Source organism: Melopsittacus undulatus, chromosome 3 (genome assembly GCF_012275295.1).
Source record: "Melopsittacus undulatus isolate bMelUnd1 chromosome 3, bMelUnd1.mat.Z, whole genome shotgun sequence".
Lineage (NCBI taxonomy): Eukaryota > Metazoa > Chordata > Aves > Psittaciformes > Psittaculidae > Melopsittacus > Melopsittacus undulatus.
The window spans coordinates 7,428,234-8,581,666 of NC_047529.1; the positions used below are offsets into that span (position 1 = coordinate 7,428,234).

General features: G+C 40.5%; 4 protein-coding genes, 1 long non-coding RNA gene and 1 other non-coding gene across 12 annotated transcripts in view; 4 read left to right on the top strand and 2 right to left on the bottom strand.

The window, feature by feature from the left end:
- The first annotated feature begins 27,084 nt into the window (after positions 1-27,084).
- MACROD2 (mono-ADP ribosylhydrolase 2) lies at positions 27,085-909,590 on the top strand. Of its 4 annotated transcripts, none has more exons than XM_031047552.2 (19): positions 27,085-27,286; positions 31,598-31,714; positions 49,094-49,201; positions 218,115-218,144; positions 297,865-297,981; positions 545,410-545,531; positions 619,656-619,686; positions 647,750-647,823; positions 821,284-821,365; positions 836,001-836,042; positions 843,464-843,544; positions 855,692-855,754; positions 859,139-859,207; positions 868,667-868,744; positions 869,351-869,425; positions 870,030-870,131; positions 898,955-899,038; positions 904,097-904,165; positions 906,094-909,590. In XM_031047552.2, exons 1-18 carry the CDS (start codon positions 27,241-27,243, stop codon positions 904,156-904,158), a joined length of 1,383 nt encoding a protein of 460 aa, XP_030903412.2. In that variant the 5' UTR covers positions 27,085-27,240; the 3' UTR covers positions 904,159-904,165; positions 906,094-909,590. The 4 variants fall into 4 exon arrangements, with proteins under 4 accessions (XP_030903412.2, XP_030903413.2, XP_030903415.2 ...); XM_031047553.2 differs by having other exon boundaries at positions 906,098-909,590; XM_031047555.2 differs by having other exon boundaries at positions 31,598-31,696.
- Positions 128,800-141,301, bottom strand: FLRT3 (fibronectin leucine rich transmembrane protein 3). Its single transcript, XM_034061007.1, has 3 exons — positions 141,151-141,301; positions 133,022-133,765; positions 128,800-131,935 (listed from the first exon to the last, which is right to left on the bottom strand). Exon 3 carries the CDS (start codon positions 131,888-131,890, stop codon positions 129,941-129,943), a length of 1,950 nt encoding a protein of 649 aa, XP_033916898.1. The 5' UTR covers positions 131,891-131,935; positions 133,022-133,765; positions 141,151-141,301; the 3' UTR covers positions 128,800-129,940.
- LOC115946254 (U2 spliceosomal RNA) lies at positions 432,490-432,681 on the top strand. The gene has a single exon (XR_004080340.1). It is a non-coding gene; the product is annotated as a U2 spliceosomal RNA (small nuclear RNA).
- Positions 909,591-981,954: 72,364 nt separating the features above from the next.
- KIF16B (kinesin family member 16B) lies at positions 981,955-1,124,457 on the bottom strand. 4 transcript variants are annotated; one of them, XM_034060516.1, is made up of 27 exons: positions 1,124,344-1,124,437; positions 1,118,326-1,118,533; positions 1,107,950-1,108,019; positions 1,106,840-1,106,953; positions 1,102,611-1,102,727; positions 1,097,938-1,098,035; positions 1,097,243-1,097,352; positions 1,096,475-1,096,617; positions 1,094,951-1,095,119; positions 1,094,632-1,094,763; positions 1,091,171-1,091,346; positions 1,089,246-1,089,311; positions 1,084,943-1,085,002; positions 1,058,004-1,058,123; positions 1,057,107-1,057,158; positions 1,055,711-1,055,848; positions 1,050,322-1,050,404; positions 1,050,038-1,050,126; positions 1,042,193-1,042,246; positions 1,038,939-1,040,294; positions 1,035,362-1,035,532; positions 1,034,442-1,034,547; positions 1,033,780-1,033,830; positions 1,026,497-1,026,619; positions 1,020,181-1,020,270; positions 998,788-998,871; positions 981,955-983,245 (listed from the first exon to the last, which is right to left on the bottom strand). In XM_034060516.1, the coding sequence occupies exons 3-27, from the start codon at positions 1,107,983-1,107,985 to the stop codon at positions 983,087-983,089; spliced, it is 3,897 nt and encodes a 1,298-aa protein (XP_033916407.1). In that variant the 5' UTR covers positions 1,107,986-1,108,019; positions 1,118,326-1,118,533; positions 1,124,344-1,124,437; the 3' UTR covers positions 981,955-983,086. The 4 variants fall into 4 exon arrangements, with proteins under 4 accessions (XP_033916407.1, XP_033916406.1, XP_033916405.1 ...); XM_034060515.1 differs by lacking the exon at positions 1,118,326-1,118,533 and having other exon boundaries at positions 1,035,362-1,035,520; positions 1,124,344-1,124,457; XM_034060514.1 differs by lacking the exon at positions 1,118,326-1,118,533 and having other exon boundaries at positions 1,124,344-1,124,457.
- A 15,210-nt stretch (positions 1,124,458-1,139,667) lies between these two features.
- LOC115946247 (uncharacterized) lies at positions 1,139,668-1,147,730 on the top strand. The gene is made up of 3 exons (XR_004549437.1): positions 1,139,668-1,139,795; positions 1,141,428-1,141,538; positions 1,145,017-1,147,730. It is a non-coding gene; the product is annotated as an uncharacterized lncRNA (long non-coding RNA).
- A 3,987-nt stretch (positions 1,147,731-1,151,717) lies between these two features.
- SNRPB2 (small nuclear ribonucleoprotein polypeptide B2) overlaps positions 1,151,718-1,153,433 on the top strand; it is an 8,384-nt gene continuing 6,668 nt past the window's right edge. Inside the window, exons 1-2 of the mRNA XM_034061109.1 lie at positions 1,151,718-1,151,844; positions 1,152,053-1,152,140. Of these exons, the coding sequence (XP_033917000.1) occupies positions 1,152,077-1,152,140 (64 nt within the window). The 5' untranslated portion in view covers positions 1,151,718-1,151,844; positions 1,152,053-1,152,076. The remainder of the gene's footprint in view (positions 1,151,845-1,152,052; positions 1,152,141-1,153,433) is intronic.

Sequence of the window (1,153,433 nt, forward strand, 5' to 3'; positions counted from 1 at the left end):
AATGGCAGAATTTTGTGTTGATCTGAGTGAGGAGGATTTCAGTTCTTGCCCTCCTGGAAAGGGTAGAATTTTAGTGTAATCTCCCTTCTCTCCCACTCGTGTTCTGTGATTCACATATCCTGACTTATTTTACTATAAATAAGAGCTACAGCATGAACTTCTCTAGTCATCATTTTGGCGTATCCAGCCCCTTTTCACATCAAATGCTTATTTAGTAAAAACCTGGAGCACAATTTGTGATGACTGGGTCAAATTCAGTATGTCCACAGCATGTTTTAAAGGGATTTATTACCATGTACTTGCTTTATCTTTCCACTAATATTTTCCAGAGTTATTTTTGTGCCTCTAAGACAAATTAACTGATGAACCGGGATTGAAAAGTAGGATTTAGACCTAAAGCGCGGAATTCCTAAAAGGTCTTCATGTTCTACAGCTATGGGATTTTTATGAATGGAAGTAAGGAGAAGAGCAGAAGAAGTCTTCAGGTAAGACACTTGCTGTAGGATGTCTAGTAAGTGCAAATAAGTTTTGCTAGTACTTGCAAATACCTCACTTTGTATTTATTCTACTATCCATTATGCATTGTCTTATAGACTGTATTTTCTATGCAGTATTATTGCATGGTTCAGCAAAATATAATGAAAATTGGGAATGAGATTGCATACTTATATTACAACTTGTCTGGTTTGTACAGATGAGGGTCTACATGAAATAATGTTATCAGTTTAATCTCTATTACCATACCTATAGTTCATTAACAGTAATGGTTTTGCTATGTAGGTTTTATACTAGCTAAGTTGCTTAGCAACCTTAACTCCAAGATAATGATGTCTTGCTGCCTGTGATTAAAGGATGTTTTTTCCTGTATTCTGTATTCTGTTGATGATAGATCTACCTTACTTATTTCCTTGTTTGCAAACTCTGTTCCTCATTTTTCATTCTAAATTTAGCAAAGTATATATACATTCCCTGGATAATTTTCTATTCAAAATTCACCACAGTCACCTACTCAAGCGAATGCAAATGGCACAATAGTATTATGAAAAAAACCCCACAGTGTACAGGAATGCAAAGAACATAAAATGGAGAAGCAGTCTTTAGAGCTACCACTGATAGTGCTGAATAAATCCTCAAAACCTTTTCAGCAGAGGTGCATTCCTAATAACCGTGGCTAATGTTCCACTTCTATGCTTTAATTCCCCTCTTAAATAAGTAAATAGAAAGCTCTGGGACTTGCCCATATGTGATGCTATACTTTGGAACTGGTCCAGAAAAGGGAAATACTATATTTTAAGTGGTAGCAAATGTCTCTTGATACCATTAGTAGCTGGATCAATTAGTTTAATAGTATTTACGGAAGTGCATTGGATCTCAACACTAACACTATTCTGAGCTAACATCTAAAGGATGGCACGCATTAAAATGGATATTGGGTGACATTATCTATTTAATATAATTTCAAATGATTCTGTTAATTCCTGCAGAGCTTATCTCCATGGTTACCATGACAGGAAATTAAACAAACAGGAAAAAAATTATATTAATCCATCCTGAATAAGATACCAATAGAGTCAGTAAAGTATTGGGTGACACACTGAAGAGTGACAGCCCTTTAGCTAATAGGATAACCCATACCTGGTGGAAGGAGGGCTTCTGTCCCAGGATTTGGTGTCTCTGTCATAAATTACTATCCAGATTGTAGGAAGTGCTGGATCTGGGATGGAGGCCCAGATAGGAGCTACTGTTGTCAACCATCTGCTTACAATAGACTGGAATTAAATCAATGATACCTCATGGTGTACAGATTTGTAACTGAAGTACTAATATTGGTACGGGTGCAATATAAATGGAAATATGTATATGTGACACCACCAAAAGTTACAGCAAAATAGGTGTTTCAAGGCTGGGACTTGTATTGAACTCTGAAGATATGTACTCTGAGCTACAGTGGAGAAATATGCAGTTTAGATCCAAATGAGAAAGCTTGCGCTCTGATAACAGCACCAATGCTTCTTCAGTGCAAGACTCTATCCTAAACCCAGGGGAATGGCATCAAGTTGCAGCATATCACATATGTCAGTCCCTTCCTGTTTTCCCCAATGGGTAAACAAACAGTTCAAACAAGAGAAAAAGTAAAACTGGGCAATACACAGCAAGCTTAGCTAAGGCTTATGGAGTTACTGAAGTCAAAAGCAAAGCACCAGCTGCCAGAATGGGTAAATGGCTTGTCTTTGTGAAATTTCAACTGTCTTCACCCAGAGCAGGGCACAAAGATCAGAGGGCTGGAGCACTTCTCCTGTGAAGACAGGCTGAGGCAATTGGGGTTGTTCAACCTGGAGAAGAGAAGGCTCTGGGATACCTTAGAGCAGCTCCAGTGCCTAAAGGGGGCCAACAAGAAATCTGGAGAGAGGCTTTGAACAAGGGCCTGTAGAGACACGACAAGGGGGAGTGACTTTAAACTGAGAGAGGGGAGACTGAGATGAGCTCTTAGGCAGAAGTTCTTTCCTGTGAGGGTGGTCAGGAGCTGGCACAGGGTGCCCAGAGAAGCTGTTCAAGGCCAGGTTGGATGGGGCTTGGAGCAACCTGCCCTAGTGGAAGATGAACCCCTTGGCCAGGAGGGTTGGAACCTGATGATTTTTAAGGTCCCTGCTAGCCCAAACCATTTTATGATTCTATGAAAAGATGGGAACAACTCCTGTAATATGGCATTTACCTACTATTTTGAATGTTTTCTAAGGTATCAAGTTGCTTACAGTTCCTAAGGGTTTATTTTTATTTTAACAATTATCATTACTTAGAAATACAGAAATTCTGCTCTAACCAAATACTTGGGATAGGTTTTTAGTTACTGAACTTGACTGACTTTCCCTGCATTGCTGAGTATGTGAGGATGCTATGGAAAACAGGAGGGGAAGGTATGTGTAATATGCAATTATGTTGAACTTCCTATTACAGTGGTTTCTTTAGACTGATAATGTAAAATCTCAGCATTTGTGCAGTGAATTCCTGCTGCACCAGTCTGGTGTTTCTTGAATATTTTTATAAAGAGTACTTTAAAATAACTTATGTTTTCCCTCAATAGAAGTTGGAAGTTGTTCCCTGTAGGATATAGTTCCTCTAAGTGAAGGGTTTGTTTCAAATGTCTGCCTTCCAGATGTATGTTTGAGATTGTGTTTGGTGCATAATTTGAACTGGAAAACCTGCCTGCTCATCCTATTGTTGCCTTGGGATCTGAAGCAAATTAAAAAGTAATCTTCACAAGAAAATTCATACAACCAAAACATAAACCTTGTCAGAGAAATACCAGGCATAACAGGAAGACAATAAGGTCAATTAAAATACCCTCTTGAGTGATAGGGAAATTTGCTACGTGTAGTTCACATTTACTTTACTCTGTATCTTACATCACATAAGCATGCTTATACAAGTAAATCCTTGGCATCTGGAGGTCCCCCTTAACTTGAAATTGGGCATCAATTAAAGCACTTTAGCTTATGCTGGACTAAATATTAGTCTGTACAAAACCATACCATGAGGAACATCCTGGAAGCTGTTGACAGAGGCTGAAGATCTCATCCACTGATAGTTATGAATGAGATTGATTAAATCTGGAGCACCTGATTTCTTCTCCTAATGAGATCCCCATTGGGTAGTTCCCAGTGGTGATGGAGTTGAAGGCACACTAAATGGTACTGAGTTGTAATGGGAAGTGAATCTAATATGAATCATCAGGAAACAGCAGCTGGGAATAACATAGTATTTTGAAGGAAAGCCCTATAATCTGTGTAGTTAATGCATATGTAGCCACAGAGGGGTTATACTCAGCCCAAAATTCTTCTAAACTACATCTGGTATTTAAGAACTGAGCAACGCAAAAAGGTTGCTTGTGATAAGTTAAAATATTTCCTGGGTTTTAAGTATAACTAATGTTTTTCCACAGGGAAGCATTTCAACCTTGATAGCATTTAAAGAAAACCCCATAACTCCAACAGCTGAGTATAGATTTCAGTGGTAGCGTAACATCTGAAGTAAAATAGTCAAAACATCTCTCACGTTTATACACTCCGTCAAAATTCAGGTTTAAAACCTTCATGAGGAATCATATTTAATATTTAGTTAAACATTGCCAATTATCTTTGGAACCACAGACTGAAACAGAACTCTAGTACTTGTCACAGAAAGTGACATGGAACAGCCTATTCCAATATGAATGAAGCTCTGAATATAAGTAATCCCTTTCAAGAGTAAAAAGGAAGTACATTAAAAGTTCAGTGGCTCTCATTAAAAATAGCTATTCCCAACACTGATTGGGAAATGCGATCCTCTTAAAATGATCTCGAAGAGGATAGTGTCATTTTGATAATTACGTGTGACCCCAATTTATGCCAAGATACATGTAAAAGTAAACTCCATCTTGCTGCTACTCAAATATGTATAAGCTTTCCAGCTGAGTAGTGCTAATTAAAGCTTTATACACTTAAAAAGAAAATATAAAATAGTGCTTTTTAGCTTGACTTTTACAAAATCCTTTTTTGCCCTTAAGCTGTCACACAGCAGCACAGCTGCAGTGGCACTATGTGCACAAAGCCATCATAAGTGAGGAGTAAATTAGGAGCTACTGTTTCCACTGCATTCAGATTTCCTATGGCTGTGGGTTTGTTGGCATTGGTAGACTGTAATTGAGAATTGAGGGGTTCAATTTAATTATTTGATTTGAATGTTTCCTAAGGCCTTTAAGAGTAGTTGTAGAGAGCATAGAACACTGCTGTGAACACCAGTAGCTGTTACTGCACTGTCTGCAAGCTGACTACAATGCACTTTTTTTGGCAACAGAGATCTTTCAATTCTGTTTCTCTTCCCACACTCTCAGAGCAGTAGTTTCAACTTGCTATGACTATTACTTGGCAACATCAATATTAGCATCGGGTTAGGGTTAATAGAATCATAACATTAAAGGAATAGAAAAGATGAACTGGAAGCTAACTTTTAGAGATAAAACAATGTCTAGTTCAGGCTTACATAAAGCCTCTGGTGAGGACTCCTAAATCCCTTTGTATTTATTTATTAAAGCCAGAGCTGGGTTTATGCTGAAAGCTCCAGAAACCTAAAGGAAGACATCAGGAGAAGGACCAGTAAAATACTGCCCTGTTACAGGTAAACCCAGATCAGTTTCTTCACCCAGATCAACCCTTGTGCAAGGGAAGGATGGCATGAGGTAACAAAAGACCAAGGTAGAGATGATTCTTCTTTTGGCACCAGTGCACTTCAACCTCCACTTTATGTGTAACTGTAAGATAGTTGTATTTGGTGTAAAGGAAATTGTACTCTGAGGATTAAGCAGAAGAGAAAACCCACATTTTCCTCTGGTAGGAAATATATTGTTTTGAAGTCTGGTTTCTGGGTAGAAAGTGTTTTTGAAGACTTTGTTTCCATAGAGGTTTTTCCTTTAATGAGAAAGAAGGGGGGCAGAGTATATACACACGTGTGCCTGTGCATCTGTGTGTGCTACACAACCACTTTGCATCTTGGCAGTCAGTTGGGCTGTTCTGGGGCACAAATTGGGAAGTGCTCTCTTAAAAACCAAAAATACATGCGCTGAAATGGGTGTTTTCAAACGTTTGTCACTAGCTAAAATAAAACTGCTCAGTGGTGTTTGACTTGGTAAGGGTTACATTAGACAACAGTCCTGCCAAAGTTGAAGTGGAAGAATATTCTCTGGTTTGTAGGGTGCTACAGCCATGAGTGCTATCCTTGTAGAGTGTTGTGCATCAGTCAACAGCCCTTTATAGGAAGGTGCCTTAGGTACTAAAACCTTTCAGTGCACATTTCTTATGTTCTTACTGAGCATGCTGGATGCTTGTTTTCCCATAATAAAACTGAGTAAGAGTATGCTACCACAAATCATTTCTTGAATTGTTTATTAGATGTCTGAGCTGTGAATGGCTGCTAGAGAAGTAAAAATTGCTGCCTTGCTATGAAGAACACGCTTCTCAATCTACCTTCCTTCATCTTCAGCTTCTGAGATTTTCAGCTATTTGTGTGCGTGTTTTTAAGGATTAAAAGTTAACATTATCTGCATATTTCTTCCTTTGGTTTTGTTATGTTAAAACCTACAACTACTTTATATCAAAGATTAGAATCCTAGAATACTGGGTTGGAAGGGACCTTGAGGATCATGCGGTCCAACTCTCCTAGGCAAAGCATGGCCTGTCCTGCAAAATGTTACAAGTGTCTTTATAGTACTTTTAAGGTGTCCTTGTAGTACTTATAAAATTTATTACAGCTAAATGTAATATTTTATTCAGGTATTGCTGTGCGTGGTTTTGGCTAAGCTGCATTTTAATTGAATGTCACCATTTTTTAGAAGCTTTATTTCGACACATAATGTCCTTGACATATGTAATATCTTATTTTTATGGAGCTATTTAACTTGTAATAGTAATGCATTGATATGATACAAATTAATAGCGGTATTTATAATTTAGACAATCACATTCATATAACTGCACCAAATTACATTATCTTATTGCAATAATGTTGTAAAATTATAACCTCTTATTATCACATTTACTCTGCAGTTTATACTATGTTTGACATTTCACAATGGTCAATGGACCTTTGACAATGGTCATACAGATCAGACCACTGCCCACTGTTCACCAGATCATGTGTACTTGAAGACAGTGGTGAGTGCTGTCAGAGGTGGTCTGGATCTCTTCCATTTCCCATGTGTTTACCTTCATCTCCCACCTTTACCTTTATTTTTTAATCTTCCCCTCTACCTCTTCTGTTTTCAGTCATTATTTGTTCCTCCCTGTGTTGCTTGGGAAGGACACTTCCGCCTTGGGAGCAGGCTTCTGTTTGCCCTGAACAGGAGACTCAAAGCCAACAGTGGCCACATAAGAAAGTTTCTGAAAAACAGGGTAAATACATGGGATACTTTCTATCCTCTATCTACCAAGTAGCTTAGAGACTTCTTGACCTAGATATAGTGCCTGAGTATTAAGTAGCCCTCAGTGGTTTTATTTTCTATGAAGTTGTCCAGTCTCCTCTAGTGTTCCTGCAAGCTTTTGGCACTCACCACATATTTTGGCAAGTGGCTCCTTAAATCTAATCTGTGCTACATGAACAAAACTCTTTCATTTGTTTCCAGCATAGCTCCCAATAGCTTAATTTGATCCCCCATGGTTTTTGTTTTGGAAGAGGCAATGAATATTTGGTTGCTGTCCAACTTCTCTGTACCACTCATGATTTTGCAGATCTTTGTCATGCCCTTTTTTAGTCCTCACTTTTCCAGACTAGAGAACAATATGTATTTGACAAGTTTAAAGATAAAAAAAAGCTCATAAAGCTGTTTTAAGACTCTCAGAATACACTACTGTGTATGAAAGACATCATTCATTCTGTACAATGATTGGCAGTATTCAGCTTTGCTTTGTGCTTAATAGATGGTTGAGCTATCTGCTTTTATGTTTGGTGTGCCTTTATCATCACTAGCAGGGGACTGTCCCTTTACTTGAATGGTAGTTATCCTTACTATAATGAGGTCTGCTGGGCTGTTCTGCAGGCAAACAGAACCACTCAAAACACAGCACCAATAATAGATAGAGATTTTCTTCTTCCCTATCTAATATCTTACTGAAACAGCTTCAGTAATAAACATTTAACAGAAACAGACTTTTCAATGTATTTAAAAAGGACTGCCAATGAAAGCAATATAATTCTATCTGCTATCTGTAGTTACCATTCAGAAAATGATATGTTCATTGCATCTTCTTGTAGACACAAAATCAGAGTATTTGCTGACCTTGGAAAGAAGGTCACAATCTCACATGACAGTGTGAGATCTCAGCACATGACAGTAAAGTAGACATGAAAGTAGAAACGAGCAAACAGACAACATCAACTTGATATAATAAAAATTGCCCTAGCAGTGCACAACTTGGAAAAATCCAGCAGTTAATTTAAATAAGAGATTCTTTGGGTGTACTTTGGTATATATTAGATTATATTGAGGGGAAAATACTGTCATCGTGGCTTTTCTCTTTTCTAATAGAGGCATTTGGCTTTCTTTGCTTCATTTTATCATAGAATAACAGAATGAAGGAGGTTGCGTGGCACCTGTGGAGTTCACATAGTCCAACACCCCTGCTCAGCCAGAGCAGGTTGCCCAGGACTCTGTCCCATCAGGTTTTGAATATCTCCAAGGAGGGAGCCTCCACAACCTCTCCAGGCAACCTTTGCTCAAACACTTTCACACAAGTAGAGCATTTTCCTATATTTAGCCAGAGTTTCCTATACTTTAACATGCCTCTTGTCCTGCCTGGATAGCACTGAGAAGAGTGTGGCGTTTTTCTTCACTGAAGGTCCATTGTAACAGGAAAGACTGACAAGAAGGTGGCATTGAGCACTTTAGTCTGTTCTGTGTTGTCAACCAGCTGACATTTTCCCTAGATTTCTTTTGGCTGCTGATCTACTTGTAGAAGCCTCTTGTTTGCACTTGGCATCCCTCAATAGTTTCAATCCCGGATGGGCATCGGTTTAAATGTAACAGATAATTTTAGGTAGATTTATCTAATTCCAAAGCCTCTTAGCAAATTAGTCTGGCTCTAGCAAAGGTTTCCAGACAGAGTTTTATAGATGCTACTTGTTACTTGAAAAACGAGGAATTTAAGTAATTGAAATTCCCAGACCAACACAACTGTTGCTTTGGATCTCAGTTCCCTCAAGTGTAGAAGATCTTACTTTCAAATTACTTTTTGCCAGCAAAGCAAATCAAACTCCTCTGGACCTGGGATAGCTGACAAAGCACTTAGAAATGGAATAACCCCTATGAAAGCTGAAGTAATTTCTTACATTGTGCAAACTGCCCTCCTCTGGGTTTTGCTCTTCTCTGTAATTTGTCCTTAAAATCATGCATAATGCTTCCTGAGGAGACAAAGTGTCATTGTTGCTCAACTTAGCTGGAACTTGCGTTACACAGGTAACTTACTAGAATTAGCTTGTACTTAATAGAAACTTTGCTAACTATAAATGTTTAATTGATTTCTGACTGGCAGTAAAAAAAATCAATATAGATGGTTCATTGCTCTAAAAGCACTAGGTCAGAAAACTCCTTTGCCTCACAAATCCCTCTGACACATACTACAGCAGGGCAAGTTACTGTTGACCACAATACAGATCCAAAGTCTGTGTATTTCACAGTTAAAATACATGGAACACGTAAAAGTTTAAATACTCTTCATGGTTTTTCCTTAAGGGTAAATAACTCTTCTCTTCATTTCAATGTGCTGACTTCACATTTTCCCCCACTGAGTCACTTGTATTGTGAAACAATGTGTAATCTGTGTTTTACAGAAAGGTTAAAACAAATAATAACCTGCTCCCTAATGCCACATTAAGTGATGGATTGGGCCCACATTCAATTAAATGTTTCAGCAAACGCTCAAAGATTTTGCCATATGGAAATACCTCAGAGCATGAAATCAAAATTAACCCTGTGTGGGATTAACATGATGCACCGGGAAAGCACATCACGTTTGTAAGACAAAAATGTGAGCATGCAGAAAGCAAAGTCTGTTTACTGACTGATTGTTCTCTTTAATAGCTGTAGTAAGGAAGATGAGACTGGGGAACACAGTTCTGCCTGATCTGCACGCAAAGAGGTATTCCCACTTACACATGTGCTTCACTAGCAACTTGCAGCTTTTTGATGCATGCATAAGAAATTTTTGTACCATACATGTGAAGTGAGAGGCAGAAGTGACCTTTGACTATGATTTCCATGGTGACAATCCTCATTAAACTGGTCAGTAATATTGAATTATCTATAGGGGACATCTGGAGTGGACATGATGTTACAAGTAAAAGTAGAAGAAAGTGAAACTGTTATAGATTGTTCTTTAGGTTTTTTAGAGACATCTGTTTTAGAAAAGCATTGCAATTTCGTTGTCTTACATTGTCAGTGTGCTTTATACAAGGCAAAGGGCATGTGGGGAAAACAAGCACTTGCAGCCAAGGCTGTTAACTTGTGGAGAGGTTATGTCTTACATTCTTAATCCTTGAATTGCATTCAGTGTGTCCTGGATATGAGAAGAAAATAAATTATGCACCATTTCTTTCAAAACCATTTTTATTTGTAAGGTATACATTTATTTCTATGTATTTCTAGATATCTTGCAGCACTCACATTAGCAATAGCTGAAATAGAATGTCACTTCGTTCTCTACCTTTATTCTTAATATATAGGGTATGAATTAAACAGTCCTGTTATGCTGCTGTGTGAGCTACTGAGCTGTATTTGCAACATTTGTTAAGACTGAAATCCCATAAATAAAACATCTAAGAACTCATCTGCTTTTGAGATGGCACAAACACGTTCACATATTGTATGAGCTGAAGGAATCTGGGCTCCTTAGATTGAAGAAAAATAGGTTATAATTGGTACCGGCAAATAATGTGATCAGCAAGAAAAATGTGCACTGTATGTATTGACTTTTAATAAACAGGAGTAATGGCCCATTCTCTGTTTAGCAGAAGACACTTCAATAAGACTTTAAAGATTCTGCTTTATTAGCACTAGGAATTTGGTAATAACAGGTATGAGGACTCCAGTGTTACATTCGAAATCTCATACTTACTGATATTTAATATTTGTTAGATTCTGCAGGAAACAAAAAGCAAAAGGAACGATTCTGTAGTAAGCATTTACATCTTCCATTTGTTACTGTTAATAATTTTGCATCTCTGGGGTTTTTTGCCTCTTTTTTTCCCTTGAATTGCTCTCATTCCGGAAGCCTGCTCTTTTCCAGACTGATGCATTTGCTTACATTTATGCATCACAATTATTTCACCCAAATTAACATGTTTCTTGCATTTGCAAACCTAGAACCAAAGCATGTGTCTCGATAATAAATCTGACAGACTCTTTCCAAGTATAATGTCTGTCAAATGTAATGCAGATACAAATGGGTGTGTGTTTCTCTGAGGGGGTGGGCTACTCAGAGTTTACTTAGTGATGTGTTGTGAAATGTTACCATCTCTCCACTTCAGTTCTAAACCCCAAGGTGAAGCTGTTCCCCTTCTCTTGGCCACCGTCAACATTCATAGCCCAGCCCACAGGCAGCAAACCAGGCTTCTAGCCCAGGCAGTTGTGGTTAATGTTTGCAGATCTTGAGGACTTTGCTGTTGACCACTCAGCTAAACATATGATGTGAAACACCCTCACTTCAGAGCAAGAGTTTGTTTTGGAATAGTGTCCAGGATTTTTTTGGCAATTATTAATATTGCTAAATATGGTATCAAAATAGTTAAAAGATGACTTTTGTTATGAAATATTTTCTTCTTAAAAACACCATGTACCTTCTCTTCAGTGTTGTTGGGAGTCTCTGAGTTAAAGCTGAAGAGATCTTATTTTGAGCCACCATATGGCTGTGAATTAAAATTTCTTAGGTTGGTGATTTTTAACAACAGAATAACTGAGGTCTGGTCTACTGTCATTGACTTGTATCAGTCCTTGCAAGCATGACAGGCATAGCGTGAAAGCTGGCTTTTCTTAGGGATGATTGTTCCATCTTAAGCTAACGTTGCCCACATTTTGGTGTCATCCTTCACTCTATACTTTGAAGAAACACTCCTGATTAAAGCACATAGAAGTTGACTGAAATTCTCTCCAGCCATTGTTTCATTCAGTGTAAGTGCCATAGGCATCACAATCACTTAAAAGATTTTATTGTCAGTGTCTGCCTGATTGTATTTCACATTAGCCTGACCAAACTTAGCCACATCTGAAAGGTCATGTCAGGTTTCATTCACTGCACTTCAGTATAGCCTCTACTGACAGCCCAGGGATAAATACAGACCTAGTGAAAGTAGCTATGTGCCTTGTTCTATCATCGCTGGAATTTGTCCTATAAAAAGAAAAACCTTGCTTCAGCTTTTATCCTGCAGAAGCTGTTTCTTAAGCCAGGGAACCCAAATTCTGGTTTCCCCTATAGTTATTTTCTTATATATGAGCCAACTACTGAAATATTTGTGTGGTTTCTGAAAAGCATACTGATGTTTCCTTATTTAAGAACAAAACAGACATATCATTTCTCACCTCCAACCCCCTCCACCCACTGAAATACTGTCCGTGACTGCTGATACAAATCTTGTTAATGCCCCTCATTGTTTGGAGCTATTCTTGATCGACTTTTGCTTCCAGAAGGAAACTCTTACAAAGATATTTTCTATAAAGGGAAAATCCAGTAATTCTTTGAAGAGATACAGTTTCAGCATCCTCATTATCATTCAATCAGAATTTGGAGTGCAAGGTGTTAGGTTCAGGTAGTTCTTTATCCCATTTTAGCCTTCATTTTCAAAGTGTTACCTTTTCAATTGGAACTTGACATTACTTTAGAAATGGCATCTGTGACCATGGATGATACTCAACCATTATTAAAGGGAGCAAGCACTTCTGTCTGCAGCCACTACCCTTTGGGACTAGAAACCTATTCAGACTCCTCTCTAATCCTGCTCAGATGCAGGAACACGCCATGAGAATCCAACAAGACTCTAACATCAGACCAATTTTGACAGTTCTATACAGCTTATTTATATTAGGCAAGCCAATATATTATATATATTTATATTAGGCTATACCAAAGAACTCGAGTTAATACAAATGTTATAAACCTGTAGATATCACTGCTCAATCACTGCAGTATTTCACTTGAATAGCATAATGTGAAACTACAAATAGAAGCTGGTGGCAAATTAAGCATAGAAAGAAAGGTAGAGACAGATCTTGCAGGAGGCTGGATATTACACGTGAAAAAGTCTGCTGGCAGAGTTATATTGCTAAAAACATTTTGGCAAGAATTGCTGTTCTTGGTTCATCAGGCAAAGTCAGTTGTACTAACAAAAGCACTTCGATATCAGCCTTATTTTGTCTATCCTGAATGGATAGTGGAGAATTAGTAAAAAACCAATAAAATGAAAACTCAGATGTGTTTCCAAAATTGGATCTTTTTCTTTTTTAGAGTAGGTTTTAATTGATTTTTTTTTCCCTAAATAACTACTGCAATGATTTCTATTTTCTGGGTTTTAATTTCCTTCTCTTAGTCCTGATTTGCATTCTGCAGGCGTCCTTAATCTAGGTTTTAAATTATTTCTATCAAACTAAGATCAAAATACCACATCTTGGTATGATAATATTAATATGCTTTGTTGTTTTCAGCTTGGCAGACTTGTTCAAGAATATACATCATTTATATTCAGGTAAGACTTTATTTGCATGAAGAAATTCAAGCACAGCAGCTTTTCTATTTTCCCTGGAACGTTTTAAACATGTAATCATTCTAGATCACCTTTACCATAGCTTCTGTAAGTCTATTAAAATCAAATTTGCTCTAGGCAATAAACCAGCCTAAAGCTGAATTACTGACTGTGACCCTTTGGAAAGACGTAAAGAATTTATCAGGAGAAGTGTTGTGTCCCTTTGGCAATGTCACAATTAATTATTCTTGTGACATTGTATCTCCAGCATGTATATTGCCATCAAATGGCTAGGGTGAGCTAAAATGCACTCTGGTATTTTGTATTTCACACAGAAATGGTTTTAAAGTTAAGGTCTTACTGTTATTATAGCAATGGGAAAATTGTGAAAACTCACTGTGAAACTCTACTAAGGGAGATGTAGTCATACATTTCAAAGTCCACTCTTAATCCAGCATTTCAAATTCTTGTAAGTGTTATGGTGCATACCTTCTGGTGCTATCTTCAGCTGTGTGTTTAACTAGAAAAACAAAAGGAGAGAGCACAGTTTATCTGTAGCTGAATTGTAGCTGTTCTTATGATAATTTTAATCTCGAATTTTACCTGCTGAATCTCGATATATGGCTTAGTGTTGGGGGACTGATAGAGAGTTGTTCTGTCAGCTCTACTTGAACTAACCTCATTACTCTTGGATTCTTCCCTAAGGCTGTTTCTACCCCATTTTGTACAACTAGAGCAACACGAAGAGACTGAAGTTTTGCAGAGACTTGCCTCTATGACATGCACTGCTAATTTATCTTTGTGTGTGTGTGTGTTTAAGTAACTGCTATCCTTGTACAAGAAACTCACTGAGTTGTCCAATTAGATTGTCAGAAGGAGCATTTTATTATTAAGAAGGCATGTTTGAGGTGTTTCTTTGGTGTGTATAAGTCTGTTTTGATTAATAACATTTTTGGTAACATTTAATGTTACTGAATTTTTAGGGTGAAGTTAAATGTGGGAAATGATGAACGAATGATTGCCATAAACAGAAAAGTGATTTGCTTCCTTTGTGGAAGCAGTCTATAATGATAACCATGGATTAAAACTCTAACAGTATTTCATACAGAGAAAGCTGTTACTATTCCAGGAACTACAGAAGTCCTTCATTATGAACCCAGCTATTTACCTATTCAGAAGAGTTAATACTATTTTCAAGTCCAACTTAAGCAACCTCCAAGGAACTAACTGAATTATTTAATAAGTACACACTGGTTTCAGGTGGATTGTGTATTGATAAGCCTGTTTATTACTTCACATGCAAAGCATCAGCAAAAAAAAGGTTCAGTCTAACATACACAGAAGTCTCCAGCAGCAAAAGATTAGCAATAAAAAGCTTATGGAGAGCAGCCTATGATAATGCTGTTCATTGATAAGAACCTTCTTTGATAATAGCTTCTTATTTCAAATAAAAACATTGAAATGCAACTGGGTTTAGGCATAAAATGGGATAAAATTTCCAAAATTTACTACTGAAATAATTACATCTGGAAGCAAATGTCTGGTAAGTATTTCTTACCTACATCATAGCTACAGTTTAACACCTTAACTCATTTGATAAGTAGTGTCTTCACAAATCACATCTATGGGATATTGATTTGGATACTAAAAATGAACAGCTCCAATATTAATGACCTCTTTGCAAAATGTAGTTGTACTCAAACACTGTGGGGCAGCTCTTGCTGTATTGGTGAATTTCCATTTCCATCCCTAATTCCTAGCTTAAGAACTTGGAGTGATTTATCAGTCTTGAAGGTACTTTTCAGTTTCTTCTCCTGTCAGCAGCAAGGTAGAAGACACTGATACCATATGCTATTATATATAATAGCTAATTGCTATTTAATTTCTCCAATAATAATGATGCATTTCACCACAGTAATGATATTATATCTTTATATTAAGAATTTTACTGAAACCCCACAATTTTTACCTATTGCATGAAAGAACAGTTACTGTAAGAAACATTTTTTAAGACTCAGGACTTAATAATCAGCTCTCATTTGTTCTACCCATTTCAGATGCTCTGTGTTCAAATGTATTTCACTGACTGCTTTATGTACTGGTGACCAGCTACCAGAAAGATGGGTAGAAGATGAGAGGCATTTGTGGCTCACCTAATTACTGGTAAGTCCATCTGTAGTAAGATGTATGGTGCTTGGAGGGAACATAATTTCCATGAGGTAGTGGCTATCTGCTGAATTTATTGCTGGGGTCCTGGGGATGAATCATAGAATGTTTAAGGTTGGAAAGGACCTAAAGATCACCTAGTTCCAGGCAGCGTGTGTCGGTCCTGTTTCCCCCTAGCATACATGACACATTGGCTGGACTTTGCTGCTGTGTGAAGTGCAGACCTGATACCTCCTGATTATACTGGTGACAAGTCAATTGGAAACACATGGTCCTCAACATCTGTGGTGGTCAGGGTTGGACAGACAATCTGTGAACACAGGTGGCTGCACTCTTAAGTGCATTGGCTTATTTCTTCAGCATCTTCTGCACATGTAAAGTTCTCTGTGGAAGCTGCCCTCAGGAGACTTGTTTAAATTGCCTCCCACTACTCTAATCATTTGTAACAGCTGTGTGTGTTTCCAAGGCTATCATCCAATCTCTCTCTTGTTCCTGTCTGCTGTATCCCCAAGTTTCATCTCCATGTCCAGATGGAATGATAGCCCTCCAAGTTGGGGCTCAACAAGAAACGCAAGTCCCTGCAGCGTGCTCTGTAGAATTATTGTCATAACAATCTTCTAGCCCTGGAAATTTCTGCATGTTGTTCGTACAATCAAATACCACTCACACTATTTGAATGACGTATACATATATATATATATATATATATATATATATATATACATCCAGGAAACTTGGGATGCACACAACGACTGACCCTCGCTTCCTGTTACTGCTCAGTGATGTGAATGGTGTACGCTGCTTTTTGCCAAGCTTGGCCAACCTCATTACCATGGCACCCAGCGGACAATTAAACCAGGTTCTCAGCTCCTGCTGGCCTCCACACATTGCTTTAGGTTGCTCCAGATACCACCACAGCCTGCTTTGAGCCCCCTGGAGGCTACTTCCCAGGTAGGCACTTAATGCTTCAGCTCTGAAGGTTCCCTAAACAGCAAATGCATGGGACTGCTGTGTATTATAGAATCACAGAATGGTTTGTGTCAGAAGGGACCTTAAAGCTCATCCAGTTCCAGCCCCCCTGCCATGGGCAGGGATGCCTCACACTAGACCATGTTGCCAAAGGCTCTGTCCAGCCTGGCCTTGAACACTGCCAGAGATGGAGCATTCCAAACTTTAACTGGGTGGATGCAGTCTGGGTGTTAATAAAAAATAATGGTATTTAAGACAAATTTTTCACATTTATTGAGAGATAATGGTCCCATGTATGATGAGTATGCACCACAGTTTGGTGGTGCATAGTTTGTGCACAATTTGTGACTGTTGAAGGGACCAGACCTTCATCTTGATAAATTACGCTTTGAAAAGCATTTACTTGTTTTGAAACACTGTTTCTGTGAGGTTTTAAAAAAAAAAAAAGCTTTCTGCTGCTGAAAATAAACAAGTTATCAGGAAGAGGGTACATTTTGTTATCAAACTGGTTTGTTTCTGTTCGAACAGAATGCATTTGGGAGATGAATTTTCTTAATTTGCAAACTAATAATGTCTTTTTTTTAGAGTGATAATTCTAACAACTTAATAACCCTGTAGGATACTTATTAAAATATAAGAGATTAAATTGTAATGAGCACACTACAGACCTCTTCTTGAAAGGGCTTCATTTCCAGCCTATAACAAAAAGCAGTGTGTAGTACATAGCTATAATCACCTACATGAAGAAACATAAACTAAGTGGTGTTTCACTGGTTATCCAGCCATTTATTTCTTGGGTTGCTATGCAAGAGCAGGCAAAAGGTCTTCATTTCCACCCCGATGGATGATTTGGAGACTTTGCTATGCATCAGCCTTAATTGTACTGCTTGTACCTAAGCACTGATGGATTTACTATAAAGAGGATATCAGGACCTTTGTCAAACTTGAGATAAACCATGGAAGTGGATATACAATGCAAATGCCTTCTGCATGACTATACAGCCCGGAGATGGCCTGTGAGGAAGACAGCATTGTGGAGCCGTGGTGACAAGGCTGCCAGATCACTGGGATCCTCATTATAATCCTACCCAGCTCACAGCAGGAGTGTTTTTCTCCTGCTTTTCTTTAATACTGTTAGTACAAAAGGCTTCGGATTCACTGTAGTAAATGAAATTCTGTTTCTACAGTAAATAGCTCTTTCTCAGTCAAAATAAGAAGAGTGTTTCCTAGTAAGTTCAGTATGAGCAGAACAGAGCTCATGAAACCAGCTGTTGACCAGCTTGAGAAGAGGGAATAAAACCAAACCTGATTTCTGCAGATTAAGAAATACTTATGGGTTTAATAAAAAGATTTGCACTGATTAGGGCACAGTAGGAAAAGCCATTAATATACCAGCAACAAAAAATACTGTAACAAGGTAAACATATATTAAAGCTAAAAGCAATGAGTTCTACAAAAAATGAAAGAGTTAAAACATCTTCTAACAATTAAGATGTAACTATCCTACGTTGCTAATATATCATAAGCTATAATGTCAACGATACAGTAACATACTATTTAGTAACACAAAGCAATAAAATACAATTGATGGGAGGACATTTTAATTACCAGTGTTGCGGCTGAGTATTAGTGCGAATCTCCTATAAAACCTGTACTCACAAATTATGGACTAATTTCTGCCAAGTGATATAACATCATTAAAGTGTTATGATACCCAGCTGATCAAAGGTAAAGCAGTTATTTATATTGCATTACTGTTCTCCTCTCGCACCAAACAAATCATTTAGAACAGTTTAGTTGAGAGGGAAGTAGCAAAGTGGGTATAGTGTATATTGCATTAAGATGAAAGAAAAAGGAAAATGTAGATATGCTTTTGGAGTGCTAGAAGCATTATAAGGAGCAGGAGCATGTGTTGTATTTAAAGGGGATAAAAATAGTGTACAACTAATGCAAAAGTGAGCAATAAACAACGTGAAATGTTAAGCAAAGCAAATAAAATGCAAGAGAAGACAAGAGAGTGAGGTAAGATTAGAAAGCAAAATAACCTTGTCATTGTTTTGGTCAAGTTGAAAGACACCTTCCACACTGCCCCTTTTTTTCCCTTCTGTACTCCATACAAGGAGAAAGATTTTTTCACCTAAACAAACAGTTATTTGCCTAAACACTGCGTAATTCAGTGTGAAGTCCAAGACAATGGTCAAAATGAACATAGTGCAAGAAGGACATAGAATAACGGTGATTTGCTCCTACACTTTAATGTATTGTGGTGCATCAGTTGATTGATCTGAAACTCTTTAAGCTATTTTTTAAACGTTAGAGGAAAATGTGCACTGGTATCTGCTAGAGCCTTATACTCCTGTGGGACTGATGGGCCAGGTCATCTGATCCACACAGTCTGGTAAACCTGATTGTCCCTCTCCTCCACCTGGCTGCAGGCAGGGCCCTTCTAATAGCGCTTATAAGAGTCTCCACTTACAGCTTGTAGAAAGGGATTTCAGGCTAAAGTAAAAAACACAGCACTGCTACAGCTACTAAGAAGGAGAAAAATTACTGCTATTGCTGAACCCAGGACAAAGGATGATGATAAACTTCAGCAGATCAGCAGAGGCTGGGACAGGTTGCCCAGAGAGGCTGCAGCTCTGCTATCACTGGAGGTTTTCAGCACCCCACTTGTAAAAGCCCTGAGCGCCCTGATGTGAATTCAGTGCAGCTTTGGACTGGATTTGCAGTGAGCCCTCCAGCCATGGTGAGTGTGTGATTCCTTAGTTTTGTACAAGCTATGGTTCTGTATGTACCACAAGCACTATCTCACTAACGCTGACAAGCAGATGTGCTTTGTAACTTGAAATGGGCCTTGATAAAAGATTTGCCTCCAGTCCACAAAAGGTGCATAGGAATTGATGTATTTAAACTGACAGAATCAATCAGAAATGGTGACAATAAACAGCCATGAATAGATGGCATCATTTGGAGGGGAAAACAGCCAAAACAAACAAAATAGTCAAAGTAGAGATGGAAAAGCAGAGTTGAAAAATGAATTCAGTTTTCTTGTTGTGTGTGAACTAAACATACATTTATAGTGGTATAATTCCAGTGATTTTGATCTCTGTTAGAATGAAAACCGTAAGATGTAGAACATTCACATCCAAAATAGCCTGGTTTTTAATCAGTATCAATATTTTGTACTAGCTTTGCACAATATATAATTGTGAAATTTTGACTTATCTTTCCAGACATTCCATCCTTTACTCTCTGAGCTCATTCTTTCACCTCTCAACCATGTCTCTTAGGGTTTGGGGTTTTTTTATGGTTTTTCTTTTTTTTTCGCCTGTCTGGCTACAAAGTTGTTGTAAAAGACAAAGGAGATAAAATAGCAGAATAATGAAAGTGGATGTCCCCTCTGGTGAGATCTAGCTTTCCTCAGTGGAGAATATATGACCTTCTTTCATTTCTGACACTTGAAAGCTTTCTTTAATAATGCCATTTCAGCCTAATTTTATGCAGTCAGCATGTTAGATGTCTTTTAAAAGTACTTCCATCTTTTATTGTTTTTAGTAACCAATTAGTTCCCAGCTCTACCAGTCCCAGTTGCTCAGTTGTATTCTGGGGATTTGGCATAGCACATTGGAATAATCACGTGCATTCTGCCCCTTGCAGCCTTAAAGTACAAATCAAAACATGGACGTAGATGTGTGAAGTGACAATGGAAGAACCAAACCAACAATATGCGCATGTTTACCTCTTCTTATAGTCACCTCACATCAGCTTTTCTAAGGCCAGAATGTTGTTTTTCTGGAAAGAAAATAGGCAATTGTTTCAGGAATTTTATAATTAGGAAGTATTTCTACTGCTACTACTGTAAATTATCTTTGTGCTTTCCTCTGATAGATGTGATCACATTTAATTACCTTCTGTGCTTCCAAAGCCACTTGATGCTGTGACTCTTGATTATAAGAAGGTTGTACACAGCCAGCAAAGGTCAAGTTCCCAATGGTCATATAGTATATCAGCAGTGCCAGCTGAAGTCAATAGAATTACTTTCATGTACTTTGAGTATGTGGTTTAAGCCCTGCTTTTTTTCTTTTTATTCTGTTCTTCTGTATTGATGTCACGTTGACTGTTTCATTCTATTTGTTCTTTCAATCTCCATTTCTTCACTGAGGACATTGTAGACTGAGGAGGAATTCCATATTTTCAGGTGGCATACTGGAAAGTGATGTCGTGCTTAAATGTTTTCCTCTTTATGAAGTACTTTCTTGTGGAGACAGTGTTCTCACAGGAGAATGAATATTTGGTACAAGAGCTCTGATAACTCTGAAAGATACAGCAAGGCCGTGAGAGGCCCAAGGAAGCTTAAGCAAGCAAGATAAGAAGCTGGAATTCACTGAGTTATGAGAACTGTGGACTGCCGGCAAACTTTCGAGGTCAAGTTCTCACACCTGTGCTTAACCAATTATATGTTAGTCACTAAGGGTCTTTAAGACAAGTATCCAATCATGATATGCCAAAATGCTGTATGTGTGTAACCAATAGTATATAAGGAGTTAATGCTTTGCAATAAATGGCTTTTTGTCTGATCATATTGATCTCTGACTTGAGTCCATTCCGTGGCACTTTCTGAACTACATCTTAGTTTGTTCTGATACAGAGTGTCTGTAACTAAAAGGTAGTTCTTTTTCCAGTAGCTGTGGGCAAAGGCCTGAAAAGGCTTGTATGAGCATATCACAACTACAAACATCCGACCTGTGGCAAACTCCTTGCTAGCTGCAACCAGGGTGCCGGTTTGGCATTCCAGTCCCTGCTCTGCTGTGTCAGTTCCAAGGTGGGAGGGACACTTCCCTTTTCTTCCTCTTTTCCTCTCCAAGTCAGTAATAGTTCCAGGAGCAGAGGACAGTTTCAGCCTGGATCAACTGCTGGGGTTTTTTTACCTTGTATTTTATTTTCCTTCAGGTGATGCTGAACCCAGACACAAGTCCAAGTTAAACATTTCTGTCTTTTTTTTTTTCTGCTTCACATAAAGGATTCAGGTCTGTGAGGTTCTTCTGGAAACTGTAAAGTTCCTTCTCCTTTTGGCTTTGCAAACATGGATTTTGATCATAAGATATGGCTGGTGTGAACAGTAGCATCCACCCTACTGCAGATTTCAGGTACAAAACAACAGCAGTGGCAATAATTAAAATACATGTTGGTCTTGCATGGTAGACAAAATCACACCTGATACTTCTGATCTGTTACTCAATTTTGGGACTTCTGTAAAGGTAGAAATGTGCTCTGCTCATTTAAATGACAAGACTGAACTACATTAGGATACTATTATGATGGAACAATGTTTTTCAGAACAGTTGATTTAAAATAGGTCTGTCTCCGAAGGATTTCCAAATTTATTTTCTAAGTTACTGATGCTCTAACAAATCAAGTAAAGACAAGTGTGTATCTAAATACTAGAAAATAAGTCTTTATTGTTGTACTTAATAATGTGCATATATTAGATTATTTGAACAGTTATCTCAAATTGTTTTATGTGCTTATTATTTCTTTACTATTAAAAATAACCATTTCTAGATACAAGTATAACCTTAGTGGTTAAACTGAAATACTATGCATCTGACTGCTCATGAAATAATACCCCTAGTAAATCATATTAATGAACATATCAACAGTACAGAAACATTCTTTTTCTCTCTATTTGAATAGTTTAGTCACCAAATTATTTGATGGACCAAAATGTATTTCTGTGACAAAATGGATTAAGCTCATAAAGCTGTAAGAAACGTATGAGTATCTTGCCTTTCATCTCTCTTCGGTCACCCAGTTGGACAAATGGGGCTCACAGTTACTTCCCTCCTTTCTAGCTCATTTGCCCAAGGGAGCAAACCAGACAAACTACAGGCAATAGTTTATACAATGCTTACCTCCCTGTCTACCTGTCATGAGGTGTCATTTATAACAGAACCTTGACCCAGGTGTCCTAATAGCTTGAAAGTTCAAAAGGTAGGATGCAGCTGTCTAATAAAAGATGCATGATGTGCATTTTATGTTTTAAATGCACAGTAATGTATCTGAGAGTGAATGTGCTAATGAAAAGTGACATTTTACCATTGATGTTGTGGAAGCTGTAACAGAAGACCTCAGAACAGTTTTAGCATGTGATGAGAATGGACAAGAGGAGAGACTTCATAGTTAATGGGCAGGGGCTCCATTGTCCAGCAATGGAAGTGTGCATCAGCATAGGATTTAATCAAAGTCAACATGCCCATGGGTAAACACAGCAAGCTTTGGTAAGAATAATGACTGTTGAAATAAATTTTTACTAAATCATTTAAAAACTCATTTTAGATTTTTATATTGCTTTGTTATTGGGATAATAAATCAGTTTTATTTAATGGCTATGGAAATTACACATTAAAAATGTACCTTCATATACCATTCATATGAATGCTGGAGAGGGGCTCTTCATCTGGGACTGTAGTGACAGGACAAGGGGTAATGGGTTTAAACTGAAACAGGATAAGTTCAGGTTAGATATAATGAAGAAGTTCTTTACTGTAAGGGTGATGAGGCACTGCAACAGGTTGACCAAGGAAGTTGTGAATGCTCCATCCCTGGCAGTGTTCAAGGCCAGGCTGGACAGAGCCTTGGGTGATATGGTTTAGTGTGAGGTGTCTCTGCCCATGGCAGGGAGTTGGAACTGGATGATCTTAAGGTCCTTTGCGAAGCTGAACTATTTCTATGATTCTATACATGAGGAAAGAATTTTCTCTTAGCATGAGAAGCTATCTAAAATGTTCTGTTGCTTGTTTTCAGTGAGGTAGAAATTGAGGCAATAATCTTAATTTAAATCTGGCTTTTTTTAATTAATTAAAATAACATCTTACAAAAATTCAAAAACATTTAAGATTTTTTTTCATCTTTCTTCTTTACCTTTTTTCTTTATATTCAGTGAAAAACTGAATAAACAGTATAAATACTGATGAAATAAAGGTTTGATTCTCATTGTAAACAATGATAAGGGCTGATAACTGTCATTTTCATTTCTCTTTCTGTAATTTTTTCTTTTTTCATGCCCCAGCATTTAACTTTGTAGCAGTACAAGAAGCTCTTGAAATCAATGGATAACCAAGACAGTTTCTAGTTAAAAAAAGAAAGAAGGGAGAAGAAAACCTCAAATCTTTTGATAAAAACATACCTTAAAATGATTGAAAACTGAGTTTAGTTCTAGATTCTGTTTGCAGTTTGTGTACTATTGATTCAGATCTTTATATAATAATAAAAGTATAAAATCTGAAAAATGAGGTAAACATGGCTGTACAATCATTGCTGCGCGTTATTAAAACCCAACCAGCCAACCAAAAATCCTCCCAAAATCAATCAAAGAAGCAATCATACTTTTCTTTTTTTTAACAGCATTGACTGCAACTGGAAGAGTTTTATTATGGGTATAAATGTGCTTTCTGAAACAAAGTATAAGGAAGTAAAGATTGATTCCATTTAACTTATGTTACATGACCTTTGCAATGAGCATACCTACTTCACAGGTTAAGTGCAGTTCACAGGCATATTTTAAACTGGTTTATGGGGCAGTAGCTTCTGAAGGTTGCTTCTGTGATGAAGAAGATAGAAAATTCCTTGTTAAACACTGAGGCTTTTCTCACATAACTGCTCAATTTTGCTGCCCTCAGTTCAAAGTCTGCAAATACAGGCCCTGCTGTGTTCATGAAGGGGGCATCAGTCTGCCACATCCAAGTGTCTTTCCCTCTGTTGCACATAACTTTTCAGATGTCTTTAAAACTGTCAAGGTCTGGAACAGCCAAACTGACCTTCCCATCCTCTCCATTGACTGATATTTTTATCCTTCCTTTAAGATCTGCATCTCAGATCAACTCTCTCCCTCTGTTGTGCTGTGTATCCCACACACCACAGCTGACCCATGTGGAGCCACTGCTCATCCAGCAGCTACAACTTGCCTCCTCCGGGGACCTAAAACTGCTCAAATCATCTTTGCTATAGGCTCAGTAGTTTGGGATCTGCCATGACACTGCCTTTATTTGGATGAAGATGGTTGGTGGCAATTGTAATGCTGAGTGTAGGTACCTTAATGCTTGGGTAGATGATCGAGCAGCTTAAATTGAAGCTCTAGCTCTCCTTTGGTACATTTATTCATGTATTTATTGTAGTATTCACACTCATATTAATTTACATTTCCTATTATATCTCTAATAGGAACTATCCCTGCAGTCATTTCTTTATCCATATGTTAAATGCTCATTTTACAGCTATTAGTATCCTGCTCAGGCTATGTAGCTCTTAAATGGTATTTTATGACATTTTTCAGTTTTCCTGTCCTCCTCTTTAGAACATCACCATTGTGTTCACTAGGCTTTGAATGTACTAAACACACCCAAATCATTAGACAAATACCAGTTTCCTACCAGTCTTATTTTCATGCTCATTGTTTCAACAGAACATTTCTAAACCTTCAGAGCATTGCTTTGGCCTACCATGTGTGCAGCTCACTGCAGCTTTCTCAGGAAAAAATAATCTACTATTTTGCAGCATGATTGGTTTTCATCCAGGTACTGAAATGCTGCTTTTTAGATCAATTTTCCTGCCATGTGTGATGCTGCCGATCATTTGTCTGGTTAAGGCCTCCAGAATCAACAAGTGAAAGAAGCAGACTCACACTGAAGTCAGGGACATAATTTCTTACTGCTTCAGTGGAATCAATTGTACCACCAGCAACTGAGGGGGAGAAAAAAGGGAGGAGAAAACTGATGTAATAGTAATTTTCTTGCTAGAAATGGCACATTTGAACATTTCTATTTTTAAGTTGAAAAGTTTTATTCCCATCTTTTATCTGGTCTTCCATATGGGTGCTGGTGCAAGCATCAGGCTTCACAATTTTGTTGGCTTTTTATATTATGCACATACTTTCTTACATCCCAAAATTATGGCTACTGTAGCTGCTTTTACAAATGTAAGCTGAAGAATGCGTGCAGATGCCCTTTATAGGAAGAGAGTTTTCCGTTTCTCCCCTTCTGGTCCAATAAACATTGATTTAAAAAATGTGGAACAGATCCCAGAGGACACTAGAATATTCAGTAGCTTGGTAAATATGCAGTGATCTGGGATATGGGTTCAATTATTTGCTCCACACCACAGAAGCAAGTGGAATTTAAACTAAGATCTCTCTCTTTTTTTCTTTTAAATGCCTGTTTACCTGTTTGCTTCTCTCTCACTTTTAGTATCAAGATGGGAAAACTGGGCTTGGGCTACCAAAGCACATCCATCACCTGAGCAAAGTGAAGAAATCCAAGTACAGATAGAAGGTAACATACCTTTGGGAGGTGATAAAGAAGAATCTTAGTCTGATTTTTAAGTGGTTAAATGATATACTGAGTGCTCCCTCCCATCAGTGTGAGAAGAGGAAGGATTTTACTGTACCGTGACCTAAGATGAATGATAACAGTGGAGATGCTAATGTGTTTATCAGAAACTACTAGAAAAGAAGTTGAAATGACATTGTGCTTCACCTTTCTTTGTTGCAGGTTAACCGAAAGAGCATATCACCAAAGAAAAGCCTGTTCTTGACCAGAAGGTGTATATAAGACACTCAGCTGAAAGAGTACATTTTGCACTTGAACACGTGGACACCTTCATATGCCGCTTCAATCACACAGCTACGTCCCATCATGAACTACTGTTTCTCAGCAGAGCTGTGTTGGTTTGTGAGCAATATGATGCAGGTGAGGGCCATGAGGATGCCCTATGTCAGGCCAACCCCTCATTGCTCCAGGTCCAAATCCCTTTCCCTGGCATTTACCTCCGCAGGGCCATGAGTGAAGCCGAGAGGATCTGCACAGCTGCAGGGGAACTTTGTAATTATTTAGTCTCCAGGAGCCTGCGTGTTTGTTTAGACAAGGAGAAAACGAACCTCAGTAAGAGCACGGATGGAGGAGGAGGCGGAGGCACCCCCTTGACCTCCGATCCCCCGGTAGACTCCGCGCTCCCTCACCGTGCGGCTCCACGCCGAGAGGAGAGATCTCAACGTGTGCCCACAGCAGAGCCCCGCTCCCGGCACCTCACCGCGCAGCTCCCGTGTGTAACCCACCGCAGGCGCCGCTTCCCCGTGTACCGGAGCCGCCGGCTGCACCGGACGCGTTGTGCCAGGCCCGTTCCGCAGGCCGCGGCCCCGCCGGCCCACGACGCCGTCGCTTAGCAACGGCTCTCCCCCTCCCGGCCAATCGGCGGCGCGCTCGGTACCGGCCGGCAACCCGGAAGCAAAGGGCGCTGTGCCCGCCCGCACGGAGGAGGCGGGGCGGGGGGCGGTGGTGGCGGCGGGCGGCACCGGTCCGTGAGGCGCCCGCCCGCTCCCGGCCCGCGGGGGTACCGAGAGCACCGCCGCGCACAGCGGCCGCTGTCGCACCCAAGCACCCACCGGACCCTCCGGTCCCCCCCTCACAACACCCTCCGTGTTACACATATACACACACACAACCCAGCGCCGCCGGCCGCTCCGCCGCCGCTCTCAGGCTCCTCCTGTCCGGTGCGTCCGCCGGGCCCGGTGCGGCGGCGGGCGGAGGAGGGGGCTGCTGAGCGGCGTGTGGCGGAGCCAACGGGCGGCGGGGAGGGGGGCGGGCGCTGCGGGGGTGTCGGGTTAGAGCGAGGCGTGACCCAGCTGACGGGCGCCGTGCGGAGCCGGGCGGCGGGCGCGGAGCTCGGGCGGGAGCAGCAGCGGGAGCAGGCAACGACGCGCGGCGTCGGTAGCGCTCGGCTCTGGCGCGGCGTCTCCTCCACCCCCTCGTGAGCCTGGGGAACCTGCAGCTTAAAGCCGCTGCCAGCCACACCACCATGTACCCCGGCAACAAGCGGAAAAAGCTTTGGCGAGAGGAGAAAGGTATTACCGACCTTCACACCGCGTCCGGGGCCCGTTCCCACCTCTCGTCCAGCCGTGGGGGAGGCACGGGGGGGTCCCGTCCCCTCAGAGCCGCCGCCTCGCTGGGGGTGTCCGGCGGCGCTTCCCGCCGCCCGGCGCTGAGGTGACGGGGTGGGGGAGGGGGTGCTCCGTGCTGTTGTCCCTGGGGTCTGCCACTTAACCCCCCCCAAATCCCGTGTGTTTGAGGTGCCCCCCCCCGAAGCTCTGAGGGGATTTTGGGGCATTTTCCGTCACCTCGGTTATTTCGGACTGAACTTTGCTGTGAGGAGAGGGGCAGGCTGGAAACGTGCCCCTTTCCTCAGGGCTTCCCGCCCCCAAGTCACCTTGTGGAAGTGTTTCGGGTCGAAAAGTTAAGCACATGCCGCCGAAACGTGTTTTTCCTCCTTTAAACCCGTATGTTCTCCACGGAAAAGACGGTTTATTGTTACCGCGGGTGTAATGCGCTTGAGTTTAGCTTCTGGTGTTGGTGTGCCGCGGTGGAACGTTTGGGGTATGGGGCTCCCAGAGCTCCCCTCCACCATTGATCCTGTCTGTTAAGCCCCCCCACACTCACACACTCTGCATTACCTCAGTTTGTCAGACTCCGGAGCATGAAAACCATGGGACAAGCATTTATGCAGATCTTGCCATTTTGATACTTTTATGTTGATCACGTGGAAAGCAATGTAAGAATTAAGGTAAATTTATACAGTGGAATTAAAATATTTACATGGGGTGGGAGGAGAGCTTCTTGCCTGGTGGGTTCATGAAAAAGAACCCTAGAATTACACAAGGAGTAGGGGTATTAAAACAACCACACCATCAGGTTATAGTTTAAGCTTTCTTTTCTTCCATCATCCCTATGACTCTATGTTCTCTGCTAAGAAGGCAGGAGACCAGTTTGAAGGATGGGTTTCATCCTTTGTGGCAGAGATCAAGTGCGTGTGTCTAAGGACAAACTGTTAAAACACAGATAAACTGATCTCTCTGTAGATTAGCTGCTCCTGTCACTCTTCAGTGAATAGAGTTTTGTGACATGGTTTTCTCCTTGAAAACTCTTATAAAGCATGTTCTGTAGTTAAGTGGAGGCAACAAATTTCTGTCAGATGCTTTAAGTTTCTGTTACCAACAGTGAAGATAGAGTTAAATCTTCTCAGCCACTGCTTTTCCTTGTGGAAGTCCCTAATGCTGTGTATCGTGATGTTCAGAAATGCAGGTTTTGTGCTGGGGCAGATAGGGAAATGTTTCTGGTATGCTCTGCTGAGTTGTTCCCATTACTCCCACTTGTCTCTTCCAGCTCTGCTGCTGTCTGTGTAAATTCATAGCCTGGCGTGTGAACTTGAACTCTCAGCGAGGAGGGTCAAGTTGAGGGATTGGAGGGTAAGCTGAAAGCCTGAGTTGCAGGCGTGCTTTTGTTGTCTTAGTCAGCTGTGAGGATGGTGATTTCCATCCGTGCAGTGATGTTAGGGAAAGCAAACTGGAGCTCAGGACTGCTGCTGAGGTTTTCTGCCCAGGGAGGCATGTTTGTGGAGTGCTTGCCAGAACTCTGTGTCTCTTTGGCTAGTGAGAACGAACAGTGTTTGCCCATCTTCTGCTCCAGTAACTGCTTTCCAGCTCCGTGGTGGTGATGCTGGGCCTGGGTAGTGAGAAAGAAGAAACTTTTGTTCATTGTTGGCACTGCTCTTCAGATTGGCTGTTCTCTCCAAGTACCTTCTTTACTAGAGAGGAAAACTATAGAAGCTCAACTTCTTTCTTTCCTCCCCAGATTGCACTTCTGAAATCCAATCTTTTGTTAGGTTTACTTTTTTTTTGTTATGTCTACTTTTGCCTTTCCCAGGTACTCCTGAACCCCTTTAAAGCTGGCTGTGATCCCTCATTCTGCTCTTCCCACGAAGCTTGGAGTGCAATTGTTCTCAGCCTGTTACACTCTGAAGGACTTCTTAAAGAGAAAAAGCACTGATTGCTAAATATTGAGTTCAAACCCACTGACAATACGCTTGCTTTTCTTAATTACTTTCTTGGTAATTAAGGGTTGGTCCATGTTCTCCCAGGAGGGATTTTACTTGAGGACAGCTGAAACAGAGTAGAAGCAGGACTGGAGTTGATTTCAGTCCCAGGCACAAGCCTGGTCTGCCCACAACCTTTCAAAGGCACTTCATAAAGGTACAGGCAGAAAACCATGCTTGCAGCTAAGGCTGCTGGAAGCATCTTCAGGGAGGTTTGTGTATAATTAAGACTCAGTTTAAGTTCTTGCTGCTGCCGCCTCTCAAGAGCAAAGTTTTATAAAGCCTTATTGAGAGGAGCTTGTGTTTTGAAGGCACAGAACTGGCTCTTGTAACTTCTTGAGCAAAAGGCAGTTAAACTTCCTCTGCTTTGGTCCTTCAAACCTGACAGCTTTCTCAGGTAGTACTTGTAATGTGCTGTTAAATAGTTGGTGTTTTGTATGCTTGAAGATCAAGTCATGGAGTTAAGTGCATGTCTGTTGCGCATAATGGTGATCCTAATCACATTAGATTTACTTTTGCAATTGTAAATATCCAATTAAGATACCAGGCCTGAATAATGGGAGAGAAATGTTTTTTGTCAACTGAAGAGATGGTAATACTGTCAAAAATACCAAAATAGGTTTATCGTGATGAGGGAGTCTGTGCTTTAAAACCTGCCTCTGGTTGTTAGATTGCTGATTGCAGCCTGCATAATTAGGAAACTTTAATTTGTAAGGAAAAAAAACAACCCAAAAACCAGTGAAAGCGACTTTTTTTTTTCTAAGGTTTGATCTGAGAAGCAGTTTCCATGTTCAGCTTGCTCACTGCTCCTTCAACTTGAGATCAAAATATTCTTTTCATGTCCATCTAGTCCTTTATGCCAGAGGCAAATAATATGGGTCTAGCCCTCCCCTAATAACTCTTGAATCATCAAAGAGCATTTATTACTGATTAATGTGTCAAGAAAAACTATTACTGTGGTAATAGTAGTACAGTGCCACTGGTAAAAATGGACCCAAAAACTTGATTAGTGCATGGGCATCCTGATATGAATCTTATGCTGAGCTAATATTATGTATTCAGGTGAGGAGGGAGCAGAGGATGTGGCTGCAAGAATCAGGTACAGGGTCTTACTGAAGCACTGGGGTTGTTTGCAGTATTGGGTCATTGAGATGTGTTTGTTCTAATCTTAGAACTCACTCCATTTATAGCCAGGTCTGAAGAAGAGTGTGGTTGGCAGTAGCCGTCATAAATGTGTAGTCTTCAAGGCTTCACTTTTCACTAAATGTCTGAAAAAAGATGTGGTGGCTTTCTCAGGAGAAAACAGCCATGCATCTGTATTTGAGTGTGGTAACTAAGTGTGTCATGTTAATGTTCAAATTAAAATCAGTAAAGCTTAACCCACGCTGCTCACTTTAAACCCAGGTTCTGTTTTGGAGCACTTTAAACCCAGCAGGTGCAGCTTATTGCTGGTCCTGGTCTGCTTCTTAGAAGCATGTTTAGCCAGTGGATGGCAATGGTCTGTCCTAACACTTGAGGTTATGTTCAGCCAAGGTTTGTCACACTTGCATACTTAAGTTGCTTACTCATGGGTATTTAACAGATATTACTATTTTCTGCAGCTACTGAATTTTGGCTCAAAATGGGTTTAAATGCCACTGGATGTTTCTAAAGCAAATGACAGCATTTTTCTCATGCTGAGAATTACAATATGTGCAGAACAGAAAAATCCCAGCCAAATGAAACCACCTTTCTTATTACCCCAGCCATCTACAAAGTGAGAGAACATTTGCTCTAGCTCTGATTTCTTTTGTAATGTAGTAGCACTTTAATTTTGTACTTTGCCTTTACTTGCTGGCATTGGTAGGATTTAAGTTAAAAATGTTTCAATTTAGATCTTCCTATCTTTTTTGTTTTGAAGTTCTAGCTTATATCTGCAAAAACTGAAGAAGAGGATTTAGTACCAGAAAATGCTGTGTGAAACAACATAATGAACTTGCTGTTCTCTTATCCTTGAACTAGTCTCAGGAAGAAGAGGTACAAGAGTGATGTGAGGAGGAAGTCTGGACAGCTGAGAGTGTAGTGAAAAGGCTTTTTTGTCTGGACTGGGATATCCAGAAATAGGTGCATGCAGTTGTTCACTTGCATTGTGTTTAGCTTTAGTTGTAACTCATTGAATCACCTGTGCTTGATTCTCTCAAGTGGTATTTTGTTGCATCAGGGATGCTGAGTTGGTCACTACTTGGCTAATGTGCAAGAATATACAAAAGCTTGCAAAACTTCTTTTCTTTCTCTTTTCCCTAAACAGAGCGCCTGCTGAAGATGACCTTGGAAGAAAGACGCAAAGAGTACTTGAGGGAATATGTTGCACTGAAAAGTATTCCAACATGGATGGAAGACTTAAAAAGTAAGAGTGAAGGTGATGGTGAGTAAACCAGGAGAATCTTTTTAAATATAAACTATTCTGTTTTCTCAATCTGAAGTTCATTTTTAGGGGGGGCAAAGCTTAGGGCCTGTCTTGCTGCTGTGTCAGCCTAACACAAGGAAAAGAGCACTTCAGGAATGGGGGGGAAAACCCCAACAAAATTTCTTAAAGCCTCACTGGTATCCACTAGTTCTTCAGGTATCTCAAGAAAGAGTCACAACACATCAATGTTACTCTTATATGTGTAAAATAGCTATGCTGGACATGGATCTTACTTCCCAGATAGTCCAGGAGACAGCCATGCCTGATGAGTTTTGTCTTTGATACTTACAAGTGTAACAATATGGGGAACCAGGCAAAATGGTGGTGTTCTTACAGGTGGCTGAAAAGCAGAGGAGTAGTGTGCAGGTTGTGCTGTTTTCTGAAAATGCAGGTGTGGGAGAAGATTGGATTTGAAGCCTGTCTTACTTATGGTCCTGTTAGCTTTCTTGGGCCTGAGGAACATGAGCCAAGTCTGGATTAACTATCCTTCTCTTAGCATGTGCAGCATTATCATGGTTATGATCACCGGTAGAGTTGTCTAACTGCTTCAGTGAAGGCTGACCCAAAATGGGAATCTGATTCACTTAAAGAATTCTGTAGCAGTGCCTTGTTCTTAGTCTAGTTGCCTTTCGTTGACATAAAGGTGTGAAAGAAGAGGGATGACTTTTCAGGTGGTTAACTCTTTTTTTTTCTTTCCATGTCTTGATATCCTACTTGGCTGAAGCTTGTGTGTTTTGGAGCAGGATCTGACTACCAGAACTGAAGTGTTTCCTGCTTCTGCAGATGCAGGACTAGTTTTCTAACCCTTTTTGATATCATTAAGGACTAATAGTGGCCTGTGTGAACAGGTGTGTAGAGTAATGGGGCTGCAGGTGGAAGTGGTCTTTATGGTAATATTTCAGGTGAAGTGAGGCCTGGAACTAATTGGCTGTTATTCATAAAATGTGAAAACTGTGGCACTTCTTAGCATAATCTGGAGGAGGTGAGAGATTTGCAGATGTCATAAACAGCTAATGTTATTGTGTACTCTTAAAAAGCATCTTGAATGACTTTTGAAGTGAAAATGTCAGAGGTTGATGAACTCTTCAACAGTGATTAGTAGTTGTATTCTAACAGTATCCATAAACCTCTTTCTCCTATTAGAGTAGCTGTTTTATATCTTAGGATACCATGAAGCCTGTCCACCTATTAAAAAAGGCTACATAAAAATAGATTACCTGACTTTTCCGAGTGATAACATGGGGATATGCAGTATATCATATGGTTTAACTGTGAAACTCTTTAGCCATGCTAGCCTAGGCTGCCTGTATTTGAACTACTCTCAGATTCTGTATAATGTGCTGAAATTCACAGATCTTATATTACTTGGGCTGCTGAACATGACAAGGTGTGGATTCACATTGCAATTGCTGTTACACTTCGCATAAGCCAAATGTCAGTGTCTAATATGCAGGTATTGAATCATGGCACTGGTGAATTCATTTTCTCATAGCTGCTCCTGCATTCTCTCTGTTAGTACCAGTACACTGCAAAAAAAATGCTGGAAGGCAAAAGTTGTGCTAAAACACTGCTACTTGAAGCTTTTGTTGCACTGTGTGTTCTAGAGAGAAATATCCACGATCACTTGTTATCTTTGGTGTGTTTGTTGTAAGTAAGCCATGTGGAATAGTGGACTTCTAGAAGGACAGACTGCTGAAATGCTTCTGTATTTCAACTGATCAGTACAATTAAATATGTGTATTAATGTGACTGTTACATGCATTTCACACTCTATTTCCCTTAAATGTTGCCCTCACTTCAGACATGTCAAGAGTAAGAACTGTCTGTCTGAGCTAAAACAGTGAAAAATTTAGAGTTTAAGTCTTCTTGGGGGTTAGAACTTCCCCTCTGTGTACTGGGACATGTGGAGGGCAACTGGTACAATCCTTGTAAATGAGACTAAATGAGACTCTGGAGAGAGCAAGTGAAGGCTCAGGTAGGAGGAAATTGGTCATGACTTGGCAGTGCTATATACAAGTTCTGATATTTTATTCGAGTGAAAAACTACTTGCAGTAACAAACTAGAGAAGTCTGAATGGTGGTGGTGGGGGGAAATCCTCTGTATGTCTGCCAAGCCAAACCAGCAACTGATGGGGAATGTAGATATAGTTCTTTACCATTTACTTCTAACACTGTATACAGTGGCAAAAATGATGGATTGATTAGTAAAGTGTGGAGTGGCTGTTCAGGAAGAGTGATGAGGAGAAATCAAGAAAGCAACCAAGAACAACTAAAGTGAAGCGGATGCAATCAATCAGCTGCTGGAGTAAGAAGCTGTAGGAGAAGGGCTGGCAGTAGTCCCTGTAGATACTCAACTGGAGGTTAAGGGTGTTCAGGACTGCACACTTTTTGGTACTGACTGTTAAGAAAACTGCATGAAAAATACAAAAGCTTTACGGTACCTATTTATAAATGCAAATTTAAATTAACATCTCCCCACACTGGGAGATTCCAGTCTGGAAGTTTAACAGAAGATTGAAGAGTCTGTGAGGAACTGCTGGAACTGGAATGACCTAAAAAGTTTGTATTGGGAAAGAACCAATCTAATTGCTATGATACCTCTGTGTGTTCTTTATTGACATATTTGGAGAACATACCTTAGTTTGTCGATGAAAGCGTTTCTTTCCCATCCCTGCTCCTCCACCCTTTAATATGAAGTCGTGTTTAGAACAAAATTCTGAAGAAAACCAGTAAAGCTTGGAGAAAGTTGATATTAAGGTAAATTTTGGCAAGGCTGGAAGTCTTTATAACAGAGGGATGTAAACAATGCGAAGGCTTTGAGGAGTAAAGTCAGGGAATTCTGAATGTCAGCTGACAGGGACTATGTCTCTTGTAACAGCAAAGTCTTTGCAAACATTTGGCAGTTGAAAGCAGCTGTGTGTAGTTCTTATCTTTGGTTTGCTCTTCTGTGACTAAACCAAGAGCCTACATTTTTTGCAGGTTTACTTGTGTGGCCAGGACTAGCTGTAAGAAATCGGGTTGGTGTGAGTTTTGCTATGGAATTTGGTCAGTATTTCTGATACTTTTTGATATGGGTAGTGTGTGCAATGTGGAATGCAGGGACTAAGCCCAGTGTCCACTGCTTTGAACTGATGGAAGCAAGCTGAGGTGTGTATATGTGGTTGCAGAAGGACTACATTGTCAGCACCCCATGTTTTGTGTACAACTTGCCAGGCTGCACAAGTGAACCTTGTAGATCAAGTGTGTAATGCTGTCCCTTCTTCCATTGCTGTCACTGGCAAGTGGGCCTCTTTAATGTAGAAGATGGTAGGAGGGGAAAAATTCTTGTTCTTGAAGTAGTTCTGTAAATGTAACCTTTGCTTTAACTGCATGTATTAAGGAAATAAGGAGTTGTGTGCTGTGGAAATGAAGAATGAGCTTGTCATGCAGGGCTGGCTATTACCTTTATACCATAACCCATTGTACCTCCTGCTTCTTATCCTTCAGATGCACCAAAGGCAGACACATCTCATCTATTCAGTTATGTTCCTTCCTCACAATATGCTAATAATGGACTTGTATTTTGAAGCTCTGGAGTTTGTATCCCTTTATTTCAATGCTATTTATCATACACTACTTGATGTTAGGCTTTCATGCTGTAGAGCAGTGGTAGCTTATGTTTTGTCATGCTTGCTGAATAAAATGTCACCATATAGATGAATAGAGTGTTTTTTGATATCAAATATATATATATATATATATATATATATGAGCTCTTTCTTAGGTGCATACTTATTCCTTTGCTGTCTTTACTCTTCAGTGGGGAATGTGAGACATGACTTCAGAAAATGTTCTTGAAAGCTTTTTGAAAAACCAGGGTCTTGGGAATTCTGTTGTCAGTGAGTTTTGTGTGTCACTGGTAGAAAAATGTTTCGTTGCATTAATGGGCTAATTCAGAAAATGGAATAAGCTATGTAGTTTAACTCGAGGTAGCTGTCAGTCCTGCCGAGTCTCACAGCCTCTGGGATTCATAGCAGCAGTGCCAAGAAAACAGCAAATTCAGGTGATGGTTTGAAGATCTTTGCTAATGGAAACCAAAGCTTTTGATTGGATGAAGTTAAAATGGAAGGACACAGTCACTATAAAGTTCATATTCATTTAAAATTAAATTACATAAAAGGTCTGCAGGTTTGGTTTAAGTCTTGAAGTATGTTTAGATGTTTTGGCAGCCTCTGGATTTTCTTTATCTTTTTTGAAAATGATATGGTTCAAACTGTATTCAAATTAATCTACTTAAACACTGAGGGTTTTATATATAATAAAAAGGATTGAATGAAAGCATCTTTGTACTCTGAATCTATAGCTTTCTAAATATTCAAAGTGAGTTGACGCAAGATTAGAGAGACAGCATCTAGATGAGCCACTCAAAATGCTTCATGATGAAAAGAAACTATATGGTAACACTGAGCTCTGTTGACCAGCATCTCTTGAGCTAGTTAACTAAACCCAGGCAATGCTGCATTCTTCAGAGCTTCTCCCTATGGCCCTGTTTGATATGAGTATCTATTCTGCTGGAACTAGGAATCAAGGTGATGATTATCAAACAGCCTTTGGTAAGTAATGCTGCTACTAAGCTGCAGAGAAATTCAGCCAGACAAGTGAGAAATAGCATCTCTCTCCACCACTCAGTTTTCAGTGAGTTATACAGGAAGAAGAAATTATGTTCTGCTAGAACATTGATTGTCAAAAGTTGCCTGATGAGCAACAAGTTCTGTCTGTAATGGCTGTGTGAAATGAGTATGCTTCAAGACTGCCCCCCCCCCTCACCAAACCAAGTCCATCAGCTTGCACTGTGTTTTTTTTCATACAGTGACTTTAACAACTGTCTTTTAGAACTGATTTCTAGTTGAGTGACAAGGATGAAAGTAAATCGAGATATGTTAGCTCAGTGTGATGCTTGCTATCTGTCAGTCAAAGAAAATGGTGCTTTTGCTACTGAAACTCTTTGGTTAAGTTCACAGTACAGCAGGTTTTCTGGAGAATTCACATAGAAAACTGCAATAACTTGTGTGCTGCAGTTCAGGATCTCCTGCTATTAGCTGTGGCCTTGAATGTGAATTCCAGCTTTGCTTTAACTCTTGCCGTATTTGGTTTTGTCCTTACTTATATATTAGCATGCCACTTGATTACTCATGCTAAACATTTTATCACGAGGTCTCTTGAGGACTATTGTGTTTAAGGTTGGAAAGCTGTGTCATTTGAATGCATGCGGAGATCACTGCTTATTAATTGTCTGTAATAGCTGGGGAAGCTCAGCTAAGAGACTGCCATCTGTAGCTTCTATGGATTGTGTGAAGATCATGGTAATGAAGTCTTTTGAATACTTAAGCAATGACATGCTTTTTGTGGACGAGGCTATAAACCTGTTTGTGCATATCTGTTACCTGTCTGTGTTATTCCTTTGCTGCTTCTTTGATATGTGCATAAGCATGGTAACATCAACAAACCATGTCTGCAGCTTATTAAGTCTCTTCTAAAGGTGTCCAGGATTCTGTGTGCATGGCATAACGTGCAGTGACTTTAAGGCTGAGGTGGTTTACATTTGGCAGCAGTAGATACCAAAGGCTGCCAGTGCGCTAGGGAGTAACCGGAGCTCTGTGTGCTCTAATTCTCCCAGGCTCTAGGCTGCCCTTTGGGGATCTGTGCTGGACAGATGCAAAGTTGTGGAGCAGTACAAATCTGACCATGTGATATATTGACCTCCCCACTCTTCTCCAGTCCAAATCCTATACCTCAGCTGTTCTTTTCCAAAGATACAGCCTTGCACAACACAGAGATGGGAAAAAAAATCCAGGTGCAAGTTTACTTGAGTGTAAAATAACCTGGGAGGGATGGTAGTTTGTTTTTTGAGGCAAGTATTCCTACCTAGTTAGAGATCCCCTGATACAGGGGGATAATTCAGAGTGTTAGTGTAGTGGAGAAATGCAGTATACCAAAAGAACCAATATGTATTCACTTGACCTTGTAATTCCCTGGTGAGCAGCATGCATATAACCTTTATAGGATGGATTAGCTGTCAAAGAAATGACACTTGCAGTACAGTTCTCTGTAAGGTGCTTTGGGGGAAAACCAAAAAAAGTATCTTGCTTTCAGCAAGTGTGAGAGATGATTATTAAAAAGCAAAAACAAAATCAGCCCTTTTTATATAGATTAAGAACACATAATCCAGTGGGGCTAATCCTTCTTCTAAGAAAATAAATCACTTGTCTTTGATGTCTCTTCTTTTTAAGCTGCTGTTCCATGATTATTTTCTTTTTTTAACAAGTTAAGTTCCACACAGTGTTAAGCTTATACAGGTCCTTGATAGAGCTATTGTTTTTTGACCTTTTGCATGCAGCTGAGCGAACCCTCTTATTTCCAGCTGCAGCCAGCTCCTCCAGGGACAAGAGTTAATACCAGGAAAGGATGCTGCTCTCAAGAGTAAATTGGTATCTTTACTGAAGTTCTACAAACTCTCAATGTGTTTTTGAGAGTAATAGAAGATGGAGATGCAAAGCATGTCTTTGCAAGAAAGAATATTTCTAATGTTTAAGTGCTGGTGACATGAGTCTTGACCAGATTAATAAATCCCAAGCTTCTGTTCCACATGCAGTATGAGGAGCAGTCCTTCTTTTTTATAGCTGTTGAACATCACTGTGCACTGAAGTTTTGCACAGAGATCCCTAAGGCAGTGTTTACCAGTGTTAGAAAGTCTGGATGATGTACTGTGCTGTCAGCTGGTAGGCTCGCTCGGAGTGTGAGGAAGGATGGCTTTAGCAGCAGTGGTGCTGTGTGTAAGTCAGTATGTGCCATTCCTCAGAAAGTGCTGAGAAAAGCACAGGGTTTCTCAAGTTCCAGCCTGGAGTTTTTTGCTGGCTGACTTGTCCCATATTCGAGACTAAAGGAAAGAAGCATAGTAACTTTCTGAGATACTTTAATATGTGCAGGGGGAAAGAATAGATTATACGTCTTGGTTTCTAGTAGTTTGTGTTTATATGCATGTCTGTCTTTTCTCCTTTGATTATTGTTTCTTTCTGTTACCTTTTTTTGTGTATAAAGGATGAGCTTTTGGGTATGGCAGGCTGCAAGATCGAGTCCCAAAATGAATTTCTTGCTCTACAGAGACAGTTTCAGAAAGTCATGTAGTTTTGCTCAGTATGGTAGCTTGGCTAAACTCCTGATATATAATTTATGATGGATTGTGGCATATGTCCTCAGAGTCTCTTGCAGACAGATGTGAGCCAATGTGCCAGCCTCACTGGAAGCCGTGTGTCTACGATGAGGCTGAGGCCAAGATCAAGCTGTTATATTTACCCTTGTCATTGCTTACTAATGTAGACGTTTTGCCCTGCCAACTGGCTATGTGACTTCTGCATACCTTCAGGTATAGGTGGAAAAAGCTGATGTCCCCCTGCAGAAGACTGGGAGCCTCTTTTGATAAGATAGCAAGAGACTGGTGAGGCTTGTCTTAATTGACTGTAGCTTAGATGTGACAGACATTTATGAAGGTGTTGAACTATTTCTTCAAGTAGGATTTGCTGTGTGTGGCTAACAATAATTAGTGATCATACAGGGTTTGTTGACTGCTGCTGTCTGGATCTGGGAAGCTTAACCAAGCCTGAAAATTCACTGCTGTGTATGGACAGTGGTTTAACTCCCTTGATAAGGTGGTGGGATCACTGATGCAGTTGAAGCTCACTGAGCTCTCTGGACCATATTAACCAACTTTCATGCACAGCTGCATTTGCTTCATGCACAATTAAACAGTTGATTACACATGTGTTAAAAACCCAATCACTGGAAAGTAGATAAGCTTGGTTTCCCTTTTCCAGTTCACTAGAGCTGAACTGTACACCACATAGAAATGTCTCCAACAAACCAACAAAGTTGTTGTACTACTAACTGTGTGAAGTGATACATGGCTTTCTCTGTGTGAGGGCACCTAGCTGATGTGTAGTTGGAAATTCCAGTTGACCTGGAATTCCTCATCCATTTAGGAAGTGCTTGTGTACAGATGTGTTACGATGCACACAAAATTCTCTTCTGTGCTGGAGAAAAGGCTCAACAGCCCAATTTAAATACAAACTTCTATTTTGCACAGCTTTGAAAACCACTGAAATGACTATTGTATGTGTGGCTCCATTTCACTAAGAAGTAACTTATTCAAATGGGAAGGCAGGAGGAAGCCTCTGAGACATGCAGCTGTTGCATGTTGACTTGGCATGTTTGCAGAAGTGTGTAAGTGTCTCTACCAAAGTTTCCAGATGTTTTTTATTTTGTGGACAGGATGCTGTAGAATGGATATCTTGCAAAACTAAAACTCTCAGCCTTCTGCTGTAGCAAGTACATTTTTTTCTGAAAGCGGAAGTAGTTTTCTACATGCAGCTTTGCACTAATAGCATCTCTAGAGGTTCATGGTCAAATGCTGGGTTTGAAAAGACTGCTTTGTAGTTAAAGAGGATTCAGTCTGAAGACTTTGGTTGTCTGTAATGCCTATATGAAGAAAGTGTAGAACTGGTTGCACATCTGTATTGCTTTAAAACATTTACCTTCCTTATCCTGCCCTTTGCTTTTTCACATAAGCTTTTTGTGTGCAAATATGGGCCTTTTTGATTGTCTCCTTGGTACTGATGGTTAGTCTAAAGGTGTTGTAGATACATGTTTCTCATTTGCTGCACAAATATGACTGGTAGCTGAAGTTCAGCCTGTAGTGGATTTATTCCTGTATTGTTAATCTTTTCTGTGTGAGTAAGGTAATCTTTAAAAAAGATGCTGCTCTCTACAAACGTACTGTGTGCCACAGTGCTGCCAGTTTGTGGTAATATTTAATGAGTTTATGTTAACTGAAAACAAACCCCAGACTATATGTAAGTGTCACTGAGGGGATGGGTCAGTTATATTTCAAGGAAAATTAGTGTTCCATTTTCTTTTTCTCCCCCTTTGCTCAGTTAGCAGAGTTCTTATGGGGAAGCTTTGTAAGTGTATTGCAAATAACTAAATCCAGACAGAATAGGCGGTGCACACCAACATACACTTATATTGACGTAATGGCTTTGAGGTTAGGCATGAAGAAGAAGAAGATAAAGCTAAATCTTCCTACTAACTGCTAGTGAGCTTGTAACTAACTGCTTGTGAGTTTGCTTTCTATTTTTCAAGTCCTTAAAGCAAGCAAGTATGACTCGCAACACTATTGGGTCTTAATAGAGTCCTCTTCAAATACTGAAGATGTTCCAGTGCACCTTGCTGTTTGGATTAAAGCCCTAGTCTGTCTTAGGCCAGCAAATTACATGTGATAGCTGGGGGAGTAGGGGAAGGGGAATGCTGCAAAGTAAGTGCTACCTAATTTCTTCATGCAGAAAATGTTATCTTCTGTACTTGCATAAAAGCTCACCTACCTGCCCCCGGTACTAGAAAACTGAAGTTTCTACTCCCTGCTGGTAAGCAGTTGTCACTATATCTCGTGCTGAGAGGTTCTTGAGTGACAATGCTGTGAAATGTTTGCTGGCAGTTTTGCAGAACTTTCATAGTTTGCTGGTAGTAACTTTTTACTTCTAAGCTCCAACAGTGTGTACTGTGAAAGGCTGTAATGCTCAGCTGGAGAAGCTGTTGCTTAGCAATGGTGCAGGGAATTCAGAAACCAGAGAACATGGAATAAAAGTTGTCTAACTGCTTAGTAAGCTAATGAATTTGTTTTCCCACTATAATCTTAGTATATATATTTCTACTTGATGCTGTGTGTGCTGCTTGCACCTATTAAAAATTAGTTTTCACTTCTTGGCTAATAATACAGATGCTGGTGAAGTCTGAATGCCTGGTTGGTCATGAAAAGGCTTTTTTGCAGTCATTTTTTAAAGCTGAATGAAGGAGTATGTGTTGCTGGTAGTGGTAGTTTTGGATGGAGGCTCGTATTTATCCCAGGAGGTACTGGATTGACTTGAGCATACCAGGCAGTTGTATGCATGCTGTGATACTACCAAGACATAGCTCTTGTAGTGAAGGTGGTCTGCTTTGTCTTTGAAGGGATCTAGTGAAGCAACATGGTCTGTAGTCTTTTAGCTTGACAGCAAAATATGAAGCCATTTCTGTGACACAATGAACAGTGATCTAAAGGGAATGCAATATGTTTTTCTCTCAATTTTTGAACTTCTACTGTTACTTACAGATTGATTGTAGTACAGGATGGAGGGGTATGAGCTGGATATGATGCAGTGTAGTTCTGCTTTCATGTGACCTAGGTTGACCATTAAAGTATTTCAGTACAACTCATGTTGCTGTTCTGAAGAAGGATCTGTGTATCAAAAGGCTTAGTATCCCTCAGGTTGAGATACTGATATTCAGGCTTAGGCAAGAACTTGGTAAATACACAAACAACATTTTGATTCCAATATGCTGTCACAGGGTCCTGAATCCCTCTGAAGACTCACATTAAAAAAAAAAAACAACTAAAGATGACAGTGATTGAATAAGTTTCCTCAAATACACAAAGCACAGCTCCTGGGTCACAGCTAAACCAGCAGCCTGTGGACCTGAAATCATGAAATCTCAAGCCAGCAGTAGCAAGCATAGCAGCTGGATGCTGACTCTCTAAGCAAACACACAAATACCCGAGGGCCTCAGCCTACTTATGTCGTGTCTTTGCTGTCACTGTATATGCTGCTGAAGTGAGAAGACTCTGATTTAGGAATTGACAATTGCTTGTCCCTGCAGACCAGGTTGCATCACAAATAGGAACTGAGAATGTGTTCCTTTTCTTGTCCTCATTATTTGTTATTACTGATTTCTGAAACTTGGGTCCTCGGTACTTCTGTGCTCTGTACCAAGTCTTCCCTTGTTTTACAGAAACTTCAGGAAAAGGGCAAGCTTCTCCATCCTCTCTCCTCACTCTTCTCCTAGACTTAAAGGGTTTTCTTGTGTCTCAGTTTTGTTTTGTGGGGGACATACAGATCTGTGTAGGATAGACTGATGGAAAGGTTGGAGATCTGTGTAGGATAGACTGATGGAAAGGTTGGAGCATAACACTAAGGGTTTGGGTTGGAAGGGACTTTAAAGCATATCCAGTTCCAACCCCCTGCTATGGAAAGGGACACCTTCCACTACACCAATTTGCTCAAAGCCCTGTCCAGCCTAGCCTTGAATGCCACCAGGGATGGGGCAATACTGTGGCTCACAAGTATAGGCTTGTATTTACAACCCTGTTTGTGGGCTACTGATAGCGATAGCATCATGTTTAACTTAGATCAAGTGAATTAGTCCTGAGCTCTTTGCAGTAGCTTTAGAGGGGTGTGTTACAGCACTGTTGACTGGATGACAGTGTGTGGTACATTGAATGTGGGCTCCAGTGGACATCAAGTGATGCACTTGTCCTCAGGTGGGGATATTTTATACCTCCTGAAACACCTTGAATGAGAGATAGCATGATCTCCTGACCTGGGAGATGTGGCAGAGTGCTACATCAGCAGATTTGTCAGTGTTACAGAAGTGGGAAGTGTAGTTGATGTACAGCATGAGCCGTGAAGATGATTGAAGGACTACAGAATCCCTTCTGTGAGGAGAGGCTGAGGTTTAGCCTGGAGAAAAGATGCCCCAGATGGGATCTGGTCTGTGTTTATAAACACATGTGAAGAAAATGGCTCCATACTCTTCTCAGTGGTACATAGTGACTGAACAAGAGGCAGTGGGCACAAATTAAAACAAGAAATTCTGAGCATAAGAAAACATACTGTGAGGGTGGCTGGACACTGGAACAGTGTGCTCAGAGAGGTTGTGGAGTCTCTTTGGAGATACTCATAATCTAACTGGGGCAGGGTCCTAGGCAACTTGGTTTGGGTGACCCTGCTTTGAGCAAGGAGGTTGGATTTGACCCATCTCTAGAGTCCCACCCAGCCTTGTGGTGCCTGTATGCCTTAGGCTTTGTTCTTGGCTATAGTCTTTGGCTAATCCAATTATGCCATTTGGTAATTAGCTGAAGCAGTGTGTATTGGCGGAGTGTGCAGCAGCCAGGGAGAAGGTGTTGGTGTTCATCAAGTGCCTTTGACTTGAACGTTGTGCTGAATTTTTGGCTAGGTAGGAAGTGATTTGTCTGCAACAGATGTTCCTGCTTGTGCTTGGGTTCTGATCTCGTTTAAGTCCAAGCAGGGATAGAGCAAATCTGTACTACAAATCTGAAGTACTAGAGTGCATCTGTGGATGCCTTCCCCCTGGTGATGGAACATATGGAAGTAATGCTTATCTTGATTTAGATAAGCAATTGCTTTTCCTGTACAATCATCCACGGTTAGTAGGAGTAGAAGCAGGCACGTAATGTAACAGATCTCACAATCTGTCTTTTCTAACGTTCTGTAAGCCAATGCAGAAACAAATGGGATGGAAAGCTGTGTTGTAAGTGGGGTTTGTAATTGCTAATAGTGTGTCATTTTTAATCTGTACAAGACACTTGTAAAAACAAAGGAGGCACTGAGGGGAAGAGCATGCAGGGTGTGCAGCAGAATGGTTGCTGCACGTCTCTGTGTAGTCAGATGCACTCTTAAAGCTCGCTCAGCTCCCTTGTCTTTTCAGCAGCTGAAGGAAAGGGGACGAGTGTCCCAGTCCAGACTTTGCTGAGTGTTCTCCTGGGAGTGGAGGGGCTGGCTCTTGGTTGGGGTTGATGTTGGGGCTCATATCTCTTACTCAGTTTCTTTTCTCATCACTGTTTCCAGATCAAGTTAGAGAGTGCTGTTGGCGAAGCCTTCCTTGTGGGCATACGTGTTTCTACCAGTAGCTGTTGTAGCTGGGTTGAGATAGAGGGCAGGCTTATTATTTAACTTGGAGTTAATTTGCTTCCTTCAACTGTGAATCCTAAAGCTGACTCTGAATAATGAAAATCTCCCATTTCCAGCTTTGTTTCTTGCAATTCAGTTGGTTGCTCCTGTCTTTATGAATTAGATGAAGAAAACCGTGAAGTTGTCTGACTGGTTAAACAGAATTTAATTTTAATACTGTAAGCCTGTGAGCTTAGGTGCCGTAAATCCTCTTCACTTGTTCTTTCTTTGATTCTTTTTTCTCTTATCTGCTCTTACTTACGGAGTGCCAAGAGCCTTTTTCTTTGCCATAGGTGTTGCTTTATACTATGGAGCTTTAGTAATTGGTTTTACTACTTTGTGTGTACTCTACTCTCATTACCAAGTAGTTTTAAAATGGAAAAGGTGGTTTGCTTGTTTTTAAAAAGCTCTTCCAGCTGGAGGCTTTTCTCCACCCTTAGGCTGCAAATACTTTGATATTGCTGTATGGTTTTATGTAACTGGATGTCTGAGGTTTGTTTCAAAAATGAAGATACTTTAAAGTGTACTAGACTTTAAAACCCTAGCTGTTTTGGCAGTGATTTGGGCTGAATTGATGTTATAATGAAGTTAGGTTGGGGCCATCCTTCCTGATCGCACCAATGTAGCAGATTCATGCCCTTTATGGGGGCTCCCTCTAGTGAGCTGTTCTGGAAGACCTTTTTCCTGTCAGTTCTGAAGAACTTGGACATGTTCTTTCCAAGCACAGTTTTTGGTTACTAATTCTAATGTGCTTTTCTGCACATTTGTAAACTGTAAAGGTCATTTTCCTTTGGTGTGAGCTGGAAGGAGTTGTAAGTAAAGCTGAGGGATAGGATTGCCTATTTGGTGTTAAGGCATCAGCTGAACAACTTCGTAGTTAAAGATGTAGCTCTGTGGACTCACAGATGTTGGGAGCATGGTTAAAAGCCTGATGGGTGTGTAATAGGAGGAAAAGCTCAAGGAAGTTGGCTTGTGTAGACACAGATGGAAGATGAAGGCATGGATCTCGGGGGACAAATGGTGATGGGACATAAATTATCAACTGCTTATGGTGAAGATTTTGAGCTCTTAATATATTGTGAATGCTCCATCCCTGGCAGTGTTCAAGGCCAGGTTGGATGAAGCCTTGGGTGATCTGGTTTAGTGTGAGATGTCCCTGACAATGGCAGGGGGGTTGTAACTGGATGATCTTAAGGTTCTTTCCAACTCTAACTATTCTATGATTCTATGATTCCTGAGGCTGGGACAGAGAGGGAAAGAGGAGGCTGTAGAGCACTTGATGTCTCTACTGTTGTCTCTTTAAAAACAGGTTACACACCAGACTTCTGAGGAATGATGTAACAGGATGAGCTCTGTCATATGTGGGTGCAAAGATGATTTAGTGACTACTGACTTTACTTTGATAGGAGCTACAATAACCTTGTTAGCAGTACTAAAGATAATGTTCTTTTTTTGCTTTGGTTCTGTATTGGCTATTTTGCAGTGTATTGCTGCGTTTTCCTGGCAGATGTTTGTTGATATTCTGTCCCTACTACTGGTCAAAATCACCCCAGAGAAGGGGTGGGTAAGACATGGATTAAAGATGATAAGTAGACAGAGGAGAAAAGTTTGAGAATTCTTTAGGTCAGAGAAATGTCAGAAAGGCTGAGAATGCACTTTGGGGAAAAATTCCAAGCCTATAAAACTCACAAATTGCTTTGACGTTGGGTGTTCTGTATCAGTTTTGACTTTGTTAGGAAATGCTGTCTGCCAGCCCCAGAGATCGAACAGATGGTGAAAGAAAAGCAGTTGTCTCTCCCACAACTATTTGTATGATATTGGGATTACTTTTGTAATTATTGGCATATTAGTAGTCTTGTTGAGTGTCTTTATGAGCAAGCCTTGGCTCTCCATGGCTTCCATCAGCATTGAGCATTCTTCTGTAACAACCAGAATGAAATAAAGTGCAAGTGCTATTCCTCTGTTACATCAGGCATTTATTGAAAGAAATTAGGGTAATCTATTAAAGATGTGCAAGGCAGCATGTGTTCTTACTGCTATTTTGTATTAAAGGCAGCAGTCATCAGGGCTCTTCCTAGAACAGGTGAGGGACTTGTTGGAGAGGACATGGTAGATCATATAGGAGTACTGTAGGGTGTCTTTGTGTGGTTTGGTTTTGTTTTCTCATGAGGCAGTGAATTTACTGATGCTTTTCTGTGGGAAAGGAGTCTCAGAAGAACCACACTCAAATATATTCAGTGCTTGCAAAGAGTGAAAAGTAGAGGAAAAACTTTCTGTGATGGCTGTGGAGGATAGAAAATCATGAGGTAGTGTTGATGTGGCTCCCTACAGAAAGAGTTAGATGACCTTAAGTGGCATGTAAGAAATCTAGAGAGGGACTTTTTATAAGGATGTGTAGGGATAGGACAAGCTGGAATGGTTTTCATTTGAAAGAAGGGGGATTTAAATTAGATATTGGGGAGGAATTCTTCCCCGTGAGGGTGCTGAGGTGTTGGCACAGGGTGCCCAGAGAAGCTGTGACTGCCCCATCCCTGGCAGTGTTCAAGGCCAGGTTGGGGCTTGGAGCAACCTGCTCTAGTGGAAGGTGTTGCTGCCTGTGGCGCGGGGGGGGCGGAGCTGGAACTAGATGATATTTAAGATCTCTTCCAACTCAGACCACTCTGTGTTGACCTTGCTGATGAACGGAGTAAGGGACATCTCTGCTTTCCCGCTGAATCTGAAAGTAGTGATAATGAGAATTAGCACAAATGGCACAAATACTGTAGTATCCAAACTGTACTTTCTATTTAAAACTAACTGGTTTTACTCTGGAGAATTTGGTGTTTTGATTTGATGTAACTATTGTTGCAGTAACTTGGGTGGGAAGTGGAGAGGGAGGATGATTGGATGTACTTTAAATTTGGCAGAGTTCCACTGTGATACTCACTGGGGAGGGATGGGGAAAGCAACTGTCCTACTTGCAGGCAGAATGCAGTTAGCGTGAAAGCAGATAATAAATCAGAGTCTGTAAATTGGTCACAGAGGCTGATTTTTATTTTAATACAACTCAGAAACTAAGTACAGTGGTATCTTCTGTTGAAAAACGAATGAACAGTATAACTTTTAGGTTAGAGTGACACAAGGTTCTATGCTAGTGAGAACCTTTCCACAGCGCTGTTCTTTGCTTTGGTTAAGACACCGAGGGCCATCTGGTGGCAATGGGATATTTGCTTTCAGAGCCAAGCAGAGGAATTAAACCCCTCAATACACACACTTGAATACAAAGCGACCTTATCTCACAGTGACAACATCTGTCTTGATGGAGGTGGTATGGGTTTTGCATGAGGCATGTGGTAGCTAATCTACAGTAGAATAGAGCGAGGCTGGTTATTTTGGAGTGACTGAGATAAGTGATGGTTTCTGATAGCAGTCGTTGGTGCTGAAGTCAGAAGAGCAAGATCCAAAATGAATGTTCTTATTTCTGCTTATAGGTGCATATGATGCTAACAGATCTGATCAGGTATACTAAAACAGGTGGAGATTGATTAAAGTGAAGTTTGATATAAAAACTAAAGAGGCACGTTTGTACTGCTTCTACCTTCTCACTCTGTCTGCCCTTGAGGTGTTTTTTTTTTTACTTGGAAAATATATTTTACTTCAAGATTGGAACTGTTTCCCACTTAACCTGTCACTTTAGCAATTTAGTCTTATTTCTGGCCAATATATGAACTTGAACCTCTTGAGTCATTTGGTTTCTGTCAGAAAGAATGAGTTTAAAAACGTAATCTAAAATTCAATGAAGTAATTTTTCCTGCTCTCGTTAGTTCTTTAAGTGGAAATGTCACAATGCATGACTAGATCAAGCTTTTGGCAGGTATGTGTTTGAGGTAATCAAACTGTTACATATATTGAGTATGATGCAAATAAAGTGAATTGGTGATGCAAAAATTAAGAGTTTACTGGAATAAGGGACCTATTGTTCAGTAATCTTTTGACAGCTGATTTATGTTGTGTCTTCTCTCTCACACCCTGTTTTGACCTGGTCTAGTTGATTTGTGTAAGGTGGCAAAGCTCCAAGTTAAACGTGCTGGTGTTTTCATTCAGGCTTTTCTTCTCTGCACTCTAGCTGCTGCCAGGGCTGTTGGCAGGTGGAGTTCCTATGTGGTGTTACACATTTGGAATAATTCTGTGTTGGATGAATTGCTGCTTCAGTAGCAGGTTTATCTTAGAAGAAAAGTATTGGATCTAGCTTCAAAAATGTGTATGCACAATCAGTTTTTTTAATCTAATAGTATGTTGGTAAGGAATTGGTGCTTGATAGTAGCTCTTATTTGGGAACAAATACAAGGCAAGTCGTGTGGTTTTTTTGGGGGAAATGCTAGGATCTTTGTAGGTTACCGGTGCCCTCTCGAGGCGAAACGGGAGGATGCTGCAGTTTGACAGACACAGTGTAACGGGAACTGCTGAGATCTGCTCTGGACTTGTAAATAGCGATCTCTGAGCCACGTTTGTAATCTGCTTTTGATGCTTTCTTGGTTTGTAGGTGAAACTGCCAAAGAAGATCTGCAAGGGAAGAAAAGTCTGAGTGAGAAAGTTTCTCTCTACAGAGGTGACATTACACTGCTTGAGGTCGATGCCATCGTTAATGCTGGTAGGTGGTTAAATGTTTTGGATTATGTCATGAATGTCCTTTATAATGCCATGTTACAAGTTTGAACTTTTCAAAGTTGCATAAAATTGGTATGTTCTGTGGAAATTGGTTGAAAACTCTGGGTTTTAGTCTCATTTCTCTATATTGTGTATCTGCTTATCCTGTGCACCTTTTGTGACAAGGATTGTTGGGAGACTTTAATATCATGGAAAGGAAAAATAATGATCTATGCATCTGTTGACTTGAGTAGCTCGGACTTCACACTTGATATTTTAGAAGGCTGAATTTGATTACTACTGCAGTACATCCTGGTGTGTTTTTATAAATCAAGCCATTTGTGGGCTAGGTGATGTGAAAACCTTAAGGATTAGGTGATAGGAAAACTGAATTTGTTTTATGTGGTTTGAATATTTGCTATCTTGTAGGGAGATCATATTTGTCCTGCAGAGTTCTGAATGTTTTGGTACCTCTTCTTGCTTAGTGGCTGTGTCTCCGTGAATACATCATAAAGAACTGTGTGTAGCATCTTGTGACAAAAAGAGGGGGGTGTGACTTGGCAATTAGCTTGTGTTTGCATGAGGTTATAATAAGCTAATTTGTCTGGTTGGGAAAGACTATGGGAATCTTTACTCTCACACTTAAGTTCAGCTAAATCTTGCATGTACTCCCCATCCCAGAAAGAATACAGCCTGTGTGTCTTGAGAATGGAAGTTTGTTCCTCCCTAGTATTTGGCTGGCATTGTCCTTAGCTCTTAGGAGCATGGATTTGTTTTCAAGAGTTTTTGGTGTTATTAATTTATTGGAAGGAAACATACTGCAGTTATCTTCTCTCTGCTAGAATAAAGTGTAGGTGTGGGCCAAAATCGGTATGCTTGCGTGGAGCTACTTGGCTCATTTCTGTAAAGAGCAGAGAAATGTTGGCTTGTACAGTGTGGAAGTTAGTAAACAGATTCTCTTGGATTGCTTGATGTTGTTCTCTCTGTGTGGCTCCCTAACTTTAGAGTGGAGACAAGCTAGTGGCTTTTGTGAAGTATAGGTAGAATAGTTATCTCAAAATGCATTTGTGCACTCCAGCAAGTAATGAGGGTGATATTCCCATGCAAAGATTTTTAATCTTATAGTTAACTGAGGCACAAAAGCCTTTCTAAATTACAGGCAAAACATGGTAACATGACCCTCTCCTCACTTGGGATGCTGAGGCCTCTGAAGCTTTAATCCCTTAATTTCCCTCCTCCATATTCTGTCAGGGTGACATTCCCAGTAGTGCTTTCACTGACTTCCTTACTTTATCACTGCATAGTAACTCATTATTGGCATACTTCTCTCAATTTATGTTTAGGTTCTTTGTTCATAGGCCTGCCCTGAAATATAGGCCATAACTAGTTGCAGATTAGCTCTAGAACAGGAATACTTTTTTTTTTCTTGATTTAGAGGGGATTTCTCCCATTCTCTTGAAGTGTCCAGAAACGTATATCCTGGACTGCTACTGACATTTATCTACCTTTGGCAAAAAGAAAGAAGTTGTTTCTACTGATGTCTTCCCTAAGTAGGCTAAAGAGAAGTTGGATCTGGGCTGAATGAGAGATTCAGATTAGATGTTGGTAGAACTACTCGTTGGAAGGAGCAGTGATGCTTCACTAAATTGGGCTGATATATAGCAGCAGTCCTAGGTCAGGGCATTGGGTATGGGAGGCTTTTTAAGATTCTTCTATTCCTCTTTTGTAATCTTATATTTCCTAAAGTGCTTAATACATTAACTATATGAGTTGTTTATATCCTTAGATTAAAATGCTAACCTTTAGTTGCCTTTAAAAATGAAATGTTACCTGTATGTCAGTGCAGTAGTTAAATTTAAAGTGTAAGCCTTTGATTTGCTCATAGTTTCAGTGTTTCTCTTTTGAAGTTAAACCTTCTAGACATATTGAGGGATAGCTGGAAAGCTGAATGAGGAGGAGGAGGAAGATATTTTGGTTCAAGTTCCATATTATGCAAAAACCTCAAGTTGCTGCACTGAGACACTGAGTTTTTTTTTGACCAAAGTTTAAGTGAAATTGTAGCATCTCTTGGATGATATTTCAAAACATGTTTGTACACTCTGCTTTTGCAAAGAACTCCTTTGTTTTTCCTTCTGTGACTAAAATTTATCCAAGCCTCAAGGAGAGGAAGCAAAAGCTAGTTGTGGTTTGTGTGTGTAAGTTGAATAAATGCAGCTTATCAAACATGGAATATGAAACAGACTTTTTAGAGGTAAATCTGTGCAAGTTCTTGTCGTGCTTAAAGCCTTTTGGCTACCTTGATTGTTAATGACTGACCCTAACCCAGGGCTTGCAACTGGCAGGAGGAAGGAAGAGACCCTCTTGAGACTTCCTCTCTGAATTTAGGAATTCCATTAATTATCTCCTGTAATAAATAATTTAGCATAGAGCAAGTCATATCCAAGTTAAAGCCCCAGGAAGATACTTAATTTCAATGTTTTAATTTACGTTGACTTCTGTAAACAAAAACATGCTATAATTAAAGGGAAAAGTATAGCAAATTCTGGGGCTGTGGAAGGATTCCAGGTGGTTCAGATTGTCTCCAGATTTGGATACAAATATATTGGCAGTTATATTTTTGAATGCCTGCCTGAGGGGTAAGCAAGACATCAGTAGATTTACTTGATTACACAGGGTGTGAGACTGTGTGGTAACTTGCTTGTGGCACTGACTTTTACTGTCGTGCCCTCCTTTGGGCATCCAGATAAACAGTGTGACTCTTCAGAGTATGGCCCAATTTATTTCTGAGCTGTACTATACAAACACTTCTGCTAAATTTAGTAGCTTGCCTTAGCTCTGAATTCTGTTTCCTATTAAATTTCTCATATGCAAGTGAGACAGTTAGATTGATCACTGAACTAACTTCTTTTGTTGGGTTAACAGAGTTGTTAATGGTGATCTTACACAGCTAAATACCAAGGTATCATTGCTGAGCCCTGATACAAAAGGTTCCCCTTTTTCCCTGGGCTGTAACAGGCAAACTGAATGTTACTTTCCAAAAATGTCTTACAAGTGCTTTATGCTAGAAGAGAACAACTATGGAAACAGTGGTAATAAAAATTTCTTTGTTCACTGTCGAAACCACCATGTCAGAACAGCCACCGTGAAATCATACGTGATCAGAATGCGGATCTATTTTTCTAGTTTCTGAGGAGAGTGAGAGTTAACCTGAGATGCAGTGTGATGGAGCAGGTAGCTGCAGAAAGGGAGCTGATGTGCCATTTTGCTGAAATCTGTGTCAATTATCTGTCCCTGTAAATCTGTTACCCTTACAGAATGCTTCCCTAAAACCTCCTTGCTACTGACTGCATTGCAAACAGTTATTAGTTTAACTTGATGTCTTCCCTAAGGTGTCTTGTTGGGATAATGTTCTTTCCCCCATTTTTTTAAGGATTCAGGTAAAATTTGTATAAAAATCTCCACTTTTAATCCTATTTTCTTTTTCTCTCCTTTGGTGTTACACTCTGAGAATGTGAACAGGTTCTCCTTGAGGCATGTACTTCATAAATCGATGATAACTGGCCTTTTGAACAGATTAAAAATTCCTGGATGTCACTTCATTCTGATGCCAAAAGTGCTTCAAGTACCTGGAAGCCAGATAACCACTATTAGCCTACTTCTATGTAACTCCTAGGAGTTGAGCTTGGGGTTTTTTTTTGAGTTGAGGAGGGGGAGATGGGGTTATTTAATCCCTCTGCTCCTTTCAACTCTTAACACAAGTTGTATTTGTAGTGCAGGCATTTCCGAATAGAAGGCATTTCTGTGCAGCAAATGAGCTATATGAGGAAAAATAGTTTCAGATAATACTGGACATAATATCGGAATGCTAAAGCCACAAGCTGTAATACCCATCCTACTGCTTTGCCTGCTCCCTCTATCTTAATGTTGTTGAATTGCTTTCTCTGAGGTGTGATGTGGTTTAGGGAGTGAGTCTTTCTGCTCGTGGTTAATGTAGCAGCAGTCCAAAGTCAATCATGAATGTTCCAAGTTGTGACTCAAAAACTATTAATTCCCTTTGAGTTTGTTTGTCTGCTGCCTCTGCTGATTTAAATCTGGGCAGTATGACACGATGGTCTCATGGCTTGGTGGGGCCGATGTATTAACACTGGTCCTGACTGAAGGTTTCAGAGCCTATTTGAAGAAAGCATTGTCCATCATTCATGGTATTCATTCTGCTCACTTTTAGGCTTCTTCGGGTATGTTTTCTACATACATTTGCCAATCCCAAGTACAGAAATAAATAGTAAAAGTCACAGCAAGGTTTGAAAAATAAATTGTGCAATACTTAGAGCATCAGCTAAGCCGCACATAGCTAATTGCCTCTGCATTTTTAATAAATATAGGAGGGAAATGTGACATCATATGCAGCAGCTTTTGAACCTGAGATAGATCAAGGAGTTGCATTTTCAGAATGGGTGAGATATAGGTCTGTATATCTGGTGTACCTTAAGCAGCAGTTCATCACTACTGACCTTGGGTATTCATTTGCTTCTCTGTTAGTAAATCTTACTGGCTCAGTTCTAAGTTTAAGAATGTACTAATGTGTTGTGAGTTTTTACTAGGAGCAAGATCTAGGGGAAGTGATTATGTGGGGGGAACAAAAGATTATCCTTATTTGATTGGGGGAGTAGGATGGCTTGCAGAACACAAGAAGAAATGTTATTCTTCTTCACTTTGAAAAATATTGGATATCAGTACAGAAGTATGGTACTGATAGTGGAAACCCTTAATCCACAAGAAAATGGAAGGTGATCAGTTTCATCCAAATAGATATTTCCAGTAGTAACCCATAGTGTTGCTTCTAAATTAGCAATCAGATGATTGCTACAGTTATAGCAACTAGGTGGCTCCCCTAAAACTGCACTGGGGTGCTGGAATCATCTCTAATCCTGCCAGATTTGTGGAGAGACTGTCACTTTCTAAAGGGAATATTTTCTTCTATATGAGAAAACAAGTGAAGTAAGCTCTTACTCTGATCAACAGTAAAAAGAGCTAGTGAAGAAAATAAGTCAAGAATTTATGACCCTTTGTTACTAACTTCTGATGCTGGAATTCAGTGTTTGAACCACCTACTGTTGCAGAAGAGATTTCCTCCATAGGAGCCCATCCACACATCTGCAGTGAGTCACATCAGCTGGTGATGCTGGTTTGGCAAACACCGGCTGCACAGGTTTCTTGCATTCCTTGGCATGTTCCAGCTGAGCAACAGTACAGAGGGGAGGATGTCTTGGTGGTTACCTTCAGAGGCAAGGGTGTTTGCAGGGGGTGAACTACAGCTGAGTCTTTAACACATTTGTAAGAGTTTGCCCTGCTGTACCTCCCTGTCCCAGTGCAAGAACTGTATTGAACTGGGAAATGTTTGGTTTTAAATATGTCCAGTTTGCTTTGCTTACTGCAGGGCTGGTTTTAAATGGAGTCTCTGCATGATTCGACTTGGAGGATGAAATAGCTGTTTTCATATTAAATGTTAACTTTCACTGATGAAATACACCTTTCTTGCCCCAGGCTTTTGACTTCACAACTTGTTTAAGTATTTTAGTGTAACAGCAATCTCATTCTCCTGTTTTCTTAACTGGAGATAGCAACAGATGTTCTTCTGGGCTCTTCTTTTCCTGGCCTTGACCTTGAAGTACAGTCTGTTTAATTTCATGACACATCCGATTTCTCTCAAGTCCAAAATTACACATCAAGGTATAAGTACAATGTATTGAAACTGGGAACTGAATACATTATCAGTGAATTATGCTTAAACGAGTGTGTAAGTATAGATAGTGGCTGAACTATGCCTTTCCACATAAACAGCTTGTTAATGTGCAATCAGTCACTGCAGTTGCCTTGAACTTGGTGCTTAATGAACAGGTGGGGAAAAGGATGGATTCTAATCTGGAACAGATCTGACACCAGGCAATTTCACTGATTGCTAATCCATTTCATTTGGCAACTTAATTTATCACACAAAACTTTCATCTTGTAGCTTCTGAAGTAGAAATTACTTTAGAAGTGGCCTGTCTGAATGTTATGAAGGTGTTTGAGTCAGTTGCTGGGCCTGAACTAGTGTATACATAACTTATCCCTTTTTATTTTACAGTGACCAGTAGGTCTTCCTCTGTAGCTTACTTGAAATTGTTCTTTAGTTCTTTGTTTCACTGTAATGATAAGTACCTTAATTCAAATGTTCCTACTATTGAAAGTGGAATCAACAAAAGGTACAGTCTGCCCTTAAGCTGCTTATAAGTTTTTGTATGGGACGTTTGCATTTATTAACATTGATTTTGTGGGGTTTTGTGTTTATTTTCCCAGCTGAACTAAACATAAATGGTTGCTTGTGCTGGGAGCTTCTTACTGAGTTTGATGTCCAGTAGCATATTTTGTAAGCATATTTTAAGTGTTTTATTTCCTGTGTGCAGATACAACTTTCCAGTTTCTCTATTAATCTCTTGCACAGAGTCATCTGGCATCTGCCTATGTAACTTACACTGTTGTAATTTCCTCTAGGAATAGAACCAATAATGCTAACGAATTGTTGCTAATTTGGTTTTCATCTTTAGTGTGAGCAGACTGTGGTGTTAATCAAAGGTTCCTCAAGTTAATTTACAGTTGGTACAATTACACTTGTGCATAAAGCCCCAGGCTAATTTATATGTAGTCCTTACTTATTCATCAGAAAAGTCAAAGTTAATAGTTGAGGGAATGGGTCATTCGCAATCACAACATCTGTGAGTGAGTTTATTTCTGCTTTCTTTGGAAAATATTTTAAGTGTGGCTGGTGAATATAGGCATGGTTGAACTTCTGCTCTAGTTTTGGCCTGATTTCAATGTAGTTCATGTAGTGTGATAATCATTTGGATGACAAAAAATCTGGGTGAAGTGATAGCAGTTAAGAGGATGAAAACAAAGAGAAGTACAGCTTCTCTGTATTAAATTAAGCAGATGTGCTGTTTAATTTAGGTGGGTTATGTGACAAAAGCTCAAGATTGAGAAGACTAATGCAGAAGTATGCAGCAGCAAGTATAGTCATAGTATACTTTGAAAACATCCCAGATACAATTAGTGTAACTCAGAACTTAAGAACAGAGAAAGGAAGGATTTGCAGTGCTGCGCATGCATGTCAGGAATGGACTTTTTTCATAGGTATGGTGTGCTTTGGGAAAGGGGAATTTGGGGGAAAATGTTTTCACTATGCCAGTATATTCCAGCAGTGTACTCATAGCTGGGTGCTTCAGCTAACAGAGATGAATTCTTGGTGGGTCTGTGCCTCAGACACAATCCTAGGTGTTATCCTGATGAATCATGTGTAGCGCCTGTGAGCAGAGAGTCTCAGGTGATGGGAGGAAGACCTAAACCTTGCATGCCTACAAGGAAGGCTTCGCTGATCAGCCTGCTGTATGGCTAGGTATGCAAACAGATAGGCACTTCATATTACTGATAATCAAGTAATGATTTCAAGCAGTGGGATGTAAGTGTTCAATGACTTACTGAGAAGCCTATTAAAAAAAATGGCAATAGAGAAGAAAATACATTTTCCATTGGAACATTGCACTCAAAAAGTTCCTTAAACCTAACAGATTGTAGACTCAGACACCTGACCTGCAGCAAGCTGAGGTTCAGGGCAATGCTATTTGACTTTTCATGTTATTCCATGCTGGCACAGAATTCTGAGTAGAATGAGGGTGCAGGATACCTAAGTATCTAGTATCTAAAATAGGTTGTCCAGAGTAGCTGTGGCTGCCTTGCTGTTGGCACTGTTCAAGGCCAAGTTGGGCAGTGTTTTGAGCAACCTGGTCTGGTGGAAGGTGTCCCTGCCAATGGTAGGGGATTGGAACTAGATGATCTTAAGGTCCCTTCCAACCTAAACTATTCCGTGATTCTATAAAATACCCTGGCATGAAGTTAGCTATCTCCTCTGACTAGGCTCAGCATAGTCTGTTAATCTTTTGAGAATCTAACATAAAACAGGCAAGGTAGACTTCCCAGTAGCCTAATCTAACCTGATGGTCTATAGAATGTGGATTTATTTAACAATCTGGTATTCAGCATTGGAGCTTTATGAATGCTGAATAAAAAATTTCATGTAACTGACTCTGGTGTAGAGAAAGAATGGGTAGGAGTAGAGGAAGCTACTTGTATAATTTGAGACTTGTCAGGTTTAGAAGTAACTCATGGTAGTGTTTGTGCTTTCACTTGATCACTTTGCTTGTCAGGTTTGTATTTGGCCACTAGAACTTAACACATTCTGTCTCTAAAACCTGGGACTCTTGTGTGTTGCAAGCAGGGCACTTGGAGCTGTGTGGGCTCTGCCGAGGATCTGGGTACTAGCAGTGTTCAGTAATTAAGGGAACGAGTAGCAATGTGAAATGTCATGCCTTTCACTGCATCGTCGTCTTTTTTAGCTTTATTATATCCTTTGTGGTTTGAGGGGGTGGTAACTTAAAATCATTGCCTCTGTTGGTAGAACTTTCCCTGTATTCCAGCACTGTAACGTAGACTTTGCTCACTATCAAACTACTGTGTATATTGATCGTTAATGCCATAGTTACCCTGGACCTTTCTTGTGTGTCCTTTCTACAGAAAAATAGCAACATATGGGCAAAACCCCTGAAAAGCTGTATTTCTGAAGTCTTCCTGCGGTTGGGAAGTGCAAGGTGGTGTGGGATGCCATGAACGCTTTCTGACAGCAGGTGGCAATAGCGTCACTGTTATCGTGAAACCACTTTTTGCTTATATGCCTTAATTTTCTTGGACATAAAATCAGTAATGACTTAAACAGAGGAAAGAAAATGCATGTATTCTAGGGCTGCTTGTTGGATGATAGGCCATCGATACAGCTCGTACTTATTAAATGTCTACTCCATTTCATTATGTATGTCTAGTGTGTGTTTCAAACAGAACAGGAGACAGACATGGTTTGGAAGAACTGTGAGCATCTGTTTTACTTCACAGAGGAAAATATTTAGGAAGGACCTTGCTATCAGCCTGTCTCATCATACATTTGACAATGCAACTGTCATCTTGGGTGCACTGATGGAGCAGTGTGGTGTAAGAAGCTACTCAAGGTCGTCTTGAACAATTATGCTTCGTTTCATAATATTAAATCCACTTTTAATCAGTACTTGTGAGGGATTATTGAAAGGATTGTGGGTTTTTTAAGCCGATAGTTGCAACAGTGTGTGTTCAGTCAAGATGGGCATGTAATATGGTGGGGGGTTTTCAATCTTTTACATATAAAAAAGCCCCAAATCAGTCAAGCTTCTACTAATTGCAGTGTGTTAGGACACAAAAGAGAAGACTTCTTTGAAGTCTCCTCTGTCTCCAAACCTACAAAATCTTGGCAGCAGGTGGTCAGCCGTAGGCTGAGGTTATCAGTGTTGTGTTGAAGTTGCCCCCTTTCAGTTCTGTGTTTGGGTATATGTTTGCTGTTTCCTGTCTTTGTTGTAACTATAAACACATTGGGGTGGATTAGATTGTTCGGAGTTGGTACAGGTATCGGCTCCACATGATCTAAGTCAATGTAAGGACTTTAGTCAGGTTAATGTGGGAATTGGTATTTTAATTATATATAGATAGTATTAGAATTACGTGTAACGTAATCCTGTTAGATATACATAGTTAAGTATTGACTAAGGGAAGGTCTACTTTGATGGGAGCAAGTAAGCTTTAGGTTTATCTACTCTAACTTACAGACACTGAAAGCAGGATACCTACTCACCAGGGTGGTAATGAGAGTTGATGTTCAAAAAAGCTGTTGTGTAGCAGTCTGGCTAACCCTGTCTGTCTCCTCTTCTCCTTTGGCAGGAGGCACTGCTTTGCTTAATTCTCCTGGGTGTTGAGTAGAAGATGAGTGTCTTCCACCCTTTATTATGGTTTCTGATTTGCCTACACTGTTGCCATTTGGTGCAGATTTTGGGGAAGCTTTTCACAAATGTTAGTAATTTGAAAATCTTTCAATTACTTGTTATATAAATAATTATGGTCTGTGAAATGCAGTTCAAATTTTGGTTTGACCTATGGTTGTTAAAACCTGACTTCTCTGACAAAAGGAAAACATTTCTACTGCAAATCCAGAACTTGCTTTCTTTATAAATTTGGAATGTATCTTCCATAAAAATTGATGTTAAGGATGTGGTTTGGATTTAAAAACCTGGGCTTCAAACCTCTTTGTGTGACCTGCTGTCACAGTCGTAAAAACTGGTAATGGCAGCTAACTACACATCAAAGCAGAGTGGAAGCTTGCGAAAGCAGGTTTTGCTTGTTAATCCCATCACAATGGCAAGTGTTGTTTGCATCATGTGCAAGTAATAGACACTTGTATGTTTATATGCTGTTGCTCAGAGTGGTTTCTGAAACATGCTGTGTTGTTTGGATGTATGTGGGAATTGTTTTTAATTATAGCACTGAAGATGCTGCAGAGCCCTGTGCTTTCCTCACACCAGCGGGGTGATGAGCTGCTCACATACGTCTCTCGGATATGACAAGAGCATTCAAGTTTCATCTTAGTATCTCCTTCTTGGATTGTCACTTGCACAATATGCTCATATGGGCAAGAGGGGACATTGATGGTACTGTTCTTTCCTTCTCAGGGGTACCCTATCCCAAACACTGTCCTCCTGGCTGCAAAGGAGTTATTCAGAACTTCGCAACTTCTGCCCTGAGAAGAGATGACTTAGCTCTTGGAGGAGCTATGTTGTAATGGCCTTTGTTCTCAGATGGCTTCAGCAGCAATGCCTTGAAGCCTCAAGGTTTTATTGCCTTTTGTGTTTGAGTAGTTGAAATCTGTGGAAAAACACTGATTCAGAAAACTTTAGGCCTACTGCTGCTTCTCTCTTTTGTCACTTTCACATCTACTGTGCAGTAAATTTCATCTAGTGTACAACATGAATCACTTAAGTAGGTTTCTGCAGCTCTGTAGCACCTTAGTTTTATGCTTTAAAGTTGGTTTCTGTAGAGTAATAAATAGAAATAGTTAATATCAATATGCCTGGTTGTAGGCTGTCTCAAAAAGATTGTTCTGACAGCTATATTTGATTTGTATTTAAAATGTTTTGCATTGCAAATCCATGTTAGAAATGCTTTTAAATTTAAAGTGTGAACCATATTGCTTTTTCGGGAGAAGTGTACTCTTGTGTCATGTGAAATAACTTTTTATTGAAGAAAGAGATGGTATTGCTTTCAACTCCATCAAACCAGGTTATAGAGGAATGTAAGTCTTCTCAGTGACTCGACACGCTAGGTAATATCAACTGGCAACCCATTTTCCCTTACGTTGCTAAGAATTTGTGTTGTATAGCCTATTTCAGAGAAACTGAACGTTTCATCCTGTTGGTTTTAATCCACTCTTAAGTGATTACATTGAGTTGTGTGGTCCAAGTTGTATTTGAGTAGTTCTGAATTTCTGCCCATCTGAATCCTAGTATTATTCCTTCTGAAATTAAAATCCAATCTTATAATGATTTCCAGAATAGTAGGGGAAAAACCCAAACAACCCTGCATTTTACCTGTAGTGTTCACTAATTATATTGGGAAAAGTTACAGAGAATTTATGCTCAACCTCTTATTTCAGAGATTCTGCAGCAGTTTTCACTTAAGCTTGGCCATTACTTTACCAAACATAGAAACAACCGAATCTGCCCTGGAGGAAGGGTGGACTAGGACAAACACAGCAGTTTTGAGTTGTCCTTTGATTCCTTGGATGAAGGCATCTCCAAGTGCTGGAGGGCAGATGATTTTTGCCTTGTGTTATAGCAGAGCTTTGCCTACTAGCAGTTCTAACCTTGGCTATGACCCAGCTAATTACAGTTTCTTTTCATTTGGTTTGGTTTGTTTTTCCACTACTAGATGACAAACCCAGCATTTCAGAGAGCTGAGTGACCAGTGTTAGGTCTGCTTCAAAACAAGGAGTGATGTATCTGCCTTGCATCTCCTTTTAGATGAAAATGAACCTGCTTAAGAGGTCCAAACTTGGTGTTTTGGTATGGTTTAGAGCTGAAGGGCTCCTGAGGTCAGAAGTTGACAGTTTCAGAGGCTGCAGCTCTGGTTCAGACTAGTCCCCAACACCAGTAATAGATCAGATTAAAACAGAACCTGTTCCTTAATTTCCAAGTGAATCCCCTGACAGCACACAGGTGTTCTCAGGTGGGAGTATTTCTCTCTATGATATATTCAGAGACACAGTGGAAGGTTTTGGTTCCCTACTTCTTTCGTAGTGCCCATGTCCTGCGGTTGAGTTACATCTGGCTTTTCTTTGTTCATGCTGGCATCATCAGACTCAAAAAAGGCTTTGAGTTATAAAGTATAGCTGAGCAGTATTTCTGCTCCCATCCCCTAGTGCTAGCACCCAGCAGAGCAGCTAGTGTTGACTGTAGCTTCCCTTTCTACCCTCTCCACCCTTATCCTTCTTGGGGAGTAGGATGTGAGAGAGGGATACAGTGTTGCCCTTTCTCTTTAGGAAGACCCTATAAGCTCTAATCTGATGTAGCCTTATAACTACAATTGGGTGTTTCAAATCACAACCTTGTACCTTTGATTTCAGCAGCCATGAGCACCAGAAGTCAGGGAAGCTGTACTGATGTGTTTAAAACCACTTCTTATTTGGGCCAGTGCTAAATCATCCTGCAAAGCTGAGTTTTGTTGTTGTTTCTTGTCCGCCTCTTTTAGAGATCCGAGGCTGCTGTGCTTTGCCTGGGGGTGAGTGAGATGGATGGCTCCTCTGTGTCTTTGCTATAGACACCATGCCTGGGGAGTCTCCCCTGAGCACTGCTGAAGTCACTTCGTATTTTGTAATCCCCTGCTGACAATTAAGTCAATTTGCTGGTGCAGGCATGATGGAGCTAAGCTAGGACATGTTCCCTTTTCAGCCAAGATGGGGAGCAAAAAGCTTTTTCTTCTGCTTTGATCAAATAGAAAACTGAAGCATATCATTACCTGTTCTTGCCTTGGAATGTGGATCAGATTTATCAATGGTATTGCTACTGTTACTGGACTTCTTACTTAATTTATTTTCCTTTTGTTTAAGGGAGGAGGAATCAAGGCAAACATGCATTGAGTTTGATGCAGAAACTGGTAAAGCATTACAGCAGGGAAGGACCAGCTGTGAGCTGGGGAGCCTGGAGCTCTACCTAAGGACCTGCTTATGGGGAGGGCAACATGGCCTTGAGCTTTAGGCCTTTAGGAAGAGAGTCAGGCACTTTGAATCCATGCAATTTGGGCAGTCTCTTGCCCTGCATGGCCTCTAACTGGATTCTGGGATTATTCTTTATATTTCCGTGGCCAAATGCAATCTTTCTAGGTGATGTTTATGCCCTTTTAGCATAATACTTTCCATTCTCAGTGCCTATACTGCAATATGTAATATATGTGTATATTTGCACTTTCTGTATTTTTATTATTTTTAAATTTAGCTGCACTTTAAGTGTTTCCTCCAGACTAGCAAAGTAAATAGTCTGCACCATGAGCAGGCTGCTTGGCATTGTACAAATACTGAAGATAAATCCTACATAATTAGAGAGACTCGGGAGTTTTAAGTTATGATTCCGAATTCCGTTCCCTTGCAATATACCTCTTGTGAGAGCATGTAATGAATCTGTGAATTAGGTAAGAAAGAAAGTGTACATATAGCTGGAAGCAAAATAGGTTGCTGAACAGCCCCAGGCTTTTAACTTTTATACCAACTGGTCCAGGTATCCCTCAGTGGGCTTAATTCATAGCAAGGTAGAGGTAAAGGTATTAATACAGCTTCAGTGGTGTGCATATGGCAGTACTGATTTTGTATTACAATGGTTTCTTTCAGTGAAATAATCTTTTAATCTTTTAAATGCTTTTTTCTTTTCCTACAGAATATCATAATTGAATTTCTTTCCATGTACATGTATCCATGTGTGAAGAGAGCTGATGGAAGGAGGAATGGAAAGAAAGATGTGCTTTGAAGAGATTGTTTATTTCTATATGGATTTTTTTTTGTATACTGATACATATAGTGGCTGACTTCTGAAATCCTCAGTGGGAGAAGCTAATGGTAATAGCTGTAGGATTTCCATTCTCAAGTTATGTGAACCATTTCATCTGAAGTATCAGAAATCTGAATCTGGTACTTCCAAAGCATCTTTCTTCCCTTTTGTCTGAAACATTTTGTTTTTGGAGAGCGTGGGTGACTCTTCTTGGTACTGACACATTATTCTTCTGAACCTTAATACCTGCATCATATCCAATGGCTTGCAAATTATATGAAAATACTGTTTCTTAAATAAGGCAGTAGGGTCTGGATAGATTTAAGCCTTGAACCTGAAAAAAGCTGTTCAAGTTCTTAAATTCTAGTTTAGGCACAGTCAGGTTCACTTTGGTAGAATTGTTCACACATAATTAAAGGACACACACAAATCTTGAAAAATGATGTGTTAAAGGGCTATTTCTCATAGAAGCTTTCTTTTTTTTCTTCCCCCTGTGGTATTTAATAAAAAGGCACTAAGTTTTGTTCCCTTTAAAAGCTGCTCTCTAATCACTGTAGTTCATTATTTCAACTTCAAAGTGTAGCCTGTACAGAGAGGCAATGAGGTGTATCCACATCTAGAAATTAAGCAATAATCATGTAGTTTAGTGTTTCAACAGGCTTTGTTCATTAGTAAGTACAATGATCCATTGTAAGTACTTGCTGTAGTCATGATGTTCTTAACAGTCTGAAACTTAAACTCTCCAGAATGATTATTAGTTTTTTAAAATACATATTCCTGCCTGCAGCAGTGCTATGAGGTGTACCAAATGCACTTCTATGTGCCCAGGTGCAGTAGTAACTGTTCTGCAGAGTCTTTATATGAGCAGAATATCAGAAACTATGTGTTTGCGTGTAATGTCTATGTGACTTTGAGTTTACCAGTGATTCATGTTTGTGCTAAGACCAGGAACAATTACAGACATGGCAGAATGATTGAAAAGCTTCTTTTGAACACATTTGGAAAAAAATAAAGCAAGAAAATGAGAAACAAAGGCATAGCAAACACAGAGGAAAGCAGAGAAAGGGGAGAGATGAAACCCAAGCGCTGAACATTAGTGGCAGAAGGAAGATGGCACTGAAATGCAGGTGGGCACGTGCAGGAGAAATTGGTAGCGATTTGATGCGTCTGAATTATTGAAGCTTATCTTGCAACTCCATGGACCCAAATATTAATGATGGAGATGGTGCTTAAGGCTTGATCAGTAAGGCTCTAGGATATGCTTTTAATTTAGGAGAAGATGAGAGACTATTTAGATGTGAGTGGGAGAGAGTCACCTGAGCAGGGTGCTGTGGGTTAGGGCTGTAATTATACAGCAGTCCAGAAGTTTCTCAGCCATAAAACCCATTAACACCTTACTCTGAATGAGTGGGGTCTGTCTCTGCCCTTGAGCTCTTCCCCTGGAAACTGTCAACCCAATACTGTCTTGGGCAAGTGCATGAAGATGTCCTAGTCAGCCATTCAGTGGAATGTCTTTCACCTTACAACCTTAGTGAAGCAATTGAGTTTGTGACTGTATGTAAATGGTATTTGTTGATGATGTGTGTAAGGTAATTGTGAAAGTCTTGCATAAGGAGAGGGAGAGAAGTAGCCTGTGGCTTTAGTTATTTTTGGTATTGCAAATGGATTGTTTCTTACAGTAACCGAGCCACCTGTTAAAGCTGCTGATTGCCAGTTATGTTTTATAGTGCAAGACTACTTGTAACTTAGAAACTGTGCAAGAACGTGCCATGGTGTGTGAAGACCTCTTGAATCTGGTGTGTTTGATGGGTTCTGCTTATCTATGCAGATATAATGCTATTTGCTGCACACAAGTTCTCAGCCGGTGAGAGACCACATGCAAAGCCACAGCTCCTAAATTATTAGCTATCAATGTTTAAATCTGAGCTAAAGTGTCAAGCTGGAGAATAACCCCAGTTGCCTTCCCGTTATGTTGAGAGCAAAAGGTTGGTAGTCCCAAACCAACGCTGGTCTGTCCTTTGCCTTCTAGCAAGCAAATGATGCTCTTAATAGTGTGAAAGTTACACTCCAGAATGATTATTAGTTTTTCAAACACGTAGCCCTGACTCGAAGCAGTGCTATGAGGTGTACCAAATGCACTTCTGTGTGTGCAGGCAGAGTTCAAATCACTGCTCTTTGGGTTTTGGGTTGTTTTTTGTGGTCAGCACAGCACTGAATTTATTCAGCTTTTCTTGTGGAGATATCAGGTCACTAGAGTGTGCTGCGGGCCCAGACCTGCGAGGCCTGAGCTGTGCTTTCCCTGCTGCTGGGCGACAGGGAATATTTCATCATGTTGCTTTGCTGTCGCCTGGGCAACTTGAGCGAATTCCCCTGCTATTCCCTTTGTGTTACACCCTGCTTCCCTGCCAGTGAATGACCTGGTGGCTTGTTAGCCTGGTACCTGGGTGCCCCAGGAGGGCATCGTGTTGTTAAGCATTAGTAGAACGTCCCTACGGCTGCCTTTATTTTGCCGAATAAGGAGTCCATGCGAGGTTGCCATGCAGGTGGCTTATGAAGAGTTGGTATCAGCAGTGTTTAATTAAACTGTTTGTAGGTGCTGTGTAGTAATGTTTATAGGGTTGGGCTTTTTAGCTTTGCGGGGATGAAAATGCAGACTTGCTGCAAGGGGCTGTGTATGGCAGAAAGCACATGGTGTTTCCAGTGCTTGGAAATGTATTCATTTTCTTTTATCAGAAAGCCTTAGTTGTGCGTTTTTAGAATAAATGTGGTCTGTTCTCCGTGTTCCTGCAAGTTATTATTTGATAGAGATGTGCAAATTGAAAGTAGTTATTTTTTTTGACATTCAGTGCTCTTATGCTTGGTCAGGAAAACTTTGCCCAGTTGAATTCTTCTCATATTTTTGGTGTAGGCTGAGGCAGGCTGGATGTGTAGCTCAGGGACAAATCCCAAACTGTAGAAATGTAATTAGAGGATTTTTTTATTACTTCTCCTGTCCCATCTTATTTTAATTAATTTCACCCTCTGATGAAAATTGCACTCTGAAATACAGTGGGAAATCCATAATGTCTTCTCTTCTTTTTGGACGAAGATCACTGTTGACAATTCCCCTCTACAGGCATGCTGTGAGTTTCTGCTGTGAGAATGAAAATCTCAGCTGTGTAGGGAGCAGTTTTCATAGGGGTAGGACTAAAGTTGTGAAGCTTCATAGAGAAGCAAAGGACCATCGCCTTCCATCTGAATTAGGAGGATGACCCTGACTTACATGTAAGTAAATGTGTATTTTGGTGTGTTGAAACTAAGAGCCTCCTAAGAAAAAGCACTGTTACATTGATTCTGAAGTTAAGCATTATGCAAAGAATGAAACAAACTGTTTAATGCTCTAGTGGAAGGCACTCTAACACAAGGGTATCCCCATATACACAACACTATTACCAGTAGTTATTAACATCAGGTTGCTGTCAAGGCAGCCTTCCTCATATTTACTCACAGCTGCATGTGCTGTTGAGTGCTCCAGTCTCAATGTGATAACTCATTCTGCAAAAGGCAGGCCATGTTGGACAATTTAATAGAAAACTTCGGGAAATATGAGGGTGGATTAGGACACAGAGTTAAAAATACTCCACTGAAGGGGTCCCCTTTCCTTCCCCCTCTGATAACTTTGATTTTGTGCATAGATAGGTTGTCCAGCTATTTTCTCTCTCTGTTAAGCATGTAGATGAAGTGGCCAAATCAGACAGGCAGAATCTTTAAGTGGTATTAGTGTTTTATGGCAACATGATAACATTATTTAATCTGGAAATAGTTACAGCTTCTAATATGTCTGGAATGTGTGCCAGATGGTCTTTTTCTTGTCTGGAATGATAGAAGCTGAACCTGAAAAAACCCCAACAACCCTACAAACAGGTTTAGCAGCTTCACTGTTCATACAGTGCATGGAGCTATTCTGTCTGGTGTCTTAATGGAATGAGATGAACGCAGGCTTGGCACACTGACTTTGGAAAAGTACAAATTCTCTTGTCAGGCCAGAGAGGGATGAATACTTCTTGTTAAGTTTTTGCTTGGCTCATGTGAGAAATACATTTTTGTAGTATTATTTTTGAACTATATGTTAAAGTTGTAAATTTCCTAGGAAAGTTAGCAAATGGAACATGCCTATGAAGAGATTACAGTAATTATACTGTAATGCTCCACTAACAACAGAGAGCAGTCTGGGAGAAAATTATTTGGAGAGATGCCAAAGCCAAGTTTGGTTCCATTTTAAGCTAAAACTAATTAAAGTTGTCAGGTCTTAGTGGTCAAAGGTTGCTTAGCTGCTACTAGAAATAAATGAAACTTTTCCTCAATCAGTAATGCTAATGGGTATGTGTTTGCAGCTGTCTTCAGAAAAAGAGCTCCAAGAACCTTCTCAGTGTACATTTACCTTTGTGTATGTCTATTTTAGCAGGTTGAGTGATATATTCTGGCTACAGTATGGAGTTACCTGTCTCGCCAGCTCTACCTACTGATCTCTGTCTGTGCCCGCATTCTCCTCTGTTATTTGATTTCATTTGTGGGGAGGAACTCTTCAGAAACTTCATCAAAAGGCTGCTTTAAGACTTTTGATTTCAGAAAACCTGCTTTGGGTCATTTTGTGTGTCTAAAACAGCTGTGCAAGATTTGGGAGAACAAATACAGGTTCCTAGAATGTAAAGGCTGATAGAATATTAAATTTTCTAAAATACTCTTAACTTTTTATATGCCAGATACAATTGATCTTAGAAATTCTGCAGGATGAGCAGAAGAGGTCATGAAGATAATCTGGAGTTTGTCAGTTTTAAGTGTTGTAACCATCATGAAACTCTAGCTTTTATACTTTTATTTATTGTTATAAATTATTCCTCAAGCAAATACTCATACCTATAATCATTCAAAATATTCTTATGGCACTGTTAAGAATGGACATCCTGTACTCTGTGTCAGTAGTTGACTTCTGTGAGTATGTATGGATGATAACTATATATAGTGAGTATACATTAGCCATATGTTCCTAAAGATCTGAAATGGTTAACAAGGATGGTATTTGGATTATTGGGGTTTGTTGCTATCACGTGTGTTGATGTGGAGGTAGGTGTGTATACAGTCAAGGTTTGATTTCAGCATGTTAAAATTGAATTCTTGCAATTTTGTATGTTGTAGTTTGAGGTGGAAAGCTTGAAAAGGTGTTTTCCAGTGTCCAATGTACGGCATTTACTTATGCAGTTCTGACTTTCTGCAGCAAACAACAGCATGGACCTTGGGAAGGAGTTGGTGCTCACATGTGTCTTATGAAAGCATAGCCAGGCAGGTCATTCTTCCATTGACTTCTTAAGTTGACATGTAAAATTCAGGCACTGTTTTTTTGTTTTAATCATTACTAGGGTTTGGAATGGCGCTGGGCCAGTATCTGAGTGAAACTTATGTTTTTTGCCTGAAGAACTATGTAGAAATACATCTGTTTGCATTACTTATTAGTCCAACTGTTTTTCCTCCTTAAAGATAAATCATTTTTAAAAACTGAGTTAAAGTTTTGTTATTAAATTTAGCTGGATCAGTTTCTACATGGAGAGGGAAAAGATCTGGCAAATCATGAAATGAAGACGCTGAAGTCACCCAGAGCTACTTGAAGAAACACTGGATGTATTTCACTTGTAGATACCACTTCTAATAAGTTTTTACCTCTAAAGTTTCACCTAGCTCTGCTGGAGACTTGGCATGAAATTTAGATGTCAGGCTTGACTGGCTAAATTCCAACTGGGGTAATTAATAATATACCCTTGCAAATTCACCTGGGGGTTTTTAGTCCTCTTGCTTGACCTGAGCCACTTTGAAGTGGTATTTCTAGGTATACCCTGTGTGTGTATTTTACTATGTAATATCTATTGTGCATGAATATAATGAGGAACATTGAGGAGACAAGCTTGAAAGCATGATTTGGGGTTCAATGTCAGTTGACTTTCTGTATTTCTAGATGTCTCAACCCCAATACTTCATTAAAGGTATTGGGCTAAATTGACTTAGGGATATCACAGATTGCAGAGAGGCACTTTTATGCCTATTAACTATGTTGCCAAGGTATTTTTCATATATGAAAATTGTAAACATATGAGATCAAACAGGTTGTGTAAGACTTTGCTTTGACTTCATAGCGTCTATGTATAAATTATGTAATAATGTTTAAGCACAATTATGAAATAATACTGTTTCCTTTCCTGTGAGTTTTTGTTGTTGTAGAGCATAGCCTTAAAGCGAGTTCTTACATCTGTAACTGTTCACAACAAGCTTTCAACAGCAACTGCACAGAGGAGACCTACTTAACTGGGCTGGAATGGCAGTCGAAAGTGACACTAATGAACCCCGCGGGATGGGGATAACTCATAGTCATAGCAGGTGTTTGCTAAGCTGGGGTTTAGCAATTTGTTGCCTCAAACTGTGAAGAAGGCAACCAGTTTGACCAGAACGTCAGTTTAGGAAGGCTCCATGGGTAATTCCAGAGAGGTCAATGTGTAATGTTAAAAACTAACATAACCTTTTTATCAAAAGGGGAAAAATATATTTGTGCTGAGTGCATGGAGGAGAGTGAGACAATGCTGTTGCTTTACTTAATAATTTTGATGAACAGAAACATTAACTATTAAAAAAGTTATAAGCATATTAGACTGATACTGTCTTTCTGTGTTACCCTGCTGAGAGAGTTATCCACTACCCAGCTGTGGCAGTTCCTCAGTGTGTGTTTGGGCTCCCCTTGCCTTTGTAGAGAAAGGCACTATGTGCTGTTCCATGTTTATAGATCTGGGGAACTTGGGCTTTAGCATTGAGCAGCAGCCTCTAAATCCCAACTTTTATGCAAAAACGTGTGTTAAATTGTTTACTGCTATTGCTGTAAAATACCCTGGCTGACTTTTTATTGAACTTCTGTTTTGGCCATCTTGCTTCCTTATGGGAGGGACTGCTGGTTGCCTCTGTCCTTTCAGAATAACAGAGGGTAGCTTCAGTGTTAAACTTCTCAGCCTCTAAATCTTCTTATAGTAAAAATGATTAGACAGATTCATAGTTGACAGGTCATAACTGAATAGTAAAAGGACTGGACATAAATGTATGCTCTAACATCCTTAATGGAGCGGTTATGGATGCAGGGGGAATGCAAGAGGAAGGGACCACAGGCAGCTACCAGGCTGACATGTTCTCCTTGAACATCATCATCGTCCCCTGTTGCTTCCATCAGGGAGAAAATCCTGGGTTAGGCCGACCATTAGTCTTACCTGGTAAGGTATTCTTTCCTCTTAATAGTATTACAGAGTAGCTATCTCTTGCTCTTAAAAGCTAAACTGCTCTGGCTCCTCAGGATGGACCCATTTCCCCTCACTGCCCCTGTCATCAGACATAAGTTTCAATTTGCATAAAATATGGAGGAAATGCTTCTGCATTCATTTCCAGTAGCACTGACCTCTGGAACTCTTCTTCCTTTGTAAGAATAAGTGTTGTAAGCCAAGTCCACCTCCTTTCCCTCCTTTCATGTTCACAAGTTGCCTTGTAGTGATTGACAGTTCAGTTATTGCAGCAACATGTACTTATTTGGGATGTCATGGAGTGGCATGTGTGTTTTTTTTATATGTATGGACTCTAGTATTAAAGGCAACCAAGGCAGCACTGTAAGGCTGAACTCCTCTGTACTGTACTCCTAGAAATGGGAATATCCACGTGGCTGTAATTAAGTGATCTGAATGTGGTGTCTATTGGGGATTTGTTGTTGGGTGCATTAATAAGCAATAACTATTCAAATAGAGATGTGCATGCACAAATATTTGGGTTCTTTCTTACCACAGCATTTTGGTCAAGTACAGAGTATATAGGAGAAAGCATTACCTGGTTTCTGAGTACGTGGCATGTTCAAGACTCATTTATTTTGAAGTTCACAGTGTATTGTTGGATTTTCTTTCAAACTCACTTTCAGAACTCTACACCCTGGCAAACTGCACTTGCCAATCTGAGTTGCTAATGGTATCTAGAAACCTTATGTTAATCACTAAAACCCACAAGACCCTGAACAAGCAAACAAATCAAGGAAGTCATGGATTAGCTTGTTACTCTGTCCTGGATGACTTGTTTTTCAGTATGCTGATGGGGATTGGTTTCTGTTGCCCACCAGTTATTCAATCCTGGTTTTGAACACAGAAATTTGGTGGGAAAAGCAACTAAATCTCCTTTTCTAAAACAGATCTTTATTGTTTGTGATGGAACAATTAAAATGGATGTATTGGCTTATGAAGGCACTAAGGCTTGTAATAGCCTTCTTGTTGGATTTGGGGTTTATTTAGGGGGGTTGAGGGGCTACCAATGCCAGGTAGGAAACAAAAGCTTGAAACAGAAACTTCATGCTGAGGGTTGTGGGTTTTGTTTTTTGTTTGCTTTGTTGTAATTTTAGGATTAAATTATGATTATCAAGGAGGCACACCTTCAACCAGTGCCAGAAGAGTAACTGTAGTGTTTAAATGACATGTCATGTTTAATCAGTAAACTCCTGAGCTTTCAATACTTGTATGTCAAAAGATAATTTTTTGGTGATATCATGTATGTACGCATGATGGTTTCTATCACCAAGTACCTCAGTTTAAGTATTAAGGTAACAGTAAATGTGCTCTTCATGTTTCATACCAGCCCTTGAACAAATAAGTATCTACTCTGTTACAGTGAAGCCCCCCAAAGCTTCCAAGTTGCAGTGGTAAGAGAGGTCATGTTTGTGATTTATTTTTTTCCAGGTGCAACTGCAGCTCTGCTATTACCCCTTGGCTCATCAATACCATGTAAATAGGGGAAAAACCCAACAGGTCAAGGCAGAAGTGAAACTCTGCTTTTCCTGGTCAGCCTTAACTGGAGTGGCTGCTGCCTCTTTCAGAAAGAAAAGCTTTTGCTTTCATCTGTGGTCTGCAGTGGAAGGACAAAAGGGAAGACTTTCAAAAGCGGTAATGAGAATCAAGAGCTGAAGTCCCATTGACTTTTAATGAAGGTTAGGGGCAGCTGCTTTTGTTGCGCATTAGAAACTTCCCTCCTCTTTCTCAATTGATCAGGTTGCTGATGGTGGGTGAGATGTGCCTGGGCTACCTTCTGGGCTCCTTTAGGATCAAAAGTTCTCTCATTATTTTCTTTGCGGTCTTGCCTGAGCTGAGACACAGTTCCTTTTACTTGTCTCCATGAAGAGCAGTCTGTAATCACACACACAACTCCATCCCTCTCCCCTATGTGCTGCAGAGCTATGTCTCTCTACAGTCATGCCACTTGAAAGATACCTTACTGCTTGGTTACTTTGTGCTGGAACACTGGGTTCCATGAGAAAATAGTTAAGATTTTTCTGAAGATGTCTTGTTCTGTTGTATGGGAGCAGTTCAGTCTGGTGACCTGCAAAATACGTTGCAGTGGTCTCTTTCAGGCAGTGCTGGAAATACCTTCACATGGCTGTGCTTAGAGGAAAGGTAGTTTCATAACTTTAAAATACGTACTTAGTCCCATGATAATATACAAAGATGCTGTCATAATTTATGCATTTTTAAATAGCCAGGTTGGATGGAGCTTTGAGCAAGTGGTCTGGTGGAAGGTGTCCCTGTTGATGGCAGGGGTTGGAACTAGATGAACTTCAAGGTCCCTTCCAACACAGACCATGCTGTGACTTTATGATTGTACAGTATTGCCAGTCACAACCATGGGGGGAAAAAAGCGTGTTTGTTTTTTTAACATTCGGATCTCCTTTCCAGGAGGGAGCTATTCCCGTGCTGTTGGGAAGCTGCTCCTTTGACAAGCACTGGCTGCTGCATGCACACTTGCATAATTCACCACCAAATGCCCAGGCAGCTTTCTGACTATCTTCCACTGTGAAGGGGTGGGGAGGGAGGAGGAATGTTGATTTGGGCAGAGTATAGGAAATGCAGAGACTGATTACACTGAGACTTTTAGGTATTCCTGGAAATAGCCTGAAATTCAGCATGGTGTTAAATCCTGGTGTTTGTGATCTCCTAATTGTCAGCTGGTTCCTCTGTCTCTGTCAATATAGGATCGCGGAATAGCTGTGTATATACATATGTTGTGTATTGTGTGCTGTGACCTCTGAGAATTTAGGACTTACCTGATTCCTTGATACTGCTGCTAAAATTCTGGACCGCTGCTGTGTCTCAAGATCTTTGTGCTTTGTGTGGTTATTAGAAGTGCAGCATTTGGTTTTAAGACATGAAATTACATGAGACTAATTTAACTGTGGCTAGTCTGCAGCAAGTACCTCTATTTTCTGTGTTACTTTAGGAGCTGAGAAGAAGATTCATCTGCATATAACCCTCACTACTTCTGAAAAAGGTCTTTGGATGCATTATGGATGAAGTTAGAGACAAAGTGCTTTTTAAAAAGTTTATCTTGCATAGTCATGTATGAATGTGCAATCTATGCTACTTATAATGACTGGACTGTTGTCCACTTTTATGCTTGTGGCTTTTTTCCACAAGCCAATAATCATAATCTTTATTATGCATATATGCAATGATGAATAATAGCTTTATAAAAGTCGGCCAATACAGCGTTGGAAAGTATTGGAAGCAATGAGGGTTCGTCATTTGTCTTGAGTTGGGTTTCATGGATACCTATTTCTTCCCTCAGCTGGGATTTGCTGAAGCTGCCTTTCTGTGTGGGATATCTGAAGAAAAATTGTGTTCTTGCTAATGCATCTATCTGCTTGCTTCCATGTGTGTTTTATTTGGATTTAATTTACCATACCATATCACGAAACAGTATCAGAAGAAGCTAACATTCTTTATCTGTAACATTATGAATTAATCACCATTCTTTGTTATTGGTTGTTCTTTAATGTTAGGATATATTTTTACAACCTGAACAGTTACTACTGAAAAACAGATCTCTGATTTTGGCTATTAATACTGTATTCTTCAGCTCTTCTGTCTTCATCTTTGTATTTATGTAACTTTATTTTTGGTTTAATCTCTTCATTGTATAAACTTTTGTCAGTTTTAAGAACAGATTATGAAAGCACAAATCAGAAGAAACTGGTTCTGGGTGCTTCTGGAGAAAACTGAGCATAAGGACAGAAGTATGGTAATAGCTTTATCATTGATTTGAAACAACAAAGAAAGGATTTTAACAGATGAGGCAGGGCAGAGTTTCAACCACCTGAACAATGTTTTCTTGGCTGTAACCAGTAGTGTTCTTATGCTGAAAATGGGAACAGTGATCTTGTGCGTTATCTTGGGTACCTGTGCCTTATGTAATGTTTGCCTAAAAGAGAAGCTATTTGAGTGTTTTGATAACAGAATGTCACAGAAGGTTGTTAAGAAGAAGGCATCTTGAAAGTTTCCGGAACAATTAAAATGCATAAATCAAGAGCAAGTAGCAGATAGCAAGCAAGTGGTTGAATTAAACCCATAACTCTTTAAATGCATAACCTTCACAGCAACTATATTGACATGGCAGGCTGTACTATAATTCCTACCAGCAATATTTTAATGATGGCAAGAGCTAAAATGCAGTTTTAGAGACTATATTAAATAGAAAAATCATTAGCTTAGTGAGCTTTAGGCTTGATTTCATCCTCCTTCCACCCATTTATGTAGATTTTGCTCTTCAGGCTGGTGTTCTGCGAACTTATATGGGCTGAAGACTGGAGAGAGGGGCGATAGCACCTCTTACTTGTTGGTATTTAAAGAAATAAAACCAAAGTAGTTTTGTCACAATTTTCAGTAAATACTGTCAAGGTTTAAATAGTGTTTGTTGCTTTGTGAGGGGAAGAAGAGTTATTTAGGAGGCTTTGTGGTGAGTGTAGCTTAGAAAGTGGTTCTTGCATGTTTTGTGAACTTTGTTTTAACATCATCTTATTTGCTTTCTGTTAACTGGTGAAATTTAGACTTGCAGGATTGGCAGAGTAAGTCCTAAAGTGGCTTAGAGTGAGGCTTTATGTGCTGCTTTTATGCCCACCTAGTTATAGTGCCCGTGTTCTTACATCTTCGTAAATTGTTTCTTTCTTTTGACATGAGAAGGCAATGAAATAACACACCCTAGCAGCTGAAAGTGAATGTTATTTTGGGGTTTATTTTGGTTTTGGAGTTTGCACAGTAGTGTTACCAGCTCAAAGATGTTGTTCCTATTTCTGTTCTTTGTAAGATTGGTCTGAGGATCTGCTTCCAGCAGTGGTATCTGGTGGATTAAGAGACTGCTATGACAGCACAAAGGTGTAATAACTGTTCCCTGCCTCCCCACCAATGACCATGCAGCCTTAGCTATGCTGTACATGCACCTGTGAATAGGGGAAACGAGGTTTGTTGCTAATTCTTCAGTTTAAACTACAGAAGAAACAGTTTAATGGTATTAGTCATTACCAGTGTATGTATATTGTCATGGTAACAAGGACACCTGAGATAAGACTTGTCTAATCTCATTTTTGAAGATAAATCATTTAGTGGAGTATTACCTACTCCTTATTTACTTCCATAGCTTATTTACTTACTGTGTGAGGAAATGTGCTTGCTCAGCCCACCCTCCAAGAACCCTTTCTTTCCAGCCTTGCAGGCTCCTTTGGTTGTCCCTGTCAGGCTGTGCTGTGCTCTTCCTCAGTCCTGTGCCAGGCTTCCGGGCAGATGCTGCACTCATTTTCATGTATGTAACTTCCAGCATGGGGGGGAAAGGGAAAGGAGTAGAGGGTTGTAGCTAGCCATGTGTGAGTTCATTTGTATGTATGCATGGGAGCATGAACTTTCTCATGTTTCCTCCTTTCAATCACTTAATTTAAAAATTAAATAAATAAAGAAGCAGTGTAGGTTTTCCTGAAGCCCCCCTTTTTTTTTCCTTTATTTTGTGGTGGTGGTAAATTTAGCTCAGCAGAATTCCTTGGAATGATTCCTTGGTGGTGTTGAATGTCATAATTAATGGGATTTTTTTGGAAGTGAGACAGGTAGCCAGGGTTTTGGAAGCAGAAATCCTTTGTAGGGGAGAAGTTAATGAGACAGAGACAAGGAGAAATGTAGAAGCGGAAGCATCCGCTGTAGTTCTTGGCAGTTTTCTTTGTGCTAGAGCTGCTCCCTGCTTCCTTGCCAGTGCTGCTCTTAAAGGAAGGAAAAATAAGGTTTAAACCTCAGCTCCTCTCATATTTCTGCCTTTTCTTGGGGAAAGTGGGAAGCTGGGTCTGTTCATTTATTCTGGAGAGGGACAACCTTAAACTTGTTTTCTGTCTAAACCATGCAGTTTCATCAACCCAGAGATAGTTTGGTGGAATGACAATTTTGAAGACTTCTTTTTGTTTTCTTAAAGTTTCATATGACTTAATAAGAAATTTAGTATTTCCAAATGAGAAAAGGATTTGTGAATACACATGCTCGGGCTTCTTTTAGTCAAATCTTGTCTTTTCAAATTCAGACTTCTCAGTGCTTTTGCAAGCAATCAACAGCAGAAATGCTTGAATAATTTAAAGGCATCTTTAAAGCAATACATGTTATGACAATTTCCTTTCAAAATTCCTATAGCAAGGCAAGATCATTCTCTCGGAACCATAATGCATGAGTTCAGTAGTATATCAAGATGCTGTCGATAGCATACGTTAACAGAAAGGTAGCACCAGGTGGTGCTTTCATTATGACACTAATAAATGTTACATACATATTCCCTATTCTCTCCAATGGAAGCTCGTATTTTTCCTTGCCTCACAATAGTAATGCTCCAGTAATCAGCAGAATATCATTGCCAGGTATTTTGAATAAATTGTTTTCCTTGAGAATGAAAAATTTATCAACAGTTTCTAGAGTGTTCGGTTCTGCCAGATGTACAAGTAAGAAATGTGGATATGCACAAATCATTGCCCTTGGATCACTAATGAAGTTGACAGGCAAGCAAAAATATGGCATGCGTTTTTAGTCATGGAAACTCATTATTTAATTGAAGAATTAGTTAAACCTTACTTCTTATACAATGACTCTCGAACCTTAGGTTTGAATCAGGCTCTCCTTAATTCCTCTTAATTCCCTGTAACTCTTTTCCCCACCGCCCCAGCCTTTCCAAGTGTTGTACATGATGTGACTGCAGGCATGTGGGATCTGAGTGATGCTGAATCTGTTCTTCTGGTGTTCTCTATGCTTTTGGCCATATGGGCCTCTTTGTCTGTCTTCTGTGATTCTCCTGAAAAGCCTTACTGCAAACAGGAATACTTCCTTTTGCCTTAATGTATTTATTCGAACATAAAGTTAAAAATATTTAAGATACAAAAATCCAGGCAAAGGGAGGAAAAAAGGTGGTTTTCATGAAGTAGGTTGGGATGAGGTTACATTCCATTGAAAGCCCAGGAGTCCTAGTGCCTGTCTTGGGCAACCCTGGAAATTCCCTCTTGGAATTAGAAAAGAAATTCAATAGTTTATTTTAACTTTTAATGTATTTAAGGACTTATCTGTTGGCATTTCGAATATAAATACCTTGATATAGCAGCATTTTATTGAGCTTGCTTGACAACTGTATACAAACCAGGTTTTCTTCATTTATAGTTTTCATCTTGTTCTCCTCGGTGCAGAAATGATGCATGTATATATGGCACTAGAATAGCATTACAAAGGAAGAAAATCCTTTAAGGATGCATTTAGGTTTGAGGCTGCAGTGTAATGAAGAGGGATGGGAAGGATGGTAGAACTTGGTCTCTTTGTAATGACATGAATTTTTCTTGGAGCTGCTTTCTGCTTAACTGTTTCAGCTTGATGAAAATAAAGCTAAAGGCGCACCTTGATTCTCCTTGAAATCCCCTACTGGGCTCCTCGAAAGCTTTTTGTCAACTAACGTTTGGTTAGCTGATAACAGCAAAACTGTGGCTTTCAGGTGTGTATGATGCTCTTAATTGGATCTTGGAGCTTGGTGATCTGCATCAGTAGTAAGCCTCAGGAGGAGGTTCTCCGTGGCCTTGGCAGTGATAAATTTCCCTCTGTCGGGTTTTACGTTCCTCTTTGTATCTTAACTATTTCATACAAGTAACTAAACTCCTTAGAAACACTTGTGTGTTGAATTCCAAGTGTTTGGAAATCACTGCAGCAGTTTTACTCCTAAAATATGCAGTTGTCTGGGTGACAGCCTGGAGAGGCATCCCCTTGGTGAGGGGAGGAGGGTGAAGGTGTGCTGCAGGTGTAATGGAGCCAGGGTGTACATGCATTCATTTGAGGAGCCTGCCTGCAAGGAGTATCTCCTATTTGGAAACTGGAATACATAGGAGAGCAAAAAAGTCAGCTGGATCATAAGGAAGACTTTGGGGCTTTCTCCTGTGCAAAACAGCTGTAGCAGCTGGGCTCAGTAACACAAAACAAGAATGCAGCATGCTGCCTGCACCAGCTCTGAGCTGAGGCATGGCCCAGCCTTGCACAGCTTCTGCCTCTGGAGCAACCAGGAAGCTGAGGGCGTCTGCAGTTTCTGCCTTGAATAGCAAGTCATTCAACACACAGGTTTATAATTTTGCAGCACTTAATAGTGATGGAGTTGAAATCACTTCATGGAGTGAAATTTGCAATGAAGGGCTGCTGTTCTGAGGAAGGAAATTGAAATGCAAGACTTTGGATTCATTCATCAGTTAACATGTTACAGAATTGAGCTGTTGCTTGATGCAACAGATGAGCTGTTCAGTAGTCAGGTCTTCATAAAGCATGATGGCAAGTGAAGTTTTGTGTATTATAAGCAGGAATAGTATCTCTTTGCAGGTAACTTGCAAGACCTTGTGGGTTGCCAGGGTTTTTACATGAATCTTGAAACAGGGCAGTGCTGAAGGAATTTATGGGCTGGCTTTATAATCAACTGATAATTTAATTAATGCAGCATTTAACTACTTGTCTTCAATTTAATTTTTTTCCAGATGTTTAGTTTTAATGAAAGTCTCTTTAGAGAGTCATGAGGAAGGTAACATCTGGCCAGAGCATTTAGGGGAAGATTGCATGAAACTGAAGCAATGCTCTGTTAGTTGTTACCTTCCACGTCAACTCAGGCAGTCCTAAGATTTGGACAGGTTATATACATTTTGACTTACATATGTTTATGCACACACACATCTATAAAAGAATAAAAAATCCCAACTTTGTTAATCTTTAAAACAGAACAGAAGCCCTTGCAACTGTCACGAGGCAAGGGGTTATCACAGTTTATCTTGGCAAGCCTTTGTGGATGTGGACAAAAGTGTGGTGGTTGTAATAAGTGATGTATGCAGGTCAACCTCTAAGGCAGCCAGCTGGGCCTAAACAGAGCTAAGCTTGCTCCTGCATTACAGTGAGACTTAGCCTGTAAAGCAGGAGAGCTCATCTGTAACACTGGAAATTGGATGCAAATGAAAACAGGAGCTGTTGAGTTTCCTTTTGCTGACAACTTTTATTTAATGTGCTTTTAAGGTTCCTGTGCTAGAGGCATGTGAGCTGTGTGGATGAGAGCAGACAGCAACTGGCGCAGCTGATGTGGTTGTGAGATGCTTGGCCTGCATCCTTATTTTTGCATTTGTTGTCTTGGCTCTATTTACATGAAAGATTGAAAAGCAGAGTCTTTATGTCAATATCTCAGCATGCTTTTCCTTTTATAGTACAGTACAGTATAGAATTATAGGACAAGTGATCTTTGTTTTCTCTCCATATGCAAATACTTGAAAAAAATCATCCCTTGCAATATTGATTGAGTCTCGGATGATATAGCTGCTGTTTCTTCAGTTTGCATGGCTAAGGGAGAGTAGCAATTAGGACTTGTAAATGGTAGTGCCCTAAACTCAGTAATAGGAAATGCTCTCCTGAAGACTTGTCCCATTTGGACAAGCAAAGCACTTTGAGACCCATTTAAAGGGTTAATAAAACAAAAAAAACCTTTCAAAAAGCTTTATGTTGAACAGCATATTTGTCCATATGTTTTAGGTAGGCTATCTATATTTTTGTAGAAAACTGATATTAAATGGAAATTCAAGCCTTGGCAGGTTTCTTAACAAAAGACACTTGTGGTCTGGAGCTCTGAGGTCCCAGGACGGTTCCATTACTGTAATTCCACAGCGTGAGCTTTAAACGTATCTGGAGATTTTAATGGATCACATGGGAAGTAAATCTCTTTGTACCTGCCTTAAGCCATATGTTACTGATACAAGATGTTGAGCTGCCTATCTCTTTCACTCCAACGCAGCTGTGTGCTTCCATAAGGATTGGGGTTTTGAACTGTTAAAGGGGAGTTTCAGATTTCATTCTTTTTCTCCATTATGGGCAATCTCAAGCTTTGTAATTTCAATTGTGTAATTTTATAGATTTTTCCAGAAAGGGATTTTTTTTTCTATTTTTTTTTGCTACCTTTCTACCTCTAATGATGCTTTTAAAAACGCTTCATGACTTCTCATGTAGTCACTTCATTCTTTTGTTTCTGGATGCCTTTCCTGTTGTTGATCAAGTTTCTTTGTTCTTGCTATTTAAATAGCGCACAAAACCTATTTGCTCCCAATTGATATTGCTGAATATCGATGCAAAGCAATATTAAACATTAGGTTTAAATAATGGACTTGGTTTTCATACTCCTTCTTTTATTGTTTTCTAATATAACTGTAATCAGTGAATATTGTAAACAATTCGTGTAACACTGAGACAAATAAAACAGGATTGAAATTTTATGCATGATAGGATACACAGACTGTTAATGTCTAAGATGCAATTTATTTTTAATAAACTAACAATTCCCATTTGCCTCTCTATCCACTCTTCTGAATGCTGCTTGTCTTCTATTTGTTTTTCAGAAGTCATACGCATTACGTACCAGTACTTTCAGGGATACCTTAAATCACTGGTTGAACTCCCCACCCTGGAAACTGGAGACTGGTGTTCTCCCTCAGTAACTAGAACCTTCTCTGCTGCAGTTCCTGGAAAAAATATTTCCAGCCAGTAATTTGTAAATCTTCAATAGCAAAGGGAAGCTTATTCTATACAGAGTGTCTTGGCAGTAGTTGTAAACTCAGTCTTTCTCTCACATACAAGTGGAATGGGACTTACGGCAGTTATCACTCATTTGATGCTGTTTTTTCACTGTCAGAGGAGGAGTGTATTAAAAAATGAAATATGGGGGTGGAGAGGAAGTACTGTGGGAAGTGCTTAGAAACCCGTTCCACACAGAGCTGCAGGTAGGAGGCAGCTCCTTTCTCCAAAGTGTATTTTAAGTTACAGAGAGAAGAAACTTCTATAGCTAAATTTTGAAATGAAGGGAGAATAGTGTGATGGCAGCAACGAGGGATTTATTTTGTTAGTACTTTTTCTCTTGGTAAGGAGAAGATGGTATTGTTGAGAAAATATAAGTGAACAGGGGGGAAAACCACCCTGCAAACAAACTGTGGTGGGGTGGTGGTGGGTATGCTGAGGTGAAACAGTGAAGGTGGAAATTAGCAGAGCCAAAGGGAGCAGATAACTTGTGAATGTTGGTGTGAAGGTTTAGAGGAGAAACAGGGATGATGAACTTTACCTGATTCTTCAGGATGGGGTTACTCCAGCCAAAGATGTAAAAGCCCATTTTTGGTACTGCTTCGGTTTCAAGGAATAATGGCTAGAAACTTTAATTCCTGTAGAAATCTACATTTCTTTTAGCATTAAGCAATATAAAGTTTATCCTTTTAAAAAGAAAACTGCTGCAGTTATTGCTGCTTTCAGCAAGATGCAAATTATATGCAGTATTGCCAATAAAGTTTATACAAGATGCTCTGTTCTCGTTGTCTTAGGTTTAATGAGCACAGCTAATTATACTATGCCATAACTAACCAAGTAATAACAAAATTGATTTTTGTCTCTTCTACAAGATGCTCTGGGCTTGTAGTTCTCAGATTGAATATACCCATGTAATTACACAATGTTGTAGCTCAAGTCATAGAGTATTTGGATTAGAAGTAGTCTTGCAGTGGTGTGCCACTTCTTGTCCACTTTGTTGACACTTACAAGTCTGCACTTCTGAGGAAAAACCTTGTTGATGTAAAATGAAGAATTTTCTGCATGCAGGAAAGGAATGTTTCTCAATTTCATGCAATTTCCATTTCCTCTTTTATATAGATGAGCCAAAAGCATGGTGTTTCTGTAATGTTTCTCCTGTAGATGTAACTGTGTGTATGAGATTTGTTTTGATTTCAGCTTTTCATCCAAGTTGTCTGCTGCTTTTGCGGGCACTGGAGCAAAAGTGCATCTCCAAAAAGCAATCCAGCCTTTCCTAAAATAGATGCCCCACAGCTGAGGTAGATTCTTTTTTGGAGTTATTGTTGTCTCACCATGCCCTGTAGACAGAGGTGGAAAGTGTTAAACTTAAGAAAAATATCTAATGTAGATCTTTGTCTTGGTCTTGAATACAGTTAAAGTATCTTCTTTCACTTCTTTATCACCTTTAATGGAAGTCTGTTTCAGACTGTTTCCATTTGTTGAACTGGGCTTTAGTGGATGTTACTAACTGTTTACATTGAGATAAGTGGCTTCTTTTTCAGGAACATGGGCAGCCTTTGATCTGGGACACCTTAACAAGGTGCTTCCTAGCACATTCTCAGCCTATTGGAGCCTGGGAGACTTGGCTGAGCAGATACAGAAGGGTGACACAGGAGCTCAACCAAAGATATGGAGGTTGGTAACCAGGAAAACTGACATGGCAGGATTTTGGAGAACTTGAGTCCATGGGGTCATGAGGCTTGTGGCTTTTTGATTTTAATCTGGAAGTCATTGTTAGTTGATGTGCCTTGCTCTATAGCATTTGAGACAAACGTGTGCCCCTGAGTCTTGGCAATGTGCTATTTTGGAGTAGTTTTGCTGTTAGTTCTGTGTTAGCCAGCTTAGCTCTTGTGGTTGTGAATGTGAAAGTCTCTTTTCTGTAGTTTAATGATTTTGTTATCTTTTCTGTTACCTTCCTTTAAGCAGGAAGTAAAAAAGCAGTATCCTGTAAAAGAACATCTGTCTTTCCTTTTAAATAAGAGAGCTCATGGAGCAGCCAAGGCTATTTAAATTATATCCTGCAGGAAGAAAAGCCACCAAGTAAGAGGATTTAGAACCATAATTTGACTAGCAGTGGATTCATTTTGAATGTTGACTGGTTAGCATTAGTTTGAAGTGTTAAAACAGAACAAAAATTGCTTCCTTTTTCATATTTTGTGTAAAGTGTTTTAGGTTTAGATTTTTGAACCCACGATATTCCTTCTTCAAGGAGATAAAACTGTTGAACCAAAGGCACGTTGGCTGTTTCATTTGTCTTTTTAATCAGCTGAAGAAGGCTTGATTTTTACCAGCACTATAATTTGTTTGGATTCCCCCCTGCTTTCTTGAAGAGTCAGCAGAATGTAAATGACAGATATTCTGCAAATAGGTATCTGGTATTTCACATAACTAATGCTGCTGTAGCCATAATGTTACAAAAATGCCTTCCACGCATCTCTTTTCCCAGGCCTGAATTCCAGATGTTAATTTACAGTCTGCCATCTGCTTGGCTTTGGTGGTTTTGTCAAGTTGCAGGTCAAAATTACGACTTGTTTTCTGTCAAGAGAATGTCAGCATTTGCAAACCCCATCTCTTATGCTGAATGCTTGTCTGTAATTGCAGTCTGACTTGCGTTTTCGCCTTAACTTGCTAGACGAAATGAATACATAGCATGCATCTGCTAGAATTGTACGTGACCCTTTTGTGTTTGCTCTTTGGTTTCTGGTGTGCAAAACTCACAGGCTGTGCAGCTTTGTATCTTATTTTGGTGCTTGTGGAGTAAGTATGGCAATGCTGGGAAGCAGACTATGACCTTCGCATCTTGCAGAAGTGTTGAATATCCTCCTTGACGCAGCGATCAAAAGCTGAGTGTAATCTCGATTCTATGACTGTAGTAAATGTTGGGTTTATTGCTGAGTGAAAGCATTTTCAGCTATTAACTATGGAATTGTAAACTACACCTCTGTGAAAACAAAAATAAATGTCAGTCTCTCGCTTTGAAACACGGCAGGAAGAGGTGTGTAAACAAATAAACTAGTAGGGTTTTTTCTTGTTTTCCTCAACTCCTGCATTTGAATTAATGTGGAATTAGTGGCATGCAGCCTTACTTGGAAACATGTAGTTCCAGTCCTTATCTAACACTCCAGAATAGAAGTACACTCAATCCCCTTTCTGACCTATGTTAATAGTTGCTTCCCCCTCCTCTTCCCCCCACCCTGGTCACATGAAAAAGTATTGAAGAAAGGGGACAGCTGGAGAACCAGAAACCTCTTTGCTGCCATTTTTGTCCTGAGGACACTGTAGGAGTCTGTGTCGCTCCAAAAGCGATAAGTCCTGAGGTTAACTACAGCAGATGCGTACAAATGAGTAAAGCAGTGTATATGCATAACTAATGGAAGTAGTAACAGCTCCTTTAATTTAGCTTCTGGGCAAGTCTTTGCTGTAATTCATCGTGCTTGTATTGCAGTAATTCCTGTTGCTGAAATTCTTGAGAGCTGTAAAGCAGCAGCTGAGGATGTTCAGTGGTGGGAGGTGAGTACCTGTGTTGTCTGCTGTGTTTTGGTAACGAGCGTTGTGCTGTGCACTCTTTAAGTAACTGACTTGACTTTTGGCAAGATTTGCTTTTAAATGAAGTTTATTTTTGTAATAAAACGTTGCACATCGAATTTCAAGAGTATTGCCTTATAAACTTTACAGGTAGTAAAAAATACTTTAGTTCTTCATTTAGCTTCCAGTAACTTAACTTTATGACAGGTCTTTTATGCATTTTCTTTTTTTCCTGGCCAGAAATCTGTTCTGATATTTTTAAGTTACCAACTTTCATTTAAGAGGGAAACCATTTGGGACTCTCTTCTGAAATGAACAGTGGCCTCACTTAAACCCCGCAAGTAATCAGTTCTGGTAGGCACTTTTAACGCATCTTTCTGCCGTTGAGTTAATTCATAGATACTGGTGCTGTGAATGGTTGTGTACAAATTTTTTCCTTCCATTAAAATGCTTCCTGCTTAGAGTTACCATGCAAATGAAATAATGTGAGAGACAGTTTTATGTGTGTAAAGTTTTAAAAGGGGGGAAAAGTGGTAGAGCAGTAACACGTCTCTAATGTATTAGGGAATGAACGATAGGGATGCAACGACTTCTCAAAAGGCAACAAAAAACTTCGGCATCTCTGCCTTTATAGCCCAAACCCTGGGTAAGTAAATGTTCAGAACAGGAAAACACTAACAGTAATTAATGTTTACCTTTTTTGTTTCTATATAGGAAACTAAAACTTTTCTTGATTGTAGTTAAAGCCCTGAGAAAATAGGACCTTGTTTTCCTTCTACAGGCTTAGCTTCTATCCTTCAACTTCACTTTGCTTGAATTTTGCTGTTCTTACTGTTACTTCTGTTATTAGGAGACTACTTAAAACTGTAGCTCAAAAAAAACCCCAAACTGCCAGCTCAGAATCAAAACTGTCAGCAGTCTGGCTTGAGAGCTGTTGGATCTGCCTCCAGATTTGCTGCTGGTGTTTGTCAGGGGTGGTCCATGCTCCCTCTTGCTGGGCAGCCATGGTTTGATGCTCCAGGTCTTTATCCCTTGGTGGCGATGGTTCCAGCTTGTTGAAGGTTCAGGCTGTGCTTCTGGTGTCTAGTGTTGTGTGATGCTGTCAACACCAGGTGCAACCTTGGTGGTCCTAATTTTCCTCTGTTATATGTGTAACATTCACCATCAGCTTCGCTCTGTTGCATCTTCATGCAGTGTTGTCCTGCTAAAAATGCCTGTAGGTGACTAATGGTTTCATGTTAAAAACCCAGCAATGAGGCAGAAGAGTCTTGATCTGCTGTGGCTTCTTGTGTCCCATGAAACAGGTCAGGATGATTTAAAATTTCATATAAACCATGATTGTATATGGATAGTGACACCAAATTCAGTCTTATTGTGCATATAATGGTTTATCCAGATGAATAATTCAGGACTGCCGATAACAAGCATGTAATGGCCATTTCCAGAGTATTAGGAACTAAAATCCACCTGTAATTCTTATGATAGTTGGGATTAAATATTGGCTGACGGTTATCAGGTATGTGGAGGGGAGTCTTCCGGAAGTTTTTGGTTAAACTGTATGTACTTGCAACCACAAATGAGATAATAACTTCTCCATGTAACTAGCATTTTCTTTCAGTTTTGCAAAAGAATGTGAGGTTTCCAGTGTGGTATTTATTTTTCTCTCCTACCAAGTGCCAGTGTGGTGTTTATTTTTCTCTCCTACCAAGTGCTCACTGTATATTGCATAAAGTGTAAGCAACACTTGTTTAAAGAACTGAAAACCCTCAAATCCTGGTGCTGGAAAAGATTATCCAAAGAAATGAGAAGCTTGCTGCAGGCAGTACTTTTCTCAGCCAGTTTAGTTCTACTCTGGAACATAAGTATTCAGTGCTGGGTGGCAGTGTGCTTTTGTTGCTCAGGGTTTCAGGGTGGGGATGGTGGTGGTGAGAATTCCAAGACAATGGAGAAGACAGTCGGGTTTCTTTGGCTCTTGTTTAAATTTCCCCCCTGGATCCTAATATCTTAATCCTGATGGCTGCTGCCAGTGTACATGCGCATTGGAAGGCCTGGTATTTGTAACCTTTTCCATACATTGTCATGGCCAAATTCTTGTAATATCTGATAAAGGAAGCTTGTATAAGCTTTAATTACATTCATCCAGAAGTAGGCATTTGTTCCAAGAAATCAAAACCCATAGGAATATTTTTCCCCACTCCTTCTCCCGAACTTACTCTTGCTTGTTTTCAACAACTACCAAACATGTTATTCCAAAGCAAACCACAGAACTTGGAGGACACCAGGAATCAGAGCTTCAGGATTATTGTGGAAGCAGTTTGCCACGTGTCTGTACCCACCACTAATTTATATGGGATCTGGTTTTAAAAGTTATACAGGAATTTGTTAGGCTCTTGTTTTGTGTTTTGTTCCCCTTGATGGCATTTTACTTAGTCACGGTGAATTTTACAGATTGAATTTAGCTTTGTTTGGGTATTTTGTTTCCATGAGCTATAATGAAACCAAGTTCTCCTCTTGTGTGTCTTGTTATATTGCCAAGTAAGCATAATAGTAAATGACTTCTGGAGCAGACAGCTTTTCTTTAGGTGAGCATGAGCAGAAGCTGTCATCAGGAGCTGCTGGAGCTTTTCAGTGGTGATTGGGACACTTATAAAACTTCAAAGTTTTACAATGAATTAAACCTCCCTACTTTGCTGAGAACTGTTACTAATGTCCCCAACAGCGCTGCTACCAGCCAGGGAGTTGTGTAATAATCCTCTTTGAACTTCCTTCAGATGGAATTTGCATTAGAAACACTTGTTTGCTGCTTGTAGTGCGTTGTAGTCTGTTAGTTTGTAGGAATTGGATACATGCTCCTGTCAGTGACTGAGCACAGAGGAAGGGAAACATCCCAGATACCTAATATTTAGACTTTAATTAGGGTATATGAGTGTGTTTTCTTTGTCTTAAGAGAAATAACGAGGGATTGAAGAAACTTAAAGTACTGGTGACTAAATCATATTTGTTATGAAAATGTTTGGTATGTATATTAATAGAAATACAAAAGTAGTCATTGTTTCTGAATAAAGGCAGCTGGTACCACTTGATGCCAGAGCTTGGTGCCAAAGAGAAGTTCCAGCAAATCCTACTGAACAAAAGCAGTAGGGGAGAGAGAGGATGATTCGTAGCAATCAAGAGGTTACAATAATAAGGAAAGCAAGTCTCCCAAACTTGGGTGAGGACATTTTCAGGCAGGGATGTTCCTTGTTGTGACTCTGATCACTGTCCTGTACCTTTATGGAGTTCAGCGAGGGAGGGGACCGAGGTTGGAATTCAGTTTTGTCAGAATCCCTGAAGACTCAGCAAAGGATTCATAAGATTTGACAGAGTAATCCCACATAGGGCAAGTGCCAGCAAATCCCTGAAGTGCCTCATCCAGAGTATGTGACAAAACATGGCAGATTCCTAATGGTCTACAAGAATAGAGCCTGAGAGGAGGCATGTGCTGCTGGCTGGATCAGTGCAGTTCTCCTCCCTTCATAACAGTACCCTGAAGGCACCATTCAGCTTAGTTTCAAAATGGTTGTGATCATTAAAAGCAGCAAGCTGCTTCAAAAGTGTATTGAAATTTAGGATGCTCTATTTCAGAAATAGCAAAGAAATTGCAAGGCTGGCGCAAACAAGCCAGGATGCGTTGGAACTTCTCCCTTATGACAGTCCTTTCTGCAGTGTTTCAGGTGCAGCCTAGCAGCACACGGTTTCATGTAAACCATCAGTCAATAAAGAGTTCTTTGACAATAATGAAATTACTGCCTTTCTACAATTGAAAAACACATGAGGAAAAGCTACTTTCTGAAAGAAATTGAGTTAGGAAAAACCAATTTCATGCATTGCACAATAGGTGATGTTACACTTGGAGTACAAGTGCTTAAATACTGAATTTAGCATGAAATGATTGTATAAAACAGATGAGTCGAATGAAATGAAACTGTTGGAGGGAAAGTATGTTAAATCAACTACACAAATGACAGCTTATGGAGCGTTTAGCTTAGACTTAATTATTCATGTATGTGTTTGTGTATAGATAAAATATATAACCCAATAGTTACAATAACCAGAAATGTCATGATGGGTATGAATCTCAGTTAATTGGTATTACCGTGTTTGCAATACAGATTTAGAAAGGTAAAGTGATTTAAACAGTCACTGGAATGCTCATTCTCCACGTACACAAAGTGCACCAGTCCTAATTACAAAGCAAACTTGCAGCAAGTTGTTTCTGTGATGTCAGGATTCTTGTTTAACATAAGACATAAATCTGTAATTGCTATTTTCTTTGTAAGCCAGATTACTACATGGGCTTGCATCATTTAAGGAGCAGTAGCCTTTTCTACCACATCTAACTTCAGTTTCAGTTCTAATTAGCTATAACAATAGATTTGTATCAGCCTTTATTTTTATTTGCATTTCTTTCAGAAGATAGTGTTTCCTTTGATATAGATGTTAGAACTTTCTTAGACTGCATAATGAATTAGAGACAGTGCAGGTTTGGTTTAGTTTATTAATTAGGTAAATAAGGATGATTTGACGAGTCAGTACTGTTGCCTGTTTTATCTGTAGGGTACCAAGATCACACCAGCAGCTTGGTGCAGAGCTTCCCTTCTGTGAGAGCACACGCTGATGATCTCAATTAAGCGAAGCATTTTGATAACACTTAGATAATAAGCGTCAAAGCCATGTGTACAACAGCTCATCTTCACTGTGGTGTCTGTTACTGTTCTACATTAACACATTCTCTGAAGGAAATTTCTTACCTCCAAGTAATATGTGTCAGTCATGTCTGGTAGGACATGAGAACATGGAGCTGTTGGAACAAGTCCAGAGGAGGCCACGAGGACGATTTGGGCACTGGAGCACCTCCCATATGAAGACAGGCTGAGAAAGTTGGGGCTGTTCAGCTTGGAGAAGAGAAGGCTGCCTGGAAACCTCATAGCAGCCTTCCAGTATCTGAAGGGGGCCTACAAGGATGCTGGAAAGGGACTCTTCATCCAGGGACTGTAGTGATAGGACAAGGGGTAACGGGTTCAAACTTAAACAGGGGAAGTTTAGATTGGATATAAGGAAGAAGTTCTTTACTGTGAGGGTGGTGAGGCACTGGAATGGGTTGCCCAGGGAAGTTGTGAATGCTCCATCCCTGGCAGTGTTCAAGGCCAAGTTGGACAGAACCTTGAGTGACATGTTCTAGGGTGAGGTGTTCCTGATTCTATGACACTGCTCCTGCAGCACTGCTATTGCATCTTTACACAGGAATAGTACTCACAGACACTGTTCAAAGAGTGAATAAAAATCAGTTATCTTCTGAAAAATAAGGTTTAAACTCCTAAAACCCATCCTAGAAACCTGTGATGGTTTAACTTTCTCAGCAATTTTGTTGGAGCTACTATTTTATTCGTCTTAAGTGCATCCTTGGTAATAGCACCTTGAATTTATGCTCATTTGATGTATCCTGGACTCTAAACCACAAGAGAGGTGTTGACTGTGTGTATTAGCTTAGTTTTCAAACATTTTAGGGTTTGTATATAGAAAGTCAGCTTGTTCTGTAAACATTTAAAGTTGGTCAGTCAACAGTTTGCAGTATGTAAAAGCATGGTAAAAATCAGGGTATAATGGGTCATGCAAAATGCTGCTTTCCTGAGGGTAAGAAATAGTAGTAGATTGATGGGGTTTTTTTAACTCTTGCTCTTATATTTACTAATCTTGGATTGAGCAGTAGATGGCCAAACGTGAAATGGATCGATTCTCATGGTTCTTTATATGAAAACTTAGTTAAAACTTTGTAAAATCTGGATCTTGATTAGAAGAAAAATTCAATAATTATCTAAATTGTTTGAATCTGTTTAAAGCTTCTGTTTTACTATTCACTTGAGGGGAAGAATCCCTTAAGCATGAACTATAGTCTTTTTTTGAGTTTCATTGTGCCACAAAAGAGGAGGAAACCTGTGCATTTTGTGCTTACGTGGCACAAATGGGACACTAGTTTGGTTTTGTTTTTTTTACTGACTGCTTTTCATCCCCTTCAATGGACACTGACCAAGAGGAGTAAAACAAATGGCTGTCATGAATAAACCCAGCAGAAGTATGGCTTGGCCTTACAAACTCAGTCCTTGCATTGCTGGAATAGTAAACACGGTTTTCTGCTTGCTAATTGCTAAAGGTAGGAGATGTCTAGGAATTTCTCTGGAGGGGCCATGCAAATGTGCATTAAGGTTAATATGTTCTAATGGAAGGGTGCCTGTGGCAGGGGGGTTGGAACTGGATCATTTTAAGGTCCTTTCCAACCCAGACTGTTCTGATTCTGTGTCAGGTCTCAGGTAAAGGGACCTGTAAAGGTCCCCAGATGCCTTCTTTCTTTCTCTTCTCTTTTTGCCTTTTTCCCCTGGCTGGTGGCTAGCCAAGGGGTCTCTGCCCTGGCTGATGCTGTGTGTATATGCTGCTTTGTAAGACGGGCAAGCTGTTACCTAGGTCTCCATAATCTGCACTAACTCACTGGTTTGTTGCCAGACATATAACTAAACACCTTTAATATCTGCCCCTGAAGTTGCTTGACAAGCTTGAAAGTTTAGTACAGGGAGGAATGATCACAGAAGTTCCTTTCTGTAGGAAAAAAGCAAGCACTGGCAACAGAATTTTGCCTGTTCTATGATCTAATACATTCTATCAGTCAGCAGTGTAACTGTTTGCTATTGCTTATAAAATATTATAGCTCACTTGGGCACAGATGTTATTTACCACCTTGATTTTAGTTTCATGGATCACTGTGCTATTCAAATCCTCTTTTTCTGCTCTCTTTGACCCTCATTGCAGCTGAACTTCTGAATGCCACAGCTTGTTTCAGTTCAGACTAATATTGATGGCTACTGCTCTTGTGGGTTGTATTTGCTTCCAAACTGAATAAAATAAAGAAGGTTGTTTCTTAGGTCTGGCTTATATCTCTTCATACAGCCATTTTTGACCATGATGAAAACCAGCTGTTCTGAGCTCCTGAGCTGCCTTGGCCGGTATCTTACCTTGGAGTAACTTTAGAGGATGGGGCTCCCAAAGACTGTCAGGAACTAGAGTTCTAGAAAATGCAAAAATAATATGGATTTCATACTTAAAATAAGGCTGTTACTAATAGCTGTTAGTTCTGCATTTAGGAACACGGTTGTTCTTTGCACTAATGATTTCTGGAGGAAAAACTCATCACAGTTCTAATATGCAATATGTATTATTTAAAATCAAGTGAATACTTGATTGTGTGTGGTTCGCAGGAAGGCGAGACTTTAAAAAGCTTAATGCTGCAAGTTCATGGTCTGTGCTCCTGCTTTCCAGGCTCTTTCACTCATATGTTTTGTCATTCATCAGAATGTCTCATTTCTCTCTAATGTTCTCTAATTCCTGCAGGAATAGGGGACACAGCACTGGCTGTGGCCCTGGGTCTCATTCCTGCTCATGCATAAGAATTTCCATTTCCCTCTCTGAGGGCAAAGTTTATCAGACATTTTCTGTATTCATTTGGGTAAATTTCTGATCCTTCGTACACCAGGTTGTTCTCTCTGATACAATAAAATTTTATGGAATCTTCTCAGATATTCCTGAGGAGGATCTGTGGGGGTGTTCTTAAATCACTCTGTCAATTTGTTTATCTCAGCCTTGTATCCCTTAAGTTCCCTTGGCTTTCATAGTCATGCCAGTGCGTTCCTCGAGGTAGTTAAGGAATGATTTAGTTCTTTTCCCCTCAGAGTTAACTTGTATTCTTCTGGGGGAGAAGCTAGAAGAAACAAAGCAGAGGAGAATTGACAATATTGTACAAACCGCTGAATATAAAACAGCTGCAGCATGTTCATGTGTTACAGGATGTCTTGGCTTTATGAATTAACTCCTTTACTGAACTGTTGAAGCTGATTTATTATCTATGAGAAGTACTGACTGAGTAAGAATCTGAGGTCTCATATCTGTAATGCAGTAAATTAGGTGGTTATGAATAAGATAGGTGGTTATGAATAAGTTTATGAATTTACCCCCTTTTATTTTCTTCCCTGAGGGCATTCAAAGGTAACAGCATGTCTAATTTCTCTGGGTAGCTTTGTCTGTCAGGAACTGAATTACTTAATTTGTAGGCTGTGAGATGTATATAATACCTAGTTTGTAGAAATGGGCATGTCAATTTAGCAGAAATGGATCCAAGTTCATCAGTTTTATTCCCTCCCATCTGTTAACCTGGCTTCTTTGTTTACCGTGCTATGTCTAGGAAATACAAATGTAAGAAGCTGGGAAACTGGTAGAAATCTCAGCCTGAAACAAATCAAAGTAACATAATTCTGTTGCTGCGTAGGAAATGTAAAGCTTAAATCTTTGTAATCCTAATGGGTCAGTGCAGGTACCTTTATCCAGGAGCCTCCACTGTAGCAGCACCAGTGTGTTCTAGTGAAGATGGGTCAGTTCCTCCCTCAAGTCAGGGTTCCTCTGGACATATGGTGGGACATATGGCTCTCGCAGGACTCAGTGCCTGGGTGTGAGCTGGTCATAGGTGGTGAGCTCTAGATGTGCAAGGGGGAGGTGCAAACCACACCTCTGATGGCTTTTTCTGTCCCCACACTGTCACGGGAAAGTCTTTAATTGAATTCTTTGCTTGCTCTGAGTTTTGGCAAGGAAAGAGAGAAGATTGCACAAAGGGAGCTGAGACAGTCTCTGACCCCATGTTGCAGGCTACCGGTGACAGCAAGCTCTGGGGTCCTTTTCCTGCTGGGCAAAACATTATTCGACCTGTTTCAAATGGACTTTTTTCCTAGTTTTAAACCCATTTCAGTTCTGTGATAAATTTTCAGCCTCTCCCCACTGCTTTGTAAACCTGGATTGTGTCCCCCCTCCACCTTTTCCTTCCTGGTCTGGATAATCCCAGCCTTCCCAGTTCCTCCTCCTAATGTGGCTGTGTGAGTGTATGCTTTCAGCTATGTATTTTTTGAAGTATAACTTGCTGTTTAATGTTGAGGGTGGGAAACCCCCAGCAGCCTCAGATTCATCAAAGTGGTTTGGTTTGACATTAAACTATGGGGTGTCTCCTATCATTTTCCCCACTCCGACTTTGCCACACAAGCATTATGTCCCTCAGATCTGAGATGGTGCATTATGAAGTGCACAGGAGAAGCCAGGAGGACCTCACAGCTGTGTTCCCACAGTCTCCTGAAGGCAGACAACTTGTGCAAGCGTGTCTCTGATTCACAGCCAGTTGCACAACTGGGGTTTATGTGGTTAGTTTTGTTTCAGTCTAAAACATGCCTCCCTTTTGGACAGGTTTACATCAGTTCTTCACACTAGCTGTTTTTCTGAGAATTGCGTTTTTTCCCCCCCTTCTCTTGCAAAAATTACTTCAAAGTTTTATTATTCTTTGTTAAATTTCTCTCCCTTATATCCTAATAACCCATTGACCAATGACTGTAACTGGGTAGGCTGCATGAAGAGAGTTGGCAGGTCAATGGGACAAGGGTCTTGGCTATTTTAGTGAGGCTTGTGTGTCATCTGAGTTGGTACTTTCTTAACTTTTGGTAGAGCTGTGACTCTGGGCTTAAGGGTTACCGTTACAGTGCATTAGTTTTTACAATAATCATAGAATCATAGGATGGTTTAGCTTGGAAGGGGTCTTAATCTAATTCCAACCCCTCAGCTATGGGCAGGGACACCTTCCACTAGACCAGGTTGCTCTAAGCTGTGCCCAGCTTGGCCTTGAACACTGCCAGGGATGGGGCAGCCACAGCTTCTCTGGACAGCCTGTGCCAGGGTGTCACTCACTAGAGTGAAGCTGCTTTCTCCTGATACCTAATAGAAATCTCCCCTCTGTCAGTTTAAAGACATTCCCCATTGTCCTTGTAAAAAGTCCTTTTCTACCTTTCCTGTAGGGTCCTTGTACAGATTAAGAGCCATGCTTTGAATTTCTTGTAGCCACTCTTTTTTTCCATCTTGCACCATCTTCTACGTGTCTCTCTTTACTCTCCCTTATCTTGCTGTGTACTTTTCCCTTTTTTCATGGTCTTTTGCCCTGTCAGTGACTTCTTCTATTTTCCTGCCTCCCAAGTTATTTTAATCAGACTTTTTATTCTCTGTTCCTTCATAATCTGGCAATTTATACTTCACAATCTAAACTTTACCAAAATACATGTCCGTTAAACGTTTTTCCATCACCTGTGCTCCTTTCACTGTTCGTCAGGCTTGCACACAGTTACATCCTCTCATGTATATCGATAGTGCTTTCGATTTTCTAGCTCCAAATAATCAGTTTCGCTCTGGTTCTCTGCTGCTCTGCTCTACTTCTCTCTAACCTTATGGAAGAGTGATGTTAGATTGGCTTTCTGTGCAAGCTGCTTCTTCAGATTTCTTCCCAAGAGAGATGGGGAAGAGCAGAAATAGAGTCCAGCTTTTCCAAGAACTTCTGCAACTGTGGAAACACCAGATCAGCTTTGGGACTTTGTTATGAAGATGCTGCTGATTCCCCAGATGGAGAACCTTTCCCTCTGCCTCATTAGGGCTCTCAGGTGAAGCTTTCTCTAAACATGCTTGACATAAGGGAATGCAATATGCTCTTCCATGAACACTTATTTTACATAATAAGGGTATGAAGGTAGATTTTTAGATGATTTGCATAAAAGTAAAAAACTTGGGAAGAAGAAATGTGCTACCTTGTAGCATCCCTTTATTAAGTTGGGGTAGAAATTACCTGCAGATCTAGATAAATTCTGTGTGCTCATTGCCCAGTAATCAAGTTCTCAAGTTTCTTTCCCTTTTCCTGTCATTTTCCTTACGGTGTCCCATCATAAATTTTCACTCATGAAAATCAACCCTTCAAGTTTTGGGAGGCAGTGAGACTGAGGGACAGGCTGGGTTGTACTCAGCAGAAAATGTGTAACTAACGTGCATTTTCTTCCTCTGGAAAGCCTATTAAAGGCGTGTTGATGCATTTAGTGTTTGATTTCTGTTGGTTTTATTGTTGCTTGTGTTTTGGTTTTGGCTAAACAATCTGTAGGCTTGTTGGTTTTAGAAGCAGGTTTTAGGGTCCTGCTGCCAGGCAGAGCTTCCAGGTGGGTCTGCATACACTCCAGTGCCTGTTGGAAGGCTTTGAAATAGGGATGGGGGAAAGGCAGGTTTTGTTATAAATGAGAATAAAAGACTGTTCAAACAGAAGTCAGATAATACAGGAAGGTGTAGAAGAAATTAGGAGGTTCACATACAAATCCTTCCTTGACCATTGTGTTCTGATGAGTGGATTCAGTTCTCCCAGCCTTGATTTCTGTTGCGTACTGACTTCTTGGTGGCAAGACCTTACCTTGGGCTACAGTGTTCACTTGGTTTACTTACCTAGTGTTTCATACGGACTTGAGAAGGGTTGTACTGCTCTGTCTGTGATTGACTGCAGTGGGTTGCTGAGCAGTGAGCATACAGTAACAGATTTTCAGCCTCCTCTGAAAGGTAGCACAAGAGACTGCTTGAGTTTAAGTGGTCTCTCTGATATTAGTATTTGTCATTTTTCTGCTGTAAATTTATCCAGTTACTTCTTAAGCCTGCTCAGACTATACTGTAGATTAACTGTGTACCCAGTGGTTTCTTCTGAGCTTGTTTCTTGCTAGTTTCATTGAATTTTGGCTAATCATTGTGTAGGAAAAGATGGGGGAAAGCAGTCCTTAGCAACCTCCTCCGTGCCAGTCTTGCCTGTAAGACGTTCACCTTTGCAGGTGGAAGACTTGTAGTGCTGTATGCTGAAAACAGTTGGTGAGCTTCATCACCTCCCTGTTTTACCTCCTTCCCAGGTCACCTGTGAATGGTGAAGAACACAAGCCTTAGCTCTCACACCTGTGGGATTTTACTGATGATACTTCTTTGGCCTTGAGAAATGGCCATGTGCTTGGTACTTCTGTCTGTGGTCCATCGTTGTGACTGCTTGAATACACACGTGAGGACCTTGTACATCCCACAGCCACCTCTTTGAAATCAGTTAATAAAACAGGATATATATGTGTTCTATGATTCTATGATTGTGGTATCTAGAAACAGTTCTTTCTTTATACCAGTTTTTGCTGATCAGCTGAGAAAAGATCAACTATTAGTAGACGTATCTAATTGTTTTCCTTTTGGGGCTGCAGTTTACTTTCTTCTGATCTTTATTTGCTTAGCTCTTCAGCTCTTGAAAGGTGCTTGAAGTGTGTGTTTAACATCAGTTGATCAGGAAATGCGGCCATTTTAGGACTGAAAGGGGAGAAAACATAATACATTGAGACAGAAAGGAGGATGAAATTGTTTTTCTCCTTTACTCAGCTTTCTACTTCAGTAGTAAATTGCAAGAACAATGTATAAGTAGGGCAGCAGCACTAGAAAGCAGTAAAACTAATTGGTGAAAATTATTATATTAATTATAAATAATTACATCAAAGTCCAATTCCAAGTGGGAAGGCATCTGGCATCACAGCAGCAATGCAAATGGCATCAATCTAATCAGAAGTTACAAGACTTCTCTGAGGGACTTGAGCCTTGTCAAATCAAGCTTCTGTATGTGTTTGCATTGGAGTATTTTATTCTTATTAAAATAATGGTGTGTTTAGCACTTTTTTTCTTGGTGAAGTGGCAGCCTTAGAGCCAGCTTTGCAATTACAGATCAACAGTGTCCGTATTCAGAAAGAGTTCTGTTTTGTTGCTTTTACTGGAGAAGACAATACTGTAATGTGTCTTTTTGTCCAAAGCACTCTGAGAAGTGCCTAATTATATAATTGGTATATTCAAAGGATAACTGTAGTGCTGAGTAAAGGATTTATTAAATGAACATAATTTTAAACTCTTATCAAAATGGGTTTAGTGAATATTGGAATCCTAAAATGTGAGGGGAAAAAATGCCTTTATCTGGTTAAATTGCTGTTTACTCCTCTTAAATTTTGGAGGGAATAACTCTGCTTTTTACATGGCAAATACATTGTCATCATAAATATAGATGCAGCCTTTCCCACTCTGAAATGGGCTCACTGACTTTGGCACTTTAAATGCATGTTTTATATCTCCCATGCACCTGGAGGGAAAGGTTTGTGTTTTCAAGTAAAATGATATATTTTAAAAGGGCAACAGATAATATGGTGGCCTTCTATGATGGGGCTATGGAACTGATGGTTACGGATAGAGCAGTTGATGTCATCTACCAGGACGTGTGCAAAGTACTTGACACTGTCCCACATGACATCCTTGTCTCTAAATTGCAGAGACATCAGTTTGACAGGTGGACCACTCAGTGAATAAAGAACGGGCTGGATGGCTGCATGCAAAGAGTTGTGGTCAATTGCTCAGTGTCTGGCTGGAGACCAGTAATGAGTGATGTTCCTCAGGGATTGGTGTTGGGACCACTCTTGTTCAACATATTTGTCGCTGACATGGACAGTGGGATTGAGTGCATCCTCAGCAAGTTTGCCGATGACACCAAGCTGTGTGGTTCTGTTGATACGCTAGAGGGAAGGAATGCCATCCAGAGGGACCTTGACACACTTGTGAGGTGGGCTGATGCCAACCTCATGAAGTTTAACCATGCCAAGTGCAAGGTCCTACACCTGGGTTGGAGCAATCCCAGGCACAGCTACAGGTTGGGCAGAGAAGAGATTCAGAGCAGCCCTGAGGAGAAGGACTTGGGGGTGTTGGTCGATGAGAAAATAGATGTGAGCCGGCTTCAGTGTGCGCTCACAGCCCAGAAAGCAACCGTATCCTGGGCTGCATCAAAAGGAGTGTGACCAGCAGGTTGAAGGAGGTGATCCTGCCCCTCTGCTCTGCTCTCGTGAGACCTCACTTGGAGTATTGTGTGCAGTTCTGGTGCCCTCAACATAAAAAGGACATGGAGCTGTTGGAACAAGCCCAGAGGAGGCCACGAGGATGATCAGGGACTGGAGCACCTCCCATATGAAGACAGGCTGAGAAAGTTGGGTCTGTTCAGCCTGGAGAAGAGAAGGCTGCGTGGAGACCTCATAGCAGCCTTCCAGTGTCTGAAGGGGGCCTACAGGGATGCTGGTGAGGGACTCTTCATTAGGGACTGCAGTGATAGAACATGGGGTAACATTAAAATTGAAACAGGGGAAGTTTAGGTTGGATATAAGGAAGAAATTCTTTACTGTGAGGGTGGTGAGGCACTGGAATGGGTTGCCCAGGGAGGTTGTGAATGCTCCTTTGCTGGCAGTGTTCAAGGCCAGGCTGGCCAGAGCCTTAGGTGACATGGTTTAGTGTGAGGTGTCCCTGCCCATGGCAGTGGAGTTGGAACTAGATGATCTTGAGGTTCTTTCCAACCCTAACTATTCTATGATTCTATGTCTTGTTTTTCCTTTAAAAGAAATAACAAAACCTCCCATCTGTAGATGTTGGTTTTTCTCTCTGGTTCGTGTTTGGGAAGGGGAGAAAGAGCCCACTGGTATCATTAGTATATCAGTGTATCTGATCACAACATATCAGATGCATTGAAGCAGAATGAGAGGTCATCAGTGGTTTAGCCAGTTTCTGCCACTCTTTGCTCGTTTAAATATGTTAATGTGACAAAAAAAATTGTGTTGTTGACGTGCTTTAAAAATCTTCATCTGGAGGCCTGTTCTTATTAATTTCCCTTAAATAACAGAGCCTAATTATGAGCTACATTAAGGCTTATATAAAAGAGGAATGATCTGATGCAGATAAAATCACATTTTCTTTTCATTTTGTAGGCTTTCTGGGGCTACTTTTGCACTGGAATAACAGGAATGACAATCAAAATAGATTGCTCTGACTTCAGGGGTCTTTCTGAACCACAGCAACTGGACAAATCGGAGTTGAAAGGGCCTCTCCAATTACCATGTCTTCTGCTCATGTGTTGGGCAACACACTGGATAGCAATTAATTACAGATGTTCCAGCTTGTGTGGTTTTAGGTCAGCTCCTAGACATGGCTGAGGCTTCTTGGTAGTTTTTTCTTCTGTAATAGTCTAATGAGAAAATAAGCACTCCAGTGAGAATGGGAGCAAGTTAGGAAGAGGGCCTGGACTTAGTTGTCACTCTTGCAGCATTGGACTAAACTAGGCCTATTATGTGTGGTAGAGGTTTGCTGTGCAGTGACTTCTTCGCAATGACCTTGTTTCTCATCTGGACAGAGGTTCAAAAAGCGAATTGGGTGGTACTGAGGGAACTGTGATGGGTAAAAAGCTGCATATTTAAGCAGTCTTTAGAAAATACTGCTGAGGGTAATTGCTCTTACTTCTTTTCATTGAGAACATTACAATTTTGAGCTTTTTTTTTTAGTGTAAAAGCCTTAACTTTTGGATGAAAGAGTTGCTGAACAGATGTAGCAGCTATAATGCCCTGCTCCTTTTCAACCTCAAAAATAGCTTAGGATACTTAGGAACTTAGGATAATGTTACCTACAGATTTAGAGAAGAATCCCAATTTCGTTTGCCCTATGGAGTTTACTGTCAACCGTTTTAGCCTGGGTTTGTATATGAAGTAGAAAATAACATGAATAAAAGTGGTAAGAAAGTAGGCTGAATAATCAAAAAGCTTTCTACATCTTACTGGCATCCTTTCAGAAAGTGTTGTCCTCCCAACCCACGTGGGAGCCCAAAATAAAGGCTATTAATCTTTATTTTATGCCCTACGTCACCCCAAGACTGTCTCAGGGGACACACTTGACTCTTTTCTGCAGCAAGGCTGTTTGCAAGGCCAGCAGTTCACTGGGTGCTGACTACAGTTTTCACTTGGCCTATAAACTATATTTTGCACCCACAGAGCCGAAATCTGTGCACCTTCTGCACCTAGATACCGCTTCCAACTTTCAGCAGCAAATACACTGCCTTAAAGAACCATGCAGCCATGAGATAGAAGTTGTGATTTTTCTACCTTTTAGTGCATAATACTCTCTTCTACCCTTCAAACTTAGAGGAAAGTCTCCAGTTGGTGACAGATGGCTAATTAGGTAGAAAATGTGTGCATGAGCCATATTAATAGAAATGTTTGTGGCTGAAGCACATTAGTCCTAACCTCGCTGCTTGTGATCCTGGGAGAGGTTGATAATGCTTGTTATGAAATGCTGAAGTGACAAATTAGCCATTAGGATTTTATAGCTGACTTTTTTATTAAATGCTTGTTGTTGCAGGGTGTTTTGGCCTCAGAAATCAATGTGCTGAAGATATAATGTTCCTCTTGCCTTTGGCCACCTGAGAATGTTACTTTTGGGGGATTGGAGGAAGAAATAGGTGATCATTGAATTAGATGCAAGAGTTTAGAAATGGTGCTCAGGATATTGATGTATACTTCTAATTTTGCTCATTTGGGGGAAAGTTGCTGCCTGTCCCCTGAAGAGGCAGCTGGGTTTGTGTAGGAGACAGAAGTGGAGGACTGCTTGTCTCTTCTTTCGCAGGATCAAACTAAAGGACTGTTAGGCCATGGGATCATGGAGTCATAGAATAGTTTGGGCTGGAAAGGACGTTAAGATCACCCAGTTCCCCCCACAACCACCATGGGCAAGGACACCTTGCACTAGACGATGTTGCCCAAGGCTCTGTCCAACCTGGCCTTGAACACTGCCGGGGATGGAACATTTACCACACCTTTGGGCAGTCTTTTCCAGTGCCTTGCCATCCTCACAACAGAGAACTTCTTCCTAATATCTAACCTGAACTTCCCCTGCTTTAAGGATGAAGATGGTGAGTGCTGAGTTCTGTGACTGAGCCAGGAAAAACATGTGTCAGAGCTTTTTTTCCCTTCTGTTTCATCCCATGGGCTGGAAAGGGACAGCGGTAGATGGCTGCATAATGCTTTGCTAACCACTGAAAGCAAAGCTATGTGGATATTTTAAGCTGCTGTGCTCGATAGTGGTCACAAACACATGGTTTCCATGTAGTGGTGGTGGAGATCTGTGTTAACTTTTGGACTTTCTTAGTTCTTTTAGTGTGTGAGGAGCTAGATCTGACAGTTGTGGATCCTGGAAAAAGCTTGAAGTTCCCAGGTACTAAATAACATCTGTCCCTGTAATGGAAAGGCAGGGTAAAGGGCTCAGGAGTGATTCTGGATCTCTAGAACCGTATTGGAACAAATGAAATACCTCTCAAGTGCAAAATGAGTAGGTACATATTGACATCACCTACTGTTAAGCTAATGTGTCTGCTGCTCAAACCCCGTTTCATTTTCTTAGATTTGTACGTTCTAAATAGGTCTGCCTTCAATTCATTTTGTTGACTAAAAAGGGAAGAAGAGGAATTGTTTATTTGGACATTAAAAATTGAATTGTCAATTCCATTATCCTCCTCCTGCACTTCAATTTCAAGCTTATCTGCATCGATGAAGAAGTGTTCCAGGAAATTCTTGGGTTTTTTTTAATTGGAAAAGATCTATTAGCACTTGCAGAGCCAATGCAGAAAGTTGCACAGTTGCTAATAATCTGGGATTTCCCCAGTGGATGTTTTTTGCTTGCTTAGAGTATTTGCAATTAGAAGTCTCCATCTCGGTGGGATAATTAAGAAATAATTTACCACTTGGAAGGAATGGGTCTCTTTGGGCCATGTGCACTGCTATTGGTTAATTATTACTAATTTTTGGTTCTCTGATACAGTTCTTCTTGACCTGACATCTGTGTAATGTAGAAGCTAATGAGAACACATAGCTGATGTGTCCTCTGCTCAGTTGGAGAGTGTAAGGTGGAAAGAGATTAAAAGTAAAATGGCCAAAATGGGACTTGAGCATTAGTGGAAACATTCTTATGCACAGGATTTCTGTATAGGTGGATGTATAGGTAGAGGGAGAAAGACACTCATGTGATGTGGCAATCCTTCAGCTGGTTTTTGTCATACTAGCTGAAATACTGACTACAAAATATGAGCATTATAGTGTGCTCTGAATAAGCCTAATACCCACTTGCTGTGGGACTTGCTATAAAATCAAAGCTTTCCTTGTTCCTTGCAGTAAGTAAAGTTTTTACTTTCAGAGTTGCAGATATTTCCATTGCATGGCATGCAATGATTTTTTCCTACTGGTATATATCTGAGTAACACCTCAATTTATGAACTATGACAGACTCTCCCCTTTGCTATACTTGAGAACATGAGATCCCACTGCAGGTCCTGTTGGTCACTACTGTTGTACTATGTACGTTCTTGCCTGGTGTTATACATGGTGGGGTCCTACACCTCTCCTGGCTCCAAACTGTTTAGCATTGACAATGTTTATTTTCGTCAAAGTTTAAACTCTTCATGCAGTTTGTATTTGTTCAGCCTGGAAAAGAGCAGGCTCAGGGATCACCTTACAGTAGCCTTCCAGTACCTGAAAGGGGGCTTACAGGAAATCTGGAGAGGGACTTTTTACAAACCTATGCAGGGATAAGACAAGTGGAAATGGCTTTAAATTGACAGAGAGCATAGATTTAGATTAGATCTTAGGCAGCTCTTCCCTGTGAGGGTGCTGAGGCGCTGGCACAGGGTGCCCAGAGAAGCTGTGGCTGCCCCATCCCTGGCAGTGTTCAAGGCCAGGTTGGACAGGGCTTGGAGCAACCTGCTCTAGTGAATGTTGTCCTTGCTTGTGGCAGGGGGCTGGAACTGGATGGGCTTTAAGGTCCCTTCCAACCAAAACCATTATATGATATGGTGGTAAGTGATGGGAAAGATGGAGAAATTGTCTAGGTATTTCTATCATATATCTCCTAGCAAACTCAATGTCCAGGCACCATGTCAGCAAGAGCTACTGGGGAGGAATATCAGTTCCCTGGCATAGCACAGGTTAAGAGGAGAAGCAGAGTTCTGGCTTTCCAAAGTAAATTGCAGTGCACTGTGGTTCTGGCAGCCAAAGGAAGCATCCTGCCTGGTACAGAATGATGTGCAAATGGTGCAGCTTTGCTGAGGGAGCCCACAGAATTGCTGTGGCTCAACAGATGGGTGCAAGGGGAGGAAAGAGGCTTGCAGAATCTTTGTTATGGTTTCTTTACAAGGAACTTATCTGCTTGAAGCTGATAGCAAAACTCTTCCTAGTATTTAGTTTCTGGGTTATTCTTCTATTTAAACTTTTGTTTCTAAGAAGAGTCTTCAATGCCTCATGGGCACATGGAGACCAATGATATAAGTGGAGTGCGTGTGTGCAAAATAAACAGTATGTGATTATTTTAAAGGAACTAATGGTCAGATACATGACAAGACCATTGCAGGAAATACTAATCTGATGTTCAGCTTGGGTCTTGCAGCCCTTATACAATGGTAAAAGGTTGTTCTATTTGGCTGAGACCAGGCTATTCCAATTAGCTGTGGACATGGACAGGTTTATTCAGAAACGAAAGGCCACTGAGCACATTTTAGAGGTAGTTTACCCGTGTAGCTGTGACCTTTATTGATCTAGAGGCATTACTCCATTTTTAAAGAGCGCTCCATTTTGCCTTTGTTGACTGCAGAGCAATAAAATCATGTTACACTTCAAATTTTTCTTAATGAGAAAATAGCTGTATCCCAATTGAGAGGATTATTATGATAAATGGGCAAAATCTACTCCCATCTCGAAACCTAAACATTTTTTTTCCTCTTCAGCAGCCACACTGCTCAAAAAATATGACAACAGATGCAAACAAGCAAGTTAAAATCCCATACAATAAGGTGGCAGCAGAACTTTTTAAACAAGGGGGAGTGCAGCATATGAAATGGAGCCATCTGTCTCTGTTACAAAGCATTCCCACCCTTGGAAAGTATAATTATGGATCTGGCTTTTCTGTTCCTGGGTTTTTATCCAACATTTGTCCTTAAGAAAAATAGAATTGATCCAGAATAATGTAAAATAGAATCATAGAATAGTTAGGGTTGGAAAGGACCTTAAGATCATCTAGTTCCAACCCTCTGCCATGAGCCAGGACACCTCACCCTAGACCATGTAGCCCAAGGCTCTGTCCAACCTGGCCTTGAACACTGCCAGGGATGGAGCATTTATCACTTCTTTGGGCAGCCTGTGCCAGAGCCTCACCACCCTCACAGCAATGAACTTCTTCCTTACATCTAACCTGAGCTTTTCCTGTTTCATGTTTGAATTCATTAGCCCTTGTTCTATCACTGCAGTCCCTGATGAAGAGTCTCTCACCAGCATCCTTGCAGTCCCCCTTCAGATACTGGAATAACTTGTGCTATGGTAAATTCACTTGAGTATGGCCCCAGAGTTGTAAATTCCATTCCTGTTCTCCATCTCTCCAATGGCATTAGGTGCAGTAGTGGTATCTGTGGTAGCAGTTTGCTGACCTTAAGGCTTGTCATTATAAAAGCTCTTTCAGGTGTTATCAAGGAAAGAATTTAGTGTGTTGGAACAATTGTTTTTGGGACAACAGGTAAAAGCTCAGTACTGTTGCTTTAAGTGATAAATTGCTTTTGGGCTTGCTCAGAGGTAATTATAACTTCTACATAAAACTGAAAGAGCAACTGAATTGTGTTTTTACAGGGGGAAATTGAGCAAATGTCAGTATTTAGCTTGGAATGCTGTGTTATAATTTGTAACCTATTTTTAGATAATATATTACTATTTTGAATAATACATTTAAGTTTATGTGAATCATTCAGATCGGTAGTCTCTCGCTCCACTTAGTCATAAATGACATTAAAAAGACAAAAGTAAGTTATAAGACTTAGTAGGACTGAATCAGCGCATTTTTACTTAGACGGTGGCTAAATTGTGGCCCTCCCCTGAAGACAGGGAAGGTGGTGGTCAAGAATTTAGCACTGCTTTGTGTTAAACTATTCTATTGTTTATCTATTCACACATTTAAAAATGAGGCTTCTAAAACAAATGCAGCATATGATGATGTTAAAGGTTTTTTTTTCTCAGGGAGCTTGGGAGTGTTCAGTATGTTATTAAACAATAAAGAAATTGGTTTATATTTTGTATGTGCCTGTTCAATCCCCAGAATAGTTTTCTCATTGGTGTTACAGATGCACATCACTCTCCTGCTGCCGATGTCCAGGCTGCACCCTGTCGTGGGTTTCTATTCCGAAAGTTTAATGGGTATCCCTGAGAATCCTGCTCCTTGAAACAATAATATTTATCTTCTTAAGTTCTTGCCAAGCGGTTTAACAAGGTCAGATTTGCCATCAGTTAGCTTAGCAGCTTTTTGTCAGCTTACGGTCATGCACTCTTTGCACATGTGTTTGCTGCTTTTGCTACTGGGCTGGAGGAGGTGATGGAGGAGGGAGAATGGGAGACCTCTAAAGTATTAGTTATTTCTCATCTGTCTCCAACTCCAGTATCTACTGCTGACTGATGGCCAAGCAGCTTTTGTTTGATGGTAAGGAAGATCTCTCTTTTCTCCCTGTACACTCAGAATCTGCTGTGTAATCAGGAGTTGGCTTCAATCTGTGATTTAAATACTTGCCCACAAGTTTGTCTCCAAAAAGGTTTCCAAGCTGTGTTTAGTCCCAGTCACTTGTGAAAGGCCTTTCCTTTGGTCTTGCTTCATGAGGTTCAGTTTTAATGTCCTTGTTATCTCACGGTGATGGACAGATACTGGTGACCTGGAGCCTTCCGTTTCCTGAACTATCGTCTTACATTGGGTAGCGTCAGCTTTTATGTTCTCTTCCAGTCCTCCTGTAGCAGATGCTTATTTTAAAAACAAATATTAATACATTAGTATGCAAGGCTCAGAGCGGCAATTTGCGAACACAGTTAATGTAATTTTCCTGTTCTGTAACACTTGTTTTCCTTGTATGCAAACTCTGGTGGAGCAACTGTGACAATCTTCTCACTCAAAGTTTGAATATTAATCTTGCACTGGCTATAGGAGCCAGTACCAATGTAGACTTTAATGAGGCTGGCACTCAAAAGCATTGATGCGTAACTGGCGCTGTCTTGAGAAAAGATGAGAACTGTCTCACGTCACCGAGGGGCAGCTGGAGTCGAGGAGAAGCTTGCCAGCTTTTATTATCTCCATGACAGTCTCCTAGTTGGTTTTGTTTGGCTCCATCGATCTTCTTCAAGAATATGCAGGCTTCTTGCAGTCTCTATTCAAGATTTTCTCATTAATTTACCATTTTGCCTTTTTTGAAGAGGCAAAACTCAAACACCCTTTGTGAATCGAGTGGAAAGCAGTCTCCTGGCATCAGAGAATTGTAGATGCTACAGGGAACAGACAGCAATTGTTATGTAGCTTCTGTTTGCTGACAGAATACAAGATCTTCTGTACCTGAGACATGTCAATGAGGATGTTTGGACACCGGACCCCATCCCATGCTGGGAAAGCACTCGTTTGAGATGACAGCTATTATGGCTTTGCACTGGTTTATCCCAATACCTTATTTCTGTGTGGCAAAGCTTATGTTCCAGTTAACTTAGCAGATAAATCAATACTTAACAGTAAGTTTTGTCCTTTGGTATGAATTTCCCTTTTATCTGAAGGTATAAAGTTAAGATTCAAAAGTGTTCTTAAAAAAGCCCCCAAACAAACCCCAAACCATGCACTCCTGTTAGTAAAGGCCTCCCCACAGCAGCCCAGAGTAACAAAACTCAACCCCCCAGTACTGTTCTTTGACGGATCTTTTGCAGTTTGGCTGGGAGGTTTCCACTGCTCCATGCAATAGAAGTATAATTTTCAGTGCAGTGTAGGCATTTTTAAAAGGGGATTAATTGGGCAGATTTCAGTTCAGCCAATGAGGAATTCTTCCTTTTACCCTCAGTAATTCTTGCAGTGACTGGAGCTGGTTCTCTGGAGAAAATGTGAGCAGCTTTTTGTCTATTCCAGATAACCACTAAAAAATAAAATGTCTGAGTCTTAGTAAAGTGTGTGTGCTCTGTGGACAAGTGCAGTGGAAGCTGTTGGGTGGGAAAGGGATGGTATTTACATGATGTGGTCAACATGTTTCCTGTGGGGCATTTGGGGTGAGTTGATTCTTATTTTTCTGAAGCTTTTGCAATGCTCTGATTTGTTACAGCGATGCTTGGGTGAAAACTGAAGACTTGAATTCTTGAGAGATCTCTGAAAGGATTCTCAATGTGAGTTGAATATAGTCAGGCCGAAGGATTTTCTGTACTCTCTGCAGCGGGTATTGGTTTCCAACTCTTCACCTAAAATATAAAATCTTCAACCATTTCTTAGTTACATGGGGCATTTGAATAAATTCAGATGATTGACAATGGAGCAGAGCTTCTAACATGTGCCATGTGGAATTCACTTAAAGGGAAATACTGTTTCCATTAAATCAAAGTTAAACTTTTCTTGGTTCTATAGAATCATAGAATGGTTTAGGTTGGAAGGGACCATAAAGATCATACAATTCCAACCCCCTACCACAGGCAGGGGCACCTTCCACTAGAGCAGGTTGCCGGCCTTGAGCACTGCCAATGGATGGGGCAGCCACAGCTTCTCTGGGCACCCTGTGCCAGTGTCTCAGCACCCTCACAGTAAAGAACTTCTGCCTGATACCTAGTCTAGATCTCACCTCTGTCAGTTTAAAGCCATTCCTCCTTTAGGGAAAGAGTTCCTCAAGCCTTTTTTTTCCAGTTCCTTTGGGCACTGGAAGCTGCTCTAAGGTGTCCTATGAACCTTTTCTTCTCCAGTCTGAACTCTCTCAGCCTATGTTCAATGTCTTTCAATGACACGTGGTTTCATCCTCTGCAGTATTGTTTGTTTTCAGATATGGTACATAGGTGAAAAAAATGATTTAATCGTGAACATCATCACCATTATTATAATGCTACCAGCAAAGAAACAAGCAAATACAATCTACTGTGGCTGCATGTATCAATCCTTTCCTTACACTGATGCTTTCCTTGGTTATTGAACAATTTTGCATTTTCTCATTTACATTTCTTACATCTGTTGTTTTAATGACATTTTATTCACTGGTTACATTTGGAAACATTTGTTTGCTGACAGACTTGCCTCCAGTATTTAGCATGCAACATCATTGAACTTGTGTGGAGCTCATTGGCAAAATAACCCCAAGGAACTACTGAAACACTTTTTTAGGGAATACATGTATTAAATTAAGAGAATGATGTACATAATTGGTCTTAACAGCTATCAGACAAAAGTCCTTATTAATACATTCTAATCTCTGGACAAACATTTACAGCATATATAAAGTTTGGTTATTCCAGCTAAGGCACATCTAGTAAATGGCTGGTGATGAAGAATGGAGGTTTGCTTTAGGTTAATCTTACAGTAGCTTGTATAGACTTAGAAATAAACCCCATCTTTTCCTTCCCTCGTTTCCTCTGAGCCTGCACTGCAGCATATGCAAGTCCAACTGGTCTTTCTCCTGCTGTCACATGTCTGATTCTAGGTTCTAGCTAGATTTTACAGTATGTGAAAAGTGCTTTTTCTTACTCTGAGGTGGAAGATCAGGTAGAGAGGAGAGGCTTGCAGGCAGCAATCTCCAGGTTTTTAGAGTGAATAGATGTGAATCATTACATCGTTTAATACCCCATAGTCTGATAGCTTTTAGTTACTGCTAACTTTGGCCTGATATGAACAAGCCACACAAGTGAACACTTATGTATAGGATTATTCATTATATGCAAAACAGCAGTTGTCATATTCAGAATGAAACAGCCGCATCATTGCTGGCATGCCAGGGAAGAATGCCAGCAGTTTGTATTTCGGCATGATAATACGGTGGGAATCAGTCCATTGCTAATGAAAGAAGCAGGCAGCATTCTAGTTCTATTAAAAGGCTGCTAAGGCAACCTTCTTGCACTTGGTTTTTAAACATTGCTTTAAAACTGCTTTGCTAAGAATATTTCTTTGATCCTACTCTGTCTTTGTTCTTAATGTAATAAAAATAACACTGCCAACACAGTTGTATTATAAGGCAGAATATAATGTTATGTGTTTTGTTGTGAGTATCTTGAAGGAGTGAAATGTCTGTTTACTTCAGAGACTTGAGTATGTGACAAGGAGGAAAAATAGTGGCAGAGAAACTTCTTAGTGGGCAGAAGAGGTCTAAGCCCCAGACCCTTTTTCAACTATGTTTTGTATGGTTAGTTTAAGGCAGCTGCTTTCCTCTAATCATGGCTGTATAGAAAACCAGGAGAAGCTTCAGATGTGTCTGGATAAAAGCAGAGCTGTGAAGTCTGTTGACACCCGCAGCTAGCAACTACTGCAGAACTACAATTTTCTCACTTTCCTTAATGGCTTCACTGGTTGTAAGTCATAGAAAAGAATAAATACATGTTTTAATTTGCTTCTTTGGGTGTTACGTATGTGACTAACAAGCTACACTCTGCTAAAGAGCTTAGTGGGGCCGACTGTTGCAGACACCTCTACCACATGTGGTACAACTTGCATCTGGATTCGGAGGTGAGGTTTCTGTAGAGGTATTTCCTTTCAAAGCGCCTCTTGGGATTAGTATCTCCCATAGAGAACCACGCTGAAAACCTTGTGTGGCTGCTGTAACTCTTAACCTTGGGATAAAGGTTTAATGGATTCTCCCCTCCCTTGGGGTGTTTAATCAGTTTTGCCTTTAACTACATCAACTGGTTATAAAATATGTATGGATTACATCCTTACTAGGCTTAGTGACAAACAGCAGATTAAAAGTAAACCCCACTCATGTAAGGCTTTGCTACATCTTGGTTGTAGAGAAACTAAAAGAAAACCATGAATAAAATTAGCATTTTTTGTCTTTTTTTTCTAATTTAAAGGCTAATCTCTCTGAATTGACAACTTGCTGCCTCACTGACAAGAGCTGAGTCTTTTTCAATCCAAGTCCTTATTCTTGGAGATGTGTATTATATAATTATTTTTCATTTTAAACTATGACTGGAACATTAAATATACTACCTAGAAAACAATGCTGGTGAAAATACTTGGGTTTATAAAGATACCTGATATGACCACATATTGGACTTTGAGTTACTTGATGTGCAGCCTTTAAGATCAAGAGAGCAAACTCTCTCCCTAGTAGACAAAGAGTTATTTTTCATTTTTTATGGGCCCTAATCCAAAAGTCATCAAAGTCTATGGAATCCATCTTATTTTCTTGAATTGAATGAGGAACATGATTCCCGTGGTCCAGTGTTTAGAAAACCAAAACTCAACAAAAGCTTTAGCAGTAAAGTCATAATTGCATCCAGATGAGTTTCCCTAAGTGGTTGTGAAGCAGCTGGTGGAAACACCTTGATCTGACCAAATGCAGCAGGCCACTTGTTTCTGAATGTGGGAAAACCAGACACAATCTGGAAATAATGAGTCTGGAACCAGCAGTCACCCTTGAACAGTCAAATAAAATTGCCAATAAAAAGGCTAGAAAATCCTTAACACAAGGTGTATCGCCCTTGGTGTGCTTTTTTTTGCGTTGCATCATGCTGTATGTACAATGTGTTGTACAATCACAGAATGGCTTGGGCTTGGAAGGGACCTTAAAGACCATCCAATTCCAACCCCCTGCCATGGGCAGGGAAACCTTCCACTAGAGCAGGTTTCTCCAAGCCCCATCCAACCTGGCCTTGAACACTGCCAGGGATGGGGCACAGCCACAGCTTCTCTGAGCACCCTGTGCCAGTGCCTCAGCACCCTCACAGGAAAGAATTTCTTCCTGATGTCTAATCTAAATCTCTCTAATTGTTTTATTCTGTTCCTCTGCACTTAATACACATTAGTCTCTTCTGGTCTGTCTACTGTGCCAAAGCCTCTTTGTTACTATATGGAATCCTAGGCTTGAACTTCTAAGCAAGGTTGGTGATGTGCACATGGGGAGCTTTTGCTCTGGGCACTATTCTGGACCCCAGCATGGTCCTTTTGGGTGTTGCTGCTGAGGAACTAAGAAATAGAAAGCAAACACTCATGAATAAAACAAGGTAAAAAAATCATTTCAGCAGTGAAATGGAGAGAAACGTGTATGTAATGTTCAGCAGCAGGTTTATTCCTTGTGGTGTTTCTCTCCACAATGGACACGCGGTGATTTGTTCCCAAGCACAGCAGTCTCAGGGCAGAGCAGCATACTGCTTCTGACAGTGTTCAGTAGCAACTGTTTAAGGAAGACAATAAAAGACAAAAAGCTGGTAATACTTCACCGAATTATGTCCCCATCTTCAAAAATGGGCCATAAACGTTTCTTACCAATTTAAGTGGAATCATTTGTGCTGTTCCCAGTAAGGGAAATACGAAGGCAGCGGTCCTCTGTCTTTCTTCCATGCAGTCAGTGCTGAACTGCTGAGCTGAACTCCTTGACCAGAGATCCTGGCAAAATAGGTTGGAGCAAAAGAGAATCAGCTACAAAATTGAAAGCTATGGTGTTTTGAGAGGCAGTGCACACAAGAACAGGAGCGTTCCTGGGTGCCCTGTTTAAAATAGCTCTAGTACATAAGACATGTATATCTTAATGTAAAAAGGGAAGAGGGAAGGAAAGAGGGATACCAGGAAACTGCACTGATGGAAAACCAGCAAGATGTGATGTACTCTCCAGCTTCTGAAACAGAGAAACAAAATCAGCCTTTTAAAATTCTCTTCTGACGAGCTGAGCTTTAACATGGTACAGTAAATCTCCCTGTACTATGCAGTAAAATTAGTCAAAAGATGACAAAAGCATAAACAATGCACTAATGAATGAACAAGCCTTGCAGAACTCGTGTTTAAATTGGATTGTGCCTCTTTGATTTATGCTGGTGTGTAAGTACACTCGGTTCAAGTGTTTGTGGAAGCACGGACAGTATCCTCCTGTTCAGTGTCTACTGTTCCTTCTCTGTATTTTGGTTTTCTTAAGGTTTGGAAATACATGACTAAATATTGTAACAGCATTGTCAATTATAGGGTCCTGGGAATAGATGAGTCTGTTGTGCAGTCTGAGAATATAATTAGAAAGAAGCAAAAAGCTGTGTTTTATTGTGAGATGGTGAATGATGGAACTGCTAGATTGTGTTAAGCTCACTTGGCTCAGCTTAGATGCACATAAAACCCATCAGCACAAAACTTCTCACTTGAGCAGAATCAATGCATTTTAAGAGGAAGCATTCCCCTGGTGTTATGTAGATTGCAGGCCAGAGCTCTGCATGAGATGATAGTTCAGAAAACAAAATACATACAAATATTCTTTTTTAAGACATCATTTCTGAAGATACCTCTCTTGTCACCATGGTTCAAATGATGGCAGTGACTGCTTAGTTCATGCATAATGTGCATAAACCTGCACACCATGCAAACCCTGTTAATTGCTTTAAAATTACCCCCAACACCAGTTATATACCTGAATATCTAATTTATACCTGTGAAAAATTAGAGGAAGCAGAAGTGTCTTATCAAATTCTATACCAGTTCTTTTCCTTCTGTCCAAGCCTTATTTCTGCTCACTGTGTCTGCTGATAGGAATAGCCCATGGTGCTTCTGCAGTGTATTGTTTTCAGCTATAACGTGCAAATACTGTCAGTGTTTTAGTATCTCAAGACACTAGAGCCTGGCTCCTTCCTATTTAATGCAACATGACAGATATATTTGAAACCTCTGTTCGGGACAAAAGTGTATGGATGTTGGAAGCTGTTCCCTAATGCAGCTTATAAAGAAAGTAACATAATGCAGTGAGAAAGTTTAAAGAAGAAATATATTAAAATGGAGTCCTTATTTGTAAACTGTTATCAGTTTAAGTGAGGAAATAAAGAGGATTGAATATAAGCAAATGTAACTCTACTTGGTCCAAGATGAAGTAAGATGGAGTGAGGGCTCAGATGTGTTCTTGCTTTCAGAATCCTGTTAGCTTCCATAACTGTTCTTGTATTTCTTTCTGCCTTGCTCTCCAGACAGGCCAGGAAACCGTGGAGCAGCAGCAGAGCAATTAGACCTGAGCCCTTGGTTCTAATGATGTAGTATGTCTGCAGTCCCATGGCTTGCAGCAGTAGACACATCTGTACTGTCTGTTTAGGGCTGTATTTTAAATCATAGGATCACAGAATGGTTTAGGTTGGAAGAGATTTTAAAGCTCATCCAGTTCCAACCCCCTGCCATGGGCAGGGACACTTTCCACTAGAGCAGGTTGCTCCAAACCCTGTCTGACCTGGCCTTGAACATGCCAGGGATGGAGCAGCCACAGCTTCTCTGGGCACCCTGTGCCAGCGCCTCAGCACCCTCATAGTAACGATTCTTTTCTTCATAGCTAATCTCAATCTCCCCTTGTGGCAGTTTAAAGCCATTCCACCTTGTTCTGTCACCGCATGCCCTTGTAGAAAGTCCCTCTCTGAATTTCTTGTCACCCCTTTAAGTACTGGAAGTCTGCTTATGTCTCCCTGGAGCCTTTTTCAGGCTGAACAAGCCCAGCTCTCAGGCTGTCTTCATAGAAGAAGCGCTCCAGCCCACTGGAGCAAGAGCTCTGAGCAATGGAGCAAGTATCAGACTCCATTCGGTGCTAGCCACTCCATGGGAGGTGTGGATCTCGTGCCCCAGCATGCTGAGACCGGTGCTGTGTTGGTGCTGTGCTGACGTGCCCCAACACAGCCCATCCCACCTGAGTGGGAGTAGGTTGGAGGCAGTGTCTGTCTGAAGCTGCCTTCTCGAGTGGTGTAGGGATGAGGTAACTTTGTAGGATTTAATGGGATCCATGTGACTTGAGCTGCTGATACTGATACACTGATTTATGTACCGATGTATGTGCCAAGCGCTCAGTCTCCTTTGAACCCTCTACCCTGGCCTGCGTTACAGAGATGCAGCGAGGTAACACTCATCCCTTCGGGGTCTCAGTCCACCCACATGCACCATATGCATAATTTTCCATAAAGGATGTCTGTCAGGATGTATGTGAGCTGAATTTCAGACAGTTGCATGTACTCTGATTTTTCACATGCAACTTTTCAGCTCTATAACAGATCTATCCAAAGCTACTTGTTGAGCACCCGAATGAGGTTATATGCTGTGTTTTGAAGATGAATTGTGTGATGCTTTTTATAAAGAGGGCCCTAATATCTAGTATCTTACTTTTCTACTGCACAATTTCACTGGGTATCTTATTTCTTTACTATAAAGCTCTTATGGGAATTTTTATGAAGTCTGACAATATTGTTTGCATAACAAGTTACAGCTAAATGGTCAGCTTTTCACAAGTGCTTATTCTTGGGTGAATCTCATCTCGTTTAAATCAGTGGTAAATCCATCATCTGTATGAAAACTAGTACAGTTAAGGCAACACAAGCACTTTTGGAAATGATGGGCTAAGGTGTCTGCTTGCAGGACTGACAGGATAACAAGCTCATTGCTTCTGTTGCAATGCTAGTATTTGACTATTTGCATAATATAGAGCAGTAACACTTTAATTTACAATTCATGAATAAGCCTTTCAGACAGTGGTTTCAGACATGACTGAAATCTGTGAATGCTTCTCAAGGAAATTGCTGGTTTTGAGCACATTTTGTTATTTATCAGGAAGCCAAAATTATCCTCAGATGCCCAAGCCTGAAAACAGAATGTAATTTGGCATTTGTGCATAAATGGTTCCTGAACAAGGATGATGGGGAAGTACTGAAATGATGCAGTTGTGCGTGTAATGGGTAAACCTGGTTATTCTGTGCTCGCATTGTAAACTTCTTGGGTTTGTTAATTAGGTGGCTATAAAGAGAAGAGGCTGCAGTTAAGAAGAGTGAATCGAGATAAACTTTCTTCTAGTATTAGAGAAGAGCTGCTTGCTTTAGAGCTGTAAGCAACTCTGCCAGGTTTAAAAAGGACTCCAGTGCGTGCCCCAAGCAACAAGATACTGCTGAAGCTTTTCCTGTGGTTGTTGTGCTGGCCTTCTTGTTTTAAAGTAAGATAAAGCATGAGGTGGGGCTTGGGAAGTGGCTGGTGGTGCTGTTCATGGGCTGTATGAACCTGTCTCCCAACAGTGGGATCGTGGTGCTCCCCAGTGCCAGGAAAGTTGTAAAGACAAATGTAGGAGTAGTTGCAAGATGTGCTGACTGAAGAGTTGCATCAGGAGATGAAGAGCTGAAATACAGATAGAAGGTAGAGACATGTATGATGCCTGTGATAAACACGATAAAAACTTGCTGAGGAGCAGCTTGGAACGTTTTGTCTCTTTCACATCTCATGATAATTAAATGGACCATTTTTATTCCACTTCTTTCAAATGGGGTTCTAATTAAGCAATAACGAATGAAATATGAGATTAAGCATCAGCAAATCTCTGCTGGTCAGGAATGTATCCAGTACTAAGTCCCAAACAGTTCTGTAAAACTTGTGTTTGAAACGAAGCAAAAACAGTTCCTACAGAAACCAGACAGATTCTGTGAGTGCAAGTAGAGGCTGAATTAATTTTCATGGCATTCTGCTGAACTGAAAGAAATGTGAAATTAAATATACATCCCTTTTAATGTGGTTGCTCTATCACCACCACCAATTTTAAGAACTGCATCTGTAACCAGATAAGAAGATGCTATCAGGCACTTTTAATTTTAATTAAGGCCTAACCTATTGGAATATATATTTAAAGAATTAATTAAAATGCTGTTCACTGTTTAAGAGATTTCAGTCTAGGAAATGAGTTAATTGCAGTATCATAGGGGATCTGTGCTTGCAAGCTGTTTTGTGGTGCTAAAAAAGCATCTTCGTGTGGATGATAGGGACCTCTTGGGAGAACCAGAAGATGATGATGTCCTCCTTTTTGGTTTAGTTCGAATAAAAAGGAATTGCTGGTCTTGCTGCATCTGTGTGTGTCAGTCTTGCTTCAGTTTCTGTTTTTCTTCAGGGTGTCTGGCTGGCTGGCCCAGATGCACAGAATACTTGAGATAAGTGGGCATAATTTGATTGCATCATGGTAATCCCGTATCCTGCAAGAAGAGGTTTTAAGGTGGTAAAAACGCCTTTAAAGACTGAAGTCTATCACCACTGTTGTTCCTGATAACTGTGTGTCACCACAAGTTTATTTTCTCTGTTCTGTTGAATATACCAAGTTACGGCTGGAGTTCCTGAAGGATCAAATCATGCCTGAATATTTTCATTAGCAGCCTTTACAGAAGAATTAGAAGCATGATAAATAAATTTGCCAACTCCAGAGCTGAGAGACATTCGCAAGGCGGGGGAGGACGGGATCATTATGTGAGAGGAACCGCTTTCCTCTGCAGTTAATTGGGTTTGGGAGGATGTCATGTGCTTAAGGATGGAGGATATTAATTTATTCTGTATGCTCGGCCTCATCATTTGGGAGCAGCAAAGAATGAAGGTGTCCTACTTGTATTTAGGAAGATGAGTTTAAACTGCCACAGGTCGAGGAAGGGTAATTAGGGTGATGGTGGAAGGATTGACCGGTCTTTTTATGAGTAGCTTGGAAGAGCTTAGCTTCAGCCTAGAAAAAGAAAACCTGAGAGGAGATAGAATTGCTATCTATATGTATATGGAAGGGGAAGGAAAAAAAGGAGAAAAGCACAGTTATTTAAGCTAAAGGATGGTTTTAGGAGGAGTCATTGGATGTAAATTCAGAATCCACTTAGGCTGGCAGGCAGGTTGTTTCTCACCCTGTTTGGTACTTCCCCATGGGCACAGTGTCTTGAGTGTTGACTAGTCTTGGCAAACCCTAAGGTCAAGCGTTGGAAGTAACTCCCTTCAGAGCACATTGACTGTGGAGCTAGCTTGAAATGAGTCCTCTGGGGAGAAAAAAGGGAAAACAGAAGAAATCCAGCAGAGGAAAAGCAGTCTAAAGGCAAATGTAACACATAGGCAGCCCTGTCTTCCTTAAGGATTTACTGCTGGGCTTGGTGGTTGTGTGGACGCGCCAGACTTCTTCCAACACCTCTGAATAGGTGCCAGTCTGTCAGATTAGCTCAACTAAACTAAACCTTTCCCCCACTCCCTGCCTGCTATCGGCCCTTTGAGAGAGAATTGCCTCTTAAAATGTACTGGCACGTTGGCTGGGCTTTTGTTGTGCCTTTTTAAGCTAGTTTTTAAATGAGCAGAGAGGAGGTGAAAAATGTTGGCCACTTTTAATACTGTCATTTAATAATCTCATCCTTTGAGCCGGTGTTTGTGGAGAGATGGCTTATCTTGAGCTGTTCTCTCCTTTCCTTGCCTGTTTTTCACGAGAGTGTCTCCTATTGTGTTAAGCCAATAACCCTTTTTATATAGGCCAGGGTATAGTATTAACAAGCTTTTATACCGTGGTTATAAATGTCACACACATTTCTTTGAGTAAGAGTGGGGAGTAGAAAATGTTGCCTGGATTTGTTCTGTTCTTTCCCAGGGTAGAAGTGTGAAACAGTTGATCTTCTGATGGGGAAAAAATAATCATTGATTAATCAGAGCCTTTTAGCTTTTGCCATTTCAAATGCACTCCTAAAGGCCAAGTGTTGCGGTGCTTGCCATGAAAAGCATCTGTTTTAGGAAAGCTTAGCAAAATGAAGTTGCTGTGGGATAGGGGTACCTGTAATGAGAGAATTTTACAGTACAACCTGTGAGTAAAAGTCGAGAGCTTTTATTTGCCTTGTGAACCCACAGTGTGTTCAGCAGTGCTCGGCTGCGGTGAACCTCTGCTTGCAGAGAGCAACATGACTTGTCACTGCCACAAAAAAGAGCAGAATTAGTGCTGATAGAAATATAAACGTGGCTAGCTCGATTATAAAACAAGAGTAGCCAGGATGTTTGACTTGGTGGAATGTTTCCAGGTCTCCATATGGATGGCAGGTATAAGAAACCATACTGCATAGCCCAGAAAACAAAGTAGTGGGAAAGGTATAGACAAGTGGCTTACAGAAGGGAGGTGTTAGCGGCTCTCCAGGGGTCTCCCTCCTGCCTTCTGGAGGGTCTGGTTGCAGAGCACCCCAGCAGTGTCATCCATCAGAGTTCCTCCTATTTAGTTTCCTCCATCAGCAGCCACTCCAGCACAGCCTTACTGCTGGTAAGAGTGGGAGGTGTCCCTGCCCATGGCAGGGGTTTGGAACTAGGTGATCTTAAGGTCCTTTCCAACCCAACCCATTCTATGATTCTGTGAGGTAACCCTGGTGCTGTCTCTTCCATTTTGTTTTCAGCCACAGTTACCTGGGTAAACAAAGGGTTGAACATCTGCAGTTTTGCTTTATAAACGGTTCTAGAATGCTGCAAAGAAAGAAAAGGGGAAGCTGAACACATTTGCAAGTAGCTTAATAAATTAGTATTAGTGTTGTAATTTGCTCAGTCTTTACTTTTGGATTTTGGCTAGTTAGCAAAAGCTGCTTGGAAGAGTTATTAATTTTACCATAAGAATGATGATGCTGTACACGGAAAAATATCTGACCATATGTTTGTATCTTTATTTTAAAGGACAATGACTGATGAAATTTAATTTAAAGGGGAAAAGAAATTATTGCTGCACATTATGCTTTTAAAGAAAATGGAAAATAGATGTGTTTAGAAGCCCTCATTCTCCTTCATGACATGGCTGTGCATAATACATGCTTCTAGGAATTCAGGGTGTCATCTGAAGAGCATTCTTGAATGGAAAAGTAAATATCACAGATTTTGTAGTGTTAAACAGATGATTTGCTATGGCAGTTGGATTTCAGTGTTTTATAGCTGTTTTCATGTCTGCTTAGTACATCTTCTATTCCTCTTGTAGACTGTGCTGATTCTTTCTATTGGTGCTACAGTTGAGCTAGGAATTACCGGTCTCTTTCAGGCTGATTACAAGAGCTTTTAAAAATCATTAGTGAATATTATAAAAAGGACTTAAAGCATATTTTAAAGATTTTTCCGGACACAGAATATTTCCAGGTTTTTTAAATGAAGTTGGAATATGGAATTTGGTCCCTATGGTGGGGCAGGAGTGTTTTTTTTCCCCTTTTTTAATTTCCTGCTAGTTTTATTCTAATACAAACCACCTGCAATTATCATCATTGCCTTTCACACATGGGGGTATTTTCCTAGGCAGGTACAATGATTGCTCTTGCAATACGGTTGATATAAGAGCAAACTCCCCCCAGCACTTCACAGCATTCAAGGAACCTGCATCATCAACATATAATCATGTATCACAGGTACTAAGTAGCAAGTGATTCTTGGACCATTAGAGAAATAGTCAAATCTGGGTTAGCTCCCAGGAGAATGAGAGTTGAAGGGTCTTGGATAACTTCCTAGCACCCGGCTCCCTGTTGTGCTTCAGTGGTTCAGGGGAGTGCTGGCACCATCTCATGTGCTGAAGTCACTCACCTGTGGGCTCACGATGCTGCTGTCCTCTTCCAAAATACAGAGATGTTTCAGGTCAGTGTGTGGTGTCTTGGGATTGATGACAGGGCTGCTCTTTGGATGGCTGTCCTGCACCTGAACAGGTGACGCACCATGAATTTATACTATTACTCATATTAAGTCATTGGGATGCATAATGCCCTAAGCTAACCTTGGAGCTCCTCTTTATTTTGTGATAAGACCCAAAAGAAATAAAAATGAAGTCTTGTAGGAGTTGGGTTTTTTATCTTCTCTTTGTGTGAAGATTGTTGGAGAAGCTGAGGACCACTCCTTGCCTTCCTGTTCTCACTGCTACTGAGCCTGCGGTCCTTCTAATGCAGCACTAACCTGCTCAGCCAAATGGTAAATGTCATGGAGATAGCTTCGTGTTTGTTTGGCTTTTTTATGTGAGGTGAAACAAACTTCAGTTATCCCTCATCTGATCATGGAAAATATATTTGATGTTGCTTTCAGGCATACTTATTCCATATCCTCTTCCGTAGTTGTTTTCAGGACATAAGTGACACTAATTTGCACTTGCACAGTTCTTCTCTCTTGATTACAGAGCAGGCTGGGTGATGTGAAGATTAGCGATGACATTTTGAAAGACCAGGCGCTTGCCAGTGTCTTTAAAATTCTCTACTTTTCCTTCCTTGTCTGATCAAGCCCCAGGGTGAGACATCAGAGGCAGCTTCCTACAGATGCAAAAGCAGTAGAAAACACCATCCCTGGCTTGTTCATCAGATGAAGTTCACCCTAATTCTTATTTCTTGCAAAGGAAGCAGTTCTTGTGGCTGCCTATTGACCAGACTCAGGTAACAACATCTGCTGGAGCAGGGGAGAAAACTTTTCTCCCCTTCTATACCACCATTTGAGCGGGTTGTGAACAGACGCCTTAGTTTGATGCCCAGCGTGGGTATTTCCCTATCTTCAGCAATGCCACTTCATTCTGGGAAGGCTCGAGCACACCCTAGATGGGTTCTTCAGCTGATGGTGCTGGATCCGAGTGTACTCAGACACAGGCTGCATCTATTTTTAAGACATTTTCCTATTTATTGTCTTTAAGCACCAGTTCATGGCAGCGCTGTAGAGATTTTCTGTGAATGACTCAGAGACTGCATATTTTATTCACAGATTGACTTAGAAACCTTAGAAAGAGGTCAGTGACGAGGGGATCTGACCTAATAACTCACTAGAACTAGTGAGCAAAACAGAGTAAGAAATATTTCTTAACAGCCAGGTTTATTTAGCTTCTTTTGCAGATATGTTGCCACTGGAAGCCTTGTGTCAGCCAATTGATGCAGAAGTTCTGCATAATCCATACCAGCCTTTTGTTAACACTTCACTTGTATCCTTTCAACCTGCTTGAATGCGTTTTAATTGCTTTGGAGGGATTATACTGAAGGGGGGATAAAGTTAGTCTTTATTAGCAGGAGGAGAACAATAGGTAAGTTTAATTTTTGTTGTTGTTTTGGGGTCTTTTAAAGAAAACAACAGTGTTTGATGTGGCAGCCAGTGCTTTCAGTAGCCTTAGGTATTCTCTGGAGGAAAAATGAAATACCTGTCAAAAATGTGCTGATTACAGCAACTTGCCTGGAGCTAAACTCATTGTAATAAAACCTCCCAGACCAGAACGAGGTGCCGTTCACTCTCATCACCTCCTGAGCTGTTTTTGCAGTGTGTAAACCCAAAGTCAGCAGCTGTCAGGTCCCAAATGCATGGTGAGGCACTGGAAGAGGTGTCAGCTGGGCCCTGGCAACGGTGGCTGGAGCCTGGAGGAGTTGAAAGTGTGGGATTAGAAGTGTTTACATCCTTTGACTTTGTACCGCATCACTGCGTTGAAAACACTTTGATAGGTGCTTTGTGAGGATTTTGCAGGGTTGGTTGTTTTCTGTTTGGCTTTGAGGGTTGTTTCTGAAGTCTGTGGAGCTACACGCTCGGTTGCTCACCCTTGAGTTTTGCAGTATTGAGTTTAAAGTGGACGTTAAGACAAGCCTATACCTACCGTAACAGCAGGGTGCTCCTTCATGGGACACAGGGTATCACCTTCAAATCAGTATCAAAGAAACAGCTTCCTTTCCCAACCTCATGCAGTTGCTTTGTGAACAAGATGCTTTTTGTGTGTGTGAGCAGCTCTAAAGGTCCTTTTGTCACTATAGCTGGGTTTGGGAAAGTTTCTTTCTCTCTTTTTTTCTCCCCATCAGTAAAACAAGGAATCTACCTGCAGAATATTATAGCATACTTTTTGCCTGAATTTGCACCCTGGTGTAATCCATCTCCTTCCTTTCCCTCTCCCATCTTCAATACCCTAAAAACTAAATTGATGAGCCACTTCTTGTGCTTTTAGTAGTTAAAAACCAAAATTATTCAAATGTTAAAAAATAGCAGTTGGTAACACAGGGAAAATGGGAAGACGTTGATGACCTGCACTGCACAAACTTCCATTTACTTCTATGCAGAATATGTATTGAAAAAACTGGGGGGATTAACATCCTTAATCAAAATGTGCTCATGATAGTGAGTATTGGGTATGAATTCACATAGACCAAACCTCTAGGATTTATTTCACAGGTAAAACTGGCCATTGCATCAAATCATCCATGCATGGAAGCTGTGTCATTTGTTTTTTGGTGTTTGTTGGATAAAACCAGTCCTCAGTACTGTTCTTTAGGTGCATCTGGCTCCTCTTAATTCCTCTGCAGCCAAGGAATGCACCAATCGGTGCAGCCCCATCACCTGTTAGGTCCCCAGGCCAGCTGGTAATGAGAAAAACCTGAGCCCTTACACAGATAAGCTATGATAAACCAAGCAGTAATTATTTTCAGTATAATTCACTTTTCAGTATTAGAAATGTTACTTTGTGGTGTTACATCTCTTCCCCCACGTTCTCTTTAATTGACCTTGTTTATTTGGACTGCCTAAGTTCAAGTATGGGCCAGAGGAAAGTAGCAGTGTTAAGAGCAGCTTCTTAGGAATATATGGTAGTTTCTTTCCTCCCCTCCCCACCTTAAGGCCATGTATTTGTAAGCTCAGGTAATGGTGGAGATCTTTAGGGTAAATATTTTGTGATGTGTCTACCTTGGATTTAATTGCAAGCTCTTTAAGGAGGGTTTAGCACTATTCTACTAAGTGTCAACAGAGGCAGTTAACAATGAAGGAGGATTTTGCATACAAATTGTCATGTTTACTGAATAAACTCTCTCAATGAGCTTTATTTACAGAAAGAAAAAGGCTAGAAAGAAGAGCTTAGAGGTAGGTCCTGCTAGTGCTCAACTTTGTTGGCTCTTCATTTTCTTGCAGTCAAAAGCAGCAAGATACATATCTAAGAGAGCTGAGGGGTCCATCTGAGACAGCTGTGGTTGAGCTGCTGATGTCCTCCATCGCTGCCTTTTCTCATTTATCTAAGTAAACCATATAGAGCAATTTAGCTCCCCCAGCCGTGTTCTCCTGTACTTTTCACTTCACTTGGCCGCCAAGTACCCTATTTCAGCGAACAAAATGACTTCCAAGACCTGGGAATACTGTGGGGGTTTTGCTTAATTTTTGTTTTAGTATGTCATTTCCATATCGGAGGAATGAAAAGGTTTTTAGTGGAGGAAGTAGGTAACATGCCATTAAAGAGTTCTTAGAGTAAAATAATTGCTGTAAAGACATTAGGCACAGAAGTTCTGCATTATCAGCTAATGCCCTAAAATCATGTTTACTCACTGGGTTAGCATTTGCCCTGTATATGTTTTGCTTTCTGTTAATGAACTCGTGTTACTTCTGGGCACTGGAGAATTCTGTCAGGCTTCAGAAATAAGGGTCTTCATCATTTCATGGGAAGATTATTGAAGACAGGTAAATGCACATAGAGATTCTGTAGTTGTCCACGTTCTTATGTTGGTGTTCAAAGTGCGTAGAAAATGAAAATAGACTTTCTAGTTTATATCCCTCTAATAGAGGAGTGTAATGCAAATAACTTGGTTTCTGATTAATGTACCTTAAATAGAGGCTGGGCATATAAAAAAGCTGCGTAGGTTTTACACAGGTTGGGTTTTGCATGTACTTCTGGAGTAAGAGCTACAGTGTGACTTCTTAACTCCCTGGCTTCATCAGAACAGCATCATTCCTGGGCAGAAGGGTTTACCTTTTAGGAAAAGTCTATTTAATTTACCATTGAATCCATGAAAAACACCACTCAAGTTTAAGGAAGCCAAATTAACTCTACACATACTAATCAACAGCCTAAGATGTTGTGTAAGGTAAGGATGCTTTTTCTCTTACTCTGAGCTGCTAATGCTTGTTTTGGTCATTTAAGAAATGATGTTACTATAGCAAGCTCAGAGTTGGACAAAGGCTTTGATTTAATGTGGCCTGTTCTGTGTTACCCAGCCTGAAAGATTTCTGCTTCTAGTCCATAAACACATATGTAAGTACCGCTGCTTGTATGCATCTCAAAATCAAGAAGTCCCAACCTGTGACTAGAGTCTTACAGCAGTGACAACTGATCTCATTGTCCTCATGCACTTCTTGAAATAATAGTCAAGGCTTCCAGTTAAAATCCTGGAAAGTGTTATTGTGAGAAGAGATGGGAAAGTTTGTGAGGAGACGGTCTACCCCACCTGCATCTGCCTTAGACGTGTCTTAAGGTGAGATAGCCATTCACTTGAAATCATCAACCAATTCACTTTTGTATCCGATGAAAAGATTTGCAGTAGAACTATTTATCCCTCTTAAAAAAACCAGGACCCCCCCACTAAACTTAATAAAACCAATTCCCACACCCCCAGAAGACATCCGTCTTCCTATGGAAAGCCACTTGTCCAGTAGGCATCTAAGAGGGACTTGAGGCCACAAGAGGACATCAGGACTGCATGACTCAGACATGCATTTCTGTTCTAAATATTGTAAAAAGATTTTGCACAAATTAAAGAAGTTCAGTTATGTAAAACGTGTGCATAATGGCACCCTTTGTAAATGATGTTCCTGCAGTTAATGATTAAAGTACATCGTGCAGTCCCTTGATGTTGACCAATTAAACCTTCCTTGGCTGTGTCTATAAATAAGGTATTCCTGAAGCTCAGTAAGAGGACAGGAGCATGTGCCAGCTCTTGGCTAGGATCTGCTCCCTGGTTTTGATTACTTAAGAGGGCTGTTCAGGACAGGGCATCAGCCTATATGAATGCTATCACCCAGCTTGAACAAGTCAGATTATTTAATTAGCCCTATTAAGATGCTTCTATTTTTATAAGTTATTTATGAGTTTTTTTGCTAAGCTTAGAAGGTCCAGCTTCAGATTTCAAAAAGTGTTTTCAGGTCATGTTGTTAATCTTGAGGGGGTTTATATGGTCACTCCACGATGTTTTCATCCTATGAAAACCCAAAGGGGCTTTGAGCAGCAGCTGAAGTTGGGTCATACACTTCTGAGCTCCTGGCCTGCACGTTTCACGTGTTAGGATATTTACAATAACCATGCATGATGGACATGTGCTCAGCTTCCAGAATGTGTGTTGTGCACCTTTTCCTTAGACCATCAATAATGCAGAGGATGGTTATGTCTTCTAATACCCATTTTCCCGAAGTCTTTTGGTTTCCCTTAGGGCAGCAATGTTCCTCAGCCATCATTCAGAGATGACCTTAAAATGAGTATCTCTGCTATATGATGCTCTGTGATCATTTTAGTGAGATCCACGTTCTTTGTGTGGGTTTTATGTAGACTTTTTTAGAGGAGCAGGAAATGATTTGATGGAATAAGTATTAAAATTAAATCAAACACACATGCTTATGAAAAGAAAAACCTTCTAAAGCAATTGTGTCCTGAATCTGATGCCTGAGTCATGGCTGTATCTTCAGAGTATTTGAAAGGGCTCTCATTTCATCACCAGGGTGGAACTCCCACTCTGTCACCCACAAAATTAAATTCATTTGCAAAGAAAAGGAAGAAATCACAAAATTTCCATGTCTGATTTCACTCAATGGGCTTTTCCTTTCTAGCTAAGCCACTCTGGGCTAGTTTGGAGCAAGAAACTCCAGTTCTGGAGTAACATTATGCTTTGTAAGAAAAACTCCACTGGTGGCAAGGGCTGGCTTGTGGCTTGAAACTTGTGGTTTTGTTCTGGTATAGGTGAAGAAACAGTTAAAGATCAGTACCAGGTTGATGCTGAAAACAAGGTATGGATTTGGAAGCAAGGTTAAGGTGTTTTGAAAGCAGAGGGTATCTGTGCAAATTATGGTTCCATCCAAAACCATCCCAAAGAAATGTGGTTTGGATAAATCCAGGCAGATGGCAGCTGCCAGCTCACGTTTGAAGATCTTATCCAACTTTAGCTGGAGGTGAATATGCAAAATTGCATCCTCTTACAGAGCAGAGAAGTCTCTATACATGCGTTAGTGCATTATGTCATCAGTAAATTATTTTAATAGCAAATAAGGCTTTATTACTTTTGCTCTTGCTTTATTGCATTTGCTGCTCTACATTCAATATGTACAGCATTGGCACAATATAGCTCGCATGCTAGCTAGTGCATTAGCAGAAATGGTAACTGTGTTCCAAGACCATAATACTTTGAATTTGGTACTGTTAAAGCCAGGAGGAAAAAATAAAAATTCCCAACAGTTCTTGTATTTCAGGCTGTTGTACAAAGCTGGTAAAATAATGGCTTATAAAAGAAGGGAATTCAGTTCCGGAAGGTACCGAGATGAGACAGAGTTAATACGGTTTCCAAAGTACCGGGGTGTTTTTGGAGGCAGCTTTCGGGTTCAGACAGAACTGTGAGCCATTCAGGAGAGCAGGATAAATTTAAGAATAAAGAGGGATGATGATGAAGAGTGTAAAAGATACTTGGCAAAGTATTTTAATATAGAGGGATGCTGATTAAATTAACTCCGCACATAAATTTATGCGACACTGAAATGAAAGTCACTCCTTGCTCCACAATTAAATATTGAACAGTACATTGAAAATTATTTGAGATAAATTTAATGTGGATTAATGTTATTTTGGTAAATGTATGCAGTAAACTGCTCAATGTAGTAATCCGATTTGCCTATGTCTCTAACTGTCTAATAGAAGGGATTTATGCATGGTGCTAGAGTGTTGCGTGCTGGAACAGCAGCACTATAAGTAGAAGAGTCTTGAGGAGATGGGAATGACATGGAGCAGAATAGGAATTTGTATGTACATCCAGGGAAAAATATTACAGTTTAATTTGTAATCAATCTCCCACTTGCCAAATTAATCTTAATACTGTGCACATTGCATACAGGTTGCTGTAGAACCTAAGGAAGATCTTGTATGCCTGGATGGGCCATCACCCACTGACAGCACATGTGGTAGGAGGACGCCAGCTCTCCCTGCAGACCTGGCCTGGTTCTTTGCATAGGACAGAATCACTTGTCCAGGTTGTCACTCTGGTGGAGGCAGAGCAGGAACAGCTGGGCCAACTTGTTGAAGCTGTCCTGGATTTGTATACTACTGCCTCACAGTATATATATTGCACATGAAAAGTACTTGTGCTTAAGATTCACATGCAATTATCCCCTCCTCAAATGGCAATTTTCTTCTACCCCATTTGCATGGCATCACTGGGATGTGTAGTACATGCCAAGTACCATTACCAGGCTACTTCTGGCAGAGGTGCTTCAGGAGAGACATGGGAGAGTACCCATTGAGTGTTACCTTACTCTTTTCACAACACAAATTTAGAGTCAACTAGGAGAGAGGTTTTCATGTAAATTGCTTGAAAATGCAGGAAAACCCATTTAATTTTGAGAGCTGATGGCAAAGAACTAGTAATCCACTGCCAGTGACGCATCTGTTAAATTTATCTCTGCTACAGGGGTCCCTGTGTGCTAGCTTAGATGAAAAACAGGTCTGTCTTCTCCATCCATGTTTGGTTTTCTTTTTCACTTACTACTTGGGAAGCCTTTTGCACAGGAACATAATGAGGCTCCGTGTGCTTACTCTTGGCTTTCTCCCCCTTGCCTAGATTTGTACCTGATGGGAAAATAAGGCAAATTACCCTCATTTAGTGCATAACACCAAGCTGAGCTCACTGATGTTCAGAATAACATGCCTCTTTGTTACTTTTGGGATTGTGGATCCACTCAGTGCTCCGCGTGAAGGACAAGACGTGATTTATGTAAGGTCAGCAGGGAAGCACGGTGCTGCTCCTCTGTTGCTCAGGAACCCACAGCAGGCGCTCTTGAAGGTGAGCTTGAGGAACCAGTAACCGTGGCACAGGGAGTTTGGAGAGGAACTTCCCTGGGTACATCTGAGAAATGATGATGAAAAGAGCTGTGTATTACTGGAAGTTCTGGGTCTGTGCAGTAGGATGGGTCCCTTGCAGGAGAATCATTTGCAGGCTGCTGAAACCATCACTCTGTTTGTCACTGTTTTTTCTTGTCACTGTCCATCCTTTACCACTTTTAATGATATAAACAGGCCAAGCACTGCTAAAATTCTCATTTGAATGGCATTTGGTAAACATTCCTTCTCATTTGAGATATTGTCCAAAATACTTTTCTATTTGCTGTTCAGTCAGGAAAAACTTGTATCTCAGAGGGTTGGTAACTCAGTGCTTTCCCTCCCTGTCATTGTTGACACACTTGAAAGTTGTGAAAACCTGTTTTCCAAGCAATCAATACTAAAGAAACCCTGCAAGTGTAATACTGTCAAGCTGAACAAAGCAAAAGGTAAAGCCCATGACCTGAAAAGTTGCTTCTGAGCGAGTTTCCTTCCAGTGTGCTGCAGAGACGCAACATTCTTTTAACCTGCTTTTCCAACTTTATTCATCAATAAGACCAGTATTTTTCATAGTGAAGTTACATATGAAAAAATGGGTATTTTATTTTTTTGTCCTTTTTTTAAAGTTTTTAAAAGCTTGATACATGTAGCGTTGGATCAAGGCACACACAAGACTGGCCAAAGGGCGTACAAAGCACTTTGGTTTTTAGTTGAAGAAACAAATGATTACGGCAACAGAGAGTGGCTTGGGGTTCAAACATGAAATAGCTCATCGTTCAGGAGGAAGGCAGAAAGAAACATGTTACCCTTAAGATTTATCCAGGAATTTCTGGAAAACTGTGACAGTAATGGGCAGTATTCCTGACTGTAATGGCAGTATACTGAACACATATCTGTATACTGTTTGTTCACTGTATTCCCCAATTATCTGCTTACCTTTGTGACTAAAGTTTTTGAGACCTTCTTACATTACCTGTCCTTTTTGTCCCCCTCTTTCCTTACAAAACTGCACTTTCAGCCCTTTCTCTGTTCAAGGCAGTTTCCAAGTGTTGTCTCTGTCCTCCTGCCCTTGCCTCCCAAATGCCTGTGACCATCCATCACTGTTATCTCTGTAATAAGCAGCCCACTGGCTTTGATAACGAGAAACCTATCTGTAAGCCCTGTCTACCCCCTTGGTTTGTAGAACCTAGTACATATTTCTGAATTCCTTGCTAGGAATTTGATTGGGCTTTTTTCCAGGGATCAATTCTTTTTTTTGACACATGTCAAAAGCTTCAGTCTCATGGATGTCATCGATTTGCTTATTTTCTTTTAAATTGGATGTCACCATTGTTGAATGGATATATCCAGACAGCTGATATTGCCCATTACTACACGCATTTTTGTTTATTGAATATTGTTGTGGTTTACAGATTGAATAGACCCAACATTGAAAGTTCTGTGAGTTTTTGCAACCACTTCTTGATGTTCCTGATTTGCCAGGTTCAACATTGTTTTATTGATACCAAAGTGAAAAATGGCCTGTGCTTACACTTACAAGGATCTCAGATGAATGTTCTGACTGCTCAACACGGCAAGAAAATTCACTTTCACAGTCAACAAGTCATCTTACTCAGTAGAACACAAAAGTTAAATGGTCTGTAACTTCAATATTAGCAAGGAAAATACAGTACAAATTACTAAAAAATACTAAAATATAGAATTGTGGTCAGGTATCCCCACTACATTAATCGCAGCAGTAGCCTGAAATTTGAAACTTTTAATAAAAAGTTCTTAAATATAAATTATATGGCAAATGTACAGTACATTGCTTTGTCAGTCTTTTAATCCAGTGTTTTGCAGTAGAACAGCAACTGTTAAGTCAGTCTTTTCTCGTTTTCTTTAAAAAACAAAACCAAAAAAAACCCAACCAAACCCAAACCAGTCTTTCATGTCCTTCAGTATCATGAGTGTGAATGGTCTGAATCTGGAATACCACTGTCTCTGTAGCTCCTGTTACTACTGCTTTCACTGTGGCTGTTCTTGTACAGATTCATGCCGTTAGGTGGGAAAATGGTGTGTATTACAAACTCCTCCTTGGACACTTGGTCATTGGTTATTGGTATCATCTGGAAAGAAGTCTCCCTGATTTCTAGGATGGAGTTATCCTTCTTGGTTCCCGCTTCAGCATAGTCATCCTTTCTCCGCCGTCCCTTGCTGTAGGCGCAGTTCCGGGAGAACAGGGACCCATTTCTGTGGACGTACCAGCAGACCAGGGCCAGCAGCGCGATGGCCACCAGCGCCACCGCCCCACCGATGATGGCAGCCAAGGGCAGGCTGGAGTTTTTGTAAGGTTCTTTCTCCTGCTCCCGGTTGAGGGTGGTGGTGGGGTTGTACATCTTCAGAGGGGCCGTCTCGGTCTCGATGCATTCAGGCGTTTCGTCGGAGAGATAGATGTTGCTGGTTTCCATGGGAACCATGCACACGCGGTACGGCGATTCTGGTTCAAGAGCTGTAAGCAAATAGTCATTTCTGTCGCCTGTAACGATTGTTTCAGTTATAGATCCAAAGGCAGGGCTGTGACCCATCTTGAGCCAGCTCAGTCTTAAAGCAGTCATTGGTAGTGCAACTTTCCAGGAGATGTGGATAGTCTCCGTGCTTACGGATTTCACAAATATTGTAATGATTTTGCGCACTGGGCTTGCTGTGGTTCTGTAGTTTTTGTTTAAGTTGGGGGTCTTGATGTCTGGTTGTTTGGTCACAGAAACCGGCCAGTGGCCCTGGGCCGGGTATAAGGTGTTTGGTACCGCGGTAGTGATTTGGATGGTGCTCATCATGCCATCGTCCTTACAATCAAATAGTTCCACGCTGAGGTCTTTGATAGCCATTCCACGGACTTTCTCTGGTGCCTGACACATCAGTCCACGCACATTAACTTTTAAAGGCAATGACTGTAACCAGTCGCGTACCCATTTCATTTTGCACCCGCAGTTCCAAGGGTTGTTGCGAAGGAAAAGTTGAGTTATGTTGTCCAGATCATCAAAGACACCCTGAGGTAAATTGCTAAGATTGTTGTTGGACATATCTAGTCGATACAACTGCCTTAAGTAAGAGAAAGCATTGGGTGGCACACGGTTGATGTGGTTTTCTTGAAGGTAAAGCTTTCTTAAGTTTGTTCCTGGCAAATTCACTGGTGCAGCTGTGAGCGAATTGCGGACCAGCGACAGTTCTGTAAGATTGACTAGATTCATGAAGACTTTGTCTCCTAATCCATGATTATTTAAGAGATTCCCATCTAAAACGAGGCGTTTTAGATTTGTAAGGTCTTGAAGGGACGGCTCTGAAATCGTGGAAATACGATTATCATCCAAGCGTAGCTCTTCTATGGTTTTAGGCAAACCCCAGGGAATGGTGCTAAGGTGATTTCGAGAGAGAAAAAGAAGTCTGAGATAGATGTTGTCCCGGAAAGCTCCATCCTCAATGCTAACAGCGGAAACAGAATTATCATCCAAATGCAGTTCTTCCAGATAAGGAATTTGTGAAAGTGAATCATAAGTAATGGTCCTTATATTGTTCTCCTGCAAATGCAGTTCCTTAACGTACTTAGGGAGGTTAGTGGGGAATTCATCTAGGCTGTTGTGGTATAAATATATTCTTTCCACCCTAAGCAAGTTCTTCAGTTCTGAAGGAATCCCAGCATTATTTATTTGATTGTTCTGAAGGAAGAGGGTAGTAGCATCCTCTGGGATTCCTGTAGGAATAGACGTCAAATCGCGATCATTACAATATATGAAACCCATATCACAGCGACATACTGAAGGGCATGGTTTGGCACTAACAGAACGTGGTGCCATGTCAAGTAACAGCCCTATTTTAGTCCAAACTAGGAAGATGCTCCAGGTTACACTAATCATGGTCAGGAATGATGAGATTTGTATACAGTTCTGATCTTCAACAATCTAAAAAAACCAAACAAACAAAATTATCCAGATCATCAGCGAAGAAACTGCAGTGAAATTCAACTTCAACATTACAGAAGACATGTGAAACACACATATAAAACCAGAATTCAAGCTCTTAGACACATTTTACTTTCCTTAAGTCAATAATTGTACTACTTCTTGTACTAATTCAATTAAGTTAATAAGTTACTCTGCATAGCAATTGAAAGGAACATAATCAGCTATGTCTGACATGTGAATTGTTTTGCTTAAGCATAAAGGCTCTTTCTAAGAATCCCTTCACACTTCATGTGCAGACAGTATTGTTCACAAATACCAGATAAGTACAGAGCTGAAGTCATACCAGAGTTCAAGTAAATCATTCTATATCTGAAAGTTAAGCAGTAATTCCTTAGCCAGCTAACTAGCCCAGTCACCCTTCAGTGAACTATAAACCCCTCACCAAACCCACAAGGTTGGTGGTAGCTGTTCTAGAGGTCTAGAAAAGTCCTAACAGCAAAGCAGAACATGCAAAAGAGTAAGGGCCAGCTAAAGCTAAAGTGCTCAGTGTCATGTTGAGCATCTCTTGGATACTGCAGCTGGTTTTTGAGCTGGAATGTTTAGCAAGGTGAATGTTACAACTGGTAGGTAGCTAACAACCTGATGTAGTGGGTAGAGCTATGGCTTTCTAGTTGACTGGACAGAATACTTCATTACATGCTTAATTTCATGTTTAAATATTAGTCATTCTCAAAAGTCTTTTACTAAGCAGTACACTAATAAGAGACTATTTGGAAGGTTTAACCACATTTTCCCATCTTATTAGTTCAAACTGTGCACGGTAGGATAATATAAATTAACTCTTGAGACTGAAATTGTACTTTGCATCGGTAGTGTGTTTGTACATTGAGCTCAGGTCATTAGCATTTTTATAGCTTTTAAGACAACATAATTCAATTACCATTGTAATTAGGGTTGTGAGAATGTCTGTAAGATGACCTGTGCATTAAGCAGTGTCATGACCTTTTCTCTTGTGGGTTCATATATTAATTGAACTTTATTCTCTGAGGCACAAAAAGGAAAATAAATTAATATTGATCCTACCGTATTTAAAGGTATGAGTAAAGTTTGTGCTTGAGGGTATCCAGTAAAGGAATGTCTTTCTCACGAGTCACTCTTACGGTTTACTCCATGGAGCTGTGTTTTTCCTCAGTGGTGTTTACTCAGATGCCCCTCCTCGGTGCTCTGTGTTTCCTGGCTCCTGGCACGACACTCAATGAGCATTCCAACCAAGATTTATCATGGTACATAAGCACACCAGGCTGGGGCGTAGAAAAGCTTCAGCTTCCCTCTATTTCTGTCCTCATGTAAAGTCTGTGAATGAAGAGCCTCTTTTGTTTGGTTTAATGCCTTTAGCAGGAATTACTTTCTTTGTAACTCTTACAAACTCTTCTGTGCAGCGTAGTAGTTGGAGGTGGTAACTTCAGCGCCGCATGATGGAAACTATTCATTATGCTGAGGCTTGAAGGATGGTAGCCTCTTGAGGAGGTCAGGAATGGAGCTGCTTTTTCCTGTCCAGAATTATCCAAGTATAAACGTTGTACAGTAGCTACATCCTGATACATCCACGCCTCTCAGAGAACCATTTTTCGACTCTCACTTTTTAACACTTCTTCCCAATTTGTAATGCAGGAAAGAATTCCTCCTGTGCTGCGAGAACACAAGTGACTGTACTGTAGAAATGTCAGGCAACTCAGATGGTTTTCTTCATTTAAAAAAACCCCACAAAAATATGATGTCCTTCAAAGAAAACTCCTCTTTTAAAGCTTTCCTTGAACTCTTAATTTCCTGCAAAAGTAGAAACAAAAGAAACTGGAATTAATAACTGGTGGACACTGAGTTGTGTTGCACCCCCTATGTAAATCATGCTGTGCTTATCGCATCCATGACTTGCATACATCTTGTTTGCCCAAAATAGCTGTATTTCAGCAAAATACAGAGCTCTTTAAGAAAACATTGTTGCTGTTTGGTCTCACCTTACTGCAGCTTTGCTGTAACTACATCTTCCTTTCCTTCAGCACAAAATAAAGTCATCCTGAATTGACAGGCAGTAACAAAGTATTTGTAAGTGATGTTTCCCACCTGATTACAAGTACCAGTCCTAACTCCTTGGAGGAGGCCAAAATGTTTGCTTGCTTTGTGTTCTTGGTACACTGAGATAAATGATGATCCTCTCCTTGGTTTTAAGTGTAAAAGGAGCCAATTACCATTCAGCAGTTACTGGATGAAAGGGGAAATGTTTTTCTCAAATCCTGTATTAATATTTGACATCTGCAACATGCTGAAGCTGAACTGGGGATTTGCCAGGCATCTGTATCAACTCTTTAACAACACAGATACATATGTGGGTTTTGTCCATTAAATGGGCTTGATCTGTTGTATTTGTCACTTTGCATAGTGGAATTGGTGCTTAGATTAGCATATTATCCAATTTTCCTCATCTCAGGAAAAAACACTGATTTCAGTCTTGGCTCTTCCTGTTTCTTGAAGAACTCTAATTATTTGGTTATTTTTTGAATGGTATTATTAACTTGGGCTACTTCATATCACTATGGCAGCAAGTATCCAGTGAGATAGCAAGTTTCTGTCCCCTCAGCATGTAAGCAGTATGAAATAGAAGTGGTGAAATCTGAAATGAGAGAAACCCTTAACGTTTACTTACTTCTCCCTTTCATGGCTGCATGTTGTCCAGAGAACTAAGCACAAGCCTCAGAACTGAAACGCTAGGAAGAAACAGCATGCTGAGTAATGCTTGCTTAGCTACCTTCCTACCAACTTAACTAGAGTAGCTTCTAGTCCTTCATATTAGGCCTAAACAGAAGCAATCTCTGTTTTAAACCTCTTGCGATTTGAAACAATCCATCAAAAATAATCTGTAATATCCTATAGCAACAAGGAATATGAAATGATATAAAATTATTGACAAAGATAACAATTATGCTGCTTTTACTTGTTTCCTTAGGAAAATATTTACCTTAAAAAGGCCCTCGACAAACAACCAAAACTCCCCCAAAACTCCATTTTAGTAGGTGAGACTCTTTAGTGAGGGAATGGTAAAAAGCCTTTTCTCTCCTGATGCTACTTTCATGCTCATCTGAGCTTTGTTTCTGCACCTTGTTTTCAGCAGTATAATGAAAATAGTAACTCAAAATGAGACACCCCCCCACAGTGGCATAAATAAATATTTTATCATATGCTTTATTTAAGGCCAAAACTCAATCTGAGTGGCCACGTTTTAGTATGTAAGGGAATACATGTTTTCTTGGTAACTTATGTAATGTGGGTAAATTATGCAATCGTTATAAAATGGAACAAAAAAAGCTCCACAGTCTTCCAGTGTCCAGTTTTCTTGTGCTGTATTACTGATGTGTTTGGGGATAGAAATCCAGGCTCTATTCCTGAAACTCTGAAATAAAAGAGGTGCTTAACAGCTGTAGAAAAAAGGAATCTCTTAGGAGCTAATGAGAAGTTGTGACAGAGGGTATTTTCTGAACATATACCGTGACACAGGAATATGCATTTCTTAAACAGGCCTTTGAAGGTTACAATAACTTTTAATTACTTAAGGAAACCCCCCACATTTTCCTTAGAGCTGTAAAAAAACAGTTAGTATTAAGCAAACCAGAAGTTCTAGTATGCATATATTAGATATACATACATGAGAAAGTAAGTTCATTTGGTTTACTTTCCTAGCATATAAACTGTTTCCTCTTTGCTCGGGTTGATAGTCATCCCTTCATTTATTGCCGCTATTATAACAGCAGTAATGTGTAGGATTAAAAAGAAAGCACTAAAGCTCATTAAGTTCTTGGAATTTTTGTAGCCCTTCTCTCCAAATTGAAACATGAAAACAAGAGTGAGAAAAATAAAAGCAGGTCTCTTTGGAGAAGAGACACTGTTTCAAAAATGTGGATTAAGACCCTACCCCCCACTCCTTTTTTTGAACTTAGAATAGTTTTCTTAAGGTCTTGATTGTTTGATATCTCGCACTTCCCTTTTATATCTCAAGCCATAGCTGAAAACAATGTTTTTGCATATCAAAGGCTCCAGTGATCTGTCTACAGAGAAGAAGGGAATCCTGCTGCCATGCTCCAACTTTCCCCTTCTTGAGCTGTCTCTAAATATTCCCTGACATCAAGTCATTATAGCTGATCCGGCAGGATGAAAGGAAAAGTGACCCCCACTGGTACAGACACTGTGTCCAGGTTTCTGCAACACCAGACTGGGAGGCTTCATGGCCACATGGGTTTGAAAGAAGCCATTACTTTTGAACGGAGCCGATTTTCACAAAGTATGTGCTAAAATTCATTTTCAGGATGCAAAAATGACTTTTCTTTGGTAACAAAAGTAACGTCGGAACAACCCAACAGCAGCTTTTCTGCTTATCTTTATTCCAAGCTGAATGTTTTCATGAACTTCACTGAACTGCATGCTTCAATTACTTTTTCTGGGACACTGTAAAGCGAGTGAATTACTACAGATAGTGGTAATGCTTGAGCCTCGCGTGTGTACTTATCGCCGGAGCACAGCTAAGCAGGGGGACATCTTATTTTAAATGGTAAAAGTAATTTGCACTATACAAGAAAAATGTATCAAAGAATATTTAAGGGATGAGTCCAGCTGTCCCCCTGTCCCTGTAGGCAACAAGGAGGAGAAAAGAAATAGTTTTGGTATATTTGAAAAGGTGGAGGTTTTACCCTCAAAAATGGTGCCAAAGAGCTCTTTTCTTTCCAAGCTGTGATAAAATGTGAATAAAATCAAGACCTCCTGACTCGAGGTCACACAATGCTGATTTGAATTTCTAATCTACCCCTGTGTTCGCAGGCAGGAACTCTGGTAGATCAGGGGCTTCTTTCTAGCCATCAAAGTAACAGGGAAGGGAAACAACTCGTGATTTTCATATTATAAATGACAAGAGTATCATTTAAAGTTAATATATGTACATGATAAACCTAATTCTGCTTCATCAGTGTAGCTACATTCCAGAATTATCTATTTGTTTAGATTCTGAAATGGATCTGAAGCACAAAATGTGCTCCTTTCTAAAAATACTTGTCAAATCTACTGCATACACACCCATTTCAGCTTCCAGAGGTCATGCTGCCTCTTCAATAGCTTCACCAAGTTGGTTTGTTTTATTGAAAGCAAACAAAAAGAAGTTCCACAGTGCTAATCTACCCTTAAAACAATGCCCATACTTTGTTTTCTTTAAGGGTATTACTCAGGGTTAGTTGATAGTGACAGCAAAATGCTTTCTAAGCACCCTGTCTAGGAGCTGCAATTTCCACGATCATCATATTTCAGGAAGGTGCCCCAGTCTTTTGTTTGGTGCTGGGCGAGCAGAAGGTCCTCTAGCTGTCTTTCCAAGGGGTAAAGAATGTAAAGTGGATCCTTAAAGTGAGAGTAAGCCCTTCAGTCAGGTTTTACCTCTGTGTTTTGGTGAAATTTGGGCTTTTTGGTTTTGCCCTTTTGTTGCACCTTTTACTTGGGGGAAATTTGCTCCCCCCATGTGTAGCAGTTGAATATAAAATACTGCTTTTGTCTTATTAGTTCCAACTCAAGTGCCTTTAAAAAAATGCAAATTTTTATGTGATCTTCCTTCAAATGCAAGCGAATCTGACTTAGAAAGGGATTCTGAGTAAAAGCCTGACTCCACGCCTAAGATCAGCCAAACCAGTATTTGCTGCAGAGGATGGAAATGAACTACGAGTTGTTCCCTTCTGAAGTTTACTTCTAAAAACCTCTCCTCGTTTTGAAGAAGCGAGGTTGAAAAGATCCAGACTATTACGTGATTCCTACTCACTCTCTTGTTTTGACTACTCTGCTTCTGCAGAGGTTGCACGTTGAAAGAGCACTTTGAGGGGGAGTGTTTTGCAATGGCTTTTTGGTTTGTGTTTTAGTGCTCTTTGAGTTTAGCCAATTATGGCTTCTAGGTTTTCTTTTGAGAGCTGCTGCCGAGGTAACTCGCCCCTGCTTGAAAGAATAGAGAACAAACGCTGCCATTGTTTCAAGGCAAAAATCTATTTCCCCCCACCCCACCTCTTGACAAGGTTTTGGTGGAATTATACATGATAGGGAATTCGTGGCACAAAATAATGAGGCATGTAAAAATATTACTTAAACACTTGATAAAGTCCCAGTGGTTTTCTTTCCTTCCCACTTAAAACAGTCATTTGTGCATCTCCAGAGCAGTAAATTTGCTCCTCAAAAAATAAGCCTTAAAGAAGTAAGGCTGTAAGATTGCTTGGATCCTTCCAGCTCACAAAAGGAAGAGTCTGTGATGATGCATTTGCTGAACACTGCTCCAGATGCCTGCCCTGAGTGAAACTTGGTGACTTATGAAAAATAAATGTAAGCAATCCCATATTAATTCTTCTGTGCATTCCTGTGCTTTGAAGTGATTAAGGAAAACACTTGAGAAATAACTAGCCATTAGCATCCATGCTTCCTGCGAGAAGCAGACAAAGATGGCCATCTACCAACCGGGGCCACTTCAAATAATTGCAGTGCAAAGTTTGCAAACTCCAGCAATTGCTTTGATTAGTCACCACCGCCTTCCACAAGCTCCTTCAGCTTCGAGCTACTGGTGACAAAGGGAGAAATGAACAAAAAAGAAGGGAAAATAACCCCCCAACCAACCCAGAAACGCTGTTTTATTTTGTTCTTGTAAAAGGCATCCACTTCATTTCTGCAGATTAAAGCTTGCTCTGAGTTTACTACAGTTTTTTTTGCCCACTGGGGGGTGGTACATGCTACAAAAACTGCTTTAAAGAGCCACAAGTCAGATGGGTTTTGCTGCTGTCCAGTTTTCTCGCTTTAATTACAACAGAGTCTCCTGTTCAGAAAAACAGAGGCAGCCTCCAAAGGAGGGAATGAAAATCAGTTAAAAAAGAACTCTTTTTAGGGAGTTTACAGACTCTTATTTCCCACTTGATTGTATTAACTCCAGTATTTATCTGGTCCTTCTGCAGTTACAATAAAACTGTATGAATATACAGGAAAAAGAGAATTAGCATTTTAAATCTATGCCAAGGGTTGTCACTGTTTCTGGTATACAGGAGCACAGAAGGCAGGAAGAAAATAAATACAGCTTTTAGAAGTGATTAAATGTGGATGGAAAAATAGAGAAGCTTGATAGCAGCATGAATAGGAGGATTAGAATAACCTCAGTATATTTAAAGATAATTGGCTTTCTCTAGACGCAGGTATACCTTTTGTTTATGAAATATTTGAAACCCGATCTTAAACCAGGGCTGTATTGGATGGGTTTGGAATAAATGAAAGGAAACTTGAGGGTGTTTTTTAGGGGGGTGGCGGGGGGGGGGGGGGGAGAGGGAAGGGCACTGAAACCTCTTCAGTATGACCTAACGTGTGGCATCCATTGACAAGGAAAACACACACTGATCTTTCTGTTTTATAGCAAATCATTCTTGTCTTTGCACACTTGAATTGACAAATGCATTTTTCACTCTAATTCAAAGAAATGTTCATTAAGACGCCGTATCCCCAGGCAGTAGATGGTGAGCATAATTGATGCTTCTGTCTTTTTGGGCAGTATATTTTAGGCAGGGAAATTGGGGTCAGGATAATGATTTAATTTTGTTAAAGTCTGAGCATTTTCAGCCTCTTCTTTCCATACTTTTTCTCTGCACAGAGGATTTACATAGAAAAAAAGAAGATTCAGGGTCTGCATTTCCAAGTGGCAGTAAGAAAATGCATCCAGCTGATATGCTCTTTTGCAGGAATACGATTTAATAGTGAAGTAATCCTGCGTTTCGGTGGGGATCTGGTGTACAAAATACTCCGCTGCACTCTTTAAGCAGCCAGAATTGATCCCTTGAAGAAGAGAAGAGACTTGCCTTCAGTCCAAATTAGTAACCCATGGCTAACAGCACTCCACGAATTAATTAATTACATGCACTCGTCGTGGCATTTGCAACACTCCTCACAACTTGGGCTGGCTGCTGCGCCAGGGCTGCACCCAAACCCCTCTGCGGTCAGGGAGAAGAGAATTTAGGCTACCTCAAACAGAAGAACCGAGCCAGAAAGGCAGCTGGCTGGGCAAGAGCTCAGCTTTAATCCACCAAGGGAGAGGGGTGGATCTTGGAAACTAAAGAGGCACCCAAAACCTCCAAACCAACCCCAAAATCAGAGCTGTGCCTAGCGCCGTATGCTGTGGCAGATGCCAGGCTGAGATCTGCAGGGATGCTCAAGCTTTGCCTCCACAACTAAGTTGCAGCTCCCAATGCTGTTGGAGGAAACGGGTGAAACAAAAGGCTCTGGCACATCTGGCAGCCGTGAAACGGGTTTTGGGGCGAGAAGAAGGTAGAGATGAGGTTCGCAGAGGAACAAGTGGATGAAATGTTTATTTGCGAGCCGTTTCTGAATGCTGTTTGCCGTGTCTATGGGAGGGCAGGCAATCGCTTAATAAACTGAAAACACCACCAAAGTTGATTAAAACTAGGCGAGGGCCTTTCGGATGCCGGGGGGATTATCAGCCAGCTCTTCTTCTTCCAGCAAGGGGGGCGGTTTGTAGGGAATTGGGGCCTGTTGCATTCCTCCTCAACGTACGTGCAACCATTTTGTTCCCCAGCTTCTCGCCCGCAGAATTTGCGCGCCCGCGGAGACACCGAGGGGTTGGGGGGGAGGGAGGGGACATGATACAGACGCTCCCGTTCTCCCTATAAATGTATGTACGGAGGGGGCGAACCAAGGCAGAAATGAGGGGTATGGGCAGCAATATCCCCCCGCCCCGCTCCATTAAGGGGCTAGGGTCCCAGCGCAGGAGGGGCGCAGGGAGCCGGCCCGACGCTGCTGCGCGGTGGCTGCGCTCCCGCGGAACCCGGTTTTAACGCTCTTTCTCCAGGGGTACGACGCCGGTACCGCACCGGCAGTTTCGGGAGCTCCCCAAGTATGCGGCGGGTGATGGGGATGGCAAAGGCCGTCTGCAGGCGCCGCGGGGGTGTCCGCCGCCTTCCGCGCCCTGCCGCGCACACAGCGGGGCGCTCCCCGTCGCAGCGCCAATGCCCGCACCCCGGGACTTGGGGGGAAAGAAGAGGGGAAGGTGTGAGCCCAAACTTCCCGCATCCTCCTCCTGTTGTTCTATCGCCGCACTCCGCTCATACCCCAACCCGCGCAACTCCCGCAGAGAAAAGCGCTTATCCCGCACTTACCTGCGGGGCACGGAAAGAAGCGATCCGAGCTACAGCGCATCGGGCGCCGCCGTAATCCCACCCATGGCCGGGCCCCGGTGCGGGGAGCGGAGCGGTGCGGAGCCGTACGCGGAGCGCGGGGCAGCCGCGGAGCTCCGAGCGCGCCCTCAAGTCGCGGCGGCAGCGGCGGAGCCGTGGGGGGCGTGGCCATACGTCACCGTGAAGGGGGCGTGGCCTGAGGGAGGGGCGGGGCCGGGAGCGGCGCGGCACGCGGCGGCGCGCGGACGCTAGGGGGAGCAGCAGGCGGCGCCATGGTGCGGCCGCGCGGGGGAGGGGAGGCCGCGCGTTGGGCCTGGGGAGGAGGTGTGAGGGGTACGGGCGGCGCAGGCGTTTTTGGGGTGATTTTGGGTTTTTTTGGGGTGTTTTTTGGTGTGTTTTTTAGGGTTTTCACCTGTGTTTTGGTAGGAAGAACATCAGCGGTGCCGATGATGGCTGTGAGGGGAGAGGTGGTGAGCCCTTCGTCCACTTAGTGCCACAAGTTAAACCTCACAGTGACCATTTGTGTGGTTGATGCTGGGATCTTAACCCAGGTTGTCAACTTCCCCTTGGTGTTTGGCCTGAGGAGCAGGAATGGTTACGAGTAGCACAAACGCTTCCAAACTAATTGTAAATAGGTGTTATTTTCGTCACTCTGTTAAAACAAGTGGTTATGAGTGGTGTCACCCTCCTGGTGTCATCCATTAACAGCAGTGACCTGGCCATAGCACCTTGCTTAAGGCCTTGCAGGCAGCAGCAGCAGCGCTGGGAGAGGTTTGAGGGTTTTCTCGAGGTATTAATGCTTAATGATGACTGAAATCAGTGAGGGGATAAGAGCTGCCTGGTTTTCCTGCTCCACCCAGGGCAGCCCTGGCTCCGAGATAACACAGGTACCTTATCATGCACAGTGAGACCAAGGTTGAGGATGTGTGGGGCCAGGCTGCCCTGCAGTCTTCAGGGGTTTTCATCAGAAAACAAACTTTCTATTCTTGTAACAGACCCCAGAGTTTACGGTTATCATAGGGCAAGCTAGAAAACGTATTCCGTATATGTTTTTTCATTAAACATGTCTTTACTCCCTTATTCATAGCTTACTGACTCACACAAGTAGTGTTGGATTTGATAGGTGCAGTTGATGTTTGCAATGTCATTGTCTTGTGTTTTCCATCAATCCATCAAGCAAGGGGATCTTTCAAGGCAGACAGCCGCAGCCTTCATGAGTGTCCTCTTCTTTTGTTAGTGGTGTGTAGGTGATCTTGTCCATCTCCTGCAGTGTTCTGACCATGCGAGTTCTCCAGCGCAAGTAGATGATGGCTGGGGGAATGTAGGCACCCGAAAAGCTGCCTCTGCTGTTCCCAGCTCTCCTGCTTTTTGTGGTTGTTCTTTCTGCTGGTGTCAGAAGATGGCAAGGCCAAGCTCTGTTAAAGAGAGCTTGATTTTGTTAAGACCTATGGAAACTGCCAGGTAGTTGCCCTTTCTGTATAAAGTTTGCATACTTAAATTCTCATTGTTTACCTGTTGGCAAAAACAAATACAGAGAAACCAGAAAGCATCAAACCTCATCTTTTCTTGAGAGGGTTTTTAGTAGATTTTTTAAATGCTGCTTGATATATTTGATATTCAGATGTTTGAAATGTTATGTATCTGCTGTATTTATTCAGCTAATTAAAGAAAAAATCCAGATTGATTTTCCTTGACAATGAGGGAAAAGGATTTTTCTCTCTATCACTTCAATTCTCATCTTTCCCTGAGGAGGGTAAAAACTAACAATAAATTGACTGCAAGTTAAGGTACAATTGTGTGTTTTGATAGTCCTGGCAGGGTGAGCTGTGCCCTGAGCAGCTCAGTATATACAACTGTATCATGTATACACATTGATATAACACATTATATTCATGCCTGTGTGGATGTATATGTACATATAATATATACATACAGGTACTCCTGGTGTTAGTGTGCGTCTGCATCTCATCATCTGGGACAGAGCAGTGGGCCATGGTAATGCAAAAGGTGTTTTGAGATGCTGCGAATATCCTGTAGTTATTTTCTTTAAACTGAGATTCTTTTGTTATTACAGTAGCATTTCTCTTTGGTGTTTCTGATGCCTGACTTTGTTGTGTTAGTTAACAGATCCCGGCGTTCTGTTGCTGTGCCATGTTGCTAAACTTTAACATGTATCTGTGGGATACTCATGAAAGATGTATAGGGTACACGTTCAGCTTTCAGTTTTATTCCAAGGTCAGCCCAGTGCTTATGGCACCAGTTAGAAATTACAGTAAATGTTCCTGGAGAATTCCAAAGGGCATGTTAGAAATAATTAGATTTTACCAGGTCACAGCTGCTCTGGAGTACTGAAAGGTCTGTGATGTGCTGTTGCAAGCAGATTTTTGACTGTGTTCTTCGATGTAAACTCTGTAAATATACTTCTTCAAAATGTGAGTAACCTGTAAAATATTCTCCACCAAATAACTGTTGTATGTGGAGAGCTCAACCGTGTTCTCCATTGTCTTAAAATACAGAAATTCAAGGCCTCTTGAATTCCAGGAGAATGGAGGAACACTGCTAATACCAATGGAGTTACTCATATGTAGGGAATAAAAATATGAATATTTAATACAGATATATCAAACCCAAGGAATATAATGAGATATTTTAATTGAATTTCTAAGTTAAAATAGTCTTTATCCTGTATTTTGTTTATAGAATTAATTAATGCTGGGGATATGGAGATTAAAGTTCTTGTCAGGCCTATGGGGAAATCACCTTCGGAAGACCTGGCAATCTTGTTAAACCTTCCTGGGCTCAGAGTTTAAAAGGTGGCAGATGGGAAATTCACAGCACTTGCACTACATAACATGTTTCAAAGGACTTTAATGTAAGTTTATAACACAGGCTTGTAAGGTGCTGTTAGGTCAATGTGATAATGATGATGATTGTTGGTTTTTTTCTGAGCACCCTGATGGTATGATAAGAATCACAGTTCTGGGAACTCCCTCAGCCAAAGGTTGACCTGAATGACTCTTGCTATGACTTGACAGGCATTTGGATCTCCTTTGCCCTGCTGTAGATCAGATTCCAGTCATAAACATTTCTGGGCAGGACATTTATGAAATGTTAAGAAACCAAACACATTGATGGGGAAGTGAAATTGAATCTTGAGATCACTCATCCTCATTGCAGAGGAGAGAACTGTCTCAAGCATTGAAATGGAACTGTTGCTTCTTCAAGCTTTCCAAGGACAGATTTCTTTTAGATAAAGCTAAGAGTAATAGTTTGATATTCAATGAAATACACTGAAATGAATGTTAGTGGTTTTTAGCTCCAGGCTTTTATCAGGTTATATTGATTTTTCAAAGCAGACTGTTCTAAGTCCAAGCTGGGCATTGGTTGATTTGTAGAGACATCTAAGAAAAGAAACCACTGTAATATATGAACTTTTGTATGATACATGTCCTATAAGGTTTTCTGATATTGACTAAGTACAACAAATATCTGTTGCAGTTTGTATTAGAGTTTAATCTTTAAATGATCTCAACCATGTCAAAATTAGAATCCAATTTTGGATACATTCCGTTAAAAAATAAATGCCTGTCAAATCCAGCTTCCAGTATTATGTGCGTACATAAAGTACCTTGGCAAGGTTGGTGCAGCAGCTCTGTATCGGATACAACAAAAATGAGAATGGAATCATGCAAGACAGTCCACAATAAAGCTAAAAAGGTATGAAGAGTCGAAAACTAAATACTGGTTTAAAATTAGGTGGCCTCAGGAGTGCTCCCTTTTCTTTCTTTTCCCAGCCAGAGGAATGTTTGAGAGATAATAGCTGTAATTGTAATTATTCTTTTGTCTGTCTGCAAAGGCCAGGAGATTAGACCACTGCACCTGTGTTTTCTGCCATTCCTCTTCCTTCTCTCCCTGCTTTCTCCCTGTTCTTCTTTCAAGCTGTCCTAAACAGGCCCAGGAAAAAGCCCTGTCAAGTCGGAAACACCCCTGATGCAACTGCATTGCTATTTTACCTAAGGCAAATAAAGAGCTTTGCTTAGAAGATCATGTGCTCTTGATAGCAAAATCAAGTAACTCAATAGGGTACTCGAAATTGCAAAGCCTGTGAGTAAGGTATTTATTTTTTGATTTATACAACATACAGAAATGGATAAAGAAAGCTGACTGGGTAAAGTTCATACCAAGAAAGTTTGCTTCTAATACTTAATAGCCGATTGATTTTGTATTTAGAAGGCAATTTTCTCTGTTATATTGTCAAACCATCAAGTCACCCCAACAACATTTTGGGGAGAAACAAGAGCTAATTCCTTCACAGCTATGAAGAATATGGAGCCTTTGCTTGCAAATGTAACATAAGCAATGCTGTCAGAACTGAATAGGCTTTCCCTGTGCTTGGTGAGGTGTTGAGAATGTGTTGGAAGGAGGAAAAATAGCGTCCTCCCAAAACAACCTGGAAAACTTTAACTGAGATTGTCAGTAAAACTAGTTTGTGCGAGGAAGAATCCTGCAGAGGACAATGCTGTTCTTCCCTGAGGGTATTCCTTACATTTGCAAACTCAGGTTTTTATGGATGCAGCCTAGCCTGAGCTGAGCAAAGCAGTAAATGCGTTCTTACACTGCCTCTATATAAAGAGACCCAGTAGCAGAAATACTTTAAAAAAAAGTAAACCTTCTGAAATGGCAGAAAAAATAATAAAATCTCTCGTGCAGTGTTCATCTTGGGTTCTGTTTCTTGGAGCTTTAGTTGCTGCTTATGTGACAGCTGCCCAAAGCTGACCTTCTAGAGTAGAGAGATCATAGAATCACAGGCTGGTTTGGGTTGGAAAGGACCTCAAAGCTCATCCAGCTCCAACCCCCTGCCAGGGGCAGGGACACCTTCCACTGGAGCAGCTTGCTCCAAGCCCGTGTCCAACCTGGCCTTGAACACTGCCAGGGATGGGGCAGCCACAGCTTCTCTGGGTACCCTGTGCCAGCGCCTCACAGAGAACAGTTTCTAACTAAAATGTCTAATACATGAGATATTCAAGGCAATGGTGATCTGTGGCTTGGTGAGAAGGAGCTGGGAATGGATGACTCCTTTCTTGTTCCTGTTTGGCTTGTTGGTGTTGGAACTCTGCTGCTCCTGCTGTTGGCTATTTAAATACTAAACAGACATCCTTTTGGTGAAAATTCACATTTCTTGTTGCATTTCCATATGCACTCTTCATTAACCTTAGTGCTTCATAGTTACATGCTGAAAACTTGAAAGTCACATTCTTTCTCATGAGTGTATTTTCAGGCCACAAAAATGGTTCTTCTCTGTGTCCTTTCTCTGTGTTTTGTTTCCCTCCCTGCTGGCCCCAGTTTTTGCCACCTTTCTCTTCTCGCCATTGCAATGCTCTCTCTGCCAGGCTTTCTGCATACACCCTGCCTCCTACCCACCTCCTCTCCTCCTCCTGCAATGCCCAATAGCTGTTCTTCTGCACATCAAACCCACACAGGAGCATTTACATTCCAGATCTTTGTGCATTGATCTTCTGCCATGAGAAGCTGCTTCTGCTGAACTTTCTTTTCTCTTTCATTGGCCTTCTTCTCTGGCCTCCTTTTAAAGAGTTTCCTATTTTCTTTCCCTCTCCTATTGGTCCCAGATTGGGTGAGCAGCTTCACATAGGACTAACCTTGTAAAATTACAGTGGCCAAGTTCTGTGCAGATCTATAATGTATTAGTTACCCAAAGTGAATATTTGGTATTCCTTCTAAACTTAAGGCAGTTGTGTGGATATAGTGCTGTGGAAGACTTTCTCTCTCAATAATGTGCACCCCTTGCTTTGCATGCAAACCAAATCAAAGCATTAGTATGCTATTTTGGCCCAGTGCATCACCCTGGTTGTTTGCATCGCTTGTATCTAGTCTGTGTTAACATCTTAACATCCAGCAATGAGCTGGAGTCTGTGCATTTGCTGATTTGCTTGTGTAATACCTGGTTCTGCAATTACAAAAGGCTATGTGCCAGTGTGGAATATATGAATAACTCAAAAGTGTTTATTCTCAGGAAGGCCTGAGTTTACATTGTCTGAACAGATTTGTTTAGTCCTAAGTAGGGGTGATTACGCTGCCTTTGTCTCTTCAGCAGGAGAGGCCATTTCAGAAATGGCTTTGCACAACAGCAGTCAGAAAGCTGCAAGTTGATGTGGTGGTTAAAAATGTGTTACCAGGAATTATGCAATTTCCCTGGCCATGAGGAGTGTACTTATATTTGATGAGATCCTGACTCAGAAAAAGTATATATATGCAGGAACTTTATCTCAGTTGAGAAGACAAGCCGCTCTTGTTCAAGAATCAACTCCACCAGCGCCATCTGTGTGAGTCAGTGTGGAAGCTGGCTTGTCTTCAGCATCTGCTGGCTGAGCGCACTGTGGAAAGCTCCTTGAAGCTAAACAGAAAATAAGAGAAGTAGTTTTAGGGCATATGTATGTTCCTCCACATTTACTTTTCCTCGTTATGCATTATTAATGCAGATTTCACTTTTCACCACTGAAATTTGGACTAGAATTTATCTCGACTGTAAAAGAGATCTCATTTCTAAAGCATTGGCATGCTCAGCAGAGGCATACTGTTTCCTTCAAGCTCATAAGCACATTCATGTTGGCGGCTTTCCTGGGTATTCCTCTAGCAATCCCTCTTCACCTGTGTCCCAGCTGCAACACCTGGAGAGAATGACTTGGAACACTGATGAGTGGACAGGAGCACCCCTCTGGCGGGTGTCTGCTCAGAGCTGGCTGGTAAGCAGGGAAGTGAGGAGAGGGCTTGAGACCTGGGAATTACTTTGAACAGGTGATGGGAATGCATTATTTAGTTGGTATGCCTTGCTGCTGTTGAGGATGAAGTTCCTTGAAGTGGTAAGACACTGAAGTTCCATGGGAAATGGGATCTGAAAGTCATTTCAAGCTTAGCAACTGGAGCGGCATTCTCCTTTTTCTTTTCCTCCTTAATCCATCTTTAATCTCCTTCCTCAAGGTTTTTGTTCTTTGGCCTTTTGTGAATGTTCACTAATTGCTGCTGCCCATCCCAAGGCCTCAGAGGAAATGTCGGGGATCCTGGAGAGAAGCAACCTGTATAAACCCAAAGAGACCTTCAGCTCTATGACTCAGGGAAATGAAGGCATTTTGGCTGAGCTCAGGATTGATGTTGCCCTGCACCATGTGCAGCATCTAAGACAGATGTCTTCTGTGAGAAGGTGACAACAGTGGCTTTGTCACTAAAGAACAGGGTCTGGCTTGCTCTGAATGGTTCAGAGAAGTAGGAGATTGTGGAAGGCAGGATGGGAATTTTGAGGTATGTCAACTATGTGCTAGATGAACACTTTCATCAAGGTCTTGTATTTGAGCTCCTTGTTTTTCTTCTCACCTTGGAAAAACAAACTCCTACATTTTACATGCGTAGTTGAGCATGTGTTTGTCTCCCCTAAGAGTGGTCTGTGCTGTAGGAGCTGTTTATGAAAGTCCTTAATGGGGAAAAAGGTTTTCAAAGCTGCTTCACAGTCACTCTCCCACCTGCTCCTCCACCCTAAACCCCACAGATCTCCACTGAAGGTTTGTTCATCAGTGCCAGAGGCTTCATCTTTGTTCCCTTTGGAAAGGAGGTCAAAGGCAGGTCTAGGTCTGCCAGCCCAGCCAAGTAAGGTGGAAGGCTGGTTATACAGTCACTACAGTGTAAGTGATGCTGTGGAATAGAGAGATCAGTGATACACTCTCATAGGTGATTTGACTTTTGATTTCTTCTCTTGGCAGGCTGGATGGGTTATAAAACTAGACTATAAATCAATTTCCAATTTTCAGGTTTTATAACAAAACTTGTAGGTGTAAAAGTTTTGCATGTTGCTACGGAAGCAAAAACCTACTTGGGGGTGTGACAGGGCTAGTTGAACCTATGATCAGCGTCAAATACAGTATGTCCATGGTCCTCACTAAAGCATTAATCTCTCTGATTTGAGGTAAGCAGGCTTTCAGATACATTAACATGTGTGACAAACAATCTCCACTTATTGATGGAAAAAGTAAGTCTTCATTTGAATGAGGGAAACAGAGCAAGTCCCCTCATTAAAACTGGAGTAGTTCTTGACCTTAGTATTAGTTCTTTAAAGGCATGCCTTGCTAAACTCACCAGCAGTGCTTGAGCTAGCACCTTGTTTATAGTTGCTGTTCACCTGATACATATCTCAGTATGTCTTTGGCTAGATTAAAACCCACGCAAGGTGCCTGTTAGAAGAGCAGTGTAGTTTTATACAGAAAACTTCAAACCTCTTACAAATAAAATGACCATAGGATCCCCTGAGACGGAAAGTATGGTTTTTGGAAGTAACACTCGAAGCAGTTGCTTTTGTAGTTTTAAAGCACTAAAACCAGAAGTTTGCCTTGCAAATGCCAGCAGATGCAACACCCAAACTCCAAGAGAAGCTCAGGAAGAGCTGTTAACAGCTGCACTGGGAAATTACCTTCATATTTAAATATGAACACATCTAAAAATAACCCCAGTGAGAAATGAAAACTCAATTTGTTGTTAGCTTGCCTAGCATTTGTCTTTATTTCTAGTTTATGTTGGTTTACGTTATTGTTCGTGGATATAACAAAGCCTATTTCATTTCTTCTTGATCATTTTTCCCAGGGGATGTAGAGAGGCTCTGATTGCAATTGTAAATTCTTTAGCGAACAAGTCATGATTGCTATGGATTGTTCAACCACAATCATTTCAGGCCTGTGCCGGGTCAGCTCTGTGCTCTGTGCACACAGTGGAGCCTAAAAGCATAAAACAGAAGGGATTCAGGTTATTGAGTTCCCTGATACTCCAGGCAAGAGCATCTGAAAATGGGTTTTAACAATACAGCTGGCTGGCTGCTACCACAGAGGGCAGCCCCATCTCCGCTTTTGTGTTTGGCCAACCCTTTCATTAGCTCAGCTGCCAGAAAATCAGACTTTCTCCCAAAATAAAATAGGTTGTGGCAGTGCTGCTTTTCCATCCAGCTCATGATAGAGCCAGACAAGTGCCATGGCAAAAAGGGAGTGGGGCCATCCTCTTCTGCTGCGGTTTGGTGGTGAGGTCAGGCGTGCCACGCCGAGTAGCTGCAGTTGGCTTTTGTGGTCAGCTCTAACCGTGCTGCAGGTATGCCTTTCAGAAGGACAAAAAGTCAACTTTCAAACCTCATTAGGGGCTCAGTTTAGTATTCACCACTTTAGTGGCACCTCTCTTTGAATGCATGCGTGGAATGGTTTCAAGTAGAATCCATCAGCTGGGAGAGCAGATGATCCAGCTCCGTATGACAGCCAGTGACAGTGCACATCACAAATTGCTGCTGGCTCAGTTTCACTTATTTGTTTATTTACTTCACTGTTCTGTGCTGCCTGCAAAACAACTGCAAAGCCCTCCTGCCTAGTTAGCTGTGGCCTTCCACCCCCCATCACCATGCAAAACTGTCTTCAGTGCTGCATCTGTGCACTTCTGCCTTAGAGGTCTCCTAGAAACTTGTTCCTGGTAAACGTGTTAGTTTGGCATATGCAGCTGTCAAATTTCTTACGGTTTATGTCGCCTGTCATATCACTACAAAAACAGTTTTCTTCTTCGCTTGTTAATTCCCGAAACGAAAAAATACCCAAGTTCTTTCTGTAACCTTTAACGCTACATCCACTGTGTTTTTAAAAGCAATGGAGCCCATAACATGCTGGGGCTGTTACTCTGTTGTTTTCCCCATGGTCTTAAAGATTTTTATATGTTGGCAAAATGCCTCATTGGAGGGATTGTGGCATTGGCATGGAAACTGGCACTTTTGTCACATTGTGTGGCAGCTGGTTGTTTTGTCATGACTTGCAACCCTTTGCTCCCCTGCAGTGTGGTGCTTGCGTTACTTGAGAGCTCAAGTAGAAACAGCCTCTTAAAATTACTGATGAAGTGTGCAGAGATTATTCTGGTAGTCACCTAAGCAGTGGGATTGCTGCTTTATGGCTGCCAAAGACAGTGCAGTTCATTAATCCCGTGTGGCCAGCTCTGAGATCCACTCACCTTCTCATTCAAAGATGATCTGGGTTCTTTTTCCTCCTGTAGACGAAGAGAAATTGTTAATGTTGACCATCAGTTGCTTTTGGAGTGACTGCTGAAAAAATACCACTGGGAATGATGTGGAGAAGTGCAGGGAACTTGGGATGCCCCATCCCTGGAAGTGTTTAAGGCCACGTTTGAGTAACCTGTTCTAGTGGAAGGTGTCCCTGCCATGGCAGGGGGGTTGGAACTAGATCAGCTTTAAGGTCCCTTCCAACCCAAACCATTCTGTAACTCTATGATTCTAGGCACTGAAGGTTTGTCCTTGGCTATGAAATCCCAACTCATCGTAGACTCTATACTAGTAAAACCTATTGCTCCATTTTGGGCCAGAGAGCCAGGAGGTCCTGCATTTTCATCTCAGCCAGCAAACATGTTGCTGTGTTGTGTTTGCGGCAAAAAGCAGAGGTAGATGAGAGCGAAGGCAGCTGCGGCAGCCAAACCATAAGTCATTTTGCAAGAATAATGATGAGGCATTGCTGAAACAGGCACTGACCTGTTGCTGGCCTGCGAAGGATTGTACCTTTCCTCTTTGAAGCTATCCGAGTGTACTGTTTTTACCTGAAAACTTTCTAATTCTGTTGGATCGCCTTAGAATACCATGGGCAGATTTACATTCACATTTCATCTCGTGGTAGGAATCTTTGCCTGGATTATAGGCATCTTCTTGAAATCACAAATTAAGATTCCTTTAATGTTTTTTGATTTACAGGCAGCCAGAGCTAAGGCTTCTCAGGATTGTTTCAAACGTGGGTGTTTCACATTTTGCAGGCATTAGTTTGTTGTTTAGAAAACAGATGTTATATGATATCTCCAAATCATTGACTTCTTCTGGGTTAGGAGGGAGAACGCTGCAGACAAAGAGGACTTTTAAACCCTCTGCTCTCAATTTGTGTGTCCCATTGCCTGCCGGCTCCTTTACCTCTTTCTGGGTGGCTTAGTCATCCACATAGTGGTGCGTCTAGTTTAATGCAAGGACCTGAGGCCTGTGTTTTGGGTCTGTTATTTCAAATGGAGTTAATAGAATATGCCTTTTAAATTTTAAAAACAATTAACTTTGAAATAGTATATTACAGTGGTCTGCAGCACAGAAAACAAATTGGGTAGGAGCAGAGGAGTAAATAATCTGCTAGAATAAGGGGGAAAAAAGCCTATGTAGAAGAATAAAGGAACATTTTATGGCTTTTAGAACTCTTTTTCTAATCAAATGTGACTGCTTTCCTCCCTCTCTGTGCTCTGCATACACGTGCACGTTCATATTTTCCTTACATTCCAACTGTTTCTGATCAGAGCAGCTAGTTTCAGGCAAAAATGTTGTTAGGGAAATATCAGCCCTGGCAATGGCAGCTATTGAAAGATTAGAAGTGACTGAAAACAAAATCTTGTAAAAGAATTTCTAATGTAATTGTAACATAATTTGTTGCTGCTCTTGCTCGGCTACGGCATGATTAAGTACTGAATTTGAATCAGCTTTTAAAAGAAAATGCTTAGTTTCATTCCACAGCACAATTGGCAACTAAATAAAAGTTCAGACTGGATTTCCCCCCCCCCCCCACCCCCCAGCCCTCTTTTCACAGAGAAAGAAAAATGTACATAGAGTCTTTTGTATTTTGCAGAGAGGAAGTGTAGCACAATAGAGCGTTGGAGGAAAGCAATTCCGATAATCAGTTTTCTGTACTACTTATTACAACTGGTCAGGACTGGGATTTAATTAAATTTTAGGGATAAAGGACAATAGTGTGTGCTAAGGATGGCGAGTCAGCTTAAACCTAGAATTTCCTGGCTTTTATCCATTTCTGTGCCAGCTCAGTAGTACTTCAGTGTGTGACTTCAGCTGGGATTCACTTGTATAGAAAGTAATAACTGTTGAGGGTTTAGGGGTTTTTCAAAGAGTCTCTTTTGACTTCCAGAGCAGGTATTTGTTCATGAGTGGGTTATAGGAGCGTGGCACCTGGTAATGCCTCCCTTCAGGGCCGAGCTTTGGCACCCTGTGTTGAACAAGAAGCTGGCAAGTTTCCTAGTTTGTCGTTATTTTACAAATTAACTTAAAATAGAGTGATTTCAAGAGGATAGTTTATTAAGAGCTGATGCTTTTTGACTCTTACATACTCTGTGTCAAGTTCAGAGAGGATGAAAGTAAGCCAGTGTGCCTTTGTGACATTTAGCATGACCTTCTGTATAATGGAGCCCAAATAACCTCTCAACAATATTTTCTTGCTATCAGAGCTGTCACAAGCACAACTTCAAAAAGCATCCGATCTTCCAAGGTGAAATGAAGAATCTACTGCGTATCTTACATATGAACTGTTGCATGATTTCCCTCTGAAGCACCCTCGCTATTAAAACTTGTTGTCTGGTTTGTGATTTGACTTTGGTGGCTTTGGACATTTACTTGATAAGAGTTATCATGCATTCCGGGTTTTAATGGTTGCAGGTAAATCTCTCTTATATATACATATAGTGATTACATTCTTCTGCTTGCTCACATGGAAGCAAATTTTCTATGGTTTTAATTTGTTCTTATAGAGCTTTTCTTGTGCTTTTCTAGAGACATTAACGTTGTTCCCAGGGTGGATACAGCTGCAGCAGTGATAGCTTCAGACTGTGCTCCACAACAGGTCATTTGAATTCTTTGCTTATCAGTAAAGCATCCTCACTTTGGCATAACTTTGGCCATGCTTTCTTGTCAGCCTGGCAGTCTGGAGACTTTTTTAAACCAGTTTTGTGGAATTCTGTTTCTCAGACACAGTTGGAGTATTAAAAAAGTGGGAAGCAAAAAGGGCTGGCTTACAGGCTGCATGGAATTTTGCTTTTGTATTCTTTAATAGTCACAAGAATACCTTAGAAGCTTGAAATGCATCTTCATTAATGAACAAGCCCCACTGATTCAGCATCTACTTTATGGGATATGATATTTATTAGATAATTGAATAAAATATGCTAATTTTGGAGAACCCCAAAGCGCTGTATTGATATTGATATACATTTAATTATGTGCTGTAAAAGTAGACAATGCTTCACAAACGTTCCCTTTATACCTCTATGGGTAATGCTCTCAGCTAAACTTTATACCTCTATGGGTAATGCTCTCAGCTAAACTGGCATGTTATATACATTCTGTGCTGTACATAGGTAGCACTGTAGTTTTTCAGCAATGAGTAAAGAAGAAGACAACAACATGATAAATCAACGCATAGCAACTTAGATCTTTTGTATCCATCTGCTTTTTAACCTGTATTGTAAGTTACATTTGTGGCCCTACACGGTGTGGTTTGGGATATCTGAACTTTGAAAAGCTTTTCATTGTAAATTAGTTACTTTTCATGTAGAATTAATTTTCATTGACTACAGTCTAAACCACTTTGAAGATGAAGGTATCTATGACTTGTGCTGACGCATCTGTAAAGTGAACACTGTTTCATAGGCCAGAATTGTATAAACATTGTTAACAGGCCTAATTTATTAAGGCTGTAAATATTTGGATTGGTATTTGTGAGAGCATGTTGTTAGGGCAGGTTCCTTTACTGGATTTATTCTAAGGCATACACTGCTTTTACACAGATGTTCACAGTCGGTATATTCAGGCTGCTTATTCCCACTTACTTTCATGAATCATTTGAGAAGGGAGGATGGAAAACAGTGACAATTTGATCAAATGCACTCTCAGAAACACATTAATAAACACTCTCCTCACGCCCCCAAAAGCCTGAATTAACAATAAACCTGAGGTGAGAATATGAAATTGATACCTGCTGCCCATTTTTCCCCATGTGTTTGTGCTGTTAATGCAAAAGGGAAGGCTATTGAGTAATTTTGCTCTATGATGGGTTATGTATTGCTTTTACAGAGACCAATTTTCTGCTTTGGACAACAAAAAGCTCTCGTATTTTATTTTTTTATGTATTCCAATAGCTAAAAAATTATTTCTCCGAATCTTGCTTATCATATAACAATAAAGCTTTAGGGCAATTGACCTGCTGACCTTAATTCCCAGGAAACTGTCACATTTCTTCTTTATTCCTTTGTTCGGCCTAACAATGTGACCCAAAATACTATGGAGCTTTCAAGTTTCTCAGCGTTGTAAGGTCAAGCTGTGGTCGCCATAGCTACAGTTCAGCTCCGCGGGTCAGAGGGCAAATAGATTAATGATGTCAGACACATCTTTAAATGGTTCTTACACTGCTTCGCCATGCGGTAAGCAGCTGAGCATATTTGGTATGACAAAGGCCTTCTTAAGTCTTGCTAATAGGAGGATCTATGGGGACATCTGATGGAAAGGTCCTTTCCGCTGTGCGCCGGCATTCCGTATGGAGCAGCGGTGGGCATCGGCGGCGGGCTGCTCCGCTTCACGCCGTCAGAAGAATATTGCAAAGAGTGGATAAATAGCCCCTGCTCCCCTGCGCTTTTCTTCCTGGGCATCCGATTGCTTTGTTCAGGATTCAGTCCAGTGGTTAAAAGCCTCAGAGAGGATGTAAAATAGTAAGCTGGAAGAATATATTAGCATTCTTGATGAAAGACGTGCTCTCTCCTTCGCAGCGGTGAGGTGAGGAGCAAGCCAAGAGTAATGTAGTTTATGTGTCTGCTTTCTGTTAGTTATTCATAAAAGACCTTCTTCATACATGTAGTAGTTACACGTATATTAAAAACATACCCACGTTTATTAAAAACATTCTGAGGCTCTTCCTCTGGATAATGAGACTTTTTAAATTAAAAAAGGAAATATGGCTAGCTTGATGAATTATATGTGTTCCTCGTGGGATAGGCCTTGGTGATTTGGTCTAACGTGATGCATTTGTATCAGAATTCAACAGGACTGAGCATATGATCAGTTTAATTTACAAGCAAAAAGCCTTCTCCCTTATAGGCTCTTGTTACTCGCACACCTGCACCATTGTGCTTTTGCAGAGAATGATGCATGTTGCACAGAAATGAGAAGCTGTGGATGACGTTAAGTGATGGCTAGGTTAGTACTTAAATAACCCATACAGAAAAGAACACCCCAAAACCAAGCAAAGCCCTTTCATGAGCACTGTATCCGGGAATCTTCAGCAACCCCCTGATTGTACAACAGTGTCTCTGTGAACCGTGAGTTTAGAATCATAGAATCACAGAACAGTTAGGGTTGGAAAGGACCTTAAGTATCTATTCTTGAATTGGAAATCCAACTAAAAGCATGTGTAAGTCACCAAAATGAGCGAAAGGAATAAAAAAGTTTTATCATGAAGTATGTAAGCCCAATCAATATTTTTCATTACATATATATTCTGCCCTCATCAAAATGCATTATCGATTCATCGTCGGGATAGCTGACAGCAGGAAAGTAGGAACTGTTGATAGAAAACTAATTTAGCCGAAGAGTGGGGTCAGAGCCTCCCCTCGACTGCGTATGCTGATGTTGGTGGGTGGAAGACTAATGCTGGGCCTGGGAGGGCCTGGGTTACCTGGGGCTGTTTCACAGCCTTCTCCTGTGATTGGCAGGACCATGTACTATTCCTTTTTCAATCCACTGCAATTAAGTATACCAGAGGAATTTGGAAACCTGAAGATCAACAAAGTAAGCGCTGATCTCTCCGGGCTTATTCTATTGTGCCATATTAGGGGAATAACAAGCAAATATGCATTTTCTTTAAAATGAGTCATTAATACATTAGTTCTGCCTTTGGAAGGTGTATTGTTAACTTTTTGGGTAGTTTTTCTAACAGTTTTTTATCTTAATATTTGATGTTTAACAGATTCTGTACCTTTCAGTCTGAAGTTCCATGAGTGCAAACTTGCCTTTATTCTAATACTAGTAAAGAACAGACCACTCTAATCAGGTTTAAATATTTTCTTCTCGTTCCTGTAAGGGGCAAGAAAGTGTAGTACTGTTCAGTAGTACCTTTCCAGCCCTGTAGGATACATTACATATAGACTCTTTCTGTATAGTTCTGTCATTGATTTGGCCCAGGGCAGTTTCCTGTTCTTCCACAGAACACTTGAGAGGTAAGTGCTGTCCCTCATTCTTTGTGTTCACAGTGCCCATCTGCTCAGTCCAAGTTGCTTCACTGATACTCTCCCATCTTTCCCTGTGAAAGCATTCTGGTTTAGCACCTATTTTCTTTCATCTAAAGTTAGCTTTGATGGCTTCAATTCTTGTGTTGTATAAATTCTTGCAATCTATTAGTGTTTTGAAGACTTTCATAACATCGAATACTAGGTTGGAAGGGACCTGAAGGATCATCTGGTCCAACCTTTCTAGGCAAAGCGTGACCTGGACAGATGTCCCAGTGGGAGAAGGTATCTCAGTGCAGTAGACCAGGGACAGCACTGCCAACACAGAAAAGCAGTATCTTAAATTGTAAATAGTTAATAGTAAATAGTTAATAACAAATTGTTGTTCTTCCCTGTGAAGGTGCTGAGGCCCTGCCACAGGGTGCCCAGAGGGGCTGTGGCTGCCCAATCCCTAGCAGTGCTCAAAGGGCTTGGAGCAACCTGGTCTAGTGGAAGGTGCCACTGCCTGTGGCAGGGGTTGGAACTGGATGACCTTAAAGTCCTTTCCAACCCAAACCATTCTGTGATTCTGTGATAGAACCTTAAATACAAAATGACTGAGACACTGTTGGTCCTTGCACCAGTGCCAGCCTGGGACAGGGAGAATTGTTTTCAGTGCCGACCTTTAGTGCAAAGGTATTCTCTTGCAAGACAAAGAAGAAGCAGCAGCTACAACCTCTTGCACTTGTTGCCCTCCAGCTCTGAATCTTTCAGTGCTTTATCCATAGAACAGCTCAACTAAGGTATTTTGTAACATGGCAAGTACTGAGCTCACGGCTCAGTGTCCTCTGAGTGTTGTCAGATACTGTTGCTGGAGTTTGATTCAGCTGTGAGCATTTGATGGTCAGTAATGAGGTTATTTATAATGGTCATTATTTTGAATCAATTTTATGTGATTGACAGAATCACGTAATTAGAAGGAAAAAAACCCAAATCACCCCAGATTTAAGCACTAGTCAGCTACTGTAATGTGCCTGTGATGTGGAAAAATGTAAGTGCTGCATTCTTTTGTATATGGATTGATTTAGACATTGAGAGTGTAACCTGAGATCCCTTGAGTTCTAGATTTCTTAACGTATGTGCTGCACTGGATAGCCCATTAATATTGTTCAGAACTGTGTCTAAAATTGTATTACTGTTCCGTAACACTGGAAAAGAAAAAAGCAAGACATGGTTTCCATGTCCCAGTGATAAAGAGTATTAAAGGGGTTTACATCTCCTCAATTGATCAGCAGTGATTCTCTGCTGGAGGCTGACTGCAAAGAATTGCAAACCTGATAAACGCTGTAAGAGACTGAAAATGTATTGGGGATCTCTGGCTACAACTTTGTGTGCCATGTGCTTCCAAGAAAAAACTCTAAAGTCAATTTGCTAACTTAATAGTGACTTTGTTTGCTAGAATTTAATTCCTGTGTTTTGACACGTGTTGTAGCCACATGTTCTGATGGATTCTTTGTCTTCATTAAATACCCATATCCTTCACTGGCTTCAGCCACCACATGAGAAACGGCAGCGAGGCCCTTTGCAAAACCTCCACGTGAAGCAACCCCCTTTGTGCTGCTCCAGAGATCCCTTGCAATGACTGACAGCACAGTGTGCTTTTCCTTACCAGCTCTCCCCTGCTTCCAGCAAAATCAGTCTTTTCTTTTGCAGCTACTTTTATGACAGCCCCATGAAGCCCCTGGTTTTTTATGCTCTCAGTCCTTGCCCCATCAGTAGTCCCACTGTCTGAGCTCTCATTTACAGTGAAACTCAAGGCACTGTTACTGGCTCATGTCTTCCCCTATCTGAAACTAATTCTTCTTCCTTATGTTCTCTAGGACAGCCTGTGCTAGTCAGTTCAAAGGTCTGGTTTCTTTCAGGGAAAGACTTGATAGGGATGGAAATTTCCACAATCCTTTCCTGAAGTTAATAGAGGAGCTCTGATTTATGGGAGATGAAATTCTTCTAGTTTTAAGTTTTATGATTTGTGAGGTCGTTTGTGTCCAGGGTATTATTAGATTCAGTATCCATTTTCCTAATAAAAACCTTGGGTAGGAGGAAGCTTAATGCAAAGATTCAGAAAGGGAACTGTTAAAAAACCACTGAATAATATAATTATTTTGGGGGGATAATTTGTTTTATATTAATCTTAGTGTGCAAAATGGAATTGCTCAAGCACAACTTCCAGTGAATTTTAGGCTACTTCTGAAGACCAATTTGAACGTGTTGTAATTAAGTAACTTCTGATATCTCCGTGTTATCAGACACTGTGATTTTCTCTCTTCTTGCCACAGTGAAGCCAATTATCCCTAATTCTTATGTAACAAACTGCTGCTGTCCTCATCTCTGCACAAAAATCAGCCCGTTGAACTCAAGTTTCCAGGATTGGTGAGTCTCAAAAAGTTTGTTTGGGAAACTTGAAGACTTTTCAATGTGAACCCCATCGTAGTCACCTTGGACTTTGAGAGTGGCACAAAAATAGATGTTTCCCAGTAATTTCCACCTGGATCAGGCTTGTACCATGTGAGGGGTGGGTACGAGGATGATTTCGTACAGCGGCTTTGAAGTTGTTTAGCAGTTGAAGACTAATGCGGATTAAATGATGGGGAGGAAACTTGCAGTAGCCAAATGTATTGCCATGCTGCTTTTTTATTATGGAGTTTAAAAAAAGCCTGGAGTGTCGTGTCTGATCTGATTGTCTGCCATTATAAATGGTGTCTGGCAGAGTGGATGTAATTTGTGTACAGAAATGAAGCAAGCGCTTAGGGGTAGAGAGTACTGCAGCTTTTGTAATATAAACACCAGGATAATGCAGGCTGCTTGTCGAGACTCTCCTCTTTCTGTATTAAATCTCATCATTTACTGTGCACCACTGCTTAGGTAAAGTTTCATTTTAATTCCATTCCTAACTAACATCTTCAGTTCTTGTCAAGCGCCTGAGATTTCGTTTTGGTGAAGAACTCTTTTGAAGTGCCTGGGAGTGCTACTTGCAGCTGCATAAATGGTTTGGCAGTGTAATTATGATCCCATTCCTCAAAGGTATACATGGGCAGAAAGAAAAGGGGGCTTCCCCTCATCTTGCTTACATCCAAGAATGGCAAAAACAAATCAGAGACTATAAAAATAATAGTAACAGATTCAGAGACAGTCAGGAGCTGGCAGGGAGTTGCGGTAGGTACATTTCTTCGCCGATGTTTAGAGTAGAAACTAAATAGCGTGATATACTTAGCATTAAAAAAACAGTATTTAAAAAGTCAAATTTAGAAGCAGAGTAAAGGGAGAGGGGGGCATTTTTTGCCTTGATAGAACTGGAGATAGGGCAATCATCTTGGAGAAAGCTTGAAAATCAAAATGCATAAACAAAGTTCAATTTAGTTGCACATGTGTATCCTTTCAGCTGTTAGACCAAATTATTCTGATTGTTCCTCATCAGATTTTAGTCCTTCTGTTCTGTGCTGTTTATGTTAACTTCCATTAAGCTACATGTTCTGAGTGAAAGTTTAAAATGGGCTATGAAAATTGCTTTCATCACTTCTCAATTTGAAAATAAGCATCAACACTGGATTATTCTGTTCCTATAAGAGATTAGTTTTAATCAATAGCGTATTGATAACATACAATAACGTAACCCAGAATGACTGCATCCTTTTAAATGGAAGTTTAAAAGTTTAATATTTTATTTTGGTCAGGGATTTCAGTAGATTTGCAGCACACAAAGAAAGAGTTGGGTTTATTGAATGCTAGAAATTAGCTATTTCGGAGTTGTTGCTTTTGCAGTTGAGATACATTGTTGCACTCATTGTAATGCATTTACAACAGTAAATCTATAAATTGAACAGCCTGAACTTGCTGCTTCTTTGTACAGGTTAGCTCCAAGTGGGAGTACATTTTCCCTTCCTTCAAAATCATCTGTGATGAATATAGTCTAAGGATCTGAGAGTGTATATATATTTATATATATATATATGCATATATTGTAAGTGTTGTTGTTCCTGAATAATTCATGTGAGAGCTGCTCATTAAGCTTGGCTAGTAATGTACCTTTGAAAGGTATTACCATCAATATCTGACATGACTCTGATTTGCACTAATGATATGTAACCAGGAAGACTGCTTAATCTGTCACTGTGTATAAATCACTGCATTTGGGTGGTCAAGGAGACCACTGTATTTGGTAGTTTGGGAATGTAAATCCGTAATCTATCACTGGAAAACTGGATTTCTAAGTGCTGCTTTATATGTTCTGTTGTAGGCCTTTGTTTATAACATATTTGATGGGTTTGGAGCTAGTAAGAGGTGAAACTGAGCAGAAAAGCATTTATTTAATGCTAAAATCCCAGCACATAATGCTCATTTGAATAAGGAGAACTAAAATGTAGCGCAACAAAAGGTGAATCAACTATAAATGAGCTATGAGCTACTAACCAGCTGTTACATTCCATTTTAGAAGCAAAACAAATTAATGCAAAGCTAAAAAACAATCCAAGGAGAACAGAGAAGGAGTTTTGAATAATAAATAAATAGGAGTTTTGAATAATAAAAAATAAACACTGAGTACCAGGAAGGGAGCAGGAGGCCATCTCCGGCACAACCACAGGCAGGGATGCCGCTGTTGTTTCCTAATGGTTTGCCCTTATGCAGCTAAGGGTACGTGGTGTATTTATTCTGTCCTCATTTCCCAGCTAAAGAAGCAAAGATGTTGTACCCAGCACACTTGGCATGGAGCTGAGATTAGAATATAATTTGATCAGCTTTAGCAAGAAGGAAACACAGGCAATTAGAAAGTGATGAAGAGCCTCTCAATACATCTATAGAAGGCTTTACTGGGTGGAATTATTCTGTGTAGTAAGTGACATGTTTGGGTGACAAAATAACACCAACTTTGTAAAAAACTAGCTCATTTTATGAAATGATGGCAGTTATCTTCACAACGGCATCCCAGGCTGAGCCCTTTGGGGGGAAGCAAAGGGAACAGAGGGGATTAGGATTTCAAGTTTTATGAACAGTGAAGGAGGAAGCAGCCTTAATGTTTTTATCTAGTAAAAACTCTCTTTACTTTCCAACTAAATCTAACAGCTTTTGGGAAGGAAAAACCAAGAAGCCAGAGGATAACGGAGCTATGAGCAGTAAGTGGGATCAGCTTGACATAATTAAGCATTGCTGGAAAAAATACTTTTGGAGATTATTACAAGAATTTTGCACAAAGGACATGGGACAGTTGAAATAAACCCAGGCCTTATGTGTGTGTCACAGGAAATAAAGCATCCTGAAAAATAAATCACTGGTTAAGTATTGTTTGACAGTTCACAATGTATTGGAAACTGGTTAAAGAACCATGAGCAGACTCGTTCAGAACAGTGCAGGCAGTTGCTGAATCAATTGGCCATTTGCATTAAATGGAGATTTATCAGTATATGTGTTGTTTCATTGCATCAGGCTGAAATGATGGATGATAAGTTAACTTGTGGACTTTGAAAATAGTACTTGGACAAAGTCAAAAAGTGCCAATGTATAAAAAAAAGGAAAGAAAAAGGTAATTATTTTCCTTTGTGGAAAATGTTTTGTTCATCCAGGGAAAAAAAAAAGTGCCATAGTAAATAACAAGTAGGGCAGTGAGTGGTTATGGTGAGAAGGGACTTAGCTAGTAAATAGTAAAAATGATGGAAGTACCTTCACAACTTGGCTGTTCTGTGAAGAGGTAAAAGTTGTGGTTTTCCCCCTAGTAGCAACTAAAAGTCAGTTAGATGCTCATCATACAAGCCAGCAGCCACTTGCCATCCTGAGGTGGGCTGCTGAAACACACATAGGAGTTGACCTCCGTAATCAGCCCAAACCTCTGTAGCATCATCCCATCTCTCAAACTCAGAACACCAGGAAATTCAGCCATAGCCCCAAGATCTGCTGTGCCATCATGTCTTTTCTCCCATCTTCTTGATGAGGAAGGTTATCTGTGAAAGGGAAATTGGTGTTTGAAGCCCTCTTGGGAAAAGAGCTTCAGCTTCTGAATCTTTCCAGCTCTTGAACCTTTGCATCAAGTTGAAAACTGACGTTCTTGTGTCAGGAGCTAAATGCAAGCTAGTATGCATTTTTCTCTAGAAGTAAGGGTGAAGGATGTCAGACACGGGTAAAGAAGCATTGAACAGAAGCTAAACGGCAAACCAACAATGCAGTATCTTAATTGGATCCTATAAAAACATTTCTTCAGTATTGTAGTTACCCTTTTATTGTTGTTTTGCAGTTTGTGAGACATTATAGAGAAATCGTTTAATTTCTGTTTACTTTGAAATGAGCTAATGCAGGGTACTAGGATTTCTGGGTTGTGTCTTGCATTATTGTTTCATTCTATTAACATCCTCTCTAAGTTCTTTAACCAGCACAGATCTGTTGATAATTGAAATCTAGGAATCAGCTCTCTAAGCAACATAAAGGAACAGATAGATATTTGTTTCCCGTATGCTAAGTAGTGCTGAAGTGGGTTGTGTGGCAGCAGAAAAGCTGAAGTGAAAAGTATGTTTCTGATTTTTAGATTCCCTTCTTTTGGTGTGTAGGGATATTTTGGGAGACATGGTTTAGTGTGAGGTGCCCCTGCCCATGGCAGGAGGGTTGGAACAGGATGATCTTATGGTCCTTTCTGACCCTAACTATTCCATGATTCTGTGGTTCTATGATTTAGCAGTGTGCAGCAGCTGAGATCGTGAGGCTCTAGACACAGAAGCAAAGCCTGAACAGGAGTTCCTTGGTTCTCACACCTTTCTGATTTGAAGTGAAATTGTCTGTCCCAGAGAACTGCAAATTCATAGGCCACATTTCTTTGGTATTAATAAAAACAAACTGATTTTTAAATTGACTAATCTATGCTTTTCTCCTATTGTATTCTTGATAAAGTTTAATACTGCCTTTAAGAAGCTTTTAAAAACAGAATAACTTTTTTCATCTCTTCTAGAGCTGTGCTCAGAGCAACCTTCTGTGAGGTCCTTGAAGTCCTTGAAGACTGAGCAGATTGACCCCAGAGAGGAGACTTAGATGAGACATTAGGAAGAAATTCTTCCCTGTGAGGGTGCTGAGGCACTGGCTCAGGGTGCCCAGAGAAGCTGTGGCTGCCCCATTCTGGCAGTGTTCAAAGCCAGGGTTGCAGCAACCTGTTCTAGTGACAGATGTCCCTGCCCATGGCAGGGGGTTGGAACTGGATGAGCTTTAAGGTCCCTTCCAACCCAAAGCATTCTGTGATTCTTTGATTCTGTGAAAGCTCACGTGCTGCTCCGGTTTCCAGCTTTATCTTTGTAATTGCAATCTGAGCTGAGAATCAATTGCAACCAGAGCTGAGAATGCACTTTTACACATTTGGCTGACTTTTCCTCCTATTTAAACAAAACCAAATATTCCTTCTGATTTGGATGACAAGGTGCTATGTATATCATTTAAGTACTAGTTCACAACAGAAATTGCTATGGGTGACAGTTGGTGAAATGAAGCCATGTAATTTGCCTTGTTTGCATGGATTTCCAGCTTCTACCGGATCACCAGACACTACTGACTGATGCTTTCATGAAGACCCACTGCAAAGAGGGGGTTGCTTGTAACAATGAGATCCGATCTGCTTTAGGTTGTATTCGAGGGAGGCACAAGGGGCAACAGGTTAAAACTTAAACAGGGGAGGTTTAGATTGGATATAAGGAAGAAATTCTCTCTTGTTAGGGTGGTGAGGCACTGGAATGGGTTGCCCAGGGAGGTTGTGAATGCTCCATCCCTGGCAGTGTTCAAGGCCAGGTTGGACAGAGCCTTTCATGGCATGCTTTAGTGTGAGGGGGTTGGAACTGGATGATCTTAAGGTCCTTTCCAACCCCAACTCTTCTATGATTCTGTGATTCGATGAGGCTAGTGAAGTGTTCTGAGGAGCTTGCTTCTGGCTATGATGAGCTGCTTAGCTGATTGAATAGGTGGCTCAGTTCTTGACAGCTGTCAGTCTTGATGTTTCTTTCTTCATCAGCTTTAGATCTTCAACTCTGATTTTCTTTTCAGATTTGGGGGTTTTTGCTTTGTCTCCTGTGCTCATTTAAGTTCTGGTCTCTGGGTTGTCTCTCCTTTTGGGTCCCAAACCTTCCATTGCATTTGTGTGGTCCCCTCCCCATGCAAAGATATAAAGTAGGGTCCTGTTTTAAGATTCTAATTATAAAACTAAAATTCAGACTCTGCAGGAAAGATGATACAGTTTAAAATCCAAAAAAGATGAATAATGAAGTTCCCTTTGTCCAGAGTGGGGAATGTAAGATAGATAGAGGTATATATAAAAGATCCGTCAGCTGGGAAACGGCTGCCTGGAAATCAAGATGAAATTGTCAGAATGAATATGTATGTATCTGTCCAACTACATTTTTAAAGGCACATTGACCATCACATAAACTGACTTCTGCTGATTGTTTATCCTAGGAAAACACCACCACCACAGGAAGGGGTGGGATGCATTTGAAAGTTTCCCGGAGATGTAGCTTGAACCAAGTTTTTTGTACACACAGAACCTGTTCTGCAGCTAATCAATAAAGTGCTGCTTGTGTTGCATCCAGTTGTGAATTATGGAGTGCCTAAAAAGTGAGAAGCTGCAATGGTTTCCAGACTATTGACTGAAATTAGAGATGTTTAATACTTCATTTCTTTTAGACTGACGCTCTAAGTATTGTAGTAGATGAATCTTGCAATTTTCCCAAGGAATTAAAATGACATACATCATGCCATTTGTTGAACTGGATGTCAAGTGCATGGTTTGTATAGATAACACTACTTAAATATTAAATATGTGTTAAAAGAGCAATAAATTCACTCCAGTGCTGGAACACTGAAGCCAGGAGGGCTCGAGTCTGTCCCCAGATGTGCCGTCATTTTGTGGCCTGTTGTGTGCAGTTTGTGAGCATCAGTTTCCCTGACTCAGGAACGTGTGGGTAAGCAAGGAATTCAGGTACCTAACTGAGAACTTTTATTGAATGAGCAGCATGCTAGCCATTAAGTGTGCATATAATGATGTAATTTTGAGGGTAATACATTACTCGCTATCCCAGATGAGATTTGAATGTTATTGAGAGGGGAAGTGAGCTTAAAGCCTTAAAGTCTGTCCCGTTATTTGTAATAATTTAAAGAGCAAAGACTGCTGCACACAACAGATGAGGCAGAGCAGAGGCACCCTGCATTTAATTTTGAAGTTCAGCATGATTTTCAGTATGTCTGAAATACCTGGCCTGTTTCTGATTTACAGAAGATGAAATTAGCATCACATAACACCCCCCCAACAACAATCTCGTATTTACTCAAAACTTGACTATGTAATTTAAAAATGATGTATGTTTTTTGTTGTAAGCATGACAATATTTCAAAACTAATGGAAAACTCTGGTGCCTGGTGAATCTTTAAATGGGAAAGGAGATTTCATCTCTCCTCCTGTTCTGGTGCTTATGCACTCCTCTGTGTCACATTTGCAAATGTGTCGGATCTGGTGCTGTGTGTTGCTAGGTGGCACAGATGATGAAAGATGAATTTTCAGTGTTGCTCTAAATGGTTTTGTTTGTGGTTGATCCGTGTGTATGGGTGACTTTTCTCTTGTTCTTCCCCTGGGGGTGGTGTGATGGTGGGCAGGAAGAGAGGTGCTAAATTCAGGTTCAGAAAGCAAATAATAAAAGATGTTCACACCTTCAACATGGTAGCTTGGCCACCAGAGCGGTGGTTTTGCAAATCTATCTAACATATTTATCTGCGACTAAAGTGAGTTTCTTCTCTCTGGGTGTAAATTGTCAGAACCAGGATGATGTATTACTGGGGTTGCTTGTGCGTGACTACAGATTAGAGTTTTACAGTATGTGATGCTCGTTTCTGAAAGAACAGGCACAGGATTCATATGGTTGAAAGGGACTTCTGCAGCCTTCTAGTCCAACTCTGTCTTCAATGCAGGTCTAGTTAGATCAGGTTGCTCAGGCCTGTGTCCAACCCAGCTTTGATATCTCCAAGGATAGAGATTTTACAGCCTTTCCAAGAAAACTTTTCTGCTCCTTAATTGCTCAAATGATGAAAAGTTTTGCCTTATATCTCATTGGAATTTCCAGTTAATGGAAATCTAAGGTAGCAGGTGCCAGGACATCATGCAGAGATGGATAAACAGACACTAGAGCCTTTCTTACTGGTCCAGTTATACTTTATGCGGTGTGTGAGGTTTCTTGTCAGAGCAATGAGGTAAACAGTTTGACATTCCATGTTAGCATCTGCTCTTTTGGCTTCTTTCTTATGGGGAGAAAATTAGTTAGACTCCAGCTAAGTTGACCAGAATGTAATGCCCTTTTTATTCCTGAAGGCATGACCATCAGGACTCAGGAATCCTGCATCAGGTCCTTGACACACACCTACAAGAATACTGGGGTTCAAGCAGTAGGATCATCAATCAGTGCAGGTAATTTTGCTGCCTGTGCTACCTATGACAGTCATCAGTTGTCGGATCAGGTCATGCTACTTCTCCACACTTGTTATTTAAGCCTAGACAATCTCTGTGTATGTGTTTATAGCAAGACGTTGGGTTTTTTCTAGCAACAGGCACTGTGTGTTTTCATGAAACTGAGTCTTCACAGTTCTTGTGTTTGCCACAGAGGATACCTCTAATCCAGACTCGTGCTTTTGGATGAAACATTTTAGTTCAAGGAAAGATCTATCTTACCTTCTTTTATATGTCTAACCTTTGAGCACCTAAATGTGAGCTACACGTCTCTCAGCTTTCTGTACAGTTAATGGAGAGAAATACATCACAGAAAGTGATACAGCTTGATAAAATTAGGAACTGAAGATAACTTAGAGTCCTTGCTGTCTTAAGCCATTTATTCCTCTTCGTTGTCTAGAGGAAACTTTGACAGTTAAATGCGAGCTAGTTACATTAACTCATGGAAACCGTGCCTTAGTTGACTGAAATCCACCTTCCTGTTATTGTACCACACTTCATATATTCTGCTTACTTAATTATGGATGCTGCTTTTAGCAGACAGCAGTTTTGTCTGCTTAATGTCACAAATTCAGTGACAGATACGCTTTGGAAAGAGATTTAGGGGTGAGCGGTGTGTTACAATTTACATGATTGACTGTATTTTGATGTGACAGTTACGTTGTCTAACTGGAAACCAGCATTTTCTGAGTTCTGAGGAGAAATATTCAGAGGCAGGACAAATGATAGCACTGTGTAAAGGTAGCTGACAGACACAAAGACTATGCAAATGTCGACAAGGCATAAAAATAAGTACTTGTATTGTACTTGGTCTGGAGAGTAATAAGGCTGGTTTTAGCCAAGCAGTTTCCACTTTAGGCCAGCACTTGAGTGTCTGGGAAGACAATAAATGACCTGCAAAGAGAAGATGGGGGGGAGGTGTTGTTTGGTGGTTCTTGCTTTATATTTTGAGGCAGCTAACCTTCCCCAAGTGCTGGCACGAGCTGTCAAAACCATACTAGACCAACTAGCATTTTTGAGTTAGGAGTAAAGGCAGAAATAAAGCTTAATGTAGAAGCCTGAATCTATTACAAGTTAGTTGGGATGTTAGGTTTCAGTTTATAATACTGCCAAGTTTATGGATTGATGCCATGGAAGCTCTTTTGCCTAAGGAGTGAAAAGACAACATGACCAGTTGTTCCTCAGAGGCAGAAAGAAGATGCACCTGACACTGACAATTTATGAGAGCATTCCCTGCAAACTCTGGATTCGATCTGAATATGTGTGCTTTGAGATGGGGGTAGAGTTGTGGCAATGCTTGATGGTTCGGGAAGAAAGAGATTCTGACTTGTGGTTGGGATTTGATGTTTATTTTAGAGCTCTTCAAGAGCATGATAGTGTTTGGAAGGTACTTTAATAGCAAGGGAGGCTGTCACATATACATGATAAAATGTACTTTATTATATGCTTTTGCAATTCACCAAATGGATAACCCTACGTTAAGTGTAGAATTTATAGGCAGAAAAGCACTGCAAGAATATAGCTCAATATTCAGCAGTATACCATCTATGAGAGGCAATGAAAACAGGTCTCACTGCTCGGAATTGCATTCTTTCATAGTTCATCACCAGCAATTGCAAAAGTAACTTTCACTAAAATACTCTGATTTTTTTTTCCATATTAGAATATAAGGGCCTCCTAAAGTTTTATGTTGCTTTCATGTTTTTGGAGTTTTCCATTCTGTCTTCAATAACTTGCAAGGAGTTGTTTTATTTTCCTCTTCCTCCTGCATTTGTTCCTTCACCAAAGAGGAGGTGGTGTGCTCTCACTGTGTTAACCTTTCCAACATCCCTGTGTGATATTCATGCATGAATTCAGCCTCAGTCTGGAGGGACATTGTCTGCACAGAGCTCCAGGAAAATCATGTAAGAACTTGGACTAAAGCTCTTGAGTCCCTTATAAAGCTCACACTCAGGGAGGTAGATGATGCTTTTCTATGTGGTGGCAGGCTTTTTGGGGTGAGTCGAGAAGTGCTGGTCACATGAGAAGTGTTTTGACGAGAATCAACTGCAGTCAAACAAATCTCTGAGGGTAGAACTGTTGTGTTTCTGAATGAAGAATGATCAAATAAAAGCTTATTGTGAGGTCTTAATTCAGTTCATGTCAAAGCATCCTCTGACTTCGCTGAGGTCAGATTACATTTCAAGTATTCAAAAGCTGTCTGGAAATCCCTATCCTTTTATATATTTTTAAAAGTAAATTGTGAATAATAAATGCATTTCTATCACCATATCAATATAAATTAGAGATGAAAAAGATGAACAGCTTTTCCATTGTATGTTAATATTTAACTAACTCCAAGGATTTTTCTATATATAAGAAATGAAAGGTGTTGACTGAAAGATTCAACTCAGGATCTTTGTAGTTACTCACTGTAATTTTCTATACTGTATTCAATATTGGAAGATGAGTCCTGAAGTCATTTTAAGCAGCATCTGAATTTTGCCATGTCCTTTAAATATTTGCAGTGATGTAAAGGAGTGACCTTTCACTGCTTCAAAAACCCGAAACAACAAAGGGGAAAAAAACAGTACTTGCCACAGGAGAGCAAATGCCATCTGCTGTATTTAGACCTAAGTGTTAAAAAGTCATCCAGGTAGAACAGCCTTCGTTCTCCTCTTGGTCTGCCACAGTAAATACACATGAAACCTTCTGCACAGCATAGCAGCTGGACCTTCTCAGCTACAAAGATGCTGAAGTGTATTATCTTGTGGCTCTTCCTTCCTGACTTTGAATGATAGGAGGAAATGTATTTATTCAAAATTGAAGTGGTGCTTCTGTTGTTTAGTTTCTCTGTTGGAGTTTGTCCTGTGAAACTGCAGCTTATGACAGTCTCTTAAAGATGCTGTTCATTTACCCATTTGCAGAGAAGTTTGTTGGGCTGATTTATTTTAGAGAAAAGAAGTATTTAGTGCTTTTAAACAGTGGGAATACCAAAGATTGCTTTTTATTGACTGGTTGTGCAAAAAAAAAAGGGGGAGCATATTATGTTTCTATATGCTGCTTGGTGTATTAGCTCACTTTTGTAACCAGCGCTGGATGGGAAAGGCCATGGCAGAAGGGTGGTCAATGACTCTCCCTGGGGGAAAATGGTGAGTTTCGGGGTCACCTAAGCTACCTTTTCTGTACAGTCATTAATATTATTTGGTTGTTTTTTGGCAGTATTTGCCTAATTTCTGGTTTAATGTTTTAATTGTAACTATTGGAAGCTATTTCCTCCTGTTGGTAAGAGGGAAAATGTTAATTTTTAACAGTGTGCCCATTTATCTCTTCAACTCTCGCCCGGGGGGTGTGTGTATGTGGATATCCTTTTTCAGATATGAATTATATTTTCTGTCTGGAGATCATAAGTTTTTTTGAAAGCGAAACAAAATGATTAAACTGAAGTCAACTACATTATTTGAAGCTGCTGTATGTGTTTATCCTCAGAGTGCTTAATCCTTGACTTTGCCTCAGGCTACTAACCCTGGCTGGTTATTAATTCCTTAAAAATGCCCTGAGCCAGTGTTGCTGCTGTTATAACTTGTTTGGGGCTGAAATTAAGTTGACGTTTTTCTTAGCTGCAGCATCTTCTTGCTGTAATGTCACAGGATCAATTGGTTACAGCAGTGCTGCTATTTCACCATGTGCCTCGAAACATTTATTTCTCCTACAGCATCTGTTTAGACTTCTCAAGTTAACGTTTAGTCTACCAGGGACATAACCTATTTTAATGAACGGATGTCAGATCTTTTGGAAAGACTCTCGCTGTACAATCCAAAGTGGCCTGTTATGAAGAAACCTGTGTTTGGACTACACGAAACTAAAAGAACCCATCGGCAAGGTTGGAAATTTAGGTCGTTATGCTATAGGAAGAGGAAAACTGTGAAATTGGGGTGAAATATAATACCATTTGAAATGTTATAAACGTCTTTCTGTATACATTTTGGGGCCGATTTCATAAACTACTTTACAAAGCTTGGCCCGGTATGCTTTTGGCTGAGATATTCCTCTCCTGAATGTGCAGACGAGCTCTGCCCAGGCTAGAGTTTAGACTTCTCTGATTTAATAGAAGCCTTTTTATAAACACCAAATAACAGGCTGTAAAATTACAGATTAGCTTCAGGAGCAGCAAAACAGCTTGGCAAATGATCTCCCAGCGCTAAAGCCATTCCCGTCCTCATCAGCTGGCACGAGCAGCGCGGTAGCCAGTGTAGCGCAGACAATTTGTGCTGCCGGACACCCAGCTTGACTCCGACTGACTCAGCGGTGATGGGGGGACGTGTCAGAGGAAGGATGAGTCTGAAGGATGTGACGGTGCGTGGAGGCTCTTTGCTTCTCTGTGCCCAGCACAGAGCCAAGCTGACGTCCTAGGAAATTCCTGCTGCCGTGGGAAGCCTGCAGACCAGCGTGCGGCTCTGTGAAAGCCCTGCGAAGGAGAAGGAACAGAGTGTGTCTGCCAAAAAGCCTTCATCTCTCTGCCGTGCTTGCATAAAAGTACACTGGTTTTTGGTGTTAAACATGCTGTTTCTGTGGGTTCTTGAAGACCTGCTCTAGTTTTTCAGGATAAGGTAAAACATCTTTAAAAGTGGGGGAATCACTTAAACACCTTTAAACACCCAAACATAATTCCTTTTTTCCTCACCCAAAGATTTTCATTTAAAAAAGCCTGTTTTGTCCTCAGGTTTCTAGTTCGGCAATGAGTGCCTTCAAAGGCCACTGCAGAAATGAAATCCCGAATCACTTCTGCTGTCTTCCAGGAACCCATGCCCAGCATCTTGGAAGAAAAATCTCTCAGTTAAAATACAGCAGCAGAAGGAGCCTGTCCATTACCACCAGCAGTATTCAGCAAGCTACTTCTCCCTTAGTCACAGAATTCCAAGCTGCGTAGTACTTTGAAGTGTCCTGGTGTGTCCAGCCATGAGAGCATCTTCCAGCTCCTGTTACAGACCAGGCAGATAGCTCGGTTTCTAATCCTTATGCAAGGGACAACACAAAATGTTGTTTCAACCCATCTTTCATATCAATCTATGAAGAAGACTTAAATATTTGAATAATGTAATGAAAACTTTGAGTGGATACATTACATTTACTGTGTTTCATTGACCTATTTGTGTCTTGTTCTATTTGTATCGCGTCACCATAAAGCTTCCTCTGTTCTCATAGTGCCAGAAATGTTTCAAATTACCATTTAAATGGTAGAGTTAATCATTGCAGATAATTAAAGCAAGCCTGTGTGAAGAATGCTGAAATTCTGTGAATATGAAGCCAAGAAATTGTTTTATGCAAGATTACTGTAATGAATATAATATGAAATAATTTCATCCGTGCTAAGCAACGTTATTAACTATAACCCAGACTTGGTATCTCACCATTTTCCCTGTGATGACACTTGTGGGAGACAAAGTTAATATGGTCAGTGGTCTGTAATTAAGAGGCAAGTGGCCCTATAGTGTGGGACTTCCCAAGCAACTATTTTTGAGTCAGTGAATATAATTTATACTTCTAAGTTTGTTTTCAACTTATTATTTATAATGCTGTTTAACAGCAGTATAATAGCTACTGGAGTCAAAATGTGAGATGCATAATGCTAGTGGCATGTAAAGCGCTTTGGAAAGTAAATGGAGACATCCAACTGCCTTTTCTGCAGGGGAAGGGAGAAGAGGGTCTCCTTTCCTAGCTGCCTTAGACCTGAGCAAATTAGTACATTACATGGGGAGAGGAAGGGGCTAGACTGGGTCTGTAATACCTCCTGAAACTCCTGTTAGCTCAGCACACAGCGTGGAGCTGCTTCTGCCACTGCTGTTCAGCAGCAAACATCCTCTTTTGGACAATGGTGATCCCAAAGCAAATTACACTGGGGAAGCCTGGATCTGTGCGATACAGACTTTAAAAGCAATGGAGAAGCTAATTCAGATAAGTGTTATTTCTGGTACATTAAAAGCTGCAAATCAAATGCTGGAAATGAAAGATCTTAATCTCAAGAAAGTGGAACAGATTCCGTTTCAGTGTTGAACTTGGTTCTTGTGCCTGCACAGAGAAATCTGTGGCGATTTCCAACCCTCAGCAGAACCGGGCTCAGCGTCGAAGCCGGATGGAGTTTGATTGGAGCTCCTCCGGTCTTCCAGCAGCGTTCCCCCTGCGGATCGAGCTTCGGCTGCGTGCGCTGTGCAGCAGCCTGGGATACAGGAGGGCATCAGCGAAGGGTTAAGAAGGAGGAGCGGCTGATGAGAAGAGCTGGGATTTCCATAGCGCTTCTTGTGTTCTCGGAGCCACGTTCGCAGCCCGTACACCGGGAGAAGGCAGGGAGCTACTGGCAGGGAGACAGCAAATCACAGCTTCCCAGTGTGACCCAGCTCCGCACGGCGGGGGGAGCCGGGGCGAGGGGGGGCAGCAGACGGACGTTGCATGAAAGATCTGCTAGTCAGGGGCAAAAATAGTGAGTCATTTTAGTCCTGTCCCCCCCTCCCCTCTCCTCTCTGCTCCCTTGCTTCATTCACAGCCCCGGAGGCACGATCGCATTGTTTCAAGAGGAATTCTGCTCTGGAAAACGTCTCCTTTCTTACTCACAGGCGCTGGCAAAGATTAGTGCAAGCCTGTATCTGCTGACTCCAGTGACAATTTCTATTAAGTTTTCCATAACCAATTTCTATGGTGATGCATGAACAAAAAAGAACCCAGCTTGACTTGCAGCTCCAGAGCTATTTTTACAAAGCTGGCTGTTTAAAGACAAAAGAAAACATTTTCTTTCTAAACTGAGCATATTTGACACTGAAGGTCAATGAGAGAGAATGCAACCAGGAGTCTTGATGTTTATGCATGCAGTTGCTTATGGAGCAAATTAAATGATTTAATGGCCTGATGTCTTCCTCTTCTCTCTTCCCTATATGAAATAACATCCCTCTTCATCCCTTTGTGTGCCTCACAGCCCATCCCTTCACCCAAAAATCATCCTTAAAGGATTTTGTGTGTGAAATCCGCACCTTCCCTTTCCCTTGCCAGGTGCAGCAATTGAAATCCCTGAAATGAGATTCAGGGGTGTTGTGTGAACGCTGCTCCCATTGTGCAGATGGACATTTCTTCCCTTACTAATCAATATCTAACAACTAAGAGAAAGATTAAAAGGTACCATGTGCCTCAAAGCCTTTTCCCCCCTTATATTCACTGAAAGAAAGAATGAAAGACAATAATCCTGGAAACCAGTTGGTCAGGTAAATGCAGAGGGTTAGTACCTATTGATGCTCAGAGCTTCAGGTGGGCTTAGCCCTCCTCCTCCTGCTTGGAGAGGGAGGGAGGGGAAGGAGAGGTGTGGATGTTTGTATCTGAAGGTGCTTTTCTCACGGTGCCCAAGATAAAGAGACTGACATTCTTGCAGTGCTCTAATGGGGGTGGAAGAGTAACTGGATCCTGAATTAGGTGGTTCACTAATGTGCTATTTTTTCCAGTCCAAGTAGTTCTGCCTAGCGCCTCGGGCTTCTGGAATGGTGTTTTTATGCCACTTAAGGTCTCAGATTTGTACTTTTCAAAGCCAAGAAGATGCCAGCTGTGTAATTCCTTCATCCTCTGTGTTTTGGTAGATCCGAGGTTCAGTCCAAGTGATGGTTTTGATTTTTGGGGGTGCTTTTTATTGGAATCAGCCTAATAGTGATACTCTGTGGTTTATGTTATTTAGATGGAAATAATTTAAAGCAGCACATAAAGTATTGAGATCCTGGCTATATTTTTTCCCTCAAGTTTACAGTCTTTTTTCCAATGTGGGCTGTGGTTTCATTACAGTAAGTTCCTGCTTTGGATGCAGAGACTTACGTCAGATTCACCAGCTGCTGCTCTCTCTACACAGGCAGCGTGCCAGTCCCAAGGATTAGCTGGGTTACTGTTTGTCCCACCAGTTGTTTTTAAAACCTTTAACTGCAGAAACATCCTTGTGTGATGTCCCTGCAGCTCAGTGCCTGATGCCCTCTGTTCCTTCCCCCCATCCTTTGTATTTTCCTTGTGTTTTTGGTGTTCAGTTCCTTTCTTTGGAAAATACTTTTGTAAATATACATGCGTTTTGTTATAAGCCAGCAACCTTCCATGCAACATCTTTCATCTCTTGTTACATGATGGCTTTCTGGGAATGGGTTTCCTTTGCCCATCACAACGGCTGCACTGTTTGGTTACTGTCATTAAAATGCTTATCAGAAGGGGTGAATGACTCCCTTTCTGATAATCCAGGAGGGGAGCAAACAGCAGTGAGCAATGCTTACCTGAACCACAGTTTGCCAATAAAATTACCTCCATCCCACCAGGGCCATGGCTTGGATACAGCGGCTTTGTGCAAGTCCTTCTCAGTCCATCAGCTTCACTAATAAAGCCAGACTGAAACCTTAAACTGGCTCCTGATTTAAGCTCAATAGCCATCATGGTGCTGCTGCTTGGCTGTACTACACCAAAGCAGGCAGTGATTTGCTTTGCAGTGGCTGCCTGGAGTACAGGTGTATATCCCTGGAGGAGCCTGAGGCTGAGCACCCATGGGACAGGGAGCAAGAGCTACACCCCTGTTATTGTTTGTGCACTATTTCTGTGCTCCCACGAGGGCATCTTGGGACATATCATGTGTTTCTCTCTACTAAGATGCTTCTGCAGTCTTCAGCTCTCCCCCTTGCCCAAGCTATTCGTGACAGTTTTGGAGCAGGAATTTCCTTTAGGGCAAACAGCGGGAAAGTTATCGGGAGACCATGAACACTTTGATGCGTTTGCTGCTGTGTTCCCTGCAAAGATGACAGGTTTTAGCCCAAGTTTAAAAGAGAAATCTGAATTGTAACCGCAGCCTGAACCAGAGCAGCCAGCCTGGGCTTACAGAATCTTTGTGCTTGGAGCAGAGGGGATGGTGTGGGGCCAGAACACACACAGGAGCTAAGGGGAGCTGTGAGTCAAGTGAAAAGAGACTTTGGTGCTGTTTCTCTGCTCCAGGGCAGCTGCTTCCCTCCACGCTATGGGATTTAACATCATTAACTACACTAGGTCGATCAGAGCCTGCGTTTAAAGATCTACAGAAGATTTATTCTGGAAAGGAGGAAGAACTTTCTGAGGCCTGTAGGATACATTCTGTGAGCCTCAAGAAAAGTGGCGTCCACTGGAAGCAAAAGAGTAGCTTTGCTATGGTTTCCCTCTTTCCCCCTAAAAACCCTTCAGGCAGAACAGTGTGGATCTTTACTCTCAAACCCTGTTGTTTTATCCCTAGCATTCCAGCTGGGTGCAGTCCTGATGAGGAATGTGTGGAGCTGCACCATCTTCAGTTTCAATCTTTGCCCGCAGCCATACGCAATAGTGGGAAGTGTGTCTACTTAGGCTATTGGGAATGAACAGGAAAAAGCTTTTGTTCAGATCTTCCTTGGATGCTGCAGCTATTGTCAGCACTTCAGAGTTGCAGATGAGTTGGGCTCAGTTCTGGGCCCCTCACTACAAGAAAGACATTGAGGTGCTGGAGCAGGTCCGGAAAAGAGCAACAGAGCTGGTGCAGGGCCTGGAGCACAAGTGAGATGGGGAATGGCTGAGGGACCTGGGGGGTTCAGTCTGGAGAAGGCTCAGGGGGGACCTAATTGCTCTCTACAACTGCCTGACAGGAGGTTGTATATAGTGGGGTCAGTCTCTTCTCCCAAGTAACAAGTGGAGGACAAGAGGAATTGGGCTCAAGCTGTGCCAAGGGAAGGTTAGATTGGATTTTAGGAAAAGGTTCTTCACAGAAGAGCTGCTCAGGCATTGGAATAGGCTGCCCAGGGCAGTGCTGGGATCAGCATCTCTGGAAGTGTTTCAAAACCATGTAGATGAGGCCCTCAATGACATGGGTTAGGGGTGGTGTTGGCAGTGCCAGGGTAATGGGTGGACATGATGATCTGAAAGGTCTTTTTCAGCCTGGTTGATTTTATGATTCTGTGAGAGTGCCCCAGCACTGAGTGGTTGAACCATTCGGTCTGTGCTGTAGCACAGATTTACTGTGAGGGTGCTGAGGCGCTGCCACAGGGTGCCCAGAGAAGCTGTGGCTGCCCCATCCCTGGCAGTGTTCAAGGCCAGGTTGGACACAGGTGCTTGCAGCAACCTGCTCTAGTGGACTGCTCACTTGGGGAATTCAGTGGAGGGGTAGGTCTGATTTGAGTTTTTTTTAATGTTTTCTTAATATTAGTTTCACAAATAAGAAATCTAATGTTGTTGTGATCCCCTGGATGGGTTCTTCTGTAGGTGACAAGCCCGAAGATTCCAGTATCGGGTTACTTTTTTACCTTTCAGTAGTGTCTCTCTTAGTATGGTAACACACAGGTTGTCAGTACTCTGAATGACAGGACAAAAAAGTGATTGCCTTTGACGCCTTGAGAGCTGAGACCTACTTAGCAAGCATCCTACTCAGAAGATATTCTTTCCTTTGTCAAGTGCCATGTTTCATTTTGTAAATGCCATCCAGCTTGATGTCCCCTCTCTCCTTGGCTTTCCCTTGAGATACAAAACCCTACAGTTTTCTGGGAGCATTTTGTTGTCCCATATACTGATACTAAAGACTGTATAAAGAATGCCCATTTAATTGTTGAATGGCACTAAAGGATGCTCTGTGTTGAAGGGAGAGAACACTCTTCTTGACTGTAATGATTTAATGGATTACCTTAAAAATCAACTTAAGGAAGTTCAAAGACTGTTCTAAAAGCTCCTCAGCCCAAGGGATGACATTTGACTCTAGCGGTAGCCTGACCTGTGGTAGCTGCATCATGTTAGTTTATATTTAGGTGCCAGTTAACAGCATGATCTTGACAAAATGATTTTATTGTTCCCCAAGCCCTATTTTTGTTTTAAGCATTGCCTGTGGTTGGTAATCTGCCCTTTTGATGATTCAGTGAATGGTCATAATGGTCCATCTCGGCTCTCTATGTTTTTCCCTTGTTTTCCCACGCCATCTTCTGAGGCCATGGTAGCACACAGATGATCAGCGACAGATTAAGTGCTGCTTATGGGTAACCAAATGTGGACTAGGATCTGATCCAGCAAACTATTAAGCATGGGCCTTGTTTCATTGACGTCAGTCGTGACTATATGTGTTCTTAAAGGTGAACATATGCTTTGGTGCTTTAGTGATTCAGTCTGCAAGGATACTTGTAAGTGAATGTCAGGACAGTCGTGAAGAGAAAAAGGTGGCTTTTCCTTAGAAGTGCTTCTTGGGTGATGTCCAGCAGAACTTTTTGGAGACAACACTTGAATTTAATTCATCTTTTATTATAGGGAAAAAATGTGACATATTTGCATAGTGCCAGTCTGACTTGACTCACAATTTAGGAAGAGGTGTTTGTATCTGGCTTGGACAAATACTGCTTTTTCCTTGGTTGAGGCTTGTCAAATTATTATATTGAAAGTTCAGAGGCCCATGAGAGAGTTCCTTGCTGTCTGTGGTTGGACTCATGCTTCTCTAAAGAGAAGACTCTCTCCAAGGTAGCCCTCCTCTGAAAAAATGCTCTTCATGCTACCACATTTAGAATCATAGAATCACAGAATAGTTAGGGTTGGAAAGGACCTTAAGATCATCCAGTTCCAACCCCTTTGCCATGGGCAGGGACACCTCACACTAAACCATGCCACCCAAGGCTCTGTCCAGCCTGGCCTTGATCACTGCCAGGGATGGAGCATTCACAGCCTCCCTGGGCAACCCATTCTAGTACCTCACCACCCTTACAGTAAAGAACTTCCTCCTTATATCCAATCTAAACTTCCCCTGTTTCAGTTTCAACCCATTACCCCTTGTCCTGTCACTACAGTCCCTAAGGAAGAGTCCCTCCCCAGCATCCTTATTTCATTCTTACATGCTTATAATAAAGTATTTGCTATCTACTTATAGCACATTTGTTAAAAGGAAGCATTCTCCTCTTTAAAGGTTGGTGTTTCTGAACTTGTTTGTGCACTGCATAATTGAGGTAGGCCACTCACCTCTTCTTCTACTGTCAAAATGGGTGTTTCTTCTTTGGACTTGAGAAGGTTGGGGGAAAGCAATCCCTTGTTCTCATTGCCTTCCTGTTGCAGTTCAGCTGCATGCTTAGATACAGCATGGTTCTTGCCGTAAAATACATAGTTTCATTAAACACCAGAGAAAGAAGAATGGTGCTTATTGGTGTCACTTCAGTCTTTAGTTTATTGTGGCTATGGAGTTAAAACTCAAAGAATGTTCTAAAAATATGCGTAAGTTAAATTATTTAATATAATTTTCCTTTATAAGTGTCATACATATCTTATTGGTATTGCCTAAGTTGTCTGATTTTGCTTTATACTTGCAATAAAGCCATAAGTGTGAGCTGATATACAAAGGATTATTCAAAGCATAAGGATTAAAAAGAAATTCCTTCTCAATGTTTTTAAGAACCTGGACCATACATATTTTACACACTAATGTAGTAATATACCCCCTTCTGTAAGAGAATTTGTAAATAAATCAGGATCAGCCTGATTTCTTTTGTTTAAAAACCATATTAACACAACTGTGAGGCATTTAAACATATAAAATTGAAATGTTTGAAATGGAGATAGCTGAAATGTTGCTACACATTACAGATGTCAGTATGCAAGTGCATTAAACCAAGAGAATTACACTTTGTCCCGCTTTTGGCTGTCACGGAGTTAATTTTCTTCCTACTAGCTGGTACTGTGCTGTGGTTGGGATTAGATGAGAATCACGTTGATAACACACCAGTGGTTTTATTTGTTGTTAAGGAGTGTTTATGCTAAGTCAACGACTTTGCAGCTTCTCGTGCCCTCCAGTGAGGAGGCTGAGGGGAGCAGAAGTTGGGAGACAAGAGAGCTGGGACAGCTGACCCCAGCTGGCCAAAAGGGATATTCCAGACCTTATGGCATCATGCTCAGCTTATAGATTGTGAGGAAAGCTGCTTGGGAACTGGCTGGGCATTGGTTAGTGAGTGTTGGGCAATTGTGTTGTGCATCACTTGTTTCCATGATGATGATTACTGTTACTGTTTTCTGTCCCATTGTATTGTCTTTATCTCAACTCACAGGTTTGCTCACTTTTACACTTCCGATTCTCTCCCCTGTCCTGCTGCACTCACCTGTGTGGGGCTTCACTGCCAGCTGGGGTTCAAATATGACACACTTTAAAACTGAGATACATTGGTTTGAATATTATTTGAAGGTAATGCAGAAACAGAACAGTGTGTGTGTTTTGTCCTGCTTTAATCTCGTATGTGAAATGGTTATGCTGATGACTTAACTGGGTTGAAGATTCCCCGGTTGTTCTATTAAAACTAATACTCTTATAGGCCAGATTCCATGAAGAGGTGCATCAGCTTACATGAGGGTTCCTCTATATCGACTAAGACTGTGATGGTTTCTCTAGAACTACTAAGAGAGAAAAGTCAGGTCAGTAACCTGAAAGGGAATTAGAAATGGTATGAAGAGACTACTCTGTAAATAATAACCGACCTTGATATTAAGCTTTTATAGTTTGTATAAAACCCATAGCTTCTTGGGATATTGGTGCTTTTGTGCTTTGGTAAAACAGCATTACAATAGTGAGTTAAACCTATGAAGTGGACTTTTTGAAACGGCTCTTGAAAAAGCCATGTAAAGAGAACCCAGGTGAAGATGTTGAGTTAGATTTGGGGCTTCTTTTCACCCTTCAAGATGGAGATGGCAATTAATGCAGACTTCTTGATCCTTTTGCGCTTAGTCATTCAGCATAAAGCATGAAGCTCTCAATTCAAGGCTCCATACAGCGAGTGATTGCTTCCTACTATGCTGAATAGGACCATTTCTGAACTGCCACTGCATCTAATCAGCAGAGAGTGGGCTGACTTCACACCAGTTATTGAAAACACATTTTCATAAGGCATCTCTGCTGATAAATATCCAACCAGAATTCTCTTATATGTTGCAGCATGCATTGCCATTGAGAAATGTTTAGAAATGCATGTATAATATCAACCGTACAAATACGGGTTTGTAATACTTCTTAGCATATTCATTATGAATTCTTGAAATGTTGAATTATCTCTGCCCTACAGTATATCTGTGCTGAGCAAACCGTGGCTGGGGGCCAAATCCATTTTATAGCCATCCAAAACAGTCTTGTGACCAATCAATCAAGTTTACACTTCTAAAATGCCCGTAGTATAAGCACCTAAGGCACTGTGCATAATCCATACTAAAGTAAATACGATATACTATCTCTGAATGGTGAAGTCAGGTGAAATTAGACATGCACCTCTGAGGCTGTAGTAGATAAAGGAATCTGGTTCTGTAGGAGGAGATGATTAGCACGTGGTACAGATGCACACAACTCATAAGGCAGTCGTATTTCTGAGATGTGAATGGAAAATTGATTGAGTGTCTGAAGGGAATGAAAGGAGAGTGAATAAGAAGGTTTTATAAATGGGACACAATCAGGCCACTGAAACTTCTTGTGCAAATTAATGTTTAACTCTGGAGAGGGCTGTCCTCTCCTCCAGCACAGTCACAGCTCCATGAGCTTCAGTTGCTTCTAAAAGCTACCTGGTGTTTGGTCAGGGGTATTGACTGTAAGAGTGGACAGCCCTCAGGCTTCTTATCAGTCTTGCAGTAAGAGCACTGTGTATCTGTAAGTGTGCAACTTGGCAGCATCTCACATTTAGAGAAAAGGAAACAAACTCCGTGTCATGAATGAGAAGCACTAAAGGAGAAAAAAAGGGGAGGGGAGGAGGGCTACACAGTCTGCAGTAGTTCTGGATGCCGTGGTTTATATAAGAACTGACGAGATGAGAGACTAATCACCCTGTTTGATGATGTCAGAACTTGTATTGCACCCTCGCAGTGTCACCTTCACTTGGTCTCTGCTTCCCTTCCCAGTGGGGAGGATGTTGGTTATGGGTGGTGGGACCGAAAGTCAGGCTGATCTGTGTTGTTACAAGCCTCATAGGCCAAGGTCCCTGGGTGTTTGTGCCTGTAATGAGCCTGAGTTCCAGGATCTGTTCTCCAACCAGTATCTTCACCTCCTTCTGGCTCCCCATTTTCCCAATCTAACTGTTCCCAGGCAGATGCAGTGTGTAATCCATCTGTGGATCTATCTTATGTCCATACCAGCTGCAGCAAGCAAGTAGCAGCTCTGTGTTTAAGCATGCAAAAGTTCCATTTTGCTCCCCCCCAATTACATTCCACCCTTTGGCTTTTACAGTTCAAGTTTCTGGAGTTCTTTCTAACAACACACCAGCTCTCAGCTGTTAGTAGACAGCACAGAATTTACTCTAATAGATGAATCCCATATTTAATATGCAGGTGGAAAAAATTACTCCCTGTTCTGCTAATCCTTGGCTGGATAACTGACAGCCTTCTGCAACTTCATTTCTAGGCTTTTCAGCTTTTGTTCATAAAGATGCAAAAAAGACAGACGTGTACAAAAGGACTGTATATAGCGTATAATTCATTTTGTAGAGCTAGAACATCTAGCTGAATGTGCCATTGATTTACCCTGGCACTAATTCCTGGTGAGTAGCTCATTTTGAAAGTAGCTACAAGTTGGCATATTTGCAGGAGGATTGAATTTTGGCACGCAATCACTGTTATATTAAAAACATGATGTGCAGCGAGTCCAGAGAGCCTTTGGAAGTGAGATATCAATAGAAGCGAGGAGTTGCATTGTTATTCTCAGTACATACAGCGTTAGAAACCCCAACCAGAGTCAGCTGTAGATGGTACCAGGAGCGTGCAGTTTGTGGCATGGATTTGCCTTGCAAAATGTGTTGGTGATGTTGCATTTATTAAAAAATTGTACTCAGAGCCACTTTAAAGTCCATATGGTATCTGTTATGATTGCCTTAATAACAATAGCATAATTATGGGTATTATATCTTTATGGGATTGAATGCGCAATAAACATTGTTTGTGAGCAGCGAGTTTTCATACGAGATGACAGCTGTTTTAGAACCAAAATTACAGCTTATTTATTGTGTGTATACATTGGAGCTGGGCGAAAAATAGTGGAAGAATGAAATCTGCAAAAGAACTATTTCTTGCTAAGTATCATTTTGCAATAAAAAAGCTAGTTGTATACTAATGAACAGTGAGAATGGGCTGGTTGGAAACAACATATTTCTGTAAAATGAAATGCTTCAAAAGGCTGTTGGAGCTGCGGCATCTACCAGATATCAAGGTTTTTTCCCTTTTCTTGGAGGGAAAAGAGGAAGATGGGGAAGGAGAGCTCCTTAGAACTGGAAGACTTTGCTCAGTAGTGGGAAGTTGTGCTGGAAAATGTTGAATTAAAAGAGATGACTAATTGTCACCTCTGTAAAGCAGGGATGGGTACGGCCCTGATGGGAGCAGAGGGGAGAGAAGGAAGGAGCTGCTGAAGGTTCATCATATTTTGTATGGATCTTCTAATGGAAAGTCCCTGCACTCTGGGCTGGCAGGAGCAGCACTGACATGCAAGCGGTGGCCTTGGTAGGGTAGCCCCACGAGTGAGTTGAGTTGAAAGGACTGGTAGCAAGTAAGTTAACTCCATACCAGGCTTCTTTTTCCCCCTTTCCCACGTTTTTTCTATATCTGTGTCTGTCTGAAAGAGTGGTGAGTGCCCCTCAGAAATGAGGGTACCCTAAACCTTTTGCATGCTGTAATCTTGATGTTGGAAGTGATGGACAGGGTTTTAGGGTAGGCTGCAATCAAAATTATTGTAAGGAGTGCTTTAATTGTCAGTTTTATAATGGTATTTACTTGTCTGAGAAATCTGTGTCACTTCCAGGTTGTAGGAACTCACTGAAGGTTATAGCAAATCCAGTGTTTTAGCTTGCACATCGTTACTGCAGAGACTGTCACCTTCTCACAGAGCTGAAGAAATGCGAGGTGGGAACTTGTAAAGCCGTATTGAGGAGGTTGGGGAGAGAGGGATTCAGATGGGTGTCATTGCTGCTGCAGATGAGCTAGGGTGTGCTTTCCAAGAAGAGGGGAAAAAAGTACCTACTACTTCATAGTAAAGCTTTTAATGCATTAAAATTCAGGCACAGCTACCATACAAACACAACCCAGGGCTGTTGCAGATACACAAAGGAGCTTTCACATTATGTGAAGGATCGTGGCACACAGGGAATTTCAGAATATTAGAAGTTTGTTAAAAACTGGTTGCCCAGCATAAATTAATGTGAAATGTTCGATGTGTGCTGTGAGCAAGTGTCCCATTGGTTGTGTCTCAGCGAGATCTGAAACTGGGAGTGAGAGCGACAGCTCAGATTTACCCTGCGGTGATACTCTGACAAGGCTGTTGGACAAATTCCCTGTAACAGAGGAGAAAGGTTGATCAGAGATAAACTCGGCTACAAAAAGCAACTTCAGCAATTCTGAAAACCCTGGATGCTGTGAGGGAAAAATAACTGCAAACAGAAACTGTGTGTAATCCCTGTTTAGAATCATAGAATAGTTTGGGTTGGAAGGGGCCTTCAAAGGTCATCTAGTCTGACCCCCCTGCAATGAGCAGGGACATCTTCAGCTAGATCAGGGTGCCCAGCACCACATTCAGCCTGACCCCAAATCCCTCTAGGCATGGTGCATCCACCATCTCTGTAGGAATCTGTGCCAGTGTTTTACCACCCTCATTGTAAAGAAGTTTTTCCCCACATCCATCCTGAATCTCCCCTCATTTAGTTTAAAACCATCACCCCTCATCCTGTTGCAGCAGGCCCTGCTAAAAAGTCTCCCTATCTTTTTTATAGGTCCCTTTTAAGAGCTAAAAACCACCATAAGGTCTCCCTGGAGCCTTCTGTTCTGCAGGCTGAACAGCCCCAACTCTCTGAGTCTTTCCTCATGGGAGAGATATTCCATCCCTCTGATCATTTTTGTGTCCCTTCTGTGGACTCTCTCTAAAAGGTCTTGGTTGTGTTTTGTGTTCCTGTAGGTGACGCACGAAGGGTCGCTTGGTTGTGTATGATAAATTAAAACAAGGAGGAGTGATAGAGAAAAGGAGGATTCAGGGAGTGGGAAGGTTGTGAGTTGCTTAGAATCATAGAATAGTCTGGGTTGGAAAGGACCTTAAAGCTTACCCAGTCCTAACCCCCTGCCATGGGCAGGGACACCTCCCACTAGACCAGGTTGCTCAAAGCCCTGTCCAATGTGGTCTTGAGGCAGGGAGATATGAAGCCTTGATACTTGGAGGTATTGTTGCTAGTATGGGCTCAGAGGCTGGGCTCAGGCTGCATTCACCTCTTAGGTTTGATCCAGATTTAAACTCAGTGTCTCACCAGCATTTCCTTTCCTTGGATGCAACGGAGTGCATTGGGGGTCTTAGTTGTGAGGAGCTGTTCTGAGGGCTGCAGCCATGCAAAGGGAAGGTGAAGGCCTGTGCAAGGTAACATGCACAGGCAGAGGTATCTTTAAAAGCCCTTCCCATATCTGCTTGCTCCCGTGGCTCTGTGGCTGCTTGGCACCCGATGAGATCCCCTGGGATGTGCATGGAGCAAGCAAATCCTCAGGAGTCTGTGCGCTGCTGGTGCCTTCATGACATGAAAACAAGTGTCTGCTTCGAAATACACCAGTGAGGAGTTCATGTGCCCTGACAGTTGACATGGGCAGCATGGAGATCTCTCTTCTGTAGGAAAGACGATTGGTATGGAACAAAATAGTCAATGATGGTTGGGTTTGAGAATACATAATAAACCCAGAACTCTTCCTGCCTTTGTGAATGAAATCCCCAACAATTTTAGTTGGTTTTTTTCCTTTTCAGGATCATTTTAAACCTAGTGGTATATCAAATCCTTCTGACGACAAACACTGGCAGATTGTATCATACCTCTTCCGTGACAAAAATGGTTGTCAACTGCGTGCAACTGCAATGGTGACTATTTATGCACAGATAGTTGTGTTTAAGTAGCTTTAAATTGTGTAGATCTTGTTAATCTCTCAAAAAAGCGTTATAAAATGCAGTGGGGTTTAATGGTCTTGGGTTTCATTCTGCGGCTGCATAAATTTTTACCTCTTATTTTTAGCAAAGCCATGAAATGGTTGTTGGTCTCATAATTTTATGGAAATGCTTTGTGAAATAATAAGCACGTTAGTGAGGCGAGGCTCTGTAGTCTCGGATGTGATTTACAGCGAAGTTTTAAAGAAACACTTTGCAAATTGCCAGAGCTCATTACCTCCTGCATTGAATTTCAGATGGAAGGGAAATGCTGCAGTGGGTTAATGCCGGTGTAATGGCTGATCCTATTGGGACCAGTATCTTTACAATGCCTACATCGTAGGTATAATACAAGGTGTAATTTCAAGGCCGTATTTGTTTCAATGTTGGCATCTGCGTGGCAATAATTTTACTAAATTCCGGGATGTTTTGCATAGGAATCCAACAAATAAGGCTACATTAGACAGGAAAAGCGATTCTTTTTTCTCCAGCAGTAACATCAACAGGTTTTGCAGTGGTGTGGGAGCCTGTTTGCAATTTAAAAGACTGAAGGGCTGCTTTTCCTGTAGGGAAATGTTGTGTGTTCAAAAACGTGGAGATTTGATGGAAAATAAAAAGGAAAATTGGAGCTGATAGGGAATTTTTTCTTCTAGGGGAAGAAAGTCTCTTTTTGCCTGAAATGTTTGGATCTGGATCCTGGTCCTGATTTTTGCTAACATAAGCTTGTATTAAAAATATATCTGTATATCTAGAACAAAATGTGACACTGAAACTAAAAAAGTTGGAAGTTTTTTTCCCCTCAAATGAGTTGCAGAAGCTTGTGACTGTCTTTTGGCTTTTTTCCACTTCAGAATAGGAAAGGGTTTAGATGTGGAATATTTGGCATAACAGAAAATAGAATTCCAAGTGAAATCTAGTCTTCGCAAAGCAGTCAGGTAAATGATTGTGATTTGATTTTAATGGTTTTGATTTCAGACTTTGTAAGGTGCATCTTATGGAGTGTCACAGAAGCATCTGATTTGGTGTTAGGATTTGAGTTGTTGCTTAAAGTCATCTCAGATTCTAAGCAAAATGATGTATTTTTAAGATGATATGGAACATCTGCAGTGTTCTCCCAACACTTGGTCATCACTATTAATATTCACAAGTACTTCTTCTGTCCTAATTTCCCAAGTTAGGGTTACATTATAACTACTGCTTTTTACTTTATTACTTTATAACTGTTGCTAGCTATTATAACTGGACTCTTCATTAGGGACTGTAGCGATAGGACAAGAAGTAATGGGTTCAAACTTAAAGAGGGAAAGTTCAGGTTGGATATAAGGAGGAAGTTCTTTACTGTAAGGGTGGTGAGGCACTGGAATGGGTTGCCCAAGGAAGTTGTGAATGCTCCATCTCTGGCAGTGTTCAAGTCTGGGTTAGGCATAGCCTTGAGTGGCATGGTTTAATGTGAGGTGTCCCTGCCCATGGCAACCCTAACTATTCTATGATTCTATGATTCTATGATTCTATGATTCTATGATTGTAACTATAACTTTTGCTATGGCATTGTTGCTGTCTTTCCTTTGTATGAAGCTGGTGTTTGCAAGTGGACGAGCCATCTATTGTGATGAAACTTTAGAAGAATAAATTTAGGCAACAGTTAATTTTTCAGAGTTATTTTTAATAGTGGAACTTATTCAATGAGGAATAAAATATCTTGCTGATTGCATCTGTCCAAATTTTGGAGGTGTGTAATGTCATTGATCAGGCTGATACAGGTCTCCGTAGGGTTTCCACTTCAGCTGGAAGACTTCTTTTCACTTTACTGGACATTGAACCTACTCTGAGTAACAACTCGACGGGTTTGTAATTAAATGAGTGTAATGCTGAACTCAATTTTGCCTTCTTGGCACAGTCACCCGCATCTGAGACTCAGCTGCAAACTGTGGTGGTGAAAACGGGCTGAAATGTGCAGCGTGACACAGCAGCCCTTTATGCCAACAGGAAAGGACATGCAATAGGATCAGGCCAGACTGTATTGCGAAAGACAATATTTCATCTGTTATAAGAGACCCTTACACTGAGCTAGGATCATTTCCAAAGTGATTCATTATTTTCTGTATTTGTTTATTAAGTCTCAAACATTATAGAGGACATTGATGATACATACATTTTACTGGTTATCGGAAATCAGTTTTCAGGTGAGTATTCTGGTACCCAGACAAGACAAGATCCAAGACAGGAGCTTGTCTGTTCTTAGAGTCGGGAGTGTGTCATAGAGAGTTTTGGTAGAACATGAAAAATGGCATTGCTGTGGTATAATACACATACCAGCAGTGATTTGCACTGGAATGCTGGTAACCACAAAGAGCTGAGAATTTTCCTCTGCCAGTTTCCATTGTCAGAGTTGGTCTGACATGGATTTTTGGGGCAGAAGTGCCTGCTTGATACGGTACAAGCTGAGTGTGCTTTTTGCTTCTGTGGCTCGAGATTAAATCAACACTTCCCTTGTCCTCAAGAAGCAGATATTACAAGAAAAATGCAGTACAAAATGACCTGTTTTGCTTTTTATACTTTCAGGTGAATACCAAAAGTAAAACGTTATAAAATGGTTGACCATTTAATGATAAGGATTATCAGTTTGGTTGAAATAGCATGCTGGTTTAAAGGCCTGGTTTTAAATCTAACTTAGAAAGGAGCTTGAAAAGAAAGCATCAGAATCTTAATGTATGTGCAGACAAACCCCTGCATATTCCCACTGAGTAGTTATGCTGCTTAAATATTCTTTGCTCTTCTGGTTCTGTATCTGCCTGTGATCTTTGGGACGATTCCTCGGAGATGAAGGAGTCAAGCCAACCAACACAAATGTGAAAGTGTTGACAGCAGAGGAGAAATCTGCCTCTTTGCAATCTTCATCTTGGGTTTGTCTGAGTTTCAGCATTGTGCAAACAACCGAAGGGCTGGGGGTATGACCACTGTTGGTTTTTTGTTCTCTGAATATAATATTACTGTGAAAGTAAAAACCCACATCTTAAACCAGTGTAGTCCTTCTGCAGTTCTTAGTCTCTTCTTTCTGGTTGATTAGACCATATTAGTTTAACTCATAATAGTAATTTTAATGATTAACCTGTTTGTTTCTGTTTCTCATTAATCTGATCAGGGATTGGAATATTTTTGCTTTGGAAAAGAATGTCGGAACCATCAATAGAAACGGATTTTTTTAGTTGTATTCATCACCTTGACTTTGCCAGAGAGGTTGCAAGCCCTGAAACACTGAGCGAAGACAGGTTATCATAGTCGTTCTTCAAAAGGCAAAGCAAAGAATCTTGTTTTCTTACAGATGAATATACAGAATCTTTAATACAATCTAAATAAATTGCATGCTGATAGCAGCAACAATGCCTGAAGAATCATATAGATTAAAAGATATTTATAAAAGGTATTTTCTAATGTAATTGTCTTTATATATGCAAAGTGTCTCGTGCTTAAAATTGGTGTGAATATTCCAGTGAGGCTCTTTAATATGTTAAACTTAGATGTCTGTAAGAGTCTTGCCTCATAATTGTTGGCTGAAATCTGTTTCTGCAATAGGAAAATACATTCTTATTCAAATTCAATTGTTTTTGTTCTGTCATCAGTTAAAGAAGAGCTTGTAGAGACGAGTTACATACGTGCATGCCAAGATGATCAGGTCGAAATGCTGTGACTTGTAAAGTCTTTTTGTTATAAATAACATTCCAGATATTTCCATCTATTCTATTCTCATCAGAATCAAATTATAGCAAATACTTGCTTTACCCAAGCTCCTCTGTTCCCTGGAGCCCTTCAGCATTACTTGTACCATTACCTAAAAATACTAATGAATTTAAAAATACCCAAAGCTGAATTTAAGCTGCTTATTTTTAGTGCCTTTTTCTTCTGTAGGGGGCTTGACTTTCTTTAAGTTGAGCAGTACTGGAGGTTTTGCCATTTACACACTTTGTATATGATACTTTCCAGGATGAGGCCCATGTCACTGGAGGTTTGTCAGTGAAGAAAAAGCAAACTCTGATGTAGCTAAAGCTGGAAAGGATGTAAAAACATTTCTGCTGTAGTTACTATAAATAAGGCACATAGCAAAAAAAGTCTTATTTACAGGAGGTCAGTGACTAGCTCATTCTTGTGTAATTGTGGGTGGGGATATACAGTTCGATGTGAATGCTCCCTGCTGAGTTTCATTTTTCTATTGGCTATGTATTTTATCTTGGTTGGAATTACAAAATACTGTGGAAATCCCTGTTTTACCGTGCCCTCAACCCTTTTAAAGAAGTCTAAACCTGAGCACTTCAAATCAGCATTGAGTTTGCAAACCGTGGGCAAAAATAAGGGATTTGGTCATTCAACTGTGAATAATTTAAAGGTCTTTTTTTTTGGTGGCTTGAGACTTTAAATGAAACTGTACAAAGCACAAAACTGTTTTTCACTGGTTTTGTTTAGAGAAACAAAGAGAGGTGAGGGTCAGAGCTGATTATTCTGTTATCATAGCATCACAGGCTGGTTTGGTTGGAAAGACCTTAGAGCTCACCCAGTTCCAACCCCACTGCCATGGGCAGGGACCCCTTCCACTAGAGCAGGTTGCTCCAAGCCCCTGTGTCCAACCTGGCCTTGAACACTGCCAGGGATGGGGCAGTCACAGCTTCTCTGGGCACCCTGTGCCAGCGCCTCAGCACCCTCACAGTAACAAATTCCTTCCTAATATCTCATCTCAGTTTCCCCTGTGTCAGTTTAAAGCCATTCCCCTTTGTTCTGTTACTGCATGCCCTGGTAAAAAGTTTCTTCCATAGTGTATTCACAGCATCACAGAATGGTTTAGGTTGGCAAGGACCTGAAGATCATCTTGTTCCAACCCCCATCTGGCTTTTCTTTTTTCTGCCCCCTTGGAAAACCCATTTGGTTCTAACTATCACAGATTATAACCTAAGGATTAGGAAAATTGCTTTGCCTGGACTGGTGACTGCTAATGTCTCAGGTGGTTGCCAACTGAAACAACGCACAGCCCAGGAAAGGTGGAGCAGAGCATGTGGAAGCTCCATGAGGGAGCGTAAATGATGACTTAGTATCCCTGGAAGAGACTGGAGAGGTTTGTGCTACAGAAACTTGTCTTTTTGGAGATTTAGAGGCTGTGTCTGAAGATAAAATAAACGTGGAAGAGGTTATGAAGCAAACAGAAACGGGCAGTAGCTGTTTCCAGAATGAGGTGGTGTTTCCGAAACATAAGGGTGCTCGAGAATGAAAAAGGTGACTTGCTAATGGTGTAAATGGTTGGTTACAACGGTTTTGGTGTGTAAGGTGGCAGATGTAACGTCATTATCTCGAATACAGCTTGGAGAAAGCTGAGTGCTGCAAGCCTGCAAGCTTTTTATGTTCTGAGTAAGTTATTAAAAAGAGTAATAAAAAGTAAACCTTATAACACCTGCATAAATACAGCCAGTGCCAGGTTCAGAGCATGCAGGAGCCAGGCTTTCTGTGCTATGGGTACTAGGCATATGAAACTTGCTGCCAACTTGCAGATGCTTATGGTTTAAAGAGGGGTTGGAGGAGTTCATGGAGAAGAAAGCCACTGAGGATTATTTAGAAACTAAAGCCAACCCAGGAATTCCCTGAGCTTGAAAGTGTATGGAGTATCAGCAGGAATAACCGTATTTGGGAATATTGTGCTTGATTATCCTGTTCTACTTTTTCTTGGTCCTCTTTTCATGGCCTCTGTTAGAAGTATGATCTCAGGCTAGGTGGATGTTTGCTTTGAAATAGAAGTGCAGTTCTTACGGTCTTCCAGAACACCATCTATGTGTATGTATGGTGTATGCATCAGCCGTGTGTGAAAGGCTGGATACAAAAATAAACTAGCAAATGGCAGAATTACATAGAAAAATCAGCTAGGTTTTTCTATGCCTGCTAGAAAAATCCCATAGCAGTATGCGGGAAGAGGTCAGTGGAGCAGTCACGTATCCATCATTTCTCACTGTCCTCCTTTCTTTCTCCCTGTAGAACAATGCTGAGTTATCAACAAGAGGGCAAAGAAATGCCCCAAGCAAGATTAGGGCCGGGCCTCTGAGTCTGTGGTCATTGGGAGGGTTGAAAGGAATTACACAGTCTGTTCCTTATCCTGTGCTCTGGCTTACGGTACAAAAGACATGGGTGGGAATGTTGGGAGGGGAGTGGGAGGTCAAATAATAGTATTTGGGTTTGTTTAGTGGCTTGCATTCCTTGCTCCTGATTACCTATCACTGGCCCCTGAATTTGTGCATTGCTGTTCCCTGTGCCCCGTGAGCAGCGTTAGCTCTTTCCTTGGGGTTGGGGTTGCTCTCCGCTCGGTTCCCAGGCTGGTGTATGGAAAGGGGAAGAACAAGTGCTTCTCCTGAGGGCAGGACCTTTCAGATCTTGTTCTGCTGCTTCCCTACGAAGTGGCAGGCTGTCTTTTGTAGCCGAGATTAGCAGGCACAAGCTTGTCAGCAGGAGCGCTCCTTCCTGGTAGAAGCAGGACATGGAAAAGGCAATTGCAGGGGCAGGATAAAACACAATCCAGTAAGAAGTTGTATATAAAAAGCAACATGGACTTCAGACTCTCCATGAGCCTTCCTATTAGTACAGAATAAGCCTCACTAAAATATATGAAGTATGCGTACGGGATCATCCTCTTGGGAATAAAAGGCACGTGTAACCTCATTTTTACTCCAGTCAGTTGCCCTCTGACATGGGGGACCTGAATTTCTACAGTCCTGGTTACTGATTTCCTTTCTTGTCTTCTTGCAAGAACAGGCTGTATTTTGGATCTTTTCATTTTTCAGTTCTCGAGGGTGTGAATCAGAGACGTGTTGTATGGAAGTGTGGAAGCCTTTAACTTCCGTTTGTCCAGTCATTGGACTATCAAAATGTTATGATTAGGAAAAATCCCATCAAACTTTCCACATTCAAGTTCTACTGTGACATGACTTTGCTCATTTTTAGGTTGTATTAAATGAGAACGTTTGTAGAATCCATACTTTATTGTACAGGCACAGTACAGGGTGCTCCAGAGAAAGTGAAATCACGCATCAGAGAAATACGTGTCTGAATAATCAGGTTTGATGTAGGTCAGCACCATGTTGACTTATGAGGACAAGCCTTCTGTTTGGGACCACTGCAGCATGGAGGCATCATGCGGTGGTCCAGTGGCATTGCTGAGGATACAATTGTCTTCTTTTGCCCATGGATGCTGTGACAAGGTTCTCTCTTCTTGGTGGAGGAGCAGGCAATGTGGTCACACTGAGATGAGTGTGAGTCTTAATTCTAAACATTAGTTTTGGGTGGGGTTTTTTCCACATCAGTTTTTGACAGTCTTTTAGGACCATTGGGTTGTTCAGACCTCTAGTTAGTGACAGAGGAAGCAGCAGCTCTCATTCTGACACAGGCAGTGAAGTATTCCATTTTCAGGCTCAGAAAGGCAGAGTTGCTTTAGAAAGAGAAATCATGAGACAAGTATGATTACCAGCAAAGCCAGATAGCCTTGGAATATTTCAGATCTATATCCTTGCACAGTGATTTTTATTGCAATGAGTTATTAATTTATGAGTATTTGTAGAGGCGAGCCATAAGCAGGGTTAAAATACTTTATGTGTTTCATTACAACTGATAGCACTGAAGCCAACAGCAAAAAATAGTGCAGTGGAAAACCAAATAATTAAGGTCTTAAAACCCAACCTCAACCCAACCCTCTCTAGAGGCAATACTGTTAACAATTTTCCCATTGTTCCAGAGCACAGATTCAGTTTTCAGTCCATAATAAAAGATGCTGAAATAGACTTCCTAGAATTGTGTGTGTGAGCAACCGTCCTCAGTGGCTGTGAAGTGTGGGGGGATATCTGTTTATGAAAACTGCTCATTCTCTGGCAATCAGTGTTTGCTTATTTTAATTAGAGGATTTGAGATTGACAGGCATATTTTCCATATCGTATGTTGAAGTGTAGAAGAAAAACCTTAACTCTTTATGCGCAGAAGTAGCACATTGCGTTTCTGCCTGTCTGGTTTCTAAACTTCACTGTGGATAAGCCTAAGATTTCCTCAGCAAAGTTTCCACTGAGTGTGATGGGACTTGGTCAATAACTCATTTAGCGACTCTTCAATACTGAGTCACTTGAAACCGGTTGATTCTTTAGACACCCAGCCTGGATTTCACTGTCTAGTTTAATGCATATACATTATATTAATCAAAACAGAACACTTCTTCGGTAATACTTGAAATCGTTTAAAACAGCTGGCTTTTGACCTGTGTTAGGGGCATAACTTCTGGAATGCATCCAGCCTTTGATCCAGTATCCCAGGTGTGGGTGCAGGGGGGAGTTAGCTGCCTTGGAGCAAGAAGTTTTCTCTCACCACATCAAAGGAGAAAGAAAAGACACAAATTAAAACAAAACCAACATCTTCTGAGGGCTGTTTCATAGGAAGGCTGCTGTGCCTGCTGAGATACAAGATACTTGCCAGGTCTTAGAAATTATCTATCATTTTGAATCACCTGGTTTGTTCAGGGGACCTAAAGAAAATGTCCTTCACTCTGTTTGCATCCAAATCCATCACTGAAGTTATAAACCATTACGATTTTGGCCCATGAATGTTATTTTTCCCCTGCAAAAGTGGGTCTAGCCAGTTTTGCAGCTGAGCATCTCTTCCTCAGCCCTATACAGTCACCGGGCAGGTTTTTCATTGACAGCAAGGATAAGGCACTGTGATAGTACTGAGAGATGGTCCTTCACCTTCTAATCCTGTTGGAGATAGTGGTTTTGAAATTCATAGCCTTTAAAGTCATGCTCTTTGAGAGTCAAGATAGCAGCCAGGAATTCATCCAGCTAATGCTTTCTATTGTTTGTGGTTTTATTTGGGAAGCACCCTGTTTAGTTAGTGCTTTGCTTTTGCTTCCCAGTTGTTTAACCTTTGTTTCAAACGAATGAGGTTGTTTCATTGCTGATGCCAGATGTAAGAGACATCTTTTTGTGTTTGTTAAATGGGCAATGATGAAGTGCTTGAAGTGCTCCAAAGGTTTCCCCTTTTAATTATGTAAAACAACAGAAAAATAGTCACAGCTGAACTTTTTAAGCTTGTTTTCTAGGGGTCTTAGGCTTAGCTGAAAATAACTGAATCTGGTTCTTTGTTCTGTATATGTGACTAAACATTTGCGTGCAATAGAAGGAGCTGAAGGCTGGATGGACCATTTGCTTACATTGTTGTTCACAGCTTATTCCTCATTGTAGCTCTTTTTAGCTTAATATGTTGGGGTTTCAGGGGCAAGGGTGCTTGAGATTGCTGTGTTTTGCTGTGTTACATTAGTGGCATTGAGATGGAAAAAACAGGACAAAGAAGTGAGTTTGCCAGTAATGTTTCTGTTTAGTTTTGAGATAACACTGGTCACCTTTTCCACCTCCTGTTCTCCATTGGGCAGCATGCAAACTGTACTGGGGGAAGCAAATTGCCATTAGAGGGAAGTGCTGAGGAAGGATTAAATTGGTAAAAGCAATTACTCTGGGCTGCAAAATCCTGCATGGAGCAAACATGGCAAACAGTGTGTAAAGGTGAGTTCTGTGTTCTCCATCATGTGTCAGGTAATAGGTGAGAGTTGATAGTGCTGTGCAAAGCAGGACATAGCATGGGCTGTTCTGTGACTGCCTGTCAGTGACTTTAAGGCTGTGCACGTCATCAAATACTGGGGTTTCCCTTGTTTGTGAAAGCTGCTTCTGCTCTGTCTCATTTTTCTCTCAAGTGGCATTTTGAAAGCATCGTGTTCTGTAGAGGCTATCTGAGCAATGTTATTTCTGGATGGTTTGTTTAAGGGAAAAAACCTGTGTTCTACCCATTGGAGAGAAAATAACTGATGTATGTCCATCCACTCAACAGAAAACTCCTTCTGTGGATTTGAACTGGGCCTTCTGATGGTTTCCCAGGTTGACTGCTTCTCCCATAATCACGACCCATAAGCTCCTTTTAGCAAGCACTGCTCATGTTGTCTTTCAGAAGAGCTTCTGATCTTTTGAGCTACCCATGCTCTGGTGACATCCCCAAACCAGAGCTGCTGTGGCGTTTTGGAGGCAGCCTAGAATGCTGACAGCACCATGTTCCTCCCTGGTGCTGAGTTGCATGTGCTGCTTTGTGCAGACTCTGATCCACGTTATGGAGTGCTCAGTATTTTCTTTGCTTTCACATATAAGAACTGTTAGGTAGAATTATTTTTCACGTACGGTTGCCCAGTCTCTGTGTTCCAGATGACGTATTGTGGTGTTAAGTTTCTGGTTTAAACATCGCTTATAATCTTAACCGCACACAGCTCCAGAGCCCAAGTTCACCCCTGAGGAGTTCCTGTAGAGCAGGTGGCAGGATACGGGCAGATTAATTTATGTCGTAAAGGCTCCAATTCAGTTGTTAATTCAGGTTTCCACTGTTTAATTCTGTGGGTAGAAACTAGATGTTGCCATTGGTATTCCTGCAGGAAAATACAGGATAAAACCCAGACAAATGGTCATAAGTGAAAAAAAACCCTGAGGCTTTAATCCAAATGTTAGTTTTCAGTTAACGGTAGGAGAAGGGCTCTTGTTTGAGCTACCACAGCTGAAATGCAATTGCAGTACAGGATTTTGGAGGTTTATTTCTTATTAATTGCATAAACAAGTGGAAGAAAGAATGGGGAGAGTAAAGTTCATTTGAGAAGAGGTAACTCTTCTGATCTTAAATCTTGCTGAACCAGGGAGGTTCAACCAGCACTAAATTCTGCTTGTTCTGTATTTATTTCCTGTAGGCTGATTAAATTGTCCAGCCTCAAGGGAGTGAGGCTTTTGCACATTGTGGTAATGATTGGTATTCAATATCCAATTTAGGTTGTTTGTTTAATAATTCAATATTCCTGAGGAATCTGGGTAAGGGAAACTTCTTTGCATGAACATTTGAGTTGTAGTTGAAAGCGGCTTCATATCTAATCTCAATAGCACATATATACAACTAGACCTTACATACTTGTGTTTTCAAGAGTAGGATTCCACGACATGTTTGTTTACAGTTGTGTAATTATATTGCCAACATTTATGAGACAACAAGGGATAAGCTTTAAATGATCCATATGGGGTCCAGTAAAATGGTCTTAAGGGCTTTGTTTTTGAGAGAAACAAAAGGATTATCATAATGCATATGGAAAGATAATGGCTATTCTTCAATCAAGATACTTCCCGGTCCCATGTGACCTTTTAGCTCCCAAGCTATCAGATGAGGATTTGTAGTTAGCAGCTGCCTTCCCTCCCAAGAGAAAGCCCTGATAAATTCATTTGAATCTGATTTTTTCTCTACTACCCAGGGGTGTTTGGAGGTATCTTTAATGAAGAACTACTCCGAAAGATGGAATGGAATTGGGATGTTGCGGGCAGTATTTATTGGGGCAGTGAAAAAAGGGTTGTTTTCTCCAATGCGAATGTTGCTTGGATGAACCCTGCTTTAGGCATTTACATCTAATAGCTGCTTGTTTACATATTTGCCTTCTTTCTAACTTAAGTCACTTTAATCCGGGTACTGGAAACCATATGTGGTGAAGCTGAAAGGCAAAATGTCATTTCTCAGTGGAAAGCTGATAGCAAACGGTAAGAGGGCAGCTTGACAGAGAAAGCAGATGGAGCAGAGGGGTGTAGAAAAGCAAACTGGATAGGCAGCATAGACCTAGGGAGGGAGCTGAGAGAGGAACTGAAGAAGAAATAAGTACCTGGTTGAGGATGTGGTTGTCCTCATGTTGTGTGTAGAGCATGGGAAAGAAGAGAAATGTAAGGATTGTTGGGGAGGAGAACAGAAGTGCTGAGATGGGATGGCTTTCCTCTGAAAGGACAAGTGGTGCTTGTTGGCCCTGATGAACAGCATCTTGTTTCAGCTCAAGATGGTTTCTTTGCTCAGGAGTAGCAGTTCCCAAAGGGTTGCTTTCAATTAAGTACTACAGATTGTGGTATTTGGGCCGCAACTGTCTATATTTAAACATCTGTGTAGTTGTGGAAGGATGAAATGGTCATATAAGACAGTCCCTTGCAGGAGTCTGAGGCCAGATATAAGTAATGTGATAGTGCAGCTGCTAACTTTAAGTTCATGCAAGCTGACTTAAACTTTGTGTTTGTGGATGAAAACCGGGTCTGAATCAGTCTCTGATGCATTTCCACTTCCTTGTGACAGTATCTGCTGAGTGCTCGAGTTCTCCTGATCTACTTGGTGTGCATTTCTGCTATGGGCTCACTTTGTTTCTAACTGTGGATTTCTGCCTAAGACTGTTACTGTGGGTGAAAACTCAGAATACTCTGTTGTCTGACTGAATTGTACCAAAGTGAAGATGCTGGTGTGCTCCCAAAATGCAGTCACCTCTCACTCTTCAAGGTTTTGAAGATTGATATTGTCTGTCCTTTATCATAGAGTCATAGAATGGTTTAAAACCCATCCAGTTCCAACCCCCTGCTCAGGCAGAGACACCTTCCACTAGAGCAGTTTGCTCCAAGCCCCTGTCCAATCTGGCCTTGAACACTGCCAGGGATGGGGCATCCACAGCTTCTCTGGGCACCCTGTGCCAGTGCCTCAGTACCCTCACAGGGAAGAACTTCTTCCTTATATCTCATCCAGATCTCTGTCAGTTTAAAGCCGTTGCCCCTTGTTCCATCCCTACATGCCTTGTAGGAACTTCATCTCCCAGGTTTCTTGTAGGCCCCCTTAAGATATTGGAAAGCTCTTTCAGAGCCATATTCTCCTCCAGATAAAGATTTCCAGCTCTGAACATGCATAAATGCTGTAAAGCCCATAGGGCAAAATGCTGTTTCTGAATGCAAAGGATATTAACAAAAGCTAACTAGATCTATCATACAATGGGTGGAAAGAGGAAGATTGCTACACAGGATGGGAAGTTCAGTGGCTATACCCACTGTGTGCTCCAGCTTGCTTTGTAGAAGGACTGATGACTACACAGGGAACCAAAGAGAGCATTACCGTATGGTAAAATGATTCTTTGTGAGCACCCTTTGAAATACGATAGTCCAAACACTGTCATTTACAAATTCCCAGTTTGCTTTCAGCTCATGTGCCTTCAGCAGCGTTAGTTGAAGTTGGCTGGTTGAGCAAACACTTTTTGTCATTACGTTTATTTGCTGCTACATTCTTCAAGTGTAAATCATGGAAAAGCAAAAGCATTAAGCGGTTGAATAGTAATAAAAATATCTCAACCTGATGTTCTAGAGGTGATGTATATGCAGCCATTTACACGAGGAGAATAAAATGGGAGAAGGGAGAACGGAATATCAGTTGGGAAAAATCTTACGTGTTCCTGGCAGCTTTTAAAGCTGCTGCAAGTTTCAGTAGTTCTCTTTTCCAACAAAAGAAGTGAATATTATTTCAGTTCAATGAATTTAATAAGTAGGTGATATTGCACAGAGTTTTACTTACTGCAGCTGAGTAAATGCTCAAAGTATTTCTTGTTTAGCAAGATGAAAACTGATAATTTAGCTTTAAATACTATTCCTTTGGATGCAAGGAGTTTTCTTATCATTTATAGACTTTAGGATGTCCCATGAATAAACAACATTGTGCATCCTTTCTCATGGATTTTGTTCCTTCTGGTGAGCTTTTTAAATGATGTGTTAAAGTGGAAGACGTAATCCTTTTTCCACTGTATTTTCTTAGCAGAATGCTTTCGCATGTGAGTACAAAACCACTCATAGATGGTCATCGACCATTATTAATACATGATGTTAATAGAGGATTCTTAATGCATTCACCAAACCTCTTAATTAATATTAGTAAAACTTGGTTTATAACTTGGGAAATAAGGCAAGATTCAGTTCCAGCTTGTTGGCTCTTTCTCAGCCCCTGGCCATCAGGGTCTCATGCCTGCCATGCCTGTACTTAGGGTTTACCTGTTGAATATGATTTTGGTGATAAATTTAATGAAAATTCCTAGATGGAGTAATACTTTTACACCATGGCAACAGTATCAAAACATTGCTGCTCTTCCTGCACTCATTTGCTTTTCTTTGACTGGCCAGAGAAGCAGTTTGTGACTGGGGACTCTGAGAGACTTCTGAAAGCAGAGAACTCTTTGTTGGGGTTGGGGTGTTTTTTTCCCTTTCACTTGATCTGTAGGCTCAGTGTAGTCAAAAGACCCAGAAAGGGACTTCTGTCCCAAAAGACACAAAGTATGCATCTATTAACATTAACTACAACTCCCCCTAAATAAATAAGCAAAATCCCCAAATCACCCAGCTGAGACAGAAAGATAGAACGTTTTTCCCCTCTCCTCAATAGTAGCTCTACAGTTCTCTCTTGCAGCAGGTTAAATTGAGACCACTGGGGTCACTGGAACATTTTTCCCTATAAAGGTTGTAAAAACACCTACTTTCCTCTAATGATAGCTGCCATTTCTGAAAGCACAAACCCTCTCGTGCTGTGGTGCCAAAAGTGTAACTGGAAGCCTGGTTTCTTAAAGCACCATTTGGGGCTAATCTGCAGTTGCTGAATCCCACATGGGCTGCAACAGCAGATCCTCACCAGCATCCTCACAGATCCTCCCTTCCCATCTCCTGTGAGGCAGCCGTGCTGGGCTGCTCCCAGCGAGGGTGCTAGATACATGGACCCATGGAGGTTAGCTGACAGCATGAGTAACTGGCTGGAGGGACAAGGTCAAAGCATCTGATAACTGGGGCTTCTAGTACTTTCCAGCAGTAACTGCAAGAGGTATTAATTTTGTCTGTCAAAACAGACTAAAGCAGTACTTAGGAGCTGAAGATTATTCATTTAAATTATGAAAAGGCTAAAGTTACAGTGATGGATGTTTCAGAGGATGCAAGAGGGGACTAAAGTTATATTTAAATATGAATTCACTGTGGAGCTGTCATAACATCCCTTAACAGTAAGAAGGGAAATTGCTGAGCTGCGAGATTTGTTTGCTGAAACTATACTTAGGACATATCCAGCCTTCTGCTTCTATGGTATTTCTCAGATTAGGCAATTTAATCATTTTAAGGCTGGCTGTTCAGTCAGTACTGACCCTTGTGGTGGTGGTGGCATGAGAGCTTTCCATGCCCCTCTGAGTTCTGTCTGGTTTGTAGGTTGTGTGAAAGAGGCTTGAACCTCCAGATGGACATCCTCTGGAATTATTGATTTTGAAGAACAGGAAATACAGGTTAAGTGCATTTATTCATCTCAAGAGTCCTTTGGGTCCAGCAATGGTTGAATTTATCTTTATGAAAGGATGTTTCATGAGCAGGATGTAATGTATTTCAAATCTCAGCTTCACTGAGATGGCAGTGATAGCATATATATTAATATCCTCTGTGTTATAAAACTAACATGGGCTGTTTTCATTTCTACTTCAGCTTTCTTTTTCTCTTCATTTCAAAGAACTGTCTTAGGTGCTTCAAACAGATACAGGTTTGTTCTTTTAAAGATTAATTTGGATATTGTAATATTGGAACATGTCATCTGATTGCATTAATAACTGTTCAGCCTGCCATATGAGACTCAGTCAGTGTGGGTCTCAGTGGAAGTTGTCTTTGATTTGCTATAGGAAATGTACCCATAATGGGGATGGGGGTATCTCTGTCCCCCACTAACACGTGCATCTGATTTTTGTGTTGCTCCTTTTGCAGCTTTTATATTAATCTTTTTAAAAGTGTTTCATAGATACATTTGAAGAGATGCACTTAAAATTTGTAATGTGAATTGAGAATATGAATACATTGATGTATGAGAAAGTTCCATTGGTGTATGGGAAAAAAGAGAGGGTTTTGGCAAATAATTTGTCACAGTCTTGCCTTTATTTGCTTCCTTGTGATCAATGTTTCTTGTTTAGTTGCTGGGGGGTTTTGTGGGTTTCTTTCCTTTGTTCTTATTCTGTTTTATAATTGTTGATCTTGCAGAAGAAGAAATAAATTTTATCACAAATGGAGCAGACAGAAAAGCCATCAGCTAGTAAGGAGTTAGGTCCATGTCTCTGGAATGTTTAAATATGCTATGATTCTAAATTCTTTTCTCATTTTATTCAGTGGAGGCTTTATTAATGCTTCAAAAGTCAGAACCTTCAGGATTTTCAAGATACATCTCTGCAGCTTTCCCCATCTTCTAAGAGAAGAAAAGTCTAGGAGAAACTGGGGAAAGGACTAGTTAAAGTATCCTTTTAATTGCTGATGATAAAGGCATTGGGGTATGGCAGAGAGGCTGGAATTAGTTATCTTTAGGGTCTCTTTCAACCCACGCCATTCTATGGGAGTGGGTAAGGATACATGAGGGCAACTTATCTAAGCCTAGAACTTTTAAAAGCTTTGATTGAGTCCTATTGTCCTGTTAGATGTTCCTGATCCCATTAACGCTACAGCCTGGTAAATGTTCACTGACAGGTATTTTTGAACAAAGGTGGTGAATAAGTAACTTGAATTTACCATAAGTATGAGGCTTCTTTACCCTGGAGTTCATATCTTGATGTCCTTGATTAGATAGTCCCTTCAGGAGAGTGCTGTAGACTCAGGCACAGGCGTATTTGCTCATCAAGATACTACTGTTTTCTGCAGTTCTTTACAAGCTAAGGGAATTCATAAAGACTTCATGGCTGCAGACATCTGAGCACAGAAGGAGACCTTGTGAGCAGCACGTGAGTTGCATTGCAACAAAGTGGTCTTTCTTTAAAAGACATGACATATTTCTCTAAGAACATGCATAGGCTGCCTTTTGGTAAAGTTTATTTAGTTCACCTTCCTTATGTTTCTGTGCAGATCCCAGGATTCTGGGTGCTGCTGTGGTGCTTCCCCCTCCACCCCCCGATTTCCATTATTAAAAGACTGGTGAACACAGTTTAAAACTTGGATTTCACAAGTTTCCTTTTTAGAGCAGGACGACGTTTTTTGTCTGTGAAGAGCCAGAATTCCTCTTTTCCGCAGTGCACATTGCAAAATACAAAGCTGATTGGTGAATTCAGCAGAAATAAAGCAGTTTGTTCCAATATTTTTAGCCTTTAAGTGCTGGTATCTCTATGACTAGCACCAGTCCTTGCTTTATGGCAGTTGGTTTACCACTTTCTGCAGTAATCACAATGTCTTTCAGTAAGAGTCACCAGCATCCTCCTACTCCTTTCTTGCACAGCTCAGATGGCTTTGCAGTATTATTAGTAGAATGTAAACTAGCAGTTTAAATGGGATTACTGGGATTAGTCATCTGGACAGAAAAGATTTAAAGTGGCCTTGACTGAGGTCCTTAAAATGATGAAGTAGACAGCAAAGCCATTGTGGTCAAAGGGGAAAAATGGTAAAAAGAAACCAAGATGCAACAAAAGAAAGGATTTGGTTTACATTGTGTGTATTTTGGGAGAAATAAAGGCATGATATTACCTTGCAGTTTTGTCTGATTAGCACAGAAGTTTCTTGTGGCAAGAGATAAGAGAAACATACCATGAAATAATTACTTTCTAAAAAGGGAGATCTTGAGGTCCTTTCCAATCCTAACTCTTCTATGATTCTATGACACTAGGAAATAAAGAGAAAACCATGTATACTTACTCATAAAATATTTCTGTATAACTCTGCGTGTGTTTAACAGACTTGTTTAAGAGACCTTTCATCTCAGTATTTTTATACCACATAAAATAGAGCATTTCAGTTAGCAGCTTATACTTTATCTTTCACTCTTTTTCTGGTTTAGGGATTAGTTCCTTTGTGTCTCAATCCTGGACTTCTTTCTTAGGCTCCATTCTCCTCCTGGGGTGTTATTCTTCAGTTTGGATTCCACAGAGTGTTTTTCTATGGTTGAAACGCTTACCTCCATGTTTTCCTTTGGTTTCTCCTTCCTCAGTGTGGACTAGCTAAAACAGTTTTGTTTTAGAGAGATGGTAAGAAAAGAGTGTGTCTCCTAGCCCAGTTTTCTGTCCCTGTGCATGATCAGCTCTCCTATGATTCAGTTACAAGGGAAGAGAAAATGAAGCCATCCTGGGTGGTGCATGTTTTGCTTTTCCACTGCTCTATGCAGGAAGCATTTGGCCAAAAGACTGAGTAGGAAATACAGTTTAAGACTCAGCAGAGCTACACAGGTTCTGTGTAATCAAGGCTTTGCAATACTGAAGTAATAAACTCTTCCCCCAGTTTCACACCTTGGCAGTAGTCTGCACTGAGTTTGATTCTTGTGGCTTGTCATTTCCACCTCCTCAGTCTGATAGCTAAGGAACAGGAGAATTTGTCTTTATTTTTGGTCATTTCCTCTCCCTCACATGCAGTATCCAAGTGTTACCACCCAGTACTCGTGTGTAGCTTTTCTCCTTTGTTCTGGTGTAAGAAGTAAGAGTGTTGGGTTTTTTTTTTCTTCCTTGTAATTTTAAGTAATTAAACTGATTAGAATTAAACTGGTGGGGAAACTGCATTTGATTACACAGGCAATACAGAGGAGGTAAAACTCATCTAACTAGGTTCCTTTCCAGCCTTTAGGCTTTTAATAGCTAAGTTAATTTCCTAGAGGAATATGGGCTGATTGAAGGAAAAACTATAATCATTAATTGCAGTAGATTTAATTTGTCTGAAGTATAAAGTGAGGACTGCCTGAGACTTGAGGGGAAGAAAAGCACCGTGCTCCTGCGTGGTCCCTTACCCAGCCACAGCAGTGTGGGTTTGGCTGTCTGGAACAAATTCTGGTCAAATTTTGGACTCTTTGTGGGTTTTACATGTATTGATAGGAGTGATGTTCTTAGATCACAACATTATTAGAGATAAATTAACAGGACATCTCTTCCTGCAAACCAGGACCATAAGCATAAATTATGTATTTACTAGTGTAGGTTTCTTATTGTAATGTACCTACCTGATGCTTCAGGGACTTAGGATCTTCTCTGGTTTTCCACTGAACCGTTTCTTTGCTAATGTGGTTATAAGAGATGAGATTGCTGTAGTTGCTTTCCAAGAGAAAACACATTTTTCCATGTTCAATAAAGTTGGGGGTTTTTTAATTGTCATTTAATTTCTTTCTCCCTGATGGTTAGAACCTGTGACTGGTGTTTTGGGGCCTCTCTCTATTAATTGCCACTAGAGAAGTAATTTTATAGTGAGCTTTAAAGGACAATTCATCTTTTCCTTTTCAGAGCAGCTATAAAAACATACTTTACCTGCCTTACAGATGTGCCTTTATATATAGCATAATATGCCTGTAATATCCTTTGACATTACTGGTCTCTGTATTCGTATAAGCCACATTTGTACTTTGCCTAATTTCGCTCTTGTTTTCTCAGTGCATTTTTCAGATGTACTCAGCTGACTCGTATATCATGCTAGTAGTATTAGAATAATAAAATCAAGTGTTTGCCGTGCACAAGTTAGATGATGGGATCCCTCTTTGTGTTTCCTTGGTGTGGAATAGATCACTGTGAGTTATATGCAAATCCTGGATTCTAAAGGTCTACATGGAAGCTTGGAGCTTCTTAACATTTATGATTTTCCTGATGCAAAGTATAAGAACTCTCATTATAGGGACTCTTCATTAGGGACTGTAGTGATAGGACAAGGCGTGACAGGTTAAAACTTAAACAGGGGAAGTTTAGATTTGATATAGTGAAAAAACTCTTTACTGTAAGGGTGGTGAGGCACTGGAATGGGTTGCTCAGGGAAGTCGAGAATGCTCCATCCCTTGCAGTGTTCAAGGCCAGGTTGGACAGAGCCTTGGGTGACATGGTTTAGTGTGAGGTGTCCCTGCCCATGGCAGGGGGTTGGAACTGGATGATCTTAAGGTCTTTTCCAACCCTAACTATTGTATGATTCTGTGATTCTAGAGAATGAGAACTCATTAAAATGCCAACTTAGTAAGAATATGTTTTCAGCAGGTTGCTGTAGGTGGGCTGTACACATTGCAACATTTGGGAGAAAAAAGACTAAACATGGGCAGGACACATTCATCTTACTGTGGGTCTTTGTGCTACATGTATTTATATTCCTTTTTGCCATACAGAAAGATGGGTAAACCAAAAACGCAGAAGTGCTTATTTGACCAACACTTTGAAAACACTCAGTAAGAGGAAAAAACCAGCAGCATATTTTGAAGTGGATAATCTGCTTTCCCAAATTTATCTTTGGTCCAATTGTCTGTAGAAATTGTTTGCAAGACTTTTACCTTTTGCCTTGTTTGCTCTGTTGTAAGCTCTGAGTAGTGAGCCACCATCCTTTTTATTGAAGCTTTCTGTGCAAATACCTCCAAAAGTTAGGTGCTGTGTAATACAGAAAAGCTTGTGATTGAGTTGTGGCCCAGGCAAAGGGTCAAACTATTAGTTTCTTCTATTTGTTTTACACAGTGGTACAACTCTTGAATGTATGGGCAAAATGTTACAAGAAACAATGAAAGGAAATGTTAGCAAAAATAGCAAGTAGAAGCAGTTCTTGCGGTTTTGAGTAGTGGTTATAGCTGAAAGGATTTGTGTTGGAAGTGCTTGTGGTGGTGATGGTGAATTAACCACAAGCATCTTTGCCACCAGAGGGTGAATTCACACCCAGAGGGTGGGTTCACAAAATACAGATGGTCCCATGTTGACACCTGACAGTGCCTCCCTCTCCTCTGGGCACTTAGGGAAAGCATTCTTCCACATATGGTGTTCTGATCTCCATCCGGAAGTTGTGTCTGCTCTAGACAGCTAAAATACATTGTCTAATGGGAATAGCCTTGTGTGAGTCCTGCTTAATAAGGGCAACATTTCCACATCTGAATTCAACCAGTGGAATTAGCAGGAAGTGAGGACTGTGTTAGTGCTGATGCTCTGGTGCTTATAGGATGGTGCTTATGAAGTTATGGATGAGATGTGGCAGCTTGACAGTTTCTGGGTGGCATGGTTGGTGTGTGACAGTGCCACCAGCCTGCCCTCCTGTTGTGCTTCAGAGGAAATGAAAGATTCTTGTCCAGCCCAGCCTCAGTAAATTTTTCATCAAAGCCTTAATACTACTTCTGCCAGATATTATCTGCTTGAATGCATAATCTTATAACAACAGTGCCTATTTACTGCATGTATTTTTTATAATAGCTTTAATCTCCTTCATCATTAAGAAGTGCCTGTAATCTTTGTGTTAAAGAGCTATCTTGAGAGTATAATAAACCTGAGTCCTTGGTTTAGTTCTCACGCAGCCATGGAGTAGCCAAGGAGCAGATACACAGCTGATACAGAGGCAAATTAGGTTCAGGGCACTGTTTGGTAGGCAAATAACCCAGCAGTATGGCTCCAACCTGACAATTGTTGAGCTGTATCATGAACTGTGAGCATCTGCAGCTAGGAGAGATGAAAACCCTCAATAACTGTCCCATACCATCTGAAATCCTGTCATTGCCAGGGATTTCATCTGGGCTCTTGGCTCTGTCACGCCATTGAAAATATCTACAGGCCTTCACATCATTCTGATCACTTGTGATCTCCCTTTTCTTTAAGGATGCTCAGTAGAGCTCTTTCAGTTCTCAGGGCATGTGAAAATGGGAAGCTAATAGTTAAAGTGGAGGGTTTTTTCAGTTTTTTTTTTTTTTCAAAATTTAGATTATATTTCTCCATTTTAAAACATTTCATGGGCTGGATGTTCCAGGAACAGTAAAAAGGAGAGGATAATCAATCTTCCTCTGACTAAGCTGACTTTTATTGTAAAAGGGTCAATTTCTGATTTCTCTGATAAAGGAAGTTGATAGCTACTTTTTATTCTTGATATGTTTCATAGTTTTCACATGTTTTTTGGGGTTTATTTTTTAGTTTATAGATGGTAACTTTTTGAAAGAATCCGGATAAAGTATGGGTAATATATTTGACAACACTATACTCATAGAATCATAGAATAGTTAGGGTTGGAGAGGACCTTAAAATCATCCAATTCCTCACCCCCTGCCATGAGCAGGGACACCTCACACCAAACCATATCACCCAAGGCTCTGTCCAACCTGGCCTTGAACACCGCCAGGGATGGAGCATTCTCAACTTCCCTGACAACCCATTCCAGTGCCTCACCACCCTTACAGTAAAGAACTTCTTCCTTATATCCAATCTAAACTTCCCTGTTTAAGTTTTAACCCATTACCCCTTGTCCTGTCACTACAGTTCCTAATGAAGAGTCCCTCTCCAGCGTCCTGCCATGCATTATTCCTGGTTTGACTGAAATACCAAGGTTATTAAGTTCCACTTTCCTTTATGAAGGAATACATGACTGTTATACAAATATTTAGCCCCATAGCAACAGTTTGGGCCTGTGTTTGAAAACAACATAAAGCACGGTAAAATGCATAAGCAGATTCTCTGTTTCTTCTGTAATGTGGCTCACACTGACCACAGTGGGAGCTGCTTCTAATTTCAGGCTATATAAAGAAAAGATCATTAGAGAGCTTATACAATGCGTTCATATGCAGAGCCTGTTACATTCAACCCAGTTGGAGACATTTTAAAGTAGACCTTACTTCAGTGCTCTACTTGCATGCTCTTCAAATCCTACATGTCTGCACTAGTTGCTTGCAGGAGCTTGTAATTCATTGTCAAAATCTTCCTTCCAGGCTGCTCTTGCAAAAACAGTGCAATAACACCTTGCCTTCCTCTAACTTTGCGGCAAAACTTGCAAGTGAAGTCTTGTCTGCCTAGCTGGAAGAAAACGTGAGGGCTTCTTTGGTAGGGCGTGAGGTGTGCCTTTATTTTCTCTTTCTCCTTTCCTTTTTCCTTTGCTTTTTCAAACTCAATATTGTTTCTGAGCGTTGGTACCCTAAGAAGCAGCAGCAGTGTGGACACTTGCTACTTTAGCTTGAAAATGTGCCCGCTGAGGTGAGCCCTGCAGCTGTAGACAAGCTTGATGTTGCTTAGTCTACCTCTGAATAAATCAGAAGCACCCCAGGGTGTGCCTGCACCACTGGGTACCTCTTACTGCTGGGTATCCTGTGGAAAAACACCCTGTGCTGCTATCAGGGCAAGGCCCCAGGTAGCTTCTTTTCAGCATTGGCCTTTGATTTCGTAATGAGTTAAGGTGTTTTTATGGGTTTGAAGCCTGCATGTGAAATATTCATGTTTCAAGACTGAAATCTGTTAGTTTTCATCACCTTTTGATTTCTTTTCTGGATTTTCAGAGCATAATCATTGCTTTATTAAAACTTTTTTTTGCAATCAGACGTTTTCCTTCTGGAAGTGAAATATTAGGCAATTATTTCTCAGTGATGGAATCTGAAATGAAATCTTGTGATGAGCTACAGGAGAAGTACTATACCGGTGTTTTAAAATGAATTAAAAAGAGAAGAAATAGCTCATAGGATGGTATCCTTGTGTACAGGTAGACTTTGGGAGGTTCCGAGCTGGTTGTAATTTTGAAGACTAAAGTGAAAAGCACAAACAACTTCACTCCAGCGTATTCTGGTTTCCAGATAACATGTTCTGGTACCTTTGGGATAGTGGAAAGATGCACAGATTATACAAATTTCACTAATTATTTTGAAATAGTTACTACTAAAACTGCTTTGTAATTGTGCAGGTAGGACCCAGAACTACCTCTTACTCTATTTTGCGTAGGCTTTTAAATATTGATGACGACTCTGCTTAAATGGATTAATTATATACTGCAGCACTTTGATTCCCTTTAATGTTACATTTGCAAACCACACAAATGGCCTGAATTATGAGATGAAGAATTGGCTGTAGTAGACCTGACTATTTTTTTTCCTCCTTATTCTGCCCTGAAATAAGTTCCTGTTGCTTTACAGCTTGGCTATATTCTAAAATACCTTGATGATCTAGAAGGCAGCTTTAAGTGATTGAGGAAACCACAAGTTGACACGCAAAATAGATGAAATCTTAATTCATAGCTTTTCCCTTTAGCATCTGGTAGCGTGTGTGACAATTTATCAGCCTGTGTTTTAGAAGGAAATTATGTCTGCTTTGTGCCTTTCTTTTTCATGTTAGCCAGAAAATAATGAGAGGAATGTGAGAAACGAGCATACCTTCTGCAGCAGGGTTGGTGTAAAACGTGCCGATGGACGGTTCTGTGCTTGCCAGCCTGTTTTAAGTCTTTTCTAGCCCCTTCCCTTCAAACCACAGCTTCTGTATCAACAAGTCTGTCATCTTCGCCCTCCCAAAGATGAGGTCAGCCTCATTAAACAAGTTATTCTAACTGTCCTTCACAGGGCGCTGGCGGGATAGCTTTGCCATTTGCATCACTTTCTTTCCTTTGATTTGGACTAGGTGTTTCTGGTTTGCTCAAACTACCGGTGGATGGGTACGGAGGGTATGAATTCCATTGGTATGAATGTGTAAAATGCTGGTTTTGTAGGAGTTCACCTGAAATGCTTTGCAGAGCTGTGTTTGGGACTGAAGGGTTCCATTCTTAAAAAGAAGTTCATTTAGTTTTTTCGGGGTATTCCTTTAAGTTACACTTTTTGCTGTGGCTGTCTGACATCAAGAAACAATTGTGGTGATGTGGAGTCCTCAGGCTACTGAAAAGTTTAAGCTCCTTTTAAAGTTGAAGCCTAATCTTCAGTCCATATGGAAGTTTATGCAGCAGCATTTAGGAAGTACTCTCTGCCAAACACTTCTCTCACATATTAGCTTCAGTTTCTGTTAATTTTCCCATTTTGCATTATAGCAATTATTATATTTCACTGTAAGAGAAACAACCTGTCATGTTGCACTTTCTGCTATGAAGGTATGCCGCTGATGTACTCCCAGTTTGAAATGATACACTGGTAGCTGTGTGCTTACTTCCATAGAGCATTAACAGTATGCTGCTGCTGACCGCTGCCATGCCTACATTGGGTTTTGTGGGTTTGGTGGGGTTTTTTAAGTCTTTATATCAGATGTCAGAGATGCTTTGCATTTGACTGATGAAGCTTAATGGGTGCCATGTATAACTTTTAGAAATAGCTTTCTTGCATAAATGCATGTTATATATTGAGTTGGTAATGTATTGGAAGAAGAAAAATGGTGGGAAAGTTTGGACAGTTATTGTTTCCTTATTGAATTCAGAATGTTGTAAAGGCAATTTCCTTGACAGGATCAACTCCTCAGCACTTACTATTATGCAGATTTTTTGCCTCTCTTAATATGCCTATGAAATACCCTTTGCAAGCTTGAAATTGGAGATAATGACACTTGATCTGCAGAGATGGCAAAACATTGTTTTAACAATTTGTTCTCTATACAGAATTTGTGAGGGTGGATTAGCACAGGTTGTATGACCACAAAACCATTTTACTAGTTGCAAACGTAAACCCTGTACTTTTAATTGCACAAAGCCCTCCATTAGGTTTGATTTATCTTGAAAGTAGGACAAACTTGCAGTGTGCACTTGCAGTATTTGGGAAAAAAGTAAGGCATGGAAAATTTAGTCCCTCTCTTTTGTCTCCCACGTCATCTGTTTTGCTAATACAGGTGTTGGAAACTTCATAAGCTGAATCGTTTGGACTCATTAGGTCATGCTCCTGATCATGCAGGGCTTTTAGAAAGAGAGCTTGCAGTCTTTACTAACAATAATATAAGGCTAGTTAGATGTTCACATCTATTTACAGAGGGTTTTTTATGGGCAGAATTGGAGGAGATTTCTTAATACATGGAAGCTCAAGTCTTTGAGTGTGTATTGGGAATATGATGTGCTCTTAATCACCCATTAAAAGCAACCACAGCCCAAAACTATTGAGCAAACTCAAAAGCATCTTTAGGAGCTCTCAGGAACAGGCTGGATCCAGGCCAGGTCTTTGGCCAGTGTAGGAATGGGCAATAGATCTTTCCAGGTACAGAGTGAAGCAACTTGTTCATAGAAAACTTGTGCACTGTAGGAAACAGTTAGGTACTGCTGCCTGTATTATGGAGCTGTTTCTGGTGTATGGTTGCGTGCAGATTATTGTCACACCCTCCAGAATTGGGTAAGTATCTGAAGGCTGTATTTACAAAAGCCACATAGGTGTCTGAAGATGCTAATAGTGGTGCTTACCGATATGCCTATACATTTTAAGTCAGTCTTATTTTGTAAGCTGGGTGGTTTTCTAATTTCCAGTAGTCTCTGCTTTGCATAATTAGGCATTTACATAACTTTGCAAATCTGCGGCCCAGTCTGTTCTCTAGTGTTATTTTACCTCCTGATTGCCGTGGCTTTGTGTGCAAGGAAGTATTTTGAGCCAAGTTAATTATACTGGCGACTGTACTATAGCATATTGTGTATGTCTGTATTTTATTTACTCTGTATACTTCAGAATGACTTCATGATCTTGAAGCTTAAAGCTTTTTACTTTAAAGCACCAAAACACATCTCATGTTAAAAATGGTTGAACGTGCAACGTGCAGTTGTTAGCTCTCTCTTCTTTGTGCTCTCTGCTTTCTTGAGAAAAGATCAAACAGAACCCACTGACAGGTAAGGATGTCTCACAAAACACCTGGAAGAATTGTAGCTTCCCATCCCATAAATTACTGGTACTCTGCTCACCAGCTGCCTGTTACGATGTTTTATTGATGAATAAAAATGGTGTCTGAGGCAATAGAATGTCCTGCGTCTTAAAACACTGCCAGTTATAAAGATGTCTCCTTGAATAAATTTCACAATTAGAAAGTATTGACAAAAATATTCAATCTTTTTTACATCAAAATAAGCTCAAACATCTGCTGCCAAAGTCAGACAGTATCAAGTAATCTTTTAAAAGTATATTTTTATTATCCTGACAGATGCATGGCTGTATGACATAGATGTCAATTTAAGTTACTAGTGCCATTAATACTTGACAAAGACATACTCCCAGAAGAATTTACGTTTCTAAAATGTTGTCAGATGAGTATATGCTAACAAAAAGTAAGCAGAGTTATTCAGCTCTGTTGTGAACAAAGCTAAAAGCATGTTATCCCCAGAGAATCGCAGAAATTGGTGTTCGCATCCTTTCTGTTTTCTGAATTCCACAAAACTGACAGCAGAAAAACTAATTCCGTGTCTGCAAATGTCTGTTTAAGCAAGCCATGCATACCTCCCTTTTCATTTTCTCTCACTGTTGGCTTGCAGCACAGAAAGATTTTCAGTTTCATTTGAGGTGAACTTCTTCAGCATTCATTTTCTTTCCACGAAATTTCAAATAATCCTACTTCTTGGCAAGGATGCTGTTGTAAAGAGAATATTGAGGGAAATGTTAAAAGACCTGTGCCAAAGTTTCTGATCTGCTTATTCAGTCAAAGAAGTGTTGGAAGGCTGTATGACTTCACTCATTAAGAAGGCTGAGATTGAAAACATTCATGTCCAGTTCTTATTTGTCAAATATGCTGGTATATTCATTATTCAAGTTTGTACATGTTAGTAACCTGAGATCTCATTGTGGGAATTCTATAATGAGAAACTGAGCTTACTTTAAATTCTTTCCTTCCAGGTCCTCTATTTTTCTTTTCTTTTTTTTTAATCCTTTCCCCCACAGAAGTTTTCTGGAAGGAATTTTGTTTCTTAGGGCAAGAGTGGAGTATTCTGGGTAGACAGGAGCAGCGTTCATGGAGTTTGGTTAGTAGCTCCGTCCTCGTGCTGCTATTCTGTGTTAAAAATGTAAGTCCATTGAGGTGCCAGGTCATTTGAAATACTGAATTTCTGGCTGAATTTGGGGTCATAAACATCACATTAAAGGCTAAATTGTTATACTCAGTGATTAGAGGCTGTGTTTTCTCTTAAATGGATTTTTCCTTTTTTGAAGAGTAAGTTTTTTCTTAGAGATGAGCCTAAACTTTGTAGAAACGCATTTTACTGCTAATGGTTCTAATGTAGCTAAATCTATAACTAAAGGGCTGAAAGCCGTATTAATACTTCTAGATGTATTTCCATTTGCTGTTGTGAGGCAGACTGGAAGTGAGATCTGTCTCTCACAATGCAGAGTTCAAGCCTTTTTAAAGTGGTAGTGATGCACTGCATCTCCTGGTCTCATCCTGAAGCCACTGTTTGAAGTACACCGCAGGAACTGGTGCCCAGATGCGATTGTGTTTTACCTTATTGTTATTACTATTTTTTATTGAACCCTGTGTCACTGGTGCAGGCAGAAATACTTGAAATCAGGTGAGCTCTCTGCCCCTTGCAGGCCATTGCTAACTGAGGTTTTTCAGATGGAGCTCTATCCATGTGGGTTGTGTTTCAGTCTGAGAAGGAAGTACGTATTCTGGCTGCCTGACCACTCTCTGTCATCACTCCTCTTAGTATAAATGGGTCCATATTAAAATAATATTTCGAGGTTTTTATTGTGAGTGGATTTTTAAAATTAATGGCCAGGAATCTATTGTAGAGTGTAGTTTTTAAGGAGGAAATTTTAGAAAGGTTGACTTGAAAGAGTAATGAGGGGAATAAAATCAGCTGCAAGAAGTTTTTACCTCACATTTCTTTGGAGCCCCTTTTATGCTTGTTTTTTTACTGTTCTTTGCCTTGGTAACTTGGTAGCAGTTCAGTCTTCCTCTTTCCTCCCACTCCAAGTGTCCTGTGACTTCTGAATCTTGTCCATCTCTGGAACAGAGAAATAAGAAGCTGGTCAAGATGGATGTACTAGTTGTCTGTTAATGTTGTAGTGTGTGCTACCTAAGGCTGTGCATGCCCTGAGTTGCAAGTGGAGGTGTGCAAGTAAGTGCACAGGGTTGTGGTGCAGGCTTGGGGGGAGTTTGGACTGCATCAGGTCTGGAGATGGAAGCTCCCAGTGTCCCACCGCTGGTCACTCATACCTACCCATAGCTGTACCTCTACAGTGGGAGCCCCTTTCGCAGTGTTTTTTGAGACTTGATCATATAGAAGCACTGATGGACAAAATGCAGCTGTAGGTTAACACTGAGGGACTGAGAAGAGAGGCTGTGCTTGCCCCAGTGTAATGCAATGTGATGACAGCTATGGGGCCGTGCTGACCTGCTCTCTGAGCTCTGGCAGGGGGAAAGGTTTCATTTGGTGCTAAGTGACAAGTTACTCCTTTAATGGTAAGGCTTTCCCAAAGATGGACAGAGAGAGGTGTATTTTATTGAACCTTTCAGGTACAGTCTGAAAAATCTGAAAGTAAAACTCCTCGCTTTTTGAATGTCACATTATCTTTCAGGGAAGGATCCTGTAAATTCAGTCATGATCTTTCCTGGCATCATAGGAAAATGGCTTAATTTTCCTTCTAGTATGCGAGCATAATTCCTTTTACAAAAAAGTGCCTGTGAGTTATTACTGCAATTTCAATAGCTGTAGCATTGCAGCCAAAAATGTATTTGAACTGTTTTTGCTGTTTCTATAGAGAAGTGTGTGATGCTGACTTATAGTACATGTTAGTGACAAGTTTTATAAAGTATTGGAAAGATGAACATTGTCAGGAAAAGTTAATGAGAGAAACATAATTCTCTGAGAAGCCATTGAATGGCAGTTTGCAATAGGGATGTTGGCTGGGTATCAGAAGGAACATTTTTAGCAGTGGAAACTTTGGATACAGTGACATATAACAGGTCTTAGCTGTGTCTCTCAAGTCTCCCAAACATAATAGCTGAAATTCTAGAATTTGACTCATTTAAGAATTAGAACAGTAATTGTAGGTGTAGTCTACTGTACCAAACAAGAGTAAGCTTGAATAGCAGACTCATGGCAAATGACACTTTGTTACTTGCATTTTCTTCTGATATGAAGTACAGTGATTTTTGTCTCGGATAAACTCATCTTACTGCAGGAAAGGTGATTTTGCCTGTTACAGGAAGCCTTTGGAAACTGCTGTAAAAATATGGTTTTAATCAGTGTCTTTAATAGCAAATTTCAGTGAGGGCAAGATCAGGTAAGTATAGAAAGACTGAAGTTCAGTGGCACTCTTTGTATGTCTGCACACATTTAGTATTACTATCATTATATTTTTTTTCAAAGGCAGTTTATATACAGCAATATTTCTTCCCTGCTAGCACTTTATAGAGGACAGCCAAGAGATGTTCATCAAGTATGGATGATTATGTTGCCCTCTTTTTCAAGTTTCCATTTTGTGCCTATGCCTGTTGCTCCAACCTTTTTGCATCTCCAAGTGTTTCTTTGAAAATGGCTAGAAATAAAGATTATTTACCCATTTTCCTCTGTCCAGTCTTACAGAGTATTAAAACTTGTATTGGATCAGAACGATGCATGAGAACATCTCTCTAGGTCCTTATCTCAATGATTTGCTTACTCAGTGAATGTAGGAACAACCAGTTCTGGGATGGATAACTGTCTGTAATTTGCTTTGATTTGATATGGTCAGCTGTGCTGGATATAAAGCTGCGTATTTATTTCTTTAGAGAACATTGAATTTTGAATAATATAAAGCCACTTCTTGAGTCACTGTTAAGGTAATAGTATTCGTGGTACATGTTGCTTTTAAAATCAGAGATCTTGGGTATTCTACTTTGATGGAAAACCTAGCTTGGCAATGAAGACAGTTTTATTGCAGTGTCGGGGAAAGCTGGCTCAAATGGTTGAGCAGAAAGTTGATGTTAAGTCAAAGGTGTTTGTAGAATGTCTGAGAAAGAAATGAGGAAAACAAAGGTAGCTGTCCATTTTTTGTGAGTCTCAAGTAAGTGATAGAAAGAAACAGCAGCAGGGAATTTACAGTCTTCTATTAGGAGGAGAGGGAAATTGTAGAAACAATTATGTATAAGCATAGGAAGCTTGGATACTGGAAAATACCTAATTTATTCTGTGTATTTTGCCATCTACCTTTGTCCTGGAGCAGAAAATGGTTTGAGGTATTGCCTCCCTTTTACTCATCAACAAGCAGTAAGAAGTACCTTGGCTATTTCTGTGTGTTCTTTCCTTATAGTCTTGCTTCTATATTGTGTTCTATTTATGTTATGATATGACAGGGATTTGTTTCCCACACATCTACAGGGCAGGTTTAGAAGCCTAGGCTTTCCTTCTGGCTTTTTTTTTTGCCTAGGCAGTGAAAGGAAAATGTTTGGCATGGCTCCAATTGTGCTAGCTTAATTTGAAGGACTGTCTTGTGTCACCATGCTCTGAAAATTGCTTTCCGTAAGTGATTTATCCATTTCTGGCATGGGTAGCTGGATGATTGTGGTACAGAGGCAATTAAGCATACTGAGTGAAATCCCAATTTAATTGCATACATTTGTAAAACACGCTTTTGTATCGGTGTGGCCAGGGGTTCTTGTTGTCACCCTCAAAGGTCCAATGTCATAGAAAGCAAGGGGAGCTACCCCAAAGTTGCATCAAAGTCTATTTATGTTTCTCTAAAATGAAAGACTTTTACTTCATTTGATAATCACAAAGGAATGTGGTTTATAGAATTATTACTTCAAAATTGTAACTTCATAAGCTACTCAACACATTAGCTTTAATAACTGTATTACTGTCTTACTTATTAGCTTATATGTTCAAAGATATTGCAAAACAGCTCAAAGGGAAAGCCTAATCACAAATTACATAAATGATTGGTTTTGCAATGAATGTTTTTAGATAAGTGAAAAGTATGAAAGTTACTGAAACAATGGAAAATATCTTGTGAAGCATCTTTCTGTTTTGGCTCCATCTATATTTAGGAAGCTGAATGCTAACAATTCTCCTTTTGTTCTTCTTACAGCTAATTCCACCCTTCTCGGAGGTGGAGGAGGTGAGTCTTTGCTTAATGTTCTATTTATTCTTAAGTAAGTGTGAAATATATGCTGAAGTAATGTAGTGTTTACTTGGTTATAAAACAATGTGTGATAAGTTCAAAAGATAGAAATGTAAAATTATAAGGTGGGAGGACTCACTGAAGTCGATAACCTTTCATATCATCAAGAGTCAGGGTTTGTGCCTGCTGCTGGATCTGGTTTCTCCTCTGGATTAGACTAAATCTGACCTTGTAAGGCTGACTAAGGCTAACTGAAACATAAAGGAACTGAGCTGCTTTATGTTATGTTTAAGTATTTAGGATTTTAGTTTACTTCAAGGAAACCTTGAGTCCATGTTAAATAAACGGTTTCAAAAGAAATGTTAAATAATTAAAACATAATAAAAAGTCATTTTAGTGAATGAATGAGGCATTATCTTTATACTTAAAAAGACCCCCACCTTGGTTACTTACCCCATTCACTTTGCTGGAATTCAATACAGACCTTCAGTGCATGTAAGCGATGCTACCAATGTGCCTCCTAGTAGGGCAGATATACACAAGTGCATGTAGTGGGTAGTGTTTCCAAATACATGGATGTTGTTTTATGTTGGTTGATTGACGCTATTTTGCTGTCTGTAATACTGTAGAACCGTGGCCATCAAACCTTTCACAATTGTTAACAATTCAGGGGAAAAAAAGCCCATGAAGAGCTTGATCTCAGTTTTCTGTGACTTCCCCTGCCTCCCAGAGGGAAGTAAAAGAACTTGGTTCTGGAAATTTCACAGTACAGGAGTCGTACAGGCAGCAACTAATCTTCATTCCTGGCTGGAGTTAAAAGGACTTGATGATCAGAGCTTACATATGTAAGGGGAAAGGGCTCTGTGAAAAGACAGAAGATCGCTGTTGCTTGTGAGGCTTGAGGATAAGTCGTCAAAGCTTTTGTTTTAACACCCTAACCAAACAGTCAGCCCTTATTTGTGCCCTATGAAAAGGTGCTTGCCAACTGTGCCCGGCTATCTAAAATAGAACCGTGCACGTTTCTCAGCTGTGTGTCCAGACAGTAAAGTCCAGGGAAGCCTTACCTGGTAATCCCATTGGATTAATCTGTTTCTTTTGATTCGAGTTAGTTGTTTGCAGTGTACCCATTTTTTTTCTTCTCTTTTTATAAAAGATAATCCTTTAAAAGGTAATCCTTGACTCGCCGCTCCTGGGCCTGCGGAGCCATTTGTGTACCTCCTCTGCGGCGCTTGCTCCCAGCTGGTAACGTCAAAGGAAAATCATAAATCAATGCAAATATTCAAATTCCAGCCGGGTTCCCAGAGCTCTGCTGCTGCCGAAAGGATTTGGCTATTGACTTTCCGTGCTATTTATTCAGCTGGACTGTACTTCCAAAGTTGATGTCCGTTCAGCGTGGCACTAGATAACATGGCTCTCCCTCTGCGGCAGATGGGATGAGCTTGGTGCTGCGGGTCAGATTGGGGTTTTTTGCCTGTATTTTATGTGGTGAATGTTGAGGAGTTTCAATCAAGTTAATCTATTGTCAATTAGAAACATCTCCTCCACTCCCAGGCTCCCTGGTCTTCCCCACAACTCCAGGCAGGCTGAGGTGATGGCGGCACGTGAGGCTGAGGGAGGATGCTGCTGTACCTTCTCTTCTGCCTCTTCCCTTATTCCTGCTGGCCTTTTGGGCTTTCACCACCCTGCCAAGGCCGGGTGTTGGAGCGAGATGATCTGAAGATCCTTTCCAACCCAAAACACTCTGTGATTCTATAGAAGCTCCCTTATAATAAGGGTAATATAAGTAGTGTGGGTAAGCTCCTGTGGCAGGTTGGGTTTTGGCACTGTGGGTCCCTTGAGGAACTGGCTGCAACAGGCTGCGGGCGGTCAGGGCAGCCCCATGGCCTCCCACAGAGGAGGTCTCCCTGCATCCCTCCTGGTCTGAACCCCAACCCCAGGTTCTTTAATCTCCAGTGGAAGGATAACAACATTCCTCCCGGCTGGTGACACAGGTAAAATACCAAATTTTACTATTTTATGGCTTAGAGTTTGGCTATGGTTGAGGTTTGTGTTCTGGAGCTGCCCTTGGGTAGGGTTTCTGGTGCGTCCTCACACAGTGCACTCCCTCTGGTTTTCTGAGTGTTCTGAGGAAAAATCCTGGGAAATTTGTTGCCAAAGTACTCCCATATTTGTGCAGTCACCATGGGGTGTCTGTGGCTCCACCCTTGGGTGCATGCATTGGTCTTTAGGAGAAGGGAAGGGTCCAGGGAGCCTGCAGGCTGGAGCTTGCTCAGGGGAGCACAAGATGGAGGCACCCCTGCCTGCCTCAGGTAGATGAAGCCGGGAGTCCCTGCCTCTGGGTAAAGGGACTTGATACTGTACATGTACATCTCTCCCTAGAAGGCATCGTTTCATTTCCAGTTGAATGTGTTTGGATTTTAAGTTCAGGATATATTTTTTCCAGCTGGAAGTGGCGGCAGCACTCCATGTGAAATATTGCTAGTGAATTATTAAAACTTTATTGTATACGTAAACACCAGAGCCTTCTTTTGATTGAAGATACTGAATATTTATGATAATGCATAATACCAGTGTAGTTTCTCCAGTAATGGGATTCAGATCTCTTCAGTAACGCTTGTTAATTTAATCTCTTTGTCACTGCTGGGGGTATGGATGCGCATCTTAGTTTTACAGAAAATGAAAACCAGAGATTTCCACTTGTCCAAGCTTGTGCAACAGGTTTTGTGATTTGAAGCTGCTTTCGGGCTGTTCTGTGTTTGAAATCTTCCAGAATTGAGCTCAAATTAGTTGGAAATAGTTATTTGAACACCCTGCTCTAACATTTGTGCATTACTCAATATGTATGTAAAAACCATCTTCTGCAGGGGAACCGCTGAGGGACCCAGGGGGGCAACGTTGTCAGTAAATGGAGTGCATTGGTTTTATGCTCAGGTGCTGATGGGTTTTGGTGGCTGCTTATCATCCCTGTGTCACCTCAGAGCCACACATCAGGGCATCCGTGTACTTTGATTTCCCAGAGCCAGAAGTACTGATTTGTTCTCGCATTCCCCATTTAAATACTGTCTATTCATTTTCATGACCATTTGGAATGAAGAGATAAAAGCACAAAAGATACCAGAAACAATTTTTCACTGAGCTGTTTAATCATAAAATCGAGAAACCCACAATAGAGTCTTAGGAGAATCTTTAGTTAAATATAGATGTCGAAGGTTTCTTTCTGCTTTTCAAATAACTCTGAAGTTTCCAGGATTTCATTATGACTTTGGTGAGTGAGCCTTTTTTTCTTTCTCATTCTTTACTGTTTTTAATAATTGATTTTTAATTAGGAGGTGTATTTCACTTTCAGGTCTGGATTTATCACACATTCAGCATCTCACTGCTTCTGTTAACTTGCTCAGAGCATTATGACTTATTTGTGCACCATGTATTATTTGCCCCATTATGTTCAACAGTGCAGAGGTGAAAATTATTAAGAAAATTGCCTGCATTTGGAGGGAGTGAAGAAAAAAACCCACTTGGTATTTTGAGAAGAAGTGACCCCTTTTAAAAATGTATCATGAAGTTTTGGCTGCTGAGAAATTGAAATGCCCTATTTTTGTATGGCAGTTTTTGCTTTCATTCTTTTACAGCTCTGTTAAGGAATGAATGTATGTGATTTCTTCTTCCTCTTATGGTTTTGGATAGTCTGCAGGGTTTTGGGGGTTTTATGCCCCACTGTCCCCACTTAATTATCAGTTAATTTCCTTGGGGCTCATTTTTCTTTTACTTCATTTTTCTGACTGTAATCAAGTTCTTGTTACGTGCTGATTTCTGGATTTGCTTGCTTTCTTTGACCTTAAATTGAGTGTATATTTAAATAGCAAACTATGGATTTTTGGTGGTTTTTGCCTCATAAAGTTCTGTTGCCCTATGCTAGAGTTCAGGAAGGAGACATCATCATTTAGCGTGTCCTGTTGTGAACATAATTTTTGTCAGCTCTGTACTTAGAAATGGTAGTTTTGTCTTTAAAAACTCTGAGTTATATTCACAGTCTTTTGGAAGCGTTGTTTGGACCCAGTTGAAGTTTATTGCTGCAAGAGATCTGTCTGCTTTTCTGTTTCTCTCCATCTTTCTTTTTTTGGCTGGTGTAACCATGTCTTTTCTAGGGCTTTAGCTGGCATGGGGAAAATTAATTCCTATATAGCCATAAGTATGTTACCATATCTTAAAAGCAGACCAGACCTACCTCTCCAATCTGCCAAGATACGGTTTGTGGGCATGTCATTTTAAGCAGCTCTTAACGGCATGGGGAGCTTGTATTCATGATCACAGCAGGGATCTGTGTTTCTCTGTGCATTATTGGGTGGACTCCATTTTGAAGTGGGATTTGCTTGCCTTCTTTGTTTGCCTTTATATCTGCGTTAGATAATGATAATGGCAAAAAAACAAAGTGTTTTCTCCTGATAGATTTACCACAGACAGACTTCTGTCCTGGAGAACTGGTTTATCAGGAGGAAAATGAGCTATTCAGTGGCTGGAGCCTTTTGCTGTTCTAAGCACAAAATTGCATGGTGCAGGAGGCAGTCAGTATGCCACTATAGAGGCATCTAGTGCCAAATCAGCCCAGTAGGATCTCAAAGGTAAAGCCTTGGATCTGGCAGATAGGGCAAATGGTTGTGTGGGGCTCTGCATCCTTCCAGAATGACAGCTGAAGGTCACAGATGTCACATTTAGTACTACTGTTCGAACATCTGGATTTGAGCACCAGCCACTTGGGTCCAGATAGATGGTGGAATTGTTCATCTTCAAGCAGGGGTGTAGCAGGTGTGTAGCACAGCCATCCTGGCTGCTGCTAATGCTGCAGAAACAGCAGATCACTGCTGGCAGGGTGCTGCTGCAAAGCCACTGGTGTTTGCCAGCCACCCTGTCAATTTGTCAATTAATTGCAGACTAATGAGTTCCAATAGCCAGCGATTATCCAGACAGTAGTGGCAGGAAGGAAGAGCTGACACAAATACCTTTACTTGACATCCCTTTCATTTGCCAGGGATAAAGATTTTATTCCCACGGTTGGGACCCAGGTACACAACTATTTTCTGGCCACCTTCTGTTAGTTAAACCTCTGCTAAAATAAAAAAGAAGGTTTTGCACTGTCTGAATAGTAACTTCACATCAACTTATATAGCAAATGAATATTCATGATGCTGAGAAGTGAAAGTTTTACAAGAGAAAATTGGAGGCAGGAATGAGACAACTTGCAAAACACCCCCTAGCAGTGTGAGAATACTTTAAATACTAGACTGGCCCTATGCTAGCCCATTCAAAATGTATAACAGGAAGAAGAGAAGCCTCTTTTATCCTGAACCAGGATGAGATGCTCTCTGTTTTGGATTTCACAAGGCTTGGGCTTGATATTTACATAATTTAAATGCAAGTGAAGCAAGGGTTTAAATCCAAAGTTCAAATTTGTGCATGACGTGCGCATAACATGAATGCATCCCTTGAGAGGAGAAAAAAGAGTTTGGAGAGGGAGCACTGACAGGATTCTTTCATCAAGAAAATAAGCATTATTATTTTGTATTTTTTTGTGTCAGTCTGTTGGCATGTTCTTGTATCATGTCAAATGCATTTGTCAGATTGGGGTGTGCTTGCAACAAATGTCTTCATGGAACAAATGTGCTTCATCTGGGATTTCAACTATCTTCAAAAGCATTCAGTTGCTTTGTACACTTCATCATCATATCTTAGGTATTTAGATAATAGCTATGGAGATACAAAGATTTTCCTAGCGAATAGTGATCATGAAGACAAACTGATAATTTAAGGCAAATGGCCATTTGCCTTTGTTGCTAATTAATCTCTTTCTGCTATAAGATTGCTACCACAATTCTGTAGGGTTGTTCAAATGTTTTATCTCTTTTGACTATTTGCATGCTGTTCTTTTTCATCTCTGTAAACAGAGCGGTTTGAGAGGGCTGTATCCACAAGTTCACCCACTGTGACAGTGCATCAGCCAATTAAAATTTCAGTATTTATGCATTTATGTATTTCTTTCTGTATAGCAGTAATACCAGTTCCATTGGTAGCCCATTAGCTCAGGGTAGACAGTAACCTTTTCAAGGTGTTTAGATCAGCCCAAAATCTTGTTATTATTTATGAGGATTTTGTTGGATCAGATTAAAGCAAATAGATTTCTCTGTAATTTAATTGCATTTATAGAATTCGTTCAAACATCCTGTGTAAGCAAAGTGTTTCTTTACAGGTCAGTTATTCTTGAAATGTTTTTTTCTTTGTTTTTCAATCTGTGTATGTATGTTTGCTTTCTGCCTTCTGTTGCTGCAGTGGGTATTTCCATGTGAGTTTTTGTTTAGCTGTAATTAAAATGAGTGGATTTTCTCATTTTGCAGTGCATCTAGAGGTATAATGATGATAGCTCTATAAATAAATAAGTACAGTTTATTTCCAAGGACCCTTAACTCAAACTACCATGCTTATATTTAAAGTGTGTACTCTACTCTAGTTTCTTTTTTGTTGTTGAGGTTGGTTTTGTTTAAATATGAGACATATTTTGCCCTTGGGCTATATAGAGTGATAACTTCCTTTCTGCAGTCATTTTATACATTCTTACAGTTGTGGGTAATAATCATAAACAGGAAGTCTGTGGATTGATTTAAAGTATTTCTTAGTTGTTGCCTAATTGTATCCTGTTAATTACACTTTCCCAGCAGTTACTTAAAAAAACATAAAATGATGTTCTGCTATTTACAGGAACTGGTACAGGTTTGTGATCAGGTGTTCAGTTCAGATGTGTACATGTAGTCGTTGACACACACAAATGATTTTCCCTAATGATGACATCTTAAAAATACATGTTCCACCTGCATTTCTGTGAAGTGATGCTCCTGTCCCAGTCAGTGGTACAGGAACGTGACTGTGTGCTTCAGTCATGCAAATAACGTAACATTTCATGTGTCCAGGCATAATTACTCACTGCTGTCCTCAGCCTTTTAATATTGCTGCTGTGTTCACTTAATTAGGCATTAGAAAGTGATGTTTTATTTTTCAGTCATCAGTTACCGAGTGCTGAGTCCACAACACTCTGAGCTCCCACTTTAATCAAGGCGTTTTTCTTTCTCAGATAGACTGACGTGCTGACTCTCCTCATTGTGTTTCATTTGTTATCAGGTAATTACAGTGTTATGTACCCACAACTGAAAAATGAACAAACACAGCTTCTGCCATATATGTATAAATACATACATACTTATTTATATATGCATGTCACTACCTATGTTTGTGACTGAGTCTTGCAGTCCTTTCAGGAAGTCAGACTTGGTATGTGTGTATTAATAAGTAAATAAAAGTATAGCATAAATTTTCTTAGACTGGGAAAGACCTTAGTTCGTGGTCATTGAAAATATAAGGTGCTCGTGATAAAAATCCAATTGGAAAAGTCAGGCAGTTATGTAAGGAATGTATTTCCTTCCTATTTCCTTTTTGTTTCATGTTATGGGACAGAGCTGCAAATCAGGGTGAGAGATCAAAAGAAACCTTCCCTAATTCACAGATATCATATGATGATATATGGCTATTCACAGTATGTTTGTTACATGAATTGGACATATGCTCTAAAAATGTTAAACACTTTATCCACGTGCAGTCAGATACCTGTATGCCCCACATGTATGTCTTTTATGCAGAAAACACAGTTATTCTTTCATTTATCAAGGTGCTGTTCAAATATCTTGGAATCCTTCTGTTGAGACTCTCCCCTTGTAGTTGAAGAGCACAGCTCCTGGGGTGCGAATAGAATCTGGGAGTGCTAAGTCAGGCACTTGAGTATCTGTATGTGCCAGCCTATGGAAGAGTTTTTAAAATTAAGCATTTGTTAGATTACTTAAAGATAAATCTGTAAATTGGGACACCTGTCAAAGTTGCTCAGTTTCACATTAGCGATCTCCACAGTGTCCCTTTTGCTGAGGTAGGAACAAAGTGAGCACTGCACTGAAGACACGTTTTGTTAGTCTCAGACAAGGGTGGTGGTAATTTTAAGCCTGGTTTTCAGATGTAAGGTCTTCTGTGGAAGGAGCAGGATTCAGTAGGAGGAAAACACAAAATGCAATTTCAATGTTTAAAATTTTAATAATAAAATAAATAGAATAAATGAAATAAAGAAGTGATGGAAGTACTTGACTTGTAGACATAGAGGCATTTTTGAGTATCAGCCCATTCACTGAAGCTTTCATGCTGGTGTGCCTAAACATATATTAAGGACCACCTCCCGTAATGGAGAGAATTTATGGTAGCTAGTTAATTCTGTTTCTGAATAAAGCAATTACTTCTTAGTCACTGTATTTTCAATTTTGAATTGAATTTTTAAATAAAAAACATGATTAAACTATAAAGGCAAGCAAAAATGCAAGTATTGAAATTATTAGTATTGTAGAAAGAGTTTACACTTTGCTTGCTGCATAGAATGAAGGATTATGAAATCAGGTCTGCAATCACCTCTCACCTTCCATTTCAGGTTTTCTGCTCTTTCCACAGAGTTTCACTACTCATAAATGAGTTGCTCTTTGCCGATCACAGTTTTCCAAAGTTCCTTTGTTCTCTGCAGAACGCTTACAGATTATAGCATACTGCTTTTCAAAAGCCAAGAAAACCTTCAGCAGAGTAGCTGGCAGGATGGTTGAGTCTTGGAAAGGTCTGTCCTTAGTTCTGTGTGCCTATCTTCCTTCCAGATTTGAGAAGCCTCTATCAGGCAGACAGTGTAAAGTGGGATGAACTTTTGGCATAATAAGAAAAATTAAATGTGGTGACTGCTAATGAAGGATTAAAAGTATTATATAGGTGGAACTGATTTTTAATGGACATTAGTGGAAAATCTGCATGTACAAGTCTGCCTTTGCAGTTGCTTATCTTTTCTGACAGATAATACTGGATGGTAACACAACTTCCAGTTGCTAATTCTCTTTCTAATGCCATACAGCAAGCTACAAAGTAGACAGCTCCTATGATTTAAGAAACAAAACAGTTCCGCAACCTTTCTTGGGCTTCAAGTTTAGTGTGAATGACTTTGTGCATTCAATTTAAACTTATTTTTTTTAAATCAGTTGCAGTGGGGAAACAGTAAACTGAGGTGTTAAGTAACCAGGAACATGAACTGCTGAAGATGGCTTTGATACAAGGGGATTGGAACTAGATGATCTTAAGGTCCTTTCCAACCCTAACTATTCTATGATTCTATGATTCTATTATATGAAAGAAAACACATGATGAACCTCATCTGTATAAGCATTATTATCACAGAATCCAAATGCTCCACAGACCTTTGGTGTATTTATCCTGATTGCTCTGTAAACAGAGAAGTAATGTTTTCTGCATTTTACAGTTGGGAAAATGAGACAAGGAAACCGTATGTTTTGCAAAAGGTCCAAATAGAAAAGCGCAAGAATCAGTTCTCTGAAGGCAAAGCATAACTCACTGGGGTTTCATAATGCCTGCATCAGTCTTGCAAAAAGGAATTTTGATTCCTGTTTGGAAGGAAGAGGGATTTTAATTTTAGTACCAGTTTCATGGGTCGCAACAGGATGGTGTTTGGAAATAGAGAAAGCATTCTCTACTGAGAGCAACTTCCTGACAATTAGACCTTAATTGGTTACACAGCAAATTCTCTAAAGGAATAGCAGAAGGACCACCAACTGGAAGTAAGATCCTGCTAGATATCCAGTTTTACACTAATGGAGATGAAATCTGTATGTAGGGAAAAATCAGATGTGTTTGAGGCTGCCACCGTTAATAATTCTAAATATACTGTTCTTACTTGGGGCTTTTGTATATTAAGTTAGAGAAGGGCTGTTGTAATTCGAATTTGTATCGTATTAACAACAAAGAACTTTAAAATCTTTGATGACAGAAAGAGGGAATCTTCTGGATTACAAAAGTATCTAATTTTATTATCAACCAAATGTAGCCTTTTCCAACAGCAGAGGAATTTCAGTGATTCTACATTTAAAAGTTCATAGAGTTATGTGCAAAACAGTGGTTGGGGTGTTTTTTTCTTTACAAAGTCCCCTTATTTGCATCTTCTTCCTCGTTCTTAGGTAAATGCCTTGCAATATGTAGCGTTTGCAATTCAAGTTTCTTCTAAAGCTAATTTATCCTTTCAAGCTGCAGAACCCCCCATTTGCCATTTGGGTTGACAGCTCTGCAGTGTTGTAGTTTTGGCTACACATACAGTGGCAAAAAACAAAATATTTTTTGTCACACTTCTCCTGTTACAGTTCAGTCTGTTCCTTTTACATCATCAGCTGTTTCTCCAGGCTTCACAGAGGCATCTGTTTTAATTCTTATTGGGCAGGGTTGCAACTTGGTAAAGTCAAGTAAGCTTCCCAAATCATTCGCAAATGTGGATGATTAAATCAATTATGTCTTGGCTGAGTGATCTATGAGTGTATTATACACACACTACGTTAAAAGAATGTTATTAAGGTGCAAAACCAAGTACTTAAAGTTAGGAAGTGCCAAAATGAAAGTTGCCTGCAGGCTTACAGTCTCTATGCATATATGTATTATGATATTGTCTCTAACTGTACAATTGTGTTGGTTTTCCAGCTGGAACGTCATCCCATCTTTGTTCAAAGCAAACTCATGTTTTACTTTTGTGTAATTAAATTCTGCAAACCAGTATTTGTTATGGTACTTCACAGTTTGGTATATGATTTCATAAGGAAATTAAAGATTTCATGGTAATTTGTTTGTCTGCTCCAAAACAATGGTGTTATCTTCAGCAAAACAAAAAGAAGAAAAAAAAACAACAACCAGAGATTAAGGCTGGAATTCTGATTTGAAGCCCCAAGGGACTGATTCCTGTAAAGAAATGAAAGTCTTTATATTTCAAGAAGCAGGTCTGGTAAATCCCAGGTGATTCTGGAACTTCTGTATCAAGTCAGGATGTAATGCAACATTATAAATCACCAGACCGAAATTCACCTTGAGATTCCCACCTTATTCTCTACTTCTTGTTCCCAGCCCCACTACCTGCATTTTACAGTTTACTGCTCCCTTAATCACATCCATTCACAAATCAGCTGGCCTAAATGCACATACCAGAGACGGACTGGTTTTAGGGAGGGTTTTTACTTAGATAGTTTCAGACTGTGGTCATAAAAAGGTTTGTTTTGAGGTGACTAAGGAGCAGAGAACTGTCTGAGAGAGGAGTGATGGGTGTGGAAATGAGTGTGAAGGGGAAGAGATGAGTGACAACTTCCTCTGCTGCTGGGCAGGTTGTCATGTGAGACCCTATTGTCAAACACCTGGGGCGTGGGGCATGAGTGTTCCCTTTCTAACATCTTACCTTAACATCCACTTCTAAAACCTGTGTCGTCTCACTCACTTCTCTTTGCTCCCAGGTCACTGATTTCTTTACTGGGGAATGCTTTAGTTTTAGTACCAAGCCTCTCCCTTTCTTTCCCAGATTCTCTGTCTTTGAATTTGCATGCCTGTGCCCTTTCATTGCCAGATTCACTCTTAATGCCATATCCTAATCAGAGTTTAGTCACCAGTGCTCATCTTGAGTCATGTTGTCTACCCCTAAATACAGGTAGCACTCCTTCCTTTCACCAGTTTGTACTGGGATGAAGGGAGAAGTGTTCCGAACAGGCAGATGATTTGTTGAAGCAAATGAATTAATTAGTCAAGCAAATGAAAGAGAACTGCTAATTTCAGAGCTGCTGCAAGTGAAGAAAAAGTTTATGAAAGCTACAGTTACAGTTGTCATCCTGGGTTATCTTATAATCACTATTTTGATTTAAAATGCTTAGCCCAACCTCCCTGTACCATGGTGGTCGCCCCTTTCGCTGTTCCCTTGCTCTGAGGAATGAAGGCAGTATTGTTGGTGTAAAAGGATAAACCCCCTGGTGTTACTACCTCCTTTGTATTGCTTCACCTTTGATGACTGGGCAGTAATTTCTCCACGGGGATTATTTGTTCAAGGGTGGGGCCTCTGTTCAATCCAGATATAACCCAGCTGCGGTGGAATTTAGCCTCTTCTCTGGGCTTACAAGCAATTAGTGCTGCAGCCAGGAGCCTGCCCTCCCAGGGAACAAAAGATTCAGCAGAAAGCTGCTCCCATGAAATGACAACAGGACAAAGAAACGGCAGATTTATCAGACAATTATTTCGAGTCAGTTTTTACAGAACAGGAGCATGACCTCACCATGGGCTGGGATGAGACCTCTCCTATGGAGAACTTCAGATGTAGTGGAACGAGTGTCCAAAAAGAAATGAATATTCTTAATAACACCAGGTACAGATAACAGTCGTATGTGGGTTTTGAAGGAAATTTGCTCTGATGACAGGTCGGTTTTTCATCAGGAGCTGGAAAATTGCAAACATATGATTATTCAAATAAGATGATATCTGCAAATAGGATATACTAAGCAAATACTGTAAAGTTCATATGCAGTACTATTATCTTCTTCTCTCTTGAGAGTTGATTCAGCAGGAGCAGGTAATTTTTTTTCAACCTAAAGAATGTGGGTGTTCAGAGGAAATTGTTTCATTATAAAGGAAAAAAAAAAGGGCCAATGCACATCAAATATTCAATAGGATTCTCTCTTTTTCAAAATTAATTCCCAAATCTTATGCTATAAAATCTAAACAGTTATGGGAGAGCTCCCAGAAGACCTTTCATTATGTCTCATTATTACAGCATATGGGAGGCCATAGCACCCTTCGTTGCCATAGTTCCTTATTTAATCAAGAAAAATATGTTTCATGGCTGCATAGCTAGGTAACCTTATGTATCTATACTTCTCTCAAGAAACAATCTCATCTATGCCCCATGCACACTTAACGCGAGTTTCACTTCAAAAATTCATAAAACAGACTTCTTATTTTTATTCCTTGGCTCCATGGTAAAGTTTAAGGTCAGACCACAGTTTTGCCTAGTGCTTCTCTGTAGTTGCTTAATAAAGGGAAGGCTTTTTCCTTCTGCAAGACCAAAAGAGTTGGTGATTGCAGTGTGATTGCATGCTCTAGTATCGCAGCACAAGGAAGGCAGAGTCCACCCTAGTGGTGTGACAGGTTTGCTAACAGATATATGGTCATATGTTTTTAAAAACAATCTGAATTCTTAATCGTGTGTTTTTGTTACATGTATGTCTTTTAAAACATTATACTTCTTATTGAGGAAATTGTATAAGGCCTCCCCTGGAACTGCTGTCAAAAGCAGTTTAAATATTACCTAGCTTTAGGTGCTAGCTTTTAGTTAAGTATCTGTCCTTCCAGGGGAGAGCCAGGGAGGAAGACTTGTTTAGGTTTACAATTTCATTGTTAATGTTTGAACACCTTTGCAGGTATGAGCTATCCAGGAAAGCTGCTGTAGTCTCTGCTTCTTACAGCGCAGTACCCTCATACTCAGGGAATATTTACTGTTTAATAATTGAGGAAAGTTGATTAAATATACAAAGCATTTAAATATCCATTTTAAGCTCACATTAATTCCTGACAAATTAAAGTATCTTGGCATTTGGAGAATTGCAGACTTCTAGCAGTAAGTTTGAGCCTTACAGCAGTGTGCCCATTTCATGTGAGATAGAACATTCGGCGTCACAAGGCTGACATCTGTCATACATAGTCATACTAAGGCTGATCTCTGGTCGTGGTGGGATTTGAAGGTTGGGGAGTAATGTTCCCCCTAATGGAGCTGGTAGAAGACAATTGGGAAAGTTATAGTTTTATTATAACTGTGGGGATCAGTTCTTTCTCTCACGTGACTCTGCACACAGACATCACAGCTTCTGATCTTTGGCAGGTCTGGGTAAGAGTATTCCAACTATCCTAAAAGATTCTGTATATAACCAGAGGAAAGCCAGGGTGGATCAGTTCACTCCTGGTGATAATATGGTGATAATATATTACTCCTGATACTTGTCAAACTCTTCCTTGTGTTCTTGTTTATGACTCTGAAACTTCAGTAGGCAGTCTTTTCCAGTGCAGCACTGTGATTATCATAGAAGCATAGAATCATAGAATAGTTAGGATTGGAAAGGACCTCAAGACCATCTAGTTCCACCCCCCCTGCCATGGGCAGGGACACCTCACACTAAACCATATCACCCATTGAAATATTTTTTTCCCTGGAATCTTAATTTTTTTTTGGTTGCAGCCTGAAATTAAAGGATTCCCGTTGCTTGCGGGCAGGGGAGGGGAGGAAGCTGTCATGTCATTCACAATGGCTCATCTGTGAGAAAGGCATGTGCTTGTGAAGCAGCCCACAAGGCTAATGGTGAAGGATCAGGACACCTAAGAGATTTGTAGACTCATTAGTTTGTGGTAGGCTGCCCAACCTGGTTTTGCTTCTGTAGCACAAAACATCTGTAAACAAAAGTACATCTTCTGAATTTGAGGGAAAGATGACAGCAGTGCTCCTGCCTGCTCCTTTGTGAGTAAATCTCCCCTGGATGCATTTGCTCTGAAATTTCAACAGGGTGCAAATGGCTGTCTTCTCATCTGTGGGAATAAATCAGACATGAGAGTTGTAGGCTTGGCAGTTAAGCATTGCCATTTGTAGAACACTGACATACTAATGATGGTAATTTTGCATTTGTTACTACATGCCTAATCTAATTAAGTTTTTCTTAGGGTACAATTGTTGTTTTCTGTATTTAATTATGTAAGCACCAGGTGCAAATGTTAGCAGTAGCTGAAGTCAAGAAGGAAACCTTTTATCTTTGTTGTGCAAGACCTTTTTTCTGTATCTTTGATTTTGCAGTTAAATAAATGCATAGAGTATTTAGTTGTTCCAAGGTGTTATATTAATATTTCTGATTGATATATGTAGGAAGAACTAATGAGGACTGAAAGTTTATATTACTCAGTTTAAATGTATTTACAACTATTTATGAGTGCTATGGTTTTGGTTTCAGGTGTTGCAATAGTTCAGACTCCTTTTCCCAGCTAGACTGCTGATTTTGAGGGTTGGCAGACTTCCCACGCTCCACGACCGATCTGCCCCTGTCTATTTGAAAAGGTCTGAACTATGCAGGGGTCCTGTTGTCTGAATCTGAATTTCATGGTAAAACTACTTCTGTGACTGCCAGCCTGGCTGTGAACTTTTTGCCACCATTTCATCAATGCTTGTTCAAACATTGAAGGAGAGTTTTCAGTCGAATTCTTTCCCTGGAATAATAAAGTCAAGTATTATTTTTAAAGCTCAAGGACCTGAGCTATGAAATGATGTTAAAGGCTACTCTGAGGCAAGTGACTCTCAAAGTGTTTTGAAATTAGAATGGTCATTTTAAAATAAAGAGAACAGGAATTGCAGTAAACTTTTCTACCTGTACTGGTAACAGATTAAGCGTCTGTTAAGTAAAAATAAGTTAAGCTTGTATATTCTAGTGTCTAGTCATCCCTTAGTAATTTATATTTACATAAACTTGGCATTAAGCATAACAGAAAAATGTGATAAATGATTGATGTGTGTTTGTTCTAAAGCATAAGGTGTCCATTCAACGTTCCCACTACTAATGCATGAAAGTTGTCTACAGAAGCATTTTTCAGCTTTTTGTAGTCTGTGGATGACTATGCATTTTGTAGTAGAAGTGCAGCCATGAGTTTAAGCCTTAGCTACCTTCTGTGGATTCCTTCAAAGCAGGATTTGAAGCTCTCCATGGACCACAAGTCAGTAGCAGTGACCTGAAATAAGCTACCTTTCATATAAGGATCCTGTGTGATCACTTTTCATTGGGCTCTGAAGTATGATTTTACAGTTGACTGTTGAACCATTTTCAGTATAGAAACACAAAGGTTCACTTTTATACTGGTGCAAGATTGACAGCATCCCCTGTTTTCATTCTAGATCCAGGTAAACAAAGAAGATGTATCTGATGGCTGTTTTGAATTCAGCTTTCCAGTGTTGTTAAGGGTAGAGATTTCCCCCATCCCTGCCATTTTTCTTAGAGACCTCAGTTGTTTCAAGTTTGGTTTGTTTCTTCCCCTTCAGGCTTTTAATTCAAACTCCATTCCTTTGATGGTTTATCACCAAATTTGTTCAGAGGCTTCCATTTTTTAAGGTAGTCTTTTAACTAGTACTGATTATGCATTGCATCAAAGAAAAGTGGTTGAAAAGTTTAAAACCACAAATAAAATATACATCAATGGCTTACAGTAATGAATGCTAACACTGTTTCTTCAGAAGGAGCCTTTTAGGGACATAAGACCATGGTTCAGGTGATGTGAAAAATGGTAAGTTTGACTTCTGAGAGCAGCTTGCTGGAGGTAGTGGTCAGGTTTTACGAAAGTTAAATTTTAAAAGATTAAAAAAGCTATGTTTAGTGTGTGTTCATAGAAGTCCTCAAATTAGTACCAGGATTAATTCTTTCCGACAGTGAGGTCTGCACACTGATGGGAATAATAACTTGTCACTTAGTTCCTGCACATTTTTTGCTTTTGGATTAATTTTTCCATTATTCCAGTTCCAGGTGTTGTTTTCCCCCCGCCTCCCAGAAGTACAATGATTTATTTGGGTGATAATACACAGGCTGTGATATTTCAGAAGTTGGTATTTGTTTCCACGTAGGGATGCTTGGAAAAACAAGAAAATAAGATGATCTTGCAAAAAATATGCTGGCCTCATTAGGTGCAAAAGTGTCTCAAATGGCCCTTAAGCAACACTTTGGCTTCTCCAGCTTCTCAGCATGAAAACATGGCTAAGGAAGTTATATTATTTCAGGACAGTGAACAGCTTGCTTCAGATCCAGCAACTGTGTTTATTCTTTGGTTTTGGTTTTTCTCCCAAATGATGAATGTCACTCTGCACTGTTTACATTTACATCTCAAAACAATTAAGTTAAAGCAGCTTCATAAGATTTGGAGCTGGCTTTCTCTCAGGGAAAGCTTTACATTTAGTTTCCAGAGTCATGCAGTAAATAGGCTTGTTTTTGTTTTTTCAAGCTGGTACAATTCCATATGTGTTCATCTTTCTGAAGAGGTTTGAACGCTGTTGATTTTGGATTGTGCATATTGGCAAGGAAACTTACCCATAATTTTTGTAAAGTGCTTTAATTATTTTTATGAGAAGAGCAGCTAACTGATGTATTGTATCTTTGGGGATACTCTTTATTATATCTTTGGGTATCTCACTGAAATACCTTTTCCATAAAGAAGCAGAGTACAAAACAGTAAACAAGAAAAGATACAAAATTCGGAGACTTAACTCCTTGTATTTTTCTATGTCCTTGTACTATATCCATCTATGAAATACATGAAGAGCTTCTCTGTTCTGAACTGAACTTGGTTTATGACATAATTGTGTTGTTCTAGAGCTTAGGCACAGAAATATTACAGTATGTAGGGAGCTTCAAACAGACCTAATGTTATTAAGTGTTTAGGGGACCATCCTGTTCTTCATTCCTTCCCCATTTCCAAGTTTCATCAGCCAGCTCCTGTACAGTCATGATATGTGTTGCTGAGTGTGCAGTCCAATATTTCTTCGCTCCCTGTTACAGTAACTGGCATTTCTTTCTCAGTAGGCAAAGTTTGAAAAGTAATTTTCCTTTATGGAAAGCTATTGGGGTAAAAATTCAGAAAAGGCTGTAAGATCTTCTCAGCTTTCTCATTCCTGGATCCTGATTCTGTTTTCTCCTTGTGGGATGCAAGGGGATGCTCGAGATGGCTGTATGAATGAGCTGCTTTCTGTATGCTGTTACTTCCTCCCACACTATTCCTTAGCAAGGGCAAAGCCTGGTTTCAGAGAAGAACACAAAGTTGTTTGGACTAGATGTGCTATATGGGTCATGCACATATGGGACTGAACAGATCAGAACTGTAGCTGCTTCTGTAGCTGTCTGCTGTAATGACCTGCCATCAGGGCTGTGTGAAGACGTTCTGATGCACAGATAACATAGGACATCAGTTTTGTATCCTACCTGTGTTCTTCCCTATACATACACTGCCTGGGCTTTTTGAAACAGGAACAGTCCTGTAAAAGACAGCATCTGTTCCTCATTCTCTGATCTGAGCAAGTTCCCTGTGAAGAGTCCCAGTGTGTTCCATATCCCTCCTGCTTGCTAGGGGATGGGGCAGGTATGAAGCACGGTAAATGAGGGCTCATGCTCTTGCAGACAGAAGGAGACCCTGATTTTCCTTCAGATGCTTGTCCTGCATCTTCCTGAAGGCTGTCCCTGGGGAGCTTGGAGGCAGCCTCCTCCCCGGAATTGCCAAGTGGGGAGCAGAGGCGGAGTGAGAAAGGTGCTCCTGTTCCCAGGGCCAGTGCTATCACCTCTGTGTTCCCTGTGTCCCTGCTTCCTTCCCCAGAAGCAACACTTGAGATCAGCATCATTCCTCCTCCAGTTTTGCAGGCGGTACAAGCACAGTGAGATCTGCTGTGAGCAGGGGTGTAGAGGGCACCAGGCAGGATTTAGCCGCTGTTGCATATACAGTTCAGAATAATCTTCTGCTCTTTGATAAATCTTGATGTGTCTTACTCAGTTCCAGTCTAATCAAATTGAATGTTTTAGCACATTGTCTTGCTTCAGACATTTTACAGAAGGCAAGTGTAATCTTTCTTAAAAAGAGAAAATAATTCCCCTTTCATCTTTCTAGGGAGATCACTTTATTCATGTGTAGTGACCTGGCTCAACATTTGATAACTAATGTGTCACTGCAAGTTCCTCATTATGGTCCCAGCTTGCAGACCACCTGGAGTGCTTCATTATTGATGTGAACTTCAAGTTAAATTTTTAGGTCTGTGCAGGTGCATTTTCACTATTCATTGCAGGCTGGTGGCACATGCCTCATGAACGGACAAGAGTACGTGAGGCTGAATGTGTCTGAAGGCATATGGAGCACTTATTGTTTTGACACCAGCCATATGAGGAGTGTAAGGACTGAGTCTCAAGCCCTGTGTTTATAATCTTTCCTTGATTTCCTTGGCAGTCGTTCTTTGATATATAGGAATGTAATCTCAGTGCCTGGAGAAGTAGAGAAGTCAAGAGAGGGGAGGATAAAGGGGAAGCCACACTCCAGTTAAAGACAGTAACATGCAAAGAGCTTAGTTTTCATTCCAGACATGAATGTATCTTTGGAGGTAGATGATAGTTACATGGCAACCAGACACAGCCGAGCTCTCCAGATTGGTACTGGTTGTAGTGCAAGATGTAAGTAATCCTGCTGGTGCAGCTAGGATGCTCTTAAGGTGAGTTTTAGGAAGGATCTCGCATCTCCTTGATGGAAGCTTAATTTTGACTGTTTTTTGCAGTCATTGCAAAAGCCACCTAAACTCCTTCTGCCATCCATGTTTGCATCCTGAAAACAAATAAGTGCCCTACTGAATTTAATCTCCGATCTTAACTTGTTTGGTTTGTAGTCTAAATAAATAAAAAGGCAAAGTCTACTGCTGCATACAGATCAACAGACCTCTGTGTGGCTGCAGGGTTATTCAGTGTTTTCCTTGAGTTTTTGTTTGTGAGTTTTCTTTTTTTAAGGGGGATTTTCTTTGAGGACTTCTCTTTGTGTGTGTATGTTTTGTTTTAAAAGAAATATGGAAATAGCAGAAGTGGGAGGAGAGGGGAATTCGTAGGAGCAATGGAGCTGGAAGGACAAAGGGAGATGGGCTGAAAAGGAAAGGGAAAAGAATAGTTATCAGTGTGTGAAAGGGAGTGGAAAGAGCAGGAAAACAGTGTGGGATTGAGAGCACTGGGAAACGTGGGCAGGAATGAATTGGATGGGGGAATAAAATTCCTGAAACATGGTGCTCTTTATTACAGTAAGATAGCCTCCACTTTATTAATTAAGGACCAGATCTTGACATATTGTATCTGCTTAAAACAAGTATATAGCACATTAATGCTTTTTTTTATGATGAGCCAGAGCACCAAAAGGTACTTCCTTGTTAGCTGAGTATTTTAACTGCAGACAGCTCACCCAGATGCAGAAGGATTAAGGGGTTTAAAATCTTACACAATTGTATATCATTTGTGGAACTGAAATCTTCGTAGTCATTTTACTCTAACTGAAATTGAATACATGCTTGTTAGTTTTGCTTTGCACAGGTAAGGAGCAGTAGCCTGGTTTTCTAGCAGGTTATTGTAGCACCTACTTTAGTGGAGCTGAAAATCATAGAATCATACAATCATAGAATAGTTAGGGTTGGAAAGGACCTTAAGATCATCCAGTTCCAACCCCCCCGCCATGGACAGGAATACCTCACACTAAAGCATGCCATGCAAGGCTCTGTCCAACCTGGCCTTGAACACTGTCAGGGATGGAGCATTCACAACTTCCCTGGGCAACCCATTCCAGTGCCTCAGCACCCTCACAGTAAAGAGTTTATTCCTTATATCTAATCTAAACTTCCCCTGTTTAGGTTTTAACCTGTTACACCTTGTCCTGTCACTACCGTCCGTAATGAACAGTCCATCCCCAGCATCCCTGTAGGCCCCCTTCAGATACTGGAAGGCTGCTATGAGGTCTCCATGCAGCCTTCTCCAGGCTGAACAGCCCCAACTTTCTCAGCCTGTCTTCATATGGGAGGTGCTCCAGTCCCCTGATCATCCTCATGGCCTCTGGACTTGTTCCAACAGTTCCATGTCCTTTTTATGTTGAGGACACCAGAACTGCACACAATGCTCCAAGTGAGGTCTCATGAGAGCAGAGTAGAGGGGCAGGATCACCTCCTTTGACCTGCTGGTCACGCTCCTTTTGATGCAGCCCAGGATACGGTTGCTTTCTGGGCTGTAAGCGCACACTGAAGCCGGCTCACGTTCATTTTCTCATTGACCAACACTGCCAGGTCCTTCTTATAGCATATGGGAATAGTTGAATTGAAAATAGAATATGGGAATAGCAATGGGAAATAGCTACAGGAATGTGAATTGCCCCTGGGTAAAATCTGGTTCTAGTGACTAAGGTGGTCATGATAGTCTGCTTTGAATTGAAAAGCTGATAGAAAACCCACAGATCTGATGATGCTGTAACCACCACAGAGTAGAATTTCACAGAATAACCATTTATGAAAATTACAATTTTATTCAGAAACCTAATCCACACAGTAGATCTGTCCAGTCACAGATGAATGCATCGAAGCTGACAAATCAAAGCAAGGGTGGTTTAGATTAATGTTTCTGGTTCAGTAGCACTAGAAGATGAAATCTCTTTCTGATATGACCCAGTTCCTGAAAAGTTTGGTTTTCCTATAAAAAAACAAAGCAAAGCATCCCCCTCTCCCCAGTAAATTGTATCTCTAGGCACAGATACTCTACATTTGCTGTTAATACAGTGATTTTGCCTTTTGAATTTGTTTTCAAATATATGGATATACCCATCCTGTAGCATTTTAAAGTGCTAAATTGCCGTTTAAAAGATGAAAGACATAATTTGAAATGAAATAAATGAACCAATTAAAGTTTTTTAATATCCGTAATAATTTTTCATCTGCACCTCAAATGTTTATCCAAAAATACCCAAGATTTTGTATGGTTTATTTAAAATTTGTCTGGTGAATGTCCCACATGAAATAAATTATTTTTATTGCATTTTGCAAAAGTACATATTTAATAGTGAAATGCTTTGCTTATGTACTTAAATAACTCCAGTGTATAATAACGAGTCCAAAGGTCTTCAATTTATTATAAAGATAGGAATTTAATGGCAAAGTAATGACTCTGATTATCTGCAACTTTGGGATTAGATATTGGAAAGGAATCATCTCTCTCAGCTCTTCCTTATGTGATGTTTTGTGTGCAGTTCTGGTGTCCTCAACATAAAAAGGACATGGAACTGTTGGAACAAGTCCAGAGGAGGCCACGAGGATGATCAGGGGACTGGAGCACCTCCCGTATGAAGACAGGCTGAGAAAGTTGGGGCTGTTCAGCCTGGAGAAGAGAAGGCTGTGTGGAGACCTCATAGCAGCCTTCCAGTATCTGAAGGGGGCCTACAGGGATGCTGGTGAGGGACTGTAGTGATAGGACACTGTGTAGTGCCCTACATAGGATAGTGAGGGACTGTAGGGACTGTAGTGATAGGACAAAGGGTGACGGGTTGAAACTTAAACAGCAGAGGTTTAGATTGGATATAAGGAAGAAATTCTTTACTGTGAGGGTGGTGAGGCACTGGAATGGGTTGCCCAGGGAGGTTGTGAATGCTCCATCCCTGGCAGTGTTCAAGGCCAGGTTGGATGAAGCCTTGGGTGATATGGTTTAGTGTGAGGTGTCCCTGGCCATGGCAGGGGGGTTGGAACTGGATGATCTTAAGGTCCTTTCCAACCCTAACCATTCTATGATTCTGTGATTCCATGTTACATTGCTGCCTCAAACATTCTTTACTGCATGAGCAATCAACATAGATGAAAACGATAAAGCATTCCTGTTAAGTGTTCCTTTGCATAAGGTGACTTCAGCAAACTGCCACAGAGCTGTTTCAGTGGAGACGTTCTGCTTTCACCTCTGCCTCACCATTCCTCCTTTTGTTTTTGACGTTTTAAATAGTATTTGAGTGATGAAACAGAGGAGAAAGGGTTTTTAAAAGCCCTCAAGAAAACTGATAGTTCCTCTTATGATGTAGCTCTTTCTAATTTCCATAGATTTTCCTGCAGGAGAATGGTTCCTTAAGAGCACATTGGCCTTCAACCCTGGCGAGTGTAGAAGTAAGTCTGCAGTATTATGATTGAAATGTTATACCTGCTTATTCTAAAACTGACATGATAGGTGACAAATGACATAGGCATTACTGGGTCAGGTGAAGTCTTTGTCATAATCCCTTTTCCCCGAACTTTTTGCTGGTGCAGCAAAGAGAATCCTGTTTCAAGGATTATTAACACCACCTGCTAAAAAATTCCTTTGGGAAGGACCCGAGTGCTTTGGATTCAAACATCGACTTTGAAACATGCAGGAAAATGGCACAATATCTGCTATTATAGATACTTTAATGACTACTTCGGTTTGGTTATAAGCCAGTCTTCCCGCTGTAAAATGTGTTATTAAGGATATAAATGCTGTTTCTGCCATTGCAAAGTAAAAAATGAACTTTAAATTAATTCCTGAAATACTTGTGTTTCACAGGATTTAGGTGTCACTCTGCTGCAGTGAACTGTGCAGCAAGGTTTAACTGATCTCTGGGTTCAGGGCTTGCCCCTTGGTTTTGGGTAGCACAAATACAAAGCTCTATCTCTATTATATAGGATTTTTTTTTAACTTACCTTTCTTCTTCAGCAGCATTTCATAGAATCATAGTTTCATGTTCCTTTAAGTTTGACCTCATGTCTGGTTCATCTCTAAGTTAGAGTCTTCCCTCAAGACTGCCTGTGGAAAAATTATTTCTCCCTTTGGTAGACTACTTTTGTCCTAGTTCTCTCCTCTAACCCCCTTACAGTTGCTAGGATGGAATGCGGTGCCTGCCTGGCTGGCTGTGGGCTGTGTGGCTCATCCTCTGTAAGGGTCGTATGCTGGAAAGGTACAACACAAGAAGCCCAAGCTCCAAGTTTGATCCCAGTTCATCTCCCATTCCCATGTTGGCTTTTGGGCTCTTTCAAAAGCCAGCTGAGGGGAAGGTGTTCCTCCTTTTAATTAGCAAGCAGCATTGATATGGTCTGTTTCCTGCTGGAACTGCCTGAAGCAGAACAGGCAAAGCAGAGAAGCAGGAACAGTCCTGGGCTCTTTCCATCTCAGTCTCTGATTGCAGATCCCCCTGGAATCAAGGGGTGAATCTGTCCCTTTGTATTTTTGAGTGAAGTGAGTGCTGATTGATTTGTCGAGTGATTACATGCTCAGATGAGGTACTGGAATGTATAGTTTGATTTGTATTCAGTACCACAGCAATGCCTATGAGTACTTTCATATAGTACAATGAAGACTGTAGTCATTGTAGGAGAATGTGTATATAGAAATCACCTCTCTGAATGTCTTTTAGAACCTTATTCAGCATCGTATCTTTTAGTTTGTTTTCCTTTGGGGGAATTTTCTGACCTTGCACTTAGAAAAAAATTGGAATGCTGGCAGTTTAAATGTTGTCCAGAAGGACCTGTTTCTAAATAAACAGTACTGAAGTGCACTAAAGTTAATTGCCTTTTGAGGGTATATCTGCCCCTTCCAATCTCAGATGCTGTAATATGTACCTAAGCCAGGAGGAGGATCTAGCTCATTCAGAAGAGCTTTAAGCAAAAACTTTGGTCGATTAGCACATTCATACTATGGGAGATGTTACTCCTGCACACTACTTAGGCAGTACCTAGGTGCTGTTTACTACTGTTTCCTAAGGCATGTGTGTTTCTTGAAAAGTAGTTTTCTGTACTTGAGGCATAACAGTACAAGTGATTTTTGTTTTCTTCTAATTCAGAAGAGGATTTTCTATAGAGATTCTTAAGAAGCAGTTGTTATGATGTGCAGTTAATACATTAAGATGTGACTTCTGAGCTAATCTGGAGTCTATTTTAGAAATTAAGAAGTTGAGGCTATTTAAAACCATTCTTGCCTAGTAGCTGCATTTACTAAGCAGCGGCTCTTCTCTTTGGTGAGAGCAAGGAGTGGGAAAGAGGTTTTTTTATTGCACATTAACCATACATGTGCAGAAGAAGTGACTCTCTGATTAAGGACATTGGTTTTCCAGAACAGAAATAATAGTTTTGTAAGTTTTACTGCCCTCAAACCACCAGTAAAACCAAGTTATTTTAGGAATACAAGGACTAATAAATCCTTGAGTTCCTTTGAAGTTTTGGCTTTCAGTTGATTGTAAGCTCAGCCAAACTTCTTTCCCTTGCAGTTTGGGCATCTGAAACCTGAGAAAAAATTACTAATGGTTATTTGTTTGGCAAATCGGATATTACCAGATTGAAACTTCTGGCTCTGGAAATGGAGCAAAGAATGCACGGTCTGAAGTTGAGAAAGACACAGGTTGATAAACCAAAGGCAGCCCAAATATTAAATATGAACTTGACTTTGTTCCCTGTATTTGTAGAAACATCAAGGAAGAGGAGGATCGAATTATTATAAATTAAAACCATGGCTGCTAAGCTGTGGTGAATCTGAAACTTGCAATTGTCTTCATGTCACTTGGTGGGAGTGCCTTAGGGCTCAAGTGAGCCCTTGAATACTGTCTTTCTTCATATGTTAGTCTATCTCAATGTGTTTATGTGGATGTGTATATATATAAGTACAGATATAAAGATCTGAATTTCAGTTTTCATGCTCTCACTCTGTTAACAACTGTGTTAGTTGGGAAGGGATGTTGCTGTATTTACAGTCCTGCATGAAAGATGGGTTACCACAAAGATGTTACCCATAATTTAAAAAATATTTGAGAGCTGTTTCTTTAAAGTTTATAAAATAGCAAATTTCTTGGACTTGCAAGAAGCAAAAAAGACAATAAAGAAAAAAAACCTTGAGTGCTGTGAGGTGATGGATGGTCACTAAAATGATTGACAAGCCACTCAGCATGGGCCTGATCTTTTGAAGTCTCAGAACAATATAGCTTTTGGGATGGGATCTTTTTTGTGTGTTTATTCCATTTCTAGAAGCCAAGTTATGTGCTTCTCAGAGGGGTCAAAAGACCACTTCAGACTCCTCTTGGGGCAAAATCCCGTTGATCCTCAGTGGGTTATCTTCTAAGTGCAGGCATGGAGCTCATTCAGAAAGCAAAATCCTGTTCTGTCCTATTTGCATTTTCTAACAGTCTTTCTCAGTACCTCTTGAAGTACCCATGGTAATATAAATCACAGATTCTTTCAATGTGGTGGTGTCCATATGCCTACATATATTATTTATGAAGCAAGGATAGTTTGTAGATGAATACCAGAAAATACTAAGGGATATGTTGTTGCTCTGATTCCTTCAAAGATGCAGTGAAGGAGGATGGTGTGTCTTCCCTCTCATGCTCCATGGATGGAGTAGAGAAGAGGGGAGATGTCTGCATGGTCTCAGAGGAAATAGGATTATCATTAGAAGAAAGGCATGAACAAGATGAAAGGGAATATGTGTGGTATTTGAATGTTACCTTGCTGCTTGATCATGGAGTGAAAGGAAAACCTTTTGTGAGGAAGCTGTGAGACAGTACAGCCTTTCTGGGCACAAGATCCTGTGCTTGAAATGATCTCTGGAAATACACTTAAAGAAGTATTCTTTACACTTCTTTTAAACTTCACTGACATGTTGAAGCAATCACTGTTTTAATTTCATTTTGTTGACAATCAAAAAGTAGGCTGTTGCAGTGAAGGCACAAACCTGCAACTGCCCCAAATGTGGTACATTTTAAGACATCTACAGGTCTCTGATGATATTCACAAACAGTAACAGGCATGATTAAAACCAAACCAAAATTAGTCTCTGTTGGTTAGCTCCTCAGTGTGTAGACTTTCTCTCTGCACTGGCTGTGTGCTAAACAGGTAACTTCCTTAGTATATTGCTGTGGATTTATTTGAACAAAGATAGTACATTAAGAGGATGGCAGACATACCTTCATTGTCAGTCAGGAATGTAAAATGGCAAGAAATAACTCTTCACTTCCAGAAATAAAGATATCCCTTGAAACACTGGTGGGGAGCATAATTTGTTCCTTTACTCCATAGAGATATTTTGATGACCAAATCAGTTGCAGAATTCCTGTGTGTGTTTTGTTTTTCATCAGAGTTATTTCCTTACCTTAGTGTGTAACACTGCATGATACATATGATAATCTGTGTTGGAGTAATTTATTTTAAATCTGGAAGGGTAAAGAGAGTGCTGACACTCACCCAAGTTCCGTTGGCACATACAACTCTCTCTTCCATACATGCTGTAAATAACAAAGAGCAAGTAATTCTCCATTTTATTAACGCACCTCAGCTTTGTTATTTGAAGTTCCTGTCTCATATATGTAATAAGTGAAAAGGAAATGAGACTTCGGAGTAGATAATGTAAACAAAGAACATTTCTGTGGTTTAACTGAAATGAAATGAACACTTTGTTTTGTAAAAGCCTAATTATTGCTCTACCTTCCGTACATTCAGACTCTGACTCTTGCCTGGCCAAACCTGTAGTGCCTTCCTTATTTCAAGCATCAGGCTTTATGAAACATGGTATTTCATACTGTTAACACAAAGGTGCTAAACTGTCTACTGACTTTCGCACATTTTGTTTAAAAGTAAATGGGGACGGGAAGGGGTTTCACCTCAGTCTCTTGATATTTGTTAATGCAGAGATAGTGACAATTCTTGGAACTTAAGATTTCACGGGGAAGGTGTGTTCTCATTATGTGTGCTGTATGTAGGTAAAATAAACTCAGAATCGGGAATAAAAAAACATAACACAAAAAATTGCAAATCAGTGCACAGGCCTCCCCAGTTGTAACCTTGTCTCTAATTCTTAGCTCTTTTGTCCTGGATTATTTTCCCATCCTTCCAACTAGGACTTCTACCAAGTTCTTGCTTCTCTCTAGTTTCCCTCCCCTGCCCCCAAGCTGTGTGATTCAGTCCTTAGATTAAATAGTCCAGACATGTTCTTCAAAGTATGGAGTTTTCTTGGCTGAATCTTATTTCTTTTTAATTTAAAATCTGGTGAAGTTCAGAACTAAACTCTGGACCTTGTCACAGATTTAAATCTTTGTTTCTTTGTATTGACGCATTTCATCCTTCTTTGCATTGCAGGTTCCAGATCAGCAGAGGGATTTGTACCTCTGTATATCTTGTCTTTCAATACTTAATTACTGCAAGTTTTGTCCACTCTGTTCATATTATCAACCAAAACTATGGTTCCAGAATGAGAATCATTTCATGTTTCTATTCCTCTTCCTTTGGGCAGTTCTGTGGGCTGGGGGTTGATAACTGAAGGACCTCTTCACCCAACTAAATACCAATCAGCCTCACTTGTACTTTCAGTTCTTATATTCTATTTTTAACAATAGAAAAAATCCTCTCTTTTATTTCAGATCTAAAAAAATGGCTTAGACATAACCCACATGTAGCATATTTGGATTAGCTCCATCATTTTAACAGAAGGGGATATTTGTAATGTGTTGTGTGTCATCTTTAGATGACAGAGACCACTGGGAAGGAATTGCCTTTGATCACTTGGTGACAACTAAGGAGCTTTCTCCACTCTTGCCAAATGTATAACTGGGGTAAAGTACATGAAATACTTCTAAGTTTAGAAATTTCACTTACTCTGGCAAAGTTTCACGTAGACTTCTTTATGTTTTAAAATACGGGATCAATGCTATTCTATATAGTTTACATATTTGCTTAGGAATAACAAATAGTAGTGATACAGTTTAGTGGTGGTCTTGGCAATCTTGAGGTAGTGGTTGGAATTGATGATCTTAAAAGTATTTACCAATCAAGTTGATTCTATAATTCTGTATGAAGCTTAATTGGCTTTGGAAGATTTTCTGTAGTCTGGAATATCCAAGAACCTCCCCACATCTAGCAGCTACAAAGGAGTTTGTGAAGATCAGGTCTGGGTTTTTAAACGTACAGGAGTCTGAGTGATTAAAGTGAATACTTTCCTCGCACTGGAAAGGAATTAAAGATGCCTTTTTAGCAACGTATTTCTCAGTTTGCTTCTTGTGCACAGCAGTCAGTTTTAGAGAGTCCAGAGAAATGTGTCAAAACCAAATGTGTTTAAAACCTGATCTTGGAGAAAAGGTTGACAGGCTTGGATTTGTTTTGTTTAAAAGAGAATAATGATCAATTGTTTCTATGCCTGATGGCTACATTAGGGGAAATAACAACTTAAAGTTGTTGTAAGGAGATTTAATAGAAGGAAATCTCAGCTAGGTAGCAGTTAAATACTAAATAGGTAGAAAGGCTTTTTAAACCTTGGCTAGATAAAGATTTGGCAGGGATGTCCTGGATATTTGACTAGCATCAGAGGGCAGAGGATGGTGGACTGCTTGACTTTCTGAGGTCTGTTCTTAATTTCCATGAATTCTGTCTGCAGAAGTATCTCCTTATTTACATCAGCATATCAAGAGTGACTTTCTTTTTTGGGTTAGAAAACCCACATTTTCTGAGGAATCCTTCACTTAATTCAATTTCTCTAATTGGGCATCCAAGCATAGGAAGTGTCAGATTATATAATTGAGCTTTATTGCTGCCGGATAAGGAGAGGAATCAAGAGATTGCCAGAATTGCATTAACCATTTAAAGTGTAATCTTCTTGGAATGCTTTGACTGGAACATCCCTGAAGCCATCCCATCTTTAGCTTGATTTTCTGGAGAAATAGAGTGAAATTCCTAGAGGCCTACCAAATCTGTTTCCATGGAATACCAGCTAGCTCATTTTTCTGTACAAAATACATAAAGTTGAGGTAGAAAGCACACTGAATAAACATTTGTGAGACCACAAACCCATCACCTTGTTCTCTTCAGCGATATGTAGGACCAGAAAGGGATTTTGAGACTCTCAAGCTGCCCGCTACATCTGATGGAGGTGCTTAATGTCTCAGTCATCATTCTAAGTATACATATAATGAACAGGTTTAGTTTCTATCTAAGTACATATACATTCCCTGTTGAATTGAAATGGCTTTATTTCAATGGCTATTAGAAACATTTTGCATAGTCCTCTGGTAAGTATGGAGTGCTAATAGGTGCATAATAATAAAAGACATTCTGATATAGACTATAACATTACTAATAACTTCACTGTTATTAGTGATCATCAGTTAACAGATGATTACTTGTATGCAAAATTCTTCTGGGAGGTTCTTTAATATAAATTACTAATAGAAATTACTGTTGCTAGTCAGAATATGTTGCATTTGTTATGGTGTAACAATGTGGAATTTGCATTTGGAAACAGGTTCTTGTTATGGATGGAACAGCCGATGTCAAGCCCATTAAAACACTATCCTGAAACCCCTTTTTCTTGGGTTGTATCAACAACAGGCTGATGTATTCCAAAGCTGATTAACTAGTAGCAGATTTAGGTGCATAAAAATTGATATGCCAAATTATATACTTATGTCAAAGAGACTAAGGCATGCAAATGTTTTGCTTTGTGTCCGCTGTAATATTCTTCATTCCCTCTCTTCCTTTTTACCTTTTGTTTTTGTGTTTTCTTTGCAGTTTTTAGGCTTAAATTTTAGTATTATCTTCAGTGTATTTACTGGAAGTTTCAGGTATCTGTTACGAACTTTCTCAGCCTTTAAATCAAGGCATAAGGGCTCATTAACAGCTGAGCAGCATCTTGCAGCCTTCACCGAAGATTTGAATTACAGGAAAGTTGGTCATAAAATACTGCTAAGGAGCGTTTTAAACAATCTGAATAAATGTTTTTTTCTCAGAATCAAATTTAACTCCACTCTTATCTGGAATATTGCTTCACCACCTTTTATACCGTTACCTCTGAAAAATGGAGTAGGAAAAAATTGAGTTTTCCAATGATAAAAGAGAAAGCAGAGGGTATCTTGAGGACTCAAATGTCCTGGATCTCTCACAGCAACCTGCACACTGCAAAAAAGTCCTTTTTTTTTTTTTTTTTTTGCTGGGAATACAATTTTTAAAGATGAGCAATTTCTAGGATGGCCCAGCTGAAGGGATGAAAAATTATACAGTCTCTAAATATTGATCCTTCGTGTACAAATACGCGTGCTTTTTTATGCTACCTTGTCAGGATGGCTTGAGTGATCATGTGTAATATTAGATCATTGTGTACAAAGAAGAGACATTAGCTTTTTAGTCATCAGGCATTCCAGAAACTCAGTCTGTGTGCTCAGTGTGGAGCGAATCCCAAATAAAAATGCAGAGTTGATATACTCTGACTCTACTGTGCTGCTTCATAAATTGATTTTTGTTTAAAATGTTATAATGCTGTTCTCTGTAATAGTAGTTTTGTTTGGTTTATATGAACTGAACGTGTTTCCACAAGTAAAATTGCCCAAGCAAGTGTTTTTATAGCTCCTATGCAAACTATTACAAACTTTGGTCCTAACTTAGAAGTGTATTTTGTAAAGTATGAAGGTAGTTCAGATGTCCATGAGCTTTGATTCCTATTAATAACAGAGATATATCCATTTTAAAGCTCTGCTGAGACAGCTGCTTTGATTTAACCTTTGTAAGGTGCTTAAGCCTCTCAAAAATTTGAGACCCAAAGAGTTGGAGGATTCAGTGTTTCATTATTTAAGTCCCGAGCCATGCAGATTTCACTCATGCTTTTCAGGTCTGAAAGCTTTATGCCAGAGGCGCATTTAAAAGGTAACTGTAGCAGGCTAGAGAATTTTAATTTCAAATAAAATAGTATGAGAGTTTATGCCGTTATTCACTCAGTGTCAAATGTCATTAATCTTCATGTCAGTTGCAGAGGTTTAAGAAAAGCTGAACACCCAATTACAAAGTACTTACAAGGTTCTTAATGCAAGTGGGTAACGAAGGGTGATGGTGGGTGGGTGGGTGGGTGAGTGAAAGGGATGTTTGCACACATCCTTTCACCAGTGATGGATTATATGGAAGTACAAAATCAGTATTTAAACCAGTGATAAATCTTTTACTATTTCAAGTCTTAATACATAAAAATATCCATAATTTGAGAGGCAAAAAAAAGTCCGGATTACAGATTTTCTTTATGACTAAGCACCCTGGATCTCCTGTATCCTATAGGCCCTTTAATTAAAGTTGATCTGTAAAGTGCAGAATGCCTTACCCTTCCCTGAAATGGAAGAAATGCACAAACCTAAAATACATTAAGAGAGGGTTAGAGATTGATGAACTCAATATCTGAGGAAAGTACTCAAACATCATCATGAGATCAAAATGAAAGGGCAAATAAAAAGAGCTTAGGTCAGCTTTTAAAATGTAATATTCTTTGGCTAAGATCCCACTCCTTCATGCTTCGATTTAATCTGTCAGGGCAAAAGGGCAAAGGTTCCCATGATTGCCGGGGAGGTACAAGATGCATGACAGAGCAATTTGCTGAGTTTCTCTGGATGAGTGTAGACAAAGCTTGCATGTCTTTGCTCTTTGTCTCTCTGACAGTAGCCTTTAACATAGTCCTTATTGTTCACTTTTTGGGTCACTGAAAGGCATTTATAAGGTATTTGTGAGGCAGAAAACACATGAAACTGTTTTCTAATTTGTCTTAATTGCTTGTCTCACTAAATGCTTAATTCACATTTGTATGTGCTCAGCAGTTTAGAAAAAAGGTGTTTGTTCATATATGAAATCTCTGTAATTGCCAAAAGTCATTAGAGGTGTTAGTGGATGATCAGCATTAGACCACCTAAACCCTTTGATTCTCACTTCTCCTACTTTACTTTTAAAAGTGCTAGGTGATTATTTTACAATTTGTAGCACTTCACTGAAGTTGTACTCAGCCCTTTTTCTCCTTGGGGGAAATATTTGGTCATTTGAGATTGTATTTCTCGATTTCCCTGGATAACAGTATGTGTGTTAACCATTTGCTGTGCTGTTCGCATCCTGTGCACTCACATTGGCCAAGCTGCAAACCAGCATATGTCTCTCTTCAAGTCAATCAGCTTGGTAGGAAATAGAGGAAAGTATGTGAGCATAGATGCATGTCTATCTTATTTGGTCAGAACACAGTTATTTGTAACTCATGAGGATTCCAAAGACAATCATCTTTTACAGTTCTGCACATTACAGCCAAAATACATAACTCCTACAGAATATGGAAAACGCTGGCTTTTCAGGTTTGTAGATGGAGGCAGTAATCCTGCAATTGAATATTCCCAAATAAAAAAGCTTCCCAACCAGATGCAATGGTCTGTTTCAGAAATCTGTCATAGTTTTGGAATCAAAGTCCATATGTATCTTCTTGGTTTAGAATTGAAAGCTTTTCTGCAGTTTACAGATCAGAGGCTTCATGTCTCTTGCTTCATTTGATTCTACTTTGTTCTGTTATTACAGAAAGAGAGAATATGTCTTGTAAGTGTAAGTTTACCATTAGCAGAAACAATGTGATGTTTTCTATATGTGTTGTTTACAATAGTAATGTCACCAAGTCACTCACAGTAGCAACAACTGCCTTGGATCAAGGTTAATTTTGTTAAAGAATTACAAGGCTGCTGGTAGCCATGAAAGCAAAGGGAAAGATTTTATGATGGATTTGGGCAGTTACCTAAAAGCAGTCTGCTTCAATCTGTGCAGATTCGTTCTGGTTGCATTTTTAAGCTAAAGAGGAACATGACTAATGAGACTACAGTAGGTCATTTTACAATCCAGGTTTGTGTCATCACATTAAGTGATGAGTGCTAGGTGTTTAAAGGAAATGATTAAATGCATCACGACATCCTAGACCTGATTAGTGATTACTGACAGCAGGGCTGATGTAGTCATGGGTGCAGTACATCAGTTTGTCAATACTTCAGACTTTGGAAAAAAAACATAATTTGTTGATCATGCTTAAATAATCTTCGAATCATCCTTTCTATTTTGATTTGTATTTTTTCTTTGTTTAATTTCTGCCTTTTAGTGTTTCAGTTGCTTTGTTTGGAGAGAAAAAAATAGATTACACAGTCCATAATGCTGTGGGCTACTGAGCTGAGTCTTTGTTGATGTCCAGACATGGAAGGTGACTTTAGCAAAGGTCAGCACCTGAGCAATGGTAACTATATAGTTAATGAGTGGACCCAGCTCTGAGGCTTATCCAAAGAATTCTGACATGAATGTTTGTAGGTGCCAACCAGAGATTTGAGTAGTTGGAGATAAGTAGTGCTTCCCTTATCAGTGGGTTTGTATTTTTGAGACTTACAGTTTTAGCAGTTTGCCAGACATGACTGTGTCTTCATGGCTCTGAGCATTTAAGACAAATAACAATTATTAAAAAATGTTAACTTGCAGGTTTGGGAAGTAGCAGATAGTGGACATAACTTTTGTGAGCATGTTATCTAAATGCAGCTCGCTGTTCCAGATGTGCCTTTCCCAGCAGAAGCAGCTGACCTGTGTCTGTAAAAACCTGCTGCCTTCCTGCCCAAGAGGAGGTGGGAATGAAGAGCCTTTCCTATTGTATCATTTCTCTATTTCACACTGACTGAACACAGTTGTGTTTTCAGAAATGTCTGTGCTTAGCACAGATAGCTCCTTAAAGAAATACAGCAACTTACTTAAAAATGATGTGTTGGCAGGAATCACAGGGACAGTGTTTTATGTTTGGATCCTTTAAACAAATGGAAACTGAGCAAACCCCTTTTTTTTGCCTTCCAGTATTTTGTACTACATCTAAGGATAAAAAAGTACCCAGGATTTTAGCAAGCTTTATTGGTTGTTATGGCTTAACTGTTTTTCTATTAGAAAGATGAGTAGATGAGGCCCTCAGTGACATGGTTTAGTGGTGGTCTTCACAGTCCTGGGGTAATGGTTGGACATGATGATCTTAGAGGTCTTTTCCAACCTAGTTGATTCTGTGATTCTATTCTATGTTTAATTTTGTGATGCCTTCCTCTGCTGATGCCTATGTTGACATTTATTCTGATTAGTTTAAATGAAGGTCTTAGCCCTGGCTCTGTCCTTTTACATGGAATTGCTTATGAAAGAATAGGAATGGCAATTGTATCTAACTAAGCAATGCATTTAGGTAGTTTGTATTTAATATCCGTAAAAATGTATTTCTTTTCTAAAGTAAACGAACCATGTACTTTATGTGAGAAATCCATGTTCCTACATTCAGTTGCTCAGTGAAAAATTTTCTCTTTAGATAGCACTTGTGCTGTACTGAGAAGTCTACAGCTTTAAACTGTTGGTGTGTTCTGACATTGTACAAGGGCTAAGGGAGACAGTTCTTTTGCTTCTGCTTTTATCATCACCATCATAATTGAATGGTTTCGGTTGGAAGGGACCTTAAAGCTCATCCAGTTCTAACCCCCTCCCACGGGCAGGGACACCTTCCACCAGGCCAGGTTGCTCTAAGCCCCATCCAGCCTGGTCTTGAACACTGCCAGGGATGGGGCAGCCACAGCTTCTCTGGGCAACCTGTGCCAGTGCCTCAGCACCCTCACAGGGAAAAATTTCTTCCTAATATCTAATCTAAATCCTCCCTCTGTCAGGTTAAAGACATTTCCACTTGTACTATCCCTACATGCCCTTGTGAAACGTCCATCTCCAGCTTTTTTGTTAGCCCTTTAAGGTACTAAAAGCTGCTGATTTCAGGGTAGTAGTGGCTTTATCTATCTATCTATCTATCTATCTATCTATCTATCTATCTATGTATTGTGAAGAATAAGTGATCCCGTATCTGTTACTGATACCACCTGAGGTGTGGGCATTCAACACCTTGTAGGTCTGATTCCTGGAATACCACGCATGAACCTGTTCTTGCATTGTGCCATTCCCAGTCTTAAGTCATTCCATCTTTCTCTCACTCGTGACTACATGTTGGAGGACTTCTACCTGCAAAGCTAACATTAAACTTCCCTATAAATGTTTTCAGTGGATTGTAGATATGTCCCAACTTTAATTCCTACTCTTCCTGCATTTAAAGCCTATTTTTTTGTTGCTGACAACATGGTGGGGGATTCCTCTCCTCCCATATTATGATTGTGATTAAAGAAAAAAGAAAAACAATCCAAGGTGTTAGTTTCCCTCATTGCTTTTGTGAGGTATACTTCAGGAAGACATTTGTTCCTATACAATGTGTTTCATTGGCTGGAGAATATAATGTGTCACAGGAGAATGGAGAGTATGTATTTGCTGGGGGCACATTACATTGGATATAAACCAAAACAGTTTTAGGGGCTTGATGCTTGGCAGATGTGTTGAATTGCTTGTCATTTGAAGAAAAGCTTGAGAAGAATAATAAAGCCAAAGTAGATTGGTGAAAATACTCATTTTGATAAAAGCAGATCCCTCATATACATAGCCCACATAAATTATGTGTAAATTCTGTAGATTAAATCAGGAAAAGCCAGGGATAGTTTTGTCAGTCTTATGTATCTGCAAGAGTTGGCATTCAGTTACCCAGACAAGGCTGTAAAGCATTTTTGCGGGGGTAAAACCTGGCATTGGAAGGGATTCAAATTAAACATCAAGTTAGCTAATGTAAGGTGCCCTCTGTTTGATTTAAACATACGTTCCTATTTCTGTGCTTGTTAATATTACATCAATTTCTGACTTACATCTGATTTGTTTTCAGGTGAAGATTAAAAAAATCAGCTGACCTTGTTTTGAACAGTTGTTAGTATTGGACTTGTTTTGTTTTGCAGACAGAGTGGCAAGACAGAAGAATAGGGGGGCTGAAGGAGAAGTTATGTTCTTGAGAGTAATACATGATAACTCCTTAATCTTTTTGGTTATATCACTTTGTCTGCAACTGTGGGTTTTGACAGTCTGGTATTGGCTTATTTTATGGTTATGAGCTGAACAGAAGCCTCCCTGTTCTCTCTGAAATAAATCTGCTGGCTCCTAAAGAAAATAAAAATCTATGTACCAAAAACAGAACAACTTAACTTTTGACAGCAAAGGATATCTGCCTGCAGGAAAACACTTACTGTTGGCTGATTTGGTTTACTTAATCATAGAATCAGAGAATGGTTTGGATTGGAAGGGATATTAAAACTCATCTAATTCTAGCCCCCTGCCATAGGCAGGGACACATTGATTTGCCACGCAAAAAATACTGACAAATTACATTAACTAATCTGAAAACTCACTTTCGTTGCACATGGCATTTACTTTGTGACTTGAAATATGTTCTGCATAGTTTTATATTTTATATCAAGAATTGAACTTGTAAAAGAAGTGACAATCGAGGTACCAAACCTAGTAGTGTGACTCAGGTTATTCAATGAGTCAGGCCTCTCTCTGATTCTAGAGAAATGGCCTGGTGTGTCTCAGATGATTAAAACCAATCTACCATTAAAGCTTGAATTTAATGTTGTGCCGTTTGAAAGTATTGCTCAGAACACTGCTTGAAAGTGCAGAGAAAGGGAATGTTCTGAAAGCAAAAGAAACAAAACATACTCACGTAATTAGTATCCCCAAGGAGAAGTACCAATGCAATGTAAGATAATTAAAATGAATTGTGGTAAGTCCAACTCTTAACCTTGTTGGTTGTGGAGGCACCATTTTGATTTCTTGTGACGGCTGTATTCTGGGAATCTCGTTTGAGAGGTCAGACAGAGTCCCAGGAGCTTTTCAGCTCAGACAAATAAAAGCAATGTTACAAAACAGAATTATGCAGGGAGCAGAGAGGAGAAGGACAGAAAAAATACATGTGGAAAGGTCAGAGATACTCGCACAAGTCCTGGTGGCCAGTTCTTACTGATTCGTATGTTTTGTGTTTTAAGGGTGCTTGATTTATTGTGTTGTGGAAATAAGACTGATTTTTTAATAATCTATTCCAAAGATTAATTATTAAAGCCCATTATTAAGGGCGATATATTCTTAACCTTATCTTTAATTTACGAAGGTCATAAATATATCTGAACAAGGGCAAGACCACTATCTAGAAAGCAGATGTGAGAGCCAAGAGCTTTGGATCTCTTCCAAGTGGTTATTCTGGGCTGTGGACCAGCTCTACATCTAATAGTAAGAAGTGGTTTGCTGGGATCTGTTCAGAGTAGAGCACCCACTCTATCCAGAGCTACAGAGAGGAGCTTCACCAGCCTGCCATGGGCAAGCTGCAAGTCTCACAGCCCTTGCTCTGTCCCAAGAGATTTGCTCTGATCTTTGTACAAATGGCTGTATTTTTTTAAAGTGATTATTATTATTGTTATTTTTATTTCTGCCATTGTTGCCTATGAAATATGGCATACCCAAATGGTGTTTAAAACACTTGTGTGACAAAACCTGGTGCCTGTCATTTTCAGAGAGTGTTTTGAACAACGACAAAGCAATTTGGAAAAATCTTTTTAGCATACAAATTAATTTGCAATATTAATATTTTCTCATGTAGGAAACAAAGTCTTTGTTTGCTAGAATAAAGCATTTTATCTCCAGGTAGTCTGCTAAAGCAGGAATTGTAGTGAGTGATACAAGGAAGGCACTGGGAAACTCACAGTTTCCCAGCTGTGAGTTAGAATGAAATACATTTTCATGTGTTCTTTTTATTTTAACTTGATTCCTATCTGTGAGATTGTTCTTGCACTTTTAAACCATTTCCTTCCTGTTATCAGTAGATGCTCTCTAATTAAAAGCTTCTAAAATGTAACATAAATTAAGTATAGAGGAAGGAGGCGAGAGTAAACAAGTGTTTATAACTAGCTTGCTATCAGTCTGGGGTGTAGCTGCTTTGGACGGGTGGATGAATAAAGCTTAGAAAACAACTAAGCTGAGGAAGCTGAGAAAAAAAAATGGAGAAAGCTGGAATACTTCCTGAGACAAAAGCCTCATATGCTTCAGGAACTGGAAATATGAACTGGATCCATAACAATATATTGTTTGTCTTAAGAATATTAGGATGACTGAACCTAGATACAACAAAATATTCTTTGATTTTTTTCTGTCATTTAAGTGGTATAAAGTGGCAGTTTCTGACTGAAAAGGGTAACTAGACTTCTTTTTTTTGGTTATCAAGATGAAGACTTCACTGTGTACTGAGTTATTGCTTTTGACCTCGCCCCTCTTCTGCTCTCTAGCACTGAAAGTATGCTGAAGGAAGGGTGAAACATGATAAAGTACATCTCAGCGACAGTAATTCTGAAGCCATTGACACAAATTATTGCTGTCATACATAGCACTGTGCCAGACTGGAACTGCATTCGGGTGCCTTTTAAGTTTCTCCCCTTTTCTCTGCAGTTGGCCAGAACATCATCTCAAGACCCCAGGGACCATGTTAATTACAGCATCACTTTGCAAATTTATTGCCACTTTATTTTGGTAGTCTTAATGTCAGCAATGTGTTTTAATTTCTTCATTGCAGATAGTGGTGATTCTGCCAAAACCAGTTACGTTGGAACTTCTTGTGGCCAGCTATATGATGATTTTGCATATTTATTTTTGCTGATTTCTTTTTTTCTTAGCAAATATATCAAATGGTTTAGCTAGTACTCTTGAAGAATAAATCTCGCTTCTTGGACAGTGGAAAATACAAACTTCTTCTCACTAATCAATGTATGTGCCAAAGAGAATAACCAGTAATGAGAGAAGTACCTGGCAGGGATGCAAAAAATGTGCTAATTACTTTTGATGGGAAAATTAGATTTTAATTTATTTAATGTCTTCATCTGATACATTTGAGACATTTACTATTAGTAATGACAGGGAAAATCAGGAGCAGCTGCACATTTTGAGGAACCATCTATTGGAAGCTGAGCTGAGATCACTAATATTTAACTCTTCCTTATTATTCCAATGAGCAGCATCAGCATTTCTCTCTGTTTTTCAGGGCTTTTTCCATTCCATTGTTTCAAAAGTTTGGGTGGGATGGGAACTTGGCAAATGCTCCTAACCACACCGTGGCGTTAATGGTACTGACATTTAGCATTGCTAAAGGAATTTGCTTCATCCTATCTGAAAGGACTGTGCACAAACAGTTTGGAGAAGTTAATCCCAGTATATAGATAAGAAAACCTAAGCAAAATACTTTTGGTACTTTTTAAATGGTGAAATGTTTGGGATCTTGCCTTAGATTCATCAGTTCTCCTAGTTCCCATCTGTGCCTCTAGCAGCTGCACGTACAGGGAATTTGCTGTTTCCCCCAGCTGTGACAGGAGAACAGAGATCGGTGAATAGAATGATGGATGAATATGAATTGTGCAGCACTTGAGCATACGTATTCGCTGACACCAGAGTAGGCTGCTGGGTGTGGATGGGGAGTCCTCAGGAAGCTGCATGTGACCAGTCAGAGCAGAGATAACACAGGAGCTGAAGAGGGAGCAGGATGCTTTGCATGCTGCTTTGCTCTGTGTGATGTGGCTTTAGCAAAGAACGTCACAGAGATGAAACAGGCTCAGAGAGAGATTGAGTTGGCAGGAGCCTGTAAAACCAGTTGCATGTGAAGCTCTCAGACGTTCCTGGTCTCCCCATTCCCACTATTTTCTATTCCAACCTATCTCATCTGCAGGTGTGTGTTGAACACACATCTATCCTCTCATACACTTTCTTTTGTCTAATATGAACATTATTGCTATTTTACTTTTTTTCTTTGTTTCCTTCTTTGCTTTTCATTCAGTTTGGCCTTCTGATTATGCCCTTTCTTACATCATCTTCGTTGCTTTACTTTCCTGATAACTTCCTTGCACAACCCCCAACTTCCAGCTGTAGGGAGGGAACATGCTTAGCTCACTCAGTATTTACTGACCATCATATTCCTGCTGCTTGCATGTTGTATTAGCAAATCCATATCTGTTTTGCCAGCTCTTGGGAGCCAGAACTGACTCCTGTGTATCAAACATTTAGTGAAGGGAGCTATCATTTCAAAAAAGGTTTTATCTGCTGGGATGCGTTTACATATTCCTAATTCTCTGTCTCACAAGTGCTTGACAAAACCAATCCTGTGCTGTGCCAAGCTGCTCCTTCAAAGGCTCAAAGCTCTGTCAGCTCTCCCAGACCTGAGGGCAGGCAGCAGGTTAGACTTGCCCACATCAGATCACTGTGACAACTGATTTCAATATGTTCAAAGTCAAATCGGTATAGGAAGTTTGAAATATGTCAACCATACATTTTAAAATATACTTTTAGTGGCTCACATAAATCATCCCAAAGATGATTTTGGTCTCATGTCTACATACTGAGTCTTTAAAAATATTTGTGGGTATAGCTATAGATCTGACTTGAAATTCTTTTGTCTATTCATTGATATATTTTTAAATACTTCTGAGGCATCTGAAGCTATTGTTTGAAGAACTAATAATGAAAAAATATTCCGAGTATAATATTTAATAAAGCACATAGTGGCTTTAAAGTAAGCTTATTTCAGCATGTAATTTAATAATAATGCAATGTCAATATAGGATATTACTAAAGAACGTAGGGGCAGAATTGCATGACCTTGGTTTTTTAACTGTATCACTTGCATGAGTGCATTATTCATTTGCCATGGTCCAAATGAAAAAAGAATCTGGAATTGTTTTCATAGGCAAAGGGAAATATGTGTGCAGCAATAAGGAGAGTGGCCATGTCAAAATCTGGAATCATTCTTCAAATGTGCTTTGAAAATTAAGCTTTTAACACCAAGCAACTGGCTCCCTCAAATATCTTGTTTCAAGGAAAATACAGCAAGCAATAAATTGCTGTATCAAATGGCCACTGTAACTAAATCTTGTTCTTCCTTCAGTGGCCTCAGGACAATTGCTCTAAAGTCTCCTTTAAAGAAAAGGGCTATAATTACTGCTGCAATTGTTTGCTTTGCCTCAGATGTAGAAAATGTGCTTCCTCCTCCTTTGTCCTTCCTACAGCTATTTTAGCTTCATCTTTCAATGCGCAACTGTTTATGTCTAAGCAGATTCCCTGGAAGATTTAGAGATGCAAGTGACTCAGATGTAAATTGACAGCTTATTGATAAATTGAGCATCACTAAAAGGTATTAATACTATAAAATACACATTTGATGTTTTGTTCTCAAGGTACAGAAATCAAAGTTCTTACCTAACAAATCACCTCCTGATTATACTTTCAATTGTATTAAAAAGCACACACTAATTGTTAAAAATCCTTTGAAAACTGGTTTTACTGCAAATTAATACTCAACATTTTGCAGGACTGAGGGTCTTGGCAGGTCTAAGCAAAGCTGTTTCTGCACAGTTGCTGATATTTATAATCTGCAATAGAGAAGAGACTGTTATGAATGTTGAGAAAAGATCAACCCTAACACCTCACAGATGGGTTGCATCAGGAGAACATTTGCTAACAATACTTGATCCTAAAGACCTGCTGATACCTAGTGGAAAAGATTTGAGAAGCTGTTCAAAGCAGATTAAAGGAAAAGGCTTCTAATGACACCGATTTCACAACTGTATACATTGTTTTAATGGACTAATTAAATAGATCTCAGCCTCTGAATTAGTCAGTTTATTTGGTCGTGGGTTCTACAGGATGATAGGTTCTGACTTCATCATTGCAATCATAAGACTTCTGTTGTATATTGCATTTTTTAAAATGCATATTCAAATACTTTTGAGACAAATCATTAGGTTTACATATTTAATTAAGTGAGTTCAAACGGGAAGCATACTGTGAAAAGACCACTTCCTTTCTGCTGAATCTTTCTAGCATTTCAGGGTGGTATAACTGTAAGAGAGGAAACCAGGATTAAAAGAGTTTAGAACTGGAGATGAAAAGGAATTCAGAGACACAGAGGCAGAAGTTCATTGTTTGTAAAATATTTATTTTCCTACAGTGCATGAAAGCAGTGGATTTTGGGGGACATTAAATGATTCATATTCTCTCTAAAGGAAAAAACTTGTTGCTCTGATATGAATTATTTTAAAAACACATTTGCTGAAATTTCCTGGTAGCACAGGGCAGCTCTAACTGGCTCAGGTACTCCTGTGGCTCCCAGGCAAGACAAATGGAAGTATGTTAGTGCCTTGGATGTATTAATCTCCTGTGTGCTGGGAAATGAAGGACAAGACCAATGGTGGTCTAAGATGAGGGGAATTAAACTTGATTCTCTCATTAAAACCAAAGTCCTACCTACTTATGCAATACCAAAGGGAAAATGGTAAAAACATTTGCAGCAGTGTTTATTTTTATAAGTAAAGAAGTCTATTGGGTTTGTGTGGGAAGGTGCTAGATGCTTCTAGGTGGCTTGATCCTTTGCATGCAACCATCCTCTTATAGCGTGTAAATTTATGCACTTATTTGTTCAAAATGAAATATTCATCAGTGGATGTTTGCCAGGCTTATTCATTTTTCATGTTTTTCAGGTAAATTGGCTTTCCAGTTCTCAAAAATATGACTAGAATTGTTCTTTTCCTTAAATAGCTTTAAGACTCATGATTTTCAGAGTACAAATTTGATATTTGGCTACAGGATGAGTATTTCCTTCCCCCACCCCCCCTTCCGAGTATTTTATTACTTGGCCAAGCTTTAAAAATAGTTGAATTTTCAGACTTCTTAATATTTTAACAAATACATTCAGTAAAGAGTGTATCCAAGTGGAACACTGCTTCAGAGGTGAAAGAGGCAACTCGGTTTCCACACAGTTCAGAAATGCAAGTAATAGTGCTGTTTCATTAGTATGAAAATAAGCTGTGTGCGTTACTAGGCACACGGATAATTCCGTGTCAAATGTCATGACTCCTACCAGGATGTTTTTATAAATTGGTTTTCATGGCTGATCTGGAGAAGCATCTGAGCAAAAAGTAAACTGAAAAGTAAACAAGAAGTGGCCTCATGCTGAACAGTAAGAATTACAATTTGGCATAGTTAGAGTATCGCCCATTCTTTGTACTGAGTCAGGCAGATGTTATTTGGGAAGAGCAGCCACCCATGTAGTCTAATGTAAGGGATTGAATTAAGGCTGTACACATGCGATTAAAAGTGGCATTTCCTAACTCTCAAGTGGTTCTCCATACAATCCTTATCCTAAGCCATAATTTTGATGTAAAAGAAACATCTTCTATGCAGCCAGTGATATCTCTGCCAACTGTATGCCTAGGAGATCCATATCTGAAAGTGTGTGGAATAATTTGCTGTTGTTACACATCTGTAGCTCCTCTGCCCCTGTTCATACCCTCAGTTCTTTTTTCTGCTTACACTCTATATGTGTTTGCCCTTATAAAGCATGTCTGTGGATGCCCTGTTACTCTCTCAATGCTTCAAGTCAAGGCTTTGTGAATGTTTTCATAGCGTGGACAACATTTTAGCTGTACTTGAGGTTGCCAATACTGTGCATTCCACTTCTGACTGCATATACAGCCTTTCTGCTTTGTCAATACTTCAGCTGTTGCTCAGAAGGAAAATAAATATTTCAAGAGTATTTTGTGCCTCTTAATGCAGTTCAGCAGTTGAAGAGGACCCATTACTATCAGATAATAGCAAGCTTATCTTGAAATGCCTTTGCTAAGCACTGGTGATGCACAGATGACATTATGAGAATCTGCTATTTTTCCCACAGATACTGTAAATTTCAGGTAATGAACAAAGAGTGAGTTTCCTAATTTTCTAAATTAGTTACATGCATCAATGCTTAACAGGAACTTTTTCATCATCGCAAAAATCTGGCTATGGGAAAGCAATGTACTCATCATTCCCGAAGGTAAGGTGATGTTTGAATGGCAGACTTGGAGCCAAATGTTGCCTCATTGTTGAAAAAGCTTTGTTAAATCAAGCTGAATGCTGCCTCCCATGTAAAACTGGAAAAATTAAAATACCACTGTCTTTGTATCAGTAAATCAGAACTTCTGATAACAGAACCCACAGCAGCATGAAAATGTCCTTTGCTTTTAAGAAGAGAAACTAACCAGAAAACTCTGTTACAGGCTCTTGATACAGCTTCAGGCTATAGGTAGGAGACTGGGATGGAGGAAAAGTTTCCCCTCCAGGTAAATACAACTATTATTTTGAAAACACCTCAGGAAGACTAGAGATGTGGTCAGACTCATCCCTGGCACTTGCTTAACCAGCTCAGTTCTAAATCTTCATATGCACACCAACTAACCTCGGGTGATGTATTACGTAGTCTTTCAGCTTTGTTTTATTTTAAGCTTGTGATGTTTTAAATGTGGTAAGATTTCTGCTTCTTGCTTACTATTGAGGATGGTATTTTACCTTGATGGTGTACATTTTATACATTGACTGTGTACATTTGGGTCTGGAGAATAAGTCTTATGAGGAATGAGGGAGGGAATTGGGGGTGTTTAGTCTGGAAAAGAGAAGGCTCAGGGGGGACTCTATCAGTCTCTGCAACTACCTGAAAGGAAGTTGTAGTGAGGTGGGATTGGTCTCTTCTCCCAAGTAGTAAGTGATAGGACAAGAATGGCCTCAAGCTGCACTATGGGAGGTTTAGATTGCATATTAGGAAAAGTTTCTTCACAGAGAGGCCAGTCAGGCATTGGAATAGGCTGCCCCGGGCAGTGGTGGAATCACCATCTCTGGAAGTGTTCCAGAAACATGTAGATGAGGCCCTTAGCGGCATGGGTTAGGGGTGGCCTTGGCAGTCCTGGGGTAATGGTTGGACTTGATGATCTTGAAGATTTAAAGGTGTTTCCCAACCTACTTGATTTTATGATTCTGTGATTCCACTTCCTGGGAGGTACATTCTCCCTTTATGCTGGATGTCCACTTATGCCATATTGCCGTTAGAAATAAGCTTTACAATTCATTTGAGGTAGGGCTTCCTTCATTGGAAATCAGGAGTTACGGATGTTGTGAATGGAAGCCTGCTCTAGGGTATCTGTGTTTCGTGGATGATCTCCACCATGGGCTGAAACTGGGGACTGCACAGGTTTCTCCTCAGCTGGGAGTCTCTGGGAGCACAAGCCAGTCCTGCTGTGCAGGGCAGTCTCTGACAGCTGTGCTCTCTCCCCTCTTATGATGAGGAGGGTTAACATGAAGAAACCATGATTTCCTGATAAATCTATTCATCACCTTTCTTAGAAGCAGTTACTAACGGGTTTCTCTCACTGGCCTTTTTCTTCTGCAAACAAATACTTCTTTGTACAGTTTTCAAACTGAAAATGTTAAGTTTTTTTTTACTTTTTTTTTTTAATTTTAATCCCTTGAGTCCTCACTTTGAAGATGTAACTTGTTAGGTCATCTCTCCCGTCTGGCACATTCAGTGTTGTCCCACAGAAACATAGATAGCTTTTTGTCCAACTTAGTGCTCCACTTCCCCCTGGAGACCACACTTCAGATGATAGTCTAATGCATCTCAGTGGCAGCTACTTTGTGAGATGTGCCATATAAATGCCTGGATTTTTTTTAATGCAGTGTGTCAGCTAATGATTCATATTTAAAAGAAAGGTATTACTTTACCTCTATGAGTAATAACAACTTAAAAAGTAAACCCCCCTAAATGACACTCTTTAACAACCTATTGTTGTGCATCTTGTTAGAGCTGCTTCCAGGGCATTAGTGGATTGATGGAGTCAGGTTTTGTTCAGATTCCCATAGAGATCCTGCGCTTGACCTGCACAATTTGTTTGCAAAGGCTTTAAGCTTTGTGTGTCTTCAATTCGCATTAGGAAAAAATACCTATCAATCACATGTTTATAAAAATCCCTCTATTCCCTTTTTTGATTGGTGGCTGTTTTGTTTTGTCACTTTTTCAGGTTCAAAACAGCATTTCTATTAAAAAGTTTTAAATTAAATTTTACCCCTCAAAAATCTGTTTTTTATGCCTCGAAGTGATTTACAGCATCATGTGTCAGAAGCTGTTCCAGCTTGTTCATGATATAAGTTAATTATGAACCTTATTTCTGTCTGAGCTTTTCTGGATGCAGATTTTAACCACTGGACCTTTGCTTTGTTATATCAAAGAGTCCTTTAATGTCGGCTATCTGTGCTGGCTGGTGACTGGTGGGAAGACAGTGTGCTCTCTATTTCATTATAGTTTTCTTGTTCACTGGGGAAAAAAGTTTACCAGACTGTTGCCCATTGCTTTTCTGAGTGAGCTTCAGATGTGGTGGTTTCCAGACAGTGGTCTCTTGCTTGACTTGTGCTGAGGCTGATGCATCCTCTGTCTTGTGTGGGGCCAGGAAGCCATGCTCCAAGCTCGTGGTTTGTTACATCCCAAGCAATAACAGCTAATACATACTGGACAGCTGAGCCTATCCTAGAGTCATATCCCTCAGCTGCTGGTTTGTTTGATTTGAATCAGGCATATGTCTCTATATATGTCTCTATATTTGATATTTTTTATTTTAAAATATACTGGAAAACTACCTAGTATTCATGTGAATTATGGTCAGGGAAGAGGGAAGGGGTGGTGATGTTCCTAGATATGCGTTTGTAGCACTTAATTCCATGTTTCTATCACCATGTTGTGATCTGGCCCCTAAGGAATTAGTAAATGGCTGTGGCTTCAGAGTTAAGTGATGTTTGGGTAGTTCTTGACACGCGAGTATCACACAGTGCTGCACCCCTGGCACCTTCCAGATATAGACCTCAGAGCAGTGGCATATGATCTCATCCAAGATTTATAAACTCATGGGAGGGTACAATCCCAAGTGATAAAAACAGACAAAAGATGCCAGAAAAAACCTGAGGAACAGACTGGAAGCTCCTGATACCTTATATCCTACAGGACAGATGAAACAAGACAAAACCACTTTCACAGTCTTCCAGGGGAAGGGAAGAATGACACTTCACACTGGTTTTGTCAGATAACTCTTAGTGGAGATGAATTATAACCTAACTAAACCATACGCCCTGCTGCTGCTTGGACTCTGCTTCAGTGTCCAAGACAAAAGAGATTGTTGTTATGGAAGAAAAAAGTACTTTTAGGGTCTGATTTTCTTACTCTCTCTCTTTTTTAAGACAACAAAGGAGTCCAGCTGCGAACTGATCTGATGTCAACATCTGCAGATGCAAATAGTTTTTGCATGTGTGTTTAATCCCAGCCTTTAATCTCTTGGCATTTTAATAGCACTTATTTAGATTGTTACAGTATTTCTATAAGGATTCTCGCCCTTACAAACCACTGTTGCCATGAATGCTCAGCTTCACCACAGACCATTTTAGATTTGAGAAATCTGTGCTTAGTTTGAATTTCTGTCCTAGTGAACTTGCCCATACCTTTCTGAGAAATATTCTAATTCCTGTACTTCTGACTTCCTTTAATTTGAGTCTATGGAGTTTTTTTTCTCTGTAAAATTACTGTAGATACTAAGGATGTATGAAGTCAGGCTGAGAAAGTTGGGGCTGTTCAGCCTGGAGAAGAGAAGCTGTGTGGAGACCGCATAGCAGCCTTCCAGTATCTGAAGGGGGCTTACAAAGGGGCCAGAATGGGGACTCTTCACTGGGGACTGTAGTGATAGGACAAGGGCTGATGGGCTTAAATTTAAACAGGGGAAATTTAGGTTGAATATAGGGAGGAAGTTCTTTACTCTGAGGGTGGTGAGGCACTAGAACAGTCTGCCCAAATAAGTGGTAAATGCTTGATCCCTGGCAGTGTTCAAGGCCAGGTTGGATGAAGCCTTGGGTGATATGGTTTAGTGTGAGGTGTCCCTGCCCATGGCAGGGGGGTTGGAACTAGATTATCTTGAGGTCCTTTCCAATCCTAACTATTCTATGATTCTGTGATTCTATGATCTTAAGGTCCTTTCCAACCCAAACCATTTTATGATTCTATGACTTTTTAGTTGTACAAAGTCACTGAAGGCAAAATCTTAATGGTAACTTTGAAGGCAAATCACATTTTTCCAACCAACTTCTATAAAAAATAATCCTACAAGTACAGTTTTATAACCAAAAGGCTGGCAGGACTGTATTCATGGCTGCATAAATACCACTGCTGAGACATAGTCACAGAAGTATTGCACTACCTGTTTGTAATTTTAGATGCAGTTATATGAATTTGTTCTGCTTGTGTCACGTAATGAACTGAAGCAATGCTGCAGGCAGTTAATGAGGTTAGCTCCAACTTATCAATATAATATGTGCAGAATTCTACTGTGTGTTTTATGGCATTTAAATATTGTTATGCTGTGCTGCTACTGACATTGTTACTCTTAACAATAAAATCAAAATAGGTACTGATTGCTGTTTATTTGAAGTGGGATTTACATAATCTTATGTGGAGATTAATGTTTTTTGCAGTCTTTTTTCAACCTGAAAAATGTGATTTCTTATTAATGTCTTTACACTGTACAATGCAGAATGTATTTCCTTTCCCACACTACTGATCCTTCACTGCCAATCCATTCTCAGTGTTACCTGGGCTATTTGTTTTCAGGGGCAGGACATCAAGGGGGCTCATAACATGGTGTGCATGGTCCTCCTCCTTAGGTGTCCCTTTCCTCTTCCCCTCACAGGGTGAGGCTCCTTTCCTTTTCCAGTTTCCGAGGTGCACCAGTTCCTTGGACAACAGCATATAGGTGCAGTGAAGGTTTGTTTGGCTTGGAAAGATGCTTTCCTCCTGGCAACTTTCCATTTTTTTGTTAGCCAGAAGTTGCACCCACTGGCCACCATCTAGTATGAAGTTGCTGTTCACAAACCAGACACAGCCCTGTACCTCCTGTACCCAGTAGGAGTTTCCAAACTGATGGCAAATGCTGTGTGCTGGCTCTCATGTTTTGCCCAATAATGCATTAAAGAGACACTGGCTTGCAAGAAATAAGTATTTTCAGGAACAGAATAAATGCTTACAGAAAGAACAGTACATTTAAGGGTGGTGAGATACCCTAAATAATACTTGGATTATCCTGGGGGAAGGGAGAAGCAAAGCTGTTCCAAGACCTTCAATCGACCAGAGCTGGGAAGGGGGGATCTGCCCAGCAGCAGAGTCTGTAAGCTCAAAAAGCCATATTGTATTTGGATGTGAACTATAATATCTCTCATCTCAAACAGAAAAAAACTTGAAGTGATTAGGCAAGACAGAACAAAAATAAAGAGGGTTTTTAGACAATCTCCTCCTTTGTCCTGGCAGGCAGCTTCCTGCTTCGAAACTCTGTTTCTGTCAACTGGTGCCCCCAGATAGCAGCAGGGTGATGGGAAGAAGCTTTCAGAGAGCTGGCTGCTGGCCCCATGCCTGCTATAGCAGCCTGTGGGCTCCCCACATCTTTCTGTGGGTCCCCCTTTCCTGTCTGCTACAGCCGGTATCCCCCTTTCCCCATGCCCCTGTGTCGGGGTGACACACTGGAACTGTACACCAAGAAGTAAAATAAAGGAGATTCCTTTCAAATTGAATAAAACATGAGGAAAATGCCACTTCTTGACATAAAACTGCTTTCAGATTGCAACAGTTTAACAGAATTGTTCTGCAGTAAAATTGCTCTTAAGGTTTGGATTAGATGCTAAAATTTCTGTCAAAATCAGTTTCTTCTCATAACACAATTGTGGTTTCCTTCGTTCTGCATCAAATCTGCTGGTTTTGCCTACTTCTGAGGATGCATGTGGGCTGTGGTCACTGGAGATCTTGTTTGGGTGTTAGCAGTAACTGAGAGCTGCTGGAGCCTGGATTCCAGCACAGCCTGCAAAATCTACTGAAGAATAAACACCAAACTGGTTAACATAGCTCTGTGCTGCCATAGGCATTTTAAGACTAGCACAGCTATCTGTACACTGCACTGCAGCATAGGTGCAGCAACACAAGTTAGCTACTAAATTAAGTCCAAATCTCAGAGACATAGAATGGTTTGGATTTGAAGGGGCCTTAAAGCTTATCCAGTTTCAACCCCCTGCCATGGGCAGGGTCACCTTCCATTAGGTCCTGGCCTGTCTTTGAACACTGCCAGGGATGGGGAGACCACAGCTTCTCTGGGCACCCTGTGCCAGCGCCTCAGTACCCTCACAGGGAGGAGCTTCTGCCTAATGTCTAATTTCAATCTCTCCTCTGTCAGTTTAAATTCATTACCTTTTCTTATCCCTACGCACCCTTGTAAAAAGTCTCTCTCCAGATTCCTCGTAGGCCCCCTTTAGGTACTGGCAGACTGTTACAAGGTCTCCCATGAGCCTTCTTTTTTCCAGGCTGAAAAAGCTCAGCATCTGTTGTACTTGGTTGTCTCAGAAAACAAGCAGCCTTCACTGTATCACATCCCCATTTGCAGCTCCCTCTCATCACAAATGTCCTCCTGCAAGAGCAGCAAACCTCGTGCTGCTTCACTGCCCGCCTGCCCCACTTTCAGTAGTTTCAACCTTCCTGCTTTTGAGGAAATTCAGTAGTCTGAATTCAGGTTTTCCTGTCTAGTGTCTGTTCCTCGTGTACTTGTGCTGTGCCAAGTGACTGTGTAAAACTTCAGAGTTTTCTTGGTCGTGTCCTTGACTTGTGTGTGTTGTGGGGGAGGCAGACACTTCTAAAGTATCTCGACTAATTAGTTTCCTTCTGTTATTTTACTGGTTTTCTGTATGTTGTACAAGGCTGATCCTTCCCAAAACAGGGCTTTACTTTCCTGGAGAGCTAGAAATTCATTATTTCCCTGCTAATTTCTCTGTCTGGCTGCTTTCTTACATCTGTCGTCAGTGGGAGTTTTGCCCCAGAGCATGTAATAGACCGTATATCTTCTGCTACCCCTTACAAATGACATCCAGATGAAACTTCCAGCACTGTGCCTTGTTGAGGGCCATTAGAAAACATCACTGTACTGATACATTCCATAGATGCAGCTCCCCCAAAGTTTTGTTAATGTGACTGGAGGAGTTGTACAACTGAGCTGAAGGTGGAAGGGCCATAAAAAGGTAGAGAAAGGAGTTTTGACGTTTCTACTTATCATACATTCAGAATTTAACTATTGCCATGTATTGGCTTCTGCTTGGCCCCACAGAGCTTTACTGTTACATTATAAGACAGTACTATACAGCTCCTCATAATCTACCCATCACTGATCCCAAGTGTTACGATTTGTTATACGCCGTATGTTTTGACTACTTACAGATTTTCATTATTCCTAAATTGCCTACATTTGGAAACGAGGTGTGGAGTTGTGAAACAGAATATTCAGGCACTTATCTAGACTTTGAATCATAAACTAGATCAATGAGTTTTTTTAGAAAGCAGAAAAGAGAACATTATCTATGGAAAGAATTGCACTCGTGGGCTCTTAGCGCTGTGCGGATCTTTTGCTTTTGTAACTATGAAGCTAAATCCAAACCCATGTATTAGGTTTGTTCAGTGTTGCACCTTGTTTATAGAGCTTTTGGGTGAGAATTATCTACCCAGATGTTTGATCATGGAGTGGAAGCCAGTTTAAGCAAAATTAACACAGTGCTCAGTTATTAAGTATTTAGTTCTCAGCAGTAGGCCATTACAACAGGTTTTGTTTGCCTATCCAATATAGTTAGGTATTGATTAAATAGAGGGTTAACTTACACATTGAAATATAAGAAGTTGGTAAGTCATAGCAAAGAAAAACAGTAGGAAAAAAAGTACTGCAAGTAATAAATAGACATTATAGTAGGTAGCTTTTCTTGTCTCATGTTGAATACGGTTCTTCTATTTTTGCTTCTGGAGGCGTTTATTATGTCTGCAGTTTGCTTCCAGAATGTGCCTATGTCCTACTTTTTCTTGTGAGCAAAGCTGAAGGGTGAAGCCTCAGCCCCGACAGCCCTGGGACACTGACAAGGGTCAGCTCAGACAGGGGTGCAAAACCTTTTCAGTATTTAATCATGGTCATAACTTCAGTGAACGTCACGTTCAAGAGAAAAGAACCTCACAAATCAGTTGCAAATTGAAAGTAGGACTAAAATCTAACCATTTCACTTGAATGCCGCTTATTTCTGACAGCCCCTTCAATCCAAGCTTGCTGTTTTCAACAGCCACAGGACATGCAACAAGGTGTCTTTGGGGCACACGTGCCCTTCCTGTGTGTTTATTGCAAGGCCAGGGAGTGGTATCATGCTCATCTGGTGCATGCCGCTCCACTGTCCCTAAATCAGCAAGGTCCCATGGCTCACTAGATCTTGATGGCATTTTAGATGAGGCTTAGTCAGTGACATTGTTCCCTGGTGGCAGAGGCAGAGTGAGACAGATGGCAAAACCAATTCTTTTGTTGGAAAAGCTGAGGTGGAGACAGGAAAATGGAAGGAGAAAGTGTTAATATAAATGTGTGTGACAAGGGAACCCAGAAAAAAACCCCAGAAAATGATGGCATACTGGGGGGGAAAAAGCAGGAAAAATCAGTGTTCTGTTTCTTGGTTACTGTACCCCACTGATTTCAGAAGATCTATACTGCAAATAGTTTTTCTCTACTCAGTTTTCTGAAGACAGGTGATCTAATGGTAATATTCTCATTGTCTGTATTTCATTTTAGCCTTGAAAGCTAGAATCTCATGCATGTAAAGATACCGTGCTCTGGTGCATAAGAGTTGCTTTACTTTTGAAAAACTAAAGCATCAGCCTTTAGTTTTCTGGGCAGTCTAGTGCATATTCCTCAGAAATGGGAAAAGCAGTCAGAAACTGCACTCATAAATGAGATGCAGCATAAACTCACACAAATTACATTTGCACTGCTTCTTCTGTCATCATGGAAAACTAAGTCACAGGTCATCAGGTTAGCAAGTACCTTTGTCGCTTCCCTGCCCTCAGACTGCAAACCCCTCAGACAGATGGTGCTTCATTGCTCTACAACGTGCCATGGATGAGAAGAATCCCACAGTCAGCACAGCTCCCAGAACCTGCCTTGCTGTTCCCAGCCTCCACCGCCTCATCCACCCCATTACAGTCTTCACCACTACTTTCCACTCCATCACTCCCTGGTGTGATTTCATCTGAGATTCACTTGTTCATAAAATAATCCTGGTGCAGAGCAGTTATATATATGCATATATATAAGAAAAATTCCTCAGCGATTCCCTAATATCTCCATAGCAAGTCTTGTCACAGTCTTTTTAATTTGTTTGTGTGCAAGTAATTTTCTGCAGTGCTATTGGGAAGTCGGAGCTGGGGTTCAGGATGTTCTGACAGTCAGCTTGAATACTGTATTGCATTGTCTCTTTCTTGATATACTTTCGTTTATCAAGAAAGATTTGGCATTTTTGTGTCACTTTGACTCCTTCCCTGCCACCCAGAGACATACCTGAACACGCTGGCAGATGGGTTAGGGCTAATCCTACATAAGTAACATAAACCTAGAAGTTTGTGAGGAAGGAGACAGCAATTTACAGTGTAAAAATTGCACATATTTTTCCTCAGTATGGACATAGATGAGCTATCTGGTTCAAATGATCTTAAAATGTTCCCATCAAGGAACAAACCTGTCTCACTTGAGTCAGAAAAGTAAAACACTGGAGAAGCAGACAGGGATCTGGAAGCAGCACACTGCACTGGATAGTCTGGGGCTGTGTTTTTTGTCTACAGTGTCCATGTACATGATCAGAAAATAACTCAAGTCTTAGGAAGTCTGATTTTATGAGGTCTGGTAGGCCTTCATGAACCTTTTTACTTCTCTCCTGATCTCCTTAAATCTGGATTTGTATGGAAGTTATTTCTATCCTTTTCTTCCACCCTGTCCTTCCAACTGCTTTAAAACAAGTCTTGCTTTTCTAGCACATGTGGCTTTCCGCAGCTCAGCTTTGCTCCCTGAAACAGTGATTGCTTTACCAGATCACTTTTCTTGGAAAGACTTCCAAACAGTGATCTAATAAACCTGATATGTTAAAACACTTAAGCATTCAACAAGTGTTTGGCGAGACAGAAGGATGTTCTTGGAGTTAATATCCAAAGAATATAGAACACGTAGCGTCTTACTGTGCTTACAGTTCTATAACTCATTTTACAGTTTACTGCCTGTAGAGGTCTTGGTTTTACTTCGAGCTTAATTCCTGAGGAGCAAGCACGTACAATGGGCAGGTTGACGTTCAGAAGTGGCTTTCTCCAGCTGTATGCTCTCTGTGCTTGTTTGGCCAGTGAGAATTTGTACTAATGTGTTTACTTTATCTAGACTCTTAGCTGATTGACTCTGTCATCACCAGCAGCCTTCTGCAGGCCAGGGGGATGTGGGGAAGCCAGTTGGAAGGTGGAATGGCTGCTTGGCAAACCTAAGCTTCTTCCTGCTCCCTCCCTGAAATGAACCAGTTGTTTCCACTGTGATTGGTAGGTAGAAAGAAGGTAAAGATCATAATAAGATACTGAGTAGTTTCATTGTGAGAGATTTTTCTAGGAACAGATAGAGGCCTAAGGAAGATGTAGGACCTTGGAAAAGGCTGTTTTTTAATGTCTTTTTTCTTCCTGAATTGTGTGTGTGTGTGTACATAAAGACACACACACACATATATATATATATAAAATCTCTTCCTTGAGAAAAGGGAATTAAGTTTTCCTGTCCCTGCTCTATTAACTGAGGAGTTGGCCTATTGCATTAGAAACCTCCAAATTTTCCTGTCTTTGCCCAGATCTCTTCTTGTTCCATGGAAAAGTGCTCTTGTCCCCAGCATGTAGAAGAGTGAGGTTCAGCAATGGCAAGCCCTATAGGTGGGGGATGCAGCTGATTCTCTTGCTTCTTACGTGTTGCTTTGTTCTGTGAAGGCTGCTCTGCTGCCTCTGACGCCTGATAAGGATTTAAAGTTCTTTTTCGGATTGCTATAGCTCCAGGTTGCTGTAATTAGTGACTGAGTTCTCTGTCCCTGCCAACATGGAACAATGAAAGACCATCCCTGCCCTGAAGAGCTCAGGGGAGGACAAGAGACAACAAGCAGATGCAGAAATGGGGCCTGGAAAGCCCAGCACAATGGAGAGGTGATCAGGAATTTTGGGTGGGGCAATAAGCAAATCATAGCAGTTACCAAGGCACTGTCAAGGAATTCTTCATGGGAGCAGCTGGAAGCAGCTCCCTTGTTGGAATAGTCTGCTGTAGGTTTTTGTATGTATGTGGTCTATAACCCGGGAAGGGATCAGTATCAAACACCCTGTATTAGTAAGACCATATGAATCTTGTATAAATTGCTATATAGCAATTAGTGCTTTGAGAAAGGAGAGGAATATGTTTTCTCTGTGTCTGCCAAGTCCAACAGAGGAGAGGGAACTTCTGTGAGGAGCAGTGTGCTCACACAAGGAGAACTTGTGCTGTGGTACGGGGAGTTACCTGCTCTGAACTGTGGTTAGGAGAGTTATCTTTTCTGAATGTGGGCTTTTGTTACATGTCATGCATCATATCCACTCTTTTTGTAAACTCATCACAGGATCTGCACCAACTCTGCGTAAATACACGCCTTGTACTGCAAGCAGATTTTGGAAGCAGAATGAAACATGGTAGTCTAATAAACCATTTGATTACTTTAATTTCTTATATATAGATCTGCTCCTTAATTGTGTAAGGACCAGAAATGAATCAGAGTTTTTAATGGGCACACAATGCCCTGTTTAAAAAGGTTTAATTTACTCTGTAATCTATAACCTTTTTTTTTTTTTCCAATGTCTTCTGGGATTGTGCAGTGTATTCAATTTTCAGAAATAGATTTATTAGGATATGAGACTGGACTGTCTGTTTTTCTCTTTCCTGGTATCCAGAGGTTTTGGAGCTTGAAAACACTCTTGATTTACATTGCTTAAAGATGTTACCTTCCGTTCTCCAGTATTCATCAGTGTTAACATCCTGCTTTTGTAACACGTATCCAACTTAAAACATCATAACAAGATCAAGTGGGTAACAGAGGTTCAGGCTGCCTTGCTTTTTCCCAGAAGAATATACAAGATGGTGAACTAGAAGCCCAGACAAATAATTAATTGTTGACTTTAAAAATAGCAAGCAAGAGACAAGCTACATAAAAATAATTAAGTCCTGCCTTCAGAGAATACCATTTATCCGCACATAAAAGAGGAGTGACCTGTGCTTCTTGTAAGGAAAAGATGATGACAATTAGTGTTTTTCAATACAGCTTTAGTTCTGAAACACTTTCTGCTGAATTACAAGAAAAGGTGTAAGTGGAATATTACAGAATACAAACCCAAAGTGGATTTAAATTAGCAATAAATTCTCATGATCAAATAGCACTTCCTAGCGTGGTAAAAATGTACTTTAATAAGTGAAGATTTAAAAATATATTTCCCTTCTCTCCCTCCACTCCTGAAGATATTAAATAACATTGACAATTATTCAGACACTTGGTAGAGAAAACAACCTGGGTGATTAATCTGTTTAGTTTTCTGACTGACATTTACACAGCTAATTGTGTAGTGATGATGCTTCTCTAATAGATCTGAATATTAATGGAAGATTCAGCTAAAGCTGCAACTTGTTTGTTTAGAAATATCACTGGAGAACTAAGAATGCTTCATCAACTTCAGCATTTCATCACAGGTTTTATGACATATCATGGAACTTAAGTGCTTTTATGACTTGTAAAAAAATTGCTTTAATATTTGACATTCTGTGCTTCAAGGAATCCTGACTGGCAGTTGATTAGCCTTTTGCTCCAGTCATTATCTTCTTTAGTGAAATTAGTTGGCTAGAAAATTGCATTGTAATTCATCAAGGAGAAAGTAATGTTTCAAAGGCTCTTGAGAGTATGATCCTTTTTATTTAGTATACAATATAAATTATTTTTCCTTGCATGCCCTTCTAAAATGTACTATTCATCATATGACAGCACTTTGTATTAAATTATTGCATTCATTTTCATTTCAGTCTTTCAGTGAAACTTGGTTTTACCTGAGTTTAAATTAGCTTATGTGTAATATTGAGGGATGTGTGTACAAGAAGGAGTTTGGCCTTGAATCGGAAAAGCACTGAAACATGCCTTTAAAACCAAAGCAGATCTGTGGAAAATTCCTCTCTTATTATATTTAATGCAGTGCTCGTAGTCAGAACTTTCTTATTCAAAAGAAAATCTTTCTGCAGAAATGATGTTAATAAATAATGCACTGATGTTATGGTAAGGTGAGGAAAATGTATTTGCAGAAAGAGCATCAGTTTTGCAAAGTCTGGAGCGTACCAGAAAAAAAATCAGACACTGGTTTTGATAAATGTTCCTCATTACCCAAGTGGGAAGTATGGGGCCTGAAACACGTTGCTAATAGGTGTATATGGGGGGAGCACAGTGCAGGTCACCTCCTGGAAGCAGTGGGTGAGATATTCCCTGTCTGGGCTTAAGGGAGCTGACTTGTTTCCTCCAGGATGCTTTCCTGCTCTCACAGGGGGCTGTGAGAGCGCTGTGCAGGTATCTCTGACACAAAAGATGGAGAAGCAGCAATGAGACAACAGGGACCGTGTTCTTCTGAAAGTGAGTTGCTAAGTGGTTCCCTTCCAGACACTGGAATGCCACATGCATACATTGACCAAGTCTGGTCCTGGCCTGGGTGAGGGGATGGATTGGACAACAACCATCCAGAGGTTTCTTCACACCACTATTTCTGATTACTGTACAGCATATTTCAGTTTGCCTCCCTTTTTGCTCTTGGGTTGTGGAATAAAACCAGTTTTCTGTGGTGTTGTGGCATTCAGTGGAGATCATTTGCTCTTCCTTTTAGTAGTTCTCCATCAATCTCCAGCCATGGCTTGAGGTCCTGATAGGCATGAAGACATTCTTTTTGCCATCCTGAGTGTCAGCAGTTTAATTAACTTCAGTTTGTGATATAATTAACAGGGTCCTTTTTTGTGGTGTTTCCCTGCTTTCATTGTGTGCATGTTTTTAGATGTTTTAAAGCAACACCTTGATACTACAATTTCTAGAGGAATCAAATATATATATATATAATGGGAATACAACCACATGTAACATACAAAATTAGCTACTGTGAACTTACTATCCGTGTATAGCATATAAAATTAGCTGCCATGCAGTGATTATTCAATGTAAGTTAATTCCTTGCCTGCTAGTAATCTTTTCCTACACAGAGAGGCAGAAAACATTTTATCATTGCATTTGGTGTTCCTCCTGTAAGATGAATGTCTGGAGGAAAACACGTCAGATGAAATAAGAACATTCTTTGAACATGATTTAATGCCTGTTAACTCACAGACATCCACTAAGACCTTAATTAAAATGATGTTTTTATATGTAGCTTTCTTCCAGTATTGACAGATGTGTCTGCTCAAGATCATTTAATGAATCACCTCACCATTGAAAATAATGGCTATCTCTCATAACTTAAGTGTCTCCTAACTTCTCTGTGTTTCTTGTGTGTAAGAAAAAGACTTATTAGGCTTATTCTCACTTCATACCTTTCCATCTTCGCTGCACCATCATCTATTGCTACTGGATGCTCCTGTTGCCCAGTATCTGATTGATGAGTAACACGAATCACTTGAGCAGAAAGAAGTCAATCTAAATTCTATTTACTGTAAATAGTCTGGGGAAAAAAAAAAAAGAGTTTCACAAAGTTGCCTCCCTGGTTTGGAAATCAGAATCTTATGGATTTTGTGTTGCATATTTTGGATCTTTGCTGCTGTAATTATTGTTATAATAACCAAAGTTTTTGTTTTGTTTTTGTTTTGTTTTTCCTGATATTAAACCAATAAATTCCTGGATTAGGAATAAAACGTTTGTACATTGCATACTGTACAAAATGTTCATCAGGAGGAGTAATTAAAATTAATTAATGCTTCTGGTAAGGGAGTAATTGTCCTCTGAAGGTATTGAGCACTGGACTCGAAGATGCTTTTTAAAAGCTTCCAAAAAGGTAAACTGAACACATTTCTTTAAAAGAAAGGCTGCTTTGAAAGTCAACCCCTATTATTGCAGCTTCCCTCTCAAGCTTATTGATTGCTTTTTGTCTTCAGGAGCTCTGCAGTCTCTCCAGGAAACATTATCAGCTACAAGCTATCCCTCTTGGCGGTCATCCTCTGACCACACCATGAAGTATCACTCCTCATGCATAAAATATAGGACGGAGGAATTGGTCATGTCTGTTCCTCCCTCCCCCAGATGTTATATTCCGATATGCTTCTCAAGAATAATGTCACAGCCTTTAATTATTTACTGAAGTCATGGAGCCATAGTAGCAGCCAGTGTAATGATGATGATAATTTGCATATCTATGGTTCTTCTATCTGAGGAATGTAAAGTACTTTACAAACATTAGTTAAGCAAGTGTTATCTTTCCATCACTACTACTAAGTGGCCCTACTGGAATAATCAGGCTGCTATTAACTGAACTTGCTCTCCTCTCCATTGTATTTAACATGCTAAAATAATTGATGTATTTAGTACATGCTCTTATTTCCCTATTTTCCATGTTTTTTTTTACTTTCTGCCTTTCTCCTTGAAGGCTAATTTTAGAGGAGGGAACTTAATTTTGAAAGAATATTTATTCTCTAAATGTGCAACTGGAAAAATAAAGGAAAAATCATTTCACATGATGGCTGTTTTATAAATAGTTTAAGAATTTGTAAGACTTCAGTCTCCAAAGCCAGGCTCTCCAAGGCCCTGTCTCAAGGCATGTTGCAGAGTAAATGGAGAATATGCTGCGTTCTTGAATGTTTGTGGAGTTGCCAGAGCACTTTTTGTGCAGAGGGGAAAATACAATTTAAGAAAATGATTTGGCAGTAGTGCTAGGCCAGCAAGTGTGGTTCTACAGCTTCTTGGCAATGTTGTGTAACTCTTCTGTCTAGGAAAAATATAAAAGTTGCAGACAGCTTTTATCTAACCTGACAGGGTACAGTAAAATACAGTGCTCACAGCTCAGGAGGTGCTATCTTTCCAAATGCTGCCAAAATATATTGGTGTGCCACGATACACTGCTGCTTTATTAAACTCTCTGAACGAGAAAGTGGGATGGGATTTACACATTTCCTGTCTCATTATCCACAAGTACCTCTGTTCCCTTTCTTAGGGAGAACCATATTCTAACTCTCTGGTAGGATATTCACTTTACGGTCTGAGACCTCATATTGCTCATTTGCATCGAAGGTGTGATGGAGCAAAGCCAACAGAAAAGATTTTCTCTTTGGCTTTGTTGATTTTCTGTTTATGGACATTGTGTAAACTTTGGTGTTGGTAGGTCAAGAAGTCATCTAAAGGACAAGGGATATCTTACAGCTCTGAGGAGAGAGGCTTTTCTGCAAGCAGAAAACCAGCACTCTCACAGCATCTTTCTGATTTGCCCTGGCAGACAGCAAAGTAGTACCACCATAATATACCATGTTTGAAAAGACAGAAGGGCAGGGGCCATCTCCTAGATGGTAACTTCAATTACTTGGCACCATAACCTGTAAGGGAAGGATCTTCAGAATCCATCCCTTCAGTTTCTGCAGTGTTTCTGAATCCTCTGAGTTGATTTAAGGGTACTTGAACATATATAACTTATATATAGCATGTTGTATGTATGTTATGTATATATAACTTCTATATATGAGTATATAACTTCCTCTTAAATCGCCATTCTTTAATGTGGTCATTGTGCTTGACAAAGGATACTTAATATATTCTGGAGCTAAAAAATTGAACAAGGGTAGGTTTATGCTTAAAATTTATAGTATTTCTTGAGCTTGGTAAAATCAACTAGAAGCGTAACAGAAGCTCTGAGGCATAAGGAAAAGAAATCAAACTTTATGTTTTCTAATCTTACACACATTAAATTCCTTTTGCAATGATTTTTAAGCTACACTGTGTTAGGTCAGCTATGTTTCTTGCCTCTTCTGGGGAATCTCTGCATATGTTTCTGAGTATAAAAACATCTACACATCTTATTTTTTTGAGCTTTCCTTTTCAGTATTATAAAAGAATTACATTTATGCTCTTGGGAACTGTTAATGGTTTTGATTCAGTAAAGCACTCTTTGTATGAACAGATAACATTTATCATTTGCTTAATAACTGTCAATTTATGTGCTAATGTTGAGTAATCGAAAGTAAGATAGAGAAAACACATTTGGTTATTTAACAATGCCATTTGAATGTTAGTAGTTTTTGTAAGAAAGGCTGTATAACTGTGTATCTGAGAGACATTGGCAGCACACAGCTATTTAGAAAGAATTTGTTTGTTTGTTGGAGAAAGGATATGTTTGACAAAAGCTTAATTGTTGTTTTCCCATACCTGTGCCAAGAAAAAATCCCTGCTGCAGTGAGCATGGTGCTTTTCTGCACTCACCGAAGTGCCTCAGCACTCAGGAAGGGATGCTCCTAAATCCTCAGCTCTGAAGAGCCCTTTCAGGTACCCACATTTACCCTCTGCAGTACCAGGTGGATTGAATCCTGTTTGGGATCTTTGGAAAAATCGTGCCTTGTTTTGTACGTTATAAATCCGTTTCTGCTTCGCTTTGGAGCAGGTTTGCTCTGATGTGTAGTGAAGCGGTATCCAGACCAGTAGAGCTAAATGGAGCGTAAGAATTAGGGAAACAGTGAAGTACAACAATCGCACCTACTGCAGCAGAAAGGGAGCAGAGCCATGAATACCTAATTGACTGTAGTAATGACTGCCTCATACAGCCTTATTTTTGACTGTGTTTTAGCACTGCTTCAATTTTAACCCTTTCACAAAGCTCAAGCCTAGAACATGTTTATAAAAGGTGACATTAAAGACTATGCTAGACTGATAGCAACATGGGTGAAGGTTTCATGTGAAGCAAGAAGTCTTGTGTATTGCAAGAAGTCGCTCCCATTATTGTCAACTGCATCATTGGAACAGTTTATTTTCTCCTTCAGGCTTAATTTAGGGATGCACTGATGACAATGAGATTAGGGACACTTCCTAGCATTAATACCCTACAAAAAGCGTTACATATGAATGTCTATATTTCTTCTTCTCCCCCCCCACTGCAGTCCCTCTCACTTTTTCTGATGTTTTGTTGTTGGTTTTGAAGTGATCAATCCTTACATAATATAATGTTACTGTTTCTGCATCAGCTTAAGTTTAAGCATATCCCTAAGCCAGTGAGTAGAAAGAGCTTTTAAGAGGAAGGAAGACTACCTCCTGGTCTGTTGGAATGAAAACTTAATTAAGCCAGGTTTCTCTGAGAACCCTAATAATTGTGTTCTACTTTAAAACCTCCAGGTTTATGAATAATAGAAGGGAAAGATTGAACACAGCTATCAAAACTTTCTTTTCACTTTTTATTCTGTGCTCTCCTGGGGTATCTGTTTGAAGCATCAGGAGGACATTACTAGTTTTACAATAGTTAACTCTGTGGCATCTAAAACAAGTGCAAATGCTGTCTCATGGAGCTATTTGCTTGCTTTCAAGTAGTTAGGCTTGCAACACCAACCTGAATCATATTCGATAGGGAATCTGCTGAACATGAGAAAATGTTCAAACTGAATGACTTCTCAGTCAATATTCTATAAATGCTAGAGGTGGAAGTTCAAACCCTGATGTTCACTGAGTCATCTTGTCAGTCTCATCCGTGATCCTTATTGTGTTTCATAAATGTTGTGACCACAGGTGAACACACTTCATTTACTCATTCACAGATGGGCAGATTGTTGTAGTTAAACCCAGAGCTTCTTGAAGGCCAAGACAGTTTTGTCAGGGATTTCTTGTCAGACTGGAAAGGAAATATGTGATAGTATCCATTTGTGCTTTGTTTATGTCCCATCCTATATGAGCAGTCTGCAGGTGTTGAAACACCCTTATTCTGGTTTCCTTGTGCTGTCTGTTGCCTACTATTAATTGCCAACGTGTTATTTAATCTAATGGTTATTTGCAGATGTCCCTGACAAAGGGTTACAGGTTTCAAAACAAGTTGGTTTCTGCACATTCCTGAAAACGGATGTCCAGAGAGAAGCAAAAACTTATCTGGAGGTGAGGAAATCCAGGGAGACTCAACCATTATGTATTTTGTTGGCATCATGTTGCTGGCCTGTGTTTCAGATTCAGTACAGCACGTGCAGCTTGTACCCTACCAGCAAATCAAAAAGGCCCTGGTTGCAGGCATGGAAGAACTGAGTGTAGAGTAAGTGAAGGGAAGCTGGAGTTGTAGAACTTTCTGGAGATACCGGTTGCGTCTAGAAGGTATTGAAAATACCATGTGTCATTTTAACCTGTTTGTGTTTTCTTGTTTGGTGTCCATCTCCTTTGTGAAGTATAAAATCCTCTAATTAAAGAGCTGTGTAAGGCCTTAAGGAGTTTTGATGTGATAAAACCTCTTGCTTTCAAATTATGTCTGCCCTGTAAAACATTGCTCAATGAGATTTCTATTCAAAAGCATTTTTGTAATATCTGTATCTCTGCTGACACACACATAAAGCATTAATGGAGAAGGAACAGTATATTGGTACTTGACTAATCCTATTAGTTTTAAACAAAAAAATCAAGTAGGAATTGTAGTTCAGTAAAGAAAACTGCCTTTTAGAAGGCTATGAATGTCAGTTTCACTCTCACCCATTTACAACAGTCAGGCCATTGGCAGCTGTATCCCCTGGATTTCATACAATAATACTTATAAAAATGCTTCTGTTGGGTCTTTTATGTAGATGTTTTCAATGGGCAACTAGATTTGTTCAGGTGAACCAATACTTGAACTCCAGGCATTGTATGGCAGCGTGAACTCATGAAAATCATTTTGTGCAATAGGTCAACAGATCAGGAGGTTGTCCTTCTTGTTAGAAGAGGTAGTTATAAAAATCTTGGTCTTGTTGAAAAGGAAGAGCAAAATTGGGAGAAAAATAATCTAGACATGAGGAAAAGAAGTGAGAACCCCAGTTCTCTGCTGACAGCTGGGTTAAAGGCAGCCCTTCTTTTGAGTCACACCATGTATTGAGAGAGTTGAGGCTTTAGCTTGTCCCTCATTAGGCTCTGTGTGCTCAGGCCTCTGCCTGCAGTGCCTGCCCAGGTTGTGCATACCTCAGGCCACAGATAACAAATAACAGCCTGGGCTCCACAACGGAGGTCTGATGGGAGCATTCAAATCTGGGCTGTACTTGCTGTCAGCTTAGACCTTTAATCCTCCTTAAATACTTTAGCTACACCTATTTTTTGTGGTTCTTGCTATCACCACGAATAGGTGCCCTTCCAAACCGAATAGGTGTCATCTTGGGACTGTTTTTGAGTGAGCCTTTTGTGCCAGTGATTGTTTAGCTTTCATTCTTCCAACTTAATAATGAAAAATATTTATTTTCAATAACACATAGGTGTTGGGTGTTGTTTTACCCTGAAGCATAAACATAATTAGTAAAAATAATAACAATGGATTTTAGATGGTAGAACACCTCCTCAACTTTTTCTGTAGGTTTTTATCAGTTCAGAAGGATGGAAGGCAGATCTATTTCAACCACACTTTTGTTTTGTAAATGGAAGTGGAGCAGGGGGTGGATCTGAAAAACCCCCAGCATCCAATCCAGCGTAAGTTGTTCTCTGATTCTGTGAAAGGATAGATGTTGAAAATAAAATACATTAATACTATTAAATCTAAGATGTCCACTTATTGGCGTGCAGGATATCGTCTTTCCCTAGGACTGTGATAAGCTTGTCTTTACAGTGTGATGCTGGTAATCTCGAAAAACCTGTGAAGTATTTATGGTGTGGGATTGTAAATTAACCATAGGTCTTGTGGAGACTGTCTTATAAAATGGTTCACCAGCATATTCACATGTTTGCTTATTCAGGTTGAACTGAGATGAGTATTTCACAAGCACTTGGCTGTGTAAAATGTTCTGTATAATATTATGGAGGAAGGTGGCTGGGGGGAGAAGCGAATTACTTTTCTTGATCATCTTCCCATCAGAAGTAACTAGAACTGTGGCATTAGATTATTTGCCTAAGTTGTCTCGATGCTGAAGGAGGTTCTCCATCATTCCCTCAGTCTTGCTGCTTCCCAGCACTTCATCCTTAACATGACCACTGCAAACTATAACTATTAGTTATGCTAAGACAAGGCTTGCTTATGCTTGTACCCAAGGGTGGCTGCTGAATGGGTTTGTTCTGCCGTTGCTCACTGGTGCCTCTTTACAACTAAAACCTTCAGGGATGAATATCCATCCTTATCATGCTGACTTCTGTGTGGGGCTGATGCACAGTTTGCATTTGATGGGAATTGTTCCTTTAGCACAGGGACTTTAGCATAGGCTGTTAGGGATCAGTAACAAAACTGCTGCTCTCCTACAACACCCAAATCTGTTTTACTCGGGTGTGAGAATGGACCTTCCCCATTTACTTGCAGGTACTAGCTCAGGCACTGATAAAAAACACGAAGAATTCAAACCCATTTCAACTAAAACCAGTATTTAAAGAGTGCATTTGCCTTGTTGTTTATGGTTGGGTCCTGAAAATATGCTTTGGAAAGAAATGCCCTGACTCTCCTCACTGCTTTGGTATCTTCAGATATCTTGGAGCACATGAGCTTGGTTTCTTTTTGGTAAAAGCAGACTGGAGGATGTGTCCCTAATGTATTCCACTGGAAAATTGGGATTCAGTCCTAGGACCAGATATAATAAAATAAATACAAATAAATATTTGTGTTTATTAAACAAATACAAAATAAATAACAAAATAAAAACAAATAAAAACCAAACACACAAACCCACACAACCCCCCAAAAATGCATATAGCATTTATAGAACAGGTTCTTAACACCAGCTGGTTTACTCTGCAGGTGTGATCTTGCTGCTTCTCAGTATTTGCTAATGCAGATGTACCCAAAGTGCTAAATTTTAATAGAAAATTGTAGATGGGGCTTAGTGTACCCTTTGTACAGATGGCAATTGACAATGCCTCTCCAAGCTTCCAAGCTCACCCTGGGCTTTTTGCATGATCCTGCATAACACTTCCTATTTGCAAGCCTTTGACTGCTATGAAAGTAAGTAGGCCAAGCTGTCCTTAAAAGTACACCTTCTGACAGTGGGTGGAGTGATGTTAAAATGATGTTGAAATTTATTCTGCATTTGATGGCTCCAACATGAGCTATTAAGATTAGTATTTTTTTCTTTTTTAAAAGTGGATAAAGATCCTGTTCCATAAATGTTTCCAGGAAGGAGGATGATCTGTAAGTGGAATCTATGCCCAGGGTTCATCTCTGATACAGAATTTGGAGCTTTGGTATCTTCAGCCAGTGTTACCTGTCCTCCCACTTTATTCTTCAGCACATTGGAATGATAAGTTCTTTCTAATGATATCAGGTGGCATTTTAGATCTAAACTGCATAGTTAAAAAAAAAACCCTAAATTGAATGAATCTGGCTCGAAGGTTCTGTTTTAACTTCTGAGAAATGCTTTGTTATTTTTATTTCTCTGCAAACTTTTTAGACTGGAACTTTCCATCTTTTTTTGTATAATGCTAGAAACATACATCCCTCCCCTCCCCTTTTAATGAAAGTAGAAAGATAGAACAATACATATCCTGTGATATTTTGTATTATACTTAAGCCTCCAGATTTCCCTTTCCAGCTTTCATACCTCCCTCTCCTCCCCTTTTAATGCAAGCTGGAAAGGGAAATCTGGAGGCTTAAGTATAGTACAAAATATCACAGGATATGTATTGTTCTTTCTACTTTTTCTTGAAGAATCGTATTAATCTGTTTACTACAACTTTTATGGGATAATATTGAGCTGCTTTTTTCCTTTTAAAGTCATGTCTCAGTGCTCTTGTACTATTTTGTTAATATTGCTTGATCTGAGGAGAACTTGAGATGCTTTGGGTGAATTGTTCGGCATCGCCTCTTTACAACTCAGTTACTACATTATGTATCCATGGAACATTGCTATGGTATTGATGCTGTTTACTCATTAATTACTGTAGACTGCAGCTCACAGTGTTGGCACTGTGGCTTGTTTGTTACATGCGATGATCACTTTATAAATGTCAATGAAATCAAGACAAAACCCTCTAGTACAACTGGAAGTAACAACTCAGTATTTTCCTCATTAGTTTTGGCAGCAAAGTAGTCTTACAAAGCAGTATGCAATAAAGCACCAGCCAACTGAGTCCCACACTGTGGCTATAATTACATATTTTTGCTTGCTAATCAGTAGAATTTTTCTGTGTACACTATTATACTTTAATGGTTCTGTTGCAACAGCAAATTTACTACAATGTTCTCTTGAAGAAAATGGCACATAATGATTTTGTATTTACTACAAGAAGATATTAAACTAAATAATACATAATGATGTTGCATGGATCAGCCAGCTCTTTAGTTCTTCTGTTCCTTATCTCTCTTTTAATAGTGTTTTAGGACAAACATAAACTTATTTGGGAGGGAATTACCAGAATTACAGAACTGGTAAATATAGCCATTTGAGTGGGTTGCCTGGTTTCTTACTCGAAAATTATTGGATTGTAATTTTAAGTTGTGCTCAGTACTTTAATTTCACTTCCCACAAGTCATGCAGCAGAAGGAGGGTTGCAGCCAGCTCAGATAAGTTCATTAATTACAGGCTTACCTTTCGTGTAGGTTAAAGCAGCTTGTGTGGCACTTGATTAAACAAGCTGTTGGGTACGGCCCTGTGGAGGGCTGGAGAGCAAACAGCTCAGAGAACTTCCCCAAGTAACTTCTGCATCCAGAGTCTTTCATTGCCTATAAAGGTCACTTGCTATTATCAGGCTCTGTGTCCCTCTCCTTGGTTTAAATTATTTTGATCCAAAGAGACTACACTGCAAACCCCCTCCCCCAAGTACAGTCATTAATTTTGGAAGGTTTTTTTTTAATGTCACACTTTTTCCATGAGCCTGTTTTTATTTCTGACATTAAATAAATAAATTAGCAAACGCTCAGGATTTTTTGCTCCTTTTTATTCACAGTTACACAGTCACTTAAATTTCACTTGAATTACGGATCATTATAGTCGTCATGAATATATCTGACAATCATAGGTTAATATAATGCTTTTCCATTTACCTTGGAAACAGAACTTGACTGTCAGAGACAATCTGTCCAGGAGTGGAAATGGAAGGGAGTGCCTGCTGATGGCAGCTTGCCCCTTTCCTCCATACACAGTTAATTATGTGTGAAGGTTGTGCTGATGTCTCTAATTTTTTTACACACTTGTCAGATTCTGCAATGGGTTCTGACATATTAGTGAGAGGAAATAGTTTTCTTCTGTATTTGATTTGAGGGATAAGTCTCTATCAGGATACGATACTGTTTTCATAGGGGAAATTGTACTTTGTGATATTTTTGCATGTTGCAGGGAAACATTTGCTAGTTCAGAATTGCTGAATGATGATTGTGTCCTGCACCTTTCAAATTACCTTTTGGCAAGATTTTTTAGGTTCTCTTTGTCTTACACATGTTGCACATACAATTTGTCATAGCCTCTGAACAAAAGAAAGGAATGCTTGAGACTTTTCATGGGCAATGAGTTCTCAGGCTTGTGTTAAACTACTGTGTGGAAAAACCTTGTTCATACACCATTTTCCGATTAATCTAGTGATTACCTTTTTCTTCCCTTATATTTATTCCATTTGAATACATTGTGATGTGTTCAATTGGATTTGCCTATTGCAAGGCAATTTTTCTATAATTAATACTGATAATTAATCTGGCTGGAAGAAACATTCCAAATGGAGACGATGTTTCTATCATTGCAGACTGAGAAGTATCTCAGCCACATTTTCTCCCTTCAGTGGTTCACGATAAAAGTAAATTGGCACAAGTGAAAATGGTTCAGGAAATAAGAAAACCAGCTGCTACTCAGTAAATAATCTGTAGTATTCCTATGGCCTGCTAAGCCTTACTACAAGCAAAAGAATACCTCCTTGTTGATACTTAGTCTTACTCCTTTGTACATTCCAGCTGCTGCCCTAATTCAGTCCCTAGAATCCTTGTGGTTTTTTAAGTCCCCTTTGAAGTGTGTCCAGAAATGAACATACTCTGCTTTTGTAACTAACCTTTCTTCTGATACTTTCTTCACCTACTTAGTTGTAGGTAACTCATCACTTAAACCTGCATGAAGATTCACTGCTGTCATAGTCAAGCTGAACACGTGTGGGTTAGAAGAGATGACTTGAAAACAAACAAATTGCTAATAAAAAGTGTTTAGAACATAATATTTGAAGCCATAAGTTTAACAAAGGCTTTTATCTTGGCAGACTTTCCCTTCTTTCTTTTGCAACATTTTTCAGGGAAGAGGAGCTGTTCACCTTGCATCATGTATCTCCTTCATCTGCAGGCTCAGGGTCTTCTCCCATGTTTTCTCAAAAGCTTTAATGTATTCTTTTATTCTAGCAGTGATGTTTAGTGTTTCTAGTGATTGGTGCACTCAATAACTGAAGAGAAATGTCCCATTCTCCTGTGTCTGGTTGAGTTATACTCAGTTAGAAGTCATATTTTGCTACAGAACCTTTCAGGCTTTGTATCCACAAGGACCTATGTGAGAATGCCTTTGTTCCCATGTTCTCTGTAAAGAGGAGGTCTTAGATCACTTTCCATTCCATTTCAGTGAGGAAAATGTGGTTAATTTTTTCCCTATTCCTGTGAAACTCGTAGGAATGACATGCTAACGGCCTGTTGGGCTGTGAGGATGCACCACAGTTACAAGGCTTCATTTTACACAGTCGTTTTACAATTAGTACTTGGCAGCCTTCTCTGTCTAAATCCTTGACCTGTGCCTGTCAGCTGCTAGCTGATCGTACTGAAGAAATGTGTATAATCACTGTGTGGTGACTGCTTAATATCTGCATTCCAAATAGGCTAATACTTATTCTGGCTCAATACAAGTCATCTGCTGTGTCAGGCCCATGCACTTGATAGTTTTGAAATGTTTGCAAGTTATGGAGGTTGTTTTCATGGGGAGCCCTATAATGCTGAAACCTACAGAGAAGGAAAAGATGTATTGCAAAGAAACCAGTTCTTGAACAGAGAGGAAGTGCTTGTCTGTATGTGTTTAAATGGGCAAAAAACCCAAACAGAAATACTTCCTTAAAGACTTTGCAGTGTTTTTTTCTGTTATCTTTTCCTAGGTTAGCAGCATGCTTTTACTCAAAATAATCTGCAGTATTTATTTCCTTGCTAATGCTGCTGTCCACATTACAGAGAGGACTACACAGAATTGTAAGATAGGAATCCAAATACTTGTGTCAGTCTGGAATACTCACAAAACACTCAGAAAAAGAAACAAACCCAAAGAAAAAGGCTTGTCCATAGTGGTGCAGAAACAACATCTTGCTCAGGTCTGGCTTTTGCCAGTACTGAAGGGTTGGAAGATGCACTGGTGGAAGCACTGGTAACTTCTTTCTTTGATCTTGTCCTCTTCTTTTAAGCATTTCCTTTGGCCAGTGTCTGAGATAGTTTGCTGAGACAAATGGACAGTGGGTCTTATCGGTGAGTCTTACCCATTTCTGTGCTCTTTATTTGATTTACACTTACAGCATCAGAACATTAGTAAATCACTTTTTTATAAATAAAATCTGAGTTTCATTGACCTTTGAGGCATATTTTTAAATCTTTTTAGGTACTTGTTTCATTACTATTTGTCAGAATTTAACTTCATGTTTCCAAACAGCACAGGAGGAAAATTAGACTCTGTAGTTCTGTGCACTAGGCCCAGATTGATCTGTAGTAGCCTAACATCATCCATAGCTTAATAGCCATGGTGAGAAAAGAGAGTATCAGTGAGATTTTAAAAGCAAGAATATTGTTATTTACTGTGATTTTCTCCTGTGCTTGAGGGAGGAAGCACAAAGATGCTTGTTTAAGAAAAGAAGCAAGTGAAGGAGCTAAAGGAGGCTGACATCTCACTCCAGGCATAGGTGGGCATTGACTTTTCTGTGTGGAACTAGGAAGAAGTGTTAAGCAGAAGCTACTTTGCAGAGGGCTAGGAAAAGTTCTGGTGTCATCTCCCTAAACATTTACATCATTGAAGTTCAAGGTATAAAACCCTAATGGGTAGGTTAAAACTTAACTAATAGACTTTTATTTCTATCCCTAATACTGGGTGGTGCAATGTGTAACGAACCCTTCCCTATTTCCTGCCTTTTCATAGGAACACAGCTACAACTTTTTTCACATGGTCTTAATCTGTTCCACACTTCACATTTTTAGTGGTCTTAGAAAGAAACTCTGATGCCTGAAGCTGGGCTTCAGAGTTGTTTTCTTGGTGAAGAATGAGAGTCCTGTAATAATAGCAGACTGACACAAACAGAGCTCCAGACCAAAGTAGATACCCCAGCAGTGAAATACAGATAGGCCTTTCTGTCTTTACAGTCTGTCCCTCCAGCTGTGGTATTCAGCCAGAAATGAAGCCCTGTGACTGCCCAGGAGGCTGAGGAAAGGATTTTGGAGTCAAAGACCCATTTCTTCAGGATGATACCACATTAAAAAACCTCACAGCTTCTTAACAGTCAGTTTGGGATCTGGGGGAGCGCTTGGGATGCATGTGAGCTGAGTTTGGTTTAATAGTATAGAATAGCCTGAAATTTCACCAGGCTTCAACTTACCCCTTCACTCCTCAACAAACAATAACATGTAATTTTTGTGCTTGCTGCATTGAGGTATTTATGGCTTTGCTGTCTCATTTCCATCTGTAGAAGAAGAGTGTGGTTGTGTCAGGTGTTTCAACACTAACACAATTAAAAGGAAGTGAATGGTTCCTCCACACATGCCTTAACATCAGCAGTTTGGACTCGGAAAAACGGGGAAAGCACTGTTGGAGCCTCTCCTAGTTCTTTTTCCCTTGCCAAAAGTGTGACATTCAGAGAGGTTTATCAGACCCATGTTTCCCAATCCATTATACTGCTTAAGTGGGCTGACAAAAGTGTGAATCCTGTTGACATTATAATTGTCTATAGTTGGAGTGGAGCACTCGGAGACTGAGAAGGATGATGTCCTGAGCACGAAATAAAGCAAACACTTTCTTTATAGCTTAGTCATTAATGGAAGGTATTTACCAATTACCTTTGCTAATGTGACAGAGCAACTTTTACTTGGCTTTTCCTGTATTTTTAATAGGAGTTTCTGATACCCCGAGATATTTGACTAAAATAAAAAAATCTGCCAAAATGTGTAAGTTTACGATTGTTTTGTGGTTTTTTCAAAGAAAGAATGGTTGGTTGTGAGCAAGTAATGTAGAACACTTAAAATTTAACAGGTCCATGGGTGAGTGAGTTTTATTTTGAATCACTGTTGACTTCTTAATTTCCATATGTCTTTTTGCCAGCATATAGCATGGACATTGATTATATTGGATCTTTCAGCTGTGTTTGTTATGCTTGAATGTGAATTGCATCCAGATTAAGGGCAGCTTTCTCTTAAACAATCAGTAGGTTTTAAAATTTAATTCCCAGCACTTTTCACCATAGAAGGCAATAACTGGTGGGGTTTAATCCTAAATGTCAGCTAAACAGTATTCTAGAATATAAGTTTCTCATGTATGACTTTACAACAAGGCTTACACGTACCATTGTTATGAGTAGTTTTATTCCTTGCAGTTTGTACTGGAATAATAGTTTTATTACATCTTATTATTACTTTTCATTAAACTCTCTCTGCAGCAGGGTTTAGTGGTTGGAGCTGGGGTGAACCCACTGTTTTAATTCTGGGTGCAGTGAGGCTCCTTGTGCAGCCACAGGATGTTGGTTCTTAAATAAAGATAGACACTATCCAGAGAGTGGGAACTGACACATAGGTGATTGGTAGCTTAAGGATCAAGACTTTCAGCTCTCAGTCTTGTCTTGATTTCATGTGGGTGTAGACACTAAGAATTTCTGCAAATAAGAATATTTAAGGAACTATAAACTTAGATTATCTGGGAGGGAAAGTGAACCTAATTCAGTGAAAGAGCCTTCTCCAAGTTCATCTGTGGCTTTTTTTTTTTTCCTAAATGGAGAATTTTAAGGCTAAAGCCGATCATGCTTTTAAACTCTTGGAGATCTTGGCCAGAAAGCACTGTATAAATGCGAAGTATTTAAAATTAATTATGTTGGAGGCCTATAAACCAGTGCATTGATTAAAAATCTTCAGTTCATTAAACTTCCCAATGGCAGAGGCCATCTCTGTAATATAAACTGCTGCTGCCAGCAGTGGCAGCCCACTGGCATCTGTGTTCTAATCTTCTTGAAGATCCCACCTTTGTTCATTAGACCAGCAGCTGTTGTCTCTTGCTGGGCAGGATTTATTTCCCCTTGACATCAGTCTCAGAGGTGCAGTTGCAAGTTTGGCAGTACTTGATTCCAATGAACTTCGTAGAGGTGCTTTACCACTTTTGTAGAATGAGATTGCTTTTGGATGTGAGTTGTTTTTTTGGGTGGGTTTTGGGGTTTTGGTGGGTGCCTTTGGGGAGTGTTTAGGATTTTTTTTGTCATTTTTGTGCTTTCCAACACCCCCTCCCCATGTTTCTGATTTCCACACATGTCCTTCAATTGGTGTTTCTGAAAGGTCCACAAGGACCGAGGGCATGTATAGCAGAAGTGTGCTGCAGTCTAGGCAAAACAGCTTCCTCTTCCGTGTCCTTAGAAATATATGTGATATAATGACATTTTCCTGTTTTCATTCCCTCCTGGCATTTGCCATGTGGAAGAACAGCACTGCTTCATAGATAATTCATGCACAATTTACTTTCTTAAATAAGTAAGTCTCCTGAATTTCCTAGTGAAAACAAGACATTAAAATCTGGAAAAGCACCAGAGAACAGGAATTCCTATGAAAAAAGAATTATGTAGATTCTTGATATAGAATATGTATCATGTTATAGAATATTTATCATGTGATAAATCTGCATATGTTGTTTACATCTTAACTTCCATTTATCCAGACTCATGCACAAGGTCACAAAAGAAGTTTGGGCCTTATTATTCCTGGAGGGATTTGTATTTTTTTGCTGTGGTGTTTGATTACCTTCCCCTCTTTTATTACCATCTGCACCACAAAGCTAGTTTTGCTGAGGTGATTTTTTTCTCGTAAGCAGCATCCCATGATACCTTTAATTCTGTGTTTCCTGCACTTTTGCTTCATTTGCAATTTTAAGAGATTTTCTATAAGAAATAAATTTATTCTATACAGTAGATCACTAAATTAGCTAGTTTTTACTGCATAACCTTAACCCTTTAATTCTAGAGAACAAACACAGTTGCATTACAATACATCAAATAAGAAAGGGCTTAATCTGTTCGCATCCTTTAGTGTGCAGTGAGATAGATATCAAATATCTATATTTTTGTTTAACACACTGGTTTGAGTACACTGACATTTTGTCTATAACTTTTATTTTGATATTTGATTTTGTCCATGTATTTTAAGCAATTCTTTTCAGGTAGCTTCTTTGTGCAACCAATTCTATTGGCTGCAGTAGCTTTCGGAAGAGTTTTTCTTCATTAACGGCTTCTGCTGAATTATTGGAGAGCAAAACTCTGTCCCTAGTGGCTCTTTAAACTTATGGATGCATGGAATGAGATTGCTAATATTATTTTTAGTGAAAAGATCTGGCAGTATTATTTTTAATAGCTTTATGCAAGCATCAACTGCTTGAACTATAGAGCCAAATCTGAAGCTCCATGAGCCATTCTTCAGCCCTCAACATGTAGTTTGTGTAAGTGGGTCTTCAAAACTAGGAAACATCTTCCACGAGCTTGTCCACCCAAGCCACAGTGAAGCAGTAAATGCAGAAGCCCCATTTGTTTGGGCTCTCCATACCTGACAGTGCACTCCAAACAGGTTCACATTTCAAAGATAAGTCGGCCTCCTCAAGTCTTTGTACTCATCTGAAAATGAAAGGGTTGTGTGCTTTTTCAAAGCATTTGTTTTACCTCGGGGTAGGTGGTGGGGAGCCTCAGGCAGCCTGCTTGCTGGCAGATGAATGCAGAAGAGAAGAGGGACCATCCAGGGGGTATTTGCCACCTCACTGATGGCACTGGGCAGGACTCTTTGAGTATTAATGCTATCAAAATTCCTTAGAAATAGCTTGGTTTATAAGCATGAAACTCATATCGAGAAGCACAGTATCTATAGGGGTGCTTAGCAGCCCTGTCTTTAGTACCTTCAAGTGTTACGTGTACTTAGAAGTGCCAAATGATGACCATGCAGACCAGAGATGGGATTTCTTGTCAGTTAAGATTGATAGTTTTGTCTGTGGAATTGTCCCACGTCTTCCTCATAGCTGTGAAATGACAGGTCACTTGTGTGTACAAATGACCCAAAGTATGTATGTCATTTCCATAAACCTAGAAAGGAAGACAACTTGTAGAAAAGAGGCATACTGTGAAACAGAATGATTGCTTCAAAGTAAAGCAACATTCTTCGTTGGTTGTAGAAAACAGTACTAATGCATAATTCCTTATCACTGCCACATGATGCAATCCAGATTTGACCATAAGTGCCTGGCTTTTTCAGTGTGTCTCACAAATTCCAGGGAAGGAACAGTGAGATATGGTTTAACATTTTCCAAATAGGTTTTCAAAAATGCAGATGAGCATCTATCAAACTGATGATACAGATGAAGTATCTGAAACCATTACATCAAAGATTCTTCACTCTCCTATAAAAGTAATTTGGCAGCATGCCACTACTATCAAGTGAATCTCTTCCTCCTTACTACACAATGACAGTATATCTTTGGCCATCATTGTTCCCTCCTGAGGTTGTTGCCGTTATCTGTAATTTCCACAAAGTTTCCATGCTAACAATGCTCATACTTCCATTAGTAGTCAGTGCACACTTCCAGGAAGCAAAATATCTCACACAAGTGTTTTGTGCATGCCCATTCCATGGCTTTTTTTTTAATGAATTAATACAGCTAAGACATGTTTTAGCAGAGGCTGAAGCCTCTCATTTAGATCTGCTAATCTACCATTGCAAATATTCCTCTTTATGTTATGCAGAGTGCTCATCTTTGGCAACACATTTCACTGCTTGGCTTTTTACTTCAAGAATTATCAAACTTGTGTAATAGATAGTATATATTATTTGTTCCTAGCATGATTTATTAAGTTGTATTAAATGGAAAATGCATACAGATGCTAGAGGTCATCTCTGCTCAAGTTTTTAATAATGTATGGTAGAAAAAAGAGGTTATTCAGAAAATTGGAGGTGGTTTGGTGTCTGTTTTTTCAGGGTTTTTTGAGGTTTTCTTTTGGTGGTGGTTTGCCCCCAACTCCTTCATTCTTCTGTGTCATCAGTCACTGAAGTGTATCAAATGCTAATGTCTGCATTTCCATCTATGCCTGTCTGAAGTATTCAATCATTTTCTGTTATGCCACCTTTATAAGGGAAATATGCACGTCTACTTGTTTGGTTTTGGCAGATGTCTTCCATTTTCCTTGTCACATGTCAAAACTGGTTATGATTAAATTGATTTTCCTCCGTTAAGAATTCAATTTTTTTCAATTATGTTTTCATCTTTCTGGAGGCTGCTTCCATTATAAACACTGGACATGGACCTGTGTGGAACCAGCTCCAGGAAACTAGTGATAGGCCGTCTGTATTGCAGCTGTATGTGTATTAAGAGCATGCTTCCGTCATGAGATGGTTTAGCGATGGGGAGCAGTGTTGCCCGTCCCAGCTGTTCTGGCACTTGGTATGATGACATATTAGGGATGTTAATACATTGCAGATTTAGAAGTGGCAAGCCTGGGTTTCCATTTCCCTGCCAGAGGCAGTGGTTTCTTTTTGGAGGTTCTGCTGTTTGGCTGAGCTCTGAGCTGGACTTGTGTTAAAGGGAACTGAAAAAGTGTTTGATTTGTCCAGTTGAGTCGATGGAGAGGGCACCTGAACAAATCATTGCACAGACTCTGCTCAAGGGAGGGTGTCCATTTGTTAGGGACAAGAAGGATCTCAGGAGTTGCAATGATTGATCTGCTACCAACGGAATAATTGCATGGACTTGAGCCCTTGTCCAGTACTCCTGAGGTGAAAGACTTCTTCCTCTGTAAAGAATCCTGCAGAAATTGCCAGACCTAAGCATCAATGCTATTTTTACGTTAATGTCTCAGGAAATATTAATGTTGGTAAAAATCGTGGTGGTGCTGGTGCTCATAAAAATATACTTGAGGTTTCAACGCACTGTGGTTTACTTATCCTGCTTGGTTTGGAAAAGCATTTAGTAATTAAGTGAAAATAATTAAATCGGACATTCTGAGCACAGGATAGATTTCAGGCATTGTTTTTTCCCCTCGAGGTTACAAAGTGTTATCCTTGCATTAGCATCTTGGAGTGTGTTAAGCAGAGATTTTGGGGAAGTTATAAACAAAAGTTCAGCTAAGGTGGAGGAAGAAGACTCAGTGTCTTGGCACAGAGATTGCCTGATGTGCTTGCAGCTAGTGCCATCCACCTTCTTTGCAACAAGAGCATTTATAAAGTGTCATTGAAAGTGAAAATTCACATGATTCTGTAATTCTCTTTCTGTTTAATGGAAAGTATTTCAAAATGTCATTTCGGAAGCTGGTGGCACCGTGTCCAAGATGAATATGGAGCATTACAGTGAACCACTTCACCAGTTTCACTGTGGCATCTGAGTATTAACTCTGGCACAGAACACCTCAGACAAGACAATCAGTTTTATTTCACACATGGAGAAGGTGGCTTCGTTCAGATAAAGATATTATCTGCCCTTCCCCTTGAGGGAGATACTCAACACCTTGCAAAACCAGCCTTGACCTTAACGCAGCAATGCCAGTCATCATTTCCTTTTCAGGTTGTTCTGCTGACAGGCAGGGTACACAAGAAAACGACCACACACTTATTGTATAACATGTGCAGTTTATTAAACAAGAACGCTAAAATGAATAAGCACACTAAAGAAAACAAGCACACTAATGCGAATTGGGTACATATATCTATATAGTAAATAAGTACAATAAAGCAAATCAGATATATATGTTATATATAAGTACAGAGGAAAATGAGCAACACATCAGATCATTACTGCATAAAGAGAGCAGAGACCAAGAAGAAATACATTACAAATTATCACTGAATCAATATCCAGGCCCACACTTCAAGCTGGGAAGCCCTGTTGTAGCCGATGCTGGGAGCCTGAGGTAATTGGGAAAATTCCTGTGTGGTGCATCTACCCATAGGTGAGGCTTCAGATTCAGCTAAAAGAGGGTCCTGCTTTTATACCCTTAGAAAAAACAAGGCTTTATGCCAGATCTCTGGTTGTTTACTTGTGGGGCCATGCAGTTTCTCATGAACTCACTGTTGTCCATGCTGGGAGCATTGGCCAGGCGCCCTGGTGTGGCCAAGTATGAAGGTCATAGAACAGCTGCACACCTCTGTTTTCCTGCCTCTTTCCAACAGAGGGTCACTATGGACATAAATATATATACCAAATCCACTCTGACAAAAACATACTTTGTTATGTCTGTTAGTCATGAGAGGGAATCAGCTCTCAGCTAGGTTGCCATTCACTACACAGGTCCACAAAACAGCTCAGGGTGAGAGGGTTGCCCAGTCTCTCTGCATCCCGGTACCAGGGCAGTGAATGGCTGGTAGGCACACTGTGTGCCCAAGCCTTGTATTACTCAAACCTTGGTATGTTAGCCCATAGAAACCTATGCAGTTTTTGGGCATCTGTTAAAAACCCATCTATGTTTGGCTTTCCAAACCTTTTCTGGTTCATTTGCTTCAAACATATTGTTGGGTAGTGTTGTAACCTTGGACTGGTTAAATCTGAAATAAAATCTGGAATAAAACCTAAACTAAATATTGAACTATATGCATACAGAATCTTCCTTTCTTGTCTCCAGAAATATTTGTTTAGCCTTTCCTTGAGCTTCTTTTACCTTTTTTGAATTGATACTATTTCTCATAGTTGAACTTCATCATTACTGCCGATTTAGGGCCTTACTGCAGTTAACATGTTCATTCACACAGGATTTCCCTTATTTGTTTCCCTTTTCTGAACTCTTTGCCACAATTACAGTAAATGATGTCTTTGATTGCATATTGAGAGGGCAGAAATGCTGTGCCAGCAGCCATTTTTTATTCTTTGCCACTGCTGCTATTCTTTTGCTGACTCTCAAGAGTAATAAGATCTATGCACTCTACTAATTTTCTTGCATACTTAGCTGCAATTGCAACCTTCAGTAATGATTATTTCATTAACTCCAAGGTATTGCATGAATAATGCAGAATTAAAAAATGGAAAAAAGGTCAAAACAAGGTAATTTTTAGATTTCAAGTCCATAAGCATTGGATTGGATTTTTGTATAAGGCATTAATAGGATGGTGACATTAAGTAGTCTGCTTAATTGTAGAAGTATCAGAGGTGTGTAGTAAAAGAGAGGCTTGCACTTAGCTGGGGATCAAACTTTGTTTTGTAGCTTTTCATGAGACTTAAGACCCTTTTCTAACCTTGAAATCTAAATTCTGCTTTGGCTCTTCTAGGTGTTTGCAGTTAGCAGAAGTTGACTAAATATTATTTCTTTGATAAACACATGGACTAATTCTGCCAGAAGTTTGTGTATATCTGTATATCTGCTTATAGATGAGTAGGTCTGCGCTGGGAATGTGGACATAAACAGTAAACGTTTGTGACTGTGTATTAGTGTGGAGTCAGCAGAAAGACTGGCTTTTAATAAATGACAGTTTCTGGGTTTCTTTTGCAGTGGATGGCTGCATACACAGAGCTGCTGGGCCCTGCTTAGTTGCTGAATGCCGCAACCTGAGTGGCTGTGAGACTGGACAAGCCAAAATCACGTGTGGATATGACCTACCTGCAAAATGTAAGTCAAGGCTCTCTCAGTGGTTTTGTCTTGTTCTAAGCATGTGGAGCTGGTATGTAGGCTTTATTTCCCTGTAGTCTAATTCAACAAGGTATTCATTTTACAAAATTAGCAGTGGGACTTAATTAAGGATGTTCTGTAATAATGTCTTCCCCTCAAAGCAATTCAGGCTTTTCTAAATGATTATTTCACCTATGTTATCCAATGAAAACCTACATGTCTCTAAAATATAAAGCATCTTTCATGTTTATTTTTCGCAAGCCAAAACGTATCATTTCATATGCATAATAAAAGATTGGAAATGCTTTATGAAGTATGAACAAAATATACATTACCATATTTAAGTTCCAAGGAGAGAGTTTTGGGAAATGTTGCATATTTCACGTTCTTCATGCAGATTCCTTGATTATGAATACTTTGAGAGCCGAGGAGATCAAAGTGATGTATTGTGTTTTCAGCTGCTACGTAGAGGCTGATTGGCAATTACTGGGAAGGCATCTGTCACACTTTAGCTTTCGACAGCGTGCAGCTCAGTGCCGGAATGTTTTTGCACCTCGAAAGTGGAATTGTCATAATTCCCATCCTTTTTAAAATAGGAAGTCGGCTATTTGACCTTGTTGTGTAGATGTTGAGCTTGTCTTGGAAAAAATTAACACGCTGACAGAACATTGCTTGGCCAATCCGTTATGTATGAAGGAACAGTAGGAAATCTCTGCAAGTTAGGATCTTACAGAATAGTATGTTAAGATGTGATAATACAAATACCAGGAAAGCATTACAAACACATTACAAACAGCATAGAACTGGAATTCAAGCTCACTTTCTTTTTATTTGCAGTCTGCTCTAGGAACATGGCTCATTCAGAAATATTTAGATCTGTTTTCTCAATTTGCTCTACACATTTTTCAGGTAAAGTCAAATGCCTGCTGCAGTAGCAGGTGGCTTTTTAGATTCCTGTGGCCCTTTGTGACTTAGGTAAAGAAGAAGGCTGTGTTCCCAGTCATTTGTTGGCACCTTCTATGATGATGATGGGAGCCACCAATTATTTCCTTGACAGTGCTAATTGCTATGTACGGGAAAACTTTGCTATATTTCATACAGAGCTTCACCACATATTAATGATTATTTATGAAAAGTGATTTGGACTAGAGGCCAGGGAAACTGTTGAGGAACATTCAATGTCACAGTTATGTTGGGTTTGTGTATGGCCAAAAACTTCACCAGAGTCCTGTAAAACGGGTAGGGTTGTTAGATAACACATTGTAATTTACTCTGCTGGGGATTTTTGATGTTTAATTCTTCCCCTTCAACAAAAAAAATATCTTGGGAGGGACAGGAAAGCTGCTCATCCATAGATGCATAATTCCTCCCACGTGTTTTAATGAGAGAAATGAAATACAAGGCATCAAAGCAATGAGCACTGAACTGTGTTAGAAAGAGAAAGGGTCATGTCTGAGGCATGGCCTCCTTTTAAATTTTATAGTAGTTTAATGGGTCTTGCTTAAGTTAGGTGTGTAGAACAGGATCCTGTCTGAAGACTGTAGGGATTGTTTTTTGTTTTGTGCTTTATATAGGAATAATAAAACGATGAGAAAACCCATTATCAGTAGCAGTTGGAAATAAAATCTGTAACCAGACACAGAGAAAAGTCAATATTCTGCTTAATCAATATGCCTAGAAATTGAAACTGCATCAAAGACATGTCTATTTGGATTTGATCATGCATCAGCATGGCGGGGGGGGGAAGGACACATTAACTGACAAACAGGCACGGGGAGGTTAGTGCACAGTTTGCATGTAGAAGATGAGAACTGGATACTCTTGATTTCTTAGATCTTTTCCTTAAGACATACTTGTGTTCACTGACTGTTGTTTTCTTTTGCTTTTCCCTTTAGAAGCTTTTGGTTGTAGGCTCATTAAATTATTTTACCTTTTAGGCCATTCATCTGAAAGTGATCAAACAACCAAGACTCTGTTTTCCTATTTTAAAAGCTATAGAGGCACTGGGTATCTTTGGTCACTCTGTGTCACTTGGTCACAGCAGTATAATTTAACCGTGGAAACTATTTTACATCTGAGTTGTGTGATGAGAGCAGCAACATGATGGGAGGTCTGGACTTCGCCATCCAGTTGTGCTGTGATGCAGTCTTGTGTGTCAGCAGTTTGTTGAAGGTTATAGGTGAATGGATAACTGCCAGCTTTCACAATGAATTTGCTTTTCACTTATCTGTTTGTATTTAGGAGACCAGCTACAATAATCCATTAACAATTTGAGTAATGCAATGATTATTTGGTTGTCTGCCCTTCTCGTGATTGTAGTTGGATGAATAATGATAGTAAATGGGAAATGTATTTCCTAGCATGATGAATTGTTATTTTTTTGTTGTTATTTAACTGAATTGCACAATGTTACAATTGCATTTCCTGCCCTTGGGATTTTCCTATCTCTAGTTCTTCATCCTGAAATGCTTTCCTTGGAAGCAGTTTGCTGAAATCAGCAAAGCTGCTCTGGGATGGAGCCGCCTGCATGTGTACTGTACAAAGCAGGGCTTGGGCTTCAGCTGAGGACTCCATGTTAAAGAAGATTTAGTATTCAAAGATCATGCAGCATATTGCTTTGTTTTCTAGGCTTCTTGGAGGAAGCTGGAATTAAATTTGGCACTTGAAGGGAAGGTGTGCTTTGTCAGGAAGCTGGTAGTTGATAAATAAAAAACACTGGCAATCTCCTTTATGATCTATGTGTTTTTATTGAATACTTTGCTGTGTTTACTTAGGTTAAATAAGAACAGGTCTGAGAAACAATTTCTTTGCACAGTAAGATTGAAAAGTAGCGTCTGACTGAAAAATGCAAAGAATTAGGGTCTAGGCTGGCTTTCCATGATTTGTTCTTGTTGCAGCTGAGTCGGAGCAGTTTGTGAAATACACAAGTAACAGTGTTTAGGGAGAGAATACATAAAGTAGTTAATTTTTTTCATCATTGTTTTATTCTAATAGTGTGAACAGAGCAAGATTACCATGTGTATAGCCTAGAGATGGTGCTATATGAATTTTCCAAGATACACATTTTTGAATGCCAAAAAATAGTGTGTATGAAAATAGAAGGGAAATCAAACTGAGTTTTCTAATTACCAGTTAATGTAACATTCAGTACAGTTTTACAGAAGTCAGTGTAAGCACCATCTGCCTTCTGTGCTTTAAAGGCCTACACAAAGCCCCCCCAAATGCCAACTGAGTTATTTGGTGAATACATAATTTGGTTGATGTCATCTATTGTTGTTTTTCAGCATACACCTAAGCAGGCACCCAAGTTTTCATTGTGCTTTGAAGGGCTGGAAAAGGCAGTGTTTTTTGCTCTGAGATGTTTTCCTTTAATACTCTGTCACAGCCATCATCAATTACTTAACTTCTGTACTTCTTATGGTTGTTCCTTTTAAAGAAAGGTTCATTCTAAATATTGTACAACTGGTCTTCAAACATTGAGCAGTACTCTGATACTGTCATGCTTTAAATAACAGATAAACTGTGTCTGCTTAAATGCTGTACAAATGCTTGTTTTCTTTCCCATTTGATTAATAGTCTCAGTTGGCTCTACTGGCAGAAAATGGTCTGAATGTAAATTGTGTTTATGGCTGGAACCAAGGGTCCATAACAGCCTCATGGCTTGTTATCTGCTTGCAGAGGTTCACTATAAAAAAAGACCCTGTCAGAACACATTAGAAAATACAGTCCCATTCTGCAAGGTATTTAACGGGCTTAAATCCAGTTGAAGGTGTGGTGACAGCATCCAGCGCAGGTGAGTGGTGCCTCAGCCTTGGCAGGAAAGGACCCTCAAACTAACTTTTTCTATTGCTACTATTTCTAGTAATAGTTTATTTCTTGTTCTGAAAAATGTTTGAGAATAAACCCCCTAAACGTAGGAAAATAAAATCTTACAGCCTCTAATATGGGAAAGAGCCAACCATGGGTAAATTAAATCTGAAAGGTGGCCTTTCAGTGGCGGTACCTTGCTGGAAATGCTAGGCAGTTTCTAATACATTGGTTTATGGTGTTAATAAATCTGTAATATATGGAATAAAGTTTTCTGTTTGTTTGATATTTTTAGTGCTTCAAGCAATATCCTTTAGGAAATAGCATATATAACATAGTCTTCTCGTCCACAGTCACTGTGTAGATCAGTCTGGAGTCATAATGTGAATGTGCTCTCAAAGACAGTTCCTGCTGTGAAATAAGTAGTTAGGAGGAGTGCTAGTATTAAGCACAGTAGGAGAAATCAGCCTTTAAATTTGTTTAATCAGATTAAAAAGTGGAGATTAAAAAGTAGAGATTAAAAAGCGTGCTTCCATTATATAGACATAATTTTCTGTATTTAAAAGATGACTATTTGGAGGGTGTTGGTTTAAAGTGAGGCTGTAAGGGTAGTGATTTTCAATCTCTCCTTTATTTTCTTGGAGATTGCTTGCAGAGCTGTAATTAAAAGGTTCATTATGCAGAATTGGAAATCTAAACCTCGACTCCAGTACACCAAAACTGATCAGTTGGAAAACGGGCATAATATTCAAATGTATTATGTGAATTCCCAGGATTCAACAAAGAACTTTCTCTATTTCCTTACTTTTAAAACCGTGGTTGATATAATAATGCATAAACCTTGTTTCAAGCAATTTAAATTTCTGATATGAGAGACTCAAACAAATACTTCCTTCTGCATGGTTCTGATGAGCAGAACGTTAGCTTTGCATGATTGTTCAGTTTGCTACCTCCTCATTTGCTCTGGGAAGAGGTAAGCCTGCAAATTGGAAAGGTAGGCATTAGAAATGAGCAGTATGTGAACAAGAGAGGATTGCTTACAGAAGACACACTTGGCTACTTAGTCCCGTTTGGTCAGGGTCCCTGATCTTCTCCCACAATTGCTTTCAAGTGTTAAAAGTAAAAACTTCAAGTGAGAAGTGGAAAAGATACATAACAAGACAGGACTTTGACTCTATTTCAGTTGAAAAAGGCTGCTGATAAGCATAGGGTGACACAATCTTTAATATAATTAAAACTTCATAAATGCTTTGATAGTTTTCCAGGAGGGATGTCTCTATACTCTTTGTCTTAGCTGGGTAACATCGTGTTATTGTCACTATTGTGCCAAACCGCATGACGCCTACAGGAGAAAGATGGAAAAAGCCAGAAAAAGCTCTAAATGGGGATTTCCTGAATCAGCACTGAGCTGCAGCAGCTCTTTACTATCCCATTTTTTGTATTTCTGAAATCTTTTGCTTTGCTTCAATGTTTAAATTTCAAATGAAGCAAAGCAAGTTAATATTAATCAAAGGTCCGTGACCCCTTGTTCTTCAGTGATACTTTTGTTGTTCAGATTTCTTTGGGAAAAGGATTTTTTTCTGGTTAACAAAACCACTTGCTACATATTTCTGTGTTTTTCCCCTGAGTTGTGTTGAGGTTTCATATGGGTTGATTTTTTTTGTAAGCTCAATTCATATATTTTATGACCATTTTGAAAATAAATGCTGTGATATCTTTAGTGTGTTTTAATTTGGCCTAGTTGTTTCCAGTCATCTTAATGACCTGGTGTATTAACATTAACAATAGCATGCATTGCATATGCTGTAAATGTGTTAGAAGGGAAATATTGCTGATTACCTCTTTGGTCCTAAAACCTGCTTAGATTTTAGAGAGGGTTTTATGGTATACTGTAAACCTTTATGGCTTGTCTCTCCCTTATGCACACCCCACCCCACCCCCCCCTCCATACACACAGAAGGGGAGAAGGTAGGACTCATGGGCAATGGTGGGGAATACATCTATCAACTTCAACTAAACAAGTTCAAGCATCTCCATCTCTTCCAAGTCTGCTCAGGGTCTGTCATCAGTCTGGGTAGAAAAGGACAAGTGCTGTAGCTACCAGTTGAAATGTGGGATTATGAATCAGCAGGACTCTTCTTTCATGACAGTAGATGGTCTTTGTGCTTGGATTCGAGCCTAGCTCATGTACATTTTGTAATGGATAGATTCTTTAAAATTTAATTTGTGAATGGACCAGAGTGTGCATTTGTCAGTGCTCTCTGTAGTGTCATGCTATGGTTAACTTATGGCATATACTGCTGGAAACCATCATTTCATATCAGATTGTTCAGTTAACAAATGTATGCGTTGTGGCTAAAGGAAATGTTTTACTATTGATCCTCACTGCTAAATCTAAATCCTCCTCTTCTGGGCACCACTTGATACAATCTGGTCATTTAACACTGAACTCCATCCAGGTCTGGAGTGGGCATGGACATAGTTAAGTGGAGGACTGAACCATTTGTGCAGTAGTTGGGCCCACCATTGGCTTGCAGTGTGTGTCTTAATACAGTGTAGTGTCAGGCGGTAGAAACTTGATGCCACAAATTTCCCTCTGTGGCCTGTTTCCTGTAATTCTGGATATCTACAGCTTCTGTAAAGGTCTAATTCTCGGTGTTACTGAAAGCAGTTACAGAATGGAGTTTGCAGTGCAGTGTGCTTGTGACCACTGTCCATGCTGTTTGGTACCACTGTTCCCTGGCATCAGCATCCAGTGAGCTGGGGTTCACTCTCTGGATAGCCCCTTGATGAAACAGAGAGTAAATGACAAGGTGTAAACACTTTCCTAGTGCTTAATTTATGTTCAAGGTGCTATTTAAAATGCCTCCTGATTCAGAGAAAAACAATTTCCACTGGAATATTCCTTTCCACACTGGCGGTGTGTAGTCATTCCTCAGGCATGCTGGCACTGGAGCAGGGCGTTGTGCCCTTAAGGCTGGTATATTTTATTTCCTCCATATTTTGAGGTAGTTGGTTCTTTTTACTCAAATAATAATGACAAAAAATACAAAGTCTAAAGCATAGCATGAAAATAAACAGAATTCTGATCACTACAGTCAGCTGAGAAAGAGAAGGGGTTATAATGGGTTATAATGGAGATGTTTATGCTCCTTTAACTGCAGCGGTTGCTGCTGCTCCCACTCTAATACGTTCCCTCAGTAGCCGAAGCCTACGCTGCGTACTTGAAAAATTAATCTTTGATGCATGAGATTTTGTCTGCCTGAATTTTGCTTGTCTCATTTTAAATGGTGATAGAAATTGCTTACTGTAGTAAAACACAACATTAACCTCATAGTGGGTTGGCACTTTGTGATTTATGTGGGTTTAGTCTCTGAAAAATATGCAGCCTGTCTCCCAAACCTGGATTTAGCTTATAAAATATGTTGTCACAGGCTTGGGGCTTGAATTGGAACACTAACTGCTGATCCTCCATCTCCCTAGGGTAGGAAAAAGGTTTAAAATTGTAGCCTCTCAGAGGCCATTAACTTCATATCATTTCTTTAGATTAATAATAATTATGTTATTGTAGCTGGAATGGTTTAAAACCAGTACAGCCTAATTTTCTTTCTTGCAAGCAAAGTATAGGATTCCTTTTTGCGCTGAATCTGCATATTCCTCAGCCAAGAATACAACAAATTATTTGCAAATGGAAATAATCAGATCGTAGGTAATAAATAAGAACACAGCTATTTTCATTCGACTATTCTGAAGTAAGCAAGAGGAATAATACAGATGTGAAAGGAGCTGTTTTGAGTTGCCTTCACTCACCCACAAACCTCGCTCCTTACTTAATGTTTAAAGCTGCTAATTTTGTGTTTATTTATTCTGATTATATTTTTCACAGATGAAAGCTGAGCACTATTTCAAGTTAATTACCTGTAATCTAATTCCTTTAGACCACTCTAAGAAAGGGGTGGGATGGGAAGGCTCTGTAAAATGGTTTTATAAAGATCTTTGTTTCACTGAGCAGAGGTATTTTGAGGCCATTGCACATCAACCGAGTGCACAGACCAAAACATGCTTTTTGGTGAAACACTTCTCTTCAGGGAGAAGACATCAGGTGTGAGACTGCAGGGCCCAAATAATGTTTTAATTGCTGTAAGAAAGAATCTAAATACTGATTAACCAGATTATAATAATAAAAAAAGTATTATTTTACATGCCAAAGATGCTGTTTCAACACTGGTGGAAAAAAAGCCCACGTTTTGCCTTCAAGTATCAAAATCACACAGTTTTTGGTTGTTGTTGTTGTGCAAAACTGGAAATTTATAAGGAATTAGGGTGTTTTTTTCATTTCTTTTTGGATTTCTCAGATTCTTTCCTTCTGGTTCTTTGGTATTTGTGATTTTTCAGTGATGTTTATGAAGATTCTTGAGTTATCATCAGTGCTGTTGTACAAACCCAGATGACAGAGGGGATACATTTGCATTACTACATGTCTGTAGCTATACATCCATTTATCTGTATGTGTGTTTGTACGTTCTCTGTGCCTGCTAGTCATTATTATTTACACCGCTGTGGGACTTGCAAATATTCTACCACTTAATCTCTTCTGGATAGATGTCAGTGTCTTTCAGGTTAATTAGATGATAAGAAAAAATAGTTTCTGGATGAGATGATTTTTGGCCAGTGCTCAGGGAAGAAACATTAGTTTTTAGTGGTTGTAGCATGGGGCTCTTAGCTCGCTGGATTAGGGCTAAAGTTTCCCTGTTGGGAATATAGAGGAACTTGGAAATGCATCATCCACAGCACAGCACTCAGTCTGATCTGGGCTTTGCACCTTTCTGTGTGGTTTTGAATATTAACAAAACAACAGACGATAACAAAAAGCCCCAGCAGTACTCTGACTGATGAGAGCCCTAAGAGCAAGTTTAAGAGGCCAGTGTACTAAAGCAAGATACAGTACTTACAGTGTAAACTTTTTTATAGCTGTTTCTCCCCGCATGCTGGTTTGTAGGTGAGTGTAATTTGTATAATATAATTTACACAGTAAGAAGCCAGAAGAAAGTGTTAATTAAACAACTGTCACCAACTTTAAATTACATCTTCTTGCATACACTTTCTTAGCTATTTGTCATGCCACAAATCTCTCTCCTGGCTTCTTGGGAAAGTGAGTTATACTGAATTCCCTTTAACCTCAGACACAGTGGTCAGAAATCTTCTATTTCTAGTGATGTATCAAAGAGATGCACAGAGAAATGTCTGACCACTGTAATGTTTTAACGTGGCAAAAAAAGAATGTGTTTCCCTGTACCCTTCTAAGTATGCTTCCTATTTAGCTTTCAGTAAAAACAGTTGGTAGCTTTCCAAGGCTTTTCAGGCTTATAAATACATAAATGCATAAATGAGCAATGCTTTGCAACACTAAAAATAACCCCTTTGATATCTAATTATATGTGTGTCTGTCTGGATCACATTTGTTTTTTTGCAACTTTTGTACTACTTTTTGAGTATGATTTTATAACACAGTGTTTGCATGAAACCTGTGGGTCGGTTGTGAGAAAGTAAGAATACAGTAAGGATATTGTTCAATATCTTGTTGCCTCCATTGGGTTATAAACAGCAGGTCATCAAGAGTGTAAACTGTTTCAAGTACTCCTGAAGACAAAGGAGAAAACAGTTTCTTGTTGAAGCTTTTTGTTTTAACAGCCACATGATTCATTTTTAATCCTCCAGTAGAACTGGGGAAACTCCACATCTGTTCTGTGTGAAACAGGGGAGAAAAAAACCTTGAGGCTTTGAGAGGTGTCATGGATAGCAAAAATAACATCATATAATACACTCTGAAAGCCCACAGTTTTGAAAATCACAATTCATTCAAGTACAGGACTGCATTTGTGTCAGGTGTAATCCTGTCAGAGGTGTAATCTTGTTTAAACAACTTCTTTTCCCCCCTCAGAATGGAGCAGAAATGTTTCCAGGGAAGACTGTTCATTTAGAATTAATTTGGTGTAATACAGCCCTATTCATGGGAAGCTGAAAGGGAAGTTAACACAAAATTGACTGGGGAGCCATGAATATTGTTGGATTTCTTTCAGTTTAGAGAGTTGAACATAAACAAAGATGCAAACCAGGTCCTTTCAAATCAGAATCTTGCACTTGGCAATAAACAACAACTTCAGAAAATGAGTTTTGGCTTTGAACAACTGGCCACAAGAATAAAAATGCCTCCCCAGCACTGCCAAGATCCCTCCCTCCTTATTGCATGGGTTTTGAAGGACATAAAAACTCCCTCTTGTTGTGATTTATTGTTAAAGAATATTTATTGCATGTCTGCTTAGGGACCGTGTAAATGGAGACTGCGTTTGACATAAGAGTTAGTTTGGCTGAAACCAGGGCAGCCAAGGCTGATATTTCCCTTCAGATTACAAAAGAAAAACAAACCAAGACCAAAAAAATATCCCAACCCCACAGATAAGAACAAAAAATCTTGTCTGGGGTAAAATGTTTGCAGTGGCTGTAGTTAAAATGCTTCCAGTATTGTTCTGGCCTAACTCATGCTGCTGAGTTAAATTAGCTCTTGTATGACACATCCACCACTTTGGCCTTTCTTGCATTGGCTCCTTTTGGCAAGGGGAAGGATCCATCCAACACTCCCAACAGCAGTGTGAAAGAAAATCTGAATTACATTTGATCACCTGGAATGCTGGGAATAATGAGGGTAGAAGTAAAGTAAATTTGCATGCAGGTGTCCTCGCCATGGGGAATTCAAAGGAGTCAGTGAAGAGGAAGAAGTTCCATGTTGGAGGTCCGTGGATCTTGCAGATACATGGATGTCCTATTGCAGCTACAAATCCACGAGTCCTCTTTCTTTTCGGAACTTTAATTATGCATTTGGGAGATCATTTTTGTTCTCTAAGTTCTCCAGACACTTTTGTCAAGTTACTGTAATTTGTAACACTTCAGTTTGTCTAAAAACCACAGCAAGGTTTCATCTTCTTTCCCCCTTGCCTTTTCTTGTTGATTTTAGACAATGTTTTATTTAGCTTTTCTACCAGATGGTTTTATCAAAAAGAGCAGTTAGTTCATGGGTCAGAGAATCTCTTGTGATCATACACAGAGGGTGAGACTGAGAGAGGACTTTTTTGTCCTTTTTTTTCCCCTTTAGTAACAATATTTTAAGGGCACAATGACTAAGAATAAGAAATCAGGGCAGCACAAATGAATAAATCCCCTGTACAGCAGATAAAGCACACTCTGAAAGGCAGTCCTCTGCGGTGGGACAAGCCCTCACCTCCATACCCCAAGGACCCTGGGAAGCCTCAGCCTTTTACGTATGTTGTGATGCTGTTTGGTGTGTTGTGTGTTCCTGTGGCATATGAAGAAAACGTAGCTGCAGAGCTCCTTCTGCTGCTGTTGTCCTTTCCCAGACAGATCAGGGCTGTGCTCATGTCTGCAGGGTGCAGACTTTTAGCTGCTATGCAACTCACAGTAGACCGAGAGGTCACCATGATAGCAAGTTTCCAAATCTCACTTAGGGTGACTGTCTTTCAATAGGAGAGGAACATAATTTTTTTCAAGTTTTGGAGTGTTCTGTGCTTAAACAGTATTCTTTGAATTAGTTCTAACTGTGGATGTGACTTTTGTATCAGAGTATCTCTTACCCACTGAGAACAACTGAGGGTATCAGTGGATTTCAGGTAACCCATTGAACCAGCATCAGTTGGTAATAACTTTCTGTCACTGCTATTCAGTGTCAGGTTTGAAGCAGAAACGTGTAAGCAAAGGGCTCTGCAACCCATTATCTGATCTAGTTCCTCATAAGAATCCTATTTTATTAGATAAATGGCAATTCCTATTAGACTCAGGTGTGGTGAGCCCCTGTCTTGTGTTTTTCCAGCAGCTGGCAGTGTGAGCAGCCTGAGATTTCGATGTATCACTGTGCAGTGAGAGAACTGTTTCCTCATCTACCCGTTAAGGGGTGAATTCAGTGTCTTTATGTGAAAGCTTTGAGCAGGGCCACCTGCATCGAGCCCTGCTCTGAAACAAGTGCCTCCAAGGTGGTCATCTCTCGGGAGTGCCATTTTTGACCACATGTGCAGTACAGATGTTTGTTCTCCTCCCATATTTCCCCATTATCCAAGCAGCCAATCATATCTCCCAGCCTATGGCAGTGGAATACGCCGTGTTTCTTTCATACTGGGCGTTGTATTTAACTATTAGCTCCAGGCTATCTGTAATGGAAACCAGGGCTAATGCTCATTTGGATTATTGTGTATTTTATTGGAGAAATTGCAACGGAGATGTGGTGTGGATGTTTGGAAGCAATGTGTTTACCTACCAGTGTTTTAAAAACTAAAAAGCACCCCTATTGGCTTACAGTAGCTGGATGTTCAACAGCAGTTGCTGTGATTTGGCTCCAAGCCCAGCATCCATTACATCTTGCACCTTTAGCCTCCAAATTGATAAAATGGCAGGCATACAATTAACAGATTTAACTACAGTGTCTCTTCTCTAAATGCTGTGCCTGGGAATATATTATCCCTCCCCTACCCCTGTGTTTTTCTGCTTCTTCAAAGTTTTCCCCCCCCCCTCCCCCCCCTCTTTCCACTGCTTCCTTGGGTGGTCACTTTTAGTGGTGATCTCTCCATATCGTTTCTGTGTCTCTTCATACACTGGCAGAGCATCCTCGGTCAGGTTAGTGCGTTCCCAGCTGGCTCTCACCCTTGCTCAGATGTCTTTCCTTCTCTGTTCATTGTCCAGCTTGCTTCTGTTTGCTGTGAACTCTTATGATTATTTTATTGTAGTGTTTACCTCTATTTTTTCCATCTACCTAATGAAAGGAACACTTCTTAATATACAATTGGGTCTAAATCTCGTGTTTCATTAAAGTTTGAATGACAGTTTAGGGTTCATTCCTACTAAACGTAAGAGAAGCATCTGAGCTTGGGCTATAAGAAAATGGAAAGGCTATCATCTCAGAAGCAAACCAGTCCTCTTTTATTAGTTATCTGTGTAGCGAAGCTCAGGCATTTCCAGTTAATCTGGCAATGCTATTTTCTCATCTGAACCATTATGTTAATCCAGGCTGTATTTAATTCACGATATGAGTTCAATAACTGAAGGTACTTTATTTTTCATCTTGGTTTTACACTTTGTTTTATTATATGCATTAAAAAGATGATTAACATTTCTTTTTACTGCGTGAGGTGTAATGTGTTCAGTACTCTACATACAGGGAATACCCCTTCATTTTTAGCAGTCACAACTGCTGAAGCATTGCGTGTGTATCATCGATCAAACCATACACATTTTAAAATGCATGCCTTCTGCTTCCTTCCTATCAGATGTTGAGAAAGGGTTGACTGCAATTTCTCAAAGTTGCAAGAACTAGTCTAAGCTTGCCTTCTGATCAAATAAAGTCTTAAGACATAATGGTTTATAGCAGGCCAGACTATGATTAAACACATGGAGTTTTAACTTGTGAATACTTGACCAAATAAATGCCATAATCAACACGAATAGATGGCATGTGATGATTTGCTGGTGTGAAAATCCTCCTTTATGAAGGCATTTGTTACTTTCATGACATGAGTTTCATCTGTGATCAGGCTCGTAATATGCATAGTATTTGTAAAATCAGGTTTTGGTTTTTAAAGAAACAGTGGCTTTTCGGATGGTTGCATTTTGGGTCTTCATGAAGAATTATGTGTTCTGCTGCTGGGCTGAACAGATATTTCTTTACCTTGGCTACAGTAACATCACTCATGACTGGTTACCCTATTAAAAACATCTTGAGACTATGGTAAAAATCATGCTGTTCTCCCTGTTTTAAGTGATCATTGCTTTAGAAAGCTAGAGAGACATCTTTGTCTCTTAGCTTTTACTTTGAACAGCACATATTTCTTGAGTCGTTAAAGTGTGAGGTTTCTGTCTAACTAAGGACTGTGATAGCCTTTCTTTTATACGTTTATGTTTGAAGGTATTCATTTGAGGGTAATTCCAAGTAAAAAGCAAGTCTCTTGTGGCACAGTGGATGTCTGCAGGTGCTGTAATCTGCTGTATCACTGTCTGGGAGATTTCACCTTCATGTTTAGGGATTTTATTCGGGCTAATCAGGATTGGCAACTCTGTGCAAATGAGACTGTAAATGAAGCTTGAAAGTGGAATTTATATGAAAGAAAATATTTGGATTACAGAGCCTGTGATATATTTATCAATCATTCCCTTTTCCTCTTTCAGCTGAACACTCTTCAGCATTTTCATGTTTTGTTAAATTATAACACAAATTAAAAATATGTAAAAGAAATTGAGGTGGATCATTAGTAAATCCTGCTGGGTTTTTTTTTGCCAGTCATCCTTAGTGCATTCAGGATGTAATTGTAATGTATGGAGAATTCAATCATAGCTAACAAGTGGAGAAGGAGACGATTAAATCGGTTTTTCCTTCTTCATTTTGAAGGAAATTGTCTTGAGAATAGTTTTCTGAAGGGAAGAAGCTGAAAATATGGGTCCCATTTATGTATCTTTTTTTTTAAGAAAAGCAAGAGGTGTTATTAAATGCTACTTCCCCCTGAAAACCTTGCTAAACTCAGTGAAGTTGGCTGGAAAACTAACAGCACTTTGCCCTTTGTGAGTAGCTATCTTATCGTTATGTGTCTGAAGACTTGTGGAATTTACTAAATGCTTTAAGGTATGAACGGGATATACTTTATATGTACAAACTTTTATTTCCTTTTATTGACATTACCTCAGCATGCAAGGTCAGTGAACCAGGCATAGAGTCATAGAATGGTTTGGGTTGGAAGGGACCTTAAAGCGCATTTACTTTTCAACCCCTTGCCACAGGCAGGGACACCTTCTGCTAGACCAGGTTGCTCTAAGCCCCGTCCAACCTGGCCTTGTACACTGCCAGGGATGGGGCAGCCACAGCTTCTCTGGGCACCCTGTGCCAGCGCCTCAGCACCCTTTCTTCTGATGGCTAATCTACCTCTCCTTTCCGTCAGTTTAAGCCATTCCCCCTTTTCCTATCCCTACATGCCCTTGTAAAAAGCCCATCTCCAGCTTTCTTGCTGGCACGGGCTCTCTCCCTTACTGCACCATGCTGGCAGAGTTGTGCTGTTCTCATAAGCACTCCCACTTCTCTTTCTTCAAGTTTCTACTTGACTAATGAAACGTTTGCATTGCTCTTTTGCCCAGTTCCTAACAATTCCCTGAGGAGCTGTTTTCACTTTCTGTAGAGCATTTACATTTTATCTTTGTAAGAGAGGAGTTCTGGCGTCTATTCTTTTTTCCACCCTAATGGGATTGATTTTGGAGTTACCTACACAACCATTTTGACACTCCTTTATAAGTATAAACCTTCAAAATACATGGAACAGTGACCTTTACATATCAGAAGATTAGCTAAACTGGAGAACAATAAAACCTAGTGAAGCAGGAATCCTCAAATGATGTGGAATGATTTTTTGAAGCTTATGTCAGTTTTGTTAGAGCTTTAATTTTACATTCCTCTACTTTTCAGATTACTTGACAATAGTGATCAAATAATAGGTAGAACCTTTTCTGATTAGACAAAGGAATGGAAGTAAAAGCAGTGACTCACTTAAGAGGAATAGTGCTTGTTGTTTGACTCCTGAGACCGTGAAATTCCTGCTTGCCCGCTGTTAAAAATGCCATTTCAGCCTGAGCAAAGTGGTGGTGCAAACTTCTTCCTTGGAAAGCCTTTTCAAGAGCATAATGTAGTTTGTAGGGTTTTTTTTGTGACATTTAAAAGCAATTGGTTAGGTTGCAGCAGTGGTGCAGTATCCAGTTGTGCAAGCAGAGATTGGTTGTCTTTCTCTGGCTTGTGCCCTTTGTGCTGTGATGGTTACTGTAGAGTTCAGTATGCCGTCTGGGGAAATCTGTTTCGATATTGTGGATGGCACTGTGATTCTCTATGTTCATATAGCATATGGTCCTGTTCTTCAAATAAGGGAAGTCTTAAGAGAAGGAATTTTACAAGTACATAAATGAGCACAGATCTTCCCGGAGGGTATGATTTCTGCCACTGAAATAATGTTCCAAATTGTTTGGGGTTTTTCCACCCCTCATTTTTTCTGGCCTTACCCCAGACATGGGTGATGTGTGTAATTCCAAAATTATGGAAAGAATAACATTCCGGATTGAAATGCCTTCCGTTTGGACAAAACAAACAGAAAGGTGGAATGCTGGAATTAGGGCTGGAATAGCTGGGAAGAAAGATGCTTTATAAAGAGATGTATAATTTTGAAGGTATTAATTCTTTGCAGCTTGAGCTGTCACGTTTCAGACTTCTTCTTACAGTAGAGCATAGGAAGTTTCCAATTCAGGTTGTCAACACAGAGTAAACAGTCAAAATCGCCCCATGTGAATCATTGTCCTGAGGATTTGAAAGAACGTAGTGTTACTAAGTTGGGTTATTTTCTCAGCAGGAAAAGCAAACTTGGCTTCCCAAGACTTATCTGTCACTTCCTAAACACCTTATTCAAAGACATGCATATATTTTCATTTGTTTGTGATAGGCATAGAAGTGGGAAGTCCCCATTCATCCCTACTGCTCTCAACACAATATCTAACGAGGTTGACAGGTCTTGTAATTTGTTTGCTGCTTCTATTCTTTCCTTTCTTTTTCTACAATTCACAAAAGAGCCGTATTCCCTCTCCTGTCACTTTTTGTGTGTTAAATTCACTTCAAGTGAACCTACATTTAAATCTCAAATCTTCTGCTCTGAATTAGAAGGTGACTGAACTTACATGAATAGATTTTAAGGATGAAAATAATAAGCTTTCAGTAGCTTAAAATTTTATTGCCTAAATCTGTTAATACATACTAATTCTAAGCACTTCAGTGCTGATTTAAGATCCTACCAGACGCCTGTTCAGAGAGATTGCAGAATGAGTACATGGGTACTAGGCACCTGGGAAAATCTGGCCAAGAAATAGTTCTTTAAATGAAACATACATATATATATATATATACACATATATGTGTGTATATATATATACATATATATGTGTATATATATACATCTATACACACACACATATATATATATATACACACACATATATATGGCACTGTGGAACCTGAAGAGTCTTGCTTAAAAGGTGCCTGGGGTTGAATATTCAGTCCAGCAATTCGTGATTGCTACAAGCATCCAAATGCCTTCAAAATAGATTGCAGCTACTTAATGTGCTGCATAGCTTGCTGGAAGATACATTCTGTCAGACCTCCAAGTATACATTTTCATTGCCTGGGAGTGTCCCTGTAGCCATATAAACTTTAATTAAGGGCTTAAAGCGTTATGTTGGGGCGGGAGGAGGGACCAGAGAAGAAGAGGAGTTGAGAACTTCGACCAAATACAGAATTTTGTCCAAAAAGGTGCATCTTAGCTCCGTGCCGTTTTCAATGTTAAAATTCAGTGAGATGGAAAAGGAAGAGGAATAATTGGGTGGTTGGTTGCTGCATGAAAATTTCAAGCAGTTTCTGGTTTGTGGCTCTGTGTCAAGATTTTTCTTACTAAGTGATTATTTCACCAAATGAGTGGAGAAGTGGTTGAAAATGTGGGTACACTGAAGCTCACTGCAGTAAACTGTCATTAAACGATCCTTTGCCCTGTGTAACACTTCTCTGCCTGCGGTGGTTGTCTGAACACAAACCCTGTAAGGCTTTGGGCACCTCTAGAGCAGGGCTAAAAATCTCAGCTTGCTTTACAGGTTCTTGGCACCTTTCAGCACTGGATGGAGGAAGAATGCACCAAACTTGTTGGAACAGAGTGGTCTATGAGCGCATGGAAAAAATTCTTCCACCCATACCATGACTGGAGATAGGGTGTGTCCCACGAAGCTTGGGATGGGAAAGATCATTTCCCTGAGGCAATGATCGTCCCAGAGTGAGCTCAGAGGCGTGCGTAGGAGGACACCATTCGTTATGTCTCAGGTCTGCTGCTCCTGTGAGTGGCTGTAGGGATCTGCCATGGAGCTGTGATCCTTTCTGCTCACACTCTGCCCTGCAGTGGGCATCCTTCTTTGCCTTGTATACTGCTTGGGTACTGCTATGTGTACTGTTGGCCTCTCATGGAGAGGAGTGAGATCATCTTCCAGTCTTTGCTTGCCCTGTTGCAATGAAATAAGCCACTATTTTAAATACAGGAAAGAATTTAGGCCCATTTATGCATTCATTTTGTATTTCGTTACTTGTGATTCTTCATGGCAGAAGGTTAAAAAAAATAAATTGGAAGGTACATCTTTCCCCAGGAGGTCACTGGTAATGTAATAGCAAACTCCATCTTTTAATTTATACTGTTGGTAGATCAGGCTTCCAGACATTTGTCTTAATGCTCGTTTCCATGTTTAATAGCTGGTTAAAAATAATGGCCTGTTTAATCATTCCTCCAGCATTTGGAGAAAGTTAGCCCAGCTTTAAGGTTTCTGTACCAGTGTGCTCCACCTCTATGCTGCATGACTGGCTTCTAATCGAGGGGTTTGTGAAGCATAGAGCACCATGGCATACTGGAGATAACAAAGCATTCCACATTGTAATGTTTCCCTTTCTTTTCCCTTGATGCTTTCACATAGCAGAGGAACTGTTTCCCTAGTGTTTATTGTAGGAATCAGTGATTAACTTCCAGAAAATAAAATCATTTTCCTGAAGGACATAAGTGCTTAAACCTAATACTGAAGCAGCAGGTGAAAAATAATAGGGAAGCTGGTTTTAATGCGGGAAGTGGAGAATGCGTAATTGAAACAGTGTGATGATGAAAAGGCATTATGTGAAGCTGTCAGAAGTCATTATAATACATTAATGAACAGACTTTGCACTCCTAGCTTATGCTGTTGCGTGCTAATATGTCTTCCTATTTTTGCCTTCTGTATTCCCTAATCTTTTCTGCAGGCATTTGAAGGCATACAGCGGTATTTGCCGTATTTTGCTGTTTCAAATGCTTTGTTAGAGGAACCTCTCACCTGCGTAATATGGATTTTCCTCTTGATAGCATTTTAATGCATATGCTTGGGCTTTTGTTTTGTTTTCCTAATGTTTAGAAGAAAACACAGATTGTATTTCAGCCTACGCAGATAATGTCAGATTGTAAAGGAGCAACTTTACTCTGTGTGTGTGACTGATACCTTCCTTGGGGCTTATCTACCTCATGTCGTGAGTGTTTCTGGAGAAAGCCTCCTTTTGAACATAACATATGTAAACAACCCAGCAGATCTTCGTATCTCACAGGACTTCTGGAAATGGTTCAGTGTGAAATCACCCTGCTTAAAATGCCATCAGAGGGTTTCTGCACTACCTGAGGAAATAACAGCTTAAATGATATGTAGGGCAGGAATTGGCTCTGTGTACAAATTTCGTCCATCACACTGAATTTAGCTTTTAATTTTACTGTGATGTTGGCATACTTATGGTTTAATTTTGCAGGTGCCACTCTTCTCCATAGCAGGTCTGCATATTGTGTGGGTTAAGGCCTGTTATAGCTTTTCAGACCATTTCCAGGCTCCAAAATAGAGAAAGCAGGACCTAAGCTATGTCCAGCCTTTCCTAACCGGTCCATTCTTTGCAAGGCTCAGTTGATGAGCCCTCCATCCCTGGATGTGCCATCCCTGGATGAAGCCCTGAGGGGGCTTCCCTCTGCTCAGGTATGTTTAGCCATCAGAGTAAACTTTTCCTTAGTTAATATTTTCTGAACAGAAGAACCAAAATGAAACATTAAAATGGAGAATGTACCATGTGTTGAAGCAAATCTTGGAAGAGAACAAACACAGTGAAATCAGACTCCTGTTTCTCTCTCCACTGATGGATTTGAGATGGGTGCAGTTCTTTCATTCCAAAGTATTTAGAGTAATTCTGCTTTTTTTTTTTTTTCCAAGGCCAATCATGGAAAACTTTAGTACAGCAGGGGAAAAGCAGCAGAAGATTCTGTTTATGGAAACTGTTGTGCAATCCATGACTGTCACGGCTTTTCTTGCTTCAGTGCGCATGCCCACATACACATCCCTGCTGAAAATACCATTTACAGTTAATGCCTTAGGCACATCTCCAGTGTAGTGAACGTGTATGATTTCTAACATAATATTATGTGGTAACTGTTGGCAAACTGTTCACTCCATGATGGAAGTCAGCTTAGATTAATTACTTTTTGATGTTAGGAAACGGCAGCTCTGAGAAGTACAAGCTGTCCCATGTGCTTCAGAGGCAAGTTACCATCACGTCCAGGCTAGTTCCTCCTGCAACTCACCGTGCTGGATGATCCAAGAACATACAAGTGTATCAGAGGATGCTGCTTGGGGCAGGGAGTTGGTACCTGGCAGGGAACAAGGTGTGGGCTGTGAAGGGGTGCCCTTGTGGGGAGGTCCCTTGCACTCAGGGGTACTGCTGGAAGGGTGTTTTTTCCAGGGGTTGCCATAATCTATTCCTGAACTATTTTTGCAAATTGTGAAATTACATTTCTCCTCCTCACGTTTTGTGTAATCAGGTGAGAAATATTAGATACCCATCAGTTCTGGTGCTGCTTCAGGATTTCATCATTTCCCAAGATCTTGGGGATAAGGTGGGACCTTCTGGCAGAGATCCTGTTCTTCACTGAGTTTAGCAAAATATGTTTTACATAGGTGAATTCTTGCACAGGGGAGCAAGTGCTGGCTGTTTGTGAAGAGCCTTTCTGAAACCCAGGCCACTTGTTGAAGGAATCATATGAAGGATGCTTTCAGAAGAGTCTTTTGGCTTTGGTTGTGTCTTCACAGTAACTCTGTCAGTGTGCAGAATTACTTGGGTCGTAAGAGAAGTGCGAAGATTACTTGGATAATCTTGTGCTCGTCTCTTTTTAATGTGACCAGAACAATTTCTGTAAGGGAGGCATTCCTGCAATTTTAATCTGGAAGCTCTTTGGTGCTCTGAATCACACATATAATCTGAGCTATACCTGTAAATTAAAACTCATTTGGAATACTTAGCTATTAAAGTGAAACCAGGAGTGCTTTCTGTGGATGTCATTTTAGATCAATTGATTTGCCTTGCTGCTGTCAAGGCTTCCTGCTCCGTTACTATTGGCATCTCTGGAACATTTTTAAGATCCGCTCAGTAAATTGAGCATTCATTGAGGGTTGTTTTCCATAGCACCTGATGCAGCATCGTATCACTTATTTCCTACTTTGGTGGATATTGGAGTCAGAGAACAGTGGGATTTTCCTGGGCAAACCTGATTCCTTTTCCTCTTGATTATTAAATGTATTGTACCTACCCAACTTAGGATATATTCAAATAAGAAACTGATAAAAAAGGACATTAATATTAAATCTCTGAGATGAACTTGCAGGTCTGTAGTGCACTGCCTGACGATCAGCTACCTTTCAAATGAGCTTTAAGAACAAGAACTATTTTTTCCCTGGTCAGACTGTGCTATCCACTTGTGAAAGATGATTAAATCCTTCTTTTTTTTTCCCTCAGTAGAAAAGAAACTACTTAACACTAACACTAGAAGATTTGCACTTATATAGCAAATCTATTAGGCAGTCAGAAAGAGCTTTCTAAATCTTATTCTCTATTACTTTCAGTAGCCCTGTCAGGTATTTATAGCAAAAGCAATTATGTTTGGTGTAGGGGGGTGGTGGTGATAGGGACAGACAGGATGGAAAGTGGTTATAAAATGCCATTTCTCACAAATGGTAGATGTCAAACAAAATATAAAATCTAAAGGTGCCGTGTAAGCTCTGTTCTCAGAACCTTCATTTGGAAGACACGAGTTCTACTGACAGTGTATGACAGGAAGCTTACATTTTTTGGGGTGGGCTGAAATGTGTCTGAAAGCGATGGCAGTCAATCTTAGCTATTCACATCCCTGGTTTTCACGTTTTGATGCAGCTAGAATTAAATGAAAGAAGCACTAAAGGAGCACAAATGAAGTAATTGGAACCTAATCATGCTTAATTATTAGGCATGTGTTTAATTTTAGGCATATAAATAGGCTTACTGAAGGGAAAAGGACATATTCTTTTCACTGCCTAATATGACTTTTAGAAATGTGTGCTCTTGAAGTAGTTGGATGTTTCTGGTATTGTTACAGAAGAATCCTTACAGTCATGCACTTACATCGGGTATTTCTGTTAAAAGGGCTTTAAGTCTTTGTTATGTTTGCCTGAAAATAAATAATCTGACAAAAGCATTAGTGAAATTGAAAATGTAGCCATATTTCATTGCCTTACTTAAGGTTTGTATCCAGGTATGCAACTGCTTGCTCTCCCCTTTTGATTTGCATATAAACTGCAGTCTGATGTCTTTTCTTTGTCTTTTAGATTCATCTTGCCTTCATTAGGTAAGAATGGTTAAAGTATTTTCAATTGTAATGTGTCCTCCATATCTTTCTTCTAAAACCTTCTAATGTTCCTATTTTCCTGTTTGTTGTTTCTTTTACTCTAAATCCTTGCCAGGGAAAGATCCATGTCTGGGGGGCATGAGTAGCATAGACCCTGATCCTGCAAAGCTACCTGTAGCAAGACAGCAGCCGTGATTATTGCTGGTGCTGTCAACTACTTCAAATAAACATCATTAAAAATGAAGCATGCACAGATTCCGGAGTCAGAGCTGCCAGTGGATGGACACCTCCATCAACCTCTATGTCTTAAAAATAAGAAACATGTTTGGCTTTTGGGTTTCTGCTGAATTGGCTTTGTCAGCTCATCCAGCCCTTCACTTGCATGAGAAGCCAGTTCAGAGCGGCCCACAGAGGGAAGAGGGTTTTACAGATGCTTGCTGGCTGCCTTTTCAGCTAGCACATTCTGATTTGAACAAGGCAGTTCAAGAGCTAATGTCCTGAGTTCCCGCAGTTTAAGCTCAGCAACCAAGGGCCTTGTGACAGCATCTGTAACAGCATCCGTAACAGCATCCCTTCTGCAGAGCTTACGTGTAATCATCCATCACTCTGCACAGGAAGGACTCCGCTGTGCCTGTGGAGATGCTAGGAATGTGCAAGATGCTGATAATACCAGTATGGCTTATTACTTTGACTTGCCATCCCTAGAAGCTGTTTTTCATCTGTGCACTCTTCATGAATGGGCAGTTAGCATTTTGGATAATCTGCTGGTCTCTGTGCACACATTAAATACTCGAGTTTTCATCATTTAAACAAACATAGCATCATTGACAGGTTTGGGTTGGAAAAGACCTTAAAGCTCATCCACTTCCAACCGCCTGTCATGGGCAGGGGCATGTTTCACTAGACCAGGTTGCTCCAAGCCCCATCCAGCCTGGCCTTGAACACTGCCGGGGATGGCTTCTATGGGCAACCTGTGCCAGTGTCTCACCACCCTTATAGCGGAGAGTATTTTCCTGATATCTAAATCTCTAAACATATTGCGCGGTTTTACTTTCTTGAAACACTGTGTGTTGTGTTTGGCCATATTCTGGGTTTGTATCTTTATTAATCTTTAAAAGCATAAATCAGTCTTTCACTTGCCCGGTGCATTGGTCCACACGCAAGTGCTGCGGAAAGAACCCGGCACTAATCCAAGGACCATGCGGGAGAACTGACATCCAGCTCAGCCACACCTCTCTGTGGTTTTGCTTTATTGCTTTATCTGCATGATACCGGTGGCATGAGATGTAACAACTTGTTTCTGCATTTCATGCATTTGTCTCTATCGTACTTTTTTCCCCACACTGCACAAGTAAGCATATGTTCCTCACTGTTCACATTAATGAGCCCTTGATGCCACTGCTAAACGTAGCAGGTGGGGGCAACTTGTCCTTGATTTCATAGAATCATAGAATCATAGACTAGTCAGGGTTGGAAAGGACCTTAAGATCATCCAGTTCCAACCACTCTGCCATCGTCAGGGACACCTCACACTAAACCATGTCACCTAAGGCTTTGTCCAGCCTGGCCTTGAGCACTGCCAGGGATGGAGCATTCACAACCTCCCTGGGAAACCCATTCCAGTACCTCACCACCTTTACAGTAAAGAACTTTGTCCTTAGATCCAATCTAAACTTCCCTTGTTTAAGTTTTAACTCATTACCCCTTGTCCTGTCACTACAGTCCCTAATGAAGAGTCCCTCTCCAGCATCCCTATAGTCTCCCTTCAGATACTGGAAGGCTGCTATGAGGTCTCCATGCAGCCTTCTCTTCTCCAGGCTAAACAGCCCCAACTTTCTCAGCCTGAGAAAGTAGTTATTTCCGATAATGGTTACACAGTATTATTCATTCCTCATTTAAAGAGGACTTATTATGTACATAATTTCTCTTATTAATATGTACATAATTTCTCTTCAGGCTCAATTTTGCCCAGACACAATCACTTTTGTGGCACGAGGTGTTCGAAGCAGATAGAGAAGTTTTTGTTCCTGTCTCACATACTGGCATGGGTTTTACGTGAATGCAGTTTTCTGCTTAGAATGTCCCCATCAAAGTGAGAGTACAGAATTCCATCAGTGTAAATACAGACATTCACACTGTCATAGGAAAAATTCTTAAAGTATAAAGAACTGTATCTTTCATCATAAAGCGTAAGAGTTTTAAATGTCTTTCTATGTGTCTGTCACTATCTGGACGGTATTGACATGGATGCTTTCTGTTTGCAGAATGTACTATTAGAGCAGAAGTGTGTTGCATTTGAGTTTAGACTTAGATCTACTTTTTACCTCTGGAGGTTCATAGCATAAGTTTTCACTTCTGAAGGTTCCTCTGTGCTGACATTCTCATTTTTAACTCATTAGGAGCCCTGGAGCAGGGAGGCTGAGGTATGCTTTGCGGCTGGGAATTTATGTGTCACCGGGGTAACAGTAGAGCCTTGAACGCTCCAGAGGACTGAGTTTCAAAGAGCCAAAAGGTTGCCTAAAATCATGTGTCCCTGCACCTAACCCCATCACCCAAAGTCATTTCCTATTGTTCATACTCAGATGCTTTTCAGTCTTGTTCAGTAACAGGTTTGCAGACCTTTGACATCTCTATTTAAAAATGAACTGACAGCTTTCCAACAACAGCTGGCGAAGGGCACTTTGCACTGTTCGTTATGAAATGGATTAAGAAAAAACACATGCTCTCATATTTCATAGGTTGTCTCTAAGTTCAAACTAATATTTACTATTTTTTTATTTCTGCTTGACAGTGATTTAGCTTATATAGAATCTGTGCTTTTTACTAAACATTTCCTTATGTAGGAAGTGTGTTGGCATGGCATGTTAGTTACATTCATTTCCTTGGATGCTGCATCTCTGATATTTCTATGCAGTTCAAAGAGACCATGCAGTTGATTGCAACTTGAATTGTTCTTGCAATATAAGTGTAGCAAACTGAAATCTAACTTGGAGCATCCCAGTGAAATAGTATAGAAACTGTTGGTAATCCTTCTCTATAAGTTTCTTTATAAATAGCTCAATTTGTTATTAAAATGCCTGGTTAATCGCAATAACTAAAAATAGAGGGAAAATTGGGGGTTTTCTGGAGTGAGCTGGCAAAGGTGGTGCAGTTTTATAAACCAGGAAATAATTTCACAATGTAAAAGCCTATCCACATGCTTACACATCCCTAAATGCAAATTTTAAGGCTAATTTCCATCTCGGTATTCAGAGATTTCCCTAGACTGATGGCTGGCATTTTCCTGATAGTTTGAATTACAAGGCTGTGTGTTTGTGAAGAGTCTGAAGGCTTAAATCGTTTTCAGTAATCATCTTCTAAGCAAGAAACATTCATCTGACTGCTGTGATCTTCAACCACTGCTATCATGCTATTGAAAACTCCCCAAATATGTCAATTTGCTTTCAGACTTTGATCCCTGACTCTTCTCTTGAGTTCCCCCAGGGCAACATTCCACTTCCCTGACCATCTTGTATGTAAATTGTTTTCAAATGAGTGAATTAATCAACATTGCAGAACCTTAATTGAAAATACAACTGATGATGTGTGTCAGTTCATTGAAGTTAGAAATATATTTTAATTTTCATCTTCCCCAGAGAAACCGGCATCTCTTCCTTTAACATTTCAACCCTTCAAAATGACAGTTTAACCTGAAAAATGCCAACACTGCCATTGTTAGATACCAACTTTTAACTTCCCTTGTGTTAAAACCACTGAAAAGCAGCTAAGAAATAGTCATCAAAGAGTTTTCAAGGAAGAAGTTCCTACCAGAAGATAAAACTACTTAATTTTGTTCTAGTTTGCAGTGCAAGATACTGTAGTTTAAAATGCCAGTTTCAAAGACATACTCAAGATGTATTCTCCAAAGAGTTCTCAGGTGTTACAGAGAATCTTTTCAATAGTGATACTATCAGGAAACTAAATGTGGCAAATTTGGAAGTCATGAAAATAAAGGGTGTACTTCTGACTGAGGAAGATTTGGTCTCTAGCAGTAGTGCTCAATCAGTGCTGACCTCCTCAGCTGTGTACTGCAGTTTTCCCTTTGCCAGGGGTGTGCAGTCCTTGGTGCTTCAGTGGCTTCTTCCAATTGGAAGATACCCAACACATTCTTGGGCCTGGCTTCAAATAATGACCTAGCGAGACTGGTGAAAGCAAATGCCAAAGTTAATAAGTCATTTATTTACCCCCCTTCCTTTTAAGAGGGAAAAAAGAGTCATCTGTGTCAGCATGCATCAGTCTCTGCCACTCTGAAAGGCACTTTGAATTCTGTGCTCAGAATATCAGCCTTCGCATTGTACTCACAACAGCTGCTTTTACTATTTATCATGTGTAAGTTGTATATGCATTATTGATCAATCAAACACGCGGGGTAGGTATTATGCATTCCCTATATTTTTCCAGCAAGATCTTCCAGTGCAAATCAGAAGGATCCAGGTGGTAGCTATGTGAAGGGATAGCCTATCACAGACAAACATTTTAGGTCAAGTATTTGACTTTCTTTTCCTGTACGGTTGTGCCTCTAGGTCGTTGCTATTACAATTGTTACTGTCGGCTTCAAGTAATTCCTTCCCCCACCTCTTTCAGTGCATTAAATGAATAAAGTGGTTCATGTGACTCCAACAGCTGTACTAGGAAGGGTGTTTTTTTGAACTATTCTTATTTTTAAATTGAAGAGCTTATTAAAAAAGAAGTACTTCAGTAAGTTAAATTACTTAATGCTGCACATCCTTGGAACCCTAATCACTTCCAGATGGAGCAATTCATACTTCTAAGAGAGCACTAATTTTAAAGTGAATCGGGGTTTTGGGTATATGCATCTTAGAGCACCCTTGTACATTGCAGAGCCAAAGCCCTTAAAAATTAAGCAATCTAGCTTTGATTTTTAAACTTTATTTAAGTAGTTCCCATTAAAAAATATGTTATTTCCTGCTGCTGTTCATGTGGTGCTCGTATGCATTCTTTGAAGCTGCAGTACACACAGAGGCAGGAGAATGGGAAATGTAATGTGGTGCAGTACCTTAACCTTACCTCTGGGAAGGTAATCTCTGTGCAGGGGAAAGTGAGACACTGTTACAGGCATCATTCAAGGCATTTCCAGATATTTGCTATCTTTGCTAGAAATCTTATATTCTCCTCACACATCTTGCTTTCAAATTCCATTTCCAATTTCTCTTTTACAGTTAATGACTCTCACTAACTAACCCATTTCTGGTTTGCCTTCTGGGCCTGAGGATAGGAATATATCACTCTCCACTGCAGTATTTGGACATCCTCCCTATAAAATCAATGCAAAATCGCAGTGTCATGACATGCGTCTTGGCCTCTTGAGGCGCTTTCTTACAACAGTAACAATTCCTTAGTGATCTAAACATGCTGAAACTGCATCTTTTCCCCTGACAGTATTACTCAGGCTGCTATTCCCTGCAAAAAGGGTTAAGTACATAGTGGTGTTTCATAGTAAAATGTTTACTAGGCTATTTTATTTTTGCTCAGAGCTGTAACTGTCACCTGAGAGAGGGGCGAGTCTCTGTCTCTGCAGTTGTAAAGCACACTGAGTAAATGCGAAGCAAATGCTACTTGTATAGGCAATTCTAGTTGAAATTTTAGCTATTTCTAACTGAGAAAGTTTATTTATGGATATTTATTTCAGGAAGTGTGATTTCAAAAGGTAGATGCTTTCATGGTTAACCCTACTGATGCTTTTTTCATTGCTTAGCAGAGGAAAGGAAAAATAGTGTAGAGTATCTAACACGTAAAATAAGTCTAGCAAATGCTAGATCACATGTTCATTCTGCCATACAGATATATATAAGCAATCTTCATGTGGAATTCTGCATAAACTGCTTGATGACTTTTTATGTTGGGGTCAGCGGAGGCCAGGCTGGGAAAGATGGGAGATCATGGGATAGGGTTCCATGATAAACATTTTCCATGATAATTTCCATGATAGGCATCATTTTTGTCTGTGCTCCAAATTAAAGAAAGGGAAGCAGCAAGGAATCAGATTTGTACTGGGGGAAACCAGCTCAGCTTGTCAGAACCAAGTGAATCATGCCATATTCACTGGCACGTTGATACTGAGATCACACCAAATACTTTTCGTCATTTCTTACCTTTTGACTTCTTTGTGTCGTGATCTCTTGGACAACCAAAGGCAGGTTCTAAACGTAATTACAGACCCAAATCACCCCCTTTTTGTCCCTAAAGATGATGCTAAGGGCTGTTAAGAAACCTGTCTTGCACACTGTATCAGCTGAGTGCTTGAGTGATTGTCACTTCTTCTAATAGCAAAGGAAGAAAGCTGCAGCACAGTGTTTGCGTCTTTCAGCCCAAGCGCAGTGCTTTCCAGTGCTTTTTTTAACATACAACATGGTTGCTTTCCCCTGGAGAGAGACGTTTTATTTCATAATGAGTCTTGTTTAGAAAAGAAAAATGGTGCATTTTATCATGTTTTGTGCTTGTCAGAGGTGGGTTTATTTGCTTTGAAGTCACTCACTTGAATTCTGAAACAGGCCTCCATTCTCTCTGTGTTTTCTCCCTACCCTCAGCCTCAGTAATTTATGTAAAGATTTATTGTTAAATATTGAGAGATTTTAATGATCTGTAAATTCACGTTCCACGTTTTCCTCTCACAAATCGTCATATAAAAACCAATTTGACATGTGAATGGTTCAAAATATAGTGTGTACATTGCTCAATAAATTGTAGGAAGTACTGTTTGTTCGGTGCTTGTAGACTGTTTCCTACTTTGACAACCGGTTTTTAAGCTGTAGATATGACATTTTAATGATAATGTATTAGTAAATAATTTCTGAGAGCTACTGTTTCTGTCATTACTATGTACGTATAACATACTCCATGTGCAGTTAGTGCTACATATACATGGAGTCTTTTTCTCATTTTGAATCTGTTAACTGTAACTTCAGCAAAGCAGGAAAGATTTGTGATAATTCTCTTCCTACAGTAATCAGGTGATAACAACTTAATATTGTGAAGAGTAAAGGAAAAGAGCAGTGTTATGAAATATTGCCATTAAACGAATAAGCAGCACATCATGAAAGCAAGTAACCTCATGGTGTTAACATCTGATAATCTCAGGTTATTGGAAATGCCCCTCATTTTTGGATTCTTGTTGAAAGCTGTTTTCTTTCAAAGGTTTATGGCAAAACAGAAGTATGTGCTGTGATAGATATTTACCAAACATGTTCATAAAAGCTGACACTATAAAATGATCCAAAGAGAAACCTTTTTTTCTGGAACAGGCCATACTCCTGGGACACAAGATTTTATAGTTGACTCTGTTGGTTCACTATAGAATTTACAGACTTGCAAATTTGCTACTGCTCATTTTATGAAAGCTAGATTACAAATGAAAGACTACGTATTCATGTGATATGCAAAGTCTAGGCCTGCCTTGCCAACTGGTCAGCTGCCAGTTATAAATTGTGCTGTAGGTATTTTCATGTAGAATATGGATAACATACTGCAATTTCTGTGTTTAATTTATTAAAGTACAGTGCAAAGCAATATGCAGTCAGCATTTGCGTCCTTTAGCTGCACAGCAGCCATATGCTTTTGTTCTAAATGTAATCAAAATTATGGTATCTCAGATACCACTTAGTGAAATCTGTTGGCAAAGGCGACAGTTTTTATTGTGATGACTATATTTTTACATGTCTTAAAACTAAATGACATTACTGTAGCTGCTGATTTCAGAGGCAGCAGTGTTCTTTTCCTTGCAGCGCAGCACACCGGTTCTTTGTGAAACAGGTAATGTGCTCAGGATGATGGTTCTCCCCTCACCTTTCAAGTCCATACTAATAACATAGGGAAAGAAATCAAAATCATTACTCTAATGCTCTTCCGCCTATTTCCAACACCTGCTCCAGGGTTAGCCATGGATCAGTTCACAAGGAGTCCCATGACTCAGATTAAAGTGCCTTGGTGTACATTGGCAGCAGTTTTCTGTGTGTTGAGAGGAACATCCCACAGGCATATACTCTCTTGGAAGATCATTATAGCACAGGGTATGTGGCTTAGTATAGCTTTGAAAAAAAATTCACATGCAAATCTTCCATTTGGATTCAGTACAGGTAAAGGGAGGAAAAGATTATTACGTGATGCCTTGTTCCTTCATAAATTAGCTTAAAAGTTGATGCAAAGTTATCTTTGAAGATTCAAACACCAATTAAAGCAATAGCAACGTAATCAGTCATTGCAGCAGACTGTATTTTAATGACCTGAAGAGCTTAAATCTTCGTTTTCATCTTCGACCACACCTCCACATATTTTATTTCCATCTGAGATGTCAGACATTCAAATGGTTTTCAAAAGCTGGGCGTCTCTTCTTGGGGCTAGAATAATTTCTTTACTTCAGTTATTCCATAAGAAAAGTTCAGTTTGGGGAGAAATATTTGTGCAATAAATGGTTGTAGAGTAGTTACTTAAACCAGTGTTTCTTGGTAACTGTCAGTGTCTGGTCTCAACTTCCTATAAAGAAGGGCTTGTTTCGCTTTTCACCTTCCTTTAGAATTTGCTTAATATTCCATTAGAGAGCATGTAAGCCCTGTCCAGGGAAGAAGTTTTACCCTGTGGTCCTGACACACAATAAAAAAAAAATACATATCTTTTGCAGTCAGGGCAAATTTTAGGTTCTGAGCCAAAATCTTTGGGCTTCTCTGGTCTCTGCATAGTGAATTAAAACCCCGAATGTTTTTATAGCTATAACCTTGAGCAGTTGTTTTGGGATAGATACCAATAAATATAATGGGTCCTCTGGGAAGAGACAGAGCATTTTCAGATTTATGAAGGGGAAAAAAATCAATAATCTCCCTGAGGCTGTATAAGTCATGAGGAGTACCAGTAGTTTTATGCAAAGTTGACAATATCATGAAATATAAACCCTTGGTTTGGAATTTTACCAGAAATTAAAGTGGCATTAAAAAGAAAAGTAAATGTTTTGGCATATGTATTAAGAAGGTGGTTTGTATTTCTTACCATTTTGCACTGCAAATTCCTTTCAACTGGCCAATAAAAGGCAGTTCAGAAAAGATTTAAGAAGAGTTTGATTCTGAATCCACATGTCTCCTCTGAATTATGTCTTTCTCCCCACCCTGATTAAATGCGTCTGTCTCAGAGGAATACTTACTCTGTAAATTACAGGTCACTCAGACTGTTCTTTAGCAAACTGAATGCAATGGAACTAGGAATAGATGCTGGGTTTGGACAAGTTGTACATGCTATTCACTTATAATAGCATTTAATTGCAAATATTCACATCTAAATGTACAATAGTTTTGGGAAGTCGTCTGGTTGCTTCCAGGTCTCCCTGTCTGATTCTCCTCTGCTCTTGCTGGTTTGGTTTTCAACTTGTTGGGGCTTACTTGTTTCAAGAATAGGAAAAGAAAGAGAAACTTCACTCAACTTTACATATATATATATATATATATATATATATTTATATTTATACATATATATATTTAGGGGGAGGGATAGGTTCTTCTTGAGGCAGAAAGAATAGCAGCTCTTTACACAAAGCATATCAACTAAAAGAAGCTCAATATATGAGCAGCATGAATTGATTTGTACGTGCTGGAAATCGTACTTTGGTCTTTGAAGTATAGCTGACCTGGATTTGTGAATGAAGCAAAAGAGAAATAATTCTGTACTGGAAACATTCTGGTTCAGCACTATCCCTTTGAGTGCAAGTCCACTTGCAAAACACCTCATCCTGTTACTACCCCATCAATATCTTCAGAGTGATAATTTTTCATGGTAGTATGTCCAGAGAGCATCATTGTCCATAGGTGTTTCATTACTAGCTGCTTTTAGTGGCATGTTGGTAAGGAATTTGGGATGACTCCAAATTCCTGATGGAACTCAGTCATGTTGTGAATGTGGTGTGTTGTTTGAAGACAGTGCAGACCATTGCATTGTGAAACTTCATATTTATTTTTACCTCACTATATTATAAGATTAGATACCAGAATAAAAATATAGGGGATGTTGAGTTGAGAAGTACTAGTATTATATTTCCCTCCCAAAAAAGTGTGTTCTTGCTACTGGAAAAGTGAGAAGCTTAAGAGCATTTTTTCCACTCTTTATCTATAGCAAAAAACACTTGAAGGAGATACTTTGCATATGGGCTGGAAAAGAATCCTGCTTACTCCTTGCTATTTATGCTAATCGAGGTATAACTAAGAAGACCTATGTAATCTATACTGGCATCTGCAAGAGCTTTCTGGTCAAAGCTTTAGGCTGGGTTGCCTAACCGGCAGCCAGCTGGCTCTGCCTGCTTAGGTCGATTCATGTGGCCGACCTCCTCCTCCTGCCTCCTGCCCCCAGCAACCTTTGAGGTGGGCAAAGATGGCTCAATATGAGATGTGTTGGCTTCCATGGTCCCACAACAGCTGTGTTGTGCACAGAGGAGAATTGCATTTCTTCCCATGTGAACAGTGTGTTAAAAGAAAGGGGCACCTGGTGTCTGAATGCAGTCCTCTTCTCAGCAAGCCAGGCTTTGCAGGGCTAGTTGTTTCCACCACTAGCAATGAAGCTCACATCCATCCCATCCTTTCTGCCTTGGCTTTCCAGACTGGAGTTTTGCACTGTCTTTCTCAGGATTTGGCTATGTCTATGGTCTGGAAGATTGAATTGTACCAGGCTCTGTTTTAAATTTAGTACCTGCTTGTAACTAAAAGAAATAAAGTTTCAGCTGTTTGGGACGTGCACACAGTTTGGATACGCACAAGTAGAAATAAATTCAAACATGCAGCTCCAAAGTAAACAGATATGACTGTGAGTATACACACGGAACAGATCAGTTGAGCTTTACGTAGTCATTTTTCAAGTTAAACGTGCTTTAATGTAAGCCATAAATTTCATCATATGAATATTTTTATGAGCTGCATTTCATCCATTTATTATTCTGGAGTTCCAGATAGTGACAATGGGTAAATACAGTGCCAGTTTGCCGGTACATTGAGTCACCAGGAGCCTTCTCTCTCCTATGCGCTGTTTAAGCAAGAGTAACAAATTACTGGTGTATTCAGACATATTTCCATGAGATTTTTGTTTAACAGGGCAGCTGCCATGATTTCTTGCATAGGTGGATTTCTGACTTTAGGTTCAAGGTGCAAGTTCTAGCTTTGAGGATTGAAATGCGGCAGTGAGGGCCGCTTCTTCACGGTATCTTCACCTATTTTGGGGCAAATTTTACTGTAACTTTGGATCCTGACTCTCAGTTTGCAAATTAAAATAATGATTTCTAACTCTATGAGACTGTGGCGCTCATGAAGCAACGAAATACGCCAAAAGTAATAGACATTAGAATAATTTGCAATAGATTTTAGACAGATTACTGTGCATCTGCCATATTATATGCACCTGTGTTATTACAAGTGCAGTATCTGATTGACTAAGAACCTTTTGAGAAACCGGGTTGCGAAAGGCAGCTCTGCCATAGTCTGCCTCAGGCAAGAAAAATAATATCTTGACTCCCAAAAAATATTCAGGTGAGGACATGGAGTCTGCTGGGGAGATGTGGCCTGGTAAGGCCCAAATCTGTGCTGTCTTTCAGTGCTTAGCTGAAGGATTTGAATTGAGGTATGTACTGGTGTGAATGAAGGTCGGGTTGAACACAGTTGGGAGCAACCTGCTCTAGTGGAAGGTGTCCCTGCCCATGGCAGGGAGTTGGAACAAGATGAGCTTTAAGGTCCCTTCCAACCAAAACCATTCTGTGATTCTATTATGTATTTTCTTGCCTGCCTGAATAGGGAGAGCTAAGTTGATAGTGCAGGCATATTCATTAAGCATCTGATGGTAGGGTGGGATAAATGTGACCCATAAACATGCGCAAAAGATAAGTTATTATTGGAAAAGTCTTTTCAGGGGATGGTGATGCGTGTTGGACATTAGGTATTTAACCAAATCTGTTTCCAGAAATCATTAATGTAGAATAAAACACATTTTCTGACCTTTCCTTTTCTGAACCCACCTTGAAAAGATGTCTTCAATCCATCAAAGCACAAGTAAAATGGACAAAGTAATTAACTTCTTATCCTCTATATTGATGCTTTATATATACAATTAAATGCACTATATATTTAGAGGGTAGTTTAATATTTTTCTTATGTATACCTAAGAAGTAACAATCTCTTTTGAGTTTTGCTGCAGAGAAGTACATCGTGGCTTAGTCCAAGAACCAGTGTAGCTCCCTAAATGTGCTTTTCAGATTTCACTCTTGTTAGTATTTTCATCACTAACTTAAAATTAATCAAGAAAGACAAGTCCTTGCAGCCATGAAATAAAGTGCTGGAAGCAGTCATTGCCTTTGTGAGTGCTCTACCATAGCGACCCTATCTGTGGCATGTACAAAAGCACTGCAATTTGAATTTTGGTAGATGAAGCAACTAGCCTACAGTATTAGCAGGCTTTAATCTGCAAGTGGTAGAGCTTTCACTGTGGAGTGACCTTGTTCGCCAGGCTTAGTACCAAGCCTGGTAGCTTTCTAATTCTTTTGTTTTCCAAGAGTAGTGACATCTCTCAGCTGTGTATTGATGACAAAATTGCCATGTCTAGAGAAGGGATTGTACGCTACCGCATAATCTTTGTCTCCACTCAGAAAGAGTTAATATTGACTTTAAAACCTCATGGTAACAAGAAGCTGATTCTGTAGATTTGAGAATAATACCTTGCCTCTGCCCCAAATAAGAAAACCTTCTTTTTTTTGATTGTTGCTCATTTCTTTGTGCAGCCAAATCCGCTGTTGCCTTTGGTCACTGCAGTTTCTTATATCTTCTCCTAGTGCTACACTGAAAGATTTTGTCATACCAATTGAAATAAAAATTATATGCTGAATTGGAAATGCTTTATGGTCCTTACAGTGGATAAAATATGTTAATTTGTGTAAATGCTCTTCTGAGTGCAGATGCTTGCACTGAAAGCACGCTTATCTTAAAAGCTGCATGTCTTTCATTCCGGCCTTCTTTTATATGCAGAGTTTATTTTTTTTAAATATGTGTCTTAATATTTGAGAAGAGTTTTTGCAGGAGACATTTGAAGCTAAGTGAATAAAACCTGGCTTTTTCATAAATATTCATGGTTTCATAGAAAATCTTATAACTGAATTGCTATTTTCTTTGGAGGTTTTGTATTTTCTTCCCCATTCCCCCTTTTTTTCCCCTTTATGCTTCATTTCATTGCTATAGATTAGCAAATCAAGAATGCTGGGTTGGCTGAGCCATTATATGCTTGACATCAAGTCTGGTATGTGAAGCGTTAGTCTGCTTGCTTTTGTTACAGAAGTTCTATGTGTCTTAATAATGTGATAACACATAAATGAGTGAATTAAGCAGAGTTAATATGATGGACTATGTACTTTCAAGGTATAGAGTATAATCCAAAGTAATTGTGTCGCAGTTATTTAGCTTATAAATGGAACTATACACAAGTTGTATTTGAGGTCAACAGTCACAGTATTACATTATATGTTAATTATATTTTGCAGGAAAACTTAGAAATTATTTTTCTTTTTTTTCTTCTTCAGAAAATGCTTTTTATTGAAAAATACTTATATCAAAGCTCAGCTGATAAATTCATATTCTGAATGGTCGTTTAAGCCACGCAACATCTTGGTTACCAGGCACGGATACAAAACCAGGCTAATTCGGATTCAGAAGTTCTTTTGTTTTATCAGATTCAATAATATCACTCACTGAGGATGTATCATCTTGCTTTTCCTGTCTTTAGTAGATCTTCTTTTAGTAGAAAGAATTGGGTTGAAGTGATGCCAGGTAAACACAAATAAATGTCTGGCACCAACAGCTGGATGATGCCATTGCAAATAGTGACCTGCTTGAAAACATAATGTAATATATGCAGCAAAATACACTGATACATTTTCCTTATAACAAAATACAGGCATATATAATGTTATAATCATTAAATATTCATTTTTCAGGTTTTCAAGTCTACACCTGTGGTAAATCAGTGTACTATATAATACATAAAAGATAGACTGTGTAGTGTGGTAAGAGTAATGAATATCACATTTCCTGCTATGAAACCCACAGAGCTTGGTACCAACTGATCATAAATAAATGCCCAGTCAACAGCAGTGTCATTCCCTGTAAGGAGAGCATCGGGGTAAATAAATCAAATGTTGTTTAGGACACTTTTCTCAGTAGGAAAGAAATACAGAAGTGCTTTCTGGATGTTATTCACTGCTGATTATTCACTGCACACTTTTATTCCATCTCATTCACTGAATTTCAATGTGTTAGACATTTAAAATTCATTCAAATGCTGGAGAGAGAGGGTAAAAATGGCAAAGGCCTGGGATATTCAAACCTCACTGGAGAAGTGAGTCTATAAAGCTGAAAGCTGGCAGCACACTACAATAGCAAAGACCTGTAGTCCTTTTCCTCTGGTCAATAGCTTAGTCAAAAAGACAGCTTTGCATATATTACAAAGATATCTTTTAATAATGTTTTTCCATTTTAGAGAGTTACCCTCCTTTCCCTGTCTGTTTTAGCCTTTTTCGCCATGTGCAGTTTGCATTCACATTACATATTCCTGTTTGAGTAACATATTCAAGCTGTCACTTGTACCGCTTAGACCCAGCAGTTGCTTTCTTTGAGGCAGAGGGGGAATGGCTTTTAAAATCCCAAGCTCACGTGTTACTGCTCACTGTAAGATGCACTGAATTGACAAATTATTATGCAGAAAGCTGTGTTTAGGTTTTTTTGCCATACTTTATGTTTCTAGCATAATTTCTGGGAAAGCTAATTGTAGCAGAAGCTACAGAGGTTTCAGATTCAGGTGGTTTCTTGCCCTTCCAGTTCCTTAATTTGAGTATGGCCTTGGGAATGGAAAATCCAGTGTTTTGTTCATGGTCACATCTAGGACTGCAAAGAAATGGGAATGGGAGGTCTTGAAGAACCGTGTGTATGGATAGGTGAATATACAGATAGAGTGTGTGTGTGGTAAAAACAAAGTGTTTGTATGTTACATAGGTTGACTTGAAATAAAAACTTGTACAAGTCATTCCTAGAAGCAAATCATTTTTCCAAAGGATTAAGCACAAGCTTCGCATCTTCTGGCCTCATGGTACCTGAGTCACACTGGCATAGCATTTAACAACGAAATCAGGAATGAATCTGAGCTTCAGAGTTCATCCTTTGATAGCAGTGAGCCACAGTGGATCACAGGCCTATTGCAGTCAAGTCTGAAGTTTGGCAGTACACGTGTGTATTTTCTTTCTGTTTGTGTTCATCAGGATTCCTGTTTGGCGTCCAGGGGGTTAAAGTTTCTGCCTATTCCCTTTTTTGTTAGCATGGTTGAAGCTAGCAGGGAGCAAAAGAGATGAAGAACTTCCAAGAGGAGTTACATATGTAAAAAGTCGCACCAATGATGGCCCTGTCATCAACTCCTCCTCTCTTTCAACAAATAGACCAAATTACATAATATATGTAGAGGAATTGCCTCCTTCTACTTATTTCAAGTGCTTTTGGGTAGAAAAAGCCCACCAACTTTTATGTTAAGTGCTTATGTAAAATTGCTGTGGCTGTTTGCACTTTGCTGTGATGTTACCAAAAGAGATGGTGTTAAAAAAGCTTCAGAAATTGTACAGGTTGTTTTCCTGGCTGTTTAAATGGTAGTTTCCAACTTGCATGAAAGGGCCATGGCATGGCTCCTCTTTCTTGTTATTTTGGTTGTGTGTAGCGTGCATACATGAAACAAAGGTACCAAACATTATGTGACCTAGCTCACTGTGGTAGCTGGATCGACAAACTTGTATGATGCTGAAAACTGCCATCCTCTGCAAGCTGCCAGTGTAAATTCTTATATTAACTTCACCTCCATCTTCAGTTTGTCTGGATTCCCAGTTTCCTTTTGGTTGGAAGCATATGTTACATCACCTTTACTCGAGTTTAGAGCAGGAAAAAGCATTTCCCTGAAATCAGCAGATCTTTGCCATGGAGTAGATGTAGGTTATGACCTCCCATACCCTATTGTAATCAGTACACATGCTGCTCTGTAGCACGTTTGCTGAATGCCAGAGTAAAATAATAACAACAACAATATCAACTTCCAGTACAAGGCTTGAATACTACAGTTAATGTCTTTCAGCTGTAATGGTGGTATGAGTTAATGTAGTATTAGATAGGTGAGTAAAATTATTAGATGTACTCTGTTTAAATAAGTGTTAATAGCTCAATGTGGATAAGCATAAGCTGGTCATAGACAAACTGGTAGGAGAGGTGAAATGTCTGGAGTAGCAATATTCTGGATGTATGTAAAAGGAATATGTGGAAGCTCAAGAACAGGAGGATCCTTTCATCCTCATAGAAGATACTTAGGGCCTGATTGGGAAATCTAACAATGAAAAGGGTTGAAGAGGTAGCTATTACAAGTTCTGCAATGGGTAAAGAAAGACAAAACTGTTGAAGAACCTATTGGCAGGGCAAAAACTACTGGAAGAAAAAGAAAGTACAAACTTCAGCTGCCAGTGGAAAGTCAATGAAAGCTGGAACCAGAAAAGATTCAACAGGAAAGAGGAACAAGTGACTTTATTCCTGCTCATGTATTTAAGTTACTGGTCACTTATCCAGGGTGTGATTACTGGAAATATATCAAGTGTCAAGGAGATGAAGGGGAAAGGGATAGAAAATGGCCTGAGAAAAAATTAGTTCGAGTTTATTCTGCTTTAGTATGGTGTTTGTAGAATTAATAAGCGAAAAGGGAATCTTTGCTCATAAAAGAGCAAAGGCAGACATAAGTTAACACATTTGAAGGACTTGATCCAGTTAGTTTAATGTGTTTAAGAGCTTAGTGTGTATCCTAATGCCTCAGATGAAACACCCATTGATATGCACTAAAAGAAAATAGATGAAAGACTCTCAAATTTTCAAGGCAGGTATTATTTTTTTAGCTGTGAAATCTGACTGCCAATGCATAAAGATTTCCTGTTAAGTGAAAACAGAACAAGGGAAAGTGGAGATAAAATCTCTTCCATCAAATTCTATTGAATCAAAGCATATAAGGCAAGTCTTCCTTTCACTTTTGTTTAGTGAATGTTAGTGTTTGAGTCTTAGAGGAGTCCTTGGTCCACTAAATGTCGTCACCCTTTATTTCTGCTAATACTATACTGTAGTTTTCATGAGAGAAGTGGAGTGGAAGTAAGAATGGCCATACAAGTAAATGCCTCACACTGTCATGACCAGCTGCAGTAGGAAACATAGGAATGTGTTACACTTCAGCAATAAACTGCCAAGGCTTCAGAGAGCTTTAATGTCTCCCCAGAATCCTGTCATGGCCATCACACACTTTAACCTTTTTATGCCATGACTCAAGGTTTTGTACCATAGGACACGCTGACAATGGAGCAGCTGCCATGTGCTGGCTCTTTGCTACCAGGCTTTGAATCAGAAACCTAACTAGAAACAAGAGCAGATTGAGTGGGTCTGTTTGGAGGAAGCAGTTCTGACTTCTACACCTGGTTTCTTAACATTAACAGAGGAAATGCTGTAAGCATGAAGGAATTCTGTGTGTAATACCATACTGTATGCTTGTCTGCTCTAAACAGGCTACTGAAATTCTTCAATATACTAAAGTCTTGATTTTAGATCCTAAAGAATTATAAACTTTATTGACAGAATATAGGTTGCAATTAATATGGAAATATTTGGCTATATTGCATGCACACTCACTTAAAATGTTGTGAGCAGAGAAGGAGGAATCAAGGTATTTATTTGTCCAAAGTAACCTAAGTTACTAAGACACTAATTTTTTTTAGTCAGTAGTGACTTTTTTACCCAGAGTCTCCATGCAGACGATCTTAGTATCTAGGTTAGATAGGAGGTGACACAACAGAGAATGAGAAAACATTAGGCCTGGGAAAGGGAGAGGACATTTACATAAAGTAAATGAAGCTCTTTGATTGCACTTGGTTACACAAGATAATGGGTTAGTGTGGTCATTTCTTTAGAGAAGGATTTTATTTTTTGTTTATGAATAGGTTTCAAAGCAGAAGACTAATGCTAGGGCTCAAACTGTTCAAACTGAAAGGAAGGATTTGGCCTAATACAGTTTGATAGAGGCATTTACTAAAATGATTCAAAAGGTTTTTTCTGAATTCCTTTGATCATGTAGCTTTCCAAACATAATCAACCTGCTCCGTGGTTCTAAAGTAGGGCATTATCAAAGAGCAAGTGCTGCATAACATCTTGCTTGCATGTAGTCAACCAACCACATCACTTAGTCTTTACTTGGAAAGATGTGACACGAGCCAATATAGTTTGTCTCAGTTTTTCTTGTTTCTTTTTCACACCCTTAACGTGTTGCATTAATAGAAAAAGAGACACCCCATGCACACTTGGGGGGACTTTCATACCACTCCGTCTGCGATGGCATTCCAGTACGGAGAGAAACGCAATGCTGCCTGCATGGAAAAGTAACGTTCATGTTTTCAGTATGCCAAGATCTCAGTTTTAGCTGCCTTTTGCATATCCTTGTGTTTCTTTGTGTTTACAGCTCTGTTCTCTCCAAAGATTCTTTTTCTATATGCCTCTGCACAGCCTACCATTCTATAGACGTAACCATGTTTTTGTGACACAGCTCGCTTTGTCTTGCTTTCCCCTGGGTTTCTTCCAGCCTCTTGAGAAAAGATGTGTTTACGCTCCTTATCGCAGATAGCAGTGAACTTTTACTTAAGCAGTTACGTTGACTGCTGCTTGCATGTTGTGCAGTTGGAAATCATAGCCATCCGCAGTAATGACCTCTGTGTCTTGGGCGTTTAATTCATGCATTAAATAGAAAGCTTTTCTGTGCTCGCTTCAGTTTTGGGAACTTACCACATGAAAGGAATTCTTTGCACTCATGAAATCCCGTGGGCATTGATCCATAGTCTTTATCTGTGCACATAGTTGCTCTAAGAGAATACAAGAGTTGGAAAGCTTGTCCTTTAGTACAATCCAGCCTAGCAGGTATGTTTGTGTTCTTGGAGGATGTGTTTGTCTGATCGCCTGGGTGAGATAGTACGTTTGTAGATAGAGTCCGTATCCAACATTCAAGCATGTTTGCCAGAGATAGTTAGCTGATCCTGCCTGTCTCCACAGTAAATTAATTGCTTTTCATTTCTTTTCAGCGACAAGGAATTTGAGATTTCTGAATCGGTACATTGGGCTCAACTTTGGAAATAATCCAATCCAAGTTTTGTGATTTGTGAGAGCTAGTGTGCAAGACTGATGGCTCAGATATGGGTGATTTAGGAAGTGTAGAAGCTATTTTGGTTAGGAAATTGGGGAACACTGTGATGGGAATGTTCTGGCAAATTTCAGGAACCACAAAGAAAGGTTTATTTACGCTGAACTACTGTGTAGAAATCAGAATTACTATGCCATTTAACAACTAAAAATCAAGCATTAGTCAAATGTATCGGTCAAACCTTAGCTATACAGTACCACACATCTGATGCTATGTTGTTGGCTCTGCTGGCAGCAGACTGTGACGGCTCTTCTTCCCTGAGGTCGAGCTGGGTCAGCATGAGAGCTCTTTGATGAGGAAGGCCAGTGGGTGTCACCTTTCTTCCCAACCTCCACTGTGCATCACTGGGGTTTATAACACCTTTTACACTCATCGGGACCAGTCTCACACAAAGGATTACACCCTCTTTGCATAGGTCAGAACTAGTCTGTTCCAGCATGTCCAGAGGGTTGTTGCCTTCTGAGAGGTGATCCATTCTGGCCTCTTCAGGTGCGTGTTACCTATTTTCAGACTGGCTCATAGTAATCCCATCTTCAGGGTGTTGCATACTATGCATGACTTATGACTGGGTATGATTATCTTAGTCTTACTACTTTTTCTTTCAACTCTGCCAAGCACAGATAGTACAAAATATTCCAGTTCCTACCCTATGACATGCCCTCTTGTGGTATTTTTGGGGTGGAGGGCAAATGAGATGTGTTCCATAAATAGGCCTTATGATGCAGTTGAATGGGGATGGCCCTGAAATTACATGCACCTCATGTCACCTACATCAGATAGCATTACAGAGGAATTTAGCTGCAGCATCAGATCCTTTCTAATTGAACTGATATCACTTGGGACTCTTTTTCCTTGAAGACTACCCACACATTCTCTTTGAGATCCAATCATGAGACCTTTTACTGAGGAGACACCCCCTGAGTAGCTGAGCAAATGCCTCTGTAATCTGTTTGGCTGTCTAAAGTCATCAAAGGCATGAGCTTAAAGCAAAAATGCCCAAACATTTTGCTTGTGTTAATTTTATAATTGCATGTCTTCCTGGATTAAAACATAACAAAGAATCTTCTTGATGGTCATGGCAACAAAACCTCCAGTTACTCAGACTACTGAGCATGTTCAGTACAAGGCATGACTTGGGATTTTCTGCAATGTGTACAAATCAGCTTATGCAAAAACATTTTGGATAAAACAAATTTTAGGAAGGCTCTCTGATGGGAGGTACCCGACATACTTGGTTGGTGAGACTCCTGTTCTGTTGCCTCCAGAATATTGGGTGCAAGTATATGGCATGCTGGACTTACCTCTGAACATGGCTTGTGGGCAAGGAGTGGGGCTCAACAGAATCTCTGAAGGAAAGGGAAACTCTGCATCGCCTATCTTTGACTCAACAAAATACAGCTCAGGTTTTATCTAAGCTGGAGGAATATCTGTCATTTCTGCTTTCTCATTTCACTGAAATGAAAAAAAATCTCTTCAAAAGCTGTATTTTACTTTATTTGACAGATACGGCCGTAATGGGGACTAAACTTCCAAGCTGTAATTTAAGTAATCACAGGGTGCAACTCCTTGTTTAAACACGTAGATGCTACATATGTGTCAACATCATGGCTTGCACGTCTTAAAGTCAAGGAGATCTTGCCTTGTGTGAACTTCTCCTTTCTCTGTGGCTGTAGCATGAGCAGAAGTTGGGAGCATGAGTATCAGGGCTCAGAATGCATTATTGCAATCTTACTGTAAAGCACAGACAAAAGTTTTCTTCATTTCTTGCCTCTAGGGTAACACATGAGAGTATTTTTGGGGCAGTGAAAAAGCATGCCCAGTTATGCTGCCCTGGCTTGTTAGTCACTAAGTCTTATGAAATGTTGCAGGACTTTAGAAGAGATTTCCTATCATCCTCTGCTTAAAGAGCCCTCTATATTAAAACATAAAGCTTCATGGCTATTATTAATGTTTCAAAGTGGAATGATTGAGTGAATCAGAAATTGCTATTTTCCCAGCAGAGCCCTTTGAGAGTTTCTGAAGGAGAGTGTCTCTTCTATGAATGGGAAACTTGGTTGTTCACTAATCAGCTCTGGGTATGAGCATACATTTCATAAAACTTACCCTCTGTAATGGGGTTTTACAGGATCATTGCTTCACTGAGGCTGTGATACCCTAAGACATGAAGGCAGCATGCATTATACATAAATATTTCTTTGGCTTAGTAAAGAAATCCAACATGCTCAGCGTTTGCATGCCATTGCCCCGCTCACAGCTGTTTACGAGCAGGCTGCTGTCTCAGCTCTGGGAACAAACAGGTTTGGGCACGCATGTGAATGACATGGTTTGTTCCCGTCTGTTTTGCAAGCCAGAATTGTGGAAGTATCTCCCATTCTTGGCTTGGCTGTTATGCTCTGTAGCAAGCCTTATTTTCCCAGGCAGATTGTTGAAATGTGCTAATGAGCCTCCAAAGAATATAAAATATGTGCTCCCGAGGTTGAACAGTTTCTAGTTCAAAAGCTACTTCTCGTGGCAGACTCAGGTATAACAATCTGAAGCCATCCGAGATCATTTGCTGTGCTGTTTGCATGTGCACATCCAGAATGCACGTCTGGTTTGCTATTGTCTTGTCACACTAGGGTTGTCTGAGACCTAAGTGTTAAAATGAAGATTTGGGATGAGGTACTTATTTGATACACACTCATTTTCTTCCCATAGTAAACCAATGCTAATAGCTTCTTCTGAAGAAGGACATAATAAACCAGAAAGCAGATGCATATACCTAGCATACTGCTCAGTAATAATGTTCTTTTCAGAATGAGGTTGCTTTACTTTTCAAAGTTAATCTAAGCCATAGCAACTGCAGTTAGAACTCTATGTGCTGTACACACATTCATTCCATTTTTCGTCCTTGTGTAGAGTGAGTTCTCTGTGGCAGTGGTCTTTGGAAGCTCACAAATGTCCTCTATAATTTTTGTTCCAGGGAAAATATGGGTTCCTCAGATAAAACTCTATTTTCTCATGCCACAGACGTGATCTCCAGCTTAAATACACAGCTGCCAAATTCCCTAGTATACTTATGATCAGAACAACCTGTGTATCTAAACTTGATGCCTCAATAACACTTGATTTGTTTGATTGCCTATCAGCTGGCTTGGTGTCCCAGCTTCTTGTCTTTGTTGGGTCTCTGATATATGGGAGAACATGCGGGAGGGGAGAAGGTGTGGCTGTTCCCACCAGGATGCCTTGAGCCCTTTCAAGACACAGCTGGATATTCTGAGTTATTCAAATCCAATTCTGAAAAGTAGGAGGTGACTTTTATTCATATTTCTACGATGCTATCTCCATCACAAAATACTGTACAGGCTTTCCACTTGTATGCTCTTGGATGTACACAACCATGTAAATATTGCATAGACTTGGCTTTGTAGAGCTGGGGGCTTTGTCTTGGAAACATTTTGCTGAATTCCAGAATGGAAACCAGCTAGGTGATGTCAGTGACATCATCCCCTGTCATCTGAGCTTCATTCTGCAGCATTAGTACTTCCAATGGGAAATTCCTGATTTTTTGATTAGGATGTTTTCCAGAAATGCTTTGCCCAGCTCAGTTAAAAACCCAAATGTTCAATAAAGTCAAAGGCATGGTGGGTGTTTGTACTTCTGTGGTTTCACAGGAAAACTTGATGACTTCACATTCTGTTGTTCTTGTAGATCTACAGGGCTTTATTTTTACAACGTGCCTGTGATTTTGGGCCCTTTTTCTGCTTTGGTAGAAAAATGAAATTCACAGCTTCAGTAAATTGGCAGTGTGGTTCTTACTTTACCACCTACTTGAAGGTGTGAAATCATTTTTGGCAGTAAAATAATACTTAAGTATTTCTTACAAAGGTGCATTAAACTCCATATATGAAGTATTACAAGTATTTGTTATTAAGCAAATTAGTACCATGCACTGATATACTGTGATCTTTAAAAACCAAGGCGTGTTATTTTTTGTCACCGATATACCTACATTTTAATACCTCTTTGCTGAGTTGGAATGTTCTACAAACTGTCATTTGTAAATACTGTTTATACAGCCCTCTGCTTAAACAGACAGAAGGCAGTAAGTGCATGATAGTTGCTTGTCCCAAAAAAAGCCTGTCCATGAGAATCCAGTTCATTGGAGCATTCATACACAGGGAGGCAACAGCTCAGTCAGGCAAAACTCAAGAGGTACCAGCTTCTGTTGTTTCTATCAGGAGTTTTATCTTAATCTTTCTATTTCCATGGTGTCTCCACATAATTCCCACACCATGGCTGCATTTGATAGTATTCTTTGAACTGGGTTAGCTACAAAAGAGGTCAGATCACAACCTCATGGGAATTACACTTGCTTCTTGAAATGAATTTGAGCTGGACTTAACCTCTTCACCATCTGCTTCTTCACTTGCTGCACACAGAGGGGTGCTTCTGCTAAACACATTCAGTAGGATCTTGTGTTTGGTTTCATTGAGTCCCTGATATATCATTAAATATTGATCGGGAAAAAAATCTGAAATGCCAGAGGAAAGCGCATTGATTTTAAACGTTGACACAAAACACATTCTTTGCTCTGTTAACAATTTTAAGTGAATAGGAATGATTTTTTTGGGGGGTCTCATTCTACTTCTCCAAATGTTCTTCAGAAATGAAGACAGAGAAAGAAGAATTCCCTTGCAGGAGCTGAGTGCCATCTGTAGTATAAATCTGATGCATTAGTATGTCTTGAATAAAACAGAGTGAGTGTCTAGTGACAAAACTGCTCTAACCAGATGTGAACACACCACATTTCAGTTAAAAGCGTGAACAACTCTATCTGTCAGAGGTCCCATAAAAACTCTGTAGACATGGCATAGTACAGTGCACCAAACAAGATGTAAATGAAAGTAGAATTCTTTTCAGGGATGACTGTCTTCCTGCATTTTAGTTTAAAGCAATTTATTAATATGGCATCTACAGTTAAAAGTATCTTCCGACAATCTGTAACTTTCAGAGATCTTATTTCGTGTGATTTCATCTCTCTATACAATGGCATTATAAAATGTCTCCAACACTTCTAGCTTTAGACTACGTGTAGCCCACAGTCAAAGTGCAGGAGTTTGAAAAAGAAGTGTGATGTTTATTAGGTCTAATTGTGCATAATTTAAAAAGGTGTTTGACATCTAAGAAGAGATAAATGTTTTCACACGTTTAATGTTCAAACACGACACTCTGTCTTCACACCAATTATGCCGCTGTTTCCTATGATGTGACCTTCTCTTTAGTTTTCAAGCTTCTCCTTTTTATTAATTTGCATCCTAGAAATTAAGTAGATACTCTGCTTAAAGAGTTTGCAAAGCATTGGATTTCTCCACATTTGTACTGTTTTACTATGTGTTAAGTAAGGTACAAGAGGTTTAGGAATTAATCCTCCTTGAACCTGAAATTCAAATGATATTCACGTCTATAGAGTAATACTTGTGAAGAAAAAATTCAAATTTCAAAGTGTGTATGCAGTTGAGGTTCACTTATTATTCATTGTACAAATTATACTTATGTGCTGGATCATTAAGCACTGGGGGTTTTGTTGCAGAAAAGTTCAGTTTCCTTCTGTGTTATAAGGTACCAGCATTTATTTGCTTTCTTATGCAAGTAGGATCTTTCTTCATCAGATTTTCATATCTGATCCGATAATTTGTATTTTAATATCTACCTAATAATGTTTCTGGTTAGATTTGTATCAGTTCTAAATAGAATAAAGAATAAGGATGTGTTTGCAACATGTTTTACATATGCCATGAATACTTCAAGGAAGGAAGGAAGGAGAGAAGAAAATAGAGTGTTAAAAAAAAAACAACCCAAAGAAACAAAGTGGTATTACAAAATTTGGTAGTGAAATATAGTTGACATTTGAAGTTGCTGTATTAAGCCTTTGATGTTTGCTAGTCTTAGTTCCTCAAATAAATATTTGAATTCATACTCGTAACTGGTGACTTTCAAGAAACACTCACGTCCTCTTGCATTTGGCACAACTCTCCCAATCCCTTGGGAATAATGACTTCCTGAATGGTGTTTTCTTAATTGTGGTCTTCACCAATTGCTTTCTTTTTTTGAGTGGGCACGTGAAGCTGAGCTAAGGAAGGAGAAGTGACTGAACACTGTTGGTAGCTATGGTTGCAGCGGGGAGGAATTTTTAGGAAACAGATGGCTGCCTGCCAGCAATGGAAGAAAAGCCATTCATTTGAGAGCAGAAAGAGCACCTCCCAGCTTAGCAGCTGAGTGTAAATAAGGGGCAGAGCTCTTCTGTGCAATGGATAGGAAAAGTCAAGCAGCCAGTGAATGAGAACCAGAAATCCAGAAAATGTGTGTTGAGTAGGTAGAGAAACCTAGATGAGATTCTTGGGTTGCGTGTGTTAGAATAAGGAGGCAGTCTGAAGGGAGGGGAAGACAGACTATTAAATGCAGGGACAAAGAGGTGTTCATATTATATATTTAGTTGAAATCCAGCTTCAGCAGTAGAGTTCAGATGGAAAACTAGGAAGTGATGGAGGCAAGGAGCCTCCATGAACATTAAGGACATATCTCTCTGTGTTACTGACTGAAGTATTTGATCAAAAGGCAGGTGAAGAAAGCAGCTAGAAGACGTCCTAGCTGAACATCTTTCTAGATGTTCTTCACTTTCAGTGAAGAACTGAAGACAAAATCATGTAAGAGGATGCAGCAACGGATGCAGAAATACCAAAAGGAAAGGCATCTCTATAGGGTTGATATTGATGAAATGGTAGGTTAGATAGTGGAGATTATAGAAGAATATAGAGTTCTGTTAGTGATCAGAAAACCTTCTGTTTCTGCTTTAAATGTGCTCAGCAATTTTGCTTTTAAACTTTTTCCTCAAAACTGAAAGTAATGAAAGATTGAAAAGGTTACAGCACATTCAGAGAGCAGCAGAAAATAGTTAATTGTTTAGTATATAAAAAGTCGGTCCATTAGGTTGGATATGTAGCGGTGTGGTAGTGGCTGAGAGGAGAAGGGGCGAGCTGAAGGGGACCAAGTGGGGAAGGAAGATGCAGCAAAACTTTTCTGATGGAAGATGCCCCATTTCTTAGGGCTACCATCAGTCTTAGGTTTGTCAGTCATGGCACCGAGTGTCTTCAGCAAACACTAGATGGAAACCTTCACTGGTTTTGAAGAACAAAACCACAGAAGCATGAGTCTATTGAATTGTACCATCTGATACACTAAAGTAAATACCAAATTCCAACAGAGACTGAGGAAACATTTAGTGAAATATAGCCCTACTGAACAAAAAAGCAGACCCACTAGGTGACTGCAGAGGATAACCTGCATGCCCAAACATGATCTCAGAAATACAAGTGGAAACATTACATACTTATAAATTGGAGAAAAACTTGAAATCCTCCATTTCAGTTTGAAGACCTAATGCAGAAATGATGTTCCCTTCTTTGAATGATAGAAATCTCCTGTTCTTCATGATGGAACTGTCAGCTTTGTAATCATAAAACACTAACAAACAAATGGGACTTGCCATGGATTCCAGGAGCCACGAGAAATGCTGTCTGTGTAGTTGTTTGCTGAAGCAGGTATGAAGTGATCCATTTCTACTGCTGGCTTCCAGGTGATGTTTTAATGCTACCCTGTGACAGCTGGTTACTAAAACCCAAGCAAGCCAACAACAAAAAAACCCCAATCTTAGTAATAGGCAAAAAAAATATGGAAGTAATTTACTTAGACCACACAAGTATGAAGAACATCTTGGTTAACAGGAACACTAAATGAAGTGGTACCAATGGGAGTTCATCAAGTAGAAGAAGGATGCTGTTACTGTGTAGCTTGTGGACTAAGACTCAGTATTTAATAATGGCCTCTTCCAAACATAAAAGCTTAATGAGAAAAACTTGGGTGAAAGTCTCAAAGAAGTTGTATTAGGAACATGTGTGTTTTCACCCCCCATTCTCTTGTTGGATGGATGGCTTTCACTTAATTTTGTATCACAGAAATGCTATATCAGGCATAGATATCTACTGTTTTCCCATTAAAGAAGTCTAGTTGCCAAAAGGCAACTAGAGAAGGAATGGGAAAGACATTAAATATCTGTTTGATATTAATTTATGCAGTGCTGAAAAGCCACATAGAAAGTCCAGGAAGAAATTATTTAGAGTCCCATAAAAATAAGTCAGATTTGTTATTACAAGAAAATTGTTCCTATGTAATACTCATTCCACACTCCATTTGGTACAATTTCAGTGCTGTTCTATCTTAGTTTCATTATTTCATGGTTAAGAGGGTTCTCAGGCTAATCCCTGGAATAGTTGGGTGGGTCTGTACTTTTCTGCAGGATCAGTAGACTTGAACTTAACCAAATTCTCAGACCATCCTGGAAAGGGACTGTTACAATTCATTTTTACTGTCTCTGCCAGTTAGAGAAGCACATAACGTCTTGTATCAGATAGCTCTGCTGTAGTAGGAGCATGCTTTATTTAACCACATAGCTTCTGGTGTGGAACAAAGCTGAATAAAGGTAAATGTTATGTAAGTTTTAACTTGATGTTCTGAGAGTGGATAGAGTCTGTCAGTGGGACAGGGCCATCTCCCATCACTGAATGGTTAGCAACATCCTTGCTGGGAGCCATCAGCAGAGTGCAAGGCATCTCTGCCATCCCCCCTGAAGGCCACTGTGGTTTATTGAGGAGTGAAGAGTATGGATCAGGATGGCTCCACCAGAAATCTCTGCTCTGGGGAAAGATGCTGTTGTGAGGGACCTGGCTGGGAAGGATTCTGGTGTAAGCAGATTCAAATGGAAGTCATCCCAGAATTATCCCTTTTGTTACTCAGTTTTGAATTTGGAATTTGTCTGTTTGGGGGGCTATAGTAGATATTTTTCCATTTCTTAGTCATTTCATGTAGCCTTTTCTCTGCCCTTTATTCCAGAATAGCTGTGTGCTCCTGTTATGGCAGCGAGGATGGGATTTTTCCCCCCCTAACACCTCTGTTAGCCCTCTACCCACTGTCCAAAGATTATTTTGATTCTAATCTTTGTAGATTCATTTGTCTATAATGTTTTCTATATTAGGAGTTTTTACTTTCATCTCAAAACTAATTTCAACATTGAAGCCAGTAGATGCTCTATTTCCCAACAGCATAGCAGGAGAGATTAAAAAGAAAACAAATCAGAATGTTGCTGAGGGACCAAGGTGCTCTTGCCTAACTAATCAGTATTCAGCCATTAATTCTGTTCATTTCCAGCAAACAAAATCTCTTTCTTCAAGGTTGCAGTTAAAAGGTATTCACATATCCAGTTGGCTTATGGGCATTATCCTGACTTGGGAATTGAAATAGTCTTTATGTGGAGTTCCATTTTTCTTGTTTCCTGTTTGTATTAGCATAACTTATGGGAAGGGAGCACTGACAATGTGCTTCCCTTGAAGCTCTCCTTCTTTTCCATGTGGCACAGCAGTGACCAGCAGTCCCTGGAAACAACAGTATTTCAGGAGGCTGATAGGTTTCACTGTTTTATGTATTGTATAGACTTTTCCTTCCCAAACAGGTTTTCATCATTGGTGCTTGGCATCACTGATAGGTTCTTAGTGGGGGAAAAAAAGAGTTCAACGTGGATGTGATGAATGAATTTGAAGGTGCATGATGTTGCCATAGAAGGCTTAAAAGCAGCGTTGCCTGGGTAGATTACACTGTGAATACTGGTGTTTTACATGTTATAGTAATAAATGCAGATGCTCCATCTTTATCTCCATTACACACACTGACATCTGCCATAAGTATTATATTTACTCGCTGAAAAAGAGCTTTTTGCAGCATCCTTAATGGTGCACAGCTACATTCTGAAATGAGTCTTTTTCCACATTAGTCACATTTATTAATGGCTCCAGCAGAACTTTTTTCACATCTACCAATTCAGAAATTTGAACATGTTCACCTGCAGCATATTATAATTCAGATCACTGCAGGAAAAGTGAAGCTCAACATTTGCAGATAGACTCTTATTTCACTGAATGTGATGGATGTGGATATAGATTCTGTGTACACTGAATAGGTTGCAGGTAAAAGCAAGTATTCTGTCTTGCTCTGAACGTGATGAATGTGAGACTTGAATGCCTGGATATTGAAAACACACAGTACTTGAATGGACAGGTATACCCTACCCACACTTCTGATCTCTGCTGCATACCTATCCACACTAGTCATTTTCTCTGATGCCTGCTGTGTTCCAGATTGCAAGTCTAGTAAAGGGGGAATTCAGAGTGAATCCAAAACCCAGGATTTCTGGGCCACTAATTGAGACAACACAGGAAATATCAAGGAGCATCTGTTACCTAGGCTCACATATTTTGAAGTAAAATAAGCAGGGGAAGTTTCCTTTCATTAGTTTGCTTGCCTCTGGTGTAAGCAATCATACAGGCTGCTTGTTGGTGTTCAGAGCTCCTTTTCCTGAAGAGAGGGGTTGTTGGGATCCACCTCGCAGTGATGCAGGATATCTGCTCTGCTTTCCTCACTTTCCTGCTGGCCATATTGAAGGTGAATGGACCATTATTGATTGGTCAGTCATGGTCCAGGAGCTGCTTCAAGTTTCTTACAACTCCGCAGTTTGGAGCTGGGCAATTCTCCTTGGAAAACAGCAGTTTAATCTCTCTTGCTGTGAGAGGAGACTTGATAACATGAAGCTGTGTGATTTGGTGGACTGAACAAAGGACTCCTTTTGTCTCTGACGTGGGCTTCTCTTTGTAGCATTTTCAGAGTTGCACAAGCCAGGCCTTTCACACTGCCCAGCCAGAGCCTGGAGAGCTGGGTGCTGGCAATTTCCACTGGAGACAATGGAAGCACAGCAACTCTGGGAAAAGTGTGGCGATTTTAATTTAGGGAAGTAAATAGAGATTATGGGTCTATTTGGGAATAGAAGACTGATCCAGAATCAATATCTGTAGCCTTTGAGAGGAGGCTTTAATTAGTGTTAAGATCCAGGATGGAGCAGAAAGACTAATACTAAAAGGATGTGTGATCAGGGAATGGCAGGCTTCAAAGAGCTATTCAGTTTGTCAAGGATTATACTTTATATTCTTCCTCCCAGCCATCCTGAGGGCTTTCACACTGTCCCTTTGCATGCTTTTGCTGGCCAGGTGTCGTGACCCTTTAAAGGTAAAAGTGGCCCAAATAGAAGGCTAGCGTCAGCATAGAGTTGTAGAAGTAATAGAGAATTGATTCAGAAGAGAAAAGGGAGATGCGGAAACTCAGCTGCTCCAAAAGAGAATCTCAGGTTTATTACATGGAGCAGATTGCAGTTCTCAGTGACACACCGCTGCTCATCTTCTGGCTTGAGTTTCTGCAGTCAATTTTGATAAAATACCAAAAAAAACCTGCTTTTAAGGCCGTCGGGAGGTGATGAGGGGCTGCTGGGATTTACAGTGTTCATTAATAGTGTATGAACTGTCAAATCTGAAAGGCAGCTATCAGCAAATGTCAGGAAGATCCCTCTGACACACACAGCGTGAATACATGTAAGCTGCTTGAAATATTCATTATAATAATAATAATTATTATGTAAGGCTTAAGTGCAGTGCAGTCCTGTGTTGTAATGTGATGGGATTTTTCCAGTTGTTCTTGACAAAGTGTATGATTGTGCATCCCCACAGCACACAGCACTGGATGAACACATTTCATGACATATCAGTTGTCTTAACAAGCCTGCTACCTTGTAATTCCTTCTGCCATTAAAGCAAAGGCCTGGTACATGCATCTTTTTCGGCATCCCACCACTTTTCAGATAGCTTTTTGAAAGAACCGTTTGGGTTTCCAGCGTGTCCCTTCATTCCAGGAACAGAATGTGCTTTCTGAATAGCACAATACCGAATTTCAATGTATACCCCAGTGAAATGGGTTGGAAACATCAGCAGGTGTTTTGCAAAAGAACACAAAAAGACCAAGCAGGGACCATGCCAGGCAAGTGCCCAGGGACAGGAAGTGCCAGGAAATATTTCTTTCTGTATTCTTCAGGTTTATGTAAGCCTGTGTTAGTAGTCCAGGTCGTACTGTGCATGTGCAAAAGGACAAAGTTCTGCTGACCTTTTCCTTAATTATTAATCCCATAATTTTCCAGTGAACAGTAAAGTAACACAGAGTGTTTTCCTATTGATTTCTTCACTGGAAGCCTGATGGTGTAGTAGCTCTCATACTTGTGACAGCATAAACTTCAGAGCTCCAGGCTGAACTAGTCCTGCTAAGCTAAAAAGAGACTTTAGGACCTGAAAAGACCGCAGACTGCACATCCCTTTCCTCGATGGGCTGGAACAGGCATGTAGATATGTTTGACTTCACATAAACATTGGGATGAACCTAAGTGTCTATAACTCCTAGAAAAGCCCAGCAACCCCAAAACTATACTCCCTGCCTTTCTCCTACCATCAGCTTTCTGTAAACACAGAGCAAACATATTCAGGAAAGAGAATTTCTCTTACAAATGTAGCATGGATTCATGCTGTGAGAAATGAAAGGTTTTTTTTCTTATACAAAGAAGAAAGGAATATAAACAGTGAAGTAGTTTTGCTTTTCAGACCGAATCAATAAGAATTGATTTTGCATACAGCATACATTTGTTGTAATAGCTTAGCCTGTGTGTAGAAGTAGCACATGCGATTGGTAATAACTATGAAGCAGAAAGATCTGGGGAACTGTATTTGGTAAAAGGAGTTCAGTAGAACTGTTTAAAGATTATACAGTTACATTTTTGTCAATCTCATTTACATTTACTTTACATTTCCAGTGTAAAGGAGACATTTGAATTACTTGCTTATAATTGTGTTTACCTGGTGCCTCATGGAAATCAGTTTGCTTCAGACTTCACAGAGCAAAATAAGGAACAGGAACTGTCCCTCTTTGCAAGAAAAATTAGGACAATTGCTAATTTGTGCATAGAGATTGCAGCCATAAATAGCTGTCACTGTTCAGTGATATGTAACCAGTCTAAGTTGGTTTTCTTGGTAAAAGTAGAAGTTGTGGTGTGAATTTTAAATAGGAGTTCACTAGGAGGGGAGGCTTCAGGTTTAGTTGTTGAAGTGGTGTTAGCGCTTTATTACTCAGAGATTATGCTTTTGAAGCAAGTAACTGAATATGTAAATATATTGGGAAACACAGTTGTGTCTTAAATGTAATACTATTAACCTGAAGCACATTCTATACCTTTAGTAACTTATGATTGGTTTTTAATTCTATTTTTATTTTGTTTTCAGTTTTTATTTTCAAATTGTGCTTGGAACTATTAAAAATAGGCTCATGGATCAGAAAAGAGAGAAATAGAATCTCTTAAAATCCAAATTGTCAGTAATGCTTGGGCCGTAACAGCTAAATACAGTTCCCTTTCTCTTTGCTTGTGAAACTTTCCAGCTGTTTTCTGACAGCCATTCACAGCCTGTGCTTTATACACATACACAGTTTGATAAGAAGGAAGATTACAAAACTGCAGAAGATGAATTTTGCCTTGATTGACCTTGGGCTCTTAATTGCTGGCTGGTGAAGAAACACTCTTCTGAAGTGCAAAAAGCAGTCACTGTGTTTAAAGACTTGGACAGCATAAGTAGGAAAACAATCTCATGGAGGTTTCTCATTGAAAAAGTTGATCTGTAATGATAATCAAAGAACAAGCTATTCAACAGTTTCTTCTCTTGTTCTTTTAAATACTTTCTATTCTTATTCTGCATTCCTTATGCTGCACTTTGGCATTTGGAGATGAATGGCATTTCATATGGTGACAATAAGGCCAATTCAGTGCCCTTCTGCAGGACATTAGGCTGTATGTCCTGCAACACGTAAGGGATTAATTAAATAGCTGTGAATAGCACATTTGAGACAGAAAGGTCGCTGTCAGCACTTCATATACTTATGCTAACCAGTTATGTTAGGAGAATAAAATGATGCATTAAGCATAATTAAACATGAATTCAAGATGCTTCAAAGTAGAACCAGTTATTGTCAATTAATTGACTTGGTGGTGTTTTGTGTAAATGGTTCACTTCAGACTTGTTAGTGACAAAGTGTTCCCATATTTTTGACAAGGTATTTATTTTCTTAGCAGCCTGATCCAGAGTCTTCTTGTCAGGTTGCCATCCTTTGGTGGCATAATTGCATTTATAACTACTTTATATGTCTATATTACCAACCTGTATCTACTCTAAAAATGAAAATATGTATTCGGAAAAATACCATGTATAAAATCCCTTTGGAAGAAGGTCTTATCTCAATTGCTACCATTTTGTAATGGAACGATGAGCAGAAGAGAGAGGAAAAAAAAAAAGAGAGGTGGGTAAAAAGTGCTATTCCTATGCACTGATGAGGGAGATGATCCCTGCATATACATCTTGGCCATATTGATCACGCTGTGATGTCCTTGTCTCTCTGTATTGTCTTGTGCAGGGGAGCAGAGTTGAGGCACAACCAAAACCTTGCACCATTTATAGAATCATAAAATGACAGAGTGGTTTGGGTTGGAAGGGGCCTTTAAGCTCATCCAGCTCCAATCCCTGCCACAGACGGGGACACCTTCCACTAGAGCAGGTTGCTCCAAGCCCCTGTGTCCAGCCTGGCCTTGAACACTGCGAGGGATGGGGCAGCCACAGCTTCTCTGGGCACCCTGTGCCAGCACCTCAGCACCCTCCTGGTATCTCATCTCAGTCTAACTTCTGTCACCTTAAGTCATTCCCCCTTGTCCTGTCACTACATGCCCTTATAAAAAGTCCATCTCCAGACTTCTTGTTGGCCCCTTTAAGTACTGGAAACCTGCTCTAAGCTCTTCCTGGAGCCTTCTCTTCCCCAGGCTGAACAAACCCAGTTCTCTCAGCCTGTCTCTTTAAGAGAGGTGTTCCAGCCCTCTGAGTATCTTCATGGCCCTCTTCTAGACTTGCTCTAGGAACCCCACGTCCTTCTTGTGTTGGAGAACAATTTCTCTGTTCTGGACTAAGTTTATTGCACATGCCAGTGTGCAGTCTTACTCTTCTGCTTTGCTCCAGTGCTAGGGCCTCTTCTGGGACATGCTACCTGCTTACTGGCCTTAGGTCAAGAGGTTAAATAACAGCAAGTTTCCAGCAAGAAGGGAAAATCCATCTTCATGGCCTTATATGCACCAGGCTTCTTCTATATGTGCCCTTTCATGATGCCTCTTTGAAGCTGCACTTGCCAATGTAGGTTCCTCTACACATCTTTATTGGCAGATTGGCTGCAAATCGCAGCCTCTCTTGGACATGGGCTCTGTGTTGCAAACTGGATGACTATTACTTTGATTATTACTGATATAAATTGTATCCCACTATTCTGGGTGCTGTAAGAATGGATAATAAATGGCAGTCTTTGTCAGAAGGAGTTATGAGTCCAGATTGGGTTGTGGGTAAGTGATGAGGCAATAGGCTGCTAATGCACAAATTGTTCAGGCACATGGGAAATATTTAAGTACTACTGTCATGATGTTTTCTATATTCAATTTACTGGTATTATTATGTCATACTAGTGAGTTCATCAGCAGGCCCTCTCATATTGCCCTGTACTTGTAATAGCTAATACAATTTAGTGTATTTCCTTGAAATTATTTCATATTGATAGTGTATTCTTTTGGTTTTGTTTCTCTAAAACACAAAATCATGAAGAGAGCAGGAATCCTGACTGTTGTTTGAGAAGGTTGTTTGCCTCAGTTTTTAATATGGGCAGATGAAGATATTTATTACGTGTCTTCAGCTGGCTTTTTCTCACGAGAGGCTATCATTTTAGTACTGTAGGGTAAGACTTTAATTGCATTCATCATATTTGGCAGAGGATTGGCTAGGGTAGCCTCTAAGGATTAAAAGTGTTTATCTGGGTATGAAAGAATCATTTGGTAATCTGCCAGAGCACTCTTGTTGTAAGGGGAGGTTTTCCTGTCAAGCTGAAGAACCATTCGGATAAACAGGCTTTCTGTGCAGCTGTCCTCAGCACATGAAGTCATTAGCTCAGGACACCTGTATCTCAAACCCCTTGGGTTACCTGGGCTGCATCCCATACCTGTGCTGATGTATGAAATGTTGTGTTTTAATCCTTGAGGTCACGTTAATATTCTTTCTTATCATATCACAAATACAGCATCAGAGATTGTTTTGGACTTTCCTTTTCAATATTTTCCTCTTCAGCTGATAAATGAGTCTCTTGACAAGAACAGCTCATTCAGTGCATAGTAACTGGTAGCTTTTACTGGCTGTAAAACAGGAGCCACATACGATGAGCTGTTCTTCATCTTCTGGAAGTTCATGGTTTACTCCAAAGGATAATTTCAATCAAACTAAATCGATAATGCATGCAGAAAGTGCCACAGAAGATGCATTCATCTTTTATTTTTTGTGCAAGGAAAAGCAAAGCATTAAAACCAATCTACTGAAGCAAGGACAAAGTAAATGTAATAACTAATTTGTGCATATAATCAAATAATAACTAAATTAATAATTAGGACAATGGCTATTGTTTAATAGTTCATTTGGGTTTTGTGCCTGTTTGTTCTCAGAACAAGTGAGGAGAATGTGTGCTCTAATCACATAATGGGAGGTGATTTTGATTGCTTTAAAATTTTAAATGCCTTTTTAGCAGAGGAAGAGAGTGTTTGATATTAAACAGTGATGAACATCACCTGATGAATCTGAACTTGTTTTATTGAATACTGCTGATAGACAACTTAAACCCTTGTATGTAGAAACTTGCTTTTATAGGGAGGCTCAGCAGCAGTGCAAAGTCAGGCTCCTGCATTGCGAAGCAGAGGCCTTACTGGAAAAATATTTGGTTTATAAGTTGATGCTGTGTCTTTGATGCACTGTGTAAAATTAACTTCTATCTCTAGACAAGATCTAAAACGTTTCCAACAGTTCACTTAAAAGGGTGGGGAAGAAGAACATGTGTTAACTAAGAAGATGACACACTGCCTGAGGCAGTCTGCTTTTCGCTTGGCTCTAGGAGGAATTCGCTGTCTCCTAAAGGTCTAATTCTTTGTAAGTGGTTTGTTGTGGGTTGGTTTTTTTTCTTCTTAAACACTAGGTAGCTGTGGCCTTCTCAGATATTTTATGAGTGCCAGTCACCAAAAAACAAGCAAGAATAAAAATAACCCATATTTCTGGGTGAATCATCTGCTAGCCTGCCTCATCTTCGGATTAAGTACAGTGTTTGATCCGTATAGCTCTGGGGAGCATTCTGATCCTGAAACAACTGGAATCCATAAGAGAAAATTGATTTAGTTTTAAAACATAGGAGGGGATGTGTCTCACAAGTGCTTTTCATTGAGAAAATGATAATTAAATAAAGTTTCAGTAGCAGTCCGGTGGTTAAGCTATCGTGTGTCCCACAGAAGGAGTCCTAACAGCTGCCTGCCCCTAACAAAGGGATCCTTCTCACAATTTGTGTAGGGCCACCTTATACCACAGGTCTCTGCCGTACAAGTGTATTTAGGGACAATGCAATATAGTCTCCTTTATGACAATTAAAGAATAAGGAATGGCAAAAATCCCACATCCTAATCTGTTTGCAAACAAGTTTTTCACTGAAAAAGTGAACTATTTTTGAGTATCGTGTGACTTCACATGCAATATGCCGCTCTCTTTAAAAGCCACTCCTAAGGACTTTAATTTCAGAGGGTGCCACTAATCGGAACCCTGATCCTCTTTTGAAAATCGTCATGGGAATGTCTACAAATAATAACCATTTCTGCACAAATTAAAATATAAATGAACTTGTACATAAACACTGTCATTAACTTTAATGTTGAAAATGCTACTGAGCTTTAATGTGTTTTCTGTCCACTTAGACAGATATTCTGCCCTTATTCTTTCTCAGGCACAACAGTGGGCCTCAGCATCTGCTTTCTCCTCCTGTAGAAACTGAGCCAAAGCCCACAGAAGTGTTGCCGAGTTGTGAAAATTTGATCTGATATTAATCTTATTTTACTGTTGTTTTAATGAGAATTATTGGAGTGAAGTTCATTTCCTCTCATGCCACAGAAAACCATTTTAATTAGGAATTGTGTGTTGTTTTTCTCAACTTTGTCTTCCATGGCACTTTCCCATTCCCATTAGGTAAGTCTGAGGTTGGAACAGTGTGGGAAAAGGTCCATGGGCCACATCCTGGTGTCTCCAAAAGTTACATAGGTGGAGTAGATGTATGAGGTCAGCCAGCAAAGTCAATCCATAGATAGATCATGTATGGGAAAACCAAACTCATTTAGTGATGCTGTGATAAGAGCTGGAAAAGAGTATGAAGATGGGAATGTGTAAGGGAAAAAAGGAATCAGAACAGAAGCATCTATACTTTGTCTTCCCTGTGCTTCTGAAGCCCTTATATCAGACACTTGAGAGGTCTCTTTTCTCTCTCTGGTGGTGGAATGACCCATCCCTACATCTCTGCTACACTTCAACTTGCAGCCCACTCTGGCTGCTTGGCACTCCCATGGCTGTGTGTTTGTCTAATGGGTTTGTGTAACTTTGTTTTAAAATAGGGTATTTTTATTTTTATATTCAATATAGAAGACAAAATGCTTGACTTCCACAGATCTCTTTAAAATTTGGAATATATATGTATTTTTTCTTCTTTTTTAATGCCAAATCCCAAGAATACCAACTTCTGTGGTTATGAAATCCCAAGTGCACCCAGCACTTCATAATTCTTGTGCAAAATGCACAAGGTTACACTTGCAGCCAAGTTCTTATAGTCAGTTATGATCTTAGTGCCACGAGTGAGATTTTGGGGAGGGTGGCAGCAGAAACATTGGCACACCTTAACCTGGGATTCAGCACCAAATGGTGAAAAATATTACTGGCCTTGGGAAATGCCTCCTCCTTCCAGTGATGCTCCATTATGTTATGAGTTGTCCTCACTCTATGAAATGTTTCCCACTCAGTCCATTGCAAAACAGTAATAAGAATACAAGAAATCAGTGAAAATACCTCCTGTATCACCTTAAGAAGATTATTAGTAAAGGTTTAGCTAGAAGTACTTGTTTATCACAACGATGTTGATTTTTACTTTGAAACCTATTCTGTAGCTATTTTACCATGTGATCTTTTTGAGTTAAAAGGGTCTTACCACCATTTTTAACCACTGTTTTGAAGGAGACTTTTCATGGGAAGTTTTCCTGATCTGCTTATTTGTGCTTTTTGTGTACAAAACTAAAATATTTTGGTGCATGCCATGTTTTAGGAATGCTGCATGAAGTGATTAAACCAATGGACCAAATTATGAACCTCTGACTTGGTGCATAATTGTGGTCTATGTTCATCATATAGATCTGGGACATTTTTCAACTGCGGAGCCCCTACTTGCTTGGGTTACCTATAGCTTAGCATCTCAGAGTGAGCTTTGTCTGTTGCATCTCTGTGAACCAAAAGGCCATTAACTGGAAGGGTCAAAGGGTTAATGGAAGAAATAGTCTCAGCTTGCCATTATCTTGCAACGTTCTGCGGGAACCAGGGAAACGTAACACTCGCTCCCCTATTTCTGTAGGTGGTTTCTAAAAAGGTGACCTCAGTGTTCTGTGACTAAATAAAAGATTAAATGCAAATACAGAGGCCAACAGAAATGAACTTGCTCAAACTGCTAGCGGAGAGCCACACTCCATTAAATGACCACTTTGGTAGCATCAGGTCAAATTCTTCTTAGATGAGTAAAGGTCATAGAGATTGTATTGCTTAATTGCCTAACTTTCTCTCTGTATTCACTGTGGTTATCCTTTCATGTAGTCCAGGAGAAGAGCATTTACTCTCTCTGGGACTTGGGTATAGGGAAGATAGAACATGGAGGCAGATGAAAGGAAAACTTCAACTTAGTATTGTATCAGTGATATGAGACTGACTATATCAGTGATGTACTGACCAACTCATTTCCCAGAGCATTTAAAAGTGCTTTCTCCAGGATACACCCATGGTTGTTTAAATAGACAGGAGTATGTGTATCTTGCCTCTATGAAGGATTTTTGTTCAGAAAGCTCATGAAGCTGTTGTACATGCTATAAATTCTTTTCCTAATTATTAATGCTTCTTAGCACCTCAGGTTTGATGCTTGGTTAGTCTTTTGGAAAAGTAGAAACAAAAATTAATCAGAAAGGTACTCCATGGTACGTTGTATGAAAAGGTCTGATTGATAGAGCGGAACATACCTAAGTGAGGTGACATTATGTCAGGAATTTGGAGAGAAAGATCAGATTCACATTTAGACATCTGCATTGCTTTTGGTATCAACTCCAGATATCCACCTAACAGTCCGGAGGTAGAATGACAGAGGTGTCAAAAGCCAAAAAGAGTAAGAGCAAGTTCAGACTGAAGGTTTAAAGAGGTGATATGCTGATGGTTTTTGGCTTTTCTTTCCTTCTTTAGTTTTACTCTTGTGAATCAGATTGGGCTTGTGACAGTCAATGTGAACTGAGTTATGAGCCACATGAGATAGATTTAGTGTGGAAAGATGAATTGATACATGAAGTTTAAGTTTCTTGGTCCAAAGTAGCACTTTTTAATGGAATTTTTAATACTGTGCTAAACATCAAGATAGTCTTGATAGCCTCAGTTCAACTTCCAAATGGCATTTCTTATATTTGTCTCCATATTATTTTAAAGCTGGCTTAGAACTGAATTTGAAGTAAATTAACTGGTTATGACTTCAGATTAGAATGTATCTACAGAAACAGTACATTATAACTACATATATGCACATAGAATCATAGAATAGTTAGGGTTGGAAAGGACCTTAAGATCATCTAGATCCAACCCCCCTGCCATGGGCAGGAACACCTCACACTAAACCATATCACCCAAGGCTCTGTTCAACCTGGCCTTGAACATTGCCAGTGATGGAGCATTCACAGCCTCCCTGGGCAACCCATTCCAGTGCCTCACCACCCTCACAGTAAAGAACTTCTTCCTTATATCCAATCTAAACCTCTGCTGTTTAAGTTTCAACCCGTTACCCCTTGTCCTGTCACTACAGTCTCTAATGAAGAGTCCCTCTCCAGCATCCCTATAGCCCCCTTCAGATACTGGAAGGCTGCTATGAGGTCTCCACGCAGCCTTCTCTTCTCCAGGCTTAACAGCCCCAACTTTCTCAGCCTGTCTTCATACAGGAGGTGCTCCAGTCCCTGATCATCCTCGTGGCCTTCTCTGGACTTGTTCCAACAGTTCCATGTCCTTTTTATGTTGAGGACACCAGAACTGCACACAACACTCCAAGTGAGGTCTCACAAGAGCAGAGTAGAGGGGCAGGATCACCTCCTTCAGCCTGCTGGTCACATTCCTTTTGATGCAGCCCAGGATACGGTTGCTTTCTGGGCTGTGAGCGCACACTGAAGCCGGCTCATGTTAATTTTCTCATCAACCAACACTCCCAAGTCCTTCTCTGCAGGGCTGCTCTGAATCTCTTCTCTGCCCAACCTGTAGCTGTGCCTGGGATTGCTCCGACCCAGGTGTAGGACCTTGCACTTGGCATGGTTAAACTTCATGAGGTTGTCATCAGCCCACCTCACAAGTGTGTTAAGGTCCCTCTGGATGGCATTCCTTCCCTCCAGTGTATCAACCAAACCACACAGCTTGGTGTATGTATACATGATGATTAAAGGAACATGCCACACGTGTTAAAGTTATGCTGAGCACAGAAGTCACTTTGGAGAAAAGCATTAGGCCATTCCCAGTTGTAATCAAAAGAGAAGACTAAGCTTGTAAAATCTAAGCAGTTGTTGAAAACTTTGCCTTCTGTCTGACTTTCATCATGTGGTTTCCTGCTTCATTGCATTAAATCACATTTGTGATGCATTTTTTAATAGTTGCTGAAAATTCTTACAAGAGTTTCTTGTTTTGTTTGCTGCTGTTGTTTTGTTGTTTTATGCATAACTGAATGCTTGCCTGCTGTCAGGATTTTGATTCATAAGGCTTCTTTTCACAGGAAGTTGTGTACAGTTCGGGAATAAATACCTAGCTTCTAACAACTGTTTAGTTGAATTGTAGAAGGAAAAACAGACTTGAGGGTTTTTCTGTCATATTCACATCCATGAATTACCTTTTGCTATGCACGTCCAACAGGAGTTGCATAAAGTAGCTAACAAAATCCTTTTCTGCCTTTTCAGGTGAATAAATAGTGTTAATGAAGATGAACACTTAACTCCTTCATTGAAATGAATTTCATGTTGCTATGTTGGTGATTTCATAAATAAAATTCACACCAAGTCATTCTTGACGCTTTGGAGGATTTGAAACATTTCTGCCATTCCCCTGTAAAAGATCCTTTCTCACTTATTTTGCCTTCTGTGATCTTATGCCAGCAGACTTTGTCTTTTTTTAAGGTTGGAGGTTAATTGGACAAAGCATTTCTTCATTCGCCTTTCAAAGTCTTCTGTCGGATTTTTCACTTTGTGGAAACTCTTTGAACTCGTGTTGGAATGTCAGATCTCTAAAAAGGCATCTTTCAGGGAACCCAGTTGTGTTTTTTCTTTGCTCTACTTCAGGGGCTGGGCAATAACTGATTTCTAGGTTTTGTCTCTAAAAACTGCACAGCTAATTCTTCCTCCTTCAGTTATACCAGCCACGAGTCTCCCATAATTTGCTTTCTGTTTCATAGAGAGCGGGTGACCTTTTTGACTGACGCATAAATGAAGGAACAACACACATGAAGTCTGTTGAAAGCGTTTGTGTGTGGCCACCAAAGAGGTCCTTTCTTGGGCAAATGAGAGTGAGAACTGGGGATTGTAAAAGCAAGTGCAGGGATGGCTGCTGGGAATTTCTGTCAGCAAGGTAGATTGGAGCGTTGTGCTTTTGTAGCCCCATAAAGACTTACTGGGGGGAGTAGTGGCTCCAGGAGGATTAGCTGTAGCCTGCAACATGCACTTGAATGTTGATACCTGTCAACAGCTTGGAAAAGGGGCAAGGGATGTGGTGGAACACCCAGTTGTGGGAGTGGAAGAACACTGTGTACGTTAAAATGCTGTTGAGGTGACTGCAAGATTAGGCATGGGTGGAGTAATTCATTATTTAATGGTAAATGCACTGCTCTTTAAATGCTAAAATGGAATTTTTAAGACCTTAGGAAATTCAGAATTGATCTTTACTATGTTATATATTTTATAAAAGTTTCTCTTATGAGTAAACCCTTTCCAATAAAGTTGTCAGTTGTTCCCGTCAGTTATTCCTATAGGAGAATCCTGTGCTTTAAAAGTAATTTTTTACCACCCTTGCTATTTTAAGTCTCTGTTGCAGGCTAAATCACAAATGTTTTGTAGATGCTGTATTTTGTAGTTATGAAAGCATCTGACAGGATAACTACTAATGGTGATGCACTTCTCTAATCTGTGTTTTCTGACATGGATCTTTCATCTTGTCTCTGAAATGGATTTTTTAGTTATTATCTGCTCCATTTTTTGCTGTACATCTTTGGCACCCAGTAACCCACGGAGAAGTTCGTTTAAGACAAAAGAGTGACTCTAGCAGAAAATAAGTGGAGCCTTCTCCGATGTAAGTTGTAATTGAGGTTATGGCATGGCATATTGCCTTTGGCAGAGTTCTATTACTGAGAAACTGAAACCAGGATTTTGAGGCTGCTGCAGTGTAAGCAAAATGAATTAATTATTAGAGACATAGGAAGAATTAGAGGAAAACAGAACAGCTTCTTGTGTGAAATATGAATGTATTGACTTTAGGAATAAAGAAAGGAGGAAAGCAAACAACTTAGTAACAAATAATCCACTTAGACATAACTGCGCAGATCCGCAAGAGGTTTTCTGTGGATGGGGTTGGTTTGGCTCTCCAAAGGCTGTCAAATGTTTCTTAGAATATTTATTTTTGCTGTGTGACTCTTTGTTTGGATTTAACTGTGTCTCTCTGACAAGGGGATTGTCAGATATCAAGCCACTAATATTACTACTGTAAGTGGGTTTTAAATATATTGTAAATCACTTGCAAGCACTCTCACCTCAACAACAGAAAACAAGTGGAAAACAAAGAAACTAAACTTGGTGTTTTTTTTAATAAATTAGAGGAAAATAATGGCTTGATTAATAAACCATTCTAACTTTATTATTTAGAGGACATGGAATATGCTGTCAAAGTAAATCTGTACAGGTATGTGCCTCTTAATGACTTTCTGAATCAAGTCTTTCTTTCACAGAGGCACACAGTACTTTAGTATTGAGTCTTTTCTTGTTACCTGCTTTGAGGGAGTGTTTGTTTATGATCTCGAATGGTCTCTGGATGAGTTTAGGTCCCTCTAGAAAAAATGACCAATCTGTGTTTGGATCTTCCTGCATCTGCTGATGTAACTTTATTATCTCCGAGCTGTCTACTAGAGATGGCAGAAGGTTGAATAATAGGGACTATTTGACAGATGTGATACTTGGCCTTTTCTTGGGTTTTGCTGGTCTTGCACTCATTTACTTTATTGCTTATGTTTTCTTTGTTTCTACAGTTTTATTTTTACAATTTCTCATTGAATTCCATTATTATGATCAGACACCAGTGAAGATGTTATTTGTTGTATTCTGAGGGTCAAGGAATGCTGTCAGTCTTCCTACACTGACAAAAAGTGATTTTTCTTAAATCTTCTTTGAGTATCCTGACATCTCATCAATCCCACTGTTCCCAAATGTTCAGTTTTGGGAGTAGGAAGATGTGATAGTACCTGTATCTCCTTGCTTTGTTGATTACTGTTAGGGTGGTGAGGCACTGGAATGGGCTGCCCAGGGAGGTTGTGAATGCTCCATCCCTGGCAGTGTTCAAGGCCAGGTTGAACAGAGCCTTGGGTGACATGGTTTAGTGTGAGGTGTCCCTGCCCATGGCAGGGGGGTTGGAACTGGATGATCTTAAGGTCCTTTCCAACCCTAACTATTCTATGATTCTATGATTCTATGATTCAAGTAATTTTTAAAGAAGAGAGGGATGTATCTCTACACTCTTATTAAAGGCAGTGATAGCTTTCACCCTGTAAGAAAATCAGAGTTTGTCAGAAAGTAGGGAAGAACAAGTAATATCTCCTGGAATCATTGATATGTGAAATAGAACTGGCTGTAGTGGTGTGAAATCTAAGTAACTCTGTTAGTGGAATAGTTAAGATCCATGCTAGAGCAGCTATGAGCAGAGGAAAACTTCTCAAGATTCTTGCCCTGAAGTCAAGGCTTAAAAAACCCCCAACACACAACTTCTCTACGAGGTCAGAATATGTATTTTGTTGGAAGTCAGTTGGACTTGTGCATTTGAAAAAGGTACCTTTAAAATTCCATGTGGTGTATAATGAAATAGTGTGGATGTTGGAAACGCCTGTATTAATATGTTTAAGCTGGGTTCAGAATGAAATTGTTAGAATGATTGAAGAGGCAAGGGAACAATGATCTCTCAAGTTCTTCCACCAATTTTTGCTTTAATATGCTTGATATTTTTATAACAGACTCTGGTTTTACCTTTCTTTTCATGGTGCGAACACCCTGAATTGAAAATTACGGCATAGCTCAAGGATGAGATCGATTGAAGTGCTTTTTATTACTGGCTGTTCCCAGGCAAAATGTTTTAAGCAAACTGGGTAATGGAGGAAAATTACATTATATGAGGTGCTGGCCTTAAAGTGATCTTTCTATTATGCCTTCTGATAAAACAGACTTGCATTTGAGTTGTGTAAAACGATAAAATAAATGAATAATTGTAGTGTGTAAACAGGAAGAAAGAGGTGTTTGGCTGGGTAAATAAGTAAAACAGAACTTCCACGAAGCTGAATAGGTTTTTACATTAAGATATTTGATAGAGGACACACTAATTTTAAAGCAGCCTGAAAAACTGACAGATAGAAGGTAACAGTTCACTACAGGCTTATGGCCTTTGTATCAAGGAGCCTGTGGACAGTTTTGGTAGTGGAGTTTAATGGTTGAAACTCTTAGAAGATTTTAGTTTCCTCAGTGTCTCTTGTTGCTTTTGAAGGCACATAATGCTTCATATCTTCAGCATTCTGTCACATTGGTTCCCTGTTTGATTGCATGTTTTATGAAGAATCATATCCCTCTGATTTTCCTCTGAGTTTCCTTTCATCTTTGTTGGTTCCTGTTGTACTCAACTCTGGTTCTTGCATGTGAGGGGGTGATGAACAGTTGCTACTTCCCTTCTCCAGGCCACTCGAGTTACTAGGATCCTTCATCACAACTTTTTCAAGTAATAATTATTATAGTTGATTTATTAAAATGCTTCATGTTAATTAATGAAAGAGAGTGGGGGGGTTGTATACTTACTGCTCTGTGTGTTGGTTAGAGCTGTGCTCTGTTCCCGGAGCCTTTGGAGTGGGAGTTGAAGGAAGACCTACTGGAGTTCTCTGTTCTGAGAAGAGGGTGGTGTCCAGTTTTCATATAAACACAGGTAATTGCTAGATTGCTGAAGGGGTGTGTGGAGCTGCATTTGTTTTGAGCTGCCTTTTTTTACAGCTCCAAGGTAAGACCTTTGATCTGCTCTCGTGTTTTATGTTGCAGCCAGGAAGCACCCAGTGCTCTGTTCTCTGGGGTGAGCTTTACTTGCGCTGCTCTAGAGAGAGGTACATCACCTGCACAGCAAGCAGTCTTTTCTTAATACAGTGCTGCTGCTCATGTGGTCAGATACTCATTTTTCAAAGGGAGGTACACTATAGTTTATTTCCATCTATTTTACATCATGTGTGTTTTGCTTTACATCTGCTTTAATGTAATCTTCTTTACATTTGCCTAAATATGTTGGCTGCAAGAGAAACAGGCATCCCACCTAATGTAATTGTGACATATCTCATGGGGTAGTAAACCCTAACAGCTACTTACATGCTCTGTGGGGTGGTTCTGAGGATTGGTATAGACATACTGAAACCTCCCTTACTGGATAAGCTGTCCTTTCTCGTTGACATCAAATAGCTTCCACAAGAACCTGCCTTAATAAATTGCACATTAGTCAGTGCACATCAGTCATAGCAGAGAGGTCAGTGCCACGTGCGTGCCTCTTTCTCACTTGTCTGCTTTCTCTGTGTCCTGCCTGGCCTGGTTACACAGTGTTGATAAAAACTTCACAACCTGCTCCGAATCCGTCTCTGAAGAGTAAGCTTCAGTCACCTGCAGGTGACTCCATCTGGCTGGTTTTACAAAGAACGGAAATGGGTAAAAGATAGGATAAAGCAGTGGGTTTTCTAAAACCTTCATTACAGTTGATGATTGTGTGTTTGAGAAGGGTGGCGGCAAAACAGGAAACGGGGAAAAGCACTGAGAAAAAGAGAATGCTTGTCTGTGGACCTCGAAAGTTCTCATAGTTGTCTTCCTCATCCTGTGACACTTTAAATAACAGATCTCCCCTGACAAGGATATGGTGTCTTGCTTCATAGGCAAACTTTGTGTCAAATTTTCCACTATATTGGTTTTTTAAAACTTAAAAATACTTTAAGGTATTTTTGTTAAACATGAACATGATTGATAAGGTGACATGGCCCCAGTTCACCCAAGCACTTAAGCTTGGGCTGAAGAGTTCTGGTGAACAAATGTCTGACAAGGGAAATTCTCTGGGGGTCTGATTTAAAAACTCCATTTTCCCTGTTGCTGTTATCCCATTTTCCTCCAAATTGCCATTTTCTAGCATTAATATTCCCTTGCCTTCAATGTAACATTGTAGCATTAGACAAATTGGCGTTTGGGCTGCCTATGCGGGATACAATTTGGAAGAATTTAGTGCCACTAAACTGCAGCACTGTGTACTTCAATTTGCTTGTGCTTGACAATCTGAAAACTGGTCACTTGGCCCCAAGGAGATAGTTATATATATGCATATTTACTCTGTTAATATGGGGGCACCCATGTGTTAGAGCACAGTTGATCTTTACCACCTAGGTAGAACATGCTGTACTCAGCATGGCTTTTCAGCTCTGTCTTACTTTGATTTTAGGATGTCATGCCTTAGTGACCAGATTGAGAGTATCTTCACTTGCCTTTCACAGTGAATTTATGGCCCTTGGCCAAATTAAGTTCACATAATCTCCTGATGCAGTATGTGCATGGGCATGGAAGCATGGATAGAAGTTCTGGCTTCCTTATAATGGGATAATGGAAAGTCTGTAGGGAATGGGACAATAATTCCCCCATTATGAATGGGCTCAGGAAATGAGTTTTCAGATTCACTAATGTAAATCTTCTCTATGCCCACTCAATTTACTATCCATTGTGCCTCTGGGTCTGTACTACGAAGTGCTTCTGCACTTGTCTAGACTGATTATGATTCATATAAATAGATGCTTTTTATATGAAATGTATTTTGGCACTGTATTGACACTAGAATATATTACTCTCTTAACCATTAACAGTTGAACAAATTTAAATAAAATGATGGTTCGTTTTTACAAGATGATAAAATGAACATAATTGGGTTAATATCTTAATCTGGCAGCCTGGAATTAGATTACACATACCTGTATGCACCAAATTTGATTAGAGAAAACAAGATTTTCCATTCCACTTGCTCCTTTCGTGACCTTTGGTTATTCCATCTTGCTGCCCAGAAGGGGCCAGTTCAGACCAGCCAGTCCAAATCTGGTGGTGTCACTCATTCCTCCCCTCAATTGCTTTTTGTCCATACTGGGTTTTTTTTACTGTTGGAGAACATTTGTTTTCCCTTAATATTCCTAAACAAATTTCCTGTAGAAATTGCAGTCACACGAAGAGGGTTTTAGTAGTACTTTGGCAGGTGGCTCTCACAGTTATTTCCTGGCAGAAATAAGTAAAATTGACTGAGATTAATTTTGGGATACTAGCAGGGGTTAGTTTGGCTTCCTACTATTTGCCATGTGGACTTATTTTGATTATCAATTCTTGGTTTTCTTATTATTTCTTTTCCCAAATCCGTGTTCTGTTGCATAGACCACCACAGTGAGGTTGGTTACAAAAGCTTTCCCAGTCACTAAGAGGTCAGAGACTTCCATCACTGAGGCTTCAGGAAGAGAGCATAAACTGCCAGGACCTGCTCCTGGACACACTAAAACCCTTAGCACTTCTTCCTTGCCTGCCTAGGAGCTGCAGTCACATTGCTCTCTGCTTCATATCAAGTAATAGTAATTAACAGGAATAGCAGTAATAGAAAATAGTAAATTTAATACAATATTAATATGTGGAGTTTTGTGTGTGGACACGTAAGCAATGGTCATTAAGTATTTTGTACCACTTCTCATTGCTGATCCACACATTCCTAGTTGTTTTAATCAAGGGTGGGATATGATTTAGAGATGCTAGTTTTGTGCTGAGTATCCGTGTTCCACAATAAATACTAGGCAGTTTCTTGACTAGCAGAAAAGGCATGTAACCTGCCTTCCTGTGCTGTACCAGAGCCTCATCTCTGCTCTGCAACAACTCGTACTGAAGGTAGTGACTAGGACAGGTCCAAGAGCCAATGTTCTTAACGCATCCCTTGGCCTCTGCTGCTGCTATATCAAATGGTGAGCAGCAGTGAGTGGCCAGCTGAGAGCAGCAATTCAGTCCCCGCGTGTCAGTCACAGAGCTACGTTCTCATCTGTTCTTTCAGACAACAGGAAGTGGGAGTACTCCAATAAGATGTATTTGAGTTACATTTCTGGCTGAGGGGACAGTCATTATAAGAGCGAATTATTGTCCTGTAGCTTCATCACAGTGAATTTGAATCATATGCAGTCTGATAGAGAAGTAGGAAGTGTGCTTTCAAAAAAATAGAATCTTATGAAAAGAAGGATGCATAAGGAGGCATTTTAAAAGACTTCCAGACCAACTCCATAAAACCCCAGGAGTCTGGCTCCTCCCAGGAGGAAATGCTTCCTCTTTGTTACAGAAAACTGTCTACACTGCATCCATCTGGATTTCACCACACATTCTCGCACTCTTGACTGTCCACTTCCTCATTGTTCTAATAGTTTATTCTGGTACTGGCAGATCTGGTGTCGCTGTTGAGTTGCACTGCTCTGTGTTGATGTGCACCCACCACATGCTGCTTTGCAGCCACTCCTTTTCTCTCTTCAAATATTAAACCAGTGCCCTGGGACTGCCAGGTTATATTTGTGACGTGTTCATGATAAGGCGTAGTAAATGAATCCTAATTAATTTATTGCCCCTTCAGGTTGAAACACTTATATATGACTAATTTAAATGTTGACAGCAGTTTAAACGCTTAAATGCCAGTTGCTGTTCCAGGAGAAAAGTTGTTTTAAATTAATCACTTAAAATTCAGATTTAATGTAGTCAAGTTTAGCAATTCAGTAGGCTATTTAAATAGAGCATCAGATTAATAGATCTGGAAGCCTCTAATGTTTGAATGAACAAATTAAGGCATCGATGCTCATTATTGAGGCTTTTAAGGATAAAATGATGCCAAAGCTATAGGTTGGCAAGAATTATTTTTTCTAGGACACGTTGATCAGCCTCTTGTTTAATGGTCAGGAGGTGCAGGAGCCTTTCCTCTACATGAGGAATTATGCTGTATTTTATGTGGTGTGTGCTTGGACGTGTTGCAGTGGCACATGTATCATTCAGATGTCCTGGGAAGTTGATCCCTGTGCCCTAGCATGCACACAAGGAAGTTTGTATGAGAAGTTCAGCTTATGTTCTAGCATGGGTGAATTGTTTCCTCCTGTTCCACATAGTTTTCTGCTTTTAAGTGTGTTAGTAGCAATTTTATTCAGTAGAATTAGTGGCAGTAAAATGTCTTGGTGTCATTCCCTTCTGGTTTTACTTTTTAATTTGCTTTTTCTTGCTGTCTGTTGCGGTGCAGACTTTGTGCATGAGTATCTTCTGTCATAAACCAGGTTTGCAATGATCCTTGAAGGTTTATTCCAATTCCTAGTGAATATTTTTATTGTGCTCTTATATATTACCAATATTATAGTATTACATCTGTCATTGTAGCACGCACAAGAGAAGCAGATGAAATTAATCTCCAAATTTCAGACGTCTCTACATTCCTTATGCTGTAGAGTTCTGTATTGCTGATAAAGCTGTAGGGCTTTTTTTGTAGACAGATACTGAATCTTGGACGCCAGCCTTTAAAAAATGTTTGTTATCATGAATGTTGACCAATGTATGATTGCAGCTAAAACAATGAACCAAACATTAGCTTGTCTAAGACACGGACTGAAAGTGTATGCAGAAAATACTGCGATGATGGATTCATTGCATGTGTGCACGTCATTGGCTTCTAGACATGTTTTCTCAGACAGAAACTAATACAGAACTTAAAATGATTCACATTTAGGCAGTGAATGTAATTTAGGGGCATAGAAAGAATCTTTTATGCAGAAAGACCTGAAAGATTGCTTTCCCTGTAAAGGAAGGCATAGAAACATTGAATAGTTGTTACATACAGCACAGAGGTGAGAAGTTGCTTTGTAGTGCATGAGGAAAAATGTGGGAGAAGTTTAATGAAATGGGACAAGCCACAGAAAGCAAAAGCCGATATAAAAAATACATAATGTTTGATTAGTTACAGCTCTGGGATATCAGGCCAAGCCTTCAAAAGAAGTAAGAGCAAAGGGTGGAAGGGGAGGTGCTGGGAGTAGAGCTTTGTAGAGTCAACAGTTACACATAGAGGGACAGGCTTCTCAAGTTACTCAGTGTTCAATCAAATGAATGAAACCAGGTTTCCTTGGAGTGCGTGTCCTTTGTCACCTGAATATCCCCAATGGATTAACAGCAATTCCTTTCTTTCTCCTCTCCTAGACTGTGCAGGAGACCCTTACCTCTCCCGGGTCAACAAGCTTTGGCTGGGGTTAGGCATGATTGGGTTGATGAGCCTGTAAGTGTGATGTGATTGATTGGCTGGGTACTGCCAAACAGGAGGTATTGCTGCAGGCTACAGCCTGTCTTCCCCTCAGCAGATGCATGAGTTTGGGTGTTTCTTTAGGTGTGTCAGCTGACTTTCATGATACTCTGGGAATATGATTGTCTCAGACTTCCATGCCCTTTCATTTCAGTTTTGATAAAGTTGGCTAAAAGGTTCAAAAGTCACGTTTTGGTGGTGGAAGAAGGGAAACTGTCATGACCAGAGCAGTCATATAAGCCTTCTTGCTATGTGAAACTAGACCTAAATGAGAAAACCTGGGATTTGGAAGTAATTTAGATGACCCTGCTTCGGGGCAAAAGACAAACTCGGATTACGTTCACAATGTGGAGAAAACGTTTATCTTTAAGCATAATGTTATCCCTTAACTGTGTCCATCTGGATTTCTTGTGTCTTCCTTAGAAACATCTGGTATTGGCCATAGCTGGTGAAATGATACGGAAGAAGTTGAATCACTTAGATGATCTTGTCTGGCAATTCCTAGACTGCTAAGTCATTCATGTACCACTTTGTCTTAGTCATCCTGATTAATAAAGCTTGCAAATACTCTTTTTCTAAGTAGTTTTGTTGTATGTGTTGGTGATTTATTGTCTGTGTGGTCAAGACGTTTTTATTCCTTCTGAAAGATCTTAAAAGGTAAATATTAACCCTAAATGCTCTTGAATTTGAAAGCAGGAACCTCTTGTGGACAGATGAGAAAGGGCTGGTTTGTTACCTTCCTTCTTAAACATGCTTGAAGAGAGAATTGAAACTGTAGGCATGTTTTGTGTAGATCCAGCTCTCTACCCTTATAAAAGGGGGGGGAAGAAGAGAGGAGGGCTGAAAAAGATGCTGACAGGCCAGCATAGTTTTTGTGGTGTGTGATACGTGCCAAATTTCCAATGATCCAACAAAGCCATCTGCTTTCACATTTATCAAAGGTCAGTACTTATGAATTCGAGCAGCAGAGCTGAATTGATTCACTGACATGAAGGTAATTATGAACTCGGGTCAGAGTCAGGATGAAGGTGCAGCAGTGAAAAATTCTCTGTTTTGATGTCAATTCTTCATACTGCCTAGACCAGACTAAACTGATGAAGTGTTAAACCTTGTGTTTTCTTCAGGCTGTGTGGACTTAGGTGCCCACAAAACCACCAAACTTTTGAGGGGGAATTACTGACCTGTAAGAAACATCCATACAATATCCTTCTTTTTTAACAAAACTCCTAGAAATTAAGACCAAAAAACGAGACAGTGGAAACATTGTTTTGAAAAGGGAAGGATCTGGTAGATGCCTTTCTGTCACAAAAATCAATACAGCAGCTCTCGATTTAGTTCTTAATTTTAATGCTTCCAAGCATATCGATGGTATAATTGCATTTGTCTGTTCAAATTCATTGATACAGTTAATTTTTAGGACCTTCATGGAACAGTATTTTTTCACTTAAATTTTCATTAGCTCCTCATATAAAAGCAGTGGAAGCAGGTTTTGCTCCTCTGGTTTGCACGTTTTTTGCACATTTGTCTCTGGTTAGTCTAGAATTCGAAGCCCTAGAATCTTCTCATGCAGAATTTAAAATATGAGGTTGTACGGTTCAGAAGCATTACAGCCGTGAGACAGTCTCCTCTTATGAAGAGAGCAATTGTAGCTTCAAAGTGAAACACGTTTTAAGACTGAAGGGATGTACTATATCCAGATCTGACATACTGTCCTTGTGTGAGAGGCTGAATCAGAAGTTCCTTGATATTACTTTATTATTATTCACTGATGTTATTCCATGATACTACTCCACTGATATCATTCCCATTTTACAGACGGAGAATGGAAGCAAGTTTGACCTACTGAATATAACATAAAGGTGAAAGGCAGCACTATATGACTTTTCTTGATCTATGCTATTGCCAAGCAAGACTAACTTCTTATATCCTTTCCTCAGAGAATCTCCTGTGCCACTTGTCCATGAAACCTCTGTTAAGTGCTTTGTAGAAGTAATTTTCTTCATAACACAGGGATTTTCTGGGAGTCTTCAAAGGGTAAGGCCCAAAATCCATTCATTTGCTCTTGAGCTTGAGTAAGTGTGACATGTCCCACTTCTTCTGCAGGAGGAAGGGAGAGATTTGCTGACACACTCATCTCTACTGTAATTCTTAAAGCCAGAAAGGAAAGAGTATTTTTCTATATTGTCCTTCATCATCATCATCCTATCAAGAGAAGGCTTATATGGGCCTGAAATTCACAAAGAGCTCTTTCTTCATCCCAGCTTGAACTCTCATAAGAACAATCTTTGCTAAGTCAGCAACATCCAAATTTTTCCCTTTGAACAAGAAAACATTCAGAAGTATTGATTACTTTTCTTCCTTCTTTTTCCTTCTGATTTGCCCTAGGAAGACCGAAGTTAAATCTGTAGCACAGGCTCATGTTTCCTCAGCAGATTCAGATGCTTGCTGTGGAAACAGACCTCATCCTGCAACGTAGCCAAGCCCAAGAAGATTTTGAAAGACAGGCACTTAGTAGCTCACTCATTTTTGTCCTTCGCACTGTAAAAGACTACCCATCCCTCTGATGAGAGGTTTCCTTTTGGCACAGAATTTGCCAGCTGACAATCCTGATTTGGCATACTTTAATTGCTCTTTTAGAAAACCATTTTACAGCTTGGAAGACCTGTCTGTGTGAAACTCCATCAGTCAGAACCCGAGTGGAAGTTTTGCTATTGACTTCAGTGAGGTCAGGATTGCATCCATTATTTTTTTAACACTGCTAAGTGGAAAGACAGAAACTCTTCCTGACAGTAACCATTAGTTGTGGGAGCGTGCTGGAATTATTACTAGAACTGTAATGGCCCAATAAATCAAAGTGGTTCAACTTATGAGGGCAGCCTAAGATACTGACACAGTATCTGACAAACCAGGCTGTCACAATGCCTTTCACTGGTTTTCAGCGTGTATTTCTTCTTTTCCCTGACTTCTGGATGGAGGGAGAAAGGCACAAAGAGGGGAGAAACAAGTCAAACCTGCACTGCTAAGTTAAAATTCTGACATGATAGTTTTTTGCAGATTTAAAGGGTAACCATTAATCCACAGTTGAATACATTGCTGTAAAAAACAGCTATTGAGTGGTTTTGCTTCTTAGCTTTTCCCTTTTCTCCATAAAATTTCTGCTTGATTGGCTAGGATTCAGTGAAACCTGTCATTAGGGCACCATGGTTCATTAGAGCTTAAAGAGGCATCACTGAAAATTGAATTGACTGTGCTGTGATTCTCCGGTTGCTGTGATTAGTGATCGTCTGACACTGTGCTGTGTCCTTTGCATGCCTAAGTCTTTCTAAACTCCATACAATTTGTTAAGGAGTTAATTTGTTTAATAGTTGAACTCCAATTTGCAGGATTGGCAGAGAAATTCTTCATACAATGATGAAGAAGATCAGCAATGATCCTTCATTCCCAAATATTTCCCAGCAATGACTCTGATAATCTGTACAAAACACTGATTTTCACACTTGGGTTTTCTTCATTACTTCTTGATTTGAGAGATGAGACTGACAATTCCTTTGACTTGCTACTGCCATTAGCCAGATTGATAGTCAAAAAGGAACAAATGCCATCATGGAAAATCAATCTTGAAAACGTTTCACCCCATCCCCCAATACATGGAATAATGAAGCATAATTACGGGGGTTTTTAATCAAAATTAGAGTCACGTTTGCCAGAACACCAATGTGATTCTGCTTATGTAATTCATTGACAGTAAAATTGTCCAGATTTGAGTCATGAAGTAAAATACATGGAAAAGGATGGGATCTAATTGAAGAAACTAGTGACTGGATTGGTGCAAAATGCATAACAGGAATGCTTTTGCATGTGCAGGCACAGAGAATCCTATTTGCCTACCTGAGAGGACAACTGTACTTATAAACATTATTCATTGGTGAAACAAGGAAGGGAGACCATGACATGTGAAATGAGGGCACAGATAATTGAGTAAGTGATGATGATGTGACTCTATGTGACCTCAGAACTGGTTCCTTTTTGCCCTCTGGCTGAAAATCTGACATTTTACAAAGTTGTTGCTCCTTGAAATGGCAGTGTCAAGTTTCTTTTTAAACAGGCAGAAAATGCTCTTTCAAGGAACGAGGTCTTCCCTGCCTTGCTTTGGAGGTGCAAAGAACCTCTGCAGAAGAACTTCAGTGGAAGAGAAACACAGTGGGTGGCTCTTCCTAGGAGCAGGGAGGAATCTCCTTGGTCTGTTTGTGTGGCTGAATGTGCCGGGCCAGGGCTTGACTCAGATGCTACCACAATGCAGGTAGTGGAGGGAATCATGCCACACCATGTCCAGCAGGGCTAAGACATCAATAAATAGCTCAATATTACATTTCACACTTCTTTACTAGTCACTAGACTTTGTCCTGCCCTATTTGGAAGCTCTTTGCTGTAATAACTTCTTAGGCAGTAACCAGCTTTTCCCCCTTGACATTAAACGATGTATTCATTAATTTCTTTTATTTTCTTTTTTGAAATGCATATAATAGGCTGTTATTTGCCAATAAATTTAAGGGTGATACATAGCTGTAGTTGAAGTGGGGAATGAGGATTTAAGGTAGATGAACTGGTTCAAGGAGAGCTCGGAAGCCTCTGTTGTGAGCATTAGTATTGCTGAAATTTGTTATTATCAAGCCTCAGAAAGAATATTGGAGCGTTATTGCTGGTATCACATAAACTTGGGTTTATCTCAAACAATAGAGAGCAAGAAGCAATGATAATCTCCATTCTAATCTGTGTACTCTCTGAAATGAAACATCATGCAAAATTACTGGGGTTTGTCTCTGAGGAGCTAGAGCACACTGATACAATGACATATATTTAATCAGGAAGAATATATTTAATAAGAAGGCATTATGTGACAAAAAATGTGACATGGGAACTGCTTAGAGATACCAAGACACAAAATTTACACTTTCTATTCCATTTCTATGAAATGAGCATTTAAAGGTCAGGAAGAAAGGCTAGCATTTGCATTTAAATGGAGATATTTTAGGTTGAAATGGTGATTGCTGACCTCTGTCCTGACTCAAGTGGATTTTTGTTATGTTTTTAGGACACAGAATAAGGCCTAAAAAAAAAAAGAAGGTGAAAATACTATAAATCAGTAAACCCATGAAACTTGCTCTCAGGCTCTGCTTTGTCTCTCCCTGTTTGCACATACTTGGTCATCATCAACCTATTCTGTGTTTTGCGTAATGTTAAATAGATGTTTGACCCCAGCAGCATAGCCACTGCAGTCTCCTGAAGGTGAACACTTCACAGATTCAAGGAACCTGGCTAAGAAAACATGATGGGTGACTCTCAGAGCACACACATTTCTCAGTTTGTGCATGAGACACCTGAGAAGTTAATGCTGTTTGGTAGCCTATGGTTCAGCACAACAGTACCTGAGAGAGCTGTAATGTTTTCGTTGTGGATTGGTGGAACCCAAACTGATGTTCCAAATTGGGAACAACAGGATGGTGTTTCATGGATGCAGGTTTGATTTGAAGCACGTTTTTCTTTCTGCCTACTCAATGCTAGTGGGTGGGATCTTGGTAAACTGTAGCTGGGTGCCTCCAGACTCAGCTATGTGTTCCCTCTGGAGTAAGTAATGCTTATATTGCTCTGTGTGGCTGGAAGCTGAGGTTTGTTTCAAACTCATAGAATAGTTTGGTTTGGAAGGTACCTTAAAGATCATTCAGTTCCAACCCCCTGCCACGGGCAGGGACACCTTCCACTGCACCAGGTTGCTTGAAGCCCCATCCAACCTGACCTTGACCACTTCGGGGATGGGCATCAATAGCTTCTCTGGGCAACCTGTGCCATCGCCTCAGCACTCTCACAGGGAAGAGTTTCTTCCTAATATCTAGTAAAAATCTATCTTCTTTCAATTCAAAACCATTTCCTCTTGTTCTACTACATGCTCTTGTAAAAAGTCCCTCTCCAGATTTCTTGTAGGCTCCATTTCGGCACTGGAAGCTGCTCTAAGGTCTCCCCAGAGCCTTCTCTTCCCCAGCTCTCTCAGGCTCTTTCACAGCCAAGGTGCTCCAGCCCTCTGAGCATCTTTGTGGCCTCCTCTAGACTCACTCCAGCAGGTCCACATCCTTATGTTGAGGACCCCAGACCTGCAAGCAGTACTCCCACATTAATTTGCATTGAGTGTCAATACAAATGCAGGAGACTTTTTCCCATTCTCCTTGTGGTCTGTGATAGGTGTAGGCTACACAAAAGATGATGCTACAGCCCTGTTAATCCAGAAGTCACAACCCTAAGATTCGTATTTGCTGTTGTTATAATGCTGACACCCATTCTGCTGGTAGCACTTCAGGTAAGACGTGAAGAAACTGGTTTGTGTACAAAGTTCCTGAGGGAATTGGTACTTTGTGTCACACTGTCTACAAGTGTGTGTGGAAAAAAATAGCATATTGCCTTCTGAGAACTGCCTTTAAGATGTCACCTGCATCATCTTCTGAGCTGTCAAGTTTGGCAGGAAAATTTTCACCTATTTGTTAAAGAACTTTCTCACTACAGGGGTCTGCTGCATTGGAAATAACACACAGTAGATGGGAAAGATGCATCTAAAACATAACCTGAAAGACACTTAGGAGGTACTAATATTTGAAGAGAAGCCTGCTATACTTAAAACTTTGATAATTAACTGTATTTAGGGTGCGATATAATATGCTGTAGATAATTTCTGTAATTAGATAGCATTTATATTGCCTGTATATTTACTCTCTTTAAATAGGGACTATATATTTCAAGTTTGCTAAAGAGGGAGTTTGAGTCATTTTCGGTATTTCACTGTTGACATCTTTCTGAAATTCTCTAGCCTTAAACACACACGTTTATGGCCTGCTTTTATCATTCTGAACCATGAACTATTCCTATGAGCTATTGGGAGCTACCTGGCCAAACCGAAGGGAAACAAATCCCACAGCGGGAGAAGTTTTTATTACCCCTTGGTCATGATAGTGCCTTAAGACTTACTGGTAATAAAATGTTCAGCTAGAAACATGAGTTTTTAATTGATCCTGCCCTTTCAATAAATCATGTCCAGTCTTACACATTCCCGTTCCCACACACTTGAGCAGGGTGAAGGGTCAGCTCTCTCTGCAACTGCTCTCCTCTCGAAAAAGGAAGAAATCCTTCTTTGCTCCATCTCCAGTGAGGGGCAAACCAACATATTGGATTTCTCATTTCATCTGTGCTGCCTCCTGAGTGACTTCCAGAGCTGCCAGGGTGACTTCTGCTTTTTCTGACAGTACTGCATTGTGGTGTATTGTGGTCTGCTGCTAAGGAGGTGTCAATACATTTGTTCGCTCAGAAACACACTTTCTCTTTTTGAACTTGCCTCTTTGAGTCTCGCTGCTCTGGATGAAGTGTTTCCCACCTCATGTTGTTCCTAAATTATGAGTTGGATTTATTAGTTATAATTAGTATTGATTATCCCTCTTCATTTTCTTAAGACAGTTTTGTAACAGAAACCCCATCTCACCATGAGGGTCTTTCTCTTTCCTCACACATGCTGAGAGATGCTGGTGCTCATGGCTGAGCAGTCAAATAACTGAAAAATCACCGTTTCCTGCAGTTGTTTGCCCTAGTGACAAAATGCTGCCTAAAGAGATGCTGGTTGGGTGCTGATATAATCTATTTTTGCTTTTACAGGAGTGGGTTGAAAACAAGTGAGTTTACTTTGTGTGTATGGACCATTGCATCTGTATGTAAATTAAGTAATTATTTGTACCCCCTGTATGAAGACAGGCTGAGAAAGTTGGGGCTGTTCAGCCTGGAGAAGAGAAGACTGCGTGGAGACCTCATAGCAGCCTTTCAGTGTCTGAAGGTGGACTATAGGGATGCTGGGGAGGGACTATTCATTAGGGACTGTAGTGACAGGACAAGGGGTAATGGGTTAAACAGGAGAAGTTTAGACTGGATATAAGGAAGAAATTCTTTACTGTTAGGGTGGTGAGGTACTGGAATGGGTTGCCCAGAGAGGTTGTGAATGCTCCATCCCTGGCAGTGCTCAAGGCCAGGTTGGTTGAAGCCTTGGGTGATATGGTTTAGTGTGAGGTGTCCCTGCCCATGGCAGGGGGGTTGGAACTGGATGATCTTAAGGTCCTTTCCAACCCTAACTATTCTATGATTCTTTGATTTTTAGCTGTAAAGAGAATCAATTTGCAGAAGAAACTTAGAAGATATTGATAAACATATTGGAGCTCTTCCACCTTTATTTCATCAATTATTATCTTTTTTTTTTGATTATCTGTTCACATGGCTTTGGGGGTAATATAAAGAAGGTGTGGTTTTAGTAGTCATTGTACTAGCAGCTGGAACTGGCATAAGTATTCTTACATGAAGAAGAATGACATCTGAATGAAGAATTTAAATTAGTTCCACTTTTCAGGTTTTGAGCATCAGACTCTTACTTTTGACCTTGTGCTTAACCACTGTGAGGTTTTCTTTCTGGATGTTCCGGGTATCAGACAGCGTGTCTGTACACCAGCATCTTTACCTTGATTGTGTGACAGGAGGTTACGCTGTTATTACTAAACAATATGTTCTTGTGGAACTAACGTCTCTGGAAGTACATATTTCACCATCAGGAAGTAACAAGGTATTCTGTCTTAGCTGAGGAAGATGAGACTATTTAAAAAGCAAGGTTGTTAGTATAGATGCTTCTAAATTCAGGGCTCATTAATCAATTTTACAATCAGAGCAGCAAAAATAAGAAATGTGTCATCTGGAGCTTTGATTATTTCCATCAGTGGCAGTAGTTTAAAATGTGACTTGTGTAACTAAGGCAATAGGTAAGAAGTAAAAGAAAAATACACTAAAACCCCTTAATAACATAACATTTTGAGTTGGAGGTTATATACCAAGTGGGAAACAGCCAGGAAAACTTAATGGCTCTTGCTTTTTTGTAAAGAGCAAAGGGTAAACTTTTGACACACGGACTTAGGCTCTTCATCTAAATCTACCTTGTTTGAGATATGCTAGTTTCATATTTTGTGACTTTCAAATGGGACCCAGTTACTTCTTTACAGTGATGGCCAAATTTATGAGTCAAGAATCTTCCTATTAATTTCAACCAGACTTATTTTTACCAGCCACACTAGCATTTTCACAGTTCTACTGGGGACATCAGCATGGGGAAGAAAACAAATGGAGTAATAGAAGTGAGAAGATGTCAGGAAAATTAAATGGGAAAAGAGAAAAAGTGATTTAAACAAAAGAATGAAGAGCCATCTGTGAATAACCTGTGTTTTCTCTGGTCTGTTTTTATTTATGTGGAAACCAAATTGCTGAAGGAATAAGAAACTCCTATTTTAACCTAAGGAGAGGAGAACTAGCAGGATACATTCATAGTGCTGTGTACCTGGTCTTGCTAGCTTCATTTTGATTTCCCTAGTGCTAACAGCTCAGAAAATAGCAATAAAGATGGACTGTCGGCTACAGCATCTTATTAAACACTCTGCTGTTTAAACATGGATTGAGCAGATCTAATTGATACATCCAGGCACGAAGAGTTTATGCTTGGCGTTCCTGAATCCCATAATGGCCTATAGATTTTCAAAGGCCATCAAGGAGATGGGTGGAACCTGGGGTTTCTAGCAGCTGCTATAGTAGAAAAGAGGCCAAGAGTCTTCCATTTTAATGAAAACAACCTAAAGAAAGAGAGTACTGTAGGAAAAAAAAAGGTTTATTTTCTTGATATTATATGGAAACAGCAAGGATAGGGAAGGAGAATCTCAGTTTTAGCATCAGAAGCAGATTTCTGTCCATCAGCCACAGCCACCCGAGACCTGCCCAAGTCCTAAGATTGCATTTTCTGAATAACAGTTCTCTATCACGTACCACATAAAGACAGAACTTTGTGTATATTTAAACAAGTATCTGAAACTTGTATTCTCCACAGATGGAGATTCTGCTTTTTTATCTAGCTTTAAGTGGTATTTTAGAAAACATGAAGCTCAAATTGCACCATCAAAATTGAGCTGCAATCACCTGCGAATACTGGTCCAGCATCAGTGAAGTCACTGACCTTAAGTTTTGCATGGGTGATTCTGTTGAGGTTTTGCAGTTTCTCTAAATGCTTCTTAAAGTAAATCCTTTTTTTTTATTGTCCAATATTTAAGTATTATTCAGCGTTGGGAATATGTAGGTGCAGTGTTACCTGTGGTTGGATAAACGTGTATGACATTTAGAGTCAGCACCCCAAGCAGCATAAACATGGCAGGCTGTGTGCTTGCCTATGTAATGATGGGCAATTTCATAACTTACTTTTTAGTGATATTTGAAAACTGTAAATATAGCAAAACATGAAGCTGTCACAATACATGATGGTGGCAACCTATCGAGAAGATAATCATGATGTAATTAAGGGTGCTTACAGTGTTTTTTGACCAGTAAATGTTCATAAATTAAAGAATGATGCAACAGCAATAGGGACATAAATTCTGTTGGACATGTGGCAAAGACTCAGTTCTGCAGCTACCTGAAGGTTGTATGACATGCGGTCACTTTTGCAGTCAGGAGCACTGTACAGGTCTCATTTGCTCAGATACATCTATCTTTTTATTACCTTTATAAGGACAGGATTTTCATGGAAAAGTCGTCACGAGTCCTCTGCCCCTTTGCTGATCTGCAGAAGTTCTATCTGGGTATTCACCTCCATAGCCTTGTATTTCCAGTTCCTTTTAAAATGCTCTTTTCGAACATTCTGACAAGGCTCGCGGATAAAAAGATAGATGTGCAGAGATGTATAATGATGGTTCAAGGTGACAATTTCCCGCTATATCATATCTTCATTGTGCGATGTCAAGAACCATTTGTTAACATTTTCTTACTGTGAATGGATGTAGGCCCTGTGAAGTTTGAAGTCTCCTTTTTGCTCCATGTTCAGCTTTCTAAAAAATCTACTTAATAATATGAGGATTCTAACTCGGTCTGACAGATCAGTGGCAACTTAAAGTTGCCCTTTCTGTCTTTTTTATGTTCCTTTTCTGCCAATGAAAATCGTACTGCATGGGGATTGTCAGTCGTCAGAGAGCAATAGGATTGGTTTCCTTAGGAGTTTTGGCTGTCAGCAGTGCGTATGGGTATAGCAACAGAATGGTTTCAAATCCCTCAGTACTCACACATTACTTGATAGAAAAACAGATCTTGATATCTCCCCCATTAGTTTTAATTAATGTTTTTTCCAGTGCTTACTAGATCTTTATAGATTTGCTTTTAGATTTGCTTGCAACACAAGATCCTGATGTGTTCACGTGGGCTGTACAGTATTCTCCTATGCATGGCATACATTCTCATTTAGGAGCTGGTAAGTTGGAATGAGGACTTAAGAATACAGCTAGCCATTAATGTTTAATGTCATCAAAATATCCTATAACCCTTTTTGCATGGACTTGCAAGAAGAATGGCACACGCTAAAGAGTAGATTTAATTAGATGTCAGATTTGCTAAACTAATTTGTTTAGAGATGTATCTGGCAAGAAGTTGCATAGCACACTGTAAGTTCCTGTTTGTATCTGACTATTTTAGTAGGGCTGCCTTCATCTGCTCTCCTTTGTTGATCTGATTTCTGTCTGTGATCAGTCTCATCCCTGTGACAGCCATCAGTCTGTAACTTCTGTTGTCTTCACCTTTCCACTGATGCCTGAGAACCAGACTTCCATGGAAGAGACTCACCCTGGACATCTGGCACTTGCTAATTGATTTAGTTTAAGCAGCAACATCCTGATCTGCCTGGATAGACACTGAGAGTGGTGGTGGTGATGCTGGTGGTGCTGGTAGGGAAAGGAATGTGAATATGCAACAGAGATTCATTCTCGATCTTGACAAGCCCATCAAGCACAGTGAAATTGTATCTTACTGTGAGCCTGTGGCTACAAAAGGGAGTTACAGTTGAAAAACAAATACATATGTGTGCCATATACCTTGTCAGCGAGGACAGATGATGCCCTGCCTTAAGAAGACCTCTTTCAAAACCAGCTAACTTACATAGGACCTGAGGACATAAACCATAAACCCGAAAAGGTCCGTGACCTCTTTCATCCTGCTTGGCCAGTAAGTGCTGCCCTATCTCTGAGGCTTGCACTAATTATACTTTCTCATTTCATCTTTGTATTGTGTTGAATGGTTTTTAAATTAAAAATAAATAGGTAAAATAATTCCTTAGAAGTGATATCCCAGGAACAGATTTCTTCAGGGTAGTTTGCTTAAATTAGACTTGTTTTCATCAATTTTGCCGAGGACCTGGAGGATAGATGTCAATTCTGTGATTTCACTTACGTGTGTTAAAGCTAAAGGAATAGTTAAAAGGTTACAGCTAAAATTGACCTTAAACCCGTTTGATGTTCAGATCTTTCATGTGTTGACAGGTCCTCTATAGAGAAGGTCGCTGCTTCAGCAGCAGTAGTTTTCCACTTTATCACATTCACCCACCTCATGAAGATAATACATTCAGAGGAAATGACGGGGCTTTTGGCTTTCGCTTCTGAATAAGTCAAACTGGGTCCACTAAACAGTCCATTGTTCCATTTCCCAACAAATACATATTTTAAAGCTGAAATGGGTGTTCAGACTATTTATTGAGATGGGAGTTTTGTCCAGTATGGTTTTGTATTGTTTTTTTCTCAAGAGTTACACAAGGAGTAATTCTATCCATAGTTGGTTTGTTACTTCTTCCAGGCCTAAATTTTACAGTTCTTCGTTCAACCCAGTATCATATACTCTCAGATAAACCTAAATAACTTATCTTTTCCTTTCCATTGATAGCCATTGATGGAAGTGGTGAAGCCCCACGAGTACTTAATCATTCCTTAACCAGGGAATGGATTGGATATTTTCAGGAATTACTAGGCTCACTGTTCTGCACAGCTCCTGTGCTACCCCAGCGAGTGTCAGAAACATCCAGCACTTTAAAAAGCATTGACCTGAGCAATGTAACTCATTCCTGTCCCTCTTGTTCATTCCCTTACTCCGTCACCAGAGGCACAAAGCATGCAGGCCATGACTGTTTCTTCTGGGTCTTTTCCTGCTTTTCCTCAGCGTGCATGAGCTGCTGTGTATCTAATTAAGTGCAAGGTTATGAGTTTCTTCACTTTATCGTTGAAAACCTGTGCCAAACCCACTGGTTTTATCTTCAAAATCTCATTTTGTATCTCACTCCTGCCAGCCTGGAGTCTTAGGGGTTTTTTTCTCTCTGAACTCTCTGCAGTTTGTCTACATCGTTCACAGGAGTCAGCGTGGTGCAGAGGTTAGGTAATAAATCTGGGTTCCTGGCTCTGGCTCAGACTTCTTGTGTGATCTTGATAAATCATTTACCCTTATTGCCTCAATTATGAAGCGAAAAGAGGTAATATTTACTTACCTCAGAGGCACTGTAAAGTTAAATGTTTGAAAGCTCCTCCACCTAGTTCCCTGGCTAGTTATGTATCTTTTTTCTGCTTCCACACAGAACCTTGTCTTTGGTGTCTCTTCTTTTTCTCCATATTTTCCCTTTTCTCCCTCAGTGGCCACTCCTCATCTTCTACCACACTCATTTTCTCCATAGTGGAGAGTAAAACCCTCTGGGTCATGATCTGTTGCTCTGGGGGTCATCCTGAAACTCTGCCCTTGGAAAGTCTGCAGCACACTTTGTTATGCAGCAATTTTTTGGTGGTGTTTTGTTCATTCCAAGTTTTGCAAAACAGTAGCTTTAGAATGTGCTCCTGCTTTGTTAGCACCTCCTCAGTGTTTCCAGTTAAGTTTTCATGTGAAGGTTCAAAGACACGGTGCCCTTTCATATATTCTGCTTGTGCTTTTTTCTTTTACTTGACCTTTTGATACTGGTAGAAGAAGCATCACTAGGCAATTACCCTGTGTTCTCACGTAGGGAACAGTAAATTGGTCACTACCTTCCTACACACACCCCTGTACCTTAAACAAAGTAAAGCCTCCAGATTTGGAGGCAGAGCAGAGATGTGCCCAAACTACTTCAAACCGTGCCTGTTTGTGCAGTTGTATCATCAGGGAACACAGATTTTATGTTCCTCTGTGAGTGCCTGTCACAGGGATTATGTAAAAGACAGATGAATAAACAGTTGTGTGAAATGAATACGTTTGAAATCTGAGTACTGTTGTTCTTGCTGTTTGCACATTTATTTTGCATAAGAGATGGTTAAAATAACAAATCCATGAGATTTGTTGCTTGGTTTTGTTCGTTTTACTTGGGATGCAAAGCGCAGTCTTTCAAGGGTATTTAGCAGTAAATCTGAGGCTCTCCTCCCTGTATTTAGTTTTGTAATGATAGAGTAATGTACTCCAAATATTGGTAAGTTTTAAGAAGATTATGCTGCATTTTATATCAGGGTCATGCCTATTTAAAATGTACTAACGATACCTGGAGGTGGGTTAGTCAGAACTGTAGGCAAGAGCTTTGTTCTTGGTCAGTCAGTAAGCAGGGTGCACCGTCAGGCAGTTACTGTGAAAGGGGCTGTATTTGCTTTTTTTCCCCCCATCTCTCCCCACTACAAGACAACTTCAGACTTCCCTTGTTTTTTGTCTGCACTCCATAATGTCCCTGATAGAACGTGGAGAAATGTTTACTTCAAGTCCAGAGCCTCTTATGAGTTGCAGGCCTAACCAGCAGACTCCATGAGGGATTAATGGAAAGATGACTGAAACTCTTCTCCCAAGCTTTAGGCATTCTCTGCAATCCTTCAGCTTCCAGAGCATGAGGAGAAGCCTCTTCTTAACCCAAATTCTCTCCATCTCTCTGTTTCACTGGCTTTGGGATTCAGATTGACATACTTTGCAATATCAAAGGGGTTTGGATCTCCTGGAGCAGATTTAGACCTACAGAGTACAGAATCATAGCAGGTGCTTTTCTTCTTGGGAACAGGTCTGTTCAGAGGTGCTTCATTTAATGATCCTGTCTCTGGCTGGAGTTCCTGTTCTTCTACAACTCTCCCACATTGAGGAAGTCTGATAGTTCAGCGTTTGGAAGCTAAATCAATAGCATACATTCATGAGGATAGAGATCCACAAGCATTAGCAGGAGCAGTTCTTGTTCCCATGCCAATAACTCTTGTGCCTTAAACACTGAGTGAGAGACACGTGCTTCAACTCAAATGTATGTGGGAGTTCAGTGCTCATAGTTACTCCCTCTTCTGTAGAGTTAACTATAAGGTATCAATTAGAATCATGATTAGGCTGTTTAAACAGCACCTGCTTTTTTCTACTTTGAATTGGCACTTTAAAAGCCAGCGATCAAGTTATTGCTCTATTAATGTAGATCTGGTGAATATACTAACTAATGACTTCGGGATTTGATGTGATGTGAATGTTCTATTAATGCAGAGGAAAAATTAGGCTATCATCCCTGTCAAGCAAGAAACAAAGGAATGATAAATGGGGTGAACAGTTACCCTAGCTCCATGCAGTTTCATGCAGGTTTGAGGTACCACCCTGACATTATCATTTTTAGAACAACCAAAGAATAAAGTGAGGCAGCACTTGCTATGTGTTAGATCCCTGAATGACAATATAATGGGACTTTCCTAGGCACATGGGACAGGAAAGTCTTGCTGTTTCAACTTCAGCATCCATCACTAGTGGTTACTGTGTTGCAGTGTTGTGAATGAAAGTTAACACCATGGCTTTCACTAAACTTGAGCAAAGCTCTTTTTGTTTGTCATTTAAAAGGCACCCTGCAATGAAATTGCATCTGGCAAGTGATAGGAAGTTGTTCTGTAGCACCTGCAGCGTTTATGCTAAGGACTGGTTTAAGGTCTTCTCTCATTCAGTAGAGTTTAATACAGTGAATACTGCACCCATTTGTTCAAGGTAGATTCCTTTAAAAGGTGTTTTTATTGACTTCTTTTTTTCCCCAGTGTTCTATTTCTCTAATTTCTGTGGAGTTTAATTATTAGCCCCAGGTATCCCAGTTGCAATCCAGACTATAAGGAATGAGGTTTAAATTGGGACTTGTCTTTTGAAGTGCTGTAGAATAGTTTTAATATTGGTGCTCTAATGTATGTTTTTCTGTTTACACTGTTGGGTAAATGAGACAAAAATGATAGTTTCTGTTTGAATTTATGAAGGCATACGAAAGTATATGAAGGCAGAGTCCCAGAGCAAATGTCTGTGTGATTAAAGGGGTATTGAAGCATTATTAAAAAGCTGCAATTTCAAATACCTTATGCTTTATTTCGCATACAGTCAGTCTACAGTGAAAACCAGTTACTTAACACAGTCGCGGTGCTTGCATTCTGCTGAAGTCAAGGAAACTTTTCCTTGGTCCCTGTTGGCTTTGGATCAAGCCGTTGGTTTAAAGTATTGATTAAAAGGGAAACTCGATATGAATGGGAAGCCAAGAGAATTAAATACAGTGAATGGGGTGAATTAGCAAAAAAAACCCCAAACCTAAAAAAAGGCAGGTCTTCATAGATTGCATCCACAAATGTAATTTGTTCCTTGGATTTGATGAATCTGGTTGCAGGTACTTATTCAAAAGCCACCTAAGCAGTGGCTTTGCCTGTACCCAGATGATTTTTTTCTTCCTCTTTATTCTTTTTCTAATAACTCTGTTTAATAGATGTTGTTTTCCTGCTGTTTATTAGATTGCTGTTCTATTGAAAATATATGACTAGAGGAGACTTAATTAAGGACAGCTACAGCTGTTGAACCTTAGAAGACAAAATACTGTAGGAGTGAGGATGATCAAGCACCCCAATAAAAGATGAAGTGCCCACTGGAAGAAGCAGTGCTCTCACTTAAAATGTGGTAGCCCAAGAGGGAAAATCGGAATGGTTCAAGGTGTCTGCTCTATTCCTGTCTTTCTTAAATCACAGTCCTCAGTAATACAGGTGCATGATTTGAAAAGGAAAGGGGAAACCAGAATTGAGTAGCTTCTCAAACAGCTCCCTGAGGTCTGCCCTATCTAAATACTGTGAATGGAAATTGCTGAATAAAATGAATGCAGCCTGTTTGACAGATCGTATGCTGATCTGCCTGGGGTTTTATATCCTTAGGAGGATTGTGTGGCAGAGGAAAGAACTCAAAAGTAATATAAATCCAGAAAAGGTATCACAGAACTTTGTTGTGTAAGCATGCTGTGTTTCAGGTCATGTTGATTGGACAGACCAGCATTTGTGGTTTAGAAACTAAATTTCAATTGAGTAAATAATGTTTTAGATATCCCTTAAGGTGTTTTGACATTTCAACCATCCAGATCAGTAAAATAAAAGCAAATTTAAAGGACATCTAAAATTGCAGTCCAGGTAGAAAGAAGAGTAATGAGTGTATTATTCACCACAGTATGCTCGCTGGGGAGATGGGTAGTTTTCATCTGCAGCCAGAAATGCAGAGGAGAAGGATGCATTTTAGGGACATACTCTTGATGACGGTTAGCTCTCCCGCTCTTACAAAACATGGCCTATTTTCTGTCTACCTTTTTCCTTTGGCAGACCTACTGTGTCAGGAAAATCTATAACCCTCTTGACCGAGAAGCAGACTGCTGCTGAATCTATCACTTTATTAGATTGCGAGTGAGAGCCTTTCCTAACACACCATGGCCAAATGATCCTTGGCCTGGTCTTCAGGCAGGGAGAAAACGTTGAAGTCCCTCAGTGTGCAAAGAAAGCATTTGTAACAGCAGAAGGCCGTGTATTTTGGCTTTTCATTAGGTCAGCTGTTCCACTGGTGTAATGAAAATGGTGGGGAATTTGAGTTTAAGGACAAACAGAGGAGAAGTTATAAACCTTATGAGTTATGTACCTTATGTACCCTATGGTTTAGTCATTTTCAAATCACTATACTTGTCTTTAAAAAGCATTCTGTAGGCTTAAAGTTCAGCCCTGCTCATGTGAAGGGCCAATGAGAGATGTTATTTTACTAAGTCCTAGTATCGCACAGAAGCATCCGCATTTTGGCTTAGTGATGATGGAGTCTACCAAACAGATAAGATAGAATCAAACACACATTTATTTTCCCATCCCTTAGTTATCCTTATTTCCAAGGAAAGAAGGAAAGTATGTAACTAACAGTAGAAACATGGAAATAAAAGCCCAGTGTGACTGGGTTCATCTCTGCTGCTAAATAGAGTGATGAAACAACCTTGAGCATTCCCCCAGCTCTTCTTTGCATTGCTCCAACTCACTCTCTCAAGCACGAAGTCTGGGGCTGGCTGGGGAGCTAATACACTTCAGGAACTGCTCTGAAAACATGGTATGTGCAAGGTGACAGCAGGTTGGGCTCCTGTGTGCCATGACAATTCCTGCTGTGTCTCCAGAGGCCTTGCATTTTGTGATTTCAGTTAGTCCAACAGTTTCTGGGAGAGCCTGTTCTCATCCTCTGATGTGTCTGTAAAAGGGGTCTTGATTTTCCCATTTCGATACCCAACATTTGGTGGCTTCCATTTCTGACAGGACTTGTGGCAACCTTCGGTCCACAGGTTCTGCTTTCTGAACAAGTGTGAGCGCACACACACACACACACACACACAAAGAAAGATTAATGGGTATTTTTCTATTCAGAAGCTGAGATAAGCTCACTTTTCGTTTCCAAGTAATTGTATCTTAAGAAGCAATAGTGTGTGTTTGCTGTGTTTTACCTATTTTGTCATTCCCTCTGATCAATTAAGTTTCAGAGCCATAGCCAGAGAAGATATATCATATTGATAGACAAGTATCTTTTACAGGTTTCCTTCCTATCGGAATTATCTCTCACTGGTAATTCTCAGGTTACATTATACAGGTGGGGTTTTAGGCAGAGCTGGTCACAAATTATCCAAGATAAAGTTTTTTCTTCAGAGCTCACCAGTTCCTCAAAAGAGAAATGTTTTCAAGAAATCACTTTCATATGCAGCTGATGGAGCCAAATAAGTAACTGAGCTCTACCCATTTGTTGCCTGCTTTTCAAACTTAATAATTCCCTCATTTTCTGCCTGTTTATGATCAGTGAGTCAGGTGTGTTTCCCTAAGACTTTGCAGTTAACTCTCAGTGCTCTGTGACAAGGGAAAAATGTATATTCATGATACTATGAATAAATACTTTATAGATAAACCACCTTAAATCATTTCATTTTTCTCAACTTACCAAATCTCTACAACAGCAAATGAAGTTTTTAATTCAGGTAAGGGGGTGAGGAGTTTTGCTCCATGATCTGATTTTTCATCGCTGTTATTGTGCTTTTACTGCAGAATAGAAGTGTCTCTGTGCATCCTTCACAATGTTGTTGAGTAGAAGACCAATGAGAATATGTCTAATAAATGATAAGTTACATTCCTGTATTCAAAAGGGAGCTTAATGAGTTTTTCACACAGTAAACAGTAGTGAGTTTATGAACAGTCCTACCATGTTTGTGGGGAAGGCTATGTAAATTACATTGATGCATATTTATTCATCTGCTTCTTGTGGGAATATATTTAGGGACCTGTAAGCATATATCAGAATTTGTTTCAGGAAAGGGAACTTAGGAGGAAGGCTTATTATCCCAAGAGTGGAATTAAGGTGAAATTAACAAGTAATTGAAGTTATCTTTGATCATGATTTTTCATTCCTGTTTTTTCCCTGCTCTAAGGAAGTGAATATATTTGATGTTCAGCAGAGCAGCACAATGCTGCACAGAGAGGCAGAATGCTGCATTTTCATAATAATGTTTGTAATGCAAATGAGGGACACTTCAAAAGCAGGTTGATTAGCATTTCTTAATAAAATGACAGTCTCCTCCTTTTTCTTCATTAATTCTATCAGCAGATTACATAGCGAGATTTTAACAGTGGTAAATGTGAAGAGTGTGGTGGCTTCTTGTGATACAATTATTTGGTGGCTCTAAATGGTTTCAGATAGCGCGTTTAAAACAGCTCCTCCAGCACTAAAGCATTACAGTGAATTAATGAGCAGCTTGTCACCTCTGGGACCTTTCCTTTAAATTCCAGTCTGGCTTAAAGTGAACTCCTACCATTGCAGGCCAGCAGCTGGTAAAAGGTTAGAAAATGAATGAGCTCCAGGGACATTGCTGAACTTCCACAGGAGCATATATTTACTTAAGTGCTGTTTCTCAGAGATCAAACCTGGGGAAATAGGGAGCTGCTGTGCTGTTCCTCCCACAGACTCCGGCATCAGCCAGACTTAGTATTCCCCTGTTGCACAGTGCTCAGCAATGTGCTTTGCTCTCCTCTCCTCCCCTTCCCTACCTTCTGCAAGGGGGGCACAGCAGCTGGAGCAAACCAACTGCATTCTCCTTCTGATGTGTCATTTAGGTTTCTTCCTAATTAATTTTTGGCATCTCCTTTTTAACTGCCAGAGCTTCCTCCCATTCCCTCTTGTCCTTTATTTCATTTTGAGAGTAAAGTAATTTATTCTTTTTCTCATCTCCCAAATTTTACTTGCCCTCAGCGTGTGCTTTTTATTCTCCTTTTTTTCCTGTTGGTTTCCCAACGGGAGACCGAACAAGCTATCTTGCACTCCACACCGGGTGCATCTTTCCTCTCCTGCTAGACATCTGTGAGGAGCTTTCCATTACCCTTTTTTGTTCCCATTAGAGAGACTTCAGAGAGTGATATCCTTGTGGTGCTGCTTTGATTTTAGAGGAGAAACAGGAGGGACTTTGTATGAGCATGACTTTGTATGAGCAGTTCAGAGCATCACTAAGAGCACTTGGTGAGCATAAGTCTCTGCCCAGTTTTGATTCCAGTTGATCATTGCTTTGATGGTTAAATTCCTTTTCCTAACTGCATAAGGCAACATCAGACTGAGTTTTCAGGGGCAATATTTAAATAATACGTGCAACTTATGATGAGTATTCAGATTGCACAACTGAACTTGGAGATTTTGAAGCCTTGAAGTAACAGAATCATAGATTCATAGAATAGTTTGGATTGGAAGGGACCTTTAAAGGTCAGTTTGTGCAATGCCCCTGCAATGAGCAGGGAGAACATCAACTAGAGATGGTTGCTCAGAGCCACATCCAGCCTCGGGAGAACTGGAACTCCTCAGTTCCTGGAGAAGCACTGAATTAGGGTTAATTTATTGTCATTTTTGTGTCTTAATGCTGTCTTGCTAGTGGTTTCCAGCATGGTGCTGGACCATTGTGATCAAACTGTGTAAGTACCTAACATAACTCAGGATCTTGTTTCTTCTAAGGTTCTACACAGGAATGTTTTTTCCCCTCCAAATTTGAATGTAGAAATAATGTATAACACTTCCTCTTACTGAGATGATCCTGGAGTCTCATCTTTGTTAGTAAATCATCTTGACAATCTTCTTCCTTTCATATGTGTTGATTTTGATGAGGTATTTCATCAAAAGCCTGTTATTAGCCATTTCTTAGGCCTTCTGTCTCAGACAGCCTCTTGTCATTTTATCGGGTTGTGGATTACCACTCAGCAATCAAGCTGCATGCCGGGCAGCTCCATCCTCTGATTTCCCTCAGAACACTGCAGGGAAGTCATGTGGAATTCTCCTTTTTCAGTACCAGAGTCACTTGTATTTGGGATAAAACAATGCTTTTAAAATTGATGACTGCTTAAGCTCTTTGCCATTGATACTGAGTTGGATCTTAACCATTTAAAACATAAAAGTATCTCCAACGAGCTGCATAGCTTTACAACCCAGCAGTTTGGATTAATTCACACATATCAGGTTACATGGGTGGCTTTCGCTGCCCTCTTTTTTAATTTGATTTTAAGAGCGAGTTAATATTATTCTTAAAAGCTTGTTGCTAAATGAATTGGGTGAAGGAAATCAATCTGTGGAAGTATTTCCTTGTAGAGAAAAATGCTGCTCCCCCCGTCTTTGGTTTTGGTTTTGAATCAGAACCACAGAAAGGTCTGGTTTGGAAGAGGCTTCTGGAGATCATCTGGTCTGACATTCCATAGATTTCAGGCCCTAGATTTCAGGCCTTAAATTAGCTTATCAAGCTGTGCCTTGATTACTTCCAGCAAGGAGATTCCACCACTTCTCCAAGCAATCTGTTCCAACACTCTGTTGCTCTCACAGTGAAGGATATTTTCTTATATCCAGCTGTACTTCCCCTGTAGCAACTTTTGCCCATTACCTCTTGTTATGTCAAAATACATTGTGATGAGTAGAGTACCTCTGCTTTCTCCAGAGCTATTATTCTTTAGTTATTGCAGGATTTTAACTAGATCTTCTGAGCCTTTCCTCTGAAGCCCGTTTCCTTCAACTTTTCTTCATATGAATTGTTCTCTAATCATCCTGGTGGCCCTTCACTGTCCAGTTTTCAGTTTATCTCCTGAAACGTGGGGGGACCAAAACAGGACAGAGTAACAAGCACTGAATGCAGTCCAGGACATGGTTTGTCTTTATTACCTCAAATGTGCTGTGCTGACTCACGTTCACCTTCCTGTCTGTCAGGACCTCTGAGTGCTTTATAGCAGAGTTGTTTTATGGACTTGTGTATATCCAGTCTATACAGCTGATCCCTAACTCAGCTCTCCTCTACACCTGGAGGCATCTCTGGCTTTTTTAGTTTGAGTTGTACTGGTCATTTCTATTGCAGTCAGAGGGGTTGGAATGGAGATACTTTAACTGTGTCTTCTGGAGGGAGGAGAGGATGTGTAGACGCACACACCCCCTTCACCTCAGTGCTCTAATACCAGTGGAAGGAAACATGAGTTTTAATTTCTTTATGCCTATAGGACCAATCAGAATGGTATTATAAGAGCATGAACTGGTTTTGCATTCCATAAAAATGCCCACCTGGCTTCAGTGGCCATTGGAAGAGCTGGAAGTGCTGTTTGCAGAGCACTGAACTTGCCAGGCTCTCATTCTGTCTGCTTTTTCCCTCTTTCTTTTTCAAGCTGACCTGATGCTTTGCCTGTTCTCCAAGCCAGGCACCCAGAACCCAGCTGCACATACAAAGGGCTGTGTTAGCATGACCTTGTCTTCCTCAGCAGGACCCAAGTGCTCATCCTCAGTGCTGGTGGGGTTTCCACGCCCACCTGCACCAGAGCACCAAGCAATCCCTATTCTCCTGGGAAAGACCTGCTGTATTCTCACAGAGCCTTACCTACCAAGGTAAATGAGAGGAGGAAGTGAGAGGATGCACTAGGAAGCCTCCCTAACCACCAGTATTAGGTTGGTTCGTTCTATGCCACTGCCTCCAGCAGCTTTATGACAAAGGGTTTCTTGGGTCACAGACGTCAAACTCAGCCTTTCTGATGCTCTGTCAACAATTATGTTACAGATGAGTACTGCCAAAATTTAGATTATTTACTAAGTTGACAGCTGAAAGGATTTGTTCAGTGAAAATAGGGTTGTGCAGCTTTCCATATTAAGGGGAAGCAGCTGAAAGAGCTGTGGGAAGATAAGCTAGCTCTGAGTATGGGGTTGGGATGAGGCAAGTGCCCAGCCACAACAGGCACTCCATCAGCTGACCAAGAGCAATCAGGGATGTAGCTTCTGCTCTTACCTGTCTGCTGGCTCAAAACCAAATGTCTGGATGTGTTGGTATGTGTCAGGACAGGTTTCCAACCACGGGGAGAAGGTTGGTTTGTTGGGTTTTTTTTTCAAGATAAATAATCCCAGTTGGTATTGATTGTGAAGTGCTTTTATACCTGAACTACTTTCAGAGTCTGTGGCTCTATCGATGCCCTTTACTACTTGACAACAATTGTGCAGGACTCTTGATAGATGGGTGATACAGGGCCAACCTCTCCGTTAAGCCTGTGGGCTCTTTGCATGATTGGATTAGGTCAGTTCCTAATGGGATCTTTTTCCATATCACAAGCCAGACTCAATACAATGTAATCAGAGAAGAGCAGCTAGCATGCTAGCATGGCTGGTTGTAATAAAGTGAAAAATCAACTTTGCTTTTTCTTTGGTTCTTGCAGTAATTTATTTTAACAATTAAATATTAATTCACTCAGGAACCTGCTATGAAGAGATGATAGTGTTGCTGGGAGTCAGAGCTAGGAAGCTTTCCAAGCTCCCCTTCAAGCCGGTGGAGAACCAAGAGATAATCAGCATAGAGTCTGATAAACTGAGAGGTACTCTGTGTATTTCAAATCTGAATTCTTATTAGACATTCAGAACTTGACATTGAATGGGTTTTTATTTGTATGGAGAGGAAACAAGAAAGGAAAACATGTAAATATGGCAAGTTTAAATTTAGATTTGAAAGGACAGCATCTTAGGCAGTTTATTAACATTCACCTTTCAGCAGTGATTTGGTTGTATGACTTTAAATAAATCTTTCACGAATATAGAAAAACAGAGGCCATTCTCTGGTAATGAGGGAAGCCCAACGCCCTTTGTCAGCACCTGAGCAGAAAAGGTTATTTTTTTGCCATAACTTTCAGTTTCCAATTACTTTTTCCTTCTCTTTCCCCCTCATTTTTAAGTTAATACTCATCCAAATTGTGCTCACACTGCTTGGGGAATGTGAAATTCCAGAAAGTGAAATGTTCAGAAACAGGACTAATTTGATTTACGTTCCCTGTCTTCATGGGAGTATTCCTTTGCTTTCAGCTACAGAAGCTGAGGAAAGTTGAACAGTTCCCATATATTCCCAGTATCTGATACTACAACAGAGGTTGGCCCAAGACCCCTGGGGCTGTGTCCTTTGCAGGCTCCTGAATTCTAGCCCAACTTGTGACAGGTGGGAAAGAGAAGACAGATGCCATATTCTGATAATGACACCAGAAAGGATATGAAGTGCCTGCTTTACCCTAACAATGCCCTTACCAGAGCCAGACAGGGATCTGCTAAATGAAGACTGTTGCTAGACCAAAGGGGAAAGCAAGCATGGATGTAGGGCCGTGAGTTTGATCCTTATGCTACAGGAATGCTGGAACATATCGAATACGTAGGTGATGGATAGTTAATTAATGCTAAGAATAGATTTTGGAAAGCAAAACAAACCCCTCCAATTAGTTTCCTCCATGATTCATTTAGATTAAATTTTCAATGGGACTTGTCTGGGCTAATGACAACACTGGAAGATCAGTTTGCGACTGGTGAGTAGGAAATTGTATCTGGAAGGGCATGGTAGGAAGTGGGATCCATTTCATCAGTTTCTTAGGAAATTAAGTTTTCAATTACAATAAAATGAATTTATCTTCCTAAAGATAGGCCTGTAGGGGCTTACATTTGGGAGATTATCAGCAAACATCCACAAACAGATGGCTCCCATGTTTCTTTACTTACAACCTACCCAAGGAGAGGAAAAAAACCCAAAACAATAAATCAGTACTGATGGGATCTTGCTGGGGAGCTGTACTATTGACAAGAATCAGAGGGAAGGGGAGGGTGTACATGGGGGGTTCCTGCTGCTCACAGTTATTGGAGTTATTCATGGAGAGAAAGACCTACGGTCAGCAATGGGAGAAAACACTCAGCTAAAGGTGAGGTGATAAAACCACACAGAAAATCAGAAACTTGTTATTCTGAGTAACAACACCACGCAGCTCAAGTCAGCAAGTTCAGGTTTAACTGGTTTGTCCTGATGACATCTCTCTCACTCTCAAGAAAGCTGGTTTTTCGTATTGGAAAAGTTAGAGGGTTTTTCTCTTTTCCTTTTTCTTCTTAAAAGAAAACATGATGCCCCATCCCCTCCACCCCACCAGCTCCCCTCCAGTTTCTCTAAAATCAGAACAATTGTTGTCAATCTAGGATGTTGATATTGACTTGGATTTACCTCCACTAGGGTGATGGAGGAGAAAATTGAAATAGGGAAGAATATCTCAGTGTTTGGTGTTGGCTATTTTGAAAAGTTAATGTTCTGGGAGGGTATTTGAGAAGCTGAATAAATACTTGTGTACATGTATAGGTGGTCAGTGTTGTGGTTTGATTTGGAAGAAGTGGCTTTATCCCCTGTTGATTTGGGAGCCCTTGGGAAAGGTGGGAAGTTCTCCACTTCAGGAGGGCGCTGTTCTTCCCCAAAATGTTCCTGTCACATTTGTTTCCATGTTCCCCTTAAAACACTCATTCTGCATGTGCAAAATCTCCAAAATGTCCAGTTCTATTGAGAATTATCCTTTCTAAAGCAAGGTTCACTCGTTTCCCACAGACACAGAGCGTGATTTATGTTTGGGGAGGCAGGGGTTTTAGAACTGAAGAGTTTATATTTGCTCTCAGTTGATGCTAGGTAGACATTTGGGAGTGCTCAAACCCTCCCCCTCTCCTCATCCCATGCTTTCACTTCCACAAAGCTAAAACCAGTGCAGATACCCCAGACAAAGGGAAACTGTATTTTTAAGGGGAGAAAGAGTTAAAAGTAAAAGCTAAGATCAAGTAGCATTCAGTGCTGCAATTCAGAGGGAACAGCTGGAGGTGGCGGGCAGAAAATGGAGGAATTAAAATAATCCTACATTTGCATTCACAAAACTACCCCATCCTGAGATGTGTGCAACCAGGGCAGAAAATAAAGATTGAAGGCAAGGCAGAGTGGAGGCAAGCACTGACCAAGAATGTCAGTTTGGTGAGGGAAGAAAAAAGGGAAGACTATTGAAAGGAAACAGGTTGAAGGATAAAAGCTGGCACTGGAGAGCAGTCTAATGCACTGAGGTATTGATCCAAAAAATGCCCTATAAGCCTTGCAAAGAAAGATGTGATGCTTTGGTTTCCCTGGAGCATACAGGTATGATAATTTAAAGAGAAATCAGATCAAGGGAAAAAAGAAGTGTCTTAAATCTAGTAAAAAGATGAAGCTTCTGTCATTTTCTTTCACCATACATCAACCCTAATTTGGGAATCACTAGGATCTGGGACTGCAGGTCTCGCTTGCTGTTGTCATCTCCATTCTGGGAATTGTGCAAATGTAGTTAGGAAATGCCCCAACCTGGCCCATAATCTTGTCTATATGAAAGCCTTGTAGAGGGAAAGACAGATGGAGAAAATTCTCTCCATAAAAACAATGGAAAAATATTCTTTGAGTCTAATCTCAATCCCAAATAGTTGCTGAATATTGATACTGACTTAATGAGAGTAGAATGGAGCCATTTGCAGTGAATAATGTATTAAGTAGCTGGAATGTGAAGTGTTTACCAAAATAACACTAATTATACAAAGCAAGCTAATGGCAATGGAGTTGTTTGGAAGCCTGTGGAACGTGAGACACTGGTTTGCTGCAGTGTGAATGCTGCAGGTAGGGGGTTTGGGGTTCTTTTTTTTTTACCCAGTATCTGATATTCTTTTAATTGCTTTTATATAGGAATATAGGAACACCAAGTAAAGCATGTGTTTCCTGGTTCTAGTGTCTCTCCACACCATGTTTAAATTGGGGCTGTTCAGCCTGGAGAAGAGAAGGCTGTGTGGAGACCTCACAGCAGCCTTCCAGTATCTGAAGGGGGCCTACAAGGATGGTAGTGAGGGACTCTTCATTAGGGTCTGTAGTGATAGCACAAGGGGTAACAGGTTAAAACTTAAACAGGGGAAGTTCCGGTTAGATATAAGGAAGAAATTCTTTACTGTAAGGGTGGTGAGGCACTGGAATGGGTTTCCCAGGGAGGTTGTGAATGCTCCATCCCTGGTGATGTTCAAGGCCAGGTTGGACAGAGCTTTGGGTGCCATGGTTTAGTGCAAGGTGTCCCTACCCATGGCAGGGGTGCTGGAACTAGATAACCTTAAGGTCCTTTCCAACCCTAACTAGTCTATGATTGTATGATTGGATGTTTAATCCCTCCCCCCTTGCTACATGCAACATTTAGAGAGCTGAGATTTCCTTTCTATAAATTTCAGAGTTTTTAAGTACTAAGCTAAGATTGCATTTTATTTTATTTCTTTAAATAAGCTTGCACCACAACATAATGTGATAAAAAGGGGGAAAAAAATGAGAATGGTTCTTCAGCATCTTCTGTCTGGAGCTAATAGCTACCAGTATATTTGATTAGGTCATTAAACAGATTTGCTGTTTATTATCAGGACTGCATCCGTATCATTCAAATACAGCTAGAAGCCTGTTAAAGAACTTTGTGTTCTCAACTGCAAAACTAAACTGATTCTGTGCCCACTGGCAAAGGCTGAAGTTTCCATTGACAAATGTGTACAATATGTAGAGACTTGGATTTTGTATTTTTTTTACAGCCAAAAATTCATGCTTTAATGTTGTAAGAAAATATATTAGAATATTGTCAGAATGCCCTTTTAATAATTCTTTTCATGACTCAATGTGTTTTCAAATATTTAATGGCTTTTGCCTTTTAGTGTGAAAGTTAATCTGTTATCTGTTATTAATATCTCTTCAGATATATAAATGCTCTTTTTTGCAGATGCACACATGTGCAGTGGAACAGAAAGTTATTTAACTCTGAAACTTGGAATCCAACCCCAAGCCATAGATGCCAAATCCAAATGAATTTTATTTTCAATTTAGCATAAAGGCAACAAACCACTGACACACCAGCTTTAGCAAGGTTGTAATGAAAAACGCTTTTACACTTTTAATTATTCCCCATTCCTCATTTTGTTAAACTAGTTAGTGAGAAAACAAAGCTTGTCCAGATGTTGCAGGTAGGATGTGCTGTGAGAAGCAAGGTGGGTTTTCTTCAACCAACGTGCTTTGTTTTGTGTATAATCTATGGGGAAGACATATAAAGTAAGCTAATGTAATAACAAAATGGATTGGAATGTCACATAAAGTAGGGCATACAGCTGCCTTCTCAATGACTGTGAGGGATGGTGGCATGGGTAGGTGAAGTACTTGCTTGTGCTCAGTATGACCTCAAGCTTCAGAAAGCATCCTTAATCATGACAGCTATTTAGAAATAGAGTCTTGTGGCTCACAGGGGAAGAAAAAACCCTGAGTGTTATCAAAATCTCCATTGGTTCCTGAACCCCTTTGGTGTTCTGTAACTAGCTCAAAGCCTGGATCCATCTGGCGCCTACATGGTCTGCCTGGCAGTGCCAGCAGTGGCAGGATTGTCTTGCTTCTGTGTGTGGGTGAATTCAGGGGCCTCCCCTCTGCCCATCTGTTGATTCCCCAAACTGATTGCCTACCGTTTCCCACTGCTCTTCCAGATCTGGTTGGAACTGACTAATGGCTTCCAAATGTGTTAGAAGACAATTGTCACGGAAAAGGATGGAGAAGCAGGTAGATGTGAAGAAATTGCCTAGGTCTTGTTTATTCTAGGGAGCCAGGAAAACAGAGCCTATATGTGTGTTATAGGAATTAAGCTAAGCTCTGGGTCTCATCTGGGGATGGGTCCCTTGTGAGCACTTCCCTTTCCAACAGTATGAGTTGAAACCTTTGTCTCATGACTCCTCATTTTGAACACAGCTGCTGTAGACTCAAGTCTTGGCAGTGTATCAGCATGTCCCGTGTGTGGTAGGAAATACATTCTGAACTGGTTTGCTGTCTATTGAGGGTCGGTTATTGAAACCTGGGACTTTCAGTGAACTTTGGGTCAGATGAATAAACTGTTCTGGTTACAAGGAAGCATCTTGTTATTGAAGAATTGACTTCTGAGTAGTAATAATTGTATAAATTAGCATTAATTAAGAAAAAAACATAGTATCAAGAGATTTTGCAAGGCTGTTTAGCCAGTGTTTTATGCAAGAAGAATGAAACAAAAGGCCTCAGAGTTTAGGGTGGATGAAGAAGCAAGGTAAGCTGTTAGAGTAACTGCTACCAACAGTGGTGGAAGATGTTTCAGCAGCTTGACTTTCTGAACTTAGAAGGTGTGTGTGCATGAAAGGGTCGAGATCTGTCTCTATGGGAAAGTTGCTTTGCCCATTGCTCCTGTATTACAGGTGATAATTAGTCAGTGCATTCAGAAGTTCTGAAACAGAACCAAGGTGAACTCAGCTCATTTGGTTTAAAGCTTATCCAAGAAGTGGTACATACTCAGAAGCCAACCGAGCAAAGCTCTGTCCTTGACAGCAAAGACTAATGACCCACCACCCTTCAGTGCTAGTATCCAAAGCGTGTTCCTCTCCCCCTGCCCGGGGCAGCTACCAGAGGCTGCAACAGGTAGATGCGCTCCACTGGGTTATTTAATTTCTTTTTATTGCTATTAGAAGGAATGTTTAAAACCAAAATCTGCTGTATGTGATACGCTACATATTTTCAGTGGACTCAAGTCTCTTGGTGGCCATTTATATTTTAGGAACTGACATGTTCGGTTTTATGAAACTAGCCTGAAAATGGAGAGCAACTGTTTAAGACCAGAGCTGTTGACCTTATATTTCACGAGTAATAAGATTTTATTTACTGCTCTAAACAGAGGGTTTCTTTCTTTCTTTTTTTTTACTACTTTGCCATTTCTGGTACATATATGTCAGTGCACGCACTGGTCTTGTGCATTGTGCAAATGGCCAACCAAAACATCTGAACACACAAGTGCTGTTTTCAGTTCAGGCCTCGAGTTTTCAAGCAGAAATAATGCACCAGTGTAATGGAATACATATTTTTGATTTTGGCTTAATGCAGGTTCTTCAGGATGCAGATGGATTGTGGCATCAGTATTACCTTTAGAAAAGAACAGGATCCATTTTAGCCAAACAGTGGTTAAACTTGTGTTTTTCTGTTGTGTTAGTTTTCATATCTATGGCCATGATTCCTGCCTGCAGTTTTGCTGCACTACCAAATAGTAGTGCTTTCACACTGTGTTTTAGGCTTTAGCAATCAGAGCTGTTTTGACTATCTGAATTCTTCCACCAAGGGGAAAAAAAAAAGCCATATTAATCATAAACTCAAATGATTTCTGGTTTAGGTGGGCCCCAAAAGATGTTGAAAACCTTGTGTTATTTTGAACAGGACTTGATTGTCTCTGGAGTTGTACTGAATTCCCCCCCCCCCGCCTTCGGAATACATTATGTTTCCTTGCCAAAGTTAACAGCTCTGAGAGATACTGAATTGTGCTTGCAGATGTGAAGCTGCTTGGAAGGACTGGGATTTTCATTTGTTTTGCTGGAGTTCTGTGTTTTGCTTTCTGAGAAACTGCAGAGAATGAGGAAAAACATTCAATTAAGTGATAAAATATTTTGCCATGAAGACTGCTGATAAATCAATGAAAATGAAACCTTTCACTCATCCAGAGGGCCCACAGACAATTGTAAGGAATGACTATTTTTACCAGGATGCTTCAGTTGCAGACTGAAGAGTCTGTATACTGCAGAGGGATTTGGTTAGGGCTTTGGTTATGTCTTACAGGAGGCTACAGGATATGTGGAATCCACTATCTTCCTGTTACCTCTGACACATAGATTTTCCAGAACAAACTAAAGGGAATGTATTTACTTCAGCATCCATAGTAGATCAGATAACTCTTATATCTGTGGTTGATCAAATAACTCTTGCAACTACATACTGTAGTCCTGAATGAAAGAGAGGATTTCAGAAGAGTGCAAAAGCCTCATTGGCAATAGTATAGAAGATGGTTTGGGTGGGGTATCAGGATAGAAGATGGTTTGGGTGAGGTATAAGGAGGCTGAAGCATTAGGTGGAAAGAAGCAAATGGGTCCTTTTTCCCAGCCAGTTGTCATGCTTGAGTGTACCAGCAAAATCATGGAACAGGGAGAGAAAAGTATCCCAAGAGTTAAGGTGAGTTAACAAAGAAAAGAAGAAAAGAAAGGATTTGGTCAAAAAAAACCTGTACTTTTTCTTGGTGATGAAAACTGGCCCAAGAAGATATCTACAGGAATACTTTTTTTGTGTGTTTCTTTCTTTCCTGCTGCTTGCATAAAAAGTATATACAGAATAATTGATTGCAGCTTTCTGAACTGATCATCCACATAAACCTGTCAAGAACACAACAGTAACTGAGAGCAGAGGGAAAATACAGTTTTGTTTTGATCTTTCCATGACCTGGCTGGTCATGGAGATAAAAATATAAACTGTGATTTTAAGATTTACATATTTGACATCCCTTTAAACAGAGAACAGATGTTCCTGTGGCATTACAAAACTCTGAATTCCTAAAATATACCTGTCTGCAGTTCTTTTTTAGATCAGAAAACTCTTATCCTGTGGAACAAAGTGACTGAAGCTTAAAGTTTGATAGAAAAGCAAAGGGAATTGGCTTAAAGGAGTTCTTTTGGGCACTCACTGAAAGCCCATTAAGAAAGTGACTAATTTATACCTCAGTTAAAACATATGCCAATAGTTTAGATATCACCATCTTTTAGAATCGTCAGACGCTTTCTTTAACTTGCGAAGTGGCAGCTGGATTTTCACTCAACTCTATTATTTCCTGAATGGATTAATAATTACTTGCCAAAACAATATTGCTGTTAGATTAGGAACTAATAGTAGGCTCTCTGATGCACGGAGTTTTAGCATAGAGGCAGGAGGTCTGTGTTCGCGTATGAAATATTGTGATAGCTTGCATTCCCTCGTTGGCACATCAGCCTGTGCTCCCTCTCTTGACGATGATCTGGAAGTGACACTTTTCAAAATGACAAAGATAACTTTCAAAGCCATCACTTCCTTACGAGAATGTCGTTATTCCCGATTTCCTCAAAGAAAACTTGAGTCTCTTTGCAGATTCTTGTGCACGTTTTTATCTCCTGCGTTTGGAGTTGGAGCATACTGGTACTGAAAGCTAACAGTGTAAGAAAACCCTAGAGATTGTCGCTTACAAATGTAAGTTTGGGTATTACAAATAATGCAGGGTTTTGTAGCAAAAAGAAACATTAAAATCTGACCAAAATGCTGGTTTTTGCATTGCAGCTGTCAAATAATAATTTAACGATATAAATCCAATATCTGTATTTTAATGAATAGCATATTCATGAATGCTGATAGTAACAGGCTAGATTATGATTTTGTAAGAGTTACAATAGTAACTTCATAAAATGGTGGTTTAAGGGAATAGGTTTTTATTGTATAATAATGTTGATTGCATGGCTGGTTTTGCTTCCTCTGGAAGGTCCAGGAGAGAGCATTTTGAACCATTAAGGGAGAATTTCAATAAAAGTACAGATATGCTTAACATGGCTTAAGTGTTGTGCGTTTAATCAGATTCTTTCTGAGATTTTAGGTTAACTGTGTGTAACAGATCTCCACTTGATAGTAGTGAGACCTGGAGAGGTCTCCTAGGATAGGAGACCATTTCCATGAGGTAGTTCTCTTGGAGCATACTATTTATTTGAACACTTTTTCTCTGCTTCAGTGACAGTATCTATGGCTAAAAGAATATTTATTTTAGACTGTCATCCAACTGTAAGGATGTCATATCATGGGGAGCCTTTCGTGGTCTTTACTGCCCTCCTTGTAGGATGAACTGAAGAGCAGCTTTGGGTTCCAGAGCATGAGCTGCGAGTCATAGCTTCCTCAAGCACCTTTACCATCTGAAGAGTTTTGTTTTTTGGTATTTATTTAGTAATTGGTTGGTTAGATTTAGTGAATTATTTGCTAAATTCCATTCTAATTTCTAGGAAAAGTGCATTATTTTGATGACTTTCTAAGTGTGCGCCTCCATACCTGGGTTTATCTGTGTGTACACAAGCACAAACACCATGTATATTCACATTGCATTCTATATGGAGAGATCTGTACAGCAAAGCAGTGATGGCCCTAAGATATTATTTTTTCTATAATATGGACAGTTTTAATTTACAAAGACAAATATTTGCAAATTGAAAACTAAAAAGAGGTGATTTCAGAAAATGGTAATGTCACAGCAGTACGATCTCCAAATACTATGGAATACTGTCAATAATACATTACAGACATTCCTCTCCAAGGGCAATAGCAATACCTATAGGCATTTGCCTAAAACTCGTGATAGTTAATGTCTAGTGTAGCTAAATATTGTTCCAAAGGCCTTTTTTAAGATTTCCAGTACTGGAGGACTCACTGAAAGCAGCTGTGTGACATGCCCCGAATGGATTCAGGCATCTCTACTGAGTGTAAGGAAGGATCTGAATAGCAGGATTACAGATCCTGCAAATCCCGTGCTCAGTTTTACAGAAGGATCAGGCAGTTTATGTATTCAGTTAATCTATTTTCACTTCAGTGTAATGACTTGCAGCTGTAGCCCACTTCGTAGGCAGATCAGAAGCTACACTGTAATATCTGTCCTCCCCATTTCATTTATCTTGGAAGGCTAATTGTTTAGCTTACGGCATGTTTTATTCTCCCAGGCTATGCTTAAAAATAAACAGAGCCCAGGCATCCCAGGCCCTGCTCCCTGTGATAACTTCATGGTGTCCGTGGCACTCTCTATCAGAGCAGGCACAGGAGCGCGGGCAGCACACATTTATCTCACCGGCCCTGCCTGGGTGGTCTGGTAGGTGGTCAGTCCACGTGTCCCATGAGGACCTTCCCACAGATCCTTTTGAGATGCTTTCTACAGCCCACGCTTGGAAACCCTTTGGCTCACCCCGGTTGGGGATGCAGGAGTGGACTGTTCAGCTGAGGCAGATGTTCTGACTTGGCGTCATCCAAAGCAAAGAGGATAATGCAGCCTCCAAAACCACAGTGCCTCTTAGGGTCTTCAGGCTTTTGTTTATTTGTAAAACAACCCTCTCAAGCTGCGTTACTTCATTTAACAAAGAGCAGTTTTCCTTACTGCTGTCTAGTATTTGCACGCATCGAGGGCCAAGTCTGTCTGGAAGTCTGGCTGTGCATTCCAGCTAAAACAGTATCAGAGCTTGGCTGCTGGTGTGCTGCACCTACAGTAGCTGAGCTGTCATTTGTGAACCGTGTGCTTCAAAGCTTCATAAAGCTGCAGATGCTCAGGCGTTTTGCTGTGCTATGAGAAGTTTGTTGTGGAGCTCAATGAAGTGTTCAAGTCATCAAATGACTTAGAAATGAGAAGATTCTTCTTTTCCAAGAGGAAAAATGTTCAAGTCTTTCAAAATACAGAGTGGCTGGAGCTCACAGCATCTGATGTCCTGTTGGCTCCCAGTGATATGTTGGCATCTGTATCACTTTGGACTATGGCAGCCTGATCTAGATAAGGTTGTCCCTGGCCTTTGCAGGGGCTTGGACTAGATGGCCTTTAAAGGTCCCTTCCAACGCTTACTATTCTATGATTCTATGGTTCTATGACCAGCTTATTGAAGCTCTCATGAAAATTTCACATCAGATCTTCAGCATTCCTGCACTGATCTGCTGGGGGGTGGAGAACGGTGTGGAAAAGCAGGAACTTGGCTGTTTTCTGCCAAGAAGTAGAGTTCCACTTCCATTGAGCCAGAATGCACCTGAAGGCTATGTAAACTTCCTACAACAAAACACTGTGCCTGATGGGCAGGGCTCACCTCTTATTTATTTATTTGGGTAGAGGCTTTCATCAGATCAGTGGTTCAGCATTTGCTTATGCTAACAGGAGACCCGCCTGGTAACAAATGTAAAAATACATGTATGTGACCCAGCGTATGCACTCTGTGTGCAGCCTTGGGATGTGAGATATATAGAGGTTAAAAACTACAAGTGCTTGTAGATAGACGCATTGTCATGTTCATGTTTTCTGCTTTGCTGTGCAGATTTTGGACTTCATTAGCTTCTGTCCACAGGCAATTAGATGTACAGCCCAGAACTACTTAAGAGTGCTCTTTTCCTTCTCCTATCACTTTGAATTCAGATCAGCTTGCTTGGAGCTCAGCATTTAAGGCAAGCTTCTGTAGTTAAACCTTTCCCCATGGCATTTTACCACATGGTGTCATGCTGCAGCGCTGCTTACTTGATCACCTTACTTCACTGGATGGCAAGTGCTTCATTAGGAACTGTTATGAATTTGTTATAACACAACACAACCTAAAGAGGTCTTTTCTCCAGTCACGACAGATTTGCCTTGCTGGCTGATGTGATTATGTAGGTAAAGCCTCAGTAAAAACCAGACTAGGGAATCTTCTGCACACACACTTTAAAATACAATTACGTTGTCACTAAATGACATACCTGCAAGACTTGGGTAAGACGCATTTAGTATCTCTGCTGTGAAATACTACAAAAGACTTTTCATTTTAAAAGTTCAGACAATTAATTTAACATGTAAACAGTAATTGTTTGGAGAGATACCACGGCAGTGTAATATTAGTGTCAGTCTTGTTTTATTGTGGTAAACTTAAATTTAGCACTGCGCTGTAAAGGCAGAAGCATGCTTTTAATTTGAACTATAAAAGTAAGCTGAAACATTGCCTTCCAGGTATTGGAAGCAAGTCCTCATCTTTGATTTTACCAAGAGAAAAGTTAGTGGTGGGAATTGTTTTAGAGCATGTGATTCAAATTAAGTCTTTGGCAAGAACCTTGATTCAGGGTTTAATCTAGAGGTTGGCACTGCTAACAAAGGTGAAGTGTAATTATTTACCAAAAAGCATTGAAATGGCACCTAATTTAAGCACTAAATACATAGTGAATTATTTGTATAAAGATAACCTGTGCTTTCCGTGTTATGCAATAGGAAAATGCTGTGGCTCCTGTTGAGGACCACAGGAATTTTCAGCTTTCATTTCCCTACTGAGTCTCCTTCACCTCCCTTGTGTAAGTCTGCATCGTATTTACTGTATCTTGATAGGAATGAAATGCAGATTTGTAGGAGACTAGAATGTTTGGCAAATGGGTAACTAGATCTTTGGAAATGTTTTTACATCTTTATTAACTATATTCTCAAGGAATGGAATTTTACATATTTTTTTCTCCATTCCTTTTTGTTGAATTCTTATTGTCTCTCTTTCGCCATTTTTAACTTTCCTGCTGTCTGCTTTAAATTTGTTTTCTTGATTGCAGGAGCTTTGTAATTGTAAAACGTTGAGCAGTGAATCCCCTTTTGCACTGTTTTCACCCCATTCTGTGGTTCTGTATTCATACTCCAGTGGGCAACTTCATCTATTTCCACACTCCAACATGCAATAGAAGTGGTTCTACAAGTGTAAAGGCCTTGGGAAGGCACTGACTACCACTTCAGTGAGTCCCCTCCAGCAACTTTCACAAGTAAAGCTCAAACAACCTACTGCTGGTAGAGGAATGGACTTGGCAAATCCATTTCTCTCTCTGAAGCCTGCAAAGATCTGGCAGGGTTGATCTACAGAGAAACCCAAGTGTGACCTGACAGCCAAAGTATTTATCACTGGGGCCAGAGTTTGGCACCACTTTATGGCCTTTAAAAACGAAAATGAAGAATCTCTCCACAAAACCCCAGCCCAAGCCCTCACCTCCCTCTGCCTCAGAGCTGCTGGCTTGTTCTCTAGAAAAATAGCTAAAGAATTTGGTGCTAAACTTCCTTTTAGATGAAAGGTTGAAGGAGCTTTACAAGAAATGTGCAGAAATTAATGTTAGCGACAGCTGTTTAAGCTTCACCTAAATGAGGCATTCCTTAGCCAGATGATACAACTCGCTGTTAGGCTGAAATATTGATCTAGAATTATGAATTCCTAATCCCTTCCTCAGGCTCCCACTGCTGGATACCATATGTGGAAAATAACATGTTAAACCAGCACAGCCTCCTTTCCATCCCTTGAGTTTCATTTAATTCTGTTCTGTACTCCATCTCCTCTTCAATAATATGATTTATTGAATCATGAATATCATCAGGATGTAAACAATGCCCTGTACCAGCACCCTAATTTTGATACAATTGTATTTATACACAAAATTAACAGTTCTTTAGCAATTTGACCCCAACCTTTTTCTCTGCCCCATACATTTCAACAAAGAGGCATCTTTACTACTTCTGTAATAGTAATGCTTTTGAATATCAATTAAAAAACTGCAACACAGGCTGATTTAAGAAGCAACAGAAGCATTAGAAAGCAGGTATTCTGAAGAGTTTGCCAAGATGAAGCTTCTCCCAGACCTGTGGACAAATTGTTCATTGTATGCACTCGATTCCAATCTAACTTGCAGACTGTAAGAAAATTATATTAATCAGTCTGAATTATTACTAAGTATTAATACTGAAACACTATCAACACTGCCACGGGTTGCTCAGGGAAGCTGTGCCTGCTCCATCCCTGGCAGTGTTCAGGGCCAAGTTGGACAGGGCTTGGAGCAGCTTGGTCTAGTGAAAGGTGTTCTTGCCCATGGTAGGGGTTAAAAGTAAATGATCTTTAAGGTCTTTTCCACCCCAAACCATTCTATCATTCCAAGATTCAATTATGAATACTTGCATTTAATAATAAATATATTACATTACTATAAATTAGCATTTATTACTCAGAAGCTTTTCCCCAAAACCATATGTATATACAGCCTGCAAAGCATAATTATAGATATGGACTGCTTCTTGTGATGCTGTTCTAGGGATTGATTAGTAAGAAATTGGGTGCATCTCCAGTTCAAGGACATATTTACACTCATCTGTGCGTACATACACAGGAAAAGTAGGGTTCAAGAGCTCTTTGTATGTGTATAGCCCATTCAGTAGCACACAGCCTAGACTAGAGAAGGACATGATATATATATTTAATGCACAGATTTACAATGCTAGCAACTTTCTGTCCTTTTGTTGCTTCCCAGTTCTTCCTGGGAAAAAAACCCCAACATAACAAACAGGTGAGAGAAATACTCATCTGAGCTTCACACTGCAGTATGGATTGCCTTAAAAGGATTGTATAAATTTATGGCCTCTATCATCTGAAGTTCTGCTCTTTCATAGCATTACAATAGGTTGGCTGCCGAGTTGTGCGTTACTCCGCTCTACTTGAGCTGCTTGGAATATTACTTTGAGAATTGGAAGGGCTCCGGGGTGCTAAAACTGATTATGAGATTTTTCTTTGCTTGACAAGATGAGGAGGTCCATGTGATGTATAAGGCAGTTATGTGGATTGATAGCAGACAGGTTTCAATCACAGAATCATGTTGTGTTTTGCTCATCTTTGAGGTGGGATGCCGGCAAAATTGAGTTTCAAGAGGATAATTACAGTCCAATCAAATCCTCAGGTTAACTTTCATGAATCTTTTATTAATTATTCTTAAAGAGATCCCTTCTAGTCCTCAGTGTTTCCTGAGAGTTCTTCACAAACTTGGTTTATCATTTTTCTTCCTGAAAATCAGGGAAAAGGTAACAAACTGAGCAAAATCTCCATGTGTCCAAAAATCTTCACTTTGAGTTTCAGAAGCTGGATAATGCTCAGGGTCCCTACCTTCTACTCTTCAGCATGCGTTCGACAGCGGTTTTGTGTGTTAATATCTCTGTCAGGTAGGAGTCTCAGCAGGATGGTTAAGTGATCCCAGCTTGTAATTGCCCCCCCGAGATAACCTTGTGTAGTCAAGCACCTGACCCTCTTAGAAATCAGGAGTTAACTCTACTAATGGGGACTGTTTTGAGTGGTAAAATAATCCCTTCAGCTAAGCAGGATAAGCCCTGAGACCAGGCAGAGCCCTTTTAAGAAGCTGTAGTTACACATTCCCCAACAATAATGCACCATTCACAATGCTTGTACCATTATACAGTTATTGGTCTCTGGCCACAGAGGTTGGGTAAGGGCTATGACTTTTCTTAATCTACTTTCTTGAGAACCATTTGCTGCAGTTCCTGGATTTCATTTGTATGCTGGAAAGTCTGTTCAGGCTCCTGTTGCTTGAATTGTCCCTCTTGCCAACTGCTTTGCACTTCCAAGTTGAGTCAACTCAAACCACTTCACTGGGGATCAGGTTGGGTTCCTGCTCAGTCCTAGCACAGCAGATGGGTCCTTCCCAGACCTCCCCAGAAGACCTTCTGGTGTGACAGGAATACTTCCATAATGCCCAAAGACATTCGCCATGGTTTTGGAAAGACTGACATCTTCCACTGAAGTCCCTGGTAGCTGGCTTCCCATCTCTGTTCTCTGGGGCTGGTGTTTATCCCAGCCTCTTCTCCGGTGTTTCACATTAGTACAGATTATTTCATGAGGGGGGGGTTCTGTGTGTGAAGGTTCTTCTCACCTCTGCAAGGTTGCCCTTGAGACTTTAGGTTTTGAGACTGTAATACACAGTTCTGTCATTTAAAACATCCCCATTGTGGGGTTTTTTTTTGGTCATAATCATTCTTTTGCACAATACTGAGCCTTTTCTACTGCTTTTACTTCTCTTATTTCTACTTCTTGAATTATACCATAGCTGATTTGAGCAAGCTGAGTTCTACCTCTGAAACGTGGCTGGTGTTATTCAGTACTGCCCCAGTCATACGAATCGGTAGGGTTTATGATGTTGAAGTTCACTTTTCATGTGGAAACCAAACTTCCAGGGTGCCTTTGAAGAAAATTACTAAATTCCTGGAACAAAGTTTTGTTGCTCAGATGCCATTTTTGTTCCTTTTACACACACAGAAGCACTGTTCATGTGAAGGAGGTGTCATTGGGTCATCTGAACACTTGCCACCTATCTTGAGAAGAAAGCCAGGGATTTGAAACCAGACTAAGACAAAAAAGCTGCTCTTGCTCAATTACACATGCCCTCTGATGGGGCTCCCAGCAGCCCAAGGCAGCCCTGTTCTCATCTGGCACCTTCCTTCCTGGGTTTGTGGCTGTGTCCCATTGGTGGTCCAGGTCTCATGCCCATGGGAGCTGTTTCACAGGGCTACATCAGCAGAGGAGTGTTAAATATTAGATTTCCCAGTATCCTGTCCCAGACTAGTGGGCAGGGAGCCTGGCATAATATCTACAACAGGGAGACGTTTGGTATCTGTGTGCAACGATGGGAACAGAAACAAAAGGCCAGTGGAAAATACTGCAGCTTTTTAACTAATCTAAGATGGTTGACATTAACCCTGGGACAAAATACAACTGAAGTGTAGCGGTCAAGATCCAGTTCAAGCAATTTTGATGTTTTTCTTCCAAATTCATTGTTTGGCACTGTGCAAATCTTTAATACAAAGCAGTTGTTTTCATTTTTAATGTTGGTTACAGGGAAATTTATGATGTATTTGTACTTCTCTGCAAATATTCAAGTGCTCCTCTGGAAGAAGGTAAGCAATAAATAATGTTGCTTCGTACATAGTGTGGACATTAAATCATTTAAGAGTATAATAAGAAAGCCTTGAACTAAAATCCTCATGGACTTTGTGAAGGTATTTTTATTAGATTTTCCAATATTATGTTCTTTAATGGAAAACTTTCCTTCCTCCTTGTATATATTGAGACTTATCTTAAAATATGGCAAAATATTTACTGTAACTACAAAACAGAGATAGACAAAAGAGAGAAAATATATCTATATTGCATCATTATGCTATAATTGAAATATTTACATGCCTTTTAAGAATACTGGCAAGTCTGAGTGGCAGACAGTACATAGCAGTGCTTGCATTAGCTCCAGTCTGCAAATACCAAAATCAAGAAATAGGGTGGTTTTTGTTTCAGTTTCCAGTGATTACTCTGTATTACTTCAAACTCAAAGTTTCTCACAAAACAGGATCTTGAGTTTATATCTCAGTGCTACTCAGTGTTACATTAAAATAAAAGCCCTTTAATACTACAGTTTTGTCCTTAAGTAGGCTTAAAATGGACATGGAAGCTTTAAAGTCTAAACTGCTACAGGCACATATTCAGCAAGGACTGGGATGAGACTGACAGATCTGAAGGAGTGACTTCATTAGCTGGTGTCATCAGCCCCTTTTATGATCCTCAGGACTATCATCCTTGCAGCCCCATTTGAGCTTAGTAACGACTCACTGCATTGGGAAGTCCAGCTCTAAGACTTTTTCTTTTAGGGGCATACTTATGCTCTGAAAAGTGAATGTAGGGGATATAATCATAGGTGTGAAATTGCTGCATTTCGTTTGTCTCAATAACTCAGATTAAATACATCGGAGTCATTTAAAAATAAAAATATATGTCTGTAAGCTGCCTATTCTTCCAGGAGTTACAGAGCCAGGCTTCAGGATTTCTAACCAGCTAACAGTCACCTCCCTATCTAGCTTCAGACTAATTGCTGGAGGCACATGGATGAGATCTAAAGATAGGAGGAGCTATCTTCAACCTGTCCCCCTTAAGAATAAAATAGCACTTGTGAATGTTGAAAAAGCTGAGGCTCAAATTACTGTTTCTGCTTTGATTCAATGTCCTGGGTTCAGCAGTAGCAGTCATTTTTCTGAAGGGGAGAGGTCCTCTGTCCATTGCAGACAACCTGGTTTCAGAAGAGGAGGGGGTAGCAATTCCTTTTCTAAAGGCTCATGGCTGACATTGGGTTGTTCCTGCATCACTGTATAAAAATACCTTGTCAGAAATGATCAAAATTAGATCAGATTCTTGGTCTGTAGGGTTGACATGTCAGAAGATGTGCAATTCCCAGTGAAATATCTCATATATCATGCAATGAGATACACCTGCACACATTCTTGTGTACAGTATGGGCTCCCACAGATTTGCTTTCATTGCCTGCCTTCCTCCAGTGGAGATTCTGTGAAATCCCACTCAGAGGGGGACAGGTTTTATGACTGGATTGTACTTTATTCCTTCTGCTTGTGCATTTGCCGTCTGTATTTTTGAACTTCCTATGTATATCTGCGTGTGGTGTTAGAAATTTGGGAATAAATTTGCAACTAATCTTGAAGAAACTACTGCAGTGCAACATTTTCCTTCAGAAAGGCTTTTTGGTCACGTATTTGCTTGCATGAAAGAGTGGAAACAGGCTGAAATACTTGCAGAACATATTCTAGTGAGAATTTACCGAGCACTTACTGTTGATTTTAAGCTGTGGTTAACAAAACCGTAGTGCCTTACACAGTTGAGCAGCTACATGAGCCGTACACATTCACTCTGCCAAGACATTTCACCAAGAATTATGCTTTGCTGTTGTTGTTATTCTGTTATTTCTATGTCTTTTAGCCCCCTCTTTGTTCTGAAAACGTACAGTATGGTATGTTTCAATTCCTTTGCTCCCTGGAAATGTTAAAGCCATTTGCTGTTCTAACTGATCCCTGCTTGGAGTGCTTCATTACTGACGCAATCTCGAGGTGAGCATTGTGAAGTGAAGTATTATTCTTAATCTCACTGCGAAGCAGTGGGAAGTCAAACTGCAGGCAGGCAATGTCAGAATCGCCTCTTCTAAAGGAATTTGGGTTTTTTTCTAGTGTGAGGGTGAAGCGCATTTAAGGCTGTGTTTGCTGATCTTGAAGCTCAGGATGTAACGACTAAAACGACAGTGGAATATGACCTTGCAAAGAACGAGAGGGATAAAATCTACGTGAGCTTTGGGAATAATGGAAATGAGTCTCAGTCCAAATGAATGAGACCTTTAAAGGTTGCCTTTCCCTTCAAAAAGGTTTTTGATACAATATGAAGCTTCTAACAAACCCTCAAGAAAGGACAATTATGGTACTATCCATAGGGCTCAGAATTCAAGGTGTTCAAACTGGCTGCAGTTTGAAAGCCATAGAAACCATTTCCCATTTAATCTATTTAGCAAGAACGAAAGAGTGTTTTCTTGCTCTTAGTATGTATTTAGTCATTAATTTGGCTTTATACTGTTTTCACTGCTGAGATTTGAGCATATTGTGGAAAATTAATTATCTTAGCGCATACCGTACTTATGAAGTATTGATTTGCCTTTTCCAGCTACAGAAAATTGTACCTTTTTTCCCTCCTAAATTGAACTTATTTCTTCAGAGGAGCTAGACTGGAAAATGCTGCATGAAAAGTGAGGTGGAGTGAGATTCTTTGAAACTAATTTGAAATATTTTGGACAGTTTCTTTCCCAACCGCTTCTCGCAATGTATCGGTCCCCAAAGAAATGACACAATGCATCTTCAGCCCTTGCGGAATGAGGAGTGATTCCGTGTGGATTTGAAAGATGAAGGTATTACACTGAGGGTCTGGTCTAACAGTTTCCCTTGGGTAGCTTAGGCCCTACAAGAGGATGTCCTTCATGACTAAGATAGCAACAAGGTTTTGCTCTGTGTGCAGTGATCTTAGCCCTCATTTTCACCACATTCAAAGCTTCGTTCTGCTGCCCAGCCTTCATTTAACTGAACTGATTATATCTTTCTTTCATCCTAGAATAATGGGGAAAAGGGAAAGACACATGGGGATGAGAAGGCAGTTGGTTGAATTTGTACGTGGCACGTGTTTGGTGTAGGATTTGGTTTGGTTTTGTTTTTCCTCTTTTTTGCTTTTTTCATAATCCCTGTTTTCTTGGAACCAGAGCCTGTAGTTTTAGGAACTCTGCAAAAAGACACATGTTCACTTTAAATCTTCTGTTGTATTTTTGTTTTCTATGCCAAATACCTCTAGACACCTTTCATGACTGGCACCAGCCGCACACTGGTGCTCTTCCTGCACGTCCTTTTGTAGTTACTCTGCTGCCGTGCGTAACGAACCCTCCCTCTCTCCCCATCTCCACGCTGTGCTTTGCCTTTCTCCTTTTCTACCCGATTTCACTTGTGATTTCTGTAGCTGACATACGAATGCTCAGAATTCCAAAACAGCCCACAGCTGCAATTAGCCATTTGTCAAGGTGTGCATGAACCAACCAGCCTCCTCACTGCAGTTAAGTCCTTCGGTCGGTCTGCTGACACACCACAAAATTATCCTCTTAGCTCAATGAATGAGAAGAGTCCCACAGCAATAGAAGCTCGTCTGGGTAATGCATCAAAACCTCATTGTCTGTGTTTGCCTTTTGTTTTTTTTTCCTTCCCCCCCCCCCCATGTAGAGTTGTTTTTTTCCTTTCATCTTAGTATTTCTAAAGGCAATAAAAGCTTTGTCCACCAGCAGTTATAAATTTCTGGTGTGCCACACCCCCAATTCAGTGCTATTATGCTGAGGCTTGTATGGCTGGAACCCCACGAGGCATTTTCAAGTATCTTCTCCATCCAACTCAAGCAGTTCTCATCACTCCAGAAATGTCTTTCTTTAGCTTATAAGACAGAAGAATGAGCTCCCTTCAGAGCTTAATATACCTCTGCTTCACAGAGAAGCTGAAAGGGTGCCTAGGTAGTGTAATGAGAGCACAGACAATCCAAGTTAGAAGTGAAATACATTTTCTGTGTGATGTGCTCAACCTTTTCTGCCCTGGGGCTTAAAAACTGAGTTCTACTCTTTAATTTAGCGTTCTCTGCTTGTACCCTGAAATGCTGCTAATGATTGGAGAGAGTGGAGAGGGTAGCAAAAATGATGTGTCAGATGTGTCTGAAACCATAGAGATTCTACAGGCAAGGCAACTGGACTCACGTCAATGGATTTTGAAAATACAATTTTCTGTCTACTGGAGGCCAGGGAAGAGAACACGTGGAGTTCATTTGTGCTGCAGTATTTCTACAAACTCCTTATTAAATCACACTCGAAGGAAAGGTGCATTTCAACAATAGCTGGTGTGCTACTACCCTCATTGCTCCAGAATGGCAAACTAGAATAATCTTCAAATTTAAAAATAACCTGAAAAATCTACATAGCTTGAAAACAGAAACATCATTTGTTGGGTGTATTTTTCCCCCTTTTTCCTTTTTTTTATACTTCTCCTTTTTTGTCTTTCCTTCTTTTCTGTGGAAGCAGTGCTCTGGGAAAAGGCTGGGATCTGTGATTCACCAGCTCAGTTATTCTCACACCTGTGTCACATGTGTCAGTTCTTCTGATCCCTCTCCCACCTCCCCCCTTATTTTCTTTCCATGAGCTTCTCCTGGCCAAGCTTGCCCTGAGTCATGAGTGCAAGGCCATGTGTTTCAAGGGGATCAATATCAGTTTCCAGAAACATGGCAGTTTCTCATGATTTGTGATTCAGAGAGGTGGCTGTTTACACCAACTAAAAATACTGAATTGGGGCATCTATTATTTAACTTATCTTTGATTCTTATGCTGTGAGGAAGTTCATTTATTCAGTAAGAGTTGCTTTTCATGACACTTGAACATCTGTTTCTGAATGATGTCTTCAGTTCTGTTGTGAAACTTAAATCTGCTTTGGAGTTGGAAGCTGATGCATGTTAGTGGTGGCATACGGTGCAATTTTAAGCTGTTCATGTGTATTTAAAATAAGGTTGATTTGCAGTAGTTTCTTTTCCAGGGATGTACAACTTAAACTAATTCTTAATGATCCACTTGCATTAAAAAGTGGTTCTTAAAGCCCTCAAAACCACAAAACTCAGAAATCTTTCAAAGCTGGTTTACTCTGGAGGTACTGTCATGGCTAGAAAAGCATGCCTCCAGGACAAGTGACTGCTTAGTTGGCTTGGTTTTAATTGGCATTGCCTTTACTTAGCTCAATAAATGAGGGAAAGGTATGTTGTAGGAATATATCATAGAATCATAGAATAGTTAGGGTTGGAAAGGACCTTAAGATCATCAAGTTCCAACCCCCCTCCCATGGGCAGGGACACCTCACACTAAACCATGTCACCTAAGGCTCTGTCCAACCTGGTCTTGAACACTGCCAGGGATGGAGCATTCACAGCCTCCCTGGGCAACCCATTCCAGTGCCTCACCACCCTTACAGTAAAGAATTTCTTCCTTATATCCAGTCTAAACCTCTGCTGTTTAAGTTTCAACCCATCACCCCTTGTCCTATCACTACAGTCCCTAATGAATAGTCCCTCACCAGCATCCTTTTGGTGGAACTCAGCTGCAGATGCACTAGGGCAAATACGTTGTTTCTCAGAGAATACGTGTGTGTCAGAGAGCTGCAACTATGAGCAAACCTCCAAAGTAATGGTGTCCCATGTGTGTATCTGGGGTTTGCAGAGTGCCCTAATGGTATCTGGGTCCTCACTAGTCCCTGGCTGGTTTCTAGCAGGACAGGCTCAGCTCAGGAAACACAGTCCTGAGCTTTGTTCTCATCAGAAGAGGGATTTTTTTATATATAATGTAAGAATATTTTTAAAAGAAGCATACACTTGGAAGCTACTCCCATCTCTTTGTGGGGCTTACATTCTGCTGGTCATCATATCTGCAACTGCTTGAATGGAGAGAGAAGGTGGCTGCTCTCTCCTCTGAAGTAACAAGTGGTAGGACAAGAGGAATTGATCTCAAGCTGTGCCAAGGGAAGGTTAGATTGGATTTTAGGAACAATTTCTTCACCAAAAGGGTGCTCAGGCATTGGAACAGGCTGCCCAGGGCAGTCCTGGGATCACCATCCCTAGAAGTGTTCACAAACTGTGTAGATGAGGCCTTCAGTGACATGGGTTAGTGGTGGCCTTGACAGTGCTGGGGTAATGGGTGGATTTGATGATCATAAAGGTCTTTTCTAACCTGGTTGATTCTATGATACTGTTTATTCCCAGTATTCTTCCATGTAGGCTGATAAGTCCTTTCAGATGCAGCAAAGCCTCTGTGTTTTTTTTGGAGTGGGAAGACGAAAGGAAGAGCATGAAAAGCCAGTTCATCAGGGAAGAGATGATCCCAGACTTTCTCCTTTGCTGGCTGGTGGGTGATTACTACTGCAGGTTCTGGTTTTGAAGGGGGTGTTGCAAAGGTACAAAGGATGCTCAGCACAACAACTTGTGCTTTGCCTGGTTACTCCTCAAGTGCTGAATGAATGGGGGTGAATCTGTGCTGTGACCAGAACTTTATGGACTCACGATGTGATGTAAAAGGGACCAAATGTCATATTAGACCATGTTGTCGAGGCAAAGTGAGGAGTGTATCGGTGCTATCCGATTAGCACCGTTGTAAATTGAATCTGTTAATTCTAAACAAAATTTGCTTTGGTCCCCAATTTGGAGCATACCTTTATTATTTTTAATGGATTGAAGCTGACAGGAGATTTGCGTAAGAAGATTTTACAGAATCCTAATGAGAATCCGAGTCCTTTATCAGCGTGTGCCAAAACCCTAAATCATTCACAGAATTTAAGATGGTGTTAATGGTATCCGAGATTATTTACAGAGTGTTTTTAAATGGCTAAATGTTTCTTCATTCTGTGCTGTAGACGTTCATGGGCTTGTGCATGGTCTTGCCGGTAGAGGTTGTGAATATACCCAAGACCATTATCCTTCGCTGTACAGATGTGCTGGGCACACTGTCACCGCAGTATTAACTATTGAGCACCAAAGCAGAATGGCAGAGTTCAAAACGTGTGTGTAGGTGCTGTCACCGGCTTTGATTCGGGAGAATTTCAATCAGCTCAGGTTATTTTTGCCGATTAAGGACCTTTTAATCACGTTGAGCAGTAACAGCAACCGCAGCACTGCTCCCTGCCGTAGCCTGGCTGTGAGGGAAGCACCGACCGGTCCCCTTAGCCCCACGTCCCACGGGCTCCCCTCCGGGCAGCCCCATCTCCTCGGCCGGCTGCTGCCCGGGGCCCATTGCTGCGGCAGCGGCGGCGGATCGGGCTCTACTCGCGGCTGCCGCTCCGTTTCCCTTCATCCCATTTCCCTTCATCCCGTTTCCCTTCATCCCGTTTCCCTTCATCCCGTTTCCCTTCATCCCATTTCCCTTCATCCCGTTTCCCTTCATCCCGTTTCCCCACAGACCGTTTCCCTCCGTTACGTTCCGTCCGATGCGCAGCGGCGGCCAAGCCCCGCCCCGTGTGTCTGTGGGGATCCGGGTCTGCCCCTCAGACCAGCCGGGCATCCCGGAACGCTGCTTAGGGAGCTGCTCTGGAAGCTCTTAATGCAGCAAATACCGCTTGAATTGTGGAGCGAGTGTGCCGTGTGTCAGCGTCTCGGCTGTGGTGAGCGTGTGTGCTGTGGAGAAATGGCAGAAGGGGCTGGAGTAAACCAGATGAGAGGTGTTTTAAACCCAAAAAGCAAAAGCAGAAGCCCTCGAAGCCCTCGCCCGGTTGCCTCCTCCCGCATGCCTGCTGTCCGTGATGTTAGGCTGCCGGTGGTGGGTACGTGTCCTCGATGGACACCCAAGCGGCAGCACATCAGGTGTTCCTGTCAGTGCAAGGCAGCAGCACCCAGGTGTAGTTGAGGTGTTTGTGTGATGGCGTTTGCTCTTCTGCCAGCAGTCACTGATGTGTGGTAACCTCCCCCAGCGTGGCAACCGTGGGGTAACCGCAATACCTGTGTGTACACATAAGCAAATGTAAACTTCTGCAATGGCAAGAAATAGTATCCAGAGTACTTAATCCTTATGACATGCATGGCCTCTTTTCCATACCTTTCTGAAGGCCTTTTGAGCATACGAGCACTGCTGAAATAATATATTAAGAAGGAATCAGAACTTGCCGCTGCCTCAGTCGTAAGCTTCAGTTTCTGGGGTTTGTAGACATGTATAAAATCGATCTTATCAGTGTCTCGTGATCTGGTGACTATTTAGTAATAACAGTCACCCACACAGTGTGCCAGGGCACCATGCTGTTGGGTAATGAGAACTCCTGGAGTTGTGTGAAGGCCCCAATTAATCATCATAGTGCCAATTAAAAAGGCCATTAGAAATACTGTCTGCAGCCATCAATCCCGCATAGGTATGCTTTCTGGGAGAGGTGTGTGTGTAATGCTCTCAGATTTGCACACATACACATGCTGCTGTTTTTCAGGTCAATATAACATGCCAGAGCAATTGGACAAAATACATTGGCAGTGGGAATAAATTTATATACTGTCTTACATCATGTTATAGTTAGCTTCCAAGTTTATTCCAGTCTGTTAAATCAGGTTTTCTAAGTGCAGCTCAGTTACACTCAGGCTCTCATTGGGGTTGCACTGCAGCATTAACAGGGCATGATTTTAAGGCCAGCATTCATTAAAACCTCTCAGAACAGGGACTTTGTTGTCCCACAGTTCCTGGTGGGGAACTCTGTGCCAGTTTGGATCTTCAAGTACTCAAGTAATAGGGTTGTGGGTGGAGCGAGTGGCATTTTTACTTTACATTGTTTATTACTTTTAATTTTTAGTTCTCTTTGTCAGCTGCTTATAAGTTCTTCGTATTTCATTTGTTTGAATTGAGACATTTTATACCCCTTGTGTGCCCTGGCATGGTTGGTTTTGTTTGTTGTTTTCTTTCCCCTGGAAAGCCCATTTGAATAAAGTTGAAGTGTTTATGAGACCAAGAGTAAAGTAGCATGTTGTTTTGTCCTTATTAAAACAAAAATAGAAGGTTTATTTTCTTTAGGAAGCAGAGCCCCTGCTTGGAGCGAGGGTTTGAAAGTTCTTAAGGGCTTGTTTTGTTTTCACTTGTAAAAGATACTGCCTAAGTTGCTCCAAGGTAGAGTAAGGCACTGAACACCCCTGTTGTGTCATGCTCAGCAGAGGTGTGAATGTTGTCGAGCTGTGTTCTGCAACAGGAGTGGAGCTGGGTGGGATGGATCTGTGGTAGGTGCAGCACCTTTATCAAGGATCTGGAATTGAACTCAGGATTTTTCTCTGCCTTAACAAATACTGTATGAAACACAGTAACAGATATGTATGTTATCGTCCTGTTATCATGGGAGATAATCTGCTACCTCTGTCTTTTACTTTCAATTGCTTAAGAACCAGACTTTTGATAAGTGGATCTTTGGAACTGATGATATGCCTGCTGGCATCAACATCCTGCTCTGTAATGGGATATCAATTTGGCTTTCCCCAGACCTGAAACAACCAGTTTACATGAAAAAATAGTAATCCAAACAAACCATTTTCAGTCTTTTATCCCAGCCTCCATATCCTGGAAATTCTTTGTAGAGAGTATGCATTAAAAGGTCCGTGAGTTACAATCAGTTGAACACTTTTGCTTAAGTCTCCTCCTTTGTATATCATCATCATTTGATCATGATTGATTGTAACTTGATGGTGATTGATCAGCATCAGTCATCATCATTAAAAATTGAATGATGATAGAGCCCAATGATCATAGAGCCCAATGATCATAGAGCCCAAAAGAATTTTTGATTGAAGAAGATAATAAAGCTCTAGGAATCAAGGCTCCAGTCACTCCTGGAGCAAAGAGACTGAGGCCTGGACAACTACAGTTCCTACAGCTGCCACTGAAATCAGGGAAGAGTGAACCTCATGAAAAGCTGGGAAGTGAATACTTGGGTGGACCTGACAGCTTTTCACATGGACATCCAAGACCCTTGGAGCCAATTAACCATCATCTTGCTGTGCCTCTGTAGCCCAGCTTTTAGCCAGGAGAGGATCAGTTGCCTTTGTCAGATGGGAGCAGGAGAGTCTGCAGAGAGTAAATAGCCATACTTTACTTTAAGCAGGCACATGTTAGCGTGCATGGAAGCCAGGATGATGCTCAGATTTTGCATTCAGAGCAAGATCCAGAGGGTGTTACGAGACAGCCAGAAATAACAATAAAGGCAGTTATTAACTAGCTTCCTTTCATTCAGTGGGAACCCATGTTTGTCATTTATACTGGGACAGAGGGAAGATGCAGCTTGTGAACAAATGTTGGGAATTCAAAAGGGTGAAATTTTAAATGAGAGTCTTTGTAATAAAAAAGGAACATAAGGCTTGTATCTGTTAAAAGCAAGTTCAAAATTGAAGCCTCTTTCCTGCCCTTCAACTTAAAATCTTATGATTATCTTAAATCCCAAAATGTAGCTTCATTGTTCATTTCCTTTTTACCAGAATGTAAAATAACAGGAGCTCGAGGTCTTAGTGTATTAAAAAAGAAGTAATCCTTTTTCATTATAACTTCTGGTAGTGTTAATTAAAGGTATTAGGAGAACCATCATGTGTGACACATTTTTAAACTCTTGTACAGTGTGCTAGGAATATCTAGGAAAGGGATTATGAGCGCAGCTTGTTCACGCACAGTGAAGGAGACTGGATTTTGTTCTTGACTTTTTATCACCTGCGACTTGATCACATTTTGTTTTCTTACCTGGCTAAGAGGGAGAATGTGTGTGTGTGTTCTTTGCAGTTCATAGTCTACTTAACAGATTATGACTGTTTTTAGCAAAGTTTAGGGTTATTTCTTCATACTGAACAAACCTCATTAAAGGAAGCTACTCAGAATTTTGACAAACAGTTAGAAGACCAAGAAAATTATCTGGTTTTGTGAGTGGCTTTCATTTCTTCCTGTTTTTGCCCACCACCTTTCCCCACTTCACTCCCAAGTGCGCCCTCATAGCATATTTCAGGCTGTATTTGGATGTGGTACCTTTAATAAGGATTTTGAAGACTCACATTGGTTGGTCATGCTGTTCTGTTGGGATTATATGGTGTTACCTGTCTGGCTTGCTTGGCTCACACTGTGCTGCTTCAGTGGTGAGGTGCTACCCTTCTGCAATGAATTTAAGAGGGCAGTCTGACAGAATTCTTTGCAAGCATCCTTTGATCTGGTGATGGACATTTTATACCAGTATTTTTCCTGTTGTGTTTTTCTCGGAGTTTGCATTATATCACTAACCTTAGTGTGTAAAACCAGGTCTAAGGTCCATTATGCAGTGACAATGAGCAATACAGTGTGATGTGAAAACCACACTGATTGCCGTTCAGAGTGAAATAGTTTGGCTTTTAATTGCTAGCATTTTAGAGGATGGAGGAAGGAGCTGGGGAATTTCCACCCAGGAATTGCAATGTTTGTTTGTATAGATTTTTTTAAATGAAAAGTGTAAGGTTTTAGGGAGCTGTTTTCAAAGCAGAATGGTGTTCCACCCACTCCTCAGCTGCCATGTAAGACAGGAGTAACAGCTGCCAGTGCAGCTGACCTGGGTTTGAATGGAAGGATCTTGTTGATTGACAGTTTGAACAAAATGCTAATTTGTTTAGGTGCCATGTGGTCCCAGTGGACTTGCTTAGATCACCAGATGCCTTGAAAAGCCAAAGTCTTTGTTACAAGGAATTTGTGGGTTTTTTCTCTGTTTATCCTTTACTATTACCTTCCTGCAGCAGATCTAATTCACTTGTAAGGTCTCTTTAAGCAGGTCTTTTTACTTTTATAGTCAGTTAAACAACAACAACAAAGTTCACCAGGTGTCTAAATTCAGCTGAAGTTACTGGATATAAGCACATAAACCCAATTTATTAGGTGAAGCAGAGTTTCTGTTTGGAGAGACAAGCGTCCCTCTGAAATGACAACGTACGCCGGCTTTGCTGCTTGGCCAAGAGGAAGAGTTGTGTGGGTTTGTTGCTGTTGTGCTCTCATTTCACAGTTAGTATATCATGTCAGTTAACTTTTACTTTTTTTGTTTAATTTTGGGAATTGTTTAGCTGACAGCTGACTGACCAGCCATTCTGAAAGCAGATGGGAGAATGGGTTCAGAGAGCCAAATCCGTTCAGATGGCCCTTCTTTCTCTTTTTCTAAATCCTCAGGATCTTGCCTATTTACAAGGTGTAGAGAGTGAATGTGGCCTAATTCTGAACAAACAACGTCCATTTAGGAATCTGTGTGTTCCTTGCATGTTTTCCCCACATGAATGGATGTGAAGTTTAGTTTGCAATATTACAATATATCTGAATTTGTATTGCTATGAACATATGAAAGGGAGCATAAAATAAATTCATACTTCTCATCTGTGCTTGGTACAATCATTAATATATTGAAAATTAGGTCCAAGTGATTCATCAAACCCAAAATTTTGTCATTTCTTATTACACATAGAATCATTAGGGTGGGAAAGACCTTTGAGATCGAGTCAAACTGTAAAAGCAATTGAGATATGGAAGGGAATGGTGACAAATAGGAGGCTTCTGCATGGACACTAAGAACAAAAAAGCCAGTAGGTTCATGGAGGTCTTGATTCAAGCAGTTGTACTGATGTCCAGCATAGGAACTGTGAGGCTGGGTCTAACCTCCCTGTGCAGGGAAGCACTTGGTTTATTCAGACTCACTTTGACAAGTGTCCCTGGGCAGCTTGGCTTGGAGGTGTGTCACTGTACTTCCAGGAGAAGGATTCCCCCTGCAGAAAACAGCACTGTATTCATCCTGCAAGTATTTATAGGGTCTATGTGAAGAAATCTCTGACCATTAATGCACATTGTTAATGAATGCCTTCAGTTCATTTAGGACTTTCATATATAGGAAACATTTTTTATAGACTTGTGTCTGTGAACTTGTAATGTCTGCAGCAATATTTATGTATGTGCAGATGTCCCACAGAAGTTTTGCAATACCAGCACTTCGGCAGAAAGCCCAAGGTGAAAATCCATAGAGTATACTTTGCGTGTCTCAATTGCTTGTAACATTAAATAACTATATAGAACATAATGTAAATAATAGTATTACTTGAGGACTTGCTGTGGATAAACTTGTATTTTTTGAGGTGATAGAAGATGCTAAATCTGAAAGGATTTGAAGTGGTGCAGGATGTGAGCTGACATGTCACTGTGTTGTTCTGCTGCACCATGTGCTTGATCCAAGAACAGGATATAAAACCAGCTTTTCAAAGTACCTTCAGTTATATGGTTTCACTGTAGGAATGGATATGCCTGTGGGTATATACAGAGTCAAACTCTTTCTCAGACATCTTGGAAGACAAAACTACCTTTAAGTTCTGATTACAGGGCTATTTGTAATCTCTGTTATTAGCAGTTTGGCACCCATCGAGAGCAGCCTTTGCAGCACTTGCAGTCATTGAGTGAACTGAAACTCTTGTCTTGATGGAAGATGTAAGAGAAGCCTGGAGAGTCCTGTGGGAACTGGTTTAAAATCCCAGATAACTGGAGAAACACCCCTTAGGTGTCAAGTGTCCATACACTGAATTCAAATGTGTTTTTCCTTTCCTTGTCAAAGGGATGAAAATGGAGCTGTTTCCCTGAGAAAGCAGAAGAAAGCGGCTTCATGGGGTGAGAAGAGAGGTCAGTGAGGGTACCACAGGAAGCAGAAGAGCATGGTGATGTCTGTCACCTTCCTCCCCTCCCCAGCTGCACGTTAAATGTGGACTGCTGTTGATAGAGGGGCAGGCAGCATTTAAAGAAACCTATGTAAGTGGGGAGAGCCAGTAGGTCTCGCTGAGTTTATTCCCATTATTCCTGCTGCAAAACCAAGGGAATCCTCTGATAATTCACTGCTGGTGAAAACATTATATCCAGCTTTTACTGCCTCTTGTGCTTGCTTTTGATACGTTGGGTTAAAACGAACAAGCTTAAAATTGAAGTAGAGACAGAAGAGGGCAGGAGAAAAGGAATGACAAGTCCTAGAGAGCAAGTTACACAATGCTAGCCCTGAAAGCCTAGGGAAAAGCTGTTTAAAATTGCTGAGTATGAAGCAAACATCTCCTGGGGCAGCTTTCCAGCATGACAGCAATAAACACGTGACCAGTAATTCAACCCGACAGCAGAGGTGTTCAGGAATACAAATACCACGAATGCTCTGTTCTGCTTATGCGCCCGAAATGCGATATGTGAGCCTAGGCTTCCCTGACAGCGCGCTCTCTCCCATCCTCTCCTTTGATGAGCATCTTCCCTGTGAAAGCACAGCCTTTCTGATCCCATTAGAGAGGAGAGGCTCAGTCCCTGCAGTCCTTTCTGCAACCTGTGCACTCTATGAACCACGCTGTGCATGGAGGATTTGCTAAGAGATGCATTGGGAGCTAACATGTCACAGGCAGACTGGTTAGGGATGAAACCCCTTTGACAGAAAGGATTAGCTGCACCCAAGAGATAAAAACAAGAATTCATATTTTGAAAGCAGATCATGGTGCACAATTTTGATTATTTATTGGGCAAGAAGATAGTCAGGGCTTTGTGTTGTTAGAGATTCTGTACCCTAGGAAACTGGCAGTGAATTCAGCCTGGTGCTGCCAAACTGTACTCCAGAATCTGAGGTTTCATATGAAAAAAGTGAAAAAAGGCAAAACAAACAGAAAGGCCTCTATACCCTGCAGCTGCAGAGAAAATGCTCAGAAACTCACTGTGACCAGAGTTGTGTTCTTGTCTTGAGTCAGCAATCAGCTTGAAGCAATACCTTTGAGAAGCGTGAACTGTGCTGGTCATTTCAATGCATGTGAGCGATGAAGTCTGACATGTTTACACAGCAGCTAGTTCATTTCTGTGCTGCTTTCAGCAGAAACTTCAGTGCTGTTTGAGAACGGATTTTCTTGGGACACAAGGAGAGAACCAGAAGAAAGGTTTATTATTTTTCATGCAAATTAGACTTAATGTTAAATATCCCTTTCTCTTTTTTCCCTGTTCCCCCACCTCCCCCCCAAAAAAAGCCAATAAAGAAGAAAAAAACAAGGAATTTTTCAAATTGTGGAAGGACACAGAAACTAGGGATATTTTCTTTGCCCACTGGATAAAGGTTTAGTCATATCCGGACTCTTGAAAAAATCAAAACAAAACTCCCTTCTTCCTCCTAACTCCTACATTCTCCTTAGCACCATATGCCCCAACTTACAATTATTCAGCTTTTAATATATTGCACTTCTGCTCCAACAGCTATACAGTGTACAACAGTTGCGCGGAGTCAGAAGGCGAATCTGTGAAGCACAAAGAATAAAGTATTTGGTGACAATTTGAAACAAATGTAGTGAAGATGGAAGTAAATAACATAGCTAAAACTGGAGACGGATGGTATTATTTCATTTCTGTATGTCTGTCTAGACCTCCTGTCTCAAATCTACCTCCCCAGTACTGTGAATTTCCCTTTTGGCGTCAGCTCCACTGAATTTGCATTTAGCAGGCTGCAAAATACAGGGGATCTTGTAGCTAGTGCTTATGAGGATCCTAAGGAACCTATTAATCAGTGGAAGAACTGTATGGTTATATGGCTCACATCATGTTTGAGCATTGGAGCTCAACATTAGCAAAGCCCTGTAATTGCTAATAATTAGTACTGGGTAAGCCTCACAAGGTTTACTTAAGAGTCCCCTCATGTCAGATTCATATCCAACGTGTATCTGAAGTATCTGAACCATTTAAGGACCTGGGAGGTAATACTTTGTCATTGTGTAAGGCAGAAAACCTGTGTATGAAAGGGCAAGGGGACTGTGAAATAATTACTCTCTTTGCATTTAATTTAAGTCAATGAAAATGCCAGAATGATTGAAGTGTTTATGCTGAAGATCAAGGAGGTAGATTGGAACAGGGTAATCAAAACCAGGGACATCTTTCTTAAGTTTTTTAATATTTCTTAGGGAAGAGATAATGGAGGACTGTGAGAGAATAGCCAGGGGAGTACAGGAAGGGAAAATCAGGATCAGAGGTCACACCTGTGTGAAGCGATGGTTTGAAAATGACAAGTAAAAATACAAATATGCTTTGCTTGAGGGTGATGAATGGATTCCTTGACCTAAGGAGGAAGCCTAGAGGAGCTTACACTGTGGAGATGCTAATTTGGTGGTGGCAGTTACAGGTGAAAGAGTTTGCTGTGAAAAATACAGAGGGAAAGAGATGACTTCTCTTAATTTTGTATGGGTTCTTGTGGCCCTAAGCCTCAACTGCCAGGGTAGCTGTGCAGTTCTGCAGCATGGCAGTGACACTTTGAGTTTGCCTTTTTTCCACAGTTTCTATGTGATTCTGCCATCCCTGTTTTCTCCATCTCTTCCCAGCATGCCTTTTACTTTGTCTATGCTTCACTTCAGCAACGAGTACTGGAGTATTCCACACCACCTGCCTGCCTCGTTCCTCTGGCAACACAAAACTCTTCAGCTGGCCTCATAAAATTGTTAAACTGATGAGCAAGGCTCACAGAATCAGTATTGCTGTATCTGGGACTCTACATACAGTTTTCATTAGGTGGGAGGTGGGATCAGTTATATCATGCTTCCTATCCCTTGTATCCCAAGGACAGGGAACATTTGCCAACAGCCTATAACTTCACATCTCTGCAAGCAAAGCAAAAGTCTTGTCAGCTTTATACATACTGAGACAAAAAATGTGTTAAGGGCTGCTGCATGCTTCTGTTCAAACACGAAGCATGGATTTGAGGTCAACAGAAGTCTGTTTGCTTAAAAGAGGTCCTGATCGAGATGAATTATGAAAATGGCAATACATACCACATTTTAAATTATAATAAACTGACTATTAATGTTGAAGTTAGAGCTCCAGGCAAACATTAGCAACAGCCTGAACCACCTACTTTATGTACCTAATTCATCCATAGCGCTTAGCATGAGGAGCCAGAGCAGCCCTGGATGCCAAAATGGTGTTCTTAAAGGCCCAAATAGCCAAAAGTGTTTTGGAACACCATGTTCGTGGGTTTATTCCTCTGTGTGTGGGTTTTGGTCATAACTGGCCATGCAAATCCCTTATGGTGTGTGACATCAATCCATTTCTCAACTAAAAATACTTAGTGCACCGCAGTTCAGTAGTGTGCAATTAAACATATGCTTGAGCACGGTGATGCCAAGTGTTATTTTGTTTTGAAATACCCTGTATGGAAAACTGGGAAAAAATAAACAGTGAAATGCCATGTTTAACATAGTTCCCTTCTTTTGCGGTTCATTTTACAAATGTACCAAAGATTTTTTCTAAAGAGTTGAGTTTAAAATAGGTAATCTTCCATAGGTCGGGTCAGGGTTTAATTGCTTGCCCACCCGGTTGGGAGTTATCTGCTACTTGCCAAGTTCTGATCTGTACATTGTCTAACACCAGTTTTAGAGATTATCAGCTCAAATGACCCATTTGAGGAACAGTTAGAGCCATAGGTCTCTCCCCCTTTCCCTTTGCTGGACTTGAAGTCTGATTAGTGTTTAGACATTGCTTTGAGATAACGATAATGTGCCTTTTAATTAGCATCAATATTTCTAATCTTTTGGGAAATCATAATGTGCTTCTTTTTTTACACCGTGACTGTTGACAGATGGCCACTTATTAAACATCATTAAGTTCTGCTATCAGTCATTTTTGGTGCTTTTTAGAATATGCTTGTCATTTAAATTAAATGATATATAGGATGAAAGGTTTTCACACCGGGTTGTGTAGACTTTGTTGCAGTGCTGCAACATTATTTGTTGGAAGCACTGTTTTTGAGACATAAGTATAATCTCCCATGCCTTGTTAACATGTCATTTCTGTGTATATCTGTGTGTTAAAAGTGGCTCTTGTATGGAAATAGCCGGAATGCTTCTGAGACAAAGCCACTGTTTAAACATTTAGAAACTTGAACTTTTGAGAAGCCTGTGTTTATATGCAGGAAGCATTTAATGCATTTACACAGGAATTCATACTATTAGGTGTTTTTGTGAATACCCTGGAAAAGTGAAGATGAATTCCTGCACTTTATCTGTAGCAGTACTTTATTTGACTTGATGCATTCTTGGCAAGACCCCCTAATTTGTTTTGTGTGAAACTTTGTTTAATCGGTACAATTACAAAGTGCATTGTGTCCTTGCTCCTCTTAATAGCAGTATTAATTTGAGGGAAGGGACAAAAATGATCTTGTGGCGTTATCAAGCGGTGTTTAGGCTCTTTGAATGCTAATTAATTCAGAGCTCAAATGCTGTACCTGCTGTTTAAAAGGCTGGCAGCTTGTATTCATCACCTGAGTGACAGCTGGTCCCAGCCTTTTTTACTCGTAAAGGAGTGGGCAAGATTAACTCCTTCCATGCTAATGACTGCCCTATTGAAGATCGGTATGTTCAAAATCTAAATCAGCAAATGATTGTCTTTATCAGATTTGCTGTTTTGGATAGCATATTAGAGAAAGGCTCAGGGACAGCATATTGTGAAGAGATGCTAAACATTTCTCCAATACACTGTTAGTTTTTCTGGGCAGCAGAAAGAGTCTCTCGGACATTTGTTGCCAGAACCAGATCCTCCCTGTAAGGTAGAAGAGAAAGGATTAAAATCTTGCTGAGTCAGATTTGAACATTTACAGTGAGTGTGGGATCTGGAGAATCTTTCTCTTGAAGTCAAATCTCTTTTTTTAATAGCTACTGGTCTGGTTGTCTTTGGTAGTAAAAAAGGGGGCTGAAAGGCATGCAGGTAATTTAATCTGAGAAAGAGTATCATCTGGTATACTGCAGATGTTCATATGCAGATTTGAGAGGGCAGCACAGTTTGCCTGAATGATTGAGGAAGTGAGGTACTGATAGTGCATCACATTCCTCCTTTTTTCACAGAGCAACTAGTAGTTAAAATATATCTCTTAACTCCAACCCTTCATTCCCTCCTGTCTCCAGTCAAAACATTTTAATTATACTACATTTTCTTTCTGGGGGAAACCTGAGACAAATCAACAGTTGTCTCATGTCAAAGGGTATTGCTGAACTCCTGATACCAAACAAAATTCCACAAAAGCTTCCAGTTAGTAGTTTAGGGTAAATTCAAGGGGTTTTCCTTTTTCCTACTTTAAAGACCAATAAAGTCTGGTATGTGCTTTGCTATCCAAGTATTTCAGCAATAAGGATGTACAGTTAGACATGTCATAAGAATTATAAAGTCTTCATTCGCATTTTGGAGGCCCCATATCTTCAAGGGAGCTCAGGGTGGACTTGGCTAAAGCCTCTGGGCTTTGATTCTGCTCACATTGGGTTTTATGCATTCTGATTCAGTAAATCTCATTAAGCACGTGTTTAATGTCCAGTATTCACTGAAAGTTCTGTTGACTTCAGTAGCAAATTAAGCACATACTGAAATGTTGTTCAGAGCCTTAGGGAAAGGTGATTAAACTGAAGAACAAAGCTGTGCTATTAAAATATTTTAACTCATTAAAATCCAGTAGATTTACTGATAGTAATTCACTGAATACTCTGTATTGAAAGTGAAACAATCACCTTATAGTTGGCTGGCTCTCTTGTGCAGTTTGGAACACCAACATCACTATATTAACTGGGTATTTCTGCTGTGACAATACATTTACTTTTGACCCACTGTTCTATTCTTATAAATAATTAGTGATTCTAATGAATGATTGAGAATATAATGGGAAATAAAAAGCTTTCCAAGCTTGTTTACAAAAGTCTTAAAAATTAAAATAATTTTAGAGAAATTGTTGTCTTGTTCCAAGTTACTCAAATATCTTTTGTTATTACTCATTAACTTCAAAGGATGTTTCTAGTTTCCATGCACAGGGATGATTTTTTTTTATTAAGCCTTAGCAGTATTATCTTTGTGTTCTTTGTGTGTGGATATTTGTGGAATTTGATACAGAGTAATTAAAACTCATGCTTTGGCAAGACTGAGATGTAGTCTTTGAATTAGCGTGTAGGATGCTCTAATGAGTCGAGCAAGCAGACAGAAAATGCACTGCACGGTGTGGTTCTGTATTTAGTGTGCTGTTTATTAAAAGCTCCCTTAAGTTCCAGACTTCTGTGAAATACTTTCTGTAGGGGAGATGTGCTGCTGTCTAGCTCATGGGGAGAAGGTTCTGAAATAACCCCATAATGAGTCAGAAATCAGAAGGTTTCTTAAATGCTTGGGGCAGGGGTAGGGGGGCAAGAGGAAGTTAGAGGGGAGGTTGTTTGGTGTTTTATTCTTTTTATTTGGTTAAACAAAGAGGAAATAACCAGACCAAGAGTGGAATATTTTGGGAGAATGGACATGGCATTGTTACCTTTCCCAAGTTCCTGTTCTGGAACGGTTACTGTGTGTGCAAAATCATGAGCTCATTGAAATCTTGGAGTGAGGTATTTGGGGTCTGCAGCTTCTTGAGATAAATCAGAGTGATAAGGCTACATAATTGTTGTTGCTGCTGCAGTGTTAAGGTCTGACGATGTTTCAGTCTCAGTGTGTGCACCGAGTCAGACCAAGCAACCATCGAGTCTGCTGATTCCTGTTTGCTTCTTGACCTTTTGGCAAAGATCAAGTGGAGCATATGTTTTTATCAGTTTAATATCTGTTATGTCCTCAACTTGAGGATTTTATATTAAATGAGTTTGGGGACTGGGAAATGTACTAGGAGCTTACGCCATCCTCTCCATGCATGAATTTGGCTGTTGCTGTGTTTCTAGACTGGTGTGAAAAGAAAAAGGAAAAAAAGGCAACAAGTCCCCTAATGACTATGAATGAATATGAAGGGAAGAGGAGGAACAGAGCAAGCATATCTTATCCTTCTCTAAAGTACTCGATTAATCTCCACCTATTTTCAGCTCAGGAATTTTATTGAGGCTCAGCAAAAACCCTGTACAAATAAAATCAAAACCACTTGTGATTGCATTGTAGTCTTGTTTTCACTGTCTTCTCAATCCGTATCAATATCCATTTTCTAACATCTGGTATTATAACATCAGGTTATCACCTTCAGGACTGGGCTTTCCTTTGTACTTACCAGTTAAGGTGAGCCTACACTTAACTCTCATCCTTGTTGAAGAGCAAGTTATTGAATCACTGTTGGTGTTTATTTTCACTGACCACTCATACAAGTGCTGGTTTTCTGGAAAATGAGATAAAATAGCAGTTGGAAATAACTGCAAAAACCAAAAGAGAAGAAACACCTCATCGTGGTGAAATGGAACATGTAGGATTTGATTTGGTTTGATTAAAAGCTATTGGAAAGAATTAATGTAATCAAGTTCTTCGAGGACACACTGCAGTCATGACTGTTTAAAATACATCCCAAACTATGGAGATTTTGTCTTCCCTTGAGTGGTTTTGATTAATTAAATACCAGCTTATTCCATTCTGTAAACTGAAGTTCCAGAACTGTTCATACCTGGCACAGGGGGTGGCTAACAAAAGCTGGTTTTATTTGGCCTATGACATAGTTACCTCTGAGGTCTGTGTAGTGCAGCAGGTGATGACATAAACATCTTTTGAAGCAGAATCAAGCCACTAAAGGCCAAGTTGAAGTGACAGGGTGAAGACTGGAACTTGTGTTAGAAGCAAAATGCATACAGTTCAGATAGGGGTGATCAAAATCATTTCTAGATGACACAAGGATTTGACCCTTCAAGGATTTCATACTAAGTATGTGAGGTAATACAGAAATGAGAAACTGTGTCATTGTAAATTAGTGTCTTTGAGTTAAGTCTCATTACCAAACCTTCAGGTTTTTAATTACTTGACCTGCCATGGTTAATAAAAAGCTGGTTAATTTGGTGTGGAGGGTTTTGGTGGTAGCTAGGTGCTCTACCAAAGTAATTGCAATAAAATAGAATGATAGTTCCAAAAAAATCCCCGTATTTCTTGTTTCTTGCATCATGAATTGTTTGATGGTTTCTTAGTCATTATTTCTAGCATCAGTATTTAAATTAGGAGATGTTAAATAAAACTGATGTTGGCAGAGGAGGGATTAGGTGTTTGCTGATTGTAAATATTTTAATGTTGCTATCTAATGGAAAATGCAATGTTTTCATTCTTGAAAGTTTTTGTTTAGTACCAAAACCTAGTGTTTACAAGACAGAAATCCACTGCAGCAAAATACCATCTTATTACTATGCGTGCTACGATGCTTACAGGTTATTGTCAATATACAGTGTCTACTGGCAAGGAAGCTTTTGTTTGTCATGGGAACAAAATGATTGCTCCTCATTTTTCTTGACTGCTGAGTTCTTTAAGCGAAAAGCATTTTCATCCTGGACTAAATATTGATTCTCTCTTTTCTCTCTCTCAGAAAATTAATTTAGTGTGAGTTATATTCGCCCAGGTGAGGTGAGGGCAGCTCCAGACCCCACAGGCTACTTAAACCTGTGATACAGGCCAGCATTCAGAAGTGTCTTCATTATCCCCAGGTCAGCGCATACATGCTAGATCTTTTGAAGAGTGTCTCCCAGGACAGCACAGGGGAGGATGTGTGGGCCACTTGTCTATAGCAGTAGGACTGCAGGCTCTCTTTTTCTTGGCCAGAAAGTAGTAGGATCTGTCTGCCTTCAGTCATGTCCACTTCCCTCCACTTCTGAGTGGTTCTGAACCCAAAAACCAGGTACAAAAGGTCTGCCTTCCAGAGACAGCCTTTGGAGATATGTAAAGATCTGCATTTTGCTGCGCTGATTTTTAGCACACAGAAATCCTTTCCACAGTGCACTAGAGGAAAAGTAGACAGGTTGGCAATAGCCAAATCTTCCCTTTGTAAATGGGTTGAAAACATGGAAGAGAGAATGCCGAGTGTTGAGATTATGCATGGTAATATGTTTACAAAACTGAGCATCCATTGCTATTGCCATGTTTCAGCTGACAGGGGACATGCTTATCCTTGAAGAGGGGCTCAGTGGCATATTCTTGATATACAAATTGAAAGAATAAGCAAGAGCAGTGGGAAGAGTTGGACAGGTTTCTGTAAAGAATTGTGTGCTTCCACTTCCTTTTCCAGCTCTCTTAGGAAGATGTTGTGAGGAACATCTGAACCCTTACAGGTGACAGTGTGGTCCCATTGCTATCACAGTGTTTGATACTGTGTCTGTGTGGATCTGTATTAGATTCAAAGCATAAGCCCATGTTACTGCAGAAATTACGGCATGCAAATGCAAAATATCTGCTGTCCCAACTTCTAAACTAGCTTTCATTATTCAGTTAAAAATCAGGCCAGATTGCTCGGTTCCCCTTAGAGAGGGATACCTATGTGGTCTTGATTTCACCGTTATAAAAGCAACAATTAGCATTCTAAGAAATTGGTTTAATAGAATTTATTGCAACATGCTAAGCTTTGATGTTTGTAAAGTCAGTGAGTCCGACATGCTGAATCCCTGGATATTAATGTGAAACTATTTTTTGATGTCTGTGTGCCATAGTCTGGCCTCTGTATTACAGCATTGGCCATTTCCTTAGTAAAATGATTTGAAATGATGAAGAAAAATGGTAAGGATTGTACATCTGTAGCACAAAGTTAACCGCACATCTCCAGCACAATGTTGTCATGCTTTTGTTCCAGAGTCAGTACTATTGAATTGATGTTGTATTCCCTTTTCATTTCATTTTTTATTTTTAATGATATTATTTTATTAAATGTTCACCCCAATAAAAATCAAACAAAAATGAGCTAACAGAAATGTAACCCACTCACTTCTTCTATGCCTCAGACAGAGCATAATCCTGCCAATGGCTTTCTGAAAACAATTAGGATTGTTTGAAAAGGTTTTAAGCTGAAATGGGGGCTTTCATATGGCCTCTATTATCTCTCCTCAAGGGAATGTATTTTGTTAAAGTGACGATTTATGGGATTCATTACTAATGTCAAACTTTGTTCTGCTGTGTGAAGTAGCATAATTAAAACACCAAAATAGCAGCACATAAGCGGTAGAACATTGTTGAACTTGTAGGTATTTCCACATAGGTGATTAGAAATTTGATGGAACAGTGATATGAGTGGTTGAGGCATGTCCATGTGAGATGGAAGAAAAACAAGCCTCGAGCAACTTAGCTATTTCCCTCAAAAGGATTTTATTCTGAGGAAGATGCAATATATAAGCGCAATAGCAGCTGGGTATTTTTAGAATTAATTTTAATTCCTATATAGTAAGTCTCTGCATGATGAGAGAATAGATACAAATCAGATAAGGTATCAGTTTGTCCCATTTGACTGACGTGGTCTTCCAGGATAAAACTACAATTTCTTTCCTTCTAAATGTGGTATTCAATTGGGAGTAAATTAATTAAGGCTGAGCTGATAAGTATCTGCAGTTCTGAAGCCATGACATGGCAAGACACCAGGTATGTATGTGCAAAACTGTTTCATACATCAAAAAAATAGTTAAAGTTCCTGTGCTTATTGTTTCTAGAGCTGTTACATGATACTTTAAATAAATAAATGACTTAATTCCATGTTCAGAATACCCAAAGGTGTATAATATTTTATTATTGCCTTAGGATGCATTAGTGTAACAGCTCTTCCCTCACTGGAGAGCCTTTTCTCATGAGAAAGGAACGCACTCTGTGCAATCTGCACTACCTGCTTTAGTACTTTATCTGTGTTATGGCGAACAAATAAAGATGAACATAATGTGACTCAAGCATCCTAAACTGACTCTTACTTCAGGGTTTCCTCAGTGAACTTCATTGATGGAGAGGACGTATGTGGAGATGTTATCCGTGGCAGCATGGTATGAATTGCTTAGTTACTCTGTACCTGCTGTAAAACTGTGTAGTTTCCCTGTTCTTCATTGAGGGGAGGTCAGAAATTCATGCAGCAGAAATGTTAAGGCTGTCAGTGTTTGAAACAGTCAGTTAAGACAACAGAAAACTGCACACGAGCTTTCAATTGAGTTGTAGATTATTGACTTCAGTGTTCACATGTGTTTAAACACAAGCGCTTTCTATGCTTATTCCAGTCACCCTGTGTCATTTTGTGTTGAATTATTTTTCTACCTTAAAATTGAGCTAATTGTAAAATGTTTTCATACAACAATATGGAATGTAGAAGGGTGTGTTTTACAGAAATGTTATTTTCCCTGAATTCTCTGTAATACTCTCTTAATGAATGAGACAGAAAATCAAGTACAAAATCTTTAAAAAATACTTTTGAATGCCATCTTCAAGTGGATATTATGAGGAATGAATATAGATGGAGATTAATCATAAACTTTTTCTGACAGTACTGACATTTCTCGTTTCTAAACAAATAGATAAATCATAGCTAAGGAGTTGTTTTGATCATTTTTGGTGTTAAAGCAAAATCTAGGCCCATACATTTTGCACCTATACTTCTGAATTAACTGTAAAACACTCAAAACCCAAAAGCTTTTGTTTTACAACGATCAGTAAACTACTTTAAAAGTTGTTCCATTCAGTGGCCTTTAGCCTGGGGTAGCAAACTACTGGTGAGCCATGGGTGATGGCATGTGGAGGAAGTCTGCAGGGCAGTCCATCATCTAGTGGATATTTCCTGGCACGTGGCACTGGAACCTGAATGCTTTGTAACACTCTTTTCACATGAAGCTTTGCCTATGGCTCCTGCTGCAAGAAGGAAATGTGGCTATGTGAAAGAGGGAAAGGGGATTGAATGGAGATGCTAAATACAGACAGTGAAAAGGGAAACCTTGACCAGATTGGAGTTGGGAATACTTAACCTGAGCCAGATTTAGTATCCCTATATTTTTGTTTGAAGAGTGAGGTGAAGGAGTATGGTGTTTCAGAGTGAAGAGGTTTGCACCTGTGATATGGTGGATACTGGTGCAAGATTTTGGTTCTGAAGTTGTCTTCCAATAGTCAGTTTAGGGAAGCATGATATGAAGTTATTCTCTGAGGAGCAGTGTTAGACTGCATGTAATTCACCTGAAGTGGCAAAAAGAGTCTTTGAACCTTCTTGGTGCTGTGTTTTTAAAAATATTTTGCTCTATGTAGAACAAAAGTGGATATCTAACCCAAAGGCCACGTACAAACCTTCAAATTTAACCTTTTCATTTTGCTTGACACTCAAGAAGAAAGGGGGCATGTTGTCTGAGCATTTACACAGAGGATGGGGAGTGGTGGTGGTGAAGGGGATAATGACTTCAGCTCTGATTTTCTTCTTCCTGCTGCAACAAGGCATCTGTATTCTCTGCTGGGTGCACCCAGCCTGCAGGAAGCTTTCATCCCTGCAAACAAGAAGTCAATCAGCAGATCACTGGGAAATTGGAGAGCCATGAGAGCTGGTCTTGTGATGACCTGTGCTAAGAAACAATAGTGTGGATGGATGGTGAAAGAGGAATAATGGGAAGAACGTGAGGCAGGGCTTAGGTGTACTTCCATCTGCAGTATTGCAAAGACAATGCTGCTATGGCATCAGGTGCCGGGAGCTGCCAGCCAGCCCTAGCAACAGATCTCTCTTCCATTTCACATACAAAGGGGAAAACTCAGTCAAAAATCAACTTGCAGCTGGCTGGCACTTCAGGGGGATCATTGACAGTAGTGAAAGAAGGAAGACTGAATGTTTCTGGGCTGGGATTAGCTGAAGTCTTCTCTTATTATATAATGGCTTATTATACCATAGTATTCAGGCAAATGTGCATAGTGTAACAGTATGTCAATTATTTTGTCTAGTAATCAGACTCTTCATTTTGTGCTGCAAAAACAAATGTCTTTTTCAATTGCTTTAATATGCTACATTCTTTAAATTAGATGGTCTAGAGGCAGTATATAAACAGCACTCTCCAATATTATTCCAGAAAATGAATAGCACGTGTGATGCCTACGCTCATCTACAAGAAAAACTGCAGAGTGACATAGGTTCTTGTTATTTGCTTCCATATGAACAGCTCTGAGTAAGCGTCTATTCTCAAGAAATACACATTTGCTGCATTCCGGCTCAGGGAAGGCTGTGTGTCTATTTGACATGCTCTCAGCGGAGAATTGCTTATCCATGCCTGATCCTGACCGGTTTCACCTTCCAAAAGAAACTAGCATAGGTCAAAAGTTGGCAAGATGGATTGAAAAGTGTTTCCAGCTGATGGAAATGCTTTTGCTAACCAAGTGGGGGAACTTGAAATTTAATCTGTTCTCAATGGAAAAACAGCAAATAGTCCATGTTTCAACACGAATAAGCTATTCCAGTATCTAAAGTGCTGACATACGTGAGTTTTTCAAAGAACAGAGACTCTGAATCAACTACTTTTGCATGAAAGGTACAGATACAAAGTGTCTTCTCTAATGGACTTCCCATGCCAAATGAACTGCTTTGTTTTCTAGTTCACTGCAGAGCTAACAGCTACACCTGGATGCGAATGTCTCCAGACGCTGCATCCTCCTCCAGTTCTTATGTTCAGTGATTTTGGCATTCTTTCCCTTTCTCAGATCTTAATATTTTCCCTTCTGTAGTTGATTCTCTCTGTCCCTTATTTGAATATTCATTAGTTCCATTTCTCCTTTTTTCTCATATGAATTTCTTCTTCCTGTTTACTTTTTTCACTAACGCCTGTTTGCCATGTTTAGGCTCTTCCATATGCCATTTCTTCACAAGTAGTTCCCATATTGCCCAACACTTTGAGGGAAACACACGTTCTCAGTTGTTACCTGTTCCTCTACAGGAGGAGTGCATGCTGTGAGCTTAGGATAAGAAGAGCATGTCTTGTTGGGCAAAGATTATTTTATTCCTCCTTTGATTTTCTTAGCAGCTTTTTTTGCCCTCCATTCCTTCCATCTGTCTCTGACTTAAAGCAGAGTGTAAGGCAAAGGAAGGGCCAAGTATCTGTTAGTTTTCCTGTAAAAATACAAAATGGTGATGAGGATGTGAGTCAGAGCCTGAGTAACACTGGGAACAGCAGAATAAAAGAACATTACATGTATTTCTTCATTACAATATTCCTTTCTTTATTCCATTGTTTGTCCTTTTTTTTCCTCTTTGTACCTCTCCTGCCTCACATATGCAACTGATTGATGTATTAAAGATCTTCAATCAAGCATGGTTACCTTCTCATTTGCCTGGAACAGGGAGCTCCTTACCTATAGGATTTGTATTGGGAGTGCTAAGCTGCCCTTCATGGCTTTGCAGGGTGAATGAAATTTGTTATGCTTTACCCAGCCCTGTCACACTGCCCATTGCATAACATTGATCTCTTGGTCAAACTGATGAGTGCATATTTCTAGTGTAAATTCAGAACTAAACAAGGCAGGAAAAACTTAGAGGTGGTTTGGTAAAATCTTCTAAAACAGTTTCAAAAATTCATTTCTCTTGACAAGGGCAATCAGCAAAGACAGATTTTATACTGCAGGAACAATCTTGTTTGACTGTCTTGGGCAAATTCTCCCACTACCGACTGACTACTGAGATTAACTAGAAAACAAACCCTGTTACAATTGGTCAAGCACTGCCTCTCCAGTTGTACTTAACTTGTCGCAAGCCTCAGAAGATGTTTATTTTAACACAGCCGTTTTATGGTACTCGAAATATCTTCCTACACTGCATTGCTGCTACTATGGATAATGGATGACCACTTGGTTAATGTTTGATGGCAGTTACAATCCACATCTCCCGAAGTTAAGTGTCCTTATGTCTTTATACAAGAACTGACCTTCAAGGACGGTAAACATATTGTTTGGCAACAAGTTAATTACAGACTTTATCTTCCAAAAACATTCATGTCATGGGTGGGATAATTAAGATGTCCTTGCAAGGGAAAAAAGTTGTTGAGTTATAGTAATGTTCCAAAGTAGGTGTAGGAAACCGAGGTCACAACAGTATTACAAGAGCTGTGTACTCATGTTATTTTGACTAAATCATTCTCCTTCTCCGGCTATAAAAATGAAAGATGGACTTAAGTGATATGTATGGCAATATATTCTGTATGTCTGTGAAAAAACAAAGGGATTTGGATTGTGCAGGGGGATGATGGGCAAGCAGAACTGATTGCATTTGATTTACTAGGGGATTGATTGCTAGGGTTTGTTTTGGTTGTCTCCCCTTTCCTCCTTTTAAGGCCTGTATCTTTTGTCAAATGGTTAGGATCATGTTGTCCCTTTCTAATTTTATAATGTGAACTTTATGGTGATAAATAGCTAATTATTTGCAATTGAATTAGGCTATGAATTTAGATATGACAGAAACAGATGTACCAGTGATTACCTTCAGTGCGTGCTCAGGGGATCTAAGTTTAACATAGTATAAATACCTTCCAGAAATGTTATTTCTGAAATGGAACAGTGCAGCGATTACAGAATATGATAGAAATGCTGATGGGTTCTGTGGTACTTGAATATCCTCCAGATGGATGCATCTCAGCTATGACATGTGTTTTGCTTTGTTTCTTTCCTGGAAGAATTCATGAAGGAAGGAGAGGAGTTTCCACCGGTAGAGATCTGAAGTTCCAGTTCTGGAGTGCTGAGTCTCTAAGCTGGAAGCATGTCATTTGGGTGAAGTTATGAAGTATTTTTTCCACAGTGTACACTCAGAAGATGACACTGAGCAGTTTCCAAATATGGAGCCCTTGGTAGGGCACATTGCAGTGTTATTTTGTGGGTGCCTCTTAAATGGGAGTCTTTTTGGCTGACTGAACTATGAATTATGACAAAGCAGCAGGTTAAATACCCCAGCATGCCTTTGTTTTAACATGAACCTAAGGATGAATACTCACAATAATGTAGTTGAAAGATTTGAGTTGTAGTATCTGAAAGAAGTGTGGACTATCCACATGTTCTCTATCTCAAAACTTGATTTAGGAGATCAATAGGTTGTCTAATCTGACAATTCTGAGCTACTGTTTTCAGTTTAGATTTTCTATTTTGAAACTTACATTCCAGCAGAAATAAGTCATTCCTTTTTCAGCTGACAGTACAAGCTTCAACAATAAAATAACTTTAGAATGAGTTTTATTTTCTTCAGTAAAAGAAAAGTTGGTTAGAATTAACACATCCCCAAGTACAGGCACAATACATAGTCTAAATGCGGCAGGAGTGTGAAAGATCGAAACACGCCCTTTGAGACCTCTTTCCATGTATCCATTTGTCATTAGAATGAGAATATTTAAGCATCCCAACATTAGAGAATAAACAGAAAAATGGGGTTTAAGTGCAGAGACTTAGATTGATGGAACTATGTCATTCATGTCTAATGCAGTGCTGTTAACGCACTCATATATAATTGATACAGTAGTACAGAGTGTATCCAGGCTGTGATTATACAAAGTTCAAGGCAATGGAATTATACCTTTATAGTGGTTCATTTTGAGGCTGTCTCAGTGTCTGTCTTGGAAGTTAAATCCCTGTATCTTTGCACTTATGAAAGTGGTGTCTGTAGATATTTTGCCATGATGTGCTCAAGTCAGACAATTTCTTCCAGACTCCTTCATTATTAAATGGCACTGAAATGTGATTTTTATTGTGCAAATCAATTGAGGGGTTCCATAGTTTGAAATTCATCTCCATCCCTAACCTGAAAGCTAGTTCATATTTGTTGTACCTTCCGCACTATGTGAAAGTTGAGTAAACCAGTTGATCTCTCAGGCAGGAGGTGGTATATCTTATATAGTTATCAGTGAACATTGCATACACTTTGTAATGTTTTTGTTTGTGTGTGAACTAGATAGTTTTGGTGATCAAGCTTTCCAGTTGTGGACATTTTAACTTTCTAAATATGACGTTACCTCTGATGTTGTTTCTTGGAAACTTCATGGCATATTTTCTAGTTGTCTCTGTTTATCAGGTTTACTTGTGTATTGTGCTTGATCCAATAGGACTCTGTTGAATTTGTTTGAGGTGATCTTTTCTGCATAACTGTGTGCAAATAAGTGTTCTGATAATCCCTTTCTCTCTGAATAAACCAGTTTAATACTTGCTTCTGTCCCTGTTACACAGAGATGAGAGACTTGACCTATTTTAAAAAATTAGCTGCTTAACTTTGTTAGCTACAGGGACATGGAGCTGTGGAGTTTTTAGAGTTCATTTTTTAATGAGTTGCCATTGGGATTTTTTGGGCACACATGGATGGGCTTTTCCTTTGGATTGTTATCTTTTGCAATGGAAGTTGATGGAATTCTTCTCTTCTTCTCACCTGCTAATGTTCCCTAACCTGGTTAGTGCTCTTCAGTCCTTGACCTGCTGCATAGGCTCCAGCTTTGTGCATGAAATCTGCTTGCATTCTATATAGATTATTCCTCTTCATGTGCATTCAAGCAATAGGCATGGAAGTTGATTCATAGATGATTACAATTATTTCTAATGTGACATTTAGCCCAGAACTGTATTGTTAGCCCTGGAAAGAAAGAAAGAAAAAAAAGAAATACGTTGTTAATGCTATCCTATGTTCAGTGGCTTTGATGGTTCTTGCTGCAGATGTTTCAGATTACTGTCAAAACTTCATTATCAGTGATAATATACTAATGCACTCAGTTGACATAGGGGTTGACTGAATGACTATTGCAATGTATAATTAGGTTGGTGTAATATGATACATTTCCACTGATCCTACCCAGCCTTTAAATGAAATCTGTTTGAGTCTGAATTCCCTTGCTGCATTGTTACCATTCCCAGAGTGACTGCTACCATTTTTGTTAGGATCCTTGCACGGAGGTGTGTGTATGTGAGTGAAACTCCATGTTACACAGCTGCAAATACATTTGCATTCAAGTTTCTTTAAATAGTGATATCACTGGAAATGATAATAATAGTAATGCCATTGTAGAGTTAGAAGAACATGTATTTGTCCTCAGACTAATAAATTGGATCAAAATATATTATGTTGATATTATATATAATCCATACACTGTATATTACACTTATTTGAAAGTATTAAGCCATTTGAGTGCTATTGCACTTTATAACCTGTATACACAAACAAATTGTTTGCAGAGGTGTGTGTCTGCAAAGTGAAAACCTGCAATTTTCCCAGAATGCCTCCAATAGCTGTCAGCTGCTTCCTCAGACTTTGATAATTGAAAGGTTTGTTATTTTTTTTAGGAAAGGAAGATGGTTTCGATTATCCAAAGCTAGTAGAATGTCTAACTAGCCCTCCGCTATCAGCGGACTTGTTTACATTGGGATTTGGACTAAATTGAGATTGCACATATCCAGATGTTATCTGCCCGGGTGACTTTTTCATTTACTTTGGCAAAGGATTTGATGGTATATTGCTACCATCTCCTTGTCAGTTTTCATATTATATATTGAAAGCTACATTTAGACTTTTATAAACTTTTTTTTTTCTCTTAAATTGTTAACTCCTAAACTTTTGCTCTTGGTTTCTATGGGTGTATCCTCATTTTACAGTAGGCTCATCTGAATAAAGATTATAGGATATGGAAAGTTGTATAAGTTTTCATGTCATATATTGTCAGTTTTCATATTATACATTGCAGGCTACATTTAGACTTCTATAAACTTCTTTCTCTAAATTGTTAGCTCCTAAACTTTAGATCTTGGTTTCTAAGGATACATCCCTATTTTACAGTAGGCTCATCTGAATAATGATTATAGGATATGGAAAGTGCTATCCATTGCATGGCTGGACACACAGCTGAGTAAATTCTGATTTATTTTTCAGGTTTTATAGTTCATTTCTTTTGGTGGTAGACACATTGGGAAGGTCACTGCTATAAGTCTAGACTGAAGCCTTGAATTTTGCCTCATGTGGAAAGCATGGGATTATTACAGGAACCATACTGAAACCAAGAGGTGGGATTTTGATCCTTACTTGTATGTTTTCTTATTGCTTAGCATTAAAAAAGCCAAAGTCCCAGAAAAACAAGCCCTAAATCAAAATTAAACTTTACTTATTCTTGATTTTTATCTCTGCTTTGCTGTGCTAAGTGACAAAGATGTGTCCGTGATGCATCTGCTCTGCAACGTCCTTCAGCAAGATAGGAAGGACAAAGCTCTCCACCAAGAACTTGTTTTCTTCCCAGCAATCAGTGACCTATCATGCCAATGGCTCACCAGAGGAGCAAAGGCTCCTTGTACGAGTAGCTTACAGCAGGATAACATTCCACTGAGTATCAGTGGGGAATTGCAGAAAGCATTAGCCAGGACTACTGAGAAGTAGAACTACAGTACTAGAAAAACAGGAACAGCTGAACAAGAGCATCATTTAATTCATTACTGTCCTGTTATTTTTCAGCACTGATGGGGTTGGAAGTGGGTGGGGAGGGAGAAGTATCTTAGCTCAGAAACCTGTTACTTATGGTGTGCTAGGCTGAGAAGCAGCTTGGATAAAGAATTCCATTTTTTATATCTTTTGAGTGCTAAAGATGTATAGTGGGTGAGTGCTCAAAGCTCAGCAGAAATCAGACAGAGCTGCAGCCAACAGAAACAGAGGTTTGCAAGTGTAAGATCCTAATCTATGTCCTGGCAAACCTTTCTGTTAAGTTGTTTCACCTCTTTCAACCTTGAGACCTTCTGGTTGCAAATTAAAGAGGGTTCGTGCTGGTCCTCACATGACTTACAGATGCATACATCCTACATGAGATCTGAAAGGAGCTCCACTTATTAATGTTTATACAGGCTGGGTAGATCTAATCCTATTTGCAGGCCTTTAAAATGCCAACTTTTTATTTTAAGCCTGGTTTACTTTAGCTGCAGTATTTAACCTCAGAAATGTGTTTGTGGGATTTTCCCTCAATGGCATTTTAAAAAGTGAGAGGTTCTCAATCAGGAAAAGTAATGAAAATGTACATGCTCTTTTGCATGTGTGGTTTAAGCAAATCGATGCTGTAACCATACGAAGAGGGTTTTAAATCAGACAGATTGCTGTTTATTCTGGTAGTGCCTAAAGACTGGCTTTCCTTGGTAATGTAGGAACACATGGGGACAGGTTTGTAATCTCCTGTACTAGCCAAGGTGAGTGATACCAGTAGAATTTTGTGGTAAAATCCATGAACAGTTAATGTTAGCAAGTATCAGCCTAATTCCAATTGGAGAATGGGAGAGAGAAGGGAAAGGAAGAAGAAAAACTGATTTTGAAGATGCAAGTAATTGAAAGGAAATGTGACACTGAAAAGACAGAAATTATTAAAGAGCGAAACTGTTTATTTATTTATTGTATTATTTATCCTATGTATTTTTTATATATATATATTATATGCAGTGAAGGGTAGAGGCAGGAAGGGAAGGTAAAAATGGTCTGCTAAGTGAAAGAGCAGTTAGCACAGGAAAATACATCAAAGCTTTAGATGTATGAATCACCAGAAGTACTTCTTGTTGGCAGCTTTTGCAGCTGCTTTCACTAGTTGGAAAGTGGCTTGTTTTCTCTCTGAGAATTTCCCCCCAGGCTGAATGATGGAGAGAGATTGGGCATCTGCAGTTAATAAATTATTACCAACAATCAGACATTTTTACATGTGTGCCTACGTCTATGTGCCCATACTCAGGGCTGTGCAAGAGGTGAATGCAAAACTGGTTCCTGTCCAATGACTTCAGAGCTTACTTGATAGTTAGAGACAACACAGGTTGGGTGTTCCACTTGGTGGTGGTTGTAGCTCCTAGTGTTACCTCTTTTTCTTTCTTTTATATGGATTTTATAAAAGAGCAGTGGTTTGCTCAGTATAGTGAGTGAATCACATTTTCAATAGACAGTTGACTCACTATATAATGATCTGATACTGCTACAAGATTTGTGAGATTTAAGACAATTTTTTTTTAAAAGCTGGATCTGAAAAACATAACAGGAAAATAAGTCTTGCATGGATCTTGCAGCATCTGCTGGGTGGGGAGCCTGCAGTGTTAGCTTTTGTACAAAGCAGCTTTCTAGTATCTAAAGGGGACTAGAAGAAAGCTGGAGAAAGACCTTTTAGAAGTGACAGGACAAGGGGAAATGGCTTTAAACTGAAAGAGGGGAGATTTATATTAGATATTAGGAAGACATTCTTCCCTGTGAGGGTGCTGAGGCGTTGGCACAGGGTGCCCAGAGAAGCTGTGGCTGCCCCATCCCTGGCAGTGTTCAAGGCAGGCTGGACGGGGCTTGGAGCAACTTGGTCTAGTGGAAGGTGTCCCTGCCCATGACAAGGATTTGGAACTGGATGAGCTTTGAGGTCTCTTCCAACCAAAGCCATTCTGTTAATCTGTGATTTTATGAAATTGGAACAAAATCGCTTTTAGGTACAAGAGAAATAGTAGAGTATCAAGAAACTCTGGAAGAATCAATTATCCTACTTTTTTTCCATTGGCCTTCATGAAGGCACATTTGTTTTGCATAAAAATTCTTTTTTTTAGGGAATGGTGTTTAAAATGTTGGACTTTTTGTTTTACAGGACAATTTTAGACAGAGAGTAGGGCTGCTGATTCTGGGCCAGTGATCATGGGGACATATGTTAGAAGCCTTTATCTTCCCATTCCCTTAGGTATTTACACTGACACTGATGAGGTGCTTGGCATTTAATTGCATTGCTATGTTGGCCATTATGGCCTAGTCAGAAGGAAAGGGCAAGGGCAGAGGAAGATTTACCAGTGCTGCTTTTTGGGTCAGCCAAGCATTTTTCAGGAGCATCCAGGAAATCGGTCTTCTCTTTGCTCCTTGCCTTGTATGTAATTAATTTGGGCTAAATGACTGATGTTTAACTGAATTCTGTGTTAGCCACTCGTTCAGAGAGCAGGGCCAAGCTGTCAGCCTCTGATATGTTTACTGTTATCAGATGTCTTCTCAACTGCTGTAATAATTTACATAGAACAAAAGAAAATGTAGGCTCTGCTTAAAACCTGAGATTCCTGTGTTCTCTTCCCCTGCAGAGCTGGGAGTCTTGAGAACAAAGGGAATTGAGACAGGAGCAAAGCAAAGAAACCAGGATTTTTAGTAGAATCAATGTAGTTCAGCAGTATTTGAGAGGTGGAGCTCTTTGGCTGAAGGACAGAGGGGTAGTGTTACATAGAAGGAAAACCGTGTGCCAGAAGACATCAGGAGGTTTCAGCTAGATCCCAAAAGGCATTCAGGAGTGCAGAAATGGGATGGAGGAATGCTTTTTCTGTTTTTTCTAGGTTCTTTTATCTCTTGGCGTATCTAAAGTAGAGGTTCATAGGACCTCTTTCCAAAGCTGCGTGTTACATATGTCATCCAGGCCTCGTCACTGGAGACAGAGAGGCTCTGTAACACAGGGTGCTCAGAAGGAAGGAGCTGTGAGAAATGGGTAGATTTAAGCTATCAGGTTGTTAATTTTTCATTCGAGGTGCTGTGAAGGGCCAGGGAAGCTGGGGATTATCTCTCTCAGCAACACTTGCCAGAAGAAAGAGACTGAGCTGGTACTAACTTACACCAAAGGCAACTTGAGAGTACCTGGGTACATACCATGTCTAGTTATAACATAAGAACTGTGACTGACACTATTTCGCTGACAACTTGACAGGTTGAAATAACAGTGGGAGACTTATGAAAAGAGTGGAAAGAAATATTGTACAAAGAACTGCATGGCTGATTGCATCAGTGCCTTTATGTCAGTAAGTCTTCACCATGAGACACGCACGAAGGCTGTGGAGCATGTATGTGCATATGGTGGCATATACATGTTGTGTGAGGTGTCATTAACAATAACAGCTGTTTCTTCAAAGAGTTCTAGGAATTACATTTAAATAAAAGGATCAGGATCCATCTCTACCTAAAGCATGCTCAGATTTTCAGACTAATATGAAACTTCATTTCATTTTGTTTCATTCCTGTTAATAGGCAGATAGTTGGAAGCAAGCAGACATACATTGGTTTTATTTGAGGAAAGAAGGGAAATAAGCAAAACTCAAAGAGAATTTAAGCCTCAGAATCTCAGTTATTAATTACTTTGCCTCTTGAGTCTTCAAATTGTAGCACACAAAAGCAAAAAAGAAACAAAACTCTGTTACCAAAACTTCAGTTTATCAATTCAAACAGAATGTGCAGAGGTCGAGGGAGTGCCACAAAACAGCAGCCTCCAACCCCTTGCAGGTCAGTGAAGTCTACAGAGATCTACTGTAGTTCACCAAGTCCTGCCCCGTTGACTTGAGTGCTTCCCAATCCCGTTTCACAAAACAAGTTCTCTGGTCCCAGTGTGGTTTTACAGAGCTGTCTGCATGGAGATCTCCAAGCCTTTGATTAGGTGCTGCAAAAAAACAGCCCAATCTCTCTTCTCTCACATTCCTTTGTTTTTCTTATCAAAATGCTGCTAATCCACTTCCTCTAGACTAGATTAATAATTGTTCATTTAATAATTTCACTTACCTGTATTTAATATTATTTCCCAAAATACATTGGAACTCTAACAGTGTACTGCAGATGCAACAAGGACAAAACAACTTCTGTGGGTTTACTGGCTGACGTTTGCCCTTATTTCTAAAATGAGCAGAATTTCTCTACCCTTTAATCCTCGTAATGTGAAGTTTCACTTTTAGCTTTTGTAGAAACTCCAGAATCAGTGCATGCATTGCGAATGCTTTAGAACCAGGATGTGTTTGTATTTTTCTCTTAAGTTCAGGTCTCTTTTCACCTCTTCCTGAAAGTTTTTCCTTGGTTCAAATTTGCTATGCTTGTCTCAAGCGTGTGAACGTTGCCTTGGATCATTTGCAATGAACAGCTGCAAGGAGATCTCAGAAAGAGAGAATATGCTAAGTAAATTAGTAGTTTTAACTGCACAGCAGTCAGCAGCCTTTCATCTGTGATATTGTGTGCTTGTCTATGAATTTGGGAGTAAGTTTCCATAGCTCCATAAAGTCCTGATTTTGATGTATGGAATTCCAATGAGCACGAACTTCTGACAGCAGCTTTTCCCCAGTATTTAACCTTCACAATGTCAGTCAAGGCAAGCTCAGATTCCCCCCACCACCTCCATGGCACCCTTAAGATATGTTTTCCTACACATTTAACAGTCACTATAAAGAAACTCACTGCCTGAAGGTCGGCTTTAGTGATGAACTTGTGCACATCCAGAAGACACCACTATGAAAGCAGCATCCCTTGAACTTTTCAACATCAAGAGGATAGGTGTTACAGAAGCCATATTTTATCCATACAGCTGTTCTCTTGGCTATCATGGTGCTTTAAAACCACTCTTTGATGTTGGAGAGTTTTGGGGTAAAGTGACAGTCATAAATCTTCATATTGGTAAAATTCCTGAAATACAGTCACTACATGGACCTTATTATGTATTCTGTGCTTCAGCTGTTACCTGCTGGTGGAAATGCAGGGGTTTGGAAGGGGGAGTGGGGGATTTGGGAGGGGTTTTAGGTTTTGGAGGTTAAAAGACATTTAATACATCAGTGACATTATAGTATATGCCATCATTTCATGGTAATTTATATAAGGTAGTAAAATATATTTGCTCCCAGCTCCTTCTCTATTGTGAAGTAGCATGAACTGTTAGGATGGCTTTGTGAAATAGGTTTGGGAAAAAGGATTCTGTCAGAAACTGGGTTTAAAATGTATAGAAAGCAGAGACGGTTCTGTGCAAAATTTCATCAATCCCTCTTTAAAACACCGAGTGCAGAGAAGTTCTGAATCCTTTGACAGATGATGAAAAAAGTCTGAATTGAGTCCCACATTGCATGCTGGATGTCAGCACAGAGCGAAATAAGTCCCATATGAATAAGGTGCTGGTAATAAATATTATATAAGATATATTAATTTGTGCCAACTTTCGGAAACTTCTGAAATACGCAGAGATTTTGGGAATACATTGCAGTTGCAAAGCCAGCCTAAGAAATGCCACTTACTTCTGCTAAAAAAAGATGGATAAATCTTCTTGTTTAAGTACATGCTGAGCTATAATTTATCAAATTAATCTGTCATTTTACATAGGAACAGCAGCACACTTCCCTCACTATATTATCTGTAGCCATCAGGAAAACAAGCTGATTTTCATTGTCAGAAGCACTGTTTTCATTGTGTTGGTAACTAAAGGATGCAATAATTTCAATTGTTTCACCAGAGACATACATTGTTCTAAATACACTTTGTACTTACTGAAGTTTTGCCTTGAATAGAGAGATGTGTTTAGGAAACTTCTGTCAGAGTTGTGGACGGGAGGATTCTGCATTAGCACTTCTGGGATTTATGCTGTGTTTTGCACTACAACTGTTAAAAATTACTCACACGAGCACCTGCATCTGCGGAAGAAGAATTATCCTGGGCCAATAATAGTTCCAAAATCTGTCATTTCTTTCCTGCTAGGAACCAGGGTTTGAATGCAGCATTCCAGCTGCTAATGGATATTCAGGACCCTTCCGGATGGAGTCCTGATTAGTAGATGACAGATTAACAGAAGAGCTGTGTTTTATGGTTAGGGAGGTTAAACAAAACTCACGTTGCCTTTTGGATGAAGAGGAAGCGGGATCATTCAGAGACTTTGCAGGAAGTCATGGGAGGGAAATGCCATAGTGATTGATGAAGGTGGTCCATTATCAGACACTTTGTGAAAACTTTTTATTTCCTCTAAGTAAATCACATAGCTTGTACAGGGCACAAGTAGGGAATTAATTTTGTTGCATTTTGCTGGAAATATGTCAAATGGTATTCAAGCCAAAATTGAGGACGGGAAATTGCACAGTGTAGTTAAGCCAATCATGCAGTTGATGTTCCCTTTGAATTTAGCAGCTTTGATTGTTTGGTAAATAATGTTTTGTTGATAATGAACTTTTTATGTCAAGGTCTTCTGGATTTGCATATACAAGCACATGAAATAGAGCCACAAAAGTTGTTTTCTGTAAAGTAACTATGTAAATAAGTTGAATGGATTAAGAGCAGCCTTGAGGAGAAGGACTTGGGTGTGTTGATTGACAAAAAGCTCAACATGACCTGCAGTGTGTGCTCACAGCCCAGAAAGCCAACTGTAGCGTGCATCAAAAGGACCATGACTAGCAGGTTGAGAGAGATGATTCTGACTCTCTACTCTGCTCTCATGAGACCCCACCTATAGTATGGCATTCAGTTCTGGGGCACCCAACACAAGAGGGATGTGAACATTCTTGAGCGAGTCTAGAGAAAGCCATGAAGATACTCGGAGGGCTGGAGTACCTCCAAGCTGGAGATGGGCTGAGAGAGCTGGACTTGTTCAGTCTGGAGAACAAAAGGCTCTGCAGAGACCTTAGCTTCCAGTGCCTAAGAAAGGAAGCTGGAGAGGGGCTCCTCAACAAGGCCATGTAGTGACAGGACAAGGGAGAATGACTTTAAACTGGAAAAGAGGAGATTTAGATTAGATATTAGGAAAAAATTCTTCCCTGTGAGGGTGCTGAGTCCCTGGCACAGGGTGCCCAGAGAAGCTGTGGCTGCCCCATCCCTGGCAGTGTTCAAGGCCAGGTTGGATGGGGCTTGGAGCAACCTTGTCTAGTGGAAGGTGTCCCTGCCCATTGCAGGGGAGTTAGAACTGGATGGTCTCTTAGGTCTCTTCCAACCCAAACCATTCTGATTCTACGATGCTCTAAGATCTTCATCTTGGAGTATCGCATTTGTCTCTTACTCTTACCAAAATAGTATTGAAGTATTATATAAGGAAAACACTTTGCCATTTGGTATTAGCTTCTGAAGCAGTGTCAATTCCCTAGGCAAGGAAACCCAAACTTGGGGAATAACACTTTTGTATGTGCTGTGTATTGTGAAAGTGTTCTTTTGGATAGGAAAGCTGCAAATGTGTTCAGGCTCAAAAACTTCATTTGACAAGTCCTTCTGAACAAGAATGGTACATGCAGTCATCCATGGGCTTCACATGCAGCACAGTCCTCCAGGAGTGCAGCAGCCTGGCATGTGGAAAGGGATGTATTATCCCTGATTGATGCAGGTAGGACTTGCTCTGTTGAATGGCCCTGGAGATCCGAATGGAGGTTTTCAGCTTGAATAGGTGCGGGCTGGAATCTGCAAGGAGCATAAGCTAATATCCATGAAGGACTGCAAAACAAATTAATCCCTTCTAGTTGCAGAAATGCTAATAAATGTTTCTGAGCAGCCACATTTTGCACAAGCTTGAACCCTCATATTACTTCTATCTGTTCTTATGTATGTCAGGAGAATCAATATGGCACATGCCTGAATCAGTATTGAAGGGACCCTTGGCTGTGAGTAAAGGATTGAGTTTTAAGCCATGTGCAGGCTGGAAGATAGCTTTCTATAGGCAATTATATTAATTGATCATCTTAATTAAATAATTATTGAAGTATAATTCTAAGCTTCCTATCACACTGGAAGGACAGGTGGGAAGGTACTAGCTGCAAAGGGAAGACATTCCCTAGGAAGTCCTCTAAAAACATACACACATTGGATTTGTGCAGGAGGTTTTTTTACCAAGGGTTCCTTAGTGCAAGAAACTGATACTTGTGGCAGTCTTGAATAATCAGGATTTACACATCTTCTAGACTCTGGAATAGTTTGTAATCTGTGAGATAAGAGAAAGAGCAGGCTTAGCTCCTATTATCTGATGCTGTGTTTCTGTGACCTACATGTCTCGTGACAGAGAGCTTGAATATCCTAATGTACAGTTAGCCACTGTAAACTGAAGCGTGGTCTCAACTGGAATAAACTAAATGGAATGTTGGTTACTGATAAGGATCTGAAGTAAGCCAGAATCCAGGGCTTAAAGTGTGATATTGCTCCCTTAAAGCATGCCACCCAACCAAAAGGTGCAAAAATTCAGGTGATACTCAGCACTGGTCCATTGTGGCTCTACACACAGGTTCCCTGCATGGCTTCCTGACTCACCTAACACAAATTGTGCTATGCAATCTGAATGTTGTAAAGCTCCTTTGAAATTTCAGTCTAATAAAAGCGAATAAAATGAAAGAATGTGAAGATCAAAGACCTCAGAGGCTAATACAGAAATTTGCCTTGCATATATAAGTACTTGAAGATAATCTTGGAATAGATCTCAGAAATCTACATAGAAAATCTGTGGTGGTTAAAGAATTAAGTGTATCTCATATTTCCATGTAAGAGAGGCTGGAAGGATGGAGGAAGGCAGGCCATTTTCTCCAGTCCTGGTACAAAGTACTTATATTTTGGTTACTTCCTTAAGTAGGAAGGTTTAATGTTTTACTCCAAAATGTTTATGAAAGAGGCTCTCCTGAGCCATTAACAGCCTGTTAACTGACTTGGGTTTTAATAGCTTTGCTTCTGCCTCGGAAAGAGATGTGTGTTAGGAAACTTTCCAGGCTGGAAGATCTGATTTGCCTTCCTGCTTTTAACTGGATGTAAAAGCATTTCCTAACCTCAGTCAGATGCAGCAAGAGTTTCTTAGGGAGAACTCTACCCTCATGTAAATAGACAGCATTGGTCAGGCTGGAGAATTTCACTGCATTCCACATCTGGGTAAAAATGACTGAGTTTCAGCAAACTGGAAGTGCATTTATATGGGATTTTGTTTGTAGCACAGCTTAGCTGTATTTTTCTTTATATGTTATTTTTTCCCAATTCTCTAATACAATTTATCCTATTTCTTACATTTGATTTTTCTTGCCTTAATTTGTTTCTTTTTCTCCTATCTTTCCTAGCTCCATTTTTTCGCTTTGAAAAGTTCATCTCTTGGTGCTATTCTTTTGCTCACTGTTGTCTTTTGCTTTTTGTAGTTTATTTGCTCGGCATTGTCCAGGGCTTTTGCTCTGCCAGCTTTAAACTACATGGTCAAAAGGATTCCTGTGTGAATCAATCAGTTAATCCAGTCTCCACATATTCAGTCGTAGTCTGTCATCTTTCAAAGGCCTATACTTATCTCTAGTAACACCTAAATGGCACTATAATGCATTCATTTTTAAAGCATCATTAAAGATGCTTAAGCAACTACCAGTATTGTTGTCTTCTGGATGGAGAAGCACAAGCAAAGGGAGAGACTGTTCATGACACAGGATTTTTAGGTGGTAATTTCCTGTAATAAATTTTTCCCACTAAGATTCCCTCCTGCATCTTTTGTGCCTTTGATAATCTTGCTTGAAACAATATTCCTAGAGCAAGCAAACTAGTGTAAATAGTGCAGTGAGGAAGGACCGTGTGCTTGCTCAATAAGCTGTTCTGGGGTTCCTTGTCATGGGTGAGCAGCATTTCTGGTCATCTCCTCTGATGGGTTGTTGGGAGAGTTATGAAGATGTAGGAACATCCCTGCTATCAGGCATGGTGCTAACAGGCACGGAATCAGTCTTCACTCACTACAGTGGTAAAGGCCTTCATAAAAATCAAAGTTACAATAAGTAGTTTAAAGAGACTGGTATGGGTTTATGTGGCATAATCAAGGTTCTCACATGTCATTAACTTATATATATATACTTGAAAGGAGAGATGTGAAGGTCTGCAACAGAGATCCCCAAATCAAAATGGGCCAGGTGATTCCCCATCCCTTCCTGCTGATGAGGAATCCCTAGAAGGTCAGCTGTGTTTGCTTATATTCAGTTTCAAGGTCCACACTCAGGCTGCCTTGCACAGATGTAAATGCTTGGAGTAATTCAGAGGTCTCCTTCACGTGAAGACATGGAAGGAGGGAATTGCAAAGCAGCGGTTTTTCAGTGCATTTCTTGATTCCATTCTGTTCTAGCAGTACAAAGTGCAGTAAATGAACTTAAAAGAGACCTCCATTACCAGGTGATTGCTGAGTCCTCTCTACTGCATTTGACCCTCTGGATCTTTTTCAATTGAAGTGACTTTGTCTTTTTAACTTTTAATAGTTTCTCCCAATTAAGATGACCAGGACTTGAACTTAAATGTCTTCTGTCAGTTTATGACAGTTAGTAGTCCTCTGAGGACACTCCTGCCTAGATTTCCACAGGACTTTTTGGAGGGGGATGAAGGAAGTTTTTTACCTTAACATTTTTAGTTCTTTCAACTTCCTTAGGCAGCACAGTGGTTGCTTAAAGTTTCTCCTGTGCCCATATTCCCCATCAGTGCTGGTTTGAACCTGCACTCACTCCAACAGCAACACTCTCTTTTAGGCTCCCACAACTTCTTTGCAATTCTTACAGTTTCTGTGTGGTAGAAAGAGATAGCTGGGGAAAGGCTGTAAACAGATTCCATAGTCTCCTGAGCCTGTTTCCCCACTTGTTCTTCAGAAAAGAAGCTTCCAAGTTGAGTGATTTTTTTTTAGTGGCAAATTCCATTTTCTGTTAGATTCAAATTGGGTTCATCATCTTTCAGATTCTTCATTATAGAAGATTTTGATCATTTTTTACACCCATTGTGCCAGGTGAATAAGCAACTCTCACAAATAGTAATGAAGTGCTAAAAGCTCCTGTACAGAAAATGTTGTTTAGAATAAAAATACAGGGGTTTATGAATCACTGCTTCTAGCAGAAAGCAGCTGATTTGTTTCTGGTGCGAGGAATTTTTGGTGTAACTTGATTGTAGGATGATCACATGCACCTGAAGAAGATCCAAAGGTTAGTGCTTCATGTTGCCAGCTGGTGGTATCGCGCATTGGATGTACTACTCGCGGTAGAGCAAATTCCTTAGTAGATTGGAAATAAAATCTTATGTAGATGACAACTTTGTGACTGACAAAAGATGATCTCGTTGTTCGTGTGAAACAGCATCATCCTGGCTTGTGATTTGAATTCTGTTATGTTCAGAAATGCAAAAACTCACAAGATTTTGCAAATGAGGGACTGTTTAAGTTTATTTGCATGTGCCATATTTGTTTCCTGTGTTGTGACAGCTAGCCCTACACATTTGCTTGTAAATAATCTGAAAAAATCAGATCCATATGACTTCTTTCAGACAACTCCTCTCAAATCTGCTTAACAATAAGCATAAGGCAGGTTCAGATGGTTCGAATATAAGTTCACTTCTGAATAATCATGTATCTAATTGCTTTGCTAAATTGAGCAATGGCTTCCAGTCAGCAGTAGCATGTAAGCGTGTCTCTGCTTAACTTCATCTTGAGATGGCTTTTCAGTAGGGATATATTGTTAACTGTTGACCCCACATAAATGAAGGAGATGACTGATCCCAAAGGTGGAGGTGGGATGGAGAGCTGCTCTTCAGGAAAGACGTGTGGAGTGGTTTTCAACATTACTATTGTAGAATGCAGTACCTGCACTGGGCACCATGGCTTTGTACTCTGTGGGCTGTGTTTTGCAGGTCCACAGGTACAGCCTGGCTCATGTCCAGACCAGCACCCTGGATAAAAGTTCTTTGTGTGTTTTTCACTTTGACTGCTTTAGAGGGATGTTGTTTAACCACTAGCATGTAAAGAGGTTTGATTTCTTCATTGCATGAGTGTTTACTTAGCTCTATCTCTGCCATTCTTATGGGGGAAGAACAGTTGTGAAGAAATTTAACACTTTGACAGTGGAAGTCCCACTTTTTAAGGTGGAACTTCCATGAGCTTCCTGGAAATTGTGGACAGTGTCATGAAGGTGTCCTTGCCCATGACAGGGTGATGGGAACTAAATGCTCTTAAGGTCCTTTCCAAGCCAAACCATTCTAGGATTCTGTGAGTTACAAGAAACAAGCTCAGTATGAGGGGGGACTTGGCAACATCTGTTACAGAGTTCCACAGTAAGACCAGTAAGAAAAGCTAAAGTGTGGAAATGGGCTTTTTTTGTGCAATGAAGGAATAGTAAAAGCTACCGCCATTTTGTAGGCAAGTCTTTCCATACCTTGGAGAGGGTGGTGGGGAGAAAGGACCCAGGTGTGCAGCTTCACAGGAGATGGGCTGAGGAGAGGGTGGTGATCAGCAGCTCATACTGTGCAGCTGTGGAAAAAAGACAAGAGCAGGCTGCAGTGCCTCTGAGAGCAACAGAATGGGATTGGGAAGGTGAGTTCCTGGAATTTGTGATTCTGCTCCTTTACCTTCAAGGGAGATCTCTTTGGAACAGGTAAAAAGCTGTTGGAGGAAAGGTTGTGTTGCCTGCTTGGAGAATTGAGAGCTATCCCTCCCTATAGGATATGCATACATCAGGCTGGGAGGTGGAAGAGAAATGTTGATAGCAGCATGAGCTGGCCTTGTTATTCTGAACCTGAAAAAGATTCCACAGGTTAGGTTCTGCTGTTGATTTGGGATTGCTGGGGAGGGAGTAAAGATGGAACTTGAAAATTGTATGAAAGAGTTTATGTGATATTGTACTGGAATTAGCAGGGGTCTGGACACCTCTCTTCTCTATGTTCCCAGGTACTAACTAGATATTAGTACTTCCTATTACTGCTACCAGTTACTATGCTGTTAAGGGGAAGCTACTTTTCAGGAAAGTCATATGAGAAGCCTTTTGTACCTACAACAGAACACTTCCTCAGCTGTGTTTTTCTGCTCTTACTTTTGCTGAAGAACCTTGAAGTTTGAATTGGTTTGCACCCTGTAGTAAGATGGCTTGAGTTCAGGGAGCAAAAGGTAAGGTGAGAAGTAAATACTGAATATAACAAATGGTGATGCATTTATTTTTGGTGAGCACTGTTTTTTGCTGTCTGATAGAGTGGTGGAAGTGAATTACATATAATCTAGTTCAGTGCAGTTATGCAGATTCATCTGCTTTTTCCTACTGTCCTTAGAGTTCTCAACAAATCATGGAATGTAACAAGTGTTGATTTAAAAACCCCTGAAAAACAGCAACACAAACCACTCCAACAGAGTTAAGTGTGTTGTTATGCCCTTAATTCTGTGTTTTTCTTTCTGCATGCAATCATTTCTCTTATTTGGCAATCATGGGGTGTAATGGAAGTGAGCTGAAACGGTTGTCTCTATAAAGAGATTTTTAGAAAGAAATAGATTGTGGCAGGGGATTATTATCTGAAATACATCAGCATATACAGATAGGATATCTCCTGGATTTAGTGGCACTACAGAAATATTCATAATTAAATGTGTGATGCATGGATTACTTCCCATGGGAGCCATTTCATATAATTAATTTCCAATAGTTGCATTACTGTGTAGTATCATGTCACATGAGAAGATAAATACTCTGAATGGTAGTTGGAAAATATAAATGGCTAAATCTCCAGCTCTTTAAAGAGGAGATCCATGCAGAAATGGCTTCGTACAGGGGGAATAATGCAGATAAAATGCCTCATGCTCTTTGAGGAAAGCAGTGTGGGGCTTCTTCCAGCAGGTCTTTATTAAGAGGGCCAAAGAACTCGTGCTTTGGGTCAAGGTATGCTTTTATTTATGGCTTTGGAGCTTACTGGGTCCAAGCCACAAAAGAATTTGGCTCTTTATTATTTTCACCTCGCTTTGAAATTGCAGTAGATGAGAAATCTTTGAAGTAGGTTTACTTACGTAAGCTGCTGAATATAATATTTTTTCATTAACTCATAAGTCTCTTGGCTTACAGCATATTCAAGCTCCTCATATGTTCTGTAATAGCTAATAGGAGGCCTGATTAAAAATGCAGAGGGCTTGTCAGGCTGCGAGAGGTGATTTACACAGCTTTGGGGTAGCTTTCTCTATGGAAAACCCAAGACCTGCCTTTCATGGTGCTTTTTAAATCTCCCGTTTTTCCTCACCCACATTCCCATTCTCTTGTATAGAGCTAGTAATAACAATGAATATATTGCGAATGTCAGTTAAAAGCCAAGTCTCTGTCTATTATGACTAATGAAAATATATTGAATTTAATATACTTGGTTGGAGATATTAGTTTCTGACAGTAAATGATTGCTCACACTAATTATGGTCATTATCATGCAAGTTGAGTGCATTCTTTAAGTCTGAGGTATTGGTGGTATTTGAAACTCTAAGATCTTTATTTTTCTCTTTTAGTTGAAATAAGATGTTAAGCTAAGAGAACAGAGTCCACCACAGCTCAGTGGGTTGGCAAGGAGGCTCTGATGCAGTTGGAATTACTTGGCTTGCGTAGGAAGGTGGAGGAAAAATGGCACATAGACATGTTGGGGCTTTTCTTTTTCCTAATCTTATTCTTTTTGCTTCTTATTTTCACCATCTCCATTTTATAAGTAGAGGGAGGATCTCAGGACAAAGGGAGTGTCAGTGCAAGCGAATCAGTCAGTTGGGATCACAAAGGTCCTCTTCAGGCGTATGGGAGGAGATGGATAAATAGAGGGGAGCTAAGAAAATACAGCTTTCATGAGCTGTTAGTATCTAAATCAGAACACTTTGGCTTATGTTCCTGGTATGGAGAAAGGCACTCCCATGACAAAATTGCCTTTTCTTTCTTCTGATAAGTGCTGGGAAAAGTCAGGGTAGTCCAAATTTGTGAAAGAAAAGGAAAGCAAAAGTTGTCTTTAGTTGCTCTTTTGAGAAGTTCATGCTAACAGAAATGTGAGATAGGTTCCTTTGGCTGTTGCTTGGCACAGAGGGAAGAGCTGTGCCAGTGCCACCCCTGCTCTGTTGGCTGCGGTGCAGTGGCTGAACTACCGCCTTGTCTTGCTGAAAGGCATTTTCCAGGCTTAGCTTCTTAAGCCTCCCATAGGGAGAAGAAGGAAGCATTTCAAATGCTTCTAGACTGATTAAGTGAATGCTTATTAAAGTTGGACACATTACAGCATGTAATAAGTGTGTTTGCTGTGCCTGATGACACTCAGGGTGCAGTGGCTCTTCATGCATGTGCATGTCTCTTTGCTATCCCATGTCATACAACCAAAGGCTGCTTGGAAATCTGCTCCTCTGGAAAGCTCCTATAGTGAAGCAAGCCATAAAAAAACCATCCCCAAACATTAGAAACCTATTTGTTTTAAATCTGGAGAGAACTAAAGCTTGTATATCCAGTGGGGTGCACAATCTGGACAGTGTTCTCTCTCCTTCCTTCTGCACAGCAGCACATCTGTCAGGGGTTATTCCATCTTTAATTATTCCAGATGACTTTTTATAGTGGCTTTCAAATATACATGATCCAAGTATGCACTCTTTCATTATGCTGCTCATTTCTTTCAGGCAAGTTTGTGTCTCATGTTAGCAGTGTTACTGCTTTGCCATCACACGATACCTTAGGAATGCTATTCTTGGGAAAATGTCTATATATATCTAAATTTCTCAATTACTGAGTTTGAAGCATGTATTTTTGGAACACCGGAGGTATCGCCCATAGAATGTTGCTGCTGTTTGGTGCTCTGCTCTTCACAGTAAGTTATTTCAAAAGCGGAGAGTGAATTCCCAGAGGGTGTATGGAAAACTGTTATCCTGAGCCTGAACGTACACTGGCTTTCTCTTTAAGAAGCCACCTGGCTTCAAAAAACTTAAGGACAGAACGTTTTGCATCGTGTGAGCACTCAGGTTTGTGCATCGCCAATCTAATTACAAACAGAATTACTGTCTTGAAAAGCAGCATTGGCTAAAAATGCAGCTAAATATTCTGAAGCTTATGGTAAGCTAAGTAGGGTTTAGTCTATAAAGAAGATCTGACTTGATAATATGGTTCTTTGGCCTGATGCGAAGTCCATTGGAAGCTGGGGAGCATTTCTAACGCCCCACTCCCCTTCCTCTTGATTTCACAGGGCTTTGGAATATTCCCACTGTCACAGTTAGGTTATAATGGGAATGTGTTTGAAATACTTAATTTGCCATGTCCTGAAATGTATTTAAAAGTCTAAGTATTTCTGAAGACAAGCAGTGGTAGGGACTTGATATATATGCTCCCTGATTGTTTTCCTATGAGGATGTGTCAGAAGAGAAAATTAAGTGCTTTAGTCAGAACATTTTCACTTTATTTTTTGAGCTTGAAATTCTACTTCCAGTATAGTAATAGATGAAATGGTTATCTCTGTGTGTAAACTGAGAAAGTAAGTGCTCCTCCTGTGATAGTATGTTGAGTTTTCAGCTTCACACGTGGCTGTCTTCCTAAAAATACCACAATAGGAAGGAGGACTCAAACCCTTTTAAAGCTTTGACTTTTTATTTATCCTAAAATAATGGAAACAAGAAGTGTGTGTATTGTAAAATAGAGCTGTTTCCTACAAAGCAGTAGGAGAGTAGAAGGGCAAGAGCACAGCTTTAGCTCAATATAGCTTTTTGTTGTTGCTCTTTGTTACCTAAGCAGGAGTAATGCTTTTCCCTGACATCACCTGTGATTTCTGGCATATTAACAAAAGAAGGATATGTGGGATTGTATCGTGAATCCTTGGGATGTGTCTCAGTTACCAAAACCCGTGTTCCAAGTTGTCACATACCTGCTTAAGATGAATACCTGAATATGAATCTTTCTAAATTGCATCTTTTGACTATCATTTCTTCTGGGTTTTTTTCCTCCTTTTTAAATCTGTTTATAATAGCTGTAATTCACACGCAGTAATGTACAACTCATAAACTGTCAAACTAATTACATTCTACATTCTTCTCAAAATTTAAGAGGATGGAAATATTGAACAAGCAGAGAGACTATTTTCAGGATACTGTCATGCCTTTGTTGAGACTCCTCATTTTCACAGACTGCCTATCGGACTAATGGAATAGATCGCTATTAGAATGGGAAAACAAATTCTCATCATTTCAGTGTGTTTCACTTAGAGATGATAAAATGCTGAATTCTGCAGCAAAATGTATCGGATTCAGTGTTCTTGCTTGGGAAAATCTGTTTCTGTCGGCTGCATCCGACTGTTCAATGTAACTGTAATTATGGGATGGTAAATGCATTCTGGAGATGAAGTCATAATAATGTTTTCCTTGCCCCTTCGCTCAAGGCTATGGAAGTTGTGAAGAATTTCAGTTCTGAAGTGCAGTGGGTGCATTGTGTAAGCCTGTGTTAGGCACTTGGACCTCTAAATAAAGGTGGAATGCAAGATGGAACTGCAGGCCATGCATTTTAGGTATGCATCATTGGCTGTGATTTTTCAGTTTTATTGGCCTGAAGGAGTGGTTGCCTTGATTAGACACAAGTCACGAGAGCTGAATGATTCTGGCAAATTAAAAATGTCAAAGCAACATTTGCACTGGTTAAAAAAATGCAGGAGTGGAGCCACTGATAAATTAAGGTAACCGCATGTAAATGCCCAGCGTGTGCTCGTTTAGCATGTTGCTTGGACAAGCTGTTGGATGACTAATGGGTTGCTTTGCATTAGTCAGCAGGTAGAGATGTGAGGAACTGAAAACATCTAGAAGCAGTTAATTCATTTGTTCATCCAGGCTGAGCAGCTCTTAAAACCTCTGCAAGGCTTTAGCTGCCTCTCCTGTTTGCATAATGCGAATAAAATGTAGTATTTACATGAATTAGTATTTTGGTAAGAGGCCAAAAGGAGAAATGCATTTGGTTCTTAATAAGAAAATAATTATTGGATAATTTCCTTTGACAACATCAGCTTTTTGCAGTAGCTTTCGTACTAGTTAATGATAATCTCTTTGAGAAGCATGATCGTCCCTCTTTTGGTGGGGAAAGTTGCATGGAGCGGGGAGGGAAACTACTAGATACCATGTTTGTAATGTCAGCAGCACTGAGTGCCACTCAGAATGTGCATATTCCTTTCTGTTTATTTTCCGTGCTTTTTAGGAATTGTGTTGGTTGTTTACATGAGCAGTTAATGGAGCAGCTTTTTCATTCTTAGTGGGAATGGCCCCTCCTGATGTGTAAAAGGTCATCTTCTCATCAGTAAAGTGCATAATTCGAAGAAAATTAGTACATTTGCCGTATCCAACTTAAAATTTGTATAATTTAAATATATTAAATCCTACCATTTCCCAGCTACTGCTGTTCCTTACATAATGGAAACTGCACTGCCTGAAGGGAGGTAGGGAGCTGGTGATGCAAGGTTTTTAGTTACCTTTTTTCCTATAGGTAATCGCAGTGCTGTCCAAACAGTATTTGATGTTAGATGACTGCTCTTTTTTCCCCATCCACCCATTATTAGTGAACAAATCATTTAGCAAATGAACATCTAAATCTTGTGGCTCTAAAAAAAAATAAGGAAAACTGGTAGCCAGGAAACTCCATATAAATGCAGGGGAATTAAGTGCTTGATAGGATCAATAATGGTCTGGCCATCACAGGACTGTCATTTCTGAGTTGACAAGAAGATGAAAAGCAAAGCATTTAGACCATCTGTATGTCTTTAAAGTGATTTGGGATCCAAGAAGACATCTGATTTCACTAAAGAAGCTAAACATTCCCAAGAAGACAGTAGTAATGCAGGGAGCTAAAAGGTGATCTCGTTTTCTTTTTCTCAAGGATAATGGGAAACAGCTCATCTGAGATTGTGTCTATTCTTAGGGAAAATAGGAACTATTTACTAAACTGGGAGACTCAAGTGCACCATTCTCTGTGCTTAAGGTATTTTAATTTTCTTTAATGAATTTTCCCTTCTGCTTCTCCCCTCTGCACTCATACGCTCTGGCTTGGAATGGATCCCAGGGCAGCGTTGCTTTTTGTATGGTTAGCCTTATTGCACCTACATATTTCTCTCGCATGCTATGAAGATTAAAATGGCATTTGCTGTTTGAAAGAATAACAGGGAAATGATGCTCTAAATAAAGAACAATTACCTGTGCTGAGTAAGGGTAAATATCACTACTAAAAGTACTGCAGTGCTTTCTTCAGGTCAGAATGAGCTCCAAGATGGAATGTATTTTTTCAGGTGTGCCAAAAATAAGTTTGTGCTTGCCTGATGTCATCGTGCAATGATTGCAGTGAGGTGCTTGGACTCTCCCTGTTTGTATTCACATTGTAGATAACTGGTAACTCGGAGTTCACTGTTTTTTGAGGAGTGAAGTTTGCTTTGACTCTATTTCTGCTTGTGACATGGGCATGAGCAGAAAAGTCTTTGTTTTTTTTAGTAGGAGATAACTCGCAGGATTATGCATTGATCCTGCCCTTCAAATCATGTAGCATCCAGACGGTCTTGTTCTACAAGACCCATGTAGTACCTTTTCCAGCTTTATCCAGCAGACAAGAACAATCTCATTGTCATTAGAGTTCATCTCTTCCAGTAGAACAACATAGAAGCTACCAGTGGCTCCTCACCACTGCTCAGTCCAGCTTAAAGGCCTGATGTGTCATCTGACTAGAAATTAAAGATATGTCCCTTCACTCTCTGGCTTCTTTCGGTTGTTTCTAGTTGGTTAACCCATCATTGGAAGCTGTTGGCTTCTGGCAGTGGGTACGTGCCGCCTTTGTGAGGGATATGTCAGCTCAGAGCTACAGATGTATTGAATTGTGTAAAGTATAAATCCTTACCTAGCAATGCTTGCATCAGCTCAGGATGTTTGTAAGCGTCATGTAGGGGGGAATTACTTTGTGGTTGATGAAGAAATAAGCATGTAATTTGTTGCTATTGTCTGTGCTGGCACCTGGAGATGAATGAGGAAAATGCTCTTGGGAGGTCAGCTCTCAAAGGTGATGAGTGCAATTAACTTTTCCCGTTACTCCTGACAATAATCCTATTCTGGAATAAATGTAATAGTTCCTTGCTTAACCCAGTTTTTCCATGAGGCATGTGGCTGGGAAGCTTGTTGGGATGATACTCTGACTTGTTGTCAATGTTGAATTGGAACTGCGTGTTTGGGGTTTGCTTTTCGAAAGACGTACTTTATGTCGCCAGCAAAAGGGTCATGGTCTTCAACTGGATTATGGTTGTCCCTTGGAAAGGAAAACCAATATTAGTCAATTTTTCATTGCAAAGTAGTGATGGAAATGCTGATATGAAGATGAACTAATCTGAAGTAGCATAAAGACATGCTTTTGATGGTGGTGTTCTTGACTCTGAAGTGCCCCTTCATAGGCTGATATTGTAGAAGTTAAGTTGGGTATAAAAATGAGTGTAGGATGACATAACTGTTAAAGAAAAACCTTGGCTGCATAGCAGTCTCAAAAGGTTCAGCCTTTCTAAAGATACCATTTTAAGACACTTCTGTTTGATACACTTTTCTCAGGTTTTGACCCAACATTCAAACTAATGGGCCTGCTTTACTGGCAGCTTGTGAAGGGCTTGTTTCTGCATTGCTGTTTTTTGCCTAGGTGAGATCATCTTGTGTCTGTAGCTGATACTTAAGACAGTTTACTTTGTAGTTAAGAAGAAAGAACAGCCATGACATCATATGATTCTTTAAAACACTTGTAGTTGTGTCCTCATTTGCAAAGGTATAAATACATTGAGAGGGAAGAACTGCATCTTAGCGAGCTTAATGGTATTGATAGAACTTCTCTAGGCTTAATCAGTCCCTGGAGCAACTTAAATCTATATCTAATGGGCATTCTGGAAACATGCATGTCTACCTCTACTGTTAGAAAATCAGAGCTTGCCATCGTTTTGCTTTTGTAATTGGTGTGATGTTCAACTTGAGTAAATTTCATTCACATTAACCTTGAAGTAAGGAGCTTTGAGTTGTTGATTATTGTTTTTTCAAGTCTCAAGTGTTTTGTTCCTCTGCTCTTTGTGCTTTTTATCATAGGTAAATGAAAAGGAGTTAATAAAATTTGTAAGGTCTTTTATATTTTGTTTATAAGGAAGACTTTTATTTCAGTTGCTTGCATAAGGAAACAAAATTAAAACCAGGTGATACCAGCTCTATTGCTTCTAACTGCACTTTTAAACAGCCACTAACAAGGCTGCAGGATTTATAGGCTTATTGACAGACAACAAATTAATTTCATCCCTTTTCTTCTCTTCATTGCTTCTTTCTTTTTTTCCTCTTAGTTGTACTTTTCTGGGCAGGCCTAATAATTGAAGTGTACAGCATATGAATGTTACTGCTTGGCAGTGTGGCAGCATGATATAGTCTGCACGTAGCTCCTGACTTAACCTGCATATGAATTTGAGTCCATTGTTTTACGGTTTCCCTTCAAAAAGATCTTAAGGCAATAATTGAGGAAAGGTAGATTACATTTTACTGTCGTACAGGATCCTGCTTCAGGAGTAAAACACTGAAACTTCAGTTCAGGCTCTGAAAAATACAGTAAATATTGAAAACGGTGACAAAAAGTTACACAACAATTTGTTATATTCCAATGTTATCCAATGAGCTTCATAAATTTTCTTCTATCTCACCCAAGATCAGATTCTCTTCTGAGCTCTTCTTCCTTTTCATGTAGTCTTCTTGTTAACTAGTGCAGATGTAGGGGTTTTGGAAGATAAGAATGTCACTTGTGTGGCAGTAAGTAGTCTGACTGACTTTACCTGATGCCATGTAGGTTTGTTGTCTTATTTAAGAGAATTGTGGTTGGTTGTTCACTGGATTGTTTTCCACTTTCCCTTCTCAGAATTCATTTTCTATACCTTCGTATGTTAGTTTTCCTTTTAGCAGATGATCTTGTTTTCTCCATTGCAACAAGGCATTGTTTTACTATTGTTTTGATATTTTCAAGGACATTGTTGCCCCACTTAAAGTATATGTGTATATACATAAAGAAGATGAGCTGTGTCCAGGTAGCTGTTTCCACACAGTAAAAAGAAGAAGAAGAAGGTGTGGGTCGCCTTGCAGCTGGCTGTGCTGCACCAAGACCCGTGCTATGGAACATGTTGCCGTTACTGAACAGTTTCCCTCAATGATTGTATGTGTATTGCCTTAGTTTGGTATTTTTAGGCCCTTTCATAGGGAGATGGTGGTAAGCTAAGGAAGAAAACAAATAACTAAAAAGGCAGAGAATATGTGGAGTTTTTATGTAATTTGTTAAACAAGATCTCATTCTGTTGCAGACATTCCTGGGCCATTTGAGCAGACACTCATCTAGTATTCTTTGTGTCTTGCATATGTTCCCTTCATATCTATCACTGAGCCAGCATTTTCCTTCCATGCCTCTCTGATTCAAGTGAGGAACCTCTTGCACTGGTCCTGTTGCAAAATATGCATGTACAAATGTTAGCTGTCGCAGTCATCATTTGCACAACAGGAATGATCACACTGGATTGACATATTACCATGTAATACAGGATGTCCTGTGCTCTAGCTTTTGTGTACTGAGAGAAGTATGTGGAAGTAAAATATCATATGTTTAAATGGCAATAGATGTGTAATGTTTTTTCTTGAGTTTCTCTTGGTTTTGTCAGTTTCGATGGATGATCTACCAAATAGATGACCATATTTTAAAGAAAAGTGTTAGGTGGGAAGTGTTCTTTGCCGTGAGTTAAAATATTGCAAATAACATTTCCTTTGAAGATTTCGTTCTGAAACACCCAGATTTTAGTAAATGAACTTATTTCACAGATGAGCAAGTCTTGTAAAATGTACATTTGCTTAATTTTTAATGCTGTATGATGACTTATTAACAAGTCGCTTTCCTTAATGGGTCAAGTCAAATGCTTTTCCTGATTCACACATCTTATGAAACTTTCAGTGATAGTATCATGAGTGGAATTTGCATATTACTTCATAAAACGCTACAGGAATTTAATGATGTTTACAGTAACCTGAAAGAGGCAGATTTTTTTTTCCTGGCAGTTTCATGCCAAACCAGAGAGCATTTGTGCATACAATCACACTATTAAGTTATTAAAGTAGTATGAAATCTAAATGAAATGAATGAAATCGTACTGAAATATGTTTAGTTTTGAAGGCTGAAAATCACAAATAAGTCTCCTAAGTAGCTGTGGGGGTTTTTTTTCAGTCTTAGTCACATTTATTCCCTGTTCAGCCACATTATTTGCTTGTTAAATGCACAGGAGAATATTTTCCTGTAACTTATATACACTTTTAATAGCTTATGCATGCAGATACTACAGAAAATCAGCATTGCCAACAAATGCATTTGAGATCAACTGCTAGTTAAAATGTATAGATGTAGAGGTCAGGCAGTTGTTTGATGTATGCTGTAGAAATGTCCCCTGTAGCAAATCTGTGAACCGTTTACGTCCCCTGATCCAGTGTGTGAACTGTACAAGAGCTTTTCCCCCCATTCTGTTATGGGTGTGTGGCTGCAAAGACAAGTGGAATTGTTTATATTGCGTAAGGTACATAATAATGTGTACATATGCACAAATTATATGTAATGCACATAATAAGGTGTACATTATTATTTTTGTGTATTTCACATGATGTACAAAACCTGTTAATGCTTTGTGTAATGGCAGGTTTGAACAAGAATCCTTTTTGGTCATCTTGCTGGCATTCCTCCTGATTAACTATCTGATTATGGAAAATAAGCAGCTGTTTGACCTTCAGAAAAAATACCTGTGGGTGAGCCTGATGCTGCTCCTAAGCTGAGGATACAGCTGAGGTGGCTAATTGGTTTCCATGCTGTGGGTTGCAGCAACATTAAGCCGCTCCCGCATGAATTTGCAATGGAAAGCAAAAGATAATTTGGATGAATGTAGCCGCAACTCAATATGGAAACAAGAGAAAAATCAAAACACCAAAATGTGTCCTAAAAAAGGCTGTTCTTTCATTTTGGGACTCTTTCTCCTCTCTCAGTTCATAGAAAGCCTGGCTTATTGCTTTGTAGTTCTTTTTAGTTGTTGTGCCTGTGGAACATCTCAGTGACATTTCTGCACGGCTCGTCAACCTTTTTTTTGACTATCAGTCCACAGAATAAGAACATGACTGTGTCTATTTGGAAACTGCCTTTCAAGAAGCAAACTTCAAGTTCCCAGAATATTAAACCCCAATTCTTTAATTATTGCTTTAAACAATTTTGTTTAAAAAATGTAAATTAAAAGAAGTCTAATTGAGTTTTAATGCTCATAAACCACTTTGAGGGTGTAGGGTGCTGCTTCCATTAATAGTCAGTGAATCTGTTGAGGATTTGGTTTTTTGCATAGGAATACAGCTTTGTGTCTTTATTATTCTGAATAAGCAGTTGCAGCCATAGAGGAGATGTGCTGGCCTGTGCGGTAGCTGAGTGCTGATGAGCACACACTTGTGCATACCGAAGGCGCTTGGCTTCACCCAGGCGCCTTGCTGCCCAACTGGGGACGTGCATTATCAGCACCACTCTGTCTTGCTGCTTAATTATCTTTGTGTGCAAAGCTGGAAAGAGAACACAGGAAAGAAAAATGTCTTTGCACAGCAATAATCAATAAGACCAGCAGTATTTTAGGCCTCTGGTGATCACAATTTAGTTGTTTTGAAAACAATCACAAGAAAGACTAATGATGTAGAACTTGTCGTTTGCTGATTGTTCCTGACAACTCAAAAGAAGTTGTGTTAGGAATGGGATTAATTAAATATTCTGTTTATCTTGATTGCATTAGTGAAGGTTTGAAATATTAAGTGTAAATTATACAAAGCCATTTGAAATCGATGGCAAGCTTTCCTTTCCTTCCAATTACTTCTCTTGAAGAGCTTGGTGGTCTCTATGCACCCTGCCAGGGCCAGCTCCATTGTAAACTAATGGTAGCTGAAGCAGCTCTGCAGCACGTGTTTCTGAGACAGAACTGTAGTGTTTGGTTAAAGAGATTAAGTCCTATGTTTTTAAAATTATCTTTTTTTGTTGAAAGTGGGTGAGGCTGCAAGTGCCAGCTTTATTCTTTCATGCTTAATGTGTAAGGTCGGAGAGAAAATGCAATGCCTTTTTCTGTTAGGTTTCTGCTGAACAGGTTGGTTGAACTGTTAGAAAATACTCAGTTTTAAGTGAACTGACTCGTACAGTCTTCTTTTTTTGGAGTTCAAATGCAGATATATTCCTGCTAGGATAGCTTCCCTTTGTTGGCTTTCTAAGGTGAGTGAGGCAGGTAAGTGCTGATGGGTTTTAGTCATCTTGTATGGTAGTGGCAAATTATAAGGTTTACTTTTTGGAATAAAATGTCTGCATTGAGGGAATTACCTATTGGTTAGCAGACACAGAATCATAGAATAGTTAGGGTTGGAAAGGACCTTAAGATCATCCAGTTCCACCCCCCTGCCATGGGCAGGAACACCTCACACTAAACCATGTCACCCAAGGCTTCATCCAACCTGGCCTTGAACACTGCCAGGGATGGAGCATTCACAACTTCCCTGGGCAACCCATTCCAGTGCCTCACCACCCTCACAGTAAAGAATTTCTTCCTTATCTCCAATCTAAACCTCTGCTGTTTAAGTTTCAACCCATTACCCCTTGTTCTATCACTACAGTCCCTAATGAATAGTCCCTCCCCAGCATCCTTACAGGCCCCCTTCAGATACTGGAAGGCTGCAATGAGATCTCCACGCAGCCTTCTCCAGGCTGAACAGCCCCAGCTTTCTCAGTCCATCAAGTCATGTGCTGTGTTTAGATTGTTTTATATGAAGGGCAACACATAAATAAGTGACAACTTAAAAAATATCAGTGCTGCTTCCTTTGAGACCCCAAATAATGTGTGAGGACAGACTTGGGAACAAAATACCATTTCCTTTGTGAATTTATTGTAAATAAAAAGTAAGATTTATTAAGAGGTAAATTTGGCTGAGCTGCTCAGCCTCAGAGTAGCTGCTATGAGGATGAAAGCAACAGGGGTGTGAAGCATGGAAATGTCCAGCTAACTCTTAGCTGGTTACTGTGGCATGAAGTCATCCTGACTGCCCATAGTCAGGATCAAGCATGTAAAGGCTTCTAAAGTGAATAGGGTTTTTGGAATTGCTTTGCTGACCACAGTGTCATGGGTATGGTGAAGAGGCAAAAAGCAGTGCACAAATGAGCATATAACTAGGAATTGCATGCCTAAATTTGGGAAGGGGAGTAGCAGTCTGTTTCGGTCCTCCCGAGGTTACACACTCACGACTTCATTGCCCGTTCTAAGGAAGACATGAGAGTGTGGGGAAGTATGGAAATCGTGACTTGAGGAAAACAATGTAGGCATTGTTTCCTTTTTTCTACAGAAATGTAAGATGGGAACAGGTTTTTCAATTTAAAAGGCTTCTGTTTAAAAATGCAGTTATAATTCACTTTCTGTCTTGGGGGGGCTCAAAAAGCAATTGGATTAATTTGAAGCGAAGATGGTTTCAGTGGATGTCAGAAAACTTTTTCAGTCATAAGCTTAAAATAATTTTTAATGGAATTTCCATTATAGAAGAGAATTCCTATACAGTTATCTATCTATCTGAAGTAGCTTTGTAGATATGCAAATGCATTTCTATAGAAGTTGTATGGAAATGTATTTCCCTAGAAGGTCTGGAACTACATAATCTCTTCCAGCTCTATACTTCTCTGATGTTCCAATTTTTTCTTGCTTTGACCAAGATAGCTACTTGTACTATGCATCAGTAGTTATGACTTGTGGTAGGTGGCTGAAATTAATTCTAAGCTGCAGGTACTGCAATCTGCAGTTTGTCATCTATGGTAATTCTTGCTGTATCCTAATAAAGAACCAGTTAAATGGACTGCTTGGCGTGACAAAATAACAGTGAACCAGACCAATCTTCTTCCAAGGAATTTACTTCTGAACTAACTTTCTGGTCTTCCCAGCGACTGAGATGACCTGATTAAATAGTGAAACTTTAAAAGTGGTTCTTAATGATAGGAAAAAGAAATTGTCAGTGTCCCGGCTGCTGTGTACGCAAGCATTGCTATACGCATTTATGATGTGCACTTACCTTGGCTCCTGTGCACTGTGTTCTAGTCAGGCATCCTTTTCCTGGCTGTTGTCTGCTTTCTCCTCTTAAGCTGTTGTCTTTCAGTTACACAGATCTGCTCTCTTGTAAATCTCAGAGACAGAAGGTGAGTAACATACCTTGAAATGTTTCTTGTGCCTAAAATATTAAGCAGGTCCTGATATTTCATTGAGAACCTTGGTAATCATTAATATAATTAGAACTAAATATATCTTGGTTGGATCATCCTAGGCTGAGCTGTGCTTAGTTATGCTGCACATAGATGTTTTCTGCACATTTTCCAAGTGCTGCCATCAGGACAGAGGGGGGTTTGAGGTCTATATTACCAAAGTCCTTATTACAGTGGTCATTTGCAGGCAGACTTGAACAAGCTCTGCCTATACTCTGAGCTGGTTAGAAGCTCCCCGACAGTGCTTGTTTGCTGCCAGGGCCTGATCTAACATCCTTTTCTTCTTTCCCTGGGAAGTCAGCAAGGAGAGCAATCATCACTCAGCGTGAAGAATGAGCTTGTATACAAAAAAGCTTTTTACTTGAGTTGTTCTACCCAATTGGAAAGAACATTTTTAGAATGTCAATCCTAAAGGCTGCAGGTTTAAGACACTGTTAAATGAGATATTTCTTTTTTCTTGATCAGAAGTTCTTATTCATTGGCTGAAACATGAAAATATAGTAAAGGGGGGGGGATAGGATTTTTAAGCTGTAATTTTTTACTTTTGAGATGTTAAAATTCATGGGACCTGGTAACTTGGAGACTGAAGTGGTGCGTGGGGCTGTGTGTGGAAATTCAAGTCTTAGGCTACATCCTACTGCTCTCCTAGGCTGGTACTTGTAGTGCTCGAACATGAGGGGAAGAATGCTGTTTTCATCGACTGTGTTTACTGAGCTCTCTGAAAAAGAGTCTGCTTTTGTCTGGTTTTCAGACAGTGGCTTTAGATTTTCATTAAAATTGGGCAATATCCACTTGAGCAGGACTTCCCAGGATGTGGCTCAAGCACTCTGCTCGGAGTCTGCATAGCACATCACCCCTTGCAAACCAGTCAGAAGGAGATCAACCCTCTGCTTGCTACAGAGCTACTCATCCTACACAGTGATGCTGTTGTTGCTCCTAAGGAGTTTTACAGGACTAGCAGTCAGTTTTCACACGGTTTATAAATCACACTTTTGGGCTGGTTTTACTCTTCCATTATATAGATTAGAGAGAAACAATACAACGTTTTCCTCACTAAAAACATGTTAATATCCTGACTGAGCTTTGCTCTTCACTAAAAGGTTCAATTTAAATACAGTGCATGGAAACTGTTGTACTGGGGCTTTCTCTGCAATTGTACATAGAATTGAAGGCAAGTCTGTGATCTGTGGCATGCAGGGAACTCAGGGACATGGAATGGTCTGTGCTCATCTAGGTCAGGAAGCCTCAGTTCTAACAAAAACGTTTTCCATTTTCTGCTAACTAGTACTGTTTTAGATAGGAGACAGTGTTCCCTTTTACCAGGGAAGGCTAGGAGCACATTGTATTGCAGAATACTTTAATGGACAGAAAAGAGCAGAGATCTTCATAATTGTTTTCCAGTGATCTGCCTTTAGTGCTTTGAGATTTATTTGGAGAAAAGGGAAGTGAGCTTCTTGTGAGACAGCACAAGCTATTGAGCAATGCTTAGAGATTTAAAATGTTCCGTTTTTAAAGTTCCTTAAGAGTTCATAAGTAAGATTTCTAGAAATTGCCTACTGTGGTGCATGAGAACCTGTAACACAATATCAAATTTGGTTATTAAAGTTGTAAAATAAGGGGAGTCACTGTCAATTCAGTGGAAATACAGACAGGCCTTGTGGCTTATCCTGAACTTTGTGATGGTTTTGAACTCTAAATGCTCTTTAAGCTGCTGGCGGTGTCTTCTGTTGCTTGACTGTGGCTTCAGGAAGGTAGTAATGTATATTGTGACTATCTCTGTAAGGAAGGTAAACACAGAGTGGAAGAAAGGGCTTTAATGTGTAAGCAAAGCCGTGGTTTACAGTTACTATCTATATTTGTTGGTATGTGTGGGAGAGGGAGAGTAAAATTTTAACTTTCCAAATAAGAAGGAAGATGAAAGGCAGGGATGGAATTTCACTGATGGAAAACAACAGGGAGGGAGCCTGCTGTGCTGGAAAACCAAGGGAGGAAGTCTTGGGTAAAAATATTGGGAAGCAATTGAAGCCTTGTACCCATGTTAATGCTCGAGAGTGTCGGTGTCAGTGCTTTGTCTTGATTTTCTGTGATACCTGATCTAAGAGTGAGTTCCCTCTCTGGCATGTTTATCTCACCCGATCCACAGACCTTGAGGACCGAAAGGAGAAACATGACCGTTGTATACCACAGAGATCCCTCCTTGTGTGGGATTTATTCCTGCAGAGATTGGAAACCAGGGAAAGCAGCAGGACAGCATCTGGGCAAGGCTGGTCCATTTTCACCTATTTCATGCCGCAGTGCTGCTTCTGTGCCTTGGGGTATGGTTCCTGAGTCTAGTTGGCTTATAGGAAAACCAGCTGCATTGTTAGGAGTTGTGTAATTTAATAGTGACTTTTCTATATTCTGTTGTACACTTTGGGTTAGAGTTTTAGTGGAAATCTTAGTTAGGAATTGTATAGGGGACTTGGTGAAACTGAAGATGTTCCGAGCACCTCACTTCCAATTTGAATATGAAATATTTTTCCAAGCAATGTGCTGTTGGTTTTGCATGCAAATATTTGCCTTTGCAAACATCTTTAAACTTTAATTATTGGGCAGGTAGGTTTTGGGTTTACTGTTGTGGTTCAGTTAAGGTCAACCTGCTACCAATATGGAAAAAGATGCATTTACATAAGCCTCAAGTGTTTGCTTCTGTGCTTTGCCATCCAGTGTGTGCAATATCATTTATTGAAACAGTTAGTTTATGGCCTGTCAGTTTGGGAAGGCTCATAATGAATATTGAAATGTTTTAGGAAAATTCTTTTCAGCTAAAAATATTTAATCAGTCACATCTTATGATTCTCTTCCTTAATATTTTGTTTTTCCTGGTGCATGGGAAGAAAAATCACCTCGCCTTTATTCCTGGAAGTGTTCTGCTTCTAAACCATGCTTTTTGGAGTATGAAGATAGCCTAGAAACTAACTAGTTTCCTGGAAAGTTGGCATTGATTTTAATTTAGCAATGGGACTAAATCAGGTAAACTTCAAGGGATTTATGGTTATTTGCTTAGAAAAAAAGAGGAGATCCTTGAATCTCAGTGTGCATTTTAAAATCCAGTAATAAGTAATATGGCTGAAAAATGCACATTGGAATTAGCTTTGACACTCTTATTTGCTTTATGTCTGCCTTTATCTTATAATGCATTATTCACTGGTAATATACAGACTACTTTATTAAGTCTTAATCAAATGCATTTTATCATAAATGTCAGTTCAATACTTTGCTATTGTATTTTGGTTTAAAATACTGAGCTTTTTGTAGAGGAATGATAAATGTATAGCTGTTTGGTCAGGAAGGGACAGTTTTATATTGGCATTTTGTAAAATTATCTGTAAACTGTAATTCTACATTCTGTTCTAAAATGCCTGTGGATTCACTCTATTTGATGATATGAAATTGCAGAATTGAGGGTGTGCAGTGGTTGATGCATGTTTATCACATTTAGATGTGTTGGATACCATGTTTGGAAGTGTATTTGGATGTGCATTAAGCCTTTTTGATCACTGCAGATGGTTTACATGCAGCTCCTACTACTTCTAATGCATGTGGCATTTAGGCTGTACCTAATGTATAATTTCTCCATGTGAAAATGGAGACCTGGTAATTGTATATGTTACTGTGTGCAACTAATTGCCTAGCTAGAGATGTACATGGCTTGCATATGTGAGTCTGCTCTTTGGACTTGTTAGCTAGATATTTGGATTTGCATATATTGTACTTGAAATCGTTTTGTTTGCCTTGAGTTGGCTGGATAACATACAGCAGCAATTAGTAGCTGTTTTAAATTAGACTGTTGGCACTCTTTCCTGCTTTCCTATCACAACTTAGCTGCGCTCTAGAAACTTACTTGACTGCTTAGCCTTATGCAGAGCTTTAAGGAGCCTGTAGCGTTGCAGGCAAGTTACAACTAAAGATGATGACTTTCAGTTTTTGGCATCTCAGCTGATGGTCTGCAGTATCTTCCTTACAAAATACAAACAGGGTAAACGGTTGCTAAACTATCTCCCATATGGGAAGCAAGAATTCAGTGGTTTCCATGTCACTAATCAATTTGTTTTGTTACTCCCATAAATTTATGTTTCTCTGCAGCAACAAAGACTTGTCTAACTACAAAGTGTGCTTAAAAGCAACTGCTATTTTTTCATTAAGAGGGACCAAAAGGCAGAGCAATTCATTTACTTAGCCTAATACAAAACCCTATTTTTTCTCTGTAAATCCTTCATTAAACTTCACTAATGCTGATGGGAATTAAGCACATGTATGGTGAAAGAGCAGACCTCAGAGGCTGCAACCAACTCTTTCACAAGCCAAATAGATGATGTTCACTGGTGATACTTTTTTCTCCCTGACTGAACTGTGTGGTAGGAATACACATCATGATGAGCGAAGCGGTATTTATAGTGGCATTAGGAAGTTTATAAGCTCCAAATCAGTGCAGCAGTTGCAGTGTTACAAGTTCTGGCTCTTTCATCTCAATTTTATGGCCCTGAAGATGTGGCATCTAGGAAAAAATTAGGACATCCATTCTCAGAGAAGGGTTAGGAAGTGTTTAAGTATTATTTCTTACTTCATTTGCCTGTAGAGCAGAAGCTAAGGTAGAGAAGTGACATGCCCTAGGGCATGATGCAGTTGTGTCTCAGAACTGTGAAACACAATCATGTATCTGAGTGCTTCTCTTGTGTCTCGGTCAGGTTGTGCTTTGCTGCTGGTGTATGTGGATTTAATGACCAAAAAAAAATAAAGAAGCTTGTATAAAAGTACTACTATCCAATTGTATTCTGTCCTGGCATTCTCAAATACTTGTCTGTTTAAATGAATTGATGCCTATGTACAGAAGTGCCTTTTAAGTTGTAGTGCTTGAATGAATGAAATTAAGCTTGTCTAAAAGAAATACAGGACCGTTGCTTTGAGCTGTGAGTAGCAGATGGAACAGTGTCAGATCTGACATACTGGACTTTTTCAACCTTATACGCAATATTCACTCATTTGATCAGTTTGCAATGTAAATTTAACAGGTTAAGACAATATACACTGTAAGAAACTTGAATGGTTGTAGCTTGAGTGTAATTAAAAGATACTCAGTGCTGAAAGCACTGAAAATGTGCTGAAGTTTGCTTTCAAAATTCTAAAGGGTATTTTTGATTGCAGAATGCAAGGAAATGTTAAAATGTGTGAATTTTATGGGTTTTTTATTTAAAAATACTAAAATATGCACCAAAATATATTCTGATTCAGGTCGTATTGCCTCTGACCCCATCCTTTAGGGGAAAATACACATGTGGTTCAAGAGGAGGCTTTCCTCAATTCCTACTTAAGCTGCTGGGAATTAGTTAGTAGGTATAAAATTTTACCTGCCTGGCAGTGCTATGGTTTGAGTTGTATGGAAATTCTACATATTCCTTCTATTCCTGCATATTTCCACAATCTGCAGAATGTGGAAACAAGCCCAAATCCCCAGGCCTCAGTCTGGCTGGGAAGCTGATGGATTTGTGGCCCAAACACCAGGGATGTACTTGGAGGCAATTAGTCTTTCTCTATTGAACTCTGTGGTGCTGAGTTTGAATATTGGGATATGTTTGTTCTGATTTCGCTTTTATACCAAACCTATGCAGAAGCTTCTTTATAAAACATGTATATAGTTGTACCATTTGTAAGACCACTATCTTTGGTGGGGCTATGCTCATACTTGAGCCTTCTATGAAAACTGTTTTCTGTGAAATCACAAAGCCATTAAAGGGAATGGGAAAAGAGATGGACATAATAAACCATGGAATTATATGGAAAAGTTGCTATGGCTTTTTTAGTTATAGATATTGCTTTTTTTTCTTTCCTGGCAGTCATCAGATCGCTTTGTATTAAAAAACTTGACAGATGCAATATCGTTTTCCTTCCTTCACCTACTTCATTTTTATAGCTTCCAAAAACTCAGTTTCACTGCTCTTTATAAGCTGGCACCACAACACAGTGTTTAAAGTCTCTTAATAGAAGAACATATGAAAGCTACTGCAACCTTTTGTCTGTTCGTGCATTCCTACTAACAAGTAATGTACTTTAGCCTACTCACTGCTTTTAGTGTTATGCCGGTGGGATTTACAGAGGTTTTTCTTTTAGCTTTTCTTCCTTGACTTGTAGAAAAAGATGCTTTCAGATCCGACTATTTTTGGATGTGAAGGTGCCCCTGGCATTGCCACTTTATTTCTTTTCTATATTGAAGTAAAAAGTAGTGTAAAGCTGGAGAAGTGATCAACTGAAAATTTGCTAACATGTTGAACTTCTGATTGTGTTCAGGCAACAGATCTTTGCGGCTTGAGAAAGAGAAAACAGTTTGTAGTTGCATGTGTGATTTATACAGACATTAAGTCTATGGGATTGGTTTTTAAAGCCCCACGTTATTATGTGTTTCTCTTCTTTATTCTGGATTCATTTTGAAGAAATGAGGGCACTGCTTGACCTGTCTTGCAGAGAAATTAATGGTTCTCTTTTAAAAAATGATCCAATTCCCATAAGTAAATATTATGTGTCAGATCTATGCCATGGTTGCACTGGAGGGCTGGGAAGAGAGAGTGAGCTTATCTGCCACCTCTGAAGGAGTGATTTCTAGCAATTTCACCCATTATTCCAGTGTTTTCTGTACCCTTATCTCCGCTTCCTCCCCACTGCCTATTTTCCTGCTTTCCACAGTATGGTTCTGTGGGAACAGTTGTGTGAATTGCACATGTACACATGGGTATTTCTGAACCCCATATTTCAGGTATTATCTGTATAAACACAAGCATGAGAGACTGTAATTACCCAGACCATGGCATTTAAAATAAACCCTGTAGAAAATACCCTTCCTGGGAAGGTCAGTGGCCTTTCACAGCAAAGAATCCCGATCTTCGAAGTATGTCGTGTGCTAGGGTCTATTTCAGGTCTTCAAAACATGAGCCTTTAGATCCTGAAAACAGTCTTTTATGAACTCTGACAATACTGCCCTTTTAAAAAGTGTTTTAAAAGGTATGTAAAAGTCTAGGAGTAATTTGCAAGTGAAGTACATTTTCCCTTTGGGATGTCGTAATTATTTTGGAGGCCTAATTTGTCATGTATTCCCTGCTGAGTCCTTGAAATATTAGTTTGCTTTCTTGAGGCTCCTCTGATGTGTAAGGGCATATTTGGATATTTGATCCTCTGGCTATAGCTGTTATCGATATGACAAATAGGTCAATTTGTGTCTAATCATGCTGATAATGTCATACTCACATCCTTGTGACATACAAATAGATACATATATGGTGGAAGAAAATAAGTCTCTTCAAAAAAACAGCCTGTTTATATGAAGTTTTTCAGTCATTATACTTTGAAATGTAACATTTATCTTGGCATTCATTTTCATTCTGTACTCTTGAAGGCCCCTCTCTCATTTATTACTGTTAGCATACCAGAACAAATGTCTTTCAGATGTGAAAAATCAATCATCTCAAAAATGTCTCCAGTAGTTATTTGGGTGGATTAATGCAAGGTGTTGGGAGAGTAAGGTTGAAATGAAATGTCATAATTGAGCAGCACAAGTCACCAGAGAAATAATACTCAATTGATCATGGCTCCAGCTTGTGGAGCTTTTGAAGAAACAAAACAGGAAAGAAAAACAAACCACCTCTCACCAAAGAAAACATAAGGAAGAAACTCGGATAATGATAAACAAAGCATTAGATGCCGGAATGAGTATACTCTGTGAGTGAAGTCATTGAAGGCAGCATGCAGTTCTTTACTTTTCAGATACTCGGTTGCTGGTCCTGAATCTGTTTCCGTAGCCCTATGGAAAACAGGCAGTGCAGGCTGGTAACAGACTTTGTCTCTCATCTGTAATTCTTGAGTGTCAGTCCTTCATAGCCTTGGCACATGCAAGGAAAAGGTGAGTGGTAATGGTCTTGTTAAATGAGAGTTGCAGACAAATAATATTTGCTAACAGTTTAAATCAGTTGCCTACAAATACTGAGAGTTTTAGCTGATTTGGAGATGAGATAGGCTAAATTCTGCTATGTAGCTGAGGGGAGGCTCTCCAAATAGTAAGCAAATTGTAACAAGTTTACCCCCCCCCATAAAACACTAAATAATAGCTTATAAGACATCACCTACATTTACAGTATTCTCTGCACAACTGAAGTTATGGAAAACACCTTGCTAACTCCTGCCATGTTCTGACTGTTGTCTTCAGTGACTGAAGCTTCCGTGACAGGGAGGAGAGGGAGGTCATTAATCTATTATTAATAGAATAATGTATTATTTATATAGCATATTTTGCAAGCAGAGGAACATTTTATAATACAAACACATAACCTTTTCCCCCTGTATTCTGGTGGTCTAAATTTAGCAGGTAGATGATTTTTCCCTTTGCAGCATGCAAATAAACTCGGAGAAATTAAGGGTGCGTATCTGTGTTAGGGCTTCTGGTATGTTATCAGTAAAGGAATGTCTACATTTTCTGGTATGTATGGATCAAACACTGAAGCCAATTTGGGGAGAAGAATTATTTAAGGATAAAATGGGTTTCCTGGGGGGAGGTTAAGTGCTAGCAGTGGTTAGAAACTGTTAGATTTTAGGCCCAGAAAACACATGATGGTCTTGTACATAAAGCTCCACTGTAATACATCCATTGCAGAGAATCTTGGAGACCCATGAGGAGGATGTTTTGGGTTTTGTTTCGTGTGAGATATTTTATAGTTTATAATAACCCATGACACGGGTTAGTTTAATTTGCATTGTAATGAGACATTCCTTTTCCAGAAAGCATCAGTGAGGGTGAAGTGCCTGTATGCAAACTACCCACAGGTCATATTCTCTGAAATCCAAGTGCTTTTGTGGAAATAGGGAAACTAATTATTAAATGCCAGTTGTCATTGCTGTGAACTCAAAAGAGTACAAGAGAAATAAGATTCTAATATAAACCACAAAGCAGGACATGACAGGTGCTTCAAAGTTAACCCTGAGTTGAAAGAAAATGGGGGGAAGAAGGCATAGCTTGATGGTATTTTGACATTAAATTAATTCATGGAATTAGGTTGTGCTCTCTGATGTTTTTAGTGCAGATGCAAAAGAGGGTATTGAAAAGAAAGATGAATGATGCAAAATGGGGGAAAATAGAAATGTTGGTTTGGGGACTTTATATTACATGCCTTTTTTTCAACCTAAGTTTCACATACCTCTAAAGAACTCTCCTGGGGATGGATGTTTAGGTCAGAATTTGCTGTTTGCCCATGCCAAGTAAGACAGTGTTTGCTAGTGATTGCCAGTATTGTGCTATATTAACTTGAATGGAGAAGAACTTTGGAGATTAGCAGTATATGTGCCGTTTAAGGTCAAGGATATAAACTGAGCTCTTTACAGTCCCAGCCTACTTCCTCATTTTCCCAAATATCTGGGAGGAAAACTCTGGTTCTGTTGAGTTAAATGACAAAATTTGTGTCAATTCTGAGGTCAGAATTTCATCCTCGTTTTTGATGTTGATGTTTCTTCTTGTATCCCTCTACAGCTATATAAAACTGTGCTGCTGAATGCAGTGTGTCTGTCGTGGTTTAAAACCAAGTCCACACAGCTCGTTCACTCACTCCCCCCCCTTGCTCCCCCAGCTCCTGGAGAGTTAGGAAGGAGAATCCAAAGAATGTAGCCCCCATGGATTGAGATAAGAATGGTTTAATAGCTAAGGTATAACACAAATCACTACTGCTACTACTACTACAAATAATAATGATAAAGAAAATAACAAGTTAAGAGAATACAACACCTCACCAGCCACTGACCCATAACTCACCCCACCGTGCTGGACCGAGCACCGACCCATACCTCTTCCATCCCCCCAGAGCTCCAGCCCTTCCAGGTCTCTCCCCGTTACCTCCTGGGTATGACATGCTATGGTATGGAATACCTCTTTGGCTAGCCTGGGTCAGGTGTCCTGTCTCCCCTTCCTCCTGGGCTTCCTCCTCCCTGGCAGAGCATGAGCTCAGAAGAGGCCTTGGACAAACCAAACATTTGAGCAGTAACTCAAAACATACTTGCTATCAGCAGCCGTTCCCAGCCCGAAAGTCAAAACACAGCACTGCACCAGCTACCAAGAAGGAGAAAAATGACTGCTACTGCTGAACCCAGGACAGTGTCTTACAACAAAACCATTACAAAAGATGTTATTATGCATGCTTTCCTTGATGATAAATGATTACATTAGCTGAGAATGATGTGCAAGTTTGCTAAATGGTGATTTTCTCCTTCCTTGCCCTCAATTCATTTGAATGTGGATTGGTCCTTTTAAGTGTGATAGCCAATTTCTGACTTTGAGATCTGCATTCATTTGGGAACCTCCTCAAAAAGAAAGCACCATGTGATTGGTATTTAAATTCCATGTATTAATTTGGATTCAGCTTTGTCCTGCCAGCATGCCAAACCACAACAGGCCTCTGCAGCCATACATCACGCTTGAAAGTATCTCCTTCAAGGTGAGCTGTAGCTTCTGTTTATGAAAAGCATTTATAAATTAGCAAAGATGAAACAATAAAATTCAGAACCACTAGCAAATTAGATAGTTTTGTTTCGATGGTAAGTAATTCAGCATGGATCATTAAAATTAATTAGATCTGTGTGCTTATTTTGAAGCTGCAAGAATTCAAAGCAGATGGGATTTTGAAGGAAGGGATAATCACCCTTTCTGTATCTTTCAGGGGGTTTAAAAATAACTAAGTAACTTTAATAACACCCAGTCCAGTAAGGTTCCTTCAGCTGGTGTGCTAATACTGCAGTGATGCATTTCCCTTCTCTACAGCATCCATTTAGATGCTTCACTGTGTTTTATAACTTGCAGTTAAAAGATGAAAGTTTTGAAAATACTTATCTTCCAATTAATGAATATGGTATTTTTGAAGCTTTATCAGGAGACTCCAGTTAGGGAGTGCTCACTTAAGGAAGAAACCATGGCATGTGAGCTGGAGAAGTGATTTAAGTGGTATAATAAGTGACTGAATGTGAAAATATGCACTGTGATGTGTCTGGTGTGGATTTGGTGCACAATTGTACTTTCAGTATGCCATTGCAAGCCTGGCTCAAGAAGTTGAAGTTGTAAGGTTGGATGAAGGCCAATATACAGGTTGCACAGGTGTTTAGTAAGTGAAGAAGAACAATAAAGAGCATAGTTTAGAATACCCACTTAATTGCTTTACATTTAAACACTTATATTGCTTCCACTTTGGAATGGCCATTCTGTAATTTTCAGGTGTTGTTTGTCCTGGTAACTAATCTGATCGAGGGCACTAAGACTTTCTTCTTGATATGGTAGCTAAGCTTGGTATCTGTTATGAGTCTTTGAGGTAGTGTGTGTGTCTATGAGAGCATGAGGGTCCAGACCAAGAACGCTTGATCATCCCTCAGGTGAAGACTGGGAAGCAATATGATCATACTGGAATATATTCAGTGGAGTGGATGTCTGAGGAAGCCTCTGGTTTGAACCTGATTCAATTTGTACTCCATCCACCAATTGTTCCATTTGGTGGTATTTTAGTTTGAAGGATGTTCTTATACGTCTATTATTTTGAATTTGAAATATTGAGTCAATAGAAGCCATTTCTGTCATTTTCAATATATGCCTGAGCACCAGTCTCTGTCTTTATAGTCTCTGGCCTTTATAATAGCCTGTAGTCAGGGGGGTTTTAGGTGAGCCAAACTCCTTGCTAGAAACCCTGCTATTTGAATTGCATGTATTATTGTTGTGGTTTAAGCCCAGCTGCCACACAGCCTGCTCACTTACTCCCCCTCTTTCTCCCCCCCACCCCTGCTCCCAGAGTGATGAGGAGGAGAATCAAAATAATGTAACTCCCACGGGTTGAGATAAGAGCAGTCCAGTAACTAAGGTGTAACACAAAGCAGTGCTGCTACCACCAATAATAATAATGATAAGGGAAATAACAATGGAAGAGAATACAACCGCTCACCACCTGCTGACCGATACCCAGCCTGACCCCAGCAGTGATCTAGCCCTTGCGGGTAACTGCCCCCAGTTTACATCCTGGGCATGACTTGCTGTGGTATGGAATACCTCTTTGGTTATTTTGGGTCAGGTGTCCTGTCTCTGCTTTCTTCTGGTTTCCCCTCCTCCCTGGCAGAGTATGAGACTCAGAAAGTCCTTGGTCAGACTAAACATTACTGAGCAGTAACTAAAAACATCAGTGTTATCAGCGCTGTTCCCAGGCTGAAAGTCAAAACCACAGCACTGCACCAGCTACTAAGACTGAGAAAAATGACTGCTACTGCTGAACCCAGGGCAAGTATGTTCCCTGTCCTGCTTAGTCTCACCTCAGTGAATGTAAAGGAAGCCTTTGCTGTAGGCAGCTGAAGATGTGAGTGCATCCCTGTGTAGTGACAGTGCACTTCCTAGAGGATCAGAGATCACAAACTAGAACTTTAAAGGTAAATCAATGTCTGTTTTATAACCTATTAATTGATACCATGTAAGTTTAAAGGGAACATTCAGTGAGTCAGCTAGCCAAATGTTAGTGGGGAGCCCTGGGAAGAGCAGTGTTAAAATAAAACAGGTTTGATAAATGAATCAGCAGGCTAGCCCAGACTAGTTCTTTCACAGTGTGCTTAGCTTTTACATATGAATTATCTTTTTTCTTTATTTTTTGGGGGAGAGAAGAAATCTCAGTTCTTCTGGTTTATGTAATATATGTGCTTAGAACTCTTTTAATATGTTGGGAAATAAACCTGCCAAAACAGATCAACTTTAATGTAGCTTTTTCTAAAAGTAGAAGTAAGGTAATTCACTCCAAGTGTAGGCTTCTTCACTTGCAGTACTCAAGCTCAGCTATTGTTCCAACTCTGGAAGTTTACAGGAACTTGGCCCTATTTAGGGTTGGCATTTACCAATTGTGAATAATTTTTAAGATTGGGGAAAAGGGATTTGAATTCCATGTGATTTTTGAGAATCGAATATACAAATATAGTATTTGCCATAGTATAGCATCTTTTAGGTGGATACTAGACAGATCCTGCATTTCCTTACTGTTTTATGGGGCTACGTGACATAGAGATGAAAAGGTATTGGTGATGACACCCCAAATTCTGTTTCTATGAGAAGAATTGAAAGATGTAATACATTGGATTAAACAGACCTTGAGCCAAAGGTTAGGAATGGCCTGTTCTCTATTGATCTTTGTGAATGTGTATCATCATGCTTAAACCTGTTCAGTATTTTCCTTAATGACCTGGGTGATGGAATGGAGTGTGTGCTTATTAAATGTGTAAATGTTTCAGTCCAGACTGTGAGCACACTGAAAGACAGGGATGGAATTCAAAATCATCTTAAATTAGCGAATCAAACACAAAAAGTTGGATGACATTCAGTGTGGATGGATGTTGTGCTACCAGCTTTTACTAGCAGAAATTGGCCACCCAAATAGCATATAGGCAGGGATCTTCATTCAAGCTGATGAGGAGTCAAGGAGATCCTATTGTCACACAAAACCCCATGTGATTTGAAGGTATAAATGGGGTAATAGCTTGCCAGAGGTGCCAAGGAGTTCTCCTGAACTCTCAGCTTAGCATACTGTGGTGGTTTGGAAAGAGAATGGCCATTTGAAGAAAACTGAAGGTGGTGGCTCTGCTAGGTGTGAACAGGAAGAGGAGATGGTTAGCCTGAAATGAGAAGAACAAAGAAGTAAGAACTGTTTGGAATATATAGTATTACAGAGAATGGAATAATTTGGTTTGCCTTTGTGAAGAACAAGATGATCATCACCAACATGGCCAAAGGTAGCAATTTTCAAGCCTGGAAGAGCTGCCTGTTCGTAAAACCAGCAAACTGGTGAAATAAAGCAACATGGGAAGGTAGTGGAGTTTCCATCTTTGGGAATCTTTAAGGACAGTTAAAAAACCTCTTATTGTTTAGTTGATCTTTCAAAGCTGGGAAATAACTTCCCCAAATCCCTGAGAGCCCTGCTCTTGGACTGAGGACTGTGTTCTGCCTCCATTTTGTGTGAATGAGATTTATGCTCTGGCAAATGCCTGGGAGTGTGAGAAAGTGACTGGGTGTAGACTTGCTGACATATTGTGTATTTAGTCACTTCGCAGGTTAGAATCATAGAATCGTGTAGGTTGGGAAAGACCTTTAAGATCTTCAAGTCCACCCATTAAATGTAAGGAAAAAGTGCTTGTATCCCTTGTAAGTGATAACTGTTTCTCTCACAAATAACAGAGGTCTTCAGTAGCTTCCTAGGAGAGCTTTCTGCTGCAGTGGATTACAACTCGCTGTATGTTTGTCATCCTGCAGAACTACAAATTGTCACATGCCCATGCAGATGAAGTTATGAAAAAGTCTTTTGAAATACTTCTTCATTAACAGCAAGAGTGCGTAGTAAGATACAAGACTTATGAAGTGCTGACAGAGAATAAAGTTGATAGACTTGCCCATAGGTGAGCTCCTGATGTGTTCCCTGTAGTCAATCAGCTATTCTAAAGATAGCTTGAAATAGATTGTGGGTTTTTTTTATTTCATTGAAGAATATGATATGAAGTTCAGTACAAATACAGCAAGTCAGAAGGTCAGACACCTTGCTGCTTCATTGAAGAGTCTGATTAATCAACTGTTGCTTTATAGTGAGAGTAACAATGTAATTAGGAAAATGGATTAACTGTAAGCAAGCTTATATCACACGGTTTAAAAAGTGGGTAGAAGGAAATCCTCACAGGCAAATTAAATCAAGAATAAATCTGGTTCTGTGAGCAGGTTATTTCTCCTTTAGAGATCAAGCCTGGTACACAAAGTGTATTGATCGGTTAGCTATTTAAGTGTGGTACTGGAGTCTGGGCCTTTTAGTCCTTTGGACTCCTGCAGTATGGATGTTCCTGTGTTGGCAAGGAGAGTAAGCTGTGTCAGGCTAATGCATCTGTACCGTGCAACCACATCTATTATCCTGGAGGTAAAGTCAAAACTTGAGAGAAAGGGGAGGAATCAAAACAACCAACAAAATATTTTCTATCCCAAACCCTAAACCCAGTAGCAAACAATGCAGTGCTGTCTCCTATCCAGAATAGTTTTGTGCCTGTAAGTACTGTGTAGCTTCAGAGCAGGGATAATGCAGGAATAAAGTGGCTCAGGAGCAGCTTTATGTCTGTTCTCTTGGGCCCAGGGAATGTGCAGTTTGAGGTTTCAGTTTCTTTCTGACTACAAGCAGCTATAAATGTAGAAGAGAATGTAATATATGAATAGTGTGTGAATACAACTAACAAATGAGCCCTTTTCTTAGCTGTTCTCCACCTCACTATAAACCACTACATCCCCCTCTCCAGCAGAGAAAAGAAGTGGCTCTTTCCTCTTCCTTCTCCGTACTTTTTCCCTTTGCCCTGTGCAGCATGAAGCTTGCTGGGTTTAGGACAGCAGATGGGTGTCTCTTACTGAACGAGAGAAAAGCTTTCATTTATTTGCCTCTTCTGAACAGGAACATGTGGACATAAACGCTGCCCTACCTGAATGAGAACCAACATTGTGTTTTCCTTCCTCCCCAACCCCGAGGTGATCTGGCATGTTATGTGCCGAGCCCTCCCTGATGCACAGTGCCATTATGCACCGAGCAGCCCAGCTGTGGCGAATTTAAAGAGTCACAGGTGCAGCAGTTAAAGCAGTCAGCAGGAACTGAAGCACTAATTTCGCTCTGAAAGACCTGAAGGAATAGCTCGCAAGCCATTTAAGCTAAAAGCTGTAGGAGGCTCAATTGGCTGTCTCTTCAGCTCAGGACTTGACTTGTGTTTTGGTAGCGCTCAGTGTTTTTGGAAGTCTAACCCAACTTTGTTTGTGTTGTCGATAAATGTTTAATTTTATCCATTTTGCATTTGATATGCATCATCTCTTCTCAAGCCTAACCTACTTACTCAGCCGGTGATGATGTCCAAACCTTTCAGTGTGTTGCTGTCTCTGTTAGCGGGTAGCTGTGGGCTGGAAAGCCATTCTGGTTACTAATGTGTGACTGAGCTGTCTTTGTGTCTTGTGGACTTTCTTCCTTTGTTTCTGCCAGTTATTTGTTCCAAGCTATCTTCCAGCAGGAGCCTTGTTTTATGTGCTGATGGCAGGACATCTTCCTCACAGCCTGCTTCCTCATATGCTTCACTTACCTCACCGCTTTCCCAGACTCTCTTGCCCTTTTCATTCTTTGCCTTGCATGGACCTTCTCATCTTCCCCCTCTCATCCTTTTCTATTGTTCCTTTCTCTTTTGGGATTTTGTTTTTCTTCTGTTTCGTTGCATCTTCCTTGGCTGTTCCCTCCTCCCCAGCAGCTCCATGTGTTTGTGATTGTTTGCCAAGGGTAGGACATCCAGTGAAGTTGGCCAGTGTGTGTTTTTGCAGCTGCTGTGTGAATCCAGAAGGGACATTTTGGGTATAGAAGCTGCTGTTTGCTTGCCACTCTATATGCACGGGTTACCTTCTCGTGCACAGGCCCCCCACAAGAACCAAGGGAGAAGAATGGGAAGGGGATTTTGAAGCGGTCAGCTCTTTATCCATAGTTTAGGGATTATGCCCACAGTGGGTGGGTTAGATATACAATTTTCCAGCTCTACAACTTTTATCTCCCTTGTATCTAATAGTGCTAAATTCCAGTAGGATTTCAAACAGTGAATACACTTTTGTACTGGATTTTAAGTCAGTTATAGTTTAGATTAAGGCACTTTCTGTAGGGAGGGAAAGTATGCAAGGATCTTAAAGGTCACAGAGTTGGAGGTGATCAGAAGAACAGACCATGCTTGCAGCTGCATGCAAGCACCGGGGGAAGGGATTTGTATGGGCTGAGGCAGGGCAATGGAATTCTGTGATTCCAGGCTTCTGTTTCCTTCTAGCTGTAGTGGATGGTGGATTAATGGTGAGAGCTCAGAGTTTACTTGTTATGGTGTTTTTCTGCAGTTCACTGCCCTGGTGTGTCGAAGCTTGGGAAGTATTGCGTGTTGTTAAGGTGACTGATTTCTGAGAACTTCTAACAGCAGGAGAAGCCATCCAGTGTGATGGATCCAGTATAAGAGGTGGGGAGGGAGTGAAATTCAATGAATGGCTTTCAGCCTGGAGCCAACTGATGATAAGTGGTGTTCTGTTACACCTAGGAGCTGGTATTAAAATCACACAATTGGAAATCCTCAAATGCTCTTAAATTGGGTAGGTTTTTGTACTGGTCTGTCCTTCAGCTGAATAGTCCTTGTTTTGCAAGGGCTTGGTGAGAAACTGTTGTGGTTGCTACTTGGGAAGCAGGTCTGTGTGGTTTCTAAGTCAGTGGATCTGAGCCTATGAAGGTGGTGGCAGTAGCTGGTTGATGTCTACAAGCCAAAAACCATGTTTGTGGCTACCATTGGGCTGCCACGGGGTTCTCTGGAAAACAGAATCAATGAACAGCTGCCCCAGAAGGGAGCTTGGGGGAAAGGGTTCAGATTCCCTTTAGCATTATCTATTGTTCTTCCATTTTCATTCTAAATTGAGGCACCAAAATGTCACAATTGTCTGCTATCTGGAACATGGTGTGTAATTTCTTTCTAGCTCAAATACACTGTGAGCAGAAAACCCAGTGGCTTTCTTGGTGTGAGGTTTTTCTCAAGCATGGAAGGCTTCTAAAATACCTTGCTTAAAGATTTTGTGAATCCATTTTCTATGAAATGACATTTGTTATCTTACTGTTTTCTCTACTTGCAGACACTATTTGTAATGAAATCTTGCTGTAAGTCTCTGGAGCTGTAGATATTCCAATATTCAAGACAGCCCTCTAAAATCAGAATTCAGTGTGATTTGTGATTGGTTAACTGTGCAGTGTGCCTTTATTCAGTCATGGTTTCTATCATGTTTTTCAGCCAAGAATTCTGTTTATGGTAATAGGGATGAAGCAATTGTTCATCCTAAGGGATTTTAGTAGTTCAGAGTTGTTAGCTTCTGGTTCCTCCTTCCTTTTCCGTGTTCTTATTTTCTTTAGCAATTTAAGGTGGATAGGCTGGAACAGCTCTTTGAGTCAGGTTTTTCCTGCAATTACAATTTTTTGTTTAAAAATAGGAAAGGTTTGGTTTCTCATTTTACTAAAAATGCGAATCATTGTACAACTGACTCCTGCTATGTAACAAAGGCACTTTTAGCTTAAATATGTTCACCTTCTCTTATGCTGACCCATTACAGGCATGCTTTAACAACTATCACATTGTTTTGTGGTCTCTCTTCTTTTTTCCCCTCGTTTCCCTACTCTCTCCTGTTTCTTGATCATTATTGAAACAGAATTGCTGGGGAAAGCATGGAAATGTCATGTCTGTGCAGTGTACACCAAGCCTGGTGCATGTCAAGAAAGGTTGACGCTCTGACATTCTGGTGAAGTAAATTGCTCAACAGATCTGCACAATTATTGCTGCTGTGTTGAGGGGGAAGAGGGGAATGTTGGGCTGCTGACCTTGGGACTGCAAGGTTAAATCCCCCTCTGTGCTGACTCAGACATAGGATGGTGGCAGCTGATTAGCCAGTCATGTGTGCCAGTCCACCTGTAGTGTTACAGCTAGCAAATTAAATCACACTGGGTAGGAATGACAAGGGCTTTGTATTTTACGCCAGTGAACATCAGCTTTAATGGAAACTCATGTGAAAGAAGCCAGGGCTGGGGTTTGCTGTGCATGTTTGGACTGTGGGGTTTTTTCCTCACTAATAGAGTCTTCAAAAAAAGCCTCAACCCCCCCCCCCCCCCAAACTTATCCATATCCAAGAATTCCATCTGGTTTTCCTTTACAAAACAAAGTTTGATCAGGAGGTTTTCTAGATATCAGGAAAAATACCAATTTTGAATATGCAGCACTGTCTTCAGTGTATTTCTGCTCACACACAAACATACAAAAGATGAGGGAAGAAGTCAGTGCAAAACCCTTCTGGTAAGTAAATGAATCCCTGTTAGTTTTCACACAATTGGTTTTTAGCAGGCATTTGGATATGTCAGCTGTGCTTTTGCTGTGAGTGAGGTGGTATTTCCAATTAGGATTTTAACTGATTTACCAAGCACGTTATGTTACTATGTCCCACACAAGGAACAGGTGGAACAGAGGAAAAAAGAGTGAGTCTTTTTTTGGTCCAAGTGAAGGCTGAATTTTTCTGTTATGCCATTGTAATATGACTATTCTAATACACTGATTTATTTTTTTCCCAGTGCCCTTGCTTATCATGATTAGGTTTGGGTTTCTTAAGAAGTCTGTACTGTAATCAAACTGGCTTCATGAAAAATCCTGCTGTATCGTTTTAGTGATGCAGAGAGCACACACAATGCCTGGGAGAAGAATGTTTTCAAGTCTTATCTTTGAATTCTACTGTTTTTCAGGTAACAGCGTCAGTCCCGATTAGATTTGGTCAAGGCTACTGTGTTGAGGCTGCGATGCATAATGGGATGCATGAGATAAATCCATTTTCTTACTGTAGGGCACAGCTACTAACTCTGCCCTTTTTAAGACTTCATAATATATCATTAAAAAGAAAATCACACTTTGCATTCCTCTTACCTACTAGGCCATTTGAGTTTCTCCAAATGAAAGTGAATTTGTAAGCCTCTAAAGGTAACTAAAATTGCAGTGGCGGTAGCAGGAAGGCCTTGCATTGCAGTCAACTAAGTCTATTGATCTTGAAATGAAAGTTCAGTGGAAAAGCTGATGGAAAAAGTAGCAGAGCACAAAAAGACAAGCTGCACAACTGATTCAAATGAAGTGGCTGGCTGTGAACATTCATGTGAAAGAAATGCTAATGCAAACAGTGCAGAAGAAACCATAATGGAAAAAAAGACTGCCAGTATTGTGACTTCTCAAGTTATACATAAGTCACTTTATCTTATGGAAAAAGTGTTAGTGCCTAATCAAATAAACTGAAGTGTTCTGTGATACCTGGGAAAGGAGGAATGGAATACCTCAGTTTTCTCTGCAAAACCCACTCCTGAGTATATAATGACTGGCAAGTCCAAAACTTCCGAAGTACTTTTAAGAGAGAACTCTGAACGTGAACATGCCAGTTGATCATAATGTGTATTGAAAGACAAATGCAATCAAAGTCCATTACAGTGTATCACTGGGTACTTTAAAATGATGTCAACTCCAAAGGAATTTGGAAAAGAGCTGATAGGCAGCTGTGGAGAGGATGCAAATTTCTGTTACTCGTTATGCACCCATGAACATGTGGCTTACAGAATGTTAAGAATTTGACTATGGGAAGGATGCCCTTTAGAAGTATATTTGACTTGCCTGGAGTGAGATACAGGAAAAACTGACGTGGCATCTAACAACTTCAGGCAAGTCAGTTCTATTGACAAGTGAATCACATGTGGTTTTCTCAGAGATGTACTTCTGACTTTATAGTCTCACTGTATATGGAAAGGGGTGGAGTAGTCTTCCTATGAACTTGAGTAGTCAATCAGGAACAATCAGAGGATAATTCTGAGAACAGTGACTAAAACAGATCAGGGAAGATATCTGTCATGTAAGAGATGATACATGGGACATCTTATGGCAGCCTTTCAGAGAAAAGGTGGTAAAGTACAAGGAACAGTCAGAGGAGCATTTTTTGTCAGCATAAGAATTCAAGAAAATGATGTATTAATTTACTCTCAAATCTATCATACATCATAGCTGGTCTCCCACAAGACTACTGTATTTTCTGACTTCAGTATCACAGGCAACAAAATGTGGAGATAGAGATAGGGAAGATGATACCCAGAGTTCTCAACAACAGAAAAAGCTTAACCCAAAATAAAGATACCGATGTATCTGTACCCAGTTGCTAAAGGCTAGCATCACACAGACTTGTAAAGGTGCATAAATACACACTGCATGAAAAAAGGATGTGATATAAATCTGTTCCTCTGTGAACTGTTAAGAGAATTTGGATCTTACTTTCAAGTCACATCCAGCCAGGACAGTCAGAGATGCCTACTGTATTTGTGGTTTGGATTTAGACTTTTTCACAGGTTTTAGGTGGCTTTGTGACTCAAGTTTGAATTTTAAGGTGAGAACTTAGTTGCAGTTGGATAGGAAATAAAGTTCTGAAGTGTTTCAGTTCTATCTTCTGACCACCACAAGAAGCCAACATCCCACATTTTTCCAAGTGCTGATCTGCTTCTGTTTTTAATAAGTGCTTTAATAAGATCCTGTGTGTATTCACAATGAACTTCTTTTACACTGTACATAAACTACACAGCCCCAGATAGAGGGGAGATGTGTTGGGATTTATTTTTATATATGCTCTTTCTGTTTTCATATAAACAGTCTGGGATGATCAAAATGAAAGGCAAAGCATAACCCAGATGAAGGGTCAGCATCTGTGTAAACTTGAATGCCAAGCACATGTGGGGCTGCCTTGTATCTTCCACGAGGAGATGTGTTAATGTGGTTTTACAGTATTAAAAGGAAAAAGAAAACACCACCAAATAAACAAAAACTCCAAACCAAAAAGCATTAACCCTGATTCTCTTGCTATAACTGGTATATTTACATTTGCATAATGAATAGTTCAAAGTTGACATCAGATTAAATGTAGTCAGAAGTCCTGAAAGAGCCATCTACATACCAAAGACTGAATCACACAACCAGTTCCTGGTTCAACACAACCAAATCAAGAGCAGTAACATGTCTCCTATCATGTTATAGCTCTGTAGTCTGTATTTAACCTGTGCTATTCTGTAATTTCACTTTTCTGGAGGAATTTAACAGCTGAACATTTAACCTGTGTTTCAGCCTCTGTGTTGTGTATTTATGTAGTCAAGTCAACAGCTTAAAGCAGAGAAAATACATAAAATGTGTTAGGGAAACATTTTGAATAAATTCCTCTCTAATTGGAGAGGATTGTAACATGAAAGCATGACAACAGGAAAGTTCAGTGCTTTAATATCTAAAATTAGCTACCACTGTAAGTGCTAATTGAGTAGAAATGTGTTCTCAAAAAGCTGCTAGAAAGTGTATATTCATATGATGACTCCTTCTCTTAAGCAGCTCTGCTTTTATCCTTGAAGGGGATTGCATCAGCACAGATCAAAGTCATTGGGCATATGTTGCTTTACAAATAATGTATCTATTTTCTTTTTCTCCTAAAAGATATGCCAAATAGAGTTATTAAGCTTTTCAAGACAATTTGAATAAGATGAAACTTGTCGGTGGTGTTGAGCTGCCAAAAACAAATGATATAATGTCAACATTAGAAGAACAAACTATTCCCCAAACAGTCTGTTGGGCTTTTATGCCAATCACACCACACCATATTTCATTCTTGAATATGGGCTGTAATTCTATGATAACTCCCCCAGCTAGTGATAAAAATACTTCAGGTGGATCTCAAGCATTTCAGCAGCTCAGGTTATGGAGGATTAAAGGGTCTGTGTTGCATCAATGTGGCTCAGCCAGCAGCATCATCACTGTCGATGACAAATGCCTTATTTGCTGCTTCTGTGAGGGCGCATGCACTACTGGATACTGTCAGGGCTCAGATAAGTGTCTGTTTAACATCCAGGCCTATGAAGTATGGGTGGAAACAGATCATAATAAGATTAAATTCCAGTGAGCTTGTCTTTTGTGTCTCTTGCTATGTATGTACAAGTAGGAGAAGAAAATCTAAAGCCATCATCCTTCAGGGATTTATCTCCCCCCTGCTTTCCTCTCCTTGCCTTGCATTGAGCTGCAGTGTTCAGAAGATAAAAAAGTACCCAGATTATGTATTATTTACATAGATCAACATAACAGAAAATAAAGCCTTTGCTGCTGCTGCATTTGTTAGACTGTGCAGTCATATTAAGATGTCTTGCCTTGTTTAAAATACAAGACTAGAAGTGAAAAGATGAACTGCTGTCTCGAGCATAACTGCCCCAAGATGGTAAATGTGATGGCTGTCCAGGCAAATCTCACTTAAATTCTTTGCAGATATTATGAAGAAGCATAGGGAATTTATCAACTTTGCTGAAGTAAAACAGCTTGAGTTTATGATGGTACAAATTGGCAATTGATGGTGATGAGAAATATAGCTGGACAGATGAGAAGAAAATGACTAGAGGGATGAGGGGAATGCATGGTAAAGTGTGTGGTTTTTTAGAGGCACACTGGTTTCATTTCCCAGCAACAATCAGTCCAGAGGAGCAAAGTATTTCAGTTACTTTATTACAGATAATTGCTGCAACTGGCTTGAAAAACAAAATCTGATTGGTTTAGTCAAGCTCCCTGGAAGCTTAAACATAAAATCTGGTACTCAACCAAATTTCCCAACCTCTTTCCTGTTTGTTATTGCAGGATTTCTGAGGAGATTTGACTTAGTCGCTTGTCTGGTTTGCAAAGCGAAAGGTGGTGTGAAACATCAGCTTCTCAAAAGAATCTCTAAACAAAATCAGATAGACTTCCAGGGAAGAAAAGAAGGGCAAAATGATAGCATGGGCTTAATAGCCTGAAGGATGTAATGCGTGTTTGGCATTTGGTGTCTGGATTTTCAGGAGACAAGGCAGAATGAGTTCAGAGAGTGCAGAGCTGGCACTTGGAAATCTGATTTCTGTGCTGTGTGGGTTGTCTGATCCTTCTTTAAGATTACAGTTTTTAATCATAATTAGAAGCTTCTGATATCCTAGAATTTTGAGATGTTCCCCAAACATGGATGCTAGGAAGGGATAATAGTTTTAAGTCCGTCTTTTTGACACGTGTGTAGTCCAAGGCACATTCGCTGCAGCTCCCCTGCTGTTCTTTGCTGTTTGTGCAAGTCTGCCCTCTCTCATTCCAGATAATTAGTTCCTATTTTGCAATAATATCAGAAATCATTGGGTTACTTTTATAGGTTTGAAATTTCCAGCTGAGTCAGTTGGCAGATTTATGAAAGATGCAATCCTGAATCTGTAACTGAAGGCCAAAATACGAGAGATGAATTGAGATGAGAGTAAAGTCCAGAACTGTGGCCAGAAGTAATTTGTTTTCAAGGAAATCTTATGCATAGCTCAGGTTTAGTTGCTTCCTGAAATGGTGCAACGTGTTGCAAACAATGATAGAACTCGCACTTCTGCGTAGTTTGCAGTTTGACACATTTGGACACTGATAGTTTCAAAGAGTAAAACATCCCACAAAGCCAGTTGAAAGCAATTACTCAGATTGTAGCTGCAGAGGAATTGCTTGTGCTTGTGTTGTAATGTGCGGGCACATCCACATTTTCATTCCAGGAAAGTGTTTGTGAATACTTCATCTCTCACAGTAAAAATGCTTTCTGGCTCTCCTAGTACGTATAGATGTGATTGTATATGGCCATAGATACCACAGTAAGGATTGCATTTCTGTGCATAGGCAGATGGATAACAAGTTATTCCATATCTTATTTTTTTCCTTTCATCCTGAATGTGGATAGAAAGATTCTTGACGCCTTCTGTTAGAAAAAAAAGAAGGAAAAGTCTGAATCTACAGCTTGTGTTTGGGAAAAGCCATAGGACTAAAGCAAAAAAACAGTTGAAAGTTTCTTTAATGCTGGGCATAGCAGAAGGGGATCTGGATTCCTGATAAAACATATGGACAGTGTATTCCTCTTCCTTGCTCTGTCCTATTGCACACAACCTCTCTGAGGAATAAGATTCCTGTGATGAGTCTTCTCACATAATTTCATTGGAAAACCAAATTAGTTATTATATGGGAAGTGTAAAAATAGAGAAGGGAGTCACCAGCCCTGTGTTCTCGCACGAGTGGATAAGCTAGTTCAGGATGGTCCGTCTGTGAAGTGCATGTAATACTGTGTTTACTTGTTATGCAAAATAGATGTAAATTTATGTAAATATACACACAGAATCTCTTTGACCTTCAGGTTGTTGGCACTATGCCAGTGTGGCCCTGGGTACTACAGCACTTTCAATCTCTATATCCTGGCAATTTCCTGGGATTATATTATCATTTGATTTTCTTTAATGCGAGTTGCAGCCACTTAAGTCTGATCGGTTTCCCTTCCACCACCAGCTTTACTTGCACACAAGTAAACAAACATATTTATCACCCCTGGGATCAGTAAGTGCTTAAGAAGTTGCTGCTGCTCTCATTTTGGGTTTGGTTTCATGACAGACGTGTTGTAAATGAACTGCCAGTGTTGTACTTGTGCCCCAGCTCAGCAGGGAAGGTAAAGATGTGAGCCCAGCAGCAGCACTGGGCTAAGAGCATCCTGATGCCTGGCTTGGCTAAGGCTGCGTGTGATCCCTGTCCTTGGGATAGCCTGGCAAAGGGTTTCCCACTGACCAGAGAAGCTCCTGCAGCTCGTGGAAACCAACCTGATTAGTGGCACTGTGAGACTGACATTTGCTTGGTTTGAGCTCCAGTAACTGTGTTTACAGGAGAGTAGAAATGAGCATCTGTAACACACTCTAACTACTGTGGGGTTCTTGTTTGCTTTTTTAGAGGCTGGCTTCATTTTTGGAAGGAATATGCCTGTGTTGTTACACGTGGAGATCTTGTAATCGCATTTCTGAAAGCGTACTTGGATGCCTGTCTTAGTGTGTTCCTTTGGGATTCCATACTAAGACATTACTTTTGTTAAAATAACCAACCCACCACACTCTGTCATCACAGAGCAGGACACTATCATTCATATTTGAGTTCTTGGGTATTCCAGTTCCTGGTCTCAGCTATACCTTTTAATATTTTATTATTATTAATGATTACTGTTTTCTGTTCCTGGCAGATATTTCCAGTGGAAGTTCTCTGTTAAAACTTTTAGGTTTGGGATCTTTGAGGCAATACTTACAGCTGTAATTAATCAGCAAAGATTAACAGGATGTTCCTTTGTGTAAAAGCAACACTGTGTGGCCCCTGAATTTCTTGCAAGGTGATACTTGTTTTGCTCTACAGATTGTATTAAAATATAAAAGTAGTCTCCACATTAATGTGTGATGCTTGATTTATAGAGCAAAATGTTATTGTCTAATTTGCTCATGGAAACTATTTCTATTATAGGCTCCAACTCATGTAATCAAATACACAAAATAAATAAAAAGAGGACAAATAAAACATCTCTTCTCCCTGTGCTTCAGCCTGGAATTTTAATTCCTTTTAAATTAGCAAGTCCACTTGTATCTTTTGATTTTGTAGCTTCCTTTGACAGTAACATTATAGGGCTAACAACATTTTCTGAGCACTGACTATTAGTTTAGTGTATTGAATCATTCCTCTTGCATTTTCATTTCCCTGTTGTTACTAGTGAACTTGCTGTTCCTCAGCTCTTACAGGCCTTGGAAATCTAACCAAGCCTGTTCTCACATATGTCAGTACGTTGTTATTCAGGAACACATACGCACGGTGGGTCTGTGAAGCAGAAAGATCACGCTGCCTTCACACATGCATTAAAACAATGTACTCAGTGTTTTCTGGGTGATGTGATACTTAGCAAAACTTCCACGAAATAGCTGTGAGAACAAAAAGTAAGAAAACCTATTGCATCTCATCATCGTGTTTTTCACCTGACTGTATTTCACAGATGCCTTTGTTTCACATTGGTCCTTGGCTTCTGACCTCTACCTGTCTGCAGCATGAAGACCTATCCTCTAGTTGAGCACATCTGCTCAAAACGGAAAGAAGTGTAAAATGTGACCATGATGATGATGATGATGTGGGTGTGCCTCTTCCCCAAGGGTTGTCTTGGCTGTAGTCTTCCCCATGTACATGGGGGATCTAGAGTAGGGATAATATAGTATATAGAATATTCCAGACTCATGCGTCAACCTACAGGTTGGCTTCTGCTAAGCCTTATCCAGGCTGTGGTTGGTATTTATAGGGTTGAGATGTCTCTCAGAAGAATTCTTGTGCATACTCTTGTATTTGGCTCATGTTGGTTTTGTGTTTAGTAGTTGCAGGTTTTCTTCTTAGCCTTGAAGGTCGCTTTCTAAGTAAGCAGCAGCTTCCTTGTTTACCAAATGGAAAAATCTATTGATAGAAATGGAGTATGGAAAATGAGAAACCATTCCAGAAAAAAGAGAATGAAAAGTGTAAATTGAACAGCTTTGAGCTGAAGATTTGGAGGTTGTTTGAAAAGGCAGATGACAGGATCTGTTAGCTTACGAGTCTCCTCTTGGGCTCATTATATTTTCCTAAATGTTTTCCAAGTAATAATCCACGATGAAATTGAAAACAGGGTTTGTCAGGCTTTTAGAGCTCCAGTGCTAACAATGACATCATGGTAGCATTACGTTTTGGAGACCAACAGCACACAGAAGCCCATAACAAAGAGTCTTTGCACACAGAGAGAACCCACTTTCATTGGTTTCAAAGGCTGTTTGATGTGTTTTACTACCCTGGACTTTGAATGCAGAGTCCTGTAGCATTCTGTTGGCGCTAAGTCCTCTCTATTGCTAAAATATCCTTTGCAATGAAGAATTTCAGTGATTTTTAGTAAATAGCTTCAGTTTCCAGTCTTGCTGGTTTAAAATAAAATATTCCATCTTCTTACTGTGCTTAAATGTTTAATTTTAGAACAAGTCTTACAGAAAAAGAGGATTATCTTTATGTGGGTTTTTGTTGTTTCTCTGTAAGTGGAAAAGGTTTACAGAGGTACATACATGGTAGCACAACTGCCTTCTTTATCTGTTAATGTTAGATGGTCTAGCTTTGGAGCAATGTTGAGCTGAAACAGTTATTATGACGGGAAAGGATTGACTACTTGAAAAAGATTCAGTTGTGTTGCTTATCAAAGCTGTCATTGGATCTCAGTTATAAAACTATTACAAAGCTGTTGCACTGATGTTTAACTGTAAAGCATCATGTCACACATTTGTAGTAGCATTCATGTAGCTCTGCGGGCATAGATGCCAATGTATCAGCTACTTGGTTGTGTTCTCAGAACAACACAAAGCCCTCATTGCTCCAAACTGCTGATGGATGGGGAATTTTTGCCTTTTGTGTAGCACTTTATTTCATTGAGGCTTCCAGGCAAGTCCAACTTCAGTCATCTTAATGCATGGTCTTAAACGTGAGGCTTTCCAAGAACTTGTTTCCACTAACAATTTTCCCTCTTTCTTCCAGATAGGGCTTTACCATTGCTTCTATTCCTAGTGGGATAGCATGTGCAGTTCTTGACTCTGGACTCTATTATGAAGGAATACATAAGTTGGCAGTGTTTTCTCTTTCTTTTTCCTATTGATTTGCTTTCATGTCACCCTCTCTTTCACTAGTTTGTTTTCTTTTAGACTTCACATCAGGGGAATTGCAGACTAGGAGAAGAGAAAGGATTTATGGTGAAGGCTGTGCTTTGCTCTCATTCGAACATTGTTGGTATCAAAAGTTACAAGGGGGAAAAATAAAGTAAGAAAAAGAATTATTTCTCAGAAATAGTGTCCTTGTGATAACAGCATTTTTGTGGAGTCCTTCAGTTTTAATGACCTCAATCAGCAGATGCATATAGGGGTCAGGGTGTTTGCCCACTCTTGCTTGACAGGTGATTTTTGATAAAGGTCTGCCTTAATTTCTAGCTGCCGGGTTTACTTTTTCACCTGTGCAAGTATGATAATTTTAGAGGTTACAGAGATCATCATTCCTGTTCACCTCTGCTGGGCTGCAATGCTTGGGCAGGAATCTGAGGGTTTTTTTATCCTTGGAGGACAGCAGGTAGGATAGCACAGAACAAGCTCTGGTGAGAGAGAAAGCTGGGGAGTAAAATCAGGTGGTAAACCCTGGTGCTTTTTCCAGAGCTGAATAAGTTGTCCTTGAAGTGAGTGTAACTTGTTTAGTTTCTGCTATTCTTTGTTGTTGATGTATCACAAAATGGGTTGGGTTGGAAAGGACCTCAAAGCTCAGACAATTCCAAGCCCCTGCTATGGGCAGGGACACCTTCCACTAGACCAGGTTGCTCCAAGCCTCTGTGTCCAGCCTGGCCGTGAACACTGCCAGGGATGGGGCAGCCACAGCTTTATCTGGCAAACTGTCTCAGCACCCTCACAGTAAAGAATTTCTTCCTAATGCCTAAGTCTCTTCTCTGTCAGTTGAAAGCCATTCTTTCATATTCTGTCACTACATGTCCTTGTCAAAAGTCTCTCTTCAGATTTCTTATGGGCCCATTTAGGTACCAGCTCTAAGTTTCCTCTGAAACCTCCTCTTTTCCAGGCTGAACAAACACAACTGTCTCAGCCTGTCTTCACAGGAGAAGTTCTCCAGCCCTTGGATAATCTTTGTGGCCCTTCTCTGGACTTGCTTATGTAGATTTCTCTTACCCCCATTAATGTGAGTGATGTGCTATAAAGAAGAAAAAATGTCAACATTTGTTATAAGGCCTCTATTACAGACCCAAGTTAGCCACAATCTGCTTCAGTTTATTAAAGAATAAAAGGAGGTATTCCTTGTGTACTTCTGACAAGCTGCTAATTTGTCTCTCAGATGTACACATCAGACAGCCTTGTGAATGGCAGTGCTAACCTTCTGGATTTGTTCAGTTGTGGTACGGAAATGTATGTTCTGTAATTGTTCACTTCAGGATCACAGAAACAGAAACGCAATCTCATCAATATGCACTCGAGGCTTAAGAGCTCCATGCTGTTACATCTGTGTAATTTAGGAAGTTTAAAATAGGCTTTGCAGATGTTGGGAGTAATGGAGTATGTTGTTTACTTTTTATTCATTTCCATCGTATGTCATACTCTGTACATGAATAGTCAATCAAACTGGGGTATGTCTTCAGTAGGGGTTTCCTGTGCTTCCACTGTGTCTTATTTATAAATATTTAACTTTTGTTAGATTTGGCTTGGGCAATATTTCTCAAGGGACTCTTGTGAGCAAGAAACACAAGTGAATTTGTTTTGTAGGTACCAAATCCATGGGTTATTGATGGTTGTACCAATATGGATGTCTTTCAGTAGTACCATAATGTTTCTAAAATAAGGCAGTGGCTGTTCTGTTGGTTTCTATTGGTTTGTGCTTTGTTTGGGGTTTTTTTGGGGGGGTTTGTTTAGATTTTTTTCCCAGTTACATATTGAAACAGCCAGAAGTCAGTACCATTGCGACTTGGCTCGTGTTGCTGGGATTAATTTAATGTTCAATGTGCTGCAATTTACAGCTATAGTGATACCAACAAAGTAAGGAACCTTACCTGTATGCTGTTAAATTATTGCATTTCTTAAAAAGATGTTCTCAGTAGAAAATTGATGTGGATTCTCTTACAGACATTCAATGTGACATCAGTCTTGCTGGCCGGAGTCTTTTGTAATGCTTTGGATTTTGCTTCACCATGTACCCCAATGTGCAAATTAATTATTATTCATTACACTATGAGAAGATAGTGTATGTTATGCCTGTTACATATGTAATTGGTGCCGCTTTCATTACTGTCTGAATGTGCTTTTACGGCTACAATAACGCATTCTTCTCTTACATGAGTTCCTATTGCGGTAGTTTTCCACCTCTGTGTTTTACATGCCTATATGCTCTACTAAAGAATAAAAATGAGATCAGATTCAGTCACAGACTTGATCTCCAGACTCACAGTCATCTTGGTCCACCAGCTGTTTTTTGAACAGGCAAATTGTCCCTATAACTGAGGGAGGGAAGCTGGAAGGATACTGTTAAGGCTTTTGAAATAGTTTCTTGCATTACTTTAGGAAAGAGAAAAATATATAGCATTTGCTGTAGGTATGATCAAATTTTCTAGCAACTGCAGTTTGGGGAAGAATTGTTTATATCTTAGCCAGCTGGAACTGCATTTGACTGTAACTTAACCATTCATCCTGGAGTTTTGGTGTCCATGTGTTCATAACCACAAATCTTGTTAAATTAGATCCAGCACTTGCAGTTATGTGTGCAGTATATTATCTGTAAAAGATAAGCTGTTCTGCATCTACATATTTTAGTGTACAGTCAGACTTTAGCATATAAATGGTCATCCTGGATGCCAAATTTTACTTATCAGTTGCAGCTTTAAACTCATTCTAAACCATAATTTTTGATTACACAATAACATAGGCATTCAGTATGCAAAAAAAAAAATGTTTGGGTTCAACTTCCCTCTATATGCAGTGCTTTATTCACACAGCCTGAAACTAAAACTGGGGGGCTTCTAAATGTCTAAGCAACACAATGCTAGCACTTAACATTTATAATAGACACAGAATGTAGGCAATTGCTTAATTGCCATCAACATATATCTGTCCATAATTTGGCTTGTGCCCTGGGCGAGTTTAGGAGATGGCAACCATGACTTTAAGTACTCTCATCCCTGTACCCCTTTTTCTTGGTTTTTTTCTTCTTAGTTGCAAAAAACTTGAGCTTTTGAAAACCTTTAGTCTTAAGCTCATACTGGTGCCTCACTGTCTCCCACGGTTGTTGATTGCAATGTGGCTTGGTGAGGGAGGGGAAGCAGTATATATGATTTTTATCTTCAGTGTGGAAAACAGCCCTAGAGAAATTAGTGAGTGACCGACAGTCTTTTTCCTTATGAAACCCAAAGGAAAAACAGCAATGATACTTTTCCAGTCAGGGACCTCAAAGTGGGGACTTACTACTTTGAAGTCAACTGAATGAAGAAATCCTGATTTGAAAAGGGGAGCCCAGTTCCTTGGGCTTGCAAGGAGAGGAAAGGTAATCTGGGTGGTATGGAAAAATGACAAAGAACTCCTATAGAACTTTTGGAAATAGTTACTCCTGAAGTTCACTTTCAACAGTACTGTATTACAGTGTTCTATTCTGCCATTGCTACACTTCCCTGTGGAACTCAAGGAGATGGTCTCAGCTTTTAACAATTGATCCTTCCCTTTTCCTCAGATAATTAATTATTCATGTTATTCAGCAGGAGGGTGTTTGGGTTTTGGCTTGGGCTTCATTCTATGTGCGTGAGGGCTCTGTGAAGACCTTTGGTTGTGGAGCTGGTTCTCCTGAGTGGTCCTTCTGGGTGTGCTTGAATAACCAACTTTATCCAAGGCTGGCAAGGGTTGGTTTGGGAAGGTGAGGTTTTTTTGGAGAGGTGTGGGATATGAATAGGGGAATGGATAGCATCAATTTAAAACTAATGGTGAAATTGTGCTCCAGCTGTGCAGTTTCTGATGTGGTTGTAACCTGAAAGAGTGAAATGTATGGAATTGAAGCTCATGAAAACATTTGTATGAAGCAGGGCTACAGGGATATCAGAGGAGAGGGGCAGAAGGCTTTGGGATACCAGTGCCTGTATCTGCTATAGTACGTCAGGTTGCTTGTGGGGCTGCTGTGGAAGTATCCTCTACCACGGGAGATAGAATGGAATGTCACCCTTGATATTTGTAATTAGAAAGTGCAATAGTGACATCCACAGACAGGAGGCATGGCAACAGTGGATTTGTGATAACTTCCTTGTTGCCTTGCTGTGATTCAACTCTGCCCTAGAAATAGGGAACAACAGAACAATATCAAAGACCATCTTCAGCTTTCTCCTCTTTCAAGATGGATGCCAAAGTAAATGTGTAGTGATGCTACTTTATTTCCTAATTATATATTAAAAAGGGTTAAATGTGGGATAGTAATTTCTGCTTTTAGCCTGAAAGATGCTTCTGAAGAGCAAGTATAAAACAGTTTATTAGTAGCTAAGGAAACAGTGTGAAAGCTCAGCTATGCTTAAAATGTAATAAATGCTGCATTGGTGCTAATCACTCTGTGATATGTGGCATGATTCCTTTAATCACCTATGAGAACTTTCAGGAGTTGTTAACATTTTCTTTCATTTGTACAGCAATGTCATTCTGTGTTTTTTGAGGAAAGAATAACCCTCTGTTGGCTTATGCAAATAAATCATCTCTTAATGCACTTGAAACAGAATGATTCCCAAAGGAAGATGAGTGGCAAATCAAACTGGCTGCAAGTGAAAGTAACCTCTCAGACCAGAGTTACAAATGTTTTATTCAGATGAACAAAGCGTCTTTATTTTAGCACTTTAATCCATTTTTCCTTTCGCTTTTTCCCAAACAGTACTGTCATCCCAAAATGACAAGGATTGATCGTTAAATTACTGCTGCCTAATTTGCCTCATCATTCCTCTAAGACAGTGCTTGATTGAAAGTTCAAGTCATTTGATGGGTATCGCTAATATGGAATTGTTCAAGTTTTGGGCAATAGATAACAATTTTTGACAAAAACGCAGTGTTTTGCTGTTTGGGTGATTAAGAGCAAAAGAATCAAATATGTTGTTTCTAATTAAAGGATTGCATTCTTAGTGCATCCCAACATGAGAAGTTTTTCCTAAGTTGCCTCTGTAGCTACTTACTTAACATTCTGAATGTTACCTTTAATATGGAGAGCTTTTGCAGTGTTGTCCAAGTCACTGAAGTTTTACTCCTCCATTAATCTTCCATGAATTACCAAGGGGTTAATGTTTTGTAGCTATTCCTATAGCATTGTCTTATTTTTATGCTGTAAGAATGCCATTGTTATGGTTAGAAAAAAGGACACTTTTTTGGTGGTAGAGCTCCAGATAAGCCAGTGTGTTTGTGTGAAACAGCGCTTGGCCAGCTCTCATGGGTTGTGTATGTAACCTGCAGCATGTATGGAAGAAGTTAGAATGGAAATATGCAGCAGGTAAATGTTGCACAGCTTTTGCCAGTTTACAAGGCTCGAATGAGAGACGATTGGCTGCTTTTGACTGTATGCATGAGCTTTTTCCCCCCTCCCTTCCCTGAGCCTTGCTTTGCTGAGTGTATTTGATTGCTGTCTCTCTGCCAACACTGTGTGCACTTCCATGTTCAGGAGGATTTTTGATGATCTAGCTCTCGGCTGCCAGAAGCGTCGTCAATGAACTGATGCTCCCAAGGTCATCCATAATGTGTGTGGGTGTATTTCCTCGCTGTAGACTGTGTTCACAGCCATCCCAGGAAATGGAACTGGCTTTGATTTTTGGCTTTGGCCGTAGCTTCAGACAAATCTGCCTCTTCACTTTAAGCTGGAGAAAGAGAAAGCTGACATATACAGAGGGGAAAAAGGAGTAGAAACAATGTGCTTTATAAGGCTGATGGCTTTAATTAAAATCCTGGGGCAAAGTGTACTGAATACACACTGACAGTTTGTGCTGAAGTTCAGTAAAAGCACATTTAAGCACTCTTTTAAGCAGTTTGGGTTTTAGGCAAGGGATAGTTGATGCTGGTAATACAAAAGGTTCATTTGTATCTCTAGATTGCAGTCAGAACTGTTCTTATGCTTTTGATTTTGCTGGTTTTACACTGTTTCAATGCCAAGCAAAAGAAACACTAAATGTAATGAGGAGGGTTTAAAAAAATGTTTGAAAGTGCCTGAAATTCTTGTAAATTAAATTCAGTTCTCTGTAAGGCATAAGATTAAGATTCCCATATATATATATATACACGCGTATATATACGCCTCTGTGTGTGTGAATGTAATGTATGTATATTTATTGAGGACCTGTATTTTTCCTATGGATGCTCATACAGATGGTCTTTAGTTCTTTATTTTTCTTGTAAAAGACAAGGTAGTTTTGTATCTGGACATATTGAGGGCAAGCTTTGTGCTTAGTTTTGCATGAATGGAAGCAGATACCAAAATCGTTGTAGTCATCTGGTCTGACTTTTTATGCCTCTTCTGTGCAACGTAGGAAGTGTTTGGGGTGGATTTCCCTGATGTATAAAATCATGTGGTGCAGGCACCGCTGTTGACATTAGCTGCTTCATAAAAGAGAGCATTATATTTGTCTGTGTGCTCACAGTGGGTTGCATGTAACAGACAAGGAACAACCTCATCGGTGGGGCACCCAGACACTGCAAGTCATGTTTATCGTGGTGGTATCTTGGCTTCAACCCATTTGAGGGTCCAGATAAAGCCTAATGTATCATATACTCTCATATGAAGCTATTCTCCAGAAAGTAAAATTTACTGACAGTCCCCAGTGTGCGCCTGTAAGTAGCTGGGGAGATGTAACCATGCAGCTGCAGGCTTTTCTTATTGATTTCTTTCTTTACATTCAGGACCTCTGACATTGCTATCACCCAGTCAGCAGCACAGAGGGACGATGACCTTGTTCTTGCTGAAGTCAATGGGAGTTCTGCTGTTGACTTCAACAAGAGCAGAGTCCAAGGTGAGAGAACTGGCTGCAGGTCTTTAATAGGAAAGCCTAGCACTTCTTATTTCTTTTGGGTAATATTTAGCTGTTTAGGTTTCTCTCTCTGACATCTATACAGGAGAATTCTTCCCTGCGGGAGTTCATTGCAAGACTAAAGCTGAAGTTATATGCTTTTGTGCAATATTCCTCAGCTGCTCTTGTAAGGAATTTATTAATTTGTGTTATTGTTTTAGGTGTTACAAATGAAAGATGCAGAGAAATGGTGAAATTTATTGGAAGCTTTTTTTCCAACAGCATAGTGTTGTGTTTTTAAAGATGCTGAGCACTAGTGGTTACTTGGTGTTTCTGATGGTCAGGCCCACCTCTATGGCAAATGAGTTAAGTACTGGAGGTAAGACTGCTGTGCCTGTGTGCTGGAGATGCAGTGCATCAAGAACAGAAATCGTTTTCCAAAGGATGGGTTGTTGGGTTGTGAGGCCAGGCTTGCTCCCAGTAATTTGTTCCTGCAATGCTGTGGAAACTTCTTAACCTTTTAACACTGCGATTCTCTTGTATGACCTTTCATAAATCTGTTTAGCAGCAAGAACCATTGAAAGATGATCTGTTCAGAGCTGGTTAGTGTGTATTTCTGTAGCTCTACTGGGTTTAAAGGATTCATTAAGGATCTAACTGTGCCACCTGAGACTTCATAGAATTGAGACCAGGATAATTACAGTGAGATCATGATTCATCCTTGGTCCTTATCCTGATGCTAGAGTATGGGACCATTATGACTAACGCAGGGAGTAAGGTCCAGGCTTGCAAATATTGTTCATATGACAGGATTATTATTTTAGATGAAATTCATGCTTTCTGAGTTCATGGCAATCACAAAAAAGGTTTAATAAGCAGTGTCCTCTGTGTCTTGCTTCATTTGGTTACTTGGCACACCTCTTCTGTTGCCTTCACATCCAACTAGAGCAGCTACAACCATCTTCTGTGATCAAATATGCTCTTGTGTAGTGGGGATGCTGGAGCTTCTGCAGTCTCTGATAACTCTGCTTTTGGAGAAAGGAAAACTAAGGGGAAGCCATCTCTGTTGCCCCATGCTGTCTGCTCATTGGGATTGTATTTTCAAGAAACCTTGTCAGAAGGACTAGAACTTGATTTTTAAATGATAGAAAAATAAAAGGGGAGGTGGAGGGGTTAGGACTGTGCTATACGTAAGTATGTGATGTTAATCTTATTCAAAGTAGTTTGCTTTAATCATGTTTGTTGTGCCTCAGAAAGACTAGAAAGCATCCACAAGTGTCATGTGCTATTGTTGCTGTGATCTCATCAGGACTTGATGCTGTGTAAAGCACTGAAATGGGTTTTTCTTTCCTTACTCTTGTTGATATTTTGAAGGTGAATAGCATTATAGTATTTATTGAAAAATAAGCCAGTGTATGCTGAGTGACTTGCCCAAGACATGCAACGTGTCAGTGCTGAAGACTGGTACAGTAACTTGATTGTCTTGTAGTCTTTATGTGCATATATGTGTGAAAAGTACTTCTTAAGCTGCCCAAAAAAGAAGTGCAGGGGGGGGTCTTACGAATTTGCTTATCCATAATAATCTTCACCTTTTGAGTACTAATTTATCCAGTTTCAGTAATCCAAGAGAAAAGAATGACTAGAGTAATTTTTTATAATGTGTTGTTCCTGTGCTTGGTGCTTGAAAGAAGTGGAAAGCATCCTCTGAAATATCCTGGCTGTTCAGAAACCCAGTTCAGTTTCAGTAGCTGTATCTGATCCACAGCTTTCCAGTTCTGCTTTGTTATTGACAATCCTACGCATCCGTGAAAGGGTAAGTAAATGAATTGTTATTAAGGAGTGTTGAAAGAAGTGATTGTCATTGAAGAGTTAGAAAAATGTTAATGTCAGGATTGACAAGGAGGTAATTATACTTCAGTAGCTTCGTATTCAATTGATGTTTGCTGGCAGGAAATCTGGTGAGTATTATGCAGGCCTATAGCTTGCCTCTTCCTTATTCACATTTTATGCCTGAGTCTCCTCTCTCTCTTGTGGTCTTGTGTGCCCCTTTCATGTATGCACACTTGTATGCATAGTCTCTTGTGGGGGGAGAGTGGGTTTAAAAAGCTGCAACCCTCTTTCTCCTTTCACTGGATGCAAAAGATTGCTTCAGATTAGAACCGATTTTAGTTCATTGGAAGCCATTATCAATTATGGGAACAACATGGGCCCTATTCTGACACTTCATGTGCTTTCTTTGCCTTTGATTATCTGTGGTTTAAATGGCAAGGGCACAAGAGGCTTTCTCAGTTTAAAGTAGGCAATGTTGGTGTCCTCTCTTCTCAACTTCCTGAGTGTTTATTAAGGCACTTGTCAGAAAACAGGATGTGTTGGGCTTATTTCACACAAGGCAGTAAAAATAACAGCAAGAGGAATGACTAGAACTTCAGTTGGATGGTTTGGGGTTGGTTTATTGATTAAAGATTTCCAAGGTTGTGGTTTGCTGAGACTGGAAAGTTGCCTATTCCATCTGGTGCAAAGCTGTAGCTCTGACACCCCAAAAATCTTCCCAGGATGTTTCCCTGTGTGTTCAGGAATTTATGCCACTGCATTGCTTAGTAAGAGTATTCTGTGAATGAAAAGGTTTTCCTCAGAGCCATCCACTTAGTCATCTTCTGGACCTTTTGAGGTCTTCATCTGAAGTAGCTTGCAGCTGCAGGATGTGTATGGGCCAACACTAGCAGCCAAGGAACTGGGGTAATTCCCCTGTGATTAAGAGCCATTTCAGGTAAGGGACACTGCTGCCTTTTGCAGAGCAGCAAAAAGAGAATCTTGGGCAGAAGAGACCCAGAATGTCTGAACAGCTTGAAAGCTGCAGAGCGGTTTGATAGTGTCACCTTCCGTGTGGGGCTGCTGCTGCTCTGATGAGTAGAGGGAAGAGCTGGTGCTACTGTGGTCCTTCAGTAAGCCTGGCACTTGAGTGCCTACAATTCACCCTCAATGGACAGAGCAGAATTCAGTTCTTCCCTTTAGTAATACAAGACCTTCCCTTTTCCTCAAAGTGCCAAAAACTGGCAACAAAGTCCGTTTTGGGTATTTTTTTGGTACCAATAGTACAGAGACCATGGAGATTCATGTCATGGCAGAGGGTGGTTCTTGCTGTATCAAGGCAGGGTTAGCTGACACAGAAGACTGTCCTTGGCCTTTAGGAAGTGCGGTATGAAAAACAAAGGTTGGACCATGCTGACCATGGTGCATGTTGATGGTGCCAGCAGCTCTCCATAACCAGCCCTAACAAAACAATCAAATGGCAATTTACAGACTTGAATAGCTGCAGTGCTAATTTTTAGAGGTGCTCAGCACCATCTGCTCTCGCAGGACTCACCTTACTGAAGAGGTTAAGTGGGTATTTAATCATGGTCTGTAAGTACCCACTGAGGGATAAGATGTCTGGAGCAAAGGACGCTTTAAGCTAGCAGACAAAACCACACGATCCAGCGGCTGTGAGTTGAAGTCAGCAGAGATCAAACAGGAAATGCAAGCCATATTTTTAAGTGAGGGTAATTAGTCCTTGGAACAACTCGCTCATGGACACGGTGAAACTGCCTATCACTGCAAGCGTTTAAATCGCATCTTACGCTCTATTGCAATCACAAGTAGTTGGGCTCGACAGAGAGGCTTGGCAAGGGGAAATGCTGTGCCCTGCATCATGCAGGTCACTCAAGACAGTCATGTAACCCTTCCAGCTGTAAAGCAATACACCTGGAGTCTGGGGTGCTCTGCAAAACCCAGGAATTTCTTACAGCGCCTCTCAACTTTCACAATGGGCTTTCATCCTCTGGTGAGCTACAAAAGTCTCTTTGTGTGCAGAAGATGTGTAAGCCCTGCAGATGGACAGTTACATTACTGAGCTGGGAAATAAAGATTCAACTCCCTGCTCTGTGTCAGGCAGGGCAAGATTTTTCATCACAAGTTGCGAAATTAGACAATGTATAGAATTGAGTCCAGCCCTCCCATCTTCTTGGCTACTGACCTGTCGACTTAAATGCTTTAGGTGTACCCCTTAAAGCTAGTTTGAAAAGCTGTGTCTCTCTGAAATGGTTCAGCTCCAACGAAATGTGGTATTTTCATTAAAATTTCCAATTAGATCATGCGCTCAGGACCTGTGAAAATCAGCTTTGAGCGAACAGGAAATGAAACAATCGGATCATGATTTGGGCTGGAAGAAGTTTTTGCTATTTCACTAAGAGATAATGCGGTACTGCAAGTGAAGGATTAACCATGACAATCTTCTGGGGGGTGGGAGATGTTTTGTTGGGGATTCAAAAGAATGAGGCCAGCTGGGGCAGGCAGTGAAAGGTCTTTCAGTTGCAGGGTGTGCTGTGAATAAAGATGCGGAGGATCACGGGAGACAGCAGGGGAGGGCGAGTGTTGCACACTTCGCCCAAGTGAGCTCACCAGCTGGGATCCCTTGGACATGGCTTATCAGGCTCTGCCACAGATACGGGCTTGGGTCAGCACGTGCAGCTTTTGTTTCCATTGAGGAAACAGAGCCAGAGGACATGAAAAGGAAGATCAAGATTGTGCCCTCTTGCTGCAGTATATGGGGTGCTTTACGCTAATATGTTACTGCTGGACCATCCACATAAGTGCTTAGATCCGTTTGTTGTTCTGTAGAGTGTTTGTAGTGGATATTGCCAAGGCTTTGGTTTTAGTTTAGATGTTTTTCCAGTTGATTTCTTAATGCTGAGAACTTGTGCGATCCAAACTCCCTGAACCTGTAGCAGGAAGGACACTTTCTGCCTGCAGCATGAGAAATTGTTAGCTCTCCCTTTTTCTGTGTTGTGATTGCCCTACAGACACACTTTTCTGATGGTGAACCCCTGTGTTTGTCCTCTGTATCCAAAATGTTTACATGCCTGGCCAGCACTTCAGTTGGATCCAGTTGGTGGGTCAGCATTGGGCTAGTAATACATACAAGGCGCTCCCTTTCTTCCCCCTGTGCTCCACAAAAACGGGTCTGAGGATGAGTAGAGAAGTTTAAATTCAACCCCAAGACAGGCTTGAAGAGAAAAAGAAAAGCTTGTCTTGGGATCCTCAGCACTTTGGGATCTGTCAGTTGCTGCTAATTGCTGCCTAGGGAGAGCTTAGTTCCACAGGCAAAGTGTTTTCCTTATCAGTGTTGCCACAGGGCACAGGGGCTTGCTTTAAAGCTTTTCCGAAAAGGGAAGGGTTTTAGAGATGTAAGCTTTTTCCCCCAAATCAGCTGTCACTTGTATGTTGCATTCTTAATTCTAATAAGTTAATACTGTGTGTGCCTGGAAACAAATGCTTTTTCATTAATACTGAGAAAATCTGGAGGCTATTTGATTCATATGCTTGCTTGATGAAATTACAGCCTATCGATGGTCAAAAGGATGTTACATGGTAATTTACATGACACTTGGGGCAAATCAGAGAGGAGTTTTAGCTGGCATGCATGGTAAAATGTGCGGTGGTTACAATATTTTTGGATCCTTAATTTGTCTCTGAAGTATCACATGGGGTTTGATTTTTGCACAGGCAATTTAGAGCTCAAATAGTTGGATTTAGCCTTTTGAATTGTTCGGTATGCGTCTTCTCCTGTGTATTTCAGTTATGCCTCCAATGGTTGATAAACTTTACAAAACAATTTGGAAACTGTGTGTGCAAGGAAAGACCTAACCCTCAATAGTGGGATCAGTTTGGACCACAGTTCTTGCATATGAGATTCATCCTGTGATAGAGAGGAGTCATAGATGTTCACTCATCACAGGAAAACTTGTGGTTTTGATGTACAGCCTGAGCCAAATTTGGGCAAATCTTGCCCTTTTGAGAGCAACCATATTACTTTTGGCAGCATGCTGCTTTGCCTCCTAGTTGAACACAATCTGACCTTATTAATAAAGACGTGACAAGTATAACAAGATCAAAAATGATATGTTCAAAGCCTGCACTTGAAGCCTCAAAAGAGGTCTCCAGTCTTTTCCTTTCTATCCCCCTTCCACAGATAATTATTAGAGTAAATAGTTGAAATCAAGAGTGCCTAGGGGAAGGGGCATACATGGCTTCACATTGAAGAAGAATATACACAAACTCGATTGCGGTAAGGTAACCACAAGTAATTGGGGCTAACATCTGGCATTTTATATGTATGGGCTTCATCTGCAGCTATTATCATTAGGGAATTGGGGTGGAGAGGGAGGGAGAGTGGGCTCGACTTGATTGGCTTCTGTATTTTGGCTAAGAAGATTTCAACTTTGTGGCAGACATCTGCTTTATTTCACAGAAACAAAAAGCAGATGGAGGAAAGGATATAAGCCAGACAACAGTAAGGTGCAAGGTTAACTGTGATAGTTATGTCTATTCTTGAGATACCTATGTGTTTCTTTGAATAAGATATTATATGATTTAAAAAAGATCTACTGAGATTTATATTCATTACCAATAATGCAGTTGTAATTGCTCTAATATCGCCTATGTACCATATTGACAGGAAAAGATTTATTTTTGATGACGTACATTGGGAAAAAAAAGCTGGATCAGCAGTAATAGGATCAATGGGTCTGTTTTGAGCTATATGAAATATTATAACACTGCCAGTAGCGTCATTTCAGTGGGTGTTTCCAATTTAAAGCTGACTGGGTGAGAGTTGCATCTGCCAACAGATGCTCAAGCAGAATTAACCCATCCCTTGTGAGCCTCAGAGCTGGACTTGTTTGCTCAAGTGCCCTGTGCCTACCACCAGCACTACCAAAGCAGCTCTTCTGTCTCCCAAAGCCGAAAGTCTTGGTGAACTTTAGGGGCTGCTGGTGAAAGCTTTGCTGGGCTGGTTTCAGCAAGGGTTATCTCTGCTTTGGGAGAAAGAAAGAAAGGTATTTCTAACAGTTTGTGTTGCAAGACCCAAGCAGGCTGCCGTTCAGTTGACTCTTTGTGAGTTAAATGAGAAGAAAGCAGCTGCAGGCATGTTCTCTTTGGTTGTCAGACCAAATACAGTATTGGATTGACTCAAAGTAATGATCAGCCAGTGTTTTGATAATTCAGGTTTGGATAATTTGCACTGTAATTTGGGAAAGATCCTTCAAATCTTAGCTGTAAAGGCCTGGATATTCTTGCAGCTTTAGACATAGTTTGAAGGAGTTCAGAATATCAGGAAACAAACAATGGAATAACTGCTGTGAAGTAGTATCTATAAACAACTACATCTTTTGCTGAATAGGTGATGTGTAAAGCTGCATATTTGTCTATATGTTGTGTGGAGGCAGCCTTGGTGTAGCTATTCTCTGTAATTCAGGATGTCTCTGCAGCCAAGCCCAACACAGAGGCACAAATCTGGCATTTCTGGGACTCAGCCTTGCAGGCAGGTTTATACTGTGCCCACAGTCCCATGCAAAACACAGCAGCTGCCTGTGCCTACATGAGAATCCCAGGGAAGGAGAAGCAATCCTATTGTTGGATGTAGCATCTCTGTGTTCTGTGTGGTCCCAGTTTGACTGGTAGCTCCCAGGCAGGCTGAGCCCTCTCCATTATGAAGCTTTTATGTCATTTATCCCATCAAAACCACAGACCCAGGTTTGCATCAGAAGGGGAAACCTAGATGAGACCCAGCTGCCTCTGGCTAGGTGTGATGCTGTCACCTCCCTGCAAAGCCCAGTGCAGATTTTACCTGTAATGTTTAAATCCTTCCAGCACCCTGGGCAGCTGAAGCTTGATGTTTTCTCACTGTTTCGGCAGACCTTGAATGGGGAACATTTAGTGTGAGCTTGTGGTGTTTGCTCAGTCATATGCAACGAGGCTTCTCAGAGTGAGTTTTATGTATCTTCATTGTAAATAAGTATGTTGAAGACTGAAGGCATGTGTTGAGGCAGGCTCCCAGACACATATACTTATGTGTGTATATCCTTTTATGTTCTGATATTATCATCATATAGTTTTGGATGAGACTTGTGGTGTTCTGGAATAAGTATTTCTTCTAATGCAATAAGCATATTCATAAATGTAGTTGCTGAAATATGTTTTAAAATGATATTTAAGTATCTGTTTAATAGACTATTTTAATGATGGTTTTCCAAATGTATGTGCTTGGCTATTCCTTTTCAAGAAAAATGAGGAGTTAAGAAGTAAAAATCTTGATATTGGAACTGTGCTTGGTTTTATTTCCAGTGTTCCCCTTGAGTTCAGTTGACAACTTGTAATGAAATGCAAACTTCCAATCCCCATGTTCAGTGTGATGATTAAATATGAATGTGACATAAAAGCATTCAATTCCGATGCTGTTTAAGCTCGTCTTGTCTTCAATAGCAATAGAATCAGCAGGTTTCCATTGCTTTGCAGTGCTTTATACCCATTTTTCTAAAACAAGGGTAGGTTCTTGGTGTTTGTAATTTTAAAAGATTATTAAATGCATTTGCCACTACCAGAAATTTCTGGCAGCAACAGAAATCTGAAACATTTCAAGGAGAAATGCATTGGAAAAGCAACTAAACTTCTTTTTAAACATTGGAAACTTAACAGTGGTTGAATGTGAGATGTGCTTTGACAGGGTAAGAAACCTGTTTATGTTTCCGTAGTCAAAGACATGCTCAGTGGTGGGTGCCAATTTCATTTATATTGCAACAGCTAAATTATAAACCTATCATGCAATTCACATTAATTATGTCTCAGTTCAAACCCCAGTTCAGGTACACATTGTCAGGATGACAGTAACAAATAGAGTGTATGCCTTCTGTGCTAAATCTGTGTCGGACCCTGGCTGCGCTGGGAACCTGGATATTAATTCCTGAATCACACCTTTGCAGTGAGAAAAAATGGATTCTATGTGTGGCTCTTTTAAACCCAGTAGTAACCTGCTGAATGAAAAGTAAACTGAGAGCCTGCCAGAAAATCCAACAAGTCTGGGGAGGGAGAAGAGGGCGAGATATCAAGAAGTGGAATGATTGGGTTGGGGTGATTTCAGATGAAAATTGTTTTCTCTACTTATTGCATGCACTACGTTATGAGGCCTGGCAAGTCAAAACATGATCTTCCAGTAGAAAGAAGGGCCACAGTTACTGAATGTGGGTGAAAAGACCATCATCAAATTTAATCTAATTCTGCACAACACAGAGTTCAATCCCTTTCAGGAGAATTCTGGAAACTGGCTGGATTTCAAGTTATGCTTTAATGCAGCGTTTTGGCTGCCTGCCTCCTTGGAAAGTCAAGGGTCACTGCTCAATAATTGAGTATAAATACAGTCAGTGCAGTAGGCCTTCATTTCAGTCATGCAGAACCACTTTTGAGCTTGATGGTATCACTCTTGCATACTTTTAATTGAAACCGTTGTGAGAAACACTGACGTAAACCTCATTATTCCAGTTTTTCCTGTGAGCTTATGGTGCTGTCTGACTTGGTTTGGTATTGCTGTGATCACCAGCACTAATATTCAAACAGATGTATCCCCAAGTTTGGGAATTGGGATAAGAATTGCCTTTTGATGATTCAAATCAGAGTACCAGAGAGTACCCATGTATTCATTAGCCTCAATGCTCAAATGCTTCTGCTAATGCCAGTTGTTATAAAGATTTAATAGGTTTAACGTAGGCTGTGGCACAACCCCAGCTTTTACTGAATCTAAATATTCATCCTGGCAAATAGACCTAATGTTTGCTCCCTAGTGATTACTGCCCCTTGCTCCCCAACAAATAGAAGCAAACGTCTAGTATATGCTGAGCATTTCCCTTAAATCAGTGTTTTTAAAGACTTTAAAGAGCCTTCCTTTTGAAAAGACATGGTTTTTACCTTCTTAAAATTCAGTCCTGCTTAGCAAATAATCTCTAGAAGATAAATTGTATCTTTTATAAAGAGATTCTTTTAATTGGTCACTTTTTGTTGTCAATGGCTCATGTACGCTTAGATGCTGAAAAAGATGCTGTCAGCATAGTTGATTTGTAAGTCTCAGAACCTGCAGTAACTTATGCCATGTCCATAAAGTTTGCTGGGCCACGTGTCTGGGAAACTCTTCCATCTAGCCTTAGCTGGTGCCTGGCTCCCAGGAGGAGGGTAAAAGTCCTAAATAGTGAATTTAGAGAATTAATGCAGCCGTAGAGAGAGGAAAATGTCTTTTTTGGTGAGGGTCAGGATTTGAAATTCATCCCCTGCTTTCTCTCGGCTTTGTGATTGAAATGGTTGTATGCACTTTATCTCCGTGACCTCTTCCAGCCCCCTCAATCTTAAAGGTATCTCGGGAAGATTTTCAAATGCAGCTCTGTGATAGCATTGCTATGCAGGGAAATGGGATTTTTTTCCTCTCCTGTTTTTGAAGAGTGGTGCTGAAGCACAGGGGAGACAAAAGGATACACGGTGTTTGCCTGGTGTTCCTGTTTTGAGGAAGTGTTTTCTGCTCTGGGTGTTTTCAGACAGCCCTTGTGGGGCTTGGGGGAATGGGTTTGTTCAGTGACCTGTCCAAGTAAGGAGCTCAGCGTAGTGAAGACTGTATTCTTTGCCTCTTTTTAATTGGAACCTGACCAGATGGGTTAATTTTTCATTGTGTATTTATATATATGAAAAGTCATCTGCTCCTTAACTGATTTATAGTTCTTTTATGGACTGTTGTGATCTGAGCTCATTAATTTGGGAGATAAGGTGATGGGAATTAATAGCAATCGTTAGCTCAAGTGATGGCAGCTGTAATGCTTTAGTATAAAAACTTTTTGCTACTTTTTGTTCCCCATGCATATCCAAGTTTGTTTTATGATTTTCCTGTATGAAAAACTTGGAATTTCAGAGCTGATGCAAGAACATAACTGGTTTTATGTTCACCTTTGGGTCTCCTCCCTTTTTAATATGATCTCACATTGCTCTGGGCAGATCTGGTTATTCCCTTTACTTTTTAATATTTATGTGGTACTTCACATACACTTTCTATTGCTTTCTCTTTACTCTGTAAATATAATTTAAGATAGTAAAATCCACCTGTAGCTCGTCACCATCCTGTTCATTTTAAATGGGTGACAGCCCCTGTTGGAAAAGTAAATTCCCAGGTTTCTTTGTGTGTGCCGAGTGTATTGTTAAATATTTGAATGTCCTCAATATTTAATCACTTAGGTTTTTCAGAGGCCCACAAAAACACTGGCAATCCTTTTGTTTGTTTATAAGTAGTAGGCTCAGGTAGGTGATTATATGTTGTATCAGTAGCAGCACTAAAGGAATGTTTGGGAAGACTCTGAAATGTAAATTTGGTGAACAGCCTACCAGGAGAGAACAAAGATGGGGATTATAGGAAAGAATTTGCAAGCAAAGACAGATTAGAGGGACTTTGTTTTTCTCATTAGTTTCTGTTCCTTCAGGAGATCAGCTACAAATCATTTGAAGAACTCAAAGTCCACTTGCAGGCTCTGTGCTCTTGAAACTGTGTTGGGATTTTCCTCCCCCTGTATCCCTCCATCCAATACCAGACTAATTGGAAAGGAAAAATGTACCTGCTGTGTGCATGCTGACGGGTAGTATAGATCTGCACACTTTATATAGCGCTCAACTTTTTAGTTGAGCCTTCCAGTATTGTTATTGTTCCTCTATGGGGAAAATACAGCCCAGACTGTGCTCTGGCTTCGGTGAGCCCAGACACTCTCTGGGGAAGCATATTTTTCTGAAAGTCATGTAGTAAATGTCTGGGAAAATATGTATTGGTGTGAATTTCATGGATGGACTTGGTTTCTTACTAGGAAAAGCAGTGGCAGGACGTGAATAGCCTACAAGGGCTGGGGTCTTGCTCTCCCTTCTGTTTCTGGCTGCTGGGTACCCACAGGGGGGTACGCATTTACCTTCTGTGGTCTCTGTGGGTATGTAAGCTTATATTGGACTAAGCTTTAGTTGTAAAATCATCACTTTTTCCCCCACTGAAGCCTTTGGCACAGATCCTCAGCATTTCTAGGCAGTACTAGGTCTATTTTCTAGGAAGCATTGTAAGCGGCTTAGCTGATGGTCTGAGGAGGAATTTTGCTTTTAGTCTCAAGGAGCTGCAGAAATCATCTCTTCTTGGTATGGAAAACCCCACCAGGCCTGAAATCTCCTTTCCAGCTCAGTGTGGTGATCAGGCAAAGCCCCATGTCGATTACTGAGGAACAGCCAATTACAGCACATATTTCCTAATTCCGTCAAAAGTAATTTAGCCAATGGCTTGGCCACCAGTGTAATTTCAGCTTGAGATTCACATTAAGTAATCTGAGCAGACAGGTAGAACAAATTAAAGAGCTAACATGGTGGCGTGGGGTAGGTTGGTGGAGCAGAGCTTGCTGCTTCCTTGTTTCCCCTCCAACCGTGAATGCCAGTGTGAGTTTCTCTGGACCTTTCAAGCCTTGTAGTCTGCTTTGCCCTTTCCTTGCTTTCATCAGGTGTCACCTGGCAAGTAGTTGTTGGGAATACTCAAAACCTAATCTGCAGGGAGCCAGGGGCCCCCACTTCATTTCATTTTTCTGGGTGACTGACTCCTTGCCTACTGATGTCTGCTGGTGTGTGACTTCCCCTGCTCTGCCCCTCAGGTTCTGATTCTGCACTATAGTCCTCCATCTTCACAGGAATTTCAAATTCCTCTTGATGAGTTTACTGTAGGGTCTGTCAGAATGCAAAAGTTCTTTTTGAGATCTTATCCTGATAATTTCATGTGGATTGTGTTCTTCAGCAATCCCCGTTCTGATCTTTGTCTTTCTTGTACCCTTATTTTAATTCCAAATGCTGTTTGCATTGAGGAAGAAGGTCTGTTCTGTGCAATACACTTGCAAAACCTCTCATGTCTTATTCTGCTTGGACATATGCAAGATACTCAGGTTTTGTTCGCTGCAAAGCACTTTGAGGAAGCTTTGAAATTTCTGAGACATAATTAGCTTTTGGGTTTCTGTGTTATCAAATTAGTGCAGCTGAATTTACTATAAATGCAAATGAAGTTTCTGTTGTAAGATATGTAGCAATAGGACTTAGTATTTCAATTCTCTGCTTTGCGTTTGGCTATGTAACATAAGAGATAATGAATACATGATAGAATTGGCTGGTTTGGTATACCCAAAGGTGATACAAAGGCCAACTGAAGTATTTGTTAGTGGGAAACCAAGTATTTCAATCTTTCCGTGAATGAAGAACAAAGAACAGCAGGATTTATATCTGAAGGGACTATAGTTTAGCTCACAGTGGTCATCAGACCTTAAGTTTATTGCATGATGTACTGTCTACAGATTACCTTGCTACTTCATTTGCACAAAGTGAATTGAGGTTGGTAAATACACTGTTCATCATGTTAGAGAAACACCGATTAATAAAAAGGAAAGACTTCATACGAATTGACAGATCTGTATTGATAAGAGTTTAACACTCCAGCCCCACATGCTTAACTTCTGCTGGTTTAAATAAAAGCTACTTCTTTTTTTTATTTTCAGCTTATATCAAGATTGGCTTTTTTGGCTCCTTGTGCTTGAAATAAAATCTTTCTTTATTCAAAATATAAAAGGTTGGCTGACCAAAACCAACCAAACAAAAAAGCCATGAAGGTTATTAGCTGGTGAGAAAAAGGAGAATCAACACAGAATCATAGAATAGTAAGGGTTGGAAAGAACCTTAAGCCAAATGTTCCAAACCACCTACCATGGGCAGGAACACCTCACACTAAAGCATGCCACCCAAGGCTTCATCCAACCTGGCCTTGAACACTGCCACCAAATTGGTCAGGCAGGATTTCCACCTAGTAAAGCCATGCTGGCTGTCACCAAGCACCTTGTTGTTTTTCATTTGCCCCAGCATGCCTTCCAGGAGAATCTGCTCCCAGATTTTGCCAGGCACAGAGGTGAGACTGACTGGTCTGTAATTCCCCCGGTCATCCATTTTCCCCTTCTTGGAAATGGGGCTTATATTTCCCTTTTTCCAGTGGTTAGGAACTTCACCTGACTGCCATGATTTTGAAATATGATGGCCAGTGGCTTAGCAACTTCATTTGCCAGCTCCTTCAGGACACGCAGATGGATTTCATCAGGTCCCATGGACTTATGTACGTTCAGGTTCTTAAGATGGTCTCAAACCAGATCCTCTTCTACAGTCATTAGGTATTCAAAAACATTAACAGTAGTTTGCCTTAAGCACTGTAATTGTCTTGCACAATTTCTTCTGTTGAAAAGCTTTTATTGCATTGACTTTATATGTGCAGATTATACTTTTTGCTGATAATATATAGGAATTCAGGATATCTGCAAGGAGGAGACACTGTTGCAGGCAGTAGTCTGATGCAGTGCTTCAATATTCCCTTTAGAAATAAAACCTAAAAGTCAAAGAATTGCAGACCATGAAAGCATAGCTATCGAAATTGAGCAAAAATTTGGTTAGATGCTCTTTCTTTTGACCGTTAAATCCTGATTTTCGGTCTAGATGGTTGATAATGTGATGTTTACCAGCCTGCTGTCATGTGGTTTGTAAGAGAGAAGCCTACAATGGGGTCAGGTCTTAGATCCAGAGCTCATAAATACAGCAGTCTTATTTGTTTTTTAATGGTGTTGGGACTTACTGGAATTTCCACTAAATCTACACCACTGCCAGAATGCTATCGAGATAGAACTTATAAAGGCAGTGGCTTTTACCCTCTGTCTGAATTGGAGTGCATCTCTTTGGCTTTAGTGACCCTTGACATTCTTCTCTCTATGCATGCGTTGTTACAGCTGTATTTGTAGACTCCTCGTGGGATTTCAGTTTGCCCAGTGCTTCGGGACAGAAACTAACTGGCCAGCCTTTTCGAACAGGCTTTTGCCATTTCGAATTACGGAACAGCCCTCTTCACTGCATCTTGGGGTCTTGCAGAGTAAACCAACATTATAATCAAAAATCATGGTCATCCTCTAGCTCCAATTGCAGGGCTATGGGGATCTTAGCATCTGATGTCTAATTCTTCCCAATAATTTTGGCATTGAGGAGGGCTCTGTACTGAGCAGAAGCATCATGCAAGACACAAATAATCTGTAATTGTGAGCCATCCAGATAGCCTTGCATCTAACTCATGGCAGTGCTGTCAGGGGCTTGCTATAGTTGTTTCTTGCTCCACTCATTCACAAAACACATTCTTAGGTTCAGTTCATCTGTGCTGGAAATGTCCACAGAACTTGCTCCAGTGTGTACGGAACAACAAGCTCTGCGTTTATACCAAGGCAACTGCTCCTCTAAAGTTGCCTTTCAGTGCTTCAAGTTTTGAAATGAAAAGACAAAAATCTGCTCCTGACAGCAGCTGGGTTTATCCTCAAGTTCTGGAGTCTATGGACGTGGTGGGATGGGATGTGAGGGTGTTTCTAAATGGTTCTCCTGAAATGGGTGCTGCTGGTGCACACTGGTTCACTTGTTAATACAAGATAAAACTGGTCAGTAACTACCACTGTAAAATCTTGCCTTGAAGGATTATCTTGTTTGGCTTATTTTTGTATCTTTTCCCCAAATACCAGTCGGGTTCTTCCAAAGGGATGGCCAAATGATGGGGAAACAATGGTGTCTTTGAAGACACAGTAGCATAAATACCTGTTTCTGCTGAAAGTCAGCTAGATGTTTGGTTCTTCCCCAGTACCAGATGTTGTTGAAAATGCATAACTGAATTCAGAGAGGGACAAATCCAGCTCGGTTTCCAAGTGGCACATGTTCACAACATGTGAACACGTGAACTCAAGCAGAGAGCCCTCAAAGCCAATGACATCTGGCAAAAGTGCTGCCAGAAGGACAAGGAGTAATTGGTACAGAACTGAGCTGAGGCTCCAGTGCTTCAAGTGATCCCAGCTGGGATATGGGCATGATAATAAAGCAAAGTGTTTTCTGTCGCTGGTCATTCGTTCTGTGATGCAGCAAAATGCTGCCGTCCTTTTTGCAAGCAGTGAAGTTCACAACTGCAAATCTTCCCTAAAAGTAAGGGAAAGAACCTCTTATCTTTTGTCTGTGGGCTCAGAGCATTTTATATGATAGTAGCTTCAACTGCTTTGTGTTTACCATACTGGCAGCCTTTCATGTGTTACATGGTCAGTCCCTGATGTCTGAACCTTATAATTAAGCATCTGTCAGCCCTGTAACCATGTCATCATCTCTAGAACGTCGTTGTTTTTCATGTGCTCGTAATGTTTATCTTTAAGCCTTATTCTCCTAACTGTATCGTTCTGTTTTGCATGATGGAATTGCCATGCAATTATTTATAATAACAGTATTCTACAGTATTGTTTTGAAGCACACATGAATGCACAAGAGTGTTTGAAAAGTTTTTATAAATAGCCTTGGTATATGTAGTGTGATAAATCCAATGCTGGTATCTCATAGATCTCAGTTCATTCAATTGAAAATTGAGAGTCTGATTCTTGGGGAGTGGTGGGAATGTTCAGATACTAGCTAGTGCCTTAGAAGAAGAAAACTAGCATACATGTCTGGGTTGAGTAATGGCAGCTTGTCTTCTACCAGGACAGCTGGTCCAGTACTGTTGATCATGTCAAAATGCTCTAGTCCCTGCTTAGTGTAACAATTTTTGATGTAAGGCTTATTGTCAATTCAAGAACACAATGGTTCAAAAGTGGGTATTGAATCACTGGGTGGGTGTGAATGATTTATTTTGCTACTGTAGACTGTCTCAAAAGCTGGTACAAAACCACTTCTTTCTAGAAACTCAGTTTTATTGATACATAGTCCGCAAAGGTGGGGGTTGTTTTATTTTGGTTTATTTTGGTCTGAAATTGTATGAGACCCAGGTCAAAGTGAAAATTTGACATCAAGTTTAAAATCCAGTTCAATACTGAACAGTGTCATTGACAGATATTCATACCTGATTTACTCTAGCAGAATTTAAATGAAAAGACACGATTATGTGCTCACTGGATATACATGTGTGTTTACATCTATTTCACTATGTGGATGAAATCTGTGGCACTGGCTGGTCTCCATGTTGCTTATAGTGTCTGACTTTATTTTTTCTTATATATATGCAAAAGGAAAAAGTAACAGCTTTTTCCCTTGGGTTATTCTGATGTACAGATGCTGTTTAAACTAATCGGATTTATCTTTTGAATAATAGACCTATGCAAAGAAACAATGTTTTAAAATGCTGGCTTCAGAGCATCAAAGAAAAACAATATCATGCCTGATTCCTTGATACGTAGTTTAGCATAGTTAGCTTTATTTTCTCCACAACAGCCTTTTGGGCTAATGTGGGTGAATCATGGCAGAACATCGGTCCCAGGTCTGAATGCAGTGGCAGCTGCCAGTGAGCTGTTGGTGTCTGGGGTCACTGCTGAGTGCTCATGGCCCGGGCTGTGCCATGCAGTGAGGAGATTGTCTGTTCTTGCGCCAGCCAGGGAATTATTCTGTGGAGGTATTAACTTGGCGAAGAGAATTGACCTCCTGCTCTTTAGCAGGAATATCAAGTCACTGGATAATAGTACTGTGTGCTTCCACTAACAAGAAGCCTGATTTAAAGACTTATCAGTTGATGTTCCCACGTGGACCTACGTCAAGGAGCCTTCGTTGAGAAAGCTACTGAGCTAAAATGGAAATAATAGGCGCTAGGGGGAATAGCAGCTCTATAAAAATATTCATGGTGGTTTGTGTTTAAATAACACACTGCAGCATCTTTCGACAGATGCATATTGTGGGTAATAAAGTAAACACATTAGGTTAACTGTTGTAGATAGAGGTTATATGCCAATGAAGCAAACCTTTCTGTCCTTCGTGTAACTCATTTACATGGCAGAGCCTCACGGATGCAGTCTTACTGTGGTATTTCAAATCACACTACTCAGCTCTCAGGAGCAGGGATTGGTCATTGCAGTTAAAAGGGAAGGAAAGGAACTTCTGTGCACGTGTGGTCCCCCTCACAGGTCACCAGATGATTGCAGCAGAGCTGTAATGATGGAGCAGGGTAGTTTGTTGGATGAATCCTTCAGAGCTGGCCAGTGTGGCAGCTGCTGTGTTTGTCAGGCTTGTGTGGCTGTAATAGCATCCCATCTTGGGGAGTGCATGTGGATCTCGGTTTATAAGTGATGCCTTCAAAGCCTGTGTTGTTTGCTCAGCTGGTATTACTGAGTGCACTGGGACAGGACCCCATGGGGGCAAACCTTCACTGTGATCAGCTTTGAAGGATCAGGTCCCACAGATTAATTGTGGCTGCAGAAGGGTTGTTTAGTTCCTCTTATAGTCACTTCTGACTTGGTCAGAATAGGCCTGTTCTGATGGTCCCATGCTTTTTCAGCATGATGCTTAGTGTCTGAGTTATTTATTTAAAGTATGTAATAGCTGTGCTAGTGTTCAGCTTCAGTTTTTCTACGTGTCCTAAATCTCCCACTCCCCTTGTTCTCTCATTTTCATGTAGCTTTGCTATAGTCACATACCTTTATAACCATCTAGTAATAGACATGTAGTAGATACTATCAGGTTTTTCCTAACAGAGTATATTATTTCCCACTCTTTATTGGTAGGGATAGCAAGGATAGACACTAAAGAATTGCTTGTAGATGGTACTCAGTCCTCTGTGTGCGTGTTTTCAGAGGCATAGAGAGTCTGGATTTCAAAGGGTATTCAAACCCCAGACAAGAGCAACTGCTTTAATTGCTCACTCTCCTTCATTCGTCTTCCTTAAGATAGTCATACTAAATCCTATTCCTCTGCTAATCTCCTTATACACCCTATATTAGATTGTGTAATCACTCCATAACTTTTACAAGAACTAACAGGTCATCAGACACTTGTAATCAAAGTGCTGCTTCTTTCCAGTTGGCTACACAGTGCAGTCATACAGCACAGGTATCATAAAGCTTTTAGCAGGCTAATGGAGGAGAAAAGGGAACAGCAAGAAAACATGCTGAAAATGCACCAAGTGCAGCAGAATTACACCTCAGTCCAGTGTTGTGAGGGGTAAATTACTGCACCTTTCAGCTGATAATCTGGAGCCCCATTACCACTGAGCTGTACACTGAATTATGGGTGACGTATAAGCTGGATTATTCTATATACTTTTTGTACTGTATATCTAAAAGTTGACACTTAATTATCTTGTTCCACAGTAGATCAAGTTTTACAACAGCAACGAAAGATTAAAATGGTTTTCTATTGGGGACATTCGGAGGATAAACAATGCTGTGTTACAGGAGGGAATGGCAGTCAGCTGTGTTGCCATCTGGGAGAGAAGCATTGAAGTGCTATTAATATTTAAGCCTTTTAGATTTTTTTAGAGTTGGTAGCATTCCTAAAAAAACTGATTATAACTGTAGTAAATTTTGATGTCAAAGGATGCTGCAAATAGCATTACAGCAACAATTAACATGGGCAGAGCTATAATCTCATTCGCCTTTAAGGTATCTTCTTCAAACGCTAGTGCAGCGAGAGTAATGGATCAGATTAGGCTGGGTGTATGGCAATAAATCTACTGGGTTGCATAACCACTCTCCATTTGACACAGAAAGAGGACAGTGCAGACTCTCTCTTCCCCATCTCAGAGCTTATCCATATTTATTTCAGCTAATCTTTTGATTCAATGTGGTAATCACTTAATTATCCTAATTGGCTAATTTTATTATTACACTCGCTGCTAATGTGCTAATTGTTTTATTTCTGGGAAACTTGTAAAAAATGCTACTCAATATTGATTTATTTATCTCCTGCTCCATTTATTTGTATTAAAATATGGCTTGATTTAATTCTGTATTTCAGAAAATCATTATCGTATTTAAGAAGGGTAGGGGCAGTGTGAAAGAGGTAGGGGCACCATTATACAGAAAAGATGGGAATACAAGGCAGAAAATTTGGGTTTAAATTAATTTGTTGTGCGGTCAGAACATGTCTGGCTGCATTTCATTCATCTGTTTTCCTTGCGATAAAGGACACAAATAAAAAGCTGATCAGTACAAACTCTCCAGGGTTTTCCTGTCCTGGTTTCTGGTCAACAAGGCCCGATTGCCTCTGTACTCTCTTGAAAGCATCCTCCTTTTGAAAAGGCTCATGTAGCTGTTCCTAATTGCTGAGAGTGGCTTTCTGCGGAGCCCTGAGCCATGGCAGGGAATTAGATCCCTGGAGCAAGGATGCTCTCCTTTGGGGGAAGGCAGGGGAGGAACAGCTTCTCATCAAGATGATACCAGGTGAAGATACAGAAACTTCTAAGTCCCATCTGGGAACAGCTCCCTCCATTGCAGGCAGAAAATTCACACAGTAGCAAACAGATGGAACAGTATTGTGTTTGCTACACTCATTAATGCAGTGGCTGTGTTACTTACTCCATAGGTCACTGCTGACCCCTTCAGGGGTCAAAAGCAAGAAAATACTAAGGGTATGTTGCAGGGTTTTTTTTTGCCTGCTAGCTTACTCCCAGTGAAATCACAGGAATAAGGTGCTAATGGGGTTAGCATGAGCTCAATTTTACACCTATACCATTTCTCACCATTTGCGTTCATTGTGCCAAAACTGGGACGAAGACCCCTGGTTTTGGGTCTCCTTGGTTGTAGCTAATTCTGGACACTACCCAAACATTCAGCTTTACAGCATTTGCAGGAGGTGCTCATGAATCTGATGTCTCTGTAGATGGGTTCCTCTTGGTTCAGAGCTATTAGTAACTTGATGTAGTTAACTGCCTCTTCTCTATCTGATGTGATAGAGATAAAAAAAATGTTCTGACCTCCATAATTTCTCTATGTTTACTTGCAACAGAATCTAGACTTTACACATGCTTAATTTATAAGTAACATAATGTTTGGGTTTTTTTAGTCATGGAAATAAGGAAAGAATTTGAATTCACTGAAACCACAGAAACCATTAAAGAATCAAATAAAGCATTTGGAAGGGTCAGCGGTATAAAAACTGACCCTTTATATATATCTATATCTATCTTATCTATATAGATAGACTGGCCTATCTATATATATATAGACCAGTATGTGTGTCTGTATATATATATATACACACATACTTGAATATCCATATAGCACTGAATACTGTTCTCTCAAACACTTTTTCATTTGGTAACTTCTTGAAGAAAATCTTTAACAGGAAGTTGTATTTAGCAATTTTATTGCTTATTTGTTAAATAAGTTTTTAAATGGTGCTACCTATTGCTGTATTATATAGCATAGTTGATGCATCCTGTTTCCATAACCGTGGAGGTGCCTCATTGACTTCCTTGCAGTCAGTAGACTTTCCATGTCACCTCTGATGAATCTCAATCTTAAGACTTTTTGTGCTCATCTTAAGGAGTTCATTCTGTGAAGGGGACACCCCTTCTCTTTCCTGTTCAACATTAAAATGTAGTGTTCTGTTTTCCTAGAAACTGCGTTTTTTAGGTGAGAATGTTTCATTGCACTCTGTGTCTTCAGAACTGTGTCAGGCACACTTCTATCCATTGGGATTTTTCTTTATCATTGTGCCTTTTAATGAAATTCATAATTTCTAAATTGTAAGATGAAAGGGTTTGGGCAAGGGTGCAAAAAAGTTCATTCCTGAGGCTATCAAGTTGCCTTGTCAGCCTTTCTGTGGCTTTCAGCAAGGCTGGAAGCCTGTGAAAAGGAGGTACTGTTAGTTCAGAGGCTTTCAGATGAGGTTGGGTGCTAATAAGCCTTTTCTGAGTTTTACAGAATTTTCTGCCTCTCAAACCCCTTTCTGTATTACAGCCTAGTGATTCTTTGCTTCTATAGAACAGCCCCCCAAATGTATACCCCTGGGTGGAAATAAACTTTATGAGCATTATCTGTTCCTAATATGAAATTTCAACAGTATGCACAGCTTATATCCACAGTAGTCATCTATCACTTGAAAGAAGGCTTTAATTAACGGAACCCTAATTTTAATGAGGTACTCAGCCATGATCTTGTAAATTCTGCAGCGCAGAGAATTGCTTAGTTCAGGTTCACTTGTAACAATCCTCAAGAGCGCGGTGCTTTTTATGACTGTTTAACAGATTTTGATGTTAATCTGGGAGCCCTTTTTGGAGTAACTCTGTTCTTTACCTTGTAAGCATATTTTGGATTAACTGTGTGATGTTTTTCAAGTGATGATACTGTTGCCTGCCTTCTGAACAAGAATTCCTGGTATGTCTGAACTGTTCACCCTGGGACTCCAAGGGAGTTCACTGCTCTCAGATCCTTTCTAAAGGCATCTTTGCTGCCATACCTAGGCCAGTTAAATTCCATTATTTTCACAGAAAAAGCTTATGTTTAACAACTGCAGCAAAGCTGGCTTTTTGTGAACAAAGATATGCCACTTCCCCAATCTCGTTGTTTTGCAGCTGCAGGAATGAGCTCTGGGTAGGAAGAAGGGGCAGGTTTCAGCAGTGTGTTTAATACCCTGGCTAAGATGTGCTGGTTTCAACATGCTGCACTTGACATTAGACCAGAAGGTGGCAAGTGAGGCAGGGAGGGTTTGGTGCCAGCTTTCTGTATCCCTGTGTCTCAGCCAGCCAGTCGCCGGTGCTTGTCTGATCACAAGTGACAGCAGCACGTTGAACTGCTGTAACCTGTGATGAGCTCTCCCTGATCCCAGGGGGAAATCCCAGCAGTGCTGGAGATGCTGGGGACAAAGATGTATCCATAAAGGCCCTTTGCCTGTAAATTCTGTGAGCAGTGAAGATGGTGGCTGTGCAGCTATAAGTGTTCCCTTCATGGGAGGGATAGCCCTAGGGCAGCAGTCTGCTCCTTTCCCTGCTGTCTCCCAAAGCGCTCGCTATGCAGAGCACATAGGTGGTGAATTTAGGAGCGAATCCCTATGTGACTTACTTTCTTTTTCTGAAGCATCATCGCTTCCAAGAAGCCTTTCAGGTTGTTGTGAATGTTGTTTTAATGGGGCTATTAGGAAGACAGGGCTTCCCTGCAGAACCAGGAACCAGAAATGTTGAAATAGGTCCCTAACAGTGGCAAAGATCATCATTCTGACGGGCTTTAAACACTAATTATCCAATTGCTTCTCCATAGCAAAATGGGAAATTCGGAAGGCTTAGAGCATGAGGCACATCTTTTCAGATCATGCAATAATCCAAATTGTTTCTTATTTGATTGTAAATGATCCCAATGCCCCCCCTGGTATTTACTGCTTTTTATTTTGGACCTCTGGCTGTATTTTTTAAAACCAAGTCCTATGTAACAAACTGATGCAATATTTGACTTGCCATTCATTTCCTTGAGCAGATAGTTTTATACTCATCTCTGTACTGCCAGGATTCACACTTGAAGTATGGATTTTTGTTTGCGTTTCTTAAAAAGCACTTTTCATAGCATTGGAATTCAGTGTAATTGTTCAACTTCCCCATCAACCTCTATTTCATATTATCAAGGAGCTCCACTTTCAGAATTTAACTGGTGCTTTTCTCCCAAGTATTAGTAAATTGTTTTGTACTATGATCAGCAAACAATGAGAAGTAATTTTGCTTGAAACTAAGTAATCTTCCTATTCAAGGGCTGTTACAAGAAAACTTGAATCAGCATTCAAGTTACTACTCAGGCTCTGTTTATTTTAACTGATGATGCATTTTCATTGCCTTGTTGTCCTACTCGTGTTGTGAAGAGAATGTAGAATTAGACCTTTGGGTGTCTGTGGTTTCTACCGCAAATAAATGTAATTCTACCTGACTTGCTCATCACTAGTAATTGAAAACAGCACCAACTGTTTCTATTTTACTCTCAAGCTCCAACTGTTTTGTTTGTGGGCTTGTTTTTTTTTTTGTTGTTCTAGTTTATTTCCAGACTTCATCACAAGTGAACGTGCACTTACTCTGGCAATCTCATTTCAAGGGATGCTATTAGGGACTTCTTTTTTGGAAGCATCAGGGTGTTCTTCCTGGACCTGTATCACTGTTGAAAACTTAAAACTATTCAACTAGTTTTTACAATCTGTTGTCCTGTAAAGTAATAAATGGCCCAAATTTTCTCCACACTAATTAAAATTCCATTTCTCATGAATTCCTTAATCGAGAGCAAGTCATTATGTGCTTTGTTGATTCTTAAGTGCAAAGATAATTGCAATGGGCAGCATGAAAGTGGTTTGATTATTGCCTGTCGACTCTTGTGAATTCTAATAGGTCTAATTGCATAGCATCAATTCATCATCTCAGCATCACTTTTTATTATTAGCTCTCTGAATTGTAATGTGCTCATAAAGAAGTGTAGTAGTATATCAGGGTTGACGTGGTACCTGGCCTATTGTCATTTTCCCTCCTCAGTTAATGTTACTATCACAATAAGAAGTTTATTATACGGTCCCCTTTCCAGAAACTAGTTTAAAAATCTGTTGCCACAAAGAAAAGGGAACCATCTTCCTCTGAATTTGCATTTGTAATTTCTATGCTAAATGATAGGACTATTTTTTACTTTTCCAAATCGTTCCCATAAATCCTGACCGTAATGTGCTGGCTGTGAAACATCTATCAAAAGCTCTATGACAAGGTGCTTTGTTAGTGCTGAACATTATTTAGATGATGAGGAGTCTATAATGAAGTGAAGTTCCCAGCAGAAAACTTTGTTGGTTGAGAAGCAGGAGAAAAGGAGCACTCACATAATGAGAGTTTCATTCTGTGGGAAATGAGGAAAGGGGATGGAATTTGTTGGATATCTTTTTCTTTGGCTTGGCTTTTTTTTTTCCCCTTAAGTTTTTCAAAACTGGTATCTTTGCTTATCTTGAAAGTAACTGAAGGCAGCTACAGAGGAAACAACAGTCTTGTAAGTAAAGGTTACAAGCTTCTATATTGGTAGTTTTTAATAGATTTTACTGCAAATATGCAGAAAAAACAACCTAGCTTCAAAAGATGAAGTATCTACCAAGTCAGAGTATTACACATTTAAATCAGAAGCCAGTAACAGCACTAGCATGGGCTAAATTACTTACTTCTGAAAAGCTTCCATTTGAGTTGTCTGAAGAACGGAAAGATGCTTTTGTGCTTATGCAAAAGCTTTGCCTTGTTCCAAAACTTTGTGAGTGTAGTAAAATCGTCATCCTGAATTCATCATCCTTCACTTCTTCCATCTGCTGTCACAGTGCTGTTAGTATCTACAACCTTCTCACAGCACCAGGAGCCATTGCTGCAAAGTGATCTGAACCATATCCCAGCTCAAGCGTGTTTAAACACTTCACCCTGGAAGTGGCTGTAGTAAAGCGAGTGGATTTAGCATTATCCAGTGCATTATTTTCAGGTATGAGAACTACATTGAAAACATCCATGTGCATTTGTTCAGGATACTTTCCCATGACCAGCATCAAGCATTTGGCCTGCCTTGAAAAAAAAATGCAGTGGTTTCATGAGAACATAGAATCATACAATAGTTAGGGTGGAAAAGGACCTTAAGATCATCCAGTTCCAACCCCCCTGTGAAAGCCCATGTCCACCTTTTGTTTTCCTTACTGCTGTCTTGCCAAACACGTTCTTGCTTGAGTATGTTGCTCAGTGAGCAAGGTCAGACAAACTGTTCGCTGCTTCATGTGCTCTAATTTGGGGTTTTTTTGTGAACAATGAGAGCTGACATTAGTCTTGAACCAACTTCTTTTACTGTGAAAATACCAGTTGGTCTTTCCAACAAGCCACACAAGGGGAGATGGTGCTGTGAAGTACGACTTTACACACAGACTTCTCAACTTCCCACTGAATCCTCAGGCTGGAATGAAAGTGGATAATGTGAGCTTGCAGACATTTCCTCTCTTCGTGGAGAAATGATGCATTGAGCTTGTGGGCACTACAGGTGGCAAAATAACCATTTTGCTTCAATAAAAATGCAATAAAATGTACTAATATTTTTCTCTATATGGTTTTCCAGAAATTGAGCAGGTTCCCTCAGCAAAGGGTAGGCTCATGTTTGGAAATGGCATGTTGTTCTGCTGCTTGTCATCACTGCAAGCTTCACCATTTCCACATTAGGGTGTTTTTTCAAAGGCATTACTGTGTTTACAAATTATTTCCACTGTCTGTGGCTGCCAACACAAGAGGGACATGGATCTGCTCAAGCAAGTTCAGAGGAGGCCATGAAGGTGATCACACAGCTGGAGCACCTCTCCTATGGGGACAGGGTGGGAGATGAGCTTGTTCAGCCAAGGTTGGACAGGGCTTTGAGCAACCAGGTCTAGTGGAAGGCCTGTGGCAGCGGGGGTGGAACAAGATGATCTTTTAAGGTTGCTTCCAACTATAAACATTCTGTGATTTCTAGCCCCATTCTTACTAGGTCCCAGTTCCTAAACCATGATAGCCTATTTAAGAGCCTTTAGTTTGAAACTCCCCACTTGCAATCAGCATGAAATGCTTGTGACAATCTAGTGTGATGCTATGATGTCACTTAGAGAATAAGTTGACTGTGTTTCTTTTACAGCAAAGCTAAGTTCAAGGCTGTCCTTCAGCAGCTCTCTTAGGTCATTACATGACTTTCCAGGAGGTTGTTTCAGTAATTTTCTTGATTGAGCTGAATGAGGTGTGACACCAGTGTTTTTCCAAGGGCTCTTCCTAGCAACATTGAGGTGGAGAACATGAGCAGCGCAATAAGCCTCTGCAAGTCACTAACAGTTCACTTTGTAATACATCTGTTTTTATCTTGACAAATAGAAAAAAAGAAAAATAATTTTCTTGCTTCTTATTTTGGTACATTTGCTCCAAATTGCTGCAAATTCAACTGTTTACAACTTCCACTGATGCAAAAACACTCTCAAGATGTTTGTCAAAGCTTGTTTTTCACTTGAATCTACACAGGCGTTGCATATTGTACAAAATATCATACCACAATTTCTGTTATATATCCTTGTTGGACACATTTCATGTCTCTACTCAGCTTTTTGTATCTCCCAGCACTTTGAGGCTCTTTGCTTCTTTCTACATGCGGTGGTGTTTACCAGTGTCATTGGTGAGGTAAGCTGCAATGTAAGCAGGCAGGTTCGTACCACAGTGGACCAGTAGCCTGATCTGATCACCGCCTATGAGAGAGTGTACATGCCTTAAAATGTGACCAGTTTGGGTGTTGTGACCTGAATGCAGTCCAGACAGTAAATGGAGTAAAGATGGGTAGTATTTTCTTAGTGCTTTGTTTACATTTGCATTCCTCTTCTCTGGTGTGTGGATCTCTAAGCTGGAAGGGAGTAAAGATCATCAGATTTCAATGCAATGTTTCTGTGGTATCTGTGGAAGCTCAGTTCTGCAGAGGTTTCTGAAAGAAAACTGATAAAAGCCATTCCAGCATGAAGGAGAAGGCACCACATTTGGACAGAGCCAGATCAGCCAGAACAATGGTTTCTTTTTCCCCTTGCCTGCCCCAGTGTGCATCCTGCTGCCAGTCTGTGGAGATAACTGGACTGAAGTGCAAGCTGTAAGCCTGAGCTCAGATTTAAGGAGTCCAAAGACTGAGCAAGACATAGCTGGGAAGTTGTGGATTGGACCCTGTTTGCATTGGTCAGGCTCTGGTTGGCTTTTTGTGCAGAACAGACTGCTGTTATGGCAACTGTACCTTGACTGTGCCCTTGCTCACCTGAGCAAAGGATCAGTTCTTGGTCTTGATTCAAGCCTTGGATTCGCTTAGTTCTGCTAAAGTAGTTGTTGGTTTTATTAATAACATAAATTAGCCTATTTGCTCATTTTCTTTGAAGTATTTGGAGAAGTGGTTTATTAATAAAGCATGCAGGTAGCATCGTTGAGGCACTGAAATTCTTCTCTAAAGCTATTGTTTTTATTCTGGTCTGCATCTGTGATATAGTCTAGTCTGTGTAGATCCATGTCTTTCCATTTTTCCTCCTCTCATTACATTCAGGCTTGCTCACATCCCCATCGTCTGCTGGGTTTGCTTTTAAGATGTGTTGCAGAGCAGTGAATTCCAAGTGCTAATTTTGCCTCATTGCCAGCTGATGAAACTATCTGTCAAACTGGAGAACACTTCCAGGGAAAAGTCTGTGAGGAAACAGTCAAAGGAATTTATCACGGATGCTCAGTGTGTTCTGTATTCCCACAAGTTGGCATCTGGAATATGTTGATATCAAGAAGGCACTTCAGCATGGTTTCAGCCACCTAGAATTAAAATAAAATTGATGATAGAAAGCAAGATTCCTCTTCAAGGCATGAAGTCTCATGTTATGGTTCAAAGAACTGTCCAGTTATTTTCCTTATCACAGTTACACAAAGCAACTGAAGCGGCGCTGCCAACTTGAAATCTAGTTGGCTTTTATAAGTGAGCTGAACTTCCCTTTGGGTTCCTGTTTCCTTTGACTGCGTTTGAGTGACTCTAGGAGAGAGGTGGGGATAGCAAGCTTATTTTTTTCCTCTTTTCATTGTTTTATGATGGGCTGAGTGGGAAACCCATCTCTAAAAGAACTGACTAGAGACAGAAGTCTGTGAAATGCAACTCTGTTCAGGAGAGGGGGATACCCTTAAGGTGAAGTAAATTGGAGAGACTACATTGTCCTTGTTAAAATACAAGTAGAAAAACTGTCAATTTCCCTTAAAAGATGAAGGGATGAAGTGTGTCTCTTCATCTTGGAGAAGGTGTGCTGTTATTTCCTTTGCTGCGCTTGGATTCTTGTTATTATTATGCCAAGGTCTCACTGGTTTCAGTGGGACTGCTCCCAGCCTTGAAAGTGGTTTGCAAGTTCAGAGCAAATTTCCTCATCAGTTTATTGCTGATGAGGAAAATACAGCATCCCCTGTTAAAAATGCAGTCCTGTAGCATAGTTCACATGTCTCCTCAGCATTGTCTTTTTAAACTGGGAATCTGTATTCTAAAAAGGAATTTAATGGTCTCAGTTTTGTCATTTCTTTCTCCTTGCTCTGCATCTAATCTGCTGTGAGAGGTGATAAATGGTACCAACAAGGCTCTCCTGTCTTTATTCCAAGAGCAGCGTGTTCAAACTTCGAAGTTCATCAGGCTGATTTAGCTACCATTGTTTTGTTGGTTGTTCATTTAGGAGATCTGTTGGGAGCCTTGTAATTTTATCATCTTTTTTGTCTTTCTTCTTAAAGAGGACATGCAACATTCTCAGTGTATTTTCCACTGCAAAGGCTGAATTAGAGAAGTGCCACATGAACAAGCAGTCTTAGAGTTTTTGGAGGTGGAAGATGCTTATTCTTAAGCATCTTCATCTTAGGGTGAAGGTGCTTATTCTTAAGAAAATACATAGAAAAGGTAAATGGTAAAATGAGTGGTAACTTTCTGTAATGCACGGCCATCAAGGAAGAGTATGTGACGCAGGGAAACTGGGAATATAATACGTTTCCACTTGAAACTTTAAGTCGTACTTTATTACCTCTTTTAAGAAGCCCATCAAACTTCCTATTAAGGAAACAATTCTGTCAGTCTGATTTGTAAAAACCTTTTTACCTGAAGTGATCTGATAAAACAATTTGTGTCCCTTCACTAGGCAGATAAAACCAGCGCTGGCAGTTTCCTCTTGATTCACCTCCAGTTACTCTGCTGCTAATGTATGATTAAGGGTTGTTTAGTTTGGTCTTCTGGAAATGTTTTGCTATAATCACTGGTCCTTTCAAATGAAGATTACTGTTTCATAAACTTCTATGCTGATATTCATAAATCCCATGTGAAGGACAAATAATATGAGTGATTCAGATAATTTCATTAAGGGAAAGAAAGCCTTGAAGTACTGGCACAGTGAGCCCTGGCTCTGACACTTGCAACCAATATGGGGAGCTGCTTGTATTCAAGACTTAGCTCAGGATTTCCCATGGCCGTGGCACACATTACATGTTGGGTTGTATGGGTTTTTGTTAGTCATTTTGCTGTAGATGTCTTGGGATGCCTGCCTTTGTTTCAGCATCCCTGCAGTGACTGCAACCGAATAATACAAGGTGGTATAAGAAATGGTTTTAATATTAGCAAAAGATAATTTGCACAGGAAACAAATACTTAAAATAGGAAATAGCAGGCTTTTGCGATAGCTTGTTGTTAAATCATTGTCCTGGGCTCTCTAGGGCACTCCAGCACTGTTGGGCACTCACGGGAGACTGGAAGAATTTCAGTTCTGAGCGTTGATCTTTTCTGCATGAAATTAGTTTGGTGCCATGTCTTGTAGTGAGGCTGAGTAGGGGTTTATGGTTGGGAGGGATTTTTTGTTCTGTTTCCCAATAGCCCCCCAAGACAGTAAAGGGTATATTTATGCTTTAATTGTGCAATACACCAGCGGAGGTAACCAGCTTCAGGGGAACTGGGCTGGACACTGAAACAGCCCATGTGTGGCCAGGGGTCTGTGCTTTAACAAGCTGAGATTGTTAGCTTATTCCTGACTTGTGTCCCTGTAATTCAGTTCCAAAACTAAAACTGAAGTTAACTTAAGCATATTTTTATGACTTGATTTGTGTTGCTTGTTTTGAGAACGATATTCGCACATTTCCCTTTGGAATCGAGAATCGTGTGGTTAAATATACCTTTTAAATTCATGTAACTAGTGTTCCATCCTTCACTGTGCTATGTATTTTGGTTTGAAATTTTTGTGGAATAGCAGATTGGAACTCGTTCTTACTTAGTGTCTTAAGAGTAGACACTCTCAATTTAAGGGCAAACAAGCTTATTTTTGAGTGCTGAAAAGCCTCCTGACTGAATTATTAGTTGAATTAAAACCAGACTCACTCCCAAACATCATTTGGTGCTCAATAAAGAGAGAAGTAAAGAGATAATCTTCATGGTTCATGCTTTCCTGCATGTAGCAAACATAAACCAAAAGACAGATTAAGGCATCTTTGTCTATAGCCTTGTGCACTTGCAAAGAATAATAGTCAGAGGGAGGTGGAGGGTGTTACTTGGGTTAAGGGGGTCACTTGGTATGTGCTTCCTGAGCCACTCAATGAGGAGGGTGCTTGGCCAAGCTCGTCTGCTGCTGCAGCAAAATGAGGCTTGCTGCAGTGTGATGAGGACAAAGTCTGCTTGGGGCAACATAATTTCATCTGTTATGTTTTCCGAGGTATATTAAGGAATTTAGCTGGATACATGATTTGCAGGGGTAACAGGCTAACTTTTGAGCATTTCTGCTGCAAATTCTTCAGGCCAGATTAAAAGAAAGAAAATAGAAATAGCAAGTCATGGATGTCATAATTTCATGTTAAGTCACTTCGTGTTCGTTTCATGTTCATTTGTATCACATCACATTATGAATATCCCAAATGGAGCCGTTGCCTTTTAGCTTTCCATGTAGGCAATTATTTCCATTGAAGTTGTGGGGCTGTCTGTCTAGTCGCTGCTTTGACATCTGTCATCGTAGTACTAAATTGCTTTGTAAAACCTATTACTTTGGGATATAGTATAGTGTCTCTTAATTGCACCACTTGCTTCTTTTGCCTGAACAGAGCCTACTTCTGTTTCTGACGTTAATGGCAAGGCCCTGATGGCACAGCAATGCTCCGAGTGCACTGATGGGAGGGGAACAGCTCTGGGATTACACGGGCATACTTGGGCCTTGTATTTTATGACAAGCGTGAGTGCCAAAAAGGCTTGGGGTTTGACTTGTGTGACTGTTCTCTGGCCGGCTGTTGAGGCAATGGTATAACCACTGCAAACAAGCTCTCTGTGTTTTTGAACTTCCCACGGATGCTGAGCAATTGCTTTGCTAAATGCTGGCTATTGAGCGCAAACTCCCCGAAGGATCTCTCAGGCTTGGCAAATCCTTCCCCTCTCCCTTTGGGAATATTGTTTTCTGACTGTCTCTGCTGTCTCATACTTAATATATACAGCCAGCCCACAAAGAGGGATGCTGGTTAATCGTTTACAATAAACATATTCTTTACCTTTTGTTGGGCAGACAATGCCATTTAGGTGAATAATGGCCTAAATATTTTACACAGATGACTTTTAGACATCATAGCTTTTGTGGCAAATAAACATTGTGTTGGTTCACTCAAAACAGGTAATTAATCACTGAAAGCAGCTATAAAAGGTATGAACTTCAGATTGAGCAGCGCTTGTTGCTCCCAGCCTGAAAAACTGAGTCTCTTTAACTGCTGATACATGCAATATATATCTATATAAAGCAAATAAATACTTCTTAACTGAGGAGCTGTGTTATATGTAGTCATACGTAGCATTGTGTGATCTATAGAAGGTGTTGTCTGGCATTTAAAATACTCATCTCCACTAATCCAGTTTTAGAGACACATATTGGTAAATAACTTGAATAAAGTTGTGGTCCTGTGGTGTTTATTTAAGCTGAACTTAATTTAACAGTTGCTTGTTACACACTGAAAATGCCCATTTTATGTGCAAGTGTATGTAACAAGAAATAGAGAATTAACAAGTTGAGCTAATTTGTAGAGTTATGTTACATGCATTCCTTAAGATCAGGAATACTCAGTACATACAAATATTCGGAGGTAAATCCATTTCCTATCAATTGAATCTCAGCTACCCCTTTTCAGTACCAATGTGGTGGATGCTTTTATTGTCTAAGTCAACTGATAAGGTTTACAAATGGAGCCATAAATGCTCCCGAGTTGTCGTCAGGTTTTTATTCAGTGGCACACGCAGTGCAGTAGCTTCCTTCTTAAGATTCATCTGGTTCCTGCTGTGATTGACAGGGTACAGCTTCATTATGCAGTCAGCTAGATGGGCCGATTATGGCTATGAATGTGTGAATGGGATGAATGAGAGAAATGCGTAATTGATTCTAGCTGTGGTCGGCTGGTTCATTAACGGTGTGAATGTGCCACACTCCCGTCTGGAAGGGAAGGAATGAGAGAAACTTATTTGTACTTTTTCAGGAGTTGGGGGAAGCTTGTTATGATAATATTTTAGCCATCTAGTGTCACTTTTCTGAAGAACAAGGGAAGAGAGTAAATTACATCAGTCCTCAGAGTTGGTTTTTGAGGTATAATCACTTCTTGTCATACTTTTGCAGCTTGAAGTTGTGTTTTGTCTTTGCCCACGCTGCTCTGCTCTTTCTCCTTAACAGTGTAGAATAAAACTATGAGACCAACAGCAAATTAAGATTTTGGACTGACTTCTTTAATAGGAAAGTCCAGAGAAAACGAGCTTCATTAGCCTTTTTGCACGTGGAGTTTCTTTGCTGCAGCAATGTGGTTTTATTTTTTACTGACCAGTATGGGAGTTTGAGGGGAGAATCACTGTGCTTTCAAAGTGTTGATTCAGTTTAATATCTCCTTGCCTTATAAATATCCCTTTAAAACAAAAGAGCTTTATTAGCATTAAAGCCAGCTTGATCCATTGCTGCGGCCTGACTGCCAAGTGAGAATATACCTTTCCCTGTGGCTCCCTCCACCTTGGTACTGTTAGAATGTAAGCACACACGCTCTGTGTATACAAAGAAAGTGATTTACGAACACATGGATAGAAGCTTTTTAATGAAGTTTCCTATCAATGAACTTGGCTGGAAGACTGACCATACTAAATCTAAAGCTTCAAAGCAGTGCTGGCAGCTTCATTTGACGTGAAAACAGTACAAATGGCAAGTGTGGCATTCTCTGAGAGTCTGACTGCTCCCAGTTTTGTTCTCTTAACCTGGTTTTGAAGAACAAAAAGAACATATTGAGGGACATTTGAGAGAAATGCTCATATCCCCTGCTCCTGTTTGACTCCATTAAGAAATACTCAGTCAGCAAAGGGGTGCGGGATCTCCAAGAAGGAAAAGAACCTGTTTGTTAGTAGGGATTGCTACCAGGCTTTTCCAGCCAAAGTTTCTCTGCATTTCACTTAGTTTAAAAATCTTTGGGTGATGAGGTGTCTTCTGTTCCATGGTGTTGTGCCTCTGCATGCAGTGTATCTTCAGCTTGTCATCATGCTGTGTCTGGTGCTCCTGTCTGCATTGCCCTCTGCAGTTGGTTTGCCTTCTCCTGCAGTGGAACTTATCCTTGCACATATCTCATGATCATAGCAGCCTTCCAGTATCTGAAGGGGGCCTACAGGAATGCTGGGGAGGGATTCTTCATTAGGGACTGTAGTGATAGGACAAGGGGTAACGGGTTGAAACTTAAACAGCAGGGGTTTAGACTGGATATAAGGAAGAAATTCTTTACTGTGAGGGTGGTGAGGCACTGGAATGGGTTGCCCAGGGAGGTTGTGAATGCTCCATCCCTGGCAGTGTTCAAGACCAGGTTGGATGAAGCCTTGAGTGCTATGGTTTAGTGTGAGGTGTCCCTGCCCATGGCAGGGGGGTTGGAACTAGATGATCTTGAGGTCCTTTCCAATCCTAACTACTCTATGATTCTGTGATCATAGAATCATAGAATATTTTGGGTTGGAAGGGACCTCCAAAGCTTATCTAGTCCAACCTCCCTTCCATGGGATATCTTCAGCTACATCAGGTTGCTTAGAGGCTCATCCAGCCTGGCCTTGGATTCCAGGGATGGGGAATCCACCATCTCTCTGTGCCAGTGTTTCACCATCCTCAGCATAAAAAATGTCTTCCCTATAGCTGGTCTAAATCTCCCCTCTTTCTGTTTGTGATGGTCCTTTACTGTTGTGGAAGTTGTGTTTGCTTTAGAAAGGCTGTGTGCTTCTCTAGAATGGACGCTTGTTCCGGCTGCGGGTTGACTGGTGGGGAGGGTGATGAGTAGGGCTTGCACATCTATGTCCTTGCCAACAGTGCTGGAGGCTTGCACCTGGGACTTGCTGCTGTAGTGGGTTACAGGGGGTTACTGCCCCTTCATTTTCTTGTAAGCAAATGCCTGTAAACCTTCCCCCTCCAGCACACCCTGCATCCTCCAGCTCCATAGTGAACAAATGTCTCCATCTCTGTGCAGCTGGGTGAGGGGGGAATGTGTGAGCAGAAAGAAAACTTCATTCTGACAGACAAGCTGCGAGATTGACGTAGGCTTCGTAGATATATTAAAAATAAATGGCTCTGCTTCGGTCTGTGAAGTCTGATCCTCATATATTAACAGCATGGGCTGGGAGGTGGGGGGAGAGCTCTTCCGGGTTTGGGTTTGTTTGCTTTATGCCTGTATAATCTCAAAGGGCTTTGCCTACCAGCAAACCTTAGCGTATTGTGGAATAGCTTGGGCAGAATAAAGTATAGTTCAGGCAATGTGGGGATACAGTGATTTCATTGACAAAGTAAACAATAAATTATTGCTTTCCTGTTCATCTACTGACCATGAAACACAGGTACATTATTAATGCTACTCTGGTAGTTGAATCTTACTCTATCATGTGTTTCAGAATAATAATGTGTGGAAGAAAAGCAATTTTAGGCAGTGATACTCTGTAAACAATTACAATAGATTTTATAAACCAGTTCATAACCACCTTCAGTGTTCTGTCTAAAGAGCCACCTCTGGGATTGTAAAAATTAAAACATAAAAGCTGATAACTGCATTAAAGGTTACCTGTTTCCGTCAAGTGTCTGGTGCAGTGATGGAGGGCTGCTAATGAGGCACCCTGAAAATGCTACATCGGGAAGATCTGAAAAAAAGATGACAAGAAAAACACTTCCCATGTATTGAGCTGAGAGTTTTGAAAATCAGTGTTTAATAATGGAACACTGAAGGAGTGGAGTTCAGCATTTAATGAGTGACATACATCTAGAAATTATACCAAGGGGAGTTTTGTACAGAAAGACCCAAGCAAGAACTTGATGCTTGGGCTGTTCCACATAACTCCTTGTTGTTAAATAATCATTTAATAATTTAAGCCATTAAGGTTCAGCCTTTAAGCAGCTGCCCTTTGAAATGCAAGTTAACTCTGCTTTAGCAGAAAGAGGAAAACCTTTTATGATTCTTTGTTATACATGTTTTACCCTTTCTTTTTAAGTTTTTATAGTCATTTCTTTATTTGCTTGTGGGCTGGTGAGTGCTATGAGTTTGAAATGCATCACGGTACTTCTGATCTTAGTGTCTGTAAATGTAGAATGACCTCAATTGAGATCAGATTCACAAGTATATTCCTTCCCCCAGTTCAGTAATTGCAGCTTGCCTCTTGCAAAAACAAAGAGCAAGAAGGAATAAAAAAGGCAAGAGAAGCTTTTTCTTTCTCGAAAGTTGCCAGCAGCCAAGTGTCAACATTTCCAAATAGAAATCTTACTTGGGAAGTTGCAATCTGAAGGAAACTGCTGTAGTCATAGTCTGAACAGATAGTCTTTGCTAGTGGAAGTACTCACACTCCTGCAAGCAGAAGCTGATTTTTAAACTAGCTTTGCTATTTCTTTTTTCGTTCTATGTCTTAGGTCTCAGTTTATTATAGTGGCTAAAACCCGTGGGGGAAAACACACCTTTCTTCTGAACTCCTGGACTGAAGCCACTGTGGTTGTTTCATTCACCTGCTGTCATCCCTCTCATCAGTGGGTACTCACCACCTTCTTGATGGTCCAGTTGCCTGAAATGCTGTAGGGAGGGTTTGCTGGAGCTGCTGTCTGGCAGCTGTGACATTCAACAGAAATCATCCAATCTGTCCATCTTGTTCCCACAACTGCAGAAAATTACTGTGATTGAGAGGGAAAGATGAGTAGTTAACCTTGAGCTTACTCCTCTGTAGGGAGGTTTTCTGTAGCAGTTGGGAAGTTTGGCACTCAGGGGTTTCAGTTTCCAATCACAGCCGATTCCTCTGTGTTTCCAGGCACTGGGATTTGCCTACATGTGTTTTTTTGCTGAATTATCAATGTTTTCTGACTAAGGAAAAGATGTGGATAGGTTCAAAACATTCTGCCTCAGCACATAAGCCACCTCGTAAGTAGTAGAGAATGCTCCATCCGTGGTGGTGTTCAAGGCCAGGTTGGCCAGAGCCCTGGGTGATATGGTTTAGTGTGAGGTGTCCCTGTCCTGGCAGGGGGGTTGGAAGTGGATGATCTCAAGGTCCTTTCCAACCCTAAGTATTCTATGATTCTATGATCAGGACTTGACAAGTTAAAAAAAGGCAGCATATATTTTAATGTTCATTTGTGCATCATCACTTACGTTTTCGTATAGGTTGGAGGGAAATAATGAAAGGCAGCTTGCATAAAGTATAAAGGTTTGGATTCGACAGGATTTGTGAGTAAATGAAAGTATTTTGGTGTGTAACTGCAGCAGATGTTGCTTGGAAACCTGTCCCACATGGGACAGAAACACAACCTAACTGATGGGACCAGCAATACTGCAGTTGAATGCATTGTCCTAATCCCTGTTTGTGGCAATGCTGCAAGAAAAGTGTAGTGCCACTGTTTATTATTGCTGCTGTACATTGTAGGGGATGACAAAGAAGGGGAAAAATTATGTACCTGTCACAGTAACTCATTCTGTCGTGTTCTCGTGTGCTGTAGAATAATGATGTTTGGAAAGTAAATGTGCTTCCTACTAGTCAAGGGTGGGGGGAGAGGATGGATAAAAGAGACACCTTTTAGTTTGCAATTTTCAGGGTTTTTTTACTCCAGGCTTTTTACTTTATTTTCCTTATAGCACTTTAGAGACTTTGATTGACTGCAGCATCTGATTTTGATGAGTCCAGAGGCTTCATACCTGATCTATTCCTTACCTGTACTTTTCTCCCTTTGGTCCTTATAAGTTTCTTTGAATTGATTATTTTGTTTTATTTTATGGTGTCTCCATCTGGTCTGCTGTGAGAGGAAAGCACGTTCTTTGAATAACGCATTCATAACTCACAGCTTTTCTTTCAGCGGTTGCTGAGGAAAGACTTAGTTTTAGACAAAAACCCCTGACGTGTATCGCTATCAGTGTGCTGAGGTTTTGTGTAGGGACCTTTCCCAGTGGGTGACCTTCAGGGGGTGAGAACTGTTTTGAAGCTGTACAAGATTTACACTTGTACAGGCCTGAAGAATTAGGGTATTTATGAGAACATTTCATCTATCGTGCGTGTGGATTGCAGTACACCCATAACAAGTGTGTAGTGCATCTTTCTCCCTTTCCTTTAGTACAAATACTTAATAATAGAGCCTTGACTATTTTTAACTTTTAATCATCACAGTTGTAGTTTATTCTGTGATTTCCAATTATAAGCACTTTTCTTGCAATAGTGTTCCTACCTTTGTGACTAGGTGCAGTACCAAAACGGATTGACTTGCAGTGTAGTAGCTCTGGAGAGACGTGACATAAGCCAAAAACCTCACCGTAGGATGTCTAACTTGTTTTGTCGTCTTTATTTCTTGCAGATGTGATCCATACTGTTGGGCCAATCGCAAGAGGCTATCTCACTGATGATCATAAAGAAAACTTGGCAAGTTGCTATAAATCCTCTCTGAAACTGGCAAAAGAAAACAACATCAGATCAATTGTAAGTACTGTATGAGAGCACATTGTTTTTTCTAATTTGGATCTTTGTTTCCTCTCTGTAGAATAAGTATAATGGTAGGACTCCAGGAGGATTTCTTGCTTTATGTGATGTGCAAAAAACCAAGAAATTAAATATTGTTTAACCAAAATAGTTCCTACAGGAAAGGGATATGCTTGTCTTAAGAGTTAGGGAAAGTTGGCTTGGTAGCAGGAGTACAACTGCCTCATTAGTACAGCAGAAAGGGAAGGAGCTGGTCCCCTGGCTCATTCTTCTACTGTCTTACTGATTAAAAAAGACCTGACAAGTCACTGACCAGGAGGATAACTGCATGCAGTGTTGCCTCCTAAATAGCTGAGAAGTGATTAATTTGTTACACATTGCGTATTAGTGTTTCTTCCTAAAAAGAAAGGTATTGGTCAAGTGGCACTGCTTATAGCACCACCTGCCCAATCAGTCAGAATAGCTCATTACATGATAGTCTGTTGAATTACGAAGGTTCTTTGGTTGCTTGAAATACAAGTTATGTTTTTGTACTTCAAAAGGACAGACTTTCAGAGTCCAGAGGGAAGAGTAGCTGTTGCCTCTCCAGCTCTGCAGCTTTTATTCTGTAGCTCAAATCATTGCAGCTGAAGTCCTTAGATATCCATAGTTCCTTATATGGTTGATGAAGAAAGAAGTTATCACCTGGGCCCGACTTCATACCTTTCACATCATTTCAGCTGGTTCTGTGATAGCACGCGTGTTTGGCATTTTAGAACACAGGGGTTTAATCTAAAACATGTTAGGTGGACCAGTGGTGTTAAACCAGGGTAAAATATTCAGTAGGGGAAAGCTAGCAATATTAAAACCCTGCAAATGAAAAATGAAGCTTTTTAAGAAGAGGAGCAGGATAGTTGTAGGGCTTTGAGTCTGAGTTAGATGTGTCCTGTGGAGTCAAACCTGATGAATACTGTTCGTTTCTTTCTTGTTGGTGTAAACTGTGTGCATTATGCATTTTTCTGCTAATGAAATCTCTGAACTTCTCAGAATGGTTCCAGTGAGCCCTTTCTTTGCCCTTATCCAGCCATAAAGAGAGCTGGTACCAAAGATTTTTGGTTTTGGGTGGTTTGTTGGTTGGGTTTTTTCCCCTTTAAAGCTAGGTGTGTAAGAGGTAAAAGCAACCTCAGGGTGCAGAGCATGTTTTGAACTCCTTTCTGGCATTTAAACACAAATGTTTCTGTCCTGTTGTGATTCTCACTGGAGCTAGTAAAATATCTGTGCTGTTGCTCTTACATTCATCCTCATTCCTGGCTTTAGGCTCTGTTAAATGCTTCTTCAAGGGCATTCAAGTTAGTGAGAAAGTTCTTGGGGAGGGGGGGAGAAAATAGAGAAAATATGAAATAATGTAAGAAAAATAGTGAAATAACGAAGGGAAATGTTTAATGGGCATTGGTCACTGCTGGCAATTCTTGCACCTGTAGGGATTCTGTAATTTTGGGATTTTCTAGCTGGTAGGTTGGTATTTAACATGGAATAATAAAGAGTGGCCGTGCTCATGGGCCTAATGAAAGCTATCCTGATATTTTAGTTAGAAAAGATGACCATGGGATAAATCATCCATGGATTATTTCCTTGCTGGATAAGAGCTGTTGACTGTGCACCTGTTTGAGATAAAAAATACTCAACACCCTGACTTGCAGGACACAGCTGCACAAGCTGAAAGGGAGCCAAGAGCCATTCATTCATACCAGCATTAAAAAGCTTAGCAAGCAATATGGATTTTAAAGTCCACATGACAGATCGTGGATTGTTCTGAAAAGCCCTAAGTCCAGCAATTTCAGTGATGCTTTGGGAAGTGAAGGCTACTTGAGTGTCTACCTTAATGAACAAATCAAGCCTGGAGCAAAGTAAAATGTGTAATTCATTCAGTTAAGGAGCAGTAGATTACTGTGAGTCTCAAGGCAAGAATGCAAAGTGCAAGTGGGTCTCACAAGATCCAGTACAGTAGACACAGAAGGAAAGTATGTACAGACTTCTGAGGATTCTGAGACCCCATAGAGAGAACTGAGGTACTCATATAGACAACATCCAAGTGTGGGCTGGATTACAACAACAGATTTATTTGTGATAGGGAGAAGACAAACAGAAACTGGGGGATGGAAGAAGGTTACCTGTGTAAAATAGGGAAGTGAAAATCAGCTGTGCTGATTGACAGCATGTTCTGATTGCCCCTGTAACAAAAAGATGAAATAAATATGGAAAAGAGAAAATGAGGAATTGAAAATAGTTACTGCAGAAAGGCAGGAAAAGCAGTATGCTTCTCACCTATAAATAAATAGGTATTGATGATAGAAATTTGTAATATACTGTAAGAATTAACTAAACCCCAAAGCATCAGAGCATTAGTAATTGTAGCAAGTGAGAATAAAGCAGGAAGACATTAAAGAATTGTAACAACATGAATGTGTTACTTATCTTCGGAACAGAAAGGGCAGCAAGTGTAGAAATCAATGCAAAAAGAGGAAAAAGCCCACAGTTCAAATTGTTTTGAACATGAATTGTGTCATAGGAATTAGAATTGCTGGAGGCATTGTGAATGAAGAGCAATGATATATGGCAATGTATCAAGTTGGGCACGAGTGTGCAGGGTGACTCAGGGTGCACCACTAAACTCAGTTTAATTTAACATCTTAATGATTTTTGAAGAATACATAAACAGCCCATTAATTACATTTACAAATGATACTACATTAGGCAGCATGGCAAACACTAGAAAAGGACAGAGATGTATGATGACAATTGATTACAGACACTGCGACTATAACCTCATCCAGCATCCACTTACAGCACCAGAAGGGAGGCTTTGTCTCTACTGCAGTGGAAGAGAGGTCAGAACCAGAGATGACAGCTACAGTGTAATTCGGCATGGGAGAAAATGAAGTAGCATATGGTGGAGAAAAATAACCCAGTCTGCAAAGAGGCAAAGGGAGAAGCATGCTGGAAAGCTAGCATAATGAGGAAATAGTCTCTAATAATAGGCCTCAAATTAGATCTACTTACAGCAGTCACTGTTTTGTTTCAGTGTTGCATATTGTTGAGCTGCCTATAGAGACACAATAGATGCCATGGACGTTGTAACTTCTGTTCAAAAAGGACTGGGAGAACAGCAATAAGATTTGGACTAGATCAAAATTCACACATATGTGTGCGTAGATGGTTTATGTATTGAGGAAAGGGAGCAGTGATCTTGAAATACTGTGAATTGTGAGATGCAGCTTTATGGGGGGGTGGACGGGTGTTGGGTGGGAAAGAAGGATATCATTCTGTGTATGACAACATGATAATTAAATGGCGTAGATGGTAATGGTTTGGGTTGTTTGTGTCCAAGGTGTCCAGGTGTATATGAGAGCAGCTCTGTGCTAACTGTTGTGGAAGCACTGAAATCTTATCTGAAAATGTTATAAACTCAGTATATAAAAAATAGACATGATGGGTAAAGCCAGAATTGAGATGACGGACTATAGTAAAATGCCAGTGTGATTGCCAAGGCTCGTAATTCACCAGCAGCCCAGCCATAGGTGAGGATTGGTTGGACCAGATGATCTTTGAGGTCCCTTCCAACCTGGTATTCCATGATTCTCATAACCATTAAGGCAGAAGTAAGAGCCTCAGAAACAGATTTGATTATCTGCAGGATTGTTCATTGAAATCAAACAGCCCCTGACATTTGTCTCCTGTGCCCATCTTCTCAAATCTGTCATGTTCCATATAAGCCTTCAAATTCTGTATCAGCCATTTGCATACAGGACTTTGTGTGTCTCAGGTCATCTACTCCATCTGCCTTTTAGGTTACCAAAGTAAAGTTACATTTGTGTTTGTCCTTGTTGTCTGGCATCCCTGAAAACACCTTTTGCTTTTTCCTTCACTCTTGTTCATGTAGCTGTACCCACTGTAGGACACTTGAGCATTTCTCTGGCTATTTGTTATGTCATTGGTGTTGGGTAAACCTTTGTGTTGGATGAGTCTTGTCTATACAATCCTCTGTCTGGTTAAGAGGATACTTGAGACGTTGTTTCTGTTTATCTCCACTTAAGTCCATACAGATAAATGGGAGGAAAAATATGTAAGGTAATACAAGGAGTTTATTCTAAGAATAAATAGTCAGCATTTAAGCAAATTAAGTTTCTTAAATGTTCATAATTTCCTAATAATGTAAAAAATTGTATTTTGATGTTGGTCCCTTAACACACTAGTAGCGATTGCTGCCCTGAAGCAATTAAGCCTCATCTGCCTGAAGCACAGGGAATACATTATAGGCACCGATCTTCACTGAAAGAAGAAACAATAAAAATAGCTCAATAGTTGTTTTTTCTGGGTTTTCTGTATTGGTTTTCTAAATAAGAGTCTTGCTAATTAATTGTTAGGTTTCCAGGCAGACTGGGGGAGCTGCAGTCACTGTTTTCAGGGATAAATTGGTCCCCTGTTTATATGTTGTTTGAAAGCATTTACTCTGTGTGCCCTGGCTTTTTTGAAGGACCCCTTGTCCTGCTTTTCTTTGTGCACACCGCTCTGAAGCTATCTGATACCCTGCAACTTGTCTGAACATCAAGCATTTCCCTGTTGTGTACTTCATTCAGACTTGCTCCTGGTTAAAAAAAACCCAAAACTTAATTAACTGATGTCAATCACAGCCTGGATTGCAGCTAAACTGACACTTTGTGAACTGCATGGAAAATAGAAGAGGATGCTGTACATGGTTGTGGGTAGGAGCCAAGTCTAGTGCATTTGCAGAGAAGGAAAGTCAGTGCTGATCCCTTGCACAGAAGGCTTTTAAGCACAGGAAAGGTACCTGCCACTTATCTTTTTATGGCACTTAAAGAACCAAATTGTCTTTTTAGTTGGTGTTTTTCACCTTTAAAAGAAAGTTGTACTTCTGATATGCTGCAGTGTTTCTTTGAGGTTTGTTTGAGTGAAGACATACTACTTAGCCTCTGTGATGCCTTGAATCTTCAGTTGTAACTCAGAGACTTGAATTTTTAATATCAATTTCAAACTCAGAGTGTCCTCAGCTCCTCCCATGCTAAATTATAAAAGTCACAGAAGGGGAATTTTACTTGAATTGTAGAAAGGCTTTTAGAATGGTGTACTAAAAGGTATTGGTCTAACAGATTGATTTTACAGTCTTGCCTTTACCTGCCTTGTTCTCTCATCATGTAAAGTTATGTTTTAGGGAAAAAGTAAAGCATTTTTGCTTATTTTTTATTTTTAAGAAAAGATCTCTTGCTGAGAATGTTGCCATAGCAACGAATTATAAGTCTGAAATTCCTAAAGCTTAACTTTATTCTATCATCTGGTTGTCTGGTATAGATTCATATCCATCAATCAGAAGAGTTACGTTGGAAGGAAACCTCTGCAGCGTCATAAATCTACTTAATTTGTTTCTTTGAAACACTTGTTTAACTTGTAAGCAATGACACAACTGATCTTGCATTCTCAAACTCTCTTTTCTCTCTAGCTTAGAGTTCTTGTTTTTATTTACTTTCATCTTCTCTTAAAGATTTCCCAGATAATATCTCTGATAATTAATCTACTACATCAAGTTTTTAAGTCTGCTTAATTACCATGTAGGCTTTTTACATCTGCATCAGATGAGGAGGTTGTGGTCTTCCCATTTGGTTACTGAAACTGCTATAGCTGACTGTGCTCCCGTTAACCCAAGGGGAACCTGCTGCTTTGTGTTACATGTGCCCCCAGCTCTTTCTTCCAAAATGATCTTGGCAGATTGACTCACAGTCTTGTTTCTTCAATGAGGATTTTGTTAAATGAGATGTATTCAGCAAGATCAAGTGTAAATCGTTGCACCTAAACACAGACGCTCATTCAACCGAGAAAGGTTGAGGAATAATTGTAGCCTTGGGCAGAGATTCTTTAGAGAATAAACTGGAGTTTGTAGTGGATCATGCACTGAAAATGAATTGAAAATATCACCCTGTTGTGGGGAAAACCAAGACGGAAGCAGCTGTAGAGTGACAATTAAACAGGAAAGATCCATGAAGTTACCTCTTGCCCCACTTAAGCAGAACAAACTGGACTACTGTATGGGGAACTGGATGACAGGGTTTCAACTGGGGATGATTATGGAGTTAGAAACAGCACCGAGAGTAGAGTGTAAGAAACAGTTGTTCAAGTCCAGAGAATGGAAGACTAAAGGTGAGGAGAAAAAAAAAGTGTCATGAGTGCATAAAAGGTTATTGAAGAGTGTTGTTTGCTGGGGACAGAACAAGAAGTTTGAGTTTATAGGAATGATGTTTTAGGTTAGAGACGGAGGAATTTCCTAGCTAGAAGGATGATAAAGTGTCGGGAGAAATGTTTAGGGAAGCTATGGCTCCACCAGTATCTCTGCATGGGCCACCATCAGAACTTACTGAAACTCAGGCTCTTAAAGCAGGAAGTGCTGCCACAGGGTTGATCTCCAGCAGCAAGGCTGTTGCAACCTTGGGACTATCAGCAGGTAGCTCAGTCGCTGCGGGAGCTGTCTGTACAATGCAGAGACACATTAGTTTATGTTGCAAACATGGTTTTTATGCTGTTGTGTTTTGATCACAATTGCACAAGGTTTTCTGTTTCTTCTTCCTTGCCAGAATGCCACTGGGGATGGTTTTCCTGATGAGATAAATGCCTTTGATTGCTGTTTTTCCTACTGTCTGGCTGCCCTTCCTTCTCACTGCTGAGGGTTCTGTGCAGACACTGAGAAGATAACTAGCTTAGGGCGCACATATAACGTGTGCGGTAACATTGAGACTTTTGTACACTTCTATGGGTTTTAATAATCAATTTAGTTTTTGTTCCTGCCACTTACGTTATATATTCAGTATGTATTTCCTGGGACAAAGTGGATTTGTTTTATTGGATGCTTGAGCTATATTACAGTGTTTGTTTCAGACAGGGACAGGAACTGAGCAAGTGCTTGAATTTCTACCAGCCAACAGATCTCAGAATGCTGGGGATTAGATGCTGCATCAAGTGGCATTAAGAAAGGACAAAAGCCACTATAGTCCCTCCACTCCCCTAACCACAAATAACTATCTAGATAGTATGAAGAAATAACAGTGGTGCTTTAATAAACAGATGGCATTATTAAGGAGTCAGTTCTCCTTTTTTTTGGTCTGTGATGTTACTGTTGTAGCTGCTCTGCAACACAGTGATTTTTGTGATGGGAAGAGGGAGAGAGGTTAGTTGGGTTTAATGAAACACTGACGATACACTTGGAAAAAGAATGTGAACTGGTGGAATAAAGAAGAAATGTCTTGCTCAGGAATGAATTCCGCAAGTGTGTGTATGTGATGGGTGTAACATGGGATAATTTGCCAATCACCCTGTGGGAATCCTGTCCTTAAAAGGATGAAACTTTTTAGAAACAGTGTCTGTTGGCTCGATAATTGGGGAACTGTCTCATTAGGGAAGGACAAAGTACAAATCTGCCTGACAGTGGACTGCAATACCGGTTATATGAGACAGCTCGTAAAAGCTAGGGATTGCTGGGAAGTGTACACCATAAAGTGCAGGGGAAGAGATTGTTTGATGTTTCTGTACAGAGGAAATTGTATTGGGGGAAAAAAAGTCTTCATTTTGATTGAAATGAAAAAAGAAATAAAAATAGACTGGAGGAATTCTTATTTGCATGCAGATCTCAGCTGTCTGGAGTCAAGTGTGCAAGATGCTTGTCATTATTTGAGTAGCAGGTTCTTGTAATGGAAATTCACAGCATATACAATTTCCTAACAAAGCCCATAGAGCTGGCGGGCTGTGGCCATCATGCTCTGTGCAGTCATTGCTGTCCTCCACTTTACTTCCTTTCATTGACTTGCTCCCTCTCATCTTGCTTGCAGTTTGTAGACCTTTTAGGAGGGCTTGTATTGGCTCTGTAAGGACTGTCTGTGTGCTCAGTAGGTGCAATCCCTGTAAACATTCATGGGAATCACAGCAGCCACAACGAAAAACATTAGTTACAAAAGGGTGAGGTGTGTGTTTTTCTGATGTGGACTCATCAGAGCAACTCTCTCCATCACCAGAAGTAGAGTCAAATTGTGCTGAAATTAGAAGCTGCTTATTTATAGGTTTTCATGCTGGAGGTACCCTCCGTGATGCCTAGAAGTGTATGAAGGGCTGTCTGGCAGATTTTCTTTTCTTTGCAATTTGATGGTGAGGAAAAGAACCCGTGATACTGCATTTTAGCACTCTGTGGTGCTCACAAGGTCCCTGTCGCTTGACATTTTTCATCTGATAATTCTGAGACACTTCTGTACATCCTGCTTGGTTTTTCTAAACATTGCCTTAGTTTAGTATGAAATTTGTATCTGGGTTTTTTTTTCTTCAAATGAGCCCATTTTTCAGATAGCAAATTATGTTGAACAACATTTGTAATATTTACTTAGCTATAGCAACAAAATCAAAAATTAAGAGCATAAATTCTGTGCATCAGACGGGCATCATAATACTTAACTAGGTTACAAAATGAAGTATTTCATTACAGCATAATATCAATTTAGGATCAGAGTAAATATATTGGAAAGTAGTTCTGGAAAATAAACTGAAGGGGCATGCTTTCATGAGCCTTGTTTGCCAGCTTGTTAAATATGCTTTTCCTGAATTGCTAGTAGTCTTTTGGAGCCACACACATTGCACAGGAATGAATATATTATTGCATAGCTACATATGAAGAAATCACAGTGATCAGTAGTCGGCTACAAACTTTATACCCTTAGCTAAGAGGTTTTTAAGTATTATTCCAGTATGATGAGGTCACATTATCTTTTAAGGCCTGTACAGTGTAAAACCCCTGTAATTCAAATCATAGAATCATAGAAATAATGTCATTGAAGTGATATAACTGGTAGTTCAGTACTGTATCCTGATGGAATATTCATTTCTTTCAGCTGAAAAACTGTTCTCACTAAATGTAAACCACATGCAGCCCATATCCAAGTAAACAGTTTAGAAGCCTTATTTTTGCAAAGCCGACTTGCTTATCAGCTCCTGGTGATGTCTGACAATTAGGAATTTTGTTAAATTGGGATAATTACAGGTAAGGGATTTTTCCTAAAAGAGGATTCTCAGTTTCAAGCCAAGAGCACACATTTCTGTAGGCTGCAGCTAGCTGGAACATTTACTTTGCTGTTTGTTCTGTTCACTTTGGAATATAGAATATGTTACACTGCAAATCTACTCTTTCTATAAGGAAATAAATCAGCATATTGTTGGGTTTTGTGCCTTGTCAGATCTCTCTGAACTTCCCTTGATGTATACTGGCTGGATTAAATCCTTATGGATTAAATCTCGACCTGTGTCTGTTCTGCACAACCAAGCGCTTTTCCAGAAGAGGAGCAGACATGAGACAATATTGTTTGGTCATACCAAATGACATAGTTTGGATGGGAAGATTGGATGATTATCTTAGCTGAGAAAACTTAGCATTGGGTCAGAATTATCGACTGAGGTGTCCTTCCCTAAGCATGTACAGTTCCTTTCCCTTGTGCAAAAAACAAGAGGAAACCCAGAAGTGAGTCAGAGCCTGTAACAAAAGGTGCTAGAGCACAAGCCCAGCAACTTTCTTATATTTACTCCCTGTTGCCATTCCTTGCTGTGGAATTTGCCCCTCCCTGAGTCAAGCAGAGACACAGGCTTTGTGCAGGAAGCTTCAAAAGAAAATGTAAAAAAATTGCTAAAAGATGGTAATAATAAAATAAATAAAAGTTTAATGAGACCACCAACCATTTGGTGGTTCAAGAAACATATTGCTAAAAAACTGCGAGATGGCAATGTTGGCACTGGTTCATTTAAATCAGCTGTCATCTGAGAGAATGTATATCCATCATATTTCATTTCAGGACTTCACCTCTAGAAGCTAATGACATTAATGACAGCTAATTCTGCTTAGGCCTGATGATGGTAGTGTCTACAGCTTGTAATCAGGCATTAGAAACAGCCCACTTGATAAATTTAAGGATGCTGAGCCAAATCACCTACTGCACTGTTGACTTTAATTAAAATTGCTAATGATGGATGTTTTTAAAAGCAGGAACTGTTGGTGTTCCTCATCATCATCTATTGTGCATCAATTCAGTGGTGCATCTGTTTGCTTCATTTATAGCTGAGGGGGGAACATTTTGCCTTTGTAATGTGTTTGGCCTAAGTTAGATTTGTTTTTCAGAAGGCTTAATCTAGTGTCATAAACACCATCTGAAGGATTTCTGCAGGTACAAGTGACAGTCAATATAACCTATCTCATTCCAGCCTAAATACTCATGAATCTTGACCAAAAAGAGCTCTGTCATCACTGTACCAGCTGCAGTCTCTGAACTGGGTAGCTTGGATGCATTACTACGATTTATCATCGTACCTTTCCTTTGCAGCGCAGATGTGCTTTAAATAAATGAAACCATTTTTCTTTATTATCTCCTTGTTAAGAAAACTAGCCCTTGCATTTTCCCAAGTGTAGGGCTCCTCTGAATAAATATGCAAAGTATCATTTCACAGAACGACATTCTGCTGAATCCCTTTGTACGTAGTCCTGCCAGAGGAGGGAGAGCTGAGATGGCTTATAAAAGACGCGTGCACCTTACAAGTCTTTGTGAGGTAGTCTGGGGAGACTAATGGAATGCTATCTAAGTGTCAGGGAGATTTTGGTTAAATGACAGGCTCCAGAAAAGGCTTTGGAGAATAAAATACAAAGTTAAATTCTCTATAGTACCTAAATAACAGCCTGAACTTAATAAAAGCATTTCCAGCCAAATAAAATGTTAGATAGTTTGGGCTGAATCATGAAAGATTGTTAAAGATAACAATTCCCTTGTAATTCTGACTTGTGAATTGTACCTTTTTCAGTGGCTAAATCCGAGAGGGAGAATAGCAAATAGGCAGGAATACTCAGGCATGAATGCAACATAAGTATAGGTCAGGAAGAAAAACCCTACCCAAGGCAAACTTTCAAATTGTATGAATGCTTGTGGAGAGGGCTAATTAGAAGCAGATGCTTAGTTCCTTGGAATTACAGTGGGAGTGGTGGCAGGCACTGGAACAGCTGAAGTCAAAGACTTTCTAAAAACACTTAATACATCTGCCATGTAACCATTTGATGTATTGTTATGTGGGTGATACTTAAACTATTAAAGAATCATAGAATGGTTTGGGTTGGAAGGAATCCCAAAGCTCATCCAGTTCCAGCCCCTCTGCCACGAGCAGGGACACCTTTCACTAGAGCAGGTTGCTCCAAGCCCTGTCCAGCCTGGTCTTGAACACTGCCAGGGATGGGGAAGCCACAGCTTCTCTGGGCAAACTGTGCCAATGCCTCAGCACCCTCACAGCAAAAACATTCTTACTAATATTTAATCTAAATCTATTCTGTGTCAGTTTAAATCCATCCCCCCTTGTCCTATCTCTTCATGCCCTTGTAAAAAGTCCCTCTTCAGCTTTCTTGTAGGCCCCTTTTAGGTGGAAGGCTGCTATAAGGTCTCCAGAGAGCCTTCTCTTCCTCAGGCTGAACAAGCCCTGTCTTCGTAGGGGAGATGCTCCAGGCCTCCCTCTGATCGTCTTTGTGGTCTCCTTGGAGCTCACTCCAACAGGTTCAAGTCATCCTCATGTTGGGTGTGCCAGAGCTGGATGCACTACTCCAAGTGGGTGTCTTACGAGAGCACAGTAGAGGGGCAGGATCACCTCCTTTGACCTGCTGCTCACGCTCCTATTGATGCAGCCCAGGGCCATCCAGCAAGATCGTTATCCACTGAGTGGTCCATCTGTCAAACCCATACCTCTCTAGGTTAGAGACAAGGATGCTGTGTAGGACAGGGTCATGTTTTGCACAAGTCCCTGCCTGTAGATTATATCAATTTCTATTCCTAGAAAGAGTTACCAGGTGCTTCCTTCTTGTGCATACGTTTTTTTCAGCCTTAGTGTGTGCTGCAAATATGACAATGCAGAGGTCGGGAGTGTGGTCATCTGTGAGGTGTTTGCATGTCTCATTTTAGTACCCTCTAGTCTCCCAAAGAGGTTGAATTTCATTAGAGAAATGGTAGCTGATCAAGATTAAGTGTCTCCAAAAATTAGCAAGCAAGAGTTGTGCTGTTAGTAGTTCTTGGATCTTTCCTTCAGTAGGAAGAACTGGTTTATATTGACCAAAAGCATTAACTGTTATGAATGCATGTACAGACCTTTCCCTTAAAAAGGTCTTTGGAAGCCTCCTGTGTTTCTAGACTGTAAGTGGTTTTGTTCTCTTTCTTTCTTTGAATGGCTTAGGAGATCTTTTGTAAATCCTGTAGACATAAAGGAGAGCGCTATCCTGAAAGATTTAGTATTAGAAATGAGCTAAGTTCATGTCAAATCATAGCTCACTTAAAATAAGAATGGGATTTTTATCTATACAGTTTCAGAAGGCAGGAAATCATTAAGTAAAGGGTATGTGTCCATTGGGCCCCTTTCCTATTTTCCCAAGGTTTTTCTAGTGTTCCTAGTGTGTTTATTAAGCTCTTCCAGAATATGTTGTTCTCACATTTTATACTCAAGATTAAATAAATCAAACCTCTTTAGAGCAGCAGGCTCTCTTAATGGTGAGTAACAGGCTTGCAGCTACACCACTATTCTCTTCTGAGGTATTACCAGGAGAATTAAGACCCTTCAAGGGCTCTTGAACACCCTGTCGTTGAGCAGTTGCTGGTACACATTAGGAAATGTTTGTTTTTACAAAAACAAAAACGATGCAATTGTTTGATGCTCGGATAGACTGATTGTGAATGGTTGTAAATGTGCTTTTTCCCAGCCGTTGTGGATAAAGAATGTGGACTCAGCTGAAGCTATTGGAGTCAAGCTCCCATGGTGTGCAACCGAACTACATCTCATAAACTCTCAGCACCTAAACAGACTTCAGTTGGCATAACAAATGCAATCAATAAGTAATAATCAAATTGCAGAGTGGAGAAGGGCAGGCTCTGTAAATGTTCTGGTATATCACACATCACTGCATTGATGTCAGAAAACGGCACCAGTGGAAACTATCATAGAGGGGCAATATTCTGCAGAAGAGTGCCAGAAATTTACATAATTTGCTATCAATTTTCATTTCTAATGTGACATGAATCATCACATACTTGGGGTTTCAGTGCAGAAGTGCTCAGCTGTTGCTGCCAGCCATTTAAACATGCTTATTGAAGATCATGGTCCCTGGCTTTCAATCAGTTCAATGTAACAAAAATGATTAAAGGCTTACAAAAAGTAATAATTTATAAGACAAAAATACTGGAATACTTTGATAGCTAATAGGCAGCTTTTGCCATAAGGAGTAGTGATGGACAAAGCCCCAGCAGTGGAAGAGCTGCAAATAATTGGAGATGTACGGAGGTCTAACCACAGGAGTAAGCCCGCCTCATTCAGCATGTAGGGAAATAGTTGATGTAGGTAAGTTTCGGATTCCTAGACCATAGCAGGTAATACAGTGTGCACAGAAAACCAAGGCTGATCTTAAGTTTGCTTTATTTTGCTTTGCTTGGTTTTAACCTCTTTTCCTAGCAAAGTAACAGGGAGGCTTGTTTGTTTAGTTGACAGGTTAGCGTGCGAGAGCTTCGTGGAGGATGCTTTGGTTCCTCTTTTGATTGACTTAGTGTTAAAAACCTTGGCATACTGTTAACTTGGACATATTCCTGTAGTCATGTCTGGTAGGGAAAAAGACACTCCTAAAGGGATAGGAAATTGAGTCTAAAGGTGTTCTGATGATGGGATCACTGACAGAAGCAGAGTGAAAAATAACTTTTTATCTTTTAAATAGCATTATCAGATTAGATAGATTATCTGGTTGCAGAATGTAATTTAAATCCCAATACCTTGGAACTGGGTGGAGGCAGAATAGATATTTGTTTTAATAAATCCTAGGTCAAAGTAAAACAAAAACTTGGATGTTTTGGGAGAAGCCTTGGGAAGTGACCTGAAGATTGCAGCCTTTGTGTAAAAGGCCAGGATGAGAGGCTGCCGAAGGAAGAAGCAAAAGGGAAAATACAATAAGGTTTTATCAAGTAAATTGACTACTTGGAGGTTTAGGTTTTTCTGTGGAAAAGTAGACAGGCAGGTGGGGACAGAGGCAGGTTGAAGGACAGGATGGTTCCATACAAAACAGTGACATGAGTGACTTGGTGACCCTATAGAAGCCACATACAGGAATATTAACATAGCAAGTGAAGTTTACTCCTCTTTGCCTGACACAGCTGTCATGAAACAGGTATCTCTGAATCCTAATTACTCACTTTCCACCTGTTATTTAACTGGTGTGGGCTGGAGGAGTGTGGAAGCACACAGGGATGCGTGTAAAAATAGTAGGGACTGTCAATTGAAATCATCACCTGACTCATTAATGCAGCCCTCACAGCAGCGGGAGGAAAACTGTAACTTCTCCCTGGTACATTCGGAGTCAGTAATTAGTCGCTGACACTGTCAGTGTTGCACTAATGTTTTTATAGTAGCTATGGATGAGCTGTTCTTAGGTGACTTGTCGCTGCATTGTAGAAAGTTGGTCTTTTGTCCACGCTGAGCTTTGAAATGGAGTGGGAGAAAATCCTGGGCTTTTCTCCTGCAGTTGGATAGGAAAAGCCTGAGCTAAGAGGATGGCATATTCTGAGCATCAACTACTGCACATGCTGCTGAGTGATGGGGCTCTTTGAGTAAGAGTGCTGCTCCTACAAGCGACATCATGGTGCTGTGCATCACCATCCTCTCCAGTGCTCTCAGTGTGCAGGCTGCCACACCAAGCTGGTTTCTTAGCCTGCTCTTGAGGCTGCTGGAGTGTTGGCTGCTATTTCACAGGGGAGAAAATGTTTTCTCTTTCCTTGTTCCCTACTCCCTCTTACAGTTGACACAGGAGGTTAAAGGCAAGATTACAAATACATTACAAGTGTGTTATTGTAAGATGCTTTAATGCACCTTGCATGTTTTCCCAACAGATGCACATTTCCACATTGTTATTTTTGTCACTATATAGAAAACCTTTAAAAAAGGATTGTTTCAAAAGGTCTATTTACAGTTATACCAGTTTGTAAAACAAGCACAGTAGCTTAACCTGAAGTATTTTTAATTAAGGGTGTTTTGTTTTGTTTTTTACATTGTTAGCCAGATAAATGGAACAAATGGGGAAAGGCTAATTGACTTACCTTGCTCAATTTATCAGAATGCTTTTGATAACATTTGACATCATTTTCTTACACTGAATGGAGAAGGGAGATTGGTGGAACGTTTTGTTCTTCCTGGTGTGTTATTTTTGGGAAGTGTCTAGGGTGCATTTAGATAAACTACAGTGCTAAGTCTGGGTAAGAAAGACCTAAATATCCAGTGAATTACTCCTATTTGCATTGAGAAATTAACTGTAATTAGCATTCAAGTTTTAATGATATTGTATTTGTGAAGCTGATAAGGCCTTTGGGAGTGTGATTGCAAGAAACTTCTATTGTACTATATGCAAATCTAGCCACTTAGCTTTAATTAGGTTGAAACCTGGAGCAATTATCAGCAGTTGCTTTAGTATTAATGAGCTTGACAGGGCTGTCCATCATGGTGTTTTATATGATTGAGAATTAGAATATTGAATCCCAGTTGGTTCACTGTTCAAAGAACTTGCAGCCTTTGTCAAGCAAAACCATTTCATTTGGTATGCCATACATTTTGTTAGTTCCAGTCATTGGAAATACTGAAGTCCTTATAAATTTGTATAGCTGCTATTTTCTGCATGATGGTTCCAGAATATGAGAGAATTTCTTTTAGGGCATTCATTGGCAACAAATTTTTAAATAAGAAATGGTTCTAAGAGCAGTTGGATGGTTGCAATGTAAAATCTAGTTGCTTGACAGCCAAATACAGTTTATGATAACCGCTGACTGCTGAGTTTCCTCAGAAAATAAGCTGATGTCTTATGTGATGGTGTTGGATACTTCACATCCTGGTTTTAGTAGAGAACAAGAGAGATGTAAGGGCAGGAGAGGAAAAGTGTATGATACCTAGCACCTTTAATGTGTTTTATTTCAATCTCAATCAAAGCACCAACTGTTAGTGACTGCTGTTGCTGTTCTTTAATGTCTATGTATCGTTGCTGGGTTTTTTTTCTGCAAGCCTTTAAACAATTAGAATAGATGGTTCCTGATGGTATATATTAAAAAAAATATCTGAAACAGATGCTTTGTATTTGTAATTTTTTTATTGGGGTTTGATAGACGGGAAAATACAGATGTGAACTTTCATGTGCCCTCTCGGCTGAGGCTGAAATGAAACTGTCAATGGGGTTTTTAGCATCTCTCAGTATTCCTTAGGATGTGGAAACTTCATTGCATTGAATGACAGTGCAGTGCCATCTAAACTACCAACCACTGCGTGCTGGTGAGGGACTATTCATTAGGGACTGTAGTGACAGGACAAGAGGTAGTGGGTTGAAACTTAAACAGCAGATTGGATATGAGGAAGAAATTCTTTACTGTAAGGGTGGTGAGGTACTGGAATGGGTTGCGCAGGGAGGTAGTGAATGCTCCATCCCTGGCAGTGTTCAAGGCCAGGTTGGATGAAGCCTTGGGTGCCATGGTTTAGTGTGAGGTGTCCCTGCCCATGGCAGGGGGGTTGGAACTAGATGATCTTAAGGTCCTTTCCAACCCTAACTATTCTATGGTTCTATGAAATGCTGTTTTAGTCACATAGGTATTAAAATACTAGAGGTTGTGGGTTTTTTCAACAAAGATAAGAGACTGGGAGCATTTATGGTACTTTATTTTATGAGGTGCTGTTGAACAGCACCAAGTTAGAAAGTGCAAGAGGGGGGCAAGGTCTGGGAATGGATTACGGTGAGGGAGGAAGCATCTTCTGGAGGATCCTGCCCTGCCATCAGGGCATGCATTTAGTTCCTAATGGTGATGGGGGCTGCTGCCCTCACTGCAGGGTGCATTTTTCCTTCTGCTGTGGGTTCAGGTTGCCTCCTGTCCGTGTGCTCCTCCAGACCAGCTGCCACTCATGTGCTTAACATTGGAAGGATCATGTTGAGTAACAAAGCATTTTTTGGGTGGAAGGTCAACTATAGAAAGTTTTAAAAGGGTAAATAACAATACATGTTCTAGATCAGTATCTTTGACAGCTAAATACTGTGGGGAAAATAACACCCTGAGTCTCAGTTGTTTGTAATTCAAAGTAAGCCTGCTAGAGCTACATGGAGCAGAATTATGAATCAGATATAGGCATGCTAGTACCAACTTATTCCTCCAGGAAAAAAAGAGCTTCTAAACCACAGGCTTTTTGGTGAAGCTGTGATTTTTATTTTCTAGTTGAGCAGAGTTTAGGTTAAGTAACTAATACTTTGTCATGCAGGCATTGGTTTGTTATGCAGCTGTTGCATAGAAAATGTACTGTATAGTGATATTCTTGATGATTTCATCTCTGGGAAAAGGCTAGTTAAAGTTCATCAAGTAAGTAATCCAGCTGGCTTGTTAGAAGCCCTGAATTACTAACTGGATCTCAGATCATCACCCATTCCCTTCTGCCTGTGAGTCATTGCTCAGACTGTCCATAGTGCAGGGCCAACTTTGCCATAATCATATGTTATAGTAATCTATAATTCACACAGTGTCTGGTAATTTAAGCAGCAAACCACACAGGCTACTAAAGGGTAAAAGACAGCACATAAGTTACTCACCTTAATGAGGCTTGTTTGAGCTGTGCTTTGCCAGTTTATTATTAAACAGTGAAAATGGGTTCTATTTTGCCCCTCAACCCTCTGGCATGAGAGGAAATGCAAAAATTGCTGCATATATCATTTCCTTATTGATACTTTCCCTGCTATTAACTTTCTAATGATGGCATATGCATTTTTCAGTGCCTAAATTACATACAGCATTCATTCTTCAAAGGTTTGGTTTTTCTCATCTTTTTCAGCAAAGAACCTGTGATTTAGTCTGTCCCTAATTCGCTCTGAAGGTTGCATGTAGGTTACAAGAAAAGGACAAACTGTGGAACCTTAAAATGCTGCTGAGCTTTTAAAGTCTTTTTTTTGCATGCAGACCATCTACTATTATTATAGTTGTTTTTTTGTATAGGAAAACTTATGATAATACATATTTAACGTTTGTTATCTGTATTTATGGTTCCTATTAGTTATTATATTTATAAAGACAAAAGACACATAAATTACCAGTGAATCAATCCCATGTTAAGCTATAAGTTACTCATCCAGTCAGACAATGTTTCTGTTGCTGTTTAGGGCTCTTGTTTATGTCCTATTTCTCTTTTATATTTATAGCCATTCATCAGCAACAGCTTTGTTAAAATGCTGCAAATAGGTGACACATTTAAGCATTACTTAAAGCCTTCCAACAGCAGGATTTTTTTGTTGGCTTGTTTCATTTTCATGTTTCACCCACTTTATTTGCACTTTGAAATCCTGGTGACAGGAACCTGGAGGAGGGAGGTTTGGTTATTTTGTATTCTGTTTATTTTGTTTTATTTGAAAGTTGGAAGTGAGCTTAACATTAATGTTTCTCTTAGGAAAGGTTTTTGCTTGCTCTCTGATCAGATGTGAACCATATCAAAGACTCATCACTCTGAACATACTAAAGTTTGGAAGCAGGGTTGTATTTGATAGGGTGCCATAGGCACTTTAGAAGATACAGTGTTATTTGCTCTAGATATAACTCTTTGGGTTTGCTTACATCAAACCTCTTCGCACTCACCTAAGTGGTAGCTCTGATAAGTTCCCAGTAAACAACCCAAGGTCATTGCAATTCGTTCCCACAAGTCGCTTCTTGGGGCAGAGCAATCCCTTCAAGGCACACATTTGTTACTTAGCAAAGAGCAAAAGCGAGATGGGACCGTGTGGCTGCTATAGAGCAGCTTTGATCTTCTCTTTCCTAACAACAGTGCACAATGGTAATTACAGTTCCTTTTAAAACATGTTAGAGAGGTAGGATAATAAGTGAAAAGGGAATTTTCAGTCATTTTCAGTGTCGATGAATGCGTTATTAACTCCCAGTGATTTTGCGGATGCTATTTCTGCCAGATGAGCCTGAATGAGTGGTGCTTGCCAGATCAGCTATTTAAGGAACTCTGTTTTCTGCACTCAGCAAGGGATGGTTCCAGTCAAGTCAAGTTGTAAATGCGAATCTGGGAGACTGGGTGTCTGTTCAGGCTGCCAGGATATTATATTCCCCCAGCTCTGATTCTTCAGAGCAAGACCAAAAGCCCTGCTAAAAAATTCCCATTTTGATTAATGCAGCCTTGGCTGGTTGGCTTATTTCTGCTTCATGGAAGGGCAGTTTGCTTTGCAGATGTGTCCCGGCGAGACATTGAAACTGAGGAAGGCTGCTGAGAGACAGCTCCCTCCAAAACAGAAGGGAACACTGCATGTGGATATCGGAGCACCAACACATGTAAAAAGTGCCACATGTTCTCTTTGTGTGACTGACTGGGGTACCCTCTGGTCTCCTCTGTGATTTACAGCGTGTGAAACCTGAACAAAGAGCTTGTGACTGTGACTCCCTCAACATCAAAATATTGAAACATGGAACCACAGAATCACAGAATGGTTTGGGTTGGAAGGGACATGGCACAATCCTCTAGTTCCAACTCCTCTGCCACACGCAGGGACAACTTCCACTAGACCAGGTTGCTCCAAGCCCTGTTCAACCCAGCCTTGAACACTGCCAAGGATGGGGCAGCCACAGCTTCTCTGGGCACTCTGTGCCAGAGACTCAGCACCCTCACAGGGAAGAATTTGTTTCCTAATGTCTAATCTAAATCCAGCCTCATCTAGTTTAAAGCAATTTTCCCTTCATCCTGTCACTACAGGCCCTTGTAAAAAAACCCTCTCTCCAGATTTCTTCTAGGTCCCCCTTAGGCACTGGAAGCTGCTCTAAGGTCTTCCTGTAGTCTTCTCTCCTCCAGGCTGAACAAGCCCAGCTCTCTCAGCCTGTCTCCATAGCAGAGGTGCTCCAGCCCTCAGAGCATCACTGTGGCTTCCTCTGGACTTGCTCCAACAGGGCAATATACTGATCGCTAGGCAACTGGTTAAGAGCAAACCACAAGAAAGAAAAAAATTAGGGCTTTACAGATTTAAAAAAAGGGAAGTTTTAAAAATTTGTCTTAGTCCTACATTAGGTTGTTGATTTCCTTTTGTTTTGGGGGGTATTTGTTGTTTTTTTGTTTTGTTTTGTTTAAATAGTTTGATTTTGGCTTCTTTTGGACAAATTCCACGTTTAGCAAAGGCTGTAATGCAATTCCTGAGCTCATATATGGTATCACAGCTAAGTGATCAGTTTTGTGAATCCAAGGGCAGTATTGTGTACCAAAAAATGTGTACATTTCAGAATGACTTCAGCACAAAGCTAATCAAGCTTAGTCACGCTCTTTGAATGAGTACCTTCTGCCTGGCAATTTTGCTTGATTTCTTATAGGCAACCAGAAATGCAGTTTTATGGGTTCAGGAAAGATTATCTAAACTAATGGCTTTTCGGAGCTCTGCTGATAATGAATGTGAGAGGGATTTTCTTGATCTTTCTTTATGTTTTTCTTTTCCTGGATGATAGAGCAGGACTAAACCTGCCTTTCTCCATTTCATTCAGTCTCGAACGGTTGTAGCTCCTGATATGCTTTAGTTGTTATTCTCCATGTGTCTGTCTGGATGTGGTGAAGGAAGAAAATGACAGTGAGTCAAAATGTTCATGGGATGCTGCAGAGTCTTTGTTCTTATTACATGAGAAATTTCTTGTATCTCAGATTTGTAATCTGAAATTTGTGTGCTGTAAAATTGGAAGCAAGGAAAGAATTTTTTGAGCAAACAAATGACAGCACCTGCAGCAACACGATGACTGCAAGGTGTTTCCTGTGTTATCTTTAACATGCTGATTCTTAGGTAACAAAACCTCAGTTCCCAAGAGATGTTTTACTCGTGTCAGTTGTATACATGAATGTTTCAAAGAGAAATTTGTCTGTTCCTGAGCATTTTATTGTCTATTTTGATATATAATATATGGCAGACAGGTAAATATAAGGAAAATGCGTTTAATGTTACCATTAAGTAATTGCTCTAGTACTTTTTCAAAGTCAAAATAATACTGAAGGTACTATAAATATAGATGTTTTGTGATGTAGATGTTTTCTACGTCATTGTGTTAAAAAGTAGATGTTTTCTGAAAGGAATGCTTTGATCAGATTTATCTTGCGAAAGTAGTGCTCCTTTTTAGGATTCACAGAATTCTTTCTAATGAAAGGCACCAATCAAACGCATTTCACAGGACTTAGAGTTGGATTTCCTGCTCTTTTCCTGAGCACTATGGAATTTAAATAGAAATTAAATCCTTCCTCCTCCATTTAAAACATTTTCCTGGATATCTTTTACTACATTTAGCATCTCACTCATAATGTTAATATTTCACTTCATTTCTTTTTTTGCACCTCAGCACACAAGTGATCCAAGGGTTTTACAGTAGAGTGGCTTCAGGTGAAACCCCCCCCCCAACAACCTAATCTTAAAGCTGCTGCAATCAAAACTCAGCATATTGGATGTGTAATTAACTTCTGGTTTGAGTTGGTAGCCAGAACAGTTACAAGGAAGCATACATCACTTGAACTTAATGTCGGAGTTGAAGCCATTGAGCTGGTAGGGACAAACTGTTGGCATTTTACACTGTGGATTGAGTTGGTTTACTGCAGTATGTTTTTTGTATGGTGTCAGTTGGTTGTGTTTTCATTGTGGTTTTGTTTTGCAATTCATGAGCTATTCCTCCAGGGTGGCCACAGTGCTGGTGCTCAGAAACAGTGATGCTCTCTGGAACTTGACATTTAGGTGTGAAATTCTGCAATCCATACTCGGATCAGGAGACTGCCACTACAATATTATATGTTTTCCTTGAGATGTTCTTAGGTAACACATTACTGTGTAGTAAAGGATGGATGAATTCTCTGGGGTGGATGACGTTGTCTGTTCCCTCTAGGTCATTGCTGTTAAGTAAAAAGAATGTCAGCATGGGTGTAGAAGCCCATTTCATAAATGGGATTTTGCTGTTCACTATTTCAGTTTTTTATTTCAGTTCATATTTAACTAAAAGTCCTTTTCAAAATATCTGCAACTTTTACCTTCATATATTCATCATTTCAGTCACAATTAAGCACACAGTTTGATAAGGTGTTGAGGCACCTTGAAACTTGACACACTGTATTTTGCTTTCTTTAGACCTGCAATGGCAATATACAATAATAAACCTTTTGTAATTGGTATCAGTTTTTGTTGAGCCATCTGGCTCATCCTGTACATGAAATGTGTAACAATTGGGAAAGCATTTGTACCTACCTAGGGTTGATGCTATTAAATTAAAAGTGTTGTACATTCAATGATGTATCGATTCACAGTCACCTTCTCAAATTGCACTGTTTCATAGCAGGAGCACCAGAAAGGTGTTAAAGAGTCACACCAAAGACCTACCTAACTCTTGTTGTCCGCTCTCAAAGAGTGGCCAAGAGCAAATACTTGGGGAGAAGTATAAGCGAAGGCAAAGCGTGCAGTGATATGAACATTTCTGATCTTTCTTTGACTTTCTTACTCTCTGCTGAGCACTGAGCTGATGTTTTTGCAGCATTACGTAGAACTCCAAGCTCTTGTGTCTGAGTTATAATAGCTAAATTACAGTTTTCATTGTGTAAGTAAAGTCAGGAATGTTTTTTCAATGCATGTTAATTTGCATTTGTCAACATGGCATTTCATCTGCCATTTCATCACCTAAGCAGCCAATTATTGTGGCATCTCTCTGCAGCTGTTTGCAGTAGGGTTTGTTTTTCAGCTTCTTGAATAGCTTCACCCAGGCACAGGTTCCTGCTGAAGTTGGTGGGTGCTTTTTGGTGACTGCTGGTGGTCTGAGCTGAGCCTTGGAGAAATCAGTGAGGAGGTGGTGGTGGTATGACTGTCCCAAGACATTAGTTTTAAGGGTTGTAACTCTTGAGAATCATTCAGTAAGGGCTGAATTGCATCTAGTGCTGTTAGAAATGCTCTCAAGCTTTGATCAAGCTTGCTGCCATTTCTTGGCCAAAGTTCTTATAGTAGTTCTTCATCAGGGCTTTCGTATGATGTTAGAGGGGGCTCACTGGTCTTTCACAGTCCTTGTTTGATGTGCCCATCTAAACTGACTGCTGGCTTAGTCTCATTTCACTTTTATGGGGAAAGGTATTTAGGGTCAGAAACCCTTGCAGATGTTGGGGGTTTATATGGGTTAAAGTTTCTGCTATGAATTGTTCCTTTTGACAGGTCATAGTCCAAACCTTCCAAATCTTATCATTTAACTTTTCTTTTCCATAAAGGTACTTTCACTTGCACTGCTGTTGGCTCTCAATGATCCCCACATGCCTTTTCTGCTCTGATTAGTGTTTGTGCTGTTATTGTTGCCCATGCTTTCTTCATTGAATGATCCCTTTTCACTGGATTGCAAGCAAAAAAGCGTTTCTTGGCACAGCTGCCTTCCACGGCACTGGCTAAAGGCATCTTTGGTGTGAATTTTGGTACTAGGAAACTAAACTAAGCTGCTGTCAGCTTTCTTAGATAGATGCCAGTGAGAGACACTGGGATGCCTGCCTCCCAGCGGGGAGCGCAAGTTAGCAGATGAATGCTGGTGTGAAGATAATAAAGGAGTTTTGCTTAACATTTACTTCTTTGTCTTTCATTAGTGTCTCAAGAACATTACTGTCAAAAGATTATTTGTCTCCTGGCAAGAACTGCCACACGTTTATACTGTATTGTTGGGAAAAAGAGATGGAACTACGCACCATCTGCAGCATCATTAGTTTGGGTTGAGGTTTTGTGGGGTGGGGGGAGAAGTGTTGGGTTTGGGTGCTTGGTAGTTTTTGTTGTTGGCTTTGTTTTGTTTTAATTAATTTTAAATATGAGCCATTAGGTGGTCTAGATTCTTTGTGTCAATGTGCACAGATACAGCTTTGTTTTGATCAATGCGGGTCTGGCGAGAAGCAGCCCTTTTTTTACCTCCTTACAGAAATTCCCTTTAGTCTGCTGCGGCTTGTTTGTATATATAATTATTTCATTATGTGCCTTTGACATAAACTTGCTACTAAAGGAGCGTTTTACAGGGGAGAGTAGGAAAACATGTGGGTGGTGACAGGAATCAAATCCGAATGAAGAAGACAGGATGTGACTGAGAAATGGATCTGTGTCTAATTGATGATGTCTTGCTCTTAAACAACTAACTTCAAATAAAAAATCCAAGCCCTATCCTTCCTCTTCCCAGGCAAAGTGATGCTTCAAAACGCTGTCAAGGTGTTGCATAAGATTTTTTATGTTCATAAGTTGATAAAGAAATAGGTTTAACAGAGGATTTATTTGAAAGAAAATACTTCATGAGTGCTTTAGTCATTTAAATGACTACTGTGGGACAGCTTATTTTCTCCATAATTATGACACTTATTTTTTTTGACGATTTATCTTCTGTAGAGAACACAATTTAAATGTCAGTTTTAAATAATAGTTTTAATAAGTTTCCTGATATTATTCCTGATCCTGGGAACATGCAGTAAAGGATTTTTTTCAATCATTAGCAGTTACATTTCGTGATAATTAAATAGAATTGTTTCTAACCTTACCTCTTGTGTTCTGTCCTCGAATGTTGTGAGAGAATTAGGAGGTTGGTGTAATGCTCCGAGTCAAGGACACCGTGTTTTAAATCTGTCTGTATCTTAGAAATCTTGCAAAACTGGTGATTGGGCAGCTTTCTAAGATGCCATAAATCCTTGCTCACTGTCGGAAAGTGATAGACAGAAGGTTTTGAAGTAGAAACAGGTTGTAACAAAGCAGTTGGCAGGAATATTGGATTTTGGAAGATTCATTAAAATCTCCAAATCTGATCTCACAGGCAGGGAAAAGCTGTTCTTTATTTCTGAATGATTTTTGAAGGACTACAGAAAGATGCAGCAGTTTACCTGCCTTATTAATCACACTGCTGCTGCTTTACCCATTGGTACTAGGATAGTCAGAGGTGGCTTGCTGGTTTTGCTTTACAGGCTCCCATTTTGCAGGACTTGGGTGTTACCAGTTAACATTTTGGTCCAGCTGAAAGCTGTGGAATTTTTAATTGCATCATGATTCCATTGATGGATAGATGTGCGATTCTGTGTTGAAAGATTTGAGAGGGGTTAGGTTTATGCAAATTATTATTATTACTATTCTTATTATTATTATTTCAACTATTTTGAGTTCTGATTCAGTTTTGGGAAGGCAAAAAGTAGTGATTGAAAATGTCATGCTAGCCCGTTGAGGTCTCTTACTGAAAAATATGGATAATGAAAGTGGTTATCAAGCAGAGTAAGAAAGACATAATAAAAATGCTACACAGTGCTCTCTTATGAATAAGTATCACAGAAAAATAATCTCCTATACTAATAACAAAAAGCCCATATGGATGTGCATTTTCAAATGTGAAAGAGAAGCAGTTGACACTCTAACCCTTTTCTGTTCAGGAATGTCATAGGGTTTATTGTTCCTTGCCATTTTGAGACAAACAATGTAAATGCATATTGTCCTTTAGTTAGAATGAAAAAAATCAAGCTTTTTTGAAACCATTAGCAAGAAGGCTCTGAAGTAATGTAAATTTGTTTCTGAACTGTCCTGTGGCAGTGAGTTCTACAGTTCAGTCTTACGTTATTGATAAAAGTGTTTGTGACAATATGGAATAAAAGGAAAATCAAGTCATAATTTGCTTTTTCTGTGTGTTAATCACTCTCTCTGTACTTCAGTCTTCTTCCTTGCTATGCATCTTCCTTCTGACATACAAGTACACTGAATATTTAAATCTATTCAAAACAAGCCAGCTGGAACACCAACCTTACTACAGTGGTGCCGTATGGGCACTGGCACAGGCTGGTTTCCTCAGCTTCATTGCACGTAGCCCTAAGATGCAGCTTAAGGTAAACGATTCCTGTTTTTCAATTGCTTTTGATGAGGGCTTTTCTAGGCAGTCTTTGAACCCTCTCTAATTCTAAAAAATACTTCTGGTGGTGGTTGGTGTGCTCATAGCTTCTCAAATCATCTGTGCTGACACCTGCCTGCATGGCCCAGTGTTCCCAGTATCTTGTGCTTTCCTTATGGCAGTGATCCTAGTTAATATTTTTGCAATATCAAAATACATAGGAACGGTTATGAAATATTTGTTGTCTTTAACTCTAGGTTAACTTGGTTTTATTAATGTCAGTCCATGAACTTTAGTCGAATGCTTAATGTGGTCTAATATCCTCAGTTTATTCCTTTGCTTTTGCACCCTTCCTTAAGGCTAAACATGCTTTCTTTCATATTCTACTCTGTCCAAAGAATTGTTTGGAAAAGCTGATACTCTTCTATGCTTTGGGGTCAGTGTGCACTCACACATGTACAAAATTTTGCAGGGTAGGACTGCAAACAAAGAGAAGATTTAGGGACATTTGAAAGGAAGCCTTTGCCACAATTCACTGTATTTCTAGAATGGGAGCTCCTGATGACCAACAGGTGAAACTATGGTGAGGCACTGGAATGGGTTGCCCAGGGAGGTTGTGAATGCTTCATCCCCGGGGATGTTCAAGGCCAGGCTGGACAGAGCCTTGAGTGCCATGGCTTAGTGTGATGTGTCCCTGGCTGTGGCAGGAGGGTTGGAACTGGATGATCTTAAGGTCCTTTCCAACCCTAACTATTCTATGATTCTAAGTGAAGATAGAGTTGCCAAAGCAAAACTGTCAAGAATACCATTGCTCTTGGTTTGTAGCAAATGTTGTTGAGCTCCTTTGTCCTTTAAAAATCATAGCACACATTAATTTTTTGTATAGACATGTATTTAAATGTACTTAAAATGTAATGGTCATGTTTTGTACTGGAGGAAAAGGTACAGTAGTAGTAACCAAGTCGATGATCTAACAACATCCTCCTTTTGCATGTAGGCATTACAGTGTATTAACTGTTACTCAGAAAATAACATGGTTTAGAGTTATAATACTACAGTTATAATACTAACTTGAATTACCTGTATTTTGTATGGAGAGGTGGAGAATTTGTCTGAGTTGTTCCAATCATTTAGCTACTTTGGAAGCTAGGAAAATGAAGTTATTTAAAATGCTGGAGGGCATATCCCATGACCAAACATATTTTATGGGTTTTTTTCTATTCTCAACCTTTAAAAAAACATAAAGGAACAGTGTAAAATGTTAATACAGGTATTTGAAGGATTATTTGTTTGAAGTTGCAGTGTTCTGTACGAATAGATAGTTTGGAAGAATTACGCTTTTAATTATGATTTGTGGCCACTTAACAATATGAGAAACGTAAGAGTTGCATCGGCATGGTGTTATTGATGATACACGTTAGGTGGAATAGATCTTTCTCTTCATTAGTTATACCAGCACTGCACAGTTTGAGATGACAGATTAGGACAGAATGACTGGTTGCTCTAACATGGGAAGACTTCTGAAGAAGCTGTGATGGTTCATAGGAATTGCAGAGGCGATTCTTTCTGGGAGTGGGCCAACCCACAGAAGCTGAAGCATATATTAACATCTTTTCTCCTTTCTTTCTTCAACATTTTCTAGGCCTCTTTTAGGGTGTTTTTGTCTCCTCTGAAGAGATGATAACTGTTGTTAGATTTACCTATAGACTATAGGAATCTTGAAGCTGGGAGCCAGGAGGAAAACTTGTGTTACCTTTCATTGTGGATATTCACAAAGTGCAAATATCCCAGGCAGTCTGCAGGGAGAAAACAGTGAGAGATGTAAAAAGCCTTCTTTATAAATACTGTATGATTTAGGTCATGGTTTTTGTTCTGATGTCAGACATAAATGGGGCAAGAATAGTGAAAATCTGAGGCTGAGGTACCTGCATGTCTTGTTGTGCCCCAAACCGTCACACAAAATCTTGCTTGAAGCAAATTAAGTGCTTAAAGGGTTGCAGCACTCTTGGGAAATGGATGATGATTTAGACTCTTCGGGAAGAAGCTCCCTGTAACATTTTGTTTTCATTCATTAATTAATAAAATCATAGTGGATTACTGTAGGCATAACTGGTAACTGTTCCACAGTGGCACAGTTGGACATGAGCAAAGTCATGTCACTGTTGTGTGCCTGCTTTTCAACACAGCTGATACATCTGGACATATGGATAAATGCTTACTAGGCAGGTAAATTCATTTCTCCTCTGTCTCTTGGAGGGGATGAAGGAGAGCAAGAGAGGAAGCTCCTTGCTAGGTAATGCATAGAAATACAAACATAGTAAGCAAAATAAAGTGATTTGAGACATAAAATTACATGTTACCACTAATCTAGAAAACATGAATGGAAAAGCACTGTGGAAGTTCCTCCTCTTAAAAGGTAAAAAACGCCCATGTTCCTGGAGACATTATGTTTCCTATTTTCAGTTGGAAACTGCATCACTTCCAGTGAAGTGACTTCTTGCCTTGTGTATAAGGAGTGGAGAAAATGAGGCTGGAGGTACAAGGTAGCAAAAAACCTTCTTGGGTTATCATATTACACCTTCTTGTGCAGTTTACCAGTCTTTCCTTGAGACAAATCACTTGATTTAATTTGTCACTGTTGTTCTTAAGAGTTTTGTACATCCACCATGAATAGTTTCCAAAAGCTTCTTGAAACCAAAACACTGTTCACTGGAAAATGTAATTACTTATCCCAGAAAAATGCCATTTTTCATCTCCTGGCTGTTTCAGCACTGGAGAAGTGGAAGAAAGGGATTATTATTTTTTTTAATTAAATGTTTATGAAAAATGTGTTTTGACTGTTCATGCAAAAATGGTTGCAGCAATTTCTTCAAAGTGCCTAGAAAAATGCAGCTTAGGACACAGCCCGATAGGTGGAAATTTCAGACTGCATTGAAACCAAAATAGTCTAAAATAGAAATGCTGTGAGTTTTAGGCGGTCTTAAAGCTGCTGCTGTGCACACTCCTCCATCTGTTATGAGAAGTCTGAGAGAATTTGGTGTAATATTAATGTGTAAAGATGCATTTAACAAGAGTGTGGGTCTGTGAAGGGATTGTATTAAGGTAAATAACATGCTGAATCAGGTACTAAAACATTAAGTAAAACTAACTCTTTTAACATAAATGTGTTAAAAGAGGCAGTAGATGGTGTAGCATAAACTTGTAAGCTCTCATTTTAAATGCTTTTTACACTTTCCCTTTCTGCCAGTGGCAGCCTGCTATTAAACTGCCATTATCTCTTTGATGTAATATTACTATGGCCCCTACAGCTTCTTCTACTTTAAATTGTCCACATTTTTACATCCATTTTTGCAGGTGATAGTTTCTTCCTGTCACTAATACATTTACATCTCCTGTAATAATTGAGTTTAACAGTATGAAGGGATCCTCCATCTCAAAAGCTGAAACTTCATTGGTGCATGTAGATTTTAAACCCTAAATATCTTTAAGCATTTGAAAAATAAAATATTCGTTTTTTATTTAAACCTGTAGGAGAGGTCCCCACTTCTTTGGTGTTTGTTTAGCAACAGGAACCTACAACATGCATCCTTACCTTTAGAATATACCCACTTCTGTGAGTAATTCAGCCCCAATATACACATGATTGGAAAAGGACTGCCCAAGCAGTAGGTTGTAGTGTTAACCTATGAACATACATGATGTAGGTTCACTCAGAAATATTTTCTTGGCTGATCTGCAGTTACAGACAAGTAATTGCTTTGCAATATTTCTCTGTGGCCTGCAAGAAGCTTTTCTTTAGGTAAAAAAGTGAGGCTGATATTCTTACTTGAAGAAGTAAGAATTGTTCTGCTGCCTGCCGGATTATGGTATCAGGAGGTTTATGAAATGCATCACACAGTTTCAGTGTAGAATCACTACCTCACTGTAGATGTTAGTGTAAAATCCATGTGAAATGAATGGGAGCTTGTTTAGTCAACCTGTGTGTTATTTGTATTTGTAGGCTTGTTCTCACAAAGGCACATTTCCAGAATCTCAACAGAGGATCCCAGCATCAAATATGTATTACAGCTCTTCAGAGCAGCATTACCTGGCTGATACTTCACTAAACCAGCCTCAACAGAACTTGCTGATGTCTTGGGGCTGACATTTATGGCAGTCTTCCAGCCCATACTGTTTAACATTTTGTCATCCTATAACTTCTTCCTAATCTTATTTCTCTTGCCTTAACCGCATCAGGCATGATGTCCTTCCATCCATCCCCAGGGCTAACACTGGTGCATCTGGGTGCCTCAGAGAGATAGTTTTGGTATTCAGATACTGAACAGGTGGAAAAAGCCTTTGCCTGATGATTTGGGAGATCAAGTTGAGGATGTGGAAGAGCCTCATTGATGGGGTAGTCTCCTGAGCTGTGAAAAATGATTGCTTCCCTGGTGCTGCAGCTGATCTCTAAACCTCAGGTGGTTTTGTCAGCCTCTTCCTCAGCTTCTCCTGATGTCCCTGTTTTACTTATTGCAGAAAAAAACCCTAATATTCATTTGGATGAATATTTGATACAGATAGGGAGAGACTGATGCAAAGGACTAGGAGTTTTTTCATCATGTGGGAGACCCAGGTTCCATGTAATGTCCAGTCTCCTCTAAGGAAACAAATATTGAATCATCTCTCTAAGCTGGAGCAGCTAGCTTCAAGGGACCAAGTGAGAGACCCTAGGTCCTCAATCTGCTGGGTAGGGAAGTGCTCTTGAGGTATGTGGAAAAAGGAATTTAACTGCTTAAGTCACCTTGTACCATACATACTCTCCTGTCACACTGAAGGAGCATTTACAAAGAGAATATGCAGGAAAGAGCTATTGCTTCTCACCAGGTTTCAGAAGACCTTTCCTTCACTTTGTTTGATTCCTGTATCTAAAGCTTCTAGTCACTGTAGCAGAAAACTTTATCCAATGTGTGACTGAAGAGGAAGAAACACATATGAGTTGGAAAGAGATGTGAAATGAGCCACCTCTGAAATCTGTCTGCTTCAATAAACCACCTTGTTGATCTGCTGTGTGCTGTCATTACAGCTACAGCTGGAAAAAAGTCTGGTTTTTGGCAAACTTAGTTATAATATTATCGCTCCATGACAGCTTCTCTTTCTTAGTCTGCTGAGTTCAATACAGTGTCAATCAAGTACGCACAAGGTTTTTTGTTAGAAGCTGAGTTGCTTTTTAGTCTGGTCATAATTGAAGATTATTGCATATTAATGACACCAGAAGTTAGTTTTCAGATGCTAAAATGGAATATTCCCTGTCTCTGGTACTTGTTCAGAGTTTTCTTTTGGGGTGAAAACCAAGGTTTGTTAAGAAGAAAGAGTGTGTTTCATACAGTGAATCAAATCAGTCTCTAAGGAATGTTAATGAAGATAATTACTAAAAATGATGTGATGTTTGATTTTTTTTAATAATTGGGGAGGAGCTGGTGTTTTATCTCCACTGCAGTAAATGGGTTTGGTGACATTTAAGAATACCTTTTCTTCAGGGAAAGAATAAATCCAATTTTAGTGGTTTCTTTCATTTGCTTTTGGTTCCAAGCAAACGTTTTCAGATTATTGTCAAACAATTAAGGTAGGATTCTGTTTTGGTTATCACAGAATATTAATTCCCTAAGATATTATTGTACACAAGTGAAGATTAGATAGGTGTGGGTAAAGGGCAGATGTCTTAGTGATATCTGACTCCTTTTTTGTTTTATGATACACCTTAGAACCTTTGTTCTGATCTTTTCAAATCACATGGAGAAAATATTGAATCTAGGTTAGAGATAGGTAAATAGTTATGACCTTCATTTGAGGCATTAAACCTTTGTTTTGGAACAAAGATTTTGTTGGGCTGAAGCATTATAGTTCGAATTTAGAGTGACAGTAGCATTGAGAATAAACTAAAGCAAGTACATTAATTCCCTCTACTTTAGATGTAACTCACCTAATAGACACCCAAAATGGTGATTCACAAACTTTTTGGAGGAAATGGCTCTTTACAGGGTCTTGGTGTTCATTGGAAACATTTTGGAGCTGAGATGTGGTAGTGTTACTGCTTAACGTGATTTGGTGGAGCAGCTGCAAGCTACTGCCTGTGCCTTGCTGACCATCAGTTGGGAACCACTGCTCCAGCACATGGGAAGCTTTGGGGACAGGAAGGTCTTGCATGATGCCCTTTGAAAATGAAGATGTAGCTGATAAAGTGTATATTCAAGGGCTTCTCTCTGCCAATGACTTTGTCTTTTCATATCCTCAATTTCACTGTGGCTTTTTTGACCCATTTTTTTATCTGTGAAAGTACTTACCATAACTTGGAGATGGAATTAGTGATTATACATTTTTTGTAATGTATTTTATGCCAGAAGATATAATGATTCCCATTCCAATAGCTAAGAAATGTGTAACGATTGCATGCCTGCAGTTAGCCTTTGTCAAATGATATGTAACTTTATTTTTACTCTCACCTGATTGTGCTTGGGCGGGCTGTTTCATTTGATGTTATTCTGCTTGCAGAGTCAACTTTGCTGATGCTGCTGCACCTATTTCTAAGGCCAAGCATCTTTTTCTATGTCTTCACTTACTGTATATCTTAGCTCCAACCTTAACACCATGAATCAGATGCATAATTGTATCTCATTACTTAAATCACTGATCTGTGCTAACTACAAAGGCTTTTTTTTGGCATGACAAGACCTTTTATTATTAGCCACTATCTAATAAGACAAATCTTGACCGAATAACCTGAAAAAGAGGTGAGCTAAAATTTGCGTAAGGAGTTCCCATAAATTTAGCTGTATTAATTCCGTGGGTGGACGTGGATTCTATTATAAGCAGAACATTGGAGAAGTAAAATCGGTTCCAAATCTTCCTCATACATATTGAGAATTTCTCTGCCAAGCTTTCTATAACTTGTATTCTGTTCCTTTTTACTCAGTATGAGCTCCAAATTAGCATTTCTCCCTTCCTTTAGTCTTTTCAGGCTGAAAGGATATATATGTGTCTATACACCATTATGTGTGATACATGAATGTTAATATAACTTGAAAGAGAATATGCTTGATAGATAGATTTTTATTTTTTTTAACCACTATTTTACTAATGTGCCATTCTGAGAGGTAACTACTGAAGTATTAAAACACTATTACATAAAAAGGAATATCCTAGTCCTTTTAACAGTGCCACTATAAGGTAAGGAAATCATAGAATAGGGTCAGAAAGGACCTTAAGATATCTAGTTCCAACCCCCATGACATGGGCAGGGACGCTTCATTCTAGACTATGCTGTCCAGGGCTCTGTCCAACCTGGACTTGACCACCACTAGGGATGGAGCATTTACCATTTCTTTGGGCAACCTGTTCTAGTGCCTCATCACCCTCACAGTAAGGAACTTCTTCCTTATATCTAACCTGAACTTCACATGTTCAAGTTTGACCCATTGCCTCTTGTCCTATCACTATAATCTTTGATGATGATGTTCATTGCAGATTTGGAGCAAGCTTCTTACCTATTCCAGGTAAGGACTTTTTCCCTGCTTCAGACAAGGAGTGCACATTGGCATTGTTCAGAAGCAAGCGGAAATGAAATAAACCATTAGGAAGAAGCTTAGCAAGTTTGGTTGAAATGGGTTTTCTTCTGTGAAGCATTCAGGACATCAAATTTAATCTTTTCTGGCTTTGTGTGTATCATTTACCTATATAACCTCATAGCAGCCTTCCAGTATCTGAAGGGGGGCTATAGGGATGCTGGGGAGGAACTCTTCATTAGGGGCTGTAGTGATAGAACAAGGGGGAACAGGTTCAGACTTAAACAGGGAAAGTTTAGATTGGATATAAGGAAGAAATTCTTTACTGTTAGGATGGTGAGGCACTGGAGTGGGTTGCCCAGGGAAGCTGTGAATGCTCCATCCCTAGCAGTGTTCAAGACCAGGTTGGACAGAGCCTTGGGTGACATGGTTTAGTGTGAGGTGTCCCTGCCCATGGCAGGGGGATTGAACTGGATGATCTTAAGGTATTTTCCAACACTCAGTATTCTATGTTTCTGTGTTTCTGTTTCTATAACATATCATGAGCAGATTCATTGTATGTGGCCAAAATATACAAGTGATGGCAATATTGGTTATGTAGAAAGAGAGAGCTTGGCACTGGCCTTTCAAAAAGTAATATTTATGCTCATTCAGCTCAATTAAGTTTTTTATATTTCTTCCATATGGATTTTAAGCTATTTAATTGCTACATATAATGGGATAGGCTGGGTTGGAAAAAGACGTACGTTTGTGTTTCAAAACTATTTTGGAAATAGCCGGTGAAGACACACACACACTTTCACTGTAGTTGTAGCAGTTCCAGCACCATATCATTTTCCATTAGCTGTGACTGTAATAGTGATAATAAATTGCATTTACACGTCATGCTTGGCATGTATCTATCCCCAAGGACTTTAGCCATGTTTGGTGCAGGTGCAGTTAGGTAACTTGTATGTAACTGTTTTAGTCAGACTGTTGTAGGCACTACTAATGTAGAGAAAGAAGTGTAAAAATACAAAGAAAAGTACTTGGAATGGGGAAAACCATGTGTGACCTTTACTGTATGTTACATGTTTTATTCTACTGCTAGTGGATGTTAAATTAGCTTAGATCAGTATTAGAAAATTATTTTAGTGAAGGGTCTGGTTACAGGTTTTTGAGTATGTTAAATCCACTGAAGTCCATTGCAATTCTACCCTGACTTGATAATAAATGGATACAGTAGTGTTCTGAAATTACTGAAGATCCTTCTCAATGTTTTTTGCACAATGGGGAATATGATGTTTTTCAGCAATTCTCTTCTGGCTGTGGAAGTAATGTTCTCTTAGATGCTGCAGCTGGACATCCAGTTCTGTAGTGTTTCTTGCAGGGCTGGGGCCTTCTACATTGTATGCTTAGTGGAGATCTAAAGATGCTAGCCCTTTCCTTATCCTAACCTTAAGCCATGGAGTAACAAAGATGGGAAGACAGCAGGGTGCATAAGGAAGATAAATGGATTTGCTGAAATGTCAAAATGGATTTCAGCAAATCAGAGTTTTAATCTGTTGGAGTGTGAAGGAAATCTATACTTCATTTTTGGCTTGGTTGGTGGTTTGAGTTTTTTATTATCTAAGTGGGTGCTAGTTTCTTCCATTCCTGTTGTCAGGCTCATCTTCATGTACAGGGTAAAGCTGTGGTAAGTGAGCTTCCCCACAGAGACACGAGTATGAGTGGGCTTGTATAGCACCCTGTCACAATGATAAACATGTGATTTGTGCCTTAATGTAATTACCTTGCTACATGAGCTTGAAGTTCACAACTGTGACCTCTGGATAAACTACCTTAAATACTGATGCAGAATTGGTGGGTTTCTGTGTTCAGACTCTGTTGAGACAGACACAAGAAAATAAGCATAGTGAATAGAATGCTTGCATTCTCCTTGTTTCTGCAATACATTATAACCGTAAGATTCATGGTAACATCCAGAAGCAGTTTTGGCATTTGTAGTCAAAGCATATACTGCTGTCCACTTGTGCACTTGGACATGTCCTAGAGTTGAGTGAGTATTCAGGATAAAATTGCTTTCTCTGTGAGGCAGTAGAAAATTGAGGTGATTTTTCATATTAGCACATTTATATGCTCCCCTGATGATAATATGGGGGTTGGGGATTACATAAAAGCCTGATTCCTTAGTGCTGTCTTGTCCTTCTTTTCTAAAATAAGGCTGTTTAAGTTTTACTTTCTAAAGTGGGGGTGAAAAAGAATCGCCTCAGTAAAGCATAGCAGAACTGTGCTGACCTAGCACAGTAGCGTGGTTCATTAACAGAGGCTCAAAGTACTCCCAGTTTGATATCAGTTCTCAGTAATATATTGGAATCTGTAAAAGCAGATAAGATTTATTATTTAATAATATGACCTTATCCTTTCTACTGGCATATGAATGATGTTTGACAAAGCCTTATTCAGTGTTGACATTTTTTTCTCCATGCATAAAAAGCAGATTGAAGTTTTAACTGTGTGGAGTAGCTTCTTGACATAAAGAATTGTTTTGAGGTGAGGGGGGAAGATGTTTCTGTGACCATTGGATTTTTCCTGATGAAATCTGCCTATTTTCTGAATTACAGTTAGTTATTAATGAGTCACATTTAGACTAAAATTAATGTGATCATTCATAGACCACAGTGTAGTGATCTCTTACTCTATAATTCATGAATGTTTCACAGAATAAGAACAGCTGAGGTTGGACTGGTCCTCTGGAGATCATTTTGTCCAGCCTCCCTAGTCAAAGCATGGCTATCTGGATCTGACAGCAAAGGATTATGTCCACTTGGGGTTTGAATATCTTGGAAGATGGAGATCCCACAACCTTGCTGGCAAACCTCTTCTGGTATTTGATCACCCTCACAATAAGTGTTGTTATAGTAGGTAACCAGGGAATTTTTATGCTAAGCTTGCATTTTTTTGGAAATGCTACATTAGGATGGGATGTCAATGTATATTTTATTCAAATTTAGGAAAAAAAAAGTTTATAAATAACTCTTCAGAGCAGTGTAACATCTCCACTGTCGTCGTTTACTCCAAGCTACCTCCAGCTGAAACCTGTGAAAAGCCAGCTGTGGGCTTAGTTGGATGTTTGGGTGAGATCAGAAGTCATGAGCCTGTGGAGATAACGGAGTCACTGTAGTCTTTTGGGGGCATAAATGAGGTTACCTGCCTCAGCAAGATGTCATTTAATTTAGTACGTGGAGTTGTTTTTTTCTCTCCACTGATGAGGCTGATTCATTTTGTTTGTCAAAATTGCATTGAAAGAAGAAATCTTCAAACCAGTTCATGGTTTAGTGCAACGTGTCCTTGCCCATGGCAGGGGGGTTGGAACCAGATGATCTTAAGGTCCTTTCCAACCCTAACTACTCTATGATTCTATCATTCTAAGTCTTGTTTCAGATGAGCCACCCTGTCTGTGTCTTGCTTTTCAAGTCTGTGTCAGTGCTTGCAGATACTGTTTGGGACAGAATGATAAACCACAAGTTTTGTCATAGAATGAGTTAACTGATTTCTGTTGCAAAGAATGAGGGCTCCATTCTGCCAAGAATCATTTCTGTTTATTAGAATGAATCCTCGAGGTCATTCGTAACATATCAAATCAACGATCTTAATTAGGATAAGTTCCAGGTCTTAAAGAAATTGATTGTGATAGTTTAGGAAATGGGAAAAGATCTGAAGTGTGTGCTGTTCTTAGCATTGTCGGTGCTGAGGTTTTTGATTGAATTAGAGGAGTAGTTTTAATGGCTTTTCTTTTGTGAGCAAAAGAGATAATTTTATTATAAGTTGGTTAAAGGCTTTTATTTATTTTTTTAAAAAGTCTGAATCTGTTGAAGACAGAGAAGTGCACATGTGTAAAATAACTCCTGAATCCCTTATTTGCATCAATTCAAGGCTTTCCGGTTACTGTGAAGCAATAAGTCTACAAATACTTGGATTTTTATGTATGGATAGGATTATATTATATATAGGCAGAAGGACATTTGATGTAGAATTCTTGAGACTTGTGCAATACACAGGAATAACCTAATTTAGGTTTCTGCTTTACATTTACAATTATTGTGTATAACAATGTTGTCAGTTTATTCCCATTTTATTTAGCCTAATTTTGATCCTCAGAGAAGGGAAGAGAAGGGATCAAGCTAGCAAAATGCTAGGCAGTTTTGCTGCCAGGTTTTCCAGAAACTAGGTTCATTTTTAGTCTTTCACTGTAAGAAACTGAATCTTCTTTTGAGCAGAAGAGCAAATTAATTCAGTAATGTCAGCCTGAGCCCAAGTTGGCATTTATTGACATGGCAGGAACCACCACCTAGTTTGACACTTTTTGCTTGCCTGATTTGAGAGCAGTTTAGAACTGAAATCACGGGTGTACTTTAGATCAAGATTTATATGTACAAGCAAGGCTCTACAAAGAGTTCACCCGTCGCTGCTGGCACTCTGCCTAGGGCTGTGTAGGAGTTGCCCTTACAGATCAGAGTGGGAGTCCATCTAATTCAAAGTCTGCTCTCTGACAGCTGCTTCAGAAGAGCAAGGAAAAAAGCCTGTGGCACATGGTAAAGGGATATCCTGCCTGTTGCCTGCTGTTCATCCCTTATTAGCAGGGGCTAGCATCAATTCTCAACCAGGAAGACATTGCGTCTCTTTTAGAATGCTTATAATGACAGATATCTTGTATTCAAATTTATTATTCCATGTATCTGTGTACTGTTTACCTGTTCTTTTCAATTTCATTCTTAGTTCTGTGATTAATTCTATATTAGATAAAAACAACCAAACAAGCACTGTTTTCTTTCACATTTTCAACTATTTCTCAATTTAATTCACTGCCACTTTGATCTCCGAGAGGGACTGGAAATTCCTAGTACATATTTCTTACGTAATTTATTCTTATATCATCTTGTGGCTTGCATGCTTTGATTTTTCTCTCTGCCTCCTGTGCTGTCCAGCAGTATAAAGATCAGAGAAGGGTCACACCAGATGGGAGCAGTGAAAGCAATTCCTGCTCTGGCATGCAACTTAGGTCATGTATGCAAGTCAAAAACAACAGCAGGAGTCACTTGTAGGCAGATCTCTAAGACAAGAAGATGCTTGTGCTTGATTCAGTTCAATTAAATGATACCATTCTGCCTATTCCCTGCATCCTGTTTCATGGGTGCTGGTTTTGAGATGGGAACCATGCAAACTCCTCCTGCACAGGACCACTTCCCATAAACAGGCATGGGGCAGCGGTGTCATGTGTGTATTGTGGTATCTTTCTTATCAGTAGTATTACAGATTATTACTATTGGCAATAGCAAATAAAGAAAAAGTTGAGGAGTGTAGATTGTTATTATTATGAAAGTACAGTCAGCTGCTGTAATTATTTTATACTATAAAGCACCTATATTGTCTGGTTGCACTGTTGTTATAGCTCAGTTTGACTTACGGCACTTTTAGAGCCCTGTGGGGACGCTGCTATACATTAGTATGAATGTAAATCTCTTTTGTTTTTCAACTTGACACCCTGCTCACCTCAACTTGCCACTATTAAATTTTGCAATATCCTTTGCGTGTATATTTCAGGAGTCAAGCCCATGGTGGGCAGCTATGTTTTGCTCTCATTAAAGGTGTTGAAACAATGAAAAAGCCTATCCTTGAGCTCTGCTGCTCTGGGTGCATCTCTGGCACATGGTTGTATAATGTTTCACCAGGTCTTTCTCCTCTATTAAAAAACTGAAGGGGAAATGACAGTTTATTGAACAATTTGAGGGGTTCTTAGTATGTGTTTAGGTTATAGGACTGTTTGCCCTGCCCACTCTGTGTCTGAGTGACCATGCACTAAAGGTAAGAAGGTAACTTGGGAAACTCAAGAGCTTTTCCTCTCCAACTGCTTAAAAATAGATGGAGAAAAAGTCTTTCACATCTGAGGCAGAAAAGGACAGACTTAACAGACACATTTCCAGCTTCCTTATCAGCAGTAACAGCATGTTACTGCTAAACCAGCTTGGATCTCTATTATTTATGGTTTACGTGTTATTTTAAAGGACCTTCATAATAATAGTCCCATTTCATTCCTGTCTTTTCTATAACCACTTTTCCTCCATCACTTCATTTTCAGCTCCAGCATTTCAATTGCATGGCACACCAAGAACTGCTGTTAGTTGCTGGTTGATGGTGGAATACATTTATGCTCAGTAGCAGAAGTACATTGCGTTTAGATCTCAGGTGATATATTTTTTTCTCACATTGGTTTTGAATATGTTGGTTTTAAGAATAAGCAGAGAGAGAGCCAAATGTGGCACAAGGAGGGTGTAGCATCTTCACCAAGTCTATCACTGGCTTAACTAAGTGACAGAGGCAACACTGAGGCAATCAGTGCAACTGTCTGCTGTGCCTGCCGAGAACCTGTAGGTTATATTAATGCACCAATAACACTTTCTACAGCTTCCCATGTACTTACTGCAATGACTTGAGTCAAAGGCTGGTGCTGGAGGAAAACATCAAGGAGTAAGAAAACCAGGTGGGCAGTTCAGTGTGAAGCTGCCACATAGAAAGGGATCAAATGATATCGATGGACTCTTTTGTTTATGGACCCCTTTAATAATATTAGAGAGATTCGTGTTTCTCTCTCTTGACTCTTCTTCAGCATGAGCTCCAAGGCTTTCTCACGCTGATCATTTGACACTTCCTTACCATTTTGAGGAATTTTGTTTTTTCCTTTCTTACATGACTTTCTCTCTAAACCTTTACAATTGATTCTGTTTGGCTAAAAAAAGTAATACTGAAAGTACCCTTATCCAGTCCTGGTGTTGGCTTTCCTAATGAAAATGATTGAGGAAGTACTTTTCATTTTCTATTTCTGGGCACCTTCCCCAAAGATTTATTACAGCCTAGGTTTAGTTTTGGCCGTAGCACAGAAACAGCTTTCTTCAGTGTTTTATGATCTCCCTCACCTTTCTGGTTATGACAGTTCCCTGTTTCCTCCCCCTTCTGCTTGCCCTTTGGAAATGTAGACTGTTACTTTCTCCAATATCATTGCCTCAGCGATTTCTGGTAGGTTTGCTTGTTTTCTTCTGCCATGCCAGTGCTAGCCAAGCAATCAAAGTATTTTCCCTTTCCCTAGTAAGCGTCCTTCTATTCCATAACTCTTGGCAAGAAGAAATTCGTCCCAGATGACTGTTTCTGGACCTGTAAACTTCCTTTGCACAGCTCTTTGCCAGAGGGGCCCAACCTGACATCTGTGTAGGGGTGCTGCACTTTACGTGCTTGGCACTAACAGCCCCCAGCCTAAGCCTGCCAGCTCATGAGGAGCCCATGCCTGGGCTCTGGAGAGCCATGCAACATGTGCATGGTGATGGGCTCTCCAGGTTCAGCCTGCTCCACCTCTCCCTGCTCCCAAACAGCTTTGAAGCTGATTTGGTTACAGGAAGAATTAAATACTTAGTAGGAGATTGGGAATAAACTTGCAAGAAGATGTTAATGTGGCATGTTGTTGCTGTCACCTCAGTGACTGGCAAGTCCCTTCCAGGCTCTCAAGGGTGTCCTGCTGCTTTACTGGCTGCGCCTGCATCCTGGCACATCCCCACTGCCAAACCATGGGCTGAAGGACTCGCAGAGTCACGTCGCTTGTGAGGGGCCTCCAGCTGTCATCTAATCAAACTGTCTGCTCAGAGCAGGTCCGGGTAAAGTGGAGGATATAATTTAAGAAGCAAGAGTTATACAAGCAGTTGATTAATATCACGCCCTTTGCACGGCACAGATTAAATGTGACAGTTAATGGGAACAAATGATGTGGCTGGGAGAAGAGATTTTGGCTTCAGTAACGCTTCCTTTGCACTGATCACTCATTCCACGGGACACTGTCAGAGAAGAGAAACAAGATGGTGGGGATGGGAGATCCAAATTGTGGAATGGTTTGGGTTGGAAGGGTCCTTAAAGCTCATTCAGTTCCAACCCCCTGTCATGTGCAGGGACACCTTCCACTAGATCAGGTTGCTCCAAGCCCCTGTGTCCAACCTGGCCTTAAACACTGCTGGGGATAGGGCAGCCACAGCTTCTCTGGCATCCTGTGCCTCACCACCCTCATAGTGAAGAATTCCTTCCTAATATCTAAGCTAAATCTCCTCTAGTTCAGCTTCAAGCCATTCCCCATTGTCTTGTCACTAGATGCCCTTGTAAAAAGCCTTTCTCCAGATTTCTTGTGTACCACCTTAAAATCAGGAGATTGTTGGGAGAACTCACTAAACTGGAAAATTAAAAACAAGCACTTTTTTTTGTGTATTGTATACTATGTGCTAAGGAAATGGATAGGACAATACAAACCAAGTGAAAACCAAAGCGATGTCACTAGTTAACTAGTTCACAGTTAACTCGAAGTCTGTGAGATTTTGCTTTTGGTGCTTGTGGGATTCACTTATCAGCTTGTATTTCATCAGAATGTTATCATAATGGGTGTTAATCTTGACCATTTCACAGAGTCATTAGGGTTGGAAGGGACCTCTGGAGATCATCTAGTCCAACCCCCATGCCAAGGGAGGGTCACCTAGAGCACGTTACACAGGAATATGTCCAGTGCATCACTGCAAACCGCAATATAGACAACAGCCAGGGAAGGGCCATTCACAGTGATGTTTGCAAAGCACCAACTTCCTTTCATTTACTGCTTGAATTTGCAGGATTTCATAAAAATAAAGAAAAAAGACAAATCTCTGTCTGCACATCATAGTCTAATCCATGTCAGAATGTCAGGGGCATATCATAACTGGGGATTGATTTTGCTGCATTCCCAGGCATCTGCAGAGGGCACACAATGCGATACCAGTGCTTTTGTAAATAAAGCTTTGGGATTGAAACCAACCATACCACGCTTTCTAAATAAACCCAGGGAGCTGTGGAAGAAAATTATGTTTGAATCCCTCAATTCATCATGATGTAATCGAGAACCTGTTTGGGTTTGAGCTTCTTGTTTGCTATAGACATACACAGGTAGAGTGTAAGATGTAAACACTGCAAATTCAGTATAAACACAGGCAAGACCTTGTCAAAACTACTGAAAGAGTGATGCGATATTTGGAGATGAGGAAGTTCAGCCCACAAAATAGCAGCTGCGAAGTTTTTTATCGTTAACATCCCCAGTTGTGTTGCAGTGGAATTGAAATCTTTGAGCAATGAAACAATTCTAATGAACTGTGCTCATGTTCTGCAAGGAGTAACTGATGTAAATGAAATACCTGAAAATAACTAATAATCTCCTTCACATCTCGCAGAAGGCAAAGAAATGCTGCTTCTGCAGTGGCAAGGCACCGGTAAGTACAAGATAAGTTACCAAGGAAATACTCTCCAGCAGGGCTTGGGATCCCTTTTCCTGCCGAGCTGTGGGCGAGAGAAGCGATTTAACAGCCAGTTCTTCCATCTGTACTACAGCAGGCTGGCAGCCAGGGGTAGAGCTTGATCAACAGCCTCAGGGGGATGTGGCTTACCAGCCAATGAGTAATCTGTTTGGCTGTTTTGTGTTTTGTAGATTGATTTTTCTCATTTATTTATTTATATATTTTTTCAACTTGAAATTGCCAGTGGAGCTGCCCAACTGCCAGCAGTGCAGTCTGTGCCAAAGAATTTGTGCTGGCATCCAAATTGGACACCAAATTCCGATCCAAAGAGAACCAGAACTGCAGGCAGGAGGAGAGGAGCACTGAAGACAATGTGAAACTGTTTCATTTGACAGGAAAAGGATTATTAATTTCCAAAGGAGCACTATTCTGTTTGATTCCTGCCTCCTAGAAGCATGCAGTAGTTTTCTGCACCACGTATGGCCTGCAGCAGGCCTCAAAGCAGTGATTTAAGTAAGCTGAGCTGAAGGAGGCCTTGATGGAAGTCCTCCAAGGAGAAATCTGTTTTCTTGTAGCACAGAGTGGGTTGGATGGGTTGGTAGGCAGCTCTCCTTCTTCTGGAGCCTGTCTGTCCCCCAGCCGTATGGGCAGGAGGTTTCCGCAGCATGCCGAGCTTGGGTTTGCTGAGATCATGCAGCTTAGAGTTATATTAATTAACAAGAGAGCAGATTGAATTCTAAATGAATTGAGCATTTTTTCCCAGACAGATGAGCTAAAAACCTGGGGCAATAAGAACATGGATGCAGAGAGAGAAATAAGAAACAACGTGTGAGATAGCAGCTGTAGCATCATCCAGCCAGCAAGTTCTGCAGTAGCTGGGTTCTTCTGAAAACAAGAACATCCCAGGAGGCCAAAGGCTGGAAAGCTTTTGCTCCAGTGGTGCAGGGAGTTCAGTCCTGTGTTATCTTTAAACACTAGGAATTTTGTTTTGCTGATGGCATGAGTCCAGAGTGTTTAGAGAAGGTGTCTTCTAGCAAATCCTAGACAGACAGTGCCGTGTAATAAGCAACACTACTGATATCTTGTGTTCATCAAAGCAGTAGCTCAAGGGACATTTCACACCTACAAGGAGGAGCATGATGCCAACCAAGACAAGTGAAATACCCAGACAGAATGGTGAATTTGAATCGAGGTCTCCTAAACTGAACAGTGCTTGGGCAGGAATGTCTCCCTTGGCTAGGCTCTTGTGCCCGTGTGATTTGGTACTAGTAGTCTGCAGGCTATTAACTGTGTTTCAAACATCTCTTCCTGTTTACTTTGGACTGAGCCAAAGGCCTTCTGCAGCTAGCAACACCTAGTCTTTGGTACAGGAAGTTTTCTAAATAAACGTCTAAGGCTCACAATGTAGTAAACCTTCTTTGGCTCATGAACAAAGCTTTACATGCCAGCCTGTCCCTAGTTTGGCAGCATATACAATCTTGTGCAGTTGGGCTTAGCAAAACATTGTGTTCAGACTCAGCAAAGTGTTTAAGTATGCGCTTAACTTCGTCGTGGTTTAGCAAATCACATAAGAACCTTAGTACTTTATTCAGCAGTGGACTGTAATGCAGGAATTAGTTGTTTGTACAATCAGAGCTCATGTTGTTTCTTACCAAAAGAAGAAAAATACCAACAGAAACTTCTGTTAATTCACAGCTATTTGGTTCCTGCAGTAAATACAGCCATTTCAGAAAAGTTCTTACAAGAATAGTGTAGTTGATAAACAATGTATTTTAAATATGGAGAGCAAATAAGGTATATTCTAAAGGGTCATTTACTTCTGCAAGAACAGTTTGGGTTGCAGCGATTACATGATCTTTTCCTCATTGCATTGCTGGCTAACACAGTTACTTGTTGTACCAAAGGACAACTTGTCTGCAAGAAGATGTATTATTGTATGTTGATTTTGGCAAGCAAACTTGGTTTTAATGATTTCCTTTGTTTGCATGAATTTATGGAGTGCACTTTACCAGCATTTCCAGTTGCACTCTGTATTGGGTAGTTTGCTTTCAGTGTGTTTAATTTGTTCACCAGCATTGCCTACAAATAGTGAATCTTGTGCCTTACTATTCATTATAAGGTTGTTTTAAGATTTGGCATTTTCATTACTTTTGTATGTTGTTTTTTTTCTTTTCCATTCGGCGTAATTATATGCTTATGATTATTACCTGCAATAGTCAGCTAAGCATTTCTTTGCTTGAATGTTAATCTTTCTTAATTTTTCACCCACTAAGTGTGAAGTTAATAGTATTGCTAGCTGGTTTCTGTGAGGCTGCATGCTGAAAAACGTTTCACATTAACAGGGTAATTGAAACTGTAGCTAATGTATTGGTCAGAGTTGGTAAGCTTTCTAAAGGCTTCTTGCAGCGATTTTATAAAGAGGTCCTGTGGCAATTATCTTAAAGAATAGACAATGTATGTAGTGAGCTATTCAGACTGGAAATTCAATGCTTTACATGCCGCTTGGGGTACTGATTCCATCACTCTGCCACTTTTGGACATTAGAAGGACTATTGGTGGGTGAAGTCTTACTCAAACAGAATAAAAGGCACAGTAATTTTGTTTTGTCCTGTTATGAATGGTTCTTATGATTCAATGCATGGGTCATGCAGGCATCCTGTGGAGATACTTTGTTTTTCATGGTTTTTTTGCAAATAGACTATTTTTTAGAGTTTGGTAAATATAAAAGTTTTGAACTATGAGTATTGAAACTCCTTGCATTTAAACTGTCAGCCCCTTGTTTTTAGGGGATATGCTTGCTGCTGCATTACTAAGAGTCAATTTGGCTTTCTATATAACATTTGTGTTCCCTCTGTGTTTCTCTTCCAGCTCTCTGCGTAAGCCAGTTGTCTGAAATTTTGCATGGCTTTGAGTTTTTCCCTTTGGGGAAAATGGGAAAATGAGAGCAAGAGGGACAATCTGTCCCTCTCAAAGTTAGTGGCAAAGCTCTCAGAATAGTGCAGTATCATTCCAACCTCTGTGGAGATGCTTTTAGAAGGTAGGGCAAATTGGTTGACATAGAGATTGCAAATTGTTTCACTAGATTTTATAGACTAAATCCTCATTCATTACATGAGCCTGAATCACTGTAGGTAGCAGTGTGTAAAAAAATCAGTGTTGTCCTCAACTTTCCTTTAGGAACAAACCCTAAATCAAGAAAACTTGGGGAATGAAATTGAAGCTAGTTCAGCTGTCCAATTGTGGCTTCATAAACCAGACCTCTGCCACTCAAATGATGAATACCTGGAAGGCACAGGTTGGTGGGTGGGGAAAGGAGCCTGAGATGTGGAGTTAGGGAAATGCAGGGAGAACCAGAATAATGCAAACTTGGATGGTTCCCTCCCAAAGACAAGTTTTGGTCTGGTTTTTAAATTAAGTTTGGGGTTTCTCTAAGCTCAGTCCATTAGTTTTTAAAGCGAGATGCAGTGTCTTTCCAGAACTGTCTTCAGTTACTACTAAGCTACTTAACTACTAGTTACTAAGCTACAGTTACTGAGTACACAGTAAATATTACTCAACCAAGAACTATGGATGTGTTGCAGTATGGTCAGAATACATTATTATAGTGGTTATTTCTGGGTTTGTACTGCTGTAAACTTTATAAAACGTATTTGCCTTGGGGACATGGGAAAAGGAAGGAATTCAAATGTGTGGTTATTTTAGCAACTATGGTTTTCCCCATGAAACTTCATAGTTTAGTCTATGCTGTGGATGCTATATGGATCAGTGCCCAAAGTATCCCAGTGCTTCCTTTTGGCATCCCATGTGCATACAGAACCAAGGAGTGATGGAGCAGGCTCCTGGGAGCTCTGCACAGAGGATCTCTGAGGATTGTTGAGGTGCCTGGTCCTGTTTTGTCAGGGGAGTGTATGGAATCATTACAGCAGTCATGGTACTAATCCAGCTCTTCAGCGTGGCAGCATGTTTTGCTTAAACTTCATAATTATAATAATGATGTCAGGCATGTGAAGACATTCTCAGTGAGCAGTAAAGAAAATAAAACTAGTGCTTGGGTGTTGTCAGGAGGAAGGAGAATCAGCATTATGTACATGTATAAGGAGAAGTAAAGAGCCACAGGCTATCAAGTGAGGATGTGAAGGCTTTCCATTCTCTCTGCAGCCTTTCTCCATAGTCTGAATCAAAAAATGAGACAGTAGCAGTAGGAACAGGCATTGGTAAGAGCACAGACTCCAGAGTGTACTACATTTTGAGTAAGGACCAAACAATTGTATGCCTGAAAACTTCTGCCCCATAGAAATAAATCATTATTTTCGATCAACCAGCAACAGCCTCATTAATCATAGACTTACAGAATGATTTGCATTGGAAGGGGCCTTAAAGCTCATCCAGTTCCAACCCCCTTTCCGCTAGACCACATTGCTCCAAGCCCCGGTGTCCAGCCTGGCCTTGAACACTGCCAGGGATGGGGCAGCCACAGCTTCTCTGGGCACCCTGTGCCAGCGCCTCAGCACCCTCACAGGGAAGAGATTTTTCCTAATGTCTAATCTAAATCTTGCCTTTTTCAGTTTAAAGCCGTTCCTCTTTGTCCTGTCACTAAAATCCCTTGTAAGAATCCCCATAAGCTTTTTCCTAGCCACAAGCCAGCGCCTAACAAGACCAGAGCTCTCCCACTACCTCTGTAAGCATACTGAACACGACTTTGTCATGACCATCACAAATTTAGTTCTAATCCCATTAACTTTCTCCACAGTCTCGATTGATGGCTGGGTGACAAGCAGTCACAGTCATTAGGCTGACCCTGAATAGAGGATTTTGATCAACACTTATGTGCATTGTAATAAGAGTAATGAAAGATTTCTCTGTCATCACTGCAGTTCCTAGTTTAACCTCCAAACACTTGTTTTCAGGATTCTGCCTCCCCCATTGTAAAGATCAGGTTTCATGAAGTCCCTTTGGAAGAGCTCAGAAAATCTGAGCAACAAGTAGTTATTAACTGATTTTCTGGATAGTGAATGCTCATACAAGTTTTGGCACTACAGACACTGTATCTTTTCTCTATCAGTTCCTACAAAGCAGAAGTTTGCCTTTACACCAGGTTTAGCAAAGTTCCTTTGATGTGTGATTTCTAAATTTCATTGAAACAATCCCTCAGATCTGGGTTTGGGATGGGAAAAGTGAGACTGGGGCTTGTTTCCACAGTTCTGGTGAAGTACAGGCTTGACTTTATTGCAGTCACTATCAAGGTCAAGAAAGCTTACTGCTTGCTGGTTGTTAGCATATCAACCTGCAGCAGAGCTGAGAGGTAATCTTACAGCTCAATGGGGATTTTACATGATATTTACAGTATTTTAAGGCAGTTATCAGGAAGAAATATATGCTTGAAAGGGAAAGGTATTCAGAGATAAATATTGGAAAAGGTAAAAAACAATCATGTTCCTTAAATAGATGTTGTTTAATTTTCTTAAACTAGTTGTTTTTATCAAATTCAGTATGGATTTTTATGGAAAGGGGGGGCAGGAACATGAAGTTTAAGACCCCAAAGAATTTCCTTCCACTTTTCACTACTGGTTTCGGCTTCTGTTTTTGTGTCAACTTTTCATTCTTGCAGACATCCTTTTGAAGAGCTAATTTTACTCTTGGAGGTAGCAAAAACAACGATTGGGGTTGTATCTACTGGCAGATCTTGCTATAATAAGGTCATTTTCTGCTGCAGAACATTACTGATGCAGTGAGATACCCAAGAAGCCACAGCCAGCCACATGTTCCTCTGCACATGGAGCAATTATCTAGCAAGAGCTTCTCAGGTTGTGCACCAGTTCTTGCTTTGTGCAGTTATAAAGTATACTAACCAAATACCCACAACAGATACTCCAGGATTTCTTATTAATGAATATGTTGTCTCCAAAGATGAATTAGGGTGGTAGTCTACAAAGATCCCGGTAGAATACTGGAAGTTAAAGTCAATACAGAAAGAACAGATACTTGTGGTATGCATATTCTTGTCTTGCTTGAAAACTTGCCAGCCTGAGTAAACTGTACATTTTAATGATTTATACTACATGTACCTTGTGTTTAACTTCCCTGTTTTATTATCACCCTAAACATTGCTGATATTTAAAGAAAGCCTAATAGCTGGTTGTATCTTTATTTGAGAAGATCTTTGTTGTAAAATTATGTATCTTGCAGATCTCCAGTGTTCTCGAACAAGTACATAAGGTGACAAAATGTGCTGTATTAAAAGTATGGGTTTATACACAGATATATAATATAAAACACCAATTACATATCATTATTAATATACATAATTGTTATATACCGACTTCTGTGATTTCATTAATAATGGGCAGTGGTGTAGTGGTAGATTAAGGCAGAAAAAGATTTACCATAACAGTTTTCTTTCTAACATGATATGTAACATTTCTATAAAATAAAAAATATATATTATTAATAATGATACATAGTCTGAAACTGTAATATAAAAATTATTAAAGTTAAATATAATTTTATTATATACGTCTAGTAACACTTCAGAAGAACAGAACTTTATTTTTGCAAGATGAAGGTTAGAAATGACAAATGTTTGATGCTTCTGCTGGGTTAATTTGAAAGCACCTCGATACAGATGAGGCCTTGTGATCACTAGTAATCTGATTACTTAGTCCTTTTGTTATTGTTGTCCTTCTCTATGCTATTCTTGTGCTTGTCAAACACGCTTCTCACTTTTACTTGAAAACTTTTTTAATCCTCTTGCATTTTAAAGGCAATCCTTTATTTTCTGCTTCCTACTTTCAGCTACTTGCTGGAAGAGCATAGAGAATATGGAGTTAGATTCTTCACTACACAGAGTGCATTGTATCTCCCCCTTTTAAGGGACTTCAGCTGACTTTATTAAAATAACAGAGACAGCCGAGGTCTTCTGCAGGGACACACACTCCCCCTCTTCCCCCAAGTACAAAAAGCTCCCTTTTTCCCTGAAACAAAGATGGAATATTTTGGAAAAGGAACTTGAAAGCCTTAGTCATCATCTCTTAGCTATTAGAGGTATCAGGAATTGTTTGATGTGTTTTCAACAGGCAGAGATTGAGGATGGCAAGCCTGATGTGCTAGCAGATTAGCTGAAAATGCACTAAGAATACAGAACCGAACAGGTTTGTTATTTCCAGATAAAGTCTCAGACATGGTGTTTTCCTCAAAGGGAAAGACTAGTCTTCAGCAATCTGTTACAGCTAAAGACATGTGGGAATCTTGACAGCCAATATCACAATCACTCAAAATGCTACCCTGGTAATTAGAAATTCCTTCCAAAAGATGCCCAGTCTCACTATGGATCTCTTTTGTGAGGTTCCCTTTTCAAACAGTTCGGGCAAATCCCATGCTCAAAACTGCAAATGTATACATTTTTAAGCTTTTCCTGGGCTCCTGTCCTAGTAGTTATTTTGGTAGCTTTTTAGCTGCCTATTTTCTAGCTTTGCAGTTAACTCTGAGCTGCTGCAAACAAGCCACAATAACAACTCTCGCTTGTGAGGCATGACCATCCTGCACCCTTTGCAGACAAAAGGGATGCTCACGTCACTTCCCCATTTTGTATAATGAGGTTTTTCTGTCAGCGTATTCACCACCAGACCCCCTCTGGCTGGTACAGCTGCAATCTGTGCGGGCTGGCACGCCAGGGCTTTGTCATAAGATCTCTGGTGTGCGGGTCCTGCTTCCAGGAAAATGACGTGCAGGGTCTTTTTCTACCCCCTGTAATTAAATCAGCCCCTGATGATGATTGCATTATTGGCTTGAATGAAGCAAATCCATCTTCTGGCAGGTTGGTAAGGTAGCAGGGATAATTTCTGTTGTCCTATGTATAAACCAGGAAAAAGAAATCATGGGTTTTCAGTGGCGGTATGTTGGCAAATTAAATCAAAGCAAGCTTTGGTATAACCATTTCCTTGCTGGCATCCAAATGGTGCTGACACAGTTGGTAGAAGAAAGGTAACTCATGTAACCATCTTCAGAGAAGGGACAACTTCGATTAAACTACTTAAAAATAGCTCCAAGAAGTAACCTACAAAAATAGGTTAATTAAATAGCGAATGGGCATTGGGAGAACAGACAGGGACTAATGTGATCATTAAGTTGACTCTATGCTAAATTTATTCAGTAGCAGAATTCAATTTTTCCCCAAGGTTAAAAAATGATAATTCAGGAGCGCAGGGAGTTGTTGGTCAGCTGGTTTGAATCCCTGTCCTCTTCCTCTCCCCAGCACAAAGACTTCCGGGATGGTAACTGTGTGTGCATATATAGATATTTTAATAATAGTGCATAGCACAATTATAATTGTAGGGATTTCTGATCACTATCATACTTTTATATGGATATATCTGTTGTTATGGGAAGTTATGTCATACAACAGTCATTATAGAGATGGGTCTGGTGAGACCTGCGCTGTCTGCAACTCAAAACAATGGGGAAATATTCTAGGAGGAGCGTCAGCGTTTTGGAGCTATTCCATTTTTCTCTATTCATTGTTGTTTTTTTTTGAGGTATTCTGCTTTTAATGGTTGGAGCTGGAGGATGTTGATGGATATGAAGCCTGTAAACTTCAGCTGCTGATAAGAGATTAGCAATTTTTATTCCTGTTGTTATATTTGAACCCATGAATAGCAGATTGGATGAGGGAAACGTGGTACTGTCAAGTCAAGCTTAGACAGCCCAACCTGGCTGAGCTCAAAGAAAAGAGGAGAACAGCAGGAGATAAACAATCATGTTGCCAATATTTCCTCAGCTTCTTTTTATTTGGATCTTCTGGTTTTCATCATGACCCAGTCAGCAGCACATCAGCTTCAGCTTTCCCATATCAGCTATCTGTGGGGCACCTACCCTGCAACAGAAATGCTTGCCATGATGCAGTTGTATATTGTTCCTGCATCTAAAACTGAAGCACACATCTATTGTAAGACAGATCTCTTGTTGGTCTTTCACTTGGACACAACTCCTGTGAGAAGGAGTAGAAAGAATAACTGGAGCTTAGTGACTCTGGAGCACTGATGATGCTCAGTGCTGTAGTTCAGGATCCAGCAGAGCCTGGGGGAATTGCTCAGTACCTCCAGGGGTAGAGGGGGAAAGCTTTATAGCATGGGGCTTCATAACCAGAGAGGCAGAAGAGATGATGTAGGTGAGATTAATCCTGCAGAGATTATGTTCCCCTGACATCTTGTTTTTCTTTTACTGAATATTGTTAAAAAGGAAGAAGTAATGTTTGCAAATGCAGGTGGTGACTGTACTCTTGGTAGACTTGGTGAGCAGAGCTGGAAAAAGCCCTTTGTGAATGTAACCAAAAGTTGAAATAGGCAGATGGGACTTTCTGGCCATAGGGTTTCCCAGAGTGGCACTGGGGTTATGTGGATGTCGTGGGTTTAACCCCAGCCAGCAGCTAAGCATCACGCAGCCACTCACTTGCTGCTCCCAGGTGGAACTGGGGAGAGAATCAGGAGAGTACAAGTGAGAAAACTCTTGGGTTAAGACAGTTCAATAGGTAAAGCAAAAGCTGTGTGCACAAGCAAAGCAAACCAAGGAATTAATTCACCACTTCCCATGGGCAGACAGGTGTTCAGCCATCTCCAGGACAGCAGGGCTCCATCACACACAATGGTACCTTGGGAAGGCAAACTCCATCACTGCTAGTTTTCTCCCTTTCCCCTCCTTCCCCCAGTTTTGTTTGCTGAGCATGGCATCCTATGGTCTGGAGCATCCCTTGGGTCAGTTGGGGTCAGCTGTTGCACCCATGTAGCCTCTCAGCTCCTTGTGCACTCCCAGACTCCTTGATGGTGGGGTGTGAAGCAGGAAAAGCCTTGGCTCTGTGTATGCACTGCTCAGCAGCCATGGAAACATCCCTGTGTTATCAGTGCTGTTTTCAGCACAGATGCAAAACCTAGCCCTATACTAGCTACTATGAAGAATATCAACTCCATCCCAGCCAAAACCACTGGAGAGCTTCTAATAGGCATCTCTCTGGCAGCTCCATCACTGTGTCACCTTTTAGTCCTTGGCCTATTCCTCTGTGCCTCTGGCTGTTTCTGTAGGACAGGAGCCCCCATCTGCTGTGGGGTAAGAGCCAATCACCAGCTCAACCTTCCAGCTTTGGCTGGCTCTCTGCAGGCATGGGCACTGCCGAGCTGAGATGCTGCCTGTGGCTGTTTGTTTCTGCTTTGTTAGGGAAACAGGATTTTAAAGTATGGTGCTTTTTGTAAACTAACAAGATTATGTTAATGATGTACCTGGTTCATGTTGCTGATTTACTGCATCATGAAAATGACTCTACAGAGCTCCAGCCTTGGGTTGGGCAGGCTGCTGAGACCATGGGCTCTCTGAAAAAGCTGCTTTGAAATACCAACTCGGAAAACTCTGTCACAGGTAGAGCACACAAAGCTATTTCTGCACTTCGTGAAGTCTGATTAGCAGAGTACAGCCAGCATGGGTAACTTCCAGAAGGATGTTAGAGAGCTTTTCCAGAAGGAAACAGTGAAGGAGAAAATCTACAAGCATCTGTTTGATAAAAACATAATCCAGCTGTGGTAATTAGATCCCAGTAGGATGAGTTTGGGGGGGGGGGGGGGTGTTTCCATCCGAAGGTTGATGTACAGTAAGATGTCATCACTTCAAGGATGCAAATAGAAATGGAATGTTTAATAACGAGCAGGGTAGTAAAAGCAGTTTCATTTTGCACTTGGGAGTGTACCAACATGCAAATTGATTCTAAAGGTTCTTCCCTCTATTCTGCTGACAGGTGAGAAGATGTTTTGCCTTTTTTATCTACATATCTGAATGCTTTTTCAGTGATCTGTAACCAGACATTGTCTGACCAAAAGTGTTTCTCACAGTGAGGGCTGCTTGTATTACACTGCGTTAATTTAAGAAGGCAGATAATGTGACTGCCATTAATTGAGCAGCTGATGGACATCAAGTTTAACTGAAGTACAAGGAAGTTACAGAGCTTTGCAGACACTGTGAAAGAAGTGTCTGATAAAGTAATTTGGTGCTTGAAATCATCAGAAATACAAGGTTCATGCCGCATAAGGCGCTGCTTGACAAGCAAAGGGAACTGGAATTTGGTACTCTGTCCCAGTAGAGAACCAAATCCTTTAGGAGATAATGTCAGTGAAGCTTATGTGTGTATGGAACTGAAATTCTTGTTAACTTGTTAGAGAAAAACTGTTGCATTTAGAAGCACAGCAGTGACTTGTTTCTTGTGGGTTTGTTTTTTTTTGTTCCTCAGCTATTTGTGTCTCATGAATTCACTTTTAATGTGAAAATCCCATTCTTTTGGGAATAGATTTAAAGTCAACATTTCAAAATTGAGAAGAAAAAAAATTTGTTTCAATAACATAAAATGGGGAAGCTGGCTGTTCTTAGGAGGCAGCTGTATAATGTATGCTGAGTGAGCAGAGCTGAGAGCCTGAGTAGCATTGCTGCAGTTTGAAGGCTACCTGCAGCCTGAGCATCTCAGACAATATGATGAACCAGGTAGTGTTGGGTCAGTGCTCAGACTGGGAGTCTGAAAACAAAACCTGGAGCTTGGCAAGAAGTATTGGTTCCTCTGCCTTGCCACTGTCAAAACACAAGCAGAGGTTCCACCGCTGCTGGGAGCAGAGGAGTTGGCTGGACCAGCAGTCAAGCAGTACAGCGGTGTGATGGTCTGTGTAGGCTTGCCTTCTGGGTCAGCCAAACTGAGGGACAGGTGTATTGTCTTTCTGATATAGCTCTAAAAGGCTGGATGTGAGGGGGGAGCCCATCAGGGATCAAAAGAAATGCACAGATTTCTCCCCACCTCATTTGAGATCTCATTTGAGATGAGTCAGGCAGTGATGTGCCTAACTCTGGTACTGATTTTTTTCCTCACGTGTGAATACCCCACAGTAGGAAATCAAGCTGCTTCTATTTCCAGTGTGGTTTGATGATACAGTAAATCTATTTGGGGGCTCTCACTGCTGCGGTAAGGCTGCCACAGCCATGTGCTGAACGACACTCTTCTGGCATAAAATCATTACACTGGCTCAATTTCTAAGACCTTGTCATATTAGGTATTACCTCTCTGCACCTCACTAATTTTATGCTGGATTAGAGACTGTCTGCTATAGTATAGCCAGCTCAAAGCCAATGTAAACTTTATATTTGGTGTTCTGGCTCCTTCAGCTGGAATGCAGTCATGAGTCCATCTGAAACCTGGTCAAGTTTATGCTGCTGATGGATCCAGACATTCACAAAGCATTTCTAGTCAGTGTGTGTGGCTATACATGTGGTTTGGAGAGTTAGGAAGGCCCAGGAAGACAAGGTACACCCTTCAGAAGATGCTTATGCTGATGACTTGCATTGTCCTTTCTGTGAACTGAACGAGGTAGAATTCAACAGAAAGAAGTGTATTAATCATTGAATTGTAAAATAGTATATCCAAGGAAGAGTAAATAAATGAATGGAAAAACTGTATAACAATCTTTATATGCAGAGTATTATTATATCAGTGCCCAGGAACTAAATGGCCTAATTGGTAGCTCAGAGAGCTTATCCTTCTAACAATGTACATGGGAGATGGCTGAATAAAAACTGTTTTGTGTGCTGAAGGAAATGCTTTGCAAACTTCAAATATGTTTGTGTTTGGAAACAGTCTCACTGATGCTTGTTTCCCCCTTCTATCTTTAATGGCATAGCATGCTTTTATAGCAAAGCCTGTTTGTATGTAAATAGTTCCTCGATGGAGAAATCAGCTTAGCCAAGAATATGCAGCAGCCTGCCTGGGGTTTGCAGGTTTTACAGGGCCAATAACATCTCTTATCATGATACACTGCAGATTGGTTCATTTGAGTGGCATACTTGTAATATTTCAGTCCATGGAAATGTTGACATTCCGCCCATCTCCTTTCAATAAGAGACTCCTTGAGACAGTAGCTCGCTGGGAAAAATTGCTCCTAGATTAGGATAGGTTCAGCTAAGCCTATTGCTGCAGTTTTGGTAGTGCCCAGATTATGCTTTTCCTAACATGTAAAAGTTGATGACCTATTCAAGGTCTAAGTCTTGGGTCAGGTTCAGATTTGTATGTATGAGTTGAGACAAGATAAGTGATGCCTCTTGTGTGCACCTCTGAGGCACCTCTGCTGGCAGCACTTCAGGTGATGGCTTTTGTGTGCTTATTGCTTGGGTTTCCAAGTGTCCAACCAGTTGGGTGTTTTTATTATCCCATTATGCTTTAGTGAAATTATTAGCTTGCTGTCCTTAAATTTTGGTTGAATATAGAGCAATGCTTACATGAAGCTGATTTTCACATAGTATGCATAATCAGCTTGATTTCCTCCCTCAGCTGTCTGTCGGGAAAGAAGTGAATATATTGGTGAGATTGTAAATCTGACTTTCTGTGGCTAAATTACCTCTGTGATTTCAATATCTGTGCAATGAATGTAGTATTGACAAAAAGGCAGCTAAAGTTCAGTGTTTCAATGGTGTCAGAAACTGAATACACCACATAAGCACAGCCGTTGACAGTCCCATGTGTGACAGGATTGACTTCATCTCCACAACAGGAGCAGTTACAGAGAAGAATGTGGTGCACTCCTGTTATTTTTATTTGAGCAGACTGCTATTTCTACTACGTAAAAACCAATATTGCAAAACTTGAGCACTTAAGGCATCAACACTGCAGCCTTGATGTCAAGAGAGGTGCTTACTGGGAATGCCGTCTCGTGTCCCTGGTCGTTGCATTGCTGATCCTGCAGCCTTTTGCTTTTTGGCAGAGGTCTGGGTCGCTCTCTGAGTGCTGTATTGCCTTCCAGTGCTTGACTCTGAGCACAGTCTGTGTAAAATATACTGCCAATAGCAGGTCTCTATCACACACGGATACTTTTATTTCCTGGCTTGTGCAGTAACAGATTGTCAAGGCTTGTTCTGAGGCAAAGAGTTCCCTGAGTTCCCTTAAGCAGTTTATGTTGTGTTTCCCATAATAATTCGTAACCTGGCCATGCGATTTAGACCGTTATATGTGGAGTTATTGGCATAGTGTAGCATCTAGGTTGTGGTGAAAAGTGTTGTCTATCATCTCTTATTCATGTACTAGTTTCTTTTTGTATCTTAGTAATTAGAAACAGAGGAGGTAAATGTTGCTGTTTTTTCTGGCATGAAAGGCAAAAGAATGGAGGGAGGGAAGTTATTTTGCAATAGGAAAGCATTGAGGTTGCACTGTAACTTGAATTACTCATTGTTAGTAAAATGTCTTCCATTGGTAAAGTAGATTTGGAAAGTAGAGATGATAGAAAAAAAAATGCAGTATTGTATACAACCATCTACTAAATCTGTATTAATGTACATCATCTGTCTCAAAACCAGTAATCTTTTCCTTATACAGCTTTCAGGGAATTTCCTAAGAAGCTTTGAGTTGGGGATGGACCCATTCCCCCCTTCTGCTTTTATTTGTCCACACAGCTTCATGTAGTGATGTACAAGGGATGTGTTGGTATTTTAGGAAAGAGGTTTACTACTTGTTTGTTCTTGGAGTTCTTGCATTAAAATAAAATGCCGATAGATGAATGGTTTATGGTGTCTGCAGTGTCAAAGGTCTTTGGTCTGACACATGTTCTTAGAGTAAGACTTGGATCCTCATTGGCCTTCTCCTTATTATGTAAAGTCATTCACAATTTTTCTTAATTTGCCATAATATTGCAATTCCCAGACAAGCCTTTTCCGCAGATGAGAATCCATTACAGGTGTGCTATGACTGATCCCTTGATGTCCTGAATGATGGCACAGCCACATCCCAGAAACTCTGAGGGCTTGGAACGTCATCAGGGAGTATTGCAGCTCCGGAGGTGGACACAGGAGAAGTGACTGCAGTTTGCCAGATCACTTATGTTTTTTCCCTGAATCACGCTATGGAGTTGTCCCCTTTCTGTTCTGTACCATAATGCTATACTTGGTCTAGTACAGTAAATGTACTATGGCTATGCTTGGTCTAGTACAGTTAAACATATTAGTGTTCATGTTAATTATAGTTGAAGTGGCAGCCAAAATCCTGAATTACATTAAAGTGGGTTTAGCTTAACCTGTATATTTTAATGTTCTGCTTTTTAGTCCATAAAGGATTTATGGGTTGTCTTTACTGACCCAGCAATTGAAGAGACTGAATCAGTCACAGCTGATGGGTTTTTATTGCTGGTGCATTTAAGAGAGCTGCTGACCAGGAGCCCACTGAAGAGGTAGTGTTAGCTGTCATGCCTTGAAGTAGGCTCAGCGTAACACCAGGTTATGTTTTGTCAAGGTTTTTAGACACTGATGGGAAAGGAAAAGGTTTCAAGGAATAATTTGAAGGAGGGCAGTGAGACAGCTTCATACCTCACTTGTGGTAATCAGGTTAATTACTCCATATCTACTCCATGTACAGCTTAAAACACAGTATTTTGATAGAGCATTAATCAGTGTGCCACTTTTTCTGAGTGGTGCTTACTGTCATAGCAGGCATAAACTACAATCTTTTCTTCATAAGAAGAAAAGCCAAAGACCTTTACCAGTGCTCTCCATCTTGTGGCATGGGATCAAGCAAGCTGGAGACAGGATTGCTGTCACTATGGTCTGGGTGCCAGGCAAGGCAGTGGCAGATGTTGCTTGCAGTGTACAGACTAACAAAGGTCAGGGACTGCTGCTCAATAACATGCAGTGTTTGAGCTATTTCTCTTGTTTATTACTAGAACAGGTAAAACTGGACTGAAACGTTATGTGTATTGGCCTCCCACATGCACTTAGTATTGCTGGTTTTGCCCACCTCTGCCACTCAGTCCTAGGCAGTGTGCTCGCCTTCGCTGAGCTAAGGATGGAAGTCCTGACTGTCTTATCCAGCAGCCCCAGAGATAGTCTCTCCTGCCTGATTTCTACCACCAACTAGACTAGGAAGGCTTGTGCTGCAATGACAACCGCCCTTTCATTGACAGGTATTGTTGAGAAAATAGGCAGTGTTGTTTATTAACAGTAGACAAAATCACAAGATGTAGTTTATAGCTTTTGGAAGTTACAGATTAAAAATCAGTTAGCAGATGATAGATTAATATAAAGGGTAAAAAAAAAGGTGTCCTCTGGATGAAAGAGGTTAACAGTACTATCAGGGGGAGCAGTGTCAGGACCAGTTTTGCTCCATTTAACAGCATTTGCAGCAGTTCAGTAAAGAGGGCTATAATTTGCTGATGACTCAGAATGACTGACATTATATATAACTTCAAAGACTTTAGATAAAAATTGCAGAATCCACAATGGAATTGTGTAAATGACTGAAACATGGATGGGTTCTTAATTAGTTGTAACTCCTTGGGGAAAGTTCTTCTGAAAGTGATTTTGAATGACTTCTTGAAAACAGTGCTGGCTGGAAAGGCAAATAAAATGCTCAGCTCGGAGGATTGTGGCTAGGGATGGTTTTGAGGTTTTAGGGGGGGCATATAAGGCAAATGCTGCAATCAGGTAGAACACTGAGTTACCAAGAAGAAGATATTGCAGATGTAGGAAAGATCTGACAAATACATTAAATATTATGACAATCGGTATATTCAACATGTTCACGAAAGTTGCATATAAAACAAGTCTCTTCCTCACGCTTATTTTGTCATAAAGCAAAAAGGCACTAACAATGTAAGATAATGCAGTATCTTACTTAGAGCCTTTTTAGACTATTTCTGGTTCTGATCTATGCTGACTCTGTGACATCTTGGTTAGAGGACAAGGAGGCATTCTCTGTGTGTGCCTGAATCAGCTATTCGCTCTGTGTGTGTCTGATGTTTGCTGCTTTAGTGGCTCTCCTCCTACTTGGCAATTATTGTTATCTTCACAGATTTTAGACTACAAAAAAACACTCCTCTTGTCCATACTTCTCTGAACAATTATTCAGGAAGTTTGTTAAAGACAGGATGAAAGGCTGGGTCAGAGCGTTTCGTTTGGTGCCCTGCCTGTGCTTTGGTAGAGAGCTGGTGCTTAGTGAGGAGTGTAAGACCAGAGCAAGCATTTAATGAGAGTGGTCAGACACTTTCCTAGCCCTGGCTTTTCATTGCTCAGGGACTTTATGATCCGCAAATTTTATCTTCACACTTTAAATCCCTCATTGGTTTTTTCTTAGGTGAATCTGTAATATTGATTTTTCAGCTCCCATAAACTTTTCTCTTTTGTGTGGCATCCACTCGGCTTGATATGAAGAAACATCTCCTTTTGTTTGTTTTGAACTTGCAACATGCTGGTTTCATTTGATATCCCCTGTTTTTTTTTGTCCACCTGCAAGTTTGATTTGAAGGAGCCTTCGTTCTTATTGTTGTAACGTAATGTACTATCACTGTGTGCCACACTATAACAACAGAGTTTTATTGTGTTGGTTATTTCATTGTAGGGCTTTGCTGATGTGTAAAGGGGACAAAGCATATGCTTTGGCTGAAGAGGGTTTTTGATAAATTCATTTTTAACTTCAGCTGTTTGTTTTTTTTAATAGAGAGTCAGAATCTTAATAATCTGTTAAGTTTAATGTAGTGTTACTTAGTGCTATATTGCAAATGATTTACCATTTTAATTCGAGTCCAAAATGAGCTTATTATCCAAATATATTTCTTCTCTCGCAACTGAGTAAGTCTTGACTATAATAGTAATTTTGGAATATTACTTTATTCTTGAACTGATGGTTAATAATGTCAGCTTTTAGGGAAATAAACACTTTGTGGATGTGTCTCCATCTGCTGGAAAAATACTCCCAAGGACCTATGTGTTTTGCCCATATCTCCTCTTTGCTAGCTAATGTGGCTGTTATTTAGAAAACATGGGTGGTAGGTCTGTCAGATGTGGGTGGTGGATGAACAAGTCCCAGGTGGGGAGAACAGGGTTTGAAGGGAGAGAGGCAGAAGGGGGCAGAGACTCTTTCCAAAGTAAAATGTACAAAAGGTCAGAGAAAGTGTGGCAGTGCCTCTGTGAACAACAATAAAATCCCTTAAACTAGTTAAAGGAGCACTTAAAGGACTGGCAAAACAGATGGTGCATAAGTTAAAACTGTACAGGAGCAACTTACCTTCTGCGGCAATTTCAGCAAGACAGTTATTTCCGTGGTTGTTACTCTATCATTCAATCACAACATGCAATTACTATAGCAAACCTTCTGTCACATTGCACACGTTTTCACACTTGTCAGAGGAAAAGTCATAGATTAAACAATATGGTTTAAAGTACTGTTTAGTTATGAATTTCATAACTGTATTTTAATGCAAGACAGAGGCATTCCGTTGAAGCAGACCTCAAAAGAACAAGAACCAGGGGCATATTCTCAGGAAGAAAACCAAGTATCATTGGCCATACAGATCCCATTAACATGAATGGAAATTTCTCTGTGTTAATGCCTTTGCATCAGTCTGAAAACACAGCTCAGCAGAGCCCCTTTTGGAGTCACTGCATGTGCAGAACTCTCACTGAAATCAATGGGATCTTGGAGGAAAGACAGAAAGAAGAGCTAAGGCCTTAATACTAATATTTCCCTTTTTCTTTTATGCAGCCTTTACCATAGCACGTGGAACAAAACCTTTCAGTAATTTCTTAAGTCTCTTCAAAGTATTTGAAAACAAGGAACAGTAAAATCAGTTTCTTAAACCTTTGCCATCCACAGATGCAAGTTCATTTCATTCATTTGCCACTCTGCTTTGGGATTTTGTGTGTGGTTTTCTGTTGGGGTTCTCTTCCCCCTCTGTGTGCTGTATTTGTTCTCCAGAGCTGGTATCTCTTTGGCATACATAGCTGTTTAGATGTATATTTGCTGCTTTTGTCTCTCACACTAAATGGTTTGCATGAATGATAAAGTATTAGTAATGCAAGTGGCTGTTCCTCATAACGTTTCTTGAATAATAATGCGGCTCTGGTTTAGACCTTTTCATGTCTGTCTTTCCTTCAGGAAAAAAAATTCAAAGCAACAGCACCAGGATCTCAATATGCTGGTTTTTTTTAGAAATGAAAAGGGCATCTGGGGGCAACTCAGCCAGAAAAGACGGCGAAATCAAAGCGATGGCTGTATTTTTCTGTTCCATTTTGATTGCTCTGTGAAGTTTTCTTCATTTGGGGAATACGTAGTTAAAGACAAGGCAGAAATCTTTATGCCTTTTCTTCAGTTTTGCCACTGCTACTACTTCAAACATATATGTACCAGTTATAGCCATACAAACCGTTTCAAAATAGGAAGACTTTGACAAGGCATTGTTACTTGAATACAATGCAAAAGTCTGTCCGGATGATTATGTTAAATAGGAAGTGATAGAAAATGAAAGTCAGACTTCCATTTGAGATTGTTAACCTTGTATTTTGCAGTAGCACCTATCAAGAGGAAGAACGGGTATCTGTAAGAGAGTGAAAGCTGGAAGAACTTGGGAAAAATATACTTATTTCCTCAGGGGATTTTGTTGGCTTTATTTTGGTTTTCTTTTTAATTTTACTTACGTGTGTGATGGCCTTTCTTGCACTGAAGTTTTATTGAGACATCTCCTGACACATTTACTGATGCCAAGTGAAGCATTATGCAGATGCCTTTAATTTGATAGAAATACTGTTGGGGTTACTCAGAATGAGGGAACGTGTCAGAACCTGCAAACCTGGACTGACCTTCCTTCAGAGACTCCTCATTTTCCAAGTGCTCTGTTGAACACATTGCCGCTGATTTTTTTCCCCCAAACCTTGTTTCAGATAGTGTGTTGTTCTCCATTTCCTGAACCAAACTTACAGTATCAGAAATGAGGTATCCAGAGTTGTTGACCCAGTTTTTGGCAGTACTGGTGCAGCTGAACTTGTCATTCAACAGCGGTTTGAAAGAGGAAAAACAATAGAAATAGGATTTGGATTGCAGCTGAAGTTGGGGCAGGCGTTGCTGCTTGCAATGTCTCTGAATGAAGCCACAGATGGATATGAGGCTCCTGTAGCTGCTGCTGTCCTTGCACAGACGCAAGCAAGAGCAAGGCAGGCCCTTAGGAAAAATGTAAAGTGGATCTGAAAGCAGATGTGCCACAGCTGTAAGGGAAGTGATAATGGAAGCAATGAATTCAGAACGGGCCGGATGGCAGCAATCTGTCATCAGGGGGGTGGAAGGGGTGGAAAGGAAAAAGCTAGAGTGGGGTGACAGCAGGGAATAAATAGGGTGGGGAAAAACACTGCATTGAGGGGACTCAGGATAGCCATAGAAATATCTGTGGAGACTGTGCCTGAGAACAGTAGAAAATAAGTTAGAAAATACAAACAATCTCCTTGGTCTTTAAAAAGAGTCTCAAGTCGTCTTTATTGTGATTTATGTTACTAGATCTCCTCAACAGAATTACAGTCGTGTAATCCACAACTGCTGTTATTTATTCTGGATAAAGAAGGCAATTTTCACTGTGATCTCCCTTGACATTTCCCAAGGTCTACTCTTGTCTCATACCTTTCATCATCATGTACTTCTTCAAGGCAGCTCTCTTACCTCTCTCAAAAAGAAATATGCATTTCAGTCACTCACCCTGGACCAGAGTGACACCGACATTACAGGTTAGGGGAGATCAATTGCATAGCCCTGCTCCTCTTCACCTGCGAGGATCTTTGATGTGTTGACAAGGTTGGAATCCAAGTAAGACATTAACCCACTGTATCACAGTGACTGAGGTGGCAGGAAGGAAATAAAACAGTGTCTTTCTCAACAAGGTATCCTCCCTGTTTCATCTTACAATCTGTGTCAGTGGCAGTTGGAACTATTAGGCTTGCATTAAAATTACAGATTACTTATATAAATGGGAGCTATAAATATCACAAATAGTAAAACTAAAATTGCACCAAGGTTTAGGAGACAGTATGTCTAAAACCTACAAAATTAAGGGCATTTAGACGAAAGCCTCAATATCCATCTGCCCTTAATTTACCTCATTATTCTTGGTTGTCAGAGAATTATCTCAGTACTACGTTAATGTCACTTAATGGCTTTTTCTTGCAAGATTGGCTCAGATCTGAATCAGACCACAGTAAAGGTACAGTGGTATTTCCTTGGGTATGTTGGTTTAGGTGGAGCAGTACGGACAGGCTAACCTAGTGTTAGGGATGGAGCAGTTATTGTCACTGCAGTCACTAAATACTTTTGCCGCTGTATACCTCCTTTCATGTTAATACAGTCATGTGGGTTCTTATTCCTTTTTTTTTCTTTTGAAAATATTATAAAGCTCATATTGATCTGCAGATGTGGCACAATATTGGGTTGGATCAGGGCCCTGTGTTCTAAATTTGAGCTCTTTAAGAATGAATTAGTAAGTGTAATGACCTGTGCGCTAGAAATGCTGATGCTGCATTGGGTATGTCCTCTCCTACCTGCCTGTGTGGGCTTGAGCCAGGCTTGCAGCGTCTGTGTATCCTGACCACAATGTATGTCTCAGCATTTGCGTCCTTTAGGGTGGAAATTGCCCTGGACTACCAGGAGCCTGTGCTGGGGCCAGCGGATCTGATTTTCACAGCTGTGCTCCTGGAAATGAGAGCACTGCACAAGACTGAGGCTGTTGTGTAGTTCTTAATTAGCCTTTTTGAGAAGCAGAGCGTATTTGCTGGCCAGGAGGTGCCTGCTCAGCACTGGCACGTGAGTATTTCTGTCTGAGGCAGGACTGTGCCAGACAGACCTTTTCCTGGACTGTTTTAAGCTCTCCTTTGCCATCACACCCGTGAGGCTGACTGCCATCCAGGATAATCTCATGAAGCCAGAGAAGTCTGACCCATCATTTTTCATTAGCAGCAATTTTATATTGAATCAATGGAAAGAATATTCCTGTGGTTAGGACTCAAGAGAAAGAGAGTTCCTGAATATGCTTTCTGGCAAACACGTATGATTTCCTGTGCTCAGGGAGAGATTTGTTTCACCTAAATTTAGCTTAGGTGTATAGCTTCACTCTGTAGTCAGCAGTTCCCCATGAGAGCCATTCATTTGACCTGAAACAGCTGAATTACCCTCTTTATTAACTGTAGAGAGAACCTTAGATCAGAAGTCCAGCCTCAAAATGGCTTAACTGAGATGAAGCAAGATCCTAGCTTTTCTCTTAGGGATACACATGGAAGATGAGGTCAGTGGATCCTGCAGGATCTTGTGAGTAGAAATATGCTAGAGGGGGTGAGATGCCCAAGAACTGCTTTGAAGGTGGCCTCTCAAGCTAAACAAATGGAATCCTGTAATATAACAGGGTTTTATTGAAGTGAGTATGATTAAACAGTATTATTAGTCTTCTGAAAATAGTAAATATCCATTTAAAAAGTAATAAGGGCTGGATCTGTAGTGTTTTGTGAAGGAGGTTGAATATTCAAGCTTTTGTTCACAAAATAGACTCTGAAAGCTCAGGGACTCCAGAAGCAAAACTAGCAACTGCTCCATGCTCTGCAGTGCTGAGAGGCTGATGCAATATGGGGGGTGTAGGTGGATGTCCCTTTCTCTTGAAAACAGCAAGGGGATTTCTGAGTTCTTGACAAAACTCGTAACTGTTCTCTACTGGGGCTAGAAGCACATCACAGATGTGGTTCGGAATCACTTTGTCATTCATTTCAAGCCTGTTTTGGCATGGGTTGGTATAGAAAGGAAAAAAAATGCAATCTGTTCGAAGTTCTCATTTGATGTTTTATTCTTTCCTCTTCATCATCTGTGCTTTTGCTGCTTTAGTTGGTGTTTCAAGTGCAATGGCATCCTGGGCAGATGCTGTTTTATAATGCCAATTATTATGTTTCTATCTATATTTTTTTGCTGGGTAAGAGGTGGACTGAAAACTATCTCAGCTGCTGAGATTAAAGAGTTGTGGTCAGTGGCACAAGGTCCAGCTGGAGGCCACTCACTAGCAGTGCACACCAGGGGCTGATTGTGGGGACAATACTGTTAAAGATCCTCCTGAGTGCCTTAGATGATGGGGCAGGAAAGCAGCCCAGCAATGTTTCAGACAGTACAAAGCTTGGAGGAGTGGTCGATATACCAAATGGTTGTGCTGCCTTTCAGGGACTTACACAGACATATGGGGGCAACTCTAGTGAAGGTCCATAAAGACGATTAAGGGCCTGGACTGTATTTCACAAAGGGAAGTGTTGTGAGACAGTTTAGCCTGGAGAAGGGAAGGCTCAGCAGCAAGATGTTATCAATGGGTATAAACTCCTGATGGATGGAAGTGAAGATGAGCAGTCTCTTGTCAGTGGTACCCATTGAATGGACAAACTGAAACACGGGAAATCCCATTCAAACATTAGAAACCACTTATGGCTGGTGAAACAGCAGAATAGGTTTACCACAGAAGTTGTGAAGTCTCCATCCTTGGAGATATTCCAGCCTGACTGGCTGTTGTCCTGGGTGTCTAGCTTTAGTCAGCCCTTCTTTGAGCAGGTGGGTTAGACTAGGGGTGCTTTCCAACCTCAGCTATTCTGTGGTGGTTTAAAGGGTCCAATTTCACTTCTGAGGATTTCTACATACAAATGATCTATGACGTATAAAAATTCTTACCAAGCTGTTAGTCCATAGTTGCCCCATCAGCTTTTCATTCTAACTATGTATGTTAAATAGTTCAGAAAGAAAACAAGACCAAAACTCATCCAACTACTCAGTTTGTACCTGGGGAAATGAAATAAACTATTTGACCAACTTTCAGTGTAGGTCTTTATCCAGGCAGTTGATTGAGCTATTGCCTTTAATTACTGAATGATAGTAAACTTGAGCATTTGAAGGTAATTAATTTGGTGACATTCCTCAAGTAGTGAATCTGAAGTTAATTCCATCCTACAGTCTTGCACTGTCTTGCATAGTTCCTTGTAGCAGCTGGATTCAGTTTCTTCAAAAATCTATTTTAAATTCATATGAAGTTACAATGCACAGCTGCTGAAAATAATTTATACACTTTGGGAGAGATTCCTCAATATTGTTTTTTTTTTGTGTTTTGGTTGAAATTTTTAATTATTTCAGTAAAAATGAAACTAAATTTTCACTCGTTGCATGAGGCAAGAGACTCAATTTGTCAATGAGAACATTGCCACTTTTGTGGGAAACAGGTCATGAAAGGAGAGGGTTCCCCACAGCCCCATGATCTGTTTAGTTTGGTAACAGGAAATATTAAATATGTTCTTTTGGCCCTTTTAACCTCCCAGGTGGCCTCTTTCACTAACTGCCCTTTTGTATAAATAAACAGACTTGAAGAAGTGCAGTCTTTGTGGTAAATCTTTACCTGGAGCAGTCTGCAAGTGTGACCAGCAGGGGAAGCTTATGGACATCCACTGGAAAACGGCCGCATATTTGGCTTGGATTCTGTGCTTTCTGAGATATGATGAAGTTCTTTACATGCTTGTTGCAAGTAATTTGCACTCAATAGGAGTCCTTCAGGCTTTCAGTAGCTTTGCAACAGTCTTCTCTCAGTTATCATTTGCCACCCAGCTGTTAGGGTTTTATTTTAAATGTAAATACCGCTGTGTATCATTTTCTAAACCTGTTGACCTTCAATTGTGCAATGTGAACTTACGGTCTGGTAAATGAAGGTACATTGAGGAGACGTGAGCCACCATCCAGAAGGGATGTTTCACATTGGGTCTGAATCTGAACTTCAGCTGTAGCTGCTTGACCAGCATTGTGTCAGCCATCAGCATCCTCAGAGAACCTTCAACATAGGTGGGATGTAAACTTAGCATTTAAATAGGTGGGTGCTTATGTTTATACTACAATATTCCCCTCAACTTTTTTCAGCACCTGCATGTGCCTGGTGTTTCTAACAGTGCTGAGCAGCTGGATGTTGTATCTCATAGTGTATCTGGATGTTGTGAGAATGAGGAAGCTCATATGAATGCCTAAAGGTTTGTGTGTGATCTGCTGTGATCGGGAGACTCATTTTTGAGGCAATAATTACTTTTGTATTCTTTAAAGATGGATTAATAAACACGCTAGTATGGTCCATAATGAAAACTGAGCTTAAACATTCCCATTTTCAATTCTTCCCTTTAATTTTTTTTCTCTTCATTTTCAGTGTAGGAAGTTGCATTAGAATTCTGTATTAATAAATTTTATTTCTGTGACAGTTACTTACAAAATTTATTGCTCATTGAATTACAGTTCAGAATGATGAAAATACAGAATTTATGGCAGGAGATTTACAGGGAAATAAGTTTTTCTTTATTTTTGTTCCAAGTGGTAGTGTAAGGATTTTTAAAAGGCAATGGGATAGTATTATAGTCAGTGGTTTATGAAATGGTTTGGTTTATACATTTGATCTAGTAAAAGTAGCAAAATCTGGCTCTGAAATGTTTGATATAAAATGTTTAAAATGTTCCTGATGTCTTAAATATGTATGCGTGTACCCTGTGGATATTTTGTACAGCTTAAGAGGTACAGTAGGCCCTGAAGTTTATAGGTTTATTGTGCTTTTTGGAGATAGGTGATTTTATAGAGCATGCTATTTTGAAAGGCATCCAAGGCACCCAAGTGCTTTAGGAGCTTTGCCTGGTCAACAGGAATATCAGGGTAGCTGATACTGAAGTTACTTGATGAACATTGAAAAACAGTGCTATGACTGGGGTCAGACTGTTTAGGCTCACAGAAATGAAGTTAGGGCAGGCTAACAGTCATGGCAAGGGACAGGGAGCAGCAGTTTGCTGGTTCTCCTGGGGTACAAACTCACACTGCTTGATGCTAGACTTAAGGGTGATTACTTAGTGCACTTGCATGCCTCTTGCTATCCCTGAGCTCTAGAGATCATACTCCTGTTGAGCTCTGGGTGTAGATGGTGCTATGTGTGGTTGTGTACCACAAGTCCAAGTCTGCACAATGGAGATGGGCTAATCAGAAGCAGGTATGGAACCCCTGGTGTCAACACTGTAATGAAACCCTGGGTGAGTGGTACTGTTGTGCACATATGATGGTACCTTTGTGTGTGCCTAAGTGGATGCTGCCAGAATGGGCATGGATGAGCTTGAAGGGTTCTAGTTTTGAATCCTGCTTGTTTTTGCTTGGTTAAGGTCTGGTATATTCCCTGCAGTTGCAGCAGCTCCACTACATGCTCCAAGTTATAACATACACCACTCTGTTCCCCACCATGCATCTTTACCACCCACTAGATTCAAATCATAAATCTTGTCATGAAAATAAATTATTATTCAAACAATTGGTATCATTTAAATTGGCTTACTTTGTGGTTTAGCTGATACTTAGCTTTCATAGCACTGTGCTGCACTCTCTGTAACAGCACTTTGCAATGCCATGATGTACGTGCCACGGCTTTTTGGTGCTGAATGTTAAAAAGATATTCATAGCATGCTATCTAAACATATTTATTTCTGGCAGAAAGCATAGCTTTAGTATATAGCAGTAAATACTTTTGGCTTTTGAAGGTGGACATGGCAAGTCATAGAGGTAGTAAAGTGCGAAGGAAACGGGAACATAGTTAACCTGTGATGTTCTACAAAGTTATTACAAATATATATTTATGTTACAGTGAACTTTTTGAACACACACGTGGGAACTCAGGGTGTGAAAAATTCCTTATTATACTTTAACTCTGTGCAGCAAAACTCATTCCAGCATAGGCAGCTTTACCTTGTGATGCTCTGCTTTACCTCTGCAGTGTCCCTCTGGCATTCACCCTCGTGAATCACAGCAGAGCAGTGCTGTCAGGGCTGCTCTTAAACAAGCAATTTTCTCTCTGCCCACTCACCTGCCACTTCAGTTCATGAGGCTATCACTGACAGTAAGACAAACAATCTCGCAGAGGTGCTCACTGTACTACTGTTCAGCCAAGGATGCTCCCAGCACAGAGGAACTCATCTCACTTCAGTATTTTTATATAAATCAAGGTGAAAAACAAAAACTCAAGTCAAATTTCAAAAGTAATAAATGGAGGCACTGTAAGAGCAGAGTTTGGTTGAGTTTTGGGTCAGGTCCTCTGAGCAGCAGGAATGGGGTTTTCTCCCATTGAAGCAAGGATTCAAGTTTCTGCTTAATCTGACACAGAGAGTGGTTTGGCACTTAGGTTTTTGGAGCTTCGTGTCTTCTTTGATCTGTGTGTTAGTGCTTCTGCAATTTCTTAATGCTGCTAAGGTACTGTAGAGATAGTCTTTAAAGTGGAAGACAAGTTAATAGTTTCTGGCCTATGATACAGTGCTCAAAGCCATGTCCCAGCTGGAAGAGCAACTTCCCACTTTCTGGCAAATAAGAGGGAGAAGGTTAATTAGAGAGGTTATGAACAGATAGCTCCTTGCAGTGCTAAGGGGATAAAAAAGCAGCTCAGGAGCAAGGTGATAGGGGAAGGGAAGTAACCCATCTTGAGGTGGTACAGGGAGGCATCATCTTCACTGAGCACAGGTTGGCTGCCACCTCAGATTATGGAAAAGAAAGAGGAGATGAAGAGACCACTTCTGGGGCTCACAAAGGAGCAAGCTTCTTGGTGAAGAAATCTTTTCCCAGGTCAGTTATCTGCTCATCCTCTAGCAAAATGCCTGTATCACAGGTCCCAGAGCACTGGTGAGACATAGATAGTGAGATACTGGGAACAGTAGTCTTAACATCCTCAAGTTTGTTCAGATACAAGGTTCTTTGCAGCAGTGGCACAGGCTCTAGCTAGCAAGGAGCATGACCAAGAAAAAGGTCAAAGTAGAAAGTATATGGAGTGCATAAGTGTGTGTGTGTGTATGAATAAAGTATATCCAAAGGAATATGTCTTACCTTGAACTTTCTTGAGAAGCTCATGGTGTTGTTTTGCGCGTAACACATTTAACTACCATCAACCCAGAGATATTAAGAACTTTTGACTTTGTTGAAGAATCAGATAAAAATTGTTTCCTCTTGCAATTTTAGTGAAAACTAAGCCTTTTTAAACAGTTCCAAGTTCTTTGTGAAAATTCAGCAATGCCATTTTCACAAGGGAAAGGCTCTCAAGCATGTGTGCTAGTCTGTTTCATGAGATGATGCAGTGAAACCACAGAAAGCTCAATCTGTGTTTAATTTTATTATTATCTGCTGTGTTATTTGCTGGAAGACAAGTGCTTACCTTGTATGTGGCTGGATTGTGGCAGAAATGACACTGGGATGCTGGTGCAGAATGCCAAGCACTTAATTTGAAGACAGTCTTTGCTCTTTGGAAGCAATTATTAGGACTGCAGTAGGAGGCAGCTGGTCATGTAGATGTAGCAATTATATTCATCTAATGTATAACTGTTAATACATTGCAGCTCAGTGTGAACTAGAACCCCTTGTTGTAGACAAGCTCTTAAGTATTTAAATACCCAGGTTCCTCCTATTGAAATGTCCTAAGAGTCCAACCTGGCTTCCACATGGTGACTATTGTAAGTTTTCCTCATGAAACTGCATTACATTTCATCCTAATTAACACTGCTGCTGTAGCCTTAATAAAGAAACATTCAATTAAAAAGTGCCAGAGCCTGAGTACCCACATCCTCTCCTACAGGAATTAAATCACTCTTAGCCTTAGAGTGTTCATGCAGCTGATTTGATTTGGCCTCTTTCTCTAGATGGTGGCAGCAGTGTAGTAGTAGTAAGCTCTCACTCTTACTACTTGTGTTCTACTCCAGAGTTACATCTGTTTTGAGTGCTGTCAGCCCTCAAAGTAAAGCAAACACGCTGTTTCAGTAGCAAAGAAATTAAAGGTTAGTCAATAAATAGCAGTTACCAGCAACAAATTAAGATGAGAAACATTTTATGGTAGAAATGGGAATGAATATTTCCTACTGTGAACCTGAATTTTTTATTGAAATCAAATGCATAATTAAGATCTTATTATGCACAGGAAAGGTTAGAAACCTTAACGCCTTTTGTCCATAAGCCAAATATTGTAGTATGTTGATATCCATGCTGTGAGTTCCCCATTAGGGCTCTGCCAGTAATTTCAACCTGGCATCTAGACTAAATTGTCTCCCTAGGAGCCAAGAGAAACACAGTTGATATGTGATCTCAGGCACAGGTCTTTCTTGAATGAATAAAAGCACTGTCACATCTTACGAAATTACATCTGCTGGTTATATGCTGTGATCATCTCTGAATGAGGGAGAGGGCAGAGCTCATCTAAGTTATGGCACAGACCGGTATTCCAAAGGAACTTGATGGGATTTTATGTGCTCTTGTAGCTTCATTCATGTCTCAGCTGCATGACAGAAACTGAAAGCAAGGTAATGATTATGACGTGTCTGCACAGTAATTTTCAAGTAGGTGTTAAGAAACACACACAACACACAAATTACTGGCTAAAGCTTGCTAAACAGCCTCAGAGCAGCGTGGTCTGTGAATGGAGATGAACAAATGCAGCAGGTGTCTGTTGTGCAGTGCTGAAAATGCAGTCATCTATCTCTTCTGCAAGCAGGGCTGAAAAGGAAGCCTAGTCCCTTAGAGCCCACAGGCTTCCCTTAGGGCTTCCAGCTCCAGGGGTCCAAATTTACACAGTTTAGTGTGAGATCTAAACAGCATATTTCGAGCTCATCCCTTAGTCCAGTGTCTGCTCTTGTAAATCCCTTTAAGATCACCATCTAGGTTTAAGCAGCTGCATCTTGCTTGGGGACCCTATCAGCCTGATGCCCTTTGCTTTGCATAGGTGTTGAACCTGTAGCAACATGGGGGCAGATGGTGCATGGATCTTCTTCAGTGCCCAGGGGCTGCCGAGCCATCTTGGCACATGGTCCCCTACAGTGGGTGCTTTGCCCCATATGTGGGCATCTGAAGTTGGTGGTGGCAGTGCTACTTCCTGCCTGCACCATATGTGGTGTTGCCCAAATCGCTATGGGATTTCAGATGTGCTGCAGGACTGTTTGCCCATGCCCAGAGTTGTGGGGCCAGTGAGAGATGGAACCTTGAATACTCCATTACTCATTCCATGTGGCCAATAATAGTATCTAAATCATGTGCTGTTACTCAAGTTCTGGCAAAGAATGGCTCAAACAAGTGTTGTGTTTTCCATTATCTCTTAATTTGAAGCTTCAGCAGTGGTGAATTTTATAATCTGTTTCTAAACTGGACAAAATCATCCTTTATGCCTCTCTTATTGCTGGAGCATCTGTTGCCACCTCAGCCTGAGCTCTGTAACCCTGTGGATGTTTTTTTCCCCCCTACTCCATTCCTCATTTCCTTAAAGAGCTGATTCGTTGTGATTTATTGGGTACAAACTACAAAGCTAAGTATTTTTCAGGATGTAAGTTGTAGTGGTTGTGAGAAGGAATGAGACTGTAATTCTCCCCCACTTTATTTTAGTTAAGTATTTTCAGAGGGGAGGGGAGGATGTATTCTTTCCATTAGACCTCTCCTTTCTTAATCACCATTCCCTAATTAATTCCCTGGTTAAATATAAAGCAAGCATTAGCTTTGAATAATGTTTTCCTGTGTGATTAAGTAAAGAAGAATGCCTTTCTTTTGTATGGTGACTCATCGCCGGGGTATCTGGAGGGAGCCTCAGGGTGGATATTTGAGACTTTGGTCCCAGGTGCTCCGGTACCTTTGAGCTGTGTTTGCTGTCAGTCTAGAGGTGGGAGGCAAAGGTGCTATCACATATCAATGGCACACAAAGAAAATTGTCTCTCTTGTGAAACCAGGGCTTTGGTTTCTCCTGGTGGGAAACTGACTCGGGCTCACAGAAATACAAATCTACAACTAGGAGAAACATGAACGGGCATTCTTGCTTTCACGGTGTCTAGAACCATCTCTTGTGGCGTGATGCATTTTCTGTGGTGTCCAAGCTGACCCAAAAAGGTACCTTGCCTTTTCACCCAATGTCTTCATGTCCCTGAACCAGTTTGCGAGCCTCTGACTTGTTCCAGTACAGCTGTGTTGGGTCACACCACAAACCACATGTCTGAAAGAAACGAGGTTAGAAATGAAAGGCTCTCAAACAAGAAAGGAGGGTATAGTGAATGAGGGCATGGCAAAGAGGCAGGGGAGGGCAGGGTTTAAGCTGACCAAGCTTATTTTACTACTGAAGAAACATTGTCTAACTCTATCCAGAGAATATGACCTTTTCTTTTTCCTGCTGTACCAGCTTATGGTGTTAATTTTTAGCTCATGGCATTAATTTTTAGCTCAAAAGGCAGTTTTAATAATGACTCTAAGTTCAAATGTTGCTCATAGCTCAAGATGAGAAAAAGAATGTGCCTTTGTTAACATGGCAGTAAGAAATACATATGGAATATGTTTCATATAATGACATGAAAATGCCTATGAATTGACTGCTCTAACAGCAAAGGCTACATCTAATGTCTGGGTGTTGGAAAACAGGCATTTAAAAATACCCTTGGTTTTGATAAAAAGTTCAGCAAAGAGAAATCCCACTGATTTTTTTTCCCCTTTCATTTGTTTTACAGGCGTTTCCCTGTATTTCAACAGGAATTTATGGTAAGTACAACCTTAGATGTTGCTTATTGCTTGCTCAGTTTTTCTATTATTACAATTTTAAACAGTCATATTTCATATCAGATGTCATTTTGGAATGTAAATCTATTTATATTGTGTTAAATAACAGAGACCCAAAACCTTTGGATGTGAATAGATACCAGGGTGCTGATAAGTGAGGTACTGTTGTGCAGCCCTTAGCACAGCCCATAGCCTGTGAGCCGAGACCCACAGCTGTGATTACACTTCTGCAGCTCCAGTAGCTCTTAAACTAACTACTGTGGCTTCAGCAGGGAAAAATAGGCTTCCCGATGGCCAAGATTGGGTAAAAAGTGTATTTTCCTCAAGCAAATTTGCTAGAATAGCATGAAATTGTCTTAGCTCCCTTGAGTTGTGATTCCACATCTTTAGTTTATTAATTTACATGCAAATGAATGCTGCCTGAAGAACTGGAGGGGGAAAGGGTTATTACAAAATTTGTCACTTGCTTTGTTGTAATCTTAAGGCAATCCATCATGAAAAGTCAGCTGCTTTTTGGTTGACATTGTGGAAGAAGTGGGCATGATATTTGAAGGAGGAGGAAGACAAGCTGTTCCATATTTAGAAAACCATGGAGAAATTTGGAAGGATGCGCAAGTTACCAGGGGACAAAAATGTTGTTTCATTTACAAATAACAGAGGCTGATTTTTTCCTTTCAGTTCAGTAGGTGCATAGGTTGGATTACTTGTACAATTGAAAGGTTTTAAAGAGATGTGATAAGCAGCAATAGACTCAAAAAACGCAGTCATCATGTAACACCGTAGTTTGACATAGCTGCCACTGTGTGAAAATAACACAGTAATTTTTAGATAAAGTAATTTTAGTTTTGTCTAATCATGCACTGCAGATGTGGGGGGAAGTGACAGGAATATTTAGGGTTCTTTCTTCTTTTTCAAGGACTTCTAATTTGAAATTGACTGCTGATTGTAAATCCGAATTAGGCTTCAGAAGGTAGAATCTAAATACTTTTGGGTCCTTTTCTGCTTGAGTTGCATTTCCAGTAGTGCAGAAGAACACACAGATGCCATTGCCACAAACACTAGAACTCACTGAATGTGGTTTCCAGTAAAAGGAAATCTTTTTCTCTGTCTTGGTCCTTAGTTCAGGTCCCCTTTTTGAACTTTGAAGGGAGCTCTGCATTTTAGTTCTGGACTCTTCGACTTCAATCTTGATCTTTAATATAGATGCATTTTTGTTATTAGTTTATGGAAACAGGCAAGACATGGCATAAATATATGGAAATTACTAGTGAGTGGAGTTTACAAATAATAGGCGTTCATTTAGTGATGGCTTTGGCAGTCCTGGGGTAGTCGTTGGACTTGATGATCTTAAAGGTCTTTTCCAGCTTGGTTATTCTATGATTCTATGATTTTCTTTTATAATTGGCCTACTTAATAGAAAAGATTTCAGCAGGTGAAGAATATGATTCCCTGAAGTCAGTAAAGAAAGCTGGAAAGGGTCTCTGGTAGGAATCTCTAGTTTTCTTTTCCTGAGGTAACGGCTGCTTTTCTTGACGTTAGCATTGATTTTAACTGGAAAGCTATGGCACTACTGAAACATTATGTAGTGTGGCAGATGCTTTTCAGTAATTGTTTGCTGTTTTCACCTTTGGAAATGAATTCAGACACATTTCTGCTAAAATCCGCTGCTGCTTTGTGTTGGTTGGTTTGTTTGTTTGTTTGCAGAATACAATCTCTAATTGATTTTACTGTTTACATTTTAATAAGCTTTGTATTCCTCAATGAAATAAATGCCTTCTTTCCAGGCTCTCAGACATTCTGCCTGAAAGCAGTAATTAAACAGGCAATCCTGCGTCAGGCTTCAGGTGTCAGTATTTTCAGGAATGTTTGATAGCAGTTGCAGTGCTAAAATTATGCAGTGTGATGTGTTTGAGGTGTAAAGTACACCCAAAAGCTGCAAAGCTGTGCTTTCATCTTCCTGGGTTTGTTTGGGTTTTTTCCCCTCCATATATGCACATTCCTTTAGATCAAGTCAGTGTCTAGACAAGCAAGTGGATCAGCTTCATTCCTGCTGCCCTTGCTGATTAGTATTGCTTCATGTATCCTGCAGTTAACACTGGACTGTCCCAATAAGATGTTATTGAAGGAACACACTTCCTTGATTTTCTCACCTCAGATCCATACAAACAAATGCTGTCCCTTTAGAGGCCCTTGGCTGAGAATTGGGTTTCACCTCCAAATGGAAGAGGGCAATTTGCAAGGGATAAACTGAGTGTATCCAATTTAGGAATCTGAATTGTGTTCTGCTTCAAATTCTTGTAAAGGCTTCGATTATTTGCCTTTTCTGTTACTATCACGAGAGAGTAGTCATGCTGCTCTGGAAAGCAATCCTTTCCTGTTTGCATCACTGCAGAGCACTCCTTTTCTCCCATAAAAAGAAAAGCAGGAAGAAACAGGCAAGCAAGCCTCTTTCTGAGGTTTTGGCTAAGGGCAGATGGCTTTTCATGGGAAGGGTGTTGGACAGAGAGGTCTGCCTTTCCTCCCCAAGCACTTTCCTGACACTCCATCTCCACCCATAACACTGTGGATGTTCCAGCTTGAATGAGTTAAAGCCCCAAGAAGGCTGTTTGCCATGAAGGCCCTGAGCCAGGAGACAAAACTTTGATTTTAATGTGCTCCTATTTAAAGAGCGCTGGCAAGAAATTCACTCATGAGGGATCTTTGGTTTGGGAGTCTGATAGCTTCAAATGAGGGATTAAATCCTTAAAAAATGAAGTGGAAAGCAACCAATGCTGAATGTTCGTAAGGACTGCAAAACAAGAGCTTAAAGGCACTTGGGGTGTGGAAGAGGAGGTGCTATCTTTTCCTAAGAGATCCCCATCACCTCTAAAATGCTTATAAACTGATAATCAAAGAAAGAAAAGGTTATGAAGTGTCATATCCCCATGGATTCCTGGGTTACTCTCGTCTGTTGCAATAAATGCTTTCCTTTATATCAAAAGCATGAAGACTCCAAAACGAAACTTCTCAGGAGGAGCACAGAGGCCTTGCAGCACTCCCGTATCACTGGGGAGGTAGTGGGGTATTGAGCAACAGATCCTCAGGAGTGATTCAATAACACTCGAGCAAGGCAGTCTTAACCTTATCACAGCTTCTCTCAGGCCAGCTATGGTTTTTAAGGATTTTCTTCTGATTTGTCTCTTTTCTTTTTTTTTGCCTTTTTTAAAGCAATTTTACTATCTGTTTAAAAAAAAAGTAATAAAAATAAATCTACTGATAAATATGTAATCCTGAGGGTAAAAACCATTATTTTAGGCTGCAGTGTGTCAGATTTTCACCTTATACACAGTGAATCACCATTTACACATCCACGTTCCCCGTAATTACCATCTTGTTATGTCTGAGGTACTGCCAGAAGGAGGGAGGGGAAAAAAGCAGCAACTTTCTTCAGTAGATTTTTATGGCAAAACACCTCATTATAACGCCTTTAAGAACCTATCCCCAGATTCTGGTGTTTGCAGCCTGCAAAGTGAACAAGGATGTCTGATATATAGTGATAAATAGTGCTCCAAACCTTACGAGCTGCAAAATTAAAGCAAGGCTCTGCAGATGGATATGAGAAGACAGGAATTTTCATGTTTGTCACAGTACTCTGTTGAGAGGTAATTATGGGGTCGACTGCATATGGAAGGAGTTGAAGATGTTACGGTCTATGCACACCTATTTGTTCCTTTCTTAGTGGTATTTTAAAGTAATACAGTATTTGGCTTCTGCTCCTAGATGCTTCTGTTGGCAACATAAGCAAGTATTTAAATGTTATTTTAAATTTAAGGGAGGGGAGAAAGAGAAAAGGAAAGAGAGAAGGAAAGATGTAACTAGGGGAAGTCTCCAGTTGTTTTTTTCTTTGTCTCTATGTAAGTATAGCTGTATATTTTGCCTTAGCTTGACTTTCACTAAAATGATAACATCTGTCCTTTCTGAGAAGATAATGGCAGCTCTTAGGTTTTGTTATAAATGTATGTTTGCATTTCTTTTAAAAACACAGAGAAAGGAAAAGAAAAAGACTTGAAGCCTTTGAAAGTGCAGAATGTCTGCAGTGATTTAGGCAGTGGAAATGCAGAGGTTCACCACATTTTAAACAGCTTTACTACACTGGAGTAAGACTTGTTTCTTTTAGAATCAGGCCGCTTATGCTTACTTGTAACTTTTGGCCTGCTTGTGGCAAAACGTTGCAAGGTTAAATTTATTATGTGTTTCTAAAGGAGAGTCTGAAAAGCAAGCTTAGAAAGTGAGGAGAAAAAAAGCAGTGTGTATAGGAAATAGAATCAGATAATACGCTCTCAAGGCAGGATGCAGGGAGGTATCACAGATCCTCTGCTCTGCTTTGCCTTTATCTGGGGAGAGAGGTCCCTTGTTCTAGTGCCAGCTCGTGTCACTGCTGTCCTGACCTCTGGTGTGTCCTCACCGGTATCCAAAGAGCGATTCATCCTGCCAGTCCTCAGAGGGCTGCGGGTGTATCCATCAGCTCTTCTCCCCGTGAGGTGATCCCGGATAGATTATAACAAGGGATTAACCGACAGGTGCACTACTGAAGAATTATAAAAGCCCTCTGAAAATCTGAGTCAGAAGACTAAACCAAATGTTTTCTAAGGCAGAATAAATTCCTGACACAGGGCTAAAGGTTGAGGCAATCTATTTCCATCTTTCCCATCTGTTTTGTCTCATTTTCTGTTGGCATTTCATTCCTAAGATTATATGTTTCTTTAATGAGCAGTTCTAATAAGGGGTGCACTGCGTCTTTCCAAGGAAGGAGTTAGCTGCAAATATTTTAGAGCAACTATACACAAACGTATAGTAAGTAACTGTGAAGCAGTCTCGTATTTATCTCCTGCTTGGTGCTTTGAGTCCCTGTAACCATCACAATGGCCCAATGCTGTACATGATCGTTAGCATTTGAATATTGTGGTGTCAATTATGGTGACCTAGGAAAATGGATATTATATGAATTCTCTGTGATGGGGAGGGAGACAGAAAATCCAGTAGGTCACGTAAAGAAAATTCTCATTAAGAAGATTCTCTTAACTAAGACAATTTTATGATCTGATCAGCAGCTCTTTATCTCTCAGCTCAGACTGCATCATTTCCTTTGACACTACTGTGTGGTTTTAACAGTCATTTTTTGTAAGTCATGGGAAGTTAATTGCATTTTGTTATTTACTCCATGATTTGTATAATGTAACATTTTAGCAAAGAGGAAGCTACATAACTCATTTTTTGCTGCTGCTTTTGGGACTGATCACCAGTTAACTGAGATTATTATTAAAATTAATAATTGTAACAGCCCTGAAATGACTATTATAATATTCAAGTAATCCTAGAAATCTAATTACTACTTGTATAAAAATTTGTTGCATGCATTATTTAACAGTGTTCTTATTTCAGACAGTGCCGTGTCCATGATATTAATTGATCTCTTCCCATACTTTAAAAACTAAAAAAATTATTACTGGAAAGTGTAAATCAATGAGCTCTCAACAGTCTAAAATTAGCATTCATATGACGTATTTAGTAAGAAGAAGCTCAAACTTGATTCCAGACAAGAGACTTAATAAGCTCTCCTTTTCAGTGGAAACCAGCATTTTATGGATCCTGTAGTTAGACTATCTAGAATTTTATCTATTTTGAAGTTCTTGCTGACTGGTCCAACTTAAAGCATTTTCCCTGAATATTAGAGGACAAATCATGTCCTTCGTTAAAACAGCGTTTAGTGACTGTCCTTAGAAATTTCTCTTTGAATACTTAGACTTTTGGACACTTACTACTGAGTTTCTTTGTGGCCTTGTTTTTTGTCTTCTCCCTCTTCTTTTTAGTAAGAGATAGCCTGTTCTCTTCTAGGGAAGAGAATGCTCAGGGAAGACCTTAGAACGGCCTTCCGATACCTAAAGGGGGCCCTACAAGAAAGCCGCAGAGGAACTTCTTACAAGGGCATGTAGTGATAGGACAATGGGGAATGGCTTTAAACTGAAAGAAGGGAGATTCGAATAAGATATTAGGAAAAAATTCCTTCCTGTGAGGTTGGTGAAACACTGCCACAGGGTGCCCAGAGAAGCTGTGGCTGCCCCATCCCTGGCACTGTTCAGGGCCAGGTTGGATTGGGTTTGGAGCAGCCTGGTCTAGTGGAAGGTGTCCCTGCCCATGGCAGGGGTTGGAACTGGATGAGCTTTAAGGTCCTTTCCAACCCAAACCATATTCTATGATTCTACCTAGTTACTGTTTTTAAAATCAGCAGAAGTATAATGAACTTACGCTTGACAGACTTTACAAAGCCTTGGCTCCTGTGTTAGGCTCACTGCTTTGAGTTTAGATTTGCTTATATCAGTTGCTCCTTCAATCTTGCAACTTCTGCCCACACTCTTTAACCTCACTGTCTTGGTTCTACTCTGCAAGAAACAATTGCTCATGTGCTCTCTTGCTCTTATTTCATAGTGGCTTTCATCTTGAAGCTCCTAGCATGGCTTATGTCTAGTTGTTTTTGCAGTGAGCTACATAGATATCTGCAGACTTTATCTGAAGAAAAGCCATAATATCTCCAAAGGCATCAAACCCACATTGCCCTTAAGGCACTTTCCCCCTTTTTCCTGTCACTTTTTTTTTGTATTTTTTTCACAGGCAAACCATTCTGCACAGCATAAAAGAGCTGGAATAAATCTCTGCTATTCAGAAAACATACTGCTGATATCACAAACAGGGCTTCAGCTGGTCAGATATAATGTTTGTTTTGGTACTTGTGGTTTTCCATTCAAAGAACTAAAATGTCTCAGTTACCATGATGAAAGTTAAATCTCTTCATTGTTCTAGAGCAACAGCATCACTTAATTATCTTCCCTAAATTTTCCTGGCTGATGTCAACAAGATAATTTTTATGTTTGGTCTGTGGCTTCACAATCAGGAAAAGTTGAAGCTCTTTGAAGTTAATTTGTTAAGAAGTGAATTTAAGTTAAGAAAATAAAGATATGTGGACCTTGTCCTGGAGACATTAAATTAGCATGAGACATGAAGTATAAAATCCTTCTTGATAAAAGACCCAATTATACCTATCAGAATTTTTTCTTTGATGATGTCTTGCCCCTTTACCCAGAAAAAAGCATGTCTCTAAAACTGAACTTGGAGCCCAATCTGTTGGTGAATTCCACCATTTCCATTGGCTTTAATGAGTATGGAACATAGCACGGCATTGTGGAAGAAGCAGAAGGATGCCGAATCTCAAAATCATGTCTTTTCACCTCATTTAGTTTTAAAGGTATAATAAAGAATGAACTGGCCTAAGATAACTTGAAATTACTGTCACAAAGAGTTAAGAGGCTACTAATCTAATCATTTATATATCTATTTAAATCACTAAGTAAATCAGTTAAGCTTTTATATTGCTATTCATGACTATTTCTCTACATTTCATCTTGGGAGGTCAGCAGTTGGAAGGCAAGACAAAGGCATGCTCTCTTAGGTTTCTCTGAAGCCTTGAGTAACCTCATCCGTGTTTGAAATTGCTCCTGTTTTAAACAGAAGGATGGAACAAATGACCTCCATAGGGGCTGTAGCCTTCCAACATGGGTTTTTCTGTGATTCCAAGATTCTTCACGTTTTCTTCATTGCCAAGCAAGATTCGTACCAGGGAATCACACCATTACCTCAGATTCCTTGGTCAGGTCTCATCAGGTGCTAGAGTAAAGCAGGTTTTCTTTTCAGAAGGAGAACGTGGTGTTACTGTGTGTGTCTTTTAACCATATTCATGATTAACTGTAGTGCAACAATTTAGTAACTGTAAGAACATCTTTTTCATACTTTCCCCATTTCTACAGAAAACATTGTATATGAACTGTGTTACCCTTGAGTTTTAAGCACATTGTAAAAAGACACCTAGTTTAATGCTTTCAGTCAAATTTCATGATGCAACTAAGCTTCCTTGAAAGGCTGAACTGGGTAAAAAATTAATCTAATTAAAGAAAAATAGGTATCATCTTGACAGCTGTTAGACTACTGCTGGGTTTGAAAACCTGTACTAGAGGTGATGTGTGTCGTATTAGCAGTGATTTCATTTACCCATGCACTGTGGCATAACTAGTCTTGTGTGTAATCTTAGTTACACAGCACACATTCTCAGTACTTCAGCTGCTATAAAAAAGTGCCTAGGATAAGATGTTTAATCCTAGATCGTCACCCACAATCATTGTAATACTGTGCAGTTGTTTTATCTGACATTTACAGATGAAAACTGTTAGATGTTTTCAGTTAACATTGAATCCCACTCCCAGTATAGAACTTACTTGATGAGAACAGAACAGTTATACTAGTTTGTGCTCCTGTATCCTTAAATAGCTTTTAGAAGCCATGAGACACTAAAGTTGAACAGGATTAACGGTCAACAAGTTTACTGTGAGAGTGGTGAGGCCCTGGAACAGGTTGCTCAAGGAAGTTGTGAATGCTCAATCCCTGGCATTGTTCATGGACTGGTTGGACAGAGCCTTGGACAACACAATCTAGTGTGAGGCATCCCTGCCCATGGCAGTGAGGGTCAGAACGTAATGTTAAGGTGCTTTCCAACCTGAACCATTCAGTGATTCTATGAATAATATATGTGGTGTGATGTATATCAAGTAGTTTTACAACAAAAGGCATTAACTGTATCTTTTTGAACTTCTGTGACTGCATTAGATAGTGAATGCCTGAGGTAAACAGCTCTTCTTTCTCATTCTTTCCTTATTTCTAGTGCACAGTGATAGGTCTGGCCACAGAATATTGTGGAACTGTCCCTTATTTGTTCTATTTTTTGTTCTCTATAGCAGACATTGTCTTTTAGTGTGTATTTATATGATACCTATCATAATGGGCCTCGTCACTGCTGGAGACCCTAAATACAAATATTGACAGTCACCATATAAATAAATTTATATTACCATGATCATCTTTTGTTTATATGTTTGATGTCAGAAGGTTCTTCAAGCAGTGTGGAAGAAGTGTGTGTGAAAATATCAGTGCCTTGAGGTGGCCTGTGGAAGGTAAAAATGTATTGTTCTTAAGGCAAATATTTTCTCTTCATCCTGATATGAAAGGAAAGTTCAACAGAACAAACCTGCTATTCTCTGTCTCATCAAAGTACCCGAAAGACAGTTTAAAGGTGTCTCTGACTCCAAGGGTCGTTCACTGTGGTGTCCTTTTTTTTCTGCATCTTTGTTAGATAGGAATGCTGCCATATATCATTGGAAAGGGCAACTGCTGCAGAGGCAGGAGAAGAATAGCAAAGTCAGATGATTCAGTGTAATGAATGACTAATCCTCTTTCTAAGCCAGCATCCTGTTTATAAAGACATATTCTGCAGTGCTGCACACCACAGAACTCGGTGGTGGATGCGTTAATGGAAGGCCACCTCGGGCAAGGAAGAGAGCTGTACCTTTTTGTCTTCAGAGCACATTTAAAGCCACTGTGTGCCTTTGACTATTGGAAACACATTCACCTTTCTTATGTATGAAGATGTGATACCCAATACAATAGTATAAAATTAACTGAATTTCAGTGCTGGAAGGAAGCATCTATTACAGTGGTCTGAATTTTCTTGAGGGAAAAGGGATTATTTTTTTAAAACCCGAATTTCTAAGGCAGTAGAAAGTTGAATTTGTACCCAAGCTTTGAATTTATGCACCGAGTAATTTGCTGGTGTGTAAAATGAATTGCATGAATGCATTGCCAGGAATGAGGTATTATTTCTCAAATTCCATATTAATAATTATTAACAAAAAAAATCAGGCTGTTGTGGAATTGTTTCCTATTTCCTTAATCTATCAGAATCCGATTATTCAGTTTAAGCTAGCTGTCTGTATCAATGCAATATTAAACAGCTTGTGAGAACACATGAGGTTTACTGCAGAGGAAACGCAGCAAGAGTCAAAACTTACCTTTCTGTGAGTACTGCTCAGGGGAAAGTTTGAATGCTTTTAAGAGCTTCTGTATAGAGCAGAGCCATTGCTAGTTTTGTTTTCTTAGCAGTAACAGTATACATATTAAATTCCCCTTCGGGCTTACCTAAGGTAAGGTATTCAGAAACAAACGTGCACCTTGTTGAAGAGTGTTAAGTCAGAAGTTCAGCATGTCTTAACAAGGTGACTACAGAAATAAACGTGGATGGCCTCTTTGTGTACCTGCCAGCCTGCCAACCGTTTACTGAAGAGCTGGGGAGGGAGGGGTGGTGAGAAGTCACCTTCTGCTTTAAAACACACTTTGGGTCAGCTCTCTGCTCAATAGAGCCACATTCAGTTTATTCCTGAGCTGTCACTGCTGCAGAATAGCGCCTGTTTGAGGGGTATTCTGTGGGAAGACTAACTGTAATTGGCAATCCATTTCTTCATTTCCATTCTACTGCCAGCCTTGACGAATTAATCACAATCAAATACAGGCTGCGGGAAGGGGGCGACCTATGTAGCACAGAAGAAAAATGAGGCCTCATGCCAGTGTGACAGACTAATCTTTCAATTCACCCCATTAGACTGAACGAGGGGACTTGTTGGTGTGCCTGTCGCCAGCACGGCCCATAAACAAACTGTTCACTCTCAATGCTAGGGTTTGGCAGGTGCAATAAAGGTTATTGAGTGCCATGCGGGACCTCCTCGATCACTGCTGTGGGATGGGGATCACCTGGATTAGTCCTGAGGAGGAAGACTCACTAGGCTATGGTTTACAAGGTGCCCGGAGTGAGCTCGACCTAAGCGGTGTTGTGGTTTTGTGTCTGATCCCATAGGAACAGAGATGGCTCCTTGGTTTGGGTGGATCTCTTATGGCTACTGTACAAGAAGCCTGTCACCACAACAATTACTGTTCACCAGTCTGAGCAATGATAGTCTCTGAAGTCATGCCAAGGAATTGGACCTAGGTTGGTTCCAGATGAAAAGGAAAGAACAGAAGCCTGAAGAACTAGATTTATTTTGTCAGCTATGGAAAAAAGCTTGGGATCTTTTAGTTAGCTTTCTTCTTTTGTACTTGTTGGAATGGTACAGCACATGTGTGGCTTCTAGCGTTATATTTGGAATATGAGACCCTATTTTAACTAACCTACTCATAATAATGTTCTTTGTACTATCTACTGCTAGGATTTTAGGTTTTCTAATGCTAACTAAAATGGAAACAGAGCTAAATTCATGCTGGTGTAAGTCGATATACATCGGTTTCAGAGAAGCTATAGTGGTTTACAGTAGCTGTGAAATATTCCATTGCATTTAGAGGAATAGATGCTGCTTTTTATAATAGATCCTATTCACTTTGACTCTAATTTCATTGACTTCAGCAGAGGAGAAATTTGGTTCAGTGTATCATAACTTTCTTACAACTTTCATTTTGGGCAGAGAAGACTTTGTTATCTCTTTCTTGAAAGAGTATCCTAGCCCCTTGGAAAGAACATTACTTTAAAGTCTGATTTGTAAGCGATTTCTGTGTGTCTCTCTTTTTATTCCTTTCAATATATTAGTTATATATGAAAGAGTGGAGCGCTTGCTTTCCTGTATATTACTAGATGATAAACTGTATCTATCATTTTCCAATTTCGTTTTGGACAATGCAGCATATCATTTCTTTTTTTCCCCTTTCCCTTCTCTCTGTGATGTTTGAAAGAACGCTTTAACAGAAATAATGTGCAATACCATTTATAGGCTAATAATTTACTGTATGTCATGCTGTGGCAGTGGAAGACTTTCTGTCCCTTTCTATTTTCATTTCTTTCTGGAATAAGAGCATTAAACCTTTGCTTTTCAGAGAGCTGGAAGTATCCCATATGGAAAATATCATCTTTCATCACACGTTGTGACTTGTTCTGTCAAAAGAAACCAAATTCTGGTTTGCTTAGTCAAATTGAGTAGCACTTACAGGTCACTTGTTGAGGAAAGTACTGTTCAATGTGAATAATATTATGCTGATCCTGCCTGGGGAGGGTCTGCTTCAGACATCCCTGAGCTGAATAAAAGCTGGTATAAATGTCAGCGCATTGTTCCAGCTGGCAGGCGGGTAGCATGTTTTCTGTATCCATTTTCCTGTTTCTCAGTTCTTGTGATCAAAAGCGCATTACTAAAATGGAGAATCTGACAGTGTGAGATGTTTGGCATTTAGATGAGGAAAATGCAGAACAGGAAGATCTAGAACCTAATCTTAAACCAGTTGCATCCTTAGGATAAGAGTAAATCAGCTGTTCCAGCAGTGACCAGTGTGTGGTGTGTAGTTTAAGCTTTATGTAACAGTTCATTATCTAGTGTTGGAAAAAATGAGTATCAGTTTTATGCAGAATGTATATTGACGTAAATTGCCCGGTGTAGGCTGCAAGCTGTAGACAGTACAATCATAATAGCTTTTCAACTGATGCAGTTTTATGGCTTCAGAACATTAATCATTTTCTTATGCCTTTAATTGCCATAAGGTAGTTATATCTGTGTCCATAATAGGTGCTAAACATTGTATCACTGATAGGTTTTTAACCATTCCTTTTGTTGTAACTAGTAAACACAATATAGCGGACCATTATGAGTCCAGAACATATTTTTTAGCCAAATGCCATTAGGAACATTACTGCTGTAAGACAACAACATTTTGAGCTATATTTGCTACCTGATTGCAGTCTTATGGGTTTTTTTTTTTTTCCCTGGCTTTAGGAATGAGAGAAGAGAACAATTCAATCACCAGGCATTGCTTAATGAAGAGATGATTTTTGTCTCTTCTAGAAAAATAAGGGCTAGCTCCCAAAGTGAACGGAAAAGTTGCTGTGTTTTCCACACTGCTAAATCCAATACTGAGGAAAGCAGTCAAAGAAATTTGTGGACATAAGGGGAATTAAGTCACTGAGAATGATAAAATGTGGAGCTGTGATGGTCAGTGCTCTAGGAATCTTCTATTTTATTTTGCCATTGACTTCATAAGTTGTCATTTACTAGTTTTCAGTAAAGCAATAGTTTACTGATGTATATAGTAGGCTCTTCACAAAGGAAGATGTGAGGTTCAAAGCTCCTTTTCAATGAAAGCTGTCAGCCATGATGCAGGTAATGTGGGTACATACTGGGAATGCTTCCCTGTCATTCCTAATGAGGATTTCATGTTGTGGAATCTTATACCAGTCTTGCTATTGTGTGACCTGATTAATGACTTGTCACCATTTCATTGCCTATAGGCAATTGGAGGCAATGGTTGCATTTACCATGCTTATTAACCACAAAGTGGAGAATGTACAACTGACAAAGAATCTCGAGCTGTTTAATTTATGTGCATACACAAGGTTTTATCAATTCCCCATGTATATTTTCAGAATCATGCAGAAGTGATGTGGAAATACTTAGCTACTACCGAATTTATTTAATAATGCTAGGATATTGAGAATTGTCTCACTAAGGGCAGACAAAGATGTTCTAGTTCATGCATTTGATGGTAAAGAATTAAATTCCAACTCCTTTCTTAGCTTGTTTCGTGTTTTCAAGATTACTATTCCTAGAAGTTGACCTTCTTCTGAGTTTCCCATGTTGATTACTTGGCATTTATGCTGACCTTAACTAAGCTGAACAGTTTCTGAAAAGGAGTAGATAGAAATGTTTCTCCATCAGCACTTATGCTAGTAAAACATAGACTTTTAGTTCATAAAGATGTATTATGTTTAAATTACATGTGATTTGAAGAAATTATCTATTTGAAAAACAATTACATTGGATACTGACTTATGTTTACTTAATAGACCAATTGTGACAAATTATTGAAGTTTCACAGTATCAAAGCTCGTGGCTCGGAAGAGGTCACCTTGATATTTGCACTGAATATATTTCAGCCTTGGCTTCACATTTTCTCATTCTCGGTGTCTTCAGTTTTCTCTTACCTCCACATTTTTTTTTAATCTACTTATTTTTATCATTTGTTTTTATGACTCTTACTGTCAACATATTTCACTGGTTTTCTACTTACTAAACAAAATGGTTCTGCCTGAATTTCATGTGCAGTCTTAATTTGTAACTTTTAATGTATGATCCCTGCTATTTAGCTTACTCTCTATTTATTGCTTATTTTTGTGACTGCCTACTAAATACATTAATGTCTGTGGATCTCTAAATTATAAGGCTCTTTTCTCCCCTAAAATGTCAGAACCGATGATGAAGCTCTCTTCTTCTTCCTTCACAACAAATCTAAATATCCTTAGTAAACACTAGGAGGTAATCATGTGCTTCAGTCCAATCCTGAATTATCTGTCTATAATTTGCAGTTTTAAAGTATTAAGACAGTATCATCACATTAATACGTGTTGGATACAGATGCTTACAAGATACTTTGCTTAAAAAATAAACCTAACCAGCAAACAAGCAAGAAAAACACCAAACAACAACCAAAACACCCAGACAATCCAATCTAAGCACTATTGGCTGCACCAGTTCCACCTGCGGATGCATTGTTCGTCCCACAGATTCCTTCAGCTGCCCCATGCCAGCATTCACAGCCTCTCTAAGTCTGTCAGTCTACTTGCTTGCTGATCCGTTTCAATCCCAAGGAGGATGGATGGAAAACAAGCCTCCTAGATTGAAGCTGTTGAAACCAACCCATCCCACTTGGTTTGGACCAAAGCAAAGAGTGTTCACACAAACATTTCAGCCAGCAGGTCTGAGTGTGGTGCAAAGCCAGGGGGGCAGAGATGAGCTGCTTTTGACATTAGCATCTATATGTGTTGAAACTGGATATAGAAGGTGATGTTTTTTCTCACTCTGAACTTGGTTTGTTAAAATTAGTGTGGGGGCTTCTTTCATTTGGTTATTGAGTTTTCAAAAGTATCTCAATCCTTTTTGAATCATCAGATATTTTCAGTGTGCACCTGGTGGTGGTATCCTACTCTTACATACACAGAACGTGAAAGATATATGTGGAATCTGATTGGAACTGATAGGAAACAAGATCCATATTAAAATTTCAGCACAAGAAATGTCCCACAAGCTCACACATTTATTGTTTCCTCCTTTGGCTTAGCACTATTTATTGCACACTAGCTCTTTCATCAAATAATGTTCTAAGCAGTTTTGAATCTGTTTGTAGTCTAGTCTGACTGCTGTCTTCATGGGATTTTTTCCTCCTTCTTGCTCTTTCAGTTTACATAGAGATTTCTCCAGTTTCTTACTTGAGGAGGGGGTTTATTAATTCGAGTTCATTTCTTCTGGTGTTTGCATGAACACGGATACCTTGCAGCAATTAGTCTTTGTTTATATTCATTTGTGTCATGTAGGCTTAATTGTAATCTCATATTTTCTAAGGAATACAAATCCTTCTTTGACCTTTATGAAGTTCAGAGATCTTTCATTCATTTGGACATCCAGCACTTTTTTCTTCTCTGTTCCTAGAGTACTTCTAAGTACCAAGTGCTGGACACACGGTGGTTTTAACAGGGTTTGATTGGCAACTATTACAGTGTTAGTATAATTTATTTAGTCTTAACTGTTTTAGATAGTGGTTGCACCTTTGTTTGCTTTCCTAAATGATTTTTAGCAATGTTCAGATTCCCATAACCCTACGCACTTTGCTCTTTTCCTGTCTCCAGGTAGTTACTGCAAGTTCAGTAGTGTTTATTTGCATAAGCAAGCTGGATGAGATTATTCTGCAAAGCTCATATATAAATAAGTATACTTCAAATAAGCATCAGTATTGATCTCATTGGGTTTGACTCATCAGTGCTGTGAGTTTTCTTGCTTTGTTGTGGAGGTCCTTTTTTTAGCAATTGATTTATAAAAATAAACCTTTATTTCTTCAAGAACAGCAGTCTGTTAGTTTTGTAAATCTAACTAGAAAAATCCAACTGGAATTGCTTCCCTACCCCCAAAAATACTACTATGATTGGTTTTGAACAAGCTCTTGCACTGGTTTCACCAGTGTGAGAGCTCTCATGCCTTAATTTTCCATTCTCTGGCTGTTTTATAGATTTTCTTCTTCATATTGTTGTGCCTTCATTTTGCAGGCTTTCAAAATGCTTTGGTGAAATAGAGTAGTTAGGCTGTTTTATGCCAGCTAAATCTGTGGCAGTGTGGTGGCTTGACCTTGGCTGCCAGATGCCTGCCCAGGCACTCTCTTACTCCTTCTCCCTGATGGGACCAGGACAGGGGTTGGAAATAAGGTGAAGAAGGTGGACCTGGCTGCAGCCACCATGGAGCTGCCCCAGTCTCTCCACACAGGGGTCCCATGGAGGCCAGGAAATACTATAAAGTCTTATTTTAATTTAGACATACACTTTGCCATCTTGTCCATGGTCACTGCAGTGGCTGGAGGAGAGGGTGGGAAGTGCCTTTTTCACTCTAAAGGCTTAGAGCTGGCAAAGGCTCTTTCACCCCTCTAAGTAAGTCCTACAAGGGGAGTTGAGCTAAAATCTCTCTAAATCTGCTGTAATTGCCATGGCGAGTCTATGTTTTGTCTTGTACAGTGATAATTTTCCCTCCTTGATGAAGTTTTGCAGGTTTTTATGCTGGTTTCTGTCCCCAGAGATGTGGGGAAGACTGTGCCATGGTGGGTGGTGAATGCATGTCAATAACTCACTGAAATAAACCTGACCCTACTTGATGTTGCAAAGGTATTTTTCACAGTCTGGAGATGTGCAGCTGTTGTGTTAATGCAGGCTGTTTTCAATGGATGTATAGAGTGGACTCTGATGAAATTAATGGAAATCACATTACCTAAAGCTGCTCCTTGAGCGTGACTCCAACACATTCAGTTTTGATTATGTGAGAAGCTTTTGAAACTGACCCCCCTTCTTTTTTACATTTATCCTAATGAAAGATCTTTTATTTTCTCTAGTTTGCTTCATTAAGTAATAATCAATGAGGTTTCTATGTCCAATAAGCTTAAATGTTTTTCTGTACGCCTGTCTCTAACCTACCTGGGATGTCGTGTTTCTCAGAGGATTAGTTGTGTTTGCCTGTGGTGTGGAGCGTGGAGATTTGCCTCGGAAGCATCATTTTCCCCAGGCACAACATGGGTCACCTCATACTCAGCGTACACACAAGATAGATTTAATAAAGCCCTGGAATAAACCCCTTTTGCTGCTACATGGCTACATCTACACAGAAATAGAGCTGAGAGGTCATTTTCCTTCACTGAAGGACTGAGCTTGCAGATGCCTGTTTTTTTAAGTGGAGGTCTTTAAATCTCAGTTGTCTGACAGGTAGTAAGAAATTTGCATTGAAATTGTCCAGAGCAGCTTCTTATTTGTACTGGTTTGTTGGATAAAAGAAATTTCTTACCCTTCCGTATCCGTCGCTGCTTGATTTAACCAACCATACCATAGGCTTCTTGTTTGCAAATATGAGCATTGCTTCTGACTACAGTACTTGTCATTTGCATTGACATTTTTCTCCTTATATTAATTTGGATATTGTTCAATAGAACATGGAAAATGTATACTGGGGGTTTCCCCCCACCTTGAAAAATGGCATCCTACAAGGTGAAATCATTTGACTTTAAAGCTGGATTTACCAATGTTGGTTTAAGCAGAAACGTTGATGTTTGATAAACCTTTCTAAACACGAGGAATTTCCTTGCTAAAGCAGAACACATTTGCTTATAAGATTAAAAGAAAGGAAAATAAAAAATCACAGTGACAACTTGTCAGAATACATGCTGGAAATGTTACTTAAAACAAGTGTTAATAAGACCTAAAGTTCATATCAAGCCTAAATTGGATTGGAATTTGTGGGATTGGAAGTGCCATTAACTAGTTATTTAATTTCCTTTTTTGATTGAAGTATGCAAGACTCGGTAAATGCATAATTGTGAGTGAAATGCAAATTAGAGATATTAGCAGAAAACATATTTTTTTGGAAATACTTGTTTGACAGTTAATGCTGTGAACTTTTGGCACACTGAAGAACCTGATGAGATCTGGGATATTTTCTCGATCAGCTGCTGTTGTTGGGTTTAAAAGGCAGCTGATGCTAGAGGCTGTTTGTCAGTCAACAGAAGTGCTGCAATAAGGGAGTACTATTGCGGTTATGTATAATTAGCATGTGACTGAATTAGTCCTTATGAACAAAAAAAAAAGTGGAAGTGTCAAGGTTATCCTAAAGTTTGTGATTTTTTGTATTTTACCCATTAATTGCTTGTTCTGTACTCTTTAGCATATGGGGACTTGCTAAGAGCATCAGAAGTATGAGATACACAGTTAGAACCAGTCAGGCTTGCTGTAATTTTAGTGTTTTATAATGCAAGTTTTCATTATCCTTTCTCTAAACCATTTTGCCATTAATCCAATTCCTCAAAACCTTTCTAATTCTTCTTTTGTGTATATTGCTGTGTTCTCAGGCAACAGAACAAGCAAAAAGAATTTTAGGTGCAACATGGGGAGGTAGTTTTAATGGCTTCTAGTGGCTTTGGTGCAATTTTTGCTCACAGGGTTGCTGCCATGCAGCCTGAAATGAAGTATCCAGAGTAAATTGGCTGGTTGCTAATACATACAGAAGCATAGAATAGAGTAAGGTACACTGTGACCTTTGCTGGACAAAAAGGAGGATCTGTGCTTTCAGATGGAGCTCACCACTTGCTGCTCAAATGACTTCTACCGAAATGAAGCAGCATCTAGGCAAGGAGGAGAAAAATGCTTCCTCTTAAAAAATTAATGCATAAAACGTTGTGACAGTGCAATGGTGTGTCAAGTCGTCCTGCTCAAGCACTTGCTTTAGCAGCATTCATGTAGCTAGTATTGATATAGTATGAAGTGCACCACTGTACAGTGAAGAACAGAAGCCGTTTAGCATCAAATATAAAATGCTCCCCTCCCCCCATTCATGTAAAATGTATTAAACTTCAGGTTATCTGGAAATATTTCAGTTTAGCTGTTGCAGTTTTCCTGAATGTGATGGCTGCTGGTCTGTGTGACCGGTGAGTGTGGTTTTATCACTGCCTGAGGCAAGGATGGGAAAAAATCCACAGTGTGAATAATAGAGACAAACCAGGGATCAATAATGCATTTGTTTTTAAGAGTAAATTAAGTAGATTAAATATGCCTCACGTACTATCTTGCTTTTTCACCCAACCCACCCTGTGACTTTTTTCCATGTATGTCTTTTGGGGAAAAAGATAAAAGAACATCTTTATTTCCTTATTTTTGTTCCTTATTCGAGTGAGTGTGTGTTGTTTCAGCTGATTTTCTTTATGTGCTCTTAGGAAATCTTTGATTTCCCTTAGAGAGGAGATAAGAACTGTGCTTCAGTAGAAATAATGTCGGATTGTTTTGTTTGTTCTTGTACGTGTATGGCCTTCACCAAGTACTCTGTTGGTTTTAGATAATCCAGCTAGGTCTTTGGGTTGCATCTGTCAGAGCAATTGAATGTGGTGGAAGTGATTTAAAGGATGGAGCTGGGCTGGCAGTGCTGTCTGTTTTTCTTTATGTGACTTTGTATTTTTGTCCATTGCCTATGTATGTTTTATTCCTCTGAAGTTTCTCAGACCTTTCATGCTGACATCTCCCTTCATTTTGCTGTGGTAGCTTGTCTTCCCTCACGTCCCTTATACACATGTGTATCCCCAAGTCCTTGTAACTCCTGTCACAATGTGCTGCCTGTTCTAGTTGAAATACTGAGAGCTCTAATGAAGCCAACACCCTGATATTGTCTTTGCCGAAGTCAGCCCTCCTCCACCAAACCCTGCATGCTGTCTTGCAGCAAGAAGTCCTGTGCTTCCTCCCTCTCCTCCTCTTTCCCCACCACAGCCTGCTGCACTCCAGTGCACTTTCCCAGCTCACAGTCTCTGTACAAAGACTCCATCAGCAAAAACTAAGAGCTGCTTATAGCAATTTCTCCCCTTTCTTTCCCTGCCCAGCATGTAGTGGCAGATGTATTAGTAGACGTTGGGGACTCGGCAAGGAGAGGCACGTCAAGAATGTCTCAACTGCAGGCAAGCCTTCAATTAGAGTCTGCAATCAATTGCAAAATGCATTTCCATAGGGAACCGAGCTGTGTAAGGTCTGGGTCCGTTACTTCATTCCTGTTGCTCAGCAGCAGATACCTGGATGCTCAGGCTTCCCTCAGAGCTTAGAGGTGCTGTGTGTCAAGGAAGGCCTGGGATGGTGTCAGCAAAGGTTAAGCATCACTGCATGGGACCATAGTTTTTGTAGGAAGAACTACCAGTTTCAAGTGGAATTCAGAGTGGGAATGGGGGTATTTGCTTTTGTCTCTTGCAGCATTAGCCAGGGCACTTCAGGAAGGCAGGATTGATTCCCTACATGTTACTTCAGTTGAGAACAAGAAGGCATTTTTATTTAAATCAGAGGTTAGAATAAACATTTAACCTTGTTGGAATTGTAACTATGACGAAGCCAATATCCCATTGCTGCTCAGTTCAGTGTATGATGGGAGATTTCACAGTTGACTAGTGCTTTACACTTAGTTTCAAATTACTTTTGCTGTATTATGTTGCCACCCTACAAAAACAACTTGCTATGTACAGATAAGTAGAAGATTAAACACTCCGCATTAAGGAGCTCATGTACACTTTGCAACCTCTTTCAACGTTTCTCTGTACAACACTTGTTTCAGGAATAGCAATTCTGGATACGGTGTAGAGTGTGATTTAAGAATAATGATGTACTTGAGCTCACAAGCAGCTGCATACATGTGTCTAAGCGGGTGTGTAATCTATGCAAACACTGCATATACACTCTCATAAGTAGGTTAATTGTGAATCTGCCTGGGTAAGTGTATCCTTGAGTTGCATTTACTTTGTGTATACTTTCTCTTACCATATGAGAATGCTGATTGCCAGAGTAGCAAGATCTTTTCCCTTTCAGTGTTGTGGTGGCACCTTTCTGCTGTTTCCCTGATTATGCTCAGCTTGAAGCCTTAACGTCGCACATGGGCATTAGAAACACCCTGGCAGACAGAAAAGCTCCATCACATAGAGCAGTAAACAGCACAGCTATGAAGCTGTTTGCTTCCTAGAGAGTCTCTGAGTATTGCTTGCTATATCTTTTTACAAGACAGTTAGAGAACCCATTTATCCATGATGTGGTCCCCCTGCAAGCATACTCCCTGTAAATGCTGGAGAAAGAATGAAACCAGAATCCTGACTTCTAATAAAAAATCTCCTGACTGCTGCAGAAAAGTGGGATTCTTGCAAATACTCAGCTCTCCTGCAGAACCACAGTAAAATACCTCCTGCGTTAAGGTCCTCACAGGGAAGCTCCATTCCTCCTCAGCAGTCCAAGTGTAAATGCATTTTCCATAAAACTTACTATGTTTTTTCCTCCCAATGCTAACAGATATCAAACAGCTTGGTAAACTTGAAATCTGGTTTTTCTTCAGTGGAATCCTCAGTGCAAGCCTCAACCTGCTCACCTGACCTAAATAATTACAGTATGTCCATATTTACCTGACTTAAAACAACCGTATGATGGGTGTTTTTCTGGTGATATCAGTGTAGGACAGTGTGAAGCATGGTATGATACAGCAATGGCATAGGTTTTCCTGTATCTAAGCCACCTTCTTGTAACTGACCTCTCTTTGACTGCAGCTGTAAGATGGGTCCAGGTTTGAGGCTCGCACAAAAGAAGCGGCTGAGTTGAAGGTGGGTTGCAGTGCTGATCAGGCATGAGATAGCTGTCAGTCAGCACAGATATGAGTGCACACTGGGCGCCTTTTCTGACAAGCCAAGACTGAGCCAGCCCTGTTGTGAAGAACCCCAGTGTATTTCAGCCCGCAACTTGCCTTGGTTTCGCTGACTTGAATGAGGTTTAGGATGTGCCTTGGTACCAGTGTGGACCCTGGATGACTTAACCAGGGATCACTGCATTACCCAACACACTTCTGTGGGTGAAGAAGGGCTGTCATTACAGTACTCCAACTACTTTGTGTCACTGCCATACTAGTGACATTCTGTTTCTCGCGTTAGTTGCTAGATGCTTATTTTGGACTTCTTTATTAACCATTTTCCAGCAGCTGCCTCTTTATCATGTCAGAGTTGAGTGCAATTGGCAATCATTCTTCAGGAACTGTATGTATTTTTCTGTTGCTGCTGATTTTTTTGACTCAAGGAAAATGAAAAGGCATGAGAGGAATTGAAAGTCATACAATGATTTCTTCAGAAGAATGTTTTGTTTATGTATTTTGAAGATTTCTCTTTTTCCTTTGACATTTTGTATGCATGCTAATTAATTACTGTAGCACAGGCTATGAAAGATACAGTGAATCTGTGCAGCTTTGTTTCTTAACTGGGGTGACATAAATGTTACTGGCTTTTCACAATACTTGATTTCACAGTCTTTCTGAGTTACTTTTTGAGTGGACAGCAAATAAGGTTTTCTCTGGCTGAATGAGCTCAATAAGGCAAGGTAGGTCATTTAACAGAAGATTCATGGCTCTTCTCTTAGGTCTTCAATGCAGCTGATACAAATGAGGACATTTCTTTTCCAGCTTGCAAGTGTCCACAAAAACGATCAGGCCAGCAACTTGTCAGCTTTGCTTATCCAGTCACCACATGACCATGGTTATTAAAAAACAGGGAAAAAAGAGAAAAAGCTCAACAATAGCAACAAGCTAAGCTTGTTGGTAGGGTACTCCTATCTCTGCTTCCAAGCAGGCCAGATTTACCATGGTAATGGGAATCAACCTAGCATGAGTGAATTCATTTTGACTACTAAAATACACCTTTGACAAGATGATTATATGGGATCAGTTGCAAGATTATACTGCTAGTTTCACAGCTGAAGGACAAGTGAATGTATTGAGTTAACCCTACCCCAGGCATGCTGGGCTGTGCATCTCATTTGTTTCCTTTTATTGTCATAAAGCGATAAGGCTGAAGTGTTGTGATTAGTGTGTTGTCAATAGCTAGCGTTAACCCACATGACCATAATGAAGCTCAGTTATTCACATGCTTATTGTGATTCAGAAAGCATTTGTAGCAACAATAATAATATTATGTTTCAGAATATATATGAAATAAGTGCTTAGTGTCTCTTTTTTTTTAAAGCAACCTGGGAAACATCTTTGTTTTTCGTGCCATCTGGTGCTGACAATTCCCACATAACAAATGCCTGATGCATGGTGGAAATACCTTGTCACACTGACTGCAGAGAGGGCCTTTGGTACACTTCCACAATTAAAAATCTGACTGTTGTGCTACTCTTTGAAGAACATCCTTTACATATTATTAAACATCATTGACAAATGTATAAACTAAATAAATGGAAGTTATTATATTTTGACAGTCATTTTGATTAGACAGTGAGACTTGAGTTTGATTTTAGAATACAGGCACAGTCTGCAAACTGTTGCATTTTGATATATGCACAAACATGCCAGTGTAGATCTTTGTCTGAGAAAGTATGAGGAGCACATAATGAGTATTTGTGTTGATGTGCATTTGGTTCTTTCCATGACTTGCTTCAAAATGAAACCATTAAAATTAGTAAGAATGAGAATATTAAGATTGTGATGAGTCTTTTAGAAACCATAGAAAACGGAGCATATTTTATATGAATAAAAATCTTTTGAGCACTTGAGCTGCGCTAACAAAAAAAGATACAGGCCCTTTTTTATCAGGATTGAGTTGATTTACAGAAAATATTAGGCATCTCAGTTAAACTGACAGATTATAACACTTACCCCTGCAGCTACTGAAGTGATTTTCTGGATTGACGTTTGCATCTTAGTATTATAACTTAACCAACAGAACCTGTTCTGATCATTTTCAGCTATATGGTATTAAAGGTTGACTGTTTAGTACTTATGGTTTGTTGTTCATGGGCTTTTCATATGGAGGTGGCATAACCCAATTGCAAGTTAGACTTCCTTAATGTGATGCAGCACTGGACTGAACACAGTAGGAGAGACAGATAAAGCTACCAGCATCTCCATACAATTTTAAGGTCCCTTAAGGAAATTTCTGTTAATTTTATCTGCCCAAATCCTTGATGGGGTGTTATTCATTGTACAACATGTAGTAGACGTGTTTCAGATACTGCGCTGCCAGATTAGGCATGCAGTAACAGACACAATAGTGTGAATGTTTCTCTGCTAGATCCCCCTGCTAGCACAAAAGGCTGAGCATTTAGACTGGAGTCTAACAACAGGGAATTCAGTGCATATTTTCCATATATTAATGAAATAAGGGGACTTAATGTTCTGTAAGTGGAGCTTTAATGTGTGTCTCTGCAGTTATTTTCTCAGTTCTTCTCCACACTCTCCTTCTCTAAAGCAGCACATTGTTTTCATATCAAATATTCCAAAATAATTCTGCCAGATCTCATTATGGCATCTTTGGAAAATTATGGCCATGATAACTGCAAACACTTATGCAGTTTCAAGGACTCCTTGTTTCAGCAGCCATTTCTTAGGTCAGCGTAACTAACAATTTCCAGGAATAAGGTGGTAAAGTGTTGGAAAGAGGAGCAGAAGCTCCTAAGTTTGAAGACCTTTTAAAGCTTTCATAAGCTGTCACTGTGGGTAATGTCTGTGCAAGGATGTATCAAGAGGAGTAGGTTTCACATGAGGTATATTTTATATGGTGGTAGTAGGATGGGGGTTTTGTAGTGGGGAGTGTGAAGGTGTCTTGTTAGGGGGAGTAAATGTATTAGGTACACCTTTATTAGCAGCACACAAGGAGGAGGAAAGGAGGCTTCTAAGTTTGGCAAGTGCTGGTGCCCAAGTCAGTGTTAAAGCCGGCAGTTCCTTTTCAAAGCATATACAAAGGCAGCTGTCCTGTTTGCAGTGACATTTTAGCTGTCAAGCAACTGGGCAAGAACAGGAGAGCTTTCATTAACACTTTCCAAGCAAATTAGAAAGATCTTAGAGTAACAAGATCTTGTGTGTTTCTGGAGACACAGAAGCAATATAAGCTTTACCCATATCGCCAGAGGCATGTGGAGACGGTCAGCAATGACGTACTTTCCAGAGTCAGTAGTGTTGAATGAGCAGAGCAAAGCTCATCCCTGGCCATACACGCACATGGGGTCTCTCCTTCATCCACCATGCCTCTCAAACCATGCAGAACTTTCCACACACCCTTGTTCTTATTGACTTAACCAATCTGGCTTATTGACTTAACCAGTCTGGCTTATTGACTTAACCAGTCTGTGATTTAAAGGAGGGCCCCTGAACTGAGAGGAGCACAAGAAGTGATGGCTGCTTGCTTCTAGGATTTGCTGTACTTGAAGGGTTGGGACTAGATCCTGGTAATAGATGGTGAGATGTGATTAGTGGGCACTGCTGTAGGAAGCCCAGGCCAAGTTAGCGACCTGGGGTGGGGGAATAGGTACATGCTTCACCCCACACCTATCCATGACATACAGCCTACCAAGCCTCCCTTCTTCTCCAGCCAGATAAACCCCATGAAGTCTTATGGAGGCACTGCTTGCCTGTACCTTACAGCTAATGCTTCTTTGCCTTTTTGTGCCCTTGTCCTTTTCAGTATTCTGGAGGAGCACTCACTGCAGTAACATGGGCCAGTGTCACTCATTACTTTACCTGTTTTATCTTTTGTGAAATTGAGCCTTTAGCCAGAATTGCCTGAGCTGCTGCTCCAGCAGTCGGTTAACTGTGAGGGTCCTCGAGCTCATTTCTCTCAAGTAATTTGATTCCCACGTGCTCACTGAGATTGCTTTCTTGCTGAAAGGAAAAGTGGGGAAGGGGGTTGGGTGCACGTGTGGGAGCAGGCCAGGAGTGTTATGGCAGACAAATGTAGCTTAGAGATACAAACAGCGCAAAGATGTGTTTAAAAAGATCCCATCTCGCTTTATCTCCCTTTAACCCAGTCCTGTAAAACATGTTTTTCTGTTTGAGAGTCAGAGGCACAGGGTCCTTTGTGCTGGAGCAGGGTATGGATCAGGAGGCTAAATTCCATCCTGCTTCTGCATAAAGCAAATAAGGTAATTGTTTCATTAAAAATACCAGAAATGTGTATAAAATACTTATTAATACTTTTTGTAACTGGTCATAAAAGGCTTCTATAGATGTCAAGATATTTTCTGAAATCATACGCAAAATTCAAGGCTTTTTACTTTGGCCACTAAACTATTTCTTTTATATTGTAGTTACTTGGGAGTAGTTAATCACCAGTTTCCTAGATGAGTTTCTGTTTAAGATAGGTTCGTATGGCAGCAGCTTCCTAAATAACGTACAATTTCCAGAGAGATTCTATAAAATTGTCAGTGCTTTATCACAGTTTTGGATGAATACCCTGCTGCAGGGGAGTGAAAAATAAGCCTGAAAAGTTAATCTTGCTGGAGGGAGAATTGTTCTGGAAATAAACCATTCAGTGTATAAACAATGGTATATCAGTTGTCTCAAATACGCATTTGTCCCTCTGCATGGTGTTCCTTGTGTGTCCAGGAAGATCTACCACGCTCAGGCTACAGACTTTCAATGTTAAAAGTCCCAGTTTGTTAGGGAGGATAATACTAATTTGAGCAGATGTTGTGCTTAGAGGTCTCTTATTTTATATGATGAAAATGAGGCTGTTGGAAGTCCCTGCTTTGGGTTTCATTAGTGTTCATTACTTCGTGTCATAAGAAATATGCCTTGATGATAGCGGCAGTGTTATTAAATGTCACAGGAATGTATTTTCCTAGCATTAGTGGAAGTATCCACAGTAACACTTGTAGGATCTTAGATAATTTTCCATCTTGGACCCTGAAAAAAAGAAAAGATAGTTAAAAAAATTAAAAATATGCTTTATTGAGAAATGGGTGCAAAGGAGGCACATGTTAAATGTCCCTATTACCCAAACATTGGCTATCTTACTTGCTACTCTTGGTGGATAGTTGTCACCTATCACTTTAAAACAGTACACACACTGCTGGACAAATCCTTGCAAAGTCTAGTTACCAGGAGTAATACTTTGGGGATGTGACTGAGTGTGGAGGGATTTTCTTCTTCTCCTCATCCCCCCAAGTCTATCAGTTCACGAGTTCTGAAAAAGGGTTAAAGAAGATAAGAGTTTGGATGATAACAGGGTGAGTTTGGAGGATTTCCTGGGGTAACAGTTGGACTTGATCTTAAAGGTCTCTTCCAGCCTAGTTGATTCTATGATTCTATAATGTGTCAGGTCAGAAAGCTGAACAAATCAACTAATGTGCGATGTCTGCATTTCAGTTTATGGCGCAGGGGTGATGTACGATGTAGAAAAGGCTGGATGTATGCCAGCTGTATGCCAGATTTCATGACTGTTTCTATCTTGCCCCTTTACTTGCTTGTATGCTGTGCCTGCAGCTCCACCTCTTCAAAGACTTTTCTATTAATCTAACCTACTGAGAGCTATTCATACAGCTTATGGGGTTTTATTTTTCAGTCCTCACAAAAATGATTTGCTGCCCTCAAGTTATGAATTTAAAGGAAAATTAAATTAAGGCTGTCTAAGTAGTGAAAGCATCTTTAGATTTGATAGATAGGGACCATCAAAGCAAAAAGTCTGCATCCCTGGGAAGATATCTGATATTGTTTATTGCTAGTATATCATGCAACATCAGGCCTTAAATTCATTCACTTATGCTTCATGAATGCCTTAATTTCCAGAGTTGTTTGTTATATTTTAGGTCACAAATGCCTGTGGCGTTGAGGTCATAGTGTTGTATAGTTCTGCTGACAGATGGATTGAAGAAAACAAGCTTTAAGAAAGCATTTATACCTTAAGAAATGTCTGAATTACTATTCTATGATTCTATGAAATGTAAGCCTAGTATGTGTTATTGTGATACATGTGTTGTATTCTTGCCTGCTTAGGATGGCACATGTAGCTCTCTATTGTCTCTACTCCTCTTGAGCCGTGGAGCTTTCCTAGACTAGAGTTTGAAATAATAAAGAAATAAATCCAATAAAATAATCACTGGCTCTATTTTCAATTTGTTTAGCTGGGTAAAAAAAAAGTAATTCATAATACCTAAAGTAATTGCTGTTACCTTTATACAAATCTGTGAAGAAGGAGTTGTCCAACTGTATTCCCAAAATAGTCCAAGTAGGTGGGGGAATAAGGCAACGGTTTTGTTTTCCTGTATGTGTAGAAAAATGTGTGCCTTTTATTTATCTTTTATTTCTTCTGTCTTTAGGTTTTCCAAATGAGCCTGCTGCTGTCATTGCCCTTAACACTATTAAGGAATGGTTAAGCAAGAATCACAACGAGGTATGGAATGAAATATAAATTTCCCAAATTTCCCTTTGAGATTATTGGTTTTGATTCCAAAACTGTGGAAAAAAGTAAGCATAGGCTGGAGCCTTCTAAGTCTTTTATTATTTAGTCATAAGGCCAATGAAATCGGGTCAGGACAATATAGCTGGCGAAGACTGTTATGTTGAAAAGCTACACTGGAGTTGAAGGGAAATACCTTTGTTTGAAACCACACTGTGCGTTTCCTGTGCATTGTGATCTTTCCTGGCTAAGTAAAAGACTATTCTCTTCCTCAACTGCTTCTGAGCGTCAGAGTTTTTGTGTAATGATGAGGAGATGCGTGGAAAGGAAATGTATATACCAGTTGTCAGGAGAAGCGGGCACCAAAGGTCAGTGGTGTGCCAGGGGTCACTTTACAGTAAAGACTTGTACAATCATATTTTCTGTTGTCATTAGTTTTTGGTTTGCTCACAGTGAAGTGTTAGTTTTCCCTGGAACACTCACTAAATACGGGGTACAACTGTGAGTTCTTAACAGGACTGGTCCTCTTCCAGTGTCAACATGAGGGTGATTATTTTTACAAGGCAAAACCACATGCTTTCAACAGAATGCTCTCCGTATCGCCCCTTTCTACTTCTCTCTTTCTCAGCTTTGAGTTCCTAGCAGGCTGATAGTTCCTAGTGTTGAATTGGAGAAATGCAACAGAGAAGTGACAGGACAAATAAAATAATCATGATGTCTTAAACTGAAGATGTGCCTGTTTCCTCCTGGTGACAGCCAGCACATCTCAGACAGCTGGAGTTGTTCAGTATTTTGCCTGAAAATATGTAACAAAGCATTCAGTGGAGAAGCTCTGGATCCAGGGGCATAATGAATAGGATTTTTCCTCTAGCAGCATATTCAGGGGGTCTTTTTCTCCTGAGAATCTAATGTGTGAGGGTATGAATTTAGCAGTTTTATGTGGTTTATTTTGGTTTTTACCAGCTGAAGTGAAAGGAAATACTGTGTTGAGATTCGAATGCTAAATTCCAGAAGATATACTAAGGAGTGTATGTACATGTTTGGACACTGGTTCTTTGTAGTTGTAGTCTATTAGTGTGTAATTTTAATGCTTAAGTGTAACGCTAAAACCTCTATGTTTGTGCTGCTTTGCCATCTTGTAATTTCTCTGTGTTGCATTTTTACCGCATAATTTTAACAAATAGGCTGAAAATCTTTTTTGGCTCCAGAAATAAGCTTTTCTTCCTCGAAAGCTGAGCATGTATTATATATACATCCCTTAATTACTTTTCTCTTAGTGATATTACAAGAAACCTGACTTCATTTGGCAGACTGCCTGTCTGTCACCTTTCCCTCTTTCTTTTAGTTAGTGTGTCACTTCCACATTTTGCTGGTTCCCTCCATGGACCTCATGTGAATTTCTCCCCTTCTCCTTAGAAAGATCCAGGTCTGTTTTGGAAGAATACTTGCGGTTCATAGCAGGGAATGGTTGAAGTGACAGTATTTGTGATATATGTTCATTACCTGTGCTTGCAAAATGGCACTGTACTTACGGTCCACGTAGATTATGTAAACTGTGAGCATTGACTATGCATGATTCCTCCTTTCTCACTCTGTAATAAATTCCCTTCTAATTCTTGGCCTGCTTGGCTCCCTAGCTGTAAACCTCCTGTTTTGCTCCCCACAAACTCCAATTTAATCTGAAGTCTTTTTAAATAAGTAGCTGTAGTTTACAATGCTTGGACAGTGAATGGAGCCCAGGCTGTCTTGACTACAAAACAATAGGTAAAAGCTATCTTACTGAGCTTATATCACAGCTGGGTTTTGAATTTTGGACTAGTATAGCTAGTAGTTGTTATATTAAATGTTTCCTGACACCCTGAATGCCAAACTCACCAGGTTGGTCTCATGCTGTTTGATGTACTAGGAGGTGTACATGTGATGTGTTAGATGCAAATATTATGTATCAGTGAATATGACAATTCAGAGCTAATCCCCAAGAGTTTTTGTCATTTTCGGAAGGTGTACTAGATGTCAGAAAAGATACATTTAGAGAGTCCAGTTACCAGCAGCTTTGTAGTTTTCTTGTACAAAGCTTCCCCTCTTCATAGGGCTATTCGTCCATCTACTGGCTTGAATTTTAGACTATGGCATGCTTGGATGTTTTATACATCATAAATAGGTCAGCAGCAGAATAAAAATACTGAACAACTGTATTGAAGGTAGCAGTAACTTGTGCACTGAGAGAGATCTTGGAGAAGCATACAGTTGGGTTGCTGTTGTTTAATGCATATAGCATGGTGAGCCTAGTTCACCTGTTTAAATGACCTGGCATAGCTCTGGGCCAGGTGTTAATCTGATCCCTTTCATGTTGTGTATATTTACCCCTCTGGATTAGAGTTTTTGGGCTTTGAGTAGTAATATTATACATCACCCAAACTTTTCCCCGAAGAAGCTCGTCATACAGCAACAGAAATGAAAGAGACTTTGCAAGTCTCAACAGCAGAGTCTCCTCTTACTGCAACCACACGATATTATCCTTCCTATAAACTTCTGTCATAAAAATAGAGCAACTCCCACTGCACTCACTGGATATTTAAATTCACATGTTCCAGTCCGGGAGCAAAACCTCTCAACGATTTGCCACGAGGCCAGCACTTCAGAGGGCTGCCCATGTTTTACTCCTGTTGCTGCTAACCAGAACCGCTCCCCTGGCGCTGGCTGTGCTGTCAGCATGAGTCAGTGTGTCATGCTAACAGCCTCTCCTGTACAAGAGAGGCCTCCTGCGCTTGGCTCTGCCAGAATTAAACGAATCAGTCTGCTTCTTCCCTTCATTCCTCTTTGTGCAATCTGCCTTGCCTTTGAGAAGGTTCTGCTGCTTTAGTCCCAAAGATGTTTGACAGGCAGGTATCCCCTGGGTAATGTTAAGTGCTGGTTGTTCTAACTCAGATCTCAAACTCTTTGAGTGTAGAATGTGAATTGATTGAATGAATTCAAGAAGTTTTGGGTGCAGGATGGAGACCATAGTGATAACCTGCTCACTAGGAAGTTTGCCTGTGTGACAGTACACTTGGCAAAAGCAGATAGGTAGGTAAGATGGAGACCTGATCTAAGCCTCTTGTTGTGCTCTATAGCATCAGTGTCTTATCTGCCTTCCTGCATCCCAGGAAACTGTGACAAATTTGGGAAAGATAAGGCCATATTGTTGTTTTCTTCTCTCTACCTTCCTGTAGTACTTCTCTCCTTTGATGCTATAATGAAGATTTTATCCACACTGATATTAATTAAAAATACAAATAAATCAGTGGTTATATTCCTTAGCCTGAGGGCCTGAAAATATAACCTAAATGACTCCGTTCTTGCAGCTGCATTGGAATCCTACGAAGTTCTCTGTCATAGGATTTGCAAGAAAAGTGATTTGCATTTAATAAAAGGTTTTCTTATCCAAGTCCATGGTTGTGCTTGACCCCTCAGGTGTTTGCATAAAAACTTATTAGCATGCTTAACTCTGATGTCGCTCAGATGAATATCTCATTACCATGCAAATGGAGTTAGCTCCTTTCTGAGGTTAATTGTTACAAAGCAAGAGAGAGATCTATTGTAATTTAGTGAACAAGGAACACCAGCTAGGCAGGGCAGCAGCCATCCTAGTCTTAGCAGCCTAAAACTTAACTACAGAAAGTCCACTAGGGAAAACAGTATTGTAAGTAGCAGTTTGCACTTAGTTGTATGTAACACACAGCACTGTTCTGGTCTTGCAGCGCAACTCTTAGTCAAGCTAATTTTTGGCCGTGTTTTACACCAGGTCTGCTGACTTGCAGCCAGAGGGCAAATCTAGTTTAGAAGCTGGTAAATGGTGTTATACTGTAAGTGTAGAAAACCCTTGGAGCAAACTGACAGGAATGGCCACAGTCAGCAGTACCAGTTAATGTACTGCAGACCACCTAGGCTATCTCTTTAGCAAACTGCATTTTCACATTTCACAAAGTGCTCTAGAGGTTTAGCACAATTCTTCAGAGCACAAAATAGAATTGGATCCCATCCTTTGGAAAATGATACACTGGGATTCATTTAAAAATGCTTCATAAGCTCTTTGGATGTTCTGAGTTTTCTTTCTGGGATAATTTGGCCAAGTTGGAGATACTGGCACCTGATTTCCCATAATGGTATTACAAAAGAGTTGTGAAACCCTTAATTTCTGGATGCCACTACATTCTGGGGATGGCAGGACAAGGATTATGTTTGGGTTGTTTGTGACAGGTATCTTTGAATGCTTGCAATGTTAGAAATTGTTATCTACTTTCAGTACTACGCTATGCTTGTCAAAAGGCGGGTGAACAATAAAAAAGCTCACTGTATGCCTTACATTATGTGTCTCTGACATGAAAAACCTCAGGACTGTTTCACTGCTCAAGAAAAGACTTTAATTTAACAGCACATTTAGTTCAAAGTATTGTTCTTTCTCTTGTACAATATCTCAAAACATTTATTCCGCACCCCAGCAGAACAACAAACAGCAGGGCGTGATTGCAATATATGTTCCGTCCAAATAACTGATGCAGATTAAAAGCACATAAATGGAAAATAAATCAACATATTCCTGATTCCTTTTCATTAGAATCACTACTGAAGAGACACTTTTTCTTATTTTGCCTGAGGCATGTAAGATTTAGGTCCCTGTGTTTTAGTAAGTGGTTATGCGTCATCCCACTGACAGAAGAGTTTTGTATGTTGCCAGCAAAAGAGGATGAGCAAAATGCAGGTGCAGTTGGAATCTGTGGAAATCTGTTTTGGATGGGGAGAGGAGAAGACTTTTATCCTGCGGATAGAAGCTGTGTGAGCAATTGAGTTTCAAAGGATGGGGAGGGTATGTAGGAATTTGAGGAAGGGACAGTCTGTGATGAGGAGCTTTAGGGATGATGTTTTTTCCCTTGTTCTCGCAGAGCTTGTCATTGTGATAGTATGGTAAGTACGTGCTTCCTCTTGATCAGGAGGGCCACAGTAGGGCAGTGAGGGAGCAGCTTCCTCAAGTGTTGGATGCAGCTTGAGAGGTCCAGCAGGACTTACAGCAGCTGTGCTGTGTGTTGGCCACCCAGGCCTAAACCTGTTTTGATGCATCTCAACTCAGAGTTATTGTTTCTGAAATAAATAGAACACTGGTGTTAAGTGCCTCAGGGAGGGCAGGACCTCCCCATGGGCTGGCAGATATGACACAGGACCCACAGGGGAGGTATTGGGCTCCAGAGGGATATCTGTGTGCCAGGCAGGATATCTCAGGCACTTGAAATGGTGCTAAGCACTGGTGCCTAGTTTGGAGAGAGGTATATGTCCTGCTGGCCAGCAGGACAGAGCAAATGGAAGTGCCACTGTTCTCTGTTGCACAAGGCAGGGTAGTGCAGGTGTGCCTCAGTGAGACCTCACAGCAGCCTTCCAGTATCTGAAGGGGGCCTACAGGGATGCTGGGGAGGGACTCTTCATTAGGGACTGTAGTGATAGGACAAGGGATAATGGGTCCAAACTTAAACAGGGGAAGTTTAGATTGGATATAAGGAAGAAATTCTTTACTGTGAGGGTGGTGAGGCACTGGAATGGGTTGCACAGGGAAGCTGTGAATACTCCATCCCTGGCAGTGTTCAAGGCCAGGTTGGACAGAGCCTTGGGTGACATGGTTTAGTGTGAGATGTCCCTGCCCATGGCAGGGGGATTTGAACTGGATGGTCTTAAGGTATTTTCCAACCCTAACTATTCTATGATTCTATGATTTTGGGATAAACCAGTATGATCACAAATTTGTCTTATGTGCAGTTCTCTTCAGGTAAGCATGACATCCATTTGGGTACCACATTAGTCCGGCAGTGCCTGTGCTGTGTGGTGTTAGATAAGCATGTACCTACCAGGTGTAATGCAGTGGGTTAGGAACGTGTCTCATGTGTTTCCCTTCAAAATCAGGTCAGGCAGCTAACAAAAGGTCATTTTTATCTCCTGAGCCCATGAAAACATCAGGACAACCCAGTTTCCCTATTTCTGCAGACTGCTTGCCTGAAGGATCATTTTATTATTTATTTTCTTTTAATTTCTCTTTCCCTCTCCCTTCAGTGGTCCCAGCAACCTAATTTTGGCTCTTCATTCTTCAGAGACAATTAAGCAAAGTGGCATCTTGAGATGAGGTCTTGCCTTTATCTCTCCAGAAGGACGCAGATGGAGACGCAGAGTTGGAAAACATTGTCTGATGCAGTTTGCTTTAATGTAACCTCAGTTGTATTCCCTTAGGCAGAGCAACTGAGTTTCTGCATTTATTCTAAAAAGGAGTGGAGAAGCAAGCTGACAATATTTAATTAATGAAAGCAAATATTTTATTGGTTATTTTTAATAACTAATGCAAGCAGCTGCCCCTAAGATAATACTGCTTTTGGGTTTGCTTTGGTGGTTTTCATGCTTGGAGTTTTAGAGCTGAAAACAAAACTATAGGTAATTTTGAAAATATATGTATGTATTTCTGCCTCAGGTGAGATCTTTATGACAAGCTTGGGCCTGCAGTGACATGTATTTATTTTAGAGTGTATTTATTACTCAGAAATAAAGCTCTGATAATGCAGGTTTTGATTGAAGCCACTGACAGATCCTCAAGGACAGTAAGGGTGCCGATGAAAATTCAGGCGGCTATTTCGGTAGCTCTTCTCTGCCAGTATCATTTGATTAACATAATCTCCTCCCCTCCCCCAGCACTGTTCTCATGGGTAGGTTAAAAAATGATCTCCTTTCTATTTCTACATTCTAATTAGGTGGTAATCATATGCTGCTCTGATTGAAATGAAAATCAGCCATCATGCCACTGTCATCTAGCTGAAGTCGAGGAAAAAATGCTTTTCAACTTGTGCAAAATTAAAATGATTTACTTGCTCTGTGTAGCTGCTCCCTCACTGGGCTCAAAGAGATTCAGTGCTGTCCCCAAAGCCCAAACCTAACTATCATCCCAACAGGCAAGTCATTTTCTGAAATGATAAGTAAGCCGCCAAAGCAGTGATGCTTTCTTGTATGTTCTTCAGGCTGCTATTTAGGTAGAAGGCTGATAAAGCAAAGCAGACAGAGCCCGTATTCATTACACATGATACTTTATTTATTAAACTTTAAAAGCTTTTGTTATTTTGATAGAGCTGTGGAGAGAAAGGCAGGAATTCATCCCTCTTGGAAAGAAATGTTAGATTGGGATTGCTGTGAATGTCTCACATGGCCAGAGTCTTGAGTTACTTGCACCCCAAATAGAAATGGGGGGCTAAGGGAGAAGTTGAAAACACTGCTTCCTGTTGTACTTTCCCCCTAAAATCTGTTGGGGATCAAGGGAGTCCGTTTCTGTGCCTAGCATAGGTGTTTTCAATGGAAACATCTTTGTAAAGGTTTATATACCCGTAGTGTACTGCATAAATAATGTCTCCTGTTACCTCCATTACAGCTAATGAGTGTCGCTAATACAAGTCAGGTCTCTGCATGGGTTCTTTTGTGTTTACAGTAGTTAACTATCTAATAATTGAAATTTGTCAAAGCATTTATTCTTTTTATCCTTACAATTTAATGGCAGTTCAGTAACAGGAACCTGAATCACTCAAATTCTGCAGGCGTGTAGCTAAATTAACAAAGTTTTTGCTAGTTCAGGGTTGATATTTTAGCTTATTCCTTTGATTTTTTCCATCTGATTCCTGTGTGTTAGGAGGGGGCTGGGTGCTGTAGTGAGCTCTGTGAAAAGACCTTAAAAATAAATAGAAGCAATGTTATATTTTTTCCTTGCTGTTACTTCTTGCATGACAAAAAGGATCATGATAATGTCCCTTTATTTCAGTACTGGCTTTCAGCCAGAAATCCCAATATTTGCAACTGGCTCGTCAATCAGCCCAATGCAGAAGAGGTTCAGCTTTCATTTTAGGAAGAATTAGTTATTGATGCTGCCCTTCTGGAGACTCTTGAGTTTGCTTGTGCTCCTAACTCCATGGGTGTGTAGGAATAGAGAAATAAATGAGGAGTAGCAATCTGTGTAGTTCTAGTGAGGTACATGGATAAAATACTTTGTGTAACAGAAATTGCTGTTACAGTCTTTGGTTTTCTTCTGAGCTCTTTAGATTAATAAATCTGATTTATGTTTGCTGCACTTTCATGTCCAACTGAACTGTATCTATGGATTGCAGCTGGATCTTAGCAGGAATTGAGCTGCGATGGGGTAAGAGGAAGGAGATACAGAAGAGCTTATGCCTCTTGCTGTGTGATTTTCAAGGAGGTTCCTGCCATGAAGACAGTGTTTTGGGAGGCTCACAGTGGAAGCTGTCTGCTGAGGATGGGTATGGCCAGGAAGCTGCCAGCAGCAGATAGAACAGGTGCCCAGCTGAAGTCTGTCTCTGATGTCAGTCAGCATCCAGACCTCATCAGGGTGCTGGCAGGAACCTACACACAGTCCTTTTGGCTCAGCCTGGGGCAGGAAGCCCAGCACCCAACCTCCTGCTCCACAGCCCCAGCCTGCAGAGGATAGTTTAGATTCGGGGGTTTCCTTCAGCCACAGGGTTTTCAGGTCTATGAACTCACTCTCAGGTGATGTTTCCATCAGTCTTAGACAAGAAATGTCAGTCCGTGCGACCTGGGCATCTCCGCATGCCCTAGAGGTGCTGGAGCTGTGCAGCCCACCATGTGCTGGAGGCACGTGCAGCTGGGGTGGACGGCTACCAGCTGACGGCTGCGCTGCCTGCCCAGCCACAGCGTACAATGCAGTGTTAAGTGAAGCCACTCTGCTGGCATGGGCAGCGGCCCTTCCACACGAGCCAAGAGCACATGCTTTGTTTTGCTGGCACTTTCCTGGCATCCTGCAGAGCGTACGATGTCTGCTTTTTGGTGCTCTGTTTCCAATAAACTCACGTAGCTGTCTTGCTGCTGGAAAGCTGCCACTTCTGTTTGATTTAAATTCAGTTGGGTTGCCTGCGATTTTCCTCAAAGCAGAATGTCCAGCATGGCACATGAAGGTGGAATAATAGCAAAATATCAAACTACATTAGGTGGGCCTCATACTGGAGCAAGCATAGGATCACCCTACAAGGGGCAACACTGGTACAAGCTAGCCAACTATAAAAGGGAATCTTTTGTGAAGCTTCATTCTGTCTTTCCACATGATATTTTATCTGGCCAACTGCTACCATCATCTCTGAGCATCTTAACCATCAACAGTCGGTCACAAATTCATACCAAAGGAAGCCCACATGGATTCTTAAGCCAGAGTGCATTCCCTGTAAGGAACAAAATGAGTTTATTGCTGCTAGACTACAGCATCTTGACATATAGTTTGAGATATATGATTCTGACATTTAATAGGTTAGATGATATTGGCCACATACTTCATAGGTTCTGTATCATACTGTATTCGTGGGGAGGTGAAAAATGTGTCTGTCTATTATGTATGAAATGACAGAACAGATGAGAAGAGCACTGAGGATGTGGGGAGCATCGTCAATGAGAACCTGTGGAAACATGGGAATGACTGGCAGGCTTCCAAGATAAAATACCTCGTAATTAATACAGAACAACTTGTTTAAATTCAAATGTGAGCGCAGTTTAAGGGTGTGTATCACCTGCCTGCTTAAATTTCCAGGCGGATTCTGGACTTCAAGATGTGATTCTTCAATTTACTTGGGATTAATGGAAAATATAGCATAAATTAGCTGAGCTATGGAATTCTTTACTTCAGTAGGAATAAACAATGCTTCCTGAGAAGTGTTTGAACAAAGTCTACAAAAAGACTTGCTCAGGTTCTCATCTGGCTGCTACTCTCATCTCATATAAGAGTGTAGGTTAATTTTTACTAACATAAGGTGTTTATAGATAATAAATATAAACTCAGTTAATTTATTAAAATCATATATTTTGGTTTTTACATTAAGAAAATAAATGTCTGTCCTTTGGGACTAGTAAAATAACTGGAAAACAATCAGTGGTTACGGAAAAATACTGGCTGAGGGTTAAAGCAGAATTAACCAGATTTAAAGCAGTATAATTTTACAGCTGAAATGGAAGTCACTATGGCACAGGGCACAGATTTGACTTGCAGTTATGCCTTGTAAATAATCATATTGGCATTGCCCATATCTATCTGGTTTTCACCTTCTTCGTCCTGAATCAGGAATGCATTTTGATATTACCAGAACTGAATTTGGGATGCTTTTATGAACCAGGAGTATTGAACTTTTCTGAGCCAGCCTATTTGTCTTGTCTTTGCCATTAGACTAAAAATACCACATGCTAATACACTGCTGTGCCCCTTAGTGCTGAAGTCTGAAATAAACTCCTAAGAACTGGCTCCTACATGTTCATCCCTGTGATCCCTGCACAGTAAATCCAGGGGATAGGTGTTTTCCTGATTTCTCCCTCTTGCAAGAAACTGGGGCCTTTTATGAGCCCATCTCTGAATGTCCTGGATTTGATGAGGTGCAAGGAAGGGATTTTTCAGGCTCTGCATTCTTTTCTGGCTCTTCCATCTAGCTTTCCCAAACACATATAAGGGGCTGTGTATTTAAGCCTCAACGGGGGGAGAGGGTTTTATACATGGCTTTCAGCCTTTTCTGCTGGAAGTTTCACCTTTCATTTACTGTCCCTTTGGGTTTTGTAAGCTGAAAGGTTATAAAGCCTCAGTCCGCTATTTGTATATTCCTAGTCTTCTCCTTTAGTGGAGATGTTAAAGTATAGCTATTGTTTTATTGCTAAAATACAGTATATTTGATTAATTTCACTAATTCTTTTTACTTTCACCTTGTTTTGTGAGAGTGCATGTAAATGCCTTTCCAATGTGTGGAAAAAGTCTTTGAACTGATGCTTACTGTTCTGAGATGAATGCACAAACCTTGCCCTAATACAAAAGCAACTTATCACATAGCACTTTGACTCCCCTGAATTTAATCTTGATACCCGTCAGATGATAACCTCCTCACTGTGGACATTTAACAAACATCTTCCTTTGGGACTTCACAGTGATAATATATGATCTGCGTCACAATAACCTCATGATGGGGGAATGTTTCAAAAGGCACAGTAGAAGTTATGTGCTTTAGTCCGACTGGCTTTCACTGTGACTCTGCTGCCTCACTGCTGTGTTCTCTGTTAAAATCTCTCCCTATAGACACCACGTTAAGTTCATTAATATTTACAAAGCAAATATATTTCCCTTCAGGCAGTTGAGGCCCAAGTGCCCTTTATTTTTGTTGGGTTATATGAACACCAACACAGCTTCATACAGCTTAAGTGCAATATCTAATTAATATACATACTTACATTGCAGAATACCCTAAGCATTTTTTTTCCAATGTGACTTTTATGGGGCATATCATATGAGAATAGAATCCCATTGTAACTACAGGTTGCTTATGTGTATATGCTCCTCAGGATGGGGCCCCAGTCTTAAGGGGAATTTGGAAAGTGCCTGGCATGCCTGTTGGCACCAAAGCTCCTATTAGCAACATGGAGTTGTGGATATAAGAAACTGCAATATCACAGATGATCAAAGATAGTTGTAATTCAAAGCTCTGAGTGTAAATCCAGAGGGTGAGCTTCTGTAGGCTAATGCTAGTCCTCAAAGCTCTCTGGAATTTTAACAGAGAGAATTTTTGCATCCCAATTGCTAACGAGGAAGGACAGGCACTAGTATCCTTAATGGTGGCAGCACTAGTGTTTGTTACAGGAGGTAGATGGGAAAGGCTGAATGTGCTCCCATGTCGAAAGTACAAGTACTTACAGAACATATGGTTGTATATTTACTAGCGCTTGTGGTGGTGTGAGCAATGTGCTTCAGATTCTGCAAGGCTCACTTTGAGACAGAGATGTATTTGAGGGACAATCCCATCACATGCAATTTATAGCCATGGTATGACAAAAATAAATCTAGCTGCTCTGGTGCTTCCAAATAGCAGAAGCTGAGAGGGAAATAAGTAACCATAAGGTTTTGCAGAGGCTATTAGAGAATAAAGAATTCTTTACAGGTAGATAATAACAAGTATAAATATTGCTTCAGTGCCAGGTTTCTCAGTGAACTGGGATTTGCACATAATAGTCAGTAACCTGTCCTTATGGGCAATTTATGGTTACCTTCTAGGTTTTGTATGTGAGGAAAAAGGGATCCTGCTGAGGCCCAATGAGCTAAGGCCTGCCAAAGAGAGCTGATGTTGAGCCATGGGTAGCTATGAAGAGTGTGGGTGGGTTTTATTCCCTTTGATCAGGATTGGGAGTAATCAGGAGCAAGGTAGGCTGACACTGTATTTTACCTAGAGTATGGCAGGAGCTTTAGGAGTGAAGAGCTAAGAAGCTATTTGATTCGGCTTCTTAGTTCCACATAGCCTAGTTGAAAGGGAAAGCTGCAATAGACCTGGATAGTGCTGCAGTAGCTACCAGGTTTCCTGAAGCTTGCTGGTGAAAGAAGTTGATTTTGGATGTCCTGCATACCCAGAGCAGGTTCCTAGAGTAAAAATGAACTCCCGAGCCAGGGATTTGGCAGGTTCCAATACATGTTGCTCTCCCCTTGTTTGTACCTTCTTTCCCTTTGCAGTTTTTTCCTTTCAGTTATCCCTGCTCTACCCCCTGTGTGAGCGGTGAACTTGTCTCTATAGTCTGCTCTGTGCCTGGGCATTTAACTAAGTGCTGTGGATCAGGAGAGGAAACAAAGACTGTACCTCTGCTCTGGGTCTATTTTGTATGTTGCAGCTGTTGGTTTTAGGTAGGGATTTCGTGTCCAACTGCTCCTTATTGACCCTGTGGGAAGTGGCAGGTTGAATTACTTATTTGAAATGCACATTCTCTGTTGGCAGGGTTCTTGAGAGCCTTATAATGGCACAAATGATGTTACTTGCTAGTGCAAAAGAAAGTTACAATTGGGTATAGCAATTAATATGCAATTAGGAAGGCATTCTTTTTTCTTTCCAAGTATTTTTTTTTCCCAGTTATTTTTAGATTTGAATTGACTAAACAGTAGAAGAATTCCTTTTGGAAGGGAGGAGGGGTTAGCTTTGATTTTTCCTCCTGCAGAGACATGGAGGAGCACAGACAGCTGTTATTTAAAACAAAATTGAACATGAAATGCTATCAAGCCATTTACTATCTCTGAACTCTAGCGCAGCAGTCCTACGTTTTAATGATGTATTGTTTATTGTGCACTGCATTACTGCTCAAACTTACATTTGTTTAGAGCAGTAAGGAGATTTGAATGTAATTAGAGTGTATCTCTCTAGAAACAGTCTATATGTGCCATCTAAGGTATTTTGGTAATTCACTGGTTTTGCTGGCCAAGGCAGTGATGCTGCCCAGCAGGATGCACATAGGAAGGGGTTGAAGGGTGCTGGGCTCTGAATGTGTTGAGATGTCAGCATTATCAGAAATGACAACATCTGTGAACGAAAGAACAGAGCAATCACAAACTCCCTTCAGCCTTTGGCACCACTGCTGAGGCTGCCAACAGGGGTGTCAGTTTGTGCCAGCTCCTGGAGCATGTTTTGTGCTGGTGACGCGTGTCGCTTTGGAGCTGGATGGAGACAATCGATGCATTTCACACCGGCCGCCAGGCAGCCCTGCTCCCAGCTGCTATATGCTTTCAGGCACGTGTCACCTGGGCTGTGTTTGCCCTAATGATGGACAAGCAAAAAAGGCTTTGTCTTTTATAATAGTCTCCCAGTTTTTTAGTAGATTAATTAGCGCCCATATGAGTAATTCCATACAGAGTCATGCAGAGCCGTTACCATTTTCTTTTCCAGATTATTTTCTTCCACATAATCTAGAAAGTGGTTTTGAAGAAAAGTTTGGTGTCTTTACCCACCATGTCTTTTCTTTTTATATATACATAGTGAGATTATAACATTTTCAGATAAGATCTCAGTGCTCCCCCAAGACTTAACACAGTGTTGCTCTCATCCACACCTTAGATGTGAAAATATAGGACAACTGTGGGGTCTTGCTGGCTGGTTGGCCTCTGTGGGCTGTTGCTAAAGGAGGTCAAATTGGATCTGTGAACTTAAAACCACAGCTATACTAATTAAGGTGATAGGAAGATGTTAGGGAATGCAATGTAATTATTCACAAAACTGGGTCATAATTTCTTTTTCAGTTAGTCTTTCCAGCATGTTGCCACACCACAGTGCTTGCCATTAATAATGAAGACATTTTGGAGAAATGGTATTAGCAGCTGGTTGACTGTAGTTAATTGACATATTATTGTATTCCAGCACATTCTGTCAGGAACTGCTGTGAATGGCTTACAGGCTTCTAGGGAGAAATAAAGCAGAGATAACCAAAGAATAGTTATTTTAACTTAATGGTTCTCAGACTGTGTATACCCTGATTCTGGGAAGCAGTTTACTAAAATATGTAGAGAATTTTGATTTTAAAATAATGATGTAATGGACTTTGTACATTTTGCCTGTGGGAGTAGCATAGAAGCTCCTGTAGGAGTAGGGCGATGCACTGAGCCTTTAGAGTGTTTTCAGATCTCAGGGACTAAATGGCATAAATCCATTCACTTATGGATTTAATCCAGGCTGCTTTGTCAAAAATTGGAGTAATGAATTGACAAGGAGTTTAAGAAATGAACCATGTATGTAACTGAAGCATGCTAATTACTGTCTCCCCCCCTTCTCAAAGTTAGCAGAGCTTAAACTGAATGCATCTTTGTTTTCAGAATGAGAACTAAAGAAGAGAGCCAGAGTGAAGCTGAGGAAGTTACTTAGCAAACCCTTCACCTCCAGGTCACTGATTCAAATCCAGACCATTCTGTTCATGCCTGAGAGCTTTTCAGCCCTTGTCCTAGCCTGGCCAGCATAGAATGAGATGGAGAGTGTGGCTTTGGTCCCTATCACAACTGACATGACTCTGGTTGAACTGATGAACATTATGTATTTAAAGAGTCTTATTCTGCAGTCACGGCACCCAGCTGGAGATTTTGCTTTTTTCTCCAGAGTAGCTGGGATTAAGCACAAAATAGCAAACGGCAGCCTCTAGTGCTGATAGTTTCAAATGTTCATGGACGTATAAAGGAATTTGTTCTTAGCTGTGCTTATTGAAGGAAATGGAAAGTGAGTACTTCAAAGGAACTGAGCTATTTGATCATGGAACATTTTATTATACAGTTAATTACGTAAAATAGGCTGAACTGAGATAGAGCTCTTAGTGACTTTTTTGCTGTGTGTATAATTAGATACACAGAGCTGTTTCCTCAGCCAGTGTCAGTCTGCTTAGCTCTATTTAAGTCAATTTGCATCAGCTAGGAGCTGGACCCTGGTCTTTTTGGAACCATTGACTGTTTATTATATCAGAGCCACACAAAGCCAAGTTCTGTACCCTAAGGAAATTTAGGCCAAGATGTATAAAGTAAGAAAAATAATACTGTGCTCATTTTTAAAGTAATGATGGGCTAGTCTCAACTTTCAGCACTTTTATTTGAAGCCTGTTAGAACTTACAGCAATTGGATATGAAAGGAAAGAACTACCATGGTGTTTGGGGATGTACTTGCAATTTGGAAGGAAACCTGTGCTGGGGATTTTGGTCTTTGTAGGCTGCTATCAGAAGGCAAAAAATAGCAGGCATGGAAAAGCTTGTCGGGGGGGACAAAAAAAGGACAGGCCTCTGAAAAGCCTTTAGCACTGAGTAATAGAGGAACAAGAGTTAGTAATGAACAACCAAGGTACAATAACAGCACTCTGAATGCTCTTTTCTGTTATTTCACAAGTGATTTACATTTGAAAAATACAGAAGCTTCCCATATGCAAGCTTCCAGATTCTGATTTGAAAAGGTAATGTACGAAAGTTGTTATTTTTAGTGTCATCAGAATTGAAGTTTGAGGCTGGTAATACTGTGATGTTTCCTACAGCTGAAAACATAGGGAACCCAAAAGAGTAGCAGGTTTCTGTATAAATGAAATGATTTTGAACAGTTGTTTCTTCAAATAGTGCTCAAGCTGTTCATGGATATTCTTAGCGCTGTAGACTTTGGAATGCCCAGTTTCTTGCACTCTGTTTTTATGTTCTTTTCTGGCTTTTATGCCAGAAGCAGGGTTAACGGGAGCATTACAAATATTTATAAGATACCAGTGTCTAAGTCACAGGGAGTAAAAGTCCTGTTTTGCTGAATTGAAACAAATACGTCAGTCCTTTCTTGGAAAGACCTTAATTCAGCTGAGATGCTTGGCTTTGTCATTGATATACACGAGGCATTGTTCTGTGGAGAATATGATGTTTTTCTCAACATTCTGCACTGTTGAGTTGCTGCTTCTCCAGCCAGGACAAGAGCTGCAGACTCTGGTCAGTGCTTGGGGTTAGCACTGTGCTGTGAGGTTAATACATCCACCAATGTGGCTGTGCTCCTTCTGTTCCACTCAGAATACGAACAGCTATCCTTCCTTATGGCATAGTCAATTCTTTTGGTAGTTCCTAAATGCTGATGCTTTTTAACAATCTCAGAATAGTCACATAATGGTCAGAGTAGCGTTCTCAGGCACTTGGTAGGAACGGTTCATACAACTTTTGAAACAGCTTAATTTCACTTTCATATTTATGTACAGGAATTCCGTAATACGCTGCATTCCTCTGTGGTGTCAAAGCAGTTTAGTTTAAAAGTGTACAACACACCTAGTGATTAATGAAGTTACAGTTGTTTACCTCAGAACTAATTCTGCTTTGAAAAGATGGTTTGCCTCACATTAATTATTTCTGTATTGTCCTTATTTTCATCACAGGCATTTCACTGCTCTTCATCTTAACTTATTAAATCCTTTTTGGTCATGCATGAATCTGGACAGCTGGATGCCACTAATGGGGAAGCTAGTGCTACCCAGTGGTCTATAATCAGCATTCTGTTGCCACACATTAGCATCACACTGTATGCCTAAAAGGACGAGGAAGTTGATTTGTGAAGCAACAACTGATTAGAGATGATTAACAAAAAGACTAGGGGGTGGTGAATATTGTGTAACACCGCTTCCATTCTTTGAGAATCCAGCGAAGAATGGCATATCTGATATATCAGTGTGAACGAAAACAGATGAGCCATTATCTAAATGTTTTTATCAGTAATTGTTTCCCAAAGGCTGTTTAAAACCAAACACATTTAACAGCTTTTACAGGAAAACAGAGGTGGAAATAGTCATAAACCCTGACAAAGAAGATACGCCTGTTTATTTAAACAAAAAAAAACATATCTATTTGTTTCTATGCAGTGTCAAGACAATACAAGATGACATGATAAATATATAAAAAGCTATATGACTAAATGTACCTTAAGTGCCTTGCTAAATATAAGACTCCCACACACTAAGGCTGATTTGTATTCTGTAAAGAGAGACAATTCATTTTGGATGCAGAATGAGATATGCTGGAAAATCTGAAGTTGCAACAGGCAATCTTGAATGACCACTAAAAAATATATTCAATGGTTTCTATGTAACCTGATTATACCTTCCTATAATAGCTTCATTCCTTTAAGCTGCTCCATATGCATCATCTGCACTGCTATGTGGAACAGCTTCCAGTTTGGATGGCAATGCTTTTCTTCATTAAAAAAACCCAGCAACAAAACAGACCAACCACAAAACACCAACCCTCCCCCACCTCCCCCTCAATAAAGGCAAAACAAAACCACACCAAAAGCCTGTGTGAATCCAACTCTTCCTCTTGCATGTGTTTCCTCATACTTCGTGCTGGGGACCACAGTGTATTTCCCTGTTGATTTGCTCTTTACGTGCTGCAGATGGCCAAGAGAGTAAGCTTACTTCTCTTGCTGAGATATGGTTTGGAATGGAAACCGCTGCTTGTCTTTGCTGCTTGTATCCAGCTGTTATCAGTGCTAGAAGAATCATTCAGTTGGGAAATGCCCTTTGCTGTAGGACTTCAACAGTATTCCCCTTATTTCAGATTCTTGGCCACCCAGGCTAAGATTGATGTAAACAGGAGTTTGGAGAGGAAACAACATGGCATTTCCTTGTTTCAGTGATGCTGTGAGTCCAGATATGGACTCTGTTTATCAGGAATTACTTTAGGGTTTAATTTTTTGACAACAGGAAAAGGTTGTGATATAGCTGTCTCTGGGAAGGGTTAAAAACCAAACAGCAGATTATTTTGCTATAAATACCAAAATATTATACAAAGATTATACATTGCCCTCTTCCTTCTGTCTTCCTTCCACTAGCCACTAATTAGAAGGCAAAAAAGTTTGCTTTAAAAATTCGTAAGAAAGTCAAATATTCGTTGCTGCACTCAGTAGTAAACCACAGAGAGATGTAAATTGTAGAGCTCTTGGTGTACTTCTAAGGTGCCTATAGGCAGAGAAACCTAATGCAATCAAAGGGGGCATAAATAGCCCACTAATGTACAAACTGCTTCAGTTCATCACTGTAGTGGACACTATTAAGATAATTATTTCTCCTTCATGACTTGCTATTCTGTTGTGCTGTTATATAAATCAATCCAATCTAACTAATATGTTTTGAGGGACAATTTTCATCTCTTCATACCAAAAGGGTTTATTGCAGAAGGCAGTCTTATTAAAGACGTGTCGCTTCAGAGATCTGGTAGCAATAAGTGCTCGGCTGTTCATTTACTGCCAGGTCACGTTTTGGTTAAAAACAAAAGCAATTCAGGAAGTGACATGTAGAAAAAATTGGTTGCCTACTTGGTGCCTTGGCTGGTTCTGTTTCTTGTCATTCTGCTTCGAATAACGTCAAGTTGGGCTTTAAACAGTGTCTTCGAGATGTTTTGTTCAACCTTCGAAAGTTCAGGAGGTGCCACTAACATATATAAAACACAGGTCAAGATCCAGGTGGAAGTTTGTTCTTGACCTAGGTCTTTTGTTTACATCTTATCTCTTTGCTGATCATTTGTTTGATTAGTAGAACAGCTGAATGTAAAAACAGAAGCTGAGCTCATAGTTCTGTGTTTCAGCAATAGCGTCCTCTCTTCCTGCTCTGTTTCTAGAGCAGCTTGGAAATACTTCTGTGTTGAGAGCTGTGGATTGCCAGCCCAGGGCCATGGGCTACTGAGGCAGCAGCATGGTGGACAAAGGCAGGATTTATAGCGGTGTATGGAAGTGGTCTGCGGGAACCTAGATATTCACTCTGGAGCACAGTATACAGGAACCTGTGTTCTTCTGTATTAGAGATGCATCTTTTGTTTCTTATAGAAAGAACAGCATACAATCTCAGTTGGAGACTTTCTAAAATACGGTTCTTGATGTTCGACTCTCTTATATGAGGCACTGCCACTGTCTTGTATGAGACATGAACAGTGCTAGCTCATTAGTTTGCAAGTGCCAGTTCTAGATGAATTTTTTATTAGAGAAATGATAGTGGCAAACAGAAAAGATTATAATACAATTCTATGAGTACAATATTAAAAGGTAATTATCTCTATGACTTCTTTTTTTTTTCCATGTGAAATTCTGTTTTCTGGGGTCATTGATACCCTGCTGTTATTTAGAATGCAGTAGGTATACATTAGCTATGTTGTAGTTTTCCTTTCAATTAAAATACATCCATAGAGAAGCCATAGGCTTGTTCACAGTGGCTCACTGGTGATTACACTTGGTTAAGCCTTTTGGGGAAGGAATGAACACAGATATGTATTGAATGAACACAGGTTTGAACGAACACAGATACTTTTTTGTTGTTGTTGTACTAAGCCTCTTTGAGATGGGTTTGAGATTTTGAGGTCTGATTATTGCCAAAACACCTACAATTTTTGCATCTTAAATGGAAAACAATTTAAAAAAATGTCCATTTGCTATGTGCACAGTATGGCAAGAACTGTAATACTGAAGAGAAGGCAGCCCCGTAAAGCTAGATCAAAAGTATTCAGGTTTTTAATAGCAATTTACATCTTCAGAATGAGAGCAGAAGAACATGACGTATTGTTTATTATTGCAATTGTAAGCACAATAAAAATGACAATAGGCAACAAGTTTTAGGCAGGTCTGCCAAAGTGCTTCACATGACAGCTCTTCATATTTGTCAGCAGTTCTGCTTCCAGAAGCATTTTGCTTTGGTGAACAAAGTCAGCAAATGAGTGCTAACATGTTTGCATATGGCATAACAGTAGTGACTGGCAGTTGTTGATAAAGATGCAGCGCCCTCTGGTTTTGTTCTTCTTCATCCACATGGAGGTGAACTGGGAATGTGCAGGCTCTTTATCTCCTCCACATGGGTTGTCTTTGCTGTGCAGTGGCAGCATTGCAAGACTGGGCACTTGCTTCTTGTTTTGTGAAACAGTGAAAAGAGCCAATTATTTTCAGTTCTTCAGAGACTGGTCTTCTGTAGGAATACTTAAAGAAAAGAAAATGACTACATATTAAAGGGTTCAATGGCTTTTCTTTTTGTATACCTCCCTTCTCCCCCATTTCCCCCCATACAAATAAAGAAACAAAGCAGCAGCTTTCTGACGTTCATCATGAACATTAATTATACTACTATCTTCAGCTTCCAGGACTAGCAGATTATGAGGAATGTATTAACCATTTTGGCTTTTTGAAAGCTGTTCATTATTAATATGGCTAAGTAGGAGTACTGGGTCAGAGTACAAGTGAGGAGAAGTGCTCATCAAGAGTACTCTTTTGATTTTGGAATAAATATTTTATTTCATAAAGCACTCTTTAATTACTTATGGGTAAATATATCAGGGGAGTGTAAAGTGTAGTCTCTATCTCACATCTTCTTTCCCTGGTCTAAGCAAGGCAAAAGCTTTTCAATCTGGAATTAAAAGTTATTTTTGGGAACAAACTGTGATTCATGTAGTGTAAAAGTTATGAGTTAGCCTATTGATTCTGTATAATTCTAATTATTCTCTTGATGTGTAGAACAAGATTCATTCAGCATTTTGCAGCAGCAACAGTTGCATAATAAAAAGCTTCAGCAAATGTGTTAGTTGTAAGGGACCTAAATGCAATCTTCCTTCTGAAGAAATCCTAAATTAAGTCCTCCCGTACTGTCATTATTATGGAAGGATGCTACAACAAACTGATAATTACTTGACAAGGCAGATTTATAATTTAATTCACATACTGATTCTTTTAGAAGCAGCACAGAAAATGTTTCTAGCAGATGCCAATTTGAAGTCATACCTAGAAATCAAGTCTTAGTGTGAGAAAATGTGATGTTGTGTATGTCTTTTTGAGTAACATCAAAGATCTCTAGAGATATGTTGACAGGGAAACTATTTCAATCTAGATGTACCCAATCTACTTGTTGTAATAGAAAAGTAGAGTTTCCAAACAGTGGAAGAATTTGACTTTAAACTGAAACTGTAAAATAAGATAAAATGTATGAAAGAATAGTTTGAAGAAATGCGTGGAGACAATACATAAATGAGGAAAGTTTCTCACCACTGAAAGATGATTACAGTATCAGTGCAGCATCCTGGCTCCTGCCAGCGAAACCTGGAAGCTTTTATCACACATAAAGACCTTTCCCTATGTTTCATCTAATATCTAACTAGAGGCTATTATACCCTATCAGAGTACAGTATCATCTATATCTCTCCAGTTTCCCATAGTAGAACTGTAAACTACTAAGTCTCAGGAGAGAACTGGACCATCTTGGCATGTTCGGTTGTGTCTTGGAAATCAAATTTCCTTTAATAGCTGATATTTTTTCCATACTTTTTCAGTTTAACCATCTCAGCTTGGCCACAGATAACTTTGCAGTTAACATCTCAAGTTTCTTTTTATCATCTTGTAAAATTCTTCCTTTGGTTTGTAACAAGAAACATATTTCAGTGTTCAGGGCCATTCTTGAATAAGGTTTATGAATTTCATCTGATTACTTTTACCTTCCTTAATGAGCATTCCTAATCAAAAGGTCAGAGTTTAAAAGCAACATAGCTTCTATTTTAAGCTAATAAAAAATGCAGTTTAATACACCTTAGCCCATATTCTCTTGGTGATAGCAGTGAACATTGTTTAAGAACGTGGGTTTGAGAGAAAGCACCTTGCATCTGGACGGTACACTGACAAACTTGCCAGCTTTATTAGTACTATAGCTATTAGTGCTGTATTGTAGGAAGTCTTCCATACTTCCAGACAAGGCATGCCAGACCTTTTGCATTACTAGGCTAATGGTAAGGAGGATGTTGTCTGCAAATATTTTCTTCCTCTTGGTGCTTATATCCTCGCAGCGTAACAAAAGGTCATAAATGGACAATAAGGTGGAGTCACGAGTGACTTATTCTTTTAGCTACAAGTGTGTCACACTCTTTTTATAAGTTCTTGATTAGGAACAAGTCCCTTGGGACCTAGAGGAAACTGCTGAAGTTTGGGGGTACTTTTCTGTCCCTTTTTTCTGCATCGGTTTAGGCGGATACAGCTTGTAAGCCTATCTAAAATATACAGATAAAACTAACAACTGGATTGTATGGGGTGGAGGATGTTATAGTGTCAGTTCCTTGTTTAAAAATAGGTTCTTTTTCTGTACTGAAAGTCTCCATGGATCTGTGTGTGTTGTGTACATGTTTTGCTAACTCTGAAAATTGTCTATTCTTAGAATACGCGTGTACAGGCATGATGCTGTAAAGGCAGAGGACGGTTTCAATAGACATCATTTGGTTGCAACAAATACCTGTTTTGGTGTTCATTTTTCCCACTAGTTCAAGATCTTCCCCAAAACACTCCTTCAGTTGCCTTTTTATTAGCCTTGGCCAGGTGTACACAGATCTCCCTTTCCTGCAACTAAAGCTTTTTGCACAGGTAGAACAGAGGAAGGAGTGATACCTACATGTAAGAAAGATGCAGCTGACATTTTGTATCGGTTCACACTTCAAATACACTTATTGTGAGAGGTTCCATTTTCAGTTGTCTCCCAGAGTATTCCCTATTGCTGGGGAGGATCCTACCGAATCTCTCTGTGTGGGAGAGAATCCTTTTTTCCCCAAACAGGAACTGCAAGACTGTGGCCAGTACAGAAGTTTTCCTGAATTGAGCTACATAAGATGGGCATGCAAGCTGTTGGAGGGTAATCAAATCAAAGTGTCCCTGCAGTACTGCCTTTCACCTCTGTTTAGAAGCAATGTGTTAGGTTATCTTGTCATGGGATAATTTACTTTAAAATACTGTCTGTTTTCTTCCCTTGCCAGATTTTCTTTTTACGCATTTATCATCCCCATGTTGAGGCTGACATGAACTCTAGAAGAATCTCAGTCAGAGAGGTCTCTTCAATAGAGATTCAGGTAGCATCTAGCATAAACACTATGCTCAATATGCTTACAAAAATCCCTAATGGGTTTTACTCTCTGTTCATTCTCATATCAGTTTGAGATGCTTTTACAGTACTGTCATCATCCTACAGGATGCAAGGGATAGGGAGTAACATCTATAAAAATACAGCAATTCAGTGACCCAATAAAACTGACTGAAATTTGGATTTATTACCAGAGGTTTTGAAACTTTGCCATTAGCCCCTAAGCTCAAGATGAATGTGGTGCATTCAAGCAAATATTTTACATATGCTTATGTTACTCAAATTTTTAAGGCTTATTTCAAGCATATCTCATACACCTAGGAGCCAAAGTATCATTAACTTTCAGAGAGAAATCTCAAAAGCTTTCCATGGGGGCTGGTGTCCTGAATGACTAAGTAACCTTTGGAAATGTAACTGGAGCTCCTATGCAGTGAAGTACTTCTGACAGTTTTACTTCAGTTGAACTTGGATACCTTACATGGAAATACAAACGCTCCTGAGCTGCCAAGACCGTGCCTCAGAGTAATTGTCACCGTATGTCCACTGTCACTTCTAGTCTAAGGTTGCTTCCACCAATATCATCCTGTGATGGTGCTACTACATCATAGGCTGGTTTGTGGGCACCATGCCTAGGAGAAAATCAGTGTACCTTAAAGCAAAATGATAGTGCTATTACTTTAGAAGGTCACTGAACATCTTTCTGGCATCTGGCATTTATATCTTAAATGAGGAACCCTTCAAAATGACATTTCAGGTAGTGAAAACTAAACCAGTGTGAGGCCTGGTACCTACCCATGAATATACGTACCCCTGGTACATACCACTGAACCATTGCCAAAGCATTTCAGTGATTTTAAGATCTGATAGTATGAAATTATCAGAACCAGAAATTCAGGCTTTCCGCTAAAGGCAAGATGGAAGCCATTATTTTGTGGTGCTCTAAAAGCAAATTTTCCCAAATCTTTCAACTTTAGTAAGTGCTTTTCCTAAAATGGTTGTAACTTGTAGATCAGGTTTTGTGGTGACAGGTACACATTGCCTCCTTGGGCCCATTTAGCCATCACTGTAGCGGGTGGTGTGCATCACTGGTAACCATCCGGTCCCTTGGCATGCATGAATGCCTTTTGGGGTGGCATGAAGCTGGTATTATTTCACCATTTTTGACTGCTTCTATTAGCAGATAAGACTGGACTAACAGATGTGACTGGATCATAGATGGCCGCAGAGGAATTCCTGGTGTAAATCAGTTATGTCAGGTTTGTTTCCAGGTTACCCGCAGCCCATTTCCACTAGTGGAATAATCAACATTGTTTATATGAAGCAACCCATTCAAATAGGTTGTATTTTAAAAGTACAGATCCTCTGAAGTAGTATATTTTATCTTTTTGTGCACAATAATGAAATGTGACTGGAGAATCAACCAAATGGATTGTTTATATGACATGGAGCAGGACAGCTCATTGAGCTGTATCTAAACCCCTTATTATTTAAACAGTATCTCTTCAGTGGAATAGATGCAAAATATTTGACAGCTGATAGACGTTTTAACCAACTACAGTGCATTGCCATTGCACATTTTCACCAAATTCAGTGAAGCTGTGGATAGAAGTGGAGATTTCCACACACATATTCTCACAATGAAGCAGTTACTTAATTTGTCCTTTGTTTCCATGCAAGATTTTAATCAATGCATTTATTATTATGAGGGCTTGAGCTTAAGGAGAAATCCAATCAAATTATGTTCTCTTCATTGAGAAAGCATTTGTCATTTGGCTATGCAACTATCCAGGATGCTGGAAAATTACGACTTTTGGCAAAGGTACAAGAAGCCCATTGAAAGTTGAAAGAATTGCATGGTCTGCTCGCAGTCCAGTTAATACCTATGAGCCTGTAAATCAGCGGTACAAGGTAAATATTAAGCTGCAAATCAGCTATATGAGACCCCTGTTGGTCATCTAATGTAATCTTGATAAACTGTTTAGCTCTCTGTTGAAAGCAGACCTCTTTCCTAGACTCTCATCCAAGCTCCTCTTCTTCCTGGGTTGTAAGAAGAAAGAAAATAACAAGGTGTTTTTTCCTAAAGTTTGGTTGCTCTGAGAATTGACCCCTCAGGATTGCTGGGCACACACACAGCAGCTTGGGGAATAAATCTCTTGCTTTTATGACTCCATAGAGCACTTGACACTTTTTCTCAGCAGGATCAAGCCCTTCAGGCAGGCAAAAGCAGCCTTGTACATCTGTTTAACTCTTCCTTCTCTATTGTTGTGTTTCCATCCATCACTCTGCAATGGTTCTTTAAGCTTAGATAAGCCATCTGCTGAATGTGTTTCATGGGGGAGAAAATGCATGCATGGATGTGAGGCATCCCTTCCCATGGCAGGAGATGATCTTGAAGGTCCTTTCCAACCCCAACCATTCTATAACTCTATGTATAAACATAAAGATGTTATATTTTTCCTCATATTTGATAATAAATGTGGTTTGGCCTTCTTTGGGGAGTTAGCAACAGAGGAAATGATGAAAATTCACTATTTGAGAATCTAAGCCCTATTGACTGCACTAAAATAAAGAAAAAATGGTTTTCAAGTCTTTGTAAATGTGCTTGTAACTTTTGAGATGTGTGTTTGTCAAATATTTGGATTATGTCCTTGTATATTATCTGTGCTTTCAAACTGATGAAAGCTTCTATGCATTTGGCATCGAAAGAAGGATTTGATTGATTTGTGATGTCACTGTTGTGAAGATTCACGCTGAGTAACTGAATCTGTAGCGTTTAGCACCAGTTCAGAAATGTTAATGAGCAAAGTAAAATTCGAAGTTAAATACATTTTTTAATGGATGCTTTGTTGAAGAAGTGTCCACAATTGAAACTATGGAAGCTGCCTTGGGAGCTAAATAAAATACAGCATTTCTTAGAGCTCTATAAGTGTAATATCTGCCCTAGCAATTTCCGTGTCAAAGCATGACCATCTCCAGTGTTTTGCTGTTAAAAACCTGTCAAAGACCCTTCCTTTTTCTTTCTGATGGTTCATATGAAAGCTCTGTTGTTTCAGGACCTAAATATTTGATACAGACTTCCCATTTCTCCTGCATTTATTAGTATTTGTTATGGCCTCTGTCTTGGAATATATAATGCAATAATATCCATAACAATTATAGAAATTTTCATCTGTAAAGTGCGATTAAATCGATTTTTGTGTTGTATTTTATCCTCTAAGTTTCTCTCTGCCTTCTGTTTCTGAGCACTGTTTATCAGAAGGTGTTCTATTTTATTCTGTTTGTCCTCTTCAGTAAATGACTTTCTGACATTGAATTTTGCTTTGTGTTAGGATGGCTGCATTCCTGTCTTCACCTAAGGTTGTTTCTCTCATTCTGTTTTTCTTTTATCTGGATATTTTCAGAGTAGCTCTTACATTTTGGTATTGAGTTCCTTTTCCTTTGCTACCCTTAAGCCATTAGAGATTTTGAACTGAGTTTAAGCTATGGCATAATAAATAAATAAATGAAAATCCACAGCATTAAATTGGCTTTTAAGCCGGTTGGAAGTCTTGGGGTCTTGAACTAATGCTGGATGTGTTTGGTTTGGTTTCCTTTTTTTGTTTCTTTTTCTATCTAGATGCTGCTTTTAAGGCATGCTACAGAAAGCTCTGACTAGATAATGTTCACTTCCTTCCTCCCAGGCAGGCTTCCAGCCAAATGTTTCTTGCCACTAAGAAGACTCAACTACACATTGTGTTGCAGAGACAGAGGAGCTACAAATGTTCCTACTGCAAAATGAGTCAGATTCTTGGATGGAAGAACCCAGAAATTCTTAGCTTAAGCCAGAAGAAAAAACTCCTAAAACGTCCCCATTCTTTCTGGAATAAATGCAAAATACATTCCCCTAATGTCAGGTCAGCACCCTGCCATCCCCATCCTCATCCCCATCCCCATCCCCTGCAGAGTTGGCTGGCAGAGCTGCACCATAAGGCACTAGTGCCATGGTGCCTTTTCCTGCCCACCCCTTGTTGCTGGAGGGCATCAGCCACATTTTTAGCCTCCCTCCTACCCATTGCAAACAAGAAAATGGAAGTGTCAATGGAAATACCATCCTGGCCCTAGGAAGGAAACAACAAGAGCTTTGTCATCAGGAGCCTTATTAGGGTACATCTATTTACTCAAACATCTCCAAGTAATAGCAGGCACTTCTCTCTGCATCGTCATAATGTGTGAGCTCTCCTTCATGCTCTCATGGCCATTCATTTGCTGAATCCTAGATCAGTGGTAAGCAACTGCTTTGGTTCAGTATCTCTACATAGTGTTACCTGCTTACCTGGTTTTATGAAGCCAGTCTTCCCTCCTCAGGTGGGGTTGGCCACCACATGTATGTGGTGATACACAACCATGAGCAGCCCCTGCACCATTTTTTACGGTGCCTTTTGTTGAGTCTGATATCATATTTTTCTTTGCCTATCTGAATTTGTCCAAATACCAGCCTTTCCTGAATTAACCTGTCTGAAAACAGAATCAATTTTAGGTGCTTGATGTGAGGAAATGATGCTTACGCTCACCATCTCCTGACACGCTGTCCTGTTGTGATGGCTGTCAATGCAGCACATCCTGGACATTATGCCAGAAGCATCTGGCTCTTTGCCACTCCCCTCAGGCACTGTATTTGCAGCTTTGAACTTGCCTCTGTATATATCACAGTTATCGTGTCACTATCTCCCATTAGCCTTCTCAACCGCTGTGTACTTGGTTGCTGGCTTCCAAAGGCAATCTTTGCATTTGCAGTAAATGGTAGTCTCTGTTGTGAGTTTTTGAGAGTCAATCTTTCAGGGGGAATCCTCTCTTTTTATCTATCACAGTGTACAGCACATGAGTTCAGGTCACATGTTCTTGTGCAAGGTAAATAGATCTGTTCAGAATGGCAGGAACGCCGTCAGAACTTCTGCACTGCTTTTACATGGTGTTACCTCCTGATGAAAACAGTGCTCTTCCTTCTGCACTGCCCCCAGTAAATCCTGAAGTGATTGACTGCTGTATAATAGGTGCAAAGGGTCTCAAATGACTCCCTTAGATATCCCTATCTAACCTTAGTAATACACACATCAATGTTAGTTGTGGCACCAAAGGCTTTCTGTTATGAAATGCTTGCTTAGTTGGTATAGGCATATCGATGGGAAATATCTTACTGTTTTACCAGATTCTAATTCTGGGGTTATTGGCTTGGCACGTGCTGATGGACAGGCATTTTTAGGCAATCACAAGATGAAGTAATGTAGTTCAGAGTGCTCTATTTTCTTTATAGAAGGATGGGTTTGGAATATTGGTTTCATTTTTTTAATGAAATTCTGATGTGGCTTATTCAGCAAGAGAGTAAATGTCTGGTAGCTATAGAATCATTTTGTTCGTCTAAGATGAATTATGCATGAATTTACACCTAATGTAAGAGCAGCACCAGTTGTGATGAGATCAATATCCATCGTGGATAAAATTCAGCTCCATGCCAGGATCCAGTTGAAGGCCTATGCATCACTTAAGTCCTGATTTAAAGCCTTAAACAAGGCTGCAGTGGTTCACAGGTTTTATGCTGTCCCTCTGCACAGGAATGAATTTTACCCTGTATGCACACACAAGATACATGCCAAATGACCTTGATGCCTTAGGAAAAATACTTCACAGTTGCTGCTTCTGATAATTTTGCTTTTTGCTAACATGATTTTATTAGGAATTCTGCATTGCTTGATCACCTCAAAGCCTCAGGTCCAGGCAGCATGTAAGTATCTTAGCTTCCATTGAAAAAGAAAGGTCTTTCCTCCTCCAGTGGCTCTAGAGGAAACCGAAGACCAAGTGTAAAAGGCTAACAAACCCAGAGACAAAGAAAACCCCCGACTTGTGAAAACATGTAGAAACGGGCACAGTGACCGAATCCAAATGTCAGGCTGGTCCCATTCTGTTTCTTAGAGCGACCAATGCTAGGTGCTTTGAAGAGGAGGGGGGATAAAAGGGATATGAAATATTAGGCAATACGAAGTGTTCTTTCCTGCCAGATTCTAGCAGTCATTATTTTTGGTACTTTCTCAGATTTATATTTGTTGGACTAGCATCACAAGATAATTAACTTTTAGGAAAAGTATTCTATGTGCCACATTAGATTTAAGATCGTCCTTGAGTCTTTTGTCATGGTTCAGTCCTGCCTGCAAAAATCAGAGATTGATATGTGTTTGGATTGTGTTGGCAGCATGAAATTTATTTGTTGCTGATCGGTGTCACTAATGAAGCTTCTTTGATGTAAACAGAATATTAAGTATTTATTTGTGTATGTGCCAGAGCAATCACAGAGTTTGATGTAGGCAAGCTAGATGTGAGCTTAGAAAAGCACTGGGAAATAAACACTTCACACGTAGCGTAACTGAGGGTCTCTGGTATCCCTTGCTCTAATTGTGGGGGATTTTACTCAGTGAATACCGAGTAATGGCAAGAGCATCTAACTATGAATGTTTGTTTATTTTCATTAGCAGCCCTTCATATTGATAGATTCTCCATCCTCAACAGGATCTGTACATGAGATTCTGCACTTACATGAGTAAATAGTTGTTTATTCCGGTTTATTCAGTGTGTTATTTTTTGTTGTTTAATGTCGCTATGAGATGCTGAAATGCCTCACTGAAGCTGCTCACACTTTGCTTCCGAGAACTGGACTTATTTCTTGCCCTTCAAGCTTCATCTTTGAAGTTTTGCTTAAGAAGCACTGATGGCAAGAGGAGAAAGCAAGTGCTGATACAGTTTAAGTAAAAACCAAATGCTAATCCCATCAGCCAGCTAGTGAGGGAAGTGGTTATATATGGAGCTCTTCTGCACGGGAAGTAGATGCTCTTACATACTTTACTAATTCCTTAGTGTAAAACCTTCAACTCATGAGTCTTACTCCTCTGACACGCCTGCCTTTGATGTCCAAGAGGATGCTAACCCATTACTAGCTGTGAAGGCAAAGTGAGATACAGTCACAGAACTAAACAGAAATCTCTTCCCCTTGTTGCTGCTTATTTATTTTTGTACTTGTTATGGTACCCAGGTCTGTTGCTTGGTTCATAATAGCAGAGAAACCTTTTCCCCCTGATAATAAACTGATGAATTTCTTAAACATGAAGCCATGAAAAACTTCTCCTGTATTTATTTCTCAGCCTTCAGAGTATTTAGGAGCGGTTCACCGGGAATATTTGCCATTCATAATTTGTGGAGTGCTAATTAGACCTATAAGTCACATGGTGATGTTGATGTTGCAGGGTTGAATGAGCAGCCATCTCAGCATGAATCAGAAAGTCAGTAGGGCAACGTACTGTAGCTAATTTTCTTCTGAATGCTTTTGTTAGATCAGAATGTGCTGTTGGTGAGTAGCACTGTGAGTAAACTCATGTGCCTTGGAATTTTGTGGGTAATGAGCACAAAATAGATGTTCAGAAGTGTATCGTGGAATGAATCTTTGCAGACAGTATTTTCCACTACTCCTTATTTCCTACTTTGGTCATAAAAAGATTGGCTTAGGTTGCTGTGTGTACCATTTCCAACTGTAGAAAGATAAGTAAAATTATGTAGTTCAGATTTACAGTTCAGGTTTTCTCCTTGTGTCAGTTCAGCTATTCAGAACACAAATTCATTGTGTGATCCTATTAACAATTCCGTGGTTTATCAATACAATTTAATCTAAAAGCCATTGCAATGAAGTAGCCCACTGGATGGTGGTATGAAGATGGTATCATAACCGAGGAGGTTTGCTCTTAGTCAGCTAAAAATAAATCAGTGTGAGCATGGAAAGTCCCGTGCGGTGCTGCTGAGAACTGATGACATTTCAGGTTTATGGCCTCTGCTTATCTTGTTCAACAGGAATTCTGCACCTGAAGCAATTCTGAAAATTAATTTGAGTGTGCAAGTGTGATATTTAAAGCTCTGTAGAGTGTTCATATGGAGAACAAGTCTCTGTTTCTGACTAAATGCAGTTTTCTTGGCATTCCCTGCCCTGATCTTTATTTCTCAGGAGCTGTAAATGGAGCGCTCACTTTCGTCACTCTTCAAGACACGCTGCTGAACTACGTCTTGTTCAGTGAAGCATAGTGACTCAGAGGAGGAGAATTAAACAGGGGCTGTGTTTTCTTTCAGGCATGTCATGAAAACAGCCATTCTGGGAACATCATAAAGCTTTACCTATCTGCCCATTTCAGATTGTTTGGGGAGCCTTCAGTTCTGGCATCTCAGTGAATGGTGCTGTAATGATATGAAGCATGCTAACAAGATAAATTTCTTGGATGCGGAATATTTGATGCAAGTAGTGGGTTTGTGTCACTCTTTTTCATATGGAAGCATTCAGATTTATGGTTCTCCTGAGTTAGACTATGAATTCTTGCTTGTTTTCCTGAAGTCCTTGTTTATATTGAGGTGATTTACTTACAACAAAAATGAGCTTACTGTGTGAGTTGTGTCAAGTAAATAGCGGATTTTGATATACTGCTCTCTTATAGTTTCCCTATTAAATGTGGTATGTTATTTATAGTTATATGTTTCCTCCTCAGTGATCTTGAGTAGTAAAGTGTGTAGCACAGTGTAATAGCTATTTTTAACTTCTAAAGACCTGGTTTAAAGTTAATGCTTTTTTTTCTAAACGTAATTAATTTGATAAATAGTATGTATACAGATCCACAAACACTTTCTAAGCTATTGGCATATATACTGTGCACTCTAGAAGTTGTTTGTGAGAGATGGAGTGTTTTCCTTCAGTTTGGTTCTGGGAGAGGATGGGGCAGTGTGGGGAAAGCACTTTGCTCCAGTGAACACTCGTGGAATTGCACGTGCACCAAGAATAACTATTGGGAAGTCAGTGTTTTCAGTGGCCTTGCTCCACAGTTATTCCCCCCCCAGCAAAGTACTAAGGCAAGTGCATAACTTCTAGCATGTGCCTGGGTGCTTTGCTAACCCCTCTGAACATGTGATGGGGCACATTGCACAATGCAATTTCAGGCTTGCTTCGTTCCTTTAGTTGCTGCATGACAGTAAAAGCTAAAATCAAATACAGTAGCTTTGTATGGAGAATCGAAATGCAGCTGCCTGTCCAGCCTTTCATCTTATTTGATATTCTGGAGTGGCATGAAACAATATTTATTGGTATAAAAGATAATATCCATATATGTAATATAAATATTTATTCTACACGAGAAGTAGAATTCTGAACCAAAACTTGTATCCCTCATCTCTGCTCAGCTGTTTCTCTTTTGGGCAGCAAGGGAGGTTTAAATCTTTCTGTTCTTTCATTTGCTATCATATTACCTTCTGAGCATATTTAGCATACAATTTATTTTTATATATGCTGTTTGCCATGCAGAACACCGTAAACTACTTTACAGTCAGAGATAAACCAGAAAAAGAATTCTTTAGTTACAGTGAGTTGCAGGCAGCCAAAAAAGGAAAGAACAGTGCATCAAGATGCAGTAAAAAAATGAAAGTTGAAATTTCAAAGTAGTAAAAATGCTAATCAGGATGCTGGAGTGATTCATTGTAGCCTCTTTTCAGAGACATGCACTGTACTACACTGCTTTCAATGCTGATATTTGCAAGTATCAGCATATGCTATATAGTGTATGTTCCTGGCTTCTGAATGCTGGAGTGTGGACGTGAATGAGACAGAAAAAGAACAACTTTTCTGGGAAATTGGATTAGATCTAGGGCAAGAAAAAAGAGCACAGAAGTGAATGAAAAATATGAAGTGCTATATTTATAATGATCACAAATACCTTGTTCGCATTTAAGAAATCTGCAGGTTTTTTCCATTACAGTTTACAGGTCAGAGTTGATATTTGTGATGATCTAAAGGCTTTGGCAAGCTATTTATTTGTTGAAAGCATTTGCCCAAATCTATTAGAAGAAAGTTTCCTCTGATGTTGTGACCAAAAAAAATAATGTTTAGTCCATCTAAATCAACTCAAGCACCCCAGGCTCAGCTTGCTTCTGCAGGCATGGCTTTGCTCAAAAAGACAGTGACAAACACTATGCTTAGTGCGGCAGGGCAGAGCACAGTGCAAAGAGGCATGTGGGCTCCTTTACATAAGACGTAGTGTGTATGATCCGCATTTGATTGCCAGTATTCTGCCAGCTAGAGAATTCTGCCAGAGAGTGGTCCCCAAACTGCTTGATGTTATTACCTGATGTTTTCTTTTCCTTCAGATAGGCAAATGTTAGAGATGTGATTCACATAGAGTAAGTATAATCTTTCAATTTAATCCTTCAAGTAAAAAGGAGCATCAGGGGAACAGAAAAGCATTCAGTCAGTCTCACTTTCAAAGTATGCCAGTATTCTATGCGTCTTGAATGTCTTCATTTTGGGATCCAGCTAGAGCTCAAAGCAAAAGGGACAAATGATGTAGGAAGAGCTATTCTTGTGAGATTATCAGCCCTGTTCACTGCAGAAAATGGTATAGATGGCATCTGGGCATTTCCTTTGAAGAAGTTTGGAATGTTTCGGTGCTTATGCATTGAGTCAGGCAGGATGTGCTAAACTGCATTCAAACACAAACTTTCCCTTCAGTGGTGTTATTTCAGCGTGTGCTGCTTTTTCAAGCGCTAATGCTTTCTAAAATAAATCTTAGTACACTTGATAACGTTCAGGAAGTTTTAATTTCAGAGTGCTCGGCTGTAAATAGCAGCATATTTTAGAACCTCAACCCAAATAACAGCACAGAGTATATAGTTTTACTAATCAAACATGTTTTTCTGAAGATGTACATTTTAAAATGGAAAATTAAAAGTTGCCTGCAGAATTAAAATGCTGACTTCTTAAAATGAACTTTCCCCTATGGGTTGTCATCAGCTGCATGCCTCCATAAGTAGAGCAGGCTTTTATCATGTTTTATTAGTGTATTCTAGATGAAGTTGAATAAAAGCGACGTATCTGCCACCAGTAGACCAAAGCTAAATGCTGTCATCACCACAATCGCTTTGTTTTCTGAAATCAGCACTTTTTGCACCTCTTCATCAGTGACAGGGTTTTGCCTTTAGCCTTTGGATAGAAATCAAACAAAATCATTTGGCTCTGGAATTAAGATGGTGGAAGTGCACAGAATGCTCTGATGGCATCTTCACAAAACTCTTTAGCCTTTGTTGTTTGCAGTGAATTATTTAGCAGTAGTTATCATGAAACTGGCACATATAGTGGCTTTGAGATGCTTTTTTCCTTCGTAACAGTATAATCCTAGGGGGATGTTGAGGGGATTAAAAGAAATGCCAAGACAAACCATCACTGTGGTAAGATACATTGCAGCATTTTGTCCTAACATCTCTGTGTTAAACAAGTACCTATGTAATGCCCTGAGAACATATTATTATGTGTTATTTTAATATGATCACTATTTAGATAATTGTGCCATGTAGCTGGAAGCCCCTATTCTAAAGAGGCAACAGCCTAATTTGAAGTGCAAGTGTGACAAATGAAAGGATCAGAAAGGGAAAACAGATTAGTGCAAGCTAAAATCGCACTGTTACACTGGCTATTTGTTGCATGATTGTTTGCAAAAAGCTTGTTTCTCAATCATTTATCCCCAGCTACTACTTGGCCATAACTGGTTAGCTGCTTGGGGCTTTTGCAGCTTCAAAGTATATCTTGAGGACAGATCTGAAACAGGAGAAGGAAAGAGTGCAGCTTGTGTCAGTTTGCAGGCAGTTTTTTGGGCAGCAGTGCTTTGGAAAGAGATCTGTGCTGGACCATGGCATCACTGTTTGCTGTGTGCTGGGATAGGAGACTGGAATATGGATGCAGTAATCCTTTTGTATGTCTTTGGCATGTTAAATTGTGACAACAAAGTGGGAAAGGTACTTTGGATTTCCTGTGGTATGGACATGATTGTGCCTGGGAAGGGCTACTTACTGATCGAGCCCACAATAATAAACCCTCTTCAGGAATGTGCTTCATTTGCCTACCCTGTTCTGTTCCACATAGAATCCATCTCCTATCACTGTAGCTACATGTGGCAATATTGCCTTATTTAGGAGGAGTAACTTCCTGACTTTCTGCCTTTGCTGCCTCATTTTTTTTCCTTCTCACTCAGTCCTCTCTGCCATCGCCAGGCTTTGCACTCCTACTCAGATAACAGTAGCTCAGAGCCCTCCTACATCTCAAACAGCTTTTTCTTGCCATAATGGGTTGGTGTTTCCTGTTCCCTATTTCAGCCTTCCTTTCCCAGCAATGGCTGATCACACCTTTCACTATAAAAGCGGTTCTCATCCCGGCTTAGTTCACACATTCAGAAGCTATCTTAAACTGTCAATTTTAGCTGCCCAAGTCGGCAGCTCTCCTCCTGGTATAGATTAGTTTCACATTCTCAGCTTAGTATAGATTAATTTCATATTTCTGACCCAGCAAGGCGCTGTCCTTGGCTGCTGTCACACTCTGTTCTCCTCTCTCCTGGGAATAAAACAGGTGACCACAAACAGGCAAAGTAAGGCAGTGTTAAGAGATGCTGCTGTTTTTCCCCTGAACAATGCAGTCTGACAGTTGCCCGGTGCCATTGCCTATCTCTGAGAGGTGCAGGCTTTGATTTAGTTCAGTGTCTCTTGTTCTGACCCTTCCTTCATATAACCTGGCAGAAGGCTCCCCATTTCTGCTGGTGCTTGTCTCAGGGGTCTGGAGGCAATTACACTTCTGCTTGCTTTATTTTTTCATCCCAGAAACTGAATTTTTTTTGCCTTCCAGACTAATCCTACAGATGCTTCTCGGTTGGTCTGTTTCCCAGACTAAGTCTTAAAAACCTTATGCCATCTCTTGTCATACCAAGTAATTCCTCTTCTGTGAGAAACCCTGATTGCTGCATCACTTTAACAGTAACACGTTCTCAGTGTGCACATGCATAGCATCCTTGCACTCCTAATATTGCACACCTAATATTGACTGCATTAAAGAGCACGGATGTGGTTCGAATAAAGACATTCAGTCAGAAGGTAGGACAGATAGTGCCTCACAGGAATTATTGTATGGAAACAAAAAGTATCATAATGAAGCTGGAAGCCAAGCTCTTAAGTCCTTACATAAATAACCTGAAGTCATGGGAGCCAACATGATCTCCTTTCCAAAAATCATAAAGACCTGATAATATGAAATGATTTCTCTAATAGCCAGGGTTGCTGATAAGTCTTTCAAATCAGGGATGACCATCAAAAGAATGATCCAGCCCACTACAAATGTGTACATCTGTTCTGATCAATGTGATCAACTTTGGCAAAGACGTTGTTTCAGGTATTACCTAATACTGTTCTTTGATAATGGGCTTGACTTCCGATTTGAAGGGAAAATGTTAGATCTCAGCTGCATTTTGGTAAAGCACATTGTGCAATTGTATGTAGGAAAATTTCATTAGCTGGGGAAGGTGAAGATCTGTAGAAAATTGTAGGATGACTGGCCAAGGTTGTGGAGGTGATGAGATACCTACAGTAAGAAGTAGGTTAGAGAAAGGTCAGACTTTGGCCGTGGTTTTGATTTTCTTTGTTGTTTCCACCCTTGGCTTCAGTGTGAGAGTTGAATGAAACCAATGGAATTGATTGAAAGGCACGGAGCTTTTGCTGTCCATACAATAGCAAATAACGCTGAAGTCTGAGTAACAGAAACATGATTAAATTTTCAGGGCAGTTACAAGGTAATACACGTTGTGGATAGTAAAAACTTCTGCTGTATCATGGAGTTTCATCACCTGAAAATGTCAGAGGAAAAAGACTTGGGATTATTAAATCACATAATGACTGGAATGAGCCATGTGATGAAACCAAGGCAAATGCAATCTTAGTAGGTATGGTATGACATATTCTAGTGAAAATGGGGACAGAGTCATGATATGCAAGACACTAGAGAAACATGGTCTTGAAACCAGCATACTGTTGTGATCACTTGTGTTTAAGAAGGATGAACAGACTGGAACGAGGAAACAACAGGAAGAGCTTACTTAGAGAAGGGTGCTGCCGTGTATATCCTAGGCTGAATGTGGCAATAGATATTTATGCACTCTTCTATTCGTGTGCTCTGGTTTGATCATTGCTAGAACAAAGGACAACATTTTTTCCTCTTTCCTTTTGTTTCTACATCATTTCTTGCTATTAAAAAGGAGATTTGAATAACCTCATTGAAATCATCCAAAACTTGTCCTTGGACTAGATCCCCTTAAACCTCCTTGCATGTACACTTATTCCAGATGGTTTGCACATTCCCAGTCTAGTAATGATGGCGAGTGACACCAAGAGAGTATTTGCTGTGTCAGTTGCTCTGCCAGTTGCTATCACTTTAAACTGTGGCAATAAAGACATTCAATAAGTATATTACAATACAGCCCCAAACCAGCAACAGTTTCAAATAAAGCATTAGGAAATGTTAGCACATTTTAGTTGCTATCCTTCTAGGTTGTTACACCATAACTTTGACAGGCATTTGACAGAAAGTGCCTGCAGGTCATCCTTTGTTACAGGCTGCAGAATGTGTAAAAAAATTAGAAATGATGAAAGGGATGTAGCTTATCCTGAACTAGGAGATATGAAGAAGTCTGCTGCCTTTTCCCCAGTACAGTTTCACCCTCTGCATATAGATCTCTATTTTCTGTTTTAGACTTGCTTTTACTCCTGCAGGGGCTGATTGCATGTATCATAGAATCATAGAGTGGTTTGGGTTGGAAAGGACCTTAAGATCATCTAGTGCCAACCCCCCTGCCATGGACAGGGACGCCTCAACACCAAGTATATCATGCTGTAGTATTTCACAGAATAAAGATCTAAACCACCAGATGCTGTTGAGGATGTTGTACCATTGTCATAGGTGGTAAAAGGCTGGTAGTTGGTACCACAACCGTTAGTTAACAGAGCTACAGGAACAAAGAGTAGATTGCTCTGTCACCTGTAATACGATCTTTATTTACACATAGTAGTTTTGCAGTTCTTTTTAGAAATGATTCCATGTTTTCCCATTGTCAGCAGCTCCACTTAACCTGTTGGTTAACCTGTAACCTCCTTAACGACAGTTTCTGAGCAGAAGGCTTAACAAATGCAAATTCCCTTTCAGAACTCCCAAGGGAGGTTGTCTATAGGTGAAAACTTGAAACAGTGATAAAAGATGCTTCTGAGGACAATTAGTAAACCTTCTAAACACTGTAGTGACTGTACGTGAGCTCCTATAATCAACTCTTTCAGAAGGAAAATGAAGATGTTCTCATTAAAACATTTCTATTATGTAGGCTAAGAGCTTGGGTGGTGTTCTAGGAGGATTTTATTTGCTTGTTTTGTTTTGGCAGAATTGAATAATTTTACCAGAAGCCAGTGTTGTAAGTGAATCATCTCGCATGATAATGCTGAAAAAGGCTTTAGTGTGAATCTGAACAGAACTGGCTCAAGGATCTGAAAAATGGCATCCAGACCTTAATAAAAAATAAATGCTATTGCTCAGACATGGCAAAATGTCAAGGACATACGTGCACTTAAGCAGCATTAACGAGGCTGAACTTTGCTCACACGCAGGGCTTTGTGATAAAGTCAAATTTCGAAAGTCACTGTGTTTAAACCATTCCATTTAAAATAATAGGTTTTTAAAAAGTTGGAAAAGGACTGAGTTTCTTCAGGCTGGGGATAGAAAATACAGTGCTTTTCACCTTACAGACCTGTGCCCCATGCTGTTCCTTGGCTCTTCTGGACCCATCCCAGACAAAATACTTAATAGAATCAAGAAGAAAGCCACAGTTATTCCATAGTTATTCCTAAAATCCTCATGGGTCTTACAGTTCCTTTTCTGAGCTACATTGTCCTATCCTTTCCCACTTTGCCATCAGGACTGGCATCAGGAAAACAAGCAGAGGCTGGCAGGGCTGTGGGGTCTCAAGGCTTCTCCTGCCAGGACCAGCACAGACAGTTGTGTTCTTGCATTCTCAGGGAGCAGCAAAGCAAAATGGTTAGAGCGATCAGATTTTTGGTGGTGCTACATATTTAATAGAGGAAAAGGGGAAAGCCTGGAGAAGGGAAGGCTGTGTGGAGACCTCATAGGAGCCTTCCAGTACCTGAAGGAGGGCTATAGAGATGTTGGAGAGGGACTCTTCATTAGGGACTGTAGGGATAGGACAAGGGGTAATGGGTTGAAACTTAAACAGCAGAGGTTTAGATTGGATATAAGGAAGAAATTCTTTACGGTGAGGGTTAGGGTTAGGGTAAGGCACTGGAATGGGTTGCCCAGGGAGGTTGTGAATGCTCCATCCCTGGCAGTGTTCAAGACCAGGTTGGACAGAGCCTTGGGTGACATGGTTTAATGTGAGGTGTCCCTGCCCATGGCAGGGAGGTTGGAACTGGATGATCTTAAGGTCCTTTCCAACCCTAACTATTCTATGATTCTATGATCATGACAGGATGATATCACATCTGCTGTTACTCTCTTTCTGTGTCATTGTCTTATGACTTCTTTTTTTTTTTACTAGAGTTTTCCCATAGAGGCTTTTTCCATAGTGGCCAGAAATCATTATCATTTGACAACTGTTCCCTCTGTGAGAAGAGGTGCATAGTCCAGTGCCAGGTATCCATTTCACAGCACAGAAAGTGTTCTTGTCATTGGCAGTAATTGGTGTGCTTGTCGGCAATGTTGCAGAAGATGTGAAGGATTGAATGGTCAGGAGGAACGGTCACCCCTTGAGGTGTCTGTGGTGAGGCATGCTGGCAGAGCATTAAGCTCCATGTCATAAAAGTGGATGAATAGTATTTCCTTTCCAGGCTTTTGTAATTAATTTTAGCTATTTTAATTTTTCAAAATGCATAGAAAATGAAAACCTTGAGTTAACATTATAAGTGTTCACTGGGGTCCACTTGCATCCTGAAAGCATGTCTCTAACTTTCCGTTTTACTGGGATTCTCTTTCCCCTCCCTTCTCTATTCTCAATGAGTGAAATTACTTGTGCTTCTGTACAGACATCCCTCTGTACCCATTAAGATCAGGTCTTCTAGATCTGTGGTGGCTGTTCTGGGTATTTGCTGTGTTGTGAAAGGCATTGGAGTTTATTCTTATGCCTCTCCAAATCTCCAGCAGACCAAAACTAGGAGTGACGGTGGTAGCTCATTGTCTAGATCTGTGATTTAGATTGTGCATCACATCAATATGCAGCAGCAAAATTAACATATAATGTCCTAGCATATATAATTAAGGGAAGGCTGATTTCATGATCTGTAGTTGACGTAGCCCATGATGTCCCATTTTATGACCTGCTTTCCTTTGCTTAAAAGTTTGCCAAGCATTCAGTAGCTACAGTTTTTTTTTCTCTCCAGGATGCACAGATGGCATGTGCTTTGGACAAATCACAGCTAAGTAGAAAAAAGATGCTGTTGTTTCAAGGAGCTTCATAAGGATGTTGTGTCACACCATATGTAGCAGAATTGAGAAGATGAAAAAAAAATGATAGAAGCTTGTAAAAGAGAGAAAGGATCATATGGTGGCCAAGAAAGCTGCCTTGAGAGCTAGTGCCTGTCTGGGCCTGTGAGTGAGTCATCCCGCATGACTGGAACAGAACTTCCACGTGTGCAAGGAGAAATATTAAGGTCTGGTTTTCAATAGCTAAGTGACTGGAGTCAACAGGAGTGAGAAAGCTCAGTTATCTCAAATAGAACACTCAGAGATACTGAACATTTCTGTAACTCATCCTCGTTGTCCTCAGTTCCCTGCCTGTAAGCTGTATTGCAATAATTCTTGTTCACCTGCTGGTGTAAATCCATGAGTGTCTGTAAAGTGTGGAGAAACACCATGCTTGGGCACTAGGGAAAAGTTAAGAATGTTTTTAATAGCATGCAGTCAGCAAGATGGGGATGTGGGAAAAGACTATTTAACCCTTTAGTTTCCTCTCTTGTTTACAGGTACAGAGTATTAAACTTGTGCTTGTTTTGTGAATGTGTGTATTCTGTGTACTGGTTAGAGAATGAACAGTGTGGGAAAATACAGTATATGATCATATACTTCTATGATTCAACTTATATAGCTCTTTCCATGGTTTTAGCCAATTTCATGTGTTTTTAAGTTAGTAAATGGAGCCAATGGGAAAATTTACATTTCCTGGGCATAGCCTACAAAGGAATCAATGTCAAGAACAAGTTACCAAAGGTTTGTGTAGGTACGCTCTTGAAGGCAAGGGATGGATTAGCTTACTTGTGTGGTCTGCCAAATGTATGTTATGGTCTTGCCAAGTGACAAGACAAACATAAGCACTGTGTGGCTGCATTAAAACTTCCAGACTATTGAAATGGTTTGCTTCATTCACTCATTCACCTTGAGGAGAGCGCATATGACATGCAGGATTTTGTTAACAGTATAGCGAAGCTTGTGCTTACACATGAGGACAATAGAAAGGGATTTGTGCATTTAATACCTATTGTCGCTTTTCCTGATCTGACTTCTGAATGGCTCCAATTATCTTTTGCCTATTCAACTACAGAAATGTTTTCCTGAATGAGCACTGAATCGTATTTCCCAGGCTCTAGAGAAAGGGTTGATCTGATACAAGGAAGTAGAAAGATGGAAGAATCATGCTTTATACACCTTACTCCCCATCAGCTCAGCATTGCCCACACTGGGCAATGTTAAACACCCATGTCACAAGTATCTGCACTGAAACTTCTTGTATTCAGTCCCTGAAAACACTTGGAGAAGTGTCTGAAAGATGTGATAAATTTCAGGGTGTTTACTTCAAAAGAGTGTTTTGTTCAGAAGGAGTAAGCAGATGACTCCTGAGTCACCTGGGATGTATTTTAGTGCTGCTCCCAAAATTTGAGAAAGGGGATACAAGGTCGGATGTGGAAGGACATGTTTCTGACCAGGTGGGTATAATACAAGCAGAATTGTAAATATAAGAATATAGACAATGCAGTGAGGTTTTTAAATCACTACAAGCCCTTTATGATCCCAGAGAAATTAATTAACAACATATTTGTCCAGAGTCAAATCAGGAGTAACATATGTTTATGTACCTGTTAGATGCTTATATATATATATATATATATACACACACACACGTATCCTGTAGTGATACAGGAGTACTGCAGTAGGAAGGGAAGCAGGGAGGGGTTTCCTTCCTTTGTGAAATCAAGGAGAGTTGCTCAGTAACCACTCTCTAGAGGCATTGTGCTTATGGAGACATTTGCATCTCTAAGGGAGGAAAGCAATGATTATTTTAGTAGGAAAAAGTAGTAGAGCCGTCTTTTGGATAGGGGGATATTAGAGTGCATTTGGGAATGAAAGATCAGATCTGTCTGGACACCTGGGACACTTCAAAGGAGATATTAGCTATAAAAGCTTGCACATTCAGAAAGATGGAGCCACGTAAGGGTGAGCCCTGACAGGTGCTTCCAGGGGTTTTCTTTTATTGGAAGCTCTCCATGGGGAAACTCTCCCTTATAGGGAAATTTTCTGACAAAACTCAGATGTAGGTGCTCTCTGACAGATACAACTGCGGGCATAAACTATGCACAGAGAGTGAAACTACAGTGAGCATAGAGATGTGTAGAGGAGACAGGATAATTAAAGCTTTCCTCTCATTTCTTCACCTCTGTCTTTCATACAAGTTGTGGAACTGTGATGCTTACTTGGGATATTCCACATGAAATGCTTTTATTTTTGTGCATCTTAAATTGGCTTTAAGCAGTAGCACCATTTTAGCCATGTGAGCCAGATGGGAAAGCTTGGCACCATGAGGGTCAGGAGAGGAAGAGTGTTGTGCAATGAGCCTGGCATGTGTTTGCAAAAGATCAGGGTGCCCGCATGAAACCAGAGTCTTCAGGGAGGATGCTGCATGAGCTGCTGGTCTGAACGTTAATTTATTCATCTTCTTTCTGTATTTTAGGAGCAGAGTGTGGCCAAACCACTGAGCTGGGGGATATTCTGTGATTTATCTGGATTTGGTTCCAGCAAATGTGACTTAAAGATGATTAAATGGACTGAGCTTTTGGCCTGATTCTATTATAGTTTCATTATAGAAGTTTGAATTGAATGTAGTAAAAGGCAAGGTCTGCTTTTAGCTAGGAGCCTTGTTATACGAAGAGAGCCATAACCTACAATTCACAGTTTGTTAGAAAGGGATGGTAGGAGCTTCAAGTAAAAAATATGTACATGGGTAGAATCCTATCATGCTGCTTTCTGTTTGAATTCATCCAGCCTGGAAAGGCTGAGACAAGCTGCTGATTGTTTTCCAGTCTGCCTTGTCAAACCCCACTTTGCGGGTGTGCAGTGTCATTCTGCTGTAAGCTTGGAGGATTTGCAAGCCTGCCTTGCTTCCTCACATTTGCCAAAAACAACTGGCCTTTCCTAGTTTTATCAGTATCAGTCGGAATTTACACTTTTGCTGCTTTGATTTCAGTGTTATCTTGTGAAGCTGTAAGAATTAATGCAATAAAGTATGTTTTCTTCTTTACTTAAAGGGCATTTTTAGTTTTATTGGAAAAGCTGTTTGTGCTAATTGCCTGTCAACCCCTTATATTTCATTTTTAGCTCTTTGGATAACCTCCTAAAATGCTGCTATTTTTTTTTTTCTCTAGGGCAAATAGTATCATTGAACCCAGCACTCAAATTAAAGTGAAATAGTGGATCTGTAAGATGGTAAATATTGCTTTACATATGTTGTGAAGCATATATAAAGCAAGTGAATGTAGGTGTATGCTATGGACTGTCTTGATATAAGACAGTAATGTACCATATCCGAAAAGGATGAGCAATGTTATCGGGTGCCTCTGGATATGGTAAATCTATGGTGGGACTTGCTAATATCTGTTGTCCTCTGTGCACCAGCCATCCCTAGGTTTGTAACAGATATGTATGAGGTAACATCCTAAACATCTCTCTGCTAAAACTGTCTTTTATGGCAGTAAAAGTGATGGGGATGTGGGCTTCCACCATGCAGCGTGATGTGAAGTTGTAGGAGGAGACAATAGCACTGGGATTTTTTTTGTTACAGCAGTAGGAATGCTTGTCAAAACCACTTACATAAATCAAGACATGCACAGCTATAAATCCTAAGCATTTAGACCAAATTAGTAGGGTTTTGATCAACTCATGTTGCTTCTTTATAACATTAATCTTCTATCAACCTGTGCTGCCAAACATTCTGAGCCTTTTAGCTTTTCTCTGTAGTTTGTTTTCACAAAGGACAGTCAGCATTCATTGTTCCATAGATACACACTGCTAGATGGGGAAGGGAAGACAGCTTTTCTGTATTCATTTATCTATTTATTCTTATTGGAGGATATTGGGAACTTTGGGGAAATATAAAAGGTCAGGTTTTCCTGAAGAATGTGAAGTGGTCTGGCAAATATTCACCTTTTGGAAAGTTACCTTAAAGGTACATTTGATAATGTACAAAGAACTCAAAATGGTCATCCAGGAGAAGGCAATGAGTAATCACAGTTGTACTAAGGCTCCTTATTTAAGCTGCTTGGCACTTGGCTGGCCTCAGGCAATTATTAAGGGAGAAGAGGGAAAGTCAATGTACATTTTCATAACTCTGAAGGAGTCAGAAAGTTTTAGGTGTTTCATCCAGTCTTAGGGCTAATGCTACTGATTTTTGCACTGTATAATCCTAGTTACTCTTCCCCAAGGCAGCAAAGACAAACAGTGCGGAAAGCGTGTTGAGGTAGTAAAAGCAGAAGCAATGAAAGACCCTCATTTTTGTACTTTTTTAAGGGAATCTCAGCAAGTAACTTTTAAGTCAGTTTTTCTTTATAAAGAGTTAATCAGAGGGAGCTTATTTTTTAAATATTATGTGTTTTTGGAAGATTATTTTCCCTAACCTCTGGCAAGTTTGGGTGCAGAGCAAAGATTTTCAAGTGGATTTCACAGGCCTGTTGTCGTATGCCTCAAGTCATGGAAAGAGTGAAAGATGATTTTAAGCATACGATACTAAAAACCCACAGGAAAGGGGTTTCTTTTAGATTTATTTGCATTGTTTCTGCTTGGAAGCATCTGGACCTTAAGCAGTTGTGAACAACCCTAAGTCAACATGGTTTTTTGCCTTCTGTGTTTTGCCTAATGTTGCATACATGATGCAGTTAGTAGAATGTAACTCCTTGTGACGGACAGAGCAAGCTCTTCATAGTGTCATGCTTGAAATCTGGAATGAGATTATTTTTATTGTGGCCAAATGCAGTGAAAGGTCGTGGAAGAATGTAGTTGTTCATAATACAGTGGTTAGCCAGCCTTCCAGCTTTCCATCTCCTCACTGAACCAGGCTTTTCTTCATTAAGTTCATGTAGTAACCTATTTTAAACTTCCTTTAGCCTAGCATGTAATTAAACTGCATGCTCATAAAATGAAATGTTGGTTGAATCGGGGCTTTGCTAATATGAGATGCTGATGCTTCTTAATTTTTGTTATTATTATTTCTCTTTAACTTGCCTGTAACTATTTCCCTGCTCGGAGGTGAAGGCAGAATTGCCTGTTGGTTTTCTGGACTAGGAAATGTCTCTTGAAACACCACAGTTCAGATATGTTTTTTGTTCTTATGTCCCTTTAGTAATTGCAAGAATATAATTATCTCTTCTGAGGAAGAACCTGGTGAAATAATTGCATTGTAATTGGGAAGTTGATTCCTCTTCTTTATAGTCTGCTAATCCAGCTGAGAGGCAGCTCACATTGCACTGAAGGCTTTAGGTTTTATTTCTTTCCAGCTTGTTTTTTTAACTGCTCACCGTTGATTGCTTTAAATGTTTCTTCTTCCCTAAGATTACACTTTGTTTTCCATGTGTTCTTTTACAGCTTCCTAGTATTTTCTCATATTCCTAAGTAATTCTGAGAACCCAAATGCCTTGCACAGCATGTTGCTGTCTGTATGAATATTGCATGCAGGTAGAAGACTTCCCATGAGGTGCATCGCATTTCCATCAGGTTCCATCAGAAAATTGGATGTAGCCACTGTCAGCAACAGGTGGTCATCTTTGGTTGGCTTTGGCACATTTAAAGAGACTGAGATTTTCAGAAGGATGATTGAGACTGTTGTCAGGTTTCATTTCTAGGCTCAGGTGACTGAACGCTGGCTGTAGGGTGAGTACATCAGTGGAGTTGTTCAGATTTTACTCCTGTGACTGCAATCAGAATCTAATCTCACTTTTTCTGCTCTGCTGTCATGATCAGAATAGAGAAATGTTGGGTTTGATAGTCACAGGGTAGAGCTCATCTGTCTACATTGCAAAGATATTTTTCACTCCGTCAAAAATTTTGCAGGTTTGCAAGCAGGAATAACTGTTATTGCAGAGAACATGGGGGGTTTTACAACTGCTGAATTCTCCAGCACAGACCTTGGGCTGAGTGTCTGTTCTTTATCATGCCAAATATTGGGAACAAGGTAGCAGCTGAAATTAGTAACAATCTTCCTCAGGAAATTTTTTCTTCTGTGAGAAATAGAAGTATTGGAAATGCTTCCTCTCCCACGTCTATGTTCCCTACAAAATTTAGACTTAACACTGTCCTGAGTTTTCATTTCTTTATGTTTTATTATTAGTAAATGTCTATTCAGAGTGGTGAGATGATTTTCCTTTGTGAGTTCATCAACTTGTATTGTTGCTTTGCTGTCTTGATGACTGCTGGAGCTAACGTTTTGGGCCCAGGGGGATGTGAACCAGTGAGTAATCCCAGCTCACTATTTGAATTATGTATATAGCTATTGGCTGCCGTCTCCCATTTAACAGTGTACTTCCGGATAATGATTCTTCTGATTATAGACTTTTTTGATATAGAAAAATGTACTTCTCTGACTAGATCATAATTAAGCCAGGAAGCCAGTGTGTTTAGTTCCTTATGCTACTCAGATATGTCATGATTTACTATTTGCACTCATAAACTTGGCTAAGGCCTTCAAACTGAAAGCTATTCAAGGGCACTACATTTATGACAACCTGTTAATCTCTTGGCATCGTCTGTGCCTCTCAGTAGTGCCATTGATGTCTTCCATTATGTTCTTGCTGTGTGGTTGCCTGTATCTGTTGTGTTTTCTGCTGGAGTTCAGTTTCTTGAGCACGGGTGAGCTGAGTGACTACCTGTTCCTAGTTAACCTAACACAACTGAACACCAGCTTTCTTGAAAGTGCAGTGCTTAATTAGTGACCTTAGGATCTGGAATATGTAAAAGGCAACCAGCTCTGTCAGCAACAGAATCTGATTCTGCATTATGAAAGACGTACTTACGGTTCAGGCTGTCCCTTAGGTATTAAAACTCTTGTCTATTTGTTTGACGAAAGGTGCAGTGAATTCTTGAATGTGATGTTCTGCCTGTTAATAGAAATGTCCTAGCAACACAGCAAGGCAAGTCCTGGATGCAGAGTGGGACAGGAGTGGCTGGTTTGAACTCGTGACATTCACGTGTATATGCAGGTACCCCTCTCTGTGTTGATGCTGCTTAGGCACCAATTAGGTTGAGTTTTGTGGCAGTGAGAGCTATGAAGCAGGAGCACTCTTAGGACCCTTTGCCCTCCAGTTCTGTAACTGGGATCTTCAGTTCATTACTTCCACTGTCTCTGCTCCTTACATCCTGAGTAAACAAGGGTCATGATCGCAATTCCATCCTGTTAGACCACTGAAGGTGCACATAGCTTCGCAGCCTGAGCTTTAATGTGACAGTGACTGAACACCTGCATAGCACTAACAAAATCTTAAGTGCAGCTGAATTTTGGATCTAATGACAAATGTCTCGGCCTCGATTTGCAGCACTCAGACTACTTTCCATCACTGCCTGCAGTGTGCCATCTCCCATCCTGCCTATAAAAATGGAAGCGCGTTTCTGCTATTCTTCAGCTAAACTTATTTTACCTTTGATCATCATGTAAATTTCTGGCCAATTCAGGCAGAGCTTTTCAAACCACAATCCACTGAGCAGGGGTTTTCAGTTGCTCTTCATCACAAAGCATTGCAATCTAGTTCTTTGTTACTGGTGTTCAACTTGCAGGCCACGCTCCCTGTAATAGTTACTTGTTCCCCTATAATTATTCACAGCCCTATTTTGGCTCTTTGTGAGGGAACTTGTCCGAGTATACAGTATGCCACATCTATTGCAGATGATACTGCAGTTGCTATGTCTGCTGCTTCGGTAGTTTAAAATCAATGAGAAACCATATGAGCACCTTGAAGAGCTTTAGTTTTGACCTTGCAAGGTCATAAGCAATGGCGTGAATATCAGTACCATATCTTGTGAGGTCATTTGGCCATAGCCAAGGTTGCTGCCTCTGTGTTTGTCTTCATGATTTGTGTGGATTAGATCTAGGAAATATAAGAGGATTGGGGATTATTTTGCTAGGACTTTAAGCCACATATCAAGGTATACTTTTTTAACACTTTCTTCTTTCTCATTTCTGTACTTACAGAGCAGCAGCCCAGAATAAAATCAGATTCTGTCTTCCAGTAAAATGCTCAAGTGTTAATGTTCGGTATCATCCTTCCTTACTCCTTGCAGGCTCCTGTTTGTTATTGTATCTCCTGTTTCCCAAAGAGGAGAGGGAAGCATGGTCAAGGCAGGCTGTTCTCCATGACCATTCAAGTTGCTGCAGGGGTATATTACCTGCCTTGCTGTGTTGGAGCCATGTGCTGGTACCCTGAGTTGGGGGTAGTGTTAATGCTATCCTCTGCCAGGACGCAAGCACTACAGGTGAGGTTTTGGATTGTGAGCCACAATGCATAGGCAACTCCTCTCTCTGACTGCAAAGATTGTGCTTTTTAAATCCAAGCGATATATATATATATATATATATATATAATCAGGTTTTGTTTTGTGTTGCAGGGAACAGTATATATAATTTGACCTTTTATGAAAAGCCAAACACTACAGTGACTGCAGCAATAACCTAACTTGCTGCACTGGGACTTAATTGGTACCTGCTAATAAGTTAGTTGGATTTAGAAGAATAAAATTAGAAGGGGGTTTCACTTTCACAGTGTATGGCTGAGCAGTTGTGGACTATGGAGTTGCAAATCTAGTTATAATACATAGAATGGTACATAGATCTCAGATCTTGTTTGACTATCACAGGCTTTAGCATTGCTAATAGGCTTGGCTCTCCTTTGGCCTTGTTAGCCATACGGTCTCAAACCCCTTTTCCCTCTCTGATCCTTTATTCATTATTCCTATAGAGGAAGTCTTTTAATCTGATTTTGCAAGTTTTTAAAATACTTCCATGTGGCAATTTGTATGAAAACACTTCAGGCTGCTTTTGTTAACATATACAGCCCACCTAATGGTGTTTGTCTATATAAAGTCCTATGATAATGCTTGTGATCTGTCCTCTTCCCACACTGGAGAACTTGCTACACTGTTGTTTTTCAACACAAAGTGTGTCTTTTGCTACTGTTTATTTTAAAATGTTGTTTAGTTCAGGGCATTTTAGCTAAAGGTCCCTTTTTTTGTCAGCTCATGGAAGAGGGTTGGTTTGCATCTAAGCTGTGGACTTTGGCAAGCCCTGACTGTCATTTCATTGCTGATTTTTTTTTTCAGCCTCTTAAAGCTTTTTCTTCCCTGAAATATACTGAAGACTGATTTATATAAGTTTGGAATTCATCCCATGTAATCTGGTTTATAATCACTGTTGCAGGAGTGCTATTCCTATAGAGGAGTATTTTTATACTGAGATGAGTATCGCAATCTCTTTCAACTATATGTTAACAAGCACACTTGATTTTTTATAGAATCATAGAATAGTTACGGTTGGAAAGGACATTAAGATCATCCAGTTCCAACCCCCCTGCCATGGGCAGGGACACCTCACACTAAACCATATCACCCAAAATGGTTTATGGTTATCTCTGTATTTTGTTGATAACTACGATTGGTTTGACTTTGTGTAGTTACGTATACAAATCCTGATAAGTGAGGCTTGGGTTAGTGGGTTCCCAACAAAAAAAATCTGAAATAAACTGTTATATTAGCCTGTTATTTTCAAAATCCCTGAAATGTTGAATTATTTTGTTTCTGATCAGGTTTTGGCCGAGGTAGTTTACCTCCCAAACTCTTTTTATCTCTCTACCATCTCAGTGGTTCAATAAAATGATTTGACTGCTGCTGTAGCAAGAGAAACAGCTGCTTATTACTTCCCAAAATGGAGAAAATACAAGCAATTGTCAGACAATTTTGAAAGAATTGGAATTGCTTTTGGCTACGGCTCTAATGCACATTTAAAACCTGTGTTCTTAGAAAACTGGATGTGCATTACATGGGCTTAGCATCTGATGTTTTCATTCTGTGTGCGTTAGGCCCTTTGAAATCTCCCAAAGTAACTTCTAAGGTCTGTGTGCAAGCTTTATTGAATGTAAGCTTTGAATTGCTCCACTCCACATCGCTGAACTTGTCTCCCATTCTCAAGTGCAAGCAATACGTGTTTCTCTGAGTTTGCAAATCGATGTGGAGAACTTACCTGTTTGATTTAGATGTTGTTTTGATTTACTAGATGTTGAATTTAATGTCAGCGCTATCAGCTCCAGTGGTGTTTTATCTGCTGATTACTCTTATAATGTAAAGTGCCTGGTGATGCATTGCATAGAAGATGCTATAAAAATAGTTTATGGTGTGATAGTAAGGAGAAATGTGGGGAGCGCAGACTCGCTTTATTAGATGAGCAGGAGTCCCCAAGCAGTCATTTGTCAACAGTAGTTAAAGATTAGTTTATCTTCAATCATTGAACCTTTAATAAACATGTTTTTAGCTGAAATAAAATGGTTATATTGAAAATAAAGTAAAGGGAATTTATATGTTTGTTGTTGGTTTTATCTGTTGAGAGAAAAAATCTGAAGGTGTATCTAATTTTCACACTAAATATCTTTTCCAATAGTGGTGCTGAGGAAAATAAAAACCCAGTCTTTCTCAGTGTTCTATGAACAAAGTCCTTTCCTCTGACAAAAGGAGCTGAAGTTTAAAGTGCTTAATTCTGTCTGTATATGGGTATTATATTTAACAGTAACTGAGTGCAGTTATTCTATAGAGAGAGATCCTATGAACTGCAATCGTAATTGTTTCTTAAAGCTATTTTTCAAAGGCAGTCTCTATCATATTATGGCCTGCCTGGTAGTGATCAGCTTATTGTCAGGTCTTATTTGACTGTGGCCTTGGGCAAGAAGGATCTTGACAAAATCAGCATCAAAGAGCAACGTTGGCGCTTGGCTCATCCCAGATATCACCAATGATATTCTGACAGCTCTGGTAGGTGACATTGGTGGTATCATCTCAGTTTTAGAAATGGGGAACGTAAGGCTTTGGTTAAAGGTGTCTTTAACAGCGTCTGAACTCACATGGTGCTTGCTGTTTTGGTTTGGGTAGGAGGTTTTTTGACAGACTTCAATGTATTACCAGAATTCCTGAATCATGGAATAAAGGTTTTTATAGTAAACCTTTTAAATATCAGCAGTAATTTTACAAATGGTTATTGGTGTGGCCACACTGCAGCAGCTTGGGTTGAGGCTAGAGCTATGTGCAGGAGAGACACGTTTTTCATATGTGGGTTAGATGCTGCTGGATGTAATTGATGTCTTAGGTTAGGTTAGCTTCAGTGTGGGGTTTGTGTGCGTTTTCATCAGTGAACATTAATGGCCCATAATTGTTAGCTGCAGATAAAAGGTTTGTCCTGGGATGTTTTTGTCTGCTTGTGTTTTAGGGACAGTTTTGCTCATCTGCTATTGCTGAAGTCAATGCAATTAAAGGGAATCGGCTTTCAGCAAGAGAAATGTGTGCATTAACTGTGTTTTTCAAAATAGAGAGATGTGCTTTGTGTGTAATTAGATAACCAGCACTTGTGGCTGTGACATCTGATCTTTATATCAAAGATGTAATGTGAGACTGCAAAATAATTAGCATTTGAAAAGTAAAGATTAGTGTGGAGAACAGCAACCCCTGTCTTTCCTCCTATGCGTATTGAACTCTGAATGTAGCTTGAAATGGAATTGTGACAAGCTATAGAGTGGTCTGATATTACAGACTAGCCCCAAAATTCAACTGTGAGTCATATTTTAGGATCGGTTTCAGTAAAACAGTTCCCGAAGCCAAATTTCCATTGTTTGAACAGTAAGATGCAAAGTGGTGCACAGGCTGTCACGCCATCGTCATAGGTAGGAGGGTCTCACTGGTATGTAATGCAAGATGCTTAGGATGGATCCATCTACTCTTTCACAGGGAACAAAGTGCCCTAAGTTGCTAACTGCAGAGGACATTAGGCATGAGCATCCTTTGAAAACCTCTCACTAGTGCTCACTTACCTACCTTTCCTACTCAGTTGCTGTGCCTCCAACTGACAAGTGGTTTTCCATCAGCTGATAGAAGATTTCTTTCCTTGGGTCTATTGTAGCTGTTATTAGTAATTTACCTTCAGAAGCAGTTCTGTTTCTAATGAGTTTAATGGAAAGGCATTAAACCAACATTTTTTCCTTTGCAGTTCTAGATATCTAAGGAGGGTGAGAAATAGAGTGCAGGAAACAGTGCTGCAGTGCTTTCATCCAAGAGCCATTTAAAGATAACTTCTGCTGAGGGCTTTTAATGGCATGGCAAGTATTTCATAGGCTCCATTTATATTGTAGATGTCTAAGTAATGAAAAATAAAAGCATGCCTGTTAATAATGAAAAGGAAAAGCCTTGCTGCAAGTATCAAAGCTACAGGAGAATAGTTAAAAATGGTAACAGTTTTGAGGGGAATAATGTGAAAAATAGGCACAATTCATAAAAAGCCACTCTGTCATACAAGCAGGCTCTGGTGAGGGTAAAGAAAGAAAAAAATATGATTCCTCTTGCTGTATATCTTCCGTTCTGTAAAACAAATCATGTAAGCATCTGTCAGCATTCATGTCAAAACATGCACATTTAGAAGTTTTAGTTATTTTTCCTTCAAATTCTAAGAATTTTAGCACAACAGAAACAGTTTTTCCTGTTTCCAAAGGGGAGGGTGAGTAATAGATGTTAGTACGAAACTGGAAAACCATGTTGTGAGTGCTCAAATTGATCGGTTATCTCTGTCTTAAAATCACAGCCTCTACCAGAAATTCAGCGCAAGCCCTGGCATTGTGATAATAATTGAATATCCCAGTTAATGAAATATTCAGAAGGCTCCCTTCCTCGTTTTCTCTCTTGCCCGTCTGTTAGTGAGATCAGTAGTTAATGAATCTTGAGGTAGCACAATTGTTCTCTTCCCCTCTCAATATATATGGACTTGCAGCAGAGAGGAAATTTTTAAGCCCACAATTTAATATCTTCTCATTGTCTAAGAGCTGTCTCCTGCTAAAAAACATTATTTTTATGTATTGAAAGGCTCAGAAATGAAATATGCTAATAAAAGAATATCTGATTCGTTATCCAGAGAATAATTTAATGGGGGTGGGGGGGATTAGAAAATGGGTGATTCATATTATAACACAGTTTTCAATTGAATCCCTGACAAATTTTTCTATTCTATTTTTGCAGTAAAAAATAGATTGTGACTGCTATTAACTGGGTGCTAGCAAGGGAAAAGAGGAGGAAGTTTTGTCATGGACTTGGCCAGATCAGCAAGGTAGATTTATGTAGTTGCTTAGTATTAAATTTACAGTAGTACCTGCACTCCCTACCAAAATCTTCAGGAACTGCATGGGCACCCTTTATAGCATATATTCTGGTCTGGAGGAAGAAATAAGGTGAGAAGAGAGCATTTCCCTTTGTCTTGCTACATGTGCGATAGTTTAGCTTCTCAAGTGAGCATAGGGAGGGTTTTGGGAGCTGCAGTGGGATTTCCTGTATACCAGTGCCAGGGCATGTAGGTCTGTTTGTCTTTCCTGTGGGACAGGGTACAAGGGCAGCACCAAGGAACTTGAGTTCCTCATAGGATTAGTCTGGTGTTCCTCATCACCCTATCCATGAGACAAAGGGAAGCAATTGGCTTTTCCGTTTCCTTTTTTCTTTCTGATATTGGTGTCCAGGTTGTTTTTGCACATTATCATCATCTCACACAGTGAAACTGCACCACCTCATTCTCTCACATTTGGTCTCTCCAGACAGATTGATAACATGGGCTTGTTTTAACCTTCACGGTGTTAAAAAGAGACTCTCTGATACTTACGGCTGTTGTTAAATGCATGTCCTGATGACACTTTTGTCCTGTCATTCACAAGATTGATTTGTGCCCTGATTTCTGTGGCAGCACGACTCCTGAAGCTGCTCTAGAGAAGTCACCAAGCTAAGTTGCATGAGTTGTGCCATCATCTTTGTGAGTGAGAAAAGTGTTTCTTTTCAGAAGTGTTTGCCGTTTCTCCCTTGATAGAAAGCACTTTTCACGTGCTGTTCCTCTCATTAACACTTCCTCTGTCATGTCAAGAGTCAAGGGGAAGAGCAAAAGTGCGAGATGCTCTCAGTGTGGCAGAGGAGAAAACCTTCCCTCATTTCTCCAGTCAGGTTTACTGAAATAGTTGTGCCTCTTCAGCTATTATTTCTGTGCTATTAAGGACCATGATCCTACAGTGAGCGCTGTCCACTGCTACTAGCCTGGGAAGGCAGCACAGGGGAACCAGTGCTTACATCTTGGTGAAGGCAAAGGATTACATTTATGGTCAAGAAATCTGGGTACCAAGGGGAACAGTGGGGCAGGCTGACCTGCATGTGCTGAAGCCTTCTTGCACCTACCAGGCTTCTCTAGGTCATATGCATGACTAACTCTGTGGAAGCTGAAATGTTATTGCTTACTCTTTAGAAAGTCCCCTCCAAAGGAGATACGGTATCTTCAGCCTATGACTTTGAAAGGCATGCTGTGTGTCAGTTTTAAGCCCACCTGAATAAAAATTACCCTAAATATCTTGTTCTTCCATATGCTTATGACTAAAACTACACTTGGACAAGAGATGTAAGCATAGAGATACGTGTATCTTTTCAGGATCACAGAGCTAATGTGGTGCTGTGAGAATTTTAGGCGCAGTAGTGGAATTTTGACTTCAGTATCCTTGTATTCATGTTCTTTGCAATAAAAGCTCGTATGAAGGTACTAATCTTGTTCAGCGGAGATACATGACAAGATTAGAAATCTTTCTGAACATTTCTGCAAATCTAAAATAGTTCAAACTTTAGAGAACATGTAATATGTTAATAGAAAATGTATGATAAGCATTTTACCTCTCTCTTCTGGGGAAAATGTCTAGAGTTGTTTTGACATAGGTGTCTAAAGCTGTGCACCTATAGACACAGCCAACATTTCCCACTGAATATTAAAGGACTGTTAGAAATCCCAGTGAGAGACACTAAGACTTTTCAGAAGCTCTTACTGAAGTGTGCTGGGTAAAATGCTTGTAAGACAGCTACTGCAGCACTTGTGTTGTGAACGGCTCCATTTCTAGGGTGAGCAGCTGGACTCACATGTCTCTGTTCAGTGACAACATCTAGTAGTGCCTCGGGGTATGTACAGTTCTCAGACCTGTGTAAATCCCATCAGTCTTTAAGCACTACACATGCAAAATGAAGCTTGAGTAATTCTCCCCTTGCTTATCCCAAACCAATGAAGACTCAAAGCGAATGCCCCTCTTTATTTCCAAGCTTGTCTTTAATGACTCTTATTTACCTAAATATTTTCAGTATACCTGTATGCTTACAGTAACAGGATCTGCATTTCCAGCTAAAACAAGAAACCAGAAATTGCCATGATCCACAGTAACTTAGTTTTAAGCAACAACCACTTGGTATAAGCAAATGCTTTAAGGTGCAGGAAAAGAATGGGGATAAGAAACCCCACTGAAATAAGTGTTTTGCTATAGTTTCCTAGTCCAGCTGTGTGAACAAATAATGTATCTTCCACTTGGCAAAGCTGGCAATTGAAAAACATACTTGAGATGGGGATTTATAGTAAGATGACAACTTAATGACTTCTTACGGTTTCAGGAGGTTTTCCCCTATTCCTGATTATTAGCACAAGTACTATAGTAAACAGAAACTGCCTAATAATTGCTAACACATATTTTATAAACTTCTTCAATAACTTTCTTACTTTCTAAGCCCAGCATCATTTAACACCAAACATCTAAATCTTAAAATAAACTGTCAAGACTGGCTGTTTCTCACAGCTAGCACAAAAACGAGCAATGTAAGTAGAAAGACATTCCTTAAGTAACACATTCAGTTGGACAACTGAAGTGCATAGTGCTGCTTGCCCAGAATATTTTTAAACAGAGGTTTTAAATGAATTAAAGTAATGGGCAAAAGATGAGAAATGGTGAGAAAGGCTCTATGCTGTAGGAATATGTAGAAGCAGACTTTTGATGCTTCCAAGTTTTAAGTTTAACCTTTACGTTTCAGGTTCTCTTGTATGTTTGATATAGGCTTGAGAAAGTGAAGATCAGGCAAAAAAATTGATAGCATTCTATACAAGACTGTTGCCATCTTGTCATAACCATGGATTCAGGTATTGGTGTGTGTCGATGGCACCTATGGATATGGGGCATTTGCCAATTTCCAAAAAGTTTGAGACATCATCCTATTGATTGTAGCAGTTTTCTGCCGCTTCCCTTGTGTATGATCAATAACGTTTAGCATAGCATGTTCCAAATGACAGTGGTTCCATCATCCAACTGTGAAATAAGCTTTGCTCTTGTTTGTATGGATTGTGATAACATAAGCCAGACTGCAGCCAAATGTTATGAGATCATTGGTTTCAGCGCTGAGGTGAGAGATTAAATGTCGGGCTAGATTGTATATTGCATGTCCATAACTTGGCATAAACTTTGTCCACTGTGGGGTTTGGAAGGGACATGCTCCATAACAGGTAGAAATTGAATTCTCTGGTCCTTTTAGGGGCCTTGAGGAAAGAGTTAGACAGTTCTTCAGAGGGATCTGTAGGTCTCAGACTGGATGAGAGCCCAGCAGCTGTTGTGGGAGGCTGGTCTCTGGCCCTAGTTCAGGGTCCACCAAGCTGCTGCTGCTGTCTTTTCACCTTGGACGTTGGACTCTTGGCTGTGACTGCCATGAGCCCTCTTCCCTTAGTTTCCCCCTTCCTCTTGAGCTGTGTGTGCATGAGAAGCTTGCTTTTCCTGTGCAGTATCTGTTGTCATTGTAAGAAGAATATGAGATGCCTTCCTTGCTTTGGGGAAAGACAGCTCTCTTTTGGGAAAGATCTTCATAGGCCTGGACAGCCAATTCCAATCTCCGGTTTTCCATCAACACTGTCAAGAACAGATGAAAGACTGATGGTTGCTCAGCTGGTCTCCACATGACTCACAATCTCTTCCTTCCACCTGGTCAGTTCTTTCCTGGGATACTGAGTATCAGATGGAGAATAGAAGCTCATCCTGTGATGGTCCAAAATCTGTGTTTCTTTCCTGACCAATCAAATGTCCCAGTTAACAAAACCATCACAGGCACTGAAATGTGTCCCTGACTTAAAGTGTATCAACAGTTCTTTTTGCTTCAATCCAGCGATACTGGGATCAGGACTGCTTCTTTTTACAGCTCATCAATTCAAAATTTAAATTCATAGTGAAAATCAGAATGAAAATAAAAGAAAATACAGTTATTTTATAGGTTTCCAGTGATAGTGGAAAGTGAAGTTAAGAGATGCTGTGATCAAAAGCCAAATTTAAAAGCGAATGCAAGTAAGAGGCAATGAAAATTGAGGACAATTCCCCTGTTTATCCCAGATAGCTACAGCAATTACTGCAGCACCTTTAATACTGGCAGAGAAGGCCCATACCAGTGTCAGCTAAATAAAAGAAGCCACGACAATGGTAACTACTGATGCAGTGCACTAGTGGAAAAATTACCATTTGAAAGGTATAACAAAAACTTTATAGACTCAAGGTTTTCTTTAATAGTAGAAGTTATTGCTTATTCTTTAGAAAGTCCCCTCCAAAGGAGGTACAGTATCTTCAGCCTATGACTTCGAAAGGCATGCTGTGTGTCAGTTTTAAGCACACCTGACTAGAAATTACCCTAAATATCTCTTTTTTCTATATCCTTATGTGCATTTAGTTCAGTGATCCTCAGCCTGAGAGATTAGAATAGAAATTATATGTGGACCTGTCTCCGTATTGAAAGATTACCTGACAGGGAGCCTGAGACTGACTATGCAGTCGCTTGGATTAAATGAGTATCTGATGGAGTTGAGAATCGTTACTGCTGATGTGGATGGAAATGGTCAATCAGTTTGAAGAAATCAGGAAAGGACAGAAATTGCTGGCTGGGTAAATAACAATTGGAACTGGAAATTTAGACCACAATTTTATGCCTATAAATATTAGATCTATACATTAATGCATCAATAGTAGTACAGATTTTATCTGACCTGATTTAGACATATGATCACATTATCTAAAGCATGTGATATGGCACTTCCGATAACTTATTAGAAATGAGGGTGAAAACACAGAAAGTTCCTAATACGGCTTGATGCTTTGTGTGGGACTATTGATCCATCAAAACAATTTTTGGCTAGTGTCATCTTGTGGAGTAAATTTATTTCAGTCAGTCTTGCATTACGGAATTGGAGACTTTCTTAAGTTAATGATGGGTATTCAAAAGTGAGACTCCCTGTGTTGTTTATCCACAGATAATAATACAGACTACCCAAGCTCATCATCAGATGGGCTTTGTTGCAGCACTGTCCAGAGACAAGGTGGAATTGTCCTATGTGACTGAAAAGCATTAAAAGAAGGAACTGAGGGCTCATAGTGCTATAGAAATGGAGGTACCAAGAGTTCTCTAAGGATGCTGGGGAGGGACTCTTCATCAGGGACTGCAGTAACAGGACAAGGGGTAATGGGTTTAAACTGAAACAGGGGAAGTTCAGATTAGATATAAGGAGGAAGTTTTTTACTGTAAGGATGGTGAGGTACTGCAATGGGTTGCCCAATGAGGTGGTAAATGCTCCATCCCTGGCAGTGTTCAAGGCGAGGTTGGACAGAGCCTTGGGTGACATGGTCTAGGGTGAGATGTCCCTGCCCATGGTAAGGCAACTGGAGCTAGATGGTCTCAGGGTCCTTTCCAACCCAAACCATTCAGTGATTAATGATTAGGGGTGGAAAAGGCTTAGACAAACAGATGGGGTAGCATTACTACTATGGAGAACATTAGTGGGAATGACAAAATTGTCCATTTCTGCTGCAAATTCAAAACCAAATAAACAGAACTGCTTTTTGCTTCTTTTCTTTTTTTTAATCAATTGCCATACCTTGAGGTTTTTCGGCTTTATCAATATTTGGTCTTGCCCTAATTTATCTGTAGATTACAAAACTCCTAAGAAAACATACTTATTTAAATTTTTAATCCGTCATTATGGGCATGATTTTGGTTTGTATCCTGAAATCTGAATCTGAGTATCCCAGTTGAATGTCAGTGTTTGGTCTGTAGCAGAAGTGTTTTAAGTCTTTTTCCACTGGTCTGACAATGACAGGAGCAAAGAAGTTCCTAAAAAGCTAGGGAAATCCACTTAATATACTATGAAAGTGAATTTGCTAAGGGCAAATCACTGATAATCCTACAGGGAGGAATCGGGAGAGAACACTAGGTGCATAAAAAGAAAGACTAATGGTGCCTGATGCAAGTGTAAGTAAATTTTGCAAGCTAATATGAGTAATCTGCAGATTTGTAAGCGCTACATTGATGTCCATAGCTTAGAGGAATCTTTATACCTTCTAAAATATGGAATTGGCTCCTAGGTTGTAGAGAAAGGAAATAAAATTTGTTGCCCTTGTTAATGTTGTTATTAAATGTCCTTGGCTTTTTGCCTATCTCTTCTTAAACCACACTAAATGGAGCTTAGAGTTATCTAGTCATAGCTGAATACCCTTTCTGTAATGCATGCGTTTAATGCTCAGATTTTTGCTTCTTGGTGAGCTGTATGTCATGTTCATTCATCTCTGTGTGACAGCATGAAAGTAGCATGAATATTTATCAGCTTGATCGAAAGTGTATTAGAAATCAGCATCGTTATATTAATTTTAAAACAATCAGTACTTAGTCTCATAATTTTATGTAAAGTCAAATTCTTGTATCTTTTAAAATGCTTACCTTAATATGTTCATGCTTATTGAAACTGGCTGTTGCTCTGCATCATGCTTTGGCCAAGGTATCTTCCAAGGGTCCTCCAAGCCAACAAACAGTTATTCTTTTACATTGCTTTGCACAACCTTTATAGCTTAATTTTCACTGCTAAATCTCAAACCATTGTTACTGAGGACATCATATGTGCATATGTGTGTATCTCGTTATAACCAGCTTTATGCATACAGGGCTAAAGCCACAGCCAGAGCAGTTTAAGATGCCCACTTAAATGTGAGAGAGGTGGATTTTGGCAGTATGAGTCCAAACACCCTGGTCAACCGTTCCTTTGGTCATTGAGGGGCAGGCAGAGCAGTGAAGGGCCACGGATGGGAGGGCATAACCCACCTGGAATCATGTATTTCAGTGTATCGATCCTCTCTAAGTTCACATGAGGAGCTGCTGCTTCTAAATGAACATAAGTGTGTACAAAGCATAAACACACAAATATTCAGAAGGCAATTACAGACACAGTGTATTGCAGAGCCCACAGCAAACATTTGCTGACACAACTTACAAGTTGTCCAGGATGGCATGTGTTGAGTAGGATGGAGAAAACCTGTTCATTTCTAAAAATAGCCCTACCTGGGGTTTTTTCTTTTCTATTGTTTTTTTAACAGAGAGGAGCATGGTTCTGTTCTGAACAAGGCACAAGCCATTTCATTCTTTATCTAGTAACTGTTCTGGGTGGTTTTCATGGTTAATGCTAATGTGCAGTCTTTCTGTGTGAGATAGCATCACCTTCAGATCATGAGTCCCACTGATTGCTTCAGTTCCTGCCTTCTTATAAAGGGGGAAGAAAGAAGGACTGTTTGAAAGCAGCCCAGACATTTTTCACAATATGGAAATGATTGCAAGTGACTAATGTAAGCGGCAATCTGATATGTGCTGCTAAGATGCAAAAAGCAAAGTAAGATTCAGAATAAGATGCACAGCTTTAGACCTTATCTTACTATGATTATTGGTTTATGGGTTTATTTAGAATTTAGCTTGTGTGTTTGTTCAAGATGGGGTTTCACATTGCTGTGTGAGGCTGTACACCAGGTTTCCATTATGCGATGCTGTTTATACTCAGGGCCTCACAAAAACTTTCTGTGGCCTTTAACCTAGATGACAGTGCTGGGGATTCATTACATGGCTGCCTAAGCACTTTCTTTTTATATCAAAATGATTTATATGTTCTGCGCTTTTCCCATTTCCTCTTTGGAGAATGTCAGAAAAGGAAGAGCAGTGCAACAGTTGCTGTGATTGATACTATGCTTTTGAAGACTGATGGGAATTGTTTAATGCTAGGGGACTTTCCAATTAGCTCTCTCCTACCCGTGTTTAGAATTATCACTTAATTTCATATGCTGAGTTAGCTCAGCAGCTCCTGTCACAGGCACACTTAGCAGCACCAGCTAAGAAGCTAATATCAAATACTCCTCAGGTGATTATCATATCACCTAAGCTGGAATGGTTTTGCGGGTATTTACTCAGGAGTGACCCTTAATATTTAAGATGTTTTACATCAATATAGGGCTACTGCCCTGAAGGGAATTTCTCCTAAGTCAAGTCATTAGAAGTGACCTTTTTCTGGGTGGTTTTCTATTCCTGAGGAAGGGGAGCAACACTAAATGTGACTGGTAGACTATCCTCATTGTTCTACCCCAAATCTTAGCTAATAAAGTTGAGATTTCACTAGCTGGTAAGAGGTCAGAGACTCTCCAGTCACTGGGCTTCTGAAAAACAGCACTGCAGCACCTGAAACACAGAGTATGGAAAAGCCTGAGATATTTCAGGCATTTATCCCCAGAAATAGTGGCTCCTGAAATCACCATTGTAGAAAATGTGTTGGGTGATGAGTTTGGTGCTAGAAAGTAATTGCCCTGCTTTTAAAGAGACTAATGTAAGGGAGCCCTGAAAATCTGTAACTGTAATCTGTTTTTAAGCCACGCAGAAGCCTGCACAGGCAATAGTGAATTGTAAACAGAACACAACAGTTTCTCCCTAGTGATAACCCACTAGTTTGCAGGTTTCCTTCTCTCCAGCTCTACCTGATGATGACATTGTCACTTGACTGGAGCACGCGATCTTAACAACCTGGCAACTCACAAGTGTGGAAGCACGTAGAGCTTTGAAAGAACCTGAGTACTGGAGTGGCAAGGTGGCTTTACATGCTTTACCGGAAGGTGGTTTGCTGCCATGCTGTTCTTGAGGCACTCCTCTCTGTTAAAAGCTTGCCATTATCAGTATTCCCTCCCCTTCATGTTTACAGGGGCAGAGATGATAGTTGGAATAAAACATTTTCCTATAAACATTTTCTGTAGAAACATGTTTACCAGCAATAGTTTCGTTTGTGCTTAACATACATTTCTGTAAATATCCAGAGGAACGTGACACACTCCTGCGCTTATTCAAGAAATGAAAGTGCTATTCATTGCAGGAACAATGTAACTCTATGGAAGAGGTATTTGTGGTATTTATGATAAATAATAGTGATTACTTCATTTTGCTGCTGCATAAGCATTCTGAAAAGAGGCATTTGCCTTTCACGTGAGCAGAGAAATATGAACAGCACTGATAAATTCTCTCTTTATTTGCCCTAGGCAAGATGTCATTTACATGTAGGCTGTGAGAATTAATTACATTTTCTTACTTTCTACTAATCAAAGTAAAAAGACTGACAGGTAATGTGCAAAGGAATGTACCAGCCTTATTTTCTCCATTAGATTTGCTGCTACCCTCCACTTTATTAGAGCACTCTCAAGCAACAAATAATATTAAATCATTAAATTCTCATTAGTGAGCAGATTGCTGTGAAAAATCTCACATTTCTTCAAGGGAAAGGAAGAATGAGGAGCGTGTGTGTCTAGAAATCCCAGTGCACCAAATTCCTCAAAAAAGACTGCTTCTGCAATTGGAATGAGTGAGCTTATCAAAGTGTCACCTACACTTTTGTAGGTATTCAAGATTAATTATTTTTCACCCAATCTTTCTTTTCCCCCTTGCAAATACTCGTTTTTCTTTTGTTCAGCTAATTGGGTAACAAGCACATGCCCATTGTTATCTCCATGTTAACCTGAATGTTGCACCATAATTGAATGCTTTCTTTAGCCTTATCACATGAAGAACTTAAGTGAATTGAAAATCGCTTCTATCTTCATAATCCATTACTTATCTCTCATTGCTTAGGAGGTAAAATGCACACATTGAACTCAACTCACCTAGAAGATTTATAAAATACTAGTACACTGAAAATTGCCAATCCATTTTGATTCATATATATATATATATATATATATATATATTATGTATGATACATATTATGTAGACATATTCATTTTGCATTCAACTCATCCTACTGTCCAACCATTTTCATGCCACTCCATTTATGCTGTTGCTATGAATCTAATTCACAAGCTTTTTGCAGCAGGGACTGCAGGTGCACTCCAGCTCTGTTGACTCAAATGGGAATCGTGTCATCAGCTCCTGAAGGTCAGAATTTACTTCATAACCTTTACTATTTTTGTTGTCTTGACAAATAGCATCCTGTGTTGTAGGACCCCTGATTACCAGTGTAATCTCAGCTACAGTATGTAGAAACATATACACCCCTGGTGTACGTGTAAAGTCATAACTCCTATCTGTCATGCTGATATGAGGACACCTGTCCCATGATAGTAAACAGTCTCTGATTGATTGTGTATTTGGGTATGGTAGCAATTGCTAAAATGCTTTTTTCTTATGCTGCTTATCATAAACAGACTTAGTGTGTTGAGCGTTCCTGACATTCACCCTGCATTCAGGGTGGCTTATACCTGGATTTTATATTCACACATTACCTTTACAATAATTAAAAAAATAGGAAAAAATGTCACAAAATGAGAAAATGGGTTTTTGTTCTTTCATTTGTATTAGTTCATCCCTGCAGTCTGAGAGAGGTTTCGTTTCTTGTGCTGTGTTGTGACTGAGCCCGTTTAAGCAGCTGCTTAACAGTTATCCTTAAAACCAAAGCTAATGCTGTCAGGTTTTCAGAACACCTCTGACTCTTCCACAGCACTGCTCTGTACTTACCCCTGCAAATCCTTCCTGTTCCTTCAGCTCCCAGTACTCAAGGCCAGTTCCTGGTTAAAGCAGTCTGAGCACTCTGCAAAGTACAGTTTTTCAACCCATGCAGCTAGATTATTTTTCTCTCACTTTTACTTTATTTGTCAGTACTCTCCACATCCTGCTTTGGGTTAGTGGAGAAAATCAGTTGTTAAGGGCCTCTTTTTGTTTGGTTTTTTTCCTATCATGTGCTTGTCTCCAGCCACTTAGTCAGGATCTGGCTGCGGAATTGCCCTCTAGAGCTTTAATTGAATCCAATAATGTAGGTTTGTGGTGTGGCAAGCCTCTCCTCCCTTAGCTGCAGGGGAGAAAGAAGGTAGAGCCAAGCCATGCTCTTCATGCTGCTGAGCTGCATGAGGCTTTCTGAGGGGTCACAGGCAATTACAGATGTGATGCCAGGTATCATTCTGACTTAAAGAGAATCAGAGGCTTGATTTTAGTAGCTAAAGGTTTCTAAAGCACCCTAGGAGTTTTAACAGAGCATTGTAGGTAAACTGTTATGGTTGGTGTGTTGTGGGTTATTACATTATGGCTGTTTAAATTAGTTATAACTGTCACAGGCTGTGAACAAACAGAACAGCTATGACACACTTGAATTGCTTTCTCAGATCAGGGTCTTGCTTGTGGGGCAATGTGACCACTGCTCTTGTTTTTAATCCAAAAGACATTAGGTCTGGACGTGCAGGCTGTGTTTCAGTGTTGGAAATGTGGTCCTTCTCCTTACCTTTTAACAAATCCTTTTTCTGGCATGTCATTTCATTACAACAGTCAAGCAATGTAAACCTGTTCCCATCCAATGCTGTTCAGCATCTCTGTGTACCACCTCTTCTGTTTGCAAGTTTGCACTTGCCTAATGTCACTCAAAACGCAAGCAGACCCATGTGGCCCTAGCACTCATACACCTCCCAAATCCACACGTTCCCAGTGGTGCCTGTCTCTGAAACGGTCATGATTGGATGCCAGTACGTATCCTAGGAGATGCTCTCAGCCTCCCAAAGCCTTGCAGTTTACATTATTAATGTCTGGGTTGTGGTTTGGGATGTTCATACCAACAGAGATCATGCAGGTCCCAATTATTTTTGCGCTCGTCTCACCAATTCCCATTTACCACTCTAAGTCAGATATTTCCTAAAGAGAAACAAAAGCACAGGAGCAGTTTTTTATGTTCCTTGACAGATATTTGAAGGGGGGAAAGATTTAACGAAGCTTTGTATCGGCAGGCACTAAATTGAAATAAATTAGTTAGAACCAGTGCTTTAGACAGGGATATTTTCAATGCCCCATCACTTCATATCAAGCAGTCTGTGATTTGAAATCATGCCATCCTATGTTTTGCTTAGGTCTAACTTTATATAAAAGAAATATTGTCAAATTGAGGAGAAATGATTCTTTTTTATCTTTTCCCTTTCTTTTTTTCTTCCTGCCCCCTCCTCCCCTCCTCCTGTGTTTTAAGGGAATGGATTTTGTCACTTCTTGTCTTTTAAAGGTCTGTTTCTTTTAGTGAGTCTGACTGCTGCTGCCTTTGTTTTGTGGATTATGGCAGGAAATGTATAATTGATCATTAAAATAGCAGTTGACAAGAAATTGTTTAGAGTCAATTTATTCACACTGAAGTAGCTCCTGTGTCTACCCCTTCTTTCACAGGGTCTCCTCCTGGCAAGTCAGTCCTGTCATGGCAGTGTTTTCTGTATTCATAGGAAGCACTTGTACTTGCTTTGTGAAAACACTGTGCCTGCTCTAAAGCTACTGGGACTACTTCATGGTTTTATATCAGCTGCAAGTTTCCCTTTGGCTTCTCCAAACCATAGAAATTGAAATGAGTAGTCCTGTTAATGTGACAAGCTGTGATAATACAAGATGAAAGTGCCTTGCTTTATGCTGTCCAGCACAGCCAATATATGTTTCTGCATTTCCTTCTAAAAATGCCCCATTCAGTTATAGCCAGGCATTTATAACTGACAGCTTATAGAACGTTCATTTGTTTGCTAATTTGTATGTTTGGACTAGTAAGGGATCACAGTCCATCAGTTTAAGCTGTACCATGTCACAAACAGGGATTTCCTCCCTTGTTGGAAGTGCGTGGGCAGCTGGGGTATTAATGCAGATCACTCTTCCCATGCTGTTTGCCATTGAGCAAATAAGATAAGAATGTACCAGATGTATATAAACAAATTCCCCCCAGCCTGGTGCTGATGGGTGGATGGATGGATGGATGGATGGATGGATGGATGGATGGATGAAGCAGGTCATTGCCACCTCAGTGCTTGTGCAGGGAGAGGGGCAATATGCACTGCAGGTGCTATTTGCAGCGTGGAGTGTGCACTTGGCTCCTACAAGGTCCCTGCTGCACATTCCAGCATTCAGGAGCAAGGAAAGGTGTTGGAGCTCAAAGGCCAAATACTGCTGCTGGGGAGGACAGAGATCTCTGACTTTGTTCTGGCTGTTGTCACGGCTCAGCAGGTTCCCATGGTGCTCATCAGTAGTGTGGGGAGCCCTACTCCTGCACAGCAGTGTGTGCCAGTGAGAACAAAACCAGAGGGGATTCTAAGATGGCATAGTTCTGCCTGCAGCACATTTCCAGTGCTGTCTTCACCTCTGAAGAACAGGGATGAAAGTGGCATCACGGGGACCTTGTTAAAAAGGAAAAAACAGCAAAACAAGCATTCAGGATCTGACATATCTGTAGCTCAGTGTTGCAAAGCATTTTAGCATCTCTTGTGTGAAGTGTTGGCTGCTCTCAATTCTCACTTACTTTAATGGACATTGAAGGCACTTAGCACCTTGCAGGGGGCATGCAGCACTGCTTAGCACTGGTCCCTTCCTAGGTCTTCACTTATGAAATAACCAGCTCTGCAAAGCAGAATAAAAGTTTATTTTGATAACCTGCTGTGATGTATGGGTCCCATTACTGGAGTCTTCAGATTCAGATGGTTCAGGAATTTTTTTCCTTTTTTTTGGATAGTAAAACCATAATCTAAACCAAGGAATTCTCCTTTATGTTACGTTCCCTCTAGGCAAGAAAAAAAGTAAATATAGGAAGGAAAAGAATTAATGGAGACTATAACTCATACTGGGTTTGTTTGTTCATATACATTACATTAGTCTGCCATGCTTACTCATTTTTTCTCATCATTCCTTCCCCACTCCCAGCTATCCCTTCTCTTATCATACTTTTACATCAGCATCGCTTTTTGGATTTCATAGGATCCACTCCTAATTTAATCTAATACCAACAATATGAATGTTGGAGATGTAATTTACACCGTCAAGTTGAACTGGAGCCAGGCACTTCTCTACAAGCTGCACCTGCTTTCTCTAGGCTGTATTTAGTGGAATTTTTCCTTTAATGTTTAATTCATATTCCTTCTGGGAAAATATTTAGCAAGCTAACAATTGAAGGTAGGGGTAGGGGAACTTAGTACAGCTCAAAGTTCTCTAAAGCAGATAAAACATTTTCCAAACGTTTTGGATATCACAAAATGAGTTTTGAGTTATGTGACTTTCTCCCTCTGCTATTTCCCATTATTAAATCCATGTTCCTTTTAATTTCGTTTCCATTAAAAGCATATCTTTTTCTGCCTTGGGGAGGGAACAGAAAAAATAACCAAAACACCAGAAAGAGCCCACCAAGAAAACCCCCATGAACAAATAGGCTTTATAACTTACCATTCTGTTTTGGAGCAATGCTCAATCACTGGCCCTTCCTTCTAATAGAAGGGAAATAAATTTTCTTTTGTTTAGTTTCATGTGCCCTTTACAGTGTACAGCGTAAATGGTTCTTAACTGCATGCTCAGAGATGTAGCAATGAACACATGAAGAGTTAAAAAAGAGCATTATTTGTGGCTTTGAGGATTGTCTGATGAGCACATGTTGTTACCTGAATTTAACGTAATTTATTCAAGGCAACTCTCCTTTTTTTCTCTGGTTCTGCATTAAAAACCAGCTCATGCTTTTTGTCAGCAATATTGGAGCAGCTTCCTCCCTATTTTTGACACCGATCAGTAAAGCCAGTTAGATGTCCTGTGGTCCATGGGATTAGGAACAAGCCATCTATACTTAGAAATGTTTTTCTCTCGCTACCCAGGTTTTCATCCTTCCATTTTTCAAGAGCAGTTAATCCCTAGCAACAACCATACACTTTTTATTGGGCATGAAACAAGATTCTGTGACCGTGTGTGAAGAGCTCCGTCCTGAGAGACAGCAGGCGGTAACAGGAGAAGTTTCATGGTCAATGCATGGGGCAGTGACTCCAGCTGGCTTGGGTCCTTCCCGGCACTCTCCCAGACTTGTTGGGGTTTCTAAATCAGATAATCACTGCAAAATGGGAAATAACACAGACTTTACACAAACCAGAGGTGGTCAAAAACCTTTCATATTACAACAATATTGTGTCGATTATCCATTTGAAATCTGGGATGCATAATGTTTCAAGTCTTTTCTTTATCCTAGAAACCTCTGAGGCATTTTTGATAGCCTTTTCTTGTCTCTTTCGTGGGGATGAATGTGAAGTTCTCTGCATCATGTGTAATGCAAGGAGTCAATGCTATGGACGGCTACATATTGTAAAATCCCAGACTGGTTTGGGTTGGAAGAAACCTCACAGCTCATCCGTTTCCTGCTGTGGGCAGGGACATCTTCCACTAGAGCAGGTTGCTCCAAACCCCATCCAACCTGGGCTTGAGCCAAGGATGGGGCAGCCACAGCTTCTCTGGGCAACCTGTATGAGCGCCTCAGCACCCTCACTGGGAAGAGCTTCTTCCTAATGTCTAATCTAAATCTCCCCTCTTGTCAGTTTAAAGCCATTCTCTTTGTCCTGTCACCACATGCCAGTGTAAGTAGTCTGTCCCCAGATTTCTTCTTGGCCCCTTTAAGTACCTGAGGGCAAAGCTCTTTGCTCATCTCTTAGCAGTACCAGGAAGCAAGCAGACTGCTGTTGGTAGATGTAAGAAAATACATGAGCTACGCATACTTGTCATTGGATAACATGAAGATGCTTGGTACAAGTACTGAAAACTCCTGGAAGGTCTGGGGTTTATAGCAGGGGAAAAGATTTTTTTAGAAATTGACTTTGCAATTTATTATCAAAATTACACTCCTGTATGGCTGTAACTTTTGCAAGGTCTTGTGTCAAAAATGATAAATGCTCAAATTGCTGGTAGCAATCTACGTCTGTTACTGTGTTCCTGCTCAGCTAAACATCCACTCAGAGCGTGCGCTTCTTGGTGTGAAACGTAGGAATTCAAAGGGTGAACTTAAAACTTCAGGACAATTTCTTGTTCTCTGGTGCAGAAGGGAACAGCTTGTGGTACCTTTAAAGAGCTCATTGCCAAGAAGGAAAAAAAGCAAAACAAAACAAAAAGCCAGGAACAGATTGCTCAGCCTGTGGCTGGACTGGTACAAGCAATCTGTGCAAGATTTCTCCAGAGGACTTGTGCTGCTGAGAAACACGGCACGGAGGGGGGAACTGAAAATTGTCGAAGAAGCAGAACCTATACTGGGCTTGAGATGAAAACAGATCCCAGAGAGTTCTGCGGTGCCTGTAATCCTTCTGTTCAGCCTGCATCTCTCTATGCAGGATTTTTCTGTTAGAAATGAATATTCTGCTGAGTTAGAAGTGGAGTCTGCAGAACTTTCACAACTGGGTCCGTTATGGGAGAAAATACTGGTTAATACTGATTTAATCTTTAGTTTCAGCTGCTTGGACTTTTTTATCCGTATGTCCCACTTTCTCAATATTTAAGCTATGAAATAATTACTTAACTATTAAAAGCATGTGTCAGAGATTGTATCTTGGAGTCTGAAACCAGAGAACGAGCAGCAGCCTTACCCCTAATGCTTTCTGTAGCTCTGTGTTTGCTTGATGCTGTACTCAGAAGTGAGGTATTTCCTCTCCTGGAGGAGGCACACAGCTGGAATAAACATAGGGACCTGGGGAAACTGTGTCTTTGCTTGATACGCTTTTGGCTGCCTGGAATTTGTCACAAAATGGGGAAAAAAAGTGGCAACTAATGATAAAGGTCTAATGCCTCTGCTTGGCAGAGCAGCACTCTCTGTGCTTGCTGCCTGGGCTGGCGCTGGCCAGCTGCTGTTGAAGCTGTGAGTTGCTGGAGAATCTACCAAAGACAATCAACTCTGGGCTCTCCAGGGGTAGCCTGGATGAAGCAGAACCTGGATAAACATGTACACTGAACACAGAAAGTACATCCCCCTCTAAAATCCTGCCAGCTGATTTCTGCAGGCATGAGGGCTGAGCGAGCACAAAGGCAGGGCAGTGGCTGAATGCCCAAGTCATGTGCTCTGTATCGCAAACACTACAGTGCTGAACCGTGGCTGCCAGCATGGGAGGAAGATGGGGGCTTGTTTCATCCTTGGCCTGGAAAACCCACTTGCTGATTACCAAGTGCTGAAGGTTAGAGCTTTTTACTGTTGGTTTCATCCTCACCTCCTGTTTGATGTTTGCCCAAAGCTGATTTTTGTTGGAGCTTTTCCACAGGATGGCAGTAGAAGAGACACTCTCCCCAAATTACTGGCTGGGTCACCTCCTTGCAAGCAGCATATGGGCACAGCATGTTTCTGTTCAATAACATGCCACAACATATATATATATATATAAAACATATGCTAGGTAGGATTTTATGTTCTAGACATATCCCGAAACATGGCTTTTTTGTTGGTTTTCCTGCGTGTATGTGGTTGTTTCTTCCCCTCCCCTGTTTTGTCCTCTAAGCTAGACAAGATACTCGGATTCTTTGGAGAATGAATCAGACACCACCCACTATTCATGTTCATGCCATTGAAAACATATTCCTGATTTTGCCATTCAAGTTTTCTGACATGCCAAGCTATGTACATGGCTTGTGAGCGTGCGCAAAGTGTATCGCTTGTTGAAAGCCTTATTCTCAAGTGCTTTAAGACTGTCTGGATTGTTGTTGTTCACCCTGTTCTCAGGCTGTTTAAAGAAAATATCACTTATTTCTAATTAAAATGCCGTCAGATTAAATAGTGTGAGCTTCTGAAAGACTTCCATAGGGATCTGTGCCATTTGCAGTAGATATTGTCAAAGGAAGTCAATGAGCAATGACAGCTATGTCATCTCATATCTAATTGCCTTAAATACATCGCTCTCCCCTCACTTTCTTTGTGCATCTTTGACTGAAGCATATAATGCTTAAGGCATTAAGGGAGTTTCATTCAGGAAACCATTTCTTGTAAGAACAAAGTACAACAATTCTGTGAAGCTGGAGAACTGCACCAGTGCTGTCACCTCAGTTACTGTTTGAGGGAGACAGAACAAGGGTTTTCAGGTGTTGTGCGGGATTTTTGGTCTGTTTCTCAGAAACCTGTTTAAAGCACATAAATGAGGGTCAGCTCTCTCCTACCCAAGCATGAAGTTTGCAGTTCTTCAGTCCTTGCTTCAGCTCCTCGACAGTCACATTTCCCAAAGTGTCCCTGTCTCCTTCACTGGTCTCTGCAATCTAAATTGCTGCCCCTTACCCTGCAATGAGGGGTCACTGCTACTTCTCTCTAGGACCTTGAATCCATGCTGTGCCTAAGGCTGGAAGGTTTTCAAGATACACACTTTTTTTACTCTCTTTTTTTTCAGCTAGGCACTCAGCTGAAACTCTGGTCCAAAGTTCATCCACATTTTGCTTCCAGCTATCTTTATTTTTCCTTTGGCTCTCCCAGATTCACTTGTGGTCTCTTTTCTTTTTAGGATGCTGCTGTAAAGGTCATATCTTTACCTTTCGCTTTGACTGCCTTACTTTTTTTTTTGCACTGCCTTTTTCTAGCACAACAGATGGACGTGGTCACTTCAGTGGCCTTTTCCCATATGATTCTTCACTGAGAAGCCAGCTCCTCAGCTGGACCAGCCTCTCTGTTAGAATATAAGACCTTCTACACATCCTGCAAATTATTCCCCTTGTTCTCCCTGAAAACATTTGTTGGAATTTGTTGAACCCTGGAAGTCCTTCCCTAAAATATCCTTTGGCATAATACAAAATAGTTGACATCTCTCTGCATCCATCTGTTGTCTCTTATCTTATAATGAGGCTGTAAAATTCACACAATCTTTCTTCAGTGAGCCTTGCCGGTGCCAGTGACCTCTGAAGTGCTGCAGCAGCTATTGTTGTCAGGGCCAGACAGGCTGTTGATAACTGAAGGAGTTTCTGCCTGGGCATTATTATCACCATCTTTGCCATTAGCATCCCCTTTGTATAACCTATTTTTAAATGACACTAGGGGGATGTTCCCAGATGGTGAGAAGACTGTATCTCCTTATGCTTTGCTGTGTACACTATGCATAACATCCCTGGCAATCCAGAAAATACACCTCTTAGATAACCAGCTGTTCTTCATTCTAAGAACAACAGGCTGAGATTTGCTGCTGGAAGCATAAAATCTCATCATTATCTATATGAGGCAGACTAGTCTACTTTCTGCAGTTCAGTGTAAGTCCTTGGAAGGCAGAGAAGAAAAATGTGTATTCTTGGTGCATATTCATCACTGAAGAAACAAAACAAAGCCATTTTTATTAACTATTTGTTAGCAGCTATTATGCTCTTTTTATAATAAGCAGGTATTTGTCACTTGCAGGTGACACCAAAATCGAGGTATTTACGTGCTCTCAGGTTCAGAAATCCCATAGCATGTAAACTGACAGTCTTTCTCTGAAATGTGGTGACACTGCATCCATTTGTGTGATATGATCAAAGGCCTTTCCTTTTCCTAGCAAGAGTCACAGCTGCGTCTTTTCATTAATTCCCAGTAAGAGCACATATTTGAGGGAGTTTTGCATAAACAGTACAATTCCTCTGAGGCACCCTGGGAACATCAGATTTACTCAGGAATTGTGGGAAAACAGGGCTGAACATGCACTGGTTGTCCAGTGCATGTCCCTGGGTAGTGCACTGCACACAGATGGTGGTCCTGGACCTGTTTTGCTGCAGCAAAGAAACCATCATCAATCTAAAGTGAACTGAAATGATAATTATTTTTTAAGACCTGCAGCCAATACTATTGTTATTACAAGGAAAGAAATCAAGTCTCAGAGTCAGAAATAGATGACATGTGGTTATCTTATTCATTCTTTATTAACTCAGGGTGCAGTTGCCAGAAGCACAGTACAGTGACACTAGATCAGGGGCAAAGCAGCATTATCTACGAAGATAAAGGCATTCCTAATTCCTTTCCCCCTCCCTTTCCTCTAGTCATAGATCCTTCATGTTTATCTGTATGCAAAATTTTTCCATCTCCTTGCTCTCCTATTTTTGTTTCCTCTTCCATCATCTTTAATGCTGAAGTGCAGCCCATTGCTTACAGGCTGGAAAACTCCTGAAGGGCATTTCTGGATTTCTAGTCTATGGGAGTTGGCCTCGTTCCGTCGTGAACTACAGAGCCAGGGAGCATGTTAGTAGCTGGGAAACCAACATGTATGTTCCCAGGATAACAATAAGAAGCCGCCTTCTTTTGACTTACTTAAGAATCTAGGCTGAGCTCCAATTCCTTTGAAAACAGGGCATCTTTATCCACTAGTTTTAGCAACATTCACTAAATTGTCAGGATGGCTCAAGCTATAGTTACTTTTCTGCTCTGCTGTTTCTGATTATTATTAGATCTATGTAGCTGTTGGGTGTGTATTATTTTCTAAGACTGAGCAGACTAATATCATCAGCCATAATTCTGTGGGTTTCTCCTGAAGCCATTACCATAATTAAGATAATGATATTTTAAATGAATGTTTATTTCATCCTACTTTGTATGGCAAAATATAATTAGACGTTTGGCTGCATATGTATATGGTTGAAAAGGATTTAGTATTTTCAAAGAGGCTGCAAGTAAATCTGAATAAAGCAGTAGTTTAACTCTTAAAGTGACTCTGAAACTTCAGGCTCATTTGCCAGGAGCACACCATGAAATCTGTTAATTTAGAGAGAAAACACTCATTTAATTTGCTTCCACTTGAGGAATGGTTTTTCCAGGGTGACATCTCTAACTTTACATTTACAAGATTCCCAGAAGTCTTGTGTTAACTGTGCTGAGCTAATCTTGTAAATGTTTATCTGCCTTACCTTTGAAGCTAAATAAAGAACAACTCTTATCATACTCTGCAGTGCAGTGTGGGCTTTTCCCTGTAGGAGCTTGTTGATGTTGCCCACATACTCTTAAAGACTGAGATCCTGAGCATGGAAGCAGATTGCAAGTGAATGAATTCAGGTGAATGTCTTGTGGCTCTAATCCCTCCTTTTCTATTTGAAATTGGAAGCTTTGGAAGCCTTGATATCTTATGGTGAAAACTGTGCAGAAAAGAAGCTTTCATGTTTCATGCTGACATTTTAGGCTTCACATGAGGCCACTTGTTATTTCTTTTAGACAGGGCTTCTCTATTTTCTGGATGTTAGCAAGGATAAGACACAACCTGACAAGATGAAGTGCACCTTTTCTGTATCTCACTTGGCATGTTAAAAAGTAGAAGAAAAAAAGAAAGTGCCCAAGAAGAGGATGACCTGTCTACCACGTAACAGTGCTCTAAGTAATATGAGGGGCAGAGAGCATGAGAAAAGAAAAAAGATTGATTTAAGCTGAAGTGTATCAGCTTTCTTTTCCAAACCAATTGGCTGCTGATTTGATTATATAACTTGATGTTTGCCGCACACAATAGCAATGATTCCAGTTCAATATTAGGTAAAATGTTTATTATATTTTTGAGAAACCCTTTCTTTGGTTTCATGCTCCCAGGAACTCTGATTTTAACTCCTCTTTTCAGAGCCAAGGCCTGAAGAAGGCATTGCTTTTTCAGCCATTCTAGCACACACTGCATTCCCGCATTCATTTCATTTTTCCTGATACCTCCCTTCTGAATACTCTTATCAGCATGAGAAATGACTTCTCCATTTTCTGTCAATCAGAGTACTTATCTGCAAGTATTTGTCCTTCCTCTTTTAGCACAGTGTTAAACACTGTGGACCTGCATCCGTTTCTATGGAATGACTCTAAAAGGCAGTTTTTGAATCAGCATTAGTTTTTCTCAGATTTTCTAGTTAAAAATCTTCATCTCCCATATTGGCTACATCATTCATCTGTCTTTGCAACTTTCTTTTCACCTCCTAGTCTAGTTTACCTAGGGTTTACTGTCTGATTTACCTAGGTGAGACACTACTTATTTTCCTATTACAAATCCCACCATAAAATTTCAAATTTAACCCATTGGCCTGATAGTTTTTGGGATACGTTACTGTCATTTTAGTGTGTCTTTTGTTTAATGTTGAGCAATTTGTAGTGGATACCATGTGGGCTGGCTTTTAAAGATACTATTCTCTTCCACTTCTTTAAGTACTTGCTCTACACCACATGAATATTTGCTAGTAAGTGACTGTAACAAAGCACAACTCATGGTTATCATTCTTAATGTAGCTCCCAAAGAGTCTTCTCACTGTCAGCATATATATCGAGCATATTGGCTTTGTGATACCTGCTCTTTGTCCTGCCTGGGTAGGAAGCACATGGGAGCAGTCCTGCCAGTTTAGAGGCAGGATCAAGCTGTCAAAGGAACAGGTCACATCCCAGACCCCATCAGCTCAAATGTGCTGAGGATTTGGCTCATTCTGCATTTCAACCACTGAGTCACTGTGAAGTTTTGACCATGTTTGATATAAGCCATCAGTCTCACTGGTGGGGCTTAGCTCTACCAAGACTCTACCAAGAGTCTGCCAGAGCCCAGGCGGGAGATTGAATGAGTGGCTCTGCACAGAGTGGATTTGGGAAAGGTTGTGATATACCTTCTTTATTCCTTCAGAGTTCCTTCTAAGGCTCAAACACATACAGATTCCTTTGGCAGAGCTAATGGTAGGGAAGTGTAAGTAAGAGCTTACCTCTTTGTATTTTGCCAGTGTAGCAGGGTGAAGTTGATAATATTTTTTTTCCTCCGAATTTTAGTCTCCTAATTACCTTAACAACTGCCCCTTACTAACAGAACTAGTAAGATAATGAAGCTCTACTTTCTACCAGAACTCAAAGCTGTAAAACAAAATATGTAATGCTCGGAATAGTGAGGACAGGGATCTTTTTGTTTTCTTACTACAGAAATGGTAACTACTTTATGTGGAAACCAGCCTAAAATATGAAGATGAGGGAATAAAAGGGCAAGTGGTGTAAGTCATGCTTGTACTTTGCTTTCTTCAAAAGCACAGGTTTTTAAAATGGTCCTCTTGCGGGAAGACCATTCAGAAGCAAAGTGAGGAAAGGATGATTTCCCATAGGGTATGCGGGTGGGATGCACAGGCAGCTTGGAGAGGAACCCATATTTCTGACACTTGATTCGTTGAGGTCAGTTATTTCATTAAATTCTCGTAGATTGCCATCTCAATTCAGGTTGAAGTGTATTCTCTAACCACAAGTCTGTTGATGTTCAGTTTTAATGAGAAAAGAATCAGTGGAGTTATTTAATATTGTGTCCTAACACTTTTGTCATTACCTACTGTTTAGATTCCAATAAAAGGAATTATATAGAGCATCTCCACCTGGGCATATTAGTTAATTTGGAAGAATCTGCAGCAGTTAAGAGTTAGGTGGGAAATGTGTCAGGTCTAAGATCCTCACCAAGCATCTTTTGTGTGAAATGGTCCCATTTTTAACTGGGACAAATGTCTGAAAGAATGACTGTGTACACACAGCATATAGAGGCACAGGAGCTAGCAATGAGGTCTGGCAAAGTCTGCTGGTATATATTCAAAGCAGATTGGTCATCCTTGGTATAATCTATGCTCAACCTGGTTTGTTCTTCAGTATCTCTGTGGTTTTAATTTGTTCTCAGTTCAAGGCCTGCCCTTAAACTGAAATCTTATTCCCATTGAATTTTATAGAGAATTCTTTGGTTTCAGTAAAACTGCAGGTTTATTTCCTGTGTTTAGCTGTACTTCAAAGCATTTTGCCACATTTGGCAAAATATAGGGAAGTTTAAAGGAAACTAGGCCATCTATATGATTTATCTAGAAAATGGACATACGTGCCTGCCTCTGAAGACAGTTATATAATTAAATTAACTAATTAATTTGGGATAATAAAAGGTACCATTATGATTTAAAAAATGAGACCTATGAAGATACTTTAAAAAGTAGCTTTGTATTTTGTTGTATTTGATGTTTTCCTTTGACTGGAGTCGAAAATGAAGTTCTATGGAAAAAATTAAAAGAGAAAAGAAATGGACTGTACTATTCAATGGCAGAGAGGAATATCCAATATTGACCTTTTACATGTGTGGGAGAGAGGTTGTTCTGCAGTGGCCAGGCAGAAAGGGAAGGAGAGTACTGCTGACTTTACCAAATGAAACAAGTGTCCTTGGCTCTGGTGATGGAAGGACAAAAGTCTTTGAGAGAAAGGGAAATTACTCCAGTTCTAGTGAGTGTATCTGCATGTGGCTTTATCACAGTTCTATATTTGTCAAAAATAAACCTAACCAAAGGGAGTAAAGAAACTGCAATCACAGTTTCTTGCAATCCAAATAAGCAGGAAGGCTGGAAAAGTATTAAAACACATTAAAAAAATCTTGAAGTGTTTTAACAGAATCGAGAGCATTTGCTAGTCTGTGGTCTGATACTTCAAATCAGAAAGCATCAGAAACTGTATGTGTTTGTTAAGTGTTTGTCTTCAAAGTTACTGAAATGTGAGGTTGCTTTTTATTGACCCCTTTGCATCTGATGAGGGAAGGGCAGGTTACCTGAACTGGCTATATATGTATTTAAGCTTCCTCTATAAAATATGTTGTCTTTGTAGTGTGAAAGACAGTTTCAGCTGTCTTATGCTACTTGTTATATATATATATATATATATATGTGTGTGTGTGTATATGTATATATGCAGATATTTAAAGTGTCATGCCTGAGGAGATATGTTTACTGGGAGACTTCTCTGCGAATCATTCTTGACTGTGGTAATGGGCAGGTTTAGAGGGAAAATTACTTTGAAATATAAGGCATGTTTAAGACTGAAATGGCTTCTTTTGTAGAAAGAGCTGTCTAGGAACTCCAGTGCTGGTGGTGTTTTTGAAACTACGTAGGATTCAGTAGACCCTAATAGCAGCAAATTATTTTTCAGTATGTGTCTTTTAGAGTTCTGTTACTCTCGTTTTCCTCCACTTTCCTCCTTTGATTTACGGGCTTTGTGTGTGAGATTCAGTACATTTGGGCAGATGCAAGCAGCTGGAAGTAATAGAGTTAGAGCACTTTGAAAGGCTGAATTTTCACAAGTGGTTTGGGGTTTAGATGCTGGGAGTCATTATCTCGTACTTCAGAATAACATTTAGAGAACTTGCTCTCATGGCAGAGATTTGAAAGAGGTTATTCATGGGTTCTATTTCACTTCGACAAAGTTGAATAAAATTACATTGCATTAGATTTTTAAATGAAGAAATCTGATTGAGCTAGGCAGACACATTTTAGAATAATATATATTCTAATGGCACAAATCGCTACTTTTATTCCATGTATTCAGAAAAACATAAGCTCCCAGAAGCTTTGGAGAAAACCTTTTTTCTTGCCAACTATATATAGTATAGTGAATATTTCCTTTAAACTCATGCCAGTATCCCATGTAAACATGATAAAGTTAGCAATGGCAGTTTTATGGGAGAGCGAGAATTTGTGGGCTGATATTGTGCATTTTTTTGTTGCGGTGTTTCTTCCAGGGCTATCCTTTTCTGTTCCTGGAGGTTGGTTTCATTACTTGTCATACAAACAAGTTTCCCTTGTTTTATGCCGCTTCTCTGTGATTCTGTGTCTCCGCTTACTTTATGTTTGCTTTCAGGAGGGTTTTTCAATACTGCCAAAATCTTGAGGGGCACCTATTTATAAGGTACACAGTGCATTATATCCTCATATTGTGTTCTCTCCTTCTTTATGGCATGTCAGATGGAGTACTTTTTTCCTCACTAACAACACAGGGAATGGAAATGCCATAAAGCAGAATAACAGGCCCAGGTTGTTTCAGTGGATGGATGTTTGTTGTAATTGCCATTCCAGCGACAGTGCACCAGTTCTCACAACAAACTGCTCCATGGACATGGGCAATGCGTAGCACATCTGGTGTTATCCTTTCCTTAACTGTTTGGCTGTTACCTCTGTGAGTGAAATACTGAGTAACTTTTCCCACATCTGCTCATGAGAGAAGGTGTGGGAGAGTAGTGCCATCCCAATTATACATGCTCTTTGGGTACTGTTGTACGCTGTCACTTTCAAACAGCAAACATAAATGTATGTGACCTATAAAGGTACATGAGAACGTGTACTGCATCCTTGCCTTCTGCAGAGCACAGAGAGCACATTCATCCGTCAAGCTTTTGCTTCTGTACATCTTTAAAGGGCTTAATACTGAATTTCTATAATAAAAATTTGGACTAAGAGACCATTAAAACAGCTTCAGAGTCTCCTCTTGCTGAATGTACCAGAAATGACAGATTTGGCCTGCTTTAGAACGAGCATGTCTCGCTATAAATGAATATCAGGTTTTTAAGAATATGATCATCCAAAGGAACGTCTGCAGGGAGCTGGAAGCTAGCAGGTCTTCTGTGCTGGATTTACAGAACAAACACTAAAATACCATGGGAGACAAAACTGAAAAGACTCTGGGATAAGGCTGTAGGGGATACAGCCAAGACTGGGATTCTTCAAAGGAAAAGGTGAAATATCATATGCTCCATCTTCTTCTAGTAAAAATATTAGTGTTTTTAGTGGAGCTGTAGCTTGTAGGTGTTCATATTTGTAGTTGTAGTGGCAGTGTGTGCTCAGGACCAGTTTTTTCCTCGCTTGCATAAAAAGGTAAGATATCCAGGCAGGCTTTGTTATCTACCTTGGTTGTGATCTGTTTTGAACTGATGTTTTAGGGTTTTTTAAGTGCACTAGGCTTTCAGTGGGTCTGAAAAAGTGATTTTAGAAAGACTATAACCTTCATGCTGCCTTTGTTTAAAGAGAAAACATAGTTACTCACACTGTTATTTGAATATCTGCTGCATGGATGTGATTTTAAACCCACTTTTAACAGAAGTTCCATTTAAAGGGTATCACTTCCATGTGGTTTCAAAATGATACCAGGATAAATCTTTTACTTCTCTATATAGACTCAGTACTCTCTAGCGTAATTCCTAGCAAAATTTGGTGATGATTTCTATAGTTGATAGATTCTACCTAGGGAAATAAAAAAAAAGTGAAGTAAAAGTTGGAATCCACAGCTGAAATGGTCTCATTTCCTGCCAGACAATTTGCTTTTGGTTTGTATTGAAGTTGATGTCAGTCTGGAAGAAAATAATGCTCTGGTTTTACATTGCAGTTCTTTAAAAATAATTACCCTTATCTTCTGTTCAACTCTGCTACTCCCAGTTTAAAAGAAATTGAGGTCAAAAGGCCCATAAATAACCATCTGGTCAGTAACAGTATAGAGGAGTGATAGTATTGGTGTTTCCTACAAAATCTCAGGTGCCAGCTGTCACTTGACGTTTGCCTACTCTACTCACACAAACAAGTTTATCAGGAATGGTTTGATTTCCAGAACATTTTTATGTTTCCATTTCAACTATGAAAGGTGAAATGCATTCCCCATTTAAAAGGGGAAAAACTATATATATGTATATATAAATCTTTTTTTCCACATAATGCTTTTGTTCCAGAAAATATTTGTGAGATTTGTTTTCTGCATCCCCAGCCTAAGAACATTTACAAGTCACAAAAGGTCTAGCTGACAGTGAAATATTCTGTGCCAGATGTCGTTTCTCTTTGGTGCTTCATACTAGCACGTTGAAAGAAAAATAAGCCCAAGTTGCTAAAGTAACAGATGTTTCTACCCATACCCATGGTCCATTTACCAGTGTTACATAAGGCATTTTTTCTGTTTGAAGGACCAGTCAATCTGAATTTTCCATGATTCCAAATTCTTAGCATCAGAAAGCAAATGTTCATAACGGAGCTTTTTACTTACAGATTGTGCAATTCTTTCCTGAATGAATGACTCATTTCACTGCTGAGCTTACAAGTGCTGTGTAGATGACATTATTTGGATTGATGCAATGCTGCCTAGCAGATTGTTTCCCACTTGCAGGGAAGTACATGGGAACAAGTTCATTCTGGGTCCTGGGGAGGCAGCAAAATGCTATGTAGTGCAAAGATTCGAGTGCAGATTGCAGCGTGCAGTGTATCCAGGAAAGATGTGGTCAAGGTTTGGTGCCTTCAAGATGTGACTATAGATGAGGAACATTTCCATGGATGAGTCATCACCACTTTGACAGTCAGCACATTCAGCTAAAGTCACCTCGAGGTCTCGGTGTGGAGTGGTTTTATGCAGAGAGTTGTTGGCCCCCATAATAAAATGGCATTCAGGGGAGGTACTGCTATTTGCATGCTTAGTTCATCCATCTTAAGTGAGCAGCCATTATTGGCTGGTGATAAAGGCAGTTAATTGCATCCCAAATAGACCTTAGTCTTGCTCCACAGTGTAATGCGAGTGAATTGTGAGTTTATTTGCAACGACTTGAGCGTAGGATGATGCCAAAATGGGTGAAGTCAAAGTTCAAAATTCATCATTGTTTATATCAGTCTTAATTTTATATATAAAAAGAGCATATATACAGATACAAATATATATTTATATAAAGCCTTTTTTTTAACGTAAAAGGTCCTATCATAGGCACTCTGAAACAGCAGCTGTCGGTTTGTGCTGAAGGCTGATCCTGCTCTGAGCAAGGTATTGACAGCTACCTGCTCAATACAGAGTAAGAGGCCAAAGTTGCCCCAAAGGGTAGGAATCACACCATTCACTGCAGTGCTGTTGGGTGCAGAAGCTGTGTGCTCTAGGCCAGGTTAGGCTGTGGGCCATGTAAACAGAAGGCATAAATTCTGCTGCTTGCTTTAATCTGTTTCCAAAAAAATGAGATAGATCATGAACAGGGACAGATCATTGATTAGGTTGGAAGAACAAGTGATTCTTGAGAAGAGCATTGGTATATTTTACAAATACAAAGTGCTATCCACATATCTATCCTATTTTCTATGCACCTAAATCAGAATTCAGAAGTATTCCAATAAAGTATTTCTGAAACCTAGGTTCTTGACCAAATCACTTCTACCCAAATTTAGATAATGTTGCTCGATACAAGGATATCTTAAAACTCTATAGGTGGGGGGCGAACAAGCTACCTGAACTTCAAATGCTATCAGCTCCAATAATCAATCACAGCAGACATTGACATATACAGTTGGATAGACTCATTAGAAGTTAAGCTCAGTTACTGCCAATTAAGATGTGCTCATTTAAAGGTTGGACTTGGTGATCTTAAAGGCCTTTTCAAACGTAGTTGATTCTGTGATTTGCATAGGCAGCTTGATTGTGTAGCATTTTTAGAGACTGCAATAGGAAGCAACCAGAAAATCTTACTGCATTGTTGGAAGGATTCAGCTGATCTGAAGTCAAAGTGTCTTTGGTGTATGTAAATGTCACTACATTCATAAATGTTTGCAGCTTCTTCATATCATAGTTTTACTACATTTAACTTTGAGGCTGGATATAATTTTTTTGCTGAGAATTGAATATTTAGGAAGATTTCAATCTTCCAACCTACTAGAGGGAATGTGCTTGAGATGTCATGAAATGGAACTTTTATGGATATTGCTTACACAGAGAACAGCACAGCATGCAGTTCCCTCAAAATATGCATCATCTAAAGTTCAAGTTCCTCCAAGTTACCTAAATCCCTAAATCCTGTGGCTTTGAAAATAACTGGTAATATAGCTTATAGGGTTGAGAGGCAGCAAAATGGCTCAATTTCAAGAAAACATATATTTCTGCAATGAGTGTCAGTATACTCCCTTTCTTTAAGGACACAGGCATATTAACCATTAGAAGACACCGTGTTGCTCAGTGTTAAACAAGCAGAAAATCATTGTAGTGTCATCCCGCTTCATTACCTGAGCACAAAGGTACAGAAGAAAAGTACATGGTGCTTCTATACAATTATTAGACTTCTATTCTTCTGTTTCTGGGATTTTGACTGGAATTGTGTCACTTGAAAGCTACAGAATATAGGCCTGCATATCAAGAGGTAAAAGAAGTCTGTTTCTTAATACTATTGAAAGTATTAGAAATGTTGATGTGACTGCAAATTTGGTATTGCTCATTCTAGCTTCCCAACAGTGTATTTTCTCTCACTACTTCTTTTGTTTAATGAAATGTAAAATTACAAGTTACCATATTGGGTTCTGTCATGCTGTTTAGGTTGGTTCCTTTTCTGCTTTTTCTACATTATCTGTGGAGCTCAGCACAGCATTCGGGTGGGAGCAATGCATTGTTCCTGTGTCACAGAACACCTCAGGCTGGTGAGAACACAGGCAGAAGTTAAGCAAAATGGTGAAGTTTCTGGAGAGCATTACTTTTACTGTAGCAAACAACTGTTCATTGACGTTTCCAGTGTTATATGAAAACTTACAAAGAGACATTCCAGATTTTCTTAATTAAAACTTCAGTGGGAATTTATACATTTACTGTATCAGGTCATTCAGAAAGTATTTTTTTTGTTTTATTAATCACAGCCAAAGATTAACTTCAGCTTTGAAAACTAACATTTTGGTTTATATAGTGAGTTTAGTCTTAGATACGCAAGGGAAATACTAAAGGCTTAGAGGCTTTAGACTTGACCACTTTGTCTTGAGTGCAGGCAGGTAATTAGAGAAAATGGTGATATTGCTGGATGGCCAATTTTCTGAAGTGAACAATCTGCTGGAGAGTTGAGCACATGCGATTTTCTGCTCTTCTGTGTTTCCCGTCTGCACAGGTTTGACAGAGGTCAGTAGTGAAGTAGGTAGAATATGTGATAACCCTCTTTGCTGTGAAATGTGGCATTGTCAGGAGGTTTGGGCAAAGGATTTCAGGATCTGGGGCCATTGGTTTGGCCTTTCTGAGCGGTGACATTTTAAAAGTATTTAGGAAAAGAAAGGAAAAAAGCAAGGCGAAGACAGCCAGCAGAGTTTGGTTTAGTTTTCACTGAATTTGTCATCGGTTAAACTTTTCAATTTGAGGCATTACTCTAAAAGGACTTTGGGGGTTTTTATGTAGTTTTTAATCTCTGAACAGTTACATAAAGCTTCTTTTTGAGCATTGGCTTTTTTGCTCCCTTTGCTTGCATTGTGAGCTCAGCCTGGCTACACTGGCAGCCTTTGAGAACATCCGTGCATATTTATGGACTCTGAAGTTTGAAAACATCAGATCACTGGGTTGCGGTGAGGTTCTGGCCAAGTAAATGCACCATTGTTCATTCCAAATGCTAGGCAGAGTGATAACATCCCATTTCCATCGTGATTCAAATAAAAGAGCCATTGAAAGCTGTTTTCTTATTTTTCCTTTTATTTAAAAGTCCCCGTTAAACTAAAACACGGAGACTGTAAGAAGTGTGCAGGAGCGGATTCCACATCTCCTTGTGAACTGTCAAAACTCATGTCGAAATGAACTGTTAGAACACACTTCAGAGCCAGGAAGTCATTTTTCCCTTCTAGAGGCCAAAAACGTACTTGATATAGGGGGAAATGAGGAAGGAGCCTGAGGGAGTGTGACTGTTCGGTGAGCCCTCGGTGCCTGCGGTATTTTAGCAGGGTCTGTTGTGCTAGGACAAGGGGTGATGGTTTTTAACTGAAAGAGGGGAGAGTCAGGCTGGATGTGAGGAAAAAATTCTGTACAATGAGGGTGGTAAAACACTGGCACAAGTTGCCCAGAGAGGTGGTGGATGGGCCATCCCTGGAGAGATTCGGAGTCAGGCTGGATGTGGTGCTGGGCACCCTGATCTAGTTGAAGATGTCCCTGCTCATTGCAGGGGGCTTGGACTAGATGATCTTCAAAGGTCCTTCCAATCCAAACTATTCTATGACTCTATGGAATGGGGAGGGACAGAATTTCCCCAGGAATGTGCCCAATTCCTGCAGGCACTCCCTAATCTGGGGCTCTCACTGGGGGAGCTGAAAGAAACTGGCCCTCCATGACTAGGACCTGGGAGCATGTTTTTCTCTTTGCTGTGTTGTGTGATGGTGGAGGTCCATGTCACACACAGGAGCCCTATGGCTACTGGCAAGAGAACCTACCATACATGAGAGTTTTTGCTGGTGTATGGCAATAATGGTGTAAAAATTCTCCATGCATTAATATTGAGGGTATGTCTTTAGATTAAGAAAAAAGGCCAACTACCAATTTGAAAACTAAGTGCACAAAAAGACTTTTGAGAGAAGGAAGGCGTTGTTTGAACACCACCAAGCTGACAGCTGCTCATCCTTCTGTGAGGTATAGGAGGCTTTGCTGAGGCATAAAAGCGAGCACCTCTCTCAAAGAAGATATCTAGTGTGGCACCAAGGAGTTGAGAAGATGGATCCCCTCAAGCATGAATTCTGGCACTGCCCTTTGTTGCTGTATTAAAATCTCTGTTAATAGTGTCTCACACCTGGCAGGGAAAGGCTAGGTGGGGATTGTTCTTAAGGAGGTGGAGAAAAGCTTGGTTTGTGGGGATGCAAATAGGAAGCATTGTACAGCTATTGCAGAAGAACATCCCCTGCAACCACTGGCCCATCTGCTGCCTTCAACCCAACCCTCCTGGGCTGCCCATAAGAGCTTTGCAGTGCTCTCATCTCTCAGGACAAGATTGTCCCTGGTTCGAATCTGATCCCTTACAGGGTAAACCATCACTAAATTCATTGATTTTTTTTTCAACCAATGTTTTCCATTATTTCTGGTTTCTTACATTTTATTTCTGTCCAGAAATCAGCTGTGGTATGCCAAGGCTTGCCTAGATTTAGCCATAGTTTTTCTGGTAAATCACAGGTGTGTTTCTTGAGATGCTGCTTTTTAAGGTTGAGAAAGTTTCACTTTTAAGCACTAATTTTAAAATTCAGCATTGGTTGATATTTTCCTAGTTAATTGCTTAGAGTTATTTAAAAAACACCCACACCAAAACCTCGTGTTTGTGAAACGATATAGATACCGAATGTACTCCTCTTTAAGGGGAATAATGTGAATAGAGGACTTGCATTAAAAAAAGCAGTGTTTCCAGGCAATTAAATACTAACTTCAGACTTGGTAACGAAGCAAAACCAGTTAATGAGTGTACTGTGTACATGCCAACATTGTAAATGTTAGCCTTAATAAGGTGCAAGGCAATTGTAACTCAGCAACTGTAATATCTAAAAGCGAATGAGTTCCTGGCACATAATAACTTACAAAAACCTGTCCTTCTGTTTCCTGGGGTATACATCAGTGTCACTTCAGTGACAGTTAAAGGGCAGGGTAACAAAGTGAGAAATGACAGCTTGGTCCTCAAAGTGAAAAAGTGTTTGGCATGTGTGGCCAAGAAACAGCGTGATGGGACGTTGCAAAAGCCCGACCTCAGCAAAATGAATGGCAGAATTGGCATTGACCTTACCAAGTACCAGGACGTCATTTGTGAGCCACTGTCTGCTTTGATTCTGTTAAGGAGTAAAATTGGTTGAACTGCTTCTCCTGTTTCATATGCCTATTGCCTGCTCACAGGGCTCTACAAGTACTATCTATAGCAGCATATGAATCAAATAGAGTTTTGAAGGTTAAAGTATCATCCCTTTTGTTGTCCTTAATTTACCAAGGTGGTGAACAAGGGACATTTTTCTTCTGATGCAGGAATCTGCATAATCAATTACCTGTGCTACTTTATGTATTTTTGCATTCTATTTGTCATATGGGTGAGCAATACTTTGCTGTCTTCCTCTTCCCAATGGTCTTAGGCCTTCACAGTGAACATCAGTTTGTTTCTAACACTGCTGCTGCTTTTAGTTTTTCAAACTGGACACTGGTCAGCTCTATCTAAAGGTTTTCCATCTTTGGGAAGATGGTTTTGTACTCTTCACAGCAGTTATCACTTATATCAGTTCTGATGTTTCGCTCTGCTAGGTATAAAATATGACCTGAAATACTGCTCTCTCCTGGTTCACTGTAAACAGTGTATTTTAGAGCTGTCGAGCCCATGTATTATGCTCCCATCCATGTCCTTTTATTTATCTTTGTGACAAACCTTTAAAGTTCTAGCTAATAAATCAGGAATGCAGCAACTAGTTTTGAAAAGTACAAATCCTGCCCATTTTATTGGTTCCATAATTTACCCAATCTTTAGGTTAATGCCAACAAACCTGCCTAACTCTGGGTGTTTTCTAAGTCAGCTGGTGCATCCCAAATATAAATCTGTCTTAAAAACAATTGGATAAAATAACCTAACTTGCCAAAGCTCCACTTAGAGTTTCTGTAATTGAACTATTAATTTGTCTGTAGCTTTTAGAGTGGCCAAGGAGAAAACTACAGTATCTGTACCATCCCCAAGGTGGCTTTAAACTGAAAGTGAATTAGATTAGACATTAGGAAGAAATTCTTCCCTGTGAGGGTGGTGAGGTGCTGGCAGAGGGTTCCCAGAGGAGCAGTGGCTGCCCCATCCCTGGCAGTGTTCAAGACCAGGTTGGATGGGGCTTGGAGCAACCTGCACTGGTGGAAGGTGCTCCTGCCTGAGCAGGGGGTTGGAACTGGATGAGCTTTAAGGTCCCTTCCAAAACAAAGCATTCAGTGATTATGTTTTCAATATATAATATTTTTAATATATAATATTAAATAATATTTTTAAATATATATGTTTAAAACTTCAGAGGCCTCACAAATGATTTAAACTGAGTTAGGAGAAATGATTGCTGAACAGGTGCTTTAATAGCTGACTGTAAAGCCTGTAGTTTAAAACACGCCTTCTGTTATCTGCTGCATTGACCTTGAGAACACATGGCAAAGGCTCCTTTCTTTTCAGGGCCACCAGTGGTAAGTAGATGTGTGGAAGAGAAGGACTTGAGTGTTTCGGCTGTCCCTGTACATGGTGGTTGCTCTTTCAGAAACACTTCAGCACCGCTTAGCTTTATGCATGCTCTTAGTCACAGGGCCTCGATTTGAGCACATTCTCTAGTGTTTCTTAAAAGAGCATGTGAATTGCTGTTGCAGTTTATTTGCCTGCTTTTATATGGTTATGATACCTATAGGTAGGTGCTGCAATAAAATCAATTAAAGAGCTAACCCTTCGTTTCCTGGCACATCACTTTGTGGTAAACTTGAGAAAACTATTGTTTTCTAGGACTTTAAAGCTGTTGAAAGATCAGCCATCGAGCAAGTGTGAAGATACAGAAATGCTCAGTAAAATGCAGGCTTTTCTCTTTTTTTAAGCAATATGCAAAGAAACTATTGTAGCCAAGTCAATTTGTGCTGTGTGGTGGCAGTATTTTCAGTGACTGGGCTCTGCTGTCCATAGGTCAAGAATCTGATGCCTATAAAAATACACAGATCTATTACGTTTGAATGAAAATTAACCCAGGGCTTAATTTTCTGTCCATCTTCAATTGGCATGACATGGAAAGGACTCACTGTGTCCACTGGCTTTGTAAGTGAAGAGTCAGTCTGTGGTGTTCTTGATTGAGCAGATACAAGATCAGCTGGAGGTGTCAAACCCTGAAGGGCACATATTGTGTGTAGGTGAAGATCGGTGACAGACAAGGTTGGGTGGCTGTAACCATTGCAAGCCAGAAAGACAACAAGATGACTCACTAAAAGGGCACATACCTTCTGTTTCTGCATTGGTTTCCATGGTGGCAAAGCTCCCACTGTCAGTGTTTTTTATATTGCCATTTTTCCAGCCCTGGCAGGGAGGACAAAGTGGCCCAAAGTTAGGTAGCTTTGAGCTTAGGGAGACCTACAAATAGATGTGTGTCTGAACTGTCCTGCCATGGGCTGCTTAATCTTGCAGCTGCAAGGTCCTTTCCAACCCTAACTATTCTATGATTCTATCCCTAGATGAGGTGGTAAAAGAGCTGCTCAAGATGCACATCTCTTAGGGCCAGAGTTACCCTGGGCTCCTCCAGCAATCTCAGCTTCTGCCAACCTATAAATGCACCTGGGTATGGGAAAAATGGTAAAAAACAAGTCAGCAACACTGACAAGTTTTGCATCATTAACCACCCAAAATTGCGGGAAGAGAGCTGAAACTAAGACAATTGCCAGATGCCCTCGGGATTGGAATCTCACTTGAAAGATGCTGATTTATCACTTACTAATTTCCCAGCTTTTTCCTGATGTTTCTTCCTTTCCCACCTACCAGCAGAATTCTCTGTGTTTTAAACCCTGCAATTCAGTAAAGAAACCCTACAATTCAGTAAAGTACTGTTATACTACCTATAAAGATTGCTCCAGGGAAGGTACCAACTTTTCCCACATTTCTGGGTGGGGACTTAGGTGGTGGTATTTAACCTTTAAGGCAAAATCTGTGGATAATTGAAAATGGCTTTTTTTCTATTGACTGCACCTGGAACAACCAGAGATAATGGTAATTAGAGGTTGTTGTACACTTGTGTACAGTAAATCATGATTGTACCATGCTTTTTACCTGCATTTTTATTCACAAGCAAACAACACAGTATTATTTTCAGTGAGGCTCCAAAAAACACAGGAACAGGGATTGCCATCCAGGCCAAACAGGTAGTCCAGCATATCTCACTTTCATCCCTGAATAACCTGAAAGTAAAGATTGTTTCTCTTTTTAAGCATGGAGACATCAGTGCAAACACATCACTCCCACTGCAAATTTTGGCTAATATTCAGTGTTGCTCAGTGCTGCTTTCCTGCAGGTGGTGTAGCCAGGACCTGGTTTTATCTCAGTGGCAATGACAAGATTTTTGTCATGATGAAATATGCAATTGGATGATTGGACAGAGAGCTGCAACTGATGTTACTGAGTCAACAATTTCATCCTGAGAACTCATTGCAGCCATCATTCTGCCTTTGCGTTTTAACACCACAACAGGAGTTTTGTTCTTAAGTAGCATTAATGGCTGTGAGGCGCTCAGAGGTCACTCACAAGCTGCCTTTCTGTGTTGCAGCTTTTGAGAACCAAATTGCTTTGGGGCATTCTTTGAGACTTGTAATCCTAATTCCTCCTGCTGCATTTGAGTCAAATATATTGTCTTGACGTTCAGTCAAGATGAATTGCAGAAAGAGGGATGTTAGCGACTTGGGAGTGTTTAAGTATCAAAGTTTTAATGGATTTTCTTCATTTTACAGATTTAATCACCACGTAGCAGGCATGTCATTGATTTTTAAGTGTATTTCATTATTGACTCCAATTGGGAGTTCATTTTAAAAATCAATGTCATGATGTGGTCATGTGTCTTTCTACTGTTGCCTGCAATTTGTGCAGGGCTGCGGATTGGTCATTGGGTTGTATTAATTCCATGAAGTGGTCATGGATACCATGTTTTTTATATGGAAAACACTTTGCTGTCCAAAGTTGAGTCGTAATTTTTGAGTAGCTGAAAGAGAGAAAAAGTGTAGCTAGAGGTGAATTTACTGAAGTGCCTGTTGATAGACATGGCAGATTGAGAGAAGTGGAGGGCTTTGCCACTGCTGCCATTTAGCTGACAGGAGGGTGTTTGTGAAATGGGTGCAGAGTTCATCCTTTACCCTCGGCAATCTGCGGTTAAATTCAGTGCATAAAAGGTCAGTCGGACCCGACTGCAGTTTTAGGATCTCAGCCAAAGCCCTTTTGATCTCATTTCACCATCACTTATAGTTCTCTCTGGAACTGCATTATTTGTATTTTTCCCTGATTTCCGCATACATGGGTGTCTGCCACCATTTCTGACACCTGCAGAGATTTGAGGGATGGAGTTAAAAAACCCAAACCACTGAGTTTATGTATTCAAATGCTTTCCATTCCAGTTAGTAAATTGTGAGAACAAAGCAGAATGTGTATGTTGTGTATCCATAGAAATATATGTGTATCCATTAAAAGATAGCCATAGAAAAATATGTGTATCCATTGAAATATAGAAAATAGAGATTTATGGCACTGAAGTGTTGAGAAAATTTTGATAAAATCATTTTGGGTTGGGGACAGTTTGGTGCAAAATAGCCAAGTTGAAGGAGTTAGATGACAGATGATTAGAAGCCGATTGAGACATTTATCCTTAAGGCAGGAAGAAGAAATGGATGGATGTAGGAAATGGTGTGGAGGATTAACTGCAGTTTAAAGAAAGGGGAGAGAGGGAAAATAACTGACAAGCTTGCAAGTGATGATTTGTATCACAAAAATAATGTTTTCAGCCAGTGTTTCCCAGCCTGAGGTTTCCAGGTCAAAATGATTGGAAATGACACCTTTCTGTGTGGGAGATGTCCCTGCCCTTAGCATGGGGGTTGGAACTAGGTGATCTTCCGGTCCTTTCCAACCCTAACTATCCTATGGGTGAATACAGAAGAGTGAAAAATAACCAGAAAATCATTTAGAATTGATACATTGATTTTTAATGTATATATATATTTATATGTACATATAGGCATGTAAATATATGCATCTTTGTAGAGGGGAGGTTCAGAAACAGTGACATTTGATAAAATCTCATTCTTCATAATTCATACAGACTGATTGCACTAATGACAGAGAGGTTGTTGTGTGTTTAGGGATTTTGACATTTTAGGAACAAAAAGTATGTTATTTTATCAGCTTGGCATTCCCACAGTTATAGTCTGGTTTCAGGAGCAACATCAGATTTAGTTGTATCACATACGGTAATAACACTTCGGGATTCGTAAAAATATATTGACTGTATCTTCTGTATTCATATGGGACAAGGCTGAAGAACATACAGCTATAGAGGTATAGTGGTTCTAGCAGTAACACAGCAAAAGGAGTTGTCTAACCCTGGCCACCTGTCCATAAGATGTCTGCTTTACCTGTAACAGATTTGTACAAAGCTGCAAGTGCCTGTCTGACATTTCCCGTTTGCAGTCCAAGGACTGACGCCTCATTAATTCCTCCTGGGACTTCCTTGTCCATGACAGTTCTGAGTTACTGTAAACAATATGTTGAAGAACGTGCTCATCATATTTCGCTGTCAGAAACCTTTCCTCTGTGTGTTCCTGTTTGTATTCCAGTGGTGCGTAGTGGACAGGTTGCCAGCACTTGGATCTAATAAGGTTTTCAGAAGAGATCATTGTTTTATAATAAGCACATATAAAATGAAAGGTATTAGATTTTACAAATTCCATCACTGCCAACTGTTCAAAATCTTGGTGCTAATTCACATTATTCATCCTACTTAAAGCCATAAATCAAAGTTTTCTTGTTATCATCTTAATGCCCTATTACTAACTTACTGTATCTTTCCTTCTAAAAATGACCAATGGAGACAACCATTTGTGCTTTTTGGAGTGTAAAAGTTGTTATTAATGAACAGTTTATCCCCAATATTTTAAGTGAAAACTCGTATAATATTTAAAAGCCAATGGCTTTGCTTGCCTTGAAAACTAGTATCAAATGTATTTGAATACCATAGATATAAATTAGTTGGAATGGCAAGAAGAAATGAATGGTTATCCCCATGATTTTCCAGGGAGGAGTGATGCTGCAGCATGGATACTTAATCTCTTTTTAGCGTTTATCATAAAGTGCAGAGCTTCTTGGAGAGTAATTTTGTATTGTAATTGTTGACAACAGACTTAAGTTGTTTTAGTGCATACATAACTTGGGAATGAATTGTTCAAGTGGTTTGGAGGAGGATGCTACCCAGGATTTAAGAATTAATAATATCTGGAATCCCTATTTCACAACTTTTATTGCAAGACTTAAATATTATGGGCTCTTTTAGATAAGGTATATACAGCACAGAAAAGACAGCCTGAAATAAGTAAGTCATCAGTCACTGGAAATATGAATTTGAATAGTCCCCTGTGAGGGACTTTTATTTGCCTGAAAGTGTTTTATTTTAATGGACTTTTCTGCTTGAGGGTATAGAGAGGGTAGGATTGGGAAGGTGAATTTGTAGATTCCTAGCAGCTCTCTGCTGCCCCATGGTGTGGACCTGCTGGCCTAGGTGCTTTCTTTAGTAGGTGGGGAAGTTTTTGTCATAGTTGAGCATAAGGACCTGCACTGAGCTCTCCAGTGGATGCCTCATGTGCAAGGGAATATCCCATCTGGGTACAGGTTGCTGAAAGAGATTTCAGGTGCCTGAAACCACCTATTGTGAATACTCAGCTCCTGAGATGCTATTAGGTGTGTAGATTCAGGTACTCCCAGTGTTTCACCTGTTCTCAAACACAGTAAGCTACACCTGATCCTCACCGTGGAGACAGAAAATAGCCATAGTTGAGACTGGTGTGAAATAGCATGTTATAGACTACTGTCCTAAATCCTTTTCTGCTTGCTTTACTGGAGAGAGCCCCCCTAATTTAAAACACCTAGAAACCAGGCAATGACATACTACATACTTACTACTGCAGTGATAATATACATGAGTTGTACTGGTATTTAAAAATACCTTTGTAACTAATTATTTAAGCAATATTTTTGTTAGGTGTGCAAATGGAGTAAATTATTGGCAGGCTTTTCCATTTGTGTAGTGTAATACAGCCTGATGAAAGCCCTTTTCTCAGGTGCAGCAATGTTGGAAAGAGGCTTGCCAAGAGCTATGTCGAAAGAATTAGCAGGTTTCCTGGTGGGTAAAGACATATATACATATGTATATATATACACGTGGGAATTCAGGTGGCTCTCAGGAACCATTACCTTGCCTGGTTACCCAAGCTTTTGGTTTTGAACACGGGCCAGAGTATAATTAGCTGAAAGTAATGTGAGGATGGTATTAGGAATGAGGAAAGCAGCTAAAGTGAGAGAATGCAGGCTGCTTCTCCCCAGTGGAAGCAATGAAGCTGGGGGATAGCGTTAGGCACGTGCATCTCCGAAGGCTATGAAAATGTGGAGCAATTGCTCCACTTGCGTATGTAGCAGGTCTTTCTATTTTGCACATGTAACCTCTTCAGGGCTTTCTGGCTCCAAAGGAATCATTACTTCTGATCTAAATGCTAGCACCAGAATTGTATCTGCACTTTCTTTGGGCCAGAAATCTTGTGTCTTTCCACATCTGCTGCAATTTGGCCTTGCTTTAGTCTACTTTGTTTTCCAAATGGATTACATATGGGGTACCCATATAACGTGGTCTTGATAAACCAGCTCCTTCCCCCTATATATTCAGCCTGTGCCCCTGAAGCATGACATTTTCCTTCTGCAGAGCTAATACTCATTCTATATAGCTCTGTCCCTGATGACCAGAATACCAGAAAAGAGACATTTCACTTCAGATTGTTTATAGACACAAAGCTAAAGAGCTGGAGTGGCTTCGTAACCCATTGTCTGGAAAGCAGTCTGTAGGATGGCGTGATGATTTTGAAAAACTCAGTCATCTCTGTGGGTATCAGTAACACAAAACCCACATTTAATAAGTTTTTCAGGAGCCAATTTATTACCTTATCATTGTTCCTCGTAGTAGCTTACTGTAATGGACTGAGCATATAAAACACCCCTGGGAACTCCTGTGATTAAATTGAATTTCTGATAATGATTTGCACTGTGAACTTAAGAGAATCATTTAAAGCCCACCTGTGAACCTTTACTTCCATACTGGAGCAGCTATTCCACAGAATTAGTACCAAAGCAATGCAATGACTCTGGTGAGTGAGTGCTTACCGCCTAGACCTTGATCTGTCTCTGCTTGCTTCTATAAAAAGAAATGGGATACTTACCTGTCTCAAAAATTATTGTGAGGATCGGCTCTTTGATGTTAAAGATCTGGTAAAACACTGTTTTTCATGGAGGAAGAACAAGGGAAGAGGCTAATTACAATTGCTCTTTCAAAGAGGAAGCAAGCGTGTATCTTCCCTGTCCTTCCTGGGGTTGTGGTTTGTTACTTTTGTGTTTTATTCCTTGGCTAGTTTATCTATGGCAGCTAATACTTAGAATTGTGTATGTTTTCTAATTCACCAGCCAAATACATAAAAATACAAAGGCAGTAGAATGAAGCACACATTCTCTTTTGGCCTGATGCCCTGCTAATTGTGAGAAACAGGGAACGACACACTGAAGACAGGTAACTGTGTGAGGCAGAATCCACTCTGTACCTGTAAGGGACAGCTGCAGGCAGTGAAGTCTGCTTTGTGCTCTATTTTCTCCTTTGTTCCTGGCATAACTTATGCATCTGATACTGAAAATGGGATCCAGAACATTTTACAAACAAACCCGAGAGGCTGCATGTATGCTAAAATAGCACTTTATGTTTTGTTTACATCCCTTGCAGAAGATCAGTATGATATAAATTGCTGGTTGAGAGATCCTATTTCTGTGCTTGCTTTAGGCACAGCCTCGTTTTAGCTTCCTAGTTCTGGAATCCTAGAGAAGCCTTAGAAAGTTTTGAGTAGAAATAACCATTGCTTCATATTGCTGCCTTTTACCCAAGCAGGCACGGTTAACATCTTTCACCTGTAGAAGATGGGCTGAGAGCTCTACACAGGTTTTGCTGGATGAAGTTGTAGCTCAGACTGAAAGAAATCAAGCATCCAGCCCAGGCAGGATGGAGCAACTTGGTCTAGTGGAAAATGTCCCTGCCAATGGCAGAGGGTTGGAACAAGATGATCTTTAAGGCCCGTTCCAACCCAAACCATTCTGTGATCTAGTCTGAAGGGGCAGAAAAAATGGCAGCTTTGGGATTTGTTGTTTCACTCTAACAGAGTCCCATTAAAGCACTTCCATGTGTTGTATGGTTGTATCCCACTGCAGTTTTGTCAGAGGAATTGGTAGGTAGGTGTGCAAACACTTTTACACGGTTACTGAAGGCTTAGATGCACCATAATACAATGAAATCTAATTCAGCTATAGAAGTGAAGAACTGGGATTCTTCCTGACTCAGAACTGTTCTTAAAACCAGATTCAAGCTCATCTAACTAAGTTGTTACTGAGTAACGTGCATGTTGATGTAGCTGGCAATTTAGAAATTCCTTGCTTTCCTACTTGTCCTCTGGGATTTCTCTCATCATCTGTGAATTCTTAGGAGAATGGTCACTATTCCCCTGGACTCTCTGGAATGATTTCATCAGGCTCCACTGACAAATGTGTCCAAATGTACTCTTTCTCCATTTTTTCATGCCTTGTCTTTGTCATTGAAATTATGTCAAGGCTTTGATCACAATGCAGCATTTTTATGAAGAGTGATGCAAAAAGGCATCACATGCTTCCATCATCTCCATTTGTCCATTACTTTAGCACTTGAGTAAAGGACCTTTCCTTCATTTTAATTGTTTCTAATGTACGTACAGGCTCTTTTCTTACTGCATCTTTTCTTGCAGCATTTTATATTCTCACACCAGAATGTTATAAGGATGCTGTCAAGTTTATAACCCATTAGTTCAGTAACTGTAACCACACAGTAACTGTTGTTTATCTATGCATGATAGTCAGGAAAATCTGAAATAAGAAGTAGAAGATGATCTCTGCCTCTCTGTTATTTGTTGGCTTGGTATTTTTTCTGGCCCGCAAGTATGCTAGAAAACAAATGCACAAAAAAAGAGAAGGGAAATATGTTTCTAAACTTGACATTTAGGCAGTGTTACTCTGTGGAAGACTGCTTGGATGAAGCTGTGTGTGTTTTGAGGGTGGTCATCAGCTGTACTTTCATCTGATGGCCTAGAGCATAACTGTGTGTTTCTCTCTGGCATTTCAGGTATTTATATCTCTAGGCCACTATTTCCATCCTTGCTTTGGGTTCATCAGCTCTTCAGTTTGCTGATTTGCTACTTGCACAGGCAAATCATCTCTGTTTTATTTAGGAAGGGGATTTTGGCTTTGTTTTTCTCCCATCTTCTCTTTGTTTTTCTCTGTGGAAGGAGAAACATTTGGCCTGTTGTCAGAAAGTGACACTAGAAAAGTCCTTAGAAAGTAGTAAGAGAAGTGCATATGGCAAGGACTATATATATTGTGGACATTCCAGAATGTCTGTTCTGCTGAAATCCAGACTGTCAGGCTGTGTGGGTGGCCGGAGATGAAAGGATGATCCGACAGCAGAGAGGGGATAAAAGATAAGTGTAAATGACAATTGTGTTTTTGACAATATTTAAAGTGGAAACTGTGTGTTCTGAAGTGTCAAGTGTAGGAGCGGGCAGATTCAAACAGGGGTGAACAGGTGAAGCTGCACCAGCATTCCTGGCACTCTTCTGAAAGATCTAGCAAGATCTTGGGGTTCTGTACTTTAAATCCACTGAGCTTTGCTTTCATTATTTGGGAAAAATCCCAGCAGGCTCTTACATTGGAGCTGTCTTGGTCTCAGGAACAAACTTCCACACTGGACAAAATCAGTGATATAAAAATGTAGCCTATGCATGAATAAAAGGATATAATTATGTTTTATAAACTGTTAAGTAATGCTGGTGTCAGTTCTGCTTTTAATTTGAAAAGAGAAAGAAGCACTTTGAATGTGTAATTAACTTCTTCAAATTGCCTGTGAAACTATGACCAATCATAATTAATTTTCTTCTGCAAATTGCATCCATGGACTTCAGTGCATTGAGTAACACCATAGACATTATACAATTAAAAATAAAGTTTTCAGAATTACTGTTTTCAGTGAAGAAAGGTTACAAAAGGAATCCTGTAAAGCTTTTAATTTTGGGTATGTAGAAACATAAGAGGCAAAGTTTTACTCCCTGACTACGTTATGTGCATTTTGCACATAACGTTTTAGTGATGCACACAGGTTTTAGTAATAGTGATATTCTTTTGTCAAAGTTTGTGACTTTTTTAGCCCTAGCAGATGTGTACATCAAATGTTTATAGGGAAAAATATTTTCACCAAAAAAGAGATCTTGTGAAGTAGTAGGAATTTTTATTATGTCTCTTTATGCACAAAGCATTTGTTTTCGAAACACAGTGGGCATATAAACATTAAAGTAGTAATGCTGTATATTCACAATATGATGTGTCTATCACTTCTCTCTGTCAGAATTTCTCCCCAAGTGATACTTGCAATTGTAGAGTTCCTAATAGTTTACCCAGCTTTATACTTGAGATGGCATCCTGGAGCAGTGATTTAATGTTCTGTCGGGACTAATTTCCATGTTTGGATTCTTGAATGCTGGAACATTACTCTTGGTTTATTTGCACTGCAGTTGTTTCACCTTCTCTTATTATTTCCTCCTTCCATCACTGGGATAATAGAGTATAATTCTCCTAAGAATTAGAATAGGGGAAAAAAATAAATACCACTGCCTTGTCAGAGATGCACAGATTATAAGGCTGGAGAAGAAGATTTTGATCAACCCATAGGCCTTCTGGAAAAGACCACATATAGAAATACTCTGACTTTAATGTCTTAATTTTGAGCTGAAAAACGTCTTAGAAAACCCATCAGTGTTTGGTGAGGTCACTAAAGTTCTAGTTACATTGCTGTTAACATTTGCACCTTACTTCTTACTACCCATTTTCTTTAATCTGCGAGGTTAAAGACTGTAATGTTGTATTAGGAGCTAATGCTTGCTTGATTGTAGAGTAAGAGACAAAGAGTAATTCAGATTGGAAAGTTGCTCTGGAGACATGCTGTTCCCTGCCCAAAGCTCTGCTCTCAGCTGTGCCCAGTTCAGTTTTTAATCTCTCCAAGGATCAAGATCTCACATTATAGGCAATTTATCCAAACCACATCACAAGAATTTGACTACAGGCTATTATAGTGAGGGAAAGCGATGAAAGCTTTGCTGAAATGCAGATCCCCAGTATGCGCTCGTCCTCCTTTGTTCTCCAAGTCATGGAAAGCAACCAGGTTTGTCAGGCAAGATTTGCCCTTGATACATCCATGATGGTTTCTCCAGTCCCCTGCTTGTCCTTCATGTGCTTGGAGATGGATCTTTGAGGATTTGCTCCACAGTTCCCCCAGGAATGGAGGTGAGGTTGACTGGCCTGTAGTTTCTTGCATCCTTCTCCTCTCGTTTCTTGGATGTGTGCACAGTTGTGATGTGCTTTTGAAGGTGATGTTGCAGTAGCATTGGGTGGCTGCCCAGCACCCTTAGTCATTGTGACCAGTGACTTGCTGTGTCCTTTTCACTTGCTTCCTAGGATAAAGTCCTTACTCCTTAAATATGGTCTTTGTTCTTTGTTTCTGGATTTATGGTCACTAGCAATAGGGTAGAGGTTTTGTCCTCTTTGGCCTCTGCTTGGAAAATATCCGATTCAATTTTAAGCCTGTCAGCTTATCTTTCATATATTTAATATATTACATTAAATTTGTAGTGCTCTTATTTCTTAAGCAAAATATTACACACCAGTGAATTTCATACCACAGGGAAGTTTATCATCTGAGCACCTTTAACTCTATTAACCCTATCGTGTGTTATTGTCATCAGCACATGCCTTGAGTTAGACTGACAAGCCTATAAACACTCTTGATTGATGTAGTCCTTCTTCCATTACTTGTTTAAGAAAGCTGTGGTGCTTGTTCCGTAATTTTGCCCAGGACTGATTTGAGGTGGCAGGTCTCTACCTACTTCCCTCACTAAATGCTCTTTTTGCTATATTTAGCATGTTTACTCTCTTCCAAACCTCCTGAATTTCCTCAGTCTTCAAAGAGTTATTCAAAATTGATGTTGATAGTAAAAATCGCTTCAAAATACTTTATGAAGGCATTGGCCTGCAGCTTAATCTGCCCTGCTGTTTTGAAAGGGTCTAACTTCAGAGGCTTCTCTTTAACATCACCCTCGGTTACTTTTAGAAGGAAAGATAAATGTTATCATCATTAAATGGTATGATTTTGTCTTCTGCCTTATTTTCCAGACACAAGAGAGAGAAATCCATTGAATGCTTGTACCCTTTTACATCAGTATTGACAACTAATCTTTTCCAATTGCTAATCAACAACCAAAAGAGCTGTGGCTGGTTCTGTTCCTAACACAGTTTAAAGAAAAAAACCCTTTTATTACTCTCATCTCCAATATTGTCAATTTCATCTGTCTCCTTTAATTCCTACTTGAAGTACATCATCACCTCTGTTAAGTGCCTTCCTGATACATCATATAACAAAAGTAATAGAGTTTATTTACATGCATGTCTCCAGACATGTTTACATTGCAGGTTGCTGCAGGGCTTGCACATACTCATAGACTGTATCTTTGTTTTTCCCTTTGTGTTTTTAATGGCCACTCCTGGGTTTTCTTCCCCTGTTCAAGCCGTTCTGAGTATGTGTGCCTGTTTATTCATGGAGGGCTGTTCTCTCTTCCTCATGCCAATTTTTTTCCCTGTATGTATAATCTTGATTGTGAGTTATGAGGCAGTTGGTGATGTATATTTAAGCAGTTTTTAATTATCTGGCGTATTTCTTACTCAGACTCCTTATTTTTGTTTCTTGGTTCATAAACACTTTTGGACTTGGGGAACTCATTCTCTTTAAAAAGCCTCCAACTATTACAGATTATTTTCTTTGTACAGTAAAAATAATCATGTCTTGATCTTTTCCATCAGGGCGCTCGTGACTTTTAAATGTGGTCAGTTGGTTTTAATTGTTCAAGTTGATCTCTAATGCTGAATTTCAGACTTTCCGAATTCTCACCTGCAGTTTCTGGAAATTCTGAGGAAATTGTCCCTATAATTTATAGCTATATAGAAAAAAAATCTCACAAATCCACTGTGTAATATTACGTGTGAAATTACCTTCATTTAACGCTCGCCATAATGCATTCTCTGATTTCCTGAGCAGCGTTTATGCCATTTCCTCAGCCAAGGGAGCCTGTAAGTATTTTTCAGGGAAGCAAGAAATTTGAAAGATAGAATTATTTTCTTCCTTTTTTCCTTTGTACTCTAAATCAAAAGGTAGAGGAGCACATGCTTTTGATTAGCTAATAAGCAAAAAAACCCCACCAGCTCCAGGCTTCATCTTCTGATATGCTAATTCTTGAAATAAAAAAGAGCAATAGAACTCTCTGTAAATGGAAAGTGCTGAACGTCTGACAATAATACACTTGCCAGAACGCCGAGAACCATTTCTTATCTCAGCAAATCCTTCCAGCCTTGACTGTCATATTAGCCAGTTTTATTCTTCTTTGCTTGTCTTTGATCATCTGCTGCATATTCCCATGGGAGAAAGTTATGCCCATTTGCCCGTGAGCTACTTGCAATGTTTAATGAGTATCTGCACGTTCTATCAAGGTTTTAAAAGCACTTCTGCTCTGATAAATTGAGCAATCCTTTCATTGGGTTTATATACACAGACTTCCTGTTCCTCTCAAGACAATAAGGCATTAGAGTGTTTATTTTGTGGCTGGACTTGCACATTGCTGGTTTTTTTAAAGGGTGTTTTTTTGCAGATGTTTTCATTTCACCTGGCTCTTAAGACTTAGTTTTTACCAGTTTCTGCATTACAGTTTAACACTCTCTGCTGAGTCTTCCAAGAGACAGGGAGAGATTACATTTGTACACACTAGCGTGTACCATGTTAAAATGAAAGGTAGCGTATTGATTGTGACATCTGATAAGTTATATATCAAGTGTTTCCCAAAAGAAGACTAATAGAATTTTTGGTACTGTCTGCCTTAAAAAGTTATGTTTTCTTGATCAATTCTTACAGGCAAGTATAGAAATTGCTTAGAAATTGCTATTTTAATCCAAATCCTTCTTTTTTGTACTTTAAATCCAGATAAATCGTCCTCATTTTTATCCTGCCTGGTTTGCCATGTTCATGATGTGAACAGTATATAGGCACAAAATGGACCTGAACAACTGTAGCATAGGGATGTACTGGGTCAGTGTTGTGTCTGTTGCATTTTATGTTGGATGTTTAATTACTTCCATTTCTAATCTTATTTTTAGGCTGTCTACACTTTGTTTTAAGTTCCAGGGTACCTCTAAATTGTTCAAAATGTAATTAAAGCTGTCCATTGGTGACAGCATCACTGATTCCTCAACAACTGTTCTGTTACCGTGGTAGATTAAAATTTTAAGGAGGAGGAAGTGTACCCAGTAGCAAATGGATCCTTAACATTAGAAGGACCTCAGCTTATTGCATGTATATTCATGATAATTAGGGAGAAAAGGGAGAAACACGGCCAAGGCTATCTGGGGGGGGGAAATGTTTCTCAAGGCTGTAAAAGCGCTATGTGATTGAGCACTACAGACCCTGTTAGCCAGCTGGTTCCTGGGAAAAGCAAGAGTGCTTTTTGTGCTCGGATTCAGGTATTGAAATGCAGTTGTGGTACAAGCACTGTTTGGAAATCAGGCCAACCAGAAATGGGAGCATCTTAAAAGAAGATTAACTATTTCTTTTTCTTCCCCTTGTCAGGGAAACTTAATTTCATGCATAGATTGAAACAACTTTTTGTTGTTATAGAATGACATGCAAACAAATAATCTTCAAAAGATAAATTTTGTTCTTCTTTAGAAGACTTTTGGAACAAGAATGTGGACCATTTTAGGTTTTTATTTAAAATTAAAACATTGAAAGGTCTATGCAGTGTTGGCATGCTGATGGGAATAGGGGCCTTCCCTTTGCTATGCCAGCCTCAAGTGCATTGGAATCTCATTTATATGTCAATTCTGTGTTTGCAGAGGTGCAAAGAGCTTCTCACAATACCTATAGTGAGGAATAAAGAGTAAAAAATTCTTCTTCAAGTAACCTGGAGTTAGTATTTAGTTTCTGCATCTTGCAGCCTGTGAACCAACAAATGAGACTGCTTCTTTCTTAATAATTGTGTAAGGCAAATGGGAAGCTGTGCAGTGACTTCAGTTACTAGAGGGAATGGGCCAGAACTTGCTCACGAACGTTTTCATTGCTCGGGTGGACTTGGCAACTTGTCTTACATGTCTGCCAGAGAAGGATGTTCTCTAGATACAGCAGATGCCATCTTGGGGTTTTGTAGTTTACTGTGATTAACCGAGCAGAGCTCCAGAACCAGTGCATGTGGTGGATGATTTCCCAGCATGTGCGGACTGACAGCTTGCCTCCGCTCTTGTGCTTCCTCTTCAGGGAAAGATGAAGTAGTTGTGCAGTAAGCAAGGGGAAGATGAAGTATATTTCTAGGAAGCAAATGACTACATTTTCTGGATTCTGGGAGACAAGAAGTTTGCAAGGGTATAACTAAGGGCTTAATACAGACCCTGTTACCTTCAGAATAAAAAGCTATATTGCTGTCTACCAGCTGGCCTCTGTGCAGGGAAAGAGCACACTGATGATGATAGCTAAGAAGGAATTACTTAATTCCAGTAATAGATGCCTTAGTTTTGAATTGAAGACTTCTCTGAGAGTTGGAGTGAGCTCTGTTCATCTGTGGGAAGAATCTGAGAAAGGGAGGAAAATTTGGATAGCAGCACTGGAGCGAGGGGCAGGACCGGGACTGGCAGATGTGTGTCACTGCGCAGATGTGAGAGACTAAGTGAGGAGAACAAAGGAACAATAACAACTTCCAAATACACAGACTAGCTGAGATTTGATGGGGGAATGGAACAATGAAGGGAAAGAATACAGCAAATCAAGGGGAGGAATCTCTAGAAAGAAGGGAAAAGTGAAAAATAATGGAATAATTTGGCATGTAATATAGATAAAGAATAGGAGAAAATACAGAGTGATTAGTCTTAACTAATATTATTAGAGAGTCTTTAGTGACAAAATTATGCATTGTTTTTCCTCACTTAGACAAAGTGTTAGCTAAAAGCTGTTTCATCGCAGTAGATGGACATGTTTCATCAACTGCACAAAACTGAGAATCAGTAAGCAGAAATATGACATAGTCAATTGAATAGTACGATTCTTGCAGCAGAGTCACATAGTACTTACGGGAGAGGGAAATGGGTTACAGATGAAGTCATGTTGCAAAAACCTCTTAGTTGATGGTGTGTAGTTTTACTGCTGAAAACTTCACAAGGTAATGTTCTTTGTCCATCGAAGACAAACTCAAATGCAGCAGTTGCCTAATATTGGATCAGGGTAGTGAAATTCTTTTCAAGAGGCTCTACTTTCATATCTTGAAACCTGAATTGGGAGAGGGCTGTCCAGCCTGCTACATCAAGGTAAAACATTAGCCTGCATGAGCAGAAGTAAGCAGGTCCAAAATATCTGGGAGGAAATATTACACAATTGTTATCCAGAAGGATGAAGAACATTAGCTTCAGATAAGAATGTTTTGTTGCAGAGGTTGTGTTCCTCAGTGTTGAGAAAATAAAGAGGGGACAGGCTTTCTGGCCAGTGCATATCTTATCTGGGCATTCAGTTAGGAACCACATGACAGCTTATTTACAGTTTAATTTCATTGCAGTCACTTTTCTTATATCCTAAAATACAGAACAGAGAAAATGGCCAAGTCTAGTAAAAAAACTGTTTCTTTAGGACATTGTACAAAGTCATTAATCATTTTTAAATTAACTGTGAACAGCAGATGCAGCAATATCCTACTGTAAGATAGGCCAAGTAGGTTACCCCTCTTTTCCACCAAGCACATAGCTAGAAGACCCCAGTGTTTCCACAGGAAACTATTCACTTACCACTAGCTGCTTTAGCCCACAACCACATATGACAAAGGTCCCACATCATACTGGTGGTCAGCTTGTTACTGCTCCAGCCCTGAACAGCAAGACCATCATCTTATATCCAACATCATCTACTGGTTTAGCAATTCAACTGCAGATTGTAAATCTGCCTGGTAGGCAAAGGAGAGCATGTGCACAGACCAATACAGACAAAATTCATTGACACTCTGTCAAAGACTGCAGTGTTTAACCATGTGGAAGTCTGACAGCCGGAACTTCACTGGGCTGTGATTCAAGGGATCTCCAGTGCTGTGAGTCTGCAGATGTATTTCTGCATCACACAACTCATTTCGATGCTGGTCTCCGTGTTCTTCTGTCAGATCTTACTAACTTGTGTAGGTTTGGGAATTTATTGGGAATTGGGAATTATCCAGCTGTTTGCCTTTTGGAACCTGCACAGAGCATAGTAAGTACAGGTGGTGGTAGCCACAGAAAAATTAGTAGAACAGAACTCTTCCGCTCACACCCAAAACTTTATTACTGCTGATGATACAGAAAGGAAAAAGAGTTAGTTCAGTTATTGGAGGATGGAGCTCATAATTCAGAAAATCCAGTTGTCAAATCCTTAATAATAAATTTTAAATCCTGGCTTTAGTCTATATACATTGGCTGTCCTTCAATCCTGTGATACAGTGTAGACCCTTTCTCATGGAAAAGATCATTTACTAAATGCATTCCGGGTTGTATGGGAACTGTTATATGTTACAGCTGGAAATGTTTTTCTCTTCAAACCATTCAGTTACTGTATGTGACAGCTCCTCCAGTTTTATACCACAGTAGATCAGATGCACCGAATCACTTCCAAGATAAAAGTAGTTTGAATGTGTCCATGATCTTTAAAAAGGCACATTCCAGATGTCCGTTAACTCCTTGACTACCATCGAAAGAATGATGTAAATACTGGTGCACCCATTAATGAAATAGCAATTGTCTTCAGCTACTAGCATAGGAAGGGTTAACAAAATCTGTTCTTTCCACATGTGCTTGAAGTTCCATCCATTAACTTGGCACAACTTAAGCTTTATAAAATAACAACATGCTGCTCAACAAGCTTTATTTATAACTGTCTCGTCTTAATATTGCTCTTTAGTTGTAATTAGTAAAAATAGAAACTTATGTGGTGCTACTCACTCTCACTCAAATTGATTTAATGAAAGATAAGTACTTTTTGGACATCTATAAACAGACCTTCTAATAAGATACCCTTAGCACAGACTTTTACAGATTACATTTCTGGCTGTTGCATCAACAATTCTGTAATTCATTATTAAAAAAAGAATTAAAATTCTCTTTGATTTCTAAATAAATGCAATGGCATACATAAAACCTGGAGTGAGTGAGTTTGGATAGGAAGTTTTCCTGCCTTGTACCCCTCCCTTCTAAAGATGAACATCAGTCTCACATCCCTGCTAGCAAGAATTTCAGTTGTCCTTAATTGGGCTTGTGTTTGAGGGATGGTTGTGTGCAGTAATTCAAGGTGGGATTTCACAGAGCATTAGCTGCTCTGCTTTAACTCTCTTGTGAACACACTCAGTACTTTGTAAGCTAGCTTGGGGACTCAGTTTTTTCCCCCATCAGCCTGGCAATGCAGATAGGTTTAGTTCTTGATGATCCTTGATATCTGCTGCATTTTGGGCCAACCCTGTGGTACCACTGGCAAATATGATGGGATCTGCATGAAGGATGATATACAAGGAGGGATCTCATGAGACTAGGCTTCCATTCCTTCCTTTGCATGGAGTAATTCACAGGGCTGTCCCAGGAGTGCAGTCAGGCAGGCAGCCCAGGGATGCTGCTGCAAGCACGGCCATTGCACCAATGCCTTCCTAAGGACTTCTCAGTAACAGCTGTAACCTTCAGTAAACTTTTCCTGTATGGAAGCTTCTTTCCAGACATAAAACACCAGGGAAAAAGGTATCTAAAACGAAAACAGTTGAACAAAAACCTTCCTCTCCTGAGATGGGAAGAGGGAAAGGAGCTTAGTACTGTTGCTGATACACAGGATAAACAGATTAACAGTTAACAGACACACTAGTTAACTGTGCTGTATTGACATAATGAAACCACCCTGATCAGATGCCATAACAACTTCATAGTGTCTAGTTAGCTAATGGTGAAATCTTTGTGAGTAAAATTTAACTGAAGGGAGGACATAGAAGTCTATAGATCACCATTTAGGTATTCATTATCAATTTGTGACAGCCTTTGTGCCCATGGACATGTTTCTACCATACCTTGGTGGATGAACCATGTGTTAGTATTGTTAATGGCAGTATAGCCAGTACATAATACAGTGATAATTCTTCTTTTTTACAACTGCCATGTTCCCATAAAACTACTAAAAGAATCCCTGGGAATGGTTTTGAGGATCTAAGACAAACATCCCAATGTTAAGGAAATGGTCAAAGGCCTTATCTCATTATACAGCCAGAGTAACTATTCTAACAGCTAATAAAAGCAGTTGTAATTTCTTCCTCATGGAAGCCTGTCTGGATATCTTTCTTTTACTTCTAAATGGTAAAATAAGCTGAGAACAGCAAAAGATTTAATTGGGTCACTAATTAGATGTCAGGCATGGACTGCCTGTTAAAATCGAAGGTTAACTGGCAGTAAGAGGGTTTATGACAGACGGGATCCAGTGTCTAGATGCAGTCAAAATAATAAGATCAATTTTTATGGAATATGTTATGCTCTGTCCATAAAATGCATTGTAGATTTCTTAACACTGTTTATTAGTTTATGGTATTGCCAAATACATAGAATCACATAGGTTCTTTCTTGGTAATTGTACCTTTTAAAATGAGCATATTAGAAGCTGTAGTAATTACTATGCTGAGATTGCAGCTGTCTCGGGAGATTATTTTTGTTCATATTCTGCAAAGGAGGTAGGGTTTGTGTTTTAAAAAGAGATGTTAAAATATAATATTAAAGCCCAAAACTTTTTACATTGGAAGCAGAAGCGAACTTATTTGTGCAGCGGTACTTAGGAATTCGTGGTTCATGTGATTGAAGAACCTGACACTCTTTAATATATTACAGAACTCCTTTTTGGCATTGACTAATCCCCATTTTATAGATGGGGAATAGAGTACAAAGAGATCAAGGTATGTTGACACTCCCAGTGGGAGTTCAGGGTAGATAAAAGCTTTAGAGGAGCTATTTAGCCCTGGAAGTGTAGGGAGGCTCTGCTTAGATTCCCTTACCCTGGTTTTCATCAAGGTAAATGAACCTTCATGCTGATGTGGCTAGGACAGCTCGCTCGTGCACGTTTCTGGAAGAGATTTGAAAATCTCACATTCTCTCATATAGAAGAAACACAGATCTTTTTCTTTCAAGAATGAAACTATACAGAACATTTAACTTACAGCAGTGACGATAGAATTATTGGCAATTATAAACCATGCTTTTGTATGGGTATATCCCTTTATGTGTACATATGTGTACCTAAAACTGAGTTTCCTAAAACAGAGAAGACAGTGAGAGTGAATGGCAGGTGAATTTTGAAGATTTTAAAATAACATTTGTAAGAATCTTTAAGCCACAGGGTGCTGAAGAAGAATTTATAAACCTCCACATAACCGAAGTGTATTGCAGCACAATATTGGGATGTTACTTCTCTGAATATATTTTTTAAACCACAGCAAAACCATCTCATGAGTGTTATCTTGTGCTGAGTGCTTCATTACCATCATAATGATGGGCAACAAATCCTTGAAGCCCTTGTATTAGCTGGGTAGTGTATTAGTATTAATTGGGTGAGACAGATCAAGTAATGCCAGAAAACATTCAAAGATGACATTCGTGTAGCCTCAAGGTAAGTTTATTGTAGGCTGAAAGCTTTTTGCCTTTATTATGTCAGACTTATGGCTAGTTCGTCAGTTCATCTATTGTTGATATAAAATGGAGATCAGATGGTCTGTTTAGCAAAGGCGGGTGACCTGCTTTGATCAGGATCCCCAGAGTTTACAGTCAAGCCTGTGTTTCCACTTAAACAGAAAGTCAGCTGTCCCAAGGAGTTTCCCACTTGTTTATCACTTTTGGGACTGCTTGTCTACCTTTTCCCTCTCCTGTCAAAAACTCAAGTTGGTGATTGAGAATCAAGCCTTAATGTTTTATATCAAGCCAATTTTTTCCAGCCTTTCCACTTCTTTTGAAAACTCCTTTTGAGCAGCAAAGAGAAAATTGTGTGTTTCTGTTGGCAAAGTAGACAGTTATCTTCTTTAATCAAGAGGCAAAGTTGTTTCTCTACTTCTTCTGAGCTGTGAAAACAACAAAGTGAAAAACTCCCCAGATCTTGTAAAGTAGAAGTCAGATTCAGGACAGCTTCATTCATCCATACTGAGAAATAGATGGGGTTGGTAGCACAGTGTTAGCTCACTAAAACTGAACTACTAGGGTTGCCACCATAAAGTAAAGCATACATTTAAGTGCTTTCGTGGGTCAGGGGCTATCCCTTCATCATGTTCAAACTGGATCTCAAAACCTGTGCAACTGCCAAGAAGTTGTGCCAGTGGGTGCTCTAAATGTGCCAAATTCTTCAACATTTTAGCTGCAAAAGCAGAGAGGAAGGATGGCTCTTTTATATAAGAAAGTTAGTTATAACACTTGTATTCATAGAATCATAGACTCACAGAGTGGTTTGGGTTGGAAGGCACCTGAAAGGCCATCTAGTTCTACCCCTCTGGCCATGGGCAGGGACACTTTCCATTAGACCAGGTTGCTCCAAGCCCCATCCAGCCTGGCCTTGAACACTGCCAGAGATGGGCAGCCAAAGCTTCTCTGGGCAACCTGTGCCAGTGTCTCACCACCCTCATAGTGAGGAAATGTTTCCCTAGTATCTAATATTAACTAATATCTGATATTAACTGTACAGTCATTGCATTGTACTGGTTAGTTGGAAAAGATCAGCTGCCCTGCACCAAATTTGTTTACATGCACCCTTCTATAAAATGAGTAACTTTAGCTCACTTCTGTGTCTTTGTTACAGAAAGAATTAGTGGGAAATGGAGCAAGCCCTAATCAGGGTGATGGTGGGATTTTCTCAAATGACAAATTCTGATTTTCATGTCTACCAAAAGAACCTCAAAGGCCTTCTGAACTTTGGATTGATAGAAGTAGTAATCCTGCTCAGGTTCCCATAATGGTCTGAGCATCTAAGAGGGATGGGAAAAGAAAAAGGACTACACAGAAACATTTAACTAGCCAGTACAGATGGTGGTACCAAATTAAGTTGGCTCTAGGGCTCTGAGGCCATATTAATCTCTCTGTAGCTCTGACTAATAAAGCAATTTAGGCTGAAGATTTAGTGAAAACCTGCAAAGTCTGACAGTTTTAACATTGCAGATCACTCGGTGTCAGAGCTTTATTCCTGCTGTGTGGTGCTCTACTTCACAAGCAGTCACTCAGAAATCTATCTAAGATTTATTAAACCTATCTGAGGGCCAATGAAAATATGAAGGAAGGGTGCATCTTAAAATTTAACACATTTGGAAACTGTATTTTTTATGTTGAAGTCTGACTTTTTAATCTTTAGATTTTCTCTGTAGGTAAATCTCTCTGAAAGTTCATCCTGAAGTTGAACAAACCTGTTGTGAATAACAGCTTTTGCTAAGAGAGAATTATGGTGTGTTACTCAGAGGCTTCCCTAGAGCAGGTCAGTGTATTTTGGAAGATGCCTTATGCCACCTATGTGGTCAGTCTTTTCCACCTTTGTTTCAGTGCTCATAGGAATACACACTGAGGTTCCTGCTGTAGTGGTGGGATGGTTTGGTTTAGTGATGTGGAGTTTGCTCTTCAGCTTGGAACACTGTGGTGCATGGTGGCACCAAAGGGCACAACATCTGTGAGGAAGTTTTCAAAGGTGGGGTTTGCAGGAAGAGTCATTCGGAGGTCTTTTTACTCATGAATCTTAAGTCATCTGTAAAAGTAATTGCTTTGTATTACAGCAGGCAAAATTCAATGAAGATTTTACTAAAACCCTCATGCAAGTGTTACATAGACAAAAACAGCTGTTTGTTTGTTTGTTTGTTTTATTTGAAAACAAGCAGTCAGGTTTTATTGAGTTCTAGTTCTTCACAACTAACAACTCTTTCAAAACCTGGCCAGAATCTGATCCTTTTAAAGCTGCCTCCTATTGATTTGATTTTCTACGGAATTCTGGGAGTGACTTCAAAACTGCACCCAAAATCAACGTATTTCAGAAATTCTAATAGAAGTCTTATTCACTGGTGATGAAGTTGCTGGTATAGAAAAGGTATTGGTTGATTTTCAGTCCGTTCAGGACTGAGTGGCTATCAAATATTAAGAAGTAAGGGGGCGGTTGCGTGATTAAAAGGAGGTTATGGTCTCTGAATGCCATGGGTATATAGCATCGTCTCAATCTTTCATCTGTGTATAAAAGATAGGAAATAGAAAGCTCAGTGTGAGTGTTGTTGGCTAATAATAAAGAATTTATCCAGAGCATGATCTCTGTTTGGAATACAGATAAAAGATGGAGCAGTGTATGTATAATGCACACGTCATTGAACTGGTTAGTGAAACAAAGTTTGCATTAAAAATCCATTGGATCTCTCAAACCAAGTCTATATTAAAACTAGAAATTCACCATATGAAGTGTAAGTGAATGTAGGTATTCTTCCAACATCCTATAACAGCTTTTTCTCTGTGTTAAAATCCTTAGTTTATTTAAATTACTCTGCTGTGATGTTACATGTGTAGTAAATGGCTTAATTAGAGCCTGTTCAATTAGCACCTGTAAATTTGAGTGTTGAGCAGGTCAGTGCCCTAAAAATGATCAAGAAATCAGATGAAGGAGAGGAATTTGTCATCTCTTCATTAGAGAAACAGCAGAGGTCTGAGTTCAGAGTTTCCTCCTGATTAGTGAAGTCCAGCTGTTACTGCTTGACAGTGGGGACAGATATTATAAGGGGTAAATATTAGAATTTAGAAAGGTGCTTTCTGCCTGCAGGAAAGCAAGACAAATGAGAATTACAGCATACCACATCTTTAATTGCATTTACCATGACATCTAACAGATGCTGGAGAAAATGGGATCAATAGTTTTGTGTCCCAAGGGAAGGTCAGCTCACACCAGATGTACCAGTTTTCTTCCCCATTTTTATATCATAAAAAATGTGCTGTGAATTGATTTAAATCTTACTTGAATCTCCCTAGAGAAGTATGTATGTAATAGTATTTCAGCTTTATGGACAATATAGGCACCATTCATTTACCCAAACTCATTCCTCCATGCTAATGAGGTAATCTTATTCTGAAAGAACAAGCTATTAGGAGTAAAGTTTGTATACAGAAGCATAACACCTCTTAATGGGGTATGTACTGCCTTTTGATAGTAGTCACTGGGGAGATTATAATAGGGAAGAATCTGGTTTTGCAATTGTGCACCTTTTGTATGATTTACTTTATCAAAAATGCAAAGCTTAAGCTTGGATACAGGCTTGGAAACAAGAACGAAAATTGCTTTTATAGGAGAATATAAAGTGTGGCATGATGTGTTGTGCAACATGTCATTACTGTAGCGGTGGAAAGAAAAATGTAAACTTTAGGAAGAGGCTCAAAGCTGATGGATGGTGTGTTATCAAAGATGGATTTTGACACCTGCCTATCTTTTGATCTTGAATAAAGTATCTACTCAATTTGGAGTTTTTTTAAACCATACTTTATAGGCATATTCCCCACCAGAGAGCTGAAGCTCTATCTTAAAAATGGCAATGGTTTAAGAAAAGAGATAATTAATCATTGTGTTCACCTTCAGATTTCACACTGGTGAAAACAGGGCAAGTTACTATTTCTCTGCTTAGATGAAAGTTAAATCTGCTGGATGCCATCAAACATTTAATTTGATGAAGAAATGACTTTACAGATGGGTCTGTCATTTTTGGATGCCACCTGGGAATTATGTGTTATGCAAAGGTCAACTGTATGTGTAGAAATCTGTAGCCTCTCAGTGCCTGGAAAATGATTTCCTGGAAAAACTGTTTATTAACTCTATGGTGCGGTGTGCAGCCTCATACTTTTGATCACACAGAGCAAGTGGCTATCAAAGAGAGGGCATTGCAAGGTCATTAAATTCCTTTTCATGCTGGGTAATCATACCCTCTGTGGATAACGTTTACCCTGTAGTCCCTGTCTCACAGCAGGGTAAATTACAGAATCCCTACAGGTGCACTTATTGATTTTAGTGTGTCGCATCTGCAGGTCAGTTATCCGCTTACAGCAAATACAGGGTGTGTAGTTGGCTGTTACTGGACATATGAGCCCTTTCATCTGCCATCTCCAAAATGTGAAGATGAGAAGACCCTCATTTTAACTCTCTTCCTAAAAAGTGGCTGTATCTCAAGCATTTGTTCTTGTTTTCATTTATGGCGATTAAGGGACATAATCCATTGATTATGGAAGATTCTGTTCAGAAATGTCTGTCCCTTCATGACCAACAGCCTTTTGATTATGTATTATTTCATTTACCTGAACTGTGAAGATGGTACCATTTGATGAATAGTAGCAAATAATGTTACCTGAGACTTTTGGTGTGAGCAAATAGAACTAAGTTATTGAGTCAATCTAAGAGGTGGAGATGCTGAGGATCATCTTTGATCCAATGGGTTTTACCTTCTGTGTGAGTAGAAAAACTGATTACTATAATTGATATTTCTAGTTTAATTACTTACCTACATCTGAGTTTAAGAAATGTTCACAGCAGTAATGGGAATGTGATATTTTCTCGTGAGTTTTCAGTGTCTCTCCAGTCCCTCACAAAATAAGTAGCTACAGTCTTTATGCTGGATGAATATCTTTGGTACAAGAAAAACTTCAAGACAACTCCTTTAAAACACCCCTGTTTTGGCTTCTACAACCCTCACACAAAAGACATGGGCACTATAACTGGCATGTGAGAAATCAGCTACAAAAAGAGCAAAGCAAAGCTGAAGAAGTTAGGAAGGGGAGGTTGAAGGTGGCTAACTCAAGCCACTGTGCACACTCAGTGAATAAGCAATCTCCAGCTCCACGTTTTATTGCAGGTAGTGTCCTTGGAAGATACAGCCTAAATCCATTTTGTCCTTCAATTTCCATGACAAAAATGCATATAAGACAAAAATGCATGTTGTCTTGTATGCATTTTTGTCCTGCAAATCGAAGACACAACATGATAACAAGATAAGCAGTCTTTGCAAAGTTAATATTGTGAGGGTTTAATAGTTTTACAAAGTCAGTTCTCAGTTTTGAGCCTACAGAAGAAATTTTCTTGACTAAATTATAGGTGCTCAACACATCTGACAGCCAGGGCCTTTCCCCATAAGTGAGGAGACCATCTGGGAAGACTACATCATCTGGGGCTTTCCAAAGGGGGCATACTGACATGGTTTTCAGACTCCTAATGACTTTGTTGTTGCTCTTTCCAGCAGACCTAAGGAGCAAGTTGTAAAGATGTTCACTGTATGTAATGAAGAGTCATTAGCTGATGTTGCCATAAACACATCAGAGGGCGTTCTTTGAATCAATGCTTCTTACTGCAAAACCCCACCAGGTCTCCCTCCTCCTCAATTTAGCATTCAGAATGTGCTGGGAAATCTACTTATCCAGCCAGAAATATATATAGCCCTAAAGCACTCTGAAAATGAATGTTTTCTATTATAAATGAATCTTTTCCAAATATCTTTTTAGGGTTTTTTGGGTTTTGTTGTTTTGTTCTGTGGTTGGGTGGGGGGCTTTGTTATTAAAAGAGAGATGTGAAACGTTTGAAATCACTTTTGATTAGATACATTTCTTTCCTACTGCAACAGAGATTGACTGGGTTGTATTATTTGAAAGTGGTTTTGTTCAGTTTAATGACAGTTTTCCCACACTTTTCAGCTGTAGAGGATCAGGACTCTCCAGTGTAATGGATTTCTCTGAGAAAGGAATGAAGCACTGCTAATCTGACCCGGCTGCTTGGAGTTCCTGGATTAGACTCGTAATCTGACAGAAACCAGTTAACCTGGTTTTCCTGTGGGCTCATAAAATACAAATTATGCTGAAGTATTCTGAATAATTGAATACTAGATGTGGCTTCTAGCACTATAAAATACAGGCAAATTATTTGCATTGGGAAGGAATAAAAAGCCTCAGGGCTGCAGGCAGCATTCTGGGCCTTTGCTGTCCTGCTTGGTTTTTGGATCGCTAACGGTACAAACATTGATTAATGAGTTCAGTAAAGATGGTGACAAAGCTGCCGCTGCCTCATGTTTGTTTTCCCTTTTCATGACACATTGAGCAAGATATGGAATCTTGTCCAAAAGATTGTAAGTGATAAAACATTACAGTCAGGAGAGAAATGTACTATAAATGGCATCTTTTAGTTGTGATTTCTGCCTTCCATCAGCAAGAAATGATTGAATCTATTAAATGAGAGGAGGCTGCTGAGCCAGTTAGGGTATTATTGAAATGGATTTTGACATAGACTGCTGCCTAAACAATCAAAGATTTCAGCAGGAATGGGGCACAGTGTGTAGATCCTGTCTATATAGCATTTTAAGCACCTTAAGGCTTTATGGTTTTTTTCCCTGCTTGTCGCTGTAAGCATTTTACTGTGTGTTTGTGGTGGCTGGAATTGGTACGGCTTGACTTTGTTCCTATCTTGGAAAACAAAATATCATATGACACCCCAGAATACTGGAATAAGAACAGAAGTTAGTACTGTAGCCAAGTTGAGCTTTGTGAAACAGAAATGAAAGCGTGTGAGTGAGAGAAAAGGGGAGCCAGAAGTAAAGGAGCTGTTGAGAGAAGAAAGTATCTCACGCTGTAGTTAGAGTAGCTGCGGTACTTTATACTTGAAAAGAAAAGGGACTGTCAATTGCTGATTAAGGAAACAGTGCTTCAGTCCTTTAATCACAGTCATCTACTTCACCTTACATATGGTTTCCTCGCTTATAACAGGGCTACTCACACAGTAGGATAGTATTTATTTTGAATAGCTGCTTCAAAGCACTGCCCTAAAAATGACAGACGAGTTGTGAGGGGTTCGTACACAGAGAAATCCCTGAGAGCCCTTAAAAAGAATCCCAAAGGACAGAAACAGTTGGGTACACTGATTGCCACCTAGGTCGTGCAGATGACGTTAGCTTTCTCTCTCCTGACTGTGCTCACACCAGCCAGAAGGGATCTAAAGGGATTTATGACAAATCCCATCTTGCCACAGTTGCCTCTGCTGAAATCCCTGGGTTAAACTTACTCTTACACCAAGGCTCATCGTCTGGCTCCTGCCTCCCTGCCCCTTGCTTGCTCCTGCTTTTTACTGTTGTTGCCATTTCCAATGTGTGACTTCGGGAATGAGCTGAATCAATCAGTTGAAGCAATCTCATGCCAGTGCCACAGGCTACAAAACAGTCGGCACAAGGAGTGGTCTGAGGGGGAAGTTGGCTGCTGCGGATGCACAACGAATAGCACTGCTGTCTGCCTTCCATATTGCTGCTTGATTCCCATAGGCAAAGTGAATTAGGAATGCTTTCAGTGTTTTTAGGCTTTCTGTGTGTTTGCTACAGTGCAACAAAGGTAAATGCCAGATTTGTTTTACATTTCTGCTAGCAGTGATAGCATTTCAGAAAGAATGCAGCTGGAAATACAACATGGCAAAATCCTGGCGGAAAAAGATAACTCAGGTGGATGCGTGTAGCGTTCTCTTAATTGTTATCAGAGCCATGATACATGAAACCTCAAAAGTATCTGGAAACACAGAGACTTTATCAACAGGAAAACTACTTAAAATACATACAGAAAATAAACAGAGCTTTTTGTTAATCTCTGGTGATTTTTCTAGGAGGATTAAGATCTCCCTTCCATCAGTGAGCAGCCCATGAGCTGTATCGTTAGCCAGCTATTGCTTCTGCAGAATCTTTTTTGGGCATATCTGGTTTTATCATGGTCTAATCACATTCTGCTGATTGGTGGCTCATGTGGGGAAGGTTTCTGTGTTACCTTTGTGTCAGCTCTATGCTCTTCTAGCAGCCTAGGAATGGAAATTTACTCTGGAGAGCTTTGCTTCCCCTTTCTCCCCACTTTGCTCATGGTGGGGGGTTGTTAGAGTGGTGTTGCTGAGTTAGGCTACGTGTTTGTAAGAAGAGACGTGAGGCCTTTGAAGGATGATGGATAGGCCAGTGATCTGAATGAGGCTTATACAGGAAAGATTTCATGGAGAAGTGTCTTTGCAGACAAGCAGAACTGTAAAAATATGTTCATTTCAGTGCAACTGCTGTTTCAAAATCCCAAAGCAAAGAGAATCCTGGAATTGGGGAGCTGGAAGTGTGCTTCTTGCCCACTTCTTACAATGTCTCCATTGCTCACGTGGGAGCCTCGGTGCAGCTGACAGCACCCAGGAGAAGGCCACGACTTAGGCATGTTTCTAACCAGTACCCCAGTCCTGCCATTTCTCTTACAAGTCCCTGCCAAGGAAAGCACAAGGTGACACATCACCACCTCCCACTGTGGCAGACTCGTATCGATCTCCCTGGTGACTCCATCCATCATTTATATCCCATGAACAACAGCAAAAGCTTCTTCCCAGGCCACTTGAAGCTGATATTACATTTCATGAACGCAGGACCTGACAGCATGTATTACAATCTGCCGTTGTCTTCTTTCATAATAATTAGCTATCTAATTGCATGTCCAAGGCTAGTTGATGCATTTGCATTTGTAAGTAATTAGGATTTATTTGAAAGCATGCTGGTTTAATGTTTTGTCTCCACTTTCTACAAATGAAATTACAGATAAATTTAATTTGAAGTAATAAAGTAAAAACAAAACCCAAAATAAAACAAACACCAATCAAAAACAAAACACAGAAAACCCCAAATAGAAATGGTGATGAATATAACCATCAATCCCAACTCACGTGGCACTGGTTTCTCTGAGCTTTCATCATGGAAGAGTTTGCCTTGAATTCTGTTCAGCTTGCCTGAGTAAGATTTACTCCCTCAAGTAATAGCTGAAAGCACATTGTGGACCCATTACAAATGCAACCAAATTTGTAATGAATTTGCAGCACTAAGTACCAATTACAAGTATGTACCTGCCTAATAATTTGTTATACCCAAATTATGTCCCACAGTATCTGCCTTTTTGTCTAAATGCCAACAATCTCATTTGTCTTTCTCCTAGCCTGTACGCTCAACGAAGATTAGACAGAATAACAAATGACATCATTATCCTTCTAAATGAATATAAGAGAGAGAAAATAAAATTAAGAGTGAGGCAGGAAATTGTTAACATGTTTATAGAATTATTGTTATTGCATTAGTGAAAATAGGTTTTCATCTACTTCTGGCTTTCCTTTCAATTGCAACAGTCATTTCAAGTAAAGGAGGATAGAGTTATTCTGGCTTTTCAAGCTGTTTCTACTCAATTGCAGTTGCTCATTCATGAGCAAGAGGGTGAAGTGTATTGTTGTAAAGGAAGGATATTTTCAAAGTTCTGTTGTGGTCATTTCAGATGATCTGGTTAAAGATCCATCTGTAGAAGTTAGGGAGAAAATCTGTATTACTGGGTTTTGGTTTTGTTCCTTTTCTCAGGGGAAAAAGGCCTTGTGTCAGAAAAGTCACTGATGCTCTTCATAGCAAGTTTCCTTCAGATGCCTTGTTTTCACCATGGCCCTTTGATTTTCATGGTGTGCCCAAAAAAAAGGGAATGCTCTTAAGTGCGAGGTTGCTGTAGTCTCATTTGAGAGTCTAAAGTGCAAAGAATAAGAGCAGATGATGAGCAGCTCCTCCCATGAGGTGCTGGAGCACTTGATGCTCCATGGCTAGTTTGGGTTAATGCTTCCCACCTTATATAGTCTTTTAATAGTCTTTTTCACTACAAGTGGAGCATATCTACAAAGTGGTCACTTTGGAGAAGCATCGAATTGGCAGAAAACTACTTTTCATGTTTGAAGATGAGTGCAGCCTGAAATGCTGATACTGCCCGACTGCCTTCATAAGCAAAAGGTCAAGGATACTGGGGTGGCAGTAGACTGTCTCACTTGGTTAAACTAGTTTCTGCAAGGCCATGGGCATGGGTACCCATTGTGGCTGTCAGTAGGGGAGTGGTTTTGCCATGAGTCTGGAAAACCACTCTGCATCCTTAACAAGATGTCATAACTGTTCTGCTACTGTTTCTCCTCTGCTTCCACCAGGTACTTAATTTGTGGTGTAAAACATTCCCATTTATTTTTATGTGGCACTGTACATGTGCTCAGCCCTTATGGGATGCTTAAAATGTATGTTTTGAAAAGAGTGCCTATTGTACTGTGGGCAACATCAGCCGAGAAGTCGACTGTTTATGAAATAATATTGCCCACTGGCGGTGAAGGAAGAGGCAGATAGAGTAAGTGTTTTATGTCATTGTGACAGCTTTCAAAGCAGCTCATTCCGACAATTTAGTCCAGGAGGAAAAAGCATTAGTGTGTGCCTGAAGGAATTTTATCCTACAAAACCTACGTGTAAGTTCATATTAGAAAAGATTACATACATCGAACAAAAAGGCTGAAGAACTTGAGGGGCTTCAATTTCAATCCCAAGCCTCAGAGAGCAGGCACAACGCATGCGATATTGCACATGCCACGCTGTAATGATGGCATTCAGAAGCCCTCTACTAAAGAACATAAAACCAGCACTCAGCATTTGAAAGAAGTAAGCTTTATTATGGCTGCAAAGCAGTCAAAAATTAAGAAATGCCAATGTGAAGAGCATTTCTCCAGTATGAATCCAACTGCCTTGTGTTGCTCGTGTTCTGGGTTACCATGGCATCTGCATATGGAGAAAGGAGCTGAAGGAAGGTTGTAAGGGCCATTTATTTCATGCATTTCTTAACTTTTTAGTGATGACAGCCTTTCTGGTGTTCTTCTGTGTAGGTCTTTAAATGCAGCTGCCTAGGGTTTTAAAAGAAGAAGCTGTGATGAGGCATCCACTTGTCACTCATCAGGGCCCTCTGTACTTTGCTGAGAGGAGCTGGTCGCAGAAGTTGCTGTTAGCCTGATGTGACACAGCTCTAGAGAGGCACTGTAGAGCCTCTCAGGTGTATTGGCTTGTAGACAAGCATGGTGAGATGCCATGGTCACTTCTCTGTGCATCCTCTAGGAAAAACTGCCTGGACCTCTAACCTGGACTATTTTGCTGTTTCCTAATTACTCCTGCCTTGTTGGTTATCCTACTGCCTAGTCAAGCCAAGTCTTCGCTTGTGTGGCTCCCAGCTCTCTTCATGTTGTACCCTGACACAGTCCTAGTCTTGCTCTCCAATCTCATGTTTGTAGCTGCTTTCTTCCCCTGGTTTTAATGTGATACCAGTCCATCTCACCTGTTTGTTTTCTCCTCTCCCAGCTTACATTTCCCCATGGAAGGTTTACCCATTAACATAGAGCAGGGTCAGCTCCTTCCTCAGAACTTCCATGCTGACAGATCCAACCCCTCCCGTTTCACAGACTCATTTTCCATATGCCATTTTGGTTTCTCATCAGCATTTTTTATTTTAATGCTGTTAAAAATGAGAAGCAAGTAGTTATTGTAGAATGAGTTATGTGTCAGTGACTCTGCCACTGGATAAATCTTCTTCTGTGATCGGCATTTAGAAGTGACATTCTTGGCACTGATTTGATAAAACCACTGAGTAAAGGAGAAGTGTGAAGCCAGGTAATGTTGAGATGGTTCGGTGGATTCCCACTGCAGTCCATCCTGTTTGATCACGACTTACAAATATCAGAGCAGTTAATGGAGGTTATCAGCTATGTCCAAATGTAGAACAGTAGAGTAAATATGAGGATGTCATAGAATCATAGAATAATTAAGGTTGGAAAGGACCTTCAGATCATCTAGTTCCAACCCTCCTGCTATGGGCAGGGACACCTAAATGTCATGTGGAATTTGATTAGAGCTAAGTGATCATTGTACTGTGTGTTGGACTAATTGGCAACATCTTTGTGGATCCAAACTTGGATTTCAACAAATGGAGAAAAGTGAAAAAAAAGGTGATTTTAAAAAATTAGTATTTGATTCATTTATAGTTGCATCTGGTCTGTGACTGCTGAATTTAACAGCTGCTCCTTTTAGTTTTGCTGATTTTTCAATCATAAAATAATGGCCTGTTCCAAGCAGAGGATTTGTGGAAAATAGTGGAACAGATGAGCGATATTAGCAAGTTGCTAACTAAATATAATAGAGGAGGTATGCATTTCGCTGTATTCAATTTTGTGGGATTATGGAGTTGGCATGGCATTAAAATGGCTCCTTATTATTAAGCTATCAGCCACAGAAAATGATTACATGTCATATTATCATTTATTTGATTTCTCATTTGGCCTCAGACAAACTCTATTACCCAAATATTCATCTAACTATAAAAATTAGACCGTCACTATAAGCCTGCAGCTCACTGGGACTGAAGGAATCCTAGGTGTTCACTGGCAATATAAAAGGTCTGCATAGTTTGCAGTTGGTAAGTAGGCAGAAAGAGTAAGGGATTCTCTTCAGAAACCTTGACATTTTCAAGCTCCTTTGAACAGTATGCATAGGGTAATGATGATATTTTAATTAGAAAAAAATCACAGCTCCATCCCACTGCTTGAAGGGACTGCTTAATAATATAAAAAGCAAGATTGCATTTTCTGTAATCATTACTTTTAAAAACTGGCTGGAACAAAGAATTTCTTTCATTGGTCTTTATGGCTCTACACTGTGGCTAGGGAGGCCATCACCCTACAAATCCCCTTTATTGGGAACCTGCCATAACCACCAACTCCAGGACTGAGAATACATAGATCTGGTGTGCTTTGGGGGCACAAATTATGCTTTTCTTCTTTTGCATCTGAAATAAATGACATGGTGTAATTAAAAAAAGAACATGTTCTTTACCAATATAAAAACTGAGAGTGTGCCATGTAGATATTTGTTATGACTTGCAAGACCATCACAAGGTTCATTTATGATTGAGCTATCTATCTATTTATCTATCTATCTATCTATCTATCTATCATCTATATTGGGGGGGGGGGGGAATGATACATGGGAAAGGCATACCCTAAATAAATGCACTGAAATTCTGGAAAAATTGATTGTTCATCTTTCTTTTGGTGGGTTTTTTTTCTGCCCTTTTTTCTTTTGTAACAAGTTTAACATGCACTGATACGCTCCATGTTTCCAGGCATGTTCATTTTGGGTCTGTCTTTCCCAGTACTTTTTAAAAGTGTTAGAATATTTTCTCTTTGGCCAAAGCAAGGAGCTGTGCTGTAGTCTCCAGTAGTGGCAGTGGATGAGATTTGGTTTTGAAGCTGGGAAAGGGGTTGACACAACCAACTCCCATCTTAGATGCAGTGGGGGAACAGGGCTGTGCTCAGGAAAGCCTTAGGTTAGGTAGCAGTCTGACACTGCCAAATTAATGGGAAGGCTGAACCAGGCTCCTGCCACTTGCTCTGATGCCAAGCTCCAGCCCACTGAGCTAAAGCTGAGGATGTGGGCCTGTTGGCCACATGTCAGGAGGGCTCCTGACAGCTCAGTTACGGAGGACTGGGATTTGGGAACTGGCTCAGCTAAATTACTAGGGAATCAAAGCTCAGTGCTTTGGGTTTGCATTGCTCATTTGCGAGGCAATAATATGGTTATTCCAGGTCTGGACTAAATGTTGTCTAAATAGAGCTAACGAGATGCAATTGTTGTCTTTGTCCGTTGCTTCCATAAGTTTTACATAGTACTTCTGTGACTGAGTAAACTGTTCTCAGGTTGGCTAAATGATGATTCTAGGAGTCTGAATAATCCTGCAAGGGGAAAAACCTATGAGTTCTGTCCTGTCCATGCATATAAAGGTATGGTAGTCTTTACTATCACCTCTTTGCTACCATGGATGCTTGTCCATGACTACGTCTGTTATTTTGGTTATAACATTCAACAAGATGCTCTTGTTCTCCTAAGTACTGACCATTCTGTCGAGAATAAGCATACATGTGCAGAGAGGGCTGCTTTATCTGGAGAGGACAGAGGAGATTTCAGTCTAGGGAAAGCATGGCCTAAAATGACAGCTTACAAGTAGCAAGATATAACACAAATACCAGACATCCAGAAAGTATGGTTTTGTTTTGAAACTCACGCAACTGATGGCAGTTTGGAGCTCTCATCCTCTGTTTGGATGAATATGATATAAAGGGTACATTTTAGATATCTGTTGTTAATTTAGCATCCATGGATAATTCATAGCTCACAGATCTTGTGCACTATTTATATTTTTTTGAAGACTGATACAATCCCATTTCCCAGTTGTAACACAATCAGGGCACCAGTTCAGAAGCTGCTGCCATATCCTCTTAATTAATGTGCAAGTTAAAATCTGATGCGAATAATGGATTAGATGAACGCTGTTGCAGTCAAGGGAGATGTCAGCATCTATCTAGCAATGACACTCAAAAGGCAGGAAGAAGTTCAACTTCAGCCTCATTTCAAAGGTTCTCTTGGATTTTTTAATTTGATCTCATGAAGCAATATGTGGGCAAAGAGAAGGGGCAATGGGTATAAACTGGAGCATAGGAGGTTCCACGTTAACATCAGGAAGAACTTCTTTACTGTAAGAGTGACAGAGCACTGGAACAGGTTGCCCAGGGGGGTTGTGGAGTCTCCTACATTGGAGATATTCAAGGCCCAACTGGACAAGTTCCTGTGTGATGTACTCTAGGTTACCTTGCAGGGGGTTGGACTGGATGATCTTTCGAGGTCCCTTCCAACCCTTGGGATTCTGTGATTCTGTGAAAGAGCACACCAGCATTTGCAGAGCAGCAGGAGCTGCACACTTAGCACACAGCACACTCTGCATTGTTTCATACCTGTTTCAAAGCAAAGCATTTTATCTTTTTTTCTTGTGCTGCCTCAGCATAATAGCAGTGCTTCCCATACAGGTCAGGAAACCATGATTTTGCTGGTCTCTTTACCCTCCCATCAGAAGTGTGTAAGTGTTAGCTTATTTGAGTCCCAGTGGGCCTTTCTTTCTGATTTTTTTATGTTTATTATTTGGGTGCAGAGAGGGTGAATGAAAGGTCTTGTTAAATATAAATTGGAGCATACAAAGAAAAACAATAGGTATTCTAAAAAAGATGGAGTACTGCTCTGTGTGATAACTGTGTTAAGCATCAGTCAATAACGCAGCGCTTGCTACAGTAGATGTCTCTGATCTTTTTGCTTCTTTTCCCCCCCCTTTTCCCTCTGTGATTACTCCCATTCTGGTCTCTTCCACACCTCTTAGCCTTTCCTGACCTGTGTGATACTGAAAGTACACTTAGCATGTGAAATGCCCTCATCTCGAGGATCAGACACCCTAATGCAGAGCATTTGCTTCAGGTTGAGTGACAGCAGAGCTCCCTCTCAGACTCTTCTAGGGAATCGCTTCCCTGCTGTCAAAACACACATTTTAAGTAGCAGCCCCACAGAGTGAAAATAGGAATGTCCAGGATAGTGAGGATAGTGGTAGAGGCAGGAGAGCAGCTCTGCCCACTCCATCTGCAGCCACTTAATCTCACCTAAAGCTTTTCAGTGGCAGCATCTAAAAGGATCTGGTATATGATTGCATAAACCAGGGGCCTTGGAATTAACTCTGTCATCATTCCAGCCTCAGTCAATAGGGTTAGAAGGAATTGTGGTTGGCTTCCCGAAGGGTGAGTGGGGTGAAGGCTTTGGTCTTTACTCTAGCTAAGGCTTGAGCAGGAATGTTTGTATGAGGAAGAATACTGTGATGTTTTGTGAAATGTCAACTGATTGTTTTGTAACTTCTCAGCAAAAATTGAACATCAGTGGCTCAGATGAACTTAGAAAAAGAAGGAGATCATTGAATTTTCCCATAAGTGAGAGAAAAGCCTAAATAACTCTGTGGGCCCAGTTCCCCAATTCACTGTAGGAGAACATGGCAAAGGTTTCCTGCGAGCAACATAGTGATGAGCAGAGAGCTTGAAGTCACCCCTGCATCCATCTGTGCTCAGTGTTTAGGCTGGGGTACTGATGTTCAGTAAATGAAATTGTTCTCTATCTATGATAATAGGCAAATCAAGATAATGTTACTATATATTTTAATATATATTTTAGTGTGAGGTGTCCCTGCCCATGGCAGGGGGGTTGGAACTGGATGAACTTAAGGTCATTTCCAACCCTAACTATTCTATGATTCTGTATACTGCAGTGCAGTTGGGAATTTCGAGGTTGCTGGTTAACTCCGTATGTGGGCTACAGATACCTATTACAAACTATGAGGAAGTGATATTTAAATGAGTGTAGGTTTGACAATAGTATACTTGTGTATAGGATTCCTGCCTATGTAATAATTTCAGATGGGATTTTTGGACTGGGTTTTTTTTTCCCCCTTGTAGAAAAAAGAAAGGTTTTCCCTGAGGTAGGTAAGGCCAAAATATTTGTTGTTCAAAAATAAGAATCAGAAAATGTTCGTATCTCAGCAAATATAACTAAGCCATTGAAGTTACTCCTTGGATAGAGAATTTGGCTTAAAGAAACAGAGCTCATCCTTCAGATAGAATCCAGATACCTCAGCTTTTGGATTCTATGATTGCCAGATCATAGTTTATATCTCCGCCACCTGCAAAGCAACAGTTTGACACTCCTGGCTCCTGCCCACCCTTCTCACTGCAGCCCTGGGGAGACAGAGAATGGCAATGATGGAGATAAAAGTTTGCCTTTCTGATCCCAAATCAATTTTACTGTGAGGCTGCATTGGGGTGAATGTTCCTTATTCCTCAGAAATAAGGAAGCAGTCAGGGAAGGTGGGAGAAAATCCTAGAATGGTTTGGGTTGGCAAGGACCTTAAGAACATCTAGTTCCAACCCCTGCCATGGGCAGTGATGCTTCACACTCTAGACCATGTCGCCCAAGGCTCTGTCTAGCTTGACACCCACAGCTGCTTTGGGCAACCTATGCCAGGACCTCACCACCCTCACAGTGAAGAACTTCTTCCTAACTTCTAACCCAAATCTACTCTCTTCCATCTTAAAGTCATTCCCCTTTTTCTGACACTACAGGCTCTTGTAAAAACTCCCTCTCCAGATTTCTTGGAGGCTTTCTTTTGGTACTGAAAGGCTGCTGCAAGGTTTCCCTGGAGCCTTTTGTTCTTCAGGCTGAATAAGCCCAACTTCCTCAGCCTGTCTCCACAACAGAGTTGTTCCAACCCTCTGATCATCTTTGTGACATCCTCTGGACTCACTCAACAGCTCCACATCCCTCTTGTGTTGTAGACCCCAGAGTTAATGCAGTATTGCAGGTGGGGGTCTCACGAGAGTGGAGTAGCGAGTCAGAATCACCTCCTTCGACCTGCTGGTCATATTACATATGTCTCCATGTAGGTATATACTGTAAATACCGGATCGGATGCAGGGGGTCAGCTACACTGAAATGATTTGCAATTGATTTCAGTTTGTTTGTGCCCTATGAGAACAGCACGCTCTTTTCCTCACAGCTGCTGCTTGCTGTGGTTTTGTATTGACTCACCTCTCATACCTTGAAACACGGTGCCAATTAAAACAAATGAGCAAATAAAACACTCTGTAAAATATAATGCAGAAGACTTGTCGCTCAGTGTAATGACTTTATGACCAGTGCAGACTCATTGAGGGCTAGTGCTTGGCGTGCCCATCTTTGTCTGTTAGTGTAACTTTTAATTTAGTGGATTTAAATTGTATTGTTAAATGGCAGGAATGTGTGTTATTGGAGTAATTACTATGAAGCCATTTAATTATCGATTTCCCCAACATAGTGGGTTTGACATTTTACCAGATATAATGAAGAAAAAGACACACATTAACAGGATGGATATGGAACAAACAGGCGTTTTCAATAGTAACGTAATTCATTTTAATAGATATGCAGTAATTACCTGGGACGTAAGACTGTTACCTTCATCGTGACATTAATGATTCAGATGAAGTGACATGGGGGTAATGTATAGGTATATTATGACTGTGTTTAAGACACCAGAGTTGGCTTTATGAGAATCTGAAGGACACAAGCGTTGGTTTTAAAGATGAATAAAACCGTCAGATTTACTCACCTTTTTTCTTTGCCACTAAGCAGAGTTTGGTAGTAACATGTTCATGTTTGGTAATAATGGGTTCAAACTTGCACAGGTGAAGTTTAGATTGGATATGAGGAAGTTCTTTACTGTTAGGGTGGTGAGGTTCTGGAATGGGTTGCCCAGGGAGGTTGTGAATGCTCCATCCCTGGCGATGCTCAAGGCCAGGTTGGACAAAGCCTTGGGTGATATGGTTTAGTGTGAGGTGTCCCTGCCCATGGCAGGGGGGTTGGAACTGGATGAGCTTAAGGTCCTTTCCAACCCTAGCTATTCTATGATTCTATGTATTTCCTTCTTTACCCACCCCCCACCCCCTCCCATATCTTTTATGATTTCCCCATGTCTATTTTAATTAAGTATGTGAAAAAGAATTTGCTCCTAGATGGAGAGCGTGGGTGCAGCTGGTTTGACACAGCTCTATCCAAAGGGCTGGCAGCTCTTGCCTTCCTCCTGCTTTTCATCTCAGTGAGGGAGACCCCATGCCCTAAAGCACATCCCCTGTGATTTACTTCGCTTACAAAGCTGAAGGCTTGAGGCAGTCCTGCTGGGGTTTGAATGCGTGATTCCAGGGATCCCCAGACATTTTAAATGTGCTTTGTGGGCTGGCAAGCTGTCTCTTTCCACACAAGCACCTGTATTGTAGTCAGTAATTCAGCCATAGATCTCCTGGATGAGATGAAAAATAACTGCCTTTCTCTTGGGAGAACAGCAGTGCATCAAACCCAGGAGCAAAGACAGAATAAAGGCTTGCCTATGCCAGAGAGTCCCGTATCTCCATGTGTGAACATCCTGGGACTATAAACTGAGGCCACCATTAAGGAGAGCTTTAATTGCTGCAGATGCTGCTTTTTTCCTCATTCTTTACTATATTTTTATTACTTCATTTCTTGATGTGCAGTTCAACCAGAGCTGATTTCACTAACACAGCCCATAGGCTCATAGGGCCCATGAAGGCAGTAGCCGCAGAGCATCTCAGGTCAGCTCCAGTCTCTGGGGCAGGGAAGGAGTTGACCTGCCACCACCCCATGCACTCCACTGCATCCCCAGCATCCACACACACCTGGGCAAAGGGGCTCATGGCACCAGCTCCAGCATGTTCCCAAATTCACTTAATCCACATTCGAAAGCAGCAACAGACGTGTGTTGTTATGGAGAAGTGTTGTACTTGCTTTGAAGCAGGTTTTAGTTGCTTCATAGGCCATAGATATGAGCGCAGAAGGATACTCCAAGGGCTAAGGTTTATCTAGGATTTGAGAACTTTTAAACTGTTAGGTTGTATTAATGTCCAGGGAGAATAAAGATGCCTGTAGGTACTGTGACTTACTCTACAGCTGATGGTATCTTATAAAAGGCAAGCCCAGGTGCCTGCAAAAAGAAAGCAGAGAGCAGTAAGAAGGAGACATCACTTCTGATAACTGTTGATCACAGCCTGCTTCTAAAATACAGGTTCCTTTAAGCAGCTGTTGCTATGGGGCTTTCTGCTTACTGAACAGCACCAACATCATGTGCATTTTATCACAGCAACAGCAGGCTTTGAAAGAGTCTGGATTTTGTGTTGGGAAGCTGTGGGCAGTCTGTCTCATTTACCCAAAGCAGATAAACTCTTGGAGCTGACAAAATATTACTGAGTTGATATCAGGCCATAGAGCAACAAGTCTTTAAATGGTTTTCTTGACAGAAATACCTGAAGTTTCAGTAAGTCTGTCCCTTGATTGAATTTTACAGCTATGAGAAGCAAACGGACTGCACAGAGTCAAAGGGGAGAAATAAGACAACTGGTGCTTAGGTGGTATTGCTGACCCATTGCCTTCTGTGTGCCAGGTTGGTGCCTGAGCACACAGCTCCTCATGGGGACAGGTAGTCGGTTGCAGCCTCCTTGAAATACACACACACAGTTTCTGCTGCTGCTCAGAACTGTGTAGGTTAACGTTAGGAAATGTGTAAGGAGCTAGGGGAGGATTGCTGGCTTCTGCAGTTCATGTGGAAGTGAAATGGAAGATTTGCTGGCATCTGCAAAGGTTTAAGCCCTGACTGGAGGAGGCTGATAGTGAAAGCTGCTATTACTGTATGGTGCGTGGTAGAAAGAAATAAAAGGCCAGATTGTAGCTAGGCAAGTTTTTGTTTATTCCTTCAAAGCCAGCTACCCAGATTGGATGTATTACCAAGGGAAAGAGCAGGCTGCATGCAGCTGCCGTGCCGCTTCCAGCTGGGTTTGTAGCCAGCACTCTGTAGGGAATACCCTGCAGAAGGTCTCTGCTTTGGACAGAGATCTCACCTTTCGAAGCAAAGGGAAAACCCATTTGGCCAGCAGAGCCTCTTGTGACAGACGTTTTCCATGCCTGGCAGCTGACAAAGCATAGTTTTTCCTCGTGTCTGTCTTGTGATGGATCAGTTCCCTGATGCCATTCGCTGTGCTCAGCGTCTGAGCTCACTGCGGAGGGTGGTGCAGGACAGGGCTGGGGAGAGATTTGTGAAACACTGCCACCAAATGTGAAGAACAGTGTTTCAGCAGGGCTGGGATTTGGGAGCAAGCTCAAATGTGGCCCTGAGAGCTTCGCGGGTGCAGCTTTCGTTTCCGTGTTTCACAGTTTTCATGTGTTTGGGCTCTTGGTCCTTTTGTTTCCCAGACTTGTGGGATGTGTCATTAAATGCGTTCCTTTTGCTCAGCAAAACTCCTTAAAGCAAAAGATGCTTTGCTTAATTTAGTGATGTTCATATCGCTTTATTGTACTTTGTATTAAGCTTGTCTTGCAAAGCAACCTGGTCAAAGTGCTGAACTTAGTGTGGCTGTGCAAACATCCATCCGTGCACAGGCTAGACCTAAGTATGCGATCAAAGCAATGGATAGCTCAGCTGTAACTCCTGGAAGACAAAGTCAAAGTGTTGGCAGATTCCTGAAAGGCTGAGGTTGTGTTGTAGCTAACAAAGAGTAGAAACAAGGAGGAAAGGGGACTTGGTGCCATTAGGCGGGTGCTGCAAGTAAGGGGCCTGTTGTGATGGTGTCCTGGCTTCTCAATGGAAAACTGACAAACAGAATCTCACGTACACACAGAAAAAAAGCTTTATTCACGTCCCCCTCATTCCAGTTGTGAATATTTCAAAGTAATTACATTGGAAATGTCCTATATGACAGGGTGATGTAATTCTGGGTGCAGTCGTGCCACTACTGGAATGGTGACGATAGTCTCTAAATTTCATTAGATGAGGATTTGCTTTCCAACCTATAAACTGTGATTTAGTGGAAACTGAAGAAAGTTAATGTAAATATTAATTTGCAAGCAACAAATCCTTTGCTGCTACCAATCTGCCTAAAGCTGAGAAAAAGTGCTAAATAAGATATTACAGTCCAGGCGATTCATGCTCCGCATGGGGCTATTGGTCAACCTACAGGACTATAGATAGCACTTACAATATTTCCTCTTTATTTCCATGCAACCTAGACTGAAAAACTATATGATTACAAAAAGAAGAAGATGTATATTTGTGAAGAACAGAAGTGTTTTGAGTAAGCTCAGTGTTTGGTGTAAGATTAGGTTTTATAGGTAAAAGAAACTAAATTTTAGCATTGCAAAGAACTGGGCAGGCAGAGTGATCATTTTCATACCTGTTTTGTATATATTTGGGAAATATTAGGAAAAGCCAAGAGTCCTACTTTGTGAATCCAGGTCTGCAGTATGAAAATAATTGAAAAACTATGAGTCTAACAGTAAATCTCTTCTTTCTTGCCATCTGTGTGAACACCAGCTTCTGAAAAAGGATAACCTTTGCTTGAGCAGGAAAGCTGCCTCAGCACCATGGCTCACTTGCACAGTAGTACTCCAGATAGTAAACTTTCCTGGAAATTCCACATTTTTAGGGGGAAGATGTAAACATATTGCAAAAGTTTCTTCTATTGTGAAACTTTCTAGTAACATGAGAGCTAATCTTTGTGTGTAAAAGGAGCAGCCCTTGCTGGATTCATTAACGTTTCCTAAAATGGAAGCAGATTTGGTAGTTCTTTGGACTGGAACACAGCATCCTGGACTTCAGCTGTAGTTCCTGTAAATTATTAGCAAGAGATCCATGAGAGAAAATATATAGAAACTATTCTCTTCATATTGCTTTCAGTTGTTCCTTACTGCTTCCTTGTCATGTCTGTGTGTCAGTGATTTAACAGTCACAAAGGGCCAGAGTCTCACAGTTTGGCTCGCACAGCTGAAGACAGGTTTCTAAAAGGATTCCTATTTAGGCAAGCAATGGAAAATAAGATTTTAATGTGGGAATACATGTGTATAGATCACATTACTGCCATTATTTCTATAGGCAAGCTTCTTGATTAGTTTTTAATTAGGGTAGAGACTGCATCTTCTTACAGGTTAATGCCTTGATGGCGTAATGGATATGTATATGGAGAAGGAGGGAAAGATATGTATGTCCTCTTAAAGTATTTGGATTTCTGGTCCTATTTTTTTGTGTGCTGAGTTTGGTGTGTGCCGAGTTTTTGGCCTCTGATGTACATAAATTGTCAACAGGAAACATTTGAGCTTTGAAGCTTTAGGCTGGGGCTACTGCAATTGTACAATCTATTCTTATAACGAAATCTCATCAGCTTGCTCAGTCTTAAAGATCTCAGACTTCTTCCTTCCTTCCTTCCTCAGCAGGCAAGGAAATGTGTTTGAAATGATAAATAGTATTCTTTGAGGAGGTTTTATTCCTCAGATGAGATTTGTAGTGTGCTTTAAGCCCTACAATTTTCAAATTGCTCCCACAATTTATTCATTAGAAGTTCTGCTGGGGATTTTTTGAACTTTTGGTCACCAGAATGCACCAGTTTGCTGTTAAATAATTTAAATGTTCTTTAAAACAGAAAACAAAGGCAGTTGAATGGCTTGGATAGAAAATCTTGCAAAGAGGCAGCACAAGGCACTTAAGAAACTCTATAACAATAATCACTTTAATGAGCAATCAAATATGCATTCTTAAAGTCTCAAGCAGTTAAAAAAACCTGCCATTTGGAGGTGACATATCTCCTTTCTGTTTTGACACTCATCTGCATTAGTGTACACTTGTTAAATTTGTGTCTCTAAATCCCACTTTGTCAGATGTTCTGGAAGCTACTTACACTTTCACGCAGGGCTCAAGTTGCACCACTCTCAAACCACTTAACACATTTCAAGTGCCAAAGTGCTAACAAAGTCTTCCCTCCATCACAGAAAGTGCTCCTATTATAGCTCCCAAAAAGTACTTTTAGGCATGCAATGGACAATTAATAAACTTGAATGTTAATAGTAATGAAATAATGCTGCTAAAAGCAAGGTAGGGCTGAAAAGGAGTCTTTCATTAGAATTCACTTAAGACACTTAGAATCCACTTGTGCTCACAGAATTCACCCCAGGCTACCCTGGGCACAGAAGATGTTTTCAAACTTACTTTGTGATCTTCAACTTATTTTTTTCCTCTCTTTTTGGATTTCTGTCTGAGTTTTTCATCCTTCTGTAGGTTTACTGTGGGGGTTATTTGTGTTTCTTATCTTCATGGAGTAGAAGTGGGTGTACCACATTTCAAAGGGTTGAATTTGTTCTAAGGGAAGAATGATCTTCAGCCTCAGCACTCTGCCTCTCTTCTGATATGCTGAAGAGATGGTTTCCAGCTAACACATGCACATGAAAACTTTTCAGTCACTTCAGCACTGAGCCTTAACAGCTCTCCATATAACGGCAGCTGAGAGTGTTTATCTATTGCAAAATCAAGCTGTTTGGACTGAATTCTGCAAACTGTAAATTCTGTAATTAAGCATTTGCTTACAGTCCAGTGGCTTTAAAGACCCTCAGTGCTTAGCTCAGGAGTATGCTAAAGTGCTCTCCTGAACAGGAGCCAGAATTTGTACCCAAACCCACTTGTTCCTCTTGGCCCTGGGTCGTATATAGAAATGTTCTCTGAATGACAGCATTTGGCTAATTTAATTGTATTGCTGCAAGTGTTGGTTAAACATGCATAGCAGTCAAAAGGTTACATACACCTGAAAGGTGCCATCTCCTTCCCTCCAAGAGAAACAGTGCTGCCTTCAAAATGTACAGTAACCTGATATTGATTTGAATCATGAGACTTTCACAGTACTTTTAACAGTTAGTTAAACTTCTTAGGAGCTTGCCAAGGCCAGTGGTGATTAGGAGAGATGCTTGTAACACCTATTGAAAGGTTGCTTAAAACCTTTGGTTAACACCTGAATTCAGAGACCTTAAGATGTGCCTGCTAAAAATGTGATCATCTTTCCTTCTAATTTGCGTATAAATGGAGTGTTGTTATGTACTTGCTTTTGCATTTGGGAGGTATCATATTTGCACCATGGCTAGAATCCCTATCAGTGAAAACACCAATTCAGACACAGTTTGAAGAGACAAGATATACAGTCTTTTCTGTTATTCATAAATGCAGCACATATGGGACCTAAACAGACACTCCACTTAAGAAATTACAGATTTATATGGATGACCTGATTCATCGATCGTTTGGAATGTCTAAATATATTTACCCCAGAGGGGCTAACTCAAGATTCAATGTTTTGACTTATTTTATTTCTTGTCATTATGTTTATTATGTGTTGTGCATCTCCTTTGGAACTTAAATTGCTGTCAGTAAATTAAGAACTCTCACTGGAGCACCCTGAATGAATCCAGGCTTTCACCAGTACAACCAGATCATATTCATTGATGTTAAAAACTGATATAAAGCAGAAATGAAGGCATGGTAAATCTGATTAAGAATTTCTTTATGGAAATCTGTGCTTATGCTACGAAAACTCCCATATGTCTGTAAAAACTGTCATAGAAACAGCTTGGAAAATATATTTTGTAAGGAACGTGTCTCATAATTGTTATTTCTGCCATGCATTTTTTCCTTAATAGTGACTACCATGTAAGCAACACTGTGTATATTCTTAAGATCTGTCGTGGTTTATGCCCAGCCAGTAACTCAGAACCAAGCAACCACTTGCTTGATCCCCCACCTCCTTCCTTCCCCCTCTCCCAGAGGGATGGGGAGGAGAATCAAAAGAATGTAACTCACATGGGTTGAGATAAGAACAGTCCAGTAACTAAGGTATAACACAACCACTGTTGCTACCACCAATAATAATGATAAGGGAAATAACAAGGGAAGAGAATACAACTGCTCACCACCCACCAATTGATACCCAGCCCAACTGAGCAGTGATCTAGCCCTTCCAGGTAACTGCCCCCAGTTTATGTAGTGGGCATGATGTGCTGTGGTATGGAATACCTCTTTGGCTAGTTTGAGTCAGGTGTCCTGTCTCTGCTTCCTCTCAGCTTCCCCTCCTCCCCAGCAGAGCATGAGACTCACAAAGTCCTTGGTCAGACTAAACATTACTGAGCAGTAACTAAAACCATCGGTGTTATCAGCGCTGTTCCCAGGTTGAAAGTCAAAAACACAGCTCTGCACCAGCTACTAAGACTGAGAAAAAAGACTGCTACTGCTGAACCCAGGACAGGTCTCACTGTAAACCAAAATTAGTGGGGAAATTCTGTATTTAAGCTGATTCTCACGCTTAGCCTTAGAGAGAGTTCCCTTTTATTTCCATTGGATAGACACCAAGACATTTTAGGTATTCACCACACCAAATGAGAAAAGAAGTGAGTGTTTGTGGTGCTTTTAGCCTTTCTTTTCCACAGAGAGAAGGTAGAAACTTCAGCCTGATCCTAACCCAACTTTCATTCAGTTCAGTTCAAATTCAGAACCATGAGGCTGAATTAGGAGTAGAATTTGGTGCTCTCCTTTAAACAAATACCAAAGAATCCAATGGTTTTGAGTCTGGGAGCAACAGAGCTCCTTTTTTATCCTCAACTTTCAAAAGACACCCTCTCCATCCTCCCCCAAAACACCCACTTCATTTTGCTTTTGAAAGTTGGAAGCTCTTCTGGTCAGATATTGTTTAATAGATCTCACATATTGACATGTGGGACCATCCTTCTCTGAACAGGCCATGAGATGAAACTGCTAGGGATGAGATGTAACCAGCTCTGTAGTCAGCCTTCCAGAGCCACTATATCCCCAGTCTCATAGAATCATAGAATAGGTTGGAAGGGACCTTAAAGATCAGGTAGTTCCAATCCCCCTTCCATGGGCCTTCCACTAGACCAAGTAGTTCCAAGCCCCATCCAGCCTTGAGCACTTAAACACTGCCAGGGATGGGGCAGCCCCAGCTTCTCTGGGAATCTCATATTGCTTCTGTTTACTGCTTCATTTTCAGTAGGGATGAGCATTGGGGTTTCATTCCCATGTGCCTTCCTGCATTGAATTACTATTAGATTTAGAGATATCAGCGTTCTTGCCTTATAATACAACACTGAATAGAAATTACAGTTTCAGTTGGTAGCCAAGGTAATGGATTTACTGTTTTTAAAATGCAGTTAACTCCATTGCTGTTCAGTGCAGTGACCCAGCAGTGGTGGGAACACGGCAGTGGGAGATAGGACTGTTGTTTGAAGGTTAAGTGCCAGCCTTCACTGTCTTCTCTGATGTTCTTACAGACTTGTGTACAGAATGGAAGCTGTCTGCTGGGAGCAAATAGAGCAAATGCTGTGTGAATTTAATTCATTCTGAAAAGCATATATAGTAAAACACATTTGTTTACTTCATGCTGTGGAATGGGGCCTTTAAGTCTGTTTCTAATTTATTCCAAGTTAGAAATATGAGGTAAACGCAGAAATCATGCATTAATAAAATCTCTTTATGTTCCCAGCTGGCATGAGAAATAACAGTTGTGGTTCACTGAAAATGACTTTGGGCCAACACTTTTGATGTGATTTTAGGTTTTATTTTCAGCCATGCAAAAACTCTCCTGCGATGCTTTCTTTTTAGTGTTTTATGAGTAGTTAGTGTTTGCGTGTGTCACTGAAGAATGGGTAAAGAATAAAGCACAAATTTTCTATTTTGTTTTGGTTTTTTTGTCAGAAAAGAGCATTAAAAAGCCAGGTCTATCCAGTGATTATCACCAGCAGGAGAGGGGGTAAAAACAAAATAGAGTTCCACAGTGTTCGTGTTTGTATTTTTAACAGGAACTATTATGCCTTGTCAGTTTGTACCACATTTTGCAAATGAACTTGTTTGTATTGTGGAATATAGAAAAGGTGCATGATTAGTATGCAAATTGACCTCTGAAATATGAAAATGTACAAGACCAGAGTCTCATTTTCAACAAACTGTTGTATTTCCACTGGAAATAGAGAACATTAGCTAGGGAAAGGGATAGTTCCATGCTAAAGGGAGAATATTATCTAGTAATTAAAATGTGCGATAGTTTTCTACTTCAACTTGATAGAGAGGCCGTTTTTTATGTATGGTAGAGCAAGATATTTGTTAGAAAGTCTGTTTTGCTTAATTTCATTGCTCCTTAAATAAATGGTGATGCTATTTTCTTCTGTATTGTTAGGACATTAACATAGGCACCTAGTGCTCTTCAAAGGCACAAGATGTTCACACTATTGTTCAACCAGGCGTGACTTTTTTCCTTCCTGAAAGAGGAAGCTCCCCTGAATCAGCATCTCTATTGCCATCCTTATAACTGCTGAGCCAGTATGGGTAATGACAGGGTAGTCCTTCCTAAAGTAATTCTCAAACATGCTGTAATACTCAGCTCTGAAGCCAGAGCCATTCTGGAGTCAAGGGTTGTTTGGTCCCCCAGCATTTCATTCTGCTGCCACAGCTGTTACTGCCTCAGGTAGTTATTTGTCTTCCTGCCTGTCAAGTTAACCATTGTTATTGGAAAATACTGTCTGGCTTGAGCTGTCTGATCTGTAGTATCTTCTTAAATATCTGTCTACAATCCTTTCACACTGTTTAACTTCAAAACACAATCTGAGTATCAAAATTTGATTCCTTATGTGCTATTAAAGCACAGCGGATTGTGCTTTAGTTGTTCCTCTATATCTGATTGGAGAATTCCCCCCTAACAGAGGGCAGGATTTAGAAACAGCTCAGGACTTGTCTACCTTTGCTGTCAGTGAGGTCAGTGATGAAACACCCCTTTTTTTTTTCAAGCCCTTCCAGAATGCCAAACATCTGAGCCAATACTGTTAATGAATGCCAGTAATTTCCACCCAGAATAGTTATTCCTTGTGCTATTTTATTACTGGATGCACTAAGGGAGACTTTTTTCCCAGCAAAGGAAATTCCAATACATATAAGTTGAAGCCTTTGGGGAAAATGATTTGCTGGCTAAAATAACCTTCTCATATTCAATAAGTATGCACTGCATTTAATCCTCATTTAGCAACATAACATGGTATTTTTTCTTTGCTTGCTCTTATATCGAATGGCACTTGTCTGCCTAACAACATATTAAAAGTATGGCTTGAATTCTGCAAACATGTCTCACTCTTCAATAAGGCTGGAACTTTTCTCATGTATTGATTGCAGTTCCCTCTAGCTTTACTCCACACTTCTCACACAACCTTGGCAAGTGGCTTTATCTTTCTACATCATAAATTTCTCGTATGAAGAATGAATAGAATAATGCTTACCCCACATGGGATCCTTGTGGCTCAGTTCATTAATGTGCGTAAAGCACTAAATAGAAAGAGGCACTACCGAAGTTCAGTCTCACTGTTGATAGAGCTGTGAGTCTATAGGCATTTGGTTATCACAGAGCAGAGGATGATAGGATTCACATCAAAGCCACAGTGCAAATTTGTATAAATGCCATTTACATCTGGAGTGAGAACCAATTTGTACGTTACCTTCCCCCAAGAAATATTTACTCAGCTGCAGAATATTGTATTGTTTTAGGAACATCAAAACTGATGGGAGTTTCAGACACTCTACTGGCAGGAACATAATTAACTTGCTCTTGATCAAATATTTCAGATGCAGGAATCAAAATAATTACATCTGCAGTCCCAGCTGAAGACAATGCACTGAGAAATATCAGAGGGGTCAGTTCTTGGACTAGTGTTAAATAGCACAGATTTGTTGATTTTGGTGGAGCCATGCTGATTAACTGCAGATGAGGATCTCGCCTGCAGTGCTTCAGCTGGAAGCTTAGAAGAGAGTTGTGCTTTTCAAAAGCAAGGGCACTGCGTAGTTGAGCCTAAGGGGTTTAAAGTAAGAAAGGTTGGACTTTTCACTGGCACTGGGTTTTGCAGAATGTGCTGTCCTGGAGGAGGAATTCTGGTTGTGGAGGACTGTGTCTGTCAGTTTGTCCTCTAGGTCCATTAGGCTTGGAATATATCTAGTAGAGTATGATGTTAATTACTTTGTTTATTAATCTTCAGTGTGTATTGTGGGGTTTAATGCTTTAGTTGCTTGCTTTTCGTTTAACAACATGCAATGAATTACTGAGTGCGTTGTGTTTATCTTGCAAGATACACTTAATTTAATGCTAAACTATGCCAGAAACTGATTTGATTGACAGGGAAAAAACTGCGAAATCCAACCAGGGCATCTCTGATGGGGATCCCTGATGTCTCAGCCTCCTTGACAGTGAGCTTGACAAAACAAAGCAGAAAGAGGACAAAATCCTGGATATAGGTCAAGATTTTCTAACTTAAATGCTTTTTAAAATTGCTCCAAATGACTTTATTTTTTTCAAACAGCACTTGTTCAAAATGTTGGTGAGGGAGCAGTCACCGTGGATGCTTTGGGAAGCAGCTCTGAGACTGCTCAACATAGATGAAACTTTCTGTCACTGTTAAAGCTGACTCATGGCTTCATAGCTTACTTGCTCACTTAGCATTCAGCATGAAAGTGTCAACTCCAAACTTTTAGACCTTCTGGACCCCTTTTGTCAGAACATAGGAGCTTCAGAAAAATGAATAGCACGTTGTGATAGTTTCATTGTGTTGGACTGCCATCTCTCATCTCCCTGATTCAGTCTTTGGCTGTTCTTCCTTATTCAGGTTATTGATTTGTTTGTGCAACCGTGATATTTTATAGTATTACCTCACGCTATTAAAGGACTTTATATCTCTCTGAATATTAAGTGACTTTCTCCAAACTCCATTGAATTACGAGAGGCTGTTACGAGAGTTTGCAGATGGAGAGATGGATACTTAAGGGCTGTTTTCCCCAAGAATAATTTAGTGGCAGAAAGCAGGGCTCTCCTGGCTGTGAGCTCTGAAACAAATGCTTCATTGCCTGTCATCGTCTCAGATGGTCCCCATTCAGCATTTTAATTCTTTTTTTTTTCAATTTTGCATTTCATTACGTATTTTCTGACTGGAAAGGGTGCTGAGAAAACACCTCAGCATTTTCTATTTTCTCTTCTTTTATGACGTTGTAACATTCATCGCGCCTCTTCCAGTCGCGGGCTTTTCAGGTGGCACCTCCTTATTGCTCCCTTCCTTTCTAAGGAAGAAAAGACTAGGGACTTTCTAACAGCTACAGAAGTGTCCCCTAGACAAAGGTGTTAATAGTGCCTTTGGTTCCTTTTTTCCTTGTAAAGCACACTCAGGAATGTGGACCCGCTAGTAAAATAAACAACCCCTGTGTACTTCGCCTTAGGATGTGATAACATCAAAGGGTAATTTATGGTTCTGTTTGCCAGGTGTCAGTTTGTTCACAAGGCTAATTGAAGTTGTATGGGAATATATATTTGTTCAGCAGTGGAGGGATCAATGAATTGATTTATTGTAAATTGCTGTCAACAGTTTTAGGCAGAGTTTATGTCTAGTGGTGCATGAGTGAGCACTGGAGATCCACATGGGCCAGTTATGCTGCTAATTCTTTTGGAGTTTTGAAAGAGATTCTGCTTTTGATGTGACCTTTTCGTATTTCTTGCCTATCAGGATTCAGATGTGGCATAGAAATGGTAAAATGCAGAATATGGTGGCTTATGGTGTCATAGTATTGTTCTCATTGGTGCTGCAGGCCTGGAGAAGAGACTTCACCTGCAAAAGGAGTGTGGCTCTGTTGGACCTTGAACTTCCTCAGTTTTCACTTCTGTTGTGGCAGTGGGCATGGGAATGGGAAAATAGAGAGATATGCTTGTTTTTAAGCCTCCCATTCTTCTCCTATGGCCACAGTGCTGTTCAGCACCAACACAGAGAGTGGTGCAGCACAGGTGCCATACACCTCTGTGTGCAGTGGGGGTTGTTGCAGGGGATTGCTGCCCCATCTGCCCAGGTCTGCTGTGTAGGGAACACAGGGTTGGGTAGGATATCCCAGAAAAAAGGGCATAGGACTGAGCTCCTTGTGCCTACCACATGGCACAGAGTTGTTTGTTGGCATCTCAGCAGAGGTAGTGGGAAGAAAGGGCTGTGTCCAGAACTGCCGCCACTCACGGCCATGGCTACACTATGGCATTGCTTATATGATCCCAAGACTTGGCCATTTATAGCTGAGTCTTCCTTTGGTGAACTTGCTCTAGTGCCTCAGTTTATATTTAACACTTCTCCATACACAGGCTGGCTGTGAGTATACTTGCAGTGAGAGGGGTATGCATGTGAGAACATGACAGGCTTTCCCCTGTTTTAATAATATGGCCATAAATTATGTATTCCTTCTAATCAGTGCATCATTTAATACATCTTTTCACTATTTAATGTGTATTAATCTGTTGTTTTAATGCATTTTGAATCAACATAACTTCTGCAGTTGGTCTCTGGTGGCTATTCTGTGCATACACAATTATCACATTTCCCAGAATGAAATACTTATTGAAATATATTTCTCTTACTGCCTGCCTTTCCTTCCAGCTCTTTTTCAGCTGCACCAACAGCAGGATTTGTTACTAGATCAAAACATATTGACCTTCTTGTCATTGTGGTTTTGCATCTCCCTCCCTGATTACACCTAAGCACTACAGCTGGATATCCATATTCATGTAGCTCTACCACAGAAAAAATGGTCCATCTGCATAGATTAAGCAGTACGTTCCTACCTGAAAAAGAGAGCTTTACCCCATCCATCAAACTGGGAATATACTTTCCAAGCCAGGAGAATGTCAGTGGCACTCTCTGCAGTGGTGGTGTTCTGGGTGCGTCATTTTAACATCTTGGGATGAATGCAGTGTAAAAACCAAACTCAGAGAACAGAATTTGGGAGAATTAAAGAAAACAGCCTGAAATTCGAAAGCAAAACTTAAACAGGGGAAGTTTAGATATAAGGAAGAAGTTCTTTACTGTAAGGGTGGTGAGGCACAGAGAAGTTATGAATGCTCTATCCCTGATGATGTTCAAGGCCACGTTGGACAGAGCCTTGGGTGCCATGGTTTAGTGTGAGGTGTCCCTGCCCATGGCAGGGGGGCTGGAACTGGATGATCTTAAGGTCCTTTCCAACCCTAACTATTCTGTCATTCTATGATTCTATATATATGGCCACACAACGAGCAGAAAGAGAGGTTTGAAATGTTACATTATGCCAACAGAATTTAATTAATGCTGCAAGGAATGGATCACCCTGATAAGCTGTTCAGAGCGCAAAATAAATAATGATGTGTCCATAATTAAACAGTGATGTTCAAAATCAACTGACCTGCATTTCCAATGCATTTCTTACCCTTGCACTAAGTGTGAAATATTCTGCCTCTTTGCAAGGTGAGAGGAGCTGGAAAAGCAAAAGCCAGGCTACCCTAGGGAAATTTCCCACTAACTTATGGGAAGTGGGAGCATGTTTGCTGTGTTCTGGAGCTGGCCAGATGAGCACAGACTGGAGTCTGGGAGTCTACTGGAGAAAGGAGGGATGCTTCCCGTGTTTCTTGTGCCATAGTGGGGTGAAGCCATGGAGGAATGAGAATCGCTGCTACACTGACGGTACAAAACTGATGGAGACTAGGGACAGGAAGAAAAGCCCCTTCTGCTCCCTCAAAAAATGCCCTGTGGAGCTCACAGTGCAAAGCCTGGTTGCCTCTGCTGATTTCCATCTCGAGCTTCAAGTATATTGGGACTGTTTTCAAATATCCTTGCGTGATTTAGTGTATAAACTCTGCTGAAAGCAAGTGGGGCCGAAGGGCTAAGGTTGCTTGAGCACTCTTGATAATGTTACCCTGTAACATTATCCTCAAAGATCAAAACACCAAATTGGATACACTAGCTTAAATGAAATTACCACTGCGTGCCAATCTTTTATCAGTCACTTTGCTCCAGGGCATCATCTGTTGTGGTCAGAAGAAATCTTTCTTATTCTCCCACGCTGTAAATTGTACAGTAAGGGTCAGAATCTGGTCTAGGGCTCTCCACTATCTTGGTTTCAGCCAAGTTGCTTAGTGTGTGAATTAATCTTGCTTGCAGCAAAATTTAATCATCTAACTTGTTTTGAAGCATCTGGCACTGACAAGGGTATTGGACCCTTGGTCTCTTCTAATGTAGCAGTTCCAGTGTTTCAGAACTGAAGTGAAGTTAACATCCTTTGGATGTGAGCCTGTGGTCAATGGCCACCTATTAGCAAGATTGCTTTAGTTCAGAAATTGGTTGGAGCTAAACTCAGGGAATTTAAGAATTCAGAGCTTGGGATTTCACAATCCTGAACTCGTAGACATGTGCCTAATTACAGAGCCGCATTGAGGTGTGTCTTGGGAGAATTCCTGCTGTGCAAAGCTCTGCGAATATGATCTGAAGCAAGCCAAAAGCTTTAATTCTGAATTTATTAGCTTATGACACCTCACCTTTCATCTTGCATTTACTAACATTGCCCTTTGTCTTCTCTCTGTACTCCAAACCTGCAGGCTATAAAAAAGAGAAAGAATATTCCTCCCTGTTTTCCTCAGTGGCCCAGCAGAGCGGAGGAGGTGGGAGTGGAGAGCCCTGTGGCTACTTGGCCAGATCACAAAATGCAATGTGAAGCCCCTTGGGCTCCTGTGTATTTGGAGGGGAGGGATGATAACCCAGGATGGCTTTCTCTATTTGCTGTTGAAAATGATCTTTAGCATATATAAATAATATTCCTCCTTACCATCTCAGTTGTTCATTGTCTTTGTTCTTTCAACAGCTGTGTTTTCTTTCTCATCTCTCTCAATCTGTATTTATTTTTCCCTTGACATTCTCATTCTTTTAAAATGAGTGGCAAACATTTCATTTTGATGTACATTTGTCTCTGTTCTCTTGTGGATGGTACTTTTGGAGAAGGGAATCATAGAATGGTTTGTGTTGGAAGGGACCTTAAATCAGTTTCAACCCCCTGCCACAGGCAGGGACACCTTCCACTAGAGCAGGTTGCTCCAAGCCCCGTACAACCTGGGCTTGAACACTGACAGAGATGGGGCAGCCACAGCTTCTCTGGGAACCCTGTGCCAGCGCCTCAGCACCCTCACAGTAGGGAATTTCTTCCTAATGTCTAATCTCAATCTCCCCTCTGTCAGTTTAAAGCCATTCTCCTGGTCTTGTCACTATGTAGCCTTGTAAAAAGTCCCTCTCCAACTTTCTTGTAGGCCCTCTTTAGATACTGGAAAACTGTTACATGGTCTCCCTGGAGCCTTCTCTTCTCCAAGCTCAACAAGTCCAGCTCTCTCAGCCTGTTTCCATAGGAGTGATGCTCCAGCCCTCAGTTCATCTTTCTGGTCTCCTCTATACTTGCTTGAGCAGGTCCATGTCCCTAAAGCAGAAGGGAAGGAAATACTCCATAGATGCCCTTACAGAAGGCACAGGACTGATGGGAACTGCACTCTCCCCAACCACCAGCTCTGTAGACAGACCCTATAAATCCCTGTACTCCAGCAAAAGCTGCCACTGCAGAGTATCTATGGCAAGCAGGTAGCATATGGCAAGGTCTGTATTTCCCTGAGCAAATGCAGTGTCCAGACATGGCTGGACAGCCTGAGCATGAGTTGTTGCTGTCTTTGCAACACTTAGAGAAATTTCAGCTTCACTACAGGGGACCCTTTTTACTAATTACACTTGCTCTAGGAAGAGTTGGGTTTTTTATCTGGTATGTTGGCCAGAACCATTGCACAGCTATTTCTCAGGTGTGGATGCATACTCCTACCTTATCTTATTAATGTGTTTGCACCAAGTCAATTAAGCGCGGCTTTCTTTAGTGCTTCCATACAAAATGAGCAAACCAGATTTGCACCTTTTCTGTATGAATTTTGCACCTGAAAGGGAAGTGCTGAATCAGAACCTACTGCAGTAAGAAGAGTTTTATAGCAGCAAGGCAGAAATGTCCCATATAAATATAGTTAACAACTGCCTCATATATCTGTAGAACTTAAGAAGGGTTCGGCTGATGTTTTATTTAGTAATGACATGATGAAAACCTCATAGAACATTAATAACGCTGAACACTTGGGCCCTGTAAAATGTCTGAGACCACTTATCTTGAAGAGTGGACTTTTCAAACCCGTTTTGAGAGCAACAAACTCTTTTTTTACAAAGTTAAAGGGAATACTCCAGATAAGAACAGTAGGACATAGCATAGCTGCTATCGTATACACTGATGGTCTTGCCTGAAAGTGGCGTTGAACATTGAGAAGCTGGGTGCAGACTGGGTAGTCTATACAGGAGCTTTTGCCATAGAATCATAGAACAGTCAGGGTTGGAAAGGACCTTAAGATCGTGCAGTTCCCCCCCCCCTGCCATGGGTAGGGACACCTCACACTAAACCATATCACCCAAGGCTTTGTCCAACCTGGCCTTGAACACCACCAGGGATGGAGCATCCTTCATCGTCCCTCCATAGCAAGTGAAGAGGTTTGTTGGTTCATGCCTGACCCATGGTGTATGCACCTTTGTTCTTTGATACGTGTGAGGCCAGCTTCAGAATAAGCTGCACAGACCTTCTGTGGGGTTTTATTTGGAATATTATAATGTAGTTAAATGTTGCCTTTAATAAACATGTGGCCTGGAGCACACGTCTGATGAGAAACAGCTGAGGGAACTGGGGTTGTTTAGTCTGGAGAAGAGAAGGCTCAGAGGGACGTTATTGCTCTCTACAACTGCCTGACAGGAGGATGGAGAGAGAAGGTGTCTGGTCTCTTCTCCCTCATAACAAGCGATAGAAAAAAGGGTAATGGCCTCAGGCTGCACCAGGGGGAGGTTTAGATTGGATATTAGGAACAGTTTCTTCACTGTAAGAGTAGTCATGCATTGGATCAGGCTGCTCAGGGCAGTGGTGGAATCACTGTTCCTGGAAATATTCACAGACCCTGTAGACAAGGCCCTTAGTGACATGGTTTAGTGGGGGTCTCGTCCGTGCTGGGCTAACAGTTGGACTTGATGGTCTTAAAGTTCTTTTCCAACCTAGTGGATTCTATGATTCTATGAATATGCATTAGATATACTTGTGGTTTCCAATTCATTAGGTAGGAAATACCAGTTCTGTATTTTAAAAGCAGTTATCCCTTTCTCTGAATGCATCTGTCTTTATATCCTCAAAAAGGAAAAGAATCGGATTAACTACCTTGCTTCCTGCATGGTGCCGGGAATGTCTTTCAATGACATTGTTTGGTATTTAATTAAAGTAAACATAGAGAGGAGAGATTCTCCCTAAGGAAAGAAGTTGACTAATTGAGGCTTCTCTACATTAATTCAGAGCATTAAAGCATTAATGCTTTTATAAAACTGTCGTTTTGACCTGCATAGGTTTGGGTAAAATTAGAATCTACTGTCAATTATCCTAATTTGTCCATATAGGAAAAATTTGCTGGTGTTTCCGTAATGCTCCATTTTAAATGGCTTATGATGCTGATTAAAAACTGTACTTGAATTAAAGTTATGGGGTTAAAGTACTGTGCTGTGAGTTAAAGTGTTTCACTTATAAATGGCTAGTGCTGGGAGTAATAAGTTACTGTGCTCGGGTGAGGAGCTGTAAGTTGTTACCTTGCATTAACTTGATCACCTTTCTTTGCTTCTAACCTAAATTTTGAAGTGTAAGATCATGGCCTTGGCAAAAAGCTTTTTGGTTTATGACTGAAAGGATCTTGGTAGTAAATCACATCTTGCTGGTTGGCCTCCTCCCACCTGCAGAGGATCTTTCAGCAGGACACAGCAACGCTGTCTGGGGCCTCCACATTCTCAGAGGATATCTTTCTGCTCCACTTCAGCCCTCTGGCAGCTTTTCAGATGCTGGCTGTGAACCCTGAGCTACCCTCTGCTCCTGCTAACCAAGGTGAGAGGGCACTCAGTGCTCCTCGGGGCTGGCATTTGGGATTCCTCTTAGCAACTCTTCTGACCTGGCAGGACTCATGATGGAAAGCCATGCAAGGGCTATTCTGCTAGGCTGGCTAGAGGGGTATTGAAAAGGGTCTTTATCCAGTCTTTATTTATATCTGTATTTTTAACAGTCTCTCACATGTAGCCTCAAAACACTTTTCCTTGATCTGTTTTGGGTAGGATTTTTGTTGCACTGTGGCTTTTGATTCACCTGTTTGTGAATACATGTTTCTTTTTTTTCCCCAGACTAATTCATACACATTGAAGTCTTTCCATGTACTAAAGATTTCCCCACATGTGAATAGTGTTTCCCTTATGAGAAATTACTGTAAAATTTAAGAGGTAATGATATTTCTGTGGAGGTGGTTTTGGGTGATTTTTAAATGAAGCACAAACTGTTATGTTTATGGGATAGAAATCATAAGATGGTTCCAAACTATATAAAAACCTTGTCACTCTGGTAAATTCTTCAGCTTTTCAGACTATTTTCCTGTTCAACTCAATTAATTTCAGCTAAAGGCATCCAGAGGCATTTTCCTTATAGGAATTGATGACACTATTTATCCGGTAATTCCTATTATTATGTTGTAATTATACATAATGATTAATTTTCCATGCAGAAAGCTTAACTATTTTTCCTAAAATGCATCTGATTTTTTTTAATTGTAATACAGCACTTCTGGAAAAGCCCAATGCAAGTGAGTAATAATGAGATATATGGTTCTGTGGACATTTACTAGATCTGTGCACTCACTGTCCTGGAAAACAACCAGATTTAATGGTGAATATGGTGCTTTCTGAGTGATGTTTCTTGTAGGAGGACCCTGCATTTGATAGTATCAGTCAGTTAGACTCTTCCTGCTCTTTGTGTATCAGCGTTACTCATCAGTACAGTGTCTGAGAATCATCCTATAGGGTTTTGAATGTGTTTTCAGTTTTGAAACTGAAGAAAATGTAATATAAACATATATATTATTATTTTTTTTCATTAGGAGCTAGGAAAGTGAGTCCCACGTTCTTTTAATTCGAAATGATCAACAAACGCAGTTGCCCCATCCCTGGCAGTGATCAAGGCCTGGTTGGACAGGGCTTGGAACAACCTGGTCTAGCAGAAGGTGTCCCTGCCCAAAGCAGGGGTGGGAACCAGATGAGCTTTAAGGTCCCTTCCAACCCAAACTATTCTATGATTCCATGCTTGTTGCTGGGTTTTGTTTCAGTTTCAGAGTTATCCCATTTGCAGTAATTGCAATCCTGGATATTTTAGAAAGCTTTTGTCTTTTTTTAATTAAAAAAAAATGATGATAAATGACCTTTAGATCCTTTGGCACTAATGTATTCGAATTCTAATGAGCTGTTAAAGGAATAATAAGTGCAGTAAACTGTGTTTGTCACCACTAACAAGGATAGAGAGGGCTGACTTTTGACAGAAGGTGAACTAATTGACTTAAAAATAGTAGAATGGTCCCTGTGGGTGGCAGGCTACAGGCAGTCAGGTTTTTTCCTTTCTTGAATCAGAACTTTGAGTATGTTTGTACTCCTGCATGTGCATAATCTGCCCTTTGCATTAATTATTGGTTCTATAGCAGCTTTAGAAGAGGGCGCTGAAAGTAATGGCAGTCTTCCAGTTAGCGCCTTTGAGATATCACTTGATTTTAAGATTAAAGAAACTCTACGCCAGTGGAATTACTAATAACTGTTAGCCAAATATTGCTGTTTCTGAGCAGAAGATGAACAGATTACACCCTTAGTCCCTATGACTTTAATGGAGCTATGCCATTTGCAGATAAATTTAAGATCTGTCGCATCCTTTTAGTATTGCTTTGTTCCCTTGCAATGTGGAAGCAATGTTAATTTACATCATTTATGCTCTATTAAGTTGAAATGCCATATATGTTCTCATACTGGTGTGTTTGTAGCAGCGGACAAAAAGCCAAGCAATTTGACTTTTAATCTTACCTGCTTCCCTGCTTAGATTTGCATGGCTCAGTTGTCCAAAGTGTGTGTTTGTTTAGCTAAGAATAAGATACGTGTCCATTCAGGCTGATGCGATGACTGTAAATGCATTTTGACATCTTCAAACAGAAGTTGCCAGTGTAGTTTCAAGTATTATCAGTTTCCAGCTCAGGGACCCATTCCCAAAATGAAAATCTGTACTGCAAATTCCAGACCTGTGCCAAGCAATTATACCAAAGTATTATACAAGCCACACCAGTTAAGCAGTAACATACAGTGAATTTGTGAGCTTCTACTATGTGGAGTTAGACCTGGGCAGGAGTTAGCCTGCTTTCTGAGCCTGGAGTAGGTTACCGAACTAGAAGTAGCTTACGTGTTGTGCTGCTCAAGGGTTGTATTTGGAATAGTGTATTTTACAGAGTAGCTAGAATAAAGATCAGTAAATATCATTACAGAATATGCTGATTTGCTACATTAAATACTGACTTTCTGAATACTTGTCCATGAGAGTCATAAACCCTCCAGAAACCCCTGGGTTGCACTTGGTAGCTTACAGCTGATACTGGTTGCTGATTTCTTTCTGCAAACAGAAGCATATTGCCTGCAGCAGTGAAGAAATGTAGACAACAAAGCAAGGCTAAGAGCAGAAGAGGATGCTGATTGCATATAGCAGTCAGGAGTTTGATCTGGAATTATCCTGAATCACAAATATCAGACATGAATTTTAGTTGGAGGCTGTTTTCACTGTTAAAGCAGCAGATGATATAAAAGCTAGGCAGGCTCTTTTGGCCTGTGTGTTTAGAAGTGTAAAATCATAACACTCGTTTCTGAAGCCAGACATATGAAGTTCCCTGAAATGCTGAATTTGGCCTGCATGGTTCCAATCAGAGCAGTTCGAGCAGTTCCCTTTCCTTTGCCTTAGGTCAAGCCAGGGTGACGGGGGATACATTTTAGAGGCGGTATGCAGGAGGAACATATACCAGCCTGCTTGTCTGTTAACCAAATTTAAGCACATACCTCCCAAGTACCTCTTTGAAATATTACTCTCAATTTAGCTCTTTGCTGCAGGTGTCAAGCAACAAATTTCAGATCCCGCTTGTGCTGACATTTGCTCTTGGGGAGAAGGAAATTAGATTTCTACTAGTCTGAAACCAGAAACAAATGTTAGAACTGAGAGCAGTTTGTTTGAGCTGTAAGTTGTAAGGCTGCAAAAATAATGAAGTTGGTAGCTGAGGCTGCTTTTTGCCCTTCTATGCAGGAAAGCTGAAGTGATTCCTACTTTATTCTCAGGTTTTCTTTTATTTCTTCTTTTCTAATGTGTAAGATAAAAGGAGGGACTTTGCTGATTGTAATCCCTCAGTTCACAACTGCCTGGTCTTTCCACATTCACATCCGGCTGACAGGGGTGTAGATTCTTCTTCCTTTCCATGCAGCTATCACAGAGGCTGAAGAGAAGCTTTTCCCAGGTTTGCATGGCCAAAGTGCATTACAAGTTGGGCTCATTTTGGTGCCTGAAGAGAAGCAAAGAAGCCATGGTTATGCAGAAAAGCTGCCCCATGAACTGAGGAAACAGGGGCAATGCAGGTCACATCAGTGAGTCCCAACCTGAGGAGAAGGCTATTTCAGGGACCCACATGCAACCAGGTGCCTCACAAACACATCCCTATAGGGTTCAAAGGGTTCAAAGCATGCTAGAACTCCCACTCTCGTGGCAGTTTCCTCTTCACCTGCATTGGGAACAGCTCAGCTTATCGAAGCAAAGGAAACCACAAGCATGCCAAGCTTCTAGCTGCGGCAAGCAAGAGCATCTCACAGGTGTCCTCTGCATATGCTGGTGCTGCACTGTGTATGTTAGAAGGATTGGGACCATACTTAGAACAGCTCTTTGCTGTGTTTATTGATGTTCCTAGTTTAAGTACTGAGCCATCTGCCAGGTATGGCATAACGATTTTGACAACAATATGTTATGAATTACAAGTTCTCTTCATCGATCATGTCCAAACTGATGATATAGGTTTCTAAAAGCAGAGGAATGGGGAGGAATAGGTCCTGCTTGCATTTTATGGGAGAGAAAAAAGAAAGGAACCAAACTAGAGAAAATGTGAGAAAACCCTGTCTCATCTGCACACAGGTCTTTTAAAGCAGTGTTAAGTCACAATTACTGTTTCTGAGGATAATTGTTCCATCCAGCTTGTACTTGTCAGGTTGGAATTAGCCTGCAATTCATTGAATGTTAAAGTTGTATCCCAAGGATGGGGTTTTTGTCTGTTATTTGACCTACAGGGGTACATATGTTGGAAATCTTGTTAGCTTATAGGTAAAAATACTTCTCATCGCCTCATCGTAGGGGCTGATTTTCATAAATACACATTTCTGCCAGGAGATTTAAATACCCCGTTTGTCTTCTCCCACTGAAATTCATTATAATAAATTTTCAGTAAAATACACAGCATAATATATGTTTTGTTTTTTCAGTAGTTACTGTAATTAGTCCCCAGCCACAGGCTTAGAGCAGGCGATTAGAGAGAGCATAAGTAACGAATCTGTAAATATTCTTTAACTGTTGGGAGAAGGCTTTTCTTTGTTTTCCAACAGACATTGCTGTGGTACCAAATGATGACAGAATTTGCTGGGCTTAGCCAGCAAACAAATTTGACATGTCTCTTCAGAGATGCTGCCCTGGATGGTGCTTCTGCTGTTCCTGTTCGCAAATCCTGCAGCAGGATCATTTCTTGAGGCTGTCAAAAATCAGTGCTTTGACTCTTAAACTTAAATGTATCTTTAGAAGTAACTGATTTCTAATGAAGCTCTCCTCTTTTTGGTCAACAAAAGCTAGAACTTTAAACAGCCCAAACCCCACTAGCATCCTTTAACCAGTTTGGATTCGGTATTATGGCTCCTTATTGGCATTGGAGGCTGAGGTCTACATCCTCATGCGGTGCTTGGCTTAGCCTTTATGGTCCATATGATAACCAGGATTTCCTGGAATATATGGGACAAACTGGGAAATGCGGTACCAATAAGTAGAGAGATTTTTTTCTCTGCCTAATTTGTTTTAATGGACTGAACTCTGTTGTGGAGTCTGGTTCATGACTGCCATCAAAATCTCCAGCAGCTTAGGAAAAATAATCAAATGCATGGAGGGAAGCAGCTTGTTAGTACCAGAGCTTCTGAAGGCAGATCAGATGAGTGCTTTGAAATAATTCAGGCTCTTTTGAATATCTCAGATTGATGCATTCATTATCAGGTAAAGTTACAATAGTCCTCAGAGGTGATGCAGTAGGAGGGGACAGGGGAATTTCTGTAATGCTCTTTTAAAACTTCCCCATTTTCCCATAGCCCCTGAAGGTGCTGAGCTGTGCTCAGCAACACCAAAGGTGTCTTTGGGCTCCCACACTTCTGCTCTGTGCTTTTAGGGCTGGGGCACTTCATATCCCCTCTGTGCATCACAGCTTTTTTAACCTATGCTGATGCTCCTTCTGTGCTCCAGAGAGACCTCAGACCAGATTGCACGTTTGGACTTGTGTGTTTCCACAGGATGGTTCCCTCTGCAATGAAGTTGTCCTATGTGGCATCAACACTTTTTCCCTTTTTACATTCTAAAAGAACAGTGTAAGAAATATTCTTCCCTCTTCCTTCAGCCTTGTGGTGACTTTTACAGGGACTGTCATCCATAAATAAGGAATCGTCTTACTTTAATGTAATACCTAACCTTCAGAAGGGAAGTTCACTGGCCTCTTGCAAATGGCTACTAAAGTAGTTTTGGCCTTTCAGCCCAGTGCATACATATTATCACCACTGCAAAAGATACATACATGCACAAAAAAACCCACATTGGGTCATTTTTAATGTATTTTCAGTACCTTATGATCATGGATGACATCATGTCAAATGTCACAGACTTGTTTATAAGTAAAATATTGTGAGCAATATAAGAAACCACAGAAGGGTGATTTGGGATGCTTTTTAGCAGAGACACTACTGTGATGACTGAATGAGATGATGAGCTGAATAGCTCATCACTGTGCTACCAGCCAATATCACAGTGGAGGTGCAAACAGGTAGGAGGTGTATGTGCATCCAGAGCTGCCAAAGCACCCTGACCCATAGGCGGAGCAGCCACTGGCATCAAAATAACTCAAGTCACTTCACAGCTCTAACACTACTGTAAAGAGTGTACTGGTCCCCAGTCAGTTAAACCCTGAGGTTTAATCCTGTTCTGTGAGCTATCTGTGTGTTCCTCCAGACTAGTTTACTCTTGTCCCTTTCACCTGATGTTCTTTTTTCCAACATCCCCACTGTGAGGCATCACCACTTGGCTTTCCTGATAGCAACGTGGAGCCACATCTGCCCGTGGTCGATCATGCCAGGCATTAATGAGGCTTAGCTAGCAGGACATCTGAAACGGGACATTAAGGTCATCTTAAAACCCACCCACTGTGCCTCGCAGAGAAGAACGGTGGCAGAAAATATTGCTTAGGTGCCTTTCTGGTGTAAGGGAACAAAGCACTGAAAAGGCTGCTGACCAGCTTCAGGAGATTAATGAGTCCTTGGTGGAGAACTTGGATATAAATCTGTTTATAGGGCAAGTGAGGCAGAACTAGCCAGCTGCACATGGAAACAGGCTGGGGCAGAGGCACAGAAATATCCTGCTCGTAGGAAGACCACAGATGGAGGATGACTGTTAAGCCTTTTGAGGTAAATTGAGATATTAACAGTACTTCAGATGATAAAACTAGCCAACGCACTGTGACCTCCTTGCTTCAGAAGGAGAAGGGAGGATGGGATAGTGGTAGGATCACAGCTTGGGTGAGTGGGGAGCTGCAGTGGATGAAGCTTAGAAGTTGGAAGTTGGAAAGGATTAAACATAGTAAACCCTAAAGGATTTATGAACATTGCCTCTTCTTGCAAGGAGACTTGGGGGCTAAAAATAAGAAGGGATAGGTGAAAAGTAAAGTTGAATGAGGAAGAAATTGTGCATACGCCAGCCCATTGCACATGTGACTGTGCTGTGCTGAACATACCATGTGTTTTGGGGCCCCACCAAGGCGAGAAAGGTGTTAATCTAGACATATGTGGATCGTATGGACTGTGCGTAGCAAGGAACAGAACGTTGCTTCTTATAATTAGTGCTACTTAATATGTAAATTTATTCACCGAGCCAAAAATATTGTGAATGTATTTTAAGTTGATACTTTAAAAATAGGCTGAATGAAGTAAGGAAAATGTAATGTCTGTGCTGATGTATGCGTACTCATTACAGAAACATGTATTTTCATCAAGGGCTCTGGGACAACTCAGTACCTCAAATAGATACCCAGACCTTCAGCATGGCGTTTCAGCTGTGGTTTTACTTCTTTCCCCTCAGCTACTTAAAGCCCATTAAAAATCATGCTCATTAGAGTGTCACTTGACAACACATCAAGTGGTTGGCTTCTAACAATGGTATTTTAGTGAAAGCTGAAGTATATATTTAATTTAAATGAATACTGCGAAGTTGTTAAGATTATTTTATGAATACTTCTCAGCAAAGCGACACAGCTGGGAGGAGGAAATCTGACACATAAGTGTTAGTGTCTGAAAATTATACAGAATTATTTAGCCCATTAACTTGTTAACCAGGTGCTCCTTTGCACTTAGCCTTATTTTCTAAACCCAGGCTATGCCTAATATTTACTTGCAGGTAATGAGGTAATGTTGTTAGATGTAGAGGACACCTAATTCTTTCTTGGACTTCTTCCATTTTCAGGCTTCAGCAGTCTAACAGCTTGTCAGAGAGAGACATCAAGGAATGTGATTGTTATTGGAGATGGCTAAAATAGTTCCAGCGTTTTTTGTGCTGAATATAAGGGCATTAGTCTCATTTGAAATTTGTGGAAGATATTTTGTTGGTTAAAAGCAAAAGTCTTTGGAAAATGCAGCCTCCCTTCCCTCCCAGCCCTTTGATGCGCCTGGTTTAGGGGCAGAGATTTTGGGGCTGAGAAGTTTTCACTTGGGATTTATAGGGAAATGTATAAACCTTCCCGAAAAAAGAAAACTCCCAACTCTGTCTGCCCTCGTGTACATTTTCCTTCTTTACCGTAACTAAGCACCCAGGGAAAGTTTTACATTTCTCAGTACAAATCTGGCAGGGACTCGCTTCACTTTTTTTGGTGTTTCTAAAATACAGCTTATTCTTATTTGTTCCCCTTTTCCAGTCTGTAATTGTGCTCTTTTTAGTCAAGGCTGAAAGAAGTCTCAGCACAACATCATAACTGTTCTTTTCATCAGTCCAGCCCTTCTTCTCGGGCACACTGTGCTGCCTTTCCAAAAATACAGCTCGATTCTGCTCCCCGTGTGTGCATCGAATAGGCCTTTCCTTTGTGTGCAGCCTGAGCCCTGTAAACATGGACACTGCAGGAGTCCCTTTAATAAATTAGCTGTTAGCACATTCAAAACTTTTAAACGATGGGGTGTTTTTCTGCAGTGAGGGAGGAATTTTCATCAGATCAGAAGTTGTTCTCATCATGCTGTGAGTTACAGCTCAGGAAACTGCCACCAGGGTTATTAGCAGCAGCTCCATAGCATGCCAGGGGAACCTGGAGATCAATGTTTAACCCTTACACTGCCCTTGTTTTCCTAATTGGTCGGCCAAAAGGCTGCAGGAGAAATCCATACATAAGCACTGTGCTGAGAATCAAAGTGTTTTCTCTAATAACAGAGGTCTGCATTCAGAAATAATTATTTTAGTGCAACTAAGTTGCGCCATTTAGTGTGCAACTGGTGCTAAAAGCCAGACCCAGAGTTCAGCTTGGATCCCCCATATCTGGTTTTATATGCTTCCCTATATTGTAGGCTTCACAAAGCAGCTGTAAACAATGTGCCTGTTGCATTCAATATGATGTAGTTGTTGGAAATAGATTCCTGCAGGATTAGAGGTGCAATCACAGTGCCTGACTTTTGAGACTCCTCTGAATAACAAGTCCTCATATTGATTTCCCTTTATGGTGAGAAGTGAGGCGATCAGGGGAGATGGATCTAGATAAGCACATTTCTACTTGGAGGAGAACTGGTTTGGGTCTGCTGAAAATCCCATTGCTGTGGAATAGAAAATCCCCTGTTGCTTTCCAAGCTATTAATCTGTTTGTGATTAGTTTATTAAAAATCCCTCTGCTGTTCTTGGAACACTGTCATTTATAGGGTTAACCACACAATTATCTCCTGGTATTTGCTAGCTATTTTTGTTCCCTCTTATTTATATAAACAATTTGCCATCAAAGACTAAGTGATGCATTTAGATGATGGCTTTAACAGGAGAGTCACCACTGAAATTGCCATTTTAATACCAGCCTGAGATGACCATTCCCAGTTAGACTGTAAGAAAAGCAGTGTCATACTATGGTAAACCTCACCAGTTTCAGAGGAAATCATGCGAATTCCAAGCAGACAGGAGTTTAGCAGCAGAAGTCAGGCACAAACCACAACTATTTCTTTGTAGAAGATCCAGCTGTGGGTTAGGTATAACATGCCTAGGAGTGGTTGCCTCTGTAAATGGAAAACAGAAGGGGGAAAGGCTGGGTGCCTGCCTAACCTCTCCATGCTAATGAGAAAATCCTTGGCCTGTGTTCAGTCAGTGCTGGTGTTTTTCTTGGAAGGCGCATTGGGCATCTTTCATGGTATATAATGCACAGTATCTGCCCTAATGTGGTTTATGAAGTGTTCTGTATATATCTGTTCTTAGAGATTTGGGATTGTCTGTTGGGTTTATATAATACGTGCCTTTAAAAATAGCCCTCCCCCCAAAAAACCCACCAGAAAGCAGAGACCCAAGGAGCCTCCCAGCACATCAGCATTGGTAATTCAATACTGCCACGCCATTCCTTTGCTGTTAAATAGACAAAGGAAGTAGAAAGGACCCCACAGCTTGAAAGCTGATGCTATTTTGGTCCCTAACAAAAGCTTTGCTTTGGAACAGAAAAGATATTTGTTAAACTACTTAAGGAGTTAGTTTTCACGTGCTGAAGGCAGAGTTGACATTAAAAAGGGGGGAAAAAATAATGATGTTAAAACACGTGTGGCAAGACATTTTTGTTCTGTCAGGAAATTAAAACAATAGTTTGTGGATGCTGATGCAGATTCAGAGCTGAAGAAGAATGCGGCCCAAGGGGCAAATCCTCCACCCTGCAAATCAGGGATGATCTTCTAGTTTAATGGGAGGTTCTGCCCTTTTCTGTTTGCAGGCTTATGGTGAGAGAATCTGGGTTTTTCTGCTATCTTTTATTATTGATTTCACAAAATTAGAAGTCCCTTTCTAATAGAGAGGAGGCTTAAAAGCAATCAATAGTGTTTATCTTACGAGACAGTAGTTCAGACTGCAGTGGAAGGTGGTGTAATTCACCCTTTCCCTTGTTACTGATTGTCTCATTTAGTGTAGTGCTGCATAACAGCTCCAGGTTTTAATGTTGTAAATCCCTTAATTATGCACTCACCCAATGTGTTAAAAATAATTTGGAAGTGTTTGTTGGGCATTTCTGACTGTATCTGCCTCCTCTTGCACTCCTGTTCTGCTTGCAAATCACTACAACTTAACTATGTGATTTGTATTGGAAAGATTGGTTTTTTGGTTCATTTCACTTTATTATCTTTCAGCAGAGCTGTGACATCCACTTAGATATCTTTACTGCAATTGTTTCTTGATGAGATTAGATTGCCCACTGCAGCTATATCACAATAACAGTAAGATAAAATTCAGGCCGCTTCCTTTTGATGAGCTGCTGTAACCTGGCTTCAGAGGAGGGGGGGAAAATGAAAGAAAGAGAAAATAAAAAGAATAGCACATAAAAATGATAAAATAAAAAGAATTGAAATCAAAATTGCTCTGAATTAAGGCAGTTTGATCCTTTTAAATTAACACAATGTGAATAAAATGGCTCCGAATGTCACGGCGGGGTAAGAAAACATAAAAACTCCTAAACCCAGTGATTTGTATACTTGTCTCATTTCAACAGAGAGCACGTTTCGGTTCTTCTGATTGAAAATATTGTTAATAGCTACTTTCTGTTGCCAGAACATGTTTAGTCGCAGGCTTTCAAACCTGTCTGTGGCTATAGTGTTTACTGAAAATGAGTGTTTTCTTTTCAAGTTGTACTGATATTCACCGAAGGAATCCTGTGTGCAGCACTTCCCCACTCACCACCTGGAATCATGGACTCTCAAATCAAGCAGCACACACTCACAGGAGTTTGCAACAGGCAATGTTATTGAAGTCATTGACTTCCCAGGCAAACTTAATAGGTCAGGTTGAAACCGCGTACAGAAAATCCCACAAAAGGCTTCCAAGGCCAAAGGTAGGATCCTCTCAAGATTATTTTGGGGATTTCTTGCCAGTTTCTTACTAGTGAAGGAAGAGTTAGGGTAGCGGTAGGTTTTTGGTGCGAGACAGCCGATTGCTGCGGCGTTGCTCACTCCATGCCTGGCAGCATTGCTGCAGCAGGTCTTCCACGTCATTGGTGTTATTCCTGAGTGCCACGTTACAGGCTCCAGTGGAAGAGCTCTGCAGGGAGATGAAGCCTAGAAGTACAGACCCAAGTGAAAGTACATCCTGGGGCACATGGTAATAAAAAGTGCATCAGGTATAAAGTTAATTCCCAGAACTATTCCTTCTGCTGCTTCAGATCCTCAGAGCCCCTTCTGGGATGTTTCAGGAGAAAATGATCCACTTTGCAATAAAATGCCACCTCCCTTTTCAGCACAGTAAAGAGAAAACACCCATGCAGAGATGCTTGTGTACGGATCATGGCACGAGGGATGTGACCCATTGCTCTCTTCCACAGAGGCAGAAGGGCCAGAAAGCCTGACCCATGTCCCCTCATATTCAAAGGAGCCTGTCTGAGTTCCATCAGAACAGGTCAGAGCCAGAGCAACCTTGCACATCATATCAGGGAGTTTGCACTTGGTCGTGTGCCTCTGCTTTGGTGGTTTTCTCATGTTCCTGTACTTCTGAAGAATAGATAATGCACTCTACATTGTTGCCAACTCTTGTGATATTTGATGTTTTTCTTAAAGCGTGAGCTTTGAAGGCATACAAGACACTGATTTATTTTTTTAAGCTATTGCGTGTATGTGCTTTTAATATGTGTTAGTCTTTGTAGTTGGAAAACTGAGGTGAAAACATGATTTGAGTTCCTAAAAGCTCAGAAATGACAAGGCGGAAGAGATGCCCACAGTTATTAATCTGTGAAATGCTGTGAGTTTTAAGCTGTTGTCATGATTTTGGATGGTTAAGGATGTAAATATGGTGTTTACAGCAACAGTATGTTTTCAGTTCTGCAAACAGAATGAGGCACAGAGGAACCGAAAGCTGCGTTAGTCCCACAAAGCTCAATCATCTATCACTCCAATGGAATGGTTTATTAGCAGGCAGAGTTGCCTCTGAAGGAGGAAGATGCCACCTTCATTCTGTACAATAATCAGAAAATAATGAATGTCTTTCTCCCCCAAGAAGGCAGCATCTTGCAGCAGATCAAGGGGTGCTCCAACCACCATACAGCGTCCCTTGGAAACTGGCATTTGTAAGAATGTCACATTTGAAATGTTATAGAGCTTCTATTACATGTGTTATAAATCCACACTGTGGAGGGTTGTAATTTAACTGTATACAGTCATTGTGCTCTGCAACTTGGCATAAAAATCACAGCCCTGGAGCAGATATTTTTATAACAGAAAACTACGTGAGAAAATTGATTTGGCTTTTGAGAGATTTAGACGTGTTCAAGTTACCGCTCAGCACATTAGATTTACAGAAGTGATATTTGTTGGTGGGTTACCAGATACAAGGACGTGGAGCTTCGGGTGGGTGTTACATCATCCACAGAAAGTAATTATTTGGTTTTAAATATAATGAATAATGCAGACACAGGAACATGCGGTGTGGATTTTAGCACAGGGCTGCTGAACGTCAGAAGCTAAATCAGTTGGTGTCCTCTCTGAGATCAGCTCTGCAGATGCTCTGTGAGTACTTGCAGGCAAAGTCAGTAGTAATGAACCTGAATAGAGCTGCTCATCTCTGTAGGTGTTGCAGTCAGGTCCTAGCCGTGTAATGGGGAAAAGTGCCACAAATTACCCCAGCTACGAGATCAAGGACTGCCCATCAGAGGTTGCAGGGAACTGGGAATCAGTAGGAGTTAATGAAAAGAGGTGCCTGGTAGACTCACATCTATTATGTCAGTTGCCTGAGCTGAAATGGTTTATTTACAGTATTTGCATGATATGTGCTTTAATCCTTTCTTTAGTCCTCTGCTCCACCTACAGCAGATTAAAAGGCAGTGGAGATTATTACCTAAGTCTGTAGCTTATTATTATTGAATAATGTCTATATCTGGAATCCTGACTGTACAGATTTTTAACACCAATAATTACTGAACTTGGAGAGCAACTGCATGACAGTGATGTGCCAGGCGAGAGACTTTGCTGTTGTAAATTGCTGTAGCCCCCCGGCAGCTACACTGACTTAGAGCAGGGCCAGCCCACTCCATTCACAGCAGCCAGCTCTCCTCTGCCCTCCCTGATTTTCCCTTTTTCTGCCTAGCTAAAATGAGATAAAGATGCTGCTTTGTGAGCCGGGAAAACTGAGAGCTCACCACGGAGCCAGGCAGAAGACAAGCAGGTGCTGAGCACTGTTATAAGCAGTTGGGCTCCCTCTCGACAAGCTTGGTGCACCCCTTGCCTTGAGTGTGGGGCCCCTCTGGAGTCCAGGATGGTGGCTGTGCCAAATGGAGTGCTAATCCTGCAAGGCCACACGATGCTGGGAGCCAGTATATGATCTCTCTGTGTTTACCTTATGGATAAGATACGCAGTGCTGCCGTCCCAAGAGCGGTTTGTAAACTTACCCTGTAAACACTAAAATATTTCATCTGTTCGAAGTCAGGCGGTTCAAATATCCCTCCTTTCCTTTCTTTCTTTTTAAAAATCTCTACATTAGCTTCTCTATTTCAAGCAGAGAAAATAGGTCCAAGCTTTATAGATCTATGTTAACCACATCAGATATTTCCCACTCTTGTTTTTCTTTCTCTGTTAGTTCAAGAGTAAAAAACGATGCTGAATAAATACACTTGTCAGCCGTCAAGGGTATAGCAGGGTAGTGAATTGGAGATGGGTGGGGTGTATTACAGACAAGGTTCTTTAAATCTGAATGTCCAGACAGACCTGTAGAACAGAAATTCTTGGTTAGGTTAATCCCACACAGACTAATTTATATTATGGATAGACATGTGTTTAAACAAATACAAGGTATGCATAAAATATCTCCTGATTTGAGAGTTGTAACAATGATGGAGCATATCACCACCAGGTCAGCCAGAAAGCCAAACCTCTGGAAACACAGGCTGACCTGGGTGCAGGTGGTGCTGAGGCCAGCTGTAAGTCATCACTGTTCTTGTTAATCAGAACAGGAGAATAGTGAAGTTTTGTTGGTTTCTGGTTATTTTCAACTTGGATTTCCCCCATGAATGTGGTCACAGAGAAGCAATTTTGTGCAAGGATGGGATAGGCAAGCATTATTTGTTCAAGGCTGCTGCAACAGATGTGCTTGTAGGTACAAAACGTGACCTTGTGAAAGCTCCCTGCACTCTAGCTTGGGAAGGAAAACTCATGCTTGTGGCATCTCTTCAGTCACAAAGGGTAAGAGGGGAAAAAAAAGCCCAGGCAGTAGGTGATCAGAGGGGAAGAAATCACAGCGTGGAAACAGATAATGATGATACCGTCTAGTTCTCATGTAATGCTTTTCACCGGGAGATCACTAAATAATGTGAGAGCTCCAGCTCTCACAAAGGTGAAAGGGAATCCCAATCCTGTGTTATATCCAGTCAGCTTGTTGCATCTTGTACAGATCAAAGAGAAGGAGTTAAGTCACAGCTAACACTGCTGAGATGCTATTCTCCAATGTTTTGGGCAAATGAGAGTACAATGAAATGTTTGCTGTCTCACTATGCAGCATTAATTACAAAGCTGCGTAGGCACCTTGTACCTGGTATATACTGTGAAGAACTCAGTAATGAATGTGCTGCAGAAAATTTCCAGCTGAAACCCGAACAGGACCATTTACAGATGCTTTACGGAACAGAAGTGCCAAATCTTAGGTTAGGTTTTGGCTGTGGACCAAAAATACTTTCCACAAGAGGTGATTATTATGTATGATTCATACAGCGAGTCCACACGAGTAAAAATAATGCTGCTTAGCTCTCAGTGTTCAAAGTGCTTTTTACGTTTTCAGAGTGCTGTGCACACATTAGTTAATTAATGGCATAAAGTAAGTTACATTTCTGTGCATTTAGCATTGACATTTTGACAATAAATGGTTTTGGAGATTTTATATGCACCAGTGCATTTGAGCAGCTTATAGAAATTGTACTGATGTTCTCAATTGTATTTGAGCAACATCTTAGTAATTTAGATGCTTTTTATCTTACGATGAGCAGATAGGTAGAGCGAAGGTTATCTGTAGATAACGTACCATAAATAAGGTAACTTCTTGTCCTTTCTAATAAAACATAAATCTGCACTTAGTCACCTCTGTGGCTCGTGTGCTCTGATCTGCGGCAGAAATAAACACACTGGTAGAAGTCAGAAACCACTAAGAGCCATCATTAGCATTCCAGCTGCGGAAACAGAGCTCTGTCTAGAAGATGGATTTTGTGGAATCAGTGTACCCAAGGTTAGACATCGGGACTCGGTAAAGCACTGGAACATCTGCTGGCTATTTTCAGAGAACTGTCAGCCTATTACCATCTATTAAAATTAATTTGGAAGTGATCCCTCAGAGATGAATCGTTTTTTTCCCTTCCCAATCCTAGTGAAAAATGCTGGCATACAATTGACATTTATATCCCAGCGGATTTTTTCTAAACATCCTATATTAAAGTTGCAGTATCCTCTGGGGAAGACATTCGTCAATTGTATCAAGCTGGCTTAATGACCTTTCACATAAGGACATTCTGGCTGAATCACAGACTGGGCTCACATGCCAAATCTATAATCACGTCTGCTTTCAAGCATAGATCTTCCTTTACTGATCCCAGACTCACATAGGTGCAAATGTTCCAAAAGCAGGCTCTGAAGTGCAGCCACCTCCTGAGCTGACCCAGGCACCAGCTCAGGTTCTTGAGTTCTTGGGGAATAAGTGTTTTACTTCAAATCTTCTCTTGCTGCTCATCGTTCCTCCTGAGCTCCCTTCTGAGTAGCAAGAAATGCACAGAGGTTACATTTAGATCGTACAGACTCCTGACTTGGTTTGCTTCAGGATGCTGGGAATCAACCACTGTGAAATCCTGTGAAAATAACACATCATTCTACAGTCATTTCTTATTTAACATAAACCCACATTATTTTGTCATGCCTCACGAAGTCTCTCAGGCATGAATGTGGTGTAATTGTGATTGTAAGAAGTGACTTTCTACAAACAAGAAAAAAGGATTTATGTGTGAGAAGGAGATAAATAGACCTTCTCTTTAAATTACATATACTTTACCTGGCGTCTAGCTGATGCACAGTAAGGAAATGATCCTGAGTTGATTTCCTTTCTGGGAGAGACACTGGAGTGAGCATCCTGGGAATGGAAGTGTGTTTTGTAGTAGTACTGGAAATTTAATAGCTTCCTCTTCTGCCTGGTTCTGTCTTTTTTCAGGTGGCAAATAGATTATCTCTAGCATTGGAGTGAGAGACATACACTATTAGAGAAAATCAGCCTTTGTCCTTTAAAAATGATCTTTAATAGCTTGCATCAATGAGTTTAATTTGATCTCTAAATGACAGATAAGTTAATCATAAAACATTTTCTTCAAGGAGAGAGATAAGGTGGTATTTACATAAATGAGATTCTGTCTAGGTTTTAGTAAAAGCAATGGTTTCAGAGCTGTTTCAAGTTATGTGATGTAGCCTGAATTCTTAGGAAGGCAGGTTTTCTGTTACATTTTTGTAGCAGGGCTCTTTTTATCTACATCAAACTTTCTGAATAAGAGCTTTGCAAACACTCCTATGCTTATTGTTCCTTTATAACGTGGGTAGTAGGTATGTTACCCCTTCACTTTGCTTCCGCTACAGGAGTTTGATTGCCCTAATGCGGAGTAATTGCTAACTTTCCACATCAGTGTTTTCTGTACTGATGTTCTGACTCAAATATAGAATATATGGGAAAGAGAACTTGCATAACAATGCAGGTGATGGGGCTTTGAGCAACGTGGTCTAGTGAAGGGTGTCCCTGCCCATGGCAGGGAGGTTGAAACTTGATGATCTTTAAGGTCTTTTCCAACCCAAACCATTCTATGATTCTATGATTGCAACACCAGTGCTGCTAATACAGGTTAAAGTGAGCACTCTTCATCCCTAGTTGTGCAGGGATACTTACTGAATTTTTTGAAACCTAGCTGTCATCAGACAAACTTGGTGTCCAGAGTTCTGCCGTTGACTTCCCACCAGGGTGGGAAATGCTTAACTGTGCTCATCCAACCCCGCTTTGATGTCAATGGCTTTGTGATAAAGAGTAGCCAACATGAACATGAATGTAGGATGAGGGTGAGAATGGTTAAAGAATTGATAACAAAGGAGATCCCCAGTGTGAGCTTTCTTCAGGAACTGCTCTCAATTGCATCAGTTTTGAGGGACTTCTACATCAAATAAGGTATTGTGCAAAGCTTTCTAGGGTGAAATCTTCCCGGTTCTAGGTGTGTATATCATTGTGTATTTGGGTTCATCTGGCCTCTTTTGATGGAAACACTCAAGTAAGTTGAATTTTAAACCAACTTTGGAAGATCGAGTGAGAATTTCTTCCTCTGTCAGTAGTTTAGGAAGTAACATGAGTAGCCCAAGTGGCAGCAGTCAACAGTTGTAGAGTACCCCATCCCTGAGGTGAGGTAAAACCTTTGCTTGACCTCACTGGCAAAATTGGTGCTGAGTTTATCATGACTGCAACTTTACCCTGCCTGTAACAGTGCATTTAGAAATATATTTAAGCCATCATCTGCTGCTTTTGGGAACTGTTTCTCCAGCTCTTTTTCTGAGCTCAAACATTTGTTGTTCATCCTCAGGAGCCTGCTCAAGGCTTCCCAGCAGCACAGCCAGAAACAAACATTTCTGTCCCAGCCAGGAGACACCAGCATGCTCCTAATCCTATGGCAGGAGGGGATGCACACCCCTGCCACTGGGAAGAGTGTGGGAGGCAGAGCTGTTGAGGACTGACAGCTGGTTCCCACTGCTTAGGGACCTGGTGGCTTCTCATAACACCTAGAAGTCACTGTGATTCCCTTGGCAGTACAGCAGCAGGGAGCTTTGCTTTCCACTACATGAATCCTCATTGCTCTCCCTGCTGGTTCCCAGCCTCAGGCAGCTCTGTCTCCTACTGGCACTGTCTTTAGCATCCAAACCTAAAGTACTTGTACCTGTCTGAAGGGCAGGAAGTACCATCACTTGGTGTCTCTGTGTGGTTTTAAAGCCTGCAGTTGGTTTATGTCCAGAATCCTGCAGCAGCCACAATGGTGATGGCAAGCAGGAGATTACATTTCTGGTTGCAAGCATAGAGTGGTGGACTCTGAGCAAGTAGTGCTGATTCTGCTGCTGGCCTTTGGAAGGAGTGGAATTGTATTGGTTGATATTACTCAATACTACAACAAAACTGGTAAAAACATCAAGAATACAAGAATCTCCCTCAGTGACAACTCAGCTTCAAGAGTTTTACTTTTAGTCTTAGTGGAGCATAGCATCTTCTGGGAATTATTCTGCCACAGGTTTGACACCCAAATAGACTTTGGATGCTCATAATCATTGGGAACTTTGGGGTATTTAAGTCAAAATTATACTAAAAAGATGCTGAAAAATTTATGTTGTAAGATAAAGCATGGTGCAAAAACTCACCCTGTGGGATTACAATGCTCTGCTTGATTGTGTGCCTCAATACCATCTTATTCAGTGGAAATCCACAATGAGGATGTAATGATAACTTTAAGTAAGCTGATGATTTATCTCCTCAGAAAACGCATGGATGTTGTAAAACTGCCTATCAGATATTTTCAGAGTACTATCCTTCACAAGCCCTTATTTAACGCAGTTATATTTGCATGCATACCCTCTCTTCACATTTGCCATTTGTCACTGAGATAGCAAATTACATTCATCAGAATCCATTCATTCCCCCGGTTTCGCTGAATACAGGATTATCTTGGCTGTGTCAGCTGCCCTATGACTGGTAACTGTGAAAAATGGAGGTCGCCTTCAGATATTCCAAACATGTATCTTCAAAGGACAGTAGGTATTAAGCTGGAAAAGATTAATGGGCTTTATGTCATCGTGTTTGTGTGGCATAAAAGTGAATTGTGCAGATTGATGGATATCTTGGTAAAAACAAATGCATTTTTAAACTACTGTCTTGCCCCTTTCCTGACAAGTTTTAGTGACCATCAAAAGAAATATACTGAGACGTTGCCTTAAATCCTAGGCTGATTTTACAGGGCTTTTCACCTTTAGGAAACTGAAAAGATTTTAGTTATTGAGCAAAAACACCCAAGCATGTGGACTGATAGCAGCCTTGCAGTACCTAATGGGTGTACAAGAAATCTGCAGAGAGACTTTTTACAAGGTCATGTAGTTACAAGACAAGGGGGAATGGCTTTAAACTGAAAGAAGGAAGTTTTAGATTAGATATTAGGAATAAATTCTTCCCTGTGAGGGTGGTGAGGTGCTGGCACAGGGTGCTCAGAGAAGCTGTGGCTGCTCCATCCCTGTCAGTGTTCAAGGCCAGGTTGGATGGGGCTTGGAACAATCTGCTCTAGTGGAAGGTGTCCCTGCGCGTGGCAGTGGGGTTGGAACTGGATGAGCTTTAAGGTCTCTTCCAACCCAAACCATTCTATGATTCTATGTTTTTATGATTTACTATTGGTTATCTTACAGTCTGTGTTTATATTATCAATACGGGACTGTCATGTCTTCTTTGTCACATAATCATGCAGTATATAAGTAACTGGAGCACATACAATTTTGTTGCTCACCATATGAAAATTCTTCCAAAAATGTTGTCATAATTCACTATTTTAGATCCAGATTGCTTCTTCAGGACTGCCACTTAGCTTGTCTGGCAGGTGCTTTCTTCACACAGAAGAAGGAAGACCTCAGCACAGAGACTTGCCAGGTCCAAAAGGGAAATCTCTACCTGTTCTTGAATAATACATTGTATTAAAAAAGTATTGATGGCACAGAGTGATTTCTCACACAGAGAACAAGTAACATTCAAAAAACCCCAATGTATTAGGGGAAAAGAGTTATCATTTTTGATTCTCACGATACATGGGTACATTGGCAGGATACGCCAGAGGAAAACTGGTGGTGTGCAGTGAAGCTTGTGACCATTGATAGGATTTTTTTCTCTGTAGCATCTTTGCTTGAGTGAGAACAGGAGAAAAAAAATACAACCCAGGGTCCTGGTCTAGTTCTGCTGCTCTTGTTCTCTGTGACCTTGGCATGTCAAATCTCCACCTGGAGGCAGACATCTATCAGGACTGTCACAGAACTCTAATGCTTACCTGTGTTGGAGATCTGTGGGTAAAAGTGCTTCTTCACTGCAAGGTATTATGCTTTTCAGTGTGTTTCAGTAATACAGAGATAGGCTTGTGCCACAGTGATAATTGCAGTGGCGTGTCTGGTACCCATATGATACAAGGAGAAATTTGCCCTCATCTGTTGCATACAAGCAGAGCTGTAGGGGCAGGCACAATAGAGAGGGAGAGACATTCTGACCATGTTTTAGATTGATCTCGAGTTTCATTGCGAATTGCACTGCTACTGCTTTTTGCTTTAGAGGCAGGGATTGCTGCAAAGCCTTATGTACTGTTCCTTTGGGATGTTGTTTGTATTAATATTTTAAACTTGTAATAAATTTCTAGTCTTTGTTTTTGGGGTTTTTTGTTTGTGGGTTTGTTTTGGGGTTTTATTTCTTTTCTTTTTAATTAAATTGCCTTTGGACTTTTAATTATCTTTCACTCCAAGCAAAGTATGCTTTCCATCATGAAGTAGGATATTAAAGCACTAATAATAACTCTCTGTTTCTGTTTTTTAACTTCAGTAAGACCACCATAGAAAACATTCCACTCTAGTTGTGATAAGCATAAGTCATTTTATAAATCATGTGTTTCGTATTATTTTTTCTTTCAATAACTGCCTAAGTAATATAATGGTTTAAGTAAGAGTTGCTTCTTCACAGCTGGTACTCAACAGGTATTTGCTCTTGATGTGGGATCACAGCACTCCATTAATATCACTTGCAGGAGATTGAGAGTAATGTGGATTTTTAGTTAGGTTTTTACATGAAATTCAAAGAATCTCAAAACTCAAATCCATGAAAATCAAAGATCTTTGTCCTAAGAGAGCACATCTTTGCCTCCCTCAGGACTGATGGGTGATCCAAAGATTGCCTGTTTGCCTGTAGCTGGGCTCATCTGGGAGGCTGCAAGTTCAGGTAAATGAGAAGGGGGGGATGTTTGGCTCAGGTCTGCAGTGGATTTGAAGCTGGGCCAGGTGATCTTAAAGCTGGGTGAATTGCTTTGTGAACATCATCACACAGTTCGTTGATTGTCAAATTCAGCGTATCACCAGTCTGACACCTCTGCCCCACTTAAATCTTGTTATGAGGATGGAAGCGGCGCCGAAGCTTTGTATTTGTCATAAATACTTGACTGAGGTTCTTTTTGAGACTAATTCTGCAATTATAGACCGTGATGTCATGCCGAAAGGAGCAGACAGTCAGCTAAGCTCTGTGCTTTAATGGTTTCTGTGAAATTAGTAATAATACCAGGAGGCTGAATTTTAATTTACAGTGCTATGAAATGAGTAGGTTTTATAGTGCCTGAAGCACTCACCTTTGGAAGGAGTGTGTGAAAACTTCTGGCCTTAACCATGGCTCATTTCCAAGTGGAATGCAGTCCTCTCTCCTCTTTGTTTTTGGTCAGGCAGACTGCTATCTGGACAGCTGGCCAGATGTGCATGGTGCTCAGGAAAGGCAGCACCTCTGGCAAAGCAGATCCCAGCTGCTGCAAGGGATATGGCAGATGCCTGTGTTATTTTACAAAGCTGATTTCTCCATCTGTTAGTTGGTTGCAATAGGATTACCAGAGGATAAGATTGGGCAGAGGGTAGGCTGAAGGGGTGAAAGTCAGCATCATGAGCATCATTTACCAGTACTTTAAGGGGGCAGAAACAGATGTTGGTCTCTTTGAAGTGTACCTCTGCATATAGTCAATTCAAAACATCAGCTCTGTCCTGGGCAGAGAGGAGCTCTGTTAGAAAACCAGAGAAGAAAGAGATGGAAAATGGGGTCCATGAAGATAAGCAAGAGAGAGAGAGATGTAAACTTCAGAACAGCAAACTGAGCCCTTGCCACAAATAGAAGAATGAGGGACCAGCTAGGACACTTATAGCCTGATCCTGTGGTGCATTAAAAATCTCTTCCTCCTTATTCTTTGCTTCCCGCAACTGAGATTTTGAGATAATGCCTTGGAAATCTGATTTACATGGTTTGTTCCCACTGGTCTCTACAAGAGAAGTCTTGTCAGGCGTAGAAAGCCAACAGGGCTACTTGAGCAGAGGGAAAATGTGGGATTGTGGCACTGCTGAAGGTTCAGAGCTTCTTCCTTACAGGCGCTGTAGTCAAGGAGTCTTAATGGGTACAGGCAGCTCTGCATTGTGACTGTTAATAGCATGTTTGAGAAAGTATCTGAAGATTTAGGTTAATGAAATTTGGATATCACAAGAACTTTAATTCTTAAGGAGGCAAATGTTATTTCTGGTGTTACGGAGCATAGGCGCCGACTCAACCACGCTGAACTCAATAAAAAGCCTCTGTTTGGCTTCACTGAACTTTGAATTAAGTCCACAGAATGTTTGATACACTAAAAATGTTACAGCAAGCTTCTGGTGTTCGCCATCACCTTACAACAACAGGTCCCAGAGGGATCAGGCAAAGGCATTTCATAAAAGGGATTTGCTGCGCAGGCAGAGAGCAGAAAGCTGCTTCAGTCTCTTTGTTGTTTGTTACCATTAATTTGATTTGGGATTAGGAAACGTTGGTTACAAGTTAGCATTGTTTTTCTATTGTGTATTTTCTAGTAAGATTTAAATTATGATGAAATTTGTTGTCACATATGATAAAAAGCAGTCACTGCCTGCTGGGTGAACGTCTTGGTACTGGGGATGTGCCTGAAATACTCAGTAGCGCTGAAATGCTGTCATTTTGTTAGGACCAAGGTGGCAATGACATGGAAACATTCATTAGATAAAATAGTCTAGAATGTCTTTTGATCAGTTTTCTGTTTAAATCTGTGCTTGATATATACTGCTTGGTGCCTGGGTATATATACACAGCTATACATGTGACAGCATTTGGCATGTCCTGTGGATTGTGCTTGGCAATACCTCTTTGTAGCGATGCGTAAGTGCACAACTGAGTAGTACTGTCCCCAGACAGATAGAGAAATGAAGTCAGAGGAATGGGGAAACCTGCCAGAGGCCACAGCAATGGAGCTGAGATAAAAACTGAGACACTTTTGATCCTAATATGTATATTAGTACAGCTGTATAGTATGAACTCTCATATCAGTGGCTGTAGTCACAGGTATGTGCATATGCATGCAGTATTCTCCTGCACGCTGCTGTAAAGGGAAGGGTCCTTCAGGGTACTTGATGTGTGCTTTTAGTTTGCTAGGAAGGCTGGTGTTTTATTTCTTCTTGAAGAATCCATAAATAGAGAATGTAAAGTTGCCAGAAAGTGTCAGCAGACTTTTACTTTACTGTGGCCTTGGATGTGGGGAGGCTTGCAATCATTTCTTCAAGCAGAACATGTCCATCTTACTCCATTTGCCTTCTCTGAGCAGACTTGCCTCTGGCTGGTGATGTCTGTGTGTAGGTGCATCTCACCTGTGCAGAGGGTGCAGCTCTCAGCCCTGCTGGGTGCTTTGTGGAGCCCTCAGCAGCTTTTCATCATGCTCATGCTGCGGTGACAGCGCAGTCCCGGTGTGCCTGCCTGTCCCAGACTCCCATGGAGCTCTTCCAGGCCATTAGTGGTTTGAGTGAACTAACCCAAGGTGCATTAACCCACCAATAATCTTAAAACTTGCTATATGCAAAGTGCTCTCAAACTCATCGGGGAAAAAACAGCCAAACAAAACCCCATTGCATAAAAACCAGGAAGGAGGTATTTTTGCTAGCTTTGTATTAAGATCAATGATGCTGCTATTAAGACCAGTGGTGCTCTTATACCCAGTGGAAAGGCTTTTCAGTTCACTAGATTTGGTTGTATCCCTGTAAAATCCAGTGTCAATGACTAACTCTGGGTCCATTCCACTGCAAACCAACCTCAGCCCTGTGAGCCATGCAGAGCCTCAAAGTCTATGGATCCCTATCAGGTGCAGCTAACAAAACCACTGGGAAGGCATCCCCCTCCAAAGTAAATGGAGCCTGGCAAGGAGAGCAGGGCCCAAGAAGAAAGTTAGATATATATATATATATATATATATATATATATATACATACACACACATATAAATGTATTGAAAACAATCACTGTACTTGCAGCCTTGAGCTGTGAAGCTGCCTACTAAGTGAACAGCTCATGCAATTCAGCTCCATTCTTCCTGTGTTGTGGTGCTCTTAATTTGGGGGTTCTTTGATCCACTTATTCATAGCTTTGAAGCGAGCAGAATTTAATCAGGCTCTGACAGGGGATGGTTGATTCTAATACTGGCGTCCAGAAAGGAGCTGTCAATCAAGGATGAGCTTTAATACCTTCAACTTGCAGTTCCTTTAAACTTCTGCTGCAGTTGAGTGGTGCTTGGTCAGCTGTGGAGGAGCCAGGCACTTACAAAAGGCACTGGAGGCTCCCTGGGCATACTTAGGGGGGTCCTGGGGGGGCTATTCCCTGCCCTCTGCAAAGGGGTGGCATGAAACATCTAATCAAGTTGGCATTTCCTAAGCACATAAGAGGAGAGATTTCCTCTTTGAATAAGGAAAAGCTTTCATGAGTGCGCATCCCAAAAGGCCTACTGAGCTTCTGTGAGCCAGCAGGCAAGGCAGGTTTCTAGTCACTTGAATTAAACCTTCCCTTATTGTAGCTGGAATGGGAGCAGTGAGGACAAGGGTTACTTTCCATACCTAATTTCAAGTTATTTTAGGTGGGGATGCTAGATAAAATAGTCAATGACTGGCAGGATGATAGAATATGGTTTAATTTCAGATTTACTATCTGCCAACACATGCCATTCAATCAGATAAACACAGGATTTCAGCTGTCATCACAATATCTTATGCATACTTAAAAATAGAGCACTTTTTCTCACACCAGGAAGAAACTGAACAGGTTTATATATAGGATGTGTACACTCAGGAGGCTAGAAATTTTGAAATAGTCTGCCATTTCTAGAGAGATTCCCTATCTTTAAATTAAGGAATTATATTAGAAGTAGCAGAAATTCTCAGAATTGCAGAAGTTTTATCATTATCAACTGCAAAGAATAAATAAAAGGAACACCTTGAGAAGCAGAACTGGATAAAATGAGGGAAATGCCTGTAGTAATTACTGAAGAGAATATGAAACTATAGAAGAAGAGTACTCAGAACTTCTCTGCATGGCAATAACGTTCCTCCTCTGGTTCATGAGTTTTCATCCTTGCTCTAATGTCTCTCCTGGTTCATGTATTGAGCCTATCACAGTAATGATTATCTGCTCTGCGAGGGAGGCAGAGATAGACGATGACAATCTAGCATCACCCCAGCACTACCCTAAACCAATTTGCACAAGAAACGTAATTTAAGCATGCACTGTCTAAAGCTTCCCTCTTGAAAACACACTTTTCTTAGGTGGAAACTCTCATATATGTACAATGTGGCACCTCTTGTCATTAGTGCTTTACATTATATATTTGAGAGCACTCAGATGAGTGTGGCTTTGTGGCTTGAGTGTTTAATTGGTGTTTGAATTCTTGACTGTATATATCCCTTAGGGAGAGTAGCTGCTGAATACTTTTAAGGCTTAGCCTGGTTTGTTTATGAGGGATGCCCAGAACAGTTTGTTTCTGTGGACATCATAGGAACAGACAGCAACAGGCAGTTTCTCTGCTCTCAAATCTTCCCCAGCAAGCAGAGTCTGCCCAAGCTCTGCCCTGCTGCTTTCTCTCCTGTTCACAAGCCTCTTTCTTCCTTAACACCCAAATCACCTGTACCTTCAGTGTATTATTTCCTACCTGCAGTTTGTTCTTTCAGGTTTTGCAGTCAGCTTTGATTCACAGATGTCCTTGGTACCAACTATTAGCATTTTCCAGCATAAGCAGTTATTGCCTGCTCTTGTTCCCTTCTGAATTCTACCAGGCTGCTCCAAAAAGAGCTCTAAAATGACATCCTCATCTGCTCAGCATAATGGTATCTTTGAAGCCAAGACTTGTACTTTGCTTCGAAGAGCCACTCTAGCAAAAGGACAGCGTTTTCTTTTGAAGATAAGGGAAAGAAGGCATTTTTTTGGAGAGCGTTCCTCCCGCTGGGTTCCCTGCAGGGGGAGGCTGCTGCCTTTTCTAGCATGTGCAAAGGCGCGCTTGAGGAGCTCTGCTACGACAGATCGGCTTATTGCCCGTGGAGACAGGAGGGCAGCATAATGCCAGCCAAGATGCTGAATTCCCTGTTCCTTGGGCTTCATCCCACTCCAGTTAAGCTTTCATACACTTCAGAGAAAAACTTGATTATTGGGTTGCAGGTCCCTCAGCTCAGCTGTGAGAAGGTCTTTTTGACTTCCACAGCTCCCTCCCAGAGCTGGGTTTTTTGGCTGCAGAGGCAATTTATGCTGGGCTGTGCAAACAGATGAAACAAAGGAATAGCAAGGCTGGGGTGAAGTCCAGTGTAGGTGGTTTTCAGTCTTAAAGGCTTCGTAATTCTGTTTGGTTTTTATTGTGTTTGGCTTCTTTTTGGTCTCCTTTAGAAAAGCTTCTCACACACAGTGCTGTCCCGAGCAATTTATTTGAAGTCATTGGTGGGTGGCACATACATTATGGGCTGTGGTTTCATTGATATGCTCAGCCTCGCTAAGTAGATGGGGTATTAAATGTTTTATTTACCCTGTGTGCTACCTGTCATCTAATCAGCTTCTGTTTTTGCTGCATTCTGCTTGTATTATAGCAAGAGTAAGTGGTTTCATGTAAATTAAAACCGCATGAAACCTTTTAAAGCCATTTTAAAATACTAAATGGTTTTGCAATGGGTTTGTCGGACAAGGGCTGGAAAAAGAGCTCTTTGCTTACCCATTTATTCTTTTGTATGCTTATTAGAAGCCCCCCATGTGACTCTTTCATCAAGCATTGCATCCCAGTACTCATCTCGGATGCCAAAAGTCATTTATACTGTGCTGAAGAGTGGTTTGCATAAACTGGAGGCAGTTAGCAAAGGATATAGTTGTGAGCTGTGATTGCAAATGTTTATAGATTACAACACAGGCACACAATAAAGTCAAAACACGTGTCCCTGTGATGTTGTCTTGCTTGCCTGGAGCATAAAGCATGTTGGCTTAAAAGTTTCTTTGCTTTTATTATTTTCTTCCAATGTGTACGATTGGGATCATTTCACTGTGAATAATGTTGTTTCTTGCAGGTGGATCGGATCATCTTCTGCGTCTTTTTGGAGGTTGACTACAAGATTTTCAAGAAGAAAATGGGCGAGTTTTTCCCTCTAGGTAGGTAAAGTAACCGAGTGCCATCCGACTTGGAAAACCAATGCATCACAAGGGAAACAGTTGGCATCCTTTCTTCTTTCCCTGCCTCAGCCAAATATTGAAATGTGAACTTTCTTTAAAGATCAGCTGCACGTAGAGGCTCTGATCCCGGACAAATGCAGACATTTAAAATTTGTGAACCGGCAAAACTACTTGTGATAATGCTTTTGCAAAGTCAAGGCCTGCTTCTGTATGCTCAGTGCAGCTAGTTTCTTCATTCTCTGCTGTATCTGTGTTTCCTCCTGAAACCTGGTGCCTGGCACTGGGTCTCTTGACTCTGAGAAGAAAATGATTTGCACTAATGTATATAGCTCCCAGTGTATATTGCTTTTCCATGCACTTTGTACATGCTTTGCTCTTTCATTAACGATGCTGGTAGGGTTTCTCTGGGTCTGAAAAGATACCACAGGGGTTAGAGCCCAACTGTGTCTGAATGAGAACTTTAAACTTGAGCTGTCCCTGTGCAAGAATGAATGGGAGAAAGATGGCTCTCACTGGAGCACTTGGGAAATGTTAGCCATTCATCTTATGTTTCACACGGGAAGTTACTTCCTAGAATTTAAAAAAACCTGGTGGATAGTAGATTTGTTAATCCCCCTTCATCCCCCTCCCTGTATGCCTGTGATTTATTTTTATCATATATCATTAGAAATCTGTGTTCAGGGGGTTTTATCAACCCTAACCTTCTCCCTTTTTATTTTGTTTTCTATGACGTCAGTCCTACTATATGTGACAAGATCCAGATTTTAGTATTTTGTTTTATCACCCATTTCAGAACTGGCAGTCACTTAAACACTCGCTGCCCTGTCTGTCTGGTGGAATGGCCTTTGAGTAATAGAAGCAGAGCTTTGGTTTGGTGTGTCTATTAATTCTACAGGACCATGTTGCCACAGTAGCCACAGTGGTTTTTTCCTTTCTCTTTGACTGGTAGTATGGAAATTGTGATGTTTCTGTCTCATCTCACTAGAACAAAGCTTTTTGTAGATGACTTTGTAATCTCTAGTTTGCTGTGATTGACAGCTGAAACTTAAAGACCTATTGAATTATTCAGGTACCATAGAATGGTTTCTAACTGCTTAATATTTTTGTCTGGCACACATTGAACGTGCATTTCAAAGACTGCATTCATGTCTAATCCATTCATTGTGTGATACAATTTTTGTTGGCAGTGTACCCCAACACACAGCATAAAGTGGCAGTGCCCTGTCTACGTTCCTGCCCTTCAGATTAGACAAGAACAAACTACAGTGTCAATTTGTCAACAGATTAGAGTATTAATACTCACCTTCCTCGTTAAGGTCTTTGAAGTCATGGATTAAAGGCTGGTATTGTTGTTATAAATGTAAAACCCACTTGGGTTTGAAAGCCTGGGAGACAAGAAGATGCTTCAGAGCTGAAGCATGGCAAGCCCAAAGGGGAAAAGAGAGGAAGATGAGAGATTTATTTGTTTTGGAGGGTTTTAAAAACCTGACATTGTTGAACTCCTGTCCACAGAGAACATGTGGGGTTATGTGTCATGTTATATAAAGACGTATAATTGCATTACGCCACATTATGTAGATGAGCAGTTGTAACACAGTTTTAAAGTATGTTTATCCTCATGCATTGAAATGTTTGCAATTTTTTTGCTTGAACTAAAACTGGGAATATGATATGTGACCACAAAGAGGGGATCGTGGTAGGGACCCTCTAAGGCGCAGCAAATGCAGTGGTTGGGAGGGATGTGACTGTCCAGAAGGGTTAGTCCTATGCTTACCCGAACAGCTGTCCAGAGAAAGATGTTTTAGTGCTCAGAAGCCACAATCTGGTATAGATTGGTAAAAGATCTTAGGGCTCTTTTCCAGAGGCTCCCCACTGTAATTTTCTCTTAACTAATGATTCTGAATGACAGTTTCAATATGCCTTAATGATGCTGTTTTCCAAAAGGACCTGAGCATCTACTGGCTGGTGAACCAGAGCTTTAAAAGGAAACAGTTTAGCATCTAAAACTCAGAGGAGGTTTTCCTGTGGTTAGGTCAGTAGTCAGTGATTCAGGAGATCTGATTGCGATGTCTTATATCACCACAGACATTTGGTATATCCTTTTAGGAGTCACTTAGATCTTCAGCAAGGAGATGCACGGAAGATACATGCTACCCAGATGGCTTTTTGTAAGCATCCCTGCAGAAATTATCAGTATTTAGGTGTATCTTCTGGAGGACTGCCCTAACAATCAATATACAGTCTGAGGCTTTCTTTGCCATCTTGAATTGATGCTTTCCTGCAGGGTAGCACCACTGCAAGAGATGTCAGCAGAAGTGAGCCCCATCCTCAATCGTCTACAGCCTGCTGGTGAGAACATCAGCTGAAGGTCCGGATGGTGATTGCCAGATGACCATCATGTCTGCTCTTTTTTTCTGGTGTCTTGTGAATTGCCATCCGCATTTAACCTAGTGGACTTGGATGAGTTATCAGCAGACTCTTCTTCTATAGGGATATTCCATCTCTTTGCAGGATTGTTTTCTTGCACAGAGGACTTCATCAACATAGCTCTGTGTCAAGGAATTAGCAACTGTCTCTATGTTTGACAGTTAATTCCTGATATTTAGACTATGGAAGGAATTGCCAGAACTCTGGTGTTTTTGTTTTGGTGTTAAGTGAATCTATTAATGTAGTGAAATGAAAGTCTTTAAGGATAGACTTGCCCTAAATTTAAATTAATAGGACACTATCTCAACACTCGCAGGAGAGAATAACACTGAGATACTGCTTTAAGCTTACAGAAAAAAAACATCAAGACGTTTTTAAAGCATGTCTCACATTCACAAACATTATGAAATGTATCTACTTTAATAGATGTGGACAAAAAAAGCTTAGAAGGAATATATTCGTGGAGCTATATACATAAATAGTTATTACTTTAAACCTGGTGCATTAATAAATCCAAAAAGATATCCAAGTGCTTGAGCTAGTCAAGTGATAATGAAATGAAGTGAGAGTTACACCTCAGTGCATTAGAGTAAGTGGAATATAGATATGGGGAAATTGTTCCATTAGTTGAACATATCATTAGGCCTATTTTGCAAGTGGAATGCCAAAGAAATTAGTCGAGTAATAGTACCGATATTAAGACAACTGCCAAGAGCCTTGTCATTTGCAAACTTTAAATATATAGGGGGAAGAGGCAGACTTCTAAGTAATTTCATGTCTTAGGAGTGTAGCAAAGCTGCTCAGAAATGCTGAGACAGTTGTCACAGCCTCAGCATTTCTGATTTAATCTCAGTAATCAGTAGCCTGTACAGAACCTGAGCCAAAGCCAGCATGCTCCAAGGGAGCACCGCTTCATCTGTTACTCAGGCTTAGGATCTCATCCTAGTGGTTGTCTAGAAAAGCACTGGGTTAGAAAGTAATGAGTCCTGATCCACACAGAATTTTCTGTTGAACCTTTGGGGGTTTGCTGAGGAGGAGTTTTATGTCCTGGTAGAAAAAGAGCAACGGTGGAAGACTATTTTGGTTGAATAACCAACCTCCTGTGCTTAAGATGGATCACTGTTTTAATACATTAGGTGCAACAAACAGTGACTCTTTTTAATCATTCTTTTTCTTTTTACCAGTTAAGTCTTATCTCCTGGTGGAAGGAAGTAGCCCAGCCGTTCCCTTCAGCTGCGCTGGCAAATTCTCTCTGCTTAATCCGAGAGAATGGCTTGCTACATATCTTTCAGGCAAATAAAATATCCTTGCCTGCAGTTCTGGCTCAGCTGGATTCATTGCTGCTAGTATTATGAGTGAGCTTTCTGGGAAAGCAGCTGATACTTGTACCATTTTTTCTCTTGGAAGTCATTGTTTCTACATGGAGCCTAGGTACTAGACATTACTTTTATTGTTAAATATATAAATCCATAAGCCTGACCAGCAAATGGTATTAAAAACATCACCTTGGAAAGTTAGACTTACCAACAGTTGCCTTAGTGATTCATACTTTTATGATGCCATCATAGGAGTAAAATGAAGAGTATTTGTAAACAGTTGCCAGCCTGAAGCAAGGATACCTTTCTGTTCCCCTCCAGTATAGCGTGTATACCTAGCTACTTCATGTGTCAGACTGATGATCTTCTAAGGACCTTTGACAAATGCTTATTTTTCATGGTGGCTGTTGTATATTCTGAAAGGTTAAATTGTAATACTTAAAGTCTTTCTAAATCTATCACTGTTATCAGTGAATTGGAGAAGGGAATAATTTTTTTGGGGAAAATGTTCTTTACACAAAACTAATGTTATAAAGGGTATGTGAAGCTGCAGCATTCAAGGTTATATTGCATCCTTGCTACTTTAAACAGAGTAACAAAATTACTTCACTAAAGCATTGCTAAAAATTGTTAGAGAGAGGACAGTTTTGCACTTTTATTAGACCATTTGATAGATGGAAGATGCAGGCTTTTAGATTCCATGTCCTTTCAGAGCTAATGAAAGGATGCTGAGCCCAAAAGCTTGTCCTTTTTTTTTTGAGCCGTATCAGTTGATGCTAGGAAAAAGAGAGAGAAATTGCTTCATCTTGAAAAAAAACTTTCTGCTCTATTCCAGGTTATGACATTTAATGCATTTTCTGCTTTTATCCTGGTTGATGAAAACACTGTCCCCTCTACCCAAAGCATATGGATAAGAGCTACTATTAATTGCCCTGTTACTTCAGGAGGATGCACAGCATCCTAGTTGTGCATAAATGTGCAAATATATTACAATTGCAGAGGAAATTCATTGTTAAGAGATCTCCCAGGCTTGGAATCAAATTGGAAACTGTCTAAATGGCTGAATGAAGGGCTTTGTATTAAAAAGGCAGATCCCTGCACTAATACGTGAGCAAACTCTTAAGTAGAGATTGTAATTTCTGTACTGGTATTGAGAAGCATCACCCTCACTGCTTAGTATGGCAGACTTCACTGGGGCTGAAGCGGTCCTCGGTGTGAGCAAAGGAATCATAAGTTAGCCCTTAGTAAGTAATCCTGTATCAAATGAGTAATTTGTTTGATAAATTTAGCCTCTCTATTTGCATTTGCAATGTTCATGAGCTGATTCGTTTCCTTAATTCGTCACCTGAATGTGTTCCACAAAATATTTTTCATGGGCTTCATTTTACTATGTGGAGAGGTGCCAGGCAGTTTACTGGAAGCACCTGATATCCTTTATCTGAGATTTCACCTGGGCAGTGATGTGCCTTGTAAGTCATGAGGGCTCTAGTTTTCCTGACTGGTACAGGCAGGCATGCAAAGGCCACTGGAAATAGACATTAGGGAGTAAGATTTGGGGAAGTTTGAAATCCCTTTGGCTTTCTCCTTCTGATTAACAAGGGCTTCTGCAAGAGCCCTTGCTGAGGGACTTCATTCAGAACAGTTGGGCAGAAGCACAGCCCTGCTGTTTCCCATGGTGGTTCATTGCCCCTCGGTAGCTGAGGCTTCAAAGGAAGCATTACATGTATGAGAGACCTGGAGGAGCCTGTGCACTGGAATAGGGTGCTGGCTTTTCTCTAGTTCTCTCTCACCTGATAATGTACACTTCAACATAAGTAAGCTACTGTTATTTTTTTTCTCAATCCAGAAGTTTAATATAAACATAATGATTAAAGCTTCTGTGCATTTTACATGTGTCTGAAACTTACCTCAAGCTAACTAAAAGTTAAAGGTGTCCATAAAACCTGTGAAACAAAATTTTGCTATGGCTTTTTGTCTTCATTTGCCATGGCATTGATGTGCCAGTCCTACCACTCATTGCAGTTGTCTGTCTTAGCTGCTTTTGCCAGTATCTCAATGTAATGTTGGAGGATGCACAAGCAGCATTTCAGGAGTGGTGCTTGAGAGGCAGTGTATGTAATTAGTGGCTCAGATACTATTTTCAGCACCTTAAGAGATATGCAGACCATGAGGGGGTTCCATGGCATTGGGTTTCCAGTACCTAATAAAAAGTTAATGGGCACTTTCTTCCTTCAGTTTGAATCATAGAATCATAGAATAGTTAGGGTTGGAAAGGACCTTAAGATCATCCGGTTCCAACCCCCTGCCATGGGCAGGGACACCTCACAATAAAACATATCACCCAAGGCTTTATCCAACCTGGCCTTGAACACTGCCAGGGATGGAGCATTCACTACCTCCCTGGGCAACCCATTCCAGTGCCTCACCACCCTTACAGTAAAGAATTTCTTCCTTAGATCCAACCTAAACCTCTGCTGTTTAAGTTTTAACCCGTTACCCCTTGTCCTATCTCTACAGTCCCTAATGAAGAGTCCCTCACCAGCATCCCTGTAGGCCCCCTTCAGATACTGGAAGGCTGCTATGAATCCTAACTAAACTTCCTGGTACTATCCCTTTGAATTACTTCCTGGCTAACTGCTGACAGAGCATTGCTCTAGACTTTGACTGCGTGTTGAAAGTATCAATTCCCTCAGAATCTGGGCTTGGATCCTCTGGTTGTACACAGTTTGACAGAAGCTTATGACATTGCTTGCTCTATGGTCTGGAAAATGGTTTGCCTCCTCATTCCTGATAACTGAATGGCACGGCTTGGAGCAGGGTATGGATAGACCATAACTGCGTCAAGAGCAACACTCAAGAGCTTTGCTAAGTGGAGCTTCCTCCTCTTTGCTCCAGTAGCATCTTGCAGACATTTGTTTGTCTCCTATGGTCAAACTGACAATGGAGCTTGCAGTCAATCCAGAAGTCAGGGGAAATGGCTGCTTCTATGTATTTGTCAGTTCCAAATGCCTGAGCTCTCCAGCTCTTGGGATGGTGCCTGGGTAAGGGCTGTATTGAAACAGTGAAGTGGGAGGTAGTGAGGTTGTCTTTGAAAGCACAGGGGTTATACCGATGCAAGAACGAGGCTGCTGTGTGCATTTATAGTGTGGGAGAGCACAGGGAAGATGATGAGTGTGGTAATTAGAAGGGTGACTATGGAGCAATTATTTACCATCTCTTGTAACACAAGAAACACAAGGTATGCCAGGAAATGATGAACTGGGATGAAAACAAGCAAAAGGAAGTAGTTGTGTTTTTCACCCAGCACATCGTTAGGGTATAAGAATGCTTACTTTGAGGTGATGCAGAGCCTGTAGGCCTTAAATATAGTTAAAAAGAGGATTAGCTCAACCACCAGAGGACTGGTCCAACAGTGGCTGTTAATCAGCATGGTCTATATGTAGCCTTAGGCCCTGGGAGAGGCTGCAGGAAGGAGGGAGGGAAGTGTATTGCTGTTCTGTACTCAGACCTTCACACATGGATGCCTGGCTCCAGCAGGTGAACAAGCAGAAGCTTTCTCTGTATAGCATCAAAGGTGAATAAATCAGGGATCTTTTCTTTCTGCTGTGATGTATATTTGGGCATCTCATGTAAAACATTACAAATGCACTTTTTTATCATGCCCAGAATTATCCCGTCCTCTCCGGCCACTGATATTTAATCACTTCTAATTGCAAGTACTTTTAACTGGAAAGTGCTTCTCATTGCAAAGGATGCAGTTAAGTTTGTGTTTGTCTCATTTGTCTCAACCTCTGCCTTAGGTTACTGATGGGATTTTGTTAGGAGTTTGAATTTAGAAGTGTCACCACATGCAAAACATAACATTTTGTGTGTGACTACATTAGCATAGATGGGGGTGAGAAATCCACTTTAGCACTTGTTGTAGACAAAGCCCAGTTGTTTCCAGTATTTTAGGGCATGGAGGAAGTAAGGAAGTTTTGCAGTAGGTTCTGTTTTAAAAAGTGATGTCTATTTTCCCAAGGAGCGCCTCATTCCTTTTGTGTAAGGTAGAAGCATCTGGGAAATAGAAATCCAAATCTGATCCTAGCTGAGAGCACCATTTCCTGCACTGGAATAATGTTGTCCAGTTCCCTCGCAGTGGGAATGGCAGCTGCCACGTAGCCTTCTTATACAGCTGAGGCTCGTACACGTATATGTATTTTACAGCAGATCAAGTGATATAGCACATAAAAGAAGCCATCTATGTGGTGACAGGAAAAACCAATGCCTAACTTCTTAGGAGATTGGTACTAAGGATTTCTATTTGATATGGCTTCAAAAGCTACAAACACATTGTACATTCAGTGAGACTCTGGTGTTGTGGGACTGGTGTAACTAAGCAACACGGGAAGAAAAACTGCACCGATGCTGCAGCAAGGCCAGGATGTACAGAGTGTATCAGAGGAAGTTTCTTTAGAATCAGACTAAAAAAATTCATTAAACTTGCTTAGTGTCAGATGGAGGTTTATGTAGTGCCTATTGCTGCGTATGCAGGATTGCATGATTAAAGGATACAAATGCTCACAACCAAAAGTCCTATTTTTCACTCCAAAGCATAAAAGGTTCTTTTGTTTTACCTTGTTCTTTTTTACTTCTACTTCTTACGAGCACTGAGGACAAGGGAAAGCTTTATGGAAAGTATAATTTTATACAACTCAATGTGAAAAGAATCAGGCCTGGGTTTAGTTGATCTCATCTGGCAGAGATCTCCAAATCTGCTTTTCCTCAAAGAAAACATTGCCTTTTTCTGTGTTATTGGTCAGTGTGTTGTATTCTCCCAGTGGAGAACTGAGTTGGATGGTTCGAAACAACCAAAAGAGCTTGTTAGTTTCTAGGTTATTGCAAACCTCCTATGTACGTTTGGGCTTCATCAAACCCTAGGGTGTTCTCTTGTGCTCTACTATGCTAGGAAACATCAACTCTTCTAGGTTGAGATGGACATAGAGCCTCTGTACTATTGTGAAGCTCCTGTTGGGTAGCTGCAGTGATTGTAAGCAATCAAAAAGAAGTGATTTTTCAATAACTAAGGATTGAAAATGCATGAGAAGTGACTATAAAGCTCCTTAAGGATATTATGATGATCATGAAGACCAATGGGTGAAACTTTGGGACAAGATTTTGGAAAGACAAGTGTGGTGGAGAGAAATATGGAGAGTGAGAACGCACTAGGTCTTTTCAGTTGCTGGAAACCTGATTAAGTCACAATTTAGACAGCTTGCATGAGGCAGGTACCCCAGCCCACACTGCTGGCTACTCAGGGTGGGAGACAAGATGCTTTTTGTTTGAGCAAGCAGAGATGGCCCCAAAATCCATTTTCCAAACTGTTGCAAGGCTGTTGTGCTGCACATCCTCTGCTGTTCTATGGAAACTGCACAGGCAGATCATGGAATACCTGCTCAGCAAGTGCTTCACAGCAGGAACCTTTTCAGCTGGACCCCTGGTTTTGTATAGTAAATAAGATCAACAGGATGGCTGAAACTGTCGGTACTGAAGGTTCTGTGGGGGCTTTTGTGTTTGTCTTGTTTTGAAGCATCAGCAGTATGATCACCAACTTGCCCCTTCAGCCTCCTGTAGAGCCATGCCCATCTGATTGCTCTGTTGCCAGTGCATGTACGTGCAGCCTGATGAGGGGAGATTAGTCTGTTCCCAGTGTCCTCCCAGCTCCTCCCTGGTTATGTTCAGTACATGGAGCTGCACTTGCAAGGGGAGCAGGCTCAGGCATGTGTGTTGGCTGAAAATGAGGAAATGTCTGGAAATTTTGATCAACCCGGAGAAGGGAAGGCTACAGAGAGACCTTAGAGCAGCTTCCAATACCTAAAGGGTGCCTACAAGGAATCTGGAGAGGGACTTTTTACAAAGACATGTAGGGATAGGACAAGGGGGAATGGCTTTAATCTGACAGAGATTAGATTAGAGATTAGGAAAAAATTCTTCCCTGTGAGGGTGGTGGCACAGGGTGCCCAGAGAAGCTGTGGCTGCCCCATCCCTGGCAGTGTTCAAGGCCAGGTTGGATGGGGCTTGGAGCAACCTGGTCTAGTGGAAGGTGTTCCTGCCCATGGAAGGGGGTTGAAACTGGATGAGCTTTAAGGTCCCTTCCAACCCAAACCGTTCCGTGATTCATGAGATCAGGTGACAGCAGAAAGTGCTGAGAAAAGGAACAAAACCTGGAGGATGAGATAATGCAGCTGAAGAAAGGTTAGAGGAAGGCAGGGAGGAGCTAGCAGTGGTGTTGAGGGAGCGCTGGCAGCCTGGGATGCAAGCCCTGAATGCAGATGAAACAGCAGCCTCCTGCAGTGTGGAGCTGGCTCTCAAGTAAGAGCGCTTCAATGCATGCACAGTTAAAAATAAAAGGTGTTTGTACAGTGTTGGCTCTGCGTGCTAACATGAAGTAGAATGCAAATAGAAGCATGAGCAACAAGGAGGCAGCAGTTTAATGGCTTTGGGGATTAGCAGCGGTATTTAAAGCCTTTCACCTCTCTGTTCCTAACATAAATCTTAACACAGATTGATGGTCTTAGCCATCTGGCTTGTGTTTGCCTATATGCAATGACTAGTGAGACAGAGTAAGAACCTCACCAGCAAGGCAAAGGGAAAAATAAAAAGTATATGACAGAAGAAGGCATCCTCTTCCCCAGTGTCAGTAAGAGCAACTATAGTGCAATTACTCTGTTTCACAGAGCTTGGCAGGTTAACTAGGGAGAGGGGAATGAAGGAGTAACAGGCATCACTTGCTACATGACTCTACCAGGGAGCCTATGACTTGTACAAATGTGCATATTCCAAGCAGTTTGCTTCCAGATGCAAAGCTCTGTGCTCTTCCAAGATATAGTTACCCCAGACAACATGAGTTAGAGGGTGAGTTTTAATCACAGGTTAACTCTCACCTATAAATTATTTTATACTGGACTGGAAACTGCTCTCCCGTACATTGCCAATGCAATACCTTAATTTTATATACTACAGCCCAACTTACAGGCCAGAAAATTTTACACTCTCAACCATATCCCACATTTTGGATTAGATGTCTTCCTTGTATCCTAAGCCTTCTAAATACTGATGTGTGTTTTCTCAGGGTTGGACTGCCTCTTGCAGGGAATCACTGTCAGTTTTACTCCATCTCAGGGCTGCAAGGTCTGCAATTCCTTTTCCAGTAAGGCCATCTTGGTAGAGCTTCCCAAAATCCAGGGCTTTAATGGGGAAGCCAGGTGAAAGGTTGCTGTTCTGCATCTGTAGCCAAAAGGGTAATGAAAGTGGGTGCAGGCATACACACACTATAAAATGTTTTCCTAGTTATAGAATCATAGAATCGTAGAATAGTTAGGGTTGGAAAGGACCTTAAGATCATCCAGTTCTAACCCCCCTGCCATGGGCAGGGACACCTCACACTAAACCATATCACCCAAGGCTTCATCCAACCTGGCCTTGAACACCACCAGGGATGGAGCATTCACAACCTCCCTGGGCAACCCATTCCAGTGCCTCACCACCCTTACAGTAAAGAACTTCTTCCTTATATCCAATCTAAACTTCCCCTGTTTGAGTTTTAACCTGTTACCCCTTGTCCTGTCACTACAGTCCCTAGCAAAGAGTCCTTCCCCAGCCCTTGAGTAAAGGAGAGGATTACAGAGGAACATCCACTATAGTCGGTCAGGTGGGGGAGTTTGGCCAAGAAATATTGATGGTATGATTTAAAGAAGTGTTTATTGGTATCAAAGATTTGCTCTTGGATTCTTTTGTGGTTTTACCTGCTTTTGCTTTGAAATTCACTGTCTGTCATGCATATTTCAAACCAGAGCAAACCTCCAGAAGGTTTCCTCTATATGGGGTAAGAAAAATGCATGGGGAACATAGAAAAACCACCCCAAAACCTAGGTATTGCAAATATAATTTATGGCCATCTTGGCACTGATTTTGTTTCATATTAGGCATATAGAGGTTTAATAAAAAATGCTTCTACTTGCTTTTACTTCTTCACAACCAGGAACCAAGAAACTGCCTGTAATATGATTCTTGTGGGGGAAAAGTGAATGAATTTGGGATATTGATTTCTAAAACGCCGTTTTTTTATCTCAAGTAATTGATTTTGGCATAAAGCTCTGTCAACTAAACATGGTGTTTATCACTTCAGACAGCCACACCAAGGTCAGTGAAAGAGACCGCTTTACATTCAACAGGGCAGCACTTCCACTAGATGCATTCATAGTGTGAGAGTAGGAATTCTAGACACATGGAGTGACTGGGGAGTCGTGTGCCAAAGTGCAGCTCAGATTCAGATCCAAATTGGGGTCCACAAATGCACCACAGTGACCCAGAGATCATGTCACAAAGCAGTTGGAGCCCAACTCCCATTTTCAGAAATGATGTAAGGACTTTACTGCCTTTTAGTGGGACTTAGGCTCCTGTTCCCATAAAAAACAGCCTTTAACTCACAATTAGTTCACAAAAACAGTTTTTGCCTCTTCATAATTATATTGCATAATGACTTCACTACTTTTTAATAACATCAGATTTCTTGTCTGTGTCCATTATCGCCAGCTTAGAAGCTATTCTGTTGCTTTGGGAATTTCAGATTCCAAGTCACTTACAGAACTATAATTAAGAACTTCCGCAGAAGACCAGGTGATATATGTATGTTAAGATATTATGTTCTGCTGATTTAGTGTAAAGTCTTAGATTAATTTGAAATTTTATCATGCTGGTTTCATTACAAATGCTTCCATGGAAAGAACATGTTATTGGAAACTGAATAATTAATAATCTCTGCGTTAACCAAATGTTTTCTGAGTGGTTTGCTGAAAAATGTCAGGACTCCAGTTGAAAATCCTGGCTCTGTTGAAGTCAGTGGCAGAATTCCCATTGGCTTTAACAAGATTTTTCATTTTCTTGTCTCAAAAATTACCTGTCAAAGCTCCTTAAAATTTCTGTGTAAAAATTCATGTTTGTACAGTAGGGGTCCATGTGCCTTTTTGATCCCCAGAACAGCTGTTTGCAGAATAAGGAGAAAGGAAGTAAAATCTGCAGTGATAGTTTTCAGTCCTGGTCCTTTGGCCTGGACTGAAGTGTACTCAAGAGAGGTGTTACTGGTTGCTATATAGTGGCTTCTGAAAGTCCTGCTCTCCAGATCATGTCTGAATGAGGTGGAAGGGGAGAAGAATGGATACAGATTCATCTACCGTAGGTTCACAAGCATCCATGAAAATTCTCAGCCTCATGATTTTAATGCTTGTCTCAAACATAAGGCCTCTATTATTAACCAGTTGTTCTGTTCTCATGCTTCTTAAAATAAACTATCTGGCTCCAAGTCTTGATGAAAGCAGAACTTAATCCTCATAGTGTGTGTCACAGCATTTGGATCTCAGTGGAGATCCAGAATAAAGATCTGACCCTGCAAGTTTAGGACCTAAATACTTGTCCTGGGTTCAGCAGTAGCAGTCATTTTTTCTCCTTCTTGGTAGCTGGTGCAGTGCTGTGTTTTGACTTTTGGGCTGGGAACGGTGCTGATAGCAAGTATGTTTTGAGTTACTGCTCAAATGTTTGGTTTGTCCAAAGCCTTTTCTGAGCTCATGTTCTGCCAGGGAGGAGGGAGGCCGGGAAGAAGGGGAGACAGGACACCTGACCCAGGCTAGCCAAGGAGGTATTCCATACCATAGCACGTCATACACAGGAGGTAACAGGGAGAGACCCAAAAGGGCTGGATGCTCTGGGGGGATGAAGGAGGTATTGGTCGGTGCTCGGTCGGGCAGGGTGGGGTGAGTTATGGGTCAGTGGCTGGTGAGGTGTTGTAATCTCTTCCCTTGTTATTTCCTTTATCATTATTATTTGTAGTAGTAGTAGCAGTAGTGATTTGTATTATACCTTAGTTATTAAACCGTTCTTATCTCAACCCATGGGGGCTACATTCTTCGGATTCTCCTTCCTAAGTCTCCGGGAGTTGGGGGAGCGAGGGGGGGAGTGAGTTGACGAGCTGTGCAGTTTGGTTTAAACCACGACAATACTACTGGTAATTTCTATTACTTTTGATCATAATATTGCAAAGCTCCTTTGGGTTCAAAAGGCCGAATAATATGCACATACACAAGTTTGAAAGATGTTAAGTTTTCAGTGGAAGCTGTAGGCTCACTACAGAATTTGCACATGCCCAAAACCATTTAAAAGGGTACAAATGGAGTCTGTATGAGTTAGGAACATAGTTGATATAATGTTCATCAAGCTCTCCGTTAGATGATTAAGACTCTGGAACATTGATTTATTTAGATGTCAACTAAGGCTGCTGATTTTTATCTCACCAAAAATACTTGTGGTAATAAATTCTATTGTTACCAAAGTGCAACTTTTTGCAGAAGGAAAGAATCTGCTTTCTTCATATAGTATCTTAATAATGACAAGTGTTTGATTCTTGGCTAGCCCAAGTTTTGTCTTAAAATGTCCTGTCTGGCAAATTCATAGTAACTTCTTCATGTTATATGATTTCTGGATAACTAGTTCTCTTCTTAACATAGTCATCTGTTCTCAGGTAGCAAAGCAAACTGAATCAAGCAAAAACTCTGATAGAAAAAAAAAGCAGTGTCATTTTATACAAGTCATAATTTGCAGAAATCTGTAAATTATACTGATTTTTTTTTCCCTGTCTTTACTCCCTGCATTTCCTGTATGTGGTCATTAACAGTCCAGTATCAAGGCCTTCTTTCCCCATCCACCTCCAGGTCTTACTGTAAAATGTTAAATGGGAGGAGGTCAACTAAGATATAAGCAATTTGAAACATGGAATATTTGATTTTAGGTATTTCCTGGTATTCTTAATAATCAGTTTCTTTCAATATTCTTTTTGACAGATGATGCTAATGAAGATGGGACTAAGCTGAATGAAGAGACAGGTGAGTAAACAGTATTTTGTGCTAAAATATATCACTTCTCCAGAGCATCAACTGAACTGAAAGAATTCTTGAAACTAATTGCCTGGGTTGTGATAAGCAGTGCCAGTCATTTATTGCCAATGCTACAACAGTCATCTCTGTTTCTTAACAGAGGGTAAACCATCCCTGATAATAGAAAGTACACAGTAAGAATGGCTGAGGGTGCCTTTTTGGTGTCATCATCTGTAATGAGCCTCTGGTTGATACTGATGGTTTTTATTAATAACTAGTTTGAACATGAATGGGAAATAATTAAAATTGTGCAGTCTCTTTGTGTGTAAAAAGGTGTGAATGCAGCAGTTCGTGAGTCAGCTGCAGTTCTGATTGGTGGCCATGGTTTGTTTGCAATGAAAACGGTAGCAAAACTCTCCCACAGCCTCTTAAATGTGTGGAACTCGGTTGGACTATAATTCAGAGGACTTTTTTCCCAGTCCAAGTTTGTTGTTTAAAACAAATGTTGATGTTTAGGGTTTGGTGGTGTAAAGAGGCTTGAAATGGAAATGATGGATAGGTATAAAGGAAAGAAAGGCCTGAGGAACAAGAAGAGGAAAGGACAGAGGATTAGCTATTTCCCACAAGGACAAAAGCTTCCAGTCAGAAGACTTCTGCTATTTCTTTGTAGAGAGCATCATCTACTTCATCTTCTTGATCAGGCTTTTTGTAACAGGCTTCTATCACAGCACCCTGTGTTTCTTTCCCTGATGACCTTCACCTAGAGGTTCTCAGTGGACATCTCCTTTTCCATAAGACTTGTGCAGTGAAGGACCATCCTCTTCTATGCAACGTAGCTCCCCCTACTCTTCTCTGCCTTTCCTTCCTGAGCAGCAGGTACCCATCTGTGACAGTGCATCAGGCATGTGCACTGTCCCCAGGTCTCTGTGACCCTAATCCCATCATAGCCCAGTGACTGTGCAGGAACTTACAGTTCTTCTCGTTATGAAAAGATAGGAGATGATAGGAAAGGAGAGCCACAGAGAGAGGTGTACCAGCCAGAAAACAAGAGATAAAAGCTTTTGAAGCAGTATGTTGAATGCTTAAATCGTCAAGATTGTCCTAAAGACAAATGGATTATGATGATTTATGCAAGCAGTTAATTAGCTTAGAAATTAGAAATACTTGAAGAATGGTGTATATGCATAGATGTGAAAACATGGATATTCATAGATACGCATTACACTGATGGATTAGCACATTCTTGTGTGGCTGTTCTGGCCTGCTGATTTTATTACTTATAATTACTTTTTCGTGTGAAGATTTCAGGATAGGAACTTTCAGAAATTTTAACACAATTAGTGTGATTGATATAGTTGTACATAGATACATAAACGTAGAAAAATAAAGACCGTCATTAAACAACAAATATTTGCCAAAGATTATTCTGCAGTTGAATTTTGCAGTGTTCATCTAATGTTTCCAGTGTCACTTTTTACCATTATTATGGCATATATACTTTTATAAGACCAATTAGTTTGCATTTTTTTGACTTGTTGCTTTTATGGAGATTATGCAAATTGCATTGATTTTTTAAAAAGCATTTTAAATTAGAATTAAAAGGAAGCACACTTACACTTATGGCTGGTCTCTTTTTTTCTGGCCTTGTATCCTTCACAGCTTCATTAATTTAGATGAAGCTACATAGCTACTCTAGGAAATTATCACTGAACTGAGTCATCTGAGGAATTTATTTCCCTACCGGTTTCTTTGTGCTTATGAGATAGAGGAGAGCATAACTTCCCTCATAGATTTGCCTGTAGGTCTCTGTGAGCTTCAACAACATGTACTTGATTATTTCTTTATCACTTGGAGATATTTTAGGAGTCAGTTCATTGATTGTCAGCAGTCAATACCTAAAGCTAAAAGAAGTGTCTTTTGTATATCTGCTCCAGTAGTGGGGCAGATGTACAAAAATTATGTCGTTTTGACCTATTTGTGTATGAAAGTTCTAATAATAGTAGAATGCATTAACAGGAATAATTACATGGTTTCTGCATTGACGGGAGTTTTCATTTTTATACTCAGATTTGTATCAGTTTGAAGGATATCTGCTTTTCACTGTTCTAGGGGAAATACAGAGTAGCAACTTCTAGTCACCACTCGAGATGTTAATTGAATAATCATTCTTCATTCCACTTGACTTCATGGGTCATGACTTCAACAGATGGAGTCAGCAGTTGGCACCAATATTGATGACCCTGGTTTTTTGAGCTGTCCATATTCAGTCTGCTTTGAGGTTATTTCTCCAATTCCTGTACTTAAGAAGAAGGAAAAAAGTTGAAAAGAAACATTGGGCTTCTGGAGAGCACATATTGCAGACATGTGTAGGACCTTAGGCAGAGATCCAGGTATTCTGAATTTCACCCAAGTTCCTGTACCTCCAACTTCTACTGGTTGGGTGTTTCTGAAGGCCAGGATCAAACCAGGAGAAAATACAGAGAGAATAAGGACAAAAATGAGCTGTACACTCTATCTGTGCCAATTTTCATTTGCAGAATGTAGTAGAATGAGGTGGAGGTTATAGAATCGGTCCTAATTGAAAGATGGCGGCAAGAATTAGGGGGGAAAAAGACACAGATCCTGGTCTGGTAACAGCTGAAGTCAGTGGGAATCTGTCTGCTGACTTCAGTGCACACCAGATCAGGCCTTGGGAAAAGCTAGAGAATTAGCTGGCAGTAAGGAATAACAGATGACCAAATGTGTGCATTATTGAGTAATGGATACATTATGAAAGTAATCTGTCTTGTGTTTCTACCACCTTGAAGTGCAAATATCTCATTACATGCAGAAAGACCTTTATATGATTTCTCTTCAAAATAAATAAGGGAATACCTTAATTACATCTGCCAGATAATGTCCATTAATATCTACATTAATACTGTAAAATCAACAAGCTAAATGATCATTTTAGCCAGTTAATCACGTAACAGCATTTCATATATTGGATGTACTAGAATAAGAAAAACATTTAAAAAATAAAAATAACCTAATCTTATTAAATATACATACCCCAAACCACTCTTTTAATGGTGTTTGACTCACGGGATTTTAACCCGTCGGTTTGTTATTCTGGATGCTGTATCTTGTAGCAGCTGCTGACTTAACGGCACCATTTAATTTAAAGTGCTTTGATGTTATCATATGTCACACAGTTTGCTGTTAGAACAGCTTGAGTCAAAAGGGCAGATATAGTAATAGCGGGTATGGACCTGTGCAGTTCCACATCTTAACTTTCCTTTGTGAATGATTTCCTACATAAGCAAAGAGAAGGACCAGGTGACCTAATAGTCTTGTCTACCTTTAACTTCAGTGATTTAACACTGCAGAGTCATGATGCTTAATGTTTCAAGCTCCATTAAGAGAAGATTATTCTAAACTTTTAACTTCTGAAGGACTTTGCTTTTATATCCATAGATTCACATATCCGTGCACAGAATCTTGCAATATAATAATACTACCATAATTGCATGTGCAATTGCAGTGATTGCATGTGGAAATTATAGAAGCATGTGCTATTAGGAGAAGCACAGCCTGGATTCTTACAGCCTAGAATGGCAGGACAAAGGATCTCATTCACACTAACAACAGGATCATTGAATCAAAAAATGGTTTGGGTTGGAAGGGACCTTAAAGTTCTAACCCCCCTGCCATGGGCAGTGACAGCTTCCAGTAGACCAGGTTGCTCAAAGCCCCATCCAACCTGGCCTTGAACAATTCTGGGAAACCCTATTATGTATGCTGTATAAATACAGTATTTCCTTATGTGTTTCACTGTGTGCACACTCTTATGCTTGGATATAGGTTTTGGAGGGAGACTTTCTTTTTTACCTGATGAGAAAATAGCAATCACTTGTAACCAGGGAGATTTGGAAGTTGAGAGAGATTTTGGGAATAACATACTTGGAGACTGACTGTGAGATTTAAGTGGCTTGTTGGCCCTCTGATTCAACCTATAAAGAAGAATCATTTCTCCCAGTGTTAGAGCTCAGAAACCTTTTTGCACAGATGATCACAGTGAGAAAAGCTTTCAGTATGATCAGTTCATACACTTGTCTGGGTGTGCTGGTTTTAAACAGAAATTTGCAGGCAAAATTTCAGTAACACTTGGCTAACTGTTCCGAAAAACATATACTGGTGGAGAGCAGGAAGGGTTAAGAGTTGTATTTTGACCGAAATACAAAGACATTATTTTAAAGCCTGTGCAAATCCTTTTCTGTGTCTGGAATAAGGGAAATCTGCTAAAGAGCAGTGAAATTGTGATTGAAATCTTGTTCTCCTGGGACACTGCCTCTGTAGCTTCTTGTGAGCATTTTAAGGTTCTTTATAGAGTGCAAAATGATAATTTCTTCTGAGATAGTAACAGTTCTGACTTCTCTGAATGTAAGCTTCCTCCCTCTCCATCTTTCTGCTGTCAATTAAGTTGTTGGTTATATTATCTAATATATTCAGATACTCCTGACAGACCTGGCTGGACATTTGCACTTAAACTTGATTGACATTTGACTTGTGGGACTGGTGAAAGCCTCACAGATTGGTTAGATGATAAAATTCCTCACTAGAGGGGTGAGTGTTGATTGAAATACTCCTATTGATTCAGTTCCCTGATGTGAATCGTTGTCAGCCAAAAAAGGGAGCGTGGCAGGTAGTTCAGAGTGGTATTAGGACCAAAGAAGCTGTACGTCAATATGGTCCATTATAAATATTCAAGTTGATTTTTAAAAGAATGGAAGAATGTTGGCAGGAATCAATCTTTAAAAGCCTGGTTATTTTCAGGACCTCTCTTTTGTGCTGAAGTTCTTGTTGAGCTCTATCGCCGTTGCTCCTGAGAAACCCTTTTAAAGGTTTGACAAAGCGTGTCTTTATCTGGCAGGTTTTGCCTTGATTTTTCCCCACAGTAGTTCTTGTGGTTACTCCTACATCCTCACTGCTCCAAAAAGTTCATCTTAGCACTTCAAAACTCTTGTTTTCCTCAAAATATTGTGTCTGAATTTCAAATTCAGATGAGCAAATGTGATGACATGACACATGATGTGTCCTATGTTAAGTGTTGTCAGGAAAGGTCTACCTCCTGATCCCGAGCCAAAGCTCAAAGCATGTACTGCTTTGCAGTAACTAGCTTTATTTAGTGATTGCTAAGGGCCCTCTATGCTCTGAACTATATGGAATTCTATAATGAAACACGAATTCCATTCTAGAAGGAATTTTCACGAACAATACTGTTTGGCTCTTTTAGTTAATGCTAATTCCTTAAAATTAAGCAAGTGAGATGGAATTTAATTACTTGCATACCGATCTCCATTTTGGAATTTATGTTGGCATTCTGAGCTGTTGCTTCTTGTAAATTCCTGACAGCTTCCCAGTCTGTGGCTCTTCTCTTTTATGGATGTAAGTACAGCAAAATAACCAGTTTCCCAGGAGGGCGGGCAGAGAACATCTCTGAGTTTCCTGGGCTCCATGCAAAGCCAGCAATTCACTCCCTTTTTTTGTGTCTTGAGCGAGCACAATATTAGAATCATAGAATCATAGAATAGTTTGGGTTGGAAAGGACCTTAAGATCATCCAGTTCCAACCCCCCTGCCATGGGCAGGGACACCTCACACTAAACCATATCACCTAAGGCTTCATCCATCCTGGCCTTGAACACCACCAGGGATGGAGCATTCACAACCTCCCTGGGCAACCCATTCCAGTACCTCTCCACCCTAACAGTAAAGAACTTCTTCCTTATATCCAATCTAAACCTCTGCTGTTTAAATTTCAACCTGTTACCCCTTGTCCTGTCACTACCGTCCCTAATGAATTGTCCCTCACCAGCATCCCTGTAGGCCCCCTTCATTGACTCTGCAAGTTCCTTTTCCACATACTTATTTACTTCTTTCATACCTCCTGTTGGAAACATGTAGCATTTTGGCTTTACATATATGTGTTAATGAAAAGGTAGATGATACAAGGGTAGTATCTACAGCTCATAGCAGAGCTGAGTCCTTTATGAGAACCGGGCACCTGATTGCTGAGAGCTGTTTAAAACTCCAGTGACATACAGAACAGATGATTGTGTGGGGTGTGTATGACAGCAGAACAGACACGAGTTTCTGGAACACTGGAGCAATTTATTATACACATGTAGGTAGCTTTATTCCCAGGTGCTAATTAGCTAATCAGTTTGAGGTAATACCATGATTCTTACTTTCTCACATCACAGCAGGTAGGGGTAAATCAAGCCAAGGTCATATGTCTACTGAAACTGCCTGGTTACAAGTGGTCAAAGTTTCTTCCCAGCATGCACAGAAGTATGTTTTCATTAGGCTTCTCCTTCACCCAGACCCTCACTTGGCCACAGGGAATCAGGGTCTTGATGGGAAGTCCACTGACAGAAAGTAATTTTCTCGTCACGGTTGAATAGATTCGGTAGGTGCAATGAATTGAGTTTTAATTGTCTGCCAGTCTCTGCTTTCGTGGTTAAGGAACGGTGTTTGAAGAATGTTTTAATTAGTGAACCTGCTTTCATTGCATCTCTTAATTTACAAATACCTTTTATGATTAATTTCCAGCTTGGCCCCCCTTTTGTATGAGCGGCCTTTCTGAGCTGCCAGCTTGCACCTCTGTCATGGCAAGCAAACACTCATTTCATACTGTATGCGAAGATAACAGGATATTTTGAAAATGCTGTAGAAAAAGTTTATGATTGTAAAACTTTGCCCAACTGATAGCAAACACTGAACTTTGGTCCCGACAAATAGGGTGATCTTAAACTTAACTGGCTGCAGTTATGGTTTTTTACTTAGGTTTTCCTTTTCCTCCATTTTCCCCTTGTTTTCTGGCTAAAAGGTTGGAATGGATTCTTTTCAACCTGAACATTTCTATCTCCTAAAGCTTTCATTTCCTAAATTTCACTTCACTATCAGACTTGCTTCCCTACCTTTCATTTCATTACTGATTTTAGTCAATATTAATTTGTTACCGTGTTATAACATTGAACAGAGAATTGAGCTGAGAAAGATAATTTCGTTCACATTTTTCTCCATAGTTCCATAATGCAGTATAATATGTGTCATGTTAAAAACTACAAATTAAAACATTATTAATTTTCTTCCTAATTGCAAAGAGATTTAGAGCTTGTGAAGAAGTACATTACTTTGGTATGGGTTTTATTCACTGCTGCCATGTGACAGTTAGGGGAAGTCCAGTCCCAGCTGAAAGACACCTATTATGACTTTTATACCAGATGATAAAGTAATGAATTTTAATAAGAGAAAGACAGGCACTGGATAATGAATGACTGTTAAAATAATATGGACTCACAGTTGTGGTATCGCATGTGGTAATATTTGGTACAGTAAAACAATTTCACAGTAATATATGCAGTTATTTTCTCTGTGTGTTTAAAGGATTGGAACCAAAAGGCCAGCCTCTATCTCCCACAAAGAGCAAAGCAGAGCAGCCTGAGGACCTGCAAGATGATGCTAAAGGTAGGTGGTCTGACACCGTTTCGGAGCTATTAATCAATTTTGCATGTTAGAGTAAAAGTTTACTCTGAATTCCTGAGAAAGAGCTGGAAAACTTTCATTTAAGAGTGTTTGCACACACTTGGAAAGTACCTTTTGGCCTAGATCATGGATTGTAATTCTTCTGAAGTGTATTTCACCTCAAGGTAGATTCAGGATTAAAAATGCTATTTTTGTGTGGTGGGCTACTGATTATTGCTGATATGTAATGAGAAACTGTTGCTGGTTTATGTTTAACCTGTTCGGACTTCATGTAATTAATAATACAAAATGTAATGCATGTTGTGCAGGCTTGGGTCATAATCTGGTTGGTGAAGTTGGTCAGGTAAATCAGCTCCCTGCTGCAAAACATGGAGCAATGAATACTTGCTTTCCTTTACTACAAGACTTTTTTTGCTGTAGCCTTTTCCATTCCAGTTATGGTGTTCATGGCTTTAGACATTATGCATGTATTACATCTGTCCATGGTCAGAAGTCACAGGTGCTTAACATAATGCCTATAGTGCTGTTCCTGTAAGAATGCTTTCCTGCACTTGAGTCTTCACAGGGCAGCTTGTCGATGTGTATGGACGTAAATGTGGTCTATGTTGTTATAAGATTGAATCAAAGTATCTTTTCTTAATCTGTATCTCATTGGGAGGGTTGTTAAAGGATGTTAGCATCAAAGACTTAATTTTACAGTGCAGAGTTCCCGTTGCTCTCATATGCGTGGAAAGAGCAAAATGCCCCAATGCTGGAGAATTCCCCTTATGTGAAATAGTTAAAAGGATGAACCTCAATCTTTAATTCATTACTGTTCCTTATCATAGATTCCCTTTGACCTAACGTTCCTCAAATGACATGTCTCATTCTGCACCTCAACCAGTGGCTCCACAATCTTCATCATTTTGACCTAGCGCTTTGCATTCAGCTCCCAAAATAATTCTATCTGGGGTATAGTGTGAGTCATAAAGAGCAGAGAAATGTTAACATTTATCACTTTAAGTAACTGCTAGTAACATCCTGTCACTAACATTGTGACTGGTTGTTAATGGCAAGTACTTAAAGCAATAGCTGTCATCACCTGGAAGGTGTGGGTGGACCCAAGAAATCTCATCCTGACTGGTCGTCTTTCCTTTCATGGTGCACTAAACCCAACAGAAATTAGAATACCAATTTTATGTTTGGATTAGAGAATTCAGTGATGACAAGCCACATGTCAATTTGTATGCAGGCTAAACAGCATGTGGGATTGTGGTGTCATTTTCCATATTCCTAAATAGGGGAAACAGTAATAGTTTTTATGAGGTATCTTTATATGGAGTATGGCTAGAAGCTGTCGTTGTATCAGTGTCTTTAAAAAAAACGGGAGGAGGGGAAGGATTGCAAAGCTGTACGATTTTTCTTCCAGTGGAAAAATAACTTATTCCACTATTTCTGTGGCTTACTAGACATGGTTTCCTAGTTTACTCTGCCTGACAATGGTTTCCTAGTGACCTACAGTTCACCTTGTGGAGCACAAACAAATGCACTGGAAGGGTGAAGTAAATAGTATGGCAATAGAATGATTGCATTACCCTCGAGCTGTAAAACGCCTGAACTCCTTGAATTTGATGCCATACAGTAGATTTTGCTGATGTAGAATTGAGGCTTGTAACACATAATCACTGCTGCAGAATTTAATCTAGCCGGCGACGGAGTCCTCTTCTCCTTAGGCAGGAATCAGGCCGGTAATGTTTAGAATTGAAAGTCTGAATTTAGACTTGAGGGTTGTTGTGGTAGCGAATACAAAGGTAATTAAAGTGTTTGCTGAGGAGAGCTAGGGAGGAAACCTGGATCAGGTTTCTGTGGCACTACCTGTGCCACTGTTCTGCAGAGGAGTCAAGCAGTTAGGCTTCAGACACCGAATTCCTATAAAGCTGCCGAGTGGTTGAAGTCTAATGTAACACACCTGTGAGCCATTTCCATTGCAGTAAATGGGATTTGCACGCATTTGTCTGAGAACAGGATTTAGTCTGTACTTTCTAATTATTAGTTGTTGGTTTTGACTAATTAAAAGGACTTTTAATGGGGAGCCTTGAAGATTATGAAAGCTCTGAGTATGACATGGACCAAAACTACACATCTGAGTAATTTTATTTAGGGAGGAGTTTGTCTTCACTTCCAAAATGATGCTTTTCCTTTTTTTAATCTTTGTAAAAGAATGTCTGAGTAACTGATGCATATAAACAGTCTCCAACAAAACACGATAAAGCCAGACTCTGCCTGAGGTCAACTTTATTGAGTTTTCCTCATGGTAAAACTGAAGTGCTTTGTATTCACTGTATTTTAACTTTGGGATAATTCACATGCTTTACGTACCCCAAGATTGAAAAAAAAACCAAACATCAACAATGAAAAAGCAAACAAAAAACCCCAACCCATAGCTTTTAGCAATGAAAGTCCAAAGATACTTAACATAAAACGTTATTTTCCTCGTGGTAAATATGAAATATTTAACAAATGCACGCTAAGGCACAGGAAGAACCAGATATTTTTTCCTCTGCTTAGTTGTCAGTGTCCTTTTAGGCTGAAGATGGGAATACAACTTGCAATATTCACAGCCTCATGCCTGCCCTTGTGGCAGTCTGTAAAAGCTATTCCACTGAGTTCAGTAATATTTCTGCTGTAATATTTTTCTCCAGCACACCAAGCTGGCTCATTGGCTAGAGGTAATGGAGCAATATCTTTTCAGTGCATGTAAAAATCTCCACAGAAGATCAGGGAAAGTAGGCTTCTTCATTATTACCCTCTCTGCAATCAAGGAAAGTCAAATAAGTGGCTGTGTGTAAGGAGCTTGTTTTGCAGTAAGCTAAAATAAACACTTGACATGCTAATGAAAGCAATTTTATACTGAACCTCTAAAGTATTAATGGTGTCTGTTATTATGCTATTAGATATATTGTTCTCTGCCATCAGACCATTGATAGAGAAACGCAAGTGTGAACTGCATAGCAGATTCTCCTGTCAGTGGCGGTATTTGGTAGTTTTTCATTGTAGCGCAGGTTATTGTCTGGGGAAATGGATAGACTGGATACATGGAGAAACATTCTTTACTCCCGGGTTCCCTGCAGTATTTCAGGTTTGACATGTGTAAACATGCAGTGTAATTTTCTTCTCTTCACCCCCTTTCCCAGGGCCTGGGAGAGTAAAATCAGCCAGTGATAATTTTGCCTTTCCCCTCGGTCAGGTGCACTCAGCGATTGAGTGATTGTAAAGTCTCAGGTGAGAAAAATACGTTTGGCACTAAACAAAACTTAGCACGTCTTACTTCAGTAGCTTCATAACACAATCCTAAAGTAATTGCATAGACAAAATGGCAGTGCTTTCAACAGCATCGCAGCCATGCGTTAGCACAAATGCCATAGGGCACCTGTTCTCATCCTACTGATTGTCACCAAGCAAAAGCAAGCAGTTGTTAGAGAAGTCTAATAAAACACAAATTTAAAATGTTCCTTGTTTCTCTTAGCTACATCCCCAAATGTCCTCCTGTATGTACTGAACAGCAAGCCTGTGCAATAGATTTTTCTCATACTGGGAGAAGCAAAACTGTTTGCCCTTTCCTTCCTCTCAGGATTTCTCAGGTATAAATGAAGCTTGCCCAAGGGCTGCCCCATCCGTTCCCACTATGGTCTGCAGGTGATCAATATTGTAGCAAGGACAACTAATATATCTAACAACAGCAGCACAAATGCCTGATCTTTCTTCTCCTCCAGGAGAAAAATAATCCATGAAACAAAAACCATTCTGTGCCTCCTGAGGTCAGGATCCTCCTTGTCCTGCCTCGAGGGATGTGAAGACAGAACTGGAGCTCTGCAAACTGTCTTGCTCCAGCTTTTCTCATAAGCTTCTCCTAGAATGAATGACCAGATTCTTCCTGATAGACTGATAGGTTGTTGATCTCACACAATCACCCTGGCTGAGCTCAGTGTATATGCGAGGAGCTGGTCTGTTGGAATTGCTTGTATGGGATGAACTTTGTCTGCTTTCTGTTCACTTGGTGGGAAGGAGAACAGTTTGATGGATAAGCCAAGCCAGGAAGGTCAAAATGAACACAAATCACCTTTAAGATAGTTGGTAGAGTCGGTTCCTTTGCCTGATGGGGTCATCACACTGTTGACCCCTTGACTTTCAAGGGCAACATCAAATGTCTGAAATGTTGTTTGGTAGTGTCAGGAGTCTGAGGGACCTGCCTCACTCCGTGGATGCTCTGTCCATCAGAGATGTCAGTCTAGTAATTGGAGTTCACAGCAGAAATGAGGTGAAATGGAGTTGCATCTTATCTTGACTACACATTGGTTCAGGAGGTCACGGCAGTTGGGTAGGATTCTCACCAAGGAGACACCCTGGTCTCTCTCATCCCTCCTCCCCAGAAGTGCATCATTTTGGGACTAGAAAATAAAACTCATTCTAGAGCTTAGTCTTTAATTGTGAGACTAACATAAAGCTTCCCCTTCCTGGGTCTCCTTTATGTACTATGAATTTTGCACCTTTGCTGCTCACTCCTTAGCTTCACAGAGAGGGATATAGTGCATGCACCCACAAAAATCAACACTACTTGGCTTGTGCTGCTTTTCTTCAAGGTAGGCGTAATCCTCCCACGGGCTGGGGGATGCCTGCAACAGCTGCTGTGTGTTGCCATTACACAGCAATGCTCAGCATCTTTTCTAAGGGCCTTCTAATATTGTGCATTCCTGATTGTCTCTCTCTTTAAGGTATGGGTTAATATTAACTAGATTTGACTTCTGCTTAGTTTCAAAAAGTTCTTTGTCTTATATACCAAGCAGTTCTTTTATCAGTTGAGAAATTGTAGCTACATTTCTTCTTTGCATCGCACAGGGAAGCAATATTCTTCAGTGAATTTCTGCTCAACTCATAATCTACTAAAAAAGACCATCTAGACACATAATTATACTTCAAACACACACACTCTCTTATTTGGCCTTAAAAGTGCTAGTTCTTATTAAGATAGCTTAGAAGTTACTGTATTCTTTTTGCCACCAAACCAAATCCTTATGAATTCTTTTTAATTAAGATAAAGTAGTACAGAAGAAATTCCTGGGAAGCATGTGTATCAGACATGTCCGTGAAATGTTCCACCTTAATGCAGATTGGTTATATTTAAAGTGGTGCTAATAACCCCTATCCACTCTGGTTGATAGCTTCTTTTTTCACTTCTGTTTTGAAGTCCACCATCTGTCTTGACTGATTACAGCTCTCGGAATATCGGGTGATCACCTTCCACTTAGCCAAGGGGAAAACAGGACGTTATCTGTATTTGTGTTTGTGTTCACTCTCCAAGCAAGCCCTTCTTTTCATTGCTGAAGTGGCTTCTACTGTTTCATTAAGTTGTCATGCAGAGGCTATGCAAGGCAGCTTTGAAAGTGCAGCTCATGTTGGCCTCTGCTGGTGACACACAGTTCTATGGCATTGCTCATTTACCTGTTAGGGTTTTGTTTAGCAGCGGTACATATGTTTGTGTGAACTGTACCAGGCAAACAGTTGCAATTCCTGTTTTCACGTAGATGTTTCAGAGAAGATTTTCTTTCTCCTGGGATGAGCTGAGTTACGAAATACAAAGTTACTAAAGTGACTAATGCAGTGTTGTCAGAAGAGAATTATACACAGTGACAAACCAGAATACCTGCAGGGGACTCATCTGTCAAGGAATTCATTTCTCATTTCTAACCATGACGTGAATAGCAGTAAACCATCGTGATTGCTCAGGACCACTGCAGAGGATGGGGCTAGTTGCTTACTTCTGAAATATTGATGCAAAATAGTGCATGTTTTGCATCCTGCTGGTTTTATCAAGTATGATCTCCTCTGTGACTTCTCTATGTGTTTCTTCACTTTGCTGCATTGCCCCACCAAATGATTTCATGAGCTCTATGTAGAAAAATTAAAATAGGTCTCATGTTTAATTTTGGCCGTGGCTTTGAAAAGCAGTTGTGCAGTGGTGTGCAGTTCCCTAGTCTCTAGGGCACACCAGGGATGTACAAATGCATTGTAAATTGACGTAGCAACAATAGAATCTGTGATCATACTGTGCACCTTCACTCGAGTATGAGGTCCCTTTCTTTCTCTGTTTCTTAGGTAGACCTGCCTGTAGGGCTGGGAGTCAGGGCTCCTCTGTTCTGCTCTAAGCTCTGCTTCTTGACATGCACCAACTCACATGTGCGGATTCTGTCAACTTCTGCATACTATGATGACAGTGATGACATTTGCGCAACGCAGTCTGTGTATCTTCTCCATCCAAGTACCAACTGTGTCTGTCCTCTGTGCGGGCTGCATATGATATCTGGGGTGTGATGTCCATATTCTGGTTGTGTTGAGCAGCTCAAGTTCCAGGAGATGTCTGCTTTCATTTGTTTTGAACAGTCACAGTTACAGATTGTCAGAAATAGCGATGATTGACCTCTTTGGCAATGAAATTTCAGATGTCTTTTGCCAGGCACCTGTATTGCAAAATCTGAGTCATGATGTATGTCAGAAAGAAGAATTATACCTAGTGAAAAAACAGCCTAGCACAACGTTCCCATCAATGTTATACATGAAGTGGGTTGGGATAAATCTGAGCACTTGGGTCTTCCAAGCACCTAATTTGATGCTGTAGCTGTTGCCCCCTGGTTCTTCCCCAGCCAGGAAAGGTATAGTGAAGCAGAGTTACTTGCCTTGCTATCCACAGAGGCGTGAGGCAAGGGGAACACGCCTAGTGACTTCAGTGGGCTTTAGATTAGGCTCCTATATTTCTCAGGACGTTACATAGGTGAAATACAATAGTGTTATTTTTAACCTCTGAGATAATCCCCACGAGCTACAGTTTGCTCATTCTTTTCCCACACTCCTTGACAATGCTGCCTGAAAATGAAAACCTGTTATTTATTACACTGACAACTTGGCTAGGCTGGGTGCAGAGGCAGCACTGTGTTCAGGTCTGCATCTGCAGTGAGATAAATCCTTGGAGCAGCACAGAGGGAAGAAGTCTCATAACTCCATTAAACAATTGCAGCCGATAACTCTTTACTAACCCTTCTTAAAATTTACCCCAAAGGGGTTATATACAAGTAGTGATTAAAACTGACCTAAATCATAATTTAATTAAAAGAAATTAAAATGCAAACTGAAAATGCTCAGTAACCTCAGGCCACCACCCTAATGATTCATTTTAATGCGTTTGTAGTTCTGCAATAATGGTCTTTGTGTGTATGTGCTTTTTGTTTTATGTGTGATATCATTTTGCCACTGGAATGGTCTGAAAATGGCTTCAGGCTGTATGATCTTGAGTGTATATCTGGATATAGGTGTGCTTTCTTCTCGCAGTTTAGGAGTTTCACTGTAGTCAGCATATCTACTCATGTGCAGAATGTAACAGCTGTAAGATCAAGGCCTATATTTTTCATTTTCTTATTAATTAGTTTCCCTGGTATCATAGAAGGACCTTCATATCATTAGTATGATTACCATGGCAATATTTTTGTGCTGTAAAAAAGATAATTCAAAACTGGCATCCTTTATCTGCCAGATCTTGGTTTGTATTTGTATTTGCATAGAAGCGTGGCTCAGCTTGAAGAGACATTCACATGCCAGATAGCAGGATTGATGCTCAATCACTGGCAGCCCAGAGAACCAGAGGATGCACTCAGACTCATATGGCAAGAGCAGGGTTTTAACAGGGTCAGACCTGGTGCTCAGGGGCATGGTGCATACACAGACAGATGTGAGCTTGAGGTGTTGCCTCTGTCTCTTTTATTACTACTCCAGAAAGAAGGAGGTTGTTTGAAGGAACCTTACTCTGACTGTTGTCATGCTATTGATGATACAAGTACAACTTTCTCAGTAGTTAAGACAATTTTACTATTAATAGCATCTGTGCTGGAGGGGTAGAAGTAGACTGGTTTGTACTGGTTATGTAGAACTTTGTCCTTTAACTAAAACTACCTTATCTGCAATTCTGTTTTCTTCTGGAAAATGTCTTTTTCTTGCACCAGTGTTTGAGATGCTGACTTTAATCTCAGCTTCCAGTATGTCACTGCTTATAGAGAAAGGAGGAGTAGGTGCATGAACAAACCTGGCACTTACTCAGCTCTGGAATGGGAAGAGCCAAGAGGCCAGCATGCTATTAGTATTTTTGACTTGCCATGTTTGTCGCAAGAACAGGGAGAGGTGTAAAAAGCCTCGTGTCTCCAGGCTTTCGCAGGGAAAATGGGAAGCATACTAAAGCCTGTTCTGGTGCTGCTGCTGAGAGTTTGTCCTCTGGACTTTCATAGGGATCTTGTCCTCTCCCTTTTAACTGCAGGCTTATTATTTATCATTTTGTCTGCTTTGTTTGGGGCTGCTACTGCAGCTGGTGTATCACTGTGCATGCTAAATACCTCTCCTTAACATAAAGTGGGCAGGCACTCGCAGAGTATCCTGTTTCCTAGTTTAGTTAGAAGTGCTGCTTGCTCTGCCAACTTGCTGAGTGTGCTGATGGATCACTGCTTAGCCTATATGTATCATTTGGGGGCAAATTTTTTCCTGATCTCAAAGAAAAAGGCCAAGAGGACAGAGCAAGCACCTAGGAGGCAAAAGTTAACTTGGCAAAGGAAAGAAAAATATATGGCCAGAAGTAGGTATTTTAGTGTCTGATGTGCTTATTTTGTTCATATGGTGCTACTGTAATTCTCAAACTCCTGTTTTTTCAACTCACTGCCATGCCAGGGAAAAGAAACAGATGTTCCCATTCGTCTTTTGATGTGGCTCAAAATCATTTACATTTGCTGGCCTAAAATGACACGACATACCGTTCACCACTTTTTCTGCCTCCTTTGGAGTGAATGACAGATTGCTGTTCAATTACTAGTATAATAGAAGTGCAGATACTGTGAGGATGGCTTTCACCTAAAGGAAATGCAATCGCCAGTTGCGGCAGTACTGGAAAGAGAAGGATGGCAAATACTGTAGAAGCCATCCACTGGAAAAGACATTTTTATTATAAATAATGTCATGGGAAAGACTCAAGGGAGATGCGCTGGGTCTGGCTTTTCTGCCTGGAGAAAGGGAGAGCTGGGGTGAATAAAGCTATGGTGAAAAATTGGCTTGCTACTTCTGTAAAATATGTTTCCAGCTCTTTGCCGTGAGCATGTGCTGCTTAAAGCCTTTCCATTTGCTCTGCACCCAGCTCCAATGGAGAGCAATAATTACAGACAGACTCTTCATCAGTAAAAGACACTCAGTGAGAGGCTCATTAGAAGGGTTTTAAAAAATGGGAAAAACTGTTTGTCAGAGGCTTTGGGATTAGTCATGTCTCCACCCTATAGTTTGCTTTCTTATCTGTGTATTCATACTCCGCTTCCTCCCTTTCTCCTGAGATGAAGAGATTCTCCAGGCTGGGCAGAGCTTAACCCTTCCTTCTGCTGGCCATTCACTTGAGGATCACCTGTCCACTCTTAATGTTTCAGCATTTCCTTCTCTCTAATTCTATTGGAGTGCCTTGAGAGGCACAACACGTACTTCAGTATGCTGATCAAGATTAATTTTCATGTCACAATCCAGTCAGTCTGCTGGGCTGGGTCAGAGTACAAGAGGTGAAACTTCTGCTTAAAGTCTTTTACATTTCTCTTTCTAAAGGAATGAAATGAAGTGTTTGATGGAAAACATGTTGAGAATCCAATGTATTGCTGTAATTATCCTTCTATTTTATCAGTTTTAAACAGTGAATCTCCAGTGAGATAATAGACTTTGGGTTGACAAAGCATACCGATGAATATGTGCTTTATCTGATAATTAATGAATCAGATGATCATTTTTCTTTGCATAAGTGACTTTAACAAGAGATGTCATCCCTTAACAATAAACACGAATGAACCTTTGAAATACCTGGTTTTAGCCAAATAACTCATGATGATAGTCATCCTCGTTGTAATGGATGTAGAAACAAGGATCATCAGGATATGTAGTTTTATGTTGTGAATGCAGCAAGGTGATTGCTGAAATGATTTTCAGTGATTTTCAGGTAGTTACCATTTATACCTGACCTGCTTTTTCTGAATGTAAAGTCTGTGCAGAGCAGAACATGTTGCACTTGGCCATAATTAAATCCTTTTAGCTTTGGCACCGCTTGTTGCGCAGTGGTGCAGTATTCTCTTTGGATCTGACCTAATGGTGAGGATTTTTCAAGTATCACTGTGCTGTTGTGTTGTGGGATCGCTTCGAACGTACTGTTCCTTCCTGCGACTCCCGGGCTAGGTGACCTTATCCCTTTGAAACACACATCCTGGTGATGCAAAGGCTGTTTTTCCCTATTTGTTAATGGCTTGCTGCAAAGCTTGCGAAGTCTCAAGCCAGTGTTTTAAAAGAAGTGATGGGGAGAGAAAAGTTTTATCTTCCAGCACAGCTACCTTGGTTTTGTGTGCAGTCCTCCTGTCATGTGTGGACAGGCAGAATGCTGAGTTTGAAAATAATGCTTTTGGATTTCAAGCAGGGGAAGCAAAAACCCAGCTGGTTTTATCAAGCCGTTTTGGTCATCCATGTAATGCAATTTTTTACAGGTTAGAGCTCACTAATGTGAGAAGAAATCACTATAGCGAGGCATTAAGGCTGATTAAAATCGGTACAAAGAGTTACCAACAGGCAGGAGGCCCGAGTCCCCACTGATGGCTGTCAGCTGCCCCCTGTCCACCTCTCACCTCTCAGGTGAGGTTCAAGCTCCTTTTCTATCTCCTCTCCTCCTGAGAGCAGCTCCGTGCAGGGTCAGCCTGGAAATACTTCTCCACTAGTCCCATCTGCTGGATGCCAGGATGTATTGCCTTCTGGAAAAGGAGAGCATCATACCTCAGCCTCTAAGTAGGAGCTGAATGCGGCGTGCCACCAGACGTATATTTGCTTCTGAAAAACACATGCTTTCTCAGTGTTTCTTCTATCCCCATAACTGCATTTGGGCTACTGCTGTTCTCCTCAACAGATTCCGTGTTTTAAGTAACAGCAAAGTGGCGACACAAAGAACTTTAACCATGTTGCTTTAGAGAAGCTGTAATCAGAAAAACCCAGGAGCCAGAAAAGATCACAGAAAAAAATATGTGTATCATTACCAAGCCATTTACAGGCCTGGGAATGAATTTCCTTTCTCGCTGTGTATGTTCTCAGCAGTCAGTTTTTCAAATGCCTCATTAAGGCTGCTACTCAGCTGTTCTTGCCATCTACCTTGCCATGCTGGAGAAGAGGGAGTGTAGCCACCGCATCTGATCCAGCGTGCTGCACTGCAGCCTCTAATATGATTATGAAGCTAAAAGAGCCTTCTCCATCATTGAAAATACAGACTGCCCAATACGTTTCTAATCAGGCCAAGCAAAGGTTAAGAGAGGTTGATCTTGTGTCCATAGATGTTCCCTGGGGTGTTAGTTTTCTCAGTGGCAGTTCACTGTTCAGTACCCACCTTCCAGAAGGAAGCTGAAGGGAAAAAGATGGGTAATGAATGTGAATGCAAAGTAGTGGATAAAATTGGGAATGACTGTGAAGGAAAAGAATGCATTCAGTGCTAGCAGTCTTACTTTGGTTTATTTTGCTCTGTTCTTTGCAATCATTTGTGATGCATTTTTATACTTTATGCTAAGTGGCATTGTGCCTTTTGCTTTAAAGTTAAACTCAGGTGATTCTTTCAGTCCAATTCTTACCTTCCATTGGCATTAAAGTAGATTCCACAAGTCAGAAGCAGTCTCTTCAGGGATCTGGTGGAAGTGTTTCTGGAGGAAAAGAATACTAGAAAATAATCTATATAAAATGCATAGACTAAGATAAAGCAACAGTTTCATCTATTGCAGACGGTGCTTAGGGAAACATACCTTTATTTGGCATATAGATATTTCCAGTGTGCCTGTTGAAATAAAATCTTTAACCCCCCCTTCCTTAGCTTGAGATGTGAAGATGTGACTGGTTTAAACGTGACTGGTTATGTTTGCAGGGTTTTTCACTTTACCTTTATGTCCCTCTTCTTTTATCATGGCACCTTGCTGTAAATAGCGGTTTATGCTGAATTGGTTACAATTAATATTGCTGCTGCTGTGGCCAATAAAAAGATATCATAAATATTTTTTTATGCATTTTCCTCTGTAGGTGGTAACAGCACAGAGGAGAAGCAAAACACCGAAGAAATGGAGGCCCAGAGTGGAAAAGCAGGTTTGTGCTGAGTTTCTTAAAGGACTTTCTTAGTTTTTATCCACCTTGGTGAACAATAACCCCAGTCAATGCTATTGAAGGAGAATGTTTGTACATTTTCACCAGATTAGCTCAGGTCTTGAGCAATTCTCCCATTAGAGACCAAAATCCATTCATTATGAATGAATGTATTGCGGTGCAGGAATGCAGACTTACCTCTTTAGTTTACCAGCTCTACATTCTCCTTTTAAGGTGGACTTACCTCTAGCTAATCCTCTAACTGGAAAGAAATCATTTTACCTCTGTCTACAACAGAGTAGCCCTCTGCAGAGAATAGAAATGAGGGAAAAGGAAATTTGGAGGAGGAGGAGGAGGCAGGCTTTGGGTGAATACTGCACTTCTGGAGATTTTACAGGGTATTTTCAAGTTTTAATAAATTGTCTGCACAAATCTCAGGGGTTATGAAGATTTAAATCTATACAGAAAGATACTTCATATACAGCGAAGGAATGTCAGAGTTCACGAGCAGGGGGTTTTGCAAGTGGCATGCATATAAATTATAGTTCAGTATTTTAAAATACAGTGTCACTCTGTGTTCACAATAGGTTTTCTATTCTTTATTTTTCTGTTTAAAGTTGTATTTTTCATCCTACTCAACTCTTTTCAATGCAAAAGACAACTGGCATGAATCAGTTATCAAAAGAGCTGGTGCAACAATCAAAATGTCTAAATCTCCTTATTTTTAAAGGATTTCTTTTAGTGTAGTATTACATGTAATACAATGCTTTTCTTGCTTGTTTGGGGGTTTTCTCATTGTAGTGCAGGATGTTGCCTACACATACTTAATCCAGAGTACCAAACTCTTTCCATCAGAACTTTTATTACATTGGTTTTTTAATCAGAATTGAAGATTGGTTTTGGTTTGTGGAAGGTTGAGCTAAAGAAGACCAGCCAGTAAATGTGGCAGAAAAATTTGGAAGGTCTATATTCTTGACTTGTCTGGTTTGCATACTGCATTGTGGCTGTTTCCAGAGGAGGAATTCCTTTGATGAGAGTCCTATTTGTCCTATACATGAGGCACTGTGTTTGGGGAAGTGCAGCATTTCTCCTTGCACTCCACAGCTCAGTCTTCTGCAACTAGGTGTTAACAGATGATGCTGTCCACAAGTGCTTGAAGTCCTTCATGTCCTCTTTATCAGCTCTTCTTTATGTCCTCACGAAGGGCAGGCAGTGGGAGGTGAAGCCATAGGCACATAGTAATACAGAACAAAAAAGATTCCCATGGGCCTCAGCAAACTGTGCACCTAAGCCCTTGATCCTTCCCAATATAAGCATGCAGTGGTATTTTCTAAGTGCTGGATGACAATCACATTTCCTTTCCTCTGTTTTTCACTTTTATGCTAGTTATATTTAAACAGGCAGAGAGGACCAGGGAAAAGGGAGGAATGAATTGCTCTGTCTGAATCTAAGCTGTTTTGAATCTCTGAGTAGGAAGGGACATATCTTTGCCCAAGCAATATTGAGGTTTTAACCATACCACGTACTCTTGCCTGCTAGCTCACCTGAGAGCTAGTACTTCCAGGAGCTCCTAGCTCTGAGTGCAGAGGTTCCTTTTTAACCCAGTTTTACTAGTGATGCCAAATACTGCCCATTGTGCTTATCAGCTACATTCAGTTAGAAGGGATATGTATTTCCCTGGTATTTTGATTTGCAGAGCAGTTTGACTGAATAAGATATATTTCATTTTCCCCAAGAGAATCAAGGAATATATACCACTCTAAAATACTGCTTTGCTACTGGAGGTGTCTTAAATGCATTGTTTTTCCCCAAACCATCATTATGACTTGTTACATTACAAACTGTCAGAGCTGGTTTATCAGAGCCATGATGTACATTCTTTTGCTATCTCATACTGGTAGTCATGTTTTGTTGCCCTCACGAAGAGTGTCAAAGAAAAGACCCAGACATTTTAGATTCCAGCTCCAGAAAATGTCATACAATAGGAACGTGCTTTAGGTACATGCCTTAAGATAGCATTGTGCCTACGCATAGTCCATGCATCACCTCCTTGGCCACAGGCACACAGTGTTACAGAGAAAAATTATGTGGCTTAAAGTTTATCCCTACTGGTTCACACAGTGACAAGAGCAGGGAGCTGTACAATTACCTCGAGTTAGTTGCATTCAGCAAATGAGATGCTGCTGCTATCTATTCTATGCATTGTGCAGACAAAACGTCATCAGGAACTTTTAGATTGCTGCTTCTGCACCCTTTCTTGGCAGTAGGAAATGACCTGATTTTCCAAAATACGCAGTTTTATGCCTAAAGCATTTCTAATCACTATGAATGATCACTGTAAGGAGCAATCCCATCAAATGTTAAACTTCTTATTTGTGTTTTCTGAACCAAAAAGCATAACCTTTATGCGAGTGTGACAAATGACAAATCGTATTCTTCTATATTATGAGAAAATGTAGGAATAAAAATAGACACTGTATTCTTACCCAGTCCATTACATAAACATTTATATATTCTTATTATGCAGTAGGAAAAAGCCAGTTATAGTGTACGAAGAGTGAATTTTTTCAGCTATTACTGTGTGGTTTTTTTAAGAGGGCCTCCAGTCTATCATCAGTGAACTTCACAGGCAGCACATGGAAAGACAAAATGGCAGGTGGTTCAGAGCTCTTGTTTCAAGCTAGTTAAAAATGCTCCTCTATATGAGGACAAAAATTCTGTCAGAATCATCATAGGCAGGGCTTTTGAAAGGAATTAATACAAGGGCTTATAAAGGAAAAGCCTTACAAAATTGGCAAGGAAAAGCAACAGTGGAAGTTAAACAGTTCTATTAAATTCAGGTCCTAGTTTTATCTATTAACTGTGATAGTTTTACCTGCAGGTTCTGCCATTACAAAACTCCAGTCTGCAGATTTTCAGGGACTTCCTAAAGTTCAGGCCCGATTGATGAAAGCCTCTATTTTCAGGAAAGCATTTGCATGTAATCATTTTGATTCCAGTGGGATTCAGGGACATGATTAAAGTTAAGAATGGCTTAATTGGGTTTTTTTCTCAAAATAGATGGATTAAATGAAAAAAGGAATCTCAAAGCAAATAGCAACACCAGGCTACTTATGAAACTGATAGCTGTTCCTCTCTCATAATACAGAGAAATTGAAATATAGACTTGATCTGGCAGTGTTGTAATGTAAGTTTACCCCTGGCTTAGGGGAGACAATCAGGCCAGTAACAGCCAGTGAATGCAATGTGAATGGATGGAAGCCCAGCAAATCAAATTCAGGTTTAGTATCTTGCCTCAATAAGGCATAATACGTTTTTTCAGTAAAGTGGTTCATCAGTTTGCTATCTAATGAATAACTTCTCTTTCATTTCCTTTGGTTCTTACAGAGGAGACGAAACCTTCAGCTGTAGCCAGCCTATCATCATCAGAAGAAATAGAGCTGAGCGAGGATAAAGGTACAGATTGCAAATTGTATTTCAAAATATCCAGTCCCAAGAGGACATTTCATAAAGCTTTATTTTTCCTTTCTCTGGAAATTGCCAGAATCACAGTTAAAAATATAGAAATAGGTAAATTCTTGGGTTTTCATTTACGAAAGCCTTTCTATTGAAGCGCTTGGCACCAGCTGTTGTGCTGGTAGGAGAGATGCTGTAAATTCCTAAGTCCCCTTATTATAGAGGTAATACTAAAATATCATACATGACATATCAGAAATGAGCCCAAAGCTTGGGCTCGCTGGGGCAGAAAGTAGCTCCTTATTCAGTGCTCTCCTGATGGGGGAAAAGAAAAACACAATAGCTATAAACACATCAAGAAGAGACAGGAGGAGATGAAGTCATAATTGAGAGGGAGAAAGTAATGTTTATCTTGTGCAGACTGTGCTGGGCACACAGATCATTTAGTTTGTGATAAATATTTAAAAGTGTCATGAGGCCAAATGACAGGGAGTTTAGAAAACAAGAGAGATGATCTAATTTAAATGTTTCAAGCTGAGTTTTTTCCTGTGGAGTTGTTGGTTTACAGATAGGATCCAGTGCACAGATGTACTGGTTTTGATACTCCTATGATAATCGCACTATTAATTGCTTGTGCCAGTCTACAGGTTGTGGCATTTTTGTGGGGATACGTCAGGAAAAAAGCCTGGGTGATTTATAAATTGTCCACTACTGGTAATTCAAAACGGGAGTTATGCTATCTATAATAAAGACACTCCATCAGTACAGCCTTCAAGAAAGACTAATAGAAAATTTTAATGCTTTTTACTGAGATAACATAATTATTAACATCCATTAACTTATTTATTTTAAAAGATTCAATGTTTAATTCAGCGTCACTGCTTGACTCTCTTCTCATTTTTCTAGATAAGTGTGACGGGGTGTGAAGATCTTGCCCTTTTGTTCCAAAGACACACACTAGAGAACCCACATACTTACCTGATTATGAGTTCAAAGCCTTGTGCAGGTTGATTTAAGTGCTCTCTTAACTGATTGATTTATCCTGCAGGGGAAAAAAAAAAGCCCACAAACCCTTGCAAAAGCACTGGCTTTTGCTTTTGATATCTTCACAGATTAAAGTTGTGGCAAGGCTAGTGGAATGCAGAAGTAGGGACAGTTTCAGCCCCAGCACAGTTTGTGATTTTTCTGCCATTCATTTCTCTTTTTTCACTGACATTTGGCCTCTTTATGTATTCTGTATCTGTAAGTTACCCCATCAGGTTTGGTTTTCCTTTTTTATAATGTGAGGGTTAGTATTTTTATGAAATGCTCCATCCCTGGCAGTGTTGAAGGCCAGGTTGGATGAAGCCTTGGGTGATATGGTTTAGTATGAGGTGTCCCTGCCCATGGCAGGGGGGTTGGAGCTGGATGATCTTAAGGTCCTTTCCAACCCTAACTATTCTATGATTCTATGATCCTATTTTCTTTTTTTGCTGCCTGCAGTCTTACTGGAGATCCCACCATTTTGGTATTGCTTTGAGTGCTTGTTCCTGACTATGAAGCCAGTGTCTTTTGATAAGCTTTTCAGTGACCATTTCAATATGCAGTGCTCTAGTTTTTTTGATCTATTGTATTAGTTATCTCTTCTCAGGAATATAGCCATCTTGGTGCTTTAGGTCTCACTTTTCCTATAATATGCTATGAGTATAGTGTTTTCGCCTCTGGAGAAGTTGACAGAAGTGATAGCATCCTGAGAAAACCAAAGAGCAGTTTCTCTTTGATGTCCTACCTCTCTTCAAAATGAAGACATAAAACATCTGGTAGGGAGAAAGGAGCAAGACTTACTCTCCTCCATATATCTTGTTTGTAAAGTTGTACAAGTAGAAAGAAGGAATGTTGAGGAAAGGAGCATGTTTGGAGATTCACTTGCTAGTTTTCTAAATGTAACCAAGAATTTTGAGTGATGAGGCTGCTGCATCCACCAGGCCATGGTTTTAATCTTGATTTCCATTAGTAGATCTTCAACTGTTCAGATTTTAGATTCTGAGTTGTTCTAAAAGGAACACTGGTGTTACAAAAAACTTGCTCCCGCTTAGGAAATGGCACTTTTACAAAATCCTGGCATTTCTGAAAACACCTGCTGCTCCCAAAATATATTTCAGCCTTCAAATTGTTTGCCCACTGAGTTAACACAGCTAAAACCTGCCAGGTTCTGGAACACACTCATCTCTGTAGTTTATCTTCAACTAAATGAACTGGATGTAAAGCATTTAAAGAAATTATGCTTTTTCCAGTCCTTTCATCTAATTGTCCTCAAAGGAGATTTGTGGCAAATAAGTCTAGGCTTCACATTCCCAAAATGTATAGTTTAAACCATTTGGATTAGGAGGTTTCCAAACCTACTGTGGAAGTCCAGCAGGCTTTCAAATGTCAGTTCTGGTGAGTCAACCAACACAAGCATTTTGACTCCAATTAGGGTTGACTAGTAGGTTTTCTGCTTATTTTTTCTCATATTTCCTGGATTAGAATATAGCAATGGCATTGAAATCGTTATTTATTGCTCTAAAATGTGGTGATATTCAAAACAGACCACAGGCAGCTCTGCTACCATGAAGTTCTAGTATTTTTGTATTAACTGAGTCATGTTGATCAGGTTTTTGTAAAGGAAAAGGGCAAAGATGAGAACATGAAAGGGGATATATGTGATAAGTGCATGGAACAGTGCAGGAATCATGTTTTATAGGGCTCTGTTTAGAATGAAAACCTACTGTGAGATTACAACTCTCATATTAATGTGAAAGTGGACCTTTTCTGTTATTCACAATAGAAGAGACACTGTTCCTATAAAAAAGTCCTTATGGACTCAGCATGCAAGTGGCCTTTGAGCAGGCTGTATTTTTTAGTGCTCTGTCCTCAGGAAAAGAAAGGGGAAGCAGAGCAGTCATATTGAAGAACACAGAGATGTTTGCTGTTATGCTGTGGAGGTATCCTGTTATTCCAGTCTGTGCCAAGTTTCTCTTTCCACTGTCTGGAAATACTGCAAAGATATGTTCCAATTTTACCCTTGAAAACTTGCATGCATAACTATTAGCTCTTAGGAAGAGAGCTGACATCTCCAGGCAGCACCTTCGCAGCGCTTCATTACTGTGCATATGGAAGTAGATCCTTTCTACACAGCGTATTTCAAGTTAGAGATGCTTCTCTTTATGAAGTGTAAGGGCAGAGCAAAGTGATTAAAGTCATTAAAGTTTATGCAGCAGATAAAACACGTATCAGACAACCTGCACTCAGTCTAGTACGCCTGTCCATACAAGACTGTGCCGGGACTACAAACCCATTTTAAATGGACCCTGTTGTATATCACTGTAGATAGGTTTGAACCTGTGGTTATTTTTAGTTCTTAAAGAACAACTTTGCATGCGTGAGAGAGAATATTCTGCATTTTCACCTCGGTTACCTGTCCTACCAATTACTGTTTAACCTGATTTAATGGTAGGGCTTTCAGATGGAAAGGTGAAAAAGGGAACTGAATTTACTACAGGTGAAGAATGAACTCCCCCTTATGCAATCATAGGCAAAGTCTCTCTGCACAATGCACTGATTTTAATTCATTAGCACTTAATAAGAACTGAATTTTCATTTGAAGGTCAACTAAATTAAATCATATGCTAATTAATTTTAAAAATAAAGTAGCGATTAATTATTTCCAGGTGTTCACCAAAGTCTGGGCTCCTGTGGGAGTCCCATTTAAAGCAAGTCACTATTCCTCTGCTCTCTGAAACAGAATCAGATGCAGTCAGCTGGAGGGCTTCTGTTGTCAGAAACAGAATTAGGGATATGCCTTGGCTAGGGTTAGCCCTAAAAATGCATTCTGTGCAACCCAGAAGCCCGGAAGTATCCTGCCTGTAAAACATCATGGATATGACTTTCCCATTTGGCCAGCTGCAGTTCTAACCATGGAAAAATCTTGATGTCCTAAAATGATGGAGAAGGGATAAACTGGAAGATGGAACATTTCAAATGCAGGGGAGCCATGCAAATTGACATAAATTAGACATTGATAAGTGGGTGAAAAAGATTGACTGAAAGGCCAATATGTTCAAAAAGAGGTGTTTAAAATCAGCTCTTAAGTATATATTAAGACATCTAAATGAATGATCTGATTTTCAGAAGTGCTGAGCGCTCAGCAGCTACCAATGAAATGTTTTCACTTCACCCTTGGGCTATGATTAGACCTGGAAAATTTCAGCCTGAAAAATTTCAATTATAGGTAACTGGAAAAGAACCTTTTTAATGGAAGAGTTTCAACACCCCCAACCATAGCTGTGGCTCAGTGTGCCAGCTACCGTGATAGCATTTTCCTCTCCCTTGGTGAGGATTTATGTGGAAGCAAATTGGCTAACACAGAGTAAATGGTGTGATTTGGTTCTTTTTTAAACCAGGTACATAACTATCACCTTCCAACCAAGTGCCTGTTCTGACACCCTCCATAATGGTCCCAATGAGCTGGACATAATGCAGGTTATTTACTTTTCCTTTTAAACTGACCTATCTGTAGCCCATAAACTACTCAAGAGGTATTTTTCTGCTCTGCCCTTTGCCAGTACAGGCAGCTGCTAACACTAATCTGAGCTGGTTTGTTTAGATACTACTTGTTTTTAAACATTAGCTGACCTGGAGCCATCCAGCTGTGCTCCCGTCTGTCTGATGCGAGTGCCTGCTCCTTCCGTCTCCCTGCTTCAACCCTTACCTTCAGCTGTGCAGCATCTTCTCCTAGGAAGGGTCTGACTAAAGCAGACAGGGGTTTGCTTCAGCTTTTTCCTATCCCAAAGCCCTGTACAACAGGTCCTGCCCCTTATGGCAGCAGCAGGATGCCCACAGATATTGTACCAGCTGTGCCTGAAATTCCTCCTGTGGACAGAAGGTGAGGTTAGAGGAGATGCTCTTCTGTCAGCTCAAAGCACAGGTGGGTGAGAGCATTACTTGGTGGACCCCACCTGTGGAGATGAACTGGTCTATTACCTGAACACTTGCAAAAATATCTCCACAGGTTGTTACACCTAAAAAGGTCTGATCTACCAAGGCATATAAACTTTGGCTCCAATAAATCTAATCTGTCATAAAGGCAGATTAAAATGAAATCTTGGTGGATATAAAAATAACATTTTAAAGTCAAAGCTCAAGAATACCTCCCTAACTTCTCATAAATCACCATTTTATAGGGCTTCATTTTAACACATTTTCCTCAGTTTATGAGGCAAAAGAATACCCTAATCATGTGGCAGCCTCCGTGCACACCATTACCTGTAATTTTAGACGCCTGCTTGATTTCTTTCACTCTGGAAATATTCCAGTCATTTTTCACAGTATCATGCTTAAAAAATAAAACGCACTGAACCTGTTTCTTTCATAATGACCAGCTTTTTCCCTCTTTAATCTTCTTACAGTTCCCTAAAACACGGTGATTTATCTGTGCTGTGTGCAGGACCCAGGTGTGTTGCACATTAGAAACGACTCAGTAAATAAGCCATACAGAGAGAGCTGGGGAAGTGAATTTTAAAAGATCATTAAAACCACTTAACATTCAGATCTTACCATTTCTCCTCTTCCTTAGCATTTGCAAAATTTTGTTTGAGCAGCTTTGCTTTATACAGTCAAGAAAAAAAATGAATGACATGGAAAAGCATGGGGGTTTATGCAGTATTTAGACAAAATAGTGTCTGATTATTGGCAGGAAGGGTAGGATTGATAGCTTATTGCAAGCTACATGGTTTTCTTGGAGCTGAATTCAGCACACAGTTGATATGTTGGAACCGTGAATATACTTTGGGATGTTCTGATTTGCTTATAGTCCAAGTATCTTCTTTGTGGGTTGTTAAAGATTGGGGCTAATTTCCAGGTGGGTTTAACCATGCAGCACCACGAGACATTTGTTTCAATACAACGGAGGGGTGCAGAGCCAAGCACTCCTGCTACTGCCACTGCAGCCACCAGGTAAAAGCATATTTGGAGGAACTAAGGGATGTTCAGGTTTCACTGAGCCCTTCAGTGCTTGATGTACAGTAGATAAAAGTGGCCTATCATTGGTTCATTTATGTAATTAAATGTCATGTTCGGTTCATTCGTGTGTGATCAATGATGACATTAGGAACTGTGCTCCAGCACAGTATCAGAAACACTGACTATTTTCAGTCCTGCCTGGAGAAATGTTAACCCTTACAATCCCAATCTGTGGTTACCCAAGGTAAATAGTGCCCAGCATTGTGTTACCAAAAAAATAAGCATACTGTGCTGCAAAATAATATCCTGACTTGCATTCTACAGTATGACTTAAAGATAAGTAGCTGTGTTAAGAGAAGACTAACACTGCTTCATGCCATTTAAAAAAACAGAGTTAGTTCTCTAGTCAATTAGATGTGAATGAAGGCCTTAGGAATGACCAAAGGTTTTATAGACCCTGGACTTATTTAGGACTATGGTACTGGCTTCTCCCCAATCCCATACAGCTCTGAAGGGCTAAGTGAGCACAGAGAACCAGCTGAGCCTGAGGAATACAACTTCCCTGGTGAAAACATGCATGCAGAAAGTAGCATATCATCAGCATTTGTGAGATTCCTAGAGCTACTTGCCAACTGAAATGGAGGTGACACTCTTGCTTTGTATCCAATTTGGGAACAGCTTTTATTGACTGATGCATTTGGTCTTACACTTTTGCTTGTCTCAGATTTTCTTCATAAATCTAGGTTTATTCCTTTGCTTCAATTTATTCCTGTTGATCCTAAAAGTAAATCTGTCTTTGGACCTTTTGGCTTGAATATTTGATCTATTATTTGCATTTGAAAAGAAGAAATCTTTGACATGGTCTTGACCTTAAAGATTTTGAAATTCAGAATCTGCTTAGTAATGCAGAGTCTGATTTCTGCTGCTGGAATAAGAGCAGTGGACTCTTACACCCAGAGAGTAACTCAATGTTCTGCTCCTTTCAGAAACAAGCTTTACAAAAAATAACTTGTGCAAAATTATCGTTGTGTATTGTCTGGGATAACTTGGAATTCTGTGCAGTGAAATTGTTTTCTTGAGCCCTGGAACAATTAGAAAACTCTTTAATGATAGAATGAATGTTTAACACAAAATTACAATCCCGTAAGAATAAACTGTGCAGAGTCAGCTATGGGAACATGTGAAGATGTGCCAAATAGCATAGGTGGACTCTAGCTGGGGTGCCTAACAGTGATGCTCAGCACAGTTGTGGAGTCAGGCTGCCAGCTGTGCCCAGGGGTGGGAATAATAGTTCCCACATGATGTGATGACTGTCGTTTGCCATAAGCTATGCAATGCTCCATGACAAACAGCAGCATGACAGGGCACATATATCAGCCAAGCACAATGCTCCTTAAACTCCATTTGTTATTATTGACCAAAAGTGTGTAATTGTTCCTCTGATGCTGAGGATTGATTTTTGCATGAAATTGGAGTCATTCCTCATTCTGGAAGAAAACGTGACACCTGTGAACTGAGATTAAAGGCACAGGTCCAGGAATATGAAGCACTGTTCAATAAGTGTACAGTAGATAGCTCTAAGGGTCTGATGGGACAGAGCACGTGCATCTCTCCCACCCACAGCAGGTAATACCACACTTTGTCATCACTTTTGGCTGTCTGAAGGGCTGTGTACAGTACTTAAGGTCTGCACAGTACTTAAGGCAGAGGGCTTCTGATTCGAGCTTTGTCTGTACAGTTCCTTTGACGAACATGCAACCATACAGGAAAAGATTATATTAATTGAGAGTATGGGGCTACAGGTGGTACAAAACTTGGGTTGTTTGATGTCCTGAAAGCTTTGTCAAAAACTTCAGCAAAGCCAGAATTTCACTCAGTGGTTTAAAGCTCAGTTAAAAATTCCCTACAGATTTTTAGTGCTATTCCCATTTATACTGAGAGGTCCTTCTACTCACTTTTTGATTAAACTTGGAATTCGATGAAATTCTAATTTATTTTTGCTCTGATTTGGGCAGATAGGGTAATCCCTTGTAACTCATAGCACAATGTGGCATCCTAGTGTGAAAGGCCAGCACAGTGGTCCAGCTGATAGCAGTGAGTAACATTTTAAGTCCACAGTAGGGCGAAAGAAAGTGCAGCAAGGGCAAATTTTAGCAAATTGTGTATCAGTGAGTTATTCTGCTTTCAAACTTGGATTTATAACTTATTGTCACGCCACGAAAGAGGTAAGAAGCTGTGCAGGTAATTAAATATTTGCCTTGGGGGATTATTTGCAGTTAATTAAAGCCACACACTTTCAGTGCATACCTCTTCTAGAGATTATTAAATTTGGATCAGATGTTAACAACCCAGCTTTCTCACTTACCCATCAGAGATTATTCTTGGCAAGTTTCAGGAACCGAGTTTTATAAGGGCATCCTATGGAATATTGTGAGATTTGCTGTGCTGTATTGTAGAAAGGAACCTTCCAGAAGCAGGGCCATAACAAGACTGTCATAGCATTACTTATTATCATGCACTGTAGATCTTTTGGCACTGTTACTCAAGTTTTCCATCCAGCAGCATTTCAGAAAGTGTTTCGCTCTGGAATGCAAACTCTGATTATCTGTTACTGTTGTTGTGACCTCAAGTGTAGTTTGCAGATATGTTCAGTTAGATCAGAGGTGTTTCTTAATGAGGCTCGGAGAGCTCTTTATCCATGGAAGCTGTGTGTTACGCAGATGAGCAGAGCTGAAATTGGTGGCTGTGTTGCTGTGATTTCCTGGCTGTGATGGAATGATGCAGTTCTCCATCCCCACACAGAAATTAAGGAGTGGCTGTTGTGAGAAAATGTTGTTTGACATAACCAAATAATGCTCTGTGTTAATGAAGACTGCAGAGAGCATAGTGGTCAGACTTATGGTTCAAAATATGGCTTTGGGCAGTTCATTACGGTGGTCTGCTCCCGAAGGAACAGCAGCCTTGGCCACAATAATGACCTTGGGAGGTCTGTCATCAGGTGAAATGAGGCTAGGATTTGCACTAGGAGTTATAGGATTTAATACTTGTCAAGCTTGTGGAAATCCAACCATGAAAAGTGTTGTTCTAAATGAATAAGAAATCACTTTATTTATCAAGTTGATGGTTCGTGCTGTTTCTCATAGTGTTGTGTCACTCCATTCATTAGAAATAGAATTCTACATAGCGCTGCCGATTATTCTTACACATCCTTTTTTGCCAGCTCCTTGTTTAAGATTTGTACTGCAGGCAAAAAACTGCTCAGTAAGTGTACAGGCTCTGAAATCAATTTGAATAATTGAAGCCCACGAGTATACTTTTGTAGTATATAAGACTGTGGTTAAATAGGTAGAAAATCTGTCAGTGTCTCTAGCATGTGAAGCGAACACCTAAGGGCTACCCGTGTCTGAAGTAACTATCTGACTTTTCCAGCATGAAAACTGCTGCAGGATTTGTTTGTTTGTTTGTTTGCTGTTTCCTCAGACTCCCTCAAAGACTCCAAAGGCACACAGGAGAATGACCCAGCATATCCCATGGGGTGCGATCAAGATCAGGCCAAAGGTAAAGTTTTGTATCAAAAATTCTTAAAGATAGAGATAATGAACCAGTTGGGAGCCTTAGTTCTTCCAGTTTCAGCATCCAGGGTTTCAGCCTGACCTCTACCACATTAAGAAAATGCTAGTTGGCTGCTAGAGGTTGTGTGCCAACTAGTTGTGGTGCAGTAATCTCATGTTACTGGAAAAGATGCTCGTCTTGAAATAGGTGGGTTTAACCATATTGATCCAGAGTTCATAGTATTGTTATTATTATCCTTCCTTTTGTTGTTCTAAAAGCCTGTGGGGTGATTCTGTTCGCTTTAAACTGACTGCCAAGTGCAAGCGCTTTGCAACAGATCCTATGAGAAACACAGTGTCAAGGCTAACAGAAGAAGAAAAGAGATGCAAGGGTCAGTTTTGACCAGACATTTCATACTTAATGCTTGGAATTTATTAAGTGGTGTTTTCACATATAAACTAAGTTCAATATTGTTCATTAAACAGAAGAAAAGTGGTATTTGCCTGAGAAGTACCATGCTGTATATTAGGTTTGGGTCCTGTTTTAAGGAACTTGCCATTGCCTGCATGCAGCCATCATGCTGGTGTCATTTTCAATTTGTCGTGTTAACAGGACAACAGGATGATTTAGCAGAGGAGGCGATGAAAACTGGGACAGATTCCCAAACCTCCTGCATGGAAATAGAAGGTACTGCATATGCTTTGAAACCAAAGAGCAAGATTAACAGGCAGAAAGAGTAGCTATTGCTTGCATATTATCAGTAGGGTTTAAGTTATCTTTCTTTCTCCATACCTACTAAGTTAAATCTGTGGAGCCAGACCTTATGGTAATGCTAAATTCCACCCTATGCAGGGGACTATCTATGGATTCTCAGTGATAAAAGCTGATGTTTTAGTGACTGTGACTGTTAGGGAAAGAAGTTCACATTGCATTTCTTATTCCTGATGACAAGCACTTCAGCCTTGTATGTTTGGAGTGCTGACTGCTCTGTCCCCAGTCCAGCAAAACACTTAAGTACATGTGTGTCTGACCTTGCAACGAGTCCTGATAAAGGCCTGTGCTTGAAGTAGGGATACGGGCATTTTATGCTAAGTCCCAGAAAGCTCAGCATCCTGGAGGATGAAGGCCTTGCTTTCAACTACAGCCCCTGGGATTTCCTGAGACAACTGTTGCATCTGTACTCTTGGGGAAAAGGATCCTTTTTCTCTGTCAGTGCTTTACTGTAAGCTCTCTAGTCTATGTTAATCCTTTATGTCGTTACTGTTCATCTTCTTTTACCCAACTTATTCAGAACCATTGTTGAACCAAGAAGAAACAACAGAAGTCGAGATGCCTTTGATTCATGGTGCAGAGGAAAAAGAAGAAGGAGGAAAAGAAGAAGGAGGAGGAGAAGGTACTTATAAAATAGATGGAGACAGAGAATGCATCTGGGCTCATGTTTTCCTTTTCTATTGTGAGAAACACAGAAAGAGACATAAAAGCATGGGGTTTTGGTTTCTTCTTCCTGAGAAAAATCTTTTTTTGCCTGTCCTTGAGTGCTGTTTTGATATATTGGGCTTGGATTTACATAGAAAAATAAGTGCAAAAAGATGCCCACTCAGGTTCTAAAGTGGCTTTAAAATAAATACTCTCCCAATTGTTGGTTTTCTGCATTAAAGTGCATAAAGCTGATTAAACAACCAATTTATGTCCATTTAATTACCCTCTTGATCATGTACACAAGGAGCTTCGAGAGTATTTATAATAAATGAGTATGATAATTATTTGCAAGGTCATTAATAGAAATTTAACTAGTAATTAACTAAAACAAGTAATTCTAATAGAGAAACCAATTTTTGAGCAGGAACACAGAGTCTTGCTGAAGCAGTAATATTTTTCTGGAAGTTAAGTATTTAAATCCTTAATGCTTCAGCAAAGAAATCCAGAAGTTTCATTTTAAGTGACCCCTACATTCAGGTCACCAGTTGAAACAGGCACCTGGTTACATAAAGAATAACATATTATGTAAGTAATTCTCTATTTGTAAAGTAACTGCACATTAATAATTATATGGTCATTTGTAGAGCACAGGGATGTGTTTTGCAGTTCCAAATTAAAACACAGACCTGATTTTTATTGAAAATTCAGGTCAATACTAACTGTGTCATCCTAATTATGAACTCCTTTTCCAGCCACATTGACACTAACTTAATTGCAAATCAGTGTTAGCAATATTGACACTTTTCTTCACTGCAAACCCAGGTTAATAGAGCCTCTTTATTCAGATACAGGTAAACAACATTTCCTCTCCTTTTCTTTGTTAGGTGCCTATCAAAGTTGAGACTAATCACCTCTTTTTATAATCAGTCATGTTAATGGTATCGTTTTTGTGCTTTATTACTGCCGGTGAAAATAGAATTGATACAGTCCTTACTTCAAATCCAGGTAAATGATACTGTGCTACCTCAGTTACCGATCCAGGTTACATAATGCAAACTCGCTCTGATTGCAAATACCAACGTTGTTATGTTAATTTCCTCCTAATAGAAATTATTTACATTTTATTTTATGCCTCGTCAAAAGCAAGTTGGACAAAATGTACTCTCATTATTTGTACATTTCCTTCTCTTTAATACTTTAGTGTCCCCTACAGCTAGTGACTGTCATTTAGTTCTCAGTGGAGAGATTATATTTCACCATCTGCTCTACCTCCTATTAAAATATGCAACATTAAGGAAAAGAAGGTAATGTCAGAAAAGGGTTGGTTTTGGCACTTCTCCTGCCCCTGATTTACAGGGTTCAAGTACTAACTAAAAGGTTCTTCCCAAACATTTTGGAATGTGTTCCTACTGCTCCTATGCAGGATTCATCTGATCCAAAGCTTGGTGAAGTTCATAGAAGAACTCTCATTAATTTAAGTGAGCTCTCAGTCAGTTCCATGATAAGAGATGATGTGTTGAGTCTACATGCAGGTTACTTAGGTAACTGCATAGATATTTTGTTTAGCTTCTTCCAAACATACTGTCTTTGTGGCAGGGGAAATAAATGGGTGCTTTTGCAGGGTTTTGAGAAAGGAAGGGAATTAAGGCCTTGCCTTGTTTTGTTCCATTCTTACAGGTACAAGAATACATAGAGCACACTCAGCACCCATCTCACTAGATGTTTCTCATTCTGGTGGGCACACAGAACTGTGCCACATGAGTTTGTGTGTGCCACAAAGCAAGGTGGATCTTGACAAAGAGAAGTAAAAAAAGGATATCAGCTGCAGTTCAGGCTGATAAAACAAGATACATCCCTCAAGGAGAGGCTCCTATTAATGGAAATAGATTACCAGGCATAAGCTAGAGATATGTAACATTATTTTATGTAGCCTAAGTGCTACCTCATAAACTAATTAAGTTAAATAGTTTTCCAGCAGAGTCCACGGTATATTTGACATATGATAAAACGGCATATTTTTGTCTGAGAACACATGGGAAAAAAGCTAACATGGGACTGCTAGTCCCATTAAATAGAAATACATGGATCTTAAGTGGTTTTAACCTGTACTAGATCTATATGCATAGCCAAACATAACAGCTACTAAACTGCAGACAACCTGGTCTTTCCTTTCTACCTTTTTTGTGTTACCAAGCTCAGCCTGGAGCAAAGGGTAGCATGTTACTGTTTCTGTCTTCTCTTTCTCTTGCCTTGAACCATCAGGGAATCATCTGTGACCTGTGCTGTCCCCAGCACTGGAGCTGTGGAAACTACTAAATGACCAAAAAAGATCAAAGTCCTTCTTCCAACCTAAAGCTAGATTTCTGCTCAGTTACTGATAGTGGCTTTGAAGTGTGTTAGGAATTTTTTCCGTGATCTGGTTTTCCATGGAAAAAAAATGACTGTTTCTTTCTGGTTTTGAGATGTGTCTCAGATTTTGCAAACTTCTGACAAACCACAGGTAAACTTCTGATCTAACTGTGCAAGTTTTACTGCCAACTCATCTAGGTGTTTGGGGGGATTTTAGAGGGTGCTTTCTGTCTAGCTCATTTAGCTGCACAGCTCCAGGGTCACTCCATAGTGCATTATTACCAAGGAGTCATGGATCCTAGTGCTTTCGAGGTTCTGGGACACTGGGAGCCCAGAGGAATGAAGACTCAAAGACTTGGCAGTCTCACTGCTGTTTCCCATTGCCAGCATCAAGAAACAAGCCAGATTACCCTGAAGAATTTAACAATGTAAGGCACTGTGTGTGTTTCATAAAAACCTGCCTTTGCTTTTTCTAAAATCAGTAATAAAATACAACATGTGCCAATTTATTCCCTTTTTTTCCCTACTGTAACTTAAGGTTATGTATTACTAGGGAGCAGTTGAAGAAAAAAGACAAACTAAGATGCCTTTTTCATTTTTTCCAGCTGCCATAATGCACTCATTCTGGTTCACGAAAGAATAATGAAAATCTGTGTTTCTTATAAGATTAGGGAATATTCTCAAATCCCTTTATTAAAAAGCAGAGTAAAAGGTGATCACTGACCTATTTGTGACTAGGTAAGTGTACGTGGTTTTAATAGACCATTCGGCACCCCCTTTATATGTATGCTTGGAATTAGTCCTGTTGTGTTGTAATGACCATACATTCAGCATTTAATTGTAGTTTTAATCATCCTGGTTTTTCCACAACACAATTTGCAGCACATGGAAATACAACTCATGTCTATTTACGTGAATATGTAGCCAGTTCCTCCTCTGAGCCTGCTCTTCCCCCTATCTTCTTATTTCCCACTTCCTTCCATCTCTCTTCATCAAGACATTAGCTATGATGATTTGCCTCACTGAGCATCTCTGGAAGCTTCTTCCCTCTTTGAAGGATAGTATTTCAGCCAGAGCACTGCAGAAATAGCCAGTAATTCTCTGTTGGATCTCTTTTGTATCTAGGATAAAATATTTTGTCTTATTGTGCTACGTGGAACATGACTCAAGCTTGACCTGTCATGTTTCTTCCCCCAAGGAACAAATCTAGAGTGTTTGAGTAGCATCCCCCCTGGGCATAGGACACACTTTTTTCCATTGGACAAGTTTAGAAATGCAGAAGCAGACTGTTGCTGAAGCCCAGTCAAGGAGCACAATGCCATAATTGATGCCTATAAAAAAGGATATTGAAATCTCCCAGGATTTCACTTAAGAGCAGGACACAGCCCTTACAATTAGTATTACTGTGCAGTTGCATCTTAACCTGTTTGAATGCCATGTTGAGGGAACTGTGTGAACCATCTTTTTCTCTCTATGAACCATGCAATGTTAAGGCAGGCTTAGGAATGGGCTGGGGGAGGTGACAGAGTTTAAATCATTTGCAGTATACATGATTTACTTTGCTGGTCTTCTGGTCAATGCCTCTTTACTGTAAATTTGAATTCCACATAATTTCTGTTCAAGCTAAGCCAAGTTTTGTTCTTCTTTGTTACATAAATAGCTGTAACTAGCAGCCATCATTTCATCCATTCTTCACTTCAACAGCTGGATTTTCAAGTCATTTACTCACCTGTACTTTAGCGAGAGTGAGAATTTTATGGCATAATCTTGGAGGGAATTAAATATTCCAAAACCTGCAGGAAAAGAGCTCTCAATTTTTTATAGTTTCAGTCTCAGGCATTTATAGGGTTTTACGTGCATTGGTACAGTCATAAATAATGTCAAAATAATGTCTTGGTTTGAAGTGACATCGTGGCTGTAGAGAAACGAAGTACTTCTTGAGAAAGATCTTTTTGGACAAATCTGACATCTTTATCCTTGAGTCATGGTAATTGTAACTACCTATTATTTCTTAATCAGACTTCTTTCAGCTTCAAGTGGAGATGGATGAGACATCTTGGGGAAAAGAAAAGGATATATAAAATGTCTTCCTTGTGTATCTTTAAAAGGATATTTTCTTTATTGGAAAGAAAAGAATACAAAGATATTTTGGAGTGTTGTGGTTTTGGAAGATCTAGTATGAAGGCTCCAACCTTTTTTATTCAATTGCCCAAGGAAGAAAGGATTAAATATCCCAAATTAGATACAGTTTGTTTGGTCTTTGGTAACAGTCTATACTGAATGGATCAGATGCCATTTTGGGGGGCTGTTAGAGGATAGTCTGGCCCTAAATATGAAATATGTCTTTAAAATCTGCTTCTGACAGGTATTGATATTTAGTAAAGAAAAAGCGCACATTTGGACCTTGTGCAGAAATGCTGGAAGTGATTTAGAGCCATAAAATTGCAAATGAGTATTTCAACGTGTGTGTCTAAAGCTATAATCTATGCAGAGAGGTGGACTATTGCAAAGCAATTAGCTGGAAGTAGTTGCAGGTACACAGTTATCACTGGAAAGCCAAAAAAGTGCCTTTATCCAGGGGATAAGTTCAGGTTTTAAGAAGCCTCGCTTTACATGCCTTTATTTGCTTGAGGACTTCACAAAACTCATCAACTTTGCAGTTGTAATATCAGCCAGATGAGGAGCTTTTGCAACCGGATTCTGCTTGTCAGCCTGCTGCGGTTAATCTCTGGTGGCCCAAGGGCTGTTTGGTCTGTATTTCTTAGTGCAACTTTGGTCTTCTGAAGGCATTATAGCTGTGCCACTTAAAAGTCCTGCTTGGGTAAGGAGCTGTGGTAGCTCTGTTAAAAGCTGAAGTGGAGTGAGGCTGACCTGCCTGTGAGTGGCTCTGTGTGGGCATGTTCTGTGCTCCACTCGGATGGTGCAGCTTGAATAGGAGTGGGCTTTTCTGTCCCAGTGTCTGTGGTTATAGTAGCGGTGGCTTTATCAGTACTGAAGCAGGAGGTCTCGAGGCTCTTACATCAGCAAAGGATAGATGCTACCAGCAATTGCTTCACTGATGGAAAAGGATCAGCAAGACCATGGAGGTGACGGGGTCACTCATTTTCTAAGCACAGGTTGGTGTAGAAGTCACACCACATCAGGCAGCACACTCTGCCCAACATAATCATAGAATCATAGAATAGTTAGGGTTGGAAAGGACCTTAAGATCATCCAGTTCCAACCCCCTTGCCATGGCCAGGGACACCTCACACTAAAACATATCACCCAAGGCTTCATCCAACCTGGTTTTGAACACTGCCAGGGATGGAGCATTCACTACCTCTCTGGGCAACCCATTCCAGTACCTCACCACCCTAACAGTAAAGAATTTCTTCCTTATATCCAGTTCTTCCCTGGCTCTGAGAGAAGCAACAAAGGGGATACAGAGGCCCTGTAGGTCTTCCCTAGGGTTGCTGCCTGGGTGATGCTGTGCAGCACTGTGCACTGGCAGGATGGGGTGGTTATTATACTGTCAGTGGACAGCCCCAGATACTGATTTCAGCCTCCTGTTTCAGGGAAAAATTCTCATTTCTCCCTGCCACAGGAGGAATCTGTTTCATTCCATTATTCTCCTTATATCAGATTCTAGCCTGGATATATGTAAAGAATAGGTAGGGCAAGATCAATTTTAAGTTTTAATTATTTTTCATCTCTTTTCAATGACAAATGATACATTTTTGTGTGTGCTTTTTTAATAAGAAGTAGAAAACATAAGGAATTTTTCAGCTTAAACATTTTGCCTGCTGTCACAGTCACTTTATGTTATCAGGCTTGATGGTAAGGGTACAAGACAAAAGCCAAAAGAAAAGAAAACAAGAAACGAGAGAAGGGAATACTTTAAGAATGATAGTGTTTAAGGTTTATTCGGTGTATTTGATTGCTTTCTTCATTTCATTTGCAGTAAGCAGAACAGAAATACTATTATGAATTGGCAATTTTTATTTCATTTTAAAATATAATCTCTTTGTTCTTGCTGAAAGTGTTGACAACACAGCCTTTGTTTGGTTTAATTAACCCATGTTACAACACCAAAACACACCATTAAATCAAGTAAAGTAATTTTTGGAACTCTTTTTTATATCCAGAAAATAAAGAGAATTAAAAGAAATAAATCCTCTGAGAAGCTGGAGGAGAAATTAGATCTTTCTAATGGAATATTTTGAAGGGCTGTTTTCATTTTTATTTTCCATGGCAAGAATGCCAAAAAAACATAAAATCCCACTGAAAAGCAGACGCTATGAAGTCATTTTAAGTCCTCATATGTTTGTAATAGTATTACATGATGTTACATGTTTTGTACTTGGGAGCTACAAGGCTTAAAGAGCTTTAAGGCACTGATAATGCCCTTTTAGCATATGAAAACTGGAAAGGTAATGGAATCCGTATTCATGTGGTGGTGTCCAAGCCTACTAGGCTTTGGGTTTAACTCAGGTCTCCAGAGCAGTGTTGCCTTATGCAAACGAAACACGTATCTCTTTCAAAGCATCTCAAATAGCACCCAAGGAGCAAGTGAAAGGAATATGGGAGAGGCAGTGACATCTCAGAAACGTTTTCCTGTAACATATTGAAAAAGTAGGGCTCACTGGCCAAGGACTGCACTGTTACAGATGGCATCATAGTTAACAGTGTATCTGGAAATTAGATTTAGCACCTCCAGAGAAATGGCACCATTTTAAAATATACTATACAGCTACAGAGGCGTCTGAGCAGTGGGCTTAACTCCTGTTTGTGACAGTAAGAACTTCAGTCTTAAATTAGAACAGGTCCAGCACACCAATGGAGAGCATGGAGCTACACAAGGAAAGAATTTGATCCCTTGTGGGCAGATTTTATGTTCTTGTGCTCTGTCTGCTACAAAAGGAGGCTTCATTTTGTTATGCATTGATTGATTTTGGAATCCTACCTCTTTTAATAAAGTCTTTTTTTTATGATGGAATATGCACAGATCCAGCTAAGCTGGCTCTGGGAACTGAAAATGCTGTACTCCCCCTTGGCTGCATGATGTATGGATGTACTATGCTGCCCAAGGTGTTGCACTGGTTTATAGCTATTTCTTAAACACAAATGGCCACACACTTAGGGCAGCAGAAAGAAACTTCACTTAGCCAGTGATTTTTGTGAAATTGAGTGGATTGTGGACATAACTAAGTGTGGGGGAAAAGCACAAGCAGCGGGAGTGGGGAGGAGATGATTTGTGAGAGCTGTCATTTATAGAATCATAGAATGGTTTGGGTTGGAAGAGACCTTAAACATCATCTAATTCCAACCCCCTTCCACTAGACCAGGTTGCTCCAAGCCCCATCCAACCTGGCCTTAAACACTGCCAGGGATGGAGCAGCCACAGCCTCCCTGGGCAACCTGTGCCAGAGACTCAGCACCCTCAGAGGAAAGACTTTTTTTCACATGTCTAATCTAAATCTCCCCTTATTTCAAGTACAGAACAAGAATGAATTCAAAGAAAGCAGCATATGTCCTAGGATCCTAGGAACGACATCGTCACTTCACTGTAGTTGTCACAAATGGTGTGGATGAGTAGTTAACCATGTTCTCTTATGAGAAAGGCAGCATTTACTCCCTCTGCATACTATCATGGGGTTCAGGAGGCACAATTTGTGATTCAGCTCTGTTCTGTTTTCTCTTCTGCACATCCCATAGTGTTGGCTCTGCCAGGGAGGTACACCATGGCTTCATAGGTGCCCTTGCCCCTGGCAGTTGGAGAAGGTCAGTGCTGTACAAGGAGGGACTATTACACAGTGAGGGGGAAGATGTGTCTACAACTTCTAAAGCAGAGGTTGCCTTGACAGGTCATGACCTGAAGTGAGATTAAATCTGCTTCTCACTACTGCAGACTAGAGCAGGAAAAATCCCACCCAGTCTCATTCTTTGAAGCATTACACTTCCCTCATACCTCTGTATTTTCTCCTTCTTTTTTCTGCCTGTTTCTCATAATCTTTTGGCAGCAGGTTTTCTGTCCCCTCACCTTTTCCTAATGCAGTTGACAGGTGAGAGTTCTCTTGAGCAGATCTCGCCATCTGGAACAGTTTTCCTCTGCTTGGTTGGCTTTCATCGCGTTTTGCCTCCAGACGAGCGTGTGAGGTCACCACCAGTGTACCTGGCCAGTAGCATTAGCCCAACAGCCCAAGCTGACCCTGTCTCTAGTCACTGTGAATGATCTGCCAAGGAGGAAGCTAGCATTTAATCTCGCCTCCTACATCTCCTTTAGTGCATCTGTATTTTTATCATGCAGTAGTGGTACCTCAGCATAGTGGTGCAGGAGTGCAGCTCCTTGGGACTTCCTGTTATTTAACAAAAGGGTTCAGCATCTGCTTTTTGGGGTGTTGCATGAGCTCTGGAGGTCCTTTTCTGAAGCATTCCTGTGTGCTGTGAATGTGTTCACAGATGCATTTAAACCAGTCCAGCAAAGTAGGTGCTCTGAATGATGCACTTTGAATTGCAGCAATAGGCAGTCTGTGAGCAACTGAAATGTTGGGATGCATAAGCCTTCTGTCCCACTGCTCTGCTTTGCAGATGTGGAGGCTTGTTTGTTTGTTTGTTCCCCAGTCACTAGTGTGAAGGGCATAGCTCTGCCAATAAACATAGCTACTGTGGAGGCCAAAAATGCCTTTATTCCATTTACAGCATCCTGTCAAAAACCACTCAGTGCCTACATGACTTGACAGCCCTTGAAAGACAGCATGTTTACACGTTCAGCATTTCCTCTGTGGGGGTAATAAGCAGTCACTTACAGGCTATACCATTCTTACCTGGATAGAAAATCAGTTAAAATGATGTTCTGGATTCTGAAGAGAAAATGTCAATAATCTTTTCACCATTGCCCCCTGGTTACTGGTCTATAGCAGGAGGGTCAGGGTGGCAAGTTCACTGCCTCAGTGCCTGGAAGAAACTGAGATTCCCAATTTGTGGCCAAATGCTATCATGGCTGCAAGATGTTTCATCAGTTAAAACACATTTGCTGGATGTGTTTGTATGATCTGTCAGCCTGAAATGTAGCACAAAAGTGTCAAATGAGCGCAAATGGAGATACCTCAGGTGCTTCAAAATAAGATGTCACTGTGCTGAAAAATCAGTACCTAACTCCAACAGCTCAATTCAAGGAAATTAAATTGCTTGATTCTTCCAGCTATTCAGGCAACAGGGAAGATTAACAGAAAAGCTCACAGATTGAACAGGGAGGTAGTTGGCAGCATTGTATCTTAGCATCTCCCCCATCTCTGGGGTGCTGAGCATGGTGCTTCCATCAGCCCAGGACCCAGCTGGTCTGGAGAAGATGGAAAGCTGAGCAGGACTCGCTGTTTCAAGTGTATAGTAACTAAACTGCCTTTTGTTTTGGTCTTCTCCGAGTGTGAAAGGACTCTGCAGGTTGCACGTTCTTGTCAATGGTGTCCCAGCATGCATGGAAGGGGGACGGAAGGGGCTGCTTTGTGGGGATCTCTAGGACATGAGGATTGGGGTTTGAGATCTTCCAGCATGGAGACAGACTCGAATTCAGGTTCATTTCCAGCATGCTCTGATCAGCAGGGTATGAGGCCAGTTGTAAGCACTGATACAGTTCCTTTCCCTCACTTGGGTTTGGATGCTCATGGCTCAGAGACTGCATGGCTCCTGTAATCATGTCTCTGTTCAGTCCTGGCCCTGCCTCTTGGCATCTCACCTTGTGCATTCACAGTGCTTTGGTGCAGTTCCTACCACCACATCCAGTCCTTTCTTTGGATATTGGGAGCTCCTCTCTGGTGGTCACAATCGTCTACAGAGCTGGATCTCTGAAAGAGACCAGAGTTGTGCCCTCATTTTCTGGGGCCTTCTCCTTGGGACAGCAGACATTTTACAGTTCCTCTTACATTAGCGTAGCTGATGACACCCACAGTGGTCTTGGAGTGGTAGTACTGACATCCTTTGTGGTTTGTTTTATCTCTCTGTCTTCCAAAGTGGTAACTGTCAAGTGTGTAATAAGTACAGCTGTTGTGGCCACCTTATACAGTTGTCTTTTTCCTTAACGTTGTCCCATCATAAATCTGCACATATAAACATGAGTCTTGAACTGCACAGTCCACACCAGATGACTTAGTAACTATACAAGGGTACTGCAGCCCCCCATAACATCAAGGACCAGCTGGAACACAGCTGCTTTTCAGGTAAGCATCCAAAAGTTTAGATGCTTTGTTAGCTTGATCTTGAATTTCCTGGCTTTGCAATAAGTTTGCTTGAAGAAAGAAATAAAGAAGTCCTTAAACAGTATTTCTAATATTGCCTGCTTCCAGCATTACGTAGGACATGGAGGGGAGTAGATTTTCTGGATGCAGTTTTTCTTACAGATCCAGCTGGGTCTTGAAGTGTGTGAGCATGAAAAGCAGATGATAAGAAATACGTATATATCCAGTACCTATCTAAAGGAACCCGAGCTAGCTTAGAAACTGATATATACAGAGATCACAGAATCTGCTTGTGAAACTGCTCCCTCTGGCATTAAATGCAGCCAATGTTTAACAGTACTGAATTAAAAGTGTGATAGTTTGAGACACAGGAACTCTTTCCAGATGAACCTTCCAGGGGAGCCTAGTGAAGAGATACTCATGTTGAGGTTTGGCCAAAGAATGGAGTTAATGCCATTGTTCTTATCACATCTGCTTCAGGATATTTAATGACCACAGGTAGTCAAGGCGTAGGTTTTATATCTGATTCCTGGAGACAGCAGGGCAGTGAGCTGCGTTAGATTGTCAGTACTGCTTCCTCCTTTTAATGAGGCCTCCCATCCAAGGATGGATATAGCCTGTACTTGCTCAGCTTGTGAATCTGACTGGATCACAGCACACAGCCAAAATAGTTGGAGAAGAGTCTGCATGTGGGAGGGAAGGAAATCAGCTGCATGTATTCACATCCCAAAGAGAGAGTTAGCATAGCACTGCTTTTTGGCAAGGGGTTGCTCACAGCTTCTGGTGTGGAAACCAGCTTGCTCTTTGCTAGCCTGCACCTGTAGTCAGCCGTGGCTGTATCCAGCTCATTTGAGAGGAGAAGGCAGGGGAGGTCTCTTCATTTGAATCACGCTGGCACTTTTGCCGCTCATGGCTGACAAAGCCATTTAGAGCAGAGATAGCTCAGATTTTGCTCCGGTGTTCAAAGTTTGCTCTCTGAATGCTGTGATTTTCTCTAGCCAGTCTTAGAGATGAGAAAACACAGATGAGCCTTAACCAGGCCTGAAGAGGCTGGAGCACATCAGCTGCTTGCCATATTGATGAAACACCTGGGGCATTCATTTTGGAACCTAAATGCAGGCTGTTCACCTGTATTGCCAAGTACAACAGAAGCTTCCTTCTGGCTGGTGGGGTTGTATTAATTTAAAGCGAGCACCATCTGCAGGGCTTGGAGAACAGCAGTCAGAGGAGACAGGTAGAGAGGTCACTGGGAAAAGGCTTGTTCTGATCTGGGGGGCCTCGCTGACCCCGTCTATTAGCTATCATTTCTAATTAGCGGATGTATCTTGGGGAAAGCTGCTCCAATTCGCTTTCTTGCAGATGCTTTTCTTGCTAAGAGCTCTTGTTTTTGCTGAGCCTCCTAAGCTTGTTTTGCAGGCTTTCACTTGCATTTGGAGCAGTAATGGTCTCAGTGACCCAGTAATTAAAGGAGTCCTGTACCTCCTGGCTCTGAAGAGCTGCCCCTTTGTCCTTCCTCTTTCTTCTCTTTGCAGCACCGCTACCAGATGGTCGGAAAGTTTTCACCCTTTGAAAAGCTTTGTGTTTTTTCCATCTCATCAAGCATGTCTCAGCCATGCTTAATTAGCTTAAGGCCTTTCAGCCCTCCCCAGTTCACCCCACAGGGGATCAGTTAAGGACCTGAACAATTTCAATAAAGAGCTTGGAAAGCAAATCCTTAGAGGCTAGGCATAGCAGCAGGAATATGCGATGTTCTTTAGCCTTGGGGACCAGTCGTTTGTTCTTTCTTCTGTCCCTTCCTTTGGTCTGTCTGTCTGTCCTCCCATCTATCTTCCACCCATCTTTCCTTCCCCATTCTTACCTTTTGGGATAGTCAGGGATGCCCCTTGTTTCTTGGCAGCGTTTGGCAGGGTGATGGCTGGTGGTATTCAGAGCCCCTTGAACAGTGCCTGAGTGCTGCTGCATTTAACCTGTTTTAATCTGTTTAGGTCCCCTTGAATGACACATGGCAAACATAATTAGCTAACCTAGTGCTATGAGACTGTTGGGTTGGGGTATTTTGGTTTAGGTTGGGGGGAAAGGGGGTTGTTTGCTCAATTCCCAGACTTGTTTGAATCTAGCTTGTGAACTTTATTTACAGATCAGAGCAGTTGAGATGAAAGCTTGCTTAATTAACAGAAAAAAGGGATTTGCATCTTGCTTTGTGTTTGACATTGAACAGCATTTGTTTCTGCATTGTCACATATGCACTTTTATTATTAATCTCCAAGCTTTCGCGGTACGACTGCAAATGAGATTAAAAAAACCCCAAAATGCAACTCTTTCCCTTCTTTCCTATAAAGCATGGGAGAGAGCTGTTTAAGTATGTGAAGCACAGATTTTGTGTGGGATGTCAGATACCTCAGAGGTACCTGTGGACTTTTGCCACATAATTGAATTCAGTGGCTTGTGTTTGGCATTCACAGGCAAATGAGAGCACCCAGCCATCAGATGTTTGCATCAGAGAGTTAAATACTGCTAATTTAGGCACCTGGGAGATAAACACTTAGATACAGTTAAAATGGCTGGCTGTAAATGTATGGAAGTGTCCAGGGATGATGGAAAACGTGGGAGGGGGTTTCCTCACAAACACAGAGGATGTGACCTCAATTATTGCAGTTGTATCCCTATCACTCCCCTTCATGGTGCATGTAAAGTCAATGTTGCTGGGTGTGCGCTGCCCAGAGGAGAGCAATGCTTTATACAAGGCTAGATTGAAATGCTCTTCTTACACTATTCCAATTCTTGGTATTTTTCAGGCCATTGAGGGGAATAAAATACAAAGAGCGTGTCTAAATGAATGCACAGTGTAGTTTTGTGTCACCGGGAAGGCCTGTAACATTACTACCTCTATGTCAGTAACTCAGGCTGTCGTTAAACAAAGAGGAGAGCAGCTCCCTGGTGTATTGACATTGCTATTTACAGACCATGTGGTAAACTTTGAAGTGCTAACTGGCTTTTTTTTAAGAGAGATGCTGTATTTTTCTTTTCTATTTGTTTTCCACAAAAAGGGATGTATTTTTATGATGGCTGGTGCTTAGTGGAGCTCCTCTGTGTATAGATAACAAATGAGTTATGCGACCTGACATTCTCCCTGGGAATGTGCTTAGAAGGAAGCAAGCCAGTGGCATTTCAAAGTCTGTTTTTAAAGTAGCTGGTTATATACTTTGTTTATCAAAATTGCTGGGAAATGCCATTTTTCTGGTGGTTTGCACTTTCTCTTAATTGACTGGAAGGTGGAAGAGTCTTTGGGCAAAGACCCCAGGACCCAAAGGACATGTATGCAGAAAGAAAAGCACGGATTGAAGCTGCTCTGTGCTTTACTGTATCCCAGCACTGTCTGATGGCTTGAAGTAGTCAGGCCTGCTGCAGGCTTTGGAAATGAAGAAGTGAGCTCTAACCCTACGAGAGCAGCTGCAGCAGGTACAAATTGCTGGGCACACTTCACAGTTACTGTCTCACTTGTCCTTTTGCTGCCTTGCTGCTGGGAGATGCTAAGGAGGCATTGCCCCAAACAGCCAGGACTCCCCAGTGGCTCACTGAGCAGCCCTGCAGCTGCTGATGTGTGTTCCCACATGGGGAATACATCAGAGTTGGGAGGAGATATCCATAGCAGGAGGTTGGTCCAGCCTAGGACACTAGAGAGGCTGCCACCGAGCAGCCCCCACAGCCTTTGTGCTGTGGGTTTTGTGCAAGTTTGCATTTCTGTGGAACACTGTCTTTGATCCAGCACTATCTATTAGGAGGGATTTTGTTCTGGCAAGAAAACAACTTTTTTCCACATTCCACTGGTTTCTAGTTTCTGGAGACTTCACAGTTTTGTTGCTATGAACCGTCACACACTTAAACTGATTGGCCTGCTAGCAGCCCTTGAAAGGTTGTTTGAAATAAAACCAGCTAAGGATTGAAAACCACCTTTCCCGAGGCCTGATATTCAAATCACTTTGTGCTGCCCTCAGGAGGGATGGCATTTGGATATAAGCTCCGCTCTAGCAGCGGAGAGCCGGCTGCGCATGACCACAATGGCAGCACTCCAAGGACTGAACTTTCATGATGAATGTCACAAAATGCTGCTACATGGGCTCACTCTGGGAAAGTAATTCTGTGTACAGTATGTGATCTATGTCACCTGGAGTCCTTATCATTTCTTTCAGTTATTTGCAGAGCTCTTTCGTGTTTGAGCTCCCGAAGGAGCTGCATTAATTCAGCATTGGCAAACCTGAGGACAGGCAGAAATAAAATGGAGCTGAACTTTCAAGCTTGCTATAGCAAACGTGCCGTGAGAGTGAAGAGTTGGTAAACTGAACTCCAAGAGCTCTAATTTGGGTCTATTTTCACTATACTTTCTATTGTGCTGTAATAGGTACAGTATTAAGTTGTCTCTCGGGTTATGAATTACTCTGTATAAAGGAAATGAAATTTAAGTGAAGAATTTTGCTGACAGGGAACATGCAGAAGCATAACCAGGATCTTTGTAACCATTACTATTGTTACTATCATCATTAATCATTACTGCCATATCGCCACACAGCTCCTAAACTTGAAGAGATAAAATGGTGCGAGGTGCTGTACATGGCTGTCTCTACCCAAGGAGGACACTGCCTATATTTCATGGCTTTGAGTGCTTATCAGCCCACTTGGAGCATCCGTTTCATGGATTTCCAACACAGCTGTACTGCTCTTGTATACATATATCCAGCAGGCCTGCTCCAGCTCCAACTGGTTAAAGAATAGCTTGCTTAGCTCTGCCAGAAATAATTCTTGTGTGAATGACCAATACACACACTCATAGGAGCTTCCTGTCAGCTAGTCAGAAATACTTCCCTCTTCTTCCTTCCTCCATGAATTTTTTTTTTTTTACAAATTGAAAAAAAAAATACTAATTTCCTTAATTTTTATTTTTTAACAGAAATCTGAGAGCTTCAATTCATAATTTTGGCAAGAGCCAGCAACATTTCTCTGGAAATCTTGGGCTTCTCAGGCTACATTTGCATGACTCCCTAAAAACGTGGCATTCCCCATAAAACTCTCTGGTTTTTTTTAAGGCAAAAAGAAAAAGTAACTTGATTCAGGATAAGGTTTTGTTGGGAATACTTCGATCAACTCCACATGTGCCTTTGCAGTCAGCTCCCTGTGCAGCCGGACCACCCGCTGCCTGCAGGACACAGGAGCTGCAGTGGCTTTGGCACAGTGTCAGGGCTGCTGCTGGCTGCCCAGCCAGTTTCTAGCCTGAACCAGACACTTTCACAAGCTTTGATGTCAGGAGGCAAAGCAGCCAAAACTTGTGTGAGATCCTGCACATCATGGCATGGTGTGGAGAGTGACCCTTTCCTACTCCTTCCCCATGTTTGAGGTATGTTTGAGGCTTAAGTAAGGTTTTACTCTTCAGCTGTTGCATTTTTGTGTGAATATATTCCTTTCATAAAGCAAAACCTTTGGCTATCATGCGTAAGTGCAGGTTAGCCTCTGCCATGCAAATTCCTTGTTGACTTGTAGTACGCAGTATGAAGTCAAAGTTAGCTTTGCACAATACTCCCAAATTACAGCAGGTTTTACCAGGCTGAGGATCAGTGGTACTTTATGCTTAGGACCCTCATCAGATTTTCAATCAGTGCTCAGCATTGTCACAGATATGCAGTGTGAACTGAAAAATAACATTAAGACACAAGGCTTATTTCTCCCCTTTAAACCTGTTCAGGGAATCAAAAGGCTATAGATATGTTTAAAGAAATTCAGTAAGCCTTGTTTTTAAGATTGTGAAATTTGCTATTGACAGGGCTGAACAAAACCATGGTTTAAGGCCAGTGACTTAATTCTAGGTGACACCACTCCTAATCCTTTATAGCCGAATCCTTCAGTTTTATCTGTGGCTCTGGGAAAACGTCTGTCAAGGCTGAAGTCACTTGCACCAGGGGATTAGGACTTTTCGCATTCTTTTGAAAGCTTCAGTAGTTCTCATGAAAGTAACAGGCACCGAGGCATTTCTAGAGTCTGTGGGCAGTGGCAATCCTTAAACCAGCATACAAATCCTTGCGGACTTGGACCATGAGAAATAGTGCACATTTGTAGCCTCTAAATCTGCTCCTTGCATTAGGTGCTGGCAAAAGCTCTGTGTTGTCCTCCAGCTGTGGGTGCTCTAGGGAAGAAGAGGGGAGATGTTGCTGTTGGTTGACCCAAGTGTAGAAGTACTTTATCAATATCAAATTCTTCTTTTCTCTTTTATTTTTTCTCTTTTCTTTTCCTTTTTCTTTCCTTCCCTTCTTCTTTTTTTTTTCTTTTCTCTTTTCTTTTTTCTTTTTTCTTTTTTCTTTTTTTCTTTTTTCTTTTTTCTTTTTTCTTTTTTCTTTTTTTTTCTTTTCTCTTTTCTCTTTTCTCTTTTCTCTTTTTTCTGTTTTCTCTTTTCTTTTCTCTTTTCTCCTTTCCTTTCCTTTCCTTTCCTTTCCTTTCCTTTCCTTTCCTTTCCTTTCCTTTCCTTTTCTCTTTTAAGCCCAGAATAGTTGAAAGCTCTATAATGAAAAGGCTTTGGGCATCTGCAAGTCCATGAGCTAAGAAGCTCTTCATTATGAATAAATCATAAAACATGGTCCAAATCCAGCATTCTGAAGGAGTTTAGCTTGAGGAAAAGCTTTCAATGTGTGCTCGTCATCTTCCTTTAGCAGGACAAAAGTCTTCTGCTATCAGCTGCTAATACAATTATTCTCTTGTGGCTTGATTGGTAGAGGTCTTGACTTTGGCTCTAAGATCCTCAGTGTAAGCCTTTAAGTTTTCTGGCACCCCATAGCAGGGAGATGGTGTTACCAGAAGAGCTAAGTACTGCAAGTGTGCCAGCCTGGGTTTCAGTGCTTTTGTATGGCATGTGGCATTTCTGAGTACCCCACAGCACTGGCTGCTGTATTGTAGCTGACCTTCAGGACACCTCATTGTAAGGAACCCATGTTAGCTGTCAGTTACTAAGAGGATTTGGGGAGATGTTATAGAATTGCTCAGTGGCTTCAAGGAAAATTATGGTTATCTTGTTAGGCTCAAGAGTCTGCCAGTTTTCATGATAGACACCGAGTTTATTAACAGTTCTGTAAATTCTATAGTGGGAAAAAGAAGGCAAAAACCATACTGATAGTTAGAATGTTACACAGCTTTCTAAGCATGGGTTAGAGAGGTTGTGTCATCCTTAGTGCAGGGAGAATTGAATATTTCAGTCCATTTTAAGTTCCCAAATAGGTAGCCTGATTTTCAGAAATACTGAGTGCATTCCAAACACTTTATGAAGCAAAGATCCTTTGAAGCCACCTGGAGCTGCTGGGTGCTTGGAGCTTTGGGAAATCAGGATCTAAACTCAATTTTAAAGAGCTTTTACTATTAGTCACCTGGTTTTGAAAATACTGACCTATGTCTGCTGGCATCTAGAACAATCCCTGTCTTAAAAGAGTGTTTGATGGAGAGAGGGGATACGATCTCCAGTGCTAAAGGGAAAAATCCTGGTCTTTTTGAAAGCACGGTCTCTGATCAGAACCATATTGAGACAAAATTGAAAGTTTCCTCCTCCTCCCCCTGTTTTTGTCTTAAAGACTTTTGTTCAGACTCTGTGTTATGTGGTTTGTGTTTTGGGTCTCCACTTCCTATTTGGTGCCTCGAGGTATAACGAGACTTTGAGGAATCTTGAATAATTTGGAGCGGAGGCAAGGTGGTTGAGGGAAAGAATATGCCTAAGCTTTTCAGATGAGTTGCTCCAGTTTTTGGCCAGTGTAACAGTAGTGTTCTAGTTGTAAGCCAGTCTTGGTTTAACTTGCTATTTGAATGAAGATTCTTTTGATACAAATAAGCCTCTGATATATGTGAAACCTAGAGCAAATTTCTGACCCCTTGTTCTGCTGATTAGAAAGTTGTCAGAGTGACCAGTTCAACAGCTGTTGAGCAAGTCCATAACATCTCCCCACATCCTCCTAATAATTGACGGCTGACATTGGTTCCTTACGATGAGGTGCCCTGAAGGTCAGCCAGAATGAAGCATCCAGTGCTGTGGGATACCCAGAAATGCCACATGGCATGTACGAAACAGTGGCAATGAGCTTGTGTAAGTGGAAGTGTTGTTAAGAATAAAGCAGTACTTGCCCTCTTCACCTGAACTGAGCTGCACATGTGATTGATCAGTGGACCTGGGTATCAGTGTTGGTGCATGTCAGAGCTGAGGAACCTAACTGAGGATTTCTCCAGAGTGTTTTACTGTGGCTCTAATGCACATTGCTGGCTTTTTACTTGCCCATGACTAATGAGGCCTTGTATAGGTACCAAGCAAGAAAAGCTGTCTCTCTTAAGTGTCCTGCAGTCAGAAAGCAGTTCTTGGCAATGTCTGCTACCTATTTGTTTAGGTATCTCACAAAAAAACGGAGTGACCTTCCTCTTGCAGTTATCTTACTGTGCTCAGGGTCTTTTCCCAGGCTTTTTTCCACACTACAAACTGGAGCCAGCTCCATAGGGAAAGGCTAAGTCAAGGGACAGCACAAGGAGCAAGACTCAGTAAAATCAAGGAAAAGAGGGGGAGAGAAAGAAACAAATACAACACACACACACAAAAAAAAAAGATTAAATAGCCAGCCTGAATGTTGGGTTACTGGAGAAAGAGATGTTCAGCTTAAAGCAGATAAGCCAGATCCTTGTTTTACAAAGCTGAGGTCAATTGAGAAGTACTCTGGAGCTTTTTAGAGGGGAGAGGATTATGATTGTTAGTATTCTTTGCATTCTGTTATCTAAATGTAAATTCCTGCCTCTGATGTAACATCCTGGTTAGACCCTAGAATTTATGAACCAAACAAAGGCTGAAATTTGACAAAGTTGAGAAGCAAAATCTGCAGCTCTGTCTTTGTGTAATTCTTACTGCGAGCTGATATAAATGGGAGACAAATCAAAGGCAACAATAGCACCGCACATTTTATCTCACACCCTGTGATGCATATTAGCATTGTTTCCCATTGTGAGCCAGAAAGAACATTTACAATTTTAGAAAACACTGCATAATGGCTCTCTGCAAGGAAGAGAAGCGAGCGCATGACTGCTGGTACTGACACTTGATTTCTCCTGGCCTGCAGAGTTGCTTCTCTGGTAGCTCTGCTGTGGGCAACATTTGTCTACCCCATACTGTGAATTATGGGTTTGGTCTTAGACTTTCCACCAAGAGCAAATAAACCTCACTGGTTTGGTGATCTAAATCCAGTCTTCAGCCTTGACAGGAAATACTGGCCAAGCCAATCATCATGCGGTGATACGCCCCTATGGTGCAGATGATAACACCCAGGCTGGTGGGTTACTATTTGATGAAAGCAACCCACAGAAGACATCCCTTCCATTGTGTTTTTGGTGTTGTGGGAATTCTCTTGGCTCTGTGGGAAGAGTGTCAGGAGGATAGGTGGGTATTTCAGGCATTAAACACCAGCTACACTGTCACTGTCTGCCTCTGCACCTCCCTCGCTCCCCAAAATGTCAGTGTCACTGAAATGGGTAGAAAAGCATGATTGCCACCATGGAGCCCACGGTAGTAGCTATGTTGTTCTTTGAGGCTTCTCTTGGACTGGGAGTAGGTGGCATACAATTCCCTCTGTGATTTAGAGATTTTAGTCTTGTCATGTCTTATTTGTATATGCTTTGTGTTCAAAGGAGGATGTGGTTATTGCCTGCTGGCATAGGGCAGCTGAAGGTTAGAGCACCCCTTGCTCTCATGTAGTTCTCTTATTTCCTGGAGAAACATCTTACTTCATGTCATCATGGTAAAACTTTGCTCTTACATTCATCCAGCCATCAGTAGAAATTAAAAATGGCATCCACACTTAGGAGGTAATTTAGCACTTGCAATATGTTTTCTTTCCCTCCTGTTCCTTTGAGTCTGGCTGGTGTTGGCTCACTCACTGCTGTAGAGGAGGATGCCAGGCTTTCACCGGAGAAATGAGGGCAACAGTCAGCATTAATGACATCCTCTGACAGCAAAAGCTGCATGGATATCCAGAAGCAAGATTTCAGTGATGGCTTCTCTCCACAGGGTGAATGGCGCTTCCCAAGCAGGATGGGGAGCATCGCTTTGGGTAACGCATCCAGCACCACCATCTATCACTCGGTTCTTCCCTTCTTTACAGAGGGAAAACAACTCCCAGCCATTGACTCATGAAAAATTGCTTACTGCCCTTAAATGTGAATATATACACACAAGTGTGTCTCTGTGTGTGTTATTTAAACATCTGTTCTATTTTGATGAGTCACTGTCCAGGTCTGAAACAACAGCCCTGAGAACTGGAGCAGGTGAGCACCAAAATTAGTCCTTTATAACGGATTCTTGTTTATCACCATATAGTGAAAGCTGACTGTAGAATTCTGGCTTTGAAGGAGTCAGAGCAGAGCTCAGTTAAAAAGTAAAAGGGTATGTTAATTGTTTCTGGGAAAAGGTCATTATTGAACATAGGTCTCAGTAGGGGAAAAAGGTATGGTAAGTATCATCTCTAAGGTCTTTGTTACTGACTGCTGCCAATTACCTCTTCATTTTCAAGCAAGTGAGTTTTATATTATGTTCAGCTTGGTTTTAGAAAGTTAGCAGGCTTCTAAAGTAAAAACAGGGTGCTTGGTGAAGAGGTGATGAGCCTTTGGAAAGGCAAGTGCTCTTTCCAAAGAGCAAGAGTGACCTGTATGCTCTACTTCTGGTTATCCAAGTTTTCATTGAGGTTTGGGGGGTTTTGTGAGTTCGGGTTTTTTTTTAATGAATTTTTATTTTTCATGCTGCCTGTTTTATCTTTGTATCACAAAATGTCTGAAACTTACAGTGTGCCTGCAAGGTTACCTCTGTTAGCTCAACTTTGTTGAACTTCATGTGTCCCTCCTTGGTTTATTTTAAGCTGCAAAATTTAGGTTGGGGCCTCTGGATAAATAATGGGGAAGAATCTTTCTCTTGCACTGTGTATTGTTAATGCCTTTCAGGTAGACCCATATGCCCTCCTTACTTACCCTTCTGCTGCTGTTCCCCGCTACTTTGAAGCTCATTCTTCATACACTTGGCAATAGTGTCCTTGAAAAGGAATTGAGCAGAATATTTTCCAAGGCTACTCTTTGACTCAGCAGTAATCTCCTTCAGAAGCAGTGACCCCAGAAATAAATGGTTGCAGCCATAAGGGTGAGCAGCCCCTCCTGAGCATTATCAGAAACTCAGGCAAAGCCTCCTTTTGGCCTGTGTGGATGGTGTGCTTTTTCACCCCATCATCCTCTCCACTGTATCTGGGGAGCAAGGACTTCATAAAGAGGAGGGCGCTTGTCTGAAAGGAATTTGTCTAACTTCCACTTCTTGGGCAGTTTGCTGTTTGTGTCCCCTCAGCTTCCTACCCTCTCCCTCCCCATCCATTCCTTATAACTTCTATTGTAGATCGTGTTTCTGTTTAGTTCCAGCACCCACCTCCTTCTCATAGTCCAGGCTGAGGGCTGGCCCAGTCTCTCCTGTTTGGAGTGGCTCTTTTGGAGGCATACAGAAAGTTTCTTCCCCTTTCCTGAAACAAATAGTGTGGCATTCTGACAAATCTTTGCTTTCACAGGCTATTGCTTTGCTGTGCTTGCCTCCAGATCATTTGAAATGCTCAGAAAATACAGGGAATGCAAGATGGAAATGGAGCAGGGGCACAGGATGTACTGATGGAAAATCCAGTGACAGCACGAGCTGTAAAGTTGTTCATGTTGAGGGGAAAGCAAGGCTTATTAAACCATTAAACTCCTGGATCAGTTCTTCAAAATTAAGGACCAAGTCCTCACCCCAGATTAGTGGGGAAAAGAGGAATTAAAGTTGCTCTATGAGGACAGCTGGAGAGAGGCTGAGGTACAGGAACATTTTAGGTGTGCAGAGAAAATAAACAGAGAAGAGTGGAAGTGCAGGTACCATTCTAACAGCGGGCCGTAAATCATCAGGCTTGCTCCCATGTCCATGGCATTAGAAAACCATTTCTGAATGCCCAACATCATTCCCCCTGGTGAAAGCTGAGCCTTAGACCTGGAGATTTCCTGTGGCTTACACCAAAGGGCCCTCAGTGGCGTAATTCCTCACACCTATATCGATTTTCAGGATCGGGGTGCTAGTGGTCAGGAGCTGAACCAAATCATGAGAAGGGGGCAGGAAAAAAGAATGGGAACAAAAGGTAAATGATCATGCCATTTCTATTCATTCAGAAACCAGTCTAGTCTTGTAATACCACTGACCATGCTATCTGCCTTATTCTTAGGAAGGGAAATGTAGCACAATGTCTTTGGAAGCCACACACCTTTGGAAGGTGATCTACAAGTTTGAATACAACCAGGCCACATTTTAACTGTGTTAACAGCCAGCGACTGAGGAATGCAATGAAAGCTTCTGGGTGCTCCATTTCAGATATTCTGTGCTGCAAGCTGCTTCTCTGATGAGAGGTTTCACAGAAAGAGCATCAGGAAAACAGCAACGTGGCCTCTTACACAGGCTTTTTGAGAATTAAAGGAAAATCAAAAAGGGCTTTCCTTAAAACGATATGCCCTTGTATTCATCAAGAGCCTGCTGAGTGCTGGTTTATCCTGTTGTTACAGAGAGACAAAAGCCACAAAGAGCTCCTGATGGGCATTAGCGATTTTAGAGATGCCCAATTTGTATGGATCTTATGGACCATATTGCTGAGAGACAATCCTCACTGCCCTCCAGTTCCCACCTTTAGGGAAAAGGAGGCATAATGAGATTTACTAACAGTATGTTTAATAAAGGGCTGGAAGGGGATAGGGATAAGCGGATCTCAGACACTTTTAAATCGCATTAAAAAAATTGCAGTTCAGCTTGAGCTGGAAAAAACAGTGGCTGGAAGCAATGTGATGCCTTTAGGTACAGTTGCATGCACAAACACAGAGAGTGGAGATGATGCACGCTACACTGGAGGGACGGGGAGCTTCATTGCACTGGGTTACTCTGGGAGACAAAGCCAAAATGCCAAAAGAGAGGGTAAACATTCCATTTAACGGTGAAGGGGCTGCACCGTGAATCCTGACAGTGCATGTGTGGCATTAAGGAATGATGCTCAGCACCTTCAAAACCCTCCTCCAAAATCTGCGTCCTTTAGTATTCTTTTCATCTCTATGGTGCCTAATTGGTGGTGGTGGGGTGTTGATCGATGTACAATATTCCTGATTTAATGGATGGAGATGGTTGTTAAGGAAGCCTCACTGAATAGTGAGAGGCACCTTTGTGGCAGTGCCATTCCTGTGCTGTGCACTGCAGAAGGGATAGCAAAGGGCAAAAACTGCTCACCGACTTGAACATAGCAAAGTGCAGACAGGCAGTGATTGCGGTTTGTATTAGAGCTCTGAGAAGAGCAGTTTGGGTGGGTTTGCATATAGAACCATACATGAGCACAGCAACTTTCATGTGGTAGAATCTGGTCTGCTTAAAAGGGTCAGTCATCCCAGGTGGGGGTGTCAAACAGGAGTCAAACTGAGCCCTTGTATCACAGACAGCTTCAGTTTCCAAGTGAGGCATCATTTCTAATGCTACTAAAATACAGCGGCAAACAAAGTACATGAAGGCTTGACAGTCACATTAGCAAAGAGCTACAGTGAAAGGAGTAAGGGGGGGAAAAAAGCTCTGGCTATTTGCAGAGCAAGAAAAATGGAACTGGTTTTGGCAGATAAGACAATGCAGCTGTGTGTCAGAACAGCTTTGTCTGTTTTGTTGCTGCAGATGAAAAATGGTGCCTTCAAGTTTTTAACCAGAGAAATTTGGATTTTAACGAGCCTCCATCTCTCAGTGTCTCCCAATTAGGGGAGCATATTTACAGCTAAACTGAAAATAATAAATTCCATTCAGTGGGTATGAATCAGGGAAATCTGGATCGTTCAGAATAGCTGCAATGTGGTTTTCATATTGCATAATGACAGAGGTGATTTTTTTCCAAGTCTATAACATGAGTAGAAGCAACTGCTCTACAAATAATTTACAACTGATAAATTTCCCCTGGTTGCAAATTGTCCATGGGCAGGATAGTATTTTATTGGAATTCCTGTGGCAACACCCAGGATTGCTGGGCAGACATGTTACAGGAATAATGATCTTGCCGCTTTGCCTATAAAAATAGTAGTTGTCTGGACTGTTGTATTATTGATGAACCTTTTCTTCCTCAAATATTCAGAAAGATCTTAGGGCCAGGATTTCCCACTTAGTTGAAAGCCTTCTAAAATTGGGGAATTTTTAAGATTTAAGCTGTCTTGGTGTTGCCTGATAGCACTGACAGAACTCAAGAAAGCATGAAATCTGTTGTTCTATTCCTCTTAAAGCTAGTCTATGACCGCACAACAAGCTGGAAACTGATATCAGCAATCCACATTCCTGATTCAGAGGTCACTTGACAATCCCTTAACCACACTTGGTGTAAGGACTTTGCCAAGGCTGGTCTCAAAGGCCAATCTCTGCCAAGGGAGCCTCATCTCCCAGGCTCCCTCAATAGTCAGCAAAGAGAAACACACTCCCTCCCCTTCCCTGCCTCTCAGCTCCTGCTGAGTGGGGCAGCTCAGAGCAGGAGCCCACTTCAGGCACCTTCCAGGAATGATTCATCAGTTCTAGGGAGATTACCTTGGGGTTTTGCTTTGAATTACCATGGAGAGGAGCCTGCCTCCCTCTCCTGATTACAAAGGCGCTTTCCAGTACGCAGCAAAGCCTTGCTGATGATCAGGTAAAAAATGAGTTTTATAGATTGCTGTGTGTTACAGCTTCTCAGCCTGCATAGTTGCCTGCTTTTATCACTTGAAATAGATGTAAACCTTGTGCAAAGGGAGAAGGAGGAGGAGGGTTACACTTCTTACTTACTGAGATTTTTCAGGGGTGTAGAGAATAGATGTCTGACCTCTGTACTCGGGCACTTTTTAAATTGATTCTAATATACCAACAACCACCACATCTTCATGTTAATCTTGTGATTCATACATGAATCCGGAACCACATTTCTCCAGAGAAAGAGCAGCATATTAGCTGCAACCACGTGGAACTATTGACAGATTGTGACTATAAAGGAGGAAAAAAGATGAAATAAAGATGAAATAACAGTACAAAGATTTCTATCTTCCTGCTATATACCTGTCTTATGCATTTCAAAGGGCTGGGAGCCATCCTTGCCCGCACTGGAAGCCTGTTGTCACTTAGTGCAGGGCTGGTTGTGTAACCAGCCTGCAAAGGGTTCAGGTAACAAGTTCTGTCAGGAGCGCAATTGGAAATGGTAATTGAAATTGAAAGTGGTATCTCCCAGATTCCCTCCCCATCCCTAACTCTCAGCTCCTGCTTGGAGACCTGAAATACTTTGCTTGTTTGTGCTCTAACCTGAAGCAATCAAAACAAGGGAGTGAGAGGAGGCCTCTAGAATAAATTGGTTGTCAACGTGGTTCTGGTATTGATCGAGTTCTGCTGTTTATGTGAAATGGGCTCATTTGTGTGTGGCACTCGAGTTTACTGCACTGTGGGGAAGAAGCTTTTTGGATAATACCCTTTCCACATGCACGGCAGTACAGTGAGTGCTCCTGTCCCCCTCCCACAATAACAGCAAGGGAAGAAATGAAGATTTATATTAACCAAGTTTGAAAGTCTTCCCAAAAATTGGATGATATAATGTGCAGTCCTCTTCCCAAGGTTTGCAGTGGTGCTTGGCTTTGTTAAGGTTTAAAATATCTTCTGCCTTGTTTGTCCCTGAACATTGTTTCTCTCTATCACTTTCTTGCTGACAGCATCCAACAATCAACATACACTATAAAACAAAACCCCTGATACGGCCATAATTCCCTCTCAGAATGGATGGGGAATCCTCTATTCACACTTGGAAGAAGGTGGAAAAGCAGAACAGGCATTAGTGCTCTCTGATAATGTTTATGGCTCTAAACCTCTTGGAAAGTAATTTTGCACATTTACTGCTGCTGTTACTCTTTCCAGCCTCTGTCTCACCTCGAGAAGGAACCTTTAGCTTTTGGTATTGAGGGCCCTCAGCACCTTCTGCTTTTGTCTCTGCAAGGGCAGCCCTAATTAGCCCATGTGCACCCATGTACCCATGCACACATATGCACAGAATGTCTTCTCTTTAATGAGTCTCTGTCTCCACCTCTCACCGTGCCAGTAATCCTTCACACCTGTCAGCTGCATGAGAGAGCTCTGAAATTGGAAGCAAGAAACCTTTGGCAGCGTGGTGAAGCCAGGCATGCTGGCTAGTTAATGGGAGATCTTGGGATAGGGCCTGGGAACTTCATGCAGGAATCTTCAGGAGCTGACAAGAAGAGAGTAACTGGGTATCGTTAGCTGTTAGAGAGACTGGGAGCCAAGACATAGTCTGCTTTATTTGGTTAATAGACAGTGGTTTAGAGGAGGTGAAGTCATATTCAGAGGCATTAGCTGCCAGTTGGAGAGTGCCTTTGTATTTAGCAGGGATCCCAAATCACTGCATCAGACATGTGAGTGTCTTGGTGAGCTGTGTCCACTCCAGACTCCACTTGTGGTGGGCCTCTTTGATTTTCCAACCTTTTACTTTTCACTGAGCTGTTTCCCCCAGCAAATGAGCACAACTTCATTGTGTCTTCCTTGATTAGACAATGCTTTCATTCTAACACAATTTCGTATTGCTAGGAGAAGTCAGGCAGCGATTTTGAACATACCTTCTTGTACTTGACAAGTTCCTGTCATGTGCGCACGCTTTTGCAATGGAGTGACCTGGATTTATCCTTTGCCTGAACCCAAAAAGAGCTATGGACAAGCGCTGGGAAAGCTTGTGCCTGTTGGTGCCTATGAAACCTCAAGGGAAAACCATGCTCGCTCTCCTGAATTCCCAGGAGAAACATCAGGGATTTGATGCACCCACAAAGGAGACATCTCAGGCATTCACTGACAGACAGGGTTCGTAGTCACAGATGTTTACAGGCATTTTGATTGTCTGTTTGGGGGGATGATTTTAAACCTGTGAGGAAGAGGTGGAGCTGGTGATAAGGTGATCCACTGAGGGATTTCTGCAGAAGTAAGATCCATCAGAATGATGGGTGACATCTCCATCACTGTAAAGTCATCCATTGCACTTGCCCCTACGCTTGCCAAGGTGGCTAACTGAGCTTTCTTGGTTGGTTTCTTTGTGTGTTGTGTCCTTATTGTAGCATTTGGATTCTTGGTAGGTGCACTGAAAGTTGCTTGTGAGAATAACATTGCCAACAAAGCAAGCACAGAGGAAACTAGAATCTCCATGACAGATGCAATTGGAAGGAAGACTGTTTGAAAATCTCAATGGTTGATACATGTTTATGGACTAAATAAGTGCACTTAAGAAACAACTCCAGACTTCCACAGAAAGGGGAAGCTGTTTGTGGCACAGTGACCATTTCATCTCTATTGCTGAAGAGCTAAATTATTTCGGCTGAAGAGTAAACCATTTTTGCAATGTCTCTGTCCACTTTGCAGCCTCATAATAACCACCCAAATGCCTAGATTGCTTAGCAACCAGTAGCCTGACACCCTGTAGTTCAAATGCAGGCTAGATGCAACAGGCGTTATAGCGGCCACAAAAGTAGGGTAGTAGTGTGATGGAAATTAACCAAAAATTGCCTTCTCAGCACTCTGAATGGCAGAATATTAGGAGAAATGTGCACAAAACAGCAAAACCACAAGTTTTTTTTCCATTTCAGATATTGTTGGGAGATTGAATCTAAGCTTCCGGACAAGCCTGTGGCAGAAGAGATAAAAATGTTGAGTTACTGAGATAAAATGTATTTTCCTAAATTCAAATTCTAGTTTGTGTCTGACTACCTGGAATATTTGAACTCTCGCTGTATCTATTTTTATTCTGCTAGCTAGAGAAAGTGTGATTAGGTCCCCATCATATATTGCATTTTATGGGCATAAGGGATGCTTCAAAAATGATGAGAAAAGAATGGCAGGGAGGCAGAAGCACACACCATGATGTGGTTTTAACAATCCCGGTTAGAAAAGAGTGTAGATTGCTAAAACTATTGCAGCAATTATTTTCAAACCATATTTCTCCCCCCTATATCCTTTTCTCTACCCTTTTCTCTAATGGCTGCTGCTATAAAGCAGCGAAGTCTATAAAGGTAAGAGCATCCCAGAAGAAAAAGAAAGAAACAATCATATACAGTCTGAGAATTATACATTAATCGGTACTGTAAGTATTGATTTTTCTCCTTTGTTTTTTTCTTACAGGGATGCAAGAGAAAGAGGAAACATCTGCAGAGCCTATGAAAGTTGACCTCGCATGTGAAGCAGCAGACGTTTCAAATAAGGATGGTATGCTCTTCTAAAATTGTAATTGTCCTGAAGCGGATACATAGTGTGCCTTTCTGGGGCTTGTTTGTTTGCTTCTCCCCTAAAATAAGACTTACATTTATAATCTCTTCAGCTGAGTCTTGAAGTTGACACAATCTCTGCTGTCTTGAAAGTCTGTTGGAAGTACCTTTCAGTGCCGTAGCGCTGATTTTCTAGTTGACTCTTTTTATGTGTTCCATTGGTATCTTCAATCTGCCTGCCTTTTAACTAAGAAATACTTTAGGCCCATTGTAATTTTGGTCTGGATATCAAATTGCCCAAGATGTGTGTGGTTTCACACAGGAATCATAAGATACTGCTTAAGATTTCTGTGCTAGTGTCTGGCTCCATTGTGGGCAGTTGTTGGGTGTATAACCACTCTGACCTTGTATGTTGGCCTCCTTCTAGCTCACAGCTGATTTCCCTTCCTCCTCCTCCTTCAGAGTCCATGCATAGCTCAGTCTGGTAGCAGATGGAAATTCTCTCCCTAGGACATTTACTATTGATAAAGCTGTCACAATTGGGTTGATCCAGCAGCAGTTCCAGTCAGGTTTATGGACATTATCAACACAGATCTCCTGATGTGGAAATGAAATTGTTTTGACATTGACCTTGGTGAGCAGATGACCCTGCTGTCTGGCAGAGCCCTGGCAGAGGCTGAGTAACAGGATGTTGCTTGAGCTCTGCAATGCATAACATATTCATAAACAAAAATAATTGTCCTTCTAGGGTCTTCCTGTATGTAAAGAAATAACAGATGGGATCCACATTCTGGGGCTGAACTTTTGGTGAAACAGACCCTTTACCGCTCCTCTAAGTCAGGCCTTAGAGCTTAACAGAGCTACATATGGAGTTTTCTTGGGTTTTACACAAAGCATCCTCTTTACTGCTCCAAATGGCAGTGGGTTTGGAATTGGGGTTACAGTCCTTCTTTTATTACTGTAGACTTTATAGCCAAGGCTGATTTTTAACTCTTCCTTTACCCTCTTCACCACTGACATAATAGAAATTCAAGGCATACTCTTCTTCTGCATCTCGAAGACAGAACAGTTATATTCTTTTTGCTATTAGTTACACAAGGAACCTAATGCTGATTCCTTTCTCTGATGTCAGATCGTGCTGCAGCGTTTGAATCAGTGGCTGATTTCGATACTGGCCTGTAGGGAAGTTTTTGCAAGCACAGGGAAAGAAAGCATGTATAATTGATTTCCTTTGCAAAAACATACTAGAGATAATGCTGTTACTAGTAAGCGTGCAGAATAAAGCCAAACCAGCCTTCTCTCCTCATCCTCTGAACAAACACACCAAAAAGTCATAGTCCCATTAAAATACTTCAGTTTTGAAGCCTTGGAAGGGTCTGGGCTGCTTAGTGAAACCAAGTCCAAATTTACTAAAAGAACATCTAAAGGGATTTCCCACTGGAAAGAAAAGTGATCATATATCCACTGTAACATGCGCCATAGCACAGCACAGCTGGATCAGACGACAGCTTCTGAAATTATGATCTTGATAGGTTTTTTTGTTTCCAGACTTGCTTATCCTATAAGATCTTCTCTACATGTAACACATCTTTTAACTTCCTTTTCTGTGAACTTTCCAAGTTATATGAAAGGGCAGGAAAAGGGTGTTTGCTATGGGTGCAGAAAAGTGCTCTGCTGTTCAGGGAAGCCTGCATTTCACTACAGCTTGAATTGCTTTTGGGCTTATATTACAGGGTGATTTTTCTTGTGGACATATATTATCTATTAAAAAAAACCAGAACAGAGGCAGGATCAAACTCCCGTGCTCTGTTTTATCTGAAGGGTTAAATTTTGCTGAAAAAGAAGCCCTAACATTTTTTAATATACTGGGTACTAGCTGAGATTTTAAAAAAAAAAAAAAAGGAAGCAAGAAAAAGGTTCTTTTTAACAGTAATTTTTATGTAAATTGCCTATTTTTTCTCTGGTCCCCTTCTTTCTGCCCCAGGAGACCTCATCGCTTCACAGCTGAAAGCACAAGCATATATCACCAGGTACCTCTTGGCAGCCTGGCTCTTGTGTTTTAATTTCATGTACCATGTCACAGCAAAAAGCACTTTAGAAACGCAGAGGGTTTAGGCAGCATGGGTGGATCTCAGTATTGGTTCATCTAGTGGGCAGGGCTGTAGTAGTGATACATTTCAGAAATTACTATTATTTGAAAGGTGTGTGTGATTCTCCATTGGGAAAGCTGTCCGAGGGTGGGCCCGTAAGCATGAATAGAGGCAAGTATACAAAGATACAGGTTGCTACTGGCAATCTCCATTGGCCATCGGAGTGAAAACCCCTAGGTATTAAACTCCTTGTACCCAGGACAGATTAGGTGATTAGTGTTTTTTAATGAAGGCAAACCCCGCCTTTTGTGATTGGCTTTCTAGATGTTTTTTCCCTGCCAGCAGTGTTTTTTATTCTCCTCTTTTTTGTTTTCATGCAACCAAAGCTTTAAAGATTACTAAGGCAGATGTTACTTTCCCGCTGGTATTAGGCAGATCAAACCCGTCACTCCTTTCATAATGGGGTTATTCATTCTTCTTTATTATTTCAAGCTTGTGGAAAGCTGCATCCTGACTTGCTGACACAATAGGAGGAAAGAAAAAGATGAAGGCAGTGTCAAACCTGAAATTTCCTATTTCTTTTTCTCATAAGCTTGTGCAAGCTGATGAATGCACCATCAGCAACCTGACCTTCATGTGATTCACCAAAGCTATATAAAAGCAGGATCTCAACAGCTAACACCCTTATGCTCGTTATGGTGTTGATGTAAAATCCAGGAAACAAGTAACTACCAAGTAAACAGGTGCATGTGTTTCATCACCGCACAGCAGGTTGAATTCAAGATAGATGGTTTTCTTTCCAGGCAGTCTGGAGTTACAGCTGAATGTGCTATAGCCAAGCTATGTGGATGCAAGCGAGAAACATTGTTTAGCAAGTGGCTGAATAAATAGGTTATGTTTGCAATTAGCAGTCTGACCAAGCTCCTATTTCAATCAAGACAGTAATATTTTAGTGTCATCTATCAGCCAGGTCTACAGCATAATATCCTGGGGTAAGGAAATGCACTCGCTCTCTCGTAGATGACCAAACTTGGTTTTGCAGTCTCCTCTTTGCCTGTCTTCTCTACTTAGATGACACGCTGTGACTCCTGGCTAGCTGACCTTTAAGCACATAGCTTTGTTGTAGGGGAGAGGCAGGATGACTTGCTGCCGACGCACATCCACCGGCTCAGCAGCAACCGCAGCATGTTGATGGATGAGAACTATTTGCTGTGTTATTTCCTTTCCTCTGCAGAGAACCTGCTTGCTTTTGGGTGAAGTCCTTCCTTGGACATAATTTAAGAACTGTTAAGCAGCTTATACATTGAGAGAGGAGGTACAGATAGGTCTTCCCCAGCAGGTCAAAATTAAAGGGAAAACAGAGTGCAGAAGATTGTCTGATTCCATTGCACGGGAATGTCCATTTCTGTCATAAAAAGCCCCATGTACAGCTGCAGAAGGGGCAGCAGGTAAAACTGAATTTAGGAGATACACAGCCTCCTTGAACTTCAGGTACTTCACTGAGCTGCTGGCTGTTGTAGCATATTATGGTAGGTGCAAAAACACCTCTAACGTAAGGCAGCAGTTTAACACCTCTAAAAGCATTGTTTAGTGGGGAGAAGGCCACTCTTGTCTCTCTATGTGATCAGATGTAGCGTGCTCAGGGCTAACAGCATCGTTCTGACACTAACTCATGCTGGGAGGCCACAAGGGCTGTGACTCACATCCCACCGTGTGCGGTGGCAGCTCTTCCATCTGCTCTTGTGGTAGGTGCTTCGCTACCATGTTATTTTACAGCTAAATATAGAGGATTGTGGAGGTGGCCTTGCAGTGACATCTGTTGTTGGGGGTTCACCCAATGGTCTGCAGAAGCTTATTTTTCAGTTAGACCTTCCTGTCCCTACCAGCATTAATACAAAGAGCTGAACATAGTCACAAACACATAGGATAAAGCTAATAGTGAAACCTGCTGGTGCATTAGCAATCACGAGCCACCTCCCTGTTGCAGTGTGCACACTTAGTGATGTTGATGCCTGGCTGCCATTTCCACTGTGAAATTGGGGGACCCAGTGATTGCTCTTGCACCACTGGGGCTCCCATGTGCTTTCACGTTACCCATGAAGCATCTCCCTCTATGTGACGTGCTATCAGCGTGGCGGGGTCAACTGCTCGTAGCTGTAGGTAAGGAAGGAGAAGGAGGTGTACTCGTCTGGGATGCTGACAGAGCCTAACCACAGTTTTCAAACCAAGCTTCATTCTGCAGGAGCGCTCTGTAAAGCATGAGTGAGGCTTTATGGTATTTTCAGAAAACCCAACCAGTGAAGCTGGCCAGCATAAAGAGGCTGGGAGAGGCTGCTTTTGTCAGTGTGCAGCAGCCTTCACTTAGTGATTTTTTGTTAAGCATCCTGTCTTTGCTATGCAAATGTGGGTAAAGAACACAACATTGCTAAACGCGATGTTCATCAGAGCACCATAATCAGGAGCAGATACTTTTCTTATTATAAATTGCGTACATCCAGGAAACCATTACATTATCTGTTCTGCATATAGATAATGAATAATTTACAAATAATCCATCAAAACCCTAACAGGTGTATTGACATGATATAGAGTCAGAAGGACATCATACTGCCTGCCTGGAAGTAGCATAGTTATTGACTTTTTGGCTGTTCTTCCCTCCATCTTCCCTTGAGCTGGACACCTCGGTTGGGTGCCAAATTCAGACTGGGTGATGAAGACTCAAGGGAAAATCCAGATCCAGAAGTTGGTGTTTCTAGCAATGCTGGAGCCTGTACCCTGGCAGCACTGCTCATCAGGCTTTCCATGGAACTACATGTTAGGAGGACTGCCCCAAGAGACCTTTCATGGATTTATGGCATAGAGTTTTTAATGCAATAAATATCCCCTTTGGGTTTGAAGCAGTTATTACTCAATGTGATAAACTTAAGTATCATGAATACAATTTGATGACTGTCTCATTTTGTTTTCAGCTGAAATGAATAGTCAAGTTGAAAGTATAAATGATCCTAAGGAAACAGAGAGGGAAGCTTAAGTAACAGGTAAGACCTTTATGGCTATTACACACACCCACACCATTTTCCATTTGGTTTCTGCTTGAAAAACATGCTTTAAAAATTACTGTATTTTTTTTAGATAGAATTTACCAAAAGAAAAAGAGGAAGACAGAATTCAAAGGGAAAGAAAAACTTGTCTAATACAGCCCATATTACACCAAAAAATGAAGGCACCCAGTAGACCTGATTTGTCAAGTAAATATTATAGTAGCAGTCTGCAACTGTAATAGATTTAGACAGTACACAGTCTTAGATCATGAGAAGGCAAGACAGCACCAAGAAAAGGAATAGAAGGGTAACCGAATGAACAAATTTTGGCATTGCTTAGGAAAATGACAGGCAATTTATAGTGGTTGGAACCAAGCTCAGTTCTGTACGATCTGTATTCTGGGAATAACAGTTCACGTCACAAGGGGTTTATTGCCTTTGGCTCTCCAATGCCTTAACGTCACATGTAGCAATAGCACTGAAAAACAAGGCAAAGTCAGCGAGCTGCCTTCTGGAGCTCTGCTGCCTTTTGGAGCTTTTTATGGCTTTATATGCTAAATGGTAGCGCTATGGCAGGAGCATGCGATGGTGATTATTGCAGCAGAGTTTGTCACAGACATAAACAGCCGCACCCCTAGATAAAAACAGATAATTTGGTAGGGAGACAGAAGTCTGAGGCTCTTCCCCAATTACAACAAGAAACAGTTGTCATTTCTCTTTCGAAAGTAGTTTTTAAGCATTAATGCACAGCGCTTCCTTTGGTGTAGTGTTGTTGTGAGATGCCAATATCACATACAGCAAAATGTGTTATTTATTCTTATAATGGAATTTCATGTAGCTCAAGACCAAATCTAGCAGCTTTACAGTGGCAGCAGCTGTATCACAGGGATTTAAAATACAAGGTCTTATTACTGAGCCTAGCCCTTTGTCCTTGTCAGCACATAGGCAGTACGCTGCTGTACTGCTGGTGTGAGAAATAGGCCTGATGGGGTCCCTGGTAAAAAGTACTGAAGCAAAACTAGAAAGAGCCCTCACCATTAAAATACAGCTTCCACAAATCTTCCTTTTCCCCTAGCTTCTGGTTGGATGTTCAATCAAAAAAGGAAGTGGAATTAATGGAATCTCTGTTTAAGAATACATGGAAAGGTTAATACCCTTCTGCAATTTAAAAGAATTATCTGATGATTTTTACTCCTTTCACATGGCCTGTAGGTCTGTTTCATGCTGCATTTTCCCATGGAAATGAATATCTGTGAATACTTCGAGCTGGAATAATTGTTGCTTTACGAAGGCAGAGTTCACAGGAGTAATATCACAATTAGCAATCAATTAATAAGTCTCTTCAATTCCACTTGAAGACCTGGCTCTGCTGGCACCTTTGTAAAGCAAAGAGGCTCGAGCTGGGGCACACCATCTCTTCCTCAGCATTTTAATGGCATGCGTAGGATTAGAAGCAGCCATCAAATCCTTTGCACCTCTCTATCGAAGTCCTCCTGACACTGATGCCTCTGCTTTAATTGCAGGGAACAGGTCCCTGGGGAGGGTTGATCAGCCTGATCAATTTCAAAGGGTCTCATTAGGGTCTTTCAGAGCCAAGGAGGTCCCTTTGCTGAGTCTGTTTAGTATTTTCATGTGTTGGGTTTAACGTACGTGATCTAGCACCAAAGCACCCACCAGAGCTGGGGGTCTCTGATACCAGGCTAGATAGCATGGTGCAAGAAATCCTTATGATCACAATTTGCTATAGAGATAATAGTGACTGTTACATATAAACAGTGTGAAACATATATGTGCTGCGTGTGACAGAAAAAGAAACCATAGATACATACTAGAAAGATGAGGCCTGGGTTCTGTGCAGACATGTGAAATTGTGCCTTTTGTTTCCTTTTTGTTTCCTATCTTTTCTCTCCCCCACTGTGCCTAAGGAAGGATGCAGGAGGGGAGATACCCGAAGAAACCCGACGGGCAGGCGCTGACATCCTACGGCATCATTCTTGGCAGAAAAGAGCACGCAGAGATGCTCCACGGGTTGGGAGGGAGGGAGCTTTGGGGGAATGACTCTTTGCTTTAATTTCTCTTTGTTCTTCATTGCATTTCGTTCTGTAAGCCTGTTAGAAAGAAACACGAGTTCCGAGTTCTAACAATGTTTTGCAATTATCCTTGCAATTACAACAGTTTCTTCTGAACTGTGGTCCCTGTCTTATATTGGGTCTCTTTTCCTCCTGCATTGTATCATGAGTAGCCTGTTTCCAGGCCCACCCCTTTTCTAGCATCTCTATCTTGTTTCCCAGTTGCAGTACTGTCTGCAGGCAACCTCTAGGAGCCAGCTTTCTCCTTCCCCTGCTTCCTTTTTTTCTAACTCTTCCTTAGGATATAAATGGAAATCTTCGAGAACATGAGCTGCCACAAAGGATTATAATCTGCACACACTGATAAACAACCACCCTCCTTGTGCTAGAGATTTGAAACAGTAGATGCTCCAGAATCTCAGAGATATTGATACAGACAGCCCTGCACGTTGCCCACCTCCAGGCTTGTCAATGGGCAGCTCCTGGCGGCACCAGACAGCAGGTCACCATGTCCAAACCCTCGCTGCTAGAAGAGGCACTGGCCGGATTCCCTTGAGTCTGTGCTAGAAGCAGTTTGCACATTAACTCAATCATCCCAATGCCTCAGGATCGCCTGTGGCACTGTCCTTTCCCTTTCCTCTGGCATGAGAAAGCTAAACTATGACCAGCCTGCACTGTGCCGTCTCCTTCTGTGGGTCCTACACATGAATAACTCAATGGGCCTCGAGCAAATCTTTCCTGCTCTTTCCCATAAAATCAGTGCTGAAAGATGAGCTGTAGGTATGGGTAGGCAACAGACACCTCCTCAATCCTGCAAGCGACAGAGGATAACAGGCATTCTGCATTCAAGGCGTCTTTAAATACAGCTCCTGGCTTTAACAACTTCACACCGTATCTTGTGTGAGCCCTCATTATATCTTCTACTGCATATGCATGATCTCTTCCTTTTTTTTAATTTTTACAAAAAAGCAATTAGCAGCTATTTTGTCTCACCATATGTCAATTGTTCTGCCAGCAAATGCTGCGCTGAGAGTTTTAGAAAAGGAACAAAAGGGTTTCACATACATTTCCCAACCATGCTGTAACCAAAACCGATAGACAGTACACTCTGTGGAAGAGCACACAACCCGTGTCCAGGTTGTTTTAAAATGCGGCTGATAATTTGATCATTACATAAGGAATTTAATCAATTATGTCCTTTTTTTCCCAAAAATATGCATGAAACCCAAAATAGGTGGTTACTACCTGCCCAAAACAAAAAAAAAGGGGGAAGGGAAGTGAAAACCAAGGTAATATGTAGCTCTGTCCTCCTGTGATTTGGGTTTATCCCAGCTAGATTTGGTGATAAATTATGTTCTGGTGTAACAGCAAGTCAAATATGGCCATAATGCACCTAGTACTGGCTACAGCAGTTGGTGGCTCACATCAGCAGCAGGTTAGTTAGAAAGGGTGTCATGACAAACAAGGATTAGAAAGGGAAGCAAGAAAAGCCCCAGATTTCACTTGGAGACCACAGCCCCTAAAAAGGCAGCCCCCTGCTTCCTTATGTGTAGCTCCACCATGTTTGCTTGTGGTGGGATCAGAAGAATATTTCTGTGTGCCCAGGTGGTACTTGTGCTACAGAAGATCTTGAGGAGCTTCATCATCATGTATCTGTCCTGGAGATGAGTGAATGTATAACTCTGAATTGGATTGACTGTGGAAGGAGTAAATGAGCTGGTGTAAAATCCTATAAATTGGATTTATAATATTGCTAAGTTTACATAAATTTGCTAAATGCTACTCCTCTGGCCCTTGTCCTCCTCAGGTGGGAGACCTTACAGGTAGTACATCTACATGGGTGCATCCCATATGTTCCTGTGTATTTTCCACAGTGGTTAACTTTGACTGAAACAGCCTGTCCTAATGTGTGGGGCAGGAGTGGATAAATACCTCAGGAGGAAGGGGAGTAAATGCACTGAGCATCTGTCCTCTCAATTCCCATTTTGTGCAATGGAAAGACCAGGACTGCAGGGCTCCCTCTATGTAGGTAAGTGAGAGAATTAAGCCTGCAGGGTGGGGAATGAACTGGGCAAGCTCAACTTTGAGCTGTGTGAAATGTTGAGGAGATCCAAGGCAGATAGATCATCAGGTGCATCACATCAGACACTAATCCCTGACAGTAACTTCATTACACTTGGTCCTCAAACAGCAGTGAGTCTTTGAAACCATGAACCAAGGATGGAGCAGCAAAGCATGAAGCCCAGGTAGGAAAGTGTAAAGCAAGCAAACATAGGAGTTGATGAAGTCCTTACAGGACAATTTGCAGCTGTGTCTCTAGGGTTTGTCTCTTTGGGTGTGTTTTGCTTTGAGATGTGGGGTGTTTTCACTAGTCATAAAGTGAGTGTAGTTTGGCAGCATGAGTTCTTCAGCTCAGTCAGTAGTTGGGGCTGGAGCTGTGCTCCTCGATGCAGTCTCCACCATTCTTGCTGGAGCTGCAGAGGTGCAGGGAGATGATTTTATGGAAGAGCAAAATTCACATCAAATCACCCCACAGGGAGTTATGCCAAGGATTTTGGTTTAAACCCAAACTGCAGTTGCAGTTGGTGGCGTAAAGGAACTAGCAGCCCTTTGGTGCTGATGTTTGCATACAGAGTATCAGGCTCTACTTGATGGTTGTTTCGTACTCATCCCTACCATTAGGCACAATATTCCTCAGGCTGTGACTGCTGCAGTGACGAATGGGTTTCCTTCCACACAGACATCCAAAGGGGATGTTTGAGAGAGTCTGTAATAACAGGTCACACGTTTGCTGCAACTAATTGTCAATCTTTCTCTAAAGCACTGAGAAAGCCTCTCTGTGAATTAACACTGTTCTGCTTTAGGCACTTGAATAAAAATATAATTAAAACAACAACAACAACAAAGACTTTTCTCTATATGCAGTGCATGCTGGCTTTGCTTTTGGAATTACAAACTTAGCAGAGTATGCAGATCTATTTTCTTGGGAATAAGGGTTTTTTTTTCATAGGGTTCATCCAGGATCTGCCTTACCCTGACATTTGTGATACAAAGGAACATTTTAAGAAAATAATAATAAAAAGAAAGTAATTTTATTGATCCAAAAGTATGTTTTTACTTCAGTGCAAAGAAGTGTCGACTGTTGCTTGCAAAATGTCTTCTAATAGATGGTCTAGCACCTCTATCAATTAACACATGCCTCTTCTGTTACTCTCCCACTCACATGCTCATTTTGCCTCTAAGTCTTATTTTTCCTTTGTCTGTGCCACGTATTGGAGAACTTAAAGAACTGATGCCTTCATACTATGATGTTTGTTAAAGTGAAACATTAATAAAGCTTGTCCTGAAGCCAAGGTAATGCCACTTGTGTGTTTATTCCCTCCTCACTGCGCTGATTGTGTGGGGTTTGTTTTGGTTGTCACCAAGGCACATTTCAGCTTGGCCATGGGATCACCAGTGCAACCAACTGGGTCCTCACTTAATATTGTTCACTTGATGGTGGAATGTGAACTGATTCTTCGGAGGGATTTTTGGACAGCACCAGCAAAGGGTGAGAACAGGAACTTTGCACCTTGGAGGACAAAAAAGGAGTTGATCCCATCTCTGCACCAAGGATGTTACAAAACCCACCCCAGCAGCTGTACCAGTACTAAATCCCAGACATCTATCATCTGGCAAAGAATACTCCCAAATATGCAATCCACAGGTATCACAGAGAACACGCAATGCACACAGGATGTTATATGCTCTTTGTGCTGTCACTTGTTTCAAGACTGAATCAATAGAAGATACTGCAAAGGTCAGGAAGGTGGCTTTTTTTCTTCCCATGGCACCAGTGTAGATGAAAACACACATGCGGACCCTCGTTCTTCTTATCCAAGGCTAAGGATTTAATCATTGATAACTGAAGTTAGGGGGCTGGCTCTGTGTGTTCAAAGACCCACAATGGATGGATTCTGTCTCTGAAATTTGCCCTTTCCTTGCCTGAAACCTTTTGACTGCCAAATGGAAAAGGAGAAGGCACAGGAGACACGTGGCAGTGGGGAATGCCTGCCTTTTCACTTGATGCAAGACCCAGCTGTCTTAGTAGCATGAGCTAACCTGAGAGAGAGAAATGCCAGCAGTAGCTGTAACCCAGGATTTTTGCTGGATTCAGTTCAAGAGCTCTGTTTTCACTGTATCTGAAGAACTGCACAGCCTAGAAGGAGGCGCACGCTTTCCCCATCCTGAAGCCTATTTCTGCTGCAAAGGGAATGTTTTTGTCTGTGGCAGATGTATATGTTTAAAAGGAGAAAAATAAATTCATCTCTCATCTAGGAACAAGTACGATCTGTCCTACCCTGTTTGAATAGCACAGGGTCAAGAGGAAAACCTCTTATTTTGGAAGATGAAGGTCACATATTTGAGGCTGCTCAACCTTGCAGCAATGAGTGTTTGTCCAGATGTCATGGATTGGGCAATGAGCAGGTGAGTCTGCTAGGATGAGATGAGCAATAAACTCTCCTTGGTTATACTCTGGCTGCTGCTGGCCAGACTGGCACTTCCCCTTCCACATCTTGTTTGGGAAGGTGGTAGAGTGCGACTAGGGAAGTCTTGTGCAGAGCTGATAACATCAGAGGTCACTGAAAGTCTGGAGGCCCAGTTACCACGTTTCCTGCTTAGCCTTCTTAGGGAGATTCTCCGAGAGGAATCGGATTGCCTTTCAGGATTTCCTTGTGAACCTACCACTCCTCAGAGGGCTCTGTGTATGCCTTAAATTGGCTTTCATTCTTCACCCCCAACCTCCCTCTCCTCTTGCAAAGAAACTTCCAAAGGGGTCTTTATGACCTCGATCTATCTCTTAAGGTGAAAACTGTGTTTGGGGATTTTAATTAGGTTTTGAATTGGTCTTTTTTTTTTCTGAAATAAAAGTGTCAGGAGACATTTAAATACCCTAATTTCTCCTTCCATTAGAATTGTCGGCAACCCTTTAAAGTAAGTGGCAAATCACTGTTAATTCCTTCGGAATTCACTGATAAAACATTTATCGTAATGAGTTCCTGTAGAAAAAAAAAAGAAGGGAGGGGGGGAAAGATTCCTGATGCAAACGCAGCCAGTGGAGGATGTCCTTGGGGAGGCTGCTCCATCTGGTGGCAGCTCAGGCAGTCTGTCGCTTGGGGGGCACTCCTGCTTGCATGAGTCAGGTGATGTTTCCTTCTTGTTTGAACCTATTGAGCATCACCCTCTCCTCTGTAGAAGGACATACACGTGTGCACGTGGTGGACATTGGAATGCAGGACTTGCCTCTGCCACAGAGAACTTTCACATTCCCGTTGCTCCTGATGCGAAGACACGCATTGCCCAAAGCCGTTCTGAATCCAGCTCACCTAGCATGCAGGAGGTCTGCAACCCAGTGGTTGCATTGGTGTTCTGAGCTGAAATAAGCCTTGTCTCAAGGAGTTCAACAAGCTCTTGGAGGGAGCAGTGCTAGAGGAGCTTCACAGGACTCCTGTGATGCCAGGTAACCATGCTCACAAGAGCATGGGGATCTTGCAAGATTGTAGGGAAAGTGACACTTGGTCAACCTAAATTGCATTATAGTACAGGCTGTATAGTCCAGTCTATCTCAATGTGCCTGGACACATCTCATCCAGAAATGATATCACTGAGAAAACAGGATTGTGATCATGTTTGATTTCCAACAGAAAGAAAGGATGGTGTTCAACAGCAAACTGTTGACAGTAACCCCCTTCACCCCTTAGAAATGGTGCTCAGTCAATGCAAGTGCTCAAGGAAAAGGGGAAGGAAGTCAAGCCCTGTGAGAACCACCTTGCTGTCCCAAAGTAGCACAGTGCAGGTGAGAACAGAACAAGCTTGTAGTAATATCATTCAGCAGAAGCCTGGGAAGAAGCACCACCATCACTGCTGGGTTTTGCACAGACCAAGGAGCCGGGTGGGTCTGTGCTGCATACTTCCAACTCCTACTCGTTTCACACCAGTTACTGAGCACCTGCTCACTAGAAGCATCCTTCTGGAAGGGAAACATAAGCCTGAACTTGATTTTTAGTTTTATTTTTCCTTTTTATCCCCCATTCCCTACCAAACCAGGAAATCAGTTTTGGAATCGAAGAGTGAACAGCAAACAATGGAGCACAGACAGATCAAATCATGAGACAGCTGAAACAAGCAGCAAACAGGGGAACCCATGAACCCAGAGGCATCCTGAATTTGAAAGGCCATTCTCTACCCTGCAAGTCACATCATCACCACACCGGGGGGGTAAAGAGGGGGTTATATTTGCACAGGAAAGGGAAATTGGAGAGGCATATAGTGTGTACATAAAGGATAATTCATCTAACATGCATACTTTAGCTCATATACAGAATATTAGATGTAGAACGTATAGTATGCAGTGTATGTAGTATAATTGCAGGGAATGAGATGGTGAAGAAAGGAATGGCAAGGGATTACAAGGAAAGGCAGGAAATGATGGATAATGATGGGGAATGCTTGTGAATTGCCTGGGTATACACTACATAATACATGATGTGGTATATATGCTGTATCTACTATCTGTCAGAAATGTACAGTTAATATATTTTAGATGGTATAGTTTAAATAATTATATAATTTACATTATGTAATTCAGTTACATAACCTGTGTATTCTATAGAAAACTTGGTTTAGATCAAATTTGGTTCTATACACCCTGTAAACAATAAAGGCTGTAGCATAGAGTAAATATACAGGATCCTATATGTAAATACTATGTAACCTATACCCTACAGGGATCCTCTAGTATGGAGTTAATATATACCAACAATTTACTACAAATGCTATGTTCTAGACCACATATTACAGATAACATAGATACCATGTACTGTTTAATAGTCAGTGTATAATATATTCTACAAGATAATAGTGGCATTTTATGTGGTGTGTATGTAACCGGTGCTATATCTGTACAGAACAGTCCATGTTATGTAGTATATTATCTCTTTAATATAGTACTCTGAGATGTGTAGTATTCCTATATATTTTATTGGTTTCATACAATATAGCAATTATATCATCATACTACATATGATGTATATTATATGTACTACGCATATGTAGTCTGTGGTAAACACATACAGAATGTACTGGATGCACAAACATGGTACATGCATGTAGTAGGTACATCTATGGAAGCTGAGAGCAGAGAGCATACAGAAGATACAGGCTAGCCATAATTCTTGATGTATGTATATTGACACTCCATATATACATTCTGTGCCATATACATAGGTACATAAGGTGTATGTACACAGGATTCTCTGTGTGTACCTGCTATAGAGAAACATATTGTGTCTACATATGTGTGCCTGTCCCAAGAGGTAAGTGGCTGTCTGCGCATCCCCATATCTTGCTGATACTAAGGGATGGAAGAGAAACCCTCGGGCTTGGTAATGAAGGGAGAGTAATGGTGGGGAATAGAAGGGAACAGACAGGAATGCAGGGAATCACAGGAAATGGTGCAGAATTGTACAGAATGGCAGGGAATGATGGCGAATAGTGCACAGTTCCGTGGAATGGCAGAGAATGGTTGGGATTGGCAGGAAATTCCAGGGCATGGATGAGACCAGAAGAGAATAGCAGGGAATGACAGGGAATGGTACACTACAGTGGGGAACTGAACAGAATGGTGAGGAATTGCAGGGAACAAGATGGAAAAGAAAGGAATGGCAGGGGATTACAAGGAAAGGCAGGAAATGGTGAAAAATGGGGGGAATGTTTGTGAATTGCCTGGAATTGTGGGGAATGCCAGGAAATAGCTCAGAACAATGGGAAATAGAAGGGATTGGCAGGGAATAGGACAGAATTCACAGAGAATGGCAGGAGACAGTGGTGGGGAGGGTATGATTTCCTCTCCTCCCTCCTCCCTTTTCTCTTCATCCTCCTTAAGTACTCCAATTTTAGTGTCTTCAAAATCTAAACATTAAGCCCAGATTTCATTGTATGATTTTACAGTTCATTACTACACTTGTGGGTATCATAAACAGCAGCTTAGGACTGAATTACATCCATAGCCACAGGTTTCTTATGGCAGAGGTTGTAACCACAGTGGGTGGATCTTGCTGTGTCTCTTCAGTGCCCAACACTCCTGCTCCAGAGACCATACCCCACTGTTGGAGCCATCTCCTCTGATCATGCAGAGACAGCCCAGGCAGGGCTCTAGAAACACAGTTTGCTTGGACACCTTGTTTATTTTCCCATCTCAAGGGCTCTTTGGGAGATGAGCTGCTTGAACCCTGATCCAGGACTCGAGCAATAAAGGTTTTCATGTTGTTACAATTACTCTTCAGTAGCCCTCAAGACACAGCACACAGCACTAACACTGTGGGAATCAACTGTACACCTTCACAGAGTCGCCAGTGTGGCAGATCCAGCCTCCCGCTGAACATGTTCAACTGCTGATACAGGTCTCCTGTCCAAGGATCCTCAGTTCTCCAGTACTGCTGGAAACTGGAATGAAGACATTTCCTTCTGAAAGAGCATAATGGGATGATATTTGTTAGCAGTTTCCAATAAATAGAAAGTTCTAAGAAGCATCACATGCTATAGTTTCACCACATCATGTATTATGTGGTGTATATCCAGGCAATTCACAAGCATTCCCCACCATTCTCCACCATTTCCTACCCTTCCTTGTAATCCCCTTTCTTTTCTATCTCATTCCTTGCAATTATACTATACACTGTGTACTATATGTTTTACATCTAATATTCTGTATTAGAGTATGAACTAAATTATGTATGTTAGATGAATAGGTCTGATTCTATGTAACCCATGGTTTTATAGAACCAGCAGTAAGTTCCTACTCTGCCCTGGAGGCCTGAAGAACTTGTTCATGCTCCTCTGTCAGGAGGTGAGAGACCTGAACCCCATTGGGATGCACTGAGTAGCCTTTATCCATGGCCCATGTGCCTCCTCTCTCTGCCCACCTTCTCCAGAAATCCTCAGGTGGAAAACCCACACTCCAATCCCAAAGCAAAACACTCCAACAATTGGGCACAAGAGCATTTTCCTTTTCATGTGTGGGCTCATGGGTTGCAGGTCTGGTTTGCTGGATGAACTGGTGTTTCTGATGGAACCCTTTCCATCAACCTACACGTATAATACACTGGGAAGCAGACAGCACTGTACAGAGTAGTTACAAGATAGTGACAGAAAGAGAAAGGATCTTACAAATGGAGAGCTCTGGGCTGTACAGCAATTCCACAGTCTAAGGGAGAAATAAACTGCCTTGCCATCGGGTCAGATCTTTGCACAAAATGGAGGGGAAAGCAGGCTCTGCTGCTGCATTTCAGCATCCTCCTCACAAAACAGAAAACAGCACAAAAATCTGCCTCTGAATTGATGTGTCTCCAATGCAGACCCAGCAGGAACAGGGGGAGCAACCTCTTGCTGTGGCTGAGGGATGCCCCATTTCATTCCTGCAGTGATGTGCCTGCTGCAGTAATATAGAAGTGGCACAGTCAGTGCTGGTGGGCACTTATCCTGCATGAGACACCCTGTGCCAAGGGCAAGGTGACAAGAGCCAGGTATGAGGCTTCCTGGTCCTGCACATTGTTCAGGGAGTATTGAGGCCAAGAGGCTTTTGGAAGCAGCCCCTCAGCAAGGAGGGAGAGGACTTTTGCCCAAGCAGCTCAGTTGGTGTGTTCCCCACAGCCAAAAGGAAAGGACTGACTAGAGGCCATGCCATCTCACACATCCCCATACCACCGCCTGGCTTTTCAGACCAATGCATGCATTCCATCAGACAACTCCATTGACTGGCACCATAGTGAAGTCCTTGCAATTAGCATCCAGCCCAATGAGCACCAAGTACACACTGCAGAGCAAGTGTGCATTCATGCATGAGTCTGCGGAACCACTCTTGAGAAGCCATTCAGTGTGCTTGGTCCTTGCTGTCTAGACATCAAGATTTGCCCCATCATGATGTAGTCCACCCACTCCACTGCCAGATGCAGAAATAAGTTGCACACAATGGCAGCCCTCCTACCAGGCAAGTTATAAACAAGACTATTGCTGCCTATCTGAAAGAAACTTACTCCTCAGTCTCACATCAGCCCAGAGAACAAACATCCCTGTGGATCCAGGTGCTTCACCACAGCCACAGAGGGGGGAGTTGCAGTGACAAATCCCTCCTTCCCTGCCTCACAAGACCTGATTCAAGCTGCAAAACTCACCAGAACATCTCAACGTGCTGCACTCCACTGCTGCCAAGGGTCTCACCACAGTCCTCAGAGCCCCGGCCATCCCTTCAAGCACTGCTTTGGACAGCAGATGAACTCCAGTCCCCAACCAAGGGTCTTTGCACCATAGAATAGTTAGGGTTGGAAAGGGCCTTAAGATCATCCAGTTCCAACCCCCCTGCCATGGGCAGGGACACCTCACACTAAACCATATCACCCAAGGCTCTGTCCAATCTGGCCTTGAACACTGCCAGAGATGGAGCATTCACAGCTTTGCTGGGCAACCCATTCCAGTGCCTCACCACCCTCACAGTAAAGAATTTCTTCCTTAGATCCAATCTAAACTTCCCCTGTTTAAGTTTTAACCTGTTACCCCTTGTCCTAGTCCCTAATGAATAGTCCATCCCCAGCATCCCTGTAGGCCCCCTTCAGATACTGGAAGGCTGCTATGATGTCTCCACGCAGCCTTCTCTTCTTCAGGCTGAACAGCCCCAACTTTCTCAGCCTGTCTTCATATGGGAGGTGCTCCAGTGCCTGATCATCCTCGTGGCCTCCTCTGGACTTGTTCCAACAGTTCCATGTCCTTTTTATGTTGAGGACACCAGAACTTGAGTACTGGGTATTAATTTGAGCTAAAGCTATAGGCATTGTGGGTTTGTTGCTTCAAATCTCTGGAAATGAGATCCATGTCTGCCTCAGTGTGGCCAAGTTGATTTGCGCCATCATCTAAAGACAGAAACCAATGTTTTAAAAACCTGGATAACAAGAAGCATTTTATGTTTGTTTCCAGTCAAATGTAAAAGACAAAAAGACCAAACTTTTACTGACAAATGTAAAAGATAAAGTTTAATTTAAAAACAAACTAATGAAAAAGGCTGCAATCCCCTCTGGTTTTACCGTCACACAGAGCGAGCATGACAAAACCTGTGATAAAGAGAAAATCGTCTGGCAAAGCTGCACACTTGTTTCTTCCCCTGCTGCAAAGGGGAGGCCCTGGAGTGCCCTTTTTTTCCCTGGGCTGTGTTTGTTAATACACAGTTGGATACAGGGACAGCAAAAGATTATACAGGCTGGTGGGTGCCACAGCAGCCCTTGAGCTCCAGGCAGCCAGCCACTAACCCCATCCCAGAGCCAAGGGCTCCGAAACAGCATCCTTTGCCCAGAATTCAGGCCAAAGACCCATCAGGAGCCTGGCAAACCTGAGCAGGAGGCAGATGTGAATGGCTGTGTGCCTGGGAAGAAGGGATGGTGGAAACGTGACAGCGGCAGAAACATCGATCCAGCCACGGAGATCGCATGGCAGCCCAGCAGCGTGACCCAAGGAAAAGCAGAGTGCTTTTCATTACCTGTTAGCTGAAAAGAGATTTGGAGCTGTGAGCAATGGAGATGCCTCCTGCTGTTTTAGCCTCGCTGTGGATGGAGAAAATAGGACTGAGATGAATCGCTGCTTCCTTCCCTACAAAGGAAGAACCCTGCTCTCCAGCAATTCCTACTGCTGGTGGAGACACCCTGCAAGACCCCCCCTGCACTGGCTGACCTCTGGTGTCAAGTCAGAGCAAAGCCATAACTGCAATTATTCCTGCTAAAGCTCCAGCTTGCACTGCTGAACCCCCTGGAAAGGGAGGCTTAGGGATGGGTTATGTTGCCAATGCCTGAGCCAAGGGTGACTCCAGCCTGCCTGAAACAGGGGGGCATCCTGTGCTCTTCCCACACAGCTGCTGTTTTATCACCATTAACCCCAAAGCTACAGCTAAAATCCAGGAGCTCTGTGTGTTTCACCAAGTTGTATTTCGCTGTATCACTTCTATGCAAACGTGCTTAGCAGACTGAGCAGGTACTTCAGTTCTGGCCCCATTGACTTACAAAAGTGTCTAACGAGACAGTAGAATTGCAGAAGTTCTCAGCATCTCCCAACAAGTGTTAGGAAGGGGCTGAAGGCAGCAAATGCCAGTTTTGGTTTTGAACTGCTGCAGAGCAGACCCCTCTAATCAAGCTCCCTATCCCCAAAGATCTGCTGGGTGAGGTGGTGTCCCAAAACCTGGGGATGCCTCAGTTATGCTGTGCTCCTGTGATCCTCTCTTCCTCATCTTGAACCTGAACCTCAGGGGAGAGGGGTGTTCTTGTTTAAGCCAACATGAAATGAACAAAGAGCTCGTCTTGCAGCCACTCATATGGCACTCCTTAATACTGTCTGCAGTCAGCTTGAACATAAACCTGTTGTTCTCAGTGAAGCCCCAGCACCTTACACCAAAATAAGACTCAGCCCCATGTTTACCTGATGCTGCCTTTACATCCTTTCTCTAAAGCAGCTTGTTTCAAGGGTATGAAAGATCCATTAAAGAGAGGTATCAGGAGCACTTTCTGGTCCCCAAAAAATACAATAAAAAAAGATGGTTGAAGCACTGTGATAATTATTAAATGAACCATCCAAAGACAGCAAGACCGGAAGGCAAAGAGATACAGGGATTTGCAGCTCCATTATTAAACAAAGAGGGATAGAGCTGGGCAAGCTGCATACACAGCCCCTTCCCACAGGACAGGCTTGATGAGCATCGCTGCAACCGAGATTGAAAGCAGCACCAAGGCCAAAGACACCCCTTGACCTCCACATAAGAGGGGAGAAGCAAACAGCAGCCCCAGACCCAGCTGAAATGACCCCAATGCACACACTGACCCAGGACCCTCTAAGGGCAGAGGCTGCGTTGCTGTCACAGAAAGTGACATTTCACCTGGAAGAGAGAAATAGCAATGTGTTTATGGATGTGAAACAGTGATTTAACAAAGTTTGTTAGTAAATGCAACAGCGACTTAACAGATCAGTTAACCTGGGGCTGGCAGAAGGGGATGCAGCATCACAGCTCCCATCTTAAACACAGATCCTACACCAGACCCTGGCCTAACTCAGCAAGATAGAGGTCCAGGTCCTCCCCCAAGCCTCATACCAAAGGGACTACACTCAACCCCAGTTATACTCCACTACAGCGGAACATGCTCTGATCTAACCCCACAGCCTTTAAAGGATGCTGAAGGTACAATTAGCACCACACTGGTGTTATATCTCCCCCAGCTATGGCCATTTGGCCCCACACTGCCTTGCCACATGCTGCCTTGTTCAAGTCAACCACTTGCACATGTGGGGCATGAGCTTTCCTAGTTCAAACACAGGGGTCGGTTGGTTTGTTTTCTCCAGGAGACAGCTCTTCCCTTTATGTATTACCCAACAGCAGCTGCAAGTGCATCGTTGGGGCTGAGAGACCCCATGCTCCTCCACAAATGTCACGCTGCTCCAGGAAGGACTGAAATCCTGCAGGAAACCTTCCTCTAGACTGTAATAAAAGGGACCTGCAGAAAGATGGGGCTGAAAGGTTTGGCCTGTAGCTGCACAAGGGACAGCTAGAAACAAAACAAACACAAGCTGGCATGGCTTTAATGCACACCCCAAAGTTAAGTCCCACCTTGCTACCCCCAAGGGCACCCTATGCCTTGTCCCTGCTGCCTGGCAGGGTAATTACAGGGAGGCAATGGAGCCACCATCATCAAAGGTACTAGGGAAGAAGAAGAGGCAAGACCAACAGATGTGGATTATGTTCTCGGTAGCTGCTATATGGGGCCAAGGGCAGACAAGGGTGTGCAGAGCTGGGAGCTTGCTTCATAATTATATGCCAGATCTCATTGATCCATAATGGACTGTGCTGGCATTTCATCTCTCGTAAGAAAAACCCCACAAAAAAAACCAACCTTTTCCCTGGCAAGTCTGTTGTTAGGAATGTATCCAAAATAAATGCTAAAATAGCACATTTTCTTCCATAAAATTGCCTCTGAGGCCATGCAAAGCCAAGTGCGTTTGTGGAATAGGAAGGGGAAAAAGATACTGCAATAATTACAGCTTTCTTTGAGTGGCTCTGCTTAAGAGGAGATTAAAATAAAGGCATATTGAAAAAAATCCTCTTGACTCTAACCTCTGTTAGAGCCCATCTGCTGCTTACTTAACCCAACCTGCCATGTGCAAGGGAGCTGTGCAGCAGTGCTACTGTAGGGGATTACTCAATCGGGGTGACAGGATGGCTTCCTCTTCCCAAAGATGGATCTGATGTCCCCACAGCATTCCTGGCTGCTCCTCCTGCCCCTGCTGCCCTCTCCCCCCTGGTCTCATACTGAATGCATTAAAGTATCTCTTTAGAGTTAAAAATGGTGTTTATCCAAAAGGAACAGTTTCAGTAGGAGACTTCTGTTACCTTCTGCAGAGGAATCCCAAATGCTTTGTTTCAGGCACACGAAAGGAACTCTTTATAGGTAGTTTGTTTCTTAGTTTGCTTGGTTTATGCTTTAACTTGACTCAGGCCACTCACTACAGCAGACCCCATCCACAGGCAGCCTCAAGTGATCTGGGGTCACACTGTAGGGCCAACGTCCTATGCATAACCCCCAACCCAGGAGCATCTACCTGGCTTGCTTTGGGTCCCTCTGGTTCACATCACTTTCCACCTGCAGCTAAATCTCCTCTGGTCCCCCTCAGGGATATGAGCTACAGTAGCCCAGCACACCAGAGAATAAAGACATCCACCAAACCCATCCTCTGAATCAGACTGTGCTGCCAAGGAGGTTGATGGGACAGAAGAGCATGTGGAGGACTTAGGTTATTTAGGGAATGAGCCCAAAGTTACAGACCAGGTGTAGCAAGCATCTTCTTATTCACACGGATCACGATACCAGAGTCACTCTCACCTCTCCTATTAGGACAATACAAAAGTTACATCACTTATGAAAGCCTTTACACATTTCTCCTGCATGTGTGTGCCCAAGTATTTCATATGTCCAACAGGAAATACTCGATCCTGAAGGGTGAGGGTGTGCAAGAAGTGATGCAGGCAGCTTTTTGTGTCCCTGCTTAGCAGGGACGTGTGCCAGCTCTCAGCAGCAATGCAAGAGCTGGTGGTTTATTTATTGCCTAGATCTTGACACACTTTGAACTTATTTACTCGTGATTTTCAGTTGACCTTTTCATTTTTCCAGGAGTGTGGAGGGACCCAGAGGGGATTAAGAAAGGATGTGCCATAGAGGAAACGCATCTTGAGCCAGCTCACCATCTGCCACCCTTTATGGTACCACAAAATCTCTGCTCTCCACAGAGCTACGTGACTTTGCAAGACATCCCACAACTCCATTGCACCAGACATATCCCTACGCTTGCCCCAGTTTTCCCAAATCCCAAATTTATTTATCCCAATTTATCAACAGACAAGGAGCATGTCCTCCTTTTTGTGCTGAGCATAAGGGTGTGTGGGGTGGGTGACCCTGTGACAAAACATGTCTGCCTGAGAAAGAAGCTAAAAATTCCCATCCCGAACACTGAGAGGGGAATGCAGTGGGATGAAGCCATGAATGGAGTCAGTTTTTACCCTGGTCCACTCCTCGTGCCTTCCCACAGCTTTTCCTCCAGGACAGGGAGGGGGAAAAATTGGGTGGTTGATTTTATTAACATCAAACTTCATTAATAAAAGCAACTGATAGGAAGTGGAGCTGAATTGCTTTAATCTGAATGGTAATTTATTGAACAACTGGTGCCTTGGCATGCTTGGAAGGAACCATATGTTCCCCCATGTCTTACCTCAAGCCCTTTGTGGTACATTCCCCACCTGTGAGCCCAAATCTTTTCAGCTCCCATCCCATCCCTGGTACCCAGGCTCACCCTCTCACCCACTGTTTAACTGTGTTTGACTTTATTTACATAAATCAGCTTAACAGATGCAGTCTTCATTAATTCTATGAACTGATGAGGAATGTGCCAACCAGACACAGAGCATGAGGAAGATACAGGCAATTTACAGGTACTCCACTGGAGGGTCTGTATCATCACATGCCTGTTGTGTCCACAAAAGGCTCCTGGGAAGTTAAATTAGCATCAAAGTGACACTGTGCAGCAGACACCAAGGCACAGTCGGACTCCGTTTACACCCAGTGTGGGATCACATCTGCAGAGGGAAAAGGTAATGCTCTGGAGCACACTTCTGAGGAGGTTTGCAGTCTGAGGGATACCAAGATTAAGATCTGATAGACAGATACCAAGATTCCTGCAGCATGGTCCAGGAGGATAATGGCTGCCCACCCAGCGCCAGCAGGGAACCATCTCCCAAGTCACCACAGGGGTGATGATAGCTGAAGATCAATGGAAAGAACAAATAGAGGTGCTGGGAAGGAAATATTTGAATGTTAATAAATACAGCCAAGCTACGGAGAACATTCATTTGAAACAATTAATGGGGATCTGGGGAAACCTTTGGCTATTTGTACAGGAATCAGGGAATATGCCTCAGATAGCACACTGTTGATGCGATAGCATGGTGGTTCTTAACGCTGCTGCACTGAGGAGCTGTGCAAGCAGCAGGCTTCAGCGCTGCATCCTTCCTTCCTTATATAGGATGCCCTTTTTCTGTGCTGGATGATTTATCTCCTTGCCCCAGGGTAAGAAAAACCTATTTGTGTTCTTTGGTTTCTGGAAGGGAAAGGAAACATTTTCAGACTGTGGAAATGCAGAGAAGATGCAGGCATTTCCTGAGTCTGCAGATCCTCACACTACAATGTGCTATGCCAGTGCCTATGTACGCAATTAATTTACATAATACAATCTTAATAACAATGCCTGGTGAGTGCTCAGCTGTACTTTGCCCAAACAAAACTGGGGAATCTGTGGTTAAACATCCAATGCTAAGCAGTGCAGGCATTAAACCAACTCCATCAGGACCAAGCACTGTCTCAGACCCAGCACTGGGCTCAGGCCCTGGCTTTCCTTGCATCACCTTAGGCAAAAGCAGGGATGCCAGCACCAAGGAAGCTCCTCTGGAGGTGGGGACCAGCAGGTGCCTGTGCCAGGGCACTGATAGATGGGGAACCTGGTTCCTCACTTAGAGATGGGGCAGCAGTGCCAAGGTTCCCCAGACCCCTGTGCCTCAGGGACCACTGTGCTTCAGGGCACTGGGGGCATCTCTCATGCTGTTCAGCTATATGTGGAGATGAACCTCCTGGATTCATTCCCCCAGCATAAATAATCCTCAGAGCATAAGAATGAGGAAAGGGAACATTCGTAAATGCTGTCAAATAGACCAAGTGGAAATAAAAAAATGGGCATCTTACCCTTATTCTATCTCTTTTTTTAGTTGTTTTTTGTTTTATTTTTTCACTTAAAAAAGTGATTTTACTGTGGGTCAAATAAATGTTTGTTTCGTTGATATATGCACTGTCTTCTCCTGCAGCCGTTCCCAAGGACTCATGAGGCAGAGGTCTGCTTGGTGATTACATCAGTAACAGCCTGTAGCATGGAGAACGTGGTCCAGAACCTGAATATACTCTCCCATCCTTCCTAAGGGCCTCCGCTGCATCCTCCCTTCCACATTTCTGTTGCTCTCTCTCTCATCTGCTTTTATACATCTATGGGCAAACCAGAACTACCCTCTGGCCACATTCGCCCTTGCAGCAAGCTGAACAGCTACATTGGGTACCTGTCCTGACATGAAATGTTCAGTGAAATAACCAAGTCATCTCTAATTAAGTGCAAGATGACTGTATTCATCTAAAGGGGCCACATCGATCAGAGCCAACACTGTGCCAGTCAACCACTCCAATTTAAACTTCCTGCCTCTCTGGGAATCAATACATGCAAATAAAACCACCAGAGAATTTAGATGATTTGATTCTTAACAAAACCGCAGTGATCAGAAAGACCTCGAGGGGAAAGCCAGGCACAGGCCCACCAGCCACACTCCAGAGGGGTGTTCCATGATGCTTCTGGTGATGGCAGCTTAGGTTGTATGGTTTGGGGAAGGCAGGTTAGGGGGGGATGCAAAGCTGGATTTCACTTGACTTTGTATGATTTCCACCAGCCTCAGGAGGAGCTGTGCCTTGGGAGCTGTGCAGTCTGCTCATGATGGGCTCCTGAGGGACAGACAGAGAGGTCTGGTCCTGCTGGTGGGCAATGCTTGGCAATCCTTGCTCTGGAAAAGACCCATGCTGTCTCCTCTCTGTTGCCTTGTGGGCAGCATGGGGTGGGGGAAATATAACATGCTGGTGGATAATACAGGCAGAGGAGAGAGGTTATAGAGGGGAAGAGAGAGAGAGGAGAAGGGACGAAAAGAGGAAGAATTGTATAAAAATACCTCTTAGAAAAGGCTGTTTTGAAGTCCAAACCAGCCAGGAAAAAAGCTTTTATAGCTTCACAGGGTTTTCAAGCCATTACAATGAAAGAAACATTCAGAAGTCGCCACCGTCTCATCATCGCCCATCTCCACTGCTCGTCGCTTTCAGGCTCGGTGCTGGTAACCTATGGGTGAAGGAATCACATTTTGAAATGAGGGATGGTCTAATTTAATCTCTTTCTTCTTGGAGAATGATGGCAGCCCCGTTCTGATGGCAAGTCTCTCTCTTTGCTTACCTTAAAGATTGTTCCGGTCTCTGAGAGACCACTGCATTTTGGGACAACATCCTCACAATTAGATAGCCCCTAATTAGATCCCCCAGCACCCTGATGCGCATTTGAATACCAACAGGAGCCACTTGAAATCTCCAACTTGGTGCTGAGAGGCAATTGGAGGTTTCAAATTCTGATATGTCAGCAATTAAACCCAGACCAAAACAGACAAAAGCTTTTGTTCTTTTCTTTCCCACTTTCCCTTTTCTGTGTCTTCTCACAGAAGCATGGGTGCAATTTAGGGAAGACAGAAGCAGAAGTAGTCAGCAGGCAGCTCAGGCTGCTTGCTTAGGCATTTCATGCTGGCTGTTGCCTTGTGCCCCAGACAGGCTCCTGCTACAGCTTAGCCATGGATTATTGCCTTTTTATATACTCTTTGGAGGAAATATGCATTTGTGGGGGTTTGGTGACACTGGGGGAGACTCTGAGAGCACTCACAGCCAGGAGATGGCTGAACAGACTCAGCTGCTGAGAAGGGTTAAGGCTGTATTTAGTTTATATATATATATATATATATATATATATATATATGCACCTATGTATAAAAAGGGCTCCTTCAACCAACAACCAAATGTCCTGTTTTGAACTACTTTTCCAAGCAGCAGACTGGCAACAAATTGCCAGGCATCAAGCTTAAATAGCCTTGTGACAGGAAAAAACCTTGTGGCTAGGTGTGCTAACAGCCTAAGCGATAGGCTGTCTCAGCATGCTCGGGTTGCTGCTGGAGACATTTGATGCAGATTAACCTCGTCTGGGGTGTTATTAAAGACTAGAGGAGTGGACAAAGCCAAGGGTTATGGAGCTCATTTATCTTTGCATGCCTCTCTGGATCCATTCATCAGTTGCTCTCTTGCAGACAGTGTTTCTGCAAATGCTCCCTGCATTCGGGCAAGGCAAAGCCATATCTATGAGCCAGACCTCACATCTTCCCCCATCTCAGTTTCTGTATCTACCAGAGAGATAGGCCTGCCCCCTTTTCTGCCAGATGCATCCTTAGAAGGAGGATTAGTGGGGACAGTTAGGGAGAACACGTTATTGCTGATGTGCTCTTTGGAGGGTCAGAGACATTGCTTTGTCCTTATTCTGGATCAGACTGTCCAGATCTGGATTTTATTGGGTCTAGACACCTGAATCAGAGAATTGTAGAACCATGGAATAGTTTAGGTTGGAAAGGACCTTACAGATCATCTAGTTGCAATGGGCAGGGACACCTTCCACTAAAGCAGGTAGCTCAATGCCCCATCCAACCTGGCCTTGAACACTGCTAGGGATGTTAAAGTTCTGGTTTGGGGCACCTAAGACTCCTTCAACCCTGTGACAGCAGAGTCCTTTGCTCCTCCTTTCTACCCGTGTACTTCAGTCCTGTGTGATTAATTCATTAGTACATCTCCCTGCAGGGACAGCAGATGGCCACAGCAAGCAGAAACCCCCTTCAGGCACCTCTGGCGTGTGCTGGAGAGCTGGCTAATTGGAGAGGCTGCGAGAACCCCACAAGACATGTGTTCATCAATCACACTGCTGTAGGGCATCGCTTGGCATTTCATAGTGACATTAAAACACCACAGTACAAATGGAGCCCTAAGAAAGGGTTAGCCTGGATTTTGAGATGTTGTCTCTGTAACGCTGTGCATGGTGACAGCCGGTAGAGTGCTGGAGGCTCTGCAGACGCTTGCAAAGCTGCTGCTGAAAGCCAGCTCGCAGCGCCTCTTGCTGACCACTGGTGATGGAGCATTGGAGCACGATGGCCATGCTCTGTGCACTCTGTTTACGACCCTGGGAGGAAAAAGGAAAGTGTTTCGGCTGCAGATTAAGCTTTTATGTCAAGCTTTGCCCAAAGACAAATTCTGCTCAATCTTAGCCCACAATAACACTAAAGCATATTCCCTAAAGCAAGCAACATAAGCAAATACAGAAATGAGGATGCATATGCATAAAACAAAGCAAAGACCAAACAGGGCAGTATTCCGCTTCTTAAGAAATTAAAGCATTGACACGAGCATTTTACTGATTTGAAATACTAAACAACCGAGTCACCTCTAATTAGGTGGAAAGCAGCAATATTCATCCAAATGTGCTGTATTGATTATGGCATGCTCTGAAACCAATCAATCCTTCCATTTTAAGTACCGAGCCATGAGTGAAGCAGCGAACACAGGCAATGCTTCCTGACAGCTATTGATAACTTCACACGCCATTTCAAACCCCTTTCAGGCACCCAGTGACCAAAGAGCTGTTGATCCCATCTTTGGCAGTGTTCAGGGCCTTGGGTGATATGGTTTAGTGTGAGGTGTCCCTGCCCATGGCAGGGGGGTTGGAACTAGATGATCTTAAGGTCCTTTCCAACCCTAACTATTCTATAATTCTATGATTCCAGTCCTCCTCACCACATGCTCCTTCCAATTTCTCCATCCCTCTTCCTGCTCTCCTCATTCCCCTTACCTGGGGGGATTTGCAATGAACCCAATACTGAATCAGCCTCAAATGTGGTGAGAAAACTCAAGTATGACTGCTGTGCTGTGTGTGGACGCTTGAATGGCACTCAAATGCCTTTTTCAATACTGGAAGAAAAGCTACAGCTGTAAGCAGCTCTCAAAAGGGGATTTATTTGTTTTTTAATCTGCTTTGTGCAATATGAACCTTCTCATCAACAGCACTCAAGCAGAGGTGGTGCAGAGCTTCCCTAGAGGGCACCCCAGCTTATGGGATAGGCCTGTGATGAAGGGTTGACCTTTCCAAACCTGGCTAATATGAACAAGTTGGGGATTTTCCTGGAGCAAGGAAAGGACTATCTCATTTGCTCTTGGTGGTCTAGCTCTCACTTGTTTTGCCTGTGACAAGCAAGTGGCTTTCAGGAAAATGAAGGAGAGTCTTAAATGGTCAATAAAAGTGAGTTTCCATTTCAATCTGTGGAGCTTCATTTTCTGGAGAGCTGTGATTTCAGACTCATGGGGAAAAGTCAGGCTGATAAGCCAAATCTATCCTGTCTAATAGATTTCCCCCTTCCCAAACCTTTGTTCTTTAAAAAATATATACTAGGCATTAGGAAAAGGCACACATATGGCCTTTCCCTTCTATTTGAAGTTTAAGTAAGAGGACAGACCACAGCATTTCTTGGACACAGGGTAAAGGTCCCACTGCACATGATGAGCATTTTATGGCTGGGCTCTACATGCTGGCACTGTCCTATTGCCAACCAAGTCTGCAGTCTGCTAGGCAGGAACAGCATCTTTCAGACTCCAGGGTAGCTTTTGACACCCATGCTGGTGGAGTGGACAAAAAGGTTTTTCCCTTTGTGCTTTGAACTCTTCCAGATCAGCAGATATAAAACAGTGGAAAAATAAACATAAAAAGCCAAATACTCTTATATCCATCTTTACTACTTTGAGCCAGTTGCCCTGATTTGATGGGGAGGTGAATTAGCTCCTTAGTCTGAAAATGTAGGAGTGGTGATAACAAAAATATAAACTTCTGCCATCAAGAAATAATTTACCATTTGGAACTTTTCTCCAGCTCTTTTCCCAAGAATCCTGAATCTTATTAATTACAAATGCATTTTACACTGCCCCAGCATTACACAAGCCTTGAAATCTGTAAGAAAAGGGCGACAGATTATGATTTAACTTAATAAATACAGTTCCCTCGAAGAATTATTTTCTCAGTTGCAGACTTCAGTGAGAAACTTGCAGCAATTGTTTAGGAGTGCCAGACAATAAAGCAAAACACTGTAATTAACCACATAGAGAAGCAGTGAGTGTTTCGCTCAGAATGAGTAAAGCACGTTCTCTCCCATTCATGAAAAGCTGGGAACTGAAGAGAGGAATTACTTTTCATTTTTTGTAAGAGTCATGTTTGCTGTCAGAGATGAAATATAAAAAAATCAATATTAATGAGAAGCAGAGAGTGGAAATGCTATAAATCTGATTGTGCTGTCTGCACCGTCTTCTGAAATGCTGTTACCTCCATTGAAAAATGACAATGAAGGAGAAGGAAAAAATAACAACCAAACAAAAAAGACAGGGAAGAGGAGAAGAGCCCCCAGCGCAAGGACTCTGCTCACAGATGGGCTGGTCTCTTTGCTGTTAGCTTGGACGAGAGCGGTGCGGCTCCGCTTGCCAGGCTATGAACTTCCCAAACACTTGCGCCATATGTGTACTGCTGATTGGGTGCCCTCTTCCAACAAAATGAATTACAGAGGCTCCCTCTGGTACAAATTGGATGTGTTCTTAGCCTTCTTTAACTTTCAAGCCTTGTGTTTTCAGCCAAAGCTGGTCCTCAAATACTTGGCGTGTAAGCTCAACAAGAACAAAGAAGCAAGAAGTCCAAATCTTGAAATGGCAGTTCCCCTGAGAGGATCCTCTCTAAAGAGCCCTTCTGCTTGCATTAGCCAGTGTCTGCAGGGGGCAAAGCTAATGGCTGGAGAAGTGGGGAGTGAAGAGACCAGAGGCCCTTGATGCTAACCAAGCCCGGGTTCCAAGTGATGACCATTCAAGAAACATACAGGAAACAGAAAATGGGTAAATTTGCTTACTTTGGAAGAAAGCTTTTGCATGTATTGTCTATGGAGACCAGACACAGACAAAAGTATCCTGCAAGACAAACCTAATTCAGAGCATCTTAAAAGCAACTGACAGATTTATCTGGACTTCACCCATTCTAGATAGAGTCCCTGAGAAAACTTCTTTAAAATGTCATTTCCAGACAAGTTCTTAGAAAACCCTTCTAGACGTTTCATTTGGATGAGAAGCTATTGGTATGCTGAAATGAGACACCTTGAAAAGATTTAATGAACTTCCTGATGGAAAAGTCAATCTTCAAATAAAAATATGAAATAGCAAGAAAAAGTTGGGATCACATTTAAAATGCTCTGTTTTTCATGGTCTTTACAAAGACATTCCAATTTCATTGCTAATCCTTCCATTAACTGCTTGATTTTGGACAAGCTGTAATAACTTGCTACACAAGAAAATATGTTGAATTATTAATATGGCAAAAGCTTTGAGGAGCCTTTCCTAATGGAGATTTTCAGTTGTCAGGTTCCTCTGAACCCCAAAGACACCACCCCATATGTTATTATAAACATGTCAATCCTCAGACTAGAAACTGTCTTCTCTGGTTCCACAGAAAGCTATTGAAGCATTACAAGAACTATCTAGTGATACAGTTTGGATCAGTTCTAGCAATTGAATCTTGTCTCTACTGCTGTCTTCTGTGCAAAGTACATCAGATCTAACAATGTAGTCCCTTTGGACAGCCTGAATTGACACAGGTCCTTTGGAGACAATATGCATACAAACCAATATACACCAACCAATGATAGATTTGTGATGTTTTCCTCCAGATTTGGAGGAAACTGGAGTCAAGAGATCTGAGAATAAACAATTTGGTCAAGCAAGTACCTGCTTCAGGCACATGACACCCAAAGTCAGAGGAGAAACCCTAGCTCTGTTGACGCTGACTGCAAGGCAACACCTGACATTAGTGAGGCCAGACATCCTGCAAGAGATCCCTGGATTTTTGGAGTCTAAGGAACAAATAACCACTCTATTAGCCATTTCCCAGGACCCTCTTGTATCTGACAGCTGCCAATTTGCCTGAGGGTCATTTGTCACTAACTTTCTCTGCTCAGCTCTCCAACAGCCCCAGTGGCATATTGCCTGGGTTCCTGTTTCTTGTGTGCTGTAGGAGCTCAGATCTCCTTTTACCTTTATTTATGCCTGTCTTTGTTCTACCCCCTACTTCAGTAATCCTTATCAAATATTTAGCCTTGTTTATTTCCCCACTGCAGCCCATTTAATCATTTCTACTCTGCTATGATGCTTTATATCTCTAGCCCCCTTCATTCAATTTTCTTAATTGCTACACAAAAATAGTCAATTACTTACTTCACTCACACAGATATACCTTTTTATTCCCACTGTGCTCCTTTCTGACCCACATAATCTGTGCAGTGCTTAAGGATGCAGGCATCACTCCTAAAACACCCTTCCTTTCCTTCATGCTTTTGCTGTTCAGAGTATCTCATCTACAGGTTTGCCTCTCTTTATTTTCCACCTGTGTATATTGAGCTCTGGATCATACAGTATGGACTTTTCTTCACTCTAGTTGATATTATTGATTGCTGCATAACCCACCTGGTAAATCGTACAGGAGGCATTTGGGAGGGTGGGACCCCATTTGAATTGATTATTGAGAGATCAGTGACCAAACAAGATAATTCATAAAATGATAATTGTGGCCCAAATGCCAACCCTTGCTCAGACTGTCGCTGTGCTTCAACAAGAAGCCAGTTCTGACAGATCTACTTCTGGGTAAGGTGCCACCTTGTCAATAAAATAAATAAGGTGAAGCAAGTTGCCGTAAACTGTGTCATGGTTGTACACGGATGAAAGTTTTCCAGTGACTTGGTAAAATCTCAAATCACATTCTAGCTCTTTTCTTTTTTCACTACTTTCCCACATCCTTTCAAGTGGCTAATTTATTCTGAAGCAAGTGCTAGAGCAATGCTTAGTGGTACATAACAGCCAATACCTTCAGAAGGCAAACGGTGTAGTGCATCCACTAGCATGACAGTTTTCTGAAGGGAAGAGATTTTAATGAACATAAAATGTTCCCATTTCCAGCAGGCTTATAAAGAGACTTCAGATGTTTTGAAAACACAGGACTTTCCAGGAAATAAATTAGGAGCTTTTTTATCTTGGAAAGTACTTTACCCCCCTTTCATGTGGAAAACTGCAGAGAAGAAACTGCGGTGGGCCACAATGCAGTGCTTCCAGCAGGCAGCACCATGAAATGAAATTGCTACAGAAAGACAGAGGAAGGAAGTTCCTAAGGGCTGCAATACACCCACTTCCCTGCATATGCAATGAACAAAAGATACAGAAAATCCCCCACTTTTATCAACTGTTGTGATTACTGCAGGTTGTGAGGTAAGAGCCTCAGCCAAAGGGAAATTTCAGGAGGTAAAAGTTGGGCAAATTGAGTTGCTTTCATGTTCCCAACAGGAAGACCAAGGATTGGGGGTGTAGAACTGCATATTTCTTCTATTTTCCTTGGTTTCAACTTTCATATCATGTTTATAAAGTCAGTTTTAACAGTGTCACATTTAGGCAAGCATGCTAACACAAGCCAGAGAGACAACAGAAGTGCAGCAGAAACGCAGAGACAAGAGGTCCCTTGAGGACGTAATGCCTGATCAATACCCCAGCAAGTTAGCAGTTATTAAGATAAATGATTATCATGAGATTGGTCTGAAAGTTTGTGATACCTGCAGAAATTTAAAGGCCTGCTTAATTATGGTGGCAAGATATTACTGTTTGAGAAAGATGCTTCTAACAGAAGGAACATGAGAGAGAGTATATATAGGGAAAAATCAATAAATGGCTGTGACCTAAAGCTGGGTCTTAAAATTAGTTTTAAAGAGGGGTGTTTTTAATGCATTTGAATCTTCAGCTTCTGTTGAATTGCAGCTTTTAAAGCATTAATGTAGTGATAACCTGGTTCTACAAGGAAATACAAGCATATAGGGCAAAGCTAGGATGTATTTGATAGGAAATGAATCTCTATGAAAATGATAAAGAGATATTGGGGTTTTTTACTTTTTCTATGTAAGGAAGTAGGTTTTAGCTAAAAGAGAAGGGGGGGGGCTGTGTGTGCAAATTCATGAAGCCCAATTAGCCTTTACTATCCTTGTGATGCTTTGTGCTGTCATTACAATGCCATGGACAATTAATTATTTTAAGTCACAAAACTATTTGAACTGAAAAAAAAGTCATAATTTTGTGTCTGATGAGACACAGGTCAGATTCATCTAAGAAAAGTCTGTTAATCCCTTTTTATTCAAAATACACAGCTATTGTGTACTTATTTGGCAATATTTGGCAATGCAGTTCTCCCTTTGTTTTGATGCAGAGTATTTGTCCATAATATACTTAAAATGGGACCTTGCTTCTGAACAGCCTCTTGGTGCTAACACAAGTCCTGACAGTACAGATTCTTGTACTGACTGGCTATCAACCACTACCCACAACTTGGCTTGGTCTAAACAAATCCCTGGCATGGTAAACCATTGCCTTTTGATGTACTGTTAAAGAAAGGGTATCACAGCTTCCACACTTCTTTGTAACATGGAATGTGATGTAGCCTGAAGGTCTGAGGTCAGACTGGAAGCCATTGGGTTAACTGGGATTGCGTTGGTTTCTTTTTTAGGTATGGGTTTTCAACACAAACTGCTTCTCCTTTGTTTTGGTGGCTTGGTACCTCCTGACAAAGGAAACTTCTTCAGATAACTCCTTTCTTGTAGCTCATGTACAAGTGGCTTCTTAACATTAAATTAGTTTGGGGTACAGTGTTTAGAGCAGGAGTTTTCTCCCCAGCCTTCTCTTCAACAGGTTTGTAAATGTGGGCATGGAAGGATATCTCTAGAATCAGCTTTAAAGCATGCACAGTGGCATCTCCTGCATGCTCTGAGAGGTCTCAGGATGTCTTTTGCAGGATGTCCTATAGACCCTATCCACCAAAAGAGATCTCTCCATAGAGAAGAGACACAGAAGAGAACCTGATAAAACTTTTGGAGCTAAGTACTGTCCCGTGTTTTCAGCTGAACAAGAATAGCTTGAAACAGTATCAGACTTGGTTGTCATAAATGTTAGGGAGGGCAATTTAGGGAAGGGAGAGCATCACAGAGGGATCCCCCTCAGGTAACCAAGCAGGGCACAGACTGCATCTCACAGAAGGAATAGGGTTTAATGAAAATGGTTTTATGGCATACAGAGCAGGCATTCGCACTGTAATACTGCCACAAAACCCCTGACATTTAAGTAAGGTTGCAGGAAGGAACAGCAGGTTTCTGATGGTGCAAGAGCTGCTATTCAAGGTCAGTGAGAAATAACTCCTGTGTTTAGGATATCAAAGCAGGACTAGAGATAAAATGAAATTCTGTCCAGAAAGTGGATCTCAAGCCCCTGTGGATATTACAAACAGATGATAACAACAAGGACTATGTTCATGCATCTTTCTGGGGAAAGCAACTGGAGAGCAAAGCAAAAGGCCCCAGGATATTTCTGTACTGGCAGAGCCTCCATCTTATATCCTCTGCCATCAAGAGGATGTTCTTCCTCTCAGCTAAAGACCACCAGGACTCACCATAGAAACATTGTTCCTACCTGATTAATCTGTCCAGAGGATCACTTACTCAGCTATCAGATGTATGAGAGACTGACAGGAGGTTCTTCAGGGCTTCAGATGAGAGGTAGACTACCCACAACTGAAGGGAGGACTGTCAGGGTGAGCATTGACCTGAAGATGGTGTAAGAACATGAGACATTAACACATGAAAACAAATGGTGAAAGTTAAAATAACTTTGAAAACAAATGTTTGAGAAAGATTGGAAAGATCAAGTAGAGAAGACAGAGTGAAAAATGCAACTGTCAAGGAGATAATGAGGCATAAATGGCTGTCAGAGGATAGGAAGCTCCAATGGGTGGATCAGATGCTCATGACAGAAAAGTGAAAACAGACAAAACAACTGATGAAGGGGAAGCTTAGATCTTCAAAGAGTGCCAGGCTATTCACTGGAGGACTGAGATGCTTTGAAGCAAAGGATACAGTCAGGAAGGTATTCAGAAGGGGGCGGGAGCAAGTGGGAAGGAGACAGAGATGAAGTCAAGGGCCAAAGACAAATGACACATGGCACAGGCAGAGACCAAAGGGAGCCTGGGTTTTGTGTGCAGGAGCAGGAAGTGCCACCAAAGCAAAGGGCCCAGCCTTGGCTTGTCAGTGTCAGATACCAGACCAGAGGGAATATGAGCTTCAGAGCAGTGATAAAACAGACCATCTGACTGGCAGCAAAGTTTAATGGATCAGTGTCCAGCCAGGAAGGGGGAACGGGTGACACCAGAAGTCTTGAATTTAGCATCTACTTGCCCCTTCCATTCCCCTGCTTTCCCAAGTGGCCATGGCAGGCGTACCAGGAGGCCTGGCATCACTACAGGCTTTACAGCTGGGGTAGTAAGAAGCTGCTGGAGTTCTCAGGAAGCTGTCCCACCATCATCCTGTAACGAGACATTTTTACAAGTGTTGATTTTCTGTCCGCTAATTTTACCCAGGCTTAATTAAAAGCAACTAGAGAGAGCAAGAGAGACAGAGGGAGGAGGAGAGAGGGGAAAAATAAAGTCATTGGACTTCCCGTTCCAGGGACCCAACTGCAATCTGGCAACAAAGTGAGGCTCTGGAGAGCTTTTTCCTATTTTTTTCCCCCTTTTTTAATGATATGTGCTAAGTTTATAATTATAGAGCTGCAGCTCCCTGGCACTGTCATTTCCAGCTAGTCTCATTACAGCTCTCACAGTACATGGCCGTTGATACTAATTCCATAATGACAGTGGAGCACTGAAGTAAAATTTAACAGTTCCTCAGTTAATCATTAAAATTAGCCTATCTCAGTGGATGCTGGATCTTCTAATATTTCGGTGCAAAGCAATTTCAAGTAATAAATGAGATGGCAAAAGAGGGTTTTTAATGTGTTATCACCCCATGGAGGGCAATAAGATCCTGGCTCAGAAATGCTGGAGAGGGTTGCATGAACTGATTCCTTTCGTAGCGGTTCACAGGGCAATATCTATTTGGACACAGCCATGAGGGATGGAAAGGTCAAAGATGGTTAAGCAAATCAAAGCTAGCCAGAGCATATGGCAAGCAAACAACTGTGCCACGTTTTTCTAATGTACTTTCAGTAATGATGTTGGGGAAAGGGGAAAGAAAAGGCAGGCACAATGCTGGTCAGGTTGATCTGCACTGTGATTAACCTCACCAGGCAGATTCTTGGGTTTCAGTCAGAATTTTTTGTATTATCATTGTTTGTTATTTTTTATTGTATTAGTCCCGAATTAGATAGTCTTGCCTAGGAGATGAAATGCAGTAGCGTGACCTAGTGAGTAAAGCCGCCTCAGAACCTGGAGGGGGACATTTGAAATGGTTCAGGAAAGGGACAGCTGTCTTATCAGGTTAATGAGGAATTCTTGTCGATGAAGGCCTTTCACTAGGAGGGAGAAAAGAAAAAATCATTGAAAAGACAAGATTGGCAACAATAAAAGATGAAAATTTTGTTCTTCTTTACACATGGGTGACCGGTGGGAAATAATTATTAGAGATACTTCAGACATAATTGCCATCGTCTCAAACGTTATTTCTTGAAAGCTGCAGACAGGTTTCCTTAAATAATGGCCTCAAAATCTTTGTTCCTTTCTAGAAGGAAACCACTGAGCCAAATAACTGCCAGTCTAATAAGTGCTTTAACTTTTGGTCTAGTTGCTGCTTTGAGAGCTACCAGCTTTGATACTGTTGCTTTGAGTGCTGTGGCCACACAAATCTGTACAATGCTCCTCTGGGGGATCATTTTATGTTGGAAAATCTTGAGTTAGTTCACCCTGTGGGGCTGGGGCCCATCTCTGCATCCTAACTGTTGGTGTTGCTTGTGCTAGTGATGGGCAGTGTTTCAAGGCAGCCCCTATAAATAAGTGTAAGTTGGTGCAAGCCAGCACCACTGAACCTATTTTGATCTTTGAAGACGATTTTAGGCTGAGAAAGCTGGGGCTGTTCAGCCTGGAGAAGAGAAGGCTGAGGGGAAACCTCATAGCAGCCTTTCAGTATCTGAAGGGGGCCTACAGGGATGCTGGGGAGGGACTCTTCATTAGGGACTGTAGTGACAGGACAAGGGGTGATGGGTTCAAACTTAAACAGCAGAGGTTTAGATTGGATCTAAGGAAGAAATTCTTTACTGTTAGGGTGATGAGGTACTGGAATGGGTTGCCCAGAGAGGTTGTGAATGCTCCATCCTTGGCAGTGTTCAAGGCCAGGTTGGATGAAGCCTTGGGTGCCATGGTTTATTGTGAGGTGTCCCTGTCCATGGCAGAGGGGTTGGAACTGGACGATCTTAAGGTCTTTTCCAACCGTAACTATTCTATGATTTGTGGGACAATTGTGGTCCTGCTGCTGTCCTGTGCATCCTTTTCTTCTTCCTCTTCCTCCCTCTCTGCCTCCTGCCAGTAACAGCCCAGTACTGCCAGCCAAGACAGGGATTTTTTCTAACAACTGCTGTGAGCCTATGACCAAAAACAAATATTTTGAGCAGACAGATGCTGGTACATGTTGACAGAGGTTTTGAGTGACTGATAATACCGCATGCTGTGCTTATGTTTATTCAGCAATGAAGCTGCAAGGAAAAGACAACAGCAAAACGAAAGATTCATCTTCTGGAGCTGGTGTTCTTGCCTCTCCTTTTCAGTGTTTGCACATTCTGTTTTGTCTTCAAGAAAATAAGATCCGCTCTTCATAACAAAAGTGACTGCAAGAGCTCAAGTAACTTTCCCTCTTTGCCCTCCTGTCCTCCAGGAGACATTCATACCCTCTCTTCATCTCAACAGAGTGCTGAACTGAAGGTATCATCTCCTTTTCTTAAAAGATGAAGAAAGGAAAAATACATTTTAATGCCCGCAAGTGTCTATGAGAGGTCAAGGCCAAACACAGATCTTGTTTAGCTGCACAGCATTGCTCAGTGTCAAACCCTAGTTACCACCTGATATTCCATGTAGCTATTTATTCCATACCATTAAGAGGGCACAAAAAGCAAGTGGTGAATGGCATCACTGCAGTTTTAAGCAGGCTGCAGGCAGGAAGCGGCTGTACCTACTCCATGGCACAGCTTCACCAGGGACCCATCCTCTGTGGCTCCTGTACTGCCTGTGCACAGCCTGCTTTGCTGCCCAGATTGCAGTAATAAATGCTAATCCCCAGCACAGCCCAGCTTTGTTTCCCATTGGCTTGCCCACTTCTGCTCTGTGTTTTATCCAAGGTCACAGCTCCAGGCGAGCCAGTCTTTGCAACACTTCCATAGCTATTTGCAAGAGATCGTTTATTACTGGAAATAAATCTTGTCAGGGTGTTAATTGACCTCCATTCTAGTGTTTATTATCTTATCCTTCTTAGCAGTTTACAGAAAGGAGGTGTTTGATGTAATAGATATTGCTTGCTTTGCTTTTGAGTTTCTGGAGGCAAAGCCGGCATTATCTTTAAGCCTTTCCCATAGCATCTGCTCGTAACAAATCCGAGCAACTTGCAGACTGAAGCCAACCTCCCGAGCAAGGCAGAGGGTTACTCTCTCCCTTCCAGGTGGCTGCTGCAGTCTGGCAGCGATCAATAGATACAAGGCCATGAAATGAAGCTTTGTGGAGGGGCTGGAGGACTGCCTGCGAGTGGGACTGGTTGCTTGGTGGTTGGGTTTGCTGCTGCAGCTATCAAGGGAAATTTCCTTGTGCTGCTCACCCTTCTCCCCTGCCCCTGCTGCTCTTTCCCTCTGAGTGCCAGACACCCAAATCGATGCTACACCACCAGCGATGGGGGTAAAATGATAATGAATCAGTGTATTTAATGAGCAGGGAACAAGATCAGAGATGATAGTGTAGCTGTGAGGCCTTCTTTAGGCAGCAAGAAGAAAACAAAAATATATTGAATAAGCTTAGTTAACTTTGTCCACCTAAATGAACATTATAAGGACAAATATTCTGCTCACATGTACCCTTTCAGCAGTATGTTTAATTTGTTAAGCCCAAGTGGATTCATAAAGTGAGCCCCTTTATCTTCATTAAAACTGATGAGAATGAATTACAAGATGTGGCATTATTATTCTGGCATGATTCACTCCTTGTGCAAGCCTCCAAAGCATTAAAGAGTGCAAAGAGGCACAGCCATATTAGGCTTTGCCATTGCTGCCTTTGCAAACCTGACCTGTTCTCTCCCTCACCTCAGGATACAAGAAAGTAACACAGTCCAGCAGCAGAGGCAAATAAAGAAAGGCAGGAAGCTCTCTCTTTTAAGGGTGAATCAGAGGAATCAGTTCTCTCTTTTCAAAGAGGGACTGCCACAAACACAGCAAGCAGATGCCAAAACAGCTCTTCAGCGTTTGCAAAAGAATTGTTTCATGTCCCTCATTATATGACAAAATAGGTACTTGATTTTTGAAACTGCTCTTTCTAGGCTTGCAAGGGTTTTAATTAACATTTTCTTCATTATAAAGAAAGAGCTGTGCCACTTCCTGCTCTAGGATTGTCTGCATTGCATACACTTTTCTTTTGGTCTCTCTCCATGGCACTGACATTGCTTCGGACTTCTTCAAGGCTTTCAGAAGAAGCTCATTATTTGGGCCATCAGTCTAAATTAGGCCAAAGAAAAACAAATGTAAGAGTAAGCAAAGCATGTAAACAGACTACTCCAGCTACGAGTGCCTATGGTGCTGAAGCAAAGGATCCTTGCGTCATAACCATGATCCTTTCTTTATATGGCAGAAGAAAGAGTAAAGGACTTATAGGAAATGGTAATTCCTGTCAACAACAATGTTATGTATCATGGCCCCAGGAAAAGACATATAGGGACTGTTTGGAATTTGCATTATGCAGACACAAGAGCAAAATGCTACAGCTGAAAGAGGAGACAGCTCTAGCAAACCCTTGCTTTCCTGATGAAACCCTTTGGTGAAACCCTACATGAATGCTGAAGTCCTTAAACAGAAAAAGAGTCCACCAAGCAGCACTGTGAGTAGTTTCAGGTGGGCACCAGGAGCTCACTGTGGGCAGGGAAGCCTTCCCTTGCCAAGTATGCAACAATAGCAGTACATTATTTTTACCTTCTAGAGCACTGCTATGGCCTGGTCACCTGAAGCAGCTTGAAAGTGTTTGGTCTGGTATCTCATCAGGCCAAAAGCCTTACCACTGTTGGTCCAGTGTCACAGCTGCAACCTCTGGCTTTCTCAAGATGAGCTTGAGTTCATGAACAGATGTCCCAGAAATAGTCAGTACTAAAGGCAATGCACCTATAGATTAGATCTACTATATTATAATTTCATTACATCAAATCCATATTCTCATATGGGCTCAAGCAGAATGATTGTCTTTTAAGAAAGACTTCTTCTCTTGGCCAAAAATACGCCTTATCCCCAGACTCTCAATGAGATCACAATCATGACACCTCGAATCAAACTATGAACCCCTAATCAATACCTCTATGTGCTTTCTAGCTAAGGGTTTGCTCTGATTATACACTCTTTCATTCACCAATCATCTCCTTTTGTTAGACTTGTTGCTTTGAGGCCCTCTGGGAGAAGCCTGGGGGAGTTGAGGTCTTTGTTGAGTTTTGAACATGATCCATTCATACCAGTTTCCAGGAAGAAGCTTTCACCCAGCACCACTGCTACTGCAATTCAACAAGATATTGCCATCCCTCTTACGCTGGATTTAGGTCTAGGGAGGGTTAATACCTCTGGCATCGGGGAAGCCATAATCCAGCTTGCTTCACAGATTAAATTCAAGACCCTGCACTGCAGTAGGAGCAACACTGAGCATAGGGCTCTCACCTGATGTATTTTCAGCCCATCTTGGCTCCTTCAGCTGCTCACAGACATGGCACGAAACAAAGCCACAGCGAGCTTTGGGCAGGAGTCTGAGGACAATGCTGCTGTTAGGGAAATGCAGTAGTGGAAAGCCTGGAGACGTGTCCATACCCAATGCTTCCTCTAGAGACATGCAGACATTACTGCATTACAGCTGCTCCTGCGGGCATGTACTGTCAGTGAGCAGAAATGAATCCAGTGCCTCTGAAGCTCTGCTTCATTTTGCTGCTGAGAGGGCAGGCGTCCCCACCAGATCCCAGCAATCAGATCCTGACTAGCTCCTCCACATGTTTCTTTTCCCTTCTCCCTCAGTTCTGTTAAACTCCAGACAGTCGTTGCTTTCCACGTGTGTCTCGCTGGTGCAGGCTGTGACATCTGTTTAATGTGCTGTTGAGGAAGGATGGGAAGCGAAACAATCCCAGTATATTGGTTATTAGTTTTTGAGGAGCTAAAGGCTCTTTCTGGCATTCCAATGACAGAAGGAGACAGCTCTGTTCTTCTTCAGTGGGACTTATAAATATGGATATGAGGAAAACTTCAGAAACAAGAGGTGGGGAGAAGCAAACAGGCTGGCTTTGACTTCGGGGCAGACACTTGCTCACTTTGCTGGGTGTATTAAACCTGTAAATAGATTTACATAACCAGGGAAAGGCTTTTCCTTTGTGTGTTTGCTTTTTAAAGCAACGGTAGACAAACTAAATTATTGTTTGGGTGTTTGTTCGGCCACCTCATGACTCCTTAGAAGGAGATTTGCACATGGAAATGTCTTCTTTCTGTGGGAAAACTTGGCTGTAGCTTCCCCATCAGGACCTGTGGCCAAAGCTGGGTGCAGCCCTCAGGCACCAAGTAACAGATGAAGGTTTGACAATGCCATCCACAGAGGGATACTGAGTGGCTGACGGGAGGACAGGAAGCACAGAAACCTCCCATCCCCTGAGGCAAAAGAGCAGGCAGGCACGTAGATTAACTTCCAGAAATTAATAGTTAGCTCACTGAAAGACCTAAAGGCAGCATTTAGTACATGCAGGGAGAAGCTCATGCTGGGGAGCTTTAATTAAACCAAGCAGCTTGCAGAATAACGTTGCTAAAAACTGGATGAAAAGTGCACCGTGCCAAAGAGTTATTACCATAAACCCTCACCTGACATCCCACCAGGGATGCCCTCCTTTCCCCTCTTTGCAGAAGGCCCAGCTTCTAATCCCCCCAGAGAGCTGATTTAGGATGCAAAAGATTCCATGCCAGCTGATGGATGAGAAGAGGGTTGCCAGAAGGGATCCCTGCTCGGGGCTGGGAGCAGGAGTGCATCACAGCCAGGCAGACGGCTTTCCTCTCATTACTCCTTCAGTGCTGGCTGATGGCCAGGCCTTTCAGCACTGTCTTGCCCCTGGCTGGGAGCAAAGAGCCAGAATCATTCCATCTTGGATTTCTAGACCGTCTCCTCTCAGACAGCACAGCTCAGCTCTCTCCAGACTGTATAATTCTGTCCCCAGGTTTTCCTGGGCAACACTGTGGCATTTGCTTGGCATCAGCGTTTCGGATGCCCTTGCCTTGCCAGCTCGCTGGAGACGGGTGCTCTTGCTCTGATCCAATCTGGAGCCCCAGTCTGAAAACTGTAAGCTCTAGCTTTGCTGTTATTTCATTAAGTTTTATGGTCTCTGCTCAAAAGGAGATTTTCATTCGGAAGCTGCCTCCTTTTCTTATATAAATAGGGGGAGAAAACCCCACAGTTCTTACAAATAGGACCTCATGGTGTAAAATAAACACATGCATTCACGTGTAGTACACTTGAATGTACTCTCTTTAATACATGATATCTATAATTTAGCAGTGAACTTGGTGCTTTACACTACAGCTCCTGAGTGAGCCTGTGGATTGCATGATTCTTCACAGGTAGGAATGGACACATGAATATTTGACACAAGCCTATAAACTGATGGATGGATCAATACAAGTGAATATTTTACCTCTGCCACAGCCACAAAGTATCATCCATTCCAGCTCATGGTGCCCGGACTGCCTGGGAGGTTGATCCAGGATACTGGCAGAGATAGCTGGAGTGAGGGTTTGTAGAGTGTTCAAAATTCATTTCATGGTTTTCACTGGTATTGATGATCACAGGGGAAGGAGTTCAGGCACAGTTGGTTCAGAGTCAAATAGTGCTGCTTTCCACTCCTCTGTCCCACAGCAGGGTTGACATGTCGCCCTTTCCAGGGTTGAATCGCTCCATGGCACCAGTGAACAGATGGCAAGACTCTTGCAGCAGTGTTCCTGGCCCATGAAAGCACTCATGCAAGAGATGCCAAGCATCAAAACCATCTCCTCCGTTAGACCGTGCCAAGCTGGGTCTGAAGGCAGAGAGCATAGAGGATGCAGATCATGCTACTGAAACCCCTTGGTGTTGGGTGTTATGATGAGTGGTGTGACATTAATTCCCACAGCATGTGGACCTGTGACATGACAGAATCATAGAGTCACAGAATGGTTTAGACTGGAAAAGACCTTAATGTTATCCAGTTCCAGCCCCCTGCCATGGGCAGACAGCTTTCACTAGACCAGGTTGCTCAAGGCCCTGTCCAACCTGGCCTTGAACACTGCTGGGGATGGAACATTCACAGTCTCTTTGGGCAGCCTATTCCAGTGCATCGCCACTCTCACAGTAAAGAATTCCTTCCTTATATCTAGCCTAAATCTCTCCTGTTTAAATTTGAATCTATTACCGCTTGTGCTATCACTGCAGTCCCTGATGAGTAGTCCCTCTCCAGCTGTGGGCCTCTGATGTGACTGATAGAATGTCAGAATGATAGAATTGTTTGGGTTGGAAAGGACCTTCAAACCTCAACTAGTCCAACCCCCCTGCAATGAGCAGGGACATCTTGAACTAGATCAGGTTGCCCAGAACCGCATCCAGCCTGGCCTTGAATGTCTCCAGGGATGGTGCATTCAGCTCTTCTCTGCACAACCTGTGCCAGTGTTTTACCTTCCTCCCTCATTGTACAGAATTTTTTCCTCACTTCCAGCCTGAATCTCCCCTCTTTCAGTTTAAAACCATCACCCCTCATCCTATTGCAATGGGCCCTGCTAAAACGTCTTTCCCCACCTTTCTTGTAGGTCTCTGCGAAGAACTGAAGGGACACAGTAAGTTCACCCTGGAGTTTCCCCCCAATTCTCTCACCCTTTCCTCATAAGAGATATATTCCATCACATGCAAGATGTACATTAGAGATTGCTTTGGTTGCAGCGGGGCATGTCAGACACAAGGGGACCATGCCAGGTGACTGCTCTTCTGCCGCTTGCTTCCACATGGTCTGTGCACCACATGTTGTCAATCCATGGGAAATTTTAAATGATCAGTGTTGGAGAGAAGGATAATTACCAGCTTTTAGCTTGCCCACTGACATCAATGCTATCAGAGAAGCCTAAATGCATGCTCTCTTTTCTGAGGAATTACCACCCTGTAAAGCAATACCTTTGGCTGGTATTGATCCACCCGTGGCGGATTATGCACAGCTGTTGACTGATAAGACTGAAAATATGAAACAGCCCCCTCAAAGTGCTGGTACCATACAAAGCCCTTATTGAATAGCAATCTAAACATTCAGGCTGCTCTTCTCAGATAACCTAATCTTTTCCTGCGTTAACACCTCCACACTGAAAGGAATCAATTATGTCTATCAGTCCATATAGATTGGGTGCTGCGTTTTTTGGAAGCTTAGTCTTGTTCCTTCATTATTCGGTGATCAATAAACCCTTTCAGTCGGTGCTTTTTATGGTTACGTAATGAAAACCATCGTATAAGTCTGGCTTCAGCTGATCCTCTGTGTTGTTCTCTTTTTGAGGGTTGGATTTATTTTTTTGTTGTTTTGTTTTATGACTATGAATTAATTACATAAAGCAGTCCCGAAACAGAAATCCAATCTGTCCTTTCACAGGCTGGGCTTATAAAGGGGAATAAAAAAAAGAAAACTAGCAATAACAAAACAGAAGTCAGCCATAAATATTTTATGTTTTCATTTTCCCTGAATTAACTGTTACTCTTCCCTTATTAATAAGCTACAGAAGAATTATCATAGCAACAGTGGCAGCTCATGAAAGAAACTACAAGTGAAATGCATCCCTGGTCATGCAGAGATGGCTTCAGCAGTGCCCAGTACAGGTGGGACTGGAGTGATGGTCCAGCTTCTATGGATGCTCCATGAAAGCCTGTGCACACTGGCAGCTTGAGACGAAAGGTCTAGCAAGCTCATTACACACGTGTTTGGGGCAGTAGATGCTGCTTCTTGCTCTCCTGAGGGTTCTTACCTTGCTCCCCTTCTCTTCAGAGAGATCTGTCTCTTTCACTGTTTTTTAGTCTATGATTCTATGCCCCTGAAAAACTTCTCCAACATTTAGCTGCAAAAAAAAGGTGAAGACAGTGAATTTAAGTGAGAATCTTCAATAACACATACTCCATTTAAAAAAATCATTGGAAAGTATGTTTCTAGATTCCCCTGATAATTTGCCATATTTCCCCAAGGTCAGCACGAAGCAAGCTGGTTTTTTACCTTTAAACCCAAAATATGCTGCAACATGTGATGGGTTTATCTGGTTTTCGGAAGGATGTTCTTAGTTTATGAAGAAACTCTAAGTGATAGAAAATTGTGCCTGGAGTTTGGATTGGAAAATTCAGCATTCAAATTTCATCTGAAAACCAATTACTGGGTGGTTTAGGGTATGGTTTCTTCACAAATATTTTCTGCAAAAAAGAGTCCAACCAGTTGCTTTTACATTGTGTCTACCAGAGCACTGCCAGTCCCAAACACACACACAAACCCACAAGTCAGACATTCAAACCATCATCAGACTAGCTAAAAAAACAGGGGTTTTGGGACTAGGGCTGCCACATGGTTTCTGACTTTCAGGGTTTATTTCAACGATGTTTCAAAGCTTTTCTATGCAAACATGAAGGGTACAAACCTGAAAGATGCAGGAGATGTGGGCACTTATATTTTGGTGGCCAGTCATTGATTACATGGATTTTGTGGGGTCAGCTAGTCACTGCTTTCTGGGGTTTGAAGACATTTCTGTGCCATCCTTCTTCCTCTTTGAGCTCATCACCTCTGTTAGGAGAACAGACATAAAACCTGGGATGTTTTCTGGACTGTTTTTTCACATAGATGAGATGTCCAGTGATGGCAACACCGAATCTATGCCCTCTGCCTGCAGCAAGGCCACCAACAGCACTGAAGCTGCTCTTTAAATGCTCTCTCAAGACAGGCCAGCTCAGGTGCTGTGAAGAGGAGCCATTTATTTTTCCAAAGCTTTTTTCAGTTTCAGATAATCCAAGGGAATAGCTGCACACCTGCAGAAAGTAGTCTGTGGGAAGCATCCTGTCAAGCGCAACACTTAGCCGGATGATCTGTATCCGTGGTATCCATCACTCCATATTCATTTGTGGGCCAGATTCAGTGGAGGCAGAATACCCTCAACTCCTGTTTCACCTGGTTTGCCTGCTTTAGGTTTACATTTGGTGATATGTAGAAGATTCACTTTGTAAAAGTTTCTGTTGTCTCTTGTAGTACAACTGCTCTGAAGGGTTTCAGCCCAATGCCAGATCTAGCTGCCTGCACCCCTAAGGGTCTTTCACCATCAGACCCAGCACCACACTCTGCCTCAGCACAGCCTGCTCAGCACCACATTTTCACACACATGTTGCCATCTTGCTAATTGCTTGTTTGCTCCCAACTTATTCATAAAGATTTACAGACCATCCTGTCTCCCTTCAGAGGCTGGAAATAGAGGACCCCATTCAGCTTTCTGAGTGTATCTTTAAGTGCTTTCAGGCTTCATGTTCTGAAACAAGCCTGTGAACAACTGGATGTACCAACCTATTGTTGCCAGCAACATACCCACTCATAAGACGACGACGACTGCATGCAGATGAACATTAAGGTGTAGAACAGCCATGTGAAAGAATGAATATCAAATGAACACATGCAGCCATAATAATTACATTGCACTAAAGAAAATGTCAGGAAGACTCAATGAAGTGTTAACAAAAATGGGTTTCCAGGCTTTACTGCACTAAAGCAAAAAAGAGATTGAAAATGTGGCCCAGGAGTCATCAATGCCATAATAATTTTCTAATTCTCTCAGAGACCCTGAGAGAATGGGTCTGGAAGGAATCTGCATCCCAAAGGTTTTCAATGGGTGGTGGCACAATGCCCTACATTCCTCCAAATGGGAAACCTGAGGCACTCGTGCGCCAAGTTAGCAACTGATAGTGATATTATATGTACACTATTTGGAAACACCACAATGGAGCTTGAATTGAGAGATGGGGAAAAGGTTGTGTAAATAATGCTCTCCCATAACACTATCCATAGCAGGTCACGCACAGTGGCAGGCTGTGCTTGCAGTAACAAGCCTGTTGCAAGTCATGTTTTCCAGGGAGGGTTAAACTACTACATGACGCTTTTGAGGCATCTAGCTTCATAATATGCCATAATGGATGGATTGGATAGGACACGATACAATATAATATTTACAGTTGAAAATGACCTACAATGATCATCTAGTCCAACTGCCTTACCACTTCAGGACTGAATTCAAGCTATAGCATGTTATTGTCCAAATGTTTCTTAAACAATGATAGGCCTGGGCATTGACCACCTCCCTATGGACCCCGTTCCAGTGTTTGACCAATGTCTCAGTAAATAAATGCTTCCTAATCTCCAGCCTAAACCTCTCCAGTTTATGCCTGCAGTTCTTCAGCCCTCAGGATCCCCCTTTGATAATGGAAGCAGTACTTACACATGCCCAGAAGTGTCTTCAACATCTTGCAGATGCTGGTATGCAAAAGAGAAGCTTCATGAGGAAAACAGAACCTGAATCAGGTGATAAAGATGTGTTTGAAACATGGCAACAACCCTGAAGAAGCAACTGAATTCCAAACACAAATGGAAGTGAGGAGCCACAGACAGAGTTCTCTGCAGCATACCATGGGGCTATGGCGTGAAATTGGTATTGTGGGGCCACAGGGTAAAGTCTCAAGTATTGTTGCAAACTTGGGTTGTTTTCCTGGTTTTCTCCTCTACAGTTTCTGTTTTCTTCTGTTTTCCAATTCTACAATTGGATGCTAAATGCTTTACTTAAGAAAATAAATGTAATGAACCTAAAGGGCTGCCTGCAGAGGGATCTGAGACATCCTCTCATTACTGGGAGCATCTGATCCCAGCCTAGACTGGGACATCCCTGGAGCACTTGGCCAACAGGGATTTGCAGCAGAGCCTGATTTCTTTACTTTTAATAATGGCTTATGTATCTCCTAGCCAGCTACAGCACCATGTGAAAGGGTCAATGACGAGAAACACTACATCAGAGGAGAAAAATCTCTTTAGGTGTAGAGAAGCAGGACCTCAGGTAATCGACAGAAAGAAATAAGGACCTCAAAGAGACAGTCTGTCATTTTTAGGTTAAATGCTTAAATTAGGCTCTCCCTCTACACACCCTCAAATCACCAAGATGTGTCTCCAACAGGTGCTTCAAATAGCAGGTTAGATGCATCAGATCCAGTTCATAGTATTCCCCAACTCCAGCACATTTATCAATCTCCTCTTTCTACTGCTCATGATGTAATTACGGCTAAATAATGAAATACATAGATATGTGATAGGCTAAACACATACATCTAAGCCGGAAATACTATATAAAATGTAAAATACAAACATTATATTATGGAATCAGGGTATTATATAGGCAATAACAACATCCTGGATACAAAACAAAGTGACACTATGGCTTCTCTGCTGTTAGAATCATAGAATCATAGAATAGTTATGATTGGAAAGGACCTTAAGATCATCCAGTTCCAACCCCCCTGCCATGGGCAGGGACACCTCACACTAAACCATATCACCCAAGGCTTCATCCAATCTGGTCTTGAACACTGCCAGGGATGGAGTATTCACAACCTCCCTGGGAAACCCATTCCAGTGCCTCACCACCCTTACAGTAAAGAACTTCGTCCTTAGATCCAATCTAAACTTCCCCTGTTTAAGTTTCAACCCATTACCCCTTGTCTTATCACTACAGTCCCTAATGAAGAGTCCCTCTCCAGCATCCCTGTAGCCCCCATTCAGATACTGGAAGGCTGCTATGAGGCCTCCACGCAGCCTTCTCTTCTCCAGGCTGAACAGCCCCAACTTTCTCAGCCTGTCTACATACAGGAGGTGCTCCAGTTCCCTGATCATCCTCATGGCCTCCTCTGGACTTGTTCTAACAGTTCCATGTCCTTTTTGTGTTGAGGACACCAGAACTGCACACAATGCTCCAAGTGAGGTCTCACGAGAGCAGAGTAGAGGGGCAGGATCACCTCCTTTGACCTGCTGGTCATGCTCCTTTTGATGCAGCCCAGGAAACGGTTGCTTTCTGGGCTTTAAGCGCACACTGAAGCCGGCTCATGTTCATTTTCTCATTGACCAACACCCCCAAGTCCTTCTCTTCAGGGCTGCTCTGAATCTCTTCTCTGCCCAACCTGTAGCTGTGCCTGGGACTGCTCTGACCCAGGTGTAGGACCTTGCACTTGGCATGGTTAAACTTCATGAGGTTGGCACCAGCCCACCTCACAAGTGTGTCAAGGTCCCTCTGAATGGCATTCATTCCCTCCAGTGTATCAACAGAACCACACAGCTTGGTGTCATCGGCAAACTTGCCGAGGGTGCACTCAATCCCATTGTCCATGTCACCAGCAAAGGTGTTGAAAAAGATCGATCCCAATACCGATCCCTGAGGGACACCGCTCATTACTGGTCTCCAGCCAGACATTGAGCCATTGACCACAACTCTTTGCATGCATGACATACAAAATCTTATGCTGCTTTGCTGAACTGCCCCTCAATCCAGATTGATTTGGTGCTTTTTGCCCCATACTGGGTTACTAGTTTGCTTGTAACAGCTAATTAACTGTGGCATAAAATACATACAAACCATTAGCCTTCATAAAGTGCTTGTAAATGCATTCTGGTTATTTGTAGTCACTTCATTGGAGAAAACCCTACCATGTCTACTAGGAGCATTTCTGGCTCATATTTGAAGTTCATAAATATTTGAGTGTTGAAATGTTCTCTTCCCAAACTCAATTGCTCCAGTGCTCATGGTAAGTGAACTCCAAAACACTGGAAGCTTTTATTTGTACTTCAGGCAGTGAGACAATGTCCAGCTGTATCCACCGAACTCAACCTCTTAAAGACAAAGTCCTTCTTCCCCAGGCTTTGATCACAAGTGTATCCTCCCAGGGGTTGCTGTCAAGGAATGCTAACTTACAAACCCTTGCCTCTGCAGTTCACTCTGAGGCTGGGCATGCATACAGTCAGGAAAATGAAGTAATTAATATGAACTTCATGTGCATGATTGTGTTTGCAATGTAGCTTGTAGGTAGGAAATTCATTATAAAAAGTAAACCAGAGGAACTGGTTATGCTGCTGCAACATTTGTTCAGAAAGCTTCAATCACAAACAAGCCTGACCCCATTATAGCCTGAAGTATTTATCAGTGCACGAGGAAACTCAAGTACCGGCAGAGTGATGGTTACAGCTCTTGCTGCCATTGGTGTGCACTTGTCAAAGAGGAAGGGCTACATCAAACTATTAAACAAGTCAACAAGCTGAAAATTAACCTTTTCCTTGAATGCTTCTGGCAATGGCTAAATGAACTACTAAATCAAACACATCATAGCAATTAGCAAAGTATGTTACAGCAGAAATGCAGTTTAATGGCACGCAGCAATTGCCAGGATTTTTAATCAATTCTTTTTCAGCCTGGGTCCTTACATGTTAAACAATGGAGGCACAATATAAAGAAGATTAGCTCTGAAAACAACAGGAAATTCCCCACTGAAGCTAGCAACATGGATTTTCCCCCCTTCAGGACTGTCTCTGCAATGCTGCTCCATTTTCACACTGATTTCAATTTAAGTTCCAGTACTGCTTAAATTAAGCCACCAAAACAAAACCTAGCTGCAAACGAACATGTTCACACACATCCCCCTACATCTGTAAAGGTATGAAATGAAAGACAAGGAAATTACTAGGAGATAATCAAATTACGGGCTCCCCTTTCACACCAATAAGTGCTCCTCTTTGGAAGAAAAACAACATATTGTGAGGTTCCTAGAATTGCTACAGCTGTTTGCAAATTTTATGTGCTTTTTTATGTCTCTATAGAATATGCAATTTCTTTTAGATGCAGTGTGCTTTCTCTGAAAAATACTGACTTTCCGGAACCATTGGGGTTCTCCATTAAAACAAAAGGGATTTCTGGTGCCCATTTGGCTCACCTGAAACTATCAAACACCAATGTAGACTTTAGGGGAGCAGGTAAAACACACCACCAGACAACAGGACAGTTTGTAAAAGCTGTGCTCAGTGCACTTCAGGTCCTTGGTCTTACTTTATGCTGTTACAGAGCAGAAGACATTAACAATGCCTCCAGCAATTAATGTGATTATATTGGAGAGACCAAAAGGTGGAACCAAACAAGCTGAAGAGAAACAAGAGTAGTACAGGGCTGGGGGCAGAGGTATTTGTGACCAATTGGGCAAAGCAGAGAGATTATAAGACACATATTTGCAAGGATGGAAACACAGATGTGACTGTTGGGACCACTGCTGAGTGTCTAAAGACAAAAGCATCCCTCATAGTGAGACAGGGCTCCAAGCGCTGCCCTCCTGCACCTGCTGAACTTTATGATCTGTCTGAAAAGCCAGAATTACTATAGTGTCCATGTGATCAAAAGCTGCTATCCCAATTTGGATACTGGCAAAACAGAAACATGGGGTAAGGTTCAGCTGTTAGCTTACATAATGTAGCTCCATTAAGGTCATGATAACATCAACATTTGTCAGTAACATTTGGCACTTGCCTGTTCGTCCTGGGACTGATTTTTGGCAGATCTATGGTTGTTTCCGCACACATGTGGCTCTGTGTTATGACAGAGGTGAGCCAAAGACCTGCCTTGTGTCCAGGGAGCAGAGGGTGGGATGTCCAGGCAGGCTGATGCTTTAAGTTCACCCCACAGCCCCAGTGTTGACTCCTCTGCAGATGAGCTTTGCCCATGTGGTGCTGGACACTGAAGTTTTGCATCTCAGCCACCATGCTGGGCCCTGGAGTATCCCCAGTCTGCTGAGCACCCTCCTTATGTGGACTGTGTTTGCTCATCCTTGTGCATGCACCAGCTGGGGTATGAATATTACATTGGGTTCACTGAAGAGTGATTAACTACAGACAGCAACTGTAAGTGTTCTTCTAAAGAGGGGAAATGAGGTTGCTTGACTTCACCTGCTGCAGGTGCTTGCAGGGATGATACCTGGCACTGGATTGTACTACAAGGCAAGGGAGGAAACCAGCAAGGAGCTACATGATGGAGCTGCCACATCATGTCCAGAAACACCAGAAAAGGAGAGGAGCAAGAGATCTGAGACCTGCACCTGGCACAGCACCCTGTGGTGGTAGACAAGCCCCAGTGCTGTGGGTACAGTGCAGGATGCAAGGGGGCTGTGGAGAAGGTCAGAGCTGCTGGGCAGAGGCTACAAAATGTGGCACCCACACTTCAATAATTCATTTCACATTGCCTTTCTCCATGATGGGACCATGAAACAGCAGGAGCATTTCTCACAGGGATTCTTAATTACTCATTATTTGTTGTATTTGTATTATCTCAGTATTGTGAAGCCCTGAGGAGCAGGACTCTGTTATGTGATGCTGTCCTGAATACAAACCAAAGTATTATTCCAGCTGCAAGGAGCTTACAACCTGTGGGGGAGATGCTGCCCAAATACAGCACCTTGGAGCAAGGATGAGTTTTGCTATCAGACATGCTCCTCCTAAAGCATGAAGCAATGCTTTAATCAGCAAATGCTCAACTGAAATGCAAAGAGAGTATTAAGCTCAGCATCCTCTAAGAAATCCAGAGGGAAACAGCTGTGCAGTGCAGGCACCAGGTCTACCTGGCTGATGTTCTGTGATGAACAGTACAAAGAAGAAAACATCATACTTCCTCACTTCTGGAGACATCAACCAGGGGATGTGGCCCTGGTGATCCAGCAGATCAGCCCAGCTGAGGCCCACATTAGCCCTGGGGCTCCTGGCCACCAGCAGCAGCAAGTCTGGGACTGAAGCAGACTGATGTCTCCATCTTGGAGCTCTCTTGTCCTGAGGAAAAAGCAACAAACCAAGATGCAGCCCAGGACTGTGATGGTCTGGCTGTAGGTCAAAAGGTAGCTCTCCCTTGTGCTGGACCCACTGGGGCTGGCTGCACACGTGAGGATGTGCTGGAGCCACCAAAGGACATGTTTGGACATGAAGCCCTCCAGCCATAGAGTAATTTACTTAAAACCGAGCCAACAGCTCTGGGTTGCTGTGCTGAGGTGCATTTATCTCACCTTGGCTTGTGGGGAGGAGCACTGGGATGATGTTTTGTTCATCCCTTGACTCTTCGCCATACACTGCAACTCCACTGGCACGTGAATTCCCAACCAAGGCACTGAAGAAATGGGAAACATCAGGGAAAAGGAGAAACATCAAAATCTACACCTTGGTGAAGCCCATCTGATGATACCTCCTCACTTCCCAACTAACCTTCACCCCTGGAATGGTAGCTTCATCTCACCCGTCTTTCACTTGCTCATTTTGCCTCTTGTTTTGCTTTACCCCCATACTCTCCCTCCATTTAACCTGTTCACACTGTTTTAAAACTAGTATCAGAGAACAGAGTTCAAATTAATATTTAAAAAGAAAAAAAGCCATTTTGAAACAATCAATTGTTTTAAGTGAAAAAAAAAATCCTTTTCTTCATCCCAAACTACTTTCCAATTGCATTATGAATGTGAATATTTTCCGTGTTCCTGAAAACATTCCAGCTTCTCCATCAAAAATCCCCCTGAGGATAAAAAACCCCAAAGCAAACAACAAACAAAACACCACCAACAAAAACCCATCACAAACCTGTCTGTTTGGATTGCTTATTTTAACATCTCTTTTCCATTTGTAGCATTTTGACCACAGTGTGCTTGGCACATGGGAGCAGCACTACACCAGCCACGGGCACCTGGGGACATCACAGCTGTGTACAGACCAAACCTAACGGGCTGGGCTGGTCCAGAGCAGCTAAAACCCCACAAGTAAAGCTGCAAACTGCCTAAATCTCCCTAGATACAGTTATCTTCTCTTTGCCTGCCTCCTCCCAACATATCCACACATGCCTCAGGCCCTGGGGTGGGCTTTGAGGGGAGCTCGGGGCACACTTCAGCCCAAGGATGCTCCTTCTTCCTTGTGAAGCTGAAACCTTTTTGTGTATTCATTTCCCCCATTGCTAATAGCTCCTTTTTATTTAAGCAGATCCTCAGTTATGCATCCTGACGACGAGCCGTGATTCACGAGCAACAGATGCCAGCGCTGGCGCGAACAGAGTGGCATTACTCGCTGCATAGTTTCAGATGCCAAAATAACAACATTTATTAACCATCTCTACTGAGGCCTTGGGAGCTTAGAGGTAGGTTTTACTGCTGGCACACTGAAGGAGAAACAGCAACAACAAAAGCAGGGAAGGTATCATTAACAAAACATTTACAAAATGTATGTCAAAGCTTCACTTCCCCTCCATGCCCAAAATAATAGAGGTGGGTTGTTTGGGTGGGCTGCTTGGGGGTTTTTAGTTCATGCTGATTTGTTTGGGTTTAAAGCCTTATTATGAGACCTGAGATAACTTTAATTCACTAAGAGATGCTTTGGTGCTTTTTGTTTGTTTATTTTAAGGCAATTCTAAAGGTATAATGAAAGGTTTTAATCTTATTTTGGAGGTGTAATTAAAAAAAATCTCTGCTTCTAAGAAGGTCAATATGGGCAGCTGAGCAACATTGATTTTTGGAATATTACTGATGCACACAGTGATTTCTTTCTTAAAGATAACTTCCATCCCTTCAAGAACTGTGTCAGATATAATTTGATTGGTAAATACCTCGTCTAAATTAAACTCATGCAGTAATTACAGTTGCCTCATCACAAGTTATTAGAAAATGTTTTAAAATGTTGAAGCAAATCTGAGGACAACGTAACAGATTTTCTTCTCCTTCACGTTTTGAGCTATTTCCCTGTCAGGGTTACTGGGCACAGGAGGTCCCTGAAGTGGAAACTTGATGCTACCGAACATCACAGGACTCTGAACATGGATTTGCACAGTACAAGGATTTTAGCTCTGGTTGTTAATTTAGGATCTTTGACCAAACTGGGGCTGATAATCCGCTCTCTGTCTCATGTAGCATCACTGCAGTTAATGCTGAGCGAGCACTTTAGAAACTTTAGTTGAAAGGGTTGGGGTGCTTTAATTAATCATCATTGTATTGCCTGCAGAGAATACCAAGCTCGGAGGGGGGACCACTGCTATGGATTAGCTGTCTGGTAAATCTGTCCCATTGATTTCAGTTTTCCTTAGCAGGCAAAAGCTCAAAGGACTTGGGATTAGTGTTCTGCAGGGGTGGGTGTGAGGACAAGCTTGCAGCCAGTGTGGAGGGCTCACTCAAAAGGAGCACTTGGGTATCATTCAAGCACCTTTAGTTTCATCCTATTCTGATATAGGTGCAGATAGAAGGTCTGACTTGACTAAGCCCTGCTTTGCAACCAGAACAAGCAATTATCCAATGGTAAAACAACTGCCAACACAGGAGACTCCTATTGCATCTTTACCTTAGCCCTTTCATTTTATGGCTTATTTAAACAATTCCATAGGAAACACATTTGTGGCCATACCTTTGAGAGGAAGGAGAGATGAAAGCATCATTCCCACCAAGGTGAGGGATTCCCAGCAGTAGAGCAGCCCCCATGCAATGGGGACATCTTGTTAGCAGCTTTCATTAAAGAATAAAACACAGCTTTGTCCCCCTTCAGTGATGCTGTGCCGATGGATATGGATCTGGAACGTCTTTATTTACTCATGGTAAATAACACATATGGTTGCAATGATCCTACAAGAAACATCTGCCCCAAAGGATGTGGCCTTCAAGAATGCTGCCTGAGAGATGAGGCCCAGATGCTGTACACAAGCATCACCCCCTGTTTTCAGGGAACAAGTCTGCTTTCAGCTCTCTTCGCATGACCAAGGATTACCAAGAATGCTCCATTAGCTTAAGAAGTAGACACAAAGGGATTCATTCCAGTGCAGCAAATTCATACCCATAACCTTCACTTTACAAAGGTGTTAACAAGCACTGAGTCAGGTTAAGAAGCTACCCTTGGAGCTTTATACAGCAAATGAGGTGCCAATTATTGCTCCAGTTTTCCAGCTGAACACAGCTGCTTTTCTGGTTTCAGTGAAGCTGGTTTTGCTTTTTACACTGTTTTTTTTTGTCAGCACGCAAGTAACAACAGCTCCAAAGACAACTCCCAGCACGACCTGCAAACATCTCCAGGTTACCATGTCCAGTGCAGGGAATAGCTCTTTACCTGAAAAGGCTTGCAGGAGAGAAGGGAGCTCGGGCATAGATGTGCACATGGGTCCTCTCTTCTGGGCTCCATGGTGATGTTTCAGGATGGGGACACCTGGAGTACCTGGAGATGGGGACTCAGGTGGGGCTTTCCCAAAGGAGTATTCAATAGTGGGGTTACTCCTGGGCTCATGGGCATCTGCTTACACTCTTATCCCTTGGAACATGCTTTCAAGGGTGCTGAGGCGCTGGCACAGGGTGCCCAGAGAAGCTGTGGCTGCCCCATCCCCAGCAGTGCTCAAGACCAGGTTGGACACAGGGGCTTGGAGCAACCTGCTCTAGTGGAAGGTGTCCCTGCCTGTGGCAGGGGTTGGAACTGGATGAGCTTTAAGGTCCCTTCCAACCCAAACCAGTCTGACTCTATGATTCTCTGTTTGCTTAGGAAGCCCCAGTGCCCAAGGGGCTGCCTGTCCTCCCCATGCACTCAAAAGCTGCACAGCACCCAGGGTCTCACCCACAGCCCTCAAGGGACCCCTGTGACAGACCCACCTGCACATGAGCACCACGGGAGCACTCACATGGGATGTGTTTGCAGAAGCTGCTACTCCTGCAAGAGACCAGTAACAGCCTTTACTGCCCAGAGCAAAATTAAATCATTGCTCCAGACACACAGGAAATGAGGCTGCAGCATCGCCTCCAGGCCAGTGAATCTCTATGGATGTGCAGCTGTGTACCATCCCTCTCCTACATGCAGCCTCAAAGCAAGGCCTGGGGCAGAGTTTGAGTGTGGCATTTCACAGTCAAAGATCATCCCCGCTCTCCAGCCATACGCTGGCAAATATTAGAGAAGCATCAGAGGTGTTGCTTTGCTGTAAATGGAAACCACTAATAGCTGTGCGCTCTTTGAGGTTCACGACCACAAACAACACCACAAAAGGTAGTCCACATTGGGTAACTCCTTCCATTCCCACAATAGATTTGGAATAATTCATATTCCACTCATACATGCATAAAGATGTAAAATGTGGGTTGTTATCCGGCATTTCAGCCTGCTGTACAAGCACCTGTCTATTTGAGTTAGAGAATCCCCACAAAATGCAAGGCAGGAACCTAGGAGAAAACCCACCAATATCTGGTTTTCGCTCACGAAGGGGAATAAATATTGTCGCTTTTTGTACAATGCTTCTTTCTGCTCATAAAATGTGTTTTTAACCACCCTGAACACTAAGTCTCAACCAGAGGGATGCACATAGGAGGGGTGAGTGTGTGCACACACGTTTGGTCCTGGCGTGCATCCCAGGGAATAAAGGTTATTCCCTCTCACATAGGAAATTGGATTTATCCCTATTAATAGAAGAGGGATGAATTAACTTCTGATTGGCTTCAAGAGTTGAGGCACAATTTAGGATATGACTGTGGGAAGTCACACTGCATTAGACAAAAGTTTTCCATGTCACCCTGAGATACCTGCAACCGTCTTACACTGCTGCGTATGCTTGAGCTCCCATTTTCCCCAAAGTGCTCAGGTGTCATAAAATACTCATCATTCCAGCTAACAGGTATATGGATAACTGAGAAGGACTTTGGGAGCAAAGCCAAGCTCTGTGTTATGTGATAGGGGCAGAATCAGGGTGACCTGAACATGCCCCCTTTTCCCAAGGGGAAAATAGGACCAGCACACGAGTCTGACACAGTGAGGGAAAGCAGTACTCCTGTAGGGCTAGCCTAGTCCTAGGTTTATCTGGTAATTACACAAGTCTTCTATTCTACCTGTTCGGCCTTTCATTCACACTGAGAAAAGAGGTTTCTGTCAAACAGTTTGCAGCACATTTTTATTCCCTCTTTTTGATAAATGAGTTCAAAGAAAACTTAATCTTTTAAAAGACGGTTAATTCCCTAATTAAGCATTCGTCTCCCTCTCTCATCAGTAACACCAAAAACATACCAAGACAAATTACCCATACGCAGATGCCTGGCAATGGCATCTTTTCCTCCTAAATCCCCTGGACAAACTCAGTTAACTGCAGCACAAAGTATGAGAGAGAACACCTGAGCCCCCTCCTGACTTGCAGCAGGGAGCAGAGATGTCTGTTCTCTTTGCAAAGATTTCCATCTGCTCTCTTTGATCACAGAGAGAAGACAGAGATGGAAATGCACAGTGCAGATGAACTGTAACTTACATCCTTGCATGAGGCTCCACTTTCAAACTGGGGTGAAAGGAGAGAAAAGAATAGGACCACACACCAGAAATACAGTTTGGAGTGGTGAACAGAGGCCCTGGTGGCACAAAGGTGCTGGGTGGTTTTGTCCTGGAGGAAGGACAGGTTGAGTGGTTTGAATCTCCCTTGCTTCAGTTTTGCTTTACAGTGGGCAGGGGTTGCTTTTGCCTTATGCACCAGACTGGGACAATAAAGGAGGCTGAATCCATGCATAAGGCATCAGTGGTTTTGCAGGTCACAGGCTACCTAAGAAACAGCACCCTTGTTAAATTTTGCTGCATAATTGGATGAGACATTTCATACAACCATAAACAAGATGTTTGGTTTTGAGACTTCAGGAAACATCATGGAAAATATTCACACCAGGACTGGGAACCTGATGCCTCCATGCAAAGGCTCCTGTCCAGTCCCTCCTGGCTGGCTATTCCCAAGCCATCACTCAATGAAGGTGAGTGATGGCTTGGGAGAATGGAGATGCTGCTGTCCTGTCACTACCAGGGTGTGGGGGGTTTCTCTGGTGAGGCACCCAGCCCCTGGAAGCTCTTTCTGACCCCTTCACCCTCAAGTGGTCCCTAATACCCTTCACAGTGGCCTGGGAAGGCCACTCTGGGCACTGATGGTATATCCCGGTTCTCCAGCCCTGTTCACTACGTCAGGGCAATGTGCTTGCCTTGCCATCACGAAGCTGAGCACTAGGTATGGGGTCCTGGATTGCCAAGGAAACACATCAGCCTGCAGATCCTTCTCAGCAACACTTCAATATCCCAAGCCATGATTTTATTTACCACCATGAAACAATCCCCTCCCAAACTCCTTTCCCTACTGCAGAAGCCAAAGTTCAGCCAAAGGGCCATAAGATACAGCTACACAACAGAGGAAACACCACAAAGGAGTATGTTTGAGCAACAGGATAGTCAGTGAATACTCTAATTATGCCGGCAAAGGAGACAAAAAGCACATACCAGCTGACACTTGGCTGCGTCTCCACTGTGCTAACTGCCTGCGATTAATGAGATGGCAGCACTAAAGCTAGACAGAACCCAAGCCAGAAAGGATCCTCACTGATTAACTACAAATTAAGAGATCCATAAGAAAATCTTCCTCCCCACACTCCTATTCTGCTCAGAAAAGCTTTAAAGGGGAGGGTCAGGAGAAGTCTGAAAGGAAAACAACACCAAAATTCAAAGTGATGCTTCAAAACTGGTTGGAGCACTCACAAGCTGTCCATCAGCTTCAGACACATCATAAAACCCAGTGGCAGGTGGCCAGTGGTGGCCTGAAAATGAATAGCACATCTGTGCTGTTAACATCATGGGAGACAACTTGCATAGATTTATGCCCTGCTAATGTAAGTAAGGTGTTGCAAAGCGGTGAGGATAGATAATACCTTTGATGAGCCAAGAGCTGGAGCAGGGTGGGAACAGCCCTGAGAGTAGGAAGGATCCATAAGGGAGAAGCAGCACACAGGCAGCATCACTTCCCAGCTTCAGCAAAACCCTTGTCCTGTGAGATGCAAACCTTTGGCCAGGAGCTGGGACACAGAGGGAGATGAGCAGCCTTTGCTCAGCTCTGATCTTTATCTGGTCCTTTACTGAATCAAACCTAAAAAGAACCATAAACCAGAGAGGGATGTAACATAAATGGGATTGAACTGCCACACAAATTGTTTCCAAGAAAATATTAGGGTCCGATCCAAAGCTCAGCAGTCAGTGGTCATCTTTTCACTGTTTCTAATGGCCTTTGGCTCTGATCACTGTATAACTTATCTTGTTCATTTCTTGCCAACACAGAAAGCTATAAAAAAGCCAAGAGAAATCCATTAGTTTTAAACAACAATAGGGCAACGATGCTCACTGACTTCACAGCTGTTGTGGAGACCAGCAGTATTTTCAGTGCATTAAAAGACATAAACCCTGTTTTAATCAGGAAGTACCATTAGTAAAAGTACTTGGACATCAGAAATAATTTGTATTTGTATAACTCTAACCTGCTTCAACTCAGCCATTAAGATCTCAAACTCCTTAGTATGTCAGATTCAGACAGGAGACACATGTATGTATGTGTGTGAATACATATGTATAAAAATATACAGAATAAATAATATACAAAATAAATATACAAAATAAAATACTAACTAGCCAAAGCTCTTTTGTATAAAGACAATTGTTTGATTTCCTCCTCAGTTTGCACCATTACAAAGGCAGTTACTAATCACTCACACACTGAATGAGTTCTGATTGCATACTTAGTATGTCTTATCCTCTGTCCTGGGATACCTGTGTCACACACAAATGTAGGTTTGTGTGTTTGTGAGGGCAAGAAAGCATCCAGACAGGAGCAGAACTAAACAAAGGGAAATATAAGCTCCATTTCCAAGAAGGGGAAAATGGATGACCGGGGGAATTACAGACCAGTCAGTCTCACCTCTGTGCCTGGCAAAATCTGGGAGCAGATTCTCTTGGAAGGCATGCTAGGCCACATGAAAAAGAGAAATGTGCTTGGTGACAGCCAGCATGGCTTCAGTAAGGGGAAATCCTGCCTGACCAATTTGGTGGCTTTCTATGACTGGGCTAAGGAAATGATGGACAGGGGTAGAGCAGTTGATGTCATCTACCTGGACTTGTGCAAAGCATTGGAGCATTGTGTGCAGTTCTGGGGTCCTCAACATAAAAAGGACATGGAACTGTTGGAACAGGTATAGAGGAGGCCACGAGGATGATCAGGGGCTGGAGCACCTCCTGTATGAAGACAAGCTGAGAAAGTTGGGGCTGCTCAGCCTGGAGAAGAGAAGGCTGCATGGAGACCTCATACTAGCCTTTCAGTATCTGAAGGGGGCCTATAGAGATGCTGGAGAGGGACTCTTTGTTAGGGACTGTAGTGATAGGACAAGGGGTAACGGGTTCAAACTTAAACAGGGGAAGCTTAGATTGGATCTAAGGAAGAAAATCTTTACTGTGAGGGTGTTGAGGCACTGGAATGGGTTGCCCAGGGAGGTTGTGAATGCTCCATCCCTGGTGATGTTCAAGGCCAGGTTGGCCAGAGCCTTGGGTGCCATGGTTTAGTGTGAGGTGTCCCTGCCCATGGCAGGGGGGTTGGAACTGGATGATCTTAAGGTCCTTTCCAACCCTAAATATCCTATGATCTTTCTATGACCTCTTACCTTTTTGCCTCTTTGGCACCACTTCACAGCTCTGTGCTCTGTCCTGTATTAGGTTTGGGAAGATGGAGTAGAGCAGTTTGGGTGCAGTGGGAACAGAATTAGGGTAACCACCCATCACTGGGTCACTTCAGCTCATGCAGTTGCTGCCACACGCAAGGAGGCTCTGCAAGGGGAATATGTATTGTATGTGTTGGCTGATGTACACCTCAAATACATAAAACTAAGGGGTCACTCAGGTAAGCACCAATGCACCCATCATTCTCAGTAAGATGCCCTGTAACCCTTTGGCAGTGGGACATCTCCAAGCAGCACATCTGGCACTACTGGCTCACTTGACCTGCAGCCTGCAGTGCAAGCACACCGATCACCATGAAAGGATGGATCAAGCGTACTTGGACTGGAAAATAAACCAAATTCTGACATTAATGTTAATTTATTCATAAATAACTCAAAATTCATCCCCTGTATGGTCCAACTGTGCAGTCCCTTTCCCACTTCAGCTTACCCCACCTGCTCCATTAACAGAATTAGTACAAAGGTTTACACAATCTTTAGAAGACTTTCTGCCATAAACTGGATTTGCCTTCTCTGTCACTCGTGGGAAATCAGGGACTGAAACAATCAATGAAGTTCACAGGAGCTCCTGAATCAAAACAAGCCTTGTGAGAACAGAGTTTCTGTGTCAGGATGCACTTAGGTGTTAATTCAGGCAAATACATTATTTTCTTCAACCGTGCGCACTCACACATTCAGTGATAACAACCTTCATGTTAGATTGCTTTGACCCAGCACCACTGCTCAGGATTCGGAGTACAATAGATTCCAGTCCTGGCTTTCTGCCACATCAAATAAAATGAAAAAGCAATTTATACAGCCTCTTGGAGGAAAATGACAGTGCTCAAAGGAAAGGTGCTCAAGATATAATTTAATTTCAGTGTGATGAGCTGCACACATCTCTCCTGGGTAAGGCAGTCAATGAAGTTTCCAACTCATCCATTAGATAGGTTCGACTATTTAAAACTCCTTTTTGTTAAACTCTTACAGAGCAGGCCAAGAGATAAGGTCAAAGATATCAATAAAGGTAGATAAAACAATGTAACACCTAAAAAAATGGAGGTGCCATCAGCCTGGGACACATCCAGAGGGAATCTGTACCAGAGATCAACCAAGATTTCCATACAGCTGAGAAATGCCATTGAGGGAAGGGAGCAGCACGAGGGCTCCTTCACTGCTCCCAGGATCTGCTCCCCCTTTGCTGACACTACTGGACACCACTTCATGCTTTTGTAGCCTCCATCACCTCGGTGCAGCCCTGTCTCATGTAACTGCAGGACACAGAAGCAGATGTGCACAGCTGGCATGAGGGGAACAGGCCTGAGTTGTGTAAGAAAGTACCTGAAGCCAACCTGAAGCAGTGACTGTGTATTTTGTATACATGATGTAAAGATATTGCTGTCAGCTAGAGGCTTTTATATACTAGAGCACTTGGGGTCAGCACATGGACAGCTGAGAACTCTTTCAACAGGTGAAAGGACACAAAATGCATGGGGCAAGCAACAAACACCATTGAAGTAGAACCATAAGGGCTGGAAAGGAACTTAAGATCATCCAGTTCCAACCTCCTGCTATAGGCAAAGACATCTTCCACTAGACCAGGTTGCTCAAGGCCCTGTTCATCCTGGCCTTGAACACTGCCAGGGATGGAGCATTTACCACTTCCTTGAGCAACCTGTGCCAGTGCCTCACTACCCTCACAGTAAAGAACTTCTTCCTTATATGCAACCTAGGTCTCTCCTGTTTAAGTTTAAACCCATTACTCCTTGTCCTTTCACTACAGTCCCTGATGAATAGTCCCTCATCAGCAGCCTTGTAGGCCTCCTTCAGGTACTGAAGGTACCAGCTATATGTACAGCTATACATATAGATAACATCTTTTTTCTTCAGGGTTAGAACGCTAGAATACAAATAACATCTATTTTGTTTGTATTTAGGTCCCCACCACCATTCCTGCTTCCTTCTGTTGGCCCCTCCAACAGGAATGCTGCCTTTCCTCAGTGTGAAGTTCAATAAACACCTGAGTCCTTACAGGAACCAGTGTCTTAACAGGGGAGGAGAAAACAAAACCATCCCAGCAAAGCCCACTTGTGGTTACTGCTGCCAGAGGAGGCCTATGTAAAATGTTTGCCCAGCTAATAAATCTTTCCTTGCATCAAAATGCCTCAAGAGTTTTGCTGCAGAAGCTAAACAGCCATTTGACCCCATTGAGATCCTCCACAGCAGCAGGAGACAGTAAAACATGAGATGCTACCTTGTTCTTCACCTCTCCCTGTCTCTCCCTTCCAAGGGACTCTGCAGCTTCCCTGTACCTTGGGATGTCGAGCCAAAGATAAGGTCTGCCTTGGAATGATGAATAATTAACAGTAAGTGCTCAGCACAAACATGTTCGTGAAGCTCTTACATTGGGCATTAATCTGTCAGATCCCTGATCTCTAATTGCCACATTGGCCAGGGTTTTCCCTCTTTGTACAAATGCAAGGCTGACTTCCCTCTGTTGTGCTTTTACAATTGGAATCAAAAGAAACCCAACCTGCTAAGTGAAAATGAACTTAAGAAGACATAAGGATGTAGCAAGGTTAGCTGCTGTCAGATTATGTGTGAAGGAGAGAAAGAAGGCAGCTTTCTGGGGAAAAAGAGTGATGTTATCCAAAGAGATTCAGGAAGAACAGTAATGGGAATAGACAAAATGAAAAATCACTCACTAAAATGGGGGAAAAGTGGTAACATCACCAAAGTACCAGTGCTGAGGAAACAACCTCCCTTACCTAAAAATGTCATGTTGAGAAAGATGCCTGGAGAAGCAGAAAACCAGGACAGGTATGTAAAGCCTCTGCTGCAAAAGCATACATGGGAAATTTGGGCATATGCTGCCCAGTGATAAACATCCTTCAGCATGCAGCAAATTAACTGAGAAACCCACTGTGCCCAGATGCTTAATGAACCAACCTCTGAACGAGCCACTGGGGGTAGAAAGCAGAGCAGCAACTGACAGAGCATCTTGCTATGAAAGTGGGATCACCAAACACCACAGGTCATTGCTGGGCTGGCACTGCAGGCTCTTCACCATGGGTTGGAAGGCAGCAGGATTGGCAGGTGAGAGGAGGAAGGTGCTTGGGTGATTTCTACCATGATGTTGTAGAAACCTGAGCTACTTGCATCTGATTTTGAAAGTGAGCAAGCGGTAAGGCTTTGGATGCTCTGCATGACCAGAGCCCTAGCTATAGACTGCAGACTAATGTCACTTTGGGATGAGACAGGTCAAGAGGCAGAGATCTGAAATCACTTTCCCACAACTCTGCCAGCAAAACTGGGCTTTTTTCCTCATCCTATTCGGCCTCCAGAAACTTCCAGCTCTTCCACTTGTCTATTTAAGGCAGCCCTTCTTCTGTCAGCCCCTTGCAAGGACCAAAGGTTGAACAGTTCCTTTGGCTGGCTTGTGCCACAATAGGAAACCTAAACAGAGTAAAGAAATGACTTGGCTCATAGCACGCAAAAACTGATGCCCCCTGTTTGCATTTCAGGGCCATTACCTGACTGAATAAAATTACAGTGCAGCTTAAGTAATTAATTTCTTCACATCCATGCAAAACAAGAAAGAAAAGGCTATCGATATCCTAGGTTTCAGGAGTCTTGAGGTATTTGCCTGCTCTCCATGCCACTGGTTGGTGTTCAATGCTTCAGCCACAAGCTCAGTTTCTCTGTGCTCTGGGGAAGTATTACATCCTCACAAACACATTCTCCTCCTATTTATATTCTTAGGAACAACTTTAAATTGTAAGAAGCTGATTTGCCAAGTGTCCAGAGGGACAACAAGCGCCTGCCTTGAGGTTTGCAGCATTCCTCAAAGACTTTGGTAATTTCCCAGGAGACAGTGACTAAACAAATTCAGCCTTTCATCTGCAGCCTCGAGTTAAATTGCCTTCAATGTGCAAACTTGGGAAAGCAGCCTCTGGTCTTATCTCCCCTGTTTTCCCACTGCAGGCTCAGCTACGCAGCAGAGCAAAGCCCTGTTTCAGTAGTACTTGTTCTAAACCAAGAACTTGCCTTCAAAGCCTCTATTTCTGCAAGGGAGAACATTCTGACCATGTTGGCTGTGGAGCTGGGTCAACTTCTTGTACAATTGGTCTTCAGGTTCCAGGCTTACCTGTACTTACTGCTGCCATTTCTCCAAGGTGTAACAAGGACAAGAATTGGGTTAAACCTTTGGGCTCCCAAATGAAAGTCATTCGGGAGCCCATGATAAACTCCTGGAGAATATCTTTAATTTCTTCAGAATTTAAAGACAAACCTCACAGGCTAATTAAACCTCCCCTCTTGAGCTCTCTGGTTTGGGGTTTTTATCAGTCCCCATGCTGGATTCCTTGCTGTGCGCGTTAATGGTCTTCTTGGGAAAGTGTGGTTAATTCTCTTCATGCTAATTCCAAAGCATTATTTTTGAGTTAAATGTACATACTGCAATAATGAGGTGAGCTGAGATATTTAAAAGAAAGGGGAAAAATAGCCTAGCTGATACAATAGGACAGAAGGAAATATCAGTGTCTCAATGATTTCCAATCCCAGGAGTGTGAATGCCGCTGCAGTGATTTACAGTCCTGCCACACAGAGCAAGGACACGGTTACATCCCTGGAAGTGAGCAACACAGTGCAGCCATGAAAAATCTTGGCTCCCATCCACAGGGTGGGGAAGGGATTCAGAGCATCCCAATGAACCTAAATCAGGCTTCTGACCAAATCACTAGGATGTATGAAAGGGAATGCATTCATCTTCCTCTGCACCCTCCCAGCACCAAAGTGAGTGTGAGAAGGCAGACACCAACTGCAGCCCTTCACTTCTAGCAGGATAGCAAAGCCTTTTAGCAGCCTCACAGCTAATAGCACTGATTCGGCATTCACACCACCTGCACAATCACATCCATTCTCCTTTTCTTGCCTCAGAGTCATTTGCACGAGCTTTTCAAGCACCAGCATTGCTTATTTTTCATGCCCTGCTAATTTTGCTGTCAGGTGAAAGGCTTGGCTGTGCTGTCAATCACGCTTCCATTCATATGGCCTCAGTGAGGGAAGCCTGCTGCATTTTAATAGGCTCAGGTAAATCTTCCAAAGTCTGAGGATTTTATCAACTTCTGTGCTTCATCTGCTCACTGATCTCATCCTTTCATCTGGTCCCATTCATTTGCTGGGAGGAGAACTCCAGCCTTCACAACTCTCACGCTCCTATCTCTCCCGCAGCTGTGCTGCTCTCTCTGCTGTTTTCTCTAATCTGATTTGGTTAGTGATATTGTTCACCTCAGGTGTGTGGGCAAATCACAGCTTAATCTCAGCAGATAAAGGGAGGTTTGCCCAGCTCCCACCATCTCTGCCTTGTGCTTTCATCAGGAGGAGGTTCAGAAAGGAGCAGAGAGGCAGCAATCGGAGCGCTCTGCCGAGTTGATTTTGCAGACTGAAACTGCTTTAATTATGCTCACACATGAATTAAATATCACCCATTCCCCCAAGCACACCCTGGCTCAGTTTGCCAGCTGGGTGTGGGGAGCCATGACTCACATTTAATTGCAAAGAAACACACCTCACACTCACGTTATTAAGGGACGTATATTTCCATGGGGGAGCACATGTGTGAACCAACTCCTGGGAGCCTAAATAACATATTCACACATACATGCATCTTGTGCATGTCCTTATAAACCAGGTGGGTTGTTTGGGATTTATTTGTATGCTGTGGGATGGTTCAAAGCATAATCTTAAAACCTCACAAACACACTTCATACTTTTCTAACACACGCTCAGAGCATCGCTGCATAAATCCCCTGGCAGCATCCCAGTGCAATTTCCTGCACTCCCTCACCAATGCCTGTATTTGGGACACTTGAGGGACAAGTGGAGGCAATTGGGTTTGCTCAATAGACATAATACCCATAGGGAAGTCAGATATGAACTGCAAATCAGAGGCTTTATAACATAGAGATGGATCATAGCATTAAAGGGGAAGAATGAGAAAACCTGGAGGAGCTGGGAAAACTTGAAGTAGAAAGAAGCTCAATATTGCAAAGAGAGGGTCACACATTTGAGGATTACTGAAATATTTGCCTAGTTGGGGGATAGTAACAGAAGGCAAAAGACAACAAGACTTTGGCAAGGGAGCTCTGCTGACCCCCCCATCAGCTCACACCTATACAGGAGAGAAATTTCCTCCTAAATACTAGTAGGAAAAAATAGAGTGGAGCCAGAGATGCCAGTGTCAGTGTACAAGCAATTGGTGCTACATGTACTGCACAGCAGTGAGATTTCTGGGGTGTACTGCTTAGCTCTTAGTGCTGCTGTGGTGCCCTATAAATTACCTCTTAGTGTCTGTTATTTCTGATCAAGTGGGGAAAGGAGACCTACATGATAAGATGCCAAGTGATACTGGCCAGGGGATTAGCTGCGAGGTTGGGTTTGATGCCTTCCAAGCCTTACTGGGCCAGTTAACTCACAGAGACAACCCCAACCCACCTGGAAGCAGATTGGCATTACTCAAAGCAAAGAACATTCTGAAAGTTAGCAGAAGAAAGGCTCTCTGTTTTGCTCCTAAACTCTATATTCTCAAAGACCTGTGAGCTAATTCAGCTGGGGAATATGTGGAGCTGCTCTGCTTCCTGAGGGATTTCTTTGCTAGGTTTCCTTAATATCACCTCTTGTTTGTCAGTTCTTTTCTGCACACATGCCCTTCTCCAGATTAACCTTGGGGCAGGTGAAGTCCCCAGCCAGATAACTTTGTGGTGAAATCACTGGGTACTGCAGGGTTCTATAGATCCCAGCAAGAGCAATATGTATGCACAGCCCATCACTCACGGGTGAGTGAGACAGAATTAAGAAAAATCACCATAGAAAAATGAGCCCAAATTAGCTGGAATTCACAGCAACAATCTATCACAAGTATATCACAGGGGAGAGAGTTTCACATCTGAAAGGGCTTTTCAATCCACATCTGAAGGGTAGTATATAAATGCTACAGGTTATTTAAGTCGGCCTTTCAAGTAGTATAAATCGGCGAGTCAGCCCCAATATTAATCACGAGATAAATGTCAAGTGAACTCAAGTTCTTTTTGTTGGGTTTTTGAGCCTGCAGGGTTACATTTGTGACCATTTTTCTTAAGTCATGAGAACTAAATAGAAAACCAAAATGCTTTTTCAAATGAAAGCTGATATTCACAGAGAAGTGGAGAATTCCAACACCACGAGCCAGCAGTAGGAACTACAACACCAAAACTGCGACAAGGCTGCATCTCTACTCACAGGCAGAGCCCTCTCACCTTGGACTAGAAACGCTCTCCTGCAAGACCTCACACTGTTCCTTTTGAATGCTCACTGGTCAATGTTAGGTTGTGTCGTAAACCATGATAACCAAATACAGTGATTTTTATTTTCCCCTTCCCAGAAAGCTTTTTAACAAGAGCATAATGAATTATTCACAAGATATAGCAAAGCAAATTCATTCTTAGAGGCACATTCAACATACAGAAAATGAACTCTGAGAGTAGCGAGTGTTAGTATGAATCACCCTCCTCTCCAGCCACTTAATTACTCCAGGATTAGGAATAACTAAACAACAGTTTGCACTTTCATTAATGAAAACATCCATTATTACTCTTTTACATGGAGCAGTGGGGCACTTGGAGGCCTTCTGCAGCTGAGCCTTTTATGCTGGCTTAGTAAAAATATGCCCTCAAACACCTTTGGATCATGACAGATTCCATTGTTAGTGATGCTGGACCAATCATAAGGCAATTCTGAAATACTATACACTAAAAACGTTAAGTCAAGTCATGCAGGAAAGAGGCTTTGAGCATATTCAAGTGATAGGGGTGAACATGTCTTGCTGAGAAACCGCACTCTGAAGTTGCTCCCAAGTGGATAATGAATGATTAAGAGAACAAATTAGTTAAGCCAAGTAAAATGCAAGGTGTGCTCACAGCACCCTTCATCTCTGGACCACACTGGCTTTATAAGAGTGTTTCAAAAGGGAGGAAGCATCTCCATGCAAAGGAGTGCTACATACCAGATCTGCACAGACTGCTGACAGTGCTCAAAGAAGCCCATGTCAGCTTGCAACCAAAGTGCTGCTCTGCCTGACAAACTCAATGCCAGACGGATGACACACATCAGACATGTAGCCCTAGGGTAGGAAAGGCATCGTGTTCAGGTAGGAAAAAGGCACCTAATAACTCATATCAGCCTTGTAGGTACTATGTGGGAAGTATAAAGCCACCCAGTGCACAAGCACTTGACTAATGGAGGAAAGGTTGAGCCCAAGCCCTTATCCAGTTGCTTAACACCATGACACACTTTTCTAGGTAGTCCTGAGAGCAACAAACAGGCATGATCCCTGGTTCCTGATTTAATTCTCATGTCCCCTGCAAGGCTGTCACCAATGCGGTAATTGCTGTTGCACCCTTTTTCCAGGCTGTGCATCATGCACCCAACTCTGTGCCTGTGTGATAGCAGTGCTGGGAAGGCCTCTGGGCTTCTTCTTCCCCCCTACACAGGTAGGGCAAATCCATAGCTCATTCACCTGGGGGCAATCTGGGAAGGGAATTCTACATGGGAAAGCCTCCCTCAGTTACAAAGCTCCTGATGGAGCAATCTAATCTGAGTAGATAATTAATTACACTGGAGAGAAGACAGACACTGCCTAGACATAAGGGATTTTCCTATTTAAAATCAGGAGATTGCAGTGAAAAAAGAAATAATGATAAGAACTGAGGACAGAAATGGTAGATATTGCCTGCTGAGCTGTGTGGATGTACGAGATTCCCAAGTCACCTGCAGAAACACCACCTGAGAGAAAAGCACATTCAGGAACCAAAGGCAAAGCTGTTTAGCCCAAGAGGAATTAGATGCAAGCTACGGGCACTCCAATCTGAAAAACATCCCTTGAGAAAGGACACTAATAGCTAAATCCTGTATTTCAGTTTGACATCCCAGCTTCCACATGAGAGTGTGTCCAGAAAAAGCTTGCACTGATCTTAGCAATGGAGGAGCCACAGAAGCCCATGACAACAATTTTTTAGCTATGGACATTGCTGTGTGACTGTGAGCAGCAGCAGGGGAGGTATAAGGAGATGGCATAATGCTTGTTTGCAGAACTTTTATTGCTAATTGACGTTTCTGCAGGGATCCCCAGACAGCCACACGCAGCGCTGGCTGGCCGGGCCATAAGAAAGCAGCCTAACGCCACATCCTGTGTGGTACCCAAATGGGGGCTGTATTGCTGACAGAGACTCCAGCAAAGAAGTAATGGATCTAAACACACCTAGATGTGCTAAAGGCACTTGTAACTAATCTGTCCTCAAACAATATGATTGTCTTACAAATTGCGTACGGCCTTTAAATTCCACATTTTATGGAGAGATGAGCTAAGTCCCTCAGGGACCATCAAAGCATCTCATTTAAGAAATACCAACATAGACAAAGGGAAGCTTCCCTTTCAGCCAGCAAGAGCAGCTTCAGAAGCTCATGAAGGGGTTTTTCTTGCTTTGCTATTCTCCATGTTTAGTGCATCCATCTAAGGAAGCAACAAGACGTGAAGAAACTTTGGATAGCAGTGGAATGCTGTTAATGATTTCCCTTTCAACTGCTTGCTCAGCTTTACCTTTGCTAGGATTACCTGTTGCTGACAAAAGGTGTCATCTCCTCTCAGATTGCTTGTGCTCACATTAATTACTGGCCTGGACCAAGGCTGACCATGTGTAACATTATTTCAACACATTACATCTAACAAGTTTTAAGTACAGGTTGCTGTAATAAGACAGTATATGGTTCTTCCAGTTAGATATAGAACTGCTGACCCTGTTACTCACAACCAAATAATCCTTTCACTGTGACTTGAATCATGATGGTCAGGTTTTCGAGCCTTTTCTCTCTCCCATTACTTCTTCTCCCTTTATGTCTCCTTTTCCTTCCATCATGGTACATTCATGGCATGTTGCCCCGAGCTTTATTAGGTGACTTGTGGCAGCCCATTTCCCAGCTAAGAGCCCTGCAGGAGCAACGCTCTGCTCTGCTGAAATTGCGCTCCCTAAAATACGTTACTTTCAGGATTATATTTCCCCACAGCACACAGCGAGTGCCTCAGACTCTATAAAACATCGTAGCACCACTGACTGTGACTGAGCCCCAGCAGTAGGTGTGGGCTGAGGATCTAAGCCAGCCTCAACAGTCCTGTTGAAGATGAAATGAGGGCAACAAACCCATCCAGCTACCATATCCAAGCAAATCCATGTATGCTGTGCTGGTTGCAGCCTTCAGCTGACACACACAAGTCTTAAGAAGGATAAGCCGGTGCCATGCCAAGAGAGAGGTGACCACAATTTGGTCTCCAAGGTTTCCTATTGCTGGAATTTGGGTTAGCACCATCAGCAAATTCTCACTCGGTTCAGCACCTGCTTAATTAGCAGTGGAGATGAGAAAATAAAGAGAACCTGTATCTTAAACATTGAATTATGTGTGTAGCCAAACTCAATACTGCAGCAATGCTGTAAGAGCTCATCTGCCATCAGCCTGAGGGAGCATGCCAAGTCAAAGCCCTGCAGGAGATACTTCCCTTCCCAGTGAGGCTCAACCCAGAGATCAGAGGAGCAGAGACAAGGAATCTGCCTTCTTCGCCTCCAGCTGCACTCTGCTTTGAGAGGCACAGCACCATTGAGCCTGGCCAAAGCTCTTTACAGGCTAAACCAGCAGTGCTGAGCCTAAGAGCAATGCTCACAGAGGGGTTTAAAGGGGCTTTTTCCGCTGAGCTCTGTGCTTGGTAGGACAAAACCAAGAGCTGAGTTCATGGCAGGCATCATATCTTGCAAACAGGGAGCTTGTAAACTTAAATGATTTCTCACATAGCCGGAGGGCAAGACACAGGGATTAGACCAAAAAGCTTGGCATTTTTCTCCTCTAGTTTTTCTACCTTATTGACTCATTAACTTCCAGTGCCAAAAGTACATCTGGCCTTTGCCAGACACCTCTGGGGTGTTTGATGCCTCTGGCCATACCCAGACCAGCCTCACTATCAGGAGCCCAGCATGACATAACTTCTGTACAGAGCCCCAGGCTCCAAACACAACCTTACATGTGGATCTGAGCAAAACCCATCCACACACAGCTCCTCCTGGGACTGGTCCTGGTGACTAGTTAATAGATCAAAGAGCCAAGCCTGACATCTTTATGCACAGCTTAATAAGTCAAAGCTCTCTTACATACCATACATGCTGAAAGGTCTGGGGTGTCTCATAAGCACAACCCACCCCAAAGCCCCAGAAGACACCCATGGGGTTGAAGGAAGCTGGCAGGGTCTGCTCTGCACCCACCATGATTCCATATGGGCCTCTTCCCTTGGGCTGCCACCAGAAGTCCAAAGAAATCCAAATCCCACAACACCCAACTTTGTGGAACTCAGCTACTTCATGATGTCCGTGTAGCCCTGTTACAAAAGGTTTTGTCAATACACTGGCAAGCAGCAAGAAGGTTGAATTAGTTCAGTTCATACATATTTAAGCACCACGACCTGCATTATCAAGCACAGGCTCAAAATATTTGTAACGGCACAATTAGCCTCAGGCACATTATCTCACTAGTATCAGCAACTGGATGTATTTATTTACCAATGACACGGGGGGGAATTAAATGCTGCTGTCGCTGTTGTCAGGGAAACAATCTACTTCTAAATTTTTAATATTTTAATTTAAAATGTTGTATTCTAAGCAGGGATAGTCATTAAAATTGTATGAGGAAAAGGGGAGAACAAAACCTGGTGTATCTACCTATGGTGGGATTGATGTACACTGTAATTACAGCAGGTGACGGAGGGAAGGAACGTAGCTTTCATGTGAGACCATGGTTACGGCTGTTTCTGCACGTTATTTATGATTCCTGTTGCTCAAGAAGGAGAAAATAATTTATTCTGCATGTGTAAATCCTTAACAAAAATTGCAGGTTGGAATACATAATTTACCTTGCGCACTGCAATTTTTATGTAAATACTAGGATCATCACCATAAAAAGGGTTGCTCAGTAGAGAGAGATTTATAATGATATAAATGGTAATTTGTGTAGTTGAATTTAATAACTAATATCCCAATTTACTACTTCCACAGAATTGGTAGCACTGGGAAGATGCTCTCCTTGAACAAATACCTTCTAAAGCTTCTGCAGTAGAGATGGACTATCAGATCTGTTGGGAAAATTGCTGCAATATCTTGTCAAAGCATTTCTGCAGAAGAAAACACAGGCAACAGTAAGAGGAAAGCAGTGCATTTCGAATAACATAAAGCTATACTGCCAGTCTGCAGCCCTACAGACCACTGAATTACTTGTAATCAGTGTTTCTCCAAGGAAGAAATAATATATGTAAATCTTCTTTGAGCTCATTCCTCAAAAATCACCCCTGAATGCCCAGATATACCATCCTCTGCAAATCCAACCTCAGTGTCCCATTTGGCTGCCCACCTCCCTGTGTTTGATCATGTTCACATTTTGCTTTTTAAGCTAACATGTGATTTGTGCAGCTAGAAAATGATGCTGTATTCCCATTCCGTACCTGAGTAATGCGAGGAATAAGACAAATTGCTCTGCAGAGCTGGGAGCAGGGTGGGCAGCACTTGTCCTGGCTTTGCTTACACCCTTTGGATCCTCCTCACCATCTGGCCATGGTTCTCGTTCCCACCCTGTGCATTGTGGGGATGGAGCATTTGGTGATGGAGTCCTACAAAAAGCTCAGTGTTTTGCTCCTGGCCTATTTGTGTTACCTGAGCTAATAGCTGGTGAGGAGGGGGGCTCTGGGTACCATGTGCATCTGCAGAAACCCTGGCTTCGATTTCTCAAACATGCAAACCATCTGCTGAGAGCTCCAGCACTGGGAGCAGGGGCAGGGGGGTGCCTCCTGTGTCCTGGTATGGCCTTTGGAGCATCCACTGAGAGCATCCACTCATTCCCATGGTCCCATGTACACCCAATCGTGCAGCTGGACTTGGCTGTTGGGAAGAAACGTGCCTGGAGCTGGGAGATCTGTCAGACACAGCTCAGCTAAATCCAACAGCCCTCCCATGGGCAGCCACTCCAGACCAGTCTGCCCAGTCCCCTCCAGCCCCCATGGTGCCACAGGTACCACACACACCATCCCAACGGAGCTGCACTGAGATTAGAAACCTGGAGGAACCTTTCATAACTACCAGTTGTTTTGCCCATGGCTGTTGAGATGGGATGCACCTCATTACTGCTGCTTTCCACTCCCAGGCCCTTTATTTGTTTTCCTTTACAGCTATGAAGTTATTTGGTTTTTCTCCCAAGTCTATCCCTAAATAAAAAACCCTAATAACACCAGTTCTTGGACATTTTTGTGGAGGGGTTAGTAAGTCACAGCACTAGCTGTGATTCTGTAGATTTAACTCCCTGGTGTCAATAGGTTCCCAGCTTCACTGACTTCCAGTTGATAGAGCTGGAAAATCCTTGACATTTTGCACTAAGGGGTTAATTCGAAAAGGGATGAGAGTTGGGTTTCAGTTACAAGCTTAGGTTGAATAATAAGGGAAATGAAAAATTTAGGTTACCTGGAGACTAATCAGAGTGTAAAATTGTCCTTGAAGGTGTACTTCTATGTGAAGGTGAAAACTGGGGATTTTGAACATCATAAAGCTGGAGGAAATGAGAGGAAATACAAAAACAAATGGGGACTTCAGCTTTCTGTTTTTTCCCCATATCTCTGGCAATATGTAAGAGCAAAGCAAACAAATTACACCAAGGCAGTAAAAAGGGATCAACACAACATGTGCATTTAATCTCCAAAATAACTGAAACTGAAATGTGATTTATCTTAAAAAGGGCTTGGGCAAAGGAACCAGAGGAACTGAATATCATTGGAAACCCACAGAGAAGCCATAGAGCAGCTCCTCTGCCATTGGGTGCAATCAGGGATGCTGAGCTTTGTCAGGCAGGTTAACCTGGGGAAAGGGTGTTACACTTGGCTCTTGAGGGACCTTTCCTGGTCCCCATCTGCCTCTACCCTCCTGCCACCTCTAGTACCCTGCATTTTGAATGGGCACCTACCACAGGCTGTAAAGTTTCCACCTGAACAGGTAACATTGGCCAAAATGCAGACAAATCACAGGCTCACAAAACAAATTAGTTATTGTAAGTTCAGCATATAAGCCTTGGTTTTGGCTAAGACAGAGTTACTCTTCTTCCTAGTAACTGGTATAGTGCTGTGTTGGGATTTAGGATTGAATGTTGATAACACACTGATGTTCCAGTTGTTGCTAAGCAGTGTTTACACTAAGACAAGGACTTTCCAGCTTCTCCCACCATGCCCCCATCAAGGAGGCTGGGCACACAAGACACTGGGAGGGGGTACAGTGAGGACAACTGACCCCAACTGGCAAGAGGGATATTCCAGACCATAGGGCATCATGCTCAGTAGATAAACTGGAGGGAAAGCTGCTTGGGAACTGTCTGGGCAAAGGCCAGTGAGCGTTTGGATATTATTTTTGTATATTCTATTGTTTGGATATTATTTTGGATATTCTAACCCTATTTTATTATATCTTTTTTTCTTCCACTTGTGTCTTTAACTTAAACCACAAATTTCACTTTTTTTCCCCTCAAATTTTCTCCCCCATCCCACTGGGGGTGTAGGGAGAGTAAGCAAGTGGCTGTTTGGTGTTCAGCTACCTGCCAGGTTAAACCATGACAGTATCTCCAAGGAGAGAGATACTGACCATTAAACTTCAAGCAGAGCACTCTGTGCAGCCTCAGTAACACCATCCCAGCTCCTCTACCTGGATAATAAATCACTCAACCTAAGAAAGTCCTGTTCTCACTGATTCTCCAGGACATCACTGAGGCAGTCTCATTTAGCAGCCTTATCAAGTTCTTGCTGGAAAGCTACTACAATGACCTTCATAATGATATAGTGAAAATTATTACATGCCCTTTGTCCTGCAATGTGCAGATGCCAGATGGGTGTTAATAAAGCAGCCAAAACTCACCCTGTAGAATTTCATCCTGAATTTAAAGGCCAGATTACCCAGTACAACTTTCAAATGCCACCCTTGATTTAATTCATACAGAATGAAATACATGTTGCCAACATACCCTAACAGAGTCCCAGTTAAGGCTGGCAAGCTCTCAGCATTTCTCACTGACACCCTAAAACCTTGTTCCATCACTACAAGAGAACGGGGGAAGTGAAATCCTCTTGCATATGAGACGAGCTGTGCTGAAGGATGCTCTCATTTGCTGGACTTGCCACAGTTGAGCAATTCTGGTACCATTCAGTAGATAATGCCATGCAAATGTTATTGTTGCCACAGATAAAGAAATTAGTAATAGATGTTTTTTCAGAACAAACACTTTGTTTTTATTTTCTTTGCAATTTTGGGGGTGTATTTCCATTCTCCATTGCCTTTTCTAACAACACCCAGTGGTACTCATACAACAGATAAAGCCAAAGCCTGGCATGTAATTAAGATGTTAAGAGGTAACTTCATCTGGACACATAAACCTGAGCACCTGCTTATGAAAGCAGGTGCCAGAATCAATAAGCTCAGGCAGTCTGGAAGCTTGTCCAAGACACTGATTTCACACACTATTAAGCAACCTTTCCGTGTTGGAGCACAGAGGGCATCCACTGTAACTCCTGGAAGCTCTTGCTTCCCAGAACTAGCAATTTCTTTTATCCACACTGCACTAATGAATACTCCCAAGCTCAGAACTGGACAGTTTTGAATACAGGACAAACTGAGATCTGCATCTAATTGCTCACACAGTTTTATGCTAACCTTTCAGAGGGTTGTTATGGCCCCTACATTGTCCAGCAGTCCTCCTGTTGCTCAGCTACTAAAATGATGAGAATTAGAGGTGGTTATGGATGGAAAAGTGCCATGGCTTGTTTTTTCAGCAGTAGTGCATTACCTTGTCTTCTGTTAAACTAAATGGGAACAGCAGCTGATTTGATACATAGATGTTTCCAGTTTCCACAGAAAATTCTTGAAGCTTTTGCTGTGGGTATGTTCATTTGCACCATGGAAAGGAGCAATTTCTAACCCATGCATCCCTTAGCTATCCACATAAAAGACAATGCAAAAGTGATGCAAAAGTCCTGAAAACACACTGAGATTTCCCAAGTCACATAATAATTCCCCTCCTCATTTTTGAGATTCGGATTTCTCCTGTAATTCACAATAACAAAAAGCAAGAACCTTGATTGCAACAGAAACATGACTAGAACCTGATTTCGATCGGTGTCCTCTGATACATATCTTAAGGAAACGGAAAAACACATTACTAGAGGCATTCCTAGTAATGTTTTAACATTGTCTCAAGGTAACGTCAAATGAAACAGGTTAACATGGAGAAAATACACTGCTGGGCAAGAATGGTGACAAAAGGTTGAGTCCTACAAAGACCTACTGAACCTAAACAAGGAATGCAGCAGACCATTAAGTAGAAGGCTCCCTCTCCTCAAGCAGATCATTTGAAGAAAGGCTGATGTCAAATGTTAATTACAACGGAAAAGAATACAGCAATGATCATGAAGAAGTACAATAACATCCCCAAAAGCTACAGCATGCAAGACCTTTGAAGGCTCAGAAGTTCACAATATGTAAAAAGATCAAAAACTCGTGTTCCACTTTGCTACATCAGAAGATGAGGAGAACACTCTCGCTTTTCAGATAATAGAGGGTTTCCTTTTTCTTCAACTCTTCCCAGCATATTCTTCTAAACCATCTGTAAAACAAGAAAACAGAAGGGAAATAATTGAAAACTGACAAAGAATAAGAACAAGCCATTAGGACAAAACCGTTCTGAGAAGACAGAAGCTATCAAAAGAAACTGAGAAGGACGTTGGGAAAGTCTGTAGACTTTATTTCTTAGAGCTGCTCCTTTTTCTGAGACCAGTATCTCAAAAAACCCCAACAAAAATGCTGCTGAAACTCTTTGTGAGCCCACAAGCTGTGCTATGGGGAGCTGACACTTGAGCTGTCAGCATGACATTGGAGAGAAGTGGCAGTGTTTATACAGAAAACAGATTTATCAAGAAGAAAATACAAAGAGAGCTTTCCATGCTGCCACTGGCATTTTTTGCTCCTAGGGCTTGTTATGCACCAGACATGGGGCTAAAGCCTCTAGTCCAAAATCACCTCCATCTTATCAAACATTAATGTGATCCCTTAATAAGGCTTCCCCCCCAGATTCCTTTCAACAGTGTTTTAAAGTCAATCTCAAGTACACAAAAAAACAGTATCTTCTGTGATCTGGTATCTTCATCCAGTTGGATGAGTTCTGTTACTGATTTAACCACAGTAAACAGGATGGCATCAGGGAAGTTCACCTCTTTCCCATAAAAACCATTTTCAGGCCACAGCTCATATTCCCTACCTGTTTCTTTGTCTTTATTTTCCCAAGTAACTTTGTTATTGTGCTGTAATTTGAAAACAAAGTGCATCTCCATCAGCATTCAGGTCTGTGATCCATTATAATAAATCAGTCTCTTAAAGTAATAAAACAACAACAAAAAGTGTCAGGATCCAGTATATCAAAAATCAGAGTTCTGCCAAGAAAATAAATTTGGATTACATCCATTCTGCTGGATCTCAGGGCCTATGCAACTCCATAGATCAATTGCTCATGAAGTCTTTCCTATGGAAACATCTTCCATTTCCCTTGATGGGGATGGAAGCCAAATTTTTGCTCTTCAGCTTATCAAATGTTTGAGGCTTTAGTTCCCCAGGATCTAAGGAAACACAGAAAACAAACCCAGTGCAGCCATAAACATCCTGCTAAGTTAAAAATACTTAATTCCTTCCAATTTTGGGGCTTTAGTGAGCTGTTAGCATATACAATTTCAAGCTTTATCACAGCCTAGTACAAACTTGTTTCTTATTTTTATATACAGTATAGGTGGCATGGACAGTAAAGAGGAAATCTGCAATAGCTTTTAAAGGCCTGCTGATGAAACTGGAAAGATTGTGTCTGATTGTTTGGAGCAACCCATCTCCAACAACAGCATCTGAGCATCAGTTTTTGAACTGACACTGTGGGCTCTTGGGAGTGAGGGACTGCCAGTAGCAGTCCCTTTATCAGCAGGGCTTTTGTTGCTGCTTTATCTCTTTCCTATGAGAAGCAGCATATTCAGAGCAAAAGCACTTTCAGTTAAAGAAGTAGAGGCTCAAGACCAAAAAGAAGGCTTTGCTCAAAAGCTTTCTGCATCTTGATCAAGTCATCATGCAAAAGAATAGCCCAGAACCACCTCCAGTATGCTTTTTGGCCTCTTTTATGTGTCCCTATTGATACAGAATTGCTGTAGGGTCAGCGAGGATGTGAGCCAAGTGATTTGATGACTTAGATGGAGGCATGACTTCAGCTGCATAGGTAACAACAGTGGCCCCGATATATATACTATTGCACCTAAATGAACACTTTGCTTGAAGTATAAAGAGTCCTGATACAATTTAGGGTTTTCACTGAGCTACAGAGGTGGTTTGGAAAAAAACAGAAGCCAACCAACCTGTACCAGCCCTGGAGACACTTTCACAATGTTTCTGAAAATGACAATACTTGGAGAATAAAATTTATGGAGAATTTGAGAGCCTGAGGATATCTTCACAGAAACGCAGCTAGAATGTCTTGAAACTGGCCAATAATTTCTAAATGCATCTCAGCTTCTATTGAAAACTTCTCATGAAGTCTGGGTTTGAAGACCGCAGGTTATAAAGAACCATCGTATTTTTTTACTGATGATAATATTAAAAGATGCCTCTTAGTTTAGCCTGATCTTGCAGTCATTGATTAAACTCTGGGTATCATTGAAGGGTAGATAAGAAGGTGGGAAAAGCTGGTAGCCTGGGGTTGTAGTCCTAATTGCATGCTTACACTTGCATTTCTGTAGCTTTTAACTTGATGACATTTTAAATGGAGAGATTAATCGGCCTTTACTTTGTTATTTGCGATGTACACATTCAACACTGCAGGCCAGATAAACCAGGCAACATAAATTAGTCACCTTATTGGCAGGTTTATACCACCAGAGCATCTGGTCCTCCCTGAGTTAATTTGTGCTGCAGACAGGAGCAGAGTACAAGTGCTCTTTTAAATTCATGTGAAAAATACGAATGTTCATCTTTTTCACTCAACTCTCTGTCTGGTTGTGTGTTTCTCAAACAGGTTCTCCACATTCAAAGTGACACGAAGCATGGGACTTACCTCTGGGAGTCTCGCAGGCTCAACCCTTCTCACAGACCAGCATTTGCTGTGTGGCAATATGGAGTTCTGCTTGTCAGGCACTGCACTGCTTGCCACAGGAAAGCGCCTGGCACCATCGGTTGTTTTTCAGGTAGGACATCTGTGGAAACTGGGTTTGTGCAGCAGATCAAGCAGCTTGCCATTTCCTGGCCTGCCAGGTCCTTTCATAGAAGCGGCACACAAGAAATAACGCTCTACATTGATGTAAAATTCACATTTTAAAACTCTTGAAGCATTAATTCCTTATCATACTGAATTATAGTGAGGTAAGAGGGGGAGGCAGGCCAGGGAAGAAGGAGGAATGGGAAAGACCCTCATTTTGAAGTGAGATTTAGGGTTGGATATGAAAACAATATAATGCCCAGTTCCTGCCTCTGAAGCACTCATATGGGCATCAGGGCAGTAACAGCCAAGTGAAGCTAGTAATCTTCCATTAACATGTGCAGCAACACCAGATTCCACTTACTCAGCTCACCACAGAAACCCAGCAAGCATCCAACCTTCACTTTCTGATTTGGGAAGCACTAGCAAAGGCAAATGCTGGAGTGAAGAAGGAAGAGAGAACATGTCCCCCTCATCAGGGGCATCAGTGCACAGAAAGGCCCTGGGAGATACTGGAAAGGTGTAAAATAGGTACAGGGCATGGTAAGGATCATGGGGTCAGTGATGAAGCGCAGGTGAAGTCAGTTCTCTAGTGCAGAAGTGTGTGAGGGAGACTGGGAATGGTTTGGGAATCCACAGGTTTGGATTTCTTCACTATGAGGGTGCTGAGACACTGAAAAAGAGAGACTCTGGATGTCCCATCCCTGGAAATGTTAAAGACCAGGTTAGATGGTGCTTTAAGAAACCTTGTTTAGTGGAAGGTGACCCTGTTCATGGCAGGGTGGTTGGAACTAAGTGATCTTTAAAGTCCCTTCCAACCCAAACCATTCTAAGGTTCCATGATTGGAATGCTTAGCTTAAAAACCTGGCTCCCAACCGAAGCTATTAAGATGCCCCAGTCAGACAATCAGGTACAGTCAGATGTATCCACAGACATTAAAGTCTACCCTGCTGGTAATAGGGCTCTGGTGGTTCAGAAATTTTACCCTAACTTTTGCTTTCACTGAAATGAATCAAAATAATAAAAATACTCTCAAAATTTAAATGATCCAGTCTAATATTTTTTTCTTTTCTCCCCCCTTCCCCTCCTCTTTTTCAGTCAGAAATGCTTATCACAGCAGACTAGACTTAGTAATAGAACCCAGTTATTTTTATACATCATATTAAATAGAAAACATCGCTGTTTTTAAAATTTAGCTTATGGAATAAAAATGTCACCAGTGTTGTTACTTTAGGTTTTAATGACCATTTTCTACAACATGAAATAGTTTGATTACCAAGACCTGCTGGTAGTCAAGGATGGCAACTCACAAATAATGCTTCACGCACATAACAAGCATCACACAAAACTTACCTTTCATTATGTGTTTTAATAACTGGAAGTAGTTTGATTCTGATTTTTATACAATCAATTATATATGAATATGTACACATATTCAGTTCCAGTCACAGTGTGTGTATATATATATACATATATATATATTTGGATCTGCAGCAATATAAAATGAGCTTTACCTGTATATACATGTACAAGTCTGAATGAGTCCTGAGTAATTTTAAAGCACTGTTAGTCAAATCCTGTAAATTTCAAACCGATGCAAATGAACTTCAGGTTTTACAGTGTTATGCTATTGTGAAGATGCTATTTTTCAGGAAACAAACAAAAAAAGAAATACAGCACTTTGCATTAGCTTTATGCATAGCTCTGAGCTCTGTACAGTGAGTGCACAGTATCCACTTGCAGTCTGGGTAATTAGAAAATCTGAAAAGATGCTGACCGCATTCTTCAGTAACTATTGCTTCCTCTGCTTCTTAATTAATGGCAAGTGATTCATTCTGCTCCAAAACAACCAAGTGTGGAAGACTTTTACAGGGTTTAAATTATATTCTTTCTGCTGCATATATTTTTGTAAACATTCAAGTTACCCAGGCCCTTTAATTATACAATTATACAGTCAAATAGTTAAAATACATGTCTGGGAGGGAAGAAAGAAGTATCAGTGGAGCATGAGCATTACCTCAAACATGACAGTATGCTGTAAGGCAACAGAAGAGGAAGTGTTCTTTAAGAAACAGCTTGGACAGAAACCAAAAGGCTTCTCAGAAACCCTCTGTCAGCATGACACACCACCATGGTAAACTCGAGATGCTCTCGCACCATCAGAACAAATTGTCTGAGCAAATGGGAAGGAAGCACTCCTGCTAAGGAGCAGTTCCAAACTCAGCAAGAAAATACAGTATTAACAGAGCAACTTACACAAAAAGTTTGTATACCCCATGCCAGGAAAATGCAGGCACTGATATGAGAGCTGGTAAAGGACACAGGCTGGGGTGTAGATGTCTTTAAGTGGAGTTGTTCTGATGCAACTTTCCAGGTATGGAGGAAGGTAACTTTTCTTCTTCCCCTCATTTCTCTTGCATGGCAAAAGTGAAGGCACCACTCCAACTGTGCTCCTCTGGCATAAAGCACCTGGCACAAAAGTTAGCTGGTCCCATGGCTGCTATAGTCAAAAACACCTTTCCTGAAGAAGGGTGAGAATTCGCAGATGGTGTATTTTGATAGAGTTAGACCCACTTTATCAATGTGTAGTGGAGACGATGGAGAGTTCAGCATTGCAGAGAAAAAGCTCCTGAGGTATTTCTGTGGAACGAAATGCAAAACGTTATAAGGTTTATTTGCTCAAACTGATCATGACCTCTTTGAAGAACTAAAAAAACAGTGGTATAAAAACAAAAGTGGTATAAAAATAAAAGAAGAAACAAGATCTCCATGGACTGTGAAAATTCCTTTTAATAACCATCCATCTGCTTTTAAGTCCATCCATAAAATAGGTAAACTGAAATATCTGTATTAAGCTCAGGAAAAGCAGAGAAGTAATATTTTCCACTTTCTTCCTCTGCCAAGCTTAGTAACTGTTTTATTCTGTGCTTGTGTGATGCTTTCCGGTTTACTCTGTAGTCATGTAATGCTTTCTCCTAATCATGACCTGCTAATACTGCCGTCTAGCATTACCAAACACTACAGCAGGTGCAAACCTCAAATCCATTCTGCAGGAATTTCACTACATATGGGCAAAGAAGGACTTCCAGAAATCCTTCCCTCATCAAGCCTCCATAAGCCTTGCATCGAAAGGGATTTGTTTTGATCAACGCCATCTGCACAAGGATTGCATGACTTCCATATTCTCTCAGAACCTACCAGCATCTTTTCCCTGAGCTACCCAATATATTTAAGTCTTTTTTTAAGTCACATAATAAGCATTCCCCTTCCCTGAAGTTAATACCCAGCAACCGCTCTGCAACTCACATCTATTTGTACCTACAGAACTCTGACAGATATACATTAGCACCCAGTTAGTTTTCACGAGTCTGATGAAGTTTCCATCACACCTAGGTTGAATTATTACTATCATTTAGCCTGATTTCCTAAGTCAGATTAATACATTTTGTATGAAACACAGTAGGTAAAGCGTTGATCAGACCGGTGCTTTATGTCACCCAAAGAGAGACATTTCATCTGGAGTACAGGGATAAACTCCTTTGCTCTGCTACAGACTGACCACAGGAAAAGGCAACTTGAGAAATTACTCACTAATCTTGCATTTAGTGGGAATTATATCTGTAAGACAGAACAGCACAATCTCCTCTAGAGAACACAAAGTTTGGTTATTTCAACACAGCAGCTTTTGCATTGTGGAAGCAGTTTGTTCAGGAAGCAATCCTAATTATTCACTCTCAAGGAGAATTCCTCCATGCTCTACCAACCTGTTACTTATTTAAGTACCTTGGAAACCAGCTGTATTAATATTACAGAAAGCAGGATAACAAAAAACAAGGGAAAAAAAAGAAAGAAAAAAACAGGTGGCACATCAGCTTTTCTCTTGGCAGGATTGGTGAATTTTCTTTTTTATTCAGATCTCCCACAGGTTGTATTAATGTTCATGGAAAAAAATTCATTATAATAATGCCTTCAAGATGAATTCTAACGGACTAAGAGGTAATTTAAAGCGAGCAACAGATGTCATATCAACATTTGTCATAATTAGTTCAAAGTAGGGTCCTTTAAAAAATGTCCCAATCCAGTAACGCCTGAAGGATGAATACGGGAGAAAATCAAATGTAAAACATGGCATCCCGTTAGATTGTAAGCATTGTGCTGAAAAGTGCCTGCAATAGGTCCAGTTTATGGCTACTGAAGACTCAAAATTACCAAAATATCTCACCAGAGACATTACAGGACCTATTGCATTCACCTTGGTACATATGGCCAGACAATTGACTGTCATGCCTTTTCTGTACAGCCATTACTCATTGTTTTGGCGTGATAACTCTAATGGCAGAATGAAAAAATCCCTCTTCTATAAGATTATACTCATCTGACAGGGAAAAACTAGGAACAGCAGGTACACATATCTTCCCAGATCTCCACACAAGAGTTGCTCAGTGAATATCACAGATTCTTTGAACATGAAAAAGATCCTTGGGAAAATGGCAACAAACAGACCCTACCAGATTATGATGGAATTAATTTTGTATGAAGGTTTCCAGCCATATGGCTTGGCATTATGTGCTCTTCAGCAGCCGCCTCTGAGAAAATTAGCCCTCCTATAAAATCTATATCTGCATTTGCCCTTGTTTGCAATGCTGATGCGTTAGCCTAACACAAAGCTGATGTGCCCTTGACACAAAGAAGCTGTTGCTTCAACGAAATAAAGGCTGCTCTGCCCAAATATGCTGGCTAGGACTGAAGTCCTGTAGTGAGGGAAACAGTGACTAACAGCAGAAGTGTGTGCTTGCACCACAAGCATATGTCTCGATTAAAGAGCTGTGGCTAGGCACTAAAGGGGAAGGTTGCTCTGTCCTGTTGGCTGCAATGTGGATGACAAGGTGGAAGAAAGAGGGAGAAGAAAAGGAAGGGTGGTCTTTGTCGGTGCATGGAAAGATGCTTCTCAATCTCAGATGGGATGGGAAGAGGATGAGGGTCACAGCAAGCTGGGAGAAGGGCTGGATCACATCAACCCCAAATGCTAGAGACAGTGGGAAGAAAATTTGCTCATAGATCCAAAAGGGATTTTGTTGCAACCCAGGAGGCCACTGCAAGCTGCTGGAGTGGAAGCAATGCTAGATGAAAGGAAGGCCCCTGTCAGGATGCAGTGGGCAGTGGAAGAGTTGTTTTCAAAGCTTTTATATTAAATCCATTTCCAGCAGCAGATACAATTTTTCTCTATTTACACAACAGTGTTATTGGTGCTGAGCCAAAACTAGGTGGGAAGCACTCTAGTACTGTATCTTTTGATATGTTCCCTTAAAAAAGCAGAGACTGGCAAGCTCAGGGTGCCTTAATGGAAATGAGCAAATTTTATACAAATTAGGGCTGTGGCTTCCTACCAGCACTTCACCCAGAGCATCTAAATCACTGTCCCTAGTATGCAAAGCACCACATTACAGCAATCCTACTTTTGCTAGGTTTGCATGAATAACTTGGAAAGAAAAAACTAGACAACTGCTACAACTATTCCAAAAGGCTTGGGTTTATTAGCCATTTCTGTTTGTTAGCCTTTCAAAACTCGAGCCATTTGTTCTGGATTATTTAGCCTGGTAATCAGTGTTCTTCCAAATGCACTTAGGAGTTTCATTTCACTAATAGCGCTCAACCTGCTACGTTGCTGGTTTGCTGGAAAATATCCTAATTATACATGTGTAAACATCTCAGTGTAAGGGCACAGGACCCTGGCAACGAGGATATAAAATGGGTAACAAACACCAATGATGTCAGTTCCTCAGTCTAAACACACATTCAGGAGCAGCACTTTAGAGAATGGAAACACTTTTTGCATGTACAAAATGCTTAGAGACAGAAAAAAAAGAAAAGATAGAAAGCCAGGGTAAAAAACCAGCAGTCTGAAACAGGAAAAGCAGTGTTTTTTCTCTTCTTTGCATGCATTAAAACCTTCAGGGTCTGTAACTTCAATTTTGTGGCAGCCATACCTGAAAAATTAACTTTGCATTTTGCACTCCAAGTGTTTGCAAATGAAACAAGACTGGACAAGGTGCTGTGAGACCCAAAGCTTTTACTTTACTTATGAGATTGAGTAGCTTTCCCTTCCTTTTAATTACGTAAACAGCAAAATGGCAACCATTTCAAAAGCTTATTAAAAATAATTTGAATAGGGTTCACCTTTTTAGCACTAGGCCAGTGTTCATCTTATGCTCAATCCTTCACCAAAGCAAAGTCATTCTTATGGTTTTCGCACTACTTCGTGATGTGGGACCTCATAATTTTTATACGGTATAATGTAAATCCATAACTTTAATTTAAATTTATTAAAGTTATTACAATTAAAAAGCTTTCTAGAATGCAAAAGTGTTCTTACCACACTTTCAATTGTGGCATAAAAGAGGAATTCAGTTCAACGACATTGTTCTCATAAGCCATTACAAACAGCCACAGCCTCAGAGACCAACAGCAGAGCTTAGCAAGAACTGGATTTTTTCATTAAACTTTGGTGTGCTTAAAAACTCCTCAACTCTGGGACTTCCAGAAAGCAAAGAAAACTCTGAGCTTTCTCTCTTCTGCCACTTTTCTCAGCAATTAAATAAAAAAAAAACCCAAGTGTTTTAAATTCTTCAAATATAACACATTACAATTAGCATTATGAACATCACCTGCTCCTATCTGACAGAGCTGAGAGCACCACAAACTTGAATAAGTTAAATCTTACAAGGCTGTGGGGATTCTTGAAACAATAGCTTCTTTTCTTTGAAACAATACCTCTCTTTCAACATCTACACATCAATGTGGCAGTCAAAGCTTTACCACAAGGGCACAGAAGGTGACTGGTGGCAGAGACAGGACTAATTAACTTGCTCATCTAACTTCCAGCACCAGATCCGCTCTCCCTTTAATATAGATGGTAGTTTCTCTCAGCACCAATCATATAATTATCCTGTTGACTGGTGTTAAGTGCTGCAAGCTTTAAATCAAATCTTGATTTGAATTATTCATAGAGGAAAGCATACCCAGGTATCAACAGCTGTCTTCTATAGGATAAGAATTTGATTACAAAAGAAGAGACAGATTGAAGCATATTCCCTGACTCTAAAACACCACATCATGCTGCTATTAGGTATTTGCAAAGTAAGATCTTCCCAAGGAACACAAAACAAGCAGACAGGAACGTGCTTCACTTCCAATCTGTGATCACAAAAATAAGGATCTGCTTAGAAGGCAAGGCATGCAAAGGAAGCCCACTGTAATGCAGAAATGGGAGTGCATCTCCTGCCTTTGTCTCTTAGAAAGAAATTGCTAGGCATATGCAAAGAAAAATGAACATTTGGGGATCCTTTCCCAAATTAACCAACTTTCTCTATTTAGATCACTGGTATCTTAAAAAGAAAAAACAAATTACTTTCTGGGTGGTTCTTCAAATAGGAAACACTGCAGCAATGCCAGCTATCAACACTAACTACAGTCTATGGCAAAAAGTAAAAGCTCATCTGAAATGGCACTGACAGGCAACGGTGTCCACATGAGATTTCAGGCTGGCGAAGGGCCCTGTCTAGGGAGATGCTATACATAGAATCTAATGAGAAGAGATCATGCATCTTCCAAAGAAAAACAGGATTCAAACTTCTCATTGTATCACTTTCTTGCTTGTGGTTTTGGTTGGGTTTTGTTTTCCTTACTGGCAAAAAGTCAGAAGGAATGAACACACTGTACAGGGAGGTAAACTAGTGTTGGAGTGCAGAAGACAGGAACCCTTAGGAAAAGGGCTGCAAAGCTAAGCCAGCTCTGCTTCACCCGAGACACACACATCTCAACCACCACACAGGACTGGATTACCTGTGTCAGGTGTGGAGGACAAGGAAAGCCATTAGCCATGATACAGGAAGTTTCTTTATGAACTGAATTCCAAGGGAGTGAGTTCTCTCATGCCAAATACCCCAACATTACAAAGCAAGAGGTATTCTAGCTGTCCAAACTAGATGTTTTGTCCAGGCAAGGAACCCAGCAAGCTCCTCCTGCAGCCTGCAAGGGTAGTTTGGTCCTCCAGATCACAACTTGGTTCACCCCGGTTAAGCTTCTGCCCTGTGTCTCCCAATGAAACCATCTCCCCTTCCCTTAGGGACCACCTGAAGCAAAACTGGCTAATTAGCAGTGAGTAACTGCCAGCATAATGCTCTGATAGCTCTCTAAAAGTAGATTTAGATCCATTTCTGGATTTATTAAATTTGAGCAAGCTTCCTGCTTCAAGAACTGGCAGACAGCAAGAATATAAAATATGAGGTAACACTGCTCTGGAATACAGCAGCTCAAGAGGATGGGAGACTACATACAGACTATGACTATTAACTTCACCTCCAGCAATTCCATATTCAGAGCAACTCCCCATTCACCAGATATTAACCAGCTCAGAAACATTCTGGTCTTCTGTGGAGTCTTCTTCTTCCTTTTCTTATTAATAAAGTAAATATGATGCTGCAATTCTTTTCCCCAACACCTTCACATATATATTACAGGTCATCATGAGGCAGATCTGAGTAAAGTATGTGAGCAGGACAGCATGGGATATTCAACATCTCAAGATCTCAAGTGATATTTCAGGCCCTTCAGGGACCTAATGTCACTTCTGGATCCATACACATTTATCTCTTGCACTCACCCTTAGGTTATTACGTGCAGCTGTGATTTCATAGCAATGAGAAAAAGACTTACTGCCTGGGATACTACCTGGTGCCTGAAGGATCTTATTTCTGTGAAAGATTTGGAGAGAAACTTGCTAAAATTATGACATGATCACCTGGGCCTATATCTCTTACAGAAAGGCCAGGATGACTGGGTTCTCCTTACAAAAACCTACAGTATTAGGGCACTGTCAAAGTTGTGCAAAGCTTCTTTGAGGAGCCAGGGGTAACAAACACCTCCAGAATGTATCTATCTCATAGGAACCCAAGACATTGCTCTAGTTGCACACAATGTGCGTGAGCACAGAGAGATTCGTCAGAAGAATAAAAACAGATTCACACATTTGCAAATGACAAATCGCCATCATGTTAGTCATAATATTAAAGAAGGGGGTTATGTGCTTCAGATTGGCAGACCTTAATTACGCCCAAGTCTGGATTAACTGGCTCCGTGTTACACAAGCCAAGAATAAAGGGCTGACTTGTTTTAATCAAACCCTTCCTGTTCACTTTGATTAGGCCTAATCAGAAGCAAGGCTGTTTACAGATAACACCTAGGAGTCACTGAAAAAAAAGACAGAATTAAAAAATCTAGAACTTCCCAATCAATATCACCTCACCCTGTGTCTGCAGGTCTTCTACATATACATACAACTGTACCCCACACCACAACACTTTCCATCCAAAACAAATTCAACATATCACCATGCACAATGTACATGATCAGCTTTCTATAGCATGCCTGTGTCAAACTTCCAGCTGCCTCACCAACAGACTTTGCCTCCATGAGCATCCTCTTACCAAGGATGGAAAGCAAGCTTGGCACTATAGTAACCAGTATTGCTAGGGATGCAGCAGCCAGGCACAGCTTTGAGGGGAGCAGAGCATTTGCTGCCTGTGCTGTGGGCTGGCTACATTTCCTGGGAAACCAAGATTTATGGGTTTCCCTTAATAGAAACAATACAAGCATGGCAACTTATGCTATGTTATTAATTATTAGCAAATATCTTGCCAATTTGACTGTGATACACATATGTAAACTCTTAACTTGTTAGGCTGAACTTGTTTGCTAGGGAGCTGCATAGGAGACAAGAGTGAAAGCTCCTACCAAAAAATTAATGCAGCTCTTCTGTTAGTGAACAGGTTTAGCTACACAGCTCCAAAATGTTTAACATGGCTGTAAATGCTGGAGCTGTAATACCAGAACTTTACTTGATAACAAAGAATTTAGCCTTTGCTATTGTTAAAGCTACAAAACTATGGAGTTAGTGGCACTAACACTGCAGCAGGTGGACTTAACCCAAAGCGGATAGAGAAGCAGCAATACCACACACACCACTCCTCTGGGCACGCTTAGAGGTACTTAAATGACTTTGGAGCTAAGTGGGTAAGAATCAAGCTCTCTAAGCAGCTGAATTCTATTGAAAAACAGGACTTACATTTTTAGCCCCTTGGGAAACTCTCCCTATGGTTTTTATGTACAGCGCAATGCCGGTTCCTTGAATCAGGGTTAGTTTCTTCCACAACTACGCAGGTGAAAGCAGATTTTACCACTACAACTCCAGAAGTGTTTGAGTGCCACTAAAATGTTAATTTTACCCAGGGTAGTACTGAAATTCACTTGAATTCAAACACCTTTCTGCATTTTCATAATGTACAAGCATTCTGAGAGATGCCAGTTATGATTCAAGGTGAAATTGCTCTCCTAGGCTTTCAAAATCCAAACTATTCATTATAGCTATTTAGAGCATTTTTTCAGTGCTAGTCTAATGGCATGAGTACATTATGTTGAATTACTATTATGCTGCATCAAATGAATTAACTTCTGAAGTCAGTCTACGTCCCAAATAACAATATTATTCTGCCTGAAATTAATTTAAAATCTACAGGACTTAATATTTCTTACAACGCCTGCATTCTAAAAGCTCATATTCATTGGCTTTAAGTAGCTTCAATGAAAACTGAATTGTTAGCTGGCAGGAAAAAAAATAACACCAGGCAGCAAGGGCTATGATTTACAGGTGCTCTATCAGTGTGAAGTCTGCTTTTGGAAACGAACAGCCATATTAAGAAGATCAAAACATACCTGACTAGTGAAGGAAACCAATCTTTTCTCCGGAGCACAAGTCAAAACAAAGTCCTGTCAAAATCTATTCAGAAAGAACAACAACAGGATTGAATTTACCACGCATCCCTGGGCCAGCAGTGAGAGCGTGTCGTCTGCTGGAGTGGCCTTGGCAAACAGCTACCAAAGCATTTGACATGCATCACCCTCTACTTCCTGTGGTGAAATCAGATACTGGGGATGACTGATATGCTCACTTTGAAAAGGGATAGCACCAAGTTCAACCCAGCATCCTTGGTTGAGTGCTCCCTTTATTCATCTGCTTCCATCTGAATGTGGAGAGCCATTATTGGAGACTGATAAAGGTACACAACTCTGAAGCATGATTTGTAGAAGAATGTTGGGAAATTTATTCTGAACTGACAGCAAAATACATTCAGATGTGGAGCTAAACTGGAGTTCACACTATATGCTGTTGAACTTACTAAATCATGATAAATATACCTCCTTATTTTCTGATACTCTGAAATCTCTCAAAGGGGAAGAAAACTAAAAGGTCTCTGCATTGCACATCTTATTTAATTCTTCAACTGTAATGGAATAAGCATTTTATCACAAAAGATCCAATATCTAGTGACCGTAATCAATAAGTAGAATTCATTTTATTTATTCACTTTTTGAAGCCAAGAGGGCCCCACATGAGCAGCAGCACCACCCAGAACAGATGAAATGCTTTGCTGCTCAGAGCTGCTACAGCTCCTCTTCGAGAGTGCCGCTTCAAAAAGAAAAGCCAGGTGCCTTGGGCAGCCCCAGTGATGCTCTGCAGGATGGGAACCTGACGTGTGAAATTGCTTTCAGATGACTAACTGCAGTTTTACTGTCTGCAGGCAAGGCAGACATCAGCTGAAGAGCAGTTATTTTTTGTTCTTAATTTTTTAAGCAGTTACTAGAGGTTATAAAAGGCACTTGGTGCAGACTAGCTACACCTAATCCAGAAAATGATTCATGGCATGGATTTCATACAATTGATATTCACAAAAAGGCCCGGCCACACAAGCTCTTGCCTTTGTGGATGTGGCTGTGCTCTTTCCTTCTGTTTTCCCATTGCATCCAAATTCCTTTAATGGGAAATTAAAATCACAGCTCCAAGACTCTGCAGTTCAGACTATGGGTATGAAACAATCTTCTTTAGGATTATCAAACACCGACATTTGCAGAGGTTTTCTTTTGCACCAGCAGTCACACCTGGTGCATATTCATATCTGTGACAAAAGGAAAAACTTCCTTTTATCTTTCAGTGATCATCAAGTGTATTCTGAATGCCTTCTGAAGCCTATCACGCTGAGATGCTTCCAAGAGCAGTATTTACAACTGCACTGTCACAAGCAAACATTCAATCTGCAAGAGCCAGGCTGTTGAGCAGCTGGCTTTAAAGCTCTTCTTAAAATGCTTTGGTATTAAGGATGTTGTTGCAAGTTGAGAGTCTAATAATTCCCTTCTAATAATCACTTTGAACTGACACATAATCAGTAGCTTTCAATAGTCTCTGTGACTGACATCAGAGCTGGGAAAGATCAACATCCATTTGACAGGGGTTTTGCAATAGAAACTCCTGTTACTAGCATGTAGCAGGTTGTCTCCATTAAACATATTAAAGGATGAGGCTGTGTAACAAAGACTGGTGGGATGTACTCATGAAGTTCATTCAGTGAATATTCAGATGACAAATCATCTGCTCATGGCAGAGGGTTGGAACTAGATGATCATAAAGTCCTTTCCAACCCAAACCATTCTGTGATCTCCAATGTCATTAAAATGTTTCTGCCCTCATGACTTCAAGGAAAACCTCAAGCAATGAGGTCGCTGTAACAGACTCAAACATTCCCTTTGCCCAAATTTGTCAACAAATATTTTGAGATCCTTTTCCCCTCAGATGATTCTTTCACTGTTTGCCACCGAGGTGTTAATTCTGAAACTAACTACACATTTAGATAGCAAGAATGAATTCAAGTTCAAGGAAAGATGCTATTTTCATAATTTCATGTTTTCCTTCAGATCCAGATTTTTGGAGCCATGCAAACCCAGCAGAATCTCATCAGCTTTAGAACCCTTTACCAAAAAGAAAATGCCCCAGAAGCTACCACCTCCAAAGGAACTTGAGTGAGAATACAAACTAAATACAAAACAAAGCATTTGGCTACTAAGTTAACCTTTTTTTGGAAGCTTAACTTTGACTGCAGGTAACAGCAACATTTCAGTCAGTTCAGTGTCTTCGATGCTCTTCCCTGCCAGTTCTACAGATTTGAGAGCAAAATTGAATTATGAAGTTCATACAAGATTTATTTCTGCCTCTTGCATTAACACCTATCATTGAAAACCTCATCGGCAGACATTAGGAAGTGAGGAGGTTAAGGACAATTGTATTATTAATTTTAAATAAATTGAGCATGTCTACATTTTAAAGAGGTTCAAAGTACTAAGAGAATAAAAGAAGTGCAGAGACAACGACAGAAAGATGTATGTGCTCCTACAAAACTTGACGTAAGGTTTGACCTTTCATTCTCTGAGCATTGCAAGTGGCAACAAAAGGAAACACACGACTCCCACCAACAACAGAGCTCTCTGATCATGCATCCCTGATCAGGGATTTTGTTTGTTCCCCTTTGCTATCCACAAACAAACGTGAGGAAATGCAGCAGTGGGAACAGGGAACGAGAAACAGGGAACAGAGACAAGGAAACAGGCCATGGGTTGGGGGACTTTTTGCTTTCCTTTTGGCAACAACCTACTGGGATTCTGTGAGCACAACAATTGGTTTTTTCCTAAGCATGTTAGTGAGAGCAAGAGCAGAAAAGAAAGCCTTGTAGGCCCATGACTACAAGGCTTCTGACCAAGGAGTCAAGAAACACAACTCAATCCGCTGTCAGCTTAGACTCCTGCCCAGCTTTTCTGGCTGCATAATGGGAAAATGGGGCTAATAATAATCTTCATTCCTACAATAAAGCCTGGGTCTACGAGAAGAAGAAAAATGATCAGGAGAATGATACGATACAGAGATGCAGTATCTAAAGAAGCTGGTATTTCAGGAAAACTTCTTTTTATTGTCATTCACAGATCTAGCAACTCACCAAGGAATAAAAGATACTCTGCAGTTAAAATGGGAACAGATACACTCACTGAATCACGGATCTCTTGTGATCATAGAATCATAGAATAGTTAGGATTGGAAAGGACCTTAAGATCATCTAGTTCCAACCCCTCTGCCGTGGGCAGGGACACCTCACACTAAACCATATCACCCAAGACTTCATCCAACCTGGCCTTGAACACTGCCAGGGATGGAGCATTCACTACCTCCCTGGGCAACCCATTCCAGTACCTCATCACTCTTACAGTAAAGAATTTCTTCCTTAGATCCAATCTAAACCTCTGCTGTTTAAGTTTCAACCCGTTACCCCTTGTCCTATCACTACAGTCCCTAATGAATAGTCCCTCCCCAGCATCCCTGTAGGCCCCCTTCAGATACTGGAAGGCTGCTATGATGTCTCTATGCAGCCTTCTCTTCTCCAGGCTGAACAGCCCCAACTTTCTCAGTCTGTCTTCATATGGGAGGTGCTCCAGTCCGTGTTTCCTTCATACAGTTTTTGCTTAAAAAATAAAAAAAGGAATGTACACCATCTGATTTAATTTAAAAAAGAAAAAGGATCTTGTATTCTTATCTACTGATTTCTAATTGCATGAAGGGATAGATACACACTAACTTCTATTCATTAACTTTAATCAAAAGAATTCTTGGCTGTTTCATTTAAGGCGGATTTAATCAAGCAAGGTTGGCTCTGAAGTGAAATTACAGTCTTTAGACTGTGGAACAATTAATTTAGAGTTTTGCCCTGCAACAGGTCCCTGATGAAATACTGAATTAGCAGGTTGCAATAGGGCATTTTGGATAGGTAATTTTAAACACAATTTAGGTGTTTTCTCCTAAGACATGTAGGCAAAACATTTGTGAAAACTTGCATGTAATTTTTCCAAACCTCTATGTAAATGTAAGATATTGCTCAAAAGTCTTTATACTACACCAAAAAGACCCCAAAGTGTCTGTATCACTCTAGAGATCAAAGACTTCTCCTCAGGTTCATCTCACAGTACACACACTGTGCTTTCCTACCAACAAGGACCAACAAGGATGGGGAAGCTTTTGGTTATTAATCATTTGTACCAGCTAGGATAAATAAAAGAACTTAATGTTTTACATGAACTTTACATTTACTGTGATTTTAAATCACAATCCTCCTAATTTGGGGCTCTCTGGAGTTTTTTACTCCAAGTAATTTAGCTTCCATTACAGTGAAACATGTCCAATTCCAATCTCAAGCTGAAATAAGGTAACTGTTCATGACAATCTTAAAACACATAGTTCAGCCAGCCCCCCTGACTCCAGCTGCCTTGAAAGGTACCACAAACCCCACTGCTGTCCTCAGCACTGCTACTGTGGGCAAGAATCTGAGGTGATGTGTAGGAAAAAACCCAAACTCTTCCTAGAAAACTATCCCACAGAGAAGGTTTTAGACAAATCTTATAATTAGACACAAGGAAGATTTCCCTGACTAAAGCCAAAGCCACTCAAATCAGTAACAGTTTAGATATCTGCACCAGAACCAGATCTCTGATTGTTGTACATTTTGCTAATTGGAAGAGTAGTTTTAACCTACAGTGACTCCCAGGCTATCCACTTCATTTTCCCAGATCAGACTGGAGAGCTGCAATCTAATTTTGATGTCAAGAAAAGAGCCTGCAAGGCCATTTCAGTACCCAGCTGCTAATACCAGCAAATACTCTAGCCAGGCTGTTCAACTGAAATGACAGCTTAAGCTGTCTTACCCCTCACACAGGTATACACTGGAGTTTGAATGCTAATTTTTATGTGCATACTTAACAAAGAGAAAGGAAATTAAATAAAGAAACTTCTGTTGCTCAGATATGTCCTGTGGAAAGCACTGGACTATCCGAAGCTGTACTACCCTGCTTCAATCCAAAAAGTTCATGGAAAACATGACATGAAATCATAGCCTGTTCAAGATGTATAAATACCTAAAGTAAAAGCTGGAAGAGCAGAATAATTTTTTAGTCATCTACCATCAGTATAAGACTCTACTAATGATTTTACAAAACAATATTTGTTCAGAACACTTACTGGACTGATATTTGTCAGGCTGTCACCTATTTTTAGTCAATAAGGTCAGCTCAGACATTGGGTAAGAATATACATTTTTGTTGGCCTGGAAGCTGTTTTAATTTTCCTAAAAATGCTGTATTAGCTCATTAGCTCTTTACTAACCATGTGGAACAATAAAATCAGCTTTTATACCATACTGTAGCCATTACAACAAATCACTTGTGAGGCTTGAAGAAGGTTACAAAGGGTTTTCAGCAAATTGAGGTACAGGATCAAGCATGAAAACCAACCGAATACAAGCCATGTTTCTGCTTGTTACCAAGGTCTAATGCCTTCACCTTTTACCTGACTGAGCTCCCACATGAGAAATACACTATGGTCAAAGGCTAAGAAAACACATCTCTTACAGAGGCAATCCATCCATTTACTGCTTTCTGGATAGTGCACTGAAGTGTACTCGAGGTTCATACTGGACTGAAATCCACGGGGCCATAACAGCCAGTGCTTTAAATAGAACTGGTGTCTGGGCCCTCTTCCACTATCACAGTGTAACTCCCATTTTCACAGTGTAATTGAAGATACGCTTTAAGCCTTCAAAGCATTACACGACTTTGGAAACCATGAACACTTCGGTGGTTTCTCTAACTCTTCACCAAGAAGGCTGCAGCTATGTTAGCTGAAACTCTCATGCTGCTGGCAAAGCCAGAGGAAACCACTGCAAAATATATAGTGAAAAGACAATACAATGATTAGGGATCCAGACATAATGGAGTACTGATCAGGTCACTGTGTCAAATTCCTCATGGCAAGGATGGTAACATTTGTTTTGCTCCTTTATCCTTTTTATCTAACTTTCCCTTAGGCCACAGGGTATCTTCAGTTCCTTCAACACCGACTGATTTGTCAGGATTACTGGGTAGCATGGCTAACTGTGCTATCTGTCATATGGCAAAACATACTCATGTGAACAGTGGCCATATTATGTTTGCAAAATATATAGGTCATAAAGTTTTAATGACTTAATTTAAACACATACAATTTAATTTTAAGCTAAAAATCTGGCTACATAGAGAGCTATAAGTACTATAATACCATGATTAAAGCATCGCTATACACAGCAGTTTTATCATCTACAAACATTACAATAAAATCTGTTAGCAGATAAATGAAAGGTCAGAAAGATTAATGGATTAAATTTCTAACTGGTACAAAAATATGCAAACTGAGTACTAGACTGGAACATGGCTATGCCTTTATGCCTTCTATAGAGGACACAAAGCAAAACACCTCAGACTACATTTTGCACATGTGAGACAGCCTCACATCAAAAGTCAGTGGGAGGATGTTTTGTTGGAAGATCAAAGAAAAGGTGAAGTACATAGAAAAAAATCAAAACATGCAAGAAAAGATTCCAGTTGGAAGCAATCTACTTTTATATTAATTTCTCTAAAGCTCTACTTAATGCTACTTTAGCTCTACAAAGAATATAATTTGTAATGACTTGCATGATCAGTTAATCCCCATGCGGCTACAACAGAGTTGCAGGGCGTATGGCTTAGTCTTTGTTCACGCCTCTTCTTTCCCAAAACCCCACCTCCTGCCCCTGGGCTGCAATAACACATTCATTAACAAAGAAATTTGAAGACTTAATGTGTGATAGGAGTCAAAATTATGTCATTCACGCAGCACTTCAGAATCACCAAAAAAACCCACAAATCCTCATTAACTCAGTAACCTTGTCCACGATAAAATTACTTTTTGAAATTAATCAAAAGGGAAAAGATACCCAAAACACTCAGAGAGCTGGGTTACAAAATAAAGCTCAAAGATGCCTAAATATTGCTTTCCTTCTGTCATATTTGGATATAGTAACTATGATAAAATAGTAAATCTTCAGCTAACAAACTGCATTTAAAGTAGCAATATTTTTTTTAATCTTGTGTTGAACAGAGACCATCTGTCTACAGTGAACACTTACCTCACCCACAACCTTTCCCCCTTAAATAAACATACCTCCTATGAGCATCTCTAAAGAGATGAGTTTTTTCATAAACTAGGATTAATTTCTTTTGTTAAGGCATGTTTCATTACTTTGCAATCTACTGCTGCCATCTCCTGTGTTAAACGAGGCAGCAAGTAACTTGATACTTACAAGCAGGCTATTTAGCTTTGACCATATGGAAATGGTTTCTGGTGGTCAAGCAGAGAATTCTCCACCTAAATACCCAGCAGAAGCCTGTTAAAAAGTTGGCATTACCTCTAAGTGACTCCGTCGCTCTGCAATCACACGTTCATCCTTGTTTCCAAAGAGCTTCTTTGGGGGGAATTCTAAAGTGGCAAGCTGGAAGAGATGAAAGGATGAATCGGTATCAGAAGCGACAGGCTCAAATGAGAAAATTCTCTTTAAACTTCGAAGCAACTAGGAAGAAGAAAACGCCAAATATTCATGAGCTACACTATATGCTATTAGCATATATCACATTACACATTTCTACTGATGTTATTACGATCTGGTCTGTAGTACTGCTAAGTATGTATTTTGTCACCAGTGAGAGACAGGAAGTGAATTTAGGAATCAGACAGCCACCGTTTGCCCTCATAAAGATTACAAAGGTGCAAATTGAATCTGATGTGACAGCACCCACTAGGAAGTGAGAAAGATCTTAAAGATTGCTTTCAGTCTCTTAAAAACTGTGGTCTCCAACTGTACTGCTGTGCAATTTGTCTTTTCTTATGTTGTATTGCAAATGTAAGATCACTGGATCTACACAATATCACTGAAGTTATGGTGTGGAAGATGGCATTGCTGGACTCCAGCTGACACCTGAGCCAGACCCAAGTGACCTTTTGTAGTGTGTTGAGCTACAATTTCTTCCTTCACAACAGGGGCAGGCTAAGAGCATGCACCTATGCTGAGGCAACAGCAGAGATAATAGGAAGTGAGACTTCTTGAGCTGTAATGCAACTGTAGCTCAATCACATTCAAATGTGTATCCACGCTGAAAGGGATAGCTTTAATTTCTGAAGAGAATCCCCATGAGCAGGCAAAATCCCATGTATCTCACTGAAAATGAGGCAGCAGCACAACTAAAAACAGCTATTCAGATCTGTCCTTTTAGGAGTTCTTCCACAAAAGTGTTCAAAGTTATCTTCTCATTTCTTTTTCATCCTGTAAGAACTGTGGCAAGCTATACTAGTAAGAGAGAACAGAAAATAACTGCCTGTCTTTCTTGTATACCAACAAATAAAATGCTTGAACAAATTCCTGCCAGCTGTATCTGGAAAATACACAAAAGAGTAAAGAGTTGGTAACAATTACCGGTGAACTTGGTTTGCTAAGCCAGTGCTGCTGGGAACACACAAGAAAGCAAGTCCTCTCCACGTAGTTTGTGTTTGCACTTGAAGGCACATCAAAACCTATTTCTTCCTAGCTCTCACTGTATGAGACAGAAATGTGCAGCCTCCCATTGGCATTGCTGGAGTTGTTTTGCAGGCAAAAGCCCTTGGTAGAAATGCCTCCTGCATGAATTCTCCTGGCTATTTGATGATATTGAACTAATAAACAAGATACATCATTTTCTAGTGTATCAGCACATACGGGACTGTAGAGAATTTACAGCTGGTTACAAGGAGCAGCAATATACTGAATTAAATGAGGAGCTCCATTATTAACATCAAATGTAAGCATCTTTAAAATGCAGAGGAATTCTGCAATACAAATAATTTATTCCCATTCTCCGGTTCAAGTCCAACAAGGACAATTTTAAAGAAATGCCTAGACATCTTCAAATAAGTGACATGAAGTGATGTGAAGCACCAGAGGAGACAGAAGAGATGTCTGCTCTGTGTCAGTCTCACCAGCACACTCCAATTATATTCCTCAAGTTTCTCTAACCGTGTCCTTCTCAGTGTGCCTGCTTCTTCATGTTGGCAGGACAAGCAGTCCACAACCAAACAGTTCCCTATAATTATGTCCTTGGGACTTATTTGCACTGCATTACTCACTCCTTACCCTATATAGGAGTATAAGTGCTAATATCAGCAAGGACTTCAAAACTCCACCCCTGCAGAAATTACATTTCATTAAACAGTACTGCACCATGTCATTACCAGCAACAAGCAGATAAACCAGCTACCACCACAGTCCCCTCCTGGCTCTGAGGGAATTGTTCTTACATTTATTTCCTAATAAATACTTTCATTATAAAATTTTAAAATAGGGTCTCTTAAAAATAACAATCTACACAAATAAAAAACCTACTGCTAAGACATCCTCAGACATGCTCTGTAAAGGCAAGGCAAGGGATTACAGCTAAAATCAGGACTGAATTCTTCATCTAAATCAAGTCTGATTTTAACAGGCTTATGGGGACTGATTGTACAAAACTTTGGGACAGGCCAACTGCTTTCTTTATCTGTTAGCTTTCTGCATACATCTCAGGAGAAAAACAGCTGCATTTTCTAAAGCCAGTAAGTTTTGCTAAACCCATTCAAACCAAAGGAGCTACTCACAGAGTTTTAATATATCTTCACTCCCAAATCACTACAATGCACAAATCTTTGAAACCAAGCCAATGAAAGACCATTATTACAGTCGTAAATTTAATATACAAGAGAAATGCCTCAGCCAGTAAGCTCAGCTCTGAAATGTTCAAAGTCACAACATGTACCTAAATGAAAATCATAATTCCATTGCTGGTCAAGACCTGGATCTGAACACTATTGACATACAGAATGATATATAATAAAAACCTCCAAGCAGTTCAGAATGCCAATGTGCCAAACCATATTTGGCCTACATATGTATGTTACTTATGTTTGTACTACACATATGTGCATACAAAATACACCTATACGTACATACATGCAGCTTGGGAGGATTTTGCATCCTGCAGAGGGTGCATTAGAAAGGTCTAATCACCTGCTGCAGTCACCATCTCTACAGAGCTGGCTGCAGAAGGCGCAGAACCTGTGGCCTGCTGGAACATTTCTCTCTTCCATTCTTTCACCAAAGATCCTCTGGCTGCTCTTTTAGCTAAATAACTGGCAGCTGTTCACCTCACAAATTACAAATGGAGACCATTCCTGTCACAGATGACCACCCAGCTATATGACAGAAAATCTTCCAGCCATAGATTTCATCACTTCAGCAGCTCTTGGAAACCCTGAATTATTCCAATGTGTTCTATTTCACTACATGCCAAGAGTCTAATCCCCACCAAAATGAAAAGAGAGACATTCAAAACTCTCCAGGCTTTAGTTTCAGCCTGTCCGAACACTTAACGCAGACATGACAGCAACAGTTTCCACCCAGTTCACAGCTTGAAAATCATCTTTGCAACATGAGAACTAGAACCATTCATGCGGCAATGTGACTTATGCAGTCCTCTATGTGACTGTGTAATTTCACTGTAATAGGAAGCTGATTCATTGTAGTATATTTATATAAAAATACAATATTAGTATATTTAGAAGAGGTAGTGTGCATATATATATGTATATATACACACACACCCCCCCCATTGATCTCTGTCACTCTGATTTATAAAGGTATTCCTTTAGTGCGGGGAAAAATATGCTGGTGTACAAGTTCCATAAATACACAGAGTGATGATAAAATATTCTCATCCCATTGTAATTCTGGTTTATAAAAAAAGAAAGAAAAGCCCAGCAATATAAATATACTGAAGTAATGATGTTACAACAGTCTATAAAGGCCCTTTGTCCTGATGTATTATTTGACATACAGACTCTGAATGTAGTTATACGACTAAGAAATGCAACAATTCCCAAGAATGTTGAGGTTTATCTAAACCACTCATTTAAGTCAAATTGCAGCAGCAAGTATTTCAATAAATTCAAATTTTGTTATTACTACTGCTAAAACACCTTTAAGAAACTGCACAGCAACTTCAGATGAGATTACCACTAATGCACACAGCACAGTATGTAACCGAGCCGCATTTGTTCCATCACTTAAATATGTAAGAGATGTGCAGGTGTAGATTTTGCATCAAGATGCTTGCTTTGGCTCAAACACTGTAAGAATTTCACACTATCCAGATTCAGGACTATAAATTATTCTTTTAGAGTTAAACAGCTGTGTACCCTCTGGCTCAAATTAGCTCTTCAGAGGTCACACCTTGACTATGAGATCAGCATTTTGCAGCAACACAAAGTGTAACGGTGGGACTCTACAGGTAAATTATTCTACTCCCCTGAAAGGTCTGAAGCACGCCCCTCCTCTCCCTGTACCCCTTGCTGCAGCAGCAATGAAAGCATTTGGCAGTTGGTCTTTTTCAGCAGGGATGTTCTGTCGTTTTCTAGGGTTGCTGATGAGGTGATGTGTTTTCTGTCAGGGGAAATTAAGAGGCATATTCCCCAGCCTGGCAGGAAGAGAGAGCTTGAATGATTTCCTGAGAACCGTCTGTATGTAGCATGCAAGATCTCTAATTTTTATTTTGGCTGCAGAAGCATTTCCCTACTATACTTCATTATAAGCATCGCTGCAATACGTATTCCATTCTATACATAGGAGCATGCACACACATGCATACACATACTGTGGCCAAGGCTGGGACTACTCTTAGACCCAAAATGAAAAGTCAGATAATATCTTAAAACAGTACAGAAACATCTCAAGACCACACGTCAGCACTCCTAATGTCTTTCAGACATTAAACTTTCTACTGTTAATGATGTTTATCCTATCTGGCAATCGTTGCTAGGCAGTAGCAGTCATAAGGAGAGGCAAACAGTCATTTGCAATTTACTCCCTAATTTCTTTATAATAAATACAGACTGTGTTTTATTTCTGGGTCTTATATTACGTGGGGGTATGTTATTTGTCTGTGTCTCAGCGGCCTTATCGGTAAGAAATGATACTTACCCTAATACAGTATTTGTGAGGTTAGTACGATCAAGCTTAGACAGAACTAGCTCCAGTCCTCAAGGGGAAGGTGCTTCAAACCTACCAAGTGTTATTCTAGTAAATTTTAACCAGCTTAATGGATTCCTGTATTTCTCTCACATTTCAGCCAGGGGACTGGTTTAACACGGTTATCTACAGGTTTTTAATGCTGGTAAGAATAGATGGCAGAACAGGAAGTGACCCTTTCTTTAGTCCCCTCTTTTATCTTACATGCAACTTTTTGACCTTAGGATTCACCTACTTCTGGAAACAGCATATACCTAACAATATCTGTATGGAAGCATACCCTTTTACAGTGAAACCATACATCTTGATAGCCCTCAACTACCAATCCTCAGGAAGAGATGCAAATTTGGAGACCGGCCTTTTGGAAACCAAGAGAGTACAAATGAAGGCTCCAATACCATGAAAGGCTCAGCCTAAGACAGAGTGCACCCTCATTTCAGGACCTTCAGAGAATGAAGTCATCAGTATTTGTGAAGGGTGTCCATTAGTTGACATTATATTCAGTTGGAGACTCTTCACTGACATTAACTGAAGTTTGCTAGGGACCTGCTGGATTGAATTCAGTTCAGGGGTTTTATGGTACAGCAGAATATAACATGCTAATAAAAAGTCTTGTACTGTACTTTGCAAAAGATATTTAAATATGTAGTGGACCAAAGTAAAATACCACATAATATAGTCATATAGGCTTGTCACTTCTGAAGCGTGAAATAGTTCCAAGTGTTATGCTCCCTAAACATTAAAAAAGTGTCATTTTCCAACATCAAGCAAAAATCTACAGGATTGAAACATCTCATTATTTCTGATGGGCAAAACCTATGTTTTAGTGCCCACAATATGGTAAAAGATTTTTTTTATAAGAAGAAAAACAGGGCAGACATTGATGGAGGCTGAGTCATCTCCAATCTTTCATCCCAAATTCTCTTTGTGCTTCAGTGTTTTGATATATTTAAATGGGGGGAAAGAGGCAAAAAAAGAAAATTAAGGAAATGCTAACTATTAAAAAGTCAGTCTTCTTTAACTCTCATGTTACTTTTACAACTCTGAATTTTCTCATTTTTCAAAAGGCATGTCTGACTTTTTGATCCTTTGTACCAGAAATCTCTGTCACAGATGAGAAAAATCAAAGAGAAGAATGTGGCATGGTTTTGCAGCCAGTGTGGCTGCACCTGACTTGATTTTGCAGTGAGCAATGAAAGAAAAAACTGTCCTACTTTTAGTTTTTGAAGTTTAAACAAAGTAACTTAAGCCTCAACTTCTCAAGACGTACTAAGACTCACAGAGTTTAAAGAAATTGGACAAAAGCTGTATTCTTAACTAGGAACTTGCACTAAATATTTAGGGATTTGACAAAATGGTAAAAAAAGAAAAAAGCTCAACTTCTATATTTTACTAAGATTTTGTCTAAAATAAACCACCTGTTCTAAACAATTTCATAACAAGACCCTTAGGCAAAGGGAAAAAGTTAACGCTTAATGAACAAATTAAATGTTACTTTACTTATAAAGTAGATAAAAATCAGAGATTAAAGATAAATAATTTGAACATACACTACCCACTGAAAAAGAAACCAACAAAATAACTTAAAAACCACCTAAGTCACATTTTCAGGTAATACAAATCAAACTGAAGTTCAAATTTTGCTTTTCCAAATATGACTGAATGGAGACCTCATAGCAGCCTTCCAATATCTGAAGGGGTCCTACAAGGATGCTGAGAGGGACTCTTCACTAGGGACTTTAGTGATGGGACAAGGGGTAACGGGTTGAAAGTTAAACAGGGGAAGTTTAGATTGGATATAAGGAGGAAGTTCTTTACTGTAAGGGTGGTGAGGTACTGGAATGGGTTGCCCAGGGAGGCAGTGAATGCTCCATCCCTGGTGGTGTTCAAGCCCAGGTTGAACAGAGCCTTGGGTGACATGGTTTAGTGTGAGGTGTCCCTGCCCATGGCAGGGGGTTTGGAACTGGATGATCTTAAGGTCCTTTCCAACCCTGACTATTCTATGATTCTATAATTCTAATACTACAAACCTGTTCTCCTTTAAAAATTAGCAACACAGTCCTCCATTATGTAAACCCTCCAGTGCTTCCCCGATGTGTATGCCATAGGTAAGTGTCCTCCAGAGGACAAAAAGATTAAAGACAATATTTTCCATTATCGCAGAATCAACTAAACCAGGGAATTATTTCATGGGTATTCAGTTTGTCATCTACTTTTCCTCTTCTATTTCCTTGGAGAAGACTGAACAGCTTTTAACAGCAATAAAAGCCACAATTTATTATAACAAGCAAGGATAATTAACCTCCCTAACCGAAGAAAACCCGAGTGACCAAGAAGCAGAACTGGAAAAAGGTTGTACATGACCTTCCTCCTACACACAGCACTCCTGCAGAAGATCCCCAGTAACAGGCTACCACAGTCAGTTCCTCACTGTCTTTGAGTGGACTCTGCTCCAGCCCCTGTCCCCCAGGTCTTTGTAGTGTTTCTGAGATCAGAAAATCTCCTATAGGCTCATCCCTGGTGTCTCTGTGAATCCATCAGAGCTGCACGCTTACAGCTTTCTGTGGTGTCTCTCCTTGCTGCTACAGCCTGCAGTGCCTGGATGTCAGGCAAACACATACAAAGGAATGAGCATCTCCCTCCTTCCTTGAGGGAGTCCACTTTGAAAAATCCTAACTAAAGCAGCCTGCAAGTATCTCCCTTCGGACAAATACAAGAGAGATCATATTGCAGAGTGATGCACTGGAGTTTTCTTTTGGGGGGAATTTGTTTTGTTTCGGGTTTGTGAGGGGTTTTTGTCTGTTTTGTTTGGGGTTTCTTTTCTGGTATCTCCTGAGTACAATTATACCACAACTTGGTTTCTCATCCCTTTACAGTACAATCTTTTCTCAGACAGGAACCTGTTCTGCCCCAGGTACACCAGAATGCTCTTTTTTTCCTGACTATCCATCCTTTTGGTCTATGTCAAAGTTTTACCTGCCCACAGAACGGATTTAACATTTGCATTTCTGGCTGGCAGGAGGAACTCCTGGTTTGCATGTTGCTTTTTGCTGGCCCCTAGTGCAGCCTGGTGAGCCACGTCTACTTGATACCCTCTAGAAAATCTAGAACAAATCTCACAGAGGTCAGAATGTACTGGAGACCCTGCTACAGTTAACCTGCCAGGTAAACAATTCCTCAGCTTCATACTGTACTCAAACCAACTACAATTGCTTGCCTTTTTCCTACTTATCACACTGCAGCATCACCCGTATATATAAATAGGTACCTCATAGAATCATAGAATAGTTATGATTGGAAAGGACCTTAAGATCATCCAGCTCCAACCCCCCTGCCATGGGCAGGGACACCTCACACTAAACCATATCACCCAAGGCTCTGGCCAACCTGGTCTTGAGCACTGCCAGGGATGGAGCATTCACAACTTCACTGAGCAACACATTCCTGTACCTCACCACCCTAACAGTAAAGAATTTCTTCCTTATATCCAATCTAAACTTCCCCTGTTTAAGTTTTAACCCGTTACCCCTTGTCCTATCATTACAGTCCCTAATGAATAGTCCCTCCCCAGCATCCCTGTAGGCCCCCTTCAGATACTGGAAGGCTGCTATGAGGTCTCCATGCAGCCTTCTCTTCTCCAGGCTCAACAGCCCCAACTTTCTCAGCCTGTCTTCATACAGGAGGTGCTCCAGTCCCCTGGTCATCCTCGTGGCCTCCTGTGGATTTGTTCCAACAGTTCCATGTCCTTTTTATGTTGAGGACACCAGAACTGCACACAATGCTCCAGGTGAGGTCTCACGAGAGCAGAGTAGAGGGGCAGGATCACCTCCTTCAACCTGCTGGTCACACTCGTTTTGATGCAGCCCAGGATACGGTTGCTTTCTGTGCTGTGAGCACACACTGAAGCTGGCTCATGTTCATTTTCTCATCGACCAACACCCCCAAGTCCTTCTCTGCAGGGCTGCTCTGAATCTCTTCTCTGCACGTCTGCTCTTATCTGCTCATCATTCCCCTGCAATACTGGCACGGAGATATGCAACAAAGCACAAGCACTTCCATCTCCTCCCATAAGTATATCCAGTACTATTGTGAATCCCATCAAAGTCTGGATGCTGCAACTAACCCCCACAGGTCATCTCCTGCATATTCACCAGTTCTTCTCATGCTGCACAAGGTCTCACAGCTCTCCTGTCTCTAATTCCAGGTAACTCTCTTAGAACTTTTAATATCTTCCTGGCATGCTCACCAGTCGCCTTCCTCAGAGAGGCATAACTGTTTCTTCAAAGAACATTTCGACCTTTTCTGTCACTGAAGAGGGATAAGAGCACAAAAAAGAAATTCACCTCCTGATATCCTCACTCTTATGATGCAAAATTACCAAGTAGCTCTGGACACCAAAGATTTCTCTTTTGCATTTCACTAACTGTGCCTCACTGTCTGAACTGTGCCCATATGCCTATCAAGCAATCATCTGCAATTATCAAGAAGGGTTGAGAGTTCTCATATCCCAGTTTCTCCTTTGAAAAAGCAGGCTGACCTAGACTCAATAAGCACTTTTGTAGCTATGGTGAGATGTGGAGTCCACTCTTTATTGCATTATTTTACCTCTATTTAGTCTGCCTCCTGCTATTGAGAAAAACCAAATTAACTGCAGTCACAGAAGTTACCTTGCATTACAGGGGTGTTTTTCTTCTCCTTAAAGTAATTTTGAGACTAGTCGGAATAATAACATACCAAAATGGAGCCATAAACGATGGTCGATGTAATATTTGACAAGTTACTTCATAGTTTTGCTCATTATAAGCAGTACGATAGCATTTAAATACAGAATAACTATAAAAATGAGCGATAGGAGATATCAAATTCATGCAAACCTTTCACAGTTCTATAAAATTATGCAGCCTTGGGAGTTTAATCTCTCTTATGAAAATGGGAAACTAATACAGCCAGGGCATCTTTCTAAATATAAACCACTACTTGCATAGCTCAGGATTATCAACCAAGAAAAGAGCAACAAAAATTGGCCCAGACACCAAAGCAAATATATTAAGTTCTCTATGCAGCTTGCAGAAAGGCAGAGTAAGATGGTGCAGAAACTGCACGCACCAACTCAAGGTATATCATTATCTTACATATAAACCAGACAAATACAAATTAAATAATTAATGCACTTGGAAAATAAGCATGGAAAATTGTAACATACCCTGTCCTTGCAGCCATGATTTTGCTCCCTTGTTCATCTATCCCTTGCCTCAGGATAAAAGTCTCTGGAGAAAGAAACCCAGTACTGCATGGTAGACCATGGCCTAGAACAAGGGCACATGCTGACCTAGAGAGTCTATGAACAAGTTTAAAACATACTCTCTATGCTTTTAGCTCATGATTTTGCAAACTAAACATTAACTTTTTTTCATGTAGTTTCATGTCACAATGCTTGGTTATTTCTTTAAAGGAATGGCAACAACTGCTGGGTTTGCAAGGTCATGTCTTCATAGCTCAACACATTAATCAATCTTTATCAATGTGTGGCTCAAATCCCACTTCTCAAAAAGAAGGTGAAAAGGGAATTTTCTGGTGCTCTCTCCAATGTTTATTTTCCTTTCAAAAATGATTTGGGATTTGATTCATTATCTTCCACTGGGATTTCTAGCAAGGTTATGGAAGTGTCTCTGCAACAGAACAAGGTGGGCCACAGAGCAGGAACCATTTGTACTGCATTCCTGCCAATACCACATTCGGTACCACACCACTTTGATTGCACACCAAAAAGTCACAGTACCATTTGATTTAAGCAACAAAAATAGGTTGAGAGAGAATTCACCATAGCAGCTTTCACAGCTCTTCCCAGAAAGATTTGCCTGTTGCATACAAGCTTATCTCAGTGACATCTGGCAGCATTTATGGAACATCCCCGTCTCGTGGGCCCAACTGATGCTGTAAATTTCAGTCACCCTTGCCTTTTGAGAAATGCTAATAATGAAAACTCATCAAAGCGCAGCAATAATTTCTACTGCTCACTAGATGGATGCCTTTCTGATTGCTCAAAATTAATGGCAGATCTCAGGGTCTTAAAGAACAGCTGTCGGAGAGAAATACACCTGCAAACAAACATGCAGTATGCCGCTAAGTTTGTTATAGATACAAAGCAGCAACTCTCACAACAAACTGGACTGATTACATGGAGAAGTTAGCTAGCCTTCTGCGTCATTTAAAATGATAAAACTAGAGAAAATGAAGTCCAAGTACACAAATGGGAAGATTAAAAGGAGCTCCTTAGTCCCCCTTCCAACAGTAAGAGTGATGGATAGTCACATGGGTTATATATAAATTTTCACTTACATCTAGTCTTAGAGACATTATAAAACTAGCTACTTTATCACAGGATTAAAAAATAGCTGTAAGCCTCATACAAGCTTGGGATTTTTCTCCCACTATCACTGCTGTCCCTAAGTAAAGCTTAAAAAAACAGATAACTAATTAAATGTAATAAGCTGAAAAGATACATTCTCAGGAGTTTGCTTGGCCAAGGATTTTGAATCTGCAGGACAGCAGAAGCAACTATGGGGACTAGAAATAACCCTATTACCATCAGTTTCATGAGCAATACCCTATTTACTGCTCTTGAGATCCTAGAGTCGTGGTGGTGGTGGAGAATAGATATTTGCTTCCAAGTGTAATAAAATTTCTTGATCAAGCACTTGAAGGTCAATGCTTAGAAAGCAAGATCCAATTATATACTACACATACAAGGAAAACTGAAAGACACACTCGATTAAAATGCCATGGTATTGAAGTCAACATCATTATTTGGGGCAAGGGAGAAAACAGGGATGTGCTTACCTATTGGAAGTATTTGAGTTTGGATTACATTTACATGACAGTAAATTTCACATTTACTGTCTGCCAGATGCATTCTAGAAGGCTAGAACGTTTGTCCCCAGCAACCACTACATCGCTGAGCCTACATACAAGTGATGCTGCTCCTACACAAATTTTAGTAACCCAGGAAAGCAAGAAAAGCTCTAGGACCACATGAAATCTGTTTTACAGCATCCTTAGAATGAGTTATAGCACCTAAGAGCCTCCAGGTACAATCAGAATGGAGATTATGCTACTCTACATATGTAAACAAAACTCAGCAATACAGTAGTCTGCAATTACTTTAACAATATCTCTATTATTCAAAAATCAAACTGAGCTTAAAAGTAAAGGTATTCTTATTTATTCTCCAATTTAAAAATGAAAATAAAATTGGAGGTAGACTTGAATGTACAGTGAGTGATTTATGGATTTAAAATACTGCTAAAGCTTTGCTGTAATTTTTTTCCTAAAAAAGACGTAAGAAGACTAGGATATGCAGTGTTCATCATCAGTTCTATATGTCTAAATGTATAAGGAAAACATGCACCAGGCAGCACAGCTGAAACAAGGCTGGCTTTGCTACTCTCTATGCTATTTGTTCAAAATTAACCTCAGTATTTTGACAACAGATTCAGAGCTGGGTCCTTACATCCTAAATCAACTGAAATCTAAAGGGTTCTGCTTAAAAGTCTATTTAAACTAACTGCACATCCCTGACCAACACAGTGAGAACATGCTGTTCTTCACAAAACCCTCAGAAGACAGTGAGACTGTCGATAGCAGCTAATGATTCATGAAGCACAGGTCTTCGAGTCCTCCAAAGTAAGGTAACCATGAAAAAAAAGAAAGCAAGAATGAAAACTTCCATCATCCACTCTGCCTTTCACCAAGCAGGAACAAAATAGAGACATGGATCTGCAGCCTAAGATGTTCCCCCAGTCTATAGATAGAAGCCACTAAGAAATGGCTCAATCTCAGTAAGCACTTAACCCTCAAGTTTCTTTGTCTAGGAATTGCTCTTCTCAGAGACGTATCTTTCTCACAGATGGTTGTTATCCATCTGAAACTAGTTTACTTATGAAACAACATTAATATTTTGATATCATGCAAATTCACTGCATTATTGAGCAGAGCCTTGAAAATTAGATTAGCAAATAATCAAAGCAATCATTCTGTCAAATGTTTTGTGAATTATGAGATGCAGGCCTCACCCTTCTCCAAATGCTTCTTTCAATTTCTACATTTCTAATGTGTAAGACTTTTGCACAGCACAATCAATGAAACCTGGCATTTGATGTCTGCCTGAAAGTTAATCGTGTCTCACGATGAATTTACCAGAAAAGCTATAAAGCTAATGGTATTTTCCCAGAGAAATGATTGGAAACTCACAGGTTTCATTGGGACAGACCAAAAAACATCTCATCATTGACCAAAACGCTGGAGGGAGGAAGGAGAAGGAGGACAGAGAGAGAAAAAAAAATGTATTTCTGCAGACTTGCCTGTACCAAGCCAAGAAAACTTCGCTGCACAAATCTATCATCCAAACCATCAATAATCACAAGTCAACCCATAGCCAGGCTTTCATAAGGCTCTTACACATTCAGATGCAGTTTTACAACAAGAAAAATTCATACACTGAATTCATTTTTCCCACTAGAAATATATTGGGAATTGCATATTATGCTGGAAATGTATATGCCAGGGGGGTTGCTGTGTCTCAAATGCTTCAGTCCTGGTTAGCAACTACGAATTCAGAGGGACCACATGGAGTAAATACATTTCCCCATAGTCGGACTTGCACTGAACTGCACGATACCATCAGCAGCTGTGTTTTTCATACTTTACTTATGGGAATAAATTCTCCTGCTCATTTGTAAACTGTAGTGAGCAAAGTCCTAAAATTTCTTTTAAAAATACAAAACTCTTGTGCTGCAGAAAGGCCAGATCAAGCATTGAAGGATCTCCCTCTTAAAACACTTCTGTTGCTAGTGGCAAACTAAAGCTGATATGGAAGTACTACATACGTAAACCTGCAGGCTACCAGAATGCTCTGAATTCAATAGAATTAGGAATAGGAGATGGAAATGTGTATGTGACAAAATATGCTTCCTGTGTGTGTACTTCCTGGCTGTTAGAGGTGACAAGAATATGAATGTTAAAATTATCTATACCACGATTACTGTAATTTGTACTGAATAAAGGTGAAGGCTGTTAATGACATACTTGTATAATAGCATTATAAGGTTTACACACAGAAATGCATTCAAAAAACTACTACTTTATTTTTCCTTCAATATTTATGTAAAGATACGTGACTAAGGCTAGCAAAGTTCCAGGCCAGAAAGTGAAAACTAAGGTCTGTCATTAGTTTGGGATTTATGTTTCAAAACCTATTATCTAAATGCTTTCATACATACTTTTTGTTCTGCCAGAAGTATTATTTTAATACACATCATGGCACGCGCTATTTACAAGCACTTCTATGTTGCAAACTATTTTCATTTTAATCTGTGCCCAAATATACAGTTACCTCAAAAAAAAAAAGCTACAAAAGTGCTTATGCATTCTTGGTACTTGCCTTAAGGTTGTCATATTAAATTCATTACTTCTATTAACGTTTTTCCATTGTGTAAAAGCAAACCTACAGTACATATTCTTGATTATTAAAAACAAAGTATCCAAATTTGCTAGTTAATATCCAGCACCCTTCCAATCCAGCCTGAACACATCATTTACTTCTTCACTGTATCGAATTTTCAAGTACAGAAATGCATCTTTAAACATTGCCATGGACTGTGCTCACCAAGGGTCATAACACTCCTAGAGGCTGAAAGAACCTGAATGAAGTTTCCATATACAGACAAACCTGAACTTTCTACAATAATGAGACAGCAATTGTTGCAAGATTTGTACCATCAGGTTCATTACTATATGCTATACCCTTCTCTTTCCAGTACATATAATTTTAAATTGCATCTTGGGCACAAGCATCCTAAACATCAATCTCAACAATCACTGAACCTGTGAACCGACTGGGACTTCAATCACTGCAGAATGAAAGCATTACAGGTTTCAGAACAAACTCATTGTAAATATCATCTTAGAAGTTTTTAGTTACAGAACTTTACAGTACTTGCAATTGGACACTAGAAGCATCCACATGTCCAACATTATGCATTCAATGTGAGCATACTACTTAAACACCGTATATTAATTAGATACACAGTTGCTTATGCCAGTAAATGAGAAAATCCAATGGTAAATCCAGCAGAGCTTCAGGCTGGTCAGCTCTGATGCAACAAGCTTTTGACTTGTGCTGCCAGAGCGGCTCCTAAGCTCCAGGAGCTCACTAGTTACATGGCAACTGGCTTGCCAGCCCTGCAAGCCAAGTACCTCAAAGTTATTGCTTCTTCATCCTTTTCCCTTTCAAAGTAATCCCAGGAGACTAACATGAATTTCCCATTTAATGAAACACTACAGCTGCACAGTTACAAACCAGAATCAGAGCAGCCAGACAGCCAAGATCCCAGATGAAATGCTGCCCTACGGGCTCTGCACAAGTCTGCTGCCTTAGTGCTCTGTTCCTGGTTTAATTTCTCTGTTCCTGAAGAGGGAGAATTCTGCATCTCTGATAAGACATTCTAAAACCATTTAATAATTACATAAATAGACAGAAATGATCCCTGAGGCTAGTAGGGAGGGGAATGGGAAAAGAACAACAATCCACAAACACTCAGCCACCATGTCTTGAAAGTTAGTCAACAACTGCATTTCTCTGTCAGTCATCCTGAACACTGACCCTGGAGAGAATCTTTTCCAGAATCCAAGAATCACCTCAGACTCATCCCCTCAGTGTTGTATGTGCCAATGCTTCACGTTGAAGGTTTCTTCCATTTATTACTTATCAGAACCACCAGATGTATGGACCACTTAAAAAGGGAATGGAGATCCTTCCTCGGCAGTCACCCAAAAGAGAAGTACATAGGCAAAAGGAAAGGGGCAGCGAGATCAGTCAGTGGTGGTTACTTGAATAGTTCATGCCTCTTGATTCATCATTAGAGAGCTGAATTACTCCTAAGCAATAAGTAGTACCAGAAAACTACCAAAAAACAACTTAAAGAAAGGATATAAAAAGAACTTAAAGGATTACAAAACTGGTATCCCTCCTGTTTTGATAGCAAACATATACATAGTATTTTGGGTGGTTGCAGGGAGTATATATAGATAAAACCAGACCTGGCTTCCCTAAGATATTTCTTGTCCCCCTCTTCCAAGAAGCAAAATACTTCCAGTAAAAAACTGACAGACTACTTTGGAGTTTTGAAAAACCTAAAATATTTAAAAATATTAAATAATCTTGCAACAAATGTTTTTAAATCAATATATTTTCAAAAATATTCACAGTTTCTGAAAACCAGAAATTTTGTGCTGAGCTTCATGCAAGTCTTACAGTACGCAAAGCAAAGAGCAGTCTGTTAACTCCTAGCTGACAAGAGCCTCGAGTTCACCCAAACAGAATGATACTGTCAGACAAAGAGATGTCTGATAAGCAGAGGATATTATCTTTAGAAATGAAAAGAAGGAATATAACTCTCATCTCATTGACATTACCAATGAGTACCTTTCCTCCAGAACACTACACTAAAGAAAAAGAAAACCAGACAGCATTTTTTCCTAACAGCTAGAAAACAATCTTTACTGTCCTATACTGTGTGTACCTGAAAAATCTTGTCACCTAAGCAACAGTCCCTAAGCCACGATATTGAATCAATGACATGGATGTGCTACTGCAATACATTGTGCACACTCTTTTCCCTGTTAGGAGTAGCAGATGAGGGTATAGGTAGATGACATGGGAACTTTGGCTTGAAGGTTTAAGTTTATGTAGATGTTCCTGTTGTTTCAGATATGATTATTATACATCCATTCAGTCATGTAAGATGACAAAAACCAAACCAGCAGAAAAGGAAGCTGGGCCAATTACAGCCTAAAAATCTCTAGAAAACTATAAATCATCCTTTTGTATTTTAGACTGTGAAAGATACAAATATGTGTTTATATACAGATCTCCCTACATAAAATACAAACACACAAATTATTACATTATTTTAAATATGTTAGAATTCAATAGATTTGGCACTCCTGCAGATATCTTGGCTACATATGTGTGTCCTTATCTCCATGAATGAATCTATAAATGCAAGCACACCTCTTAGCTTCTCTTTGGCGGCTCTCCATGGATTCACTAATATTTTAAGCTGAGAATCCCTATTAGTAATAGAAATGCTTCAGTCATAAGTGTTTCCCTTAATACTATATAGATTTTTATGCACATGGAAAGAGGTTTTAAGAAGACTGACGGGGTCAATAAGCAGAGCCTACAGTGAAAGCCCCACAGACCCTGACTTAGATGCCTGGATGCAAGTGGGAATTAAGGACTCCCACATGAAGGAGTGACTTCATAAACACTAGATTTGGGTAGGAAAAGACAAGTAGACAATTGTTCCGCTGCTGTCCTTTGAAACAGGGAAAAGATGAGAAAATACTAAGAAGAGGGAACTGAACATCACAACCATGAACTGGTAAGAGATTAAGAAGGAGGAAAAAAAGAGAATCTTACTCTCAAAGTTCTCTCTTCTCTATCAAATATACCACTTACTCCTGCTTCTGACTAATAACAAAACGTATATTCCTTTATAAAGACTGAAACTGAAAACCAAGTATGGTCTTCATTACAATTCCCAAAATAGTAAGAGAGTCACTAACAATATAGCAGTGTAAGAAAGCTGAGGCTGGGCAAGTGACAATCATACAGGCACAGTTAAATGCTTGGTACTTATTTGCCACTGGCACAATCTTACCCTGGTGCAGCTTCTTCAGTCTTTCAAGATTTGCATGTGACACATTTCAATTACATATTCAGTTGTCAGGAGACACTTAACGACATTAGAAGAAATGGGCAGGTATATAAAATATATGGCATATCGTAAGACTGGAAGACATTAGATAGTTTCTGCTTCTGAAAGAGACACTTTATTTTTTTCAGACCTTCCTAATAAATCAGTTTGCCAATACATTCCTTTGGGAACTCGGTGGCAGCAACACGAAATGCAAGATCAGCAAATTATTAAAATACTGATGTAGTAACTCAGAGCTGAGCAACTAATGAGCTGTAAAGTTCACTTCTAAAAGCAGGACACTCGTACATTAAACACGTCCACAGTATTTTCACTGTTCATTATAAATATTCATTTCGAGTTGGATGATGAACTGTATGCAAAATAAAATTCAATTCTGATGGATTCTGATAGCATTGCTTTTAAGCATCAACTTTCTTTGGAATAATATATGGTAACTAAGGAGGTAATTTTGCCAAGTTTGGTATTAAAATGCTTTTTAGCATCATGGTGATTCCCAAATTAGGTCAGTGACAGATGAGCAGAAGCAGACAGATGATTTTCAACTTACCAAACAAACTGAACTTACTCATGTTGCAAAGCCAATTAAAAAATTACCATATATTAAAGCTACTTTAAATAAAGGTAAAAATACAGGAAGCCATCACTCACATATGTGACACTGATGATGACATTCCCTCAAAGAAAATAAACACCAAATCTTTACTACAGAACATGATACTTCATCCATCACAATGTGCTCCCCTCTGATAAACAAGGACACAGTCATTTGCAGAAATGCTGATGAGTAGAAGAAACCAATTGTGTGTTAGGTAGGTTTCTTCTGCTCACAAACTTGCCATTTCCTTGGGGTGTCTGAAGTCTCAAATCCATAGACACAAAACAACGCTCTGTACTATGTGAAACAGAGAAGACAACATCAGTGCTGCAAGAGCTTCCAGAGCAGGTACTTAAGTGACAGTACCTATATAAAAGCAGCAGATGACATAATCAAATGCTTATCTTACTTCTCTTGAACTTCAGTGTGCTTTGGACCTAGCAAAGATATGCATTCTTGAACCTTGCTGATCATTTATTGAAGGTTGTTGTGGAGGCTTCATAAAGGCTGAAGAATATACTATTAAAGCTACCTATCAATTGTTTCAGAAAGTAACATGACTAAGCATTTCTTTCAAGTATATTAGAAGCCAAACCATGTCACAATTTTTCTCCAAAGTGTATCTTATTTTAGGGAAAGTTATACTGACAAACTTCTAAGACTTGGTATTTGCCCTGACTTAAAAAGTTGTTGAGAAGGGAACAGATAACCTAGTAAAACAAACTATAATGCATATCCTTTATGGAAATTAGAGATTTAATTATCTGCATAATTAAGCAGATAATTCCATTCATGTACTACACGTGAATCTCAGTAAGTTTACCTAACACATATGGCAACACAGAAGTGTCCACAAGAAACAAACGGGCACATTAAACCAGAGAAGGCACTGACCTTGCAAAGCATGACCACAGAGAGAAGGTAATGAAAAGAAAAAAGCAGCAAAAGAAAATTACCTATAGAAGCTACCTATGAAGTGAGTGGTGTAGAGAATGGAAAACATATATAAATCCACAGGAAAAGATATTTATCCATTCATTACAGTGAAAACAACTTCAGCTGGGAAGACTCCAAGATGAAGAAAACTATGTACCTTTGCTCTAGACTGAGCTTTTTTCTCAGTTATACGCTCTGCCTGTTAAAGTCTCTCTGGATGACAAACTTTATTTTAACCCAGTAATACCACTCCTATGTTCTTACAAACAAGTAATCCCCCCAAAAACCCATTCCCTCCTGTAAGACCAGAAAAGCCTGAATTTGTACTGTGAACCACAAATACTTGATTCAAAGAGGTTGAATTACTATGCTGCAGCACACAGGATGCTTTAATAGTGACTTTAAGAGCATCACATTCCTTCTGAATCTGACTACTCCATCCAAGAAAGAAGGCAATCTCCCTCTAACATAACTAACAACCAAATACAATTGTTCCTTAATGGGTTGTCAGTACTGATAACAGACTGAAAAAGCCTACTCAAATACGTTCCCCTAAAAAAGGGAAGATCAGTCTGCAGAGGGATTCAGGTGGTTCTTTTCTATTTCAGCTGGATGCCTGCCTAGCTGTTTTTTCAAGAGTTAGATGCAATTAGGATATTACTGTTGACAGACTATAACCCTACCATCAAAGAGAAAATGGCAATTCATTCAAATCAAAACCATGAGACTGATGTTCATTCACAAGTAATATTTTTAAAAGCATTTGTGGAAAGAGAACATTTAATCTTCCCATTCAAAACTCATTTTTACCTTTAAAAATTTTCTGACAATCAGAAAAGATGACCTCTTTTTCTTTTCTCTTTCTCTCTCTCATTTTATTTTCCTCCAAACTTGCCCTCAGATATTTGGGTCATGGTAGTTTCAATCTTTGCTTTTCAATTTGTTTCAGAATGGGAATGATCTTACATACCAAAATCTCCACAAAACAGAGATCTACATATTTTACTCTTTAAAATTCAAGGGCTCAATTAGATTTTAGCTCAAAAAATACATCAATGAAGACAAAGAAAGCATTTGCACACTACTGCACTTCTCTCTTTCTTGAGCCATGTTGGTATTTTTCAATATATTGCCCATGAATATGTGACTCAGGCTCTTTACTTCTGCAACTGTTAAATTAGGATGATTTCCATTGCTTGAATGATTTATTTCTTTCAATCCAAGGCAACAAGTAGAAAGGAAGCAAAATGTTAATGATTAAAAGATAGATGTGGAAACCAAGAGCTGTAATTTGCAACAAAAGCTCAGTGCAATGAACTAAAGCTCTGTCAGGCACAGCTCCTCATATCCTCAATACCCAGTGTCTCTGAGGTGGTCAGAAAGATCAATTTTCCATTTTGCAGAAACCTGGAAGCCACTATTACAACAGGGTATCTGTGGAACAACGCTTTTTAAATGAGGAGTTGTCAGGATGACATGATCTGACTGCAAGTATCTTGCAACGAACAAAACAGTAACCTCCAGGGAACACCAGTCAGCAGTAAAGGGAATTAATGGCTAGAAGCAACACATGGAGTCGCAGTTTCACTGCAACATCCATCCTGTACCTAGCAGCTTTGGAGTTTTAAACTGCTGAAGGGGCTGCCAATCTTACCAGAAGCATCAAGCTGAGAGGAATCATAGACTGGTTTCAGTTGGAAGGGACCTTTAAAAGTCTAGTACGATCCCCCTGCAATGAGCAGAGACATCTTTAACTACATCAGGTTACTCAGGGACCTGTCCAACCTGATCTTGATCACTTCCAGGAATGGGGCATCCACCACCTCTCTGAGCAATGTGTTCCACCCTCACTGTAAGAAAATGCTTCCTTCTATCTAGTCTAAATCTCCCCTCTTTTAGTTTAAAACCATTATCCGATGTCTTATTGCAAGAAGCCCTGCTGAAACGTTTGTCCCTATCTTTTTTACAGGCCCTCTTTAGGTACTGGAAGGCTGCTCTAACATGTCCCTGAAGCCTCTTTTCCAGGGTGAACAAGCCCAACTCAATCTGTCTACATAGGAGAGGTGCTCCCATCCTCTAAACACCTTCATGGCCCCCTCTGGGGCCAACAGGTCCACACCCATCAAACCCATATCTCTCCACTTCAGAGAGGAGGATGCTGTGAGGAACCATGTCAAAGGCCTCACAGAAGTCCATACAGACAGCAGCTATAGCTCTTCCCTTGTCCACTGATAAAACCATTCCATCATAGAAGGCCACTAGTTTAGTCAGACAGGACTTGCCCTTGGTGAAGCTGTGCTGGCTAATCACCTTCCTTTTTGAGTAAACATTGTCCAAAAAACTGACTTTCAAGTCTCTAGCTCCACCCTTTTCTATAAAAGAAGTTTTACCAAAACTTACCTCTGGGTACTTCATCTTTAAAGTTTTATGCATTTCTCGAAAACGACTGTACCGCCTGAATACCGTCCATGTCTCATCCAAGACTGTTATCTGTATCAGACAATACAAAACCAAGAAACAGAAGTAAACCCACACAGCACAAAACACCATGCAGTATACAAGCTTATCAGATTAAAAGGGGCAATTCTTAGTTCCCTTAAATCCATTAGGACTTATAAGTTCACTTAAGTTTTTATTCATTACAGTGACAGAACTGTAATTAATAAGGAGCACTGATTGCAAAGCAAAAAATACAAGATGAATACACATTTCTCAGACAGAGCTCATTGCTAAATAGAATGGGATTCCAATTTGTAGGGTATATAATTATATATGCCAGCTTTCAGTAAAAGATATTCCTTTAAAACACTCTTGGTCTGTGCCATCATTATGTTGATGGACATCCTGTTTACCCAAGAAGTTTCATTAACATCAACAAAATTGCTCCTGTGAGTAAAGCACACAGCAACAGGAGTGAAAGGGGACAGCAAGCCAACCTTAGCAACACTTATTCACAAAATCCTCATTCGAACTGAGAAACCAACAAAAATACCAGAGAAAGGAAAATATTCACTGTCTGAAATAAAATGAATTGACAGAAATACGTAAGTGGGTCATAAAAATGCTGCAACTGAAGCCTTTGATTTTACAACAAAGTCCTTCTATAGCTCCGGTGATCCAAGGCTACCAAGAAGCAAAGCTGCAGGGATTTTTCTACACCACCTAGCAGAGCTGGAGAAAGCCAGCCCAGCATTGCCTAACCCTGGAAAAAGTGTTGCTTTTCCAGCCTAACAGGCCTAATATGTGATATTACCTCTGCCTACTTATAATTTTATGGATGAAGATCAAAATAAGCATTTTCATAAAACACATTCCATGAAGACACAGGCTTTTTTATCTTACAGTGACTCCTAAAATTGACAAGTAGTTCTTCACTATTGAGCCTATCAAAAAGTTATGAAGGTAATGGAAGTTGCAATGGAGCAGGATAACTCAGCAAGAGAAAAAGAGACCAGAGCAATAAGTCCAGAGGAAACCAGGAACCACTGTTGACAAGTGCTACTCCATGCTCGCAACAGACTCATCTCTGCTCCACCCTCCTCCATCCCCACTGCCTTTGCTGCTGTATACAGAACATGGAAACAGGGGAAGTGTTTTGGAAACCAGAAATTGTTCTGTATCTTATGACATCAAGAACCAGGCTTGGATTTCTTTTTCTCTTATTTTTGCCTCTATTTTAACTAAAAGATGTAAGTAAATAAAACTGGCTTGATCAAAACTTTCCACAAATATTAAAACACAGGTTCTTCTAGCACATGTCCACAATGCAGATTCATTATTTCTAATGAAATACATCTTTCATGCCACCAGCAAGCTTAACTGCACTAGTCCACTAGCATGAAAGACTGTATGTTATTAAGAGTGTCTCAAATTACAAATCAAGTGAATGGATTTAACATGCACAGGCAGGTTTAACTAAAAAAGTAACTATTCAGGAATATGCATGTTACACTGATCTCCATCAACCAATTAACCATTTTGTTCTGAATAATTACTGTAATGTAGCTTAGTGATTTCGCAGTAAACATTAGAATGCAATGGATAATCATAAATATGTTACTCATTCCCGCTTTCTTTTTGCTTTAATTCTGTATTTTTTCTGAGTAGTGGAATTTTGCTGCAATAATTTCATTTGTACATGATTTTTATTAAAAAATGACTTTTTTTTTCCCTAGGGTTGTCACAGCAGCATGCCTTTAAGGAAGCAATCTAGCACCAAGCATTCAGGACTTTCCCAGCTGCACAGCCTGGGGAAGAGCATGTGTGTCAGCTTGCCAATGATGTTGTTGGCTGTGCATCTGACAGCTGTCTAGGTGATAGCATGATAGCAAACTTACCCAAATCAAGCTGCCTGCAGCCAATTATTTATTAGCTTTCTTCTACAAAGTTTAATAAACAACTTGTTAGAGACAGATAGGCAGGAAAACAGCAAAGCCATATATCTGTGCTGCCTAAGAACTGAAGGATTTTCCCTGGAGCATTTTCTGGTGGCTTGGTTTGATCTGACTCAGTCCCTGTCATCCTCTTTGTTTTCTTTCGTAATTCTTGTAATGGGAGGTAATGCATTGCAAAATTCTATTGTTACCACTCATATTACTGGTAAGTGAGTTTCAAAGCTAAACAAAACCTTCACTAGTCCCTGAAGCTCAGCAATAATGTTATTAGGACAGACAGATCAAACTTCACTCACATAATGAGGAGAATTACAGCACACCTGACAGAGCAATAGCATTTCTAGAACAAGGCCTTTTATTCCTACAACCAGTTTGGGCTGAGATTCTTTCCCCTCATTTAAAAAAGATGCATAACAGACTACGTGCTCTGTAAGTATGGGATGGGGATATATGCAAATCTATGAATACAGCATCTGAAAATCTCTAAGTTGCCTGAAAATATCTTGCAAACTTTATTATTGAAGATACTCATCTGATAGAGTTGAGGAAAGATGGGGCTTTTTCTTTTTTCTAAGTTAGGTAGACAAAGGGCACTCATTGTTTTCCTTACGAACTATCAAACGAACTTTCCTTACAAAGCACTGCTCCTGTCTTACTCCAATTCTGCAATAGTTCACTGAGCTCAGAAAGAAACTTAGACTAGAAACACAGACATTTTGAGCAGACACACCACAGCATTTGGCTGAACAGAGCTGCTACTGGACATGGAGAAAAGCACTGCTTTGGGGTGCATCTGCCCGGATCATCTCCTCTAGAGAACTCGCCAGAGATGACTGAAAGGCTTGAAACAAGAAAAAGCCAGTTTTGAAAGAATATAAAACAGGATAAATAAAATGAGAGAACTGAGAACAAGGGAAAGAGGAATAAAAATGAGATGGCTTATCTACAACTTTCTCTCTTGCCAGAGGATCCCCTGCAGGGCTGCGCTTGATTCCAGGCTTTGTTTCCATCATCTGCTCTCCGGAGACCTTGCATGCCTTTATGTGAGCTGGAGTTCCCCCTTCCCTCCTGCCTTGCTGTTCATAGGTACTGTCTGCAACCCCAGGCACTGCCTGGAACAGATACCAATGATCTTATCGATACAAAAGCTCTTCCCACATGCTACTGCTAGCACAGCCCTGTCTGAATATTCTTCATATCACAACAACATGAAAGGAAGAATACAAGAATAGTTTTCTGGTATTCTAATTCAGCTCAAACATAAATATGTTTAGACCTGATTAAGTTACTACTGTTCCATCATGTCTTTAAAGTCAACAATAAAACTGTAACTCAAATTGAAGGGTTTTTGGAAACATAATCAATTTGTACTGAATACTTAACAGCAGACCAGCACAAACAGCTCCATGACATCTTTTGCTCGAAAGGGAGAAGGTGCTAACTTAATTGTAACACAGCATGCATTTGTTTCCATTTTGAATTCTCCCCAATAGGCTCTTCTGGGACTCGCTCAACATCTTAAAGTAGGATCTGTATCCAGTGGAAGAACCTGAGCGGACAGACCATCTTGCTGGCCTGATACCAAATGTTATATATGTCTAGATGGACAAGATGCTGAAGCTGCACTAAAAAGTATTTTTGGAAGGTATGTTAGGGTTGAAAGACTTACGAGCTTTCTGCGATGCTGCCAAGAAAAGTGCAACTCACTCTCTTCTGGCATACAAAGGAAATAGTCTTTACTATTGCTTGTCATAAGAAGAAATGTGTATGTTGGTTTTATTTAGAAATTTATTAGATTTGTTCCTCTACACAGCAATATGCCAGGATTTAATGACAATGACTAGAAACATCTGCTGAAGAAAACACTTCTGAGATGCCTAGGATTCACAAGTTTGGGAACTGTCTTACAATTCAACTCTATCATCCCTTGTCTCTGTCAGATTTCCAAGCGCTGTTACATGCAAACAGGTCAGCCACCCATTTTCCCCAAGACCAAGAGGAGCATGGATGAAAAGGGCTTATTTGAGACATAGTAAAGGACATGAGATAAATCATACCTCAGCCCTCCCCTAAGTCTGACTCATCCTGAGGAGATCACCTGAAAATAAATGTGAATCAAGTAACGCTGAAACTGGGAATTACTTCAATAACTTCCATAAGGAAGGGATGAAACAAACAGATACATGTACTCTCCCCCCTGCCATGTCTTCCTATTTTCCTAATGTTTCAGGGGGGAGAGGGGGACAGAAGATGGGGTGGAAATCGCTATTCCATGTATTCTGATTTCTCACAGAATAACCGTAGCAGCAGCTGAAGATTAATACAGATCAAAGCAGAGCTGAGAGCTCTGCAGGGGAAGGTTTGAAATACAAAAGTTTGTGGAAAGTCTGTGGATTGTAGCTTGGAGCCAAATCCAAAAGCAACAAAAGCAGCCCACTGTGACACACACAGAGACCTGGAGAGAAAGGTAAGGGCATAAACAGTTGATCGATTTGTGTAAGGGAATAATGATAAGAAGCAGCCCAAAGACTGCCAAACTAAGGTCCATAGGAGCTTCAGTAAAATATTCAGTGCTCTAATGAAGTCGACAGCAATGAAACACAATTATTAGAGTGATACCCCTTTCACTACCCCATGTGTCATCCATTTCTTTGTTTTGAACTTCATCAAAGCAGTTATTTAAGCAGCACTTTCTTTATGAGGCAGTCTAGCGATGGCACAGGAGAGAGATGAAAGATTGGAGTAGCTAGTATGGTAGAACACCCATTCCATACACATCGCTCTTAGCTGGAGCATCTGTCCATTCCATGCTATTACTGAGGTTAGTTAGCAAGTCTTGCTTTTCACAGAAATAAAATACAAGCAACAGAAGACTGGTGCCTAGTTTGATGGTTATCTGTATCTCTCCCTAAATATATCCTCCTGTTCCTTACTGGTTATGAATTTCACCCCCTTTCAACATTTTTCTTCTACTATATTTCCTTCTAAGTCAATCCATGTCTTTATGCACGTACTTTTTTAAGTGCCCCTTCATCCTAAGATCTTGCAGATGCTTACATGTGTTTTAGGGATGAGAATACTTGAAAGAGAAATCCACCAACTTACTAATAAGAGAAAATACCTTTTCACTTTTTCTACTTTCACTAACCATTACCCAGTTTAGTAAATCCCATGTGCTGAAAATAGCTGGAAAGTACAACAGTCCTTGGGGAAGTTTCATACCCATTTAACTCTTCTCTCAGCACCTTTTTGGCTCTGGGCTTTTGCTGGCCCAAGGAAATTCAGTTCAAGGTTCAAATGGCAAAAGGAAGTATTCCATCCATAAAGTGTGCAGTACGTTTCAAGATGAAAATTTAATTAGCACAGAGCTAAGATTGCCCATCTTAAAAAAAAAGCCTTTGTAAAAGAGAATGTGAGCATAGTTCAGAAATGGTCCTTCACACCATGAGGGCAGGTCACTCATCCAACTTTCACCAGCTAATGAAGCATCTGGCAGCACATTCAGTGAAGGTGGCTGCCAACTCTGTCTCTGATGCCATGTACGTCAGTTATGCTACATGTCCACATGCACTGGGAACACATTTCCAATTAGACTTCACATCTTGCTTTGAAAAAACACTGGCTTGGTACCAGAGGAAACAAAATGAATATGCATTTTTTCCAGCATTTCTGCACAGATCAACTGAGGAAGCCACTAGAATGGAGGAGAAACAGCCTGGAGAAGTGAGACCTTGGAAATGCAGCATGGGAGGAATCAGAACAACAAAAGGAGCCTGCAAGGAATCAAGTCTATGTTGTGGATATGTGTAAAATACTTTGATTATGCTTTCATTATTACAGGTAACTATTTCAACTCCAATCATTTGTATACCTGACACATCTCAATAAAGGGCTTCCCTTCAACCAATATGCATTTAATCCTCATTTCTGCAACACTTTCAACTGAATGATTTGACTTTGGATCTGGAACTGCTCACCCCAAGACTCTGAGCACCAACCTCCTGTGTACAATCGATCCACATAGACAATGGAAAGAGAACCAAAAATTGCACTTAGTGAATAAAAAATACAATTCAATGGGGTCAGTAAGGTGATTTCTGGAACCTGCAGTTTCTCCAGTATGTTTCCAGCTGCTGTTTCTATCTTCACTAACTGTGATGCTGACAGTGAACACCAACAGTTGGACAGAGCAAACCAGCAATGACTAAACAAAAGGCATTCACCTATTAATACTGTTACTATGATGCTACCATTGTACAAATGCAAGCAGTGTGTGCCTAGAAACTACAAACGTTAAGGAGAAGCAACTGAAAAGCACTTACCTTTATTTCAAACTCATAGTGCTCATCCTTTCCCTGCCCACACAGGACATAGCGTGGAATACTAATTTTAATAGGGTCCTTTAGGTCATCTGGATTTGCTCCCAATGAACGACAGACCATCCGCTTTCATGTGCATACCAAATAGGGAGAACAAAGGAAAACCAAAATCACTACATAAGGAAAAAGAGAAAAGAACTTCACTAAAAACGAGAAAATGTTCTTGGCCAGAAGAGCAGGGAAAGAGAGGATGGAGGAGGCAGAAATAACTTCTAAAATGAAGGAATTACTTGAAAACAAAGTGGTTCTCCTTTTATAAGCCAGCCCCAGCATTTTTTATGCATGAAAAAATGAAGGTGAAGTGTCCTCAAAAATACTGTTTCTTCTTTGAAAAGGCATTTTCAGCTTAGATATCAAAACCAAGGGAAAGAAGAGGACTTTGCACTAACCCTCTTAAAAAATACATATATATTAATCAAGCCTTGACAGTCAGTTATGCTTTTTTATGTCTTTCTATAAGAAACGTGTTTACAATATCACGCATAGCTGCAGGGGATCTAGGTAAATCAGAAAGCGCTTAGGTTTTAAAAATCCTAACTCATTTTATAATTAAATAAGGTATAAATATCACAGCAATCCACTGTCAGAACAGCTTCCTATTTTCTTGAAATCACATCTAATTAACAGAACACTCAACTACGATAAATTCGCATAGTCTGGACAAAATTATCTAAACAGGTATCTGTAATGAGGGCACATTCCATGGACTAACAGCCAGATGGAATCTGTAACTCTGAATTATGTCAAAACTAAAATATTTTTGCAACTGAAGAGATTAATGCTTTGCAGTGACTGTGTCCAAAAGGAGCATTAAGCATTTACAGTGAAGAAGTACAGAAATTGCCTTGTCAGAAGTCCTCTACTTTCTGAATTGAACATATTCGGTCTGAAAACCTTAATGAACTTGTACTTAAAAAATAACAGTACCATGACAAGTGTAAGTTAACAATAACAAAAAAAGATTGAATACTATCACTTCAAAGATTTGACCACGTTACATGTTTGTATTTAATGAAGCTATCCATCACTTGATCTGTAACTGTATTTTCAACATTCATTTTCAGTCCTTTAGCAGCTACCATAAGGCATGTTGCTTAGTCAAAACTGTCTTGACCAACATTATCTCCAAATGTGAATATAGCTCAAAGTTCTGCTCATCAACACTTGCGTTCTTTGTAGCAATTCCTGGTGATTTCCAGTACACACAATACTGTGTAGGAGCTGGAGAAAAGTCTGAAACTCATTCATAAATGCCTCTCAACGCTGTGTGTTGCAGAGAGCTTTCTGGCATCCTCACCTGGCTCTCAAGAAGGAGAGGCTGTTATTTCATTACCAGTCAATTACAAATGCCAATGTCATTTCCCTTAACATGAGCATTAGTGAAAAAGCAAATACAAAGCAAATGAATTTTAGTTCCAATTAACTGACTTTATCTAGGAGGTTTTTTCCACAAACTTTCTTTTTTTTGTTTGTTTTGGTAAAAAAATAAAGTTTGCGTTTGAATGGAAAAATATTTTTAGAGACCTCTATTTACACAATCAATATTTTCGCTTCTCCATTTTGCCCTTCTTTCACTTCTCCTCACTTTACTGGCTTTTTAGCAAAAACCCATTTCTGGAGCGTACAAATGCAAGCAATTTTTTCCTTGGGGGAAAAAGAGGAGTTCATTGCCTTGACAACAATATCATCTGTTTTAAAACAGCAATAAAACCATAAACACACTCTTGAAGCCACCTCTGTCAACAAGTAATTTATTGGCAGTCATTTTCAGAGAACTCTTACAAACACCTAATAGTCAGAGAAGAAAATAATCTCAAGTGGTGTGAAAAACATGCCCTAATATATTAAATAATGGTTTGGTATTCATAAACATTGATTATTATGTTACACTTAATTTACAGTAGAATAAAAGCCATTGCTGTGAAGTTTGGGTTTGGGTTTGGTTTTTTTCCCTATAAAAGTGCAGAATATTGATGGATCTAGACTTGAAAGCAAACACAAAAGAGGAAAGCCACATTATCAGGAACACAACATTTAACTTTGGAGTATAATCTGAAAAGGAGTAAGTTGCAGAAATTGCCTTCCTTTAACAGTCTTGATTAAGACAGTCCTCCCGGACAGCACCACTAAATGTTAACTTTCAGCAAGGCTCAGAGGAAATGCCTTTGTGATTTCAATGAAGGAGCCACTGCTGAACTGGGCTGACATGATGCTACACTCAAACTCATAGCTAGTCTGGCTACTCCAAGTTCTGAGAGGTATTTGTGTATACTTTTTTTTGTTAAAAACTAAAACCATACTTCAAAATAATGTGACACATTTTGCTCATCTTTGGACTCCCTTAAGGTAATAGAAAATTTTGTTATAATCAAAAAATCCATTATAATTCTCTACCCAAACCAACATTTATCCTTCCAGACATAACTTCCTCATCCAATGCAAGTTATTTCTTTGAAATCCCACGTGAGCTACGTTATCATGTTTTAACATATGGTAAGAACAAATGGGAAATGTTCTTATACTAGTAGAGAGACTGAAGTCTAACTCTGTCTAGTAGAAGATTTCACCTCTACTGGCAATATGCTTACACAATTTAGAATTTCAGATTAGATACCACTGTTTTTTCTGCCAAGGACCATCTTCCTCAAACCAGGCAGATGGCACATTCAAGCAACAGGACTCAAAAGGTATTCAGCTCCCTTTACAAGGGAAGAAGCAAAAGATGAGATACTACAGCTTATCTATTATTTGAACACATGACATTGATGACTGGTAAAGAATAACCTCAACTAATGGAAATATTTTACTAATGATCAATTGCTCCATTATTTCTTGGAATGTAATATTAAAGAAACCATAAGATGCAACCTCATGGCATCAACAACCCCATTAGTAAGCAAGCAAAAATAGAGGAAAGTCATGCCAAACCCATTGTATGGAGAGAACTCTAGAGTTACTTCGTCAGGCAGTATCCCCAGTTGCTAACTATCCATTTAATGGCATGAGAAACACATACACACGTGACAAACTCCAAAGCATTTGTCTTACTACAAGTACAGTGACATGACCAAAAGTTAAAATGCTATTTAAAGCACAAGTGATGTCTGTTTACACCCTTTAAAAAGTTTCTTTTTCACACCACATTTTCCCAGCATCAAGGGAATATAAAGACTTATTTTATCATGGATGAGTACAAGTTAACTATTTGGACAAAATAAATAGGAATTACTTAAAGACATGTATTATTTCCCTTCAAGAAAATGACGTGAGAGGGAAATCTGAAAGGAAGATTAGATGTTCTTGGATGTTCTCTGCATTTATTTTTTTTGTTCTATTTCACTCATTCCACACAGCCTATGCTCTCTTAGCCCTGAGCAAAGAGGGCAAACCCAGGAGAAAAGAGATATGGTAAATCCATCAATTCCTGGTAACTCAGCCAACAAGCCTTTTGCACTTGTGAGAAATTTTAATGCAAGAGTGAATTAATCTTTAAATGCAAAACTCTGAAACAGAATTGCCAATGCTATTCTTTCCAAAGTTGTAAGTCTAAAAGCTAAAAACATCCTCAGTATTAACAGCATACAATGAATGTAAGATAAAAATAGTATTTTGAATGTTTTGAAATATTGAAATCAAGGGCGTGAAATAAGTGAGATGCACGGAAAACAAAGACACTCAGAAAGATTAAGGAAAAGGTCATCAAGGAGGAACACAGAAGACATTAATGAAGACAGATAGTACATGGAGGGAGCCAGAAAACAGAGCCAAAATGGAAATCAGGGCACCACTGTAATTATAATTTTGATCCACCTACCATGTAAGATAGAAATATTTAGTTTCCTCACTTTCCCAAGGAAACGTATGTACAGTGTATCAAAGACCCACAAAAAGCAAGCAGTCAAGTAATAATTATTTTTGCTAAGATGTGTGTATCCACCCTACGGTATTCCCTTCCCAGCCCAAAAGACTCTTTTGCCTATTGATTAAAAAAGAAAAATTATCAATATTCATTAGCCTCTTATTCTGAACGTATCTAAACGTATTTGGATTTCAACACCTAGTCAGATGCATAATTAGCCAAATGGCTTCTTCACTTGAACTGAATGTTAATTTCCAGACTTCCGAAGGGATATGCAAACTGCTTTGACAAATTGATGGGATGACTGTCAGTTGAGTATTTACTTCTTTTTCACAGTATTTAGAAAAATCGATTCCTGAATCAGATCCAACCTTGCTCTTTCTAGAAAACACAAGTTCAAGTTTTGTGAAGTTCTCTTTGTCTGGCAAAACTACACATCGGATATCATTCAAACTGCACAGCTGAAGCCTGTCAAATTGTGATTCCTGGCTTGAAGCATCCAAAATGTTAGGTGCAGGATAAAAGACATCACTTTCCCTTAAGAGACCTATATGAGTAGTTGTAAGAACGAGAGCTCTATGCACAGTCTGCTTATCACAGTCCACTTTCACTGAGGTATACAGCAGTACATGAACATCACCTAATGAAGGTTTACTATTTCCCATATTTTCATGGAGTAAGTAAACCAGATCAACTAATTCAGTTCTAAATTTACAGGACAATCTCACTCCATTTGACAAAACTAAGTCATTTACATCTGATGTCCAGTCAAGTGAAATCCGCATCAAATCATCTTTCAGGAGCTGATGATTTAAATAAACAGCATCATCCATTGCAGAAATCGAAACACTCATTATGTCATGGCAAATTCTTTGAGTGAAGTGTTTGTTATAGGTAAATATTGTGAGTAAATCATCTTCAGCAGAGCATAGAAGATTAATATTCTGTCCAGCAAAGCCAACTTGAATCTCCTTTACAGTGGTGATGGGAACCTCACAGAACATTGCCACAGAACTGTGGTAGATGTCTTGTTCAACTGATGAAACAACAACATACAGAACAGAGCTGAACAAAAGCAAGCAAGCAGGTTCTGGTTCAGGTTTTTTACAACTGCCAACAGCAAGCCAATATATACCTTTCAACTCCTCCATTCTAACACAGATCTGAGGTAAGGCACAGGTCAAAAATTCCAATACTTTTTCCAGAGAACAGACCTGAAGCTTCAAAAAGACATCAGGGAAATGCACAAATTTCTGCCTTAACACAAGACTGTTTTCCAGCTCTTCCTTTTTACAACAGCATACAAGTCCTTCAGAGGGCTTTCTTGCACAGGCATCAGAGATTTCTGTTCTTGCACACACTGTGATAGCCTCTTGCACAGTGGATTCAGGCTGAGCAACATTTTCAGTATGAGATTCGGCATCATCAGTAGAGGGGGACACATCTTGATTCACATCTGACTTGAAGAACACATTTACTTGCAAGTTTCTTATAAACGGCAGATTTTTTATTAATGATACTGCCTGTGCACATCTCTCACTTCTGTCACACAAACTTCCCAACTCCTTAATTGGTTTAGAGTTTACTGTAGTGTTGAGCAGCTGACTACTGGTATCTTTGTAAAGGCAGGAAAGCTTGCTGAAAAGATATCTTAAACTGTAAGTGTGTTCTGGTCTCACATCAAAATAAGAAGCTGTTGACTTAAAAGACATCAAATCAGAGGCTTCTTGTGTGGGAAGTTGAGAATTACTAGACTGGTCTTCAATTGTCGGGTGTACTGTCTGAAATGGACTGTTTTCTTTACAAGTTATTATTTCTGAATGCACATTAGACTGTGAAAAGAGAAGGCATGATGTGCTGTTAAAGCCAGCCTGCTCATTAGCACCCATTAAAGATCCTACAGGAGACAGCTGTTTCAAGTGGGAACACTCAGATTCAGTTCTTAAGCTGTCACAAGCCGGAGAAGTAATTATTTTATCATCAAAATGATTGAAATTTTCAACCTTGCAGAGTGAATAAGCCACATTATTTAAGTCATGACTTTGTAAAGAAGTAGATAAAACATTCTGATAAGGAACATTTTTACTCTTTAAAGTATTAATATTTTTAGAGTGAATTAAACTACTTTCAGTGTCACGATGACAAGCAAAGCTCTCCTGCTCTGAATTACTCCTTTCATTCTCAAATGCCTTCTCTGATGTAAAAGGGGAGGAGATTCTTCCAGGACTGGAAAATAAATCCCACATCTCTGTATATGCCTTCTGTCTTTTATGGTCTCTTACTCCTTCGTTTTCTCCAAACAAGTTGGGAGCACAAATAGCATCTTTAGACAGAAATGGAAAGCCAAAATGTGGCTGCCACTGTTGACTTTTCTGTTAAAAATGTCAAAAGAAGAAAACAGAAACGCCTTTATAAAACCTTCTGATTTGAGCATTTTTTAAATCGAGGATTGATTTTGATTAGATTTGTACAATCATTCAAAAGTGATATAATCATTGTATAATCTCTCAAAACCAGAGAGCGGAAATCCAGCAGAAGTGATTGAGGTCTGATTCAGGAATGCTTGATCTTCCCAGCTCACCACTGCTTTTTCTTTTACAGTATCCATTTCACTTGGTTTATATTTTCTGTACTCAAAAAACACAGGAAAGTCAAAGGGTGACATAGAAATTTATAAGCCCTTTAGTATTTTCCACACATGCACAAAAAACTGATCCTGTACTATCAAGATAGTGTAAGAAGTCCAACACTGTTCAAAAATAACAGCGTAAAAGCCAAAAAAAGTTCAAATTAGAGGTGTTACAACCCTGCTACTATTAAGGTTTAAATCCATAGAGGTACTTAGGATTTACACACCAAGACAAATAATTAACCATGTTTCAAGCAAAAGTTAGGCAACCAAATATGGTGGGAGGGGTCTAAGCCTTGGTTTAAAAATACACATATGAATCCTCCATGACAAAGGCAAACTTACCCAATGCTGCTTGCTAATATTACAGACACACTCATAGCTCATTGTGACTCAAAAACGTGAAGTGTTATTCTGGATTCAGACAACCTCTCCTCACTAAATGATTTTATCCTCTAAAAATCAGGAAAGGGATACTGTTCCAAATTAAGAATTGTGACAAAACAAGGACGAAAGAGCCACAATAACACCACACCTCTCAAATAAAGAAAAAGCTATGCCAAATCTGAAAAAAAATCACTTTAATTCCAGCTGACAAAATGCATTGCTGCCTCTTTAAGCCATTAATCTTGCCTGTGAATTCAAAATTCTAATTATGCAGCTAAACATTAAGAAACTTAATTATAGGGCATGCCATAATTTAAGACAACCATTTCATTCTGACAAATTATGACCTACCTCATACTTCAGCTTGCGTTGAAGAGTGCCATTATTAAGCCTCTCATTATCCTAAGAACAAAAAAGGTACAGGTGATTATTAAAACGAGTGCCTTTCTTGTGTAAGTTCATTTAAAAGTACTCATAGTAAGAGACATTCTTTTTAATAGCCACAAATAACTATTTTCTTCTTAATATTTATTATACCGCTAGCTTAGAAGTCAATCAACCCAGTCTTTGGATTGATTAGATTAACAGTTCTTAAATGAGCATTTGTTTGCAAGTACACACAATTACTGTTCTTCTTGGATGGAATTTTATCACAGTATTTTACAGACATAAATTAAAGATATTTGTTTTATCTGCAAGCTTTCTATTGCCATTTACACACTGTTTCCTGCAAAATAAATAAATAAACAAATAAATAAGGGACTACAACATAAAACAGCCACTAGGGGAAATAAAGGCTATCAAATCTAAAACTCATGGGATTGGGACCAGATGGTCTTTAAGGTCCCTTCCAACCCAAACCATTCTATACTCTATGATCCCTAATTTACTGATTACTTTGTTTGGTAAATCAAGTAAGTATAGGCAAAGATGAAAATTACTGAACAACAATATCAAACAAGTGGCTACACAAGGTGCATGGAAGACAGGATCTCCTACCCATCTCTGCTCACCTTTAAACTTTCTGTAGACCAGGATTGACTAACTTCATTATCCTCAGCTTTATGATGAATATTCTGGAGCCTCCTCTGAACTTCTTGCTCAATAAAGGCATTTATCCTTCAAGGTATAGCGGGGAGCAGGGGGGAAGTATATTGTTAGATAAAAATCAAGAAAGGCTAAAGGGCTCTCTGAAACGCTTATGAACCCTACATCCTGCACAACTCCTAATTAGCAGGCTTAACGTTAGACCAGTTTTATCCCTCCTTATGGAATATGGACTTTTGAGCAAGTGTTCAGTTAACAGGCAAAGGTTAATGATTTGTTATCACAATTTAATGGACCACAGGTCAAGCCACTGGTATGCATACAGCTGTACATGCAAGTGGCACTGAGGGTTAGAAGAAACAGAAGACTGAGGTGGCAACTTTAGTTACTTAATGGTTTGCTTTTATCACTTTTATCACGGCAACTTGGGCTAACAAAGTTTTGGTCTTCAAACAGAAGAAATGTTCCAAGAGTTGATACTGACAACTTCATGCATAAGCGTAAAAAGAACAGATATTAAATAGATTTTAAGTGATACCAGGCTATTAAAAAAGGCTGAAGGCAATTTAATTTACTTTGTTGCTTTAAGCATATATAGAGGAATACCATATAAGAAAGTAACTAACTGTAAACACAAATCTAAATACATTTTATCCTAAATTTTTCCAACCCTCTATTCTAAAACAAACGGTACAGGAGCAACAGATCAGGCTCTTGGTTATTTAAAGTAAAATAGAGCAAATTAATTTTATTTCCAGACTAGTTAAGTACAATTACAGTATTTAATTAATAACCAACCCTTGCAGAACAATCTTTCAGAACATTTCTTTTCTAAAGCTATTGTTTGCATTCCTACCAAAGCAGTGCAGAAACGCTGGTTACCTACCTGTCATCAACTAGCGGTGCAGCAGGTGGCTGTGGCCTTGTTGGAGTGGTAGGGGAGGTGGTATGGGAGAGTCTCTCTTCTAACGTGCCATGATTTCCTTTCTGACCACCATCACCCTCACATATTTTTTGCTTCAGCTGCTGGATTTCCTGGTCCAGGCTATAAAGAGATCTTAAAATGTAATTTGCTTTGATTTAGAGTTGATTCCCATAGTGCTTACGTGAAGTATTGTACTTACACTGGATACACATAAGATTGTAGATATTCATATTTATGAACATGTAAAAATCCTAATTTTTCATCAAGCACATTCAGGCAGGAAAATAGACACAGCTCAAAAAACACATTACAGCAGCAGTACTGTTAAATACAACTTCAATAGCTTCCAATACAAAAGGTATCTAACTCAGCACATTAAATATTAATTAAGACTATTAAGACTTAACCTATCTGTTACGATCACTTGAAGAAACTCTCCTCATTACAGAACTCTGTCAACGGCCTCAGTTATTAGTTTCCAGTGTGAAGTAAACAAGCAAATGGGAGGATAAAATGTTGTAAGCTCAAAAATACAGCAATAATCTGGAAAAAGACAACCTAAAACAAGGATGTGGCAAAACATATTTATAAGAAAATCTTTAAATTGTGTACTATACATATAAATTTTCTTTTCCCATTCTTCCTTTGGGATGTATATCTGTTTTTGAAAGTTTACTTTCATAATAAAACATATAGCATTTATTTTATATATACCTAATAAATCATAGTTTGAAATGAAAACTTCCTCATTTTAACAAACACATGTCCTACCAGACAGATTTATGCACAGAATAAAATATGTAAAACTGGAGACTGGATTTTTAAGTGAAAATCCCTGACGCACCTAGTATTAAACAAGAAGTGCTGCTTGCACTATTTATCACTTAGTCACATTAAACTGTATTATAATGAAGTAAGCTGCAGAGCACACTTTTCACTTGTAATGTAGCTGAGGTTAGTTTAGTAACAGAGCAATAACCTTCCCCATTTCCATTACAAACTTTGTCTCTAAAGGTAATTATTTTCCTAGAGGTTACTTGAAAATTGAAGAATAAAAGAAGATCCTGCAATAGCAGGTGAAACTAGGCAAAGTTGGGATTCTACCACTTACCCTACAACTGCATATATATATATATAAACTGAAGTAAAACGCTACAATGACTTTATTCCATCCTGGAGGTTAAAACAGAAAATTGAAGTGATAACAATTGCTGAGGCTTAAACAGGAGTAAAGCAAGCTGAATTGTTACTTCATTTTTAGAGTACTCTTTGCATCACTGCCAGAAGCTATCTGTTTCTTTCGATTAGCAGCAAAACAATCTTGCATCCTGAGGGAAACTGGATGGGAGATGGCTGATGCATATAAGAGAGTGTTTGCATCTATGGAAAATCAATTTAACCACAAAAATCAGAATTACATTAAAGGAAAAAAGCTTATCTCTTGATTTGTATGTAAACATCCTACTATCAAAAGATATCACTTCCTGTAGCTATAAACTTATCCAGCCATGTGATGCATCCACCAGTAAATACACTAAACTGCACCTTGCCACTTGTGAGTGATACATCCCGTTGTTTCAAAGACTTTAAAGTTGCTTTATGTTAATTCTATTGCCCCAAACCTCTGCCATTAGAGACAAAACATATATGCATTATTCCACTATAAGTTAACTTCAAATTCTCATTTTGGGGGTCATTCCTGAAGGTGAAAGAATTTGATCTAACATAGTATTTAAACCATAAAAAAACCCTTTTTATCCAGTTATGATGGACTTACAGTAATCAAGCATTTCAAATCAGTATTGCATTTAAACCTTTTCAGAGAGCTAACACTGTTCTGAACGAGAGCACATCATCCCATAATGGTATCCAGATAAACAATAAGAAACATACAAAATTCATACGCTTACTATAGCACCAAAGACATTGTGTACTGTGAAGTGTAAATTCAAACAGAACAGTGATAAGCAGTCTGAAATGTTTAACATACTATCATGTATCTGAAGATTTTCTTGTGCCTCAACATTCGTAAAAACATTCTGAACTGAATTTTCCAGGCCCCTGGGCAATTGACTGAAAGACTTCAAAGTTTTATTCAGTTTGTGCAAGAGGGCTTTCAAGTAAACAAGAAAAAAAAATCAAAAGGAAAAGAAAAAGAGACCTTTTCACTTCCTTGGTATCTTTTCTAAACCTCAGTCCTCCAGTTGACAATGTATTTTTTTACTTATCACACAAGGCAGCAATCTTGTGAGGGCTCTTTTTGTGGAAACTCCAGTTGTTTACAGCTGACTTCAGTCAAGTGAGATGCTCAGAGCAGAAAACGAGGTGTTTATGTTCAAGGCAATTTTGAAAAATAATGGCAATATCCACAACAAAATGATGAAACACTATTGAAAATGCTTAACTAAAATCCACACAATGTAGCTAGGAAAAAGTGACCTCTACACAGGGTATAGAAAGGAGCTATTCTGACAATGGTTTAAAAGGATACAGAAGAGCTCTTCAATTTGGCTATAGGCAAGTTTCTTTTTTTAGGTCCTTTTTCTAATGAAGCATCTGTTTGAAGGGCTCACGAAAGAAGAGTCAGATAATTACTGGAATATTAAAAAAGCAAGTGACAAATGCTACCTCAAGAAAAAAAAACACTTCATTGTTTCATCAATAATCACAGGTTTCAAAGCTCTAGTATTAGCAAACCAGATAACACATTTAAAAGTGGCAATTATGCCCTTTTTCCATGCTGCATGGATTGAATGTATTGATCCCAGTGGATTTTTGTTCAGGCTAAAATTAAAACAAAAGATCTCTTCTTCCTCATAGGAAGCTCCTTCCTTACCTGAATCACTTTTCTCTGAGCCCTCTATACATAGGCTGAAGGTTATGTTACCAGATATGTGTATAACTGATTATATTGTTTTTGTACTTAAAAGGGTTTGTCGCCACACAGGGCTGTATTAAAGGCTATTTATAATATTCCAATAAGTTTAAAAACCACCATCAAATTTTACATGGATGTAGGATGGTTACTCTATTTATTCAGCTCTGAAACTAACAGCAAAAAATAAAACACCTGTTTACTTTGAATAAGAGAAATGGTGAGTATACCATCAGCTGAGACAGTTGGCAATCTACTGTAATAACTATCAGTCTGCAAATCTCGAACAAACATCTAGCTTGCTACTGATAAAGAAACAAAATGTAGTACATCAATATTTTAAGAGATAAACATCCTTCAGGGCAGAACATAAGGTTGGCAGTCCCTTCTCAATAGGTAAAACCATTTAAATACTGTGATGGCTAATGCAAATACTATACTGCTGAGGATGGGATAAGTATCTGAACACAACAGGAATTAAAGAGCGAGCAAGAATCCTTTAAGAAGCAATACAAAGCCTCCATTCTGAGTAAACTACTTGAAACTCATCAAGAAACTCAAATACTGGAACAAAGAACAAGTCACTCTCTCAATACCTAAGGTATACATTGATTCACTTTTAGTGGATAGGTTCTAACAAACAGAAGCCACCACAGCACTCACCGTTCCCGATCTTGTTCAAGGGCTTTCTGCTCAGCTTCTAGACTAGCCTGCAGACCTGCCTGCTCACTGCAGCTATTGTTCAAGGTGGCAAGCTTCTGTTTCTGCTCTTCGATTTCAAAGTCTATTGTCGAACGACGTTGCAAAGCAGAGTGCCTCCTTTCTAACTTGGCAACAGCTTGCTCCAGTGCCTCTCTCTGCTGCTTTTCCCTTGATTCAAGGATTTCTTTTTCCTTTTTCCGTACCTTTTCTTCCTGACGAGCTATGTTGGCTGTAAATTCAAAGGTTTCTTGAAGCTGCTGCAGTTGATTTGTGCTAGCTCTATACTGGGCAAGCCGCTCTTCTTTTTCTTCTATTTCTTTCTCTATTTGATAGAGAGTATTATCTAACCCTAACAAGCCTCTATCAAGGACTTCAGAAGCTCTTTGTTTTTCTTCCAGCAGAGCTGGCAAATGACTACTCTTCAGGTACTCAAGCTGGCGCACTTTGGATTGGAGCCTGTATTGCGCTGTCTTTATCTTTTCAACTTCTTCAGCCTTGAGTACAGCGTCCACAAAATTTTCATCATCTCTCATGAGATTTAAATGGTCTTCGTATGCAAATTTTAAGTGTTCCAGAGCTCTTTTTTCATCTGCTATTTCCTTTTCTAGGTGATCCATTTGTTCAACTAGATCTTTCTCTAAAATAGACAACTGTTCCAGTTGTTTCCTTTTAAACTCTACAAAATCATGCTGGGCTTTTTCTAACTCTTCACATTTTTCATCACCTTCAGATCGGGCCTCCTTAACTTTCAAAAGAGATTCTCTAATATCTTCAAGATCTCTTTGCTCTTCTTCAACTCTTTGTACATCCCCTCTTTTCAAGAGCTCTATCATGACCTGCTTTTCTCGAAGCTGTTCTTCTAGATGAGCCACCAGCATCACCTGCTCCCTTTCTTGTTCTTCAAGTCTCTTTTTTTCTGATTCCAGTTTAATATATTGTTCATCCTTTTCCTTTTTAAGTCTTTCTAGTTCACGGAAAATCTGCATTTTCTCTGCTTTTTCATTATGATTAAGTTCTTGTAGTCGCTGCAACTCCTCCTTGACCCGGGCAAAAATTTCTTCCTGCTGTTTTTTCTTTTGAAGCTCTATCTCCTGTTGTTCCCGTAATCTCTCTTCTTCAAATTTTTCTTTTTCAGCCAGCAAATCCTTTAACCTGCTCTCTATGTGAACACTTCTCCGTTTCAGACTCTCCTCCTGCTTTCGAATCTGCAGCTGTACTATTTCTGTCTCTTTACGTTGTGATTCGACTTCTTGCTGCATTCTTACAAGTTCTGCTTTATCAGATCTTTGTTTTTCTTCCATCTCTTCTATTTGCTTCCTACAGTAAAACAATTACACGCAATACTTCAAACTTTCTTTTTTTTCCCCAAAAAGACAATATAACTCTAAGAAGTTAAAAAGGTTTGGATAAGGACTTTGCAGTATACATAATGCTTTTTTAATAGTTTTCTTTTGCTGCAGGTTAAGATCTTACACTGCCTGGAAGTAACTCAATGCATGAGACAAATGGTAAAGAGACTCAGTGTATTTCAACATTAAATGTTCTGGATATATGAAGTTAAAGGAAGACATGTTATATAGCACTAACATTAGTAGAAAATAAGACTCTATTAATTCTGTCAAACCCAATAAAAATATTCATAGAACATGTCCGTGCATACAGTGAAGAGGAAAAATATGTATTTTTATATATAAATACAGTCTCATACAAACAAACTTGCATAAAATGACTTGATCAGAAATTTGCCTCACCAAATTCAAGCCAACAGATAAATTAAAACAACATTGCTGCTTTAGATGAACCCAACTGAATTATTGATAAACAGAATTACAAGATTAGGAACAGATGTATTTGAGCGACAAATTACTTTAAGACAAACTATGATCCCCTGTGCAATTTCTCTTTAAAAGGTTCTAGTGCATTCTAAATGAGGATAGACTGAGACTTGAAGGTCACTATTATCCCCGTCATAGAATCGCCTGAATACATGTAGAGACAACCTGCAAGCCAGTCGCTTGTCTTGTTTGAAGTTAAAGTCAAATGAATTAAAGCACAAGCAAAACAACTTCAGCACAATCTGAATTCATGTCCTATAAATATAACAAAGAGGATAAACATCAGTGATTCTGTTGCACCATTTTCTGAATAATATCTTCTAATGCTTCAGATTTTCAGGGTTTTTTTTGAGTTTACTTAACTTAGTCCAAGTATATAAAAGCTCTTTCAAAATGGAGCAGTCTACAGCGGAGATGGCAGAAAGTCTTTCAGGTTATGAATCTAATCAATGCTGCAATCTGCAATAAGGTGAGAGCTATTACTTTTGAAACCTTAGCAGGCATGATGAGCCAGAACAGTCAGCTCAGTCTGCCTGCGGACAACAATACCTTCTTTGTACTTCAAACTGATTTCAAAATAACATTCTGATGAGTGTGACTGGTATACCCATACCAGCACCATGATTTTATTTAAAAGAAGCAGAGTTTATAACATGAACTTTTCCTATCAAGACTCAAACCAAAGGCAACTAAACCATAGAAAAAGATATGAACAAAGAATGTAATTTGCCATCCTGAGAGGAACTCTTCATCAGAGACTGCAGGGATAGGACAAGGGGCAACAGGTTCAAGCTTAAACAGGGGAGATGTAGCTTAGATACAAGGAAGAAATGTTTTACTGTGAGAGTGGTGAGGCTCTGGAATAGGTTGTCCAAAGAGGCTGTGAATGTCCCATCCCTGGAAGTGTTCAAGGTGCACAGGACCTTGAGCAACCTGTCCGTGTGTGAGGTGCTCATACCCATGGCAGAGGGTTGGAACGAGATGATCTTAAGGTGCTTTCCTACCCTAACTATTCTATGATTTTATGATCTTCAGGTTCTTTCCAACCCAAACCATTCTATGATTCTATCCTTTAAAATAACACCATCAAAATTAAGAGCAAGACTAATATATTACACTTGTATATTCCATCCTCCTCATACCTTTATGTTTGGTATTTTATTTGCTGAAGGTCACATCTGGCTATCTTTCACTAATCAGTTAAGAATGGACAGTTCAAGAAAATAAAACCAAAATCTTCATAGATGACAAAACAAAATAGAATTATTGATATCTTTTGCTTGCTGAGTAACACTGTGCCCCAGATTAATGATATAAATGAGTTTATAATGTGTATACATCCATACACGCAGAAAGAAAGACCACAGAGAATAATGTTACCTTTTACTTTCTAATTTTTCAAGCTCCTCCCGTTGTTGTCTCTCAAATTCCAGCCTGATTTAAAAACAAACAAAGAACACAGTTAAAAGGCTATTATTTCCTGAACATCTCCCAAAATAGGAAGATCTGAAGCATTTCAGTGTCTGTTTGTAACAGTGGTACAAATCAAAAGTTATATAAAACTACTTTCCACAAGAACAAAAAATACCTCCTTCATTAGGGTTACAAATTAGGTATCATGCTGACACAAGTAGAAACAAAAAGTAAATGAATTTCTGGGGGCAGAGGGAAATATTTAAAAAGTTAAACAAGACAGATGAATGATTAGCATAGCCTCTGCAAGTTAACTACATGCAGGCATAGCAATCAATACATAGAAATTGAATTTCTCTACCTTAGACAGATCGGTCCTTTTACAGGGAAAAGACTGCCATTGGAGGCAGGGGGAAACAGAGCAATCAATTAAGAAAGGAATTGGTAGAAAGAACATATTAGCAGGACAGAATATTTGAAAGTCAACAACAGTTTGTATTATTAGCAGTTAAATTCATTAGTTCCATAGAACATTCATCACATTATAACCCACAAGTAAAATTTCAATAATTACTCTTTCTAAACATGCGTTTGAAATGCCAGTAATGGTTAAACCGATGCTCATCATCCTATGGTTTATTAACTTGGCCACTTCTGAGAAGGGAAATAGGTATAGAAGCATGCTAGGGCATGCTTGTAGTTGTTCTTCCTTTTCCTCCCAAGAAAACGACCCAAACATCACCATGATGTAATCAGGGCAACCTTCCTACAAAGTGCAATATTCAAGCACAGAACACAGTTCAAACCATTTATCTAATTGGAGATTTTAATGTATTTAGTTTGATAAGGTTCTGAATAATTATGGGAGAGTATTTTATGTCATGTTTAATATCAGCTTATTACAGTTGTACAGAAGTCTCTCTCTTCCTTTAACTTCCCTTGAAATATTTATGGAGTCTTTTTATGGAAGTGTTTCAAAATACAGATTGAAAAAGCACACAGAACCTGTATATGGACCGAAATATTCAACGAAATATATAAAGAACTACGTATTTCAGGCCTCCTACAGCTGCAGGGGTTTGCAGGTTAGTGAGATAGGCCATACACACACTGAAAAAATGCAAGACTGCACCACAAGTTAACCTCAAGTATGATGAACTGCAGCTGAAGTTGTCATGGTCACAATTATGTAGACAGGTTTTTTGAAAATAAGGTCTTTTTAGTATTTCTTTCTAAAATCATACACATGCATATAACAAAAAGGAACTGCCCTCGGAAACATGCAAAAAATACACCGATCATCTCACACTTCTAAAGCAATTTAAATGAACTTTGATTCCTACATGCTCAGGAAGCATCTTTATAACCGCTGCGATTCTGAAGGCTAGGTTTAACAGATTACACTTTTGCCTATTTCTCACAAATTCATGAAGAAAAAAAAAAAGCTTTCTACAATTCCTAAGAGATAAGGAAACGTAGACCTTTTATACACAACTCCAGATAGGCCGAGTTTCCATGTAAGTGTTTCACCAAGAGTCCTTTCACATTTGCATTAGGACGATGGCTAGGAAAGGTCTCAACATTACAGCACAAGAAGACATGGCAACAACTTTCTATTTCTAATATGATCACAATTTTTGCAGCAACAATGCAAAATCCACAGTGTTGAAAGAGAACAAAAAGCAATCTTAAAGGAACTCCAGAAAGCAGAAGCTTAATTCAATGGTTACTAAGAGCTCTGGTTCTCCCCTCACTCTCTTTTTATGAGCTATACCTCAAAAGCTCTCTCTTTGGCTGTGGTCTGCCTCTGGAATTCAAAGCTGTTCATTATCACTTTTACCTAGGTCTTGGCTGACAAATGCCACTATATTCATCATTACTTCTGTCCAAAATAATAGAGACCATGGGGAATATAGCTCTGTTCTGTGGAAATGCAGATGTCCATTGGGCACTGTCAGATGTAGATCATCTTTGCTTACACAGTTGGCAAAGATGATTTACAAGTATTCCCATGGTTGGTTAACCCTGAATGAAGTAAAACGTTTCAGACTGGTTAGCATAATGTGCAAAACCCAGAGCAAAACTCTTCTGATATTTTGACTGTCCTATAAAACACATAATTTGGCAAGCATATTTTGTATAAGCATAAAAATGGTAATGAGCTTTTGGCTTGAGATCTGATACAAGAAGAAGGAGCCATCACAGCAATCAGTGACACAAAAAACAGGTCACTGGTGAAAACTCTGTTTTTCTCTTTAAGGAAATGTCTGTAATACCTTAAACAGTGGTATCATGACAATCACGTTCACCTGACACCGAAATTAATCTTGGCCGTGCTCAAAAGGTTGTTCAAGAAAAAGGAATAAACTATGAAAAACTGGTCCTTTCTTCAGTGAAAATGGCTACTTCACATAGCCAAATATGGATCATCAGCAACAATCCAAGCAACAGCTTCCAAACACTAGCTAGTTATTTTAAAATGCACATTTAATGCATTTTATACAAGCTAATACTCCTATAAAGAGAAAGGCTAGTGCAGCCATGTGTTTTGCTGTCATGTAAATTCAGTGGTGCCTAAGGAGGTCTGAGCTCCACTGAAGCCTCTGCTACCATGAGGATATTCACAGTATCTCTGTTCTCTAAAGCACTCATACTGCTGCCTTTATTTCACCAGGGCTAAGAATAATGCCTGTCATCTTTAGTTGGCTGCCTATTTTCTCAATGTATTTAGGAATTCTCTACTTTTGAGACCAGTACCTCTGCAATATCTGCTTCAAACTGGTTATGGGCTCAAGGTTCTTTGACAACAGGAGAAAATTCAGGGTTAAGAAGCCAGGCAAAAAAAAAATAAATCTCAGCATCACCAAAGAAATCACCAGCTATAGCAAATCACTGCCAGTTTTACAATGCACAGATGCAAGACTTATGTTTTCCAGTTTAGTCTATCTGTAATAAAAATCTTATTAACATAACCTCTACTCCTTTTATTAATGTGAGCACTACTGTGAATAGACAAAAGTATAAGCTTGAAATTAAAAAGAAAGAAACACAGAGATACTAAAGACTAGAATCCACTCTTTCTTCTTTTGTAGATCTACCACAAAGGAACTTAATCTGATCAGTGTTGAATTAAATAGACACCATTTTCCTGGAAAACCTGGCATATCTAGTGATAAGAGCAGTGTAGATAAGCTGCAGAGAAAGTCACTTCTACCAGCACAGTACTACAGTAGCTTAATTTACACAGCACAAATGTGCGATCTGGTACTACATCTGTTAGGAAAGACTGAGTACTGGCAGGAATACAAAGATGTTACAATGCCATTCAGCAGCACAATTTATGACATTAATTAAAAAAAACAAAACAAAACCCCTATGCTAAATCCATGACAAAACCAAGGTTTCTCATGAGTGGTTTTAGAGTTATAATATAATGTAGTTTACAAAAGGTCCACAAATTAAATCTTCAGCATAAATCTATGCGCAAAATTCTATTTTATCCAAAGCTTATTATCTGAAGCAGCGTTGCATGACACCAGATTAAAGACAAAGACTGGGAACAAGCAAAACAAAGAATTTTGCATGTTAAGCCAAAAATTTATGCAACTATCTCCACAGATGGGAAATCAACAGCCAAACAAAAACCACACACACCCACACCACGAAATTCACACACAAAGGCCACCCATCTGAAAACGCTATTAAAGGTAACACTGATTTTCATATGGGAAAGACAGATGTAGTAAGCAAGATCCATCATTTGTCTTCTTTCAAAAGAACTGCAAGTAATACCCCACAGGCTTTTCTACCACTGACTGCTAAAGACGTTAGATCTTTCAAGCTGCTTATTGCAACCTACAGAAATTGCAAATTCAGGTATGGGTCTTTAGGTTATCAATACTGAAACTGGAGGAAAAGGTAGTCTTGAAAGAGTTAAATCAACAACAGGCAGAAGGATAGTCAGCTGCAGAAGCTGCACAAAAAATCCCTAGAGAGCCAGCAACAGAATCTAGATCTACACTGCTGGTGGGCTGTACAACCTTACGTTATGAGAAACCATGACAGCACAGATACTGCAATCTATAGCAATAAAATATCATACCAAAGGACCACGTCCTGCATTGTTCATGGCTAAAAGAAAAATACAACCCAAATTTACTACAGGATATTCTTTTCCATCTGCACCTCTCCAGAAAGCAAGATGCTCACCCACATCTAACACCTTGGTTACAATTATCCTGCCTTTAATAGCCAGACATCAGATTTACTGAATGTTCTACCCGGCCTGAGCACAATCACCACTCAGAAGAACTACCACTGTAGCACTGGGCTTGCTCAGCAGCATTCCTAGCTGGAAGTACAGAGCTCAAGCTTTCTGCAAGCCATCTAACTTTATGAATACAATGCCATTGGCTTTGAATTATTACTAAAGCCTATATGCTTGCAGTCTACTGTATTGAAAACACATTAATTTCTTTAATTTACATTGACTCCAGCCACTTGCTCTCCTTAAAGTAACACTTTCTGCAGAATTATCCATTTTGGACAAGCTCACCATATGATCAGAAACCCCCTGTGCTGTCACAAAGGAGGAGATGGACAGAAAACAGTATTAGCGTTAACATAAATGTAAAAGGGTTAACTAAAATGCAAGCTGAAAAGCTGCTGTTGCCAAATTGCTAGCCCTAAAGATGCATCAATTATGGAAGATGCTTTTTTCTACTGATTTGTAAGATCTGGGCTCAGTGTAACTGCAGTGCAAACAGCAGAGCCTATCTTCTCTTTGCAGCAATTGCAAAAGCAGTAAAAAAGTCATATTTGACGTTTGTTGGGGTTTGTTTTGTGGTTTCTGGTGTTTGGGGGTTTGGTTGGGTTTGGTTTGGCTTGAGTAAATCATTGCTCTAAGGATGACATCTGCCTCTGCACTGCAAGGGCAATGTGTATTATTAGGTATGGCAGCTACTGTTTTAAACATAGTTAAAACCTCTGAAGATAGGGGTAAAGGTTTAGATTTTGAATATGCAACCACTGGGAACAGTACTGCTTAATATCTTCATCAATGACACAGAAAATGGAACCAAGTGCACCCTCAGCGAATTTACAGATGACACCAAGCTGAGCAGTGCGGTTGACATACCTGCAGGACAGGATGCCATCCAGAGGGACCTGGACAAGCTTGACAAATGGGACCATATGAACCTCATGAGGTTCAACAAGGCCAAGTGCAAAGTCCTGCACCTTGGTCAGGGCAACCCCTCGTATCAATGCAGGCTGGGGATGAAGGACTTGAGAGCATCCCCTCACCTAGAAGGACTTGGGTGTATTGGTGGATGAAAAGCTGGGGTTATTGGTTGATGAGAAGCTTAACATAGCACATCAAAAGAAGTGTGACAGCAAGTCAAGGAAGGTGATTCTACCCCTCTACTCTGCTCTTGTGAGACCCTACTTGCAGTACTGTGCAGCTCTGGGGCCCCCATCATAAGGACATAGACGCATTGGAGCAAGTCCAGAGGAGAGCTACAAAGATGCTCAGAGAACTGGAGCACCTCTCCTATGAAGACAGGCTGAGAGATTTGGGTTTTTTCAGCCCGGAAAAGAGAAGGCGCCAGGGAGATCTTAGAGCAGCCTTCCAATACCTAAAAGGGGCCTGTAAGAGAGACAGGGACAAGGCTCTGAGCTATCTGATGTAGTTGAGGCTGTCTCTGCTCATTGCAGGGGGCTTGGACTAGATGACCTTTAAAGGTTCTTTCCAACCCAAAAGATTCTATGCTACAAGCCATGAGCTTCCTCATTTAGGAAAACGTATGCAGCGCGATCGGTAAAGCATCTATGGATCAACCTCGGATTTATTGATCACAAACAAGTGACAGTCATGCAGACCTACATTCCTGCTTTAATGTGAGTCTTAAGCATAATCCTTTCTTGTGTTTACAAATTATGCAGGACAAAGCATCTATTCCTGCAAGCCAGTTCACAAAGATTAATTGAATGCAGGCTAGCAGGAAAATATCAATAATTAACCCTCTGCTTGTAGTTTACAGTCTAATAAAACACAGGCATGAAGTGTTCAGGAATATGAAGAGGATTTCTCCTAATCTGATCCTCAATTTCAACAGCAATCATGCTCTCATAATCACACCCAAGAATAGAAAATAAAAGTCACAAGAAGTGTCAGATAGGAAAAATGGCAGCATTTCTAAAAAATGCTGCACACTATGATAATTTCATTTTATTATTCATACTGTTCAATTTCCAGGAAAGTAAGGCAAGGATGTCTGAAGAACTGATAAGGGGAAAAGAAGCTACCGTCCACTACACTTATCAGTGACAAAGTAGAATTTGCTGCACTCTATCCCATCAGAGACAATCAAGCAACTCTCCAGACTCTCTTTTTTTCCCCAGATAAATGTTATGGGGAAAGTCCTTCTCTATAAGATATAATTTGGCATTATCTGAAGAGTAAGAACTCCTTGGACAGGGAAATCATTCTTAAACCCACTTTCAACCGGGCCTTGCCCATGCAATTATATTGTGCTGCAATTCTGAAGGACCAGAAGTGAGGCAATTCTGTAACAATCTGTCCTACTCTATGCGGACTGCAAAGTCTAAGTCTATCCTGTGCAGTATAACGCAATTATTTATAACAGGATTGTAACACAGTAACATTGTTAGTCAAGGAAAAGCCCACGGTAGCTGATCAATAACCAGAGGTAACAAACAACAGCAAGGAACAGCAGAAAATATAATACTAAAAACTGTCACTATAAACTTTTTAGACAGAACTATTTGAAAAGCTAAAGAAATAGAAAAATACATAAATAATTTTTTGCTCTTTCATCTCTCTCTGAAAACAAATGTAATTTATCAGCAACTAGCTCACCATCTTGAGATGTCTGTAGCTGGATCAGTAGCAAAAGAGTAACAGTCACATTTGCAGCAGTGTTATTACACATTCACCATATTTAAAACATTGTTTAACTTGAAGTTATTGCTTGTGCAATCTTCCTAAATTCTAATGGATAAAGAGCAACTCCACAATAAAATATGGGAATAAAGCTGCACTATCCAAGGCTATAATTCAATTTACAGCCAATTTTTCAAAAGCCCATAGGTGGTTAAAGTGCCTCATCTCATACTCAATTGAAAACACAGGCACTAGCTATTGAAAACAAAAAATTAGAACAAAGCACCATCAATTCTCTGTAAATCACTTTCAAGAACACTGGTAAAAATATTAAAAACAGCCTCTCTCAATAAGCAGAGTCTATGTCATTGTAACTAGAATGAAACTGTTTTGCACACACTAACTTGGCCACATACTAGGAGGTATATAAGTGAGAACATAAGACATAAATTTCCCAGCCTTTTTATGCTTGTATTTGGTTGGAACTAGATGATGTTAAGGTCCTTTCCAACCCTGACTATTCTATGATTCTATGATTACACAAACTCAAAAAAAAATCTTAATTTTCAGTTTAAAATGCATTTTTCTATGGAAAAAATATTTAATTCTGAAGAAAGTGTAAATGTAAAATTTGCCATGGTATTACTGTGCTGAACTGCCTTGCTACAGTGCAAATGTTGTCTCCTGGGCTCCAGCTACTACAGCTGTCTGTCAGTGCCCCTTCACCCCATTTTCTAGCATGGACTAACTCAGGTAACGTTTCTGAAAAACTCTGGCTTCATTCAGGAGCCCATTATTTAACAAGCATAACCTGAGAACAAAATGTTGTCTATTACTGACATCTGGAACAAAACAATAAAATGAAGAATAGCTGGAATTTTAACAACCACATTTGGGAATATACTCACCCTGGATTATAAAGCATAACTGCTGACAGGTTCTCACAGGATTTTGAAAGATCTGTCATAGACAAGCTGAAGGAAGACAGCAGTCCACTCTAACAACAGACCATAAAATAAACGTATTAGACAAACACTGATGTGCTTACAAACTCTTCATCTCTTTTGGTGAAATATTAACTAAAGAATGTGAAGCAAATAATAAAACATATTCTACAATAATCAAGGAATGTCTATATGAGCAAGAAAACTGTGAAAGGATTTGAATTTACCAAATGCTGATTTAACCTCACCTTTCTTTTCTCCCTTAGCTTAGCAGCTTCTTTGGGGTGGTTAAAGCGAAACATATTGGTTCTTCCAAGTAATATTACAGCACCTAATATGGAAAAATAAACAGCATTCACTGACAACATTCTGTACCTGAAAATGTCTTGTAATTTTTCAGACAGATTATATAAGCAAAGACTTCCATTAAGCAAGAACAAAATGTAAATGCATTTTGGCAATTCAAGTGTATGATGATGCATGGCCACAGTTATGCCAACCGAACTATATAATTTATTCCTTCCTTTTCCTACTTAAAAAAATGAAACAAACCATGTATGTTTACACACACAAAGGTCTAGCATGTTCTTGCAGTTCAGTTAAAGAATAAATATAGGTAGAGGAAGCAGTTGCCCCAGTTTGAGCTATGCACTCTTCAACGGTGCTACTTTGGAAGCCATTGGTAGGTATCGGATGCAACAGGAATGTCCACAAATATGACTAAGAACAAACTTGTCCATCCACTACTTATCACAGTCAGGTTTGAATCCACCTCCACTAAAAGCTCCAGATCTCCATAATTTGTACGCTCACCTTTTCCTTCTCTATGCAGAACAACACTGAAGTTTTATTATCACTCAAAATGGGATTAGACTTTTATACCCAATAGCTGTTTTCTGAGAGAAGAACCTTGAATAATTCATATTGCTCAGTGCACATGCATTATTGTATTTATCAGTTAAGGTATAGGTCATAAACAATGAGATTCTGGGCAATTCTTCTCATATTTTAAAGACAATGGCACCAAAATTAATACTTTCCTACTAAGAAGTATACTGTCAGTGATGTCTCACTATTGCCACATAACATTAAATTCTTCCAAGTTAGCAACTACAGAATCAAGCATTTATTTGTCAGTCAGTATGAGGCATTTCTAAGAAGAAAAAGGTCTCCATTACACTCACAGTATGAAAAAAACTGCACTTCAGAACACTTGCTCACTATAAACAAATTCTTACCATCTGAGAATGAAATGCTGTCCTTAATAAGAAATGTTCCTCTTTAAAATTAGCTTGATTAGGCTTATCAACTTAAATAAGGTCATTCAGTCTTGGCAAGTAAACAGCAAAAGCCCTAAAGTTGTGACATCACTTCTTGATACACAACTCATCAACTCTGGACCACACAAACAGCCTAATCTTAAAAAGAATAACCTTTCATAAACCTGTATGTAGGCTTGTATTACAAAGTCATTTTGATATGACCTCTAATTCATGTGATGACCTTTCCTTCAAGTGCGCTGGGTTTATTTTTCATGTGAGCATACTAAAAGGGACCCTGATAGCCATGACTGCTGTGGCGAAAGGGCTAAAGCTGTTTTTAGCCTGCCACTGCTTCATATGCTCACAGTTGTCCCAAGCATTTATCCTTGATGACTGCCTGCAGGAGGATTTTTGCGACAGTGAGGGTTTCTATGAAATTCCTTCAATTACTTTCAAATGAAGATCAAAAATATAATTGTAAACATTTTTACCACTTTACTAGGTGGAAGGAACTTAATTAATTACCTAACATTTCAGATTGAATACAGTTATATATATATATATATATGTGTGTGTCCCTAACTACATGAATTTAAAAGAAAACAGGAGAGAGGCTTAACAGCAAGGACATGAGAGTCAAATCCCAGTGACAGATCATACGAACAACTCCTAGGGTTTCTCTTTTAGTGCTATGAACATTTTGGTATTATTCTATCATTACAAAAACCTCTCCAATCTTAATTCCCACTTAGCAGAGCTTAAATAAGCATCAGCATCAAAGCCTCTTTCAGGAAAAATCTGGATGAAACCCTGCAGTCATTATTTCCTAAGCACCAGGTTCAACTGGCCACTGTTGTGCAATGCAGCTCTCCATCAGAATGCAAGGGTGTGAAGTGCAGGGTAAATATTGTCATGGAAACATAACTGGATTTGTTATGAGGTTTGCTTTTCATTTATTTACTGTAAGCAGCAATTCTTATCCTCCTTGAATGTTAAATGGCAAAGAATAAAGGTTTGTCAAATACAGATAGCACCTAGAGCAACAAAAGCTAAGCAAAGAAGGACTTTATAATAGATCATAGAACAGTTTGGGTTGGAAAGAACCTTAAGATCATCTAGTTCCAACCCCCCTGCCATGGGCAGGGACACCTCACACTAAACCATGTTGCCCAAGGCTCTGGGCAACCTGGCCTTGAACACTGTCAGGGATGGAGCACTCACATAATCTCTGGGCAACCCATTCCAGTACCTCACCACCCTAACAGTAAAGAACTTCCTTACATCTAACTTAATAATTTATGGAGCTCTGATCTCACAATGTAACTGGCTGGCTCCAACACATAAATGACCAGAGAGCAAAGGGGAAAAATTATATATACAAAAAGGCATGCATATATATATATATATATATATATATATATGAATGCCTGCTGAAAGTTATCAAGCATCTTGCCTACACAGAACAATATTTTGGAACTATGCAAACAACCATATCGATAAACAAGATCTCACCAACTTCTAAAAGTCACTTCTATGTTTAAGAAAAAGGTTTTTTGTTTTCTTTTATTAACAAGCTATAAAAACCAAGCACTGGGATGTTATATTAAATACTGAAGTGTTGGCATTCTGTCCTAAAAAGCTGAAGACTTGATTTAAAGTGAAGATATATTTAAGATAAAGGACAGACACTAATTGTGAACGTTAATCCAGTTACCTCTAGAAGTCCTACCACATAGAATCACAGAATAGTTAAGGCTGGAAAGGACCTCAAGATCATCTAGTTCCAACACCCCTGCCATGGGCAGGAACACCTCACACTAAACCATGTCACCCAAGGCTCTGGCCAACCTGGCCTTGAACATCACCAGGGATGGAGCATTCACAACCTCCCTGGGCAACCCATTCCAGTACCTCACCACCCTTACAGTAAAGAATTTCGTCCTTAGATCCAATCTAAACCTCCCCTGTTTAAGTTTGAACCTGTTACCCCTTGTCCTGTCACTACAGTCCCTAATGAATAGTCCCTCCCCAGCATCCCTGTAGGCCCCCTTCAGATACTGGAAGGCTGCTATGAGGTCTCCACGCAGCCTTCTCTTCTCCAGGCTGAATAACCCCAACTTTCTCAGCCTGTCTACATACAGGAGGTGCTCCAGTCCCCTGATCATCCTCGTGGCCTCCTCTGGACTTGTTCCAACAGTTCCATGTCCTTTTTATGTTGAGGACACCAGAACTGCACACAATGCTCCAGGTGAGGTCTCACGAGAGCAGAGTAGAGGGGCAGGATCACCTCCTTTGATCTGCTGGTCACGCTCCTTTTGATGCAGCCCAGGATACGGTTGCTTTCTGTGCTGTAAGCACACACTGAAGCTGGCTCATGTTCATTTTCTCATCGACCAACACCCCCAAGTCCTTCTCTGCAGGGCTGCTCTGAATCTCTTCTCTGCCCAACCTGTAGCTGTGCCTGGGATTGCTCTGACCCAGGTGTAGGACCTTTCTCTTATCATGGTTTAACTTCATAAGTTTGGCATCAGCCCACCTCACAAGTGTGTCAAGGTCCCTGTGGATGGCATTCCTCCCCTCCAGTGTATCAACTGAACCACACAGCTTGGTGTGTTTTTCTACCACATGTTCTTAAGAATAAAAAAAAATACTGTAGTAAGTCACATTCACACAAAAAGGCCCCATTAGGCAGTATTCACAAATGCTGGCAGCAATCTGTACAAGGAAGTGGTAATTAATTACTATGCCTCTTTTTTTTTTGTAAACTCCATGACAGTCTAAAAACTCCATACATTTTCAAATGAACAGTTATTAATGATGAACGGAAACATTTAAATATATCAGCAGTTAATCAGCATTACCTAAAGCAGACATTCAAGGAGGCTGGCACTTCCTGCTGTGAGACTAAATGCTAGCACAAACTTAGGATACATGGATCAGGCACAAGTCGTTAAACTGGTTATTTCATCAGTTTTGCCCTTCTGATGTCCGAGCTGCCACCTCGCTCTCAGTCTCAGTCTGGGTGCACGGTCTACAGGACAGCTCATGCAGCTGTTTTTCACAATGGAGTTACTCTGAGCAACCCTTTACCCTTGAGTCGCAAATTTCTTTAGACAGAAATTCATGAGAAAAAGAAAAAAATCATGTTTCTGCTCTTCACAGTACAAAAATCAAGTTGTTACATATGTCTGGAAGAGGGAAACTGAATCCAAACTCCTGCTTTCTTCTGAGGCACACCGAGCTTCTAGTGCCTTTGAAATGCAATGAAAAGCAAAGATGAGTCATTGCAACTCGGTTTTATTGTTTACAGTGTTATTTGCTATTAATGTCAATGTTTCTATTGCTAATAAGTTATCAGTGGGATTTACTCAAACATAAGACAAAGGGAATGGAGCTGGCTTTCTCCCCTCTCTGCCCAATATCTGCAACAAAAATGAGTGCATATGCTTTTTGCTCTGCATGAAGAAATAAGATACTTTACAAAATCAGTGTCTGCTCTCTACAACAAAACCCCTTCCCTTCTGAAAGCAGAGTTTTGAAGCACTTCTTTGAGTTCAGAAAAGATTCAAGACTTCTCTTGCTCAACACTGCAGTCTTCCTTCTGTAGAATTGCTTACCCTGAAAGCTTCTTTTAGGGAACATAAAGTGAGATTGTTTTCACAGCCTCACTCCTGAACAGGTCTTCAGCTCATTGCTAAATGGGAAGATATCCTGGGTGCTCCTGGAAGATAAAATATCCCTGCCTTCTGCTGTAGCACTTACCGGATTACTTGTCAGCCAGTCCCTTCCAAGCCAACACAATACATCTTTGTTCCCAGCAGCTTTTTCATTTCCAGACTTTAAAGCTTTTATATTAAAATTCTAATTCTCCAAACTTCCTCCATAACAGTTAGCCTTCCCCTTTCTGTCATGTCCCTACAGCTGCAGTGAACAGATACTCCAGCTCAATCTCCTGCTGTACAAAAGGATTTGGCAACAGAGTGCTAAGTACGACAGGTCTGAAGCTCAAGGGAGGCGCAGGAGTGTCTCTAATATTATTTTAGTCCTACAGAGACCAATATTCTTTTACTTAATAGTGCAGCAACCTGAGCAACCTGGCATGGAGTTCACCTTATGTATAAACGTTGAACGAAATCAAAGGGTAACCATTAAATCATGCTCAAGATTATGAAGTGGCTTAAATTAGTCAAGAACTCTTCACCGCATGGCAATTCTCTGACAGGTCAAACTCTGTGGCTCTCCTCATGCCTTTGGGCTGTAGTTGAGAAGACATGGAATTAAAATTAAATAAACAATAACCCCTTTATATACACACAGATTTTTTTTGTGCTGCTGCCAGAGAGAAAATCAGAAATGACATTATACTAAGCAATACCTTGGTTTAGGTGTGTGGCCTCTGTAATCTGAATACCATTCACAGAACACTGCGCCCCATTCAGTGGTATCAGATTCACAGTACCATCAAGATTTTCAAAGATGCAATGCTCACTTTCCAAATCAAGGCCATGAAGAACTAAACACAAAGACATAAAATAAATTAGTTAGTCCCAAACAAATAACAAGATTACCTTGCTGATATGAATTTATTAAGGACACATTACACTACAGACTATTTTTTCTCTTTATCTGGACAATGTTTTTTTCCTTCCTTCATCACATCCTGCACACCTTAAGAGCTGACCCCGTTTATTGTTTTATTGTAGTGGAAATAAGGGTTGGGTTTAGGTTTTTTGATGAAATGTTCTTTCCTTCTAAGTTTGGCACCTGATCAGCAAATGCTTTTTTCCTCCTGACAAAAACCAAAAAAGTAAAATATATGTATTTGTAGAGAGAGGGGTTTTGGACCAGTTTCACTGGGTAATAATGACAGCTTCTTGAGCTTAAAAGAAATCATGCTTCAATCTGAAAAAACAGGACATAATACACACTTGCAGACTAGCAAGAATGCATAAAGTAAGGTTCTCAGGTTTTATGACATTCAGCCCTTTTATCAACCAGTTCTGCTACTTTCTATTTCTTCTTCAAACTAAGGTATGACTATCTCTACCTGCATTGTTTAATAACACAGAGCAATGCAAGTTTGCTACTTTAATGGAATCTATATAGAAATTTTAATTCAAGCATCTCTTGACCACAGAAATATATCACACTTTTTTACCAAACCAAATTTACCAAACTAAGTTACCTGACTCCCAGTCTGTCACCTGAGAATTAAAAGGATGCAGTTTATTTAAGGAAACTGCTCCCAAGCAACATGTGACAGGGCAGTCCAGGTCTGGCAGTTGGTTGCTTTCATAAGAACTGAATGAGATTATCAGTAGAAGCAGCCTATCTACATTTTACCAACTTCCAGAATTTTCTTCAACTCAGCTCTCAAGTCCAAGGACTGCTTTAGGTATAACAATATAACATTACAACAATCCTGTCATCATACAAAGGTTAAGAGAATGACTATGCAGTAATTGTGACAGGTGCTGCATGAAAAAGGATGCTGTGTTTACAGGATGCTATTTCAAGAGAAGCAAGAAATAAATTAGTAACAAGTTTATGAATATACATAAATTTTAAGCCCACAAGCTGTTAGAGAAATCATGCTCTTTGAAGCAAATCCCACATAATTCATCTCTCAAATTTTCTAAACGTTAAAATACTCAAGAACACAGAGACAACTGAAAAAGGAAAAAAAACATGATGCTTTGTTCACATATTGGGATGTTAGGAGAAGGAAAAACAACTGAAGAAAAAACGTTAAAAAATGCCAAATTCCATACCAATATCCTGTTCGGTCATAGCATCTTCTCTGCCTACGTGTGTTTGGCCCTCCTAATTAAGAGAGAAACACACAGTATTTTCAGTTAAATCTCCCTTCTGCCCCAAGACAGATGTAATTTATCCTTCCTCTTTCTCAGAGTAACCTGAACAAAATACATGTTTACACATACATGAAAAAAAATAGGCAGTGTTTTTAGAACTTCTCACAGTTGTTACTATACAGTATTATTATTAGCGAATTCAAGTTTCACCTATCCTGTGTGGAACCACCTCTGTGCTTTTGAGGCAATTAAACTAGATTTGGATTTCAAGTCAAGCTTTGTAACAAGATGAATGTTTACAAATATGTAAAGGGTGGGTGTCAGGATGACGGAGCTAGGTTTTTTTCAGTGATATCCAGTGATAGGACAAGGGGCAATGGGTGTAAACTGGAGCTTAGGAGGTTCCACGTTAACATCAGGAAGAACTTCTTTACTGTGAGAGTGACAGAGCACTGGAACAGGTTGCCCAGAGGGGTTGTGGAGTCTCCTACATTGGAGATATTCAAGGCCCGCCTGGACAAGTTCCTTTGTGATGTACTCTAGGTTATCCTGCTCTTGCAGGGGGGTTGGACTAAATGACCTCTCAAGGTCCCTTCCAACCCTTGGGATTCTATGATGTGCACAAATACTAAACATCCACGTCTGGATAACCAGTTGACCCTAAGAATAAACCTAAACAAGTAAATTAAGAGACGTTTTAACTGAATCAGTTTTCTCACTTAGCAAAGAAACATAATGAGCTTTTCTAACTATAGTGGAGAAACTAGTTTTAGATAGAAAATTAACATTACAATTTGTCTACTGAACAAAATCACAAAGCATATAAAGGCTATTGAAATAGAGGTATGTATTTACCTTCAAGTGGTATAAGATGATACCAGTACTGAGAAGATCATCATCAATGCCAATTAGATGAGGCAGTTCAGAATCTAACACAACACCTATCCCTTCTTTCCTCAGAGCCAAGGTTTGTTCCTGTAAAGGACAAAAAACTATTTATTAGGATATGCAAGAAGTAGCAATCTTCCTTCTTTTTCTAGACCACATTTAATGTAAATCATTCTCTGAAATATCATCCCCCCCCCAAAAAAAAAAGGGCACAGATTTTTTTTTCTCCTAATTTTCAATGTGACTTTCGTAATTCCATTTAGCATTCCAAGCTTGCTGTTGAGGGCATCTGTGAAAGAGTTATTTGAAACAAACCAGGCAAACAGCTGAATTATACCAGATAAGGAAGATCAATCAAGAGCATAACAAAGCAATGTTGTCTAAAAGCAAACTACGTACCACCTCGCATAACGGTAAGGAGAATTTAAAACTCCTCAGAATTCAGTACAGCTAAGGAATAGAAAACTGAAAACTCTTTGGCAGTCCTTTATATAAACTGGACCTTGCACAGTAAACCCCTGACATCAGAAATTTGGTAAGCCCAAACAATAAAGACATCATCCAATGTAAAGGAAGCATTGACAATAGCAAATAAAAGTAAGAACTACCTGCAGCACATAATTTCAATTCTACAAAATTCCTTTGGGCCACATTGTATAGTCATGATGCTTTAGAAGCATCATTTAGCAGAACTACAGGTGGGAGACTTCAACCCTGGATAAAACATCATCTGATGAATCAGACAGCTTATGTCATAAATAACAAATCAATTATAGCTTCAAAATTAGTGTTAGTATGTATAAAGTTTATTTCTCAAATTGAAACAAAATCATATGTGCTTCTAGGCCTGGAAGATAACAGCAACAGAGACTGTGAATGGGTACACACACCACCTTTCAAATTGAATGTGTTTTTCTATGTAAAACACCTAAGCCTTTAGGAGTCAAGGAAGACTGACAACCCAGGAAGGAGAGGCAACACCAGGATGTATCACTGCTCTGTATTACAAAGATGCACACTTCTTTCTTGGTGCTAATAAAATGGAAAACAAGTTTTCTGACAGCCAATGACTACTCCTTCTCCAAGTCATCAATACCCCTATCTCCGGAGCCAACCAAGACACTACACTGTTTGCAAAAAGAATACAACAGATAGATTGTTATATGTGTTTTCCCAAGTACAGCAACTTGCAAATGAGGGATGAAAGCAGATGTAACCTCATTCCCTACACAGAAAACACTGTCAACACTGATCTGAAAAAGTTTTACATACGGATACACCTAAGCAAGGGAGATGACACAACATACACAATGACGACACTCCAAAATAAAAATGGGAAACCCTACTTTGGTCATGGATGAATTCAAGTTCTCCAGCCTTCCAAAAGAAAGCAAGAAGCTGTGATTCATGTTGCCCTGCCACCCTCTGACATTCAAACTGCACCCAGCTGTTCCTTGATATTACAGAACTGTCACCGCATAAAACAAAAGAATACAGCTTAAATCATTGTTCAAGTGATAATTTTAGTAAAAAATACCTATAATTTTAAATATTTATTGAATAGCACATACTATCTTACATAATTTATAATGTTCCCATATGATGAGGTTGAAGACTTCAAACACTGGTGGCCATTTAAAGAACCACTGGCACCTCTGGCCCAATGGAACCGATGAATTATTAAAAGCTGAACATTTTTCCCCAGTATAACAAAGCATTTGCCAGCATCCCTGGCTGAGGGAAAAACAGACATCCCAGGAGGCAAAGAAATTATCATGGGGTAAGAAAATTCTCTCACAAAGTATTGAGACTAAAGAAAGAAACTGTTTTTTCCACTTTCCAGCCTTTTAACATTAACACCTTTTTTGCTATATTCAGAAATAAAGCAAGTATAACTGTGATTTACAATAGATGTGTTGCAGATGTAAAATCAAAGAACATGAACTAATGGAGTTTCTAAACCTGTATTTGTAAATGACTATCGTTCACATACAGAATGCATGCTGTTGAAGAGAGCATTATAATAAATGCAGTGGACAGTAGCTGCAATTAAGTGTAATATTTTTGTCTTTAATCCTTGCTGTAATTTAGCTTTTATCTTCAGATACAATTCACTAAAAATTTTGAATCTTAATCAAAAGCTCCTGCAAGGATGCCTCCAAATGCCAAAATGTGCCCTTTTGCCCAAAACTGAAACCACACAAACCTCATCAATAACAAATCTTTATTACTCCGTTATCCCACAGTGGAAGAAGAAAAAGGACAGAAATAAGTAGGGAAATTGTCCCTCTTTCTTCCTAGAGAGCATAGGAAGGATGTTTCCAAGGAAGGACAGACCTCTTTGGAAATGAAGGTCTATTAGCTTTTATAAGGCAGCAAAATGATTAGGTTTATTCCATCCTTTGAGTCACTTTCACTTGTGCAACACAATTTTAAGGAGCACTGAATCCAAAAGTCAAATGACAAGAGCAGGAAAGGTCACTGTCCCTATTAAAAATATTAATTCAGGAAATTTATGAAATCCTCAAGGTACAGTTGAAGCAAGCTGAATGTACCACACACATCTTTGCTTGAATTACCCTTGAACAGAAAAGTGTACACTGACTCCCACAGTATTTAAGATACATTCATGAGCTGTGGAAAATAAAGCCAGTGAAGTACTATCCACACGGGAGCACTCTGGTTAATACAAATGTCTATGGCATGAGTAGGACAAAAAGGGTTTCTTCTTAAGTAGTTACTGCATCAAATGGACTCATTTAAAAACTCATTTTCATTGACTCAGAAAATAATTGAGTCAATACACAAGAAAACACTTCCTTGAGTCAAAGTTAAAATAAGGGGATTATATCATGCATCCAAATGATTGTCTCTTTGAATTTAGATCTGATTCAGCAGCCAGAAATATGCTGACACAGTAAATTCATTAGCACTTCTGTGACAGATATAAAACCTATTGTGAAATCTCAACCCTTTTGCACTGATAATGATTTGCTATATTAACTGATTTCGCAGTAGCTCACACTTAAGATATGTTCTGGTAGTTTAAGAACAAAATCTTTGTTTAAAGTACTTATTTAGGCTGTAGAGTTAATCATCGTATGTAACTGTCCTTGATAAAGAACACCTCTAAGATACATGGGTTTTCTTTAACAGTATTTTCTTAAATGCATGCACAAAAAAGGAACCACATGAGTTTACTTTTTTAGCTAATGGGACATAGAATTAAAAAGAAAACATGCCCAAAGGCATTGCTAATATTCCTTGACCAATCTACAAACAGAGTGACACTCATGCTGTTACTGCTTCAGCAAGTATTAAAGAGTACATGTAATTAGTACACTGCCATTTCAGTAACAGAACCTCTTATAGCAGTTTCATTTCTAGTACACTTTCCAGTGCAAAACCTCAACTTTTATTTAAACACCGAACAGTTAGCTGCTGGCACACAGTGCTGAGAATACACTGTGCAGAGTCTTTCAGTAAAACATGACAATTTACTTAGCTAGCGCAATGTTCAGATGTCTACAGTTAAATTATGCAAATAACATGTAATTAAAGAAATTATGGGTAAAAATGCTCAATGGCAAAAGACTTTTTTATTACTATTTAACCAGACTATACTAGACCAGATTCTTACAGTAACAGATAATTTGGGTGCATTTGATTTCATTGGAAATAAGCTATTCTATTCTGAGTTCACAAAAATGTCTTAAGATACCCAGTAGCCTGGCATTAACATTAGGCTCTCTATAAAATAAGTAGATGTAAACTGTACACGAGGGAAGTTACTAATTCTTAATCGGCTCTCCTCCAGTTATGTATTCAGTACACTTTATATTCCCGTTAAATCACTGGAAACAAATATTTTACACCTGCAGAAATAAATATTCCATACTGCTACTGAATTACAACAAAAAAGATACACCTACACCAGGCAAACCCAGTTCATGCACATGTGCTCTAAGAGGGCTACACTGCTTGAGCTTCCAGAGTTAACCCTTTCAAAAGAGAGAAAAAGTCGTAACTGCATGGGAGGCCCCTGATGAATGCATATAAAACCTGAAAGGGAGAATTCCCAAATATGCAGTGCTTCCTTGCATATTTACAAGGGAGGAGAAAATGATGCAGCAGGATTTCAAAACCAAAAACCAACCCCTTGTTAAACTGAAGGACACTGCAGACATCAATAATACACACAGATACAAGAAATGAGCTAGAGAAATAGTGAGAAAAGGAAAGGAGGTATTTGAAGAGAAAGGCACAGGGCATCTAAGAACCACAGACACAGAAATCATGGTAAGGCTTCTGGGAAAGGATTCCTATCCATTTGCCCTGTTTAAATATTTCGGAATTGAGTACTGTTATATAAACCATACTTTGCCTAAAGGGCCAGTGTAACTTTTCCTTTAACAAGGTCACAAAGGACAAGAATGTTTGAAGTTTGATTTCAACCCACATTTCCTATTGTCTAAATGCACATTATCAGTAAATATACCTTAGAAATCAATGGTATCAATACAAATTCTCATTCTCTTTTGATCCTAATACTTCAAAAATTCTTAAAGCAATGAGTTCTTTAGATACTTTGCACAAAAATCAACATAAGAAAACATTTCTTATTCACATTTACTGCTTTTTTGATACAATGAATTGCTTTGACACCCTAACTAAATTATCCAATAATTGGGAACTCAGATCAACAAAATATTATCTTATTATTGTATGCACCATCTGTGCCTTCCACACAAGTCTAATATATCTTTAGAGTTGCAAGATTCTCAAAATACAACATTGGGATATGTGATGCTTTTATTATTCCTCTATCAATCTCCATACTGTGGTACATTGATGCGTTTATCTACATTAATAAAATACCCCTGTGAAACATGAAAGCTTTCAGTGCAAATGAAAAAATACTGGTTCTCATCACTTCCTGCTCTTTTTGTTTTTAAACAAGCAAATATTTTTCCTACTTAGATGAGGCAGATGATCTTCTAGCATGCAATTCCCTTCTTATGGAAGCTTTGAAAACGCTGTTTGCGAAAGTATTAAATTCCATATGGCACTGGTAAACAATAAGTGTCCTTCATGTAAATGACTCTCTAACTGCAGTCCTGAACTTCAACTCCCACACAATTCTGCAGACTCGTGTAATTGCTGAGGCCTCAAGTCTGCTTCAAAACCTCTGAAGCATTTCTATTGCGTGTTCTTCAACGTCTGAGCAAAGGCCTGCAAAACAGCAACCTGTTACCAAGTCAGAAGTCGTACAAACTCTGACAAAACCAGCCTTGTGAATGACTATGCAACAAGATGACCACCCTTATACAAAACAGCTGTAGACCATGGCCCAGTTCCATCTCTATATTATTTTTCCCTTATCCAAACAAATAATTCTATTAATTTCCATTCAAAGCTTATTCCTGTTATTTGGGTGGCAGAACCCTAATGTTTGGAGAGGTTTTTAATGGATTAAAAATAGCAGGATTGAAGAAGAATACACTGCAGACAGACTTCAGTTTCTATTTACAGAAATTATCTGAATAATTCTAGATATAATTCTTCTGAAAGAAAAGTGCTACTTAAACAAATGGACCCCCCTCCAAATTTTCAATTGCATTGCATGCTCATTATTGTATTTATAAAGACAACACAGCCAACTATTGAAGTTGTACTCACAATATTAAGAGGAGAGCATAGTAAAAGTACAGTAAAGTTGCCAGCAAGCTCTACACAACACCAGAGAGCTTATTTGATTAGTTCTGCAGTTTAAGCAGAATTTCAGGAATTTCACCTCTGCTTAAACACTAGCACTGTTTCTCTTACCTGAGGGGAAAGACCTGAAAGTGACCTCCTATGTTACCAGGTGCAGTTCCCAAATATCATAATAAGTCACTTTATAGATTATACTCAGGTTCTCATCCTTTATATAATGTGGGCTTTTCTCAAATATATGGTCTGAACTTACTAACAGTCAGTTCGTACTCATGTATTTTGCATCACCATTGACACTCAGCTGAAACAATCACTGTTCTTCTCCAGCATTTATTCATTGATGCAGTTACTGACAGCAGTCAGATTCTCTTACTAAGGTTTCACCAGACCAGACTCCAAGCACCTCCTTTCATATGACGAGGCTCGTCATTCCCTGGCGTTTAATGCATCCTCTCTCAAAGTCACCTTCCTTTACCTTGATGAGTTACATACCATGTTTCCAGTGGATATGCAATTTTGCCAGCACCATGTACAATGGTACCCGAATTTTCCACTTACAGCATGAAGCATCTATCTGATCGTTCCGTTCTATCATTCTAAACCTCAGAGTGATCCTGTCCTCTGTCAGATGCTCTGCTAGACAAATTATAGCTCGCTACTTTAATATCAGCAAACTTCAACATTTATCACACTTAAAGATATCATCCAACATGATCAAGCCCATAGATGAGCTCAAATACCATCTCCCCAAAAAAAACCCTCCACTACTAACATCCCTCTCCTCCCAGTACCACTGCTTCCATCACATCCTCTAAATAAGGAAACAGTTTCCTATGTGTCTAAAGAGTCAAATGCTTCACTAGCATCCACAGAGATGAGAACCAGTCCTACAGCTGTTTCTAGCAGGGATCATTGATGGATAGAACCAGATCTAGCACATACTGAGCAAACCAGGACCAGCTACCTCTAGAAACAGCCACAGACAACAGACATAAATATTAATTATGTAGTAAATTACTATTTAAAAAACCAACAGATTTGCAGGAAAAAAGTAGTTATGATTGCTCGAATTTTTTAAAGACATATGGCAGAAATAAATATACCATTTTAAAGAAGCCTTCACAAGAAAAACACTCCTTAAAATTAAAGTCTCCTCACCAGTCCAGCAAATCTACGCCATTCATAAGGCATTATTAGTCAAGGCTTTCAGTCCCTCCACAATTTACTTCAGCGTAACAAACATAGGTCAGAGTAGCAGTTCTGATTTTAACATTTGCATTTAGCTTTAAATGTTCAGTTCTGCTAGGCAGTATTGCAGCAGACTATTTGTCTTTCATTATGTTTTGAGAATGGAGTTTATAATGGCTTTTCTGGTAATTAATGAAGGCATAACCACCTTATTTTTCCCCCAAAAAAATAATGTGCTAGATTTTACTAGGTCAGTGACAGCAAACACGAGTTGTCACTTACGTGAAGTTTTTAATGCAAATTAAAGGACTATTAAAAGGTCAGAAATTGCAAAAAATATACTTCCTTTGATCTCAAGGCAAACATTTGAAGATGCTACAAAAAGACAGAATAAAGTGGCCTTTAAAAACTATCAGTTTGATTTTGTGTACCCAAAGCATAAAATAATTGGTGCTTTAAGCCGGCAGAAATGGCATTTGCAACTGGTTGCACCTCGTGAAGTGACTACAGTTGCTGATACTCTTCTTTTCTAAAGCTGGTAAACTCAGTTGAGGAAACTAAACTTTCCTTAGCAACTACATACATCTTCCCTCAATTCAAATTCCAGTGAAATAATCTCTATCTAAAACCAAACTCAAATACTATTATTAACAGTGAAAATGATACGTATATCACAGAATCATAGAATCATAGCATAGTTAGGGTTGGAAAGGACCTTAAGATCATCCAGTTCCAACTCTCCTGCCATGGGCAGAGACACCTCACACTAAACCATGTCACCCAAGGCTCTGTCCAGCCTGGCCTTGAACACCATCAGGGATGGAGCATTCACAGCTTTGCTGGGCAACCCATTCCAGTGCCTCACCACCCTCACAGTAAAGAATTTCTTCCTTATATCCAGTCTAAACTTCCCCTGTTTAAGTCTTAACCCATTACCCCTTGTCCTATCACTACAGTCCCTAATGAAGAGTCCCTCCCCAGCATCCCTGTAGCCCCTCTTCAGATACTGGAAGGCTGCTATGAGGTCTCCACGCAGCCTTCTCTTCTCCAGGCTCAACAGCCCCAACTTTCTCAGCCTGTCTTCATATGGGAGGTGCTCCAGTCCCTGATCATCCTCGTGGCCTCCTTTGGACTTGTTCCAACAGTTCCATGTCCTTTTTATGTTGAGGATACCAGAACTGCACACAATGCTCCAAGTGAGGATACTCCAGAGCATGAGTATGTACCAAGATACATATACATACATATGAACATAAATAAAAACTGTATACATACACATAGTATACTATCAATTGCCTTCAATTCTCTAAATTGCAGCGCTTTACACTACAAAGATTGAAAGCCAGCAGAAAGGACACAGGAAGTGTCCCATGCCCTTTAACTGCACTTAATGTCACTAGTTTATTTCACAATTTTAACAATGAAATAAAAATGAACAAAATGGAACTAGATGATATTAAGGTCCTTTCCAACCCTAACTATTATATGATTCTATGATAGCAATTTAACTGCTTTAAAGAACAGCGTAAGGGGACACTAAATGCTTGAACTGTACTTGTAATTGAAGGACCGCAATTTTCATTAGACTTAATAACTGCATCACATGTATAGATGCCAAACAAGATCAAACCACACATTAAAAAAAAAGAGCAGGTCAAAGAGGCTAAACACACATAAAATAAGTGGAAAAGGCAGGATGACAAGAGTATGAGTCCCAAAATACAATCACAAGAAAGAGGTACTATTTGTTTCAAAGCCGAGTGTCCTTTTAAAATTAAATAAGACCAACTTATACTGAGAAATCTATAATCTGGCACCAGTCCCTCACACCAAGGGCAGAAAAAAAAACCATCTCTAATTAGAATAATAATAGTAATAAAAAAGAATATTTGAATTGTATTTCACAGCCAAGACAGATGTTCCAAATATTGACTGAAGGTTAAAGTTCCCGTCCCATTTTTGATAAGTTCAACCAAAATTGAATGGAAAAAGAATCAGAAGGGAGGGACCTCTTGCACCGTAATCTAGACTGCAGCATGCTATTATAGGATGGCGTTCTGGGCAGAGTGTAGTTTTGCCAGACTTGACTATTTTAAAAATTCAGGGCCCATCTAGCCAGTGAGAGTGAACTAGCACAGCTTTGCCAGCTACTAATAGCAAAGATAGGAATATCCTTTATATATCCTTTAAACCTTTAAATATCTAATATCTTTAATATCTAATATTTTAATATCTAATTAATATCTAATATATTTAATAGCTAATATCTTTAATATCTAATATAGAATCATAGAACCATAGAATAGTTTAGGATTGGAAAGGACCTGAAGATCATCTACTTCCAACCCCCCTGCCATGGGCAGGGACACCTCACACTAAACCATGCCACCCAAGGCTCTGGCCAACCTGGCCTTGAACACTGCCAGGGATGGAGCATTCACAACCTCCCTGGGCAACCCATTCCAGTGCCTCACCACCCTAACAGTAAAGAATTTCTTTAAACTTACCCTTTAAATATCCTTTAAAGATACGAACCTGCTGTATCTATAGGGACAAAACGCAAAGCAATCTACTCAAAGCTCAAGAAGCAATCATTGACCTCTGCATTTCGCTGATTGGTCTGAACCCTAGCTTGGAGAGCTGTCATCCTTTTTGCATTCTCAGAAAGACCTCCAGGGGACTACTTTTTGCCAGCTAATACAAAACAATAAAACAGAAAGTCACGTTCCCCAAAGGAGGTATGACATTTGTCGCATTCACAATACTGGCAAGTCTCTCTTCTTCAGTGGCAGAGCTTTACATTGTCTATATAATCTGACTGAGATTTGAGAACATTACTGCACAAATGCTGTGTATCATGGAAGCCTTGCCTCTCACCTCAATACTCAGCAACTCCACTACCTTAAAATTACAGATTTAGTGGACAAAATTCATCCCACTATGGAAATGAAATCAAAATAAAAGACTGATGCACTGACATGCAGGCATAATGTAGCACTTTTCAATGACTTGCAATGACTGGCAAGTAAATATCACCTATCAAAAGAGAGGGAGGGCAAATCCACTCTTTCAATCCTAAGCCTTTGAGGCAGCCAAAACACTAATAGTTTCATATTTTCACGAGGTAAATAAGACCTCATAATGGGTCTAATTTTAACTACTCCAGTAAAAAGCAAACTAGGTGTTGGAAACATTCATTTAAATGGTTCATTAACATAAGCTGTCAGAAGCACGTTAAAATTATCATTTAAAAACATTGCCAACCAGGGCTATGCGACACTGAAGTCAGCTCGAATTTAACATGTACAATGTCCTTTCTTAATGAAAGTCAGTTGACAAATTAAAACCAAAAAGATGGATAGTAAACAAAAACTTACTACTTCCGAATACTACTGGTTGAGTTCAGGATAAACTTTGATAATGCCCTACCAAAAGCAATTTATGGTATTAAATATTTAAATATGTCAGTCTAAAAATAAAGAAAACTAAGATTTCCTATTTAATGGACAGACAGAGATTTAAACTTAACTCCCAATATAGGATCACAGAACAGTTTGGATTGGAAGGCACCTAAAAAGTCATCTAGTCCAACCCTCCTGCAATGAGTAGGGACATCTTCATCTTGATCAAGTTGCCCAGAACCCCATCCAGCCTGGCCTTGAATGTCTCCAGGGATGGTGCATCCATCTCCTCTCTGGGCAAACTGTGCCAGTGTTTTACCTTCCTCCCTCATTGTAAAGAATTTTTTCCTCACATCCAGCCTGAATCTCCCCTCTTTCAGTTTAAAACCATCACCCCTCATCCTATTGCAACAGGCCCTGCTAAAATGTCTTTCCCTATCTTTCTTATAGGCCCCTTTGAAGAACTGAAAGGCCACAATAAGGTCTCCCTGGAGTCTTCTGTTCTTCAGGCTGAACCAAATTCTCTCTCAGGCATATTTCAATTAAGTGTATTAATGAGTGTCTTAAATTCAGCTAATCATTTGAGGTCTTAAGAGAGGGGCAACTTTAAAGGAAAATGGCCAAAAGAAAATTCCTCAAGAAAAAACCCTCTTAGATTTCCCTGAGTTAGGGATACACACAGACACAATCTCCCTAGGCAAAAAGAACCTTTAACCTTAAAAATCCTCCTCCTTTCTGCTATGCTCACTACCTATGACCCTCATCAAGATCCATCAGACCATAGCCTCTGTCCTCCACATCTCAGAAATCCGTGTTGGATTTTGAAGCCGTATCTCCAATGGCTGAAGCCAGAGAAAGAAATAATGAGAGACCATGAGCTGATCACATAATTAAAGACTGTGTAAATAGAGGTAAATGGCAGGGGGATTGCCGTAATTCAGCTGGGCATTTTCAACATCTACATTTCAGCTGCCCAAAAGTGTGACTTTATATTTGCCACATTATCTGCTTCATTTCTCAATGGAAAAAGCTTTCCTTACAAACACTAAGTTGGTATACGTAACCAAAAGAGACAAACGGATGCGTGCTTTCCTATGGGGCCAATTAACAACTCAAACGCCAGAAAACTATACGTTCCTCTTCTTTAACACAGGTAATTCTTGGTTATGTGACAGTGACTCTGCCTAAGATTTATTTAAAAATAAAATAAAATTTAAAGATATTCAGAGTGTGTCTGTGTAATCAGTAAATAAATGAATATTGCAATGCAACTGCCATATAGATATTGCAAACTCTGGTTTCCTCCGAGTTCCCATTAAAATGCTGTCGCCACAGAAGCTACAGAAGCACAAATGACAGGTAGATCCCACTGGGGAATGAAAAAAAGAAGTAAAATAAGGACATGCTATTCCTTCATGTGAAACATAATCCCCAATTAGGTATCCTGATTTTTTTAAAAGAGCTTTCGGACAGCTTATCTTGTTCTTAGAGCAACGAAGCTTCTCATGATGACTAGGGCATGGATTTCAAATCGTTTCCTTTGACTAGGAATTATACAGAAAAACAACCTCATATTTGACTGAAAAAGAGACACCAGTCGTTGCTTTTCCAAAGACTCAAATACAGTATTTTCTTGAGGCATGTCAGTACTCTTCTTGGCCCACCATCACCTTGTCAAACCTTTGCACTGAGCATGCCACTACCCAGCTGAAGTTAGAAGTCCAATACTGTAGCCTGAGTTCAGGAATGGAAATCAAGGAGGACAGTAAGAAGCTTGTAAGTGCAGGTAATAAACCAGTTTCACTTCTTATAGCATCAGGCTGTTTCTTCACACAATTAAGGTCTGAGCACATTTGGAATGCTACAAAATGTAACAAGTTGAAACACTGTTCTTTCTGTTTTCAAATGTAGCCTATCTCTGGGTTTGTTTCCTTATGCTGTGTGAACACAGCCATGAAATAAGAACACAGGGGGAAAGGAAAAACAGTTGAAAACAAAAATGAACTTCCAACCTTTGACAATCGAAGATTTGCAGAAGTGCTCATGCAGGAAGGTACCTTTTAATAGAAATGTGCTACCCAGAAAATCCAAGAATTTAATGAAACACATTCAGAACAAATCCTTCCGCCACAGTTTCTCCTGATACTGCAGATCAGGCTTTTAAAGCCATTAAATCTAAATATTTAACAAAAAGCTCTACAGAAGTTGACATTTTGAAGATGAGCAAATCCTTAACTGGTCTGTTGTGGATTACTTGGTCTTAATTATGTCTTCCAGATTCACCTAAGGGTAAAAACTCCAGACACAGAAATGGCGATATTCATGGATCAACTGTAACTAGGTCAGAAGCTGCCTGAAATCACAAGTCTTTTGCTGAAAAAGTTCCTGCAAAACAATCAGACAGATATCTTTCACATAAAAGGAAGTTGTGGTGGGAAAAAGAAAAGAATCAAACACCCCACAGCATTTTGTCTAAATCCTGTGTTTATAAGGTATTCATACAGACAAATCCAACTGAAAGCACATGGTGCCTAAAATACCTTCAAGGACTATCTGATGTTTCAGTACCTAAAAGAGGGATAAGCTGAAACACAAGCACATTACCCTGCAACAAATAAAACTGAACCTGCACTCTCTTTAACAAGACTATTGGATGAGTCAGTCACTGCTGACAAGGTTTTATTTCCTTCTGGGAAGACTGGAGTGGAAAGAGAAGGATATTAAGTCACATCAGACTGTTAAGGCTCACACTGTTACAGTACTCCTGCTGTTAACAGTCTCTTATTATCCCACTAACATCCTCATAGTCAGAGGGAAAAATACAGAAGTTTATCAGAAAACAAAATATTCTGCATAATAAAGCAATGTTGCTGTGGACTAATTGCAAAAACCTACAATGATGTCAGAAAAATGATTTGGCAACAACATGGGTATATCCACAGAGCTTTTTGCATTCACATTGATGGGTTAAGCTATTCAGACTACACACTGAAGAGATGAACAGACCCACTCCTTATTTCTGAATGGTTCATTGCTTCCTGGAAGATGGGCTGACATTTCATCAACAGTTTTCCAGACAACTAGCATACACATTGTCATCCTGACAGTATCAGGAAATATTGGGAATGCATGCCAGGAAACATCAGAAATGCCAGTATTAGGAAAGTTACTGATACAATGGTTTAAAACAGAGGAAGATTTCTCAAAGAGGAGTATTATTCAAAGAACTACAAGGAACAAGGATCTTCCACTGCAAAGCAGGAGGAAACATTTACTGTATGGATGAAATGAACAAGAGGTAGGAGATGAGAAAAAAAAAGACTTCAAATGATTGTGAAATCTGGCTTGGACTTAGTATCAGGAATTCCCTAAAAGATGAAGGGAGAAGCAGAGCTGAGTATTTATCTTGTAACGTTTTGCACAGAAAGCAGTTACATGAACATCCACCTTGCTTTGCAGGCTGGCTCCCTTACAAATACTTATCACAAAGAGATCAGCCAAAACAAAACACTGAGCAGCAGCGGAATAAACTCCAATTGCGTCTAATTCTGATTGACAAGACAATCCTAGGGTAAAAAAAAACCCAAAACAACCTGTTCCAAAAAACAACTTTGAAATATTAGAGATTATTTGAGACTTCCATTAATCTGACAGCCTACACGTTAACTACAAAACTACACGTTTTGCTCTGTGTCAGTGAAGCTACTCTTCCTCTCTGTTAAACAAGCTTTTTTTTTGCATTCTATAAAGCTGCATATACAACATCGAATTTCTGTCCTATGTTTTACTATGTTCAGCTATAGACACATCCATAGTTTCTGAAATAACAAAATGAATTTTGGATCATCAGCCACAAAAGCAGTAGGTGCTATTTGGGAGGCAAAGGGAAAAGAGGAGGAAATAGAGAACACACCACCATTGAGGAGGTGTATGCTTCAGAATCTGTGGACATGCCAAAGCTACGTTCTGTAACATCCTAGGAATTTCATAAAATCCTTTCAAAAACTAAAAATACTTTTCTTTTATAAGCAAGAAATTCATTATTTATATAATCATCAATTATGAAAAGGGATATTGATTCCCTCATGCATACATATGTTAGATAAGGCACAAATTCCTATTACTACTTCTCCTCCTAGTCACTGGGGAAAAGAAGTAACACCATCCTTCTGGCTGCCAGAATCACTTTCAGTACAGTTAAAACAAAAAATTTAGCACAATTAAGACATTTTAGCTTCCCAAAAGGAAGAAACTTCTACTATCCAAAGCCACAAAGAAAACCACACCTGAGAAGCATCTTCCAGATCAGATTTTTCCCTGTTTCCTAGAATATTACACCACACCACCCTCATCAATCAAGAAAAGCTAGTTGAGTCTGCAGCAATCAAGATCAGAATCACAGAATGGTTTGGGCTGGAAGGGACCTTAAAAAATGGTTCCAATCCCTTTGCCCCATGGTTGCTCCAAGCCCTGTCCAACTTGGCCTTGAACACTGCCAGGGATGGGGCAGCCACAGCTTCTCCGGGCAACCTGTGCCAGTGTCTCACAACCCTCACATGGAAGAATTTAGTCCTTATACCTAATATAATCTACCCTCGTTTAGAAAACTGTAGCTTTGCTGTGAACAGCTTACTGTGAAAGTTCAGGTGCTCCAGCAGCAGCCCACACAGGCCTCAATAATAGCTCTCTGAAATGAATGTCAAATAAAAAGGCAGATGCAGAACTGCTTAAATGAGCAACTGCTATGATAGCAAAGTTAAAATGATGGAAAATTAATGATGCTATTCCTTTAAAGAATAAGGGAATTATAGGAGCAGGCCTTAACCTCATAAGGTCATCTTACCTCTTCCATTTTTTACTGTTTCTCTTTCCCCCTCAGAACCAATTGCCACATGCTCACTGCCAACATGCAGCTGTCTACTAATACACAAAAACCCTATTATAGTAGTGCCACCCGATAGCACCACTATTCTTAACATGCTGCAAGGAGTTCCATCAGAAGCCTTGGCAGATTCAAAGTAATTTTTCCAGTAATTTGGCCTTCATTCCTGGAATTACAAGGACAAAGTTAACAAATTGAGATGCCTGCTCCTTGATACTTCAGACCTTGTACAGACAGAACTGTGCCGGATTTGGTTAACTGTAAGCAGAGGTGCCCGTTTGGCTGCTTAAGCTTCCTGGACACTAGGCTTGTAAAATCCTGCTTTCCAGTGGCTTATTAAAAAAAAGAACATCAAAACTGCCATTTTCCATGCAGGAGCATCTGCTGCAGGCTTGTTTCTGCTACTAGCTTGGGCTTAAGGGAAAACTATTCTATTAAAAACAAAAAAGAGGGGCACAGAGCATTTTGCTATGTCTCAAGTAGAGCAGGCTTCACTTCTTCACAGCTTCCTGCATGTGACCACACTGAGCATACATTAGTCTCAAAGGAAAAATAAGTTTACATATAGCAGCGTTGACATTCGGGGCAGAGAACAAGACTTCTCTTGCCATTAGTGATTCTTCCTAGTCGGAGGTAACTATACCTTCCAGCCAAGAGACAGCAACTCTGCCCTCAATATTCTTTCTGCTGGTATCTAAGAGGAGGAAAGGGTCTGGCTTGAAGAGAAAGAAATAGGCTATCTTAATTCATCCTCTTCCTCCATATGCATTGCAATACAGTCTTTAATTACATGATCATATATTTTCTACAGGACCTGTGAATAATTCATTCCATAGACTGGACTCTGGGAATGAATCACAAGACTGCAGTGAACTAGACTGTATGTACAGGACTCCTAACCTCATTTGCTGCTAAAGCTGGATGACAAATCAGTCATAGAATCATAGAATAGTTAGGGCTGGAAAGGACCTTAAGATCATCCAATTCCAACCCCCCTGCCATGGGCATGGAATCATAGAGTTAAAAAAAACAACTAGTCTCATAGCTAATATATTTATTAGTTTTAAAAGCTGTTCTGATTTTTTGTACATTTCTTGAGAGATAGGAGAATTAAAAAGTGTTTCATCTACAGTTCCGGTTTATTATTTACCTAGAAATTCACCTCTACTTCTGTAGAGATGAAACTAAAGTAACAGATTACTTTAAACCTATTAGGCCCTTCTTCAGGGCCCACGTGTAACCCTTGCTATTGAAAGAAACTGAAGAAAGAAATAGGACTATGCTACTAGTAAGCAACAACTACAAAGGAGAAAAAAGAAACTTCAGGACTAGCAACACAATAGCAAAGTATTCTGCAGTAGAAGATGCACAGGCTTGGTTGCCAGCACATTCTTATCCCTCACAGCCCAGCTACTGAAGTACAGAGTGAATGAACCTGAAGAGACACATAGCAGTCAGAAACTGGACCTGCCCTGTCCTTTGTTCAGCCTGACTGCAACAGCGGCAGGTTTGTGCTGCTATCTGCATTTCAGACATCTCTTAGTGGATTCCATTAAAAATATCATCTCTGTAGTTGGGTAGAAAAACGAACAAGCACATCAGTCCCCTGGCACTTCTACCACAGTATGGCTTTATGAATCAAAGCTATACTCATTTGCCAATTAAAACATTAAGTCAGGTGTGCAACATTACCATGTACTCAAGGGCTATCAGAAACATGTGGTAAGAAACTAAATATACTGGTACAAACACCAGCAGAATAGAGCAGTTCTAGTATTTCATATCCAATACACATTGCCATTAGAAACAACTCCTTTGTGAGAGACTCAAGATACATTTTGGAGTTTTGTTTAAAATGTTGGAATGCTTCTTTACCCACCCGTAACTAAGTCCAATGATAAATTTACATTCTGTCCTTTCTCCTTCTCACTTCTCAGCTGATCCTTCAGAAGAAACAGCTTTCAGGGTATATTTCTTCTGTTTTCTGAAGGCTAAAACAGGAGCTTCCACTGCTTTCAATTTAGTTCCCTTTCCTGCCACGAGAAAATTAATAGAGAAGCAGACCAAATGCCCAGGAGGATTTGTTGAACAAGTGGCATCTGAGCTGCAGAAAGGATTTCAAAAGCAACTCACTCTGGCTGACTCCCTCTTATTTGAAAACCGCCTACGAGCCTTAGGGATGGATTAAAGCTAAGCATGGCCTGGATAATCTACAAATGCAGGGTCCCAGTTGTAAGGAGGATGGCACTGAATCACTTGGGGAGTATGGTTATTCCTAGAAACCAGAGGAAACCATTCTTATGGAATGCACAGCCCAGATCAACGAAACTATTCAACTCTGCCTTAATCTGTGGTTGGTGAGCTCAGAAGTGGCAGCCCCCAACTGTGCTTCTCTGATGGTTCAGGTGGTTTCAAGTTGGAAAAATGGTTTAAAACTGAAATAAAAAACAATCAGCAGCCTTAGGCATCTTCTGATTGCAACCTTCTAGCAGAAACCGAAAGTTAAAAGTGGTCAGTCCACCCCAGATGCATCACAAGCAGCTAAAGAGGCAGCAAGAGAGAAAGGAGGCTTCTTAACAAGGTGAACACAGGTGGCAGACAGACCTGAAATCAGACAACCATTCCTTTTGAAGCCTACTTTTGACTGCTGCACTCAGGGTTCCCCAGGTGGCTGGGACCCTTTCAATAGTGCTTCCTATTAGGAAAAAAGCTACAGTAGATCAGTAGCACCACTTCCCAATTAAGTTTTTTTCCCTTCCTCTGACAACAGCAAGCCAGTGCTGAGAGTGGACAAAGCACTGAAAAACATCACTGGTGAGTGAAGAGCAACGAGAGCTGCTCTCCTGAAGAAAAAGCATTTGTTTCTTGGGATAACCATATAACCCCTTCAAAGTCTGTGTTTTGTTTGCTTTTGCAGCAAATTCTCTCCACTGTATTTACTTTCTTCTCAGTTTGGATTCACGTAGGCATACTTACCAACTGAAGCAATAGGGATGATGAGGTATAGTAATAATCATTTAGTAACAGTGTCTGTTCAGTAATACAGTATGAAAAAACAATGTCTATTTAAGGTAAAACAAGCCACATTTGGATGATCTCTGACCAAAGCAGAAATCTGTGTGTTGGCCAACAGCATACAGATCCTGGGATATAAATACATTCATTTTTTTACCTTAATGACAAAAAAAACCCAACAAAGTGGAGAGGGAGAAACAATGCTATGGTTTCATGTCCCTGATTCTGAACCAACCCCCAGAAGAAGAACATGTCCATCTGTAAAGGCTTTGGAAGAGGGAAGCTATGTGGTATTTAGCAATGTCAATTTATCCCAACTTTAAATCTTGTGACTGGAATAGATGATTTAACAGACCACATCCACTGCTACACTTGGGAAATAAATAAATAAATGATGCACAAAGCCAGGTACAAGAAAACAAACCCTAATAAAACTGAGCACTGAACTAGATATCACTTGCCATCACTGAGGAGGCAGGATTAAAAACTGTATGAAGACTGCAAACAGTAAACATTCCCTTGTTGACAGACAATTTCTCCAAAAAAAGATGGAAAAAACCCAATAAACTTATTCAATTTTAATGTACTGAAGTTCAATTATAAATCTACAGAAGTGATTAATGAAGAGAAGAATGTTAAACAGTTATAAATAGCAGCTGCGTATCATTGCCACTGGCTTTTCAACTGCAAGATCCATTAAAAGAGAAAGCAAACAGCAGAAGTGGGCTGGTGAAAGATCTGTATGTCCAAAAGCCTGTTTGCTTTCTCAACTGTTACCTCGTCAAACAGAAGGTACTCCCTCTCCCTGAAACTGTTCTTTTATAGCCATAAAACAACAGAGCTACAAAGTTAAGAAAATAAATATGTTTTAAGGGCTATGGCTGAAATAACTGGACAGACATTACAGATACACAGTCGTTTGAAAAAGAGCACTGAAAAACGTACTGCCAAATAATTGCAGTAAGTTTGCATGTACATAATGACTTTACACTGCAGTCCACCTGTGAATTGCTGTTCAGAAGTATTTTTGTCAGAACAGTTGCTCAGGTTCTTCGGGACCTGCTCCTAAACCAATGTTTTGGCATTCTCATAAACTTACTTCAGTAGATCTGCTCAGCAATGAAAGTCAAGATACTGCAAATCATTTTGCCTTAAAATATCTGAATTAAATCTGAATTAAGCATGCAGAAGAAGACGATTTTTGTATGTGCAGTGACATCTAGTGGAAGAAACCAAAACCACAGATAAAAGGGCTTCTAGAGAAAGAGAAGCTGTTATCATTTCTTGCGCGATTTCTGGCTGAGATAAAGAATTATTAACACCAGCCCCTTCAAATCTTTCTTAGTATCTTGTCTTCTGCACAACACTCACAAGCCAGCTGAAGGGAATCCTATTAAGCATAGCATGCTAATAAGACTATTTAATGCGAATGTACGTTTTTCCTTCCCATACAAATTCCATTTGATAAATGTACATATCTTCCATAATTGTTGGAGGGCAAAAGATTGTTGAGAAAGCAAACATCCCCAGGAAGACAACTGTTATTCTATCCACTTTTCTAAAGGAAAAGAAATTCAGCAGTAACATCTGACTTCAATTCTTCCTGCCAGCTCCATAGATACACAATCCAACATTAACTTTGTAGTGATTCTTAAACCTCTTCCTTAAAAATTCAAGCAGAAGACACAGCTTGTAGAAAGGAAACAAAAATTGGAAGTATGTAATGAGTGTTGTCTAATACAGATGACAAAGAGAGGAAGTTATCAAATGACAAATAAAAGTTGTTCATATGAAGTACAGATTTAAGTCTCCCGTTAAAAGTAGTCATGTTTCAGACACAGCCAACAGACTTTCTAACCAAAATGCAACACCAATATGTCTAACTAGCAACAATTGTACTAAAATGATTCACTTACTGAAATTTGAAAAAACCTTAGAAACAAGTGATATTCCTGCCAAACATACAAATAAACACATATGCCAATGCTGAAAATGAACAGCTCAAATACAGTATCATGCATACATCATCTCGTATATAAATGCACACCATTGCTGTAACTCCATCTATTCACTTGACTAATACAACCATTTTAGAACCTGTGTCAAAAGCCACACATACCTTTTATGGGCAGGATTAAAGCCTGTACTGGCATCTTCTGTAAAAAAATCATAATAGGCATTTTTCCAATATTGGTAACCAAAATGGTAACGTTATGAGGTTGATACAAATAATTACAAATCTCAAGATGTATTTTCTGTTCATCAGATAATTTTATATGATTTACATATTTATAAATTTAAAATTTAAAAAAAACAGCCATTCACTAGTAATGGAGGACTACATTATGCATTAGGTTCTAGTAGTCTATGCATAATGTTCTAGTAGTCTTACTATGGAAAAGTAACAAACCCCACAAGATTCTGTTGACTACTAATTGCATTAAATGGGGAAGTGTCACAAGTACTGGTTTTTGCACATGATGCGCATGCCATGGTTAATGGACTATTAGCACTATTACTGATATAAGTACTTTTTAAAAGTGCTGAGGTTTGTTCTTCAGGAGCCCAAGAGCTTGCACAACTTCTCTACCCTACAGCCATCAAAAAGTGGATTTCATAAACACAATAATTCTATGTGTGAGTAGCAGGTGTTAATTGAGAGCACTTCTCACCTGAGGACTGAGGTTGCTAAAACAAAGACAGACATGAAAAAAACATGAAAGAATGAAAGAAAAGAACAAATGCTCCTGAAGGGCAAGGTACTGAGGTAGAACACAAAGTAAGTGAGAAGAGGAAAAGGAGACAAACCAGTCAAGGTTAATAAGAAGTAACAAAATCCCATAAAACAGGATAACAGTGATGTATGCCCAGCCTTCAGGCAGAAGAATTGAGATAATGGTGTTTAAACACCATTCAGCAACTGTGGTTTCAAATTACCTGGAAATGCAAATAAATGTAGACTAATGCAGCATTTATATAGAACACAACAAACTGCTCTTGACAGAGTTCACTATGGTATTCAAGCCAGCATGGAAAGGAAATGATTAAAATCAAAATCTATTAGCTTCTGCCACCCTAATCAGAACCTCACAAAGAGCAGTACAATTACTTTGAGGTTCAGTCTCCTAGTGTTTTTGCTGGGTATAGCCAAGATTTCTAAAGAAAGGAAGGTCCCCTGTTTAGAGAAGTATGTCTACCAAAATAACTTTGGTATTGGTCTGTCTTTATTCATCGTGGCAAGTTAAGAGTATTTCATCTCTCCCCCAAAAAGGCATCATATTAAAAAAAATTATAAATGCTAATGCTTAAAGATAGACATAGTTTTCTTCCCCAGGTAGGAACAACCGATGTTAAGGCATAAAAATGTACTATTAACCAGTACTCGACCAAAGGGCACAAAACTCAAAAAGATCAAACAATAAAGAGAGTTCAGTGAAATATTTACACAACATGTGGTAGAATGCTGCAGCAGAATTAGTATTACTGATGAAAGCGAGGCTCTGTCACTAAATCCAACATGACAAAGCCAGCTGAAGCAGCTACTAGTTAAACTATTGATCATGAGAATTAGACACACACACAGAGAAAAGATCCTGTCCTTTTAATAGACTCTGCGAAGCCAGATCTGTGCATCCTTTGACATCAGCTGAGCTCTGCCACACAAAGCTAATGACATGATTAGAATCAAAATACTGGATAACAAAATGAAAAGTAACTCTAAATCTACTTCAAACTAAAAAGTAAAAAAGATCATCTAAATACCTTAACAGTGGGCACAAATGAGATACATCAAAAAGGCAAAAGCTAAAAGTCAAACCAATTTCTACACAAGCAGTAAAGGGGAGAAGAAACATAAAAGAAAGTTGGGAAGAAAATACAGCAGAGAATTATATAAAGAAGTATACATTTTAAAAAGATTAATATAAAAGCTGCTAAAGGTTATGGAAAGAAATTGGAGCATGAACAAAAGATGACAAAAGTAAGATGCCAGTAAAAGAAAAAAGATCTCTAGCAGAACGACAACACATGCAGTCAAATATAGCAGCCACATCAAAAGAAGTTTTGTACCAATTAAAGCCTCAAAGGAAGGGAAAAATCGAAAGTTGGATAGGTTACCCTAACATCTTAGACAGCATCCAGAGAAATTACAGACCCCAGGATTGATCTTTAACAGAACAATACAAAAAGAACTAAACGAAGGAAAAGAGCAGTTTTTCTTCCCTCCTCTTCTTTTTGGGCTTGTGTATGGAAGAACATTAACAGAAATCTGCAGAAAGATTCAATAAGAATGAGATGAAAGGAAAATCCTAGAGCTAACTAAGTGCCGAGGCTGCAAGACAACTGAAGATAGAGAAGCAATGTAAAATGGTGCTGTTTTGTAAAGTGCAATTCTTTTGACAGCTGGTGACACTTGAAGAAATAACGCAAAGCCTATGGGCTTCAAATCAACCATATCACTTTGTTTTTCAATGCAGCATCATTCCACATATTTATTAGATTAAGTATGATAATATCCTCCCTCTGATTAAAAAGAGGGACATGGGAGAGGCTGTAGTAGTACGTTAGTAAGGTTAGAATGTTGTGTTGTGCTATAGTGAGGTCAAGGATGAAAACAAACATCACCACTGGAAACAATGCTTGTCACTTCAGACCACCAAGAAGCTGCCATGCTATGAGATAAAGAATACTTCATATAGAGTCAGCACAATTTCAAAACCCCAACACTCTAATCTTTGTACAATGAAAACAGGATTTAGGTATGAGTTGACACTTCAGAGGAGCCCAGACAGCTGCTCTGCAAAAGGGCTTCATCCAAACGGGACAAAGAAAGAGAGCACACTACCAATACTACCACCACCAGTTCAGTATATTTCCAATCTGACAACAGCATCCACAACAAGACGTTCACAGCTGATAATGGCATTCAGCCATGCCAGCTCTGCACCAAATCAAGAACCAATAACATTTATGGATTACATAGTTCAAGCTAGTCTAAAACACTGATGGAAAACCGCTTCTTCAGATGGACTATATAGACACAAACATCAAAGGGGATAAAAGCTACAAGCAGAAATAAGGAAGAACATTGGGATGTTCATGTCAGCTGCATACATGGCACTGTGCTGTCTGAAATAACTGAATTTTAAGCCATCAAATCAAAAAATTGCCTTCACATGGTATTCTCTTCCTTAGTATTTTCTAGCTGGATAGTATTGGATAGTATTTTCTGTTCCCTATGAATTATTTTCAAGGTAGCATTTAGATATTGCTGATGTAATTTAAAACAAGGCTCAAAATAACTGGCAAGGGTGAACAAGTTTGAGGAGCATCTTCCCTGCAAAACAGTATGCATCCTACTTTGTGGGGCCTGATGAAAGCACTGCATTCAGTAAAAGCCAGGTAACTTTCCAGCAGTATCTCTGTATCTAGCAGAAGACACCAATGTGCCCTACGAATCTGGCTTCCTGTATTATACAAGGCTTATTCAAAATCCTTTCAATTATTTTGGATTTAAACATTAACAGATTTCCCATCAGCCTGTGAGAACAATTCAAAACCATGTGACCTCTGATATTTATAGTCTGGAAAAGCATAACTACATATAATAGAGTGTGAAATCCCAGTCAGCTACTAGCAAATGCACTTGCATCTGGCAGGCATATATGAATAGGTAATAGGCAGCAGTTTACATGAATTTTCAAAATCAACTGCCTAAAAGATTTGGTGCAAAAGGTGCTACAGACCTAAAAGCAAAAGGTTTTGAATTCTCCAAGCCTGCTGTAAGGCAGGAACTGAAAGGCAGCAACTACCTCAGGACTGCAAGCCCGGGGGAAGGCAAGAAGGCAGCAGGTTTTCAACATAAATACAAACATAAAGTTCTAAATACCTGAAGGAAGAATATCCTGAAAGTTACTGAACTTCTACCACGGCACGGAAAAAGTTGCAGCTGTGACTGCAGTGACATTCATGAGAACAGTCTCATTTCTCACAGGGTGCAGAGACATTCTAGTTTTACAAATGAACAGTGTGTACGGTGTCTGTGTGCAAGGGGGGCACATCAATAATGAAACAAAAAAGCCAGTGAACTTCTAGGGAGTCCATTACAAGAAACGCCACTGGTCTCTGCAGTTTAAAATCTGCTTTCCAGCAACTCAGCCTGGCAAACCTCCAGGCTTTTCCACTCTTACGCTGGCAGAGATTTCAGGAATTGTTAAACAAGAAGTGAATAAAAATATGGATGGCTTCAGTAAAACACTGTAAAATAAAACAGTACAACCATGAAATCTCTTGCAGATTTTCAGGTTTTCAGGGCCAAGAAAGGTTTATCAACTGCCCCTAACCCAAAAGTGAAATATATGCTATGTACTCACATGTCAGCGTATGGAACTGCAAAATACAGAAGCTGGATGAATTAAATTAACAAAAGCTCAGTACCAGAAACGTAGAATTACAACTTCTGTGTTTAAGCCCTTTATATTCAGCTATTAACAAATGCAGCTTTCCCGTTTATATGAACTGTTCAGTTAACACCTCATGCAATTATGTAATTTCTGTGCAAGAATCAGTGCATTTCCAACACAGAGCTTTAAAAACTTCGCATATGCTACATCATGTTCACTTTCAGAATTGACCAAAATTCAAATTCTCCATGTGACAATGAACTCCCTGATGCAGATCCGAGTGAAGAGATGCATGTATAGATGCTTCAAAATAACACAGAAATTATGTAACCCAAATTATAATATATTGGACCCAAAACATCTCTGAGGAATATGCAAACGCTAATTCCCAGTTCAGTATCTAGACAGACATTAAACAGTCCATTCTGTCACACCATCTGCTCAGCAGTTACCATCCCGGCTCTATCTCCATGCTGTTTGTGCTTTATTCTTATTTTTAAGCAAGGAGCCATTCAAGTTATTTGGAAGTCAGATAAAAGACAAAGTGGTGACCTTAAAAAAAAATAATCAAAAAGTGATACACAGGAAAAAAATAACTACACAAACCAAGTTTGAGGCCATTGATAAGGAGAATTTTAAGATTACTTCTAAATGCTTGGTGGAATTGCACTCCAAACGTGTTTGCTCAGCATATACAGCAAGTCATGAAAGCTTAAACTTCCTTTTCACAATTTTTATTTAACAGAATAGTAAAAACGTTGGGGAAAAAATACGCATCAGGAAAAGAAATTGTGGGAATTATTCCTCTGTGTATATGTGGATGCACAAATGTGTGCTTGTACGCATGTATGGAATCATAAAGGGGCCCATTAAAGTACCACCTCAGACTATGACCTTTATCACAAGCCAAATGCCAATATAAAATCTTACCAGTACAACTGGGCAGCAGGAGAGCAAAAATACATGCAGAGAACACGAAAGTTTTACTCTGCTGTTGTGAGAACTCACTTGGAGCATTGCATGCAGTTCTGGTGTCCTCAACATAAAAAGGACATGGAACTGTTGGAACAAGTCCAGAGGAGGCCACGAGGATGATCAGGGACTGGAGCACCTCCTGTATGAAGACAGGCTGAGAAAGTTGGGGCGGTTCAGCCTGGAGAAGAGAAGGCTGCGTGGAGACATCATAGCAGCCTTCCAGTATTTGAAGGGGGCCTATAGGGATGCTTGTGTGGGATTCTTCATTAGGGACTGTAGTGATAGGACAAGGGGTAATGGGTTGAAACTTAAACAGGGAAGAATTAAGTTAGATGTAAGGAGGAAGTTCTTTACTGTAAGTGTGGTGAGGCACTGGAATGGGTTACTCAGGAAGTTGTGAATGCTCCATCCCTGGCGGTGTTCAAGGCCAGGCTGGACAGAGCCTTGGGTTATATGGCTTAGTGTGAGGTGTCCCGGCCAATGCAGAGGGTTTGGAACTAGATGATCTTAAGGTCCTTTCCAACCCTAACTATTCTATAAGTCTCATTCTACATCATGCAGAAAACACAGTATGGAAATCTCCAAGTTGCCCTCTTGGGTCTGAACTAAATTTTCAAAACATGAGAGAGTTCTGTGTGGATTTAACTGCTGCAGAAGTAAGCTGTAGTCATTCAACGGACACAACACAGGCCAGCTTACATGCATTGGTTGCAAAAATCCCTGTGCCTGGGACTCCAGATTGTGCTTAGGTCAAATGTATCTGAAGACCTTCTAGAGGAGATCCCACTGATATCCCATTCGAAAGTTGTTCAAGTTCACAAGCCATTTCTGACCAAAATACGAATCTGAAGGTCAATGCAAAAATCTGTATTCACTCTGTACCATAGTCACTGAGATACCAAGTGTAAGTTAAAAGGTGATTATTCACAGGCCTTGTTGATACTATACAAATACCAAGGAGATGAAAGATCCACTTGCCCTTGCCCCAGGTAATCTTCATTTGCAACTCAATGAAAACATTCAGTTATTTAAAGATTAGTTAGAAATAAGCTGTTTCATGCTCTGAGGTCACTATGAAGAAAAGAAAGAGTTGTGCTAACCCTGATTAATATTATTTAAAATCTTCTTCAAAAATACCACTGTGCCTGAATATTTACCCTTAGAAGCCCTCAAAAACTAATTCCTTGGAATAATCTAAAACAACACCAAGAAAATTTTGTGTTATTAAATAAAAAGCCAAAGAGGGTGACTTAGAACATGAACTTTTTTGAAGTAAGACCACTAAGGCTAGTTCAAATGCCAAGTTGGAAATTTATTTATTTGCCTTACTTTCAGAATATCTTGAGTTTCATTCCACTTGTTTGTCCACTCTTTGGTCAGTTCTTGTACCTAGAAAAGAAAACAAATATCAGAAATAATCACATCTCTTCCAAAGCCCTTGAGAACAGATTCTCAGAGAGGACAAAACATTCATGCAGCTCTTTGTGAAGTTTAATACTTAAACATTTAGATTAAACATATTGCTCCTGCAATAAGTAGCCATTCCTACAATAGCCCACAAAATTCTTATCTATAATATAAAATGAAACAAAGGACAAGAGAGCCACTTCAAATAATAGCAAAGAAATTTATGAGTTCTATGAAGTGCTTCATCAGTCTTAAATGGTCTACTGCCACGGATTGATCCCTTAGCTGTAACAAGCTCCTTTCCTATGGTTCTTGAACATGCAGGCAGGCATGTTCAGGCTAAAATGCCCTCCAGAGGATGGCATGCAGAGGAAGAAGCACAGAGGCAGCCTTCAGGAGAGAATCAGAGCAAAGTTTGCTGCAACGCAGAAATCACACACCTGGGGGAAATGAGCACAGAACTGAGAAGCTGCTTGCAAAGGTCCTACAGACTGGGAGAGGGAGAGCACTGGGTGCAGCATCACAGATTCATTTAAGTTGGAAAAGATCTCTAATCCCAGGACTGCCAAGTCCACCCATAAACCATGTCCCTAAGCACCATATCTATGCATCTTTTAAATACCACCAGGGATTGTGATGCAGCCACTTCCCTGGAAAGCCTGTTCCAATGCTTGACAACCCTTTTGGTGAAGAAATTTCTCCTAATATCCAATCTGAACCTCCACTGGCGTAGCTTAAGGCCATTTATTCTTGTCCCTGAGAAAAGGGACCAACCCCTACCTTGCTCCATCCTCCTTTGAGGTCACTTTAGGAACCTATAAGGGAGGGATAAGGTCTCCCCTAAGCCTCCTTTTCTCCAGACTAAAAAGCCCCAGTTCCCACAGCCACTCCTCACAGGACTTGTGCTCCAGGCCCTTCATCAGCTTTGTTGCCCTTCTCTGGACCCCACTCCAGCATCTCAACGTCTGTGTTGTAGTAAGGGGCCCAGAACTGAAATTTGCTTTGTTGAACCTCACACCATTGGCCATAGCCCATCAATTCAGCCTGTCCAGATCCCTCTGCAGAGCCTCCCTATTCTTCAGCTGACCAACACACCCACGAACATGGTGTAATCCACAAATATACTGAGAGTGCACTCAATTCTCTCATCCAGGGCTTTGAAAAAGATACGAAGCAGAACTGGCACCAGTACTGATCCTTGGGGAACACCACTTGTGACCGGCCACCATCAGGATTTAACTCCATTCACCACGACTCTTTGGGCTCTGCCATCCAGCCAGTTCTCAACCAAGTGAAGAATACACCTATCCAGACCATAAGCAGGCAGTTTCTCCAGGAGAATGCTGTGTGACACAGTGTCAAATGCTTTACTGAAGTCTAAATACACAACGTCCATCGCCTTTCCTTCATCAACCATGTGGGTCACCTTGTCGTAGAATGAGATCAGGTTGGTCAAGCAGGACCTGACTTTTGTAAACCCACACTGACTGGGCTTGGTCACCAGGTGATGGCACTCAGGATGATCTGCTCCATAACCTTCTACAGCTCCAAGGTCAGACTGACAGAATGATTAGGATTTGCCCTGCCCTTTCTACTCACACAGTTGCCCATCTCATAAGTTAACTTTTTAGCCTTCATATTGGCAAAGGTTGTTCTCATTTCAAAACCTTTCATAGAGGATGCTTCAGGCAGATTCACCTCAAAACTCTGTCTGACTTGGAAACATAATCACATTAAATGAAAATATACAGGTATATATATACCCACACACTTTCGTTGTCTAAATCACCAGATTTCTGTGCAGGAATTAAATATATTGATGTCTAAAAACATATACAAACTTTTATTATTTAAATTTATTTTCTCTGAAAAAAAAAACTGAGAAAAAAAAACCAAACCCTAACAGCTACATCCCTTTATTACTTTACATATAAAACCACTGTAAACAAGAAATTAAAGGCCTTCAATGCAGTTCTTCCAAACACCTCCACATTTGCCACTTGCAGTCTACTTTCCTAGTTGTCTTTTGCAGATCAGCTGTAAATCAATCCATGAGAACTAAAGAAACTTTTCTCCCCTCTCCCTGTATCTCAAGATTTCAACAAAGGAAGCACACTTTACAATGCATCATTATCTTTCCTAGTGCTGCTAATGGGAATAGCAAAACAAAAAACATACTGAAAAGATTAAAGGAAAACATGAAGAAGGTCTATCCTAAATGCATTCACCATCCCAGAACAACTTTTATTCCTCAGAAACAATTTCAAAGTTGCTCTTCTATAAGGACAAATCAACACATTAAAGAAAGCCATCATATATTTGTCAGATGATTTAAATATGGTGATAAAAGTCTTCAGATCTGCATAAACAAATTAATTATTGCACTCATTCAAGTATATAAAAAAGCTATAACTACTGCAGGATCTACTAAGAATTTTCAGTAATTATGTCTATTGTAATTATCATGACTGGTAATCACACAATGAAGCTGACAAGAGATAATAAAATATGCTCAATATACTCCCCACGCAAAGGGCCAACACTTGTGTGCAGGACAAGCAGTGATTACTGTCAGAGCACGAGTAATGTACTCTAATCAGCATATAGGCAGCAGAGTATATTACTCAGCTACTCTTAGATAAAAGCCTTTCATTTTTACACCAAAAAAAGGAACATGTACCAATAGTATGATGATTCATCTCTTTTCAGATAAAAAGTTTTAAAAACCTAATATGACTATGAAAAAATCAACTTACAACTGAACACTCACACTGAGCTTATGCAGGTCCTACCTTAATTATGCAATACAACAAAGGAAGGATTCCTGTGTGTACTAGAGTTGTAAAATGCATTCCTATCAGAAACTATGGAGATGCCCAGAGTCCACTTTGCAGCTATAGTTCACAGTAATAAACATATTTTGCCCATTTTTGTCACAAAGTTAATTTTATGTATCATTTCACTGACAAGTATTTCAACATGCCTTATAAATTGGTATGACCAATGGGAATCCTGAAGAATGCACAGATACAATGCAACTTACTTAGGTCAAAACAGGATTCTCAAAGAAATGCATTCATTCTCCAACTGTAAAGGTGCAAGCAGCACCAGTGTAAACGTCCCAGTTTAAACCAGCTAAGAAGTCCCTGTTTTTTAAAGATGTGATATCTACATTTGATTGTCATCTTGTTGACAGTATTCAGAGCTAAGCATTTGCTGCCATGTAGCTTAATGATTCCAAATACTTTCCTTTCTTCTTCCAAAGTCTGAGTAATACTATGTTTTTAAAACAGTTTGCAGTAGCTTTAAAAACAAGCAAGTATATAGAAAAGAATTAACATAGAATGATAGAATAAAGAATGAAAGATCAGAAATCAGATAAATTGGAGTACCATTACTTCTATAGTCTTTTGGACCCTGCATCAAAACTGAGAACTCTTCTCAGACTACACTGAGCTGGGTGATGAGAACAACTCGGGATGAGGCACACTACACTAGATCTCAGACCCAGAAAAGACAGCTAACTAGGCACTGAACATATTTGTACAGATCATATTTAAAGACTGAAACTTTCTGAAAACCTACCCCCACAACACAAGTTATTGATTGCCTGGAAACATGTAAGAGTTGCCCATTTTCCCCATAAAACTTTTGCTGCATTTTCTACACAAGGAACACACTGTTACTGTGATTACAGAGTAATGATTGCTCTGATTTAGTGGCTTTTTCCTCTCTATTTACAAACACACTTTTTAGTTTGGCAAGCTGGCCTGAGAACAAACATTTTCATTAAATAGAACTGGCATGAAAAGTATCAAGGATATACTTTGTTCTTACTTAGAATCATAGAATGGTTTGGGTTAGAAAGGACACTAAGATCATCCAGTTCCAACCCCCCTGCTATGGGCAGGGACACCTTCCACTAGACCAGGCTGCTCCAAGTCCCATCCAGCTTGGCCTGGAACCCTGCCAGGGATGTTATAACATTATCATATGTTAATTGTATAACAAAATTACAAGTTCACACAGTTTTCTTTTGTTGGTTTTGTGGGTTTTTTGTAAAAAGCACCAAACAATGCTATTTGATGGAAGGAAATCAGTGTATCAAAACAAAATAATTCTGAAAATTATCAAGTCCTGCATTGAGACACCTCCTTCCCCCCTTCTTTTCTTTGTTTCTTCATTTTGGTTTTATTGAAAAGCTACTTATGAAATTATTACTCACCCTTGCTTCATTCTGCTGAAGCTTTTCTTCCATGCTTAAAGCTGTTGGAGAATCCAAGAGTGCAATCTAAAATTGTAAAAATTAAACATCATCAAGTTAAAAAAAGCAAAAGAAATTAAAAAATAACAATTTCTGGCAGAATCAAATGAAAGAAATGCAACTGTTCAACTTCTTTGATTATTTAGGATGAAGTATTTTAAACTCCAGTATATGTCATTTTACCTTGAAACACTGTAAACACAGTGATCAAAATCTCGTCAAAGCAGATATTACAAATGTAAATGATAAGTTTAAGAGTCCTATTTTCATTCCCCATGTACACACACGGTCACATAGCTGCAATGACTGAAAACATGGCATAAGTTTATAATGAGTAATTCCTCATACATCTATCTTTGTATTTCTGCTAAACATAAAATTTATTATGCATCAATAGTTTACCATTTTGCCATGATACATATGTATCTTACTTATCTTTAATAAAAATATATGAAGGTGACTGGCCTTAAAAGAGGAAAACTGCTATACAACACGTACACATAACCAACACTCATTATTATGTGACCTATGCTGAACCAAGCACTGTATTTTGGTAACCAGTATCTTCAGTGATCTACAGAATACTTCTGCAGTATTCTGGGAACATAAAGGAAAACTACAAAAGAAATTATACAGAGATTTATATTCTACTGTGCATACATAAAACCACCTGCTGTTTTATCAACCATCACAAATTCAATTAACTTAAGCAAGTTCTCTATTGCCTCCCACACAGCCATGTATCACATCCTACAACTGAACCAGATTTATTTAGTGATATCCACTCTTTTACAGCCTGGAGCTAGGTCAAAGCATGAGATCTTCAAAGGGGTTCAAGTTACATCTACTTTGCTAACTCTAAATCAAATCACACTTTGACAATAAATTGCATTTCCCCCTCCTAAAGAATATGAGAGAAACACCAGTATAATAGAGTAATTCAACCCCATAAAGCTTTCTAATTGTTTGTAACAAAGCAGAGCTCTCCAATCACCTGCAATACCTATTACTGCTTCCAACTGTGATCCCATCTTCTTTTTCAGCAAGTGTTTTATAGCACAGAATTTAGCTGAAGTACTACCCTTCTATTTAAAAAATTCTGTGCTGAACTGACATTTCACATTGTGCAGCCCATCTCAAATAAAAACAGATAGTTCTAGAAATAAATCTGAAGTATCATTTCAGATACTTCCAACTCCTATTTGCTCAAGTATGAAATACAGCAGTCCTGAGTGACATTATTTAGAAGCAACGACTGGCCTGAGCCAGTTGCATATTCCTTATTATTTGGTTGGCTTCACCATCCTGGAAAAAGAGATATTAAGCCTAACAGAACTTGTGCAGCAGATGTTTATAGCTGCTAATACCGAGAGAAGAACAAAAGTGAATTCCCAAAAGTGAAAATACTTTTACATATTTAGCATGTTACATGCTTTCTAATGTACAGTGCAGCCAAACACAAAATGCATTGTTCAAACCTCCTACATTTCACATTTGTCCATCTTAAATATTTTATACCTTTCTACTTCTTTTAAGATACTAGTTAAAAGTACTTCTTCATCCACCAGCTAGACCTAGGAAAGACGTTGGTGCTCAGCTTCTTTATGCTGTGGTGACTACCTGTTCCACAGCACACTGCAATCGAGCTCTGATTATATTAAGAGAAAGCTCGGAGCTTTGGGATGACAATTTTTCCCCTTGTGCAAAAAAAAGGTAGTCTACTGGCCATATGGAAACTGATTCAATCAGGAAAATAATATTCATTCATAGCCTCATAGAGCTTGTTTACTCAAATCAATATAATGAAAGATAATTATCTCATTACATTCTAGAAATAGATGTTATAACTCAAGGAAAATTACACATAAATTTCAAGTAAAGCTAACCTGATTCCCTTGAGCAAGCAGGGCTTTTAATCGGGCTATTTCAGCTCTCAGCTCACGGATCAGTTTGACGTTAGGATCCTCATTAATAGTAGGCTTGTTGATGATGTTTTTGGCTCTATTTGCATAGCGAAGTGTACTTAAAGTTTCTCCATAATTGACATCAGCAGGTGAAATAGCTAAGGAGATGAAATCAGAAACAGTTCATCCAGCACCATATGTTTCATTTGGTAAAGTTAGTTTATATTTTAAAAGTCAGATAAACTTAATGCAGATGAAGAGACAGAAATACGTGATTAACCAGTACAGCTACAATTTGCACCAGTTCTTCACCTAGCTCCACTACTTTCATGTTATTGTAACTCTGCTTAAATAAACACCCTATTAGAAGAGTGTATTAATCAGCTCCAACAATCAAGTATTGTAAAGTAATCTTGCTGTCAATCTACTTAACATTTACATTTCTCTGCTAAGCATCAGTGTTGTATATGATACTTTGCAGGCTTTCTTGCTGTTTTTATTTTACAAGTACAGTGGATAAAAAATGAGTATGTAATCACGAAATGGAAAAGTTATTCCATGTAAAGCCACAGCAGGCTCAATCCAAGTTTTGAAGGGAAATTAAACAGCATTCAAACAAAGAGCAGACATGAGAACCAAAACAAGAGAAGAGCTTCTGTAATTTACAAACCTCGCTGCTCTACTGAGCTGCAGGCATCTGGCAGCATACAGAATTTATCTGATGCCTCAAGAAAAACCACTATGATTTTCTCAGGCAACGTAACCAGGAAAAACAATGGAGTTTATATAGATAAGTGCTGCATCCACAGAGATACGAAAAAATCCCAGAAGAGAACACCACGCAGAAATTATGTGGGACCAGAAATCTTACAAATCAAACTGAACAAGAGACTCAGAGAATCAGAATATGAAAACACCTGAAAAAAATAATAAAGTAACCAAAATATTCTGCCCTTCCTCTATCTCTCAACAGTAATTGTAATGGATTCAGCAGTAGCAGTCATTTTTTCTCCTTCTTGGTGGCTGGTGCAGTGCTGTGTTTTGACTTTCAGGCTGGGAGCGGTTACTGGTGGCACGTACTTTTTGAGTTACTGCTTAAATGTTTGGTTTTGTCCAAGGCCTTTTCTAAGCTCATGCTCTGCCAGGGAGGAGGGGAGGCCGGGAGGAGGGAGAGACAGGGCGCCTGGCCTGGGCTAGTCGGGGAGGTATTCCATACCACAGCACATCATGCTCGGGGAGGTAACTGGAAGTTGGGGGGAGGGTTAGCTCTCTTCCGGGTTGGGCTCGTTTTGGCGGGTGGTATCGTATTCTCTCTCCTTATTTATTTCCTCTAACATTGATTTATTAGTGGTAGCAGTAGTGATTTGTGTTAACTTAATTGCTGGATTGGTTTTATCTCAATCCGTGGGAGTTATATTCCTCCGGTTCTCCTCCCCATCCCTCCGGGAGTGAGGAGGTGGGGGGGAAAAAAGGGGTGTGTGGTACTGCGGGAGACTGAGGTGGGGTTTTATACCCCAAAAAGACTCTTTTTGTGGTAGAGACTCCCTGAATGAGGGGAGATGCACTTGGCAATAGACTACACTTCCCCTAGCTCACACCATTACTTCCCTACTTTACCTACTGTCTCCACTCCACTACTCAATTATTCTCTTTCTGAAAAGAAGTTACAATACATTATAGACATATAAAAATACATCCAATTCTGTTTTGTCATAAAAGCTTTTCCTACAGTTTGAGATGATCTTCCTGCTTTTGTTGTGTTTAGTTAAAGAAAAGGCAGGCCAAATGTGTCCAGACAGCTTGTCAGGCTCTGTTAGGCAATTCAGCCACATTACCAGTACAGTTACTGTTGGAGAAAAGATCAACCATCAGGGCTCTGCCTAGGAGAAGCATCCTTAATAGATGAGGAAGTAGCTGAAAAAGCGGCTGGGTTTTGTAATCGTTAGTATAGGCACTGAAAGCTCATGGTTTTTCTAAAACCTCTCTTCCCAATCCCTCTGTCAAAAAAGTTACTCAACCATTAACTGAAAAAAAGCATCAAGAAGAAAGACACCAGCACAGTGTTACTTAAACAGCCAGGAAAGAAAAAGCAGAGTCTGGTTCAAGATGCTCTTTTGGTACTACTATGATCAGCCTGAGGAAAAAAGTGGCATGGTTTCCAAAAACACTCCCAAAATCATGTAACAAGGGAACTGCTATCCAGAAAATTTGACTGTAAGAAAACAACTGAAGAACCAGAATTTGATCCAATGTATTTTACTCCCTCAATTCTGCTCTCTCTCTCACCTTTTCAAGAGAGGACTGTGTCAGCTAAACTGCATTTCATTTGAGCAGGAATGAGTAAGAAATTTCAGAGCTGCTTTTCTCTTCACTCCTTACATCTCCAGCATCCAAAATCCTTAAACATCCCCCAGCTTCACTTCTGGGGGGAACAGAATTCCCATTCCAATTCCTTGAAAAATCTGAACTACATATGCCATAAGTAGGTTTTTAAACCAAGTAATCCTTTCAGAGCTTCCTGAAGATAAGAAGCAAACTGCAAGTTTGCTGGACCATAAAATCATAAAAAGAAAAGATGACTGATCATAAATGAATTTAGGCAAAAAGTTAAAATGCTGTGTGCATTCAAAAAGTAGGTTAAATAAAAATGACAGTCCTATATACTGAATGTCAAAAGAGACAGGTTGTTTCTGCTACTAATGCAACAAAAACACAGTTTTGGAAAAACAAACTGATTCACACATTGTTATTGACTAGATACACCAGGCTGGAATTCTTTTTCTACTGGGGGTCGTCTTCAGCCTGGGGAGAAGTATAAGGGAACAGAAGTACCTGACTTTACCTAGGTCCAGGTTTGAACATTAACAATGAGTAACAGCTGTCTGGAAAGCAAATGAACCTCAGCAGTAAGCAGGAACTATAACTTGAAGTTTAACTGGTCAAATTAGCTAATCATTACACTGTGCATGAGTCAAAGAAACACAGCAGTGAGGCAGAGGTCAGAGCAAATGCATGAAATTAGGCACACACATCTGAATGTGTGAAAGACTTAAGCAACCAAATGTCTGGCACTGTACATACACAACCTGGGTGCCTTGCTACATTTGTGACCTAATAGCCAGGGATAGATGCACCCAAACAGACAACCTGCATATGAAAAATGAAGTTCTCAAATTCAGGAGGCATACCTGCTGTTGTTCAGGACATCGCTAAACAACTAGTCTGTCTCCATATACACAATGAGACCCTATATATAGCTCTGGTGGAAGAGATTCTGCAGAGTGCAAAAGCAGAGCGTTACTAGAAAACTTAGAAAGAAAAAACCCATTAATATGTGTAACCAATGTTCTGCCTTAACAAAGCATCTGGAATCTAAATATTTACAGCCACTATACAGCACAAACTGTTCAGGATGCAAAGAAAAGTAATTTAAAAACACTTACTGGCAATCATTATCGTTTTAGAGTTTCCTCCTAGGCTATCTTTTAACAACCAAGTCAACACAGAGTCCCTGTAAGGCACAAATACTTGTTTCTTCTTTGAAAGAGGATTTGTTGCATCCTGAGATAAATCAGCTGTGATGTGAAGGGAGGAAAAAGAAGCAGCAATTAGGTATATTCATTCATTTTCAAAACCAGGATGCATTAGGCCATTATTTGTATACGTAAAAATGAACAGAAGTGTAAATAAATAAAGAGAAAGGTATTTAGTGACTAAAAAAAAAAAACCCAGAACAGCCAAGCCCCAAAAACTGAGACTTACCTAAGGCAGAAATTACATTTCCCAGAGTAACTAGGGATTTGTTAATATTCCCTCCTTCCTTTAATCTAACCCCTGTGGCACCAGTGGCATCTGCTCTCTCGCTTCCAGCAAGATCTACCAAATGAATCTTGCTAACAGTTTCACAAGGCATTTCGGAATCAAATTTAGCCTAAAGAAAAAAATAATACAAAGAAAAGTATGTTAAGCTATGAAATTCTGTGATTTTACTGAAGCCAACCTAGTGGCCTTTTTCATGTCATGACTGAATTTAACTTGCTTACAATAGCAGAGCTTCAGAAGACAGGTGTATTAGTGGTGCCACAGAAAGGTATTTAATGATGAATTGCTGCATAACCCCCACATAAGTAGTTATGTCTATAAATTGTAACATTTGCAACTTTCTAGCCACTTATGGACATACACCAACTGTGAATTGGTACTTACATGATGCACAGTGAACATGCGCTGCATTCGTTTTATTAAGCTTTTAACATATTATATTTATATTTAGCTTTCAACAAGCCATAATATACACAGATGCATTTACACTCACTTCCTTCTCTGCCTCCAAGTTCTAGTAAGTAGCAATCGCAATTTTATTCTACAATTTTAACTAAGGCTTCTGCCTAATATTTATCTTAATTCATATAAATCAACTCAGATTACCCTATTCCAAACTTCCTTCTACTTTTACAGTACAACAGTGGAACAAAACCTTTTGCTGCCTGCAACTCATCCTCTTCAGAAAGCACTGCAATGAGCAACTCATCATTAGCAAACAGCACAGCATTTTGTGTGTCTGTAAATCTGGTGTGGGGGGGAGACATGAAAAGTACCATCAGAAGAGCAAACCATCTCCACACTACCTCCACTTCATCTACCAGGTTATCCATGGACTGTCTAAAAGACCTCCCCAAAAACACAATGAAAAGCAGGAATCATTAGAAAATGAGTTTACTCCATACAGATCACTATTCTCTGAGAAAATGTGGTAAATCTCTCCATTATTCCATCAGTATAAAATAAGGAATATAAAAAGGTTTCCAACAATAACAGATGAAGACTCAGCAAGAAAACACTCAGAAAACATTTCTACACTTTACGATTTGGGCCACGGAGACAGATTTTTCCATGAACCTTGGAGAACAGCACAGTATAAAAGATAGCCCATCTTCAGCTCTGGCTGGTCTCACCCAACATGCTCCTCACTGCTGTGACAGGAGTGAGTATTGTGTAGCATGCCAGCACTGGTCACTGTTATCCAGCCTAAAGTCCCAACAATTATCTACTCAAAATCTATTAAATACTTTAAGCAATCACATTACACAGTAAATTTTAAATATTATAATCACTGATAAATGTATTTATAACTCTCAAAACAGTATTTTTTACACTTTCAACTTTCTCGATCGTAACAACATAGTCATTACCTACCCATACTTGCCTACTTAACCTGATTTTTTAATTGCCATATGAATTATTGAATTTAAACACATATTAAGACAGAGGCTTTAGTTTTGTTACCTGAGTGAAGTTGATTGTGAAAATGGCATGCGACCTGCTACTGACATCGTTCATTCCAGTTGCAGCCGTCGTTCTATTTATATTTCCTGCGTCCATAAGCTCCTCTACATCACCATAGTTTTGCACTAAATGTTTAGACAAATCTAAAGAAAAGCAGAGTGTTACAGCACTCTCAGATGTGCACTTCACTGTCTTTAGAAAAAAAGATTCCAATCACCCTCATTACCACAAAGTATTGCTGCAATTAGGGTTTATTGTCATACTTCATTATCACTTACAGAAAGGAATGAGGCCTCATGTGAACAATGGACCACTTACACATTTACAGTAAATTAATGAAAAACCATGTGATCTTACTAAAGTATTTAGTGCAATAACCTAAGCATAATCCCTTTAGAGACAAACCCGCCCTGGTAGAGGACAGATTAAGACAATTAGATCTTAATAGGTTCTTTCCACGCAAACATTAAAGACTTATAAATTATAGTCAACAAAGTCTTAAAGCCAATTGCATCTCTTAACATTATTTAAAAATGTGTTAGAAATTTACAAATAAAAACTGTACATGTATAATAATCTTAGAATTGGGAAAGCAAGTGGGGGTACAAAGTAAGAGGCTATTCTCCTTTAATGCTTTTATATCGAAGCATTGTATCCATCATCATTTATATTTTAAGATATAAGAATACCCCGTGTAATTAGACACCACATCTTAGAACACATACAAGTAATAGCATATCCAGTGCTAAACACTACAAGTGTTTTTACCCTCAACATAGGGCCCTTCTTTTGGATGCTCTCGTATTCGTAAATTATTAGTTTTTGATGACTTCCGTCTCAGAAGATCTCTCACACGTTCATTATAAATTTCCAGATAACTGAAAGAAAAAGGATCAGAAAAATCACTGACTGATTCAAGAGTCTCTAAAAAAAGGAAATCCACATTAATGCTGTGTTTGAAAGCAAGATGCCTGGAGAAGTAAAGAGATGTCCCTGCCCATGGCAGGGGGGTTGGAACTAGATGATCTTAAGGTCCTTTCCAACCCTAACTATTCTATGATTCTATGATAATAGATCCAAAGACAGTAAAGATTACAGTGTACTGGTATAAGGGAAAAGGTAAAAAAAGCAAGAAGCAAGTAGAAAAGAAGAAGCCATTAGCAATATCAGGATCACCTAATGTCAGCCTGAAATAAAGGATAACAATAAGGAAGATGCTGACCAGTAGCAAAGGCGTCTTCACTATCATTTAAATAAAGCAAAATGCACAACTATTGGATTGAATTTAGAACTATTGCGCATTTTTACTGTGATTGCCAACAAAAAAAATCAATTATAGGACTGAGGCCAAGCATAGAAAGTTATTTGGAAAACACACGTTTCTCTCAGAGATAAAGAGAACAAAGTGGCTGTAACTGAAACTAGTTTGATAACCAGCAAACTATCAACATGTCAAGACCTACCTGACTTCTGTTCGAAAGGATGCCTCATTCCGCTTTGTTTTCTCACTTATTTTGCTGAATAATCCTTCACAGATTCGAGGTATTAAACCAGCATCACCCTGGAATAACAACAGCTCTTATTCTCAAGGGTATATATGTACACATATATATTTTAAAAAAGTAAACCCCAAGGATCAGTAGTTGAGAGAGTTCCAATATCCAGAAAAAGGGGGAGAAATCAAAACCTTTCAGCAAATCCTCTCTTGCCCTTTATTTAACTGCAGTCACCTTGCCCCTGTAATCCTTCTGTGTGTGCTGGAATGTATATACTAGCTCAAATTCTTTGCTATTGGGATATAATTTGCCCCTGTCATGTAGTCCAAACAATCCCAACTGTTGAAGGCAGAAACTGGCTCCTCAGAGCAACATATGCACTGCCTTATCTCAACATTATCTTTTCTAACTTCTTCTATCTCATTTCACTATGGACTTGGCAACATCTGCAGAAAATGGGACAAGAGCCAAATACATGTACCCTTAAGCCATTCTCATTCAAAGCCATAATCCCCAGCTCACAGTTCTTCCTGTCTTGAAAGATGCAGCAGGTCCAATGGATAAATGAGCATGCAATAACAAAATTAAAACTCTACATTCACTGTATCCCACAACGCAGCCAAATTAAATTGGATATTTAGCTTCCAAATGCTCAACTCTGAAGTTAAATAGTTTTTATGCATTAAGTACTCAGTTGGTTTAATAAAGCAAACTGAAAAAACATATTCCTTCTCAGAGATCCCTATGGACGATGCGGTTTACCAGCAGCACTGTGACTATCCATTACAGGGTTCTTGCCACTTCAGCTAACACAGCAGCCAGCAGCAGCAGGATGTCATCTGCTAGGTTAAGCTGGCACTTGAAAATGCTTGAGAATTGAGCCTCATCCCGGTGAGGCTGCTGCTCCACCACTGATGTCAAACACATCAGGCTGTGAGGCAACAGCTAACAACACTGAGATACCCAGAGACTTAGCATGCAGCTCTCCTCTTTCTTTCCAGCCAAGCAGCAAGGCAGTAAATCAAAGCCAGGGTTTTCTGCAGCAGCAGAGAGGAGCTGGAGAGTGCCATGCAGCTGCGGCCTTGGTTGACGAGGGGCTGCTTGCTCCCAGCTGCCCCATTCCAATACAGTCTGAGTAGGTATATGACCAACTACCTGCTGAGCAGAGCAAACAAAGCTCCTTAAGAGCTGAAATGAGTGAACGTGGCTCCAAGGAATGAAGAGAAAGGACATACACATATACAGATGAGCTTTGGGCTCAGAGCTGCAAACTCACAAGTAGCTGACAAAACAGTCTGTCAGCTGTAATTTGCCTCTAGATCAAAACCACGTAAGATTTGATGCGACAGACTAATTCTATGCACCACTGAGGCAAGAAGTGTTCTTGCTTAGAGTTAAGGCCTTTGCAATTAAGCAGGAGGCAAATTAGGACAAACCAGACCAAACATCCAATATAAGCACAGCCCAAGACTTGAGGCACCCAAGAGTTTGCCTGGTGGGATTTTACAGATACCAGGCAGCAAAGAAAAACCTATGAAGACAGTGGACTGCCCTGCAGCACCCTCCTCTGGCAAACATTTCTCCTCTCCTCTGAATCCCACATAAAATCTGACCCTTTCCACCCAAGCTCATTCCATTCTGCTCCCATGCTGGTTCCCTTAGTCCCCGTTCTTCAGTTTCCCCTGCATTCTCTGTCCCAGCAATCTACTTCCAGGTGTCATTTCTGAGCTCCTTTTCCTCTTTCCTTTGTCCAGATATAATTTCTGATTCATCATGAGGTCTCTTCTTTTTCCAATCATACTCTATCCATTTTGCCCTTTTCCAGCTTCTTCCTCCTCTTAATCAGAGCCCTCCCCAACCAGGGTTGGTTTGAAATAATAATCTATTCTCTCCTCCTATCACACCTAGCCCTTCACCTGAGCATACCTTAGTCTAAAACGAATAACCCCTAGATTAAGGGAGAAACTTGCAGTTAATGATGCTTTGTCTGAGACAGTTGACTTTAGTAACAGAGGAGCTGCCTTTCCCAATACACTACCTCTAGGTAAAGTTTCAGGGTTTAATGTTGGAAATTCCCACAGATGTTTTATTTCATTAAGGCTTTTTTTAAACATGGGAAAAGGAAAAAGACTTTTCTTTCATCTCATGCTTGGAAACACCTGAATAGTTTTAATTAAAGCTCAAGGAAAAAACCATGAAAGATCCATCACAAAGTTTTAGGCAAGTCATTAGTGTCTGACATAATCTAGCAACTGCAAAGAGAGTCTTAAAACAGGAAATACTAGCTTTAATTGAGTAACTTCAACCATAGCAATACAGTGATGAGAAAGGAAGAACACATTGTTCCAAGCATATTTTATCAGTAAAATGTACATCTTACAGAATGTACATTCTCTATTAGAAACTATATTTAAACATTTTCACCCCGTACAGCTCCAGGGCAGGATCAACTACATCTTTGATGGATTTTTTTCTGGGTTAGGGTTTCCAGTCATGGAAATCTATAGAACTAAAATAAGTAGTTCACTCCAGAGCTGAATTTTCTCATGAAAAGCCTATGTTACTTATATGAAATTTCACTGCAATTTCTATGTACTGCTTCTTACCCATCTACCTTGGACATAGGAAACAAATTATTCCCTTTCTACAGCAGCCTTTCACATCTTGGAAGACTTTTATTCCTCCACAGTCTTCCTTTCTCTGCATACACAAGTCTGATTTTCCCTATAGACCATATTTTATAGATCTCTGATCATTTCAGTATCTCTGCTCAAGACTTAACTCTAACCGGTCCACCTATTTCTTGGAATTATTGCTGCCCACAGTACTGCAGAAGAATGAAGAAGCCCCCAGAGCAAAGAACAGCTGATATTGAAATCAAAATGAAAACAGAATTCATACTTCTTAAGGAGAAGTAGGGAAAAAAATAAAATGTATTTCAAATTCAAGTTTTCTTACAGCACTGTAGTCTTGACAGGGCCATCAATTTTCAAGCATTTAACTTGGAGGCTGAGTGTATTTTATACACGTTCTGTACAAAGCCAGATTAAAGTATTTATGTATCATGGCAAGAAGATTAGACCTTTATTATTGAATAGTGTCAAACAAACTTCAGCACCTATTCATTTGCAAAATGTCTTGATGATTACAGTCATTAGATATAGTGAGGCAGCCTCATAAAAATGTCACTTTTATAAATTTCTGAAACAGAAATCCACAGCTAGGTCATAAGATCCTTTCTGGTTACAAAAGTCTATTTTGCTAAGTATAAAGCTACTTATTCTGTGACAATGGAAAGGGAAAGGTTTGCAGTTAATTTACTCTCCAAAACTAAAGGAGGTGCAAAGTGGCCAATCTTACAACATTTCAAAAGTGATCTAAGGATAGACAAGTGGCAATATTCCCCTTTTCAATTCTGCTGGAAGAAGGCATGATATGTTTTTCCCCATGATCAGTGAGTGAAACCTATAGAGGCTGCCTGGCAAACAGGCTTCATCAGCCAGCCTTTTTTGAACTGCTCTATTCCCAAGAGTTTAGTGAGTTCTTTCTGTCCTTGGACAGTCATGGAGATAACCGCAAGAAACTACTCCCATCCTTTACTCACAGCATGTCAAATACTCCTCCTATCACATTTTTCTCTTCCAGGGTCTACACTGAAGTACTCAACAAAACTCAATCCTGAAAACCAAACTTACTGCATCATCTCACCATGGTTTGCTGAAACTTACATTTAGCTGCTCTCACCCTTTTTGTACTCCTCACTTTTGCTAAAAGGGGTTAAGGACCTATTTTAATCTTCTGACCCTTCGAAAGAGATCTATAAAACAGATCTCTTCAGAAAGGGTTGATCATTTGTGTCCTCAAAATCAGTATATTCTTTGCCTGCAAGTTGAGCACAGAAAATCAGTAATTACATTTGAAATTTTGGGGTTTGTTTCTGAACAAAAATTACCTTGTGCCTAACATAGCAGAGCACCACTTAAACACACTTTTCCACCTAAGTATCTACCTATAAAAGAAACATCTCCTAAAACCTCTGATTACTACTAGAAGGTATGATACATGATGGGTCAGTAGTATATGGACAGGATCAGTAATTATTCCATAAGAACATGCTCTTCTAATAGCATAATTTCAATTCATTGGTGTAGAAGAAAAAAAACCACCTACTCAGTTGATGTGGGGTGAGCAGTAGACACTGTATTTCTCTAAAGCTTTTTATTCTGTTTCCCACAACCTGCTCCTAGAGGAACTGACATGTTACAGTCTTAGACAAGTGGTCCATGTGGTGTGTGGGGAACTGAAAACAGGCTGCACTCAGAGAGTGGTGGTAAATAGCTCCTTTTCCAGCTGGTTGCCCAGAGAGATGGTGGATGCACCATCCCTGGAGACATTCAAGACTAGGCTGGAAGTGGTTCTGGGCAACCTGATCTAGTTGAAGATGTCCCTGCCCATTGGACTAGATGGCCTTTGTACACCCCTTCCACCTCAAACTATTCTGTGATTCTAAGTTTCGGCTGGACAGAATGCTGGGCCATCATATCTAAACCATGCTTTTGGCAAGAAAGGTTGCACCAGATGATTCTTGAGGCCTGATATTCCAATCTGATATTCTATGATTCTGTGAAGATACAACATACCGCATTTCCCATCATGGTGTAGGACTTCCCAGATCCAGTCTGGCCATATGCAAAAACACAAGCATTATAACCTTCAAAAGCAGATTTAAGCACATCTGTACCCAGATTTTTGAAAACCTGAAAACAAAGAAAGTTTTTTAAGACAACAGAAGCTTGGGGAAAAAAGTTTTCATCAGCTCAGCATGGTAAATATTAAACAATAAACTACTGCAATATAAGCTATTGACATCAACCAATGACATTTACTAGAGGACAGGAAATCAGTAATTCAAATAAAATACTAAATTTTACTACCATACTTAGTTTACAGCACTGCAACAATATGTTTTCTACTTCTCTTTCTGTTAGAGAGCTACTTAACACAGAATGAAAAACATTAACTTCTTTTTATAGCTCCAGCTTCTTTCAGCAATCTCAAATACTTCATTCACTTTTCCTTACCGTTAATATCTCCTCGCTTTTTGCATCTTAGCCAGCTCTCCATGTTCAGCAAATACCCAGCCCCTTCTCAAAGGAAATGTTTCAATGATCCTGTCAGTTCCTTGGGTTGTGTTTTTGGAGGGTTCTGCTTGGTTGGTTTTGGGTTTTTTTGCTTTAATCAAGTGCAAGAAAATTACTCATTTTCTCCATATTTCCTCCCTAACTGGCTTTTACATACCAATACTTCTTAGGCTGGCAAACGTGTTTTCCATATGGTAAGTGTCCCTCCTTCATCAGCTAGCCCCTTCCCTTTTGCACTCAACATTTACAAACGGGTAACGATTCCTCCTTCACATCCCATTATATGGGAGTCTGTTCTCACCTAATAACTTCAGCTCTCACCAGATGCTTTCACTGTAATATTGGCTCCAGTATCCCTCCCAGATTCCTGACCTTTCATTATCATTACCTCTCATTTCCAGTCATACCCCCACTGGCCACTGGGCAAGGAGTAACACATTTCTCTCAATGAAAATATTAACTTGGGTCTCCAAATCCAGACATGACTTTCAAAAATCCCATAGATGTTTCACGTAATTTGGCTACTACTCTGCAGTATACGTGGTTTAAATTAACCAGGGTCTACAAGTCATTATTAACAGTGAATGGTATATACAGTATAATCCTACCACTCCTCCCCTGAAGGAGTGATGGGCAATTGCTTTAATCATTAATGCTCAATTGCAAGCATGTCTTTGGAATACTTAACTTGACCTTCCCTTGAGCAAAGGAGTTACAATGCTGTAATCAGTCATACTTCTCAAAAAGAAAGAGTATAAAGATCAACTAAAGCACAATTTCCCTTTCACTTGTCATTTGAAAAGTGGCATCTTAGTTGAATTCTCCTCCCTAAGTAACTATTCCTATATTTCCCCCCTGCCTTTTTCCCTTTCTCTATGTCCATGTTTTTATCTCACCAAGTCTTTATACACTACTCTTATGACTGCATTTTCCCTTTAGAAGATTTGTCTCTATCTTGCAAAGTGATTCAAGGTGGTAGATAGAACAGCTACAGTCAGTGTTTTCTGAACACAGAGGCTTAACACGCAAGGTTGGAAGAAAAGACATTGTTAGGATGGGACTTTGACAGAACCAAATGGCTGGGACACTGGTCTGTCACAAAAGGGCAGCACATATCAAAAATCTATTAGTTTCTCTTCCAAAAATACAAACTGAGTAGCTTGATTGTAAATTGTCACTCTCACTCTAATTCTTGAACACTAAACCGCATCTTGCATCTAAAAGGCATATTAATGGGCATGTAGTGTTAGACAGACTTCCATCTATTATTTTTTGCCTTTCAAATGGAAAACTATAACTATCATGAACAAAGCACACTAGGCAACCACATTAACAACAGTCAAGATCAATTTTATTCCATGGCAAGTTGAGTATGAATGAAAGACTCCCTTCTTCTATGCCACTGGTGCAGTCAACTGGAAATTCTGCAGCAACTTGATAAGAGCTTAACTACAGTCTTCCAATTAAACACAAAATGAACTAACACCAGCAAAACAATAGCTTGTGCAGCATTTATTTAGAAATTGCCCTCACATGGTTTGAATACTCCTTTTGTTTTCAACGTGCTGCACCCATTGTAATTAAAGCAACATTTGGCCCAGGAGCACCAATGTTTTTGTGGCTCAGCAAGCCCCCAGTAAGGATGAAGAAGGCAGTCTGAGACATGCTGTAGTAACAGAATATTGAACGTGGACATCTAAACCATGTTTAGGATTTACTGTTACCATCTTATTACTACAAACCATAAAGCTCACAGCTTAAAAAAAACAAACATTACTCAAGGCTGCTGCAGCAATCTCTATATGGGCATTTTAGCTTCATTTTTCTCTACAGGCTCCTGACATGGGCAAGTGATGTTGCCTCAATCTGACCCACCCTGAAACAGGCAAAAGGGCACCAGTATGGAAAAATATAAAATAAGAAAGAAAAATATCACTTTTATATGGAAATTAGCCATATCCAGTACACCTGGATATCCATTTATACTAATTCAAGTTTCTTCCATTGTTGTCTAACATAGCTTTCTAGAAGCATGTGAAATTGGGTAAAAAGAAACTGCTATCTAAAAGATCCAAGAATTACATATTCAGAAGCCTATGCCACAATTGGTACCTAAGAATTTCTGTAACTACTTTATAGGGCATTTTGCAGTCTTCTCCAAACATGCACTGATACATCATTAGTACTGCTTTATGGAGTTGTACTCATCTCTATCAGGAAGAACTCTGAATACAGTAATCAGTTATCATAGAATTGTATGTATTTTAATGAAACTAAGTAGTATTAAACTGATATCCCAATCAACTTGTATGAGAAAACTTAAGGCAATCTTCTGTTGCATCTGCAGAACCCCAACCAAAATCCCAAGCTTCAGTTAAAAACAGAGCTGAAAAATACATGATGAAAACTGCTTTAACTAAAATAAATAACTCAATCTCTGCCTGGTCAGCTTCAAGCATTTGCTAAAGTTCCAGAGAAGCCATATGGCCTGAACTGCCTGCTTAAAAACATCCACTAGAAACAAGGGTTCCAATCACTGCACTCAAATACTCCTTGAATTAGGATATTTCTACATCAGTGCCCCAATAAATGCGTAATTCTTATGTTTCAGACAATATAGCAAAATCAGTGTTACTTGTAAGAACATCATCAAGGATTAACAACCCAGAAAGTTTAAGAATATACATGATCAAATGTTTGGATTCAATTCTAACTAATAACTCAGTGAAATAAAGAAGACTTTCAGAAAGAAAAGAAAGAAAGAGAACCTAACACTCACACTGATGGTTAAATAGAAATTTCAAGTATAAATTCCCTATCAAACAATTATAGCCATTATATATAATGGCAAAGCTTGCCCTTCTCATAAATATTTTAAAATGGCTTTAATTTATTGCTTATTATTGTTAGTTTTAAATCTGAGGCTTTTTAGGATTAGCGATACCAGTCTCCCTGATCTGGGAGCTTACAGAGCACATCCGGTATATATCCAACTGCCTTACAGCATATTCAAACCCTTGCATTATTTTAAAGGGGAAAAAATTATTCTCACTTGAAGCATCCCAAGTTCCACAAAACAAAACACAAGGTAACAATCACGAAACACCTGAATTTTACTCAATAAATTTATTTGGAAATGTGAAGTAGCAAAGAAATGTAATGTTCACATGCAATGCAAGGTCCAGGAGGGTCTATCTGTTCACTTCAATAATGCCTATAGCTCTGAGTTTGATTTTCTGTTCTGAGTGTGCAGGAAGAAAAGCAGTTTTGCCCTTTCCTAAACTGAATACTCAAAGGAGGAGACTGAACATCTTCAATGTACACCAAGACTTCTGGACAAAAAAACTCCACTCCTACTAGGTAATAAATATGTTTCTAAGTGAATTAAAGATATATCCTCATTTCTCAAAAGTGATTTTTTTCAAAACAGCTTTTCAAAAGCAAATTCAGTGCTCAGAGAATTCTTCTAGCTTGACCTCACAAGCCCAATCAGACAAGAGAACTAGAAAGAAAGCATTTAACCTGCTGTAGTAGAAAACACAGCACTTCATGTTAGATAAGTCTGAAAGGAAAGAAAACAAAGCAGAATTCAAATTCTCAGGTGCCTAGGGAATTTCTAAATTACACAAGAAGCACTTTCAAGGGAAGGATGTTTCAAAGAATGCTTTCAAGCCAAAGAAAAAGTAAAGGAGGGGGAAAAATCAATTATAAACAGTCAGAAATCCTACCATTTCTTGACAAACAAAGCTGGGACTTTTACTGTCTGCTGAGAAATAGGAAAAATCATAGGTAAATGTCTTAGTTCTTTCTCGTCCTGTATCTCCAGTACCACCTTCTGGTACCTATTTAAAAAATAAAGAAAAAGAGCTGGTACAGTACATCCTAATGAAGTAATTAAAACCATTTTACAACAGATAATCAGAAAGCAAATTTAACAGAAGGCTAAACACACTTAGAAACCTGTATAATGACAGGTTAACCTATTATTCCAACAGTGAAAAAATAAGCAACAGATACACTCAGCATAAAGGACAGTCATGTCACAGCACAGCAGGAATTACTTGGATTTAAGCTTACTGCTCCTAACAACACAGTACATTTTTGTCACCATACTTATGTCCTGTTAAATCAGTCTTGTATATGCAATTCAGATTATAATAAAGGATTACTCTATGCATATAATTAATAGGAGCCAGAAAGACCTTTGCACTGTAAACAGGATTTCACTGTGGAGCCATAATTAAAATGGTGTTGCTTACATGCTGCTTAAGGCTATTTTCATGCTCAAGACATGACAGCTAACACTGTATTTCAGTAATATGCACTGTAATATGAATCAATCTAAACAAACTACACACTGAAACCCCTTTTCACATATTTGTCATTGGAAACTATCTTGCAAAAATCTATTTGCTGTGCATGATTTCCCTTGCTGACAGAAATGTTAAAATATACCATCAAAATATGATAGCAAGTGATGGTTACTTTGGGTTTAGTTCATTATCATGGGAATTCAAGAATTCTACACATAAAGCAAAGGTATAATAGCTACCAGGTGTGTACCTGTCTTCTATTGTTAGCTTTCATCTTCCAGCTAAGTAATGACCAGAGTGATAAACCTCAGAAAAACTTCTGAGATACAGACTACGGAGTGGTTTTCAGGAAACTGAACTACAACAAGTTAACACTTTAACCTGCTTCCCCAGAGAATTACTTCAACACTGTATTTTAAGCGCTAAGGGCTCTTCTCCATAGTACAGTGAGGACCACTCTTCAGTCCAGTTGTATTTTGGCAGCTATTCACTTCAGACTTCCTTCTATAAGTTGTGTTTACTCACCTTTAAGTTTGTGATTGTTGTTTTGTTTTTTTCCATTGAAATAATAAACTTTGCATTAAGGTCTTTCTCCCTAAACAAAATAAAAAATAAGAGAGAGACATGAGTATGTTAAAACAAACATCACAATCATCCACAGTCGTATCTCCACATGACAGGTTGCTAACCACAGACAACTATCAAGTGAATTCATTTCTATTTCATTTTCCTGATTGTCGTGACCAATGCTTATGTATTGCTATGGGATGTAATTGAAGTACTTGGGCTTGTCTCCAAATCCCTTCAACTAGAAACAGAGCAGCAGCTTGGGGAAACCTGCTTCAGAAGTCTGACTCTGCAAGTCAGTTACGTGGTTTGTTCTTAATTTGGCATACTCTGATCCAAGGCCCAGTGAAGTCAATTATGTGGCTCTAAGGAACTGCGAAAGAGAATGCTACAAGATACACCCCAGCCTCTTACCACCAGCCTTGCAGCAGGAGTTCCTATTTACCCATATAGCCTAGGTAACAGGGACTAAATATTTAAACCACAAAAGAGTACTTTAAAACTCTCTTAGAAATGAGGCACTGAACATATATTTTGAGTGGTGCTGCATCATAGCAGTGCATGAGAGGGCTCTGCTACCGAGGGAGTGCTACACAGGTTTGTTGCTTCCCAGAACACAGTGATTCCAGGAAGAAGTCCAGTTGTGCAGCAGTGTTTTCATGCACTCAAATCTATTTCCCATCAGTTGTGTCTGTTTTCAAAACTCTCATAAAAAAAGCTTAGTGTCTGAAATGAGCACATAACAACTTGCTTGCTAGAGATGGGATTTCATTATAGTTAGTCATAAGAGTAATACCTTTGGCATAACATCTCCCATGTTATGAAAAAGTGCACACAGAAAAAGAGCCAGAAGAGGAGGACTACTATACACATCACACAAAACCTCACTCCCCAAATGCTAACACACATGCCTGTTCAGAAACCATCTGCTAAGTCACCCAACAAACTGGTGTGCCTGACTGGTGTGAAGGAAAGGAGAGGGCTTTAAAGTGATACAGTGCTGCTCTACCATATTGCACAGTATCTCTGTGATTATTGAATATCTGCTTGCACCAACCAAAAATGAAAAGGAGAAACTTCCTCGCAATAGGAGATCCACATTCAGGATTTTAATGTGACATTTTCTTCCTTCTGGCACACTAGATCACCCAGCTCTACAATGTGACTGTGCAGCTATTCCTCTATTCACATTGTTTTCCAGTAGAAATGCTAAAGAAAAGCAAATCCATTTTAAAATCTACATTAATGAATAAAAATTAGGCAAATAAAAGTGCTTATTTAAATACCATAGAATGGTTCGGGTTGGAAGAGATCTTAAAGATCACCTAGCTCAAACTCCCCTGCCACAGGCAGGGACACCTTTCACTAGACCAGGTTGCTCAAAGCCCCATCCAAGCTGGCCTTGAACACTGCCAGGGATGGGGCAGCCACAGCTTCTCTGGGCACCCTGTGCCAGTGCCTCACCAACCTCACAGTGAGAAATTTCTTCCTATCAAATATCAATACATTACTTTTTAAGCTAATAAAATAGTTAATTTTAATGATTTGAGCATTAATTCTACGACTGAATTTAGATTTACCATAGAAAAACATCAGAGTCATGCCTTAAGAGACAGATGCCTCTTAGTTATTTCCATGTCACCCTTATTAACTTTTACTATGTTCTACAATTAAGACACTGAAATCCTAAAATACAGCTATGGGTAATAGATAGGATAATGGAGAAGAAGTTTTCAGTGATATTTTTAAGTACGAAACAGATTCTGGCATTGAGGTAACACAGCCTGTAGATGGCTACCATTCATTCTGCTTCCTCAACAGTGCCTACCTGCCTGTAACTATTTGCTCAGCAAAGGTGTAAGAGGTAATGTGGCCCAATTAATGGTCTATCTTCCTATGAATTGTGTTCCAAATGTTAATTTGCAACCTGCTTCCTCTAGGAAGTTTGGAAGGACTCTCAGCAGGATGAAGTTTGAGCCAGAACTACTGCTTTTTCTGTCTTGGTTTCTTCATGCTTGAGAGGTATGAGGGGAAATAATAACATATGTCAGTGTTTTCTTTCCCAGATATAGCTAACTCTCCATGTTATAAAACCTAAAGCTACTCAATTAATAGATACAAAATGGTTTAAGTCTAACACCCATATATGAATGGAGGAGCCTACAGTCATTAATTTGGGAGATAACACTGATAATATTACTAAACATTATTAAATAAGGATGTTAAAATAAAAAAATAAAACAAAATGGGGGAGAAAAAGGCCTTGTGAGGCACTAGACAATAAGAAAAACTTATAAATAGAATTTTGGGGTTTTGTAGGGAAAGGAATAGGGAGAGGACAATCTGAAACTGGAATACAATGATCAGAATGAATAAGCCAACATGAGAAAAGTGAAAAGAATTAACAGGACTCAAGTGTTAAAGCTTCATTTTAATGAGACAGATAAGTATAATGTACACATAAGGGGTTTAAGAGGATCCCATAAAGTAGTTGCCTGCATGATGCCAGTTATTCCCAGGCACTCACTCAATGCAGTGCAGCAAGGGCTGAATCCCTTTCAAGTTCCACCTTAAGCAAAGATTCAGGCTGTAAAGAGCTCTATTGCAGCACTGGGTACCCTCCTGAGGCCTTTCAGAGCTAGGAGAACCCTACTGCAACAAACTGCTCCTCCAGCATCCATAGGGACCACTAAGCCCTACCTCAGCCCAGAGACAAGCCCCACTTGCCCCTGCAAGTTCCAGCCCCCTCTCTCATCACAAAGCAACGTAAAGGAGCCAGCTGCCAAAACAAGTTGACAATTAATGCTTTCATGATCTAAGAACCATTGCTTCCCTCCCAGGCCCAATCTGCTCGCACAGCAGTGTTCAGGGACAGCCTCCAGGCTGTTCTCACTGCTGTTTCATACACCACGTGGAGTTCCAGGATCACAAGGGAAGGAAACTCATAATCCATGATCCTGTGGCCTCGAACCAAGCCACAAAGTGATCAAACAGGCAAGTTTCTTGGCACAGACACCAGGAAACACATGAGACCAGTGCTGCTGTTAACTCTCTACTATTGCTAAATTCAGTCACACAGCAATTAATTTCAAGAAGGAGAGGGGAAAGAAGAAAAGAAAATAAAAGAAAGGGGAAAAAATTTGAAAACCTACTTTGAATAATACTGACACTTTATTTTAATACAAATAACATTAACATTAGTACCAAGATATGCTTAAAAGAACGAGTATATTTGTCTTGTAATGGGACAACTTGAAAATGGGACTTAGGCAAAGTCACAACTACTTATGCTCATCACAATGGGCATGTGGGTCCCCAAAACTGAAGAGGATTCTGCAGTTATATCAACACACAGCAGCTTCATGGAAGAAGCTCCAACACAGACATCTCTATGTTGAGTTTCTTTCTCTCCTTCCCTTATATTCCCTATTTTCAGGGCAAAGACCAGTGCAATTTTTGCACCTCCATGGCCATCTAGTCAAAATCATACCAATGGCAGCCAAATTTTGGTAGCATCTCCAGATTCCAAGTCAACTTTCAATGACCCCTGTTCTTTATGTCACTTACCCAGTCCTCCACAAGGCTTTCTGATGATCCTCCCACAGAGAGAAGGGAGAAGAGCATAGAAAAGCTCAAATTAACAAGGGAAGCTTTAGGAAAATCCCTATTAAGATGTGTTTGGTCTTTTGCCATGTTCATCTTTAACTCTTTCCTTTAAGGTCCTCCAATGGAAGGTTCAGTTATTTAATGAGTGGCTTTTCATTAATCCATTTTGAGTTGTCCAGACACTAGAGCATTCATTATAGCTTATCTCATTACAAAATCATGATATTATGTTTTCCATTAATTTGGTACTATGGGAATCAGTTTTGATTACCACAATACCTGTCAGACATGACTGAGAACAGAACAGAAAGAATGAGACATATTTCATCTGGGGGATAGGAGGGAGAAACCAAGAAGGACAGGACAGAAAGTGCAATCAGTTTTCACAGTGTTCCAAAAGACCACTTCAGCAAACCTCCCAGGATGCACAGACAAGGACACAGGCACTACCTGAACTGCCTGCAGAACACCTCTGCATCAAAGCAGATAATGGGGCTGTAAAATATGCTCTTGGAAATTCACTTCACTGTAGACATCTAATGGAACTTCTATCGGAAGAGGATTATACTGAAGAGCAGATGTGGGATTTTGCTTTTCAGCTACTCAAAAACATAGCTTGAGCACTTGTAAAAGCAACTCAACCAGGCTCAATCGCTTTTCTTTTCAGCAAAGTGCCTGTTACTTCTTTTGTTCACATTTTAAGCACAATGTTACAGATTTCCTGTTGTATCACTCTGCTTGTTCACTACCCAGGTGTATTTCTGGGGTGACAAAATGAAAGCATGAGGGTTGCTTCAGGACCAGGAGAATTTAAGGTAGATTTAAGTCAAAAATAAGCACAAAGTGTGTCACAGAAGGAACTTGGTGTTTTCTTATACTTGGTAACATACTAACTGTACCTTTGCCCTGATGTCCCATTGACCAGGGACACCTCCTTTGTCCGAGTAACTCTTGAAAGGAGAACACTCAGTTCAAACATATGCTTTAAGAAGTCAAACAAAAACTCTCCTACACAAGAAATCCTTTGTTACTTTCTGTAACAACAGGAAAAGTAAAGTTGGTGCAATGTGAAATATCACACAAATTCTCTTTCCTATCCAAAGGTTTTTCCTCCAGTTTTGTGCTTTGGGGTTTGTTTTTTAACTTCTTCAGTGCTTATCAAATTCATTTTGTACAAAGTACACTATTTTTAAACATGACTCCATATCTAGGTGCAGTTAAAAACATAAATCTGGTGGTTTGTATGTAAAACATATTCATTACCCTTTGGGTTAAAGTAATTTTTTCCATAAACACCAATAACAAGTAGTTTCAATACAACATTGGCCAAGACCTAAAACAAGAACAAGTCAAACAACCCAATTTTAACACAAGATGCTGAGAATCCACTGTGGTTTGAGTCACTTGTACTACATGATCACACTGTATAAAAATCACAGCTGTCTGCACAGCAGGGCAATAGCCCAGCATATCCTGAGCTCACAGTGACTGTTGCTGCTGACTGATACCGCTACAAGCCCATAAATAGAAGACCGAAGCCATGTTTACACTAATCAGTCTAAAAGTTAACAACTACACATTGTAAATCAAGCAGCACAACCGCAATCAGATGTCCTTCAGTCTCGGTTTGAGGGAAGTTTCCTATGTGGATCCTCTGATAGCTGATAAGGGCTGCAGCTTCCCCCTCTCTCAGGGGAGCTCCGCAGCCTCCTTTACAGCCATGCATTTCTCTGAACATCTTCATTACCATCGAGGCCCCTACAAGCTGTCAAACCTGGCTGACATCGGCCAAGAGATTCAAAGCTGCCAGATGAGACTGGACTGGCTGACAGACGGGCTATGCCATCTCTCAAGTTTCACCTCAAGACCACAGACAAGAGAACAGCAGAAAAAGTTCTTAGGGACTGAAGAGAAAAGAAACAGCTTTCTATGGATACGACTGTGATTGCATCTGAGAGAAAGAAACTGTGCACATAATTGGTAGTTTAAGTAAGAGTTGTGCTGTAAAGCACATTTTTGTGTGGGAATAAGGTTTTCCGTGATAAATGTAATCTTACCAATTTGCTAATGCAGACCTATAATGATACCCACATTGCCTTTTGTCATACCAGCAAAATATGCAGTTAAATGGGAGATTCTGCTACTCCCAGAGCTTTCTTCATAGTGCAGCTGAAACCAGGATCAATAAATCCAGGGATACAGAATGCAGAAACAAGGGAAAATCTTGTACATCTCATCAGAAATATTCCCTAAATTTATATACTAGCACACACACCTCAGCTCTTGTATGAAGGACAACCTGGATTAAATGCCTTTACCTACAATACTGAAAGGCAGGAGTTTAATCTACATCAGTAAGGCTCTGTTGGAAAATAAACACGGGTGTCCTTGTACCACCTTCTGTCAAATGATATCTAGCTTTTGCAGGGGGAGGGAAACTATGCACACCCATAGTAACTCATACAGACTGGTCACTACATTAAATCAGGTACTTGACCTGCTTTTTAAATTTGCATCTTTAACAATATTATAGGTAGACTTCACCTCCCAGCCACTCAGGTCAGGCTTGGTGTCAGCCACCTAAGACAATCTTTAACTCCTCAGCAACAGCTAACTTAAAAAAGCTACTGTATCATCCATGCATAATAACCTGGAATATATTTACTCTTCAATGAGCAGGCCACCTCAACAGGGACTTTTCTGCTTCACCCGCAGAGATGGAGCATTGAACCGGACTCAGTAATGGTCTTATCAATAGGAGCTTGTCCTGCATAGCTAAGTTTTAAGATACTTATATGTGATCCCCCTCTTAAACATTTCTGATACTGGCTTTTAAGACAATGTAGCATATGCCCATCTTTGGCAGAAGCAACAGAAAATACAGCTTTGGATATGACCAAGTTGATCTGAATTACAGCCTGGAACATTCTTGTAACTATCATGACACTATAAAGCTTCCAAAAGACTCCTGGATTTTATTTCATATAGAATCGTAGAAGAGTTAGGGTTGGAAAGGACCTTAAGATCATCCAGTTCCAACCACTCTGCCATGGGCAGAGACACCTCACACTAAACCATGTCACCCAAGGCTCTGTCCAACCTGGCCTTGAGCACCGCCAGGGGTACGGCATTCACAACCTCCCTGGGCAACCCATTCCAGTGCCTCAGCACCCTAACAGTAAAGAACTTTTTCCTTATATCCAATCTAAACTTCCCCTGTTTAAGTTTTAATCCATTACCCCTTGACCCATCACTACAGTCCCTAATGAATAGTCCCTCTCCAGCATCCCTATAGCCCCCCTTCAGATACTGGAAGGCTGCTCTGAGGTCTCCATGCAGCCTTCTCTTCTCCAGGCTGAACAGCCCCAACTTTCTCAGCCTGTCTACATACAGGAGGTGCTCCAGTCCCCTGATCATCCTGGTGGCCTCCTCTGGACTTGTTCCAACAGTTCCATGTCCTTTTTATGTTGAGGGCACCAGAACTGCACACAATGCTCCAAGTGAGGTCTCATGAGAGCAGAGTAGAGGGGCAGGATCACCTCCCTTGACCTGCTGGTCACACTCCTTTTGATGCAGCCCAGAATGCGGTTGGTATTTCAATATCTTGTTTCTTCTGATCTGTTCTTTTACTCCGGCTATCACAAGTCATAAAGATAGCATTGACTTAACATCCTCTGTACAGCAAAGTACAATTCAAAGAAATCGCACTGTTCTGCAGTTCCCTAATCTTTTGGGGCACAAGGTACTCATAATTAGAAATGCAGGGGAAAAAAATCATGCCTGACCTCACAGATCTATTAGCCCCTCATAAGGCTGCTGTTCTGTCATCCTTTTCCTCTACTGAAACACACAGAAGCCATCTGGACTGAACAGTAAATTACCTCAGTTATCTAAGTACAAATATCTTTCAAATTTATAAGTATACAGAAAAATGAGGTGTGTACTCCAAGTTTCTTTACCTATCACTTTTTATTTACAATATAAACTCTTTGGAGAAGAGTCTGCATAGGCACTATTTGAAGTGTCTGAGTCTTCAACAATAGGAGCTTCTGCCCACCAGCAATTAAGATGCTGAGTGCCATGTATGCCCTTTTTCTGTTAGATAACTCTGAAAAACCCTCTCTCAATAAATAACCCTGGCTTTGTATTCATTGCTACTGCAAAACAGAGGACTTTGCTCTTCAACTCAGTCAGCTGTTCTTAGCAACAATACCTGCTTTCAGATACTCAGACTTTCAAGAGTCTTCAAGTCCAAGAGCTCAGTTAGGTTAAAACAGCTGAGTGCTAATCCCATTTATTTCAAAACTGGTCTTGATTTCAAATAAACAACGCCTGAGAAACCCACAGACTCACCTTCCTCTCACATCACTTAATCAGGAAAGCTACTATACAATGAAACTCAGTACTTTTTTCTCTGCCAGTTTCTGGGAGCTCTCAACAAAAAGCTGAGTTTCAAAGTATTTTATTGTTCATCATTTTCGGGATACAAAACACCGAGGTAACCTGGCAATGTGCTTGATAATACTGAAATAAAAGAACTAGGAAATGCTGTTAAAAACTAGGTTTTTAAGTCTAAATGCTTAAGACTGTAAAGTTTGGGGGATTAGAAACTGTAAATGAGGCCAGTTTAATTACATTGCCCCACACATACCCACACTTCCACTGTGCTCTGGCCCCACTGACACTGGGAGATCTTTGTTCTTCAATGCTAGGGAAGGAGTCAGACAAAACAAGGTAGTGATTGTGACAGATCCCACAGGCCTGAAAAACTTCTGAAACATTTGCATGAAAGCACTAAAAAGGACAGAAAAATAAGCACACGTAAACTGAAGTAAACTATATGTGGGCTTCCTATCTCTGCCAGTCCGTCCCATTAACTCTCCAGTTAACCCAGTACTTTGCTGAAACTGCTTAGAGCTCCTTCTGCAGCAGTCACGTCTGCTCCAAGATTTGCTGCTCATCAAGACAAGGATAAAGCTGTTGGGCCTCTCCCTCCCTGTTACACCTTCCTTGGTACATGAAAATGGCAAGATCCTGCTGCATACCCTGTTTATTCTCTTTCCTGTGTATAAAGCTGTGCAAAAACCACAACAGAGGAAGTCAGAGCTAGAACCACAAGTGCAGGAACTACTTAAAGACCCAGACCTGATCTCACCTTCCCACTTAAGCCAGATTGTTTCCTGTAATGAGTTTCTTCTTCAAGCACATTAGTTCTTCCCAGCTGCCTGGATTTTCATTTCCCTGGGGAAGACTTTTCCACAACCTGCACTATCTCATTTCTAGTCGTTCCTTAGATACTGTTTAAGCTGATTCATTATAAGCTTCATCCCATTACTTCCAAGATACTATGAAGGAGTAATAATAAAACATTTAATTCCTCTTGTCAGCATTTAAGCCCTACAAATATTTCAACATTTGCATCTCCTAATGTATTCCAGTAGTTGTAACACAGAGTGCACATATATATTTAATCAATGATTCCCATAATTTTTCTTGATCTTTTCCAACATAATTCAGATAATGAGGTTCCAGAAACAAAACTTTACAAGATATTGTCTAAGGGGCTTGATGGAGGAAACACAAGCCACAGCTTCAGTGTTTGGCTCAACACTGTACTTGTGAACAAGAACGGCACTGTGATTGTAGCACACTTTTGAGTTCAAATTAATCAGTTTTAAGCAGAAAAACTGCAAAGATTAACCATAGAGTGAAAGGGCATAACAAGAGGAGAAAAACAAGCCACTGATGTCCAAAGACCACACACTATAGCACAGCTGTGAAACTCAGGAGATACAAGCCACCTGAGAGTGCTGACATTCTCTACTGCTTCTACCCCAAAGCTGCAGTTTGCTTCAGCGCTATTGACATTTGCTATTGTGGAAATGCTAAGGAGAGTCCAACAAGTTTTTCTAGAACATCCTGACCTGTGGCATCCAAACTGCCAGCCAACCATCATCCTTGGTGCTGGCTTCTCCATTTGGCTTTAACTTCCTATTTTAGCAAAGGCCATACTCACGTTAGACACCACTCCTTAACACAGCTGTCCAATACTGCATTTTACCACCCCTTAAGAAAGACCTAGCTAGACCATCTGCAACTTAAACTCTTCACAAGAGCAACTGTTCTGCTTTACATTTGTGATGTTCTTCTTAAACTACTGAGTAAAATAACTTTGGCATTTTTCACCCCCACCTCATGGCTGCTGTTTCTTCCACATAACCATCTTCTACATAACCAGGCCAGGACTATTTATCTACCACTCATTACCCTTATGCCCAGAAAAACTTAAAACCCAACCATCTCCCATGCTCCTATACTGATTATAAGACTTACATCCCCTCTTATTTATTCTTGCCACTGACAACCAAGACTTTTCTGCAAGGCCACAAGGCTCTTCTCTATTTTCTTTTTTCCTTTCCTATTCATTACAGGTTTGAGTCAACACTGCTGTGAGCACACTGTCACTTCTACTTCATCTGCTTCAGCAGCAGGTTCTCCAGCCTTTTCTTAATTTTTAAATGGTGTGCTTGCAGCCTTCCAACATAGCTTACTACATCCCTTTCTTAAATACATGCTCCATGTAGATATCATTTAGAGGAGCCCCACAATACATAGTACCTGTGTTTCCTAGCAAACACTGCTAGCTCAATTGCATCCTTACTTCAGAGCTACAACATCAGCTGTATCTACCACCATTGAGATTTTTGAGGGTATTTTTCCATACTTACAAATGTTTATGTCACAATTTATTGTTGGTACCCGTGCTCACAGAACACACATCCTTGCCATGTTGAACAAGCAGATCCCTCCTTCACGCTGGTCAGAAACAGCTCCTTTAGAACAGGCACACGCATGCGGCCCATCCACCTCTCCTGTCTTCTCTCTCGAAGTCTTACACCTTAAACACGTAGTCATACAAGAATAACTTCATTTTACCTATAGAGAAACACAGATCAGATTCTACACTTCTTTCTCACAACTGAACAAGCAAGCATGCTCTCTCACATCTGGCAGCCTTACTGTGCTGCAAAGGCCAAATGAGTGAACCAGCCCATGCAAGAACCTGGCCATACTCACTGGGTATCACCAAGCCTAATCCATCTATCAGCTATAATCCATCTGTTAAAGCACATCCTCATTCAGGTCAGGTAAGAGGCAGTGATTATTAAGGAGAGGTAGTGTGTGCATCCTCATGCTGATACTTCTCTGGTCCTGCCTATACTAAAGGGCCTGTCCTGAGAAGGTGTGCATGACCACATTGTAGAAGAAAAACTCTTTCTACTGTTTGCTCCTTTTGAAGAGATGTGAGAGATAGAAAATAAAACAATTTCTTAGTGCACCTTACATAACTAAAAATACTTTCAAAGTCAGACTTCAAGTTCTCTTAGTATCAATTTTATACAATCTAAGAACTCAGATCAGAGCCCACACCTTCATAGTCTGATCAAATGCTAACACACTGATGAAGGTATGAAGGTTCTTATAAATACACATATGTATAGCTTGCTTCCAGGGAGAGAGGTGTATCTGCTCTGAACACTTCTTCAAAGGAAATGACCTCCAAAGGGAGGTCATTATATGGGTTCAAGGTTTTGGACACAAAGTTTGGTAAGGTGAAAAAGTCATATTCAGAACAGTTAGCTCATTTTGCCAAGCCAGCATCAAAGTAGATTTTTATTGGTTCAGACTCACACACAGATAAAGGCAGAGGCAAGAGAGAGGTAAGCTCACCTCTGGCACACCAGAGCCTCACCTATCCTTACAGGTCTTTCAACTTCTTTTCATAAGGAAATTGTATTGATTATAAAGCAAATAACAAGCACCATTATGAAAATAGGAAGTTCAAACAGTTAACATAAGAGATAGCAAACTCAGCTTGCTAATACACAGCTTATCTTCATTGGTACTGTAGTTGAGAAAGTGACAGTATTGCAACACTTGGCCATATTTAAGCTCGGAGTTATCTTTCTGCTGTCACTCTGGATGCTGCTTAAAAGCAACAACCAGTGCTCAGAAACAGATGCCATAAAAACTTCATCATGCACTTCAGAGACAAATATGAGATTTAACTACGGGTGTCCTTGCTTGTAATCACTGCATCTTTTCTTACTCTACCTGTGTTACCCTGATGTTATACACATTCTGTGAAAACACTCTATAAATTCATGAAAATGAAAAATATACACAGTAATCTACATTTTAGACACAGCAATTCATCATGAGCCAGAAATTCATTCCCCTCTTCCCTGCATCAGAAATTCCATAACATAATCTCCACATATGTCTCTTGCTTCTCTTGTCAACTCAAAAAAGCATGGATAGTTAATTAGAATTTTTATACTCCCAGTAAGCCCCTACCTAAATCACTTGTAAACATCCTGAATGGAAATGAAGACTCCAGCTGGCTCTTTACTGTTCACTTGTTTATCTCTTTCTGCTGTTACAAAAACAATCTAGTCACATGTTCCTGTAAAATGAAGCGGCTTATTTTATATCCCTATCCTTTGCATCACTGTATTAATTTGAGCTGTTGAAAACTCTGTTATTGATACTGAGGCCTGGATTGTGCAAGCAGTTATTTTTGAAAATCATGTAATGTTGGTCCTAAATTTCCCTAAGGTCCTGTGACACCAGCTCTGCACACAGAGGAGTTACTTAGACTTACAAGCATAACTGAGAGCTGTATTAATGTAAAACCAAGAGGCCAAGCCTTACATCTAATGAATAATCACACAGAATGTATTTGTGGATTAAAGCAGTGGCATGGCTTTTAATCCAAACAAACCCCAGAGTCACACAAAAGCCTCATCTAAGCAATATAACGTATTTTCCTCTATCTCCCCACTATCAAACATAGAAGTTGTTAATCTTTATGTGGTAACTGTGAATAACTGTGTAACCACATAGAGCACTACAGCCACAGACACAAGTTTCTGCCAGCCCCATCAGTCACTTCTGTGTGGAGAGTGAATCTAAGGAGTGTGTGCACACAGGATTAAAAACTGATCAATTAAAACTTAAACCAACTTGGAATTTCTGTTCCATTTTATTGGAAATAAGACAGAGCTGTGGGAAAGTCTACACAGCTCATTTAAATAAACACAACCAGAGAAAGCACTGGATAAGCACAGGGAATGAGCATTTACTGCAGTGCAAACCCACATTCTGATGCCAGCTGCATCCTCTGCAGGTGAGGACAGCACAGCATTTCTTCAACCAGTTAAATACAATAAGTAGCTTGTGCAAGAAACAAATTTAAAAGGTTAAAAAAAAATCAGAAAAAAGCTTGTTTTCCTTTATTAGTTCATGAATTAAAAGCCAAGTAGAACAGAGCAATCAGGTGTAAGAAATGGAGGGGCACAAGAATTAGTGATGGTATCTGAAAGAATCAAGTTAATGTTTCCTTTATTAAATATCAAAACATTTTTTCTTATTTAGCATACATTACATGCTTTTATCTAACTGACAAAAGAAGTATAAAAATGCTTTCCCTGAACACTAATTCAATTCTAGTTTTCATGCAGAGAAAACACGACATAAAATAGAAGAAAAAATTACTCCTTCATTCTTCTTAAGATTCTGAAGAGATGAACATAAACCAATGTATTTATTTGAACAGTGTAGATGCAGTGCAAAAACCAGAGAGCTAGAATTGGGTTAGGCTTAACAGGATCCCAAATATCTCACACTATACAGAAGACAGTGAATAGTAACCAGTAACCTGAAGTCATCTATTCAGTAAGTGATGAGGAAAGTGCCTCAAAGCCGATTACACTTCTCTATAATCCCATAATTTTGCCCAGGAAATGACCATGCTGAGGAATGACAGGATCTTGATGAGAAACTGCATTTTGTGGGACCAGATACAGGATTCTCCAGCCAAGTCCTCCAAATGATAAGACAGCCAATGAACCTTGGAAAGAATAGTGACCAAAACTGTTAACTTGCCCAAGCAAAATACATCAACCACCAAACCTCACCTCTCTGCAGACTAATACTCAATGAAGAAAAGCCAGTCTTCTGTCAGCTGGCAGGTTTTTAGCCACTTGATAGAAACATTAAAACATAAGCACAGACTGAAAGGCTGTCATTGCAATTCAGCGTTGAATGAGGGAAACCAAAGGATAGACTGAGACTTGCCAAGTAACTGAATATTCTAAGTTCATGCTCATGACTGGTTTCAAAGCATAACTGTAATAAAGCCATCAGACATAATTTCTATTACGTTATCCAGAGATATAGTCAAACACCTCCAGTGTAACCTCTGTGTAACACAATTTGGGATGTTAACTACTTTAAGAATGGTCAAGGGCTTTGACAACAGCACCAAAATGAAAAACTCCTTCCAGGTCAAGTCAGAGAACAAGAAGACTAAATACAAATCACAGCAGGAAAAAAAAAAGACTAAAGTTTGTCACCTAAGCAATGGAACAGCAAGTAATCCTTAAGCAATAACCCCCTCCCTATCACATGATTCATTCCAAGATGCATGTTCATGACTTATTACACAATTAGCAGGGCTGTGACACCACACAGTGCAACTGCTCTGTAATGCAGGAGTCTTACCCATAACCATTCATTAACTCTGTCTTCTCTAATTAAAAATGACTCATGAAATAAGCTGCGTTATATGATTAAGCTTTGAACAAACTAAAGCTAATTTAGAGAGACGCACAAAATTAAGTTTAATTCTATACAGGATCACGTTAAGGATTTTGAAAACAAGTGCTGCAGAACAAACACCTACATCAGAAAATTCCTTGGAAAGGAAGATCTTTCCTCTGTAAAATGCTGCAGTGACCCATGAAGAGGAAGGAAGCATGGCTGAGAGAAGATAGAGAACCATAGAATGGTTAGGGTTGGAAAAGACCATAAGATCATCTAGTTCCAACCCCCTGACAGGGGCAGGAATGCCTCACACTACACTATGTACAAGGGAAACTAATACAGGCAAAATATGATTATTGCTCCTGATCCCTGGTTTACCATACCTTTAGTATTGCAATAGGAAAAGCTCTTGAATCCTCTAAAGCTTAGGATCTTTAAGATGAAGACATTAAGATGTTTTACAGTACACAGCACAAGTCCAGCACTGACTGAAGGAGAGGAGCACCACTGACCCCAGCACTGCTCCCAGACTGAAGTACTGATACCACACTAAACAGCAACCATACCTCTGAAAAAGATCAAGACATAGAAGCAACTTCCCATAACACTGAATTCAGATATCAGCAAGCACCATCCCATAAACGGCAAGGTTTTAACAACTTCAACTGGAAGGCTCTATCCAATTTACTTAGTTCCACAGTCAGATGATTACTAGTTTTCAGAGTAGGTTTATGCACAGCTACTCATTGTTAAAGACCACTTCCTTATCGCTGTGACCACACCAGGCCTCCATCTGCCCTAGTCTCTGGCTCCCTCTTTTCCATCACATCACAATTTCCATAGTTTTCTAGGTATGCTCTGATCCAGCTCCATCCAAGTTATCCTCCCTTGTACAATACAAGCTCAAGGTATAGAGTCGTTGCCTGTGATATTTTTTACCATGACATTCGCACACTTTAACTCACACTTTACCAGTTGGTGTTTCCACTGTCTATCACCATCACCAGCCCTTTTCTCTTCTGCCATCTGCTTTCTGTTCCCCTCCCTCTTCTGTCTCAGCAGATCACAGTTCTAATCCACAAACAAAACTTCTCCATCCTACCAAAACACTACAAATACCAAGTCTTACCAGTACTTGGAAGACCTGCTGCCAGAGAAGGAAAACTCAAGTGTTTATATGGAGTAAGTTTAAAAATGTATAAGAACTATGTGGTTAAACTCAGGGGCAGGAGCACGAGGAAGCAGGAGGGTGTGATGAGATTATTCACCAACCCTGACCTCTAACCACTCGACTCCATCGAACTGCCTGAACCACTTGAAACCACCCTGCAAGATTCTCCCCTTTCTACCTTAATCAACTCTATTTTCGTAAGGTTTGTTTCACACACACACTGAAAACAAGGCATCGATTGACTGATTTCAGAGCCTAATTATTATTAATACACCTGCATCAGAACAAGTGAAAGGAACAGTGAGAGCGTGATTGGTTGTCAATGCTTTTAGAACACTTTTTAACTGGTTATGTCATTCCAGAACAGAAGTCAGACCACTGCCAGGAGAATGTGCTCGTTTCCTAGCATATGGTTCTTAAATGACAGCATCAAAAATTAACTCTTCTCGTGCATATAATGCACTTCTTCAACCAAAGAAAACAGTGTTTAATTCCTGGACCCAGCTCAGGAGGTGGGTGACAAACTCCTGTCACTATAATAAATGAGGCAGACTGCTTCTTTTATACTTCCAGGTTGCCTACTAATAACCTTTATCGTAACGACTCCTCCACAAACTGGTGTTGCCAACGAACTCGTAACAACCCCTCCGTTTCAAGCGGGCAGAAGGGGCTGCAGTTTCCAGATGAAGCAGTTTGCCTCCACATTCAGAAGCCGGCTGTACACCCGTGCCAGGCCCTTGCCCCTCAGCCGCTTCCCATCTTCACCAAAACAACCTGTCCGTCATCATGAAGGGCTCAGACAAGCCCATGGCACACTGACCGTCCCTGGCGAGCCCCACACCTCCAGCACAAGTTGGGGCAGCTACTCCGGAGCCCGCCGGGAGCACCGAGAAGCTCCCGAAGTCCCGGCGGATCTCCCGGTGAGCCTGCCCCGCTTCAAGCGCTGTCCCCCCCGGGCCGCACTCACCTGCGGTTCATGGGCCGCACTCGCACGGCCACCTTCACCGAAGCCATGGCTCATCCCTGCCGGGCCACGCGGGCCCGCACCTGCTCCAGCCGCCGCCACCGCCGCCGGTCCGGCCTCGCCTCGCCCCGCCCCGGCCCGGCCTGGCCCTCGCTGCCGACCCGCGCCCCGCCCGCCGGGGCCGAGCGCAGGCCGCCCCCCCTCGGCCTAGGCCATGTCGCTACGGCAACCGCGGCCCGTCCCCCGCAGCGGCTGCCCCGGCGGCGGCTATGGGGGCAGTGCAGGGACAAACAAGGTCGCAAGGCGTTGCTCCTCCCGGCCGTGACACCCGCCCTCGGCCGCGCTGGCTGAGGAGGAGGAGGAGGAGGAGGAAGAGGACGAGGACGAGGACGAGGAGGAAGGCCGGAGCGAGCGGACTTCGGGAGGAGGGACGCGGTGGTACCGACATTGCTGGAGGTGGGAGGGGGCTTCTCCACAGGGCCGCCCCCCGCGGTGTACACTTATTACCTATTTATTCATTCATTTATTTACAGGGGGGTGTGTATATGCCTAGATATGCATATATACACATATATGGTCAGGCACATGCCTATAAATATATATCTACCCATAATATATTAGAAGATACATACACGGATGTAGATAGGGGTGTCTGTATAGATACACGTATATGTATATACCCCTATATACACCCTGTATATAACACTTTACATATATATCACACCCCTGTATATATGTGTACCCCTGTACACAGACACCTACATTACATATATATGGTGGAGAGAGATGTCTAGATAGATAAATGTGAGGATAATGTCTATATATATGTCTACATATATAATCATATATATCTTATCTGTTTCTGCTAGTACCTTTTTTCTTCTTGGTTATATAGGGAGCCTACAGGGATGCTGGAGAGGGACTCTTCATTAGGGACTGTAGTGACAGGACAAGGGGTAATGGGTTCAAACTTAAACAGGGGAAGTTTAGATTGGATATAAGGAAGAAATTCTTTACTGTAAGGGTGGTGAGGCACTGGAATGGGTTGCACAGGGAGGCTGTGAATGCTCCATCCCTGGCAGTGTTCAAGACCAGGTTGGATGAAGCCTTGAGTGATATGGTTTAGTGTGAGGTGTCCCTGCCCATGGCAGGGGGGTTGGAACTGGATGATCTTAAGGTCCTTTCCAACCCTGACTCTTCTATGATTCTGTGATTCTACATATACATATGAACATACATACATAGATGTTGAAGAGGTGTGTGTGCAATCGCTGTGCACTCTGCCAGGGTGCCACCAGTAAGACACCACCAAGGCCAGGCAGTCACCACACTGGTACCATCGGGCTGGCGACAGGGCCTGGATCTGACACCCCACCGTGTCACCCTGCTCAGAGGGATGCATTCAGCAAAGCACAGATGGAGATGGCAGTGCCTCAGCAAAGAGAGGGAATGTTTCCAGCAGAGAGAAATGGTGAAGCAGTGGGCATCACAGACAAATAAGAATGCGTGTTTCTATATGTATGCATATAACATCATAAATCTGTGTTATTGTTTTTTTACTGCTTATAACAGGGCAAACAACAGCTCTCCCAGTAGGTATCAGAGCTGACTCCATCCTTTCCTTATAGCAAGAAAAAGGTGATTATGGTCAGCTTGGAGAAAAAGGGAGTTAAACAATGTAAATTCAAACATAGGCTAAGGTGCGGTGTATGATGGAGAGTCATGCCCTCATCTGTGCTTGCAGAAACACAGCCTGGGCATCCAGCCTGGCACATCCTCCCTTAGGGAACAGCCAGCCGCAGCAAGACATCTGGCTCATAAGGGGTAACTGTGTAAAAGACAACATAAAAAAGCAGGATAAGTAACATTGTCACAAATAATAAATCTTTTTGGGGTTGTCAGTGCCTGGAAATTACACCCAGGATGGAGACATCATTTAAAACGCTGTAGAAACATAGTTGAATTAAAGTCATGAAGGTGTTACTGGCTTGACAAGCCAGAAGTGGCCAATACACAGAAGAGGGTCTCAGACCCAAATTCCTCACCTTTAGGGGTGCCTCGTACTAACAGATTACAGCCTCCAAAAAGGGAAAGGAGTGAGGAAGGCAGATGCCAGGAAAACATCAGCTGATGAGCAATTAGCACTGGTGGTAACAGGGATAACATAGATGCGTGAGATGCAAAAAGGATGAGAACAGAGAAGAGACAGAAGGGCCCTGTGTTTACACCCCAGAGGTGTAGGGGAAGCACTAGGAGGCAGGTCAGCAGAACAGAGCCAGAACAGAAGAGATTTGGAAGATGACTGCTGGAAGTGGTCAAAGGGGATAGGGTGGAAGCCCATCAGATGTGGAAACAGTTGAAAACCAGAGCTCCATGGGGTGGAGAAAGGAGAGGATAAAGAAGGAAGCCAGAAAAGTGATGTCCCCAGCAGTGCATCAGATCAAATGGTGATGTCTAAAGAGGGAGGTCAGGTGCAAGAGGTGGTTTTATAGCAAAAGAGAAACCATTATGTGTTCAAATTGCTCAAGAAAGAGAATAGGAGGGATGAGAACAAGAGCGGTCTGGGGCAAGGGGTTAGAAAATCACTGGTGCAGCAGCTTAAAAGAGAAGAATGGAGGAAGAAATAGAGGGCCAGTAATAGGAAAGAAGGAGGAAGGAACAAGATTTGGAGAGAGAAGAGCACAATTTTGGAGACCCAGGAAGCTTTAAACAATCAGACAGGACCTCTGGCCTAAGAGTCAGACATTAAAACACTTCTGAAGGTTTGGAGATGGAAAAGAAAGTAGCAAACGTATAATGTGGATTTTTCCTGAGGTTTTCAGCAATGTGAGAGGACAAGCATGGGAAAGATGCAAGGAGGGAGCCAGAGTTTGTGATGCTGAGACAAACTCCAAGGGGAAAGAGTCAGGGAAGTTTCGGCACCAGTGTCAGAGTATTGCAAACTGGAGGTCACAGGAGCACTGAAAAAGGAAGGAAAGGATCAACTCTGCTGTGCCATAGAGGTGCTGCAGTGGAAGAGAAAGAGCTGGGGGGCATTGGGAAATCACAGAGGGAGCAGGAGCTGCTTAAAGATCAGCAAAGGACCATGCTGGTGAGCACAGGCACTGACACTGCAGCAGCCAAATGTGCAGGTGGGGGGACCCCTGCCAAAGCATCAGACAAATTGATTAAAGCCTATTGAAAGCTTTAAAGAGGATCCAAGAGATGTGTGACGAGCTGACAGGGAATAGCACAAACACTTAAGAAAGGTAAGAATAAGCTCAAAAGTGTGTACAAGAAAAAAGCAGACATGCACACACATACATAATAGGGTAAAAGAATAAAAGCCAGTGGTAAAGAAATGCAATAAAATGTAATGATTTTCAGCACCCATTAGGGGTCCTAGAAAAGCCAACCAGTATGTAGCCTAATTTGTAGAGCATCTACTAACTCCTCTCAGGCAGTCAACCTTCATCTCTGATTAGCAAAGCTATTGAAGAAATATATCGGGTTCAGTAAGTACATCTCCTCATGCTGTGCCTCGTGACACCAGCCATTAGGGGATACAATGAGCTTCTCAAACCACAGAGATCCTCCTGTGAAATGGAAAACACTTCTTCACTTACGTAGTGAGCGCCCATTGCAGATGGGAGCTGGACCAGCTAATGCACCTGTAACGCACTCAGCATGAAGCAGCAAAACATCCCAGGCTCCCCTGTCCTCCTGCAATTGTCAGTGGCTTGCTATTTCACAACTTACTTTCCTTTCCTGGGCCATGAAACAAAATGCTGCAGGCACTCTATGGAGAGTGAAGCCAGACCTGGTTTTGTTAAGCAGCATTGACAAACCCTTGTCTGTGGGCTGAGTGCTTGGGTGATTGCAGTGCAGCCCTGCAGCAGGGGCAGAAGGGACTCCTTATTATAACTCCACTTGGGTTGTAATTCATACAATGCAAATTCAACCCAGGAAAGTAGGATCATCAAATCCCAGACTGGTTTGGGTTGGAAGGGACCTTAAAGCTCATCCAGTTCCAATCCCCTGCCACGGGCAGGGACACCTTCCACTGGACCAGGTTGCTCCAAGCCCCATCCAACCTGGCCTTGAACACTGCCAGGGATGGGGCAGCCACAGCTCCTCTGGACTGCCTCCCTCATAGCAAGTGATTTTTTCCTAATGTCTAATCTCAATCTCCCCTCTGTCAGTTTAAAGCCATTCCCCCTTGTCCTGTCACCACATGCCCTTGTAAAAAGTCCCTCCACAGATTTCTTATCAGCCCCTTTAGGCACTAGAAGCTGCTCTAAGGTCTCCCCAGAGCCTTCTCTTGTCCAGGCTGAACAAGCTCAGCTCTCCCAGCCTGTCAAAATTTAGCTGATAGATTAGTCTGTTCAGTAAAACTAAGTAGAACTCAGTTCAATATTGTTCAAGTTAGACACATTCAGCATCCCTACTATTTGCTTGGCTTTAACATAACACCCACAGGCAACATAAGTTTGCTCCTTTGACCAATTTCTGTGTCAGCATCCCTCTCTCTTCTGCCCTGGGTTCAACAATAAGTTAATACTCTCACCAGTTCAGTCTGCCCCACTGAATTATTACACATCTCCTGCAGTTTCAGTAGGGAGCAAGTTTTACAAGAGGAGGATCCAGGAGGAAGGCTGCTTCCTCATGGCTGCATCCTGTAGTTAAGCTGCCTGGTGGATGCTTGAAGGGTTGAGGCTGTAGGAAAGTCCCTCTGTTCTCAGCCTGGCTTCTGCAAAACTTGCCAGGAAAAAGATATTTTTGAGACTTTTATACATAGGTCAGTTTGCAGATATCAACCCCCAAAACAATATGTAAACATACCACAGAAAGCCTTAAAACCCTGGTGGAAAATACAGCTGTCAGTCTATAAATGCTGAATATTAAACTCAGAAACACCTGGTAAAGTTTGCAAACCCAAATAAAAGCCAGGCTCACAGCACATGTGCTCCCAATTATTCCTCCTTTGGTATAAGTGTCTGTAAGAAACACATGGCGCAGAGATGGTTAAGGAAGGATTTCCAAGGTTTTTCCATGTGCTATCACAAAGACCCTCTCTGCTCCCTTCACTTGGAGCTGGGAAAGCCAGTTCCACCTGTGGTAGAAATGATCCTTGGGCTCAGAGGTGGGATCTCTGGCACTGCTGTAAGTCTCCAGCCTGCTGGCAAGGAGACAAGGGGAGCTGTACCTGATTAATGCCTGACTACGACCTTCTGTGCTTCCTTCTTGCTCTTAATTGATCTCTTGCAGTGGACCTGCTCATTCAGAAACACCTTCAGGTACATACCACTGTTTCCTGCTGTTGCAAACAGGTCCCAAGCCCAGGAGATGACAGGCTGGACCTTCCTAATAACAAGCCTTTCCTTCAGTCCCTTCCGAGGCATGCTTCCCAGTGACAATGACCAGTTGCCATTCCTTGTGTTTATATGTAAATAGCCTGGAAGGATGGGAATTAACGACTTAACCAATGGTTACATATCACCTGCTATAATGCTCTTTTCCCATTGCAGTCTGAAATATGTTTTTAGGAAGGAGACATCAACCAGGATCTCTACCTGAGTGTTCTGAGACACTCTTCTAGTTGGCAGACAATGGAGGGGACAGCTGGGCAGGCATCCCTCCCCACTTGCCATCAGGCTGGAGCTTGTCACCAGTATTTGCTGATTTGATGCAGAAAGCTCAGTGCTTGCTGTTAAAGAGATTAAAAGGGTCAATATTTGGGAGTAGGTATTATCTTGTCACACATGGATCCTTCTCTCCACTTCTGGAGAATCCCTTGGGAAAAACCTTGGCCACCATTGTCCTCTTTCTTCAGGGCTTTTCACACCCGATGTGCTGTCCCCACTAAGATGTGTTATGAACTCCTCTACCTCAGCCAGGGAATCTACCACCTCCTCTGGATGCCCTGATTTTCCAATCTGTCAAAATCATGAGGAGTAAACAGCCCAGCAGCACACAAACACAGCCCCTTTAATCCATACACACAGCTTGCTTTCCTGAGCTCAATCCCACGCAAAGTGTCCGGTCTATATTCATACCCACTTTGCACAAGATGCACCTGCACATCTCCAGTTTGAACTCACACTTGTATTCAGATGGCAGACCTTGCTGTGGATAACGTCTCATGTGGACGAGTGCCCCCCTGATGAGTCCCAGAGCTTCACTACAGCTTCTCAATGGAAGGTACAAATGGAGCCGCCTGATGGCTGAAAAAGAAAGGATGTCACTGTATAAAGAATTAAACCAAATGCTGTGAGAATCCACACTGAGCAAGGAGAATTATTCAATTTCCATCAGGCCTCGACATGCAGTTTCAAGTAAATAAGCACCAAGCTGTCAGCTTGAATTTCTCCTTGGGAGCTGCACAGTGTTAATGAGCTACCACCGGTGCTGGTTCGTATCCCCCTTTGTTCTTTGTGCAGTCACCTTATTCTCTTCAATGAAATGCCATGGACATCAAGCCAGTGCTGCCAGGGTGAGGGTAATGAATTTGAGGCAGCCCGGGAGGGTTGCCTGGAGCTGGCACTACCAGCACCATCCATGGCAGTGGCCCAGGGAAAGCAGCAGCAGCAATTGCAGAAGATACGGCAGGACCTGGTGCCTTTGGCAGCAGTGGCAGTGACCACTGCTGTGCCAGGCTGTGTGCCACTGCTCTGCTTGCCACAGTTTGGGAAACTAAACATAATGGTAGCGGGTCCATTTCATTTGGATCTTTATCATCTGCATTCAGTTTGTCACCTGCATCCAGCCCTCTTGTTGACCTTCACTGTTCTAATAGTGATTATCCTAGCATCATAGAATCACAGAATGGTTTGGGTTGGAAAGGACATTAAAATCATCCAGTTCCAACCCCCATGAGAAATAATACAAACCAGAACGTGACCATCCCTCCCACACTTGGCAAGCAGGCCATCAACAGCTTGCCTGGCATCTGGGTGTCACAGTCTGAATGCTGCCCATCTTTCCAGGTGTATTCCTTCCTGGTGTTTGACATTTTCCTACACCCAGCACACATGTTTGGAAGCTGCATCATGAGAGGCTGGTGCAGGAGGTAGCGACCTGTTTCCAGTGGAGACAGTACATATGCAGGGACCCTCCAAATTCCTGGTTGGAGAATACAGGGAGATGGCTAGCTGGGTTGAAGTGTGTCCTTACTGGCAACCCCTTACACAGATCTCCCTTTGAACCACAAGGAAGGGTACAAAGGGTTTACAGCCATACTGGCTCTTGAACTGAGATAGCTGGAACACAGCTCCTTGCTCCACCATGGAGGGACCTAGGAAGCCACCACAATGCAGTTGTGGCAGGATGAGGAAACATCAAAGTCCTCATTAAACGTTTCCTGTGGTCTGCTGGACCACACAAAAGAAGTTTGTAAATAGCCTTTGTGTCTGACCATCTGGGGGAATTAATCAAGCAAAGATTCAAACCACTGGGTACACATCATCATTTTCAAGCTGTTGTGTTAGGCTTGATCCAGAACTGAACCACAACGGCTTCAGCCAAAGCTTAGTTAGAACTGAACCACAGAGTCACTGGGTTGCCTCTGCTGCTTTTGATCTACTGCTAATTGCTTAATTAATTCTTCTATGAGCTGGTTTTCCTTTTGCTGTGCTTTCCACCTCTAGTTTCAAAGCGTTTTAAACATCCTCCATGTGGGAATAAGCACATAAGGTATAGAACAACAGCAAAACAACTGTACTGCCTGTATTTGTGTATATATTGTATAGAAGATGACTTTCTCCTTTGATATACAAATGTCACCTTGAACTCTCAGTGTAAAAACATAGCCTCTTAATCTCTGTTTTCAGATATTACTGGGAGATGGCTTTGCACAACAGAGGTTTGCCCTAACGCAGAAACTTTTTCTCATTACAAAAAGCACCCACGAGGTTCACAGGGTACGCTCCAGCATTCTAATTGTGTTGTTAGCTTCTTAGAAATGAGGTTGGTTTTGTCCCCTTTCCTGCTTCCCTTTCAACTAAGGAGCCTGACAAGGAGTGTGGTACAGAGAAGTGGAAATGAAAAATAAGTGGTTGTAGTTGACAGTTAATTTCTGCACAGTTGGAAAGAGAAATGAGATTGTCTATTGTTCAAACTCATTATTTTCCCCAACCACCCCAGAATGCAGCAATTTCTTGTTTCTTTATTAAATACAACAGGGAGATGTTCTGATCATTTTTTCCTGATTGAGTTCTGATGACTTACAATTCAGGGACAGTGCTGAGCTCCCTCGTTTGCTCTGTGTTCTGGTGTATCACTCAATTAACACAGAGGCAATCTGTTTTGTCCAAAAGGTAATACGACAGGGCTTGATAGGCAAGCAAGCTGCAGAAAGACCTAATAACGGGTAATGAATTATCACAGTGTTTGGAGATGTTCTGTCGGCAGCACCATGGGATTTACACAACACATTGACATGTCACTACTTGGGATCAAGAATAGCCATATATTGTTAGGCTGTGTCAGGGCCCAGCTCCTGGGGATGCCAGTGTAATTTTAACCATGAAGGCAAGGAAATGCCTTACATACAGCACTGCTGTTTACCCCTGGCTTGTTAACACATAGGCAGTGTGTTCCCCTTGCTCCTCACTCCAGGACCCCTTTTATCACCTTTTTTTGCATTAAATTGGAGTGGGTTTGGGGCTGCAAAGTCTATTCCAGAGAAGTCTCTTCCAGACTTTGGGTGAGACAGGAGATTGAGCACCTACCTGTTGGCATCTTGCATCCCAAGCCATGCTGCACCTCAACAAGCCACAGTGCTGGAGGGACCACACTTGTCCACTCTGCATCCAGAGAAGCAAGACAGATGATGCTGATGCTGACATCATCATTGAGCAAGAGATGGAGGCTCTGAAAGACATCTGCCTGGCATGTTAAAACCAGGAGCTCAGCTATGGTTGCTGTCAGGGTATCTGGGTTTAAGGCAGGAAAGTGTCCTTCAGGTATCCACCTTGGAGGACATCAGGCTGCAGCGCAAGGCCAGGAGTTGCATGAAAGATAATAAAACACATGAGAAGCTTTCCTTTAGGCCAGAGAAGTTTTGGTTGATGGCATACATGAAAGGAATAACTATTAACCTTTCTGTATTTCCAATGTCATTTCTGTTCCTTCTCATGGCAGAAAATCCCTTTTCCTTTGCCGATAGAGGTTCAAGGTAGGAATTAGTGTGCAATTTATACTGTGGGTTTCAGCTACCCAATAATGCATGGCTGCTTGAGGATGGACACTAGAAGGTCATCGGCACCAAAAGTATCACTACATGCATTTTACATTGTCTGTTCACTTATTTTTAGCAATTACTGTATTTCCAATGGAAATGAAGGGTAGTGCTATAGCCAAGCTTAGACTAAAATAAGAAGCTGGGAAAATATAAATTGATGCAAAGCCAAAAGTAAAACATTGAAAATCATTGAGGAATCTTGTACTGACTTCAGTGCAATTTGATCAATATCCGCAGGGAAAAGCAGACAAATATATTCTTGGAATAATGTTCCCTGAGAAAACATTTTAGAGGATTTGGCTAAGCCAAATTTGGAGAGAAATAAAGAGATTACTGTGAGTTAGCATAGAGCACATTTATGTCCTAATGCACTGCTTCTACGTGAAATCTTGTTGTATTTAATGTTAAGATTAGGATCAGTGGAAAAACAGACTGGAGTACGGGTCAGCCTTCTTAATAAGATAAGCCTTTATCTGTAATCCCTAGGGAAAGACACGGTGTAGGTCTGAGCTGCTGAATATGGTAATATCCATAAGAAAACCATTTTAGGAGGTACTTGAAAGGCGGCGCACACATCTTCAAAGGATCTACAGATTCCTCTCAACTGGAATGAAATATTTAGGCCGTCTGGAAAGCCGTTTTCCTGATACTCGCTCATGAAAATAAATATAACCTTCTTTCTAATGGGGCTGGTAAGCCAAGACCACCACCCAGCGTGCCAGCACATGAGTCCCGCTGTGAATTTCAAGGGGCAAAAGACACATTGGGAAAAGAAATAGCAAACAGAGGCAAGGGTTCAGTAAGAGATTGCTGCCCAGAGCTGGGGAGGGCAGGTGGGTTCCTGCTGAAGGAAGGAGCCCATAGGAAGCGTTGGTGCAAAGAGAATAACGGACTGATGAATACAAGATGTGTTTCTGGACAGGGTGGACAAGGGAGGATTCAGCCCGTCAGGGGAATCATAGAATAGTTTGGGTTGGAAGGGACATTAAAGACTATCTATTTCCAACCCCCCTGCTGTGGCAGGGACACCATACCATGAGAAGCTTACATCCCTGTAGTTCCTGCTTATCCCCTGGAGACCTGCTGAACTGACTCTAGTCAGTTCAATAAAATAAGCTTCATCATTGGCTTCAAAGGCTGGTTTTGCCTGAATAAGGAATAAGAATGGCAGGACTGAACCTCCTTAGAAAGGTAGCTGGATGGGTGCAGTTGGTGTGCTCTCCAAAATCCCTATCCATGTTGCTCCAGCTGCAGAGCAGCCTCCATAAGGAAAGCATCCCTTCACGGCGTGCCTGGGGAGCAAACCCATGAAACATGCTCCTGAACATGGTCCCTGTCAGATGGTTTTAGATTAATCTCTTCATTCTGTGATGCAAAATACACTGTCCATGATCAGGAAAGGGATGTTCAGACAAAGTCATTGACCCTTAAAATTGAAGATTTGGGAAGTGGTGTATATTTTTTAAAGTGTTTTGGGGATAATTTAGCACAAAACAAAACCCCATTGGAAAGATTCTTCTCTTCCAAGTCACCGCTGTCACCTGGTCCCAGTTCCTTTCAGAAACAGCCCTTACTAATAAGAAATGACTTATTCATAATTAAGTAATCTTTAACTTGCAACGTTATTTTTAATATTATCCAGGGCATTAGGCAATGCTCACTGCAACTCACACTCAAATCAAAGCAAACGAAGTATTTTAACAGAGCTACAGCTTGTCATTCTTACTTCATTGTGTTTCTGCCATGAGATAAAATCAGATTAGAATCACACAAAGCAGAACAAGAAAAACAGGTTTTATGTGTCAGTAACTGCATATAGAAGATGTATTTAACACGAATAAAAGGCATGTACGTCCCAAGCAAACGCAAACCTATTCTCCCTCTAGTGGCCACTGATTCTTTGTAGAAAGAAAAGAGGAGGATGGAGATAAAACATCTCGTGCTGGAAAAGAGAAAAGAGTGAAGAAGACCTAAAACAGCTTTTCATTTCAAGTGGCCACTTTTCCGCTTAGCAATGTCTCACTAACAGATCTAACAGTGCTGGCTGAAGGCAGCACACTGAGGTCTTGCATATCCTCCTGCATGAGCTACAGGGAGAATTGCCTGCTTTAAACTCACAGTCGAAATGATTTTGTTGGAGCAGGGCCAGCTGGCTTTCAGTTGCTGAATTACTGATCCAGCAAAAAAAGCACAAACCCCATTTCTAATCTGCCCTATAATATTACATTAAAAAATCACCACTCGTTACTAGAGGTTCAAAATAGAAGAAACACTAAGACACAAATGTGGTTTTACCAAGTGTTTCTATTGATGCAATTTTCTATATGTGATATAGGGACTGCAGTGATAGGACAAGGGGTAACGGGTTCAAATTTAAACAGGGGAAGTTTAGATTGGATATAAGGAAGAAATTCTTTACTGTAAGGGTGGTGAGGCACTGGAATGGGTTGCCCAGGGAGGTTGTGAATGCCCCATCCCTGGCAGTGTTCAAGGCCAGGCTGGACAGAGCCTTGGGTGACATGGTTTAGTGTGAGGTGTCCCTGCCCATGGCAGGGGGGTTGAACTAGATGATCTTAAGGTCCTTTCCAACCCTAATTATTCTATGACGCTATGATTCTATGATTCTATTATATGAGATATAACCAGTATTACAATTATTTAAAGCAATATCACTTTCTTATTGGCAAAAAGTTGTGTATATAAACACATAAATCACTAATACAGTATTTCACCAATACCTGCCTGTATAAAAGCCCTGCTAGCATTTATGGTGGCTGTGAGCAGCATCATTGCTACTATAATGATGATGGCATATTTAGAAATTTCACATGGGATATTGTTGTACACACACTTGCAGATGATAAGCATTGCCAGACAGAATTTGTGTTCCCCCTCCTTGCCTTGGAATAAACAGGGTAATATTATTATTAGAATAACAGTTTATATTGCTATATAAAATGTCTGGAGTATCCACTCAGTCATGCCAGAAAGCCTATGGTAGCAGATATGCTGAAGCATAGCTCCGCCAGTACCAGGGATTTGCAGCCTAAACAAGGGAGATAGGGAGGAAGGAAGGGAAAAGAGATGCAGGCAGTCACACAAGAAGTCAGTGAGCACCTAAGAACAAGGGGTTTATGAGCAGAGGTTTTATGAACCATATGCTCACAGCCCAACCCCTGGAATGCCACAGACTTGATGGAAAGGGCACAGGCAGAGCTCAGTGAACAGTGTGTTAGAAAACCAAGAAACAGCCCCTGCATCCCTCCATCTAATCCTTCCATTGCTTAAAAAGAAGCAAAAGACTCACAATATAATGCCATGCATGCGGGTTTTTATCTCGTCTACCTGCCCAGTCTGGCATGCCGCAGAGAAATGGGCCCTGCCTCTAAACAAAAGCCAACCTGCTCATGTATGAAATTGAGTCTAGTAAATCAATACAGTCCTGAAATTTAAGTCAGTGCAATTTTAAGGTGTATTTACCATTCAGAGGCTGAAATGAAACACCTCATAACAGTGTTTAGTCAGAAGACACGTTGCTAATCCTACATGGAAAAGCAGCAGTAATCGGTATGTTCCTGCATGCTGATAGCAAAGGGGAAGCAGCCCTGGATGCTGAAGGTTCTTGCAGGATAAACACAGATTGCAGTTCTCAGGTATTATGTTTCTAATGTGGCCTTAAATCATCTTCCAGTTAACAGAGACCCAAAAGATGTCCCTTTGACTAAGGGCAGCCTGCGTGGGCCCTCCATTGTAGACATCTCCCAGGTGTCCACCCACTGCCAAGCCAGTGCAAAGCCAGCATTCATCTCATTGAGGAAAGGCACCTTCCTAAAGGCAGGGCAGTGGGCACCTGCCATTGAAGAGAAGCAGCCATACCCCTCACGCCTGTTTCACAGGGATAAAGAGCTTCCAGGGAACCATCTCACTTCTCACTTTCTCCCTGAATCCTTTCAGAAGAGGCCACTAATGCAGAGTGCCTGGGGCTCTGTTTTGTTCTGCTTTGTTCTCTCTCAGAAGCTCCCCTCCACGAACAAGCTCTGCCTCTTTAATCATCCCATTTTCACATCCCATCATCTGGAAGGGTCAACAGGAGCACTTACCAAGGCTCCCTCCTTCAGAAGCCAGGCAATACCTTTCACAAGATTGTTTTTGCTTCTCTCAAGGGATATTTACCAGAGGTTAGTGCACTTTTTTCCTTTGGAGAAGATTGGTATCAGCCCTGGAAGAGCTTCCCAAGATTGCTGAAAGGAAATGCCTTATCACAGTACCTAATTTTCAAGGCAATAGTACAGAACAGCCTTTCTACATGCAACCCCAGAGCAGCACTCTGGAGTTCTGCATCATTTTGCATTGTGGGAAGTTTTTTGCATTATTGTGAATTTAAACATTTCTCAGAAGTACTCTTTGAATAATTAAGAACAAAATACAAGAGAAGGCTCCAGGGAGACCTTAGAGGAGCCTTCCAGTACCTAAAGTGGGCCTGCAAGAGATCTGGAGAGGGACTTTCTATAAGGCACGTAGTGACAGGATGCGGGGGAATGACTTTAAACTGACAGAGGGCAGGTAAAGTAGGTATCAGGAAGAAATTCTTTCCTGTGAAGGTGCTGAGGTGCTGGAACAGGGTGCCAATAGAAGCTGTGGCTGCCCCATACCTGGCAGTGTTCAAGGCCAGGTTGGATGGGCAGCCACAGCTTATCTGGACATCCTGTTCCTGTGCCTCACCACCCTCACAGTAAAGAATTTCTTCCTTAGATCCAATCTAAACCTCTGCTGTTTAAGTTTCAACCCATTACCCCTTGTCCTATCACTGCAGTCCCTAATGAATAGTTCCTCACCAGCATCCCTGTAGGCCCCCTTCAGATACTGGAAGGCTGCTATCTCCACGCAGCCTTCTCTTCTCCAGGCTGAACAGCCCCAACTTTCTCAGCCTGTCTTCATATGGGAGGTGCTCCAGTCCCCTGATCATCCTCGTGGCCTCCTCTGGACGTGTTCCAACAGTTCCATGTCCTTTTTATGTTGAGGACACCAGAACTGCACACAATACTCCAAGTGAGGTCTCATGAGAGCAGAGTAGAGGGGCAGGATCACCTCCTTCAACCTGTTGGTCACGCTCCTTTTGATGCAGCCCAGGATACGGTTGCTTTCTGGGCTGTGAGCGCACACTGCAGCCGGCTCATGTTCATTTTCTCATTGACCAACACCCCCAAGTCCTCCTCCTCAGGGCTGCTCTGAATCTCTTCTCTGCCCAACCTGTAGCTGTTTGCAATTGCAGTTGAAGACACAGTAATGGCAGTCCAGCTAAGGGAGGATGAGCAAGCTTTCCAGGGTGATGGGCACTGTTAATGGCAAGGAAATGTATAGCTGTTGCTGATGTTGGTACAGCTGAGCTGTACTTTCCACTGAGCATTTATACACACATGGAGTCATTTTAGAAGAGCCATACAGGAAAAGATTGGTTTTCTTGAAGATTAGACAGAAGGACTAAAAGCAGGCTTGAACTTTCATTATAATCAGCCCCCTGACTTGCACAGTCTCTTGTATTAAGAGTCCAGCAGAGCTCAGGGGCACTGTGATTTTCCCACTACTTCGTGGGGCTTTTCCCCACCTTGGAGGTTTCAATCTAATTACAAACAATCAGAGTGAAAAATAGCTGTTGCTTTAAAAAAAACCTAAATTGTCAGTTTCTCTGAAGTCTTTGCTATAGTTCACTATGCTCACCATGTGTATTGGAACTAATTATTCTGAAAGAGTGGTAAGAAACAAAGAAGCAGAATCATAAAACTTCACAGGACTTTATTACCCTTACTAAGGACTGATGCTAATCCCTTGAAAGTCAGCAGGACAACAGAAAATGCTCTCTATGGGACAAAACATTAAAAAACCCAGCATTTTATGAGTGTGCAAATATGAACCTGATGTGTTTCCCACTGAGGGAAGATATTGCATGCAAAAAACAAAACTATAAGGCTTCAAATTTAGATACAACCCTGACCACTGCATCCCCACCCTTGGGACTTATCAAAGGTTTTGCCTTAGTTCTGCTTACAGGCAGGTCTATATAGAAAAGCTGCATTTTAATTTACCAGATTGTGTCTTTGCCATTGCAGGAAAAACATGAGCATCCCTCTGCTTATTAACTAAGGTCAATATTTGATGGTCCCTGACCCTCACAGAGGCAACTCGTCTTAGTTATGTTCTTCTTACCTGAAAAACAAACAGCACAAATACATTACACGTGAGTATAATCATAGAATCCCAGCCTGGTTTCGGTTGGAAGGGACCTTAAAGCTCATTCAGTTCCAACTCCCTGCCTTGGGCATCAACACCTTCCACTAGAGCAGGTTGCTGCAAGTCCCTGTGTCCAACCTGGCCTTGGACACTGCCAGGGATGGGGCAGCCACAGCTTCTCTGGGCACCCTGTGCCAGTGCCTCAGCACCCTCACAGTAAAGAATATCTTCCTTATACCTAATCTAAATCTACCCATGATATCCCACAAAACTGTATTCTGTGGGGTAGAAGAAGCTTTTCAGAGCTCTAACGTTGATGCTGTTGTTGGCTTAAGCTTTTCTAACATTCCACATTTCTACAGAACCAGTAGCCAAACGACCTTCCTGAATTTCTGACAGCCTGTGCAGGCATTCGTGTTTGCAAATGATAGAGATCTCGTGTCTGCAAAGCATGGGATTAATGCTGCCGCCCTGCATCCCTATCATCAAGCTGGCATCCCTACACTTTCATTACCGTTTCCTGGCAACAAAACACGGAGGCACTTCCATGAATGCTAACAATCCATAGTCATCCTGCTTGGAGACCTTTCCGGAGAGCCCTGCCGAAATGAATGAGTGGATCAGCGGTATCTGCTCCTGCAGGATCAGACTCAAACACAGAATCATTTTTCCTGCATGGGGAAAGCATTATTAACATGGTTTTGTATTTAAAAACCACTTCTATCTTTCTTTCTAGGCATTTATTTTTGAAGTCATACCATATTATTTCACCCCAAAGTATAATAAGCCCATTTCTATTCACATTGCATAAACAAACCTCATTTATCAGTTTGGTTAGCAATCAGCTGGGCAGTTTGATGGTTGGGTGGTTTTTTTCCCTGTTTACAGGATCAAGGTGTGGTAATGTGACGAATCTAATACGGGGCATATGTATGTATTTTTAAGTGGAAAATGATGTTTCCATTTTTAAGCAAAGAGATTGTTTCAGTAATACCAAGACTAAAAGACAAAGAGCCATGTCCTGGGATGCTGTGCTTTCTCTGATCTGAGTGATACAACACTAAGCTAGGCAGAAGTATATAACAGCAGAAGAGCAGGAAAAGGAGATGCTGTTTGTAACTTACACTGTTGTGGATGCACAAGGAGAGAGGACTGCTCCCTCTGAGAGTAAGTCCTTCTTCATGTTCAAGCAGGCAAGAGGTGAGAAAGGCAATGCAGGAAGAGAGACTTGCACAAGTGTTTTCAAATTACAAATGTATTTGCCCTTCTTTTCCCTGCCTCTCCATAGTTTCCTGCTGTTCTGGAGGCTCTGAACTGAACCAAAATGGGAAGGAAAGGGGAAGGGGAAAGGAAAAGGCAAAAGGAAAGGAAAAGAGATGGGGAAAGGAAAAAGGAAAGGGAAAGGGAGAAGGAGGGGGAGAAAGAAAGGGAAAGCAAGTATTCTGAAACCAGGAAGCTTCTCATTTTCCTTTCCATTATGTTGGGTATATTAGATTATGCTGGGTATCTGCAGTCCTCTGATGAACATCTCATTTGTCTCTCACTCCTTACAAGCTCTCTCCTCTGGTGAGGCTTTAGTTAATGTTGCAGTGTTTAACTAATGAATGGACCCTTATGCACTGCGTCTGCCTTCCCCCAGGGCTTGCTCACGCCGAAATGCTGCCAGCTTCACAGGATGTGGATACGGAGAAGATATATTGCATGGTCTTATCAAGAAGAAACACTGCATTGACAAAGAATCAATACTCAGGTTTGTACTAATGCTGTCAATATTGTTAATGCTTTAATGTCCTAAGGCAAAATTTGACTGGAAAAAGATTGGAGTGTGCCCTGGAACACTTTATTTTCTGTGCTTTTTCCTCTGGCAGCTGGCTCTTGTTTGAAGTCAGGGCAAAGAATCCCTTTGGATCATTAACATTGCTCTGTGACCGTCTGCATAGCAAGTTTTCCACCCCCAACAATTGTTTTCTTGGATAAAACTGTCCAGGTAGTGAGAAAGTGAGTAATGGGTTTCAATCACACTTGGCAGATCTAAAGGGTTAGCTGCCCCTTGCTGTAATATACAGCTCTGGCTATGTTAGTCTAAAATGAGTTTAAGATGGATTCCCTGAAGAAATGGTTCATGGCATATAATCTGGCTGCCAAGCAGTATTTCTTTGGGTGACAGCATCCCCAACTGACTTGCTCAGAGGCTGTGGCTGTTGAACAAAGTCAGCTCGGGGACGTTTTCTGTGTATAAGCAGATACCCCACAAAAACATTCTTGAAAGACTCACTGAAGAAGGGAAATACAACCCCTGACACAGGAGCTGGGATGCAATCCATGGCTGAGGTCATTTGTGCACACATGTGGTCTCAGTACACGGGGCAAAGAAGTGACACCATTACAGCCATGACGGACTAGGGAAAATCACACAGGGTGCAAAGCACCAAGGAACAATATTCATCCTCTCCTCACTGATAGACCCATTTTAGGGTGAAGGACAGGCTACTCCCTCCCCAGGGTAGGGATGTCTGCCTCTGAAATTGAGAGTCCAAAGGGGCAATGACAGTCCTACACCTTGTTTGCCACTTAGCTATAGGGAGCAGGTATGGATGCAGCATGATGAAGTCCAAGGGCAACTGATAGTTGACTCTCCCTCAGACATGTTCTGCATGCCAGTTCATACCCACAGTTCCTGTTTTCAGGAAGTTAGAGGCTGATATACCATAGCTGAGAAGGTACAGGCTGCCCCTTGCAGGGCAGATCAGCAGCTGGTGCCTGGATGGAGACTGAGGCAGAGGGAGTCTCCACTGGGAAAACCCAAATCTAGTGGAGGAGAATGGGATCAGCAGTAGATTTGTGCCTTTATTTAGTAGTATAACACTGCATAGGGACATTTCTTCTCTTTCATAGAAAATGCATTTTCAAGCATCAAATTTCTATTTGTCATTACTTGTGAAAGGTTAACACTGCTTTATTCCTAACACAGTGTTAGGAAGGACTAAATATGCAGAGTGAGCAATGGACTAGTTAGAAGCTTGACAAAACCAAAACCAAAACCAAACCAAACCAAAACCAAACCAAAACCAAACAAAACTAAAGTATTTTGCAATCAGCAAAGAGAAAGGGGCAGCCCCTTCTCTATATTGTTTAGCTGAGATTTTATATAACGTGGAAAAGGCAGTAGTATATTTCTAACGCTTTATTGCAGGTTTGGGAGAAGGGAGTGTAGAAGGTGCTACCCAATAGGTACCTCTTCACTGGCAAGCTCATACAAGCTGCCTCTGCCCTGCCAGTCCTGCCCCATGCTCTTGGATGGAGGAGAGGTGGGGAGATCACTTCTCTCATCTGCTTCCCGGCTGCACTTCTCCAGACATTCTTAAATGGCTTCAATATCCACCTGTATCAAGCAGGGCAGGGAAGAGCAGTGGAATGCTGCCATCAACGTACCCAACATAGAATCATAGAATAGTTAGGTTTGGAAAGGACCTTAAGATCATCCAGTTCCAACCCCCCTGCCATGGGCAGGGACACCTCACACTAAACCATGGCACCCAAGGCTCTGTCCAGCCTGGCCTTGAACACTGACAGGGATGGAGCATTCACAACTTCCTTGGGCAACCCATTCCAGTGCCTCACCACCCTTACAGTAAAGAATTTCTTCCTTATATCCAATCTAAACTTCCCCTGTTTAAATTTGAACCCATTACCCCTTGTCCTATCACTGCAGTCCCTAAAGACATCACGAGTGGTAGCGCAGGAGTTGGCCTCCTGTGTTTCCATCACCTTGATGTTAGTACTTCATGAGCTAGCTAAATTACTGCTAGAGCAGCAATGTCTCCCTGTGCTCCCTTTGGCAGCAACACAGATGTACCTTCAGATAGCAACCACAAGATCACATTTTCACATTGAGCTGAAAAACGACTAACCTCAAAGTAAAGAAGTTGTGTCGGCTGAATGGGATTCTCCGGGATAAGCTATCACTTCACACAGAATTAGAGAGGCAGCAGGAGGTGTATGGGAAGAGTTCATAGTTCCTCTGTCTCGCAAGAAAAAAACAAAACACCTTCTGTAATAGTGCTTTTTCAGTGCTTGAAAATGTTCAAGTGTTTCATCCATTTTATGAAGAACAAAAACCTTTTCTAAAAACTGAATATAATTTATAAAAATACCCTTAAACAAAAGGGGGGTTTGTCACTACTAGTTCTCTTCTGCAAAATTATGACCAGCTCTATGGGAAATAATTGCCTTTGGGGCTGAAAACAGGACATTTTAATTTGATTTAGGACGTTGGCTGCTTAATATTGTACAGCTTTACTTTGTAACCAGAAGTGCAGCAGGAAGGATTGTCTTAATCCACCTGCGCACTTCATTTTAAGGCAGCAGATTCATGTGTTCGTATATACAAGCACCTGTTCTCATTTCACTCTTTGGAGGTGGGAAATTTATTCATTCAGAGGCAAGATCTCATCTCAGAGAGCTGAGATTTATTTTTACATTACTGAAGGCAGGATGGTGTAAATCATAGTTGGAACGGAGTCTTTTAGAAAGCCAACGAGCGCAGAGCTGCTCCATGTGGAATTCTGATAGAGAGGAGATTGACGCTGCATTTGATGTCGTTCTTGACCTACAGCATTTGGTGATGTAGGGTGTTTATTTTAAAGGGATGGCACAGGAGAACCCTAATACTTGGAAAGGGCTCTACCACACTGAAGCTAAATGAGAAATAGGCACTGAAGGGCTCTCTGACTCCCAGCACGACTGCAGATATAAGGCAGCACAACACAGGCAGTCATTTCCACAGCCAGCCAGGCTTTAGGAGCACTGAAAGAATTTATAGCCAGCTTGAGCCTACCAGATATGGCAGATTTACAGCCAATTCAAGTACCAGAGATGGTATGATTTACCAGCACCCCAGTGCCTGTTGTGACTGAGAACTAAATGATTTAAATCAATAAATGTTTAAAGGAATGAGACAATCAAAATAACTCACGAGCTTTATTAGTATCTGTACGGGGAACTGGCAGAGTTCAACACAAGCCCAGGCAGAACTTGTTAGAGGAGCTTACTACTGCTGTTTGCCCAAACTACAGTAATTATTAACCATAAGACTAGTAATAAACAAGCTTATTTATGGCTTCATAGCTGGATGCTGGCACGGTGTTAGCAATTTCGAGGCTGAGCTGGCTTGAGAAAGAAGTGTTTGGAAATCAAAGAGCTTGTTTATGGGATCCTGTTGTTCACAGAGCCCTACACTGGATGCTGATGGTGAGCTGCCAGTAAGCACTGTGGATACCCTAAGCTGGGCAGACCTCACTCCTCAGGTAGGACCAAATCTCTGCTCGAGATCCTCCTTCTAGGCAAATCTGTTTCCCTATCAAGCCGTGTTTCCAAGGGCAGGTTTGCTCTTCCATCCAAGACACGCTGTGTTCCCTCCTCATGTGAGGAGAGGTTTCTTCAGCTCCGCAGTGGTGCCACCAGCTATGTGAGACCACCATGCCCAGCCACTGCCCTGCCTTCCAGCCCATGAACGATGCATAAAGCAGGTTAAGCTTCCTCCTCACCTCTTTGCCACAGTTTAGCTGGGCTGCTGCAGACATCACCTCCAAGCTTCTATTCCCCAGCTGCTCCAAGATCAGTGATACAGGTAACATTCCCAGCATCCACCCTCATCTCATTAGTCCCTCAGATGTCTGCAATTTGCAGCACTACACATCCCTTCAAGGTGCCTGACTGCTTAAGCTCAAGACCAGCACTGACCTGGGGCAGCTTGACCGGCTCAGGCTGCTGTGACACAAGGGCTGTAAGGAGCTTTGCCAGGGCTCCTCTTTGTTTAGGCCCAGTCTGTGACCTCTGGTCCTTACCTGAGCTGCACAGCAACCATGCCTGGCCAGGTACTTCACACAGCCCAAGCTGTACACTTATCTCTGACCTTTCTTGTTGCTTCTGTCTTGTCTGGTGGTCAGCAAGCAGTGGCTGAGCTGATGGATTTAGATCTGCTCTTCTTGCTCAGGTGCAGTGAGGCTGTGCCATGCTGGTGTCTGACATGCTGGGCTTCTGGCTTGCCCTCCTTTATGGAACCACTTGCACTTGCTGTTCCTTGACAGCAAATGTTACACACCAAGTGCTTCATGGATGACCCAGGCTGGTTTCTCTGGTCATGCTCCACAGCCAGTTCCTTGTTTCCTTACTCTGCCCTGGATAGGGCTTCCTGCCCCATGAGAGCCCATCCCTCCTGCACCTGATGCCCATTGTGAGAGTGTTGTACAGAGCACTGCTGCTCTCCTTTTACCCAGCATTGCAGCCAGGATACCACTGGTGGGCTGAGAACTCATGCATCAGGGAAACTCTGCAAGAGAAGCAGATAAAACTGGTTTGTATTGATGTGGGTGAAGCCGTTCACACTGGGGGACTGGTGGTTTGTGAAATTCAAGAAAACAAGTGATGGAAACAACCAGGCAATTTTATACAACTCAGCAGGTAAGTTTTGATTTCATTACACTACAATGTATTAGGATTCAAAAGTACTGAATTTCAAATGCTCAGTGTAAGTCACATTGCTTACATTACATTAGAATGCTGATACCAGTAAAACTAATAAAGTTAACCCAGACTGAAAGAAAAAGGGAAGGAATGTGGCTATTCTTGCACAATAATAAATCAAACCAGTGCATTGCTATTCTCCCCAGCGAAGAGTTACAGCATGGACAGATGGCACTGCCACCAATTAGTACTAATAAAAGGACAACCCCCAGCACCCTGAACTAATTTGGAACCATCTGTATGGAATTAAAAGCACTACCCGCATTTTATCTTTTTCAGTATATTAACACACCAAAAACTAACTGGGAACTACCAATGATGATAAATATAGCGAACAGGAGAAGTTTGCCATCAAGGGCAGTGCTCAGCATACTTGTGATTTCAGAGAAGCTTTAGCCCCAAGGACGGAAGAGATGCAAGGTCCTAAAAGTGTCATCTGTTAAAGGTCTGGCATGTTCTCCAGGGTGCAGAGATTTTCTTTCTGGAGTTGGTATTTTTTTGGGGGTGGAAGGGAAGTGGTCTGTTACTGATGCTAATTGCAGGGGTTTTGTATTAACAGAGCAGTGATAGTTGCTGCCACCTGGTGAGCACTAAAATAAAAGAAACACAGCTGAGATGGGAAAGTGAATAATTCACTGGTGAACTCAGCTGGCTTCTGTTGAACAAGCTCCTTGTGTGACCTGTGGAGTCATCGTCCAGGTTCTGCTGATTATTTTACTCTTATTTTTCTTCTTAGCATGCTTCATAAAGCACAAAGATGAAATACACTCATTTCACAGCTTATCATGCAATCACAGAATGGTTTGGGTTGGAAGACACCTTAAAGCTCACCCAGTTCCAACCCCCCTGCCAGGGGCAGGGACACCTTCCACCAGAGCAGGTTGCTCCAAGCCCTGTCCAACATGGCCTTGGACACTGCCAGGGATGGGGCAGCCACTGCTCCTCTGGGCAACCTGTGCCCATGTCTCACCACCCTCACGGGGAACAACTTCCTAATATCTACCTTACCTACCCTCTGTCAGTTTAAAGTCATTCCCCCTTGTTCTGTCACTATATGCCTTACAAAAAGTCTCTCTCCAGATTCCTTGTAGGGCTATTTTAGGTACTGGAAGGCTGCTGTAAGGTATCCCTGGAACCTTCTCCAGGCTGAACAATGCTGGATATATATGATGGATATATTATTCTGGAGATCAACAATAAAATACAAATGTCAAATATCTAAAATTCAATGCTTGTTCACTTAACAATGGTATTTTTTTCCATTTTTTTTAAGCAATGCAACTATCATCTGTTGCCATAAACTAGAAATCTATCCAGAGAAACAAAGTGCTGTGCTGTTTGTTCCTATGGACTTGGTAAGGGAGAAAGGTGACTTGGTCAATACTACAAGCAAACAATTATATTAATCATGATAGACTGATTTTCCTCTGAAACACTAGTAATAAATACATGGTTGTGATGGTGTACTCTTCCCTTGACTGGTGAAGGTCCCTTGACTAAATTACATTGTCTACCTGAGAGATCTGTCAGGCAGAGTATTTAATAATTAAAAGTATAAACTGCCAATAATAAATGTCAGATGAATGTGTGGAGCTTCTTCTAGATCAAGCAGTACTACATTCAATCATCTTAGATTATGGACAGCTTTATTAAAGGTACCACAATACATTTTCCCCTTTGCATATGGTGTTATTGCTTGCCTCTCTCCCTATCACTGTGTGTTTTACTGTTCCCCAACAGGGGTCAGATGGGTCCTCTTTCTGAGCGGTTACAGTTAATTCAGGTGGTTTAAACGATGCTTTTCCAAGTGCTTCACCACACATTTGTCAATACTAAATTTCTCCTGCCATCAGTTGTCTATTCACTTTGCTTTGTTAGTTTGCAAAGGTTGCGTATCCTGAGCCTGTGAACAATGATCTGTAAATCACTGCAAGTTCCTCAGATCCTTCTGGCAATTTACACTGGTGGAAGGCAGTCAGGACAACTGCCCAGCAACAGCTGAATTATAGGACCCAATTCCTTTTCTTTTGCACCTTCTAATTGAATATAGATCCCCAAATTGTTCACCCTTCAAAGAACCTTTTCTGTCTTATACATGAGGTTTCACATATACTGACTTCGCCAGTGCTCACAGCACCACTTTTATGCTTCCTAGGGAATTTCCTTATATCCTGCTATTTTGTTCACCATTTTTGTCCATGTTCAAATGTTTAGGGAGGTATTATTGTGCTCCTTGAGACAGCAGAACACAGCAGTCAAACACGGAAGATCAACCCAGCCAAATCACAAAGCATTCACAGAATCATAGAATAGTTAGGGTTGGAAAGGACCTTAAGATCATCCAGTTCCAACCCCTCTGCCGTGGGCAGGGACACCTCACACTAAACCATGGCACCCAAGGCTCTGGCTAACCAGGCCTTGAACATCACCAAAGATGGAGCATTCACAACTTCCCTGGGCAACCCATTCCAGTACCTCACCACCCTTACAGTAAAGAATTTCTTCCTTATATCCAACCTAAACTTCCCCTGTTTAAGTTTTAATCAATTACCCTTTGACCCATCACTACAGTCCCTAATGAACAGTCCCTCTCCATCATCCCTATAGGCCCCCTTCAAATACTGGAAGGCTGCTATGAGGTCTCCACGCAGCCTTCTCTTCTCCAGGCTGAACAGCCCCAACTTTCTCAGCCTGTCTTCATACAGGAGGTGCTCCAGTCCCTGATCATCCTCGTGGCCTCCTCTGGACTTGTTCCAACAGTTCCATGTCCTTTTTATGTTGAGGACCCCAGAACTGCACACAATGCTCCAAGTGAGGTCTCACAAGAGCAGAATAGAGGGGCAGGATCACCTCCTTTGACCTGCTGGTCACGCTCCTTTTGATACAGCCCAGGATACGGTTGGCTTTCTGGGCTGCAAGCACACACTGAAGCTGGCTCATGTTCATTTTCTCAGTGATCAACACCCCCAAGTCCTTCTCTGCAGGGCTGCTCTGAATCTCTTCTCTGCCCAACCTGTAGCTGTGCCTGGGGTTGCTCTGTCTCAGGTGTAGGACCTTGCACTTGGCATGGTTAAACTTCATAAGCTTGGCATCAGCCCACCTCACAAGCATGTAAAGGTCCCTCTGGATGGCATTCCTTGCCTCCAGCATATCCACCAAACCACACAGCTTTTTGTTATCGGCAAATTAAATTTACTTATGTCTGTATAATGTTATAATGAAAATGTCATACTTGTGTCTGTATAATGAAAAGCATATGATTTTCATTACACACACAGGTGAGGTGACAACATTTCTATACTGATCAATTAAAATAACTTTACTTATCCTATGACATTCATACAGGAAGATACCAACAGTCAAAAGTGTGAGGCATCATGTGCATGTGGACCAAATCAGTGCCAGCAGGACTGCAGAGGTGTGTGAAGCTTCCACTACAGGCAGCTCTTGTACGTGCTCCTGTTTTAATTTGGAGAATTGCATTGGATTTAGAAAAGGAAGGCAAAGGAAAACCCCTCAATGTTTATTACAGGTTTCATAACAAACAACAGCAATAATAATGAAATGCTGGATTTCCTTGACCTGAGCAAAGGGCAGGAAGATGGAAAAGCAATTGCTAGAAAGGTATTTTCAAGAACCCTGTGCCCTTTGTTTTGTTTCTCCAGTGCTGTTTGACAACCTGTTCAAGCTGGAAGCATGTTCCCAGCCTGTTATATTGGTGATAAATCATAACTGCTTCCTAAGTTGCTATGGGCACTCTTGCTAAGAAACTTGAAGTAATCTTTGCAATACTTCAAGCTTTCAGACTTTAACAAATGATCGTTTGAGTGAATATGAGAGCACTGCACCTCTTTGTTAGGGGATTAAGAAAACAAAAGTAATCCAAATAAACCTTGGGGAGGAGAAGGGGGAAGCCAAGCTGAAGAATAAATGTCACTGCTATTGAGCTGGCAGGCAGACTGTGAAATCCCACCTGAGGAGCAGGAAAGACACAGCTTTTCTGCTTTACTGCATTCAAATCCTGCAAGAATAAATCAGCTGTGCTTAAAGTGACACAGAGCAAGCATGAGTGCAGCACGCTGTGCTGGATCCATTACTGAAGCCATGAATTCCTCCTCACTTTGTGTCAGGGTGAGGTTTTCCATGCATTTGTTTTCTCTAACATGTCCTCTCTGTGAACAGCTGAAGAGCTTTATTTTGAAAATCATTTATAGCATGTCAGTGTTTTTGATTCTGTGAGGAAAAACTCCCTTAGCTACGCTGACTCAGTAACAAGGAAGTAGGTTTTGAACACTGTTACTACATGATGAACTTACATGGACTACACTGATCAATGCACAATATAGCACAGTCAGTGTTTCTAAAGAACAGTGATTTAATGCATTGCTTACGCTTGGATTTCAAAGTTAGACTTCATCATAATAACTACTTCTACAACAGTAAACCAAGGAAAATAATTAGGCCCCTAAAACTTGCCTGGAACTGCTGCCTATCCTGTTTTCAATCTGGGGCATGTATGCATTGCATATGGCATCACACTGGCACATCATTCCCCATTCCATGCAATGCTACAAACAGCTGAGGAGCTCGCTGTTCTCTTCCACCAGTAAATAACATTGCAATGAACAGATTTTTATCCATTTATTTATAATCAACTCACTTTAATCCATGTTGTTCTCTTTTGGCTTCCTAAATATAAGATTTTCTTTTTATTCAGACAAATCCTAGAATCTGGAAGTAATGGTTTTCTGCTTGAAATGTAACTGGAGAACTATGCCTAACATTCATGCTTTTAGAAAGCAGGATCTATTGATTATATTCTCTTTTTGGTATGCTACCAGGTTAAACCTTCACAGCTCTAAATTGGCTCTGAAAAAGCCTCATAATTATTCATAGAAAAGAAGGTATGCAGCCTGCAAATCTATTCCAAAACTTCAAGGGCCACAAGCTCAACCTCTGCTGTTTATTTACCCTGAGCTGCCACTATCACAGGCATCCTTCAAGTACCTCCAAGCAATTATATATGCTCAGATACATTGCTCTCTCAGTATCCTAAGTAAAACCAAACCCTAGTAATGAATGTCTGCAGGCATTTTCAAGTTACCGCTTCCCTTCATTCTCCACAAGCTGCTGTGTCAGCTGTGGTGACAAAAATGAAGCTAACTGCTTACTGCTCCCCTGACACCGGGTCAGGAAACCCCCATCTCGGGCAGCTCCAAGCCCCACTGTCATTCCCGAAGAGCCCCGACTGTGACCACCTCTCACCACGGGGATGATCTGGAGGGAAACGGAACTTCCCGGAGCGCTGCACCGGCCTCCACAAACCGGAGAGGAGCCTTGAGGCAGCGAATACAGGGAGCTCCAAGGCCAGTGTCACCGTGAGGAGAGCGGCAGCAGAGCGGCTCTTACTGCGCAGGCGTCGCCGGGCATCGGCGCTCGGCACATCGATCGCTGCGGGAGCAGCTTTGCCGCCTGCGTCGCCGTTACGCGGGGCGGGACAGGACCGGCGGCCGCCATTGCGGCTGGAAGAGGTGAGCATCGCAGGGCTGCGGGGCCGGGCTGGCAGGAGGAAGAAAGGAGGATGTGGGGTATGGTGGGATGCTGTGGGGCTGCCTTCAGGACCGCCTCTCTGGCCGTCCGTGGGATCGGCCCGCATGGGGAGGGTGGGAATGGAGCGTGCGTGCGGCCCAAGGGTATCTCGGCTCTCGGTAACGGGTCCCACGTGTGCTCTGCCCGCAGGTGTTAGTGCAGCCGTCGCCGAGGATGGACATCAGGCCGAACCACACCATCTACATCAACAACATCAACGATAAGATTAAGAAAGGAGGTATGGGGGCCGTGGCTTGTCTCTGGGAAGCGGTCGCTGGTACCAGCGGGGCCGGCGGCTGGGCTCTCGCAGCACCGGGTACTCCGGCAGTGAGGTGCTGGGCAGGCGGCGGGTGTGAACCGAGCTCTAAATAGACGGCTGCTTCCATCGAAGTTGCGGCTAAAGTCAGCAAATGCAGCACAATGCATAGGTCTCTTTTTGTAAGGCAGAGACCTTGTTTCTAAGGCAGCTTCTCGTTACTTCCTTGCTGCATTTGTGTAGCTGACTGCACAGGCCAGGTTTGCTTCTCAGTGAATGACTAATGAGAATATCCGATGGATGCTAACAGGGATGTTGACATATGTTTTGGTGGCCTCTGCAGTCCCCTCTTGCTGTGGTATGGGGTCATCTGTGCTCTCCTCATTTGTTCAATCCTATGCAGAAGCGGTGGATATGGTCTGAACAAGCCTGTTTTGTGTTGTTGCATCGGAGGCACTGCCTTGCAGTTTATGCAGTGCACTCCAGGGAGGTGGCTTTGTGCTGAGGAACTTCAGCTCCTCACAGTGTGCTGGAAATCACAATCTTGCCCTTACCTGGCTGTGTATTCAGCGTGTAGAACCACCCACTTAATACTTATGCTTAGCTTACAATCTAAAGTGATTGTGGTACAGTCACAGGAGTTTATTTGTTACTGTTTGTGAGCAGAGTGCTGGAATCAAATTAGCACTACTTAAACGTTTCTTCAGGGTGCTTCGGGAAGCTCTGAAAGTGCAAACAGTTTTACTGGGAAATTATTTCTTAACTGATGGGTTTACTGAATAAATGTAACTTACAGCTTTGTTCTTTGTAGCTTGTTAAGTGTCCTATAAACTAGAAAGTCTCCTTTATGAAACTGTGTGCTTATACTTTTTAAATGGAGAGTTTCCAATTACCTATGAAACTTACAGATTTGATTTTTTTAAATAGAGGTTTAGAAGTTATTATTAAAGAAAGTATTTCAATAAAAAAGCTTAAAAATAGAGCAGTTTGGTTCGTCAGGAGTAGCTGCAGGAAGTGACAGTGGGCTGGTATTACAAGCTAATTATTAACAGTTACTGTAGGTAATAGGATTTATAACCAGTAAACAAGAGAGTGCTCGTATGTTGCTGAAGTATTTCACATGCTAAGATTTGTGAGGTAGAATGGTTACACAATACAGATGATTTATTTATCATTCAGTGATTTAGTTTGATTGGCTAAGATTAAGGTTTTGTTTGGTTTGTAGTCAGGTGATTTTAAATAATGAAAATAAATCCATTGCAGCTGTAAAGTACA

Excerpts from the sequence above, each read along its gene's own strand:
- MACROD2 (XM_031047552.2), top strand. The coding sequence starts at position 27,241 with ATGTACCCCGGCAACAAGCGGAAAAAGCTTTGGCGAGAGGAGAAAG. Across the intron at positions 31,715-49,093 it reads AAGTAAGAGTGAAGGTGATG|GTGAAACTGCCAAAGAAGAT; the intron begins GTGAGTAAACCA and ends CTTGGTTTGTAG. Across the intron at positions 821,366-836,000 it reads GGGCGAGTTTTTCCCTCTAG|ATGATGCTAATGAAGATGGG; the intron begins GTAGGTAAAGTA and ends TCTTTTTGACAG.
- FLRT3 (XM_034061007.1), bottom strand. The coding sequence starts at position 131,890 with ATGATTAGTGTAACCTGGAGCATCTTCCTAGTTTGGACTAAAATAGGG.
- KIF16B (XM_034060514.1), bottom strand. The coding sequence starts at position 1,124,390 with ATGGCTTCGGTGAAGGTGGCCGTGCGAGTGCGGCCCATGAACCGCAG. Across the intron at positions 1,040,295-1,042,192 it reads GAAAAATTAGAAAGTAAAAG|GAAGCAAATAGAAGAGATGG; the intron begins GTAACATTATTC and ends GTTTTACTGTAG. Across the intron at positions 998,872-1,020,180 it reads TAAAGATGAAGTACCCAGAG|CTTGCCACTTTAGAATTCCC; the intron begins GTAAGTTTTGGT and ends CATCTCTTCCAG.